At 37.8% G+C, this 1,153,433-nt stretch overlaps 4 protein-coding genes, 1 long non-coding RNA gene, 1 other non-coding gene and 1 pseudogene across 20 annotated transcripts; 2 read left to right on the top strand and 5 right to left on the bottom strand.

The window, feature by feature from the left end:
* Positions 1 to 183,968: 183,968 nt before the first annotated feature.
* On the bottom strand, positions 183,969 to 234,104 carry CRISPLD1 (cysteine rich secretory protein LCCL domain containing 1). 2 transcript variants are annotated; one of them, XM_002819187.5, is made up of 15 exons: positions 233,690 to 234,104; positions 232,366 to 232,685; positions 206,308 to 206,426; positions 205,837 to 205,969; positions 204,754 to 204,869; positions 203,941 to 204,041; positions 202,148 to 202,288; positions 201,912 to 201,972; positions 201,740 to 201,806; positions 201,403 to 201,533; positions 198,945 to 198,988; positions 198,779 to 198,851; positions 193,272 to 193,347; positions 189,358 to 189,488; positions 183,969 to 186,696 (listed from the first exon to the last, which is right to left on the bottom strand). In XM_002819187.5, the coding sequence occupies exons 2-15, from the start codon at positions 232,621 to 232,623 to the stop codon at positions 186,645 to 186,647; spliced, it is 1,503 nt and encodes a 500-aa protein (XP_002819233.1). In that variant the 5' UTR covers positions 232,624 to 232,685; positions 233,690 to 234,104; the 3' UTR covers positions 183,969 to 186,644. The 2 variants fall into 2 exon arrangements, with proteins under 2 accessions (XP_002819233.1, XP_009242162.3); XM_009243887.4 differs by lacking the exons at positions 204,754 to 204,869; positions 206,308 to 206,426; positions 232,366 to 232,685; positions 233,690 to 234,104 and having other exon boundaries at positions 185,601 to 186,696; positions 205,837 to 205,904.
* A 127,897-nt stretch (positions 234,105 to 362,001) lies between these two features.
* PI15 (peptidase inhibitor 15) lies at positions 362,002 to 429,281 on the bottom strand. Of its 3 annotated transcripts, none has more exons than XM_054561779.2 (7): positions 428,299 to 429,281; positions 394,368 to 394,568; positions 392,309 to 392,621; positions 373,719 to 373,837; positions 372,553 to 372,685; positions 372,316 to 372,431; positions 362,002 to 368,555 (listed from the first exon to the last, which is right to left on the bottom strand). In XM_054561779.2, exons 3-7 carry the CDS (start codon positions 392,579 to 392,581, stop codon positions 368,420 to 368,422), a joined length of 777 nt encoding a protein of 258 aa, XP_054417754.2. In that variant the 5' UTR covers positions 392,582 to 392,621; positions 394,368 to 394,568; positions 428,299 to 429,281; the 3' UTR covers positions 362,002 to 368,419. The 3 variants fall into 3 exon arrangements, with proteins under 3 accessions (XP_054417754.2, XP_054417753.2, XP_054417752.2); XM_054561778.2 differs by lacking the exon at positions 428,299 to 429,281 and adding an exon at positions 397,347 to 397,429 and having other exon boundaries at positions 394,368 to 397,220; XM_054561777.2 differs by lacking the exon at positions 428,299 to 429,281 and adding an exon at positions 397,347 to 397,429 and having other exon boundaries at positions 392,309 to 397,220.
* Positions 429,282 to 437,566: 8,285 nt separating this feature from the next.
* GDAP1 (ganglioside induced differentiation associated protein 1) lies at positions 437,567 to 892,346 on the bottom strand. Of its 8 annotated transcripts, XR_008527651.2 has the most exons (10): positions 862,566 to 862,700; positions 861,682 to 861,874; positions 852,849 to 853,022; positions 851,165 to 851,259; positions 850,103 to 850,217; positions 605,829 to 605,917; positions 489,196 to 489,231; positions 462,665 to 462,757; positions 440,538 to 440,718; positions 437,584 to 438,545 (listed from the first exon to the last, which is right to left on the bottom strand). XR_008527651.2 is itself a non-coding variant. In XM_054560887.2 (9 exons), the coding sequence occupies exons 1-8, from the start codon at positions 862,680 to 862,682 to the stop codon at positions 462,680 to 462,682; spliced, it is 897 nt and encodes a 298-aa protein (XP_054416862.1). In that variant the 5' UTR covers positions 862,683 to 862,700; the 3' UTR covers positions 437,567 to 440,718; positions 462,665 to 462,679.
* Positions 614,354 to 615,617, top strand: LOC100440705 (poly(rC)-binding protein 2-like; annotated as a pseudogene).
* Positions 891,689 to 977,844, top strand: JPH1 (junctophilin 1). Of its 5 annotated transcripts, none has more exons than XM_054561774.2 (6): positions 891,689 to 892,323; positions 897,620 to 898,379; positions 952,935 to 953,053; positions 967,298 to 967,944; positions 975,240 to 975,335; positions 975,783 to 977,844. In XM_054561774.2, the coding sequence occupies exons 1-5, from the start codon at positions 891,945 to 891,947 to the stop codon at positions 975,318 to 975,320; spliced, it is 1,986 nt and encodes a 661-aa protein (XP_054417749.1). In that variant the 5' UTR covers positions 891,689 to 891,944; the 3' UTR covers positions 975,321 to 975,335; positions 975,783 to 977,844. The 5 variants fall into 5 exon arrangements, with proteins under 5 accessions (XP_054417749.1, XP_054417751.1, XP_009242160.2 ...); XM_054561776.2 differs by having other exon boundaries at positions 891,692 to 892,323; positions 975,786 to 977,844; XM_009243885.4 differs by having other exon boundaries at positions 891,692 to 892,323; positions 975,506 to 977,844.
* On the bottom strand, positions 942,834 to 945,221 carry LOC129061051 (uncharacterized). The gene is made up of 4 exons (XR_008528020.2): positions 945,018 to 945,221; positions 943,372 to 943,831; positions 943,153 to 943,283; positions 942,834 to 943,033 (listed from the first exon to the last, which is right to left on the bottom strand). It is a non-coding gene; the product is annotated as an uncharacterized LOC129061051 (long non-coding RNA).
* Positions 977,845 to 1,142,740: 164,896 nt separating the features above from the next.
* LOC112134753 (U6 spliceosomal RNA) lies at positions 1,142,741 to 1,142,847 on the bottom strand. The gene has a single exon (XR_002916114.1). It is a non-coding gene; the product is annotated as a U6 spliceosomal RNA (small nuclear RNA).
* Between the last annotated feature and the right edge of the window lie 10,586 nt (positions 1,142,848 to 1,153,433).

Here is a 1,153,433-nt window from a genome sequence, read left to right as displayed (position 1 = left end):
TGCCTTGAGTTTTATCCATATTTGATTTAGATAAAATTCTAACATTGGATTTTTTTTTTTTTTTTGGACAAAGTCTCTCTCTGTCTCTGGGCTGGAGTGCAGTGGCGCAATCTCAGCTCACTGCAACCTCTGCCTCCCGGGTTCAAGCCATTCTCCTGCCTCAGCCTTTGGGGTAGCTAGGACTACAGGCATGTGCCACCACCCCTGGCTAATTTTTGTATTTTTAGTAGAGATGGGGTTTCACCATGTTGGCCAGGATGGTCTCAAACTCCTGACCTCAGGTGATCTATCTACCTCAGCCTCCCAAAGTGCTGGGATTACAGGCGTGAGCCACCACACCTGGCCTAACATTGCACTTTCTAGTTGAATCCTCTGACAGTATGATATTATATATTATTATATAATAGACCTAACTACCCTTTACCTCACCATAGTAAAACATTTATTCGAAATACAAATCCATCTTATGTAATTATAACAAAATACAATATCAAAACAAAATTTCCTTTAAGTCATCAGTCTGATTATCTAAAGGATTTCTCATTACAACTCTGAGAAGTACTTAATTAGTAGGATTTTCTCAGAACAACTTCTGGTTGCATTCTACCTTAGAAAACAATATTTTGAAATGGTGTAACCCAGGGTACTATTCCTCCCACAAATATGTTTTCCCATTTTCCAAATTGATAAAATTATTATCTAGGCACAAGATTATTTTGAATAATGTCTTTATTTTTCAGCCTCATTCACAGTTTTTTATACTCATTGGATTTAGTGGACAATGGGTTATGAGCAACAGTAATATGTAAAAAAAAAATCAGTACCTGCCTGAGGGGCAAGAATAGCAACCTATAATAGCCTGAGGATCTTGTGAAAATAGAATTTTAAGGCTTTAGATAGCTCTGGATGTTAGCATTAAATCTGATTTACAATACTAGGAAGACTGATAAAATAGGGCCACCACTACAACCCAAAACTCTTTTTTGTGGTCCTAGAACACTTCATTAACAACTGATAAATAGGTTGTTTGAAATTCTTTCCATTGTAAAGAAGCCTCTTTCCAGCCCCTGGAAGAATTTGCCTAAAAGTAGATTGAAGAAAGATGTTCCTGTTCACAGTATTGCATTTGAGACGATGACTAAATGGTCTATACAGCAAGTGAAATATGTGCGTGGATGAACAACAGGATGCAAAAAAAAGTCTTTAAGTCAACTGGCAAGTTGTAGGGTAGGGTCTGCAGAAGAAAAGACAAAGAATCAAACCTCAGAGTCCAAGAAGTTATCATCGGGGGAAAGAAGGCTAAAGCACATGAGTATGAGTTACCCTCAACAAGCTCTGTTTATCATTGATATGGTTTGGATCTGTGTCCCCACCCAAACTCATGTCTAATTGTAGTCCCCAGTGTTGGAGATAGGGCCTGGTAAGAAATGGTTGGATCATGGGGTGGCTTTCTCAAGAATGGTTTAACACCATCCCTTTGGTGCTGCTCTCATGATAGTGAGTGAGTCCTCATGAGATCTGATCATTTAAAAGTGTATGGTGTTGGGAGCATCTGGCAAAATGGCCGAATAGGAATAGCTCTGGTCTGCAGATCCCAGCGAGGCCAACACAGATGGCAGGTGATTTCTACATTTCCAACTGAGGTACCCAGTTCATCTCACTGGGACTGGTTAGACAGTGGGTGCAGCCCACGGAAGGTGAGCAGAAGCAGGATGGGGCATCAACTCACCCAGGAAGTGCAAGGGGTTGGGGAACTCCATCCTCTAGCCAAGGGAAGCTGTGAGGAAGTGTGCCATGAGCAACTGTGCTATCTAGCCCGGATACTACACTTTTCCCATGGTTTCTGCAACCCGCAGACCAGAAGATTCCCTTGTGTGCCTACACCATCAGGGCCCTGGGTTTTAAGCACAAAACTAGGCAGCTGTTTGGGCAGACATTGAGCTAGCTGCAGGAGTCTTTTTTTCCTACACCAGTAGTACCTGGAACCCTAGCGAGACAGAACCATTCACTCCCCTGGAAAGGGGGCTAAAGCCAGGGAGCCAAGTGGTCTCCCTCAGTGGGTCCCACTCCCATGGAGCCCCGCAAGCTAAGAACCACTGTCTTGAAATTCTCCCTGCCAGCACAGCAGTCTGAAGTCAACCTGGGATGATTGAGCTTGGTGGGGGAGGGGCATCCAGCATTATTGAGGCTTAAGTAGTCAGTTTTCCCTCACAGTGTTAAGGAAGCCACCAGGAAGTTTGGACTGTGCAGAACTCACTGCAGTGAAGCAAAGCGGCTGTGGCCAGACTGCCTCTCTAGATTCCTCCTCACTGGGCAGGGCATCTCTGAAAGAAAGGCAGCATCCCCATTCAGGGGCTTATAGATAAAACTCCCATCTCCCTGTGACAGAGCACTGTGGGGAAGGGGTGACTGTGGGTGCAGTTTCAGCAGACTTAAATATTCCTCCCTTCTGGCTCTGAAGAGAGCAGTGGATCTCCCAGCACAGTGCTCAAGCTCTGCTAAAGGACAGCCTGCCTCCTCAAGTGGATCCCTGACCCCCATGCCTCCTGACTGGGAGATACCTCCCAGCAGGGGTCGACAGACACGTCATACAAGAGAGCTCCGGCTGGCATCAGGTGGGTGTCCTTCTGGGATGAAACTTCTAGAGGAAGGAGCAGGTAGCAATCTTTGCTGTTCTGCAGCCTCTGCTGGTGATGCCCAGGCAAACAGGGTCTGGAGTGGACCTCCAGCAAACTCCAGCAGACCTGAAGAAGAGGGGCCTGACTATTAGAAGTAAAACTAACAAACAGAAAGCAATAACATCAACATCAACAAATAGAACCCCCACACAAAAACCCCATCCAAAGGTCATTAGCATCAAAAATCAAAGGTAGAAAAATCCACGAAGATGAGGAAAAACCAGTGCAAAAGGGATGAAAATTCTCAAAACCAAAATGCCTCTTCTCCTCCAAATGATCATAGCTCCTCTCCAGCAAGGGCACAAAACTGGATGGGGAATAAGTTTGATGAATTGACCTAAGTAGGCTTCAGAAGGTGGGTAATAACAAACTCCTCTGAGCTAAAGGAGCATGCTCTAACCCAATGCAAGGAAGCTAAGAACGTTGATAAAAGGTTACAGGTACTGCTAATTAGAATAATCAGTTTAAAGAAGAACATAAATGACCTGATGTAGCTGAAAAACAGCACGAGAACTTCGTGAAGCATACACAAGTATCAATAGCCAAATAGATCTAATGGAAGAAAAGATATCAGAGATTGAAGATCAACTTAGTGAAATAAAGTGTGAAGACAAGATTAGAGAAAAAAGCATGAAGAGGAACAAACAAAGCCTCCAATAAATATGGGACTATGGAAAAGACCAAACCTACAATTGATTGGTGTGCCCAAAAGTGATGAGAAGAATGGAACCAAGTTGGAAAACACACTTCAGGATATTATCCAGGAGAACTTCCCCAACTTAGCAAGACAGGCCAACATTCAAATTCAGGAAATACAGAGAACACCACAAGGATACTCCTCGAGAAGAGCAACCCCTACTCACACAATAGTCAGATTCACCAAAGGTTGAAATGAAGGAAAATATGTTAAGGGCAGCCAGAGAGAAAGGCCAGGTTACCTACAAAGGGAAGCCCATCAGACTAACAGTAGATGTCTCTGCAGAAACCCTACAAGCCAGAAGACAGTGGGGGCCAATATTCAACATTCTTAACAAAAAGAATTTTCAATCCAGAATTTCGTATCCAGCCAAACTAAGCTTCATAAGTGAAGGAGAAATAAAATCATTTACAAACAATTAAATGCTGAGGGATTTTGTCACCACCAGGCCTGCCTTACAAGAGCTCCTGAAGGAAGCACTAAATATGGAAAGGAAAAACTGGTACCAGCCACTGCAAGAACATACCAAAATATAATGACCCACAACACTATGAAGAAACTGCATCAACTAATGTGAAAATAAGCAGCTGGCATCATGACACAATCAAATTTACACAAAACAATATTAACTTTAAATGTAAATGGGTTAAATACCCCAATTAAAAGACACAGACTGGCAAATTGGATAAAGAGTCAAGATCCATCAGTGTGCTGTATTCAGAAGATCCATCTCACGTGCAAAGACATACATAGGCTCAAAATAAATGGATGAAGAGGAATATTTACCAAGCAAATGGAAAGCAAAAAAAAAAAAAACCAACAACAAAAAAGAGTTGCAATTCTAGTCTCTGATAAAACAGACTTTAATCCAACAAAGATCAAAAAGACAAAGAAGGACATTACATAATGTTAAAGGGATCAATGTAACAAGAAAAGCTAACTATCCTAAATATATATGCACCCAATACAGGAGCACCCAGATTCATAAAGCACATCCTTAGAGACCTACAAAAAGACTTAGACTCACACACAATAATAGTGGAATACTTTAACACCTCACTGTCAATATTACAGAGATCAATGAGACAAAAAATTAACAAGGATATTCAGGACTTGAACTCAGCTCTGGACCAAGTGGACTTAACAGACATCTACAGAACTGTCCACCCCAAATCAACAGAATACACATTCTTCTCACCACCACATAGCACTTATTATAAAATCGACCACATAATTGGAAGTAAAACACTTCTCAGCAAAGGCAAAATAACACAAATCATAACAAAGAGTCTCTCAGACTACAGTGCAATCAAATTAGAACTCAGATTAAGAAACTCACTCAAAACTGCACAACTACATGGAAACTGAACAACCAGCTCCTGAATGACTGCTGGGTAAATAACGAAATTAAGGCAGAAATAATATAAGTTCTTTGAAACCAATGAGAACAAAAACATAGCATACCAGAATCTCTGGGACACAGTTGAAGCAGTCGGAATTTATAGCACTAAATGGCCACATTCAACAGGGGGAAAATCTAAAGTCGACACCATAACATCACAATTAAAAGAACTAGAAAAGCAAGAGCAAACAAATTCAAAAGCTAGCAGAAGACAAGAAATAACTAAGATCAGAACAGAATTGAAGGAGATAGAGACATAAAAACCCTTCAAAAACTCAAAAAATCCAGGAATTGGTTTTTTGAAAAGATTAACAAAATGGATAGACTGCTAGCCAGATTAATAAAGAATAAAAGAGAGAAGAATCAAATAGACACAATAAAAGATGATAAAGGGGAGATTACCACTGATCCCACAGAAATACAAACTACCATCAGAGAATACTATAAACACCTCTAAGCAAATAAACTAGAAAATCTAGAAGAAATGGATGAATTCCTGGATGAATTCCTACACCCTCCCAAGGCTAAACCAGGAAGAAGTCAAATCCCTGAATAGACCAATAACAAGCTCTGAAATCGAGACAGTAATTATTAGCCTACTAACCAAAAAAAGTCAAGGAACAGATGGATTCATAGCCAAATTCTATCAGAGGTACAAAGCGGAGCTGGTACCTTTCCTTCTGAGACTATTCCAAACAATAGAAAAAAAGGGATTCATCCCTAACTCATTTTACAATGCCAGCATCATCCCGATATGAAAACCTGGCAGAGACACATCAAAAAAAGAAAATTTCAGGCCAATATCCCTGATGAACACCGATGTAAAAATCCCTCAATAAAATACTGGCAAACCAAATCCAGTAGCACATCAAAAAGCTTATCCACCACGATCAGTTTGGCTTCATCCATGGGTGCAAAGCTGATTCAACATACTCAAAACAATAAACATAATTGATCACATAAACAGAACCAGTGACAAAAACCACATGATTATCTCAATAGATGCAGAAAAGGCCTCCGGTAAAATTCAACACCCCTTCATGCTAAAAACACTCAATAAACTAAGCATTGATGGAACGTATCTCAAAATAATGAGGTATTTATGACAAACCCATAGCCAATATCATACCGAACGGGCAAAAAGATGGAAGCATTCCCTTTGAAAACTGGCACAAGACAAATATGCCCTCTCTCACCACTCCCATTCAACATAGTATTGAAAGTTTTGGCCAGGGAAATTAGGCAAGAGAAAGAAATAAAGTGTATTCAAACAGGAAACGAGAAAGTCAAATTGTCTCTGTTTGCAGATGACATGATTGCATATTTAGAAAACCCAATCGTATCAGCCCCAAAATTCCTTAAGCTGATAAGCAACTTTAGCAAAGTCCTAGTATACAAAATCGATGTGCAAAAATCACAAGCATTCCTATATACCAATAATAGACAAACAGAGAGCCAAATCATAAGTAAACTCCCGTTCACAATTACTACAAAGAAAATAAAATACCTAGGAATACAACTTACAAAGGATATGAAGGACCTCTTCAAAGAGAATTAGAAACCACTGTTTTAGGAAATATGAGAGGATGCAAACAAATGGAAAAAAATTCCATGCTCATGGATAGGAAGAATCAATATCGTGAAAATGGCCATACTGCCCAAAGTAATTCATATATTCAATGCTATTCCCATCAAGCTACCATTGACTTTCTTCAAAGGACTAGAAAAAAACTACTTTAAATTTCATACAGAACCAAAAAGAGCCCATATAGCCAAGACAATCCTCAGCAAAAAGAACAAAGCTGGAGGCATCACGCTACCTGACTTCAAACTATACTACATGGCTACAGTAACAAAAACAGCATGGTACTGGTACCAAAACAGGTATATAGACCAATGGAACAGAACAGAGGCCTCAGAAATAATGCCACACATCTACAACCATCTGATCTTCCACAAACCTGACAAAAACAAGCAATTGGTAATCGATTCCCTATTTAATAAATGGTGTTGAGAAAACTGGCTAGCCATATGCAGAAAACTGAAACTGGACCCCTTCCTTACACCTTATACAAAAATTAACTCAAGATGGATTAAAGACTTAAACATAAAACCTAAAACCCTAAAAACTCTAGAAGAAAACCTAGGTAATACCATTCAGGACATAGGCATGGGCAAAGACTTCATGACTAAAACACCAAAAACAATTGCAACAAAAGCCAAAATAGACAAATGGGATCTAATTAAACTGAAGAATTTCTGCTCAGCGAAGGAAATTATCATCAGAGTGAATAGGGCACCTACCAAGCAGGAGAAATTGTTTGCAATATATCCATATGGCAAAGGTCTAATATCCAGAATCTACAAGGAACTTAAACAAATTTACAAAGAAACAAACAAACAAACACATCAAAAAGTGAGTGAAGGACATGAACAGACACTTCTCAAAAAAAAGACATTTATGCGGTCAACAAACATATGAAAAAATCTCATCATTACTGGTCATTAGAGAAATGCAAATCAAAACCACAATGAGGTACCATCTCATGCCAGTTAGAATGGCAATCATTAAAAGTCAGGAAACAACATATGCTGGAGAGGATGTGGATAAATAGGAACACTTTTACACTGTTGGGAGTGCAAATTAGTTCAACCATTGTGGGAGACAATGTGGCAGTTCCTCAAGGATCTAGAACCTGGGTCAAATACCATTTGACCCAGCAATCCCATTACTGGGTATATATTCAAAGGATTATAAATCATTCTATCATAAAGACACATACACACATATGTTTATTGCAGCACTATTCACAATAGCAAAGACTTGGAACCAACCCAAATATCCATCAATGATAGACTGGATAAAGAATATGTGGCATATATACACAATGGAATACTATGCAGCCATAAAAAAGAATGAGTTCATGTCCTTTGCTGGGGGACACAGATGAAGCTTGAAACCATCATTCTCAGCAAACTAACACAGGAACAAAAAACCAAACACTACATGTTCTCACTCAGAAAGTGGGAGTTGAACAATGAGAACACATGGACACAGGGAGGGAACATCACACACCAGGGCCTGTCGTGGGGTGTGGAGCAAGGGGAGGGATAGCATTAGGAGAAATACCTAATTCATGTGGGGCTTAAAACCTAGATATTGGCTTGATGGGTGCAGTGAACCACCATGGCACATGTATACCTATGTAACAAACCTGCACGTTCTGCACATGTATCCCAGAACTTGATGTATAATAATAATTTTTAAAAAGTGTATGGCATTCCCCCACTCTCTCTCTTGCTCCTACTCCCACCATGTGAAATGTCTTCCTCCTCCTTTGCCTTCTGCCATGATTGGAAGCTTCCTGAGGCCTCCTCAGAAGCAGAAGCTGCTATATTTCCTGTACAACCTACACAACCATGAGCCAATTAAATGCTTTTCTTTATAAATTACCTAGTCTCAGGCATTTCTTTATAGCAATGCAAGAATAGACTAATCAAATAATCACTGTGCCAAAAGACTATTCATTAGAGCATCATTAACAGAGTTTAATGTATTTGATTTAGAGTCTGATATGATTAGTTAAGATCTGGAATCTGAATTCTGAGAATCAGCTGAAGCTACTATCTCTACAAATGTCAGCAATTATTTCTGTGTAGGGGAATAATTGCAGGTGGGAAATAAGTATTGGTTCAACAACTATGAGGATCCCAGAGGAAAAAAAGTAGTGGCAAACATAGTTTTGTAATTGTTTTATTCTTGGTAATTCTCATTCACTAGATCTAATAATTCAGCATAGTAAATCATTTTGATAGTTAAAAATTATCCCAAATAATGCAATTTCAAATAATTAAACTAGAATTATTAAATCTGAGAATATTATCATTTGTTTTTAAAGTCTAACTTCATAAAGTTCTATTTTAATTAGAAATCTGCATGACGCTCTGTTTGTCTGTTATTGATGTATAAGAATGCTTGTGATTTTTGTACATTGATTTTGTATCCTGAGACTTTGCTGAAGTTGCTTATCAGCTTAAGGAGATTTTGGGCTGAGACTAGATATACAATCATGTCATCTGCAAACAGGGACAATTTGACTTCCTCTTTTCCTAATTGAATACCCTTGATTTCCTTCTCCTGCCTAATTGCCCTGGCCAGAACTTCCAACACTATGTTGAATACATCAATAACAGACAAACAGAGAGCCAAATCATGAGTGAACTCCCATTCACAATTGCTTCAAAGAGAATAAAATACCTAGGAATCCAACTTACAAGGGATGTGAAGGACCTCTTCAAGGAGAACTACAAACCACTGCTCAAGGAAATAAAAGAGGATACAAACAAATGGAAGAACATTCCATGCTCATGGGTAGGAAGAATCAATATCATGAAAATGGCCATGCTACCCAAGGTAATTTACAGATTCAATGCCATCCCCATCAAGCTACCAATGACTTTCTTCACAGAATTGGAAAAAACTACTTTAAAGTTCATATGGAACCAAAAAAGAGCCCGCATCACCAAGTCAATCCTAAGCCAAAAGAACAAAGCTGGAGGCATCACACTACCTGACTTCAAACTATACTACAAGGCTACAGTAACCAAAACAGCATGGTACTGGTACCAAAACAGAGATATAGATCAATGGAACAGAACAGAGCCCTCAGAAATAATGCCACATATCTACAACTATCTGATCTTTGACAAACCTGACAAAAACAAGAAATGGGGAAAGGATTCCCTATTTAATAAATGGTGCTGGGAAAACTGGCTAGCCATATGGAGAAAGCTGAAACTGGATCCCTTCCTTACACCTTATACAAAAATCAATTCAAGATGGATTAAAGACTTAAATGTTAGACCTAAAACCATAAAAACCCTAGAAGAAAACCTAGGCATTACCATTCAGGACATAGGCATGGGCAAGCACTTCATGTCTAAAACACCAAAAGCAATGGCAACAAAAGCCAAAATTGACAAATGGGATCTAATTAAACTCAAGAGCTTCTGCACAGCAAAGGAAACTACCATCAGAGTGAACAGGCAACCTACAAAATGGGAGAAAATTTTCACAACCTACTCATCTGACAAAGGGCTAATATCCAGAATCTACAATGAACTCCAACAAATTTACAAGAAAAAAACAAACAACCCCATTAAAAAGTGGGCGAAGGACATGAACAGACACTTCTCAAAAGAAGACATTTATGCAGCCAAAAAACACATGAAAAAATGCTCACCATCACTGGCCAGCAGAGAAATGCAAATCAAAACCACAATGAGATACCATCTCACACCAGTTAGAATGGCAATCATTAAAAAGTCAGGAAACAACAGGTGCTGGAGAGGATGTGGAGAAATAGGAACACTTTTACACTGTTGGTGGGACTGTAAACTAGTTCAACCCTTGTGGAAGTCAGTGTGGCGATTCCTCAGGGATCTAGAACTAGAAATACCATTTGACCCAGCCATCCCATTACTGGGTATATACCCAAAGGACTATAAATCATGCTGCTATAAAGACACATGCACACGTATGTTTATTGCGGCATTATTCACAATAGCAAAGACTTGGAACCAACCCAAATGTCCAACAATGATAGACTGGATTAAGAAAATGTGGCACATATACACCATGGAATACTATGCAGCCATAAAAAATGATGAGTTCATGTCCTTTGTAGGGACATGGATGAAATTGGAAATCATCATTCTCAGTAAACTATCGCAAGAACAAAAAACCAAACACTGCATATTCTCACTCATAGGTGGGAATTGAACAATGAGAACACATGGACCCAGGAAGGGGAACATCACACTCTGGGGACTGTTGTGGGGTGGGGGGAGGGGGGAGGGATAGCATTGGGAGATATACCTAATGCTAGATGACGAGTTAGTGGGTGCAGCGCACCAGCATGGCACATGTATACATATGTAACTTACCTGCACATTGCGCACATGTACCATAAAACCTAAAGTATAATAATAATAATAAAAAAATAAAATAATAAAAATAAGTAAATAAATAAATAAATAAAAAGAAAAAGAAAAAGAAATCTGCATGACACATTTAAGAAAAAAATATAATGTATTAAAGCAAACTATGTAAACATGTAAGTAATGGTGAAAGTTACAACAGAATTAAAGCAAGAAAATTTTCATAAAAGCCACCTGGATATGTATTCATTTATGTATTTGTTTATTTATTTGTTTAGAGCTTGAGTTTTACTATTCAAGAGTGAGTTTTCACAGATTTTGGCTTATAAAATAGTGAACTTCTCTTAACATAAATAAGCTACTGAAACATAACAAGCCTCAACAAGTTTTTAAAAATCAAAATTATATCAAAAATCCTCTCAGACCACAATGCAATAAAAATAGAAATTAATGACAACAAGAGCTTTGGAAACTACACAAAAATATGGAAATTACAATATATGGGTCAAGAAAAAAATTAAAAAGGAAATCATAAAATTTCTTGAAACAAATGAAAATCAAAACATAACATACCAAAGTATTTGAGATATAGTAAAAGCAGTGTTAACGTTAAAGTTTATAGCAATAAATGCCTACATCAGAAGAGTGGAAAGGCCTTAAATAAACACTCTAATGATGCACCTCAAGGGACTAGAAAAGCAAGAAAAAAATCAAACACAAAATTAGTAGAGAAAAAGAAAAGATTGGAGCAGAAAAAAACAAAACAGAGACAAAAATACAAAGCATTAACAAAATAAAAAGTTTTTTGAAAAGATAAACAAAATTGATAAACCACTAGCTAGACTAACCAAGAATAAAACAGAGAAGACCCAAATAAACAAGATTAGAAACAAAAAAGGAGACATTACAAATGATATCAAAGAGAAACAATAGATCACTAGAGGATATTAAGAATAACAATATACTAATACACTAGAAAGCAAGAAAAAATGGACAAATTTCTGGACACACACAACCTACCAAATTTGAATCAGGGAGAAATTGAAATCCAGACTATACCAATAACAAGCAATGCGATTGAATTAGTAATAAAAAGTCTACCAACAAAAGTGCCCAGGACCAGATGACATAACTGCTGAATTTTACCAAATGTACAAAGAACTAATGTCATTTTCCCTCAAACTATTGCAAAAATTGAAAAGGAGGGAATTCTCCCAAATGCTTTCTATGAGGCCAGCATTGCCCTGATACCAAAACCAGACAAAGTTGCAACAAAAAAGAAAGCTACAGATTAATATCTCTGACAAACATTGACACAAAAATCTTCAGCAAAATACTAGCAAATTTGATCCAGGAGCCCATCAAAAAGATGATACACCATAATCAAGTGTGATTCATCCCAAATATGGAAGGATGGTTCAACATACACAAATTAACAAACACGGTACGTCATATCAACAGAATGAAGAACAAAAAACATGATCATCTCAATAGACATAGAAAAAGCATTTGATAAACTTCAACACCCCTTCTTGATAAAAATTATTAACAAACTAGGCATAGAAGGAATATTCTTCAACATAATAAAGGCCATCTATGAAAACCCCACCATTAACATAGTGAATGAGAAAAACCTGAAAGCCTTTTCTCAAAGAACTGGAATAAAATGAGGATGCCAACTTTCACCTCCTGTTCAATATATTACTGAGAGTCCTGGCCAGAACAGTCAGGCAAGAGAAATAAATAAAAGGCATCTAAATTGGAAAAGAAGCAGTTGAATCTTTTTGTTTCAGATGATGTGATCTTATAGCTAGAAAAACTTAAACATTTCACCAAAATCTTTTAGGTTTGACAAATAAGTTTAGTAAAGTTCCAGGATACAAAATCAACACCAAAAATCAGTAGCATTTCTACACACCAATAATAAGCTAGCTAAGAAGAAATCAAGAAGGCAATCTCATTTACAATAGCCACAAAAACAATTAAAAAGTATAGGAATACATTTAATCAAAGACGTGGAAGACCTCTATAAAGAAAACTGTAAAATACTGAAGAAGGAAATTGAAGAGGGCACAGAAAAATGGAAAGACATCCCATGTTCATGAATCAGGAGAATTAATATTGTTAAAATGACCATACCATGCAGAGCAATCTACTGATTCAATGCAATCTCTATCAAAATATCAATATCATATTTTATTGAAATTAAAAAAAACATTCTAAAATATGTATGAAACGGTAAAAGAGCCTGAATATCCAAAACAGTCCTGAGCAAAAATAGCAAACTTGAAGGCATCATACAATTGAACTCCATAATATATTACAAAACTATAGTACGCAAACAGTATGGTACTGGCACAAGAAAAAAAGACATCTAGATTAATGGAAAGAAATGGACAACACAGAAATAAATCCACATATTTACAGGCAACTGAGTTTTGACAATGTGTCAAAAACATACATTGGGTGAAATAATCAACATATATTTGGGGAAATAATCCTTCTTCAATAAATGGTGCTGGGAAAAATGAATATTCATATGCAGATGAATCAAACTGGACCCCTATCTGCCACAATATACAAATTTCAACTCAAGATGGGTTAAAGACTCAAATGTAAGTTCCAACACTATAAAACTAAAAGAAGAAAACATAGAAGACACACTTCAGCTCATTGGTCTGGGCAAAGATTTTAGAGCTAAGACTTCAAAAACACAGATAACAAAAACAAAAATATAAAAATGGGACTATATTAAACTAAAAATCACCTGCACAGTGAAGGAAACAATCCACACAATAAAGAGACACCTGTTGAATGGGAGAAAATATTTGCAAACTATTCATCCAACAATAAACTAATATCCAGAGTATACAAGGAACTCAATTGACTCAAAAATAACATACAAATAATCCCATTAAAAACAGAGTAAATAACCTGAATAGACGTTTCTCCAAAGACGTTCAAATGACCAACAGATATATGGAAAAAATGCTCAATATTACTAATCATTAGGGAAATGCAAATCAGAACCACAATGAGTTATCATCTCACTCTATTATTTTATTTTATTAGAATGAATATTATTAAAAAGATAAAACAGTAGATACTGGTGAGGATATAGATAAAAAAAGAATTCATATACTCTTGGTAGAAATTTAAGTTAGTACAGCTATTATGAAAAACAGTATAAAGATTTCTTTTAGAAAACTAAAAATAAAACTACCATACAATCCATCAGTCCCACTACTGGGTATTTATCCAAATAAAAGAAAACCAGTACATCAAAGGAATACCTGCACTCTTGTGTATATTGCAGCACTATTCACAATAGCAGCAATATTCACAATAGCCAAGATATCCATCAGTGGATAAATAGATAAAGAAAGTGTGATATATATACACCAATGAAATACTATTCAGCCATTTAAAAAGAATAAAACCATGTTATTTGTAGGAATATTTTAAGTGAAATAAGCCAGGAAAAGATAGACAAATATTGCATGCTTTCACTCATCCGTGAAAGCTAAATCTTTGAGCTTATGGAGGTAGAGAGTGGCATGAGAGATACCAGAATCTGGAGAAAGTGCATGTGTGGTGCAAGAGAAGATGAACAGAGATTGTTTAATGGGTCCAGACATAGAGTTATACAGAAGACATAAGTTCTAATGTTCTGTAGCAGAGTAGAGTGACTGTAGTTGACTATGTATTATATATTTCAAAATACTTAGAAGAGAGGATTTGATATGCTCCCAAAACACAAAAATGACAAATACTCAAGGTAATGGATACCCTAAATACCCTGACCTGATCATTATACGTTCTATGCACATAACAAAATATCAGATGTACCCTATGAAAAGGATAAATACTGTTTCAATTAAAAAATTAAAATTAAAAAAACCTTAGAATGTGATTGCTCCTAGGTTCTGTCTGTGCAGAACATATATGTATGTATGCATTTATGTATATATGAGTGAATATATGTATATATAATTGGATATATGTACATCTAGATAGATACACACACATGCATATATACATCAACATGGGCGGTATCAGTATTAATTCATGGTTTTCAGTAATATAGATAAAATAAATATAGATCCTATATAGCTGTGTATTTTCATCTATAATATTAAAAACCATGGGTTTACACTGATACCTTCAGTTCTAATCCACGTGGTTCATTTTTGTTTTCTCCCTTTATATATTTGGTATTCTTGGCTTTAACAGTAAACCTATGGGTGTCATTGAGATGCTAGGGCCCCTGGGTGGTCCTTGCTGGTACAAAGGACCACTGTGTGGGTCTCCTGCACCCTAAACTGGAACCAAAAAATCGGATTCCAATTATTTTTAATATTTTTTATTTGGTTAAACTCCTCTGCATGTAAGCAATCTCCTGTCCACTCCACTGCTACCTACTTTGGGTGCTTTCTTCATCACTCTTCAGTTCTCACATGTTTTGCAGTGTAACTGCTGCATTCACACCTCAAGCAGGTGCTCCTCTTTATCACTTGGGCTTTGACACGCCACCCTAGGCAGCCCTTAGCATGGTCATTTTTGAATGGATAGCCTTCCTAACTTGCTTGAATGTTGACATCCTGCACTGGGCCCCTCCTTCAACCTTTCAGAATATTTGTGTTGCTCAGCCCTACCAGATATATCTTGGACTGCTTTATTCAAGAAGAAAGGAAAAAAAGAGTAAAGAGTGAAAGAAGCAAAGAGGAAAGAAAAACATGGACAAAATGAAGAAAAGAGGGAATAAAGAAAGGAAGGAAGAAAGGAAAGAGTATTTAAAATTATATCTTATTGTTTGTCAAAAACTTGACGTTTTATATATATAATATACTTGACATATTTTATTTTAGAACTAATGTACTCAAGGGTCTGAAAAAAAGTTCCTTAGGGAAAAATCAACTTATAAGAACAAGAGATGCTAAAAGACAGAGGCTAATATCTAATAGAACATTTTAATAGTAAAAATAATAATACTTATACTTGTGAATATCTTTATCTATTTTCCCCCGAAGAAAATTCACCCTCAAAAAATAAAAATAATCATACTTCCCAGAAGGAAGTGTTTCGAGAAATTTCAAAAGCAAATCACTACAAATTCGTGAAACATTGTCTTCCAATTGCTGAAGCAAATTCCTTCCCTGCTTCTGATCTGTAATTCACAAACTTGGAGATGCCCCTGTAATTTAGATGATAATGATTACAAAAGAAAAATATAATTAGGAGGTCATTATGTAACTACTTAAGTTACATAAAATGGAGATTCAAAAAACCCTAAAACTCTTTCTTTTGTAACATTAGGAATTATTTTCAATTCATCGTAGTTATTATTGTCTGTATCCTCAGCTACATGGTCCTGGTTATGAAATAATGGAAAACTATTTGGGAATTGATCCAACGAGAATTAAAAGCTCTGAGGCAGTTATTGCATTTTAGGAGCAATGGACTTGTTGGAGGACCAGGAAGAAACATGGGAAACAGAGCAAGTCAAAGTTTGCTGATACAGAATTTATGTCACCCTTTCTGGTAGGAGAGCTGCCTCCCATTGTCATTAATTACACTACCATTCCCCCTATTGTCATTAATAACACTACCATTGTGTTCATTTTTATCAAAAAATTTAGTCCTTCAGTCAATTTCATAATTCACACTTACTGGTCACTAAGTTTAACTTATCTCCCAAGTATTTCTGGAAACTTTCAAAAGCAAACAAAACACTCATATAGAACAAGAGAGAAAGGCTTTGGATTATGGTTTTGAAAATTCTGCAGCATATATAATTATCTTTTTTTCTTATAATTTATCTTATTCATAAGATTCTTGTTTTTTTTTTTTTCATTGTCTTTGAAATTTAATAGTTTTACCAGTATAATTTTTAGGGTTAAATATTTCAGATAATTTCCCCAGGTTCCCAGTGGGCCCTGTCAATATAGATTCATGCCTTTTATTTCTGAAAAAATTTTTAAATATAATTATAAATATTAGGTTTGTACCAATGTGTTGTTTTAGTTTTCAGGGGCTCCAATTATGCAAATATTATTCCTTCTTTGTCTGTCTTTTATTTCTACCATGTTCTTTCTGCCCGTTTTCATTTCTTTAATTTTTGCATTCTCAGTTGTTACCTTCCCTGTCCTAAATTATTATTGTAAAGTTTTAAAAAATTGTATGTATTTAAAGTGTGCATAGTGAAATAGTTACTATAGTTAAGCAAATTAACATATCCAGCATTTCACATAGTTACTTAAACTTTTTTTCTGTGTGATAAAAGCACACAGTAGATAAAATCTACTTTCTTGGCAGATTTCCGATTTTATTTAATTGTATCTAAGGCATAATGTATTTGTTTTTTATTTTTGAGATAATTTTTTGAGTGTTATTTATTTATTTATTGAACTCAATCCATCTTCTTTTATTTCTCTCTCTCTCTCTTTTTCTGTCTTTTTCTGCTCTTAGTTTTTAAATTTATAATTCAAGGGTTTTTGGTTTTGTTTTGCTTTGTTTTCATATCTCTAAGTGTTTGCTTGTGTACATTTAATTCAGTTTGAAGTGTCATCTTACAGGTGTTTTCTCCTACATGTATTTCTTTTTTTTCTTTTTGTGAGTGATAGAGAGTTTTATCAGTTAAAGTGTGTTAAATTTTGTTTTGTTATTTTTGTAATAATTCTGTATAGATTTACTGAGTTTTCTTTGGTTCATTGTTGTATATTTTGGACGTCTTACAGAATTTCTAATGCAATGGCACCCTCTTTTGTCAATAGATCAAATCCCTTTAAAATATATAATCCTGTAGAGGGTTTTATTATTTCTTTTTTGGTTGTTGAGAAGATGTTTTTTTGTCTCTGATGTTTGGTTCTCTTTTGTCTGATAAGACCCTAAATGTTTTCCTTTCCTAGTTTTCTCTTTTATTACGTGTCCCAAGTATCCCTTTATCTTTTCTTTTCTCTAAGTTTTTCTTGGCCTGTCTTTGCTTACCAGAAAGGCTTGCAGTGTTGCAATCATGTGAGAGATTGGTCCCTGGAATTTGATGTTTTTCTTTTTTTTATTTATAGCTATTCTGGAGTTTGGTCATTCCTTGTCAAGTCATGCTTAAAGCAATTTTTTGTAGAGTTTTTTGCTGCTGTTGTTTTATGGTATTGTTTTGTTTCGTTTTGCCTTATAGCTTCTAGATCTTTGGTGGGATATATTGAAAGATGCAGTGTAGACAGTCATCACTTTCTTCAGCTACCTAAAAGTTTCTTATCTTTTAAGTTTTTATTTTTATAGTTGGCCCACGACCCTTAATCCATATTATTTGGACTGAATTATGTGCACCGAGCAAGTAAGTTATCTTATCACTTCCTACAGTAATCAAATGCACACATTATGATAACTAGAATAAAATTTGCATTGTTTAATCCTACAATTAAACAACTACAACCAATAAAGTAAAACTTGAAAAAAAATAATGCCCAGTCCTGAAGTTGGAGAGTTCTATTTCATCAAACTCAAGGTAGATGTGCTGGGCAATGAAGGAGAGCATTTTATATTACCAAATTATACCCCTGCTCTACCTGTTATGTAGTTTCAGATGAAGTTCAGTCTTAAGAATGACAACCAGGTAGTTTTTGCTAGTAATGAATTAAGTTTCAATACATTAAAACATTTAAATGAAGTAGCACTATATTACGCAAAATGAGGTAGGTGTGGGTCATTAAAGCATAAATTATTACCCCATTTTAAAAATTGCTAGTTTCTTGTGTTCTGGCAAGAAAACAGTGAGCCATTTTAGAGACTTGGCAAAGCCAAGTGTATTTTAGCACAGTTTCAAGATAAAAAGAACTTGTCGTGTCAATAGCTGAGGCAAAGAAGTTAATGAGATGAATTTAGTACCAATATATTCTATTTGCTATGCAACTGGAAAAAAAATGTAGTGAGACATCAGATTCTACATTTCACCTTACCAGTGACAAATTATAGTAATTATTGGAAATAATCTTTATTTAAATAATAAACAACCTTCTATTTTAAAATTTGTTCTCAGTTGCACCTCTCTTTTTTTTCTACTATCTTCATCAAGAAAAACAAGCATTGTTCTCTTTTCTTCCAAATATCTATAATACGCTAATGCTATTTGGAAATTACATCATTATTGTTACTGCAGAAGCACAAAGGCCTTTCACATGCGTGGCCTCCGGGATGATCTTCAACCCATACCCCAGCACCCACCATCACCCTTTTTTTTTCTTCACTTTGCCAAAGGGACTAATTTTTCTTTATTTCTGCATTAGTTTTAACAACCAACCACTCTACTTTATGTGATTTTTCCCTTCCTAAAACTTGAAGTGAAATAAGCATATTGTCTTTCTCTTCCATTCTTTCTTTTCTTTATTACCACTAAGAATACATATTGTAATGTATTTTATTGCTAACCACTATAAGGAAAAAAGACTTCACAAAATTAAATTCAAACAAGTTACCAAACTTACACATTTTCTATTTATTGACGTCTGGAAAATAATTAATATTTCTTTTTAAAGTTCAAACTTAAAGCTCCTACATAATTTTTCCTGGCTCAGTTTTTATTCTTGAGATAGGGCTCATCAAACAAATCAACACACCTTGTATTATTGCCTGTAACGATACATTGTTTGAAATTTTCCTCTAAAATATTCTACCCACCAATCAGAAGATACCCAGAAGTCTAGGTAGTAATTCTTATTTTATTCAAATGGACAATTTGCTTGTCATTAAGGTAAAGACTAGGCCAAGGACTCTTCTTCTGGATATCTTATTAAAATACATTGCTTCTCTGAACGTTGACTTTCAGTTAATTTTTTCTTGTCCTTTTTTTAAAAAATAATTTATTTTAGAGCAGTTTTAAGTTTACAGCAAAATTGAGTGGGAAGTACAGAGTTCCCCTGAACCCCTTACCCCACATATGCGCAATCCTCACCCACTATCAATATCCCACACCAGAGTGATACAGTTGTTACAACTGACGAACACACAATGATACCTCATTATCACCCAAAGTTCTTAGTTTACATTAAGGTTGACTCTTGATGTTGTACATTCTATGAGTTTTAACACATGATAGTCACATATACGTACCACTATAGTATGATATAGGATACTTCCACTGGCCTAAAACTTCTCTGTGCTCTGCCTATCCACCCCTCCCTCCCTACAAACCCTAGAAACCACTGACACTTTTAGTGTTTCCATTGTTTTGCCTTTTCCAGAACATCATCATGTATGGTATTTGGAATTATACAGTATTTAGCATTTTCAGATTAGTTTCGTTCACTTAAAAATATGTATTTAAGTTTCCCCCATCTTTTCATGTCTTGATAGCTCATTGTTTCTTTTGATTATCCCTATTTAATAACTTGAATATTTTATTCTTTAACGTGAGTGGGGTGCAAACCTTTTGAAATCAAAGGGCCTAATTTTGAAAACTGGTTTATTCTGTTTTTTATTGTCTGGTATTCTCAAAGAGAAGTAATAAAAAAGGGACACATATACATAATTTTTATTCAAAGAAATTATATTTAAGCATTTACAAAAATAAATCAATTATCCATTGCTGGCTCAAATCATTTATTAGCACAGAATTGTCAGACACCAGAAGGCTACATATCATTTCCAAAAGATATGTAACTTTCAAAATATCAGTGGTTATTAATCCATTGGCCAGAATGCTGAGAATATTTCCTGATGCTCCATGTACAAAGAATGAAATGCCTGGAGGAAAGTAACTTTAGACCTTAGTAATATTTTAATAAATAACTCCATGAAAATGCTCACATGGAAAGGAACATTCTTTCTTCTGTATTCATATCTTGGAGGTGATGCATTTTTCTATCATTTTGTCCATTTCCCCAGACCAGAGATGGAAGATAGAAATCTCACCTTATATCCCATTGGGGGACAAGGGTTTGTGTTCTGCCTTTTCCTGGCCAGTCTACTCACCAGGCCTACCACCAGAAAATGCTCTTCTCCTTTGTCTGCCTCTTCTCATAAGCTTTCTCTGTTCTTTATCTCAGGCTTTGCCTTATTCTCTTCCCTTGGATTAGAGAATTCTCTGAAGGTTTTATCTGTTCACATAATGTAGTGAAATAATATGATCTAAAATAAATATCAATACAAATACAAAGAATATTATACACTGTGCAGTGTACAATTAAAGAGAAGTTGGTCTTGTGAAGAAACTCACAGAGGGCATAAGTAATGTGTGAAATATATTCATAGGAATTTGAGTGTGTGTGTTGCATGTAATTAAGAAGAGCTTTGCAACATGGCTTTTGAACTGCACAGATATGCAATGCCAGAATAAAACCTACTTTGTCCTGAATCATTATAGCAGACAAACATTAGGACACCAACAAAGTATCCTTATGAATTTCCTAAATCACAAGTAACATTAGATCTTCTTTTACTCCATATGTAATTTTTAAATAGTTAATCTCATTTGCCTCTGAGGTAGTTAAGATTAAGCAAATAATTCTGAGATCTTGCAAGAAAGTATTAAAGCTGACAAAGACTGTATGGAATTTCACAAGCTATCCTTTCTCACAGAGAAAGCTGAGTGTGCAGTACTTGAGGAATCAGGAAATAAAGACACCTGGTTACAATTTATCACCATTTTCTTTGGCTAGGCTTACCTCCTTGTCTTGTGATCTTTCATTGCTCTTGACTTCCCTCATTAAATCCTTCAAATACATTACTGTATTATGTTTTCGAAGTTCAAGAGGGTTCAGTAAACCTGGGATTTTAAAACACTATAGTTTATAGATCAGAAGCTTTGTTTTGCCACAGATCCCTGAATTAAGTCTCAACAGTTATCCCACGTGAGTTTAGATATGCTAGCCTATTCCCTCTCCTATCATCTATTATTATTTCATAAGGATTCAAGGGAAAGCATGTCAAGAATTGTTTCTGTTTAGTGAAAACCCTGTGGCCCATTGGCCTTGCTTTAAAAAAAAATGTCATCAGTAAAGGAGACTTTCACATCTAAAATTGTCCTAGTTGGTTGACCAGAAAACCTGGCCTCAAGCTACACTTACCCACAAACTGTTTGAAGATTTCTTCCTAAGCCCAACAACCCCAGAGTTTCTGAAGAAATGAATAGAATCATTCAAATGTATCTGTATGTATAATAGTATTAAGAAATAAACTTTTCTTTCAATATTTATCTATTTGACCCCCTATGATGTTATTTTTAGTAACTATGATTACATGTACTTTCATAATTACCTGAAGAAAATCCATCCTCTTCTGTGTTAAAGATAAGTCATTAAATTTAGCCAAGAAAAGTATTCCAGGAAACAGATCCACGTATCCAACAATTTACTGAACCTCTACTTTCTGATCCCATAGTCACTTAAAACTCAATATTTCAAAAATTGAACTTACCTGCCAGGTGTGGTAGTTCTTACCTGTAATCCCAGCACTTTGAGGGACAGAGGCAGGAGTACTGCTGAAGGTTAGGAGTTCAAGACTATATGGGGCAATGTAACAAGACTGCATCTTTACAAAAAAATTTAAAAGTTAGCTGGACATGGTGGCACGTGCCTGTAGTCCTAGCTCCTCAAGAGGCTGAGATGGGAGGATTGCTTGAGCCCAGGAGTTTAAGGCATCACAGCACTTCAGGCTGGGTGACAGAATGAGACTCTATCTCTGAAAATTAAAAAATAAATAATTTTTTAAAAGAAAAACAAAATGAACTTACCATCCCTTTCTATCTCTCCCAGTTTCTGTCTCAGTTTTCTTCTATTGTTTTTGACACTGACATGATTGTTATAACTATTCCTGAAATTCACCTAAACAAAAACCCTGACCTTCAACCTGGACTACTCCATCATGCCCACAGTCATGTACTGCTAAGTTGTGTTAATTTTGCCTCCCAAATATGTGTTGAATGTCTCCACTTCTCTCACAAATATCACTTCCTTTGAACATGCTACCATAATATTTTAATGCCTTAATTGTTTCCTTCTTTAAGCTTTGTACATTTTCTAATCCATTATTCACATTACAGCCACATAATCTTAAAACAATGATAATTTCACTTCAGTAATTAAAAGCCTACAAACATTCCTGACTTCTCTCAGGACAAATCCAGGATATTTTTCAAGGTCCTAAATGACTTCACCACCAAGCAATCTATCCAAGTAATAAAACAAGACTTTTACACTGTACATTTATATAAACAGAATAATAAAATAAAAATTATTACTTTTTAGTATGGTGCTGTTTGGTTCCTTAAACACTTCTTAAATTTTTTAATATTAACATTTTATAACAAGGAATTATTAATCCTAATAATAGGCATGTCTATCAAAAAGGACAACATACTATTGCCCAATAATAAATAAATTAATATCAAATTTACTAAAAAGAAGATGAGACATATTAAATATACACTTAAATATTGTTAGGGTACAGAGAACAAGACCCCAAAATATAGTGCTTTGACAAGCTGCATGCTTTGAATCAAAGGAAGTTGAAAGACCTCAGAAATAAGCCTTAGAACCAAGATCTCTCTCTGACTTTCCTTCTTCTTCACATCTCTCTGATCCTTTTTTTTTTTTTACCCCCAAAGTATCAGGAAGGACTTTCTCTGAAGTTTTCTTATCTGATTAAGGGAAGTTCCTACAGAAGAAATGCAATTGTCTGAAAACTGCTTCATGAAGTACCCAGAAAAGGTTAACCACTAGAGAAGAGAAGAGACTAAAAGTTGTCAGAATACCCAGATATACATTTCATGTGTTCTTCTGAGGGTAGCTCCAAGAGATTACCCAGGAGACTGTCTCTCCACAATAAGACAACCCTGGTTCACAATGAAGTTCAGCCCCTCACCCTCCCACCATCTCCTCACTGCCCCAGAGGCCAGAGGAACTTTGTCCCAGACCAGTACTCTTTCAGCTTATTCAATTCCCTCTAAGAATCATTTACAACCCCTCAAATTGCCTACAACTTGTGAAAAAGATGTATAATCCCATAAAACTTAACATCTGGCTCTTCTTTGAGTCTCATACTTTATAAGGCTCGCATACTTATGCACATTAATACATTTGTATGCCTTTTTTTCCTATTAATCTCTCTGTTGTCAGTCATTTCAGTGAAATGACAGAGAAGACAGAAGGGAAGCTTTCACCCCACTCATAAAATATCTAATAGGTAACAGCTAAAATTAAAAAAAATCATGTTAGTGAAAATAAGGTTACACTGATTAAAATAAATAATGAAGATTTAACAAGTACAAAAGAAAATACAGATGAATCACTCTTTAACTAGGGTATAGGGAAAGACATTCTAACATAAAATCCAGAGGTAATAAAAAAGATTGATTGACTATATAAATTTGCCTTTAAAAATTGGCATAACATAAAACACCATAAACAAAATAAGGATACAGTCAACAAACTGAGAGATAATGTTTGCAGTTAACATCAAAGTCTAGAGTCATTCAAATACATAAAGAACTATAAAAAATTGTGAGAAAATTGCAAAAGCCTGTAAGTATAATAGATAAAAAGAGATTTCTTAAACAAAAGATGGAAATACTGTCCTTAAACATATGAAAGCGTTTAATGTTACACATAGAGTAAAGCAATTTAAAACAATTTAAAATATCACTGATATACCACTTTTCACCTACAAAATTGGCAAAATACAATTTTAAAATGTAAAACAGCATACCTATTAGTAGGACTGGGAAAATGGCACTTTCATATGGTGGGAAATAGGCTTTTCTCAGATGGTACAAAATTTATGCCATAAATTTAGATAAAGCTTTAAAGATGAGATTACTGAATTGATAAGTAAACACTTGCATTTTTGGTAAATTTTGCATAACCTTACACAGAAAAATTTGGCTAAATTTACAAAAAAATGCATATATGTTTACTTATCAGTTCAGTAATCTCATTTTCAAAGCTTAATCCAAAGATACACCTCTGGTAACACTAAAATACAAATAATATGTTCAAGAATATTCACTGCAACGTTATTTGTTTCAAAATACTGGACACAACATAAATGCCGCTATGTAGAGAAGTGATTGAATAAAACTATAGTACATCTATCTGATAGAGCACTATGCAGATGTAAAAGTGAATAAGGAAGATTTCTAAGAACAGATATAAAATGACTTCCAGCATATATATAGTATATTGTTTAGTGAAAAAGGCTAAGTACAGAAGAGTATCTTTAGTGTATTACTTATTGTGTAAAAAAGAATTGAAAATAAAATACACATGTATTTACTGTTTGGCAACAAAGAGACATAGAAAGGATACACCTGATACTAATGAGATGGGTTACCTTCAGGGAGTGGGTGGAAATGTAAAAAGTAGAGGAATTGGAAAGGGAAAGGGCAATTCTCTGAACATACCTTTTTTCACATATCTTACCTTCAGAACCATGTTAATGCTTCATATATTCAAAAAAAGTCAATCACAAAATACTAAAACTGAATGCTAACAGAAACATGTTAACTGAACGGTCTCTCAAACAAATAACATTACACATTGAAAGGGGAATGGTTAGTATCAAAACTAAGTCACTCTTAACACACTAATTAGACCATATGTTCTCAAGCTAAAGACAAAAGAAAAAGTTGAAAAAGAAAACCTCTAAAACCACTAAAATAGGACAAAATATAATGAAAACTCTCCTTTTTGTACAAAAGCACTAGTAAGTAGTTCTAAAATCACTTTGTGTACATTCCAAGACTGAAGACATAAGTAAAAACTTTGTTGAAATGGGAGACAGCTTTCTCCATCAGAGAAGGAATAAATAAATATGGAAATTAAGAAGAGAGAGTGAACCCTGTGGGTTTGGACTGGCTTTGGCAACATCAATGTGGTAATTGTTTCTGTACTCTGAAAGTATGTATGAGCAATAGCACCTCAGTAGCAATGAGCACTCATACAACCTAGATTTTTGTTCTAAGTGCCTGTCCTCTTAAATGAACCAGGAGTTCTTGGAGAAATGGCTGATTCCAGAGCTGGTGTGGGGAAATTACAAGATAATCCTGAAATAACTTTTAGTCAAAATGTAAGAAAATACTCAAAGAAGGAAAGTAAAATGTCAAAAGGACCCAGTCATTGTAAATTGAATATCAAAATAAATAAGGATAGTAACAGGTTATAACTCATTCAATAAAATAAGATTCCACAAGTTGACTAATAACAAAAATAAATAAATACTTAAAAGGTAATAATAGAAATTACTTCTTTTCAGTAACACACTACTACTAAATGTACAATAATGATGGGATTTGAAACCATCATTTACTAACTGCCATTATAATGATTGATTCAGTCAAGATTTAGTAATGGATGCTTAAAATGAGTAAGTCAAGAGTAAGAGGATATTTATAATATCTCAGCATGCCTCATCATAAGAAAATTGATCATTATAAAATGCAAACTATAACTTTGCAAGGGAGAAATCTGACAGAAACCACCTCAACAAAATGATTAAATTAACATTTCCAGTAATGAGAAGAATCCACAGCAAATGGCCCGTTATCTTGTAGTGAGAATACAGCATCAATTCTATATTTTTTCAACTTTTATTACAGATTCAGAAGGTACATATTCATGTTTATTACCTGGGTATATTGCATAATGATGAAGTTTGGGGTACAAATTATCCCATCACCAAGTTAACTGAGCATAGTACCCAATAGTTTTTAAATCTTTGTCCGTCTCTCTCCTCCCTCTAGTGGTCCCTAGTGTCTACTGTTGCCATATTTATGTCCACAAGTAACCCAGTGTTTAGCTCCCACTTATAAGTGAGAACATGCAGTGTTTGGTTTTCAGTTCCTGCATTAATTCACTTAGGATGGTAGCCTCCATAGTGCATCCATGTTGCTGCAAAGGACAAAATTTTGTTTTTTAGGTCTATGTAGTATTCCATTGGTGTATATGTATTACATTTTCTTTATCCAATCCACCATTGATGGACATGTAGGTTGATTCTCTGTCTTTGCTATTGCGAATAGTGCTGCAGTGAACATGCGAGTGCATGTGTCTTTTTGGTAGAAGGATTTGTTTTCTTTCGGGATTGCTAGGTCAAATAGTAATTCCATTCGAAGTTCTTTGAAAATTTGCCAAACTGCTTTCCACAGTGGCTGAACTAATTTACATTCCAACCAAGAGTTTATAAGTATTCCATTTCCTCCACAGCCTTACCAACATTTTTTTTTTTTTACTTTTTATAATAGCCATTCTGACTTATGTGAGATGGTATCTCCTTGTGGTTTTGATTTGCACTTATCTAATGATTAGTGATGTAAAGTATTTTTTATAGATTTTTTGGCGCTTTATATGCCTCCTTTGGAGAAATGTCCATGTCTTTGGCAGTTTTCTTAAATGGGGTTATTTCCTTTTTTGTGTTTAATTGTTTTAGTTCCTTATAGATTTTGGATACTACACCTTTGTTGGATGCATACTTGATGAATATTTTCTCCCATTCTTTAGGTTGTCTGTTTACTCTGTTGATAGTTTCTTTTGCTGTGCAGAGCTTTTAGTTTAATTAGGTCCCATTTGTCAATTTTTGTTTTTGTTGCAATTGTTTTGAGGATTTAGTCATACATTCTTTCCCAAGGACAATTTCCAGAATACAGTTTGCTAGGTTTTCTTCTCAAAGTCTTATAGTTAGAGGCCTTATATTTAAGTCTTTAATTCATTTTGAGTTAATTTTTGTATTGGTGAAAAGTAATAGTCAAGTTTTATTCTTCTGCATATTGCTAGCCAGCTATTCCAGGGATATTTTTCAAATAGGGAGTCCTTTTGACTTTGCTTGTTTTTGTTGACTGTTGAATATCAGATGACTGTAGGTGTGCAACTTTATTTCTGGATTCGCTATTTGGTTCTATTGATCCATGTGTCTGTCTTTGTACAGGTATCATGCTATTTTGGTTACTATAGCTTTACAGTATAGTTTGAAGACAGGTAATGTGATGCCTCCACCTTTGTTCTTTTGGCTTACATTGCTTTGGTTCCTTGGGCTACTTTTTGGTTCTATATAAATTTTAGAATATTTTTTTCTACTTCTCTGAAAAATGATGTTGACCCTTTGAAAGGAATAGCATTGAATCTGTAGATTACTTTGGGCAGTATTACCATTTTAATGAAATTAATTCTTCCAATCCATAAGCATGAAATATTTTTTCGTTTGTATGTGTCTCTATTATTTCACACAGCAGCGTTTTGTACTTTTCCTTGTGCAGACTTTCACCTCCTTTATTTGATGTATTCCTAGGTATTACATATATTTTTTTAGCTGTTGTAATTATAATTGTGTTCTTGAGTTGACCCTCAGCTTGAACATTGTTGGTGCATAGAAATGCTACTGACTTTGTATCCTGAAACTTTACTAAAGTTTGTTTGTCACTTCCAGGAGCTTCTGGAAAAGTCATTAGAGTTTTCCAGGTATAGAATCATATTATCTATGAACAGAGGTAGTTTGACTTCTTTTCCTATATAGATGGCTTTTATTTCTTTCTCTCACCTGATTGCCCTGGCTAGCACTTCCAGTACTATGTTGAATAGGAGTGGCAAAAGTGGACATCCTTGTCTTGCTCCAGTTCTCAAGGAGAATATTTTCAGTTTTTGCCCATTTAGTATGATGTTAGCCATGAGTCTGCCATTTATTATTTTGAGTTAAGTTTCTTCAATGCATACTTTCTTGAAGATTTTTATCATGTAGCCCTGTTGGATTTTATCGGCAGCTTTTTCTGCATCTATTGAAATAATCATATGGTTTTGTTTTTAATTCTGTGAATTAAATGTAGTGAATCACATTTGTTGATTTGGCTATTTTGGACCACCTTGCATTCCAAGAATGAACTTACGTGATCATGGTGAATTAAATTTTTGATGTGTTTTGGGATTTGGTTTACTAGTATTTTGTTGAGGATTTTTGCATTTATGTTAATAGGGGATATTGGCCTGTAGGTTTTGTTGTTGCTGTTGTTGTTGTTGTGTCTTTACCAGGTTTTGGTAAACAGTGATGCTGGCTTTGTAGACTGAATTAGGGAGGATTCCCTCTTCCTCAATTTTCCGGAATAGTTTCAGTAGGATTGGTACTAGCTCCTTTCTATACATCTTGTAGAATGTGGCTATGAGTCCATCTGGTGTGGGGTTCTTTTTGGTTGCTAGGTTTTTTTATTATTGACTCAATTTTATTACTGATTCAACTTAATCTTGGTCTGTTAAGGGTTTCAATTTTTTTCCTGACTCAATCTTGAGAGATTGTGGTTTTCCAGGAATTTATCTATTTCCTCTTGGTTTTCTAGTTTGTGTGCATGCAAATGTCCGTAACAGTCTCTGAGGGTCTTTTGTATCTCCATGGGTTTGGTTTTAATGTCACCTTTGCCATTTCTAATTGTGCTTATTTGGATCTCCCTCTTTTTTTCTTAATCTAGCTAGCCATCTAAAAAATCTTGTTTTTCCTTTCAAAAAAAGCAACTTTTCATTTCATTGATTCTTTGTATGGATTTTTGGGTCTCAATTTTGTTCAATTCCACTCTGATTTTAGTTATATTATTTTTTTCCTGCTAGCCATGGAGTTGGTTTGTTCTTGTTATTCTAGTTCCTCTAGGTGTGATGTTAGATTGTTAATTTGGGATATTTCTAACTTTTTGAGGTTGGTGTTTAGGGCTATAAGCTTTCCTCTTAACACTGCTTTTGTTGCATTCCAGAAATTTTGGTATGTTGTGTCTCTGTTTTCATTTACTTCAAGGATTTTTAAAATTTCTCCTTAATTTTATTGTTTATCCAAAAGTCATTCAGAAACAAATTGTTTAATTTCAATGTAATTGTTTCGTTTTGAGAGATCTTCTTGGTGTTGACTTCTGTATTTGTTCCACTGTAGTCCAATAGTATAGTTGGTATTATTTTGATGTTTTGAATTTATTCAGGCTTACTTTATGGCTTAGTATGTGGTTGACCTTGGAGTATATTCCATGTGCAAATGAGAAAAATGTATATTCTGTGGTTGATGCATGGAGTATTCTGTAGATGTCTGTTAGGTCCAATTGGTCAAGTGTTGAGTTTCAGTCCAGAATTTCTTTGTTAGTTTTCTGCCTATATGATCTGTCTAATGCTGTCAGTGGGGTGTTGACACTAATGCTAATGCTGTCAGTGGGGTCAGTCCCTAACTATTATTGTCCAGCTGTTTAAGTCTTTTTAAATACTTCTTATGTCTAGAAGTACTTGTTTTATGAATCTGAATATTCCAACATTGGGTGCATATATATATATATGTGTGTGTGTGTGTGTGTATATATATATACACACGCATATATATATACACATATATGTATTTAAGATAGTTAAGTCTTCTTGCTGAATTGTACCCTTTATCACTACGTAATGCCCTTCTTTTTCCTTTTTACTGATATTGGTTTAAAGTCTGTTTTATCTGATATAAGCATAGTGAGACCTGCTTATTTCTTTTTTCTTTCTATTTGCGTGGTAGATCTTTCTCCAGCCCTATACTTTGAACCTATCAGCGATGTTACATGTGATATAGGCCTCTTGAAGACAGCAGATGCATGGGTCTTGTTTTTTATCCAACTTGCCACTCTGTTCCCTTTAAGTGGGGCATCTAGACCATTTACATTCAAGGTTAATATTGATATTTGAGGTTTTGATTCTATCATAAAGTTGTTGACTGGTTGTTTTGTAGTTTCTAATGTTTGATTGCTTTATAGGGTCTGTGAGCTATGTACTTAAGTGGTGTGTGTGTCTGTGTGTGTGTATGTGTGTGTGCATGTGTGTGTGTTGGCAAGTATTATTCCTTCATTTCCATGTTTAGAACTCCCTTAAGGATCTCTCATAAGGGGGGTCTAGTGGTAACAAATTACCTTACAAGTTGCTTGTCTGGAAATGATTTTATTTCTCCTTTAATTACAAAGCTTAGTTTGAGGGGATATATAATTCTTGGTTGGTTTTTCTTTTCTTTATAAATGCTGAATATAGGCCCCCAATCTCTCCTGGCTTGTAATATTTCTGCTGAGAAGTCTGCTATTAGCCTGATTGGGTTCCCTTTGTAAGAGTTTTGCCATTTTCTGTAGCTGTCTTTAAGATTTTTTTCTTTATTTTATTTTTATTTTTACTTTTTTATGTTTTGAGACTGAGTCTCACCCTGTCACCCAGGCTGGAAGACAGTGGCGCGATCTCAGCTCACTGCAACCTCCAACTCCCAGGTTCAAGTGACTCTCCTGTCTCAGCCTCCCAAGTAGCTGGGATTACAGGCATGTACCACCATGCCTGTAATGGTTTCATAATTTTGGCCAGACTGGTCTCGAACTCCCCACCTCAAGGGATCTACCTGCCTTGGCCTCCCAAAGTGTTGGGATTACAGGTGTAAGCCACCATGCTCAACCAAGACTTTTTCTTTAGCTTTGACCTTGAGCAGTCTGGTGAATATAAACCTTGGCAATGTTCATTTTGTAAAACATCTCACAGGCATTCTCTGGATTTCTTGTATCTAGATGTCTTAAGTTTTAGTAAGATTAAGGACGTCTTCTTGAGTTATTTCCTAAAATATATTTCACAGAGTGTTTGCTTTTGTCCTTCTTTCTCAGGCATGCAAATAATTCCTAAGATCTATCACTTTACGCAATTCCATATTTCTTGAAGACTTTGCTCACTTTATTTCTTTTTTTAAAAAAATTGTCTGACTGAGTCAGTTTGATATACCAGTCTTCAAGCTCTGAGATTCTTTGTTCTGCTCAATCTAGTCTGTTTATAGTTTGTATATTGTATATATCATATACAATACATAAGTATATATCTTATATACAATTTATATACTATATATAGTATATATCTTTTATACTTATATATTGTTTATATCTTACTATATATAGTATATATATAGTATACATATATTGTGTGTATATATACGGTATATATTGTGTGTATATATATACAAGGTATATGTATTGTGTGTACATTTATATACAAGGTATATATTATGTGTATATATATACACACAAGGTATATATTATGTGTATATATATACAAGATATATATTGTATATATCTTATATAGAATATACAAGCTTTATAAACAGACTAGATTGAGCAGAAAAAAGAATTGCAGAGCTTGAAGACTGGTGTTTCAAACTAACCCAATCAGAAAACTTTTTTAACAAAAGAATTAAATAAAATAAGCAAAGTCTTCAAGACTTTGCTGCACAATATACATATATACATATGATATATAATATATAATATACACACATATATGTGTATACATATATAATATACACACATGTGTATACATATATAATATACACACATGTGTATACATATATAATATACATTCAATTCTTTTTTCTGCTCAATCTAGTCTGTTTATAAAGCTTGTATATTGTATATTATATATAAATATATAATATACATATGTACATACAATATACATATAATATATAACATACATAAATATATGTATATACACATATAATATACACACAATATACATATAATATATATACAAAAATTGTATATAGTCTGTTTGTAAAGCTTGTATATTGTATATAAAAGCAGTTGTATTTTGAACTTTCTTAAGTGAGTTTTTCTATTTCAAAGCACTGATTAATTTCTTTTTAAGATGTTTATCTTTTTCTTCATTTCCTGGATTGATTTACAAGTTTCTTTGTGTCAATTTTCAACCTTGTCTTGGATGTCGTTGAACTTCCTTCCAATCCAAGCTTTGAATTCTTTATCTGTCATTTCTGAGATTCATTTTTATTTGCAATCATTGAAAAGCTATTGCAATACTTTGGTGGTGTCACTACATTCAGATTTTTCATGGTGCCAAAATTCTTATGCCAGTTCCTTCTCATCTGGAGACACTAGCACTTCTAATTTTTTGTAATTATTTTCATGCTTGTAAAATTTTTTCTTTTTCTTTCTTTCCCATTAATATAGGTTTTTTTTTCTTTTTTTCCTTTCCCTCCTTCTGTAGGGGGTGCTACTATAGACAGTGTTGGGTAGTGTCTTTGGCTTTGCTTTTATAGACCTATACGCTTCTTTTGGAAAAACTTTTATATTTGGCAGGTTTAATATTGGGCTGTGCAGTTTGATCTACAAATAGTAGATGGCACTTATAGGCGAGAGCTGACTGCAAGCAATGTGGCTGGGTATATACTTGATCCTTGTTTACTAGGAGAAGCTCTCTGTTGCCTCAGGCAATGGGCTGATTTGTGTAATTCAAAGTATTCTGAGCTCCTTGCTCAGCCCTGGTGGTGTGGGAGACTGGGGCCAAGAAGGGCCGGGCTGGATGAGGCGGGTCTACCTAGAGATTCCCTGATGGCAAGCATAAGCACCTCAGCTGTGGTAGACTCCCATGGGCAGCCATCAGTCATCCAGAGATGTGCCTATGCATGGAGCTGGGAAACCTCTTCGGCCCCAAAATCACTGCACAGGGATAGGAAATACTAGCTTAAACTCCTAACCCAGGAGAGTGAGTGCTCCAGATGCCTGGTGAGCTGCCAAGGCATGGAGCAGAGGGGATACTTGCACCAAGATCTCTGCATGGGAAGGGTGGGGCAGGTCAGGCTGCTGATCCAGGTGACCAGGTGTTTTGAATGCTTGGAGATCTGTCTGGGCACGGATGGAGAGGGTCCTCTGCACCAAGAACTCTGCAAAGGAGGAGTGGGGCAACCTAGTCTGTTGAACCAAGAAGTGGCTACTCTGAATGCCTGGGTGTGGTGCAGAGAATGCTCCACTGTACCACAATCTATGCCCATGAAGAGTGGTGTGGCTCAGTCTACTGAACCAGGCATGGGGGCTCACAAATGGATGCTGTGAATGCCTGGCATTCTGCCTGGGCATGGAGCAGAGACAGTCTCACTGCACTATGATTGAGAGGTGACAACGTGGTAGCAGCCTTCGCTCACTCTCGGCGCCTCCTCACCCTTGGAATCTGCTCTGGCCATGCTCAAGGAGCCCTCCAGCCTGCCGCTGCGCTGTGGGGGCCTCTCTCTGGGGCTGGCTGAGGCCAGAGCCAGCTCCCTCTGCTCATGGGGAGGTGTGGAGGTAGAGGCATGAGCAGGAGCCGGGGCTGCGTGCAGCACTCACAGGCCCGCGCAGGTTCCAAGTGGGTGCGGGCTCGATGGGCCCTGCACTCAGCATGGCCAGCTGGTGCCTGCTGGTCTTGATCGAGGGACGAGCTCCCTCTGGGCTGCCAGAGTGCCAGGGCTAGGTGCCAAAAAATCCCACGGTGAGTGCCATTGAGAAGTGAAGCCAGCTGGGCTTCTGGGTCGGTTGGGGACTTGGAGAACTTTTCTGTCTAGCTAAAGGATTGTAAATGCACCAATCAGCACTCTGTGTCTAGCTAAAGGTTTGTAAATGCACCAATCAGCACTCTGTGTCTAGTTAATCTGGTGGAGACTTGGAGAACTTTTGTGTCTAAGCTAAAGGATTGTAAACACACCAATCAGCACTCTGTGTCTAGCTAAAGGATTGTAAACACACCAATCAGCCCTCGTCAAAATGGACCAATCAGCTCTCTGTAAAACAGACCAATCAGCTCTGTGTAAAATGGACCAATCAGCAGGATGTGGTGGGGCCAGATAAGGGAATAAAAGCAGGCCACCGAAGCCAGCAGCAGCAACCTGCTTGGGTCCCCTTCCACACTGTGGAAGTTTTATTCTTTCGCTCCTCGCAATAAATCTTGCTGCTGCTCACTCTTTGGGTCCATGCCAACTTTATGAGCTATAACACTCACTACGAAGATCTGCAGCTTCATTCCTGAAGTCAGTAAGACCATGAACCCACCAGAAAGAAGAAACTCCAGACACATCTGAACATCTGAAGGAACAAACTCCGGACAACCATCTTTAAGAACTGTAACACTCACCACGAGGTTCTGCAGCTTCATTCTTGAAGTCAGTGAGACCAAGAACCCACCAATTCTGGACACATGATCTATGTCCATGTAGGGTGGGTTGGCTCAGTCTGCTGGTCCAGGAAAGCAAGTGCTCCAAATGCTGGAATTTCTGCCTGCCAGTGGAGCAGAGAGGACCCTGCTGCACCATGCTCTCAGGGGAGCAGAATGGGGCACTCAGTGTGGCACACACACATTAGTTTCCAGTTACCAAGCTGGCTGGTTGCAAGACTTACCACCCAGAAGAAACTGCAGCTGCAGCAGTTTCCTCCTGCCCCAGGCTTGCAATGGGGAAGAGCACAATTCCAATGTCTACTGCAGAGGCACTATCCACAGTTCAGACTTTGGAAGCCCCTGCACCACTCCATATGCTCCAATCTCTGACCCAAGACTAAGATGAAATGTCTATGCAGCCATGTTGCCACGTCACCAAACAATGGCTGATTTTGTATGTGTCCTATTTAAAAATTGCATTCTACTCTCAGTTCCAGGTCTGGGAAAATGTCTGCAGCTTATCCTGGAGTCTTTTCCTCACAACATCCCCAGGCCTCTCCCCAAGTTAGCTCCAGGGCTTGGAAATAGCAAAACAACGTGCTATGTCTCAACCGGGGTTGCCTGGATCCCCAGGAGAAAGGTGCATCACAGAGGGAGGCTCTCTGCCTCTCACATATTGGGGCTTCACTCACTTCTGTTAGCTGGGTGCTGTCACAGAGACTGTTAGCCTCTGCGCTCCTTCCTGAGATCTAAGATGTCCTTCATGATTCTGGTGGATTCCCATTTTCCTTTGTAAATTAAGCTTGTAGAGTTGATCTTTATGCGCTATCTGGCTACTTCCAAGTGGCTGAGGCAAGCTGAAAGTCTCTAATCTACCATCTTGAGGAAACAACTTAAAAAAAAATAGAGACAAAGTTTCACTCGTTGCCTATACTGGAGGGGCAGTGGCACAATAATAGCTCACTGCAGCCTCCAACCCCTGGGCTCAAGTGATCCTCCAAATCTTAGGTAATTTAGAACCTATGCACACATGGGTCAGCTGAAAACTATATTTCTTCTCAAAGTGCCTAACTTCAATTTAATCATGTGAAAACATCAGACAAATATTCTCAAATTGAAGAACGTTATAAAAATATAACTGTCTTCTATTCTTTGAAATGGTCAATGTCATAAAATACCAAAAAAAAAAAAAATTCTTAAACATGAAATGGGACCAAAGTCTTGACAACTGAATATAAGAAAGGATTTTGGATTTTCTTTTGCTCAAAATTCATCAATGGACATTGGTGAAATCACAATAAAGTCTTGCATCAATATTAATTTTTTTGATGATTGTACTGTGGCTATGTTTGTGGGAAATAAAGATTAAAGTGTTTATGCTAAAAGGACATTATATCTGCAAATTGCTCTTGAATGGTTCAGAGAAAAGTTTTCTACTTATCTATTTATCTATCTAGAAAAATGATAAAGCAAATATAATAAGGTTTGGAGAATCTAGGTGAAAAGTACCAAGGAATTCTATATACTGTTCTTTTAAGTTTTCTGTAAACCAGAAACTATTTAAAAAATATAAATAGTGATAAGTGTTATTAGCATATAAATATTAATTTTATCAGAACTACAATAGTTCCTTTTTCATTAAAAATTATCTATATTTCTTCAAAATTTTTCTATTTTATTCTTCCATTCTTTATTTTGTTTAGTAAGAGATACCAAATAGAAGTCTGCAATACAATGGTAAATACTATTTGTAATAAATAAGATAAAAAATACATTCAAATGTTATGGGAAGTCAGGGACCCTGAACGGAGGGACCAGCTGAAGCCGCGGCAGAAGAACATAAATTGTGAAGATTTCATGGACATTTATCAGTTCCAAAAATTAATACTTTTATAATTTCTTACACCTGTCTTTACTGCAATCTCCGAACATAAATTTTGAAGATTTCATGGACATTTATTAGTTCCCCAAATTAATGCTTTTATAATTTCTTACCCTTGTCTTACTTTAATCTCTTAATCCCATCATCTTCGTAAGCTGAGGATGTATGTCACCTCAGGACCCGGTGATGATTGCATTAACTGTACAAATTGTTTGCAAAACATGTGTGTTTGAACAATATGAAATCAGTGCACCCTGAAAAAAGAACAGAATAACAGCAATTTTCAGGGAACAAGGAAGGATAACCATAAGGTCTGACTGCCTGCGGGGTCAAGCAGAACAGAGCCATATTTTTCTTCTTGCAGAAAGCCTATAGATGGATGTGTGAGTAGGAGAAATATCATTGAATTATTTTCCCAGCAAGGAATATTAATAATTGAGACCCTGGAGAAGGAATGCATTCATGGCAGTAGGTCTATAGATGGCCACTCTGGGTGTGTCTGTCTTATGCGGTTGAGATAAGGGCTGAAATGTGCCCTGGTCTCCTGCAGTGCCCTCAGGTTTACTAGGATTGAGAAACTCCAGCCTGGTAAATTCTAGTCAGATGGTTGTCTGCTCTCAAACCCTGTTTCCTGTTGAGATGTTTATCAAGACAATGCGTGCACAGTGGGACATAGGCCCTCATCAGTAATTCTAATTTTGCCTTTGCCTTGTGATATTTTATTGCCCTTTGAAACATGTGATCTTTGTGACTTACTCCCTGTTCACACACCCCCTCCCCTTTTAGAATCCTTAATAAAAGCTAGCTGGTTTTGCTGCTTATGTGGGCATCAGAGAACCTGCCAGTATGTGATGTCACCCCCGGTGGCCCAGCTGTAAAATTTATCTCTTTGTACTCTTTCTCTTTATTTCTCAGACCAGTCAACACTTAGGGAAAATAGAAAAGAACCTACGTTGAAATATTGGTGGCTGGTTCCCCTGATATTCAAAAATTTTAAAAAAGAAAGTTATTGAAATGTATAAACAATAATGCAATTATAAATAATTTAAAGAAATTTATACGTAAGTAGGTATAACATTTTTACTCACATTCATTATTTATAGGATGTTTGAACTATAGGGAACTGATTGCATTTTATACAAAAAAAAAGACTAAAACCTTGGTAAATTAAGTGTGTAAGTTCACATAACTGGGGAATGGCAGAGTTGTAAATACAGCCTAAATTTCTGGACTTTACTGTGTGGTGTGGCGATTATAATTTGGCACTTTGCCAGTTATTGGCTAGGTTTGACTCCATGATTTTGGAAATTCTCTCTTATGAAGTAGTATGGCTAAGTGGTTTAGAGAACAAGATAGATGCCAAGGAGACTTTTGGTTCTAGAACCATCTCTGTTGCTTGCTAACTGTGTGGCTTTGGGGAAATCTCTTCCAGCTCTGATTTTCAGTGTAACTATATCTTCCTGAAAAATTTTACTTATTACAACAAAAAGTAATAAGAAATCTTAATATTAAAGCAAAAATAAATTTAAAATATCTATATCTATGCCGTAAATATAACTTTATAGTTTAAATAAGTCCTTTGTTTTTCAAAATCAGTTCAAAGTTGACTATTAAATTTTCAGATATACAAATAATGCTGACAGGAATATAAATTAGTATATACTTTCTGAAAGATAATATAACAATACATCTTCAAACCTATAGTTATTTGTGTAAAGTTTTTCTAAGTTTATGACTAGAAAAGCACTGTAAGAAAATAATCAATTAATTATTAAAACTTACAGAAACAAGGATAATCCACCTTAATGCTAAGTAAATAAAAAACTTTAAAGTCCATTAATAATGGATTAATTAAATATGCTATATACAATAGAATAGAACATAGACATAAAATATAACAATATTTCCCAAGCATGTATTCAGAAACATTGATCTTTGGAAAGAATCCTATGGAAAAAAAATAAGTATCTAAGTCCAGCAAATTATATAATATAGTTATGTGTCAATAAATATTACATAAAGTAATAGTCTAACATTCCTTGTGTTTCTCCACAGAGAAGGATGCAAGAGATATTGAATGAAATCCTTCTAAAAATAGGAAAACTATTTTTATAGATAATTTAAGGTGTTGTGGTACAGGGTTACCAGGATAATGTATGATAAATGCTGTTGTAGAATATTTAATGATGTGGCAAATATTTGAGAGGCATAGTTAATTAAAATATATATTCTTAAAATATATAGAGATTGTATATAACACTGTATGTATATGTGTACATAACTCTACACATATATGTATATATGCACACACATACATATATATGTATAGTTAGAATTATATATGGCAAAAATTAATAATCTTGCATTAAGAAACCAGAAATAAAAATATTTTGCTCATGTTTAATTATTTTAAAGCCTTGCACAATGGAAATAAATTATTCACTTCATTCCAAATATTTTATTTATGTTACCAGATGTTCACATCTTTATCTTTTTGCTCTCTGGTTCTTTATTTTGCCATCTATTTTTTTTTTTTAAGATTCCACATCATAAAATCAACCACTTAGTGTTATTTTGGAACCCAACTGAAAAAACTCAGTGTCTCTTCCTTCAGACATTCTTTTCTCTGTTTTCACAGTGGCATATTGCACATCTGGTTGATTTCATCTCACCTCTCCAACCTCCACGTATGTAGTCTCACCCCTCCTACATGTGTTTGTATTTCAACAACATGTTGCCAGACACTGCTGCCAAAATAATCTTGCAAAATCATTGCTTTGGCCACATCACTTCCACCTTCAAATTCTTCAAAAATGGCACTTATTTTCATATAAAATTCAAATTATTCATATACATTTCAAATAGACTTTATCTGCACACACATATAAACCATGATATTTCTCATCTATCCTCTTTTACTTACTGCTTTTTGCTGCTTGATATGTCCAAATACTTAAAAATAATTTTGTTTATGTTAATGTTACTTTAAATATTTTTCTCTTTTAAAAAAATTGTCTTTGCTTTTCACTAAGTGATTTCTTAAAATTCTATGATTCCTGAATGTTTACATAAGGGAAGAAAGAAAGGACTCTAATATTTATTGAGTGCCAGTTACAGACAGCACAACAAATATGTTGACTTACTACATGTCTAAGTTAAAGTACAAAGATTTCATAAGCTAGGAATTAAAGACATTCTGATAAATTCTACTTTATATCATTTTCTTAATTCCTGCAAACTATTTGACTATCATTTTATTGCTGATTTTTTTGCATTTTTATTCTTGATAAATAAGCTAAGTAGTAGATGACTATGCTTTTACTTACTATCTCCCACATGAATCCACTAATATTTTATTTTACATTGTACTTTATTTTAGAAACAGAGTTTCACTCTGTCACACAGGCTGGAGTAAAGTGGTGTGATCATAGTTCACTACAGTCTTGAACTTCTGGGCTCAAGTGACCCTCCCATCTCATCCTCCTGGGACTACACACCAAACCACTGTGTATTTTCCTTTTTTTTTTTTTTTTTTTTTGGTAGAGACTGTGTCTTGCTATGTTATCCATGCTGGTCTCAAACTTCTGGGTACCAGCAATCCTCTGCCTTGGCCTCCCACAGCATTGGGATCATAGGCATGAGCCACCATGCCTGGCCCATTGTCATTTATTTTTTAAAGCTAAACTCTATAGAGAATTATTTTAGTTGTTTTTTCTCAGGTGGTTAAATTTCTCCTACCAGCTCTGACAGAAGGTTATAAACTTGTTATTTTATTAAGTCAGGGAAGCTAATATCAGTGAAAGAACAAAAATTTCTACCATTTACAATCAACATATTGCAAAAGAAAGAACAAATTAAAAAGAATGTAGAAAGAGCTTAATTCTTTAAACAGAAGTCTATCCTTTCCCTAGAAGAATTGGCCACCATACATTAAAATATCCAAGAATCAGCCAGGCATGGTGGTTCATGCCTGTAATCCCAGCACTTTGGAAGGCGGAGGCAGGCAGATCACTTGGAGGTCAACATCACTTGGAGGTCAAGATTACTTGGAGGTCAAGAGTTTGAGAACAACCTGGCTGACAGGGAAAAACCCCAACTCTACTAAAAATACAAAAATTAGCTGGGCATGGTGGAGCACCTGTGATCCCAGCTACTCAGGAGTCTGAGGCATGAGAATTGCTTGAGCCCACAAGGCAAAGTTTGCAGTGAGCTGAGATTGTGCCACTGCATTCCAGCCTGGGTGCAAAGTGAGACTCTCAAAAAAAAATCCAAGAATTAAATTTTTAAGCAATTATGATACATGTACATAAATACAAAACAATAAAACCGTAGCCCAATATTTTATTTTATCATATTATATCATATTTAATTGCTTTCTCTATATGTCTTTCAACTTGAGGCTCTCTATTCTACACCAGATTCAAAGAATAATTTGAATCTCATTTGTTAAAATATTTTATTTATTAGTGATCAAAAACCCACCTATACTACTGTACCAATTACCCCGGCAGCTATAACAAAACACCACAGATTGGGTGGCTTAAACAAAAAAAATGTATTGTATCACTATTATGGAAGCTAGAAATTCCAAATCAAGACAACAGCAGGTCTGGTTTCTCCTGAAGTTTGCTCCTTGGCTTACAGATGACCATCTTGTAGCTGTGTCCGCATATGGTCTTTTCTCTGTGCGCACACATCTCTGATGTCTCTTTGTGTGTCCAAATGTTCTCTTCTTAAAAACACTGGCCAGATTAAATCAGGACCAACCCCAGTGGCCTCATTTTAACATAATCACCTCTTTAAGGCCCTATATAAAAATACAGTCACATTCTGAAGTCCTAGAGACTAGAAGTTCAACAACTGAATTTGAGGGAGACAAAATTCTGCTCAAAATAACTGGGAACACTACTACCATTAAAATATTAACCTATCTAGGACTTTTACTTTCTCTGAGATTAGTTGTTTCAGTCAAAGTGATGTTAAGATTGAAAAGTTTACAAACTTATACATGTTACCTATGACTCTGAGGCAAGAATATTAGTTTCTACAGGAACTATTATATTCTTAGTTATGAAACAATTATTGCCAAATCCTCTGATACTAAGAAATTAATTCGAGCTTTTCTTGTTTTTATTTTTTAAGATTCTGTTATCCGCTTTGATTTGGTGAACTTCCAACTCTAGCAATGACATCAATGTGGCACTGAGATTGGTGCAATGCTTTTCCCTTCTGATATGGTTTGGATCTGTGTCCCCAGCAAATCTCATGTTGAACTGTAATCCACAGTATTGTAGATGGGGCCTAGTGAGAGGTAATTAAATCACGGGGGTGGAATTCTGATGAGCGGTTTAGCACCATCTTCTCTTGGTACTATCCTCGCATTAGTGAGTGAGTTCTTGTGAGATCTGGTTGTTTAAAAGTGTGTCTCATCTCCTCCTTCCTTGTTCTCTCTTGTTCCTGCTCCCACCAGGTAAGACAGCTCCCACTTTGTCTTCTGCTGTAAGGACAAGCTCCCTGGAGGCTCCCCAGAAGCAGATGCCAGCATGCTTCTTGTACTGCCTACAGAACCATAAGCCAATTAAACCTCTTTTCTTATAAATTACCCCTTCTCAGGTATTTCTTTATAGCAATGCAAGAACAGCCTAATACTGAAAATTGGTACCAAAAAGTGGAGGCATTGCTATAAAGACACCTGAAAATATGGAATCAGTTTTGGAATTGGGTAACAGGCAGAAGTTGGAAGAGTGTGGAAGGCTCAGAAGAAGATAGGAAGCTGAGGAAGAGTTTAGAGGTTCCTAGAGACTGGTTAAATGGTTGTGACCAAAATACTGATAGTGATATGGACAGTGAAGTCCAGGCTGAGGAGATCTCAGATAGAAATGAGAATTTATTGGGAATTGGAGCAAAGGTTACTTTTGTTATGCCTTAGAGAAGAAGTTGGCTGCATTGTGCCCGTGGCCTAGTGATCTGCAGAATTTGAACTTGAGAATGATGATTTGGGGTATCTGATGGAAGAAATTTTTAGCAGCAAAGTTTTCAAGATGTGTCCTGGTTGCTTCTAAAAACATATTCTCATATATGTAAGCAAATGAATGACCTAAAGTTTGAACTTATATTTAAAGGGGAAGCAGAGCATAACAGTTTGCAAAATTTGCAGTCTGGCCATGTGGTAGAAAAGAAAAACCCATTTTCAGGGGAGGAATTGTAGAAGCAGGTTGCAGAAATTTTCATGAGTAAAAGCAGCCAATGCTAATAGGAAGACAATGGGCAAAGGCCTCGAAGACATTTCAGAGACGCTCATGACAGCCCTTCTCATCATAGGCCCAGAGTCCTAGGAAGGAAGAATGGTTTCATAAGCAAGGCCCAGAGCCCCACTGCCCTGTGCAGCCTTCGAACACTGTTCCCTGCATTCCAGCTGCTCCAGCTCCAGCTCCAGCCATAGCTGAAAGGGTCTCAGGTACAGCTTGGGCTGCTGCTTCAGAGGGTGCAAGCCATAAGCTTTGGCAGCTTCCACATGGTGTTAAACATGCCAATACACAGAGGGCAAGAGTTGAGGCTTGGGAGCCTCCACTCAGATATCAGAGGATGTATGGAAAAGCCTGGATTTCCCAGCAGATGCCTGCTGCAGGGGCAGAGCCCTCATGGATAACCTCTACTATGGCAATGCAGAGAGGATATGTGGGATTGGAGCCCCCACACAGAGTCCCCACTAGGGCATCACCTAGTGGAGTTGTGAGAAGAGGGTCACCATCCTCCAGACCCCAGAATGGTAGATCCACCAGCAGTTTGCATCCTGTGTCTGGAAATGCCAAAGGCACTCAACATCGGCCCATAAGGAAAGCCACGGTGGTTGAACCTTATAAAGCCACAGAGGTAGAGCTTCCCAAGTCCTTGGGAGCCAACCCCTATACCAGTGTGCCCTGGATGTGGCACAGTGTGTCCTGGATTTGAACATAGAGTCAGAAAAGGTTATTTTGGAGCTTTAATGTTTAATGACTGACCTGCTGGGTTTTGAACTTGCATGGGGCCTCTGGACTCTTTTACTGGCTGATTTATCTCTTTTGGGATAGGGGTATTTACCCAATGCCTATACCTCCATTGTATCTTGGAAAATACTGACTTGGTTTTTATTTTCCAGGCTCATAGCAGAAGGGACCAGCCTTCTCTTAGATGAGACTTTGGACTTTTGAGTTAATATTGGAATGAGTTAAGACTTTGGGAGACTATTGGGAAGTCATGATTGTGTTTTATAATATGAGAACGTGAGATTTGGGGTGCATGGTTTGGATCTGTGCCCCCACCAAATCTCATGTCAAATTGTAATCTCCAGTGTTAGAGGTGGGGCCTGGTGGGAGATGATTCGATCATAAGGGTGAATTTTTTATGAATGCTTCAGCACCATTTCCCCTTGGTACTATCCTCATGATAGTGAGTGAGTTCCCTTGAGAACTGGTTGCTTGAAAGTGTGTAGCACCTCCCACCTTATTCTCTCTCCCTCTCTTGCTCCTACTCCCACCATGTAAGATGGCCTGCTTCCACTTTGCCTTCTACTGTAAGTAAAAGTTCCCTGAAGCTTCCCCAGAAGTGGATGCCACCATGCTTCCTGTACAGTCTACAGGACTGTGAGCCCATTCAGTCTCTTACAAATTACATAGTCTCAGGTATTCCTTTATAGCAATGGAGGAACAGCTTAATATACCTTCACATCCCTCTCATATTGTCAGTCTAGCGTGGTAAACCTAAAGACTGTTTAGCACAGAGAAAAATGAAATAATTTTTGAAATAAAGTTGCATTCTTAGTGATGCTTCATCTTTGCATGTAGAATTAAAAAAAAAACAAGTTTTGACAGTTAGTATAATGCCCACTTTTTAAACATAGACAAAAGATGTATGCAAGAATCTATTTCCCAAAGGCTTTTGTTTGGGGCTGTTTGGGGACATTTTTACTCATCTTGAATGTGTAGTGGGTTTTTGGTTGCAAGCAATAGATAGCAACTCTGGAAAATTTCAGCAAATAAATTACTCATTTCACAAAATTGAAGCTGAAGAACTTGGCTCAGAAACAGAAAGTACAGTTTTAGGGGTTGCTGATACTAGTATTATGCAGCCAATTTGCTGCAGCTATAGGCTTTACCAATACTCCTGTTGCTGCTAAAACTGTTCTGGCACCACAAAAGTTCCTATAATAGTCTTACTTCCACTGTCCCTTCCTGGAGACCATATGTTCAATATTTCAAGTTTCTGGCAGATATATCTTAGTGCTGCAGCTTTGGACAACTACTAACAAGATGAAGAAAGATGTAGTCCCTTTATGATCCATAGTGGAAGCCAGCACTGGAAGTCACCATTTTACCAGGAGGCCACACGGTTGATGAGTAATTCCACACAGGGAACGTACTCTAGGGAGGCAAGTTTTGTGATGAGAAGCTTGGATATGGGGAGGCTTAACGTTTGCTAAAATGCCTAATAAGTTCTCCTTATGGGTCTAGGGATATGAAAGGGAAACTCTCTAAGTTCAATGAATTTCAAACCAAAATTTTGGGAAAAATTCCAAATCTTAATTTACAGAAAATAAAAGGGTTATGTGTTGTTGGCATTTCAAAAGAGTAATTTTTGATGATTTCTGAAAATTAAGTTTTACCTCAAGTAATAAGTAGATTCTAGATGTAGCATAGTTGTGCTAGTCTATTCAGGTTGCCAGAACAAAATACCAAAAAGTGGGCAGCTTTTGAACAACAGACATTTATTTCTCACAGTTCTGAATGCTGGGAACATCAAGATCAAGGCACTGGCAAATTTGGGGTTCGGTGGCAAACGGCACCTTCCCTTCCCTCTGTGTCCTTATTTGGTGGAAGGGACAGTTCTCTGAGGCCTCTTTCATAAGGGGACTAATTTCATTTATGAGGGCTCCACCCTCATGATCTAATCACCTCCCCAACTCTACCTCTTAATACCATGACGTGATGACTAGGTTTCAAAATATAAATTTTAGGATGACACAAATATTGAAATTACAGAAGTAGTCTAATTGTAGAAAGAAAAGATTTATAATATTGTCTTGTTTTTCCCCAAATTTCAGAGAATCCTGGGACCAACTTCTGGCTTCATCAATAAACTCAGTGCCCTCATAAATGGATTCAGACCTGGAAATCTTGAATAAAGTGTTTTGGGACTCCTGTGATCCTAGATACATATAGGCTTAAGAGACAAATCCTGCTGGTTGCTACACAAAGGTTGCCGGAGTTTAAGTACACCAAATAATCAATAAAAGAAATTATCATTATCTGTACTTAGATAACTAACATTTAATTACATTTATGTAGGTTTTTGTGTGGTTATTGTTGAGAAATTCTAAAATGAAGAAATAGCCAAATAACAATATAATGGATAACCATTTACCCAACAACCAGAATGAAAAGTTATTACAATTTGGTTATATTTGTTTCATCTGTTTTTGTACAAGCAATAACACATCCTATAGATAAATTTGAAGTCCTTATCTCAAATCTAGTCACTTTCTTTTCCCTTGAATTAAACATGATTATGAACTTAATATGTATACTTATAATTTTTTAATACATTTGAATCTACATTATATGCATTCTTGGAGAGTATTTAGAATTTTTGTGTGTTTTTGTTATAAATATACATAAATGGTACCATATGTTTTTGTATTGTCTTATCATTTTATAAATTGTTTATCATTTTGTTTTGAGATTTATTTTTTGATACATTAAGTTTATTTATTTTGTTGTAACTGATATCTATATCACATCTTATAAATATAACATATTTTATCTACCCTCTATTAATGAACTTTTTTTTTGTTTCTGCTAGTAATACAGAAATGAACACTTGTACGTATCTTTTTGTGCACATGTGTGAGAATTTTCTGGAAATGCAAATTCTAGATTGCAAAGTATGCACATTTTTTCTTGTGCTAGGTAATTGCAAATTACTTTTCCTTCTGTATAGATTTTAAAAATGAGAATCCTCAAAGACAAATTTCATTTTTCTTGTTACTGTAATTTTTAGACATAAAAAGTTATTTTCACATCACAAAGACAAATCTTTCTAACACGTTTAAATATAAACTAAAATTTTTTTCAGTATTGAAGGTTTGTGTAATCATTTTATTTGCCAATCTGTTCATTTTTCTTTACAAACTAATTTGTTGTATGACTGGAGTCTCTATTCAAAGTTCTGGGAAAAATACTAAATCATAAAAATTAAAGACAGATTTTCTCTTGGAAAATCTGAACAAATTGGCAGAATCAGAAGCATTTTTACAAAAGTTTGGGAGAACAAGACCTCATTAAAATTCCTAAAATTAGACAAATAAAAATCTTAATCATCAGTTCTGAAATATATTTTGAGGATTTCAATAGGACAGAGTACAGGATTATATCAAAAACTATCATTAATTAGATTTGAAAGAGAATTTTCACAATGACTCCTACTTGGGGGTGTGTGTGTGTGTGTGTGTGTGTGTATGCATAAATATAAATATAGATTTATATATTTTATCCAATATTTTCATGCATTTTTTTCTTATTTATTCAGGTAAAGGCTTTTTATTTTATCCAACTTTTTCTATTTGACCGAGAACTGGGAGGATAGGAGGAAGTAACAATTCAGTTTCACCCATATTTATGCTGGATTCTGAAAAAAAAAGCATAAGCTACTCTACAAAATAGATGACTTATTGAGCTTAGTTATCTAATAAAAGATGTTGGGAACATTCTTTATCACTGGGAAACTATAGTCAATTAGGATTTATTTTCCATCTTTTTTCTTCTTCCTCATGAAATGATTTTCTAAATAAACATTTTTCAAAATTAATTCCCACATTCTGGAGGACTTCTGGTTCTAAAATGATGTGTAGAAGTAAACTGGCTTCACTCTCCCCTGCAGAAAACCAAAAGCAAATATACAGTGCCAAAGTTATCGCCAGTAATATGCCAGAACTCAAATATGAGGAAACAGCTCCCTGGGCCACAGAGAACTGGAAAAATTTTGAGCAGATGGTAAGAGTATTGGGTCTCCATATCCATGATCCCCTTGACCCCAATCTGCCCAGCCCAGCAAATTGCCCCCCGTCCCCCACCAACTTACAGTTTCTACACTGGAAAAGGTAAGATTGAGGTTGACAGCCAGCTTTGCTACCATCCTGATTTTCGTGGAAGTATACCTTTCCCTAGCGGGACACCTGTCTCTGCCTCAATTCATAGGAAGTATCAGCAGTGTTTGAAGGGAGAAATATTCTTGAGGTCTTCCAGAGAGAAAGGTAGAGGTGAGACTGCCATTGCTGGCCCTGGAAACTCTGCTCTTGTAACTTGGCCAGACGAGATGTCAAATCAGAGTGACTGTTCGGCAGCACCATGCTGAAGGAAGTATGTTTCACAGATTTCACTAGGCATGAATTTCCAGCCAGCCTTTCCACACTGCTGAGCTATCACCTTTGAGATGGGATGGGCAGCACTCTGATTGTTTACTAAAATCAAGGCAAACCTGGGCTTAAATTGTCATCTAGTGCTGAAAAGGAGATAGGGAGCAAGTCAGAAAAAAAAGAAAGAAAATCAACAGGCAAATTACAAAGAATCTCAAAGCAAACATATCCAATAAAAAAATAGAAACAGTCCAGATAGAAAAGACTGAAATAAATAAATGATCCTTCAATGCAAAGACACAGACATTGATTCACAAGAAACAACAGCAAAAAGAGAACTACCACTTTCCCGAATAGATAAAGGAAGGAACCAGTTACTGACTTTAACGAGACAGCAGTATATGATATCTATGACCAATAATTCAAAACAGCAGTTTTAAGGAAACTCATTAATCTGTAAGATAACACAGAAAAGCAATTCAGAAATTTATCAAAAATTTAACAGAGAGAGTAAATTTAAAATATCAAACAGAAATCTTGGAACTGAGAAATACATTTGGTGAGCTCAAAAAACTATGAGAGGATCTCAATAGCAGAATGAATCAAGCAGAGGAAAGCATTAGAGATCTCAAAGACAGGCTGTTTGACAATACACAGTCAGAGGAGAAAAAAGAATGAAAAGGAACATATTACCTACTAGATATAAAAATGTGCTCAAAATACTAAATTACGAAATATTGGTGTTCAACTTGGAATTGTGCAAGGGCAAGGGGTAGAGAGAATTTCAAAAGCAGCAAGGGGAAAGACACAAATAACATATTAAAAAGCTTTAATTTCTTTGGCAACTGACCTCTCAATGAAAACCATAGAGGCCAGGAAGGAGTGATATGACATTTTGAAAGTGCTAAAAGAAAAAACTGCCATTCAATAATATGGTATCCAGCAAAGCTCTCCTTCAAATATGAAGGAAAGATAGGGAAAACAAAAAGCTGTAAGAATTCATTACCACCAGATCGGTCTTACAAGAAATGCTAAAGGGAGTTATTTAATCTGAAACAAAAAAACACTAGTGTAAAAAAGAAAACATTCGCAGGTGTAAAATCCACTGTAAAATTAAGCACATGGACAAACTCAGAATGCTCTAATACTATAATCATGGTGTGCATTCCAGTCATAAGTCTAGTATGAAGCCCAAAAGAAAAAGTCCTAAGAAATAATTATAGGTAGAAAAATCTGTTAAGATAAAGGCTATATAAACATATCTAAATTGAGAAAACTTGAAGTTAAAATGTGGGAGATGTTATTAAAATGTAGAGTTTTTTCATTTATTAGTTGTTTCTATTATTTTATTTGTGATCTAAAATAAATTATCATCTCTTTAATTTAACTTGTTATATCTATAAGAGGTATTTTGTAAGCCTTACAGTAACAACAATGTAAAAAGTTATATCTATTCACTAAAAATAAAAAGTCACAAATTAAAACACGCTACTGGAGAAAATCACTTAACCACAAAGGAAGCCAGTAAGAAAAAAGAAGGAAAGAGAAAGAAAGGAAGAGGAGAGTTACAAAACAACTAAAAAATAAGCAACAAAATGACAGAATTAAGTCCTTACTTATCAATAGTAACACTGAATGCAAATAAACTCAATTTTTCAATTAAAAGGCATAGAATGGTTCAATGGAATTAAAAAAAAATAAGGCCCACTATATGCTGCCTACAAGAAACCCATTTGGCCTTTAAAGATATACATAGTTTGAAAGTGAAGAGGTGGGAAAAGATATTTCATGCAAATAGAAACCCAAAGAGAGTGGTATGTGCTGTATTCATATCTGATAAAATACATCACAAATCTAAGATTGTAAAAAGAGATTAAAAGATTACTATATAGAGAAAGGAGTCAATCTAGCAAAAGAATATAGCAATTATAAATATGCATCCAATACTGGAGCTCCCAGATATATAAAGCAAACATTAATAGATTTAAAGGGAGAGATACATTGAAATACAATAGCAGAGGAGTTTAACACTCCACTCTCAGTAATGAACAGATCATTCAGACAGAAAATCAGCAAAGAAAGATCAAAGCTGAACTACACACTAGACTAAATAAGCCTAATGGACATTTACAGAACATTTCATCCAACTGCTGCAGGATACACATTCTTTTCATCAGCACATGGAACATTCTTCAGAATAGACCATGTCTTAAGCCAAAACACAAGTCTCAACAAATTCAAGAAAGTATAAACTATATTAAGTATTTTTTCTAACCACGATGGAACAAAACTAGAAATCAACAATAACAGGAACTGTGGAAAATATACAAACACATAAATTAATGTGTTTCTGACTGACCAATGAGCAAATGAAGAAATTAAGAAGGAAATTTAAAAATTTTTTAGAAATAAGTGAAAATAGAAATAGAACATACCAAAACCTATGGGATACAGTAAAACTAAAACTAAGAGGGCAATTTATAGCAACAAGTACCTCTATCGAAAAAGTAGAAAGATTTTAAATAAACAACCTAACATGACACTTCCAGGAGCTAGAAAAGCAAGAACAACCCAAACCCAAAATTAGTAGAAAGAAACAATAAAAATGAGAGCAAAAATAAATGAAATTGAACTAAAAAAAATCCAACAAATCAATTAAACAAAAAGTTCGGTTTTTTGGAAAGATAAACAAAATTGACAAACCTTTTGCTAGACTAAGAAAAAAGAGAGAAGACACAAATAAATAAAATCAGAAATTAAACAGGACACATAACAAATGAGACCATAGAAATAAAAAGAATCATTAGAAACTATTACTAACAACTATACAGCAAAGAATTGAAAAACCTAGGAGAAATCTCACTCTGTTGCCCAGGCTGGAGTACAGTAGCATCATCTCAGTTAACTGCAACCTCTTCCTCCCAGGTTCAAGTAATTCTCCCACCTCAGCCTCTCAAGTACCTGGGACTATAGGTGCATACAACCACACCTGGCTATGTTTTGTATTTTGTTATTATTATTATTATTTGTAGAGGTGGGGTTTTGCCATGTTGCCCAGGCTGGTCTTGAACTCCTGGGCTCAAGAGATCTCCCTACCTCAGTCTCCCAAAGTCCTGGGATTATGAAAATGAGCCACAACACCCAACCTAAATTCTTTTACACGTACAATCTACAAAGATTGAATAATGAAGAAAGAGAAAATCTGAACAAACCAATAATGAGTAATGAGATTGAAACTGTAATAAAGAGTCTTCCATGAAAGAAAAACCTAGAACTTGATGGTTTCCTGCTGAATTACACAAAACATTCTTTAGAAAACTAATATCAATTCTACTCAAACTCTTAACAAAAATTAAAGAGGCGGGAAAGCTTCCAAATTTATTCTACCAGGCCAGCATTACCCTGATACAAAAACCAGAGAAAGACAAAACAACAACCAAAAACTACAGAACAATATTAGCAATGAACATATTGGAAAAATTCTCAACAACATACTAGCCAACTGAATTTAACAACACATTAAAAATATTCATCATGACCAAGTAGGAATCATGGCAGAGATGCAAGGATGGTTCAATATATATAAGTCAATAAATTGGATACATCACATTAACAGGACCAAGAACAATAAACCTATGATTATTTCAATAGATGTCAAAAAAGCATTTGATAAAATTCAACATTGTTTATGATAAAATCCCTTAACGAGGTAGGCATAGACACAATATATCTAAAAATAATGAAGGCCATATATGACAAACCCACAGCTAACATCATCATGAGGAGTGGGGGAAAACTGAAGGCCTTTCCTCTTAAGATTTGAAACAAGACAAGCATGTCCACTTTCACGACTTTTATTCAACTTAATACTGGAAGTCCTGGGCAGAGCAGTTAGGGAAGAGAAAGAAATAAAGGGCATCCAAATAGGAAAAGAAATCAAATTAGTCTTGTTTGCAAACAATATGATGTTATACTTAGAAAAACTTAAAGAACTGTTAAAAAACCAAAAACTGTTAGAACTGATAAACAAATTCAGTCAGATTGCAGAATAAAAAATCAGCATACAAAAATCAATAGCATTTATATAAGCCAACAGCAAATAATCTGAAAAAAAAATCAAGAAAGCAACCCCATTTACAACAGCTACAAAGAATATCAAATACCTAGGAATAAATTCAATCAATGAAGTGAAAGATCCACACTAGAAAAACTATATAACACTGATGATAGAAATGGAAGATGACACAAAAGGAAAGATATTCCATGCTCATGGATTGGAAGAACCAATATTGTTAAAATGACCATACCACCTAAAGCAAATTACGTATTCAATGCAATCTCCAAAAAATGCCAATAACATTCTTCATAAAAATAGAAAAAAATTCTAAAATTTATTTGGAATCATAAAAGTACTCTGAATAGCCAAAGCAATTCTGAGCAAATACAAGAAAACTGAAGGCATTACACTAACTTCAAAATATATACAAAGCTATAGTAACCAATTCAGCATGTTAGTGGCATGAAAACTGACATATAGACCAATGGAATAGAATAGAGAGTTCAGATATAAACCTATGCATTACAGCCAACTTGTTTTTGACACAAGTGCTAAGAATATTTAATGGAAAAAGGACAGCCTCCTCATTAAATGGTGTGGGGAAACAGAAAAATAACATATACACAAGAATGAAAAGACCCTTATCTTTCACCGCATATGAAAATCAAATCAAAATGGATTAAAGATTTTAATTGAAGACCTATAACTATGAAACTACTAGAAGAAAACATCGAGGAAAAGATCCAGGACATTGATCTGGGTAAAGATTTTGTGTGTAAGATCTCAAAAGCATAGGCAACCCAAGCAAAAAATATACAATTAGGATTACATCAAGCTAAAATTCTTCTGCACAGCAAAGGAAACAGTCAACAAAGTGAAAAGACAACCTATATAATGGGATAAAATATTTTCAAACTATCCATCTGACAAGAGATTAATAAGCAGAATATCTAAGGAGCTCAAATGACTCAATAGCAAAAAATAAATAATTCAATAAAACAATGAGGAAAAGATCTGAATAGACATTTCTCAAAAGAAGACATATAAATGATGAAAAAGTGTATTTTAAAAATGCTCAACATCACATATCATCAGAGAAATGCAAATTAAAACACAATGAAATAACATCTCACCCCAGGTATAATGCCTTTTATAAAAAATGAAATAACAGGTGCTGGCAAAGATGTGGAGAAAGGGGAATCTTAGTACACTGTTGGTGAGAATGTAATTAGTACCGTCACTATGGAAAACTGTATGGAGGTTTCTCAAAAAATTTAAAATAGAACTATCATATGATCCAACATTTACACTACTGAGTATATATTCAAATGGAAAAAATCAATATATTGAAGAGATATCTGCACTTCCATGTTTATTGCAGCATTATTCACAACAATAGCAAAAATATGAAATCAATCCATGTCTGTCAATGAATTAATGGATAAAGAAAATGTGGTGTGTGTGTGTGTGTGTGTGTGTGTGTGTGTAGTGGAATATTATTTAGCCATAAAAAGAAGGAAATCCTGTCACTTGCAGCAACATTAATGGAGCTGGAGACCATTATGTTAAGCGAAATAAGACAAAGACAGAAAGACAAATATCAAATATCACACATTCTACTCATTTGAGAGAGCTAAAAAAAAGTGTATCTTATGAAGATAGAGAGTAAATTGGTTGTTACCAAAGTCTGGGAAGGGGACTGGGGAGGGGAGGATGAAGAGGAGTTGATTAATGAGTGTAAACATGCAATTTGATAGAAGAAATAACACTTACTGTTTGATATATCAGTAGGGTGACTATAGTTTACAATATCTATTGTATATTTCAAAAATAGCTAGAAGAGAATAATTTGAATATCTAGCATAAAGAAAAGACAAATATTTAAGGTGAAAATTATTCCATTTACACTGATTTGATCTTTAGAAATTATATGAATGTATTAAATTATCAATGTAGTACCAAAATATGTACATCTATTATGTATCAATGAAAAATTAATTTAAAAAATTCTACATCCTTCTTCCTGGCTTTGCAGAGTTAAAGCAGGGAAGTTGGTTTAAGGATGTATGCACACACATGTGCGTGTGTGTGTGTGTGTGTGTGTGTGTGTATGGGGTAGATGACTGGCTTCCTTCACTGCTTCCATACCAAAGTACGGGAAATGCTTTCTTACAGGGCAAAGATCCTACTTGGTTACTAGCCAAATATATCCAACACTCTCAGACGAGGGGTGTATTTGAGGTCTAGAGGTAGACTTCTCTAGGGGAGAGAAAAGTGATTTTGTTAACGTAAAGAATAATATATTCAGCCTCAAATTTTTGCATGTTTCCACTTATGCCGTGTATTGACTTTTATTGCAACTCTGCTACAGAATTTCGTCAGTCTGAGGGTGACATTTTTAATAGTTGAGGTTTCCCAAGATTAGAATAGGATTTCTTCTGGCTGACTGACCTTCCTGTCAAGGATAGCATTCAGGTAGTATGATTATCTGTTGTGGATGTTGTTGGATTGGTGACTGTTTTAACTGGGATGTAGGCCTATGTTATTTTGTAAGACATTTCTAATATTAATTTGTTATGATTTTATCAATTTGGAAAAAAGAAAGGTTAGTTTGACTCAGTAGTAAGAGAAAGTATAAAAGGAGAAGTAGGTTTTTAAAGATAAAAGATGTGTCAACTTTTCCTGTGTGGTAACATCTGAGGGACAGTTCAGTCAGAAAGAGAACCTAAACAAAAGCATAGCAGTAATGATCACCTGGTATGTGAATTGCTTGTGAAACAAAGAACTTTGCAACAAATTGAAATTAGGAATCAAATTTCCCCTACTCCTGAGGCCTCATTCTAGTCTGTCTGCAGTGTAAAAAGGTCTTGTGATTCATGCAATTTTAGGTAACTTAACTCCCATTAAAATATAAATGTAAATTTTATTTCAAAAATATATTATATAGAGAGAGAATATATTATTAATATAAAAGGTGAGAGAATTTTCTGGGAATCAGTAATAGTATAAATAAAGTATAATGGAAAATGTAATGTTTATATTGATGTATCAAAATGGACAAAAGATTTGAATAGACATTTCCCAAAAGAAGAAATACAAATGACCAGCAGGTATATGAAAAAATGTTCAGTATCTCTGATCATCAGGCAGATGCAAATGAAAAATGATATATCACCTCACTCTGATTAGAATGACTATTATAAAAAAGACAAAAATTAACATGCTGGCATGGATGTGGAGAAAGGGGAACTGTTATACATTATTGGTGGAAATGTAAAGTAGTATAACCATTATGGAAAACAATAAAAGGTTTCTCAAAAGATTAAAACTGGAACTACCATATGATCCAACAATCCCACTACTGGGTATACATCCAAAAGAAATGAAATCAGTATGTTGAAGAGATAGCTGCTATATTAGTCAGTTCTCATGCTGATAATAAAGACATACTTGAGATGGCGTAATTTATAAAGGAGAGTTTAATAGACTCACAGTTCCACATGGCTAGGGAGGCCTCACAATCATGGCAGAAGACTATGGAAGAGCAAAGGGATGGCTTACATGGTGTCAGGCAAGAGAGCATGCACAAGAGAACTCCCCTATAGAAAACCAACAGATTTTGTAAGACTTATTCACTATCACAAGAACAACCTGAAAAAAACCCACCCCCTTGATTCAATACCTCCTACCAGGGTCCCTCCCACTACACATGGGGATTATTACAATTCAAGGTGAGAGTTGGGTGGGGACACAGAGCCAAACCATGTCATCTGCCCTCTTATGTTTATTGCAGCACTATTCACAATAGCTAAGATAGGGAATCAGCCTAAGTGCCCATTGATGGATGAATGGATAAAGAAAATGTGGTATATATACACAATGGAATAATATTTGGCCATAAAAAATAAAGTTGTGGCAACATGGATGGACCTGGAAGACATGCTAAGTGAAATAAGACAAGCATAGAAAAACATCTCTCTCATGTTTTCATTCATATGTGGAAGCTAAAAAATTGGATCTCATGAAGATAGTAAATTGGTGGCAACCAGAGCCTGGGAAAGTGGGAAGGGATAGAAAGAGACTGGTCAATGGGTATAAAGTTATAGTTAGACAGAAGGAATACGTTCTGGTGCTCTCTTGCACAGTGTGGTGACTATAGTTAACAATATCGTATATTTAGAAATAGCTAGGAGAGAAGATTTTGAATGCTCTCACCACAATGAAGTGATAAGTGTTTGAAATGATGGATAAGCTAAATATTCTGTTTTCATCATTATACAATGTATATTTGTATCAAAAATCACACATAAATATGTAAAATTAGTATGTCAATCATAAATAAAATAAAACCTAAAACATTAATTAAATAGCAAAGGATATATCTCCAAATACAAAGTTATCAAACCAGCAAATAAGGAAAAATATATGTTCATTAGTTCCATTTAGGGACAATATTCATTGTGATATACACAAAGTTCTCATTATTTCTACAAAAATTTATTTATAAGGTACTTAAGATAATTTGAAATAATAATTTGCCTGAGGAGTAAATGTAAGTATATTAACCAAATAATGATTTGAATCAATAGCAAATTAACAGTTACCTTCAATCTGACAAAAACAGATTTAGACACACACACACACACACACACACACACACACGCACATAACTCTTACTGAAAAGCTAAGGTTTCACCTCCCAGGCCAGTCTGGTGTTAACGTACTTTACATCTTCCAAACCACGAACTAGCTGGGGCCACTTGTCTAAAGTAAACCACCTCTTTTTAATCAAAACTGAGCAAAACATTCATTCCATTTCATGGTGTTTCAACGTGTACCTTTTTAGAAATGATGAAGTAAGGAAAACTAACCCTAAATCAACTACTAAAGCCCATTGAAGTGTGCTTGTTTGCATATTTTTGCTTTATATGGGTAACACGCTCCAGAGAGCTGCAGAACAAAAGCAACATGAACTTCTAGGCTGAATGAGATACAGGGTTGCAGCTGATGCTTTCTGGTGTAGCCCATTCAGAACTCACGTGGCATCTAAAGTGTTGCTGATGGGTCTGTCATTGATCAGCACTACTTGGATATTTGCGTGAACAAAGAGGTTCAAAAGTATTGAATCTGGAAACTTGTAGGAGTTCAAGGCCAATTGAGCGTGCTACTTAGAAAAATGCATCTTATGTAGGTTTGAGCTCTTGATATTTAATTATCATTGCTGAGATTACATTCTACCACTGGAGTCCATCTTTCTGATATAAAAGTAGGAAACTACATAAAATAAAATTGATAGTTTATTCAGTGTAAAATTTCAGCTTGCGAGGGCTAATGGAGAGCCAGACAACTTAGAAGTAGTGGATTTTGGCTCAAAAGAACAGGAAAAAAGAGATCTGTTGAGTGATTGACAGCTCAGATTCTGAAGGGGAAAAACACTCCAACTTGTTTAAAGAGGCACAGATAATAATGTGCTTCTGAATATTCAAGCACATCCTGTTATTTTAAAGTTTAAGTCTAAATGGAGTAAAAGAATCAAAAAACTAAATTTAAAAATACAATTCAAACCCAAGAGAATCAGATAGAATTTCTTAATACTCAAATTACACTTCTATGCTTTCAAAAGTTGTATTTCATACTTAAAAATTTTAAAGTTCTATGTTGTACAAATCAATGTCGAAACCTTTGATAAGACCAAGTTCTGAGTGCCAGAATTATGCAAATTGTACCTTAATTTATGCACGTGTCAGCACAGCACATTTAACAGTTAAGAACTGCTACAGTCTACTTAATGAAAAGTTAAAGAGACTGTGTTATTTGATGTTTAACAAAGTTAGAAAATAAATTTTATGAAGCTGTCTCTTTTAGATGGTGCAATCTTAGTATTCTACAAATAAGAATAAGTGGCATGTTTACCACTTGTAAAATGTAAAATAACTTTTTTTTACCCAAATGTAAAATAACTTTTGCCCATAGTGCTGGACTCAACTTTATAGCACTATCATTTTAAAATCCAAACATTCAAAATGATTTAATCTTCAGGAATACATTAGAAAACACTGATTTGTAAAAATAAGTAACTGCAAAGAGAAAGTGCTCAACCTTACTCTGCAATTCAGTCTCCCATTCAAGATTCTGTATTAATTTATTTTTGCTTAAATGACAAACACTTGTATAGCACTATGTGGAGACACTCTTCCATATACTTTTTATTTTATTTTATTTTTTCTTTATTACTATTTTTTGAGACGGAGTCTCACTCTGTTGCCCAGGCTTGAGTGCAACGGTACCCTCTTGGCTCACTGCAACCTCCTCCCCACTACCTCAGCCTCCCAAGTGGCTGGGACTACAGGCATGTGCCAACACACCTGGCTAATTTTTTGTATTTTTAGTAGAGATAGAGTTTCACCATGTTGGCCAGGTTGGTCTCGAACTCCTGGCCTCAAGTGATCCACCTGCCTTGGCTTCCCAAAGTGCTGGGATTACAGGCATGAGCCACCATGCCCAGCCTCCATATACTTTATTCATATTATTCATTATTCATATTATTTCATTTATTCATATTAATTCATTACTCACCATTAGATTTCTATAATATATATGTGTTTCACAGATGAGGAAACTGGGCTGAGGTTTACTCATTTCTCCAAGGTTACACAGCTACTAAAAGGCTTAGTCAGGATTTGAACCCAGAAAATCTGGCTCCAGAGTCCACGTTTTTCAACCACACTCCATAATATTTATACTCCACATGGATCCACCCAAGAGAAGACTGTTTGGTATCACAGGCTGAGCAAAGAGAAAATGACATCAAATTTGAATCACTCATAACATCTAATGTTCTCTAATGTATTAGACATGGTGAAAATCATTGAATATGTTTGTCATCCAGTTTCAATTTTCATTTCTGATGAAATTTTTCTTGATAATCAGAAGTATCATTTACAACAATTACAGCAATTTTTCAGAGAAGAGGAGGTACCTTTGTCAAATATTCAAATATTCAAAGTTTTAATACAGTTTTGTTGTAAATCCTTATCTGTTCTTGTGAGGTAGTAACACTGTTAGAGAACCTAGAGGGGCAAATTAAAACTATTCAGTTATTTTTTTTTTTGTAGAGTACTTACATTTATTTATTTATTTATTTATTGATTTTATTATTATTATACTTTAAGTTTTAGGGTACATGTGCACAATGTGCAGGTTAGTTACATATGTATACATGTGCCATGCTGGTGTGCTGCATCCATTAACTCGTCATTTAGCATTAGGTATATCTCCTAATGCTATCCCTCCCCCCTCCCCCCACCCCACAACAGTCCCCAGAGTGTGATGTTCCCCTTCCTGTGTCCATGTGTTCTCATTGTTCAATTCCCACCTATGAGTGAGAATATGCGGTGTGTGGTTTTTTGTTCTTGCGATAGTTTACTGAGAATGATGATTTCCAATTTCATCCATGTCCCTACAAAGGACATGAACTCATCATTTTTTATGGCTGCATGGTATTCCATGGTATATATGTGCCACATTTTCTTAATCCAGTCTATCATTGTTGGACATTTGGATTGGTTCCAAGTCTTTGCTATTGTGAATAGTGCCACAATAAACATACGTGTGCATGTGTTTTTATAGCAGCATGATTTATAATCCTTTGGGTATATACCCAGTAGTGGGATGGCTGGATCAAATGGTATTTCTAGTTCTGGATCCCTGAGGAATCACCACACTGACTTCCACAAGGGTTGAACTAGTTTACAGTCCCACCAACAGTGTAAAAGTGTTCCTATTTCTCCACATCCTCTCCAGCACCTGTTGTTTCCTGACTTTTTAATGATTGCCATTCTAACTGGTGTGAGATGGTATCTCATTGTGGTTTTGATTTGCATTTCTCTGATGGCCAGTGATGGTGAGCATTTTTTCATGTGTCTTTTGGCTGCATAAATGTCTTCTTTTGAGAAGTGTCTGTTCATGTCCTTCGCCCACTTTTTAATGGGGTTGTTTGCTTTTTTCTTGTAAATTTGTTGGAGTTCATTGTAGATCTGGATATTAGCCCTTTGTCAGATGAGTAGGTTGCAAAAATTTTCTCCCATTTTGTAGGTTGCGTATTCACTCTGATGGTAGTTTCTTTTGCTGTGCAGAAGCTCTTGAGTTTAATTAGATCCCATTTGTCAATTGTGGCTTTTGTTGCCATTGCTTTTGGTGTTTTAGACATGAAGTCCTTGCCCATGCGTATGTCCTGGATGGTAATGCCTAGGTTTTCTTCTAGAGTTTTTATGGTTTTAGGTCTAACGTTTAAGTCTTTAATCCATCTTGAATTAATTTTTGTATAAGGTGTAAGGAAGGGATCCAGTTTCAGCTTTCTACATATGGCTAGCCAGTTTTCCCAGCACCATTTATTAAATAGGGAATCCTTTCCCCATTTCTTGTTTTTCTCGGGTTTGTCAAAGATCAGATAGTTGTAGATATGCGGCGTTATTTCTGAGGGCTCTGTTCTGTTCCACTGATCTATATCTCTGTTTTGGTACCAGTACCATGCTGTTTTGGTTACTGTAGGCTTGTAGTACAGTTTGAAGTCAGGTAGCGTGATGCCTCCAGCTTTGTTCTTTTGACTTAGGATTGACTTGGCGATGCGGGCTCTTTTTTGGTTCCATAGGAACTTTAAAGTAGTTTTTTCCAATTCTGTGACGAAAGTCATTGGTATCTTGATGGGGATGACATTGAATCTATAAATTACCTTGGGCAGTATGGCCATTTTGATGATATTGATTCTTCCTCTCCATGAGCATGGAATGTTCTTCCATTTCTTTGTATCCTCTTTTATTTCATTGAGCAGTGGTTTGTAGTTCTCCTAGAAGAGGTCCTTCACGTCCCTTGTAAGTTGGATTCCTAGATATTTTATTCTCTTTGAAGCAGTTGTGAATGGGAGTTCACTCATGATTTGGCTCTCTGTTTGTCCGTTATTGGTGTATAAGAATGCTTGTGATTTTTGTACATTGATTTTGTATCCTGAGACTGCTGAAGTTGCTTATCAGCTTAAGGAGATTTTGGGCTGAGACAATGGGGTTTTCTAGATATACAATCATGTCATCTGCAAACAGGGACAATTTGACTTCCTCTTTTCCTAATTGAATACCCTTTATTTCCTTCTCCTGTCTAATTGCTCTAGCCAGAACTTCCAACACTATGTTGAATAGGAGTGGTGAGAGAGTGCATCCCTGTCTTGTGCCAGTTTTCAAAGGGAATGCCTCCAGTTTTTGCCCATTTAGTATGATATTGGCTGTGGGTCTGTCATAGATAGCTCTTATTATTTTGAGATACGTCCCATCAATACCCAATTTATTGAGAGTTTTTAGCATGAAGGAGTGTTGAATTTTGTCAAAGGCCTTTTCTGCATCTATTGAGATAATCATGTGGTTTTTGTCTTTGGTTCTGTTTATATGCTGGATTACAATTATTGCTTTGCATATATTGAACCAGCCTTGCATCCCAGGGATGAAGCCCACTTGATCATGGTGGATAAGCTTTTTGATGTGTTGCTGGATTTGGTTTGCCAGTATTTTATTGAGGATATTTGCATCAATGTTCATCAAGGATATTGGTCTAAAATTCTCTTTTTTGGTTGTGTCTCTGCCAGGCTTTGGTATCAGGATGATGCTGGCCTCAGAAAATGAGTTAGAGAGAATTCCCTCTTTTTCTATTGATTGGAATAGTTTCAGAAAGAATGGTACCAGTTCCTCCTTGTACCTCTGGTAGAATTTGGCTGTGAATCCGTCTGTTCCTGGACTCTTTTTGGTTGGTAAGCTATTGATTATTGCCACAATTTCGGAGCCTGTTATTGGTCCATTCAGAGATTCAACTTCTTCCTGGTTTAGTCTTAGGAGGGTGTATGTGTCGAGGAATTTATCCATTTCTTCTAGATTTTCTAGTTTATTTGTGTAGAGGTGTTTGTAGTATTCTCTGATGGTAGTTTGTATTTCTGTGGGATTGGTGGTGATATCCCCTTTATCATTTTTTATTGCATCTATTTGATGCTTCTCTCTTTTCTTCTTTATTAGTCTTGCTAGCAGTCTATCAATTTTGTTGATCCTTTCAAAAAACCAGCTCCTGGATTCATTAATTTTTTGAAGAGTTTTTTTGTGTCTCTATTTCCTTCAGTTCTGCTCTGACTTTAGTTATGTCAGGCCAACATTCAGATTCAGAAAATACAGAGAATGCCACAAAGACACTCCTCGAGAAGAGCAACTCCAAGACACATAATTGTCAGATTCATCAAAGTAGAAATGAAGGAAAAAATGTTAAGGGCAGCCAGAGAGAAAGGTCGGGTTACCCACAAAGGGAAGCCCATCAGACTAACAGCGGATCTCTTGGCAGGAACTCTACAAGCCAGAAGAGAGTGGGGGCCAATATTCAACATTCTTAAAGAAAAGAATTTTCAACCTAGAATTTCATATCCAGCCAAACTAAGCTTCATAAGTGAAGGAGAAATAAAATACTTTACAGACAAGCAAATGCTGAGAGATTTTGTCACCACCAGGACTGCCCTAAAAGAGCTCCTGAAGGAAGCACTAAACATGGAAAGGAACAACCGGTACCAGCCACTGCAAAATCATGCCAAATTGTAAAGACCATCGAGGCTAGGAAGAAACTGCATCAACTAATGAGCAAAATAACCAGCTAACATAATAATGACAGGATCAAATTCACATATAACAATATTAACTTTAAATGTAAATGGACTAAATGTTCCAATTAAAAGACACAGACTGGCAAATTGGATAAAGAGTCAAGACCCATCTGTGTGCTGTATTCAGGAAACCCATCTCACATGCAGAGACACACATAGGTTCAAAATAAAAGGATGGAGGAAGATCTACCAAGCAAATGGAAAACAAAAAAAGGTGGGGGTTGCAATCCTAGTCTCTGATCAAACAGACTTTAAACCAACAAAGATCAAAAGAGACAAAGAAGGCCATTACATAATGGTAAAGGGATCAATTCAACATGAAGAGCTAACTATCCTAAATATATATGAACCCAATACAGGAGCACCCAGATTCATAAAGAAAGTCCTGAGCGACCTACAAAGAGACTTAGACTCCCACACAATAATAATGGGAGATTTTAACACCCCACTGTCAACATTAGACAGATCAATGAGACAGAAAGTTAACAAAGATACCCAGGAATTGAACTCAGCTCTGCACCAAGCAGACCTAATAGACATCTACAGAACTCTCCGCCCCAAATCAACAGAATATACATTTTTTCAGCACCACACCACACCTGTTCCAAAATTGACCACATACTTGGAAGTAAAGCTCTCCTCAGCAAATGTAAAAGAACAGAAATTATAACAAACTGTCTCTCAGACCACAGTGCAATCAAACTAGAACTCAGGATTAAGAAAGTCACTCAAAACCGCTCAACTACATGGAAACTGAACAACCTGCTTCTGAATGACTAGTGGGTACATACCGAAATGAAGGCAGAAATAAAGATGTTCTCTGAAATCAACGAGAACAAAGACACAACGTACCAGAATCTCTGGGACACATTCAAAGCAGTGTGTAGAGGGAAATTTATAGCACTAAATGCCCACAAGAGAAAGCAAGAAAGATCCAAAATTGACACCCTAACATCACAATTAAAAGAACTAGAAAAGCAAGAGCAAACACATTCAAAAGCTAGCCGAAGACAAGAAATAACTAAAAACTGTTCAGTTGTTAAATAAATCATAAGAAAAAGCCCACAAAATCCTCAAACTGTTTCTAACCTGCTATATTTGACAGCTATTTAGCAAACGGAATCTATCAACATATATATATTGTTAATATGCAATTGCAATATTTATACTAATATCTCACTTAGGGACAATGTTATTATATTTATATTTACGTTTTATTGTACTCCTGGTCATTGCTATGTCAAATATCTGCTCAGAGTAGACACATCTGAGCCCTGCCTGGCATTTTACTAAGTGTGGTGCACATGTGCTATGGGTAGGCCTGAGTGTAAAAAGAAGACATTTAATTAGTATTAGTTTTTTTAAAATATATTTTAGAAAAAAAGAAAAGATTTGTTTAAAGACTGAATAAACAATGAGTTAGCATAATTGTGCAAGTAAACAAGTTTTGGTATAATGTCTTTGGACATTTTTATTAAATATAATTTAGTATGTGCATTTAACTATAGTTTTTCTTTACCAATTTAAAATGATATAATAGGTATAAAAAGAATACAATTTGATTTTATCATTTATTTAAGAAAACTCTGAAGTACCTTCTTAGAAATGGACCTGGGAATACATTGTCTAAAGACATCATTCTAAATGCCTATAATTTTCCAATAGGCATTCATTGCTACATTTCCCATACTTATTTTTTGGACATTCAGCCCCCATGGGATACTGATATTTTCATGGTGCCCCTGCTTGAGGTTACACTCAGACATCTTCACTCTGCAAATCGCCTGATGAACTTCCTTCTTTACACCTCTTGTTCTCATCCAAATTTACCTGTTTTGAAATGATCTTCTTCTCTCTAATTCCTAAGGTAACTTTTTAATCTAACAGACCCAGTGTAACGATTCTATGGGATGAGTTCAAGATGGAAAGTAAAGCTCTATGCCACAAACTCTTTAAAGTGGACACATTCATTTTTGTTTATGTTTTTGTTTTGTTTTTATTATACTTTAAGTTCTGGCATACATGTGCAGAAGGTGCAGGTTTATTACATAGGTATACACGTGCCATGGTGGTTTGCTGCACCCATCAACCCGTCATCTACATTAGGTATTTCTCCTAATGTTATCCCTCCCCTAGCACCCCCACCCCCTGACAGGCCCCAGTGTGTGATGTTTCCCTCCGTGTGTCCACGTGTTCTCATTGTTCAACTCCCACTTATGAGTGAGAACATGCAGTGTTAGGTTTTCTGTTCCTGTGTTAGTTTGCTGAGAATGATGGTTTCCAGCTTCATCCATGTCCCTGTAAAGGACATAAACTCATCCTTTTTTATGGCTGCATAGTATTCCATGGTGTATATGTGCCAAATTTTCTTTATTCAGTCTATCATTGGTGGGCATTTGGGTTGGTTCCAAGTCTTTGCTATTGTGAATAGTGCCGCAATAAACATATGTGTGCATGTGTTTTTATAATAGAATGATTTATAATCCTTTGGGTATATACCCAGTAATAGGATTGCTGGGTCAAATGGTATTTCTGGTTCTGGATCCTTGAGGAATCACGATACTGTTTTCTACAATGGTTGAACTAATTTACACTCCCACCAACAGTGTAAAAGTGCTCCTATTTCTCCACATCCTCTCCAGCATCTGCTGTTTCCTGACTTTTTAATGATTGCCATTCTAACTGGTGTGAGATGGTATCTCACTGTGGTTTTGATTTGCATTTCTCTAATGACCAGTGATGACAGGCTTTTTTTCATATGTTTGTTGGCCGCATAAATATCTTCTTTTGAGAAATGTCTGTTCATATCCTGGGCCCATTTTTTGGCGGGGTTGTTTTTTTCTTGTAAATTTGTTTGAGTTCTTGGTAGATTCTGGATATTAGCCCTTTGTCATATGGATAGATTGCAAAAATTTTCTTCCATTCTGTAGGTTGCCTGTTCATGCTGATGATAGTTACTTTTGCTGTGCAGAAGCTCTTTAGTTTAATTAGATCCCATTTGTCGATTTTGGCTTTTATTGCCATTGCTTTTGGTGTTTTAGTCATGAAGTTTTTCCTCATACCCATGTCCTGAATGGGATTGCCTAGGTTTTCTTCTACGGTTTTTATGGTTTTAGGTCTCACATTTAAGTCTTTAATCCATCTTGAGTTAATTTTTGTATAAGGTGTAATGAAGGGCTCCAGTTTCAGTTTTTTGCACATGGCTAGCCAGTTTTCCCAACACCATTTATTAAATAAGGAATCCTTTCCCCATTGCTTGTTTTTGTCAGGTTTGTCAAAGATCAGATGGTTATAGAAGCGTGGCATTATTCTGAGTTCTCTGTTCTGTTCCATTGGTCTATATATCTGTTTTTGTACCAGCACCACACTGTTTTGGTTACTGTAGCCTTGTAATATAGTTTGAAGTCAGGTAGCGTAATGCCTCCAGCTTTGTTCTTTTTGTTTAGGATTGTCTTGGCTATACAGGCCCTTTTTTGGTTCCATATGAAATTTAAAGTATTTTTTTCTAGTTCTGTGAATAAAGTCAATGGTAGCTTGAGGTAGCCTGATAGGGATAGCATTGAATCTATAAATTACTTTGAGCAGTATGACCATTTTCACGATATTGGTTCTTCCTATCCATGAGCATGGAATGTTTTTCCATTTGTTTGTGTCCTCTCTTATTTCGTTGACCAGTGTTTTGTAGTTCTTCTTGAAGAGGTCCTTCACATTCCTTGTAAGTTGTATTCGTAGGTATTTTATTCTCTTTGTAGCAATTGTGAATGGAAGACACATTCATTTTTTAAACAGCGATCTCATAAGACCTCAAATTTTTAACTTTTAAACTTTTATAAATATTTTCCTTCAAATTTTTACCATGAACTTTTCAAATATGCACAAAATTTGAAAGATAACACAATGTATCCATTATTTAACATTCATAATTTTCAGTATTTTACTAATTTTATCTATCATCCTATCCCATTTTTGACATATATTAAAGCATGTCCCAAACAATTCATAATTTTATGTGTTATAAATACTTTATAATGTAGCTCTAAATAATACATGTCTTTTAACACAACCATAATGCCAACAATACATCTAAAAATTAACAATAATTTAAATTAATTATTTATAAAGTAATATTGTCTCCAGTTGTCTCAAAAATGTTAATTTACAGTTGGCATGATTATACCAGTATCCAAACAAGCTCTCTGTATGCCAAAGTCAATATTTTAATAGTTGATATTTCTGACTAGACAGAAAACTTATGCCATGGTCTCTAGTATAGTGTGAGATAAAAACAATGGAAGACTGTTTTGTTTGCAGTTCAGGGATGTCCCAGCTCTAGTCAGATGTCTGCACTCAGATCACGTGCTGTGTTACTCATGAGCTGTGTAATATTGGGGAAGTTTCTTAGCATCTCTAAGCCCGTTTCTTCATCTATAAATGGGAGTTGTATGTATTAAATGAGCATATATATGTTTAAAAAGAGTTTGCACGGTCCTTAGAAATAGTCATAAATGCATCTACTTTATTACTTAATGTAGGTGTCTTTTCTTTCTTTGTGTAGGTTTTGTTTTAAGATTTAAAGTTCATATGGAACCAAAAAAGAGCCTGCATCACCAAGTCAATCCTAAGCCAAAAGAACAAAGCTGGAGGCATCATGCTACCTGACTTCAAACTATGCTACAAGGCTACCGTAACCAAAACAGCATGGTGCTGGTACCAAAACAGAGATATAGATCAGTGGAACAGAACAGAGCCCTCAGAAATAACGCCGCATATCTACAACTATCTGATCTTTGACAAACCCGAGAAAAACAAGAAATGGGGAACGGATTCCCTATTTAATAAATGGTGCTGGGAAAACTGGCTAGCCATATGTAGAAAGCTGAAACTGGATCCCTTCCTTACACCTTATACAAAAATTAATTCAAGATGGATTAAAGACTTACATGTTAGACCTAAAACCATAAAAACCCTAGAAGAAAATCTAGGCAATACTATTCAGGACATAGGCATGGGCAAGGACTTCATGTCTAAAACACCAAAAGCAATGGCAACAAAAGCCACAATTGACAAATGGGATCTAATTAAACTCAAGAGCTTCTGCACAGCAAAAGAAACTACCATCAGAGTAAAGAGGCAACCTACAAAATAGGAGAAAATTTTTGCAAGCTACTCATCTGACAAATGGCTAATATCCAGAATCTACAATGAACTCAAACAAATTTACAAGAAAAAAACAAACAACCCCATCAAAAAGTGGGCAAAGGATATGAACAGACACTTCTCAAAAGAAGACATTTATGCAGCCAAAAGACACATGAAAAAATGCTCACCATCACTGGCCATCAGAGAAATGCAAATCAAAACCACAGTGAGATACCATCTCACACCAGTTAGAATGGCAATCATTAAAAAGTCAGGAAACAACAGGTGCTGGAGAGGATGTGGAGAAATAGGAACACTTTTACACTGTTGGTGGGACTGTAAACTAGTTCATCCCTTGTGGAAGTCAGTGCGGCGATTCCTCAGGGATCTAGAACTAGAAATACCATTTGACCCAGCCATTCCATTACTGGGTATATACCCAAAGGACTATAAATCATGCTGCTATAAAGACACATGCACACGTATGTTTATTGCGGCACTATTCACAACAGCAAAGACTTGGAACCAACCCAGATGTCCAACAATGATAGACTGGATTAAGAAAATGTGGCACATATATACCATGGAATACCACGCAGCCATAAAAAATGATGAGTTCATGTCCTTTGTAGGGACATGGATGAAATTGGAAATCATCATTCTCAGTAAACTATCGCAAGGACAAAAAACCAAACACTGCATGTTCTCACTCACAGATGGGAATTGAACAATGAGAACACATGGACATAGGAAGGGGAACATCACACTCTGGGGACTGTTGTGGGGTGAGGGGAGCGGGGAGGGATAGCATTAGGAGATATACCTAATGCTAAATGACGAGTTAATGGATGCAGCACACCAGCATGGCACATGTTTATGTATGTAACTAACCTGCACATTGTGCACATGTACCCTAAAACTTTAAGTATAATAAAAAAATAAAATAAAAATAAAAATAAAAAGATATGAAAATCTTAGGCATCAGTTTCTCAGGAAAATATAATCACAAGGGAGCTAGCTCTTCCTGAACCTCACATGCAGAAAAAACGCACTTCCAGATGGGTGTATTACTTAAGGTTTTAGAGGTGTGGTCAAATTACAACTGATTTATGGCACACTCTTAATATGAAAACATATTGGAGAACTTCATTGGTAAATTTCATGCTATGTGTGCCCTGAGTACCACCTATGTAAGTATATCATGGAGACAATGCTAGAGTGTGCCAGATATTCCTATGAAATTCAGTTAATTCGAAGTTTGTATATTCACCCTAATGTTTGAAAACAAGGAAAATTGTGTTTATTTAATTAGGGATACAAGAGTGCCATCTAGTGATCAAATTCAGTAAACTGCAGACACGTGATCCTTAGAAACCCAGTATATGATGGAGGGGCATGTGCATATACTGATACAAAGTATATGAAAAACAGAAAACGGGACAATTTTCTAATTTTACAGAGTTTTCTGGTAGAGTATCACCTGATGTTTATTCCGATTTTGATCAGGTGGACTGTTATGCTCTTGTTGTATTCCTGTCGGTTTTCCCTGAGATTTTGTTTTGTGTGTCATAATAAAACACCATTAGCGTCTGATGAAACTTTCTTAAAGGCAAAATTCTAGTAACAGGAAAATGAAACTTGCATTAATGAATAATAATAGTAATAATAATGGCTAATATATTTTGAACGCTTGTTATATGTAAATTAATGTACTTTGCTTTTTACCTTTATTATCTTATTTAATACAAGAATTCTATGAATGTTATATTTATTTTTCATCTGTAATTAAACAGATTATGTTGCAACATTGCATTGCTAGTAAGTATGGAAGATATTATGATAGGTGTGATCTTCATGAGATGGCATTGGGCTCGATTACATAGTACCTAATTCCATACTATTTCAGTCTTGTCAATCATCAAACTAAAGCATAAAAGTGCCCAAGAATTAGAGATAACGAAATATGACATTTGTCTACAGGTGACCTTGTAACTGAATATATTTCAAATACTATGTCATACTATTGTAATTATAAAAGAAATTGATACAAACAACAACTTTATCAAGTTATGTAGTATTATGTTGCACTTGTGAAAGGGCATTTATTAATTTTTAAAATGTTACTTTAAGTAATAAAAAAAACACTGGTTCTCTTTCACTCTAGACCAGAGTTTCTTAGCTGTGAGCCAGATAATTCTTTTTTTGCAGAGGACTGTACTTTTAATTGTAGGGTGAATATTGTCTTCAGCTACCCAGGCCCAGGATCAGAGTGATGAAATATGTGTGGTGGTCCTTGAAAAAGGCTCTCATAAATAATCGCCTTCTTATTTTTATCTAGGCCCATTCCAAATTAATGTTGAAAATATTGAACACATATGGATAGTGGAGCAGGGTAGCTGTGAATAAAACAAAGCTCTGTTCTATTTCACTTATAGTCTAATGGAAATAACTACATTTAGTCAAAGTTTAAAAATTACTTCATGTCAGAAATTAATTTCAAAATTATATCATTTATGTTCTGGTAGAACCTTTTCTGCAAAAATCTTATTCCAAGACTCTTTTCTATTTGTAAAGACTAATCACTGTATATGGTGAGTGCAGCTTAGATTTCTCATAGTTTTGTGTTTTGTCGTTATGTTATTAAAAAATTGATACCTAACTCTAGGTGAACTGTTTTAATGAACAGACAACAAAAAATAAGCAATTAACTCCTTATTTCCTCAATATAAAGTAATACTTTTGTTTTCTTTTACTATCAGGTGGTAGAAAGAAGTTATAAGTAGAACAAAAGCATTGGAAAATAAACAAAGATAATCAAGATTAAAAAATGGAGGCAATAGGGCATATAGGTGGGGACCTCACTAAAAATTTAAAGACAATTGTAGTATAATTTTTAACTAGCAGAGTGACTGTTGGTATGGGTTCATAAATAGTTTTTGAAAAAATAAAAAGATGAATAATTGAACAAACTCTCCAAGTCTTAATTTCCTCATACATAAAGAAAAGGGTTATATGTACTCTTGATATCATTCAAGAAACTTATAAAGAATAAGTGAACAAATGAGTTTGAAGGTAGTTTATTTATAAAGATCAAATAAAATGTGTATGATATAAATCTTCTCTACTTTCCATTAAAATACACATAAATTTACAAAAAGATAGCATTTGTCAATATCACTGTAAGAAGACTTTCGGTTTTAGCTTGAGCAAAATTTCAACTCACTACTGGTCATTCCTTTTCATGGTTTTCAAATTATCTTAACAATTCTTACTAAACATGGGATTCAATTCTTATTTGCAGATTTTGTTACCAGTATACTTTTTTACCTTTGTATTTGACCTTGCATTGCTAATATCAACAATAGTCTCAGAATTCAAGAAGTATTTTTGGTAGCTACAAATTATAACGAAGTAAATCACAGTTCTTTTGCATTTATCTCTCTGGCTATTCTTCATCTTTGTGAAAAACAAATAAATAGACATAATAAATGCAGGTAGGCACTTTTGCACTGGCAAATTGAATTAATTTGGCAGATATATTTAATTTTGCCTGCAAGCAACTATTCAGTGCTAAATTATTAGAAGTATATTACTGGATGGGATATGTTATAGGTTCCTAGAAAACTATGCATAAATTCAAATTCATTAGTTTAACATAAGTTCCTCTAGTAGAACAAGAATCCCTCCATGATGAGGCAACCAAAGTAAAACATGTGTATTTGTTATTTTATATGTTACAAGTTGACTTTACAGAAGACTTATGATAATATCAATAATACAGTGACAAGCTATATGACATTTACTTTCGGTTGATTTTGGGGGAAAAAAGTATTTAAACGTACCAAAAATATATTCTAAATATATTCCAGACAAACACTAAACTAATGGAATAGGTATAGATGAATTTTATAAAAGCTTTTAAAGGCACAAGGGTGAGCTAACCATCTAAAGGAAAACTCTAGAGTATCCTTTTAGAAAATGAAGTTTCTTCTGTTAAGTAAAAACTCACCTTAATTCAACTGCTTTGTATGTTCATGTTCTGGCATGTTGGGTTTTCTTCAAGAGAAGCACTCATTGACTTTGTAGTGTGGAGAAACTTTCTATTAGTATTTACAAGCTCAATGCTGCCTTGTCTTTTGAAACATGTTATTAACTGGTAATCCACACAACACCCCTTGTTAAATAGGTCATTATTATTATCTTCACTTTCCAGCTGAGGAAACACACCAAGAGAGGTCACGGAGTGGTGAGTCAGGGCCAGGATTAGCAATGAAAAGCACCCAGTTGTCAGTGCTTTCCTCGGTCCACCCGGCTACGTTAAATAGGTGAGATGGCTTGCCTGGATAGCCACAAAGAATGGGAGCCGGCCCAGACCTTGTATAACCAAACTGCTCATAAAGGCAGCCTGTGTAGTTCTTGCTTCTGGACTTCATACAAGTTACCCTAAATTTGAATTGGTGGGGCCCTCACTAATATTCTTGACCTAGTTCCTGAACGTTGCCCTTACTATTCCTCACCTTATGGCACCATCACACTGAAACCCTATGAGTTTACCTGTGGTTTGCTCTACTCTGAACTCATTTCGGAGTAGAGAAAGATAAATAGTACTGAGGGGATTTTACAACCTGGGGTGATATTTCTGGAGGGACTAAAATCTGTGTTAATTCTCTTGAAATATATAGAGAAAATTTATAACTTTTGCATTTTTCTTACCTAAATATTTTTTGAGAAAAAAAGAATGCATATGTAATAAAAACTATCTGAAATTCTAGACAATAGTCAGGGCATAGGTAATAGATATGATACTGCATAGTATAATTTATTAAATATTGATAGCAGTGAGGCCATGAATTTTATAAATAACTCAGCTTCCAATTATTAAGAAAACTTCACTGTGTCTAGCATTTCAACTGTAAAAAATAGTATGATCAAGAGAAGGGTAATAATGCAGGAAATAGTGCAAAAATCTCTTAAGAACATCTAATAGCAAACAAAAAACCTAGGCTTTGGTGGAACTACATAGATTTCACAGTTTTTGAAATGTGGAAGGCGTGGGGGTTATCAATAATATTTATCAAAAACATTCCTATTTTAGTTACTCTAATATCATATTGGGAAATAAAGACATTTGTTCAAAGTAACATGTAGCAGTTGACCTGTTGCTAAAATATCCTATCAATATATAATATTGAATATATTTGATTTAGTTTGTGAAAATGTTTTAAAATCTTTTGTTTTATTTAAAGAAATATAATCTAAGTCACATTTTTCTTAATTTGAACGAAAAATATCCTCTGGAGAAAAAAAATAACAAAATATACCAAAGCGAACAGAAAAATAAATATAAATTCAGACTAAGCAGATACATACAAATGCAATCGAACATACTATTTAAAACCTTCACTCTAATGAAAGGAAAACTTTGGCTCAGATGGATTCACTGTTGAATTCTTTTAAAAATTTGGGAAGAAAATGTAATAATTCTACCGAACACTTTCAGAGGAGAGGAAAAAAAGGACAATTCCCAACTCACTTTATGAGTCAACATAGCCTTTCCTCTAAAATGTTACAAGGGCATTATGAGAAAAGGAAAATACAAGTAAGTTTCTTTCAGAAACACAGTTGAAAATTTCTAAACAAAATGTGAGCAAATCAAATAATAAAACAGATAATACATCAAAACTAAGTAAGGTTGATATTAGGCCTATAAGACAAGTTTAACATTCAGAAGCAATTAATCTAATTAATCACATTGATAGAATAAAGGAGAAAATGGCATAAAGTTATCTCAATAGATGCAAGAAATCCTTTGACGAAATTTGATATTCTTTCATGATAAAAGCTTTTAACAAACTAGAAACAAAGGATAATCTTCTTAAGCGGAAAACGAATATCTATAAATATCTATAGTAAGCATTATATTTTATAATGAAATATAAAAATTTCTTACCAAGATTGAGAATAAAGTAAGGACTTCTGATATTATCACTTCTGTTCAACTTTGTCCTGGATGCCCTAGCCTGTGCAATACTGTTATAAAAATAAATGTAAGTTATAAAGTTTGGAAATAAATAAATGAACATTGTATGCAAATAGCATTGACTGTGCACACAAAATACACAAAAGCATCTGCAGATATATGTATTAGAATTTGCTCAGTATTAGAATTAGAGAATAAAAAATGTAAAAGAAAGCATTAAATTGAGCATGAAGTGCGTCAGATTCTTAAATATATGTCTAATAAAATTGTGTAAAATTTTCTAACAAAAATGAGGCAAGACAATTGTGAACAAAAACAAGAAAAAAGAGTACTAACATTAGCATACCAAGATTTATCAAAATGTCACAATAACTAAGACATTATGCTGTTGACACAAGAGTAAAAAACTGACCACAGAAATAATCTAGAAATAGTCATATATACAGCCTATTTATAATAAAGGTGACATTATACTGTGATGGGGGAAAAGTTAGGTTAACAAATCTGGACCCTTATGTCCTTAACACAAAATAAATTCCAGATGAAGTAGTGATCTCAATATTAGCTACAAAGTAACATAAGTTGTAGAAGATAATATATGTGGATAGCTTTACAATCAGGATGATTATGTTGTACTTAATAAAAGAACACATAAAGTTCTAGCCAAAAGACAACAATTGATAAATTATACTTTGTAAAAATTAAGATCTCCTGTTTATTAAAATACTCCATGAAGATAGTTTAAAAGGCAGAGTAGAAGAAAACATATACATATATATATAATGTTACATATTGAATATAAACAGAACATATAAACAATGTGTACAAATCAAGACAATAAAGATAGACAACCCAACGGAAAAAAATAGGCAAACATTTGAGCTGACATTCACAAGGAGAGTAGACAAATGGCTAATAAGCACATGTAAAAGTGTTCAATATCTTTAGTCGTCAGGTACATATGAATGAGAACCACAATATGATACCACTATATATAAGCCAGAAATGCTGAGGGGTAAACACTGCCAATGAGAGTGCCAGCTAGTACAATTTGTTTGGAAAGGTGTCCACACACACAAAAAATACTACTGATCTTGCAGTATCTCCTAAAGCAAAGCATACAAATACCTATGGCATAGCAATTACATTGGATATTGAAAACGTGTACATATATACACTGAAGACATGTACAAAAATGTTGACAGCGTCACCATTTGATATAGTGAGAAACTGGACAGAATTCAAATATCCATCAACACTACAGGGAATACAATTTTAGAATATTGATACAAGGGAATATTACATGGCAATGAAAATGAGTAATTTGCTACTCTCAACAACATGGATAAATTTCACAGGCATACTATTGAGTGAAAGAAAATATACACAAAAATAAATATTGTATGATTACATTTATATAAAAATTTCCAAAAGGCAAAACCAGTCTGTGTGATGGAAGTCAAAATAGTTGTTCTCTGGAGAGGGTTAGGGGAGTGATAACAAAGAAAACACAAGGTATGCTTCTGGTAATATTCTATTTCTTCATCTAGGTAGTGTTTCCAAAGGTATTATGGACAGATAAGAGTAACTGAGCTGAATACTTGAAGTTTTACATACATATCAACTTATTTGTTATGCATTACACATCAATAGGAAAATTAAACACAAATCAGAGATTACTTCAAATGCAAAGAACATGCAACATTTGTCTCTTTCCACTATTGCATAACAACGTCTCTAAATTCAAGTAAAAAAGCCAATCTAAGCAGATCAGGGTGATGCTAAGAGGAAACATTTAATTCTTCAGTAAAAAATCAATAATCTCTATTTGAGTTATATTACTTGCCAAGAGACATTTTCTTCTTAAGTGTTGTTCATACATTCCAATTATTTTCAGATGAGATAAAAATTATTTCCCATAGGTATATATTGCTTTTCTTAAACTCAGACAACTACTTCACAAGTTTCCAAATTGTAAAGGAGATAACTCAGCCAACATATCACCACTATTATTAAAATAAATCCAAAGTACACATTTCTCTTGCCATGAACCAAATTCAAAATATTCACGTTATCTGTAGTGAAGTGTGAGTGAGTTTTATTTCCTTTTTGGTTCAAAATACCAGAGGGACCCTTTCATGCCAGCTAGTGGCTGCAGGAGCCACACAGAAATGAAACAGCAAATTATAAAGCCACCAGGGCTGCCTCATACTTAAACACCCTGCCCTGTTATCAAATATCATACTGTTCCTAATTCTAGCACCTTCCTCTTGGATTGGTGACCTAGCATTTTAATTTCAAGCACTCTATCCCAGAGTAATCATAAAATAAACCAAGTTTTCTAAATTCACTCCTTGGATGCAGGCACAGATACATTTTAGTTTTGCAGATTGTTACTCATGTCCTTAGCTAACTTTATTATGGTCACTCTGATTATTAATAGTTTTCTGGCTAATCAGTGTCTTTGAGGCCCTCCCCAGATAATACTATGCCTATGCACATTTAGACACAATTATTCTATTTTAGTACCTTGCCCACATCACTTTTTCACCAAATTTAGAATGAAAGACAAACAGATCTAGTTTTGGGGGGCATTATCTCTACCTGTACTGTCCTGAGCACCCTAGTGCTCAGAACATAGGTCCCATGATAGTTTCATTTCATGGGTTAGAAGGTTATATATTTTCCTAAAGATAAGTGAATCGATTGATTCATTCATTGATTAATTCATTCATTCATTTTGTGGATTCGAGCTAGAGGATAAGAAATCTCCCTCCTTATTCAGGTTAGTATTTCATATTGTAGAAACATAATGTATAGCAGAAACTTCTCTGATCCATATATTGGCCCAGTCTATCAAAAACAACTCAATACATATAATCCCATATTTTAGTAGCAATTAAGTGAATTAGTAATTAAAATAAAATTATTTGATCAATTTGGAGGCAATTAAGAGAAAATTTTGGGACTGAACAGAATATAGATCATATTCTAAAAGAACCATATAAATGAAGATATAGCGGCTTAAAAAATCTATGACTTAAGCTAGATCACAGAAGTATTCAATTGGTATTAAATAATTTGCCTCTTTTGTTAATGTGTAATAAAGAAAAACAGAAGCAAGTGAAATAATTTTCTTTTTTTATTTCCTATCTCTTTATTTTGACCCGTATCATCTATGAAATTGAAAAGTTAAAGAGGTTATTGCTTTGATCTTTGACTCAGAGACATTAGTTAAACCCATAGTGTTTCAAAACATTTCATTTTGAAATAACTGGAAATTCACAGGACGTTGCAAAAATAGTGCATTACTCATATCACCTTAGCTTTTACCTAATATCCAATTTCTGTTTTAACATCTCGTTATTTTAATTATACTTCAAGTACTAGGGTACATATGCACAACATGCAGGTTTGTTATATAGGTATACATGTGGCATGTTGGCTGGCTGCACCCATCAACTCATCATTTACATTAGGTATTTCTCCTAATGCTATCCCTCCCCGAGCTCCCACCCCCCGACAGGCCCCAGTGTGTGATGTTCCCCGCCCTGTGTCCATGTGTTCTCATTGTTCAACTTCCACGTATGAGTGAGAACATGAGGTATTTGGTTTTCTGCCCTTGTGATAGTTTGCTGAGAATGATGGTTTCCAGCTTCATCCACATCCCTGCAAAGGACATGAACTCATCCTTTTTTATGGCTGCATAGTATTCCATGGTGTATATTTGCCACATTTTCTTAATCCAGTCTATCATTGATGGACATTTGGGTTGGTTCCCAATAGCAACACTTTGCTGTTGTGAATAGTGCCGCAATAAACATATGTGTGCATGTGTCTTTATAGTAGCATGATTTATAATCCTTTGGGTATATACCCAGTAATGGGATCATTGGGTCAAATGGTATTTCTAAACGCTGGAAAACTTGGTTTTCCTATTTGACAAAAGCATTCCCCAAAATATTTTAGAAGTACTGTAAGAGGACAATATTTTTGTATTAATAATAAAAAATTAGAAAAAATATTTTAAAACAATTCACTCTTATTTTTATAAATTTCAAATTTTGTATACATACTTTATGTATTTTGGTCTAATACATGTATATAATTTATGAAGATAGACTATGCATGCATTTATACTTTTTACACATATTATATACATATAATCAGCAAATTCTCAAAAATATTTTATTGATGGGGTGCAACAATTTCTGAGATAACCAATTGAGGCTACAATTCTTCACCAGTATGACATTTGGTAAGATATATTTAATTTTATGTATATGTGTATATGCACATACATATATGTACAAAAATACTTATATGTGTATAAGTTTCAACTTTTTGAGAACTAAAACATCACAGTAACCTCAGAAATGTAAAAGAGCACACCACTCTAGTCTAGAATTTCTTAAGGAAGACCCAAGGTCTTCAGGAGATTTCATAAGTTCAAAGCATCTGTGAGCCTGCTGATATTTGTGAATATTTGGTATGTACATATACATGTACATATGTGTACATTTCTGCACTCAAAAATGTAATGAGTTTATATTCTTTACTAGATTCTCAAGGGAGTCTTTCACCAAGAACAGTTTAAGCAGCAATATTCTATACTCAATTTTGTGTTATTTGCTCTGGCTCAAGCTGCAAAACTAGCTACTGTTTTGTCTTTTTTTCTTTTTGTTTTTTGGTCAAAATATTAACTTCTTGTATAGAATAATCTATAGCCTGTAACTCTTCAAAGTTAAACTTTTCACATTTAAACTCTAGAGAAACATGAGTCAAGTAACCAATCAAGTTTAATTCCTATAGCATAAATTCTCCAAATTTAATTAATCAGTTTCGCCAACTCCCATAGAATTATTTCATAAGTAGTAGCACGTAACTAAACTCCCACACTGTCTTTGAATGCCCATTTTGATTTATATAGCCATTACCAAGTAGTATTTTCCAATTAACTGTCTCACCATGGCACTATTATATGAATAGCTCTAGAAACAAGTTGCATTGACTGTTGCCAACCTAAACATCTTTCAGTTGTAAAGTTTGTTGATTTTCTAATAACTTTATCCAAGAGTATTGTCAAGTTGTCTGCCATATCTGTTTATTTTTTGTCTTACATTTTGACTAAAATGTAAGTTGCTGAAGGCAAAGACTCTTTGGTTTGTAACATGTGGTAGATACAGTAGACTGGCATAGTTTATTTCTTCCAACTTTCTTGTGGGATAACTTCCTATACTGCAGAAACTAGAAAGCTAAGAAAACCTTTACCAGAACACCTCCCAGAACTGTCTCACCATGGCACTATTATATGAATAGCTCTAGAAACAAGTTGCATTGACTGTTGCCAACCTAAACATCTTTCAGTTGTAAAGTTTGTTGATTTTCTAATAACTTTATCCAAGAGTATTGTCAAGTTGTCTGCTATATCTGTTTATTTTTTGTCTTATATTTTGACTAAAATGTAAGTTGCTGAAGGCAAAGACTCCTTGGTTTGTAACATGTGGTAGATAGAGTAGACTGGCATAGTTTATTTCTTCCAACTTTCTTGTGGGATAACTTCCTATACTGCAGAAACTAGAAAGCTAAGAAACCCTTTACCAGAACACCTCCCAGATAAGTTTCCAGAAGTGATTTACGTTCTTGAATCATATGTGTGTATCTATTTGAATTTGTAACAATGTTAAATGAGGAAAACAGCAAAGATGGTAAAAGACATCCAATTCACTGGTACATATCTAGTAGGTATGATGAGACTCTGGAGCCAGTGGTTCTAGCAGTTGCTTTCTGACCCCAGAATTGCAGCTTAGGTGTTGAAATATAACCAGTCATTAATTTAAGAAAGTCTGTTTCACTCTCCATCTTCTTGCTTAGGCAAAAATGACACTCAGTCATGGGAGTACAGCCACTCCAAAGATGTGGAAGGACCCAATTCTTTGTATTAAATCCATTTTTGCTAAAAATAGAGTGGTTTGCTACTTACAATTTATTTTTGACTGATACGTGAGAACTCAATTTGTGTTGACTGAATGAATACAGTTCTAAAGAAGCATAAAATGCATTAATAAAGGAGACAACATTGCAGTGAAAATTCACACGTTGGATACCCCAGAAAGCAGACTCTGAAACAGAGATGTACACAGTTACTTCATTGGCAGGTGCTCTTGGAATCAACACCTGGATGAGGCAGTGAGTGAAGTTGAACTGTGATGCATTTGCAACCACAGCATCAGCTGATCATACCTGGGAAGCTCTACAGCTAGAGTGGTCCTTTAGAGTTGTCCAAAATTGGAGTGAGTGGACAGGATTTTATGCCCTTGCATCAGCAAATAGTTAGAGGTGTACTGACATCCTTTCAAATTGTGCGAGTGTGGACTGGCCTGGGCTCATTTCGGGCTAGGGTAAATCCCAAAGAGGACTTGCTGACTCAGCTGAGAACTGTCAGCCGCCAACACTCCCAGCAGCTGGGGAAATGAGGGTTTAGTTCTGGGAGGAGATAGGCATTGATCTGGGCAGCTCACTGAGGCATCCATCACACAAAGATAGCATAAAAAACCCAGCTATACTCTTGGACCAGAAAGCCTGAATTTGAGTATCACTTCTTTCACTTACTAGCAATGAGCATTTGACAAGTCATTTAAATTTCTGAATTTGTTTCCTCATCTGTAGAAACATAATAATAATAACAATTACTATTCATAACAATAGTAACACAACACATATGTTTGTTGCAATATATGCAACTGAGCATTGCACTCTGCAAATTTTACTATTCAAATTCCAGTTACTATAATTTTGCGGAAAGTTTGGCTCAAATAACATGATCTGTTTTTATAAGTCAGTGCTCACTTAAACCACACATCTACTATAAACTGGAATGAAGTAGAAAAAAATTACAGAGAAAGCAAATCAAACAAAAAGAATTTGGTCCTGCTACATTTCATTTATTCACTCATTCTTACATTTATTGATTTATCAAATAGCATGCTATTGTGAGTACACTCTGTGAATAGACTCAGATATCACTAAGGCATGCACACCATGGCAGAGATAGAACATGAGTAGACACTGACCTTCTTTGACTTTAAAGGAAAATATACTATCCAAACTCTCTGCCTTGTTACTATACATGGGCAGGCCTAGAAGAGCATTCCAAGTAAAAGTTATCAGGATCTGGGTTCCCAAAACGAACCCCATACCCCACTAAACCTTTTCATCACTGTTATATAGCATGTAATTTTCTTTTTAAAAAAAGACATTAAATTAAAACCATGCTGGCCTGTACTTTTCAACACACAGTCTCCCACAACTCCACTTATATTTGAGGATTCCGTGCAGTAACCAAGGTCCTATGATGTACGTGCCAAAGTCAGCACGCCAGGGGAGTGTGGGGGTAATATTTCGTACCTCCTACACAATTTCCTTTATACCTCCTGTGGCAGCTCCTGCTGTCAGGAGAATTGATGGTCACAGACTAGTCATATATTCTTTACCCTCTGTCATTAAAAGTCAAGAAGCAGTTTGGTTGCTAAAACCATGACACATTTCTGTTAAAAGGTGGCCAACCTCTGGTTTAGAAAATGCTGTTCCAAATTTTCTTGTCGTTCTGGCTACCGTCTAGGTAAACATTTTTTTTTAATATAAAGTAAAAATATACATGAAGAAAAGAATACATATTAAAAATATACAGCTCAATAAATTAATTTTAAGACCTGTATGAACTCTCTTGTAGCTATTATACTAAGTTCACGCATAGTTTCCTGAAAGAGTTAAAATGAGAGCAAAGCAAATCATGAAGTTTACAATGTGTTGAATAGACCTTTGGAGGGAATATGGGAGTGCTACAAAGAATGAGATTATAATTGTATTTATAGATGACTATATCCTGAAGTCTTGGAAAACTAGGTCAATTACAGAAATGCATTTGAAGACATACCACAATTGCCCTGGATTGCAAGCTGTATCTATTTATTGCAGTTAATTAAGCCACCGTAAAACTTGGTGATTTAAAAGACCAATCATTTATTTGCCTATGATTCCGGCTAGGCCCGGCTTGTCAGCTCACTTGTTGACTTGCCTGAGGTCACTCATGTGGCTGTAATCAACTGGTGTGTCAGCTTGGGGTCTCAGCTAGGAAGGCTTATGTCTGCTCCTCATGGTCTTGTTTTCAGATGGGCTAACCCAGGCTTCTACATGGCAGCAGTGTTATCAAGGGCAAGAATGTCCAAGCCCCAATTCAGAAGGGCTTTTCCTGTGTACGCGGGCATCTCATCTGGTAATGGCCATTGGCCAAAGCAAGTCACATATAGCTTCACTTAGATCGATGAGACAGGGACTTCACAAGTGCAGGTATCCATTGGGCTTCATCACTGCAACAATTGACCACCAAAAACAACTAAGTTAACTCGGGCGGCATGATTCGTGGGGGTCTAAACAAAATTGAATTATCCACACACGAAAGTGAAATCTATGGCCTTACTACTAATTAACTGTGTGACTTCAGAGACACTACTCTGAGTCTCAGATTCCTCTTATGTGAAATGATATAAAAACTATTATCGGCCGGGCGCGGTGGCTCACGCCTGTAATCCCAGCACTTTGGGAGCCCGAAGTGGGCGGATCACGAGGTCAGGAGATCGAGACCATCCTGGCTAACATGGTGAAACCCCGTCTCTACTGAAAATATAAAAAATCATCCGGGCGTGGTGACGGGCGCCTGTAGTCCCAGCTCCTCGGGAGGCTGAGGCAGGAGAATGGCGTGAACCTGGGAGGCGGAGCTTGCAGTGAGCCGAGATTGTGCCGCTGCACTCCAGCCTGGGGGACAGCGTGTGAGACTCTGTCTCAAAAAAAAAAAAAAAACTATTATCTTTAGAGATAATGATGACATAGTGAGGTGATTCTGTGTTAACACCCACTGAAACATGTTTTATAAATTATTAATTGTATAATTAAACATAAATTATTCAATTGCTATGTTTTACGATAAGTAATTCTACTGAATAATTACCTTGTATATTGTTTAGAATTGTACAATGTAGACCTATTTTATATCACCCAATATATGAATAAGAAATCTAATGTATCATCTTTTTAGAATATGGGTTATATTGTAAATACCCTATTTAAAGAACTTTATCTTTATTTACAATATAATCATGGGATCGATAGCCATAAGTTTAGTTCATCATATGTGCTGCTAAAATTTATCTCAGGAATGCTCCTAATACATACAAACTGTTTTATTCAGGCGGCTTTTTGTGCAACATAAATAAGTAGTGTCCTTTCTATTTCAACAGTTCTACAAATAATTGTTATGTCATTAGGCCAGCTAACCAAACAGTTTTTTTTCCCTGTATTTAAACCAAAAAGTGATTCCTGAAAATTCTTAATTTGCGGTGCATTAGGCATAGGGAAGTGTTGCAGTAACACAAAGATCCATAAGTTAATTTTCAAAGTTAGTTCATTTCTTTCTCAGTGGAAGGATGGTAGGAGGGTTCTGACCCCAAAAATTAATCCAAAAAATCCAGTGGAAGGGTTAACCCTGCCACTTTAAACACAAAGTTTCCATGGATATTTCATATGTCAAACTCTTCAGCCATTAGGAAGGAAAGAGAGAGAGCCAGTACTCTGCAAAGGTCTTTTCATTAAATGAAGTGGACTCTGTATACATTACTTTCAAATATTCTATTGGTTAGAACTGAGGCTCACAGCCACACTTAACTGTGCCTAGTTACAAAGGAAGCTGAGAAATATAGTTTGGCCAAGAAACCATTTTCCCAGGAAAATGAAGGAAACAGATTGAGGAGGGGTCAATACTCTCCACCATATACAAAATTTAGATGTCTAAATATTTCTTATAAATGGAATATAAGTATATTCATGCTTCACTTACATTTCTTTAGTCTCTAAACTCCTCAACTATATTTTTAAATTTTCGTATTCATTATAAAAAAGCACAGACTTTTAGATTTGAAAGTAAGAAATCTACTGTAAGAATCCCCTTGACAATTTTTCTGCAAGGTGGCCAGCCATTCAAATGTTAACTGAATGTTTCCATTGACATAAAACTCCTATTGCATAATGTTACCCAGTTCAAAAACCCGCATGGGTGCCCAAATTCGACTCTCTTAATTTCTATTTATTAATCTCAGTTCTGCTTGTGGAACAACACAAAACTGATTCCCTTTAGAGCTTGTGTTATATTGTAAACACCCTATTTAGAGATCTTTATCTTTATTTACAATATAATCACGGGATTGATAGCCGTAAGTTTGGTTCATCATATGTGCTGCTAAAATTTATCTCAGAAATGCTCCTAATACATACAAACTGTTTTACTCAGGCGGCTTTTTGTGCAATGTAAATAAGTAGCGTATGGTATAAAATCTATATGATATTTATATGGTATAAAATCTATATGATATCCTACACGTATCTGAAGACCTTATTTCCCTTAATTGTTTCTTTGGGTTAAATGTCCTCTTATACTGAAGAATTTTTGGTATAAATTTGAGGAAGTGTAGAAAATCTCCCATGTTTTGCCTGGATACATACTCTTCATGAGAAATAAATTATCTGTTTGAAAATGTTGAAGCAGTGTATTTCTCCAACAAATACTAAATATTTATTTTTAAATGATGATGTATTTCCTGAATTTTTTCGCTAGTTTGAGACTGTGGTCCTGCAAATGTGGTCCACAGACCAGCAGCATCAGAAGCACATGGGGAAAATTTTTAGAAGAGCAGAATGCAAATGTCTGGACCCAAACCCAGACTTACAGAATCAGAATCTTGAGGGGTAGAGACCTGAAACTTGCTTTAATACGTGATCTCTCATGATGAAATGGAAAAACATAGGACTAAGGAAATAGAAATAAGCTATGTGTACTGATTGTTTTAAAATAGGCAGAACATGTTAGTTAACTTACCAGTGACATACTAAACTGTTTACTAGAAAATAATTTATTTTTTATTTATTCAGTAAAATAAGCTCTTCTTTTTAAAAATGTATGTAAACTTCAGGTTGCCTTGCCTCTTAGGTAATGATGGTAATAATCAACATCTCCTGGATTCAATGAACAATTATAAGAGTGTCTAGGAAGTTTCCTGATGATAGTTTTCTGTGCTTTAATTGTTTTGTAAATATAATGACTGTAATGAGTAAGCAGAAAGAGAAGCCAACTGAAGGGAACAGTGCGTTTTTTATAATCCTCTTTCCTAATTTCCATTTGCTTGGCTTCATTTCCAATTGGAAATGGTAAACTGCTCAATATTTTCTGAAAGCCAGAAACAATGTTTACATGACCTACATAATTTACATGGTAAATTCCATCCCATGTGTGACTGAATTTTAACTTCAGAAACAATATTATCTTCCTGAGTTTTCAAACAAGCAAAGCCACCTTGCAGCATAAGTAAACACAGCAGGCTTTCATTCAATTTTAAAAGTATTAACAGATTCTTTTAAAATAAAGATGGATTTTATATATTGATTTAAATACTGATTCATTTTAAGTTTCAGTAAGCCTTTGAGTATCTGCTATAACCCAGGAACTGATTCATGCTGTCGGTGAAATGAGAGCACTTTCTCCTCTTTCTGTGGTCTATAGATTTGGACACTCCAGGACTCTCATTACCTTCCCCAAATATTTGGACATATGTGACTTTCCAGAGAAATTGAAGGAATGACAACAGATAATACCGGGTATTCCAATCCAGGAAACTAAGCAGGTAGGAGAAGAGTTTGACCTAAAACAAAACTAGAAGACATATATAAATTTTTCTAAATGTTTACTTCCACTAGTATGGGGTTTCTGATGCTTTTTTTTTCATATAATTGCTAGATTAGTGTGTTATTACTAAACATTATAGAGAAAAGGGATTCGAAAACTCTTGGATTCCAATAAGCCCAGTGGTAAGAATTAAATAAACTCTTAAAAAACAAAGAAAAGGCAGGGGATAATGATCATAGCCAAGTTTTCAAATTCAGGCTGATCTGAGTTGACTCAAAAGGCAACCTCAGTGTAGTAACTTGAGACAGTTCATGTAGCCTAACTGGACACCATTACAAATTTGATTTCTAGCTGTACTACCTCTATAAATTAATTGTTCTCTTGGAACTGTGTCTTTATTTGTAAAATGATTATTAAATACTCACCTCTTAGAGTGTTTCTAATTGGTAAATGTAACTATGTAACTTTAGCAGGACAGGATTCCTGTGCTAGTGCCCTTCCTTCACTTCTACCTTCATCCCAAGTTGGGTGAAATGATTCTATGAGTGGCAATTGACATTAAAAAGATCCTCCATTAGGAAGTGGATTAGTTCATTTTCACACTGCTGTAAAGAATATCTGAGACTGGGTAATTTATAAAGGAAAGAGGCTTAATTGGCACAGTTCTGCATGGCTGGGGAGGCCTCAGGAAACTTACAATCATGGCAGAAAGCTAAGGGGAAGAAAGGCACGTCTTACATGACAACAGGAAAGAGAGAGCACAGGGGAAACTGCAATTTTTAAAACCATCAGATCTCGTGAGAAATCCCTCACTGTCACAAAAACAGCAAGGGGGAAACCGCACCCATGATCCAATCACCTCCCACCAGGTACCTCCCTCAACACGTAAAGATTACAATTTGAGATGGGATTTGAGTGAGGACACAGAACCATACCATATAATTCTGCCCCAACCCTCCCAAATCTCATGTCCTTTTCACAATTCAAAACCAATCAGGCCTTCCCACAGTCTCCCAGTCTTAACTCATTCCAGCATGAACCCAAAAGTCCAAATCCAAAGTCTCATCTGAGACAAGGTAAGTCTCTTTTACCTATGAGCCTATACAATCAAAAACAAGTTAGTTGCTTCCAAGATGGGGGTACAGGCATTGGGTAAATGTTCCTGTTCCAAATGGGAGAAATTGGTCAAAACAAAGGGGCCACAAGCCCCATGCAAAACTAACACCCAGCAGGGCAGTCATTAAATCTTTAAGCTCCAAAACAGTCTCCTTTGACACCGTGTCTCACATCCCAGGCATGCTGATGCAAGAGTTTGGCTCCCAAGGTTGTAAGCAGCTCTGCCCATGTGGCTCTGCAGGATACAGCTGCTTTCATGGGCTGACATTGAGTGCCTGTGGCTCTTCCAGGTGCATGGTACAAGCTTCTGGTGGATCTACCATTCTGGGGTCTGGAGGACAGTGGCCCTCTTTCCCACAGTTCCACTAGGCAGTGCCCTAGTGGGGACTCTGTGGGGGCTCCAACCCCACATGTCCCCTCTACACTGCCCTGGTAGAGGGTTTCGATGCAGTAGACTTCTGCCTGGAGATCCAGGCATTTCCATACACCCTCTGAAATCTAGGCAGAGGCTCCCAAATATCAACTCTTGTCTTCTGAGCACTCACAGGCCCAACGCCATGTGGAAGCCAAGGCTTGGGGCTTGCATCCTCTGAAGCCATGCCTTAAGCTGTACCTTGACCCCTTTCAGCCATGGCTGGAGTTGGAGCAGCTCAGATGCAGGGCATCAAGTCCTGAGGCTGTGTGGGCCTGGTCCACAAAACTATTTTTCCTGCCTAGGCTTCCAGACCTGTGATGGGAGGGGCTGCAGTGAAGATGTCTGACATGCCTTCTTAGTCCTTTTTCATGCTGCTGATAAAGACATACCCAAGACCAGGCAATTTACAAAAGAAAGAGGTTTAATGGACTTACAGCTCCACATGGCTGGTCTTTCCACATGGGAAAAGATCTTTCCACATGATTCAATTACCTCCCACCGGGTCCCTCCCATGTGGGAATTCAAGATGAGATTTGGATGGGGACACAGCCAAACCATATCACATGCCCTGGAGACATTTTTCCCATTGTATTGGCTATTAACATTTGACTCCTCCTTACTTATGCAAATTTCTGCAGCAGGTTTGAATTTCTCCCAGAAAATGGGTTTTTCTTTTCTACCACATAATCAGGCTTCAAGTTTTCCAAACTTTTATGCTCTGCTTTCCTTTTGAACATAAGTTCCAATTTCAAATCATCTCTTTGTGAATGCATATAACTATACACTTTCAGGAAAAGCCAAGTCACCTCTTGAATGCTTTGCTGCTTAGAAATTTCTTCTGCCAGATACGCTAAATAATCTCTCTCAGTTTCAAAGTTCCACATATCTCTATGGCAGGGCACAATGCCACCAGTCTCTTTGCTAAAGCATAGCAAGAGTAACCTTTGCTCAAGTTCCCAAGAAGTTCCTTATCTCCATCTGAGACCACCTCAACCTGGACTTCATTGTCCATATTCCTATCAGCATTTTGGTCAAAAGCATTTAACAAATCTCTAGGAGGTACCAAACTTTCCCACATCTTCCTGTCTTCTTCTGAGTCTTCCAAACTGTTCCAACCTCTGCACGCTACCCAGTTCCAAAGTTGCTTTCACATTTTGAGGTATCTTTATAGCAGTGTCCTACTCTCTGCAGTACCAACTTTCTGTATCAGTTCATTTTCACAATGCTGAAAAGATATTACCTGAGACTGGGTAACTTATAATGAAAAGTTTAATTGACTCAAAGTTCTGTATGGCTGGGGAGGCCTCAGGAAACTTACAAGAATGGCAGAAGGTGAAGGGAAACAAGACATGTCTTACATGGTGGCAGGAGAGAGAGAGTGCCCACAGGCACTTTTGAAACCACCAGATCTCATGAGAACTCCCTCACTCTCACTAGAACAGCATGGGGGAAACTGCCCCCATGATCCAATCACCTCCCACCAGCTTCCTCCCTTGACATGTGGGGATTACAATTCAAAATGAGATTTGGGCGGGGACACAAACCTAACCATATCAGGAAGACATGGACAAAACAAAGATTATATCTCTCTCAGATACTAAAGTCTCTCTGTCTCTGTATCTCTCCTCTCTCTCACACACACATATACACAAACATAATGTCAGAATGTAGATAGTATACAGTAGGAAGAGACAAGAATTTTTTTCTAAGAATAGAAATGAAAGCAGTTACAGAGAAAGACAATGAACGTATAGACATAAATCTTAGCATCTGTAAAACGTTCCAAATCTTAGGGCAATGTCTCATTCAAACATTGAGCCTGCATAGTGTCTCCTACGTTGTGTGCCTTTTCATAGTAAGTTCTCAATGAATTGAACCGTAGCGGCAGCACAGCTTATACATATCACACCTCCATGCTGCACCTTAGGCAAGTTACTTATCATCTGTCATCATTTAACGCATCTGAAAACTGAGAATAATAAAAAGAATAGAGCCCACTTTATCCCAAGAAGAAAAACATGTGGTTTTCAGAATCTTACTCTTCTGATTCTGCCTTCTACCAGAATGGCATACTTTATTTGTCCCAGAGAGCCTAGAGAAGGCAACCATTTCTAAGAATTGAATTTTTTTAAGGAAAGGTTATAATTGTAATGCCTCTGGGAATACTTTATGCTGAAAACCTGTGGAGAAACAGAAGATGCTCTGTTTTGGAAAGCCCCTAAAAGAGTTTTTGGATGTACAAATTGAGTATATTTTCAAAATGTTTTGAAAACTTGAAATACTTTGGGGTAGAGAAAAAAAATCTTAAAATACTTTAATACCAGCTAGTTCAGATCCTTGCATTCCAATATAAGAACAAAGACTAACTGATTTAAAAGTAACTTTACAAAGACACATGTTCCAACAAATAAGACCACTAGCTATTCCAGCAAATCTCCTAGTTTACAAGATCTTTCTTCTTTCCCTAACTTTTGCCTGATGCTACCTGATGACTAAAATCTCAACCCTCAAAGCCCTATAAAAACCCTTCCCTAATTCTCTTTTTAGATACTTCTCCCAACTGGTACTCTTTTTGCTCAGTGAATTTTATACCCGGTTGTTTTCTCTGGAGGCTTGTAGAGCTTTAACAAATTTTAGATGAGAAACAAACAATTTTTAATGTACAGTTGGAGAGTAGGTAAAAGAGGAGGAAATCTAGGGAGAGACACAGGGTTCATTAACATGGAGTGTGGAAGCAGAGACCCATAAGAAATCTGCAAGGCTGGAAACAAGCAAAGATATTTAAAATCAGCAAGCTAATATTAAATATTTACTGTATCACTGGCTTGTAACATCAACCCACTCTGTTTACTCCAACTTTGGGGGAAAGTTCTGCTAGGTCCAGTACCTCATGTTATTACTAATTTACTTTCTGCATAAACTAAATAGATAGTGATTGGGGATAAATGGAGGTCTATGCCTCACACTTAGTTTGACATGTGCAAATAGAAAAGAACTGTAGCTGCAGAAAATGAAATTTTAGAGAGAAAGCTGATAATTTACCAAAAAACAAGTATTTAAATCAAAGGTAATAAATAAATAAAATCCCTCTATAATCCACAAGAATATTAAAAGGAATGCTTTATTTCCCAAATGACCAGGATTGTATTCTCTAGGCAGTTTATTTTAAATATTAGAAGAAAAGATAATTCCAGAAGGTCTGAGATTCTAGGGACACCCAGTCGGCTGGCATCTGTGCCACTGCCATGTAAATATTAAATATTAAATTTGCTATTAGAAATGAAAATAATTACCTTACCCTTAACACCAAGATATTTGAGTAGATTAGTATGGAGGAGCATGGTAAAGGAGGAAAAAGAAAAGAAAGGAGATGTATTAGTTTTCCTTTTCCGCTGTAAAAAATTACCACAAACTTAGTGGCTTACAGCAATACAAATGTATTATATTACAGTCCTGGAGGTTCAAAGCCTGAAATTGGTTTTATTGTGCTGAAATTCAGTGTTGGCAGGGCTGTATTCCTTCTGAAAACTCTAGGAAAGAATCTTCTTCTTTGCCCTTTATCAGCTTCTAGAGGATGTCTGCATTCCTTGGTTCATGGTCCCATCAATCCAACGTTCATTTCCTTTGTTATCTCTCCTCTCTAGATTGACACTCCTGCCTCCCTCTTATGAAGACCCTTGTAATTATATTAGGTCCCTCTGGCCCCTCTGGATAATCCAGCAAAAAACCCTAATCTCAAGATCCTTAATCTTATCATAAAGTCCTTTTTGCCATGTAAAGTAATAGGGATTAGGATGTAGACAACTTCAAGGGTCTATTATTCTGCCTACTGTAAGAGGTATCTAAACAAGTGCATGAAAAGAATAGGACTGAAAAGTATGATGGCCCAAGAAAGAGGTGGTAGGTAGTGATGTGTGCATGGGTACATCTCTGTGCACACTTTGGAAGATTAGAACAATGGAATTTTTCTATGCGTTGGTCTTTTTGTTCAGGAGACAGAGCATAGCAGAAAGAGCTTGGAGTTGGAAGAATTGCTTTGAGTCTAAATCCTACTGCATTCTGGCTTTACGGTATTGAGCAAACCATTAACCCTCACTGAAAAATCAGGGTGAACTTTTCTTGAGTGCATACTATGTGCAGCCACTGTACAAACAAATAGTTCACCTGTACCATCTCATTTACTCTTCTCCACTCCTGTAAGGATGTCTCCGTTGTAGAATTAAGAAGAAAAGACTATGTTAACATCAGTGTCCAAAATCATCGAAAATTAACCTTGTTAATAAATTGGCTCAGTTTCTTCTTCACTAAAATAATAGGAATAACGCCTCCCAGAAAGGCATTATTGTGAGAAATAATATGTTCCAGTAGCACTTTGTTAACTGTTACAAAATTAAATAGTGATGTAAAGTTGTATGTAGTATTTAACTTCTTTGAGGGTAAAGTGAAGAAACACAGGTAAAGTATGCTTGTTAAAAATAATTTATTATATATTTCAAATAGCTATAAGAGAATAATTGTAATGTTCTCAACACAAGAAAAAGAGAAATGTTTGGGGTGATGAACATACCGCTTACCCCAATTTGATTATTACACTTTGCATACATATATCAAAATGTTACATATACTCCAAAAACATATACAGCTATAATATATCAATTTTAAAAATCTAAATAAATAAGGCAAACAGTTTATCAAAAGGATTGTATCATTTCATATTCTCACCAGCAAGGTATGAAAGTTCTGGTTTCTCTACATTTCTGCTGATGTTTGTTGTCAAAGTTTTTAATTTCAATCATTCTAGTAGGTATGTAGTACTATTTCTTGGTAGTCTAATTTGCATTTCTCTGATGACTAATGATATTGAGGTTGTTATGTGTGTTTATTGGCCGTGCATATAACTGATTCAGTGAAGTGTCCACTCACACATTACACCTATGTTTCAATGGGTTGTTATTAAGCCATTCTTTATATATTCTCTATATTCTGAATACAAGTCCTTTATCAAATATATGCTTTGCAAATATGAAAAAACATATGCTAGTTAATGTCTGATACAAACAAGTACTTTAAAAAGCTTATTTCGCTTTCTTTAACACTTTATGTATTCTTAGGCAAAGAAAAAGATTATTTTTTACAGTGACAGAAGTATTGGACACTGGAGTGTCATAAACCATTTCACATTCTCTTTGCCCAAATCTGAACATCACATGCAAGTGAACTGCCAAGCTGGGCCTCCTTCCCTTCTTTTATTGCAGTTGTTTTCTTTCCAGTAAATCTTCCCTGACAGCCCTAAGACATTTGGCAAGTGTGAGTCTAGGAGGCAGTACAAGGGCATGTAGATAAAGAATGACTTGAAGGAATGAAATGACAGGCAGCAATAGACTATTTCACTTAGCACATGAAATCCTTTCCATTGCTCTTCCTCGGCCTTTCTGGCATTTGTGCTCTCAAGACAACTTGCAAATTATGGGATCATCTATTTTCACTTGAATGCAAAAAGATTTCCAGTTCAAAAGTTTATTTCTAAAAATAAATAGAGCTCTTCACCAACATCACATGCATCATGGGTTACCAATGTACGTTATCTCAGAAAAAGGACCAGTTCTTTCTAAGTCTTTCATTTTGTTGAATATTTCATTTAAAAACCACAAAAGAACTCTACGAGGTACCACTATCACCTACATTCAAATCTAACATCCGAGCTAGAGAACGAACAAGGTTTATTCCCTGACATCTCTCTAGTGAGTTGAACATTGCTAAGGAAGACTGGGCATAACCATTTTAAGTAACGTGATGTCAGCCCTAGAAATCATTAGTCTGAAATTTACTTGTGTTGTTTTTCTCATCTGGGCATATGCAACAGCATGGCTAATTGACATTAAATTTTTATTTTGTTTCAAATCTTTTAATTGGAGAGAATAATGTAGTTTTCCTTCAGTGGTGGTGGGGGGCGGAAAGCATTGCTGGAAAGGATTTCAAGATCAGTCCTTTTTGTTGTTTTCTGGGGGCATGCAAGTAATTTGATTTGAAGTTTCTGTTTGAAAAATAAAAGCATCCAGGGAGAGAGGCTAGGAAAAAGGCAGGGAAATAAGTGATAAATCTTGAAGTTTAGAAATGTGGGTCACATCCAGGAGAATGTTGTCATAAGTGTCACCCTGGTTTCAAAAGTTTCGGATCCAGGAACAAGAAGAACCATGAAGATGAGGATTATGAGAGTGGTGAAGGGAACTGACTCTAACTCTATGGTCTAGAAAATAACTCATAGGGACAGCTTGCCCACAGAGCAGGAATAAATATTGTCTTATATGAGCTTTATATTATAACCCAGGTGAGAAATTACCCTGAAATCTTGGCATAGAACCAGCCTCCTACTAGTTCTTTGTGTCCCTGCTTTCTTAATTACATGGATAGTCTATGGGAATAATTTCTTTTTGAATGACTGAAGACACTTGGGTCCAAAGGACACAACTGCACATCAGTCATGGTAAGGAAGAGGACAATTTTTCTCCTGTCCATTAGGGCTGAACTGAGATTTGCTAAGACATCCTGAGTAGGTAAGGAAGGGGAGCGGACACACATATTCGCCATCATGTAGGAGACGTTCCTTGTTTTGCTCTGAGGCTCCATAACCCCTGCTGCACTGGCAGTAAGCTGATTTTTCTTTGGGGTATTACTCATTCCCCGCCCAATTCTCAGACTGGAGAAGGTGGCAAGGGCTAAAAGTACCCAAAATGACATTTTTAAAGTCTCTAATAATGTATGCTCTGTCTATAACTAAGTCTTAATCCTGAGTTTTCAGTTACTTAAGCCAATAATTTCGCATTTAAAGTCAATTTGAGTTGGTCTTTCTGCTTGCTATTTGCCGCTAAAAGAGATTCTGAACTGATACGTATAATATTTATTTTTGGTTATTAACTGTCACTCTCTTGAACACTCTGTAATCTGAGGAACTTTTAGAACCTGAAGTTCAAATAGGTCTACCCGTTGAACATTGGAACCCCTCCAAATACAATGCCAGAGTAAACACATAAAATACAGGCAAAGGCAAGAATTTGGATCCATATATTGCCCAGTCTATTCACCACTTATTCACTCTCCTTACCTATTGCTTTGGGATTTTTTTTACCCCTGGGCTCTTTATACTTTTGCTTTCTCTATCTGCTTTCGGCCTCTGTTTTGAAATCATGCTAGCCTTTCCCTCTGTGGCCTACTGTCCTTAGCTCAACTGTACTCTGTATCCATAGAGTGTCTGGGGTGTAAACTCTTGTCTCCTGGTTTTGGTAGCTAATCCCCAGTCTCTTCACTGCATTCCACCCTCAACAAGAAACACCCTTACCTGGATAAGAGGATTTCTGCATTGAGTTTTAGAGATATGTCACTTTTCCTGTGGAAAGACTTAATTATTAACTTAGAAACATTCAACTGTACAAAGCTAAGGGAATCTTAGAGATTATTGTATACATTTCTTACTTTAGTGGAGAGAAATCTAAGGTTTAGAGCAAATGTATGGATTGTTGAGATCACAAAATTAGTTGTAGGTATCATAAACTATTACTGAAGGTGATTTTATTGCATTTAAAATGTAATTTATGTCCTTTCATAATAATATAAAAAAGCACCAAAGCACTAATTGGGAGCAGGGGACTTCTCTGTCTTGTGTGTACCTGGGAGCGAATAAATGAGTACTGAGTGAAATTGGAAGCTCTTTTTATCTGGTAATACTTTCTAACACTATCTATGTTTAGATAGAGAAAGTTAGTGATGTTCAGGCTAGTTTAAATCGTCAAAGCTTTCTGGGTAATTTTATGACTTATCTCCCACTTCCTGCTGCTCATATTATTTTCTGCTTAAAATAAGGACTTTATAACTAGAGCTGACTTGGAGCTGTTTCTCAAGAAATTATCACCTCCTTCAATTTCTGACCTTAATATCTAGTCTCTATTTAAGCAGAACTGTTAACTTGCCAAAAACACAATATTCCTCACATTTATCCTATTTATCCATACTGCATTTACTTTTTGGTTCACTTAAAAGAGCCACTTGAGAAATAATAGATGAACTAGCTCAGGAAAACACACACACACACACACACACACACACACACACACACACACAAACTGGCCATGTCTATGGAAAGAGAAGGGAAAGTGTAAAAATGAAAATGTTCATCTTGCTCTCAAAGTGTATTTGTCCTTTTTTGGATTAAAACCTAGGGCAAGTCCTGGCTTCAAACTTACTTATTTCATGTCTCTGAGAAACTGTTCCGCCTGTGCTCTGAATCACATCCCCTCCTCCCTTCTCAAGAACTACAGATAATTTCTTTCTTATATCTTTTACCTCTTGCTGCTTACCCAATCCTTCCAATCAGCATTTAAGTTTCTTAATTGTCTCCTACCTTAAAATCACACACTCATTAAACAAACAAAAATACAAAAATTCTCTCCCTTCAATTATTATCCCTTGTCTGTTTTCTCCCTCCTATAGACAAATTTCCTGAAGTAGCTACTCACCGTATCCAGTTTTATTCTCCTCCTCACTTCTCAGCACACTCCTTGCTGACTTCTGTTTCTAACACACAGTGACATCTTCTCACTGGTCAACAATGATCTCTGTGTTGCTAAATGCTATTGGTCTATTTTTATCTGATTATTCTGAGACATCTTAGACTACATATTGCACAGTAGCTCTCTTCTGGAACATCACACTCTTGTGGTTTTCCCCTGATCTTTCTGACACCTCTTCTAAGTCGTCTCTGCTGACTAACACACATCCACGTTGTCATCATCCAAGCTTTTGTTTTTATAAAATGGCAGCTACTCTACTTAATAGCAAGGATTGTTATAAGAAATAAATGAGATACTATATAGGAAAGTCCCTAGAACCTACTCACAGAATATAATTGACTTTCAAATGTTACTTACAAAAAATAAGTAAAAACAAAGATTTAAAGTCTATTAAATCTATTGTTAATAATAATGTAGCATATAGTTGAAATTTGGTGAAAGAGTAGATCATAAGTATTGTCAACACTACACACACACACATACATAAACAAGGTAACTATGTGAAGTGATGGATATCTTAATTAACTTGATTGTGGTAATCATTTTATAATGTATACATATATCAAAGCATCACAATGTACATCTTTAATATATTTAATTTTTTTTCTTTTGAGACAGAATCTCTCTCTGTTACCCAGGCTGGAGTGCAGTGGTGTGATCTCAGCTCACTGCAACCTCCACCTCCCAGGTTCAAGTGACTCTTCTCCCTCAGCCACCTGAGTAGCTAGCCACTATACCTGGCTAATTTTTGTGTTTTTAGTAGAGATGAGGTTTTAACCATATTGGCCATGCTGGTCTCGAACTCCTGACCATGTCATCTGCCCACATTGGCCTCCCAAATTGCTGGGATTACAGGCATGCGCCACCACGCCCAGCCAATATATTTAATTTTTATTTGTCAATTATATCTCAATAAAGCTGAAAAGCAAATAAAATATAAGGTCAATTATATTTTCCCTTAAATGCAGCACTGACCATTTTGCTAGAAACTCTGAGTCTAGAGACAGCCATTCTCTTTGATTAATACAAATATATATTCAAAACCAACATATTTTGATCAATTCATTTACTTCAGGGTAGATTAATGGTTTTCTTTTCCAATTATAAAATTCAAAAATTGGGAATCAGGACAAAAGTTCTCCAAATGGTAAGTTCCGAATAAATGTATAATATGATACATGAAATTGATATACATAAAATTAGTTTTGAAGAGACAGATAAGAACTTAATTTTGGACTTGAGGAGTTCCAGTGGGATAACTAATTTTTCTCCACAGAAAATTTTCTACTTCTCTTTATCTGGTAACACATGTGGCCCCCATGGACCCAGAGATAGGATAATTGACTTAGGCTTGAACAGTCATAGACCATATTCCTTTTATCCTTAAGGATAAAAGAATAAAATCCTTGAGGAGTTCTAGTGGGATGGATAACTAATTTTTCTCCAGTCCAAATGGTGGCCCCCAAGTATCCCCATTCCTGCTGTTAATGTCCCTGTATCATCTCCACCCACTGAGCATGAGCAGCAACAATGACTTGCTTCTAATCAATAGCATATAGCAGAGGTAAAAGGATGCTGCTTCTGTGATTACATTGCACAAGATTTTAACTTCCATCTTGTGAGAAAACTATTGACTTCTTCCCCAGTTGTCTTTGATAACGTAAGTAACCATATCGCAAGGCCCTTTGGCAAGGAAGTGAGAGTGGCCTCCTCATAATAGTCAGCAAGAAACTAAGGCCCTCATCTCAACATCCTGCAAGGAAGCAAGCCCAGCCCACAACTCTGTGAGCTTCAAAGTGGATTCTTCTTCAGTCAGGCTTCCAGATGACAGCCTAGCCCTTGATTGCAGTCTGTGACAGACACTGAAGCAAAGCATCCAACTAAACTGTGTCTGGATTCTTGTCCCACTGGAGTTAAAATAATAAATTTGCATTATTTAAACTGCTACGTTTGTGGTCATTTGTTACACAGCAATAAATAATACCGCATGAGGGCAAATCAAAGCTCTTCCTAGAAATGTATGAACAGCAGGATAGCAAAGCCCGTTTCCCCTTGGGTAAAGAAACCTTGCATTCTGGTGTCACAACGTAGGAACAATGTCTATTTACAGCAGGAGACATTAAATCCTACATTTAAAATGTAGAAGAGACAAATGGACAGATGAAGTAGAAAAAGAGGAGGAAAAAAGAGGGAAAAAAATGTTGGTAGCTGACCCTGACACCAGGGTTCTTCCAGTTTGTTTTTATATTATTGTTCTCTGACAAAATTCCTCAGCCTTTTTCTCAGTTTCATGAGTCAACAAATGTATTACATTGCTTAAACTAGTTTGAGTTGAGTTTCTACTACTTAAAACCTAAATTTTTCTACAAAGAGAACGGTATGTTAATGAAGAAAAGCAGAATGGTATTCCTCCAAATTGTATAACTATCCTCAAAGTTAGTGTATTTATGTGAGTTCAGAAAGTCATGCATATTACTGTTCCCTTAAGAACAATTTGCTGTCTAACTACTAAAAAAATCATCCTAATTCTGCCACTTATGGCTATGTGACTTGGTTAAGTCATATAACTTCCCTATACTTGTGTTTTCTCTTCAAAAAGTGGAAATAATATTACTGTAACTTGACAATATTATTGTGAGATATAAATTAGTACATTATTTTTATGCAATATTACTATGTCAACACCAGAGATGAAATAAAAACTAAAGAAATGTTAGCTGCTTTTTTCCAATTTCATCCATGTCCCTACAAAGGACATGAACGCATCATTTTTTATGGCTGCATAGTATTCCATGGTGTATATGTGCCACATTTTCTTAATCCAGTCTATCATTGTTGGACATTTGGGTTGGTTCCAAGTCTTTGCTATTGTGAATAGTGCCGCAATCTGAGAATCATGATTCTCAGTAAACTCGTCATTCTCAGTAAACTATCTCAGTTTACTGAGAATCATCATTCTCAGTAAACTATCGCAAGGACAAAAAACCAAACACCGCATGTTCTCACTCATAGATGGGAATTGAACAATGAGAATACATGGACACAGGAAAGGGAACATCACACTCTGGGGACTGTTGTGGGGTAGGGGGAGGGGGGAGGGATAGCATTAGGAGATATACCTAATGCTAAATGGCAAGTTAATGGGTGCAGCACACCAGCATGGCACATGTATACATATGCAACTAACCTGCACATTGTGCACATGTACCCTAAAACTTAAAGTATAATAATAGTAAAAAAAATAATAAAATTAAAAAAAAAAGAAATGTTAGCTGCTATCATTACTATCCCCTCCATGAATGCAAAAAAGGGATTCTCCCACTAGAGGTATAAAGTTTATTGAAGATTAGGGAATTACTGGTAGAAACTAGTGACTATTGTAATGTCTACTGTTCTTCCATCTTTTGTGGTATTTTGGGGGCAAATGACAAGAGGTATTTTCATTGGACCTCAGGATTCTTCACTGCACCCGAGGATTTTCATTTGTCAGAGGATAGGAAATTCATAAATAGAAATTTGCATGCTTAATAAGCACCACTTCCTACATAAAACATTTCTGAATGATTTGAGGACCTTAACATAAAGCTCCTTTAGGTTGGGGGGTGGCATCAAATACATCATGAATACATAAAGGTAAGTATTGAATACCTTCACTCCCCTTAAGTAAGGCATTCCTCAACTAATGTTTTGTTCCATATGTGTTTAAGTGAAAGAATTAGGGAACTTAAAATGGGCCACAGACATAAATACAAAAACTAACAGTAAAATGTGTTGAAGAAAACACAGGTGAGATTTTTGGGAACTGTGGGATAGACAAAGGTTTCATAGGCACAAAAACCAAGAACGTATAAAAATTATAAAGTGAACTTTGTCAAAATTAGAAACTTTTGCTTTTTGAAAGCTATTGTTAGGCAAATAAGAACACAAGCCACTAACTGGAAGAAAATATTTGCAACTCATTGGATACAGAAAGACTTGTATCTAATATATAAAGAACTCTTCAACACTAAAATTGGAACTAGAACAACTCAGAAAACATTGGCAAAAGATTTGAGCAGACGTAAGATACAAAAGGCCTATGAATGGTTGATTAACATGTGGAAAGATGCCAAAAATCGTTACTAATTAAGGAAATGCAAATTGAAATCTCAGTGAGATACCAGTCCATGTTCACTAGAAAGGCTAAAATCAAAACCAACCAACAAACAAAAATAATGAATATTGATTGTTTATGAGGATTTGGAGCCACTGGAACTTTCAGACTTGACAGGTGAAATACAAAATCATACTATAATACTTGTTTGGAAAACTGCCCTGAAGTTTCTTAAAATGTTAAATATATCTTACCATAAGATCAAGGCATTCCACTCAAAGAGAAATGAGGACAGGTGTTGCACAATGTCTTGAAGACAAATGTTCTTAAGAGCCTTCTTCACACAAGCCAAATACTGTAAATGACTAAAATGCCCACCAGCAGATGAATAGATAAACAGAACATGATCTACTATACAGTGGAATGTTATTCAGCAAAAAAAATTTTTAAAAATGAGTGGAAAAACAGTGACCAATGGGATGTTTGTAAAGATGTATTCATTTGTCGAGTTCACTGAATTCTGCATTTTAATATCATGCACGCCTTAATAAAGTTGATTTAATAGTTTAAATAAAAATAGTTTTTCTACATAGATTGTTAATTGAGTTTTAATATTTCTGCAGAAATATTGTTAAATGAATGGTCTGCTATAGCTTGCAGACTCTAGGACAGTTAAACCACTACATAACCCAGCCGGCATGCATTTGGGATATATCTGGGTCAAGTGATTTTCAAACTGTGGGAGAACAACTTTCGTCATTAAATTTTTACTCAATAAATCATGCCTGGTGTTGGTTTTGAATCCTTTTACTTCACCAATCTTAAATTCCACTTAAGTAACCATTTTTGTTCTAAAGCAGACAGCTTGGCATGTCTAACTTTTTCTTCCAATTTGACATCAGGAAACTGTAACCTTTTATTATTAGCAAAACTAATTCAAAAACTCTCTAAAGCGTGGTATAAAAATAATCTCTTTAGTGATGCAACAAAAATCCCTCAAGAATGTAAAATGCGATTCAAGCGACATTATAGCTAGACCTATAAACATTTCTATGCCTGCGAGATAGAGGATCCACTGCAGTAATAATTTCTACTACTTGCACAGGACTTCACAATTTAAAAAAGCACCTCTACCTCTTATCTGTCCTGATCATTGTAATAACATTTTATAAGAATATTATTAAATATTAAAGTATTAAATGTTTTTACCAAGAAGTAAATATTGATTATTGGTGAAGATTTGGAGCTCCTTCTTATACATGGCTGGTAGAACTGCAAAACTGTACAATTACTTCTTGGAAAATTGCTCTGCAGTTTCTTTTATTTTTCTAGATGAAATGATTTTTATTGTAGAGATAGGTGTATACATATATCTAATCAAATTGTACACTTTACATATGTGCAGTTTTTATATATTTAAGTATGCCTCATTAAACTTGTTTTCAGATTTTGTATTAAATAAACAAATTCTGCAGTTTCTTAAAATATTCAATGTACCTTACCATAAGACCAAGTCATTCTGCTTCTAGGTATCTACCCAGGAAATATGAGAACATATGCCACACAATGTCTTGAAGACAAATGTTCTTAAGAGACTTTCTCATGCTACACCAAAACTGGAAACAACCCAAAAGTCCATAAGCAGGCTTCTACAGAAGTATGAACTGCGCTCTACAAAGTCGTTGTTCTATTACTAGACCTGTAAGTGGTAAACACAGGATTGGAAATATGTGTCTACTCCACAACACTGCCTTCTTTCTTTCTTTAAGTAGGCTACCACTAGTCTAATGGCAAAGACTCAAATTCCTTGGAGTGGAATTCCAGGCCCTTGAGAATTTGGCCCATTCTTGTCTTTCCTGCCTCACCTTCTACTGTCTTCTACATTCATTCATCATTTGTTTTATGCTTATTTGCTTTTTTCTTCTCCCATATTCACTATGCATGTAATAAGATAGAAAAGTAATGAAAACTTTCTGTTTTTCACAGCAGTGGTTCACTAACTTTACAGTTTATAAAAGTCACATAAAGTGCTTGTTTTGAAAGGCAGATTCCTAAGTCTCAAAGCTATAAGGTTATACCTCAGTAGACCTGGGGTGGGTGACAATACTTGTAATTTTAAATATGTATCCCGAGGTTCTAAATCATGTGACCCATGAACTATCTTTTGTGAATTTCTATTTCAATGACTTACAGTGCAATAGACAAGTCATGTAAACTACCAATTACAATATGTCTTGAAAAATTTTCTAAATATTTCTGGTGCCTCTGAAGCCAAGAAAATGATCTTTGCCTAGAAAATACATTCAGAGAAGACTAGAGGTAGACAGCACCAAGGAGGCCATCACTGTAGATAGAGTTGCTAACTGATGTTAATGAGGAAGTTTGGACTGGAATAGTTATAAGGAGGAAAAGGACGGGATAAATTGTAGAAACAATTAAAACAAAAAATTGACAAAACTTGTGAGTTGTTGAAAAAAGAGACACAGGAAAAAGGAACCTAAAAATTACATTTAAATATTCACGTATAGATCAGTTGTCATGCTTTTCTCAGAGATTAAGAATACAACCTGAGGAGATTTTGATGACTTTGGCTTGGTGGGTTTTGAGCTGTCTGTGTAGTAACTGAGAAAACTAGATTCAGCAAATAATCAGATTCACATGGCTGAAATTAAAGAGAGAAGTAGAGGCTGCACATATAGATCTTAGCACCGCTATCATGTCAACAGTAGTTAAAACAACTGACACACAAAAAAACCCATTCAATTTTTTATTTATTTATTATTATTATTATTATTATACTTTAGGTTTTATGGTACATGTGCGCAATGTGCAGGTAAGTTACATATATATACAATAAACAAGAATAGAAAGCCAAAAAAAAAAAAAAAAAGGAAAAGAACTTTGTTTTTCATCTTTGAATTTGCTACTTTTCAGCTTGCCATCTCAAGCTGAACTTAAAACATAATGTTTCCTTCAGAAACAAAAAGGCGTTTTGAGTGTAGGATATTGACAAAAGAAAAAAAAAAAAGAAACTGTGGTGAGAAATCATGTTTTAAACAAATAAAATGTATTTCTATTTTGTTTTAGTATAGAATAATTCCAAAAAACTAAGGCTTTAATGCTCTAGAAACAATATGATTTTTCCAATGAGATCTTTACACAAGGCAAATTAAAAAATTTAAAAATGGGTAAAATGTGCTTACAAATACGCAGTTTGTGTTGTCATTTTTAAGCCATTTAAAAAGTTTTATTAATAATAAATTAATTGATTAGAATAAAAAAAGCCCATTCAAAAACCCATTCAAATAGAGTAAGTACAATAAAAGGATAAATAGACGAAGAACTGAACTTCAGGGAACACAGTCAAGCCATTCCCAAACACATCATTGTCTGGCAAACTTGGTACCTTCCTGCATACTGCCCACATATTTCATTATATAGAGTCTCTGCTCTGCACTTACTCTGGACATGGAGAAACTTATTTTTTTCCTTCCAAATTTATTTCATCAACAAGTTTTTAACATTTTACCCACCCTAATATTTACCATTGGAAGAAGGAATTACTTCCTTTTCTGCACTCCTACAGTATATAATTTTTAATATAGTCTATAATTTTTTCATAGCTATAATTATACTGTTGATAATTAGTATTATATTTATATCTCATAGAAGGCTATGGCAATCTTGAAGGCTGGAACCATACCATAATTCTTTCCATCCTTAATGCTTAAGGTTGCCAAATGGTTACTATTTGATGAATGTTTGTTGAGCAGAGTATTTATTCTGTTTAACAAGTAATTTTCATAATAATATTAAAAATGTTAAATTAGTATGAATAAAAAGTTGGTGAAATGAAGTCAATAATAAATAGGAAAATCATAGAAAAGACTCAAAATAAAAATAATAGGCTGCATGTGGTGGCTCACACCTGTAATCCTAGCGCTTTGGGAGGCCGAGGTGGGCAGATCATGAGGTGAAGAGATGGAGACCATCCTGGCCGATGTGGTGAAAACCTGTCTCTACTAAAACTACAAAACTTAGCTGGGCATGGTGGCACGTGCCTGTAGTCCCAGCTACTCAGAAGGCTGAGGCAGGAGAATCACTTGAACCTGGGAGGTGGAGGTTGCAGTGAGCCGAGATCGCGCCACTGCACTCCAGCCTGGTGACAGAGCGAGACTCCGTCTCAAAATAATAATAATAATAATAAACTATTTAGAAAAAAAGACAAAAGAAACTTCACATATTAATCACTACACACTAAAAGACACAAAAATTCTCTAACATTCCTCTATTCATTCTACAGAATTTCATTGGCAAGGCTTTGTTCTAACACTTTGCAAGTATGCAAAGCATTAAATAATAAACTCCTATCCAAACAATAATTAAACTATTTTCACACCAAACAGGACAAAGTGATGTCTTTTTCAAAACTGTATAGTAAACCATTTACAGCTATTCTATGCAATACTGCCTCGAGTTTGTTTGTATACATACAAATATTATTTACCTATCCTTATAACTCTTGAAAGTCTTCCCAGAATCTTTCTAAGAGAATCTTATTATAAGCCATCTTTTTAACTTTTGTGAATATTGTAAAATATTTTGAACATGCAGAATAAATGTACAAATAACATTAAATATCTAGCAGTAAGTCCACATAAGTTTCTTTAACAATATGAAACATGAAGTGAATTAGGAACAAGGATTAATAGAAATGAAATGGAAATAAAACACCAAGAGAAAAAAACAGTTCAATTGGACTTCATCAATATTTAAAAATGATTTGCTTCAAAAGACACCATTGACAGTGAAAAACAACTCACAAACTGGGAGAAAGTATTTGTAAATTATATATATGAAACAGTACTTGTATCCAGAGTATATAAGGAATTCTTAACAACTGTAAACAAAACAAAACAAAACAAAAATGCAATTTTTTAAATGGGCAAACTATTTGAATACCTACTTCTTCAAATAAGACGTGCAAATGGTCAACATACACCTGAAAAAAGGCTTACTCTTCAGGGAAATACAATCAAAACCACAATGAGTTACCACTTCATATCCACTAGCATGGCTATAATCAAAAAGTCAGAAAATAATAAGTTTTGGTGAGAAAGTAGAGAAACTGGAACCCTCAGATATTGCAAGGATTATGTTAAATTGTGCAACTGCTTTGGAAAACAGTTAAGCATTTTCTCAAAATGTTGAACTTAGAGTTAACACATGTCCCAGTAATTCTCTGCTTAGGTGCTGAAAAAAATTGAAAACGTATATTCACATAAAAACGTGTACATAAATGATTATAACATTATTCAAGGTATAAATGTGGAAACAACACAACACAAATTTGCATCAACTGGTTAATGGATAAATCAATGTGGTTTGTCCATGCAATGGAATATTATTTGGCTGCGAAAAGAACAAAGTTCTTGTACATGTTATAATATGAATGAACCTTGAAAACATTATGCTAAGTGAAAGAATCCAAACACAACAAGACATATATTATATCGTTCAATTTATATAAAATGTTCAGAATAAGCAAAACTGTAAGAAAGAAAATGTACTCATGGTTTTCAGGGACTGTGGTTAAGGTGAATTGGGAGTGCTAATGACCACGAGGATTTTGCGGAAAGGTGATGAAAACATTCTGGAATTGGATAATGGTCATTGTTTAACAAAACTTTGTGAATATACTGAAAATCAATCACTGTATACTCTGAAAGGGTGAACTGTATGATATGTGAATTATACCTCAATAAAACTGCCATTTTTCTAAGTGCTCATGCAGTTCTTAGAATTGCTTCAAAAACTATGGTATTGCCCAAGCCAAACTTTACCTCCATTGAAAATTCTCCAGATCATCCTATATAGAATAATTCTGTTGTGTATACCTTTTATTTTCTTCACTACATTTGCCACAACCTATATTTTTAAAATGTGTTTATTTTCTTTCTTCCAGTAGGATGCAAAATGTATGCAGGGTGGGGACTCATCTTGTTCATCACTGTAACGTTATTCACCTAGCACAGTGCTTATCAGAGGTAGTTTATTGTGAAGAAAATGATGCTTAAGTTTCAGAGCCTCTCAGTTGCATAGGTTCTTTCCAAGTCTGTGGGAAAGACCCTAATAAATGTGCCCACATAGTCACATATTTTTGCAAAATTGTGAAACTAAGATATTTAAGCTACAATTAAGAACACTGTCCCTTCCAGTCTAAACTTTTTATCAGATTTCCCATCCTGTCAAGATATAATGGAATGGCTGTAAGTATTTTTGAAATTCCCCTAAGGGTAAGATAAGATGAAAAGATATTTAGTTTAGGTTTGGTGAGACATATGTGAAAAAAACTTAATTGAGGTTTTCCCGAAGTTTAAAACAATAATAACAATTTCCAGGAGATAACTAAAAATGATTTGTGAGGCCTAAATAAATGTTTCTAAACTTTCAATAATAATAATTTTTAAACTGATCCATCATACTAGAGAAAAAACAAGAGACTTCAATATCTTACTATATCTTTAAACAATGGATAGATTATCCAGACATAAAGCCAATAATGAAACAGCAGACTTGAATAACACTATAGATCAAATAGACCTAACATACATACACAGAACATTTCATCCAATAGCAGTAGAATGCAGAGTCTTTTCAAGCACATATGGAACGTTCTCCAGGATAGATTATATCTTGGGTGACAAAACAAGCCTCAACAAATTTAAGACTAAAATAATATCAAGTAGCTTTTCTGATCACAACTGTTTGAAACTAGAAAACAATAACTAAAGAAAAATTAGAAAATTCACAAATAGAGTGGAAATTAAACAACATAATCAGGGATAGCCCATGAGTCAAAGAAAAGATCACAAGGAAAATCAAAAACATTTTGAGACAAATAAAAATGGAAACATAACCACCAAAACTTATGGGAAGCAGCAAAAGTAGTTGTAAGAAGGAAGTTTATAGCATAAATTCCTATACTAAGAAAAAAAAACTCAAACAAGCAACCTTACTTATACCCAAAAGAACTAGAAAAAGGAGAACATATTAAGCCCAAAATTAGGAGAAGGAAGCAAATAATAAAGATTAGAGCAGAAATAAATCAAACAGAGAGTAGAAAAATAAAATAAAAGATCAATGAAAACAAGAGTTGCTTTTTTGAAAAGATAAAACTGACAGACATTTAGCTATATTAACCAAGAGGAAAAGATAATACTGAAATAAAAAAATTATAAATGAAAAAGAAGATACTATTACTGATACCACAGAGATACAGAATATAGTAGAGACTACCATAAACAATTATACACCAACAAATTGGATAACTGAGAAGAGACAAATAAATACCTAGAAATTTATAACCTACCAAGACTGAATCATGAAGAAGTAAAAACTCTGAAAATGTGAATAACAGGTAAAGCGATAGATGCAGTTTAAAAAATTTGAAAAACCTCTCCCGCAAAAAAAGCCCAGGAACAGAGCTGATGGATTCAATAGTGAATTCTTCCAAGCCTTTAAAAAATTAATGCCAATCCTTCTCAAACTCTTCCAAAAACTTGAAAATGAAGGAACACTGTACAACTCATTTAATGAGGCAAGTATTGTCTTTATATAAAAGCCATAAAAGGCCACTACAGAAAAAGAAAATTATAAGCCAATATCCCTGATTTTCATAGATCCAAAAATTCTCAACAAAGTACTGGCAAGCCATACTTAATAGCACATGAAAAGGATAATACCATGATCAAGTGGCATTATCTCTGAGAGGCAAGGAAAGTTCAACATAAGCAAATCAATAAATGTAAATACATCATATTAATGGAATAAAGGATTAAAATTATATGATTATCTCAATAGAAAAGAACAAAATCATTTAACAAAATTCACCATCCTTTTATGATAAAACTCTCAACAAATTAAGTAAACAAAGAATATACTTCAACATACTAAAGATCTATATGACAAGCCCACAGCTAACATTATACTCAATGGTGAAAAGCTGCAAGTTTCTTCTATAATATTAGGAAGTTTTCTCTTCTCTGAGACAAGAAAGAAGGATGCACACATTTGCCACTTCTGTTTAGCACAGTAATGGAAGTCATATCAGAATAATTAGTCAAGAAAAATAAATAAACGGCATCCAAATAAGAAAGGTTAATTTCTTTCTATTTGCCAATGACAAGATCATATACAGAGAAAACCCTAAAAACCCCACAGAAAAACTGTTAGAACTGATAAGCAAATTCGGTAAAGTTGCAGGACACAAAAATCAATATACAAAAATACATTGCATTTCTATAAACTAAGAACAAACTGTTTAAAAAGGAAATTAAGAAAGCAATTGCATTCATATGACATCAAAAAAATAAAATACTTAGAAATAAACGTAACCAAGGGCATAAAAGATTTATACACGTAACTATAAGGCACTGATAAAAGAAATTGAAGACACAAGTAAATGAAAAGACCTCTTGTGTTCGTGGGTTGGAAGAATTAGTATTGTTAAAATGTCCATACTACACAAAGTGATCTATAGATTCAATGCAATTTTTCAAAAGTCCAGTGGCATTTTTCAGAAATAGGGAAAAAGTCTTCAATTTCATATGGAACCACAAAAGGCCCTGAATAGCCTAAGAAACCCTGAGAAAGAACAAAGCTGGAAGCACCACAATTCCTGATTTCAAACTATATTACAAAGCTATAGTAATCAAAACAGTGTGGTACAGATATAAAAGCATACATATAGACCAATGGAATGAAATAGTGAGCCCAGATAAAAACCCATGCATACATAGGCAACTAATCTTTGACAGGGATGCCAAGAATACATACTGAGGAAAGGATAGTCTCTTTAAGAAATGGTATTGGGAAAACTGGAAATTCTCCAGTGAAATTGAAGGCTTATGTTACACCATATATAATAGATTAAAGACTTAACTGTAAGACCTGAAACTATAAAACTCCTAGAATAAAACAGAGGAAAATCTCCTTAACATTGGTCTTGACAATGATTTGTTGTGTATGACACCAAAAGCACATATAAGCAAAGCAAAAATAAACAAGTGAGACTATTCTACATCAAACTAAAATCTTCTGGAAATCAAAGAAAACAATCAACAAAATGAAAAGGTAACCTACAGAATGAGAGAAAATATTTGCAATCTATATGTCTGATAAAGGGCTAATATCCAAAATATATAAGAAACTCATACAATTCAATAGGAAAAAAAAAACTGATTAAAAAATAGGCAAAGGACCTGACTAGACATTTGTTTGCTAAGAAGACATAAGAATAAATGGCCGAGAATCATATGAAAAGATAATCACTAATTATCAGGAAATGCAAATTAAGACAACAGTGAGATATCACCTCACACCTATTAGAATGGCTTTTATTAAAAAGACAAGAGATAAAAAATGTTGTCGAGAGTGTAGAGAAAAGGGGCCCTTGCACACTGTTAATGGATATGTTAACTGGTATAGCCATCATGGAAAACTGCATGGAGTTATCTTAAAAAAATAAAAATAGAATTAGCAAATAATTCAGCAATCCCATTTTTGGGTATACATCGGAAGATAATAAAATTATTATCTTAAAGAGCTATCTGCACTTCCATGTTCATTGCAGTAGCATTACTCACAATAGCCAAGATATGCAAATAACGTAAATGTCCATTGCTGAATGAATGGATAAAGATAATGTGGGGTATATACATCCAATAAAATATTATTCAGCCTTAAAAAAGAAAAAAAATCCTGTTTTTGAGACAACATGGATGGGCCTATGGAGCAGGATGCTTTGTGACATAGGAAGGTAAATACTGCATGATCTCACTGATGCAGAATCTAAAAATGTTGAACTCACAGAAGCAGAGAGTAGAAGGGTGTTTGGCAGGGGCAGAGGTTGGGGAAGGAAATTGGGAGATCTTAGTCAAAGGCTACAAAATTTCAGTTATAAGATGAATAACTTCTGGGGACTTAATGTATAGCATGATGGCCATATTTAATAGTACTGTGTCATAAACTTGAAGTTTTCCAAGAGAATAGATCTTAAGTATTCTCACCACACACACACAAAAATTATTGGTAAAATTATGTGAGGTAACGAATATGTTAGTTAACTTGCATACCTACATCAAACCATCACATTGTACACCTTAAATATATAAAATTTTTACTTTTCAATTATATCTCAATAGGCAAAAAAAGAAAGCAGCAAACATAACAAGAAATATAAAATAACCCATTTAATAGTTTATTTCATTTATATTATGAAAGTTCTAAGTGAAGGAAGAAATCATTTCATTTAGTATATAAGACTTTACTTTGTGGATGATGTTTAGACTACCAGAAGTACTAAGTTGAGACAAGTTTATGAAAAGTCATACAGACATAGATTTCTCTCTTTTTTAATTCATTTAAAGATATTTAGTTTGAACTATAGTTTTTAATTTGACATTATGGAAATAAATATGCTCCTTATATGCTTCAGGCAAAAAAATGTGGAATTATTTTTAATCCTTCAATAAACTATAGAAAACCATAATTTTCATTCAAGTTTGAGAGACATAATCATTTCCATAAATTAAGACAATAATCTCTGAACTGAGAGCTATGGGATTATGGTTGATAATTCAGAAGCTTAGAGATATCTATTAGAATTTATATGCCAAATAAAAATGCAAATGTTTTGTGCTAGCCTTCTAAACTTTTGTTTTGGTACTTTTTTATTAAACAAAAATTAAAAGTTACAGGAATTTATGCCTAAAATAATTCTTTGGACTACAGTTTGGAAACCAGATTTAGCTGCGACGAAAAAAGGAAAAAATGTTCTCTGTTGCCAATTGAAATAGAAATGGCTAATAAAAAACAAAAAGCTGATTTTTGAAAATTTCCTTTCCTAATTAAACAATCGAATATGTTCAAAATCAAACTTCCAAATCCTGAATGGATTATAAAAGTGAAATTTGCATTTATTGTCGCATATTGAGCATTGTTCATAGAGATACGTAGTTTGACTGTCTTTTAATTCCAAAGAAAATATTTTTCTTCAACAATTCTTTAATAGTGCACTTTTTTCCAGCTTCTATTTGAAATATGTCCCTTATGTCCTGAGATATCTGAACGAAACTTCTTCTTTAAAAGTATACATCATTTATCAGTATGAATATTGTTGGAGCCCATATTTCTTCATGATTTTAATATTTTCCCAACAGTACCTGATGATGTCTTATTATAAAGATCAAGTGTAATACTATATTTTTGTGTTATTCTAAATTTTCCTGAACTGCTACATTTCAATCTACTGATCTGTGCAAGTATAGCAGTAATAAAACATTCGCTTTTTTTTCTTTTCTTTTCTTTTGAGACAGAGTCTCACTCTGTTGCCCAGGCTGGAGTGCAATGGCGCAATCTCAGCTCACTGCAACCTCCACCTCTCAGGTTCAAGCTATTCTCCTGTCTCAGCGTCCTGAGTAGCTGGGACTACAGGCACCCACCACCACACCAGGCTAATTTTTGTATTTTTAGTAGAGATGGGGTTTCACCATATTGGCCAGGCTGGTCTTGAATCCTCACCTTGTGATCTGTCCACCTAGGCCTCCCAAAGTGCTGGGATTACAGGTGTGAGCCACCGTGCCCAGTCAAACATTCACTTTTAACAATAATTATTCTATGTTCTGAAATGAAAAGACCCTATTAGTAGGGTTACCTTTGTTTAAATCTAGTCTATATCAATTGTAACGGTGATATGAAAAGCTATGATTTATTGCTTTTTGAACGTTTACAAATTTTATTTTCACAAAACAATAAAAATATGGCTAACTTAGGGGGATGAAAGATGTAGGTCAGTAGCTAGAAGGTATAGGACTTAGAAAATGCTTTTTTAAAGGAGACATTAGACAACAAGGTCATGTGGTATGTTAGTCCGTTCTCACATTGCTATAAAGAACTACCTGAGACTGGGTAATTTATAAAGAAAGGAGGTTTGTTGGCTCACGGTTCTGCAGGCTGTACAGGAAGCATGACTGGGGAGACCTCAGGAAACTTACAGCCATGGAGGAAGGAGAAAGGGAAGCAAGTGCATTTTCACATTGCCAGCAGGAGAGAGAGAGGGAAAGGGGAGGTGCTACACACTTTAAACAAGCACATCTCATGAAAACTCACTCACTGTCATGAGAACAGTAAAGGAGAAATCTGCCCCACTGATCCAATCACCTCTCACCAGGTCCCTCCCCCAACACTGGGGATTACAATTCAACAAGAGATTTGGGTGGGGACACAGAGCCAAATAATATCCTGTGGCTTAAGACTTAAAAAGCCACCTGAGAATTCACTTTAACCCTATGGAAAGATTCATATAGTCACCAAAATCATAATTTTGGAGCCTATCAGAGTCCTGAGGTCATAAATTAAGCAAGTGTCTCAAATTTCAAAGTGTGACAAGCCCTCCCAAGGGAAAATGGGACGTATAAATTATTTCACCTTAACAGAATATGTGAAAAAGAGGAGGCAACCATAAAAGTCAGGAGAAAATCTAAAACTTTGAACAGTTTCTTAAAGGCACATATGATAGTTTAGAATCTTTGAATGTCCCAGATGCAGGAAGAGCCAGCACCAACTGCCAGCCATCTCCACAGCCTTCCACCAGGTGCACGGGAGGAAGGGCTAAGCAAAACACTGGACAGAGTCAGTGGTGCAGATGGGCAAGGCCTGGTTGCTGGGTGAAGCAGGCAAACTTGGAGAAGCCCATCCATGCCTGAGTGTCAGACTTGATAATGCTTTAAGAGAAATGATGGCTACCACTGGGAGAGAGACAGGAAATATTTCTGCCCCCCTGTTCTAGAAAGTAAGCTCCCTCTGGGGAGATGTCATATTGTGATATAACAAGAAACATATACTTGGTCTCTGCCTCCAGTTCCTGGCGCATAACTCCTTGAACTCTTTTAATTTCCAGAGTGATGGGGTTCTAGGTGCATTTTTTGTTCTAATATTTTTGGTCTTTGACCCTGGTTCCTGACATAGAGCTCCTAATTTCTTAGAGTTTTCTTAATGGTAGTAATTTCTCAAATACGTAGTTTGGCTATCTTTTCTAGATATTATCTTATCCAGAATAGCTCATATTCTAATGAGGTAATTCTTCATGGGCTCATGGATGGGGACTGCTCACCAGAAAGGACCAAGTCATTATTAGAAGCTTGGAAATTTCACCTTCAGCCCCCTTCTTCAGAGAGGGAAGAGAAGCTGGAAATTGCATTAGTAATTGATCATACCTATGTGATGAATACTCTGTAAAAATTAGGGATTTAGAAAGTTTGTTTGTTGCTGAACACATGGCGGTGCTAAGAGGGTGGAAAGCCCAGGGCACAGATGTTTCATGCCCCTTCCCAGATATCTTGTCCTGTGCATTCCTTCATCTGGCTATTCATCTGTATCTTGTACAATAAAGGTAAGTGAAGTGTAACCCTAAGTTTTGTGAGCTGTTCTAGCAAATTAATGGGTCCCAGAGAGGGGGTTATAGAGACCCCTGATTTATAGCCAGTTAGTTAGAAGGTTTGAAGCATAAGTCACAACCTGAAACTTGTGGTGGGATCTGAAGTGGGGGCAGTTTTACGGGACTGAGACCTTAACCTATGGGATCTGACTCTAACTCCAGGTAGATAGTATCAGAATTGAGTTAGTATGTAGACATGCAGCAGGTGCTCACTGGAAAACTGATTGATATGTGCAGAAAACAAAAATACACACAAACAAAACAAAACTGCACACACTTTGGTGAGCAGAAGTGTTCTGTATTTCCATGACTGTTTAAGAGAAGAGAAAGTGAGGCCGGGCATGGTGGCTCACGCCTGTAATCCCAGCATTTTGGGAGGCTGAGGCAGGAGAATCCCTTGAACCCGGGAGGCAGAGGTTGCTATAAGCTGTGATTGGGCCATGGCACTCAAGCCTGGGGCGACTGGAGTGAAACTGTCTCAAAAAAAAAAAAAAAAAGAAAGAAAGAAAGAAAAGAAAAGAAAAGAAAGAAAGAAAGGGCCGGACGCAGTGGCTTGGCTCATACCTGTAATCTTAGCACTTTGGGAGGTCAAGGTGGGTGGATCACGAGGTCAGGTGTTTGAGACCAGCCTGGCCAAGGTCAGGTGTTTGAGACCAGCCTGGCCAACATAGTGAAACCCCATCTCTACTAAAAATACAAAAATTAGCCGGGTGTGTTGGCACTCAGCTACTTGGGAGGCTGAGGTGGGAGAATCACTTGAACCCGGGAGGCAGAGGTTGCAGTGAGCCAAGACCATGCCATTGCACTCCAAAGAAAAAGAAAGAAAGAAGAAGAAAAAAAGAAAAAAGAAAGAAAGAAAGAGAAAAAAGGAGATGTTGAAACAAAATTCAAAGGATAGGAAGAGCAGCCTGTCTCTTGTTACAATGAGAAGGTTAGGATTAGTGCAGAATAGGCACTTACATACGTTTGTTTGGTTGCTGCTGTGAAGATCCCAGCTTCAAAATAACGTGCTCTGCATCCCCATAGTATCATAATGAAAATATTGTTACATTGAAATTACTATTGTTGCATTATAGTTTGGTGAATCCCTATGTGAAGCATGTAGAATCAGAAAATCACATAGCACTGTCTACCCAAGAAGACTCATGGGTGACTGTGTCAGATAGGTTTAGTCAATACAGCAGAAGCCACTCTGAACACCTGAGAAGTAGTGCAAAACAGGAAATTTGTGATCTACAAAACTACTGGCAGAACTAAGGAATTAAGATCAAGAAAAAGTACTTTCAAAAAGTTTAAAAGTAAAGAAATCGCATAGAAACCACCACCAATAATTGTGACTGACTGTAATACAAAACGAATGACTCTCAGGAGAACTTTGGGAGCTTCTGGTACAATCTCACTTCTGCTGTCTGCCACATTCCTGCTTACAGCTGCTACTGGAGAATAATGCTGTCTCCCTCAGCTTTCATGAGTGTCTCTTATTGGTGAAATCTAATTGAAATCCTGCTGGCAGAGCCTAGTTTCCAATCTTTCATCTTCAGTAAGACATGGAGTGTCTAATAACGAGACATGTGAAGATGGTAGTGAGATTCAAACAATATCTGGCATGGTGGCATTTTACCCAATAAAATTTCCATAGTCTGTGGCCTGGTTCTTAACTTTGTAGATCAACAAATTTCATCTTTCTAGTTTCCCAGAATTGACTGAACCTGAGAGTTTAACTCAAAATATTCAAAGTTGTGGTATCTGTTATACAGCAGGGTGGCTATCATCAATAATAATGTATTGTATATTTCAAAATAAGAGAGTACATTCCAAATGTATCATCACAAAAAATGTTAAATAAGTGAGATGGATCTTTCAATTAGTGTGATTTAATCATTTCACATTGTACAGTGTGCATGTATGAAAACATTACATTGTACCTTATAAATGTAATACAATCATGATTTGCCAATTAAAATAATGTTAATGAAAAAATTTTAAAAACACATTAAGAATAATAAGAATCTTAAAGTAGGATGTCACATATGACTGTTGTTTAAGCATATGTCACATCCTAGATGAACGGCTGGCATGGGTGAGAAATAAATGTGTGAGTAATAAAAACAAGACTTCCTGTTAGTTGGGTGGTCACCAAGAGCTAGGCTTTGGGCTAAGCAGCTTCTGTGAATTCTCTCATATAATTCTCACATTAACCCTAGGAGATGAGAATTAGTATATCCATTTACTGAAGATGACCATGCTTGAGAAATTAAATTGCCAAAGTTCTATTGAGGAGTCAACTGGGAATTAAAGCAAAATTCTTGGCAATAGTTATGTTCTACTACATTGAAACATGTTTTCATGTGCTTAATACATTATCATAATTTGTTAGTTCTACATATAAAGCAAATTTATATGACAGCCTAAAATCAGAACAGAAGGAACTGAATAATTCTAGTATGATATCCTGTATCTATCTCCATAATCCCTCGTAAAAATAATGGCTGGCATTTATTTCTCATACATGCCAGCCCTTTATCTATATACTATTCAAGTATTAACTCAGTCTTTCTGAGGTAGGTACAATTAGTATCCATTAGAGATAAGAAAACAGACACAAGAAAATTAAATCACTTGCTCAGGGTCACATAGCTAATAAATGGTGGAGCTAGATTTAGAAACCAGGCAGTCTGCGCTGGGCGTGGTGGCTCACGCCTGTAATCCCAGCACTTTGGGAGGCTGAGGCGGGCGGATCAAGAGGTCAGGAGATCAAGACCATCCTGGCTAACATGGTGAAACCCCATCTCTACTAAAAATACAAAAAAAAAAAAAATTAGCCAGGCGTAGTGGCGGGTGCCTGTAGTCTCAGCTACTCGGTAGGCTGAGGCAGGAGAATGGCATGAACCCGGGAGGCGGAGCTTGCAGTGAGCTGAGATTGTGCCACTGCACTCCAGCCTGGGCGACAGAGCAAGACTCAGTCTCAAAAAAAAAAAAAAAGAAACCAGACAGTCTGGCTTCAGAGGCCTTTCAAGTCTGACTTTGAAATCCTTTGTCTCAGATCAATTTAATATTTTTGAATGCTGTTGAAGCAACATTAAACCATAATTCTAATTTCCCCCATGAAATTGTTTTCAAAGAAAGCCCCCACCCCCCACAATGAAAGGCCTAAGGTAATTTGTTGCTGGCAAATCTACCCTTAAAGAAGTTCTCTGAACAGAAGGGAAATGCTAACAAAGGCTTGAAACTTCAGAAAGATATGGCAAACATAGGAGTAAATAAAACATACTAGCCTACCTCTTAGGAGCTTTTAAAATAATACTTGAAACAAAAATTATACCACCGCATAATGTGGTACTCAAGGAATGTAGAGGAAATACTTCAGACAATTATATTTAGAATTGGGCCTAAATGAACGCAAGACTTCTACTGTTTATTCAAAGTGGCAAGAGTCAATACCAGTAGACTGTGTATTGTAATACCTACAGCAACCAGTAAGAAAACTTTACAAGGAGATATATTCAAAATAAAATGGCAAACTTATGCCTTAAATCAACAATTTCAACCATTTTCTTAAATTGAATTCATCTACATTCATCTACACCAGTTTAAAAACAAAATTGCTGGAGTATATTAAAGAAAATAATCCAAAATATGCTGTCTACAGGAAACTCACTTCAAATATAACAATAGGTAGATAGGTAGCCTGAAAGTAAGTGGATGGAAAAACATGTACCAAACAAGTATTAATTAAAACAAAAAGAAGTGTTTACTGACGTCAGATAAAGTAGACTTCATAGCATAGAAAATTATTAGAGACAAAGAGGTACATTATATAACGATGAAAGGATCAATCTAGCAAGACAAAAAATCGTATTTATCATGAAAAATAGCTAACACTCATAATGATGTATAAAGTATAAATGCAAAAAGGTATCTAGGTAACTTTCAGTGTGAGCATAACAGTATGGCATTAGAATATGTCTAAGTGAATTAACTATCTTTTATTCTGATGTAGGTCTTTCAAGACCTCCATAGATTTACAATGATGAATAATGTAATACAGTAATTCTCAAACTTTTGTGTGCAACTGAATCACCTGGAGGACTAATTAAAACATAGGTTGCTAGGCTCATTGCTTTCATTTAGGCCTTCCCACTTCTAAATATATCCAGTTTCTGATTCAGTAGGTGGCAGACAGATCATAAGAACTTGCATCTCAAACAACTGCTCAGTTGAGAACTACTGCCTAGCCACATTTTTGGACCATCATTGGACGATAGGTTTAATTTTAGTTATAATTCATCATAAGCATTGGAAAGTTTCTTATATCTCAACTATGTTAACATTTCAACCTTTTTTTTCATAATGCTGCCTACCAATGGACTATTTCACATATTATTTCAACAAGTATAATTTAAGCAACTACTGGACATATCCAAATAAATTAATCCAAACACCAAGGCAAATACAAACCGAACAACTTTAAAAAATAAGTTATAGTCCAGTTACATATACTTGAAACCATAATGTTACCAAAAAAGTCATAATGTTACAAAAAACTGATAGAAGGAAAACTGGAAAATAATGGAAATGAGATGAACATGTCCTTAGACACAGGGCAATAAGGCAGATGGCAACACATAATAAAGCTTCAGACTAATCTAAGGTTCATAGTTCTAACAACATCTGTAAACCAAACGACCACAGATGATATATTCAGCATTTTTTGTTAAAAACTACATTAAGTTTTCAAGGAAAAAGTTAGTGTTATCATCAGATGTTTCTCAATCTACCTCTAGAACACCCTGAAAATCATTTAAAAAGCTTGTTGTAGCTGGAAAACAATGAATGAGATTGGTATATGTAAGTTTCATGTGTCAGAATGCCGAACATATGCACATGGTTCTTATGTTCAGGATGATTTCGATCATAGAACCATGGTAATGAACCTCTGTTTCTGAGATACACTAGAAGAACCAACCAGCATGTTAAAATAAGAGAATGAGGAAATAAATAGAGCTGCAAATAGCAACAGCCTATAAAAATAGTAACTATACTTAAAAGTAAAACAAAAACATGATTCTTATATGTATACATATTTTAAAAATCATCTTAATGTTGGGATTTTTAGGCAATATCATATATGCATACAAATTGTCAAAAAGAAAAATTTTGAATGGAGATAACTTTATATAAAACAAAAACTGAAAATAATGACTTTTTAATCCTTTATTTTGACTTCAGAGGTACACATGAAGGTTTGTCATATAGGTAAACTCGTATAATGGGGGTTTGTTGTACAGATTATTTCGGCATTCAGCTACTAAGCCTAGTGCCCAAGAGTTATTTTTTCTGCTCCTCTCCCTCCTACCACCCTCCACCCTCAAGTAGACCCCAGTGTCTGTTGTTCCCTTCATTACGAATGATTCTATTTTTTTTTTTTTTTTTTTTTTTTTTTTGAGACGGAGTCTCACTCTGTTGCCCAGGCTGGAGTGCAGTGGCGCGATCTCGGCTCACTACAAGCTCTGCCTCCCAGGTTCATGCCATTCTCCTTCCTCAGCCTCCCGAAAAGCTGGGACTGCAGGCGCCTGCTGCCATGCCCGGCTGATTTTTTGTATTTTTACTAGAGACAGGGTTTCACCGTGTTAGTCAGGATGATGTCGATCTCCTGACCTCGTGATCTGGCCGCCTCATTCTCCCAAAGTGCTGGGATTACAGATGTGAGCCACCGCGCCCGGCCGCAAATGATTCTATTTTTAACTGCAATCACTTTAAGCCTTTCCCCAATTTGTATTACTACATGACTTTCAGCACGTTCCTCTTAAACGTTCCTCATTTCTATTAGAATATTTTAATTTTTTATACAGTTTTCTTGTATCTTCTTGTTGTCATTTTTCATTCAGCAAAACTAATAAAACTTTTTTAATATAAGATAATTTTTTGGCCTATAGACAGAAAATATAGGATTGCAAATTTTAACTTTTCATTCTCAGTGACACCCTATCTGGTCTTAGATAAATGAATTTGAATTGAAAAGTATGTTTACTTATTGTAGACATGAAGGAAAAGGAAATGCTCAGATTCAATTTTGGGCAATGACCTCTATGCCAGAAAAATATATGTTTTGAAAATAAATCTGTTGTCCAATTTTCTTATATATGAGACTACAGCTATAACATTCTAGGATTATAAAATAGTCTTTGTATTAGCTCTGATTTGTTTCTGTAATTAATTCATATCATAATATTGTTAAGTTTTTTGGAAGACAGATCTCTAGTGCAATCTTTTCCATGTTTAATTAATATGTGTATTTTTATTCTTTTTTTCAGAAACTGTTCAAGAATTCAGCAACACCTGATAAGCATATTTATTTATTTATTTATTTATTTATTTATTGAGATGGAGTTTCACTCTTGTCACCCAGGCTGGAGTGCAATGGTGCGATCTTGGCTCACTGCGACCTCCACCTCCCAAGTTAAAGCAATTCTCCTGCCTCAGCCTCCCGAGTAGCTGGGACTACAGGCGTGTGCCACCATGCCCAGCTAATTTTTGTATTTTTACTAGAGATGAGGTTTCACCATGTTGGCCAGGCTGGTTTCGAACTCCTGACCTCAGGTGATCCACTCACTTCGGCCTCCCAAAGTGCTGGGATTACAGGTGTGAGCCACTGCACCTGGCCTCTGGTAAGCATATTTTAAAAATATAATAAATACTTTCTAGGGCTTTTCATCCCATATATTGTTGAGTTTCTAGAGTTACATGGTTTGCTGGTAAATACACAGGGGTTTATTTTCAAAGGACATATATTTTAGGCACATTTACATCATCAAATATTCAAATGCCCTTAGGGAAACTATTAATTTATTTTAAGAAATTATCCAGTGGTTTGGTGCTAGACATTGCAAATACTACAATTAAAGACAAAATCTATTCCTGAGTTGCTTACTACTGGGTAAGCAAAACAATTACAATACATAAATACCAGATAAGATTAATTATAGCATCTAAAAGTATCTCAAGCAGGATCACTAAATCTTGGTTAGTTATGAGAGGCTTCCTAAAGATTTAATTTCTAACTGACATCCAAAGACAAACACTGTGTCTTAGATTGGGCTTCCTGGAAACACACTTTATGATAGTTATATGAGAAGATATATTGGTGAGTACTACCAAAGAGAAAATTTGGTAGAAGTACCAGTGTATCTGCTACTAGAGTGTGTGTGTTGGAAGTTGTAAATGAGAAAAGAGTAAGGCAAGATAGGCAAATAGAATAGAGAGACCCTGCAGAGAGGGAGTGAACATATTTGTTCAGAGATTTCACGTGCTTCAATGTGGTGGGAACACAGGATAGGAAAGAGATGAGGTAAGAATTTAGAGGAGTTAGAGTGACCAGATTTTTAAAAATCATATATGCCATAGAAAGAGCTTTAGAATTTATCCCAAAGGAACAGGTAGAAGCATGGAAGGTTTTAAGTAACAGGGAGTAACAAACTCCACTTTGTATGGAGTGTTGGCAGCAGACGAAATAAGAGGAAAAACTGAAAGCAGAGTGGCAAATCAGGAAATAGTTATAATAGTTTATAAAAGAAAAAACGGTGCCCTAACCTAAATGGAGGGAATGGAAGAATCGAAAGACTTGAAACGTGGGAGGGAAAAGTGAAAAGTGATAGCTTTGGTGATTTATCAGATAGGGAAACTGAGAGAGAAGAAAGCCAAGGATGACTTCTTAGTTACTGACTTTAATAACTGGATTAACAATGACAGATGATAGAGATGAACACCCAGAAGGAAAAGTATATAGAATCCAGATAAAGATGATCAATATATAGTTGAATATGCAAATCATTGTAGTAAGGAGAGTAATTTAGATCAACAATTTATAGACAAAATGAAAACAAAATAGATTAACACAATTTAGAAATGATGTGGAAAACAGTAAAGAAGGTGAATGCATCACGTAAGATTGCACTAAATGAAAACAACTGGAAGGAAATTATGAAGAAAGAATCAATTTCTTAATTTGTAAGAATGACCTATCAGAAGTGTCATACTCACTTCACCTTTCCTATATTCAATTTGAGATGTACTGAAAATTTCTAATAAGAAAATGCTTCAGGAAAAAATTAGTTACTAGACAAACATAAAACATTATTTTGTTACTTAAGTGACTTTAATTTGTACACTTCTCTCACCATTCCTTCTTTGTCTCTTTCACGTTTCTTTTTCTGTCTGAACTTTAATCTCAGATATATATGTCAAGATTCATTCCTGGTTCACTTCCGTTTTTCTGCAGTCCCATATCTTGTCATACCTAGTATACTCTCAAGATTGTAACCACCTTCTGTATACTCAGCAATGTGAAATCTATGTTTCCAGCTCAGACTTATTTTCTAAGGCTCAAAGTCATATTTTGAGCTGCCTAAAGAATATTGTCACTGCATAAATAGGCGCTTTACAAAAGAAGACCTACATATGGCCAACAAGCCTATGAAAAAAAGCTCAACATCCCTGATCATTAGAGAAATGCAAATCAAAACCACAGTGAAATACCATCTTGCACCAGTCAGAATGGCTATTATTGAAAAGTCAAAAAACAACAGATGCTGGGGAGGTTGTAGAGAAAAAAAGGAATGCTTATACACTGTTGATGGGAGTATAAGTTAGTTCAACCATTGTGGAAAACAGTGTGGAAATTCCTCTAAAACTTAAAAACAGAACTACCATTTGACCCAGCAATCTCATTACTGGGCATGTACCCAAAGAAATAGAAATCATTCTATCATAAAGAAACACGCACACATATGTTCATTGCAGCACTATTTACAATAGTAAAGACATGAAGTCAACCTACATGCCCATCAATGGTAGAATGAATAAAGAAAATGTAGTACATATACACCATAGAATACCATGTAGCCATAAAAAAGAACAAAATAATGTTCTTTGCAGGAACATGGATGGAGCTGGAGGCCATTATCCTTAGCAAACTAATGCAGGAAAAGAAAACTAAATACTACATGTTCTCACTTATAAATGTGAGCTAAATGATGAGAACACATGGACACATAGAGGGGAACAACAGACATGAAGGCCTACCTACCAGAGGGTGGAGGTTGGGAGCCGGGAGAGGGATCAGGAAAAACAACCAGTGAGCACTAGACTTAATGCCTGGGTGACAAAATAATGTGTACAACAAACGTGTATGACATGAGTTTACCTATATAACAAACCTGTACATGCACCCCTGAAATTAAAACAAAAGTTAAAAAAAATAATAAAATAAGAATATCATCACTGGTGTGTCCCTAAAAATGCATGTTTAATTTTTCATCTTTCCCAACACCTTTTTCCCTATATGCTCAAGTGCTATTGGGAGCACCTTAGTCTATGCAGTTATTAACACCAGAAACCTTTACCTCACAGCCCATACCCAACCAGTCACCACATTCTTAGGATTGTATCTCTTCATAATCTATCTTCTTAGCCATGGCCTCATCAACTCTTTCTGGATTATTACATTAGTCACTTAATTTCTCCCTCTTTAAGCTCATTCTTCACCCTGCAACAAACACAATCTACCTAACAAGCAAATCGTATCATGTAACAGCTAACAGCTTAAAACCTTCTTTGGCTCCCCTTCCTAAAAGGACTTTAGCAAGATCTTTAACAGTGTCTTTAGCACTCTCTTATTCCCTCTCTGGTTTCAGTTCTCATAACTCTTCTCCTCTACATACTCAGATTACTGAATTATAGAATTGCTGAATTATAATTTCTTGCACAATATTTGCAATTCACATCACTTTGCATTCACAAATATTCCTTTTGCTTGTAATTTTCTTCTGACTCTTTCTTTGGCTAAAACTAGAACCCTTCAAAGCTCAGTCTTTTCTTAAGATGGCGTTTTGTGAAATCTTCATCTTAGTTCAAATTCTGAGCCCCTTTTTTTGAGCTTCTATAATGCTCTGCATTAATATTTCACAAACTTTGTTGACACTTATGTGTTTACGTCTGTCTATCCTGCTAGACTGTCAACTCCTCAAAGGTAGGGACCATATCTAAATCATGTTTACAGCTTTCATGCAGTTCCTGAAGCAGGATAAATGTTTCAGGAATACCTGTTAAGTAATGTTACTAATGCAGTAATTTCTATTGACATCTTTCTTGCACCATTCCAAATTTTCCTTGATCTAAATCTTCACCTATTGTTCCTATGAAGGAAGGTTAAGAATTAAATTGAAGTTTAATGGGACCTTCTGCTCTGGGCTGTATTTTCTATTTAAAGTCCATTGTTATACACTTACTGTCTTAAGCAACAATATTAACTAAATTAGGACGATTAATGAATGATGCCAGGCTGATTCATTCTGTCACCATCAGAGAGAGACTAAATCTGGCAATTGTGCCAAAGACTTGGAGTGAAAAGACCTGTTTACTATTCCTGGCTCTGACTCCAGCTTGTTGAATGTTCTTGAGAAATTTATTTAGCCTCTCCATTTGCTTGCATTTCCTGTACTATAAAGATGCCTCTGAGGATTTGGCATGAGGCTCACGAGAATCCTTATTTGAAAGGCAGTACAGGAATGTCTTTATTCCACATATTTTTGAAAGTAAGGGACTTGGATATCAACAAAAGGAAAGGCACCCTCCCAAGAGAGAAACTAAGGAGCAATGAAAACTCTAAATCAGGTTTGGTGAGGTGGTAAATTATAAAGTTTATTCAATTTTTCAGTATTACTAATTAGTTTATTGGCCCAAACCAAGGTAGAACAGTGCAAAACAAGAAGGCTTTATTTTCTAGTCATTTAAGACAGACCAACCTGTGTGGCCACCTGACAAGCTACCAAAATACGTTTTTGCACAGCAGCATGTAGCCTACTTTTATGTGTATAGTAATGTACACTAAAACTGCTTAAAATGATTTCCTCCCAAAATGACAAGTTGTTCAAATTTACTCCTTATTAATTATATATATTTAACTACCTAGACAGTTAAATACGTAAAATCTATTTAACAATATATAGAGAAAGAGCAGGATAAAATTATAAGTGTTTTGAATATAAAACTTTAATGAATTTTATTAAAAGTTATTTGCATGATATGAATGATAATATCTAAACAAGTATTTCATATGACTGCTTATATCAATTTTATAAATTACATATTTATGAGATTTCAAAAATTTTTTGTTGAACTAAAAAGAGAAAATAATTGAGTTCTCAAGTTAAGCTGTAATTTGTTAGAAAATATAATGGTTGTCCAAAACAGGCAAGCAGAGAGCCACTCCCATTCACAGTTGCTACAAAGAGAATAAAATACCTAGGAACACAGTTAACAAGAAAAGTGAAGGACCTCTTCAGAGAGAACTACAAGCCACTGCTCAAGGAAATCAGAAAGGATGCAAACAAATGGAAAAACATTCCATGCTCATGGATAGAAAGAATCAATATTGTGAAAATGGCCATACTGCCAAAAGTAGTTCATAGCTTAAGTGCTATTCCCATTAAACTACCATTGATATTCTTCACAGAATTAGAAGAAACTATTTCAAAATTCATATGGAACCAAAAAAGAGCCCAAATAGCCAAGACAATTGTAAACAAAAAGAACAAACCTGGAGGCATCCACTCCCCTATTTCAAACCGTAATACAGAGCTACAGTAACCAAAATAGATAGCATGTACTGGAACAAAAAACGACAAATAGACCAATGGAACAGAAGAGAGAACTCAGAAACAAGACTGCACACCTACAAGTATCTGACCTTCGACAAACTTGACAAAAGCAAGCAATGGGGTAAGGATTCCCATTTAAAAAATGGTGCTTGGAGAACTGATTAGTCATATGCAGAAAATTGAAACTGGACCCCTTTCTTACACTTTATACAAAAATTAACTGAAGATAGATTAAAGACTTGGATGTAAAACCCAAAAGTATAAAAACCCTAGAAGAAAATCTAGGCAGCACCATTCAGGACATAGGCAGGGGCAAAGATTTCATGGTGAAAAAATGCCAAAAGCAATAGCAATAAAAGCAAAAATTGACAAATGGGATCTAACTAAACTGAAGAGCTTCTGCACAGCAAAATAAACTATCATCAGAGCGAAGAGACACCCTAGAGAATACAAGAAAAATTTTGTAATCTATCCATCTGACAAAGGTCTAATATCCAGAATCTACAAGGAAATTAAACAAATTTACAATAAAACAACAAACAATCCCATTAAAAAGTGGGCAGAGACATGAATAGACAGTTTCAAAAGAAGACATCATGTGGCCAATAAACATATGAAAAAAGCTGATTATCACTGATCATTAGAGAAATGCAAATCAAAACCTCAATGAGATACCATCTCACACCTGTCAGAATGGTAATTACTAAGAAGTGAAAAAACAACAGATGCTGGTCAGGTTATGGAGAAAAAGGAACATTTTTACAGTTTGTGATAGTGTAAATTAGTTCAACCATTGTGGAAGACAGTGTGGTGATTCCTTAAAGACGTAGAGGCAGAAATACCATTTGACCCAGCAATCCCACTACTGGGTATATTCCCAAATGAATATAAATCATTCTATTATAAGATACATGCCCTCTTTTGTTCACTGCAGCACTATTCACAATAGTGAAGACATGGAAACACCCCAAATGCCCATCAATGATAGGCTGGATAAGGAAAATTTGGTAAATATACACCATGGAATCCTATGCAGCCATGAGAAGGAATGAAATAATGTCCTTTGTAGGGATATGGATGGAGCTGGAAGCCGTTATCCTAAGCAAACTAATGCAGGAACAGAAAACCGAATATTGTATATTCTCACTTATAAGTGGGAGCTGAACAATTAGAACACATGGACACATGGAAGGGAACAACACACACTGCAGCCTGTCAAGGGGGACAGGGGGAGGGAGAGCATCAGGAAGACTGGCTAATGGATGCTGGGCTTAATACCAGGGTGATGGGTTGATCTGTGCAGCAAACCAACTTACCACACATTTACCTATGTAACAAACCTGTACCTCCTGCACATGTACCCAGAACTTAAAATAAAAGTTGAAGAAAAAAAAGAAAATATATTATTGCCCCACAAACAGGTAATTTTAGCTATAATAAAATACAGTGGTTGTGACAGAAAGCTTAAATCGTATATTGCCTATACTTTGTTTCAGGTACAAATTCAGAATATCCTCTCACTTTATAGCAACATGATATAAGGATGAAACATTGTATATTTCTTATAAATAACCTTGCAGATTAAAGGCAGTTAGTTAACTCCAGTAACCTCTGTTTTATATTGTCACATGAATAAAACTATGGCTACAAGATGTGGCATGATTAAAAGTGAAGAAAGTGTTTTAACTAACATAGGGGTAATTGATATGATAAAATAATATGAGCAGAATAAATAATACTTTAATTTTCATTATGTTTCCCAGAATACATTGAATGGGATCAATTGTTACATTATCTTTTCATTTCTAGCGCAGTTTAGTATTCTAAATATGTATATATATGTATATCAACAGCAATAGCAATTTTTAATAATCAAATGACATTCATAAACAATAAAATTGCCAATAAATCCACAGAGTTTGTATTTATTAATGATGACTGCTTTTTTGTTCAAACTAAATATAAAGTTTTTGGTTCATTTTAGAAAAGTTTCTAAAACAACTTAAAATGCTGTCAATTGATAATTTTTCAAAGAAATGAAAGAGACAAAGTTAATTCCTTTCTGAGTGACTCAACAAAAGGTATTTTATGAATATTATATACTCATTTTAGAGATTATATTAAAATTTAGTGAAAAGATCTACCAAACTTACAACAAATATGTTTTCCATAAGTCCCACTCCCTTCTCGACATTTCTGCTTATTGATTCAGACTTGTGTCTATTTTGCCTAGACTACTGCAAATACACTTTATAGGGCCTCCCTGCTTTTAATCTATGCCCACATCTCACCCCATTTCCTTCAATCCTCTGAGCTTGTTCCCCTCTACTTAAAAACCCTCCATGGCTTTCCAAAACTAAGTCCACCAGTTCTGTGTACTTTCAAGCAGCCAGGACAAAATACTCACAGATGATGGGCAATTGGTAGCATCACATTGTAGGTCAATCAATTCATTCGTTTGTTCTCAATAGAAGAATTCTCTTTTCCATGTTGAGAAGTCCCATGTTCTTTCTACCAGCCTCCCTCCTTCCATCACCATTTCCCTTTTTCTCTAATTTCAATATGCTCAATCTTGTCTAATCCCTTAGATAGAAAAAACTGTTTTGCAAACTCTGGCACTTAGGACTTTGAATGCTTTTGAAAGTAAGGTGTTTGGCATGTCACTGAGTGAGAAAAGGGATGAGAGAAATGCATAGAAACATCCACTGCAGAACCTAACAACCATAACCCAGCTACAGCAGGATGTGGAAGTGAAATGAAATGGCCCAATATGAAAGTACGTAGAAGGTCAAATTGGCAAGGCTTAAGGATAAATCAGAGATTTTACGTAACTGCTGAGGGAGAAGGAGGTACAAAGAGAGACTTCTGGACTTCTGAGTAAACCACAGGGCCCTGGATGGCTGGTGGTGTGTGAACTGAAGGAGCCACAGGATACAAGACCAGATTTGCTGGGAAAAGAGGGAGGAAGACATAAATTCACTTTGGAACATATAAATTTGGTAGTTTTTTTGGGGGGTGGGTGGGGAGACTGATGAGAATTGGAATAAATTAAAGAATGAGAAAGAAGTGAAGAAATAAAAATAAGGCATGTAAGCAAAACTTCCAAGAAGTTTGGCTATGGAAAAGGAGAAGATAGGGCCGAGGTGCAGGTGGATATGGGGCAAGGAAGAGTTGTTTTAAGAGAGAAAAGACACTCACTTTAGTTAGCCTGCTTTAATCTGTTCCCTGTATTTCATCTGTGCAGTCAGGCTCTCTTCTTTAACAATGATTAGCCCTGCATCTTTTTATACACTATTGCCAGTACTAGATTTGGAAAGCCATAAATGATTAAGTCCACATAGCAATTAAATAACTTTTATGATATTCAATGTTTAAAAAATAAAAACTATGCATGTACTCTAACAATTAAATCTTTCATAAACTGTCCCTAATCTGATGGCTTTGTTTTATCTTTCAAGGAAGTCCTTTCTCTACTAGTGAATATCTTTACCACTGTGACCTTATTTCAAGATCCAGATCAAAGATCACATTCCCATCTTCTTAGGTCTCTCCTTTAACCTATAGTATGTTATTCACCTTCCTAGTACAGGATTTGTCATACCCTATTTTCATGAGAAATGTGTGTGTGTGTGTGTGTGTGTGTGTGTGTGTGATCTTCTGATGGGTCTCCTTGGAAAACAGCAACTGTGTCTAATTGAAGATGGTTATGCATAAAAACCCAGTGTTTTAAAGTTGTTTACATAAGACTTCAATGCTGGGGGTATACTACTCCCTTCTCCCACCCATTCGGGACCTGCTTACTGAGCACTGATTGGACAGAACCCTTCCAATTCCAAGTAGTCACAACTCATGAGTTCGCTCAGAAACTTCTTAGTAACATTGCACAGTTATTTCATGTAATCAAAGATAGCTAGGGAGAGTGAATTTGTCCTTAAAGGTAGAAAAACTCAAAAAATAAAAATATTCATTTTTGATGAGTGTGTCACTAAACAGTTATTTTCATGCAATATTTTGAGGTCACAAATTGATACAATATTTTTTGGAAATACATTTTGTTGCATGTAATAGGAGCCTTGAAATATTGATTCATGTTGTTGTTATAATTCTATATAAAATAATTTACATTTAAGTAAACGTGAAATAAAATTTAAAACTTTAAGCCACAAAATATGAACATGAACACACATATACACATTCTATAATTTTGGAAACAAAACGGCTCATAATGGGGAAAAGAAAAGTATAATGTAGCTTTAAATTAGAATACGTGAACAAATTATTTCCTTCCTTCATTTTAGCAATGAAGAAATTGAGAATTGCTCTGTTCAGCAAATACCAAGAATTTATCTGTGGAAGAATATTTGTAGCATTCTGTTGCAGCATTTAACCAGAAAGACAAGGATTTTTGTCCTTAAGTAAATCATAATATCATCGTGAAGGACAGATGGTAAACAAAATAAAATACTTACACCATGCCATGTTCTGTATTAGATAATTTCATACTCTATTTTTCTTATAGTCACAACAACATTGGGAAGTGGAAACTGAGGCTTATAGTGAATAAGTAATTTGTCCAAAATGACACCGTCAAGAAGTTCCAGGGCTAGGATTCAAACTTCCATTTATTGGATTTTTAAAGCCAACAATTTTTCCAGTCAGATTTAGGATTATTAGGCCATTTTCGGTTCTCCTTGTAAAACTCACCTTTGGGATAGCAATCCAATTCACAGTTGCTACAGAACTGATTGTTTTAATTAATGATTTTTGTAGGATGTGGGGTTTCTTTTTTATGTATTTAATTATGTTTTTAAAGGTGTAAAATTGACCTTAAGGCCTTAGCCTGGGAATAGATATGCCAACCTTTGGAAAGGTTGTGTTGGAATGAAATAAAACAGTTCTCTAGCAGAGCGGTAGAGTTGCAACAAAATGAGAACGTTTATATAAGCTTTTGGAGTGAACTCAGCGCTCACTGGAGACCTACTGTATTCTGCTTTTGCTTTCAACACACACTAATAACTCAGAGTCCCCCTAGGAGAGCTTCAGAATGTGGTGTAAAATAAATAATATGGGATTAGTTTATCTGGATTCATTCCTGATTGTCATAGCTGAGAAATTATTGATCTTGAGAATTATTTGTCAGAGGTAAAGTTGGCAGAAAAAAATAAAAATACGCCATTATTCAAAATTTAATGATGTAAACAGCTAGATTTATTTCAGTCTCACTAGGCTAACTTGCTAGTGTACAGCCTGCCCCAATCATAATAAGCAAAGCTGACCTTATGCCAAAAGCTGAGGCTATTACAAGGTTTCCATTCTGTAATTTTGTATTAGATTGCTCTACTCTTTTCCCCATGTAAACAAATGGATTTTTTTTATGCATGAGGTATATTAAGTTCAGTGATTGAACTGGATAAGCACTTGGCTTAGATTGTCTGACTGTTTATGTTCTGAATAGAGACAAGTTAAAGACATAAGTGCTCTTTTTGAAAGGTTGTGATTAAATTTTTCATCTAAAAATGTTTTTTATTGATGTAAAATACACATAAATAATTTATCATCTTTACTATTTTAAGTATATAGTTCAGTGGTAATAAATACATTTATATTTTTTTCTTCATCCTCCCTCCCACTCTTTTTATTATGACTTTGATCTCTTTACTCATTACTGGTTTAAGAATTGGGTACATTTCTCAATACATATAACCTACCAAGGTTGAGCTAAGAAGAAAGAAAAATGTTTACTCGACAACAATATAGCCTAAGATTTTGACATTAACTTTTCAACAGCTAACAAGAGAAAGCCTCATTCCAAATTCACCAGTGTAAAGTATAGAGACAAGTAGAGAAGAATGATTCATCACAAAGGACTCATCTTTTTTAACTTTCAAATTTAGGTAGAAATCATCCTATAAGAAAAACAATATAACTCAGAAATATCAAGAGAGGATATTAATGTCTACAAATTCTGTTTCTTCTAGTAATTTTGTCTTGGGGGATTAACTCTGGTCTAGGATCTGATCTTCAGCTTTATAGATTCTTTTTTCCAAAATTATACAACACATGATCAGATTCATATAAATCTGTATAATATTCTAGTAGTAAACTAATGAACAAATTTTAATTTTCTAATTTATAATGACATACTAACCATTGGGACATTTATTTCTGTAAAAAAGACAGCCCTTTCAAGCACCAACTAAGTGCCTAAGAAACAAAATGAGTAAACATAGGGTTACTTATTGAATATGGAGTTCAAACAAATGAGATTGAATGCTCTGGAGGAGTGTTTTACTCTCATTAGGGTCAAGTCTATAGAATTATCTTTGATCCACTGTCAAGTACAGCATTTTAATTTTAAGAATGTATGTGTTTTCCAGATAGTGCTTCACGTTGTTGCATTAGGGTGAGTAAATTCTGAAAATTTTTAATATCCAACATTTTAATTAGGAATTGAAAGTTTCAAAGAGAATAAAATACTGCTTTCTCTATATTTATTATATGCACATATTTCTTTTCCAAAAATGAATTCACAAGGAGTTAAAATTTTTCTTCATCTATTCCAGAAAGAAACAGGTTATATGTGGTTAGTGATCTCAACTCATATTTCAAAATTTGGTCCAAAGGCAAATGTTTAATTGTTAGTGTCAGAATAGCTCCTAAACTCAGCCAAGAAAAATTGTATATTACTTACTCATGTGACCAGAGAATATTTACAACTTGATTCATTTCAATTCAGTTCAACAAATATTTACTGAAACAGCTACTACATACCAATCATTGTGCTAGCCACTGCAGTGTGAAAGCACAAAGATGAATTTATTATTCCTGCCATTAAAAGGCACCTAGCCGTGTGAACAAATTTAGGTTAAAAAACTGCAGATTTTGCTGCACTATCTTATTATCATTAAAAAAGTATGCTTTCTAGAATGTTTTTAAGACACGTGAAAGAATAAATTTAAATATAAAAACTTCCAAATAGAAAGATTAATTATGCATTGTATAAAAATGTTTATTTTTTCCAAACAAGTCAAAATTAGAGAACAAAATAAAATATAAAGTAGACAAAACATGATATAAAGTTGTTATTGTCACTTAAACTGAAATATGAAATTTCAAAAATTTAATCTAATTAGGCTAAAAATATAAATTATATATAAACATTGAACAAGTATTATTTCTGTAATTCGAATGGCTCTTCTTAAAAATATTTCCTAACAAATAAATTCTATACATTAAGAGCAAATAGAATAAGAAATTTGTTTTCAGTGTGAGCATTTCCATGGGGGGTTATATACAGCATTAAAAATCTGGTATAAAAGTAGCTGTGCACGGTCGCTCATGCCTGTAATCCCAGCACTTTGGAAGGTTGAGGCGAGCAGATCACGAGGTCAGGAGATTGAGACTATCCTGGCTAACATAGTGAAACCCCATCTCTACTAAGAATACAAAAAGAAATTAGCCGGGCGTGGTGGCGGGCACTTGCTGGGGAGGCTGAGTCAGGAGAATGGCGTGAAACCAGGAGGCGGAGCTTACAGTCAGCCGAAATCCTGCCAGTGCACTCCAGCCTAGGTGACAGAGCGAGACTCCGTCTCAAAAAAAAAAAAAAAAAAAAAAAACTGGTAAAAGTTCTGGACAACATACACATTAAATTCTATATACCATTTTTATGGGCTTCTCCAGATCTCTCCATGAACCTCTATGGATTATGAACCCTGCTTCAGACATTAATTACATAATGTTTACTTTGCCACAAAACTATAATACCCAATACCTGCTTACAAACTTCTTCGATATAGTCATTTCAATATCCCCCATTGGTAACTTTATCTATTTCATTATTGGGGCATACAGCCCTCTGTGGGCCGCCCAATGCCGCCCACTTGCCTTAGAAAGACTTGTATCACTCCAATCATCTCAATATCGTGTTCTATCTTCAGCGATTTTACATCACTCCTCTGCCCCTCAAACTCAGTCTGTAGCTCAAACCACTTTGATATTTCTCATTATGGTTAATATTTCCATTCTGCATCCTTCGGAGGTGTTATAATGATCATAAATTTGTATTTGAGAGATGGCAATGGTAAGAGTGACAAATTGATTGGACGGAGGACAAACTGGAGGCAAGGAGACTAGAACGCTATTTCCATTAACAATTGAAAGACAATCAGGGCTTGAGCTAGGGCAACTCTGATCTCTGAGTTGTTGACTCTTTACTCCTGCAATTATAATATTGCTGTCTGCTAGACTTCATCTCCCATTTCCATCTCTTTTACTCTACCATTTGATGTACCAGATTTTGAGTCTTAATATGGTAAAAATGCAAAGCCTTAGTTTACTTTCCCTCATTTTCATTAACTTTTTTCATCATCCTGTCATTTTTGCTCAATTTTGGGCTTATCCACTTTCTTTCTAGTCCAATTTAAATTGTCTTGAAAAGTACTGATTACCAATTGTGTATAATGGCTCTGATGAAATAAACAGCAGTAAAATTGTTTATATTAGAATTTTGCATAAAGAGAACACCTGAATGTCCTTTACTTTATTCTAAATATAAATTTCCCAATTTTTAAGAGATAACCCTTGTGAAATGGACTATGGCAGCTATTGTATCTACCCAAGATTTCCCATCATTCTGTTCTCTTAGAAAAAGTAAGACTGTTCTTTTGGAGAACTGCTCCCACATTCCATGAGGTTTAGGTGGAGCTGTCAATCATGGTAATATGCCTTCCACCTCCCAGCACCCATAAGAATGGCCTAGTTACCTAATCTGGCCAGCTAGGGTAGCCCAGCTCAGAAACGGTCATTGACTACAAGTCTACCCAACTCTTGATCCCCTGAGAACTTTTCTACTAGAAATAGCAGGGAGGGTTCTCTTTATCTTGGGGCCAATATGCTAAAATAAATAAGCCCAATATTGTTTGCTGACATCTCACTCTGCTGTGAGATAACAAGAGGGAATTAGGGCAATTTACAAAGAGCAGCATAGGCAAGTAAATATAAGAGATGAATAAAAAGTGATTAAAATTATCTTTTGAGAGTAGGTTCAGTGTTGGCACAAACATAGGGTTTAGATTAAAATGTCTATATTTCTATTTAATTTTGATAAAATTCAAGACATATTTATGTGCAAAGAACAGTTATATATTTGTGTGAGGAAGGTTGCAATTAAATTGGTTCCAAGATCCCATTGCCTGAATGCTCCCGAAGTAGGCACATTTTATTTCCAAGCTTCAAGCCAAGTCACAAACTTAAGTGGAGATTCGTGAGCCACTCCTTCTGAGATGACTACTACAAACTCAAACAGTCTCTATTTGGGACACTAACCACTCCTAGATTAATTAGTCCCCCAACCACAGATCCTGATAGACGCCTGGGTTTGGAAAAACTTCATATCCTTCAAATCTATGTCCAGTTTCCACTGCTCATCATCCATGAAAAGATGTCAAAACAGAGAACTCCATCACTGTGCTAAAACAACATCTTTCCTATCAGTGGAAAAACCTTTTCACTTTTCTAGCCTTGTCTTACTTGCCTTCTTCATCAAAAAATCCCTGCTTAATAGCACTAATAGCTTCTACTCTATGCTACTTCTCCATGAGCCCTAAAACATTGGCATCTAGTCAAAAACCAAGGAAAATGTAGGTCACTCAGAATTATTTTTGGAAAATTAGCAGGGAGGAGCAAATGCCACATAATAAGCACATTTGTTGGCATAAGACCCATTGGAAGACATGTAGGTGGAAGGTACCCTCTAACTTTTCTTTACATTACGTGTATAATTCAACCAACGGGAAGAGGGGAATGACCTCCCAGGTGTTTTCATTGTGATGGAGGCCATTCTCCCACAGTTTTCTTGCTTCCAAAGCCTCTATCCAAGAAAATCCACTAGATATTTTAACTCTTCGTCTTGCTCTTAGCCTCCTGAGACCGTACTCTTTCCTCTGAATGCTAGTCACCTTTCTGGAAGGTCAAACTGAGGGAACCTCTGTAAAACATTCTCTCATTCTGTTGCTAACATATTGCCTATCCCACTGGGAAGGGCCTGGCCCAGAGCAGCAGTTGTGGTAACAGGCTTCCTGTCTTGAGAATGATGCCAAGTGTATTAGCATTCACCAATCTGAGGAAATATGATCCCACTCAATTCATGAAACAAGTTCTGTACTACTAAAGTGTTCTTAATAACATCCTCCCGATTCACAGATGCACCCCAGGCAACCCAAGAAAAAAAAAAAGCCTGTCTGTCCAGAGCGTTTCACTCAGTTTTGTCCTGAACCAGAGGCTGTCCTCTTGCTTCAGAACTTGCCTCTTTGCTTGTCCTGTTTTGGATTCCAGAGTCGTGTAGACTACACATTTTCTTATTAAGGACACGTCCGTTTATATTTTCAGCTTGTGCTCATATTCAAAAGGTCAATGTCACTCTATCCCTACACCCCAGCCAAGTAAACACCACCGGACCACCTACTTGCTCCAAAGAAGAGAAGTATGTAAGTTTAAAATAAATGCCATTTCACATTTCCAAAAAGATCTCTAATGCAACTGAACTGAATGAGGATTTAAAAGAAAGATTTCCTACCACTGACTTCTTGGAGTCAATGACTATGATCGTGTCCATATTTCTTTGCATGAAAACTAAACACATACAATAAATTTCACAGGATTAGAAGTGGAATTGGTAATAAAGCAGGCCTGGAAAATTCAAACATTGCCAGATCATTTCCAGAGATGGTGTGTCACTACTGCTCATTCCATTCTCATATCCAAAAATCCAAAGAAAAGTGAGGATTACCTCACACTCACAGAGAACATATCTGTATTCTCCCAGCCACTTGTGGTGTTGAGTTGATTGACATATTTAAATATAAAATATCCTAATATCCAATCTATTAAGAATAAATATTCTGTTTAGCCTATAGAGGCATATATTCATGACCACTCATTTCATATGTAGGTAGATAAACAGGCTCAGAGCAAAATAATTGACCCTGGGTTCACTCAAAGTCAGTATTGTTTTCTGGCTTCTAAGTCTTGCACATGAGGTAAATTGGAGATTACTGATTTTGGAGGCACATATATAACCAGCAACCAATCAGTGAATGTGAAAATGTCATTCAGGGAGGGAGAAAAAAACTTAATTATGTGTTCTAGGCAAATCAAGCCACCCACCAGTGTATTTTCTGGACATGGTGATATTTTTGCTGGCATGGCATAGCTACATGAGGTTATTTTCCTAAGTTAATATATTTTTCTGAACAAAGGTTTGACCAAATAAGTTGGCAAAAGTCAGATTTTATTTTTCATTTTAAGGGATGGTTTAGAAGGGGTATAGCTTTGGAGGTGTCATGTATGAATGGCTGTAGATTCTTAAATTGGCTAAAATGGCACTACTAGAGTAGTATTAAGAATCCCTGGGTGAAAAAAGTGAAAAGCTGGTGAAATCTAAAAAGCTCTCTGGGGAAACTGACACCGTTTCATAAGCCTTTCCATTACTGTTGATGATTAGCTCATTTTCCTAAGGGGGAAAAATGTTCCAGATGGCCAGTGATAAAAATAAATAATTGCCAACATGAAACATATTAGACAGTGAGAGTCAATAAGGTGGTTAGTATTGTGTAAGCGTTGTCAACAGTATAGAATAATTAAGATGTAATCACTATCACAAAACTTATGATCAAAATGGAATAGAGAAGACTAAAATATGTATCAAGAAACACACAAGATGGTCTGTAATTTTTGACCGTACAATAATGTTCTTTCTCGCCATCTTTGCTTGGCTGATTTGTATTTATCTTCTAAGATCCATTTTACACATAAGCTCCTATGAGAAGCATGCCCCAGTCAGCCCCACCTCCATCTCCCTAGCCCCATACTGCTCTGGTTGGTATTTTATTGCACTCTATGCCTATGTCTAGCCTCAGGGGGTCACACTGTGTCATCACTGTTTCTCCAGCTAGGCAGTGAGCTATTGAGGGCCATGTATTTTTATCTTTGTTTTCCCAGTATGTGGCACCACCAGCCAGTGAGTAGCAGCTCAATAAATGTTTGGATGACATCAGTGGGGAAAGATAATTAGGAGGGCTAAAGACATAAGGAAGAAGTATGAAGTGGATGTGGATTTTAAGCTGAGTCTTTAGGGATGCAAAAGATTATAATGAACAACTCTCTCCACTCTGCCTAGCACTCCCTCTTTCCAGAGCAGAACTGCCCCTCCCTCATCCCATGTGATCCGGGGATGCACTCTCTAAACCATAGCCATGTGTCTCAATTCGTGTATAGAAGTCATTCAAAGAATTGGACACATAACTCAATTACAGCTGATCAGAACCTTTCCTTGAAATGTGCCACATAGATGGGGGATGAGAAAGGTTGTTTCTTCCTTTTATATCTTAGACTAAGCCTGTCAGCTTAATTTTCCAAGCCACTACCTTGTCCTCCATGTGAGGAGAGCATTTGTGAAGCAGGAGAGAACACAGCCAACAGGAGAGGCAAATGCAAGCATCAGACCCAGGTGCACCACGCTCAGGCTTCCAATGCATATTCTGTTTTGTTTCAGTTAGAAGAACATGTATTCTATCCCTTGGATCCCAAAGGCCCCATCTAATGCAATAAATCTACATTAAAGTGTATAGTTCTTTCATATACATTCTCTTTTGAATCCCAGGATCACCCCTTGTTATTGGCAGTATTAATACTGCAGTTTTAAAGAGGAAGAAATTGAGGCTCAAAGAGATAAAATACCCTGCTTAAGATCTCATAGGGAAAATATGGCAAAGTTACCTGAATGCTCTGATTTCCAGTGTAACATTCTTTTTCACCATACACTTTTTCTTTGTTGCTAGGTTGGAGTTAAGACTCTATCTCAAATTTACAAAAGTACAAAACATGCTATTATAAAAATGTATAGCAGGGTGACCTAGGTTCAGCCTAGCCAGAGAATAATGAGGACGAGAGAACAATAACTGTCCTCATTTCTGTGCAGAGTACAGAATGGCTTCTGCGCAGAGGAGAGCATAGCTTCACCAAATATGCAAGCCTTTGCTCATGAGTATATTTCTGGGACACCTCAGAAATGTGAGGATGGGGATTAATGGCTTAGAATGCTTGGTAAACTGAAGGGATAATAAACAAGGAAAATTTGTTCATAGAGGCTTATTTGTACCTACAATTTTGTGAAGTTTGAGCACATTCAGGTTAAATTTGTCTTCCTTCAGTAACACGTTCAAGTTTTAGAAACTAAGCAAAGATGGAAATATACTTGTATTTACTTAAAAATGCTTTATCTATTGATGTTTTTAATGGAGGATTCTATCTGGAATAGAAAAGAAAATGTTAGCAAGACAAGTTGTATATGTAGAAAGACTGATTTTTGTTGCTATTGTTAAATTGTTATTTAGAGGCAGGAGAGTGTGAATGAAATTCAAAATGCAAGATAAACTGGCCGTATAATCTTGATAAACCTCTTTAAATATCATTTTCCTTGCTTGTGAAGCAATGATATGAATAATTACCTCACCGTATATTTGCCAAGATTTAATAAGTTAATATGCACAAATGAGTATAATAAATGTTAGGATATTACAAATGTTAACTATTTTAACCTTGCTTATGATATCACATTCAATATGATCTCACTTAAACACACCTCAGTTTGAAAAATTTTTTCCAAGTTAAAAAATACTTTTAGGATTCCAGCTTCATCCATGTCCCTACAAAGGATATGAACTCATCCTTTTTTATGGCTGCATAGTATTCCATGGTGTATATGTGCCACATTTTCTTAATCCAGTCTATCATTGTTGGACATTTGGGTTGGTTCCAAGTCTTCGCTATTGTGAATAGTGTCACAATAAACATACGTGTGCATGTGTCTTTATAGCAGCATGATTTATAATCCTTTGGGTATATACCCAGTAATGGGATGGCTGAGTCAAATGGTATTTCTAGTTCTAGATCCCTGAGGAATCGCCACACTGACTTCCACAATGGTTGAACTAGTTTACAGTCCCACCAACAATGTAAAAGTGTTCCTATTTCTCCACATCCTCTCCAGCACCTGTTGTTTCCTGACTTTTTAATGATCGCCATTCTAACTGGTGTGAGATGGTATCTCATTGTGGTTTTGATTTGCATTTCTCTGATGGCCAGTGACAATGAGCACTTTTTCATGTGTCTTTTGGCTGCATAAATGTCTCAGCAAACTATTGCAAGGACAAAAAACCAAACACCGCATGTTCTCACACATAGGTGGGAAGTGAACAATGAGAACATATGGACACAGGAAGGGGCACATCACATACTGGGGCCTGTTGTGGGGTGGGGGGAGGGGGGAGGGATAGCATTAGGAGATATACCTAATGTTAAATGACGAGTTAATGGGTGCAGCACACCAACATGGCACATGTATACATATGTAACAAACCTGCACGTTGTGCACATGTACCCTAAAACTTAAAGTATAATAATAAATAAATAAATAAATAAATAAATAAATAAAATAAATACTTTTAGGAACTGTTTCTTTTAGAACTTCAAACAGAAATAACTTTGCCTAAAGACAACTTTGTTGGGGTAAATTTATATTTTCCCACGTATACGTATATCACACTCTAAGGAGATGTACACTACATGAATTGAATAAAAGGAATAAAATGCCGCTTTTTTTTTTTTTTTTTTTGAGACGGAGTTTTGCTCTGTCACCCAAGCTGGAGTGCAGTGGTGCAATCTCGGCTCACTGCAACCTCTGCCTCCTGGGTTCAAGCAATTCTCCTGCCTCAGCCTCCTGAGTAGCTGGGATTGATCACAGGCCTATGTCACCATACCCAGCTAAATTTTTTTAAATTTATTTTTACTTTTATTTTTATTTTTAGTAGAGATGCAGTTTTAACATGTTATCCAGGCTGGTCTTGAACTTCTGACCTCAGGTGATCCACCTGCCTCAGCCTCCCAAAGTGCTGGGATTATTAAGAAAGCTCTTTCCTCTCAAATGTTCTACTTTTATATGTAGTGAAAAAAAAAATCTACTTAGTCACTGGTCAGCCTGCCTTTGCATTTAGGAAACAATCTCATATACATCTGTAAGTCTCTACCTCCTCATTTTGGTGAGACTACAAAAAATGAAATTCTTCAACCTGCAGGCAAAAGCTCTGCTCAGAACATGAACCAAAATAATTCAGCCTATAAGTGCAAAATGACCCGCATGCTCTCTAACAGGTAAAGTCTGGCACTGAGATCTACCATCTGGTGAGGTTGCTGTGGCTCCCTGGCCTTGTTTTAACTTCCAGTTTTGCAGTCCTCCATACCTGTTCTCCCATTACCTTTCCCCTACACCTCGAAATGTTTGTCTGAACCTTGAGATTGTGCCACCTTCTGGAGTTGGAGGCCTGCACTAAATCCATGGTTTGCACTGAGCAGTGCTCATCATCTCTGTATCCTCTATCATTTCACCCTTACCCTCCCCCTCCCTCTCTTAGGATGCATTATTCTATTGCCTGCCTGTTCTACAAATCACTGGTTTGGATACCACTTTCATGCAGAGAGACTTGCCTGGAGTCAGGACTGTGTCAAATGTGTAATTATTAGTATTACTGCAGCTCAGAACTCCTGCTACCTTAAACAAAATTAGGAACCAGTGTCTATCAATCTCAGCCCTGTTCAAATGAGAGTTTCCTACAGTCCCATGCATATTATGAATCGGACTTCTTACCACTTCAATGGGAGTCAATCCTACACCATATGTAGCTCCTCTTGTGCTAGGAAAACAGATTATTTCCTCTATTTTGATTGGCTTACTGTTAAGGTCCCTGCAAGACACAAAGCCGAGAATACGCAGATTTTGAAAAGATCCACACCAAATAGAATGTCTAAAAATAAATTTTTTTCATCAGCAAACTAAGATTTAATGTTTCTGTTTGCTATTTCTCCCATATTATAGAAAAATATAAACCATTTTTAATGTTCTGTCTTTTAACAAAGACAGAAAATGTCAAAAATACAGAAGAGTCTAAAGAAGAAAAAACCTCATTATATTTATCAAGTACATAAAATTATTCTTTATACCAGTTCAGAGAATATAAATATTCATATGAAATCACATATGTGTACATTACATTTTTCAATGTAATGCTTAGTAAATCTTAACATATCTACCTATGAATTTGTTAGGTCCTCATGTTGTTTTGGTTTGTAACAAACATTTAACAAAAGAAAATAATGACCAGCCGTATTAAGTATGGATGCCAACGAGCCCAGAATACAGAGACAGAAAATCTGAGTTTAGTCCTTATTCTGTTGCCAGAACTTACTGTTTGAACTTGGAAAACGTGTTTAGTCTCTTTGGACCTTAGTCACTTATAATGGAGTGGAGTTTAATGTCCTCTAAGGCCTGGCATACATGTAAAGAACTAAGGTGCCATGGGCTTGTGAATTTCTGTTAAATTGTAAAATGCTAAAAAGTATTAGCTGAAGCTATAATAAAATAGATACCAAGAGCAAAAGTGAATTATGAAACAGAGCAACTAACTATAAACAAAATGAGTAAAAAGTCAGTAGAATAGTGAGTAGAAATGTTGTGATTGGTTTTACTAGCAAACAGGATAAGATTTTTTTTCTTATTGTTTTATAATATAAGGAACCATAAATGCTGGGTCAAAAAGTTTTAATTCAATTTAATACACACTAAGCAGTCATTTATGTTTTTTGACAAAGCATGTGGATGTAACTGGAGTTGTATGTAAGGAAGATAAATCTAAATTCCATTTCCACATTTGTCTTTTTGTAGGGGGGTGCATTTTATTTCGTTATTGTTGAGCATGGAAGTATACAGGAGTGATCTCTCATTGTGGCTTTGTCACTTTTTAATGACACTGTTTGATGGATACCCATTTGTGTGTGTGTTTGTGTGTCTACGTCTCTATGTTGGGCCCTGACTAAGAACTTTTATTTGTAAAATTGGCAGCAGGCCCTGTATCTATTTTAATGCCTTCACCACAAGAATGCAAGATCAATGTTATAATTAGGAATCCAGTATGATTTTCTACTTGCATTTAAACAATTTTGTTGATTTTTATAATCTCTCTTACTAATTGTTTTCTTTCATATTTTAAAAATTCTAATTAGAATCTAATTCAACTACTTTAGAAGCCAAGGACATACTATCCATCAACTTAATCTTTCAGTAAATAGTTCTCGACAAAATATATTTTCTCCAAATTTTACATTGCCTGTCACAATGATAAAGGTACATTTGTTATGTGATTTATGTCAATCAATGAGATGATTTCTTCTTTGCATTGTTTTTTCAAATCTTGGCTAATAATTTTCCCTCTGATTTCTGGACTGGAAAATACATATTTCCCTTTAGTTCCCTGGCTTGTTTTATTTCCAATAGGCATTTGTTTTTCTTTTTTAAAAAATATTTGTTTCTCCCTTGCCTGCCGGCCTTTCAGCAGCCCTATATGAAGTCAGTCATATTAGCCAATGTTATATGCTATTTCAGCACCCAACGTACTCCACCCTGGAGAGATCATATTTCAGGAATGACGTGATTTGTATGCATAAGGTTGGGGGATGGGAAGGCAAGGAGAAGAGGGAAAGGCTGTATGTACATATATTCATATAAGGAATTGGGGCTTCCTTTGGCTTGAAATACTATATAGACACACTATTGTTAGTAAAATTGAAGACCTTGTGAAACTGGAAAACCAGAGGGAAGAAAGACTTTTTGTTTTTAAATATGGAAACAGAAGAGCCATAACTGAAAATAAAGTGGGGTTCCTGGATAGTCAGTCTCCTGTGTTTTTGGTTGGTAAAAGTCAATGGAATCCTTTCACAGCAAGCAAAAGTTGGCCACAGGGGCAGCTGACATTGGAAACACAGCACAGAGCTCATGTTTTGTGGAGCTTATTGACTGCTTCCAAAACAGAAGAAATAAACAGAGGACTGGGTTTTTAATTTTAGGATCTATTTGCACCCTATTAAATTAAAGAACCAAAATGACGTCTGCCTAGAGGAACTCCTGGCTACACCAGTGCTTTCCTCCCTAGCTTGACAAAAGGTGATTCAGTTCTAAGTGGGCACGTATCACTCCCTTGTCCAGGAGTACCAGTCACTGGGATGAAACACAAAAATAATGCTGTTGCCTTTGTGTCCAATAATGTCACAACATTGAGTTTCAGTTCAATGTTAAGAGGTTTATGCCAAAAACAAGTTGTGTATTGAAAGTCATTCACTGTTAAGTTTGCTAAATCGTGGCTTGAACTGGGGGTCTACAGCTTCTCCCTCAAAATGAGACCAGTTTAATTTTTATTTTGAAAGTTGTTTTTCAACACTTTTAGAACATATTCCAAATTCATTTTCTTCTAATCTAGTTTAGATAGTTTGTTAATTTATTTTTTATCTTCTATCATTAGAATGAGAACACAAAAACAGTAAAAAGCTTTTATGTATTTATAGGGAATAAGAGAATGCCTACACATTATAATTGCAGAATAAACACTTTCATAAAAAGGAAGAGCTGTACATATAGACACACACACCTATGCAAACTGGAGTGCTTGACTTCAGAATAATAAATTTTTAACAATAGTTTTGCTCTGAATTGACTTATGCATTCCATGAAATTAATGAATTATCAATACAAAGACATAACCTGATATCTGTAAAGCAGCAAGAGGCAATCAACTATGAATTTTTTTCTTCTTTTCAAAGAATAAAATAAGGCTAAATTGTACAAGCTTTAATATAGTTTTATATACTTAACAGCTTCCAGTTTATTCGAATGCAGCCTTAAATATATGGCTTACTCGGCCGAGTGCGGTGGCTCACGTCTGTAATCCCAGCACTTTGGGAGGCTGAGGCAGGCGGATCATGAGGTCAGGAGATCGAGACTATCCTGGCTAACACGGTGAAACCCCGTCTCTACTAAAAACACACACACAAAAAAAAATTAGCCGGGCGTGGTGGTGGGCTCCTGTAGTCCCAGCAGCTCAGGAGGCTGAGGCAGGAGAATGGCGTGAACCTGGGAGGCGGAGCTTGCAGTGAGCCAAGATCGCACCACTGCACTCCAACCTGGGTGACAGAGCGACACTCTGTCTCAAAAAAAAAAAAATATATATATATATGTGTGTGTGTATATATATGTATATATAGCTTACTCTAACCAAAAATAAATCTTAATCAGAAGACAGACAATAATTCTTAGAATTTTTTGTTGTTGCTTGTTTTTTGAGAGAGGGTCTCATTCTGCTGCCTAGGCTGGAGTACAGTGGCACTATCTTGGCTCATTGCAGACTTCCACCTCAGCCTCCAGAGTAGCTGGGACTATAGGCATGCACCACCACACCTGGCTAATTTTTTTTTCTTTTTTTCGGAGGAGATGGGGTTTCACAATGTTGCCCCGGCTGGTCTCGAACTCCTGGGCTCAAACAGTCCACCAGCCTCAGCCTCCAAAGTTCTGGGATTACAAGCCTTGGATTTTTTTTAAAGCTAAAGGTTTCTACTAATGTAATGTTGAAACAGAATAATGTTAATATTTCAAAATCATTTTCTTTTCTTTAGCAGTAACTTAAAAGTTAAAAATTAATAAGAAAGTTTAGAGACTTTTATTGCCATCTCAGCAAGATTCTGTATAATTCATCGAAGTAAGCTAATTGTTCTTCCAAATTATAATTCACAAATCTTTCTCCTTCCCAAAATTGAAACTTGCAACAAACTAGACTTAATTGAAATTAATGTTATCAAGACAGTGAAAAAAAACAGAATAGAATGGGATAAAGTATTGGCAAATCATATATCTGATAAGAGTCTAGCACCCAGAATACATAAAGAACTACTATAATTCAACAACCAAAAGACAAATAATCCAATTAAAATATGAGCAAAATACTTGAATAGACATTTTCCCAAAGAATATATACGAATGGCCAATGAGCACAGGAAAAGTTACTCAGCACCATTGGTCATTTGGGAAATGTAAATAAAAACCCCTTCGCATTCAATAAGATGATTATATTCAGAAAAACAAAAACATTGCATGATTGGCAAAAATGTGATAAATTGGAAACCCTGGGCATTGCTAGAGGAAATATAAAATGGCACAGCTGCTGGGGAAAATATTTTGTCAGCTCCTCAGAAAATTAGATACAGAATTGCCACATAATCCATAAATTTCACTGTTAGGCATATACCTTAAAGAATTGAAAACAGGTACTCCAACAAATACTTGTACAGGCATGTGCATAGCAGGACTACTAAAACAGCAAAAAGAAATAGCCTAAGTGTTCATCTATATGTGTGTGTGTATGTGTATATATAATACATATATATGTGTATATATACATACGTATACATATGTATATATGTATACGTATGTATGTATATATACAAATGTATACATGTACATCTATACATATATACATATATACGTATATATACATGTGTATATATGTATACATGTATACATACATATATGTATACATGTATACATACATATATGTATACATGTATACATACATATATGTATACATGTATACATACATATATGTATACATGTATACATACATATATGTATACATACATATATGTATACATGTATATATGTACACATGTATATATGTATACATTATATGTATACATGTGTATACACATATATGTATACACGTGTATACATATATGTATACACGTGTATACATATATGTATACATGTATATACATATATGTATACATGTGTATACACATATATGTATACATGTATATATGTATATATACATACACGTATATACATATATGTATGGATGCATATATGTACGTATATATACATACATACGTACATATAGATGCATATATGTACGTATGTACATACATACGTACATAGAGATGCATATACGTACGTATATATACATACATATGTACATATAGATGCATATACGTACATATATGTATGTGTATATAGTTTATATATACATATATGTATATATATACACACACATATATATACACATACACACACACACACACACAGAGTAGAATATTATTTAGCCACAAAAAGGAATGAAATGCTGATACATGCTACAGGCTACAGTGCGGATGAACCTTGAAAAGGCTCTAAGTGAAAGAAACAGACATAAAAGATCATATGTTGTACGATTCAATTTACATGAACTATCTAGAATAAGTGAATTCCTAGAGACAAAAGAGGGTTGATTGGTGCTTGCCTGAGGGGAGAACTGAGGGTAAAGGCTAATATGGAGAAACGGTTTAATGTATTCAGGATTTTATTTTGGAGTAATGAAAATGTTTTGGAACTGGATAGAGGCGGTGGTTTCACAACATTGTGAATGTACTAAGTGTCACTAAATTGTTCACTTTAAAATGGTTAATTTTATGTTACATGTCTTCGAACACAAATTTAAAAACTTACTTTAGAAAATTTAGTTTTAAATATTAATTGAAAAGAGTATTTATGCTTTGATGTGTGCTTTTATAAAATAGCTCTATTGATAATTTCCTCATCTATCAGATCAATTTAGAAACAGAAATCAGATATTTCTATCTAATAAAAATTGTATTTGTTTATATGCTTTGTTATTAGAAAAAATATAGGACAAAGACGTGGATTTAAGTTTTGTGCCCAAACTTACTAATCTTAGAAAAGCAGTGGTATTTTTGCATCTCAGTGTCCTTACTTGCAAACAAAAACATATTACCTATTCTATCTGCCCCAAAGGGTACATATGATGATTTAATTAAAACTAAATTACATCAGAATTCTTTTAGAACTCTGAAGTAGCATATAAATAAAAGGTGTTCTTGTATTCAGTCATACAATTAAACAGACATTATACAGCAAGTTTTTGGATAACCTTAAGAAGGAACACTTTTAAGAAGAGGCAGCAACTAGTTTAAATTAAATTTAACTTAAAAAATGTATTGAGTGCCACTACATATCAGACAATATTCAAACAGTTGAAATACGGTGAACAAAACACACAGAATGCGCTGCCTTCAAGAAGTTTACCATCTTGCTCAGAGATATTTCAGAAGGTGTGTGTTTAGAGAGTGAAGTTATGTCTAAGGGTGTGGAGAGAGGAGATTATTTTGAATCCTAAATCGACTGTTTCCCCTCCACAATTTTATGAGGCCTGGCTAATTCATAGCAAATGGAATGTATACCTCTGGACTTTCACATACAGAGATTTTTCGGAGAAAGAATAAAAATGGGTCTAAACTTTAAAACCTCCAAGTTCATTTTGTTCAACTAAGTTGACTGATGAAAAGTCGTTTTTTGATCAAGAATTATGTGGAAAGAGTGTAAAGCAAAATGGCTAGTATTGAAGTCCATGGAGAAAAAGATACATATTGAGGAGTTCAAGTGATAGAGTACCTAAAAGACTATTAAATAATAGGAACTTAAGATCACTTTTTAATGATTTCTGTCGTTTCATGTTAAATGCTTTTTTAAAATTAACCTAGACTAAAATAAGGTCTGCTACACAAATGGTTGGGTTTTGGAAAACTCAAGTAAAGTGATTTTATTCTATGTCTGTATTGGTATGGCACAAAGAGATGAGAATAGTCTTGGGAAGAGAGACTTATTACTCACTAGACCCAGATACTGGGATCAAGTGTCACCATAAAAAAAATAAGACCCAAGGAACGCACAGTAATTAAAGTGAAAACACTAAAACACTGCCCCCTCCCCTCCACATTACACATACCAAAACAGAATATAGGTCTGTGAGCTTGAGCCAAGTTTATTAATATCTCATGTAGTTTTACGTGGGTTACTTTGGGACGGAATCTCACTCTGTCACCCAGGCTGGAGTGCAGTGGCGCCATCTTGGCTCACTGCAAGCTCTGCCTCCCGGGTTCACGCCATTCTCCTGCCTCAGCCTCCCGAGTAGCTGGGACTACAGGCGCCCACCACCACGCCTGGCTAATTTTTTTTTTTTTTTTTTTTTTTTTTTTTGTATTTTTAGTAGAGACGGGGTTTCACCATGTTAGCCAGGATGGTCTTGATCTCCTGACCTCATGATCCGCCCGCCTCGGCCTCCCAAAGTGCTGGGATTACAGGCGTGAGCCACAGCGCCCGGCTTCCAGTGGAAGAAAATTTTTAAAGCAGCAAGCAGAGATACAGAGGTAAAAAGCATCATGCAAACTGTAGAGATCTGTAGGTCCTTCAGTGTTGTTGGACTGTAAATTCCAAGAACAGAGTAGCAAGTGATGAGGCTGATTAAGGAGGAGAATCAATTTCATGGAAATAAAAAGCTTTCTGTGGGTTGAGAGGGAGCTTGATCCATCCCATAGGTAATAGAGACACATAGACTTAAGCAAGAAAGTGACAGATCAGCTTTATGACTCAGTAAGACCATTTGGCATTGTGGATAACATAGCTATGAAGGGATCAGGTACATAGTTAAAAAGGTTACTCATGAGTCAGTTCGGTAACAGGATTAGTTATCTAATACCTGACCAATTTCATTCAAGATTTTCTTCAGAGGCCTAGCATTCTTGCCAGTATGAAGTACTCAGGAGCAATAAACTGTTGCCTAGAAAAATGGAAATTCGGATTCAAGTTAAAAAGACAAAACCACAGAAGGATGACTTTGGTATTTTCTTTTAACTAGTGAAAACATCAGAAATTGCTAATGCCCACAGTTTTCCAGGAAGAAAGATTTGCTTTGCATGGAGATTTCTTGCCAAAGTTCTCCCCACAACCCCCCACTTTTTAAAAGAGAGCCTTTGGGGAAGCCCACAATCTATAAATTCGTATTTGAATAATTACTTGGTTTTGCTTTCGGAATTTTGTTATAGAAATTAAATTTTCTTATAAAAATGTTTTTGGAGGCTGATAATTGAAAAAGCCAGACAATAAGAATGAAAAAATAATGTGGTTCAATGTATTCAAAAGATAGAAAGAAGCATCTTTAAACAATGATCATCTGAAAAAGAAATCACAAATAAATAAGAATATTGTGGACGAAATTGAGCACAGAAACAGAAAAATATGAGTTCTTAAAATTCCCTATGCAAAAGAGAGCTTTTAAATCACATTTAAAGAGATAAGAGAAACAAGAAGAGGAAATGCCTACTAGTTCAAGAAGTTTAAACACTACTTTCTTTCAACTTATCTATTTAAGTATATAGAAAAAATGATTAAGAGGAAATTGGAACCCAAGATCAGTGAAAAGGTGCTAAGAGGACTTAGCCATTTCAAATCATTTCAAGTGTGTGGGCCCAGAAAAATTAGATTTTACAGAACTGAAAGAAAATTCAGAGGTGATCATAAAACCATCATCAGTAATGTTTGTGTAATTGTACCAGTTGTAAATGTTTTTGATAGCAGGAAATATTATAGAAGACTTGAATAATGTTGGCATATGAAATAAAGGCTTTTAAAACTTTGGAGATAGGAAGTTGAGTTATGATTCTATAACTCAACAAAATTATTGAACTCCTGCATTCCTACTTTTTTTTTCCATTTTGCCATCCTTAACATATTAGCTTCATTAAAATAAATACTTGTCACTTGTTGGTCACATAATGAAAATCATAGCTCCAAACCATAGTATCCTCACACAACTTTGTTTAAGGTAAAAGGGTATCTATTCTTCTATCTTTTTTTTTTCATTTATGGAGCAAAATTCTTGCCAGAACCAGCCTGTCCCCAAGCAGATGCCTCCTTAAATGTCTTTGTTCATAACTGAATTACCTTCCTAACCCTATAAAATCTGTGGTGGAATGAATATGGTGGCCAAGATTAGGTCAGCTAGCTATGCTTTCTCCCCTAGGGAGCAGGGATAGTCCTGTTTCTTGAGCATTCTGGCTCCTAAAAAATGAGGTTCTATAAGATAATAAGGACTATTGGATAGGTTTAATGGTATCATTTGGCAGAGTATTCATGAAACATAGGCTATCAGAAGACAAAGATAAACAGTATGCATTTTTAAATTACTTTTTAAAGTTTTATTATGAAACACTCATATTAAAGGTGAATAAATCAATGACTCCCCCTGCCCAGTATCAACCTACCAACTTCCACAATTTTCAATATTTTGCCAATCTTTTTTCACCTATACATTCACCCTTTTTGTGGGATTATTTAAAGGAAATTGAAAAATCATAGTATTTCATCCTAAAATATTTTGTCTTTTTATAAGTGAAGATATTCAAAAGCCTAACAATACTCTTATGGCATTACAAATTATATATTAAAAACACAAATATAACCAACTTGTACCAAAATTTTTAATGGTCATGAAATGTCTTTAAATTTTTATTTTAAAATAATCTTTAGATTTACAGCACAGTTGCAAAAATAAGACAGAGAAGTTCCTGTGTACTCTGTACCCAGCTTCCTCTAATGCTAATGTCTAACATAACTGCAGTATAATAATAAAAACTAAGAAATTAACATTGACAAAGTACTATTAACTGAACTCTAGACTTCATTTGCATTTCCCAAATTTTTTCACCAATGTCCATTCTCTGTTCTAGGATGTAATCCAGGATATGACATTCTGTTATGATGTCTCATTAGTCTCCTTCAACCTGTGACAGTTGTGTAGAATTTCTCAGTACCTTCTTATAGAAAAAAAAAGAGATTTTTCTACAAAAGATAATATAATTTCAACAGCCGTACAGTAAGATTATCATTTAAACACGTTGCCATTATTCACTCAGAACTTTTTATTCATTCAACAAATATTATTGAACACATAGTACCTTCTATGTATTGGGGATACAGTAGCAAACAAATGACAAAGTTCTCTGCCCTCATGAAACTAATATTCTATGATAAATAGCAATAAAACTCTGAAGTAAAAATAAATATGTGCAGATTTGGGGACAGGAAGTAATCAAAGAACCAAGAGAAATTATTCAATAGCATAGGGATTTTTAGAGAACTCCTATACAACTGGAAAGGTAGAAATAAGTAAGGAGTGAAAAGTTGACTGAATGTCTTGTGATCTATGGGGAAAAAATAAGGAAACTCCTTGGGAATTTGTCCTCATTCGTGAAATGACCTCTGCATTTTAATTAGGAAAAGAACCTTGCTTGGCCATACTGCATTGAAAGTCAACCTAAAGGATTATTTCCTCCAAAATAAAAACATAGTTTACAGTTTACAATGCCAAAAGTCCAACCCTTAAATCCCAGAGCAATTTCCTCTTTTTATTCTAATCAATAACTTGAATAATGAGGTAGACTATTACTGTTCAACAATACCTGGTGCCCTTCCTGGGGAAAGATTATATTTCCTTCCCTGCTTGAAAATAAACTTGGCCAATGACCTTGGCTAATGAAATATGATAGAAGAAACACTAGTCACTTGTAGCTGGAAGTGCAAAAAGTCAGTTATGTCCCTACATTTTCTTTTCCCTCAAGCAAAATCAGCAACTATGTTCCATATACTGCCCTGTCAGCCTGGGCCCCAGAATGAATACCACGATGTTGTGGAGGATGGGAGCATCTCTCTATGTACTTATGTCATTCGTTTCCCTCAGCAATATTTTGTCTAGCTTTCAGTGTGCAGGAGGTTAGTATGCTAATCTTCTGCATTAGCTTTTTGCAGAGTTTTTGTTGTTGTTGTTTACATAGAAGTTGACTGCTGTGAATAAAGATGGTTTCACTTCTTTCTTTCCAAATATAATCCCTTCTATATCCTTTTCTTTCCTTATTTTATTCTGGAAGCTACAGTCTAATGCTTAATGGATGTGGTGAGAGCAGATATCATTGCCTCGCTCCTGACTATAGGAAAAAGATTGCCTTTTTTTTTTTTTTACCAAATATAATTTTGAATGTAAGTATTTTTCTTTACCATTAGATCAGTTTCTGTTTCATGTATTTTGAACTCTGTTATTAGGTGAATGTATAATTAAGATTTCTATATTATCTTCATGAATTTACCCTTTATCAGCATGAAATGTCTTTTCTATCCCATGTGAATACTGATATCCCTTGTTCAAAGGCTTACTTTGTCTGATATTAATATAACCATTTTAGCTATCTTTTAATTAGTGTTTATGTAACATATCATTTTCCATTCTTTTACTTTTAATATATTTGTGAATTTACATTTAAAGTGGGTTGCACTCACCTGCATCATGGGCATCCTTTTAATTTTTTTATTTTTCTATTAATCCTAATTTCTTCCTGTTATGTATCATCTTGCTAATTTTTCACATGACACATTCAGCTATTCTAAATATCTAAACCTTTTTTTGAACAATTGATAATTGTGAAAATGTATAATTTATCCTCTCCTATTTAACATATTTATAGAAAAATCTAGGTGAAAGTTTGTTATCGGTGAGTTTTTTATTTGTTCTCCACTCGTAAATGTCTAGCCATCTGTCAATACTGAAAGACAGTGGCTCATTGTTCTATCCTTACACAAATTCAGTTACCTATATACATTCTATCTATAGAAGGGGCCTGCTTAAAAATGACTGCAGTATAGTAAATATGATGACATTATCTTAAATATTTTGCTTGTAGTTATTTTCAATGGCGCACCTGAAAATATATGTTTCTTGAAAGGAATTAATTATTTGCTCTTGATCCTCAATGCTCTCTTTCAAAAAATAAAATTATTTAGCTTTCATCTATCTTATCATGTAAAGAATAGAATAACTTATATGCATATAGAACATAATACTCAATAAATTTTATTTATTATTAGAATATTTATGCTATGGTCATATTGTTTTTTAGAATTCAACTCTGCTTTATTTAGGTTATTATCCTACAATTAAATATTCTCAATGCAAGCTAATTTAAATCCTTATTTTTTTAAATTAATACATAGGTTTTCTTTCATTTCTTCTATTCCTATCAGGGTTTCGAAGACAGAAAAAAAAATATTCTTCAACATTTCTTGAACTATCACGTCTCCGTGTGACACTTTTTAATAAGGTTAAATAAGAAACTTAATTCTCGTATAGGTATAAAAGGAAATGATGGCCAGTATAGATTTACCTGTGGTCATCTGAGGAAGACTCAGAAGAACTTGAACATATCTGCTAAGATCTAGCTCCAAACTAACGAGAACAAAAACAGCACTTCCTGTCTTTCATGGCAACATTTTTCCCTAGAAGTAAATGTTTATCTTGCTTTTGCATTAAGAATTGTGTTTCTTTTAAATGTAAAGAAATTATAAGTCAATATTGTGGACACTTTTATCTAAACACTTTTTTAGTTATATTGCATTGTTTTCTTTTTTTTTTTCTTTAATTATTATTATTATTATTATTATACTTTAGGTTTTATGGTACATGTGCCCAATGTGCAGGTAAGTTACATATGTATACATGTGCCATGCTGGTGCACTGCACCCACCAACTCGTCATCTAGCATTAGGTATATCTCCCAATGCTATCCCTCCCCACTCCCCCCACCCCACAACAGTCCCCGAAGTGTGATGTTCCCCTTCCTGTGTCCATGTGTTCTCATTGTTCAATTCCCACCTATGAGTGAGAATATGCGGTGTTTGGTTTTTTGTTCTTGCGATAGTTTACTGAGAATGATGATTTCCAATTTCATCCATGTCCCTACAAAGGACATGAACTCATCATTTTTTATGGCTGCATAGTATTCCATGGTGTATATGTGCCACATTTTCTTAACCCAGTCTATCATTGTTGGACATTTGGGTTGGTTCCAAGTCTTTGCTATTGTGAATAATGCGGCAATAAACATACGTGTGCATGTGTCTTTATAGCAGCATGATTTATAGTCCTTTGGGTATATACCCAGTAATGGGATGGCTGGGTCGAATGGAATTTCTAGTTCTAGATCCCTGAGGAATCGCCACACTGACTTCCACAATGGTTGAACTAGTTTACAGTCCCACCAACAGTGTAAAAGTGTTCCTATTTCTCCACATCCTCTCCAGCACCTGTTGTTTCCTGACTTTTTAATGATTGCCATTCTAACTGGTGTGAGATGGTATCTCATTGTGGTTTTGATTTGCATTTCTCTGATGGCCAGTGATGGTGAGCATTTTTTCATGTGTTTTTTGGCTGCATAAATGTCTTCTTTTGAGAAGTGTCTGTTCATGTCCTTCGCCCACTTTTTGATGGGGTTGTTTGTTTTTTTCTTGTAAATTTGTTTGAGTTCATTGTAGATTCTGGATATTAGCCCTTTGTCAGATGAGTGGTTGCGAAAATTTTCTCCCATTTTGTAGGTTGCCTGTTCACTCTGATGGTAGTTTCCTTTGCTGTGCAGAAGCTCTTGAGTTTAATTAGATCCCATTTGTCAGTTTTGGCTTTTGTTGCCATTGCTTTTGGTGTTTTAGACATGAAGTCCTTGCCCATGCCTATGTCCTGAATGGTAATGCCTAGGTTTTCTTCTAGGGTTTTTATGGTTTTAGGTCTAACATTTAAGTCTTTAATCCATCTTGAATTGATTTTTGTATAAGGTGTAAGGAAGGGATCCAGTTTCAGCTTTCTACATATGGCTAGCCAGTTTTCCCAGCACCATTTATTAAATAGGGAATCCTTTCCCCATTTCTTGTTTTTGTCAGGTTTGTCAAAGATCAGATAGTTGTAGATATGTGGCATTATTTCTGAGGGCTCTGTTCTGTTCCATTGATCTATATCTCTGTTTTGGTACCAGTACCATGCTGTTTTGGTTACTGTAGCCTTGTAATATAGTTTGAAGTCAGGTAGTGTGATGCCTCCAGCTTTGTTCTTTTGGCTTAGGATTGACTTGGCGATGTGGGCTCTTTTTTGGTTCCATATGAACTTTAAAGCTAACTATCCTAAATATATATGCACCCAATACAGGAGCACCCAGATTCATAAAGCAAGTCCTCAGTGACCTACAAAGAGAGTTAGACTCCCACACATTAATAATGGGAGACTTTAACACCCCACTGTCAACATTAGACAGATCAACGAGACAGAAAGTCAACAAGGATACCCAGGAATTGAACTCAGCTCTGCACCAAGCGGACCTAATAGACATCTACAGAACTCTCCACCCCAAATCAACAGAATATACATTTTTTTCAGCACCACACCACACCTATTCCAAAATTGACCATATACTTGGAAGTAAAGCTCTCCTCAATAAATGTAAAATAACAGAAATTGTAACAAACTGTCTCTCAGATCACAGTGCAATCAAGCTAGAACTCAGGATTAAGAATCTCACTCAAAACCGCTCAACTACGTGGAAACTGAACAACCTGCTCCTGAATGACTACTGGGTACATAACGAAATGAAGGCAGAAATAAAGATGTTCTTTGAAACCAATGAGAACCAAGACACAACATACCAGAATCTCTGGGATGCATTCAAAGCAGTGTGTAGAGAGAAATTTATAGCACTAAATGCCCACAAGAGAAAGCAGGAAAGATCCAAAATTGACACCCTAACATCACAATTAAAAGAACTAGAAAAGCAAGAGCAAACACATTCAAAAGCTAGCAGAAGGCAAGAAATAACTAAAATCAGAGCAGAACTGAAGGAAATAGAGACACAAAAAACCCTTCAAAAAATAAATGAAACCAGGAGCTGGTTTTTTGAAAGGATCAACAAAATTGATAGACCGCTAGCAAGATTAATAAAGAAAAAAAGAGAGAAGAATCAAATAGATGCAATAAAAAAATGGTAAAGGGGATATCACCACCGATCCCACAGAAATACAAACTACCATCAGAGAATATTACAAACACCTCTATGCAAATAAACTAGAAAATCTAGAAGAAATGGATAAATTCCTCAACACATACACCCTCCCAAGACTAAACCAAGAAGAAGTTGAATCTCTGAATAGACCAATAACAGGAGCTGAAATTGTGGCAATAATCAATAGCTTACCAACCAAAAAAAGTCCAGGACCAGATGGGTTCACAGCCAAATTCTACCAGAGGTACAAGGAGGAGCTGGTACCATTCCTTCTGAAACTATTCCAATCAATAGAAAAAGAGGGAATCCTCCCTAACTCATTTTATGAGGCCAGCATCATCCTGATACCAAAGCCTGGCAGAGACACAACAAAAAAAGAGAATTTTAGACCAATATCCTTGATGAACATTGATGCAAAAATCCTCAATAAAATACTGGCAAACAGAATCCAGCAGCACATCAAAAAGCTTATCCACCATGATCAAGTGGGCTTCATCCCTGGGATGCAAGGCTGGTTCAATATACGCAAATCAATAAATGTAATCCAGCATATAAACAGAACCAAAGACAAAAACCACATGATTATCTCAATAGATGCAGAAAAGTCCTTTGACAAAATTCAACAACGCTTCATGCTAAAAACTCTCAATAAATTAGGAATTGATGGGACGTATCTCTAAATAATAAGAGCTATTTATGACAAACCCACAGCCAGTATCATACTGAATGGGCAAAAACTGGAAGCATTCCCTTTGAAAACTGGCACAAGACAGGGATGCCCTCTCTCACCACTTCTATTCAACATAGTGTTGGAAGTTCTGGCCAGGGCAATTAGGCAGGAGAAGGAAATCAAGGGTATTCAATTAGGAAAAGAGGAAGTCAAATTGTCCCTGTTTGCGGATGACATGATAGTATATCTAGAAAACCCCATCATCTCAGCCCAAAATCTCCTTAAGCTGATAAGCAACTTCAGCAAAGTCTCGGGATACAAAATCAATGTGCAAAAATCACAAGCATTCTTATACATCAATAACAGACAAACAGAGAGCCAAATCATGAGTGAACTCCCATTCACAATTGCTTCAAAGAGAATAAAATACCTAGGAATCCAACTTACAAGGGATGTGAAAGACCTCTTCAAGGAGAACTACAAACCACTGCTCAATGAAATAAAAGAGGATACAAACAAATGGAAGAACATTCCATGCTCATGGGTAGGAAGAATCAGTATCATGAAAATGGCCATCCTTCCCAAGGTAATTTACAGATTCAATGCCATCCCCATCAAGCTACCAATGACTTTCTTCACAGAATTGGAAAAAACTACTTTAAAGTTCATATGGAACCAAAAAAGAGCCCGCATTGTTTTCAAAATCCATAGAGGCAACAGATGAGTAGCTGTGAAATACCTATGAACATTTCTCACCTTCATTCATCATTCTAAAAATTCCTATTTTTTATTTTTAAGGAAAAAAGTTCTCAAATCCTTTCCCCATGTTTTTTTTTTTTTTCTGAACTTTTCCATTTCTCTACTTTTACCCTAGCCCAGGTTTTCACATCTATATCTGTTTCTCCTTTCCAGTTGAGTGCTCCAACCAGTGAGCAAGGCTGCCAGTAAGTAAAGATTTACTCAGCGTGTGAGGACGTGGAGGAGTATTTGGCTGGTGCATGCCTAGGCTAGCTTTCTCTGGCAGGGCTACACTGAAGACTACTGTCAAACAGAACTTCATATTGACCAAAAGACCTGGGGAAGAGCCATTAGAACCAGCGGAAATTATCTGTGGGTTTGTCTACTTTTTTTTTTTTAACTGTGAAGGAATATTCCTTCTTTCCTTTCAGGATTGCTATATTTCTTCAATTGACTTAAGAAAAATGTTTAAATGTTTAAACGAGATGGCATGTATAAAGAAGGAAAAACAATGCAACATATCCAATAAAGTTTATTATTTAGTTATGCCTGTTAGTAAAAATCACATAAAGAATTTCAAATTCAAATTCAAGTATTTAAATGTTTGCAGAGGCCTCACATTTATTGTATGACATGCCAAATGCTGCAATTTTAGCACTTTATCATTGGTGATATTGCAAGGGAATAGAGTGGGTGAATATAAAAGTAAATACTGCATATATAAGAAATTATTTGCCTAGTGATCCTATGTAAATTGTTCTTAATATGTTCAAACTATATGTGTATGTATTCTTGGACATAAATTACAAAATGCACAAGTATTTGCGGACAATGTCTTCTTTTAAAAATTATTTTAGAGACAGGGTCTCGCTTCATCGCCTATGCTGGAGCATAGTGGTGTAATCATAGCCTCAAACTCCTGGGCTCAAGCGATCCTCTTGCCTCAGCCTCCCAAGTAGTTAGGATTACTGGAGTGCACTGAATGCCTGGTTAATTTTTTTTTTTTTTTTTATCTTTTGTAGAGATGACGTATCTCTCTGTTGGCCAGGCTGTTCTTGACCTCCTGGCCTCAAGTGATCCTCCTGCCTTGGCCTCTCAAAACACTGGATTACAGGTGCGGACCACTACACCCAGCCAATAAGCTGGATTATAGGCATAAGCCACCACACCCAGCCAGACAATATCTTGTAAATAAATAAAAAATTAAATGATTAAAATATATCATTATTCAAAGACATGATTTATAATGCAACAAGTCTCTTAAAAACTGTAACAAATTCAAAGTAGATCTTGCATTGCAATGAACCAATATTCCTTTGAGATGACCTTAGGTGGATTCCACACCAGAACACATGAATTACTCCTTTTTAATTTAAAACAATTAGAAGGTCAGGCATTTCAGTTGATTATATTATTTCAACAAAAGAAAGATGTAGAAATAAACTCTCTTATAATAACATACCCAATATGCACATTAATACCATTATCTTTTTTGTATCTATCCTACACAAGCCTCCAGGGTTACTATACCTCCCAGATTTATTTGACATCACAAATACCTCTGTCTAGACTTAATTCCTTCTGCATTTTCATTGTTTTTTATTTGTTCTATTAAGTTTAGATATTCTAGACTCCAGCCTAATTTGTCAACCAAGAACTGATTCTCACCATTTTTTTTTTTTTTTTGTCTTCCAAATTTTGGTTTTGCCCAATGCCCTGACAACATGAAAGTGCTCAACTCTTAATTTGTTGCCAGAAAAACTTCATGGCTGACTCACTGATTTTATCCTAAGGGTCTAGGTGTCTAGCTAGGTATCTACAATAGTCCAGTGTTTCAGTTTGGCATGGACTAAATGAATAAAGGATTACCCTCCAAGCATAGATGATGTTTAACATAGTATCCTATTATAAATCTGAAAAATAGATATTCTAAGAATCCTTTGTCTTTCAGTTATTTATAAAAGTATTATTTTCTAATTCTCTTCCCCTTTCTTTTCTCCAAAGTTGTCTTCTGCTAATTTTTTATTCACAATTTTCATTTAACCATTTGTGGGTAAAACATTTCTAATAACTCTATATAATAGGCATAAAATAAAATTTGAACTAGGATCTCATATAAACTTTTTGCCTACATGATAATGTTTTGGAACATAAGTCAAGACCAGAAATTTTATCCAAAGTTGAACATAAATTTTTAAAACTATATGTTAGAAATTTCTCCTTAATAAGTTGTTTGATATTTCAAATAAAATATTAAATGGTAGAAAGATTTAGTTTTCCCTTGTGGAATACATGATCATAACACCTTTCCATGTCCTTGTGATGATCGGCAATTTATTCTATGGATGTGAAAAATTTCACAGGCTTTAGATTGGAAAATCAAGTGATAATTTTGAACCTCCTGTCATAAGAAAATAGTCTGATATTAGCAATAGATAAAATAATTGGTATGTCATTTTACTATCTCAATTATGCTGGAAAAATCTTCTACATTTCAGTATCACTTCCATAGCATCTCCATAAGTTTTTATTAGAATATTTTTTATTTAATAAATATTTTTCATAAAATATTTTATTAAAAATTTTTAACAATCATATTTAAAGCAATAGTGTCTTATTTTCAAATTATTTTGGAGTATAGTGAATAGAGTGAGTCTAAAACAAATCATTTAACATCTCTTACTTTTGTTTTTCCCAATTGTAAAATGGGAATATAAACACCTACTTCATGAAGTTTTTGTCAAACTCAAATTAAATACTCTATGTAAAATAAGTTTGTAAATTATAAGACATTTACTAGCACTTCAGGAATTATCATATGAAATTTTTATCAGTAAAACAGAATTAGAATAATTTTGTATATTAAAACATAAAAGAAACATGTTAATATCAAGTGAGTATTTTAATATTCATTGCTTTCAGAGAATAAAGGTTGAGATTATAATTTAAAAGATATGTGAGCCACAAAGCTCTTTAGGTTGAGGACATACATAATTGTGGAAAGAATTACTAGTTGCAGTAATTTTTACACATTGAAAATTTGACTTTAGTTAACATAAATGACAAATTCTATTTGAACTGTAAACAATAAATTAGAGCTTCATTTAAAATATTATGCAAAAAGCAGCATTTTAACCTATTACTCTTGTTTCAATTTATCACTGGAGTAATATGTCTTATGCTATATTTATTATTAAATTAAAACCTTAAAGCTTTTCTTCTAAAATCTTGGGAAAATTTCATGCAACTATGTGACAGAAAAATATAATTTTATATTAATATAATACTTACAGTATTGGTTTATTTAGATTTTCCATTTCCTAGAAGTGCATGGTTTAGCTTATTTGTATAGCCCGGTTAACAAAATCAACAAGTCAGTGTGTGATTTGATGTATTTGCTTTGAAGCCACTTATGTTAGAAGTTTCAAATAGGCTATGGATAAGTGATAGTCTTAACAACTTCAGTTATGTCAGTTCTTGTCAACTTACAAAGTGCCATACCTCTCTGTATGTCTCTTGCTTACAACGCATATAAAAGAATGTGAAAATATTTTTCTTTTCTTTTTTTAATTTAATTTAAATTTCTTTTAAGTTCCAGAATACATGTGCAGAATGTGCAGGTTTGTTACATAGGTAAACGTGTGCTATGGTGGTTTGCTGCATCTATCAACCCATCACCTAGGTATTAAGCCCCATGTGCATTAGCTTTTTATCCTGATGCTCTCACTACCTCCTCTCCCCAGCAGACTCCAGTTTGTGTTGTTACCTTTCCTATGTCCATGTGTTTTTATTGTTTAGCTCCCATTTATAAGTGAGAACATGCAGTGTTTGGTTTTCTGTTCTTGTGTTAGTTTGCTGAGAATGATGGCTTTCAGCTCCATCCATGTCCCAGCAAACAACAGGATCTCATTCCTTTTTATAGCTGCATAGTGTTCCATGGTGTATATGTACCATATTTTCCTTTCTACCACTGATGGGCATTTGGGTTGATTCTGTGTCTTTGCTATTGTGAATAGTGCTGCAATGAACATACATGTGTCTGTATCTTTATAATAGAATGATTTATATTCCTTTGGGTGTATACCCATTAATGGGATTGATAGGTTAAAAGGTATTTCTGGTCCTAGGTCTTTGAGGAATCACAACACTGTCTTCCACAATGGTTGAACTAATTTTCATTCCCACCAACAATGTAAAACGATTGCTATTCCCACACAGCCTCACCATCATCTGTTGTTTCTTGGCTTTTTAATAATTGCCATTCTTACTGGCATAAGATTACAGGTATCTCATTGTGGTTTTGATTTGCATTTCTCTAATGATCAATGATACTGAGCTTTTTTTTCATATGTTTGTTGGTCACATAAATGTCGTTTTTTGAGAAGTGTCTGTTCATGTCCTTGGCCCACTTTTAATACAGTTTTTTTTTTCTTGTAAATTTAAGATCCTTGTAATCTCTGTATATTAGGCCTTTGTCAGATGGATAGGTTGCAAAAATTGTCTCCCATTCTGTAGGTTGTCTGTTCACTCTGATGATAGTTTCTTTTGCTGTGCAGAAGCTCTTTAGTTTAATTAGATTCCATTTGTCAATTTTTGCTTTTGTTCCAATTGTTTTTGATGTTTTTGTCATGAAATCTTTGCCTGTGCCTTGTCCTGAGTGGTACTGCCTAGGTTTTCTTCTAGGGTTATTATACTTTTGGGTTTTACATTTAAGTCTTTAATCCATGGTGAGTTAATTTTTGTGTAATGTTTAAGGAAGGGGTCCAGTTTCAATTTTCTGTATATGCTAGCCAGTTCTCCCAGCCCCATTTATTAAATAGGGAATCCATTATTCATTGCTTGTTTTTGCCAGGCTTATGGAAGATCAGATGGTTGTAGATGTGCAGTCTTATTTCTGAGATCTCTGTTTTGTTTCATTGGTTTATGCATCTGTTTTTGTATCAGTTCCATGCTGTTTTGGTTACCATAGCCTTGTAGCATAGTTTGAAGTCAGATAGCATGATGCCTCCAGTTTTATTCTTTTTGCTTAGAATTGTCTTGGCTATACAGGCTCTTTTTTGGTTGCATAGAATTTTAAAGTAGGTTCTTTTCTTTTATTCTAGTGTGAAGAATCTCAATGCTAGTTTAATGGGAATAGCACTGAATCTATACATTACTTTGGGCAGTATGGTTATTTTCATTCACAGCATTGATTCTTCCTATCCATGAGAATGGAATGTTTTTCTATTTGTTTGTGTCCTCTCTTATTTCCTTGAGCAGTGATTTGTAATTCTCCTTGAAGAGGTCCTTCACGTCCCTTGTTAGCTGTACTCCTAGGCATTTTATTCTCTTTGTAGCAATTGTGAATGGGAGTTCATTAATGATTTGGTTCTCGGCTTAGCTGTTGTTGGTGTATAGGAATGCTTGTGATTTTTGCACGTCGATTTTTGTATTCTGAGACTTGGCTGAAGTCACTTATCATTTTAAGGAGCTTTTGGGCTGAGACAATGGTGTTTTCTGGATATAGGATTATGTTGTCTGGAAACAGAGACAGTTCGACTTACTCTATTCCTATTTGAATAGCCTTTATTTCTTATTCTTGCCTGATTGACCTGGCCAGAACTCCCAACACTGTGTTGAATACGAGTGGTGTGAGAGGGCATCCTTGTCATGTGCCATTTTTCAAAGGGGAATGCTTCCAGCTTTTGGCCATTCAGTATGATATTGGCTGTGGGTTTGTCATAAATGGCTTGTATTATTTTGAGGTATGTTCCAACAATACCTAGTTTATTGAGAGTTTTTAACATGAAGGGATGTTGAATTTTACTGAAGGCCTTTTCTATATCTATTGAGATAATCATGTGATTTTTGTTTTTATTTCTGTTTATGTGATGAATTACACTTATTGATTTGCATATGTTAAACCAGCCTTGCATCCTGGAGATGAAGCCGACTTGATCGTTGATTTGAGCTTTTTGATGTGCTGCTTGATTTGATTTGCCAGTGTTTTATTGAGCATTTCACACCAGTGTTCATCAGGGATATTGGCCTGAAGTTTTGTTGTTGTATCAATGCCAGGTTTTGGTATCAGGATGATGCTGGCTTCATAAAATGAGTTAGAGAGAAGCCTCTTCTTTTCAATTGTTTTGGAATAATTTCAGAAGAAATGATACCAGCTCTTTCTTGTACTGCTAGTAGAATTTAGCTGTAAATCCATCTTGTTGGTGGGCTATTTATTACTGCCTCAATTTCAGAACTTGTTATTAATCTATTCAGGGATTCAACTTCTCCCTAGTTTATTCTTGCGTAGAGGTGTTTACAGTATAGTGTTCTCTGATGGTTGTTTGTATTTCTGTGGGGTCAGTGGTGATAACCCCTTTATCATTTTTTATTGTGTTTATTTGATTCTTTTCTCTTTTCTTCTTTATTAGTCTAGCTAGCAATCTATCTATTTTATTTTATTTTATTTATTTTTTCAAAAAACCAGCTCCCGGATTCATTGATTTTCTTGAGGTCTTTTTTCACCATCTCTATTTCCTTCCATTCCTCTCTGATTTTAGTTATTTCTTGTCTTCTGCTAGCTTTTGGGTTTGCTTGCTCTTGGTTCTCTAGTTCTTTTAGTTGTGGTGTTAGGATGTTGATTTGAGATCTTTCTAGCTTTTTGATCAATTTTTCTCTTAACACTGCTTTACCTTCATCCCAGTGATTCTGGTATGTTGCCTCTGTTCTCATTGGTTTCAAAGAACTTCTTGATTTCTGCCTTAATTTTATTATTTACCCAGGAGTCATTCAGGAACAGGTTGTTCCATTTCTATGTAGTTGTGTGGTTTTGAGCAAGTTCCTTAATTTTGAGTTCTAATTTGATTGCATTGTGGTCTGAGAGATGGTTATAATTTTGGTTCTTTTGCATTTGCTGAGGAGTATTTTATTTCCAATTATATGATCGATTTTATAGTAAGTGCCATGTGGCACTGAGAAGAATGTATATTCTGTTGTTTTTAGGTGGCGATTTCTGTAGATGTCTATTATGTCCACTTGATACAGAGCTGAATTCAAGTCCTGAATATCATCATTAATTTTCTGTCTGATGATCTGTCTACTATTAAATTTTCCCACTATTATTGTGTGGGAGTCTAAGTGTCTTTGTAGGTCTCTAAGAATTTATTTTATGAATCTGGATGCTCTTGTATTGAGTGCATATATATTTAGGATAGTTAGCTCTTCCTGTTGAATTGATCCCTATACCATTATTTAATGCCTTTCTTTGTCTTTTTTGATCTTTGCTGGTTCAAACTCTGTTTTGTCAGAAACTGGGATTGCAACACCTTTTTTTCTCCTGGTTTCAATTTGCTTGGTAAATTTTCCTCCTTCCCTTTATTCTGAGTCTGTATGTGTCTTTGCATGTGCGATGAGTCTCTTGAATACAGCACACCTATGGCTCTTGACGCTATCCAGCTTGACATTCTATGTCTTTTAACTGTGGCATTTAGCACATTTACATTTAAGGTTAATATTTTTATGTGTGAATTTGATCCTGTCATCATGATGCTAGCTGATTATTTTTCAGATTTGTTAATGTAGTTGCTTCATAATGTCATTGGTATTTGTACTTAAGCAGAGGTAGTGGTTTTTCCTTTCCATATTTATTCATATTCATTATTTTCCTTCCATATATCTTTCAGGAGCTCTTGCAAGGCAGGCCTAGTGGTGACGAATTCCCTCAGCGTTTGCTTGTCTGAAAAAGATTTTACTTCTCCTTCACTTACGAACCTTAGTTTGGCTGGATATAAAATTCTGGGTTGGAAATTCTTTTCTCTAAGAATGTTGAATATTGGCCCCCACTCTCTTCTGGCTTGTAGGGTTTCTGCTGAGAGGCCCACTGTTAGTCTGATGGGCTTCCCATTGTAGGTGACCTGGTCTTTCTGGCTGCCCTTAACATTATTTTCTTCATTTTGACCTTGGAGAATTTGATGATTATGTGTCTTGGGGTTTATCTTCTCATGGAGTATCTTACTAGGGTTCTCTGGGTTTCCTGAACTTGAATGTTAGCCTGTCTTGTTAGGATGAGGAAGTTCTCCTGGATGATATATTAAAGTATCCCAGCTTGGTTTTGTTCTCCCCATCTCTTTTAGGTACCCCAGTTAGTCATAGGTTAGGTCTTTTTACTTAATCCCATAGTTCTCAGAGGTTTTGTTCATTCATTTTCCTTCTTTTTTCTTTAATCTTGTCTGCCTGTCAGTCAACTAGGAGCAAAAATTCTATTAATAACCAGTTATAACAGCCTTTAATTCTTTTCTTCCTCTGATATATGATAATTGAAGTCAGTTATTTTAAGACTTCTGGTAGGTATCTTTAAGTTTAAAACAAAGCCTGTTTGTATTTAATAGCTATAAATAAACACCTCTCAGTTAAGTGCAAATACATGATTTTACTTACTTTGATTATTGCATGTACACTTGCGATAGTTTCCATTCCCATTAACTAGTGAAAAACTACCTTTACACCAATACAATCCATTCAATTCTACATAATAACTTTTCAGGCAATCCTTCAATTTTCAAAACTGGTAAATGTATGTTATATATATATATATTTTATACGCTGTTAAAATGGGGATGTTATGGGAGCTTCCAAATAGGGTGTTTATCAGATGCTTTATATGCAGAATTTACAAAACATGTATCGTGAACAATTTCCACAACACTTATGATATAGATCAAAGATATAAAATCAAGTCAGAGCAAGGAAGAGTCAGAAGATTTAGTGAAGGGATGCCATTAGAGAGAGTGTGGTCATACTGGGATTTCCTGCCACTTTGCTGCGGTAGGTGAAGAGGTAAAGCCCCAAATTCCCAGAATTTGTCAGTGTAAGGGATGTGTGGCCTTGCAGGAAATATCTAAATTCTTTCTCCCTTAGATATAAAATTATCTCAAGGGCTGTGAGAGTACTTGTAAAAAGATTCCTGATTCTGAGGTGAAAAAGGAGTCCTCGTCTTATTCTATTTACTAGAATAAATATGTACTTACTTATACACATTTATAAAAGAGACCCCAAAGAATGAAAAACTATAGAATACACAAAAAAGAATCACCCCTAATGGAGTTGGAAAAAACTGCTCGAAAGTAGGATAAGAAGTAACTTGAAAGACCAGAAGATAACCACGGTTATAAAGTTGGGTAGTCACCAACTATTGGTGTTTGCATATGAGAGAGAAAGGAAAAGTCTTACCTTTGGATGAACATTGACTAACAGGTAATTTCTAAACACCTTCTATTTTTTTTTAATTAAGTCCTTGCTTACAACTTAAAATAAGCGTTGACTATTTATTTCTGAAGACTGAGCAGAAAAATCATGAACTCTTCCCATTTCTATCCACAGGCAGGGGAAATTACCCCAGTGAACACATTTTAAAGAAACGGTCATAAAATAATGTTTCAATTACATAGCATCATGTGCTGGTTTAACATGATTAGGTATTTTCTTGCATCAATATATCATATTCAGTTTTTATTATTGATAACAGCCTGAGTCAATATCGCCATCTCAAGCCTTCCTGTAGCTTCTTACATAAGTGGATGTACTTTACATGGAGTAAGTCACTTTTACTTGGAAAAGGGAAATGCCATGGATGATCCAGTTACTTCTGTGCTGACTACTGCTACGAAAATACTTAGCCATTCTGATATCTACAACTGGGGGCAGACACCAGTAGCATCATGTGGTCAATCTGCTTATAAACCTATTTACCAAATCTTAACTTCAGTTATTACATTGTTGCAGAGAATAGCCGCCTGATTACCTTTTACAGATTCTAGTTCTCTGGTGAAATTCTCCATCTTGTCATCTATTTTTTTTTAGCATGTTAATCACAGTTCTTCTATGTCTAATTATTCTATTAACTGTGTCACCTATGTGTCTGCTGTGTGTCTGTCTTTCTCTTTTTATTCTATTTCTTTCTTTTCTTTTTTTAAAAATTTATTTATTTTTGAGATGGAGTCTCGCTCTGTCGCCCAGGCTGGAGTGCAGTGGCGCGATCTCTGCTCACTGCAAGCTCCGCCTCCTGGGTTCACGCCATTCTTCTACCTCAGCCTCCCAAGTAACTGGGACTACAGGTGCCTGCCACCACACCCAGCTATTTTATTTTATTTTATTTTATTTTATTTTTTAAGTAGAGACCGGGTTTCACTGTGTTAGCCAGGATGGTCTCGATCTCCTGACTTCGTGATCTGCCCGCCTCAGCCTCCCAAAGTGCTGAGATTACAGGCCTGAGCCACCACACCCAGTCCTATTTCTTTTCATGGCTTGTCATTTTTGTTGTTGTTGTTGTTAAGTGCTGGGTATTGTGCATTAAAATTATAGAGGTTGTTGATGTTTTTACTTCCTTTCAGAAATGATTCACCATATCCTCCAGCAATGAGCAGAAAGGAAGATCATTTCAAACCTGTCAGGGACTGTCTCCATCAGCCTCACACCACCTCTGGTTTATCTCCACTCCTAGGATGGAGCATTTTTGGTGTCTCAAATTTTCCTAGGGCCCTCATTATTGGCAAATCTTGACTCCCATTGTCTATCACTGTGATATTGCCAAAAGCTTTTTTCTTTCTAGTTATTCCCTGTTTAGTTTTTCAGCATCTTGTCTTTCAGAGTATAATCAGCAAATTCCCTGACCTCAAGGGGAACACTATTCAGGGCTTACTACTACTTTGTGCTTTTCTTCTCTGTGACACATGACCCCTCAGATTTTGGCTGCTTTTGCATCCGTAAGCCTGAAATTTTCTCTTCAATGAGTAAAAAACGCATTGTTAGTTTGTGTCTCTCAACAACCACTCTCTGCCTAGCTGTCCAGCTTTGTATTCAACATGAAAGTTGGGACTTGTCATGTGAGAAAAAGGAATATGTGTAAAGTTTGTCTTACTTCAGTAATCTTTCTTTTCCCATGAAGTCTGGCCTTTTGTATCTTAGCTGCCTTAGCAATTCTAATCTGTCTTCAAACAGATTGATTGTTAAAAATGTTATCTGACTATTCTAATTCTTGGTAAGCATTGTTTCACCATTATAGTCAGAAGTGGAAGTTCTACATTGAGTCTTGAAGGGCAAATTGGGATTGGCAAGTTGTAAAAAGGGTATAGTATTACAGGCAAGAAACTAGTATTATAAAAACACAAAGTGGATAGAAACTATGCTGTGTCTTCTGAACATAGAATTCTAAGAACAGATGTAGGAAAAGATTGAAGAGGGATGAGTTTAGAGAGATATTCTGGGTCCAGGTAAGCAAATACTTTATCTTTCTAAGTAACTTATATTTTTATCCTACAGATACTGGGGTGCCATTAATGAATTTTGGCATAGAAATTATATAACATGCATATTGTAAAAAATAACTCCTATGATATTGTAAAGAATGAATTTGGAAGTGGTAAGACTAGCAAGAAGATCATTTAGGTTGGTGCTGCTATAATTCAAGCAAGAAAACCTGAGGATTTAAAGTAAGACAGCAGCAGTGATAATAGAGAGAAGTATAACATAGAGTCAATGAAATTTTCTGGTGGATGAAACATAATAAAGGAAAAGACCGATTCAGAAGTAACTCAAGTTTTTTGCTGAAGGAAAGTATTACCATTCCGCTGTATATGGAATACAGACAACACAAATTTGTTAGGGAAGAGAAGAATATGTTTGATTTGTTGACTTTAAGATGCCTCAACTATGTGAAGATATACAGTGATTGGTTATACTTATGTGCCTGGATATTATTGCAGAGATCTTGGCCAGAAACAGATTAGGATATCATTGTGGGCTAGGTAATAGTCATGAGAGTGGATAGGATCTCCTAGGAAAAACTTGGCCCTTGTTTTCCACTAGCAATCTAGCTTAGTTACAGCTTATCATTCCTTCCCAATGAAATCAAGATAAAACCAAGGAAGAGTGCTTCTAGAAGTTGTTATAAATTTGTTTGGACTGTAACACATTTTAAGGTTGCCAAAGTTCTTTGCCAAGACCAGCTTGGTCAGGGAGACCCTAACCCAGCGGCGCTGGAGGAAATAAAGACACACAAACAGAAATATAGTGTGTAGAGTGGGAAATCAGGGGACTCACAGCCTTCAGAGCTGAGAGCCCTGAACAGAGATTTACCCACATATTTATTGACAGCAAGTCAGTGATAAACATTGTTTCTATAGATTATAGATTAACTAAAAGTATTCCTTATGGGAAACAAAGGGTTGGGCCAAAGCAAAGGGATGAGTCTGGCTAGTTATCTGCAGCAGGAACATGTCCTTAAGGTACAGATTGCTCTTGCTATTGTTTGTGGTTTAGGAACTCCTTTAAGCGGTTTTCCGCCCTGGGTGGGCCAGGTGTTCCTTGCCCTCATTCCGGTAAACCCACAACCTTCAGCATGGGCATCATGGCCATCATGAACCTGTCACAGTGCTGCAGAGATTTTGTTTATGGCCAGTTTTGGGGCCAGTTTATGGCCAGATTTGAGGGCCTATCCCCAACATGTCCCCCTTCTTGTTTTTGCAAGGCAATAAAAGCAAAGGCGGCTTTATCACAGTGACCTACTTCTCGCAGGAGTGGGGATCTGCATCTGCAGACTGTACAAAGACAAACAACACATATTAATAACACAATCATCATTGAAATCACAGAGCCTCCAAGTGTTTTTATCTATTTTAATGGGTTACTAGCTGCTAATCCATCCACAGCTCCTTCAAGCACTCCAGTTCCTGGCATTAAGGTCAGGTGTGCCTGGGATGCTTTAAATATTTGTTCTTTTAATTTTGCAACATCCAAAGACAAGTTTGTAGAATGTCCTTCTACATGCTTTTTTATTCTTTCCCAAATTTTGATCTTATTAAGAGCCATTAATAGTTTCCACAAATTCTTATGTTTAGCTCCTACAGCAGGGCATATCATTTGAGGTTGAGGTGCCACTATACCACCATGTTTCCAGATAACAGGAACTCTAGCCATATTTCGTACTATTTCTACCATCTGACCATTTTGTTTAGACCAGCTGAACATAGTGTGGCCATGGCATGCAGACTGAGAGGTGCAATTCAAGCTAAACATCCCCTTAGAGGACCAATCAATAATGATTCCATAGGAATCATTGTGCAGCACCTCTGCTTGTTCTGCAATGTAATCTTTCCAAATGAATACATTCATTTATTCTGGCCAGGTCCAATTCTGTTTACAAATAGATTTTTCAGGGTGGTATGCCTCAATTATAGGAGCAGATTTATTATGGTAAATACTGAGATCAGAAAGCATATGTAATTGTGTCATAGAGTGATTACATCCAGGCATTACTGCCAGCCAAGATTGATAAATATGCCCAGTGAGTATAATAGTTCTCTGTGTCAGCCCTTGTTGGTGGAATACTCATGGCAATGGTGATCACCGCTATCATAGCTATCATTAAATTACTCATTAAATTACTGGTTGTCCCACTTTCCTCAGGTTTTCTTCCGCCTTCTGTGACAGCTTCTTAATCTGTCCCCACGTAGGTGGCTGTGTTTGACGGGTGTTGCTCATGATAGTTGGGGTCCTCATCAGCATCAGTCTTGACATGGCTGCAACCGGGGGTCCTCAGGATCTGTCTGGCTCATGACAAGGTTTTAGGTGTCTTGATGGTATCCAAATCAGCTGATGATTCTGGCCTGGAGAAACACAAGCATAAACTCTACCCCAAGTTATTATATTTTTACCTATTTCCCAACTATTTGTTATTGGATTTCTCCACCAAACCAATTGTTCTGCTACTGTCTTTGCAGCTGGTTTTTGTAGATGTTGTTCAGCTGCTGATAGCATCTGGCCTTTAGGCAGGCTCAAAAAATTTAAAGTCAATAATGCTAGATTCAATTGCATATGTGGTGTTCTGTAGTCCCTATTTCCCCCTTTCTGCTTTTGCAATTGTCATTTCAGAGAGAGATTCATTCATTCTACAATGGCTTGTCCTTGAGAATTATATGGGATGCCAGTAATGTGTTTAATATTCCATATAGAGAAAAGTGTAGCTACAGCTTGGCTAGTATAGCCTGGGGCATTGTCTGTTTTAATAGAAGCTGAAATGCTCGTTACCACAAAACACTGCAAAAGGTGACATTTAACACAGGCAGAAAACTCTCCTGATTGGCATGCAGCCCAGACAAAGTGAGAAAAGGTGTCCACACATACATGTACATAAGCTAGTCTCCCAAATGAGGGAACATGTGTGGCATCTATTTGCCAAAGAGAATTAGGTTCCAATCCTCGAGGATTAACTCCTCCTGTAAATGATGACGAATGTACCATTTGGCAAGTTAGGCATCACTGGATAATTGCTGTATCTGTGTTTGATACCGGAGGCATTAACATGGGTTAAATTGTGAAAGTGTCTAGCATTAGATATTGCAGTAGCAACTACGCAATCATTTGATTCCCTTCAGATAAAAGTTCTGGAAGAGGTGTATGAGCCCTATTGTAAGTGATGTAAAAAGGGTGCATTCTACTCCTGACTGCTGTTTGCAATTGGGTAAATAAAGTCATCAGTTGTTCTTCTGTGTGAAATCATAACTGAGCATTTTTAACTAACTGTGTGGAATGAACCACATATGAAGAATCAGAAATCACATTAATAGCCATATTAAAAGCAGTCAATACCTTAATTACAGCTACAAGCTCTGCTTTTTGAGCTGAAGTATAGGGCGTCTGAAAAACTTTACCTTTCAAGCCAGAATAAGAAGCTTTACCATTACTAGACCCATCTGTAAAAACATTCTCAGCGCCTTTAATTGGTTTAAATTTCGAGATTTTAGGGAGAATCCAATTAATTAATTTTAAAAATTGAAACAGCTTCATTTTAGGAAAATGATTATCAAGAATACCCACAAAGTTAGCTAAATGGGTTTGCCAAGTAAGACCATTTATAAAAGCTTGCTGTATTTATGCTTTCGTGATAGGGACAATAATTTTTCCAGGATCATATCCATGTAATTTAACAATCCGAGTTCTCCCATTTCCTATCATAGTAGCGATTTGATCCAAATAAGGAGTCAAAGTCCGTGAACCAGTATGTGGAAGAAAAAGCCCCTGTACAAATCTTGCTCTTGAACAATAACACCAGTAGGTGAATGCTGAGTTGAAAAAATTAGCAAATCTAGAGTCTTTTTTGGATTTATTCTATTTATTTGAGCTTTATGGACTTGCTTCTCAATTAGCTGTAACTCTATCTCAGCCTCCTTTGTTAATTGCCGAGGACTAATGAGACTAGGATCTCCTCTAAGGATAGAAAATAGATTACTCATGGCATAGGTAGGAATGCCTAGAGCAAGTCATATCCAATTAATGTCCCCTAGTAATTTTTCAAAGTCATTTGATGTTTTCAATTGATCCCTATGTATGGTTACTTTTTGTGGCACAATGGTAGTGTCATTTACTAAGGTCCCCAAGTAGGAGTAAGGAGCAGTAGTCTGAATTTTGTCAGGAGCTATAATTAAACCAGCATGAGAAATCAAATTTTGCAAATGATCATAACATTGGAGTGATATTTCTCGAGTGGGGGCAGCACAAAGTATATCATCCATATAATGAATAATGTAACACTGTGAAAATTTTTTACGAGTAGATTCAATTGCTTGCCCTACATAAGCCTGGCAAATTGTTGGACTGTTTAACATGCCTTGTGGCAACACTTTCCAATGAAAACACTTAGCAGGCTGCAGTTTGTTTACTGCAGGAATTGTAAATGCAAATCTTTCACAGTCTTGCTCAGCTAAGGGGATAGTAAAGAAACAGTCTTTTAAATCTATGACTATTAAAGGTCAGTTTTTTGGAATCATAGCAGGAGAGGGCAGTCCTGGCTGCAATGTCCCCATAGGTTGTATAAGTGAATTAATGGCTCTTAAGTCAGTTAACATTCTCCATTTACCTGATTTTTTCTTAATTGTGAAAACTGGAGAATTCCAAGGAGAAAATGTTGGAGCTATGTGTCCTTTTTCTAATTGTTCAGTAACTAAGTTCTCTAAAGCTTCCAGTTTCTCTTTACTCAGTGGCCATTGTTCTATCCAAATTGGCTTAACTGTTAACCATTTTAAAGGTATAGGTTCTGGAGGCTTAACAATGGCTGCCATCAAAAATGATATCCTAAACCTAGGCGGGAACTTTGTCTTTCCACTTGAAGCAGTTCCTTCAAACTTTGCAAATTTTTTCTAGTCCCATACCAGGGATTTACCCCATTTCATGCATCATATGTTGACTTTGAGGGCTATATAATTGCTCTGGAATTAGAATTTGTCCTCCCCATTGTTGTAATAAATCTCTCCCCCATAAATTTATAGGTATAGAAGATATTATTGGTTGAATAGTCCCAGGTTGTCCATTGGGCCCTTCACAATCCAAAATATAACTACTCTGATATACTTCACGGGCTTTACCAACTCCAAATATGTTAAATTGAGTGGGTTGAATTGGCCACGCAGATGGCCAGTACTGTAGAGAAATGATTGAAATGTCCACTCCTGTACCTATAAAACCTTTAAATTTCTTTCCCTGAATAGTTATTTCACAGGTAGGATGTTTATCAGTAATTTGATTCAACCAATAAGCTGCTTTGCCTTGTTTATTTGTGCTTCCAAATCCTTCTGTTTGTTTAATTTCACTTTTCCCCATTTCCACATATGGCACAATCAGGAGCTGTGCTATATGCTCTCCTGGCTCTGCTTTCCAGAGAACAAAAGTAGACATAACAATTTGAATTTCCCCATTGTAATCTGAATCAATGACTCCTGTTTATACTTGCACTCCTTTTAAATTTAAACTAGATCTACCTAGAAGTAATCCTATCATCCCTGCTGGCAACATCTGACTGGAGACAGCAACATTCTTTGACAGTTCCATTACAAAAGGAGAACCTGGTCCATAGTGATTAATAGCTTGTTTAAATTCTTTGAGTAATTTAAAAGGAAAAGGCTCAAATGTAGCTACAATGTTTCCCTGTTGATATGGGGGGTGTATTCTAACAGAGAACTGCCAAGCCTCTATATCACCCTCATGTCTAACTTGCTGGATTCCTGCCTGAATAGAACTGAGAGTGGTCGCTTGAGGCGCTGCTTAAACAGTCACTGGAGCAACTACTTTTCACCCAGTGTCCTCCAGAAAAGAAAGATCTGGAGGGTCATGCCACTCTTTTTCTTCATAATAAGGAGGGGGTGCAGAAGGGTAGAAATGAACCTCTTCCTCCTTTGCCACTTTAGCTTTGGCTGGCAAACAAACCTGCTCTGTTACCTCTTCTGTTACTTCGTTATACTTTCCTTTTTCCTTATCATCAGTGTGAAAATGTTCCAAGGTGGAACAAATCAGAGCCCACACTTGTCCCATTGTTACCCTGATGCTTCTGAGCTCCCCTTCTTACTCACCACAGGGATTGTTTAAGAGTACTCAGGTGTCCTCCAGCTTAGTTCCACATTCTCCAACCATTGCTCCAGCGACCCTTCAACCTGGGTTCAAGCCCCACGTATGGACACCACTTGCTGAGTCCAGCTTGGCTGGGGAGACCCTAACCCAGCAGCACTAGAGAAATTAAAGACACATAAACACAAATATAGTGGAGTGGGAAATCAGGGGACTCACAACCTTCAAAGCTGAGAGTCTCGAACAGAGATTTACCCACATATTTATTGACAGCAAGTCAGTGATAAACATTGTTTCCATAGATTATAGATTAAAAGTATTCATTATGGGAAACAAAGGGATGGTCCAAAACAAAGGGATGGACTCTGGCTAGTTAGCTGCAGCAGGAACATATCCTTAAGGTCATGTTCCCATAGCAGATCACTCATGCTGTTGTTTGTGGTTTAGGAACACCTTTAAGCAGTTTTCTGCCCTGGGTGGGCCAGGTGTTCCTTGCCCTCATTCCAGTAAACCCACAACCTTCAGCATGGGCATCATGGCCGTCACGAACATGTCACAGTGCTGCAGAGATTTTGTTTATGGCCAGTTTTGGGGCCAGTTTATGGCCAGATTTGGGGGCCTATCCCCAGCAGTTCTTCATAGTCTTGATTGTATAGTTGCTTTATGAGGTCTTTGGGCTATTTTTTTAAGTAGTTTTCTTCATGTGTTATCAGGTTTTATTCTTTCATTTCCATGTTTAGAACTCCCTGAAAGATCTATTGTAAAGCTGGTCTAGTGGTAGCAAATTCCCTTAGTAGTTTCTTCTCTGGAAAAGATTTTATTTCTCCTGTGTTTATGAAGCTTAGTCTGGCTGCACTGAAATACTCGGTTGGCAGTTTTTTTTTTTCCTTAAAAAAACAAAATAGGTCCCCAATTTCTTCTGACTTGTAAGGTTTCATTTGAGAAGTTCACTGTTAGCCTGATGGGGTTTCTTTTGTGAGTGATCTGACCTTTTTCCCTAGCTACCTTTAAGATTTTTTTCTTTAATGTTGACCTTGGAGAGTCTGGTGACTATATGCCTTGGTAATAATGTTCTTCACATGAACTATCCAATTTGGTCTATGTTTCCAGTGCATAGATAATTGTGAAATTTTGCAGAAGTGTTATTATTCTGTAGATATAATATTATTACTAGAGGCTTATAGAAAATAATTAGGCAGGCTTCTAGAGAATATTTGGTGTGGATTCTTTTTCCTATTCATTTGGGAAGTCATTCTTGAAAAATAAAGCTTTTCATTAAAAGTAGAGAACTCTATTATTTGAAGATATTTTCCAGATTATAAGAAAAAAAATCTTCCTGGCAAAAATAACTCATCTGGGACATATTAAATTGTCCTATTATTATCCTAGGAATTAGATCATATGTTTACCCATTCTGATACCATTTACATAGAAAAAAATAAAAAACCTAAAATTGGGTAAATTCTTACAAGATTAAAAAGGTACATTATTGGCATTACTTGGAAAGACATTAATATATCTATAGTATCAAATATTCAAGACGGTGTTATAAAGGAATAATACTGTAAATGTCAAAAACATATTAAAGAAATCAACTCAACTTCTAAGCTCTTAACCGTATCTAATATATTTTAGCTTTTTTTAGTTTTGCCCTTTTCATTTTTTCCATTTCAGGATTATAATATTTCAAAGCATTTGTGGCTCACAGCTTATGCCTTTAGCTAATTTGTAAAGCAACATTTTTGATTGTTTAGAGGTCAAATTATCATGATGAGCATACTTTTTGTGTTCTTCCAAGCTCTTAAGCCTCCAGCACACATTCCTGCTTTTCTTATCAAAATATTGGATCTAATAAGCTTGTGATTTCTGTGAGAAGCCACTAACATTTGAGCGGAATTAGGAATCCACATATTTGAAATAATACCAAAACTTCTTGCAAACCATACTATTTTTCAAAGATAATCTGGACACTATTGTTTAAATTTTTAAGCTAATCAAAGTGAAACATATGAGAGTTTCTCTTAGATTATCTTTCTTTTTATTAAAAAAACTGAAGATTTCTGTTTCTTACTATAGTGAAATAACAAGGATCAAACTTCTCTTCCCAACATACATATATATGAAGGAGGGAAAAATATATGATAAAACTGTTTTCAGATATTGGTCACCAGGCAACACTTATAGTGCCTAAGAGAAAGGAGACAAGCAAAGTGATCCCCATTATCACCTGTCTGTGGGTCTTGAGAATCATTCCTCCTGTAGTCCAGAGAGGAAGTTCCCAAGCAGAGCATCACTGTGTGAGTTGAGCAGACAAAGAATTAAGTTCAAGAACGCTGAGACTATCAGAAGTTGCAATGCAGAGTTTTGGAAAAGAGGAGGCTATTCAAAGAAAGAAGTCCAAACATTTGCATGAGGTCACCTTCAGTTTTTGCTGAATACCAGGCAACTGCAGCATAATGTAATACTCCAAACGACTGACAAAGAGTAATAAGAGAAGAATAAACAGAACCATTTTTAGAGCTCACCCCAGACTAGGAGACATCCTAGCTCTGACCAACAAGAGTGGAGATTCCTGGCTCATCACCTGAAACAGTTAATAGAGATCTTAATATGAGAGTAAACTATCTCTAGATTATGATAAAGTGACAGTCCTAAAAGCTGCTAAAGTAAAAAGAACCATTTCTAGAGACAAATACATAATAGAATGACTACAGATATCTCTTCAGAAAATACATAAGCGAGAAGACAATGAAATAACATCTTTAAAGTGCAAAAGCATACAACTATCAACCTAGAATCCTATATCCAGTGAAAATATTTCCCAAAAGTGAAAGAAAAATAAAAACCTTTGAAGAAAACCTGTAATAATAAGTTTGTGTGTAAATATATTTTATCATTTAAAATTTCAGATACACTTGACTGTTTCAACAAACATAATAATAAATTGTGAAATTTATAATAATGCAAAAGTAAAGTTATGACACAAGTAGCCCAAAGAATGAAAAGGGGTAAATGGAAGCATTTTGTTGTAAGGCTTTTATGTTACATACAAATAGAACAATATGTTTTGCAGAATAACTACTATTACTTAAACATGCATATGATAAGCCTTAGAGAAATTGTCAGAAGCATTTGAATCAGAGGGACTCCATCTTGTATGGGAGCTAGATTAAATAAGGCTGAGACCTACTGGGCTGCATTCCCAGGAGGTTAGGCATTCTTAGTCACAGGCTGGGGTAGGAGGTCAGCACAATATACAGGTCACAAAGACCCTGATGATAAAGCAGGATGCAGTAAAGAAGCCCTCCAAAACCCACCAAAACCAAGATGGCAATGAAATAAACTCTGGTTGTCTTCACTGCTCATTATACATTAATTATAATGCATTAGCATGCTAAAAGACACTCCCACCAACACCATGACAGTTTACAAATGTCATGGCAATGTTCAGAAGTTACTCTATATGGTCTTAAATGGGGAAAACCCTCAGTTTCAGAAAATCCCTGCCCCTTTCTCGGAAAACTCATGAATAATCCGCCCCTTGTTTAGCATATAACCAATAAATAACTATAAGTATACTAAATTGAGTAGCCTATGCCACTGCTCTGCCTATAGAGTAGCCATTCTTTTATTCCTTTACTTTCTTAATAACCTTGCTTTCACTTAACTCTATGGGCTTCTCCTGAATTCTTTCTTACATGAGGTCCAAGAACCCTCTCTTGGTGTCTGGATCTGGGCCCCTTTCAAGTAACAAAATCACTAAAAAATTAAAACAAATAGACTTGCAAATGAGCAAGAAGCCGAGATAAAATGGAATATTTAAAAATTTCGATTAATCCAGAAAAATACAGGAAAGAGTTAAAGCAGGTAAAAAGCAAATAGCAAGCTGAGAGATTTAATGTAAATGACATAAATATTTAATTTAACAGGATAAATTGTCAGACAGGATTTTAAAAAAGGCCCAATTCTGCTACCTACAAGAAAACTATGTTAAATATAAAGAAATGATAAGATTAAAAGTAAGTCTTTAACAATGAGATCCCACTGCGCACCTGTTAGAATGCTAATAGTACATGCTAGCAAGGATGCGGAAGAACCTTCAGACATTGCTGGGAGGAATGCAAAATATGGTTCAACCACATTGGAATATTGGTGTTTTTTTAAAGTTAGGCATGCAATGTCCCTTATAAGGGAATCCTTACAAAGCTTTATTTATGATCACCAAAATCTGAAATTAATCTAAATGCTTTTCAACTGGTAAATGAATGATGTAATATGGTACATCCGCATGATGGAATACTACTCGGAAGAAGAATGCAATGTACCACTGACAGACAACAGCATGAATGAATCTCTAATCATTTGTGCTGAGTGAAAGAAGCCAGACTCAAAATATTACACTGATTTTATTTTTTATGAAATTCTGAAAGAGGTAAAACTGTCTGACAAAACAGAACAGGGGTTACAGGGACTGGGAACAGGAGACAGCATTGAAGATAATGGGGCACCAGAGAATTTTTGAATTGATTGTGTTGCTTGCTAGATGACTGCATGCATGTGCCAATATTCTGAGAATAACACTACAAATTATGCAATGTATACACCAAAATACATAAAAATTGGGTCTCAAAAAAAAGTAAGTGGATGGATGGAAATTATTCAGTCACTATCATGTGAATCCTGGAGTGGCAAGATTAATGTCAAATAGTCTTCAGAACAAAATTATTACCAAATATTTTTATATAAATTACATGTTAAACAATAATATTTTGGATATGTTAGATCAAATAAAATGTATTATTCACATGAATTTTTTTTCTTTTACTAATGTAGTTATTTGACAATTTAAGATCACATGTGTGGCTCATATTAAATTTCTATTGGATGGTGCTGGAATAGTGTGTCCAAGGGTAGATACATATACTAGTGATCAATTAATTTCTTTAACAGACAGTAATGGTAATTCAATAGGATAGCATCATCTTTTCAACAAGTGGTACTTGAAAAATTGAATATCCATATGGAAAAAAATAAACCTCCACCTTCACCTCACACTATGCACAAAAGTTAGCTCAAGTGGATCACAGACTTTATAAAACTCTTAGAGAAAACCATATTAAAAAATTCTTGCAACTTGGTGATAGCGAAGATTTCTTAAATATGACACAAAAAGCATAAATCCCAAAAACAAAACAAAACAAAAGATAAACTGGACTTCATCAAAATTTAAAACTTTTGCTCTTCAAAAGATGTCACTAAAAAAGGGTTAAGCCACTAACTGGAAGAAAATATTCAAACTTTCTATATATAGTTCATCTATGTATATATAAACTTTCAAAACGATATACATATATATTTATTTATGTATTTATATCTAAATATAAAAAGATAACCAGTTTTTAATGGGAAAAATATTTGAACAGGTGTTTCACAAAGTAGATATACAAATGACACATAAAAAATGCTCAGTGGTATTATTCATCAGGTAAACGACAAATAAAACTCCAATAAAATAGCATTACACACCAGTTGAATCACTAAAATCAAAAATATCAAATAGAATTAATTTATTTAAATTATTTTAATAGATATAAAAGATTAATTAAAATAGAAAAACAACGAGCTTGCCAACATGTGGAGCAAATGAAAGCTCTGTTACATTTACTGTGAGAATGTAAAATGGCACAACCACTTTGAAAAACAGTTCAGCAAAATCTTTTAATTGTATATTTACCATATGACCCAGAAATTCTCCTTATTTACTCTAAAAATGAAAATATATGTATACCCAAAGACTTGTACATGAATGTTTATAACAGCTCTACTTGTATTAAATAAAGGTTGGAGCAATTTTAGTGTCTGTTAATAGGTGAAAGATAAGACAATTGATGGATATTCATATAATAAAATATCACTCAATCATAAAAAGAAGAAAATTACTGCTAAATGTAACAATATGAACAAATCTCAAAACACGCTGAGCAAGAAAGGCAAGGCAGAAGACGGTAATACTATATATTAATGTAAAACTCTAGAAAAGACATCTTTTTTATTTAAATTATACCTCAATAAATTTGATTTAAAATGATTGAACATGGTTCATGAAAATCTGAAATAAAATCCGCACAACCTCTGAGAAAATGCAATATACACATGGAATTATCATTTAGTGTTTGGCAAGTGCTAGGTAATTTCAGCTATGTTCTATCATTTCATTTAATTCTGTTATCAACCCTGTGAGGAAGTAATTGTAATTCCCATATTACATATGAGCAAACTATGCTCAAGCAAAGTTTAATGAAATTTGAATGGCATTAGCCAACTAGAAAGAAGCAAAGTTGACATGGAAACACATTTTTCACTAGAAATGCATTGTTATATCACAGTTTATGCCTAATTTTACATAATTATTAACGATATCTAATTTTATCATGTATGTGGGTATCTATATGCATTTTGTATTTTTATCTTTAACAAGAAATTTTGTTATGCTTTCCACTTCAATGCTTCTCCCAGAATTCCTACATTCTAGGCACAACCACCAAGCATGTCATCATTCTTGCTTCCTGAAGTCCAATGGTTAAGTTTTAACTAATGTCTTCCAAAATATGGTTTTCTTATTCTTTGATGGTTTCTTTTCTATATTAGTCTGTTCTTGTTTTATGGGTGTACTGTATCCCCTGAGGATATTGATGGTAAGATTTTAAGAGGTACTTTTGTTTTCTCTGAAACATCTGCTTCTTCTGGTGTCAGTTGATGTGATGCTTGCTTTTCTGTGCTTATATCTGACAGTTCATTTTGTCTGTTTTTATATCTGTTTGAATAAATGGATTGATTAAAGTAAGTATCTCTCATTGCCAACCTGTCACCTGGATAAGAGAGGTCTGACTTAAAGTTCTTTATGTGTATCATGGCATGTTAATTAGATGGACTCATCTGAGGGTATATGGGCAGGGTGGGGTTGAAGGGTAGAGTGAAATCCAGGAGCCCACCTGAATGAAAATCAGAAGGCAGATTCTTCAATCACTTTGCTTTATGGCTGTACCATAAAGAGAAGCCTTCTCCTCAACTGCACCCTTCTCTTGGGTGGGCTCTGAGCTGAGGCACCATGTGTTCTGAATTGTCAATATGATTTCAACTGCCATCCACTTTCAGGATATCCATGCTTTTATGAGCATAACATTTTTATTTGTCTTTATTTCCCTTTTTATGAATTGGTGAAAGGGAAGTAATTCAGTCTATTTTCTTGAAAAAGTAGTTTACTAATTCAAGATCTATGGAACACAAACCTCATCCTTTCCTGGTGTTTCCTGAATCAATGTTCTTTTTAAAAATTTTTATAGTCTACTTTTAAAGAAAGCTAAATCTCTACTCCTCTTCTACAGATCTTTCTACATCTAACAAATGTATGGCATATTCAAAGATTACAGAATTCTGTATAAAAATATTTCTAAACCTGATGTAAGGAGAGCTAGTGAAATTATTCCCTGTCCCCATGGAAATGTCCAGCAGGAGTGATCCAGTAGCAAGAGACAGGCTTTAGATTTAGAGAGATGGAGACATGAATCACATTTCCCAAACTCAAGGCCCTAGACAGTGTTGCTTAACCTTTTAGAATCTACATTCTAAGACATAAGAATGGGAAAATAATATTGTCTCACAAGTTTGTTGTGAGAACCAAATACATTAAATGTATAGCAGTGTTGCTAAAATATTGTTTGTTCTCAATACACGTCATCCGTCTTCCTGCTCTCAATCATCTTCAATTCATTGCTTATAGACATATTAATCATGTAAGAATCAAACTCTAGATCCCAGGAGTATTAAATAACTTTATTGTAAAGGGCTATAAAACTCTAAGTTTGTTATTAATACAGAATGTATCTCATACTTTGCTCCTGTGCTCAAACTCTGAATTCCTGAGTGGCTTTTGAGTATACTGTTATGTGTCATGTCATAGTGTTATTCATGTTGGGCATCTGTTAGAGCACCAACAGTGCATTTTAACCCTTAAGAGATCCTTTCAACCTTTCTCTGCTCCCCCGCTTACGTGTCCAGACTCACGTACAGCATGCCTTCAGCTTTTTGTTGCTGTTGTTTCTAGACTAGTCCTGCCATAAGGTATTTTGCGTAGTGTTTATTTATGTAAGAAATTATTCCCCTTCCAAGTTACTTCTACTCATCCTTAAGTTCTTCTAAACTTTATGTCAGTTCCTCAGGCAAGTCATATTTACTCTTCCTGCAAGGTCAAGTCCTACTTTTCAATACTGCCATGGTACCATAAATATTTTCTTTGTAGTAACAAAGTTCTATAATCTCCATGGTTTCCTATATTTATTCATGTGATTATCTAATCAGTATGTGTTCCTCAGGAGAATCTAATTTCCTGAGGGCATTTTTGTTTATAAACATATCTACAGTGATCAGCACAAATCTATAGCAGATTGTAGGAACTCAGTAATTTTTGCATGAATGAAAGCAGAAAGCTTCAGAAGGGGCTATTTGTTTTTTGCTATATTGTCCCTAACCATGCTGCTCTCACATCATTTTGTAAAAAATTCTTATCTTAGCATAAGGACTCAATCAGGCTAGGCTTTTAAAAAGCATTTCTAATTAATTTTTTTTTTTTTTTTTTTTTTTGAGAACAGGTCTTGCTCTGTTGCCCAGGCTGGAGTGCAGTGGTGCAATCACAGCTCACTGTAGCCTCAACTTCCTGGGCTCAGGTGGTCCTCCAATCTCAGCTTCCCAAGTAGCTGGGACTAGAGGCAGGCGCCACCACGCCTGGCTAATTTATGTAGAGATGGGATTTCATCATGCACTGACTGGTCTCAAACTCCTGGGCTCAACTGATCTGCTCACCTCAGCCCCCCAAAGTGCTGGGACCACAGGCTTGAGCCACCACATCCAGCCTCTAATGATATTTGCAATCAGTTCATGCCTTTTAAATACGTATCTCTAATTTCTGCTTCATCTTCTGTACACGTTTTTTTTTTTTTTCTTACTGAGCTTATCAGATACAGTCGTGTGTAGGCCCTCTGCTTTTCATCTTCATCAGTATAGTGGTAAACATAATTGCCAATTCACTATGGTTTTAATCAGAAAATATTTGTTAGTAATCATTGGAAAATTAGTTTTCAGAACTTAATGGTCTAGTGCAAGAATGTTTGCTTACCAGCACCGTTTCACATTCTGATAATTCTGTGCAAGGTGACATAAGGATTGGGGGATAAAAGGAACTAGAGAATATCTAATTGTTAAGTATAAGAGCAGTGTTCTAACAAGTTTGCCTGCCTTTTTTAAATCTCAAACTGATATAATTTTGACTTAATTACAACAAATTAATAAAAGAGGATCAGATTATTTCACTAAACTATTTCTTCAGCTCCTGAATATTATGGTGCCAGGGTGGAAATGTCACCTCAGATAAGTTTTTAAAATCAACTCAAACAATGTAATTCTTTGTGCAATGAATTAGCTTAAAGTCCAAATCTGAAATTTGGTATGTTTGCAAAAATGATAGCTGTTTCTTTGCTTGGCTCACCATGCTATTTAGAAGAGTTTACATTTCTTTAAAAACATTTTAGAACAGCTAGAGAACCGTCAAGATTTTAGAGGCCAGTATTGAAAAGTGGACCCTGTAATATGCAAATTATCTAAGGTTAGGAGAGTAATTTATTTTCATAATACTATGCTTGAAATACATAATTATTTTTTAATATATGAAAAGTATTAAAGTAACACATGATCTGGTAAACTTTAAATGCTAAAATAATGATATTAATACTATTCTACAAGCATTGATCTGTTTTAAGTCCACATCTATCAATAAACTATTTTCACTAGCTATAGCACTTTGTTTGTGTTGACCTCACACTATAATGTGGAAAAAATTTTCATTTTCATCAAAAATAAAATTAGGACTTGTTGGAATGCTCACTCAACAATACTGATATACCATTTGTAGAGTTCACGGAAGTAAAAATCACTGAGGCAATTGTGCTCTTGGGTAGAGAGATGAGTAAGAGTATTACCATTCTCAAAGAGCTTATCCTTTAAAGAATATAATAAAACACAAGTTAAATAATTACAATGGTCAAATTAAAAGGATATCATATTAGAAAGCATTTAATTCTTACAAGGAGAACCACAGGAAAATTCCTGGAGGATTTCACATTTATTTAAGTGCCAAAGGATCAATAGTATATGACAGATGAATAGTTTCCCCAAATTAAATAACAAAAATGATTATAATAATAGAAAATGGCGTCCACTGACCACATATTATGTGGTTATTATTCCTTTAAGTACATCACACATAATGTGTCAATTAATTTGTAGAGCAATCTTAAGGAGATATTATGTGTTCCATTTTACAGGTAAGGTAAATTGAAGTTAAATAACTTACCCGAGGACACGCCTTGTGTAGAAGATAGGTAAACAATATGAACAAGACTATGGAAATTCTTAAATGTTTTTACAAGGATGTTTGGTTTTTCTTCAGCAATGAAAACTCATGGAAGAGTTAATTTCAAGGGTTCTGGGGCTGGGAAATACGAATGTATTAAAAAGGAATGGAGAAAGACACAAAGAGGCTCCAGCTGAAGACATTACAATAGTAAGTGGAATTGATGAGGGAGATCTAAACTAAGGGCAAATAGAAGAAAACCTTATACTGACAGAACTGATGAGGCTTCCCTGTTGTGGGAGGAGCAGTAAGGACCAGAAAAAGAGTCTATGTAAAGTCATACTATTTAAGAAGGTAGTCATGTATCCTTTCGAAAAAAGTTCCCATAAAAATCTGCTTTTAAGTTTTGCAATCTTTAACGTATACATTATTGTTTTAATTAGCAGTATCTGGAACCACTTAGCTCTAAGCCAATACTTATTATATGATCAAAAATGTTGATGTCTTTATAATTTGCACTCCAGAAGCTATTTATGCGAACCTTCTTTTTCTTTTGTATCATCTGCTCTCTTGCTTTCCTTGATCATTGCATGGAATTTATCTTGTTTATCCCTCCTAAACTCCTACTCATTTACTTTCTAAAAGTACTTGAAGTATTTATTGTCCTGTCAATTCTTTTATAATCACTTTGTATCTTTCAGATTCTTTTTTTCCTACTTTATAAATTCATCTCTCTCTTTATTCAAAATTTCCCTTGCTATGTTTCTAAATATGTGTTTCTCTTTCACATACAAATACCTCAATAATTAGGTCGATTTTGTAGACATCTGGTATTAAGTATGTTATTTATACTAATGTCAATAAACCAAATTTAGCAGACTTACAATAATTTTGTTCATTTATCTTAAAGTGATTTCTAAATCAAAATAGGCATGCAAAAGGAACTGAAAATAAAACTTTGAAACATGATTAATTTTAATATGTTTATGGGAAATAGTAAATCCACCAGCAGAAAAAAAATTACCAAAACTAACATTTTACAGATTTTTAGTATCAAAGCACAATACATTTTTCATAGAAACAAATATATCAATCACCATTATAGGTACCATGATATGGCAATATTTATACACAAGGTAATTTACCATTTTAAAAAAAATCAGTGGCAATGGTGATGTAATACATTAGTTCATCTTTGTTCAACTTTTTGCTATTATACTTCCTGGCCTGCAGGAGTATTTGCCAGGATACAAAAGAAAATATGTGACCTCAATTTTAACAGTACATAGAAAGCTCTGGCTGCCCATGCTTAACCCTACATTTACTACATGATCACTAGGAATGTTTTCATACCACCACTCTGACTTTATTACATTTATTTTTAAGGCCATTCCCAAGGAATCAAACATTTTAACAGATTCATTTGGATATTAAAGGATTATTTTATATAAAATAAGAAGTGCAATATCAGAACTTAATATTCTATATGCCTAAATTAACAGAAAAAAACTTTACAGTTATTAAGTGGAAAATTATTTGAGATTATTTGGAGTTGGTAATGGCATAGCATTGAACTGGGGAAAATGTGATAAGGTTTCTTTCAGTTTTAGAGTCGATTCTTTTTAAATGTACTAGATGATTTTCTGAGGGCCATTCACATTCAATGTTTAGATTCATTTTATTAGTGGCATATACAAAGCACCATATAATATATGAAATGTAGAACAATCATGACTATGTAATTAACTGTAGAAATAACTGCTAAGAAAATATAGCAATATTTAACACAGGATTTCTAAAACCATTATATTTTCATTACTTTTCCCAAAGCTAATGTCCCATGTTTTATTTTATAGACTTTGTTTATCAAGATTTATATGCATTTGGCACCTTTTTGGGCTGAAAATAGTTGATGTACTCTGTCTGTACAGTAATGTTACAGTTTTATACAAAATTCAGAAATATTGCATTTGGAATAGTCTTTATGATCCTCTTCCAAGTATTCCATTTCACACAACAGCAAATACTCTGAATGCCTTTCCTCCTGGAGGATTCTGTAAACTGCAAAAAAAAAAAAAAAAAAAAATACAAAAAGTATATTGACGTCATCTCTATACATAATCCTGCTTATAAATCATGCCTTCTTATGACAGTCAAAAAAGCAGCTCTATGAATCCAGACGGTCAACTTTCTTAGGCTACTATAATTTATAGTTATTGCAAAGCTTGAATGAGGATGACATAACTCTTAACTCTTGGTTCTATGCTGGGCTGCAAGTTTACTAATGACATTTAAGATGTGTAATGGTAATAATAGTAGTCTCCACAGAACTTCACAGATTCTAGATCATGTTTTCCTATATTACCTCTTTTCATTCTAATAAAGCAGGGTTCAGCAGCTGTTATTCAACTTTCATGGGGAATACTGAGACTCAGATTTACAACTGATATGCATGGTTACAAGCTAAAAAGATAGCTGATACTTAGGCAATAATCTAGAGCACTAGCTTATTATCATTGCCCAAGTCTGACAAAATTTAAATTACATTGCTATCATACAGATTAATACTCTTAACATCTATAATTTCAAGGAAAAAGTAAGGATACTTAATGGTCAAATCTGAAAGACCTAAGAATATCTTCACTGAAATGAAAAAATACACACACACACACAACATTCAATCTCATTTTGAAAGTACTTTTAAATAGAAGTTAAAAGTAATGCAGACTCATAAATTTTACTCTTTATTAAATTGTTTATATTTATTTAGCAACATAAATCAAGGTATGTTTTGTTTAAATGTCTAAAAGTTAAAACAGACTGGTAGTACCATTAATCATTATTTATTCAAATCAACTGTAAGCTTTTGAAGCTTTTACATAAAGTTTTATTTTCTTAATAATTACAAAAGACTTTTGGAGATCAATAAAATAAATGCTAAGAAAGAGACAAAGTAAAATATCTTTTATATATTTATTCATACAAGAAAAAAGGGAGAGAATTTGAGTGAGCAAAAATAAGGGTATCACAAGTGCGCACACACAACATATACACACATGTGCATGCATGCATGCCAGGTTTTTCATGCAAGTAGATGACCAATCCAAAGCCATTTTACTTATGAGAAACAAACTGACTGAGTGCCTTAGGAAGTGAATGTGTTTGGTGTGTTTCCTTTTTGTACACAGTTAAATACTGGAATAACACATATCTCTCAGCCTACAGACTGAATCTGAGCTTTGAGATTTACAAGTTATATGAACTTGGGCACATCATTTAACCCCTCAGAGTCTCAGTTAACATATATATATGTATATGTGTATATATATGTATGCATATGTGTATATAGAAGTATATATATGTATCTATATATGTGTATATATACACATTCACATATATACACAGAAACACACATATATACATACACATACACATATGCACACTCACACATATATACAGTCACACACATATACATATACACACATACATACACACACTCATACATATATACACAGACACACACACACACACACATACACATATATATATCTCCGGGTATAGGCCTGACATTTCCGGGCTGTCGAAGCTGAGCTAACATACTTAAGAGTGCTCAGGAGCATCTAACATCTGGAATATTCATAGTAGGTACTCAAAAATAATTATTATACTGTTTTATTAGGATATCACCTATCATTTTATAGTTTTAAAATAAATCTAAGAATTATGAGGCATAAATAAAACCATATCACTCAGTTTAGCTTATAAAATTGCATATCCAATTTTATAACTCAAAGATCCATTTTATATATTATTCTGCTTAAGAAGGCCATGAGCAGGTTGTAGAGATGTCACTTTCTCAACACTTACCTCTTGATATAGTCTAATATGAAAACAGATAATGCAGATTTGTATTTTTGTGAGGATGACACCCAGATGGTTATGTTGAAGGTAATCTAGATACCCTGTATGACACATATCCTTTGGTGTACATGTGTGTGCTCTCCATTGGCAATTTTGAAGAACCCAGGAAACATCTAAAAGTTAGGGATTTTTCTATATACAAATAAATAGGACTTTTAATATTACTTTTATAAGTAATAATGATTTTAAAAATCACCATTGCTTCATTTATTTTAATATTTATTGATACCTGATAGAGTGAGTTACATGAATTTTCTCAAATTACCAAAATATATGACACTAGTGGGTGGGTTAAATAAGATGAAAAATGACCTGAAAGAGTTCATTTATATCACACTAGGCGTCCAACTTCAAAACAATAAGAGAATTTGGTTCTAGGGAAAATCAGACATTGTTTTTGTCAAATACTTTGTCAGATAACTGGATTAGAGAAATATTCTGTGCCTTGCTCACCTAGAAAGAATTAAATATAAAAACTAATCTAGAAAATCCAAAAGAGGATGAAAGAAAGTTCCTAATTATAAGATCAATTAACAAAAGAGTAGTTCTGACTTCTAATCCGATTTTCATGTTGATTTTTATAAGCCTGCAGGAGACAGGCACCTCTGGTACTACAGCTTGTACTACAGCTTCTCCCATCCCTGGAAGGCTGACTGGTACACAAGTGTGCAAAGGAACACACTGGCTCTGCCACTTAACTTTGAAAAAAATTAAAAATATTAAAGTGGGTCAACTGTAAAGCAATCATGAATACAGTGATAGATGATATTTAAAAGTATACATACATATGTTTGTTTTTACCTTTCTGAGAAGATTCCATTCTGAAAAGAAGCAATGTAGGTCTTTCTTTTGTCCACAGGCATTACATCAACATAACCACCGTGATTTCGAACCACTCCAGCATGTACTGCTGCTCTGCAGATACTGGACAGCTGAGAAGGTCAAGAAACAAACTGCCATTACTGGAAATTCCTCCTGGACTTGTCCAGCCTATTCTTCTATTATTAATAGACTGAAGTCGCTGACATCCTGATGTCATGGATAGCCAGTGAGCAGCTACAGGATGAGGTTTTGTGCATAAAAGAGTGTTTGAAACGTCACAAAGTCAAAGCCAATTTGGAGCAAGTCTGAAGGGCAACCTTAAAGGTGACTGCAATGGTAAGACCCCTCCCTAATCTAATCTAGCAAACACCTGTTCTGTCCAAACAGTAGGCTTTAGAGTATCAAAGCAATAAAAAGCAAATTAGCTTCTTTTATCTCTTCTAGGTCCTATTTGTCATTCTTAAATTTTAGCCTTTGTTCTATACTGGGCTCACTCTGACCAAATGTTCATAGGTTAGATTATTCATCCCTCATGTATGTTCACTTTTGCCTAATACAAACTCCACCATAGTTCTGCATATAACTATGGCCCCTCTTCCCAAATACAAGAAATGGGGTAGGTTTTTTCTTAGTAAATAATATAATCTACACAGAGAAACTTTGCCTAAAAGAATAACCCTAAAAAGAAAAAAATGAAGAATCATCATAGCTTCTACCTAGATTTGTAATGCCTGTCAACTCAGTTTGAATGGTCTGACATGAAATACCAGGAAAGTCCTATGATTACATTGTACTAGTCATATAATCTGAATTGAATGGGATTTCTATGGAGAAGAAAATTATTGTTTCAGGTCCAATACTTTTGAATTTTTAAAACTACTGAATTCTAAAAGTCAGATCACTTCTTTTGGTCCATTAAAATCTTCTCAAGATTTTAACATTTGCTTTAGTCCAAATGTTTTACCAAAATTTGTCAACAACTAAGTACAATCCAAGGAAATCCAACCAAAGACAATATTTGAACTGTTTCAGTATAAAGCAATCCATGTCAAATGCCCATGGGTCTTTTCTGATCCCATTGGTGTGTTCTTTTCTTATCTCTATGCACATGTGAGTGATTTAATATGCTTTTTAAAATAAGCATGTATATCTTACATGACCTTGCTTTATTACTGTGCTGTGAACTCTAGAGCATCAGTCAGTATTTATTAGATCAGAGTCTGAATGCCAAGCTGTTTAATCCTTTCCATGCTTTTGCTGTATCGCAAAATACCATGTATCTAAAACCTGCATCCTTACTCAAAGGCATTTTCTTCAACACTTAAAGTCCCATTGAATTATATTTGCATCCAATATGGTTCCTAATGGATGGAATTAAAAATAATTCCGTGCACATTTCAGTATTCGTTCTGTTAAAAGGATATTAATCAGCATTTTTCCCAAGGCAACAAAAGTGCTTAGATATAACACTTACTAAGTCCAAGTATTTAATATGTTTTGAGACTATTGTATTGCCTGCAATTATGCATTCAGCAGGCATCCCTATTTGAGTTCAAAGGTCAGAAGACATTTTCTTTTCATACTCAGACTTTTTAAAAACTAATATATGATGAAAAGAATTATCTGTAAAAATAGAATTTTTTTAATGAATGCAGAAATATATAATAAACTATAAATAAAAGTTCAAAGCAACAGAATGTACAAGGTCTAGCTCTATAAATGGAAGGAAAGAAAGAGAAAGGAAGGAGGGAGGGAAGGAGGGAGGGAGTCTGGCTGATTGATTCTCACATTTCCATCCTTTATTTGGAGAGATAATGTATTTTGTAGGGCCAGGAAGACTGGCTATTAACGATTGTATCTCTGATTTCGTACTTGCCATTTGACAGTAATCTTTATATTTCCAACTTACTCTTCAAAGGACCTATGTAAGACACATATTATGCACCCATTTCACTGAGGGTAGAAAGATAAAATGATCTCAAGATATGAGTTCTAACAAAACCTTAACTCTAGCAAATAGATGACTTTAAAGATATAGAAATATACAGGATATTTTGAAAGACTTTCACTAGACATGACTAAAATTAAAAGTTCTCCTGCTTAAAGGGAAAATCTGAAAAGTAGGATTTCTTTGGAAATCTCTGTTGAGTTCAGATATGCATATTCCCATATATTTATTAATCTACTTGTTTCAACAAATATTTATGTGCATGGTACTTGGTTAATATCTGACGTAACTATGTGCTCTAAGCTCTGTTCAGGCAGGACATGCCTGTCTTGTTCACAGCTTGGCAGACATCAAATTAATGATCAAAAAATGATGAATGAATAACCCAGCTGCTGCCCTTGAGAAACTTACAAACTAATAAAAGAGGTAGGGTAATAATCACAATACCCAATACAACAGGCTAAGTGCCAAAAGGAAAAAATGAAGTTACAGGGGTTGAAATAAGGGCAACTTCATACCTGGGTTGGAAGGTCCAGCAACGCAACCTCACAGAGAAAGTGGCAATAATTTAGGTTTTGAAGAATGACCACAGTTTTGACATAAAATGTTCAAAAATACTGTATTTCAACAGAGGCAAGAATATAAGCACAAATGTGAAGACTAGTACATTCAAGATACCAGCAGGACATTTCAGTGGCACGTAAGACTAGTGCAAATCTGGAGCTTGAGAGAGACTCAGAATTGGAGAATAATTGCAAAGGTAAAGCTGAACGGAAAAAAATCTTGGTAAGTAAGCTCACCAAGAGAAATAGGTGGTAATGTACATATTCAGGCCTCTTTACATGATCAAATTCCCTTAATATTCTATTGAATATGAGCATAAGACATTTCTTAAATTTGCATTTGTAACTCTCTGCCTTAGAAATCTGTAATGGTTTCTAAGTGTTTGCCTCATAAAACGTAAACTCATCAGCATGCACTTTCAGACTTTGTCTGCACACTGATGTGAGCTGGATTCCTCTCTATCTCAGACTAACTTGGTTGAAGCCCCTTTTCGTTCCAATTTTCAGCAGCTTACAGACAAAGCTATCTGCTAGACTGATGTGCAGCTCATTGACTCTTAACTCCGTTACTCTGTAAATGTCACTTATCCCACTAGAACACATTCCCTGATCCTCTTTACCAACCGACACTAAAAACCTGGCTCAACAAGCACTTAACAGGCCTGGAACCTTGGAAGGCCAAGGAAGGAGGACTGCTTGAGGCCACACCAGCCTGGGTAACACAGTGAGACCCCATCTCTACAACAACAGAAAAAGAGCCAGGCATGGTGTCATGTATTTGTTCTTCTAGTTACTTGGGAGGCTGAGGCAAGATGATCACTTGAGCCCGAGTTTGAGGTTAAACTGAGATATGATCATGCCACTGCACTCCAGCCTGAGCCATCACAGCTCATATTCCTTGTCCAACCCCACTAAAGTCATCTCTTACAACATCCCCTCAACTAGTTCTCTTTTGCACATATTTTAATGTAGCATCTCTATGATTCTATGCTACGTTTTAAATGCCGTTTGGCAGTGAAGATATTGTTTCAACTTTTGACAAATTCTTAATTATCCAGTTCAGACTTCAAATACTAAAGAATCAAAAGAAAAACAAAACACATTTTCCTTCCCAACAATAACTATAGACTATTTCATTATGTGTCTTATATAAAACATGCGGGGAGAATGTGAAGAAAAATTTTGTCAAATAATTATACCCTCATATCGTACATATGGATATTAATTTTTCAGTGATATGGATGTTTAACTCTTCTGAGAATGCATATTAACAAAGTCTGTTCATTTGCTCTGTATATAAATGTACATATATACATTTAAATGTGTCTATACATTTTTATATATACATGAATGTTGAGAGCTGTATAAATTAGGATACTTACATCAGAATAAACTCGAGTTCCAATTACACGAGCATAATGTGGATTTGCTTGCATACAGTTACGAGGACAGTATACTCTGAAAAAAATAATATATTATATATATATTAAGTAAGCTGGTTACTTAAGTCTTTCTTATTAGTAAAACCACAGATATGCATACACAAAGTAAGCTCAACATTCTAAACTCTACTCATTTTTTCTCCTGAAATAGGTCAATTGTACAAGCCCAAGCAGTAGACACAATTGCTTCTGTTTATCTATTTCTATCTTTTGGCATAAATGTGATTTAAAAAAATTAGTTAGGAAGCTTTCTAATGTGGGGATTTGAAGCCAAAAGAAACATCAGAAAGCATCTCAATGTATCTGAGAAGTTGGTACGCAATGTATCTGTAGAATTTAGTAAACCAATAACTTGGAAAATCTGAATCATTGTCTGCCTCATACATCTCATAGTTTCTCTTCTTTATATTTACATCTTTGGAATCTCATCCAATTTCATGGTTTTAATTATCATCTTTAAATGGCTGATTTCCAAATTTACATTTCCAGTTGGGACATCTCTTAATTCCAAACTTGAATATCCTACTGCTTATTCAACATCTCCACTTAGCTATAATAAACATCTCAAGCTTACCATGTATGAAACCAAATTCCTAATCTCCTTCTCTAGTTCCCAAATCTGTTCTTTCCGTAGGCTTCCCATTGCAATAAATGGCACCTCCATGATTCCAAGTGCTCAGGCCAGAAACCTTTCTATCCTCAATCCCTCCCTTAATCTCACACCTTACATTCAACCCATCAGCAATTTCTATTGGCTATACATGAAAACATATCCAAGATCAGAGAATCCCCAAGCACCTCAATCATGGTAACTCTGGGCTCTATCATCTACTGTCTAACTTACTGCAATAGGCTCTTCTATGCTTCTTCTATGGTCTCCCTGTTTCCAATTTGGCCCTCTCCAATCTGTTTTCCATACTTATATTAAAACGTACAAGTCCAGCCAGGCGCGGTGGCTCATGCCTGTAATCCCAGCACTCTGGGAGGCCAAGGTGGGTGGATCGCCTGAGGTCAGGAGTTTGTGACCAGCCTGGCCAACATGGTGAAACCCCGTCTCTACTAAAAATACAAAAATTAGCCGGGCATGGTCCTGGGTGCCTGTAATCCCACTACTCGGGAGGCTGACGCAGGAGAATTGTTGGAACCTGGGAGGCGGAGGTTGCAGTGAGCTGAGATCATGCCACTGCACTCCAGCCTGGGCAACACAGCAAGACTCCATCTCAAAACAAAACAAAACAACAACAACAAATGTACAAGTCCAAACACATAATTCCTCTGCTCCAAATATTCCAGTGGCTTCCATCACATTCAGAGTAAATGACAAGAGCCTCAGGAAGGTCAATAAGCCCTGCATCTTCTATCCTCACTGCCTTTCCAACTTTATATCTTACTCCTTTCCCACTTTCTCTCCCTGCTTCAGTCGCACGGGCCTAATGGTTATTCCTCAAACACACACAATAGGCTTCTGTCTTAGAGCCTTTGCATTTATCTTCCTCTCTGCGTGGAATGCTCTTCCTCCAGAAATCCTACTGCCTTACTGATATCCGGTTGGCTTAGCTCACTTCAAAGACATTTCCAAACACTTTTTTGGTTGTTCAGGCTCTAATACAATATGACCAAAAGCTTTTTATTTAAACATAGGATCCAATTATCAATATTTAATCAATCACATGATATTTTAAAAAATCTACTCCCAAAGTTCAAGAAACTGTCAAATGGCACTTTACTTTTAATCAAGTGGCTTGTCTGCATTCACACACACACACACCCATCACTAAAAGGAAACACAAACTAAAACTGGAAAAAACACAATTTTAAGTAGTAAATGAGACTGTCAACATAACTACATGATAATCATTAGTGGATGATAGCATCAACAATTTTCCTAAAAGTATTCTAAATATACTTCAGTTGAAACTACCCTTGCCAATTGAAGCAGATCTTCCTTAACATAGCTTCTAAGAAATAGTTACAGTTTTTATTTCTAAAATTTATATAACACTGTATACTCTAGAGTGTATATACTTCACATACCATGGAAACCAGAACCATTTAAATATAATAAATCCATCTGAGTTTCTATAACTTTGAATTAAAGGGTTGATTGTTGTAAAAGATGCTGTCTGGGGTTTCTGCAGGAAGAAGGGTGTCCCCTTTGACTGGAAACTGATCTTACTGTATTTGAGAACTGCTAGGCATTCACCGTCATCCTTATGGTTGTAAAATCACTTGCTCTGCATGCTCTGCAAACTTTATCTTGCCCATATTCAGCTGTTGGTTTGCGGAATGCCAAAGTCAGTAGTCCAAGTTGAGTTAGTTTCTACTTAGATGAGTTCAGGTAAAACAAAGATTGGGGGAAGTTTTTGCTTGTTTGTATTCCAATCTGTTTTTAACAGCTTGTTACATACTACTAAGAAGGCAGGTACTGGTCTAGTAAACTTTTTTTTTTTTTTTTACCTACAATTTGCTGGTAAACTTTGAATGAAAATGCTGACATACTTTAATATCTACTTTTACATCTTGAGCATTCAATAAATTTTAAAGATCTAATTGTTTATAGATATATGTAAAACTGGATAACATTTCTTATAATTTTTATAAGACACTAAGTAATAATTACTACATAGTAATCAAACGGCTACTAAATAATAGTTGGATAGTTTATTTTGAATTGTTCTACCAGACATGGAAATTTTCAAGGACATGACTTGCAGGAATCTTGTTTCTTCAAGGTCTTCTTGAGCTAATTTCATTAATTTATTTATTGTCATTTTTTATCCAGAATAGACTATGCCTCAGCCTACTTAAGTGATATGAAATTCTAAAAGAAATATACCAACTACATGGTTCCCTAAAAGTTATAACCTGTCATATAAATATCATTATAACCCAATTTATGAAACTATTACAATTTTTTTTCTTTTTTTTTTTTTTCTGAGACGGAGTCTCGCTCTTTCGCCCAGGCTGGAGTGCAGTGGCGCGATCTCAGCTCACTGCAAGCTTGGCCTCCCGGGTTCATGCCATTCTCCTGTCTCAGCCTCTGGAGTAGCTGGGACTACAGGCACCCGCCACCACGCCCGGCTAATTTTTTTTTTTTTGTATTTTTAGTAGAGATGGGGTTTCATCGTGTTAGCCAGGATGGTCTCGATCTCCTGACTTCGTGATCCACCCACCTCAGCCTCCCAAAGTGCTGGGATTACAGGCGTGAGCCACCACGCCTGGCCAAAACTATTACAAATTTTATACAGGAAAAACAAATGACAATTTTGTTTCACGGAAATAAAAAAAAAAAGGGAGAAGCTTTTCAGACTGCTTAAGGTCAATATTATGCATAAATTGTCATTTCTATGGATTTATTATATTGGTAACAGTAAAGGCTAAAATTAAATTTTAAAAATTTACATCATTTTCCTTATTTCGATGTTTTGCTTTCTGAAACAAGCCAAGAAATAGGGAGCTTGTTTATTAATGCTTTACTTGATTTATCCCTTTTGCAATAATATTGATATAGTTTGTTTTGTTACAAAATTGCCCTTTATTGAGCATCTACTAGTGAGAGCCTTTATGTTAGAATGCTCTACAGAGACTATCCTTATTATTTGGTCCTCATAAACCTAGTCACATGGCTGACATGAGGCTAGGCATAATATTCGTACTTAGTAGGTATTTAATACATATTTATAAATTTAAATTCTAAAGTTCCTGGGTTTTTTTCACATATTATGATGCTAAAATTTACCAGCTTCACCTAGCAATACCTCTTTACTTTTTTCTATAAAACTGCAATCTGTAAGTGTAGGGGTCTTGAGAAATCTGAAAAAAATATTTCTACAAAATTGACTAAGACTACAGAGCAAACAATGATTTAATCAAATATGTGAGCCTTATAAGAGGATAAATAGTCAAGCTCTAGTAACAGGAGATTGTATTTTTATCACAAAAATATTCAGCATATAATTAATTGGTGGTCAAATGGTAAAAAGTATATGATGCACTTCACCCAGTAAGAGCTCCTCAAATTATCCTACATACTTGGTAATCTGCTGATTTCAGCAAATGCACAAGCTAAAGAATGTTAAAATTCTCAATTAGCATGCACCAAGTTAGCTGACCAAAAATATTACAACAGCAGTCTTGCATTAGTAGAGACAAATGATTTGAAAGGAAACAGGCTATTTGTATGTGAGGACATTTATTATTTATATCACATCTGTAACTTAGAAACTGACAGAAAATGAAGTACTCTGTTATATGAAGATCACAGTCTTCTGTTATAAAGATTCCGTTATGTACCTTGTGAACAGCCAGTCCCATTCTTTAAGTGAAACATTGCTTTCATTTTAAAAGGGTAAGTAATGATGTTTTTCCAAAGTAGATAAACTTTTCCATAAAAATTAAGCTCCTTAAATTTTTAGACTAAAATGTTTTGTCAAATTACAACTATATCTTTAAATCTCATTACTAGTTTTTAGAAGTAGTGTGGATATTTGCATTAATGGAAATAGTGTGTATAGAACTAAGACTGGATATATGGAGACATACTTTTTTTTTCCTATCTACTGATTATGGATTAAACCATAATACTTCTAACAGTTTTCATCTTAGCTTGGCCAAGATAAATAAAGCTTTTTTCATTATTTTATAGTATATAAATTCCATTATAATCTTGTAAAAAGAGAATATAAAAAAACAAAAATAAAAGAAAGGCAAAGATGGGCCTTTTAACTTACCAAATGCAATCAGATTGATCTAATTTAAACTGGATAATGATGTTAAAATATGAGTTATGCCACTTTAGTTTCTGCTGTAAGAAATTGTTATGAACTGAATGATTTTGTCCCTTCAAAGTTCATATGTTGAAGTCTCAATCCCCAATTCGACTAACTTGGAGACAGGGCCTTTATGAAGGTAATTAATGGTAAATGAGGTCATAAGGGGGGGGCCTTCATCCAATAGGATTAGTGTCCTTATAAGAAGGGATGTAAGAGAGTGAGCTCTCTTTCTCCCTCCACCATGTGAGGACACAGAGAAGGTGGCCATCTGTAGACCAGGAAGAGAGCCCTCATCAGGAACTGAATCAGCCAGCACCTTGATCTTGAATTTCTCAACCTCCAGAACTGTGAGAAATAAATTTCTGTTGTTTACACCACCCAGTCTATGCTATTTTGTTACAGCAGCCACAGCAGACTAATAAAGCACTCTTTGTATCACAGATGAACATACAGATTACATGCATAAACCCTGACATTATGAAATAGCAGAGAATACTTTTGCATTTTGAGAAAGTACACTAGGCCTGCCTGGAGTGCATGTAGTTTATGATGTTTCATTGCTCCCTCCTGCTTAGCAGTTCAAGATTATACAACTTTTGAATCCCAGAGACATCAGAATTTCAGGCAAAAACAGTTATCACAGGGCCAAAGCCCCCTATGTGTACACTGGTTTACCTTGGGCAATGTGAAGCAGGCTTATGAAATGGACAGAGCTGTTCCACAGTTGTTTCACAAGTCACAGCCTGAACTGAAGAATTAAAACACAAAACAATGAGTGAATCCTTTGAAAGCAATAACATACTACACAGTACTAAGAAAATAAGATGAAGAATGTGCTAACCTGTCACTTTAGAGACTGTGAAGGAATTAGCAGACTGATATTTGCTGAAGGTAAAATACAGAAATGTTAATTATTTTCATATAGGCAGCAGCAGCAGCAGCATCATTTCTGGTATCTTTCAAGTCTATGAAAACTTAATTTTCTTTTTTAACACTTACTAAAATAGACAAGTAGCAATATAAGAATATATCATTAGCTTTATGCTAAATCCATATTACCATCAAGTATTAACCAAATCAACACCATTCTTAAGGTTATCTCTTTTCATTATTAATCTCAAAAACATCTAGATAATAGCATAGAGCTATATATATATAAATATATATATATATATTTGATTCCTATCAAAATTAAAACCCTCAAATACTAATTTCCTGCCTCCATGGGACCAAACTATTTAGTCTTTCACAACAGGAAATACAAGACAATGTTGTGAAAAGACTACAAAATAATAAGTACCTAAGGGAGCGTCCATTATTCCTTTTTGTTCCCCCTAGTATCTAGCAAAATTATACAGTAAAATGAATAAACTTCTCCTCATCACATGCATTATTAAAAAGCTGAAATATAAGATTAGGCACACAATTATACATCAAAATTTTAATAGGTTTATATAACATCTATTGCAAAAGGTAAGGCTTATTTGTGATGGTACTTTAACATGGTACACTCTCTGAATACATTAGCTCAGAACTGAAGGTATAAAATTTCAACAATTCTTTATTTCCATCAGCTTCAAATTCAGTATTTAATATTCATCATCTATAATGTGTCCAAAAGAAATAACATTCTTTGAGGCATAAAATATACAATCTATTAAATATAGCCTTCAAGTTTCAAGAGAATTTCTATAATAGAGATAACTAAAAATTAAGAGGAAAAAAAGTAAATAACAGGATAAATGTCCTTTAATGGAACACCCACCGCTTGGCTTACTAAAGCTAATAACTAATATTTATTATTTATTGAAAGTAATAAATGTTTTCCAAGTGAATAGGTTAATTAATGAATATTTCTATAGAACTTCAGGCCAAGTGTGGTGGCTCACGCCTGTAATCCTGGCACTATGGGAGGCTGAGGCTGGTGGATCACTTGAGGTCAGGAGTTTGAGACCAGCCTCGCCAACCTGGTGAAACCCCATCTCTACTAAAAATAAGAAAAATTAGTTGGACATGGTGGCACGTGCCTGTAGTCCCAGCTACTTGGGAGGCTGAGGCAGGAAAAGTTGAACTTGTGAGACTGTCTTAAAAAAAAATTTTTTTTTGGCTAAAAAGAGTTATCACTAACAGCTAAAAACCACCCTTCAAGCCTTTTAATAAGACTGTATAAGCCAGATTTGGTGGCTCACACCTGTAACCCCAGCACTTTGTGAGGCCGAGGCGGGTGGATCACCTGAGGTCAAGAGTTCAAGACCAGCCTGGCCAACATGGTGAAACCTCGTCTCTACTAAAAATACAAAAATTAGCTGGGCATGGTGGCACACACCTGTAATTCCAGCTACTTGGGAGGCTGAAGCAGGAGAATCGCTTGAGCCCGGGAGGTGGAGGTTGCAGTGACCTGAGATCACGCCACTGCACTCCAGTCTGGGTGACAAAAAACAAAAAACAAAACTAACAAATGAAAAACAACAATAAAAAAAAGACTGTATAGGAGATCATTCCACAAATTTTTGAGAGTTCCTAATAGTTTTTTATAGTTATTAATTCTAACTTAACCCCACTGTGAAGTTTCATGCAACTGTATTGTAACAAAAGAGACAATGTCAAATTTCCTAAGAAAAGGAGTTCTGTATGAACTTCAGTAATGTTTACTGTTTTACTTAGAGGGAAAAAAAAAGACACTAAAGAGGTATTCCAAAAGCCCCCATTTTTCTACTTTCTATACGGTACATGTAAAAATACACAGTGTTTTGGAATAAGGTATTTGGTACACCTAATAGGAGAAACATTAATAAAATTAAATGCTTTTATATTGGGATACTTTTAAATGGACAAAAGAAAGATGACATAGCATAATACATATTTACAGAACTTTTCAAAATGCTCTTTTCTCTAATGTAATTTATCTTATCAACAAAGTTACTGTTGCATGAAATAAGCCATTTTCCCTAAATAGGACAGGAAGAATATGCAAATTACTTACCCTTCTCAGGGTATTTTCTGTCAAGCTAAAAAATGTATTGCTTTACATTGGAAATTAACTGTAAATTTATACATTTTTAATGAAACTCAAAAATTTGGAGTTTTAGCATGCCCATTAAAAGCAAAAGAGTTCAACTTTGACCTTAAATGCTTTATCTTCTTTTTGTCTAAGAAAAGTACAAGCTAAAATGAACCTTGAAAATAATCAAATTCTTTCTTCTTAAATTATTCTATGCTTTGCTCTAAAAAAAAAAAATGTGTTAGCTCACTGTTACAATTTAAAATTATCTGGTCCAAAAGATTATTTGGGTACTTACCCAATTGTCTGAATACCATTTCTATTGGACTTGATGAAATAATGCTTTCTTCCTTGTCTAGTGATATCTACCCAGCCACCATCATTGTCTATTATACCATAATGCATTGCAGCTCTACAGATGCTGGATTGCTTGGAAAAAAGGAGGAGATAAAAAGATGTTAAAAATATTAGAGTTCTGCATAAGTCCCAACTATTTACCACTTACATGACTTTCAATTAAATAAACATTTCCGGGCAAAATATCTATACTTATGTAAGATGTTATTTTGCACAATAAAAATCAAATATTACATGGAATGACTCTATCCTCAAATAATTACATTTATAACACTTACCATTTCATAATGTACACTGCCAATAACTTTAGCTTTACTATCCAAACAGCCAGCAGGACATTCGTACCTAAATAAAAGTAATTGGGCACAAAATTTAGTTTCTCTGAATGTTAGCACAAAATAAAAATATTTATTATATTCAATTAGTTTTCAAAGTAATAAAAAATATTACCTATTGCAGGTTGTTCCTTTGCACTGATCTCTTAATCTTACTTCACAAGAAACAATTTGGGCTACAAAGAAAAAAACACCTAAATAACTTAAATAATATAAAAGCAGTTGTAGTTCATTATATATAGCCTAACGACAAAATTTTTTCCATTCTAAAAATGTTCTAATTAATAAAATCTTGATGGATATACCATTTACGTACTTTGAAAATTTTAATAAGTAATATAGAGGTCTTACACATTTGCTGTGTGCTTATGACTTCATTTCTGCTACTATCATCTGATCTTGTCTGGACATGGGTGTCATGGACTTGTGACTGCTGTCGTTCTATTTCATTTGTTTCCTCTTCTCGAGGAGGATGATACCTGTCTGACCCTTCTGTTAGAGAAAGCAGATTTAGGAAATATTAACCCTATTTGACATGTGCATGAATTATCAAATAATAATATACTTTGATACTCCTATTTAACATTTAGAACTAGAAAAATCAACTGTTTTTCTGCACAGGTTTTGGCTTAAGGTGGTGATCTTAGGTACTGCAGTGGAATAAATGAACACACATAAGCCTTTAAGTCCTTGATTCATTTATGTTAATGTTCGACTAATATTCAATGAGGCCACTTCTAAACTTTGCTTATATTTCAACATATCATTGTTTGATTTTCATAATGACACCATGAAATCTACACAGTGATCTAATAAGGTCATGGCTTAGCAAAATCAAATTTGTTTTCAATTAAAATCATATTCTTAATATTTTCAGGAGGATCACATTTAGACTTCTCCCAAATGGAAATGTGGCCTAAAGAAGGATTTACATGCCCTTATTATCTATGACAAAATCCATGTCCATAGAAAGTTTTTTTCCTTTAGAAGAAAATTCAATGTGCAGAAATTTAAACTTGAGTATGGAGAGCAATTTCAAACTTTAAATTTAATGTTTATTTCCAGACTGGCCTTTATCAAAGGTTTGACAATGGCACATTTTGGAGAGGCATATTATTTTGATGCATGCCCAAGAACTCAGAAGCCAAAAAAAAAGTATGAAGTCACAAGAAAGTCAGCTTTAAGTAAAAGATAATGGTCACCGGGGAAGAGGCAGGTAGGTTGGAGGTTTGGACACAGAGAATATGAAAAACACCCACACAAGGAAAAAATGCTGCAAACGCTTCCAGGAATTTTAAAATGGCTTATACAACAGAGGGACATATATGGGCACTTCTTGTCTACTCACTTTAGTTAATGCGTCATTAAGGGAAAAAAAGAGACGTGTCATTATGAGCACTAAAAAAGGGCTGCAATTGTTCAAATATTTCCTAATATACTTCGTCTACATTATTCCTCCTTTAGTCATCAAGAAAAAAGTACAAGGCAGTAAAAAATGTTCACTTGAATGCACAAGTGCATGACTTTTCACAAAGCTTTGTCATAACAGTTTATCTCTATGTGCTATAAACAGGACACCATATTTACTTTTTAAGACATCAAATGCATTTGACAGTACTACTTTTATAGTAGTTTTATACTACTATTATATTTTTCTTATTATTTTAGCATGACAAATTGAATAGTGTGCAGTGAGAAGTGAAAAATCAATATAATTCATTGAGCATGGTTCAATAAGATACACAAAGGGGTGTTTTGTTAAAAATGTTTAAAGTGCTAAAGATAAATTGTGTTAAATTGCTAAATCCTTTAAAAAAAGATGACAGTTATGGAAATAACTCTAGTCAACCATACATCAAAATGACTCTTTTTAAGAATATAAATATACTTGTCATTCTGGGGTAATTTCAAAGTAGAATCAGAAATAGTTACCTGAAATAACCATGGAACTTTAAAAATTTCATATAACAAACTTATTAGTAATATAAATATTTGTAAAAGATTTCTCCAAAATATTTGAAATAGAGTTCTAGATACTTTTCGTGTAATCATTAAGTGCACTTCTGGCTTTTTTAAACATAAGTAATGCAGGAGCTGGATTAAAATATAAATCAACATGAATACTACAACACAATAGCGCTTACCTTTGTAGCACAGATTTTCTCTACAGCCCCCTCCAAAACTAGGTGGGCAAGCAGAACAGGGCCGCCCATGTTTGTAAGGGGCATGGCCCCACCAGTTTCCCCTTTAAGAGATGATACGCTCTATTAAAAAGTAGTCTAACACATAATTTATAAAATATTGTGAAACATCACTATATATGAACATTCTAAGTAATTATTTTGGCGTATAGATTTAAGACATTCATATAATTTATTACAGAGCCCTTCTGGTTACTAGGTTTAAATATAAATTACTGCCTCATTTTGAAAATTTCCAAAGTAATTTATAACACATATTGTTAAAAATTACAAAATCAAACTTTTGCAGAAAGCCAAACTCTGCCATGGAATATTCACTATATTCCATTTACTTTAATAAAAACACATTATTAAACTTGAATTTGACCCTAAATATGATTGTGTCACATTGTTAACGTAATCCCTTAAATGGTCTTTACACAGATGAAAATACATTTCTCAATTAATGTATAGTTGTTAATCTCTAATAAATAACAATTATTCAATACTTATGGATAGTATAGTGAGTAAAACCGAAGACATAAAAATATGGTTCCCATATTCACAAAGATTATACTCTCATATTTCATATCCCCCTTTATGCATTTATTTTATGCATTAGGCAACTATAATTGTTGCCATAGTAAATAAACAGAATTAAAATAACACACTTCATTCAGTGATACACACTGAAAATGGGGAACAATCAGGAACATAAACGTATTTTCATTTTGTTAAGAAAAATGTACATCTGAATGTAGTGTTTTGTCTACTCACTTTGGGGAGTAATTGCACACCAGGTAGACAGCTTTGGGCCATATCTGCCCCCAGATGTTCATGTTATGACACAAATTAATGGCACAACCGATTCTGTTACTAGTTGCCCACACAACCTATATTAGAAAAATGAAAGGCTCAGAAAAAGCAGGCTGAAATGAAATAGGACAACACTTCTGAGAGAAAAATGCATAAAATTTGAATGTGAGAAGCCAACGTTTATCATTCAAAATGAACTGAGATCAAATCAAAAAGGGTCTTTTTCCTGAGACTTTGAGTAATACCTAATTCAATTTTAAAAAGAGAGCTACAGAAAAATAACTGTGTCTGGTTATAAAATGCAAGCATTTTCAAATGCAAATTTAGTAAATAATTCAAAAGTTACATCCTCACAAACCTAATGTCATATTAACATTTCTATAAAGAAACTTTTCTGACAAAGGAGCAGAAAATCACATCCTAAACAGCAAATACTGGAGCAAAAATTTACATGTTCAGATTTCTTATACAACATGATCTTTTCATCATGTCACTGGTTATCAGGTAGTTTGACGCTGGTCAATCTTATCACATGCAAAAGCATACAGAACAATTAATCTGCTTTATATTCACTGATAATAAGTCTGATCAGCAGTGAGCTTTATCAATCTGCCTTTAGTTGTTTGATTTGGAAGTTTAGAACATACCAATTGTGAACACGAAATATAAATATATATATATGCTGCACATGTAAATATTGAATGTCATTGGTAAATAAAACTATATTTTTATTCCTTGAGATAAAACTTTGACATTGAAGATGGTATATTTCTCCCCATATTACTGGGACTATATTAAAAATGTTTGATATGCAAAATCACTGAAATAATGTCTTTTTAAGAAGATGTTTGGACTTTTTTGTGTGATAATTATTTTCATTGTTTATAGAACTTTGTAAGCCAATTCAACATAATCAATATCCATATAAATTTTTTTAATAACCATATTAAATGATGTAAGACAGACAAGTTCACTAGCCTAATTTCCTTCATAGTTACATTAACTCAATTTGGGGGAATTAAGTATAATACCCCCCAAACATACCTGTGTATAATGTGTACATACAGGGCCAGAACACCTGAATGGACAATATGGGTTGCATTCATGTTCATATGGGTAGCTAAAGTCTTTCACTTCATCATACCACGATTGTACATGAAACGTCGGGGGCCTATATCTATTAGAAAGAAAATAGTCACAGAGGGTAAACAAAGTTGGAGAAAATACAAAACTAAATATTGCAAAATACATTGGTATAATTTGGTAGAAAGACACTTTGGCGTAAATTATTAAACTTAAATATTTATGCCCATTACATTACTAATAAGTTGTTGATTTACATTAAAGTCTAAAAAACTGCTGATTGTTCTCGTGTGGCATTTATTTTTTGTTACTTGTTTCATGATTACTTTTCTTTCAGGCACCAAGTCTTTGAAAAACTGTACTGATGAATTAATAAGGATTTCATTTTAAACACTTATGTTTTCAGAAAGAAAAAGTTGTGCTTTAAGATACCTTCCCCAGTGTGCTCCCAAATTCTGTCCAATTGATGGAAGCAAGCTTGCAGGTCCATGTTCCCACAAGCAACTTTCAGCCCAGGATTCTGCAGATCTTTCCAGCTCTACATCCCATGTCTACAGTTTAAAACAAAAGCAAAATGTGCACATGTAGCATTTGGACACTTCTTCAGAACATAGCATTGAGCAGTTCTTACATTTTCTTCTTTCTTTCTTTACAAAGTCAACATCATAGTCTGGATTCTCATCAGACTCAAAAGTCATCTAAATTTTTGCACTGGCCTCCAAATCAATCTCCCTGTCTCTATCTCTTAACCCTCCAAATTGCCCCATACGTGTTTAGAATTACTTAAGTGAACACGAATATGCTGAAGTGATTCCTCTGTATAAACACATAAAACAAATCCCCATATACATAAAGTCCAAGGTCCGGGGTCCCACTCTTCCCTATCATTAAGCATACAAGTCCTTGCTCTTGCTGACATTGTTTCCTCTCCCTAAGCATCCTTCTCCCAGTTATTTGTCAGACAAGTCCCTACTCTTTCTTCCTTCACAATCCAACTTTATAAAATACTTTTTCTGTGACATCGTATCAATTCTCTTAGATGTAAGCTATCCCTTTGGGACTCTTAAGGCTTTGTTATATTCCTCTGTTTAGCACTTATTACATTGTAATATTAGTATTTGCTTACATATCTATCTCTTTCATGAGACTGTAAATTGAATGGGACAGTGCTGCTGGTATCTTTGGTCTATTTTCTAGTGTCTATCATCTGGACAAGGTGATTAATAAATGCTTGTTAAATACATGAATGAGTAACAAATCTGATTCTCATAAAATATATGTAGACATAAAATTAAAATTAAATGATGACAAATTCATTCTTTTAAAATAATTTAAAAAGAAATAATTTAAATCACTGATTAAGTTATTTTAGTGAAATGATTACTGAAATAATTTTGCAAGTTCTGGGTTTAATATTCAACTTATTAATTTGAAAAATATGCAATATAGTATGTGTGCTGGTAAAAACACCGAGTTATGTGGACCTGGGCTCAATCTTAGCACTACAATTACAGACTCCGGGCATGTTATGAAGACGGGAAAACAAATCTGGGAATGAAACCTGAGGACACAACCCAAGTGACAGCGATGAAGCTGAAAAGAGTAGACAGTGAAATGATGTTCAGAAATTTAAACTCTTAGAACTTGATAAATGGCTGGAGTAGGTGGTAAGGGAAAGAAAAGGTGAAGACCGATGATACTACCAAATTGGAAGAAAGGAAATAGGGAAAAAGAAATAGATGGTTGTAATACAAGTGTGTGTCTAGGTATTTCCATGCATATTTCAATGGTGATATATGAGGGCACATATGCCAAGTAGAGAGCAGAACTACATGACTGGGGGTCCAGAGGAAAAACGTGCTCTGAAGATATGAATCTTGAAGTTATTCACCCAGAGATAAATTTATTCGGGAATATTATATAGAATAAGAAGAGGAATAAAAAAGAAAATTCTGGGGTTGTCAAAATCTAAAGGGAAAAAACCCTAACAAGATAACAAAAGAAGCCAGGCAAGACAGGATAAAAGAGGTTACAGAAAAACTAATTAATATGAAATTATAAAGCAATGAGAGAGAGAAGATATTGGGAGTAGAGAATGGGTAACAAGTGTGAATGACACAGAAAACCAAGATTTCCTAAGTACTAATTCATGACGAAAAGTAACTTCAGATCAATGATGGGTGAAGAAATCAGAACACAGAGCATTAATAAGTGAAGAGAAAGAAAAAGTACAGAAAACAAATGTGAGTTACTTTCTCAATACTTTAGAGAGAAAGAGAAATGTGGCAGGAGCTATAGATGAGATGCCAGAGTCTAGGGAGAATTTGTTCACTTGCTTTGATTTTTAAGGGATACAGGAAATCTAATCACGTCAATACGCCAAAAGGAAAACACCCTAGGGACAAGGAGGCATGGAAAAAGAAATGTATGTTTGAGGAGAAGAAGATTCCTAATTCATTCATATAATTTTTCATTGGTGAATATTCCTCCCCATTCCATTGTGGCTCTGAAATATGGATCAAATCACAAAAGAAAATTTATACAAAATTAGAATAAGTTTATTATCATCATTAGTGTATCTTAATTTTCTAGCAAAAATACAAAAATAGTGTATAAGCGACTAAAAATATAAGAGCAGCAAGAGTTGCTGCTTTTCATAAAAGTTTTAATTTTACTTTCAATTAGTGTCAAATACTCAAGATGAATGGTTTTAAGACATGGACATCAGAAACAAATGCTATAAACAAGTATTATCAGGTAAACACTCTATTTGCCAATTACAGGCATATTATTAATTAACTTTACCATTTAACTTTGACCTAATTTTATAATTACATATAATGTTTATTATACAAAAGTATAATTCAAGTTGTGGTCTCTATTTGTCCAAAGAAGAATTAAGTAAGAAACACTGAATTTGGCTGAAGTCCCAGAAAATGGGCAAAATGTTGATTTCCTTTTGTATCTAGAAAGTTGGAGAAGTAATCGTCTCTCAAAAGCAAGCAGGTTTCCAGATGGAGTCCCTAAAGACATAGGTTGTCCTTAAGGGACAAATTATTGTCTGCAATCCAGGAAATCAGATTCTTGCACAGTACTCCAGTTATACACAGGACATAACTACACTTATCTGTAGGGTTTTTTTTTTTTAATATATCAATCTCATATTCAAAGAGTAGCCAGAAAACAGAGGAAAAATAGAAACAGTTCCTGGAAGGCTAAAAATAATTGCTTTGAAACAATTGTGATGGTTTTAAAATACCCTTTCCACCAAAGGTGGAGTTGAATTCCCCCCTCTTCCCTTGAATTTGAGCTAAATAGTGACTCACTTCTAATAAACAGAAAGAGGCTGGGAGACTTCGGTAGCTAGGTTAGGAAAGAAAGCTTCTTCTTTTTTTTTTTTCCTGTTAAGACACATCATGATAGACCTAAGCCAATGGATTAGGAGTCCAGTTACCATGAATAGGTAGCTGGAAAGAAAATATGTAAAGAGCGCCAGAGATGTGAGTTTTTCCAGCCGAGGCATGTGACCTGTGAGTTTGCGAGCCCTCAGATGACAGCAACTCAAGTCAGGGCAATCATGAGACACCTCAAGTGAGGACCATCCAGCTGAGCTCTTAGAATAATCCTTATGGCTGCTACTCAAGTTCAATTTACTCTTGTTTCACACATGATTCTACAATCTTAGGTGTCAGTTTTCCCTACAAAATTGAAAATGGATCCTTTTTAGAAAAGATATACAACTAGTTCCTAACTAGTTTAATATACTACAGTGTATTTCAGTGTTTCAAGTTTGCTTTTATTTCTGTTGTATAGAAATCGGAATAAAACATAAAACATATTATTCAAATACTTCAAGCTAATTTTTTCTTATTTGTAAATTTGTTAGCTGAAATAGAAGGTAACTCCGATCACTTTGAGGACTAAAATTCAATGTTGAATATATACAATGCATAAGCTGTATTTAAGGTATGACTTACGATTTTATTTAATCCATTAAAAATAGTGGGAAAAGCATACTGAATAAACTATAATATTGCTAAAATAATGGCATACATTATTTTAATATAAGTGCTGAAGCAGAGGGGCATGCAACTAAAATTTAGTTCTTTATCAATACTAATATTAGTGACTAAAAGTAATTATCTATTCATAGAATTGAATAAAGCATACCTGTTTAGGTCAAGTTCAATAATACAAATCAAGTCTTAAAAACTTACTGAAAGAAATTCTGTCATGACTTAACAATAAGCATGGTACATATTTGTTAAAGCTACAACATATTTCACGTTTTAAAACTGCCAATAAGTTATACCCACCCCATTAAGTGTAGGTTAGTCCCTACACATTTCTATTTAAAAACAGGTTTACAAATTAAATCAAGATGGGCCAAAGAGCTTCTTTTTTTCTTCCTCTGAACTATTCACCCAGCACTAATTTAAAGACAAACCACACTACAATGGCCACTTCTCTATAAAATGAGTACTTGGGTACCCATTTCTATATACTTGAGGTGTGCAAAAATGAAAGCAACTCTATTTCCCAACTACATCTGAAAGTTGTTCCTTCTTAGAGCATAGTTAAGTCTTCAATGAAGTTTTATTACTTAAAGAAATATTTAGAATACTATTGACATTCTTTGTCTCCAATGATATTTTTAAACTAGTTCAGCATGAAGGCTTTCTCATCTCAAGTGTGTGTATGAGAAATTTTAAACTTTGACAGAGAACTTTCAAAATTAAACCAGGCCAAGTATAGTGGCTCATGCCCATATTCCCAGCACTTTGCGGGAGGTGAAGGTGGTAGGATCACTTGAGGCCAGGAGTTACAGACCAGCCTGGGCAATATATGGAGACCTGTCTTTACAAAAAATAAAAAATGAAAAATTTAGCTGGTGCGGTGTCACGTGCCTGTACTCCCAACAAGTTGGGAGGCTAAGTTGTAAGGATCAAGGGACTTTGAGGCTTCAGTGAGCTATGAGAGCTATGATCATACTACTGCACTCTAGCCTGGACCACAATGTAAGAACTTGTCTCATTAAAAAAAAAAAAAAAAAAGTCGGTGGTTCACGTCTGTAATCCCAAGATCGTGCCATTGCACTCCAGCCTGGGTGACAGAAAGGGACTCAGTCTCAAAAAACAAACAAACAAACAAAAACTGAAAACTGGTAAACCTACAAATACATAGTAATTTTAGTACTAAAATATCATAGAAATGAGAAATTATGTAGCTATCTAGATATATAAAAATTTGCTATCCTTTGTGAAACATGAATGAGCTCCCACTGGAACACCTGCTATGTTGCTCGAATAAGAGTCAATGACAGCTGGAAATCATTCAATAATGTAATTTAGGCTAGCAGTATTGCTTACCAGTAGGTTGTATCACTGTATATTATGCAAAAACAGTAATTGTGATACAACTTTTTCATTCTCTTTGACACAGAGTTTTTTTCTCTTAAAAAGATTTAAGGATTTTCAAATATATCTTCTTGACCATAGTAAATTAACAGCTCTTTCCAGATTTACATAATATGAAAATTCATTTCCTGGGGGTTGTTTACTCTTTATAACTTCAAAATTATTATGGTACTACGTTAAACAAGAGTTGAAGACCAATAATTAATAACTAAGAATTTTTCTGAAGAGTATATTTTCTGATAATTGAGGTTTCAAGAATGTTAATGAAAAACTAAAATGGAAGGTGTTATTATTTTTCAAATGAATATCAAACATTAATTTCACAAAGAAGATCTAATGTTAAATATGTTCTCCATTAATTAGCATTGTTTTGGATTACATTAAAGGATATAAAGTTTTATGAGATTATATGCTTGATGCAAATTTGTGTAATCAGACTTTCACATATAAATTACCCCCAAAGATTAGTGGTGGGGTGGAGGTGATGGGCCTTCATTTATCCACAAAGTTGTTTGGTAAGTTGTAATTAGTCTACCACAGAGACCAGGATGACATTGAATTTGTTAAGTAGTTTATTTTACAGAATTCTTTAGATTCCTCAATAAATAAAACAAATTAGTAAATAATGAAATTTTAATAAAAAGTTGACCAGCATGGATAGCTTAACACCTCTAACCACTACACAGAAATAATTATTAACTAGAAACTCTTACATCACTTCTTAATTGTTAAATGCTAGTCCCTATATAAAGAAATAGGATTGAAAGATTTTCGGCCACTGTAGAAACTTTCACCAAACTGGATGAAGCTACAATGAGACTTTTAAAGACATGCTGAGAAAAATGTCTTAAATAGATAACATAAACCTTTCTCAAAAAAACTGGAAAATAGCAACAATTGTAATTAATTACCTAAAAATTTTATATAGTATAGATAATATAGAAATGATTTAATTTGTTGTACAACTTTTTGCAAAACTGATGTAGCCTTAATGGACTTCCAAGATAAATGCCAAAAAGAATTCCTAATTGGACTATTATACCGTTAAGTAGTCTAATTAGATGACAAATAGTGGCCCATGATATAATTCAAAATATGGACTTTTAAATATGCATTAGCTCTGACACAAAAAGTCAAATACTGCATGTTCTCATTTATAAGTGGGAGTTAAACAGTGGGCACATGCATGGACATACAGAGGAAAATAATAGGCACTGGGGACTCCAAAATGGAGGAATATGGGAAGGATAAGGAATGAAAAATCACCTACTGGTAATTGGGTACAACGTTCACTATTTGGATGATGGGCACACTAGAAGCCAAGATATCTATTACACAAGATATCCATGTAACAAACCTGCACGTGTACCCCCTGAATCTACAAAGCAAAATAAAGTATGCGTTTCTCCCTGGCAAAGTAATAATCTAATGAAAATATGGTGGCATTGCAAAGGCAGTTATGCTGGAAGTCCGGATCTAGGCTGGAGGCTCTAAAGTCTTACCTTTCCACTAGTGAAAGCTGAAAATAATGATAAAATTATTTTTAAAACTGTCTTAGCATTTGCAATAAGTTTTGAACAATAAATTCCCCAAACATCCTTCTTTTGAGACACATAAATGTGCATGCTTAACTCAGAAAAGCACTCCAATATCTCTAATCCTACCTATCCCAGTTCTGAGCAGTCAAGGGCTGACAGAAGTAATGACAGAATTATGCTTTAGTTTTCAATGGTGCTGAAAATACCCCTTCATTAGTGCTGTGTGTTCTGGACCTATATAAGTCAAGCGTATTCATGATCAATTTTCTTCTTCTTTTATTATGCAGACAGAGACAAAAGTATGCATTGTTCAAATGACTCAAACCATAAAATACATGAAACACCCTGGAAGAGTTCTCTTTGCCATTTAAATTGTTTATTTCCAAATTTATATCTTTGATTATATCAAGTTTGGTTTCTATTTCCTTATCTCTAACATTACAGAGCTGAAATAAGTCTTTCCGAATTCTTTTGTACTTAAATGGAAAAGACTCAGCTTTCTAATTCCATTGTTTGTACTTCACAGTCTCTTAGATGATACCCTGTATTGCTTGTAGTATCCCATAAATATTAGCTGTAAAATAATATTTCTGGTGACAAAGGCATCTGATGACAATTAAAATGACAATGAAGAGCATCTCAATTACCTAAGAAGCAAAAGCTGTTTTCAAACTGCTGTTTGAGAAGCTGTTTTGTGATAACCAAGGAGATTTCAGATTTTCTAATTATGAGCCCATGAGAGCAGAGCTCAATTTCTTCAAAGTATTTTTGATATTGTTCATAAGAGATAAATACAACATAGAACCTTCAATAAAACTTTCCATTTAGTTGAATAAGAAGATAATCTTAATAAAAAGTTAAAACCAGGCCTCTCTTCAGTTTAGTCCTGAAAATATGATGGTAAAATATTTGAAATAAAGCACAGACTTCTAAATATAATTTTTTGCACAGCTATCAGGAACACCAGAATTTTTCAAGCTCATGAATGCAGAAGTGATTTGAGAAAATCAAAGACATACAGAATTATCTTTTTAAAAATACTGCTTTAAAATATAGTTCTTGCTATGCTACCACTTCTGAAATAAAACAGGTTTGTAAATCATCCATTTTATTTCGATCCCTCCCCAAATCTTTTGTGTTTTCCTATTTAAATCAGAAACTACAATCCAAGAATCTGATAGAGTAAGTTGTCAACGTGATCCTAACTACACCAATAACCTGACTTCCAAGATATCCCAATAGTTTGTTAGTCTATGAAAATATCACATTGGACAGTTCAGAATACATCAGATTCAAATTCCAAATACAATGACTCATTATAAAATCTGTAAAGCTACGTAATTTTCTCCCAGACATCAATGAAATAAATAAGTAAATAAATCTGTGCTGAAAGAGTGTGAGATGCTTTTGTGACTAAATCATCTGGTATTAAACGCACTATGGCAAGCAGCTGTATTGCATTCCTTACAATTCAATTATTCCAGGTATTTTAAGTGTTGTGCTTCACCCATTCTGAATAGACTTTGAAGTTATAGGGAAAATGCACGAGGCTCAGATTTCAAAGGAAACACTTGTGTTACAGAGCACAGTGACTTTGCCAACTACTGAGAAAGAAGCATTACCTTAAGGCAATGCACAAATTAGGGTCTCCTGCAAATTCAGAGATGTGAGGCATTTGTGGCAGTGTTTCACTTAAAATCTAAAACAAAGGCTTAAAACCTTAAAAAAAATAGCAACCTAACAGTTTAGGAAACTCCTCTACATTTTATTAAAATTAAAATAACTTTTGTAATGGAAATTTAATATGCAGATATACTCACAAGATTATTTCAATTAAACCCATTGTATCAATATATAAATATATCATATTTAATATTACATCAGATGCATGACATAGGGCTTATTGTCTTTGTGGGACAGCAAAGCCATTAATTTTCTATAGAATTACAATCCTTACATTTTCTATAGAATTTCTACTGATTAAGCTCATCTCATCTCAGTGTCAAGGTCCCCCCCCCCAAGTGTGGCCATACCTTGCCTAACTCACTTATCAAGAAAATCTTTAGTAATTGCAAATGTATCATATAATTGATGGTACTTTAAGTCTTGATCTATACATATTCTTTACTTCTTGATCTTTAAGTCTTGATCTATAGACATTAGGCCATTTTATAAGAATAAACATCTGTGTTTACTTTATTCATAACCCAGTAAATGTTATATAGATGCAGGATTGATCTAAAAGTCTATAAAAATGCACGATAGGAAAACTCATTTAAAAATCTCTCTACAGTATGTATTTATGAATTAGTTTATGTTTTATATTCAGATATCAAAATAACCATAACTTAGGTTTTGAAAGTAAATAAAAAATAATTGCTTTTGTGTATTTATGTGGGGACACCAAATTTTCAAAACGAAATTAAAAAAAGATCTAAAAAGTGAAAAACTTCTTGGACAAAAGAAGAAAGTTTATGGACACACTGAAACTGAAATCTACAATTTGACATCTAAACTTGAATTTAAACCAAAGATGATTAATACAAGAAACATTCAAATGTATATTTACATACTTTTAATGAAACTGCTATGTTATGTTGCTCAGTGTCTCTATATTGCCATATTAAGAATTCTGTGATAAGTTTCCACTAATAATTCCTGCCTCAAGAATGATAAATTGCTGTGCCTGCAAACAGGCAGTGAGAGCTACAAACAACATACGGTTTCCTGTTTTCCTTGAATGCCATGAAGCTCAAAGCTGGTTTACGAACCATAGCATTCTCAATCAGATTTTTAGACATTCCTCAGGAATATGACTACAGCATTATTTTCCTCAATATTAAAACAATGACTAAAAGGATGATTTTTTAAAGAATGGTTTTCAAAAGTCCTTATTTAAAACTCTGAGAAAGAAGATGGTGTTAAATATTCATTTACCCCACACAGCCATCTCAGCCCCTTACTGCCAAGTTCTATGTCTCACGAGATAGCTCCACATACTGAGTTACCTCAGGCTCTCCTGCCCCCTGGCTTCTGGTTAGATTTGGCCAACGAAACACACAAACAGGAATTCCGAGGGTGGGAGGTGAATTTCAGAATGTGTTGCCCCTCTGAGTCCTCTTGGCCTCACCGCGATGGTGACTGGGTCCTCTCACACAACCCTGCTTCCAGGCGCCTGTCTTCACCAGCCTGTGTCAGGACCACAAAAGCCTGGGCACCCTGCCACATCCCATGGCTCACCTTAATCCTGCCCACAACTCTGCATATAGGCCCTTCATCATCATTATTATTATTATTTTTTACTGTTGAACCCCAGTTATTGTAGCATTTGTTTCCTGCTGAGAAACAAATATTTGAAAATAAAAATCTTTCACAGAATTTTGATTAGCAAACTGCCTAACAACCTGTTACCTGACACATACTAGATTTTAAGGAATGCTCTCTTCTTCCCCTGTTCCTATAAGAATCTGCTTGATTTGCTGTAATTAATGTATCCTGTCTCTTCATATTGGGAACATTGCTGGTATTTATGAGTCAGAGAGAAATTAAAATTCAAAATTTTGAATGATTGAAAAATAAGATAATCACTGCTATCTAAAGTTCCAATGAGAGAGTAAATAATCTTATAATTCATATTTAAGACAACAGGAATTACAAAACAAAGGTTGAAGTATGTTACTCCTAGCTTTGCTGTAAATTCTTACACAATTAACTAATTTAAGACCTTTGTTAAAAACAAATCTTTCTGAGATTCATTTCCAACTGAAGCCTCCAAGTACCCCTGAAGTTCAGGTTTCACTAACATACATATATGTAAAACATTTTTTAGGTCAAGAAAGGTCAAGAAACTCAAAGTTTGGAAATAATTTGTAATAAATGTTTCGCTTTAAAAAGTCAGACTAATACTGTCATATTACCTCAAATAAAATGTTTCATCATAAGTAAGCAGATAAGAAAATGGAATAGTGCTATGCTGCTCAAGTCTGCCATGATTCACACTTGACAGAACAAGGTTGTTTCCACCATTTGGGAAAATCTGACCAAGGCTAAATATCTCCATAATTGAGGCTTAGATCAATTCACACAGATTGTGACTGCCATTTCCTCCCCATTGAATCAGCTGGACACATACTTTCACAACAATCCCTTACTGATAAGGGTCTCACCATATTCCCTTCCACACAATGACGGTAACTTCTACCAAATACTATTCCAAAACATACCTCTTTTAAGAAGTTTTACTGGTCACTGCTTTATTCTGAAATTCTTCATGATTTATATGCAGTTTAAAATATATAAATTTGTACTTCTTACCATACTGTGACTTACATCTTGAAAACAGTTCATCAAGAGTCTTGGCATTCCGATCACTGTATCTTCTGGAAGATCCTATCCTGAACTTCAGAGGGGTTCTGGCCACTCCCAAATCACGAGACAGAGATGTCAGTAACCCAGTGCAACTCAGAAAGTCACTGAAATCCAGTGATAATTTAGCCACCTGTCATATTTATTAAAGAATGAGTTTGCACTAACCCAAAATGAGTAAGTTTGCCCTAAGCCAAAAAGTATTCTACTTAGAAACATAAAATTTTGTTTTATATAAAATTGTGTTTTATGTAAAATTGTTTTGCATAATTTATGTTTAAAATACATAAAATTGTTTTACATAACTTTATATTTTTATTATGTTTTACATAATTTTATATTTTTCAATAGAGTACTTCAGGATATATAAAACAATATTTTACATCACATCAAACTTGCAATGATATGTAATTATGTAAAACATTTTAGTGAAAAGCTTTCACTAAAAAGAATGTTTTTGCAATTTTCTAATAAAACTATTTTGTCAAGACAGAATTAAATCCTTTTCATTCTGTCCACTTTAAACTGTTGTTGAAAATCTCGTCATCTTTTCATTTTTTTTCATTCATCGCATTTTGTTTCCCTTCCGGCTAACATAAACTGAGCTTAGGGCATGTGTCAGCCACACAACTGGGGAATGCAAAGATTACCATGGCACAGTCCCTTCCTACAAAGGAATGTGAGGCTTGAGAAAGAGGCAAGGATGTAAACACTGCAAGCAGAGGCATGTAAATGAGGCTATGGAAGCCAGGGAACTGGGTCTGGGGGCACCTAACTCTGTATGGAAGGTTTAGACAAAAGCAGGTTAGGCTCTAAGTGAGTCTTAAAGGAAGCAGAAAGTAGAAATTCACTACAAAGAAAACAGGGAGGGCAATAGGCATTCTCACATCTGCAAAGGGCAGCAGGTTTGGCAAGATTTGTTCAGCATCAAAAATCTCAAGGCATATGGAATAACACGGTAGATGTTCATGTGAAATAGCACTGCTTTGTATTTGTTCAGGTTGTACTCACTTATTCACAGTACTCTTGATTTAGCAGACCTCTTGGCCTTTTCTTTCCATACAGGAGTTTCCATGTTCTTATTCCATCTTCTTTCAAGAGCTGCCCCTCCCTCAAAACTTTTATCATTTGATTTTCCTTCTCTGGACAACATCTGATCTCATTCATTCACTATTTCAGATACAGATTTGACACGTCTTGACCAAGCCTAAGATAGAGTTTTATGTTTTATTACCAGCAGCACCTTTACTGGATTGTCCAGCATTCTGGCGGTTACTTTGTATTGTTTGAGTTGCAACAACATACAGGGGACATTCTAGAAACAGTAACTCCCATGTTCACTCCTGGTCTTGCCTAATAGCTCATTATCCTTGTATCTAGTTGCTGCCTTCCAACCCCTCATACTTACTCAACTGAAATTCTACTTCCTCCCTTCTTACTCATATGGCCTTTAAGGTTTATTCTGTCAGTGGCTGTATTTCACTTTCACTATCCAGCAGAATTTTGTCATTAACTAATTTTAAGATTCATTTCCCATTTCTCCTCCAATTAGATTGACTTAAACATTTGGCCTTAGAGGAGAGAAACTTATTGTTCAAACTTCTCCAACATTGTGTATTATAAGTACTTTGTTAAAAAAAAAAAGAAAGAAAAAGAAATTTCATTTTCCTGCCTTAATAGTTACAGTTACCACCTTATAAAAAGGGAAGAGAATGTGATAGTTGAGGAGGGAGAAAATAAAGAACCTGTATTTTACAATTATTCATGTCCCAATTCAAACCCCACTTTCTCCAGGAAGGCTAAAGCCTTCTACTTAAAATGAGGTTGCTAGAACAGCGGCCACCACATCACCTGGGGTCTTGTTAGAAATGCAGAATATTGGGGTTCCCAAAACTACTGAATCAAAATATGTATTTTAACAAGATTCCCAGGGGATTCATAGGCACATTAAAGTTTAAGTAGTATTAGACTAAAGCACATCTTATTTCTACCCCCCAAAATCATACCTACTTGCTTTGCCATGACGAAAATATGCTTTCTATCTTTAATATCCTGCTGATTTCAAAATATTTTTTGGCTTAAAACTTAAAATATAAAGCATGCATGGCTTACTAAATAGACTGTGTCCTTGTTCAAATGTTTGCCTTGAGGTTTATGAGCTGCCAATATAGAAAATCTGCTGTCTTTTATGTATGTATGTATGTGTAAGTAGTTGACTTAATCACACCTTATTGATTCTGTTAACAAGTCAAAAGAAGAAAAAAGTAAGCTTTGCCAGATCAGTGTCAGGTTCTTATTTTTAGCCAGTTTAATAACCCAGTAATCCAAGTTACATATTTGGGTCAACAGTTAAATAATTTTCATAATGTAGATTCCTATACAACCATCTGTATTTAGCATTCAATCTGCAATATGAGCCCCAAACATGCTATTTGGTATGTATCTGTACTTGATCCATATTATCTAACATCTGAATACTTAAAAAGTTAATCCGTTACTAACATGTCTTTGATTATCTCTTTCTAGTCTCCAGATGTTGCCTAGTCAAATGTTTCCAAAGGGCAAGCAGGAGACACCACGTAAAGTGGCTGGACAGAGTGGTGTGACCAATGGCAAATCAGGGAAGAAATTATTACTTTAAATCTCTGATTCTTGGCAATACCTTGAAATAATATACTAAACTTCTTCACTGCTATTAAACCTCTGAACTTTACTTTTTTTTTTTTTTTTCTGAGATGGAGTCTCTCTGTTGCCCAGGCAGGAGTGCAGTGCCACGACCTTGGCTCACTAAAACCTCCATCTCCCAGGATCAAGCAATTCTCCTGCCTCAGCCTTCCCAGTAGCTGAGACTACAGGCATGCACCACCACACTTGGCTAATTTTTCTATTTTTAATAGAGACGGCGTTTCACCATGTTGGACAGACTGGTCTCGAACTCCTGACCTCAGGTGATCCACCCGCCTCAGCAACCAAGTGCTGGTATTACAGGCATGAGCCACGGCGCTGGCCTAAACCTAAGAACTTTAAAGCATGGTAAAACAGCTTAATTTAAAGCACTTAAAAACTTCCCATACATTTGATTCCACAAATATCCTTAAGGCAATTTCTCCAAAACTACTATTTTTTCATAATGTCCTATCCTCAGATACCCTTCTTTACTGCTTCTCAACTCAGCTGATGATCTTGATAGTTCACTCTGTCTGAGCAAAGGAGAAGCTTTCACATAATTCCCTTCTGTTTTCTTCATTAAATGCTCCAAACTACCTGCTTCTATACGAACAACCTCAGCTTTTCCTGTTAGAATAAGTTATATTTTCTTCTCCTATGCCAAGTGCTTTCTCAACCTATTTATTCCCAGCAACCTGCAAACATGCTCTCTAAAAAACAAAAAAGCAAAAGCTTTACCTTATGTCCCTCTAGCTTTATCCCATTTTTCTGATCTCTTCACAGCAACATTATCTTGAGATAGTTACTTCTCTACTTCCTCGCCTCCCATTCTCTTCTTGTCTGCTTAACAAGACTTCTGAGCATTCCCCACCACTGAAATTACTCTCAGAAAGGTCATTAGTGACCTCAATATTGACAAAACCATTGACAAAAAATGAGATGAAGACTTTCCTTCTTCATCTCATTCTCAGCAATAGTGAAAAAGGTTAACTTTTTCCTGTTGAACTCTCCTCCTGGCTTCTGGGACACCTGCCTATCCTATCCTTTCCTCTTACCTTGCTGACCACTGGTTCTCAGCTAACTTCTTTCTGCTCAACCTCTATATAGCTGCATGCCCCGCGGCTCAGCCTAAGGCATTCAACCCTTGTCTATAAAAAATCTTCTTCTTGGGTGATATTATTCAGTCAGTTCAGAGAGTTCCTAATAGCTACATTACTTCCATATTTCTTACCTGTGTCCTACCACTCAACTGACCACTAAACATAACTAAGGATGACATGCATCTCAAACAAACTTAAGCCAAAAAGAAACTACTGATTTCATCTTCACTTTCTCCTGTCTTTCTCCTCCTGTGTCAGCAAATGCTTCAACTATCCACCAAAGAGCTTTGTAAAAACCTAAGAACATCCCAGATTCCTCCTTATCCTTCACGCTTCACATTATTTTCAGCAAAACTCATCGGGAATCCCATCAAAACATACCGTGGAACCACTCACCTTCTCCATCTTTACCCCTATCACCCTGATCCAAGTAACCACCATCTCTCACACAGAATATAGCAATAGCCTCTTAACTCTCTGCATTCAGTCTTTCTCCTCCTTCAGATGATTCCCTATAAGGTAGACAGAGTAATTTTTTGAAACTGGAAATAAGAGCAAGTCAGTCCCTTGTGAGAAACTGTCCAGTGCTTTTCCATTTCATTCACAATAAAACAAATTTTTATTCACCTAAAAGGCCAAAAAGGATTCTGGGGCCAGGCACAGTGGCTCTCGCCTATAATCCCTGCACTTCAGGAGGCCGAGGCAGGAGGATCACTTGAGCCCATGAGTTCAAGGCCAGCCTCGGAAACACAGCAAGACCAATCTCTACAAAAAATTTAAAAATTAGCTGGGTGTGGTGGTATGTGCCTATAGTCTCAGCTACTCGGGAGGCCCAGAAGTTTGATGCTGCAGTGAGCTATCATTGCGCCACTGCACTACAGCCTGGGTGACAGAGCAAGATCCTGTCTCAAAAAAAAAAAAAAAAAAAAGATTCTGGCTCATGCTGATATGTCTACCTTATTTTCTAATACTTACCCTGTTATGGAATAAAATTCAGTCCCACAGTCCTTCTTTGTTAAATTCCAACCTTATTCCTGACTTAAAGACTTTGTGCCTAGTATTTCTCCTGCCTAGAATGATGGGTCTCTGTATCTTTCCTTGTAATTCACCAATTCAGAAAAGCCTTCTCCAACTACCCAATATGATTAGCTCTACCTCCCTCATTCTCTATCACCTCACTCTGCTTATTTTCATTAACTTTTCAAACTTTTTATACACTAATGCATTCCTCAGCATTAAGAACAGTGTGTCTGTCACATAAGTGCTCAATCAATATTTGTTGATTTAAATGCCTTTTTAAACATAAATTTATCAATAATAACAAATCACTTTAATCAATTATAAAAGCCTTACAAGTAGCTTTTAAAAATTATGAAGGCAATAAATATTTAGGAAAGTAAGAACATGGTTAGACATAAATACTGTAATATCTTCACCAGATAATTCATTACCACTTGAATTTTCACATTTTTCTTTCTGTAAACTAAATATCATACATATACATGTATTATATATGCACATATGTATAAACATCCATGATGTATGTGCATGTATATATATAAAACACATATGTATTTATATACATATATAAAGCAATGACCCATTGCCATTTTTATAAACACTTGGCTTCGAGTTAGTAAAAATCATTAAAAATATGAGAATTTAAGTTTTAAAGCATGTGCAATAATTTGGTGTATAAATTCCCGTAAGGAATTATGTGAGAGAGCACAGCCTGAACAATAGCAAAGAGAGAATTTTTCTGAACTAAATGTAATTCTTAATTGAGATTATATGATTAATTAATATTTCCATTTTTAAATAAAGGCATTCATTTTAAATAAAGGCGTAATTTGCAAAAATTATGCAAAGAAATTACATTTTCCTATTTATCATCATAAAAATTGAGATATGTTCCCTAATTGAATTATCTCTTCTAAAACTAAGTTGAAAACTTCACGCTGGAAGAGAGTTAAGACTGTGTATTAGCTGGGCCTAGTGGCACATTGCTGTAGTCACAGCTACTCAGGAGGCTGAAGTAGAAGGATGGTTTCAGCCCTGGAAGTCAAGGCTGCAGTGTGCTGTGATCGTGCCACTGCACTCCATCCTAGGGGACAGAGACCCTGACTCAAAACAAAGGACTGTGGGTACTACCTGACCCATAGGAGATGTTGCATATTTGATAAATAAGTAATGAATTAATTTTTCTGATCCCATTCTTGAACCAGTCTTGGACCACTATGACTTCATCCAAACTGTATTATCAGATTTCAGTAGCCTCTATATTGTCAAATATGTTATAAAATTGTCTATCTGCATTTTACTTGAGCTTTATAAGCAGCATTTGACAGAGCTGATCACCCTTTCTGCTTTTCATTTGAATTCCAGGTCATCATGTTCTTCTAGTTTTCTTCCTAATTCTCAATTTTCTTTGTGTTTTTCCTTCTCACTTTCCCTGCCTTTACACTTTAAAGTGTGTCAATAACTCATGTCTTGAACATCTCTATCTATACTCATTCCCTCGATGATCTCATCTCTCCCCATGAGTTTAAATACCATCTAAATGGTGGTGGGTCCTAATTTCATGTTCAAGATTGGCCTCCATATATTAACTGCCTTGTATCTAATGGCATACTTGACACAATCATTTGGATATCTAAGTTAAATCTCAATTTTAATATGTCTCACACTGCGCCCCAGCTTTCTCTACCTAAAGCTGGTCTATCCATATTCTTCCCCATCTTAGAAAAAATAACAACTACAATGCCTCCAAGTTCTAATGGCGCAAACTGTACAGCTATACCCCATATGCAAAATCTATCTGCACTGCCTCCAAAATGAAATAAAATCCCAAAGACATTCCCCATGATAGTGCAATTAATAATGATTGCTGGGCAGAAACTGGACAGTTTCCTGTTCTACTTCTCATGTAAAAGTTCTCATTTTCTGTTTTTAAGGAGGGAGGAAGGAGATTGCGTTTTGAGAGGGAAGGCAGACTAGGTGAAGAAACAGCAGGCATATCTATCCCAGGAAGGGAGGAGACAGAGGTTGGGTTCCATCTCCTCTAATCTCTTGAAATTGTGTGGGTAAAATGGGTAACCAGAGATTTCTGGAATCTCTGCAACCATTCCAGAAGTCCTTGCAAGTTGAAGGATTCAGAATATTCTCCACTGATATTCAAACCAGAGTGGAAACTGCCATCAGTTTTCAAAACACGGCAGCCAAGGCTTGGATGGATTTACATCTTGCATCAAATGCAGGAAATCCCACCCTACTGGCCGGCTGGCCAACCAAGTCAATTTCACTCATCTTGCAACAAGGCCTCCTTGAATTTTTCAAGATTAATTTTATGATCACATAGGGATTTATATTCATACTCTTTCCATTTCTTACCACCTTCATGGCTGTCACCCCACTCCTAGCCACCATCAACTGTTGTACGATTACTGCAATTGCCTTGTCTTCCTGTTCACAGCTGTGCTCCTCCCACCACCTAAAGTCCTCTTCGCACTGCCTAAAGTATGTTCTCAACAAAGCCAGAATGATCCTGAGTAAATGTAAGTAAGATCATGCTATTCATATGTCGAAATGCCTCAAATGGCTTCTTATCACTCAGCTAGAAGAAAGTCTTTATGATGATCTGCATCCTTCCTCAGTTAAATCTGTAACCTCATCTCCTACCACACTTCTCATGCTCCCTCTGTCTGCCACATGGGCACCCTGGCTGTCTGGAGACTCACATCTACTCCATGCAAGGAAGAATGTTTGTTCTGTTTACTACTAGGACCCTAGACAGTGCCTGGCATTTAGTAAACTCCCAATATATGCTGAATAAAGGAATGAATAAAAGTACAATTCCAAAATTCTGTGGCATATCTCAGGCTCTGGATGTTCCATTCTCCTATTGAAACTACTTTTCTTCTCTTGTCTTTCTAAACCCCTAGATACGTTGCTAACATTTAAGGGAGAATAGAACTGGGTTGTAATGTCACTTTTCTTTCTATAGGTATTGCCATCTATGGTGCAATTTTCAAAAAGAAAAATACATTCATTTTAAAGGTCGAAGTCTTAAAAATATTCAAATTAAGGTTTTGTAAACTTTAAAATTCTGTAGAAAATGATACTTAAAACAAACTTATTGTATCTCAGTAATACTATTAAAGCAAAAACACCTTAGGAAAATTAAATAAGCTATTTTAAATTCAGAATAAGGGAACTTTAGTAATTTTAAGTAATAATGATATTCTTTAAACAGAAATTTCATATACCTTTAGGTATGTGTAGATACTATATGTCAAAGAGATAAAAATATTTAATTTTTAAAGATGACCAGTCAAGCAACAGTATACAGAGAGAAAACTATTATTTTAGGAATCAAGAATTGCAATAACCTTAATTGCCATTAAACCTTAATTGCAATAAAATACTCATTGCAATGAATTCCTGGCACTTGTACCAAGATTAGGAAACAAGCTATGGGTAAATAAGTTATAAGGCCATCATTTCTTTATCTACATTTATTCTGGACATATACTGCTGACAGCAAATAATGTTAGAAAATATGAATTTATAAGAGTAAATGAAGCAATTCACAAGCTAAAGATCACTTTTGCATATTCCAGATTAGCATCACCCTGTTCAACAAACTAGGTTGTCCCATGTCCAGTTTCTGGAGTTATCTTCTGTACTGAAGCACAGAAGGAAAAAAAAAAATAAATAAATAAAATAATTTCTAATTTTAAGCATGGCCTTAGAAAGAACATAAGTAACCAATTGAAACCAAGACATTGTTTGCATCAACACACACCCGGGACTGAAAGTACCACCAGTTATTTGGCCCCTGGGTTCTCGTTGCCTAGCAAAAGGAGAGGTATTCAGATGTGTTTCATCTTACAGTTAGAAAAGTGTCATGAGAAGGTTCTGCCCATAGCCTCTCCAATACATGAGGGGAGAGGAGGCATGCATAGCAATCAACCCCACAGTAGAGTGTCTGCCAACACTTCTCATAAAAACAGGGAAACAGTAATAACAGCAAGAAACAGTTTACATAGTTGACCCATGTGTCCTTTTTAGGTCAGGTGCCCTCCCTGGTTGCTGAAGTACATTCTACACTTAGGTACACTTTGTATAGTAGCAAACTATTTTGAACATTATCTAAAACATAGAGTTTTAGAGACTCTATGTTAAAAATATTTAACAAGGGGTAAATACTCATTAATCTGTTTTATTATTTAAATTCCACAACATTTCAATACCTTTACTAATAGTTTAGTAGCTCTATGTTATAGGACAATTTTTAGCAACTCATGAAAATTTGAAAAACTAGGGAAAAAATCCTGAATTATTTGAAGCATTTGTACCTTGTTCTCAAGTGTTTCCAATTTCCCACATCGATATCTCTGGTTTTGATGATATCCTACCTTCCAGAACTTTTATTATTTTAATTTCTCTGTCTTACCTGTCCTCCATATTTGTCTCATATAATCTTACCTATTCACCCATCCATCACCTCATTCAACAAGTATTTATTGAGCATTCAACAATATTCAATCAATGAATGTTTACTGAGTAGCCCTTCTATTCACCAAGCTTAGTTATAAAGATAAATAAGGTATGATACTTACCCTTCTAGCAATTCAGTCTTAGAAAGGAAAACAAATATGATATTTCACTGCAAAAAAAATAGGCTTTAATACTATAAATAGGCTTAAATAAGTAGGAATGCAGCAGTGGAATGGCAAGAGCAGAGGGAGCTTTATAGGAAAGACAAGGTTTAAGCTGAGTTTTGAGGGAAAAGGAAGAGTTTGTAGCCGGGCGCGGTGGCTCACACCTGTCCAGCACTTTGGGAGGCTGAGGCGGGTGGATCACCTGAGGTGAGGAGTTCGAGAACAGCCTAGCCAACACAGTGAAACCCCATCTTTACTAAAAATACAAAAATTAGCTGGGCGAAGTGACACACGCCCGCCATTCCAGCTACTCGGGAAGCTGAGGCAGGAGAATCTCTTGAGCCTGGGAGGCGGACATTGCAGTGAGCCGAGACAGTACCATTGCACTCCAGCCCAGCACGAGGACATGAGGAGTTATGCCCATCTTCAAGAACACTGAGTAATTCAATGTGAACACAGGTTCAAATAAACACAAGGGAGTTGACCACTCTGGGGCAGATTGGACAACATGCTTCCCTTTATAAGCTAATCATGGTGGGCTTTAAATTGTGAGCAGCCATAAGTCAACAGAACTAAGCAACCAGCACAGATTGGTTTGAGGGAAAAGTCACCTTTACTAATGGTGAGGATAGTGAGCTAAATTAGAAAGAAAGTAGATACAAAGGCTGTCATGGTGGCTCACGTCTGTAATGCCAGCACTGTGGGAGGCCAAGGAGGGCAGATCACTTCAGACCAGGAGTTTGAGACCAGCCTGCCCAACATGGTGAAACTCCATCTCTATTAAAAATATAAAAATTAGCTGGGAACGGTGGTGCGCGCCTGTAATCTTAGGTACTTGGGAGGCTAAGGCAGGAGAATCGCTTAAACTTTGGAGATGGAGGTTGCACTGAGCTGAGATGGTGCCACTGCCCTTCAGCCTGGCTGACAGAGTGAGATTCCATCTCAAAAAAAAAAAAAAAATAGGAACAGATTGGTATAGTCTGCTAGGTGGGAAGCTGTGGTACCAATGTAGGTATAAAAAGAGCAAAGATTAGAATGAAATAGAAGAGAGGGATTCGAAAGACATTTGAGACAGAATCTATACAATTTGGCAAGGAATGGTGTATTGATGTTTGTGTGTGTATGATATACGGAAATGTGTGGTAAAAAGTTAAGGATGTGCCCAATTTTCCGGGTTTTTTTTTTTTTGTATGTTTCTTAGAAAGTACTGAGAAGATGTTAGTGATATTCATCAACAACAAAGAGGCTGGCAGGTGAGAGGGGAGGAAAAGGATAAAGCAGTTTTTTTGTTTTTTGTTTTTTTTTGACACTTGCAGCATGCAGTATTATATCTGCGGAATAATATTACATGGAGATGGTCCAATGGGCAGAAGGAAATATAAAAATGAAGCTCAAATGAAGCTCAAAGACAGGGCTGTCAGCTGGAGATACAGAATATAGAGCCACAAATAAAGGATATTTAAAGTCAAAGGAGTAGAGAAGTCCCTGTAGAAAGGGAAAAGGACAGAAGTGAAAACTTGGGAAACAAATTTTTCAGAGACATGTGGGAAACAAGAGCATGGGGATATGGAAGAACCAAGCAATGGGATCTTAAAACTCATAAGGCAAACGCTTGAAGAAAGCAAAGCTATTCCACAGAAGCAAATGTCTTATCTCACTACAACCTATCACGTTTGTTTTCTTTTTTTTTTTTTAAATAGACTTAAGGAGTATAAGTGTGGTTTTGTTAATTGATATATTGTGTAGTGATGAAGTCTGGACTTTTAGTGCAACTACCACCCAAATAGTGTACAATATACACATTACATAATTAGATATATTACATAATGTAATATACACATTACATAATTTCTCATCTCTTGCCACCCTTCCCACCTTTCCAAGTCTCCAGTGTTTATCAGTCCACTTCCTATGTCCATGTGCACATAGTATTTAAGCTCCCACATTTAAGTGAGAACATAGGAGATTTGACTTTCTGTTTCTGAGTTATTTCACTTAAGATAACGATCTCCAGTCCCATTCACATTGCTGCAAAAGACATGATTTCATTCTTTTTTATCGCTGAGCGATATTGCATGATTTATGAATTAAACACTTACATGTAAGACCTGAAACTACAAAAACTGTACAAGAAAACCCAGGGAAAACTCTTCTAGATATTGGCCCAGGCAAAGAATTTATGACAAAGACCTCAAAAGCAAATGCAACTAACACAAAAATCGACCAATGGTGCTTAAACTAAAAAGTTCTGCACAGCAAGAAATAACCACAGAGTAAACAGACAACCTATAGAATGGAAGAGAATATTTGTAAACTACGCATCTGACAAAGGACTAGTATCTGGAATCTACAAGGAATTCAACTCAATGAGAAAAAAAACAAATAACCCCACTAACAAGTGTGCAAAGGACATGCACAGACATTTTTCAAATAAAAAAAAAAATAAAAATGGCCAATAAACATATAAGGTTTATATTCTTTCATTTGTTTTGCCAATGAGAAGAACAACGCCTAGAATGGTTGCTATCAGGGTTCATGTGCCAATAAGCAGCAGAAGCAAAACGTGAACCTGCTGAAATCTAGATCCAAAGTCAATATTTTTTCCTCCAAAATCTACTACCACTTCAACAACAGTATCACTGAATGACCTAAAAGTTCCAGTTTCTCCATTTACCCCAAATTAAATGTAGGTAATCTCCTTCCTTAGGATTACTGGTTTCTATCACCAATAACTTTTTTCTCCCCTTCCTGACTCTGCCACAAGGTCTGTGCTTTCATCAACTAATCTGCTTCCATGAACTTAATCTGCTTCCAGTTCCCCACAACCAGCCTGCCAATTCCTGCCACCCTGCATTTTTCTCTTCCTCTTCCTCTAATTGATGTATACCCCCAACTCTTTCCTACGATTCATGTTTCTGACCACCTTCAGAAACAGTATGTACCTCATCTCACCCACTGATTAGCTCTCAAAATTAGAAATGTTCCATTTGTTCTGTGCTCCTCTGGCGTTACTCACAGACATGAACAAAGAATTCTTGTGTCCTTGCTTATGAGCAAATTTTCAAATGAGTCTATTTCTTTATTCTCAACGCCAATGAGCTCTTTAAAAGAAAATAAGGCTTTCCAGACTTAAGTTTTTTTGTTTGTTTTAAGGCAGTGTCTCGCTCTGTCACCCAGGCTGGAGTGCAGTGGTGTGATCTCAGCTCACTACAACCTTCCCCTCCCGGGTTCAAGCAATTCTGGTGCCCCAACCTCCCCCGTAGCTGGAATTACCGGCACATGTCACCATGCTTGGCTAATTTTTTGTATTTTTAGTAGAGACAGGGTTTCACCATGTTGGCCAGGCTGGTCTGGAACTCCTGATCTCAAGTGATCCTCCCACCTCTGCCTTCCAGTGTTGGAATTACAGATGTGAACCACTGCGCCCAGCCCAGACTCAATTTTTAACCCTAAAAGTTAAATGAGTAAAAGAATAGGGGTAGAAATGTAATATTAATAATGTCTGGATATAGCCTGGCTCCCATTGGTTTAAGGACAAAGAGTTAACTAAAATATGCACCAATAGGTAACTGGTTATTCAAACATTTAACATGAAAGGACAGACACATAGGGCATAAGGGGCCAAAATCAGCAGTACTTATCATAGGACACTGCAGATTTTACAGGAAATAGCTCTTTAGCCAGTTTAAAGGTTTGTTTTCTCAGAATAAATACATTTTAAATAATGATTTGAATAAATTGGATTTTTATAAGAATGATCTACATCTCACTTACATTGTTTTAAAATGCCTAAATCAACAGTATTTCAAACAAAATAGTATTTTAGACTTCACCTTAAATGTGTACTCTAGAAAATGTGTATTACAGTTGGGCAATGCACTTCTCTGCAGCCCAGTTAATGGCCAAGACACAGTTCCAGTGCTAATAGTATCTAAGGGCAACACAACATAAACCCTGGCTGGTTTCTGAATCTACATTTCAAGGATAGACTGAAACCAGTGAAACTAAAAAGAAACTCATGTAAACATCCCAGACCAGACATCATACAATAGGCAGTTATTATTATTATTATTTTTGGAAGCCAGACATGAAAACGAATCACAGAACTGTTCTTTCATGATTTCCATATTACTTAAAACATACACAAATATTCTCAGATTTCATTCTGTGGGTTTGAACTCCCAAGTCTTCCTTATTTTAAGTAAAAAGTAACTGAATACCTATTCACATGGAATAAGCATACAGTAGCCTAGTTGGAAGGGCTCCAGAACTGGCTACTCTGTTTGAAGTCCCACAGATGAAGAAGTCATAGAATTTTTCACTTTAGACAAACACTATACAAGAAGCAGAAATATGAGACATTACAGATGCCATATCCTGCACAGTATTTTGAGAAGAGCTAACAATTTCCTTAGATATTATATTTAAACCATATAAGGAAACATAAAATTAGTTATATATGTCTTGGTAACATTTACTGAGATCTTGAAGTATGTTTGATAATGAGCTAAACTTTGTCCAGGTTATCTCCTTTTATCTTCACAATAATCCTTTGAGGTGAGTATATAATACTAGATACCAGGAAACTGAAGTAGAGAGAAATTAGCAAGTGCCCAATGTCACATAGCTAGTGGGTGTCAGTGCCAGAAGTTTAACCCAGACAGTCTCATTCCTGAGTCTCAATTCTTAATCCCTGATTAGTCTCTTGAGTGCCACCTACTTTCTTTAAGGTAAAATAATTTTTCTGGTAAAAGTTAAAATAGTGTAATGCCATACTTTATAATGGACAATAGGAACTTAGAACTTTCATGCCTCATGAAAATTATCTAAATAAAGAATATCCACTAAAACTAAGGTAAATGCAGAAAAAAACTAGAATGTATGAAAATTAACTGCAATGAAAATGCCATTTCCAATGTTTGTTAAATAAGTTTTGCCATCACCAATAACTATTTATTATCGGGCTTTACTAGTGCATTCCTCATTCATGGAAGGAATATAATAGATTTTTGAAAAGTTTTGTAAATATTTAGGGTATGAAATGGCAGTATACTCATGAGTTACATGCCAGTAGTCTTAAAGAAGTAATTATGTCCCTTAAAGTTGCAAATTTACTCAGAGTAAATATAAGGTTGTTAAGGATAAGCTGAATATTTTAAATTAATCCTTTGCCAAGGCTTATTTTAAAGCTTCAAGTTCACAAATAATAAATCCAAGGGGAGAAAAAAGCCATTGCCAAAGCACTCTTTAACATAAAGCAACCATAAAAATGTATCCTTTACAATGTCATTTACATGTTTATAAAAAACAAAGACCCATTAGGAACAATATATTTCAGCAATCCAGAAAGTTTCTTCCAATTATTAGTCTTAGTTTTTCAGATCCACCATTCATAAAAAGGTTCTATGAGGAATTAGGAAGTAAATTTTCAGCTAAGTCAATTAACAGCAAATATACCAGCTGTTTTGCATTTTCACTATATTAACCTTCCTGGTAAGAGTAGAATTTACAGCACTTAGTAGGAACATTGCATCTAAAGGCATTTAGTCCTACTCTGAAGTCAAGAGCTCTTAGAAACAAAAGGAACATTAATAAACGAATATGCAGAGGAAAATACCCTCAAAGAAAATCTTTTTCCAACTTCATATAAAACAAATGATTAAAGAACAGCATGAGGACTGCTGACTGAAAGCATGAATAAACATTTCTTTTGTACATACCACTTGAAAAATGTCCTTACCATATACTCCATATTAGAGGCTGTTGGATACACCTGACTTCGTAATTTATTATGAAGGTCCAAAATACTCTGCATGTCATTGTCTGTGATGGCCCTTTTCCCTCGTTGTTTGGCTGTCCACCACTCACCATCCTCATCCATGTATTTTTCCAAAAGTTTCTCCAATAAAGTGGCATTGGGAACCACCATGGCTGGAATTGCTCTAGCCATGAACAGCACTGTGGTTACTCTGAGCCACTCCCGCGCGGTACACTTCATAATGAATGACCTCAGGATTTCCCCAGGAAAATCTCCAAGACAGGCTCTTCCACTCCTTTTGGCTATAACGACATGTCATGTGATTAAGATGAAAATTCCAGCAGATATGAATTTTCTAATAACACGAGCAAAACAATAGTTACAAAGGAAGTGTACCAGTTTGATTTGTCTATTTAACAGCAGAAAACGGACACCCACATTTTGAAATAACTTATCTCCAACCCATTTTTTTTCTTCCAGAGGACTTTTCACAATGCAATTTCCACAAAATAGACAACTGTATTATCCAAGATAATACCCCTGAGGCCAAAAGTAAATGGCAAAAGTAGCCTAGAAGAGTCAAAGCTTGAAAATACTATGTGAATTGCAAGACTTTAAGTTGCTATACATTACATATATCCTGCAAAGGATGTTGTATCTACCTAGAACGTTTGATTTCAATCTAGAGGTTCATGTTTCTCTATGAAGAGTTTTAAGGTGTTAATATTTTATTTGGTATTATTTTATTCCAGTGGCCCATCTCTGTTTCACACTCAGAATGTCCACAGCATTCTAAAATTGAGAGTGAATGTTTCAAAGAAATACAAAAGGCTATTCATATATGCATCCACGGCTACATCTAGGGGGCCCCGTGAACTACTCCAAATGAATGGTTTGGGTCCCTGGGGTAAGGCTCTTCTTATTCAGGCTCGGGTCAAGAACTCAATCTTTATTTCCTGGAAAGTCTGTGACTAATCTGTGGCCTGCACCCGAAGAAGCCAGCAGCTCCCCTGCAACTTGAGAGCTTTTCATCTCAAGTGTGAAGGCAAACACTGTTCTTTCTCTGAACTCAAACGGAAAGCGAGCGACAGAGAAAGTAGGTGAAACCAACAAAGTCACTTACAAGAACTAGAGCTCCCGCTAATCTCTATCGTCGCTGCTTTCCGAGTAGCCCACCCACCCATCGTACCCAACCACTCTGTACAGCTGGCTTTTTTTTTTTTTAAGTACAGTTTAAGAAGGCAAAGGGAGATAAGAAAGGGTGGCAGCTTGACGACCCAGCGATGCATTTTAGAATCGCCCTTACCTCTCCAGTGTAGTTTCCTGGGAGAGGTGAGCCAAACCGGACGGCCGGCCTCTGCAGCCGCCCAGAGCCTTCACAAGGGACCGCAGACGGAGAGCCCCGCTCGCGAAGGGCCTGAGCACCGAGCGTCCGGGGGCGACGTGGGCGCTGACTGCAAGAATACGCAAGCCTCCGCTTCTGCGGCTCCCTCAACCTGGAAGAAGTGGCAGGCAAAGCGTCCAAAATTAGACCTGCAGTTGGGGTGGGAAGGGAGCTGCTTCGTTAGTTTGCCAGGGTGGGCGCCCCAGCGTCTCTGAGCATTATCTGCAGGAGCGAGGGGCGGGGACACGAGCGAGGCTCGGCGGCGGAGGCTGGCGGCGACCTCTTGCTCCTGCTCTGTAGAGCCGGTGCCCGCAGAACCAGGCGCCGAGCGCTTCCGTCGCTCCCTCGCGCTCGCGAGCATTTATTGCGGCCCCAGCGCGGGCACGTGACTTGAGCGCCCCTCCTCGCCCACCCCCACCTCCAACCAGCCCTGGCCAGAGGCCCGCCAGATCCCGGAGAAGCAGCCCGCCCTGCTTCTCCGGAACGCAGCGAAGCCAGGGCGCTCGGCCTTTGTGGGCGTGCTTTGGGCTCCCGAGACCCAAGCCCGGAAGGTCTGGCCCCTGGTGGGAGATGTGTGCAAGGAGGGCCCCAACCCCCCTCAATCCTCCCAGTTCCCCTGCATTCAAAGATCCTCCTCCCAGTCAGTTCCTTTCTGCTGAGATGCTGAAATGCCTTTAAGGGTCCTTACAGACGAGGGGGCTGCCCCAGAGAGCATGGAGTGGGTGGGGGATGGGGTTAACACCTTCAATCTTGGAGGCACAAAAGGAGAAATAGGGGACGAAATGGAAAAATACTTTTCCTTTTATTTTTCTTGGGGATCCGCATCCTTGATGAGGACCAGGTGGGGAAGATGTTCAATAGAATTTGGGGTCAATATGTGACTCAGAATGGCCTGACAGTTGAGACCCCCTCTTTATTCATAAAATATGAGGCATTGTCTTCTCAAGGTGGCCTTAGCACTTTTTTTTTCTGGTGATATATACATTTAAGGAGTTGATATAAAGGGTACCATTAATTAATTTATCAGGGATTGTTGACAGGAATTGAAACCCCAGCGCTAGAATAGGTAGTGAAAGGAGAGGCCGTTCCTTTGTTCATGTTGTAATCTGGGGTAAGAAAATTACTAATTTTAAATTCACAACAGCTTACCCTACCGAATGTGGGGCTGTTTTTTATTTTTATTTTTAATTATTTAATCCATCTATGTTTGCTTCCCTAATGTGGTGAATCATAGTCTCAATTTTCCTTCTTTCTGACTGCTAGAGTATCTAGCATATGATCAAATAAAATACAACATTATGGTAGTAACTCAAATCATCCCAAGCTGTTGCCTGTCTCTTTCCACCATTCAACTACACCGTATCTATCAAACCTAAAAACTCAACTCTAAGCCTCAGCTGAACGTGAGACCTTGCTTCCTGTCACAAAGAAAAGGGAAGTATCACTTATTAGAAAGGTGCAGAAGGTGAAAAGTTTTGATGCACATAAGACTTTTATAGAAGTGTAATTTTGCAATTTTATAGCAGTTTTAAGTGCAAAAAAGTTCTTAACTTTGTATTTTTCAAATAACTATTCATAATTTCCATGCACAGGGTTGAGAAAACTGGCTTTCCCTCCAAGAAACTGATAGAAAACCTCCAAAGTTTATAGTAAAAGAACTATCATTTGTTAAAGCAGATGAAGACTATGTTTTTATACTGCAATGTTCATGTGGCATTGAAAAGTGTCCTGAATATTGAATAAAGAGCCGTTGAAAGTAATATTACTTGAAACATTTGCAAAGAGAATTCAAATTAGGAAGAAGGGAATTAAAATGATAGGGAAGTGAAGTTAAATGCATTTGTAACTCTTGAATATTTCAGTTATAAACATTCTTACACAATGTATGAATCCAACACCTAAAGGCTTACATTAAAGAAAATAAAAATTGTTTTAAGTCTTTAATTCCAAATCTTTCTCTAAACAAGGGAAAAAAAATCCTTTGACTCAGCATTTCTTTTGACTTCCAATTTGGGTACTGCAGGTGATTTAAACATTCATCATGTTAGCATTTCAATAATACATCTTGTCATTCCTGATTGAGTATATATGTCGGAAATGCCATTTTGAACAGTAAAATCAAACACAATATTCTTGAATACTCAAAGATGATACTGTTCACATTTTTTATTTGTTGTTGAGAAATCTGTGTGTAGACATAAGAAAATGTCTTCTTCACACAGAATTCACGTAAAAGTGGCACTTCGGTTTGTGGCTAAGGCTGTTACTTGTAAAGCCCTGGTTGTTTTTAGCATTGCTACTTTCTTGTGGCAAACACTGGTGGTTGCCTAACCAACAACCAGCCTTCCACCCCTTTCTTCCTTCTAAGCCCATAGTCTCCAATTTACGGGGGATATCCACCCTCTCACATGCTGTCATACTGGCATCTTCAGGAGGCGAATGTTGATTAGTCAAAGCCAGTCATCACAATCTATCCCTGCCACCAGTGACTGATTTAGCATGGGCATGTCATGCAACCCTAGCTGTTGAAAGGAAGACTTGGGGGTAAGGAGGAGGGTTGGCAAGGGTTTTCTTCTGTAATAAAAAGAGATGCAAAAAGAGAAAATGTCTCCTTAGGTACCAGTGTGTAAGTCTGTGAAACTGAAAGATGCAGCTCTTACTTTGCAAAGAAGACAGACAAGCCTGAGGGCAGAAACCCATTACCCTGGCCAAACAAAAAGACCAACTGGGCCTGACTCTCCCTGCCATTGACCAATCACTGCAACACCTATCTTCCACTTTTCTTGCTAAAATAAATAATAGATGTTTAAATCACAGTGACTAGGGTATTCAGTTACCGGCACCACAAAGCATTCTAACAGATACATTTCTACAAAGAAGATACATTTTTCTGTCAGTATCATATTTTTTCCATGTGGCTATTATTGTCTGCTTATGTGCATAGTTATCTTTATTCTTATGTGTTTTCCTATCCCTGAATTTGCAGAAGTGGGTATATATAGATGTTTTGTTCACTGTGTAGTTTCATGACTCCATGTCTGTTCTATCACCACTTTTTTGGTAAGTACATCCTCTATTGGGGAGGTGTAAGAATAGAATTCCTGTTGTGTTAGGAGGTAGAATCAGTGTAGGGCAATATTTTAAAACATGGAATTTAAATTAAGCTGCCTAAATTAGATTCATGAAGTGCCACTAGTCAGTGGACTTTGTGCAGCCCTGAATCCTTTCTCTTTAAAAGGAAATAATAGTAGCTATCTCATCTGTTACTTTTGTATTAAGATGAGTTAATGCATGAAAGGGCTTAAAACATAACAGTAAGTAGAAAGTACTCAAATAGGGTAAATGTTATTTAAGTCCAGAAACGGGCCTTAGAAGACCCAAATATGGAATCAAGGTTGTGGAGTGTCCCATCTCAGGAAGGAATGCTGAAAAATTGATTTGCATCCTCGTTGCCTCTGGCCAGACCTCCAGATGACCCCATTACTCAAGATAACCATCGCAACCACAGATGCTGACCTGCATCCGGTACCCCTCACAAGGTTTGCCCAACCTAGCCTGCATAACTTCTTACACATGATGTCAATTCTCTTGCTCTGCCTAATTAAAAAAATCCACACCAGCTTTTTCAGGGAGTCAGCTGGAGGATTCTTTTGCTTCTGCTGTCTCCCTTACACTCAAGCACAAGCCCCAAATAAAAGCCTTGTCTGGGAAATCCGTTTGGCCCATGTTAACTTTCATTACATTGGAAGCCAACGAGTCTGTGGTCGATAAAAATTCCATTGTCTGGCTTCTTTTGTGTCTATTTTCTTTTATTTCAATATGTTTGTGAGATTTATTCCTGTTGTTGTATGTAGCTATATATAAAATAGCTATATGACCAATTTTAAAAAAAAACTTTGGCCAGGTGCGGTGGTTCATGACTGTAATCTCAGCACTTTGGGAGGCCGAGGCAGGTGGATCATTTGAGGTCAGGAGTTCGTGACTCACCTGGGAATGGTGAAACCTCATCTCTACTAAAAATAAAAATTAAAAATTAAAAATAAAAAAAGAGCCAGGCGTGGTGGCACATGCCTGTAATCCCAGCTACTTGGGAGGCCGAAGCAGGAGAATCGCTTGAACCTGAGAGGCAAAGGTTGCAGTGAGCTGAGATCGCACCATTGCACTCCAAGCTCAGTGACAGAGGAAGACTCTGTCTCAAAAAATAAATAAATAAATAAAAACAATTTTAAAACTTCATTTTTATGTTTTTTTCACCACCCTTGCTTCCCTCTATGCAGCTGGAAAAAAAAAGTCAGTAATTTCTGTATGTACTTCTGTGCTTTTTCTTTGATGAACATACCACAATTTATTTGTCCAATCTGTTGTTGAATATTAGGATTGCTTCCAGTTTAGAACTATTAAAAATAGTACTGCCAAGAGCAATCTCATACATGTCTTTTTGTGCACATATTTACACTTTTTGAAAAATTGGCTATGTAGTTTAGAGTAGAGCTACTGGGACCTAAGATATGCTTCTGTACAACTCAAGTAGATAAGCTAGGTTGTATACCTTCTTATTATTAATTTGTAAGGTTTTTTTTTTTGTTTTTGTTATATGTCCTTTTTAGACATAAAGTATATCATACATTTATTATTCCTCTCCTCACTTTGTCTTTTCAGTTTCTTAATCCTATCTGCTGATGAACAGAATGTCCTAATTTTAATGAAGTCCAGTTTATCAGTCTTTTCCCTTATGATTAGTGCTCTGTGGGACCTTTAGAGAAATATTTGCTTATCCTAGAATCGTGGAAAAAAGTCTCCTGTATTATCTTCTAGCATTATTATTTTACATTTTACAGTTAGATCTTTGATCTATCTGAAATAGGTTTTTGTGTTATAATGTGAAGAAGGAATAATTTAAGATTACAATGATTATATATAAAGCTTACATTTCTTGACATCACTATTAAAACAATTCATGAATTTGTTCTGGAGAACATTCAAGTTTCAGAAATAAGAGAGAGAAAAAAATGCCATTGTTCTTTAAATCTAGAATTATTATGATGTTTCAATTGGATTATTTAAAAATATAACTGCTGAAACATGGATGAGACTGGAGGCCATTATCCTAAGTGAAATAACTCAGAAACGGAAAGTCAAATACTACATGACCTCATTTATAAGTGGGGGATAAGCAGTAGGAACACATGGACATACGGAGTGTAATGATAGACACTGGAGACTCCAAAAGGTGGGAGAGTGGAAGGAGGTTCAGGGATGGAAAATTACCTATTGGGTACGTGTTCACTATCCGATGACTTCACCACTACACAATATATCCATGTAACAAAACTACACTAAATCCATAAAATTTTTAAAAAGAAAAAAGTATATTACTGCTAAGGCCTATATTAATGCCATAATCCAAAAACTCCTTATTTCTTGATGGTGGAAAAGTAATCATTTTAAGCTTATTTTTAGATTTGCAGACCCACTTTGTCATCTGTTCTTTGAAGTTTGACTGATCTTCAATCACTAAATGTAATAATTCATTTTTAATTTTCTTCTGCAGCTTTGCTGTCCTTTGTGCATCTGAAAGAAACGTCAATAATTTCTCTATGTGTTTCTGTGCTTTTCTTGATACTGTTTTCACAGCTTGAAGTCTCTTCCATGTTTTTTTTCTGAGTATGAACACCCTTACTATCCCCATTGCAAAGATGTTAATTGTCTAACCAGCCATTTTTTTCTGGTACTTCTCATTTCTCTAAATCTAATCACTTTCTATTCTGTAAATTATAGCTATTCATATACTTGTTGTATTTCTCCCACAATGCTAAAATCTCCTTGCAAAGAGAGATTATGATGATATGATCTTTGTATTTCTTGCCATGTGTGTTTAATGAACAAATAAATTTGGATTTTTGGAATATTTAGTATTTCTTAGAAAAGTACACACAAGTCCCTGGATGTACCAGACATAGCATAATTGCTCCCTACAATATCTGCAGACCTACTACCATGAACAGCTTTTCAGTAAGCAGTTTAGAAGTACTGCCTCAGTCATTCACTGAGATTAAAATGTATATATGTAAATATTTCTTTTAAAGAAGGAGAGAGGGAAATGCAATCCATTTCTAGACCATTCACCCTTTTCAATATACTCTTCCTAACATCCACAGGAAAATGTTTTCTAGAGAGAGGACTCAATATTTATTAAGAATTGTATTTCAGAATGATGCTCTGTTTAAATGATATTCTACTATGTATGTTTTATCAATTGATGGTTTATATTTCCATAAATCTCTTTATCACTTATATGAAAATCTGGCGTATTCAGAGTGTTAGCATCTGAGCGTCCTAAGAGTGTCGTAAGTCACAGCAGGAGTCGTAGATGTAAAACTAAAAAGAGCAATTCACTAATGTAAGACTGTTTGTCTAGATTGAAGCACTGCATTTTAATTTCTTTATATCACACAATATCCAGAATAGTGGATAATACTAAAAAGTTTTAAAATTAAAGAAGTATTTCTGAAGTACATTCAGGGTGGCATGAGAAATCTAGCTGCAGCTTCATCTTTTGCTGATTTCTTATTTCTCTAGATCTGTAGAAGTGCTTCACAATGTGCCTGGCTTAGAGGTTGCCTTTCAGGTTTACCAGGAGGGGCAGTTGAAAGGCAAGCATTGTAAAAGGAAAAGTATTCACCCATCTATCTACAGAATTAACGTCAGAGACAGGCTTTTCATCCTACTATAAGGAGGATGAAAGTTTTCTCAATTGTTGTTAGTTAGCCCATGAGGAAATAGTTGGCAAAAATCTGGCAGTCTACTTTTAATTGTAATTTAAAGAGTCATATTTTACAGAAGTAAAACAATTAAAATCCCTGGATTCATCAAATACATACAAATAAATGCATTAAAAATAGTATATGTGTACCTATGTATGTAGTGTTTGAATGTTAAATACATTATTTCACTAGATAGTGAAGGAGAGATTTAAAAAATTAATTAGATAATTTGCAGGGAAAACACGGGAAATATGGAAGAAAATATGCAACGTTTTATTTGTAATGTAACATCTAACTAGTATCCTGAGAATAAGCCCAAGAATTAACACAGATTTAGAAATGCTTTTCTGTTAAAAAAAAGAATAGAATAACGATAAAATAAAAAATAACGTTTTCGTTAAATAATGACTTTATAAACAATAAACCAAGCACAAAGATAGAAAATATGCTTAAATAACCAGCTTTCACATACAGATCTAAAACATTCATAACCTCTATTATATGTAATTGCATTGTTCACAGAAGGTGCCTTTTGCTTTTGCTTCTATCTTGCTTCATGCTGTGCTCTTAATTCGGGTACCCATTCTGCACTTCCCTGCCTCTAAATATTTTTGTCCTTGTGTCATTTGACCAAATTATTCCCCAAATTATAACATCTCTCAATTGCTGCCTGTCTCTCTCTTCTCCTTCCTTTCAAGTTTTACCCCAAATCCTAAATCTTCCAATAACTTCTAATCATCCTCATACGGAAGTATTCTACCCACAATATTAAATCTACACATATCCTCAAATACCCAAAGAAAGCAAAGTTCAACTGGAAAAACATGTCTTTTAGACTTAAGAAAATCCTCTTTTCTAAGTGGAAGTTTTAATGACCCTGGTGATCCAGATATTAGGACCATTAAAATATATACAATTTTATTTAAAATATCATTTAGCTATCTAAACTCCTAATAAGAAAAATTAAATTTAATATGTACTTGCTAGAATTTAGGTGCAAAAATGCAACTAGTCAAGAAAGTGGCTTTTTTTTTCCTTTTAAAAAAAAGCACCATTTATTGATAACTAAGTATATTCCATGTAGTGATAGATTGAATTATTTGCCTACAAATCTTTCTCTTGTCACTGACTTTGGGCTGGGCCATGTAACTTGCCTTGCTAAATAGAATGTGAGTGTGGGTGACAGTGTGCCTATATCAAGCTAAGACTTTTGGGGGCATGGCAGTTTCTGCCTGCCCTCTTTGAACTTCTACCTTCTGCCATCAGAACAGCATACCCAGGTAGCTGTTGCTCTTTAGTTTATGTCTGCATTGACCTAAACCCTGGAGTCTAACCTAGTCCTGCTGAGGCCAGCCAAGACCTCAGCCAATCTGCCAGGTATACAAATACCCAGTAAACGTTTCTATAAGCCCCTCAAATTTTTTTTAATGTATTACTGGGTTTCTTTCATTATTGATTCCTCTATTTTTTCTCACCTCTCACTGACTAGATCAGAGAAACAGTAAGTAAATTGCAGTGATAAAGTGGTAATTGTTACTTAAGATTTGCATCTGTCTAAAATATAAATTACTCCTTTTTATTGATACACACAGAATAATTGTACATATTATGGTGTACATGAGATATTTTGTTTGATACATGCATATAATGTGTAATAATCAGAGTAGCTAGAACTGTCAGTTGCACAAACAGACATGAATGCCCAATAGATGTTTCTGTAAGTCCTTATAGAAACATTAAAATTTTTTTGTTTATTTTTTTGAGACGGAGTCTCACTTTGTCATCCAGGCTGGAGTACAGTGATGTGATCTCGGCTCACTGCAACCTCCGCTTCCCAGGTTCCAGTGATTCTCCTGCCTCAGCCTCCTGAGTAGCTGGGATCACAAGTGCTCGCCACCACACCCAGCCAGTTTTTGTATTTTTAGTAGAGATGGGGTTTCACCATGTTGACCAGGCTGGTCCTGAACTCCTGACCTCAGGTGATCCGCCCGCCTTAGCCTCCCAAAGTGCTGGGATTACAGCTGTGAGCCACCACGCCAGGCAGAAATATTAATATTTTAATGTCTGTTGAACAAAACTATCACATCAAAAGACTGATAGTTTTATATTTAATGTACCAATCTTATAAAAACTGTGTGAAATAAATATTATTGAGGTTCACAGAGATTGTGACCTGAACAGAATTTATTTTTGTTTGCTCATTTAATTTTTAAGTTCGAGGATATATGCGCAAGTTTATTATATAGGTAAACTTGTGTCATGAGAGTTTGTTGTACGGGTTATTTCATCACCCAGGAATTAAGCCTAGTACACATTAGTTATTTTTCCTGATCCTCTCGCTCCTCCCATCGTCCATGCTCCTACTGGATCCAGTGTCTGTTGTTTTCCTCTATGTGTCCATGTTTTCTCATCAATTAGCTCCCACTTATAAATGAGAACATGAGGTATTTGGTTTTCTGTTCCTGTGTTAGTTTGGAAGGATAATGGCCTCCAGCTCCAACAAAGTTCCTGCAAAGGACGTGACCTTTCTCTTTTTTGTGGTTGCATAGTATTCCATAGTGTTTATGTACCACATTTTCTTTATCCAGTCTACCACTGATGGGCATTTAGGTTGATTCCATGTCTTTGCTACTATGAATAGTCTGAACAGAGTTTGATAATAAACTTTTTTCTCAAAGCTCCTGTGCTTGCCACACCCTCCCTCTTCTTCCTACCAAGCCTGTCTCACCTTCGATCCTTTATTTTTCAGGTACAAACATATTTTAAAAATATAAAAATGGTCTTGGAAGTAGGGAACAGTAGATAAGAAATAGCAAACTAATAGAGAAGATGCAGGCCGAGCATTCTGTTTTGAAGTTTCTAGATCTTACTAATAGCTATTACCCTCATTAGTGACTTAACTTTTGACAAATTTTATTGTGAGTCTTCACAATATGCTGATTTAGTCAATCGTAATCTAATGTTATATTTTGAGAAATAAGCCACATGATTTAAAAAAAAAAAAAACAGCCTTGAAAGAGTGGTTCAAACTAAATGGGATTCTTGAGTTTGGAAGGGTCTGGTAGTACAAAAAGGCACGTCCACTTGACTGAAGATGAACAATAGAAAGCATATAGTGTCAAATCCAGCGTAAGACATATTTCTTGATAATAGAAAAGGAAAAATGAAGGTCAAAGGCTTTCTGCCCGGAACAATATTGTATAAAGGAATTCATGTTCTAAAATGTAGGGTCACGCTTGTACCAGGAAGGAAGAAGTAGGTGTGTGTGTTTTGAGAAGTGAAGAGTGGCTTATAGCCAGATGGCAGACAGAATGCGTGAAGAAAGAATCAGAAGAATTCAAGACACATTTCTTGGTTTGCCAAAGCAGCAGTCTGTCCAAGTTTATTCAAGATTTAATACTTTAAATTGAGGGGAAACAGTAACTTTAATTATACATTTGGAACATTTAAAAATTAAGATTGCCTGTAGTTATAAAAAGAACATCTGGAAAGGAGCATGTAAGAAAAACCATTACTTCTGCAAATCCCATAAGATAGATTCAATTTCTATTTTAAATTAATAGCTTATCTGTTAGTAACGATTCAGCTCACAGACCATCTATTAACAAGTTGAAGCGCTGGTCCCACATGTTGAAAAAATTGCCTTTATCAAACCAGGTTTCCTGTTCCACTTCTGGTTTCTCACCATTTGTTTAAGGTCTGCCTTTAGGTCACTTTGTTAAACCAAGGGATAGGAATAGAATTAAAGAAATGCAAACAGGGACATGGATGAAATTGGAAATCATCGTTCTCAGTAAACTATTGCAAGAACAAAAAACCAAACACCGCATACTCTCACTCATAGGTGGGAAATGAACAATGAGAACACATGGACACAGGAAGGGGAACATCACACTTCGGGGACTGTTGTGGGGTGGGGGGAGGGGGGACGGATAGCATTGGGAGATATACCTAATGCTAGATGACGAGTTAGTGGGTGCAGCGCACCAGCATGGCACATGTATACATATGTAACTTACCTGCACATTGCGCACATGTACCATAAAACCTAAAGTATAATAATAATAATAACAATAATAATAATAATAATATTAAAAAGAAATGCAAACATGAAGGAAAAGAATATAAAGTTATATAATATACTCTTTCTTTTACTGTTACCCCTTTTACTATTCTATCCACAATCCCCCTCTCTTACTGTCTTAAAGACAAAGTTCTGTTTGTGATGCTCCACTTTACTTTTAGTACTAACATGTTTATATCTTAAAAATCTATTTAACTAAAAATTATTTTCTGAAAAAAAGTTTTTAGCTATTTAATTTGGTAAAATATACCTTGCTACTGATCTTCAGTTTGTGGCATAACCCTGGCGTCACTGTACTACTGTGGCCGTCTAAGGGAGAATATAATATCCTTAGACAGAGGAAGCTCTGTCTTGGTATTTCATGAATACTCAGTAATTATGTCTTACTGATTCATAAGTCTACATGACTTTGGTTGCTTTTCATTGCTAATCAACACCATGAAAATACCTGCAGAGAGTTTCAGCAAACCTCTAGAAATGTATTTTATTCATCAATTTAGTTTTCACTTACTCATCCATTTCATAAAAACAGGGTAAAAACCTTTGGATGATTATAAAAAGGAGCAACTTCAAGTTATTATTAGTACAATTATAGATAAAAGGTATATTAAAGAAAATTTTCTTTACTCATGTTTGTGGAAAAGTAAGCAAGCACAAGTAAAAAAATTCACGACTACATTCATGTATAAAATTTACTAAGCCAATTATTGGCAAAACATTGTCAATTTTTAAAATTAAAACTGCCCTAATTTTAAGAGGTTTCTGCCAAGATAGTGTCATAATTTGGTTTGACTCGCTCTGTTCTCAAATGTAAGGATCATGTCTTTCATAACTATAAGAGAATAGTGAAAGCCAAAGATTGGTCTAGTCTTGAAGTTTAACCACAGGAGATAATATCTCAAAAAATAAAATGTGCTCAAGATATCAATTTCATTATTATATGCATTTAATTATGGCAAACTTGAAGGCCATCATGCCTGCTAAGGACAACTAACTACATCAGTTCCATATTCTGAGAAATTATTTCCACCTATTTTGCCAGCTTCACCAACACTATTTTCTTTTTATTTCATTGCTATTTCAAGATTTCCAGTACAAGAAATAACCTTTGTTTCTGGACTTAAGTCTGATAGAATCATAGTTTAACCAATATAACTTAATAAATTCAAAAGAATGGAGGACTCAAAACTCATGGATATTTTCTATGTTCTTTCCTATGTTTTTATAGCCAAATTATTCCTTTTCCAAATAGTATAATAAGTTTACAAATAAAATTCAGCCAATTAACTTTGTATTTATTGCATCTAAAAGTTGAGTATTTAGAACTGTAATGAAAGAACCTTCTACTTCATTGGGCTCCCAGTGGAATTGTTACACTACTGCGGTAGAAATTTGTGGATTTGTTCCTGAAGCTGCATGAGATGGGGTTCTCAGGAGTCTTGACAGAGTGATGGTCTTTTGACCACTATCAAGACCAACTGCTTCACCTGCCACAGGTGCTAATAGAATAAAGGGAAAGAAGGAAAAAATCACCAGGGAAATGCAACTTCTGATGAGATGAATGATTTAACTGTCTGATTATAAAACTGGACCCTGTGGCTTCCACCCCATTGCCCTATCTAGGTGGAAGATTTCCACATACATTTTTATTGTTTTTTATTGATTCTAGTTTATGGGGGTAAAAATTTTATAATGTATGATATGATTTCAATTCTTTCCATATATCAAAGTCATATTCTTTTCAACCTCCGAGGCCAAAACAGGACAAAGTCCTTCTAGATAGACACCAACTCTCATTCTTTCTATGACTGACCTGGTCAAACTTTGAAGAAATGAAAGGATTCTAGTTCCACATTCAGAAGAGTTTTGAATTTTTGATTTTGGAAAAAGTAGAAAACAAAGTCATTAACAAAAGTAGGTCACTTGAATGAGGTCTTCTCCTTTGGTCAAGACACAGAATGATAAGCTATTAGGAAAAGAGTGCTTATACCACAGATTGTACCATGGTTGGCAAAGGTTGGTGGAATTTGTTTTATTAAGGGACACTTCCAGCAGATTTTCTAAGACTCTATTTCTCCAAGATCAGCTTTTTAAAGGAATCAGATCTATAACTGAGCACCATGACCAGCCAGATCATTTTCATGTGTCTTTTTAGAGAAGTTTATTGCCCTTTGAAGTGTTCAACAAGTTAAGAATGCAGCAGTAAGTTGGCAGGAAGTCCCTCTGTAGATAGCATCCCATGATGATTTCTGCACAATTAAAGATGGTAGCTAAAGGCCCTTAGAGTGTGACCTGAAGAAAAAATAGCCAATACTGTCCCATGTGCTTGGCTGCATTTTATTAGCAATGTTCTCTCTACTTGCTTGGTATATAATAGATGTGGCATTTTTTTAAAGTAGTAGACTAGCCTATTCTTAAATGGTGCTGTGAGTAATTGCCTTCATTGTGGAAAAACAGAATTATATATTTATTTCATACCACAAACAAAAATAATACCAGTTCCATTAAAGATCCTCACGAAAGAGTGCTGAGAACTTGTAGGACTGATGTAGGAAGAACATCTTTTTACTATCAGGAAACAAAAGAATTTCTTAAACAAGATGAAAAAAACACAATACTCCAAATAAAATGATATATTTAGCAATGATAAAAATAAATAGCTTTGGTATAATAAAAGAAATCAAAAACAAAATTAAAAGACAAACCACAGATTAAAATAATAAAAGATTAAAAGATAACGTATCAATGACTGGTTTGTATTCACAATCAGCAAGGTACCTCAAAAATCATTAAGCAAAACACAAATGACCCAACAGGTGAAACTGGGCAAAGAATAGAAGGAGAAAATTGAATAGCAACAAACTTATGAAATGTACTACCTCATTAGTAATGAGAGAAATTCAAATTAAAATAATAAATACCCAGTATCAATTTCTGGCCAGGATGTAGAGAAATATGGACTCCCGTTCTGACATTACTGGGACTTGCCATATGCTGGGAATCTGCAAAGCACATCCCATTACTCATAGACAGTTGTATATGAGTAAATAAACTATAACACATACAAGAGACAAATACACATCAGCATAAACTGGAGGTTGCCTTTAGGAAGGATAATAGAGTGATATAGGGATATAAACAGTGGAGACAGTGACAAGGAAGCTTTGTCTGCATCTGATACCTTTTAAATTGAGAGACAGACACAGAGAGACAGAGAGATCTGAACCATGAGTATAGCTGTTAGATTGTGCATCTTCTTCAGCCTTCTTACCACTACCCTTTAGTAGTCTCCTCACAGAACTCATGTCCTACTATATGTATAAATGTTCAAACCAAGTTGGGGTAATGATTGTTATTCCCTTTAACATACAATGAAACAAAGTGGGAGCCATTAATTGACTTGCTCAAAGCTAGCAATTGAGGCAGTTGGAATTAGAACCCAGGCTTGATATGTCACAAGAACATTTTCTGTCAAGGCATCTTACCAGCTACATCTAATGATGTACCTAGGGAGGGACTGGCAAGCAGCATCTGTGGCACAGAGGGAAGGCAGTGGTGTGCATCCAGACAGGAGGTCCAGTCCAAGCTCTGCCATATATACTCTCATAGACTCAAAAGTTACATGAGCTCTCTGAGTCTTAGTTTACCCATCTCTAAAAGAGATCCAGTAACATCTGCAGAGTGGTATTGTAAGGGTCAAATATGATGCTAAATATAATGTACTTTATCAATGCATGACTACCAACAAATTATTTTAGAAGAATGTCTTACGGTTCTCCAGAGGGACAGAACTAATAGGATGTTTGTATATATGAAAGAGTGTTTACTAGGGGCCCAGTGAAGTGGCTCACACCTGTAATCCCAGCACTTTTGGGGGGCTGAGGTAGAGGGATGGGTTGAGGTCAGGAGTTTGAGACCAGCCTGCCCAACATGGTGAAACACCATCTTCTCTACCAAAAATACAAAACTTAACCAGGAATGGTGGTGCGTGTCTGTAATCCCAGCTACTGGGGAGGCTGAGGCACGAGAATCACTTGAACTCAAGAGATGTAGGTTGCAGTGAGCAGAGATTGCACCATTTCGCTCCAGCCTGAGTGACAGAGGGAAACTGTGTCTCAGAAAATAAAAAATAAAAAATAAAATGGGAGTTTATTAGGGAGAATTAGCTCATACGATCACAAGACGAAGTCCCACGATAGGCTGTCTGCAAGCTCAGCCCCAGTCCAAAAGCCTCAAATGCAGGGAAACCAACAGTGCAGCCTTTTGTCTATGACTGAAGACCAGAGAGCCCCTGGCAAACTACTGGTATAAGTCCAATAGTCCAAAGGCTGAGGAATCTGGAGTCTGATGTCCAAGGGCAGGAGAAACAGAAGGAAACATCCAGCATGGGAGACAGATGAAAGCCAGAAGACTCAGTAAGACTTAGCCCTCTTTCTTCCAACTATTTTGTTATAGCCACGCTGGCAGCCAATTTGATGGTGCCCACCCACATTGAGGGTGAGTCTTCCTCTCCCAGTCCACTGACTAAAACAACCTCACAGACACACCCAGAAACAATACTTTACCAGCTATCTAGGCATCCTTCAATCTAATCAAGTTGGCACATAAAATTAACCATCGCAAAGATGAAGTAATCTCTTCTGATTAGGAATTAGCAATCCTAAAATCCCCATTACCTAGCACAGTGCCTTGCAGCTAATAAGCATTCAATAAATATTTGTTGATGGTGATGTTGACCTTGCCCACACAGAACACTAGAAGTCAACCAGATCTGGCGGTTCTCTATCAAAGTCCCACACAAATATGTTACCCTACAAAGGAGTAAAATATCCCAGGCTAGTACAGAAAAATAATATAATGCATTAATCTGTCACTGCATGAAACTCTTCTATGATACCTGATCTTTTAGTCTTTGGATGAGTATGCCTCCTTATATGACAACAACATTGTAATATTTTCTGAAGGGATGAAAGATACTGTTTGTCCTTCAGCATCAAAGAAGCCATTCCTAAGGCAGACAGCTACCAATAACTTAACTATATTTAGAAGAGATTGCGAACTAAACACACTCCTCTAATTCTAAACTTAACAGTTAGCTGCCCAGCTCCATTCCTCTTTACCCAGTAATCTCTAGGGCTACTTCAGTATCACTGGATGAGGGGGAAAGTGTGAGGAATGGGGGAGCAGCATACAAAGAGTCAGAGTTCTTAATTGGCTGTTATCAAAATATGGTATTTTGCAAAGTTTGTGAAAACATAAGACCAGGTGAACATATTGTTAATTCCTTTCCTGGGGTCCTAGAAAGGGCTTGGGCAGGTGATGGGCCCTGAAGCTTCATTTCATCAGCCTCAGGGTTAATCTGCCTCTGTCTCTCTTCCAAGCAGCACTCTCCATTGTGTGTCCCCCAAGTGCCGAGATACTCCAAGGAAGAGGCAAAATAGCTGGTAATAAAGGGTTAAGGAGAGGAGGCGCATCCCTCCCTGTCCCACAGGTGAGTTCCTATTGGCCTAGTAATAATCTTGGTTGACAAGCCTGCCTGAAAACTGGCGAGAATTTCAAGTCTCCTCTCCAGTGGAAACTGTAGAAGAGAACACTCCCTTCCTGCCAAAGCTCATGCTCTTCCACTGTTAAAGAAATTAAAATCCAAATGCCATCTCATTGATGTTTAAAGTAAATGAGCCTGACAGAAATGGCTTCTATAATTTTTTAAGAGAATTTCATGACTCCATGACAATGCATTAGATATTTCAGAAAATGCTTCAACACTCTGAGGCTAGAGAGGTCCTGCTGGCACTGGTAAAGCTGTGTGTTACTACCCTGGGCACTAAAGGGAAGGTATGGATGCAACGCAGGTGAATTAGCTTTCCTGTAGAGTCTCCATGAACAGATCCTTCCATGTGCTACATGGAACCTGGCAGCTTAAAGAATCACTGCATGCCTAGAGCAAAATAACATATATGTTATTATAACCAGCGAGTATATTTGGCACAGAGAGAAATAGAGCTCAATGTGAAATCCAGCACTCCTCTGCCTTTCCATCTATGCCACAAGGAAGAGGGAACTGGAGGTTCACATAGGGACAGCTTCACAGAGAAAGCAACTTAAAAAAAAAAAAAAAAAGCCCTGAAAACCAAACCACAACCATCCTCACACTAACCTGGCCCTGTAGAGCCCTGATTCCAGTAACACCCTTGGATTGCATCCACTCTTCCCAAGGCTCTCTCCCAAGACGGAACAAGCTGAGGAGTGCCTTTTTGCTCAAAAGAGACACTGAAGAACAGCATTCAGCAACGTGGTTCTTTCAGGCAGATGAGCCAAGTAAACAGCTCCGATGAGCAGACTAGTTCTTTCTAATTCACTAATTAACTGGCCTCAGATTTATAGGATATCATGCCACAGAGGCACCAAAATTTGCCTTCTCCCAATATAGCCTCTGAAAAAAAAAGAATAGTTCTATATTTAAATATAACAGGTGCATTATAAGTTACACCTGTATATTTATGATTCCATATTTCATATATTTTCCATAATTCTAATATTTAATGTAGTCAGGCAATTCATTATTTAAAGGACATACACAGAGAAATGCAACAACCTCAGTAAGCATCATATCTACCATGGAAATGAGCCCAGGCATGAGGCAGACCATGCTGAAATCAACATTTTCCTCATGGTTTAAATTGAAGAATAATCACTGATACATTTTTGGATGAGGTCATTTAAGATAACATCCTATATAATTGGTAATAAAAGTGAAAAAATCAGAAAAATGTATATGCCACTTTATCTCTTTCCTCCATTCAGGTGATAACTCCAAAATATTTGCATATTGGCCATAAGTGGATTTACACGTGTTATATTTATTAAGATATTGTAAAAGCCAGAGGGAAACGTTCATAAACGTCACTCAATAACACTTAATCTTTTTAATGGTTAAATGGTCAAAATGGCATCAGTGCAATGGAAAAAAAAGAAATTAGTAACAATAACTAAGTTGAAGCCATTAAACTACCTTCTAACTAACATTCTCTTTCTCCTATGGTTTTATCTCAACTACATCAACAGTTCACTTAATTTCTTCGGGAAAGGAGGGTAATTTAAAAAGCTATTTGGTCCTGAAATATTTACTGCCCTTACTTAATGCAATTTAGAAATCTTAATATCTCTTACCTTTATTTATATAAATACAAAGTAAAACTTTGAAATGCCAAAAAACACATTCACATAAAACTGTAGGTAGTTTTCAAACATTTTATGTTTATACAATTTTTTAAAAGACAGATCAAGTAAACAGAGACTAGATGGATTGCTCCCTCTTCTGGTAAATCTATGTATTTTAAAACAAAAAGCATTTAAAAATGAAGCATTTAGTTCACAGTAGATTTAATCATCCAAGGATATAAATGTCACCATAAACTATTTAAAATAGGCTATAGTTATTAATAGAGCCCCCAAAGTGGGACCTTAGAGAATAGCTTTAATATCAGGTCTTTGAGGGCTAAAGTTCAATTTTCTTGCCTTTGGTAAGTAGTGAAAATGTTTTACCCAAAGAACACAAGAAGCTTTCCCTTGACCACTATACTTGCATATAATTATGATTCAGATTAAAATTCAAGATATTTGGGAAGCAGTAGATGCGGGCTGTGGGGGGAGCAGAAGGAAAGGGAGTAAACTACTGAAGTAAAAATTTGCTTTTCTACTTATTTATAAAGAAGTTGAAAGAAATATATTACCACGACTCACTTTCCCTTGAGGTTTTGTTTATTTAACTTTGCCTCTTGCTCAGCAAGGCAAATTAGGAATGACGATAACCTGATGTAATATGTTATAACCAAAGGAAAGAAACCAGGCACTTTGGAAGAAATGATGAAAATTGGTATTTTGTTATTTTTTTCTCTTCTATCTTGTATTGACTGTTGGTTATTACTGAGGGCCATTCATTTATGAAGGAATGATAGTCTAAAGTAAATTTGTAAATCATTGATTTAGAATTTGTGTGTGTGTGTTTTCTAGAGAATTAAGATTTTACATAGTGGTGTGTGTCTTTGCTAGTTCTTAAACAGTCAAATAAACATGTGCCAGAATAGAAAAAATGATCACTTTGCTGCTTTGTATAGTCATTTAGGGAAATGCTTTGACAGACTACTTTGGAGGAGGTATTGCAGTAGCCGTGAGGATTTAGTCCACAAAGAAACCTGAACTGCCAGATTAGAAGTGTGCCATGTGTTGCGTAATAGATAAGGAACTGGGAGAGTGATAAGAGAAAGCCCGTGCATTATATATTATAGCAGAAGACCAGAAGCTGGAGGAAAGATGGGCAAAGTGACTGCCCCAAGTCAAATAAATAAAGAACTTCTAAGAACAGTGATGTCTTGTTTTGTAAAATCCCTTTATTTTCCCCAGCCTTGATCTAAAATAGCAGGAGAGCTGGCGCCCCCTAGAGGACCATTTTTGAAATTTGTTATGGTTTGTGGTGTGGGGTATTATTTACCTTCATCGTTTGGTTGTGAGGTGGAGAAGAAGCTCTTGGCATAGTGTGGCTAGTGGCCAAGGATGCCAGACAACAGTGAACGTCCTTATTCCAAGTGAGCTCTGGAGGTATTTTCCTAAACAATACATGTTCTTCCTTCCAGATGTAAAAACATTTTCTTCAAACAGCTACATTTAATATATCTGCATGTTAATTCATCTTTTAAATCTGATTTCAGAAACTTAACTATTTGTGACTTTGTCTCTAAAAACCAAAACCAAACAAAAAAGAGAGACAAAGAAACAAGAAGAAAGAAATACAGATTCTCTCCGTGTGTGTATGTGTGTATATATGCCTAAAATATGTCTTTGGCCATAATTTTCAATTGTTAAATATAAAAATGTGATAAGAATATTTAATTGAATGTTTGAGAGTAGACTTTAAAACTTAGCTCACAAATGAAGGTTCACAGTTCATTGTGAGCTAAGTTTTAAAATCGTTACTTTTTTTGTTACTTTTTAATCTTGAAAAGAAACCTGTCAAGATTAAACATTCTACAAAAAACAGTTTTAAAGTTGGCAAAAAATATATATGGCACTTTTAAGATTTTTAATGAAAAATTTGAAAATTGTAAACACACTGAGTATTTTGAAAAATCTCATTAAAAGAAGAAAGTTCTAGTTGACAATGATAGAACAGCACAAACAACAAATTGTAGTGAGCCCCATACTGCTGGAGAAAATTTAATATTATAATAATCCAAGACATTATTAGGACGTCTTAGGATGGAGGGAAATACAAATTATACAATTTCTGTGCCTCTGTTATGATATTTTGTTCAATATTTGATATTATAGATTTTTGATTTAATTAAAAAACAGAATGAATATGTGAAATTGTTTGACAAAGGTTTTTATGTATTAAAATATATCAATAGTTTCTTTTAAATGTGTAATTATATGCAGATTTTCTTAAAGTGAAGAAAATTACCACTGGTTTATCAATAAAGTTGTTACTTTAAAAATGTCTGTCTGACCTAGAATTTGTATAGGATTTTTTAGAAAATTAGATGTGATAAATTTATAAATGTTGGTTAGTAAATAATATGTTCTCATGTGGAGGCTATTAAAAAATATGATCTTTGTACTTAAAGATCCATATGAATTTAAATAGGAGATTAGGATATTAATTAATTTGAAATAGAGTTGGAACATACTAGCCAACTTTTACAGAAAGTGTTAATTGAGCTAAAAGATACCCTTGAGAGCAAAGTTGAATTATCAAACATTTGAATCTAGTGAAGGCTTTCATATACACATTTTTGGAAAAAAAGTAGCATTTTTATTTTTATAGTAGCTGACAAGTTTTTCACAGATGTACCGCAGCTACGGCAAAACAGACAAAACCAACTATATATGGATAACAGAGGTGACTGGAGACTCTTTGCATCATGTGAATGAAATATTAAATCCAGGGATCTCATGAAATTTCATTAATGAGGCTAATAAATGTTTTAAAATGTTTCATATCATTATCATACTAAATATCTGAAATGTATTATAGCACAATGGTAAGTAATATATTTTGCTACAACTATACATTTAAGACACATTTTTGTGTTGTGCATTATTTTTTAATCTTTCTCTAATATGGTCCCTAGAGGTTTAGAACATAGACTCTTTTATCATTTTATCTTTGTTCCAACCTAATGTCTGTTTCATATCAAATACTGAATATACAGTGTTTAGGTTATTTTTAAGAACTAAAGACTGAATGATTGCCTTGACACATGGTATGATTTTAAACAGAAAAATATTTGCTTTCAAAAACTCGTCTCATAACATAAAGTCAAGAATTTGATGCTTAAATTTGAAAATAAAGTCCAGTATATTTGCAAGAATATTATACTTCCTTGTTTCTCCCCTTCAGCAGCTATTAATTTTCTTGGAACAATAGTCTTACCCCAATTATTTTCATTTTTCTCTTATTACATACAAATTACTTTGCTTTGTTAATACTTTTTCTGACACTTTTACTTTTCTTCTGATTGTTGTTATTCTCTTCATCCCAAATGTTTTATTATAAATATGTTCAACAATCTCAAAACACTTCATTTTTTCTCCTAGTGTAGTCAATTCAGAGTATTAACGGACAGAAATGCAGTTTTTTTTGTTTGTTTGTTTGTTTGTGTGTTTTAAGACGGAGTCTCGCTCTGTCGCCCAGGCTGGAGTGCAGTGGCGCGATCTCGCTTCACTGCAAACTCCGCCTCCCGGGTTCAGGCCATTCTCCTGCCTCAGCCTCCCGAGTAGCTGGGACTACAGCCGCCCGCCACCACGCCCGGATGATTTTTTGTATTTTTAGTAGAGTCGGGGTTTCACCGTGGTCTCGATTTCCTGACCTCGTAATCCGCCCGCCTCGGCCTTCCAAAGTGCTGGGATTACAGGCGTGAGCCACCGGGCCTGGCCTCAGAAATGCAGTTTTATTATAAATTACTTTCCTTTCCTTTTTCCTTGCTATTATAGTGAGGATGCCATATTGATTAATTATTAAATACTCAAGTGAAAATTCAGTGGTTTGGGATACTAATCAGCAGCAAAAAGAAACAAACTATCAATTCACACAAAAACATCATTAAAAACGTAAACAATGTTAAGTTTTAAACAAAACCTTTCCTCATTTTATGTAGTAGTTGCATCCCTGGAAAAATTCAGTGTATATTAAAACTGTATAAAAATATTCTGTTTTCATCAAAGAGACAGACTCTAGTTCACGTAATTATAAGCATAGTTTTCACTTGTGTGAAAGTCTAACAAGACATTTGAAACATACGCATGATCTGAAAAAATTATTCACTATGAAGGATGGCGAACCTTTGAGACTTTATATCAAATTTCTTTTCCACTTTTTAAGCTAATTTTCATACCCATGATATTTAAGTTTAATGCCTATATCTGCTATAGACAATTATGACACAGTAATTTGCATAAAATGTTAGTTACTACTTCAAATTTAAAAATTGACAACATTAACAAGACAATTGATATGAAATTTCCCAACTATTAGTTTAGTTTTAGACACAGGAATCTATGACACCTAATTAAATTATTTTACTTTTCAAATCTAGTTTTGGAACATGTCTCAAACAACTGGATGCAACTAGACATGTCTACAAAATGTTAGAGATAAGAAAGCTGGGCCCCTGTTTACACATCTTTGAGATTTCTTGCAGTGTTTCAGGGATTAAAAATATGTTTGAAGTATTTACTGCTGTGCCTGACTTACAAAAAGGCACAATCAAGCAGCAAATTATTACTGAAGATAATTTGTTTCAGCAGGCATAAATTCCGAGTGTATATGAAGTTATTCCTGAAATATAGTAAAAATCATTTTTTTGTTATCCAAAGCCAGAATAATTTGAGAAAGAAAATAAATAAAGTAGATGTGGATAGACTCAATTTATAAAATAAATATCCCCAAGTCCATACTCATATAAATGTTTGAATAAATAAATAAATGAGGGAGACATTTATTATATTAGACAAATATCGCATGCAGAAAAATTACAAATAATTCATGTAGATACTCTGCCCCCAAGGAGGTAGAATGCAACTTTTCACTTCTTAAGTGTGGGCTGCAGACAGTATCTATCTTCCAAAGACGACAGTATGGAAAGAAGTATAGGAAGAGTAGCTTTAACCTGGAGAAACCTGACAAATACTGCCTCAACCACGTGATCTAGGCCAACATCAACAATGACAAATCACGTTGAGCCCATGTACCCTTGATAAGATGTGATGAAAATGGCACCCCACCTCTGTGGTCTTCTTTTCTGAATCATATCACCCCAGGATAATCAATAGGAAAATATCAGACAAATCTTTAAAAGGGACATTCCACAAAACATCTGACCCAGTACTCCTAAAATCTGTCAAGGTCATTGAAAATAACAAAAGCCTGAAAAACTGTTGCAGCCTACATAGGAGCCTACGAAGACATGATGCTAAATGTAAAGTAATTATCTCAGATGTGACCTTGGAACAGAAAAAGAACACTAGATAACTCAGGAAATCTGATTAAGAACAGACTTTAGTTAATCCTAATGTAGCAATATTTGTTCATTAACTATAATAAATATAATTTGTTAATAATACAGGAAACTATGTACACGGTATATGGGAACTCTTTGTACTACCATCACATTTTCTTTTTGTAAATCTAACACTGTTCTGAAGTAAAATGTTTATTTTAAAATGTCTTAAATTACAGCTTTTTTTTCCAAATGACATAATCCGATGAAACGAACCAGGGCATCTTGGAGAACTGACATATTAAAGACCAGAAAGTATTAAATGTATGATGAACTTGAAGCGTTTGTTTTGACAGAAAGTTACAAAACAACCACCACCACACAAAATATGGTTGGGAGCATGTCAGAACACAGGAGCCAACCTGAAAGCGCTTCTAATGGCCAAAGCTGGAATGATTTTAGCAATAAATGAATAATAATAGTATTGGAGCCAAAGAATTAGACCAAAAAATTAAAATCAATATGAACAATTACACAATTGTTATAAGTAAACTATTGAACAAATAAATAAATGGGGTGGGGAGGGGAAATCATTCTTATAGAAGAATTTCAAATAATACATTTCAATAATTTTCATTTCTGGGTGGTAAAGCTTAATTCCCCTCTTCCTGAGTATGAGCTGGAATTAACGACTTACTTCCAAATAATGGAACGTGGAAAGGGAAAAATACTAACTTAACAGTGGAGAAACTTGGCAGACATCACCTTAACACCTAAGTGATCAGGGTTAACACCACCAGCAATAAGTCATGTTGATATTAGGTACCCAAGTACCCTTTCCTATGATGTAAAGAGATGGGCACTTTACTCCTGTGGTGTTTTTCCCCTAAACTGTAATACTATGTAATCATAAGAAAACATCAGACAAACTCAAATACAGAGACATCCTACAAAATACCTGACTAGTGCTCTTCAAAATACTCAAAAATCACACAAAAAAGGAAAAGGCTGAAAACGTTACAATTCAAAAGAGAAAAAGGAGATATGGTGAGTAAATGCAATGTGGTACCTGGATAAGATCCTGGAACAGAAAAGGGACATTACAGGAAAACTGATGAAATCCAAATGCAGTCTGTAGTTTAACCAATAGTATTGTGTCAATGATATTTTCATAATTTTGAGAAATGTACTGCAGATATGTAAGATGTCTACATTGGGGAAAATCAGTGATATATGAGATACCGGAGAAGTTATACAAGAATTCCACATATCATCTTTGAAAACTATCTGTAAATCTAAAACTGTTCCATAATGGCCGTCTTTTCAAAATACTCACACTTATCAATGAAACTATTGACATTTTGAATTCAGACATGAAGAAATCAATAAAGAGGTGCAGTGGCTTTGCTTTTTGCCTCAAAACTATCTTGACAAAAAAGAAAATCCCCAAAATGAAACTTGCTTTCTGAAATGTCAGCAAAATCTTAGAAAAGCAGATAAAGAAATATTCGAAACAACTGTCCACACACATGTGGTTTTGTTATTAATGGGTGAAATTAAGAGCTCAAATGTTTACTTAGAACAAGTCAAAAATTTAGCTACTATGGTAGACTCCAGATTTATATAGTTAGTCGATTCTCATGAGATTTTTTAAAGTGTAACTTTATCTAAGAATTACTCATATAAAAGCTTCTGCAGAAATTTACTCCAATTCTTCAGAAGGGAAAAAAAGAGTAAATGATTTTTAGAACTCTCTACACCTCAAGAAAATTGTCACATAAGAATTATTTTAATTTGCAATTAAACTAATGAATCCTGCATGTAGATGTACTTATCCAGCAATGAACACTAACAAAGAATCTGTAAACTATCCTTTTCACTCATGACCAATATAAATACAGATTGCAGTATCTTTTACCTGCTGCACAAACATCCACAGATTCAAGCCAAAATCACATACTGTCTAACATACTTTTCTCGTCATTGCTTTTCATGTTCACTTATTTCCAAAGCCTATTTGTTGTTCTTTCCTAAATTACTCATCAAATTTAGGGAATTGTTTTGACAACATGTGCATTTAGGAAAAATTTTAGAGTTTTGAAAAAAATAACTAGACCCATAAATTTACTAGGTAGGCACTGGAGTAATGCTTTACGTTTTCAACAGAGAGAAGCAAGAAATTTACAATAGAAAATGTGTTGCACATTTTTTTCAAAAAGACAGGGACCAGGTGCGATCTCACTATTGCAGCACCATATATTAAAATTTGCCATTAACTTGTATATATATATATCTGGCAAATTCTCTTTCTCTTTTTCTCTTTGTGAAGAAAGAAGTTAGAACACTTTGACCCTGTTAGATTGAGAATTGCTTCCCTTTCATAAAAGCAATAAGGTTGCCTTGGTTTGCTTCAATCCATGGAAGAAAAGTCGTATCAGTCCACTCTCTTTGGTCAGTAAAAGGCACCTCTTACTTTTAGGTTGAGAGATGATAATGAGAGCAATTGGAATGGGGCCACATGGTAAATCAACAGGCAGCCGTAGAACCACTGTTTTTTCACTGCTGTGATCCCAATCAGAGTAAGTACACATTTGAAGTATTACAAAGGCATGCCCTTGGCAGAAAATATGGAAACAATAATCTTCTTTGTGCTACAAATATGACATTTTCTTACATAAAATTGTCACCATCTGCTTACCTCACAGGTGTTAAATGATGGGATGGTGTGATTGAAAAGCTTCTATTCCTAAAAAGCTTTGAAGACTTGTGCTTCATTCTTCATGTTGATATCTTTAATCATTTAATTTTCCAAGCTATGTTTAAATAAGGTATTGTTTTCCCAAATTATATAAAAAGATCACTAGCTTCAGATTTTAGAGAATTTTTTTTTAATTTTTTTAATTTTTTTTTTAATGAGACGAAGTCTTGCTCTGTCACCCAGGCTGGAGTTCAGTGGCCCATCTCAGCTCACTGCAAGCTCTGCCTCCCGGGTTTACGCCATTCTCCTGCCTCAGCCTCCCAAGTAGCTGGCACTCCAGGTGCCCGCCACTGCGCCCAGCTAATTTTTTGTATTTTTAGTAGAGACGGGGTTTCACCGTGTTAGCCAGGATAGTCTCGATCTCCCGACCTAGTGATCCGCCTGCCTTGGCCTCCCAAAGTGCTGGCATTATAGGCGTGAGCCACCGCGCCCGGCCCGAGAATTTTTAAGCAAATAAATTTTTGTTTAACAAATCTTAGGTTTGGGATAGAGTTAGAGTGGACTTCACCATGTGAACTGATCTATCATAGAACTTGCATATTATATAAAGAACCATGCATTGTCACTTTTTAATATATTTTGAAATGTATCAAACTAAAACTACTCTTTTTTTTTTTTTGCTAATTTTCAAACAGCCTGTAGAAATATATTCAAGAGACTACAGGAATAGTGATTTTGGCCCTGATTTATTTACTTCTTCAACAAATATTTACTGAGCATCTCCTCAGCTGATGAGTATTTGGCTTTCAGATTTGGTACTGCTATGTTGACACCAATTCTCTCACACTCATATGAAATGTAATGAGTTGTTTTCTGCTTCCACAGTTATTAGGAAGATTTTCATGTTCTGTTTATTATTGCCTTACCTTAAGGAATGAGAAAGGGAGAGTAGGAGTCAAGTTGTTATGAGGAATGCCCAAATAAATACTATTTATAATTGTCTCATTTAGGAAGAAGTCTAAACATGATTTAGTTCAGAATGTGTTGTTTTTAATAATTTTGTGTACATCATAGAGAACTGGCAATGGAATTGCTTTTCTTTCTGGTCATAAATTCAGAAATTGAAGGAAAAGAAAAAAAGTAGAATTTGTAAATAAGCAAATCAATTACAAAGTAGACAATTTTTGTGGAATCACAAATGTCTAAAATTAGCTGAAAAGGTAGAGTATTTGAATAGCAAAGTGACTATAGGAGAAACTAAGGCTGTTGCCAAATACCTACCACTCCATGCCCACATAAAACATGGAGTCAAGATGACTTTAATGTAAAATTCTTTCAAACCTTCGAGGAATTCATGTTTATATCCTATTTTTAATGATCTGCAGAAAATAGAAAAAATGTTTTTCTGAAGAAGTGTACACAGCATATATAATGCTGAGAAAACCTAATAGAAATGCCTTAAAAATATATAAAGGAAGGAAAAGAAACATGGAAAAATTAAGAACAATAGGTCAATATCATTGAAAATTTGAAAATCAAAATCAAAAATGATATTTAGAAAACTGAATTCAGCAATATATTAAAGTACTTGTTCAGAATGGCCAGGAAAGTTTTATTCTAAAAGCCCAGTATGATTGGACATTGGATAATCTAAGGATATAATTTATTACAGAATAAGTTTAAAAATTATATGATAATCTTGATATATTTCAAAAAGTTATCTCATAGATCTTCAGGTTGATTTTAGACTTATAAAGTTATTGATGCAATAAGAATTAAAGAGTGGTTTAGAAAATCCTACCTATTTCAAATGAATAATCGAGATTTTGTTTAGGAGTTTAGATTAGTGTCATTTTGATTAAAATGGTGAAATGATTGGGATATGGTCATTGCTGTTACAGCCCCCAAATCTTAGTGGTTTATTGATAAAAGTTGCTCACACTACTTTTCTATATGAGAGTTCTTGTTCTGGCAGTTCTGCTGGGCAGCTCTCCTCTAAGTGTTGACTCAAGATTCACTCTCTTTTTTATTTTGGCCTCAAAATTCACCAAGGAATCAGAACTTTTGGCCTCTAGCTTCAAATGGTAACAGAGAAAGTAAGGATGATTACCTGGAAAGTTCCTAGGGAACAGGCTTGGGAGTGATGTACATTACTTCTGCCCATATCCCATCCATTTCTATGGTCCCACCTTTGTGCAAAAGGGAATGGAAAACGTAGTCTAGCTGGGTACCGAGAAGGAAAAGAAACTAGGGTTTGGGAGGTAACTAGAAGTCTCTTCTCTAAACAGAAATAAACAAAGGCTGCCTCCTTTCACAACTGTGTATCATCATTCCAGAAACGATAGCTAATACAACATCTGATATAGTCACAGGTGGTAAAAATATTGGTAAAAGGTAGGAAAAATTGTAATTATTTACTGATGACTCCATATTACAAAGACGAAAGAATCAACTGAAATGCTGTTAGAAATTATGGCAGTTCAGTAAGTTTACTAGTCAAAAAATAATTGTAGAAAATCCAATCATTTTCTGATATAACAATAATAATTTAATAGTGTAATGGCAAACATTTAGGAATACACATGAAAAGAAATCCTTAGGCCAGACACAGTGGTTCACATCCGTAATCCCAGCACTTTGGGAGGCCACGGAAAGCAGATTGCTTGGGTCCAGGAGTTCAAGAATGGCCTGGACAACATGGTGAAACCCTGTCTCTTTAAAATAAAAAAAAAATAAGATAGATATTTGAGGCTTACAGCAGTAAGCCTTCAAAATTATCCAAAAGCATGAGAGAAACCTTGAATCAGTGAAGAGATATGTTTCTCTAAATAAATATTTTATATACTAAACAGAACTATATCCCTTAAACTATAAATTTAAATGCAACATTCAGAAAATTCTCATAATTTTAAATTTTATGATATAGTTTTAGAATTTTATGTGAAAGCATAAATATGTGAAAATTTTGAAAAAAGTTGACAAATGAATATAAGTTCGCTATATCAGACATTAGAATATATTCCAAAGCTGTAATATTCCAAGTGATGCATTATGGGCACCAGAGAACAGAACAAAAATGTTTTTAAAATATGAACACTAAAATAACTGTAAAACGTGAGATTGATGCTGGCAGGGGAAATTAGAGAGAAAAAATTCAGTTTTTGAACAAATACTTTTTATTTGAAAACAAATCAGTAAGGTCAAGTCACAATTTTAAATAACATATCAAAATACATTTCCTGTTAAAGAATTAAAGATATCATAAAGGCAGTAAAAGTAGAATTCAATATTGTATACTGGGAAAGTTATTTTTAAAGGACAATGCCAAAGGTAGAATCCATCTACAGATTTATTTATTTCTTTTTTATTCTACAAATATTCACTCAGTGCCAAATATACACTGGACATTAATGACCACTGGTGAACTATTTTTTGTGTCTTTACAATGTAAATTATTACACAAATATTTAATGAAACTGTGAATGTCAATATGAAGGATAATGATAGGAAAATAGAAGAATGTGTAACATGAGGAAACAATCTACTTTGGAGTGTTAGGGAATAGTTCCTTGCAGCAGTGACATCAAAGATTAACTCAAAAGATAAATAGAATTTAGGCAGGCTATTGTGTGAACATAAATTCAAGATAGGCATGGGGGAAGTGGGTAGAATTGCAGGTGAAATATGAAGATTTTAACTATGGTAATGATTGGTAGTGGCTGGAGAGATGGAGAGAGTAATTAGATTCACTATCTATTTTAGAGGAAGAATCCACCTACTAATGGTCACAGTAATGAATTAGATAATGGAAAAGAGAGGAAAATGTAAAAGATGACTCCTACGCTTCAGATGACAACCATGTGTTGGCTTAAGGTCCCTTTTCCTGACATAAAATATTCTGGAGGAGGAATTATTTCCATTAATGGGAGGTCAGGAGTTGAACTCTGAACATTTGAATTGAAGATCCCTATCTTAAATGAGGCATCTAATTAGATATACTAAGTAGGATGCTAGATGAAAAGGTCTGCAGCTCAAGGTATTCTCATCTAGATTGGTTTCCAGTCATGGGGATATTCAAATAGGACTGAAGTTTCAGGAATAAATGGCATGGCTTAAGAATAGAAATTTTACAGTGTATGGGAAGTATCAACAGTGTGTAAGGAAAATGAGAAGGAATAATGTCTATGACTCAATGCAGAGGAACTCCACCATTTAAAGGTCATGTAATGTGATCACAAGATTAAGACTTTTGTGCTGCTGAGACTTCAGCATGAGAGCTTTATACATTTTAAGATAGAGAAATAAAAGCCTTTCCTTAAGAAAGGAAAGAACAATATTCCATTTGGTTTTACTATTACTATTTCTCTTTTTTGTATTCCATTCTAAGTATGAAGAGACAGTATTTTTTAAAGAGATGGCATCTCCCACTGTTGCCCAGGCTGGAGGGAAGGGGTCATAGCTCACTGCAGCCTTGAACTCCTAGGCTCAAGTGATGCCCCTGCCTCCACCTCCCAAGTAGCTAGGACTATAGGTATGCACCACCATGCCTGGCTATTATTTTTTTGGTGGAGGTGAGGGTCTTCCTATGCTGCCCAGGCTAGTCTCAAAACTCTTGGCCTCAAGTGATCTCCCATTTCAGCCTCCCAAAGTGCTGGTATTACAAGTGTGAGTCATGGCACCCAGCCAAGAGATAGTGTTTTTGACAAATTGAATGAATAACCCATTTATTCTCTGTAAATTTTGTTGTACAATAGCTTTCTACTCATTGAATTAATGACACCCATGACTGCAGGGTTAGACGAATAAAGTCTAAAGCAATAGTTGAGCTAATGTTTTAAATTATATTGCTTTTAAGTTCACAGTCAGATAATCTTAAGTCATGATATGTAAGGTAAGCTTTTTGAATTTAGACAGCTTCATTCTCAATAAAAAGGCCTTGTCAAAAAAGGAGCAATGCAAACGAAGTATCACATATTTGATTGTTAATTAGTACTGTATATAAATATGTTTACCACAATGCCACATCTTCCTGGAAGAAAATAATGGCTAAAATAATAGCAAATTTTATAACCATCTACTAGATAGAATTTCTGTTTTGCACATTCAAACATAATTTATATCTACATCATCAAAGCAGCTTTATACACAAAGTATCCTTTTAAAATAACAATCATATATTCAGTCATTCATTTGTTCAGCAAATAATTTGCTAAGTATCTCCTATGTTGTAATAACCATGTCAGGTATTTGAAGTCTTGAGGTATTGATGTAAGAGGAAGTAACATCCAAGCAGAGACCTGCAATTTTAGCAAAATAAGAACAGATGATGAAGGAAATGGGAATGAGATGAGTATATCTAGCAAAGAGAATGACTCTTAAGAAGGCTAAGTGGTTAAAGAGGACCATACACTAAAAAAATAAAAACACTAGTGGAAAAGGCATAGAATAAGGCCAGAAAGCCAAGGGCCTTCTCAATTACTTGAAGGAATATGAACTATGATGTAAGAATAATTTGGAGCCATTGACTAGATTTTTTTGAAACTTCTTTGAGGTATATTCCACATGTCATAAAATTCACCCACTTCAAGTGTACAATTTAATGATTTTTTTGTAATCTTATCAAATGTAGTGGTGCAACCAACACCACAACTTAATTTTGGAATCTTTTATCCACCCCCCCACCCTAGTAAGATCCCTCATGAATAATTACTCCTCATTCCCGTCACAAGCCCCACTAATCTACATTCTTTCTATGTACTTGTCTTTTCAGGATGATTCATGGAAATGGATTTATATAATGTGGTTTCTTGTGCATAGCTTCTTTCATTGAATATAATGTTTTTGAAGTTCATTCATGATGTAATGTGTCAATAATTTAAAGGCAATAATCAAAGGTAATCTAATAAATGTATTTGTTGAATCCCTACTATATGCTAGGTACTATTCTAGTCACTTAGGGATGTATCAATGAATGAAATGGATAACATTAACTTCTCTTGAGAATATTACATCCTAGAAGAAATGACAGACAATAAATATTTAATGTAACAAATAATTGGATTATGCAGTATTTGAGGCAAAGATGAAAGCTATGGGGAAAAAAGCATAATTCTGGGAAAGGAAGACTAGCTGTACTGCTCAGGGTGCAAGTTGCAAAGTTAAATAGGGTGAATAAAGTAGACCTCATCAAGAAGATGAAATTTGAGCAAAGAATTTAAAGAGTGAGGGATTAATCTAATGAACACCTGTGGAAAAGAGCCAGTTATTGAAAACAATCGGAGAAAATATCCCAGAGTACGCTGACAGGAGCATCAGAAGGAAGAAGTAGGACATGAATAAGAGAAGTAAAGAGAGGCCTGATAAAGAGGACCCTGTGAATCTTTGTAAGACTTTGGCTTTGCCCAAGGTGAAATGGGAAAACATCGCAGCATTTTGAAAGAACTAACGTCATGTGGCTTAGATACTAAAAAGGTCCACTCTGACTGCTGTACAAAAAAAGACTGTTAGTGGAAAAGGATAGACACTAGAGGATACTGTAGGAAGCAACTGCAGAAATCCAACCCAGAGGTAAATGGTGGCTTGAACAAATTTAGCAACAGCAGAGGTGATGAGAAGCAGCCAGATTTGGGATATATTTTAGTGGTAGTGTCAATAGATTTTCCTGGCATTTTAGAGGTAAGATGTGTGAGAAAGAGGAGTCCAAAAGAACTCCAAGGTTTCTGTTCTGAACAATTTCAGTGATGAAGTCAACCTGAGACTGGGAAAGTGAAAGGTAGAGCAGCCCAAGGAAAACATTAGGAGCTCAGTTATAGAAATGCTAAATTTCAGATATCCCATCCAAATGAAGGCAGTTGGATAACTAAATCAGTTCAGAAGAGAATTCTAGGATGGAGACACAAATTTTGAGTTTACTAGGTTAGAGATGATATGTAATACCATTTGTATGTGAAGAGATCATCAAGACAGAGAACGCAGATGGAAAAGAGAAGATTACCAAAAAATGAGCTCTGTGGGCATATTACAGGAAGATAATTCCACAGTAGTAAATGTAATCTAGATGGTATGCTCAGTTAATATATTAAAGACTATAGATGGCTCTAGGAAGTTTTTACTCTTAAAGAAGTGAATAACCTAATTTTGAATCATTATAACCAAGATTGATCCCAAAAAGGAAGTCTTTACCAGGCTGAGGTGATATGAGTTCATTAGGTCTTGGCCAAGGCCCTTTGGAGGGGAGACAAAAGTGATAATAAGAGATTGGCCTGATTTATAGGCTGAATCCAGTTGAATAAAGATTATTCCCAAACAATTCTCAAGATGTTGTTACAGATGTGAAAGACCAATTTGTTTTGCATTTCTGCAGACATTTATGAATTAACTAAGTTATTTAGTTCTTGTAAATATTTTATAATGCGGCAATTACAGAAGGACATTCATACAGTGGCATAGGTGTGAAAACATCATTTATGCCAATGCTGTTTCTCATAAATTTTATGAGTTCCATTTTAACTTTAAAGAGTAAGAGTGTATATATGATTAATAATATCTCATAACATTTAATTTTCACCTCCATTTAGTAACCATTGTCATAAATGGGAGCTTTTAACTTTTCTTGGTAATGATTGAAGTCTGAGGGAATCAGCTTTTTATTTTTTAGAATTTCACAGGAATTGTGATGATGTAACAACAGAGAAAGACAGAGACAGAGAGAGACACACACAGAGAGAGAGAGAGAGAGAGAGAGAGATGAGTGAGAAATTGGAATAGTTTTTTCATCTCCCTACTGCCAGCAAATCCTTTGGCCTTGGTCGGTCCCAACTTGCCTTCACAGAAATGTGTTATTGCAATCACGTGATAACTCATTCTGTAAGGAGGTCTTGGGGGCACAGGGAGCTAGTAAAGAAGAACAATATATTTTTAGGCTTATTAGATATCTCTTGTGATGCCTTCAGTAAGAGAAACAAGAAAGTCCAGCAGACAGAAAAAATTAGAACCAGACAGTTAAAAGGCCTATTCTGACAAATAGATCTGGAGTTATGAGATTGACAAATGGATTTATTTTCTGAACAATGTGACTTTCTTTTTAAAACCAAAGGGCACATATTGTAACAATATTTACCTAGATTTGCAAATTCTTGCCTAGGAGTTATCTTGTTCATTCAGCAACGTATTATATATTCACACTGGTGTTTTTCAGAGTCCTTCCAGTTTCTCACATCTCTCCACCAGCTGCTTTTCCCTAACCCCAGGCACAGCTGGTCTATTCATCTGCTTATGTTGATCAAGTTATTGAAAGACATGACCTTAGTTTGCCTTGTGAGACTTATTAGCAGTGGAAATGTGCTTTTGCCTCTGATTTCAGTTTACTCCATTAAAGTGAAAAATGAAAGAACACTGCTTCACTGTGCAATGAAAACTGATTTTATTAAAATAGGAAAATTTTCTTTTTATCTTTTTTCCTTCTTTTGAAAAAAGCCTCACCAATTCTATTATTCCCCTCCTTCATTCCTCAAGGGTAACCACAGTTCTAACATATAGCCTTGAATCCACGAGTTTTGTCCTTTATATACTTACATATGCATCTAATATGATACTGTTTCATCTGTCAAATTTTTTGGAAGTGGCATTGTACTGCAGCCAGCTTTTGTTCACATATTATGTTCCTGATATCTCTCCATGCCAACACCTCCATATGTATGTGTATATAGGTGATTAGTAAATGCTGATAAAGAATTTTTATAGGACTTGAACAAATTTACCCTCCCACCAGCAATGTATGGGAGTTCCCAGAAATCTGTATTATTGAGGTATTTGTTATTACCAGTCCTTTTATTTAACTCTTCTGGGGAAAGTGCAGTGGTATGCATTGTGGTTATAACTTGAATTTCACTGATTTTTTGCACTTTAAAAAACTGAGGCTGGCAGCCAAGATGGCTGAATAGGAACAGCTCCCAGCATGAGCGACGCAGAAAACGGGGGATTTCTGCATTTCCATCTGAGGTACCGGGTTCATCTCACTAGGGAATGCCAGACAGTGGGCACAGGACAGTGGGTGCAGCGCACCATGCGCGAGCTGAAGCAGGGCAAAGCATTGCCTCACTCGGGAAGCACAAGGGGTCAGGGAGCTCCCTTTCCTAGTCAAAGAAAGGGGTGACAGAAGGCACCTGGAAAATCGGGTCACTCCCACCCTAATACTGCGCTTTTCCGACGGGTTTAAAAAAACGGCACACCAGGAGATAATATCCCGCACCTGGCTCAGAGGGTCCTACACCCACGGAGTCTCGCTGATTGCTAGCACAGCAGTCTGAGATCAAAAGGCAGCAGCGAGGCTGGGGGAGAGGCGCCCACCATTGCCCAGGCTTGCTTAGGTAAACAAAGCAGCCAGGAAGCTCGAACTGGGTGGAGCCCACCACAGCTCAAGGAGGCCTGCCTGCCTCTTAGGCTCCACCTCTGGCGGCAGGGCACAGACAAACAAAAAGACAGCAGTAACCTCTGCAGACTTAAATGTCCCTGTCTCACAGCTTTGAAGACAGCAGTGGTTCTCCCAGCACGCAGCTGGAGATCTGAGAACGGGCAGACTGCCTCCTCAAGTGGATCCCTGATCCCTGATCCACGAGCAGCCTAACTGGCAGGCACCCCCCAGTAGCGGCAGACTGACACCTCACACAACTGGGTACTCCTCTGAGACAAAACTTCCAGAGGAATGATCAGACAGCAGCATTCGCGGTTCACAAAAATCCGCTGTTCTGCAGCCACCGCTGTTGACACCCAGGCAAACAGGGTCTGGAGTGGACCTTAGCAAACTCCAACAGACCTGCAGCGGAGGGTCCTGTCTGTTAGAAGGAAAACTTACAAACAGAAAGGACATCCACACCAGAAACCCATCTGTACATCACCATCATCAAAGACCAAAAGTAGATAAAACCACAAAGATGGGGAAAAAAACAGAGCAGAAAAACTGGAAACTCTAAAAAGCAGAGCACCTCTCCTCCTCCAAAGGAACGCAGTTCCTCACCAGCAACAGAACAAAGCTGGACGGAGAATGACTTTGACGAGTTGAGAGAAGAAGGCTTCAGATGATCAAATTACTCCAAGCTACCAGAGGAAATTCAAACCAAAGGCAATGAAGTTACAAACTTTGAAAAAAATTAGGCGAATGTATAACTAGAATAACCAATACACAGAAGTGCTTAAAGGAGCGATGGAGCTGAAAGCCAAGGCTCAAGAACTACGTGAAGAATGCAGAAGCCTCAGGAGCCAATGCGATCAACTGGAAGAAAGGGTATCAGTGATGGAAGATGAAATGAATGAAATGAAGCAAGAAGGGAAGTTTAGAGAAAAAAGAATAAAAAGAAATGAACAAAGCCTCCAAGAAATATGGGACTATGTGAAAAGACCAAAACTACATCTGATTGGTGTACCTGAAAGTGACAGGGAGAATGGAACCTAGTTGGGAAACACTCTGCAGGATATTATCCAGGAGAACTTCCCCAATCTAGCAAGGCAGGCCAACATTCAGATTCAAGAAATACAGAGAATGCCACAAAGATACTCCTTGAGAAGAGCAACTCCAAGACACATAATTGTCAGGTTCACCAAAGTTGAAATGAAGGAAAATATGGTAAGGGCAGCCAGAGAGAAAGGTCGGGTTACCCACAAAGGGAAGCCCATCAGACTAACAGTGGATCTCTGGGCAGAAACTCTACAAGCCAGAAGACAGTGGGGGTCAATATTCAACATTCTTAAAGAAAAGAATTTTCAACCCAGAATTTCATATCCAGCCAAACTAAGCTTCATAAGTGAAGGAGAAATAAAATACTTTACAGACAAGCAAATGCTGAGAGATTTTGTCACCACCAGGCCTGCCCTAAAAGAGCTCCTGAAGGAAGCACTAAACATGGAAAGGAACAACCGGTACCAGCCACTGCAAAATCATGCCAAATTGTAAAGACCATCGAGGCTAGGAAGAAACTGCATCAACTAACGAGCAAAATAACCAGTTAACATCATAATGACAGGAGCAAATTCACACATAACAATATTAACTTTAAATGTAAATGGACTAAATGCTCCAATTAAAAGACACAGACTGGCAAATTGGATAAAGAGTCAAGACCCAATAGTGTGCTGTATTCAGGAAACCCATTTCACGTTCAGAGACACATGTAGGCTCAAAATACAAGGAAGGAGGGAGATCTGCCAAGCAAATGGAAAACAAAAAAAGGCAGGGAGGGGTTGCAATCCTAGTCTCTGATAAAACAGACTTTAAACCAACAAAGATCAAAAGAGACAAAGAAGGCCATTACATAATGGTAAAGGGATCAATTCAACAAGAAGAGCTAACTATCCTAAATATATATGCACCCAATACAGGAGCAGCCAGATTCATAAAGCAAGTCCTGAGTGACCTACAAAGAGACTTAGACTCCCACACAATGATAATGGGAGATTTTAACACCCCACTGTCAACATTAGACAAATCAACGAGACAGAAAGTTAACAAGGATACCCAGGAATTGAACTCAGCTCTGCACCAAGCGGACCTAATAGACATCTACAGAACTCTCCACCCTAAATCAACAGAATATACATTTTTTTCAGCACCACACCACATCTGTTCCAAAATTGACCACATAGTTGGAAGTAAAGCTCTCCTCAGCAAATGTAAAAGAACAGAAATTATAACAAACTGTCTCTCAGACTACAGTGCAATCAAACTAGGACTCAGGATTAAGAAACTCACTCAAAACCACTCAACTACATGGAAACTGAAGAACTTGCTCCCGAATGACTAGTGGGTACATAACAAAATGAAGGCAGAAATAAAGATGTTCTTTGAAATCAATGAGAACAAAGACACAATGTACCAGAATCTCTGGGACACACTCACAGTAGTGTGTAGGGGGAAATTTATAGCACTAAATGCCCACAAGAGAAAGCAGGAAAGATCCAAAATTGACACCCTAACGTCACAATTAAAAGAACTAGAAAAGCAAGAGCAAACACATTCCAAAGCTAGCAGAAGGCAAGAAATAACTAAAATCAGAGCAGAACTGAAGGAAATGGAGACAAAAAAACCCTTCAAAAAATTAATGAATCCAGGAGCTGGTTTTTTGAAAGGATCAACAAAATTGATAGACCGCTAGCAAGACTAATAAAGAAGAAAAGAGAGAAGAATCAAATAGACGCAATAAAAAATGATAAAGGGGATATCACCACCAATCCCCCAGAAATACAAACTACCATCAGAGAATACTACAAATACCTCTATGCAAATAAACTAGAAAATCTACAAGAAATGGATAAATTCCTCGACACATACACCCTCCTAAGACTAAACCAGGAAGAAGTTGAATCTCTGAATAGACCAATCACAGGATCTGAAATTGTGGCAATAATCAATAGCTTACCAACCAAAAAGAGTCCAGGAACAGATGAATTCACAGCCGAATTCTACCAGAGGTACAAGAAGGAGCTGGTACCATTCCTTCTGAAACTATTCCAATCAATAGAAAAAGAGGGAATCCTCCCTAACTCGTTTTATGAGGCCAGCATCATCCTGATACCAAAGCCGGGCAGAGACACAACCAAAAAGGAGAATTTTAGACCAATATCCTTGATGAACATTGATGCAAAAATCCTCAATAAACTACTGGCAAACCGAATCCAGCAGCACATCAAAAAGCTTATCCACCATGATCAAGTGGGCTTCATCCCTGGGATGCAAGGCTGGTTCAATATACGCAAATCAATAAATGTAATCCAGCATATAAACAGAACCAAAGACAAAAACCACATGATTATCTCAATAGATGCAGAAAAGTCCTTTGACAAAATTCAACAACCCTTCATGCTAAAAACTCTCAATAAATTAGGAATTGATGGGACGTATCTCTAAATAATAAGAGCTATTTATGACAAACCCACAGCCAATATCATACTGAATGGGCAAAAACTGGAAGCATTCCCTTTGAAAACTGGCACAAGACAGGGATGCCCTCTCTCACCACTTCTATTCAACATAGTGTTGGAAGTTCTGGCCAGGGCAATTAGGCAGGAGAAGGAAATCAAGGGTATTCAATTAGGAAAAGAGGAAGTCAAATTGTCCCTGTTTGCGGATGACATGATAGTATATCTAGAAAACCCCATCATCTCAGCCCAAAATCTCCTTAAGCTGATAAGCAACTTCAGCAAAGTCTCAGGATACAAAATCAATGTGCAAAAATCACAAGCATTCTTATACATCAATAACAGACAAACAGAGAGCCAAATCATGAGTGAACTCCCATTCACAATTGCTTCAAAGAGAATAAAATACCTAGGAATCCAACTTACAAGGGACGTGAAAGACCTCTTCAAGGAGAACTACAAACCACTGCTCAATGAAATAAAAGAGGATACAAACAAATGGAAGAACATTCCATGCTCATGGGTAGGAAGAATCAATATCGTGAAAATGGCCATACTGCCCAAGGTAATTTATAGATTCAAGGCCATCCCCATCAAGCTACCAATAACTTTCTTCACAGAATTGGAAAAAACGACTTTAAAGTTCATATGGAACCAAAAAAGAGCCCACATTTCCAAGATAATCCTGAGCAAAAAGAACAAAGCTGGAGGCATCACGCTACCTGACTTCAAACTATACTACAAGGCTACAGTAACCAAAACAGCATGGTACTGGTACCAAAACAGAGATATAGATCAATGGAACAGAACAGAGCCCTCAGAAGTAACACCGCATATCTACAACTATCTGATCTTTGACAAACATGACAAAAACAAGCAATGGGGAAAGCATTCCCTATTTAATAAATGGTGCTGGGAAAACTGGCTAGCCATATGTAGAAAGCTGAAACTGGATCCCTTCCTTACACCTTATGCAAAAATTAATTCAACATGGATTAAAGACTTAAACATTAGACCTAAAGCCATAAAAACCCTAGAAGAAAATCTAGGCATTACCATCCAGGACATAGGCATGGGCAAGGTCTTCATGTCTAAAACACCAAAAGCAATGGCAACAAAAGCCAAAATTGACAAATGGGATCTAATTAAACTCAAGAGCTTCTGCACAGCAAAAGAAACTACCATCAGAGTGGACAGGTAACCTACAAAATGGGAGAAAATTTTTGCAACCTACTCGTCTGACAAAGGGCTAATATCCAGAATCTACAATGAACTCCAACAAATTTACAAGAAAAAAACAAACAACCCCATCAAAAAGTGGGCGAAGGACATGAACAGACACTTCTCAAAAGAAGACATTTATGCAGCCAAAAAACACATGAATAAATGCTCACCATCACTGGCCATCAGAGAAATGCAAATCAAAACCACAATGAGATACCATCTCACACCAGTTAGAATGGCAATCATTAAAAAGTCAGGAAACAACAGGTGCTGGAGAGGATGTGGAGAAATAGGAACACTTTTACACTGCTGGTGGGACTGTAAACTAGTTCAACCATTGTGGAAGTCAGTGTGGCGATTCCTCAGGGATCTAGAACTAGAAATACCATTTGACTCAGCCATCCCGTTACTGGCTATATATCCAAAGGATTATAAATCATGCTGCTATAAAGACACATGCACACATATGTTTATTGCGACACTATTCACAATAGCAAAGACTTGGAACCAACCCAAATGTCCAACAATGATAGAATGGATTAAGAAAATGTGGCACATATACACCATGGAATACTATGCAGCCATAAAAAATGATGAGTTCATGTCCTTTGTAGGGACATGGATGAAATTGGAAATCATCTTTCTCGGTAAACTATCACAAGGGCAAAAAACCAAACACTGCATATTCTCACTCATAGGTGGGAATTGAACAATGAGAACACATGGACACAGGAAGGGGAACAGCACACTCTGGGGACTGTTGTGGGGTGGGGGGAGGGGGAGGGATAGCATTAGGAGATATACCTAATGTTAAATGACCAGTTAATGGGTGCAGCGCACCAGCATGGCACATGTATACATTTGTAACTAACCTGCACATTGTGCACTTGTACCCTAAAACTTAAAATATAATAATAATAAAATTTAAAAATGAGATAAAATTCACATAACATAAAATTAACCATTTAAAAATATGTCAGTCAGTAGTTCTTAGTATATTTATAAGGTTGTACAATTATCATCTGGATTTAATTCCAGGAAATTTTCATCACCCCAAAAAGAAACACAACACTGTTAGCAGGCACTTCCAATTCCCCCCTCCGGCATACCCTGACAACCACTAATATACTTTCTGTCTCTATGAATTTGCCTATTTTAGACATTTTATGTGAATGTCATTGAGCAACGTGTGACCTTTTGTGTCTGGCTCTTTCATTTAGCATGCTTTTACGGTTTTTTTATACCTGAATAATATTCCATTATATAAATACATCACATTTTATTTATGCATTCATCAGTTGAAGAACATTTGGTCTATTTCCACTTTTTGGAATATCATGAATAATGCTGCCATGAATATTTTTGTACAAGTTTTTGTGTGGATATGCTTTGAACCCAATAAGAAATGAAACACAAGAGAATATAAGAGAATTGAATGTAAGGCAATTAAATATATTAAGTATATTGAATATGAAATAAATATATTGAAATATATATGTTTTCAATACCAAAGAGTTGAATTGCTGGGTCATATGCTAAATCTATGTTTAACTTTTGAGAAACTGCCAAACTTTTCCACAGCAGCTGTCCCATTTTACTTTACCACCAGCAGTGTTGAGGGTACCAGTTTCTCCACATCTTCACCAACATTTGTTATTTCTCATTTTTTCCATTAAAGTCATTCTAGTGAGTGTGAAGTGGCATCTCAGTGTAGATTTTATTTGCATTTCCTTGATGACTAATGATGTTGAGCATCTCCTGATGTGGTTAATGACCATCTGTAGATCTTTCTTGGGGAGCTTTGTTTATTTTTAAATTGGGTTATCTGTTTTTTCTTCTTGAATTGTAAATGTTCTTTATATATTCTGGATACTAGACCCTATAATATATAATTCACAAATATAACTTTGTTCTTATCTGTGGGTAGTTTTTTATTTTCCTGATAGTATCTTTTTGATGCACAAACATTTTTAATTTTAATAAAGTCAAATTTATCTATTTTTCCACGGTCACTTGTGCTTTTAAAGCCACAGCTAAGAAATTACTGATTAATTCAAGGTCATGAAAACTTAGACATGTATTTGATTATTAAAGTAGTTGTACCAGTCAGGGTCCTCCAGAAAAATAAAACCAATAGGATGGATAGAGAAGGAAAGAAGGAAGGAAAGAAGGAAGGAAGGAAGGAAGGAAGGAAGGAAGGAAGGAAGGAAGGAAGGGAGGAAGGAATTTATTTGTCTTAAGGATTGGCTTAAGCAAAAGTGGTGCTGATGAGTTTAGAATCTATAGAGCAGATAGGATGAAAATTGAGGTAAGAGCTAATGCAATTTGAGTTCAAATCCATAAGACAGGAGAGCAGATTGGAAACTCAGGCAGGATTTCTACATTACAGACTTGAGGTATCTCTACAAGCCTGCAAGAGCCACAGTGTTACTGGGCTTGGGTTCCCCCCAGTGCAGATCGGCTGCATCATCCGATGCCCACGGAGGAAGCATTTAGACCAGTGCTAGCCAGAGGAGAATTGTTGATCCCAGTGGTTGGAACTGAGTTCTGGCAAGCCTCGCCACTGTGAGCTAAGTACTCTGGGGCCCTATATAAACTTGAAAAGCAGTCTAGGCTACAGGGACTGCAATTCCTGGGCAAGTCCTGGCTCCTGGCTGGGTTTGAAGCCAGTGGCCTTGTGGATAACATGGCCCAGTGAGAAACCAGCTGGAGTGACCAAAGGAGTGCTTTCTCCACCCATCAGACAGCCCAGCCCAAGGAAGTGCATCTCACAGCTCCAAGAGACTCCATCCTTCCAGTTGAGGAGAGAAGAGGACTATGTCTTTCAACATGAACACCAGCTCAGCCATAGTAGAACAGGGAACTAGGCAAGTCCTGAGGCACTTATTCCAGGTCAAAGCTCCCAGACGACAGTTCTCGATATATGCTGGGCCAGAAGAGAACCTGCTGGATTGCAGGGAAGGATTCAGTTTTGGCAGCAGTCAACACCTGCTGACTAAAGAGCCCTTGGGCCCTGAATAAGCAGCAGAAGTAGCAGGTAGCACATGCCATGAGTCTTTGGTGAGACTCTGAGACATACTGTCTTCAGATGTGATCTAGCACATTCCCAGCTGTGGTGCTTATGGGGAGAGACTCCTTCTGCTTGAGAAAAGCGGAGGGAAGTGTAAAAGGGAATTTGTCTTGCAGCTTAAATACCAGCTTGGCCACAGTGGGGTAGAGCACCAGGTAGGCCCTTGGGATGCCTGATTCCAGGCCTTGGTTCTTGGACATCATTTCTGTATTTTCCCTGGGTCAGAGGGGAGCCCACTTCCCTGAAAGGGGAGTCCCAGGCCTGGCAGCATCCACCACAAGCTGACTGAAAAACTCTTGAGCCTTCAATGAGCATAGGTAGTAGTACTCTCTTCAGGCCTCCGCTGGTGGTGGCCATGGAGAGAGAATCCTTGGCTAGTGGAAGAGGGAGGAAAGAGTGGGGAGGACTTTGTCTTGTGATTGTAGCCAGCACAACCACAACAGAATAGAACACCACATATATTCTTAAAGTATTTGGCTCCAGGCCCTAGCCCCCAGACAGCATTTCTGGACCCACCCGGAGCTAAAGGATCTCAGCACCCTGAAGCAAAAAATAAAGCTTGGTTGGCTTTGTCACTTGCTAATTGCATAGCTCTAGGGCCTTAAATGAACATAGGCAGTAGCGACATAGTGGTTACAGTGGGCCTTGGGCGAGTCCCAGTGCTTTCCTGCCCTCAAGTCTGACCCAGTACAGTTCTAATGTTGGTGGCCACAGGGGTGTTTATGGCGCCCCATGTCCAGATCCAGGCAGCTCAGCACAGAGAGAGAGAGACCCCATTTGTTTGTGAGAAAGTAAGTGATGAGAATAAGAGTCTCTGCCTGGTAATCCAGATAATTCTTCTGGATCTTATTCAAGACCACCAATGTAGTATCTTTACAAGTCTGCAAGAGCCAAAGTGTTACTGAGCTTGGGGTGTCCCCTAATGCAGATATGGCTGCAGTAATGAAAAACTTAGATCACAAGACCCAAGTCCCCTCAAATACGTGGAAAGTCTTCCTAAGAAGGACAGGTAAAAATAAGCCCAGACTGTAAAAACTATAATAAATACCTAACTCTTCAATGCTCAGACACTGATGATTATCCACAAGCATCAAGACCATCCAGGAAAACAAGACCTCAGCAAACAAACTACATAAGACTCCAGGGACCAATCCATGAGAGACAGAGAAATGTGGCATTTCAGACACAGAATTCAAAATAGGTGTTTTGAGGAAACTCAATGAAATTCAAGATAAGACAGAGAAGGAATCCAGAATCCTATCAGATAAACTTAACAAAGAAATTAAATAATTAAAAGAATCAAGCAGAAATTCCAGAGTTGAAAAGCACAAATGACATAATGAAGAATGCATCAGAGTCTCTCAATACCAGAATTGATAAAGCAGAAGAAAAAAATTAATGAGCTTGAAGAAAGGCTATTTGAAAATACAAAGAGGAGATGAAAGCAAAAAGAATAAGAAAGAATGAAGTATACCTATAAGATCTAGAAAATAGCCTCAAAAGGGCAAAACTAAGAGTTATTGCCCTTAAAGAGGAGGTAGAGAGAGAGATAGGGGTAGAAAGCTTATTCAAAGGAGTAATAACTGAGAACATCCCAAAACCTGGAGAAAGAACCAATATTCAAGTACAAGAAGGTTATAGAACACCAACTAGATTTAGCCCAAATAAGACAACCTCAAAGCACGTAATAATCAAACTCCCAAAGGTCAAAATAAAGAAAGGATCCTAAAAGCAGCAAGAAAAAAGAAACAAATAACATACAACAGAGCTCAAATATATCTGGCAGTAGACTTTTCAGAGGAAATCTTACAGACCAGGAGAGTGTGGCATCATGTATTTAAAGTGCTGAAGGGGCCAGGTGAGATGGCTCATGCCTAATCCTAGCACTTTTGGAGGCTGAGGAGGGTGGATCACTTGAGGTCAGGAGTTCAAAACCAGCCTGGCCAACATGGTGAAACCCGTTTCTATTAAAAATAGAAAAAAATAAGCCACGCCTCGTGGCAGGCACCTGTATTGTCAGCTGCTTGGGAGGCTGAGGCAGGAGAATTGCTTGAACCTGGGAAGTGGAGGCTGCATTGAGCTGAGATCACACCACTGCACTCCAGCCTGGGTGACGGGGCGAGACTCCATCTCAAAAAAATAAAATAAAAATAAATAAATAAAATGTTCTGGGAAAATTTGTTTTATCATAACTTAGTATATCTGGTGAAAATATCCTTCAAACAGGAAGGCAAAATAAAGACTTTCCCCAACCAACAAAAGCTGAGAGAGTTCATCAACACCAGACCTGTCCTACAAGAAATGATAGGAGTTCTTCAATGTGAAACAGAAAGACATTAATGAGCAATAAGAAATCATCTGAAGGTACAAAACTCTCTGGTAATAGTAAGTACACAGAAAACCACAGAACATTATAACACTGTAATTGTGGTGCATAAACTACAAATATCTTAAGTAGAAAGACTAAAAATGACCCAATCAAAAATAATCCTGCAACTTTTTAAGACATAAACAGTAAAATAAAATGTAAATAGAAACAATAAAAAGTTTAAAAGTGAGGGGACTAAGTGAAAGTGTATTTTTTACTAATTTTCTCTGCTTATTTGTTGGTTTGTTTTTGCATTCGGTGTTACATTGTCATTAGCTTAAAATATTGGGTCATAAGATAGTATCTGCAAGCCTCATGGTAACCTCAAATAAAAAAGCATACAACAAATACACAAATGAGCAGCATGAGCAAGAAATTAAAACATACCAACATAGAAAATCACCTTCACTAAAAGGATGATAGGAAGAAAGGAAAAAGGGAAGAAACGACCTCCAAACAACCAGAAAACAAATAACAGGATGGTATGATTAAGTTCTTACTCATCAGATTAAGATCTTACTTGTCAATAGTAACACTGAATGTAAATGGACTAAACCCTCCAATCAAAACCCATAAACTAGCTGAATGAATAAAAATAATGACCCAATGATCTGTTGCCTTCACGAAACATACTTGACCTATAAAGACACACATGATGAAAATAAAAGGATGGAAAAAGACGTTCCATGTAAACAAAAACCAGAAAAGAACAGGAGTAGCTATACTTATATCAAACAAAATAGATTTCAAGACAAAAACTATGAAATGAGACAAATGAGATCATTATATAATGATAAATAGTCAGTTCAGCAAGAGAAAAATAACAATTGCAAATATATATACACCCAAAACTGGGAGCACCCAGATATATAAAGCAAATATCATTAGAGCTAAATAGAGAAATAGACCCTAATACAATAATAGCTGGAGATTTCAACACCCCACTTCAGCATTGGACAGATCATCCAGACAAAAAACCAACAAAAAAATTGGACTTAACCTTCAGTATAGACCAAATGGACCTGATAGATAATTGCAGAACATTTCATCCAATAGCTACAGAATACACATTTTTCTCCTCAGCACATAAATCATTCTCAAGGATAGACCATATGTTAGGCTACAAAACAAGCCTTAACACAGTCAAAAATCTTGGAATAATATCAATTATTCTCTGACCACAATGGAATAAAATTAGAAATTGATAACAAGAAGAATATTGGAAAGGTAAAAAGACATGGAAATGTAAACAATATGCTACTGAATGAGCCAGTGGGTCAATGAAGAAATTAAGAAAGAAATTTTAAAATTTCTTGAAATAAATGATAATGGAAATACAACATACCAAAACCTATGAGATGCAGTGAAAGCAGTAATAACAGGGAATACCTACATCAACAAAAAGAAAAACTTTTTAAAAATGATCTGATGATGTTAAAGAACTAGAAAAGCAAGAGCAAGCCAAACCCAAAATTAGCAGAAGAAAAGAAATAATAAAGATCTGAGCAGAAATAAATTAAATTGAAATGAGGAAAATAATACAAGAGATCAATGGACTGAAAACTTTTTTGATAAGATGAATAAAATTAACACACCTTTAGCCAGACTAAGAAAAAAAGAGAGAAGACCCAAATAAATAAAATCAAAGATACAAAAGGAGACATTATACACAATACCGTAGAAATTCAAAGGATCACTGGAGTCTACTGTAAGGTGCAAGTACCTGCAAATAAATTGGAAAGCCTAGAACAAATGTACAAATTCCTAGACACATACAAGCTACCACCACGCAACCATGAGAAAATCCAAAAGCTGAAGAGACCAACAACAAACAACAATTAATAAGATCAATGCCATAAAAAAGTCTCCCAGCAAAGAAAAGCCCAGGACCCAATGACACCACTGCTGTATTTTACCAAACATTTAAAGAAAAAGTAATATTAATCCTACTGCAACTATTCCCAAAAATAGAGAAGGAGGGAATACTTTTTTGTTGTTGTTGTTGTTGTTGTTGTTTTTTCTTTTTTGAGACGAAGTCTTGCTCTTGTCCCCCACGCTGGAGTGTGATGGCATGATCTCGGCTCACTGCAACCTCCACATCCCGGGTTCAAGCGATGAAGAAGGGGATACTTTCAAACTGATTTCAACATTACCCTGATATCAAAATATGACAAAGACACATCAAAAAGAGAAAACTACAAGCCAACATCCCTGATAAACATGGATGCAAAAATCCTCAATAAAATACTAGAAATTGATTTCAACAGCACATTAAATGATCTCTTATCGTTACCAAGTGGAATTTATCCCAGGGAAGCAAAGATTGTTAAACATACATAAATCAATCAATGTGGTACAGCACATCAACAGAATAAAGGACAAAACCCATGTGATCATTTCAATTGATGCTGTAAAGACATTTTATTAAATTCAACATTCCTTCATGATAAGAACCTTCAAAAAACTGGGTGTAGAATGCATATACCTCAACATAACAAAAGCCATATATGACAAATTCATGGCTAGTATCATACTGAATGGGGAAAACCTGAAAGCCTTTCTTCTAAAATCTGGAACATGACAAGGATGACCATTGTCACCACAGTTATTAGACATAGTACTGGAAGTTCTAGCTACAGCAATCAGACAAGAGAAAGAAATAAAGGGCATCCAAATTGGAAAGGAAGAACTCAAATTAACTGTGTTTGCAGATGATATAACCTTACATTTGGGAAAACCTAAAGACTCCACCAAAAAACTGTTAGAATTGACATACAAATTCAGTAAATTTGCAGGATACAAAATCAACGTACAAAAATCAGCAGCATTTCTATATGCCAACAACAAACAATCTGAACAAGAAATCATAAAGTAATTCTATTTACAATAGCTACAAATAAAATTAAATACCTAGGAATTAACAAAATAGTGAAACATTTCTATAATGAAAACTATAAAACACTGATGCAGTCAATTGCAGAGGACACAAAAATATGGAAGGATATTCCATGTTCATGAATTGGAAGAATCAATATTGTTAAAATGTCCATACTACCCAAAGCCATATAAAAAATCTTGCCATATAAAGAAATCAAATCAAAGTGGCTGAAAGACTTAAATCTAAGGTCTCAAACTATGAAACAACTAAAAGAAAACATTGTAGAAACTCTCCAGGACATTGGACTGAGCAAAGATATCTGAGGAATACCCACAATTACAGTCAACAAAAGCAAAAATAGACAAATGGGTTCATATTAAGTTAAAGTTTCTGCACAGCAAAGGAAACAATTAACAAAGTGAAGAGACAACCCACAGAATGAGATAAAATCTTTGCAAACTATCTACTTGACAAGGGATTAATAATGAGAATATATAAGCAGCTCAGACAACTGTATAGGAAAAAATCAAATAATCTGATTAAAATGAGCAAACGATCTGAATAGACATTTCTCAGAAGAAAACATACAAATGACAAACAGGCATATGAAAACATGCTCAACATCACTGATCATCAGAGAAATTCAAATAAAAAAGACAATGAGATATCTTCTCACCCCAGTTAAAATGCTTTTTTTTATCAAAAAGACAGGCAATAACAAATGCTGGTGAGGATGTGGGGAAAAGGAAACCTTCGTACACTGTTGGTGGGAAGGTAAATTAGTACAACCACTATGGAGAACAGTTTGGAAGTTCCTCAAAAAACTAAAAATCAAGGTATTATAAAAGTCAGCAATCCCACTGCTGGGTATATACCCCAAAGAAAGGAAACCAGTATATCAAAGAGATATCTGCACTCCCATGTTTAGTGCAGCACTGTACATAATAACCAAGATTTGGAAGCAACCTAAGTGTCCATCAACAGACAAATATATAAAGAAAATGTAGTACATATACACAATGGAGTACTATTCAGCCATAAAAAAGATTGAGATCCTGTCATTTGCAACACCAATGGAACTGGAGGTCATGATGCTAAATGAAATATGCCAGGCAAAGAGAGACAAACTTTGCATGTTCTCACTTATTAGTGGGAGCTAAAAATTAAAGCAATTGCACTCATGAAGATAGAGAGTAGAAGGATAGTTACCAGAGGCTGGGAAGCATACTGGAGGGGTGGGCATGGAGGGATGGGAGCAAGTGGGGATGGCTAATGGGTACGAAAAATAGAAAGAATGAATAAGATATTCTATTTGATAAAACCACAGGGTGACTATAGTCAATAAGTTAATTGTACATTTTAAGATAACTAAAAGAGTTTAAATTGGATTATTTGTAACACAAATAATAACTGCTTGAAACTAAAACAGGACGAGAAAACCAAACAACACATCTTCTCACTTATAAGTGGGAGCTGAACAATGAGAACACATGGACACTGGGAGGGGGATAACACATGTGGGGGCCTGTGGCGGTGGTGGTGGGGGAGAGAGAGAGCATCAGGTTAAACAGCTAATGCATGCAGGGCTTAATACCTAGGTGATGGGTTGATAGGTGCGGCAAACCACCACAACACACATTTACCTATGTAACAAACTTGCACATCCTGCACATGTATCCCAGAACTTTAAATTAAATTAAATTAAATTTTTAAAAAAAGAATAACTGCTTGAGATGATGGATATCCCATTTACCCTGATGTGAATATTATGCATTCTATGCCTGTATCAAAATATCTCATGCACCTCATTAATATATACACCTATTATATGCCCAAAAAAACTAAAAACTGAAAAAAAAAATTAAAAAGAAAAGCCCTATCAGATTTTGACATAAAGATTATTAGGCTTCCTAAATAATTTAGAAAACATTAGTACTTTAAAAAATCTTAAGAAAATTGTGTTATATAGGTGTTACAGCTTAAAATCCACTGGTAAGTTTTCTTTTAGGAAAGCTTTTAATTCTGGGTTCCAATGTGTAGTACATATTGGACTATTTAAATTTCCCTTTTTATTTTGTTAATATAAGTAAGCAGTGATTCTTTTCTAGAAATTTGTCTATTTCATTTAATTTTCAGGTTTATTGAAAAAGTTTTCTAAAATAGCTCCTCAGAACATTTTTAATATCTGGAGGAATTGTTTTAATCTTAACTTTGATCACTTTTGCCTTTTTTCTTTTTTCTACTTTTTCCAAGAGACTAACAAATAATTACTTTATTTGCACAACATCTATCCGTTACACTAGTTATATATACTTAAAATCAGCTCCCAATATATATTGTTGCTTCTATTGTAGCCAGGTCTCATGGGACTGTGAATCATGGGTGGAAATGGGAATGACTCTTCACTATTGCTTCAGCAGGCAACATGCTTTGCTTAGCTCAGATCATCCAGAAGGACAATATGCTGTGCTACAAAATAAGTCTAAATAAATTAAAAGCATCCGGAGTATGTCCTCTGAACACATTATAATTAAATATAAATAAATAAGTAATATAAAAAATACTAATTTGTACTAATTTGTTTATGAAACAATACACTTCTAAATAATCATAGTTAAAAGGAGAAATTGCAAGACAAAGCTGAATAATAATAAAAATACTGCACATCAGAATCATCAACAACAACAAAACCCAAAAGCTTACCTGGAACTAAAGGATAGGAAATCTCAGTTTGCAAGATTAAAATAAAGAAGTCAATTGTTCTTCTATACATTATCAATTAACACTTGAAATTTGAAATATAAAAATACCATTCGCAATAGCACTGAAAAATACTTTAGTATACATATATAACAAAATATATATAGGATATATATGTGGAAAACTATAAAACTCTGATGAAAGAAATCAAAGACCTAAATAAATAGAAATGTGTTCCATGTTCATGCCTTGGAAGACTCAGTATTGTTAAGATATAAATACTTTCCAACTTGATCTATAAATTCAACACAATCCCAGTCGAAATCACAAAAAGCTATTTTGCAGATACCGACAATTTGATTTTTAGTATATATGAAAAGGCAAAAAATCTAGAATAGCCAACATAATACTGAAGAAAAACACAGAGTACTGATACCATCCAACTTTAATAGTTCCTGTAAAACTACAGTAGGCTAGGTGCGGTGGCTCAGGCCTGTAATCCTAGCACTTTGGGAGGCTGAGGTGAGCAAGTCACTTAAGGTCAGTAGTTCGAGACCAGTCTGACCAACATGCTGAAACCCCATCTCTACTAAAAATACAAAAGAAATAGTTGAGTGTCATAACAGGCCCCTGTAATTCCAGCTGCTCGGGAGGCTGAAGCATAAGAATCACTTGAACCCAGGAGGCGGAGGTTGCAGTGAGCTGAGATTGCGCCACTGCACTCCAGCCTGGGTGACAGAGCCAGACCCTGTCTCAAGAAAAACAAAAAACAAAACAAAACGAAACAAAAAAAAAAACTACAGTAAACAAGAAAGTATAGCATCGGTGAAAAAAATGGGCACATGGATCAACAGAACAGAATACACAGTCTAGAATTGACGCATATATAGTCAATGGACCTTTGACAAAAGAGCAAAAGCAATTCATGGAGAAAGGCTATCTTTCTAAATGTGATGTGGAACAGTTAGATGTTTATATGCAGAAAGAAAAAAAGGGACTGTAGCCACAGACCTCGCCTTTCATAAAATTAATTCAAAATAGATCAAAATTAAAATGTAAAATACAAAACTTTAAAATTTCTAAAAGAAAACATAAAAAGATGTGTGTGACCTTGAGTTTGAGAAGAGATTTTAGATACAATACCAAAATCATGATTCATGAAAAATACTAAGTTAAACTATATTAAAATTAAATTTTATGTTTTGCAAAAGAAACTGTAATGCAAGGGAAAGGACAAGCCACAGGCTGAAAGTATTTGCAAAACACATACCTGATAAAGGGCCTGATCAAAGTAACACCAAGAACACTTCAAGCAATAAGAAAACAAAAGTCTAAACGAGCAAAGGATTTGCATAGACACCTCACCAAAGAATATATACAGATGGTAAATAAGCATATGGAAAGATGCTCAAGTTTATTTGCCACTAGAAAATTGCAAATTAGAACTACCAGATACCACTAGACACCTATTAGAATGGTTAAAATCCAAAACACTGACAATACCAAAGTCTGTCAAGGATGTGGAGGAACAAGAACTCTCATTCATTACTGGTAGGGAAGTAAAATAGTACAACTCCTTCTGAAGACAGTTAATCAGTTTCTTACAAGTGTGAGCCAGAAATTGTGTTCCTGCATATTCATTCAGCTGATCTGAAAACTTTTGCCCACCAAAAAACCTGCATGTGATTATTTATAGCAGCATTATTCATAATCACCAAACACTGGAAGCAACTAAGATCTCTTTCAATAGATAAATGGATAAACATACTGTAGCAGTCCATATAATGGAACAGTATTCAGTGATATAAAAAATGAACTTTCAAGTATGAAAAGGCATTTGAGGAACCTTAAATGCATATTGCTAAGTTAAAAAAAAACAGTCTGAAAGGCTACACGTTGTATGAGTCCACTTATATGATGTTCTGTAAAAGGCAAGCCAAAGAGATAGTAAAAAGATTAATGGTTGCTAGGGTTTGGGGGAAAGAGGCAAGGGTTAAACAGGTGAAACAAAAAGGATATTTTTAGGGTGGTAAGACTATTCTGCATAAAACTCTAATGGTGGGTATAAGGCATTATGCCTTGTCAAACCCCACAGAACTTTTCAAGCACAAAGAATGAACTTTAATGTATTCAAATTTAAGAAAATAATTTATGAGATCAGTGGATCCCAGAAAGGAATGCAGATTATGACAAGAGACTTCAACTGTATTACAGATGTATGAAACAATCTTACTGAAGGGATGAGGGGAAAAATGATAATTCAAGTTACTTTGAAAATGAGTGGCATCTGTAAGACTAAAGGCAGAAAGAACTGCACATAAGCACTCTGTGTAGAGCACATAAATACTCTAGTTTCTAAAGCTGCTGTCCATGGGGGTATAGGTCAACAATTCTGATACTGCTATGCATGTACACTGAAAATGAACGATTAAGTCAATAGCTGGCAGAGTGTGGGAGCCAGATTTCTCACTCTTGAAGTGGGAAGTTACAGATAGGAAAGGGGAGAAGGCTAGATGATCTATGTGGTAATGGATTAGAGTTGGAGCCTCAGTATGAACTATGTTATGTTAATATAGACATAGTTGTGTATGAGTATTTATAGATATGCATATATAAACAAGTTAATATTTAAACCCAGATATTTTCTTCTTCTGTTAGTTGTAAAGGCCTAAAATCAGTAGCAATGAACATCCTCGGTAACCCTAATACCTATATCTTAGTTTTTATTACTCCAGTTCAAAAAACAGGGCACCTTAGAAAAAATGGATGATTGTACAACTGGAGTGAAAAATACATAAGCAGCTTCATGACTTTGTGACTTCTTGTAAAGTCACAAAGAAAGGACATGTTTAAAAAAATCCCACATTGATGGAAATATAATAAAGGGCACAGGAGTCAAGTGAAAAAGCTCCAATGGCAAGACCGAACAATTTGAATAGAATAAATGAAATAGTATTGAATTATAACCCAAATCATAAAGTAAATATCCCTGAGTTCATTCTCATATAAATAAATGATTTAATAAATTAATAAATGGGGGAGAAGTGACAAATATCCTATATAGAAGAAACCCAAATATACTTACCACTTTTATTCAGCATGGTCATAACTATAGCAATAAAACAAGAAAAATAAATAATAACCATAGATATCAGAAAAAAGAGGAGTAAAACTACGCAAAGCAAAATAATTATTTACATACAAAAATCCTATAAGATCTACTACAACTACTAGAATGAATAAGTAAATGCAGAAAAATTGTAGGATACAAGGTTAATTGTAGGATGCAAGGATACTTCTGTATATAAGGATACAGAAGTCAAATTTTATCATAATGACAGCACAAAATGAGGGAGATAAATTTTAGAAAATAATTCAATTTAAAATAGCATGATAAGGCACAAAATTCCTAGGAAAAAATATTTTAACAAAATAAATGGAAGATTTATATGCTCAAAATTATAAAACATTACTGACAGGAATTAAAGAGGACAAATACATGAAGACATATTAAAAGGTTGAAAATATTAGTATTATTAAAATGTCAATCCACAGTCACAATATATATACAGATTTGGACATAATCCCAGTAATATACCTAGAGGCTGTTTTGTAAAAATAGAGAAACTGATTCTGAAATTCATATAAAAATGGAAAAGATCTAGAATATCCAAAGCAACCTTATAACAGAAGAACAAATTTGTAAGACGTATTACTTGACTTCAACACATATAAAACCACAAACAGAAAGACAGTTATTCAATAAAATAGAGAAGAGGAATCAGAAGTTGACTCACACAAAGTCATTTGATTGTAGACAAAGATGCCAAAACATTCAATGGGGAAGTCTGTTAACAAATAGTACTATACCAACAGGACGTATATTTGAAAAAAAAAAACAAAACTGAACATCAACCTCTACCTGATTTTATACACAAAATTTAATTCAAATTAGATCATCAAACTAAATGTAAAGACTAAAATCATAAAGCTTTAGAGGTCATCATCAAACAATATCTTCATGACTTGGCAGTGGACAAGCGTCCTAGAGTGGTCCTAGATAGCAGTGAAAATAAGGAAAGATATTTAAAATTGATTTTATCAAAATTTTACTTCTCAGAGACTATTGTTTAACTGGGCATGGTTGTGTGTGCCCATAGTCCCAGCTACTTGACAGACTGAGGCAAAAGAATTGCCTGAGCAGGGAGGTCAAGGCTACAGTGAGCTGTGATTATGCCACTGCACTCCAGCCTGGGCAACAAGAGCAAGATCCGTCTGAAACAAACAAACAAAAACAAACAAAAGAAAGAGAGAGAGAGAGAAAGAAAGAAAGAGAAAGATAAAGAAAGAAGGAGAGAGAGAAAGAAAGAAAGAGAAAATTTTAAACCATGTTTAGGGAGAAAATATCTGTAAAACAGATACATGACAAAGAACAGTATATTTTTTAAAATAGTATATTTTATAAGCATATTTTATATAGTCTACATTTATATAGTATGTGTCATATAAAATAAAATGCATTTTTAAAATATCTACTGCTTAACAACAGACAAATATCTCAATTAAAAATGTGTAAAGGATTAGACCACACTTCACAAAGGAGATATATGAATAGTCAACCAATACATAAGTGATCAACATTATTAGTCATACAGGAAATGACAAAATTAAACAAATATTAAACTCTAGCTAATGATAAGAATGCAGAAGCGTTTAGGGAAGAATGTACTGACATCTACATTAATAAAATGATAAAAATGAGATAGATTCATGATGGAAAGAATGATGGATTTGTGACACAGCAGATATAGTAAAATATTAATGGTTTAAACCAAGTTACAAGTAAATATTCACCATAAAAGTCTTACAATCAATATTTGAATTTTTCATAAGATGTTGGAAGAAGTTGATGCTGAATGTTGGCAACAATATATCTTCAATTAAGAATAAATTATTCTCGGAATGTATCAAAATTTTGAGAAATGTGCAGCAAGAAAATATAAAATAATTATGGTTTGTCTTCTGGCAGAGACTCCAAGTTACTGCTGCATACACTCTCAAACTGCGTGAAGATAGTCATTGGAGAATACTAGCACATGTAGAAAAATACATTTAGTGTTTTTTAAAAATGGTTTTTCTCAAAATCTTGATCCTCTCCAGTGTTGAAATTTCAGTCCTTACGTATATCTTCCCACAAAAATAAAAATCTATGCATCAGTATTGGCAAGTCTGCCTACATTAGTATTAACTTCAATATATGAATACCTAATGAACACATTTCAGCTCAATCTTGACTTAGAAGATCCTTGGCTGATATTTTTAATTTTCATAATCCTATCATTTGGCCTTAGTCCTTCCTGACAAATGAAACTTAACTATTGTAGATAGTAGAAATAGATGTTCCCAGATATATTTCCTAAATGGGATATGTAGTTATTTTAGTAGAATTAGTTAGTCTTAAATGATAATAGGGAAAAATCTTATTTTGTTCAAAAGAGCACCTGCCTTCATTTCCAAAGTGCACAGGACTGTTTAATGTGGATTGATCTCTATGGGAATAACCGAAAACATTTCGGATACAGCTGAAATCCAATAGATGGCAGTGAAATACAGAAAATTCGCTGATTCCTGAATCCTTATGTGATTGCTTTCAGTGGTAAGCTGCTAGTCTGTTGCCAATTAGAACCTCCCATAAAACTGTAGAATCTCTTTAGGATCATATTATATTTTTTAAACACTGTGAGGTCTTGGATAAAAAATATCTCCAAACCTACTGTGTCCATGAGGATGCTGTGGCTTTGTGGGATTAAAGAACCTACTTGAGGTTATGTAAGTAAGTTTTTGGTACATTCAAGTGTAGAATCAACAGGATTCAGTGGTGCCTGTGTAAATTCTAAATACATCTCACAGCTGGATGATGTTTTTTGGAATATCAAAGCTGTATTTTAATAACAGTAACAATCCATGGAGTGGAAATGAGGTCCAAGATGAGTCTGGAGATGGGCAGAATTTAAGCTATGAAGGATCATCGAGGATTAGCAATTGAAGGATTAGCAATATGAAAGATTAGCAATTTCCTTGTAAGTGCAACACGTAATGAAATGAAGTTTAACTCTGGCTTTTTACAGCTATTATCTTTGAGGAGTTTTAAAAAACAAAAACACACCAATAGCCCATCTCTCTGCAAACTCCCAGAGATACCGATTTAATTTTTTTCAGAATGTGTCTGTAAAATGACATTTAAAAATGCTTCCCAAAATGATTCTAATATGGAGCCAGGGCTGAGAACTCCTGTCACAGTAGTAAGGATCATGGGCTCTGGTATCAGAGACACTTGAGATTTGATTTGTAATCCGTCCACTTCCTATCTCAGTAAACTATTATACATTATTTAATTTCTTTAAGCCTCAGTTTTCTCATATGTAAAATAGGTGATAATAGTATTATCCATTTCATAGGATTAGTTTCAGAATTACTTATAAATCACTAGATTTTAAAAATAATTCTATAAATTCAATATGTATATGACTGCTTTTGAACATGTGCTTTGATTCTTCATCTGTGGAATTCTATTTTACTTTTATTGTTGTGGTGGTATTTTATTTTAATATTGATTCATGAATTTCCTAGCTGACAATTGTATATTCATTCAAAGACAGTCATGATTGCGTGAATACTGATTAGTATAATCAAATTGGAAAAAAATACTATTGAATTACATGGTATTTTTCTAATAAAGTCATCATAAAATTATTGTTTACATCATAGGTATAAGGATTGCCATGCAGAAAGAGAATTTATCTTTATATCAGTTAGCTATGGCTGTCTAATAAACTACCTCAAAATTCAGTGGCTCAAAACAACAATTTATTTAGCTCTCAATTCTGTGGATCAATTTAGGTTGGTCTCAGATGGGACATTTCTGGTTTCGGGTGATTGCCACTGCAATTCCTCACGTGTTAACATCAGCAACTGGGCCAACTATGAGTTGATGATCTAGGATGGGCAGAACTGGGATGACTTATCTCTGGTCCAGGTAGTCTCTCATCTTCCAGCATGCTAGTTTGTGTTTCTTCTCATGGCATGGCATGGGTTCCAAGAGAGCCAACCAAAGCATGAAAAGCCTTTTGAAGCCAAAGCTCATAGTTGGTACCCAATCACATCTGGTCCTTTCTGTATGTCAAACTCAGTCACAAAACCAGCTCAGATTTAAGGGGGAGGGAAATGGTCCCCACTCCTCAATAGGCAGAGATGCAAGAGATATAGACACAGGAAAGTGTAACAATCAGAGGTATTTTTGCAGTCATACCATAGTCTTCTTTGGGATTTCTCAAGAAATAAAAACTCTAGAAATTGTTGGGATTTACACAAAGACAGAAATCAACAAATCTATAAGAAGAACTTAATAATTGTTGAAATAATGAGCTCCCTGTCACTGCAAGCAACCAAGCCAAGGCCAGGTGCCATTTTGCACATGTAATGTAGAAATGACTGATGCATTGTTTAGAAGCTTGATAAAGACTATTGATATGATGTTTGAATTCTAAAGTTTCACTCTGAGCTATTTTAATGTGGAATTTGAAGGGTGAGTAAAAAAATAAATTACAAGTAGATAAGCAATCAAGGGCTTAAATATAAAAAGTCGATCTTAGAAACTTTCAGGCAAAACATAGGAGAATGTGTTTATGACAAAAATACTAACAGATGCTCAGCCTTATGATAATAAAAGATGTAGAATAATCAAGAGACCACAAATTAAATGATAATGAAATACTATTATACACAGCAGACTGAAAAATTAATTAAGAATCTGTCAACATTAAGTGTGGATGAGAAGAGAATTTATTAAATGTGGATCAATGGTAACTCATGCACCACTTTGGGGAATACAAATTGAACTACCACTTAGGAAGCAATTTGGCATTATCAGGTAAAACAAAGGAATATACATCCTGTGACCAGCAATTTGACTCTTAGCTTACGAGGAAATATTTCACATGAACACAAGGAAGCATGTAAGAAAATACTCAGAGCAGCATTATTCTTCATAACAATAATAAAAAAGAAATAAGCCAAATGTCCATCATGGGAATGAATAAACAAGTGACAATATATTCCCAGCATGGTATGTGAAGCAACCATGACATGGAAGGGATCATAGCTAGAGGCATCAACATGGATGAATCTTAAAAGCATAATGGTGACTAATAAAAATGCTCATAATGTTCAACAAAAGAATTCATACTAAAGCATTTTCTTTACGTAAAGTAAAAAATTGGCAATGCAAAGCAGTTTGTTGCTAAGAGATATATACATATGGTACATATAAGAAAATGAATTGTGAACAGTTCAGGATAGAGGTGACCTCTGAATAATATTCTGTTTCTTAAGTTATTTCTTAAGGGTGGGGATAATAGGTGTTAGCATTTTTACTATTTAGACTATGCATGCATAAACATATGCATGTATATGTACAAAATGCACATAATATATACATTCACTTGTATGTGTATTTCATATTGCTTCCTGGCCTCTTGGCTAAGATCAAGTGTGATATTTCACAATAAAGAAGGCTGAAAGTCATCCTTATGTTAAGTTTAAGGAAGAATTTGTTTTCCCCACCCCCCAACCCCCCACTGCAAGGAAGAAATTAGCTGCCTGCTTGGCCTCACTGGTGTACCTTTTCATCAGATTATATAAAGAGTTTTAATAATCTTTAGTTTTGAGAGACATAACTAAAGGTTATAACAATTCTTTAATGTCATTATTTTTTTCCAAGAGATGTTCAGAAACTATTCCAGATCCTAGTCCCCTCATAGACTGGGATATTAAGGCAGAAATTCAGTTTGAGGATACAAAGGAAGTTCATTCTGGGACAAACGCCTGGGATGATACGAAGGAGATTTCTCAGTCCTCTGCACCCTGGGGATGTGTGTTCCCTCTTGTATAAGGTGTAATTACCCTCACAGTGTCTTTTTGGGAGGGGAATTTTAAGTCACAGCTTCACCCAATCACTGTGGGAAGAGGACAGTTTATTTCTTCAAATCTGTTCATTCCCCACATCATGCTTTTCTCATTCAGTCATGGCCCCACTCTTGGACCTCCTAGCTCTAGCCCCAGTCCCAAACTTCTCCCCACCACAACCATTCCACTTAGTCAAAGAACAACAGTCTCCCTCTGTGCACTTGCTCATGGTTGATTCTACAACAATCCTTTCATGAGAGAAATATCAAGCCTCTGTGTTTGGCAGCCCTGGCCACCTGCAAATGATAATGACCATGTGGTTGAAGGCAGAGCACCACTCTGATGTAAATCAGAGCTGATTAAATATGTGGGTCTCCTTTTTACTGCTGAAAGGAGTCTGGAAATAGCATGCTATTTCTAGACCAAATATGTTTAGAGGGTAGTTGTGGCAACAAAGATTCAATCCCAGATTACCTGTGAGAGCATCAATTATAGCTTCTCTGCATGATCCATATTAATTTGGATCATTATGTCCTACTCAATTTCCACCTTCATTCCTACTGTTGTTTATTTGAGATTTGGTTTTGAGTAGTGTCCAGGCCTAAGCCCCATCTCATAAGCAGATACACAGACCTCTCCCTCTGCTCCTCTTCCCTCTTTCCCTTGGGACTATTTCTAGTATTCTTCTCAGGAAGAGGTGCCAGAGCATCTAAACATGGCTAATCAATGAATCCTCCTGATACCACACCCTCTTCTCTCAAATCAATAGCCCCAAGTAGCAACATCAGCTTGGGTTGAACTGAAATCCAAATGTGTTTCTTGGCCATACTGATTTAGACAGCTGCCTCCTTCCTGGAATGGATAACTTTCTTCCTTGCTGGTCACCTGTGATCCATGTATTCTGTCCTCTCAGATTTTGTCCACTTGCTCCCGGATAAGCACTCCCACCAAGCCTCATAGTAGTAGCCATGTGGCTTATAAAATTGATAATCTACCAGTTCTCTTTGACAGTAGCTTCATGATCCACTTCTTAATTTACTGACACCTGATAAGTTTTACCCTGAAAGATTAAATAATTCCTTCTTCAACCTCCACTAATTATTATAGAAATCAGATTCAAAAAATATTTCCCTAAAGAAACGATTCTGGCATTTCAAATGTTTTTATTCTCTCTTTTTCTGTCCCTTTGATATTATTAACTCTCAATTTTTCCTTTTTTTAAGGCCATCTCTCTGAGTGTACACACATGAGTGTGTGTTACATTTACCCATATGAATTGTGCCTTTAAAATAGATATAATGTCTCCTATTTGTAGGTGATGACAAGCAAAAGAATTAAATTTAAAAATGATAGTTATGAAGAAGTGAACAATAAAATTAAACTCATAAGCATACACAATTATTTTGAATATAATACCCTGCACACAGTAGGTACACTACAGATGTTGCTATTTTAAGATAAAACTGTTTTGGGGTGAATTGCTTTGAATATAGAGCTTCCTTGAATCATTTAATTCCCTTATCATCATTATAGCTACATCCCTTTACCTGCTGACATCTTCTATGTAATTGATTTTGCTAGTTGCCCAAGCTTAAAGTTAGATTTATTAGTATTAAACAAGAAACTTTTCTAGCAAAGCTCCAAACAGAATGAAGCATATTAACAATGTGCAGCCTTGGTTTTCTCTGTAATCACTACTTCTAAAAAGGGCTTCCTAATGAAAATATGGAACTAATCAAGTCTCTTTGAAGCTGCTGGCCTTGACTGGAGAGGAAGAGAGGAAAGAGTGGAAGAGGAAGTGGGAGAGAAGGAGGAGGAGGAAGAGGAGGAAGGAAATTAAAAACAAGGAAGAGAAGAATCTCAGAAAATGCCTAGGAGAGAGATTTATGGAAAGGATGTTAAAAACAATAGAAGAAAAAAGAAAATAGTAGTCATTGAAATAAAAACAATAAAATATGAAAAATAAACACATTTATTCATTACCTAAGCTAACAGAAACCTTAATACACAAATGCAAAGGATGCTGTGAGACTTGATCTAGCCATTGTGGGGAGCATATCACTATTATGGGCTGGGAGGCAGGGTTATTGTTCCAATAACTTTCCTACCCTTGTACCCATTTTAGCTCCATTTGGTAAGTTAAAGGAGTTGTCAGAAGCCAATGGAAAGAAGGTTCAGAAAATAAGAGAGCAAAAATATATGCTTTCATTAATTCAACTAACAAATGTTAGTTGCATTGAAAATAAGTTGAGCCCACCCACTAAGTGCCATAAACTTTCCCGGGCACTTGGGATATGTCAGTAAACAAAACCAACAAAAGTCCGCGTCCTTATGGAGTGTTTTGTAGTGGGAAACACATGCAATAACACACACTGCATCTCATTTTCACTATTTGTTTGTCTGGAAGAGCCCGTTGTGCCTCAAGAAGGCAAACATTGGTGTGCTGTTTTTAAACAGCATTACGTGATCAAATTGCTCTCGCTTTTAACTGTTTACTGCATCAAGCACTGATATGTGTCAGGAACTGGTAGAGCCACAAAGAAGGCACTTTAATAGCTTCCTGCCGGGTTTGCTTCGGACACCTCTTACCGTTCATTCTCCACAGAGCAGTCAGAATGTTTACAAAATACACAAACAGGCAAAATGAAATGAAGGGAGGGAGAGAGAGAGGAAGGGAGGGAGGGAGGGAAGGAAGGAAGGAAGGAAGGAAGGAAGGAAGGAAGGAAGGAAGGAAATTAAGAAAACAAATCTTATTACATCTTTACTGAGCTTAGACCACTCAGAGGACTTCCCTTTACTCTTTTAATTTATTTTTTATTTATATTATTTAAATAAATAAAAAATAAAATGATGGATATCACTTATGGCATTAGGCTTGCTTGCTTACTTGCTTGCTTGCTTGCTTATTTGCTTGCTTGCGTGCTTGCTTGCTTTCCTTTCCTTTCCTTTCTTTCCTTTCTTTTTCTTTCTTTTTTTTTTTTTTTTTTTTTTGGCAGGGTCTTGCTCTGTCACTCAGGCATCCAGGTAGAAGTGCTGCAGTGACACGATCCCAGCTCACTACAGCCTTGATCTCCTGGGCTCAAGCAATCCTCCTGCCTTGGCCTCCCAAAATGCTGGGATTACAGGCATGTGTCACCACACCTGGTCCCATTCACTCTTAGAATAAAATGTAAACTCCTTATCTTGCCTTACAGCACCCTGCATAATCTGATCCCTATTAACCTCACACTTCATACTAGCTTAGCCTCCTTCTCATGGAGGTGCTCCAGCCTGAAGCTCTTTTTTTTGTTTGTTTCCATTTCTTTACCACCCAGTGTGTTCCTGTAGAAGGCCTGGCAGGACAGGACTTGTTTCCCACCTAGAACCCTCTGCTTCAGGGTCTGTCTGGAGCTGTTTGACTTCTCCCATTCAGACTTCAGCTCCAGTATTACCATTTATAACATGTGACCCTTTGTCATGCCACCTTGTTTTCATTCTCTGTGAAGCACTTGCCAATAACTGACATATTTTTTCTTATTACTTTATCTGCTTAATTATAAATCCTCACTAGTATCTAAACTCCATGAGAACACAGATATTGCTCATGTACCAAAAGATAAGCAGATGTTTTCCTCCCTTCAAGGATCTTGGTACAATATGAGGAATACACATAAACAATGTTGCTGAAAGGAGAACATAACCATTTGAGAGGTACAAGTAAAGTGCTGTGGGGTATAGAAAAATCATAAAAACAGGCTGGGCACTGTGGCTCACACCTGTAATCCCAGCACTTTGGGAGACTAAGGCAGGTGGATCACCTGAGGTCAGGAGTTTGAGACCAGCCTAGCCAACATGGCGAAACCCTGACTCTACTAACAAATACAAAAATTAGCCGGGTGTGGTGGTGGGTGCCTGTAATCCCAGCTACCTGAGAGGATGAATTAGGAGAATCGCTTGAACAGAGGTGAGAGGTTGTGGTGAGGAGAATCGGGAGGCGGAGGTTGCACTGAGCCGAGATCGCGCCACTGCACTCCAGCCTGGGTGGCAGAGCAAGGCTGTTTCTCAAAAAAAAAAAAAAAAAAAAAAATTACAAAACAAAAATGATCTACATGGAGACTATCAGAAAAGACCCCCTGAAATCAGTTTTCAGTTAGATTTAAAGGAACAGTAGACTCTGAACAGAGGGAACTGGAAGAAATAGATTTTTCTGCGGCAGGGGCGTGGATAGGAAAACGGAAAATCCCAAAGCCTGGCAAGGCTCACGGTACTGCTCCACGTCACAGAGCACAAGGCTCGTGGGAGATTGCAGTGAGAGACCCTGTCATGCAGACTCCACAACTGCCCTGAGAGTGCCCCTCACAAGGAGAGACGTGGACTCTCCTTCACACTCTTCCAAACAAGTGGCATAGGCCAGGCACCCATTGGAAGCTTCTCTGGGGCAGCAGTGAGTATTTCTTATGATCTAGAAAACAAAATATGCTAAAATGAAGGATGTAAATAGTGAATCCACTAAGTGAGGTGGCTACTTATTGCCCCCAGTTTGTATTTACAATGTAGATTGTAAGGAGTATGCCAAAGAAAATTTAAAAATAATAAATAAACCTAAGCAATAGAAGGGGGGTGAAGAAGCAAAGAGCTTGAGCTACTAAGTGGCAAATCAGTTTACTTATTGTTTTAAGAAATAATCATGAAGCACCTACTATGTGCCAGAAGGTATTTTCTAGCAGTGAACAAGGCAGATAAAGTCTTTGCCATAGTGGTTCTATTTTGGAGAGTGGAAACAGGAAATACACATATAAACAAGTAAATACACAGTACGTGCTAGAGCAGTGAGTGTGATCGCAACTTTTCTGTCCCAGGACCAGGACTTGTTCCTCACAGAGCCAGCACCTGTGTATGCACCTCAAATTGAAATAATCAGAAACTCTGTGGATCTCTTCCTTAGACAAAGCTGAGAGACATGTTTTCTAAATTATAACTTTTCAAAATTTATCTCAAAATCTGATAAGAATCATTGTAATGTTTGAGGTAATCTTACTATTATACCTATTTATAGCTCAGGACTAGATATCCAAGTTTATCTCTTAATTTCTCTTTAATATCCCCCTCTGCTACCATCATAGGCATAAGACATACCCTCAGGGAGTTTAAGAGTGTTTGTGTAACAGTAGTTCGAGTTCCAGGCTAAGAACAGGAAAAGTGCCTGGTATGCTATCTTATAATATTTCTTTGCTTCTACTGTGTGTGTTTGGACTACAGAGACTTTTGTTCTCTGTATAATGCATATAAATGCATTTCCAGCATTTATATGTCTTCTATGTTGAGTCTGGAGGTAATATTCATGGGAAATAAGATTTTATTAGGAAGCTTATAAAGAACTTCCCTTATGTAGGACAAAAGAAGTTGGACCATGAACAATTAGACTTGAAGTAAAATTTGATTTCATATTCAAACAAAAAATATCCTATCTGAAAAAGATTCTGGAAAAGTATCAAGAGCTCTTGAAATGAAAGGAGAATGGTGGAAATGGATAAATGCATTTCCCCCCATGAAAAAATTATTTCTGTATTTTCAGCCTTGATTTTTCCAGTGATCTATAGGGTTTTTGTTGGGCAATGTGCTTTGCAGTGTAATAAGAAAATGAAATTTTCCAGTTTTCTCATTTTCTTGCTGTTTCTACCTCATTTTCAACTCCATTTGCTTTTTGATGATAAAGATGTATTTTCCATAATTACCCATACTGAGAAATATGACAATGTGTGAGTCCTCAGTTCATGCACATGCTCATTCTGAGAAATCCTGGAAAGAGTAGAATATATTAAGAAAAAATGAAAATGTAAACATATTTCTCTTTCTCTGCAATCCTTAGATTTTTATGAGCTTTTAAAAATATTTTCTTGCTTGCTTGTTTCTTCCTTCCTTCCTTCCCTTCCCTTCCTCCCTCCCTCTCTTCTTTCTTTTCTTCTTTCTTTCTTTCTTTCCTTCTTTCTTTCTTTCTCCCTTCTTTCTTCTCCAGAAATATACTATTTAAACAATGTTTACTAATGTTACTAACTATAAACTTTAATAAAGTTGGACATAAAGACATTATAGTTTTTGCAAATATTTTTACTATAGGTCAGAACTACGGAACAGAACAAACACACAATATCTCATGGCTTCCCCCTCACTTTTAATAATTCAATGGAAAAATAATTAAATGAAAATAATGACTGGATAATTAAGACTTCAGAAGAAGATATTCCTTCAAAAAGGGCAATGTAGTGACAAGCGCTTAGTATTCTGTGGACATAATTTAATGTCTTTTGTTTTCTTCATAAAGTTCAAGTCAACTCAATAGCTTCCACATCACTGTAAAGAACTACCCTAACCAAGAAACCACAAACTAATATTTGAAGGTGACTTTCCAGCTCTAAGAGCTGCCAGACCTCATAATTATTACTCCTACAAAATTTTGCTAAACAAGGCCACACTTGTTCATGTTTTCTTCTGCAAAGGATTGTTCTCAAAGAATACACATAAGCTTTGGATAGTGATAAAAATCCAAAGATGTTTTCAAAAGATTTTACATGCAAAACTAATGGGCTTCACTCATGACCATCACTGAATACTGCTACATAAGCAGTGATAATGACAAGTAAATAAAAAGAAAGAGAGAGAGACACACAGAGAGAGAGAGAGAGAGAGAAGAGAAAGGGAATGAATGAGAACTACGTCAAACTAACCGGCCCATGTAGGTAGCATCCATGAGTAAGTGAACACGTTGTGGAGGGTTCTAAAATAGTGAGTTAAGTTTCACAAGGCTTTGAGAAAGAGTTGTTAGATGTGCATCACTTTTGTGTCCATGCCAACAATAAATGTGTTTTCTCAAGGACAGTGAGTCCTTGATGAGTTCTGGTAGCAGAAGAAAAGAGAGACCTGGAGCCAGAAGAGCCAGTTCAAGTTCCACCTTGGCCACTACTTACTTGGTTTCATTCCCTTGTTTTCTCATCTGTAACATGAAGACAATAAAACTGCATACACCTTGTTCCTACATCCCATTTATCTTGCTCCTCTGCAATCATTTTTTCATTTTCACCGAGTTTCATTTCACCTTTATTCATTTTCACCGAGTTTACATAATAGGTTTGTAATCGGCCTCTCTGCGTATTTGCTATGTTCTCCACTAACTTTCTAAAGCAGAAATATGCGGTTGCTACACCCTCCATCATTCACTCCTATCCAAAATGAAAATGTTATGCATTAGTGTGGATAAAACCTTATTATCTTAGGAGTTGACATCATATTAACTCTTAGAGACAGAAATTTCTTGCTTTGAGAAAGTACCTTGTCACACTAGTGGTTCTCAAACTTTCTGTCTCAAGAGCCCTTACACACTTAAAAGAATTGAGGACCCCGATGGGCTTTTGTTCCTGTGGGTTGTATTTATTAATCTTTATTGTATTGCAAATTAAACTTGAAAAAATTAAAAGCCAAGTCTATGCAAGGAAACATTCCATTACCTGGCGTCTCGTGTCATGTAACATCTGGACAACTTCCCTATACACCATTGCCTGGACAACAATGAGAATGAAAAGGCACGTGATTTGGTAGTAATACCATGAAAATACTTTGGACCTTGCAGACTCACTGAAAGACTACATTGCAAAATTGCTGTTCTGAGAGAAAAAGAGCCCCAGGAATTCTTAGGAATCATGGAGAGAGTTTTAGTCTCCCATGAGCCATGGAAGGAGCAGTCATCTGGGTATACTTACCAAGATCTTAAAGGCAAGGAAGACCTCAGATGACATCTGGGCCTTGCTTATTGTATAATGATAATAAATTGGAAATGATACAACCACCAACAATTATGATGAAATAATTTTATGGTAACAACACATCAAAATGCTAAAGGTTATGGTTTCAACAAATATTTAATGGAAAGTAAAATGCCAACATATTAAGATAATAGGGAAAATCTTAAAATGATTTAAATTATATTATAAATTTAATATAACTATATGAAAGTTAAACAGAATAATACACTCAAAGGAAAGATATTTAAACATTGATTTTTTTGTGGATATAGGATAATTTTAATCTCTTTATAGCTTTCTGTATTTCCTAACATTTTCACAGTAAATATTTTATAAATCAGAAAATTCAAATAATCAGGAAATGATGTTTAATACTCTTTCAATTGTTTCCATTTGCTTTCAGGATGTAATTCAAACTCCTTAGCATTGTCCACCAGGCTATCCTGGTGGTGCCCATCTCTCCATCCCTAACTCTCCCTACTCCCCCTTAATACACTCGTCTTTAGCAAGGCTGACTGCTCAGAATTCATATGCCATGTCTTTTCATAGCTCTGTACCTTTGCACATACTGCTGTACATTTATGGAATACTTTTTCCCCTTTTTCATGTGGTTAAACCCTACTGTTTAACATGTCCTTTTCCTTAAGAAGGTCCACCTCCACACTCTGTAGCAACCTTTGCATTCATATGTGTCTTTGTAGTATAATTGTGTTTCAGATTTTCTGCCTCTCCTTCTAAATGAAGAATTCCTTATAGTCAAGAATTTTCTTTTTCTTTGTTTGTTTTGGTTGTTTGTTCGGTTTTCAGCTGTTTATTTTGCTATACACAGATATTGAGAAAATCTAGAGAAACATGTATTTCTCCAGAATACATTCTCCCAAGTGCTGCCTTTTCAACAATATTTGCAGTAATATGTTGACATGACTGCTGTTCAAACTGATTCAAAAAATAGATGAGGCAGTATGATATCTGGAAGTTGAGATATGTAGAGAAGGAGTCAGAGGTTGAGGCTTTTTTATGTATTTATGTATTTCCTACAAGACAATCTATGGTCTTCTCGCCCACCCCAATTCATGACTCACTTGTGATTTTTAAATCTGTTTGTACTTTGACCAAAAATGTATAAATCTTCATTAATGTTTCATTTGTTTTTGTTCTTAATGGCTAGATGATGAATGAATGAATGTGTGGTGAGAGGAATTTAAACTGTAATTGGGTAAACATTGTTGAAGCAAAGCCCACTGCAACAAAACTCATTCCGCATAGACATTTATGAATAATGCAGGGCAGGAGAGCTTCAGATAGCTGCTGTATCATAAAATAAAGTGGACCTTCAAATGTAAGGAAGATTGGGCAGGCAGAGAAGAAATATTGCTTTAAAAAAATGAAGCACAGCTTCACATCTTGGGGCATACTTGAAGTTGGCTAGGAAACTGCAGCTGGATACCAACTAGCCCAGGATAGAGCAGACCAAGAATTAGTAGTCCAGAAAATAAGTCAGAGCCACAAAACAATAGTCCAGAAGGTAAGTCAGAGGCTCCTATATTTTTAGTCAGAGCCATAAAAAAAAAAAAAGATAAGTCAGAGCCACAAAAAAATAGTCCAGAAGATAAGTCAGAGCCACTTACCTATTTGTGCTAAGTTATGCAAATGGATAACTCCCACAAGAAACCACAGGACTCTCTTAACATTTTTTAGCATAGTGAAGAAAACATGTCTGAACAATGGAGAAATCATGGACAAAATCAACACATGAATCTCAGATGGAAAGAGCTATATAACACAAATACATGTGTATGTCTACAGATGATTAGAACTTTTATGCACCATCTCTTGTTTTAAAAATAATGATAGTTTATTTCTGCAGTGTAACTTTAGAAAACACAGAGCTAAAATACCAATTATCAGCTTACATTCATTCTGGAAAGGAAATTCTTACCAATTGATTAAACAGTCCATGATGACAAATACTTAATATATATGTAGATAATTTATTGAGCATAATAGTAGAATTGTGGTCCTTCATTTCAACTTGTATCTGGGTCACTTGGCCACTTTGGATCTCAGTTTTCTCATCTGTAAGTTGAAGGGGTTGGAATAGATGAGCTCTAAGGTAACTTCCAACTATAAACTTACTCCATGAGTCAATGATGGGTTCAGTTATTCTGAATTTTGTTTTGCCCTGACATGATAAAATATGACCTCTTGGGGAAAAAATATAACTTTTAAATAACATCAGATTTGATGTAAAACCACAGACTCCAGGGAATTTATAATATATAAAAATAACTGAATCTCTGTGTTTCTTCAATTGTTCTTTTATATTGATTGAGTGGTTGCTTCAAACTGTAAGCCTAATGGGGTTAATTAAGGACCTCAAATATAATTTCAAAATGTTTACAGACAGCACATTTTACGTTGCCAATTCCATCTGTAGACACTGCTATATTAATGACACAATATTTGTTTTAGAGGTCATAGTGCTGTTTGCCAGGTTAAACATTTGTAATCTGGATCCAGCTTTAATATACCCTTTCAAAGAAAGCCACAGGCTGCTATACACTACATCAACAGTACTCTTCAATCGACTAGTTTGTCAGGATTACAGAGACAACTAAGCCAACAATAACAGGCACCTTCCATCTGGATGCTAATTAGAATGCTGACATAGTAAAATCCCTTACTAGGGACAAGTTGGTGTTCAGTACTCACAAGCCAAGATCATACTGAAGGCATAGCTGTTAATAGAATTTGTCCCCAGAGTGACCAAAGGAGAGCACAAAGAGCTACAGCCTTGTGTATATCCTGTGGAGGTGGTGAGTGTGTGGGTGTAAGCTCCTGACTGCACGCTGGCTTCTGATGACCACACAGTGGTTAATTTGTATTTTTCCTCTCAAATATCATTTTTAAAGGTCACTCTTCTGTTTACTAAACCTATACATAGGTAAGCAACATCAAGTTAGAGACCTAAGTGTGCATCTGGGGTTTACTATCATCACACTTTTTAAATGATTTCAAGAATCTATCACCCGTATTGTAATTTTTATAAGATTCTAGGAGATCTTTGTGTTGTATAGTGTCTCATTTTTTGGAGCTTAAAGTAATTTTACATATCTTGCATTCATTTTTATTATTCCTGTGAGATTGAAAAGGGATTTTTAAAAAATGGACAATGACATAGAAAAGAAGAATAGACAGATATAACTACCAGGTTAGTTTCAATAGGATGTAGTAACAATAGAACAGAAACAAAAAGATAATGAAACAATATCAAAGGAGGTAAATAAATGACTTTTAGAGTAGTGTATTCGTCTGTTCTCACACGCTGTAAAGAACTACCTGAGACTGGGTAATTTATAAAGAAAAGAGGTTTAATTGACTCACAGTTCCACAGGCTGTACAGGTCACATGGCTGGGGAGGCCTCAGGAAACTTACAGTCACGGTGGAAAGCGAAGGGGAAGCCAGCATGTCTTATATGGTGGAGCCAGGAGGAAGAGAGAGACAGAAGGGGAAGTGCTACACACATTCAAACAACCAGATCTCATGAGAACAGCAAGGGGGAAATCTGCTGCCATGATTCAATCACCTTCCACCAGGCCCTTCCTGCAACATTGGGAATTACGATTCAACATGAGATTTGGGTGGGGACTCAAAGCCAAACGATATCAAGTAGGTCTACCAGATAACCTCTAGAAACTCAGAATTAGAGCGTATGAAGGCAACCAAACAACCGATCATTACTGGGCATCGATAGTGTCTCCAGCCTTACTTTCTCAGTATATCAGTGTCTTACTTACAATGAGAAATTCACCTTAATTGGGTATTCCCAAAGAGTATGGAGTGTAAAATGCCTTTCTTGTGATTGTCATGGAGCATGTTCTGTCTTTCACTGTCCCTATGGTGACTAGACTCTAAGATAGTCCTAGATGACCCTGGTCTTCTAACATAATTCTTGTCTAATCTCCTCCCCTTGACTGTGCACTGGCCCAGCCACTTGCTTCCAACAAGCAGACTACAGCAAAAGTAGCAGAATGTCACTTCTGGGATTAGATTACACAAAACAGTTACTTCCATGTTGCCAGCAGAGTCTCTCCCTTGCTGTGTTTGCTGAAGCAAGTCACCATCTGGAGAGGCTATATAAAACTGAGGGGGACCTCCAGCCAACAGCCAGCAAGGAAATAAGGCCCTCAATTCAACAACCCTTGAGAAACTGAATCCTTCTAGCAGCCGCGTAAGCTTGAAAGTAGATCTTTTCCCACTTGAGTCTTGATATGAGACCCCAGCCTGGCTGAAAAGTTTGATACAGCCTGTGAGAAACCCTACAACAGAGAACCCAGCAAAGCCATGCCAGGACTCATGATCCACAGAAACTGCAGGATAAGAAATTTGTGTTGTTTTAAGCCACAAAGTTTGTTGTGATTTGTTTTGCATCAGTAGATAACGAATACTATTCTCTGACTTAGGGAAAATGCATTTCAGGTTTGAGATTTATTATTTAATTCAAAGGGTACCTTGGTTTAATTATTGGCATAGGTTAACACACACAAATTTCACACACTAATTATCTTTTGTAAATTACCAGATACTAGAATTTACTGCTCATCTTCATGTCTAAATTAAGTTCAGAATAATAAAATGTTACTTATTGTCAACACCACCAGGTGGTACATAAAATACGTTAAAACCTCCTTTATTCATTAGCCATTCACAGAAGCTTTTTCTGTATTGAAATAGCCATTAAAGTAGAAAACTTAACTTGTGAAAAAATGATATTTTCCATTTTTGTATCATGTAATAGTAGTAGAAATTACTGGTCATATCAGTCAATCATTCTGGGAATTGTTTCAGAAGAGTCAGGCTACACTTTATGATGTGAGATCTTAATCAAAATTAAATGGTTAAAAACCTCTGGGAAAGCCCATGGCACTGTTTGGGATACGAGGATATCAATCTTATTAATTGCCATATAACGTAATATCCCTTAAATTTCTATCTAAACATAACCTCTGGAGCTTTACCCCAACTTTTCTTTTGCGGCCTTGGGGAAAATGTTGAACTTTAAGTTTTAAATTCCTTCTCTATAAAACAAAAATAGTAATTTTTGAAGAGTTATAGTAGGTGCAGCACAGAGGAAGACGATTGTTAACATTCAAAACTGAGAGTAAAAGAAGGAAGTGTTTCATTTCTTTCTAGATCAGTGGCCCCAAGCCTTTTTGGCACAGGGACTGGTTTCGTGGAAGAAAATTTTTCCATGGACCAGGGTGGGGTTATGGTTTCAATATGACTCAAGTGCATTACATTTATTGTGCCCTCTGTTTCTATTACTATTACATTGTGATATATAATGAAATAATTATAAAACTCACCATAATGTAGAATCAGTGGGAGCCCTGAGCTTGTTTTCCTCCAACTAGATAGTCCCATCTGGGGGTGATAGGAAACAGTGACAAATCAATACAAGTCACCAAACATTAGAGTCTCATAAGGAGCATGCCACCTAGATCCTTTGTATGCACAGTTCACAATAGGGTTCAAGGGTTCAGGCTCCTATGAGAATCTAATGCCTTTGCTGATCTAACAGGAGGTGGAGCTCAGGTAGTAATACGAATGATGGGGAGTGGCTGTAAATGCAGATGAAGCTTCACTCACTGGCCTACTGTTCACCTGCTGCTGTGTGGCCTGGTTTCTAACAGGCCATGAACCAGTGGTTGAGAACCCCTGTTCTAGATGATGACTTTATCTTCTCCCATGGATACAAGAAAACAAAATGCTCAAGGGATAATTTGCCAGGAGGAAAACAAAGAGAAAGTTAAACTCCTCTTCACAAGAAAATAAATAGACATTTTGGAGTAAAGAAGAGCAGAGAAGAAAGGAGGTGAGTGTGTGGGAAGACAGGAGGGTCCAAGCACACAGGTGTAGGTGAAGGGATGGGTGGCCGTGAGCTGTGCTGAAATGCCAGTGCCGAGAAATTGCCAGTGTCGAGTATTTCTAAAGAACAGTGAAGCAATGCAGAATAACTTCATTACCTCAAAACTTAATAGATTCTCTTGCAGACAAAAGTGCCACTGAGAATATTGTCTGAGGAAATAAAACCTAAGGGACAATTGGGACCACATCTGGTCTCGGGAGAAAAGAAAGTCCAGCTAATGGAATGCAATGAGACTTAATTGAGAATGAGACCTTGAGGGGGGAGACAGAAAGTCAGGGAGATGATGGACCTTGAAAAAGATCACAAGCTCCTGAGAATTTGGAGAGATCATCAAAAGGTCATCAAACACCCAGGCGAATATGGAAGAGAGAATTTAAACTAATTGTCAGTCCCAAAGGACAGAGTGACTCCAACTAACAATGTACTAATTAAAGACTTAAAATATGTAGAACAGGGCCTATTATTAAAATACTCAGCACTGAATAAAACAGAATGTATTTTAGGCTCAGGGACTGTACAAGATTACTTTCCCAAGTAGCTGAAAATAACGCACACGAAATTAAAGAACCTGAATTATTAAAGAAATTCACATGTTTGGATTTGAATGATTTCCAATCATACAGAAAATGTGAATCAATTATAACAGCTTATTCATCAGTTATATTCAGTATTATAATATGTCTACATCTATGCATGCATAAATATTAAGCCACAAACTAAATACATTGAAATACTGTTGTTAGTATGTTTTTATCATGGGATTCCTAAAACACTCCAGCATGTGGGCACTAGCTGGAATGGCTTCTCCTCTTGCACACCTCTGTTAGAATCTCACCCTATGGGTGAGGCTTCCCCAAAAGCACTATTTAACATAGCAACACTCACCTTCCCAGCACATGCTCACCGTCATTCCTGCTTTATTTTTTTCCAAAGCATTCATTTTTCTCCAAAACATACTATATTTTTTACTCATTTATTTGTTATTTTTGACAGTTTTCTCTACATAAAACAAGCTACATGAAATCAGGTTTATTCCTTACCAATGTAACGAACCTGTACATCTACCGCCTGAACCTAAAATAAAAGTTAGAAAGGAAAAAAATAGAAAAACATTTTAGATGCATGCTTTGAGGATGATTTTTAAAATTTATTGTACAGCTTCAACTGTGATATGGTAAAAAGTGCATCACCCAGTTCGTTCAAGAAGCCTGGTTTGCATCCTAGCTGTGCTTTCCTGAGCTATTTCACTTTCTTGGGCAAACTCCTTAACCTCCTGGAGTCTGTTTCCCTGTCTATAAAACCAGGGACATGAACATCAACTGCTCAGGGTTGTCCTGAGTGCTAAATATGAAGATGGATGGATACATTAACTCATTGTATGTGTATGTTATGTCTGGGATTGTCTACAACTCTGTTCTGCTAATTTGTTAAATTTATTATATAGATAATATATCAAATCCCTTCCTGAAAAATGAAGTAAAATAAAAGTTAAAAATTAATTAATTAGTCATTAACTAGGAGTAGCATTAGGAAATTCCATACTATCTTTCTATCAGTCTTTTTTTTTTTTAAATTGATGTCATAAGTCTGGAGTTGCTTCCTCACTTGACAACACCCTTTACTGCATTTTTACCTATTTGTGCTGTTAAACAAGGCCTTGTTACACACAACCAAACATTCTCATCATTTTCATCCACACTTATTTTAAATTCACATTTTAAAAACAAAGACTATTTGAGGATATCACTTTTTCTAAAATATGTTTTGTAATATGGTAATGTCTTCATCTCTTCAGGCTGCTGTGACAAAATACCTTAGACTGGGTAATATATAAACCATAGAAATTTATTGCTCACAGTTCTGGAAGCTGGGAAGTTCAAGATCAAGTTGCCAACAAACGCAATGTCTGGTAAGGGTTTGTACCTCACAGATGATACCTTCTGTGTGTCCTCACATGGTAAAAGGGACAAATCAGCTTTCTGGGGTCTCTCTTATAAGGGTGCACATTCCATTAATGAGGGCTCCACCCCCATGATCTAATCACATCCCAAAGGCCCCACCTCTTTATGGTTAGCACAGAGGATTAGGTATCAGCATATGAATTTGGAGAGGAACATAAACATTCACACCATAGCAGGGGACAAAGATTTTTTTAAAAAACTAAGAAATGGCTGTAGTTACTCAAGTTGAACCACTTTATTGTTAAGCATTAGAGAATAACTTCTATGGCAGAGGAACACATCAGGGACTTACAGTGTCATTGATGCCCTTTCTATAAGGATCTAATTCATTTTCCTTCTCCTCCTTGGGATTCTCGGCTGCTGTCTTTCATGTCACTAAGCTGCTTTGATCACTAGGTCTTTCCTCTTGACAAGCTCCTCCACTCTGTGATGACTGCTCAGATGTCTCCTCCAGGCTCTTCTCTCTTCTATTATCAAGATTACTGTGAAGCTAAAAGGTTAAACATCAGGGACCTGCTTTGCACAGGCCCCCTGGAACCCTGTTCCTAATTTTATATTTATAGTTTCTGCAATGTTTTCCTAAAATCTCCCCCCAAAACCTCTGCCACTCCTATACACTCATCAAATTGTGTAAGCTTCCGGACCCACAAACCAGATCTGCCCTCCTGGGCTACATAGTACTTTGTAGAGCCAAAAGAACTTATCACACATTATCATTCATATTATTTATACGTAGATTGCATTTACACAGAGTACGACCTCCTAGAGCCCAGGGATCATGTCATGTTATCTTTCTATCCTGAACATGTAACACAGAGTGCATAGTAGTCACTCAATAGGCTTCTGTGGAAACGATTTGTTGAGAAAAGCATGGTTCCATAGTTCCGTGACTCCACTGCACTGTTTTCTCACCCTACAACAAAGGGCTACTCATTTCCTTTCTGCAACCTATTCAAAAGGTTTATTTTGGTTGGTAACCAGCTTAGGAAAGAGCAATTACATTTTTCATTCCACTTTTTCCAAGTCTAAGTTAAACTGATTACATACTAAAAGAGAGCCTAGAATTACGGAAAGAGGGCTGAATTGTTTTTATCTTTATATCTGGGTAAATCACCTATTTGTATTACCGTAGAGAGATCATTTTCCATTTGTAAGCTTCAGTTTTCTTATTTATAAAAACAAACAAGCAAACAAACAAACCAAAGGTAAGGACAGTCCTGGGGGAAGAGCAACTTTTGACCTGGTAATGTCAAAGCTATTTGGTAATTGGATGAAACGCTATATATGAAAGTCCTGACACGACATGAATGTAAATTGTTAAAATTACTTTGAAAAGTTGGGGGATAAATTTATTTATATAACTTTGTTTATATATAAACATAGGTTAGAATTACTCTTTAGTTAAATGATTATTATCCCCCAGGTTCACAAATTTAAACTTCAGGATCATGAAGTGATTCAAAGGTCAAAAGAAAAAAATACATAAATGCACTCATAATTAAAATGTCATAATAATAAAGTTCACTTGCTACTTTTGATTTCTCAGGGTTTAGAAACAAACAACTTGCTCAGTATGTTTTGGCAGAACTTCTTTTTAAAAAACAAGAAGGTTAACTACCAAATTATGAGGACAGCAAATGGAAAAAAAACAACCATAATGCTGCTAAATAAAGACATGAACACAAATTCTATATTGGAAATCAAACTAGCACATTTTAAATGGGAGGTTGTGTGGGGTTGTTGTTGTTGGTTTTTTTTTTTTTTTTTTACTTTCTTCTTATATTGAATAATTTTTCCAAAAGTCTTATTATACTTAAAAAGGACTTCCATTTTTTTTTTGGTTCTTTCCCCCTAAGGCATGAGAATTAAAAAAAGAGAGAGAAAACTCTATGACGTCTATTGACAGAGAAATAAATATGTTCTTCTATTTTAGTCTTATTTAAATACACGTGGTACATAAAGGTGTGCTTAGCACTAAAAATACATCTTCCATGTTAAGAAATTGTATCCTTAGGATATAACATGTAGGAGAGTAGTAAGAAACTTTGAGCTACACAGTGTATATGAATTAATACTCCAGGGCTATGTGCTTTTTAACAGAGGACGTAACTGTGAGTTGCCCACTGACTAGGGAGAAACATAAAGCCAACCCCTGTCTGTGTAAGGGAGACAGATAACTATTTGAAATCATTCAGGTCTGAAGGATTTACTTCAAGACTATCCCAGAGTTTTACCAGTTTTAGTGGAATCTAATTGGTAAGTCCACTGCTAACACCACCACACACAGTAGTATTTCTGGGATCAGTTTATTAAAAAAAAAAAAAATCCCTTTTCTCACCAGGCAGATTGGCAGGTTTCAAAAGATTTTACTAAAAGAAACAAAATGAAATAAAACAAAATAAAAAAAAAAACCATTGGCTTACAGAACACTGAATTACTATCCCAAGATAATTTAAAAGTTTCCTCAGGCTTCCTAGCTGACACCAGACAAGCGGATTGAGTTCTGTCACTCATTGACTTGGCTTGGTTGAAATGCAGTAATATTGAGACTACCAAAGGAAACTGCTTCAGGAGCTGGTGTGAATCACACATTGTCAGAAGCTACCTCTGGGATGGCTTTAAATATATGAGCACATTGCTTTTACACTCTGATTCCAGGATTGAGTGTATTTTTCCATGCAGCTTCCTCGGCTTGCTCCCTTTGAAATGACAGATATTTCCATTCCTGGTCTATAGATTCCTCCCTCGAGCTTCAGATCATTCTGCACTGAACTTCTAACACCTCTATTTTCATGACTCCGTGCAGCTTTTCTTATTCCCCAGGCCCCTCACTTCTGCTACATTTCTTGCTGTTTGTTGGCTTGTTCAAAACATGTTCCTTAACCAGTGTTTCCCAAATTATTAGAATGTTAAAAAAAATAGTTTAATGAAAAAAGGATTTCAGGGTAAAATAAATTTAGAGAAACTGAGTTAGTCAAAGTCAAACAAGTCTCCACTACTGAGTTTCTTAGGTATGAAGCATACAATGTTGGCCAGGAGCAGTGGCTTACGCGGGCCATCCCAGTACTTTGGGAGGCCGAGGCGGGCAGATCTCTTGAGGTCAGGAGTTCTTGACCAGACCTTCCAACATGGTGAAATCCCATCTCTACTAAAAATATATAAATTAGCTGGGAATGGTGGTGCACACCTGTAATTCCAGCTACTCAGGAGGCTGAGGCATGAGAATCACTTGAACCTGGGAGTTGGAAGTTGCAGTGAGCCAAGGTAGTGCCACTGCACCCCAGCCTGGGCCATCTCAAAACATACAAACAAACAAACAAACAAAACTAATGTTTATATTCAAGGTGGAGATAAACTGTGGAGCATTTCCCAGAGTTATTTTGTTGTGGCACATTTTATTTATCAATTGAGAACACTTTGAGAAATGATGCTCTAGACAGATGTTATGTAATATTAATTCTGCATGTATGCAAAGCACAACTTTTTCTCTCTATGTTCACCATTAACATCCAGGTTTCATTTGGCAGCTACTGTTTGAAGCCATTGCATTGGTGTGGGCGGATAGGGAGTGTGAGTGGTGGACTAAGGGACTAGACACAATTTTTCAAGAACCCTGACTTGGCCTCTTATGTCCTCATTTTGTAGGATTATTAGAAGACTGGCTGTTTCTCTTTTAAGACCCCATGCCCTCTAAGAATTTCTGCTAAGTTCCCCAACCCTCAAATGCTTGAATTCTATACTCTTGTGCTGATAATAGAAGACCTGTGGACCTTGAGTGCCATAAATATTTAAGCTCTTGCTGACTCTGCTTGTATGATATTCCATGAGGTCCTGTACAGAAAAATGGTGCCATACAATTTTAATTAAATAGTTGGTCAAATTAATAATGAAAACATGCAATAATAATAATACCATAGAGACCTTATAAGTAAAGTTTCTCTATTTTATAATTTTGCCTTCCCAGATTCTAAAAATTAAATAAAATGAAGTGTGTTAAGGGTGAAACATTATGCCTGCTACATAGTGACTGAATAAATTGTAAGAACCCTTCATCTCTGACCAAATCTTGATGCTGTAACTTGTTTTAATCGACCAAAGCCATGTTCTCTGGCCATGGCTACTTGAAATACTTTGCTCAAGCTAAACAAAAGATTTTATTTTTTGTGCCCAACAGTGAGTGAGAGATAGTCATTTCTTTTAAGGAAAGGGAAATAAAAACCCCAATCCGTGTCAGCATAGGTTTAAAGAGACACAAAGGGCCTTTCCTGTAGAATATGTCTGAACCTAGGAAATCCAAATACCTGTTTTATAACCTTGTTAACTTTGTTTTAATCATGAAACTAAGGAACTACTTCATTATTTTAGCTTAGCAATCCCTTTTGAGCCAATTTAGGAACCTCCTGTGTTTTCCTATTTTGAGTAGATTTGGTTCAATTCAACGTATATAGAGTGCCAAGTTGGTAGGTTATCATTCCAACTCTGTGGAGCTTATAATCTCATTGGAAGCAAAAGAGTGAGTATAAAATAATTACCATATAAACTGGAGTATGCTTATGTAGTATGGAAAAAAGCTATGGTAACTTTGAGAAAAGAATGTTATATAGCGTGATGGAAAAGAATAAAGATATCTGAATTGAGGTAGCAAGTACGATGGTCTCAAAGAATAAATAGGATTTTAACAAATAGAAGTAAGAAATGAAGATTCCCCAGATGTGGAAAACCATAAAAAAGGAGCTTATAAAAATATGGAGAAGAGTCAAACATACTTAGATAACAACCTTAAGAATAATTAAGAACCCAGAGTACAGTAATATCAAGAACAAAATAACACACTAGGAACAAAATCCTGGGGTATGTCTTTAGAGAACAGCATCAGTTCTAAAGTGTGGAAATTACAGCATCAATGAAAACCAAGGGGAGAGTTTAAAGAAAGGACAGATTGCAATTTCAGATGCTTCTGAGATGTTGAGAGGGACTAGGGTTGATTTGGTGATTGGGAGGCTTCTAGAGATGTAAGAAAATATAGTTTCTGCAGAAAGGTAAAGAGATGTGGAAACCATGTTGCAAGGGATTAATTAGTGATTAGAAAGTGAAAACATACTAGAAATAATTTGGTGTTAAAAGGAAAGACAGCCCTTAGTACCTTGAGGAGTCAGGAGATTGAAGGGCTTGGAGATTTCCAAACATGAATGAAGGGAAGGATGGCATTATATAGGATAAAATGCAAACCAGAGAAGTTACACTCTATGAATCAGACCCTATCAGGAGGAGACAGAATAAAGAGCTCAAAAGAGAGGATCACCTAGCAAGGAGAGCAATGACTTAAGAGACAAAGGATTAGAGAGAGAGAGAAACAAAGGTAGAGATGAAAACAGGAGATGAAGTCACCTTCTTTAAGTGGAGGTAATACTGGTATCTTGAAGATAGTGGAACTGACTATAAGAGTAGCTACCTGTGAAAAATATACCTAGAACTGTTATTGGAGGCACATTCATATGGGTCTGCAGCAAACTCAATTCTTGCCTCCTCAGAAGAAAGAATTTGACTGAGGGGCATAAGGCAGAAGGAGAGACTGAGGCCAGTTTTGGAGCAGGAGTAAAAGTTTACTAAAAAGCTCTAGAGCAGAAACAAAAGGAAGGAAAGTACAATTGGATGAGGGCCAAGTGGACAACTTGAAAGACAAGTGCATGGTTTGACCTTTTGATGCATGGTTTTATACACTGGCATACTTCCAAGGTCTTGCACCCCTTCTCCCCTGTTCTTTCCTTGGGGTGTGCTGTCCATATGCGTATTGGCCTGCTAGCACTTGGGAGGTGAGGATGAACAATGTGTTTACTGGATCTGTATGCACGCTCACTTGAGGCATCCTTCCCTTACCAGCTGAATGCTCCTAGAAGGTCATTTACCAGTAAAAACTCTGCCATTTTGCCTCTCACTGCCCAACTCCTGAGATCTTATCACCAGTTTCAGCTTTTTTCTATCAATAGGAAGACTGCCTTTCTCTAGTGTTGGCTGTAACAAATTATTATTTTAGAGAGACAATCAAAAATCACCTGACTATCACCTGATGGTCACCTGACATTCCAGGTTGTTGGGGGAGCTCTCTCCTGCCCTGTTTATGTCTTACTAGTGACCTACTGTAATATTTCCCTGCTCAAAAGTCCATGACCCCAATTCTTTGAAGAAAATGGACAAAGTTCAGTCTGCTGCAACTGCTTCCTGCTGACAGAGGGGCAGTGGTGGTTGCTCTATGGGCCTTGGCCTCTTGCAAGCTGTCAGGGTAGGAGGGTGGCTCCATGGGTTGGGGTAAGTGGTATCCAGCCAGGTCCAAGGGAGACAGGGGCAGGATTTTACCTCTGTCATGTTCCGCTGATGGGCAGTCTAGAGGTCCTCTGTAGAAGGGTGACTCTTGAATACTGAGAGCACAGTATCCCTCACTGAGAAACATCTGGAGCTTGATGGCCTGAAGTCAAGAGGAGACAAATTGGCTTATCAGGTTTAGAAGAATGTCAAAATGAAATAAATGAGTGAAGACAGCTCCAAAGATTCCCAAGGCTGCCAACACACCTAGGTAGCTGGTGGCTGTAGTCGTGCCTGCTAAGACTTGGGTTTATGGGATTGCTAGCCAATCCCAATGTGTGTCCAGAATTAGAATATTGATCCAGATTTTTACATTACACATCCCTTTTGTTTCTTCTGAGCTGCAGCCAGAGATCTTTGGTTGGTTTACAAGAATAAGCAGGGTTAGTCTAAATTGCAGACAAAAACTCAAAAACAACTGATGAGACTAGAAGCTAATGATAGGTGTACATGGTTCTTGAAACTTGATTTTTCTCTCTCCAGTCCCTATTTTTATTAAAAACAAATCATGATAAGACTGAATTGTTTGCAAAATAAGCTTTAGTCCTATTATACTTGGCTTAATTATTTGCATAAAGCACAGTAAGGCTAGTTATTTGCCATAGAGGCTCCTTTTTAAATTGGCTTTGATGGAACTTTCTTAAGACATCTCAGATAAAATTTTTAAAAAATCTTAAGCCCAGCTATGGGTTGGCACCATCAAACACCTGTATGAATTGGGTAAATTCCTCTCCTCTTGAGGTCCCAAGATAACTTGAGGCTCCTGGGCCTGTCAGAAAGTGACATTCTTTACTTACCACAGGTCAGAAACCCTGTACAGAGACTGCGTAATAAGGTATAAGGCCAGTTTTCCCAAGGGGCTTTTATTGGCTGTATAAGTCAGTTGTGATTCCTTAAAGGAAAGCATGCCATTCCAGTCAAAGCCTTGGTAAAAATAACCAGTTTCTCTAACTGTGTCCTGTTGCAAAAGAAAACAGATTCTTATTGGACTTATGCAAACAACTATATTGCCGTAAGTTAAGAATACTCACAAATAGTTCCCAAATTTTGGAGAAATCAGGTAAAGAGAAACAAATATGCTCCAAATTTTGTTTATACACAAAGGTGTTTAGGTGTATAGTTTACTCAATTGCTAAAAGCTGTAAATAGCTCAAAAGAAGTGTTCTTGGCTCTGAAAATCAAAGGATTAGCAATGTTTTCAACAAAAAGCATAAAAGGGTTACTTTAGTCGATTAGTTTAGTCCATGCAGTTAACCCTTGTTCTGCTCGATATTCATGAATATTTTAGCTCTCCATGAGAGTCTTGAAAGTTTTTCCTTTATTCTAAAGTCACAATTTCCAAAGCTATCAGAAACTTGCATTTAAGAGCACCTGTTAGAGTCCTATAGCTGATTACAAAGCCACCTTTTAAAAAAGTTTATTTACTTTTTTCACTTTAAGTTCTGGATACAAGTGCAGAATGTGCAGGTTTGTTACATAGGTATACATGTGCCACGGTGGTTTGCTGCACCTATCAACCCATCATCTAGGTTTTAAACCCCCCATGCATTAAGTATTTGTCCTAATGCTCTCCCTCCCTTTGCCCCTTACCCCCCAACAGGCCTCCATGTGTGATGTTCCTCTCCCTGTGTCCATGTGTTTTTATTGTTCAACTCCCACTTACGAATGAAAACATGTGTTGTTTGGTTTTCTGTTCCTCTATTACTTTGCTGAGAATGATGGCTTCCAGCTTCATCCATGTCCCTGCAAAGGACATGAACTCATTCTTTTTTATGGGTGCATAGTATTCCATGGTGTATATGTGTATTTTCTTTATCCAGTCTATCACTGATGGGCATTTGGGTTGGTTCCAAGTCTTTGCTGTTGTAAATACTGCTGCAATAAACACGTGTGCATGTGTCTTTACAGTAGAATGATTTATAATCCTTTGAGTATATACCCAGGAATGGGATTGTAAGGTCAAATGGTATTTCTGGTTCTAGATCCTTGAGGAATCACCACACTCTTTTCCACAATGGTTGAACTAATTTACACTTTCACCAACAGTGTAAAAACATTTCTATTTCTCCACAGCCTTGCCAGTATCTGTTGTTTCCTGATGTTTTAATAATTGCCATTCTAACTGGCGTGAGATGGTATCTCATTGTGGTTTTGATTTGCATTTATCTAATGACCAGTGATGATGAGCTTTTTTTCATATGTTTGTTGGCCACATACATGCCTTCTTTTGAGAAGTGTCTGTTCATATCCTTTGCCCACTTTCTGATGGGGTTACTTTTTTTTCTTGTAAATTTGTTTAAGTTGCTTGTAGATTCTAGATATCAGACCTTTGTCACATGGGTAGATTGCAAAAATTTTCTCCCATTCTGTAGGTTCCCTGTTCACTCTGATGATAGTCTCTTTTGCTGTGCAGAAGCTATTTAGTTTAATTAGACCCCTTTTGTCAATTTTGGCTTTGGTTACAATTGCTTTTGGTGTTTTAGTCCTGAAGTCTTTGCCCATGCTTATATTGCTGAATGGTATTGCCTAGGTTTTCTTCTAGGGCTTTTATAGTTTTCAGTTTTACATTTGTCTTTAATCCATCTTGAGTTAATTTTTGTATAAGATGCAAGGAAGGAGTCCAGTTTCTGTTTTCTGCATATGGCTCACCAGTTTTCCCAGCACCATTTATTAAATATGGAATCCTTTCCCCATTGCTTGTTTTTGTCAGGTTTGTCAAAGATCAGATGGTGGCAGATGTGTGGTATTATTTCTGAGGTCTCTGTTCTTTTCCATTGGCCTATATAACTCTTTTGGTTAATGTAGCCTTGTAGTATAGTTTGAAGTCAGGTAGCATGATGCCTCCAGCACAAAGCTACCTTTTAAAGAGAATCAAAAAAAGACAACAATTGTCTGTGGGTGGCAAACATCTTAGGGCAGCCACACTTAAAGATGCAATGGACAAGGGAACTTCTTACCTCTGTGGCTTTCAATAATTTAACATAGCAATTATAATTATTACTTGTAACATATACTAAGTTGTATCCGAATCATAGGAGTTTGGCATAACTGTGGGACACATATTAACACATTTATACAAATACAGCCGAAAGAAAGCCAGATATTACCTTTATATTAGTGTACTATTGATGTCAAACCCAATTCTTAACAAAACCATATAGACCAATTTATTCCATTTTAATCAGTCTGACCATAAGGTAAGATCTCATAAACCATTCATAACCCTTTACAATTTTCTGTTAAAGAGAAAACAAAACAATGTTCTAATAAAACTGTGTTTCATATTTATTCCAATATTACATTTATATATAAACAGAATAATACTCCTTTAATTTTAGCTAATATAGTCACACAAAGAATATCTTTTACAAGACTAATCTTTCACAAACCTCCCATAACTTGCTCAAATCTTTAGCTTTATTCTAATTTAAAATAATCATTTAACCCTCTAAACTTGGGCAAAAATCTACATTTCTATGCCTTTTTATAATTTTTTTTTTTACCAAAAGCACATTTTGCTTTTCTTACACATGTTGCATGTAAAACTGTTTCTTTGATAGTTCCAACTGCATGTTACAATGTTAACTCTTAGTAACTTTTAATTTTGGTGAAAAACCTGGTAAGTAAGTGATTTTGCAAGTGAATTATGTACTTGGTGTGGAGCCCAGGACACCAGACAGAAGTGCACATAAAGTTTGGTTCTTTCCAGCATAGCCGGGGGGCATGGCTAACTCCACATGTGCCCAGGCCTTACCTAGAATTTAATTGTTCCAAAGCAGGTAAGTTGAACAATTTTCAAAAGTTAAAGAGGCAGTTTATGACCTTAAAGCATTTAGCAAACCTAATATCTGACCTCCATAATTTAGATCAAACATCTAAACTTTTGAAGATATTTTTATTTTACCAATAATCTTTAAAACTATCTTTATTTCTCAAAGCTTACTTAAGTCACATGAACTAAAAGGCATTACAGTTTTCATTTTTCTGATGAAACATTTTATTTAAGTGCTTATGATTTTAAGCCAATTAATCAGAACTCTTTCATATATTAACATCGCACACACAACACATATAAATACACAGACAGTAGTTGTAGGATTTTTCATTTGCCATTTTTTCTTAATTGGATTACTGGCTTCAGGGTGGAGTCCTTTGAGGAACAGGGCTAGGAAAGCATGCAGTTTCAAGAGCCTAATAAGCAGGCACAGCTGGAAGGCAAAACAGGTCCCCCAAAATTAAGAGTCCCATTTTCATACCAGATCCTAGATTCCAAAAGAAAGAGGGAACAAGTGCATCTCCCATGGGAGTCTTATCTCTCAATGAGTAGTGGGGACAGTTCTATACCTTCTAGGTGGCCAAGAGCATGCTTCTCTGATCTAAACCTGAAAAGAGCTGAGTATTCCCCCTCCCTGTAACTGCCATTAGCCATCCCTAAAAGTGTGTTTTCTACAAAGTTATTACATACCAAAGCTCTCTCATAATGTGAAATAATTTTTGATACCCTCAAAAGTTAAAAAAAAAAAAAAACTCAGATAACACAACGCAACATGGAACTGAGACTTAGAATTTGAGAGGGATGTGTTCACATTCAATTCCTAGGGCTTCATGAAGAAAACTGTTTTTCCCAGAACAGTTTTTTCCAAAACATAGGGAGCCTCCTATGTTTTTCCCAAGGAGTCCTAGACTGTTAGAAATTATCTTAGGTCCTCTCATGTGTGCATCAAGAGTGGCAAGAAGACAAAATGGAGAAAAACAATTCAGTCAACTGAGAAGAATAAAACTTTTTTTTTTCCAGAAAAACATGATCCAAGAAGAGAAAAAAACCCATAAAGGCCATTTAAATATATGCAGAGCTTGGATATATTCTTAATTAAGCTGACTTTTAACCATACCACTCAAAAAAATCCTATTAAATCTCTTATTACCCTACTTTAGCTAGGCAAAACAGCCAATATTTCTGGCTGTTAAACTTTACCAAAAGTAACCTCACAGGTGAAATCAATAAGACTTAACTAAGGTTATGACTTAACCACGAGTGTGTGAGGTATTTTCAAACAGGTTGTTTCTCCTTTGGAGAAAGGAGATTTTACAGAATCTCCAAAGATAGCTCAGAGAAAAGAAAATTCAAAAATGGAAGTCAGAAGTTATTCATGGAAGGGCAAAGAATTAACAAATGGAAAACGTCACACAGATATCAGCCAGAAGGTACTCGTTCCCTAAGCCAGGAATTGAACCCTGACCCTATGCTTCCATTGGGAAAACATGAAGCCTTAGCTACTAAGCTACAGCATTGGGCAGTTTCTGTTGCTCTTCCCAGAAGGAGCCTAGAGCAGTCAATTTTGAGCATGCAATGGCTTTTAACTTGCTCAAGATAAGTTTTTAGAGCCAACAATGACATGAATTCCAAAATTCATGTTCTCTGGATGGTAGAGAGCAAAAGAAAATACTGCCACTGGTCACAAAGACATAAAACAAGATGAGAGGGAAGCTTCATTCAGGTTTTTTTGTTTTGTTTTGTTTGTTGGTTGGTTTTTCAGATAGCTGCAGCAAAGTTTGTTACTGATGAGTTTGCTGTGCCCGCTAGAACAGTGGGCTTACAGGAGTCCTAGGCCCATATTCTAGCCTAAAGTACTCCTCTTTATGACCGAATGACACAGACAGACAAATTCATAGCACAAAATACACCAGATTTGCCACAGCTTGACTAGCCTCATGAATCGTTTTTCTCATTAATCATAACTTTGCAGAGGAGATAATGATTTTTACCATTCCCACAACTGGTTTGCGCACAGAAAGAGGGGCCAGAATTCTGACTGGTAAGAAATTCTTATGCTTTTGTTGGCATGCCGGATTTCTGGATTACCGTTCCCTGAGTGACCCTAGCAACCCTACTAACTGTGCCATAGCCTTGGGGGCCAAGCCGTAACACAAAGGAAAACCATCTTTTGTTTCACAGAACCTTTGAATTAGATATAAGTCATTTTCCTTATGTTAGGAAGTTATGGTTTGTGTTGCATGTTGCTGTGTGAGTCTTGTGAAAGAGCAGACAAGGAGGTTATCTGCATACTGTAGAAATTATTCCCCCTCAAGAGATTGCTCAGTTAGATTTTTGCTAGGGCTTCTTTTAATAAATATGGGCTATCTCTAAACCCCTGAGGTAGAAGTGTCCAGGTTGAAGTTATTGGTTAACAATTTAGGTAGATTTTTAGGAGAAACAGCGGTATTAGAAAGAAAGATGAATTCAGAGGTTGGGTAAATATTAAGTGAGCACCCATCTTATCTTGGAAAGTATATTTTTGTCCCAAAGAGGTGTAGGGTATTTAGACCTTACCAGAGACTGGTGAGAGAATGGTAATTGGTCCCTTAAGTAATATAAAGGGGGGTGGATCTTTTCTTCTGGAGGGAGGGAGTGCCACCTGCCCAAATTACCCAACAGGATCTGCAGGAGAGTTGCAAAGAGAAGATTAGCACAGAGTAGGCAGCTTTTCAACCCAAAATGGAAATTTACAACTTTACTTGCTGCCTCCAGAGTTGCCCTTGGCTTCATCCTTTGGATGACAGTGTCTGATCTGGAAGTCAGTTAGAGCAGAGAGTCCTTTACCTGAAAGCCATCAGGAGTTGGGATTCTGTCCCAGGGTCCCTTTGGCCCTCAGGGCAGTCTCCTTCCCAGTGGCTGAGCTTCTGGCAGAGAGGACAAGCCATGTGGGGTTTTTTCCCATTTATCCCATTAGGCAGTTTTCCTTCGAGTGGCCTGGCTTTCCACATCAATGGCAGTTACCTAAAGGAGTGTCCTTAGGGCAACTTGGAGGGGGCTGTTGGGCTTGCAGGGCAGCCAGTAGTTGAGCCTGTCTCCTTTTCCTGTGTTTCTCATTTTTCTTAGCCCTGTCTTCCTTAGTCTGCTCTTGGTTATAAAAGTTAGAGGAGGTTAATCTGAAGACCTCCTGCACAGGGGCACTGGGTTCCAAGGCTGACTTTTGTGATTTCCTCCCAGTTCATTTTTAAGCCAAACAGTATTACAAAGATAAACTAGTTTTTTGTTTTAAGGTTTGGGGGAATCAAACTTCTCCCAGTTTTGGGGGATGCACCTGAGGGCCATGTCCTATGGTATAGGACACGATTACCCATCTGCAAAGAGAGAACAGAGGAGATAAAAAGGAGAAGGCAGTCTTTTGACTTGCTTATTATCCTGAATGGGGGTATCCTCCAATGTTATTTGGGTTCCAGAACGAACCAGTCTTGGTCCCATGTTGTCACAGTTGCCCACTTGAGAACAGAGGAGATGCTGGAGTCAACAGTGGGCCCCCTGTTCATCCTTGAGGTTCTGAAATGAACCGGTCTTATCGCATACCCCTAACCTTTCATTCCTGTTCTAATAGTGTAATCTGTTAGCCTGGGACCACCCATCTTCTCTGTCCTGTGGGTCTTTTGTACCTGCAGCCTTAGTCCGACCTATATCCTTGTTTCCATGACCTTATAGTGACTCTCACTCAGAGCATTATAGCAACAAAATGATTATCTCTTTTCTCAGATTCCCATTTTCCCATGTTCTTTAAGTAGATGAGAAGCCTGTTTTTCAGCGAACTGCTGCAAGGAGGCTAGACTTCCCTCCCTGCTCCCTTTCAATATGACCCTGAAGGTCTTGATGCATATTGAGAAGGACATAGAAGTAAACAGAGAAATGGAGGCTATAGGAGGAGTGGGAGGAAGTCAGAGGAATACTCATGAAAGTATGTATATGCTTGCAAAAACAGCAACCCTTGGATTCAAAAGGGCAATGTTTATTTGCTCTTTTGATGTAAAGTAGTAACCTCCTGAGGACTCGGGGCTTATGGTAAGAACTCACAAATGGCAAAAGAAGAATTTTGTCTCCTCTCAAGGGGGTGGTCCCAAAGGACTATGAATATTTTCTTTTTGGAGGAAGGGGATGCCATTTGTCCTCCTTATTCATAGGTCAAAAAACATAGCACTTTGTGAAAGAACTTCCAACTCTCTTTCCAGAGGCAAGCAATCTTATAAGGTAAGTTGATGAACTACAAAAATGATTAAGTCACCATATTCAGGTTAGTTGTTTTACTTTATGCAAATATTGTAAATTTGTCTATAAAGATGGCATCTTTGACTAGACTTTAAATTAATTCTTATGATCAAAGTCTTTATTCAGGAGAACAATTTTTAAATTTATATTTGTTTAGCGTGCATTTCTCTATGCACATTTTCATTTTTAACAGATTAAAAGGGTAGTCTGATGGAAATAGGAAATAGATTATGTTGTCTACATTGAACTATAAAATAAAAGTCAAGACAGTAAAAGTGACATTGAATTTTTCTGAATTGGCTAGATTGGTCATTTTGATATTCTAGGTCAAATGTATTTGAGGTCAAATGGCATCACTAAAAAACACAGGAATAAAAGTTTCTCTTTTTTCTTAATTTATCAAATACATGTTAAACTTTCAGTAAATCTGCAAACCTACCCTAAGCAGATTTTTTAAAACTCAAATTTTAAAATTTCCACAAAAGCCTATCCAGAGGGGTCAACACCACAAGCATTTGCTTTTTCTTTTTGAGTGGTCCTAGTCATGAGAATGATGAACTCATCAGAATGGCGGGAAATACAGATGAAACCAATTCTTTTGTAATCACATTAAACTGAGTTTGAATCTGGGGCTCAGCACAAGTTATTAAACTTCTAAGCTTCATTTTCTTTACTTGTAAAATTATCTACTTTATGGGTTCTGTGAAAGATAACAAAGTAAGGCAGAAAATGTTAGCATTATGTTTACCACACAATAACTCTTAAAAATATTAGCGATCACCACCACCATCATCATTATCGTTGTTAACTTTGTCAATATTTTTACTATTTTCAGTGTGAGAGGAGAATGCCTGGTACCTAAAAATACTACAAAAACAAAAGCTCTATGCCTTTCATAAAGTAATCTTTTTGAGGTGTAAATTTTTCACCAATAACTTTTTGGAGATTTCTTTTTGAATGCTAGTTTCTGTTTTACTAACATCTAAACTTCCATGTTGAGTGTGAATGTGAATCTAGTCACTAGTGAATGTATGCTGGGTAATACCATAATTCATAAGACATGGCTGATTAGCTGAATTTATAAGAGAAAAAAGGGGTTAAACTGAGATCACAGATATGTAAAACAAAAGATCACATTGAAGAAGAGATATAAACAGAGGTACATGTACAGTTGAGCGCACTGTACCTTGCAAAATCCTGGTTGCGCATCTTATTTCACATAGTCTTCTGTGTGAATAGTAAGACTTGCAGCTGTGTACGGTACAGACTGAGTGGCTGTGTATGATATTCTCAGAAAAGTTGACCAAAAGTGACACAGGAGTGTTGAGGATGAGGAAGATCCCAAAATTTGGGTTCTTTACTAATTAATTACCAGATTAATACAGAAGGCCAACAACCACAAATGGGTGTTCAAGAATGAGAGATCAACAACCAATAAAAATAGATGGATAAAAAATACTAAAGAAATACTCTTGGGAAATATCCTAGGACTGAATAACATGAGTCTTCATATTAAAAGGACATTGGACCTAATTACCACCCCCATCACCAAAAAGTTGAGATTATGATTGATTAGGGAAATGTTCATTTAAATATTTATAAGATGTAACAAGGTAAAGTGAAAAGAGAACACTAGTTTGGGAGTCTAACATATATCATGAGTTTGAGTCATGTAGTAGCTGTGTAACATCGGGTCTCCATGAAAAACTCAGCTTACTAACTCACCACCCCAACACAGAGTTCCCCACCATCATTTTAGTGTCTTCTCTTTAAATTTGAACAAGTACCAACAATTAGTCAACATTTGAAGAAAGCCTCTAACATGAAAGAGGGAGAGACAGATTTAAAAAACAGCAAAACAAAGGAAAACAAAAACAGAGAAATGGGAACCAAGATTAAAAAATAGAGAGTAGAATAAAACTATAAAGAATATAATTAATATTCTCAGAAATACAAGAGAGGATATCTCCATATAACAAGAACAGGATGCAATAAAAAGAAAAAATATATTAGGAAAAAAGTATTTGTGTCTGCATAAATATATTTCTGTATAGTGCAGTGGTGTGGCCCATAGCCCCAGCTACTCGGGAGGCTGGGGCAGGAGAACCGTTTGAGTCCAGGAGTTCAGTGCCAGCCTAGGCAACATAGTGAGACCACCCATTAAAAAAATATATATATATATGTCTAAGAGCAAAAAAGTATACATTTATGAAATATATAATACAATATATAATAAATATAAATACAAATCCACAAAACTCAGGAGATAAAGTATAAAATATCTCATAAATAAGAAAAAATAAAAGTAATAGGAAAATAATAGAGAAATATACATTTGGGAAGATTGGAAGATTAATACAGAAGGCCAACAACAACAAATGGGAGTTCAAGAATAAGAGATCAACAACAACATAAAAATAGATGGATAAAAAATACTAAAGAAATACTGTTGGGAAGTATCCTAGGACTGAATAATGTGAGTCTTCGTATTAAAAGGACCAAAAAAAATCCAACAAAAAAAGATCAGTATTGAAGTATGTTATAAGGAAATTCCAAAACATTGAGGATAAATGTCAGGTCCTAATCCCTCCAGAAAAAACTTCTCAACAGCTATGACAAATACTAAAAAAAGAATACAAATGATACCATCAAAAATCTGAGGAAGATGTTTTCCAACCCAAAATTCTATACTCAGACAACTATTGACCAAACATAACAGTAGAATGAAGATGTTTTTTAAAATACACAGGAACTCAAAAAAGTGTTCTTTCTCTTTCATACTGGTAGGAAACCTTTGGGTAAGCATTTCAACAAAATGTGTGGTAATACGAGAAGGAGGAAGCCATGGAATGGAACAGAGGATAGAGGGATTTGCTAGAGAATGGTTAAGGGAATTTCTAGGACTGAGCTATGAGCCACTTAATGTGGAATCAGCAACCGAAAGTGGTGCAGACGTATAGAGATATGAGTGAGGAGGGAATCAAAAAGAAGAAGAAGGAGAAGGAGAAGAGGAGGAGAAAAAATGAAACAATAGATTGTCAAATGGATGCAATTATTTGAAAAAAGTGTTGCTGGACATTGACAAATATCCTGGAATACTTCTAAAAATTAAAGTACATCAAAAACAAAGCAAAAGAAAACAGAAGTAATTTCACAAAAAGTAAAATGTGATCATGTATTTTTCAGCATTCATTTGAACATTCATATTATAATAATAAAGTATTGGATCGTCATTGAATACAAAATATTGTGATTATTATTTTGCAATGATGCAGGTAAAGGCAGTGGTTTCATCACAGTCACTGTCTAGCATTATTATAAGAATGAAGGTAAATAACAATAAACAGAGAGGAGAGTTAAAAGTGGTTCCCTCTGTGGAGCAGGACTGAAAGGATGCTGTTTGTGTTATTCTTGGTCTGTTTTAATAGAAGCCTTTTAATAATGCTTATCTTTTTAATGAAATGTCTATATTACTCTGATAAAAATTTGTTTTAGTGAATCTACAAAACTTCAGATCACAGTGGCTAACTATTAAATAAATGGAACAGACAGTGCAGATGATCAGCCTTGTAGAACTCAGCAGCCATACAGCCCTGTCGTCAGAAAATATTAATATGTTTTGCAGATGAGAAATGATGAGAAGTTTTCTGTGTGGGATCCTTGGGTGTTGATGGAGGAGACCAGCCATCAGGCAGGTGGTGACAGGCCTTAAACATCATGGTGAGTTGTTGGAACTTTACACTGTGGTAAGGAAAAAGCAATCTTGGGTTGCAAACAGAGAAGAAAGAAAATTAAATTTATTTTTTTGGAAAGATACCTAGTACCAAATGGGAGAAGACGAAAAGTTTTGGAAGGCAGAATAGTGAGTAGCAGTTGCATAGTTTTGAGACAGGATGAGGGTCACAGAGACCTTAGATAATGGTTAAATTTGGAAAATATTTGTGAGATAAAACTTCATGAAAGATTGGATGTGAAGAATGAGGGCATATTCTGGGGTAATTCCAAGCTTTCTAGCAAGAGAGACTGAGAGATTGGTGACCCATAAAACTGAGACTAGAAAAAAGTAGAGAAGATACAGTTGTCATCCCTTTATCCATGGATTCACTTTCCACAGTTGCAGGTACTCACAGTCACCCTCAGTCTGAAAATGGGTGAGTACAGTACAATAGGATTTTTTTTTAGATGGAAGTGGGTGAGTACAGTACAAAAGGATTTTTTTTTTTTTTCTTGCTCTGTCACCCAGGCTGGAGTGCAGTGGCGCAATCTCAGCTCACTGCAACCTCCACCTCCTGGATTCAAGCAGTTCTCCCACCTCAGCCTCCTGAGTAGCTGGGATTACAGATGCACACCACCACACTTGGATAATTTTTGTATTTTTTTAGTAGAGACTGGTTTTCACCATGTTGGCCAGGCTGGTCTCGAACTCCTGACCTTGTGATCTACCTGCCTTGGCCTCCCAAAGTGCTGGGATTACAGGAGTGAGCCACCGTGCCTGGCCAATAAGATATTTTAAGTGATGGAAAGAGAGTGAGAGAGAGAGAGAGAGACCAATTCACAAAATGTTTATGACAGTGTATTGTTATAATTCTTCTGTTTTATTATCGGTTATTGTTTTTAATCTCTTATGTGCCTAACTTATAAATTAAACCTTAGCAAAGTAGATGTGTATAAAGCAACATAATATATATATAGAATTCAGTACCGTCCATGGTGTCAGGCATCCACTGGGGGTCTTGGAACATACTCCTTGTGGATAAGGAGGGAGGGATTACCGTAATTCCACTGCTGCAGATTTTTGAAATAATCAACAGAACATGCATTTTTCCAAAGTGGGTCACACATCCAGAGGGGTGACATGGCATGTACTTTAAACAGTCAGAAAGTCAGATGTGTGAAAAGCAGTTCTCTTTATATCTCAATACCTGAAAAGTCACTTTGTTCATAAGATGTCAATTCCAGTTGTAAAAGAAAATGTAACCTTGCTACTTTAATGTAATTCAGTCAGATCCCATTAGAGCTCAGTGTCCTTTGCATAACTGCAAATATATAACAATGGATATATATCCAATGTCCTTTGGATAACTGCATATAACATATAACTCCTCATGGATTTCTTTCCAGCTCCCTGTTCTGTTTCCCCTATTTCCAGGACAAGGGAGTGAGGTAGGATCCTGGTTAAAAGGGTAGTTAGTGAGGAAGCAGAGGTAGGCAGGGTGGCTTGTGAATTGTGCTGGCATTGAGAGAGCTGTGTTCATTCTCTGGTACTCATCCGTCCCTGCTGGCCTTAGCTTGTACCTTCCTATCTTGCGCAGTGGCCTCAATCCCAATCTGCTGCCAACGTCCATAGTCCTGCAACAATCTTTACATCTTAGACCCAAATGTTATTCATCCTCCTTTACTCAAGGAAAGTTTACTCTCGACTGGTCCTTAAAACTCTTTCCACACCTTGCCGAAAGTGTTTTAGAATTATCCAGTGTTTTTCCTGCAATTTGCTGGTCTAAGCTGAAGTCTGTAGGCTCATACTCTAGACTCCTCCCACAGACTTAGCTACTCTGGGACTCCAGGGCCACGCTGAATATCAGTGCATTGACATTAACTGCTAACATGGATCCATACTTATTTTCATTTACTTATCCATCCATCCTACGCATTTATATTTCTATTTGTTGTATATATCTCTCAGTATATATGTTGAGTAAACTAATTTCAATAAACCAACCACTTTCTTTTTGTTTTGCTTTTATTTTAAGTTTGGGGGTAAATGTGCAGGTTTGTTATTTAGGTAAACTTGTTTCATGGGGGTTTGTTGTACAGATTATTTCATCACCCAGGTATTAAGCCTAGTACCCATTAGTTATTTTTTTCCTGATCCTCTCCCTCCTCCCATCCTCCACCCTCCAGTTGGCCCCACTGTCTGTTGTTCCCCTTTATGTGTCCATGTGTTCACATCATTTAGCTCCCACTTATAAGTGAAAACATGTGGTATTTAAACAAGTCACTTTCAATTAGATCCTTTAGTGGTTATGAGAAAGATGAAAGTATATGTGAGTGAAGCAAGTAGAGGCCATGAGAACACTATAAATTCCAGCAAAATGCACTAAAGCTAATAGACCAAAGCTAATGGTGAATACTTAGAGGACAATTTTTTACCTTGTTGAAGGTCAGAAAGAACAAATGGTGACACACCTATCAGATACCCTACTGTCGTTATTTCAAGACACATGATAATTCTCCCACACATCCCACGGTGTAGGAAAGGAAAAGGGGTTGGGGGCAAAATTGAGAGTTGACTGAATAGTTACAAAAAGAGACTGTTAAAAATAGGTCATAAAGAACATGGTCTTTTATTCATTTATTTATTTATTTTGGAGATGGAGTCTTGTTCTGTCACCCAGGCTGGAGTTCAGTGACACAATCTCGGCTCACTGCAACCTCTGCCTCCCAGGTTCAAGTGATTGTCCTTCCTCAGCCTGGTGAGTAGTTGGGATTACAGGCATGAGCCACCACACCCGGCTAATTTTTTTGTATTTTTTTGTAGAGACAGAATTTCACCATGTTGGTCAGGCTGGTCTCAAACTCCTGACCTCAGGTGATCGATCCTCCTTGGCCTCCCAAAGTGCTGAGATTACAGGCTTGAGCCACCACACCCAGCCTAGAACACGGTCATTTTTTTTAAAGAGTAGAAATGGTGTAAATATTCTTCTGACCATAAGAAAATATAAGTAGGAATCAATACCAAAATGAGTTAAAATAGACAATACATAACTCGTCACCTGGAAATTTTTAATAAAATACTTTCTTAAATACCATGTCAATGTGGGAATAAAGTGAGAAATATATGGAATTTGACAATGGAAACCCTATGTGTTAAAATCTAATAGATACAGCAAAATCAGAGGAAATAAATAGCTTTACTCATTTACATTAATAAAAGAAGTATAAAAGACAATAAAATTTCAAATAAAGATTGATAAAAGTAACAAAATCATCCAAAAGTATAGAGGAGTTCAAGACCAGCCAGGGCAACATGGTAAAATCCCATCTCTACAAAAAAAAAATTGATATATATATATAGAAAAATTGGCCTGCTGTGGTAGCATGTTCCTGTAATTTCAGCTACTCAAGAGGCTGAGGTGGGAAGAATGCTTGAGCCCAGGAGGTCAAGGCTGCACTGATACATGATCCCACACCTCACTCCAGCCTGGGTGACAGGATGAGACCCATCGCAAAAAAAAAAAAAAAAAAAAAGAATTAATGAATTTTAATAGCATTAAATATATAGTATTCCAAGAGCAGATCTTTTGAAAATGTCAAAAAATTAAAAATATATTTAATCTAAACAAATACAGACATCACAAAGTCACAGAATACAAATGATAATCAGTGAGGAATCACAAATGCTTGGCAATGAAAAGAAATATAAGATCTTGTTTGGTTCAAAAAAGTATGCAATTATATTTGGAAGTCTGAATTAAAGTGAAAGTTTTTTTGCCAAAACTATGTAGAAAGTGCTAGAAAATGTAAAGATAACAACAAAAATACACAAAGTATTTAAATACCCACTTCCTCTAAAAATAACAGACCCTAAGAGCAAGATATATAATTCCTACCAAAGTCTTAAAAATAGGTAATCCTCATTTTGTTTACACTATGTTAGAATATTGAAAACTAGGAAAACTGATACCAAAGCTATTAAAATACAGACAAATAAATTTTATTGCATAAAAATTTAACAAACACTATATGAACAAAAGCCAAAAATAATTGCAAAATATAAATTAAATACTGTGAAAAAGATATTCTTAAATAAAAGTTTCTAAGAGTTAATATATTTAATGATCAAAAAGATTATGAAAATGTGAAAGCAACAACTAACAACCAAATAGGAAAAAGCGTAAACATTTAAAGTCATTTTAAATAAATGTTAAAAACTACCCACAAGATGAGAAATATAAGCTAAATCTATAATTGGATATTATTTTTCTCTAATCGAATGTACCATAAAATGGAAACTATAAAAATAATATTTTGTCCAGGGTATGGAGGTAGGTTGGAGATAAATTAAGTAATACTTACTCATTTTATTCTTTTTTTTGTTTAGTTGGAGTGGGGTGGCATGTTACCTCCTCACCACCCTGGAGGATCCCACATGGACTTTTTTATGCTTTTTCTCATTAAAATTTTAAATGTACATACCTTTGACTTAATAATGTTACTTCTATAAATCGAACCTGTAAATAAATGCGCATTGTACTTTTCAACATTTATTTCAGAAATTTTTTAGTAACAAAAATGGGAAACAACTGAAATGCCCATCAATAAGTTAAAGTATATACATCCATATTAGTGAATATTTTATAGTCATTAAAAGCAATAAGTCAAGTCTGTGTTTATTGATTAGGAACTAATTTCCAGAATATATTACATGAGAAAAAGCAAGATGCAGAACAGTGTACACAGTATGTTATCGTTTGTGCCCAAAATGGACAACACATATACATACATGTTTTTTATTTGCATCAAATGTCTATGGAATAATACATAAGTAACTGGCAAGAGCAGTTGCCTCTGAGGAATTACTTTGTACTGACTGCATTTTTTTTTAACATGTGCATGGAAAAAGAAATAAGGGAAGGGAAGGCAAGGGAAGGGGACAGGAGGGGAGGAGCTGGGGGAGGGGAGGAGAGGGGAGGGGAGGGGAGGGGAGGGGAGGGGAGGGGAGGTGGAGAGGGGAGACCTTTAGAGGAAGGTAATGAGTTAAGCTTTAGACCAATTAAATATGTGCTATTTGCAGGAACTCCAGAGATAAATTTTCAGAAGCAGTTGTAATTGCAGTATAAAGGATGAGAAAGAGGGAGAAACTACAGGTTAAAAACAAAACTTAGTGATTCTTTAATGTGTAGCAACATTTGGAGGAATGGGTAAGATCATCTTGAGAGAGAATAGAAGTACTAAGACAGGAAATATGGGCAACACAATATTTAAAAAAGCAGGCAGAGGAAGAGAGGCCAACACAAGCCACAGAGGAGTGACCAGAGGAAGAAAAACAACAGAGCAAGAGTGGAGGAAGTTTCCCAAAGAAAATTCTTAGTTTTCCACAGCACATGATTTAATGCCACTGAAAAAGGCTACATGGTATTCCGTATGAAAAGTGAATGTAACCCACAACAGAAATGTTCCTATGCTAATTAAAGACTAGAATGTTATCTATGCTTATAGGCACATATAAAAAACTACATTTTGAGCTAGTAAAACAGCCTGTATCCCTGTTTATGATAATCAGTAGTTTTGCTTTGCAGGGGGCATAACAAAGAGTCCTACAAAAATCTAACATTTAATCTCATTAAAGGACGAACAAATATATAATGTGTGACACGTTGTAGGAAATCAATAAGGAGCTATTGAATGAATGTTGAATTAGCACAATCGCTTTGTCAGGCTCAATGAAATGTTAATAGTTTAATAATTATAATATGTTCTGCAACCATAAATTAAACCAAACAGCTATTAAATAGACAAGTGATCAACTATGAAACAGTTCCATTTATACTTTTCTAGTGCTTCTCCCTAATTGTTAGCAATAAATTTAAAATGCTTGTTAATTTTCCAGCTGAGGTGCAGGGAAAGAGGAAATAGGACAGGGAAGATGGGGGGGCCTGGGGGCTGTGAGTGCATCACTCCTGTTGTGAGACACACTAGGACACACACACATAATTATGCAATTCACAAAGAAAAAAAGAGTAAGACGTGAAAATTAACATGTTCTAATTACTATCCTAAAAGTGAATTAAAAGGCATTTAAATAATAAGTATCTATTATACAGTAAAGGAGGCCTTTGGGAAGGCATTTTGGCAGTTACTCACAAAATGAAATATACTCTTGCCATATGACCTAATCACTGCACTGCTAGGTATTTGAGTCGAAAATGTATGTTCACATAAAAACCTATGCATGAATGTTTATAGCAGCTTTATTCATAATTGCTAAAACTTGGAAGCAAACATACTGTATGATTTCAACTACACGACACTCTGGAAAAAGCAAATCTGTGAAGACACTAAAAAGATGAGTGGTTGTCAGGGGTTGGGGTGAGGGAGGGATAATGAGGTGGAGCACAAAGGATTTTTCAGGCAGTGAAACTACTCTGTTTGATTTTGTAATAGTAGATACATGTCATTTTACGTTTGTCAAAACCCATAGAATATACATCACAATGAGGGAACTCCAATGTAAATGATAGACTTTAAATAATAATAATTTATATTGACTCATTGACTGTAATAAATGTACCACAGTAATACAAGGTGTTAATAACAGGGGAAACTAGTCAGGCACGTTGGCTCACCCCTGTAATCCCAGCAATTTGGGAGGCTGAGGAGGGTGGGTGGCTTGAGCTCAGGAGCTAGAGATCAGCCTGGGCAACATGATGAAATGCCACCTCTACAAAAATACAAAATATTAGCAGACATGATGACACACACCTGTAGTCCTGGCTGCTTGAGAGGCTGAAGTGGGAGAATCACCTGAGCTTGGGAAATGGAGGCTGCAGTGAGCCAAGATTGCGCCACTGTACTCTAACATAAGCGAAACTGTGTGGAATGAGGAGGTATATGGTAACTCTTTGTACTTTTTACTAATCTAAACCTAAAATTGATCTAAAAAATAAAGTATATTCATGTAGAGGGGGAAGTAAAGGAGGCAACCCCCAAAGATGTAAAAAGTAATATACAACTTGCGATAGTTTGAATGTTTGTGTTCCCGCAAAATTCATATGTTGAAATCTGAAATCCCAAAGTGATGGTATTAGAAGGTAGGGCCTTTGGATAATTACATCATGGGAGTAGAGTCTTTGTGAATGGGGTCAATGCCCTTATAAAAGAGGCCTGAGAGATACTCCTTGCCCCTCCCACCATGTAAGGACACAGTGAGAAGGTGCCATCTATGAACCTGGAAGTAGGTGCTCACCAGACACTGAATCTGCTGGTACCTCAATCTTTGCCTTGCTAGCCTCCAGAACTGTGAGAAATAGATTTATTTATTTAAATCACCTAGTTTATGGTATTTTGTTATAGCAGCCTGGATAAGCTAAGGCATGAATTATTTAATTAGTAGCTTATTTTTGACCTAAGGAAAATAGAAAGCTGAAAAATCAGTGTGCATGATTAGGTCTTGACCAACTCTGTATTTATTTATTTACTTACTTATTAATCTTTTTTTCAAATATATTGAGTCATTTTTATGTCAGGCAGTTTCAGACACAATGGAAGCAAGTAAAGCCCCTGTTTTCATAGACCTTACATTTGATGGGAGACAAAATAATAGCAACAATAATCAAAGCGATGGGATAAAGTTTAGAAGTCATGCTTCTCCTTTAGCATTCAAGCTACACATCAGGTTCTCCTCATTGCAGCAGCTACACTTTCACAGCCTCAGTGAAGGGATGACAGCAGAGCACAGATAACAGAACTGAATTCTTGTTTCTGAAATCTCTGACTGAGCCAAAGACAAAATTTTTTTTTTTTTTTTTTTTTTTTTTTGAGACAGAGTCTCACTCTGTCGCCCAGGCTGGAGTGCAGTGGCCCGATCTCGGCTCACTGCAAGCTCCACCTCCCGGGTTCACGCCATTCTTCTGCCTCAGCCTCCCGAGTAGCTGGGACTACAGGCACCCGCCACCATGCCCGGCTAATTTTTTTTGTATTTTTAGTAGAGACGGGGTTTCACTGTGTTAGCCAGGATGGTCTTGATCTCCTGACCTCGTGATCCGCCGGTCTCAGCCTCCCAAAGTGCTGGGATGGCGTGAGCCATCGCACCCGGCCACAAATAATTTTTTAAAAAATCCGTGATAGTTAAAGTTAGCTGTCCTCACCACCTGGACTTACAGTAACCCTGCACTGGAGGACAGGAAAAATGAGAAGAGCGGCTGAGGATTGGTAGGCGTTGGGCTCCTTGGAAAGGGAATGCTAGATTCTGCCCTAATTCAGGCCAACCCCAGGGGTGGTCATGTTGGATGATGAAGCCACTCCAGGAAAGTTTGCAGAATTGAGAGGAGATGTGGACATTTACTTTCCACTGAAACCCCCGAGGAGCCGTGAGACAGCAGAGCGAGGGGCTGAAATCTTCTTCTGAGACCATCTCTAACTCTCAGAAACTTAGGTTAGGAAACTGCATGTCATTAATCTCAGACATATATTTTTTTACCTTTACTGACAGATACATGTAATAAATGACATGTGTTCCTTTTATGCAATTACATTCTAAAAAATAAATGCTTCCCCATGTCTGAATTTTCAGATAAAAATGAAAATGTCTTGTCATTTAATGCTTCTTTAAGTTTTCTTTACTTCAATTATAATGATGTCTTGTAAACAGGAGTGAGCTCACCTCAATTGATTTTTTTAAGATTAATATCCTAATAGGATTAAAATAGATACATGTGTATTCATTTGAGACAAAATAGGACAAATATTTCCATTGTCATTCTTAGACAACTGTTTGGATAAACGAAAGTACTTTGAATTTTAGAATCTGACATTGTTTTTCAGTCTCTAAGTGTGTAAACAATACATTTTTTCTCCGTACATTTTAAGGCAATTTTTCAAAACATTTACTTAAGTATTAATTAATTTGATTGTTTTGGGGAAGAGTTTGATTTTGGACCGTTAAATTACCTTACAACTGACTACATTTCAGGTAGATAGGAACACAAATCTTTTGTATGAAAATGCTTCTTTTCATATACTTCTTTTTTTTTTTTTTTTTTTGACAGAGTTTTGCTGTTATTGCCCAGGCTGGAGCGCAGTGGCATGATCCCTGCTCACTGCAACCTCTGCCTCCCAGGTTCAAGCAATTCTCCTGCCTCAGCTTCCCAAGTAGCTGGGACTACAGGCGTCCATCACCACGCCTGGGTAATTTTTGTATTTTTAGTAGAGATGGGGTTCCACCATGTTGGCCAGGATGGTCTCCAATTCCTGACCTCAGGTGATCCACCTGCCTAGGCCTCCCAAAGTTCTGGGATTACAGGCGTGAGCCACTGCGCCCAGACTATACTTCCTTTTAACACTGTTTCTTTTCTTACTTAACCATCAATAGAATACACCATAAGTGACAGGTTCAAACAAGGCCATGGTCCATTTGCGGTTTTCCCAGTAATGTGGCCACTGCAAATTAACCCAGTAGTTGATTTGCTTTCCAGTTTTAGAATTCACTTTAGCTTTCTTTACTAAATGTTAGAAGAGATCTTGAGCCTGGTCCATTGGTTGCTTGTTGGATGTCAGGGAAACATGTCTTCCTCAGAAGAGAAAAGGGCTTTGGCCATAAGGTAACTCTTAACCAAATGAAGTTTTGATGACTTAAGTGTAAATGAATCAGAGCATACATATTATATTTCCATTGAAATACACTTGGATTTAAAAATTAAGGAGAAAATGGCTTGGCAAAATGTATTAGGAGGGTTTGCCAAACCCAAAACATTAAAAAAAAATAGTCTGGCTATTTGCAGAATTCTAACTGCCACCAGTTTTGCCTATCCCTAAAGTTTATAGTTTGACATTAATTGTGAAATCTGGTAGAGCAGGACTGAAAAACTGAGAGGGGAAACAGATTGCCATCTAATTGCCATTTATTTGTCACTGTGTTTTCCATAGTTAGCTTTCTAGCACATTTTAAATCTACATTCAGAGTAATAGATTCTCTATTCTGACTTGAGTTCACATGCTGCCTCTACTAGTTACCAGCTATTTAACCTTAAGCAAGTAACTTAATATCTCTGTACCTCAGTTTCCTTAACTTGAAAATGAGCAAAATTATACAATGTTACCTACATATATAATATATTTATGAGCCTTGAGCTGAACCAAGTACACAGTAAGTGCTCAATAAATATTAACTATTAATTATGAGATAGTAAACCACTTTGGTTACTAAAGATCAGCCACTTGTAAATAACTTTACTTTCCCCAATACCTACTGGAATTGGAGGAATTAAACATCCAGACTCTAGTGGCTCAAGTTCCCACACACTTGTTCCTAAATTCTCCAGTTTCTTCTCCCCTCTATCTATTTCTCTTTTGAGGTTGCTCTTGCATTCCCTCTGCGGAGGAGGTGTTGTTGTGGCTACTTTTGTCAAGACAGTTAGAACCATATTCTATTCCTCTGCTGCTGCTGCACCATGCCTTACAAGACTACAGTAACTCCATTCCTCGTTCCTTCTGGTGCTTTCGCCAGGGAAGAGGGTGCTATCACAACACCTCCCCCAACTCCACCATACACACCCTGCTTTGGTTCATTTGTGCTGCTATAACAAATATCTGAGACTGGGTAATTTATAAATAATAGAAACTTATTTTCTTACAGTTCTGAAGGCTGGGAAGTCCAAGATCAAGGCACTCGATTTTGGGTTTTGTGCCTGGTGAGGGACATCTTGCCACATCTTCACATGGCCAAAGAATGAAAGAACAAAGAAAAGGGGACTAATGCTATGTCCTCATATGGTGAAGAGGAGAAGGGCAAAAAGAACCGAAGCTGGATCCCTTCAGCCCTTTTGTAAGGCATTAATCTATTCATGAAAGTGGAACCGTCACAACTTAATCAATTCCCCTAAAAGCCCCACCTCTTATTACCACCACAATGGGTATTAGGTTTCAACATAAACTTTGGAGGGAACACTTTTAAACCATAGTGCACCCCAACCTTTGACGTCACCATTTGAAACGTTAATACCAGAAAGCAAAGCATAATCTTATCTTGAAATGGTAGATTTTATCTCAGATGGTGCTCACAACTGATCTTTCCTTACTCATTCATTTATTCATCAAATATATGTTGAGGATACAACAAATTATTTGATCTGTTATAGGAATCATTTTTATAAAAGATAGGGAATTTCATTTATTCCTGCCATTCAGAAACTTGCAATCTAGCTGAGGAGACCCATAATTCCTGATCTGCAAATCAGGATATCGTAGAGCATACTACTGGTAAATGATGAACTGAGAGGAACACACTGTGGTGCTACAGGAGATGAAGAGGAAGGCTGAGGGCGCTGCAAGCTGGAGGGCAAAAACAAGGCCTTGTGCAAGAGGTAGAAATAGAAAGCTAAATCATGGGAAGTCAGGCAGTTATTAAATTGAACAAAGAAGAAGGGAAGCTTGGGAATTCCCCCAGGAAAAAAAAAAATACAGCATGGTACAGCATGGTGAGAAAATACAGACATGTTTTTGAGGAAGGTCGGCATATAGGGAATACATACAAAGAAATCATTCTTGAAGTATACATAGCCTAATGAAGCTATTGGCTGGTGTTGCATGAGTAAGGACACCCAAGGTAAACTGGGGCATGGAGAAGTACCTGCACCTCTATCTCCAGTTTTCTTGGTAAGATCCAACAGCTGTTTGATCCTGAACTTAAAACCATCTTGTTTCTTATCAATGTCATCAAGTAATCTAAGTATTTGGACAAATTACGATAACCTACCAACCTGACTGTCTGCCCATCAGCTGCCTCTCTAGTCTGTGTGAGAGTTCTTGCTGCTCCCCTCCCCTCTCCTCTCTTCTCCTCTTCTTTTTCTTCTCCTCCTCCTCTTCCTTCCTCCTCTTATTCCTTTTAGGCTCTGATAGTCTTCTTTCATTCTTAGCCCATCAACTTTAACAAGAAGCAAATGGAACTGTAATGTATATCATAAACTACGTGTCTGAGTTTGTCTATCATCATGTTGTAGGTTCTCTTATATTTCAGATCATTAAAAGTAATTTGTTTCACCCTCAACCCGTCCCTAAGGGCTCAGTGCTGTGAAAGGGAGGGGTGGAACCTGGACACAAGGACATACCTAACCTTGGTGATTTTTGTAATGAGCTTCCATCAACCTTTTAACACATATACATGCACACGCACTCTCCCTCTCTCTCTCTCTCACACACACACACAAACACACACACACAATTGATTGATTGCTTGATTGATTGACAGAGTCTCACTCTGTCACCGGGCTTGAGTGCAGTGGCTCAATCTTGGCTCACTGCAACTTCCACCTCCCAGGTTCAAGAGATTCTCCTGCCTCAGCATCCCAAGTAGCTGGGACTACAGGCACACGCCACCATACCCAGCTAATTTTTGTATTTTTAATAGTGACAGGGTTTCACCATGTTGGCCAGGATGGTCTTGATCTCTTGACCTCGTGATCTGCCCTCCTCGGCCTCCCAAAGTGCTGGGATTACAGGCATGAGCCACTGTGCCCAGCCACACATGCCATTAATATATATTCTTTATTAATTCCATAAAAACTTATCAGGGATTTAACATATGCCAGGCACAATTCTAGGAAGTGGGAATGCAGCAGCGAATAAAAAAAATAAAGAAAATAAAATAAATTCATGGAACTTTATTCTAGAAGGGGAGGGAAACTAGAATCAAACAGGATATCATTTGTCATGTGGCAGAACAATAAAGCAGGAGAAGGGGTCAGGATGGTCGCCATCACACACACGATCACTACTCTGCTGTAATCTCTGTTCAGATAATAATTTTGTGTCTCTAATAATATGGAGATTTTCAAAGATAAGACTGGAATGGAGAAAACATAAGTGACTTATACTCAAATTTTTTCCTTTCCATGAATGGTAAAACTGTAGACCATAATCATAAATAAGTATTTCAGTATTTCAGTTGTATTTAAAGTTGTATTTAAGTTGTATTTAGTAATACATATATATATATAAAATATATAATGCAATATGTGTTTATATTTTTATATATTACATGTAGTATATGTGTTTATATATTATAGGTAATATATGTAGAAAGTAAATATATATTATATAATACATCATTTAATTATTATATATCATATATTATCTATAAACTTATATAAAATTCATATATATATTTACTCTCTAGTGGAATTTAAAGTGTTCAAAAGTCTTATTTTTGGTGCTCTGAGAGTCTGACAGTGAACCCCAACTCACCTGACATTTTTCCCCCAGGGAACATGAATGCTGGGTGCAAATGAAACACCAACTGACCTCTGACACCCCAGAGTTCCCGAGTCCAGTATACACTCTGGTCCTGACTCCCAATCGCTCCCCCATCCTAGACCTCAAATACCAAGAAGTTCCAAAATTGCTTCTTGGCCTTTTCACTCCTTCTCATTTCCAATGTGATTCACAAAGCCTGTGAAAATGGACCTGTACCTAATTATCTCCCACAGTTTTGTAAAGTTAGTTTATTTGAGTAAATTTTCTATGGATTTCCTCTCATTAGGGCAAAATCACAGTTGGGCATTTCACAGCCATGTGTAATTGAACACAGGGAGAAAGTGGGAGACAGGTGGCTAAACTCAGCAAGATACTGGTAACATTTCTAGGAGAAAATATCTACTCTTATTATTGAAGAAGTGACAGATTAATTAATTAATAAAAGTACTTTTTTAATGCTAGTGAATGAAATATAACTTTAAGAAATTTTAACAAAGCATTCTACAAAAGTTTACAAAGTCTAAGAAGAATTGTATCACTGGTTAGGAGAATAATTCTGTAAATTTTACAAATTCATTGTTTATACTTGCTATTTCTTTCGCCTGGAATGTGCTTCCCTTTGACTGGCGAAACTCTTATCATCTACATTTCATTTCATGACCTACCTCTGCTTCTCCGATAGCATGCCTATACAAAATTCAATGCACTTCTGTGCTCCCATAAAACACTAAGCATTCCTCTGTTACTGATTTTTCAATCAGAAGCATCACAACTCAAATCTGACTTTCTCTTTATTTCCATTCATTGTGGTTGGTGGATGATTTGTTCTGAAACCTGTGCAGTTTCTTACTTATATAATTTAAAAAACAGGCTCATTAGGAGTCACCAATGCTTCCAGGCAGATTTGGAAGTTTTAGGGACAGAAATTATGATCAACATCTTTAGACTGAGATAGGTTGAGATATAATTTGATGATCATTAGATTGAGATTAGACATTGACTATAGAATCAGTGAATCCAGAGTGGATTAACCAGTTAATTAATTTATGCTTATATTTAATCCGTCAATCAGTAGTCATTGAATACCTACCTGTCAGGCATTGTACAAAGCAGAATAAAAAGTTATAATAATAGTTACCATTATTATTATAGAAATACATAATAATTTTAAAAATATCTGAATACATGATATAGGAGTGTAGAATTGCCTGACATTGAAGAATTTGATAATTTTGTTCAGAATACAGAAAATCTGAGATCAGTAAACAGAAATGAAATATTTACAATGAAAAGATTGAAAATGCATTTTAGTGTGTTGTTCAATATGAAAGAGGAGACTGTTCTTCCAGGCTTCCAACAGTTTTGTTTATCAGCAGGATTTTTACTAAGAACCTTTTTACACAGAATGAGAATGAATAATTTTCAAAGTCTCAGAGTCAGAGTCAATCAAGACCTTTGGTTCCAGAGTGAATATCATTATGCTATTCTGCCTATTCTATGTTCTGGAGGTTTTAGAAAGCTAGTATGAAGATACCATAATCAAGCTTGCTTGGACAGTACTGGGATGGAGCAGAAGGGTTTAGGAGGGGGTAAGCTAAAAGTTCACAGAAGCCTCTCTCCTACCTACTCTTCTCCCTTCCTCACCCCTCTCCAGGACTGAGGATAAAGAAAATGAGAGCATCAGGATTATTTGTCCAGTAGATGTAAATCTGAAGTTGGTCTAAAGCCACGATATCAATTAAAAGAGAAAAACACATGTGTACACAGAAGCTGTTAGGCATTTCACATTCTGGTACCTAAAATTTCATTTATCCAGCAGTGGTGGCTTGAGCCAAAAAAATGTAGTCAATCAACCTTAGAGTTTCAAGTTAAACTCTGTATGTGTAGTTTCACATGAGATTTTCCATGATAACATAGACATAGTCACAAGATAGCTGGAGTTCAGAGGTGGAACTTCATCCAGTGGAAGGACTAAAGGAACCAATTAGGAGCCTTGTGAATGGATACCTAAGGGCAAAAAGGAAAAGCCAGCAGAAGAGGCAAACTCAAGTACTGGAGGGCTAGAATACCAAGGTCCTAGACTGACCGGTTGGAATGAATTATTGTAATTTTATGTTGCCTCAGTATCCTTTTTGAATAAGAGTTGTACTGTCTCATAACAGAAGTAGGGCTTAGTCACGTTTGAACACAGTTTCCAGTTCTTCATCTCCTCCCAATTTTCAATAGTATCAATCCGGATATCTGCCTTAGACAACCACCTCCTGGTGAAACCACCTCCCTAAGGACAGCTGGATACAATTCTCTTGACTCACCCCACTGCTCCCCACACCTTGTATGGACTGTTCAGACAGGCCACAGTGATCCACAAAACTTGTGCCTGCTTGCTGTAAGCCAACTAATTAGAACTCCCTGCCCGTAATCTGCTTGGGTAATGCCCTGGATCCCAGTCAAGGCTTTGCCCCACAGGTCCTTCTCTCTCTGTCACTTGCCTCTCACCTGCTGGTTGAGCCGTCGTCAGAGTTCTCCCCTTCAAATTGGCCCTGCAAAGTGTGCTGCCATCTTCTCTCTGGATCTGTTAAGTAATACACCGCTTGTGTTATTTCATGTGTTTTGTTGTGTGGCCTTCTTTGCATCTCAGCTGATGGGCACACCCGAGCACAACTCTCCTCCTGCTCAGGGCACTCCTAGAGGGTGGCTATCTTGGTTGGAATAAACTGAACACAGGCCAGCCAAAAGCTTTAAGGGCACCTGCTAGTATAAACAAGTTTCCTGTGAGAGAAACACCTGATTAGGGGTTAGACACTTACGTATTAGGCCATCCACCAGGATAAAGAAGCATCCCATGAAAGGCATTCCGTAAACATCCACGACCGCCTCCCCTGGAGCCATCAGATCAGGGCTAGAATTATAGTCACTCTCCAGAGAGAGAGACCTCAAGACCAAATTAGAGGAAAATTTGACACCTGCTGTGCATCAGTACATTATCACGTTGCTATAAAGAAATACCGGAAACTGGCATCTTTATAAATTAATGAAGAAAAGAGGTTTAATTGGCTCACAGGTCTGCAGGCTGTACAGGAAGCATGGTGCTGGCATCTGCTCAGCTTCCAGGGAGATCTCAGGAAACTTACAATCATGGCAGAAGGTGAAGGGGGGTTAGGCTTCTTAGCTGACAGGAACAGAAGCAGGAGAGAAGGGGAAGGTGTCACACACTTAAATGAACAGATCTCATGAGAACTCACTATCACAGGGACAGTACCAAGAGGGAGGGTGCTAAATTATTCATGAGAAATCCGCCCCCAAGAGCTAATCACCTCTTGCCAGGCCCCACCTCCAACACTGGGGATTACAATTTGATGGAGATTTAGTGGGGACACAGATCCAAACTATACCATATAGTGCTATGGAAGTTCACCTAGCACTGATCTAAGTTCTCTTATTGTCTCCTCGCTTAAGTAGAAGGCCCCAGACCTTTAGTGTTAGCCTAAGTCTTAAGTGACACTATCTGAGAATTATGGGACTTAAAGACTGAAAGAGTAGTTGATATTATAGGGCAACAAAGAAGAGGCTATTCAATCCACAGGCCTATTTTGCAGCCCACCATGTGACAGAAACTGCTCTAGGATATGGGATCCTCCGTGGCCAACTCCTCATACAAGCCTCATTGACTGTCTTTCTTCAAGCTGAATTCTTACAAATAGGAGAAGAAGTAAGTATCATAAATACCGTAGCCAAAAATAAACCAAAACAATCCGTGTATACAACATGTACTGCCAATTAGACATTCCTGAATGAATCCATGCCAAAATATTGGGAACATAGAACAGCAAAAGACCCAAGCATGAGAGATTGCCAGGACATCACAATGGCTCATATTCCTTTGTCTTCACTCACACCAACTCACTTTCCAGAAACCTTCAGTTCATTCTTTCATCACCTTGTCCTGCCAGTGGTGTTGAACCTCTGTGGAAGAAGGGCAAAGTATAAAAGAAAACTTTTCCCACCTGTTACGAAGAAGGTTAGAGTGGCACATTCCACTGGAAAAACATCGCTGACTCTCTTAGTCTTCCACACACCCAAAGAAGTTTTTTTTTTTTTGTATTGGTATGAGCTGAGACTGCAGAAGCCTCCATAAAAATGTCCCCAATATACTCATGTGTGCAAAAAGACAGAATACGAAGACAAGGGTATTATCTGTAATATGTGAAAAACTCATGTACTCCTTAGAAAGACTGTGCCAACACTGAGGCCAACCCCAAATAAGAATGAGAGAATGGGTTTATTACAGTCATAGTCCCCTCAGTGCCTTAGCAAAGCCTCCCACCTCTTGTTTAAACTCTGAAACAGAGCAAATCTTTTAGGCACTGAAACACTTTTCCAACCACTGTTTCAATAAAGTAAACGGCTCTTTAAAGGACACAAAGAGCTTGTGGAACTTTAGAGCAAAGAAGCTGTCCAGTTTTCCATTTGATGCGGTGGAGAGAGTACAGAAGGGGGGCTAGTTATATTAAAATCAGGTGAGCCCATAGGCATATCTGCAGTGAAGCTGGGTGGGCTTCCCTTGTTTATTAAGGGCTCAAAGTATTAATTGACTCATATGCTGAATGCACAGATATGTTATAAATAAGCCAAACAGAATGTAAGCTTTGTTTTTTTGTTTGTTTATTTTCTTTTCCCTAAGTTCTCTCTAAGCCAGAAATTGGTTTCCTACCTTTTGAAAAATTATTGCGTACAAGCAGGCACTGAGACCTCTGCCCAAGAACCAGCCCAACTGCCGGCCGTGGTTAGTGGAAATGCTTATTTCTTCTGGGAAACGAAACCATCCAGGTGGTGTGGGGGGTCAACTTTTGAACAAAATACTAAAAAGAAACAGATCTGAGAATCTGGTGAAATTGAAACTTTTAATCCAAAGAAGATAATAATGACTGAATGGAAAATAATTTCATCCTCTCATATTTTGATTTCAAGCATTGGAAGTTCTTTTATGGTCTAAAATTGCTGCCATAGCAGTGGATAATTGTGCTTGATTGGCAGTAGTTTATTGGAGATATTTCTTCTTTTAACCTCGGTTTAACTGATGGCAGCAAAACAAATTAACTGAGGAAATTGCATTAAAGACAACCATTTTAAGTACAAGCCTGTCAACTAATTCTGGGTTCCTTTGGCTTCAGATGGAAGAATAATCACATTAAAAAATAAGCACTGGAACTAATTGTAGGCATGGCCGGTTTCTAAACTGAGCTGAGCTTGGCTCAAGAGGATCCCTTCCAGGGGCTGACATGGTCTTACTAATGAACATACTTACATTTTAGGGGAAATATTAGTGTGAATATTTGTCCATTCATAGTCCATGCCCAAAAGTGCCCTATTGTTTCCTATTTAGCAAATACAGGTGAAAAAGACAAAACACTATGAATTAGAACTGAAAAGACAGCCTTTCCTACTTATTGCTCATATTGAATGAAGTGTGTATTACGTTTCTAGTTTCATAGGCTCTTCTTCCCATAGCAATAACAATGTCATGGTAACATTTTTTTTTTTTTACCAGAAATATTTATTTTTTTCTAAAGTTCTCTCAGGATTCCATGAAAATTTCTTGGAAATTACTTTTTTCTTTTTTGTTCATGTGAAAGTCTTAAGTGGAAGTGTACTGAACATTTAATCCAGTTTTAAAAAATGAGTCAATGTTTTATAACATGAAATTATAGCAGTAAAGGTATCTTGTGTTCTCTCCTCACGTTGTTTCTCAAATCACTTCTTCTATCCAAGTTTCTGCTGAATGATTCGTCAATACAAAATCCGGTGCTTGTAAGGCAAATCTCAAATTAAGCTACTTTCTTTAAGTACTTGTGAACCTTAGATAACCAGTAGACAAATTCCATCTTGTGACAAAACAACAACAAAAGTATTCTAAAGAAAAAGTTAATCTAGTTGACAAAGCAAGAGTTAACATTGGCTTATGTTTCTTGTTATAAAAATGTTACCTTGCATATTCTTTGACTTCTATTTAATGTTTCCCAACTGTCAGTCTGCCCTTTGCTCAACTCTGAACATCCAATTAGTCTTTTGGAGTAACAAAATAGCATTTATTCAAAAATCTATACCCATCTACATTTTACTGCGTTGTACTTAAATTACATATTACTTCTATTTTTAAATTCATATTGGAATTTAGTTAACTTCAGCATCTAAAATTGTGGATTAGAAAACTATTCCTACTTGCACAAAATTCTAGAATGAAAAAAGTTATCTAAGACAACTAAAACCAAGTTTTTTGTGTGTGTGTGTGTTATATGGTAGGTGCCAGAGGTATTTTAGCTGTACGTAAAAGCAAATGCTCTTTCATCGTTATATTTAATATATATATTGGAATTCCTTTTCAACATCTATCAGTGAAAACTGGAGTTACTGAAACAAAGACTCTTAAACTTGAGGAAGGGAATCTCTGACGAGACTGTTATAAATTTGATAAAATCTCTAAAAGAGAAAAATTTAAGTAGGAAAATAACCTACCAATATTTCAATGGAGAAGGTGGGAAAACTCTAATGATTTAATACATTTTTTTACAAAATTAAAATGGCAAAAATGAAAACTTTATTCTGATTTGGAAGAATAAAAAAACTGCAAAAAAAGTCTTATTTAAAAAATTTTAAGAGTACATCAAAAATTAAATTATCTATAGCAAAATTCCTGCCTTCAAGGGAGAATCAAAAACATTAATGCAAAAGTGTTTGATGATTTAGTGTCAAATGGTAGATCCAAAACCAGATCATTTCTCCTCATGTAATTATGAGTAAACATAGCAACATATGGAGAATTCACCTAAGACACGATTCCTTAATTTTCTTTACTCCAACTACATTCACTTGAGTTTTACTACATCTTTATGCAGTATTTTCAAGTAATTATTCAATATTTAACTAAGGGCAATGTCATTATTCAACATTTATCAAATTTCATTAATTCACTAGTCATCATGTGAAGAAATTTAGTATTGGTTAAGAACATATTCTAGAGTTTATTTACATGGGTTCAAATTCTGGCTTGCTTACTAGCTGAAGATCTAGCTGAAGATCCCCTTCCTCATATTACACAACTATTCATCCAAACCCTATTCATATTTAAAGTTAGTGCAAAGATGCAACCTTGCTTCTAGCCGTGTAATAAAATAAATACCTACAAAAACCCTCATACTTAAAATCATTAAAATTCTGTATAAAATACTTACTTGCTTTAGTGCATCACTGGACTGACATAAAATGAAGGAATCTGAAGAACAATTTAATAAAAGGGGAAGCAACTGGATATTCTTATAGGAGACTTCAGGTAAATCTGGTAAGAGCAGATGAGAAATAAACCCACCGCACAGAAGTGAACAGCAGGAAATTTTAGCTGACTTGATCTTGGCAGTAAGTGGTAAGATAATAAAATTGTCCTTGAGACTTTGTAACCACAAGCTAGCCCTTACATGACCAATGTTTCAGTCTGAATCCACTCTGTTTGCAGTCTGAAAAATTTGAATTCAGGAACTTAATTTAAAGTGGTTCCAGATTGACAGTGTCCCTATGGGACTAACTGAAGCAAAGCCCTCTTAGAGGAACTCAGCTTCAGCCCAGGCCTCAAATAATCTACAGGTAAAATTCCTGGTGTGTGTGTGTGCGTGTGTGTGTGTGTGTGTAGGGAAGGGAGGGCTTTATGTAAAAAATCACAACAAAAACAAACTTGCAACTAATGCAGATATTAGAATTAGCAAATGCAGACTATAAAATAACTACCTTTCATTTATTCAAAAAATTAAAAGAAACCTATAAAAATATAAATAGAATAAGATCCTATAAATAATAACCAAGCAAATTTGAGTAAAAACCAATTAAATCTTTGAAGATAAAAATTTAAATGTTTTGTCAGAATTTTTAGAATTCTAGTATCTTCTTCTTTTTGATTTATTTAACAATTCTGGATATAAGTACTTTTTGGAAGTGCACTATAAATTATTTCTCCTGGTTTATACTTTACCTTTTTATTCTCTTGATGCCATCTTTTAATAAGCAAAGGCCTTAATTTTAATAAAATTCATTTATATTAATAAATAATTCTATTTTTTGAGTTAATGTTTATTGTGTGCTGCTTAAGGAGTGTTTGTTTATCCCAAAGTTACGAAGATATTTTCTAAGGTTTTCTTCCAGAAACTTGGTTTTAATTTTTGCTTACAGTTCTGTAAATCAAATTAATTTATGGTGTGAGGTAAGGCTCAATATTATTGGTTTGTTTGTTTTCAAATGGACAGTCAAATTATAAGGAAGAATTTATAGAAAATATCAACCTTTCCCGAATGAGTTGCAGTAGTACTTATGTCTTGAATCAGGAAACACAGACATACACACACACAAACACACATATAAGTATGAGTTTGTTTCTGGTCACTCTGTTTGAATTTGAGTATTCTTATGCCAATACTACACGGACTTTACCTACTCTAGTTGTTAAAATCAGTCCTGAGATCTGGTAAAGTACTTTCAATTTTGTTCGTTCAGTTCAAGACTTTTGGCTATTCTAGGTCTTTGCATTTTCCTGTAAGTTTTATATTCAGGTGGTCAATTTACACACACACACACACACACAGAGGAACTTTAATAGGGACTACATTGAATTTATAGATCAACTAGGAGGGTACTGTAGTCTTAAGAATACTGGGCTTTTCAATGCATGCAAATGATTTATACATTTCAATTGATTAGCTTTTAAAATTTCAGAGTAAAAGTCTTACACATATTTTATTAAATTTATAACTATTTGGTACTTTGGTACTATTATAAATTTTTTTAAATTTAATGTTTAGCTTTTGTTGCTGATAAGCAGAAAGTCAAACTTACATTTGCATATTCAATGACCTTGTCAAACATACTTATTAATTCTAATTATTTGTATATTCTTCTAGATTTTATATGTGCACAATCATGTCTTGCATTAATAGTGGCAACTCAAATATTCCCTTTCCTTTCTTTCTTTCCATATATATGTATGTGTATATATATATATATATATATCTTTTTTCTTTGCCATGTTACACTGGATAAGACTTCAATACAATGTTGAATAAAAGTGATGATAGTATATATAGTTGTTTTATTCTTGGCTTCCACAGAAAATTGTTCAATATTTAACCAGATTAAATATGACGGTAGCAGTAAGACATTTGTTAATATTTTTTATCAGATTAAGGAAGGTTACTTAGTTTTCCAAACAACGAGAGGTTTTCGTTATTGTTTTATGATAGTTCATTAATTTTATCAAATGATCTTTCTGCTTCTATTTAAATGATATATGAATGTTCGTCTTTATTGTGATAATTATTAGAATTATATTAATTGATTTCTGGATGGCAAACCAACTTCAAATTGGTTTTGGATTTATTGGTTTCAAATTTATTCAAATTACTGGAATAAATATATTTTGGTAATAAAACACATAATAAGCTGTTCATATATATATTATATATGATATATGATATATTATATATGATATATATTATATATGATATATATTATATATGATATATGATATATAATATATCATATATAGTATATATGATATATTATATATATTATATATGATATATAGTATATATGATATATTATATATATTATATATGATATATAGTATATATGATATATTATATATTATATATGATATATAGTATATATGATATATTATATATTATATATATAATATATATAAAGAATACAGAATCTGTGTGATTTCAATCTTTTGAAATTTGCTTAGTCTTGCTTTCTGGCCTATTATAGGGTCCAATTTGATAAGTGATCCATTGGCACACATACAGAACATTATTATGCAGTTGTTGGATAAAGTCTTCTATACGTACAAATAAGTCATATTGGTGGGTCCAGTCTTCTAGGTCTCTCTTGAATTTTTTTAACTGCTGATTTTGTCAATTATTAAGACAAGTGCTCCAACTTCCCCCAATGATTGTTGAAATGTCCATTTTTTTCTTTTAGTTCTGCCCTATCTTTACATTGAAAATATATGGCTTGGTGTCTAAAACTTTATAATTTTAATATTTTTCCATAAAATCAAGATAAAATAACTTTTCAATGTAATTACTGATATACAAGTTGAATTGTATAATCTAGCCATTGGTTCTCTATGTCTTATCTTTCTTTCTTAATTCTTTCTTTTTGACTTCTTTTGAGTAATCCATTTTTCTCATTTTCCTGCTCTATTAGATTTTTATTTTTACATTATTCTATTATTCCTTCAATAATTGTTCTAGAGATTATATGGTTTCTTAAATTATTACTTAAATTAATACAGCTACTGTTCCCTAATCAATGCAAGACACTCTATTTTCCTCCCCACTTTATATTATTGTTCCCGTATATATTATTGTATATACTTTATAAACCTATAAGACATCATTATTGCTGTCCTTTCAAACAGTTAATACTCATTTATATTCCCTTTATATTCACCTTTCTGGCGTTATTTATTTATTCTTATAGTTTACTTTTTTCATCTAGTATCACCTTCCTTGTGTCCGAAGAACACCCGTTAGTTTATTCAGGCAATAATTCTCTCAACTTTTTTCTTTCAATCTGCAAATATGTTATTTCATCTTTATTTTCAAATAATAAATTCTACAGGTTTGGAATTTCAGTTTGGAGATTTTCTGCTTTTACTACTTTAAGGATATTATTCTTTTGCCTTCCATCATTCAAAGTTTCTATTGAAAATCACCCTTTGGTCTACTTCTTGCACCATTAATGACAATTGCCGTTTGTTTCAGCTGCTTTAAAAGCTTTCATTGTCTTTGATTTTTAGTAATTTGACTATGATGTGCTCAGGTGCAGTTTTCTCTTAATATGTTGCGATTAGAGTTTTAAAACTTCAAATATATTGCCAAATGTCTTACATCACTTTGGGAAAAAAATCTCATGATTATGGAGAACAGGAAAAGGAAGAGAGGATTTGTTTCAGAGATCATCTCGGTCAGAAAGCCTAAGAGTCCATACCTACCCACAAACCCCAGGTCTTCCTAAGATATACTTGATATTCTCATTTAATATTGCATTATAGGCCAGACATAGTGACTCACGCCTGTAATCCCAGCACTTTTGGGAGGCTGAGGCTGGCGGATCAACAGAGGTCAGGAGTTCGAGACCAGACCGGCCAACACGGTGAAACCCCGTCTCTACTAAAAATGCAAAAAATAGCTGGGTGTGGTGGTGTTGCAAGTCTGTAATTGCAGCTACTTGGGAGGCTGAGGCATGAGAATTTCTTGAACTCATGAGACAGAAGTTGCAGTGAGCTGAGATCACGCCACTGCACTCCAGCCTGGGTGACAGAGGGAGACTCCATCTCAAAAAAAAAAAAAATTGCATTACAGTACATTTCATGCTAGAATGTAACTAGCTAGCTTTTCCACTAGAGAAATGAGTAGAATGCAAATAATGTGGACTGTTTTTTAATATGTAAAAATATGTATGTATATGAAACATATAGAAAGTGATACCATTGTACTTTTTATTTAATGTTTTGTTTGTGCATTGTGCTTGTTAAAAAAAATTAGGAAATAGAATAGGTGCTTTGAAATGCCCTAAATAATTTTTGTTTCCTGGAGGGTATTATGAATTATTTAAATTATAAAGTTATATTTTGCCATAAATATTTACTTAACAAGGGGATCAGCTATTCTATTGTAATTGACATTTAAATTTATACTAAGTAGAAATGATCTTTGAAAATACTTTTTGTTTGTTTGTTTATTTGTTTGTTTGTTTTGAGACGGAGTCTTGCTCTGTCACCCAAGCTGGAGTGCAATGGCGCCATCTCAGCTCACAGCAACCTCCACCTTCCAGGTTTAAGCGCGTCTCCTGCCTCAGCCTCCTGAGTAGCTGGGATTGCAGGCATGTGCCACCACACCTGGCTAATCTTTTCTATTTGTAGTAGAGATTGGGTTTCTCCACGTTGGCCTGGCTGGTCTCGAACTCCTGACCTCAGGTGATCCATCCATCTTGGCCTCCCAAAGTGCTAAAATTACAGGCGTTAGCCACCGCGCCCAGCCTGAAAATACTTTTAATTAAAGCAGAGCCTTGAACCATTTTTGAAAAAATTTACAACCCTTATATCAGTTTCTCACTCTTAGTCAGTGTTTCTCTTCAACTTTATTCTCAAATATCTTTGAAAACATCACCACACACTCACTTGTCCACTTGAAGTATGAATTACGTTACTTTGTCAAAGATTGGAAAACTAAAAATCATTCTCGTGTTCTCTGCATACGTTTCTTTGACAAACATTGTCTATTTCTTCTATATTTGAGTATGAGTAATGGAAAAAATATATTTAGTATACCTATGATGTAACTGCTCTAAGTTCCCATAAGTTTGCAACAGAAGGATGCCACTGCAGATAGCTACAAGAGTGGCATCTGTTAGTCACTCATGTACTTGCAGGCATATGACTATGGCAGAAATAATATGACAGCTTGACCACAGTCCTGAACAAAAGCATCAGTTCTTTCAATGGTGAATGGCTATTCTGTGCTAATAGTTTGTAATACAAAGATGACCCTAGCACAGACCTTGTTGTGTACTGAAGATATTTTTAGGATGTTTATGATTATGCAATAAGGGAAACTAGAAGGTAAATGCAAGAATAGAGATATCATTCAAGTGCGGTTGGGGCTCAAAGGAAAGAAAGTATGCTCGTAAATGGGGAAACCAAAGACCCCCAGAAGAGGTAAAATTAAAGCCATGACAGATTTGTGCTGTCCCACGCATGCCCAGGCGATGTAAATTGTGGGAGACTCAGCAGAGTTGTTGGGAAGTATGGAAGAAGATATAAGTAATACCAGGTATCAGTTTATCTTTAGAAAAAAGTGTGAAGCATAGCAGAAATAAGCTGTAAATATAAACTCTGGCCTCTGCCTGAGGATAGTTAAATGGAAATAAAGGCTGTTTGCATTTATTCTATAAGGGGCAAGAAGCAAAGAAAAGAATTTGAACAGCAGAGTGACATGTCAGGCTTGGCCTTGGGGATATGGGTTCCTCATTAAACCACTCAAAGTCCCAGAGATAATAGAGGTCAAGTAGGAAAATGCAGAACTGAAGGAGAAGAATTTCAAGAAAAATCAAATGAAAACTGCCTTAAATTCAACAGAGACAATGAAGAAAGACAATAAAAGTGCTAGTTATTTTCAGAGAAATCACACAATTCTTTCAAGGCACAGTTGCATTTCAGGAAGAATGGACATTCCTCAGGTGTTGGCTCAAATTTTACCTCTTCAGTGGGGCCCTTCTTGACCAGCCTAGGTACCCATGGTCCCATCATCCTCTCTGTCCTCCCCCGTTTCATTTTTCCTCGTAGCAATGATCTCCACTGGGCATTTTATTATACACTTAGTGACGTCTATATTTCTGCCACCTGCCACCACAACATAAGTTTCCGGCAGGTATGCACTTGCTTGATTTTTATTTTGAATAGTACCTAACATGTGAAACATGCTAAAAAATGTTTGTAGAATGAATGAATTGCAAGAGGCCAGGGATTAAGCAGGCAATTGGGATAACCTGCAGAAAGGGAGAAAATATATTTGAACTACCCATTTGACAAGGTTATATAACCAGAATATATGAGGAGCTCAAACAACTCTATAGGAAAAATCTAATAATCTGATCAGAAAATAAAGTCAATGGCTGTATGAGGCACATTCATGAGTCCGAGTAGTCAGGGACTAAACAGTGGATAAGACAGTGGCTATTTTCTGTGTGCTCTTCTGGGCTTGGAAGAAGAGTAAAACTACCAGAGAAAGACAAGATGATTGACAGAGCAAGATCCTAATGAAGGTGACCTCCCTGCCTCTTTACAGTCTATTTTGAGCACAGTGAAAATAGTGATCCTTCTGAAGTGTGTCAAATCATGGCACTTTTCTGCTTAAAACTCTCAATGACTTTCTGTTTCACTCAGAATAAAAGTCAAAGTCCTTACAATAATCTGGTCCACACAGTATTTTGTGACTTCCCTGTCCTCGTTTCTTTTTTTTCTTTTTAATTGACTCGTAAGTGTACATTTTATCGGGTATACAGTGAGGTTTTTTGATGTATGTAATATATTGTTATCAGATCAGGGTAATGATCTCAAACATCAGTTTTTGTGTTGGCAATATTCAATATCTTCCTTGTAGTTATTTGAAACTCTGTATTATTGTTAACCATGATAATCCTATGGTGGTATAGAACACTAAAACTTATTCCTACTATCTAGCCATAATTCTGCATTCTTTAAGAAATCTCTGGCCCCTTTTCTTTTTTCTTCTTCTTTTAATTTTGTTTGTTTGTTTGTTTGTTTTTGGTTTTGTTTTTGAGATAGAGTTTCACTCTGTCGCCCAGGCTGTCATGCAATGGCACGATCTCAGCTCACTGCAACCTCTGCCTCCAGGGTTCAAGTGATTCTCCTGCCTTAGCCTCCTGAGTAGCCAAGATTACAGGCACTCGCCACCACACCTGGCTAATTTTTTGTATTTTTCATGGAGACAGGGGTTTCACCATGTTGGCCAGGGTGGTCTCGAACTCTGGACCTCAGGTGATCCACACGACTTGGCCTCCCAAAGTGCTGGAATTACAGGCGTGAGCCACTGCACCAGGCTGCCTTTTCTAATACTATTTTATTCTCTCACTCTCCTGCACATCTGTGGACCAGACAGGCATGGTCCTGCCACAAGGCTTTTGCCCTCCATCTTCTGCTGCCTGGAAACTTCTTCCCCAGAGATCCACATGGTAGATGCCTAGGTGTAGTTGCCACATGGCTATCTCCAGCAAATCTTTCATATCTTTGCTGAAATGTTACTTTCATTAGGACTTTCCTGACTCCTTAGGTAAAATTAAGCATCCTCCCTCCCTGTTCTTCCTCTGCCTCATCCTGCCTTATTTTTTCTCCGTAGTGTTGATTACCCTCTGACATATTCCATGTCTTACTTTGTGTCTCTTGTCAGCCTCTCCCCATCTAGAATAGATGTTCCATGAAGTCATGGATTTTTACCTGGTTTGCTCACTGCGTAGCTCCAAAACCTAGAATAGAGTCTGGCACATAGTTGGAACTCAAGAAAATCATGAAAAAAAAATGAATAACCATGTGCATAATTATAATAAAATACAGAAGTAAGCAGCACACAGAGAACTTTAATAAATTAATCAGACTAGTTTCATTCTGTTTACTCATGAGTGTCTCTATCAGTGATTCTCAGAGATTCACAGTATCCCTCCTCTTCCAGAGGGATACTGCATACAGGTAATTCATTCATACTGCATTCAAAACTGCATACAGGTAATTGTGTTTGTCACCACAATATTTTTTAAATATACGGATATTGTGTTCAACCTCAGGGAAGATTGTAATTTATCTGAAAATTTGTTAATATAATTATAGTTTGGTAGAGTTGTTTCATTATACAGTATGGTTTAACATTTTATTTTTTAGCTCCTAAAATATATTTCACATACTTAGACGTTTTTTTCTATGTGAAGTAGTTTCCTCTTCATATTCATTTAATGGCTCAAGCTGATGAATCAGTTAAATAAAATTCTCACTTTCTTAGTCTTCTGGGTAGAACTCATTAAGTGCTGTAGAAAAAAACACCCAAGTTTCAAAGATGCCAGTTGATTCGGTCATTTTCAGATTGCCCTATTTGATTCACACTGGAATTACTGAGCAAACTAACTTATTTTTCTGAGACAGTGTCTCACTCTGTTGCCCAGGCTGGACTGTAATGGCATGATCACAGCCCACTGAAGCCTTGACCTCCCAGGCTCAGACAATCCTCCCACCTCAGCCTCACAAGCATACTTCTCTTCATGTATTTCTTCATTGTCTTTCTCTGTGGCCTATTTTCACTTTTAAATACAGACAGTATATTAAAATGCTAAAGGACTCAGTGCTGTTTTCCCAGAACTTGCATTATTTGCCACATTTTTATCAATGTAAAGGTGAAATCAGGGGCCAGCATAAAAATGTCTAACTAGGCAATCTGTATCATGAGTTGACTGTTCAAACTATATGAACCAGTTACCAAAAGACATTAATGTAATTATTTCCAGCTACAGATTTTTTTTTTAAAAAAAGTAACATAGCAGATGATAAATACTAGTTTTCTGAAAAAATAAGCTTGGTTTACTGCTTCTATGGCAAATTAACTCTGTTAGCACAAACTTTCTAAGAATATAGATCTCATAGATCTCTAATTATTTTTCAGAACATTGTAAAAAATGATAGAGATAAATAATGATTTGTGTTAATTCCTCACAAGGAACCATGTTAAATGTTCTGTGTACATTACCTCATTTAATCCCTACGACTCCATTCATCCATTGGTCCCCCTAAAAATATTTACTGGGCACCTGCAAAGTATTAAGCACATTTCTGGGATCTAGGAAAACAGCAAATAAATAAGGAAAAATCTCTCTTTCATGAAGCTTGCATTCTAGTGGGAGACACAGCCTTAAGTCAACAAATGTAATGCAACTGAATGGTGCACATACGCTCACAGAGGGATCTTAGCAGAGTAATCACAGTGTCACTGCTATGGAGTTAATAACACTAGGGCAAACACAGAGAGTGCTGGAGGGGCAAGAGGGCTGTTTTAAATCTGGAGGTCAGAAAAGTGTCTATTAGGAGGGGCCAGAATAAAGTGAGAGATAAAAAGCCATGTAATATCTGGGAGGCAGTAGAAGTAGAGGAAAGAACAATTGAAAAAGCCCCACCAAGGAGATAAACCTGGAGGAAAGAGAGCAAGTAAGGTCAGGGCAGAGTGAGCAGCAGCAATGAAGCAGAGAAGGAGCTTGAAGAAGGAGGCAGGAGTCACCCAGCAGAGCTCCCGTGAATAGCGATGAAGCTCAGATTTCCTTATGAGTGCATTGGAGGCCAGTCGCGGTGGCCCACGCCTGTAATCCCAGCACTTTGGGAGGGCAAGGGAGGCGGATTGCCTGAGCTCAGGAGTTCAAGACCAGCCTGGGCAACATGGCAAAACCCCATCTCTACTAAAAGCACAAAAAAAAAAAAAAAAAAATTAGCAACGAGTGGTAGTGGGTGCCTTTAGTCCCAGCTACTCAGGAGACTGAGGCGGGAAAATCGTTTGAACCTGAGAAGTGGAGGTTGCAGTGAGCCGAGATCACACCACTGCACTCCAGTCTAGGTGACAGAGCAAGACTTTGTCTCAAAAACAAACAAACAAAAAAACAAACAAAAAACAAAAAACAAAAAAATAAAAAAAGAGTGCATTGGAATGTGGCTGGAAGGTCTTGGGCAGGAAAGTCATGGGATGTGTTTTACTTTAAAAATGATCAGTCCTGGTGCTGTGGGGCTGGACAGTGAGAGAGCGAAAGTGGAAGCAGACAGACCTGTTAGGAAGCTGTCCCGGTTCGCACCTATTGCTTCTAAAATTTTTGGCTGTGCAATCCGATAGTAAAAAGTTTTGAATCTTCCCTGCCCCATTGTGTATGATATAAATTATAACCTATGCTGATATATATTAGACATTAGACATTAGATCCCCTAGGTTCCATGAATTATAATGCATTGTATACATTATAAAATATTCAAGTAACAAAATATTTAGAGTAAAATTTCTAATAACCGTTAAAAATATTTTGTCATCAATGTTATAAAGTCATTTTGCTTTCCCCAAAACAGTACTGTGATATTTCTATTATAATTTCAAATTTAAATTTTGCTAGTATTTACATTTTTAGCAGAGCAACATGATCAAATATGCTCAAATATGCTCAATAATTTTGAAAAGTTTTGTTTAGCGTATCACTTCAATCATCATTTTATATTTATTTTCATTTGAAAACAGTGCTAATCATGATGGCTTAACTCACCAACTAATCTATCAAAGCAAATATGAATCATTAACAGCACATTTATTATTCCTAGTAGTCTAGAAAATTTTGAATTCCTTGGCCAGTCTATCATAGTAGATCATCATTATTTTTACCTTATAATGTGGTTGACAGCTTGTTATTGTAAGCAAGGTAAGTACCAGCTCTTACATTTCCTAGTGTTACTTGTGCATTCATTATCAAATTATTTTTAATACTTGTTCTGTGGGAATTTTCTGAAACTTTTTGTCAATGTTCTTTAAAAGCTGGATTTCAAAATTAGTTCATTCTCTTATCTGGTTCACTAAAATACAGTATGTGGAAAAGCCCTAAAAGCAAACATCCGCGTGAGGAGCACAGGCGACACTGCTGTCGTGGGCCACTCGCCATTCTTCAGACACCACACCCTTCTGGGGAAACATGTCCCTTACTGATGGACCAAGGGAGAGCCATCACTGTCAATCCACTATCCTTCAGGGAATCTTCATTTTTTTCTTTCTTTTTCTTAGATAAAATTAAATATCAAAACAAGTTCTTGTGTTTCCTAAGCACGACTTTCAATTCTGCTTCTTGAGCACTGGGGACGACATACCCCACTTTGGATTCCATTAATGTATGTGAGAGACAATGGTGTGAAGGATTAGGTGGTAGCGGCTGAAGTAAGGCCAAGCCTTACCTTAAGCGATGAATGGTGTTAGGGACAACAATCTGTACACTAACTCAACTTAGCACTATTGGATTCCAAGTTTCTAGGTCTTTACACTGTTCAGAGGTTTTAAGACTATATTAACTCAAATACCTTGAGTTAATATTGATGTTTCAAATTCATACTTCAGTGTTATTTTTTGAGATGGTACCTCTTTTCTCTTACATTGAAAACTTTGATTTCTAAAAAGAGCAGTCTAGTTACTTATGTGCATTAGTCTCCCACCCCTCACTAATAATACTACAAACAGGCTACTGAATAAAATGAAATCTTTCTTTGCAACTCTATCTTTAAAATATGTTCCACTGAGGATATACACCCAAAATACTAAGTGTTAGAGTCATTTGAAACATTTTTGTCCGTTTATTAGGTTCCCTTCTTACCCCCTAGAGGTAATAATTTTTGTTCTTTTCTGATTCACCATTCCATTTTTCTTTTTGCAAATAAAAACTGATAGTATCATAAATGCATGTTTGTGTACGTGTAGTATTCCCCCAGAATCTTCTCACCAGGGTAGCATACCAATTACACTCTTCTGTACCATACTTTTTTCACTTAGGGATGTATCCTGGGAAACCACTTTGTATGAGTTTATAAAGATTTTTTTTCAACTACATAATTTTTATGGACAGAGTGTATCCCCACAAATTCATATATTGATATCCTGACCCCTCAGTGTGATGATATTAGGGGGCTCACCTTTGAGAGGTAATTAGGTCATGAGGGTGGAGCTCTTATAAATGGAATTAGCATACTTATAAAAGAAACCTCAGAGAGCTGGTACACTCTCTTTCTGCCACATGAGGATATGAGGAGAAGCCAGCAGTCTGCAACCCGGAAAAGAACTCTCTGTAGCCTGATCAGGCTGGCATCTGATATCAGACTTCTGAGCTCCAGAACTGTGAGAAATAAATGTCTGTAGTTTATAAGCCAATCAGTCTGTGATACTTTATTATAGCAGCTCAAACAGAGGAAGGCAATGTATTATCTCATGTGGGCATACTACTCAGCCAACCCCTTTCTGATTGACCTTTGTTTCTGGCCTTTTGCTATTGAAACCGACCCAGTAGTCCCAAAAACAGTTTTTTGTTGTTATTGTTGCTGTTGTTGTTGCTTTTGTTTTTGATAAACGTAGAGATTGACCCTTCTGGTCTTAAAGCTTGAAACTCACCAGATTCAGGCAATGAGAAGCCAGACCCCTCATTCATTATGATTTCTTCCTTACCTCTCCAGAGTTCCTGTTCTCCCATACATGGTGACATTTCCTCCATGCTATATAAACCCCTAATTTTAGTGAGAGAGGGAGATGAATCTGAGACTGATCTCTCATCTCCTCCACTGCAAAGCCTTCTTCCTTGGCAATAATCATTGTCTCAGTGATTGGCTTTCTATGCTGAGAGCAGCAGCAGCTAGACTGAACCCCTGATGTTTCGCTAACACTATTACAAATAGTTACAAATCATACTATAATGATTCACACTGTACACATGTCATTTCATATTTTGCCAGTGTATTTCTGCAATGGATGTGTAGAAGAGGAATTGCTGAGATAAAGGGTAAATGCATACACAATTTTGCAGGATACTGACAGATTCTAGAGCTTGTAGAATTTTCACATACCTTTTAGTTTTTAGAATAAAGTAGTTATACCATTTTCATGTGCATGTTTTCAGAAAAAATCATTTTTGAGATAATTAACTACACTGTTCAATGTATTATGTAGAAAGTCACAGAATGAATTTCTGTCTGCACCTAAGTTTGGTAAAATCCATGTGTTCCTTAATAAGCTAGCATGTTCCCTTCAATTATTAGGCTGTCAATGAAGGAAACATGCCAGGATTTCATTTGTCCTTCATCAAAGGAGAGAATTGAGGTCACAGATATTCAACTGAGGATGTGTGCCACCTCTCCACTTTGCTAAGACAGGACCAGACAGGACCAATCCCTCCTGCAAAGTTTAAGCACAACACAGGAGAGAGTCAGTGCTTCCTGGGACCACAGTGCCAAGGTTACTGTCTCAGAAGGACCTAGGGCAGAGTCAAGTGACAGCAGGAATAGGCTTTGCTCACAAGAGTACAGTATGCTGTGTCTGGGAAAGCCAGTGTCTACCTTGTCAGGGGGCATTGCCTCTCATAATTAGCATAGGTTAATTAGTGCTCACCGGTGGGTAAGACTGAATGGGGTCATCCCTCCCCGCCCCATTTCTTCACCCTCAGAGATGTCCAAGAATAGAAGGGTGAGATGTTGCTAGCATCAGTCAGGCCTCTGTGGGGCTAGAAATTGCAACACACACACCTTCACACGCATGCATGCACATACACACGCACAGATCAGGGAATGGAACCCCACCTCCTCTGGAGATGACAGAACTTCCCAAAATTGTGAGTGGAAAACCAGAGGCTTCAAATAGGAGGAAGTGAAGTGAACGAGGACAACTAGCAAGAGAAAGAGAAGCTGAGAGACAGCTACAGGGTTTTGGGGCAGATGCTCTTTGAAAAGCCTTCAGTTAGTGAGGCTGTCTCTATGGTAAGGAAAAATTTAAATGAAGTCCTAGATTCTGGTCTTTCTCAACTGGCCTGTGAGATCAACCATCTCATTAGAGATGCAGGAGTTACCCCTCTACAAGGAAGAGCCACCCTGGGAGTCTCCAGCCTTGGGCAGACTAGTGGCCTGAGATGGTGCCTCTCCCTTAGAAAGGCTTAGAAGCCCTCTAGGAAGAAATAAAAAATATTCATGGTCAACTGCGGCAGTTTTCCTTAGTCAGAACTTCTTGATGTTGTTCTTTTGCTCTCCCTCCATGGAAATATCTTTTATAATGATATCTCAAAATAGTTTGGGGGGATTTAGTGGCAAAAGAAGGAAAGAAGGAGGGAAGAAAATAGAAAAGGGAAGGAAGAAAGAAAAATAGAGAAGTTGGTGTTCAGTGATGCATTAAAGATACAATCATTGTTGCTTTAGAAAAGTGATTTATCTCTCGTCAAAACTGGTAGATGGTCCAACAGGCCAGTTTATCTAGTGTCTAATCTACCTTAAAACTATGAAAAAAAGGAAACAATTAGATATACTTCAAAAACAACACAATTAATTATACTCCTTTATTGAAAGAAAAAACAATACAATGGACTTTAAAAAGCTACACTTGTTATGGTTCATAAGGACAGAGGTTTACACAGGTTTTATATATGTACACACTCACAACACTATATCACAACATCAGAGGCACCTTTTTTGCCACAGCATTAGGTAATGAATAAAACTTCTCCAAATTAATCTGTTTAAAAAATATCTAAAATGATACTGTATATTTGAGGATTATATAAATATGTGAGACATATTTAGATGTTTTTAAAAAATAGTGTTTATATATATGCATCACAATCATCTCTAATTCTCAAAATATTATGGTACCAAAATTCTGTTTGTCAAATAAAACATAAGATGCTGTGACATGTATCCAAGCACCAGCTTAGCACAGTATTTAATTCTCCCCCAAACTAAAAGACTGCTAACAGGTACAAACTGAACTGAATATTTCAAACAACCATTGAAATAATTTAGGCCCTCAAATTTTTTTTTTCATTAGCTGATTGTTTTTAGAGAAAAAAGAAGCTAAACCATTTAGATTAATGTTGCTCTGTGTGATAGAATCAATCCTAGGGCTCAGAGAAGAATATTCCTAGGCACTGGAGAAGGTGCGGGGAATAAGAAAGTCCATTTTATGTATACTACAGGTTGGAGTTTTGCATGTGATTTAGTTCATAGAAAAGGTTCTACTGCTTTAAAATAAGTTTGAAAATATCAATTTGGAAAGTGCTTCAAGGTAAATCTTCCTTGATTATGCTAACATAATTTAAGAAATCTGTCAAAACAGATTACAAAAGAGATTACACCCAGTCAATTATATATCTAAACTGAAGGTTTAGAGTATTATCTGTAATAGTTACACATGATATAATCCTAAGCTTTTACATACATTTTTAAATCTAGAAGAACTTTGAATGGAATAATACATTAGTTCAGTAATATGACCAAATAACACTAACAAATGATAGGCCAATAATTAAATGTGGAAAAATAATCCTTTTATATATGAAATTGATTATTTTTCTATATATTTTTATCTTATGAACTGTGCTAAATAAAAATAAGTGATCACTTCTGAAAGTGAGACAATTATAACTTTGTTAATTAATTGTAATTCTAATTGTATTTATAAAGCTAACTAAATTTAAAAATATATTTTACCAATACCTAATTCAGAAAAAAAAAAAAGCACTTTAATAAGTGCCTCAGAACTGGAAAATCATAGAAAACATTATTAGGAAAGTGGGTGCCAGAATATATTAACTTTCTTTTCCTCTTAGATACATGTTAATATTATCAAACATTTTAGGTGCTGTCATTTAGGAAATATATGGAAATTCTAATATTGCACAACAAATTTTTATGGAACAGAAATGGCTTTTGCTGTAGGTCAAGTAGCCATTCGGAATTTGTCTTCATAGCCACCAGAGGGCGCCAGTGCCTGCAACATTATTAGCTGTAGAAGTAATCTAACCACTTTAGGTGATATTTGACTTTGGACATTGCCAAGCTATAAAAAGATTTTAAAAAGAAAATCAATAACTCCCAAAGAAATACATTTACACTCTGTAACACCTAAATAATGTTGGACTGTTGAATTAAAGCAACAGAGTTAACGCCTGTTTTTGGTAAAGATTAATTTAACATAGGATTTTATTGATATTTCTGAATCAGGAATCGAATGGATAACACTAAATTTAACAATGAATAAAAGGAGCATTACTAAAGCCATCAACACTAACAATTCATTTAGCACCATATATTTAGCACCAGATAGATACTGACAGTTCACACTGAATAAAAAAACTTTAATTGCTAAGAAACTTCAAAACTTATAGCAAGGATATGTGGTAATTGTAACGTGTTTTCAGCACCATTAATCAGTGAAGTGTTAAACCTTCTAAGTTTTTGACTGATCTCCCATAAGTCAAATTTAAACAATAACATAATTTAAAAAATTATTTTGCATGTGTTCAAATGATTGGATGTGATTATATGTTTCACCAGCATAAATAAAGACAAATTTTTATGAAACATAAAAGCAAAGATAATGTTAGACATTAAGACAAATGTAACTTTATTCTCTCTAAACACTTTGGTAGGTAAGAGCTTCCACCTACGTCAACATTTGCATCCTTCGATACTGCAGAGCCTGGGTATATGGCTACACAGGAAGAACCTACACTAAAGTCTAAGCATTATTTTTCCTTCATAGACCCATTCAAATTATATGTTTAGCTTGTGCATGTATTTCATAAGCATGGCATCAACACAAAACACTTAAACTGGCTTAAATATGTATTAGATTTAATTATGCAGATAAGTTGGTTTCACACAGGTACATATTATGAGAAAAATTTCTGTTGTTTCAATTCAAATATTCTGTGTAAATTGAACTTACCCTAGTGTTTGGTCAACTCTGTGCTAAAGCTGCATGGAACTTTCAAATGAATGGTTTCATAAATTTTTCAAATGAATGTTATGGCGCTGCCAAATGAAATTTGTAGGGCAACTCTGCTGGGTGATGGGCCACAGAAGGGATGATGCTTAGACAACTGACCAGAAGCAATAACAATAATAACAATAATGGCTTCATCCACATTTTTTGAGCAAACTTATCTATCATAACCAGAAACATTAAGACTGTGCTTACACAACTCACAGATAATTCTATAATGAAATCCATCAGTTTAATTCTAAAATTATAATTTTTCAGTCTTTTGATGATATGGAAGCCCCAAAACCTATATTGTGAGAATATTAAAATTTTTCTACTGGTGATATAAAAAAAATCAACACCATAGAGAGGATCGATGCTGTGGAATATGTATGCCAATTACTTTTTTTTTTGAATGACACCTTTCCACATGAAAACCTTAATACTGACAATTTAAAGCTGCTTTTATGAAATAGCTTATATCCAGACCCTTCCTGCCTCTGGCAATTACAGTAAGAAATAGCTATCCTAGCACCATTGTTGCATGCTGTGAAAAATATGGCAGGCTGTGTTGATACTAGCAAACTTTCATTTGCTTTAGCCTGGAAAATAAAATATTTTACATGGCCACTTTATATTATTAACTTTAAAAAATAGAGTTAGAATAACAAATATACCCGTTATATTTTCAGCTGAGTTGTTAAATTATAAATAAACTTGTAGTTTTTGTCATGGTTTGGAAGGGACTGTTGCCTAAGTGTGTAGACCCTAGTCTTAATCTGATATATTTGATGATTTATCTGGATTTTTTACATAATCAAAACTTTATATTTAAGACATTTTTGTCTAAAGCATGGAAAGATGGGATTTCTGTAAATTGTTGCCATTTTTGGCTTTTTAGTTAGTTCTAAAAATCCATTCATATAAGCATTTATTAAACATTTATTATGTTACAGCCACCATTTAAGAAGCTGGGATAAATACAAAGAACTAAACAAAGTTCCTGCCAAAGAGGGGCTCATGAAAAATTTAATTTAATCTCAAATAACTTTTATATTATTAATGATAATTTTAATATTCATGAATTTTTATTAATCTGGTAAATTTACCTTCATAAGAACCCCTGTGAAATATGTAGCAAATATTATTCTTCCTTAGAACTGAAAAGTGAACTCACAGAAGCAATTCAGCAACAAAATTGGAACTTAGTGTAGCTATCTTCTGTTTAATAGTACTTATTGCTGTTCCAGTAGAATGAATATAGTAAAATGGAAGCAGGGAAAAGTTTCTAGATAAATCAAGCCAATATTCCATGAATAAGCTACCCTTTCAATTGTTTAGATATATTAGAAAAAAGTTGGATTAAGACCTAAATAATGTAATTACTTCTATTCTCCATTTTAATCTCCAAAAATATTTATTTTTAGTAGTGTCTACATATGTGCCCACAAAGTCAGAGCAGTATGATATCAAAGCATTTGGTCACCATATTCAATTTAAAAGGATAATTGGGCTAGTCATTCATTAACAAGTAGACTCAATCTCCAGATGGTGAGTTTCTTTACCATTGAATGGATTTAACGATCTGTCATCTTTCAAAGTATCCAAATGTGTATAAGAAACTGCAAATGTGTATGGAATTTTAAACAAGTAGTTTCCTTCTGTTATTTGCACTCTGGAACTAACCATATTTAATTGTTCTGTAATTCTATGGGAGCCTTACGCAACCTGAATAAAACACACACATACGTACTTGAAATGCAATATGTTAAATGTCTGGACCAAGATGTTGTATTCTCCTCTCTGAAAGAGATTTCATGATAGGAAAATGTTGCATTTCCAAACTACATGAGTAAAATTTTCATAGTGACTTTGAATGGATTTCCATAATCAAACTCAATGAAGAACTGAAAATGTTTCTTCTACAGAAACACAGAAATAAAGTTGGTAACTAGCCCTTAGAAAAGCATCTGAAGAAGGCTACTTTAACAAAATCATGACTGTGTGTGGTGTGCACGAAGGATCTTTCGTACAATACTCAAAGACCCAAGATGGTAAGTAGATTGAATCAATGACAGGCTAAACAACAAAGAGATAGAGGTGTCCTCAGCACCTCCACATCTCTTTTTGGAATCCTTTGTCTTCTGCTGAGAGGCCTCAAGATGTACTAGACCCTAAGGATAGCCCATTCGGAAGCTCTCCATCTGGTAGTTAGGTGCAATTACACTTTTCATACCTGTCCACTAAATTTTATTTCTCTTAGACTTCATTAGTTTTCTGAGGGTCTTACTTTCTGTTTTCCAAAGTCACAGCTGTATGATCTGCTCCAGGAATCTTGGCATTTGTTAATTCTTCCCTTCCCCTTCTCATTCCAAGCACTGTAACTAAATTTCCATGAGAAGCAGAAGCCTTATGTATATATTGCACAGCATGGCTTATTACTTGCCCCATCTACAGGTAAATACTGCTGTGTCTGCTTCCTTCAAAAATAATTTTATAGCAAAATCACTAGTCTGCATTATTTCCTGAATACTTTTGTGAGCTTCTTGAGGGCAGGAACCATGTCTAATTATCTCTGCATTATTAGAACATAACTAGCAGAGTGCCTTGCATGTAGTAAGCACTCAACTCATGACGACTGATTGAATAAAATGAGACTAAGCGAAAGGCATGATTTGAGAACTTATATAAGATATAAGTTGGCATTAGCCTTTGGCGGACTCAAATAAGAAAAAATATCTCCAGGGTGAAATTCATGGTTGCTTAATTGAATTATTATTTCCAGATATCACTAAGTGTTATTTTACAAATTATCATTTTGTGGGTATTATAGAAATGGGTGTTAAGAAGTCCCATCACCTCATATATAATTGAGAATAGTTTTTTAAAAATTTCCCTCAAGTTGACTACTGAATCATATTATCATCTACGTGTTACATCACATATTATATGTTTGTGTGCATATATAAATCCATACACATACATATGTATATGTATACATACACACACTTACAGGTCAAATATATATTTATTCCTTAGGAACATAATGATATAATTCCTCTGGAATGCAAGTTTTAGGATTGGATGCATCAATTATGTCATCATTACATACACAATATCTTAATTTAGGCTTAGAGGTCAGAAAATAGAAATTGATGTTTCAAATATCTCAAAGGATTAAACAAACACGCTAGACAAACACTAATTTATACAAAGGAATACTAAGAGGAAAACAAGATTAGCACAAAATATGTATAATATGTGCAAAATTCAATATATATATATATATATACATGCCCATGTTCCCAGAAATCATTATATTTCCTGGAGGAAAAGGTAAACTTATTTAAACCAGTACAGGTAGTTTGACGTAACTCCTGGAAAACAGAGATTGTCAGTACAAGATCCCCCATAACTTGGAGGACAAGATGAACATGGTACCCCTACTTTATATGGTGCTTCTCCAATCCAATTGCCCCTAGAAGGGAAAACAAAAAAGACAGCATTAGTGCAACCCACTCATTTTTTAAAAGTAGATTGTCCTTAAGCCATATGTTCACATGTATTGACATGTGATGATCTGTTTGAGAAGTTGCTTTAGAAAGTCACTGAAAGTTATAATCATTTCTTATTTCAATAGTAACTTATTCTGTATATCTTGCTTTTAAAATCTATTCTGAGTATTGTACAAAAAATTAGCCGGGTGTGGTGGTGGGCACCTGTAGTCCCAGCTGCTGGGGAGGCTGAGGCAGAAGAATGGCATGAACCCAGGAGGTGGAGCTTGCAGTGAGCCGAGATGGCACCACTGCACTCCAGCCTGGGTGACAGAGCGAGACTCCGTCTCTCTCTCTCTCTCTATCTATATATATATTTTATATGTATATTTATATATATTTTTATATATATATTATATATATTTATATATTTTTTATATATATTTATATATATTATATTATATATATTTATATATTTTTATATATATTTATATATATTATGTATTTTTTATATATATTTATATATATTATATATTTTTTATATATATTTATATATTCTGAGTATTGTTGATGCTATGTTAATTTACAGATAAGAAGTGAATGCCTACAACGCCTGATGACACAGAGCCCTGGGACACCAGGGTCATTCCACTCAAATCTCTCTCCTACAGCAGATTTCTGGAGCACATACTCAGGCCATATTCCCTTAAACTTACTCCTTTTAAACTCATACTAATGCTCATATGAGGATGATTAAAAAACAAACTAGTATTTTCTGGGAGGCTTAAAAATAATGAAATAAGTAACAAATTATCATACACACAAAATATAAGTTATCATAAATAAAAGGAGATTTGCTTCTGTAAAGTATTTTAGTTTCCCAATCTTCATAAAATGAGATGTGAAAATCTTCATATATGGTATAATGGTATAAACCAATATACCATTATTCTCATAAGAGAATAATGTCTCTCAGGAACAATTAAAGGTGATTTCAAAAGTTTTATTTCATATGCGAATTCATAGCTACTAATTATTTTAAATTAGTGCTATTAGATTTTTGATAATACTGAACCCATTTAATTGAATTACTTTGTGTTGTCAATATTTTTCCTTCACTGTGTTGATGGCCATTATCATAATAATAAACCAAAATCTCCACTTAACAGAGTTAAAAACTGCCATGATGCCATACTGTTATTTTGCTCTTTTAATTATAAAGGAGAAGTTAATAAATGTGTTTTCAGTGGCGTGGTGATAAGTAAGTAGAATACTAAGAAATAGCAATGTAGACAGCAATGTGAAGACAGTTGAATGGTCGGGAGAAAATTTGGTTATCAGTGGTAAAAAGTCAGGGTTGAAGATAAGACAACAATAGGTAAGAGGCTAAAATGTGAAACAGGTGGTCCTCATCTTCCTGAAGACCCAACTAAGACCAAGCAGTGACTCATAAAGTGTATCTATAAGATATGAAAATATCTTGATCAATCATTCAGTTAAAAATTCAGACTTTTAATTACAAAATATCTATACAGGAAAATCTATCTTTAAAATGAAACACTTTTATTCATATTACAAAATGAGACGGGATTTTAAGACTGCCCACCTTTATAAAATTTATTCTACACTATACTCTAAGGATAAGCTTCCTCTTGCATAATTTTGATACCATCACAGGCTTGCTCAGAAAGGTTCAAGGGGGACCCATTATCTTATGAGTGTGGCTCGCTCTCTTATCCTAATCCTGTACCATTCATAATCTTATTTCCCTCTATGTATTTTTTTTTTTTTTTTGAGACAGAGTTTCGCTCTTGTTGCCCAGGCTGGAGTGCAATGGCACGATCTCAGCTCACTGCAACCTCCACCACCTAGGCTCAAGCGATTCTCTTGCCTCAGCCTCCTGAGTAGCTGAGATTACAGATATGCACCACCACACCAAGCTAATTTTGTATTTTTAGTAGAGACAGGGTTTCACCATGTTGGTCAGGCTGATCTTGAACTCCTGACCTCAGGTGATCCACCCGCCTCAGCCTCCCAAAGTGCTGGGATTACAGGAGTGAGCCATCGCACCCGTCCCTCCATCTATGCATTTACCCAAAGTTGTAAAAGCATATGGGCCAAGCTAATGCTATCTTAATTTCATCTTTTTGCCGATTTGTTTTACACACCTTTTTGGAGCACATAGTTTTAGAAACAGAAACTTGGAAATAAAATTGTATTATAAGTAAAATTATTACATATTTTATGTTATAAACTTTTACATAAATCTCAGATTTTATTGAATAGAGGATAATTATATTCAAAACAGTGAATCAGCCAATTTATACACTTATACTGTTCATTCTTTTATTTTATGCTATTCTAACTAAATTATTTTTCCTTCTCTCTCTTTCACTTATCTCTTTCCCTCCTTCCATTCCTCCTCCTCCTCCTCTCTCTCTTTCTCTCGCTCCCTCTCTCTTTTTCCCACTGAATAACAGTTAGACTTGACATAATTTCATATTAGGTTTGAAAGAATTATATTCAGTTACCAATCAGGATTTTAAAACCTTCATTACTTAGTTTTCAGAAAAATTGTTCTTTATTACAACTGAAATGTGTAGCATGTTAATGTAATATCTTAATCTCTTGGACCTATAACACAATAATATATCTCACTGATAATATTAGAAAATTATAACTATGGGCCAAAAATGAATAGTTACATAGATGAAACAAAAATCTCTTAGACTATTTGGGTACTAATTGGCCTATTTATGTCAGTGAGAAAGGGTAAAGGCTTCATAGGAAAACACAATGTGTAAAACTAAAATTTTCATACAAATGTACAATTTTAATGCTTTTTTAATAATGCAGACACAGTCTACTTTCCAAATCTTCCCATTCTAATAATTATGAAGAGGGGAACATAGGGAGAATCACTATTTTTCTGACTTTGTAAAAACACTGCCACTGGCATACTACCACATAAATGAGTAATGCAGTTATTTGTGAAACATTTTCTCATTCCCTCCGCATGCTGGAATAGCTGGAGAAAATCTTGTTTGAGACTTACTTTGGAAGACACCAAGAGTGTCATAAATCCTTTGCACATTTTGGTATTTATTCCAAATGGGAACAGAATTGTGTATAAATATTGGAACATTTTATCATCCAAGGAGTTATTGTAATCAAGAGGCATTTTACCAAATGCTGATAAATGTTTATCCTCATAAATAATGTTCACAAATATGGCTATATCTTATAATGTTTGATAAATTTCCATAATCCATTTTATGTATGCCCTAGGATGAAATTATGAATTTTTAAAATCTAAAAAATAGGAGAAGGAAGAAGGAATTGACTTCCAATGCTTTGCTAAAAAGGTAAGCCAACATTTTTGTACTGATAGATGAGAATATCATGTAAGATTCTTTCTTGATTTATTTTATATAGCTATTGAAAGCTTGTGTGGTACAGTGTTTATTTTACAATTACCATAATTAAAACATATGGTAAGGAGAATTTAGTGAGCCCTACCATTTCAAATTGTTTTGCCTACAATTTTGGACTAGAATCCCTGTCTTTGTGAAAAGCAACCTTTCAGCTAATCCTTTTTCAGAAATATTGGAAGGATGGTGGATTTGAGGATTAGAGGCCATTATAGCTAAGCCTTACTCACTTACCTGTCACAGATAACTATCAGTCTATGGATATTTAACGTCTTTAAAGGATCCAGGAAATAGAATCCAACCTGGTACTTACTTTGGGGCATAGTTGCATACCAAGTAAACTGCACGTCGCCAGACAGATCCCCAAACATTCATGTTTTGGCAAGTATGAATGGCGCATCCTATCCGATTGGAAGTGGCCCAAACCATCTGTGAAAATAAACCAATACACTATTACAGAAGACAAAGCTAAGACAATGCATGTCCACCAAAATAGTATTAGCATATTTTAAAAGTATGAATCAAAAATTAACAAGGTGATTGAAATAACCTGCGTATAATGTGTGCACATGGGACCAAAGCATCTCATAGGACATCTGGGGTTGCAATCCTGGGGATATGGAAAAGCATAATCTTTCACTTCATCATACCATGGCTTGACCAACTGGAGAATAGAGCGATATCTGCATATAAAGAAAAGAAAGAAATCAGAGTGCAGCAGTGGTAATATATAAGGGACTCATGTTACACTGTAAATTGATTGTTCTTTTAGCAGATTATTCGTGATGATCCAAGAGCACGTCCACCCCTCACAATCACCATCACCACCTAGTCGGGTCCTCTATTCCTCCAAGTAGGGCCAAGCATGGAAATGGCCAGGGCTGGAGTAAGTGATTCTGTATTTGTCTAAACATGTGTTTGGTCATTCCAGGAAGAAAATGCAAATAATTTCAGGAATCATCAATGTCTTATTTAATCCATGTCAAAAACTTCCTCCATCAAAATTTTATAAACGATCCAGAATTAGATGTATAAAAGTAGTCACAATATTAGAACCCAGAGCATTTTTTTCACTTCAGTCTGAACTCCCTTAGTTTTAATAATAGCACAGTTGATTTTCCTTCCCTATTTGGGGGAGATGGGTATTTGGAGTGTTGGATAACGACATTGCACAGTGGCAGAAAAATTATCCTAGCAAATGGGAATAGCTTTTCCCATAGCTGCATATACCTGCATGTATATGTGTGTGTATAAACATATGTAAATGCCTACATTTTTATTGTATATATTTATGTAAATGAGGGTATATGCAACTATGGGAAAGTTGCATGCATATGCATACACACACACACACACACACACACACACACACACACGCACACACAGCCTCTGCACAGTCATGGGGCTTTTTCCTGAGATGGAGGGGGCAAGATATAGCACAGGTTTGACCCTTTCTAAGATTCTGCAAGCTCAAAGAAAAATCCAGGCTAAGGGAAGGTGTTCCAAGGGTGAAAAGGGGAACTGGCCGTTTAGCCTAATTAAGTAATAATTCTGGAAGACATCTAAAATATTCATAGGCCAAGCGTTAGTACCTGACACATAGTGAGCATTCAATAAGAATTTGTTGATATTACTTGAAATTGATGTAATTCCCTCCTAGAGTCCATAATTAATAAAGCCATATGGATGAACTGCATCAGTGAAACTACTTCCTACCTTCCAGTGCGTACAGATAGATTTTGGCCCAAAAATCTCAGTAAGTAAGAAGGTCCATGGTCCCAAATGCAAGTAGCCGCCCAAGCCTCTGCCGATTTTGCAAGATTTTCATCCCAAACCTGTAGGGGCAAAAAATCTTCAGCATTACGGAATCTGCTAATAACAAACAAAAAGTAAGACAAAATAAATGGTGCTACTATTTCCTAGAGTTTTTGTTTGTCTGTTTGTTTTTGTTTTTGTTTTTTCTGCCCAGGGCTGGAGTGGAGTGCAATGGTGCAATCATGGCTCACTGAAATCTCCGCCTCCTGGGCTCAAGCAATTCTCCTGTCTCAGCCTCCTGAATAGCTAGGATTACAGGTGCACACCACCACGCCCAGCTAATTTTTGTATTTTTCATAGTGATGGGGTTTCACTATGTTGGCCAGGCCAGTATCGAACTCCTAGCCTCAAGCAATTCGCCCGCCTCCGCCTCCCAAATTGCTAGGATTACAGGTGCGCACTACCACACCCGGCTAAATTTGTGATTTTTAGTAGAGACGCGGTTTCACCAAATTGGTCAGGCTGGTCTGGAACTCCTGACCTCAAGTGATCCGCCCACCTCGGCCTCCCAAAGCGTGGGGATTACAGGCATGAGCCACCACTTCAGGCCTCCTAGAGTTCTTTTAATTCTGGTTCCTGAGACTGCTATAACTAAAACAAAGCAAATTCAGGCCACTGTTATTCAAAGTTCTGTAATGCAATATGGTTATACTACAAAAAATTACTGCCTTTTCAGTGTCATCGAGATCCAACATTCATACATCAGTTTTAGTAAAGAAAAGGTTAACAAAATACCATAACTAGTTGTAACTTGGGGACAGCTCATCCTGACTACTGAAATTTGAATCCAACAAAGTGCATTGGTTTTCCTAGAGATAATTTTCACAGCCATCAGAAGCCATGATATTAATATATTTTAAGAAACAAAGATTATCTAATTTATTCAAACTGATTTTACCAAAATTAATAATGTCTAATTTTATATTGCAACGTATAAGGTCATACTCTATTATGGTATAATAAAACCCACAGAGTCTACATATATAATATAATTTGAATCATTAGTGGTAATAACAATAATACTATGAGAATTTACATTCTTGTTGGTATAAACTAGAAACAAACTAATAAAAGTAACTGCTACATAGTGTTATAAAAACATAGTACTTCATGGTTCAATTAAATGAATTAAGAAAAATAGCAACTGTTGCTTTCCTTTATAGAGGAAGATAAGTTAATAAGGATGTTAGTGATGTATGGTAAATTTTCTTTCACTGAAAAATATCGTAGGACAAAATTTGAATGAGCCGTGGATTTCATATACATTCTTATTAGTTACCATATGGATTGACATACTCATTTCCATAGCTGCAAGAGGAAATCAAGTCTAGCATTTGCAGACCTGCCAGTAATAAATCAGTTCTGAAATGGTAATCTATTTTCTAGCAAGTCATAAGGTACAAAGATACACAATAGAGAATATTTATAATTCTTATACACATTACAGAAAAAGAAGTTTAAAAAAATTTCTCTAGTGGTAATATAATTTAGTGAAGTATTTACCTGTTGAAAATAATTATTTTAAAATTGGTTTCATAGTTCAATGTCATGGCATTATTTCCTAAACTATTTATAATATTTATATATTATTCTACCTGGAAAAATAGCGTTCACATTGTGACTAGAGAGTGGTTAGCAGCATATTTTAGAAATTGAGACCTTGTATGAAGAAGGAAGCAACAGTTTTATAATCACTTATACTTACATGGAGCTTATATGAGGAGGTATGTAAATGTCCTATTGATCTTTTTTGTCCTACTTTTCCTCCATCAGATTGTGTTCAGCTAAGTAAGGATTAGTAGCTATGCATAGGCAAGTTACAAGCTTTCAAGCAAACTCATGGGAATGCTTGACCATATCACTGAAAAGGCTTCATTTCCCTCAAGGATAATGGATGGCATAGATTTATTTAACGTAACAACATATTTCATTGAAAGAAACTAATTTAGTGACTTTAAAATAAAATCAGAAAAAAAAAGATAAACTCTTCAAGAGACCCTCTTACCTCAGGAGGCCTACTTTCAAAAGACATTTGTTAGTTACTCAGAAATAGTTTTAAATTAGGAAAAACAAAGTCATCTTACATAAATTGACCTAGGACTGCATAAAATAAACTCACTCACAGAGTTCATACAAAAATCATAGTATTCTGGGGCTGAAATGAACTTTAAAAAACATTTCGTTTGGTTGAAAATTGATTTATCAAATATTTTTTCTTCTGACCAAATATTGACAGAATATGGATTCATAAAATATTGATTGCAGTTCACCACAATACAAAACATTACAATTAATTTATACAGGAATTTCAGATGGAGTAGCTTCAACAAATTATGTCCCCTAAAAGGTTATTAACAAATTATAGTTACTTTGGAAAAAGTACATGTATGCATTCTGTACATATTGGACTAGAGTGTGCACTCAGATCTGTAACTGCTAAAACACTTTCTTATAATCTTATGCTAAAATATTAGCACAACATGCACACATAGCGCTGACCTGGATCAGTGACTAATCTAACCCTAATTCCACTGCTAAGGTCATCTGCGACTGAGGCCATGTCAATTATGATCTCCCAGTTAGCTCATCTGTAAAATGAGATTGAATGTGGTCATCTCCATGGTCCCTTTCACCTTTAACTTCTTGTGATTTAGGTACACTTGAGTAGCCCTAGCATCAGAGCAAGAAAGATCTGTGTTCTATTGGCCTGGGACTTCCTTAGTTCTGGCATTTTCCATATCATGGAGAAAGCAAATCTAGATTACTTTCGAAATAATTAAAAATATTCAAGACATTTCTTTTTCCTTATCTCACTCTCTGTATGTATACCGAAACATCACATTGTGTATGTTAAATATGTACAATAAAAAATAAGTAATAAAAACTAAGGCATTTAACAATTTTAAAAGTAATTTACCATATGTAATCCTATCTTTATACTCATTCATATATTTAAAAGCTAGATATTGGGTATGTCAAAAAGATAAACTAAAAAGCTCATGCCTGAAAAATATCTCACAAGACCATCCTTTGTTAACTATTATAAGGAATTTAGATATGAAGAAAATGTGTTCACCAATGTCCATGCTTTTTGGTATTTCTATGCACAAATATTATATATTGGAGAAGTAGTTACAGGAAAAGAGGGATAATTGCTTTCTCTCACTGTGTTTGCTTTTAGGAAACTAGGAGGGTTTCCACCTGTCTCCATGTACCTAAAGGAAGGTTCTGGAAAGTCTGACAGGTACTGTCAGACTCCCACATGGAAACAGGACTGACCTACCCTCTGATGCCCACAGCAGTGGAAGTCAGAGGGCCCCATGCTCTTTCTTGCCTCTCTGTCTCCAGGCAGAACTTTCATCTACTCAAGAGGGGGAAAGTCTGGCTTGAGTAGTGAGCTCTGAAATTTGGGAATTACATCATATCCTCTGGTAAAGCTGAGACCTACATTTACTTTCTCTGTCTTTCCTCATTGGTTACAATTCCCAGAGAAAGATGGTTAAGTTATTTATCCCCTTAGTCTCCAGTTATTTAAATTTATTACTATGGTGAGGTCTTTTAAGTTTGAAACTGACAAGCAATGATGACTTTATTTAATAACTATCAGAACTATATGAAGAGAAGTTGATTAATGGATACAAATATAGAGTTTGATAGAAAAAATAAGACCCAGTGCTTGATAGATAAGTAGACTACAGTTTACGATAATCTAATGTATATTTCAAAGTAACTAGAAGAGAGTTATTCAAATGTTTCTAGCATAAAGAAAAGACACAAATTTAAAATGATGGCTATCCCAATTACACTGATTTGATCTTTACAAATTATATGAATGTATTAAATTATCACATGTATCCTAAAACATTTCTATTATGTATCAATAAAAAATTTAAAAAATTAAAAAACAAAAAATATAGAAATTTTCAACAAAAAAAGTGGGGTCTGTAAGTACTTATGATTAATTCTTTCCTATCTGGAAGCTCTAAGTTGTAATGAATGTTGTCATTGTAATTTTGGGAAACATTTAACAACTTACGAAAGTTCAGAAAATGAGGATGTAAATTGTCTAAACATTTGACTTAATTTATTAATTTCCAGATGCTTAATAGGCAATCTATCTGATAAATTTCTATGAGTGTCTGTAGCATTTATTTAAAATGACTTTAATATACTCTACAGATGTATCAGTGGAAGAAAGAAGGGCACAGGTGTGTACTTATTTCTATGAAATGCCTAGTAAATATGCAACAAATTGTTATCTATTTGGAAAAACTAAACACCCAATATATATGGAGCTCTTATTAAACTATATTCAACATTCTGACTTCCTAGTTCTTCTCTCTCTAAATAGATAAGTATTTTCACAGACAATTTCCTTGTAAGGTATTTTCACAGATAATTTGCTTGTAAACACTTAAAATATTTCAACTTAAAAATGAGGAAAAATTAAGAATATTACACGTAAATATGCACAAATATTTACAGGACCCACTAGAAGTTATACATTATGATTAAATTAGATAAATCAGATACATTTTAATTCATAAAATTAAAATGGTTCATAATGGTGTCAGAATATGCATATGCTTGTAGAATGCCTTATTGCTTCCAAGCAGTTTTCTTCCATTCTTTTTTATTAAGAGCCATTCAATTGGTCAGCTCATAAATTGGTTGATTTAGCTTTGGACTAAAATATTCACCATGAGCTATTGTGCTTATAAATAAAATCAGAGAGTTTGAGATAGACACAGTACCTTGTCTGCGAAGCACAAGAAGTTGAAACCACCAAACTAAGACGTGACACATATCCAGAATTCACACTGAAGTCATTTAAATATCTAAAAGAGTAGTGATGCCAAGAAATAGAAGGAATATGAAAAGAATGCAGGATTCTCATCAAGTTCAGAGATCTTCAGAACTTGAGCTGAATACAAAATTGAGTAAAAAATGTTGCTGCATGGGCAAAGGTTGCTGACTTTCATAAGTAGACAGAAAAAATTTGATGATACTGATCCAAACCAGATATGAGGCTGTCTTATCAACTGTTTTTCTAAGTTTTGGGATCCTCAACATAGTGGCAGCCAGCACCATAAAGCACACTGACATCTGAAGATGTTGTCTTAAATCCCAGCCACTATCTCTGGCTAATAAGAAATGCCATAAGAAATGGAAGGCAACCCCCAAAATTACCTGGGACTCTACTCCTAAACTTGATTGAGATGACTTTTTTCCTCTTTAATTGGGTAAGATCCTTTAACTCCAAATATAAAAATTAAATGTAGAAATGTTTAAAAAGATAAAATTTAAGGTAAAAATCCAAGTAGTGCCCGTTCTCACTTATAAGTGGAAGCTAAACATTGAGTGTACACACAGACACAAAGATGCAAAAAAATAGACACTGGGGACTACTTGAGAGGGATGGGAGGGAGGTAGGAAGAGTAGAAAAACTATTGGGCATTATGCTCACTACCTGGGTGATGGGATCAATTGTACCCCAAACCTCAGCATCATGAAATATACCCAGGTAACAAACCTGCACATACACCCCATAAAATATGAAAGTTGACATTACTTTTTAAAAAGGTTAAAAAGAATGGGCTTTTAGGGTAAGGAATCTGATCTTATTTGATACTACTGATATATGTAATGGTTACAAAAATGCCCTATTACAGTAACATGTTAGTCTTACATTTTCAATTTAAAATATATATGCATATAAATACTTGAATTTATGATTTCTTGTCATTGAAAATGATAAGAAAATCTGTTAATTTTTTTCAAATAGTTTTGAAAAATTTAGGTGAAATGAATCGCTACATTTCTTAGAATTATATAACTTATTTAACTATATGGAAAGTATTATTATCAATAAATCAATTGAAATACTAAACGAGAAAATCAAATCTATTAAACCTATACACGCAGTTTAAGAAATTTAATTTGCAAGTGGTAACAAACATTAAATAAATGTGATTGTCAAAACTTGCTATACTTATGAAAAGAACAAAAATTTATAAAGTTAAAATTTTAAGGAAAAAAAGAATATTAATTATGAAAATTAAAGTGAACTTTGAGAAATCTATTCTACACATGGAAACCATTTTCAAACACACAAAATGCTAAAAATAATAATATCAGACTTTGAATTTTGGGGGACAGATATAAAGTTATTTTCATAGATGCCGTATCAATGGCATTGGAGACTGTACGGCATGTCCTTTAGGACAATTATTTTTTCTTGGATGTTTATGTGTCATTTCACATACATAATATAAAAAACAAAAGCATCTTACATAGACAAGTTTTTATTTTTAAAATAATTTAGCTAGGGCTATTTGATCTTTTTCTTAGATTGGGAAAAAAGTGCTAACATATAGAAGTGAAAAAAAAGCCATTAAAAAATTAAGTGATGCCAAAATTATTTTCCTTTAGGGCAGTCAAAGGCTTAAAAACACTTCATAGGCATGATTGTGGTTCTGTTTTAAAATTAGTGGATTTATCCTTATTAGATAGAAATGCTTGTGAAATGGCCAATAAGGGAAACTGACAGCTGAATATACAAGAACTTGTGTTAAACCAGACAGGAGGGCAGCACTGAGCCTTCTTAGGACAGGGAAGGGGAGGGTGGGACAGAAGAAGAGAAAGGGCTTTCATAGGAGAATTTGAGAGTGGTGATTAGATTAATTAGATGATATTAAAATAGTTCTCTGTAAGAGTAGAAGGAGAGGATTAAAGAAACTTGATTTAAAAAGCATTCCCTTCAACCTCAAAAATAACTACAAAATATGACACTATATTATGTATACCAAAAAATATAAAGGTGAGATCCAAAGGATTTTTGTAATGTTTGAAAAAAGATAATGCTTTCCTTAAATAAGATGAGTATTCTTTCATGTAAATTTATTTATCTATAAAGAGATGGTGTAAGGTGCACTATTTTTAGGGGCTCTGAACTGAATCATTGCCAGCAACATAAATATCTTAAAAGCACACAGATATTCATAAAAATCCTCTCTTGAACCCTTTTCCTATTCCAACTGCTATGCCATTCTTCTCCTTTCTTTTACAACAAAATTCCTTGAGCGAGTCGTCTTCACTGGGAATTTCCAGTTTTGCTTTCCCCATTCTCTCTTGAGCCCACCCCAGGCAGATTTTCCACTCCATCCCCACTCCACCCAAGCAGCTGTCTTCAAGGTCATCAAAGGTCATCTCCTGGTCATCACCTTCCTTGGTCTATCAGCAGCTTTTGGCATGCCTGACAACTTACTCTTTCTGAGTACACTTTCATCCCTCGGTTTCATGACCCTGCACTTGCCTATTTTTCTCTGACTGCTTCTTCTCTATCCCTTTGCTGATTCCTCCTTATCTCCACAACTTCTGTGTGCTGGAAAGTTCCCAGGGCTCAGCCCAAGTCCCTTCTCTTTTTTTTTCCATCCTTGTTTCATTTATATTCACTGCCCAGGTAAATTCATCCAGTCTCACGGACCGAAGCACCAATTATATGCTGTTGGTATTATTCCAAATTGTATTTCTAGACCTCTCAGTTGAAAATCAGACTAATTTATTCAACTACCTACTTTTCCAAAATTGAGCTCCAAATATTCACAACCTTACCCCCATTCCTCCAAATCAACTACTCCTGCAGTCTTCCTGGTATCCGTGAATGACAATGCCCTTTCTCTAGTCCAGGAATCAGCTAACTATGGTGGACAGGTCACGTCACCTCCACTGCCTGTGACATGTTGTCTATGGTGTTTTCCTGCTACAGAGGCAGAGTTGAGTAGTTGCAACATAAACCATAAGACCTGCAAAGCTGAACATATTTACTATCAGGCCCTTTACAGAAAAAGTTTACTGGTTGCTGTTCTTTATTGCTCAGGCCAAAAATCTAGTCATCTACTCTATTTTTTATAGTCTATATCTGCTCAGTGAGCAAATTTCATTGACCCTACCTTCAAAATACTATATATCTAGACTATAACCACTGATCACCACCACCACAGTTACCACCTTGGTCAAAGCCATTATCATTTGTTATCTGGATTATTGAAAGAAACTCTAAGAGTGTGCTCAATACAGCCTTAGTAGATAAATTAATGAAGGAATAGATGAAAGAAAAATAGAATTTTGAGAAAGAGTATTTAAATAGCTTGTTGATTAAAAAAGTCAAGGAATAAAATTTCCAGTGCTCTAAGTCTATGCATCATTAAATGTGCACTGTGAAACCATATTTTGGTTAGGTGCTTTGAAAACAACAAATTTGCTTCTTTTGAAGTTTTCTTAGTCAATAAAGCACATTCCCAAGTAAGGTTCATTCCCTGTTGTAGATATCTATGGCTCACCCATAGTGCTCACATGTTTTCTAGAAGTAGGTGCTGAATGAATAGTCAAGTGAAATTATGTGATAATACGGAAATTATCCCCAGAATAATTTTTGCTTTAACCTGTTAATTCTTTCAGTATATAGACAGATAAGTAGATATTTCAACCATATAATATTTTTCTCAACTTGGTTTGGAATCCTGAACCATGATCTTAAAGCACATTTTAGAGTTCTCACTAGGGAAATAACACTAGAATCTCCCAGGGAACTTTTGAGAAGGCAGATGTCTAGCTCAATCCTGAATCTATCAAATCAAAAATTCAAGGTTGGAGACCTTGAATGTGTACTTGCAAAGTGGTTCTATGTTCATGGAAACTCTAAATGGCTTTATTGGTTGAAATACCTAATGTAACACGTGAGAATTGTATGAAACTTTCTGAAAATCCAAAATTTTTAAAAAGATAAAAAAAATTCTAAAGTAAGATTTGAAGGGATGGGGGTAAGGTTGTGAATATCTGGAGCTCGATTTTGGAAAAGTAGGTAGGAGAATAAATTAGTCTAAAATTCAACTGAGAGGCCTATAAATATAATTTGAAATCTCATCAGCATATAAGTGGTATTTCAATCCATAAGACTGCATGAGTTTACTGCAGCAGTGAATATAAATGAAACAAAGATGAAAAAAATGAATCCCTTTCCATTGTAACAACATCGTCTGCATTTACAACACACATTTATGTGACCTACAAGCAGCTTAGTTCATGAGAATGTGAATCATCAGGAGAATGTGCCCACTGACTCTGCCAAGTTAACTCCACAGAAGTAGAGCAATTGGAGAGTAATTTGTCACATAAATTCTAGGCATCTCATGGTCAGAAGAACACATACATGTTGTAACCCAACCAGAAAGTGCAACCAGTGATGGGAATTCCTTGCTCAGGGCCGCACAGCTTCCAGGTCCCAAGATGATCTCACTGTCACTGTTCATGCGTGCATATGTGGAGTAAAAGGCAGGTGGGGAGTGCCTTGACTTTCCATTTCCTTAATGATAAACTTCTTACCTTTTCCAGGATCTTCAGAAATCAAATGTATTTGTGTAGCCTCCCCTGACAGCTTATGTTGGCATCTTCTGGATGGGACGGATTGTGTGTGTAGATGTTTAACACAAAGGGTCTTGAGGCTAAGAAGGGGTTTGGTGACTGGATCCACTGAGTCGAGGATCTATGACATAGAGGTTTTCTTCCCTCTTTATATCCATTCTGAGACTGGATGCTCTAGCCTGTGAGTTTTTCTGTATGATTTCCAAGGGTATAAATAATACAAAGAGAAAGATTTGATTCCACATGAAGAAATTCTTTCTAACATTCAGCAATATCCTCAGATGAAATGCATGTAGGGAAATTCTCTATCCAAAGGGCTCAGAAACAGGAGAGATGAACACAGAAAGAGGAACAGGTACTTTACATTGCCACTTAAAGCAGTGCTCCCCAGTGTTTTTGGCACCAGGAATATTTTGTGGAAGAAAATTCTTCCAGGGAGGAATGTGGGGAGGGATGATTTTGAGAGGAAACTGTTCCATCTCAGATCATCAGGCTTTAGAGTATTAGATTCTCATAAGGAGTGCACAACCTAGATCCTTCTCATGCACAGTTCACAGTAGGGTTCACACTCCTGTGAAAATCTAATCCTGCTACTGATCTGACAGGAGGTGGAGCTCAGGCAGTAATGCTCGCTCACCTGCTGCACAGCCCAGTTCCTAACAGGCCACAGATGGGCACTGGTCTGCAGCCTGTGAATTGGGGAGACCCCTGATTTAAAGCATGGGCTTGTTGTCAGATAGAATTGTGTTCTTAACATTTTTACTTACTTGCTCTATGACCTTGGGGAAGTTACTTACGCTCTCCAAACTTAAGATTCTCTATCTCCAAATGAGGAAAATTATCTTGTCTCTCAAGACTTGAGAGGGTTAGATGAGATAGTGACTGAAGTGTATTTAGCACAGCTCCAGCAGGGCAAAGGTGTATTTAATGGTGGATATTATTATTGTTGGAGATTTGGGAATGGTGGTAGAGTCAGTCACCTAAAATGAAAAGCAGTGAGGTGCACTTTTGATCACATTATCTGGCAGTCTGAAGTTTAAGAGACATCAAGAATTAATCTCAACTAACCAGGCAATCAGGTAAAGTGAAAATGGACAAACCCTGAAGCAACTAGATAATCAGAAACAGAATTATAAGGAGATTCTAAGGAGCTTGCTTACAGGCAAAAGAAGCTGAAAATTAGAGAACATTTTAGGCGTTTTAAAACATATTAATTCATCTCTGTAGATCCCTCTTTAATACGTGTTTTATCTTTAAATTTTAAGACCACTTGTTGATAGAGTCTAACAATCATCCCACTTTCTAGGGAACTATAGTACCCACCAGCTATCATTTAATATTAAAATTATAAGCCAGGAAGAGATTTCTACATGTGTTTAATTGTTTTCACCAACTCAATGGTATATTTTAATAACTAATTTTTAGATTGTTGAACTCTCCTGTGATACTCCTGCAAACCTCATATCTTGCTAATGCCTACTTGGTCAGAAGGATTCAAATGCCTTCCCGCCTACCTACGGCCTGCTGAAAACATGATCTCTCTGGAATGCAGAGAGATAGATTTGGTAGAATGTTCATATTTAACTAAATTATGAAAAGTGAATTTGATGCACTTTTTACTAGAAAACATTATTGTGTCCTTGAGTAACATTTTTGGACTGCTTCAGTTTGGAGTACGTGGTGTGAAATTTTAAGAGATTTTATGAAAAGTTTAGTCTTGTTGGGTAATGTGTTGGGCATTCTTCCACATTTGTGTTAAGAAAAATGCTTGGTACCTGATTTTAGATGCTATGGATAACATAGACTGGAAGAATTCAAATCCCATCCCTCCAAGCCTCAGTCTAGGTTGCATTTCATGCCAAACATCTTTCTTGACCATTTTAAACTGTTAGTTTATATCTTCTGTGCCCACTTCATGCTATTCTTCAGAAATTCTTACAGACAAGCAAATACCTCAAGTTCACAGCTATTTAATGGTAAATGGTTTTCATAAATACTAAATTCTTGACACCATTAAAAAAACAGAGGGGAGTATTTTCTTGCATATTTGTTGAGTAGATTCCCAGGTATAAAATAATGCATCTATGCTGTCTCCATGACACTACCCAACCTCTATGATGCAAAGTGGTTCATTTTGACTACCGAAGGATATACCCATCCAAAATTCTTTGTAGTAGAAGAATGTTCCTTCCCCCATACTAGCTACTTTTTTCAACCTCCAGAGTTGTGTGTCCTGGGTGATAAACCTGCAGCCACTAATGGCTTCCAGAATTCTGCTCTTTATTTTGTGTTCTCTAACTCAGAGAAAGTTAATTGTCCTTGTCAAAAACGGAGGCATCCTCCTTGGCTGCCTCATCATATAAATCCTCATTCTACTTCATCATGTAAACCACTTACTCCTATGGATTTGTACCTTACATATTTCACGGCTCTAATTTATGCTTTTTTTATATCCTTATTGCCTTAAACATAGCTGAGGATACCTAGACTATCCTAATAGCCTCTTGACTGCATCTTTTATTCACTTCTTTGATTATATAACTTCCCTGCTTAAAACCTTCAATGATTACCCTGGATCTTAAAATGAAATTCGAACAAATTTCTGGGTGCCTTCCTCAACTTCATCAAACATCACTCTTTCTTCTCTACACTAATCCAAGCCTCAATGAATTTTTATCCATGTCTCGAGTGTACTACATACCCTCTTAGAACATCCTCCTATACCCACTACAGATCCCTCTTTCCTTAACTCACACCTGTATAACTTTATTTATTTTGTATATTTTCTATTTAAAATCATTCCTTCTGGAAGCTTTCCCTACCTTCTTACCCCCACTCCACATCTGAGCTAGGTCTTCCCACGGGATTCCAAAGAACCCTGTATCTATCCTAGTTCAGCATTTAGCACACTGCCTTGCACCTGACTTGTCTGTTCACAGTACTTCCTACCAAAGAGAGTCCCTTTGCTCCCCACTGACTCCCTCAGCACACAGTGCCAGGCACATGAGTAAAAATTATGGAGTGAGTGCTTGAACATTGTACAACTCTTGCCCCCCAGAGCACCACAGTCACACACTAACCAGAAAAAATTAAAGGACCTCATTTAATTATTCCACAAATAGTTACTGAGTAGTTACTGCATATTCTCTGTGGAGCAGACATGATGCTAGGCTCTATAAATATTCAACAGAAACACAATAAAATTACTTTTCTACAATGTTGCATTTGGTCAAATATCATTTTCCACCAAAAAAACTGTGTCCAATACTCGGAAATACAGTCACCACCTGTGTGGCCTACCTGTGATTCACAGCTTTTCTGCCTGCCACCTGATGCTGAGGTTTCAAATCACATCCTGTTACTGCTTTTACATTTGCATTTTTAAGAGCCTATATTGAAAATGGTGACAAACAAAATGTTCTTACCTTTGGCTGGCTCCCTATGGGGAGAGCAGAACAAAAGGCAAGAACCTTTAAGGTTACTACCTTCTTCAGGCGTATCAAAGTGATACCAAGCAACGTGCACCTTGGAAGAAAATTCCTACAAAATGTGCCCAGTTTCTTTCTGAAGCCAAGACATTGAAAAGATTTTACATCCAGTAGAGCAGGAATGCAGAGTTCTGAATGTGCTGGAGAAAACGCCTCCTGCCAGCAATTGTTCTCAGTACACTGCCTTCTGGCAGAGGCCCTCAGGAGGCCTTCTAGTGGTCACGAAAGCATGCATTGGAGAGGTTTACATTATACACATTAAAATTCTCATGTTTATAGCAAAAATATTGAGTTATCCTTCCCAAATGAGAGGAAATGCGCCATGTGGGACGGTAGATGGCTTTGTTAAAAAAAAAGATATATACATGTATATATAAAGATAGACACTACAAGTGTTTAATCAACTACTGAAGAAAGAAAAACAAAAAGTAGTTTACCTTTTCCACATTCTCTTCCACATGAAGCCCAAATAAACAAAATCAGCATTTTTATTTATTCCCAAGTCATAAATTATCATCCTAGGCAACTAGTTCATGGGCTCTTTTCAAGCATGGATTAATCTGTTCTCCATTCATTCATTTAAGTCATGCTTTCTGTAACTTTACTACCTTCTGTGATTTGGTATCCAGTATTTTTATTTTTTCCAAAAAACTATAGGAAACCTTATATCTGTAGCTCTGCAAATAATATTTGCAGGCATCAAACAAATAAAATAGATACTGTATTATCAATATAGTTATTTTGGCTTCTTAAAATTACATTACACATTTTTTTTTTCAGTTTTAAGGTGATCAGTTCATTTCCTTCATTATATTCACATTGTCCCTCATCTGCCTTTCCACCACTCCATACCATCTGTGAAGGCTGCCATCTCACCCATGACACTTCAGGGAGTTGTCCTGCCTGCCACTTTATGTTGGAGCAGCTGTGCGGTTCTTCCTTATCTTTGGCTGAAGGATTGGCATTGCTTACTCGGGAGTCACCACCTGTCTGGTCACTTTCACTGCCAATATCAGCTCCATCAACTGCCAGGATCATCTTTCTAAAATGCATCCCTAATCCTTCTCTAAAATTTTCACAGTCTTCCTAATTGCCTTTGGAGTAAGGAATCCTCAACCTTTTCTCAAACTCTTCAAAAATACAGCTCAAGTGTCATGGTTTTTCTCTGCTGGAGATTTTGTTCATGCATTGCTTTGCCTGCTGTAACAGCCAACCTTGACCCTTCCTGAGCATCTATTTCACATGCTCCTCCTCCAAGGAGCCTTTCATGATCTGCCAACTAGAGATTATCACTCCCTTCTTCAACTCCTCCATGGTATTTGTCTGTACCTCTTTTATTACATCAATCTTATACAGCAGTATATTGTACTGAATTATATCCTTAGTGGAGTTTTTTTCCATTTGTTTTGTTTTTACTGCATTGTTTAGACTTTAAAGACAAAAATGTTTGTTTTCTTTGGATCTCTTTCTCTCATGGAGGGACCTCAAAGTTTTTCAAATTAATTTATTCAATTGACTTAAATTCAGAGAACACCCTACAAATTTTACTCTATGTGTGGGTCTTGCAATTTTATTCTTTTGGAGATAATTCTTATTCTAAGAAACTAGTGTGGTTTGTGGTTTAGAGTCGTGGTTTATGCTACCCTCAGGAAGAATAAAAAACAGCTGGTGTCCAAGCAGCTCTGGAAATTAGTCAATAAACTAATTGTAGAACAGAAGCCAAGAGTAAAAAAGTTTTACTTGCAAATTTTAAGTTCTATCTATATGGTTTTTTTTTAGAATTTAAGAAAAATTCTTTAATTCAGGTGTGGAATCAAATATTATTATAAATGATGAGAAAAACTCTATTAAGGCATTTATATTATCAAAATTAATGCTAATTATAAACACATAACAATTTACAAGGATTTCATCTAAATTCAACAAATGATTGTGATCACTTTCTATACACAAGAAATTGCCCAAGAAAACAGAGATACAAAAATGAATAAATATAGACACAGCACCCAGAAAGCTCAAAATTAAAAAGTTTTCAAGAAATGCACAAAGTAACTGTAAATCACTTCATGAGAGCAAGATATGATGAGAGTAGACAAGAAGGGCTACCCCAGCTCAAAAGTGGGATAAATAATCTGTGGTCATGGATATTAGAAGCATTCTGGCATCAAAAGCTTGAAGGATAGTATTATAAATAAATGAATAAACTAAGGAAGAGACTTTAGAGGGAGAGAAAATGGAGTGGTAAAAGGCTCAGAGAGTTGTAGGTGAAAGGAATTACAAACCAGATTGATGCAATTAGAAGCCCTGAGCCAAAGACCATCTTCTGTTAAGTTCCCTTGGGTGATATCACTCACTGAGGAGAAGTTGAACACACAGCTGGTGATCAGAGCACATATATTTGTGAGGTATCAAGTGAGGGGTGTCCTAAGTTTCTGAGGTACATAGAACAGGTTAGGAATTCTACTGTCTTTCACATGCTCACAATCCAAATCAATGTTGAACAAGTTTAACTAAAGATAATAGTATCAAACTAAGATCTGCATTTTCCATCTAGCCTAGAGAATTCAAGTCACTTACAGTCCCTGCTTCAATCTCCAAGTCACCTACTATGCTGTACTTCTCTCCAAGTTCCTCTGGGTCTTCATGAGGGATTTAGATGAACTCTTTCCAGTGGCCAGTTTACTCAAAGAGTCCTTCTAACTTATGATTTCACTCAAGTGAGCACATTTTTCTGACTTAACTGATGGATGTTCTCCCACCTCCAGGCCTTTGTCTAGACTCCTCACTCTTCCTTCATCTTTGAGAGTGGCTCACTCCCTCGCCTGCCTCCAGGCTCCTTCAGTGACTCGTCCTTGACCACTTATTAAAAATCAAACCCTCACCACAAGCCACTTTATTTTTCTCCATAACCTTATCATCTTACATCCTATGTAACTTATTTATTTACCTGGCTTATTGTCTGATTCCCCACCCAGGGAGCCAAAGATGTCTATTTTACTCATGAATGTATCCCCAATTATGTAGCCTAACATATAGTCAATGCTCAACAAATATTAAATATTTAATAAATATTAAATTAGCAAATACAGGTGTGAATGAAGTGTATGCACAGTATTTACATGAGTATTTGAAAGAAGCCCTATTTTGCTTGCTAGCACTTACTGTTCTCATTACTTTTACTGAATTAAGGAGCATTTACAAAGCATCTACTATGTAATCAGCATTGGAGCTAGTTCTTACAAAGTAAATCATATATAGTGGTTCTGATATTAAAAAAAATAAGAATGGAATAATACATAGAGCATGAATATTATAGGACTTCAGCTGGCATTTTAAAGAAGGAAAGAAAGATACCTTGACATCTTCAGGGGTCCTGCCTGGGGCATTTCCTCAATGCAGCAAATGAGAAGATGCTCCCCAATAGAAGCATGGGCTTTGAAATTACACAGACCTAAATTCTAATTCCAGCAGTGCCATTCATTATCCTTACCACTTTGGCCTAGTCGTTAACATCTCTGGGTCTCAGTGATTTCATTTGTAAAATGAAGACCACAATGTTAACCTCACACGGAGAATGTGAGCTATCAAATGAGATCATCTATGGAAACAATTAGTCAAGTCCTTGGCATACAGAAGCAATTAAATAAATGCATGTGGAATGAATTAATTTTTGATAAGTAAGGGAAAATAGAGCTAGAAAAAATGTGACTTTTTTCAACCTACTTATACTGTGTTTACCTAACTATGCCTTTCCTCGTGGTGAACGCTCTGACCTCAATAGGATAAAAATAGTGAATTGCATTCTTTGATAGGTTATTATATGTATTGTTATTCTCATTTTACAGATAAATAAATTGGGTCTTAGACACATTAAATAACTTGTGCAAGGCCACAAAGTAAGCAGCAGAGTTAGGATTTGAACCCAGATGAGCTCACCTTCAAAGCTGGCTGGGCAGTCTTGGTTCTCACTTTAGAGTCATGTGATTGCTACAAATTCTCTAAACTCATAGTTGGGACATTATGCCTTTCTGAGCTTGCATGGTATCTTAGGCATATTTATTTCATCATTTTAGTAATTTTAAAAACATATTTGTTCATCTAATTTTTATATATTTACATCGCCTTCTAAAAACATCTTCTCTGTATGGGTAACTTTTTGTCCTTAGATCTTGAATGAGTTTTCACTGGGCACCTTTCACAAGAAGTTCAAAGAAACCCATCAAAACTAATGTTTGTTGAACATCTAGTTAGCGACGGGCTCTGGTCTGATTACTCCTCAACTCATACATTTCTCACAACAAAGCTATGTGGCAGATACCACCTTTATCTTCATATTAGAGATGATGAAAATGAAACAGTGTGGTAATGAGTTCATTCAGCATATACTTCAGGACTAGGATTCAAACCCAAGCATTTAGATTACATTGCCCATATTCTTAATCATGAGACTATACTGCTCCTCACACACCAGGACTGATTACATCTTCTCTTTCTTTATAAATTCTAGGAAAATGCATTTTCATAGAGTCTAAATTGTACTTCTATGAACTGTGACTCTGTTACATCGTTTAACAAGTCTTTAGTTTTCCTGTGACATTGGCATCTGCAACTAGCCAAACTTTTTAATATAAAACTTATTTATATAAAACAAGTGAATCTAGAATATGATAAAAATCCCAAATTTTAATTCAGCACATATAAAACTGTTAGTGGTACCCCCTCCCCTCACCCCAATTTGGAAATACCATATTGATGGTCTTCATTGCCTTAAACAGGCTCCAAGCTGTGCTCTTGTAAGACGCTGGACTTTAAATCATAACCTTACATAAATTCAAAACCAAATAACAATTTTAACAAGACTTTTTCCTTTCAATACTAACTTTTTTTTTTTTTTACTTTCTAAGTAAAATGATTTAAACATTGTCTATTTTTAAGAAAGAGCAAAAAATGTGTTCACGTTAAGTTGGAACAGTGTGCAAATGCACTGGCTTCACTGTTATCTGGACGGCAAAGCATTAAATCACAAGGAGAAAAAAGTCAGCATGTTCTCTTAGAATACAAATAGATTAGCGTCAGTAAGAACTTTGTCCAAAAAAGGGAAAAGACACCTACCCAGAGAATAAATCATGCATATGAAACCTATAATTTTAAGAAGTATTTTCAAGAAATGTTATAGCTGATAAATATGACTATGAGATAAAGAAAGCACAGAAAAAGTTCATGTGACTTTTTTTTAAGTGGACCTTCCAAATGTGATCAGTCAACATACCCCACTTTTTATCTATGATTCTTACATAAGATACAATTCACCAGTAGCTATGGAACTCACAGAAGAAAGTCTACATAGATTCTCTCTCTCTGTCTGTCTCTGTCTCTCTGGACCTCTCTGTCTCTCTGATTCTATGATGTAAGAGTACTCAACATTATTAGGCACATAAGAACCTTAGGTTAAAATATGTAAAAAGTCCAATACCCGGACATATAAACACTCGTGATCGTTTGAGATTCTGCTAATGTACAATATAAAGCTTTCTCACTCAGAACTTAAAAAAAGAAAAAAAAAAAAAGAATTCTTCTTACCATATATTCCATATTTGCTGCCGGTGGGAACACTTTGCCCCGAACTTGATTATGATAATCAAGAATGGCGATCATGTCATTCTGCGAAATGTAGCGCTTCCGCCTGGCTTTGGGGATATCCGCTGAATCTAATTGTGCTTTCAGAGCTGCTTCAATATCAGTGAAATTATTGGTTGGCGGGGGTGAGTCAGTGGAATTGAGTAGGACGACGGCACTTGCTTCACAGAGAAGGGAGAACAGGAGTGCACTGCTGACGGCAGAGATTGCTATCATTTTGAGGGGTGGAGAAGAAGAGGCCACCGAGTTTACTTTGCTTTAAAGCAGAAAGGTAGAGTTAGGGTCTATGAAAAAAAATAGGTCCAGAGGGTATGAATTTACAAAGTCATCATTTGGGAGCATTGCTTGATTTGACTTTCTCCAAAAATCCAAACAAATGTTGAACTCAAGCCTAGGAGATAACCTACAGTAGAATCTCTATTCATTTTTTTAGTGTCATGAGGCAGACCCCTAAGAGGAACTTTGTACAGCAGAGAAAAATAAACAGCATGACCACTAACCCTAAAATGAATGTGAACCATTTGCCCCAAATGTCTGAACCACAAAATACATTACTGCATATTTATTTTCAGCGGGAAATTTTCAGAAATTGAAATTCACCTTGAAAGTGAAGAAAAAATGAATCACAGGTAACAACAGAGAACGTGCTGATAATGTCTGCCAGACATATAGACACACCAAGTGATAGAACACATACAAAAAAGTCATAGTAATCCAATCTCATTTCTTTAAAAAAATGTGAGATACTTTAAAATCAATGCATGCAATATAAACTTGTTGAGCTAAATAGCTTACCTCTGCACAATGCCAAAATGAATATATTGTTCTTCCAAAAATTTAAGGTTCTTTGCTATGTGGTAGCATGAACTCTTGTAAGAGGAGTGTGTCTTATTACAAACTCTCTGAGAGCAAAGCTCTGCAAGGTTTGAAGGCTGCTGGCTACAGGAGCAGCTAACAGCTTTTATATGTCACTGTTTGCAACGTCCAGAAAGGGCAGTCTTTCTAAGGGTCTCTCTTAGCCAAAATCAAAGGGGAGGGGTTTGGGGTAGAAAAAAAACAGTGATTGGGTGGCAACCTTTTTATGTGGGTGGTGAGGAAATTGAGTCACACCCACAGCTTACAAAGTACAAGCCATAAAAGACAAACCCCTTTTTCTCTGGGCTTCCACCTTTTCTGTGAGTAATTTCTCTCATTTTATGCTTTCTAGTTCCTGGTTCCCATACAAAAAAGAAGAAACAAAGAAAAAAAAAAAAGACTGTGGGTTCATGAAAAAACAGACGGTTGAGTAACAAGCAGTACATTTTTTTAAGACAGTAAATGACATGGGAGCTAAAAAGAACAAGCTGATATTAAATCAAGAGATCAGCTAACATAGTTAATCTGGGTGGCCACAAATATGATTCGAGAGGGATGCCAGGCAAATCGGTAGTAACCAAACTATAGCATATGATATTAGGATAATAGATGCTCAAGTGGCTGTGTTCTCTGCTTCCATGTGGCTGCATTCCTGTACTTTATATATTTCTTCTTCTCTCTCTTATTTTACCTTCTCTCCCTTTTTTCTTTCTCTACAGAGTGAGGTCAGAAATTACTTGCTTTTTACCTGCCTTGTATAAAATGTGAATAGAGAAGCTCATGGCAAATGACAGCAGCCAAGATAACATCTGTTTCAGGTTTAGAGCATATAGTTGAAATTTTAAGCAAAGAATAGCTCAGCCTCTCAGGAAATGTATTAGAGGGCACAACACAGAGGCCATGAAGAATTTTAACAGCAGCAGCAGCTGCCAACAATTAGAAGTGCCTTGTTAGGAGGATGTCATAGGGGCAAAATCTATGTCAGGCAAAGCAAGAAGAAGAATGTGAACATTGGTGCTCTGTAATGAAAGGACCCTCCTCAAAATGCGTCATGATCCCATTAACAAAATGTGGACCATTTACAGTCAGTGGCAATAGGAATCCTGGAAAATACACACTCTTCAGTTTAGAAACTTACTTAACTTACACTGATTTTTTTCCAGCTTGCTAATGTGATTGTCTCCCACATGTTTCAGCAGAAGAAATACTATGTGAATTTACAGTCATCAGAAATGATGGTCATGTGGCACACTGGACAGGGAGCCAAGTTTCCTAGGATATATTCCCAGTTGGATCACGAGTAGTATGTGTGGTCAAATGCATACTGTTTAACTCTTCATTGGTGCACCTAAAAATGGAAGAGAAAAGATTCATATTCTATGGTGAGACAGACGTCATCAAGTTCTTTAAGGGAGTAGTGAGGTGTACCAGAAGTGTCACTAAAATTCAGACTACAGTGATGAGATACAGACTTTATAGTAATATGTACCAAAGTTCAGGTTTTGACACATTTTGATGACTATTCAACTCCTAACTAAAGTGAAATCATTTTAGGAGAGCCATAGCTGAAATATTGAGAGCTTTAAACAAGGAATTAATAGTAAAATTGAAAAGGCATAAACAGATAATATAAACTCAGGAGGTGAGCAAGGATATTATGAAACATTGGAACAACTAGAGGAAATTCACATGGTTGTTCACAGCTGCAGATCTTAACAAGTGGAGCTGTCCAACTAGGGTTGCACCACTTTGGAAAGTATTCATGGCACCTTCAATGAATCTCAAATATGCTATATTAAGGATTCCTGAATTAAATCAGAAGTTAGATGAGAAACTCTCTGTAGGCCTTCCAGCTCTAAGATCTGTGGACTTTTTGAGAAATTAGTGGCAGCACACATTAGCCTTTACTCTCTACATATCTCATACAGCTTCCCAGCTATCTGAGGAACTAAAGGACTTTTAATACCTGAACAGCAGTCATGAGCCTTTCATTCTCCAGGGTGACTGAGTTCTTGCTTAGAACCTCATAAGAATCGAAAGTTATATTTAAGACTACACCCTTTGTCATATACACAAAGAGGTATTGTCCACCTCTTGGGGTTTGACTTGAAATATTTCCATAAGGATAAAAATGTGATGCTTGAGAAACTTGTCTAAACCAAAAATGGATTTCCTCTAAGTGCAGGAAGTGGCGGGATGGAGGAGGAGGAGAAGGAATTTCTGAGATGCATCTAAACAGGAGATCACCTCTGAGCCCAATTACGTAAGGGCAGAGCTGATAGTTGCTTAATCCGGAGACCCTGAGGCATGTCAATGATTTCAGATGTCTTTCAGCACACATGGATTATATTGTGGAATTTCGGACTATTAAGGAAACCCACAAGGCTATGGAATCATAAAAGAAAAGACCTGTGGGAGGAGAGTTAAGAATTCTGCTTCCAAGCAGACATTATTGCCAGAAGAAGTATTTGAAATGCTTTGGAAGTAATTTTAATTTTAAAATACTTGGAAAATTAAGAGGCATACATCCAAGTTGTCAGTAAGAGGACTACTAATGAACAACTAACAATGAGGTGTTTTTTTTTATGGGGACTCTTCTTGAAAAAGACCATTGACATGTTTTGAAACCTTCAGGTCCTGCTTGCCAACAGAGACAGAAATGGAATGTAGTTATATTACTGAGAAGAAATGCATATACATTTGGCAGCATCTTGAAACCTGTGAGAAAATGGTTGTTATTTTAAAATGGAAATCAGATGTAAGCATTCCAGAATGGTACACCTGCTTAAGCAAAGCTAATTTGATGTGTGTGTGTGTGTGTTTGTGTGTGTGTGTGTGTGTATGTATGTGTGTATGTGCCATATATGCATTTGACTTTAGTCTAATTCTTTTCTAATTGAAATATATTCTGTGGACTAGTACCCTTGAGATCACCTAGAAGCTTGCTAGAAACGCAGAATTTCAGGTCCAGCCAAGACCCACTAAATCAGAATCTTCATTTTATCAGGAACCTCAGATGATTCATATGCACATTAAGGTTTGAAAAGTACTATCTAAGTCACTTTGCTTTCAGAGACACGGAGACACAATCTACTACACACATGCCTGAATCAGCTATTGGAAAAGTCGATCTATCTAATAACATGGAGAGAACTAAAGACAATAGAGGTATGCCCAAGTGTCTTTGAAGTGGAGAACACAAGTCAACCTCCATTTTATATGAAAAAAAATGGGCTGGGCACGGTGGCTCACTCCTGTAATCCAAATACTTTGGGAGGCCGAGGCAGGCAGATCACCTGAGGTCAGGAGTTCAAGACCAGCCTGACCAACATGGTGAAACCCCATCTCTACTAAAAATACAAAAATTTGCCAGGTATGGTGGCAGTGCCTGTAGTCCCAGCTACTCAGGAGGCCGAGGAAGGAGAATTGCTGGAACCTGGAAGGCGGAGGTTGCAATAAGCCAAGATCACACCACTGCACTCCAGCCTGGGTGACAGACGGAGACTCAGTCTCAAAAAAAAAAAAAAAAAAAACACCGGGAAAAGAACACACAGCATCTTACAAAGAAGTTATTTAGCAGTGGTGAGAACCTTTGCAAGATTACTATGTAAAGCATATTTTTAATTTAATACATATTAATTCATCACAAGATTGCTGAAACAACAAAATGCAGTATATGTGAAAGGGCTCATAAACTGTGATGTGGCATATAAATAAAAAGCTATTATTTTATTCTGTCTCCCTAAGACAGAGGTCCAAATCATCCTTTGTTCCTCACTCTCTCACCTTGTTTCATACAATCAATAACTCTGGAAAACATGTGTATTTTTATCTCTGACCTGTTTTGCCAATCTACCCTTTTTATCATTATCATTATTATTGTGACTGCTTAAAGTTAATGCCATTATCTTTTTCTAGAATTAGAATAATCACCTTCTAGCTGATATTTCTTACTCCAGTGACTCTCCTCCTATCCATTATTCACACTGCTTTCAGCTACCTTTCTATAAAAGAAACTGAATCATTTAACTTATCTACATATAACCCTCTATTAGCTCTCCATTGTCCACAGGGCCAAGTTCAACTGCCTTGACCTGCCTTACAAGAGCCTTGACTATTAACACACAAAGCATATTTTTAAATTTGAGTGCTCTGTGTAATTCACATTATATATTTTAGGATATAAATATATATCATTACATATTTACATATATTATACATTTATATAATAAATAATTATAAAATGGCAAAATACTGTATTACCAAAATATTTGAGAAATTTTATAAAATATGTATGTATTACAATCTATTCCTATGCATGCAGCTTAAATGGGGCTGGAGGATTAACTTCCAGGATGACTCATCCACACGACTGGCAACTGAGTGCTTCTGGCAGGAGGCCAGCATACATGGACCCCACCACATAGGCCTCTCCATTGAGCTGTCTGATCGTCGTCACCACATTGAAGCTGGCTTCCTCCAGGGTGAATGATCCAAGCGGGAGCAAGATAGAAGATACAATGTGTTGTATGGCCTACCTGTAGAAGTCACACACCAGCATTTTCACAACATCTTATTGTTAACATGGGTCACTCGAACCTATTCAGTGTGAGAGAGGACTACACAAAGCCATGAACCAGTAATTGAGAATTATTGAGGGTCATCTTGAAGGCTGGCTACAACAGGGAAATTTTGGAAAATAGCTGAAACAGAACTACAATTAAACCCAGCAATCCCATTACTGGCTATATACCCAAAGGAAAAAAAAAAACATTCTACAGAAAAGACACATGCACTCATATATTCATTGCAGCACTATTACAATAGCAAAGATATGGAATCAACCTAGACGCCCAACAATGGTGGACTGGATAAAGAAAATGTAGTCCATATACTCCATGAAATACTACCCAGGCATAAGAAGAATGAAATCATGTCTTTTACAGCAACATGGATGCAGCTGCAGGTCATTATCCTAAGCCAATTAACACAGGAACAGAAGACCAAATACCACATGTTCTCACTTATAAGTGGGAGCTAAACACTGAGTTCACATGAACATGAAGACGGGAATAATAGACACTGGAGTCTACGGAGGAAGAAAGAGAGCCATGCATTGAAAAATTACCTATTGGGTACATGCTCACTACCTGAGTGATGGGATCATCCATACCCCAAACCTCAACATCACTTAATAGACCCATGTAAAAAACCCTCACATGTACCCCCAAATCGAAATAAAATTTGAAAGTATTTTTAATGAAAATAGCTATCTAAAAAAATAAAGAAATATCTATATTACTTGGAAATATGGAGTTAACTACCAATAAAAAATTTTTTAAAGAGGTAGAAGTGGTTGCTTCCTGAAAGCAGAAATATAGATGGGAGTGAGCAACATGGGATTATTGCATTTTTTATTTTAACTTTATAGAATGATTTGACTTTGAAAATTATATGCATTTGCAACTTTAATATAAAAGGTAATTACTAATTAATAGAAATTAATTTGGTAAACAGTGCAGATTAAAGTATGTTCAATGAACTACCAAACACATAACAGAACTGGAGATGTAGATAAAACTGAAACCATATTTGAGTTTGCCTGGTATCTCTCTCATTGGGTTTGGTTACGTTACAGAAGTTTCTAACTGGCTGGAGCTTTAATATTAATTCAGTTGCCTTACTCTGAAAATAACCCTTCAATGTTTTAAATGATCCTTGTCTAACTTTCTTGTTCTACTGAGTTTGAGACTATCCTTTTATCTTCCAGTTCAATGAAGGAAATGAGGCCCTGAATTAGCATGTATATGGCTGTTCCTCAGTACAGTAGCATGGCCCCAGATAAAGAGGGAGTAACCTTCACTCTTCAGTTTTCTAATCAATACTTAAAATGCACACATCTTTTTCTCTCTGTTTGCTAGGTATCCTTCAGAAAGCCTGGGCAATAAACCGAAGGCTCCGAAAAAGAGCAAAGTGTCTGGTGAGTCAAGTAGAATCTCAAAGCTGAACTAAATTTGATGAATCTGGACTTTGCCAGCCCTGAAGAAGAATAAGCTTGGAGGAACTCTTCAAGTAGCTAGTGCATTTGTGTTGCTGTCAGCAAAATAGCCAGTTGGAGAGCTATGCTGTTCTCCACTAAAAGAATTGTAGAACCATTGGGCTTTAATAGGTTTGAAAGACTGTATAATTGAATTTATAATCATCTGGCTTAGAAAATATGCAAAATCACATTCATAGTGAGTAGATGAGTTACGGTATCCATGGACAATTCTGATAGGAAATATTGGTTATATCTGGTGAAACCCATGATAAACCAAAGGCACGTTAAGGGCAGATGGTTGGAGTTGGGGTATGAGTGTTGGTCATATGGTGGAGGGGAAAAGACCAGGATGTTAGGATCATGCAGAAATTATGTGGTTGCCCTACAGAAATGATAAGCCATAAAGTTCCACTCTGGCCAGTGTTTTAAGTCGATGCTAGAAAAGAAAAACAATAGTGACACAGGGGTTGGTTATTTGTTTTCCACAGGCCAAGAATATGTCAAAATAAAGCCCAATAGGATGTATATTCAGTGGTCAAGTAGACTGAGAGATGTTAACGCACTTATTCATGGCATCATTTCAGATTTTGCCTATAGTAGGCATTCAAAAGATGTTTGTTAAATTTTATAAATAAACAAAAGCTATATCAGCATGGCCTTTTTCTAATCCAAAACCTGGGCACACAGCCAAGATAAACTCAGGCTGTCCAAAAGCCATGCGCGCTCTCGCCAGAATCATCAATTCTCTCCAGTCATTTCACTATGAAGAAGGCCTGGATGAACTTGGTGGGAAAGTCCCATTAGCTGCCACTCTTGGATTGCATATCTACATATCCTTCAGATTTTATGTCCCTGATCTATTTGTGTTCTTGCTGGTCCTGATTTTAAATTATTGCTTTTCCTTTTAATATTGTTCTGATTTATTTTTATATGTTACTCAATATTCTTTAATGACAGCAAATAATGATAAAAATAATAGCTGCCATGGCCTATGGAGGCTTCCTATGACAGAAACTCTTCTAAGATAAAATTTCATCCTCATGACAACTCATAACCTTTGAGAAAGTTTCTATAGATTTCTATTTTACTACTAAAAATACTGTGGTTTAGTGAGATTATACAATTTACTCAAATTCACAAAGATAGGAAATGCTTCAGCTGGGATGCAAACCTCTATCTAAGAGAAAAACCCGATTTCCTCGTTGCTATATATACCATTAATTTGGAGCAAAGCAGAATCACTTAAAAATCCTTTTAAGTGATGATTAAATAAATCATCAATTGTTAAACAATGATTAGATTCTTAATTATTTTCAGTCATTTGTTTAGCACTAAATATAACAACAATAATAGTAATAATAATAATGGTAACCCATCTGCCTGTGTTCTTAAGTGTCTTATATATTAGCTGTGGAAATAAGACATATATGATGAACTGTTAAAAACCATAGAAGAGAATTTATACCTAAATATGCTCATGTATTAAGTAGTACAACAAAGTCATCTGGAAATTTTAAAATGAAAGGAAATCTGCAAATATTAAGTCAACTGGGCATTTCTTTTCAGGAAATGAAAATTAAGCTGAATCTGAAGGGTGCTAAGAATAAAATTGATGGAGGTGAAGACAGAGACTTCTACATAAAGGAAATAGTTAGAAATTAAGCACAGAGACAAAAATAAAAGAGTGTTTTGTGGGGGCAGAGTGATTGGGCATATCCAAGAAACAGGATATATTAAGTAGGTTCATAATAAGGTTTAAATGCTACAAAAGTTCTAAGCCTAGATGCTTGGAAACAAAATTTGACCAAGAATTTGGGTAATAAATTTGAAGAATAAAATGAGAAGCTTAATTTGCATGTGTTCAGTTTAAAATGATATCTGGTTGGAAATACCAAATTGTAGAGCTGGAGACATTGTACTGGGAATTGAGTAACGGTCAGGATTTATTACACTGGGACAGAAGAGACCAACACATAGAATACACTGAAGGTCAGGTTCTGTCCAGAAACCACTCAACACCAGAGCATTAATGAATATGTGAGTAAGTAAGTACATCTTAGCTCAGGCAAGGAAACTGATTTAAAATGTAAGAAGTCTGTATGGATGGGAGAAAGAAGTGGAAATCAATTTAAGGGAAAAAAAGCAAAATCAAAATAGACAATCTCTCTTCTGAGGCCCTAGTCATATGTTGCTAACTATAGAGGAGTCATTAGATAAAAGTGTGTACATTTGGAAGCAAACAAAGACTGCATCCCATGAGATTTTGGAAGCTATGATTACTATAAAGAGCATTAGACTCTCAAAAATATTCTTAAAATACTATACATAAAAATAGCTAATATTTAAAGGCTCATAAAATTCTTGAACAGGTACTAGCCATTTAAGTAGTGATGGTAGAAAGAGAAATGTATAGGTCAGAGAACAGTCCTTGGAAAATGAAAGGAGTTAGGAAGTAAAAGAGAAAATCAGGGGAAATAAATGAAAGAATGACAGGGAAGAAGAAGGAACTATGTTGGCATTTTTGTAACTATGATCATACTCATTATTTTTCACTCTACCTTATCTGCATTTAAAGATATATAAAAATAAATAAATATAGTACAATAAGCTATATAATATAATATCCTAGAAATAATGGCCTTGAATATTGTGAAGATGTCATTGCGTTAGGCTGGTGATCCATGGATATATAGTGACTATTTGTAATGTGTTTTGAGGAAATTTCAAGATTCTACTTACTACCTAATCTCCCCACTATTCACCCCCTCCCTCCCTGCCCTTTCACCAATGAAAATGCCCAAATTTAGAGTCCCTCATGACACAGTCAAGAAATGCAAAGCAAATGTGTACAAAAGGCAATATTAAAATGCATTTATGATACTTTCCACCTTCTTTTCGCATCCATACACAGATACCATAAGTTAATTCTTCCAACATACACCTTGAAAGTCATAGATGATTTGCCCCCCGAGGACCTCTCAATCCCCACTCCACCCACACCTTGTAATTGGCCTTACCTTTTCGATTCTCTTAGAGCAGAGGCTCTCAAACTTGAGCATTTATCAGCATTACCTGGAGGGCTTGTTAACACACCATTAACTGGTTTAGAGTTTCTGATTTAGTAGGACTGGAGTGGGCTCAAAAATTTGTTCTTCTAACTTATTCTCAGTTGTTGGTGACACTGCTGGTCTGGGGACCACAAGAACAACTGGCTTAGAAGAATATTGTTGTTATATACAGTTATAGTCGCCAGTTAATTTCACACTTACCTCCTTCACCAGGTAATATGATAAGGAGAAGACTGTCTCATTTATCCCTGGACTCCCCCTGGGCTGACACATACCTAGCACAATAGTAAGCATGGGCTGAATTAATGAATAAACGAATAAATTTACTCTCATTTCTATCTCACAACACTGTTTGTGTGTGTGTGTGCCTACGTCTAATTTAGTATCCCTCACCCCCATTCTTAGAGAAATACATCTTTTTTTCTCTTAAAATTAAATCTTCAAACTTGCAACCTTGTTTAACTGCATTTCTGAAAGAAATAAATGTGGAAGGGAGGCATCTCACTCACAATGAAGCATATCACATCTACAAGTATTCCTTCCCTTTCCAGCCTTTTCGGTATACTTTCTCTACAATTTTTACTTTTCCATGACTCAAATTTTTCACAAGTTCTACTTATTTCAGGACAGTTTTTGAATAAGTTTAATTCGCCCCTCCTCACTTTTACCTTGTAACTTTTGGTATCCCTTAAATCAGGGTTCCCCCACTGGTTCCAGTCCATGGCCCATTAGGAACCGGGTGGCACAGCAGGAGGTGAGCGGCAGGCGAGCCGGCAAAGCTTCATGTGTATTTACATTGGCTCCCCATCTCTTATATTACTGCCTGAGCCCTGCCTCCTGTCAGATCAACAGCAGCATTAGATCCTCATAGGAGCGTGAACCCTATTGTTAACTGTGCATGCGAGGGATCTAGGTTGTGCACTCCTTATGCGAATCCAATGCCTGATGATGTGTCACTGTTTCCCATCAACCCCAGATGGGACCATCTAGCTGTAAGAAAACAAGCTCAGGGCTCCCACTGATCTTACATTACAGTAAATTGTATAATTATTTCATTATATATTAAAATGCAATAATAATAGAAATAAAGTGTACAATATGTACTTGAATCAACCCCCTCCCTGGTCTGTGGAAAAATTGTCTTCCATGAAACCAGTCTCTGGTGCCAAAAAGGTTGGGGACCACTAACTTAAATCTCATGCCTTGGGTCCCTTATCTCTCAATAGTCCTTCTCTAAGAAAGTTGTCTAAAGGTCTTCATCTTCAGACTAAACTTTTCACTCAAATTCCAACCTCATACTCCACACTGCCTTCTAAGAGACAACTTCAAACTCAATAATAGCAGAATAGACTACAGGTATACCTCTGAGATATTGTAGATTCGGTTTCAGATCACCACAATAAAGTGGATATCAATCAGTCACATGAGTCACATGAATTTTTTGTTTTCCCAGTGAATATAAAAAGTTATGTTTACACTATACTATATTATATTAAATGTTCAATAGCATTATGCCTAAAAATGTGCATACCTCAATTTAAAAATACTTTATTGCTAAAAAATGCTCCCTATCATGTGAGCCTTTAGCGACATGGTAATCTTTTTTGCTGATGGAGGGTCTTATCTCAATGTTGACAGTTGCTGATTGATCAGGGTGGTGGTTGCTGAAGTTTGGGGTTGCTGTGGAAATTCCTTAAAATAAGACAACAATAAAGCTTGTCCCCTCAGTTGACTCTTCCTTTCACAAAAGATTTCTCTGTAGCGTGCAATACTGTTTGATAGCATTTTACTCATGGTAGAAATTCTTTTATAATTGATGTCAACTATCTCAAATCCTGATGCTGCTTTATAAACTAAGTTTATGAAATATTATAAATTATTTGTTTTCATTTCAACAATATTCACAACATCTTTACCATGAGTAGATTTCATCTTAAGAAATCAGTTTCTTTGCTTATCCATAAGAAGCAACTCATCTGTTCAAATTTGATCATGAGATTGGAGAAATTCAGTTACATCTTCTGGCTTCACTTCCTAATTCTAGTTCTCTTGCTTTTTTTTACCACATCTGCAGCTACTTCCTCTACTGAAATCTTGATTCCCTCAAAGTCACCCATAAGGGTTAGAATCAACTCATTCCAATTCCTGTTAATGTGACTGTTTTGACCTCATCCCATGAATCATAAGTGTTCTTAATGGCATCTGGAATGATAAATCCTTTCCAGACGGTTTTTAATTTACTTTGCCCAGATCCATCAGAGGATTCACTATCTACAGCAGCTATAGCCTTACAAAATGTATTTCTTGAATAATAAGATGTGAAAGTAAAAATTACTTCTTGACCTATGGGCTGCAGAATGGATGTTGTGTTAGCAGGCATGAAAGCAACATGAATCCCCTTGTGCATCTCCATCAGAGCTCTTGGGTAACTAGGTGCATTGTCAATAAGCAGTAATATTTTGAAGTAAATCTTTTTCTCTGAGCAGTAGGTCCCAATCGTGGGCTTAAAATATTCAGTCAGCCATGTTGTACACTGATGTGCTGTCATCCAGCCTTCACAGTATGTCTCCCCAGTGGTGTAAACTCATTCTCTCTTCACCTCTGCAGATCTTTTCTACAAGCTATCTAAACACTTCCACAAGTTGTCTCACGTCTTTTGTTTCAAAACTTTTTGGGGACAACATGAAGTAGTGCAAACCAATGTTTATCTCACTTCCCTGAATTATCCTATAGATGACACCACTCTATTTTGTATTTGACTAAATACTTTATTATTCCTTCTCTGTTTTATGTGGATCAATCTGCTAACTACTACACAACCGCAATGTTTTTTTTTTTTTCTTAGTGGACAAAGACTATAATCGTCTCTGCCCCCATAGTATCTAGAAAAGTAATCTGTACATAATATAGACTCAATAAATACTTTTTGGTTTTTCAGTTATTTACACATCTAAAAGTTAAAGACAATAATGACCTTAGTATGAGTGAAAGAAAATGATACAAAAATCTTTGCATTCTGATTAAACTAAACTCTTAAAAACTCAAATGACAGGTACCTTTTGTGTGTGCCCCTTTAACATCTCAAGTCAAATTGTCCTTCACAAACCACAATGTGCAATATCTATCTCTGATTAACAGTAACTAAAGCAAAGAGTACAATTTCCCAACACTGTGGTGGAAAAGTCATCCCATATTACCCACTTTTCTTGTAATTTTCAGTCATTTATTAAACAGAGGGTTTTTTAAGTGTACATACTCCCACTACAATGTAACGTCAGCAGTGTAATCCTTTAACTCCCCCGAATTTGTATACTTGGCCAAAGACCACATCCTCAAGCCAACTTTTCAAGGATCTGAAAAGTAACAAGTGGTACCCAAAAGCTGAAAAAACCTGTAACATAGAAAAATATTTTTTTTTTCCAGGAGATGGTGGCAATTAAGCCATAAGAATTCTTTCTTCTGTTTTACTAGCTCTAGGATATCTCCAGCTTATTCAAGTGTCAGCCTCACATTTACCACAATCTTTTCCTATATTGGGGGAGGGAAGTGAAAGGCAGCCCAGCAGGGCAGTTGAGAGCACATCCTCTGGAAACACACAGCCACCTCCAGCATATGTCCAGCCCCACTGTTTCCCAGCTGTAGGCTTGTCAGCAAGTCACCTAACCTTCTTAAACCTGATTTTTTTTCCTCCTTAAAAAAGGGACAATAATCTACCTCCCTGGGTTGCTGTGAGAATTAAAAAGAAGTAACCTACAAAAAGCACTTGGCACACAATTATACACACATATACATATGATATAGCACATCTAGGGCATTTCTGCTAGTGTCCAAGAACCCTGAGGGGAGGGGGGAAATTGTGAGAGTGAGGAGGTGGGAGGGCAAGGGATGAAAGGAAGGAGAATGTCCAGATTTTTGAAGGAAGAGGAGAAGAAACATGTTCTGACAATTTTCTAACTTTAAAAATTGTACATGGTTGGGAAGGTCATCACAAAGGAAGTAATAGAATTACATTTTTGAGAAAAGTGAACTTAGTGTAGTGAAAGAGAGAATAAAAATGGGTTGAAAGGAAACGACTCTATACCTAGGGGTCACAGTCTCCCACACTGTTCATATGCCATTGTCAGCCTCAGTGTGAGGTGGTCAGACCAGCTGCCAGAGGAGCCTATGCCAATTCCTGAAGAAGGTGGACACTTGGAAAAGTGGAGGAAGAAACTGATAAGGAGAAGGGAAGAAGGCATGCGTAGGATAAATAGGCAGTCAAGAGATGCGGTGGGAACATCTGTGAAATCCCAGATGTCTAGACACCTCAGTGAGGTATCAGTGTCACACTGTCCCAGCACATTGAGTAACATTTAGAAATGGACAACACAAGTGTCCTTTGGTTTTTCTCCTTGCTTCATTTTCCCACCAATAGTGATTGCCTCTGTGCTCACAGAATATCTGTGCATCATCTGAGCTACATTAGTCCATCGAATGATGCACTTGTTCAGAAAGAGGTCCATGTGATTGTCCAAATGCTCGGGCCAACTTCAGAGAACGCCAAGCAAGATCCACTTCAACAGATCATAATTTATACTGGCAGCTGGACAAACAAAAGCAGAGTGACGCATGAACCAGCTTAAGAAAATTGCCAATCCTCCACCAACTGCTTGTTATATTACTCTTAAGTGTTTCTAAATAGGTCAGTTAGAATAACATCATGTGGGCCATAGTAAGTAAGAAGAAAATAAATGTCACTTTTAGCAAGTTGAATTCTTCTAAATACCTTTGGTCCTTTTATTTAACTATCATCCGGCTGAGGGTAAAAAAACAAAATTGTCATGGTTTTATAGTGCTCAGCAGTTTCAATGATTCACATTTCAATGTGGCCCTGTGACAGCTATGGGTCTTTTCCAGGTGGTTTTTGGCACTACCTACATTGCTGGTCACACAATGTATTTTGCCTTGGAGACTGGAATAATAATAACAATGACCCCATCTCTCAGAGAAACATAACTTCACTCTGGCAGAGGTTCTGAGCCAAAAGCTCTGAGATCCTGAGCTCTAGGATGGAAAGGAGGTCCAGAGTCTTGGGTCACCCAGCCTCTCCTTCCTCGATATTCAAATGACAAGATAATCCCTGGAAGTGTCCCAAATCAGTTCTCTGGCTGAAGTTGGACCTCATGTCAGAAGTGATCTCTAATGAGATTTTAGCCAAATGGAGTCGTGTTAATGGCTTTGAACATTTGGAAATGCAACCAAGATAAATTTGTCAGCACTGAAAACTGTAAAGGGCAGCTGCCTTTTTTTTTTTCTTGGCTTGTATATACTGTTCTATCTGTGATGCTACCAAAGGGAAGAAATTAGTAGGATCCATTTTTGAGGTAAGAAAATAGCAAAATTATAAACGGGGAAAGAGGAGCTGAAGTAGCATATTTTTCTCTTGATATTATGATAGTGTATGATAATCATGCCCTCTTTCAATATAGAAAACAGTGGTCTCTAACCACTCCTAAACACCACTAATATTTGCGCAAAGACTAAATATGAACCCACAGAACTGGTTCAAAACGCACATCATGGGCCTGCCCTTGTCTTATCTACAGTAAAGAGGGCACTATATGTTGGTCGGTTTGTTAGTGGTGGCAGGCATCTGAGTTACCGGCCATTAATCTGTATGGGTCTGCAGCAACCTCAATTCTTGCCTCTTCAGAAAAAAGAATACAACTGAGGGGCATAAGGTAGGAGAAGAGACCAAGGCAAGTTTTAGAGCAAGAGTAAAAGTTTATTAAAAAGCTTTAGAGCAGGAATGAAAAGAAAGTAAAGTATATTTCGAAGAGGGCCAAGTGGGCATCTTGGAGAACAAGTTCAGGATTTGACCTTTTGACTTGGGTTTTATATGGTGGCATACTTCTGGGGTCTTGCATCTCTTCTCCCTGATTCTTCCCTTGGCGGGGGTTGTCTGCATGTGCAATGGCCTTCTAGCACTTGGGAAGGGAGCATGTACAGTGTGTTTATTGGAGTTGTATGCATGCTCACTTGAGGTGTTCTTCCATTTACCAGTGGAATGTCCCCAGAAGGTCACATACCAGTTAAACCTCACCATTTTGCCTCTTAGTGAACAAGCTTCAGCCTACCTGCCCAGCTCCTGAGACCTTATTGGGAAATTGCTGATCACCAGTTACAGGTGTTTCTATCTAGTAAGGGACAATTGTACTTAGAAATAGCAAATTCTTTTATAATATTTTGGAAATAGCAACAATAAGTTATTGGGCCAAAAACTAGATTTCAGTGAGTTTACTCAAGGAATGAAGAGATCACAAAGGTGGTAGATGTAGGCTTCTTTTGAGATATGTACAGCTAACTGGGTTGGTAATATGTTATTAGACATGCCTGTCAAATATATATTTTTTATATTAAAGAGCATTTTGAATATGACTGTTAATGTCCAAAAAGTATTAGAAGGAGTTATGGGGTTACACAAGAAAGAAGGTAACACACAAAATTAGTCTGGACGATGAGTTTAGGCAGACAGTGATAGCAGAACAATAACTGATTAGCTAAAGCTATTGAGTTTGTTTGCATTCTATTAAAGATGGAAAATTATTGTACTTTTAGAGAAAGACAGGAGACCTCTTTTGCATTCATCTTAAACAATTATATGTGGCAGGTGGAAATTATCTTAAGAATTACTTCATCTCATTTTACTTGAGAAAATGAAGGCAAGCAAACATCTCTACACAATTCAATTTAAATTTCTCTTCATATTATAAAAACTACATATAATGCATGCTTAATAATGTTAGTAAATGGAAAAAGTAAACAACATAGAAGCTTCTGAAGGTTTCTTCCATTTTTATCTGTAGATAGGCTATGAATGATAAGGCAGTCAGATACATGGAATATGATAAGAGACTAGGAGAAAATCTAAGATACAATCTCAAGCCAAGCACTCCAAAGAAACAACAACCTCAAAGAAAACAATGTGATACAGAGAAAATGGCAAATCAAGGTGCTGAGAGACTAATTTGGGCAACCAGAATTTGTTTGATATCGTATGACATTGAAGTTTAATCTAGAAATGTTTCACAAAGGGTGTTAACTTACATAGAGTTGGGATTAATGAATTAGGGAAGATTTAGTGATAGGTTAAAGGGACACTCCGCATAGAAAAGATAACATGTTTATAACACAGCTGGGTGGAAAACAAATGATAAATAGTGAGCAATAAGTTACTAATCTTTGTTCTAGTTTAGAGTGTGGAATGGGATAAGATCAGATGAGAAAAGATTATTGCTATATAGTGTCAATAAACAGAAAGTTACAAAGCAGATTTTTGGGTTAAAATTAGATTTGAAAGTTACCCCTAAATTTTCGGCAGAACCATACTACTCAGTATAAAACCCAATTGATGGGGCAACTCTGCTAAGTTAGAAGATGTCAAGGGAAATCATCACAGTTAAAAAGGAAATGGTCTAGAGAAAGAGCCCAAAGCAGAAAAGCAGACTGCTCTCAAAGGATTCCCAATAAATACTTTGGATAAAAAAAAAGTTATTTAGAACTATTAATAAAAGAGTAATTGGATTTAAAAACCAAGGAACATTTTGCTTCTCCCTTCTTCATTATTGTCATGTTCTGACCTTTTCACAACTCACCGTTAGTCACTGAGAAAGTAGTACTTGATTTATTGTCTTTCTTTCCATTCAGATTTCTGGCACCATAATAGCAGAGTCTTTCATCTTCATAGAAAACTCATCCTAATAATTTGGTATATTTATTCCTTGATCTTAGCAGCTTTCACTTTTATTTCGCGTTCTACAACTTCCTATTTGCGGTGTCACATTTTGGGTGTTGCCAATGAAAGGACATCCTTAAAGTGCTTTAAGGAAACCTTATCAATCCAAAATTCTGTATCTATTAAAATCACTCTTCAAAAATAAGGTGGAAATAAGGACATTTTCAGGAAAAAAAAAAAAACTTGAGAAAAATCTACTCCTGGCAGACCTGCGCTGTAAGTAATAATTAAGGAAGTTCTTCAAGATAAAAGCAAATGATACCTGATGGAAACTCAAATTCACAGGAAGGGATAAAAAGTACTGGAAATGTTTAATTTGGTTCTTGTCACTTTGTGACAAGCAACAGTTTTTTTAAAAAAAATTTAAAGTAATTTTTCTAAGAGTTAGTGGAGTTGTGAAGAGTACTTTTATGAATAAATATGTAATTAACACACTTGATATATGCAGGTGTTTCACCCAATAAGTACAAATTTTTAAAATAAAAATTGAAAAGTAGATGAGCATCTTTTTCCCAGGCACACTGGGACAAAGCTGAGCAAATTAATTCAGAAGTCCAAGAACCTGTGTTACAGAGGATCTGACTGCAACCTTCTTAATTTTACTGTGGATGATACCCAAAGCTTCCAGAATTCAAGCAACCACAGGAAATAATTCATATATTATGCAGATCTCAAAAACCTGAGACATTTTCTTTTGTGATTTTGGGTAGCAAGATTAACTTGAGTGACTGTCAAGAGTCTATGGAAAAAGCCCAGACCTGGTGCAAGGACAACAGAAACTACCCCTACTTTGAAATAAGTGCAAAAAATGTCAAGAATGTTATAATGGCCTTTGAGGAAGCAACTTGGAGAGTTCTTGATACAGAGGCTAGACTAGCCACTTATTCCTGGCAGACTGTTAATTCCACTAAAGCCTAAATCTAGCTCCTCCTGTTGTTGACTGTTAGGGAATGCCAATCTGTTCTAACTCACACACACAGCATAAATACAAAGATGGATTATATAATATATTTGTGGAAATGTGCCATCTACTAATGCAATTAAACTAATCAAGATTGCTGCTTCATTAGCGTATAGGAAAAGAAAAATCTTCTCACCCAATTATCTATTTCCTGAATCATAGAAGCTTATTCTTACATATTTTAAAGGGTGTCTAATAACAATATTTCTTCTGTTTAATTATTTAACTACATAATAATAGTAGAGGTAACTAAAACTTTAATTATAATTAAAACACGAACATCCTAAAAAACAAAAAACATAAAACCATGGCACATACACATTTAACACAGAAATGAAGGTTATGTTTGAATTTTGCTAAATGGTGTAGTAGGTTATTGCTGGGGTGTAAAGGCTCAGTTTGATTTTCAGCAAGCCTATCTGGAAAGGTGGTTTTCATGTTGTGATCATTATGTGAGCAACTCATAGCACACTTGTTAATGATCTCCTTCAATTTAAGTGGGAATTCCTCTCCCTCGGCCCACAAGTCTAATCAGTAGTGGTGTTTCATGATCTTTTTTTTCTAGGTTGCTTACATTTTTAATTCATCTCATTAACTGTTCATTTGGAAAATTTTTAGCATATAAAGCATACTATAAATACTTTAGATGTGTCCTGCTGGTTAGTAATATGTAGATCACATACCATTCAATTTCATCCAGAGAATCTGGAGAAAAAACACAGTATATAAAGGTATTTTTCCCACCTTCATTCTCTCTTTCATTTACTAACTAAATCCCAGATGTTGGTATTTAGTCTCGTTCTCCCTCCATTGGGAAATTACTTCATATCTTCCTGACTCATGAGCTATATACACAGATACTGTAGGTCATTTCCCACTCAAGTATTATATTTTGGGAGCAGAATACTAAGCGGTTTAAAATAACACAAGTACCACAGTCCAAATATATGAAATTATCTTTGGAAAAGTTCTGCGATATTTTGCTTTGAGAAAGTAAAATCACGTTTACCAGTTAATCAACACTTTTATTAAATATTTACATCTACTATTAAGTATAATACATAGACATTGTATTCAGGAAGAGCAAAGCAAACAAATATGAAATATTAATGTAGTAATACATAGAAATATATGATGAAGTGCCAAGGGAGACAGGTTATAAATGCTATAAAAATTCAGAGATGACCAAGAATCTAAATAGTCAAAGAAAGTTTTCATTGAGGCAGAGAGGTTGGCTTAATTAATGTTTGGCCTTAAAAAGTGAATTCAATTTGGTCCATGATTAAAGAGGAAGGGCATTGCCAAAGAGCATCATGAGCAATGATAAGGAAGGAAAGTCTATATTGGAGGGGTAGAAAGAGGAATTAAGAACAATTGTGAAGACCATGTCAAAGGCTTAAGTTAGTAAGGCTGGAGAGAAGAATAGATCAATAACTGTATTAGTTTGTTCTCAAACTGCTAATAAAGACATACTCAAGACTGGGTAATTTATAAAGGAAAGAGGTTTAATTGACTCATAATTCCACATGGCTTAGGAGGCCTGAAAATCATGGCAAAAGATCACATCTTACGTGGTGACAGGCGAGAGTACAGGGGAGCTCCCCTTTATAAAACCATCAGATTTCATGAGACTTATTCACTATCACAAGAACAACACAGGAAAGACCTGCCCCCATGATTCAATTATCTCCCACTGGTTCCCTTTCATGGCATGTGGGAATTATGGGAGCTACAATTCAAGATGAGATTTGGGTGGGGACAGAGCAAAACCATATCAATAACGAAGGTCAGATTTTTGAGAAACTAAAAAATTTCATGAAAAGAGCAGGCATGACAGGTTTGGCCATAGTAAGCCCTGAGCATTTCCTGGGGCTAAAGGATCACAAGAAAATTGTGCTGTAGGAAGTCTGGTCTGATATTTAAATGGATTACCAATAAAAGAAATTAATGACACAAGGTTGGATCTGGATGCTGTTGTAATAATCTAGATGTGGAATTATAAAATTGTGACCTCACATGATGGGAGTGGGAATAAGTGAGTAAATCTGAGATACTTAAAAGTAAAACTTAATACAATCTGGTAGTAGTTATGATCATGGGAACATGAATGCAAAAAGTGCCAGAGGAGTTTATAAAGCCAGGAAAAGAAAAAGATTAATATTGCCACTAATCAAGATATTGACAGAGATAAGAAAGTAATTGCAACATTATTTTTATTTAAATATAAGGAATTTTGAGTGAACAAAGAATATCTACATAGAGGTGTTTTACGGGAAGTAAAGAATATAAGACTGGAATAGAGATGAGAACTCAGGACTGCTGAAGTTGATTTGAGCATCATTTATTCAGAGCTATTAAATGGATTATACTCCATAGCTCACTGGTGGCTCATGGTTAACTTGTGTATCAGCTCAACTGGGCCACAGGACGCCTAGACATTTAGTTAAACATTCTGTGTGTATCTGTGATAGTGTTTCTTAATTAGATTAATATTTAGATCAGTAGACTGATTAAAGTAGATTGTCCTCCCTACTATAGATGGGCCTCTTCCATCCAGCTGAAGACCTAAATAGAATAAAATGACTAAGTAAGAGGGTCTTCCTCCCGCCTCACTGCTTGAGCTGGGACTTTGGTCTTTATTCTGCCTTCGGACTCAAACTGAAACATCTACCCTTCCTTGGTCTTGAGCCTACCAGCTTGCAAACTGGAACTACACAACAAGCTCTCCTGGGTCTCCAGCTTGCCAGTTACAGATCTTGGGACTTGTCAGCTTCTATAATTGCATGAGCCAATTACTGAAAATCAATCAATCAATCAATCAATCTATCTATCTCTCTATCTATATCTATGTCCTATTGATTCTGTTTCTCTGTGGAATCCCGATTTATACACATGGTTCCTTGGGTGATGTACTTTATTTTTTCTATCAGACTGTAAACACATAGATAACATAAATAATGAATTCTTAATCTTGTCTGTGACATTGCCTAGCAGCAATAGAAAATGAACATTCAGTTTTGGAAAATGAGTCAAAAAAATGTAGATCCGAAGTTGAATAAGTCCTAAAGAATAGATAAAAATGGAAATAAAGAGAATATGAAAAAAAAAAGTGGATGCTGTGAAGGTCAGTACATTATAGAAAGTCCTATGTATTTATTACTGAAAAATTGAAGAAAATAGGAAATTAGTAAAAAGACTAGGGCAGAGAAGAATGGAGTTGGGTGATGTTTGGGGGTTGATTGTTAGTTTCTCTGCACTTATTTTTTATTTATTATGGAGGGGAGATAGTGAAATTTTTGAGAAAAAGAATGAAGAGGAGAGAAAATGCGAAAAGAAAAATTCCAATATTTATATAGACATTAAGTCAGTAACATTCTCTAATTTACTTTATATCCAGGCTCGGCTCTAAGATCTTCTTTTAAAATGAGAGAAGTTTCTTCCCATCATAGTAAACAGAATTGCCCTAATGCTATCCAGTGTTAGCAATATGACAAATCATGATTCTTATTTTATAATATCACATCATTATCTTAATGATACTGGTCCATTTTTTCTACTGACAACATAGATGCAAGAAACAAAAATTACTTAAAAGCTTCTAAAATTCTGGAAATGGTAATGGAAAGGTTGAAAACAATAGTAATAATTATCTATCTAAAACCCATGGATTTAGATATAGATAAAACAAATGTTCACTATTCTTAATTCTTTAAACCAAATATAAATAATTTTAACTTTGGAAACAAATACATTTATGTCAATGAAATTTAATATTTCAGATGACTCAAAGTAAGTAATATAATACACAAAAAATAAGATTGACAATTTTCAATTGCATTTGATATTTTCATTACGTCAACTTGGCATTAGACTAAGATTGAACTGTCATATACTGAACATCTAATATGTGCTTAGACCATCCTGAAAATCACCCTTTAAGGTAATTTGCTATTCTAAATTTACACTCCAGTGTACTAAGGTTTCAAAAGGTAAATTAACTTGTCAAATATTAAATAAGCTAATAAATTTGAAGCTGGGATTCCAGCCATGTTCTTTTGACCCCAAGTCCAGTCGTTTTTCAGATTATATTTTGCTGAATTGGGTATAACTGAAAACTTTTTAGATGGCTAGGTCTCTTTTGAGACCAAAATGAGAGACTGTTTGATATGTTTTGGATAACTATGAGAACCTTGCCTGCTAAATAATTCCAAACCATCTATCGAGCTCTGCACATTGCTAATCCTAAATCTCCACTATTGGGAAGCTATATTTTCCAATTGGGTTTTTTGCTTGTGGTCACAGACATAGGCATTAGCCGAGCAGTAGTATATTGGCTGCCCCCAGAAAAACTAAAGGTTGAAGGACAACTGTTCATTTGATAAGTAATTGTTGCTCGCTTTCAAAAAATATAAATAAAAATATAAATAAAGTACTGGGAAAATTTACAATTATCCTAGACCTAAAATTTCTCACAGGATTATTTGGGCTAGGGATAACAAATAAAATATTAAGGAAAAACACTTAAAATTTGCAGGGAAAAATGCACTAACTTTATAATACAGTCTATATAAAACATAAATTTTCTCCTCAGGTCTTTTCAAGAATTGGTCATTCTGTTTGACAGAAGTGAAAAGAGTAATAAGATGAGTATCTAAAAAGCAAACACAATGGCCAGGCCACCAAATGTACCTCAGTAAAGTTCACTAGCAAGAGATTAACATAATCAAGCTTACTGCAGCCACTTAGATATGTCAAATTAATTTGTGAGTTGTTTTTATGTAGATTCTATTAAGAAAATAACACTGACTTTTAAACAAATGCAATCAGTGACTATAGGAATAAATGACTTAGGAAAATAAATGATTGACCAATAAATGTTTTCATTCTTTTGGCCAGGCACAATGGCTCATGCCTGTAATCCCAGAACTTTGGGAGACCAAGGCAGGTGGATCACCTGAGTTCGAGAGTTCGAGACAAGTCTGACCAACATGGTGAAACTCTATCTCTACTAAAAATACAAAATTAGCCAGGCATGGGGGCATATGCCTGTAATCCCAGCTACTCGGGAGGCTGAGGCAGGCGAATCGAATCGCTTGAACCTAGGAGGCACAGGTTGCGGTGAACTGAGATGGCGCCATTGCTCTCCAGCTTGGGCAACAGGAGTGAAACTCCGTCTCAAACAACAACAACAACAAAAACACTTTCACACCTGAATGACTAAATAATTAGAAATAATAAGGGTTGGGGGGGAGAATAAAGCTACTGAAATATGGAAAGAAGACTAACACTACTTTTAAACTGATGTTCTACTAATGTAGACCCATACATCATATCACCATTACATTATTTAAGCAATAAAGTTTGCACTGTAAGTGGCTCTTTAAACCCTTCCCTCCATTTCTTTTCCCTCTCTTTTTTTCTTCAATTGATGTGATTTTTTTTTTAGACTGACTCCCAACACTGCATTCTGAAAGTGCTTGGAAGAATGGCATAATTCTTCCTATTCCAAAGTCAGTTAAGCAACATGAGGAATTTATATCCATCTAAGAAATATTTTCCTCAATATTTCCTCAGAATTTAAGATGAATATCATTTTTTCCAATAGGAAGAAACTTACATTTCATTAATTTGATGATAAAACAGAGATATAATATATTTAATTCTGAAATATTTGCATAATAGAAGTAGGATGTAGTAGTATGGATGTAGTAGTATAACTAATCCAAATCGTGATGAAAACAAAAATAATTTACATTCAGCTTGACATTTGTTTTTGTATTTTTTAATGTAAAAGGCTTATTTTCTTATTTCTTGTTTATGCAAGTAATTAAAATTAATGTTTTCCTCCTGAATTGGATCAGTCCAAAGAAAGAATTCAGATTTTCCCACACACACACACAGAAAGTCCATCCAGCAAGTAACTTCTTGTATATAAGTTGAATGTGAAAATTTAATGGAATGGTGGTTGCAGAAGCTCTCAAAGAGCAAGTCCTGACATTAGGAAAAACATTCTGAGAAAACCAAAGAGAAGCTATAACATGTAAAGTATAGGTAACAAGAGTTCAGAATTTCAGGAGACCACATGAAATCTCAAGAAGCAAGAAAAATAGGAAACTCATGAGAAAAGCTATTAATTGCTTAATATTTTTAAAACCTAGCTTTCTCAACTTCTTTTGAGCATTACTGAAAATGCACAAAAGATTAATGAAGAAAGATATATGATTCATTCTTTTAACTCATTTACTTATCACCAGTGGATTCGCAATATACATGGGAAAATACAGATCTCAAGAGTTAGAACTAGAATTTATCAACCCACAGATATCTGATGACATGATGGGAAAGCTCTCTTGGATTTTGGATTGGTCTCTGTGTGAGCTTTTCAATGCTGTTCAGAACCAGGAAATTACACTAGATTTCTTTTTGTTACTAAAATTTGGCTTTTAGTCAGAGTTAAGGCTGATGTTAGGTGTAAATCATAAGAGTATCTGGTCCAACTAAAATATTATTTTTGAACTGGGTTTTAGACTAGACCCTCATATATATCAGCTGTTCCCAGGCAGAGTAGCAAAAAAAATCTGTTCAAAAAAACACTGTTTACTTAATCCTATCTCCTAATATTGTGCTTAAAAATGATTATGACAATACTGGGAAAAAGATTGGGCTTTCTGTTTTGCATTCATAGAATTGAACTTTAATTTAAATAATAAAGCAAAGGAATATAGGATCAAAAACAGTTTTTTCATTGTTTAGTTTCTACAAGTTATGATCTTTTAGTTTTAGGTAAGGGGAAATCTCTGTTAACACTTTCTGTTATCTAAAAGCTTCCTAGGACTCTTTCCCCTTTTCTCTCCTTTTCCTCACTGCCAGCCCCTACCTTGTTTCCTTTACTTTTGCCCAGCCGTGCTCCCTCAGTAGGATCTTTTCAGTTCTCCCTATGGGCCCAGATGCATTCCAGACTACGACATTGAGTACATCAGAAGTCCCATATTCTGTATCTAATGAGTATTGAAGTTAGATCTTGTGGCCCATATCAACTCTATTCTTCAGCCTCAGGATTCTGGATGATTTCTCTCCAATCCACTTATGACCAAGGGCACAGTTCCTACCTCATGCTCCTGCTTGACAAGCTCATTCTCCTTAAGGGATTGTCATAGGTGTTTGAACTAGAGGGACTCCATCTTGAATAGGGGCTGGGTTAAATAAGGCTGAGACCTACTGGGCTGCATTACATGGAGGTTAGGCACTCTTAGTCACAGGATGAGATAGGAAGTTGGCACAAGATGCAGGTCACAAAGACCTTGATGATAAAACAGATTGCGGTAAAGAAGCTGGCCAAAACCAAGATGGTGACAAAAGTGGCCTCTGGTTGCCCTCACTGGTCATTATACACTAATTATTATGCATTTAGTATGCTAAAAGACACACCCACCAGGACCATGATAGTTTACAAATGCCAGGGAAATGTCCAGAAGTTACTCTATATGGTCTAAAAAGGGGAGGAGCCCCCATTTCTGGGAATTGCCAGCCCTTTCCAAGAAAACTCATGAATAATTCACGCTTTGTTTAGCATATAATCAAGAAATAACTACAAGCATACTCAGTTGAGCAGGCCATGCCACTGTTCTGCCTATGGGGTAGCCGCTCTTTTATTCCTTTACTTTTTTCATAATACATTTGCTTCCACTTTACTCTATGGACTCGCCCCAAATTCTTTGTTGTGCGAGGTCCAAGAACCGTCTCTTGGGATCTGGATTGAGACCCCTTTCTGGTAACAGAATGAATATTTTTCTTGAGCCCAGACTGTTTCTTGTTCTGCCAGCTTCCTTCCCCAGCAGGCTGGATTCTGTATCCTGTTTCTCTTTCTGTGAATCACAGGTATTACCCTGAGTATGGCATGCTGCCTCCATGAGTCTGCCTTGTAAAAATATATCTCCCACCACTGCTGATTGTTTCCTATATTCATGGAAGCTTGAACTAGGTCTGATATTTCATACTCAGTGTGTTTTGTGGAATTGCTCATTCTGCCATTCTTATTAGGGCCAGCCTCTTAGGTAGGTTTTCCCACTTCCCATGGGCCTGGCTTCTTCATTCCTTCCTGCTTACTCCTCTCTACATAATCTACACACCTAGATCCTTGGTGACACTCTATCAATTTTCATAACTATATTTAGGAAATATGTAGAGCCCTCTGCTTTCCATTGCAACTCTGCCCCTCTTGCCTCAAACTCAAACAGCACAGCATATCTTGTGTCCAAAGCCCATCAAAGGTAATGAAGAAAAATAATTCTCTCCTGCTCATTTATTGTGCTCAGTTTCCCCATCACCCTCTCCAACAATGCACAATATAACCACCCTCCCACCAAAAATCACAGCTTGATGAACAGAGTCTAATAAGTGAAAAGGTGTCAAAGAAGGCTGGAGTGGCTGTAGCCGAAGAGAAACGTGGAGTTACCACTGAGCTTAGGGACGCATACTGAAGCCAAAGAGCCTAATATTTGTAGTTCATAGAAATGGAGTGATGTATAACTTGTTATCCAAATGGACCCTATTCGGGAGTAAAAAGGAACACTATCAATAATTTCACCAAGACAGTGATGTAAAATGATACTATATAGGACTAATTGGAAAGTATGGTCAACTTATGAATAAAGGAATTTTGTTTCTGGTCTAAGAGCAATAAGGAATCCATTAGTGAGTTTTAGACTTGTTGTGCATGATTTGATCTGCGTTTCATGAATGCATCTGTGGAAGAAGGATCAGTTCACAACATGGCCACAAACCCTCTCTCCAAACTCTCTCCTTTCCACGGAGGGTCTCTTGGTAATTACCACTGCCACCAACATGCCTGCTCCATGGCTATGCTTCCACCTGGTAATATTCTAAGACCACAAGACAATATGATTTCACACTTTATAGAAAAACTGAGTTAAACAGGAAGCATTTAAAGATGGTGTGGCTAACAATGTTAGGGTGCAGGCCCTAACAATGCAGACAGCCCTTTTTATATCTGTAGGTTCCATATCCGTGGATTCAACCAACTTCACATCAAAAACATTTTTTAAACCCCAATAAAAATAGCAATACCACAATAGAAAATAACACAAATAAAATACAGAATGACAACTATTTACATAGCATTTCCATTGTACTAGATATAAATAATCTAGAGATGATTTAAAGCATATGGGAGGATTGTATAGGTTATATGCAAATACTATGTCATTTTATATCAGGAACTTGAACTTCTGCAGATTTTGGTATCCACAGGAAGCTCCTGGAGCCAATGACCTATGATTATTGAAGGACAGGGATGAAAGTATTCAATTTCAAGTGACAGCTTATGCATTGTAAAGAAATAATTATTATGTTACTTTTTCATAGTTTTAAATACAGACATCTTGAAAAAAAGTGAAAATACAGATAATTACAAAAAAAGAAATGTCACTATGATTATAGCAATCAAAAGTGTAATGATGAATATTTTAGGTGCACTTTCTTTAGCTACTCTCTTTCTCTCTTTTCTCTTTCTCTGTCTCTCCGATAATACTAAGTATAATTTTATTTCTAGTTTTTTCACACTTTATTACATTATTTTTATTTTCCTATGTCATTAATACATCTTGGTAAATACTATTTTACTTTCTGTATAATATGCCATCATATGGAGATATTATACCTTAATAATTTCTCTATTGCTGAAAATGTTAATAAAAACTTTGGCAAAAGTGTGTATCTATACTTCAAAACATTTCTTTATGATGGTTTCTTAGAAATGGAATTACTCTTAAATAGATAAAACCATAATTAAACTTCTTGATAGATATTGGCAAACTGCTTTCCAGAAAGTTTCATGTGATTTACAATCATATCAGCATTGTGGGAGAAAACCCAATTCACTCTCTCAAGTTCCCAGTGTTGTCACTTGCTAATCTCTGCAAGTGGCCTGTACCATTACTGCTTTGTAGAGTTTATTGTGATTTTCTTTGTAATCTTTTTGTAAATGTCTCATGAACAACAGAAGCATTTTTTTTAATTTTGCAGTTTGGTGAGAAAAGTGTTATATTCATTAATTAATCAACTTTACCAAATAAAATTTTCATCTTCTACGTTATCATGCATCTACTTTTTCTGCAATATACTGAAGAAGGATCTATTTTGGGTTTCTTGATCAGTAGTAGATTAAAAATACATTCTAAAATCTTTCATTAGAATTAGTTTCTCCTCATATTTCAGATGACTTTTGATTTGTCCATGTTTACGCTCTTCTAGATACATGAATGTTGAGTCTCATGATTGTCGAGTCTTCCTTAAGAGTTTTACCCTTTAGAAATAAAAAGTATTTTACGTCTATTTCACTAACATTAGTTTTTCCTTATTATTTTGTATATCCTTGCTCATTTATTCTTTTTTAACTTAAAGTTTTAATTTTGTTTATTTCAAGTTTATTTAACTAGTTCAAGTAGCAAGCATAACATTGAAATGAACTTAATACAATCTAACACTTTTCCTCTTTTTTTTTTTTTTTTTTTTTTTTTTGAGACAGAGTCGCGCTCTGTCACCCAGGCTTGAGTGCAGTGGTGTGGTCTTGGCTCACTGCCAGCTCTGCCTCCCGGGTTCACACCATTCCCCTGCATCAGCCTCCCAAGTAGCTGGGACTACAGGTGCCCACCACCACGCCTGGCCAATTTTTTGTATTTTTAGTAGAGACAGGGTTTCACTGTGTTAGCCAGGATGGTCTTGAGCTCCTGACATCATGACCCACCCACCTCAGCCTCCCAAAGTGCTGGGATTAACACTTTTACTTTTAAAATTTTGATCCTTTCATCTATTATATTTTTATATTCATTCTTGCATCTGTCATTTTGTATTATGGTCTTCTTTTCAACGTTTTCTTTCTCTTTTGTCATTTTTTTGAGTTCAGCATATGTGTGCGTGCTATTAGACATCCAATTCTAGCAGCATAATTTTCTCAAAGACATTCTTAAAAATCTGTGTTTAACTAAATGCCAAGGCCAATAACATATAAATAATTTTAAATTGAAGGTATAGTTTCAATATTCTGTTTTACCCCTCTCCTTTACCAGATTTTCCAAATTCAATTAAAGTTGTAAATACGACCAAATTTCTTTTTTAAAAATATTTAACTTCTTTTTTTAAAATGGGTCATTTTGTTACTTACCTCTATGTGCTTATTTCAATGCTCAAATTATTCTAACCATGATTATCTCATTCCTGAGTTCCTTACTTTGATTTGTCTTTCATCTGCTACCACCAGAAACATACCAACATCTCTAGGCCTTAGGGGTTAGGTTTGGGAAATAGAAGAGATATACCTCTCATCCCATCTAAAATCAACATCTCTCCCATCATCTCCTGCCCCAGGTTGACACTGGGAATATGCACACATTTTAGAAGACATCTCAAATGTCACCCTGTCCCTTCCATGGGTGTGACAGAGCCTCAAGGCAGGTTTCAGTGGCATTTTCTCTCCCTTAGGGCTGAAAACATGGTGTAATTTGCATTTAGGATCTAAGTTGGTGCACCTTATTATTAGAGAAATGTTCTACTATTCCTGAGCTCGTTGTTTTTGTTTCATCGTTTCTATTCTTTCGTCCGTGTGTTGGATCTTTGAATTCTCTATACTTATCACTTTAACACTATTATCCTATTTTGTTTGTGTGCTTCTTTCCAGAAAAAGAAATTTATCAGTATTATTTTCCATGACATCTAGCCTGACTCATTGTTGTTTCATATCCTTTGGTAACTGTGTATTTCATATTTCTTGTCCAGGCTCCTAACTTTTCCTTTTATCTAACTCTATTGATATTCTTGTTGAAAGTCCTATTATTTTGTTATTGTTTTGTTTGTTTTCTAAAACTATTTCTAACAGGTGATCCACTTTCCATGTTCTAAAATGAGAAGCCAAATCCTTCGGACACTCCACTAGCATCGCAGTGCCAAAGCTCTGTGCTACAGTTCTCACCCGTACTTTCTCTCCTTCCCCAGTGCTGTATCGCCAAGGAGGAGCTCGTCATGGATTATTTATTCTTTGGGCCTGAACCTGGAAGTACCTTCTTGAACATTTTTGGCTAGAATCTTCAGCAGTCCTTAACATGACTCAGCATATTTCCTGTGAAACTTTACATGCTGAAGAATTACAGATGAGCTTCCTTTTCCAAGTATGACTAAATAAAACATAATCATCAATATATGCTTCTCATACAATAGGATTGCTTCAAACTGGCCTCTTGCAGTGATCAGTCTCTGCTCAGTGTTGGCACAATTGCCAATTGCCCACTGTACGCCATTTATACATTGCTGAGTGGCACGAGGTCTGTGAGTCAATGCTGGGCAGATGGAGAATGTGGAGTGAATCTCCTGCCTAACTCTCAGGACACTCTTATCTCTAACATTTAGCCCGCTAACCTAGAGTGAATCCCCAGCGCATTGCTCATTTCAACTCCCATTCTTTTGCAGATGTGCCAGGGTCATGTATCAGTCTTCCAGGCAGATGGTTTCCATTAATCTAATACTATTTGTGATTGTTAATTGTATGGGTCAAGATGGCAAGGCTCTGGTGCTTGAACAAACACCAGTCTAGATGCTGCTGTGGTTGTACTTTTTTAGATATGATTAATATCTACAATCAGTTGACTTTAAGTAAAGCAAATCACCTTCCATAAAGTAGGAGGATCTCATTCAATCAGTTGCAGACATAATGAGCAAAGACTGAGGTTCCCCAAAGATGAAGGCATTCTCCCTCACAACTGTAACATAGAAATTGTGCCTGAGTTTCCAGCCTGCTGGCATGCCCTGAATATTTTGGACTCAAGAGTGAAACATCAACTTTTAGCTGAATTTCCAAACTGCCAAAATGCCCTACAAATTTTGGACTTGACAGCCCATACAATTGCATAAGCCAATTCTTTAAAATAAATCAATCTTTTTCTCTCTCATTCTCTGATGGTTAATTTTATGTGTCAACTTGAATGGGCTAAGGAATTACTAGACAGCTGGCAAAATATTATTTTTGAGTGTGTCTGTGACTGTGTTTCTGGAAAAGATTAGCATTTAAATCAGTAAATCGAGTAAAGAAGATCTTCCCTCACCAAATGTGAGTGGGCAATATGCAGAATAGAACAAAAAGGCAGAGGAAGGGTGAATTCTACCTCTTCTTGAGCTGAGACATCCATCTTCTGCTTTTGGACATCGAAACTGCTGGTTCTTGGCCCTTCAGACTCTGACTTATACAGGTTGAATTTCCCTCGTCTGAAATTTCAAATCCAATTGCTCCAAAATGTGAAATATTTTGAGTGCTAACGTGACCCTCAAGGGAAATGCTTAGTGGAGCATTTCATTTTGGGATTTTCAGATTTGGGATGATGAATTGGTAAGTATAATGCAAATATCCCAAATTCTGAAAAAATTTGAAATCTAAAATATTTCCGGTCCCAAGCATTTTGGATAAAGGATACTCAGTCTGTACCACAGCATCCCACCCCTTACTTGATTCTCAGGCCTTCAGACTCAGTCTATATTACAGCACTGGCATTTCTGTTTCTCTCACTTGCAGATGACAGATAGTGGGACTTTTTGGCCTCTACAATTGATCATGCAAATCAATTGCCATAATCTCATTCTCTCTCTCTTTCTCTCTCTCTCTCTCTCTCTGTGTGTGTGTATATATATATATACACACACACACACATATATACAATATATATACCATATATACACACACACATATATATGTATATGCGTATATATACACACACACAAACATACACATACACATATACATGCACATATGCATGTGTATATATGTACTTGTACAGATGTACATACATATATGCATATATGCATATATGTGTATATATGTGTAAATATCCTATTGGTTCTGTTCATCTGGAGGCCCCTAAAGAACACAAAATGGTTGAAGAATAATGGGAATATTCTAGTACAACAGCAATATTTTCAATTTCTTACAGGTAGCAGCATGCTGCCCTACTTTCTAGTGCTGGCGCTGATTTAGAGTTCCCTCTAATTCTATATCATATTGCATATCTCAGTAGGAATATGGGAGAGAAGAAATAATGACTGCACCATGCTGGTTTATTACGTCAAAGTATCAATTCAGCCATATTTTTCTTTAGTTTTTTAAAATACTCCCCATTGGATAATTCAGCCATTCTCTTATAATACAGTTATTTATCTATTTGAAAAAGATTCTCAAATGTATATCTCATGTGTCAAAAAAATTTCCAACTACTTAACTAAACTTCCATCAGAACTTGAAACTTTTTCCTCAAATAACACTCAGTTTCTGCTCTCTGCAGAATACTAGCTTTGACCAAATGGGACATGTAAAATGATTATGAACTGAACACTGTTCTTAGAAAGTATATGTTTGAGATGATGGATATGCTAACTACCATAATCTGATAACTTTGCACTGTATGAATCAAAAAATCACTATGTACCCAATAAATATACACAAGTATTATTTGTTGATTAAAATATAAACAAAAATTTAAATAAATAAATAAATAAAAGCAATATTGATTTCAAAGAAAGAAAAGAGCTATTGGAAGTTTGTACTTCAGTATAGGAAAAATAAAAAGCTATGGTAGGATTCTTTTTTTCCACTAAGTATATTTCAAAATACACTGAGACTGAAGGACAGGCTATCTATCTTAACACATCATAGGAGATTTTAGAGACAACACAATGGGGACCAGACAAGGCTCTGGGTCCATCATGACTCAAAGAGACAATTTCTCACTGAGATTTCACACACTTCAATGACCTGTCAGTTCTTACCTCTTCAAACCTCTCTCAATACCACATTATACAACTACAAGAGAGTCAGAAAAGTTGTCAGAGCTTATCTTGCTCATGTTTTCTGAATTTTAAATCAGTTGGAACAGATTTCTATTAGAAGACAGGGGCTAGGCACAGTGACTCACACCTGTAATCCCAGCATTTTGGGAGGCCAAGGGGGGCGGATCATGAGGTCAAGAGATCGAGGCCATCCTGGCCAACATGGTGAAACCCAGTCTCTACTAAAAATACAAAAATTAGCTGGACATGGTGGCACACACTTGTAATCCCAGCTACTTGGGAGGCTAAGGCAGCAGAATCGCTTGGAACCAGTAGGTGGAGATTGCAGTGAGCTGAGATTGCGCCACTGCACTCCAGCCTGGCGACAGAGTGAGACTCCATCTCAAAAAAAAAAAAAGACATGGAAATACCAGATGTGTTATACAAAATGTAATTGAATCAAGGAAAGGAAAACAGCATAATTGGAAAATGTTTGTTTAAGGAAGTATCTCGCCATTCATAAATGTTATGCCATAATGTTAGATCTGAGGCAGATAATTAGGGAAAGAGCATTTTGCTTGTGCTGTAGGATTATGAAATACTCTATGTTGTAGTAGTTGAAGAATCATTATTGAAGATATGGAAAGTAGCTGTGTATCAACAAGACATGTCTAATTCAAGGATATGCATTCTTCTCAGATGGTAGATCTATAATATTACTTAAAAACCTAATTACCAGTCCTTCCTGGGATCTCAATTAAAATGACATATCATCTTGAAGCCATTTTTGACATCTCTTTATCCTGTATAGTGAAATAGTTGATATTATTAAGTAGACTTAATATTTTCAAATGTAATTATTGACTTGCATATCCAGTGTAATATACTGAGCACTCCCTTAGAATAATGACCGTGTCTTATTTGCTTTTCCATATACACAATTTAATGTAGTGATTTGAATATAATAAATGCTCAATAAAAGTTATAAAATAAAAAAAGCATAAAGTTTACTGGAGGAAAAGACAAATAGTTGAATGAATAAACATAACACAAAATTGTAAATGTTACATACCACAAAGTAAAATGTATAGATATAGCAAAGAAATTTTAGAGAAAGGAAAGAAGAGAATACATGAAATTCTTTATAAAGCTGGTATCTGAGCTGGACCTTGCAGAATGGGCTGGTTTTTAAATATATGAAAATGAAAGTAAAGAATAATATGGAAAAAGGCAATTGTTTAAGTTAAAACAGATTATGGATAATATACAAGTATCAGTGAGTAACATACTTGGTAGGAGTGTAAGTTGTTTAGAGAAAAATAATGGGAAATTTATTTGGAAATGTAAATGGGAGCTAGATCATGCAATGCAAAGGCAATAAAGTTTTCTAAACAGGAAGAAAAAGAGAGGACGCTACAGAACCAATATGCATTGAGTGTATACTATGTACTTGGCACTTCCGTGTTATTTCATTTAATTGTGCTTCTTTGATGGCCATTCATTCACCAAATATTTATTTTAACCTCTTTCTCTATGAAAAAGCAATATTCAAGGCAGCAGGGATAAGATAAATTAACAGAATACAGTAGTCTCATTTTATAGCCAGAGACATCAGTCTCACTGACTTTAAGCAGCGGACCTAAGGTAGCAGCAGCCTGCTGGTAAGAGTCAATGCAGAGATAGAAGCTGTATCCATCTGACAATAAAACTAAATGATCATTTGTTTATTGTTTTCCCTATAACATGCTACTTTAAATCATGCTCAGATTTGAACTTCAGGAAAGGTCATCTCACAGTACAAGATTAATTTTCCATTCCTAGACCCGCACCTTATCTCAGGCTTTTATTATTATTTTCTCTACCTACTCACATCTTACTTGTCTCTGAGTGCCCAGCGCATCACTCCCTTTTGAACAGTTCCTGATCCTCCCCAACACCCCATTTCCAACTCAGCAGCTATCTCTGAACTGTAATAACACAGACTGGCCACACTATTGACAAGGCTCAATAGTTCATAACTAGTTGCATGCTTATGAGCACAAACGTTTAACTCTCCAACATGATGGTAAGTCCCTGGAATCTGAGGCTTCTAAACCACTGAACATGCCTGGAGTTACAGAAAAGTGAAATGTGCCCTCCCTTGACTGGAGAGAGGCCTTATCTGACGGAAGAGTCGCATGTATGCACAGATAGTGACAATATGATGTGATAATTCTACATAATTCTCCTCAGAAAGGAGTGAGTATACCTTCAAAATTGCTTCACACATTAGTATGCAATTAGTAACTATTTTTTGAACAAAGAAGTTAAAACATTCATGTGCTTACTCATAATGTGCTTACAATATAATTTCTGATAAGTTCCTCTGGAGGTATTCACTTGAAAAATACAAAATGTGACAAGAAACATTACTTTTGATTTTCCCTGTTGGAAAGCAGGAACGTTCTTCCTACTGTACTCGACTGTACTTATACCTTCCTTCTTCAGAGGTCTGGGTTTAAGATTCCCACGACGTTGGCTTTCATTCTGTTTGCTTTTTCTATGCCATTAGAAACAGCATTTTCCTGGTATTTCTATTGAAAATACTCTTGACTCATAGTATTCGGCTCTCTGGCCACAGGGTGCAAGCATGGGAAGGGGATGCAGGAGGGGGGGAAAAGGGGCTGTTCTACAAGCTGGCAACAGAATTCTAGAAGAGAATGCATTGAAACAAACCACATGCTGGATTTTCCCAAGCCCCCAAGTGTCTGAATTTCATCTCAACCGAGAATAGGGAAATAAAGACAAGCATTAGGACTGCTTGCTTTCAGAAAACAGAGTTCCTCCGTGGTCCCGGTGTAAAGAATTTATTTCTCATGTTTTAGAAAGCATCATTGTAAATAAACACATTCACGGACTCTCCTTGCATGCAATTCATGACTGTAGCCATTTATTTTCAAGTAGGCCCTTTGAGTTTCATTGACTGGTTTCCAAGATACTGGTGCCTTCAAAAAATTGGAAGAGAAAGGGAAGAAAGATGGAGCAAAAAAGATCTTTTGTCATGAAACTCTGTTTTGTTATTACTAAACAATGCAGAGCAAAGCAGAAGAACGTACTTACTTATCTTTTCTCTCGCTACTCAAAAGGTTCTGCTGAGACTGGAAAAGTATGCACAACCTCCTCAACCTCTTTTCTCAGCTTTTGGAACTTGTTCTCTCTCCTGGGGTGTATTTCCCCTTGACCTTGCCATGTCCTAGGATTTGACAGCTACTCTAAGCCAATAATCTCAAATAGTTTTAAACATTATTTGGTGACAAGTGGTTCCAATTTTGAAACCTGAAGAAATCAAAGCCAAAGACACAAAAAGATCATATGAACAGTTAGCATTAGAGCTACATGTTCACCTGCTTTAGTTAATTGTGCCAAAAAGATGTAGATAATAAATATATACATAAACATACAAATATTTACATATATTCATATATCTCTATATATGTAAATGTGTGCATATATATTCATATAGATATATTAAAACAGCTGTGTCAAGGCAGTATCGTTTGTACAATGAAATATATCTCGTATTGAGTCTCAGCTCTGTTACTGGTTGTTGAACTTGGGCAAACTAACCTTCTGAGCCTCATGTTCTTTATCTGTAAAGTCAGAATAATAATGTTCACCTAACTGTTGTTGATAGAATAACATTTAATAATATGCATAAATATTTCACATAGCAGATAACTTGGTTTATAGTAGGAGCTCAAAATTATTATTGTTATTGCTTTGTAAAATGTCCAAGATTCACCCTAGAAGATAACTGGAGAAGTTAAACAGCCCAAAACATATAAAATCTTCCCTGGTAGATTTCCATTTAATTTTTGTTTGTTTCTTTCCCTTCTCCTGCCATGACTTAAGTGAGCTCACCACCAGTATGATTCCAAAGCAAAAGATGTTTGGTCAGCTGGATACCAGGAGAATAAGCATTATTTCATTGCTTAAATGACCCCTTTGTAAAATGTTGTTTCTCATGGCTCCCTATATTATAGTCTTTGATTTTAAAAACCATTCACACAATGGGAAAAAAAAAAGTCCATTTAGTCAATCCAGTTAATGAGCAAGTCAATTCCATTTTTTAAACTGTCAATTCTGTTGCTTTATAGAATTGGCTTTTTCTCTCTCCCACTGGACCAATTGATTAAGTTACAATAGTACAGTCTGTGTGGCTCAATTACATTGAATTTTTCTGCCATTGGCTGTCAAAACAAAAACAGTATTCTTTCTTTAGCAAGTATAAAGAACTATTTTCTTCACTAGTTTGGTTTCCTAGTAACACAGAATCATGACTTAAATGTCCACAATAGTGATTTGATTTTAAGCAATAATTCCATAATTATTATGGTAACATCACCCCAGCATGTGTCTCGGGTAAAGGTTAGGAACTAATCCCCACCTTCCAGTAGCAGTACAAACGGCATTTAGGGATTATCCTTTCTGCCAGGAACCTGGTCTGATCTATTTCAGCTATAGAGTACACTGTATCATTCAGGAAGTGTGAAAGCTCTTGCCAGTTTATTTTAGTAATAAGAGGTTAAGTGTTTTATGCAACTTTTCAAATTGGAGAGGAAGACATTAGTACAAGATTTTTCTAGCCTTGTGGAACAGTTTGATAAGAATTGGCCCATTAACAAAGCAAAATATTTGCCACAACAACTGATATCTCCATACTTGACTGGTATTACAGGTCTTTTTATACACTTTTCTAACACTTCATATTTCTTCTATGCTTTGGAGACCTAAAAGTCTCATTACTTTTGAGCCAATTGCTTTTGTTCTTTTTGTAATCTCTCCATTTTAAATTCAACGTACGAGTGCAAAGTTAGTATCTAGAAATTACATATACCTTTCTGGTTTATTCTAATGGCCTTTGGCCAATCAACACAAAGATTAAGTCTTGAAATGTAACATTTTTTTCCTCGTCAGTATAATTGGACATGCTCTGATGGTAGCACTAAAGTTTCTACCTTCCTGACTTTTTCTTGGAAGAATAAATTTACTGAATGTATTAGACACAATTAAGCAAGAAGCCAGCATTGTTACTCTTGTTATTTCAGGGAGAAAATGTTGCCCCTGAGGAGAAATACTTCCAGGAATGGCCAAAAATAATAAAAAAAATTAAAATGCTCCTGGTTTTTAGTTCTCTCAATTGGGCAACCAGTAACTCTTTTGTCCTTCTTCTGTAGTATATGAATCATTTCCTTTCTGTAACAATTTAATATGTCATCATAGATGGCACAAAATAGGCTAAACTTTCAGACCTATACATTCTTAATTCTCAATATATAATAAACTTTGTCCCTGATAATATTAAGGGATGGCAATCTCTTTATTAAAATCTGATATCTCCCAATCACAACAAATATCCAGAGAGGTGCATGTCATAATCAGATTGCATTAGTGGTGAGGATAAGGGAGAGGATATTTTAACAACTGTAGCATCCTCCTTAGGATGATGATATTTCTATGTCCTGTGTCACTCATTTACCATCTCATTCCCTACAAGCAAAAAAAAAAAAAAGAGAGAGAGAGAGAGATGTCCAAAGAACATTAAGAGTTTCCTCATCTTCATGGAAGTCTGATTAGTTTCCCAAGTCAACATGGGATCTTGGAAGACATCTTGAAGACTGCCTGCCACACCTTACAATCACAACTCTGTGTTCAACAAATTGTCAGTCCTCTAACCCTCTAGCAGAGCTTTAGGATTCGTATAACATCCTAGGAAATACTGCCTATTTGGTGAGATACATATAGGAAATTTGAGTAAAACACTTCTTTATTACTGTCAAATTAAGTGATTTCCTATGAGGTTGAAATGAGAGATAATTTTGGACTTGAGTAGTTATTAGATTTTCATGGTTGTAGTAAGATATGAATGAACACTTCCGACCACATCCTCTTCTATTGAATAATGACTTGCATCACTTAATTTTTACAACTTGTGCATCTTTTTTTTTTTTTTGAGACAGGGCCTAATTCTGTGCCCCAGGCTGGAGTGCAGTGGTTTGATCATGGCTCACTGCAGCCTCTATCTCCTGGGCTCAGGTGATCCTCCCACCTCAGCCTCCCAGATAGCTGGGACTACAGGCATGCAACACCACACCCAGCTAATTATTTGCATTTTTAGTAGAGACGGGTTTTGCCATGTTGCCCAGGCTGGTCTTGAACTCCTGGACTCAAGCAATCTGCCCTCCTCAGCTTCCCAAACTGCTGGGATTACAGGCATGAGTCACCATGCCCAGCCCAAGTCTTTTGCATACACTTTTTCTGTAATTACAATTAAGCAAATCATATATCCCTCTTCATGTGGTAAAGTTCTTATAGTTAAAGCAGAGATTTTCAACTGAGTGTAGTATTGCCCCCACCTTCACATCAAGATATTTGGCAATTTCTGAAGACAATTTTGGTTGTTCACAACTGGGAGAAATGATGTTTCTGGCATTTACTGCGTAGAGGTTAGAGATGTTGCTAACTATCCTACAATGCATAGGACATGACTCTCCCATCCCCCAGGATAAAAATAAATCTCCCACCACCCACTCTGTTTTATTATTTCTCTGAGCTTCTCAACCTCAACACTATTCACATATCTAGTCCAAATGTCAATAATACTGAGACTGAAAAACTCGGAGGAATCACAAAACAGGTGACTGGTGGGAGAGGACTTATTTACTAAAGCAGTTTCACTCATTTGCAGTTTACATTCTCAGTAGGATCAATGGGCACATTATTTGTTGAGTTTCTATCATTCATTCTACAAGATCTTTGTGTGAACCTACGATGTTCCAGGCATTGATCATATAATGATTAGCAAACATGGACTTTGTTCGTTCTTTATAAAGCTTAAGTCTAGTGGAGTCAGATGAAATTATGACACGGAGGTATATTCAATTGCAAACAGAGATCATTAAAGGAATGCAGTTTGATTCTATGAGAAGATTAACAAACGAAACTGACAAAATCTGTGGTGTTAGAGAAGGCTCCCATGGGTGAGTCCTAAGAGGCAAATTGGTGAAGAGTACGGGAGGTATATTATATTTGCAAAGCCCTGTTGATAAAACACAGAGAACAGGGGGAGTTGCCCTATACGGAGCTGAAGAAAGCACGGGCCAGACAATGTCATGCCTGTGAACCATATTAAGAATTGTGATCTTTATAGTAAGACCAAGAGGAAGCTATCAACAATTTTTGGCAAGGTAATGAGAAGATTAGGTTTATTTTAAGGATGCTTGAGCAGTGGGATTAAAAACCGATTGCTCAAGACCTAGTGTCAACCTTGAAGAAAGATTGGTGCAATGGCACAATGTTCTGTTGTTGTCATTTCCTGTTTACTAATTCATCAATGACTTGGATGAAAATATAAAAGATGTGTCAAGCAAATTAACAGATGGCACAATCCTCAAAGGAAATCTTACTATCACATATTATGATAGACAGCAAAATCTTAAAATCCAAAATTATTTCAACAAACCAGATCACTGAGCTAAAACTAAATAGGTGAAAGCTGCAGGAATAAATGTAAAAACCTCAATTTCATCTTCTAAATAATTAAGTTTAGAAGCTCAGTTGTAGGACTGGCTTTGGCAGTCGTTCTTGTAAAAATATTTAAATGTTTTAGCTTAATATGAGTCATTATGTTATGGTTGCATAAAAGAGCCAACACAATCTCAGGTTCAATTAATGAAAAAAAAAAGCCTTTAAATTTGCCAGTCCATGTGGATGATATTGTATTCAGTCTGAGTACCATATCAAAAGCAAGATATTTGGAAACTACAATACATCTAGATAAAGGCAAACTCTATGGTGAAGGAAACCATGAGAAATGAGTCTATGAACTAGAAATCATAATAAAAATCTTCAGACAAGAGTTGCTGAGGATTAAAACATACTGTCTCACAATGTGAAAAGCTCTCCATCATTTATGAATTCAAGCATAGGGTAAGAGTGTTTTCTAGGACACTCTGAAGGTGACGCTCTCAATTGGAAGAGAGATAGAGCTAAATAGATGAGTTTGGCATTTTCTTCCAATTCTGGAAGTCATTAAAGTCTACAAGCATGAATCTTCATTTTCATTTGCTTTTCTGGCTGTCAAATATCTGAACTCTCTTTCTACACATGGTTAAGTTTTTCACTTTATAAGTCTAGGTGGGAGACAGAGCCTTTCTTCCCCTACAAAAACTGAAATTGCCACCCCCTCATTTTATAGCCTTCTTAGCATGGAGGACACAGAATCCATAATCTCAGTTCAGTAGTCTGAGGTACCTGCTTGGAACTTTGTATCATGGGCTAACAAGGCAAAAGCAGAAAGAAGCAGATGGCTCCATCAGATCCAGAAGCAATATCCATGGGCAGTGGCCCCAGCTCAGCCATGGGCTGCGTCAGCAATGCTGGTCTTGTTTGTGCGAATGAAAAGATTCAAATTCTGTAAAATATTTGAAGAGATTTACTTTGAGGCAAATATGAGTGACCATGGCCCACGACACAGCCCTAGGATATCCTGAGAACATGTGCCCAAGGTGGTCTCAGGCTACAGCTTCATGTTATATATTTCAGGAAGATGCAGAAAATCAATCAATACATGTAAAGTGTACATTGATTTGGTCTGGAAAGACTGGGACAATTCAAAGCTGAGGATGAGGGTGCTTTCAGGTCATAGGTGGCTTCAAAGATTTTCTGATCGGCAATTGGTTGAAACAGTTTATCTGAAGACCTGGAATCAATCGAAGGGAATGGCTAAGATAAAGGGTGTGGAGACTATATTTCTTATTATGCAGAGGAAGCCTCCAGGTAGCCCATTTCAGAGAGAACAGATTGTAAGTGTTTCTTGTCTGACTTAAAAAAGTGCCAGACTCAGTTAATTCTCTCCTGGATCAAAAAAAAGACCTAGAAAGGGAAGGAGATTCTCTATGGAATTCAGATTTTTTCCCACAAGAGACAGCTTTGCAGGGCCATTTCAAAATATGTCAAAGAAATATATTTTAAGGTAAAACACTTCAATTTCTTTAAGGGCCTGCTGCCATCTGTCATGTGAAGCTATAGAATCAGGTTGGAATTTGGTGCCTTATTGCTACAGAGTCTGTTTCATCAGTCTTAAGATCTCTTTTAATGTTAGTGCTGGTCAGTTGTGCCTGAATTTCAAAGGGAGAAGGGTACCATGAGGCATGTCTGACACCCTTCTTCCCATCATGGCCTGAATTAGATGTTCACATTTACTTTGGAATCCCCTTGGCAGACAAGGAGGCCATCCATCAGTTGGTTGGGGGAGCTTAGAATTTTATTTTTGGTTTGCATTCATCACCCCTTTTTGACCGTGGTCCTGGCAGCAGCCCAACCTCCATTATTCCTGCCTGTTTTCCAATCCAGGTCCTTCAGCTTTTCCCAAGATTCTGTTTTCCCCAATATCGTTTTAATAAATGTATTTTTAAATTAAATCATTTAGATTTGGTTTCTGCTCCTTAAAATAACAAATCCTGACTGGTACAGTCTCAAATGTGTATTTCACCTAATGTTAAACTCTATGTTTCTAAGAGGTGCTGAAAGACAACATGTCAAATTCCAAAGTGAGACTCCTAATCACCATGCTCAGTTTTACAAAGGGAATGATTCCAAGGCTTCCTTCCTGAATCTGTGGACTTTAAACCAGATAAAAAATATAGACATAAAAAGAGGAGAGGCCAGGCATGGTGGCTTTCGCCTGTAATCCCAGCACTTCGGGAAGCTAAGGCTCCTTGAGCCCAGGAGAACGAGACCAGCCTGGCCAACATGGTGAAACCCCATCTCTACTAAAAATACAAAAATTAGCTGCACGTGGTGGTGCGCACCTGTAATCCCAGCTGTAATAGTACTCAGGAGGCTAAGGCCCAAGAATCATCTGAACCCAGGAGGCGGAGGTTGCAGTGAGCTAAGATCACGCACTGTACTCTAGCCTGGGCAACAAAGCAAGACTCTGTCTCAAAAACAAAACAAAACAAAACAAAACAAACAAAAAAACCAGGAGAAAGTCTGATAAGGATATTGTGAAAATATTTACAGCCAATCCTCATTATTCATTCATATTTGCAAAGTTGCCTGTTTACTAAGATTTATTTGTAACCCCCAAATCAATACTTGCCACACTTTTGTGTATAGGACATGTGCAGAGCAGTGAAAATTTCGAGTCATCCTATGTTCATGTTGTCAGCTGAGGTTGAACAAGATAACACTCTGCCTTCTCATTTCAGCTCTCGTGCTATAAACAGGGCTCATTTTCTGAGTACATTTTGTGCTAGGTTTTCTCACTTTTTGTGATTTCTCTGATGTTCTAAGTATAAGAAGGCAGTGTTGTGCTTTACAAAAAAGACGTGTTAGATAAGCTTCCTTCAGCCTGAGTTATAGCACTGTTGGCTGTGAGTTCAATGGCAACGAATTATCAATGTTTATTAAATAAAGTGTCTTCAAACAGACACGCAGAGAAAACAAGACTAAGTATTGATGGGTTGGTAAAAATGTTGTGACCAGAGATGCAAGAACCTAACCCTGTGATTCTGCTAGGAGCAATGGCTCAGTATTTGCTAATTCAGTGTTTCCAGTGACTTTGCAGAAAAAAACCAATGCAAATAATGAGACTCTGTATTTGAAGAGTCACTGTACTATGCGTACTCATCACATCTCAAGGGTGAAGGGGAAGTGAGGGTTTACTTTTCTCCTCCCAAGACTAGAGAGTAGCTCTCATAGGACCAGCTGAGAGTTTGTGATGTTTCCCAAAGTCAGGGCCATGATGAAATGTTATCTGACCCTAGGATCCAGCCCAGTGCAAGACCTAGCTATGGAGGATAGGTTTAACTCAAGTTTGTAATTTGGTTTATTACATGCATGGAATTGACATTTTAACTTCTGAATCAAGATTATGTTTGTGATTTAATGTGTCTGTAGAGTTACATGTTACTTAAGAGTCATCAGAAAAAGTCATAGGCCTGCCAAAGTTTTCATACAGCAATGAGAAAGAATTCTCCCTACTAAACGAGGGTGGAAGGAAACAATGATTGAGTGTGGTTTAATAATGAGTTCATGCTTGTACGATGAGTTATCTGTGCTCATACAGAATTTTCCTGTGCTGTGTGTGAGATACCTGAGTGCTGGTTCACTACTCACCATATCACAACTGTGGCCAAGGTATTTACCCTCAGGAAACCTGAATTGAGTTACACATAAAGTGCAGATGGCAACAATATGGCAATAGTATTTTAGGAATATAATTTTGTAAACATCGCCCTTGGACCAAACCCAGATAAAAGGACAAAGGTACAGATAAATTTGGCTGCCTCAGATCCATTAAGTTATGGTCCTCCTGAATGGTAGCACCAGAAGCTCCGCGCTCATTAGGGAGATGAGGGCAAAGTGAAGCCAAGGTAGGCATTCCTTCCTTATGTGGTAACCTCACTCCCAGTAAGTTTCTATGTTCTTGGCAAAATAAACAGGGAGATTCTAATCCTACCATGGAAATGCATGGGGCCTTTTCCCAAGAATCCATGTTTTACCTGAAATGTTTGCAAGAAACCATTGTGTGTTTTTGTATAAAAATATAATAGAATGGAAATAATGCATATAAACCATTTTATAGTATTTGGAATATAATAATCAGTTTTATTTTGAATTACCAATATCATTAATATTATTTTGATATGCAATATATCCAGTATTTAAATACACCACTCTTTTTTTTACAGTATAATTGGTTATCAGAAAATACAGCTGAACAAGACATCTGGAGATTATTTATGATAGATTCATGCCCCATGGCCAAGTTAACTCTCCAACCATCCAAGATTTTCATCACATTTTATAATTAGTGGGAAATCTACAGTGTTGTTCCTTAATAATGCACTTGGATTACAAAGAATATATTTCTTATATCTATCTGAATTTTCCATGGGTAAAATTTTAACTTTTTTTTTTTGCTTAAAAATCTACACAGATGAAATCGTAAATAGCAATCAGTACATCAGAGTGCTCCTCCCCACACCCCTTCCTCACACTGTCACTAAGTTGCCATATCTCTTCCTCTTTTCCAGGCTCAGCAACTCCTCTTTCATTTATTACTTTTCCTGATTTTACATCATTTTATTCTTTTTTATTATAGCCTATTCTCATTTAATTTTACATGTTGACAAACTTGGATATAATAATTTAAAGGTTCTAACCATTATTAAGTATAATGAAAAAAATTGTTTCTTAGCATTTAAATAATGTAGCATTCAATATACTACTGTGGTATACTTATTTTTGAAAATATCTTCCATGTTATAATAGGATTTTTAAAAGAAGGCATCCCTATCACAATTGCGTGGGCTCCATTAGCTCCTTCCTATCTAGGCAAGTCAGGGTTTATCAACACAAAGTGTTTCACTGGATTCAATATTTATCTTGAATGTGTACCTTGAATGTTCCACTGTAAGAGGTCCTAAAAATAAAGTCTGAGGCAGAAAGTGCAAGCAAAGGAGAAATTTAAAGTGCAGTTAAATGGTTGAAATGAAATCAAAATTGTAAATGATAAAGTACCCAAATCCCACTGTAAGAGCATAGATCCAAGAAGGAAGGGAAGTTAAATGGGAAAGTATTCATCCTCATTTCTCTGACATGCGGCAATTTTCCTGGAGAGACAAAAGATTTAAAGAAATTCAAAAACCAAATACTAATTCATCCAGTAACGTTTAATAGAAAAATAAGCTTCATTAAAGAAAGCTTTTTAACCTTCTTTTTGCTAATCTGAGGCAGCATAATTTTATAAACATATTTAGTTTTTAAACTTCAAAATGTTTCTTCAAATAATCTGTTCTCTCTTAAAATGGGGTGAACAAATTAAATGATAGTTTGTAAGAATATGAATCTTATTTCTAATAAGACCTGATCCTGAGACTTTAACTTTCATCTGAACCCAGGGATTCCCCTATAGTTGGCAAAATCTGATCAGCTCCTCGAAAAGAAACACATTTGGGGTTATTACTTTCTTCTTTAGTCATAATTTGAAGCGGCCTAAAAAAAAGCCAGAATACTCACAATAATTGTAGAAATAAATTTCAAGATACTTTAGATATAATTTTTTAAAACTTACAATGTATTCCCAAGTCGCTAAGGAAACAAAATAGCACCACTGCATTTAACTACTTAATTGGTCAAAGACATTGGAAAAAAATATTTTATATATTCAGCAGGCTTACCTCAGTCCTATTTGCATTGGCAGATCAAATGCACTTGACAATGACTACGTCAAACACAATCAGAAACTGCGTTAAGATTTTAGCAGATGACACAAAAAGGAATGGTGGAACAAATTCATTACCTGATTAAAACTGTAAGAAATATCTGAAATGTTTTTTATTAGGGCAAATGAGTGACTATTTGATAAACCATCAAGGAAGAAAGATCTTTACAAATTTTAATATTGCAGGAGAGTACAGAATAGCAGAGGAATAAAAAACATTATTATGTGTATTGAAGAGTGATGGTTCTCAATGCTGTATTATAAACCAACATCTCTTCATTTCACTTTATTGTATTTGGTATATGAATTCTCCATTAGATAATACAATTCTCGAAAGTTTCCCAAAGAAAGGTTTTGTTTAATTCATCTTTAAGCTTGTAGTTGTAACATGTTATCTGCCTCAAAGATAATGCAAAATGCATACTTATTAAATTAACTGTCAATATTTTTATATTGATATCTGTATTCTAGAGGGCTTAATTAAAATTTTATTTGATGTTTTGATATAAAGAAAATAGGGAAAGACTTGAAGCCAGAAGGCTTGAGTTCTAACTTTTCAGCAAACTAATTGCATGTCTGTTCTTGTTCTCAATTGAATGAGAATAAGTAAAAAATACAATCATAATTTAATGGCTCAATTAAAAACGAGTTCCATCCTAAATTTTAAAATGATGCATCTAGAGTAGTAATGTGCAACTTCAGGTAGAGCACATCATAAACAAGCAAATATAGTCATTTGTCTGCGTTACAAATAGACTATGCTATAAAGGCATTTATTCTTTCTGGGCTGAAATTTTGGGAGACACTCTCAGTTTTAAAATCTTAAAGTAGCCTCTTATCATGAGGACAAGCCAGGATTTCCAGATCAGCTGCTGAAAGCATGGGAAAAGAGAATCAAATACAAGCTAGGCAATAGCATTTTTCCTCAGTGTTCGCTAAGGAAAGCTGCTGCTGAAGAACAATAGGGTGGTAGGTTTGTAGGGTTTTTTTTTTATTACTTTGTTTTTGATTATCTACAATTTCTACTTTCTCACTACTAACTGGATAACTTATTTAAAAAACAAAATCAAAGACATTTCATCCTTTAAATAGGGCTGTCATTAGGAGGGGACCCACTTGTGAAATAGAAGGTACTCACTCTATTGTTAAAAACAGGACTATAGAGACTATCTGTTAACTATAGAACATTAACACAAGTTAGACATAGATAGACAGAGAAGGTAGCCGGTATGGCAGACATAGCAACTATTTGCCAACATCTACGCTCGTCTCTTTTTCCAGACATGTGGAAGAATTACAACTTCTCCACCTTTTTGAATTTGAGTTTGGTGGTATGATTTATTCTAATGAATGAAATATGAACAAAGGTAATGAATGTCACCTTGGGGTAGAAGTATATAAGAGGTGATGTGCGGTTCTCTTGCCCTGCTCCTCTGAATGGAGAGACGATGGGTTTCACATGCCACAGCCCAGCTGGCAGAGCATCTCTTAGCCTAGGTCTCCAGTGTGCTGTGCAGAAGACCGCTGACCTGGAGAGTTGTCTGGTCCTGGACAAGACCTACCTGAACAAGAAATAAATTTTTGTTTCGGTACACCACAAAAATTATGGTGCTGTCTGTCACTACGACATCCTCTAGATTTTTAACATAGTTGGTATATGTCATAGCCCAAAACACAAAAGACTTGAGTTTGAGCCCAAAATACAAAAGACTTGGTAAGCAGGCTACAGCAGGAAACCAAAAGGTAATCTATGGTAGTATTGAGTACTTGCTAAAGTGAATTTATGGATCAGGTGGTACAAGTCAGCACATTTTGAGCTCAGGCTTTGCAATTTGCCCATTGCATTGTTTTGAGCAAAGTTAGTTTACATCTCTCAATTTCCCCACTTGTAAAATGAAAATTATAATCCAAAAATAGATTGGAGTTGTGTCTATAGTAAGATTATGTCTACAAAGAGTTTAGTATAGTTGATCCTTAACACATTTTGTTCTCTTCTCATATTTTTCCTTTATTCATATAAGCACCTACTATATTCCAGGAAAGAAAAGCTGATGTAGTAGGCATTGAGCCTACAGCAATGGACAAAGCAAAAAAATCTATTTCCATGTATGGCAATGGGCTGCAAATAACTGGGCATCCAACCAGGGGAATTGCACGGTTAGTGACTTTCCGCAGGAGGTATCTAATAAGACCTTTAAATGCTTTTAAAAATTCAGCATAGTGTAGGGGCTAGACAATACATTTACCCTTCTTTAGTGGGAAATAGGAACAGGCTGCAAACTGCAGGAGGTAAGGAATGCTACTCATCTTATTCACAGTTACATGTTCAGTGCTTTGCATAAAGCCTAACCACAAGTAGAAACTTTGCAAATATTTGTTAAATTGATAAATAAGTGAACAAACTAAAAGAGCACCAACTCAGCGAACAGAATAAAATGTATTGATCACAGCCTATTTTCTTCCCTTATTTTTTTTAAAGCTCTTCTCTGAGTGTTAAAGATAGGTAAGTGAGCAAAACAAAGTTCCTGTCACCATGGAGCTTCTCAAGAGACTGAAAATTATTTTTGATGACAGATGGATGGGTGGGCCCAATTATGTTCTGAAAAATCAGATTACTTGGTGATCCTACTTCAGTAGACTTTGGTGAATGGTAGCGTCATCAGAGATTAGTTTAAGTGCTTATAAAATAGTTGGCAGAAAAGTACAAGATTTAAAATATCTAAAGGTTTAGTTTTCAGAAAGAAAATGGCTGCTGAGGTTTACATTGCAATTTGCACGGCTACATCTGTTATTTGTTTCTACTTATTACCCCATGGGTTAGTAATTAAGGCAATTTTGGCTGGATAGGGAAAACTAATAAATTGGGTTTGTTCTAATAACAGTGACTTATCTTCTGCTTTTGATGGGAACAAATAATTACAAAAGCAAAGGGTCAACCCTTAAGTAAACTCCCTGGTGCCGTTAAGGTAAACAATCAACTGTTTCTACGTAAGTTGTGTGGGGCGGTGGGCATAGTGGGATACTTTATGTCCTGCAAGTAAGCAAACTAGTTTTCTATCCTGGATCTTAGGCAAGACATTTCCTGACCAGCGTCCTGTTTTTCTCTTGCTTTCTCATCTGCCTCATGAAAGATGAGAAACTACTCAATATTATGTTTAACAGACCAGGGAGACAGCTTCTATTTGTTTTTATGTAAAGAGCTAATATAACGTATAAAATATCTTGGTCACTATTTCTACGATCTATTATTATCATAAGAAAACTCACATGTATATTGAATTGAAGGAGATTAAATTCAGACTTTAAAAGATCTTCATAATCATAAGGGGTGTTAGGGCCTTGTGGCTAGGAGACCTTGGACAAGATGCCAAAACTCTGCACAATAATATTACATACACCAAGATGTTGTTGAGAGTATTAAGTAAAATGATCCATGTTTAGAGCTTAACACAATGCATTGTACCCAGTAAATTTTCAATAAAGGTCAGCTGTTGCTATATTAGCTATTTTATGGTTATTATTATTAAAGGTTCTCCTAATAATGAAAGAAAGAATATAAAAATGGAGTCATGCTTTCTTACTCATAATCAGGAAAATGGACTGAATTATCTTCTGGTAGCTCTAAAATTAACATTTTTTTATTATAGCAAACCTAGCAGTAAAACTTATTTTCTCACAATTATTAAATACAAGTTTCTAATATCTAACATAATAAAGAAGTGTTCAATTATTTAAGCACTTAAATCTTTATCTTCTCACTCTTTGCAAGTAAAAATCACATCCAAATTGTCACCCTTTTTTCTAGTGGTCCTGAGAGGTGACAACGTACTAGCAGCTCTCACTCGCTCTCGGCGCCTCCTCGGCCTCGGCATCCGCTCTGGCCACGCTCGAGGAGCCCTTCAGCCCGCCGCTGCGCTGTGGGGGCCCCCTCTCTGGGGCTGGCCGAGGCCGGAGCCGGCTCCCTCGCCTCCCGGGGAGGTGTGGAGGGAGAGACGCGGGCGGGAGCCAGGGCTGCGTGCGGCGCTCACGGGCCAGCGCGGGCTCCAGATGGGTGCGGGCTCTGCGTGCCGCGCACTCGGTGCTTCCCGACGGTGCCTGCTGGGCTTGATCCGGGGACGAGCTCCCTCTGGGCTGCCAGAGTGCCTGGGCTAAGTGCCGCAAAGTGTGGCGAACACAGTGAGAGGTGAAGCTGTCTGGGCTTCTGGGTGAGGTGCCAACTTCGAGAACTTTTCTGTCTAGCTAAACGTTTGTAAACGGACCAATCAGCACTCTGTCAAAACGGACCAATCAGCTCTCTGTAAAACGAACCAATCAGCTCTCTGTAAAATGGACCAATCAGTAGGATGTGGGTGGGACCAAATAAGGGAATAAAAGCAGGCCACCCAAGCCAGCAGCCACAACTTGCTCAGGTCTCCTTCTACAGTGAGGTGGTATTGTCATTTTGCTCTTCACAATAAATCTTGCTGCTGCTTAGTCTTTGAGTCTGTGCCACCTTTAAGGGCTGTAACACTCACCACAAAGGTCTGCAGCTTCACTCCTGAAGCCAATGAGACCATGAACCCACCAGAAGGAATGAACAACTCCAGACATGCCACGTTTAAGAGCTGTAACAATCACCATGAAGGTCTGCAGCTTCACTCCTGAAGTCAGTGAGACCATGAACCCACCAGAAGGAAGGAACTCTGGACACATCTGAACATCTGAAGGAACAAACTCCAGACACACCATCTTTAAGAACTGTAACACTCACTGTGAGGGTCCGCAGCTTCATTCTTGAAGTCAGCGAGACCAAGAACCCAGCAATTCCAGATACAGTACTAACTTTGTTACCTTAACATTTTTTCTAATTATTTACAAGTGTAAACAGTATGGGGCCAAGTAGGAAGGTTGCCAGTCAATATTCTTCATATCAAAATTACATGCTAGAGTCGTCTCCTACATGACAAAAATTAACAGGAGCCAGAGGTAGCTCTATATGCCCTGCCATCAACAAAGCAATGTTCTATGCCAGAGTCTGTGGGAAAACAGTCCAAACTGCAAACCAAACCAAAAATCCTTGGCAAGACTCCAGTGATGGCACAGCCCAAATGCTTAAACTCTCTAGATGTAGGAGTATACCACTGGCAGCTCTAGGTCACTTGGCCTGCTTTGGTGAGCCAATGTCTTGACTTCTAATGTTCACTGCAAAAGAAAAGTGAAAACCTGAGCCTGGAATTTTTCTTGACAGATACATGCTGTCGTAACTTGTAAGCTGTTTTTTCCAAATTAGGAAATACAAATCTGCTAAGTTTCTCTGGGGGCTGAAAACTGATATTTGTCAGCGCATCAAGTGCAAGAAGAGTCATTTATAATGACTGTGCTGCTGCACAGAAAACACAAACCCTGAGAGTTCACAGAAATCAGAATTTGAAAAAAGTGTGTGATGTAGTACCTACCAATTAAAAATGTCTTTTCACACAAAACATTTACAGTTAAGAATATAGGGATGACAGAAAATTCTTAAAGACTGTACTTCTATAAACTCAAGTTTGAGACATAATTATTTAATGGAGCTCATTCATTACTGAAAAGCTTCAGCAACCTCAGTAAATACATCCCAAGTCTATACTGGGTAAGTGCTATAAAGCCATAAATACAGTATGTGTTAGAAAAGGAATTGCAGCATTATTATCTAAATTCAATGGAGACAGACGTCTATTAAAATGTTAACTTTAGCTTTGAAGATTGTGTGCAAATATCATTAGGTCTAAAAAACATAATTTGTCCATGAACCTGTAGTAGTCTTGCCCACGCTATGAGTTTTCTAGGCTCCTCCTTCCCTCCCATCTACCAGCTGGATTTTCCTTACTCATTCCCCACATCAATAGGTTAACCTAACTAGACAACAGATCCTGCATTGCTGAGAGGGTTCTAATTTCACCACTCTTTCCCCCTACATGGTTTTCAAAATGTCCTTATTTGACTCACTCTGTACTTACTCTAACATCTCATCCTTTTGTTTTCTCATTCATTCTTCCTCTTCAAATCACTCATTTTAGTATAACACGTTGCATTTTCAGCTCTGGTATTTCTCTTTTTATACCTTAAAATTTCATTTTCGACCTCAATTTCATAGTTCTTTCTGTGACCCATTTTCTCTGGATTGGTGCCTTGATTTTTGCATCTAACTACTTTATCTTACCTAGATTGTGTTTCTCATCCTATCTGAACACTCTAGTGAATATCCATGGAAATTTCACACCCTCCGGTCTTTGGCATGGAACTCTTGATTTGGGGTAAAAAGGACACAAGATTCTGTCCACAAAGCTCCACCACTAACACCAGCCAAACAAACAACAATGGAAAAGAGTAGATAGGTTTATGACATTTATTTTAGGCTCCTTGCCTGATTTCTATTAAGACAGCTCTGCTTTCTTTTATGCTTTCTGCACTTGGACCTGCAACTATTTTCATGAGGATGCTAGCTGGAGCTTATGAAAATTCAATGCAGAACACCCAACACCCAAATCTTGATTTCTAATACCTTCTCTGATAAAAAGGAACCAGGAATTTGTAATGCCAGAGGTAAGAAAAAAACAGTGATTAAAAAAAGCCAAAACCTATACTAATAGGGGTATGTCGAAAAGACAGAGAAGCCAACTGAAAGTTTCTAATGGCCAAGATGTATAATTTGAAAAAAGAAATAAAGAGATTTTTACTGGATTGTGACCCAAAGTGTAAAATAAATATCCAAGAATTCATACTGATATAAATAAACTCTCTATTAATAAATGCAGAAGAATTCCAAATAATTTACGTAGATACTCTGACCTCCAGAAGGGGGCACGTAACTCTCCACTACCTTGGTTTGTGCTGCACACAGTGACTTCCTTCCAAAGAATACACTATGGAAAGGGCAAAATCTAGTAACTTTACAATGGAGAAAACTGGCAAATACTATCACAGCCAGGATCAAAGTCATTATCAACAGTGATGTGATGTTGATGCTATCAGCATACCCTCTGATATGATGTGGTGAAAATGGCACTTTACCTCCGTGATGGTTAATATTAGGTGTCAACTTGATTGGATTGAAGGATACCTAGACAGCTGGTAGCTGGCAAAGCATTGTTTCTGGGTGTGTCTGTGAGGGTGTTGCCAGAGAAGATTAACATTTGAGTCAGTGGACTGGGAGAGGAAAACCCACCCTCAATGTGGGTAGACACCATCCAATCAGCTGCCCGTAGGGCTAGAACAAAGCGGGAGGAAGAAGGTGGGATAAGTTGGCTTGCTGAGTCTTCTGGCTTTCATCTTTCTCAGGTGCTGGATGCTTCCAGCCCTTGGACATCAAACTCCAGGTTTTTCGGCCTTTGGATTCTTGAACTTACACCAGTGGCTTTCCAGGGCTCTGGGGCCTTTGGCCACAGACTGAAGGCTGCACTGTTGGCTTCCCTACTTTTGAGGCTTTTGGACTCAGACTGATCCACCACTGGCTTCTTTCTTCCCCAGCTTGCAGGCGGCCTATTGTGTACTTCACCTTGTGAGCACGTGAATCAATTCTCTTTAATAAGCTCCCTTTCATATATATATATATATATATATATATATATATATATATATATATATCTCCTATTAGTTTCCTCTGGAGAACCCTCACTAATGCTACTTCTGCGGTGTTTCTCCCCAAAACACATTAACTCCAGTTCAATCTTGAGGAAAAAACACAGATAAATCCCAAAGAAAGGCATTCCACAAAGCACCTGACCAGTTCTCTTCAAAACCGTTAAGGTCATTGAAAGCAAAAAAGGTTGCAGAAACTGTCCCAGTCAAGAGGAGCTTAAGACTACTAAAATGTACTATGGAATCCTGGATGGCATCCTGGAACAGAAAAAGGACACTGAGTAAGAACTAAGGAAATCTGAATATAGTATGAATTTTAATTAATGATCATCTATCAATATCAATGCATTAATTGTAACAAGGGTACCATACTACTAATAATGTAAGCTGTTAGTAATAGGAGAAACTTGGTGTAGGACATATGGACATATGGAAACTATGATATCTTCTCAATTTTTCTACAAATCTAAAACTAATCTAAATGTAAACCTAAAAAATAAAGTCTATTTAAAAATGCAATGCAATTCAAGTGGAGAAAGAAGAGGACAAGTAAAAATGGTGTTTCGGGAGTTGTCTCTAGGAGGATTTGGAGAATAAAGGAAGCATCTGCAACAAAATATGAATCCCAGAGATGTTTCCCCCAGGAGTGTGAGACAGGTCTGGAGAATGTCTGTACTTTGATAAAAATGAAGTTGACACCAGGTCCTTTCCCTGCATCAGCACTCTCCCTTCTGTCTGCAGGACTTTGAACCATCTCATGAGTCAGGTTTCAAATTTAACTTCAAGTTTTCAGAGAAGCTTTCACAGACTCTTCAGATGAGGTTAGGTCTCCCAGGGTTGGTCCCCAGCACCTTCTACTTCTTTTTTATAGCATGTTTTTGTTGGAGGAGGATAAGGAAATTATTTAATACCCTTTCTCATGAGGCTACAAGCTCCAGGAAAGCAGAATGTGTGGTGTTCGGTCGACAGCAGGTACTTAATACACAAGGTTCATTGATCATCTGTTAAGGTGAATTCCAGGAGTAAGGGAAGTCACAGGCACAATGGCTCATGCCTGTAATCCCAGCACTTTGGGAGGCCAAGGCAGACAGATTGCTTAAGCCCAGGAGTTCAAGACCAGCTTGGGCAACATGATGAGACTCCATCTCTACTAAAAATACAAAAATTAGCCTGGCATGGTGGTGTGCACCTGCAGTCCCAGCTACTCAGGAGGTTGAGGTGGAAGGATTGCTTGAGCAGGGGAGGCTGAGGCTTCAGTGAGCTGTGATCATGCCACTGCACTGAAGCATGAGTGACAGAGCAAGACACTGTCTCGAAGAAACAAAAAAAAAACTAAAAAAAAAAAAAAAGGAAAAGGAAGCCATGCTCACGTGAAAGATGAATGATGTAGATATAATTCCAGATTAGATGTGTAAAGTGCAGGGGCAAGATATTAGAAATGCTATACTTAGTTTGATCACCCAACCATATATTATGTTTTGGACATGACATTGGTAATGAAAAATACTTTCAAAAAATTTACTAAAATTTAATGCAAAACACCCAACACCCAAATCTTGATTTCTAATACCTTCTCTGGTAAAAAGAACCAGGGATTTGTAACGTCAGAGGTAAGAGAAAAACAGTGATTTAAAAAAACCCTATATTAATAGGGGTATGTCAAAGAGACAGAGAAGCCAATCAGTGATAGTTGTTCAGGAAAGTATTCTAACTTTAATAAAAGCACTACTTGAGTTTATTTATGGAATTTTAAAATAACAATAATAACTATTATGTATTTAGTAGTTACTCTATACCAAGCAATGTGTTAAGCACTTTGCTGAGAATTATTTTGTTTAAACTTCACAGCAACCCTGTGATGATAATAGCTAAGTGATATCCAGCACTTGCTCTAAGCACATTGTACACATTAGCTGATTAAATAATCCCCCCAAATTCTTTTTTTTAATATTTTAACTTTTATTTTAGGTTCAGGGGTACATGTGCAGGTTTGATTATATAGGTAAACTCATGACTCGGGTGTTTGACGTACAGATTATTTTGTTGCGCGGATACTAAGTATAGTATTCAATGGTTTTGTGGAGTTTGTTCTGAACCTCTCTCTCCTCCCATATTCCTTCCTCAAGTAGGCCACAGTGTCTGTTGTTTCCCTCTTTCTGCCCATGTGTTCTCATTATTTAGCTTCCACTTATAAGTGACAGCATGAGGTATTTAGTTTTCTGTTCTTGCATTAGTTCGCAAGGATAATGGTCTCCAGCTCCATCCATGTTCCTGCAAAGGACATGATCTCATTCTTTTTTATGGCCTCATAGACTTCTATGGTGTATATGTACCACATTTTCTCCATCCAGTCTTCCACTGATGGGCATTCAGGTTGATTCCATGTCTTTGCTACTGTGAATAGTGCTGTAATGAACATACATGTTCATGTGTCTTTATGGTAGAATGATTTACATTCCTTTGGGTATATATCCAGTAATGGGATTGTGGATCGAATGGTAGTTCTGTTTTTAGCTTTTTAAGGAATTGTCAGACTACTTTCCATGATATTTGAACTAATTTACAGTCTCAACAGCAGTGTATAAGTGTTCCCTTTTCTCCAGCACCTGTTATGTTTTTACTTTTTAATAATAGCCATTCTGACTGGTGTGAGATGTTATCACGTTGTTTTGATTTGCATTTCTCTGATTATCAGTGATATTGAGCTTTTTTTCATACTTATTGGCTGCATGTATGTCTTCTTTTGAAAAGTGTCTGTTCATGTCCTCTGCCCACTTTTTAGTGGGGTTATTTTTTGTTTGTATGTTTGTTTAAGGTCCTTGTACATTCTGGAAATGAGATGTTTGTCAGATGTATAGTTTGCAAATATTTTCTTCCTTTCTGTAGGTTGCTTGTTTACTTGTTGGTGGTTTCTTTTGCTGTGCAGAAGCTCTTGAATTAGGTCTCATTTGTCAATTTTTGCTTTTGTTGCAATTGCTTTTAGCATTTTTTCATGAAGTCTTTGCCAGTTCCTATGTCCAAAATGGTACTTCCTAGGTCTTTAATCCATCTTGAGTTGATTTTTGTATATGATGTAAGGAAGGAGTCCAGTTTCAATCTTCTGTATATGGCTAGCCAGTTACCCCAGCACCATTTATTGAATAGAGAGTTTTTCCCCATTGCTTGTTTTTGTTAGCTTTGTCAAAAATCGGATGATTGTAGACGTGTGGCTTTAATTCTGGTCTATGTGTCTTTTTTCATACTAGTACCATGCTATTTTGGTTACTGTAGCCTTATAGTACACTTCAAAGTCAGGCAATGTGATTCCTCTGTCTTTCTTCTTTTGCTTAGGATTGCCCAGCCTACTCAGGCTCTTTTTGGGTTCCATATGAGTTTTAGAACAGTTTTTTTCTGGTTCTGTAAATAATGTCACTGGCAGCTTGATATAAATAACATTGAATCTATACGTTACTTTGGGCAGCACGGCCTTTTTTTTTTTTTTTTTTCTTTTTTGAAACAGTTTCCCTCTGTCACCTAGGCTGGAGTGGAGTGGCATGGTCTCAGCTCACTAACCTCCATCTCCTTGGGCTCAAGTGATTCTCATGCCTCAGCCTCCCGAGTAGCTGAGATTACATGTGCATGCCACCACGCCTGGCTAATTTTTGTATTTTTAGTAAAGACAGGGTTTCACCATGTTGGCCAGGCTGGTCTCAAACTCCTGGCTTCAAGTGATCCGCCTGCCTTGGCCTCCCAAAGTGCTAGGATTACAGGTGTGAGACACTGCACCCAGACAGTATGGCCAGTTTAATGATATTGATTCTTCCTATTCATGAACATAAAATGTTCTTCCATTTGTTTATATCATCTCTGATTTCTTTGAGCAGTGCTTTGTAATTCTCATTGCAGAGGTCTTTCACATCCCTGCTTAGCTGTATTCCTAGGTATTTTATTATTTTTGTGGCAATTGTGAATAGGATTGTGTTCCTGATTTGGTTCTTGGCTTGGATGATGTTAGGGTATAGGAATGCTACTGTTTTTGCACATTGATTTTGTACCCTGCCTGAATCTTTGCTGAAGTTGCTGAAGGAGTTTTGGGGCAGAGACTATGGGGTTTTCTAGGTGTAGAATCATGTCATCTGCAAACAAGGATAGTTTGACTTCCTTTCTTCTTATTTGGATGCCTTTTATTCCTTTCTCTTGCCCAATTGCTCTGGCCAGAACTTCCAATACTATGTTAAATAGGAGTGGTGAGAGAGGGCATCCTTGCCTTGTTCCTGTTTTCAAGGGAAATGCTTGCAGCTTTCACCCACTCAGTACAATGTTGGCTGTGGGTTTGTCATAGATGGCTCTTATTATTTTGAAGTATGTTCCTTCAATGTCTAGTTTATTGAGGGTTTTTAACATGAAAGGATGTTGAATTTTATTGAAAGCCTTTTTGGTATCTATTGAGATAATCATGTGGTTTGGGTCTTTAGTTTTGTTTATGTGATGAATCACATTTATTGATTTGCGTATGTTGAACCAACCTTGCATCCCAGGGATAAAGCCTACTTGATCTTGGTGGATTAACTTTTTGATGTGCTGCTGGGTTCAGTTTGCTAGTATTTTGTTGAGGATTTATGCATCTATGGTCATCAAGGATATTGCCCTTTAGTTTTCTTTTTTTTTTTTATATAGTGTCTCTGCCTGATTTTGGTATCAAGATGATGTGGCTTCATCATCCTTCCAAATTGTGTGAGGTCAACTCTACTATTTAATAGTGGATGATACCAAAGACCATAAAAGTATCATTGTTTACCCAAAGTAACAAAACCCACTGAGCTGGGATTTAAAGAAGGGCAAGAAAAGGAGAAGGAAAGGGGAAGCTCTGCTCTTAACCATTTTCCTCCATTGCCTCATCATGAGCCCATAGGCTAAGTGTTATTTTCTAAATTTTTCACATTAAATGACAACAACAACTGAGTCTCAGAAGACATAGTTGTTTGTCCCAAATCACATAGTAAGTTACACAAACCATCCTAGGCTCCAGGCTTTATCTGACTCAGGTTCTTAACCATTGTTCTACACAGTTTCTTGACATTACAGATTTCTGGGACAACAAGATCTATACCATATACTATATAAGTCATTATTATTCCATTTATTCCAAGTTTATCTTCTTCAAGTTTAAAGCATTGCCTTCTATTTTAAAAGTCCCAAATAGGATTAGCATACAATATACCCTACTAAACAATAAGCTTCACCTTATTCATACCACTTGGACCTTTCAAAGGATGCACTGCTGGGTTTCTTGGTATTCTCCTTTAAGGCCTTATGTTCCACTAATAGTAGCTGTCATTGTACCAAAAACAACTATATCCCTTTGATTATTTGTGTTTCTCAGATCCTGGACGACTCTGGTAGTTTTAGTTCATCCTTTAAGGAGAGTGACTTATATTGCTTGTACTATATTAAAATCACTCATAATTTATGGCTTTGGTAAATTGAAAAAATTACTGTCAGCCTTATTTCCTGTACTTTTTTGGTGATTCACTGTAGAGGCACAGCTACACACTGGCTGAACTCTTCAAGAAACAAGTTTTCTTTCCCTGTGTGTTTAATTCATAGGACCATGTACTTCGTCTAGGTACTTATACTAGGCAGCCTTGAGAATTCAGTTCTCATCTTACTGCAAGCTTCTAAGAGAAAGACTGTTTCTTATGTATTTTTGTATTTCTCACAATGTCCAGCACAGTATCTTGTATTTTGTGGATATTCAGTAAAAGTTGGCTGATTTGAAGGAAGTTTAACATATCATTGAGGAGAGTTTCTCCATCTTGTTGATAGAGAGAGCTTCAAAGTACATATTTTCTTAATCTTTGTGTTTTCCTCCTTGTAGCTTAGTGCTTGGTAGCAGACAGAAACCTTTAGTAAATGTTTGTTAATGCATCTAGATGTTAATGCATCTAGAATGTATCTGTTCATACTTATTTTTACAATCCATTATCACACAATTTATACTTTTTTTCAGTTTCATAAACATTTAAGAACATAGAATCAAATAAGCAATTCTGGTTTGGTTCTCTGTTCTGCCAATTACTTGGCATATGATCTTGGAAAACATAATTTGCCTCTTTAAGTCTCAGTCTCTTTACCTATAAAATGAGGAAAATAAGATTAACCACCTAATTAAATAATTCTAAGGATTGTATGAGATAATAAATACAAAATATTATGTTTCTGGCACATAATAAATGCTCAAGAAATGTTTCTTAAACAATACTAATGTTAGTTATAAGGTAATTTAAATATATGACATTTAGAGATTGTAAATAGCTAAATAAATAGTGGATATAGTTATACATATTATTGTAATGATAGTGATGTTTCTATTGATGGCATAGAAAAGTCATAGACTTAGGGAAACAAAGGAAAGAGAAAGGAGGGGCCTATTTAAGATGCTCAGTTAGAAAAGACAGTTATGTCTGTGTCCTGAAAGGGCTTCTGAAGTCAGGACATGCCCATAGGAGACCCCAGGAATCCTCTCCTCTCTCCCTCTCTAACCTTTCCCTTGGCCTCCTCCGCTTTTGCTTCTTGACCTGCTACACACCATCAGAACTTTTTTGTAGAATGGTGTGGGCTTGTTTGTTCATGCTTAATTCTTAGGAAAGCAATTCCAAATATGCTGCACTTTTCAAGTGATCTGTAGGGACTGGAATAATAGAGAGGATTGTGTTATTTAGCCAAAGAATAGCTTTTTCTTTTGTTTTTGTCCATCAAGGAATGAATATCATCTCAGCTGAACTAAAATGCCTGAGTCACTGTTAAGTCACACATTCTGAGCATTTTTCCAGGACCACGAAGGAAGCCATTCTGCTGACATAGGAAAAGCAGGGAAAATTAGAGGGTATTAAAAGTACATAAACATTTTAATGAATCTTCTGCAATTTCATGCTATTGTTAAATATGACCATGTTAAACTACTAATAGAAATATGTTTTTCTGATAAACCAATCATATTTTGAAAACATTTATCTAAATATGTGATTATAGTTGATTTATCAACTAAACGTTTAAGTATACACACACTTATTTAAAATCTGAATAAAATATTTTAACAACTACTAAAAAGATGTATTAAAAAGCAAGTAAATTGAGGATACAAGGAAACAAAAATCTCACCTACTTCCACCGCGAATCTGATTAGGTAGATTCTTCCTAGAGCTAATTCACCATGATTTTAAAATATCCTTTTTCTACAACATACAGTACAATATAATACATTAAAAAAAAAAACACTGAAAAGGCCATACTCAATAATGTAAACAGTGAAATTCTTTTAGTAAAATGGTTAAATGCAGTTTTAATTTTTACTTTCTGGTTTTTCAAATTGCCAACAGTAAGCATGCATTAAGTTTGAGTGCTATTGCTGCATTGGCTATGGCTATCAATGGATTTCAAAATTTCTTCGAAAGAAAAAGCACATGAGAAATTGTAAAAGAAATGATGTAAATTAATGTAATGTTAATAAATGATATAAATTAATCATACTCAGTGAAAAAGAAAACTCAGGCTTTACTGAGGGTGGCCAGTACAGTAGTGTCATCTTATAAATGTACATAATAGTAAGTTAAATTTTTGACATTTGGTAATTTAGCTGACATAAATGCAGGTTAGCTCAAGAAAAATTAAAAAGGATTACTCTGGAAAAAAAATTTCAAGGAAGAAAAATTATCTGTGTATTTTTGGGATCTTTTTCCCACTTATTTTCTAGACACAGGGGAGATGTGTCATGACTAATGAAATGAAAAATGTTTTATTCAGCTGAAATTTTCTTCGCAAGGAAACTAGGTTTACTTGGGAGAAATAATTTGACGGATGCAAGAGTGAAATGGGATAAGCCTGCCCTGCACTAGTCAAAGGAAAGATGCTCGGTTGAGCCCAAGAATGAAGGGGACCACGGAAAAGGGCGCACAGAAGCAGACATGGTGGAAGTCTAGTAGCCTGAGATTTGATTGCTAGATATTAATTACCAATAATAATAGCTAATACCTGTTAAGCATTTACCATGTGCCAGGCAGGTACTATACTAAGTCCACTACATATTCTAAATCATTTAATTCCTCTAACTACTCTTAATGTTTGGGTCACAAATTCATGATTTGTGGGAGATTGGTATATTGGGTTTCCTGTATAGACACTGACACCTGGAGGCAGAAGGAAATATGAGGAAGCAAGTCTGGGAACTGTACAAACCAGGAAAGATCTGGCAAATCCTATACAGTTTAGGATCAGGACAATTATAACCAGATCTTGATGAGAAAATAAATTCCAGCTAATATAAGCAATATACTTATCTTAAAAGCTTTTAGGCTCTAGAATAACAAAAGAAGAAAGTTTGTCCATTTTTTTTTCCTACTAGAAGGGGGCAGAGAGGTCCAGTAGAAAGAATATTGGCTTTGGAGTCAGAAAAGCACAGACTCCGAGATTTACTCTGCCCTTCACTGAATGTGTGACCTTAGGCAAGTCACTTAACTTATTTAAACAACACTTTACCTGTATCTGGGGCCAGCTTCATGATCCTGACATCTTCACAATCACACAGGATGCTGAGCTTTGAAGGGCATTTGCCTTGGTTTAATGCTTTGCCATTGCCACCTTGAAATTCTTAATAATTTTGAACAAGAGTCCCCACATTTTGTCGTATACTGGCCCTGCTAGTTATCTAGGCCATCCTGCCTATCTAGAAATTGAGAATAACAATACCTACATCACAGATCAGGAAATTTCCACAACCTGGAAATTTCCCAGGTTGAGTACCCATGAAGAAACCTGCCGTACAGAACTCAGGATTCCTCCTTCTTGGCTTAAGCCACAAAACAGCTAAGACCAATGTACTTTTAGCTCCAGGCTACGACTCTTTGTCCGAAAAAAAATGCTGAGAGGAGAAAGAAGTGGAGAAAGAAAATGTCTACACCTGGAAAGCACCCAATAAACTACAAGAATGCACATAAAAATTTTATCATAGGTACTGTCAGGATCTACTGCCTAATTAAATGTGTTTCTAGCCTGGGAGTGCGATAGTGCCATTCACCTAGCCCAGGTTTCTCAACCTGAATGTCATAGGATGTTCAGCATATTGGCCTCTACCCACTAGATGCCAGTAGCAGACCCCTCAGTTATAGGAATCAAAATGTATCCAGACATTTCCAAATGTCCCCTGGGGAGGAAAGCCACTCCCAAGTGAGACCCAGTGACCTCGATGGCGAGGGAAAAAGAAGGAGCAATTTTGGCGCAGGACACCAGCCACAGAATCTTCCACTGAGATCAACATATAGAATGTTGGGCTACAGAAGCCATACTACCTAGAAGTTTCCTTGCATCTCAGCCACCCCAGTGGGCCTTTTCTAGGCAATGGGATTGGTGAATCACAATCTTCCACCAGGAAACTGCAGTGGAAAATAACTGGACAAAAAGGGTGCTGTTGCTGAATTACTATAGAATTAATGTGTTTTAAATGATATTTTAAAATATGGAAAGAGAAAAAGGCAGGTTCAGAGTAGTGTTTTATGGATGAGTGCAGTGGCTCATGCCTGTAATCCCAGCACATTGGGAGACTGAGGCGGGAAGATCACTTGAGCTCAGCAGCTTGAGACCAGCCTGGGCAACATGGTGAAACCTCATCTGTACAGAAAATACAAAAATTAGCAGTATGTGGTGGCATGTACATGTAGTCCCAGCTACTTGGAGGGGCTGAGGCAGGAGGATAGCTTGAACCCAGGAGGTCAAGGCTGCATTGAGTTGAGATCGCGCCACTGCACTCCAGCCTGGGTGACAAAGTAAGACCGTGTTTCAAAAAAAAAGTAATGTTTTATAATATATTAATAGATGTTACATATGCATATTTATGCATATAAACCTATACATATCTATGCTATACACACACACACACACACACACACACACACACACACACTTAGGAATAGGAGAAAGAATGGAAGAATATGCAGGACAATTTTAATTGTGGTTCTTTCTGGACAATTTTTATTTTCTTCTTTATGCTTATCTACATTTACACAATAAAATGAGGAAAATCTATAATAGATGTCATTTTTAGGCTGGAAATACATGAAATTTTAAGATATTAGAGTATTTTTCATGCAGTGAAAGATTAAAGAAATTTTCTTGTACTCAAAAGCAATAGAGACAGAATTCCATTAAAAAAAAATTTTACCCAAAACATTGATTCTATGGGCCGTGACTATTTCAACATTCTGAAAGATAAAACTAGAATAAGGTTTTGCTGCATTGTTTGCAATAGATTTAATTAAATAAAAAGTTTTATATGAAAGTCAGCAGGCCCTGAACATAGAAGAATCAATATTTATGCCACAGTCCTGATCTTCTTGTTTATTCTTTGTGGTGTCATTATGCAGATGCTATATCAGATTAAACATCTGATTAAACTCAGGCAGTTGGGCTGACATTTTTTGGCATTTTGGAAAAGAGCAATAATCATTTTTCCCCACAAAGGAACTAGCAGGCTAGAGGTTAAAATCTGATTTTCAAAGGGACAGAATCAACAAGCAGAAACAACCTTGCACCCAAGCAAGGAGTAGGCATCACGAAAATGAAAGACTCTTTAATATGTATATCAGCTCTTTCTCAGGATGTTCTAATAATATTCTTACTGTAACAATCTTACAGTATGTTGATTAGATTTGGGTTAAAATTTTGAGACTACTCATCATTGAACAAATGACTTTGGCAAATGATTTAACTTCCCCAAATCTCAGTTCCCCATTTGTAAAAAAGACACAAAATTGTTTCTGCCTCATTCGGTTATTGTGAGGATTAAATGAAATAATTCATGCAAAACATTCATAATCTTAGTAGTTATCATTATTACCATCATTAACACATCCATAAAAGCCAACTTGTTGGGCAAAAGTTATTATGATAATTGTCACAGAGAAGGAATGCTTCTCAGATGCAGATGCCCATGGCAGTGACAGTAGTTCCCAAGGGAAGCAGCAGCAACTCCCATGATGCCCAAAGGCTCTGTCTGAAGCCAGTACAAGAGCTCATAATAAAGCTAACTATTTTTGGCAGCAGTGAACAAGCTCCTAGATAATAACTTCCATCCCTCACTTTTCCAAGCCTCATGATTGTGAGGGAGGCAGACAGAAGAGGAGGGTGTTACTAACCTAATGACACTCGCACAGGTGCAACATGCTTTTCATGGCATCAAATCTCTGCATGACCTCCAGCGCCTTGAACCACTCACTCTTTCCCTCCCATGGAGTCCTCCACATCCATGCCTATAACTGACTTAACCTAGCCTGGATGCCATAGCTACCCATCTCATTCACACATTCAGTACCAACTAAAAGTGCTACATATTTGGGAGTCTCTGCTCCTTCTAGCTGGCCAGTCCCTTGTCTATTTCATCCACTCCAGGACCAATGCGTACTGCTTTGTTCAGGTTCACTTGTTCATATCGTAAGTATTTATTTACCAGCTAAAAGAAAATAATATATACTAGGTGCTGGGGTCGGGGGAGTGGCTGTCAGAAAAGGCAACACATATTCTTTCTTTCACATCTTACAAACTACCAGGGAATAACAGATATCAAACAAGCAATTATAAGCATGCTTATCTGTCAGTGTAGAATCACTGTCCATTTGGTTTTCTTTAAGGTATCAGGAAAAGCATGACCATTGAAGGAGACCAAGCTGGGATCTAATCTTTGTTCTGCTGTGTTCTTGCAGTGTGACCTGGGGCATATAAATGTTACATTTCTGATCTTTAGTATTTTCATGTTAAAAAGTAGGGATGAAAAATACCTATTTCATAGAATTTCTGTAAACCTTAAATAAGAGAGTGCAGGAGAGGGCTGTGGTATCATAAAGAATCTGTAAGGTCTTTGTTCCAGGTTCATGGGACAGAGTTCCAAAAACTCTCAGAATGTTCACGGTGATTATCCTAATGAGTTATCATCCACATTATCCTAATGAGGGGACTCATGGTAGGCCTCTAGATACCTTTAGGATGGGGACAGCCACCTTGAAAGACTAACCACACAATTAGAAGTTTGGGGCTTTCAGCCACCTGACTCCAGGGGAGTGGAGTGGGGCTGGAGACAGAAAATTTGCATTCCATTTCAGACCTCATTCTGTGTGTCTCTTATTTAGCTAGTACTCCTGCCTTGTATTCCTTGTAATGAAACTATAATTCTAATTATAGTACTTTCCTGAGTTTTGTGAGCCATTCTAGCAAATTATTGAACTGAAGCGCTCATGAAAACCCCAAAATGTATAGTCAGTCTTTCAGGGGTACAGGTGGTCTGGGGACCCCCCACCTCAGTGCTGCTGGTGTCTGAAGTAAGAGCAGCCTTGTTGGGGACCATATCTTTAACCTATGGAGCCTGTACCACCAACTCCAGATGGTTAGTTCCAGGACTGAATTGCAACACATCCAGTTGGGATTGAAATGGACTAGGGGCTTAGATCAGTACCCAGCCACGTGATTGGCCATTTGTACCTGCCAATTACCTCATGACACCACTCCAGTTCCATTACACCCTCTTCTATCCCTAGTTCCATTATCTTTTATCTCAAGTGGCCGCTTGAAGAGTTCTCAAACAAACATAATCATGTCCATAAGGACCATGTTTTATGAGCACCACACTTTAGTGCATGAACCAAGACAGGGAAACAGATGGATAGAACGCTGGAAGACCGTGCATCTGACAGTTGAAACTCTTAGAAGCGCCAGAAAGAAGCTTAAAGGAAAAGAGCCAGCAGAACATTTTGTAACTTCATTAACTGTTTGATGTTGAGAAAATCTGCAATGTCACTGCATCCATCCTATAAATTCAACTGTAGTTCTACAAATACAGTCTACTGGCTCATTACCAAAGTATGACTTTCCCAGAACCAATGTTAACTACAATGGCTAATATGGTCAGCAACAAATAAATCTCCTCAACTGAAACCACGTATTTGTGGTTAACAGTTTAATCTTTTTAGAAGTCTTTTGGCATTGTTTATCTTCAACTCTGCCAATATACACATACCCATCACTTCAAAGACTCTATTCTACTGCTGTTTCAGCAGCAGATGAACTGTAAATATATAAACATCACTGTAAAGACCAAAATAAAATTGTGTTGAATTTTTTTAAAAAACCCAAATATCGGTTCCATTTTGGAAGACAATCTCAATCTCTAGAACCTGTTCACAATTATTTTCCCTTAGGAGCTATTATGATTTAGAAGATGTAAAGTTTCGGGTGGGACTTAGGAACTGTTAGTTCTCATGCTGATTCAGCTGTGGGTCCCCTGGACGACCTAATTCAGACTTCTTCATTTCTCTAGTTGTCTCCAAAAGTGGAATAAGTAATCACAACATGTCATCCTGGGACATTATGAGAATAAAGAACAGCCAACCCTAAGATATCAATGGTTGTTAAAATTGACAGATCACCCAAATGTGTTGCTTTAATGATACTTTCATATATATATATATATATCCCTTTATTTTCCCATATGATTCTTTAATAATAATTGGCTCATTAAAAAATAGAAATGAAGGCTAATTTAATATTTATTTCTTTTGCCAAGTTTGCAGTGAGAGTTGTAAATAATAAAAATTTCAGTGGCCAAAAGGCAGGTACAATGGGACAAAATAAAGAACTTCAAATCATCCAGGAAGCAATGGCTCTGAAATGACTGAAAGTGTACCTAACTCAGTAGCTGCTCTTCCTTTCCCATTGTGTCTAACTTTCAGGGGTGCCCTAAGGGCACCTGGCCCACAGTTCTCTTTCTCGCCTTCATCACTAGCTGTAGTCTGGGGCTGAAAACCGCTCTAAAGCAAGAGCTTCACAGCCATAGATTTCTTCTACCACAGTTCATTTCTTCTCCACCTAAACTACTGTTTTTCTCATTTCCATAGAACCTATTCTCATAATGATCCCTAAATTCTCAAAATTCCATGTTCTACACCCATAGCTCCAAGTCTCATTTTACATGTCACTCTACTTAGGCTGAGCCCCCAAATCAGACATTTCAATTAAACACTAGCTGGCCATCAAATGTGTCTAACACTCTGGATCTTCTGTGCTGTCCACCAGTGCACTTGCCAGGCTGCAAAATTTCACCAAGCATGAAAGTTTTCTGAAGTGATAATCAATACTATTAAATGCTGCTAAGAGGTCAATGGAGAGGAAAATAGAGGAAATAAGTATTAAATTTATTTTATTTAACATATACTTATCATGCTTCCTATATGCTGAGTGCTCTGTTAGTGTTTTACAAGTACTGTTTTATTTAAGCCTCAGAACCACCCTATGAGGTAGGTGCTATTATGTTCTTCATTTTACAGACGAGGAAATGCAGCGCATAGAAACTTGCTCGAGATACTGCAAAAAGCGAGACAGGTAAAGCAAAGGCTGATTCAGAGCTCATGTCCTAACTACTAATCTATGATGCTTCTCCCTTTGATATCAGCCCATTATTGGTAACATTATTTTTCCAGAAAAAAAAATTCAACAGCACAGAAGTGAGTCAGATTGTCAGAGCACAATAGGTAGGATACTAACAATTCTCATGTTAATAAATGTATTGGTGAATGGAAGGCAACACATTAAGAGAAGAGCATAGTTTTTAGGCAGGATGATATGTCAATAGACAAGAGGTGAAAATTGCAAGGAGATTATGAATAATTATTGGAGAAGGATTAGAAAAAAGTGAAGGGGCATGGGAGATGATTGAACGAAGGTCCTGGAGAAAGACCATGGGACATTTCCTAATCAGCACCTGCAATAATGGCTTTCAGGTAGTCCTGGGGGTAAGAAGAATGCAAAAAATAGCTTGGGTACAGTGGGAAATATGGAGAGATGTAAATTCAATGAGAGGCAAATAAAAGTATCTCAAAGACAGAAGAAAAGTCTGGCCACGATGAGAAGGAATGTAACAGAACACAGTCAGTTTAGTGTCATCTCGCAGCTCTTTCCAGAAACATTTCTCAATCTTAGTATGGAATTGGAGAATCACTATGATTTTCCACTTCTAAAATACTGATGCAATTTATTTTGTAATAAATGTAAATCAAATGAAGGTCACTGTTATACACTATAGTAAAAATAAAAATCTAACAACATATTAGCAATATACACTATATAATGTATACATTTGCCTGTGTGGCAGCCCACATCTACACTAAAAGGCAAAGTTGTTTGGATTGGTGTAACGAAGACTTAATGTAGCTTTGACTTTTACTTACAAATCCATTTATCTGGGACCCATGCACCAAATACTCATTAGAATTACTTTGACTTTAGGTCGCTTTGAGTTTAGATTAGCTAGTAAAGCTAACCTAGTAAACTCGTATTTCTAAACGTCTTTCAGCAACTTACATGTTTTAAAAAATACCTACCTTCTGATTAGATTCATAGCTAGAAACACATTTCCCCCATTTAACTTGCTTTGCAGTGCAACATGGCAACTCTTTCAGTCTGTAGAGCTAAATAGTCACTTGCATAAAGTTGCCGTTTTAAGGAATCATTCAGGTGAATCTGAGATGCTCTCAGGGACAGTCTTTAAATCCAGATAAAATTGAACCAGTTTTAACTGAAAGTTTTTTCAGCTGCTACATGTTATGAAATTTGTGTTCTATTAAACTTCAGTCTTGGTCCATAGCCAAAAGAAAAATTAATCATTGATTCATTTTTTACACTGTTTGTAGTAAATGCCAAGGAGAGACTGTTACTACCAGGCTTATTTACTAGCAATCTAGCATTTTTCTAGGCATCTGCAATCAAGACTCACATCTTTAAAAATTCAACAAAGATACAATCAAATGCTTCTTGAATGGCTCAGGCAGTTTAACCACAGTACATAAATATTGAAAAGAGCTGAAAAGTCAGAGAGAAAATATCTTTCCTACTTACTTTCAGATGAACTCTTCAGGAACTCTGGGTAGCCTCTCCAAAGTTAATGAGTTTGGAGAATGTGTTGATCTGGTGGCTGGACTGAACGCAGGCCTAGTGCATGAAATTCACAGACACAAAATGAAAAATGCTCCCAAATGTGATCAAATACTAAGGATTACCAAATTCTTTTAATTGAGACCTATGCCTTTGAAATTAGTAATTGAAAATTAATCTCTTAAAATCCTATACTTCTTTTTTTTTTTTTTTTTTTTTTTTTGAGACAGGATCTCACTCTGTCACCCATGCTGGAATAAAGTGGGGGGATGATGGCTCACTGTAGCCTTGACCTCCCAGGCTGAGGAAATCCTCCCATCTCAGCCCCTCATCTAGCTGGGTCTACAGGCAGAGGCCACCACGCCCAGCTAATTTTTAAATTTTTTGCAGAAATGGGGGTTTCACTATGTTGCCCAGGCTAGTCTCAAACTCCTGGCCTCAAGTGATCCTCTTGTCTCAGCCTCCCAAAGTGGTGGGATTACAGATGTATGACTATCCCTAGACTGTTTTTAATAGCAGTTTTTGAAAAGTCTGCTGACAATGTATTTGGATTGCATGAGCCTTAAAAAGATTAAACAAAGGTATTAATTACAGTACATTTAATCATTAAATCTCTCCATATACCAACCATCTTCTTGATATCCCTACAGTCATTTGTTTATACAGTATTTCTATGTTAACCTAGTAGTGATTACACATTTCTCAATTATGGGCCTGTGTATTTCACTAAATTTAATTTATCATCATAATTAGGAATGTTTACACACAAGCAAGTTCTTACAGTTCATTTTACCATGACATAAGATGTCTTTTTGCTTGTGTTTGTGAATAATATGGGGTAAAAACTGTGGTAACATCAATTCTTGTTATTCACAGTAGTTATGTTCTATAAAGATGCTGCCAACACCAAAGTATCAAATACTGAACCACTGTTTCTGCAGGAAAGACAGAATTAGATCCCTACAAGCCTCTGGTCACAACATTTTCATCAACCAATTAATACATAAACTTGTCTTATGTGTGTTTCTTTTAAAGACACTTTATTTAACATGTTGTTGAATCTAACTTTGAAAGGCAAACAACACTGTAAGTCATGCCTGAAAACAACTTATCTAACACACATATTTTCTTTTAAGGCATACCATAGCCTTCTTGTGTTAAGAAACACTAGGCAGCATAGCAACACTATACTTGGAGGCCATTGAAAACAGTAAAATCAATAAGAAATAGCACAAAAATGAGAAAACGTTGCATTAAATTCACCATGAAAAGGACGTTTGTTTAGAGTATGAGCTGAAAGAAGACTGTTACCTCATTCAAGCCCACCTAGGATATAGGCATCAGGCAAATGAAACTTTTTTGCCACTCTGCACATGAACGCAAATGACCGTGAGTGCCACTAGCATTGATTTTGTGTTTACAAATACATTTTAATGAGTGGGCAAATTTGCAAATACAGAATCCGTGAATAATGAGAATGTGCTGTATTTTTAAAAGCGTGTTTAGGTTATCTAGCATTCTTAACAAAAATTTAATAATGTTGTGAACAGTGTATAATTTGGAACAGAAAAATTATCTGTCCTTCATCTCCTCTCTGGAGATAGTAAATATAGTGCTAGATAAATTTTTGCTCTTTCATGAAATCTTTGACACTAAGACTAGTATATCTATATTCACATGATGGCATGTAGAAGCCTCATTAATAACAAATGTATTATCGACTCTCCTAGTTACCCTTATCTACTTAACCTACTAAAACTACACTTATTAAATGTTTCTAAAGAAATATGAAGTTATAAGGCAAGAGTTATGATGGTCCTGTTTTCATTGAAACTGTGGAAAGTAACTTTTCTTACAGTAAATTTGACATTAGTTGTCCTTTCAAGAGAAAGACTAGGATCAATTAGTTCAGAGCCTTCAAAACACAACACAACTCCTTGTCAAAATGACCTCTTATTTGTTTAATATTTGACATTATAAGCTGACACATTTGTCTTTAATATTATATTTGCAAGCCTTGTTCTTATGATATTTTAGCAGAGTATCATATACACAGGTAAGATTAGTTTATGACTGTAAAATCTATGATTACTACACATCTCAGATGTTGAATTTTTCAGCAACAAAAAAATTAGATTTTTCACTTTGACTTTCACTTTCCTCTTTCAATTGCACCTACATAACTGAACCACTCTCTTCTTTAGTGAATATAATTTGCTAGTAAAACATTCTAACCATGGTCTTGATTTTTCACTTAGATGTTTAATATCTTACAAAGGCATGTGTGACTAAACCACTCAGTTTAAAATATTACTGCTAGATATCGCTTCAAAATGATCAGACAGTAATTTCTGATATTGCTTTAAAATGATATTATTTCACCCAAAATGAAACAATTACTTTTCATTGCAATATAGTCACCGTTGACAAGCTTGTTTCAGCAAAGTAAAATGTCTGGCTGACCCTCCACTGGACTTTGAGACTCTCAGAGAAAAGAAATGTAACTGGCTTCCATTTTAATTAGAAGGTCTACGCAAGAGAGCAAGGATATGCACTAGAAAGAGTTTTGAATGGACTCTTAGTTCAAAAATGTCTCAAAATGCATGTCAAACTGCTACTCCAAAGGTAGCCTACGATACTATTTTTTTCTTTTTGAGATGGAGTCTCGCTCTGTCTTCCAGGCTGGAGTGCAGTGGCGCGATCTCGGCTCACTGCAACCTCTGCCTCCCAGGTTCAAGTGATTCCCCTGCCTCAGCCTCCTGTGTAGCTGGGATTACAGGCGCCCGACACCACGCCCAGCTAATGTTTGTATTTTTAGTAGAGGCAGGGTTTCACCATGTTGGTCAGGCTGGTCTCGTGCTCCTGACCTCATGATCTGCCCACCTCAGCCTCCCAAAGTGCTGGGATTACAGACATGAGCCACCGTGCCTGGCCTACAAAGCTTATTTAATGTCACATTCACTTTATGATGTCGAACTTGAAATTATGTTGAGACGTTTTCACTAGTTTAGCGGTCATTTATTTTGAAAATTACTTAACAGCTGGCTTTCATCAGAATTTTGCTTCAACTAAAAAGGCACTACAAGTTTGTTTTTTTTTTTAACTTGGTGATAGGAAGTGGCATCATCCATTCCCCTCTGAGATATTCCAGAGTAGTGATAGATTTCTTATGTCCATATTGTAGCTTACAGAGCTTTCAGCCATAAAAGAGAATTTAAATGAATTACAGCATCAACAATCATGGTTTTGTCATTTGGGATGTTTTATAATTAGAAAGATATGTTTGCTGATAGGATGCTGACAGTATGTTGCAATTTTACATCATTTTGTTCAATGTTTATTCTGTTACCACCTTTCAATATATTATGTAGATTGACAAATCTCACCTTTCCTTTCTCTTTTGCAGATACATTAATTATTATAAAAATTCTATAATCATTGTAGCTATCAAAAAAGCAAATCCATTGAAATGGCATCCAAAAGGCATACAAAGTTTTAAAAATTATCTTCCCTTGTTTCACAATTAACAGGAAAAGCAGACCCACCAGCTTTGTAACTTTGTAAAACTCAACAAGCATGGTTCTCTCTCCCCATGTCAATATGATGAGAGCATAATTACACTCCCCACAGAGAAACATCAATATCTGGCCTTTGGAAAGTCGTCGAAGTGGTAGAAAGGAAACATCTGTTCACACATATCTCATTGCAGAATCTCCACAGCAGTTCTTCACAGCAAGAATTTTTTTCCTTTATCCCTGAAATTGGGAGTAGCCAAAGAATAGAGACAGGAAAAAGCCTGGGAAACCCTCTCTGGGCAGTCTGCAGGTTACTGATTTTCTGTGCAAGAAGATATGTTGTCACTTGTCCGTAAGCTCCATGAGACAAAATTCAAACTGGACTGGAATGCAGCACCTTGTTATGTGGTTCTTAGAATCCAAAAAGCCACACTTAACATAAAAATAACAGTAGAAAAATATCTTATACAAAACCATGAATTATAACATTTGTCTGTAAGGCAACCTGAGAGATCCTTGGACATGTATATTGCATTTTTCTTCTTTCATTTTCTCCACTAGTGGTGTTCAACAAGAGAGATTGAAAATGCTTATAGGACTAGTGAATGTTCCTGTCTTTCATTGTTTTCAACCTATTTAAGGACAGAGCCGGTACTCCTGGACTTTTACCAGACCAAGAACACTATTTTCTGAACTTACTCCTTCACTGTGTTTGATGTAGTTGGAATCTGTTTTACCTCAAAGATTATTTAACAGGTCCATCAAGTCACAGGCAAAGTGCCAGCTTCTTACTGAGTTTCTGCCTTTGAATTTTGGCTTCTATTCCAATCTTTCAGCGTTAGAGACATGGGAGAAAGTACCTCTGAACAGTTACTTTCCTTAAAAAAAAAAAGGCCATAAAATTCATAACAGAAACCATTGCCTCCTATTTACTTATTTGGTTAAGAATCACAGAAGTGGGCTTTGACAATGAGAACAAAATTAAGGAATCAAACAGCAAAAAATGACCATAAGAATGAAAAATTTGAAATGTATGCATATACTTTGGATCGTCTCAAGTGGTAACTATATAAGAACACATTTCATGAGGAAAATTTTCTAGGGGGAATGAATTTGTAGGACTTGACTACTTCCCAAGGCACTGTGATGATACATTATAGATTGAAAAGGACATAGAACTAAATGGAATTCATTTGTCTCAGTTTAGATAAGTTTTTCTTTCTCCTAATATATTGTCTTCCAAATTAGAAGTAAAATGTAATCAAAGTCTACCTTCTTGGTGAAACATACTTTATGTAGATGTTACACAAGTTCTTAGCCAAGAATGTCACTCTTTTGTGACTGTTCTTTTCTTCTGATACTACCTGATCATTGGTCAGGTAAGTAAAGAGAAATGATAGGCCAAAATATGTTACTCAGAGAATAACACGATTCACAAATATGCTTGCAGCTTTTTAGATTTTTTGGTATGTAAGGAGTTATTACATATTTTTAGCAAATGTATTCTAATATGTAAGAGTTACTGTTCTGAGTCTCTCATTCTGTTTTGCCTTGATTTATTTAAGCACATATAGTTCTAATTTCTCAAAGTTGTTGATAAGAAAGAAATTTAGAGGATCTTACAGAATTATGCTTAGGGATAATTTTAGTAAATGCTTATAAAATGGGTACCATGTGCCAACATTGTCCTAAGCAGTTTAATCTTCATAACAGCTTATGAAATAGTTACTGTTGCTTTCCCAGGTCAACAAATGAGAAGCCTAAGACATAGTTCAAGTAACTTCCCAAATGTCACATACTCATTAGTGATGGAGCCAGGATTTGTACACAAACACACTGAGAAGACCAGAATCTTAATTATCTAGATGTTCACATCCAGATTATATGTATAGAAATATCCAAAACTAGATTGACTCTTAATGGAGTTAGCAATGGATCAATGTCCTCAAATCAATTTATTCTTTGGTAGCTTTTTTCCTATGATTACAGAAAATTCATATAAGAGGGCTTGGGTGGTAAAACAGAAATTTTAAAGAGCAAGGTAACTCTTTACTTAATGATTCTCTTTTTGCTAGTCTCTTTTTTTCTTCAGTTTAGCTTTCAACTAATATCAGAGTTGGCTACCTCAGATATTTCTTGATCATGCTGTTACCTTTTTAAATCCTGCCAGTGCTCTCCATTTCAAACATAATACAATTTAACTATTTAGCTTGGGTGATGGTGTCTTCACAGCCTTGATCCTAAATTAAGCTCCTCCATCTTCTCTCTCTTCTCTCCACTCTATCCTCTACACCTTTTTCTGCTTAGCAAATTCTACCTCATGCAAGGCCAAATTTAAATATTCTCTCTTCCTCCCTCCTTCTCGCTCTCTGACACACACACACACACACACACACACACACACACACACACACACACACACTTCTTCTCCTCTTACAATTACTTGTACAACTTTCAGCCTGCATTCCCATGGCACCTTAATTCTCCCTTTCTTATAACACATTGCTTTTGCTTGGAGTTATTTATTTATTTGTGTCTGTCCCCTTCACTGAGGGTGAGCTCAATGACGTCTAGGGCTGGACTATTTATCATTCTATACCTACTGCCAAGTACTTCATATATGAGATGTTTAATCAATGTAGTTGCATTAAATCGAACTGAACTGAATTTAATTGAACTGAACATATATTATTCCAGGCACATGAGAGAATTAGAGACTATGCACAACTCTGATGCTTGAACAATTTCTACCAGAAGCTAATTTCAACTGTTTCATTTTTTTGCATCTTGCACAGTACCTAGCAATGTTCGACATAAAGGTGGTGTCTAATACATTGCGAGTGATTGGGAGAATCTATCTCATTGACCTCAAGTCTGTGGAAGAGTCAAGAATCAAACCACTTTTTAAATTACAACATCCTCAAGACATCATCACATGGTGTTCACATGGATTTGGAGCCAGTCTCTTCCCCCTCTAACTACCTGTGTGACCTTGAGCAAGTAAAGCCAGTGCCTCATTTTTCTCATCTGTAGGATGAGAATAATATTAGTGTTGACTTCATAGAATTGCTGGGAGAACTAACTGAGTTAATATGTGTGGTGCTTAAAAGCCTGCTTGGCACATGGTCATCCTGGCAAAAGGCTGAACTAAGATTATTACTCAGTGTGAATTCTATTTTTATCTATACTTACTCTGTACCCACGGATGTTTGCTGCAAGGCTCTTTTCAAGAAATTGATAACGGTTTCCCATATGAGGAAATGCCAGAATAGCTGTAGCCATCCACATAGTGCTTTTCCTTCATAAGATTCAACAAAGTGTCAGGTATATATTCCCTAATCCCCTCAATGTCCCTGGACCATGTGTTTTATTTTCTTTGTTTTATGTAGTTTTGCATGCCTATTTACAGTGAAAAAAAAACCCACAGTGATGTTTACAGAAAGACTATCATCTCCAATAATATGCCTGCCATGGAGAAATATGCTACTATCAATTCATCAGGCCTCATACACAAAGATATTCTGTTTCTCCAAATCAAAAGCTATGTGATAATGATTTAAATATATGAGAAACAATGACAAATGGTAGAAGTTTAATGGAGCCATATTTAATAGATCAATGCTTATTTACCATTTATTATGAAAATATGTTCTAGAGTGGTAATATTTCATTTTTATCATTATTACTGTTTCCTTGTAATCTGATCTTTTTTGCATTGTTTTGTTTTTGAGATGAGGTCTAGCTCTGCCACCCAGACTGGAGTGCAGTGGAACAATCATGGCTCACTGCACCCTCGACCTTCTGGGCTCAAGGGATCCTCCCACCTCAGCCTATAGCTGGTACTATAGGCTGCTGACCACACCTGGCTATTTTTCATTTTTTCACTTTTTTTTTTGTAGAGACAGGACTCTTCCTATGTTACCCAGACTGTCCTTGAACTCCTGGCCTTAAGCAGTTCTCCCACCTCAGACTCTCACAGTGCTGAGATTACAGGAATGAGCCACCACACCCGGGCCTTGTCATGAGGTCTTAAACTATTGAACTTTTCCTGAAGAAAAGTACTTTCCACATCTTGTATTTTCAAAACATTTCTATTAGACACAGATAGTAGTTACCCACAGTTCTCTTTCTCACTTCACTTTTGCTTGTTAGAACTTTTTTGAATTTTCTTTCATTTCCTGGCCCCATTGTTTTATTTTCCTGATGAAGTAAGATTTTCATTATAGTTTTTGGATAGACACTGGTGACATAAAATCAAACCCAAAGATTCATCACATACCCAAACAAATCTGACTTCCTCAACTTTCTCTCTTAGCTTCCGCATAAAAATCAGCTTTGGATTTATTTCTTATTTGCAAGCACTCAATGCAAACAGTCATTGTAGATTAACACAACAATGTACTTGAGCTGTTTGTATTAATTACAGCTTTTTCTTTTACAATTTATTTGAAACATAATTATCTTATAATAGTTTTCAGATTGTTCTAGTATTTTAAGTTTCATGGCATTAATTCATCTGGTATTGTGTCTGCTGACTCTTGCTCATGGTGATTTTCTTGTGAGGTTTGCAATCTATTAGTGTGGGCTCATGATCATCTTGGTTTATAAAATCCTGTTGGAGTCCAAAATGCTCTGGGTTATGAAATGATGGTTTGGGGCTTGGTTTTGCTGGGGAATTTCAGTGATGTGGGACTGGGTTGTAAGGTTGATTTTTCAGATCATGTTACCTATCCCACCCAGGTGGTATAAATGTAGAGCCTACATCAGCAAGTGATTCAGATCTACAGCTTTAATTTCTCAGAATGTTTGGTTATTCCAACATAGTCCCAGATAAACGGTAAGTTTGTTTACATTTTCTCGGCTTAATTGTTTGGGATTGTCTTCCAAGCTATGAGGTCTGGAAATCCTTAGAGATTTTGTGTTTTATGAAAGGCTCTCAGATTACACTTCTCTTCTTTATCGGTGTTTGTAACCATTTCTCCAGTAACTAGGTCATATGTCCTTTCTGAAACCCACGTGAAATGCCTTGGTATTAGTTTTCCATGACCTCTCATTTTGATTCCCTTCTTACTATTTCTTATAACACCTGGGGATTCAGTAGTCTAATAATTTTATTCTCATATAAACAAACATGCTATAACCTCACTAACATTAAACAGGTTATCTACTTCTTTATGTTTATTTTCTTATAACACCTGGGGATTTTCCTGTCTTTTAATTTAATCTATGCTTTAAAATCAATCATTATATTTAATCTAATATTTTAAGGTGGTTTTTAGTCTGTTCACATTTGTTTATTCTACCGTGTGTCCAAAAGCCTCCTTGCTGTTTTTTTGTTTTTTGGTTTTTGGTTTTTGGTTTTTGGTTTTTGTTTTTGACATTCTATAGGCTTTCCTACTAACTGCTAGTTATAGTTAGTGAGAAACTTCCTCCCTCTCCAGCTGAGCCTTGTCCAGCCTTTGTATCATGTCTCATTTTTTTTCCACAACCAAATTTTATACCATGACATCTGAGGGATTCCCAGAATAAGACATAGGCTTTATTGTAGCTCAAACTCTGAGTCAAATCCTTTTACAGATCTCTTCTCCCTTGGTTAAATGTCATGAGTTCAACCATCATCAGTCAATAATAACCCCATATCCCAACAAGATGTCTATAAAATTGAAAGAACCACAGCAAAGACACCTAGAGAACTAATAACTTGGTAGAGTTTGGGGAGGAAGGAGAATGGATGGCAATTCCAGGGAAGCATGCAATGATGTCAACATTTCCACAGTAGATTAAGGGACATGGAACAAATTTCCCATCAGAAAAGGAGTTCCCAGCAATGACTATGAATGAGTGAGATGCAAAAATGCTTACTCTTTTTTTTAATGTGGTCAGTGCCTCACTCAGAGATAGATTTGTCACCTCATTATAGGCATCATTTATCCAAAGATCAACAAAGATCAAGCAACAACTAACCAGATATAATTCTTCATAGATTCTACTTTTAAATCTGAACAAAAAAAGTAGATAACCTGTTTAATTTTAACCAAATTATAACATGTTTGTTTATATAAGAATGGCATTATTTGACTACTCATAGGTAAGCTATTGTGAAGAGCATCACATCTGTATTCTTATCGTCAATCTACATGGAACATTAAAGCCTCTGGTAGAAAAAGTATAAGTGTATTCTTGACAAAGGAATAGTTACCACATAAGATGACCTTGTAGAACTCCCCCTTAAACCAATCTTTTGTGATCCTGTATTTAGTTCATAGTTCAGAGCCCTGGGAATTAGTACTGCAACTGGGGGGACAGGAGGTGGCTAAAAGAGGCAGGGTTTCTGAATTATGTACAGTGATCCTCATCCCTTGGAGCTTCTGTATTTGTGAATTCACTTACTTAAAAAATCTATTTGTGATCCCAAAATGGATACTCACAGCACTCTCATAGTCATTCACAGGTATACACAGAGTAGCGAAAAGTTTGAGTTGCCTGTTAAGCACATTCCTGGCTGAGGCTGAACAAGGCAATGCTCTGCCTTATTGTTTCAGCCCATACTGTGAACAAATGTCCTTTTTGTGGTGCATTTCATGCCACATTGTTTACATTTTTGTGCTTTATCTTGGTGATTTTACTGTTTAAAATGGCGCCCACGCTTAGTGCTGCAGTGCTTAGTGTTCCTAAGTGCAAGAGGCTGTGACATGCCTTACACAGAGATTATGTATGTTACCTAAAATTCATTTAGGCTTGAGTCCTACTGCTGTTGGCCGTGAGTTCAGTATTAATGAACCAACAATATGGTAGATCCAGAAAAAGGAAGCAGAAATTTGCCAATTTTTATGTAAGGCTGCCTTGGAAAATGCTAAGTTAGCATCTATAGTGTCTTATAAAGGTATAAAAACAGTGTGAAGGGGCTAAATTTGTGGATTCATGAGATGACAACAAACAACAACAACAAAGTGAAGTAGACAGTGTTATTTTGAAGCTGAAAGCCAAAGAAATTTATAGTCACATTTCCCAGGGTTAGAAAAGGTCAAACCTTTTTTAGCTAGTGCTAACTGCTCTGCATTTTCAACAGGTGATAAGGCATGAAAAATGCTAAATATGCAGGCAAGGCAAGTTCTGTACAGGAAAATTTTTAAAGTACCTGCTAAGTGTTATACAGGAAAGGAGTTATGTTGAAGAGCACATTTTCAACATTGATGAAACAGTTGGCTTGCTTTACAAGTATGTTGGCAAACATACCTGTATAATACAAATAGCCTCCGAAGCTCTTGGCTTTAAATCATTCAAAGACCATGAAATTAATTATTTGTAAGATGTATATACCAACAAAGTTGCCTTTAAACAGAAACACACATGAAACAAGATTATGTGTTGATAGACTGATAAAATATAACCAAAGGTTTGCAGGAACCTAACTCAGTATTTCCACTAGGAGCAATGATTTAGTATTTGCTAATTCCGCATTTACAGCAATTTTATAGAATACAACTACTGGGAATATTGAGAATGTTCTGTAATGCAGATATTTAATCTGAACTATCATAACCCAGGGGTAGAGAGAAAAGTTTTTGTAATAACAAATGGAAATAACGTATTTGAGTGTTACAATCAAATCTCAACACTTAACTACCAGGTAGCTGGAGACCATGCTATCTACTTGTTCAAAGCAATAAGACAATTTTCTAAGAGGAATTGGTCAGGTATTCAACTTGGCATCTGGTATCTGGCACTCCACTGTGTCTCATTCCAATAATATCATGTACTTAATAAGCTATTTAGACTATTTAATGACTGTATTTTATTTAGCTTTCTATCCTACTGGCTGTGGAATTTTATTTTACTTATATTCTTTATGTCTGTTTTTCATAATGAACTATAAGTTACTCCAGGGCAGGATCCATGTATTACCTATTTTAGTACCCATGATGCCTAACATACCATATTGTACATAGCAAATGTTAAACAATTTTTTTTTTAGATGAAGTCTCACTCTGTTGCCCAGGCTGGAGTGAAGTGGTGCCATCTCAGCTCACTGCAACCTCCACCTCCTGGGTTCAAGTGATTCTCCTGCCTCAGCCTCCCAAGTAGCTGGGATTATAGGAGCATGCCACCACACCTGGCTAATTTTTGTATTTTTAGTAGAGACAGGGTTTTGCCATGTTGGCCAGGCTGGTCTCGAACTCCTGACCTCAGATGATCCACCCGCCTCAGCCTCTCAAAGTGCTGGGATTACAGGTGTGACCCACTGCGCCCAGCCCAAACAAATTTTTGTTGAATGAAATTAATGAAGAAGAATAAAAATATAACCCATAATCTCAGGAAATAATAATAATTTTTTAAGTCATGGTCAAAGCTCACATTAAATTTCCTTGTAATTTCCCAGAAATGTAATTCAGAATGATGCTACTATATGCATTTTTAAAATTATTTTAGTTACATAAATAATACATGGATGCATAATTGTGGTGGAAAATCTGGACGTTAGAATAGTGTATAAACGTTAGAAATAGTGTATAGCCATCTGCCAACCTGCCGATCTCATACTATTCCCCTCCCTGAACATTTTTAGATAAATAGATGGCAAATATAACCAGAGCTAAGAGAATAGTATACAAATGAAACACGCACACACAGAGTGTTTTTGGATTTTTAAAAAAATATTTATGATGTGATCCAAATACTGATTTAGGAAGTATCAACTATCTGAAAATATAGTTTTATATTGAACCACATCCCACAAGATAACCCACATATGTATTCCTTCTATGCTGTCCACTCTGATGGCAATCTTTCCAAACTAAAATGTGTTTGATATTAATTTTTTTTCAATCAGTGAAGACATTACTACAACTATATTTACATGACCTTTGCATTCTCCATTTCCTATGAAAGTTCTGGGGAATTCATGAACCTGCCATCTCAGTGCACTCTAAAGTATTTGCTCCAAAGCAAATGTAATTTTATAGTTCAAGAAATCTCCAAGTTGAAATAAAAGGTAGATACTTATCACAACTCGGAAGCTGTCAATGGAGTGCATCCAGAGGTTAAAGAGGCTTACAAAAACCCTGGGGAACGTTCATATGGTAAGAATTCCAAATCACTGGCAAGCTGAAAGGAGCAGCTTATAGTTGATTTCACAACTTGGATGGATACAAAGCAGTAAAAAGATCATCTGAATTACAGAACTGATGCCAACAAAAGGAAGTCACCATTTTATTAAACACAAGAACCACACAGAAATAAGGAAACATCTCTTGATGACTTTACATCTGCTCAAGAAGTCAAGCACAACATCGATTGCTTATTAGTAACAGCAAAATAAATACACACTGCTCTAATTTCCATAAAGACATGTTTAAGAGCAACTGTTTGCCATTTTAATTTATTGATCCCCTCCCTTTAATGAATTTTAAAAACTTTATAACCTCAACACTTTTCTATTGCATTCATTATTATAAAGAAAAACAAAGAAACTTTAAACTAGGTCACTTGGCCTTTTATATTGTTTCCTCCTAGCTCAAAACATTTTCATCTCTTAATGGCCAACATCCTCTTAGATCAGAGTCAGGCTGAATGCGTGTAAGCCTCAAGATAATTTTCTGTGTGGTTTTAGCTTTCTTCCAGAAATTTAATGATTATATGCCCACTGTAGGAAGCTACTTTCAATCAATAATCCCTCTTTCTCATGAGTCTAAAGTGGAGTTATCTTGAAAATTGGTAGGTTTGAGAAATATTCACCATTTTTTGGCAATAATCTCTGTATACAAAGAAAAAAACCGTTAATGTGATTTTTTAACAAAGCCTATTGAGCACCAACTCTGTTATGAGAACATAGTAGATAAATAATATAAGCCCAAAGTAGGGAAGACAGTTCCTTCTACCAAAATGGCTTCTGATAGAGAGCTATAACTATACTGGGTGGCACTTAGTAAAATAAGTAATTTAGAGAATAAGAGCCACCAGGTATTTGGAAGACAGATCATGAAGAAATTACACTTTCAGGAATCCTTTTATAAAAAGGAAGAATTACATTTTGCCTTGAAAGAATATTAGAAATAAAATTTATGGAGATAAGTTGGGGTAAAGGCATTGGAAGCCTTGTGAGCCAGCATTTGGGGAAACAAGGATATCATGCACACAGGGAATGATGAACAGTATTCTTGCCAGAGAGGAGTTGGTGGAAAGAAGAGAAATGGAAATACGGTAGATGTAGGAAGAAGGAGGTTGTTTGAGGGCCTTGAATGTCAAGTGCCAGAAAACTACAAAAGATAGATGAGATAGATAGATAGATAGATAGATAGATACATACATACATACATACATACACACATACATAACAGATACATACATACATAACAGATACATACATACATAAATGACAGATAGATAGATAGATAGATAGATAGATAGATAGATAGATAATAGATAAAAGATTCACTTGGTCATTTATTCACTATACCCAACAAAATATTTTCAAATGTTTAGCAGGTTGGCTTTGTGTAGGTAAAGCTGTCTCGCTAGAATTGAATAAAATAGGAGAAAACTAAACAGGAAGGGCCAAAACAACAAGCAGAAAAACTATGTATGTAAGAAAAAACAAACAAAGACAAAAGTCTGAAGATTTCATTGTTTATGGCAGTGAACAAACAAATATTGATTCAGACTTAAGAATATGAGCACAAAATCTGAGCAGTCAGGTTGTGGGCTCATGAATCCAGGCCAAAGGAACGAAGGATTAGACTCTCTACAAGAATTTGAGCCCTGAATGATCAGGACATTAGGCCAAAAAGTGTGACAAGAGATCAGAATTGACGTATGAAGCATGAGTGGTGAGTAGTAAATAGCAGAAGGTGTTGTCACTGGTAGAGGGTCGTGACTGCAAGCTGTCCAGGTTCTTGGCATTTTGAACTAAGAATTGGACAAAACGCCCAACAAAGCAAGCAAAGAATGAAGCAACAAAAGATCGAAAGCAGGGATTTATTGAAAATGGAAGTATACTCCACAGTGTGGGAGCAGGCCCAAGCAACAGCTCAAGGGCAGGACACAGAATCTTCTTGGGTCGAAATACCTCCCATAAGTTTCCTATTGGCCACTTCACGCTCACTTTATGTAAATGAAGTTGTAGCCCACAATCAGTCTGATTAGTTGCAGAAAGCAGCCAACCAGAGGCTGAAGTGAGGTTACAGAGGTCACACTCCTGAGCAAACATCTGATTGGTTGCAAAAAGCAACCAATCAGAGGCTAGGGTGAAGTTACAAAGTTATACTTCTATACAAATAAAGATTCCACCCGCAATTAGTCCGATTTATTGCGGACAGCCAATTTCCCATCTGCGCGCAGAAAAGGTGGGGGATTTGCAAAGGGAGTAGCCTCTGGTCCTTTTGTTACTTAGGCGTGGAAAGTCAGGGTTTTCCTTTCAATTTAGTTCTAGGAAGTCAGCGTGAAACAGCCTTAGGTTCCCTGTCTGCAGACCCTATTCTCCTGCCTCAGTGTAAGTGCCTTTATGAGCAAAACTCCTACAGTAGCTCAGAAATAGTCCCGGAGGGCCCTATGCAGCCTCTGACAGTGGTCAGGCCTGAGCCTCCTCATATAGAAAATGAGGAACCCCTGGATGGGAGAAGAGGTTTAGCAAACAGAGAGCAAAGTGGTTTCCAACCCCAAACGTCCAGAAATCTGATGGAATTCTTTGCTATGAATCCAGATACTCTGATGTCATGCAGACACACTTACACTCAGAACAAATGTCAGCCATGGGACTCTTGGGCAATTGTCCTCTTGACAAAAATATTTCCCAGCCCCATTCTGAGACTCAAGTACACATTTCACAATCCCACTGCCTTCCCTGAGAAATGTACTCCCTTTACTCAGAGCTAAAGTTTCCCCATGTAATAGATCTACAAAGACTTCTAATTTGCTTAGCAAATTGCTACAAGGCTTTGCACAAATTTTTTCCCTACCCCATATTTACTGCCAAGAAAATATTTTTAATAATGTTGTAGATAAATTTTTTATGGCTCTTTCAAAATGACCAGGTAAAATATCACATTACAATAGTATTTTCAAAAATTATTTACCCACCACATAAAGATTCATAGATATTTTCAGAAAGAAAGAAAATGTCTTCAGTTAGTAGAGGAGTGTGTACTACTAAGTCTATTTTAAGTAAATGTGAGAATGCAATGGAAAAAGAAAGAGACCAAAGGAGTATTTTGGGAGTCAAGGGACTCAGGGACTGTGTTTCTAAAACTGGAAATGTTTCACAGATCAAGAAACTTTAATCTGCTTGTGGGTTTATGAACCTAGATATACATTTTAAGTTCCCTCTAACACACATTTTTCATAACTTCTGTCTCAGGGCACAGAAGTAGAGGATACTTTCAATTACTTAAAATTATAGCAAAGATATAATTAAATTTTTATGCTAGCATTTGCTTATTACTTATTTTAAACAGAAAATTAACTTTGTATCTAAAGAGCAAGACTATTGCCTATTGTGTTAAGTTTCTGTGTTGCACTAAGAGAGATGTTATAAACTTCATTCTGAACACAAGCGATGTGCTAAACTATCAATGTCCTTTTTCGATTTCACAAGCGCAATTTAGAGACAACATCAGTCCTTTGAGTCCTGGCCAAATAATTTTAAGTTCCCAGAATTTGAAAGGATCACCCGGAACTTTTAGTAAAATAAGTCAACAAAGTTATGTGTAAGGCCAGCACAACAAATAGGCTCACTTTATTGTGAATCTCATGAAGCAAAGAAAATATATTCTTTCTGTGAAACTTCACCATTGGGCTCAGGCAGCCTCACATTGTTGTTGCACAAGCACAACTGAGAAGCAGGGTATGAGAGAATATGGTGCCAACAGAAAGAGTGTGTGATACACGGAGCCCGGGGAGCACATGTCCTTCTAGTATCTGCAGAACTTTGGCCAAATCGCCTGCACTCACTGCACTACTGTCTCCTCATTTGGAAATGAGATATGAGGACTGTATACTTTCTAAGATCCTCTTCAGTTTTAAAACCCTATTAGACCATAAATCCTGCAAGTAAGCGACCAAACTTCAAGGGGCAGGCTCCATCTTGTCAACAAGACTTACTCAGAACTGAGAACAGCCTCTTACAATGGCCAGCTGAAAGGAGGACAGGAGAGAAGGAAGAACAGAAACATGTATCAAGTACCTTCTAAGTCTGTGGCCAAGAACTGGCTACACGTTCATTATAAACATTACATTGTGTTTCATCCTCACAACAACCTGTGTTTGTTGTATTTTGATTGTGATCTTATACCTACTTCAAGTTGGGTAAACTGGGCAGAGAGAGGCCAATAAATGACCTGAGACTACAGAGTAAAAAGCAAAATGTGATTTGAATGATGATACAAATGGCTTTATGGTCCTCTTTACTGTCCAGGCCACTGACAGATATGTTCAGCATTGTACATATGTAGCTCCAGGGTATTTCATTTGAGGGCTGAACTTACATAAACGCATACAATGGAAAGAATAAACTACAATGAGCTGAGAAAATAGATGTGATTTTCAGCTGTATGCTAAACTTTTGCTCTCTGTTGGATTCCCTCTGAAACCACAGTAAATCAATCATCTGGCATCCTTTGAAGGTCTTGCATGGGTCAGCAGGGGCTCCTGTTTCTGGCACACAATGAAGGGCTGCTCTGCAGTGGCCTCAGAGCTGCTGCTGTAGCTCTGGGTGTCACCGTGCCAGCACGGGTTCCCTTTATCTCTTTTGCAACTTTAGATATTCCAAAATCATACTCTGTTTCATAAGCTTTGACCTACAGTTGGGAGGAAAGAGGAGGAGGTGGAGATAACGACCTACAGGGCTTTGTTTTGAAATGCTCCCTGCAATTTGTCCTGAGCCAGATCTGATCTTGGATATCAGAAGATTCCAAATCTGATCTTGGAAATCTCAGAAATCATTACCATTTAGTGGATATTACAGCCTCCTCACAGTGTGTTTTATACATTTTTGGTGGGATTACAAACTCATTTGAGAATTATAGAAATACTACAAAATGCCCATATGTGTATAGTCTCAAAACTGTGCATATGTTAGATCAGTTTTAGCAGACTGATACCTTAACAGACCTAAGATATCACTAAAACAATCCTAGAAGTTGCTTTTGTTGCTGTTTACAAAGGTCACATTTAAGCCTAGAATTTTCTCCTTAACGTAAACATCTAACCCCAAGGGGCAAGCCACTGACCATTATCTCTCAGCCAGGACTCAAGCAAATAAATGTCTCCTAATTGGTCTCTGACTATGGTCTATTCTCCACAACAGCAACCAGAGTAGAATTTGTAAAACCTAAACCAGATAACATCCATCTTATGTGCACGGCTCTCTAAGGGCTTCCCAACATATTTAGAATAAAATCCAGACTCCCTACCCAAGCCTACAAGTCAGCCTTCACCCACCTCCTCAACCCCATTTCTGCCTCTTCTGCCCGTTCATCAGTGGCTTTCTTATGCATCCTTGAATGGGCTAAGTTTATTCGCTTCTTTAGATCTTTGTGACTGATGTCCCCTCTACCTATTCCGTCCTCCCCTGATAGTCACATGGCACAGTCCTTTACCTTATTCAGGTCTCTATATAAACTTCATCTACTCAGAGAGAGTTCTATATTGAAAATAACAGCATTCTTCCAAGCTGCCTTTCACTGGCTATCATCTTTTCCCAGCTTTATTTTTACCGAGCATTATATTACTTATTGTGTATATGTTAATAATATATACCCCTACAATAAAAGGTAAACTCTGTAAGGATAGGAATGTGTCTGTCTTGTTAATAAGTAATCCCCAGCACCCTAGTTTTTTACCCCACTTATTAAGTAAATGAATGGATATAAAAGGCATTTTTAACGTATGTTCAGCATAATATCTACCATGACCAACCCTAAATAAATATAGTCGTACCTTGGTATCCATGGGGATTGGTTCCAGGACCCCCCATAAAGAGCAAAATCCATAGATGTTCAAATTCTTTATATAAAATGGTGTAGTATTTGCTTATAACCTACACACATCCTCTTGTATACTTTGAATCATCTCTAGATTACTTATAATACATAATACTCTGTAGATGTCATGCAAATAGCTGTTATACTGTATTTTTTAATTTTTGCTATTTTTTGCTGTAGTGTTTTTCTTTATTAGGTTTTAATTTTCAATGTTTTCCATTCATGGTTGGTTGAAGCTACAGATGCAGAACTCATGGGCCTACTGTATTAACCTCCTTGGCATTCCTTTCCCTCTTTAAACCATGTAATTCAACTTTAAAAAAATTGTAACTACTTATTGCCAGCTAAACTGAACTCAGAATCAGTTACACTGAAAACATAAGTTTCCAAGTAATAGGAGTGATTGCAAAAAGAAAACTAATTTATGGGGTTCTACTTCTGTAATTATTCTTCTTCTGTATTGGCCCATATGCTTCTGAAAGGCAATAGAATGTGGAGTATGCCCAGAGTTAAAGTGACAAAAAAGACAGGACCCCCAGTAAGTCATTGGTTGTGATTATAAGTGAAGTCACTCTTGCTCAGCCCTTGAATTTCCAGGCCTTTCTTTTGAGGGTACAGCATCATATAGGGGTCTCCAACTTAATAAATACACTATGTCTTGTAGAATGATAGACACACCATCCTTTCAGAGAGTTTCCTGCATGCTGGCATTTAAATAGTCTAGAAGACTATTTAAGCATTCTTCAAGGCTGGTTGTCTCTAGGTAATGCAGTACCTCATATGATAAGTGGATCAATGGTCATAGGTCCACTCTGCACCCTCTTCACTATTAAAAATGGCTTCTTGTCGAATGCTATCCTGTGTGGAATTCCATGTCTGTGTATCCGACATTCCACAAGTTCCTAGGTAATAATGCTGGTTGAGGCTCCATAGGTAGGAAAGGCAAATCCATACCCAGAATAAGTTTCTATCCTTGCAATGACAAACTGCTGGCCCTTGCAAGAGGGAAGAGGCCCAATGTATTTGACTTCCACTGAGTATCTGGTTGGCCTTAAGTAATAGTGCCATATCTTGGGCTCAGTGTTGGTCCCTGTTGCTAACTTTCAGAGGCAGCCAGAGCAGACTTGGGAAGTGGAAGTCATATTGTTTGGTTCACATGTGGCATTTATCACTACCATCATAACAGCTCCATTCATATGTCTCTCATTCCAGTTCTGCAGTAGTCAATGACAGAGGCTGGATAATGTCAATTGGCTGAGTCATCTTGTCTGCTTGGTTCATCAGTGTCTCTTCTTTGGGGGAAACTTTCCAGTGGGAACTAATGGGTAGTCATAAGTTCCCACATTGTGTGCCATTTCTATTTCCCCATTCACGTATTTGTACACCAGACCTCCTTTTCCTTTTCAGGCACCTGAGCAGAGGGCCTGGCCACTGGCCACCACCCAAGATCCTGTATATATTCTCACCTGTATTTCAATAAAAATTATTTAAGTAAACAAATATATAGATTACAGACCCCTCATTTTTAGTTTTCATAAAAATTGCTTCAACAGTTAATCCATACATATATTCATGTAAACTCATGTGAGTTTATCTACAGGCAGAATCCTAAAAGTGAATTTACTGATCAATATGAAGTTTGAAATTCCAAAATTAAATATTAAGTTGCCTTCCAAAACAGTTATGCCAATATCTACTCCTACCCACACACTAACATTGAATATTATCAATCATCTTAACTTTTTGCTTATCTTACAGGCAAAAACTGAAGTCCTGCTGCTTATAGGTATACAATATACTTTGATGATCACTAGGATATTTTCATATGTCTATTCGAAATTCATATTGCTTCATCTGTCAACTCCATGTTCAATGTCTGTGTGCATTTACGTACTACGTTCTTTTTCTCGTGAACAGTAGAAACTCTTTCCATATTAGGAATATTTACCTTTTGTCTCATGAGAAAACCTGGTTTGTAATACTTAAGTTGTTATAGCAAAGAGAAAATTTAGCTTTTTGTCGCAGTGGCAGAAGGGTATGTGGCTGGATCCTGTAAAAGTAGTATCAAATTATTAAGGAAATGTAAAAGGTAACATTGGAAGGTAAGGAAAAGTGGTTTAGGAATAAATTGTAGCCTTATTTTATTTTGTTTGGGACTACAACCTTATCTTCTAGGAGTTGGTTGCCACTTGATTCCTGCAGTAATATTGAAAGGACATCTAGCAAAAGCTTTAAAAGGCAGGGGGTGTATATTAGGCTTCAACAATTACTCAGCTCATCTTCATCTATTGCTCGATAGCCAGTAACAGATAAGTAAAAGTTATTCACATTTTCTATCTTTTGGTTATTCTTCCACCATTTTCCCAAAGTTTCTCACTAATTATTTCTTTTCCTATAGTCACTCTACCATAACTATTAGTTTTACATGTATACATTTACAACCATAGAGCACAAAAATATTTCAAAAAGTGCTGAAGATCAAAAGAATTTAATTTAATGACACTATGATTCTATTTGATGGAGGTAAGAGGAAGCTGACAATATCTTTATGTTTTCCTACCCCTTCTGCTTTTCAGATTCAGTGCGTAGCAAATCTCCCTTAAGTAACAGGGTTTTTTAATGTGTTCAAGAGACTGGAATGACTATTTTAAGGTCTAATTTTTTATTTTCTATCATGTTCCTTCCAACACTTACAATCTCAAACACAAAGCCTTCAAATGTCTGACTTGATTTTCTATTTTTCATCTTGATTTTTTTATCATATAGAAGAAATACCCATTAGACTCATCATAGAAATATTTATTGTTGTTAGCCATGATTCACAGATTCTATGATAGACATCATTTCACATGTTAATCTCTCTGAAATTAAACAGGAGAAGGTCTTACAGCTGATAGCATGTCATAGTTTAAATGGCAGTGTTATTTATTTATTGTTAATGTTACATAAAATAGCAGTGCACATTACAACTAATACGTCTTAAATTTGATGAGATTCAATAATAGCACACTTTATAAAACCATTGAACTTTTGTTCAAGTTCAGCCTTTCCTGTCTAACTTTTGCTCTAGTGATTCGATTTTTGGCACTAAAACAGAAACTTTGAGTCTCTCTAGCAATCAAATCAGAGGAGCTTAGCTGTTGAAGTTTCTTTGTGGGGCTGTAAAATGCCTGCCTGAAATGTGTGAACAATTACAGTGATGTGATTGTTGGAGCCAGTTATTCATTTGCGACTTGGGAAAGTATTATTAAAGTAATGATAATATTTTTCCCCTTAATACTTAGAGGTCTTTAATCCAAATAATCCCTTGAATGTTTTACAGACTCTACAGATTAGAATTACATCTGCTCCTAATGAAACCCATTTACTTTCAGGGAAAAGCCTGGTGACTATTTGTGATAACCAAAGGCAATGCTGTATAGTAAGAATGAGTATGAAATAAGAGTTCATTCTGAGCCATGCAATAAGGAAAACTGGGAAGGAAGTATATGTTTGTTATTAGAACTTCACCAGGACAGCATGGCAGACTTTGAATCTTAACTACTAACTCTGACTTTTTGCAAAAGTGAGCCCTCTGCTTTGAATACTCCGTATTTTCTTCTTTTTATTTTACCTCTTTTGCCTGTTAATTACTAGCATTTGTCTCAGTTTTACTATTATTTCTGCTGCGCAACCTCTCTCAATATACCCAAATAGGTCGGGTGCACCCAATTTAACACTACCTGGCCCCTATACTTAATCCTTAGCATGTTGAATTACAATTGTGTGTATAGTCGTCTATGTTCCCCACTAGACTACGTGCTTTTTGAAGACAAGGAAGATCATGCACCATTGTATATCAATTGTTCAGCACAGAACTGACCCACATCGATGCTAAATGACTAGTTTTTGAATGAGTGAATAAATTTATGATTAGCCATCTGGTCTAAAATTACTTTCAGAAAACAAAGAAGCAAACAAACCCACAACTAATTATTCCGACAATCTCAGATTCCTGAAGCTATAGCCACGTAAGTGAAGCCAAGGAAAGAAGACCAAATCAGCTTGTGACGTATCTCAATCTAAGCTCAGTGATCTTACCTCAGGGACAGAAAGTAACTGACTGCCTCAATTCACTCTCAAGTGTTTTTCAAACCTTGAGCAAATGTTTGGTTTTTTAATGACCTTCACAAATAAACAGTAATTACCTTGCCCAAGTATGATGTGCACTGTTTTATCTGCTATTTATTCTGCTACAAAGCTCATCCCAAGGAAAATCCTATAAAGACAACTTTCCATTGCCTATGCCCTTGCCTAGTACTGTAAGTGAGAGTATGTAGGTATAGCAGATATAGAAGAAGCAGCCAAGCCATTTGGTTGGCACTTTACGTAGGCATGACTGTGAAAAAGTTCATCCTACGTGCACAATGAACTCCAGGTACAACAAAGGCAAGATGCCATAAGCTGAACAACATGGAAATGTACACAAAGTCCTTAATAAAACCACAGAGAAAAGCCAACAAGTGTCACCACACCCAAGAATCATGACAAGAAAATAATCCAAACACACCCCAGAGCTCTTTCACTTATTGTTTTGATTTTAGTATTTTCTCCTTTTCTCTTGGTTTAAAGGATTCTTGATTTCAGTAGCTAACCAAGTCAGTAGGTGCATAATAACTGCTAAACTAGAAAAAAATATGCAAGTAGGTCTGTTTTATATTAAAAGAAAAAACCTAACACATTAACATCCTTTGTTGTGATGGTGGTTCTCAAACCAACATTTAAAAATTGTTCACATTGTGGGAAAGCAAAACAATGGTAACTTATGTCACAGGAGATCTGAACATGGTCTTCTTGGTTATCTTACACTGCTAAGAATGTAACCTTATTCAGTACTTTTTAAATCTCTGAGCCAATTAAATAATAATTTATTTATATTTTACTGAAACAAATATGTAATACACAATTAGTTAATGTGCAATCATGGGAATAGGTGTAATAAGGGATCCATGTAAATCCACCTTCCAGACCCTGCTTTAGTGCTTTCCTTGTGAGATTTCCTCAATCACTATAATCATGACTAGTTAGCTGATTATCACAGAATAATTAAATCTTGCAAACAGTACAAGAATATGCTTACAGAAATCTTTATTCTTGTGTATGTAGAGCAGATTTTAACTTAAAATTTAAGTGAGTGTGTGTGTGCGTGTGTGTGTGTGTGTGTGTGTGTCCAAGATTTGGATACGGACAATACTGTATTCTAAACAAAATGTGTAAAACTTGGTATCACAGTTTTCAACAGACATCATGTGTCTCTTCTTCCCTTGGTACTCAGGTTGAATTTGTCTGTACAGACGGGATTTTTTCCCAACGACCAAGAAACAAGCTGATGTAATGTTCATTTTCAATTCATACTTGGCATTGGAAAGATAACAAAGTGAAAGCCAGTTTCTTCCAAAAACTAATAAAAATATGAGTTGTGCCAAATACCCCTAAAATATATTGGGCAGCCCATGGACAGTCACTTAGTGCAATAAACATAGGGCAGATGTCTGTGCCTGCTCCTCAACAAGACTCTGTATCTACACGAAGTATATTTTGCATGAAATCCAGAAGTTCTCAACACATGCCATATAATCCACCAAAGCCATGCCATATAACGCCCACATATCCTGTCCCTCGTCCATAATTGAAGGCAGGAGATGCTCCGCAGTTCATTCTAAACCATCTTAGTACAAGGATGCTTTTGAGAATCAACCCTGTTCTATATAACAACACAAGTTACTCCAAGTTAATCTGATTTACTTTGTGTGACACTTTCCCACTCCAGACATGTTTAAATTAAAACTATTAGATGGAAATCTTAAAACTGTATGTTTTTTAGACCTCTCTTGGAAAGGAGAGATTTCAAGAATCTGAGGAAAGGGAACTTTTTGAGAACTCTTACCAATCGCTTGGTACTTACACAAGTAGATATTTAGAAACAATGTTTTAGATCTCAAAATAATGAAAATAAAATAAGTGGCAATCACACCAAGTCTACTTTTGGTTTTAACAATAGTGAGCAAGCTTTTGATGCACACAAGGAAAGCATGTACTCTCTTTTAGAGTCTGTTTTTCAAAACAAATTGTGGTCATGGTTTTATACATTGCTTATGACTATCAAGATTAATTCTTTTTTTCTTTTGAGATGGAGTCTCACCCTGTCGCCCAGGCTGGAGTGCAATGGCGTGATTTTGGCTCACTGCAACCTCCGCCTCCCGGGTTCAAGCATTTCTCCTGCCTCAGCCTCCCGAGTAGCTGGGATTACAGGTGCCCACCACCACACCTGGCTAATTTTTTGTATCTTTAGTAGAGACAGGGTTTCACCATGTTGGCCAGACTGGTCTCAAACTCCTGACCTCATGATCCGCCCGCCTCAGCCTCCCAAAGTGTATCAAGATTAATTCTATATGTGAAGTTAGACAGTAGCTGCCTGTTTTTTTCCCACTCCTCATAAGAGCCCCAAAAGTCTCCCATGATAACAGCGAGTACTACTTACCTCGACTCTGAGTTAAACTAGCATTCCTGATAAATTAGACTACAAAGGCCGGTATATTATCTAGAGAAAAGCAATTAAAATGCACTTTGTTCAGTGTAGGGCTATCAGAGACAGCAGCAGGAGAACCTTCAATGACCTTCCGGGCTTTAGCATAAAAAATGTTTACCAGATTAGTAAATTCAAATGTGGGAACCCTGGGATGATCAAGTAAATTTAAGAGGCATACGGACTTAAGGGGAGCAGGAGATAGCCCAGCATCCATTAGGTCAGGAAAATATTACAACATCAGAATTCCAGTGCCTGGCATCTATGAGAAGCACCTGAGTTGAGGAGGTTCTAACTCTGTCAAGTAGCCACCCTGTTGCCATTATTCATTCCAAGTCAACATGGCAAGGAAAGAGTGTGGGACCAATCTCCCATTTTATACGTGGTGAACCCAATACTAGTTCTCTGAGAATCATACAAGGTTGCAGGTTACAGAAAGGAAGAGCAGGAACGAGCCCACATGACTCCTAGACGCTAAGCTAGTGAGTCTGTCCTCCATCCTTCTTTATACTGCTATCAGCTAACTGTGAACACAGGACAAAATTCCCATGGGCATGTAATGAATGTGATAGGACAGTGCAGCTCTGCAGCCACAGGTAGGAAAATTACTGTTTGCAAATTCATATGCCAATGTGCTTGTTTTATTGTGTTACTTTTTAATACCTTTTTTTCTCTACTCTCTGGAGTTTGAGCAAGCTTCTCCATTCTATATTCTTCTATTCTTCTTTTGTTCTTGCACCAGGGGATTTAATACGGACTTACCATAAAAGTTATCTACACAAGAACTCAGAACATGATCTGGGTAGTATTCTCACGGGCAGACAGGCATACCTCAGTGAGGCATGCATTTTCTCATCTGGAGCTATGGTTTTAGTGCTTACCAGCAGAATTAGGAAGGCCAGGACAATACAAATGCCAGGTAAAGTTGGAGGAAAAAAAAGTCCATAATACAGTGTTGAGATGGTGGGCATGATGCTAGAATTCTGAATCCATTTTTGTTTTAATTTGGGGTCTTGACAGCTTGACTAATCAAAATAAAGAATAATGAAGACACTTTGAAGGCAAGAACTCACAAAGGCAGAAATTGAGAAACTGACCTATTAGAACCAGAAATGTCAGCGTGGGGGTTGGGAGTATCTGAAATCCACATCTTTTTACAAATTAAATTCTACAGCATAGTTAGAAAAGTTGTCAAAATAACAAATGCAACATGTTCAAAGGAGTTAATCTATATCATCATATCAATAGAGAATAGGCTATGTCATTTTTTTCTGTGACAGCACTTTTTATGGTGCTATTCTCTCTGAAAAGCAAATTTAATGGGTGCCTAATTTCTCCCATTTAATTCAGATTTCTGTGTATGAATCCCTCTGGCAAAGCAGAATCAGAAACACCATAGCAGGAGGCACTTAGAGGTCCACAGGTATCATTTTAAATTACCTTAAGTTCCTTCTGGATGGTCTGTGCTGTTATCTCCTGAAAAACATTGCCAGTAGAAGGAAAGCATTAAGCAGATGTCATATTCTGCACTTTTTTTTTTTTTTAGTTTCTGCCTTTAATACTATTGCTAAATCATGTCTTTTCCATAAATATGAAAAACAACAAATTTGTTTTACTTCACAGTTTACTAGACAATTTTGAGGATGATAATAACTTTTGAAATGAAACAAGGCCATCGTTTTGATTAAACATGAACAGATTTAAACACAAACAGGCATAATTAAAACAATGAATGAGAACAGACTGTAAAGAACACAAATTCATCAAAATTTAATTGCTGGATGATAAAATATTCCTGAAAGTTTAAATGCTGGGGAGCCTTAGAATCAACAGGATGCTAAATGCAAAATGCTAGTCTGTTGAACTTCCAAAAAAAAGAAAAATCTTGCTTTAAATTTTTGTCTAGAAATAAGATTTCTCATGAGCCAAATTCAGGATGATAGTCTTCCTGAACATTATGCAGAAATTAGGCTGATCTGACCCCAGTTTTGACTTACATGAAGAACTGTAAGTGTACTTTACCTTCACAACAAACAAACTCTCCTAGCAACAGTATCCTGAAATGGCTGAGCACATTCTTGACTTGTCCGCATATGACTTTTACTTAGAGAAATGTGCAAGATGGCCAACTAAAAATTACAATAATAAAAAAGCATATTTTCCTGGAGCCTGAGCATAGAGCCAGATGCCCACCTTACATCTTTAATACACCTTCTAAGGTGGATATTGCCCGTCCCTACCTTCCTCATGGAAAAAAAAAAAAAAATAGGGATGAAGCCTATTCCCTAAGGCACAGGGCTAGGAAAGAGTAGAAATAGTGAAACACCAGCCAAATTCAGGTCTGTCTGACTCCAAAGCCTCGGCTCTTTCCATCATGCACTATCACCTATTAGGCAGCCTATACAAGGAGGAAGGTGTTTATGTGTTGTAATCTTTACCAGCCGTCCCATTCCTGGTGGATTTCATCAATTTGGTTTGCCAAAAATCATCACTGATAAATGCTGTGTATTCGAAGAAGAATGATGGTTAAGAGTGAAATGACTATCATATAAGAATCTGCTGATAGAATTAGAGAGGAGATGACTTGAGTGCGGGATGAAAGAATGTGAGATTCCAGAGTGATAATTATCATCAAATATTTGGAGGTCTGTCATGTAAAACACAGGCAAAACATTTTCTTCATGAGCCCAAATAGTTTGGCTAAAACCAATGCATGACTGCAGAGAGACAGGGTCATTTATTTCTATCATGAAATTCAAGAGCTGAAATTCATTACCCTGATGAAGAAGAGAGTTCCCCATCAGGTGTTAACACACAAGCTGGACAACCTCTCAGCAAATGAGTTAGACTAGAGAAAGATCTCCAGAGCATGAAGTTAAGAGCATGGTCAGTTGGCCAGTGTTGAATTTCTACCTTTGCTACATACTAGCCGTGTAATCTTGGGCAAGATGCTTAACCCTCAGAAATCTCCCTTCCTTCCACTATAATATGATGGTAACAATGGTAATTAATCCACAAAAGTTCTGGTGAAAATTAAATGAGATAACCATTGACCAGCATGAATTCTTAACAAATGCTAATTATCACTGTTGTTATGGTCGTAATTAAGATATTGAAATAAATGTAAATTCCATCCCAATCTCAAGAGCCTGTAAGTCTATAAACATTAAAAGTAGAGACTTGTATATCAAAGAAATCCTGTAGATATAAAAATAACCCAAAAATATTTCTATAAAAAAGAGAAAGCGAGGTTATATCAGAAGAGACATTTTATTATGGATAATGTAGAAATAGGTTTAAAAAACAATAGTCAGTGATATTTTCTGCCAAGAATGATTTCTACAAAAATACATAGTCATAAATATATTTCAGGTAAGCTGGAAATCAATATGATGTTAATTTTCATTAATTCTCAAATCTGTATTTGTAAAGTTTTTTTAAATATAGAACCTATTATAATATATGATTTCTGAAAATGTAGAAATATTTTAGGAACAATTACTTAAATAAAATGCAAGAGCCTTCTGCAGAGGCTGCTCCATTTCTCCTACTATCTATTCTTCCTCTTTCTTTCATAAACATACAGCCTTAATTTTTTTGAGGGGGTGGAAGGGACAGGGCCTTACTCTGTCTGTCGCCCAGGCTGGAGTGCAGTGGCACGATCATGGCTCACTGCAGCCACAACCTCCCAAGATCAAGCGATCCTCCCAAGTAGCTGGGACTACAGGTGCATGACCACATGTCCAGCTAATTTTTTAATTTTGTAGAAACGGGGTCTTGCTATGTTGCCCAGGGTTTTCTTGAACTCCTGGGCTCAAGCAGTCCTCCTGCCTCATCCTCTTAAAATGCTGGGATTAGAGGCATGAGCCACTATGCCTGTCCGATGCTCTGATTTTTACCACTGCATAACCATCTGGAATATGGTAGGTAGTCTCCAAAGATAGTCCCCTACAATTCCTCCCCTTCATGTTTGTCTGTGTCACTATTCCCATTAAGAAGTGAAGTCTAATTCCCTCCCCTAAAATCTGGGCTGCAGTAGTGATTTGTGACTTGCTCTGATCAAAATACATGGCAGAGATGACACTATGCCAGTTCTAGGCCTCACCCTTCAAAGGCCTGGCAGCTTTCCTTTCACCCTCTTGGAATGCAGCTTTCAGGCTGTAAGAAGGCTATTCTTCTGGAGAAAGAGGCCTCATAGAGAGTCCCTGACAGATGAAAGCCATGTGGAGAGAGAAACTTCGTGGATGAGAACCAAGCTAAAAGCACCAAAACCTCCAACAGATAAGAGGCCTTTTGTCCCTTCTAGTCTAGCCCAACTGGCAGGTAAAAGCAGCTGCACCATTGACCAAGTCAGTACCATATGGGACTGAAAAACTGCCCGGTTGACTCATAAAAACATGAGCAAATAAATCATTCTTATTTGAGCACATTAAGTCTTGCAGTCATTTGTCATGCAGCAATAGATAAGTGAAACACAGAATAAAAACTACTTTATATAGCTTTCCTTGCAGCTAGGAGTGGTCATATGACAAAGAGTGGCCAAAGAAATGAAGTGCTCATCTTCTGGGGCTACCTTTCCCTTCCTGCATCCCCCAGCCCATCCACTGGAACACAGGTGTCAGGGTAAGTCATCTCACTCCATCCAGGCAAGAGCTACTAACATCGGGATAGCAGAGCACAAAGGCACAGCCCTAGACTGTTCAACAGAGTCCTCTCTTAACTAAGCCACCTTGTATTTGGTCTCTACTTGATATGGTTTGGCACTGTGTCCTCACCCAAATCTCTTATTGAATTGTAATCCCACATGTCAAAGCAGAGACCTTGTGGGAGATGACTGGATCATGGGATCAGTTTCCTCCAGGTTGTTCTCATGATAGCGAGTAAGTTCTCATAAGACCTGATGGTTTAAAAGTGTTTGGCAGTTCTCTCCTCACTCTCTCTCTCTCCTACCACCATGTAAGGTGTGCCTTGCTTTCCGCCATGATTGTAAAAGGCTTGTGGAACTGTGAGTCAATTAAACATATATATGTGTACATGTATATACATACACAAACACACACCCAAATTACCCAGGCTCAGGTAGCTCTTTATAGCAGTATGAAAATGGACTAATATACTACTATTCAAGCCAAGGCTCTAGCATAACATGTACATTTTGTTCCAAAAGTGGAATATTTCTACAAAAGTGAATACTCAAGCATTGGATTAGCAATCAGGTAGAAAACAACCACGGCACAAGTAATGCAAGCTGAAAAGCTAGAGATAATTGTGTATTTATGGCAGATCATTTGACAAATATGTCACTTGTGATTCCATGGTACATTTACCATATATTAACAAAACTTACAGTTGAAAAAAACAATTAAGAAAATTTAGAATCTTGCTATGCATTGACTACATATTACCACTTCAACAAAGTGTCACAAGAGAGATAGACCTGGGCTAGATGTAATCAGTCTACAAGCAGATATTGCAGGGAACACAGATCTGCTGAGAGAGACTCACTTTGTTGGGGCCTGAATCAGAAATCTAAGTTGACTGAGAGTTCAGTAATTTGAAACATCATGGGGTTAAAAGAAATAATAATAAAAACGATTTCTACACTCACAAATGTCAGAAAATGTAAGAAGGGGCACTGAAGGCTGGGCACGGTGGCTCACGCCTGTAATCCCAACACTTTGGGAGGCCGAGGTGGGGGATCATGAGGCCAGGAGATCAAGACCTTCCTGGCCAACATGGTGAAAACCCGTCTCTATTAAAAATACAAAACAAATTAGCCGGGCGTGGCGACACGCACGTGTAGTCCCAGCTACTCGGGAGGCTGAGGCAAGGGGAATTGCTTGAACCTGTGAGGTGGAGTCTGCAGTGAGCCGAGATCATGCCACTGCACTCCAGCCTGGCGACAGAGCAAGACTCCATCTCAAAAAAAAAAAAAGAAAAAAAAAGAAGCAGCACTGAAGAAGCAGTCTTCGAAGAAATTCTGACTGCATTGTGAAGTTTTTCTCAAGCACCTCCTGCTAAGGCTGTCTGACAGATGAGGAGAACCAGCCCAGAGACCAAAAGGAGGTGAAGAATATGACTTTAACACATAAGTCTATTTTATTTTATTTTTCTTGATGACCTCCAAGTAGTTACTATTACATGGAGGGCGCCTAGAGCCAAATAAATAAAAGATCAGTGATTTCAGACTTAAAACTGATATCTAGAAGCCATAATTGGCTGTGCTTGCTAACACCTGATACCGGTCAGAAGGAAAAGTCTGGAAGTCGGTTTGGCTTTTATGGGATTGTAATGCCTAAAGCAACACCCAGACCTCCAACCTGTCCGGGCGACCAGCAAACCAGGGAGGGAAGGCCACTGCTAGGGCAGGAAGTCTGCTTCACTCCTGCCAGCAAGATTGGATAATCGCTGCAGACCAGTGCTTGCTATGCAATCTCCATTATTCCCTTTTGTTGCAGTTATTCAGTTCATCATTACCATTTAATATTGAGTATTTGGTGGATGTTGGAGGGGATGCAGATGACTTGTATTTTAATTTGTGGGTCATTGTCCCATAAATTGCTGGAGTCACCCTGAACATAGCAGATGGGATGGAGCAGCACTCAAAATTCCAGGATTTTGAACCTGAAGCAATTGGATGGGTTTCTCCTCTCTTGAGGAATAGGTGAGTATTTTCTATGTGCACAGAAAAAAAAAGGATGTACAAGGATATTTGTCTGACTCATAGGAAGACCGTGACAAATTCTAGTTGTCAATTTTCTCATCATAATAAACCTCCTAATTTTTAGCCAAACTCCTGACACTCAGCAAGAAAGACTACATTTCTGCAATGGGCTGGTTGTGTCCCTCCAAAATTAATACGTTAAAATTCAGACCCCCAAAGTGATGGTATTAGGAGATGGGGCCTTTGAGAAGTAATTAGATCATAAGGGTGGATCCCTCATGAATAGGATTAGTGCCCTAATTAAAGTGACCCCAGAGAGCTCCATCACTTCTTCCACCATGTAAAGATACAACAAGAAGTTGACAGTTGCAACCCAGAAGAGAGTCCTCACCATTACCCATCCTTGCTGACACCCTGATCTTGGACTTGCAGCCTCCAGAACTATGTCTGTGGTACTTTGTTATAGCAGCCCAAACTGACTAACACAATTTCCCAGCTTCCTTTGTTCCTAGGTGTGCCCTCGGGGACTAAGTTCTGCACATCAGTTTGTGAGTACAGCTGATACGTGCAACTTCTGGTTTATTCCTTTAAAAGGAAGAAGTATGCCCTCTCCTTTTCTTTCCTCCTACTCACTGGCTGGACAAAAACAAAGTGGTGAGCCATCTCAAACCATACAGATGAGGAAAATTGCCTAGAGATTGGAGGAGCAACAAGACATAAGAGCCTGACCCCCGACACACACAACTGCCATATGAGCCCTGGGCTGCTTACGTTGAGATGAGAATATAACAGAAAAGGTCCCTGTCATCTGGTCTAAACTGCTGTTTTGAGCCATTCTTACCAAAATCTGTGTCCTTACTAATACGTTTCCTTAAATTTGTGTCATCATAGATTATTAATTGAGTTCATGCTGACACATTATAAAAATGATCATATTAAAAGATAGTTTTAAAGTTAAATGTCTCCATTGCCCCAACAATTCCAATAAATACAAAACCTGTTGTAGTAATATGCAATATAGTTTAAAATACAGTAATCAACATAACATCGTACCAATAACATATATTGCTACCCTTAACAAAAATGTTTACCTTAAACATGTTTATAATAGAAAACCATACTAAGAAGCAGTAAACATTTTAAGATGATATATTTATAAGACACTTTTAAATATTATCAAACTGTAAAAATAATCATGAATGTCATTGGCATGCAGTGCATTTTTATTTTTGTAATTTAAGAATAATCACTTTAAATAAAATAAAATAGTTTAGCATTACTTTTTTTTTTTTTTTTTTTTTTGAGACAGGGTCTCACTCTGCCATCCAGACTAGAGTGCAGTGGTGTGATTGTAGCTCATTCCCACCTTGAACTCTTGGGCTCAGGCAATCCTCCTGCCCCAGCCTCCTGAATAGCAGACATTACCATGCCTTACTATATTTTTTTAATTTTTTTGTAGAGATAGGGTTTTGCCATCTTGCCTAGGCTGGTCTTGAATTCCTGGCATTATGGGATCCTCCCACCTCAACCTCCCAAAATGCTGGGATTACAGGCAAGAACCGCAACACCGGGCTACCATTACTTTTAATTATCTCTCAAATATTAGGTTGATGGAAACTTAATTGTGATTTTTGCCATTTAAAGTAACAGCAAAAGCACTGTTTACAATAGCAAAGACATGGAACCAACCCAAATGCCCATCAGTGAGGGACTGGATAAAGAAAATGTGGTACATATATACCATGGAATACTATGCAGCCTTAAAAAATAATGAGTTCATGTCCTTTGCAGGGACATGGATGAAGCTGGAAACCATCATCCTCAGCAAGCTAACACAGGAACAGAAAACCAAACACCACATGTTCTCACTCATAAGTGGGAGGTGAACAATAAGAACATATGGACGCAGGGAGGGAAACAACAAGGAGGGGTCTTTCAGGGGGTGGGGGGTGAGGGGAGGGAAAGCATTAGGACAAATACCTAACGCATGCGGGACATAAAGCCTAGATGACGGGTTGATAGGTGCAGCAGACCACCATGGCACATGTATACCTAGTGTAACAAACCTGAACATGTATCCTGGAACTTAAAGTACAATTTAAAAACTTAAATTAAATTAAAAAAATAAAGAATGCATATGCTTGAGAAAGTTATTTTCTTTCACCTGTATATAAATAGTAATAGAATAAATAATATTCATAGCCAGTATATATATAAAAAAAGAAAGCAGTGGCAAAAACTGCAATTACGTTTGCACCAACCTAATAAAATAATCCAAAATAAGTTCTTACAAGATAAAGCATGCACGCACGTATCCACATATCCACGTATAGAGGCACAACACAATGATTTACCCATCATAAAATAATCATCTAAATTCACCCCAAATATGGATTCATTCTTTTTTTTTTTTTTTTTTTTTGAGATGGAGTCTTGTTCTGTTGCCTGGGCTGGAGTACAGTGGCATGATCTTGGCTCACTGCAACCTCCACCTCCCAGGTTCAAGCAATTCTCCTGCTCCTGCCTCAGCCTCCTGAGTAACTGGGATTACAGGTGTGCACCACCACGCCCAGCTAATTTTTGTATTTTCAGTAGAGATGGGTTTCACCATGTTGGTCAGGCTGATCTCACACTCCTGACCTCGTGATTCACCCACCTCAGCCTCCCAAAGTGCTGGAATTACAGGCATGAGCCACTGTGCCCGGCCCTGGATTCATTCTTTACACTGGAATAATATTCTATTAAAGGCCCAGCTGTAGACATACAGCTATATGACTATATGACTATATGTCTATACAGACATAGAGCTATATATTTAAAGCTTGCTTTCAAGCCAACTTCTGTTTCATGATGTTAACCAGTTGTAGCAGATGCAGGGGATACTCTTCACCATTCTGGGAACCCTCAGAACTGCCTACTACAAGCACCCATTTCTCCCTACCTTAGAGATTTCTCTGGGCTGCATGGCCCAGAGATAAGTGCGAGAGGAGACTACACCAGCTTCCTCACTGTTCGGGTGGCACTCATCCAAGGTGTGTTGTACACTAGTGGGAGTGGTCTCCCGGTTGTCCATAGCAGTAATCAACTTAATAACCTAGTCTCTGTTGGTCTCGCTTCCCCATCCTCCTACCAGAGCTTTCTGGGATCTTCTTTGCAAATGACCATTTGCATTTGATTCTTTCATTCAGGGTCTATTTCTGGAGGGACGTAGGCTAAGACAGCAGCATTTAGAAATTCCTTAGAGGTGAAAAATTAATTTTGCATGCATTTTCTAATTTGAACCCCACAGGAACTTAGTGGAAGAAGTAGAGGACATGATTTCACAGATGAGGCCCAGAGGCTTTAAGTGTTACTTACAATCCTTCCCATAATTTTCTTGGCAAGTATAAAGATTGCCTCCCTGGATCAACACATTACTTTTTTGCAAATTGCTTTTATGGGGCTCTATTTGTTCCTGGCAAGCAACAGCTTTGCTTGGGACAAGTTACACCCTCCATTTATAAAGTAAGAGATTGAGCAAACACAAATAAGTACAGGTCTTTCTTTCTCTGAATTATTTTTTTTAAATCTATTTGTCTGTGCATGGGAGAGAAACCCAATGACCAAGATGTCCATTTAAATGTCCAAAATGTATACAGTTCACAAGTCACAAACAGAATGGGATTTTTCTAGTCAAACACCTTTGAGTTCATGGTAAGATCACAATGGCAACATAAAGGTTTATATCTTTATTGTGTAAAGTTAATTCTGAATTGTGAATCGCCATGGACAATTAGGCAGAAGGTACTTTTGTCCCTGTTCTATGCCTGTATAACCAGGCAGCATGAACTCAACCAAATTTCCCAGGATTCTGTTGCCAATCTAATCAGTGTCTTCCTTTAGTTAGTTTATGAATCCTACAAGTCAAAAGTACTCATAACTTGTGCTAGGATTGTCTTTTAAGTAGCTGCAGGCCTTTAACTTTTAGTTATCAGTTTTAGTCATCAGTTTTTTTCATACACACACAGTTCATCCATGTTTCATTGTGAAGGTCATATTCTTTCCTTACTAATAGTAATAGAAATATTGTAAGAATATATTTTCTTTGAATATATGTTTTCAAAAATGTTCATCCCTTTTTAAAATCCATATTTATTGTTTTATCCCTGGCAAAGATGTGTTTGGTAGCAATAAAAAAAACCATAGAAAAGGAAAAATTAGGACCGGGCACTGTGGCTTATGCCTGTAATCCCAGCACTTTGGGAGGCCAAGGCGGGTGGATCACTTGAGGTCAGGAGTTTGACCCCATCTCTACCAAAAAATATGAAAATTAGCTGGGTGTGGCAGCAGCACCTGTAATCCCAGCTACTCAGGAGGCTGAGGCAGGAGAATCGCTTGAACCCAGGAGGCAGAGGTTGCAGCTAGCTGAGATCGCACCACTGCACTCCAGCCTGGGTGGAGTAAGACTCTGTCTCAAAAAAAAAAAAAAAAGGAAAAAGGAGGTCTCCCAAAGAAGGCTTTCATTACTGAGAAATTATTTTAGGATAACCAACCTACTCCTCACACCCTGAAATTCTAGCACACACAATTGCAGAAAGTTTAACAAAGAATAGTAAAACACAAAAACAGAAAAAAACCACACTAGCATTAAACCATTGTAGCCCTCTGGATGTGTTCTCTCAGTCTTTTAAAATCATTTAATATAGAGTTGGATACACTGACTAAATCTATATAACTTTCATTTACTTTATGAACTTATGCTATATGGTTTTATAATTTCCTTTCCCTGTCTTTTGTAAACAGATAAAACCCATGAAATGATACTCATCACACACATATGTTGTTATTAATTTTACAACAGATTAACATTTGGCAAATATAATTTCTGATTCATGGGAATGTGTTAAGGACCACCCAAGCTCATATCAATACAGTGCCACCCTATCTGATTGGAAAACAGGAAAGGAACAATTCTCTCATCCTCGTGGTGCTCTCTGCCAAGGAAGCTTTCCAGTCAAAGACTCATCCTAGTAGATCCTTAATAAATCCTGATTGGAAATAATTAACTCAAAAGAATGACTCAATTTCAATCCTTGGAACCTAATTTGAGAACATGATAGAAACCCTAGTTGTTGAATACACAAGGTATTCCACTTGTGGACTCTCCTAAGGGAGAGTCCACTGTCTTTCTTAGGATTTCATGAACTTTTCTTAACTCTGTTCCCCCCATCTTTTCTCCCAAATATAAGATTTTTGGGGTAATACATTTGCTGACCTTCTGAATCCAACTTAAGATTGATCTCTTTAATATGGTTTTTCTTTAAGATGGGACATTTCCCAAAGTATCTTCTGAAAGTGTGTTCATATAAGAATCATATTAAATTTTGTTTTTTTGTTAATGAGTAAGTTAGAGAATAATGCAAAATTTACAATGCATATTTAGATAGGTAATGTTATGCAAAGTAAACCAAAAAAATCTGTCCTCATTTGACTGTATATTTTCCAAACCTATCTAACCATGAATCCATTTTATTTTTTTAAATAATATATTAGCATCCTATGGTATCAGTGTTCTATGCACTGCCTACAGTGACTTGTGAAATGGCATTGGTAGGAGATGAGAGAAGAGATGGGAGAAGTAAGAAATTAAGAAATCACAAATGAAAAGGAAAGAAATGAAAAATACTGAAGATAAGCAAACAGGTCAGAGACTATATAATCTATGTGCTTATAGGTCATGAAAAAAAGGTGCGGATTTTGAATAAAATAAGAAGTCAGTGAATGCTTCAAGTAGGGGAGTTATATCCATTTTATCATTTAAGAAATGAATTCTGGCTGCTGTGTAGGAAGTGGCTTAGACTGGGATAAGCGTGGAAGGGGCCACATAAATTGTTCAGAAGAGGTGATGGTTGCACTGAAGATTGACAGAGTGAACAAATTGAAGATATATTTTTGAAGCTTTGCATTTCAAATTATAACACCATTTTAATAGTGCTGTATTTCTTTGTTACTTATTAACACATGCACAAGACTTAGAACAGTGCCTCGCATATAAAAAAGTGTCCATTCATATGAGCTCTTTAGTATTAACATTGACTAACATCTAACCTCAACATGGACTCAGCTCAGATGTCTTTCTTTAACCACGGCCTCCTCTGCCTTCCTAGCTGGGTTCTTGCCTGTACACTACACTCTATGCTCTTGGCGTATGTGCTTTCCTTTATTATCAACACACATCATGCTGTATTTTAGTTCATTTCCTATCTGCATTCCCCACTGTAACACAAGTTCTTTGAGGTCAAGAACAAGGTCTTTTTTATTTCTACATCCCTACTGCCCCAAACTTAGTAACTATTTATTAAATATGGACAGAAAAAAATCAATGGCATATAGAACATCATCTCAACTCAATAGTGCTATCCACACAATGGGTAGTCTTAAGTACATTTGAATGATCAAGGTGAATAGATTTATTAAAAAAAAAAAAGGCAGAAAAAGCTGAAGAGTCTTGAATCTGAGGCCAACTTTTGAGCAGTAGCCAAGTTGTAATACAAAAGTCCTGGACTACAATTTCAAGTGAACTGAATTCTAATCCCTGATCCACTGCTTATAGGCTATTTGATCTTGGACAAAACATTTAACTTCCCTATCTTTAATTCCCTGGTCTGCTGAGGACACATATCAATACTTCCCCTGCCTACTCAAGAGAGATATTAAAACTAAATCTAAGATATTCCAAATGTTATGATTTCATGTAAGTAGTTGAGAGGTACATATTAACCTGAGTTTCCTCCCATTTTTAAGTTTCTTTAGCCAGAATGATGGGCATTTGAAAACCAGGCTTATTTCATTTGCCTAGTGTCAGCCTTCACCATTGCTCAAGTTCCATGCTCTATCTAGTCATAATAAAAATAATACCTCCTAAGCATTTACTCTAGCAAACTCATCTACATACTTTACATGTAAATTTAATTTAATCTTCACAATAACTCTACACAGTGGGTATTACCACTATTCTGGTTTTGAAGGTAAAGAGAATGAGGCACAGAGAGTTTAAGTAACTTGCCCAGAAAAACCCAAATAACAAAAGATAGATGTGAGCTCTGAATTCATGTGATCTGGTTGCAGAGTATAACCTTAAATGCCACCATCTTCTTTTTCTCAGGGTGGAGGACTCACCAATATGGCAAACGGTGAGGCATGGAAGGAACTCTTCAGAAGCCTCCCATCTGCTTCTTCCACCCGCAGCCATGTTGCAGTGCATTCAGCACCATCCCAAGAAGCATCCACAGGAGTTCAGTCTATTTCCATCACATGGTTGCTCCACACCCAAACTGGCTTATATCTGCAGTTATAATTTTCCCTTTAATTTAACCAAAAGCATTCTGAATTTGAAGCAAGGAGATTTATTTAATCCTTTTAATTTCCTATAACATCCAGCCATTACTACATCAGGTTAGCAAATGTACAAATGTAAAGGGAAATTAACATGGTTTGGAATAAAGCAAATCCCATGAGCTCTCATTGACTGGATACCACATTTGGGAGGAAGGCATTGTATTGTTATTGGAAACTAGGAACAGCTCTAATCAAATGCCGAGCAGACATTATATCTCCCACGGAACTGTCACTGTGATTGAAATTCCCACCATTATTCCACAAAATCCCATTTGAGAAAAGGTGTTGTATATGGAATTGAGGCAGTATTCAGCTCAGCATTTACGGAGTGCCTACCATTATATAAAATCTAGCTGAAATTCTATTTATTCATTCAGTACAATGATTAAGGTCCTCCTACATATACAAGGCATTGAGTTTGGGAATTGGCATAGAACAGTAAACAATATAGTGCCCCTTCATTCTTAGAGCATGCAGTACAGTGAGAAAATGTACATTAAAGAAGTACTTACATGAATATCTAATTATACCTGGGAAAAGGGCAATGCAGATGCACAGTAAGTCAGGAGAATGTGTGACAGCTAGAATATGACCTAGCTAGTGGGCCAGGGAAAGCTTCCAGAGGAGGCAAAGCTTGTGTTCATATTTCAGTTTTCCAATGGACTTGGATAATGAACAATGCATAGTTCACAAAAGTGATAGACTTGTATTGAAGAAGAGAAAAGAGAAAAATGTCAAAAGTAGGGACCACTACTGAGCCCTGGCAAGGCATAGTGTTGTCCATGATGGCAGTCCATGATGGCACAGAGGTATGGAGCAGGTTGAGTCAAAACGTGGGGCATAGTTTGCTCACATCAGAGAAAGTCACCCAGCACTAACAATAACCTGACCCAGCTATGCTCAATCTAACTGTCTGATATTATTGGTAATTTGAATTGTGACTCATACACTTCCCTCATAATCAGATAAAGTAAACAAATCTCATAAGTAAATGAAATCTGTTTAAAAGCACTGATTACAGATATGCTGGATCATCTCCCAGGACTTTGTATGAACCCCAAAAGTAGATAGATTCCAAAGTATCCTTTAAAACCCAGGAAAGTCTCCACTATGTAAAACTTCATTTCATAATGATTTCTAGGCCTGGAATTGTGAATACTAATATAGTTCAGGGACTCTCGGTGCAAAAAGTTTCCACCACATTACTCTGCTGTAAATGCCATACTAAATTTTATAATGGCTTTTAAGTACCTTAAAATGTTAAAAATCTCTAAATTAAGACAAGTGTCAGCCTTCTCTTATGGTCTACTTAAAAACGTGGTACCCAGACCATCCCTAAGCACAATCACATCACAATGCAAAATCCCCAAGTTTCCTCACATTTTATACAAGGGAAATTGGTTGAAAATGAAATTTGCAAGAGAAACGAGATCACAAAAGGACTAATAAAGCATTTTTAACTTTCCTGAGGGTAAATTATGAGTCTTGAAAATATAATCGAAATTGGTGGATCCATTTTCACTTTCTCCATTAAACATCCCTGACCCACTGATTATTTTATTTCCTCTGTTATGCCTGTCTACTCCTTCTTTCCCCCAAAAGAACCAGAGGATTTTCTAAAGTTCAAATCTGCTTATTCCAGGAAGAATAATGCAAATCAAATGGTTTAAGTTTAAAAATCGCTACTTAGGTGGGCATACTTGGAATTTATCATTATGAACATAGAGAATTTGGTAACACAAATGATATGGAATGGGGTGGCTGCAAACTATTCCTCAGAGGAAACAAGAATTTCTGATAACTGTTAAACTAGATGTATATTGCAGAAATTTTAAAAATTATCATTATTTACCACTGCCAATAAAATATGCAAAATCCATACAAAAATACAAGTTCTGAAATATTACTCACTCAAAAAAGTAAGTGGACAGACTAGAAGCTTCAGAAAGTGAAGAATGTGTCTGTCTTATTCCCAGAACTCAGCCCAACCCCATAAGCACAGCACACATGAAATACTTGAGGAATAAATTAATAACTGCTAAGTAATGTGTGACACACACAAAAAATTCCCTAATGAACTTCTAATTAATCAGATAAATTGGGTTAAGCAATAAAATAAGAAAATTTGAGCTAATATAGAAATCTAAGAGATTCCAAGATATTGCCCCAATGAAGAAATCAACTCTTAGCTGTCCATGCTTTTGAAAAAAAAATCAGAAACAGATAGATAATGAAAAGGAATAACATTTTCCTCTTTTTCAAAAACTTACGCCCATGTAATTCCCCCATTTACCTAACTCCTCCTCCAATAAAAAAAAAGGTCTGATGTTGTCTATTTTTTAGCATAAATTCTGAATATCCAGGCACTGAATACTCTCCATAATTTGGTCTCTAACTTCATGCTAGCCTGTCTTAATTCTCCATGATGCCAGTTAATCTACTTCCTGATGCTCAACACATCTGGAGTTTACTTCCTCCATACATTAACTTATGCCACATCCTAATGCCTTGAGTGCTCTGCAGTTCACTTATTACATTCCTGTTCACACTTCTCAAGTCACAGTAGTTCCCTGAAACTATCTTGCCGTGCTGTCTGGAACTGACCTCTTTTCCCTTGTCTAATATGCTCACTCAGCACTTAGCAAACACCATCTGATATTGATCATTACTTCTGATACAAGGCAGAGGAACATGTTATATTCAGAATCAAAGAATTTTAGGTCTACAAATAAGTTACAGATTAATTAGGTCCATTCTATCATTATACGGATGACTAAATACAAAGATGAAGCTACTAATCTAAATTAGTTACTAGAAAAGCCATAAGCGGGACTCATTTTCCATCTTACAGTTCAGTGAAGTTCCCAATATGCCATGCATTTTTAAAATTTAAATTTAGATTTTAAAATTTTATTTAAAATTTTAATTTTAATTTTAAAATATTTAATTTTTTTTAATTTAAATTCTAATTTAAAATTTTTATTTTGAAGTTTAATTTTAAAATTTTATTTTACATTTTCAGAATTTACTAACACATTGCACACACATAACTGTGTAATTTATACGTTATATTTTACTTTGTCACAATTATATAATAAATTTAAATGTTCAACTAAGTTTTGTTTAGCTTCATGATGAAATATGCTTTCACTTAACGAGTGAGAAGAGTCACAAAGGAGGGGGTCCAAGAGCGATGAGGAAGAGACCTCCTGGGATTGAAATTTTGCTGTCAACATTCTACAATCCAGATAACCCACACAGAGTTGTGGGAATTATCTCTTCTTTTAGAAGCCCCATCTTCTTCCAATCTTCTTGAAAGCAGGGAATTTGGCTTCATTGACAAGTTGCCCAAGCATGCTGGTTTGGTTCTCGTGAGGAAGGTTTGCATCTGTTGGACTGGAATGCCCCGCTATTTCTAGGAACTGTGTTTGGAACAAAATGCTTCCTTGTGATACAACTAAAATTAGTCATTCTTGTAAGATGAAGGGAAAATTTTGCAAAAGTTTTCCCATTCAGATGATGACTCCTTTGGCAGAGAATATTAAGATCCTGTGAGTGGGTTCAATTATATGCCAACTCAAGATGCCAGATCACGGGGTCTCTTCATAAAATTTATGAGGAAACATCCCTGGAGCAAAATGGCTCATAGATTGAGAAAGCCAAAGCCTCTCTATTGAAGAACTTCCCCTAGGTCTTCCTCTTTACTTTTTTTAACTTTTAGTGGGGGGGTTCCATTTCCATTTGGAACTTAGACAAAGTTCTTTCATCTTGTCTTCTTCGAAGGGAAGTTCTTTTCACTGTTTGCATCATAAAGACATCCATCCTCAAGGATATTATAAGCACCTCCTGGGTGCCTTTGTAAAGACTATGTGGATCCCTTCATTAGTTAATCCATCATCATCTCCACTTAATTTATTTAATATTATCTCAAACATCAGAGAATTGCTTGTTTCTTACAAAAATTGTCCATTCTTTCTCTGGTATCTTCTAACTTCTGTAAGCAACAATGTCCACTCCACAGTTTAATTGAAATTACAGACAAGCCTTAATAAGCAGACAATGTCTCATACATAAAAACACTCCAGCAGCATCTGGACTGGAATTTTGCTCAGTTAAGTGACAGCTTATGAAAATAGCCCAATAGCCCCAGCTGCAGTTAAAAAAAAAAGTCCAAAGACTACAAAGAGTTACATACTATTAGGGCACAAAGCTATAAAACTGGTTGCAACATTGTGGCTAGAAAAAGAATATTTTGAGTGACTAAAGAAGAAAATCAATTCTGGTTGCTTAACCTGTCTGACTTTGTAGCTTTCTTGATACCTTTCAGACTCTACCATATCAATACTATCCTAATTGCTTGTATGTATTTTATTTTTATTTCACAGACTTTTTATTTATAACAGTGGCTATCACTCTGTCAGCATGGGTGTATCCTGAAGAAGACTTTCAGCCTCTCCTGGGCAGATGTGGCCATTAGACTCAATCGGTTTTAAAATTATTTCCAACCTCAAACACTATGGCTCAATGTAACAATATAGCACCTAGCAGTGTCTCACATATTTAGATCAGATGGTAAGAGCTTTCAGGCGATGACAGATATCTACATGGGAGGGAATTTTAACTCACGAATTCTCGGATTCAAACACTGACTGTGCATCACAGGCTTAGAATGTAGTTATTTTATAAACAGTGAATTTTCACTAGTCACATTGACAAATGCCATAATTAGAAAATGCAGTAGTGGGATGTGATGAAATTCTGTGGTACTGTTTTTATTTCTTAACCAATACATTTTAGAAAAGTGCACTTGATCTAAAATGGGCACGCCTCACCCGTGTGCATCCACTTCACGCACTTGCAAATCCTCCCCCACGACTTCATTTCTGCCTAGAAGCAGAATATGCCCCTCCTCGCCAAGAAGCTTGTGAAAAAAAATTTTCTGAGAGCTGTCCAGTCCATATACTAAGAATTCATTTTCTAGTTTTTACATGTATAAAAAATAGATTACTAATTGTTTTCAGGTTTTCTTGTTTTTACAATTGGTTAAGCATGGATTTTGCTGTCTGCACATCTTTAAGAAGTCATCTTTTATACTACACAAACAATATGGTTTACTTTACCTGCTCTCGCTGCCAGCAAATGAAACAATGATACAAGAGAACTGGAGACCAAGGAGGCCCCTCGTGCTCTGGTTCGTGCAAGAACCAACATTGCACATAATCTTGGGAGTTGGACTAACACTGGCAGCTCCTGAATTTCGCTATAGAAAGGACTTAGGAATGAGAAGGTTTTTGGAAGTGAAGGCTAATTAATTTGCCTTGAAGCTACATTACAGAGCAAGCACACTTGATTTTACTTAGATTACTTAGATTGTAAATTTATGAGGGATGACTTAGAGGGGGTTGCTCATGGAGATTTATGAAGGGATCAAACTCCCTCTCCCCCAACTGCTATACCTTGGCAATGCCACTGCTAATGCTCTCGGAAGTACAACTACTCAAGTCTGTGTTTATTTAATAAATGAAAGTCAGGTCATGTCCATTGCCCACCCACATTGTTCTGCAATTTCATATTTCCTTGTGAAATGACTTGGAGGTTCAAGCTGGATCCTGCCCTGGCTCTGATGCCAGACAATAATACTTCCTGCTCAAACCTCATACCAACTGCAGAGCAGAACTGCTTTGCTGAACAGTTAACACGTGATGGAGTGATTCTGTATTTTACTTTAATAGATACTTAATTTCTATTACCCTGTCTCCTTGATGTGTTGTCTTTTAGAATTTTATTTCCTTCGAACACAATTTTTCTAATGATATCTTAGTTCTAGGGATATAAACAGCATATGGTATTTTTTTTTTTTTTTTGCCTAAACATTTCAGGAATTTAGTTTTTTTCTGATTTCTGCTTGCTATCCATGGGCCTAGTTTTCTCGTAAATATATTTTTATTTGGACTCAATTACACTAGAATCTGCTTCTCTGTAAGGGAAAGGAGTTAGTCTGCTATGGACTGCAACTTGTTTTGATAGCTGGTAACTTTGAACTAAAGGGACATTACTGTTATCAAAACAGCAACCAGCTTTTCTTGGAAGCAGAAACTGACATGGTCTTTTTTTCTCCCTTCTTTCTGCCTGAGGTCGTATCCCTTGACTACAAGTACCATCTCTATGTTTTACTGAAGGCTTTTCCCTTTCAAATCTCACAGGCCAACTATAGAAAGATCAGACTCTTGGGCAGAGTCCTCAAAAGGAAACAGTCTGGGGCATCAAAAGGCCATAAATTCAGCCAGAGTAGTGGTATTTGGAAACGACCTTAAGTATCAATCTTAGAATGAAAATATATGATTTTTAAATCCAGTTCAATTTTTGAGGTTATTTACTTTTTAGAGAGGCTGAAGAGAAAGGGTTAGTACATCAACTTTCAACCTGAAACATATGGAAGAACGTTAAATGCTTTAAATTTTACTAGAAAAAAATGTCTGCAAAGTATTTTAACTGAGTGGGTTTTGGCAAACATAAAAACTCAATTAAATAATTTTTTCCTATGAAACTTTTGGCATGTCCCTAGACTGGATTTTCTTGTAATATGGTCTAAATTAGAAATCAAAATTGAGACAGACATTAACAGTAGTCAATCAAACTCTGATGCAAAAGTTGCCCCATTTAGTGGAAGATCCTGACATCCTGACATCTTCCACTGGAAAAAAAAAAAGAAAGAATAAAAGTAAAGGAAGTTCAGCTGAGCTGCTATACCATCATGACCAGTGCAACTTTCAATAATGATGTGGCCCTGTGCCTTAGAGCACAGTGATATTATTCACAGTTAACTTCTGGACATGTTTTAACAATACAATTATCCTGCCATACTTATCCTAACCATCGAAAGAGGTTAGTTTGTGAAGATTGCAATGTTAAACTTGATATGTTGCCAATATGTATTTTTCTCCTCTGCCTCCTGAAGTTCTTCCAAAATTTCCTTAAAGGAAACGTTTATCAACTCAAAAAAGATAAACCATTTGGGAGGTCTCAGTAGATGAAACATTTCAACCAAGTTTTGGAAGATGAGAAGTGTAGGAGAGAGATTACTGAGGTAGCTGAGTGACAGCACTGTAATTCTGAGTGCAGTTATCCCCACTTTGGGATCCTGAGGAGAATAAAGTTGATTCACCCTGGAGAAATCTCAGAGAGGCCTGTAGGCATCAGACTTAGTAAAAAGAAAAAGGAGAAAGTCTGAGGGCTGAGGATAGGAGGAATGGAAGTCTATATGAAAAAGAAATTGCTGGATCTCCTATGGCCAGATGACTACTATGCTCCTGACACCTCCCAGGAGATCACAGTTTTATTCTCTGTAGTTAGTGCCTGGAAAGACTCCATCTATCTTTGGCACACATGGATGTTAGTGAGGCAAGAAGCATAAAACTATTGTATGTGTCCCTTGGCCACTTCCTCAAGATCCACTGTCCTGAGGGAACAACCAAGCATTGATCACATGCCAATGCTCTCATTGCCAAGAAGTATAGAAAGAGAATATTTGTCTCTTCAGGCCTTCTTTAGTGGGAAAAGGACCTCTGCTTTCCAGTAAGTTCCACGCATTGCAGATACCCACAAAAAGAAATACATTTTAGAAAATTAATAGAAAAAAAATCACATATCTATTCCCATATAGATATATGTTTCCCATTAGCCAGATGTTCCCTTCCTCCTATTCTTACCTTTCCCTCAAGAGTTACCACCCTACTCAAATATCCCTTTTACAACCCAAAATATAACTACTCCTCTCCAAAAGTAGGCAATCCATAGTCTGATAAATTACTAAATTGCTCCAAGTACAGGATCTCCACTTATTGTAATATGGTAGCACTGGTGCTTATCAGTGCTACCTGATGGGTATCATTGGAAATACACATTTGTATTCCTAAGGATGCTTAATCCTCAGCTATCCACAATTTATAAGGCTGTATTAGCCACTATCAGCTTTGACGAGAGTCACGGTGGTATGGAACGGGACCAAAAGCGATCACTTGACTTTCATGCACATGACTTCCAGATCCCACAGCACAGCAGAAATTCTATTCACCCCTGATGAAAAAGATAAATCACTCCAGAACATTCCTCCTAATTTTCCTGTTTTCCCAGTAATATTCAATAAGCAACCTGAAAAACAATAGCAGAATATAGCTGAGATAACAGTAATCCCATCATGAAGGGGGATGGGTCACAATTCCATTTATCTCCTGATTGCCCTAAATCCTACTGTTATCCATGGAGTACAGTCATCGTTTGGGTGCCCAGGAATTATTGTTAGCTTGGAGCCAGCATGCAATAGGCTCTGAAAACTTTAGGTATTTCCCATTCCCTAGTGCATAATCATTTGGTAAAAGACCATAGGTTTCTTTGAGGAAGATTAAAATAAAGATTCACAGTATGTACTCATTATGGTACTGATGCATCCTTCCTTAAGTCTATATTTATTATAAGAGCTCTGATCCTGTGAACTGATTTAGATTTTGGAATTCCATTCGCAGGACCTATCTGAGTCTTAGGCATCACAAGATTTGGTCACCCTCAGTCTCTTACGCTACCACCAACAATCCTCAAGGGCAAGGCCCTTCTGATTACCTATCATAGTAGCCATGTCCACTTTTTTTCTGATTGTTGAATACTCTTATGTGACTTCTGCTACTCTAGGATCTTTCCACCCCATTGACATCAGGGAACTCATTTTCAATTGCAGGACCCCCTTCAACATCCAAAACATTGCAGGACTTTTCAGAGAACGTAACACCCCTCTCACCAATATATTTATCAAGGCCTTGGTGAAGAGGATATCTTCTGAACCCTCTTAACAAACATGGTTAGGATAGGTGAGTCGATCACAATCAATTCTATTGCTCATTACCTTTGGGTTATTTCTTTATACATCATGCCAAGGAGTTTTTGGGCATCTAAACTTTAGCATGGGCCATGTTTTGATCCAGATTTTAGCCATTTGGCCAAGAAAACACTTTGATTGAATTGATTATTAAATTCAGTCTAATGTATTTGATTGAATTGATTATTAAATTCAGTCTAATGTAGTGTTCTTCCTTTCTTGGTACTTCAGAATATCTTCTCACACATATCTCCCAAAGTTTCGTTAAAATAATTGTCCAGTTCTTTTTATTTCTTTGGGGTGAAATCTTCTCCTCTTAGGTTTTAACTTTGAATGTGGTGAAATCTTCTCCTCTTAGGCTTAAAGCTTTGAATCTGGCTTTCATTTATATTCCATTCACCAATTCTAGCAGGATGTGTGCAGACATTGAGGTACAGGCAAGTCTTCAGAAGAATTGACTTCCCTTGCAAAGAAATTTTCTTCATCATCTTCAAATCAGATGAAACTGCCTCATCAGACATAAAAGATGGCATAGCTTCAGCTGGCAAAGGAAGCTAGTGAGAGTTAGGGTGCAAAGTACATCAAGGTCATTGTATCTTTTGATATCATCCAATATAACTATGCATATTCTTTTATCCCTTCTTAATCAAAATCACTTTCACATGGAAGACCTGGCATTTCCGTGAACTCCTATAAACGCATTTGACAATCTGCATTTTTAATCTTTTGCATTTGATTTTCAACGCTGTAGCTGCAACAGAAAATAAATTATTTTAGTATAATGATGGAAAGTTCCTAAGTTTTATACCTTGAGTCAAAAATTTTGAACTTTAACCTATGCCCTCTCTATTTTTACTTATTTCCATTAGAAGCAAACACCCATCCTGGCATCCTGGAAATTGTATGACCTTAATTTTTCTCTAGTATTACATCAATGCAATGCCTCAAAGATTTACCTTTCATTGAAACCTCATTATTGGTAATCGCAGGTGGTAATTAGTTGTTTTGTCATTGCATGCCATAAGCTACCAGATACTAACCGGACATTAACTGGATTTTTCACTGCCTGCAATTCCAGGTTAACCAGAGATAAGGTTCTTCTCTCCCTGGGGTTTTGAGACCATTGAATTTCTGGTGCCAAGCACCATAGAAGTTAGATCCTTGATCGTAAATGCATAAAACTGACTTTGGCTAATTGATTTCAAAATCAAATTATTTAGTAGACTATTAGTAGTTCACAGAATCAGCAGGAATGCTGGAAAATAGCTCAGAAAATGAAAAGAATGCCTCAGAAAATGACAAGAAGCAAGAGAGACATGGCAGTCAAGAAAAGAGCCAATGTCATAACCTAGGAACAGTCTAGTTATGATGCCACCATTGGTGCCACCCCAACTAAACACCCTCTATGGAGCCCCTGGACTCTACCTTGGCTGAGCGTAGGTCATACGTCCAAGTCCTGACTGCCCCAGAGTATGGAGAAGGAATATACTATTGACTTCCAACCCCCACACAATGAAGAATTCTCTCCAAGTAGAAACAGTGCTTGAACTGTGGCTAGCAAAACTAACCAAATGCTTACTACATTTTAAAAAATGTTCTAATATCCATCTATTCAATAATAAGTTTAAAAGTTGATAATAAAACAAAATTTGCTAATTTCACACTGCATGCATTACCTGAGTTTTAAATGTTTTTAAAACTAAGAACATCCTCAGATAAGAAGTGTACAGAAGATTCTAAATATTTATTAAATTCTCATTCACCAAAGCATCAAACTTCATTCCTTTCAGGCAATGGCCACAGTTTTCTTTATTCTCTAAGCAACTGTGTCTTACTATCTTATGTAGTAGGTTTGAAACAAGTAAAGGTACAGGGGAAAAGTGCTCTTATACTGTATTTGTGTGTGATATCATAGAAACAAATCACTTACTGCATTTTATTATATATTTATTTATATTTCCTTTAGTATAGACTATTAGCTCCACCAGTGAAAAAGCTATTTCAGAATTATATCTGTACTTAGCATAGAAGAGAACATCAATAGATATTTGTGGAATTTAAATAATTAATAACCACTTTGCTTTGGAATTTAGTAGGATAGAACATATACCTGGAGAGGATACAGTCATGGATTGGTTACAAATATAGTTCAGAAAAAAACTGAAAAAACATCCATTATTTTTTCATCAAGGATTGCACAAAAAATACAATCAACTGTCTCAGAAATGAGAGTCCTCCATCACAAGGCTAGTGATCTATAAGTGTAGACTGCCCACAGCAGCCCATCAATATCAAAAGCAGAAACTTTTAAAACTGAAAAATTAACCTTGATTTTGTAATATAAAATAGTGATTTAATTTTTCTATCAATTATTTTTTCTTGTGTTTGTAAGGGAAATAGGGATTGAAATTATTTGATATAGCTAGTATTGTTATTAAATTAACTTCACCTGTTTTATTACTCTTTTAATGTGGCTATCAGAAAAGTTTACATTACATATATGGCTCATGTTATACTTCTATGAGGCAACACTTGTTTAGAGCATTGAACATGGTGTTTCACACATAGTAGATGATTTCCAAAATTAACTACTCCAAATTTATATTTAGTTATGTATACCTTATATGTCTGTAGCAGCATACTTTTCTGATAAACAAGTTTCCCTGTTGTAGATATTTATGTATTTCTGTATGTATAATACATATGCACACACATACATATACACAGCACAGCACGTGCTCATACATTAACCGCTCCACCATTGTCTATCTATATACATGTAATAATGTAGTATACTGGCAGTTTAAAAACCATCTCATAGCCCTATATATACTTCGGTTCTCTCACTGGTGAAATGATTTAACCTTCATCATAGCACTGTTAGAAGAATTAAATGAGATCATTCTTAGCAAAATGGTTGATAAGGGGGTTAGCACTTAATGAATTTTAGTTACCATAGCTAACCAAAGACCAAACACAATATATTCCAATACTAAAGTTAGTTCAATCAAGTATTATTCTAACTATGGGTTGTTTAAAAACAAAAACACTTGGAAAAGAAATGTTATACAAACAAAGACTTACACGGCATTTTACAATATAGAAACCATTTCCACTTAATTGTATTTTTTAAATTTCAACAGGTTTTTGGGGAACAGTTGATGTTAGGTTACAGCGATGGTGATTTCTGAGACTGTTGTGAGATTATCATGTACCCGTGACCCGAACAGTGTGCACTGTACCCAATATGTCGTCTTTTATCCCTCGCCCCACCTCCCAGCCTTTCCCCAAGTCCCCAAAGTCCATTGTATCATTCTTATACCTTTGCATCCTCATAGCTTAGCTCCCACTTGTGAGTGAGGACATGCAATGCTTGTTTTTATTCCTGAGTTACTTCACTTAGAATATTGATCTCCAATTCCATCCAGGTTGCTGCAAATGCCATTATTTTGTTCCTTTTTATGACTATTATTCCACGGTGTATATATATATATACTATACATATATATATATACACACACATATATATATATACACACACACACATATTACATTTTCTTTATCCACTCATTGATGGGCATTTGGGCTGGTTCCATGTTTTTGCAGTTGCAAATTGTGCTTCTATAAACATGGGTGTGCAAGTATCTTTTTCATATGATGACTTCTTTTCCTCTGAGTAGATACCCAGTATTGAGATTGCGGGATCAAATGGTAGATCTACTTTTAGTTCTTTAGGGAATCTCCATGCTGTTTTCCATAGAGGCTATACTAGTTTACATTCCCACCAACAGTGTAAAAGTGTTCCCTTTTCACTACATCCACGCCAACATCTATTATTGTTTGCTTTTTTGATTATGGCCATTCTTGCAGGAGTAAGGTGGTATCACATTGTGGTTTTGATTTGCATTTCCCTGCTCATTAGTGAAGTTGACCATTTTTTCATATGTTTGTTGGCCATTTGTATATCTTCTTTTTATAATTGTCTATTCATGTTCTTAACCCATTTCTTTCTTTTCTTTTTTTATGTTTCATTTTGTTTCACTTTAAGTTCCAGGATACTTGTGCAGAACATGCAGGTTTGTTGCATAGGTGTACGTGTGCCGTGGTGCTTTGCCGCACCTATTGACCTGTCCTCTAAGTTTCCTCCCCTTGCCTCCCACCCCCTGAGAGGCACTGGTGTGTGTTGTTCCCCTCCCTGTGTCCATGTGTTCTCATTGTTCAGCTCTCACTTATGAGTGAAAACATATGTTAACCCACTTTTTCATGGGATTGTTTGGATTGTTCTTGCTGATTTGTTTGAGTTCCTTGTATATTCTGTATATTAGTCCTTTCTCAGATGCATAGTTTGTGAAGATTATGTCCCAGTCTGTGGGTTATCTGTTTACTTTGCTGATTATTTCTTTTGTTGTGCAGAAATTTTTTAGTTTAATTAAGTCCCATCTATTTATCTTTGTTTTTGTTGCATTTGCTTTTGGGTCCTTGTTCACGAAGTCTTTGCCTAAGCCAATGTCTAGAAGGGTTTTTCCAATGTTATCTTCTAGAATTTTTATGGTTTTAGGTTTCAGATTTCAGTCTTTGATCCATGTTGAGTTGATTGTTGTATAAGGTGAAAGATGAGGATCCAGTTTCATTCTCCTACATGTGGCTAGCCAATTATCCCAGCACCATTTGTTAAATAAGCTGTCCTTTCCCCCACTTTGTTTTTGTTTGTATTGTCAAAGATCAGTTGGCTGTTAAGTATCTGGCTTTATTTCTGGTTCGCTATTCTGTTCCATTGGTCTGTGTGCCTATTTTTAGTACCAGTACAATGCTGTTTTGGTGACTATGGCCTTACAGTATGGTTTGGAGTCAGGTAATGTGATGCCTCCAGATTTGTTCTTTTTGCTTGGTTTTGCATTGGCTATATGAGCTCTTTTTTGGTTCCATATAAATTTTAGGATTGTTTCTTCTAGTTCTGTGAAGAGTGATGGTGGTATTTTGATTGGAATTGCATTGAATTTGTAGATTGCTTTTGGCAGCATGGTCATTTTCACAATATTGATTCTACCCAACCATGAGTATGGGATGCATTTTAATTTGTTTGTGTCGTCTATGATTTCTTTCAGCAATGTGTTTTGTAGCTTTCCTTGTAGAGGTCTTTCACCTCCTTGATTAGGTATAGTCTTAAGGTTTTTTGTTTTGTTTTGTTTTCTGTTTTTGTTTTTGTTTTTATTTTCTGCAGCTGTTGTTAAAGAGGTTGTGTTCTTGATTTGATTCTCAGCTTGGTCACTGTTGGTGTATAGCAGGACTACTGATTTGTGTACATTAATTTTGTATTTTGAAATTTTACTGAATTCATTTATCAGTTCTAGGAGCTTTTTAGATGAGTCTTTAGGGTTTTATAAGAATAGGATGATATCATCAGTGAACAGCCACAGTTTGACTTCCTCTTTGCTGATTTGGATGCTTTTTCTTTCTTTCTCTTTTCTGATTGCTCTGCCTAGGACTTCCGGTACTATGTGGAATATAAGTGGTGAAAGTGGGCATCCTTGTCTTGTTCCAGTTCTCAGGGGAATGCTTTCAACTTTCCCTGTTCAATATAATGTTGGCGGTGGATTTGTCATAGACGGCTTTTATTACCTTAAGATATGTCCCTTCTAGGTCAGCTTTACTGAGGGTTTTAATCATAAAGCAATGTAGGATTTTGTCAAATGCTTTTTCTGAGTCTATTAAGATGATCATGTGATTTTTGTTTTTAATTCTGTTTATGTGGTGTATCATATTTATTGACTTGCATATGTTAAACCATCTGTCCATCTCTGGTATGAAACCCAGTTGATCATGGTGGATTATCTTTTTTGTATGTTATTGGATTCGGTTAACCAGTATTTCATTGAGGATTCTTGTATGCATGTTCATCAGGGATATTGGTCTGTAGTTTTCTTTTTTGTTATGTCCTTTCCTGGTTTTGGTATTAGGGTGATAATGATTTATCATTATCATAGAATGATTTAGGGAGGATTCCCTCTTTCTCTATCTTGTGGAATAGTGTCAAAAGGACTGGTGCAAATTCTTCTTTGAATGTCTGATAGAATTCAGCTGTGAAACCATCTGGTCCTGGGCTTCTTTTTTTTTTTTTTTTGGCATTTTTTAAATTACCATTTTAATCTTGCTGCTTGCTAATGGTCTGTTCAGAGTTTTTATTTCTTCCTGGTTTAATCTAGGAGGGCTGTATATTTCCAGGAATTTATGCATCTCCCCTCGGTTTCCTAGTTTGTGCAAATAAAGGTGTCCATAGTAGCCTTGAATGATGTTTTGTATTTTTGTGGTATTGTTTGTAATATCTTCCATTTCTTTTCTAATGCAGCTTATTTGGATTTTCTCTCTTCTATTCTTGATTAATCTCACTAATGGTCTACCCATTTTATTTATCTTTTCAAAAAACATCTTTTGTTTAATTTTTGTGTTTTTTTGTTTCAATTTCATTTAGGTCTGCTTTGATCTTGGTTATTTCTTTTTTTCTGCTGGGTTTGGGTTTTAGTTTGTTCTTGTTCCTCTAGCTCCTCGAAGTGTGACCTTAGATTGTTTATTTGTGCTGTTTCAGACTTTTTCATGTAGCCATTTAATGCCATGAACTATTATCGTTCAGTTCAAATAATTTTTTAATTTTGATCTTGAACTTATTATTGATCCAACGATTATTCAGGAGCAGGTTATTTAATTTTCATGTATTTGCATGGTTTTGAGGGTTCCTTTTGGAGTTGATTTCAAATTTTTTCCACTGTGGTCTGAGAAAGTATTTGATATAATTTCGATTTTCTTTAATTTGTTGAGACCTGTTTTGTGGCCTATCATATGGTCTATCTTGGAGAATGTTCCATATGCTGATGAATAGACTGTATATTCTGCAGTTGTTAAGTAGAACATTCTGTAAATTCTGTTAAGTTAATTTGTTCTAGGGTATAGTTTAAGTCCATTTTTTGTTGACTTTCTGTTTTGATGGCCTGTCTAGTGCTGTCAGTGGAGTACTGAAGTCCCCCACTATTATTGTGTTGCTGTCTATCTCATTTCTTAGGTCTAGTAGTAATTGTTTCATAAATTTGGGAGCTCCAGTGTTAACTGCATATATATTTAGGATTGTGATATTTTCCTGTTAGACTAGTCATTATATAATGACTTTTATCAGTATATAATATCTTTCTTTGTCTTTTTTAACTGTTATTGCCTTAAAGCTTTTTTTTTCTGATATAAGAATAGCTACTCCTGCTCACTTTTGGTGTCCATTTGCATGGAATAACATTTTCCACCCCTTTACCTTAAATTTATGTGAGTCCTTATGTGTTAGGTGAGTCTCTTGAAGAAAGAAGATACTTGGTTAGTGAATTTGTATCTATTCTGCCATTCTGCATCCTTTAAGTGGAGCATTTAGGCCATTTATATTCAACATTAGTATTGAGATGTGAAGTACTATTTTATTCATTGTGCTATTTGTTGCCTGAATACCTTGGTTTTCATTGTGTTTTTGTTTTATAGGTCCTGTGAGATTCACGCTTTAAGGAGATTCTATTTTGGTGTATTTCGAGGATTTATTTCAAGATTTAGAGCTCCTTTTAACAGTTCTTATAGTGCTGGCATGGTAGTGTCAAATTCTCTCAGCATTTGCTTGTCTGAAAAACATTGTATCTTTCCTTAATTTATGAAGCTTAGTTTCACTGGATACAAAATTCATGGCTATTAACTGTTTTGTTGCTTAAGGAAGCTAAAGATAGGGCACAAATCCTTTCCAGCTTGTAAGGTTTCTGCTGAGAAGTCTGCTGTTAATCTGATAGGTTTTCCTTTATATGTTACCTGATGCAGATTTTTTCCTTCATCTTGACTTTAGATAACCTGATGACTATGTGCATAGGTTATTAACTTTTTGCAATGAATTTCCCATGTGTTCCTTGAGCTTCTTGCCTCTAGCAAGGCTGGAGAAGTTTTATTATTCCCTCAAATACGTTTTCCAAACATTTACATTTCTCTTCTTCCTCAGGAACACCAATCTTTCTTAGGTTTGGTCATTTAACATAATCCCAAACTTCTTGGAGGCTTTGTTCCTTTTTTTTCTTTGTCTTTGTCAGATTGGGTTAATTCAAAAGACTTGTCTTCAAGCTCTGAAATTCTTTCTTCTACTTGTTTGATTCTATTGTTGAGAATTTCCAGTGTATATTGCATTTCTCTAAGTGTGTCCTTCATTTGCAGAAGTTGTGATTGATTTTTATTTATGCTGTTTCTCTGGAGATTTTTCCATCCATATCCTGTAACATTTTTTAATTTAAGTTGATATTCACCTTTCAGCAGCTTAATAATCAAACTTCTGAATTCTTTTTCTGGCAATTCAGAGATTTCTTCTTGGTTTGGATCCATTGCTGGTGAGCTATGTGGTCTTTCAGGGATGGTAAAGAACCTTGTTTTGTCATATTACCAGAATTGTTTTTTCTGGTTCCTTCTCATTTGGGTAGACCTATGTGAGAGGGAAGATTTGGGGCTTAAAGGCTACTGTTCAGATTATTTTGTTTCATGGGTTGCCCCCATCATGTGGTGCTCTCCCCTTCCCCTAGGAATGGGGCTTCCTGAGAGCCGAACTGCAGTGATTGTTATTTCTCTGCTGAGTTTCACCAGCTAGCAGAGCTACCAGGCTCTGGGCTGGTACTGGGGAGTGTCTGCAAAGAGTCCCGTGATGTGATCTGTCATCATGTCTCTCAGCCATGGATACCAGCACCTGCTCCAGTGGAGGGAGCAGAGGAGTGAATTGGACTTTGTGAGGGTCCTTGGTTATAGTTTTGTTTAGTGTGTTGGTTTTGTGTTGTTTGGCCTCCAGCTAGGAGGTGGCACTTTCAGGAGAGCATCAGCTGCAATAGTATAGGGAGGACACAAGCTTGCCCTAGAGTTGCCTGGAAAAATATTTGGGTTTCTCAGTTGGTGGGCAGGGAAATAGAGCCCCCAAGAGATTACTTCCTTTGTCTTTGGCTACCAAGGTAGATAGGGAAAGACCCTAAGGTGGGGGCAGGTTTAGAGGTGTCTGAGCTCAGAGTCTCCTTGGGTGAGGCTTGCTGTGGCTGCTGTAGGAGATGGAGGTATGGCTCTCAGACCTATGGAGTTATGTTCTCAGTGGGATTATGACACCCTCGCTGTGTCATACAGGTTGCCAGGGAAGTGGGGAAAAGCTGGCAGTGATAGGCCTCACCCAGCTCCCACACAGCCAAAAGGCTGGTCTTATTCCCACCATTCCCACCCCCCCACAATAGCACTGATTTTATTTCCAGGCAGCAGAAGAGCAGGGCTGAGAACTTGCCCTAGGCTCTAAGCCTCCCCACTGAGAAAGCAAGCAGGGCTTTCAGGAATCCTGCCCACCACCTGCTGTGGTTTCTGTGCTCATATCTGCACTCCCCTTTCGCCCCCTCCCCTAGATTCTATCCAGGAAACTTCACATTAGATCGAAATTATTACAAAGTTCAGATGGAAGTTTCCTTCTCCCTGTGGTCTTTCCCCAATTCCACTGGCAGCCCTCTCCAAGCACCCCTGTGAGACAAAGTCAAAAATGGCTTCCCTTTGGACCCAGAGTGCCCACAGGGCTCTTCCCACTGCTTCTTCTAGCCATGTACTTCACTCGGCTAACTGTATCCTTATATCATTCCGACAAGTTGGTTACAACAAGAAATAATGTTATCTCATTCTTAAGAAGAGAAGAATAAAACATGGAAACATTGAATTGCCCATGATCATATAACTTGTCAGTTTGTGTTTTCTGACGCCACATACCATGCGTCTGCCACCAGATTATAATGTCTTTGTTCACAGATTAAATGTGCTCCCTCTCAGCTTTGGAAAACTTTACACACTTGAATCAAAGCCATTTTCATGCTTCCAAGATATATTTTAATTTTCATAGGTCATGTCTTTTCTTGACCAAATCATACCCTGAGAAAGAAAAATACTTTTATTCTTGACTTTCTGGAAGTTTTGATGGCCTTCTGGAGTCATATAACCTTGACAGATTTGGCAAAGGAACTCAAAGCATTCAATTGAAATATGGGCAGAAAAGCATCTTACAAAATCAGTTTTACTAAGACAGAACTGTTAACCTGAACTTTAATGCCTTAGGCAAACATGTTATAAAACAACATTAAAGGGTAGAAACAACTTTAAAATTATGTTTTCTCTTTGAAGTATAAATTGGAAAAACAAACTTTAAGAAACTTATGTAAAGAGGGGAAGTGTTTTAAGAAATGGCCTGGGAAAATGTACCAAATAAATATATAAACACAAATGAATTCTAGTAGTGTGTTTCAGTGTATTTGATATACAAATAATTTGTATATTACAGAAGTTATGTCATCACGCCCAAAAGTCCTTGTTCACATTCTACCTCCTCAGTGTTCCTCATCAGTGACATTCTCTTTGTTCTTACTACTATTAACCCAATTTTAGAAGCTTATTATTTCTTCCCTGAATGCAATTGAAATGTTCAATTCAGGCTGGGCACTTTGGGAGGCCAAGGTAGGCAGATCACTTGAAGCCAGGAACTTGAGAACAGCCCAGGCAACATAGCGAAACCCTCATCTCTACTAAAAATACAAAAATTAGTCAGGTGCAGTGATGCACTCCTGTAATTCCAGCTACTTGGGGAGCTGAGGCACGAGAATCATTTGAACCCAGAAGGCGGAGGTTGCATTGAGCTGAGATTGCACCAGTGTACTCCAGCCTGGGAGCCTGGATGACAGAGTGAGACTCTGTATCAAAAGAAAAGAAAAGAAAGAAACATTTAATTCAAAATATTTTAATCAAATGCCCATTTTATTCATGGCTCAATGCTGGTCCTTGAGAGATACAGACAAGAATATGTATGGCTATTGCTTTAAAGAAATTCACAGACTACAACAAGACATACACAGAGACAACTACTGATGACATAAATCGGGTTTGGTTGGGGCTAAAATAAAAATATAACTAATGGGAGAATGGTAGAGAGAAGAGTATTCTGGCTGAGATATGGGAAAACTTCGCACAAGTTTGAACTGGGTCTTACCTATTACAGTAGTCTACAAATGGGTTTCACTTGTTAGCATATATCACTTCACCAAATTATACATTATAGTACTACCAGAAATAACTTTCTAAAACTAAAATCCATATATGCCACCTCATCTTCTCAAATCCTTGTATATCTTTCTATAGCCTTCAATGCAAAAATTAAAAGGAAAGTGCACAGCATGGAATTGGGTTTCCACCTACCATATTGGGCTCATCTAAGTTTAAACATTGTTCGCAGCTCCCAGCTGTATCTATCGCAGGGAATTGGCCCTAGTTGCAGAAAACTGTCTTCCCCAAGGTTATAACCTTTCCAAGGAATTTCCCATTGCCAATGACTAACAGATGCACAGATATAAAGACATGGCCAAATTACCTCAATTCAGTGCACCTCTGAAAGGTCTTCCTAGCTCAAGAGCTTCTGAGGATTGACCAACTCCTCAGGGCATCTGTGCCACAGGTCAGTTTATCTTTCTTTCTCTTTCTTTCTAAAGTCTTATCCTATAAATCTTCTGTATCAACTTTTCATACTAGAATCTGGTTCCAAGGAACTCCATCCAAGATGCAAAGAGCCAATGATTACACCCAACACACATCATGGCCATCAGGCTCTAGAGTCAGACTGCCTGTCCACAAATCCTTTCTCAATCACTTTGTTCAGAATTAATTGCTTCTTTTGTACACATTGTGGTCCTTTTATTTTAGCATGTATTTATCTTACTTACATTACTGTGAGTGGGTAATGTATCTTCCTGCCTTGTGGTTATACCCTATGTTGAATTTCTCATGTTGTCGACCCAATAATACTTAGTAAAGTATATGATATTTGATCTCTCAACAAAAATTATGGGACTCAATGAATAAACGTCATACATAGCTTTAAGAAAATTTTTAAAACTGCTAGAAGTAAATATTACCCCAGATTCCCCGTGCTTTGTCCTTTTTGCCTCTTTCTGGGTGTCTCTGACACCTCCTTGTGGGTACCGGATGTCTTGCTGGTTCCATTTATTGCCTTCAATGTTGAAGTTTACTCTCAAGATACAGCCTAAACTTCTTACAAGGTATAGAAGGCTCCTCAAGACCTGGAAAAGCCTTAGAAAATGCTTTTCCTGGCTTAACACTCTTTTTTTTATTTTTTTATTTTTATTTTTATTTATTTTTTATTTTTTGAGATGGAGTCTTCCTCTGTCGCCCAGGCTGGAGTGCAGTGGCGCGATCTTGGCTCGGATCTGCAAGCTCCGCCTCCTGGGTTCACGCCATTCTCCTGCCTCAGCCTCCAGAATAGCTGGGACTACAGGCGCCCGCCACCACCACGCCCGGCTAATTTTTTGTGTTTTTAGTAGAGACAGGGTTTCACCTCTGGCTTAGCACTCTTTAATCCTGCAATCAATCTATCCACGTAGGACAATTCTATATGTGCTAAATTCCTGCCTCTGTACATTAGCTCACACTGTTTCCTCAATCTGGAATCCTCCTCTCCTGAATACTACCAGTCTTTCATGAAGAACTGACCTCAGATGAGAGGTCTTTCAGAAGGCTATCCCTGAAAATACCAAAGAGAGTAATTTTTCCTCTACATTCTCATATCACTCTGTGACATTCAACATATAAGAAGTCACTCACCAAGCATGTGTAAAATGTTGCCCATATTTATACAACATGTAATAAAAAAAGTTTGGAAATACATGATTAGAAAATAGGATGATGGCTTCATTTTTTATGTCCTTTAGTAACGTCCTACCTACACCTTTTTTGTGAGTTTATCATAATACTTAGTCATTGCTTATTTTCTGGTGCTCTTCTTCATTAAGTTATCAGCACCTTTACTCAGGGTTTTCTATCTCTGGTTCTCACATGTTTTGGCCCATAGTGAAGGCTCTTTAATTCTTGGTAAATGTCTGTCATTCCCACCAAGCTGTGAGGTCACAAAATGTCTCTGCCTTCTTCATGTCTCTATCCCGAGAATCTCACATAGTGTTCAGAATATGAGAGATGCATAAAACATTTTTGTTCAATGAATGAATAAATCATAGCGTTTGTCAAATATTATCTGTATTATAGATATCATTGCATTCAGTTTCTTCTACTAGGTGGAAAGCTACTGATATTCAGGGATTGTGACTTATCCTTCTTTACATTTTCTGCCCCAAATACCATGTTATAGACTTTTAATGTAGAAGTGATCAAATGAAGAGAGGTGGTTGACCATATGAAGTAAATAAATGTCCAAATGGTTACAGAATAAAGTCTCCAATAGAAAGAATTAAACTCAGGTAACATATTTTCTGACTTCAGCAAACTAACTGTTTTGAGAAGAGAAAAAAATCTTAAACTATACCACTTAGTCCTACACAAAACATTTATTGGGTAACCAAAATGACCTTCTGAAATGAAAGGACTTACAATGCTTATTAATAGAGTTTCACAATCATACCAAATGGAATTGGCAGGAAAAGAAAAATAGAGAAGAATCACACAATTCATGCTATAATGAAAATCACATTTTTCATTCTTTAGTTACTTGATGGTTGTTTATTACTTAAGAGCTCCAGTTTCTGATAAAACTGCAAAGAAGAGATGAGTCTTCCCATTTTAGTGGTCTTTTTCTCTCTATTGTCCCAAATGTTTTTCTAATGAGACATCCCAAGCACATATCACCTCATACTTTTTCAGACTACAAAATACAACCACCTATGGTTGTATCTGCACAGCACAGAAAGAACAAAACAACCAGCCAAAAAATAAGTAATTCAAGGAAAAACAAAGCTCTCACTACGAAATAGAGATAACAATCAATTGATAATGTATTGTTTTTCTCATGACTTTCTTTTACAATGTGAGAAACCAATTTTATTAGCTCCTTCATTTTAAAAAGGAAGTTCCTCAGAATGGAAGACCAAACATCTTATGATCTCACTCATAAGTGGGAGATAAGCTATGAAAATGCAAAGGCATAAAAATGATATAATGAACTTTGGGGACTTGTGGGGAAAGGGTGGGAAGGGGGCAAGGGATAAAAGGCAACAAATTGGGTTCAGTGTATACTGCCCAGGTAATGGGTGCACCAAAATCTCACCAGTCACCACTAAAGAACTTACCATGTAACCAAATACCACCTATTCCCCAAAAACCTATGGTAACAAAAAATTAAAAACAAATAAAAATAAAATTTCATGTTAGGAAAAAGCAAGCTCCAAATGTGTACTTAGCTGTGCTACAGAATGTTGTCCATATTTGTGAAGCATCTAATAAGTTAAAGAAGAAAAACCAACGACCATAAATCACTACAATAAGTACACATTCTCTTGGTCCCTCTTCAGTTCTTTAATATCCGTGTATAGCTCATGTATACTAGTGTTATCATTGTGCTTACAAACACTTATTTTCAGATATATCTTTTCCATTAAATGATTAGTTCTTTAAGACAGAAACTGTCTCCTATATCTGTATCCTAAGTGCCTAGTCTGTGGTAATAACTGTCAGCTTAATAAGTTAAGTAATGAAATAATGGTTTGCTGTACAATATATACAAATGTAATATATTTGGATCATGAATATTGTTCTTGTTTAGCAATTTAAACCATTTTAATTCTACTAAATCTAAACACTCCCAGGCCACATATTAATTTACCAGTGTTAAAATGCTATCTCATTCTGTGATAAGATTGCATAAACGTAAGGCAAAGAAGTGTAAACATATGAGGACTACTCACATAAAGACAGTACACAGCCCAAAGTATGTTCTGTCTTGTAAGCAGTGATCAGCCTTTTTGAAGAGCCCTCATTATCAAATGAAGCCAAAATTTTTAACAGCTTTAATGAGGCACAATTGATATACAAAGACCTGCACACATTTGATGTGTATAATTTGATGAGTTTAGACATATGCAAACACCAGTGATAACACCACCACAATCAAGGTAATAAACATACCCAACACTCCCAAAGTCTCTTTGTGTCCCATTTTTGTGATAAGAATACTTAACATAAAATCTACCCAGTTAAAAAATTTTGAACTGTACAATGCATTATTATTAACTATAAGTATTATGTTATACAGCAGATCTCAAGAACTTCTTTATCTGGCACAAGTAAAGTTTACATCCATTGAACAAGTCCCTATTTCCCTCACCCCCAACCCCTGGCAACTGCATTGTATTCTCTGCCTCTGCAAGTTTTACTATTATAGATATCTCATGTAAGCAGAATCAGGCAATATATTCACCCCTCTGTGCCTGGCTTATTCTACTTAGCATAATGTTCTCCAGTGGTCACAGATGGCAGGATTCCCTTCTTTTCTAAGGCTAAATAATTCCATTGTATGTATATACCACATTTTCTTTATCTATTCATCTGTCACTGGACACTTGGGTTGTTTACATATCTTGGCTATTGTGAATAATGCTGCAATGAGCATGAGTGTGCAAATGTCTCTCTGAGAGCCTCATTTTAATTATTTTGGATATATGCCCAGATTTGGAATTGCTGGATCATATGGTAGTTCTTTTTAAATTTTTTTGAGTAAACTCCATACCGTTTTCCATAACTGTTAGACCATTTTACGTTCCCACCAACAGTGTACAAGTGTTCTAATCATTCGAAGTCCCCACCAACACTTATATTTTGGGCTTTTGATATTAGCTATTCTAACAGATGTGAAGTGATAAATTCTCATAGTTTTTATTTTCATTTCTCCGACAATTAATGATGTTGAACATCTTTTCATACACTTGCTGGCCATTTGTATGTCTTCTTTGGATTAATATCTGCTCAAATTCTTCTTTTTAAAAGCCAGATGAGCCTATATCATTTTTAGCTGTGATACAGGATATGTATGGCCCCTTACAAGTCAGAACTATAGTATCTGTCTCTGAACTTCAAAGTCTTTTAAAAGGGATTCTGCAAATGAGAACAAACAGATTATCACAAACCTATCTTTTAATGGGTTTTGCAATGTGTGCACCTACTTTTCAATATCAACTGCCTCTCCTGTTTAATTGACATAAATGGTGAGTCCAGTGAAGGCAAAAGACCAGGACAGGAGTGGTGATTAAACAGGTCTGAGGCCACAGGACTTGCCTTGTTTACAGAATAATCTATGGACTCTTGAAGCAATATACATATATGCATTACTTAACCTTCAAAACGACTTGATGACACAGGGCACTAATATCATTTTACAGATAACAAACTGAAGAATAGATTCGAGAAACTTACCCAAGGTGACACAACTAGTAAGCAGCAGATCTCATTCAAGCGCTGACAGGCTGCAATTGCTGGTTTTCTAATCTCTTTTTCTGTATTTTGGGGCATGGTAAAATGTCTGGCATATAGCTGGCACTCAGTAAATGCAGAATAGATGGATGACCAATACTGATGCTAGAAGGTTCTATAAATCAAGCTGTCTATCAATCAAGTTGAACAAAATAAGACTTTTGACTCACAATAATATTATTTTGACTCAAAAAAATTTTAAGTCAGTCAGAGGCAGGTCCCGTTTCTCTAGGCAGGGAAAGAGTCGATGTCAAGAATAAGGTAGTGAGGATCAGAATTAGACTAGGGAGACTATGAAATAAAAAGTTAAAGGGATCTACAAGGAGATAGAAATATAAAATTCAGCTTTGAGAAAGCTGTAGTCAAAATATGGGCAACAGAACCAGGAAAAAGTTCCAGTAAGGAGAGTAGAAGTTGAATTTTTTTTTTGAAGAAAAAAAAAAATCTCCAGAGATTTAGTTTCCTTATAAACTTCTGTCTAGAATCATTTTTCTCCTCAAAGTATAAGCAGGGCAGTTATCATGTATATAATAAAGAACTGAGACAGCAAGGAAATAGGTGTCTGACATCAACTCTCATCACCTATATGATCTTAAAAAGCTGCCTTTGAAAGTCCCTAAAACATAAATTTTTAAACGATTTAAAATTTGGCAGCACTCATCTGTCCACTTGGAAACTAGTATATTTTATGTATGTGAGCTGGATAATGTATTTTTATTATTCTTCTAAAGTCAATGGTTACAAAGTTTGTTTGACTTTAATTACATCCTATACACTCAGTCTTGGTCATTCACATAAAATAATCTGTGATACATTTTTTGTTTCCTTATTATTCATGACTAATTTTTCTGTGCTAGCTCTTCTGATCCATGGGCAATTATTATGCCTAAAGTCTTTCTGTGTAAACACCTTACGGTATATGTTTTTCACACTGGACGGAAATTATACAAGTGGAAGACTATGACAAAGAATTGAAAAGTTATGTGACCCAAACCAAACGCTACAGAAGTGTATAAATTTCCAGAATGGAAGCAAAAGATAAATGCCAGATTCCAACCACACATGGTTGTGAAAATTTTCAAAGGAAAATTACAAGAAGCCAAAATTCTACTGTTTCCTTTGTAGTTGTTTGAAAATAAAGCAACCAGCTGGGATCCCTTTATTTTCACATCTGAAAGTATGTAGCAGTGCGGCAAATGGTTTTCTCAAATGAACAAATAATATTCTTTTTGGAATCACTGAATCAAGATTTTGAAGAGTTTCTAGGAGGATATCATCCTTTTTTCAAGTGAAATTATATCTTAGGCATATTAGAAGAATGAAATTATTTTAAAAGACATCCAGAAATGTCTAAACTGCTTTTTAGTGTATCTTATAAATGCTTCCAGAATGATAGTTGCAACTTCCTGCATGTCAAATATCAGACATTATATTAAAACTTTCACATAACTGTTTAAAGATCATCACAACAGTATCTCAGAGATGACATAATCCTCATTTTACAGGCAAAGATTATGAGTCTCAGATATCTAAGCAAGTTGCTGAAAGCTGACAATCACTGGGGCCAGAATTCAGAATCAGATTTGTCTCGCTGTAAAGTCTGAGCTCTTCCCACCACACCTCCATTGTCATTCATTAGACCACAAATTCATCATGCACATTTTAGATTATTCCCTCCGATCCATTGTCAGTATAGCTGGAGAAAATGTTTTGTTTTATATTGTCACTGTCTAGATTATCTGCTGACTTACTCTCACTTGAACACACCTTTACTCTAAAGTATACGTAAATCAAGGAAATCTATTGATTTCTACCGCCTTAGTGATGGTTCTTAACCCCAACTAATAATGTGAAATCAGGTTGAAGGTTGCAAGTCAACAAAAAACAATGAAAGTCTTTTCTATTTACTCTAAGTGCTTCTTTTTGACTTTCTATTTTGACTTTATATCATATAATATTCGGGGGGACTTTTTGGTGGATTGGATTATTGTTCTCATTTATTCACTTACTCATGTGACCTTGCAATGTGTTAGAATGGAAAAAGAATATACTTTAACATATATATTGTCTTCTTCCCCTTCCCTTTCCTCTTCTCCTCCCCCTCTAAATGTTGAGATTTGCTATATGACTTGATTTAGCGAACGGAATGTTAGTAGATATGACTAAAGTGAAGGCCATACACATGTTTGCATAGTTTGGTTTGGCTTTTTGCATGCCTGTGATATTCCATAAAAACGATATGCCCAAGGTAGCCTCTGATCCCAGAAGAATATGGAGGCTTGTAGAGCCCAGACCAGCAGATCTACATACAAATCAGTGACAAAACCAAATGCTTGCCATTGTAAGCCACTGAGTTTGAATGCTTTTACACAGCATTATTGAGGCAGTGATTAACTAATGTATTCATAGTGTGGTCTAACTGCTTACATAGCTCAAGGACACTGGGACCTCTGGACAAGCTACCAGTAGTCCCATTTCCATAAGGACTTGTGGAATAAAAATTTTAAGGGATTTGGGAATAACTGATTTTCTGGTACCAGACAAAGCAAGAGAAATGAAGGCCTGTACATTTCCATAAAGGAATAGGAGGTGCTAGTTTAGAAGGTACCACCAGGACATCTTGAGGTAGGAGTGAATTGTCACATACTGAAGTTCCGTGGTCATAGCAGGGTCATCAAAATAAAACAAGGGCCACCTAAGATCTGTCTAAGAGGAGAGCTAGAACCAGCCACAAGTTATGCTAGAAATAGCTTATACCAGCCACAATCGGAGTCCTATAATTATCTAGGTAAAGATAAAATTGATTATCACTGTGATTGTAACATATCCCTTAGGTGTTTTCTCTGGGGAGAGAAGGAGTAAAAACAGAACATAAAAATAAACGTTAAGATACAAAGAATGGCACCAGTATTATCTTTAAATCAAAAGGAACATTACAGATTCATATTCTACTTCCATGGATGGTTAAAATGAGTCAAGGAAAGCAGGCAAGTTGTCCAAATATGCCCAAGATGCCAACAGCAAAGGTAGATTAAGAACCTAGTTGTCTGAATATGCAGTGTAATTCGCCTGTTGCTACTTACAAGTAAGCAGATGGTGTTTTATTTCAAGAACCTCACATCTGTATTATATAGTTTACAGCTTGTGTTCAGGTTACGTTAGTGACTTCCATTTCCAACTAATATTTCTGAAATTCAGGGATACTGAGTGACTTAATGAAAATGTCAGTCATCCTCAAAATCATTATTTTACTAAATTCTTCATTCCTAATTCTTTCTTAAAGAACTATTATCCTGAATAACAAATACAATTTTTCAGTTTTATTTTGCAATATTATATATCTACATAAAATATGTATATAACATACATACATATTGTGATGCATAATAGCAAAACACCTGGCAACTCACTCCCAAGCCTTCTATGTAACCACTGTTCTGGTTTTGTTGTTTATCATGCCTTACTATTTACGCTTTTATTACATGTGCATATGTATATCTGAACACAGTATTGCATGGCTTTGAACTTTATAAAAGTGATATCATACTGTATACAGACTTCTAAAACTCCCTTTTATTTCTCAGATTCAATCATATTCTGTGTTTGTGGTTCATTCATTTTCATTGTTATTTTACTGTGTGAATAAACCATAATTTAAAAATGTATTCTTCTGTGTATAAATAATTGGGTTGTTTCCAGTTTTTTTCTGTAACAATCCTTCTACTAAAAAAATCTTGTATACATCTCTTGGTGAACATGAACAAGAGTTTCTCCGGTGTATATATCAAGAAGTGGATTTGCAGGGTTGTAGCTCGTGCAGAAAAGCATGTTCCTAGTGGTTGCACCATATACTTTCCCACAGCAGCACTGGAGCACTCAAAACACTTGGCATTCTCCAGTTTCTTCGTTTTGGGCAACTTGTGGGTGTTAAGCTATATCTCATGCAGCTTTTATTTGCATTTTCCTGATTTATAACAAGATTGAGCATCTTTTCACAGGTAAGTTTTTCTGTTTTATATGTTTTTCTGTTTATGTTTTCCCTTTGTTGAAATGTCTGTTCATATCTTTTGACCATTTTATTATTAGTATTTTGTTAATTTTTAGTAATCTGTAATATTTCTCTATATGTTATTGATACAAATTCTTTTTCAGTTATATATCTCAGAAATATACTTTTCAGGTTTTAACGTTTTAGTCTTTGTGATGCCTTCTGATAAAAAGAGTTAATAATTTCAAAGCAGTAAATCAATCTTTCTTCTTGTATTTAGTGATTTTATGCCTCATTAAAAACTTTTCTATATCCTGAACTCATTAAGGTAGTCACCCTTATACTATCCTCTAAATACTTTAAAATTTGCCTTTCCTATTTAAATTTTTCAACTGCATTTTTTATATATTGTATGTATTTCAGGTGTACAACATGATGTTTTGATATGCACAGTAAATTATTACCACAGTCAAGCAAATTAACATATCCATCATTTCACAAACACCCACCTGCTCATTTTAATATCTCTGGAAATGATGTTATCTGTATAGTATAGTCAATCCCCCTATATAGGTAACCAAATATCTCAGCACCATTTATTGAATAGTTGTACATTTCCCCAGTGATCTGTAATGACATCTCTATCATATATCAAATTACCATGTACTTATGAGTCTGTTTCTGGTCTCTCTATACTGTTCCTATATTAGCCTGTTTTCTTCTGCTATAACAGAATACCACCAACTAAGTAATTTATAAATAGAACAGAAGTTTATTTGGCTCATGGTTCTGGAGCCTGGGAAATCCAAGAACATGATGAGTTATCCCATGGCAGAATATTATGTGAGAACATAAGACAGAGAGCAAATGGGGGCCAAACTTGTCCTTTTATCAGGAGCCCAATCCCAGGATAACTAACCCATTTCCAAGAGATAATGGCATTAATTCACGAATTAGGGCAGAGCCCTAATCACCTCTCAAAAGCCCCACCTCCCAATACCGTTACGTTGGCAATTAAATTTCAACATGAGTTTTGCAGGAGAAATTGAAACCATGGTAGTTGCATTTGTTGGTATTACTATCCCTGCTTTAATACCAGGCTCTCTTGGTTATTTATTGCTTTAAAAATGCCTTACTTTCTGACAGAGTAAATCTACCTTTTGTTATACTTTATTAGAAAGGTTTTGGCTCACCTGTAGACCCTCTTCATCTATATATATATTTTCCAATAAATACATCAAGTTTCTTAAAAATCTTAATTTTTTGCTGGAATTGCATTGTATTTAAAGATCAATTTGCAGAAAATTTATGCCTTGGTGAGACTGTGTCTTTCTATCAATGAACATGATTTTATTTCTTCTTTGGTTTAGATGTCTTTAATATCTGTCTTAAAAGTTTATAACTGTCTCCACAAAAGCCTTAGGCATTCATTTTTAGGTTTATTCCTAGATGCATTTGTTAGCTTTATGAGCTTTATGATAAATAACATGTTTTTATAAATAGACTCTGGTAAAATGTAATTTACTTTTCTATATAGATTTTACCATATCTAAACAGCATTTTTAACTCCGTTACTAATTCTTATAGGTTGTCTGCAGATTCATTTGGGTTTTCCAAGTTGACAATAATATGATCCGTGAATAATGAATTATCCTTCTTTCTTCCAGTATCCATATATTTTATGTTTACCTCTTGTCTTGCTAGTAGAACCTACATTAAAATACTAAATAGAAGAGGTGATGGTGAATACTATTGTCTTGTTCCTAATTCCACAGGGAACACTTCTACTATTTAGCTGTTAAGAATTGTAACCAAGCAGCCGGGCACGGTGGCTCATGCCTATAATCCTAGCACTTTGGGAGGCCAAGACGGGTGGATCACTTGAGGTCAGGAGTTCGAAACCAGCCTGGCGAACATGGTGAAACCCCATCTCTACTAAAACAAAACAAAACAAAACAAGACAAAAAATTTAGCCAGGTGTGGTGGCAGATGAGTGTAATCCCAGCTACTTGGGAGGCTGAGGTAGAATTGCTTGATCCCAGGAGGTAGAGGTTGCAGTAAGCCGAGATCATGACACTGCACTCAAGCCTGGGCAATAATAATAATAATAATAATTGTAACCAAGCCAAATGCCTATCAACCAATGAATGAGTGGATAAAGAAAATGAGGTACATATACACCATGGAATACTACTTAGTCATAAAAAGGAATGAAATAATGGCACTCGTAGCAACCTGGATGGAGTTGGAGACCATTACTGTAAATGAAATTACTCAGGAATGGAAAACCAAATATCATGTGTTGTCACTTATAAGTGGGAGCTAAGCTACGAGGACTCAAAGGCATAAAAGTGATATAATGGACTTCAGGGACTCAAGGGGAAAGGTGGGACAGAGGTGAGCAATAAAAGACTACTCATTGGGTACAGTATACACTGCTCAGGTGACAGATGCACAAAAATCTCAGAAACCATCACTAAATAACTTATCCACGTAACAAAAAATCACCTGTTCCCCAAAAACTATTGAAATAAAATAAAATTTTGAAAAAGTTTTGTATTTGACATCCATCATTGGTAGGTTTTGATAAAGATATTCTCTTCTATTCCAATTTTGATGAAAATTTTTATCACGGATGGAATGTTGAACTTTATGAAATATCTTCATGCATTGATTGAGGGAATCATATTTTTTCTCTTTCATGGTGAATGAAATTTATATAATTATTATTGTTTTAAAGCACATGTTTTTTCCTGGGATAAACCTAACTTGTTCACTATGAATTATATGTTTTTAATACATAAATGATCAGATTTTCAACTATGAGATTGGAATGTATTCTTCACTCCCATACAGTTCTTTTTTATTATATTACTGTCATTTTTATTATATTAGTTTGTCATATTATTGTCCTTGTGTTATATTTCTGTCTTCTATAACCATTCTATAATCACTTTTTTCCCTTTCTCATGCTCTCCTTTTCTTTACCTTTAGAATCAAGGTTATATAGACCTTATTAAATGACTTGGGAATTGTTATCATTCTTTCCCCTTTTTTTTTTTTTTTAAGACAAACTCTAGATCTTATCACCCAGGCTGGAGTGCAATGGCACAATCTCGGCTCACTGCAACCTCCACCTCCTAAGTTCAAGCGATTCTCCTGCCTCCGCCTCCCAAGTAGCTGGGATTACAGGCGCCTGCCACCATACCTGGCTAATTTTTGTATTTATTTTTAGTAGAGACAGGGTTTCACCATGTTGGCTAGGCTGTCTCGAACTTCTGACCTCAGGCGATCTGCCAGCCTTGGCCTCCCAAAGTGCTAGGATTACAGGCTTGAGCCACCATGCCCAACCTGTTATCATTCTTTCTATTCTCTGGAAAAGTCTGTGAGAACTATTGTATCTTAATTGAATACTTAATATAACTGGTATATAAAGTCATCTGAGACAGTTGTTTTCTCTGTGAGAATATTTTTTACTAGGTATTCAATTAGTTACTGATTTTAGGGCAATTCAAATTATTATCTCTTCAGCCAACTTTTTATTTCCCCTTCCGTCAGTTTTGATATCGTATATTTTCTAGGAATTCATCTATTTTGTTAATACTCTCAAACATTTTCTATAAATTTGCCTGGAAAAAATCTATCTTTTCAATTTCCACTCTTTGTAGTTATGAGCTTTTTCAAGCTGTAATAATATTTGTAACTTCTTTCCTTTTCTCCTCAATCAATCTCATCAGAGTTTTGTTCAAATTGTTTTTTAGAGAAATCACTTTTGCCCTTGCTAGTTTATAAATTTTTTTTACTATAGCCATTATTCTCTTGGGGTTTATTCTATTATTCTTTTTTATTTGCTAATTTAGATATCTGACTCATTCCATTTTTGCCTTCTTTTCAAATATTGGCAAATTCACACTATGTTGCTCCTAAAATACCGCTTTCACTGCATACTATACTACAAGTCTTGATATATGGTAACTTCATATTCATCCAGTTCTTCATAGTACCTTATATTTATTACTTCTGGTTTTTGACGTATGAATTATTTAGACATATGATTTTTAATTTCAGTTTTTGATATGTTAATTCATTTTGTTGCAATTTACTTCTAATCTAATTTCCCTGAGGTAGCCTATGTGATACCAGTGTGATGTTGTTTGCATGACATCAGCTTCTGGAAGTTTGAGAGTTGCTTTATGGATTAATAATACATACATAATTAATTTTTTTAAATATTCTTTATGTGCTTGAGAACAAGATATGTTCTATAATAATGGATGATTTCATGCATATCTATTTATTTAAGCATATTAATATGATGTTCAAATTTTTTATAATTCACTGTCTTTTGTCTGACCTTTGAAAGGAAAGAGGTGTATTAACACACTTCATGATGGTGATGTGTTTATGCACTTACTCCTGTATAATTTTGTGCATATATATTGAGCTGATTTTATTAGTGCATGTAGGTTTAGAATTATAATATCTTCCTGGTGAACTGAGCTCTTCAACATTATTTAATCACCTTTTCTATTTCTACTGTTGCTTTTAAATTTAAGCGTATTTTGTGTTGATATTAAAATAGTTACACAAGCCCTTTTTACATTTCTTCCTTTTCTACCTTCTCAAGTTATGTTTTAGGTGTTTCTCTTATCAGACTATTCCTGGATTTTTCCAGCTTTATTGAGGCATGATACATAGAAATTATGTAGATTTAGGCTATACAACATGATATTTTGATATACCTATACATTGTGAAATGATTACCACAATCCAGCTAATTAACATATTCATCACCTCTCATAGTTGCCTTTTGTATGTGTGTGTGGTAAGTACACTTGGAATCTACTCTTTTAGCAAATTTCAAGTATACAATGCATTATTATTAACAGTAGTCACCATGGTATATATTAGGTCTCTAGTACTTACTCATCTTTATTCTCAGATTTTTGATTTTTAAACCTATCTAATAAACTATGTTTTTATTTATTGTGACTATTGACATATCTGAATTTTTTCACCCTCTTACTTTGTACACCTTGCCACATTTTTTTTCTATACTTCTTTTTCTTCTCTCTTGCATTTTTTGGATTGGTTACTTTGGTTTTCTCATTTTATTTTTTTTTTCTTTTACTGTTTGGAAGTTGTATCCTCTACTTCTATTTTTTTAACATCATCTTTGCAATATTATCACACAGAAGTTTTATTAATATTGCAATTTTCCTCCTGAGCAAGATAAGAACCATAAATCATTTTAACTGCGATGAAACTACTCTCAACCTACAGGCTAATTCTGTCCAGTATTTCAGTTCTTTTTATTTTCAATCTGAGACATTAGACATTATACAACATTTTATTATTAATTCATCTGCCATTTATTTATGCATCTACGTATGTTTAAAATAATTTTCCTTCATTCTGAAATGTTTGCTTTAGATGTTCCTTCAGTAAAATCTGTTGGCAGTTAACCCTCTGCTTTAGTTCTTTTGAAAAAACATTGTTGGAACACATTTTTCCAGGTTTGCAATTCTAATTTGTAATTGATTTTTCTCTTAGCACATTGAAGATATTATTCCATAGTCTTCTGACTTTATTATTGCTCTTGAGAATAATAGTGTGTTTGCAGGTGAATTTTTCCTCTCTCTGGCTATTAAACATAGCTTCTTTAGTCAAGGATATGATGATCTCTTTTAATTAACAAATTAATACATGGTAAATTTAAGAGATTTATCGGACAGATACTAATAACATTTAGGAAGCAGGTACTAATAAGGACTGATTGCGCATGTAGGAGGAGCATTAGATAGTGTGATTGTTTTCATCCTCTCTAAATGTCTACCTATCTATTTTACTGTGCCTAAAATTCTACTCTTAGATTTAAATTGTGTTTTCTATGGTATTTTATATGCCCGGATCCTTATTTTTATTCAGATACCTTAACTGTCATTCTTCAGAAAGGTCTTTTCTAATGACCCCACTTGGAGTCATTATGCACTGATCAATCATCCTAGTTTAACTGATTTTTCACCATCACATCATCCTAATGTAATCATCCTCTGCACAGTGCTGCAGTATCTTCAGGGATTGGTTCCAGGCCCCCCCACTCCCTATAGATACTAAAATTCTCAAGTATCTTACACAAGATGGCAGAGTATTGGCATATAACCTATTCATATCTTCTGGAATACTTTAAATCAGCTCTAGATTACTTACAATACCTAATATAATGTAAATGCTATGTAAATAATGGTTACAACTGCATTGGGAAATAATGACAAGGAAAAGAAAGTATGTACATGTTCAGCACAGATGCAACCATCACAAGCCTAACTACATTTTTGATTGGTGATTGGTTGAATCTGCTGATGTGGAACATGGGTATGAAGGGCCAATAATACTTACCACCATCCGTTATCTTCTGTTTGTTTATGGTCTGTCTTTCCAAACTAAAACATAAGTTCTATGACGGCAATGATTTTCTTATTCACCACTGCATCCCCACAATTTAGATAAGTATCTGGTACATAAGTATCTGGTACATAAGAGGTTTTCAGTAAATTTGCTCAATTATTGAATAAAAATATTAAATGTATATACTCTTGAAAGATATAATACGTGGAAAAATTTCTACTGCAATTAGAACCTGTTAATCATTTGTTTACCAATATGATTAACAGGTTCAATAAAAACCTGTAATTGGTAAACAAATGATTAACAGGTTCTAATTGTAATAGAAAAGTTTCCAAGTAGTATAGTAACGTATAGTATACATAACGTATAGTACGTAAGTAGTATAGTAACGTATAGTATCATAGTAATGTATAGTAATTAACAGGTTCTTATTGAATCTGTTAATCATTTGTTTACCAATATGATTAATGGGTTCTAAAATGAACCCTTAAGTTATGGTCTAAGATATGTTTTAGCAACCAGAAGGTGAAAAAGATGGAGAGAGATTCAGAATATCAGAGAGATCTAAGTTATACCACTGATGAACTAGAAGACCACAGAAAGTAGGGAACAGTAAAGACAAACTTAGTCAAATTCTCTCATGATTCTTTATTTTTTGGTAGGAAAAATGAAGTCATCTGATTAGAATCCAACTTGTTAGTAGAAATGTATGTCTTTCAATATTATGTTTAATTTTATGTAAAATTCCTCTCCCTATTTTTTTGCATTATAGTTATGGTGCTCTAGCTCTTTAAATAGTTGATCATCAAACTAGTTCATTACTTCCCAGGATTAGGGAGGGGCTGTGTGAGGAGTGAGAGGTAGACTAGTGTAAGAAGCCGCCACTGTAGCTTGGGGGTGGCAATTATATAGTTCTACCGCTGACACCGTGAGAGGTGTAATTAATCAATCACACATTCATTCTGAGCAATCTTTCTCAATGTGATGATCCAGGCACAGAAACCAAATCCTACTTGCTCTGCTCTAGATAAATGATACACACATACAAAAAAAAAAACCTCTGGTATAACCGGTCTACACCATGTATCATTGTAACTTCCATTATGTTAGCAATGTCTGTTAGGATAACATATTATACTGATATTAATTATATTTGCATGGAAACTAATTGCTTGTTTAAAAAACAACACATAAAAAAAGGCTTCTCTGGGCACAGTGCTTAGAGGATAGCCCTGCTCCGCAAGGGGCAGTAATATATATATAGATATTTTGTGTGTGTATATATATATATATATACAAAAAAAAATACTGTGTTGATTGTGACAGTTAACTTCAAGCCCAAAATTGGCATCAAAAAGTTAGGCTAATGGTTATCCATTTTCCCTATCAGACACTGTACAAGATAAAGAACAAGACACTCTGAGACTAAAGTGGATCAAGTTTTTTAAACTTGTTCTAAGAACACAGATGAAAGTTGTAAAGGGAGAATAAATATGAATGAACTACAATATATATCTTCTTAACTTCTTTTCTAGCCCAAGACCAGGGATTGATGGATGTGGTCCTGGCCACATATATATAAAATTTGTCCTGCTTTTAGCCTAGATATAAAGTGTAACACAAGCAAAGAAGGATATTTACCTCCATTTCAGTTCATCTACCCTGTAGCATAATAAGATGTTGTGGAAATGACCAGCAAGCTAGTAAGACAATTTTGATAGCCAACCAAGGCAGCCAACATTGGGAGTAGGAGAGAATATCAGTAGAGCAAATCGTGATCTATCTGATGGGTGTCAGAATCAGCTGAGAAGATGGGCACTAAATGTAGAAAGAAAAGGACAATTGTAGCCCTCTAGGTGCTCACGAGAGACTCCCTAAGGACTCATTAAACTAGCAGGGAGGGACATAGAAGAGAACTGGGGTTCCATAGATTCCGCTGTTCCTTATAATTATTGTGACCCTATTTTCAGTTTCAGCTGGAAAGCCTGGGTAAACATCTGTCACATTCAGGTTTTAAAAGAATCTACCCTATTAAACAATACATAACTGTCCAAACAGCTGGAATTCCTTCCTGTCAATAAAAGCTACATATTTTTTCTTTTTGCCTCTTCTTTCTTTACTAATTGCTTTATTATTAAGCAGTGTCACCAGTAGATTGAAGGTCTCATTCATCTTGCAGCTGCATACATGATCTCTGTCCTTTATGATGGTAGTTGACCAAAAGTATGTGCTCAAAAAAGCAGGTCAACAGAGCATGGAACTTACTCCACTGCAATCTGAAATATTCAATTTAAATAGTTCTGGAAAAGGAAATCCTTTGTTAATGCACTTAGCCTAAAATTATACTTTGAAGAAATACTTATCAGGATATAAGCAGAATTCAGCAGATATTAAAATAATAAAACATTTTGTCTAAAAGGACCTTCTGTGATAGGAAAGTGACATTTTTATGAACTTGCAAATTTGGGAACAGTATTTAAATAGGTATACATTGCTGCCTGTCAGTGTTCTTCCCGTTCTCCCTGAACCTTCATTGGACATACAATGAATATCCATTTGCCCTGACTACAAGCCAGTTACAGATCTCAGAAACTGTTCACAGGAAAGGACCCTTGGACAAATTTAACTATCATGACTGGTAGTCCATTTCACTACATTTACCCTTCGTCTCCAGAACAGCCCAAGATTCCTACAGATCACCATTACTATGATATCCTTTTACCCTTACCCACCTCTTTCATCCTAATATTATGCTATGATTCACCAGGGCAACAAACTACCAACACAGCAATGTACTGAATTCCTATGCTTCACATAATCAAATGTGAATGTGCTGTGTATTATTTAGATTCAACGGATGCTAGGCCTGCGAAACCCAGATATGGACACTCTCAAGTTAGGTAACATCTGTGAGATTTTGTGAAAATGTGATGCACACAAGGCCAAGAAATATAAGAAAAATAGAAGTATAATATATTATTTGATAACTGTTTTATACTAATATGTGGATAAAGCACTAATCTTTACTAGGTAGCCATACTCTGCCAATGCAATTTGATACTTACAATTAGCAGGGACTATAGAGAAAAACTGATAATGCTAATGACTTAAAATTTATCTATAAAAAGGTATCCTGCTTTGTGATATTTTTCTGCTTGTGCAGTAACAGTCATCTTGAAAGAGATCATTTTTCTTCTCCTGAGCTGACCTGCAAATGTTTGGTTTGGTAGGCCACTGAAGCCACAAAATGCACTCCTCTTAGTGGGTTTCTGTTAATAGGGATTGAATCTTTGAGCAAGAAAATGATAAAATTCAACCTTAGTGAGCAGATCTGAAAATACAAAGGGTTGATATTGTGCAGAGCAGTACCAAAGCTTTGTTATCTTTGATGGTGAAGGACCATGATTAACTAAACCTCAACCACCACAAAGCACACTACTTGAATAGCTCTCTCATTTTCAGTCCACACATTGTTACCAGTAAATTCCTCTTCAAACAACCCCGGGTTCCAACTTTGGGTTTTGAGACCAGTTGAATGTTAATAACATTTTTATATCTCCAGATGAGAAAGAACATAAAATCTACTTTTGGATCCTCAGCTTTTAAAATGAGAGTAAAAGTACCTTAAGCAGTTGTTTTACTAAACTCAACTCTACCATTTCATTAAACAGAAACCTATCTATTAAGACCAGAATTAGACTTGCAAGAACTAAAAAACAAGCGAAGCTATCCTTAGAATATGTATAAAAATACCTCAAGTAACAGAATCAGCTCTGGTTAACCAAAAATGACAGGATGACTTTAAGTGATAGCAAAAATTCAATCTACCTAAATCACAATACACAAAATGCACAAGAGTTTCTTCTAGCTATCCTATAGATAGCTGTTGGCAAAAGGAAATGATAAAATTTAAAATTAATACCAGAGTTACAAATATTCTTTTTTCTTCGTTTTCCCACTTCCTTTCCCTGCATTACCCACCACCAACACACACACACACACACACACACACACACAGACAGACACACGTACAATTTCATTGATGTAAGTATTACACACACCTGATTTGACCACAAGCTCTTTATAGGTTAGAGATCATTTGTCTACATTTATCTTCCCTAGAAAGTAATTCATAAAATCTGGGGTCCACGAAATATCTCCTAATTGAGTAAATGAATGAAATAGTGACAAAATAAATGAGAGAGAAAAATGAGAGCGAAACAGAAGAGGAGGTGAGGAGTTGGAGTAAGAAAAAGGAGAAGAAGAAAAAAAAAGAGAAAGAAAACATTTCTTTAAAAATTATGTTAAAACCCCTTCCTCTTGCACTAAAGCCATGTAAGGATTTCTCCTTTCTTCACCTTTCCAATCTTGACTCTGGACTTAGAAATTTTTCAACATTTCTCCCAGTTGTCTTGTTTTATCAATGTCTGATAACCATATACCAACTTCCTGAAATATTTTTCTTTAGCTTATATGAATACTAGAAGTCCTTCCGTGTTTTGTTCAAGTATCTAACTTTTCTTTTTCACTAGAATATACACAAATGCATCTCTCTCCTGAACTCTAGTGATTAGCATATCTCTCAGAGCAGCTGCCAAAATTTAGTGCTTGATTATCTTTCATCGTTTATAGTCCTTCCGTTATTTTAGGTCTCAAGTATTTCTCTCACTATTTTATAAATTTAAAGAGATATTTCATACTTCAACCTGATTCTTGAATAATCTAGCCCAGGAGAGTTTCTTTAGATATATAGCCTGCCATATTACCAGAAAGAATAGCACTTAAATTTTTTGTACTCTGTCTTTTACCTCTAACTTAAATCATTTTTGAGGCAACAGTCACCAAGCCAGTTAATATATTTTTGTTAAGTGCACTGTTCCTTGCACTGGAGATATAGCAGTGAGCAAGACAGATGGTACCCCAATCTTCCCAATCTTCCATAAAAAGTAGCATAGACCTAGGTGGCTTAAAGAACCAAAATTTATTTTCTCACAGTTTTGAAGACCAGAAGTCTGAAATAAAGGTGCCAACAGGGTCAGTGTCTGATGAGGACTCTCTTTCTGGCTTGCAGACAGCAGCCTTCTTGCTGTGTGCTCGCGTGGTAGAGAAAGACTTCTCTCTCTCTTACAAGGTCACAGTCCTATTAGATTAGATCCTCACATTTAAGATCTGATTTGACCTTAATTACCTCCTAAAGGCCCTGTCTCCAGATATAGACACACGGGAGTCAGAGTTTCAACATGAATTTTGTGGGGACATAATTTAGCCAGTAATAACAAATTTAAGACTAATGAGTGATGTAAAGAAGGTGCTTAGAAGTTGCTCTAACTAGGTGGTCAGAATGACCTCTCTGAAGAGATGACATTTGAGATCCAAAGGAGGAGAAGATAGAAAAAGTACCCAGCAAATACTTGGGAGAGAAGCCTCCCAAGAAGCAGGAATTGCAGATGCCCTGGGACAAAAAAGAACTGGTGTGTACAACCGACAGAGAGAAAGGCAACATGCCTGAGAAGTAGTGAGCCTATCAATGGATAATGAGATACATAAGTAGAGGTCCATCATATGGGGTTCTGGTGAAAAGTTTGGACTTGATTCTTGGAAATGAAAATCATTAGCAAGAGTTAGGAAAATGATAAGATCTCATTTAAGTCTTAGATAAGATCTCTCTGTCTGCCAGTGGAAGACATATCTAAGCATACTAGAAAGGAGACAGCGATACAATTAGGAGACTTATGGGCATATGCCAGGTGAGAACGGATTGAAGCTTGGATAGGATTACAGCAGCAGAAATGGTGAGAGGCAATTGGGTTCGGGATGCATTAAAGAGGCAGGGCTGACAGAATATTGATCAATAGGATGTGGATTTTTGGGGAACAGATCAAAGTCAAGGTTGCTTAGGTTTGGGGTCTAAGTATCTAGATGACTGGCAGTGATATTCATTGAGCAGCATTGTTCTGATACAAGTAGGTTTTGGGGTAAAAATCAAGGATTCATTTCTGAGCATATTAAAGTTGAGATGACTTAGAAATGCAAGCAGAAATGTTGATTTAAAAGTTTGAACTTTGAATCTCAAGTTCAAGGAAATAAAGTTGGAGACATGGATTTAAGATCGTAGCTAGGTGGGTTCATCAGGAGTCACATTCTGAAATTCATCATGAGAAGGTTATCCCAGAGTGCTCTCAGATCAAGAGCTGTGACAAGAAAGAGAAAGAAAGATTGGGCAGGAGGAGAAATTAAACTTTAATTCAAGACCAACAGAGAAGCTCTGAAAATGAAATGAGCTTCCACAACTCTTCTGAGTTCAAGGAGAGGATGTCCTCCAAAGCCCCTCACTTGAGCTCATCATTAACTGCCAGTGGTGCCACAAAAAGGTTCTTACCTTGGTGAGGTGGCTCTCTTCTGGTGGGGCAGTCCCAAGAGGTGGCTGATAACTCATGGCTATTTTGAGGACAGCTCTGCCAGCAGTGGGCGTGATAATTCCTTTGTTCCTGAAGAAGGATCTGAGTGGCACATCACAACATTCCACCACCATGCCCCAAAGAGAGTGATATTTAGAGATGGAAGTGGAACAAAATTATCTTTAGAAAGTAGGGATAGAAAAGCAAAGAAAGCTGAGGACAAAAGTCACAGATGATATCTTACAACTATGTGACACAGCAAAACAACTGCTCTAGTTCCTCCCTTCTGTAACTACTTTCTGTAGAAAGTAGGGATAGAAAAGCAAAGAAAGCTGAGGACAAAAGTCACAGATGATATCTTACAACTATGTGACACAGCAAAACAACTGCTCTAGTTCCTCCCTTCTGTAACTTACCAGCTCCTGGTAAGTTTCAAATTTTTTAAATTCATGGCAAACAAACAAGTCTTTGTAACATCTGCTTGCTTCCCTGAGCAGACAGTATAAAGTGTGTGTGTGTGTGTGTATGTGTGTGTGTGTACATATATAATCTGCTTGTCCTTCTTGGCATGTGTAATTTGAAAAAATTAAAATATCAAAAGTAGGCTTACTTTTTTTTTTTTTTTTGTAATAGAAATAAGTATCACGTCTAAAGAAACTGTAGGGAAAAAAATGCACTCTGGCAAAAGCAATGTGTCAGTAGCGTACATCAGCAAAGCCACTTCTTTTACATTTCTTTCCACCTAGTAGGAAAGAAGCTATAGCCCCCACCACAGGTCGTGCAGTGACTCCTGCAGAGGGAGAGTCACTGGGTTTTTTTTTTTTTCCATTCCAGTCATCTCTCTTTGCATGCCTACAATCTCATTTTTATCATTCTCCAGATTTATGGGCCTACATGCCTGACAACATCTGGACTTCTTGCTCAGATAATACGTCATACCAATCACAAAATAAACCAAACCCAGCATTATGTGGAACCCTTAATACAGTCACTCCCGTTTTGGAGGTCAGATAGTCAATTATAGGCCTCCTGGAGGGTTTCAAGCCACAATCACAGGGGGTGGTTCTCCTGAGCATCCCATGCCCACAATTAATGGAGTGCTGCGGTGGTTAAAGCTGTGCCTTTGGCACTCAGTAATAAACACAGGAGAGCAGATTGTCTGTTGGGGGTTTCAGAATTATTCCACAAGTTTTAAAAGGAGTACTTGAGAAAAACCAATGTCAGAAACAGACCACAAGGAGGATTCCATCCATGCTTGTGGATTTCTGCAGCAGCATGTGTGAGGCAAAAGATACTTTAAAAATGAAATTTAATAGGCATAGTCAAAATAAAACTCTAAAACAGTGATAGAATTTAGATTATTAAAATAAATGTAAAAATAATGCCATATTCATTTACATTCCCTTTAAATAATAAAGAGAGCTTCTAGATTTTAGGACCAGCTAAATTTCAAGAGATGTGTTTTATGCTAATTTGTTTCATTATCTTCTGTCATATGAGTTCCTTTCTTGACCTTCTAATTCATGAGGATGCTCTACCACAGAATTGGGAATTCCTGCCCTTACTGCCACAGCCCTGTTCCCTCACTTGTACCTACAGTGAGAGCCAGGCTCCAAAGATGGCCTCAGACAAGCCCACCCTTTGTTCCAGGTTCATACCCCTCCTCTCTGGTCTCTGGACTGAGCTCCTGTCCCCTTTGACCAGGAGACAACAAACCTAGCAGCACTTCAGGAATTCTAAGAGCAGGTATTAAGAACACCTGGTGATTTATCCCTCTTGCATGAGTTTTGGGGCTCCTCAGCAGTCACGTGAGCAGTCCAGCTACCCTGCTAGAGAGATCACATGAAGAGGAAAGGCCCTAGAATGAACTGGAGCCCAAAAAGAGATGCCCAGCTGTCTCAGCGTGCAGGTGGGGGGCCCCCAGAGGTTGCCAAACTCCAACTCATTACAGCCTCATGAGAAATCCCAAGTAGGACTAGCAGAACTGGTCTGCAGAGCCCAGCAGACACACAGGACCATGAGAGGCAATACAAAGGTTTTATAGTTTCATTATACCTACTGTGACCAAGAATATGGATTAAGAGGCACTTTCTTACACTGTTGGTGGGAGACTAAATCTTTAACAGTTTTCATGGATGGTAATTTGACACAATCTTTTGGAATTTTTAAATAAATATAACTTTGAGCCATACAGAATGCTGGGCATTTACTTAAACATGCATTCTCCAAAGGTCTACAAGACATTCATTCAGCCAATATACATTGAGGTCATCATGTGCTAGGCACTTTTTCCAGGTCCTGTGACACAGCAATTAATTTAAGAAGGGGATGAGGGGCTGATCTCAGACACAATATGTCCTAGCAAGAAGACACAGACTACAAATAAACAAAGGCAATAGTGAAAAATATAAATCAGAAAACAATCAATCAAATTAGGATAAATGCGCTCCTGAAAACAGAGATGTGATACCAATTGATGGTGGTTACTTTAGATGGGTGGTCTTTGAAGTTAAGAGAGGATTTTTATTTTTAAGTGCTGTAAAAAGACACTGGCAGGTTTTAAGTAAAAGAATTACGTGATTTTATCTCTTTTAAAATATGTCTCTGGATGCTGTGTGGGGAACGGATTATAGGAGAAAAAAAAAGAGGTAACCATGGATACTGGTCAGGAGGCTAAATCAGGAGTCCCATGAGAAATGCTGGTGGCTTGGACTGGGATGATGGTGGAGGAGGCAGGGACAGCTGTATGAATTTAGAAGTTACTGTGAAAGTAACCAAGCTGTTATATTGGTCTGTTCTTACACTGCCGATAAAAGCATACCCAAGATTGGGTAATTGATAAAGGAAAGAGGCTTAATGGACTCACAGTTCCACATGGCTGGGGAGGCCTCACACTCATGGTGGGAGGCAAAGGAGAAACAAAGGCACGTCTTACATGGCAGCAGGCAAGAGAGCATGTGCAGGGGAACTCCCATTTTAAAACCATCAGATTTTGTGAGACTTATTCACTATCACAAGAACAGCAAGGGAAAGACCCTCCCCCATGATTCAATTACCTCCCATGGTGTCCCTCCAAGGACACATGAGAATTATGGGAGCTACAATTCAAAATGAGATTTGAGTGGGGACACAGCCAAACCATATCAGCTGTATATACACGCAATATGGCCTGAAGTATTATAATAGAAGTGAGAAGAAAAAATTATAAATGTGGTCAAAATAAAATGGAGAGGTAAATATAAAATGATCCTAAAGAGATGTGGAGAAAATGATGATGAGAGAGTGATTAGTGACAGCAAAGCCTTCAAGCAAATAAATAGCAAGAAGGCAAGCAATGGCTAGAAGTTCTGTATATTGCAGGAGATAGAAGCAGCATTTTGGGGAGGTCATTGGTGACCTTCAGAAAAAGAGCTTCAATAGAGATGTGAGAAAAGAGTTATGATTTGCAAAGGGCTAAAGAGTACCTGGAAGTGAATACATGGAGCCAGCAAGGTTATTCTCCCCGTAGGTTTATCTGTTGATCAGAAAGAAAATTGTGTGTCATTGACTTGAGGGCCAAGCTTATCGATGCGAGTTCATATCACATCATATCACATTGTTGCTGTTTGCTGTTGTTACTTTTGCAAGAATGCCATTTTATGTGTAAAGATGTGGGAGAACAGCATATTGGCAAATTCAAAATCAAAAAAGGCAGAGATTAAAAATATGGCAGTGTTCTGGAGAAGATGGGAAGTGTAGAGATTGAAAGCAAGCACAGTAGGAAGAATAAACAAGGAAAGCAGAGAAGAATCCTGAGTGTCAGAAAAAGAAAGTTGTAACAGAAGAGAAGCAATCAAAGAAGGCCACGAAATACACTGAGAATAAAAAGGGTAAAAGTGAATTTGATTTCTTGAGAAAACAAGGAGATACTTAGAAGGTTCACTAGGATGCTGGTAACAGGATATCTACCAGAGATCTTCAGCAAAGCCTTGTGGTGGATTGAAATCAATTACAGATGCAAAGTCCAGGAAGTTGCTGGAGTGGAAGCAAAGAACAAAAGAAAAGTTGAGGTCTGGTGCGGTGGTTCATGCCTGTAATCCCAGCACTTTGAGAGGCTGAGGTGGGTGAATCAACTGAGGTCAGGAGTTGGAGGCCAGCTGGCCAACATGGTGAAATCCCATCTCTACTAAAAATATGCAAAATTAGCTGCGCATGGTGGCAGGCACCTGTAATCCCAGCTACTTGGGAGGCTGAGGCAGGAGAATCGCTTGAATCCTGGAAGTGGAGGTTGCAGTGAACCGAGATTGCGCCATTGCACTCCAGCCTGGGCAATAAGAGCAAAATTCTGTCTCAAAAAATAAAAAGAAAAAATGAAAAGAAAAAGAAAAGTTGATAAGGTGTAGGATGGAAAAGACAAACTGAAAGAACAAGAAAGATTCAAGTAAGATAAATAAGGTTCCTGAATATCATTTTATTTTATATATTTGAGTCAGTTTTTGGAATCAGAGCCGTTCCATGCTGAGAAAATCTATTACTAAATCCTCAAGTGATTTGCCTTAGGCTGTCACTAAAGCCCTTTTTCTGGAGAATCTTTTTTTTTCTTTTTTTAAAATTTCAGTCCCTTTTGGGGTACAAGTGGTTTTTGGTTACATGGACAATAGTGGTGAATTCTGAGATTTTAGTGCACTTGTCATCTGAGTAGTTTGCATTATACCCAATACATAGTTTTTTTTATCACACACCGCCTTCCCACTCTCTCCCTTCTGAGTATCCAAAGTCCATTATTCCACTCTGCACGCCTTTGCCTACTCATAGCTTAACTCCCACTTACAAGTGAGAACATACAGTATTTGGTTTTCCATTCCTGAATTACTTCACTCAGAATAATGGCCTCCAGCTCCACTGGAGGATTGTTTCTTTCTCATCACCAACATAGTTAGCCAATTTTTAATGGTGGAATATGGAAAAGGAAATAATTTTTTCTTCAGTGTTAAAGAGATCCCTGAGGTTTAATCACTATTACTTGAGCCCTGGCTCTAAGAGAAGTTAAGTGCAGTGAGTGCATCCAAACTAGTGAACACTCAATTTCCAAGATGAACACTCAGAGGTAAATGCTACTTACATTTTCTATATGCTTCCCCAAATTTTCAAAGAACACTGAATACATTAGATAAGATCAAGTTCACTAGATTATTCCTAGCCTCCTGAGATTCTGCAATTTTGTAAAGCTGAAATTATTTACTTCATGAGAGTTAGGAAGCCCCACTGGCAGTGTTTATAAAGGAGCAGTGTGGGATTTACTTTTGAACAAATAGTTTTGAAAGACAGGGAAAACAGACTGCAAGTGACTTATCTTTTCTCTCCTTTGCAAAGCTAACTATCTCAAGCTGATCCATACTTGCAACCTGGCTCAGCCAATATTCTCTAAGAGCAACTATGAATTCCATTTCAGTTTTAATATCCATAGACTTACAAATTTGGGATAGGTACTACAGCAAACAATTCAAAACACGGTGTTCTTAAACAAGTCACAGACCTCCTTTTAATCTCCCTGGCATGTATGTCAAAGAATCAAAGTCAGAGAATTATTATCCAGTGTAACCCAATAAACTTTGTCATTACTCCAGCTGTGGCATGATGCTCTTTTTTCCCCTGGGCAAAAAAAGTTAGTGTAATTTACATCTTCTGTTCACTTTCACTTTTTCTAAGAAAGTATTCATCATATTGGTATTTCATATTACCAATACTCTTTATGAATAAGTAATGCTAATGGACTTTGGGATTTTATGGTCAACAAACATAGATTATCTTATTTTATAGTTTATTTATTAATTCAAGATTAAAATAAGATGCAATTTTGTGTTACTATATCATCTTGGTTATCACATTGGGGATTGGCATAATAAAAGTATGATACCATCATGCATCCTTAAAAAGTATCTGTTTTTTAAAATCATAAAATCATAAAATTATACCTGACACACACACACACACACACACACACACACACACACAAATGAGTCATTTCTAGGAGAAAAATGTATTTTCAGTGCCTTCCCATTTTTACACCAACTGCTTAGGAACCAAAAGTGCCCACATAAGCCCCTCCTATCATTAAAGAAAACTGCTATAATAAACTCATTCTTACAAGATGTTAAGGTGTTTTCCACCCTATAAGTGGAAACAGAAAAATTCTTAACTTAAATAGCAATTATCCTTGGACATGGGAAATAGTCTGGCTTCTTAGGCCCTCAAATTATACCTTACAGAATGCAACTTATTTTTTTTCTTTTACTTTAAGTTCTGGGATACATATGCAGAATGTGCAGGTTTGTTACATATGTATACATGTGCCATGTCAACCTGTCATCTGGGTTTTAAGCCCTGCATGCACTAGGTATTTGTCCTAATGCTCTCCCTCCCCTTGCCCCCACCCCACAACAGGCCCCAGTGTGTGATGTTCCCCTCACTGTGTCCATGTGTTCTCATTAGAAAGCCACTTCTTATGAGGAAGGCTGGATCCACTCTTCTTCTAGAGGCTGAAATTTTACTGTGTCCTTGGAATATATAAATAGGCAAATATTCAATGAATACATTTACAAAAGTGAACTGACGCCTGTGGTTGACATTATTGTGGGAGAGAAAATGACTATTCAAGTCAACTTCTGACCGTTGAAAAAGCCTTTGATATTATAATCTAGATTCTAAGAGCCCTGCTTTCAGGGAACTCTTGTTTCAAAACCGTGATACTCTCATAATGCTTGATTTGCTGTGAGAAAGTGGCCTGTTTTTATTTGAATGAATTGGAATAACTATGCCTAAAGGTAGGGTAAAATTTTTAACCTGTGTATTTTAGAGTTAAATCCATTTAGTGCTATGATAGATAAACCTATATTTTTGTCACTGGTAATGTTTGCCGATTTTTTTTCTTACAATTAGTCTCAAGTCTAGGTATATCGTTTTTCAATAATTAGCAAAGAATCAGACATAGTGATTTGTATCTCTTTTTGAATGATAATAGTTCCCATACAACACAGGGATGCTTTGAGTCTATTTTTCTTTCAAGGGGACATAAAAATATACCTAGCTCTGTTTCTCAGTCACAAGCTCAAACCTTGTCACCTGCATCTGATTTCCCCTTGCTTTTTCTTGGTTCAGATGAATGCCATTGCATGGGTGATTGAGCTTCAAATTCTGAGCCAAACATAATACAATATGTGGAATAAATCATTACTCTTTATAAAATTCCACATAAAAATAAGAATCCTCAGAATGTCACACCTTAGAAATGTGCAATGAACCACTTGTACAGCCATGCCCAGTAGCCCTGGAAGTCTCTTTTTTAGGTTTATCTTTAATGTTAAAAAGGACCAGTCCAGGCACAGTGACTCACGCCTGTAATCCCAGCACTGTGGGAGGCTGAAGTGGGCGGATCACGAAGTCAGGAGTCCAAGACCAGCCTGGCCAACGTAGTGAAACCCCGTCTCTACTAAGAATACAAAAATTAGCTGAGTCTGGTAGCATGTGCCTGTAATCCCAGCTACTCGGGAGGCTGAGGCAGGAGAATCGCTTGAACCTGGGAGGTGGAGGTTGCAGTGAGCCAAGACAGCACCATAAGCACACCAGCCTGGGCAACAGAATGAGACTCCATCTCGAATAAAAAAAAAAAAGGACCTAAGCTGGCATCCAGTCCAAGTTTTTTCATGTCACCAGGTAACCAAGGTAGCCCAGCTGGTAACTGGCAAAGCCAAGGCTGGAAGTTAGCTCCTGTTTCACTTGCTGTTCTTTCAGTTGTAGTTATTATCTCCCTTTTGAGGGTTTTCTAAACTCCAGTTGCTGACAGAGAAGATTTTTGTCTAAATCCTACATGAGAATTATATATTATTTAAAATTATTATTTATTATCTCCTCTGCCTTCTCCAGGCAAAATAAAGCTTATTCCAACTGTTATCAGGTTTTCATCGGATCTCCTCCAATTTCCACAAGTCTGTTATTTTTTTTTTTAAACATAAAGCCTTTTATAAGATCAGCGTGTATGAAAGCAAAGATTACTTTTTTATGGAATATTTCAGGGCTCTTAGGAAGATAAAGAGAGTGACTATATTTGAAATAATACAATAAACTATCTCCAAAGGCACATCCCTTGAATGCTCATGTAATTGATGATGTTGTTGTTTTCTCAAAATCCAGACAGATTAGACAAAATTTTGAACTTTGAAAGTCCTCTACACCCTTTCCAATCTTGGCATCCTAAATTTAAAATCTAAAACATTTCAGTTCTTGAAAAGAGAAACAAGTAATATTTTATTTTCCAAGGAATATACTGGCAAAAATATTTTACTGGAAATTTTCTTTCAACTGGTGAATCCTGGAGTATGTGTTTAGCACACTGAAGCCTGAACCACCCAAATTTCCACCTGTTTACACACCTCTCTCTTGTGCAGAAACCTGGCTGCCTCAACCACAGATGATTGCACCAGATAGTCTAGTCATAGGTTTAAGTGTTCAGTGACCTAGTTCAAAAAATGAGCTGGGCCAAACAGAGTCTTCTTTCAGGAATTTGAAACTAAAGAGTCTAAGTCAGACTGCTAGGGCAGCTGAGTTGACAAATAATAAAGTAAGCTCAGTCCAGGGCCACTGTGGGTCATTTGAAGCTGAATTTATAAGTAATCAGTATTACTGATAAGTAAATCAGTAATTTATAAGTAATCATTAATCAGCAAAGTGAGGAATAAGTGTAAGTAATCAGTAATCAGCAAAGTGAGGAAAAATGGTTCAGGTGAGCCAAAAAGAGGCATGAGCAAAACTTTTTGAAAAAGATCAGCCATTAGCTATTTCTAGTGGCTTCCCAATTCCATTTGCCATGATGCTCTGTTGTGCAGATGCTCACATATAGAACCATACTCAGGTGCATGGGTTTCTTCATGTCCTTGTATATTTGCAGAATAATCATTTCTTAAACTAATCTATGCATATCTCTGTTTCTTATGACCAAAAGAACACTAACTGAAACAAAACAAAAAACAAAAATTGTACCATTCCTCATATAAAAATAGAAGAAAATATGAATAACTTTAGACTGTCCTAAGTACATTAATAATATATTTAGCTTGGTTCAAAATTGAGAAATCAGAACAATTCAATTACCTGTACGTGCTGTAAAGAGGAAATTCATAAACAGAAAACACTTCCTATCAGAAAAGCACATGGTTGGCCGGCATGGACACTCACACCTGTAGTCCCACCACTTTAGGAGGCCAAAGTGGCAGCATCACTTGAAGCCAGGAGTTTGAGACCAGCCTGGGCAACATAGTGAGATACCATATCTACAAGATATTCTTTCTAAAAGTTAGCCAGGTGCAGTGGTATGTGCCTGTATTCCTAGCTGCTTGGCAGGCTGAGGTGAGAGAATCACTTGAGCCCAGGAGTTCAAGGCTACAGTGAGCTGCGATTATATTATTGCCCTCCAGCTTCAGCAAAAAAATGAGACTCCATCTCTAAAATAAAAAATAAGCATGTAGGAAACATGATCTTAAAGTCAAAACATGGTAGAAATTAGAAAAGTTTTGTTTCAACTATACACTTTATTTTTATATTTGAGGACACAAAACATAAGAAATTTTCACTTGTTTTTCAAACTTGTGAGTCTCAATAACTATGTATTCCATCTGTTTCTGATTTACTTACACTTAACTCATCGAAGTGCTGTTTTGTAAAAATTATTTGTTGTCCAAGAAGACCACTGAGTCTTCTTTATGAGCATATTTAGCCTTTCTTAGAAACAGGTTCATTGTCCAAGAACAAGTGAGCTTGTACAACAAAACATTCAAATTTGGATAGAAACATAAAAAAGTTCAGGTTAGTTTCTTTGGGGAAAAAGAAAACAGTGCGCATAACTTTCAGACACTAGTCCTGATAAAATTGTGTTAGATAAATCTCTTTGTGTTTTCTCAGTCTTTCAGGGGAGAAGCTCATTTGGGTAAGTATGAAAGAATTTATTAAATTGTTTTAAATAAAGCTTCCTTCATCAAAATTGTGAAGATGAGTAAAAGCCCATATTCTCCAGTTAAAACAACTTGCCTACTTTGTCCAGTGGCCTTCTTGGTGCAAACATGTATGCCAATAAAATAAGATGCTTTACAGAGATTCTGTTTGCCTTTAATCATATTAAGTGCTTAGAGAAATTGATAATTTGAAAAAAAAATCAAGATATATTTATTGAGTACCTACTGTGTGTCAGGCATTATTCTGCAAACTCAAGGAACATCAACAGGGCCAGGCACAGTGGCTCACACTTGTAATCCCAGCACTTTGGGAAGCTGACGTGGGCAGATCACTTGAGGTCAGGAGTTCGAGACCAGCCTAGCCAAAATGGTGAAACCTCATTTCTACTAAAAATACAAAAATTTGCCAGGTGTGATGGCGGGCACATCCCAGCTACTCTGGAGGCTGAGGCAGGAGAATTGCTTGAACCTGGGAGGTGGAAGTTGCAGTGAGCCAAGATCACACCATTGCACTCCAGCCTGGGCGACAGAGAGAGACTGCATCTCAAAAAGAAAAAAAAAAAAGAGAGAGACAGAGAAAGAAACATCAGCAGGCAAAGCAGACAGACAACAATCCCCGCCTTTGTGGAGCATACCTTCTCAGGAAAGACAGACAATAAACACAATAAAAAGCAAGTTCTACAGTACATTAAAAGGTGCTATATGTGAATGAAAAAGTCAGGGCAGAGGAAGGGAGTGCTGGCAGATGGAGATGAAATTCTAAATGCAAGCCTCGTTGTGTATTGGTCTCATTGAGAAGATTAAAGACAAAGATGAAAGAGAGTGAGTATATAGGTATTTGAAAAATGGTATTCAAAAGAGAAGGAATAGTCAGAGCTAAGGCCCTCAGGCAAGAATCCACCTAGTATGTTCAGGAAATAACATGACTGGAGTAGGAAAACTGAGAAAATTACTATGTGAGCCAAAAAGAGAACCAGGGGTAGAGGTTCATAGGTCATGGAGTTTCTCAAATTTTAATGAACATGTGAATCACCTAGGGATCTTGTGAAAATGCAGATTCTGATTCAGTGGGTGATATGGTTTGGCTGTATTCCCACCCAAATCTCACTTTGAATTGTAACTCCCACAATTCCTACATGTTGTGGGAGGGTCCCGGTGGGAAGTAATTGAATCATGGGGGCGGGTCTTTCTCTTGCTGTTCTCATGATAGTGAAAAGTCTCACAAGATCTGATGGTTTTATAAAGGGAAGTTTCGCTGGGCAAGATCTCCTCTCTTGTCTGCCACCATGTGAGACATGCCTTTCACCTTCTGCCATGATTGTGAGGCCTCCCCAGCCATGTGGAGTTGTGAGTTCATTAAACCTCTTTGGTTTGTAAATTGCCCAGTCTCAGGTTTGTCTTTGTCAGCAGTGTGAAAACGGATTAAAACAGTGGGTCTAGGATGGATCTGGAGATTTGGCATTTCTAATAGATTCCTGGGCAGTGCTGATGCTGCCAGTCCATGGACCATTCTTTGAGTAGCAGCCTTGCAGGTCGTAAAAAAGAATGCTGGCTTTTACTGTGTGAGGAATGAGGAGTCACTGAAAAGTTATAGAGGAATGATGAAGTGGTTTATTGTAATAAACAAAACTCTAAACTTCATTTACAGTTGACTTTCTTCTCCTCCCCACCCCCACCCCCCAGACTGGCGCAGCTGCAGTGGGAAGCTGGCAACTGTGAAAAGAGGGTGCTTGGATAATGTTATCTTTATTCTGATAGCTCCTTCCTGCCCACCACTTCCAGCTGTGGCTAGGGGAAAAGAAGATGAGAAGAAGGCAGCAGCATAGAAAGGGTAACCAGTGCCTGGGTAATGAGCACTCCCCCTGTATGCTGCAGTGTTTGTACGGAATTTGCAGACTTGCATCTTTGCAGTACCCTATAGATGAGCACCAAGGCACTCATGTCCTCCTCCCCTACTTATTCTGTTCTATGCCTCTAGGTATGAAGAAAGGAAAATGTTACTTTATTGTTTCTGTCTTCAGCTGGCACTACTTTTCTCTAGGATTATCAGGTGTTTAGTACTGACTCCCTTCTTGACTGTCCCTAAAGATTCCTTCTTTTGCCCCTGAAAAGCTACAAATAGTTTCCTTGACTTGGGTAAATGTATCTTTCCACCATTTGCTTATATCTTCTCCCTCAGCTCAGAAGTGGGCAGTCCTCTCTGGTACAGTCACCTTGCCTCTCCAGGATACCCTTTGGAGCAGGCTCAAAGACAATCTCCTGGTCCAACTCTATCACATGGCCCTGTGCTAGTCCATTTTCACACTGCTGATAAAGACATATCCAAGACTGGGAAGAAAAATGGTTTAATTGGACTTACAGTTCCACATGTCTGGGGATGCCTCAGAATCATGGCAGGAGGTGAAAGGTATTTCTTACATGGCAGCAGCAAGAGAAAATGAGCAAGAAGCTAGAAGAAACCCGTGATAAACCCATCAGATCTCGTGAGACTTATTCACTATCACAAGAATAGTACAGGAAAGACTGGCCCCCATGATTCAATTACCTCATGCTGGGTCCCTCCCACAACACAGGGGAATTCTGGGAGATACAATTCAAGTAGAGATTTGGGTGGGGACACAGCCAAACTATGTAATTACACCCCTGGCTCCTCCAAATCTCATGCCGTCATATTTCAAAACCAACCATGCCTTCCCAACAGTCCCCCAAAGTCTTAACTTATTTCAGCATTAACCCAAAAGTCCACAGTCCAAAGTCTCATCTGAGACAAGGCAAGTCACTTCTGCCTATGAGCCTGTAAAATCAAAAGCAAGCTAGTTACTTCCTAGATACAATGAAGATACAGGTATTGGGTAAATACAGCCATTCCAAATGGGAGAGATTGGCTGAAACAAAGGGGTTACAGGGCCCATGCAAGTTCAAAATCCAGTGGGGTAGTCAAATTTTAAGCTCCAAAATGATCTCCTTTGACTCCATGTCTTACATCCACGTCATGCTGATGCAAGAGGAAGATTCCTATAATCTTGGGCAGCTCTGCCCCTGTGGTTTTGCAGGGTATAGCCCCCCTCCTGGCTGCTTTCATAGTCCAATGTTGAGTGTCTGTGGATTTCCAGGTGCATGGTGCAAGCTGCCGGTGGATCTACCATTCTGGGGTTTGAAGGACGGTGGCCCTCTTCTCACAACTTCACTAGATGATGCCCTAGTATGGATTCTGTGTGTGTTTGGGGGGGATCCAACCCCACGTTTTCCTGCTGCACTGCTCTAGCAGAGGTTCTCCATAAGGGCCCCACCCCTGCAGCAAACTTTTGCCTGAGCATCCAAGCGTTTCCATACATCTGAAATCTAGGTGGAGATTATGAAATCTCAATTCTTGACTTCAGCACATGCACAGTCTCAACACCATGTGGAAGCTGCCAAGGTTTAGGGCTTGGATCCTCTGAAACCATGGCCGAGCTGTACCTTGGCCCTTTTAGCAATAGCTGGAGCAGGTGGGACACAGGGCACTAAGTCCCTAGGCTGCACACAGCATGGGGACCCTGGGCCAGGTCCCCAAAACCATTTTTACCTCCTAGGCATCTGGATCCATGATGGGAGGGACTGCCATGAAGACCTATGACATGCCCTGGAGACATTTTTCCCATTGTCTTGTGGATTAACATTCGGCTCCTTGTTAGTTATGCAAATTGCTGCAACCAGCTTGAATTTCTCCTCAAAAAATGGGTTTTTCTTTTCTATTGCATCATCAGGCTGCAAATTTTCCAAACTTCTATGCTGTTTTTCTTTTAAAATGGAATGCTTTTAACAGCACCAAAGTCACCTCTTGAATGCTCTACTGCTTAGAAATTTCTTTCACCAGATACCCTAAATCATCTCTCTCAAGCTCAAAGTTCCACAAATCTCTAGGGTGGGGGCAAAATGCCACCAGTCTCTTTGCTAAAACATAACAAGAGCCACCTTTGCTCCAGTTGCCAACAAGTTCCTCATCTCCATCTGAGACCTTCTCAGCCTAGGCCTTATTTTCCATATTACTATCAGGCTTTTGGTCAAAGCCATTCAACAAGTCTCTACAAAGTTCCAAACTTTCCCACATTTTCCTGTCTTCTTCTGAGCCCTCCAAACTGTTCAACCTCTGCCCGTTACCCAGTTCCAAAGTCGCTTCCACATTTTCAGGTATCCTCTCATTAACACCCCACTCCTGATACCAATTTACTATATTAGCCCATTTTCACACTGCTAATAAAGACATACTCAAGACTGGGAAGAAAAATGGTTTAATTAGACTTACAGTTCCACATGGCTGGCAAGGTCTCAGAATCATGGCAGGAGGCAAAACGTACTCCTTACATAATAGCGGCAAGAGAAAAAGAGCAAGAAGCAAAAGCAGAAACCCTTGATAAGCCCATCAAATCTCTTGAGACTTATTCACTATCATGAGAATAGCATGGGAAAGATGCACCCCCATGATTCAATTACCTACCCTAGGTCCCTCCCACAACATGGGAGAATTCTGGGAGATATAATTCAAGCTGAGATCTGGGTGGGGATACAGCCAAACCATATCAGCCCTCATCTGATCAGTGGAAACACCCATGTATCCTTTGTCTGAGTGCAAACAGTACACCCTGCCTCCTTCCCTCCATAATCTAAGCAGCCAGTCAGTCACAGTCTCCTTTGTAGATTTCTCACGAGAAGAGGATCAGAATGCCAGCCCACTGAGACCTCAAAACTGAGGGGCACATGTCAAGTTCTCTGAACCTTTTCCTTAAAACTCCTCTCACTGAAGATGAAGAAAAAAGCATATCTCTACTGCTCTTTTGTAGATCCCAAATACGATTCTCTCAGTAGAAATGCTCTCTCCACCCATAGCCTTTCCTAGTGGAGGTAGGGGTGTCTACAATTTACAAAAACTGGTGCTGAGGTGCCTCTATTTGCATATGTAAGACTATATTATTAAATGTTTGGCTTTTTTTAGTAGTTAATGATAAGCAGAGCTCAAATATAACTCCTAACCGCCAAGAAAACCATCCTGAAAAATCTATTTAAATCAACAATTTCTTGATAATTCTATATCTGTCATGCTTATTTGAAGCATTCAAAGTATATATTCATACTGTAGCATTATGGGAATGTACATTATAGGTATGTGTAATTTAATTACTGCTTGAATGGGGAATCAAAAAATGCTTTATTTTATACTTGCCATTGTATTTACTTCTATTGAAATGTTGCAATTTATTTCAGACTGAGACCAATTTCATATGTATTTCATGTAATGATCTGTCCTTCAGGTGTCGTCCCATTGGTTTGAACACAGCTACTCTGAGTTCAACCTGGCTGTACCACTATGTGCTATAAGACACTCAATTCTTACAACAGTTTAACTTTCAACAGAAGCACAGTTAGAACTTTTATTTACATTGCAGGGCATGTCATTTAATCTTTGATTAGCATGACACTAATAAATGGATAAACTCAAATACCCCCACTGAAATCTCATGGCCAGGGATTAGATTATTATGAAAATGAAAACATAAAGCTTAAAAAAAATTATGTATGTTTGATAAAAACTAGCAACTCCTCAACGAGTACATCTACAGATTCATTTTGAAACTATTAAACTAGTTGGTGAAGTAATAAATCCTGTAACACCAAATAATGAGGCAAATCTCTTGGCAAAATAAACATCAGAAAGCTCAATTTCTGCCCACTTTGCGTTATGGTTTGACATGGTGATGATAAGAGGATAGAATTAAAAGAAAACTGGAAAACTTTGCCACTTATAAAATATTGGTGAAACTTTCTGTCTTTGGACAAATGTCTTGATCATTCTAATGTGGCCAGCATTTGTGTTTGTGAAAAGAAGCAGAAGAAAATAGGGAAAAGGGGGAAAAAAATTTAGGTATAGCTAAAGAGACAGAATAAGGTAAGGATAAATATCATCATGAATTGTGAATTCTACTAACCAAGTGGAATTTGTTATGGTATGCTAACTAAATTATATGCAGTTCCCTTATTGTTTTGAAGCAGCCAATCACTCAGGAGCCCAATTTAAATTCTGCTAACAGTTCTGCTGCACTCAGCTACCCACTCCCTCCCAGCTTTAGTTTCTTCTGCTCACTCCATCATCAAAGCATACTTGTTGGTGGCCAATTCACATAAAATTCTGATCTCTACTGGGTAATTTGATAGGAATCTGATATGCACAAGTATGAATAGCCGATTTGACTTTTCAGAAATAGATATGTGTCATATGATGAGCACATTTAATGCAGAATACCTTCCCGTCTCCACCCACCCCAGAGAAACCTATTTTTAAAATTGTGAGATATCACATTTATATCAAAGGTCATGATATATTTAACTATTAAATCCTTTTTCAAGGAATAAGAAACTCTGTCTGAGTCAGAATAAGATATATACTATGCTAAAAAAAAACCCCAAAATCTCAATAATTTGAAGTCACAAATTAGTTCTCATATGTGCCACATGTTCAATGTCAATTTGCAAAGGGATTTGGTCCACATGGTCTTCACTCCAGAGCCTAGACTGATACAGGCTCCCTTTTAAAATATGTTTTCATCATTGCAGAAGTGAGAAAAAGAGTAGCACTGGCAGGGGAGGAGCCAAGATGGCCGAATAGGAACAGCTCCGGTCTACAGCTCCCAGCGCGAGCGACGCAGAAGACGGGTGATTTCTGCATTTCCATCTGAGGTACCGTGTTCATCTCACTAGGGAGTGCCAGACAGTGGGCGCAGGTCAGTGGGTGAGCGCACTGTGTGCCAGCCGAAGCAGGGGCGAGGCATTGCCTCACTCGGGAAGCGCAAGGGGTCAGGGAGTTCCCCTTCCAGGGGTGACAGACGGCACCTGGAAAATCGGGCCACTCCCACCCGAATACTGTGCTTTTCCGACAGGCTTAGGAAACGGTGCCCCAGGAGAGTATAGCCCGCATCTGGCTCAGAGGGTCCTACGCCCACGGAGTCTCGCTGATTGCTAGCACAGCAGTCTGAGATCAAACAGCAAGTCGGCAGCGAGGCTGGTGGAGGGGCGCCCGCCATTGCCCAGGCTCGCTTAGGTAAACAAAGCAGCCTGGAAGCTTGAACTGGGTGGAGCCCACCACAGCTCAAGGAGGCCTGCCTGCCTCTGTAGGCTCCACCTCTGGGGGCAGGACACAGACAAACAAAAAGACAGCAGTAACCTCTGCAGACTTAAATGTCCCTGTCTGACAGCTGTGAGGAGAGCAGTGGTTCTCCCAGCACGCAGCTGGAGATCTGAGAACGGGCTGACTGCCTCCTCAAGTGGGTCCCTGACCCCTGACCCCCGAGCAGCCTAACTGGGAGGCACCCCCCAGCAGGGGCAGACTGACACCTCACACGGCCGGCCAGGTACTCCAACAGACCTGCAGCTGAGGGTCCTGTCTGTTAGAAGGAAAACTAACAGAAAGGACATCCACACCAAAAACCCATCTGTACATCACCATCATCAAAGACCAAAAGTAGTTAAAACCACAAAGATGGGGAAAAAACAGAGCAGAAAAACTGGAAACTCTAAAAAGCAGAGTACCTCTCCTCCTCCAAAGGAATGCAGTTCCTCACCAGCAACGGAACAAAGCTGGACAGAGAATGACTTTGACGAGCTGAGAGAAGAAGGCTTCAGACGATCAAATTACTCCGAGCTACGGGAGGATATTCAAACCAAAGGCAAAGAAGTTGAAAACTTTGAAAAAAATTTAGAAGAATGTATAACTAGAATAACCAATACAGAGAAGTGCTTAAAGGAGCTGATGGAGCTGAAAACCAAGGCTCGAGAACTACGTGAAGAATGCAGAAGCCTCAGGAGCCGATGCGATCAAATGGAAGAAAGGGTATCAGCCCTGGAAGATGAAATGAATGAAATGAAGCGAGAAGGGAAGTTTAGAGAAAAAAGAATAAAAAGAAACGAGCAAAGCCTCCAAGAAATGTGGGACTATGTGAAAAGACCAAATCTAAGTCTGATTGGTGTACCTGAAAGTGACGGGGAGAATGGAAACAAGTTGGAAAACACTCTGCAGGATATTATCCAGGAGAACTTCCCCAATCTAGCAAGGCAGGCCAATATTCAGATTCAGGAAATACAGAGAACGCCACAAAGATACTCCTCGAGAAGAGCAACTCCAAGACACATAATTGTCAGATTCACCAAAGTTGAAATGAAGGAAAAAATGTTAAGGGCAGCCAGAGAGAAAGGTCGGGTTACCATCAAAGGGAAGCCCATCAGACTAACAGCGGATCTCTCGGCAGAAACCCTACAAGCCAGAAGAGAGTGGGGGCCAATATTCAACATTCTTAAAGAAAAGAATTTTCAACCCAGAATTTCATATCCTGCCAAACTAAGCTTCATAAGTGAAGGAGAAATAAAATACTTTACAGACAAGCAAATGCTGAGAGATTTTGTCACCACCAGGCCTGCCCTAAAAGAGCTCCTGAAGGAAGCGCTAAACATGGAAAGGCACAACCGGTACCAGCCACTGCAAAATCATACCGAAATGTAAAGAACATCGAGACTAGGAAGAGACTGCATCAACTAACGAGCAAAATATCCAGCTAACATCATAATGACGGATCAAATTCACACATAACAATATTAACTTTAAATGTAAATGGACTAAATGCTCCAATTAAAAGACACAGACTGGCAAACTGGATAAAGACTCAAGACCCATCAGTGTGCTGTATTCAGGAAACCCATCTCACGTGCAGAGACACACATAGGCTCAAAATAAAAGGATGGAGGAAGATCTACCAAGCAAATGGAAAACAAAAAAAGGCAGGGGTTGCAATCCTAGTCTCTGATAAAACAGACTTTCAACCAACAAAGATCAAAAGAGACAAAGAAGGCCATTACATAATGGTAAAGGGATTAATTCAACAAGAAGAGCTAACTATCCTAAATATATATGCACCCAATACAGGAGCACCCAGATTCATAAAGCAAGTCCTGAGTGACCTACAAAGAGACTTAGACTCCCACACATTAATAATGGGAGACTTTAACACCCCACTATCAACATTAGACAGATCAACGAGACAGAAAGTCAACAAGGATACCCAGGAATTGAACTCAGCTCTGCACCAAGCGGACCTAATAGACATCTACAGAACTCTCCACCCCAAATCAACAGAATATACATTTTTTTCAGCACCACACCACACCTATTCCAAAATTGACCATATACTTGGAAGTAAAGCTCTCCTCAATAAATGTAAAAGAACAGAAATTGTAACAAACTGTCTCTCAGATCACAGTGCAATCAAGCTAGAACTCAGGATTAAGAATCTCACTCAAAACCGCTCAACTACGTGGAAACTGAACAACCTGCTCCTGAATGACTACTGGGTACATAACGAAATGAAGGCAGAAATAAAGATGTTCTTTGAAACCAACGAGAACCAAGACACAACATACCAGAATCTCTGGGATGCATTCAAAGCAGTGTGTAGAGGGAAATTTATAGCACTAAATGCCCACAAGAGAAAGCAGGAAAGATCCAAAATTGACACCCTAACATCACAATTAAAAGAACTAGAAAAGCAAGAGCAAACACATTCAAAAGCTAGCAGAAGGCAAGAAATAACTAAAATCAGAGCAGAACTGAAGGAAATAGAGACACAAAAAACCCTTCAAAAAATAAATGAATCCAGGAGCTGGTTTTTTGAAAGGATCAACAAAATTGATAGACTGCTAGCAAGATTAATAAAGAAAAAAAGAGAGAAGAATCAAATAGATGCAATAAAAAATGATAAAGGGGATATCACCACTGATCCCACAGAAATACAAACTACCATCAGAGAATATTACAAACACCTCTATGCAAATAAACTAGAAAATCTAGAAGAAATGGATAAATTCCTCAACACATACACCCTCCCAAGACTAAACCAGGAAGAAGTTGAATCTCTGAATAGACCAATAACAGGAGCTGAAATTGTGGCAATAATCAATAGCTTACCAACCAAAAAAAGTCCAGGTCCAGATGGATTCACAGCCGAATTCTACCAGAGGTACAAGGAGGAGCTGGTACCATTCCTTCTGAAACTATTCCAATCAATAGAAAAAGAGGGAATCCTCCCTAACTCATTTTATGAGGCCAGCATCATCCTGATACCAAAGCCTGGCAGAGACACAACAAAAAAAGAGAATTTTAGACCAATATCCTTGATGAACATTGATGCAAAAATCCTCAATAAAATACTGGCAAACAGAATCCAGCAGCACATCAAAAAGCTTATCCACCATGATCAAGTGGGCTTCATCCCTGGGATGCAAGGCTGGTTCAATATACGCAAATCAATAAATGTAATCCAGCATATAAACAGAACCAAAGACAAAAACCACATGATTATCTCAATAGATGCAGAAAAGGCCTTTGACAAAATTCAACAACCCTTCATGCTAAAAACTCTCAATAAATTAGGAATTGATGGGACGTATCTCAAAATAATAAGAGCTATTTATGACAAACCCACAGCCAATATCATACTGAATGGGCAAAAACTGGAAGCATTCCCTTTGAAAACTGGCACAAGACAGGGATGCCCTCTCTCACCACTTCTATTCAACATAGTGTTGGAAGTTCTGGCCAGGGCAATTAGGCAGGAGAAGGAAATCAAGGGTATTCAATTAGGAAAAGAGGAAGTCAAATTGTCCCTGTTTGCAGATGACATGATAGTATATCTAGAAAACCCCATTGTCTCAGCCCAAAATCTCCTTAAGCTGATAAGCAACTTCAGCAAAGTCTCAGGATACAAAATCAATGTGCAAAAATCACAAGCATTCTTATACACCAATAACAGACAAACAGAGAGCCAAATCATGAGTGAACTCCCATTCACAATTGCTTCAAAGAGAATAAAATACCTAGGAATCCAACTTACAAGGGATGTGAAAGACCTCTTCAAGGAGAAGTACAAACCACTGCTCAAGGAAATAAAAGAGGATACAAACAAATGGAAGAACATTCCATGCTCATGGGTAGGAAGAATCAATATCATGAAAATGGCCATCCTTCCCAAGGTAATTTACAGATTCAATGCCATCCCCATCAAGCTACCAATGACTTTCTTCACAGAATTGGAAAAAACTACTTTAAAGTTCATATGGAACCAAAAAAGAGCCCGCATCACCAAGTCAATCCTAAGCCAAAAGAACAAAGCTGGAGGCATCACACTACCTGACTTCCAACTATACTACAAGGCTACAGTAACCAAAACAGCATGGTACTGGTACCAAAACAGAGATATAGATCAATGGAACAGAACAGAGCCGTCAGAAATAATGCCACATATCTACAAGTATTTGATCTTTGACAAACCTGACAAAAACAAGAAATGGGGAAAGGATTCCCTATTTAATAAATGGTGCTGGGAAAACTGGCTAGCCATATGTAGAAAGCTGAAACTGGATCCCTTCCTTACACCTTATACAAAAATCAATTCAAGATGGATTAAAGACTTAAATGTTAGACCTAAAACCATAAAAACCCTAGAAGAAAACCTAGGCATTACCATTCAGGACATAGGCATGGGCAAGGACTTCATGTCTAAAACACCAAAAGCAATGGCAACAAAAGCCAAAATTGACAAATGGGATCTAATTAAACTCAAGAGCTTCTGCACAGCAAAAGAAACTACCATCAGAGTGAACAGGCAGCCTACAAAATGGGAGAAAATTTTCGCAACCTACTCATCTGACAAAGGGCTAATATCCAGAATCTACAATGAACTCCAACAAATTTACAAGAAAAAAACAAACAACCCCATCAAAAAGTGGGCGAAGGACATGAACAGACACTTCTCAAAAGAAGACATTTATGCAGCCAAAAAACACATGAAAAAATGCTCACCATCACTGGCCATCAGAGAAATGCAAATCAAAACCACAATGAGATACCATCTCACACCAGTTAGAATGGCAATCATTAAAAAGTCAGGAAACAACAGGTGCTGGAGAGGATGTGGAGAAATAGGAACACTTTTACACTGTTGGTGGGACTGTAAACTAATTCAACCCTTGTGGAAGTCAGTGTGGCGATTCCTCAGGGATCTAGAACTAGAAATTCCATTCGACCCAGCCATCCCATTACTGGGTATATACCCAAAGGACTATAAATCATGCTGCTATAAAGACACATGCACACGTATGTTTATTGCGGCATTATTCACAATAGCAAAGACTTGGAACCAACCCAAATGTCCAACAATGATAGACTGGATTAAGAAAATGTGGCACATATACACCATGGAATACTATGCAGCCATAAAAAATGATGAGTTCACGTCCTTTGTAGGGACATGGATGAAATTGGAAATCATCATTCTCAGTAAACTATCGCAAGAACAAAAAACCAAACACCGCATATTCTCACTCATAGGTGGGAATTGAACAATGAGAACACATGGACACAGGAAGGGGAACATCACACTCTGGGGACTGTTGTGGGGTGGGGGGAGGGGGGAGGGATAGCACTGGGAGAGATACCTAATGCTAGATGACGAGTTAGTGGGTGCAGCGCACCAGCATGGCACATGTATACATATGTAACTTACCTGCACATTGCGCACATGTACCATAAAACCTTAAGTTTAATAATAATAAATAATAATAAAAGAAGAAAAAAAAAAAAAAAAGAAATTGTAGAAATGTAAAAAAAAAAAAGAGTAGCACTGGCTCCAACCAGAAATATTATGTGTCACATCCACTTATATTTCACTGGCCAGAGTAAGTCATAGGGCCACATTCAAACGTAACAGTGCAAAAGGCAACGTGCTCCCACAGGCAGGACTATCAAATACTTTGAGTAAGACAGCCTTAAATACTGACAACCCAGTGCAGGAGACAGTCTGTAATGTGAAATATTTTAGCAACTAATCAGAGATGACACTGAGGCTATAGCCTATGTTGATATAACTCTTGCAGGAGCCTTTCAGGGGTTCCAATAAATACCTGCCTGTTCCTCAAATGGGTTCTAAGTCGACTGAGAAATAAGGCGAGACAGTCAGCAATTGAAACCAAAATATCACCATCATTGCCAATGAATGTCAGGGAGAAGACACAGTTCAGTACAAAAGCCCAGATAGGCTTGCTACCTTTCTTTCCTCTTATTAAACCCTGAAATAGCCACCTAAAAGAAAGTTTGAGTCCACACTTTGATTTCACATACCAAGGTCTGTGCTTCTCACTGGTTCAGAAAGAGCAGAGTGACCAGACTCAGACCCTGTGTATTTTCACTTCATCTAATTAAGAAATGTGGGCCACTAACAAATGCCTACCAGCAAAGTAGTTTACTCTGTGTTCTTGCAGAGGATAAAAAGAAAGTTCTCTGGCCAAGAATACTAAGCTCCTTTCACATGGAAGAAAAAAATCAGGAGTGGGGAGAAATGATTCCTCCATACCATACACCAACTTGAATTACTAAATTTTTGTTTTCTGGTTTTTGTCTTCTCCACTAAATTGTAGACTCCTTATAGAACTGCATTTTCCATAGTTTAAAGATTCTTTAATAAAAAGCAAGAAAATATATTGTAAATGTTATACTATTTTATTACAAACAAAAACACTCCAAAATCATATATTCATACTCAGTGATAATAGCTACTTTTACTCACAGAAGAATTTCATGCAGACTTCTAACCATTACCTGTCAAACACATTCATTCACCTTGCAATTTAGTCAGACTCCAAAGAGAAATACATATTCTTAAAGAGAATAGACATTTTTGACAATATTCAAAAATTGTCAATAATTTGACAACTTACAATATAACAGACATCATTGAAAACAATCATCATTAAAAACAATCAGTTCCCAACGGCTATGGTGGCCTTATGTAACACAGAATTGAAAGCATGCTAAGGAAAAAAAATGAGAAAAAAAAGAATTTATTACTAACTCACTCCAATCACAAAAAGGAAAGAAACACACATATACACAGATGATTTCCAAGTCTATTAACCAGAAAGGAAACAAAAGCATTTTTATCCAAGATATGAGGGATGACACAGAGTGCAATAAAATAGATTTATGATGAAAGCCATTAAAATGGCAGTATTTGAATTATCAAACTGAAACCAACACACTTTAATATTTCACTTTAAAGGAAAATATTTCAGTTCAATAAAACCAGGGCTTATGCATTCCGAGTCTGTGCTGGTGGCTGACCAGACTGAGAGCCTGAAATAAAATGTACCTTCATTTTGTCTTTTAGTAGAGAAACATTTTCAGTCACATGTTAACCTGTGACTTAAAACTTCACTAAAAACCCACTAGAATGACCAAAATTCACCAACAAATACTATTGATGAGGGCATGGAACTACTGGAACTTTCATGCATTCCTGGTGGAGTGTAAAATCATCCAGCCACTTGGAAGACAGGTTGGTGGTGTGCCTACCACACCATACTCATCTATTGCACCACGCAGAAATTCCATTCCTAAGTTTTCACCCCAGAGACATGAAAAAATATGTCCACAAAAACATTCGTATGAGAATGGCCATAGCAGCATTATTCAAGATAGCTAAACACTGAAAATAAAAACATTAAATTTACATCAACTAATGAATGGATAAAATGATTGTGGTATATCTATACCATTGGAATACTATCTCCCAATAAAAATGAAATGAACAAACTACTGATACACACAACATGAGTGAACCTCAAAAAACCTTATGTTAAGTGAAAAAGTCAAACAAAAAAGACTACATACTATATAATTTTATTTATATGAAATTCCAGAAAAGGCAAACAACATTGAGGAGGAGATAGACTGAAAGGGGTGATGAAATTGTCTGCCTTTACCATATCCTGATTGTGGCGGTAGTTACACAGTTGCATACAATTGCAAAAGTTCATCAGACTGCATGCTTATATTATTGTGTATAAGTTATATCTTAACAAATCTGGGAGGAAACTTCACTAATATAATAAATATAAAACCACAGATTTAACTGAAGAAACGCTTTAAAATCATAAATGAAATTAATTGCAAAGGGTTTAGCATTAAATCATACTAAAAATTTCAAATCATATTTCAAATATGCACACTCAATAGAATGACACTTTATAGGAATAATAAAAGCAAGTATAATGAAGGTTAGAGCCAAATGTTGGTGAATATCTGGACATTTATATAGATGTAGAGTGCTTTGAAAAAAAATATAAAATATTACATAAACATTGCCAGAACCCAACAACCACCTGAATGTAAATATTACTTTTCTGTGATGTTCAAACATGCACTTCTCTAAGATCTTCAAACTACCCATGAGAAACATATAGTGAGTAATTCACAGTGACACTAAATAGGTAAAAGTGTAGATTTTTTACACATAGGCATTTTGTAAACACAAGATATTTAAAAATGAATTGTAAAAGATATTTTGAAAACCAAATGCATAAAATTAAAATATTTGTGGTATAATCAGAGTGCCTAAGAACAATAAACTTTTATGTGTGCATATATATATATGTAGGTATATATGTAAATATATTCATATTCACATTCACGTTTGAAAGAACATGATCAACACGTTTTTATCTCATACCCCTCAGATTTCCTTTTTAGAACTGTCTTCCTCTCTATTCTATTTAATTTTTAAATTGCATGATCAACTCTGAGCATTATTTTTTAAACTATTTTAATAGCACTAAATCACACACAGAAAAATGCAAAACCAAAGGAAGTGACAAGAAAAAAATGTATCCAAAGTCATTTTCATAAAATATTTCAGACCACATACTCACAACTCTATAAAGTGGTTCAAGACACCTGCATCAGTGTCTGTCATGAGATTTATTTATTTATTTCTTCTCTTTCTTAAAAGTCAGTATCAATCATATTATCAACATTATCTTTTAAATTACCAAAAATCGAGCTAAGCCACAAACATCAGTTTACTTCCCTGTGTCTCCTATTCTAATTTTTTTTTTTTTTTTGCCTCTGTCTCTGGCTTCTGTCTCCTATTTATATGGATACTCAGTGACCTCTCTTTGCCAGACAATTTCAGGGATCCAGATGTCCCCACTATAGTGTGCCAGTGTGTGTCCTTTCTTTCCTAAGAGGCCAAGGAAAATTGAATGTTCATGAAAACAGGCCATAGAAAGAAAGACATAATCAAAACTTAATGTTGACACAGTGATTGTTTTCCTTGTATTATCTTTTTTAAACACTTAGATATGATCTATCAGGTACATAGAGATGATTCAAAAATATTGTCTTCCTTGCAGTATTCCTCAGTTCACTTACCCAGTGAAATATAATAAAATAATAAGTATCGGGGGAACCAGCCCCCAATATTTCAACGTAGGTTCTTTCTATTTTCCCTAAGTATCGGCTGGTCTGAGAAATAAAGAGAAAGAGTACAAAGAGAGAAATTTTACAGCTGGGCCTCCGGGGGTGTCATCACATATTGGTAGGACTGTGATGGCGACCTTGAGCTGCAAAACCAGCAAGTTTTTGCTGGGAAGCGGGTGTATGAACAGGGAGTAAGTCACAAAGATCACATGCTTCAAAGGGCAATAACAGATCGTAAGGCAAGGGCAAAATTTGAATTACTGATGAGGGTCCTTGTCCTGCTGTGCATGCATTGTCATGATAAACATCTTAACAGGAAACAGAGTTCGAGAGCAGACAACCGGTCTGACTAGAATTCACCAGGCTGGAATTTCCCAATCCTAGTAAGCTGAGGGTACTGCAGGAGACCAGGGCATATTTCAGTCCTTATCTCAACCGCATAAGACAGACACTCCCAGAGCAGCCGTTCACAGACCTCCCTCCAGGAATGCATTCCTTCCCCAGGGTATCAATTATTAATATTCCTTGCTGGGAAAAGAATTCAGCGATATTTCTCCTACTCACATATCCTTCTATAGGCTTTCTGCGAGAAGAAAAATATGGCTTTATTCTGCCCGACCCCACAGGCAGTCAGACCTTGTGGTTATCTTTCCTTATTCCCTGAAAATCGTTGTTATTCTGTTCTTTTTTAGGGTGCACAGATTTCATATTGTTCAAACACACATATTTTACCATCAATTTGTACAATAGTGGTCTTGAGGTGACATACATTCTCAGCTTGCAAAGATAACAGGATTAAGAGATTAAAGTAAAGACAGGCATAAGAAATTATAAGAGTATTGATTGGGGAAGTGATAAATGTCCATGAAATCTTCACAATTTATGTTCAGAGATTGCAGTAAAGGCAGGCATAAGAAATTATAAAAGTATTAATTTTGGGAACTGATAAATGTCCATGAAATCTTCACAATTTATGTTTTTCTGCCACGGCTTCAGCCGGTCCCTCCATTCGGGGTCCCTGACTTCCTGCAACAAATAAGAAACAAATAATAGTCCAAATGCTTCAGGTTGCTAACTTAGAATTCTAAAAGGCTATATGATTTCCAATCTCAGTTTTTCAGTTCTAAACAATGTGGTCTTAGGACTAAGTGCTTAAAACATTTTTTCAATAAATCTGAATGAAAAAACTTATAAGAGAGAAATGTTTTCCAGAAACTTACAGCTTGGTTTTTCCATTTTTTATTTGTTCATTGCCAAGAAGGAGCTAATTGCAATGCTTTGAATTTGTGTAACATATTACAGTTTGTAATACATCACTTATTTGAGCCTCAAAACACCTTGTAAGAAGAGCCATTTTGTCATCTCCATTTCACAGTTAAAGCAACTGGAGACTGAACCAGAGTCAAATATTGGAAAGCAACATAGCTTTTGCCTAAAACCTGGGTCTTTCTGTCCTCTTGTTCTGCAACCTCTCTGTAATGCCATATCACCTCTTTGCTGAAATACCATGTGTGTATGTGTAAGAGACAGAAAGGCCATATATTGTATATATATGCATATATGCAGAAAAGCCTAAGACTAACAGGTTCCTTCAAACTCCATTTAAGGTGAAGATTTGTGAATAAGGTTAGGTGAACTTTTGTGCCTCCTGAACACAGACTAATAAGACATCTGGGTATTGGCCCAATAGCTGGTAGAATTCTGAGGTCCACCACTATTGATTTATATTATTTGATTATGATCTATTTATTGATAATATTTATTTATTTATGTATTTATGTATTTATGTATGCATTTATTTATTTATTTATTTGAGAGAGGGTCTCACTCTGTTACCCAGACTGAAGTGCAGTGGCTTGACCAAAGCTCACTGCAGCCTCTACCTCCCAGGCTCAAGCGATTCTCCCACCTCAGCCTCCTGGGGAGCTGGGGATTCAGGAATGTACCATCACACCCAGATAATTTTTTTATTTTTCATATAGAAAGGGTCTTGCAGGGTTGCCAGGTCTGGTATTGAACTCCTAGGCTCAAGTGATCGATCCATCTGCTTTGGCTCCCCTAAGTATTGGGATTACAGGCATTAGCCACTTTGCCTGGGGCTGATAGTAATTTTTAAATATCCAGTGTTATACATGAATGCCCACCAGTCTACAGAGCATATCTTTTTGTTTCTCCCACAGGTAACTTGAATTACCATGTCCTAAATTGAACTCATCATCTCCTCGCTATCACACCCTGCATTTGCTCTCTCTGTCAATGTCACTACTATCCAGTCAGTTTCTCAAACCATAAAGCTGAGCATCATTCCCAAGAACACCTTCTCCTTCACTGCTTACATCAAATCAAACACCAGTATGGATTATAACTCCTATGTCTTAAAACTCTCCTGTTTTCTCTACTTCCATATTTAGGTGGCCATCATTTCTTCACCAAGCTACTCTTCACATTGCAGCCAGAGAACTCTTATAAAGACTTGAATGAAAGTCTCTTACTTTCTCTAGGAAGTCTTCCCTGGATCCCTATTCCTGGGTGAGGTGCCCTCTTCTGAGAATGGAGAAGAAGCATTCTGTACTTCCCTTATCATGGTATTAATCACACTGTATTTTAGGCACTACTTACCTATTTGTATTCCCACTAGACTCAGTTGCAGAGGGGCAAAGACCCTGCCACTCTTAATAGCTTTTGTATCCCCAGTGATTAACACAAAGCTTTGCAAATAAGTAGGTGCTCATTAAATATTTGTTGACTATAAACAAATAAATACTTAGTTTCCTAATAGGGATTATTGATGAAAAAAAGATCAGGAGGTAGTAAAAACCAGGACCTACTCCACAAAAAGCATAGGTTTAGGTTGTAAAAATCATTCAGGATTAAAAGGATGATTTTCTCAGGCAAATCAGATTGAGGAAGCTGACCATTAAATGGCACAGTTTGGCAACATAGATAAATCTGAGAGATACATGTTACCCTGACATCAAGCAGTAGACATGGGTCTGATTAATGGAATAGCTCCATGGTTCTGCTCTTTCTAGATAACTCTGCTACCAGTAAATCCATCTGGGCTTTAAGTTTCAAGTCAATTCATAAGCATTAGCAGTCACTATGTTCCAGGTGAGATCAGATCCCATTAGTAAAGATTTAATCTTCTAGGCCGGGCGCGGTGGCTCATGCCTGTAATCTCAGCATTTTGGGAGGCCAAGGCAGGCGGATCACCTGAGGTTGGGAGTTAGCGACAAGCCTGACCAACATAGAGAAACCCCATCCCCACTAAAAATACAAAATTAGCTGGGTGTGGTGGCGCATACCTGTAGTCCCAGCTACTCAGGAGGCTGAGGCAGGAGAATCGCTTGAACTTGGGAGGCGGAGGTTGTGGTGAGCCGAGATCGTGCCATTGCACTCCAGCCTAGGCAACAAGAGCAAAACTCCGTCTCAAAAAAAAAAAAAAAAAAAAGAAAAGAAAAGAAAAGATTTAATCTTCTATGAACTCGATGGTGCTTCCTGGACTGGAATTCACTTTTTTATTTACCAAGGTCACTTTTTCCCCAACTTTGAAACTAAGTTTATGACTATACTTTGATATCTTGAGTGGTAATCCATCTAAATTTTCCACCCCATAGTATGTTTCTTCTTAGCTAAACAATGTAAAAATGTGCTGAAAATGCAAGCCTAGACGCTACTGGAAAAAAAACTTCTCATAAATAACTCTTCAGGCTAATCAATTCCAACTTGTTACTTCTGTAAATAAAGCATCTAAAATGAAGGGACAGGGCTCCAGGACAAGTGGTTGGTTTCTTTTGGTTTGCTTGTTTGCTTTTGTTTTTTATTTTTTATTTTATTTTATTTTATTTTTGAGCCAGGGCCTTGCTCTCTTGCCCAGGCTAGAGTGGAGTGGCATGATTATCGCTCACTGCTGCCTCAACCTCCTGGGCTCAAAAGATACTCCAACCTCAGCCTCCCAAGTAGCTGGGACCACAGGTGTGCACCACCATGCCCAGCTAATTTATTTATTTATTTTTTGTAGAGACAGGGTTTTGCCATGTTGCCCAGGCTGGTCTTGAACTCCTGAGCTCAAGTGATTCACCTGCCTCAGTCCCACAAAGTGCTGGGATTGTAGGCGTGAGCCACTGTGCCCAGTGACAAGTGGTTTTTCTACAGTGCACCTATGTTTCACAAAAGGAAAAAAAACTCACTACAATCATGCACCACTTAACGAAAGGGATATTTTCTGAGAAATGCATTGATAGGTGATTTTGTCATTGTGCGAACATCATAGAGTGTACTTCCACAAACCTAGATGGTGTAACCTACTACACACCGAGGCTAGATGGTGTAGCCTATTGCTCTCAGGCTACAAACCCGTACAGCATGTTACTATACTAATACTGTAGGCAACTGTAACACAATGGTAAGTATCTGTGTATCCAAACATGTCTAAATATTGAAAAGGTACAGTAAAAATACAGTATTATAATCTTACAGGACCACTGTTGCGTATGTTATTGACATTATTGACTGAAACGTCATTACGTGGCTCATGACTATATTTCGTTCTTCCTAAAAATGCACAATGTGACATATGGAGGGGAAAGTAGAGAGAAAAGACACTGAGGAGGAATAAAGTGCCAGCTCATGGGGGCCTTTTACATCTCACACTAGTGAGTTCAGACTTCATTGACTGGGCAATACGTAATCATAAGAAATATTTATGCAGGAAAACAACACAAGGAGAATTACATCTTAGGGGATGTTAAGCACTGAGGATACAAAAGTAAGAAAGAAGCTTACCACCAAGCAATCCCCAGAATGATCTAGTTCTGTGATAAAAGTCTGTTCTAATGAAAGTGTTTTCCTTATAGAAAGAATTTAAAAAGGCTTTTCTGTTATTTTTTCTTGTTGTTAACTAAAAGAGGCCATTTAATTGATAAAAAGAGTGGTGAATGTCGGTTTGCTCAACTGTATTATATATTGCTTAGTAGCATTAGGGAAGGGTAGGAATTTAATAGAGCTGTCCATACAAGGGAAACTTTGCTACTTAGCTCTAAAGTTAAAAAAAAAAATTGCTTCTAATATTTTTTAATTTTTCTTCTAGATGGCATTATCTCATTATCTCAGCTTATATTAGATTTACTGAGATTATAGTAAATAAACAGTGATGCTTAGAATAATTTGATATTTCTTTCTTTACTAGAGAATAAAACTTTTTGGGACTGCAGGCATTTTGTTAGCTGACAGACTTAGAGAAAGGGCTGAAAGGTAAAACCACGAGAACAAAAATATACCTCCGGACTTCCCTTACCAATCCTTTTTTTACTCTGTCTCCTGGAATTGTTAATTCTTTCAAATTTCTAGGTCTTGAAAGAATTTTTTTTTAATTCTACTGAGGTTCAAATTGCTAAGTACATGTGAAGAAGTCCAAGAAACCACATTTATTACCATGCTTAAGAAAGAAATTGTGGAATTCTGAATCAGTTGTTCAGGGCAGAGCTGGTAGTAAAAACCATTACTGAATGCACAAGAATAATTCGCCTTTTGAAGGCAACCAGGTTGGGAGTGAGCAGATTATAGGGTATTCCTACCTGTGGATTCTTTTGCCCAAACACTGCTCTGACAAAATTTAGAATGCTCCCAGAGAGAGAGCAGACATATGTGTCTATCTGAAAATGTGTAAGGTAACTCATACGAATGTAATTTTGCCAATTGTTGGAGGGAATGGAAGTGCAGAAGGAAGGTGAATGTGACCTGCTATCCATGGGAATCTGGCTAGGTGTATTCAAAACTATTTCTACCTGTCTGATAAAACTATCCAGTGCTGGTAGCTGGAAATGAAAGGCACAATTAGAATTTGAGGAACAAATGCTACCCATGCTGGACACGCAATGAAACCCAAGTAGATGATGGGAACTATGCTATTTGATGTGAGCATCAGGTTGTTTAACCTGTACAATTTCAGAGACACACTATGGAACACACACAGGGTATGCATTTTTAATAAGTCAATAGTCATCTAGTTAAATGAACTGGATTCACAAATAAGCTTGAAAGACACGATAACTAATTCTTGGTGGTGCTGCCTTCTAAAGACTCTGCTGCTTGTATTCAATTGCAATTTCCCAACAGTTAGCAAATATATAAAATGTCACTGATATGTTTTTAAATTTTGTTGCAACCTTAAAATCATTAACAGTAATCTCAGATATACCAACTTCTTAAGTCAGTACTGCTGAGAATATCCTTATCAGAGTTGTTGGGAAGCAGCTGTTTGGTTCACTGTTTCTTCTTTAGCATCTACAACAATGCCTGGCACTCAGTACTTAATAAATAATTTGTTCCATGAAATGCCCAAGAGTTAGTATATGTCCCAATAGGTTAACTACACATATAAAGCAAGCTTCCTATAATCTTCCTAAGGTTCTTCAGAACTTAAAAATGACATCTTCTTGAAGCATCCCAATCCTTGGAAACCGCGCACATTAACCACTGTGATCTAAAACTAGCATGACAAATTTGAACTGTGGAATTAGAAAAAAATAGCATTCAAATTCCAACAGCAACTTACCAATTTGCAATCCTGAGCAAGTTTAATGACCTTCAGAGCCTTCATATTTAAAATGGAGGTAATAAAACCTCCCATATAAATGGGAGGATTAAATAATATAATACGAATAGAACATCTGAAAGGTTCTAAGTACATAGTACACCACTAGTCACCCACACCACCACCACTGCTACCTTTTCTGCCCCTGTACTGTCTCACCAGCAGCACTCAATGCCTTCTCGGCCCAGGCATCTCCACAAGGCCCCCATCTTCCTCCCCTGGGCTGAGGCAATATATCCCACCATTGAGCATACCCAAAACATGCCTGTGTTCACCCTCTAAATATTATTAATGTATATTTGACTTAAAAACATACTTTAAATAGTTGGATATAACCTACAAGTATCTTATTTTTCTATTACAATCTGTTTGGAAGGGATGAGGATAAATAGGTTCATGTATATTGATGCAAAATTATTCAAACACAAATATATTACATCAGCTTGTCTTTTGCTTACCAAAAAAAAACCCCATGAAATGTTTTCTCAACTTTTGTAATTAAGCATAATACTAAAAAAAATGGACCACAATCTATTCTATTTTTCTCTAATCAGTCACATTAATAATACAGGTAATGTTCAAAAAGCAAATATATGAATGCAATTTTTATAGTTCATTGTAGAGAAAATAACTCATATAAGAAGATAAAAATTAGCTTCTTTTTTTCTTAACCAAAGCAAACGGAAGATCTACTGGACAGTTCAGTTCAAAATAACCAAGCAATGATGACTTGAAAGTAGTTTTGCTTTTATCGCTTTAACAGGTTGTCCTGACAGGCTTGGATTCACCAGATAATTATACAACTCATCACATCTTTTTGGCTATATGTACATGGCCACAAATGCACCCAGGATAAATATGAAGAGCTTTTAGGAACCAATAAAGAAAATAAAATCTCTAAGAAATTGGCATTTGGAATATAAAGTTCTTTATCTGACAGAATAATAGGAAGGCTGTTTCATTTTCAATAATTCATGAATGTCCTAGCAATTTCTTATACAGACTATCTTCATGATAAACACAATTTTACAATTATCGTACTCACCCTTTGCATTTCACTTATACTTTACACCATTAAAAAGTACCCATCTTAATATTGTTGGCCACTAAAACGTCTGTGACCTAAGCAAAATTACAGTTCACTCCAAGAACAGGATGGCTGTGCTCTAAGTCTTTTGGCAAAGGCCAGGATTTTAATGACCTTAAACAAGCAGGGCAGGCAGTCACATTCCCTGAGAACTCCAGAGCTTTCGTACAGTTTATTCTTGTTGAAGTAAGCTAAGGCAAAAGCTTTGGCAGCAATCTGAAGATAGGGGCAAAGGGTTTCAAGTGGTTGTTTTTCTGGATGTAACTCTGGCTGAATTAAAAAGGACGGTGTTTATGGAAAGCTTTCCTGGGATACTGTCAGATCTGTTTCCCTGGATGGGGTACAAAGGAAGGAAACCTCAGCTGGCATTTATTTTCCCTAATTTGTACCTGAGTCCTTACAAGAACATAAAGAGCAAGTGGATGCATGTTTGAGATAGAGTATAACCTCTTCCAGAAGGCTGATGACCTACCTGCCTCTTTCTCTTTGAATTGCTTTCAGAACTTAAAAGGGAGGACAGGGAGAGCACCAGTGTCCACTCTTTTTTTTTTGAGACGGAGTCTTGCCCTGTCCAGGCTGGAGTGCAGTGGTGCAATCTCAACTCACTACAACCTCTGCTTCCTGGGTTCAAGCAATTCTTCTGCCTCAGCCTCCCGAGTAGCTGGGACTACAGGCATGCACCACCACGCCCAGCTAATTTTTGTATTTTTTTTTAGTAGAGAGGGGATTTCACCGTATTGGCCAGGATAGTTTTAATCTCCTGACCTCATGATCCACCTGATCCACCCACCTTGGCCTCCCAAAGTGCTAGGATTACAAGTGTGAGCTACTGTGTCCAGTCTCAGTGTCTACCCTTATCCCCGCATTGAGAGAAGCTCCACGTTGAGAAGGGAATAATTAATTTAAATGCTCTTGCTTTCAAACTATGGATTAAAGAAGTGAAAGTAAGATAGAACCTAAGTGATCAAACATTAATAAAGGCACTAAAGGAGCTGTTGGTGACATCTGAAACCATGATGGGACTGTGACAAGCAAAACCCACATAAGTACCATGGCTCAAGTGGCTCTCATTCAAAGTGTTACTGGAGAAAGGGAATACCAGTGTGTAACAATGTCATTCCACTTGCAGACTAGTTCAATGGATACAAATGTCCACATCAGCTCTATTATTGCTTACTGGGGACCTTGATTTAAAAAAATGTATGTTTAATGAAAGTTGTGAAGATAATGAAATAATAATGCCATGACACAACCTAGAATTTGTCAAAAATACTAAAATGTCCAATAGGAACATAATTGAAATCACCTTTTCAACAGAGAAAAAATAAAATGTGAAAGAAAATATGCAAGAACATTTTTAACAGGAGTTCCACATATATCATGGGCTAAGCAATGAGGATAAAACAATTTACAGAAATGAAACACAATTCCTGCCTTCCCAGAGCCCTGGACTACATTATTAGGTTGGGTGTCTTAAAATTCTGCAAAGATAAATAATAACTCTATGTGACCAATTGTGCAATCCCCATAATTTGAGCTATTATCCTTCCATTCAAGGCAGAGTTTCTGTACCCAAAAAACTTTCTGGATTATTAGGATATGTATGCCCAAATGATGAAAGGAAAGGTAGCCTGTTACAAAGATCACATAAGGTGTATAAAATGACAGATGAACATAAAAGTGAGAATGTGTCTCTGAATGGAGGATCAAAAAGATTTTTATCAAGCAGATTCGACTTTAACTAAATCTTAAAATGTGGATGGAATTCTGCAGAAGAATTGAAAATATAATATAAACATGGGCTGAAAGGCAGGAGAAAGAAAGAATTTTAACATTGACCAAGGTCACCCATGACAAATCAAGCCCTCAAAAGAACAGACACTTTTCAAATGTGGATCTCAAGGCTACTCAAACCTATTTACCCATAGAAATACTTTTCCTTCTTGAAATACTCTCTTCCTTTGTTTTCTAAGGACTCAATCTCTCCTAATTTTCCTCTTGCGATTGGTAGCTCTTTCCCAAGCCACTTTATAGGCTCTGTTTGTTTGTTTTTGTTTGTTTGTTTGTTTTTGCTCATGACCTAATGTTCATGTTCTCCAGGACTCAGTCCTCAGCCTTTCAACCCTCTCACTCTACATACTGCCCCAAAGCAATCACATCTATTTCCATGGCTTTTGATTTCATCCATATCCTGATGATGCCCAGATTAATAAATTCCCCACTTAGTTCGCCACTTAGTTCTGAACATATATCCCTCACTCCCACTCTACATCTTTACTTAGGTATTCCAAGAGACCATCAAGCACGTGTCCAAATGTGAAGTTATCTTCTTCCCCTCAGAGACAGTGCTTCTCATTGCTTCCCCAGCTTAATAAATAATACCTGCCCAAACCTGAAATATTGGTGTCATCACTGACTTCTTTGTCTTCTGTATCCACACTACTCCCCAAAATCCTTGTATGTGAAATTATCTACTTCTCTCCATTTCTATTGCCACCACTGTCATACAAAACATCAGCATATTTCACCTGAGCAATTGCAAAAGCTGATCTCTCACCTCTAGTTTCATCCCCTTCAAGTCATCCTCCATCCTGCAGCCTGTATGATAATGTCAACATGTAAAGTTGTTTATGTAAGTTCCCTGCTTAAAACCCTTCATTGGTTTTCACTACCCTCAGCATGTTTATGTTGATTATACAGTGTAGAAAGCCTTCTGAAACCGGCCCCTTCTAGCTCTCATTTCTCTCTCATACTTTTATGTCAAATAATATTGAATTTGTCACAATCATTTGAAGATTTGAAGGCTCCACACTTTCTCATTAGCCTAGGATACTTCATTTTGTATGTGCTGTTCTCTCTCTATCTCTCCTCACCTTCCATCAACCATCCCTCTGATAACTCCCTTTATTTTTCAGGAGCTCAAACATCACTTCTTCAGGAATGTGTACCCTGATTCCCGTTGTAAGTAATATCCCTATAATTTTTTGTTCTTTTATAATACTCATCACAATTTATTGCATTTACTTGTAAATATCTATCAATGTCATGAGAATATGAGCTCCTTTAAAGCAGGTTCCACATCTGCTGGGTTCAAAACTATATCCCTAGAGTCAAACACATATTCTGGCACATAGAAGGCATTCCATGAATTTATTTTTCAATTAATAAAAGGTAAATATTCCACTTAGATGGTAAAGTAGAGCATTGAAGGGAAATACAGTAAGCAATAGGCTAGAAAGATAAGTTGGAACCAAATCATAAAGGACTATTCATGCCATACCCAAAAATGTAGACCTTATCTGTAAACATGAGGTCCCACTTACAAAGCAACTACATTCTAAGGAAGGAGGAGAGTAGGGGAGATTTGAAGCAGCTTGCTAGAAGAATCTCAGAAAGCTTATGTATGTTTTTCAGAGTGATACTCATGAAAGTTCTCCAAAGTGTGCTATTTATATTTCCTTTAAAAACTCCACGTTATAAAGTTAAAACATGGCTTAAGGACAAAAATTCTCTGTTAAAATTGGCTGTGTTTTTCTGAAGATAAAATTGATTTGTGAGCAAGCAATATGGCAACTTTGATGAGGATCGTGTGTGTGTGTGTGTGTGCATGCGCATGTGTGTGTTTGAGTGTTTGTTTTATTTAATTTTCACCCCCCATCTCTCACAAAATTCCTGAATGTGTTTGCATGTGTATCCTGGAAGAAATAAGCTAATTAAGCTGACTCCATTTTCAGTCCTATCTCCAACCTCTTTTCCATGTACACCCTAAGTCCCAGCCACCTGGGTCTATGGAGCCCATGGATTCTGACATGTAGTCCTTCCATCTGGAAAATCTTCCATGCCTGCTCAGATCCTTCACATCTTCCTAGACCCAGTTTAATAAGTTTCGTCTTCTATGAAACCTTTCTGAATTGCTCCTACTCTCCACAAAATGAATCCTTTCTTCCTTTGTATTCTCAATGAAATATGTGTATCACTGTATTCAGATTGCCTTATATTTGCTTTTGATGTGCCTAATGACCCCATTATATTATGAGTTCTTTATTAAAGATAATCCCAAAGAGCCTTGCCACCCAAAGCGTGGTCCCTCTACAAACATAGCTGAGCATATTAGAAATGCAGACCTTCAGGTCCCAACCCAGACCTCAGAATCTGCATCATAATATACCTCCAGTTCATTTTTATCATAATGAAGTCTGAAAAGTGGTGCCATAGAGTATCTAGTATGCTTAACACATAGAAGGTATTTTGTATAGGCTTGCTTGATGGATGGAAAGGGCATGAAAAATCAGGGAGAGGCATTTAATGTGCTGCCAATGTGGTCTGGGAATTTATCTCAGGGTACACGATAGGTAGCATGGACAATATATTAAATTTATGGACCACAAAACACCACTAAGAGCCATAAAATGGTGAAAGACATTGATACAAACCTGGAATTTTTGGCAGAGAATATCATAAAGTATTCTGAAATTTGAAGATCTTTTTAAAAATCACTCTAACTTGACATATCTTGGATTCGCGCTTTGAGCTATTCCACTGCATTCAAATATTTGTTTTCATTCCTGCATATTTTCTTCTCCCTCTCCTTCCTGCATAAATTTATATATGGAACTTAGTTAACTCAGACTGTCAGCTGGTAAAACTGTTTTCCGAGAAAAAATGTAAAAGCATCCTAAATTCAAGAACAAACATTTGCAGAATTGGTGGATTATTGGAGCACCACACAGTGAGAAATACATTAAAGGCTATCATCCCAGCAGGACTTGGAACAAGGTAAGGTCTACAGAAAGGTAAGTAAAGAACAGGTCAACTTCTGAACCTTCTGGATCCCCCCTCTAGAAGAAACAAAATCAAATTACTCCAATTATTTTCAGACACTGAGGCCAAGCGTGGCTTACTGCGTTCCAAAATGGTGTCTCACCCCTCATGGAAAGAAAAAAGAACTGAAAGAGAGGCAACTGAGGACATCTCGGAGGACAAGACATGAGCCAGGAAGGGGGCCTGACACAGAAACAGAGATAAGGAAAGAAATGATGAGTTTGTTTGCTCTTTCTGTGAAAGTTTTAATTCCCACATTTCCATTACTTAATATGTCATTATTTTACTTTTCAGAAATTGGCAAACCAAAAGCATTCCACCATTTATTTTAAAACTTGTAGTCAACACACAATACATCAGGCTTTTATATTGCCTCAAATAAAAATTCTCTAAAGAATCAAATCTAAAGCTGTGCTATAAATTTCCCTGGGGAAGTTAATCCTAAAGTTCTTAGACATCAGTATATGCTCCTGACCAAAGGTTGGACTTCAGAGGTCATGATGACATAGATTGATAAAATCCTGCTGCGTAATCCAGCCATGAATTACGTGTTGACATTGATAAGCAACACTTTTCATTGCCTATTAAATGAAGGTCAAACTCTTCAGCCTGGCATTAAAGATGACCCCAGTTTGAATTTCGAACTTTATTTCCCTCCACTCTAGCCAAGTGGAACAAATTGCGTTCTGTGTGTGTCCTTTAATTTATTGTCTTTATGGTTTTGCTTACAGCTCCTTTCACTTGTAACTCTCTTTCTTTCTATATCTATGGATCCCAAACCTATCCAGTAATTAAGGACCAGTGCAAATGACATCTCCATTGGGCCTCCAAATACCCAAACAGCTGAAAAGGTACTCTTTCAAATATCTCCTAGACACCTGATAAACTTCATCTCATGTTATATTTATTTATGTATGTTTAATGCAATTCATTAGAGGTAAACCTTCCTGATAGTAAAAAAATAAAAAATAAAAAATCTGTTTTTGTGCTTTCTGTACCTAATATAGTGATTTGCACATAGTAGGTACCCGTAAATATTTCATAATTCTACAATTGTAGAATTGTTATAAGTATTCAGTCAAATGAGACCATAATACCCTTTTGGTGTGCTGTTCTCCCTTTTTCTCACATTTCCATTCACCCCAACCCCCCAAATTTCTCTAAAATCCTAATAAGTCATTTTCACTGTAACTTATCTGGTTCTTCATGGAATTATTAGATAAAAATTAGGCTAATGAATATACATTTTCCTTCTTTTGAATAAAAATAAGCCATATTCCTGACATAATGTCCATATCTGACATTCAATAAATACTTGAGGAAAGAGTGGATCAATTAATCAATCAATCAATTGCCCTGCCAAAATCTCAGTGAGTCTAGCATGGCTAGAATAAAGCTATGGACCCCTCAGATTTCATTGTCCGTTTCTGTCTTGTGATACCTGTGAAGTAGTGGTAGATGTCTCCTGATTGTATACAGTGGTCTTATAAATTGAATAAGGGCAGTGGGCAGTGTATTAACAGATTACATGATGTTGCTTCCTTAAAGATAATGTCTGTACTCACTCATGGTAACAAAAGTGTAATTTTGACTATATTAAGCCATATAAGTCCCCAAGGGGACTCATCTCAAGATTAAGCACTGAGTAAATATTACAATAATTGCTGCTGCTACTTGAAAATGATAGTAAAACTCAAAAAAAATTTAAGGTGAAAATGTATTAAGAATGTATTAAGAAATTATTTTGCAAGAGTTCTAAATTATGACAGCTTATAAGTAAAGATACAGGTGACAGGTTATAATCTGTCGAATACTACATGATGTCAGCAACAAGTTTCTCCTGCCTTTGGCCCGACTATTTGTGCATAGGTTGTCTATGTAAACCTCTGCCTTGTTGTCTCTGCCTCAATTAATAGCTTACTAATACACTGGTAATCTGGTCTTTCTAATTCTGGGAATTGGCAAGTCTTTTCAATCCCTTTCTCCAACCTAAACTGAAATCTCTTTCCTGAATGCCTGTTCTAAGTATTGCTAGTTCCTGAATTCTCCAATAGCATGCCCTCCCTACTTTCAGAAAGCCTAAATCTGAAGAGCAAGCATGTTTTCTATAAGTGTTAGAATAGATAGTAAAATGAGAATCAAGCCTCTCCACCTTACTGAAATAACTTAATGTCCTCCTCCTCCTCCATTAGGCTTCCAGATATTTGGGGAAAGAAACTGTCTATTAATTTAACTTTCATTCTCCCTCTTAAAAGAGGCTCGTTACATCTAATGTGCCCAGTGATTGTTGAATAAGCTAATGAAAGACTGCATTAACCAACTTAGAAATGTACAAACCATTCTTAAGTTTACAGAGCATTGTATCTCCATTATGTTCTTCATCTTTGTAGTAGTCAAAGGCTCATAGTTACATCTCTGAATGTCTTTATAACCAGTCAATTGCATACCAATACATCTATCAGGACAGTCAACAATATAAGCCTAGAATTGTTACTATCTTTAGTGTACTCAGCATCAATGCTGAGTGCAGCCCCAATGAACAGTACACATGCAAACAAATACCTAAATAGATGCAACAGAACTAGTAGTACATTGAGCCTAGGAAACCCATAACAAGTACAACTCATGCAAGTGACATGACAATGCTAGCAATCAATCTCTGCTGTCATTTAGCAAGGTAAGATGGCATTTTGAGGAGGAGCCTTGTGATTAGGGAATGGGAATAAGCCAGAACAACAGCAACAACAAAAGTAGCTTGTGAGTACCTGGTACCAGAGTGCTGACTTTTTCTTACTTGTGCCTGACAAGTCATAATGCCTAAGAACTACCACCAGGGGTGTCACAATGGACAGTAGCGTACACTAGAAGCACCTAATGAGGTAAGAGTGGGATGTGTGCTGGAAAGTGTTCACACCTATAATCCCAGCACTTTGGGAGGCCGAGGTGGGAAGATCGCTGGAACCCAGGAGTTCAAGACCATCCTGGGTAATATGATGAGATTCTGTCTCTACAAAAAAACAAAAAATAAAACCATTAGCCAGAGGTGGTGGCACATGCCTGTGGTCCCAGCTACTCAGAAAGCTGAGGTGGGAGGACTGCTTGAGCTTGGGAGGTCGAGGCTGCAGTGAGCCGTGATCACGCCACTGTACTACAGTCTGGGCAACAAAGCAAGACCCTGTCTCAAAACAAACAAACAAACAAACAAACAAAAGAGTAGGATATATCATATAGTCATGGGAGAGGAATGATCAAAGTTGAGTCCTGAAGGTTGAACCGGACAGGTGAGGAGTGGTGAGATGACAGCCAGAAAACAGAGACAGCCTGGGAGTCATTGGCTATATCATAAAACAGAGACTATTATAAAAACAGTGAGGTAGGGGTCCAATCATCACGAGTTGATTATGCCAAGATAAGAAGTTTGTCTTCAGAGAAAAGAGCCATGTATAATATTTCTTCCAGTTCCCAGGATAATTGTCTCACCCAGGGAAATGGGGAAAGGCTAGCACTGACAACCTAAATATTCAGAATTACATACAGAATATTGGTGAAGGATAACACTAAAGTCATACCAAATATATTTACATTTAGATGTTGTATGTGTTTTACTTTCAAATGTGCAGCAAATTATAATTTTTAAGCCTGAAGTTTAAAATGCTTTTATTTCCAGAATTAATATAACTTTTTCTCCCTAAGTAAGTTTTTTTTTAATCCCTGGGTAAGATAACAGCACCTCAGAGAAGATTTGGAAAATAAATGAACTGATAAGAGGTAAGTATAGCACTCAGGGAGAGACACGGGCCAAGCAGGGTCTCCCCTGAAAGACAGAAACTGCGGGGATACTATAGGATAATAAGCCCCAATCACAAACGCAGGCTCTGGTGGCCACACATCCTGCTGGTGGCACCCTGAGACCAAACTTGCTCCTCTGGATCTCCCTGGCGAGAGTCTTGGAGAAACCTGTGCAGTCATGCTGTGGTCCAGGAGAAGCCACTATCAATACATCCTCCGACAGCCACAGTCGGCTCAAGGGGAGGGATGCCCAGATCATAAGGATCGCCTGCAATGGAGTAATGAGTGGAAAAATGGCCTCGTAGAGGTGTTATGATGTCTAAGCTAGTGGGCTCTCATCCTCTTCAGCTTCTCTTGCTGAGTATGTTTGATATACTCCTAAGTGAAATAAGGAGGCTGCTATGGTCTAAATGTTTGTGCCCTCCAAATTTATATGTTGAAACTGAACCCCTAATGCAACAGTATTAAGAGGTGGGATCTTTGGGGAAATTATTAAATCATGAGGGCCTCATGAATGAGATTTGTGCCCATATAAAAGAAGGCAGAGGGAGCATGTTTGTTCCTTTCACCATGAGAAGACACAGCATTTGCCCCTTCTGCCATGTGAGGATGCAACAAGTAGGCACCATCTCTGAAGCACAGCAAGTCCTCACCAGACACTGAATCTGCTGGTGCCTTGACCTTGGACTTCCCATCCTCCAAAAATACAGAGAATAAATTTCTGTCATTAATAAACTACCCAGTCTAAGGCATTTTGTTATAGTAGCCCAAACTAAGGCAGAGGGTTTTTGAGAAGTTATTACTACTGGTCCAAAATCTTTCTACCAATTCACAGAAACCATCACATCAACAGCTGTTGAAGTACCTTAAACAGGTAAATATATGATTAGGTAATTATATTAAATCTCTATGTCACAAAAGGGAGAAGAATCTTAAATGTTTAAGAGTCAAAAGAAGTAGAAATATGCCTCTCAATTTCAAGTCAAAAGAATAAAAAACAAATCAAGTAACTCTCAAAGCTTTCAGAAAAAAGGATAGAACTAATTATTCAAATACATCAAACATTGTTTTCTATTTATTCTTCTATACCGGAAACCATTTCTGCTATAACTAGCAATAATCTCTTAAGATTTGTTGTTGGAAGAAAAGAGGCAGATGTATATTTAATTTCCCTCCTACTCCACAGATAACCAAATGAGGAGTCTGGCTGTCACAGGGACTATCTAGCCCACCAGGCCAAAAGGCCTGTGTTTATTGTTAGAGTGTCCTGAATGAGGCGGGCATAGACTCTGAGCAGTGTATCTTACATGATAATTGCTCTATCCTCAAACTACTCTAATATGAAAAAGTTTCTTTTTTATTACCAACCATAACTCAGAGAAACCCTATCATCCCTAAAATCTTGGATATGTGGAAAATGGAGAACGATATTTGCCTTTAAGTACACATAATTACATTTAAGCATAGATGAAAGCACATGCCACTCAATGAATATATGAAGTTGGGCAAATTATCGAATCTCTGAGCTCTGGTTTCCTCATTTTTACAAAGAAGATAGCAAGTCAGTCTGAGGATCAAATGAAGTAGGCTACAGGAAACAACTTGCATAGTAGCTGAGGTGTCAGAGGCACAAAATGGTAGTTCTTTAACACTTTCCACTCTTCTTGTTGTGAATTGTTAATGTAGAGCAAAATAGAACGAATGGCTAAGGAGATGTAGGTGCTATGTTATGCCATCCGTAGCTCACTGCCAGGAATGTCCAGCCAGAGTTTTGTCCTTCAGTTTCCAGAGAGCTTGTTTCTGAAGCTCAGTCGAATGTTTTTTGCTAGCTATCTCTCCCTAGAGAATTCCTTATCATCAAAGTTTTTTAAGCTGGATTGCCCTTTTTCTTTTTTTTTTTTTTTTCAGAGAAATCTTTTTGCACTTTTGTCCTTTTTCTGAAGATTCTTTCCTCTTTCTGGAGTAAAAGGCTTGCCAAGATAGCCCTCTTAACCATTTCCTCTTGGCTCTTTACCTTCTCTGTGCTTGGACAGAAAAATGGACATTTGCAAATGTTAGGACACCCTTCCAAGCCTGACTTGTCTTTTGCCCCAGCATCCAGAAAGAGCAGCAGCGCACTGCCTGGGGGAGAAGAGGGAAACTTCATTTTCAGTCCATTGATTAAATATGTCAGATTTTCTCTCTTGGAAACAATGGGTAAGGAGGGGAGTATTCTTGGGAGTCTATTTTGAGCTGAACAAAAATAACTGTTTTGATTTAGGAAAAAAAATGTGTTTAGCATTATTATCAGATACAACTAGCACATTTTCACTTGTTTTTCATTCTGAACAGACCTGAACTTCCACTATGACATAAATTCATTGTCCTAGCTTTTGAACATGCCTTCGAACAACTCTTTTCTCTGCCTGTAATTATGTTTTCTCCTCTTCAGTCAGAGAATTCCTAGTATATTTATCCATTCAACAAACATTTATTTGGAGAAAGCCTGGCTGGATGCATGGGTGAGGGAGTCATGTGGACATCAGAAGGTGGTGCTGAGTTGCAGCAGAGGAGAGTGGACTTTGCTTAGAGAGAAATAACAGTTGTGAGCACAGGGCTAAGGATGTTGCCGGGGAAACATCCCTATTCAAGCTTTGTCAAAGAGGAGTGACCATTGATATATTTATTATTCATCTCCCAGTCACTCTTGTGGTTGGCCGACGCTGTTTTGGTGCACCACTCAGATACCCTGTACTGGGCCAATGCACCACCCCCAGCTTCTATGAGTGTTGGCTGCAAAAGGCTTCCAGTAGCTCCCCTTCTCCAAAGAATTGCCCTCAGCTGACAGGAGTAAGCTCTCTGAAAGTTAAGTACCTATGCCCTCAAGGAGAGCCCTGAAGCCTATGACTAACACTATACCGGAATGCAAAAGGCTGGCCCCTTGCTGTTTCCTCTTTTCATACCTTCCTTTTACTCTTCCATCCTCCTAGACCACTTCCAACACTCCCCCACCCTAGGCATCATCTACTGTAGAAAACCATCCTGAAAGTAATTATCTGCAACCTGGCTAAGTGCCCCTCTCTGCTTGTTTCAATCACTTTGAAATTTCTAATGTCAAAAATACTTCCTGGCTCTTAACGTTTGGCTTCAATAAGTATTTGCTGAGTCAGGGAATAAAGGAATGAGTAAACTGCTATGAAAGTGCTCATTTAATATATTTAACAGTTTACCATGGCCTAACAGCATAGAGCCTCTGTCATCAAATAAGTTGCTTGCCAAAAACTTAAACTTGTTAAAAATGTTTATGTGATGTTTTAATGAAAGAGTATGCTAGGCAGTAAATTAGTTTCATGAGCAAATCTTTGTGAAAGCAACCAACACACTGGCTGACATAAGAGGAACTCAAAAAGTCCTCATTCAATAAAACAGTGAACTGGAGGGGATTTTCCTTTAAAAAGCCTTCACAATTTTTTTCAAGTAAAATGCTCTCTCCCATCAGACTACTGAAAAACCATGGAGCTCCTGTCTATGCCATCAAACAAGATACCACTTTTTTTTCTTTTCCAGCAATTTTCTGCTTCCTGGGCCACCACAGTCTTCTCTGCTGTTTTTGATTGAAACCATTTTCAGAGAAGAATCAACACCAAAGATCAGACTTACACAATTTCATTGTCTCTTGAATTATACCTTCTAATATTTCTCTAACTGCAACTCTATTAAGCACCTTCTTTATCCTACTACTGAACTCCTAGAAAGTAAACTTCAATTCTCATACAGTTGGTAACATTTGATCATCACTCAGAACTAAAAAACGCCTTCTAAGTACTTTGGAGCCTGAACTGTGGAGATCCAGACCAATTAGAAGTCGCCCTCAAAATGTCCAATTTTCTGGTTTGCCAATTAGGCTTTGCCCCAAGCACTGTTTTTACTGAATTAGCTGAACAAGGAGCTAGGCTGAAAAAGGAAGCTCACTACCACCACAACCTTCCACATCTATAAGCTTCTGACAAAATATTTTTCATCTCCAGCGTTCATCTGAGCCACACGAACATAGTTTGATATTTTAACCTGGACTTGGAGATTATCACATTTTTTTCTTTCTCTCATTTCTTGAGGTAGTTATGTTTTATTACTTTGGACCATCCAAACCCTTGAATGAATGTTTAGTTTCTGCTTTCATACAAAGACTTTTGTCCAAAGAGTTCCTGGGTTCTCCAGATGCTTTGTTTCCTCGGTTTTATGCTTCCCTCATCTCTGCATCTGTCTCCAATCCCCGAGGCCAAATCTTTTGTAAGAGATATCTGTTCTAATTTTGAACTGGCCTTTAATTCAAATATGAGTTACTCTCTTCCTCGTGCCCATGTTAACAATGACAGGAAGCAGAACAAGGCAATCAGAAGGCATCAGTGCACCAAAGTCCTCCAAAACCCCAGCACTATGGAAAAGGAGAGCACAATCCTTATGCCTTGTTCAACTTAAGCCAATAATCAACTCAGCCCATCAGCCAGGCTACATGGCTACTAAACTTGATAGATTTCAACTTAAAGGCCCTTTAGATCCTCCACATCCCTAATTGTAATCTTGTTAACATGGAAGAGGTCATTAAGAAAGTAGAGATTTAGTCATTTCATTTTTTAAAAAATGCTTACGTCATACTTTAATTACATTCAGACACCCTGGAGGATTCCTTAAATATTCAGGCACGTGTAAAACAACCAACACATCAACACACCATTACATGGACAACCACATGTTAAAGGGATAACTGACACAATTATTCGGGTCATATAGAACAAATTCACTTTACTCCTACCTGTCATTATCAATCTCACATCAAAGTGGAATTTGGCACTTTTTAAAAAAATCCGTGATCTGAATTACTTAAGTAATAGCTTTAATCTTCCCTTAAAAAATCTAAACCAAAAATAGGAAAGTGTTGCCTGAAGATTTTTCAAATAGGCATTAAGTATATTTCATGCTACTGGCATTATTTCTTCTCAGAATGCTTCTACAGTATCCAAATTATTCATATAATGATTTGGGTTTGGTAGAATTTTTATGAGCCCATATTTTCAGATATTCAGCAACACTCATCAGCCATTGGTCACGTGCTTACTGTCAGTTCTCAATCTAGAATAAATAACAAAAAAAGACAAATGTCTTGCTCTCATGCAGATTTGTTTAATCTCTCCCAAGTAGGGAGTGGGAGAGATTAAACAAATGATGGTACTTATGAATGTATGATTATAAACTGTAATGTGTCCTGAAGGAAAGGTATATGATGTCTTGAAAATACAAAACAGCAGAATCTGACTCAACTGAGGATTTTTCTAGATGGCATATGTTCTGAGCTCTGAAAGGTGAATGTGTGTTGGAGACCGTGGGCAGGGTGAGAGCCAAGAAGGGTACAGGCCATGTTAAAGGACATGACAGAGTCCACCATGGCTGCCCAGCCAGAGGAGAGTAGAATATTTTAAGGCTGGAGAATTAAGCAGAAAATAAAACATAAAAACTTTAAAGCCATATTAAGGATTTCTGTTCTTTTTCCTAAGAAAAATAGTAAGATATGAAAGGTTTTCAGCCGCCTGTGTTATAATCTGGTCTGCATTTGTAAAAGGTCAGTCTGGCTGCAGTGTAGACAATGTGCTGGGGAATGGAGGAGCATGCAGAGTTACAATGTAGGGATGTCCAGGTATGAAATGATGGGGACTTTCACCTTGGCCTGTCAGCAAAATATGGAAATGCCAGATAACTCAAAAAATACAGAAAGAGATGGGTGCAGATGCTGACAATGTCTTTTCTATTACTGGTAGAGAATGGTAGTATTCATGGTATATAGAAGATGAAGCATCTTGTTGCTTAGAGCCCTGAAATTCAGTCTTAGGTCCTGGAATTTTTGTCCTAGATCTGACTTCAATTTTCCATTCTATATCCTGAGAATATTCTCTATATTCTCAAAGGAACTGGCATAACTTTGCAGGCACCTTGCCTAGGAGCCCTCTTACTTCCATCCACAGAGAAGGTACTACTAGTTATAAGAAAGAAATGGCCCAATCCCTGTACTTTAGCACACTAACGGAAATAAACTACAAATTTCTGAAAGAAGTTATCCACTCAGCCCTTAGTGGCCAAGCCAGGACCTAGGGGTATAGGAAATGAGACAAAATCTTTTTTATGACCAGCAGCCTGATTTGAAGATCCTAGGAGGTCACCCCAGGAGAAGTGGTTCTAAAGAGGTAACCAGTGATAATTGCTGGCAGCAAAAACGGAGCAGAATCCAGCACTTGCTGCTCTGCTCTGAGTGAGCCAAGGAGGTGCTGTTCTCCCGGGGCACCCACTTCAACAGCTGCTGTCCAGTGCTGCATTGTAGATAGGGCGTCAGGGAGCTGCTGGAGAAGGTCCTGTTTCAGGTGTCCAGGGAGTGCTAGTGTGGAGGGTGGGGGAAGAAAGGAGCCTCTTTGGGGCCCCTGTAATTAATGTTATAAGTGATGTTCCCAAATATTCATCTTTGCATTTTGGCTAATTTACCATTTAAAGGCATCCAAGATTGCTGTAGGGTGACTGCTCTTATAATGTATGCATAATAATTACAGATTATTGTTCAAAAATTTTATCAACTTGAAATGCTTGATGTTTGAGAAAGGCAAATTGGAATCCAAAATCAACTTATATTATTGCAAGAATCTTTAATATTACATTTGTCAATGAAAGGGGAAAAATTATAACAAAATACAAAATATAATTTCAATTGTCAAAGTCTTTAAATGGTTGTAAGAACATTCTTTAACTTTATTAACTATTTGGGTAAACAATTTCTTGATAATGGCATTTATTGGAATTTTGGACAGATAATCACTGAAATAGAAATTATGTGTAACTCTCTAAAATAGAAACAGAAGCAAGCTCTTCAAAATTTGTTCTTCAAAATTTGTGCTGTTTTATCAAAATCTACATTTTGGTAAAATCTACATTTAAAATTTTACATTTTAGTTTTTATAATTATACGTCACCAAACACTATATAAATGCTTTCAAATCTTTTCCATAGCTTGCCTCAGTGTGCTCTACAAATACTATCATTTTTGTGCACTTCATAAAAGGTATTCACGGCTGGGTGCTGTGGCTCATGCCTGTAATGCCAGCACTTTGAGAGGCTGAGGTGGGAGGATTGCTTGAAGGCAGGAGTTCAAGACAAGCCTGGGCAACATAGTGAGACTCTGTCTCTACAAAATAAAAGTTAAAAAAATTAACCTGGCATGGTGATGTATGCCTGTAGTCCCTGCTATTTAGGAGGCTGAGTCAGGAGGACCACTTGAGCCCAGGAATCTGAAACTGCAGTGAGTTGTGATCACACCACTAAACTCCAACCTGGGCAACAGAGCAAGACCCTGTCTCAAAAAAAAGGTATTCAGGTTCCATAACAGCAGGTTACAAGAGCCAAAATAATAATCATCATCACAACTTTTACTCCTGGATCCATATGGTTTGTGAATACGGGTTTTCATCCTTTACTGTACTCATATGTGCTCTGTCCAACTTTCCATGATCTTCTTCCTTAACTCCTTCGCAGCTAAAGCTCAAAAAAGAGAATCACATTTCCTCCTTCCTTTGCATTTCTGGTTGAATTATTTTAGAGACAGAGTGAGAAAACTATACAGAATTCCACAGGCAGGTATGATCAGAAATAACACACCTCAAAGTATTTAAGTGTTAGGAATACATAAACAAATACAAATAAATGCACAAGTGCCATGAGGCCTGGAAATTTTAAGGGAAAATGCCATATTAAAATGACTCTAAAAATCGAAATTTCAGCAGGTCGATCAAATGCATTTACAAGCATTTTTGTCAATGGATAAATACTGCTTTTCAATACATGGCAAGTATGCAAACTCCGGAAAATTACTGTCTCATAGAATGTCAGGTAGGAGATAGTTGGGAACCTGGATTTAAAAACAACAGCAACTAAGGGAAGAGCCAGTTGTGTACTGAATGATATGAGAACATGATTATAAGCAAATGCTTCATTTCAATAACAGACTTAGGTTCCACAAAAATTCTCCAGTGTATTTACAGAAAGTCAATCTAATCAAACCACACTGGTTGCCCAGAAGAAAGATCAAGAATATGCTTGAAGTGAAATCAACCCCCTTGGAACTTTAGACAAAGTGACATAAGCCCAGAAACTTGGCTGTGGTACCAGTGATGTGGAAAAGAACGATATGCTTTCAATTTGAAGAGAATCACTTGGCCCTTGGGTGGTGCCCTGAAAGCTATACAACAGTTTGTGGCTAATTGTTCCCGGAAAAAAAATGGAAAATCAGTTGGACCAAAATCTCCATGATTTCTATCTTTGCCAAAACTAAAACATATATTAGTTCTCTTGGTAAAACTAAAATATTACCAATTAGTCACAAGCTGGCTCTTTTTGGTCATGCCGTAAATAGCTTTTGGAAAGGTACTACATCCAGAATGCCAAATGTAAAAGGGGATATAACTGCTTGGCTCCACTGCTTCCAAGATGGGTAAGAAAAAGTACCTTTCTAATTTCATGATTAAAAATTTTAGCTTTTTAACTTTGTTCACCCTGGCAACCTTTAACAAGACTTCTCTTTCACTGGCCTAATCAATGTTCAATATCCCTTATATACAGATCATCAAGCCATGTAGCAATTGAGATAAAGACCTAACATGAAGAATTCTATTCTGAGATCCAGAAGAAATGAATCACAGACCCAGTTTGTTTCTTTTCGCATCTTTGTCATACTGAATACACCGCTAGCCTTCCCAAGTCTTTGTTTACTTGGCGTGTTCAGAGTATGCTGACGACAGTCATAGAGAGAAAAAACAAGTTTTATGTTAGTACCTGACTCCATTGAAAGATGTGCCATTTAAAAAGTCCTAAAAGACCTTTTTAATAATGACGTTGTATTTATTTTAGAATAAAATTTAAAATTAAAAAAACACATTTTATCATGCTCTTTAAGTCCTGAACAGTTAACGTTCCTGCCTATCTGTTCAGTCTCCTTTTGTACTTTTCCCCCCGACACTGTGTACACTTCAGTGACATGAGTACATCTTCTGTTACACTGACTGCATGTTCTCCTTCTTGCCCCAGGGCCTTAGCACATGTTCCCTCTGTGTAAAATGTCCCCAATTGTCACCCCCACCTAAGGAAATTTCTCTGAGCTTTCAATTTTATTAAACTGACAAATAAAAATTTTATATATTTATGTGGTACAGCATAATGTTTTAATGTATGTATATATTGTGGAATGGCTAAATCAAGCTAATTAACCTAACAATTACCTACCATTCTTATCTTTTTTATGATGAGAACACTGAAATCTACTCTTTTACAAATTTTCAGATATACACTACGTTGCTGTTAAATATACTCACCATGGTGAACAATAGATCTCTTGAACTTATTCTTCCTGTCTTACTGAAATTTGTGTTCTTTGACCAACATCTACCCAATACCCTGCCCTCAGTCCCTTGTAACAGCTACTTTCTGCTACTGTGACCCTTATAAGTGAGATCATGCGGTTTTTATCTTTCTGTGCCTGGCTTATTTCACTTAAGGTAATGCTCTCCAGGTTCATCCATATTGTTGCAAATGACAGAATTCTATTTTTAAGTTTTTGAGGAATCTCCCTGCGGTTTTTCATAATGACTGTACTGTACTAACTTATATTTCCACCAGCAGTGTGCCTGTTTTTTTCCCCACATGCTTGCCAATATTTGTTATTGTTTCTCTTTTTAATAATAGCCATTTCTGATAGGTAAGGTGATACCTCATTATGGCTGATGATTAGTGATGTTGAGCATTTTCTTTTTTCATCTTTTCTTTTTAAAATTTTTTCTCTAATTTTTTGAGATAGGGTCTCACTCTGTGGCCTAGGCTGGAGTGCAGTGATGAGATCTTGTCTCACTGCAACCTTCACCTCCCAGGTACAAGCAATTCCCATGCCTCAGCCTCCCAAGTAGCAGGGACTGCAGGTACATGCCACCACACTCAGCTAATTTTTGTGTTTTTAGTAAAAACAGGGTTTTGCCATGTTGGCCAGGCTGGTCTGGAACTCCTGAGCTCAAGCTATCCACCTGCCTCAGCCTCTCAAAATGCTGAGATTACAGGCATGAGCCACCACAACCAGCCAGCATTTTTTTTCATATATATGTTGACTATTTATATACCTGTTGTTTCATTTAACTTTTCGAAAATGTCTATTCAGAATCTTTGCCCATTCTTTAAATGGATTATTTATTTTCTTGCCTTTAAGTTATCTGAGTTCTTCATATATTTTGGATATCAGTCCTTTATTATATACATAGCTTGCAAATATTTCTTCCCATTCCATAGGTCATCTCTTCACTCTGTTGATTGCTTTCTTTGCTGTGCAGGTGCTTTTCGGATTGACATAATCCCATTTGTCTCTTTCTGCTTTTGCTGCCTGTACTCTTGGGATCACACCCAAAAAAAGTCATTACCCAGACCAGTGTCAAAGAACTTTTAACCTATGTTTTCTTTTAGTAATTATATAGTTACAGGCCTTACATTTGAGTCTGTAATCCATTCTGAGTTGGTTTTTGTACATGGTGTAAGATAAGGGTCTAGTTTCATTCTTCTGCATATGGGTATACAGTTTTTCCAAAACTATTCACTGAAAAGATTGTCCTTTCCCCATTGCATGGTCTTGGCAGCCTTGTTAAAAATCTGAGCTCTCCATTCTGTTCTGGTGGTGATATGGTTTGGCTCTGTGTACCCACACAAATCTCACCTTGAACTGTAATCCCCACATGTCAAGTGTGGGACCAAGTGGACACAATGGAATCATTGGGACTGTTTCCCCCGTGCTGTTAATGAGTGAGTCTCACAAGATCTGATGGTCCCATAAGCATCTGGCATTTCCCCTGCTTGCACTCACTCTGTCCTGCTGCCCTGTGAAGAGGGTGCCTGCTTCTCCTTTGCCTTCTGCCATTATTGAAAGTTTCCTGAGGCCTCCCAAGCAATGCAGAAATGTGAGTCTATTAAACCTTTTTCCTTTATAAATTACCCAGTCTCAGGTATTTTTTCATAGCAGTGTGAGAACGGACTAATATAGTAAATTGGTACCACAGAAAGTGGAGTGCTGCTACAAAGATATGTGAAAATGTGGAAGCAACTTTAGAACTGGGTAACAGGCACAGATTGGAACGGTTTGGAGGACTCAGAAGAAGACAGGAAAATGTGGGAAAGTTTGGAATTTCCTAGAGACTTGGAGGGCTCAGACGACAGGCAGATGTGGGAAGATTTGGAGCTTCCTAGAGACTCGTTGAATGGCTTTGACCAAAATGCTGATAGTAACATGGACAATGAAGTCCAGGCTGAGGTGGTCACAGATGGAGATGAGGAACTTTTTGGCAACTGGAGTAAAGGTCACCCTTGCTATGCAAAGAGACTGGTGGCATTTTGCCTCTGCCCTAGAGATCTGTGGAACTTTGAACTTGAAAGAGATGATCTAGGGTATTTGGTGGAAGAAATTTCTAAGTGGCAAAGCGTTCAAGAGAAAGGAGAGCATAAAAGTTTGAAAAATATCCAACCTGACCATGCAACAGAAAATAAAAACTCATTTTCTGGGGAGAAATTCCAGCCTGCTGCAGAAATTTGCATAAGTAATGAGGAATGGAATGTTAATCACCAAGACAATGGGGAAAAGGTCAGAGACCTTCATGGCAGCCCTTCCCATCACAGACCTGGAGGCCTAGGAGGGAAAAATGGTTTCAGGGGCCCAGCCCAAGGCCACTCTGCTCTGTGCAGCCTCAGGACATGGTGCCCTGTGTCCCAGCTGCTTCAGCTCCAGCCCTGGCTAAAAAGGGTCAGCATACAGCTCAGGCCATTGCTTCAGAGAGTGCAAACTCCAAGCCTTGGCAGCTTACACGTGGTGTTGGGCCTGTGTGTGCACAGAAGTCAAGAACTGAGGTTTGGGAACTTCCACCTAGATTTCAGAGGATCTAGGGAAATGCCTGGATGTCCAGACAGAAGTTTCCTGCAGGGGCAGAGCCCTCATGGAGAACCTCTGTGAGGGCAGTGCAGAAGGGAAATGTGAGGTTGCGGACCCCACACAGAGTCCCCATGGGGGCACTGCCTAGAGGAGCTGTGAGAAAAAGGCCACTGTTCTCCAGACCCCAGAATGGTAGATCAACCAACAGCTTGCACCATGCACCTGCAAAAGCCACAGACATTTAATGCCAGCAGTGAAAGCAGCCAGGATGGGTTGTACCCTGTGAAGCCAGAGGGGCAGAGCTGCCTAAGACCATGGGAACCCACCTCTTGCATCAGCATGACCTAGATGTGAGACATGAAGTGAAAGGAGATAATTTTGGAACTTAAGGTTTAATGACTGCTCTATTGGATTTCAGACTTGCATGGGGCCTGTAGCCCCTTTGTTTTAGTTAATTTCTCCCTTGGAATGGGTATACCTAATACCTGTATCCCCATTGTATCTAGGAAGTAACTAACTTGCTTTTGATTTTACAGGCTCATAGGCAGAAGGGACTTGCCCTGTCTCAGATGAGACTTTGGATTTGGACTTTTTGGGTTAAAGTTGGAATGAGTTAAGACTCTGGGCAACTGTTGGAAGGGCAAGATTATGTTATGAAATGTGAGGACATGAGATTTGGGAGGGGCCAGAGCAGAATGATATGGTTAGGTTTTGTGTCCCCACCAAAATCTCATCTTGAATTGTAATCCCCATAATTCCCACATGTCAGGGTGGGACCAGGTGGAGGTAATTGAATCATAGGGGCTGTTTCCCTTATTCTGTTCTTGTGATAATGAGTGAGTCTCATGAGATCTTATGGTTTTATAAGTGTCTGGCATTTCCCCTGCTTGCACTGACTCCATCCTGCCACCCTGTGAAGAATGTGCCTGCTTCTCCTTTGCCTTCCACCATGATTGTAAGTTTCCTGAGGCCTCCCAAGCAATGCAAAACTATGAGTCTATAAAACCTCTTTCCTTTATAAATTACTCAGCTATTTCTTCATAGCAGTGTGTGAATAGATGAATATAATTGGTCTATGAGTCTGTTTTTGCCAGTACCATGCTGTTTTGACTACTATAGCTTTGTAGTAAATTTTAAAATCTGACAATGTGATGCCTCCAACTCTGTTCTTTTTGCTGTAGATTGCTTTGGCTATTGAGGTCTTTTGTGGTTCCATACAAATTTTAGAATTTTTTTTTATTTCTTTAAAAAATGTCATCAGAATTTTGATAGGGATTGAATTTTATTTGTATATTGCTTTGGGTAGTATGGATATTTTAACAATATTAATTCTTCCAATCCAGGTACATAGGATATATTTTTATTTATTTGTGTCTTCTTCAATTTCTTGCATCAATGTTTTATAATTTGCAGTGTACAGATCTTTCAGCTTTTTAAAAACATTTATTCCTAAGTACTTTTTGTAGCTGTTCTAAATGGGATTGTTTTCTCAAATAGTTCATTGTTAGTGTATAAAAATGTTATTGATTTTTGTATGTTGACTTTGTATAATGAAACTTTACTGAATTTCCTTGTTAGCTCCAACAGTTTTTGTATAAAGTCTTTAGGGATTTTTATATATAAGAGCATGTCATCTTCAAACACAGACAATTAAACTTTTTCATCTCCAGTTAGAGTGTATGTTATTTCTTTCTTTTGTCTAATTGCTCTGGTTAGAATCTCCAGTACTATGTTGAACAGAAGTGGTGAGAGTGCGCATCTTTGTCTTGTTCCTTATCTCACAGGAAAATCTTTCAACTTTTCACCATTGAGTTGATATTATCTGTGGGCTTGTCATATACAACTTTTATTTTGTTTTGGTACATTTCTTCTATACCTAATTTGTTGCAAGTTTTTATGATGAAATCATGTGAAATTTTGTCAAATGCTTATTCTGCATCTATTGAGATGATCATATGGTTTTTGTCCTTCATTCTGTTAATGTGATGCATCACATCAAATATACTCTTAATGTACTATAAGCCCCCTCCCTTCCAGCTCTCATTATCATTATTTATGCATTTAATGAATGTTTACAGAGTGCTGACTATGTGCCAGTTACTTGGGGCACTTGGAATAGAACAGTGAACAAAACAATGTCCCTTTCCTCATGGAGCTTTTATTCTGATAGGAGGAGAAAATTAATAAATGGGCAAATTGATATGTAAAAACTGATAGTGATAAATTCTATTAAAAAATAAAATTGGGTAAGAGGACGGAAAATGGTGAGCAGGTTCAATCTTGATCAAGTGGTCAAAGAGTGCCTGCTGATCAGAAGCATTTAAGAAAAGAGAGCCCTGAGGCAAGTTTCTAAATAGTGCTTAAAGCTATGGAATTGGGGGCCATCACTTGGTGAATAGATGCATCTGGAGAAGCAGAGAAAAGGTTCTAGGACTGAATAGTACAGCACTTCCCCATTTAGAAGTTGAGAAGATGAGTCTTGTGCAGCCAATGAGACTGAGAAGAAACAGCCAGAAAGGTAGAAGAATCAAGAATTGTGTCCATCACTAATCATCAGAGAAATACAAATCAAAACCACAATTAGATACCATCTTACTCCAGTCAGAATGGCTATTACTAAAAAGTCCAAAACAATAGATGTTGGCAAGGATGTGGAGAAAATGGAATGCTTAATCACTGGTGGTGGGAATGTAAACTAGTACAACCTCTATGGAACACTATGGAGATTTTCAAAGAACTAAAAATAGAACTACCATTTGATCCAGCAATCTCACTACTGGGTATCTATTCAAAGGAAAAGAAATCATTATATCAAAAAGATGCCTGCACTTGTATGCTTATCACAGCACTATTCACAATAACAAAGTAATGAAATCAACCTAAGTGTCCATCAACAAAGAACTGGATTTTTAAAATGTGAGACAGATATATACACATATGTGTACATATATATGTGTATATACACCACATTTTTATATATAATGTGTGTATATATGTATGTATGTATACACACACACATACCCAATGGAATACTACTTAGCCATAAAAAATAATGAAATAATGTCTTTTGTAGCAGCATGGATGGAACTTGAGGCCATTATCCTAAGTAAAATAACTCAGGAACAGAAAAATAAATACTGCATGTTCTCACTTATAAATGAGAGCTAAATGATGGGCACACATGGACATACAGAGTAGAATAATAAATATTGGAGACTCCAAAAGTTGGAAGGGTGGAAGGGAGTGAGGATTAAAAAGTTACCTCTTGAGTACAATGCTCACTATTTGAGTGATGGGTACACTAAAATCTCAGATTTCACCACTATGTGATATATGTATGTAAGAAATCCATATTTGTACTCCTATATATTAAAAAATTAAAACTGTTTAAAGAGTTGTATCTAAAGGAATAGTGAAGAAAGTAAGTACTTAATAAGAGAGTAGAGTATGATCAACTTTTTCAAAGGATGTTCATGGAATGTAAACTTTGTAAGGGCCAGGATTTTTTTTTAATCTTTTTTTCTTTTACCTTCATAGCCCCAATACCTGAAACAGAGCTGGCATGTGGCGTATCCTCAGAAACATTTGCTAAATGATACCTAGTCTATAGGAGGAGGACTCACTCTTGACCATTAGATTTAGCCATGCAGAAGTCAGATCAAGAGTAAATAGAGCAAGAACAGTTTTGGTGCTATGATGGGTCAAAAGCCTGAGTCAGGTAGGTTTAAGACAGAGTACGAGGGAAAGAAGCAGAGAAAACAAGTCTATCTACAGCCTTTAATGTATGTTTACTTCCTTCATTTACAATGAAAGCTCACCACATATTCACAGTGCCTTGTATACAATTGTTGTCAGATTATATTTTTATATGAATGAAATGAAAACCAAAAACAGGGATGCAAAATAGAATACTGCAATTATATAAACATAAAGTCCTCAGAGTATAGGGACAGTAATACTTAAAAAGAAAGGAAGGTGAGACATGGTATTAAGTATAAAATTTAACAGACATGATAAATAATTGTATATATAAAATATAGAAGAATCAAAGCATTTGCATTTCTCTGACGGCCAGTGATGATGAGCATTTACATGAAAAAAATGCTCATCATCACTGGCCGTCACAGAAATGCAAATCAAAACCACAATGAGATACCATCTGACACCAATTAGAATAGCAATCATTAAAAAGTCAGGAAACAACAGGTGCTGAAGAGGATGTGGAGAAATAGGAACACTTTTACACTGTTGGTGGAACTGTAAACTAGTTCAACCATTGTGGAAGACAGTGTGGCGATTCCTCAAGGATCTACAACTAGAAATACCATTTGACCCAGCCATCCCATTACTGGATATATACCCAAAGGATTACAAATCATGCTTCTATAAAGACACATGCACACGTATGTTTATTGTGGCATTATTCACAATAGCAAAGACTTGGAACCAACCCAAATGTCCAACAATGATAGACTGGATTAAGAAAATGTGGCACATATACACCATGGAATACTACGCAACCATAAAAAGGATGATTTCATGTCCTTTGTAGGGACATGGATGAAGCTGGAAACCATCATTCTGAGCAAACTATTGCAAGGACAAAAAACCAAACACCACATGTTCTCACTCATAGGTGGGAATTGAACAATGATAACACTTGGACACAGGGTGGGGAACATCACACACCGGGGCCTGTTGTGGGGTGGGGGGAGTGGGGAGGGATAGTATTAGGAGATATACCTAATGTGAAATGACGAGTTAATGGATGCAGCACACCAACATGGCACATGTATACATCTGTAACAAACCAAAAAAAAAAGAAGAAGAGAACACAAGACAATGGAGTTGTCAGTCACACTGAGAAACTGAAATGCAGAGCTAGTTATCAGGGAAAATGTAAATTATATTTTGAAGTACTGAGTTTGAAGAGTGGATACTGTAAAGTGAGATGAAACAACACTGGACTAAAAGGAACATGACTGGATTCTGTACCCACCTCTGCCAGTCCTCTGTTTTCCTCATCTTCAAGATGGGGATGAGGCACAGTGGACTCAGCTTCTGGCTGCAATAATCTTTGATTCTATGAAAGGATTTCACACGTGAGGATGAGCTACTCTCAGGATGACATTAGAGCTAGAGTTGTGAAAGTAGGTGTAATTACCAGGATGGTGATAGCTGAAGTTCAGAGAATATTTGAGTTTGGAGGGAAAAGCAGAAGATGGTGGATTGAGCCCCGTGTGTCATTAACTGGCTCCACAGGGAGGTACAACCCACACAGCTGGCTTCCTTACCTCTCTTCTCTAACCTATTCACTTGGCTGGTGCTGTCAGTGAAGTAGGCTAGAGAGCAGCTGTTCTAAGGAGGAAGCATGGGAGAGACAGCAAATCGTTAAAGAAAATAAGAGACTAGGAAGATGGTTAATTCACCTAAAGCAAAGTCAAATTAAAATTGGTTCTTCCTTTGATGCTTTGAGCTATAGAGGAATTCTGAAACCTTCTTAAGAGGAACTTAAAAAGAAAATTCAGGGATATTTTGTCTCATGGGAAAAAATTGCATTCAATCTAGTGAAAAAAAAAGATGAAATTGTCTTTTCTGTGTCATCGCTAGTGGTAACAGTGTCAAAAATATTCATCCACCCTATATCAGAGCAAAAAGTTGGTCTGAAAAATTCCTATTGTTAAAATATGCTAGATTAAAAGAAGTAGCATATATTTTTTTAAATTGAGAAGTAAGGAAAGGAAAGAGAAGAAAAGAAAAGAAAAGAAATAGGAATCAGAATAGAAATAAAGAAAAGAAATACAAGTAAAGGAAAATATTATAAGAGGAAAGCAATGGAAAGAAAAACTACCCAAGGATTAGAAGACAATTTGCCTTTGAGAAGTTCAAGTTATAAAATAATTTAATAAGCATATGAATTCAAGAAAAACTAGAACCCAAATATATGATTTTTTAAAGAATGAGACAATAAATTGAGAAATTAAAAACACCATTATAGATCAAATAGATCAATTATAAAAGCAAGGACCAAGAGAGCCACTGTCAAAAATCAAATCACTGTCTTAGAGAACAGGTAGAAGATAATGATTCTGAATGCAGAGAAAAAAGACAAAAAGATCAAAATAAATAGAGGGAATATTTTTAACAGATATTTTAATAGGCATAAAAGGCCAACAAACATTATCTGACTATATAATTTGTGTTTTTAAAATACTGAATCTAGTAGGTGGATCAGAGAAGGGGTTCAATAATATTCAACTCTTAGAAGTTACTGTTGCCACTGTTTCCAAACCAAAGGAGAAGAAACAGAAATAATTTAAAGTGTTAGGTAACTGGGTAAAATCACAACATTTAAATCATCTGAACAACTATTTGAATCCTCTATGTTACTTTGAGGAAGATGTGAAATTGTTTATTAGGATTTCTCAAATTACAGGAAAAAGTCCCTGATAAAGATTCAGAAAACTAAATATATAAAACTACTATCTCCATCAATTAAATTCATGTAAATATCTAAAATTCAATGCATAACCAAAATACACCTAATTCATGGCCAGTAGCTTCTGACTAGATCTGACCATCATATTTAAAAAAAACCTCAAAACCAGATCAACAAATCCTGAATCCCTGCAGGCCAGGCATGGCGGCTTATACCGGTAATCTCAGCACTTTGGGAGGCGGAGGTGGGTGGATCACGTGAGGTTTGGAGTTCAAGACCAGCTTGGCTAACATGGCGAAACCCCATCTCTACTAAAAAATACAAAAATCAGCCGGGCGTGGTGGTGGGTGCCTGTAATCCCAGCTACTTGGGAGGCTGAGGCAGGGAGAATTGCTTGAACCCAGGAGGCAGAAGTTGCAGTGAGCCAAGATCATGCCACTGCACCCCAGCCTTTGTGACACAGCGAGACTCTGTCTCGGGGGAAAAGAAAAATGAATCCCTGCCATCAAGCCTCTCAGGCTATTTATCTCCATCCCATTCAGTTTAGTGCCTCATGCAGATGAGAGAAACACAGTCATTGTCACTGGCCTAAAACACATGGACTCTCTCTTTGCAAATGGTATAGCTATTCTGATTTCAAAATCATGAATATCAATAATATTATAATTGATCATCATTGTATGCCTTACCCTTCTTGAATACTAAGCTCAGATTGTCTACAATATTGTGTGATGTTCATATAGTACCAGTCACTTCAAAGTGCTAAAAGTATATTTTGAGAGCAAGAAGAAACACACTTGCTATATTTGTAGTTGCCGGCCTCCAATTCTTTCAACCTCAACCCAGAGATTTCTGTCTAAGCATTTTAGCCCTCATAACTGAACCTCTACCCACAAAACTGTAGCCGTGGCCTTTCTCATCAGCAACGCTCTCCCTTTTCTCCCTTTAGTGAGGTTTCACTGTCTGATTCAAACAGCTGTTTGTCCATTATCATATTTGTCTTCCCACACAGTGCAGCTGCACTCAAAGATCTTTCCCACCTTCCACTCCAGTTCTGGATCCTTTTCTTGGCTCTCCACTTGCTCCAAGGCTGCCACCTTTGTCTCTGGATCATGGGATCTCTCAGGAACTGCAGAAAAACATTTTTGTTTAATAGATACGTATTAGATTATTTTTCCTGTTTCTTTTACTACACTCACATGAAGAAAAAAAAACTAAAATGTATTAAAAGCAATATGTTTTTACAGCATAAAATGACTTTAAAGACTTAAGTAAAACTAGTATTTCAGTTATTCAGACAAATGGTCATTTTCCAAACTTTCTAAAGGTAAAGATGATTAGAAGGATATTCCTCTTTTCTTCTATGGCTAGCCAAATCATAAATCATGCTTCAACTGCATTTTGGTTTTCCAGATTACATGTATATAAATTACCTAGTAATGAGCATGACCTCTGTCCAAGCAGAAGGCAAGCAGGGGAGAAGATTTAGCTGCCCAACTACAGTTATTCTCTCAACCCAAGCTAAGATATGTCAATTCTCTATTAAAATCCTGGCTCTTTTACCTCAGAGTGAGCTTAAATAGAAATGGTGGAGCTACAGACACTAATAAGTGAAGATATGAGAAATGCTGAAATAGATACCTCTAAACATGTCTGCAGGACAGTTCTCTGAATGAAAGTGGACCAACTCTGAATGGAAGTGGACCAACCCAATTCTCTCCACTTTCTCACGTGCTGGGAATGGAACATTGTGAGATAAAGAGGAGGTAGCTGGAACAATCCAGGCTCTGTTCCAGTTGGCCCTAGAAACAGGGTGTCCTTAGCACTTTTGCCCAAGGTGTCATGTGGCCACTGGGGTACAAAGCCCAAGGCAGGCTGTTTTACACCTGTGGTGCAAATGGAGCACTTGAAGATAAGACTCTGTTCACCTTAAGTAGCTTTCCTGAGCTTTGGGGGATGAGCTTGCCCTGAATCCCAGGCTTTGGTTGTCGCTTGCTGTCTATCTGTAAGTAACAAATTTGGTTCATGTAACTTTGTGTGAGTGTTCTATCGCACCCAAGTCAGGCAAGCAACTGGTGCAGAGTAAACCTGCTTCACAATTTCCTCTACTGGCTTTCCAAATAGTTGAACGTCCTATCAGTCATGATAGGTGGCGTATGGATGGATGAATGGATGGATTTCTGCAAATTCACGTGAGGAGCCATAAAGCTGAGGGAACAGATAAATGAAAACCACAGCTTAAGAGATTTATAATCATGAACATTACATTTTGTTCCTAGTGTCCTTACAAAGTAAAAAGTATTATGTATTATATAATTATCCTTATCTAAATAAATAAAATGTACTATTTATGAGAGACTTTCTGAAGCAAGATTATTAAAGAAATGTGTTTTTTACATTACAGCAGGGGATGTTAACAGACGTCTTGCAAAAGGCTCACAAATACTATTCACACGGCCATTTAGGAAGGGTCATTTTAAAATCAACTATTAATCAAATTAAATGGCATGTAATTTATGTAACTTTTTAAAAAAATCTCTAAATTCTTTCAAAAAATAGTTTTACTGCTTTATATTTCCACCAACAGTATATGAGAGTTCCAGTTTCTCTTCATCCTCTCCAACATTTGATGTTGTCAGTGTTTTTAATATAAGATGTTTGTAATAGGTGTGCAATGGTATCTCACGGGGTTTTACTTCCCATTTCCCTAATGAAAACTTGATGTTTAACGTTTTAATGTGCTTATTTGCAACTATATATATTTTCTGATGTAGCATCTATTCAAATATTTTGCCAATATTACATTATTTTTATTATCGAGTTTTGAAAGATTTTTATGTTCAAAGTATAAACCCTTTATCAGATATATGATTTGCAAATATTTTCTACCAGTCTGTCACTTATCTTTCACTCTCTTAATAGTGTCTTTCTAAGAGCGGTTCTTCATTTTGATGATGTTCAATTTATCAATGTTTTATTTTGTGAATTATGTCTTTGGTATTATATCTAAGCAGTCTTTACTTAATCCGATTTCCTATGTTTTCTTCTAGAGATTGTATATTTTTAGCTTGATACTTTTTGGTCTATAATTTCTTTTGAATTCATTTTTGTATATGATGTAAGGTAGGCAGTGGGGTGTTGTTATTCAATTGTTATTCAATTGAATTATTGATATTCAATTGTTACAGCAACATTATTGAAAAAACTATCTGTTCTCCACTGAATTGCCTTTGGTTCCTTGTCAAAAATCAATCAACTGTACATGTGTGAGTATATTTCTGAACTCATCATTTTTTATCCTCTTGCCAATATCATACTGCTTTGATTACTGTAGCTTTATAAAGGTTTTTGAAGGCAGGAAATGTAAGTCTTCCAAGTTGCTTGGAGTTTTTTGGCTATTCTCGGTGGTTGGCATTTCTACATAAATTTTAGAATGAGCATGTCAATTTCTATTAAAAAGAAAAGGACTGCTGAGAAATTTATAGATTAATTTAGATACTTGACATATTAACAATGTTGAATCTTCCAAACTATGAACGTAACTCTCCTTTTCATAAATTTTAAAAATTTTTTCTCAGCAATATTGTATAGTTTGTATTTTACAGGTCTTGCATACCTTTTGAAGATTATTCTCTATTTCATAAGTAAGAATACCATTGTATATGATATTGAATTTTAACTCAATTTAAAATTATTGATTCCAAGAATATACAAACACAATTAAATTTTGTATATTAATCTTGCATCCTGCAACCTTGTTAAATTCACCCATTATTCTAGTATCTTTTGAAGATTCCATAGAATTTTTTTTTTTGGATGATTATGTTGTCTGCAAATAAAGAACAGATGTAAGCTGAGATGATTGATTTCAGACATTTTTTCTTTTCTATTACAGGTAGTTGGTGCCATACATTTCCCACAGGACTACTATTTTCCAATATCAATATCTTTTATTTATTTATTTATTTTTGTTTTAGTGCACTAGCTGGAACTTTCAATGTAATGTTAAATACAAAGGATGAGAGTAAATATTCTTACATTTTTCCTGGTCTTATGAAGAAAGAATTTTCTTTCACCATTAAGTATTATGTTGTCTGTAGGTTTTTCACAAATGTTCATAGTGGGTTAAAGCACTCTCTTTTTAGTCCTAGCTGAGAGTTTTAGGTTAGGAATAAGTATTATTTATTATTATTATTATTTATTATTATAAATAAAATACATTTATTACATTAAATGAGATTATCTTTTTTTAGTCTAATAATCTGGCATATTAAATTGATTGATCTTTATACGTTAAACTCATTTTGCATTCTTGGAATAAATCATACAAGGTTTTGATTTATTATCACTGTTATATATTGTTAACTTTGATCAATCAAAATTTTGTTAGAAAGGTTTGTATCATGTTTATGAGGAATATTGGCATGCAATTTTCTTCCTTTGCAATATCTTTGTCTGGTTTTAGTGTTTGAGTAATGCTAGCATTGTATAATTGGCTGAGAAATATTTTCTCTTTTATAATTTTCTGGAAGAACTTGTATAGCATTGGCTTTATTTCTTGTTTAAATGTTTGATAGAATTCCCTAGTGAAGCATCCGGGTCTAAAGTTTCCTGTGTAAAAAGGTTTTAACTACAATTCAATTATTTTACTAAATATGGGACTATTCAGGTTATCTATTTCTTCCTCAGTGAACTCTGTTAATTTTTATCTTTCACGGTATTTGTTCTTTTCTTGTAAGTAGTCAAATTTATTGACATATTTTAAAAGACAATATTTGTTATTATCCTCTTAATATCAATAAACTCTTTAGTGATGTCACATATCTTATTCCTGACACTGGTAATTTGCGTATTTACTCTTATTTTTCTCATTGGTTGCCAAAAAGCCTATTAACTTTATTAATCTTAACAATTCTTTTCTTTTTATTAATTTTCTCCATTACTTTTCTGTTTTCTCATTCATTAATTTCTGCTCTGGGTTTTATTATTATGTTCTGTAACATTAAAAAGCATTTACTTTGGATTTTATTTTGTTTTTTCTTATTTCTTAAAACTTAAGCTGAGATTACTGATTTGAGACCTTTCTTCTTTTCTAATACAGGTAGTTGGTGTCATAAATTTTCCACTAAGTTTTGTTTTAACTTCATCTCACAAAATTTGATGTACTGTATTTTCATTTTCATTCAGTTCGTAATATTTTCTACATTCCTTTCTTGACACACAGTTTACTTAGAAATGTCTTTATAATTTTCAAATATTTGGAGATTTTTCTATTCATGATTTCTAATTGTGGTCTGACACTATACTTTGTATGAGTTTAATTGATTGAATCTTAACTTATGACTCAGAATATGGTCTATCTTGGTAAATATTTAGTGTGAACTATACATTAAATACACATAAAATATACATTGAAAAGAATGTGTATTCTGATTTTTTAGGATGGAGTGCTCTTTGTAGGTCAATAAGGTCAACCTGATTGATAGTGTTAAGACTTCAATATTCTTATAGATGTTTTTTTCTCTTCATCTTATTGTAACTGAGTACCCCCAGTTGTTAAAGAAAAAAAGTTACAATTTTCAAATTATTTTCTCTTCTTTTCTCCTTTCTCCATTTCCCCCATTCCCCATTTCCTATTTAGCCCCTTAGAAATGCAATTATAACCTTTTACGTCTTCTTCCCCAGACACTCCCTATAGGGCAAGTTCATCTAATTATGTGCTTAGAAGCTCTAGAGCAGAACTCTCACCCACCAAAAAGATGATCCAAGAGTTAACAGTTGACTTACAACCAAAAATATGCCTGCTATGAAATTTTCACCTACCAGGAAACTGTCTGCAGAGATAACCGCCAATTTACAACCCAAAGTCCCTTACAAAACTCTCTCCCACCTGGAGAGTTTTTGGACACCTTTACAATCTATTAATATTTCTGTCAATGAAGATGCCAATTCAACCGCCCAATAGATAAGGCACCAAGCTAACATGTAGACACCTCCCACACCTGCTTGCTTTCTCCCTTGTGTGCCATTCATAATAGGCGTCCTTTAAAAGCAACCACTTTCTGATCCAAAGGTGAAGCGGTACCCTTAAGGCAGGAAGGCTGTACTTCCGCTAAGCTAGTTTTGTAATAAAGAGTCACTTTCTTTATACCAGACTTTGCTCTTATTAATTGAACTCCATGAGCAGTGAGTGACTAAACCTGTATTTCACTTATAGTATTAATTATTGAAAAAGGGTTAAATTCCTGAATAAAATGGTAGATTTCCCTATTTCTCCTTTTTGTTCTATCAGTTCTGGCTTTGTGTATTTTTATTTTTTTAGATGGAGTTTCACTCTTGTCACCCAGGCTGGAGAGCAATGGCATGATCTTGGCTCACTGCAACCTCTGCCTCCTGGGTTCAAGTGATTCCTCTGCCTCAGCCTCTCGAGTAGCTGGGATTACAGGCACCCACCACCTTGCCTGGCTAATTTTTGCATTTTTAGTAGAGACAGGGTTTTGCCATGTTGGCCAGGCTAGTCTCAAACTCCTGACCTCAGGTGATCCACCCACCTCGGCCTCTCAAAGTGCTGGGATTACAGGCGTGAGCCACCGCGCCTGGCCCGTTACGTGTATTTTTTAAGCTCTATTATTAAGTGCTTAAATGTTTAATATTATTTTCCCCTAAAAATCTCACTCCCTTTATTATTGTGAATTAATTATCTTATAGCTACTATAATTTTTATGTTCTGAAATCTACTTTCTTTGATATTAATACAGCCACTCCAGCTTTCTTTTGATTGATGTCAGCAAGCAAATCTTTTTTTTTTTTAAGTTTTACTCTGTGTGGGTCATTATATTTAAGGTGGGTTTCTTATAGGCTGTATATAGTTGAATCTTGCTTTTTTCTCCAATCTTTCAATTTTTTTGCCTTTAGTTGGGATTTTTAGGCCATTTACATTTAATATGGCTATTGGTAATGTTAAATTTGTCCTTTTTTGCCTTCTTTAGGATTGAGGGTTTTTTATTATTTCATTTTATCTGTCTTTTTTTTTCTTTTTTACATACTAGCCATGTTTTTGTTGTGTTCTTTCAATGCTTGCTTTAGGATTTAAAGTACAATTTTTTTAAACTTTTATTTTAAGTTCAGGGGTACATGAGCAGATTTATTATATAGGTCACAGGAATTTGTTGCACAGATTGTCACCCAGGTATCAAACCTAGTACCTACTGGTTATTTTTCCTGATCCTTTCCCTTCTTCCACCCTCTACCCTCGGGTAGGCCCCAGTGTCTATCATTCCCCTCTATGTGTCTATGTGTTCTCATCATTTAGCTCCCACTTATAAGTGAGGACTATTGTATAAATTTTTAACTTATTGCAATCTACCTTTAAGTGAAATTATACCACTTTTCACATTACATCAGAACTTTAAAACAGTATTCTTTTATTTCTTCCCTGCTGGCCTCTGTGCTTTTATTGTCACATATTTTACTTCTACATATGTTATAAATATCATAATGTAATGCCCAACCTTGTTTTCACTAACCCTGTTTTTAGACCCTCCCTTTCCTTTAATCACCTAGCCTTCTTTCCACCTGAATTGACTCTCCCTTAGCTAAGAGAGCCAGACAGACTCCATCTTGGCTCTTTCACTGGCAGCCCCTTCCTCAAGGACTTAACTTGTGCAAGCTGACCCCCAGCACATCCAAGAATGCAATTAACCGATAAGATACTGTGACAAGCTATATCCACGGTTCCCAGGAATTCGTCCGATTGATAACGCCCAAAGCCCCACGTCTATCACCTTGTAATAGTCTTAAAGCCCTTGCACTTGGAACTGTTTACTTTCCTGTAACCATTTATCCTTTTAACTTTTTTGCCTACTTTACTTCTGTAAAATTGTTTTAACTAGACCCACCCCCCCCCCCACCTTTCTAAACCAAAGTGTAAAAGAAAATCTAGCCCCTTCTTCGGGGCCAGAGAACTTTGAGCGTTAGCCGTCTCTTGGCCGCCGGCTAAATCAACGGACTCTTAATTTGTCTCAAAGTGTGGCATTTTCTCTAACTTGCTCAGGTACAACAATAATACATTGATACTATAATTTATTTAAACAGTTGATTGTCTTTTAAAGAGAAATAAACAATTAGAAGGTCATGTTTATATTTTGCCTTTGTTATCATTTCCAGTTCTTTAGTTTTTTATTTCTAGTTTGTGATTCATTCAAATTTGAATTATTTGACTATCAAAAATGTTCTTTTCTTTGTTGGAACTCTTTCAGTACAAATAACTTGATTATTTACAAAGTGCTAAAATTTCCTTTCAAGGTCATATTGCAGCTAATTTCCTCATCGTGGTTCCCCAAAACACAGGCATTATTTTCAAGTGTCTTCTTTCCAAGTATTTCCTTCTCAACTAACACTACTCTAGATTTCCTTATAAAATCTGTGAGGGAACTCATAACTTACAAAATTAGAGAGGAACTCTTAAATAGGATACTCACAAGCTTATTTCCATTTCCCTTCTAAATGTCACAAGACCAAAATAAATGGGAAAATTTTCAGTGCTTCATTGTGAAATGCCCTAAGGAATCAAATCAGTGAGCAGTGAATGTTAAACGCTCTCCTGCTTAGCCCATGAAGCTTTTGAGTCAGATTACAAAGTTCCTCCCTGGGCAGAATTTGCTGTGTCTGTATTATATCACAGCTAATTAGTATTAAAATTCGGTCAGTTACCCCTCATGTAAAAATAGCATGCAAGTAATGGCAACCTAAACCACAGACTCTGCATCTTTGATGAGGGGAGGAAGGCGGGGTTCTAAGGAACCCAAAAAGAAGAGCTGTCTTCTAGAGAAATGAAGTTAAGGTGCAACAAGGGCCCATGTGACTGATAATCATGAAGGAAAGAATATGGGTCTTAAGACACAGTGACAAAAAACAATCATTTTGTTACCAAAAAGCCATTCCGATCCAGACCCTAAGGGACAGTTATTGAATCTCATGCAAGAAATTTAGGATGAGCTCACAGGGTAAAGTGAAAGCAAGTTAATTAAAGAAGTAAAGAAACGGCCGGGTGCGGTGGCTAACGCCTGTAATCCCAGCACTTTTGGAGGCTGAGATGGGAGGATCACTTGAGGTCAGGAGTTCAAGACTAGCCTGACTAATGTGGTGAAACCTCGTCTCTACTAAAAATACAAAAATTAGCCAGGCATGGTGGCACATGCCTGTAATCCCATCTACTCGGGAGGCTGAGGCGGGAGAGTCGCTTGAATCTGGGAGGCGGAGGTTGCAGTGAGCCAAGATCGCGCCACTGCCCTCCAGCCTGGGCAACAACAGCGAGACTCCGTCTCAAAAAAAAAAAAAAAAAGTAAAGAAACAAGGCCGGCCCAGAGCAGCTTGAGCAGCCACAGCCTGCGCCCTCTCCCGCCCGCCCTCCACCCGCCCCGGGGTCTCTTTCCCCCTTCCTCCTCCTCCTCCTTCACCCCACCTTCCTCCTCCCCCCGCCTGCGGGGCCCCCCTCGCCTTCCCGCCTGCCCCTATTGTTCTGCCCCCGGCCTCCCGCCCTTCCCCTTCCAGCCCTTTTCCATTTTCCCCTCAGTCGCCTCGCGCCAGCAGTTTTTGGCTTTCACCCCCCATAAGTGACCAAAGACTTGACCACTCAAAGTCCAGCTCCCCAGAACACTGCTCCACATGGAAACCAGTGTGATTGAAGGTGGATTAAATATCACTCTCACCATTCGGCTACTTATGCATGGAAAGGAAGTTGGCAGTATCATCGGAAAGAAAGGAGAATCAGTCAAGAAGATGCGCGAGGAGAGTGGTGCACGTATCAACATCTCAGAAGGGAATTGTCCTGAGAGAATTATCACTTTGGCTGGACCCGCTAATGCCATCTTCAAAGCCTTTGCTATGATCATTAACAAACTGGAAGAGGACATAAGCAGCTCTATGACCAGTAGCACAGCTGCCAGTAGACCCCCGGTCACCCTGAGGCTGGTGGTCCCTGCTAGTCAGTGTGGCTTTCTCATTGGAAAAGGTGGTTGCAAGATCAAGGAAATACGAGAGAGTACAGGGGCTCAGGTTTAGGCGGCAGGGGATATGCTACCCAACTCAACTGAGCAGGCCATCACTATTGCTGCCATTCCGCAACCCATCACGGAGTGTGTCAAACAGATCTGCGTGGTCATGTTGGAGTCCCCCCGAAGGGCGTGACCATCCCGTACCAGCCCAAGCCTTCCCGCTCTCCGGTCATCTTTGCAGGTGGTCAGGCCTATACCATTCAAGGACAGTATGCCATTCCACAGCCAGATTTGACCAAGCTGCACCAGTTGGCAATGCAACAGTCTCATTTTCCCATGACGCATGGCAAAACGGATTCAGTGCAGGTTTGGATGCATCTGCTCAGACTACTTCTCATGAACTCACGATTCCAAACGATTTGATTGGCCGCATAATCGGGCGTCAAGGCGCCAAAATCAGTGAGATCCATCAGATGTCTGGGGCGCTGATCAAAATTGCGAACGCAGTGGAAGGATCTACTGATAGGCAGGTTACCATCACTGGATCTGCTGCCAGCATTAGCCTGGCTCAATATCTAATCAATGTCAGGCTTTCCTCGGAGACGGGTGGCATGGGGAGCAGCTAGAACAATGCAGATTCATCCATAATCCCTTTCTGCTGTTCACCACCACCCATGATCCATCTGTGTAGTTTCTGAACAGTCAGCGATTCCAGGTTTTAAATAGTTTGTAAATTTTCAGTTTCTACACACTTTATTATCCACTTGTGATTTTTTACTTAAAGCGTTTTAATTCCTTTCTCTGTTCAGCTGTTGATGCTGAGATACATATTTAGTTTTATAAGCTTCTCCCTGGTTTTTTTTTTTTCTTGGTGTTTTGTTTTGTTTTGTTTTGTTTTTTTGGCTCATGAATTTTTCTGTCTGTCATGGAAATGTTAAGAGTGGAATATTAATACATTTCCGTTTAGTTCTGTAAAGTCAGGAATTTTTCAAAAAAATTAAAAGATGGACTGGAGCTTTTTCTTTGTGAATAGAAAAAAAAAAAAAGAAAGAAAGAAAGAAACAAAGCCGGGCATGGTGGCTCACATCTGTAATCCCAGCACTTTGGGAGGCCGAGGCAGGTGGATTACAAGGTCAGGAGTTCGAGACCAGCCTGGCCAACATGGTGAAACTCCACCTCTGCTTAAAAAAAAAAACAAAAATTAGCCAGGCATGGTGGCATGTGCCTGTAATCCTAGCTACTTGGGAGGCTGAGGCAGGAGAATTGCTTGAACTCAGGAGGCAGAGGTTGCAGAGAGCCGAGATCGCGCCACTGCACTCCAGCCTGGGCAACAGAGCAAGACTCTGTCTCAAAAAAAAAAAAAAGAAAGAAAGAAAAGAAATACAAGAATGGCCACTCCATAGGCAGAGTAGCTGCTGGTTGGCTATTTTTATGGTTATTTCTTGATCATATGCTAAACAAGGAATGGATTATTCATGAGTTTTCTGGGAAAGGGGCAGGCAGTTTCTGGAACTGAGGGTTCCTTCCCTTTTTAGACCATATAGGGTAACTTCCATACCTTATCATGGCATTTGCAAATTGTCATGATGCTGGCAGGAGTATCTTTTAGCATGCTAATCATTATAATTAGCGTCTAATAAGCAGTGAGGATGATCAAAGGTCACTCTCATCACCATCTTGGTTTTGGCAGGTTTTGGCCAGCTTCTTTACCACATCCTGTTTTATCAGCGGGAGCTTTGTAACCTGTATCTTGTGCTAACCTCCTACCTCATTCTGTGACTAAGAGTGTCTAACCTCCTGGGAATGCAGCCCAGTAGGTGTCAGTCTCATTTTACCCAGACCCTATTCAAGATGGAGTCTCTCTGGATTGAACGCTTTTGACAATTTCAAGTGTGAAAACTAATTAAAATTTACTAGAGCAGAAGTTCTAAAATACAGGCATTGACTTGTGAATAATCTGCTTTTCACTTGGACAGTGAAGTATGCTCCTAGGGGAGAAGATAATGAGATTTATTCACTTAAATATGATTAATAATGCTCCTGAGTAATGTATGACAAGCCAGTCAGAATCTGGTATTAGTAAGTACAGTCAGCTAATGCCAGCTCACCATCAAATGAAGTATCAATTAAATGTTTACTGTGTTGATATTTTGCTGTAGCCTAAGGGATACAAAAAATAGTAATACTGAGCTCTTATCCTAAAATATGCTATGATTTAGTGGAGAAAACAAGAAAGGTTTTGTACACATATTAGGAATTAACTATTTGTCAAAAGCATTAATCAATATAATTCAATATAAAGTTTGGTCAATATTATACCAGAAGATCTACGGGGAAATGGAACTGAGAGAGATTTATTCCTATTGAAGACACTGAAGAAAACTTCCTAAAGAACTGGGCCTTGGAATGTGGGGTGATTTTTAACATGTACAGATGAGGGAGTCAAGCAGTCTCTGTAGGAGACAGGAAAATGTATGCCACTCACAGCCTACCCCTTATGTTTTGGGCACACTCTCTTATACAGAATAGCATGAACAAAGACACCAAAATGAGAACACGAACAGGTTCCAGGAATGGCAATTCCAGTTGGAGTGCTTTAAGACATAATAAATTTGATAAAGCTTGAATGATTACAGACAAATGGTAGTGGACTATGAACTTAAGAATAAGAGGTTTGGCCTCTGCAGTAAAGATGCTTATATAAATACAAATAAGTAAGAAGAAATTGAGGAAAGAAAACAAATTGGCTGAGTTCCTAGCCAACCTCACTGCATTAAAATTCTCAAGACTTTATGAATCCCCTTATTCCTATAAATCCTGTACTATAATCAAATGACAAGTTCTTAAAAATAGATTTCTAAATGCCATTCTGGCTTTTTGTAAAGCAGCAAAGAATACTGTGGAAAGAACACAGGTTTAGGGCCAGTAAGACTTATGTCCCAGGTCTCTCACTCTACCATACACCTATACTTCACAGCATTATTAAGAATTAAATAGGCCAGGCGCGGTGGCTCACGCCTGTAATCCCAGCACTTTGGGAGGCCGAGGCTGGTGGAAAATGAGGTCAGGAGATCGAGACCATCCTGGCCAACATGGTGAAACCTCATCTCTACTAAAAATACAAAAATTAGCTGGGTGCAGTGGCATGCACTTGTAATCCCAGCTACTTGGGAGGCTGAGGCAGGATAATCACTTGAACCCGGGAGGCAGAAGTTGCAGTGAGCCAAGATTGTGCCACCGCACTCCAACCTGCTGACAGAGCTCTGTCTCTTTTTTTTTCTTTTTCTTTTTTTTTTTTTGAGAGGGAGTTTTGCTCTTGTTGCCCAGGCTGGAATGCAGCTCACCACAACCTCCACCTCCCCGGTTCATGCCATTCTCCTGCCTCAGCCTCCGAGTAGCTGGGATTACAGGCATGTGCCACCATGCCCAGCTAATTTTGCATTTTTAGTAGAAACGGGGTTTCTCCATGTTGGTCAGCTAGTCTCGAACTCCTGACCTCAAGTGATCCGCCCACCTTGTCCTCTCAAAGTGCTGGGATTACAGGCGTAAGCCACCACACCCGCCTGAGACTCCATCTCAAAAAAAAAAAAGAAAGAAAAGAAATAAAACAATATAAATAAGGAGCTTATCATACAATAGTCACTTGGTAAACTTTTCTTCTCTAACCCCCTACCTAATTTTTTTCTGTTAATTCTTCATTCTTTCTATATTATATCCTTAAAGTACATCATACATAACTTAAAATGTTATAACTTAAGTGATTAAATATGTGTTGATTAATCATTTTTATTTTCAGTTTTCTAGACTCCCATTTCAATCCAAGAGGAAGTAACAGGAACCAGATTTACCTTCCAATCTGAATCAATCAAAAACACCAAACAAAATATATGAAATAATGGTTTTCAAGACACTAGATACCAGGCAATGAAGGCTAGTGACCCCTGATCCCTGAAAGACAGGAAACAAACAAAAGGAGCACTCTAACTGCCGGGCTTACTCCCTTCAGGACGTTTCCAGGCTAAGATGTAGCATAGGGGAAGCCAGGCGAAGCCAGCAGACTCTCTGAGTTGAAGACACAGAGCTGAGTCTTTGGGGAAATCCAACTGGCTATATAGTTCACAGAACTGATCACTGGAGAGGCAAGAGTTGCATAGAGAAGGAACCCTGGACATCTGAGAGTCCTCCTTGAGTATTTAGCAGAGCACTGAAGAACATGTGCATATGAAGGAGGTCTTCAAGGCTAGGGAATTATCTAAAAGCATTAGAGGGAACCCTAGAGATGTTGATACAGGGCTGGGAATAGTACCTGTTCCCTCTAGCCAGATGGGAAAAAAAAATTCATATAGCATGGAACATTGCCTAGAGTATTCAGAAGATTCTTGCCTCCCTAGTAGATAACAATTAGCCCAAGTCTAAATGTTGCTCTGGCCCTTGTTAACAAATCTTAAAAGCAAGAGTCAAAAGGACCAAAATTTTTTTAAGTAGCTTAACTATATCTCAGAACAAAGCTCAAGATAGTTGTAAGAATACAACAAATATCCAACACTCAAAAGTATAACATTCCCAGTGTCTGGAGTAAAGCCAAAGATTATCAGGCATGCAAAAGAGAAAGAAAATATGACCCATAATGAAAAAAATCAAACAATCTAAACCAATCCAGAACCAACACAAATGTTAGAATTAGTAGACAAAGACCATAGAACAATTATTTCCAGTTTTCTAGGTTTCTTCACTTCTTTATTTTAACAAGGCAGTACCTCATGTCATACAGATTTAACAGTAAGACATTTACCACAGTGTGAATGCAACAAAGTAACAGATTTTCAAATCACAGAAAAACCACATATTTTTAAAGTTTTGAATAAAGTTGCTCTTCTGACAATTACTATCCATATTAAACTTTGTTTCATACTGACTAAAAAATTGGTCTAAAGTCTTAATTTTTTCTGGAATTGGTGACAGTTCTTATCTAGTAATTGTCATCCCTTCTTTTCTCTATGATGTTATCCATTGCTCTAGTACTTTTGTTCAGAAATCCTTGTTTGGAGTATCCCTTTAGTTCTCAAGTTAAACGAAGCTTTCAAAAAAATTGCTTCTGTTTATTATATGGCCTGTCTTACTAACCTCATAGGACAATTTGTTATTACTTAGTTGTCTAACTGGCAGAGCGATATAAAGATGTAACAATCTCATGCCTGGGGACAGGGGTTCAAATTCCAGCTCTGTTAAACACAAGTTCCATTCTCAGAGCACTTAACCCAACTAGAGTTTCCAGAGAATCACTTTTGGAACTTTATACAACATGTGGATAACGAGGTTCCATTCCAAATGCATTGAATCAGAATCTTTGGAGATAGGGCCTGACCATCACAGGTTTTGTAAAATTCCAAAGTGATGTGTAGTCCAGGTTAAGAACCACTGAGCGCTAACTTCTCTAGTTCTCAATGCAGGCTGGTAAGAATGATAACACATTATTTATTTATCTCATAGGGTTGGTCTAACCACCAAAAGAGAAAATATATGATAATATATATACCTCAAAACATTTAAAAGATTTTCTTATGTCTAGTCCAAAAAAAAAAAAAAAAACCACTATGTTAAGTGAAATAAGCCACGCACAGAAAGACAAATATCACATGTTCTCACTCATATGAGGGAGCTGAAAAAAAATTTTAAATCATGGAGAAGTAACAGCATGATGGTTACCAGAGGCTGGAAGGGGTAGTGAAGATGGTTATTGGGTACAAAAATACAGTTAGATAGAATGAATAAGAACTCGTATTTGGTAGCACAATAGGGTAACTATAGTTAACAATAATTTATGATATATTTTAAAGTAGCTAAAAGAATGGAATTCAAATGTTCTTAGCACAAAGAAATGATAAATGCTTAAAGTGCTGGATATTCCAGTTACCCTGATTTGATCATTACACATTGTATGCTTGTATCAAAATATCACATGTACCCCATAAATATATGCAACTATTGTGTGCCCATAACAAATATAAATTTTTTTAAAAGCTTAAAGACTTCTGGAAATAAATAAATCCTCTTTTTGGTAAAGGAATATAAATATTATTTATATATAGTATATGTAATATTTATATATATAATATATAAATATTCCTCCTATTTCCTAGAAACATTGAAGTATGACCAAACCAATGATTCTTTTTATTTCCCTTCAACTTTTATTTTAAGTTCAGGGGTACTTGTGCAGAATGTGCATGTTTGTGACATAGGTAAACGTGTTCCATGGTGGTTTGCTGCACTGATTGACTCATCACCCAGGTATTAAGCTCAGCATCCATTAGCTGTTCTTCCTGATGCTCTCCCTCCCCTCCACCCCGACAGGCCCTAGCTTGTGTTGTTTTTTGCCATGCGTCCATGTGTTCTCATCATTCAGTTCCCACTTATAAGTGAGAACATGTGGTGTTTGGTTTTCTGTTTCTGCATTAGTCTGCTGAGGATAATGGCTTCCAGCTCTATCCATGTCCCTGCAAAGGACCTGATCTCATTCCTTTTCATGGCTGCATAGTGTTCCATGGTGTATATGCACCACATTTTCTTCATCCAGTCTATCATTGATGGGTATTAAGGTTGACTCCATGTCTTTGCTATTGTGAATAGTGCTGCAGTGAACATATGCATGCATGTATCTTTATAATAGAATGACTTATATTCCTTTGGATATATACCTAGTAATGGGATTGCTGGGTCAAATGGTATTTCTGCCTCTAGGTCTTTGAGTAATCGCCACACAGTCTTCCACAGTGGCTGAACTAATTTACATTTCCACCAACAGTGTAAAAGCATTCCTATTTCTCCAAAGCCTCTCCAGCATCCGTCGTTTTTTGACTTTTTAATAATAGCCAGTCTGACTGGCGTGAGATGGTATCTCATTGTGGTCTTGATTGGCATTTCTCTAATAATCAGTGATGTTGAGCTTTTTTTTCATGTTTTTTGGCTGCATGTTTGTCTTCTTTTGAGAAGTGTCAGTTATGTCCTTTGCCCACTTGTTAATGGGCTTCAAGTCAGTAATTCTTATCTTTCAGGTGGTAGAAGGAAGAATGGCAGATTGGCAGATTGGCAGATTGGGTGGCCAGGAGGCTTCACAGAGACCCCATTGAGAATCCAATAAAACCTATGGTTCCTCTTTTAAGAAAAATACATGGGCACGCACAAAAAAACCTTGGTCTTTGTTTCCACACATGCCCTGAAGCCCAGCTGTGATGCAGGTTAAGAATCTCTACCGTGATGTTCCCCTTCCTGTGTCCATGTGTTCTCATTGTCCAATTCCCACCTATGAGTGAGAATATGCAGTGTTTGGTTTTTTGTTCTTGCGATAGTTTACTGAGAATGATGATTTCCAATTTCATCCATGTCCCTACAAAGGACATGAACTCATCATTTTTTATGGCTGCATAGTATTCCATGGTGTATATGTGCCACATTTTCTTAATCCAGTCTATCATTGATGGACATTTGGGTTGGTTCCAAGTCTTTGCTATTGTGAATAATGCCACAATAAACAGACGTGTGCATGTGTCTTTATAGCAGCATGATTTATAGTCCTTTGGGTATATACCCAGTAACAGGATGGCTGGGTCGAATGGAATTTCTAGTTCTAGATCCCTGAGGAATCGCCACACTGACTTCCACAAGGGTTGAACTAGTTTACAGTCCCACCAACAGTGTAAAAGTGTTCCTATTTCTCCACATCCTCTCCAGCACCTGTTGTTTCCTGACTTTTTAATGATTGCCATTCTAACTGGTGTGAGATGGTATCTCATTGTGGTTTTGATTTGTGGGGTGGGGGGAGGGGGGACGGATAGCATTGGGAGATATACCTAATGCTAGATGACGAGTTAGTGGGTACAGCGCACCAGCATGGCACATGTATACATATGTAACTTACCTGCACATTGCGCACATGTACCATAAAACCTAAAGTATAATAATAATAAAAATAATAAAATTAAAATAAAATTAAAAAAATAAAAAATAAAAAATAAAAAAATAAAAAAAATAAAAAAAAAAAAGAATCTCTACCCTGGATTCCAAAGTGGTTAGTAGCATTTCTTGTTCTGTTCTTTTTGTTTTCTAAAGGCCTGAAAGCCTGAAGACATTTGTTAAGGTTTTAAAAAAAGAATTATTTCATGCTTATTTTATGATTATTAGAATGTCACTTAAACTGAGCTATTCATAGAATTCCTCCCTGTCTGGTAAACAAGGTCATTCCTGATGAATTAATAAAGCATTTCTTCTCATCAGATAGGAAGAACAGGAAATGATCTATGGAACTCAGCACTTTGCTTTCAGGGATTCCTTCAAGGCTCCGTGATGTAATCGGAGCTCTGCTGTGAGTAAAGCACTCATCAGTAAGGAGAGAGAGCAGTTCATCTTCCAGAAGTTTGCCCTCCATACCCTTCTCCAGTCATCAGGGAACAATATCACCATGCAGGTAGTTTCTCCAGTCATTACTAGAAAGAAACAACGAACAGTAGCTCATTTCGTCTCTTCCCAGACTAGAAGCGATGGGAACCATATGTTGGCAACCTATAGGGTTTTGTGGCAGTTGTTCACTCACCACGGTAACTATGGCTCTTTGCTGATGGTTGGAATTTATTGTATGCATAGATGTTGTTTAGCTATTTAATAGATTCCTCTATTGTGTTAACTAATCTTATCCTCTTTTCCATCTTGGAACTGTTTAATTCAATAGAAGATACTTTTATGGCTTTTATCTCACCTAATAAAATGCTTCTGTTTTCAGGCAATTTTGGCATCTTTAACCCTTGTTTACATCTAACTAGTTAACATTTTCTTTTCTAAAAGCATCTCCTTCAAAATTGTAGACCAGGCCAGGTGTGGTGGCTCATGCCTGTAATCCCAGCACTTTGGGAGGCTGAGGCAGTGGATCACCTGAGATCAGGAGTTCAAGACCAGCCTGGGCAACATGGTGAAACCCAGTCTCTGCTAAAAATATAAAAATGAGCTGCGCATGGTGGCACGTGCCTGTAGTCCCAGCTACTCGGGAGGCTGAGTCAGGAGAATTGCTTGAACCCAGGAGGCGGAGGTTGCAGTAAGCCAAGATTGCACCACTGCACTCCAGCCTGGTAACAGAGAGAGACTCCGTCTCAAAAAAAAAAACAAACAAAAAAAACAAACAACAAAACAAAACAAAACAGCAGACCATAAATCAAAACTCAAATCTAGCATTTAAGACTCTATATCAGATGGACATAACAGTGTGAGGCTAAATGTTTAACAACCAGCTTTCTAGACAGCTCCTCCACCCCACCCAAAAAGGCCCTGAATTTGCTCATTTTCATGGTATACATATTCCCACTACCATAGCTAATTTCAAGCCATCAAAATGATATCAACTATCTAACAAGATTCCTGAAAATTTAACAGCTCTCACAAGGCAATACCAATCAACTCTAGCACACCGTTATATTGGTTGAATCAAACTTCTCACTCTGTTGTTCCATGTTTTCTTTAATGCATTTTGTGTGTAAAGAACTACTGATTCATTTTTCAACATGGAATCCTACCCCTTTGTTCATTTACTTACTCTCTGGAAAGCACTTGTCTCATCGCCACATGTCAAACTCCTAAATAGCCTTTGAACATGAGCTTATAGGAGATATCTTTCATGGGCATTTTTTTAATGCTTCCAAGTGAACTGAAATCCTCTCTGCTTTGATATCACCTAACATTTTTATGTCACATTTCAATATCTGCTTTGCAGTAATTTATTTATGCAGTCTTATTTTCCCTAAGATCTTGTGTACACTTTGAGGGCAGGATCTGCATCTTCATAAGTCTTAAAATACTTACAAAGGTGTCTTGTTCATAATAGATGCAACATAGATATTTTCCAATTTGTTAATTAATCTTCATTAAGTAAGCAAAACTTTAGCTGCTTGAAGTATTTAAAAAAAGAAATTTGATTTTAACCTTCAAATATAAGCTAGAAGTTTGAAAATGACTACATGATTTAATAGAACTATAATCTAAGCCAAATGAATTCTGAGTACTATAGTAGGCATTTTGCTAATTTATAAAACTAAAACTGTGGTGTTACACTATCTGACTAACTAGAGAAGTATACAGCCTAGACAAATGATTTTAAAAATATAAACTTTGGGATAAAGAATATTATCAAAAATATACTTTATTTATTTATTTATTTATTTATTTTTTGAGACGCAGTCTTGCTCTTTTGCCCAGGCCAGAGTGCAGTGGCGCTATCTCGGCTCACTGCAAGCTCCGCCTCCCGGGTTCACGCCATTCTCCTGTCTCAGCCTCCCAAGTAGCTGGGACTATAGGCGCCCGCCACAGCGCCCGGCTAATTTTTTGTATTTTTAGTAGAGACGGGGTTTCACCGTGTTAGCCAGGATGGGATATATTTTAAAAGTTAATTTTGAAGTGTTAATAAAAGAGAGTAGAAATGGGACTTGATAAAAATATTAGACGAAATGTCATTACCACTTAACAAAGTCCTCATTTTTGAGGCTGTGCCTCTCCCCATTTTTGTCCCCAAAAAGTTAACAAAATATGAAAATAGAATTTGAAGGACATTAAATCCTAAGGGAGAGCTTGACCTTACTAGTTTAGAAAATAACGCACTTCTTTCAATTAATCTTTCCAGCGATGGTTCTTTTCAGTATGATATTTAAGGAAAGGAAATAACTCAGTGACTCAGTTGCAAGTGACCAAGTTTCAAGTTAGATAAAAACTGGGCACATGGCAAAGTGACCCAAACAAGTACAGAGCCATGGGAAAGAGTAAGAAAAGTTGAACTTAGAGGACTAGCAGCAATAGAATGAAAGAATATGACGGCGGATATGCAGTCATAAGGAGAGGATAGAGATTTCTTGGAGAATTTTTAAAACTCAGGGGACAAATTAAATGAATATTTTTCTGGAAAAAAGTTCAGAAACACAGATGGTAGGCAATATGGTCCTACATCTTTGAGAAGTAAACTGTGGCTTAATATATAGAATCCCTTGAGACTTTAAAAAAAGATATTAGAATGGGAAATGCAATAGTCAACACAGGAAGAGATTTTAAGTAAAAGTGTCTGCCACCTGTTCAATATGTGATGCAATCAAACAAGACTCCCTAGGCCATTTCTCACAGACCAAGTAAAGACATTCTATTTGGAGTATTTCATGGGAGTCACCATGAGCAACTGCACAAGATGGACAAAATCTTCACCACTGAAGTTCAAATTTATTTTTGGTGATTTGAGTATTCTTTCAGAAAAACTCAAAATTCTTATTTTTTCTCACATATCTACTTGTAACAAATGCATGCCCAAAAAATCACTTTAACTTCTTTCTAAACACATTTTCTGTCCCATACAAACATAGTAAATGATGTTTTTTATACACCAAGCATTCTTAAAAGACTCTTCCCATCCACTCATAACTTCTTATCACACCATGAAACCTATTTCAAATTTTACTCTTTGCATTATTGGTTTCCATTTAGAATACATTTAGAACATGTATTCCATTTAGAATACATATATTCTCTGGGCTCTCATAAAGAATTCATCGCCCCTTGGTTTTATTGGTATTTGCCTTAATATCATCACTATATCTATTAATGCATCTGATACAAATTGGTTGAAAACGGAAAACCTACATGTTTATTTTCTCAGTTCTCCTAAAGAGCCATGCTATTTCATGCACATGCATCTTTGATATCAACGGCCTCTGCCTGAAAAGAATCCCTATTTACCTTACCTTATTTCCCCCGTCTAGAAACACCTACTCAGATCACCTTCGGTAGAAATTTAGTTAGATTCTTCTACTGTGTTAACCTAATCGTATCCTCCTTTCCATCTTAGAACTGTTTAATTCAAAAGAGATAGTTTTTATGGCTTTTATCTCACCTAATAAAATGCTTCTGTTTCCAGGCAACTTTGGTGCTTTACCCCTTGCTTATACTTAATTAATTATCACTTTCTTTTCTAAAAGTGTTTCCTTTAAAAGAGTAAAACATGTATCAAAACTCAATATCATGAACTTAGTTGCACTGAGTATCTAGCGTTCAACGGTCTGTATCAGATGGGTCCAATGGCATGCTGGTAAAGGTTTAACAATCAGCTTTCCAGACAGCTCCTCACCCCCGCTAAAAAAGGCCTTGAATTTGCTTTCCTGACTCCTTCAACTGAATTGACCACTTAAAATCTCTACTGTATTCTTTTCCCACACATTTGTAATGGATTGTATTTGTTTGTTTACATGTCTACCTTACCTACACACTGACTATATAAGATCATAAATTCTTAGAGGATAAATAGTATATCATTTATCTTTATTTATATTCAGCCTACTAATATAGCATAGTGTTTAATAGATTCTCTGTAAATGTTAAAGGGTGAATGACTATATAAACCTTATAGTTTATCAAATGCTTCATCATATTTTGACCTTTCTACATCACAGGTACTTAGGGAAGAGATTATTTATCCCACTGACACTTAAATGAAGGCTCAAGTGTCTCCTGTCCAAGATCCCAGAGCTAATATGAAGCAGATTTCACAATAAACTGCTCCTCATTGTTCTCAATCACCTCTCATTAGAGAGCTAAATACATTTTTGAAATTGTATTTTTTAAAATTTGAGTTGAGAATGGTTTTGGCTCAGCCAGCCATAAATTATTGACTACACATATTCGAATCTGGAAATATATATTTTTAATTCCATATTTAAAGCCAGCTTTGCCAGATCCAACTAGTTGCATAAGTGTGAATTAACCACAACATAGCACACATTACATTATTTCACATGTGGAATGAATGTGCACTCCAGCCCAAAATGCCTTATCTAGTTTGTTTTTACTTCTGGATTGTTTAAGATTTTCAACAGATGGTTTAATGCTCCTTGTTTCCACCCTAAGTTGAATTCCACGTTCCATGTAAGGGGAAGGTGATCCCAAGAGGTGGAGGCCGAGTCTACTGACAGACACAACACAGACCGACAAAGGGAATCATGTTTGTAAATCAGAGCTTAAACTTTGACCAAAGACCTCTTCTTAAGTAAGTGATACTCTGAAGAGAAAGAGTTCCATAAAAGAAAGCTGTTTCATTATAGAGGTAGAAGTAAAACTGGGTTTCAAACAAACTTGTGTGTTCGTGACCGAAGGAATTCAGAGCATGCCACCCCCAAAGGATGCCACTTGGCATATTGATTATTTTGAGTTAAAAGCACTTGAAAAACAGCAGATGCAAAAAGGACATTCTGACTTTCCTTTTTTTCCTGAAAGCACTAAACTCCCATGTGAAAAATGCCCTCCCTGTACCAGAAGGAAAGTATCATTTTTGTCACCAAAGACAGGAAAAACAAGAGTTAAGGCTGAGGAAAATCTGTTCAAGTCTTGCTAAACTAACCCCTATCTTCTTAGTCACTTCTTCATGACTAACTACCCTAGCCCAAGCTCCTTTGCCTTGTCACATTTCCACAATTTATTACTTTGTCCAACTTGATATATGAGCACTCTATTAGACTCCAACTACTTTTTTGGGTCTTTATTTTCCTATGAAGATTACTCCCATGTTCATGTAGAAATCTGTATGCGTTTTTCTTTTTAGAGACAGGGTCTTGCCCTGTTTCCCAGACTGGAATGCAGTGCCACAATCATAGCTCACTGCAGCCTTGAACTCCTGGGCTCAAGCAATTTTCTCACCCCAGCCTCCCGAGTAGCTAGGACTACAGGTGCAGGCCACCACACCCAGTTAATTTTTTTATTTTTTTTAAAGATGGGGGGTCTAACTGTGTTGCCCAGGCTGGTCTTGAAACCCTGGCCTCAAGTCATCCTTCTACCTCGGCCTCCTAAGGCACTGGGATTATAGGCTTAAATCTGTACACTTTTTTCCTGCTAATCTGTTTTATGTCAATTTAATTTCCTGCCCCAGTCAGAGACCCTAAGTGGGCAGTGTGCTGCGCATGGAAGCGAGGGAACCATTAGCAACGGTTCTCTGGGACTCTTCCTTCCTTGGAAGCTAGGATATTTGTCCCATGAGAATGATCTGGAGTTAAAAAACAAATCTTGGATTTGATGATCCAACTAGTGCACTTGGTAATGATCTTAGTGATCTTTGATGAATAAAACTTCCAAACTAATATCCCAAGATCATCAAAAGTATTTAGTTCTCTGAAATATAGGGTGAAAAACTATTCTTCAGCAAAAACTAAAAGGTTTACTATGTGCGGGCTCATTCCTTATTTTATCCTTTCAGTCTTCCTCTCTGCTTATACTCCACCCCAAGCTAGACAACTGATAGTGGGAGAGAAAGGTAGAACAAACAAAAAGTATAGACAGGCTTGCTTCCATTTAAGGAAAGTCTATAGATGGAAAAACTTTCAAAACAGGTGAAGTAAAGGGCTGAATTCACTTCACAAATGGGTTCTCCAAAGAATTTATCTTCAAACAACTATTCCTCCTAGGAGATTTAAACACAAAGTTCCATTGACTTAGGTTCTTTTTATATAGGACTATATTCATTGGTTGAATAATATAAATCCATGGAGAATAATGGGCAAAGAAGCAAGATAAACAGCAACAATATCCAGGAGATATTATGAATTGCAGGGACACAGACGGCTGGTGCTTCCTTGTGTTTCTATAGTTTTTTTTGCCTCCAAGTGTCGTCACACACACAAAAAAACTTGGTCAAAAAAACTTTCAGTTGAAAAGAAATGAAATGATAAAGGAGCCTAAGAACAAAATAAGAAAAAAAGATTGCACTTAAGAATTTTCTTAAGTAGCACACCAGATCTATGGTCTTCATGAGACAATCCAAAACCCATGCTAGGATGCTTAGCCCTGAAAATAAAATAAAAACAAAGAAAAAATAACAAGCAAACACCCTTCTAATCCTGAAAAAATTAGTTTATTTTAAAACAAGTTTACAAAAGGAGGGCTGAAATAAATGTTAAGCTGAAGAAATAATAGTCTGTGCCTGTTTTTTTCCTCACTTCTCTCCAGTCTCAAAAATTGTAAAACCAAGCCTAGACCATGCATTTCACGCCCTCAGTTCCTGTCCTTCCTCCTCTGTGTGACTTGCTGGGTTAATTATTCCCCATCTCCTCAACCTCATCTTCCCATCAGCTTCTTCCCTGCACTTCAACTTGGTTACTGTCTCTCATATACAAAATAATAATAATAAAACCCTTCCCTAAACCCTGACTTGTCTTCACAACTTCAGCACTTCCTTTTACATGTACTGAACTGTCTTCCTACTTCCACTCAGCAAACTACGGCCAGCAGTCTAAATCCCACCTCCACCTGTTTTTGTAAATAAAGTTTTCGCAGAACACAGCCAGGGCCATCTGTTTACATATCGTCTCTGGTTTCATACAACAGTGACAGAGTTGTAGCATCACAACAGAGACCTAATGGCCTGCAATGCCTAAATTTTTTACACAAAAGGCTTAGGGGTCATATGGAATCAAATGTCCTGAAAGAAGAGTCTACATTTCCTGTTACTTCCTTCCCTCTCCTCACCCCTCAAGCCACCATGCTCAGACTTCCACCACAACTCTTGTAAAGTGACACCATGTTTAAAAATTATTAATACCCGCCTTATTAAAAATTTCTCAAACTCTAAACTCTTGTCTCTGAATCTAAATTTTGATCACTCTTTTATTTCTGTCTTCTCTTGGTCTTCTTATTCCTCCATGTCATTATTTTTCTGGTTTTTTTGTTTGTTTGTTTGTTTGTTTCTGTTACTCTCTTCCCTCTGCATTCTAGTTCTAAGCAATCTTATCTACTTCAGTGACTTCAATTGTTGAGCCTATGTGGACGATGTTCAAATTACTCCCAGCCCTGATCTCTCTTCCAAGCTCAACATTTCATATCATATACAAGACACTGAACATTACATGGAAAATTCCAAATGTCAAAACTAGAACATCTTATTCTTTTGTAATCACTAGTTCTTCTAGGGATTAGTAATGGCATTACTAATTTCCTAGTTCCCAAGCCTGGAAATTCTGGAAATATCATGCTCTTTCATTCCAACCATCTAAATGCTTACCAAATGTCACAGTATGAATCCATTCTGCACCCACAATAGCTATTGCACCCATTCCTCCTTTCCATTTCCACAACCCCATCTACAATTTAGGTCCTCACACTCTTCCTCCTGGACAGTTGTGAGACTCCTACATGGTTTCCTGTCTACTCTAATACACTGTATATGTGGCTTCTGTGTTAATCTTCCCACAGCACAGTCCAGTTCTAGCCTTCTCCTAACCCATTTTTTTCCTCATTGGAAGTCCCAAGTCCTTAATGAGTCAGTCTCAGCAGGAAACAGATGACTCAAGCTGGATGACTGAGGAGAGTTTAGTGAAAGCATACTAAGTATAGGCAGAATGGAAGGAAATCAAGTGTAATGTAGGATCTGGAGGCTAATGATAATGGAGAACCTCTCTACTCCTAATCCTGAAGAAGCAAGAGAAAGCAGAACTTGCCAGAACCTAGAGTGGATAACAGGTGGAGAGGGCTGCTTGACAGGAGCTGTGGCCCATTGTAGAGGGACTCAGCCAACCTGCAGAGAAGAAGGTCAGAGAAGAAACCCAGACCTCACTCCCTAGCTACATGCCATCACCTCTGGTACTCCTTGATGGCTGAACCCAACTGGAACCCAGTGACCAAGGAAGAACAGTCCACACAGGGCAGCATCCTGGGGCATAACATAGAAAAGAGTAGAACATGAATCTGGAAGAAAGATATCCAGCACATCACCTTAACATTTAATCGCTCCCTGATCTATCCTCAAATGACATTTCTACTTTACTGCAAATCCCCTTTACACTTTCTTTAATCAAGCCGAACTAGAATTCTCTCTAAATATTCAGAGATTTTTTCTTTTTGCCTTTTTTTCCACATGTTCAAATTAAAATTTTAAATTCCATAGGCTTCTAGCAAAAACTTAAGATGCCACTAGGTGTGAATTTCATCCCTTCTAACATCTCTGTTTCCAAACTTGTCTGTCATTCTGGTAGGTTGCATTAATAACTTTTGTCCTTCACTGCTCACCATATCTTTGTGGTGCCCTTGCACTCTGATATTGAGCTAGACATATGACTAATTTGGGGCAATGGAATGAGGCAGAGGTGGCGATGAAATCCTGTGCCACAAGAAATCCTGTGCCTCTGTCATCACCATGAGAAGAATTTGCCTGAGCTTTGCCTGATGATACCAGGAGGTGAATGGGAGAACCAAGGAGCAGATCCAACATGCAGACATGTGATAGGGCTGGCTGAACCACAGGTGCATGCAGGAGTCCAGCCCAAATCAGCTGAGCCCGGCAGATGCATGAGAAATAATCGGTCATTTTTATATGCCACAGGTTTTGAGATTACTTGCTCAACATCAAGTACTACAATATTATATATTTTAACCTCATTTCCTGCTGTCTGAGAGATGCCCCTACTCCTCCTCAATGTTACAGTTCTGTCTTTAGCCCTATGTATAACCACTTCAAGGTATTACTTCAGGGAAAAAAATTCTCTAATATCTTTAATCTCCCCTTCTCTACTTGTTATTTTTCCCTCTACCTGCAAATATATGAATCTAACCCACACAAAACCTAACCTCCCGCACTGTGATAGGAAGAATTTTGAGATAATCCTGATGACTTATGCTTTGTATAATCTTCTCCCATCTGAGTATGGTAGGAACCTGTGAATATAATGAATACCACTACTGTGGTTAGTTTATGTTATATGCCACAGTTGACCATAAGAAAGGAAGATTGTCCTCAGTGGGCCTGACCTAGACAGCTGATCCATTAAAAGGGATGGGGCTTTTCCTTGACAGAAAAAAAAAAAAAAAAGATTTGAAGTGAGAGAAAGCTAATGCATGGGACAGTCTCTATTGCTGGCTCTGAAGATGGAGGGGGCCACATGGCAAGGAATGTGGGCAACCTCCAGGAGCTGAGAGTGGCCCCTGCCTGACCCCAGCAAGCAAAGAGGGACTTCAGTCCTCCAGCCACAAAGAACCAAATTCTGACAACAACCTGAGTGTGTTCAGAAGCAGATTCTTCCCAGAATCTCCAGAAAGGAAGACAGCCTATCTAACATCTGGATTCAAACTTGTGAGAAACGAGCTCTACCCAGAACAGTGAGATAATAGATGACTGTTGGTTTAAGCCTCAAAGTGGTTGGTAATGTATTATGTACCAACAGAAAACTCATACACATGCCTCTCAACTGTACTTCTCAGAGGAGCTTCTCTAAAGCATAATAACACTTTTGTAGATAGCACTTACCATAGGACATCTACAATTCTAAGTGTTTTACATACAATTTAATCCTCACGGTCATTACTACTGCCATTTTCCAGTTGTAAAGCCTGAAGTACAAAGTGGTTACTAATGTGCCCAAGGTCATAGCTACTAAACTGGCAAAGCAGGAATTCCAGCCTAGGCATCCTGGGTTTTGAATCTAGACTCTAAACCATCCCAATCTACTCCACTTCTCCAGTTACCACTTACTCCTCCACCATCAGATTGTGACTCTGCCCCCAAAACTCTACTGAAACTTCTCTTCTAAAAACACCAGGCCCTCACTAATTTTCAAACTCAAATATCTAATACTCCTCAGCCATTAAGGAGGTTTTGTGTGGGTTAGATTCATATATTTGCAGGTAGAGGGAAAAATATCAAACTCAAATATCTAATACTCCTCAGCCATTAAGTTCTCCACAGCAGTTATCATTGTGTACTGCTTTCTCCTTCTTAAACCTCTGTACCTTTCTGATGGGCTTCCTACCCATGGAAGTGCTTTGACACATCTTCCTTTGCTCAGCCCATAAGTGTTGCTGTGACTCACGATTGTCCTTGGCCTTTCCATGGCACATCAATTCCCTGAATGGCCTAGGCTTCTTTCCTGATGACAGCTGTTGTTTACGTGCCTGTGACTCCCAATGAGCATAACCCTCTCTCCAAAATTCAGGACCCATGTTTCTAGCCGCCAGTGAAACAAACACAATCTGATGTCCTTTTGTAGATTATTGGGAGTTAAGTAAAAGAACAAATAAAAAGAAAAAATAAAAAGCAACTTGGTGGCCCACCTCAATCAGAGCACATCCAAGATACCCAAGACAAAAGCCCCTGTCATCTATCTCAACTTTCACTCTCAGCTGCAACATTCCTTCTTCCATTTGCCAGCCTCCCTCATCTCAAACCCAATAATTTTCTGGTGTTATGATTTTTCCTTTTTTCTCAGAACCCATTCTGCTCTTACTCCCAAACAGTGACCCGCTTCAAAACTTGCACAAAATAAGTTTCCCAAGACATATCTTAATCTTTTTGGTCCTTGGTTTCCACTAGGTGCCTGTGAAACAATCAGGTAAACTGATTTCTTCAAAAATGTCAACTGGCTACCATTCTCCAGATAAGCCCCACCTTAAGCAAATAAAACACCCAGACCTTTCTATCAAAATCCTGAAGAAAAAAAATAATGCCAAGATTTAAGAAAGCAGAGATTTGTTTTTCAGAGGCAAGGAATCTTCAGAGTTTATTCCTCAAATCTAACTTCAGTGATTTCATCTCACTTTGCCTTACAGGGCAGTCCAGCAAGCCTGAGCACTTAATAGTTTGGGATTATGCTTCAGACAGGCCCAGCTCCCCATAACCATGTCTCCATCTGCAAAATGTCCTCACTACAAATACGGATCAAAATTGAACTTCTGAATCTTGTTGCCTCCAGCATGAAGAATGCTTAATGAGATGAGTTAAATCCAAGGCAATTCTCTATTGCCACCAAGTAATAAAAGTTCAAAATAACTTTTTCCATTTGGAGTTCCAGGAACATCTCTGTTCTCTCCTCTCTGGTATCAAGCCTAAGAGAAATGTCTAATTTTTAAAAATGATATTACTTGAGATATGGTTCAAATTATTCTCTCAGCACTCAGATATGCCACTGTGATAAGTGCAGTGAGGTCATTGTCTTTTCTGCTGGCCTACAACCACTGCACTTCACACGCTTACCTGTATTGCCAAGAATACAGAATACACATCCCAGCTGAGACCAAAGCCTCATTGACAGCTCAGGGCCCAGAGAGTTGGCTACACACCTTAATTGAGTGCCACTCCAAGAAACATAATCAAGTGAAACCATCATGAGTAAAAAATAATATTAAATGCACAGAAACAAAGATCAGCAAACTATGGAAGTAAACCAGTGTGAAGATTCTTTCAAAGCCTCAGATGATCTCTCGGTACATGACAATACCTTGCCCAGTGAATTAAGTATTAACCAAATGCTTTCAAAAGGAATGAACTCTAAATGGCCACTTGACCTGAAGAAGATTTCAATTCCATAGGAAACAGGCCTGGGTAAGTGCAGGCTGAGGGTGTTGATAGTGTGTCCTCAGTATAAATTATATATCATTTGGGTTCCTTTCACATGTACTCACATAAACATTTTTTATTGAAGTACAGTAAGAAAAGGGAAAAAGGATAATTAAACTAAAATAAATATATAGAAGCAGCTGAAATCTAGTAATGGAGATTGTTTCAACCTAAAATTCAGAAACAATACATTTTCTTTGTTGTACTAGAAATGAAGTAATAATAGATTCTAGTCCTGGATCTATTCCTTATTAGCCCTGTGACCCCATCCATAAAATAAGCCTAATCTATTAAATTGCAGTGATAATAACAGCTCACAGACTTATTAGGAGGAAATGAGGTCATGGAAGTGAGAACACTTTATCCTTTGTAAAGCACTCTACAAATGAATGGCGTTATTACTATTGGTTTATCCAAAGGTAATGTAATCTGTGCACCTGTCTAAAGCCAAGAGGTACAAAACCAAGAACAAGACAAGATTAGAGCGATTATGGCTGTGCAAGTTTGTTTTTTTGTATCAGTGAAAAAGCTTCCTTTCCCACTTCTTCAAAGAATAGCCAAATTAAACGATAACGGAATAATTACGTTTAAAGTCCATGCATTATTTTTTTAAGTTGCTGCCTAAGTGAAGTCGTTTGTAACAATATTCTGAGTGTGATGGGTAAGAAAGTTTGGTTTCTGCGTAGATATTGCCTGCACACCTTCTTTAAGCCTCTGTTCCTGTCCTCTATCCCCACTTTGCCACACAAACATCCCCAGCATTAGAAGGGACCAGCAGCAGGAGCACCTTCTATCTTTACAGCATTGATCTGAAACCATCAGCACCTCTGGGACCTCCCTGATTCCAAGCTCAATGCTTATATTCCATTTACAGTGTCATCTCCAACTTGACCTTCAACCCTCCTGGGAACCTGTCCTTCATTGTACTTCAGATTCTTTTCCCATTTTTACCCTAGACCACCCATCAAGCTCAATGCTGGCCTCAGGATCCCTCTGTGGTGTTAGCTCATGGGCAAGCCACCTTCCTTCCAGATTCACCATTGTCCTTACAGTGGACCTGGGCAGGTAGGCCAGGCCATATGAGTTGTGTTGCTAAGTTGTGTTCATGGGTTCTATGAGAAGAGCCAGACTATTCTGCCTCCCCTACCTGACTTCTGTTTCCCTGTGTTTTTCCCAGTGCTCCGTATGCACTTGTTTTGTACACACTCTTCCAGCCAAAGTACACAGGTGGTCACAGTGTTTCTCTCTGTTGACATGAGCTTTCTTCAAGCTAAGCCCCAAGGCCAGTGTCTATCTGCCAAGGCACTGCAAAGCCTCCAAGCTAAGGATGAGATCGTTAACTGTCTTCTGTTTCCCTTATGAGATAAATCACATCGAGCCTTTCTTGACCCACCCTTTTGGCCCACACTTAGGAGTTATGGCCACACTTCTCACTGCCAAAGGTGTTGGTATCAAACACTGGCTTGGGGAGAGTGGATCCTGTAAACTTGCCTCATCAGTAGGCTTTGAGGAATGACCCCAGGGAGCTAGATATGAACTTGCTGCTAGCTTATTTTTCACAAATATTGTCCTCCTGAGAACACCCAGGTTCAGCCACAGCAGTAAAACAACTATGTGTCTTGTTGACATACACTCTGTGCTGATAATTCTAGGGGAAGCAGAGGGCAGTGCAAGTCCCTCAATCCCTAGACTTCCAAGTGATAGCAAATGCCTAAAAATTCAAAGGCCTCCTGTTTAGGGAGGTGAATTCCCCTATTTTAATGATATAAATAATATCTTTTATTGCAATTTATATGGCAACTTACAGTTTCAAACAATATTATCTCTCATCATAAACTTTCATTATTTTATCTTTCCTTTCTTACAGCCCAGTCTTAGATTCACTGTTCTAAGTGTTGCTGGTGGCAGAATAGTAACTTCTCTATGCTTTCAATGATTGAATGTGATCGCTCCCAAATTCACTCATGGTTTGATGTACCAAGTTTATAAAGATAGGGCCTGAAAAAACTAAGGTGCTGGAACACAAAACATACACCTCAAGGGTTTATATAGTTCCAAACTGACAGTGTATAATCCTCCCACAGATTAAAGGCTGCTCAAATGTTACTGCATAATCAAAGTCTTTTTCTGGAAAAAAAAAAATCTTAAAGACACTCTGGATATATTTTCTGCTTAGTATATTATACGGTTTGCATCTGTATCTCCACCCAAATCTCGTGTTTCATTGTAATCCCCAATGTTGAAGGTGAGGCCTAGTGGGAGGTGACTGGGTCACGGGGGCGATTTCTTGCTTGGTGCTGATCTCGTGATAGGGAGTGAGTGAGTTCTTGTGAGACCTAGTTGTTTAAATGTGTATGGTACTTCCCCCACCCTCCTCTCTTACTCCTGCTCTGGCCTTGTAAGATGTGCCTGCTTCCCCTTCACCTTCCACTGTGATTGTAAATTTCCTGATGCCTCCCCAGAAGCAGAAGCCACTATGCTTCCTTTACAGCCTGCAGAACTGTGAGCCAAATAAACCTCTTTTCTTTATAAATTACCTAGTCTCAGGTATTTTCTTATAGTGGTGCAAGAATGGGTTAATACAGTATACTGGCTTAGGACAGAGCCTGTTAATTTAGATGGAGCCTCAGATTAATATTCTAGGTTGCTTAATGTACTGTGAAAAAGGCTTTAATGTTCCACAGTTAATAAATGAAGGTGACAAGGGCTCCTCAATAAAGCAGACTTAGCTGAATTCCCTGGTAAAGTTTCATAGAGACTCTAGAACTTCTCACATAATAGCTAATGTTTATTAAATGTTCATTATGTGCTATACACTGTACTATATGTTTTACGTACATTACTTTATTTAGTCCTCCCAAAAACCTCTTAAGGTGAGAAACAATTTTGATCCTGGGAAGGTACTATCATTGCTCCATTTTGTGAATGAGCAAACTGAGGCACAGAGGAGTTAAGTAAAGGTCCAATTTACACAGCTAGCAAATGTGGAATCAGGATCTGAATGACAGGCAGGCTGGGTCCAGAGCCAGCCCACTCCCCAAAACCACACCTCTGCTCATTATATCAACTTTCACATCAGTCCTTTTGCTAACAGTTGGGACACCAGACAGCAGAGGTTTTTCTGCCTCTAGGTCAAAGATAACCCACAGTTTTCAGAAACAGACATAATGTTGAAGAATCTGGATTGCATCCAGAGTCAATCAATGAATTCCATGGATCCTGAAATGAAGAGGAAGAACCAATAACTACAGTTTTAGTTTTGCAAAAATTTGCAAGCTCTATCAGTGTTTATTGCAGCATACATTCACAATTGCTGGTTTCTTAACATGACAAACATATATAACTTCCTTCACTTTACTCCAGCAATAGCCAAACATCATAATCCCTATAGCGAATATTTTCAATCCTTCAAGTTAAAAATATTTCTACATTACTCATCAGGAGTAAGATTACTAGGTTGGGGATGGGGGTAGGGAGCTATGTATCTTCTCACTCGAGCCAACAAAATCAACCCTAGGCAGGATCAGCCCTCAAGAACCTCCCCAAGACAGTCAAGGAATGTTGCTTTCCCTCAGGGCCTATTCTCAGAGTACCTCTTGGCTTTTCCCTTCATAAACAAAAGGATGCCTTTCAGCAAGCATAGGTGAAGAAGACTCCAAGCATCTACACTCTGTCACTCTCATTCTTTGTGAGATCAGTGACAAGATTTTCTGAGAGAGGCAGGGGAGACTGGATGTTCCATTTAGATGGAATGCAAAATTTGACCCCATTTGGAATCCTGGAACCGTCCTAGAAAAAGTACTATCATATTATAATCCAAAGATTATTAGAAACCCTGAAGGAAAAGGCAGACAGAGAGAGAGAGAAGGCAGTTATGTTGTTTGGGAAAATGCTGCATTATATTTCCATGTAGAAAGGAAGTCATACATGGCTATGCCTTGGGGATCTTAAAACCCAAAGTTTACAATTATTTATAGCACAAAGTATGGCTATAATGTGGCAGTTTTTGAATAGGAAGGATGGGATTAGGAAATAAATTTAAAAGGCTAAAGACACGGATGGAGGAAAATATTTAGACACTGTCATTATTTACTTTGACAACTAAAATAGGATTGAAATGACAGACACCTCATGAAGTAGGTTAGGTATTACCCCATTCCTGCATGTTTTCATAACTCCCCACACTTCACCTGTCCTATGCCTTTGGCTATTTCTTGTCTTTTTCACTAAACTATTTGGGAGACTTGGTCATCCCTAAGCACTCTCAGTCCTAGCACAGCACCCTGCTAGGGCACTAGCAAGTGCTTAGTAGGTATATTATTATGGCCTGAATGTTTACATCCTTCCAAAATTCTTATGTTGAAGCCCTAACCCCCTAGTGTGATGGTGTTAGGAGGTGGGGACTTTGGGAGGTAATTAGGTTTAGATGAGGTCATGAGGGTGGGGTCTTCATGATGGAATTAATGTCCTTATAAGACAAAACCAGGGCTATCACATTCTCTCCACTATCCCCACCCCCACCATATGAGGATACAACAAAGGCAGCTATCTACAAGCCAGGAAGCAGTCCCTCACCCAGAACCCAACTGGCTAGCATCTTGATCTTGGAATTCCCAGCCTCTAGAACTACGACAAATAAATGTTTGTTATTTAAGCTACCCAGTTTATAATATTTTGTTATAGCAGCCTGAGCAGGCTAATACATACATATTCACTGACTGATGATGAGTGGATAAACAGTGCTTCTGAAGAGCTAGATGTAAAATTCAAGTAAAGATCAAATACAATTATTTCCCAACAGTGGCAAAGAATGCTTCAGTTTCCTGCTTCTGCTTTACTCTACCCTGAAATCCTTTGAAAAACTGAATTGTATCAAAGGAAGCATCCAATCTGATTTTTTTTTAAAGAAGGTATTGATCTTCTTCACATCCAATCCGATTTTTTTTAAAGAAGGTATTGATCTTCTTCAAAGGAGTCATTTATATGAACCATTAATGGTGGTGGATATGCAGAATCAGATGCCTTGAAATGACGATGACATTTATTTTCAAGTTTATCAGTCCATTGGTTAGTCTAAGCCAAAACACCTCTCTTTTGTAACTTTTCTACCAGATTATTTTGTTGACTAAACATTTTAACACTTGAAAAATTACTTTGAGTCTGCTTATACACTTGATTTGTTTCTCATGACATAGTCTAATTGTTGCATCCAGAGAATTATTAAGAATAATGACACAGCAAATGGACAGAGGAGAGTAGACAAATTGTTCTGCTGTTTATTAAAGATTAAAAGCATCTGTTTTGTTTACTTTGATTAATCAATATGTTAGAGCTCTCTGTGGGGTTTTGCAAAGCTGACATGTCCAGTATACAGACATTAAGGAGAAAATATCTCAGCAACTTAAGGTCTTATACTACGAAGCCCAGTGGGCATAAGTTTATTGCTTTAGATGTTGGCTTTTTTTCCTCCTTAAATTAACTGAAAACAGCTTGGAAAGAACTTCACAGTAACTTTCTGGCTCATCAGCACAAGGACAGCCTAGGACCTACTGGCAGAAATGTCATAGGAAACTTATATTCATTGTTCTCCAATTTGGATCAATTAAATAGAACAATACAAGGGACTTTTTTCAATTACAGTAGAAGGCCCTAAGCAATCTGTTGGATAGGAATTTTTAGGATTCATGTTTACTGTGTTTAAAAGAGAATAATCTTCACTTGGAGTTTAAAAAGATGAAAAGAGTGAGACCTCCAGAGAGCAGAGGACAAGTCCTCTTTTCAGGGCAGTGTCCTTTCCTCTCCTGAAAGCAGAACTACAGTTTTCTTGGAAAATAAATAAATGAATGAAGAGCTAACCTGAAGCCAGCAACTTCTAGCGGCCATTGGTAATAAAGCATCTCTATCCCTTTCTCAAATCAACCCAAGAACACAGCCCACAGGAAGTATGTGGAATGAGGGCAGACAGAGAGGTCACATGAAGTGGTGGCACAAAAGGGAGAAACCAGGTAAGACATGCTCTCCCTTTCTCAGAGTTTCTGCTTTTCTGGACTTTGGCTATGCATATTCTACTTGTTCTCTGAACCCTAAGAAGGAATGTTCACTCATTAGAAATTTTTACTCCACCCACTATGTCAGGAAATGTTAAAGATAAAATAATTTTTTGGTGATACGTTGGTTATCTCTATGATCATATCACAGTGAAAAATCAAATCAAAAAGCAGTAAATAGAATGTCTATGAACAGGCTTAAATATATATGATGCAGCTATTAAATACATTTGTGTGATTTAATTTTTAAATGTCTGAAGACATCGAGTTAACAAACCAGTGCTGTAAACAATACGGAGACCCCCAGACCATTATCTCACACCATAAAAAATGATGCAAACACATTTCTTATGCACCCAAAGTAAAGCACAAATGTATCTTTTCATGATAGCTGAATCTTACATGTGGTGAAATGATGTCTCCAACATTTTGCAAAACCAGAAAATATCTATTTATGGCCACTTTGCCAATTATTCTGGTACCCACGTCCTCAGTCAAGCACATTAAGTTAAAATAGTACACACAAGTGAGAGGAAAAAGACTTCTCTGTTCCCTTTTCTTTTGATCTCCACTCAGTTTCAGTTAATCAGTAAACTGCTTTTTAAATATTTACTGTACCAAGAACTATGGAGAGTTAAAATTAAAAATGAATGTTCAGTTTTCCCTGAGGAATTTATGAAATTAAGGACAAATATAAGAATGATCTTTTTGCTTTGATCAACTAAGCAACTACAAAGACAACTCTCCAGATAAAGAAGCAGCAATGGTGTGCTCCATCTACAAGAGGAAGGATGAGAACTAAATTGCTGTGGAAAATTCTCTCAATATGGGGAGAAAGAGGCAGACAGAAAAGACTAAATTGACTTTTTTAGTGTCTGAATTAATGAGAAACTGTGTAACTATATAAAATGAATGTCAGAGTCTCACACATAATAGGCACTGAAAAAATAATATAGAATATAAATGCTATATTATTAGCTTCTCAATTACTCCTCATTATACCACTCCATTGCCCCCAGACTGCTACGATTGTTGGGTCAAACTATCTCCCACTGGAACCCTAGCTCCCCTTAACTCCCATACTTGTTTCAAGTTCTATTTCTACCTGTCATACAAAATCTTCTACGACATGATAATAATTCCATTATGTGAAAGAATCCACGCTTGCTAGGCCAGTGCTGCAAAACATCCTCTCTTCTCAATTTTACAGAAGCAGCAGCTAAAGCACAGAAAGGTGAAGTAACTTAGTGAGAATGGTGAAGTAACTCAGTAATATGGTTTAGCTGTGTCCCCACCCAAATCTCGTCTTGAATTGTATAATCCCCATGAGTCAAGGGTGGGGCCAGGTGGAGAAAATTGAATCATGGAGGTGGTTCCCCAATACTGTTCTTGTGTTGGTCAACAAGTCTCACAAGATCCGATGGTTTTATAAATGGGAGTTCCCCTGCACAAGCTCTCTTGCCTGCCGCAATGTAAGACGTGACTTTGCTCCTCATTCACTTTCTGCCATGATTGTGAGGCCTCCCCATCCATGTACAACTGAGAGTCAATTAAACTTTTTTCCTTTATAAATTATCCAGTCTTGGGTATGTCTTTATTAGCATCATGAGAACAGACTAATACACTTAGCTAAACAAGACTCAAAGTTAGTAACAGGTGCAGTAAGGCTTTGAATTCAGGTCATGTAAATCTAAAGCCTCTGATCTTCGTGCTACAAAATGATTATCATCCCTGACATTCATGTTTTTTGTTGTGAACATTCTAGGCTCTCTCCTGCCTTGGGGACTTTGCACTGGCTAATTTCTTTGCCTAGACCACTCTTCCTGAAGTGAGCTGGGAGTTTGCTGTTAAGCTGAAATAATCAAAAAGACCAGAATCCAGTTTTAAAGAGTTTTATTCAAGCTCTAAGTTGAGAATGGCCATTAAGGTAACACAGACTCCAAAGGAATGGAGACAGTGCTCTACAACTGAAAAGTTAGGTCTTGTTTATACAGGCAGAAAACAAATAAATTTAACAGGATTACAATATATTTTTTACAAGGCTAGTTTATGAGTTACCACAATTTGATTAGTTACAGTTGTTTTTCTTTTCCTTTCACAATCTAAATGTATATTTAACATTCCACCTTAGACAATGTTGTCAGAGACATTGGAACCAGAACCACTCCATCTTAAATAGGTGCTGGGTAAAATGAGACTGAGACCTACTGGGCTGCACTCCCAGATGGTTAATGCATTCTAAGTCACAGGATGAGACAGGAGGTCAACACAAGATACAGGTCATAAAGACCTTGCTGATAAAACAGGTTTCAGTAAAGAAGCTGGCCAAAACCCACCAAAACCAAGATGGCGATGAGAGTGACCTCCAGTTGTCCTCACTGATACATTCCCATCAGCATCATGACAGTTTACAAATGCCATGCAATGTCAGGAAGATATCCTATAGGGTCTAAAAAGGAGAGGCATGAATGATGCACCCATTGTTTAACATATCATCAAGAAATAACCACAAAAATGGGCAATAGCCATTCTTTTATTCCTTTACTTTCCTAATAAACTCGCTTTCACTTTACTCTATGGACTTGCCCTGAATTATTTCTTGTGGGAGATCCAAGAACCCTCTCTTGGGGTCTGGATCCAGACCGCTTTTCTGTAACAGTTTAATAATGATAAGGTCTTTGTGTAAGAGAGGTAAGAGTGAAGCTAATCTATAATAAATATATTAACAGTGAAGAGCGAAGAGTCTTCTTCTCTTGCACCCTGTATTCTTTTACAACATTTTAAAGAACACTGTAGGTAAAGAAAAGGCTAATCTATCATTAGAAGAACAAGGGTCACTGCTTCCTAGGTTACAGCTGCAGAGAGTGTAGCTGTCTGTCAAGTGACTCAGGTCCCATAATCACACTCCTTTAAGGCTCATTCACATGCTGCCTTAAAATTTCTCATGAAAAGTCACTTTCTCAATGAGGCCAACCCTCACAATCCTATTTAAAATGGTAATGTCCCACACTGTACTCATGCTTTAATTTATTTCATAGCACTGATCAACTTCTAACAAACTACATAATTTACCAGTTGTGTCTGGGGTTCATCTTCTTATACTACAGCAAGGGTTTTTCACTCTTTTGTTCATTGATGTATTCTAAGCACCCAAAACAGTAACTGGCAACTGTGGTTCTCAGCCAAGATACCCGGCTTGGCCAATAGAGCAACCCCTCTTGGTCAAGCTCCCTTGTAAAGAATACAACCTACACAATTGAAATACAACAATCATATCTGTTGAATAACTTAATGATTAAACCAAACTTCTCCAGCTCACCTTATTTTGTTGTTGTTGTTTTCTGTTTTGTTTTGTTTTGTTTTAGGTTTTTAGTTTCTGTCTCTAGTGATAAGTGGAAAAGAGGGATGAGGAAGGGTCTTTACTGGCCCAACTGGAAACAGAAACTGAGAACTCTGACTGTATTCTCTCCCTTGGAAACTCCTGGTTTAAACAAAAAGGAAACTCGTAAGTCACATCCTCCTTAGGCTGCTATGATTGTCACATGCTCTATAAAAAACCACCGCCCCTTCAATTTCAACAAATTGTTACCAGTCCTATTTCTTACAGAATATAAAGTTAATCTGCTTTCTTCATCGACATGATCATGTGATGTCAGTCATGTGACAACAACCCTAAAACTACTCCCAAAGCCTCAAAAAAAAGTCCTTCATTGTCTAAGCTAAGTATTTCACAATATTGTTTTGAGCAAAGCTCTCATCTTTTTTCCCCTTTAAAGGCAAGGTAGTTGGCAATTATCTTCCTTTAAGAGTGTTGTTCAAAATTAAAACCATAAAATATCTATTATCTTCAAAAGATAATAGATTCTTCCAGTGGGCAAAACAAACTAAAAGAAACTTTTTTTACAACATCATCCATCACTGTAAGTAATTCCTACACATGTTGGGCACATGAAGGCTGCAACTTCATTCTGTTTACTACTCAACAAAGGGAGATTCTTATGCAAATTAGTGAGTTAAAAAGACATTAATTAATTAGAATGGAGAAACATTGTGAGAACCAATTTCTTACAATGTGCTGATCCTAAAGGATCTCTGATTAAAGCAGCTCCACACTGATCATTTTTTGCCAGCCTTGTTAGATTATTCATTTATATAGCTTTGTTTTTTTAATGTGCCACAATTTCTCATTTCATGCTCAATAGTACACACGATTATTGACAACAAACTAATTACAATAAAAGTTCTGACATCTGTGCTGAGTCCTGAATTGAACAACCTAACATAGTTATATAAAAAGTCTTTCAACAGTCCAGTTTATTTTGACTAGTTGTACTTAGGCTTGAAGCACATATGCCTCCAGAAGTGCCTGTAAATAATCAAGAGGCAACAAGTGTGGCTCCTAAGATCAATATTTCCACGTACACCTATGAAATCTCTGCGATTAAAAATATTATTTTCTGTGAGTGCTTGCAGATTCTGCTTCCATGAATCCTAGCATACTGCAGCTACCTCCAAATTTTCTCACAGCTTCTAGTCCCCTACCCATTCTCTATATGGCATTCAAAGAAACATTTCTAAGGTGAAAACCTTACCCTTTTGCTCCTGATATGGTTTGGATCTGTGGCCCCACTCAACTCTCATGTCAAATTGTAAACCCCAATGTTGGAGCTTGGGATTGGTTGGAGATGGCTGGATCATGGTGAAACGGGAGAGTTCCCTGATCCCCCTCACAGGATGTGTGACAGGGGTGTGGCTCACATGTTTAGTTACCAATGCTCAAACCCCTGACGGGAGAGGGAGCATGCAGATGGGCAGATGCAGGAGTTGGGGCGAGTGCTTTGGGCTCTGACTCTGCGATAGTGTCTAGGGGTGGGTGCCTGCAACCCCAGTGTTACAATGCTCCTTTAGCCTTGCCATCCACTGACAGCTTAAGTGTTAACCAGTTCAATGGACCCTCTGCCTTTTCACAAGGGAGGAGGGCCAGTGTGACAGCTTTCTTTATCCTGAGCTTTTGCCCAGCATCCCAGAAGAATTGGGTCACACGTGAGCTTGAAGGATGAATGCAGGGTTTTACTGAGTAGTGGAGGTGGTTCTCAGTGATATGGATGGGGAGCTGGAAGAGGGATGGAGTGGGAAGATGATCTTCCCCTGGAGTTTTGGTCATCCATGGCCGAACTCTACAACCACCCCCAAGCTGAGCTCCTCTTGGTGTTCAGACGTTCCTTCTCTTCTCCCTTTCTCTGCCACGGCATTCCACTGTTCGTCTTTGTCTCCTCATCTGCTTCAGGAGCCTGGGCTCGGACTTCATGTGGGTAAAGGATGGGGGGCACCGCAGGCCAAAATGCAATTTTTTGGGCACAAAAACAGAAACAGCTGTTCCCACTTAAGGCTGTGGGTCTCCAGGCTCGAGGGTGGGGCCTGGAGATTTTCATCTACTCAGTATTTCTCTGCCTCCTGTCCATATTAGTGGGGGTCATTTCTCATGGTTTAACACAACCCCCCTTGGGGCTGTCATCATGATAGTGAGTTCTCGTGAGATCTAGTTGTTTAAAAGTGTATAGCACTGGCCGGGTACAGTGGCTCATGCCTGTAATCCCAGCACTTTGGGAGACCAAGGCGGGTGGATCACCTGAGGTCAGGAGTTCGAGAGCAGCCTGGGCAACCTGGTGAAACCCTATCTCTAATAAAAATACAAAAATTAGCCAGGCACCTGTAATCCCAGATACTCAGGGGGCTGAGGCTGGAGAATCGCTTGAACCTGGGAGGCGGAGGTTGCAGTGAGTGGAGATCGTGCCATCGCACACTAGCCTGGGTGACAAGAGCAGAACTCCATCTCAAAAAAAAGGAAAAAGTGTAGCACCTCTCTCACTTTCCTCATGCTCCATTCATGTGAAGCACCAGCTCCTGTTTTGCCTTCTCCCAAGATTGTAAGTTTCCTGAGGTGTCCCCAGAAGCTGAGCAGATACCTGCATCATGCTTCCTATACAGCTGTGGAACCATGGGCCAATTAAACTTCTTTTCTTTATAAATTACCCAGTCCCAGGATTTCTTTATAGCAGTGCTAGAACAGACTAATATGGCTTCCTTACTTAAATTCCTTCAAATGCTTCCTAGTTTTTTTTGCTTTGTTTTTCTGTAAGATAAATCCTAAACCCCTCAAACCACTGACCAGGCCCTGGGTGATACAGCTTATTAGTCCCACTCCCTTTATACACAGGCTCCACAAGCCATCAGTTCTAGAAAAATGCCATGTTCCTTTTGTCTCTAGACCTTTTCCTAAGCTACTCCATCTGCCTAGACTGTCTTGTCCCCACCCTACTCCTGTCATCCCCCTTGATAGCTAATCTCCTCTCTACCGTTAGGTCTCAGCTGGGGCTTCACTCTCTCAAGACAACCCCAAATCTGGGTTCAGTGGCTCACTTCTTTCTGCCAGGATACCCCATACTGCTACTATCACAGCCCTCTTTATACAGCCCTCTTTATATTTTTAAGTTCACTCCTCTGTATCCTGCAGCAGATCATGAGCTCAATAGGAGAAAGTTTATTTCTATTTCAACGGTGAGCCTATAGAACTTAGCAATGTACTTAATAATATATATTGACGGCCGGGCATGGTGGCTCACACCTGTAATCCCAGCACTTTGGGAAGCCAGGGTGGGTGGATCACCTGAGGTCAGGAGTTTGAGACCATGCTGGCCAACATGGGGAAACCCCTTCTCTACTAAAAATACAAAAATTAGCCAGGCGTGATGGTGGGCACCTGTAATCCCAGCTACTCAGGAGGCTGAGGAAGGAGAATCACTTGAACCCAGGAGGCAGAGGTTGCAGAGAGCCGAGATCTCGCCACTGTACTCCAGCCTGGGTGACAGAGAGAGACTCTGTCTCAAAAATAATAATAATAATAATAATATATATTGACATAATCAATGACAGATGACAAAATAGAGGGAAAAAATTCCAAGTTCACATAATTCATAAAGTATCCTGCCTTTCAAACTCAGATCTGTTTCAAAGTCCACGTTTTCACTATAATATATGACTGAAATAAATTAATTAATACCCCAGGATGGCACTGGCTATTAGTGGACCAATCCTCAGGGATTGGAAACAGGAAATCCACAGAGCAAGGAAGGGGAGAGGCAGCCCACAGAGCAGGTGGTGGTGTCTGAGTTTTCAGCATGTGAAAAAACAAAGTCTTAACAAATGGCCCAGGCCAGAACATAGAGTTTAAGAGAACTAACAGGCGGAGGTCCCAGTGGAGGTTATAGTTGGGAATATCTTGATGCAGATAGTTGCACCTCAGCTACTAGGTTTGAGTTCAGAGCCAGGATACAAATACTTTTTGGAGAGCAACACATATCTCTAGTCTTAGAGGAACTGGGGTCTTAGGCATACTTTCAAAGAAGGAATCTGGGAACAGAGAAACATGGAAGAACTATTCACATAGCAAAGACATGAAATCAACCTAGAGGTCCATCAACAGTGGACTTCATAAAAAAATGTGGTACATATACACCATGGAATACTATGTGGATATAAAAAAAAATCATATCCCTTTGCAGGAACATGGATGCAGCTAGAGGACATTATCCTAAGCAAATTAACAAAGGAACAGAAAACCAAATACTACATGCTCTCACTTAAAGTAGAAGCCAAACATTGAGTACGTGTGGGCACTGAAAATGGAACAACAGACACCAGGGCCTGCCTGAAGGTGGGAGGAGACTGAGAATCAAAAAACTACCTATCAGGTACTATGCTTATTACCTGGGTGATGAAATAATCTGTATACCAAAGCCCCGGGACACACAATTTACCCATGTAACATACCTACACATATACCCCTTGAACCTAAAATAAAAGTTGAAAGGAAAAATAAATAAATAAATAAATAAAATTTAATTAAAAGAAACGGGGCAGAGACCAAGGGATGAAAACCTATAAAGAAAGTAAGGATTTGGTGACTAGAGCACACCCTTCCTCTCTTCTAGTTATGGTATCTATTTTCCTAACTTGTACCCCTATTGAATGTCTGGTGTATGTTTGCACTTGAGTACCTTATTTTATTTTGTTTACATAATTGTCATTATTTCTGTTTATAAACTTCGTACGTGCTCAGTCTTTAAAAACACATGTGTATATAAATGTAGACATACTTAGCACATTAAAAGTCCAAATAATCTTACCACTGCCATCACTATCCGCTTCTGAGATGAGCATTACTCAAAGTTGAACAGGAATTTTTCCATATTTATTATATGCAAATAGTAATATGTAAAATGTTCACAGTGGATTTGTGCAATGCATACTATTTGCAACTGGCTTTTTTCACTAAAAAAATGTGACTCGAATATCTTTTTCCATGCCTATACTTAAAAAAAGCTACCTCACTTTTAAAGCCTCCAAAATTACATTATATTTAACATAGTTATGTTGCCTTGAATTTTTCAGAAACAAATACTTTTTCTTATTCATCTCCTTAGCTCTTTGCAGAATGCCTGTCACACAGAAAAAGCTCAATGATATAAATAATTTCTACTATTTGTTGACCTGTAAACACAACCCAAGTGCTGAAACATGTGCATCATCTAAAGCTCTCAAACCCTGTGAGGGGTGTATTACCATCTCCACTTTCAGGTGAAGAAAATTTCATGTTAAAGGGTTTAATCAAATTGCCCGATATTGCAGTGCTAGCTGGTGGTGAGGCGGCCTTAGAACTCAGGTCTAACTCACAAACCACAACAAGTATAAATTGAATAAATGCATAGATGAGTCTCCATCTGTACAAATCCATGCCAAAAACCAAGTGTCACACTCTACATAAATCCTTCAAGAATGAGAAAAATCATTCAAGGAGCAGAAGAGAAGCAAAAGATAAATACAGAGCTGAGAAAGTATCTGAGAGGGCAGATGGTGACCACAGCAAAGGGCACGCGGAAGAAACGATGAAGGGGAATAAAGAGACAGGTTCTACTCGTGGGGGTGTGTCAGACTGAGGAATACATCAGTGGATAGGCACTGTGGACTGTGATTATGATGTGACATAATCCATCAGAACAGTGCTCAGGAAGAGACAGTGGGGAGTAAGGCAGAAGTGATGTCAAGTGCAGATAATAGTTTTGCCATAATCCAGGAAAAAGGAAATGAAGAACTGAGCAAGATAGAGACATCAAGAATAAAGAATAAGGGTTCAGCATGGGAGATGTGTAGAAACAAAATTGAGCAATGCAGCTGCTGGTTGGATGTGAGAAATAGAAAGACCAAAATGTTGGTAAGAATCTGCCGTCAGAGATAAGGCGGGGCCATGAACCAGTATGACCAAGAGGAGGAGAGGGGTCAAAAGGAAGATGACAAGTTCAATGTTGAACATTTTTATTTAACGTATGAAGAGCATGTAGGTGAATTTCAGAGGGAAAGAGAAGACCAAATTGTTCACCAATAGGCCATATCTTATTAAACAAAGCTGCAAATATTTACTGGATTCCTACTCTAGGTCAGTCCTCTGCTATGTGTCTAAAGTCTGGGAGAAAAACTGAGTTAAACAGGTATTTAGGATCACTGCAAAAGGTAATTGCTAAATGCAATGAGAGCTGAGAGGAATGAGCACTAAACAATTTCCATCATTCTTGATTTCTCGAGAAAGAAATCTGGAGAACAAAAGTACCAGAGAATGGGAAAGGGCTCAGTGTTACTGAACTCTCCAATCTTGTGATGTCAGAAGACCCTGACCTTGTTTCACTCCTATTCAGCTTTGTTATCAATGCTTAGAATGAAGGCACTGAAGATAGCTTATCACATATGGAGCTGTTCCTTAGTTTGGCAGGGTGGAAGACGGCTGGAAAAACAATATTCAAAATTATCTCAAGCAACTAAAATAAAAGAAGCCCAAGAGATAAATGTTTAGAAACTTTGTTTGGTAATATTTTATATGAAAAATCAACCTGAGATTTTTATTGAACCCCAAGTTCAATAAAAGCCAAAATATAAATCAAAATAAAAATTAAATTTTGGAATCTTGGCCAAAAAAAATCATTATATTCTTTACTAGTCAAGAAACATCTGAGTAGTTTAATGAATTTTGGATATTCAATTTTACATGGAAACTGGCAAACTTGAGACAGATAAGCGATGTGAAGAATTACATCACATTTAGAAAAAAAAAGACTTGGAGAACTTAGAGGATTTAGCCCAGAAAAGACTCAAAGGAATAAGGAATAGAATGTTGTGTTAGGTATTTAAAAGGTAATAATTTGGGAAGTAAGTAGTTTTGTCCAAAGTGGTCCAGAAACCAAAACTAGAAGCAATTAGTAGATATTACTAAGAGGTACATTTCACTCTACTTAAGAAATAGCTTTCTAAAAAGAACAGCTGTTTAATGGAATGGACTGTTAGATAAACAAGTAAACTACACTTGCCTGAACCTGTCAAGCATCTATAGCCACTGTGGAAGAGAACTGTGTATTAGTGGGGAGGTCGATTTTGATAACGACATCTTTAAGATTTGATGACCCCGCATTTTGCAGAAGATCAGTAATGACTTTACACATGAAAAAAGATGCATTGAATCAATACAATAGAGTGAAAGAGCTAGAATTTAGAATCTGGGATCTTGGATTTGAATCTTGATTCTGCCCATTGTGAGTCGTATAATTTTACCAAAACTCAGTTTCCTTATGTAAAAATGCTAATGATGTCTGCCCTACTTCATTCTTATGAGAAAATCAAGTGAGACAATGTATGTGAAGCACTCTGTATAAGTTGCTAGTTTTTATTACTAAATAATCATCAAAAGTTAGCCTCAAATCTCCTGATCAGGAAATTGAAGCCACTCTGCCCTCATTAAACTTATATTCCAGAGAAAATTTGTTTCTTCTGTTTTGTTCAGACCAAGCATATTAAGACATCAAGTAACATGATTTCAGGTATTAATTAAAACCTTGTGTCAATTTTTTTCCTATAAATAATTCAGAATCTATTTCTTAATTTTGCCTATTGCTAAAAATCCTTAATTTTTTATAACTTATTAATTGCTACAAAAAAGAATTAAATGTAGAATCCATTATGTGTATGTGAAGAGTTTATATTGTAGAATTTATTTTTTCTATACCAATAAGTATCACATTTTTCCATTTATTCAGTTTTAGCTTTGATGTTTTATAATGTGCTTATAAAGATCAGGTCTCAGACACAGTGCTGACTTGAAATTATTCTGCTTTTTCCTCTTTCCTTTAGAATTATCTTGCTTCTATAATGTTTTCCAGACTGGTGTAGCTTTTCAGAAAAAAAGAGAGAGGGCCCTGATACTGATTTGCTCATAGCAGAATCCAGCAGCCACTACCAGGACTGAGATGCAAGATTTTTGCATATGCTTTCTCCGGCAAATGCCAACTTTTTTTTCGCTATTTCCAGTGTCCAATCTGCTTGCCAATTATTTCTAATATACTGCTGTCTGGTTTAGCTGTGAATTACAAACAGTAACATATTTTAACATGTGAGACAAAGGACAACTTCCACCCCCAAGATGATCAAGCATTTAGTTTTCTATTTGAAATATCCAGAATAAAATGCAGTTTGAGAGCATATTGTGTGTCGGTATCAACAAAATACCCAATTGCTTTAGTGCTTATCCACTGAAAGTGGCCAGACCAAATCTGACAATTGGAAATTGCAGAAAGAGTAAAATTATTTTCACAATTCAAACTGAAATCAAGGTGTTAGTTTGTAGTTTATTTCCAGGAAACCAAGTGTGTGTGTGGTTTCCATACTTTGGGAAATTTAGGAGTTCATATACCTAGATTCTATTCCAAGCTCTACCGAGTAACCATATGAACTTGTGTACATAAATTGACCCCTCTGCATCTGTCTGATGTATACAGTATGAACTCACTATAGTGAGTTAGATTACTTACAAACTACCCAGCAGCTCAGATTGTCTAAAGTTTGCTTTCATTAGGATTCTTTGACACCACACTAAAGATTAAAATGTAAGTAATCATCTCAAGTTAATAATCTTTTATCTAAATAAGCCAGATTTGGAAGTAGAAAAAAAAGAGAGAGACAATTGTTTTGGGGTTGGCACAAGTCAAAATGAAGTGAATACAGGGAATTTAAACTGTAGGAAGTAAACCAAATAACTGGTTCAAAATGTGCAGCAGAAGCTTGTTTGTCCACTTAAATTTGACAAGATGATTGTGGATACTAGCACCAGTGAAAAGATAACAGTCTGATCCATCTGTTTACCAGCTAATTCACAACTGTAGACTGACAAATACTTGTCAGGGACCTGACACTGATATACAGGGGAAATAAAGATGTTTATTTAATTTAGTTACTTAAGCTTAGGCCCAAGATGTTTCCCTTGCCTTTGAAAATAAGTTATTTATTCATTGTCCATTATTAATCAAATAATCAGTTATTTTTTAAACCGTAATTTGTACTATTTTAATTAAAAAGTGGCAGTGTTCACAAAGTATTTATTATAAAAAATACAAAACATTTTTTAAAGTTAGGATTAAACAGCAATGTCAAAGATTTTATAAGAACTCTGGCCTCTCATCTTTTGGTATATTTAAAAGATAGTGTTACAGATAGAATTACGCTTCATTTTTACAGGCTATATACTCTTTGGGGAAAAATTAGGTCCTTGAATAAAAAAACTAAAAAAAAATGTTATTCTCAATATGTGCAAATGGGCCAAAAATGACCTAATTTCTCCATAAAAGAGTTCAGTACTAATATCTTCTAAATGATTTGCTTGTAAGAAAAGACAGCCTTTTTTTTATGTTTCTTACTATTGTCTTTTCTGGATATTTAAAATATAAACTGTCTTACAACTACAAATGTGGAATATGTCTATAATGTCTAATTCCAGAAGCTGGGAAAGAGTTTTAAATAAGAGGTAATATTTTTTGATAAATATATCTAATATTTTCCCCTCACCAGCATTGCAAATTTGTGTACTCAAATAATCACATCTATAAATTGCTAATCTAAGAACTGAGTTACCCAAGCCAATAACAACAAAAATCAATTTTATTCCAAATAAAACAGTTCTCTCCATAAAAGAAACTGTGCACGTGAGTGACAAACCATGTCTCACTCAGTGCTTCCTGCTTTCAGATATTGGACAATAAAAGGTACTGATATACTGATTATTTCTGAAATAAGACATCATAAAACTGTTTAATTATAAGATTATTTTGTAATATCTTTAGAATATGTAATGGTGTAACCACCCAAGGAGTTTACCTTGCCTGCTGCCTAGACAGAACCGATTTACCAGCACAGGGAAATTGCAATGGAGAAAGAGTAATTCACACAGATCAGCTGTGCAGGAGGCCAGAGGTTTATTATTACTCAAATCAGTCTCCCCACGCATTTGGGGATCAGAGTTTTTAAAGGTAATTTGGCGGGTAGGGACTTGGGAAGTGGGGAGTGCTGACTGATCAGGTTGGAGATAGAATCATAGGGGGACGAAGTGAGGTTTCCTTGCTGTCTTCTGTTCCTGGATGGGATGGCAGAACTAGTTGAGCCAGATTACCAGTCTGGGTGGTGTCTGCTGATCCATTGAGAACAGGATCTGCAAAATATCTCAAGCACTGATCTTAGGTTTTCTAATAGTGATGTTATCCCCAGGAGCAATTTGGGGAGGTTCGGACTTTTGGAGCCAGAGTCTGCATGACCCCTATATTGTAATTTCAAATCTTGTAGCTAATTTGTTAGTCCTGCAAGGCAGACAGGTCCCCAGGCAAGAAGGGGGCCTCTTCAGGAAAGAGCTGTTATCAGTTTTGTTTCAGAGTCAAACCATGAACTGAATTCCTTCCCAGAGTTAATTTGGCCTACACCCAGGGATGAGCAAGGACGCCTTAAAGTTTAGAAGCAAGATGGAGTCGGTTAGGTCTGATTTCTTTCACTGTCAAAATTTCCTCAGTTATAATTTTGCAAAGGCGGTTTCAATGGTAGACTCCACTTACCCCATAAATGGTTTTTTAAATTTTTTAAATTAATTGTACATATTTTGGGGGTACATGTGGTATGTTGATATCTGTATACAATGTGTAATGATCAAATCAGGGTAATTGGCAAATCCATGACCTTAAACATTTATGTTTTCTTTAGGTCAGGAATATTGCAATTCTTCTAGCTATTTTGAATTATAGAATAAATTATTGTTAACTATAACTTCCCTACTGTACTATTAAATACTAGAACTTATTTCTTGTATCTAACTATATTTGTACACATTAACCAACTTCTCTTTATCCCTCTCTCCCTTCTTTCCTTCCCAGCCTCTGGTAGCCACTATTCTACTCTCTAACCCTATGAGATCTACTTTTTTTATTCTGATAAACAAATTATATTTGGAAAATACTTATGTCATCTGCTATATGCTTTTGACTGTGCACTTCATTTAGACTTCTAGAAGTAAGCTAAGTATTTTCAATAGAAATAAAAGGTAGAGTAGTAAAGAAAACAGGATGACTTATATTTTCACTTCTCTTAAAGAATAATATATTTGAATATATTTGACTATAAAGTAAATAATAAACCCACTACCCAATGTGTTGGCATTTTATTATCAGTCTAAAGCCAGTTCTGCCAAACATAAAACCATTTGATCAGAGTAGGGCCACTTAGCCTAGTTCATGTAAAGCCATTTTAATAGTCCTTGAGCAGAAGGGTCAACTTCTGATTACTGACATATAAACCAGCAACAAGTAGGAAAATGAATATATTTCAGTGTGGAGGTTCTGTTGCTATGAAGCAAACAGAATTTCAATCAATTTTGAAACAGACCGACTTCCTCACCAATCATTACGTTAGTCAAGGTCAATCAATGGCCTTTTCCAGCTCTAGCTGTGACAGTGGGCACAGGTGGCTCTAATTGGTACTACTTTTTTAGGGGGCAGCTTCTAAAACAATTCCAGAACAAAGACGCAGAGAATGAATTCACTTTTAAACTATTCAGAGATGGTATTTCAATTCACCAATATTAATGGTTTTTAGCACTCTCTAGAGTCTTCCTGTATTTCAGGTATGTAATCATTACAAAGTAAAACTATTCCATGTCATGATTCAGGCAAGAAAAGTGAGAAAAATCTCTTAAATCGTAAATTGAAACTTAAGAGCTGAAATGTTCTTAAGACAATAATGTGGAAGACATTCCTCCTTTGGTTTACAATGGATATGCCCCTAGCTATTTGGCGATTCTGTTTAGAATTCAGAAAAATATTAGAACATTGTTATCTTCGTTCCCTCCAATCTTCCAAGTGCCAAGCAAAGCGGGAAAAGCCCCTTATAAAACCATAAGATCTTGTGAGAACTCACTCACTGTCACAAGAACAGCATTGCGGTAACTGCCACCATGATTCAATTACCTCTCAACGGGTCCCTTCCATAACCTGTGGGGATTATGTGAACTACAATTCAAAATGAGATTTGGGGCCAAGATGGCTGAATAGGAACAGCTCCGGTCTACAGCTCCCAGCGTGAGCGACGCAGAAGACGGGTGATTTCTGCATTTCCATCTGAGGTACCGTGTTCATCTCACGAGGGAGTGCCAGACAGTGGGCGCAGGTCAGTGGGTGAGCGCACCGTGCGCCAGCCGAAGCAGGGGCGAGGCATTGCCTCACTCGGGAAGCGCAAGGGGTCAGGGAGTTCCCCTTCCAGGGGTGACAGACGGCACCTGGAAAATCGGGCCACTCCCACCCGAATACTGTGCTTTTCCGACGGGCTTAGGAAACGGTGCCCCAGGAGAGTATAGCCCGCACCTGGCTCAGAGGGTCCTATGCCCACGGAGTCTCGCTGATTGCTAGCACAGCAGTCTGAGATCAAACAGCAAGTCGGCAGCGAGGCTGGGGGAGGGGCGCCCGCCATTGCCCAGGCTCGCTTAGGTAAACAAAGCAGCCTGGAAGCTTGAACTGGGTGGAGCCCACCACAGCTCAAGGAGGCCTGCCTGTCTCTGTAGGCTCCACCGCTGGGGCCAGGACACAGACAAACAAAAAGACAGCAGTAACCTCTGCAGACTTAAATGTCCCTGTCTGACAGCTGTGAGGAGAGCAGTGGTTCTCCCAGCACGCAGCTGGAGATCTGAGAACCGGCTGACTGCCTCCTCAAGTGGGTCCCTGACCCCTGACCCCCGAGTAGCCTAACTGGGAGGCACCCCCCAGCAGGGGCAGACTGACACCTCACACGGCAGGCCAGGTACTCCAACAGACCTGCAGCTGAGGGTTTTGTCTGTTAGAAGGAAAACTAACAGAAAGGACATCCACACCAAAAACCCATCTGTACATCACCATCATCAAAGACCAAAAGTAGATAAAACCACAAAGATGGGGAAAAAACAGAGCAGAAAAACTGGAAACTCTAAAAACCAGAGTACCTCTCCTCCTCCAAAGGAACGCAGTTCCTCACCAGCAACGGAACAAAGCTGGACGGAGAATGACTTTGACGAGCTGAGAGAAGAAGGCTTCAGACGATCAAATTACTCCGAGCTATGGGAGGATATTCAAACCAAAGGCAAAGAAGTCGAAAACTTTGAAAAAAATTTAGAAGAATGTATAACTAGAATAACCAATACAGAGAAGTGCTTAAAGGAGCTGATGGAGCTGAAAACCAAGGCTCGAGAACTACGTGAAGAATGCAGAAGCCTCAGGAGCCGATGCGATCAAATGGAAGAAAGGGTATCAGCCCTGGAAGATGAAATGAATGAAATGAAGCGAGAAGGGAAGTTTAGAGAAAAAAGAATAAAAAGAAACGAGCAAAGCCTCCAAGAAATGTGGGACTATGTGAAAAGACCAAATCTACGTCTGATTGGTGTACCTGAAAGTGATGGGGAGAATGGAAACAAGTTGGAAAACACTCTGCAGGATATTATCCAGGAGAACTTCCCCAATCTAGCAAGGCAGGCCAACATTCAGATTCAGGAAATACAGAGAACGCCACAAAGATACTCCTCAAGAAGAGCAACTCCAAGACACATAATTGTCAGATTCACCAAAGTTGAAATGAAGGAAAAAATGTTAAGGGCAGCCAGAGAGAAAGGTCGGGTTACCATCAAAGGGAAGCCCATCAGACTAACAGCGGATCTCTCGGCAGAAACCCTACAAGCCAGAAGAGAGTGGGGGCCAATATTCAACATTCTTAAAGAAAAGAATTTTCAACCCAGAATTTCATATCCTGCCAAACTAAGCTTCATAAGTGAAGGAGAAATAAAATACTTTACAGACAAGCAAATGCTGAGAGATTTTGTCACCACCAGGCCTGCCCTGAAAGAGCTCCTGAAGGAAGCGCTAAACATGGAAAGGCACAACCGGTACCAGCCACTGCAAAATCATACCGAAATGTAAAGACCATCGAGACTAGGAAGAGACTGCATCAACTAACGAGCAAAATATCCAGCTAACATCATAATGACAGGATCAAATTCACACATAACAATATTAACTTTAAATGTAAATGGACTAAATGCTCCAATTAAAAGACACAGACTGGCAAACTGGATAAAGACTCAAGACCCATCAGTGTGCTGTATTCAGGAAACCCATCTCACGTGCAGAGACACACATAGGCTCAAAATAAAAGGATGGAGGAAGATCTACCAAGCAAATGGAAAACAAAAAAAGGCAGGGGTTGCAATCCTAGTCTCTGATAAAACAGACTTTAAACCAACAAAGATCAAAAGAGACAAAGAAGGCCATTACATAATGGTAAAGGGATTAATTCAACAAGAAGAGCTAACTATCCTAAATATATATGCACCCAATACAGGAGCACCCAGATTCATAAAGCAAGTCCTGAGTGACCTACAAAGAGACTTAGACTCCCACACATTAATAATGGGAGACTTTAACACCCCACTATCAACATTAGACAGATCAACGAGACAGAAAGTCAACAAGGATACCCAGGAATTGAACTCAGCTCTGCACCAAGCGGACCTAATAGACATCTACAGAACTCTCCACCCCAAATCAACAGAATATACATTTTTTTCAGCACCACACCACACCTATTCCAAAATTGACCATATACTTGGAAGTAAAGCTCTCCTCAATAAATGTAAAAGAACAGAAATTGTAACAAACTGTCTCTCAGATCACAGTGCAATCAAGCTAGAACTCAGGATTAAGAATCTCACTCAAAACCGCTCAACTACGTGGAAACTGAACAACCTGCTCCTGAATGACTACTGGGTACATAACGAAATGAAGGCAGAAATAAAGATGTTCTTTGAAACCAAAGAGAACCAAGACACAACATACCAGAATCTCTGGGATGCATCCAAAGCAGTGTGTAGAGGGAAATTTATAGCATTAAATGCCCACATGAGAAAGCAGGAAAGATCCAAAATTGACACCCTAACATCACAATTAAAAGAACTAGAAAAGCAAGAGCAAACACATTCAAAAGCTAGCAGAAGGCAAGAAATAACTAAAATCAGAGCAGAACTGAAGGAAATAGAGACACAAAAAACCCTTCAAAAAATAAATGAATCCAGGAGCTGGTTTTTTGAAAGGATCAACAAAATTGATAGACCGCTAGCAAGATTAATAAAGAAAAAAAGAGAGAAGAATCAAATAGATGCAATAAAAAATGATAAAGGGGATATCACCACCAATCCCACAGAAATACAAACTACCATCAGAGAATATTACAAACACCTCTATGCAAATAAACTAGAAAATCTAGAAGAAATGGATAAATTCCTCAACACATACACCCTCCCAAGACTAAACCAGGAAGAAGTTGAATCTCTGAATAGACCAATAACAGGAGCTGAAATTGTGGCAATAATCAATAGCTTACCAACCAAAAAAAGTCCAGGTCCAGATGGATTCACAGCCGAATTCTACCAGAGGTACAAGGAGGAGCTGGTACCATTCCTTCTGAAACTATTCCAATCAATAGAAAAAGAGGGAATCCTCCCTAACTCATTTTATGAGGCCAGCATCATCCTGATACCAAAGCCTGGCAGAGACACAACAAAAAAAGAGAATTTTAGACCAATATCCTTGATGAACATTGATGCAAAAATCCTCAATAAAATACTGGCAAACAGAATCCAGCAGCACATCAAAAAGCTTATCCACCATGATCAAGTGGGCTTCATCCCTGGGATGCAAGGCTGGTTCAATATACGCAAATCAATAAATGTAATCCAGCATATAAACAGAACGAAAGACAAAAACCACATGATTATCTCAATAGATGCAGAAAAGGCCTTTGACAAAATTCAACAACCCTTCATGCTAAAAACTCTCAATAAATTAGGAATTGATGGGACGTATCTCAAAATAGTAAGAGCTATTTATGACAAACCCACAGCCAATATCATACTGAATGGGCAAAAACTGGAAGCATTCCCTTTGAAAACTGGCACAAGACAGGGATGCCCTCTCTCACCACTTCTATTCAACATAGTGTTGGAAGTTCTGGCCAGGGCAATTAGGCAGGAGAAGGAAATCAAGGGTATTCAAGTAGGAAAAGAGGAAGTCAAATTGTCCCTGTTTGCAGATGACATGATAGTATATCTAGAAAACCCCATTGTCTCAGCCCAAAATCTCCTTAAGCTGATAAGCAACTTCAGCAAAGTCTCAGGATACAAAATCAATGTGCAAAAATCACAAGCATTCTTATACATCAATAACAGACAAACAGAGAGCCAAATCATGAGTGAACTCCCATTCACAATTGCTTCAAAGAGAATCAAATACCTAGGAATCCAACTTACGAGGGATGTGAAAGACCTCTTCAAGGAGAACTACAAACCACTGCTCAAGGAAATAAAAGAGGATACAAACAAATGGAAGAACATTCCATGCTCATGGGTAGGAAGAATCAATATCGTGAAAATGGCCATCCTTCCCAAGGTAATTTACAGATTCAATGCCATCCCCATCAAGCTACCAATGACTTTCTTCACAGAATTGGAAAAAACTACTTTAAAGTTCATATGGAACCAAAAAAGAGCCCGCATCGCCAAGTCAATCCTAAGCCAAAAGAACAAAGCTGGAGGCATCACACTACCTGACTTCAAACTATACTACAAGGCTACAGTAACCAAAACAGCACGGTACTGGTACCAAAACAGAGATATAGATCAATGGAACAGAACAGAGCCGTCAGAAATAATGCCACATATCTACAAGTATCTGATCTTTGACAAACCTGACAAAAACAGGAAATGGGGAAAGGATTCCCTATTTAATAAATGGTGCTGGGAAAACTGGCTAGCCATATGTAGAAAGCTGAAACTGGATCCCTTCCTTACACCTTATACAAAAATCAATTCAAGATGGATTAAAGACTTAAATGTTAGACCTAAAACCATAAAAACCCTAGAAGAAAACCTAGGCATTACCATTCAGGACATAGGCATGGGCAAGGACTTCATGTCTAAAACACCAAAAGCAATGGCAACAAAAGCCAAAATTGACAAATGGGATCTAATTAAACTAAAGAGCTTCTGCACAGCAAAAGAAACTACCATCAGAGTGAACAGGCAACCTACAAAATGGGAGAACATTTTCGCAACCTACTCATCTGACAAAGGGCTAATATCCAGAATCTACAATGAACTCCAACAAATTTACAAGAAAAAAACAAACAACCCCATCAAAAAGTGGGCGAAGGACATGAACAGACACTTCTCAAAAGAAGACATTTATGCAGCCAAAAAACACATGAAAAAATGCTCACCATCACTGGCCATCAGAGAAATGCAAATCAAAACCACAATGAGATACCATCTCACACCAGTTAGAATGGCAATCATTAAAAAGTCAGGAAACAACAGATGCTGGAGAGGATGTGGAGAAATAGGAACACTTTTACACTGTTGGTGGGACTGTAAACTAGTTCAACCCTTGTGGAAGTCAGTGTGGCGATTCCTCAGGGATCTAGAACTAGAAATTCCATTCGACCCAGCCATCCCATTACTGGGTATATACCCAAAGGACTATAAATCATGCTGCTATAAAGTCACATGCACACGTATGTTTATTGCGGCATTATTCACAATAGCAAAGACTTGGAACCAACCCAAATGTCCAACAATGATAGACTGGATTAAGAAAATGTGGCACATATACACCATGGAATACTATGCAGCCATAAAAAATGATGAGTTCACGTCCTTTGTAGGGACATGGATGAAATTGGAAATCATCATTCTCAGTAAACTATCGCAAGAACAAAAAACCAAACACCGCGTATTCTCACTCATAGGTGGGAATTGAACAATGAGAACACATGGACACAGGAAGGGGAACATCACACTCTGGGGACTGTTGTGGGGTGGGGGCAGAGGGGAGGGATAGCATTGGGAGATATACCTAATGCTAGATGACGAGTTGGTGGGTGCAGCGCACCAGCATGGCACATGTATACATATGTAACTTACCTGCACATTGCGCACATGTACCATAAAACCTAAAGTATAATAATAATAATAATAATAATAATAAAAGAAAAAAAAAAAAAGATTCCAAAAAAAAAACAAAATGAGATTTGGGTAGGGACACAGCCAAACCATATCAAAGTCAGAAAACTGAGGTTTTTGCAGTGGTTTGTGATTTTTCCATCTTTGTGATCTTATGCCAATTATTTAAGCTCTCAGCCTTATTCATCACCTCTAAAATGGGCCCTGAGCAATAACACCCTGACACATCAGGGTATATTCTGAGTGTCAAGTGAGAAGCTCTGCATTTGTGGACAGTGACAACATTGTCATGACACATACCACAGAGTAATTAATGTGCATGCTCACCTTGTTCTTCAGAAAGACAGCTGTGGGGTCCTGCAGATTTTTAAATCATCAGAGCAAATATCCTTACTATGATAATGCCAGGAATGTAAAAATATTGCTTCTATAAATGTTTTTAGCACAAAATTTAGGGCAAAAAATGGTTTCCTGGAATTATAAAGATTGCTTCTCAGGAAATACCATTCTAACAGTATTTGCAAGGAAAAAGTTAATATGATTCTTATTGTTTATGTAGGAATCTAGCAAAACACTCTGAGACACTAATGTGATACAGCTTAAATAAAAGAATATTTGACTATTCTAGTATTTTAGCTAAAGGGCATTTTACCCCCAGAATCCCCTTTGGAAGTGATGAGCTTTATATCCTTATTAGGAATGCTGCTGGCAGATGGTCAATTGTCAATCTCCATTAGGGATTATGTGGCTGAAGATGAAGACAACTACCTTGTTCAAGGGCATGCCCTCTTTCCAGGAAGGCCCATGTCCAATGACTGATTGACACAGAGCCTCTCACCCACCCTGGACAACTCTGAAGAGTCAACCTAGCTTCAGAGCTCCCCAAAGTGTTCACTGAGGCCTCCAGTGGGACTGCCTCCCTGCTCAGCTCCTCCCTCAGCCCAATCCTACCCTTCCCTTCCACAGCTGTTGATCCCAAGAACATCCTGAATAAGCCCCCTGCATGTTAATCTCCATCTCAGAATCTGCCTCTTGTGGAGCCCAACCTGCAATAAATCTCAAAATGTTTTTTTGATTTTGTTGAAGATTAGATGGAACCCCCCATAAGATGCAGTTTACCTATATAACAAACTGCATATGTACCCCGAACCTAAAATAAAAGTAAAAAATAAAAATAAAAATAAAAAGTAGTAACTTCTACAAATAGAAACTACTGCATATTCCCTAGATTGCACGGTGATAACAAACACTGTCTCTTACCTCGTTTTTGTAAAGCACTTTGACATCCACAAAGCATTTTCACATTTCTGTTTTATTATGGTCTCTAAAACACCCTTTGAAAGAAGGCAGGGCAAGTAGTGTCACTCCCATATTAAAGATGAGGCATTGAAGCTCAGAGAAACTGAACAACTTAACCAAGGTTACCTAAGTATGTAGGTAGGTGGGTAGGTGGTTAGTCAGTTAGTTTGTTAGAGGCAAATCTGAAACCTAATCTTCATTTTCTGACTTCTGATCTGGCCTTACTTGACTGTACATTACTTTTTCTCACAAAAACTTATGTTTGGGGTTCTGATCCTATGTAACTAGTATTTAGTGACTCACCCATGAATAATTTTAGGAATTTATTTTAAAATATCTTAAAACCCCTTGCAAAATCTGCCAACATCCTGAAATATCAAGATACTGGAGTTGAGAATAAGTGTTCTATGCTTACAGATTATTTCTTTCCAGTTTTTGTTGTTGAAAATCCTGGACTTGTTTTATTTCCTGACTAAGCCTTATCCATAATAAAGTGCCTAGTACATACAGGATACATTCTGAAATTAAAAAATGAAAAATAATATTTATTTTCTCTATTTTGTGAAAAGGTAATCCAGGCCCTAAACTTGTATTTATGATTGCTCGTCCTCCAAGTAGTCCCATATCTGCTATTTTAATTATACAATCTCCTCCTTAATATCTTTCTCTGCCACATACAAAACACATGCGCACACACACACACACACAGGGAGTTTTCTTTGCAGGAAATAATCAGTCTTTTGTTTTTCAAAATTCCTTTAAAAACCTACTTCTCAGTGACTTGGAAAACTTTTTGTTTCATTTTGGGTTTTTGTTTTTGTGGTTTGCTTTGGTTTTGTTGTCTTTTCAGAGTACCCATTAACAGGAGGTAGCTTAAATAATAGGTAAACAAGTAGACATTAATCTCAACAGTAGCACAAAATAGTCTGGTCATGAATTCTTCACTCTATTAGAATCAACAGTGAACTCTCTTCTCCAGCAGATATCCTGTGGCAAGAAACTTTTTAAAGATAGAATTATCTTGTGCTTGTGAGTTTCAGTGGAGAATCTTTTTTCCAGAAATATTTTTCAAATTCAAAACTCTAATTTGTGCTTGAATTTCCAAAATTCCCATTTTTTCTGAGTAATTCAAACTATAGTGGAATATTGTGTGCTCCCTTTTAAAAGAGCAAAAAGTGGGAGAACAAAGTGTAATGGTAGTATAAATATGTACAGCCAGCCATTGTCCTGTAACTAATTTAGAGAACATAAATTGGAAGTGTCCAGGGAATGTGAGGACACCAGCTGGCTAGGGATACAAGAGAGAATCTGGGGTGTTTATGGAGACTGAAGTGATGTGATGGGATTGAGACATTCCACACCTTTTCCCAGTAATGACATGATTAACACTGTAGTTTTCCAGGCAAAATCTAAATCTCTTAGACAGAAAGGGTCCATTTTCTAACCTTTTATCAGATGCAGCTTTCAGTCTACACAAGACATAGCTTAAAAAATAAAGTTCTTTCATTGTTTCAGTGCCTTAAAGTTTACTTCCAAGAAAAACATCTTATTTTAAATGATGTCACTTGTCTTACATTTACTCTAGTACTTTATAATCATTTGCTGGAAGATCTTGGTAGAGTTAATTGTCATGATCATTGAGGTTAAGTAAGCTTTTTGTATTAATGTCAGTCTTCTTAAAATGATAATTGCCTGACAGCCAAGATATCCAGCAAAGTTAAATAATTTGCCCTATGTACAAAACGCAAAAGAGCACTAGGTCTAGAACACAAGACTCACAAAAACCTGGGTTTTTATTCAGTGCAGAAGGTCCCGGCTACTCAAAGCACAGTCCATGGACCAGTAGCTTAACTTGGGACCAGACTTACTGAATCAGAATCTGCATTTAACAAGCTCCATAGGTGATTTCCATGCATATTCAAGTCAATAAGCCCTGCATTAGGTCATTTGTCTAATCATATTTATTTATTTATTTATTATTATTATTATTATTTTTTTTTTTGAGACCGAGTCTTCTTGCTCTGTCACCCAGGCTGGAGTGCCGTGGCACGATCTCGGCTCACTGCAAGCTCCACTTCCCGGGTTCACGCCATTCTTCTGCCTCAGCCTCCCAAGTAGCTGGGACTACAGGCGCCCGCCACCTGTAGTGCTAATTTTTTGTATTTTTTACAAAATACAATACCCGGCTAATTTTTTGTATTTTTTAGTAGAGACGGGGTTTCACCGTGTTAGCCAGGATGGTCTCCATCTCCTGACCTCATGAACCGCCCGCCTCAGGCTCCCAAAGTGCTGGGATTACAGGCGTGAGCCACCGCGCCCTGCCTGTCTAATCATATTTATTATAGATAAACGGGTAAGGGTCTCTATGGTCCTTGTATCATAGATTGGTCTCCTGCTAAAGTTACATTATTAACATGATATGGCTGCCTCTGAATCACACACGGTCCACAGCCCTGAACTTCAGCTCATAATTATTGAGATGCTTAAGTCCTACCACCTACATCTGTCCACCAGATTTCCCAGAATATTTGAACCATAAGCACAAATAGGATCTGATATGCAAGGACTCCAAACTTTAGTTCAATATGCTTGTCCATGTTCATTTCCCATCATTTCCTCCTAAAAATTGCATAACCTAACTACAATAGCTTCTATCATTTGTCTAAAAGCCTTGCATCATTATGCCTCTATGCCTTTGCTTATACCATTTCCTTCACCTGGAATGATGGTCACTCCATCCAATTCATCTTTAAAGCCCAGAAAATGTGTTACCTGTAAAATGACCCCTGATCTGACCAAGTATAGCAGCTTGGTTATCCTGATTATTTAGCATGTACTACACTGTACGTTTAACTGTTCAGGTTAGTCTCTTCCATGAAACTGCATATTTCCTAAAGACAGGGAATGTGTCTTATGTTTGTAAACACAAGATCTACCTTAATCACAGACAGTACTCAACATTATTTGTTGAATTGATTTGAAATTTTATTGTCATAAATTCAGAAGAACTGTCCAAATTCTATTGTCAGCATTTGGTTACAATAAATTTTTTACAAGACCAATGTATAGCTTGTTGCTATCTGGAGATTTTTAGGAGTATGAAATTTTGCATAAGCAGATTTGATACTGAGGCATATAACAGAGGCCACCAAATTTTGTATTAAAGGAGGAGACCTCACAGCAAAGGGGGAAGGTTCCATGAAGCTACCAGCAACTTGACCTTCTCTATTGAGTAACCTCTACAGTCCTCCAGTGGAACAGGGGCAGGACCGTGATCTTTCATACATTTAAAAAGCAGCAAGTTATAATGAGTAATTTACCAAGGCCATAGTTTCTACCTGGAAAGAAAGCATGGAGTTTGGGGAAGTATATGGGATTTAGAGTTAGAAGGTCTGTGTCCTTAGCCCCAGTGACAGGATTTTTTTCAATCTTCTTTGGCGGGAAATGGTCTAAGTCAGTCACTGAGCCTCCCATTACATAAACTAAAGGGGATGATAATACCCATCTCACCTATTTCATAGGAATTTTATTAAAATCAAATGAAGTTGCAAGCAAAATCCACCTTGTAAAACAAGATCAATGAGTCTTCACTGAATAATTGCAAAAACACAACTCTGTCCTACATGAAACCATGCCTACAAGTGAATATTTTTCTCATTACTAGAAAAGTCACTCTCAAATTTTAAACACAAATGTAGAAATAAAAATGCTTTTACTGGCTAGCCATTCTAGAGAGATTTTTAAATGTATATTTACCCTAGACCTGAGAAACATTTCATATAGTCAGATATTTTCAATGCATGCCCAAGTATTTACTGGTAATTTCATGTCAGGTAGTTAAAAATCTGCAAAAGATATCAGTATTTATTGAGCCCTTAATATGTGAGAAGTGCCAGGAATATGACAGTGAACAAGATAGTTCACTTCCTGACTTCATGAAGTTTACAGAATAATGGGGATACACGTAGGTAAATAGAATTCTTAAATCCTTATATTTTGTTTTATTTTTACTGGAAAAAAAATGAGTGATTTAATATTGGTACTTCATAAACTGCTAAATCGACGACTTAAGTTGCACAAAAAAATCAAAGAGGTGGCAGCCAGGATTATAAAAGTTGCCTAAAGGTCAGTCAGAGGCAGCCATTGCTGACTTTGAGTGGCTGTAGCATTCTGAAAGAATCCTGTACTTCAAACACCCTTTCTTACCTGCTTGCTGAGTGGTTTCCGCACAACGTATTTGAAAAGATTCAAGAAATTTCTGCACAAAAAAGGAAAAAGAGGAAAGTGTTCTGGAGGGAGGAGCCAAGATGGCTGAATAGGAACAGCTCCGGTCTACAGCTCCCAGCGTGAGCGACGCAGAAGACGGGTGATTTCTGCATTTCCATCTGAGGTACCCTGTTCATCTCACTAGGGAGTGCCAGACAGTGGGCGCAGGTCATTGGGTGAGTGCACGGTGCGCCAGCCGAAGCAGGGGCGAGGCATTGCCTCACTCGGTAAGCGCAAGGGGTCAGGGAGTTCCCTTTCCAGGGGTGACAGACGGCACCTGGAAAATCGGGCCATTCCCACCCAAATACTGTGCTTTTCCCACGGGCTTAGGAAACGGTGCCCCAGGAGATTATATCCCGCACCTGGCTCAGAGGGTCCTATGCCCACGGAGTCTCGCTGATTGCTAGCACAGCAGTCTGAGATCAAACAGCAAGTTGGCAGCGAGGCTGGCGGAGGGACGCCCGCCATTGCCCAGGCTCGCTTAGGTAAACAAAGCAGCCTGGAAGCTTCAACTGGGTGGAGCCCACCACAGCTCAAGGAGGCCTGCCTGCCTCTGTAGGCTCCACCTCTGGGGGCAGGGCACAGACAAACAAAAAGACAGCAGTAACCTCTGCAGACTTAAATGTCCCTGTCTGACAGCTTTGAGGAGAGCAATGGTTCTCCCAGCACGCAGCTGGAGATCTGAGAACCGGCTGACTGCCTCCTCAAGTGGGTCCCTGACCCCTGACCCCCGAGCAGCCTAATTGGGAGGCATCCCACAGCAGGGGCAGACTGACACCTCACACGGACGGCCAGGTACTCCAACAGACCTGCAGCTGAAGGTCCTGTCTGTTCGAAGGAAAACTAACAGAAAGGACATCCACACCAAAAACCCATCTGTACATCACCATCATCAAAGACCAAAAGTAGAAAAAACCACAAAGATGGGGAAAAAACACAGCAGAAAAACAGGAAACTCTAAAAAAGCAGAGTACCTCTCCTCCTCCAAAGGAACGCAGTTCCTCACCAGCAACGGAACAAAGCTGGACGGAGAATGACTTTGACGAGCTGAGAGAAGAAGGCTTCAGACGATCAAATTACTCCGAGCTATGGGAGGATATTCAAACCAAAGGCAAAGAAGTTGAAAACTTTGAAAAAAATTTGGAAGAATCTATAACTAGAATAACCAATACAGAGAAGTGCTTAAAGGAGCTGATGGAGCTGAAAACCAAGGCTCGAGAACTACGTGAAGAATGCAGAAGCCTCAGGAGCCGATGCGATCAAATGGAAGAAAGGGTGTCAGCCCTGGAAGATGAAATGAATGAAATGAAGCGAGAAGGGAAGTTTAGAGAAAAAAGAATAAAAAGAAACGAGCAAAGCCTCCAAGAAATGTGGGACTATGTGAAAAGACCAAATCTAAGTCTGATTGGTGTACCTGAAAGTGACGGGGAGAATGGAAACAAGTTGGAAAACACTCTGCAGGATATTATCCAGGAGAACTTCCCCAATCTAGCAAGGCAGGCCAACATTCAGATTCAGGAAATACAGAGAATGCCACAAAGATACACCTCGAGAAGAGCAACTCCAAGACACATAATTGTCAGATTCACCAAAGTTGAAATGAAGGAAAAAATGTTAAGGGCAGCCAGAGAGAAAGGTCGGGTTACCATCAAAGGGAAGTCCATCAGACTAACGGCGGATCTCTCGGCAGAAACCCTACAAGCCAGAAGAGAGTGGGGGCCAATATTCAACATTCTTAAAGAAAAGAATTTTCAATCCAGAATTTCATATCCAGCCAAACTAAGCTTCACAAGTGAAGGAGAAATAAAATACTTCACAGACAAGCAAATGCTGAGAGATTTTGTCACCACCAGGCCAGCCCTAAAAGAGCTCCTGAAGGAAACACTAAGCATGGAAAGGCACAACCGGTACCAGCCACTGCAAAATCATGCCAAAATGTAAAGACCATCGAGACTAGGAAGAGACTGCATCAACTAACGAGCAAAAGAACCAGCTAACATCATAATGACAGGATCAAATTCACACATAACAATATTAACTTTAAATGTAAATGGACTAAATGCTCCAATTAAAAGACACAGACTGGCAAATTGGATAAAGACTCAAGACCCATCAGTGTGCTGTATTCAGGAAACCCATCTCACATGCAGAGACACACATAGGCTCAAAATAAAAGGATGGAGGAAGATCTACCAAGCAAATGGAAAACAAAAAAAGGCAGGGGTTGCAATCCTAGTCTCTGATAAAACAGACTTTAAACCAGCAAAGAGCAAAAGAGATAAAGAAGGCCATTATATAATGGTAAAGGGATCAATTCAACAAGAAGAGCTAACTGTCCTAAATATATGTGCACCCAATACAGGAGCACCCAGATTCATAAAGCAAGTCCTGAGTGACCTACAAAGAGACTTAGACTCCCACACATTAATAATGGGAGACTTTAACACCCCACTGTCAACATTAGACAGATCAATGAGACAGAAAGTCGACAAGGATACCCAGGAATTGAACTCAGCTCCACAGCAAGCAGACCTAATAGACATCTACAGAACTCTCCACCCCAAATCAACAGAATATACATTTTTTTCAGCACCACACCACACCTGTTCCAAAACTGACCACATACTTGGAAGTAAAGCTCTCCTCAGCAAATGTAAAAGAACAGAAATTATAACAAACTATCTCTCAGATCACAGTGCAATCAAACTAAAACTCAGGATTAAGAATCTCACTCAAAACCACTCAACTACTTGGAAACTGAAAAACCTGCTCCTGAATGACTACTGGGTACATAACATAATGAAGGCAGAAATAAAGATGTTCTTTGAAACCAACGAGAACCAAGACACAACATACCAGAATCTCTGGGATGCATTCAAAGCAGTGTGTAGAGGGAAATTTATAGCACTAAATGCCCACAAGAGAAAGCAGGAAAGACCCAAAATTGACACCCTAACATCTCAATTAAAAGAACTAGAAAAGCAAGAGCAAACACATTCAAAAGCTAGCAGAAGGCAAGAAATAACTAAAATCAGAGCAGAACTGAAGGAAATAGAGACACAAAAAACCCTTCAAAAAATTAATGAATCCAGGAGCTGGTTTTTTGAAAGGATCAACAAAATTGATAGACTGCTAGCAAGATTAATAAAGAAAAAAAGAGAGAAGAATCAAATAGATGCAATAAAAAATGATAAAGGGGATATCACCACCGATCCCACAGAAATACAAACTACCATCAGAGAATGCTACAAACACCTCTAAGCAAATAAACTAGAAAATCTAGAAGAAATGGATAAATTCCTCAACACATACACCCTCCCAAGACTAAACCAGGAAGAAGTTGAATCTCTGAATAGACCAATAACAGGAGCTGAAATTGTGGCAATAATCAATAGCTTACCAACCAAAAAAAGTCCAGGAACAGATGGGTTCACAGCCGAATTCTACCAGAGGTACAAGGAGGAGCTGGTACCATTCCTTCTGAAACTATTCCAATTAATAGAAAAAGAGGGAATCCTTCCTAACTCATTTTATGAGGCCAGCATCATCCTCATACCAAAGCCGGGCACAGACACAACAAAAAAAGAGAATTTCAGACCAATATCCTTGATGAACATTGATGCAAAAATCCTCAATAAAATACTGGCAAACCAAATCCAGCAGCACATCAAAAAGCTTATCCACCATGACCAAGTGGGCTTCATCCCTGGGATGCAAGGCTGGTTCAATATACGCAAATCAATAAATGTAATCCAGCATATAAACAGAACCAAAGACAAAAACCACATGATTATCTCAATAGATGCAGAAAAGGCCTTTGACAAAATTCAACAACCCTTCATGCTAAAAGCTCTCAATAAATTAGGTATTGATGGGACGCACCTCAAAATAATAAGAGCTATCTATGACAAACCCACAGCCAATATCATACTGAATGGACAAAAACTGGAAGCATTCCCTTTGAAAACCGGCACAAGACAGGGATGCCCTCTCTCACCACTTCTATTCAACATAGTGTTGGAAGTTCTGGCCAGGGCAATTAGGCAGGAGAAGGAAATCAAGGGTATTCAATTAGGAAAAGAGGAAGTCAAATTGTCCCTGTTTGCAGATGACATGATTGTATATCTAGAAAACCCCATTGTCTCAGCCCAAAATCTCCTTAAGCTGATAAGCAACTTCAGCAAAGTCTCAGGATACAAAGTCAATGTACAAAAATCCAAGCATTCTTATACATCAATAACAAACAGAGAGCCAAATCATGAGTGAACTCCCATTCACAATTGCTTCAAAGAGAATCAAATACCTAGGAATCCAACTTACAAGGGATGTGAAGGACCTCTTCAAGGAGAACTACAAACCACTGCTCAAGGAAATAAAAGAGGATACAAACAAATGGAAGAACATTCCATGCTCATGGGTAGGAAGAATCAATATCGTGAAAATGGCCATCCTTCCCAAGGTAATTTACAGATTCAATGCCATCCCCATCAAGCTACCAATGACTTTCTTCACAGAATTGGAAAAAACTACTTTAAAGTTCATATGGAACCAAAAAAGAGCCCGCATAGCCAAGTCAATCCTAAGCCAAAAGAACAACGCTGGAGGCATCACACTACCTGACTTCAAGCTATACTACAAGGCTACAGTAACCAAAACAGCATGGTACTGGTACCAAAACAGAGATATAGATCAATGGAACTGAACAGAGCCGTCAGAAATAATGCCACATATCTACAACTATCTGACCTTTGACAAACCTGAGAAAAACAAGAAATAGGGAAAGCATTCCCTATTTAATAAATGGTGCTGGGAAAACTGGCTAGCCATGTGTAGAAAGCTGAAACTGGATCCCTTCCTTACACCTTATACAAAAATCAATTCAAGATGGATTAAAGACTTAAATGTTAGACCTAAAACCATAAAAACCCTAGAAGAAAACCTAGGCATTACCATTCAGGACACAGGCATGGGCAAGGACTTCATGTCTAAAACACCAAAAGCAATGGCAACAAAAGCCAAAATTGACAAATGGGATCTAATTAAACTAAAGAGCTTCTGCACAGCAAAGGAAACTACCATCAGAGTGAACAGGCAACCTACAAAATTGGAGAAAATTTTCGCAACCTACTCATCTGACAAAGGGCTAATATCCAGAATCTACAATGAACTCCAACAAATTTACAAGAAACAAACAAACAACCCCATCGAAAAGTGGGCAAAGGACATGAACAGACACTTCTCAAAAGAAGACATTTATGCAGCCAAAAAACACATGAAAAAATGCTCATCATCACTGGCCATCAGAGAAATGCAAATCAAAACCACAATGAGATACCACCTCACACCAGTTAGAATGGCAATCATTAAAAAGTCAGGAAACAACAGATGCTGGAGAGGATGTGGAGAAATAGGAACACTTTTACACTGTTGGTGGGACTGTAAACTAGTTCAACCCTTGTGGAAGTCAGTGTGGCGATTCCTCAGGGATCTAGAACTAGAAATTCCATTTGACCCAGCCATCCCATTACTGGGTATATACACAAAGGGCTATAAATCATGCTGCTATAAAGACACATGCACACGTATGTTTATTGCCGCATTATTCACAATAGCAAAGACTTGGAACCAACCCAAATGTCCAACAATGATAGACTGGATTAAGAAAATGTGGCATATATACACCATGGAATACTATGCAGCCATAAAAAATGATGAGTTCATGTCCTTTGTAGGGACATGGATGAAACTGGAAATCATCATTCTCAGTAAACTATCGTAAGAACAAAAAACCAAACACTGCATATTCTCACTCATAGGTGGGAATTGAACAATGAGAACACATGGACACAGGAAGGGGAACATCACACTTCGGGGACTGTTGTGGGGTGGGGGGAGGGGGGAGGGATAGTATTGGGAGATATACCTAATGCTAGATGACGAGTTAGTGGGTGCAGCGCACAAGCATGGCACATGTATACATATGTAACTTACCTGCACATTGTGCACATGTACCATAAAACCTAAAGTATAATAATAATAATAATAATAAATAATAAAAAAAAAGAAAAAATAAAAAAAAGAAAGTGTTCTGAGAATGTTTAGAGTAGGCAAGGCTACGCTATAATATTCAGTAGGTCAGGTGTATTAAATGTATTTCAACCTAAAATCTTTTCAATTTACATGATGGGTTTGCCAGATGTAACCGCATCATAAGTCAAGGGGCATTTGTAAATATACTGTATGAATACATGTTTAAAAAATAATTCTGGATGAAATGTATACAACATTTTAAATAAATTTCCCTATTTGTTTAAAAAAAAAAAAAAAAAGGAAAAAGAATCCACTGCATCTTTTCCTCAGTTTTAGTTCCAGGTCTTCGTCTAACAAAATGTGTGATGTTGGGCAAATCATGTAACTTCCCTGACCCTCAGTTCTCATAAAAATTGTAGTTTTGACTAAATGATTGTAACTCTCCTAGTTCTAGTGTCTAATCGTCTCTCTCTTATTTAAAGTGGAAGTTGGTATAGAGAATTAGAAGAAAACTTCAAAGTACTATAATAAATAAAAGATATAGGAATCCCCAGAACTCACAATAAATTCTAATACCATTATCATAAAGATGATACCAAAAGTATTGTTTCTCATAATGTGTATCATTCTCTCCTTTTATCATAATTACTAAAAATGTTGTATTATAGATCCCTAGCCCATTACTTCCAGCAATACACTGTATATAATTTCCCAGATAATGTGCAAAAGTGTTTTTTCACCCTTTTTCCAGAAGCATGGGGATAAATGTAATTAATACAAAATGTTTTAAAACAAATAACTTTTTTAAAAAATTAGGCCAGGCGCAATGGCTCACGCCTGTAATCCCAGCACTTTGGGAGGCCGAGGTGGGCAGATCACAAGGTCGGGAGATGGAGACCATCCTGGCTAACATGGTGAACCCTGTCTCTATTAAAAACACAAAATATTAGCCAGGCGTGGTGGTGCACACCTGTAGTCCCAGCTACTCGGGAGTCTGAGGCAGGAGAATCGCTTAAACCCGGGAGGCAGCGGTTGCAGTGAGCCAAGATTGCACCACTGCACTCCAGCCTGGGTGACAGAGCAAAACTCCACGTCAAAAAAAAAAAAAAAAAAAAAATTACTTTTACTACAAGCAGACCCTGAAGCATCCTAGACAGTCTTGATCTGTGAGATACCTTCTTACTTCCACAGTCATGGAAACCATGCCTTTTCCAGATGGCATACAAGACCCGATACCTATGTTTTTCTAGAATCCCTTTGCAGTGGACTTTCTTCTTCCTAAGGCCCATGGTGCGTGCATGGTCTCTAATGAACAGATGGCACTTGGTCCCTGGATGAGCTCTTGTACCTGCAAATCTTGAGAGCTTGGAGACAAGCAAGAAAATCCTTTCAGACCCTCTCTGCCACTGTCAGCACCACTTCCCCACCCCTTTCACCTTGATATGCTTGATTTTGTGTTTTTGGGAAAACCCACTAGTTATTGGTCACTACCTGCTCACAAGTCACTGTAATGCTCCCTGTCTTGTTTCCATCTTGGTTTTCCTTTGTTTAAGAGGATGAAGCCTCTTAGGACCCCTATATGAATGAGATTTGTTTCGTTGAAAGTTGACCCAAAGTAATAAGTGGTTTATTGTAAAGAGGAAAGAGGTCTATAAATAGAAAACCCTGGGGGACTGATGCTGGCCTCAGGACCAGGGAATAGCAGAACACAAATGTGCAAGTCAGAGAACTAGTCAAGGGTTTATAATCAAGCTTCTAAACAGGAAGTCTCAATTCAACTTCAAAAATTACTTTATAAAGAATTCAAGTCCCATGAAAGCATGTTTTAACTTGGCTTCTTTGGCTCAGAATAGTGTATATTGGTATCTCTAGTGGCTATCCCCTTCCCATTGTTAAAAACAACATGTAAAAAATCCTACAAAATAGGTAAAACACATTTTAAAGTGCCATTGACTGCTGAGGCAACTCAATATCAACAAGTCTCAGTTTTTGGAAGAGGTATCGCCACCCTTTCTAATAGGGACTAGAAAGGGTGGCAATACCTCTTCCAAAAACTTCGCAAGGAAGTTGCAAGCAATATATGAGATCATCTATATAAAGCCCTTTGTGAACAATAAATCACGATAAACATAGACTTGTTACATCTATCATATCACTTAGGGTTTTTTTTTTCCTCACAGATTAAGGTAGTTCAAAAAGGAAGCCAGAATTTTCACTTTCTCTTTATTTCTGCTCCCAAAGAACGGTCAATTGCTTAAGGGATTGCTCCCAAAGAGCCTGGAGGTAGAGGACGGGAGGAGGCAGTTGTTTATTTAGTTTTTTGAAATGTTTCCAAGGAGAATGAAAACTAAAATTTGTGTGTGTCCTTTTTCATTTGCCTTCTGTCTAAATTGGAGTGTGGACAAAGGGCAGCTGCTTTGCTAGATGTGGACATTTGCTAAGCAGTATACTGTGCTCCAGTTGCAGGTGGATAGTGCCCAGCACTCCTCATTAGCTCATGGTTCTGCATCACGTTCTTCAAAGAGCTGCTAAAGCACCCACACACCACCTGCCTGAGGGTGCAGCCAGGGCTGAGTGACATAGTGTGTGCCTCTCCTGCAGGTGCATTAATAAGGAGCCACAGGGGTTATAAGAGGCAGAGGGCTGAGAAGATGTTTCCTACAAATGGATCTGAAACACAGCCTGTTTGTATATGTGCAATTCATTGGCTTCTTAGAAACAATCCTTTGCCCAAAGTAACAGTTTATAATCGTGAAAATGTGACTAAAACATGAAACTTTAAAAGTACATGAGGAAAAGGACTATTTCTATTTTGCTGAGTCCCAGTTGGATTTGACTTTGGCCTTTCCATATCCCAAATGGTGTCCACTGTTTTCAGCATTTTGGCCCTGAGAACAGCTGATGAAGAAGAAATTGATTGAGTTCAGAACAATCCTTCAGATGTCTAGAATAATCAACGACCTTCCATAATTTCAGTCTTACTAACTACATGATATGGAGTGCATAGAAATCTGATTGACAGCTCAATTAGTCCAAATTCCAGTTTGCTGCCATCCACACATCCACAATGTGCACCCAAAGGTCAGCTAGTTTATAGAAGAGAAGAAGAAATGGGAGATTTATAATCGAAGGATTAAAGTTGATCACCAATGATCACTATTTAAACAAGGACCTGCTGTTACTTGTTAAACAAGGAAAGATTTGGAGGCTTCCATTTGTTAATGTCATTCAAACATCTGCTATACACATTCTACCAATGGGCTATGAGCCACAGAACCCAATTGTGACTGCTGGGAACAGTCAATGGGGCTCAGTAAACTGCCTTGAGGAAATGTTCCGCCACAAACATCTGTAGTTATTCTTCAGCTGAAAGGCCAATATTTCTAGGGCAGCTGGGTCCCTCTAAGTCAGTGGTTCATAGCCTCAGCTACACCCTGCAATCACCTAGGAGCTTTAAAAAGTACTGATGTTCATCTCATCCCCAAGACCCCAGGAACTTCCATTTAATTGTTCTGGGGTGTGACCAGGCACACAGGTGATTCTGATTTTCAGTCTGGTTTGAGAATTCTTGGTCCAAACAGACAGGACTTGGTAGCTGGAAGATGTAACCACCAAGCCTCCCATATAATTTAATTAGCACAGCAAATTTGGGCTCATTTGTTCTGCTGGATTCAGGCACTTCACTGGGCAGTGGAAAATTTCTCACCAATTCACTGCCCTTTTGCCTCCAGCTCACCGTTACTTTTTAAACATCTTATTCCCTTTTGTTATTTTCAGTAACCTCCTGTAACTGCAAAGCCTTTTTAAAAAATGTCTTTTTTGGGCATTTCAGCATATTCAATTTGGTTTCCTTCATATTTTAGTTTGGCTTCATTGATATTTATTTTTTGTATTCTAGCTGTTTCTTGGATGGTTCTTATTTTTCTGCTAGCTTCATGTTATTTGCAAACACTATGCACAGAATCACTTCTGGTGAGAAAAGGGACAAGAAGAATAAAGTACTCTTATTTTCCCCATGACCCCACACCCCACAGAGTCACTGAGGCTCCCTTTGTAGACACTAAATGGGAGAGGCATTAACCAGCTTCACTCATCTGCTAACCACCTTGTGCAAGGTGAGCCTTCTGGTCTCCCTGGAGCATGTACAGTGTGTAAAACCTGAGGTATTATTTAGACCTTGATGTGTTACTTGGCAACAAAAGAGGAAACAGGTATAATTTGTTAGATAATAATCTGGCACAAAAGTGCATACAAAGACAATTAGGAAATGTAAAACACAGATTCGTTTATCAGTTATAAGTATACCCAATGCCCTAAATGAGTAGACACTTAGTATCCACTTTAGCCAATGCAGCCATGATCTCCCTCTCCTCATGTTTCATTGTTTTTTATAAGGAGCTGGTGTGCAAGGTTGATTTCAAACCAGTAAATTGCATATGAGACTCAGCAAGCTCAGGATCAAAACCCAGGCAAAAAAAATCACAGAGAGATTAGGCATTAAATGCAGGAAGGGGCCTTTTTCTTTTGCTTTTTTGTTTTTTACATCCACTTGACTTTGAACAAAAGTTGTTTATTGTTTTAATAAAACTAGACTCGCAAACGTTGCCATGGCATGGACTCTGTCAGCATTTCCATTGTAACCTTTGCTTTTAGGGGGGTTTTAACTCAGCCATAAAACTTCCTCTGGGTTAAAATCCGGCAACCAAAAATAACTTGGAATCTCTAAGGCTCAGCCATGAAGGAAATAGTTGTATGTGAGTGTGTGTTTATGCACCTTTTTAAAAAGAAAAACAAAGTTCATTTGATAATTCTTAAAGAAACATTGTAAAATTTTTCCCTCTGACTTTTAAAGTTTTTAATTTTTAAAGCAAAATTTCATCTACACTCCATGAAAGGTATATTCACTTAAAATATTTTACCCTATTCAATATAACATAGAAATATATTTCTCCTTACCTATTTTTATCTTTTCCAGCCTCCTACTAAATGCACTTATATAGTAAAGAGATTGCAAGTTTCTGTGTTAAATAAATCCAGTTTTATTACTGCATTGTCACAGTTTATCAGTCTTTTTCTTTATTATTATTATTATTATTATTATACTTTAGGTTTTATGGTACATGTGCACCATGTGCAGGTAAGTTACATATGTATGCATGTGCCATGCTGGTGTGCTGCACCCACTAATTCATCATCTAGCATTAGGTATATCTCCCAATGCTATCCCTCCCCCCTCACCCCACCCCACAACAGTCCCCAGACTGTGATGTTCCCCTTCCTGTGTCCATGTGTTCTCATTGTTCAATTCCCACCTATGAGTGAGAATATGCGGTGTTTGGTTTTTTGTTCTTGCAATAGTTTACTTAGAATGATGATTTCCAATTTCATCCATGTCCCTACAAAGGACATGAACTCATCATTTTTTATGGCTGCATAGTATTCCATGGTGTATATGTGCCACATTTTCTTAATCCAGTCTATCATTGTTGGACATTTGGGTTGGTTCCAAGTCTTTGCAATTGTGAATAGTGCCGCAATAAACATACGTGTGCATGTGTCTTTATAGCAGCATGATTTACAGTCCTTTGGGTATATACCCAGTAATGGGATGGCTGGGTCAAATGGTATTTCTAGTTCCAGATCCCTGAGGAATCGCCACACTGACCTCCACATGGTTGAACTAGTTTACAGTCCCACCAACAGTGTAAAAGTGTTCCTATTTCTCCACATCCTCTCCAGCACCTGTTGTTTCCTGACTTTTCAATGATTGCCATTCTAACTGGTGTGAGATGGTATCTCATTGTGGTTTTGATTTGCATTTCTCTGATGGCCAGTGATGATGAGAATTTTTTCATGTGTCTTTTGGCTGCATAAATGTCTTCTTTTGAGACGTGTCTGTTCATATCCTTTGCCCACTTTTTTATGGGGTTGTTTGTTTTTTTCTTGTAAATTTGTTTGAGTTCATTGTAGATTCTGGATATTAGCCCTTTGTCAGATGAGTAGGTTGCAAAAATTTTCTCCCATTCTGTAGGTTGCCTGTTCACTCTGATGGTAGTTTCTTTTGCTGTGCAGAAGCTCTTTAGTTTAATTAGATCCCATTTGTCAATTTTGGCTTTTGTTGCCATTGCTTTTGGTGTTTTAGACATGAAGTCCTTGCCCATGCCTATGTCCTGAATGGTAATGCCTAGCATTCTTATACATCAATAACAGACAAACAGAGAGCCAAATCATGAGTGAACTCCCATTCACAATTGCTTCAAAGAGAATCAAATACCTAGGAATCCAACTTACAAGGGATGTGAAGGACCTCTTCAAGGAGAACTACAAACCACTGCTCAAGGAAATAAAAGAGGATACAAACAAATGGAAGAACATTCCATGCTCATGGGTAGGAAGAATCAATATTGTGAAAATGGCCATCCTTCCCAAGGTAATTTACAGATTCAATGCCGTCCCCATCAAGCTACCAATGACTTTCTTCACAGAATTGGAAAAAACTACTTTAAAGTTCATGTGGAACCAAAAAAGAACCCGCATAGCAAGTCAATCCTAAGCCAAAAGAACAAAGCTGGAGGCATCACACTACCTGACTTCAAACTATACTACAAGGCTACAGTAACCAAAACAGCATGATACTGGTACCAAAACAGAGATATAGATCAATGGAACAGAACAGAGCCATCAGAAATAATGCCACATATCTGCAACTATCTGATCTTTGACAAACCTGAGAAAAACAAGAAATGGGGAAAGGATTCCCTATTTAATAAATGGTGCTGGGAAAACTGGCTAGCCATATGTAGAAAGCTGAAACTGGATCCCTTCCTTACACCTTATACAAAAATCAATTCAAGATGGATTAAAGACTTAAATGTTAGACCTAAAATCATAAAAGCCCTAGAAGAAAACCTAGGCATTATCAGTCTTTTTCATAACAGTAACTTCCTTCACCAGAATCCACAGAGCAGACCATGAAATGGCATGGGCTTTTGAAATCTCCCATCTGCTCAATTTTTCTCATAAACATATGTAAAATGATTAATTAACACAACAAATGAAAAGTCCTCAAAGGATTCAGGAAATGGGCAGGGTGAAAATTGGAAATAATTTGAAAATTCTAGTCTTACTTCTTCTCACTAACTTCATATGAAAACTTTAGCAAGTTTCGTAACATCCCAAGAAATTACATTCTTCAAAAGGATGCATTGGGACTGTGTGAGTTCTTGTTGGTCCTACCTTTCTAAGATTTGAGTGTTGTGACATTTGCCATTTTGAGCTTCAATACCAATGTTCAAATATACTTTCTATTTATTGGAAATACCAAAATGGGTAAGAAGCAGAACCTTGCTTGAAGGAAAGGCAGGCAGTTCTAGCAGCTGGGAGAAGGACTGTGATTTCAGCATAGTAAATCAGTGTCTCAAGCCTGGGACTTTGAATCTCTTTAGAGAGTGATGCACAGGTTCAAAGCCATTCAAAGATCACTTGTCACATATATGGCAGCCAAGACTCCAGCATTGTTGTGGGGAGGGTCTAGCACAGCTGTTCCTAGTGGTGGAGTCTTAAACAGACTTCCTAAGATGATCTTGGCCATGCCTTACCTCTCTTTTATCCTACTACTTTCTTGAACATGATTCCCCAACATCTCCATCAATGCTGTGAGCTATCTGGTATCCTTCTAATACATTCCCTTTTCATTTAACATTACCGGAAATAAGCTGGCATTATTTATAATGAAGCATCTTAACCAGAAAAAAATAGAACACTTACCGGGACAAATTATTTTCTTTAAAAGTCATATAGGATCTTACTTTTTAGTGTGCTCCTTGGATCAACAGCATTGGTATCACCTGGGAGCTGGTTAGAAATTCAGAATTGCCTTCCCTTCCCAGACCCATTGAATCAGAATCTGCATTTTCACAAGATCCCAAGATAATCTGTACACATGTTCATATTTAAGAAGCATTAGCCTAGGGTAACCCTCTATTTAAAGCATAAAAATAAGTTTAGCACACACACTAAATTATAGATCATTACTCCTTTAGATATTACTGCCTCAAAATTTTGTCTTAGTTTAATGTCATACCTAGAGCCTATGAAAATGGAACAATAATATTCTTATAGGGAGGACTCAGATATTACTTATGCCTGTATTCTTCTGATAATTTTTCAAAAAGACTAAGCAACAAAGAGTCTGAGACATTGCTAGTGGCTTCCAGAATTGAAAGCACTTCACAGAGCAAGTCATGGTAAAGCCAGAGAACTGTTGATTTGTGATTTTTACCATCTCTTTGGGTAACCTAGGAAATATATATTTTATCCCTCTAAGACTATTAATAACTCTATGTGAAGTGGGCAATATCACCCTTACTTTAACAATGAGGAAGCTGAGAATCAGGGCGATTTATGTTTCTTGACCAATACCAGCAGGTAGTTCTTAGACTCTGGTCTTCAGACTCCATGTTCATTTTATTTCATTACCCAGCAGCCCTTCAAGAGAGGCAAGGGGCTGGTGCTCAACAAAGAGCAACAGATAGTTATTGAATATCGAGGGTTCCAAGTTACATTAGATGTTTTAAACAATCCATCTCTTCTACAACATCTTAGTAGAAAGAACAGAAGATTTGGAGTCAAAAGACTTGGATCTTAGCATTATCACACACATTTATCATTCGTGAAACTGACAGTAATTTAGTGTCTAAGCTGACAATTTCCTAACCTACAAAAGAAAGATAACCATTGCAGATATGAGAGTTCTGTGAAAAGTACTTTGAAAGAAAAGCAAAGAATTACAAAAATTAAGCTGCAATGCCATTATCAGCTATCAGGGCTGATGAGCATGGCTTAACAGCAATCTGTGTCTCACAGTTAGAAATGAGAAATACCCCCTTAAAAATATCATGTGGGAACCTGGAGAAAAGATTTCTAAGCTGGTCCCATCACCAGAAGTGGTTAAATGATCTGCATTTGCTATTTAAATTTTCCAATCTTGCTGCTTTTCTGTTTTGTCACTTAATGAAAGAGAGGTGTTAAATCAGCTTCTATGCTTGAGAATTTATCTATTTCTCTTTTTAGTTCTGTCAGCTTTTGTGTATATTTTGAGTCTATCTTATTACGTGCATTCAAATTTAGAACTGCTATATCTTTCTAGTGGAGTAAGCATTTTATCATTATAAAATGCTTTTCTTTTCTCAAATAATATTTTAGCTTAACATCTTGTCTAGCATCAATTTAGCTCTGCTAGCTTTTTAGTTAGTCTTTATATGGTGAATGTTTTTCTACCCTTTTATACTTTTAAACTTTGCTATGTTCTTATGTTTAATGGTTTCCCTCTTAAAAGCAACATAGAGTTTTTAAATCTAGGCTGACAATCTTTATTTCTAATTTGTTCACTTAATGTAATTACTGGTATATTTTATTTTACATATGCCATCCTATTATTTGTTTTTATTTGTCCCTCTTATTCTAGGTTCCTTTGTATCTTACCTTATGTGTTATTATTTTTATATACAATATTTGATTATATTGTTTTTGTTTTATATTTTATTATTTTGAGATAACTTTTTCCATTAGCTTAGTAGTTATTTTACTATTATTTTATGTGTATGTGGTTACTCTAGAGCTGTCCAGTCAAATACAATAGTCATTAGCCATGTGTGGCAATTTAAATTTAAATTAATAAAACTTAAAATTAAAAATTCAATTATTCAGTTGCATTAGTCAAATTTAAATTGTTCAATAGCCACATGTGACTTGTGTCAGCATGTTGGATACCACATACACAGAATATTTTTATCATGAAAGTTCGTTCTATTGGTAGCACTGCAGAGATGCCTGAAACAAATTAGTAGTTTCATCACTTTACATTATTCTTCACTCCCTTCCTAAATTGTTTGCTACTATTGTTCCTTTCAATTCAATATGTATTTTAAGACCACAAGACATTATTACGTCTTTTTTTTTTTTTTTTTTTTTTTTTGAGACAGAGTCTTACTCTGTCACCCAGGCTGGAGTGCAGATCTCGGCTCACTGCAACCTCCGCCTCCTGGGTTCAAGTGATTCTCCTGTCTCAGCCTCCCTAGTAGCTGGGACTACAGGCACGTACCACCACACCTGACTAATTTTTTGGGTTTTCAGTAGAGATGGGCTTTCACTGTGTTAGCCAGGATGGTCTCAATCTCCTGACCTTGTGATCCGCCTGCCTCGGCCTCCCAAAGTGCTGGGATTACAGATGTGAGCCACTGCACCCAGCCTATTATATCTTTATATAGCCAATATTCACTCAGACTTACCCACATGTCTACCTTTTCCATTGCTCTTCTTTCTTTTCAGTATCTCTGAGCTTTCATCTGAGACTATTTCCCTTCTGTCTGAAAAATACACCTAAGTGTTTTATTTAGCCTAGGTATATTGTTAAGAAATTCTCTTAGCTTCGTTTGGAAATACCTTTATTTCACCTGTTTGAAGAATATTTTTGCTGGATGTAGAATTCTATTTTCACAGTTATTTTCTTTCAGTGCTTTGAAGGTATGCCATTGTCCTCTGGTTTCCTTTTTGTTTGTTGAGAGTTGTTGAAGCCAACTCTCAGTCTATTATTGCTCCTTTGAAGTCCTTCTGTCTTTTTCTATGAATACTTTAAAGATTTTCTTTATTTTATACTTTTAAACATTTGAGTATGCAGTGCCTAAGTGTAGTTTGTTTGTTTAACTATTCTGATATAGCTTTCTAGCACTTCTTAAGTCTGTAGCTGGGTGTCTTTGATTAGTCTTGGAAAATCCTCACTCACTACCTCTTCAAATATTGTATCTGTTCCATTTTTTCTCACACTTTAATTTCTACAACTCCCATTCTATATATATAAAAACTTTTCTCAATAGCCCTTTTACCTCTAATGCTGTTTTTTAAATTTTCCACTCTTTTTTCTATCTCTACTTCAGCCTAAATATTTTTTTCCGATCTATCTTCTGATAGTCTAATTCCCTCTTCAACTCTCTCTCATGTGTTGTTATGCCCATCCCATGAAGTCTTAATTTTATTCACTGAATATTTTTCATTTTGGAATTTTCATTAGCTCTTTTAGTGCTTTTCAGTCTTTTGCTAAATTTCCCAATTATTTTGTATTTTTTTAATTTTTGGAACATATTAAACATAGTTAAAGTACAGGTCTGTTAACCATGATTTAAAAAATGGTTTCTTGGGCCAGGCCCAGGGCCCCTGCTGCTCTATGCAGCCTTGGGACATGGCACCCTATGTCCTAGCCATGGCTAACAGCAGCCAAAGTATACAGCTCAGGCCATTGCTTCAGAGGGTGCAAGCCCCAAGCCTTGGCAGCTTACAGGTGGTGCTCGGCCTGCAGGTGCACAGAAGTCAAAAATTGAGGTTTGGGAACCTCCACCTAGATTTCAGAAGATGTACAGAAATGCCTGGATGTCCAGGCAGAAGTCTGCTGCAGGGGCAGAACCTTCATGGAGAACCTCTGCTGGAGCAACATGGAAGGGAAATGTGAGGTTGGAGCCCCCACACAGAGTCCCCACTGGGGCACTGCCTAGTGGAACTGTGAGAAGAGGGCCACCATCCTCCAGACCCCAGAACAGTAGTTCCATCAACAGTTTGCACTGTGTACCAAAAAAGCTACACGCACTCAATGAAAGCCCACAAAGGAGCTGCCCAAGGCTGTGAAAGCCCACCCCTTGCATCAGTGTGCCCCATATATGACATATGGAATCAAAGGAGATCATTTTGGAGATTCAAGATATAATAACTGCCCTGCTAGATTTTGGACTTACATGGGGTCTGCAGCCCCTTTGTTTTGGACAATTTCTCCCATTTGGAATGGGAACATTTATCCAATGTCTGTACACCCATTGTATCTTGTAAGGAACTAACTTGCTTTTTGATTTTACAGACTTATCAGCAGAAAGGGCTTGCTGTCTCTCAGTGAGACTCTGGACTTGGACTTTTGGGTTAATTCCAGAATGAGTTAAGACTTTGGGGTAATGTTACTGTTGGGAAGGCATGATTATGTTTTGAAATGTAAGAAAGACATGAGATTTGGAGGGGCCATGGGCAAAATGATATGGTTTGGCTCTGTGTTCCCACCCAAATCTCATCTCAAATTGTAATCCCCATGTTTTCTGGGAGAAACCTAGTGGAAGGTGATTGGATCATGAGGGCAGTTCCCCTTATGCTGTTCTCATGATAATGAGTGAGTTCTCATGAGATCTGATGGTTTTATAAAGGACTGTTCCCCCTTCTCTTGCTCTCTCACACTTTCCTGCCACCTTGTAAAGAAGGTGCTTGCTTCCCCTTGTGTTCTGATTGTAAGTTTCCTGAGGCCTCTCCAGCCATGTGGAACTGTGAGTCAATTAAACCTCTTTCCTTTATAAACTACACAGTCTCAGATATTTCTTTATAGCACTGTGAAAACAGACTAATACAAGAATGAACAAAACCTCCAAGAAAGATGGGATTATGTAAAGAGACTGAAGCTATGACTGATTGGGGTACCTGGAAGAGATGGAAAGAATGGAACCAAGTTGGAAAACTTACTTCAGGATATTATCCAGTAGAACTTCCTCAACCTAGCAAAACAGGCCAACATTCAAATTCAGGAAATATAGAGAATCCTAGTAAGATACTCCACAAGAAGATCAACCCCAAGACACATAATCATCAGATTTGCCAAGGTCAAAATGAAAGAAAAAATGTTAAGGGCAGCCAGAGACAAAGGCCAGGTCACCCACCAAGAAAATTCATCAAACTAACAGTGGACCTGTCAGCAGAAACTCTACAAGCCAAAAGAGATTGGGGGCCAATATTTAACATTCTTAAAGAAAATAATTTCCAACCCAGAATTTCATATCCAGCCAAACTAAGCTTCCTGAATGAAAGAGAAATAAGATCCTGTTCCAGACAAGCAAATGCTGAGGGAATTTATCACCACAAGGCCTGCACTGCAAGAGTTCCTGAAGGAAGCACTAAATATGAAAGGGAAAATCCATTTCCAGTCACTACAAAAACACACTGAAATACACAGACCAGTGACACTATGAAGCAATCCCATGAACAAGTCTGCAAAATAACCAGCTAGCATCATGATAACAGGATCAAATTCACATATAATAATACTAACCTTAAATGTAAATGAGCTAAATGCTCCATTTAAAAAACACAGAATGGCAAGCTGGATGAACAACCAAGACCCATCAGTATGCTATATTTAAGAGACCCATCTCTCATGCAAAGACAAACATAGGCTCAAAATAAAGGAAAGGAGAAAAATCTACCAAGCAAATGGAAAACAGAAAAAAAGCAGGGTTGTGATCCTAGTTTCTGAAAAAAACAGAATTTAAACAAACAAATATCAATAAAAACAAAGAAGGGCAGAATTCTCAACTCCAAAACAACAGAATATATATTCTTCTCATTGCCATACGGCACTTACTCTAAAATTGATCACATAATCAGAAGTAAAACATTTCTCAGCAAATGTAAAAGAACTGAAATCATAACAGTTTCTCAGACCGCAGTGCAATCAAATTAGAACTCAAGATTAAGAAATTCACTCAGAACCACACAACTACATGGAAACTGAACAACATGCTCCTGAATGACTCCTAAGTAAATAATGAAATTAAGGCAGAAATCAAGAAGTTCTTTGAAACTAATGAGAACAAAGACATAGTGTACCAGAATGTGTGGGATGCAGCCAAAGCAGTGTTAAGATGGAAATTTATACCACTAAATGTCCATATCAAAAAGCTAGAAAGATCTCAAGTTAACAACCTAACATCTCAACTAAAAGAACTAGAGAGCCAAGAGCAAATAAATCCCCAAAACTAGAAGAAGACAAATAACCAGTATCAGAGCTGAACCGAAGGAGATACAGACACAAAAAAAAAAAACCCTTCAAAAAATCAATGAATCCAGGAATTGATGTTTTGAAAAAAATAATAAAATAGATAGACCACTAGCTAAACTAATAAAAGAGAGAAGAATCAAATAAACACACTCAGAAATGATAAGGGGGATACCACCACTGACTCCACAGAAATATAAGCAACCATCAGAGAATACTATAAACACTTCTATGCACATAAACCAGAAAATCTAGAAGAAATGGATACATTCCTGGTCACATACACTCTCCCAAGACTGAAACACAAAGAAATTGAATCCCTGAATAGACGAATAATGATTTCTCAAATTGAGGCAGTAATAGCCTACCAACCAGAAAAAGCCTAGGACCAGACAGATTCACAGCTGAATTCTACCAGAGGTAAAAGAAGATCTGGTACCATTTCTACTGAAACTATTCCCAAAAATTGAAAAGGAGGGACTCCCCCCTAACTCACTCTATGAGGCCAACATCATCCTAATACCAAAACCTGGCAGAGATACAACAAAAAAAGAAAACTTCAGGCCAATATCCTTGATGAACTCAATGCAAAAGTCCTCGAAAAAATGCTGGCAAACCAAATTTAGCAGCACATCAAAAAGTTTACCCACCACGATCAAGTAGCCTTCATCCCTGGAATGCAAGGTTGGTTCAACATATGCAAATCAATAAATGTAATTCATAACATAAACATAATTAAAAACAAAAAAAACACATGATTGCCTCAATAAATGCAGAAAAGGCCTTTGATAAAATTCAGCATCCCTTCATGTTAAAAAACTCTCAATAAACCAGGTTTTGAAGGAATATACCTCAAAATAATAAGAGCCACATATGAAAACCCCACAGCCAATATCATACTGAATGGGCAAAAGCTGGAAGCATCCCCCTTGAAAACTGGCACAAGACAAGGATGCCCTCTCTCACCATGCCTATTCAACATAGCATTGGAAGTTCTGGCCAGGGCAATCAGGCAGAGAAATAAAGGGTATTCAAATAGGAAAAGAGGAAGTCAAATTATCTTTGTTTGCAGGTGGCATAACCCTATATCTAGAAAACCCCATCATCTCAGCCCAAAAGCTTCTTAAGCTGATAAGCAACTTCGGCAAAGTCTCAGGATATAAAATCAATGTGCAAAATTTACTAACAGAATAGAGAACTCAGAAGTAAGACCACACACCTACTGCTATGTGATCTTTGACAAACCTGACAAAAACAATGGGGAAAGGATTCCCTATTTAATAAATGGTGCTGGAAAAACTGGCTAGCCATATACAGAAAACTGAAACTGGACCCCTTCCTTACACCATATATAAAAATTAACTCAAGATAGATTAAAAACTTAAATATAAAACCCAAAACTATAAAAACCCTAGAACAAAATCTAGGGAATACCATTCAGGACATAAGCAAGGGCAAAGATTTCATGACAAAAATTTCAAAAGCAATTGCAACAAAAGCAAAAATTGACAAATGGGATCTAATTAAACTAAAGATCTTCTGCACAGCAAAAGAAGCTATCATCAGAGTGAACAGACAGCCCACAGAGTGGGAGAAAATTTTTGCAATCTATCCACCTGACATAGGACTAATATCCAGAGTCTACAAGGAACTTAAATTTACAAGATAAAAACAAACAACCCCATTAAAAAGTGGACAAAGGACATGAACAGACACTTCTCAAAAGAAGACATACATGCAGCCAACAAACATGAAAAAAAAGCTCAACATCACAGATCATTAGAGAAATGAAAATCAAAACCACAGTGAGATACTATCTCACACCAATCAGAATGGCTATTACTAAAAAGTCAAAGAACAACAGATGCTGGTGAGTTTGTGGAGAAATGGGAATGCTTTTACACCATTGGTGGGAGTGTAAATTAGTTCAACTATTGTGGAACAGTGTGGCAATTTGTCAAAGACCTAGAGGCAGAAATACCATTTGACCCAGCAATCCCATTACTAGGTATATATCCGAAGGAATATAAATCATTCTATTATAAAAATACATGCACATGCATGTTAATTGCATCACTATTCACAATAGCAAAGACATGGAATCAACTTAAATGCCCATAAATGGTAGACTAGATAAAGAAAATGTGATACATGTACACCTTGGAATATTATGCACCATAGAAAGGAATGGGATCATGTCTTTGCAGGGACATGGATGGAGCTAAAAGCCATTATCCTCAGCAAACTAACACAAACAGAAAACCAAACACCACATGTTTTCACTTATAAGTGGGAGCTGAATGATGAGAACACATGGACACATGATAGGGAACAACACACACTGAGCACTGAGGCCTGTTGGGGGTGGAGGTGGCAGGGGAGAGAGAGCATCAGAAAGAATAGCTAATGGATACTGGGCTTCATACCTAGGTGATGGGATGATCTATGCAGCAAACCACTATGGCACACGTTCACCTATGTAACAAACCTGCACATCTGGCATGTGTACTCTGAACTTAAAATAAAAGTTGAAGACAAAAATAATAAAGTATAAAAAATAGGAAGATGGATATTTCCTTAACATAATAAAAATACTTAAGTAAAAAAAAAGAAAATCCCTAGGAAAATCAAAGAATGCAGATATATAGCAACCATCACTGAACATCAAATTCAGTAACCATGACACACTAATCCACATTCAGTTGCAAAGGTTCTTATAAACTAGTTCTATTCTGGCCCATTTGTTTTCTTTTAATTGAATTTCTGTCACCAAACTTCCCCTTATTTTCTTCCAATTTGATTCTACATCTGCAAATTTCATAAGGATAAAGATCATGTTTTCTAGGTTTAGGCTTTCACATACACAGTCTTTTTTTATACACAGTCCTCATTTTGAAGGGAGAGTGCAATTAGGTACTTGTCTGGATTTTTTGTTTGTTTGTTTGGTTGGTTGGTTAGTTTCCTTTTGTCTTTAGACAAACAGCCAGGACCAGGTAACTTTCACCTGGAGATCTTTCCAGCCCTTTTATAGAGTAGGGGTCAGCCTGACATGTTCTCATACATACTTTCTCCTCCACACAAATCTTTTCCGTTTCTCCACTTCTCCTGCTACCATTTGGAGTTACTTTCACATTGTTTCTTTCTGATTTCATACTGCCACCCTTCAGGCCAATATCTTTCGTTTGTAGACAGATAAACTGGGACAATACAGTACCCTAAAACTTTAAGTTTTAGGGTACATGTGCATAATGTGCAGGTTAGTTACATATGTATACATGTGCCATGCTGGCGCGCTGCACCCACTAACTCGTCATCTAGCATTAGGTATATCTCCCAGTGATTTCCCTCCCCCCTCCCCCCACCAAACAACAGTCCCCAGAGTGTGATGTTCCCATTCCTGTGTCCATGTGTTCTCATTGTTCAATTCCCACCTATGAGTGAGAATACGCGGTGTTTGGTTTTTTGTTCTTGCGATAGTTTACTGAGAATGATGATTTCCAATTTCATCCATGTCCCTACAAAGGACATGAACTCATCATTTTTTATGGCTGCATAGTATTCCATGGTGTATATGTGCCACATTTTCTTAATCCAGTCTATCATTGTTGGACATTTGGGTTGGTTCCAAGTCTTTGCTATTGTGAATAATGCCACAATAAACATACGTGTGCATGTGTCTTTATAGCAGCATGATTTATAGTCCTTTGGGTATATACCCAGTAATTGGATGGCTGGGTCAAATGGAATTTCTAGTTCTAGATCCCTGAGGAATCGCCACACTGACTTCCACAATGGTTGAACTAGTTTACAGTCCCACCAACAGTGTAAAAGTGTTCCTATTTCTCCACATCCTCTCCAGCACCTGTTGTTTCCTGACTTTTTAATGATTGCCATTCTAACTGGTGTGAGATGGTATCTCATTGTGGTTTTGGTTTGCATTTCTCTGATGGCCAGTGATGGTGAGCATTTTTTCATGTATCTGTTGGCTGCATAAATGTCTTCTTTTGAGAAGTGTCTGTTCATGTCCTTTGCCCACTTTTTTATGGGGTTGTTTGTTTTTTTCTTGTAAATTTGTTTGAGTTCATTGTAGATTCTGGATATTAGCCCTTTGTCAGATGAGTATAGGTTGCGAAAATTTTCTCCGATTTTGTAGGTTGCCTGTTCACTCTGATGGTAGTTTCTTTTGCTGTGCAGAAGCTCTTTAGTTTAGTTAGATCCCATTTGTCAATTCTGGCTTTTGTTGCCATTGCTTTTGGTGTTTTAGACATGAAGTCTTGGCCCATGCCTATGTCCTGAATGGTATTGCCTAGGTTTTCTTCTAGGGTTTGTATGGTTTTAGGTCTAACATTTAAGTCTTTAATCCACCTTTAATTTTTGTATAAGGTATAAGGAAGGGATCCAGTTTCAGCTTTCTACATATGGCTAGCCAGTTTTCCCAGCACGATTTATTAAATAGGGAATCCTTTCCCCATTTCTTGTTTTTGTCAGGTTTGCCAAAGATCAGATGGTTGTAGATGTGTGGTATTATTCCTGAGGGCTCTGTTCTGTTCCATTGGTCTATATCTCTGTTTTGGTACCAGTACCATGCTGTTTTCGTTACTGTAGCCTTGTAGTATAGTTTGAAGTCAGGTAGTGTGATGCTTCCAGCTTTGTTCTTTTGGCTTAGGATTGTCTTGGCAATGCGGGCTCTTTTTTGGTTCCATATGAACTTTAAAGTAGTTTTTTACGATTCTGTGATTTTTTGTTGTTTCTATTTCTATTTTATTGTACTGTCTGTCTTGAAAAGTTGTTGTAGTTATTATTTTTTATCAGTTTATCTTTTATTCTTTCTACTTAAGATATGAGAAGTCTACACACCACAATTAGTGTTAATGATATTTTGTTTTTCTGTGTGCTTACTATTACCAAGAAATTTTGTAGCTTCAGATGATTTCTCATTGCACATCAATGTCATTTTCTTTCAGATTGAAGAACTCCATTTACCATTTCTTGTAGGAAATGCCTGGTATTGATGAACTCCCTTAGCTTTTGTTTGTCTGGAAAGGTCTTTATCTCTCTTTCATGTTTCAAAGATATTCTTGCAAGATACAACATTCTTGGATAAAAGTGATTTTTTTTCCATCAGCATTTTAAATATTTCATGTCACTCTCTGGTCTATAAAGTTTCCACTGAAAAGTCTGCTACAAGACATATTGGAGCTCCATCACATGTTATTTGTTTCCTTTCTCTTGCTGCTTTTATCCTTGACCTTTGGGAGATTATTAAATGCCTTGAATTAGTCTTCTTTGGGTTAAATCTGCTTTGTGTTCTATAACCTTCTTGTATTTGAATACTAATATCTTTCTCTAGTTGGTGAAGTTCTCTGTTATTACTCCTTTGACTAAATTTTTTATCTCTATCTCTCTCACGCACATGCACTTCATTTTAAGGCCATTAACTCTTAGATTTGCTCTTTTGAGGTGTTTTTCTACAGATTTTAGACAAGTTTCATACTTTGTATTTTTTTCTTTTATCTTCTCTAACTGTGTATTTTCAAATAGCTTTCAAGCTCACTAATTCTTCTGCTTGATCAATTCTGCTATTAAGAGACTTTCATGCATTCTTCAGTATGTGAATTATATTTCTCAACTCCAGAATTTCTGCTTGATTCTTTTTAGTTATATCAATCACCTTATTAAATTTGTCTAACAGAATTCTTAATTCCTTTTCTGTGTTATCTTGAATTTCTTTGAGTTTTCTTAAAAGAACTATTTTGAATTATCTCCTGAGATGTCACATATCTCTGTGTCTCCCTGGTGCCTTCTTTAGTTCATTTGGTGAGGTCCTGTTTTCCTGGATGGTCTAGATGCTTGTAGATGTTCGTTGGTGTCTGGGCACTAAATAGTTAAGTATTTATATTTATTGTAGTCTTTGCAGTCTGAGTTTACTTACATCCATCCATCTTGTGAAGGCTTTCTAGGTGTTCCAAAGGACTTGGGTGCTGTGGTCTAAGTTTTTGATCTCAATTAGAGGCCACTCCAAGCCCAGTAATGCTGTGGTTCTTGCAGACTCATAGAGGTACTGCCTTGGGGGTCTTAGGTAAGATTTGAAAGAAGTCTTTGGATTACTAGGCAGAGACTCTTGTTCTCTTCCATTACTTTTTCCCAAATCTCTCTCTCTCTCTCTCTCTCTCTGTGTGTGTGTGTGTGTGTGTGTGTGTGTGTGTGTGCCTGTGTGTGTTGAGCTGCCTGGAGCTTGGAGAGGGATGACAGAAGTCTCAATGAGACTGTGCTGGGTCAAACCTGACATCAGAAGTCAGCACAGCATTGGGCCTCACCTAAGGCCTGTAGTAACCACTGCCTGGCTACTGCCTATGTTTGCTCAAGGTTCTAGGGATCTACCATCAGCAGGTGGTGAAGCCAGCCAGGCTTGTATCCTTTCCTTCAGGGCAGCGAGTTCCCCTAGCCCTTGGCAGGTCCAGAGATACTCTCCAGGAGCCAGGACCTGGAGTTGGAATTTTAGAAGTCTACCTGGTGTCCTATTCTACGGCAGCTGAGTTGGCACAAAACCACAATATCAAGTCCTTCCCACTCTTCACTCCCATTCCCACAGGCAGAGGAGTCTGTCCCCATGGCCAACACCACAGGCCCAAGGGGAGTACTGCCAGGCTACCACCAATGTTCTCTTAAGGCCCAAGGGCTCTTCGGTCAGCTTATAGTGAATGTTGCCAGGACTGGCACTCCCTCTTCAGGGCAGTGGGCTCCCCTCTAGCCCAAGGAAGGTCAAGAAATGCTTTTCAACAGCCAAGGCTTAAAATCAAGCACTCTGGGAGCCCATTTGGTGCTCTACCCCATTGTAGTTGAGCTGATACCTAACCTGCAAGACAAATTACCTTTACTCTTCCCTTGGCTCTTCTCAAGTAGAAGGAATAACTCCTCCTAGCCACCACAGCTGGGAATGTGCTGGGTCAGACCTGAAGCCAGTATGTCTCAGAATCTCACCCATGGCCCATGGCATGTACTACCTGCTACTGCTGCTGATTACTGAGAGCCAAAGGCTTTCTAGTGAGCAGGTGATGAATCCTGCCACGACAGGTTCTTCCCTTCAAGGCAATAGGTTCCCTTGTGGCCGGTGGTGTGTTTAGAAATGTTGTCTAGGAGCTAGAGCCTAGAGTGAGGGCCTTACAACTCTGCCTGTTGCCACATCTTAGTGTGGCTGAGCTGATATCCAAGTTGTAAGACAAAGTCCCCTTTACTCTTCCCTCTCCTTTCCTCATGCAGAAGGAAGAAGTCTCTTTTGGAGCTGTGAGCTGCACTTCCTGGGGTTGGGAGAAGGATGACACAAGCACTACCTTAGGCACCCTGGCTGATGTCTCACTAGGTGGTGTGATCACAAGTCCATTAGCTCTGAATCCAGCACAGCCTTAGAATTTGCCTTCTAGGCAAGAGCCAATGGACTTGTGATCACACCACCTAGTGAGACATCAGCCAGGGTGCCTAAGGTAGTGCTTGTGCCATCCTTCTCCCAACCCCAGGAAGTGCAGCTCACAGCTACAAAGAGACTTCTTCCTTCTGCATGAGAAAAGGAGAGGGAAGAGTAAAGGGGACTTTGTCTTACAACTTGGATATCAGCTCAGCCACACTAGGATGTGGCAACAGGCAGAGTTGTAAGGCCCTCATTCCTAGGCAATACCATTCAGGACATAGGCATGGGCAAGGACTTCATGTCTAAAACACCAAAAGCAATGGCAACAAAAGCCAAAATTCACAAATGGGATCTAATTAAACTCAACAGCTTCTGCACAGCAAAAGAAACTACCATCAGAGTGAAAAGGCAACCTACAGAATGGGAGAAAATTTTTGCAATCTACTCATCTGACAAAGGGCTAATATCCAGAATCTACAAAGAACTCAAACAAATTTACAAGAAAAAAACAAACAACCCCATCAACAAGTGGGCGAAGGATATGAACAGACACGTCTCAAAAGAAGACATTTATGCAGCCAAAAGACACATGAAAAAATGCTCATCATCACTGGCCATCAGAGAAATGCAAATCAAAACCACAATGAGATACCATCTCACACCAGTTAGAATGGTGATCATTAAAAAGTCAGGAAACAACAGGTGCTGGAGAGGATGTGGAGAAATAGGAACACTTTTACACTGTTGGTGGGACTGTAAACTAGTTCAACCATTGTAGAAATACCATTTGACCCAACCATCCCATTACTGGGTATATACCCAAAGGATTATAAAACATGCTGCCATAAAGACACATGCACACGTATGTTTATTGCGGCACTATTCACAATAGCAAAGACTTGGAACCAACCCAAATGTCCAACAATGATAGACTGGATTAAGAAAATGTGGCACATATACACCATGGAATACTATGCAGCCATAAAAAATGATGAGTTCATGTCCTTTGTAGGGACATGGATGAAGCTGGAAACCATCATTCTCAGCAAACTATCACAAGGACAAAAAACCAAACACCACATGTTCTCACTCATAGGTGGGATTTGAACAATGAGAACACATGGACACAGGAAGGGGAACATCACACACCAGGGCCTGTTGTGGGGTGGTGGGAGGGGGATGGGATAGCATTAGGAGATATACCTAACATTAAATGAAGAGTTAATGGGTGCAGCATACCAACATGGCACATGTATACATATGTAACAAACCTGCACGTTGTGCACATGTACCCTAAAACTTAAAGTACAATAAAAAATAAAAATAAAAATAAAAAAGAAGAATTTGCCTAGGAGTTGAAGTCCTTGTGGCCTAGGACTGCCTTCTAAGTTTATTTAGAACCTCAAAGCACTGTAGCCTGTGGTGGCAAGACTTGGGGAAAATGGCCCATTTCAGATTTGTGTTTGATTACATGGTGCCTAGAATGAATGACTCCATTTGAGTTTGATATGGTCTGCTGAGGCCTAGAGTATGAGCTCAGTTCAAACAGTGGCCTCCCATAAACTCTATATAACACATGGAATATCTTTTTCCATCCTTTTAGTTTCAATCAATGTGTGTCCTTAAAGGTGAAGTGAGTCTCCTGTAGGCAGCATATAGTTGGGTCTTGTTTTTTTTCAATCCATTCAGCTACTTAAGTCTTTTAATTAGAGGATTTCATCTATTTACAGTCAAGGTAATTATTGATAGGTAAGAACTTAATACTGCAACTTTGTTAACTGTTTTATGGTTTATCTTTAAATCCTTTGTTCCTTTCTTCCTCTCTCACTGTCATCCATTGTGATTAGATAATTACCACTAGTGGTATGGTTTGATTCCTTACTTTTTATCTTTTATATATCTACAGGTTTTTGCTTTGTGGTGACTATGAGTCTTACATGAAACACTTTATAGTTATAACAACCTATTTTAAGCTGATGATGACCTAACTTTCATTGTATAAAATAACTCTACACTTTTATTTGACCCCTTTACCCACATTTTATGTTTTGATGTCACAATTTGAATCTTTTTATATACACCTTAGCAAATTATTATAGCTATTATTTTTAGTACTTTTGTCTTTAACCTCCATACTAAAGATATAAGTTATTTGCACACCATCATTTCACTATTACAGTATTCTGAATTTGACTGTGTACTTAGTTTTACCAGTGAATTTTATACTTTCATGGCTTTGTATTACTAATTAGTATTCTTTTCTTTCAACTTGAATAATTTATCATTTTTTGTAAGACAGAGTTGATAGTGATTAACTCTCTCAGCCTGTTTATCTGAAAAGTCTTTATCTCTTCTTTATTTCTGTGGAACAGCTTTGCTAGGTCCAATATTCCTGGTTGGCAGGTTTTTTCCTTCAATGACATGTTTTCCTTTGAACATATGATCCCATTCTCTCCTAGACCGTAAGGCTTCTATTGAGAAATCCACTGTTAGCCTTATTGTAATTCTATTATATGTGATTTGCTTCTTTTCTCTTGGTGCTTTCAGGATCCTCTCTTTGATTGTGATTTTTAATGGTCTTATTATATGTTTCAATGTAGTCTTGTTTGGATTGAATCTGCCTAAAGACACTTGACCTTCCTGTCCCTAGATATTTATATATGTCTCCAGATTTAGAAAGTTTTCTTCTATTATTTATTTAAGTAAGTTTTCTGTCTCTTTGTCTTTCTCTTCTTTTTTAATTCCTATAACTCAAATATTTACTCTTTTGATGCTGTCCCACAGATACTATAAGCTCTCTTCATTCCTTTTCATTATTTTTTCATTTTTCTCTTCTGAGTGTATATTTTCAAATAACATGTCTTCAAGTTTGCAGATTTTTTCTTCTGCATGCTCAATTCTGCTGTTGATGCTATTTAATTTCTCATTTTATTCATTGTATTTTTCAGCTTTGTAATTTGATTTTTAAATATTATTTATATCTCTCTGTTAAATTTCTCATTTTGGTCATTTGTTGTTTTATTGATTTTATCAAATTGTTTGTTGTGTACTTTTATTAACGTTTACTGAACTTCCTTAAAACAATTATTTTAAATTCTTTGTCAGACAGTTTATAGCTCTTTGTTTCTTTGGGTCAGGCACTGGGAGATTATGATATTCTTTTCATAGTGCTATGTTTCTTTGGTTTTATTATGTTTCTCCTAGCTTTATGTTGATATCTATGTGTTTGACGGAGCAGTCACCTTGTGCAGACTTTATGAGCTAGTTTCACTATGAAAGACCTTCCTCTCTGGGGGACACCGTGGATAGGATGCAGCAGTTCTGGCATCAGTGAGGGTGCCAGCTGTGTTGTGTCTGCAGCTCTGTCATCTTAGGTCAGTGTTGGTGAATATTGCAGGGATCCTCAGTATCCAATACTGTGGATATCTGCAGTGACACTGAGGGTTGTTGGGGCCTTTGGTGGTGATGGCTGCAAAGATCCTCTCAATCTATTTTTCTCCCACTGGGGAAGTTGTGGCTGAGGGAATCCCTGTTGGCACTGGGTCTGTTTTGTGGACTTGTTTGCAATGTCTGTGGTACCAGTGACTGATGAGTGGCATCAATACAGTAAACTTGGAAGTCAAGGTTTTAAGCACAGGTACATGCGGATGGACTATGGCTGTGGATTCTTGGACAGTCATGGCACTGGTGTCTGGGGTACAGGCACCCCCACTGTTGCATTGGTAACAGTGTCTGAGGTCCAGGTGATTGTGAAGCAGACAGAGGATCCTCTTCACCCTGTGTTCAGTTCAAGAAGTGAACCACCACTAACTTGCATATCTGGATAAATAAAAGTATCTGCCCTAGGCCTAGGCACAGTTGATATTATTTTGGTCATTTCAGCACAGATTTACACACCTGAATTATGCTATCATCTATCCCTAGGTCCTTTCTTTTTCTTGCCTCTTTATTCCCCAAAGACAAGTCATAAGCCAGTTCTGTCACCTCTACCACTAAAGCAAGGAATCAATAAACTTGAAGATACAAAAAATTGTATCTTTATGTTTGGTAGTTTTTCACCGACATTTTAATATTTCCTTCCAATATAAAAGTTGGCAACATAGATGCAGTGCCTTTGACTTCATCATCAACAGAATTCACAGATATTTTTAATAAAATTACTATTTCAGCACTGTTATAATGATTCTTGTTTTTATCATGGCTTTGAAATAACAGTGGTTATCATACAGACTACTAATTACTGTTATTTAATGTGTGACTAAAGGAGTGCATATACTAATATTTCCAAATTTGTTTTTTAATATTTTGATAACTACATTTCAATACAATTGGATTATTTGACATTTTATTTATTTTATGTTATGCATTTTAAAATCGTACTCTGAAAGAGTTTTACAGGCTTCACCAGACTGCCAAAAGAAAAAAAAAAGGTATCTTTAATTACAGCTTTTCTTTTTTTAACACATCACCTTCAGCCTGAATCACAGTGATAGCTGGGTTTTCTGCTTCCTGCTCCCACCCTTGCTCCTCTAAAATCCATTTCCATAGAACAGCCAGGGTCACATTTTTTTTTAATATAAATTAAGTGGCATTGCTCTCCTGCTTAAACCTTCAAATGGCTTCCCAATGCACTTGAAAAGAAAAAACACTTCACAGTGATCTCCAGGTCTTATAGAGCATCAGACTCCTGTCTATCACTTCTGCTTGATATCAGCCTTCTCCCACATTCAAAATGGTCTGGCTTCTTTTTTTTTTCTTCATTAACCACCTCAAGATCTATTCCACTGCAGGATGCTTTCCTTGCTGTCTCATGTGCCTGGATTTTAGCTTGCCTAACTGTTTCTCAACACTCAAGTCTCAGTGCCAATATCAATCCTTTAGAGAGGTCCTCCTTGAAACTATTGTTAAGACCTATGCCACTCACACACAAAGGTGCTGCCCCAATACAGTGTTCTTTTCTGCAGATTGCTTGTATATATTTGAAATTACACTCACTTGTTTACTGTTTGGCACTCTAGGCAGAACATATTCTCCATGAAGTCAGAGATATTGTGTCTTTCTTCCTTTTCTCAAGCTATGCCTAAACATGGTGTAATTTCCATGCATGCAGTGTGAAATGTATGAATGAAATGAATAAATTCTAGCTGTAAACCTTAAGAAGTTGTACACAATTCTAAAACAACAAATTCAAAGAAATAAATCCTCTGTCTATGATAAGTGACTAGAAGGCAGGCATCTGAAATATAATCTGTGTGTGCTTGTCTGTATGCTTGCCTTCTAAGGTTACCTGCTTTTACTCTAAAAGTGAATGGTCCTCCTTTGTTAGGTAATTTGTTAGGACCTAAGTGTTGTTGCACCAAAGACATAAACCAGTAGAGGGTGTGCTTGGACAGGCTGCAGTTCCAAAAATAAAACTTATTTGTATGGCAAACAAGAGAAAAAGCAATGTACGTTTGGAACAAAGATCTGCGTGCAAAGGCTTGAGTAAAATTTATAGTAAACAGAATTGCTTAAATAAATCAATTATATGTTGATATTATATATTATATGCTTAATCTTCTTTTAATTAGTTTAGACTGTGTCTCTGTACTTTTATCTCTCAAAATGTTACAATGCATGAATGAGCATGTAAAATATCTTTGCACATCAATTATACCAAGTCACGGAAGAGTTGCATTCAGGTAAAATAGACGTTTCTCAGTTTTATACATTTATGCAAGTGAGGAATCGAGCTCATATTTAAGCCTCATGTATATTATTCTTTAGAATGTACAAATATGGTGTAACAGATTTATCTGTCTACTTAAAATCAGTATCAAAATATCATTATGTTCCCAAATACATACCAGCACTGGCTGGGAAAGAAGGCAAGTAAGTAAATAACTTCAGATACAGTGCTGGGGTTTTACTAATAATTTTCCATTCAATTCTCACAAATCCATAGAATACAGGTATTATTATGCCTATTTTATAGATGTTAAACTGAGACTCATGAAAATTGCTCAAGCTAATGCTAGTCTTTAGGAGAACTGAGATTCAAATCCAATCCACCTGTCCTTCCCACCACAGCATAGAACTAATACTGAACTCCATTAGATTTCAGGCACACAGAAACACTGGTTGCTTGCAGTAACATAAAAATTAAAGTGATAATAAAAGGAAATAGTCCATGATAGATCTAAGTCAGGGATTGAAAAAAAATGGCACAAGTGCCATTTCCCTTTTCTTTGCCTATTTCAAACATGGCTAATCATTCAAAACACTTTTTTCTCCACCAAATTCAGATACAACCTCAAAATCTTCCTGAATGTAACATGCAAAATAGCTCATTAACAATCCCTTGAAAAAGACACAGAAAACTGAAATATTAATATTTGCCATCCATCTTCTAGGACTGCAGATGATTTTTAAAGTATATTTTTATACTTTTTTAAGTATATATACATATATTCTATATATTATATACAAAAATTGGACATACATCACAAACAATTGAACTCACTGCCATTTCACCCCTATTGACTATTTCTTACCAATATCTTCCAATGCTTCGTTCACCTCACTCAACTTGCAGAAAAACACTAGATTTGTAATTAAACCATCTGTTGCATATAAAGTAACTTTTTAAAATGTGTAGTGCTGTCATTACTTATCTAAACAACCAAACAATCTAGCATTCCTGAGGACTGAAGTACTCAATATAAACATATTCTCCAAAAAGTTAAGGTTTATAATTTTCAAGACTAATATTCAATTTTGAAAGACACCATTATAAAATGTATTATACATTCCCAACTTACTAAACAGAATGTATACTGTGCAAGCTCTTTTTTCTTTGACATGAATTAAATTCAATATTATAAATGGCATAGTTCATACATGTTTACATACAACATTATTTAATATTCTTTACCATTTGGCCATCAGCTATCAGGTCTTTACTATTATTATTGCTTTGAGAAAGAAAAGAAACTTTTTATCTGAGGAATGCAAGCCCTTTTTAAATTATCAGGCCAAGAGAAGCACTGGAATAACACAGCAGTCACATCTCAACCCCTCTAACCCCACACACCCCAAGTAATTTCCTGAAGCCACTTGCTATTAGGACTCTAGACTGACTGATGCCAGTAGGTAGCTATATATCGAACTAGTATCGTTGCATGCTGGACATTGATCATCTCTTCTAGATGATCCCTTCTAACTAGCTTTTTAAGAATTGTATATAAAAAGAAAAATAGATAATCTGAATGAGAATCTGAGGGTCTCTCCATAGAGAAAAAGAAATGCATGACTTCCATATGGGGATTTTATAATAAATATTTGAGATACTCAGAGTCTAGTTTTGTTTCCTTTCGGGTCTTAGTTTATATTTTGAGGAATTGAAGGCAAATACTATTTCATGCTCTGGATTACTGATCTAAAGAAGGTTAACTTATAATTTTTTAATTCAAAAGAAAAGAAAGCCATGTATTTGAAAGTCATTAATGGTTTGAATTACCCCACAAGGAAGCCCAGTAATGGAAAGAGATTGTGAGAGGGCGTCAGGGAATCTGGAGTTGGCTCTGGGCTTCACTACCAACCAATGGAGTGACCTTGAACAAGCCATTATACCTCTCTGGACTTCTGTTCTTTTCTTATCTAAATAGTCTATGTGTTCTCCAAAGTCTCTTCTAAATTCTAAATTGCTCAAAGCCTATAGGAAATAAACTACATATTTCTTATTATTGTCATCCAGAGACTCTTACCAAGTCTAAATTTGATAAAGTTCGGTTTCACATATCCCCATGCACCTAAAACTCGGAAATTCCTTCCTCTCAATCCATCAGAACATATCTTAAATAATGTCTTCATCCAGACATAAAGATATTTATTATGCTCAAAGATTCCAATAATGAAGCATGCATTCTGGAATGTGAGTTTCTTCATTGCTTCTATTCTGCTCCCCCTCAAGCAGGCTTGTTTTGAATAGGACAAAGGCAGAGAAAATTACAGACTACAAGACACGTAGATTAAATCTCCCTGGGTCTTTAATTCAGGCAAAGTGAAGTTACCAGCAAATGATTCCATTGATTCCATATACATACTTTTTAATTCTTAAAGAAAGAAAAAGTAATTAAAAATTCACTCGTGCACAGAGATTTGTATACACAGATATAGTATCAACTAATTCCGATTTTTTAAAAGTTTGACCTGAAGCTAATTGGAGTTTATTTTATATTAAAAAAAATAAAGACTGAAACCACCTGATATGGTTTTGCTCTGTGTCCCCACACAAATCTCATGTCAAATTGTAATCCTCATGTATCAGGGGAGGGGACTGGAGGGAGGTGATTGAATCATGGAGGTGGACTCCCCACTTGCTGTTCTTGTGATGGAGTTCTCATGAGATCTGGTTGTTTGAAAGTGTGTAGCACTTTCCCCTTTGCTCTCTCTCTCTTCTCCTGCTCCACCATGGTAAGATATGCTTGCTTCCCCTTCACCTCCTGCCATGATTGTAAGTTTCCTGAGGCCTTCCAGCCATGCTTCCTGTATAGCCTGTGGAACTGTGAGTCAATTAAACCTCTTTATAAATTACCCAGTTTCAGGTAGTTCTTTACAGCAGTGTGAGAACGAACTAATACACTGCCTTTGTAAAAATTATAACAGTGAGAAAATGATGACTGTGAAAGAGATCTGATCTAACCAACCCCCATCTTGCCTTTACCCTCTAAACTTCCCCCTCCTAGGCTTAGGCCAAGTTAACCTGGGGAAAAATTTAGTTGATAGTTTAAATGATAATAGGCCTTCCCAAAACTAACTCACTTTTGTAAAGCTAATGAAAGACCACCAGGTTAGGAGGCTGAGAGGAGCCTGAATTCAGCTAAGGTGTAGATGTAAACAATTACCAGTCATTGTTTCAGAGGTCACAAGATTTGCAACTTCCCCAATTACTCCTGCAAATAACATCACTATTGTAGAACCTAAGATTGGTCTTTTGAGATGTCTTTTCAGGTTTTTGCATTTCTAATGCCCAATGGCTCCACCCAGACCTGCCAGCTGGTCCTGTGGTCCGACCCAAAACTGAACTCTGCCTACATGAGGACCATTTTCTGCACCTGTATGATTGCATCCCCATACAATCAGCAGCACCAATTCCCCAGCCATTCCCCTCCCCACAAAACTATCATTGAAGAACCCTAACCTCTAAATTTTGGGGGAGGTTGATATGAGTAATAATAAAACTCCAGTCTCCTGTTCAGCCAGCTTTGGGTGAATTAAGCTCTTTCTCTATTGCAATTCGCTTGTCTTGATAAATTGGCTCTATTGGGCAGCAGGCAAAATGAACTCATTAAATGGTTACAAGGCTTGCTAAAAACATTAATGATTCAGTCAAACATACTTGCAAGGAAATGTTTAACCTAATTTAAAAAATAAGTCTCAAATCTTCTAGCATATTAATTTTAATTACAAATAAAATGTGAGTAATTAAACAATAATACTTTTTTTTAATGCCTTTTACATGAAATTACTTAATTATTCATTATTTTGAATTAAGGGAGGAGACCACCCCTCAGATTGTCTTATGCCCAATTTCTGCCTCCAAAGAAAGAAGAAGTAAAAACTAAAAGGCAGAAATGGAATCCACAGGCAGATAGCCCAGCACTGCGCTCTGGGTCTGGTAGTTAAAAATCAACCCCTGACCTAATTGCTTGTGTTATCTATAGATTTCAGACATTGTATGGAAAAGTATCGTGAAAATCCCTGTCCTGTTCTGTTCCGTTCTGATCACTGGTGCATGCAGCCCCCAGTCACGTACCCCCTGCTTGCTCAATCGATCATGACCCTTTCACGCAGACCCCCTTAGAGTTGTAAGCCCTTTTTTAAAACGGACAGGAATTGCTCACTTGGGGAGCTCGGTTTTTGGAGATGTGAATCTGCCGATGCTCCCAGCTGAATAAAGCCCTTTCCTTCTACAACTTGGTATCTGAGGGGTTCTTGTCTTTGGCTCGTCCTGCTACAGAATGACTATTTTTTTGTATTGGATAATTCTATATATTTGTAATAATTTAAATTTTTCATTTCCAACTAATTTAATGTAATAAAATATAGAAAATTTGGAAATCATGTATGCAGATTCAATTGAGCAAATGGTTTTCATCAGAGTATTCTCTCCTGGAGAAATTAAAAGCCAGCAAGTTTTATATTTTATTTCTCAAATTTTCAGATACAAAACAGTGTCTAGTAAATAATAGGACCTTAATAAATATTCATTGAATTATTGATTCAATGAATGAATTTCTGTGCATTCATGTAGATGTCTTTAGTAATAAATTAAAATTACAGATCCAGAGACTTGGTATGATTGCATCAGTTATACCATACTCTAGCAAAGTGTATGAGGGCCAAGGTTCTTAGCTCCCTAAAGATTCACTGAAAAACCACTGACTTGGGGCAGATTGACTAACAGAAGAAAACGCAGACAAATTTATTTAACATGTATTCATGGGAGCCTTCAGAATGAAGACTCAATTTCCCAAATAGGTATAGAAGCTTATATGTCATATGAGATTACAGGGAGAATAGGGACTTGGATCCTGTTGAAACAGGTTATGGGAGGAAGAAGAAGAGGAATTATATTGAGAGGCCATAATGATTACTAGAGAGAATGACTGGATAGGAAACAAAAATTAACTTGTAAATAGTTTTTGGATATAAATGATACTTGGACATCCAGGTGCAAGTGGCTCACACCTGTAATCCCAGCACTTTGGGAGGCCGAGGTGGGCAGATCACCTGAGGTCAGCAGTTCAAGACCAGTTGGCCAACATGGTGAAACCCCGTCTCTACTAAAAATACAAAAATTAGCTGGGCATGGTGGTGCATACCAGTAGTCCCAGCTACTCAGGAAGCCAAGGCAGGAGAATCGCTTGAGCCTGGGAGGTGGAGGTTGCAGTAAGCCAAGATCACGCCACTGCACTCCAGCCTGGGCAACAGAGTGAGAGTTGGTCTCAAGAAAAAAAAAAAATGAAAATTAAAAAATTCAATGATCCTTGGAGACAGTCACTATCTTGAAAAAAGATCTGTTCCAGTGTGGTCACATCTTGGTCTTCATTTCTGCAATAGATTATGAGACAGCAGGGAGGGAAAGAAAAAACAGTTGTTCTCCTTGGTAAGTCTGGATCTTAGGCAGATAAAAGAATTCACCTTCTATGGAAGATATGGTTGGGGGCGGGGATCATGGTTGAGGGCAGGGAACAGACAGACCTTGTGGCTTCCTCAGTTCAGCATGTTGAAAAACCACATTTGGTGGCATTGGTTTCTAAGCCCAAACAAGCAGGACTATTTTTAGTGAAATAGAAGAAAAAGGAAACAATAGAATTTGCAAATGGCACTAAGTTATTGTACAATAAATGAAATTATGTGAAATTTAAAAGAGCAAATACTCTGGAATTAGAAAAAATGGAGTTTAAATAGTAATCTCACCAGTTTTTAGCTGGGTTACCTTAAACTAGAAAATGAACCAATGACATATTTTCTGTAATAAATTGATAATGAGTAAGTATTTCCTACCTCATAACATTACTATAAAAAATATTAAGATTAAGAAACTGTAAACCAAAAAGTATCTTAGACAAATCTCAATCAATTTAAAAGTTTCATTTGCCAAGGTTAAGAACATGCCTGTGGCCAGGCACGGTGGCTCATGCCTGTAATCCTAGCACTTTGGGAAGCCGAGGTGGGTGGATCACCTGAGGTCAGGAGTTTGAGACCAGTCTGGCCAACATGGTGAAACTCCGTATCTACTAAAAATAGAAAAAGTAACTGGGTGTGGTGGCATGCGTCTGTGGTCCCAAGCTACTCATGAGGCTGAAGCAGGAGAATCACTTGAACTCAGGAGGCAGGGGTGCAGTGAGCTGAGATTATGCCACTGCACTCCAGCATGGGCAACAGAGCAAGACTCCGGAAAAAAAAAAAAAAACGCGGGTGACACAGCCTCAGGAGGTCCTGAGAATGTATGGCCCAGGTGGTTGGGCTACAGCCTGGATTTGAGGGACTAGGGGCTAAGTTGGCTGGACTTCCTGGGTCAATAGGGATTTCCCTGAGGAGACTTTTCCCCTAAGCCAAAATGAGTCATAGCTGCAAGCTAAGGGATTGAAACTTCAACCAATCATATAGGGAGTTTAACCTCTAGCTGCAGCCTGATGGTTTTAACCAATTAGGCCCGCCAACCCACAAGTGGATAGAAAATAAGCTAAGTCTATCGGACAGAAAAAGGAAATGGGAAGAGGTCATAAGGGGATATAAGCATAAGTCACCCAAGCCAGAAACGGCAACCCTTACGGGTCCCCTTCCACGGTGTGGAAGCTTTACTTTTGGTTTTGCTTTACTTTCAGTTTTGCTTTAATAAATCTTGCTGCCGCACACTTTGGGTCCGTTCGTTTCTCTAATTGAGCTGTAACACTCGCCTCTGCGGTCCACAGCTTCCTTCCTTGAAGCCCGTGAGACCACAAGCCCTTTGATCGAGAAAAACCTTTGATCGGAAGGCTTCTCATCTCAGATTTATACATTTTAGAGAAACATAAGACATCAACCAATACACTTAAGTTATACATTGGTTCCAGGTCATAGGTGGGTTCAAAGATTTCCTGATTGGCAGCTGGTTGAAAGAGTTTATCTAAAGACCTGGAATCAATAGAAGGGAAGTATGGGTTAACATAAGGGATTGTGGAGACCAAGGTTCTTATCATACAGATGAAGCCTCCAGGTAGCTGACTTAGGAGAGAATAGATTGTAATGTTTCCTAACTTAAAAAGGTACCAGACTCTTCGTTAATTCTCTCCTGTGTCAGGAAAAGACCTGGAAAGGAAAAGGGATTCTCTACAGAATGTAGATTTTTCCCACAAGAGACAGATTTGTAGGGCCATTTGAAAATATGTCAAATACATAGATTTTTGGGTAAAATATTTCTGTTTCTTTGGGCCTGCTATTCATCATATTGGTATCTTATTGCTACAAAGAACCTGCTTTGACAGTCTTAATGTCTCCGTTTTAATGTTAATGCTGGTCAGTTGTGCCTGAATTCCAAAGGGAGGAGAGTATAATGAGGTATGTCCAACCCCACTTCCCATCCTGGCCTGAACTAGTCTTCCAGATTAACTTTGGAATGCCCTTGGCTGAGAAGAGGGGTCCATTCAGCTGGCTGGCGGGCTTAGAATTTTATGTTTGGTTTATAAAACCTATGTGGATACCTCCAGTGAAAGCAAAGAAAAAAGTGTTCTGTGGCATGCAAAAAGTATTTGCTCATATAATTCAAAATTAGTATAGATTAGCATTATAATAGCATGTGCTCTTAGCAATATAAGCAAGCTAAAATTAGTGGAGAAGAAATTGCCGGGGCAGGAGCCAAGATGGCCGAATAGGAACAGCTCCGGTCTACAGCTCCCAGCTTGAGCGACGCAGAAGACAGGTGATTTCTGCATTTCCATCTGAGGTACCGTTTTCATCTCACTATGGAGTGCCAGACAGTGGGCACAGGTCAGTGGGTGAGTGCACCGTGGGCCAGCCGAAGCAGGGGTGAGGCATTGCCTCACTCGGGAAGCGCAAGGGGTCAGGGAGTTCCCTTTCCAGGGGTGACAGACGGCACCTGGAAAATCGGGCCACTCCCACCCAAATACTGTGCTTTTCCGATGGGCTTAGGAAACGGTGCCCCAGGAGAGTATAGCCCGCACCTGGCTCAAAGGGTCCTATGCCCACGGAGTCTCGCTGATTGCTAGCACAGCAGTCTGAGATCAAACAGCAGGTCGGCAGCAAGGCTGGGGGAGGGGCGCCCGCCATTGCCCAGGCTCGCTTAGGTAGACAAAGCAGCCGGGAAGCTCAAACTGGGTGGAGCCCACCACAGCTCAAGGAGGCCTGCCTGCCTCTGTAGGCTCCACCTCTGGGGGCAGGGCACAGACAAACAAAAAGACAGCAGTAACCTCTGCAGACTTAAATGTCCCTGTCTGACAGCTTTGAGGAGAGCAGTGGTTCTCCCAGCACGCAGCTGGAGATCTGAGAGCGGGCAGACAGCCTCCTCAAATGGGTCCCTGACCCCCGACCCCAGAGCAGCCTAACTGGGAGGCACCCCCCCAGCAGGGGCAGACTGACACCTCACACGGCCGGCCGGGTACTCCAACAGACCTGCAGCTGAGGGTCCTGTCTGTTAGAAGGAAAACTAACAGAAAGGACATCCACACCCATCTGTACATCACCATCATCAAAGACCAAAAGTAGATAAAACCACAAAGATGGGGAAAAAACAGAGCAGAAAAACTGGAAACTCTAAAAAGCAGAGTACCTCTCCTCCTCCAAAGGAACGCAGTTCCTCATCAGCAACGGAACAAAGCTGGATGGAGAATGACTTTGACGAGCTGAGAGAAGAAGGCTTCAGACGATCAAATTACTCCGAGCTACGGGAGGATATTCAAACCAAAGGAAAAGAAGTTGAAAACTTTGAAAAAAAGTTAGAATAATGTATAACTAGAATAACCAATACAGAGAAGTGCTTAAAGGAGCTGATGGAGCTGAAAACCAAGGCTCGAGAACTACGTGAAGAATGCAGAAGCCTCAGGAGCCGATGCGATCAAATGGAAGAAAGGGTATCAGCCCTGGAAGATGAAATGAATGAAATGAAGCGAGAAGGGAAGTTTAGAGAAAAAAGAATAAAAAGAAATGAGCAAAGCCTCCAAGAAATGTGGGACTATGTGAAAAGACCAAATCTAAGTCTGATTGGTGTACCTGAAAGTGACGGGGAGAATGGAAACAAGTTGGAAAACACTCTGCAGGATATTATCCAGGAGAACTTCCCCAATCTAGCAAGGCAGGCCAACATTCAGATTCAGGAAATACAGAGAACGCCACAAAGATACTCCTCGGGAAGAGCAACTCCAAGACACATAATTGTCAGATTCACCAAAGTTGAAATGAAGGAAAAAATGCTAAGGGCAGCCAGAGAGAAAGGTCGGGTTACCCTCAAAGGGAAGCCCATCAGACTAACAGCGGATCTCTCGGCAGAAACCCTACAAGCCAGAAGAGAGTGGGGCCAATATTCAACATTCTTAAAGAAAAGAATTTTCAACCCAGAATTTCATATCCAGCCAAACTAAGCTTCATAAGTGAAGGAGAAATAAAATACTTTTCAGACAAGCAAATGCTGAGAGATTTTGTCACCACCAGGCCTGCCCTAAAAGAGCTCCTGAAGGAAGCGCTAAACATGGAAAAGCACAACCGGTACCAGCCACTGCAAAATCATGCCAAAATGTAAAGACCATCGAGACTAGGAAGAGACTGCATGAACTAACAAGCAAAATAACCAGCTAACATCATAATGACAGGATCAAATTCACACATAACAATATTAACTTTAAATGTAAATGGACTAAATGCTCCAATTAAAAGACACAGACTGGCAAATTGGATAAAGACTCAAGACCCATCAGTGTGTGTCTCACGTGCAGAGACACACACAGGCTCAAAATAAAAGGATGGAGGAAGATCTACCAAGCAAATGGAAAACAAAAAAAGGCAGCGGTTGTAATCCTAGTCTCTGATAAAACAGACTTTAAACCAACAAAGATCAAAAGAGACAAAGAAGGTCATTACATAATGGTAAAGGGATTAATTCAACAAGAAGAGCTAACTATCCTAAATATATATGCACCCAATACAGGAGCACCCAGATTCATAAAGCAAGTCGTGAGTGACCTACAAAGAGACTTAGACTCCCACACATTAATAATGGGAGACTTTAACACCCCACTGTCAACATTAGACAGATCAATGAGACAGAAAGTCAACAAGGATACCCAGGAATTGAACTCAGCTCTACACCAAGCGGACCTAATAGACATCTACAGAACTCTCCACCCCAAATCAACAGAATATACATTTTTTTCAGCACCACACCACACCTATTCCAAAATTGACCACATACTTGGAAGTAAAGCTCTCCTCAATAAATGTAAAAGAACAGAAATTATAACAAACTATCTCTCAGATCACACTGCAATCAAGCTAGAACTCAGGATTAAGAATCTCACTCAAAACCGCTCAACTACATGGAAACTGAACAACCTGCTCCTGAATGACTACTGGGTACATAACGAAATGAAGGCAGAAATAAAGATGTTCTTTGAAACCAAAGAGAACCAAGACACAACATACCAGAATCTCTGGGATGCATTCAAAGCAGTGTGTAGAGGGAAATTTATAGCACTAAATGCCCACAAGAGAAAGCAGGAAAGATCCAAAATTGACACCCTAACATCACAATTAAAAGAACTAGAAAAGCAAGAGCAAACACATTCAAAAGCTAGCAGAAGGCAAGAAATAACTAAAATCAGAGCAGAACTGAAGGAAATAGAGACACAAAAAACCCTTCAAAAAATTAATGAATCTAGGAGCTGGTTTTTTGAAAGGATCAACAAAATTGATAGACCGCTAGCAAGATTAATAAAGAAAAAAAGAGAGAAGAATCAAATAGATGCAATAAAAAATGATAAAGGGGATATCACCACCGATCCCACAGAAATACAAACTGCCATCAGAGAATACTACAAACGCCTCTACGCAAATAAACTAGAAAATCTAGAAGAAATGGATAAATTCCTCAACACATACACCCTCCCAAGACTAAACCAGGGAGAAGTTGAATCTCTGAATAGACCAAAAACAGGATCTGAAATTGTGGCAATAATCAATAGCTTACCAACCAAAAAAAGTCCAGGACCAGACGGGTTCACAGCCGAATTCTACCAGAGGTACAAGGAGGAACTGGTACCATTCCTTCTGAAACTATTCCAATCAATAGAAAAAGAGGGAATCCTCCCTAACTCATTTTATGAGGCCAGCATCATCCTGATACCAAAGCTGGGCAGAGACACGACAAAAAAAGAGAATTTTAGACCAATATCCTTGATGAACATCAATGCAAAAATCCTCAATAAAATACTGGCAAACCGAATCCAGCAGCACATCCAAAAGCTTATCCACCATGATCAAGTGGGCTTCATCCCTGGGATGCAAGGCAGGTTCAATATACGCAAATCAATAAATGTAATCCAGCATATAAACAGAACCAAGGACAAAAACCACATGATTATCTCAATAGATGCAGAAAAGGCCTTTGACAAAATTCAACAACCCTTCATGCTAAAAACTCTCAATAAATTAGGTATTGATGGGACGTATCTCAAAATGATAAGAGCTATCTATGACAAACTCACAGCCAATATCATACTGAATGGGCAAAAACTGGAAGCATTCCCTTTGAAAACTGGCACAAGACAGGGATGCCCTCTCTCACCACTTCTATTCAACATAGTGTTGGAAGTTCTGGCCAGGGCAATTAGGCAGGAGAAGGAAATAAAGGGTATTCAATTAAGAAAAGAGGAAGTCAAATTGTCCCTGTTTGCAGATGACATGATTGTATATCTAGAAAACCCCATCGTCTCAACCCAAAATCTCCTTAAGCCGATAAGCAACTTCAGCAAAGTCTCAGGATACAAAATCAATGTACAAAAATCACAAGCATTCTTATACATCAATAACAGACAAACAGAGAGCCAAATCATGAGTGAACTCCCATTCACAATTGCTTCAAAGAGAATAAAATACCTAGGAATCCAACTTACAAGGGATGTGAAGGACCTCTTCAAGGAGAACTACAAACCACTGCTCAAGGAAATAAAAGAGGATACAAACAAATGGAAGAACAGTCCATGCTCATGGGTAGGAAGAATCAATATCGTGAAAATGGCCATACTGCCCAAGGTAATTTACAGATTCAATGCCATCCCCATCAAGCTACCAATGACTTTCTTCACAGAATTGGAAAAAACTACTTTAAAGTTCATATGGAACCAAAAAAGAGCCCACAGTGCCAGGTCAATCCTAAGCCAAAAAACAAAGCTGTAGGCATCACGCTACCTGACTTCAAACTACACTACAAGGCTACAGTAACCAAAACAGTACGGTACTGGTACCAAAACAGAGATATAGATCAATGGAACAGAACAGAGCCCTCAGAAATAATGCCACATATCTACAACTATCTGATCTTTGACAAACCTGACAAAAACAAGCAATGGCGAAAGGATTCCCTATTTAATTAATGGTGCTGGGAAAACTGGCTAGCCATATGTAGAGAGCTGAAACTGGATCCCTTCCTTACACCTTATACAAAAATTAATTCAAGATGGATTAAAGATTTAAACATTAGACCTAAAACCATAAAGACCCTAGAAGAAAACCTAGGCAATACCATTCAGGACATATGCATGGGCAAGGACTTCATGTCTAAAACACCAAAAGCAATGGCCACAAAAGCCAAAATTGACAAATGGGATCTAATTAAACTAAAGAGCTTCTGCACAGCAAAAGAAACTACCATCAGAGTGAACAGGCAACCTACAAAATCGGAGAAAATTTTCACAACCTACTCATCTGACTAAGGGCTAATATCCAGAATCTACAATGAACTCCAACAAATTTACAAGAAAAAAACAAACAACCCCATTAAAAAGTGGGCTAAGGACATGAACAGACACTTCTCAAAAGAAGACATTTATGCAGCCGAAAAACACATGAAAAAATGCTCACCATCACTGGCCATTAGAGAAATGCAAATCAAAACCACAATGAGATACCATCTCAAACCAGTTAGAATGGCAATCATTAAAAAGTCAGGAAACAACTGGTGCTGGAGAGGATGTGGAGAAATAGGAACACTTTTACACTGTTGGTGGGACTGTAAACTAGTTCAACCCTTGTGGAAGTCAGTGTGGCTATTCCTCAGGGTTCTAGAACTAGAAATTCCGTTCGACCCAGCCATCCCATTACTGGGTATATACCCAAAGGACTATAAATCATGCTGCTATAAAGACACATGCACACATATGTTTATTGCGGCATTATTCACAATAGCAAAGACTTGGAACCAACCCAAATGTCCAACAATGATAGACTGGATTAAGAAAATGTGGCATATATACACCATGGAATACTATGCAGCCATAAAAAATGATGAGTTCATGTCCTTTGTAGGGACATGGATGATATTGGAAATCATCATTCTCAGTAAACTATCGCAAGAACAAAAAACCAAACACTGCATATTCTCACTCATAGGTGGGAATTGAACAATGAGAACACATGGACACAGGAAGGGGAACATCACACTTCGGGGACTGTTGTGGGGTGGGGTGAGGGGGGAGGGATAGCATTGGGAGATATACCTAATGCTAGATGACGAGTTAGTGGGTGCAGCGCACCAGCATGGCACATGTATACATATGTAACTTACCTGCACATTGCGCACATGTACCATAAAACCTAAAGTATAATAATAATAATAATAATAATAATAATAAATAAATTAAGTAAATAAATTGCCACGTATACTTGAAACATTAAAACATATACACTTGCTACAAATACTACTAAATAAATAAAATGAATTTTCTTCTATCTGCTACTAAAATTTTAGAAAAAATAATTAACAATGTAGATAATACCACTTTGATGACTTCAGATGCAAGGAAATTATGATGAAACCAATTATATTCATAGTTTTTTCTTTTTATTTTTTATTTCTCTTAATTTAAAAAAAATTACAGATCTTGTATGATTTTTCATATTACTAAGGTATAATAAACACCTCTTCTATTATAAGCTCCATGACAATTTTTGCTGGTATAGTTCCTATACCAAGAAGTATACCTGGTACATCCCAGGTACACAAGAAATATCTGTTAAGGAATGGCACGGAATAAGGTAATCCTATATATTCACCAGTTTGTAAAATCCAATAGTGTTTCCACATATGCATATGCATTATACAGCACTAAATGTTAGTGTTTTTCTAGTGGATTTTGATGTTAATTAGAAAAATACAGATTCAGGCAGTGTCTACTCTATAATTAACTTGAGCTAATTTGAGAAAAGAAAGTAGTTAGCCCTGGTAGAAACATTTTAATGGTCCTTTTCATTCAAAATTGTTAGTTCATTTCTGAATCCACACAAGGTACCCACTTGGGACCTAGGCTCTTCTAAAGAATTCTTCCAGGCTGTGGTTTCTTCATTGCGTTTTGTTGCCTAAGTCTTCCCAGCCATTAGAATGCAATCTGGCTTCTGATTGCTTTCCCTGGCTTTGATCTACAATACTTGGAGACATTTGCAGAATTTACCCTTTAGTTTTCAGTACCACAACCCAGGGAGGAGGTGTCTCCACTAAACACCTCAACACAGAGAATGTGTTGCTACCTCCCTCCCATTTCTACTGTGCTGTTGAAGGCGTTATGAATCTAGACACTTGCTTCTCTTTATCTCCCTGAGATTTAATTTCCTTATCTGAAAGTAAGAATAATATATGATTATCTTACCTAACTCAAATTAGTGTGGCAGCAGCAAATAAGGTGAGACATATGAAAACATTTTTTAAACCATCAGTTCTCATACCAACACAAAATGATATTATTTAACAACTTAAAAAATAATTCTGCATCTTTCAAATTGTACATATAGAAACAAAATGAGAGGGAAAAGTTGAGGACAACTACTTACTAAATGCCTCTTAAAAGTGATATGCAGTTCATCTCATTTCATTTCCAGAACAATGCTATGAAGTAGTCATCATTCTCTTCATTTAACTGACTATGAAGAAACCGAACTACAGAAAGGTCAAGTATCTCAGGTAAGGCCACACAGCTAATTATCAGTGTTACACTAAAGATTGGAAGATTCATATGAGTCTCTTCAGCAGAATTAAGAAAAGAAGGAAGCTAGAGAAACTATCAGTAAAGATTTGAAGAGAAATAACTTCAAGATAGGGTTGAATAAGACAGGGTGTGGCAAATGCCAAGAGAAGAAAGCAGGGTGATTCCCCAGGACCTGCAAAAAAGGAACAAAGAACTCAGGAGGGCTAGTTCAGGATCTGAAGGTGGCTGCACCTAGCTCTGGGTACATTCTACTTTTTGACCAATTAAAACCTCAGTTATGCCTCTCTTTTAACATCTTAATCTTTATATTAGATTTTTTTGCCTCTAAGATATGAAAAATTGAGCAACCTTCCACTGGATTTGATCAGTTTAGAAAATCACTGTGGCTATTCAGGCCAAAATGTCTGGCTTTTATCACAACATTAAATGTAAATGTTCTGGATAACTACACTAATTTATTATTCAATTCTACTATGCTCAGACAACCACTAGAGTATGGGAACAATTTGTATATGAATATCAAAAAATGAATAGAGCATATAGTCCTGTTGGGAGAGAGGAATTTTGGAAAACTCGCTTCCCATGGCAAAACTGAGATTTCAATTTCAAATGACAAAGAAACATTTTAAATAGGAGTTACATGTAGGAAAAATTATTTTCCCAATGTGAAAGTTGGGTAAGGAAATGTATTTTACAGAGAGGAAATTTTTGACAGAACTTTGAGTTCAATCAAAAGTAATAAAATTAGTGAATGAAGAGCTTACATCTTTAGAGGGAATTTGGCGAAAGAAGTTATTCTCAACTCAGACTTAACAGTGTTAGGAGAAAAGTTGATGTATTATTTCCAAACAAAACTTTAACTTAAATTCTTGACAAAAAAAAAAAAACCTTTATTATTTTTAATCCAGCTAGTAAATTGCACAGTAGACAAATTTAGACCTTTAACATGAGTCAAGAGTATGTCATCTGGAAACTCTCCAAAGGCCAGGGGGGCAATGGAAGCCTAGGAAACCAGGAACCCAGAGACACACTTCCAATTCTACAAGGACGTACCACTGAGTCAACAAGAGCAATGGATTGATAAAATAACTATGTTGTCCACAGCTATACTGCACAGGGCTGGATCCTTGTCCAATCTTTCTTTTTATAAAGCAAAACAAAACACAAAATGGATTTCCAATGAATGGACTGATTTATAGGCTGTAACTGTTACACTTGCAGTTGTTTTTGGCAAAACTCTGTACTTTTCTGTAAGGTATGCTATTAAGTTAATCCCTAACCTTACCCAAAACCAGAAAAGGAAAAGAACATTGACCAGAGTTATGCACTCAAATAAAAGTCCTTTCTACACATATAAATATGTATCCAGCGTCCTGAGTCATCCTCACGTAGTTGACTCCAAGCTGGTGTTCTGGCTGTGCTCCCAACAAGTCATTCCAAATCTCTGTTATGCTGACAACTTCTGGGTGGTGTGTATAGGATGTGACCATTGAGTCTCATGGTCATGAGTCCACTCCTGCACTTACTTTTCTCTAAAGTAGACCCCTGGTCCAATGCAGTGTTATGTGGGATCCTGTACTGGTGAATCAAGCTCTCTGTAAGCCTTTGGTTAATAATGCTGGCTGAGACCTGGCCGGCAGGAAACAACTCCACACCTGAATGTGCATCCATTCCTGTGTGAACAAACTGCTGACCCTTCCAGGATGAAAGGCTCCATCCATTCAGGTGTGAACTTGTCAACTGTGGCCAGTAGGTCTCCTGAAGAAATGCCTCCATAAGGGGGACTTGGTGACAGTCTCTGTTGCTGGCAGTGATGGTGCTACATCAGCCATGGTGAAAGCGAGTGCAGGCTGCTGTGTGTTGCCGCTGTCTCAGTCACTTCCTTTGCCCATCATGCCAGCACTAGGGTGGCAAATGACAGAGGCTGGCAAACATTAATTGGCCAGATGATTTTGTCTACTTGGTTGCTTACTGTCTCTTTGAAGAAGGATGTTCTCTCTAGCGGGTGTAACATGTACAAACATTGCCACACTTTGTGTTCACTCCCAGATGTTAATCCCTGTGCTTTGACTCCAGACCTCCTTGACCCTAATCTTCCCCCTTTTTTTCTTCCAGACCCCTAATTAGAGGTCTAACTATATTCTAATCTCCTGCCATTTCTCTTTACCCACAAAGTTGTCTACCAGGTACACCACCCATCAGGAGAATTTTTCCTTGCTACTGTTTTTCAAGACTACCCCTGATTGAGGCTTCAGTGCAATTGCCATCTATTTTAGCTTATCTCCATATACCAAGCCAGCCCAGCTGAAAATTAAGCTCAGGCTTTTAACTCCTGCTTTACCTGGTCACACGGGTCTTCCCAAACAGTCATAGTTGCAAGCTGAAGAAGGAGCACTGGTGCAACCGTGGTGAGTGATGTCTGTGCTGCCTACTCATGCAGTTTGCTTTGTCCTCTGGCCCACCAGAGTTTGTGCCTCCTTTGTGACAGGAGGTGCAAAGTGCACTAATTTGTCTTTATCTTTGAAGAGATATCTTGGCATGCTCATTGTCATAAATCTGTAAACATTTTACAGATATGGATGGTCTCTGAAACTTTACAATATTTAGCTCCCACCTTCTGGAGCTCATGTGTCTTCTCAAGGTTTCCAATGTGTCTGCCTTTGGCTTATCTCACTAATCAACATAAAATCATTGATATAATGAATGGATATGATGATCTTCAGGATGCCAAGATGCAAATATGTTTGGACATTATTATGGCAGAGCACAGAAGCAGCCCTGAGGCAAAAGTATAAGTGTATATTATTGTACCTTCTATGTGACTATAAACTGTTTTCAGATTGTTATTTAAAAAATAAAATAGCATTCATTTCTGATGTTATATTAACCCACTTTTATCAAAAATACCTTACATATCTGGTTTGAAGATTGGGATAGGGGCTTTAATGTGGTTGAGCTTATTGTAGTCTGCAGTCACCGGTGGGATTCATTCAGTTTCTGCAGAGGCCAAACAGGTGAATTAAATCAATGTACTTGGACCACCATCCCACATCCTTTAGATAAAGGGACAACAGACTTTTTCTATAAAGAGCCAGATGGTAAAAATTTTAGGCTTTGCAGACCACATACAGTCTTTGTGGCATATTTTAATTTTTTTTAACAAGCTTTAAAAATGTAAAAACCATTCTTAGCTTGCAGGCTGTGTAAAAACTGGCCATGCACCAACTTTGTCCATGGTCCATAATTTTCCAGCTCCTGCTTCAGATCCTTAAAATGTCCCTAATCTTTTCTATCCCTCACCCTGGGATGTGATAGTTATTGATTTACTATCTTGGCTGTCATGGAGGGTAGCTTCTGAGACTTCCTCTTTATTTTTCAAGCTATGATAGACCTTATCTTTCAGACCAACACCCAATATGGGGATTGTGCCAACTGCAAGCATATCAATCCTAATTATACACTTGGGAACTGGGGAAACAATCACTGGGTGGGTCATCAGGCCCAAGGGAGTTTGTCCAGGAGTCCATTTATTTTCTAGCCCCCATAATTTATTATTAGCCTTGTCTATTATTCTGAGTTTTTTTGTAAAACTATGAGTATGTATAACTTTCATTAAAATAAAAAATTAAGGAAAAATTCAGTTGGGACTTTCAGTCAAACTAGCAGTTTATGAGCAAAAATACCTTCTTACTCCAATGATGTAAAATTACTGGGTAGGATACATCAGATTTTGTTGTAAAATCAGAGCAATTCTCAAAAATAAAAAAATAGAGAAAGAGAAATCTACAGCAACCAGAAATGAAGACACATTTCATTGTTAGAATAGTAAGAAAGGGCTTAAAACAACTGGGGTATAAACAAGTATAGGACATAGATGTTAACAGTACAGTCTCATTTTGGGGATTTTAATGATTCTGTGGGCATAGGATGTAAGGCATCAGCGCTGTATATTTTGAAATAAATTCTTTGTCAAGCTGGAATCCTCATAAATATGTCCCATCACCAAGGAGAAATAATCACTGAGCCCTCCAAACACTCCTTTCTAAGCAGGAAGCAGTAAAGCAGCTTTTCATCTGCCAATGCTCTCCGTAGAAAAAGAGTTATTGGCAAGAAGCTAGAAACCCACGGTGGTGCTGTGCTTGGATGATGAGTCCAAATTTATATCAATCAAATGGGGCTAGAAATGCTAAATTTGAATTTTTAAGAAGTCTTGTTTAGAGCTGGTTAAGAACCCAGGCGAACGCAAAAACCACCCTGTAAAGATTCTTCCAAAGCCCAGGACATTCAAGATTCTCAGAGAAGAAAATCCCCACACATGTTAAGCTCACAATGAAAACAAAGATCAAACCACAAGAACAAATGAACCACCAAGAGGGAAAACTATCAAACATAAATGAGAGAAATTTCATCATACTGAAATCTAGAAAGAATAACGTATTCTAAAATTTTGTAAAATAATGACATTTATGATATTTTATAAGACAAAAAGCAGGAAATGAATACATAAAGCAAAAAAACAAAAATATATAAAAACTGATGATGGTATTAGAGTTAAATCTTCATATATCATTGCAGCAAATCAATAGATAATGTCTAAAGTTAATATACATATATATGATACATATTCTTCAGAAAACCTAAAAACAGAGACAAAAGTGATTCCCAGTGGGGAGCAGGACAGAGAAAGGACCCAAAGTAATGTTTTTTAACTAGGAGCTCTTCTGTACTATATACTATTTATTACTTTCAAAAATAATAATAATTGGCAACTGTGTAAACTAGGGAGAGAAAATGTCAGGGTCAGAAGTTTGTGTGGGGGGTTGGGGTCGTGTGTGTGTGTGTGTGTGTGTGTGTGTCTGTGTGTGTGAATTCAAACTAATACTGTGATTAATGTAATACATGGAATTCATGGTTTTAAAAAAACACTAAGAGCTTACAATGAAAAGCAAAAGTCCCTTTTGCCTCATCACTTAAAGCAACTACGTAGCATACCCTAAGAATGCATCCCTATTTTTTCTCCCCTATCTCTCCTGTTGCAGAGCTCAGAAACAACTTGAAGAGAGTACAGACATCCCTCCCAAATTCTGTCTCGGAAGATGTTGTCTTTAAAAAAGGAACTAAAGTTTTCATCATGTTAGACAATATATACTTATTTTATTGTTTTGTTTTTTATTTTAAAATATAGCCGGGAAAGAGTATATAATGTTTTCAGTGCTTTGATTCTCCAAAAGTCTTATTATGAGCCTAGATCTGTTGGAAGTTACAGCAAAAATTTGTGAAGTAGTATGTTGGCAATAACAAAGAAAAGAAAGAAATTCATCCATGAAACATTGTGGAAGAAGGATCAAAATGACTTAGGGAGCAAAAATGAAAAATATCTGAGGTGACAAAATTCATGAAGAGGATGAAGTTGGACTTTGGAAAAAGTAAAGAAAGGAAAGAGAAGTCTTCATATCAGACAATCTTAATACAGGGAAATGAAAAAGAAGCTGAGAGAAAGATATGTAGGAACAAAACGTAGAGGGCGAATGTTAGGGATTTGGAACAGCCATGAGGAATATAAAACACCAGGGGTACTTTACCACAGGGATTCAATAGGATAGCTTTGTGGACTGGAGTGCTTAACTCACCATTTCTAAACCTGCATTTCTGGGACAATGTGATTTGAGTTTCAAAAACCATATTTTCTGATGTGTATGTATACACAATGGAATACTAACTGTTCAGCGAAAGGAAGGAAATCCTTTACGCATTGTCATTTATGACAACATGTGATCCTGGAGGACATTATGTTCAGGTGAAATAAACCAGGCACAGAAAGACAAATACTGCATTGTCTCACCTATCTGTGGACTCTGAAAAAGTTCAACTCAGAAGTAGGGAGCAGAATGATGGTTACTAGGGACCGGGGACATGTTGGTCAAAGTTTCAGTTAGACAGGAGGAATAAGTTCAAACGATCTATTGTAAATCATGGTAACTATAGTTCATATATTGTATCCTAGAAAATTGTGAAGAGAGTAGATTTTAAATCTCCTCACCAAAAAAAAGTGTGTAATGTAATGCATATATGTTAATTAGCTCAATTTATCCATTCCACAACATATACATATTTCAAAACAACATGTTAGGCATGATAAATATAGATAATTTTTGCTGTTTGTCTAAATAAATAAATGAATAAAAGAAAGAAGGATGTTTTATAAAAGCATATTTTCTGGTTCTGGCTCTGATATTGACTTCTATGATATCTGAAGAAATATTTCCGTGGTAACAATTCATCTCTAGCTGAACTATAGAGAAAGGTGAAAGTGAGATACCCATTCAAACCAAATAATTCCACCGTCCCCTTTTCCAACTCAGTCCCAGAACACCACGTTGGCAGCCAGGCTTACACCACCCAGATAGAAGATGGGAAGATTCTTCTACAGAGAAACTGGCTAGCCCAATATGAAAGACTAAGAGATAATATTTGAATGTTTCCCCTGCCCTCTTCCAAAAAGAGCTTGCCTAGCTACTTTCAGCCAAGAGTAGTCAGTCATATAACAATGAACTAACAGTGGAAGTCTTCTTTGGGGTTCTTGCAAAAGCTTTTGCTCTTTGGATTCAGATGTGAGTCTTCTCCTTTGTTCTTTTGTTGTTGGAATGCAGGTATGATGACTGGAGCTGCTGCACTCATCTTGTGACCATGAAGAAAGGGTGCAAGAAAGTACAGAGACTGTATCATGGATCTCCTTAAAGAGTGCCAGAATTGACATTTGTCTACACTGCTCACTATGTGCGAAATATAAGACTTCATACATTTGAAATGTTATCACTGGTTTATTTTTGTTGTTACTTACAGCAGGAAACTTTCCTAACTTATACAACTACTGCCATCGCTCTATCAAACACTAAGTTAATGAATCATATCTGAAACCTGAAATGTGTCAACAAAAGATACAGCATCTTGGATTTCTGAATTTCTATTCCATTCCTTTATTTTATTTTTGCATTTATTTCTTCTTTCTGAAGAAATAAGGAATTATTTCTTCTTTCTGAAGAAATAAGGAATTATTTCTTTCAGGTATGGAACAACATTTATGTCTGGTTTTTAAACATCCCTAAAATATGTAATCAACCTGTCTCTTCTGAGTAACAATAATTGTCAGGTGTTGGGAAACTTCAAACTCATGGTAATTAAACCATCTTCTAGTTCTTTTAATATTGAGAAATATTTGAAATTGAAGTGATAGGCTCAATATCTTCTAAATATCATTAAGATGTGCCACTTGTAGAAAGCATTTGAAATCATGGAAATAGTCTTTACTGGAATTAGCCATAAAGAAAAATTTTCCTCCACTTTAAAAAAATAATAATGTGAGCACCTTTATCCTCAAAAGCCAGCACACTTCAGTGTAAAAAAAAAAAAGCAGAGATGTATATTCATGTTGCATTTTTGGCACCAAACACTAAAAACCTATACACTCAGACATGATTTGATCATAATCTTGATTTTCACTATTTCTTTCAAAAGTGAATTAAAAGAGGTATATTGTTGATCACCAACAATTCTCTGAAAATAAAGAGGATAAATATTGAGGTAGAACATACTCGTCTTATCAACCCCTCCCCTGATGTACTGGATGCCCCATTACTGCTGATCTCTCTCCACATCTGTCCAAGCTATAACATGGGTCACAAAATGTTCATTAACTTAGAAAACCTGGAGAACGACAGAAGCATTTAGCGATAAACAGACGTAAAGTGGTCAGGCACTTCTCCCTCATATATTCAGGAATGATTCATATTCTACACACCAGCACAACCATGCAACTGCCTCTGCTGCCCACACATGATTTTTCCAGATTGTATGCCATTGATATTATGCAATCTATAACTGTGTCATTTGATAAAGGGATTTTACCAATCACTCACCTGCTTTCTCTCCAAGCATAAAAGTTGACATTAACTTTGTGCCAAGTTTTAAAGTTTTCTCAGAAATGGTATTTTTTCTTTCTGATTTTGCCATGATAAATGTAACTATGGCGAGCTGAAAGTTTTGTACTCACCACCATCTTTAGCAACAAAATTCATACATTTCATACTGTAAATCATTAATTTGTATTTGTTCTGGACCAGAGAACTCATTCTACTTTTGTTCATAATTACACAAAAGTTTCCAGAGCTTTATTTCTCTATTTGGCAAAAGTATACAACGTCACCCAGGGCATGAGGGATGAATACACTACTGGTACAACAATATCCCATTTTTAGATATTTATAATGCATTCTATTTTGATTTTTTTCTTGCGCAAAACAATAACGCTTGTAGATTTGCTTGCTCCGGCCCATAAATATGTGTATTCATAATTGATATCAAAATCTGAGTACTAGAACCAAATAATTTCTGTAATTAAAAAATTTTCATTCTTCTAAGAAATGCAAATGCAGATTCCATTATGTGCCAAACACTGAGATTGAAGGTGAGTAAACAGCTTTATATCATAATATGACAGCAAGTACAGAAATGAATGGTTTGATTGAGTATATTTCAGTGAAAATTATGATTTAGAAGTTGGATCTTATTTTGAAATTAAACCAAGTGAAGGTCATTTAGTGCTTATGCTCATGGGACTCTAAATCTTCAGAATGTTAAAGGATGCTTGGAGATCATTTAGTGAAACCTGTGACTTGTATAGCTACATATCTATGCACTTCTTTAATATCTCACAAGCAATAATGAAAATCCCTCCTGAGGCAGCCAATGCAGTTTTGGACAATTGTAATTTTTAGGATATAAAATTAAATATTCATGTCACCCAGTATAAATAGAAAGTATTTCTTTATATAATCATAAATCCATGTCACCCAGTCTAACTATAAAATCTGTCTTTATATAAACATGAATATCATCTCCTTTTCTAATATTTTATCATTGATCACACTTCAACCCTCCAAGGGTAATGTGCAATACATCTCTTCTGCCTTCTACATGGCAACCCTCCAAAAGTTTCAAAACAATAACTATGTCTGGCTTTAGTTTTTCCATCTACAGACTAGTCAGAGTTTCTAAGCTTCCCTCACCTAGTTCCTGTCTTCTAAACACTCCAGTCCATCAATATCTTACTTAACCCATGGTATCAGAAGTGAACATCAGATTGTGTCTGGTCTTAACTAGGTTAGTAAAAATAGACTATCATTTGTCTTTGTCTGGACAAAAAAAAAAATCTTTCCATTAATTTGTTTAATATTTCATTGCTCTGGGAAATCACATCATACTGTTGACTCATGTTGTGTCTTCAAGTAACTATAACCTTTTTCATGTGTGTGGCTAAGAAGCCACATCTTCTCCCACTAGAATTGTGCAATGGTGATTTTTGAACATGCATGTTTTTCCTTCTGTGTGAATATAGAAGAGTACAGACATTCCACTTAAGTGCAATTCAAATAGTTTCACCCCATCATTCCATCCTCTCAAGATCTGTCAGGATCACTGGGCGCAGTGGCTCACGCCTGTAATCCCAGCACTTTGGGAGGCCGAGGTGGGCAAATCATGAGGTCAGGAGTTCGAGACCAGCCTGATCAACATGGTGAAACCGCGTCTCTACTAAAAATCAAAAAAGTAGCCAGGTGTGGTGGCGCACCTGTAATCCCAGCTACTCAGGAGGCTGAAGCAGGGGAATTGCTTGAACCCGGGAGGTGGAGGTTGCAGTGAGCCGAGATGGTGCCACTGTACTCCAACCTGGGTGACAGAGTGAGACTCCATCTCAAAAAAAAGAAAAGAAAAGAAAAGAAAAAATCTGTCAAGATCCTGATTCTGGCATTGCCTATATATAATACATTGCCAATTTCATCTCATCTGCAAATTTTGTAAACAATCCATTCTTATGCTATACAATGTACTAATTAAAAAATAATAAACATGATATATGAAACATGCCACAGTAATATTGTAAAAACAGATAATGAATATGACAGTGCTAAGGAATTAGCTATTAAAACATCTCTCCTAGTTAACATGAATTTATCAGCTCATTTTCAGAGCAGGTATTCCATTAATACTAATGGGTTTCACCATCCCATCATCCAGTTGTTTTTGCACTTTTTCTCAAAAAAGGTCAAGAGAAATGCTGCTAGAGTCTCGCAAAATTCAGCTATTCAGGGTCTACTCCATTCCTTGAACCAATGGGCCAGTAACACTGGTGAAAACTTGGGTTTCTAGATTGTAGAAGGGCACGGTTTTGCACTAAGTTGAAGAGGGAGCTAAAATAATATTTCAGAGTATGAGAAAATCATAATATAGAAGGTAAACTTGATTCATTAAAATAAAGAGAGAACGAGGTATTTAGAAGGCAGCTCAAAAGAATTCATTTACCCCGTGGTTTGGCTAAGAAGTCGTGCCCCGGGGGGACTTAGAGACAGCTGGCTTTGCCTTCAAAAGATGTAATTGGCCTGGCCCTAGTGTTTTTAAGAAGCAAGATAGAGAGCAGAGGGCTTCTCAGTTCTGAAACACTGTTTTGTGTTCCACACAGGCCAGCATGGGAGTGGCATTCAAACTGCAGTGTCATTCTATAAAGAGTGTGTCCTGTCTTCTGAACGTCTCATATCCATGTCACCCAGTCTAACTTTTAGCTGACTCCCACAGTTTCTTCCTTTTTACAAAGAAGCTCTGTCTAAGTATGGGCATGGGCCTCTGTGAGTCTAGATAAGGTATAACAACAGAGAGTGATCTTCATTAGAGAGAGGGAAGGCAGTAGGAAGGAGCTGCCAGACTTTCCTCCAGTTGCCTCCAGCACAAAGGATGCACAACAGAACAAGATAGCTCTAAGGAGTTACCAGGGATCTCAAACTCAAATGACAAGCAGCTGACAGAAATAAGAGAAGCAGGCAGGTTTCGCAAATGGAAATTAAGCGCCCCATCTCAGCAGGACAGTAGTGATGCAGTTCCAGACAACTATTGCCACACAGGGTTGTAGGATCAGAGTTACTAAATCTTCTGATTATTTTTAAAAGAAGCCAGAAAACTGTATTTTAGTGAATCTGGTATCACTGAGAACCTAAAACAGCTATATGTAGCAGGAGAGCAAGAAACCAGGCAGCTGGTTGCTGAGGTTTGCTCTAAGCTCTAAGATACAGGGAGAGGTGATGGGAAACTAAAATTTTTCACACTGTCGATCTGTCGATCTATTTACCACAGCTCTTCAGGGGAGGAGGAAGCAAAAACCCTGATTAGGACTGCAGAGTGCGTGATTGATGGAAGCATTCCATATTATGTGTCTTTCCAAAAAATGAATACGGTAATTAGAATGCTGAAAAGAAACCCAAACTTCTGGGTGAAAAATGGTTTTCATTCCTCTCTCTTTAACCCAATGATGGAGAAGGGCTACAAGATGCTAGTCCTTCTTGACTCCTTGATCACTGTGAAGCCAGCAAGTGGAATGAACGTGGAGCACTTTCTGCTTCAGAGTCTGGAGTGTGGCTACTTCCTCACTTGAGCCTCCAGACTGACCATCATGTTAGTTCTCTTCTCCCCGAGAAGTTAAAATTTGAAATTTACCTTTGGATTCAATACACTAATTCTTTGCATTATAAAATATTTTTAATGATAAGAATGAAAGCATGTCTTTTGCAGCAACATGGATGGAGCTGGAGGCCATTATCGTTAGTAAAATGACTGAGAAACAGAAAGTCAAAAACCACATATTCTCACTTGTAAGTGGGAGCTAAACAATGGATACACATAGACATATGGAATGGAATAATAGACATTGGAGACTCCAAAATGTAGGAGGGTGGGAGGCAGGTAAGGAATGGCATACTGCCTATTGGGTACAATATACACTATTGAAGTGATGGGTACAATATACACTATTGAAGTGATGGGTACACTAAAAGCCCAGATTTCATCACTGTGCAATATAGCCATGTAACACAACTGCACCTTGACCCCTAAATACATAACAAGTAAAAAAATTACAAACATAAAAAATTGTAGGGGATAGCAACAGATATAAATTTATAATTGAAAGCATATACTTGTCTTCAATTATATCATTCAATTAATCAATTTGTGTTAGATCCTGAAGTAGGCTCTGGGGATATAATTATTATCTTAATTTGAGTTCCCCCAAAAGCAGATCCTAAAACAAAGGTCCATGTTCTAGTGGTTTATTTGGTTGAGAAGTGGGAAAATGAAAAGAGAAGGCAGACAATAAAAGTAAGCCAGCTACCATGGTGGATGATTGAGATTTAGTTCCACAGGGAGGCTCTGGGAAACATGCATCATAGAGTTATATTGCCCGGGGAGTGAGGGAGTTGAGATATTTATACACCAACTAATTCTTTTTGGTTAAGGGATTCTGGAGGATATGAATGGTGTTAATTTTCCTGCATGAGCAAAGTGGCTTTCCATAGCTTAAAGAAAGTTCTTAGGCAAAGAGACTGAGATCTGCTGGTGTACCCTGAAGTAGTAAGTCCCCTGAGATATGGATAGAACATCAGCACTATCTGCTGCACTCCTAAGTCAGTCAAAGTCCTACCCAACCACAGCTTACAGTTAGTAAGGAGAAGTTAGAAAATAAACACAATACGATATGTATAATGATGAAAGTGCATATGTATTTTGACGTTAAACTTTCTGAGAGAACTTTTCAGTATCAATATTCTGTATTCATCTAAAAATAATCACGATGAAATCATAGCTAGTATTGTTTGTATATTTACTGTTTATCAAGCAAGTTACTTGATCCTAGCCTTCTTCTATGAAGTATTAAATTCAGAGTATTTTTCTTTCTATGATTAATATTCTTTTATTCCTCACTCATTTCTAATTATGTCACTTTGCTATATTTTGTGAACCATTTTAAGCCACCATGGATCTTCTTCTGGATCAGAGAAAGAGATTGCACAAGTGAGCAAATGAAAGAAAAGAGGACTGGGAGAAAGGAGAAAGAGAAAATAGAATAAAACATATATTTTTTTAATTTGATGCAGTAGCCTTTTGAGAAGCAAAATGGATTGGATACAATGTAACTTTTCTTTCCACTTACAATATAATATATGGCTCCCTGCATTGGTAAGGAGATTGAGAAATCTTCTTGCAGCAAAATATTTGTTCTCCCTAAGAGGGCCTCTTGAATAAGTGAAGTAAATGATAGATTGGCCCTGTTAGAGGAGCTGATGAGAAAATTCATACTAAGTAGAAGGAATTTTAGAAAACATTACAGAGCTGATCAAATGGACAAGTATACTAGGTCATTTATCTAAAATGCTCTGGTTAGGAGTAGTATGTATAAAGAAAAATGCTTTGGGGAGTGTTGAAAATGGTCTCAAGAATCCAGAAAGCATGGTGATTGAAATAATAACAGAGAAGCTTAGATGCTGAGCTATATTCCCTTTCCAGAACCATCTTGATATACTAGGATACCTGGGGAGCTCTAAATGAATATGAGGTTTCTACACGGAGAACATTAGCAAGACCAATTCAAGGCATGTGCCTATTTGTTAACAATGGTGTAATTTTTTTTACAAACTTTTATGGGGCTGTCAGACAATAGTAATTACGAAGAGAGGTAGAGCCGTATAGTGAAAACAGCATACCAGCTCAGTGAAAAGATATAGGTTCAAATTCAGCACCACCACCTAGCAGTAGCTTGGTGATTTGCCCCAAGTCATCTAATCTTTCTAAGCCTCATGTCTCAATCTACAAAATGGAGCTAATATTAATACCTAGAATTGGCAGGTATTAATAATACATGATGACAACAATAATTGAATGAGATAAAGGATGCATATAAATAATGGTTATCTACATATTTCCCACTGTCAAATAAAGCAATCAAAAGATACTTCATTTAGTGTCCTAACATGATTGTTAACATATGTATTTCCCACTGTCAAATTAATCAATCGAAAGGTGCTTCGTTTGGTGTCCTAACATGATTGTTATCAGAGAATGTAAGAAGATTCTGGATTATAATCTTCTTTTTTATAGCATCCCTATCTCAATTCTATCCCTACCAAAACTATACAGTTTTAATGAATGAAGACTGATTTAGAAATAGTGGTCTCTCTCACCACTGTAACATTGTGGTTTCTAATATCATGAGTTTAGTAATAGAGTATTGGCATCTGAAATGCCTCTTACATGGGAAGAGATATTTCTTTCCTGTCAGCTGCACATAAAAAACAATGTGTGCTTGTTTTTGGTTTTTGGTTTTTGGTTTTTTACAATAAACAAGGTGTGTGACCTCTAACTCTGCCTCAACCTGGGGCATTATTTTGTTATCAAACAAGATGCCTGTCCTCATGTGGCCTTATAAAGACCCTAAGCCTCTGTGGCTGTATGCACTCTACTTGATTGCTTGTATGTACCAGGACAATACATATATTCAGGACACTGAATATATGTACAACTCCATTCAAAAACAATTCATCTCCTTGAGTTACACATATGCCACCATTTTTCCATGGCCAAGTTGCTTCAGTTTGAACGAATCATATATTAAGTAAGTCCTCATAAGCAAGATTTTTATGCTTAAGTTTGTTGGCTTCCTACTTAACTTTTCAAAATACGTCCATAACACTCTAAGTTTGGCCTGTAATCCTAGTTCAGCTTGAGTCCATTGTGAGGATTTATTGATTGATTACTTTGAAAACACTAATGCAAGATCAGAAGGGCAGGAAAATTTCCCACACAATCCTGATTATATAAAATAAGATAGCAAGAGGGGGAGAAAGGCTCCAAACCTATTTATTCATTATTTGCTAATAAAATTTTTAAAGTGGGTTTGCTGAAATAAACCCAACTGGCAAGTGCCAGATCAGCTCTGCTATTGATACACTGTCAAGGCAGCAAGCTCTGCCAAGTCCACTGTTGTCTTTGGCACCAGGTGAGCTGTTCTTCCATCAGTATGCTGCATGTGAGAAGCTAAAAACAGACAGCAAATACATTAATTGGGTAATTGCATTCAATGAATCATGGTCTTCAGCATTTAATTATATAGTTTGTAAGAACATATTAACCAAAATAAGTCTCAATGTGTATGTAAAGAGTATACTTAGGTCAGTAGCAACTAACTCTATCCATAACAACCACCATTAGACACCACAGCCATATTTGTTTCTTTAGAGTCCAAGAAATGTCATTCTTATGTCCAGGTATGATTAGAAAGTTACACTAAAAATTGATGAGGGTACAGGACACTTCCCAAACTCCAGTTGTGGGGGAAAGGAAGAAGTACTCCTAGGAATGTTATCCCTCAAGAGCTTGACAAAATCCAACAGTGATATTTTGGAAATGCCTTACAAGTTAAAAGCAAATATTCTTTACCAATAACTTCTGTAGAAAAAGATAAAATATATTCTGATTGTTAACTACTCAAAATGCCTGTGGATCAAAGTAGAGGAATGAATGAATGTGATAGTTTAACAATTTTTAACTTTAATAATTAGACTTTAATGTTTGTTCTTCTAATATTTTATTAGTAGAATCACTAGAATGTACAAGAAATAGAGGTACATATTGAAAAAGTTGTAGCAAAAGCAGTACATTGCAGAAGAGTATTGTCTCTGTAAAGGGCTGAGAAGAGAATGGCATGAGTGTGGAATGGCATATGAACAAGTTTGTTGAATTTAGATCTGGCACACAAATCTCCATTTTTATCCAAGACCCCAGTGTTTGGATCAAGATGTAACTTCTTAGAAATGTCCTAGGCAAGCATGTCTTTCAACAACACTTCCCAATTTATGGTCCGTATCCTTCAGCTGATGGCAGGATGGATGCCTTTCCTCTCAGCAGACCTCAAAGCTCAATCCAGAGCTGATTCTTAGATCCTAAGATTAAGTTAAAGAGGCAAATATAAAATAGATCCCTTGGCCTAAATGACCTACTGTACCTCTCTACCTTTTGAATTTCCTAGAAAATTGTTCATATCTACATTACTTTCCAGTCCTGCCAGAGAAGTAAAAAGGACCAATGGAACACATGAACTTCACATTTGGCTTCAGCCATTTAGGTCTACCCCTGCCAAGCCCATCATTTTCAGTGAGTATTGAATATTCATATTTCCCACTTTTCTCAATTATATTAAGCCAGACACCTGCTATGTTGGTCTAGCCATCATCAGATACAAGAGGATTTGCCCACATTTGCCAGCTTGGACAAAGAAGTTTTAATTCCCTTTTAAGAGGCAGTATATCCCTCCTCTATGCAATACTGGAAGCCAGGATGGAAAGAAGAATGGCTATGAATTAATGTTTTAGAAAAATAATAATATATCTTAGTTTTCCTATTTCCCTCACTTTGGGGCTTGCATTCATCTTCCTTAAGGTATGTTTTTGTTGAAATGGTTTCCTTCATTTCCACTGCAATGTATCAAACTGCTAATTCTAAGACAACTGACCTATTTCATTTTCTGGGAACAGCCTATTTTCACATGTAATATTAATAAAGCTAACATTAATCAAGGGTTTACCATGTGCCAGGCACTGTGCCATGGTCTTTTAAATGCAAATCTCATTTAACAATCACGACTCTATGAGGTATGTTCTATTATTATTCCCAACTTACAGATGGAAATGGAGGCTTGGAGAGGAGAAATAACTTGTGAATGGTTACATAGGTTGTTAGTAAGTGAGATAGAATAATTTAAACCAGGTCTACCTGACTCCAAAGCATATTCATGTTTCTAGTATGGCTGTCTGAAGCCTTACTGACATAATTCGCAATGAAAAGCATCAAGAAAGTGCAATGAAGGACAGATTCTGTACCTATACTTTAGTATTTATTGACTGTTGATTTAAGTCATAGGAGAAACTGCCGAGGGCAGAAAAATAAAATACATTAATATCCAAACAGGGAACATCATGTGGCCTTCTTAGTTGAGAAAGGAGACTTCAGGTGATAATTTTGTGTATTGTCAGATCGTAAATGAAACCACAACAACCTTCACTACTCAGTGAAGCCACTGTGCTTCATAATTCCCAACAGTGCTTCAGCCTCAAGAAGAACACTGTGTTCCCTTTTCTGGATTTTTGAGAATCTTTCAACCTCTTTGTGTGAAAACAAAATCATCAAAAGCAGAAATTCCAGCATTAGCTGGTTATTCACTAATTTATTCGTGAAGTGCATTATGCAAAGCACTGAAGATAAAATAAGATTCTGACCACACAGAATTTGCTGTCCAGAAGGAGAGCTAGACATGTGAAAGAAACCTTGCCTCAGCATGTGATAAGTGTGCAAAGCGCAGCAAAGGCAACAAAATAGAGTGACCGCCTGTGGCTGCATCATGAAACATGGCATTAGAACATAAGAAAAACATCACTGTATTTTCATTTCTCTTTTTCCTATCATAAAAAATAAAAAACGAATAATAGTAACTCTACAGGTTTCTTGGCCCAGAGAAGAGACATGTCATCTGATACCAAACATTTTCCTGTAGGTAATGATTTTCTGTTCATTCCGTCCTATGACAAGAATCCTATCAGCCTATGTGTGTAACTATGCCCCCATGGAATGGTGGGAGCCAAGCCTAAGTCTTGCTAACATGATTTCTCCTTCAGTGGAATTCTCTCAAGGAGGCTATGTAAATAAAGAGAGAATTGCTGCCCATGAGTTCAGTACCACAGATTTTCTTTCCCACACAGGACTACTGACCATCTCCCACTCACCACTTTTGGGTCAGTTTTCCAAAATCATCACTGTTGCCATGTTTCCTCATTCTTGGGCTCTGGACACCACAACAGTTCCTATGGTCCAGCAGAGTCCACACTCCCCCTAATCCCCCATCAAATGGCCAAACCTCACCCAACAAACCATTTTCCCCACTTCATTCAAGTTGGTTTCCTCAGAGGGGCACAAAATTGCCACGTATATTCCTGCTTCTGTGATTTTTTTTTTTTCAGCTTTCTCCCTCACTTGGAAGGCCAAGCCTCTCTCTCTCTCTCCAGCCTTCAGGTTCTTCCCATTTAAAGCCTTTCTTAATGACTTCAACTCTCTCCTGAATGATAACATAACACTTTGGGCTCTGTCAAAAAATTAAGTGCTTGATTATATTGGATCTTGTATTGCTCTCTAACCATTTTTTGTATATATGTTTAAATGCTATATGACAGCAAGAATTGTGCCTCATATGCCGAGGGATCACCTAATCTATCACCCAAACTGAGAGTAAAAAGAAGGTACTAAAGTGACTTTTAGATATCAGACATAATCAAGGGGTGTCCCTGGAAAGCCAGGACTAATGGTCACTCTATTTCATTTGTATCTGTCACAGTTCTTGGTATAGAACCTAGGTCAACAATTACTTGACTTAGACTGCTGCACTGCTTTCCAAAGGACGAACAGAATTTTACCTATAAATCTTTGGATTTGGAATAACTTTTTTATTTCATAATCGTATCATGGGAATTGCTGTCAGTTTTGAATAACTGAAACACAGAAAGTAAGAGGGATATGGGTAATATTTTAAGCTGTGGAACCCAAAGGAAAGGAATTATAAAAAAAATTGCATATTAACTAGTCTAACTTTATTCTGCAGGTGACAGAGCACCATTTGTGATTTTTAAGTAGTAGGGTAGTTTTGCATGTGAATGTGTGGGTATGAAATGGTAAAGGATAAACTTGGAAAATCTGAGAATGGCTGAAAAGAGACTTTGGGCAATGGTTACCATAGTCTAACTAAGAAATGATGAGGGCTTGAACTTGGCCGGTGGTAATGAGAGAACATAGACCAGAGATTTTTTGACTTACTGTATAGGGGATAAAACAGAAGGAATCAAGATGACTAGGTTTATGGACTTTTAGGAAACTCAGTGGACATATCCAGAAAAATAAGATTTGCCTCACAGAAATAACAAGCAGAATGCAGCAGAACCAGACATCTACTGATGTTCCTCTGTGTGTTGTCTTTTTAGCAAGCCCATTTTTGCCAGTTCCCAGGAGCAGTAATGTGGATCTAGGATCAGGTATCTCATAACACCATGGTTTTTCTGAAATGGGAAAAGCATATTCATCCATTTGATGATTCAGGCTAATTTTATGATTAACTTTGCTTATCCAAGTTAGGCAGAAATCTTCTCCTTTTTTCATAGCTATATATCATAAAACTATTGCAGAATCAGCAATGTGTTCTGTGATGTTTAGTTGTCATTATTTTCCGATATCCATAGAACAAAGAACGAATACATAATGGAATGCTGTTACAAATGCAATGTCTACTATAATATCTTGTCCTGAATGAATGAATAAAAGCTCAGTCATTTAAAGAGCAACTTTATATGTCTAAGCTCACTGATGCAAATATAACCTGCTAATATATTCTGGAATCAGAAATTCAATCTGAATGTATGACGTAAAGAAGAAAATTGTTAATTGGAATGTTCAATTAATGTTCAGCTTATGGTATAATTTTATGATATAACTTCACTTTTTAGAATCTTCTAGTTTTTGTAAGCAACTTCTATACAAAATTTCCAGATCAAATTATAATTTTAATTAGTATTTTAAATGAACATTTATCCATTAAACCAGTATTATTGTGTACAATTATCGATTGAACTCAATTTTCTCTTGCCTCCAGTAAAGAAGGAACAACACAGATATGTATGCACTTTTCTGAGCAAAGTCATGTACTCCTCATTATATTAGTTCCTAAGTCACTTCATCCTGTCAAAATTCGTGACCACTTGGAAGGAAAGAAGTCTTTGGCCAACTATCCCGTAAGGTGGCCCTGGGACACAGAGCCTTTAGCAGAAGGAGAAATCACTGCATTTCAAGAAAATTCTGGTTCAACAAAAGGCAAGAGTTAGCCCTCCAACTTCTCCTGAATAGAAGCTATTCCAATATAACTGGAATTAAGCATGACTCCTGTAGGTAGACAAAATATATAACCAATATATAATATCATTTCAAGAGTTCTAGAAAGATCCTTCTGGCCAAAAATAATCTCCACCCGCGGCTTAGTAGTGCCTCTGAGAGTATGGAGTTTCTTAACACATAACTAAAGACAGTGCTTTAAATGTATAGAACCCTGTAAAAGATGACTTCTTTGAAATGCGTGCCAATGCACAGATGGCTTATCCAATACTTTATCTTGAGAGTACCCTTTAATAAGGAGGAAAAATGAATGCCTTCCTATCCAAAAGCTACCCATGCTTTAATACACAGCTCTAATTCTATTTGGTTGGTGCAAAAGTAATAGTGGTTCTTGCCACAAGAAACACAATTACTTTTGCACCAATCTAATAGTCTGTGTAAAGCCTTATTCTGAAAAACTATGGTTCAAATGTCTACCCTCATTATATGCTGCCTACTGTTATTGTGTGTTTATCTTATTCCTCCATAAGAATATAAACTCTGAGCATTTGATGGAATGTTATAACTCTTTCTATTCCTCAAGGCCCTAGCTCAGTGTCTTATTGATCTAATTAATGCCCAATAATAATTACTGACACATAGAACTTTAACTGTGTGTCCAGCAGAGCACTAGCTCTATGGTCTCATTTATTTATTGTGATCAGAAACAACCTCATAAAGTAGAACAGAGTTTACTTTCATTTTAAGATTAAACTGCCAGGGCTTGCAGCAGTTAAGTAACTTATTCAAGTTACACAGCCAGCAAATGGCACAAGCAGAATTCAAGTCCAGGAAGTCTGACTCCAGAGCCCATGTCTGTAACTCCTACACTGTACTGCCTCTATGAGCATTTGTTAAAACAGAGGAAAGAGCACAAGAGCATCAGGTACTTAGTGTCACAGACAGTGTAGAAAGGAGAAACTAATTGTAATGAAAATCATATCATTTCACACCAAAGTTCTGTTAAAAGTTGTTTCTACCCAGAATCACAGGCTCAAAGATTTCTATTTATCCAGTAAGTGTGCCTTTCTCACTTACAATAAGGAAAGAGAGGCTGTCATATGCATGTGTCGTGGAGAAAGAAACCTGGAAATGTTGCTTCCAAATGAGCAACTTCTAAAGGAGGAAAGAAACAAGCAGTCCAGGTGATACTTTTGGATGTGTCCATATTAAAGGAATGGCCAATCATCTAAATATTTTTTGTTCCATTTTTTTTTTCATTTTTTAACCATTTTTGTTTTGTTTTTTAACCATGCCACATAACACATCTTCTCACACAAGTAGTTGATGCCCTGCCCATCTATAGACAGAAAATCTGGAATACAATGTGAAAACTAAGTAAATGAAAAAAATTCCTAGTAATTCCTCAAGATCAGAAGAGGAAGTAGAGGTGATATGCCCCTGGAAAGCCATATTGGATCCTTGCATAGGGATAATTTGCTGACATATTCATGGAGGCCAAATACTGAGGAACTATATTCGTTATCACATGGGACCTGCCACTTTTGCCTGAAGGAATCGTGAACTCCATAGGTTTGATGCTGCTGCTGAGAATAACATAAGAATGTAAATGAGGCAAATAGTATCAAATTAAGCTACTTGATTCTGGAAGAAAGATGACCCCCCCCTCCAAAAAAAAACCCTTCAGTTTGGTTTGAGAAGCATGTGGGAAGTCTAACAGAAAGTCCTTCCCCCTTCACCACCGTACTGCCCCTTTATCCCCATTCCACCTCATACCACAAAAAGTCTATCTCCATTACACCAGATTTCTCTTTTAGACTCCTCCCCTGCTAAAGACCAACTCCCATGTCTATATCCTCATTGTTTTATTCCTTTGTCTAGCCTGTTTAAAATAAATGATGGTAAGTTATGTAATCCATTTCCATAATCAACCATAACAAACAAAAAATTGGGTATTTTCCCAGCAGTTTTCAAGCTTTTTACCCCCCCTTCTCCTTATTGTGCACTGGTGTTTTTTATTATTAACAGGAAAATTATTCAAGAGAAGAGAAGCTTATTTTAGTTAATAATACACTGAGGAGCCAATTTTTGGTTTTAGCCTCCAGAGTAATGAGCAAATCTGAACTGGCCTAGCTCCAGTCAGACCAAAACAAAGCCACAGGGGTGAACAACTTATTAGAAAGGGAGTTGTTATTGCCCAAAATGAAGGTTTGTCTGGAGAGCAGCAATTCAAAGAAGTGAGATATAAGAAGGTAGAACTTTATTACATTGATGTAGGCAAATAATCCCAGTCTTATTTTCAGTTATAGGAAGAAAAATCTCTACAATAAGGCACGGACTTCACAAGATAAGGCCAACATAGTCAAAGAACAGACTTTAGGACTACAATGTCAGAAACAATATATTGTCTATATACTAGTAACCAAATTTTGTAGATGCCAATACTGCAGCTATTCCAAGTGCCATCCTAGAAGGTAAGTAGAACTGACCTGGCTTAGCCCTGCCCTGGCTGAAGGCACTGTTCTGAGAACCATTACTTCTGCTTATTTTTACTAGCATCCAAATGCACTGGGTGCCCCAAAGGCAGCTAGTCTGTGACAGAGCTAAAACCCAATCCCAGGCATTCTGATTTCAATGTCCACTAGCTTGGTAACCTCTCAGTGTCATGGTTTCTTCAACTGTTAAATGAAAATGGTAATATTAGCTCCCTAAATGGATTATTATAAAATTATAAGGATTAAATCATTTAAAATACATAAAGTACTCAGGATACATTGTAAGTACTCTATAAATATCAACTACTAGTTTTTTCCCAAAACAAACTAAGACCCCCAAAAATGCTTTATTGCAATCAGGATACAGTCTTAGATTCCCAGGAAGTTCTACTGGATCCAAGATGAATTCCATTACCTGAATGGCTTAAAACAAATATAGGAGAAAAGGTCTGTTCTGCCAACTTCCACCCTATTGCCCAAATCTTCTATTCCAAAGTGAAGAATTGGAATAGGTTTAATAAGTAACAGAAGAAAGCTCAAAAGACACAGTGTAATTATCTAGGACAAGATTATTTTTCATACTTGACATTAAAAGTTGGCCTCTAGAAATGTGACTCAATTTTGTGATTTCAAATTTGACCAACACATAGATAGAGGAAGACACTAAGGAAGCTAGGAGTTTCTGTAGGGCAACAACTTCCTTTTATGACTGACAATGACAATACCATTCACACATCATCCAAACAAGAAATCATAGACTAAGGAGTCTTCAGTTCCTCATTTCCTCTCCCTTGCCAAAAGCAAATGATGCTTAACGTTTCTCTGCCTGTGCAACCAATATTCTAGTTCAGACCTTTAGCATCCATTTCCTGAACTTCTGAATAGTCATCCTGGAAGTAATCTCTTTATTCCACAATCCAACTCCTAGAGTGACAGTACAGTTAATGTGTCTGACTGCAAAAATAGCCCAGTACTTTGCAGTGCAGTTCCATCCATCAAGAGACAGAGCCGGCTGGGCACAGTGGCTCACACTTGTAATCCCAGCACTTTGGGAGGCCGAGGCGGGTGATCATGAGGTCAGGAGATCGAGACCATCCTGGCTCACATGGTGAAACTCCATCTCTACCAAAAATACAAAAAATTAGCTGGGTGTGGTGGCATGTGCCTATAATCCCAGCTACTCGGGAGGCTAAGGCAGGAGAATCGCTTGAACCTGGGAGGCAGAGGTTGCAGTGAGCTCAGATTGCGCCAGTGCACTCCAGCCTGGGCAACAGAGCGAGACTCCATCTCAAAAAAAAAAAAAAAAAGAGTCCATTTCTTCACTCACTCAGGGATCACCCTGGGAACTGGGAATACCCTAGCTAAGTCCTCTGGCCAATAGAGAGCAATAGAAGTGACATTGTGAGTTCCAAGCCTAGGCCTCAAAAAACCCTACAGCCTCTGCTCTTGCTGTTCTTAGAACCTAGTGCCCGCCATATAAAAACCCCAGGCTAGCCTGCTGCATAATGAAGGATTTGTGGCCTAGCAACCCTGACACCCTGACAGGGTCCAGTTATCCTAGAAGCTTCAGCTGCCAACTCAGCCTACCAGCTGGCTACACACATAGGAGAGAACCTAGCAGGATTAGCTGAGCTGGTCCAGACAAAAAGGATTGGCCAACTGACCCACAGAAGAACTAAATAAATAGTGATTGCTTTAAGCCACTAACATTTCAGGTAGTTTGCTATTCAGCAAAAAAGATTCCATTTAATACAGATATCATTTAATCTTTTAAAAATTCCAGGTAAAAATATCATTTAACATAGAAGCAACATTCATAAAAAAGAAATTATAGGAAATAAAGATAAATAGAAACACTTTTATAATTAGGAGATTTTAATTTCCACTTCTCAGTCCATGAAAGCTAAGTGGGAAAAAATATGTAAGGATATAAAATATCTAAATAATATAATTATAAAGTAGACTTGATTAATATTTATTGAACTATCTGCCTTAAAAATACAGAATACTCTTTCGAAGGCAATAAAAGTAGAAATTAAATACAAAACCAAATAACATAAAGGTCTTCTACCTGGAAATTTTAAACCAGTAAGCAAAATTTCCAGAAAGTAATAATAATAACACTATTATAAGGTCTGTAAAGTGCAGCTAAAACACTGTTTAGAAAAAAATTTCGGCATTTAATTTATGTCACCAAGATGGCTGACTATACTCAATCAGGAGGAATATCTTCCACCGAGGGACCAGGACATCAGAAAGACTGGTGCACTCCCAGCAGAACTTCAGAGGGAAAGTATTGAGGGTGAATGCAGGGAAGACACAGATGCTGAGTTGAAATGGGAGGAAGCTGGGAACCCTGTACAAGGCTACCATGCACTGGAATTTGTTCCTGGTCCACAGTGACTCCTGGGGAAGAGGTGAGTTGAACTGGCAAGAGCAACTGCTCTCACCATAGTCCTCTGGCATCCTGGCAGAAGGAGACCCCTTGGCCACCACAGACACTTGAGTTGTCAGGGAGAACTGCTTAGACAAGTGGTAGGGACAGAACTCCAGCTGGTGCGGAGCCCAGAGGGTCTGGTGTGGGAGTGGCGGCTACAGTGGAGCACAGCCAGGGACACCCATTCCCCTAGGCTGGACTTGTGCCCACAGGAGACTTTTAGTCTTAGGGGAAAAGTTAGATCTGAACTCTGCAGGATGGTACTACCTGCAAGATGGGGCCAGTCTGACCTGAGCACCCCTCAGTCTGCTGGCATCTCCTGGGGCCCCAGCTTGGCCATGTCTGCTTATGGTACAGCCTCCAGGTCCCTCCTGGGGGCCCACATCATAGCTCCTGTGCTGGCTGACCACACCTGACTGGTAGAGTATACCAGCAGAGAAGCCCCCATAGACACACACCAGCCTACCCATGCCCTCCCTGTACTGCAGCCTCCCACCTGCCACTTTGCCTGCATATACTCAACCATGGCCACCCCCAACATCACTTGGCCAGCACAGCTGTGCACCAGTGGACCTTACTTTTCCTTCCCCACCAACACATGTGTGCACGTGCACCCGACCATGTCACTGCTGCCAGTGTGAGGGCACTCTGCCCCTCTTCCCTTGCCACACTGCCATTCTTGTCAGTGTTGGCAGGCAGGGAACCTACCAGCCCCACCCCTACTAGCTGCTCCCCACCCCTGCCACCCCACCAGCACCGTGTGCCTGTGCTAACACTGCTGCGAGCACAAAACTAGGCAAAAAAAACAGTAAAGCCATCCTGGCTCTGAGCAGTCACTGCCACTGACACGAATGTGCACATAGGACACACACTGTCCTGCTCCCACTAGCGCCCTGCCTCCATCCTACCACCACCATCAGCAAGAACGCATACCCAGTTGCTGGCGAAGGAGACGGCACCACCCTAACCATGCTGCTAATGCGACTGCTGTGAACATCCACATGAAAGCCAGTACCCCAGCACACACTAGCACCTTGCCCCAGCTGATGAGTGTGCAGTGCACTGCACTGCCCTTGCCACTGCTGCTGGTATATGTGAATGAAGACAGATTCCACTGCCACTGCCCTTTGAAGTGCTTTGGCTGGCACCACCCATTAGAGTGTTGTGACCAGCAGTCTGGGAGTACCTGGTCCCCTCCAACACAGCAGGTTTCTAACCTTAAGGAGCCAGAGAACAAAGCCAGTCTTGATATCAGTACCCCAGGGTTAGAGAATGCAGCCTAGGAGTCCTGAGCTGAGTCTTGGCCCCCTAAAATCTTCCAATAACAAAGCCAGTTGACTGAGTTCACCTTATACCACAAACCCCCAAGGTCATCAAATAGAATTTAAAAAAAAAAAACCATCCAAAGGACAGCAACTTCAAAGATTGAAGGAATATTAGCCCACAAAGATGAGAAAGAACCAGCACAAGAACTCTGACAACTCAAAAAACCAGAGTGCCTTCTTTCCTCCAAGCAACTGCACTAGTATTCCAGCAAAGGTACTTAACCAGGCTGAGATGGCTGAAACGATAACAATGGAATCAAGAATATGGAATCTGGTTGGGGATGAAGATCATTGAGGTTCAAGAAAATGTTGAAACCCAATCTAAGGAAGCTAAGCATCCTACTAAAGTGGTACAGGAGCTGACAGACAAAATAGCCAGTAGAGAAAAGAATGTAACTGACCTGATAGAGCTGAAAAACACACTACAAGAACTTCATAATGCAATCACAAGTATTAACAGAATGATAGACCAAGATGAGGAAACAATCTCAGAGACTGAACACTGGCTTTCTGAAATAAGGCAGTCAGACAAAAATAAAGAGAACAGAATGCAAAGGGACAAACGGAACCTCTGAGAAACACAGGATTATGTAAAGAGACCAAATTTATGACTCATTGGTATCCCTGAAAGAGATGAGGAGAATGGATGCAATTTGAAAGACATATTTCAGGATATTATCCATGAGAACTTCCCCAACATAGCTAGAATGGCAAACATTCAAGTTCAGAAAATTCAGAGAACCCTCACAAAATACTTCACAAGAAGACCATCATGAAGACATATAATCATCAGACTCTCCAAGCTCAAAATGAAAGAAAAAATGTTAAAGGCAGCAAGAGAGAAAGGACAGGTCATATACAAAGGGAAGCCTATCAGGCTAACAGTAGACCTCTCAGCAGAAACCCTACAAGCCAGAAAAGATTGGGGGCCTATATTCAACATTCTTAAAGCAAAGAAATTCCAACCACAACTTTCACATCCTGCCGGACTAACCTTCATAAGCAAAGAAGAAATAAAATATTTTTCAGATGAGCAAATTCTGAAGGAATTTGTTACCACCAGACCTGCCTTACAAGAGCTCCTGAAAGAAGTGCTAAATATGAAGAGGAAAGACCATTACCAGCCACTGCAAAAACACATGAATACACAGACCATTGACACTATAAAGCAACCACACAAACAAGATGACATAATAATCAGCTAATGACACAATAACAGGATCAAATCCACACATATCAATACTAACCTTGAATGTAAACGGCATAAATATCCTGATTAAAAGGCACAGAGTGGCAAGCTGGATAAAGAAGCAATACCCAATCATATGTTGTCTTCAAGAGACCCATTTCACATGCAATGACACACATAGGCTCAAAATAAAGGGATGGAGAAAAATCTACCAACCAAGAGGAAAACAGAAAAATAATAAAGGGGTTGCAATCCTAATTTCAGACAAAACAGACTTTAAATCAACAAATATCAAAAAAGACAACGAAGGGTATTACAAGTGGTGAAGTGTTCAATTCAGCAAGAAGACCTAACCATCTTAAATATATATGCACCCAACACAGAAGCGCCCAAATTCATGAAGCAAGTTCTTAGAGATCTTCAAAGAGACTTAGACTCCCACACAATAATAATGAGAGACTTCAACACCCCATTGACAGTATTAGACAGATCATTGAATCAGAAAATTAACAAAGATATTCAGGACCTGAACTTAACACTGGACCAAATGGATCTAATAGACATCTACAGAACTCTTCACCCAAAAACAACAGAATATACATTCTTCTCATTGCCACATGGTACATACCAAAATCAACCACACAATCAGACAAAAAACAATCCTCAGCAAATGCAAAAGAAGCAAGATCATACCAACAACTCTTTCAGACCACAGGGCAATAAAAATAACATTCAAGACTAAAAAAGTAGCTCAAAACCATACAATTGCATGGAAATTTAAAAACCTGTTCCTGAAAGACTTTTAGATAAATAATGAGATTAAGGCAGGAATCAAGAAGTTATTTGAAACTAATGAGAACAAAGATACAATACACCAAAATCTCTGTGACACAGCTAAGGAAGTGTTAAAAGGAAAATTTACGGCACTAAATGCCTGTATCAAAAAGTTAGAAAGATCTCAAGTTAACAACCTAATATCACAACTAAAAGAACCAGAGAAGCAAGAGCAAACCAACCCCAAAGCTAGCAGAGACAAGGAATAAGCAAAATCAGAGCTTAACCAAAGGACACTGAGACACAAAAAATCCATTCAAAAGATCAACAAAGCCAGGAGTTGGTTTTTGAAAAAAAAAATAATAAGATAGATAGACTGCTAGCTATATTAATAAAAAAGAAAAGTGAGAAGATCAAAATAAACACAATTAGAAATGACAAAGGAGATAATACCACTGACCCCACAGATATACAAATAACCATTAGAGAATATTGTGAACACCTCTATGCACAGAAACTACAAAATCTAGAGGAAATGGATAAACTCCTGGACACATAAACTGTCCCAAGACTGAACCAGGAAGACTGAACAGACCAATTATGAGCTCCAAAATTGAATCAGTAATAAATAGCCTACCAACCAAAAAAAGCCCAGGACCAGATGGATTCACAGCTAAATTTTACCAGATGTACAAAAGAGCTGGTACCATTTCTACTGAAACCATTCCAAAAAATTGAGAAGTGACCCCTCCCCAACTCATTCTATAAGGCCATCATCATTCTGCTACAAAAGCCTGGCAGAAACACAACCAAAAAAGAAAACTGAAGGCCAAAATCCTTGATGAACATTGAGGCAAAAATCCTCAACATAATACTAGCAGACTGAATTCAGCAACACATCAAAAAGCTAATCCACCATGATCAAGTAGGCTTTATTCCTGGAATGCAAGGTTGGTGCAACATACACAAATCAATTAATGTGATTCATCATATAAACAGAACTAACAACAAAAACCACATGATTATCTCAAAAGATGCAGAAAAGGCTTTCAATAAAATTCAATATCCCATCATGTTAAAAACTCTCAATAAACTAGGTATTGAAAGTACATACCTCAAAATAATAAGAACCATATATGACAAACCCACAGCCAACATCATACTGAATGGGCAAAACCTGGAAGCATTCCCCTGAAAAATCAGCACAAGACAAAGATGCCCTCTCTCACCACTCCTATTCAACATGGTGTTGGAAGTCCTGGCCAGAACAATCAGACAAGAGAAAGAAATAAAGGGCATCCAAATATGAAGGAAGGAAGTCAAGCTATCCTTGTTTCCAGATGACATGATTCTATATCTAGAAAACCCCACAGTCTCAGACCAAAAGCTCCTAAAGCTGATAAAAAACTTCAGCAAAGTCTCAGAATACAAAATCAATGTACAAAAATCACTAGCATTCCTAGCTAACAACAAACCGAGAGCCAAATCGGGAATGCAATCTCATTCACAATTGCCATAAAGAGAATAAAATATCTAGGAATACAGCTAACCAGGGAGGTGGAAGATCTCTACAATGAGAACTACAAACTCAAGGAAACAGAGGTGAAACAGATAAATGGAAAAATATTCCATGTGCATGGATAGGAACAATCAATATTATTAAAATGGCCATGCTGCCCTAAGCAATTTACATATTCAATGCTATTCCTATCAAACTATCAATGACACTGTTCACAGAACCAGGAAAAAAACTATTCTAAAATTTATATAGAACCAAAAAAGGGCCTGAATAGCCAAGGCTATCCTAAATAAAAAGAACAAAGCAGGAGGCATCATGTTACCTGACTTCAAACTGTACTACAGGACTACAGTAACCAAGACAGCTTGGCAGTGGTACAAAAACAGACACAGAGGTCAATGGAACACAATAGAGAGCCCAGAAATAAGGCTGTACACCTATAACCATCTGATCTGTAACAAAGCTGAAAAAATCAAGCAATGAGGAAAGGACTCCCTATTCAATAAATAATGCTGGGATAACTGGCTAACCACATGCAGAAGATTGAAACTGAACCCTTTCCATACACCATATACAAAAATCAATTCAAGATGGGTTAAAGGCTTAAATGTAAATCCCAAAACTGTAAAAACCCTTGAAGACAACCTAGGCAATACCATTCTGGACATAGGAATGGACAGAGATTTCATAATGAAGACATCAAAAACATTTGCAACAAAAGCAAAAATTGACAAATGGTATCTAATTAAACTAAAGAGCTTCTGCACAGCAAAAGGAACTATCAACAGAGTAAACAGACCACCTACAGAATTGGAGAAAGTATTTGCAAACTGTGCATCGGACAAAGGTCTAATATTCAGCATCTATCAAGAACTTACACAAATTTAGATTAAAAAAACAAGTAACTTCATTAAAAAGTGGGCAAAGAACATAAACAGGCACTTTTCAAAAAAAAAAAAAAAAATACATGCAGCCAACAAGCATAGGAAAAAAAGCTTGGCTGGGCACAGTGGCTCATGCCTGTAATCCCAACACTTTGGGAGCCCAAGGCTAGCAGATTTCTTGAGGCCATGAGTTCAGTGTCAGCCTGGGCAACATGGTGAAACCCCATCTCTACAAAAAAATACAAAAATTAGCTAGGTGCGGTGGCACACACCTATAGTCCCAGCCACTTGGGAGGCTGAGGAGGGAAGACTGCTTGAGTTTGGGAGGCAGAAGTTACAATCAAGAGATCACACCACTGCCCTGCAGCCTCTTTTTTGAGAGCGGCACCATGTATCTCAAAAAAGAAAAGAAAAGAAAAGAAAAGAAAGCTCAATATCAATATCACTGATCATTAGAGAAATGCAAATCGAAGCCACAATGAGATACCATCTCACACCAGTCAGAATGGCTATTATTAAAAAGTCAAAAAATAACAGATGCTGGTGAGGTTGAAGAGAAAAGGGAACACTTATACACTGTTGGTGGGAGTGTAAATTAGTTTAACCATTGTGGAAAGCAGTGTGGCAATTGCTCAAAAAGCTAAAAACAGAACTATCATTTAACCCAGCAATCCCATTACTGGGAATATACCCAAAGAAATATAAATTATTCTATCATAAAGACACATGCATCCCTATGTTCATTGCAGCACTATTCACAATAGCAAAGACATGGAATCAACCTAAATGTCCATCAAAGGTAGACTGGATAAAGAAAATATGGTACATGTACACCATGGAATACTATGCAGTCATAAAAAGGAACAAGATCATGTCCTTTGCAGGGACATAGAGGTAGTTGGAAGCCATTATCCTCAGCAAACTAATGCAGAAACAGAAAACCAAATACAACATAGTCTTACTTATAAGTGGGAGCTAAATGATGAGAACACATGGACACAAAAGGGAACAACAGACACTGAGGACTATCAGAGAGTGGAGTGTGAGAGGAGGGAGAGGATCAGAAAAAATAACTATTGGGTACTAGGCTTAGTACCTGGTGACAAAATAATCTGTACAACAAACCCTCATGACATGAATTTACCTATATAACAAACCTGCACATGTACTCCTGAACCTAAAATAAAAGTTTAAAACAATTAATTAATTAATTTAATTAAGTGAATGGATAACCTCTATAACCTCTGGTATAGCTATATAATTGTGTACTATTCAGCAATATTAATGAACAAACAACTGATATGAACAACAAGAATGTATCTCAAAATCAATATGCCAAGTAAAAGAAGCCAGATGAAAAAGAGTACAGACTGTATGATTACAATGACATAGAATTCTAGAAAGTGCAAACCGATCGACAGTGACAAGAAGTATATCAGTGGTTATCTGGGGATGGGGATGGAGAAAGGATGGATTACAACAGGGTAATGAAAATTAAATGTCATCTTGATTTTGGTAATGGTCTCACAAGTATATGTAGATACATGTTAAAACTCATAAGACTGTATACTTTTTAAAAAGTCAATGAAAAATAATTTAAATATTTAAAATATGACTCAAAAATTGAGAAAAAGAGTATCAAAATAAACCAATAGAAAACAAAAGGAAAGAATTATTTTTTTTAAAAAAAGGAAAATTTACTCTGATTTAGAAAATGGAAAAATTGTAAAAATTAAATAAATAATCTTTTAAGTAAAATAAACCACTAGCAAAACTAATCAGCGAAAAAAGATGAAGTGAAAATACTTTAAATAAAATTATTTTAAAAGCAGGCAAACACCAAAAGCAATGTCAACAAAAGCCAAAACTGACAAATGGGATCTAATTAAACTAAAGAGCTTCTGCACAGCAAAAGAAACTATCATCAGAGTGAAAAGGCAACCTACAGAATGGGAGAAAATTTTTGCAATCTACTCATCTGACAAAGGGCTAATATCCAGAATCTACAATGAACTCCAACAAATTTACAAGAAAAAAACAAACAACCCCATCAACAAGTGGGCGAAGGATATGAACAGACACTTCTCAAAAGAAGACATTTATGCAGGCAAAAGACACATGAAAAAATGCTCATCATCACTGGCCATCAGAGAAATGCAAATCAAAACCACAATGAGATACCATCTCACACCAGTTAGAATGGTGATCATTAAAAAGTCAGGAAACAACTGGTGCTGGAGAGGATGTGGAGAAATAGGAACACTTTTACACTGTTGGTGGGACTGTAAACTAGTTCAACCCTTGTGGAAGTCAGTGTGGCGATTCCTCAGGGATCTAGAACTAGAAATACCATTTGACCCAGCCATCCCATTACTGGGTATATACCCAAAGGATTATAAATCATGCTGATATAAAGACACATGCATACATTATGTTTATGGCGGCACTATTCACAATAGCAAAGACTTGGAACCAACCCAAATGTCCAACAATGATAAACTGGATTAAGAAAATGTGGCACATATACACCATGGAATACTATGCAGCCATAAAAAAAGGATGAGTTCATGTCCTTTGTAGGGACATGGATGAAGCTGGAAACCATCATTCTCAGCAAACTATCGCAAGGACAAAAAACCAGACACTGCATGTTCTCACTCATAGGTGGGAATTGAACAATGAGAACACATGGACACAGGAAGGGGAACATCACACACTGCGGCCTGTTGTGGAGTGGGGGGAGGGGGGAGGGATAGCATTAGGAGATATACCTAATGTTAAATGACAAGTTAATGGGTGCAGCACACCAACATGGCACATGTATACATATGTAACAAACCTGCACGTTGTGCACACGTACCCTAAAACTTAAAGTATAATAAATAAAATAAAAGCAGGCAAAGGAGAGAGGAAACAGAAGAAATTTTAAAAGACTCATAATAAATTACTTTGCTTAACACCAAGCAAATAAATTTGAAAACTTGGACGAAACGAATAATTTTCTAAGAAAGCATTAGCTACCAAAACTGAAAGAAAAAAAAAACCTAAACAGAGTAATATCAACATAAGAAATGAAGATAAAAGCTAAGTCCCCCAACTCCCAAATAAACCTCCAGGCTCAAATGGTTTCAGAATACTATTTTTCTATTTTTATTTTTAATTTTTTGAAATGGAGTTTCGCTCTTGTTGCCCAGGCTGGAGTGCAATGGTGCGATCTCGGCTCACTGCAACCTCCGCCTCCCAGGTTCAAGCAATTCTCCTGCCTCAGCCTCCCGAGTAGCTGGGATTACAGGCATGCACCAGCACGCCCAGCTAATTCTGTATTTTTAGTAGAGACGGGGTTTCTCCATGTTGGTCAGGCTGGTCTCAAACTCCCGACCTCAGGAGATCCGCCCACCTCAGCCTCCCAAAGTGCTGGGATTACAGGCATGAGCCACTGCACCTGGGCTTCAGAATACTTTTTTTTTTTTTGAGACGGAGTCTCGCTCTGTAGCCCAGGCTGGAGTGCAGTGGCGCGATCTCGGCTCACTGCAAGCTCCGCCTCCCGGGTTCACGCCATTCTCCTGCCTCAGCCTCCGGAGTAGCTGGGACTACAGGCGCCCGCCACGGCGCCCGGCTAATTTTTTGTATTTTTAGTAGAGACGGGGTTTCACCGTGTTAGCCAAGATGGTCTCGATCTCCTGACCTCGTGATCCGCCCTCCTCGGCCTCCCAAAGTGCTGGGATTACAGGCGTGAGCCACCGCGCCTGTCTCAGAATACTTTTAAGAAATTTTTACATTTAAAATTTGTAAAGATAAGTATCTCTAATTGCATATATACTGTTTCAGAGCATTAAAAAGGAAAAAAATCCTAATTTTTATTAAACAAATATGTTAACACTGATGTCAAAATTCAGAAGACATTAGAGAAAAAAAACTACAGACCAATCTTCCTTGTATGTATAATAAAAATACCTATGTGTTATTTTAGCAGTACATTTAAAACAGAACATTAGAAAAAATGATCCACTAAGACCAAATGGGGTTTACTCCAATAATGCAAGAATAGTTCAGGATTATTAATGTAATTCAACTATTATAATTCATCATATGCATATATCTGAGGAGAAAAAATCATATAATCATCTCCCTGGATGCTAAAAAGACAAAATTCAAAATCATTCCTGATTTTTAATAATTAATAATGTAAGTATAGATAAGAAAATATTCTTTGCCCAAAGTCAGCATTATGCATAACTGAGGAATTCCCACTAAAGACAACAGGAGAAGAAAAATGATCACTATGCCTACTATGATTTAACATCGTACTGGAGTTAGCAGCCAAGGCAATTGAACATAAGAACAAAATTTGAAGATAAAAATTAGGAAAGAAGACAGTAAATTTTCACTCTTTGCAGATGGTATTGTTGTATATCTTGGAATATAAGAGCATCAACTAGAAAACTATTACAAACAATAAGAGAATTGAGTAAATTAGCAGGGTAAAAAGTTATTATATAGGAATCAGTGGTTTTCACATACACAAAAGTCAACAAGTTAAAAGATATAATGGGATAAAAGACCCCATTAGCAATTAGCAACATATATATGTGTGTGTATATATACACATTCATGTGTGTGTGTGTGTATATATACACATTCATGTGTGTGTGTGTGTATATATACACATTCATGTGTGTGTGTGTGTATATATACACATTCATGTGTGTGTGTGTATATATACACATTCATGTGTGTGTGTGTGTATGTGTGTGTGTGTGGGGGGAGTCTTTTACACATATATGTAAATAATTAATAAATGTAGCAAGAAATTTATTAAATCAATGGAATAATGCACCTTCAAGGGGCACAGATGGACAGGTCTTGAAGAGAAAGTCTCCAAATCACAAAGATGTTTATTATTTTTAATTAATGTATATATGAAATACAACAATTAAAAATACTAATAGTTTTTTATAGATAAGCAGATTCCAAAGTATATGGAAAAATATACATATAGAATAGGTGAGAAACCACTGAAAAAGAAGAGTAGTGAAGATGAATTAGCCCAACAAATACTGAAACATATTAAAACAACACCGTAATTTAAAGAGTATGGTGCTTGTATGTAAATAACAGACCAAAAAAAATAGAATAGTAAGTCCACAGGTAGGCCCAAATAATTATGTAATTTTAATTTATGACAAAACGTTATCACAAACCAGTGGTAAAAAGATAAATTATTCAACAGATGATTTTAAGACAACTAGGTATGCATCTGAAAAAAAAAATCAGGTTATATCAATATCTCAAATCATGTTCCAAGAAAAATGTCCAAGATATGAAATAATTAAATATTAAAAAATGAAACTCTCAAAGTAACAGAAGAAAACATAGAAAAATTATTTTACGGTGTGTGTGTATAGGGCCTAAGAACAACTCAAAATGCCAGAGATCATAAAAGCAAATACTGGTGAATGTAAATGATCAGTCCAGCCCCCAGGTTCCACAGTCCCTTGACCTCCCCTCCTCCCACTATCTTGTCTAACACCCTGCTTTGGCTATTCGCTCCATAGGTACCTCCACCTTGTAATTTCCAATAATTACAACCTCTGTATAATCTCAATTCCAAGAACCTACTCTCTGCGCAGTAGTGAACCTAGCAGCTTTATTGTAACCATCCTTGGAACCCTCCAGGCCCTACTGATTGCACTGCCTGTTCATTGACTCTTGCCTCTCATATCTTCACTGAACTTACCCACTTAAAATCTAGGATCAATCATTCTACTCTCTCTCTCAAATAAGCCCTCAAACCCCTTGCCTTCTCTTTCTTCATCACACTTTGAACATATGTCACAGTGGTTAAATCTAGCTGCTTACCTGTTCCACACTTGAACCAGGGAAGCTGAACCTGGCTCAGAAAACCATATAATCATGCTAAATGTTCTCACTTTAATTCATGACTCATGATCACTAAGCTCCAGTAAGCAATGATGCTCGCCAACGATATGATTAACCTATTCCATTTGATCTTCCACTCTCTAAGACAGCTATTCTATTCCTTCTCCTTTCTCCTCAAACTTCCAACTCCCTCTCTACTACTGTCCCTCTCAGCTGATGGCTTTGCTTCTATTTCACTGAGAATACAGAAACAATAAAAAGAGAACTTTGATAATCTTCATATATAAATACCTACCTTCATTAATCCCCATATCCTCTACTTTTTTCCCTATTCCTATGTATAAGCTGTCTATGTTCCTAATGCCAGCCCTTAACTAGGGCTATGGATTAGAGTCCATGATTCCTTATTCAGTAATTCTTCCCTTTCAGCAGCAGCATCTATTCCCCCTCTATATGAGTCTTTCCCAGCAGTGTGTAAATCTGCTGTCATTTGTCCTGAAAATCTCCTCTCTATAGCCAACTCCCTTGGAGATGTCACTCAGTCTCCTGCCTGCAAATACATAGTGATGATTCACAAATGTACGTATCTCTAGATCAGAACTCTCACCTGCACACCAGACCCTGGCTTCCTATTTAACATTTTTACTTGGATATCTAATCAGCATCTTCAAATTTAACATGTAAAAACTGTTCCTATTTTTCCCCTACCCCTGTTAAGATTGATAGTCTATCCTTCCAGTTATCAAACCAATAAATTCAGAGTTATCCTTGGTCTGTCCTCCACAACTGTTATCCAGTCTATCATCGAATCTTGCAAGCTGTCTTCAACATATCTATGCAGCACTCCTTCTCATTGCCCAACTATTACCACTCCAGTCTAGGCCACCATTAGCTCTCACCATTGGCTCTCAATTACTGTGGTAGCCTGTTAATTGATCTTCACACATCTACCTTTGTCCCCTTCGGTTTTTTTCTCCACAAAGCCAAAGTAAATCTGTTAAAATCTAAGTCAAATCAGATCACGTTTCCCTAAAACCCTCCAAAGCTATGGTTCCCAAACTGTCTCCCAAGGAACCCTGGGGCCCTGCAGTGAACTCCCTGGGGTGCTTTGAGATGTCTTAAATTTTTCAGAGAGAAATCCAGAGATACTCAATATCCTTTGGATACAAGGTGAGCTAGATCACACTACATTTTTTTAATGATGTCATATCTTTGCAAAGCATATTTTAAGCATGATTTAAGCATATTTTGCTCTGATAAAAAGCACGTCCCTCTGAAAAAAAACAATGTGGAACAGAAAATGAGTATGGCAGTATCCAATCTGATTCCAAAGTTTGAGAGTCTGTGCTATAAGCAAGGGATGCAGACATCATATTAATAAATGTGATTAGTTAAGAATGAAATTAAAATGTTCTTCTTCAATTTATGTGTTTTTTAAAAATAGCTACTAAGTTGTTAGGACAAATAAATACCAAGTTCTCTGCTCATAACTATTTAATAAATAACACTGCTAGGTCTCTCTTTTGGCCTAGAAGTATGATGAAAAATTCCAGATTAAGTGGCCCTAAATTGATTTAAAAAAAAAAAAACTTGATGTGATTAAAGAACTGAAAATTATCAGTGTGCCTGAAGCAGGGAAGAGTGACTGACAAGCAGTTTGGAGGGGCAGCCAGGGCCAGATCTTGCAGAACAGCAGAGCATCAGAAGCCATAGTGGGGAATTTTAATGCTATGCTAAGAGCAATTGGAGGCTTGAGGTTATTTTAAGCAGATGAGGAATTTGACCAGACTTAGAATTTTAAATGATCAAGCTGCTCGATGGAGACTGTGTTGGGGAAAGATGAGAGGAGAAGTGGAGAACCTATCAGGCTATCATCTAGTCCAGAGAACTTGGTGGCTTGAACTTCATGGGGCAGCGGAGGTGGAAGTGAAGGGAGACCAGCAGTACTTTGTAGGTAAAATTTACAAGGCTTGGCGAGGGATTGCATGAAAGGGGTAAGGGAAGCAGGTGTATCAAGAATGACTCCTAAACTTCTGGCTTGAGCAAGTGGGTGCCCCTACCTGAAATAAAGATAGGGAGGAACTAGTTTTCAGGCAGAATAGCACAGCTTAGGTTTATTTTTTTTATTTTTATTTATTTATTTTTGGAGAGGAGTCTCGCTCTGTCGCCCAGGCTGGAGTGCAAGTGGTGTTATCTCAGCTCACTGCAACCTCTGTCTCCTAGGTTTAAGCAATTCTCCTGCCTCAGCCTCCCAAGTAACTGGGACTAGAGGAGCACGCTACCATGCCCAGCTAACTTTTTGTATTTTAGTAGAAGTGGGCTTTCACCGTGTTGCCCAGGCTGGTCTCGAACTCCTGAGCTCAGGCAATCTACCCGCCTCGGCCTCCCAAAGTGCTAGGATTACAGGCATGAGCCACCACGCCCGGCCGACAGCTTAAGTTTAGATGTTTTAAATTTAAGATACTTACCTACAATTAAATTTAAAAGGTGATATCTTAAATTGTAAGTATCTTGTAAGATACTTACAATTTAAGATGACAGTAGGCAGGTATCTAGGTTTGAATATGAAATTAATATCCCTTTCCCTAAATATGGCATGACTGTCCATTCCCCCTCAGTCTTTTTGTCTGACGGACTTATTCTTATCTCTAGCAATACTCTTAGCATATACAATCGCATCCAGGCCCAACTCAAATGCATCCTGCCAAGACAGACAGCACATTAGGGGCTCCATCTGGAAGTGTGCACAAAATGTAGTATGCTGTTATAAAACCAGCATTCAGGGTGTCTAGATGGACGTAGGGACAACCATATGTTTTTCAGTTTCCACACTATTCCTTGAAAACAAACTTGCTTCATTGGGCTGCTGCCAACCAGCCTTCCTAGCCCCTTCCAATTGCTCCTCCCTTAGGGTTGCACATTGTTCTTATTTCAATTGCTGTTGCTTAGGGTCTTACAGAAAACCAAGCAAACCACTAAAATATGACCCTGCTCCCCACTGACTGAATTTTACTGCAGCCTGGATCCCTCTGCTATAATGCTACAACTTATCAAGTCACCATGAATTGAAGTAGCTTAAATTAACCCGGAATTTGACACTCCCCTATTGGCACTGTATTTTGGACTGTCTGCCACCTACAAGTGCCAGTTTTTTCTACTTTGACTAATCATTCCACACTTTGGGGTCCTAGCATGCCTCACCCAAGCCTGTTTTGTTGATAAAAGTATCCATGTCTTTTCTCTTTCCTTCTGGAAACCCAGATTTGTCCTTTAAAATCCCACTCAGGCACCAGCAGCACCTTCATTTATTCTCTCTTGGGATGGTATTGTTAAACATATTAGAACTAAATATTTCCTCCACATTGCCTTTAGTTGTTTCATAGCATTTCTCTTGATATAGCAAGGTACATACATATTTATGGATTTTTTTCCCTTTACGCTAGATATTTCAGTAATTTGGCCTCTACTAAATAAATCCCACCATCATGTAGTCATTTGTATTGATTTGTGCTTATACACAGCCAATTCTATTTGCATAAATGACTAAAATACACAGAAGTTTTGATTACTATTACAATTACTGAATTGCTTTCTTGTGATTGTAGTAGTAACCATTTTAAAGTTGATATTCCAATTTCCACATATGTTTAGTTTCTCTACCTATGTCTTACTCTTATTTCTATTAAATTAGACAGTTTATATTAAATTAGACAGTTTCTTTCCAAAGCTACATGTCTTACACTTATTTCTATTAAATTAGATGTATGCTTATTAGACAGTTTAATAAAGCAGAGGAACAACCTCTGCTTTATTAAAACTTTCCATAGCAGAATGCACTTTCCTGCAGCAAGAATCCTTTGATCCATTTTGGACACATTCCAGCATATTGTGTAGCACCTCTGTTAAAATACTATATTTTTTTTTTGAGACAGGCTCTCGCTCTGTCACCCAAGCTGGAGTGCAGTGATGTAATCATAGCTCACTGCAGCCTAGAACTCCCGGGCTCAAGCAGCAATCCTCATATATCAGCCTTCTGAGTAGCTGGGACCACAAGTGTACAACACCACATGCTGCTAATTTTTTTTTTTAATAAATATGGGGTCTCCCTATGTTCCCAAGGCTGGTCTCAAATTCCTAGGCTCAAGCAATCCTTCTACCTTGGCCTCCCAAAGTGCTGGGATTATAGGCATGAGCCACCACACCCATCCTAAAATATTCTTGAAGTCATGCTTACTGGGCTACATCAATTTGTTTCAGCCCACAACTGAGGATCAATCTTAGAAATGTTATTTACTCATTTACCATAACTTATTGCCTTAATTACATATCACTTGTAATGTCATCCACCCTAAAGCTAAGCTTTCATGTATTGTCTGGTTCTTTAGTTTATCAGAACACATTAATATCTATAAACTTTTCCCTTTGCACTTGATCTTTTAATAATTTGATCTCTTCTGAATGAAACAATTCATCAGGTTTTGTATTTGTATCGATTTCAACTTATGTCACTGTCACTTCATCACTCAAATGCTTTCTAATCTACTAGATTCTTAAAGGCTTGTTTAAATGCTGGCATATCTTTTGAAATCATTCAAGTATAAAAGAAATTCTAGGATTCTCATTCCCAATTTTTGTTTTACCCTCTTTTCTTCTTAGTGGTTTCTGTGTCAAACAGAAGCAAGAAGGATTAAGTTCCTTAAATTATTCCTCATTTCTACTCATTTTTCTAAAGAATATGTTAGTAACTCCTATAGGTCTCAATGTCTTGAAGTATTGACAGTTGATCATTAATGTCTATTTGGTAGGTACCATTTCTTCCCTACAGTGTATTTTCATAAAATTGCTTGCTTCTGCCCAATAGTCTCTAACTTACCATCAGCTGGAATGCACGATTTTTACCCTGTTCAACTCTATGTGTCCCAAGGCACTAAGGCAAACAGGCTCTTCAAATGAAAACAGCTCAGACAATATTTGTTGAATTAAGTCATTAGATGTATTGAAGGAAATGCTCACAGGCCCAAGTCTCTTAAATTAATGGGAATAGCTCTTCTGTGGTAGCTCTCTGGTCCCTAAATTGATCTATTTTCTTAGTTTTCTATTATAGCTCCACTTAGAACACACAATCAATAAAAAATAAGTAGCCCAGCCCAGCCAGGAAGTACTTGACAAAAAATTAACTCTAGGCAAACAGAACTCAAGGAGTCACTATATATAGTTAAAATCACCTAGCCATGTTCCTAACTCTTTTAAATCTTTATGTGTTAAAATAATAAAGTTTGTTTAGATACCATCTAACTGAAAGTTTCTTTTTATAAAATTCCATCTCTTAGTTCCACCTTTTTAAAAAAATTATTCAAGTTTTGATGTTTATTCTAAGACTTAGTGATACTATGATTTCATATACTTTTTATTGTTCATTTGCTGGAATAAAGAGAGGAAAATTTTATTCCTTGGGATGAAATGCTTTCTGCTGGAACAGAATTGTTTTTCTTATTCAAATCTTTTAGTGCTTTATGAGATTTAATGGCAATAAAATAGCTGCACCTGCATTTTTGTGGGAATGCAAAATACAAGTGAAACTGAACTGAGTCCATGGGGGTCAAACAGGAAAAATCCATTTGACACCATTAGCTTTGGGGTCCCATGTGAGCATGTAAAACACATTGTACTTCCCTGTCTGAGAGCATAATCAGAATCTATCCATACAATGCCAAACATGTGGAACATGAGCAACCCAATCAATGAGTCACCTAACATTTAGTCTGGATGATGCCAAACATCTGGATACTTGGAAATATCCAAATGAATGGGTGAATTTTTCACTTTTCTTCTGAATTTTTTTGGCAGCATATGAACACAGCCAAATGTGGGCACTTTGGATTGTGTTGTTATTTTTAGGCAACAGGTTCCAAAATCTCTTAAAAGACATAGCTCCTCAATAGCCAAAGAAAATCTATGTAGAATGCAGTCTTTCATGATTAATTTTGATAAAGAATTTATGTGTTAAAACTTACAATGGCAAAAACCAGGGTCATTAAATAATATGTATGTTTATTTAATAGGCTTTAGAGAGCAGAGCGTTAATGTTCTGCTTTCCCGGGAAAGTATCTATATTAGGATAATCTGCTTAAGCTTATTATGTACCCCATTTTTAACTCAGCATGCTCCTGTGCCTATCCTCTAACCCTTTCCTTGCTGTCTCAGAGGTTTTTCCAAGAGAAATGTGGGACAGATTTATGGCTAAGAGCAGAAAAATGAAGAGGGTAAGGGTGCAACGCCCAAAGGCCAAAGTGGGACAAAGCATTGGCAGTGGCCTCAGATGCAGACTGACATCCAAGTGCTGGCAGAAGATGTTCTGTAGAGAAAGCCCAAGAGGATAGAGAATACCCTCTCCCAATACAAGGACAAAGCCTTCAGGAATGTAGACCAACTCCAAGAAAGTGGGAAGAGAAAGCAAAAAGCCCAGGGTCTGTGACTGAACATTTTAAAACTGCTACTCTAATTCTCTTCCTTTTTGTCTTCTCTTCTCCTCTTTCTCCTCCACCTGTTTATCTTCCTTCTCTTCCTCTCTCTCATTCTCTCTCTCTTTCTCTGTATATTCATGTCCCCAAACATAAAAGGTCAACTCCACAAATAGAACCTTTTCTTAGGACCCTACCACTCTTCATAACCACCATTCCATAGCTCATTTCTTCCTGGATTAACTCCTCAGGCCCCTGCAGGAACTTCATTGCTTATCCACCGGGCCCTCCTTTACTCCCTGCAGGCCAGTTTCTGTTCCTGCTGTTCAGTATTAGATTTTCCATTAAGCTAAGGAAACTTAAGCTTCAGGGGCCCTCCCATAAAGGAGTCTACTGGCTGAGGCCCTGGGAGTGGCCCTGGCAATGTGTTCACATAGACACAGGTTTTAGTAAAATTTGCAGCATGACGTGAAGTTGCAGGGTCAGAGGTTGTATTGTAGTAGAGCAACTGACACCAGAATTGTGTTGAAATGGAGGAGAATCAAGATTTGGAAGGTTCAGAGCCAGAAACTAATCAGTAGGAAGTTACAAAGGGAACATTCCCTTCTCATTGATGCTTAGTCAAAATAAATTTCTCCCTTATCAACAAGTGCTTGATCAACATGACACATAAAATTTAAGGAACATTATGTATTTCTTCCTTTTAATGGAGATCATAATGAATGAAATTAATCAGAATCCCCATTCGTGGGGCACACATCTACAGTAGTGCAATGAATACTAATATGTCTGCTTGAATTAACATGTTTTATGCATCCCAAATTATTGGATAGTATCTCAGGATATCTGATGCACTTTATCCTCATTAAAGACTAGATGTTGTACTCAATGCTGCCCACAAATTTCCACCAACACAGATAAATTGACTGAAGAAACAAGTATTCCAGTGACAAAGCTCCTGCACATATTGCATTAGGAAGTAATCCAGTGGTGGCATAAGAGTAATTTATTCAGAATTATGTAGCTGAATATAACGTGGTTGTAATTTTAAGTACATTTGAATAGCTCCTGTGCATGCCTTAATTTCAAATTAATTTTGTACATTTTCAGAATTATTCATATAAAACATCAAATATATTCTAAAGAAGTATCCCAGTGGAAGCCAAACCTGTTAACCAAAAGAAATAAAATTGGTAGAAACTTCAAAATGTCTTTAAAGTGGAAGACAATTGTACTTTTCAATGTATAATTTGTTATTCCTTTTCTCACTCAATAAATATTCATTTTATTCCTATTCTTTTGCTTAAAGTCCCTAAATAGTATTAGTTTCTGGTTCCACAAACCCTGATTCACCCTGACTTCACCACTGCATTAGTGTTTCACAAATTGAAGTGCAAGAAGCTTCTGCCTCAGAATCACCTGGAGTGCCTGTCAAAATGCAGAGTCCCAGACAAAACACTAGATCTATAGAATTACTATCCACAGAGGTTGCTCTGGGACTTGCATTTTTAAAAAGGTCTGTGTGTCATTCTTATGCACACTCAAGATTGAGAGATGCTGCTCTTTTAAAATGTTTTCTCAAAAGTGTCTGATAATCTATATCCTGCCAGCTCCCTTTCTCTAGGTCTCATCCTCCTCATTATTTCCATTATATATGACACTGATGAAGCTCTCTTTTTTTTGAAAAGTAGAGCTTGTTTGAGTTATTTCTGGTACTTCTCTGCTTTTGTTCTCTTACCTCTTTTGGGCTTCCACCCACCAAGTGTTGGCACAGCACAACAGGGTCTGATTGTACCCCTCCATTTTTATGAATATTTTCTTGCCCCATTAGTGAACCAATTCACTATCAGACCCAGTTATCACCTGTATAGTTTCCAAGGGCTGCGCAAACTAATTACCAGAAACAGCATGAGTTAAAACCACCAAAATTTTTTCTCCCACAGTCTGGAAGCCAAAAATCTAAAATTGAAATATCAGCAGTGTCTGGAGGCTCAGTGAAGAGCGTGCTGCTGGCCTCTTTTCTATCTTCTGTGGCTGCCCCTCAAATCCCCACCTCTACCATAGCTGGTGTGTGTGCCTCAATTTCTCTCTTCTTATAAGGACACAAGTCATATTGGACTCGGGGCCACTCTAATCCAATATGACCTCACTACAATTGATTCATCTGCAAAGACTCTATCTCCAAATAAGGTTAAATTCACAGGGTCCAGGTAGATAAGAATTTTGAGGTGACACTATTTAACCCGGTACATCATCCCTGTGGAAATGGATCCTTACAACTTGAGAACTAGTCTTGAAATGCTCCAATATCCCACTAAACTCAAGAAGAAACAAACACAATTCATCAAAGTATCTTCTTCTTTCCATTTGCTCTACAAAACCATTCTTGAGTTGTGGATGGACCTTGCACTGCTTCCTCATTTGGACCCCGTTTAACCCAGCATGGGCAGATCAAACCAGGACATTCATTCTACACTACTGAAGAAGTGTATCCATGTAAGTGGGTCATGGGCCAACAACTGTAAACATTGTCTTCACTTCACATGTGTCGTTTATAATGACCTCACAAACTTAGAATGAGTGGTGTGGTCTTGGGACAATCTGGTCATGGTCATTTACTCATAGCTTAAAGAAAATTAATATTTCCATGTTATAAAATAATCTGCATTGGAGATTAAACTGCTAAAGTATAGGTATTCATTTGAATTCACCATCTCAATGAAGTTTGCAATGAGTTAATAAAATTCTCTTAAGAATAGGAGCACACCATGTCAATATTGTATTTATTATTTCCCTCAAAACTGTAGGGATGACTTCAACTCTATGTTTTAGGGGTAATTATAGCAACTCATTTAGGGACGGTGAACAGTTATTCTTAAAAACTACAAATGGATGTTATCATTTGAAGAAATAATTATCATAAGTCATATAAGTAGTATACTACTTCCAAGGACTATGATGGACTTTACTGATAATATCATGGTAATCATAATTACATGTTTGGAAAAATAAATATGAAGAGACTGACAGTTTAAGAGATTTGCCTCAGATCACTGAGTCATAGTGTCTTGTAGCTTAAACACTACTCAAAGTGAATCTGGATGATTGTGGTCATTCTCTAAACATTTTTGTCAATTGCCAAGTAGCTGAAATTTTCTCTAAGTCTTCTTTGGAAAAAGGGACAAAATAAAAATCTCTATGAAATTCTTTAAATGTTCTTCGTTTAAAAAAATAGATGTTTAACACGTTGAACAAGCAGAATATTATAACTACTTCCTTTACATCTGTTGAAATCAATGTTTATTCCGCCTGAACACATTGTTTAATGTGATAAATTGTTTGAAACAATCTGATAACATTCTGAAATCATTTTTTCCTTCTCTCCACAGAAACAGGAGGAAATAATTTTAAAGGGAAACTGGAAGTATCCAAGGTTGCATGGCTGAATTTTAGTTCAAAATTCAAAATACTCTGGCCCTTAATTTTGTTGTTGAATAAGTGTCCCTCATAAAGGATTCTATATCTAAGTAGCAATATTCCAAGCAATTACACAGAGTTACAAGGGCATTCATTGCTCACAAGATTAGAAATGGGATATTTGCACAGGTAATTAAAATGGATTGTGGACTCATCAAAGGTTATTTTGAAATGATCTGCGGAAAAGGTACAGTTTTCTGTCACTCACTTAGAAATTATTCCCTCAATCTCCTCAAACACTTGCCAGTTAATTTTTTTAAAGGCAATTCAAGAGCCAAAAAGGGGTCTTGAATATAATTTTAAGACATAAAAAGAATTACAGAATGAATTTACAATGAATAAATTTTGCTGGGCTTCCAAACTGTGCTTTTTGTAGTTTGAACACAGAAGTAAGGGGTAGCCATATGGCATGGGCCACCCTTCTCCAATACAAAAAGTTATTAAATCTCCTGGAGTTGGCTAAAGGAAACCATAATTATTTTCAAATGGAAAAAAGCCACAAATTTCCTTCTCCTCTCCTTACAGATCATTTTCTTATCCCAAGTTACATATTTTCAACTTCATCACACATCAGAATGTTAGGTCAAACCCCCATCTTAAGCATATTAAAATTCTTTCCTACCATGAACCTGTGGCACAAAAAAGACTCTGCTATTTCAGTATCATGATTATTTTATAATTGCATAGTGGGTTTCCTACCAGTTGTCTTTCAGTGTCAACATGCACCACGGAGAGCACATATACTACCTATTATAACTGTCTTCAAGAAACAGCTAAAACTCTGTCTCCTGTCCATATCTACTAGCATTTCCACAGAACATTTTTGGCATTTCCCTACTATCTCTGATGAAGTATCAGCACCATTAAATGGAGATATTTAGACATGAATGAGGCCAAAATGAGTTTTTCTATTAAGGGGTCATGATCTGATTTTCTCAATCCTGATCTTCATTTTATTTACTCTGAACCACACTGTTTTCCTATAGGTGCACCACGGATACTAAGCAGTAGGGAAACATAAAAATTGATAAGTAGTTGTTCTATGTTTCTGGTAAAGAAATTGGGCTAACTTAATAAAACCTCTATATAATAGACTTTTCTAGAGTAAAGCTTGTCAGATACGAGACACACTGTTTTTTACAAAAAATTCCAACATTGCCTCTTTATAAGTCCAGCCCCACCTAATCTCCCCCAGTGACAGAACTATGATGAACTTCAGGTTAGTTAGTTTGCCTGTATTTTGCAATACTAAAAATTGCAATTGTACTAACCAGGGAATTTGAGCATCAACAAAAAATTGTCACTGAGGTATAGTTAAATACTAATGAGAGGAGTTTAATAATTGATCGTAGAGATGAAATTGCATTATTTTCTACATAAATACGACAGAGTAAGTTCAGCAATTCTCTTTGAGAAAGACTTGGAGAGATATTTAGGATGAGCAGAAACTTAAATTCATCTTTCTCATTTATAATCCCTAAATATATTCTCTGTTACTCTTTAGCTTATCAAAAAGAACAGCATCCTTGGGAATGTGTCTAGCAGCTCACAGTGCCCCTCCCTGCCTTATAGAAGCACATCCTATATATTATGGTGATTATTTAGTCTGCTATGCATCCACTGAGCTATGACTGTTTGAGGATATGGAATGGTTTGCATAGTCAAGCACTTGGCACACCCAAACATATAGTTATCAAGCAAGAAATATCTAAAAACTGTAACTTGCAAGACTTCAAAATTTTGAGAAATGTTACACTGAGGAGAAAAAAAAATGAAAAATGGAGGACATGATCTAATGTTATCACTCAGAAACTCTTCAAAGCCTGAACTCAAATGCATTGTGTTAATGAACAAATACTCAGTAAGAATATTTCTAATAATTATGTGTTAAATGAATGAAAATTCTTTATGCTAATTATATAGTACATTTCGTAGATTCTTTGGGTCACACCCTTTCACATATTAACAATTCTGATATCAGGATACATCTTACCATTAATGGCACAAATAATTCATCTGTGTTTTCTTTCTTGGTTACACCTAAAATAATGGATTATCTCAAAACTGATAAAGGTTTAGTTTTTATGTACATTCCCTTTTGTTTTTAAAATGCCCTCAGACTGTTCTGAAGAAATTGTACCTTGAATTTGAATGCTAAAGACTCGTTGTTTAAATGCAGGGATTTCTATAGGGTTATTTATCAACTTTCATTTTGCGAAGAAAAGTGATTACAAATATGTGTACCAATACTATTTTTGTAAAGAAGGATATTCTAAAAGCAAATGAAGATCTTCATCTCAGAATTATGATGAATCTTTTAATTTTAATAAAATTTTCACTATGAAACACTCATATTGTCTTTATTCTTCTCCTATGTGGATTTGTATTAGTCGACGGACTGGCATTGTGGAACCACTCTCTTGAAGACTGGGGCACAAACTCTCTAATATTCATGAACAGCCCCAATCCTATAGACAAGGAATCTTAAGAACAAAACACTGCAACCACACTATCTAAAGAAGATGAATGTGTTTTCAAAACATTTTTCTCTTGGCTTCAAATATGTCTATCCCAGCTTCTTTTAAAGAGGCAAAAGAATTTAATTTGATCTAAGTAGTACCCCTTGAACTAATTTTTATTTGTATCATTATATTTGGCATTATAATTATTTGGCATTATGTTATTACATTGTATTTGGCATTTGTAGTATTATTTGGCATTATATTATTTTAGGACCCAAAGCAATGACTGAGCAGAAATGTAAATCCATTTTTCTTATTTATGATCCCTAAAAAATCCCGTTACCCTTAAGTTTATTCGGAAGAACACCAGCCTTATGAATGTATCTAGCAGCACACAGTAGCCTGTCCCCCATCTTTCAACCATTGGTTGAGGTCAGTTTCATATGCGATCTGCTTTCTGTACAAATGTATTCTGAACTGGCAGGAGAATGGGTTTGGTAATATAATCCTGTGGATCTTTTCCATCTCTAATGTCTGTAATCTAAAATTAGCTTGTCTCTGGCTTTAAATCCACACATTGGGCTTCTTCCCCTTAACCTGGCCCTTGTCTCCCATATCCAATGGAAGCCAAACCCAAGTTATGCATATTTCTGATCCACAAAGTATACTTCCATTTCTGAGCCACTCACCCCAATCTTACTTCTTCTTTCACTTATCTGAACTCCTCCCACATAAGCACATTTAGAAAGTGTTCAGACTCATTTCTGCAGTTTATAGTTTGGTGAACATTTTTCCTCATCCGACCCTTATAAAAAAGTTTAACCACAGACCCAAAACTCACTAGACATTTGTTAAATAACAAAACAAAAACAGAATTAGATGATGAGCTGCAATATTTCTATTTACATACAATACTTAATAGTATCTTGATTCCCAGGTTTGGCTCTAAAATGAATTTTTCCTTGGGTCTTTAGAATACGTGTGTGTGTTTTCTCCAGAATAGTAGATAATAAAGTAGCGAGACTATTCACAGAGGGATGACTACTACCTTTTTAAATATAACTTCTCAGTTAACATCTTAGTTGAGCTGTAGGGGTAAAGTTATTACCAGGCACAGGGCTTCTTCAAGTTTTAAAAACAAATCAGGCTCCATTAACCTAGTGGAATACTTTCATTCTACAGATGGGTAACTGAGAGCTAAAGAGAAGAATTGGCTTGCCCTAATTCATATGAGGAAATAGCAGCAAACCTGGAACTAAAACATCTCCTGATTTCAATTTGGCTTGCTAAGAGAGAATAAATACCAGATCTCGCTTACATATAAAAAAGTTAATACAAATGTATAAAAGTTTCAATGCAAAGGCTTTTACAAATATATCTTTAACTACCACCTTTAACAAACCAAATATTTGCATCTCTAGTGAGTAGCACAGCACCTGGCGCATAATCAGCAATTTAAAAATCTTTGGCAATTGAATGAATGAGTGGATAGATGATAGCAAATATACATCAGACTCTTCCAATATGCTAGATTCTATAAGTGCTTATGTATGTATTGTCTTTTAATTTCTCATATCCTGAGTGAATATAATTAATGTCCCCATTTTATTGATAATGATCAATTTCTATTTAAAAATATTCTTTTTTAAGATTTCCCAATAAAATATCCAATAGAACTGTTTCCATTTACATGTGTAAACAATTAAGTTTTTCAAGTCTCTCATGTTTGTCCCTGAAATTAACACTATGTTATAGCTGCTGCTCAGCAAAGGTAAAACAAAGTTTGAATGATAAGTTGCACCAAGTTAGAGAGGATAGAAACACCTTAGACTTTCCACTGAAATTCCAGAACTCCAGAACCCACTGTTTATGCATAGTCTGTTCCAGAACTAAGTGATTTAGCATGACTAACAACAAAACCAAAGCAAATATGCCCTAACAAAGTGTAAACCCAAGCCTCCACTAACCTAACATGATCAATCCACAATTCAAATGCTTACTAGAACAAAAAAAAAAGCACTCTTTCAAGGAAAATAACAGAATCCAAAGCCTCTATAACATATCATAAATAATGCCAAGAACACAATAAAAAATTACAAGATATGTAAAGAAGAATAAAACGGTGACTTAAGGTCAAAAGAAAAGACCATCAGTAGAAACAAATCCCAAGATGATTCAAATGGTAGAATTAACAGACACAACTATTATAAATATGTGCAAAAACATAATAAAAAGATAATTATAATGAATATAATAAATGGACAGATGAGGACTATCAGAACATATGAAAACTAAAATGAAGAGTCAAATTGAAATTCTAGAGCTGAAAAGCATATGTGAAAAAAATATGTATATTCATTTCTTGGGCTTAACAGAAGATTGAAGGTAACAGAAAAGTAGATCAGTGAACTTGAAGACAGTCAAAAGGAATAACTCAATCTGAGCAACAAAGAGTAATGGTAATAAAATAAAATGAAGAGTCTCAGTAGTCTATGGGAAAATATCAAATGGCCCAATTTATGTGTAATTAGAAATCCATGCATTGAAGAAAGAGAAACATGGACCAAAAAAACAATACTTGAGGAAATAATGGCCAAAATAGTCACAAATGTAGTGCAAAATATTGGCTTAAAGAACAAAGTTCATAGACTTTCAAGCAGTATAAAAATAAAGAACAGCAGCTGGGCGCAGTGGCTCACGCCTGTAATCCCAGCACTTTGGGAGGCCGAGGTGGGCAGATCACAAAGTCAGGAGATCGAGACCACCCTGGCTAACACGGTGAAACCCCATCTGTACTAAAAAATACAAAAAATTAGCCGGGTGTGGTGGCAGGCACCTGTAGTCCCAGCTACTGGGGAGGCTGTGGCAGGAGAATGGCGTGAACTCAGGAGGCAGAGCTTGCAGTGAGCCGAGATCACGCCACTGCACTCCAGCCTGGGCGACAGAGCAAGACTCCGTCTCAAAAATTAAATTAAATTAAATTAAATTAAAAAAAAAAGAGCAGCATACCAAGGCACATTTATGTCAACTGCTATAAAACAAAAGCAAAAAGGTAATCTTTTAAAAAGTCAGAAGAAAAAAGACACATGCATATATTGTTACATCAGTAGGAATGACTGCTGTATTATCCAGAAAAATGGAGGCCAGAAGAAAAAAAAAAATCTATCTTTTTCCATTACTGAAAGAAAAGGCTGTCAACATAGAATTCTATACCAGTGAAAGCATCCATCAAAAAAGAATGTGAACTAAGGATATGTTAAGATAAACAAAAAACAGAAGACTTCATGCCAATACGTCTAAATTTTTTACAAACACAAAAGGAAGTTATTTAAGTTAAAAGGATATGAAACCAAATGGAAACTCAGGCCTATAAAAAAATTTTTTTTAATGGTAAAAGTGTACTTAAATAAAATAACCTTTGATCTTCTCTTAATTCCTTTTTTTTCCTTTTTTTTTTTTTTTTTTTTTTTTTCCCGAGACAGGGTCTCACTCTGTCGCCTAGGCTGGAGTGCAAGGGCACGATCTTGGCTCACTGCCACCTCTACCTCCTGGGTTCAAGCAATTCTCCTGCCTCGGCCTCCCGAGTAGGTGGGATTACAGGCATGCATCACCATGCTTAGCTAATTTTTGTATGTTTAGTAGAGACAGGGTTTCACCATGTTGGCTAGGTTGGTCTCAAACTCCTGGCCTCAAGTGATCCACCCACCTCAGCCCCCTAAAGTGCTAGGATTACAGGCATGAGCTACCATGCCCGGCCTCTTAATTTCCTTAAAGGAAAATTTGTTGATTTGCATAAACTTACAACATTTAAGATTTGTGTGTAACAGATGTAGATATAAAATGTATGACAAAAAGGATGGATGTAGATAGAGCTATATCATTAAAAATGTCTTACATTTTAAGTGAAGTCAGTAAAATATTAACTATAAGCAATCAGCAAAGAGGCATTGGTAATCTCTAAAGAAAACAGTAAAAAAGTAATGCAAATTTGATAGATAGATATTTTTAAATAGATATAACTAAAATAAATTTAACAATTAAATAGAATGCTAAAATAATTTGATTATCCCAAAAGAAAAAGAGAACATAAAAAGGAAAAAAAAAATACATTATTCAAATAAACAATAGGAAACGGTGGACATAAATCCAAACATATCAGTAATTATATTAATGTAAATAAACTAAAAGCTGCAATTAAAAGAGATTGCCAAACCAAATATCTAAAAAGTACAACTACAAGATATATACTTTATAGATAAAAATCACATATGTAAAACATAAAAAGATGGAAAGAATATTCCAGGCAAATGCTAAGCCAAGGAAACTGAAGTGGTTACATCAATATAAAAAAGTAGACTTCAAAATACTACCAGAGAAATGTGTATGTGCCTAATATGCATTTAATACATCTAATATACAGTCATTCAAATCCATAAAACAAAAATTAACAGACCTCAAGGGACAAAAAATGATCACATTCAGAATTGAATATTTTAATACATCTCCCTCAGTAATTGATAGATCACCTAGTAAAAAAATCAGTAGAAATATAAACCACTTCAACAATACTATAAATGATCTTTATCTAACATTTATAGAACATTAAAACTACATCTCCAAAATATACACATTATTTTTGAGTGCTTATCAGATGCTCACAAAGATGGACTATATCTTAGGTAATAAATGTAATACATCTTAATAAATGTCCAAAGATTAAAATCTTACAGAACACATTCTCTAACAACAGTGGAATTAAATGGGAAGTCAATAATAAAATATATATTTAAACCAAATATGTGGAAATTGAACAAGACACATATAAATAAACCATGAAAAAAAAAACCAAAGGAAATATTTCAAACTGAATAATGATAAAACACAACATATCCATTTTCTGGATCCAGCTAAAGTAGTATTTTAATGGGAATGTAGCATTTTTTTATTTCTACATCTGAAAAGTAGAAATTTCTAAAATTGTTTTAATTAATTTATTCACAGAATAAAGCAGAAAACTATATGATCGCCTAACAGGTGCAGACAAAACCATTTAACACTCATTTATTATTTAAAATTAAACTCTGGGCAAACTAGAAACTTAAAGAAATTTTACAACATTCTACTTGAAATTTTAACAAAGCAATAAGGAAAGAAAACAAAAAAGGTCAAACTAATTAAAATAGGCCAAAAACTGCCCTTATTCACAGATGACATGATTCTGCAAATAAAAATACAAAACAGTGACTACAATTAATATATGAGTTTAGTAAAGTTGCAGGATACATTTACCAATACTGTGCCATATTGAAAAATAAAATTTGTGAGCAATTACATTTATAACATAAAATTTAATAACATAAAAAACATAAAATACTTGGGAATAAATTTAACAAAGATATGCAAATTCTCTGAACTAAAAACTACAAAACACTGTTTAGAAAAATCTAAGACCTAAATAAATGAAGATATATACCATGTTCATGAATTTGAAGAGTCAGTATTGTTAAGAAGATAGTTCTTCCCAAATTGATGTATAAATTCAATGTAACTCCAATCAAAATCTAAAGAGGTTTTCAAATATAAACTGACTATGAGAATTATATTTAAACACAGAAGAGCTTGTATATCAAAACAATCACGAAAAAGAATAACAAAGTTGATTCAACTTTGATTTTTAGAGTTACTTTTCAGCTATAGTAATCAACACAGTGAATTAGGATCATAAATATAGGCAAATAGATCAATAGAACAGAATACAACCCAGAAATAGATGCAAATATATATAGTCAATAGATTTTGGACAAAAATGTTAAGATTATTCACTGGGGAGGAAAGGTTTTTTAATAAAAGATACTGGAAGACCCAGATAAATACATAGAAAAAATTAAACCTTGGAGCCTCCTTCACACCATACACAAAATTAACTTGAAGTTGCCTAAATGTAAAAATAAAAACTATAAAACTTCTAGAGGAAAACAATACAGTAACACAGTAAGCAAATTAGCACTGAACACTTTTTAACTGCTAATTTGGACTTCATAAAATTAAAATGTCTAATAATCAAAAGCCATAATTAAATATATGAAAAGTCCCACACACTGAGATAAAATATTTGTAATGCATATATCTGAACAAAAAGCTCCTACAATCAACTAACAGACTACGTAATTCTTAAAATAAGTCAGGACATGAAAGACCACATTGTATATGACATTCAAAAGGCCAATAAGCACATGAAAATGTTCTCAAACTCAAGGAAAGTCATCAGGGAAAGGCCAAGTAAAACCACAATTATAACATTTTACATCCACTAGATTGGCTAACAACAGTAAAACGAACAACAATAAAATGTTAGTGAGGACATGGAGCAACTAGAACACTCATTCTCTACTAGGGAGAGTGTACACTGGTAAAACACTTTACAAAATTATTGTTAGTTTCATTGTAAATATCAAAGAGAAATGAAAATACATGTCCAATAAAAGAACATGCATCACAGCTTTCTTTCAAAACTACCAAAACTAATGTCCAAATGTCTGTCAACAGGAGACCAGATAGCAAATTGTGGCATATTCATATAACAAAACTCTTCAGCAATAAAAAGGAATGAACTACTAAAACACACAACAATATGAGCAAACCTTAAAAATATTATGTGGAGCAAATGAAAGACATAAAAAGGACATACTATATATCTGTTTAGTGAAATTCATAAACATGAAAAACAAATCCATATGACAGAAATCAGAATAGTACTTGCCTGTGGAAGGTAATGATTGGGAAATTTCTAAGGTGAAGGAATGGTTCTATCTGCACATTGCACTAAGGTTAATTTCACCTCCCTTATAAAAATTCAAAAAAGAAAATAAATCAACTAATTTTAAAAATTAATGTTTTCCTCCACCAGGTAATTTCTTTAATTTGCTGCAGGTTGAATATCCCTTATCCAAAACACAGTACCAGAACTGTTTCAGATTTCAGAATTGTTTTTATTTAGGAATATTTGCATATACATGATGAAATACCCTGGGGATGGGACCCAAGTCTAAGCATGAAATTCATTTCTGCTTCATATACACTTTATAAACATAGCCTAAAGGTAATTTTATACAATATTGTTAAGAATTTCCAGCATGAAACAGAGTTTGCATTCATTGAACCACCAGAAAGCTAAGGAGTCACTAACTCAGCTACCAGTGATGTAGGTCTTGGCCCTATGTGGGGCATCATAGGGAACTTGCCACTTGTGCTTCTGTCCTGAAAGTGCCCATCTTATTACCCTTTGTGGGTGTGCTTGGGGGAATCTGAGTGTGTGTGGAAAAGATATATCGCAAATAAAGGGGGCTGAGAGGGTCTTTTTTCCCTTGGGGACACTAAAGAAACTGTGTGTTGTGTGCCAATTTTTGACTGCAAGCCATCACATGAGGTAAGGTATGATATTTTCCACTTGTGGCATCACATCAGCACTCAAAAAGTTTCCAATTCTGAAGCACTTCAGATTTCAGTTTTCCAGATTAAGGACGCTCAAACTGTACTACAGAAATTTTCACCCAGATATACAGTAGGAACAATAGAAAAATGGACCCCATTTTCTATTTCCCAGCTTTAATAATTACCAACTTCACACCAATTTCATGAAATAATTTTGTTAATGAGAAAGACATAGCGGCATCTGGAAAAAAATTATTGATTGAATTAACGACATTAATTGGAAGACACAGGGTAAAAAGAGCATTATAGAATTTTGGTGTGTTTCATTCTCATGGTAATTACCTCTTTCCAACTTATATTTCAGCTATTAATTTATACCTGAATTCACCTATAAAATAGAGTGTTTTTTCATTCTAATTAATCTTTTATTTAGGAAGGTGAAAGAAGGCCCTTGTAGAAAGATTATATTTGATTAAATGTACAATTCAGTGGTTTTTAGTATGTTCACAAGTTTGCACTACCATCACCACTAACTCCAGAACATTTCTATAATTTCCCCAAAAAAATCAGTACCCATTAATAGTCACTCCCCACTCTCTCCTCCTCCTAGCCCCTTGCAATCAATAATCTACTTTCTGTCTCTATGAATTTGCCTATTCTGCACGTCATATAAATGAAATCATGTGTTATATGGTCTTTTATGTCTGACTTCTTTCACTTAGCATAATGCCCTCAAATTTCATCTTGTTGTAACATGTATCAGTACTTAATTCATTTTTGTGACTGAACAATATTTCATTGTATGAATTTACATTTTATTTATGTAAACGTGGCACCTAGTAATTGATCAATAAACACTAGCTTTCATCTTCATTTTTCAACTAAAATTAATTTTTAAAAACTATTCCAAAATTATTACTTGAAAAATACTAAATTTCCCTTTGATCTGTGAAACAGATACTCAATTTCAGAGGCTTTGTATTACAAGATAAACTGTTTTTTAGAGAAAATTCCTCTTTGTAGTTTCCCTCAAGGGGTGCTTTATGGTCTGAGCAAGGGATGCTTCATGCTCCCTGGCCTGGTCTCCAGCACCCATCACAGACAGGTCAGCATTCCTACATTACAAATTCCAGAGCTCTAGACTTTCTGAGCAGGCAAAAAAGTGCATCATAATAGAGAAAGAAAAGGATTTTTTCTGTTGCTTTATTATGTCTCCACTAGTCACACTGCCCTCAGAAATTCTGATGAGGGCTTTTTCCATGCTATTTACATGGTGAAGTATGAAGGAAAAAGGAATTACTTTCTTAAAAGACTCCAGAATATTGGTGGTGCAATAATCTCCCTTAATCCACAACTGGGATCACAGTCTTCTGATAGCAACCCAGCTCCCCGAAGTAGAAAAGGCAAGAGGTTTTTATTTTAATTAGCTGAGACAAGGGTATGTTTGCTATTTTGTTGGGCAGATTTATTTGAAATGTGAAGTTTTATTGAATCTAAAGACTAGCATATTTCTTGTAAAGGGTAACTGGTTGAAAATCCCTTTAAAAATCTTTCCTAACACCTCTGCTTCACTTCATCCCTCTGCTCCAAATGTTGAGATGCCATGTTGACAATAACCTGATAGCTCAATACCATCTTTGATTCATGATTGTGTCTGATTTGATGTCCCCTCAAACTATAATCTGTAGTGACTATAAAGTATTTTAATTTATTTGTATAACAGATACAACAGGAGTTATATCAAATTATATCTTTCGCTAGGACAACTTTTTTCAATCAATCTAGAACAAGTAAACATACAAAGGCAACTTTCTATTGTCTAGAATGATAAAGTTTTTCTAGTCTTTTTTTAAGTGGTATACAAATTAGCATGTGTGTACTAAAAGAAACTAGAAATGATCTAAAGGAAAACTGATTGCATATACATAAAGATGTGTACTATTCAATCACAGCAGTGATAATATATTTTTTAGGATGTCTTTGGGTATCACAATACTAGAATGTTGCAGAATGAACTGCTAAAAAATACCACGCTAAATATGTTAAGTCTTAAATAGAATTACACAATTTGCAAAAGAAGCAAAATAAACAACTTCTCCTCTTTTTACTGATAGATCCCTATCCAGTAGAAAAGACAATCTGCGAAAGAAGCAAAGCAAACAACCTTATCTAAATTTATTTATGGATCTCAATCCAGTTTAGAAGGTTATAAAAGATGCAATAGTTTCTACAGTTAACCTCATGGTAAGAATTCAGTCCATACGTTCTAAATTATTCTATTTCCTTCTTCAGATTTTAGAAACAGAATGAAGCATGATACTGATATCTTTCCTGGAAGCAAGGGGTAGCATTAGATTACTTTTAGATGCCCTTCCAACTCCATGATTCTATGATTCATTGCTGCTTAATGAAAAGACTTGCCTGTCGACTAGGACATTGAACTTGACACCCTCAAAATATACAAAGGAAAACAAAGAACTATTTGTTATGACACCAAAGACAAATTTGCCAAAGTATCTCAGTTCTCTGGAAATTCTGAACCCCAGAATCAAACTAATAGATTGATTTTTCTTTGACTAAAAATAGCAAATTATGCTTTCTGATAAATCTGTGAGCATAATAGATGCTGTTTTAAAATAGAGGTAATGGAATATATATTTAGCCTTTAAGGATGTTCCCAAAGTCATCCAGTCCTTAGCACTAATCTAATTTGTAGTCTGATTTAAGTATTTGCCTACTTTGAGTCTTAAAGGAGAAATCCAATTCATTTAGAATAAACTGTTTACCACTTTTAATTTCAAAAATATCTGGTGCAAAACCATAACCCAACATATGTTTTGTTTCATGTTCTTTTTTCCCTTCAATTTTGGCTGACTTTTCTCACATTATGTAGAACTGGAAATTTTACAGATCTTCAATTGAAACAAATGTGACCAAAATTCAAGTCTGAAGTTACTTAGTTGCATAATCATAATTTTCTAATTCTGTTTAATTCTTACCCCATTAACTGACCACAGCTGTTGGTATTGGTTCACTAATAACCACTTCTGAACTTTTACTACCTAGAATTCAAAGCAGGAGTTCAATGAGTACTGACAACCCAGAGTTCTCATGTAGACTTCATCCCTAATCTCAAGAAATTTTCTGGCAATTTTATGCAAAGACTGAACTATGCCGAATGCCACATAGTCTCTCTATGTTTAATGTATCTTCTCTTCTGGGTAAAAATAGCCATGTGTCAGCAGCAGGGAAGAGGGAAGTGTGTGTGTGTGTGTGTGTGTGTGTGTGTGTGTGTGTGTGTGTGTGTGCATTTGCCTGCCACCATTCTTACCACACTCACCAGTCACCATGGATAGTTGGCTGTTTTCATCTTATTCAACTTTAGGGACCACTTGCAATAGTTAATTTTTTTCTATCTAAACTGCTTTACCCTATTATATTATATAAAATATGATACTATAATAGATGATAGATAGATAGATAGATAGATAGATAGATAGATAGATAGATAGATAGAATAAAGGAAACTTGTGACTGAACCCAAGGAAGGAAACAGTTGTGAATGCAAGGAGGCCAAGAAAGAAAAACAGCTGGAGAGAAACTGTGCAGAGGGCTGAAATTGGGACATATTTAAATGTAGATAGACAGATTGGGGAGATTTCATGAGCAAACATGAGTGACAGAATGGTGAGGAATGAGGATCCAGAATGTGGAAAAAAGAATGACTAAGGAAGCCTCCCAGCCTGCAGGTGTGGTCACTCACGGTCTTGAACCAGTCCCGTAGCCGGGGTGCTGGGTCAGCGGGTCATGGATCATGACCATCAATCTTAGATGTCTGGATTTTGTGTTTTTTAGAGAGGAAGTCTCGCTAAGTTGTCCATGCTGCCCTCCAACTCCAGAGCTCAAGCAGTCCTCCAACCTCAGCTTCTGAGGGACTGCAGGAAGTAGTCCTCAGTAGCTGCGATTACAGCTGTGCTCCACCACGCCTGGGCTCATGTTTGGATTTTATAGACCAACTAATTTTAAAATAAATAAATGATCCAGATAGAATGGTCAACTTTTAAATTTGCCAAAGATTTTTTTTAACTGCCTATCACCATCATCTTTTAAAGAAACTGGAAAGGAACTAATTTCAAGAAATGACAGTTCCTTAAATTTGCAAATTTTACCTTATGAAGCTTTTTTGTACTGGACTAACAGAAAGGCTCTTTACAGTCCGCCATTGGCCTAAACCAGCATTTGGGATCCAGATCAGGCTCCCTGCCTTCCCAACAAAATGCACTTATGGTTCTGGACTTGTTCTTCACTGGTATACCAGTACTCCAGGCTCACTGGGCACTTCCTTCTTACCACACTACCATGTTTCTTCCTCATCCTTCAGTCCACATAGGGAATAACCCAGTTTTTCTATAAATGCATCAACTACTTCTTCCAAATTTTTAAACTCCCATTGCCCAACTAGTTTCTAATCCCTTTAAGAGCAAGGCTGCCATTCATTTTAGAGTCTAGCAGAATGTCCAGCTAAAAGGAGGTGCTCCATTTGCTGTAATAATGAATGCATTACGAATGAATGAATGAATGAAATCCTAGAATTTTTATGACTGCCTGTTATTTGGAACTCCCTACAACACTTGTTCCATTTGTGCTTAGACATTCTGCAAATGTCCAAGCATTTTGAACCTTTGACTCTATGTTTTTGCATGCAACCTTCGTTTGCTACTGCCTCTCCAGTAGCATTGGGCCCTTTCTTTACATATTCAGTCTTTACACTTGCTCTCCTGTGCTGACAGCTGTTCTTTTCCCAAACTTGAAGATTTCAGTCATAATCAGTAGAGAACACACTGTTTCAAGGAAGTCTTTTTCAATTTTTTCTCTAAATGAATAATAATCTCCAAGAGTTTGTTTTTAAACTGAATTTCCACATCTTGAAATTGTGTAGACATATTGGAGGCTTATAAATCAAATTATGTTTAATTTCAGAAATCAGTTAGTAAAAGATTTGGGACCTTAATAAAATTGTGGCCTCAGGAATGGAGTGGCAACCCAAACTTAAAACACAATGAACAAAAAAAGTGTCGAAGTTCAATATCAGGCTACTGAGTTGAGGAAGTGACAGAATAGCTAAACACTAAGCTTTGCATGACAATAAGCTTTTCAGGAGAGTCCTTATAGAAGTAGGGCAGAAGGTACTGGATCCTCAGGGAAGCCTGGAAGTAAACATGGGTTGCTATAAGGAAGAACTTAGGCCTGAAAAAGCCAAAGTATCTCCCCATATTGTCTCCAACGTATCCGAAATACCACATTCACAGATTCAGTTATTTGAATTAGTATGGTCATCATCAGGTGTTCTCTTGAAATGTGACTACACAGTATTATGAAAACACGCATTTAACTTAGCTTAACAGTTTTTACAATCTGTGAAGAAAGTTTTAAATGGTAGCAAGAAAGCCCTCGCCGTGAGCATGAAGAAAATTGAACAGAAATAATAGACTAAGAAAATTTAATAGAAAAGTATACTTTTACCACTTCATATTTCAGTCTGATAAATCAAGATGTGTGGCATGGGGAGAGGCGGATATGCGTGTGTATCTAAATAGCAGTGAAGTCTATGAACGGAAGTGGCACAAATGAAAGATTGTTACTTTCCATGGTAAGGAATAAAATGTTCAGAGCCAGTCTTAAATACTTTAGGAAGAAGACTGATAATTTCCTACCGATAGACATACTATATTAGATTATAATTTAATGCCAATTCTTAGATTAAATTTTAAGTTATAAATACTAAAAACTGTAATATTAAGGATCATTTCAACCTGGAGTTAGAATAACAAAATGTGGAAGTTTTCAGGACTTTGCTAATTCAATGGGAAACATTTAGAATAAGAACTCTTACAAAGTTTACGCCAATTTTGTTTTACATAGTAAGCCCTATCTCATTAATCCTTTCAAATTACTTCAACACATGAACACATGGCCACAAAAATTCAAATAGCCTTTTTATTCACTAAGTCTTCACTCGGTCTTTTTTATTTTATGTTCCCCTCGGTCAAAGGTTAGGACAAAAGGAACCCAAAACTGAGTCAGCTTGTTTATTAGCTGCTAAATCCATATGTTCTTCATCCATTTGATGTCCATGGTACACCCTTTTTAAATGAAACTCATGGGGGACCCATGAATCATAAAACTGTGTTATCATAAATCTGCTACTTACATAGTAAAGTAGTCATAAACAAAAGGCACAATGTCCTGAAGGAAAGTGGCCCAAGTCTTTCATTGTTTTTAAATCACTACAAATCTAAGGGCTCCTTAAATCAAGCACCCTACCTACTGAGCGCAAATCTTGGACTTTTCAGAAAATACAAACTGGTTGAGTTGAAACTCTCATAAAATGTAAATTTGAAGTTAGAAAAGTACTATTAGAATACTTGCAGGTTACTGATACTTTAAAGACTAGCTAATTATAGTTTCTAAAGGGCAGATGTTAGCAACACAAATATGCAAGTGTTTTGAAGCATCTTCTTAAAGAGCATATTAAAACCTACTATTTCATTAGAAGGGAAATATTTATGCTATTGAAAGATTTAATTCAACAACAATTGTTAGTTACGTGAGTTTGCAATATATATTTATAAATAGAGCAACTGTCTCTGCTGGTTATGAAAAATAAGTCTTAGTAGGCACTCTAAATATTTTAGGAAATAGTTAATTTCCTAGAGACAAAGATGCTGTTTTAGGTCAAAATTTTATTGAACTCTAATTCATATACTAAAGTTTAGTGTTGAATTTTGCTCCAGCAATGTAGCAGACATGATTAACTCCCACTACAAAATATCTGCAAATGTAACATAGTTTTACATGCAAACCCTAACCCATTACGAAAAAAAAAAAAAGACAATTCTAAAGTAACAATAATTCAGCAGAAATAGCTCTGGGTATATGCTGACTCAATAATATGAGAGATAGGTTGGATTACTTAAACAAGCACAAGAAACATACACTTAGAAAATGAGGAATTAGGACTGATATCCTTAGTGCAAATCAGGAACTGACGGTGGAAGAGATATACCTTCAGAGAAAATGTGAGCAGGTGAAAGTATGTACACTGGCAAGGAATACAACAGGATGACTTGTCTCTTTTGGTGTATGTTTGGGCTGGAGGTTAAAAGAGCTTTTATTAAAATTTATGACCATATCCCTGTCTCAATGAAGACTGAGGTTTAAATTTACACTATTCATGTGCGGCTAAGGAATCCTCCAGACTTAGTCACCAATGTAAAAATGGCTCCAAACTCATGCTAACTCTGCGGTGCCTACAAGAAGCAAATGCAAAATTTCTCTAGTGGAAAATGTTCTCAGTCTGGCTCTGAAGAATTCCCATGGGAAAGGTTCAGTGAAAAGGAGTTTACAATCAAAATTTTAAATTAATGAAGAAGAGTCACTAGCTATAATTAATAGCAACATTAAATTTTCCAATAATGCTAAATGCTATAACTATTGACTAGATACTCCAAAGTAGATATATAAAAATAAATAATATCACTTACAAAAATAAATAATGTCACTTACAAGATATAGAAAAATACTGTCACTTACAAAAAAATTGAAAATATAAAAGAATACAAAATTTACTAAAAAGCATTACAGAGCTCGTTAAATAACCAAATAAGATTTACTAAATTTTTTAAAGTCTTTATTACAACAGTTTTAATGCAAAATTTAATTTATGGTTTAAAGAGAGTGATAATGGAAAGAATGGGGGAAAGGCACAATTTGAAACATAATGGGTAGAATTTTTCATAATTAATAAAAGAAATTCTCAGCAAAATATAAGATAGCAAAAAATGATATGGCATTAATGAAAACAATATTAGAAATTAAAAAAAAAAAAAAAACACCTATTGGCCCAGAAACCCAAGTTTAAAGAAATACAATGTTGCAATGATTTTCCCTACCAGATATGAAGACCTATTATAAAATATAGTAATTATGTTATTGTAGTATTGGCTCAAGATAGAAAATGAACTAATGGAACAGAGTAGAGAGCCCACAAATAGACCTACACACATACGAAAATTTGGCAGATGACAGAGATACCATTGAAAATCAGTAGGGAAAAGATGAATTATAAAATACTGCTAAATTAATTGGTCTTCCACAGGTAAAAAGAAATGAATTTATATCCTTCTTTACCTCTACAGATAGGCAAGAAAGCAATGCGTATATATGTAATATGTGTATATACATACACACATATATATATATAACGTGTATATATATGTAGATTAAAGACTTACTAGTAAAAAATAAAATGTTAAACATTTTGGTGCAGAAAGATATTTTAAATCACAAAAAGTGAGAACCACAAATAAAAAGATGAATACATTTGACTACATTAAAATGTAAGACTTCCAAACAAAAAAGTTATACACACACACACACACACACACACACATATATACACATACACATACACACACGTATGTCATAATCAAAAGGCAAAAACAAGCCACATGTTTAAAGAACGTATATACTATCCAGATTATATATGAATACTTATGAACCAATAAGAATAAAAAACTAATTCAGACTGGACCCAGTGGCTCATGCCTGTAATCTTAGCACTTTGGGAAGCTGAGGCAGGAGCATCACTTGAGGCCAGGAATTCAAGACTAGCCTGGGCAACATAGCAAGATCCCCATCCCTACAAAAATAACAATAATTAGCCAGGTGTGATGGCATGCACCTGTAGTCTCAGCCACTTGGGAGGCTGAGGTGGAAGGACTGCTGGAGCCCAGGAGGTCAAGACTGCAGTGAACTATGACCATGCCACTGCACTCCAACCAAGGTGACAGAGATCCTGTCTCTAAACAGTAATAATAAAATAATTTGATAGATAAATGGGCAATGAATTTAAGCAGACAATTTACATACAGATCAGGAAAGCCTTATGTCCCATATACATATAAAAAGACCCTCAACCTCATTAGTATTCAGAGAACTATTAAATAAAACCACAGTGAAATATCATTTTATACATGCTAGATTAGATTGGCAAACATTTTAAAGTCTGACAGGTCTAACTTGGACAAGGCAAATTCTCATACACAGCTGATGGAAGCATAATTTGGTACAACTACTTTGACAAAGTCTAGTTAGGTTGGAAGTGCACGTACTCATTACTCAGCCCTTCTTTTTTTGTTGTTGTTTTTTGTTTTTTGTTTTTTGAGATGGAGTTTCACTATGTTGTCAGGCTGGAGTGCAGCAGCGTGATCTTGGCTCACTGTAACCTCCACCTCCCAGGTTCAAGCGATTCTCCTGCCTCAGCCTCCCAAGTAGCTGGGACTATAGGCGCGCGCCACCATGTCCAGCTAATTTTTGTATTTTTAGTAGAGACGGGGTTTCACCATGTTGGCCAGGATGGTCTCGATCTCTTGACCTTGTGATCCTCCCACTTCAGCCTCCCAAAGTGCTGGGATTACAGGCATGAGCCACCGCGCCCGGCTTACTCAGTCCTTCTATTCCTACAAACCACAGTGAAATTCTCATACATGTGGACAAGTGCGCATGTGCAAGAATGTTTATTGCAGCACTGTGTTAAAAGTGAAAGCCTGGAGACAGTCTATATGTCCATTAGCAAGTGATTAGATATAGTCGAGTATATTCATACAATGAAAATGAATGAACAAGAGTTAAACGTACCATGTGCTTAAATCTCTAAAATATAATGTTGACTTATAATATGATTTAATCTCTAAAATATAATGTTGACTTATAATATGATTTACATACATTTTAAACATAAAAAAGATACTATATATTTTGCCATTTTATAGATATATGAATGAAAACATACCAGAACTAATAAACAGGAAACTTCAGCATGGGAAAGAGAGAGCTGAATAAAATTGAGAAGGAGCATGTAGGGGTCTCAAGTATATCTGTAAGGATTCATTTCACTTTAAATGTTCTTAAAAGTATAAAAATAAATAATAAATTAAAATGAATTTAAAACAAAGCACAATGTGAGTCCTAATTAAAACTAATCTAATTTGATAGTGTGAAAAGCATATAATTCAAGATTAAGTAATTAAAACTACTAGATTCCTAGCTTTACTGCGACTGGTAACTGTAGATCTTCAACAAGCAAGTCACTTAAATTTTAGGGGCCTTACTTGCCTCATCTGTATAATGAGAGAGTTAAACCAGGTAATCTCTAAGATCTCATACAGCTATAAAATTCAACTCAAAGCACTTCACAGGATTTGTAGCAATAAAAGTATGAATAATAACTTGAATTTTAAAATGTAATTTGAAACTCGAGGCATGAACGTATAACTTAGATGTTATTCCATGACTTCTTACACTGTTCAGTTGTTCACCTCTGTGTTTGTAGCCATTATTGTGTTAAGTGTCCTGTAAATCTGTCTTTCCAGCCATATCTACCTTGTATTCTGAACTGGTCAATAGCAGAAAATGACTTCTCCTTCTGCTGTAGTACCAGTTACTCCAAGCCTAGGCATATTCATCTTCTGCTGCATTGTGAGGGATATCCGGGTAATCTTTTACTTTTTGTAAAATTTTTGAGTCCTAATTTAGTCACTATTTAACCTTTAGGGTTTTTTAGTGCAAAAAACAGAAACTGATTATCTCTGGCTTATGGGGGGTAAAGGGCCGGGAAAAAGACAATTATTGAAAGGATTGTGAGTATCTCTTGGAATTAAAGGAAGAGATGGTGGCTGGGCGCAGTGGCTCACGCCTGTAATCCCAGCACTTTGGGAAGCCAAGGCAGGGAGATTGCCTGAGGTCAGGAGTTCAAGACCAGTCTGGCCAACATGGTGAAACCCCGTCTCCACTAAAAATACAAAAATTAGCCAGCTGTGGTGGCGCACACCTGTAATCCTAGCTACTCAGGAGGCTGAGGCAGAAGAATCACTTGAACCAGGGAGGTGGAGGTTGCAGTGAGCTGAGATCACACCACTGCACTCCAGCCTGGGCGACAGAGTGAGACTCCGTCTCAGAAAAAAAAAAAAAAAAAAAAAAGGAAGGGATGGTTCAGGAAGGAAAAGTTTCAAGGATTTCTGCATCAAAAGTTTATATTGGCCTTCCTCCAAGAGCTCTACCATTTGCAAAACTCAGCCCCAGATATCCTCAGTTTTCTGATCACTCTTTTCCAATTCTACAATTCCTAGGATACAGCGTTGGTCCAGCTTGGGTCGAATATATTCTTTTAACTCAATTGGCTGTGTGGACAGAGCCATGTATTAAAGACAAAGCCATTGAGAATCTACCTCTGTGTCTTAAGTCCAATTTTCAGAAAGCAATAATTGGGATCAAACAGGCAACCCCAAAAGTAGTCTCCCATGAGCAATCTATGCCATGACATGAGTCAGATGACGAGAGTATGTTGCCTGCTTTTTATTAACAGCTTAAAGTGTTTCACCCTGGAATCAGCACAACAGGATGCATTTCGCAAATATTTGCAAATATTTCTCTTATTCTTGACATGCTTGGAATGATTTGTACTCATTAATATTTATGTGCTAATACTGAGCTACAAGTTGGAGTACTTTCTCCCATTGGTCTCATAACCCACTGGCACCTCTCAAGGTCTAAAAATATTTGCTGACTACAATAAACTTTTTTATATTCTAGACTAACCAACTGAAGAAAAAGTAAAGAGAAATCAAAGAGTTGATTTATGATATTTGGAGGAAGCAAAGTAGAACTGCTTCTAAACATCTCTTTGTGAGACTCAACATGGAAATCATTGACAACCAAATTCAATGTTTACATGCCATTAAAGATTCTTACTCTTTGATTTGAAAGCTGATGAATTTGCTGGTGTTTCTAAAAACTCAGAATCCTTCTGCTTTAATACAACCTGCTTTAGCTGTATGATTTAAAATTCAGGTGTGTTTCAGGGATTTTTACAACCATGCAAATTATCCTCTTTATTATTCAAGCTTCTTCTTATTTGAATGGGATGAAGTAAGAAGCAAAGACAGGCACAGAGGCTCCTTGAAATAATTTCAACTGCTTCATTATTCTGCATGTTAACACTGAATTGCCACTAAATGCGCATACTAGTGTGTTTTCCAATAGGATGTTTCTCTAGCTCTCTGAAAATAGCAGGTATGGCTCTTGAGGGTTAGTCTACCTTTATCAGGATTCATATTTACAATATTTATATCACTCCTATCTCCTGCTTTAAGATGTAAGCTCCTCAGGACTAAAGATTGTCTTTTCATTACTTACTATCTCTCAGTATCTTAGATTCCATGTTATAACCTAATGCTTTGAAAGAGAAGATTTCTAAGAAGTAATTTCCAATAAGTGGTTTGCCGATTTATTTTATTTACAAGTAATATCTATTCAAATTACTTTCATGTTAGTAGAATAGAAATAATATCATGCAAAACATGTGGCTGCCATTCAATATATTTTTAAAGCATCTAATTTTAGGATCAGTTACAAATGGTTGAGCTAAAATATAAAAATAGACAAAAAAGTCATTCTCTACCAAAGAAAAAACAATCATAATGGAAATTTGGAGGCATTATAGAGAAGATAAGAATTTGGAATATCTATGTTTAAACCCAACTCTGTTGGAAGATGAGCACTTTTTTTGTATAAAGTCTCCTTAAACTTCTATGTAAAGTTACTTAAATATCACTTGCTAACTCAACTACTACCTGAAGGACTATCATGAGATGATGGTAATTCCTTACAGAACTAGGGATAAAAAGAGCAATTTGTGAAATTATGATTACTCTTGGGAAGGCTGAAGGAAGGGGCACGGTATAAGGCCTGACTCTACCCATGAGCAGAGTTGGTCCAAAAAGTTCATGTCTGATAAAGACTAAGTAGAATGAGAACTCATGCCATATTTTGTCTGTTCCTAGAGCCATTCCAATTCCTATCTTCTTTGATACTGGTCTCACTCTGGGAATAACAGGTCCTAGCACAGATTTTTCTGTATAGTAGATCTGGCAGTTGATTATGTTCAATTCAGTACCTTCATTTTAAATCTTCAATATATACTGATGGTCTAATTACTTCATGAGAACAGTTCAGTGGCCTACTCCAATCAGCATTTGTATTGACAAATGCAGGAAGAAAGTGTCTAGAGTTTAACTGGCTGACACTGTCACAGACACTGAGGAATAATGAAATGATCACGATCTTTATTCTTGAGTAAATAACTATTTAAACGTGCAAGAACTTACATGAACTGCACAGTCTGAGGGAACAGTCCCCAGAAGACTGCTGTCACTTCAGAGTGGGAACCCCAGCGGGTTCCCAGGGCCACCATCACTTCAGACCAACTGGCTACAAATTCAGACCACCCTCAGGTTTAATAATTTGCTAGAATGACTCAGTGAAAGCTATGAGACTCACTGCCATGTTTACTGTAAGCAAAGGTACAAATTAGAACCAGCCTAAGGAAGAAATGCATAGGAGGAAGAATCTGGGAAGTTTCCAAATGCAGAACTACTAGTCATCCCTTGCTTCCCCATGGAACCACAGACTGCACAGTTCTCCCAGTGTCAACGTCTGACAGTACACACAGAGCATTGCCAACCCAGGAAGCTCACCAGGCTTTCAATATCCAGAGTTTTTATTGGGGTTGATCACATACATCCTGTGTGGCTGACCTTTACCATACCCTCCTGAAGGTCTGGGCTAGTGCCTCTACTCTCTTTGGGATGTGGCACATCCCTTCCAGGCACCTAGAGATCACCTCCCAATAGCCAAAGGCAAATGCCAGAACTCTCTCTAGGTAAGTTTAATTCTTTGAAAAAACAGTTGAAGATACCAGGTTGAACCATAGGCAATTCCCAATATTTAATCAGTTTGACACAAAAAAAATGACAATTCCCTATGGTTCAACATAATAGGATGAAATTGTTCATTCATCAAATATTTACTGTGTGCATAGACTATGTAAAAAGTAAGATACTTGATAATGCGCTCCTGTGCCTTTGTAGTACAGATAATCTAGTAAACAGGTTAGAAAATGTTCATCTAACAAATATTTATGAAACACTGACCATCTGCTAATCCTTATTCTAGGTCATGGAAACATAGTATTAAACAAGACCAAATGATCCCTGCCCTCATGGGACTTTTAATGGTGTGGAGTTAGGAAGGGAAGGGGGCAGAAACAGACATTCAAGGAGTAAACCAGTAAATATGGCAATTTAATACAGTTGTAAGTTTTATAAAGAAAATAGTATAAGATAATGGGATAGAGATTCTAGAGGAGAGGTAAGGGCTAATTTAGATAGGATGATCAGGAAAGGCTCCTCTGAGAAAAGACCTTAGCACTAGAGCCTAAATAATGAGCAGGCACCAACCACGGAAGGATCTGGAAGCAGAGCCTTGCAGATAAATGGGACAGCTGATTAGTGGCAAGGAAAGCTGAGTTTATTGAAGAATATAATTGCCTATGTGGCTGGAGCCTATTGGACTAGGGGACAATCATAAGATATGATGTCAGAAAAGCTGGAAGGAGCCAGATCATGTGAGGCTTTATACATAATAGTAATAAGATTTTATTCCAAGTACAAAAGAACCAATGATCTCGTAAAAAATTTAATATCACAGTTTTTAAATTAACAATAATATTGGTACCAACGTATCAGTGACAAGTGCTATAGGAGGAGCAAAACAAAGGGCTAGAGAAAGTAGGATAGTCCCTTCCAGCTCCAATAAAGCAAATTTTTAGAAAGTTGACATTTGCACAAGGCCTTGAAGGATGGCGAGTCCATCTATTAAATGGCCAGGGAAGGTGCTGATGGAATCCCAGTCCAGATGAGAGGCAGCCATTCATGGAGGCACAGGAGCAGCTCAATCAAGAACCTGGTCAAGGAACACACCCTCCAGCCCATCCAGAAGATGGAACGATAGGGATACAGGCAGAGTGGAATGTTACTCTAGAGAAGTAGATTTAGACTATGCCAAAACCAAATACCAAACTGAGGAAGTTGGGTTTTATTTATTAAATACTGGGAAGCTTATACAGAGTTTAAGTGACAAATATTATAAGCATAAATGTGCTTTAGGTAAAGGGTAACAGCACTATTGTATGTTAGAATGAGTGAATGACCAGAAAAAAAATTTTACTTGCTAGTGCTAGAAATACATCTCAAACTAGCTTAAAGATTATTGACTCAGCAAGTGAGAAATCCAAGGGTAAAATACCTTGAGGAATGGCTGAATCCAAGGGCCTAAGGGATATTGCAACAGAAATGCCCACCAGGGTCCCTGCTTTCCTGTGAGTTATGCACCCTCCAAAGGAAAAATGGCCACCAGTAGTTCCAGCTTATTCTCGTAGCTCATGATCTCAGAGGGAGAGAGAGACCCTCTATCTTCCAGTATTCATACATTAAAGTTTAGAGAAAATAATAATAGGCATGACAATGACTAAAATTTATTGTCGCTTACCGTGTGACAAAATGTGCTCCAAATACTTCACATAAAACATTTCATTTAACTGCCTCAAAAATCCTATGAGGTAATAATACTATGAGCCCCACTTTTTTTATTATAAAACAGAAAGGTGAAATTATTTTCCCACAATCACGTATTTACTAAGTGGTGGTACAAAATTCAAATCCAGGTGGATAAACTCTAGAACTAGCATGCTTATTTTACCATTTTTATTATAAAGAATTTTGAGGCCAGGTGCGGTGGCTCACGCCTGTAATTCCAGCACTTTGGGAGGCCGACGCAGGCAGATCATGAGGTCAGGAGATCGAGACCATCATGGCTAACATGGTGAAACCCTGTTTCTACTAAAAATACAAAAAATTAGCCGGGTGCGGTGGTGGGCGCCTGTAGTCCCAGCTACTTGGGAGGCTGAGGCAGGAGACTGGCGTGAACTCGGGAGGCAGAGCTTACAGTGAGCAGAGATCCAGCCACTGTGCTCCAGCCTGGGTGACAGAGCAAGACTTCGTCTCAAAAAATAAATAAATAAATAAATAAAAAAGAAAGAATTTTGAACATGTTCACATTAGTCAAACTAGTACAATGAATGCCCATAATATTCATTACTTAAGTCCACATAAGGCAATCCACAGACTAAACCCTCCTCTATGTTATTTTAAAGCAAACCAGACATAGCATCATTTACATTTAATCCATAAATTCTTCAGTATATATCTCATTTTAATAAGACCACAGTATAGTCTCACCCGACAAAATAAACAATAATTTCTTAACATCATTAAATAACCAGTCTATGTTCACATTTCCAATTAGCTCATAAATATCATACATCATTTTTATTTCTATATTATGGTGATGCAACAGCAAAATTCAGACTGTAGGAAAAACTACATAACTAGTTTTCTTCAATAAGCAGAAAAATGTATAAATTAAAAAAAGAAAGAAATAGATGTGGAAACATGGATTATAAGAGACTTAAAAGTTATTTCAAACAATCACTGTATGAACTTCATTTGGATCCTGAATACTGGAAATTGTTTAATTCTTTTTTGGGTACTAGGGATGGAGAGTCAAATTATTGTGTCTTCTAAAAGCCCCAGATTTCACTATCACACAATTTATTCATGTAACAATCCTGCACCTGTACCCCCTAAATCTATAAAAATAAAATTTTTTTAAAGATATTTTTAAAAAGAACAACAATAATTGTGCCTTAAAGCCATTTGGAAGAGTTCCTCTCTGTGAAGGTGTGCTCCTAACTGAACACACAAGATTTGTAAAAATTGCTTTTTTATTTTTTGTTTTGTAATTACGTAAAATATTTATGCAGCTCAGAAGTCAAGTTTACAAGGCAAATTCGCTTCTGTGCCTATTCTCTTTACCCTACTTTCTCTCTCCCTTTTTACATAGTAGCTGATTTTTATTTTACAGTTTATTCTTCCCTTGTATATATGTGCACCCTACCTTTCTCCAGTAAATAATAAATACTGTATACACTTTACATTATTTTATTCCAGTGGGCAATATATCGTAAAGATATTCCTCATTCCTTTAACAGCTGCATAGAACCATATTGTGTGGAGTATCATAGTTTATTCAACTAGCTTCTTACTCTGGGAATTTGGAGTTGGCTCCAGTCTTACGCTACTCCAATAGATATCCAATGAAAGCCATGTCCACACATTTTTCTGTAATTTTGCCAGTGGAATAAATTTCTAGAAGTGGAGTTGTTTTGTCAAAGAATAAATGCATATGGTGTTTTGTAAAACCATTTTGCAATCACATCAACAATGTATAAAAATGCCCTTCAGCTTCTTCAACTAAGTACATTGTCACACTTGAACCAATTACCCATCTAATAGTTGAGAAATGGTATTCGTTGTATTTAATTTGCATTTCTCTTACAATCAATGAAGTTGTGCATCTTTTTATATGGCTATAGGCCATATGCTTTTCTTTTTCTCTGAACTATGTTCATTTCTCTCAACCACATCTTTCTATGTGGTTGCTCTTCCCTGTTTTGGGACACTGTATATTAGAACAGGTAACACTGTCTGTGATGTGCAATGGAAATATGTTTTCCTAGATTGTTATTTTTGTTTTTACTTTGCTTATCATGTTCCTTGATATATAAAGTTATATTTTTTCTAAATATAATTAAAAATATTGTATTCTTTCCTTTATTGATTGTACATACATTCTACAGTACCACATGCTATGGGCTGAATTGCATCCCCTTGAAACTCACGTGTTGGAATCCACACCCCCAGTACTTCAAAGTATGACTGTATTTGTAAATAGGGCCATTAAAGGGTAATTAAGTTAAACGAGACCTTATAGGTGGGTCCTAACCCAATATGACTGGTGTCCTTCTAAGAAGAGAAGATTAGGACACAGACACTTGCAGAAGGAAGACCATATGAAGACATCTGAAGATGGCCATCACAAACCAAGGAGAGAGACTCTTTGAAGAAATCAACCCTGTTGACACATTGATTTCAGACTTCTCACCTCCAGACCTGTGAGCAAACAAATATCTGCTGTTTAACCTTCCCTGTCTGTAGTATTTTGTTATGGCAGCCTTAACAAATTAATACTATTACATATACTATTTTGAAGGGTGAATTTTTCATTCTTCTTTGTAGAAGAATAAATCGCTATAATTAGCCATTTATCTCTTAGACTTTTTTTTATACATATATATTTTTATTATACTTTAAGTTCTATTCCTCAGGGATCTAGAACTAGAAATACCATTTGACCCAGCCATCCCATTGCTGGGTATATACCCAAAGGATTATAAATCATGCTGCCATAAAGACACATGCACGCGTATGTTTATGGCGGCACTATTCACAATAGCAAAGACTTGGAACCAACCCAAATGTCCAACAATGATAGACTGGATTAAGAAAATGTGGCACATATACACCATGGAATACTATGCAGCCATAAAAAATGATGAGTTCATGTCTTTTATAGGGACATGGATGAAGCTGGAAACCATCATTCTCAGCAAACTATCACAAGAACAAAAAACCAAACACCACATGTTCTCACTCATAGGTGGGAATTGAACAATGAGAACACTTGGACACAGGAAGGGGAACATCACACATCGGGGCCTGTTGTGGGGTGGGGGGAGGGGGGAGGGATAGCATTAGGAGATATACCTAATGTTAGACTTTTATTTATTTGTAGCTTTCTTAACAAAACAAACTTCTGGGCCAGGCATGGGTGGCTCACGTCTGTAATCCCAGCACTTTGGGAGGCCAAGGTGGGAGGATTACTTGAGGTCAGGAGTTCAAACCCAGCCTGGCCAACATGGTGAAACCCTGTCTCTACTAAAAAAAAATACAAAAAAATTAGCCGGGTGTGGTGGCACACGCCTGTAGTCCCAGCTACTCAGGAGGCTGAGGCAGGAGAATCACTTGAACCTGGGAGGCAGAGGTTGCAGGGGGCCGAGATCACGACCCTGCACTCCAGCCTGGGCAACAGAGCAAGACTCCATCTCAAAAGAAAAAAAAAACAAAACAATCAAGAAAACTTCTGAGATGACATTTCATGTAAAATGTGGACATCTTTTCCACCTACACATTTAAGGGTTACTCTGGTTCTCCTGTGATGGTCGGGGACACCACCATTGTATTTCACTGTTGTTTTAGGGCAACATCTCTTCAAAAATCATGATGATTTTTTCATTTTTCTTCCTAGGTGACTGTACTTTTGTTGTTGTTGTTGTTGTTGTTAGCAATGGGGTCTCACTATGTGGCCCAGGCTGGTCTTGAGCTCCTGGCCTCAAGCAATCCTCCTATGTCGGCCTCCTGAAGTACTGGGATTACAAGTGTGAGCCACTGCTCCCAACTGCTGGGTGACCATTCTTTAGGAAAACTGAAAGACCATACAACTGAAACAACGACAAATATTGATCTGATCTTTAGGTACTGTTGCCTCTGGGGATTTAGAAGGCAGCTAAAATTTCAGGAAAACATTCTTAAAAACATTTCTTAAAAATATTCTTGGATATTGTCAAGGATAGAGCTTTTAAAATTATTTTATAATGTGAACTAAATTTTAAAATTATTTTTAAAAATTAATAGGTAATATATGCAAAAGGTAATATATGCACAAGGCACAAAATTCAAGTTACCTTACAAAAGGATTGTGGAGAGAAAAGTAAATATCTGTTTACCCATGTTCCACCCAGCTTCTTACTATTTTCTTCTTGATGAGCTCTGAACAGAAAAACTGAGTACAGACTGCCTGAGTAACAGTCTACATTTTTATCTCATTTCTTAGCAAATGTGTTTGTTTATTTAATTTTTCAGTAATAACCTACACTTCAAAAAAGGCCTCTCAGGGTACAAAGACAATAAATCATTGATAAATTGGGCTGGAAAGAGTATAAAAGATTGTCTGTTTTAGGATAGAACTGGAATGAATAAAGCATTTTTATAACAAAAGAAATGATTGCCCAAGGAAAACTAATACTTCTGAGACTCATGTATCCACCATTGAGCTATGTGTCATAAGCTTTTATAGGTTCTACCACTTATCAGTTGTTGTATAACAAACTATCCCAAGAATTGGCAGCTTAATAAAAAGCAGATTTTATTTTATCACAATTCTATGGGTCAGGAACTTGGGTCAGGTTGAGCTCAGCTGAGCAGTTTCTATGCTGGTTTCACCTGGGATCACATATATGACTACCATGAGATGTAACTCACATAGGACGCACTGGCATCACATGGCCTCGTTCACCCATCTGGAAGTTGATTCTGGCTGTCAGCTGGATCACATACCTTGATCAGGCCAATACAGGCTTCTTCACAAGGCAACAGCATTCCAGGAGGAAAAAGCCTTTTGTACAAGCATTTTTCTGGCCTCTGTTTGCATCACATTTGCTGAGTCCCATTGGCCAAAACCACATCATATGACCAAGTCCACAGTCCATGTAAGAGGTCACATACAGGTACGGATGCAAAGAAGGGTGATTTATAAGAGGCCATGGTTATAACAATCTACCACATAGGTCTAAGCTCAAAGTAAGCCAAGTGCCATCAGGATAGAGTTCTATAATTTCTGGGTGGAGTGAGTAAGGGCAACACAGAAAAGACTTAAAATAATGGGGCAGTTATTTTGTATGTATTTCCTATGTAATCAACATGAAAAAGTTAACAATAAAAACAAAGCCCTGAGAACATGACAGCATTTTATGGCAAGCAAAAGAGAAAAACAATGTCATAGAAGTATTAGAAAAAGGCTCTTCTAGCCAGCATTCAATCTAAAAGACGTTATCATTTTACAACTACACTCCCATTCCTGAATCTAAAACTTCTTCCAGAAATAAAGCAATCAGTATTCAAGAAAAGTAACTTGGAACAGTTATACAAGAATGTTACATTTCCAGCTATAACTATAACACACAGAATTGCAAATATTGATAGCAAGAGCATTGAAAACATAGTTGTTCTAAATGCAATGTTGTATCCTGGACTGGATCCTAAAACAGAAACTCTTTACTCAAAAATTCAAATGAATCTCCACTGGATCCTAAAACAGAAACTCTTTACTCAAAAATTCAAATGAATCTCCACTTTTAATCAAATAAAATCCAAAATATTCAACCTTCTTGTTTGATTAGTAGAAAAACTGGTAACAGATTAGTCTGCACTTTAGTTACCAGTACTATATTGTATGAATGACAATTTCTCCATTTTGATAAATGTATCATAGTTATATAAGATGTTAACATTAGGAGAAGCCAGTTAAAAGGTATATGGAAACCATTTGCACTGTCTTTGCACTTTTATGTAAATCTAATATTATTTCAAAATCTGAAAGTTTAAAAAATACGTACAGTCAGTAAACTAAGTTATGTGTGTGTGCACGCGCACGCATGCCTATATGCAATATTCATGTATATCTAAGCTAGCAGAACTAGGAACAATTGCAGAGCCTAGGATTTCAATAATTAACATATCAAATTTTAGAGTAAAAAGTCGCCAATGAGGAGGAACAGTGCAGGATGCAAATCACACTGTGGCACTGGAAATGGAGGAAATGGGTTAAGGTCTGGAGTCACTTCTCAGAAAGACATATAATTGAGATAATTAAAGAAGAGGAAATAAAAGGAGGATATATATACCAAGGTAGAAGCAATCCTTTAAACATAGAAACATTCTACCTACAGCCTTCACCATCATCCTAGAGATAGGAATTATTAGCTCACACTTGACCAATGATAAGCTTGTATCTTCCACATAGTAGAGGTTCTCTTACGTCACTCTTCACTCAAAGGCTCAAATGGATCTCCACTTTTAATCAAAATCCAAAATACTCAACTTTCTTTTCTGATTCAAAGAAACTGCACTTTAGTTTCTGATATTGCAGTTTCTGATATTCCAACTGCTACAGTTTGCCCCGCTGCTTCCCAGTCTTTTCATCAGATAAGGGTAATTGCTTTATTCCTGCCATCCATCAAGTCCCACTTTCTGTTTCCTTCCACTTTGTCCCATACAACCACAGTTAACCTTTTAATGTCTGGTTTTAAAAAATGTATTTGGTGAGTTATGACATGTGGCCACAGAATATTTCTGGTTGAATCCCACCCCAGCTAAATGAACCATCATTTGTCTTCATATTCCAGTTTAGACAAGGCTAAGGTTAATCATAAGTACTTTCTGGACCAAGTAACAAAGGAATAATATTATGTGAGACATTGCAAATGGTACTCATCAACAGCACCATTCAGAGGCTAGAGCCCAAGGGCAAACAAGGGTATAAAGCAAGCAATGTGTTGTTCAATTTGTTTTTGGGAGGTTCATCTGCAGCATTGCCAAGGTCATCCACAAAGCATAGAATTCCTCTTAAGGACCCAAACCAAATGTGTGTGCCTGTAGTGCCTGTTTGACCTGCTGATGAAGATACTGCAGCTGCTGTGAGTAGAATGCAGTTGACCCCTCAAAAGGAGAAGGATCCAAGAAGTCAGTAGATGCTGACTCTCATCTTATGGAATGAAGAATTCTTAGGAGTATAAAACAATATAAGAGGGAAGTTTAAAGATTTTAAGTGCTAATTCAGAAATCTATAATAACCTGCAAACACTGTATGTGTTAGTGGGAGGTAGGGTCTTGGATGTGTGAAATAGATGTTGATCAATATAATCCACAGACATAATTTCTAATACTTAGACCAGAGGTTGTGATCTATTTTTGCGTCATGGATACCACTGACAGTCTGGCAAAGCCTATGAACACCCTCTCAGAATATTCTTTTAAATTCACAAAATGAAACACATTTGGTTACAAAGGAAACTAGTTATATTGCAATACAGTTGTCAAAATATTTTTAAAATAAACATATGCTATAGCAATGTATGTACCCCTTTACAAAATATTACATAACAAGATCTGAAGGCAGTGTGAATAATTACCACAGTGAAGAGTAGAAACAGTACTAGATGTCTGCAACTACTTGTCTAGAAGTCAATATTGTCATGTTTCTGCATGGTTTGGGCTTTCTGAATAAATTTTACTGGAATTTACATTAAAGGACAAATCTTGGAGGCTAAATGATGACAGAATGGATCATGAGCAAACTCAGGAAAGTGATTTGTGTCCACGGAGGTATATACAATCAGCCCTTCATATCCATGGGTTCTACATCTATGGATTCAATCAGTGTGGACTGACAACATTTGGGGAAAAACTGTGTGCACTGAACATGTATGAACTCTTTTTCTTGTCATTATTCCCTAAACAATACAGTATAACAATTATTTATATATCATTTATATTGTATTAGGTATTATAAATAAACTAGAAATGACTTAAAGTATACAGGAGCATATACATAAGTTAGATGCTAATATTACACTATAATATATAAAGGACTTGAGCATCTGCAGATTTTGGTATCCACCAGAGGTCCTGGAACCAATCCCTCGCAAATACTTAGGAACAGTTGTATTTACATTTCAAAAGGAGATAAAACCTGGAACCAAGAAAACATTCCAGGGTTGCAGCCCAGAGGGGTTTATCTTCTCTTTGGAGATTAGGTTAATATTTCAAAGGATGAGAACCCAGGGAACTTCCCCTTCTCTTCCCAAGAAGGTTTTTTCTACAGCAGAGTAATTAAGTTTCTATTCCTCTCTCAGGAGGGGAGGGGGCAGTGTGTGCATAAGCTCCCAAACTCATAATTTGGGGGTTCCTCTCTTGTGACGCAAGAAATCCCATTTGTGGTCCATCTGGCTCTCATCACTTTACCCCAGAAGGAAGAAGAATTGAACCACGGATAAGCATATGCTTTAAACAATAATAGTAAATCTGTTTTACTGAGGATACCCCACGTTTGCATCCACGATAATATCAATAAGCATAGAGAGTAAAAATTATTTAGCTTGTATTAGGTTTATGAAAATGGGAAGGATTGGAAAAATTGAGAATTAGATATGTCATCACTAATGATAACATCATCAATTCATCTATCACAAAATTTTTGAACACCCAATCTGTGTAAAATAGTATATATCTTATATACACTTTTATATATACAATAAATAGTATATATACTATTATATATAGTATACATATAATATATAGTACACATATATACTATTTATCTTATTTAATTTAATTTATAATTTATTATACTATAATAAATAGTATATATACTATTATATATAGTAGACATATCACATATAGTATACATATATACTATTTATTATATATATAATAGTATATATAAGACATACTATTTTACACAGATTGGGAGTTCAAAAAATATTTGATAGATGAACTGATGATGCTATCATTAGCAATGACAAATCTAATTCTCTATTTTATAGTACATATAGTATATATAATGTTTATTACATATAATAGCATATATATTATAGTATCTATAAAATAGATACTATTTTACATAGATTGGGTGTTCAAAATATATTTGTTAGATGAATTGATGATGTTATCATTAGTGATGACAAATCTCATTATATATATACATGTCTATATTTCTAGACAGATATGCCTGAATAAAACAACTCTAGTCCCTGTCTTTTGTGACACTTGCAAGTCTGGTGATCCCAGGAAGTGAGAAGTGAGAAGAAAATGGGAAATAAAAAGTAAACTTTTAAAAACATAGTAGGTACCTGGAAGAGAAACAGTGCCAATTTCTTTTAAAATGAAATAAAGAATAAAGGGGTTTTGCAAAATCATGCCCAGATAGTCAGGAAGGCCTCTTTTCTTCAATGTCACGAAGGTGAATGAGTCAATCACATAAAGACCTTGGGGGAAAGTGCTTCAGCAAAATGGTTCAAAGACCCTGACACAGAAAGGATTTTGCATCTATTTGAATTAAGCTCAGAGTTGTCTGAGAGAGAAAGAAGGAAGGAAGGAAGGAAGGAAGGAAGGAAGGAAGGAGAAAGGAGGGAGGGAGGGAGGAAGGAAGGAAAGAGAGAGGAAGGAAGGAAGGGAGAGAGGGAAAGAAAAGGAAGAAAAAGAAGAGAAAAGAAAGAAAGAAGGAAAGAAAGAAAGAAAGAAAGGAAGGAAGGAAAGAAAGAAGGGAGGCACGGAGGGAGGGAGGAAGGAAGGAAGGGAAAGAAAGAAGAGAGAGAAAGAAAGAAAGAGAGAAAAAAGAAAGAGAAAGACAAAGACAAAAGAAAGAAAGAAAGAAAAAAGAAAGAAGAAAATGAAGAAGGAAAGAAAGAAAATGAAAAAACAAGAAAGAAAAGGGTAATTATGTTTTGGTAATCATGTGCTACCATTGCATATATGCTTAAATATATCATTTTTTAACCTGTCTCCTTAAATGGATTCTACTCTTTCCCTCTCAAAGCTAACTAAGCTGTGGCAAGATGTTAGAACTTCATAGATATAAAGACCAGGTTTAGCAATGTAGTTCTAAGGCAATATATTAATAATAAAAACAAAAATTCTGTGTTCTAATGTCACATGAGTCATATGTATCCAAAAAAGCTATGTTTAATGAAAATAAAATAACAGTGTCTTGTCTGGTAAAAAGCAAACAGCTTTTACCAGTTGCCAAACTGCATATCAGTTGTCGTATCTCACAGCCAGACCTACTGGCAAAGGTAGGACCAACCGCCCTGCTGTAATGTACCAGCAGAGAGCTAAGAGACAACATAATTTCCCCTTGAGGAATGACACCACTCACTGGATTTCACACAGTGCCCTCTTACAAATTACAGTCCTGAAGGCTAAGGTTGAACTGTGCAGCTTGCTCTAAGTGAAATTTGTTCAGTATGGTTACCATCACTTTCACCTACTCACTCCCAGGCAAGAATCTTAGCTCTTCAGGTTGTAGGCTTTTGTTTTTAGAAATGGGGAAATATGATATTCTTGTTATTCATGACAATAGTGACAAGTACTCTTCATCCCAAATACTTGTGTGGGAGCCAATACTAAGTTCTCTGATTGCTTCCTTTTTATTTTCCTTCCAGTTTGCTTAATTTCAGTTCAGAAAAAAAGCACATGTAATAAACCCTATAGGGAAAAAAAAAAAAGAACCTACAAAAAGAAGAAATGTTTTGTTACATTGAGTGTTGACAACCTGGAGCTTTAAGTTATTTCCAATGTTTTTAACTATTTAACCTGGGGAGTAAAACTACATTTTAGGCCAAGGTTTATTACTGCCTCCTTGCCTCTGCACAGATCAGAAGCTTGGTCAATGTTTCTGTCCCCATGAGAAGAGCAATTGGAGTTGCTTCACCCAATAAAAAAGCAATCCTTTTAAGTCCACAATAGCAATATCTGTCTATCTGTCTGTCTATCAATCTATCTATCTATCTATCTATCTATCTATCTATGTATCATCTATCTCTTCTGATTATCCCAGAGCTATGATATAAGTGAAAGCAATAAAGATGAGGAAAGAGAAGAGTTTCAGGATGGAAAAGAAAAATACTTATAATAAAAAAGACTCAGGCTCCCATCCAAGTACTAACCAGGCCCCACCATGGCACATGTACCCCAGAACTTAAAATAAAATAAAAAGCATTAATCACTAGATTGCTGAAACATTAAAAAAAAAATACAGGAATCAGTATACCACAGTGTAATTTACAATGAACACACTTTGGTCCCATTTCTACTACCTACTACCCGCATAACCTTGAACACAAAAGACAGACTGATGTTCGTTGTCTTTATCTATATAATGGTGATAATAATAACTACTTCAGAGAGTCATGTTAAGGAAGAAATGAAGTAGGTAATGCAAAGCACTCCACACAGCATCTGACACATTCAAGAGATGGTAGCTGCAGGTGTTGTTATTGCTGCTGTTGTTACTGTTTGTGTTGTTATAGGACAGTGAACCATTAGAATCCTTTATCCTCTGAAATTTCTCACCAACATTTTACTTGGCTTTATTCTATGCTAACCCACAATTATAATATATAAGAGTTAAAGGAAGCTTAGAGTTCTCTTTGATACCTTCATTTCCTAAGTGTAGAAAGTAAGGACCTGAAAATTAAGCAACTGATCCAGAAACATGAACCTGGGTCTATAAATTACAAATTCTAGGCTTTTCCTACTTTATTATGTTGATACTCAACCAGGGCCTGAGCATAAAAGACTGACCACTTCCATTTTTTATGGCACTCCACTATAATTTAAAAAATGAAGTTCCCACCAAAATTCCAATAGCCTTTTCTTGCAGAAATAAAAAAGTCTGTCTTCAAATTTATATGGAATTGCATGGGATCCCAAAAAGCCAAAACAATCTGGAAAAAGAGCAAAGTTGGAGGCCTCATATTTCCGAATCTCAAAACCTACTGCAAAACTACAGTAATTAAAACAGTGTGGTATTGTCATAAGGACAAACATATAGACCAATGGAATAGAATTGAGAGTTCAGAAATAAATCCATATATGTACGGCCAATTGTTTGTCATCAAGAGTCCCAAAAACATTTCAATGGGGAAAATGATCTCTTCAACAAATGGTGCTGAGAAAACTGGATATCCACATGCAAAAGAATGAAGGTGGACTGGTTACATCACACCATATATAAAAATTAGCTGAAAATAGAGCAATGCCCTAAATATAAAAGCTAAAACCAGAGAACCCCTAGAAGAAAACAGAGATAATTCTTAATAACCTTGGATTTGGCAATAGATTCTTGGATATGACACCAAAAGCATGAGCAAGAAAAGAAAAAATAAATATAATGTCATCAAATTTAAAAATGTTTTCTATTAAAAGACATTATCAAGAAAAGGCAACCTACAGGGTGTAGGAAAGTATTTTCAAATAATAGCTTTGATGGGTCTAGTGTCCAGAATACATAAACTCTTACAACTCAATGACAAGAAGAGCAAGCATCCCAATTTTAAAATAGGCAAATCCCCAACCCCGAATATGTTCTCCATCACTACAGTTTTTTCTTTCCAAGAATGTAATATAAATGGAATGTAACCTGTTTAGACTGGCCTCTCTTACTCTGAATGCCTTTGAGGTTCCTCCAAGTTGTTGCATGTATCAATAGGACATTCTTTTTCATTGTTGAGAACTATTCCATTATATGAATACCCCACAGTTTATCATTCACTTGTTGGAGGACATTTGGATGGTTTCTACTTGGAGGCAATTATGAAGAAAACCACCATAAACATTTATATAAGCATTTTGTGGGAACACAAGTTTTTGTTTCTCTACAGTAGACACCTAGAAGTAGAATTTTTGAGTTATATGGTAAGTGCAGGTTTAACTATAAGAAACTGCCAAAGAATGTTTCAGAGTGACTACACCATCTTGCTTTCCCAGGAGCAATGTATAAGACTTTCACTTGATCTGCGTTCTCCCGCACTTGGTATTGCCAGTATGTTTAATTGAACCATTCCAATACATGTTTTGCAGTTATTTCACCATGCTTTTAATTTGAATTTCTTTAACAATTAATGAGGCTAAATAATTATGATGTGGTTATTTGTTATCTGTATATCGTCTTTGATGAAATGTCTGTTAAAGTCTTTTGTCCATTTTTAAATTGAATAGTTTGTTAAAATTGTTGCATTTCATAGCTGTTTATATGTTTTAAATACACGACCTTTGCTGAATATGAGATTTGCCAATATTTTCTACCAGTCTGTATTTTGTCTTTTCGTTGTCTTAACACTTAACGCAGAGCTCTTAAAACACAGAGCAAAAGTTTTATTTTAGATGAAGTCCATTCTATCAAGATTTCCTTTTATGCACAATGCTTTTAGTGTCATGCCTAAGATTTCTTTGCCTAATCCAGGGCACAACAGTCCCTTGTCCTCTTGTAAAATTTTTATAGTTACTTGTTCATCTACATATGTGAAGTAATTTGAGTTAATTTTTCACAGAGCATTAGATTTAGGTTGAGGTTTTTAATATTGATATCCAATTGTTCCTATGCTACTTGCCAAAAACATTATAATATCTCTGCTAAATTGCCTTTGTTTCCTTGTTAAAAATCAATTGGCCATATTTCTGTGAGTTTATTTCCTAGACTCTCTGTTTTGTTCAGTCAACCCATATGCTTATCCCTTCACCAGTGCCACATCAACTTGAATACTGTAGCTTTGTAGTAAGTCTTAAAACTGGGTAGCATAATTTCCCCAACTTGGTCTTCTCTTTAGCCAATTGTTTTGGCTATTCTAGTTCCTTTGCTTTTCCATGCAAATTTTAGAACAAGCTTATCTATATCTACAAAAACATCTGCCGGGATTTTCATTGGAATGGCATTAAACGTACAAATCAATTTGGAAGAACTGAAATCTTTGAAATGTTGAGATTCCCAATCCATGAAAACAGTTTGTCTCTCCACTTATTTAGGCCTTCTTAGATTTCTTTCATCAGCAATTTGTCATTTTCAATATATAGATCCCAGTACTTGTTTTGCTAGATTTATACCTAAGTATTTCAAAGCTATTGAATTGGTGGTTTTCAAATTTTTTCTTTGCAATTGTTTATTCCTAGTATATAAAAGTAGGATAGATATTCATGTGTTTATCTTACATTCTTTGACCTTGATAAACTCACTTTTTAATTTACAATATTTGTTTATATTTATCTTGGGATTTTCTTTTTTTTTCTTTTCCTTTTTTTTTTTGAGATGGAGTTTCACTCTTGTTGCTCAGGCTGGAGTGCAATGGCACAATCTCGGCTCACTGCAACCTCCACCTCCTGGGTTCAAGTGATTCTCCTGCCTCGGCCTCCCGAGTAGTTGGGATTACAGGCGTGTGCCACCACACCCAGCTAATTTTTGTATTTTTAGTAGAGACGGGGTTTCACCACGTTGGCTGGGCGCGGTGGCGCACGCCTGTAATCCCAGTACTTTGGGAGGCCTAGGCGGGTGGATCACCTGAGGTCAGGAGTTTGGGATTTTCTACACTAACAATCATAGCATCTGTGAATTGGGACACTTTTATTTTTTCTCTATCCAATCTATATATCTTTTAATTCTTTTCTTGCCATATTACACTAGTTGGGAAGTATAGTACAATGTTGAATAGCATTTGTTGACTTATTCCTAATCTGAGGGGTAAATCATTCAGTCTTTCACTGTCAATTGTGATATTGGCTCTAAAGTTTTTATAGATTCCATTTATCAAGTCGAGGAAATTTTCTTCTATGTAAGCTGAGAGTTTTTATCATGAATAAATCAACATTTTGTCAATTTCTTTTCTGCATCAATTCTTTTGGTTATGTGGATTTTCTTCTTTACACTGTTTATATATCGGTTTACAAGTGCACCCACTCCAAGCTCCCCTGGGAGAAGCCCCAGCAGTGTCTGCAGTGGTGAATAGGGGGGAGAAGAAGTACCCTTCTCCAAGAACCTTCATGAGCACCAGGGCTGCCTGACTATTGGGGTAGAGCTGCTGACTTTCCTTCCCAAGCCCAGCACTGCACTGTGCCTCTGTTAAAAAAACAACAACAACAACAACAAAAAAAACACTTTTCGTAAGTGGAAAGTGCTGGGATTCAAGTTCTGCTGTCTGAATTCTTTTGTCCCACAGGGTGCTATGCAGTGCACTCCCCTTCCCCCTAGGAGCAGGAGTCCCTGAAGGTGAGAATACTATGAATGCTTCTACTGCTGTGGGTCTAGCTTCCCAGTGGGACTGCCACACTCCAGGCTGGTTGCTAAGGAATGTCTTCAAGTGACCCAATGATGTGACCTGTCCTCAAGTCTCCCAGCAGTGGGTACCAGCACCAGCTCTGATGGGGGTGGCAGGAGACTGATGTAGACTCTGTGAGGTTCCTTGGTTATAAATAGCGTTAGTGCATTGGCTTTCTGAAATGCTAGTTGTAGTAGTAATGAACTAGTCGTGTGGACAGAACAGACTCAGGACCTCCTGGTTAGCCAGGGTGCTGCAGGCAATGATGATAGCTGAGGTCCAGCAAAAGTTTTCTCTTTCCTGGGCACTGTGTTATTCTGCTTGCAGATGTTGTAATGGACTGTGTTTATTAGCCTCCAGCCAAGAGGTGGCAGAGATTTGTGCATGCTTCATGTTACCCAGGGGAGGCTCAATGGCGTCTCAGGCAATGAGCAGAGCCACAGAGCTCCCAAAAGTTTCTGTCCTTTGTGTTAAGCTACCAGGGCAGGTGGAGGGGCAAAGCCAGGTTGGGACTGGGTCAGGCAAGTCCACACTCTGGCTTCCCACATATGGCACAATAAGTAGTCCCGGTGGGGATCAGAGGGCAGTTCTCTGGCCACTGGGGTAATGATCCAGGGAAGAGCATAGCTGCCTCTGCTCACAGTGCTCCGCTAGCAGCAGCTAGTTAGGTTCTAGGTAGTCTGAGCTCAGATCTGAAAACTGCACCAGTGCCATAAGCCTCCCTGCAGAGACAGAAACCACAGCTTTCCAGCCATGACCCTCCTAGTCCATGACCCCTTGGTTCTGGCAAAGGGGGATCATCCCCACTAGAGATTATATTGAGAATCTCAAGTAGGGTTGAAATCCCTACTTGGCCAGAACCTCTCTCACAGTCCCCCTTGGCTAGAACCTCTCTCACAGTTAGGGGTTTCTCTCAACCAGTGACTGCCACCTGAGTTAGCTGGCAGACTTCTGTGAGGTCTGCTGTGAAGTAAGGTCAGGAATGGCTTCCCTCTATCCCTACTGGAGACTGGGAGTGCACACAGAGCACACCCCAATGCCTCTCCCTCTCATATGCTTCCCATCACTCACTAAATCAGCCCCAGCTCTGGGCAGGGATAAGGCTTTTTCCTGAGGCCTGGACTGCCAGGTTGCCCAGTAGGTGTGTGTATCCCAGAGGCAGTTTATCCCCCACTCACACTCTGGGGGCGTATAGTTTTCTGCCTGGCTCACAGTGTAGGTGGCAGCCCACCACATATTTCAAAGGGTCTGTGGTTTCTTTCAGTTGTCCTATTAAGCTACTGTGTTGCTTCTTGGAAAAAGTTCAGGGTGAATCTCTATACACTATCAATATTTTCTTTCCAAGTGGGGGAGGCATGCTAACAATGCCTCCAATCCGCCAGCTTCATGCTTTTCTTCTATTATTTTGAAATAAATTGTTTTAAAATGATGTTAAAATTTCTGCTTTCAATTTTCAAAGTTAATTAGAAGAACTCATCGTCTATTATGTTTACCCAGGTATATACATTATTGCTGTTCTATAATTCCTAATATATCAAGTTTTCTTCTGGTATCGTTTCTCTTCTAACTCTCTTTAAGCAATTCTTTTAAAGCAGCTTTGCTTCATCTGAGACTCTTTTTATTACTCTTTCACTCTGGAAGGATATCTTTGCTAGACATAAATTTTGGATTGAGAGTTCTTTTCATTGAGCAATCTAGAAGTGTACCACTCCTTTCTGCCCTCTCTGGTTTTGAATTAGAATCAACCATCTCTGGAGTTATTTTCCCTACAAGTAACACCTTTTTTTCTGTTTGCTTTGAATATTTTTTTTTGTCTTTAGTTTGCAAGCAGTTTGATTATTATGTGTCTGGACATGTATTCTTTTGTGTTTATCATGCTTGGGGTTCATTGAGTTTCTTGAAGCTATAGGCTTTGTGTTTCACTAAATTTGGGAGGTTTTCAATCATTAAGTTTTTGAAATCTTCACTCAGTTTTGCATTCTTTATCCTCATTCTGAGACTCTGATGACATGAGTGTTAGACCTTTTGGTACTGTCCTACAAGTACCTGAGGCTCTGTTCTTTTTTTTTTTCTTTTTAATTTTCCTTCTTCTTTTAACGTTTTTCTCTCTTGTTCAAATTGGATAATTTCTATTGATTTATCTTCAAGTTCAGTGACTCTTTCCTCTGTCATTTCCATTCTGCTATGGAGCTCAGCCAATGACTTTGGGGTGGGTTTTTTTATTCCAGTTATTCAGATGAAATTACTTATTAAATTTCCATTTGGTTGTTCTTCATCTCTTGTATTAGTTCACCAATACTTTCTATCTTTCCATACATTTCAAGAATGCTTGCTCTTATTCGAGTAGTGTTATAATAGTTGCTTGAAAGCCCTTGTCACATAACTCCAACATCTTTATTATCTCAACATAAGCATCTGTCGATTGTATTTTCCCATGTGATCTCTTGATGCTTCATATGCCAAGTAATTTGGTTTACAATCAAGACATTTTGAATATTATGTTAAGGGACTCTGGATTTTGATCAAGTCCAACAGATAATATTGATTGTTTTTATTTGGGCATTCAATTGACCAGATTAAAGTCAATCCACTTTCTGGGGGTTGTGGTTCTAATGTCATTTCCATTTCTACAGCATTTACAAACCAGTACTATTCTGATCTGCCTGGCGTACACATTTGCCATTGACTAGTATTGGATTTTGGTAGTAATCTAGCCGATAGTTTGAATCTCAAAGTCTACATATGCTTTTTTAAAGATCCAGGCTTGCACAACTCAAGGGCGAGCCCAGGAATTCATAAACAACTTGAAGAGTCACTTTCTCAAAGTTCTCCCTCTCTGAAATTGCTCCAGTACTTTCCTGTTCTCTAGTGCTTCCCTTTTCCGGACCTCTGTGCTTTCCAGCCTCTGGGGACATTATTGACCCTGCTCTGTTATGTACTTCCTATGGTTGCACCCACTTTGGGGCCAAATGGTGAGAGGACACAATGAGAAAAAAAAAAAAGCTTAGGAGTTTATTCCACCCACTTAGGACCACTCCTTCTCTAATCAAAAAGGAAGATCCCCTCCCTCAGAGATTTAGGCTCCTACAGGCCCTTGTTTCTGCTGCTGCCAAAGTCTCTACAGGAATGCTGGAGAGATGGGGCATGAGAAAACAGAGCGGGGGAAATGGGTGATTATCACAGTCTCTGAATGTTTAAAATATTCCTTTCTAATTCTCAGTAGAAAAATACATATACATAACTAGGACTAATCCATAACTAGGACTTCTCCTGGTGCTCATTCTCCCTCTCCCCACATCCCTACTGATATCCACTTTGGGGCTGGGCTGTGTTGGATCCAGCCTGAGGGAAATACTGGACCAGGAAGGGGGAATGGTAAATTCACCACCACTTCAGTGGTATTTCCAGTTCTTGCCTTCTTCCTGAATCGGCCTGCTACTCTACTTTTCAAAGTCCTCAAATAGCTGCTCTGTGCATTCTGTCCAGATTTTATAGCTGCATTAAGTGGAAGAAACAGGGGAAGCATGCTTGCTTCATCTTATCCTGAAACAGAATCCCTCTCCATTAATTCAAGCATACACACTTGAATTTTAAACATCTGTGGTTAATGTATACAGAGGCTTCAGAAATCTTTTTTTTTTCTTTTTTTTTTTTTTTTTGAGACAGAGTCTCGCTCTGTCGCCAGGCTGGAGTGCAGTGGCGCGATCTCGGCTCACGGCAACCTCCGCCTCCCGGGTTCAAGGGATTCTCCTGCCTCAGCCTCCTGAGTAGCTGGAACTACAGGCATGTGCCACCACGCCCAGCTAAATTTTTTTTTTTTTTTTGTATTTTTAGTAGAGAGGGGGTTTCACCATGTTAGCCAGTATGGTCTCTATCTCCTCACCTTGTGATCCACCCACTTCAGCCTCCCAAAGTGCTGGGATTACAGGCGTGAGCCACCACGCCCAGCCAAGGCTTCAGAAATCTTTAAATCACCCTCTGGCATGTTACATAAAATGTTTAAGTGTTTATTTCATCTTGTTATTCACCTTGTTTATTTGCCCTCAGTTTTTGTTAGTATTTGTGTTAGTAAAATTTTGCTTTGCCTTTATTATTAAATTCTAGATTGACAGTAATGTTCTCTTAATATTTTGCATCTATTATTCTACTAACTTCTATTTCTTTTTGTCGACAAATCTGCTGTCAGTTTAATTGTAATTTTCCTTATAAGTAACATGATTTTTTCTTTTGATGCTTCTAAAATCATATTCTCTCTTTGACTGACACTTGCTGTGCTTCCTAAATCTGAGAATTTGTGTCTTTAGCCATTTCTGGAAGTTCCAAGGCATTATCTTTTCAAATGTTGTCTATCTCTCATCCTCTCTTTGCTCTTTCTGGAACTTCAGCTTGACTTTTATATGTTAGACTTCCTTATCACATCTTTCATATCTCTTTAATATTTCTCATCTCTATGTATCTTTGTGTTACATATACAAAATTCTTCAAATATATTTTCCATTAATCATTTTCTCTTTGACTAACTATAATCTGATTTTTAATTCATCCAATGAGTCTGACTCTCATACAGTTTATTGTTTTATTATATAATTAGGATTGTGAACTTGTTTTATAGGGCTTTATCTGTAGGAATCTTGAACGACGTGGCTAAGAAAATGTCCCAACTTTTATCTCAAATTTTTAAAGACACTTTCAAAGTAAAATACTACCCTTAATGTTTCCAAATTTCTGACAGATATTTATGTTTGGGACTCAGGAATGAAAAAGTGGTATTCCCAGGAATTCTCAAGAATTTGCAAAGTTAATTCTCATAAGTTATAATCTCATAAGTTATTTCTTTTTTTTGAGACAAGGTCTTGCTCCATTGCCCATACTGGAGGGCAGTGGTGTAATCACAGCTCACCACAGCCTCGACCTCCCAGGCTCAAGCGATCCTCCTACCTCAGTGTCCCAAGTAGCTAGGACTACAGGCATAAGCCACCATGCTTAGCAATTTTTTTTTTTTGGTAGAGACATGATCTCACTATGTTACCCAGGCTGGTTTCAAACTCCTGGGTTCAAGCGATCTTCCCACCTTGGCCTCTCAAAGTACTGGGATTGCAAGCATGAGCCACTGCATTCAGCCATATTTTCTTAAAATATTTACAACATCCTCATACTCTTTATTTATTGTTGTATATATATATATATATATATATATATATACAGTTGTATTTATATATATATAAATTTGCTTAATAAATGGTAAATACTAGTTTAGTAGTATTTACATATAACCGTAGACTGTAGCAAACATTCAAACACTGAAAATTTCAGCAAACACTATTAGATAGTATTCTCATAACGTAACATTCAGATTGCCTAGCAAAGTTAATAGCATTACACAGAATCAAGAGTCAAAATTGTCAATTTGAGGACTTATTTTGCTTCCAAAACAAAACGAGTGGTATTTCTAAGGATACCACTCATAGGAGTTGTAATAAAGTATGCTGTATTAGTCTGTTTTCACACTGCTATAAAGGTACTACCCGAGACTGGGCAATTTATAAAGGAAAGAGGTTTAATTGACTCACAGTTCGGCATGGCTGGGGAGGCCTCAGGAAACTTACAAACATAGCAGAAGGAAAAGAAGCAGCAAGTACTTTCTTCACAAGGCAGCAGGAAAGAGAGAGTGAAGGAGGAACTTCCAAATATTTCTAAAACCATCAGATCTCATAAGAACTCACTATCATGAGAACAGCATGAGGGAAACCTCCCCCATGATCCAATCACCTCCCTCCCTCAACACCTGGGGATTACAGGTCCCTCCCTTGACACGTGGGGATTACAATTTGAGACGAGATTTGGGTGGGACACAGCCAAACCATATCATATGCTATGTGTAAAAACATATTAACATTTATTTAATTGCAAACACAAGCCCTCATTACCAATACAGGGCCATAAGAACACACTTCAACATGGCAACAGCCATAATAAGCCAGAACAACTGAGCAGATCCTGACCACTAAGCGGCTTCTTTTCACATGCTAACGTCCAGGTTCCCAGACTTGTCCACCTTAAGATTTGTCCCCACATCTCCTGCTCTTACTTTTGACTTGATGTCAGTGGACTCCTTGGAACCAGTAACTATGATGTTGTTAAGCTTTAACTCATACAAAGAACTACTATACTTTTCTCCCATTTTCCTCATTTCTCCATTGAGTTTTCTCAATATTCAAAGAAAAAAGCCCATTTTAAATATCAGTAATGCTGGGAAGAAATTTCTACATGAAAACTAATACTGAACTGTAAATGACTATTTTTAATTATGTCTTGTCTAATATTTCATGTTGATAGACTCTTATGTTTTCTCAGTAACTGACTCTAATTTAGTTCTGAAGCCTCCATTACTGTTAATGGTAAAAAATGTAACATCGCCAATTCCCAATAGTTTCTGGTTGGAAATGCAGATAAATTCAATCAATTTAAGATTTCCTCTTGCTATTTTTCTTCTCCCCACGAATGCTCTAATTTTCAGCAGACTTCAGGTCTTGGTGGATAAGTTGGCACCAGAATTGGCATCAGAATGTCCCATGGTGACTTCATTTAACTGATTCAAGAGACAAGTGGAACTTAGGTCATATGTCATATTCTCTTGACAATTCTCTCTTACATCTCTTTCCGTTATCTTTAGTGGTAAGCAGGTACTTATACAGAGCTGGGGATACTGTTACTGAAATGCCAGGGGTTCAGTCTAGGTCCTCCTGCTCACTGTGCAGAAAGCCAATCACTGAGACAATGAGTATTACCAGGGAAGGCGGCTTTAATTGGGTGCCACAGCCAAGGAGATGGGAGATCAGTCTCAAGTCCATCTTTCTGACCAATTAAAATTTGGGGTCTATATAGCAGGGAGGAAATGTAACTACATGCAGGAAAACAGGAATTAGGGAAGGGTAAGGAAGAGGAGGTGATCAACAGGAAGCAAGTGGTTGCTTAGGCAATCATGATAGATGGGGATCTGGCATCTCATTGTCCAGATGCAATAACCTGGTAAGTTTCAATTCCTTGATACTCTCTGGGAGGCCTCATGACTGGTTTCCTGAGAAAGGAACTGAGGGTCAGCTGCGGTGGTTCACGCCTATAATCCCAGAACATTGGGAGGCTGAAGCAGGTGGGTCATTTGAAGTCAAGAGTTCAACACCAGGCTGGCCAACATGGTGAAACCCCATCTCTACTAAAAATACAAAAATTAGCAGGGCAGTAATGGTGCATGCCTGTAATCCCAGCTACTCGGGAGGCTGAGGCAGGAGACTTGCTTGAGCCTGGGAGGCAGAGGTTGCAGTGAGCCAAGATCACACCACTGCACTCCAGTCTGGGCGACAGAGTAAGACTCTGTCTCAAAAACAAAGGAAGGAACTCAGATAAGAAAAAATGTAACTTTCTCAAGTTTCAATATCAGAAAAACTGATTTCCATGTTTATTCAAAGGAAACCATAAACATCAGCTTTATGGGACAATTGGGTCAGTTTCAGTACTGTCAATATGTTAGGTACATCTAATCATAGGCCAAAGGGAAAGAGAACATTAAACGAAACTAGCTAATCATATCTGCTTCCAGTTTGGGGCTTCTATAAAAGTTTTGACATTCTGATTGCACATCAGAATCACCTATAGAGCACTTTAATAAACTTACATTTTTGAAGAATGGGGGCCATAAATCTTTATTTTTACATGTACCCCAAATGACTCTGGTGCAGGTAGTCTGGGACTACATTGCAAGAAACAGCCTTTGAAGCTCTACAAAGACCCATCCCAGTTCACCCTGGAAAGGGAATGGTGACCGAATTTCCAGCCAATAATAAAGGATACCTTTGTTTAGAGCCTGGGCTATGTCTTCTTCAGGATTCCAGTGGGGAACACTCACTGCCATATTAGAAGGATTCAAGGATTGGAGGTCCAGGATGGCCCTCATCTTAGAAACATCATTAACCAATAAGTCGAGAATTCAATACAGGGGCTCGGGCAGATAATTCAGAGTATGGTGCCACATTCTACTCTTTCACCCATGTCTTAGGTCCATTTGGGCTGCTACAAAAATACCATAGACTGAGTTGCTTATAAACAACAGAAATTTATTTCTCACAGTTCCAGAGGCTGACAAGTCCAAGATCAAGGTACTGACAAATCCAGTATCTGATGAGGACGTGTTTCCTGGCTCATGGATGGTGCCTTTTCACTAAGTCCTGAAAGACTAGTTGGAAAGGGAAAGGCAGCTCTCTGAAGCCTCTTTTATAAGGACGCTAATCCCATTCATGAAGGCTTCGTCCTTTTGACCTAATCACCTTCCAAAGGCCCCACTTCCTAATGCCATCACACTGGGGATTAGTTTTCAATAGATGAATTTTAGAGGAACACAAACATTCAGGCCATTTCAAGCCACCTCCACTGGGAGATACCCTGGGAGAACTTGACAATCTCCAGTGGAGAATGCATTCAAACCACCATAGAAATACAAAATAGATGCAGGGAAGAATTTTTTTTTAAGCCCGTCCTCAGAGAAGACAATAAAACAGATATACTTTCACTCTTCCTCTTTTCTTATTTTGGAACATACAGGCCTCAAGTGTGAAATTTTTGCCTGACAGATTTTGGTTGCTCAGGAATGTAAAAGAATTTTAAAACTTAAAGGATACCTATTAGGATGTGTCTTGAGTGATAATGTAATTTGGGCTATAGGTATTTTCATTTAGGGAAGTTCATTTGATTCTGAAAAGTTGAGGAAAGAAATAGAAAATTTTAGACTTGCAATTTGGTGTTTTAAGGGAGTTTTTTTCCTTGAAAAAAAAATTAAAAGAAGAAGTAAAGATCTAGATTCTTTTCCTGTTGTCTATGTCAATTTTCCAGCAGAAAAAAAGGAAGAGAGAATAGGGGCAGAAGTTCTCACCAGGAATGCGGCCTGCAATTGTCAAGGTATTGCCAGAGGACTTGCCCTCAAAACTAATACTGCTCCCTAAGAACCACAATTTCTTTCATTCATTAATTCATTTATAAAGACAGGTATATTAGTCAGGGTTTTCTAGAGGGACAGAACTAATAGAATATATAGATATATGAATGGAAGTTTAGTAAGGAGAACTGACTCACACGATCACAAGGTGAAGTCTCACGATAGGCTGTCAGCAAGCTGAGGATCAAGGATGCCAGTAGTGACTCAGTCCAAGTCCCAAAACTTGGAGTCTGATGTTCAAGTGCAGGAAGCGTCTAGCACGGGAGAAAGGTGGAGGCCAGAAGACTCAGCAAGTCAGTTCATTCCATCTTCTTCCACCTGCTTTTTCTAGCCACACTGGTAGCCAGTTAGATGGTACCCACCCAGATTGAGGGTGGGTCTGTCTCTCCCAGTAAACTGACTCAAATGTTAATTTCCTCTGGCAACACTCTCACAGATATAGCCAGAAACAATACTTCGATTCAATCAAGTTGACACTTAATATTAACCATCACAATAGGGTTCTCATTAAATTGTCCAGGCTGGTCTCGAACTCCTGGTCTCAAGAAATCCTCCTGTCTGAGCCTCCCAAGTCTCTGGGATCACAGAGGTGAGCCACCGCACCCAGATCACAATTTTTCTGATTAATGGAATACATGTAATTTTCTTTTGTACTTCCTGTTAATTGAAGCCTAAAAATTACATAAGGGTGATTGATTATAGAATTTTTTTCAAGTATGCCAACTCCAATGAAGAATTATGTCAGCAGACAAAATTATATTCTGGTTATTCTAAGAATAAGCAGCTAAGAAACACTTGGTGGGCCTGATTAACAGCCATTCTAAGTAAACCTTCCCTTGTGAGTTAACTGCACTCAGCTACCAACAGGTATTCTATGGAAGCTGTCCTCTAGCTTTGGAAGATGAATTGTCTCATGTTAAGTTAATTTCTGGGACTTCCCTAATACCAACCTGAATAATTATTTGTCAAAAGCAGCAGTCCACTATGGAAATCCATGGTAGATGTAAAGAATGAAGTGGTGCTGAATTATTAATACTATGCAAACTTTACCATTTATAAATGTCACCAAGTAGAAAAACAAGTGGGAGAGAGACAACATGATATCCCCCATCAGTTGGTCTCAAATTAAGCAATAATAATTGCAGGATTTCTTAAGTGACCTTAAAATTGTACCCAGTATAGAAGCTTATTAAATAAGACTGCTGCTGTAAATGCAATTTTCCATGGTTTCTTATAATAAGTAAATGGAGCTGTTCATCCAGGCAGAGCTGATGTTTCAGACCAGATTTTCTTGGTATCACAGAGTATTATGTTAATGCCGGTCCTGTTAGAAGTGCATGTGTGTTTATAGGGCTCAGTCCAAAGTAAAGTCTCAAGTACAGAAAACAAACAGTGTTGCTGAGTCAATGTTTATTTATCATTGCTAGCCTAGAATTCATTAAATGGCACTGAGTGTCTTAAACTTTAATTTGAACCACAAATATTCTCAACATACTGCCATGCTGTTGAAAAGACATGTGTACCACACATTTTTACCTCATCTGCCTTTCAGCATCTAAGAATTACAGCTCAGCAGTGATTAAAAGCAGGATTTAAACTAAGACAAGGTCAGGTGAGTATCTTAGATGATCCAAGGCATGTGGATCTGGCTGAGCAGTTAGCTTTTGTTTATGCCAAGGCCTTTATATTCCTACATTAAAATGGTTTAAAAGCCTATGCAAGCTACTGACATTTATTGATTCTAATATATTTTTGGCTCCTTGGAAAATCTCCCATGTGGAAACTTTCACAATTCAGAATGTCTCATCGGATATCTATTCTCTGCCAGAACACACCATTCCGTACCCCAACATCTCCCCTTCATGGTCTCAATGTCATATTAATGACTGGCCTCCAATGCTGAAATACTGAAATTCTACTCCTTTGGACAGATTTTTGCCCTCTAAATGTTCACTCATGTTTTAGTTCCTCAATATCTCCCCTTGCTCAATGTCAGGAGTTACTGTGATGCTTCAACTCTGCTATTCAAGATGGGTTTAACAATTTTGAAAATAATAGGACTATCTATTCACTCAAAATATTATTTTTAAATTCAAAAAAAATTAAGTCCATATACATTAAATAGCAAATTTTCAGTAAGTACAATAATGAAGATATGAAGATGACACTAGCAAAGCATGAAAGAGGGTCCTTAGCCCAGCACAGGCAATGGTAAACTTTAGTTTGCTTCAGTTTAACAAACATAGTTGGCCTTCCCTATCTGGGGGTCCTTCACCTATTGATGCAACCACCTTCAGATAAAAAATGTTTGAAAAATGAATTTTGTCTACACTGAACATGTAAAGACTTTTTTCTTGTCATTATTCCCTAAACAATACAGTATAATAACTATTTACATAATTATATGGTTTGACTGTGTCCCCATCCAAATCTCACCTTGAATTGTAATAATCCCCACATGTCAAGGGCCAGGCCAGGTGGAAATAACTGAATCATGGGGGTGGTTCCCCCATATTGTGGTAGTGATAACTCTCATGATATCTGATGGTTTTATAAATGGGAGTTCCCCCTGCACAAGCTCTCTTACCTGCCACCATGTATGACGTCCTTTTGCTCTTCCTTTATCTTCTGCCATGATTGTGAGGACTCCTCAGCGATTTGGAACTGTGAGTCCATTAAACCTCTTTTTCTTTATAAATTATCCAGTCTTAGGTATATCTTTATTAGCAGCATGAGAACAGACTAATAAATATACATAATATAATTTACATTATATTAGGTATTCTAAGTAATCTAGAAGGAATTTAAAGTATACAGGAGGATATGCATGGATTTTAAGCAAATACTACACTGTTTTATATAAAGAACTTGAGCATCTTTAAATTATGGTATCAATGGTTGAGGGAAGGTCTTGGAAACAATCCCCCTTGGACACTAAGAGATTACTTAAGCTGCATCCTCAGTGTCTCAAGAATATTCTCAAACGGTGAGAGAAGAGGATGGGAAGGAGAGATAGCATTGACATAGGTTCAAAAGTCATGGAGGAAAGACAACAGTCTCCCTAAAGATCAGTTGACAATATCAATAAGCATTGACTTGTAAGGAACAGAGCTTTGAGAGGTATTACAGAGTAGTGGTTAAGAATGCAATCTCTGAGGCCAGACAGACTCGCTTGTGGAGTCTTCACTCCACACTGAGTAGCCATGTGACCTCAGGTGAGTGACTCAGCTTTTCTACATCTCAGTATGTTCACTTCTCAAAATGAGAATAACTAAATAACTTATATGAAATATATTTATATAATATACACCTTGAAGAGTTTTGCCATGATTGATTCTGTTAATTCATATAAATGGCCCGGCACATAGTAATCATCTAGAAAATGATATTACTATTACTAGTAATGATATCACTAAATACTAGCTACTATAGGTTGGTGAAATACTAGCTACTATAGGTTGGTGAAAAAGTAATTGTGGTTTTGCCATTTAAAAGTAATAGTCAAAACTGCAATTACTTTTGCACCAACCTAATACTATTATTACAGTGATGTGATTAATAAGCCTAAGACAGGATTTTTTTAAGTTAATGCACAAAGTAAATAATTCTCACTTAGCAATCAAATGAGAGTATGCAGGTATCACTTAACATATTCCCAGTACATTGTAAATACTCAAGAAATAGCCATTATCATTATTTTTATTAATCACAAATTAATTTGTCTCATGATCTTTTTATTATCATAGAGATTTCTAACATTCTCAATTATTTGTACTGGATAAACTCAAAATACTCACTATCCTATGATCTTTCTTTTTTACAGGTTCATATTTAAAGACTGGTTATTCACACATTTTGCTCAAAAAAGAGAATAAAAAACAAAACTTTGCAGATATAGACTGTCAAAGCCTTATACATAACACCAACTTAGTTTGAGTATTGAGTTTTTAAATCTCAGTTGAGTCTTAACAAAAAAGCAGCTCCATCAAGGTTCACATTTAAACACAGGCAGATAGGCAGTACCCTTCGAATGATTACAGTTCATCCTCACTGTTCTATCAAGTGATCTGTAAAAGTTACTAATGCATACACTACAGAGACCCCGCAAGGTCAGAAATCTGCCCAAATGTCTTACCCAAATGCTGCTGACCATGCTTCATATACTTTTACTGGAACTTCTGGTGAAATTTAGTAGATATGCTTCACCAGCAAAAGCTAAAACGTTAAGTGTGTAAAACTTATAAATATTTGGCCAGCTTGTTTAGAAAAGGAAATTCCACCATCTGGGTTCATTTGCAATTCTAGTCATCTCCTATGTAGAATGGGTAAACTGAGATATTCACCCAAATAAAACATGTAAACATGCCCTGTGCTTTTCTCTGGCAGGATAGAAAAAAAATTAATAATTAAACTTTTAAATCTGTTTGCAATCCCCTCTTCTTCTATTTCCTCCTTTTAGATTTTATTCCAATAAAACAATAAAATGCAGTCAATACTGTAATGAAATTGGTGGGATGGAGACTCCAATACTAATAAACCTTAAACAATTAAGATAAAGCATCTATATCATTTTTAAAAACTCAGTGTAATCAAACTAAATGAAATATTTAAATGTTTTTAATAGGCCAAATACACCCAGTGAATGACTCTCCTATCACTGCGAGATATAAAATTAGCTTATTTTAACATCAGATAGTTTGGGCACTATTATCATGTATGTGTTTGTAATGAAAATGTCCATTTTTATATTATAGAAGTATTTCTATCCAGGTGCTATAAATTCCTACATATTCATTAACTTTTTTCTCATTAACTTTTGAAAAACATCATACATTGAAACTTGAATTGTCTTTACTTAGAACAACTCAACAACAACAACAACAACAAAAGAATAAGAATAATCAATTATATATCTGTTCAGATATATCTTGACAAATAATTTTATGGAGGAGTAACTTCTATTAAATTGGAAATTTTACAGGTTAACTTTAAGATTTTTTGTATATGCAAAAAAGTCATTTGTTTATATTTAAAGTAAAAGTATTTTTTGCTTTTAGTGCAAAAAATTAAAAGCTTTTTATTTTTATAAAATAATATGACATTGGAATTGTGGAAACCAATAAATTTCATGGGTTTTTTAAAACATTTTTCTGATGTTAAAAAATATCTTTTTTAGACATTTTAAAACCAACTGTATAAGGGAGGAGGTGTTTCTAGTTCTCAAAAAATTATAATGTAAATTCCAGTGTTTCTATTGTAGAACTCCTTAAAGCAGTGGTTCTCAAACTCTTTTGATTGTGATACACAGTAAGGAATTTGTGTACATATATATGGGAAAAAATGTTTCTGTCCAGTAATACTTCTCCTTACTACACATGTGAGACACAGACACTCTGACATTTACTCTTATTCTATTGTTTTCCTTTTTAACTTCACCATACATTAATATGTTGTTACCACTAGCTTGTAAACCCTGCCTTACATCTTGACTGTATCTTTCAGTTCTTTTAACCCATTTTTCCATCTTACTGTAAAGTCTAAAACAACATGGTACATCTATTAGAGGTTAAAATAAATGTGAGTAGGGGTGGGATTCTAATAAACTTCCATTAAGCCTAAAACCAAATGACTAGAGATACAGATACAGGTGTTTTAATAGTTGGCTTTATTTAGATTTGACTGAAGATGCAATTAAACCCACTCCCATGTTAGAGTTTTCCACAGCATTGCAGACACGCCCACATACATTAGGGCATCAGGAAATTACTAAATGACAATGCACTAGTGTCATTCATATGAAAGCAGGATTGTGTGACCCTATGTTTAACCTCAACATACTGTATTGCACCCATACTCATGGCAACTTAGCTTAGGACAGCTACACAGTGAAGTTGTCTTTTATACAAAAGGGATTGATTATTTCTCTTCATCCAATTTACTATTGTTCTTCAAGAAGAGAAAGGACATGAAATTAAGATTCCTGTATTCTGGGTGTTTAATACCCAGACTGTTTAATATCCAGGTGCTTAATATCCACCTCTGACACATACTGGAACCTTTACATGTAAGTCAGATACAGTACTTGGACAGGACCAGGTCCCTGAACTTAAAAGTAAGATTGGTAGACACTAAATTGCACCACATTTGAAATATTGAAGTGGTGTCCATACTCACTAACATGCTTAAAAATTCTGATCAAACCCCAGGTTTATCTTCTATAAAATAAGGTGAACAATATCTTCCACAATTTGTCCACAATTTGTTCATTCATTTAACGTTCATTGTTTGGGCATCAGAAACTGAAATAAGCAGTGTGGATTCAAGTGAATAAAATATAGAAAATGCCCATGAGAAGTTTACAGGCTAGCAAAGAAGATCAAAAGACACTCCAAAGGGATGAAACAAGATAAAATGTCCAGTTAAAGCAGCAATTTCTGGGCCTCTGGCATGCATTTAATTTGCAATTGATGCAACTTCAGGTATTTGCTCCACTTTGGGTTTCACAATTTTACTTCCTGACATGACCTGGTTCCCGTGATGGCCCTCTCCAGGTATGAGTCTTCTTTGGGCTGCCATTTCCAGGTCCCTGTTTCTTGGCTCCTGACTCCTTCTGTCACCAGCAGTATCATTTCTAATCCCCACCTTAGCTTAACTCCACATACTTAACGCAGCACCCTCTCTGAGTCACCACCTCATCATGCCTTTGTGTTCAGTCCTCTGGTCAATATTGACATATATAGTGTGAATGGGTGTGTAGAGCCAAGGTACAAATCAGATGCTTTAAAAAAATGACTAACTCTGCTTGGGGAAGCTAAAGAGTGACCATTAAAGCTAGGAAGAAGAGGAAGGTATTCTAGACAGAGGATAGCAAGTGACAAGCACAGAGATGTGAATATGTGTCTCCTTCAGGGACCCATCAGATGACTGGAGTGACAACCACTAGAAGGTTCTACCCAAAGTGATTGATTACCTCTCCTATCTTGAGGCAAACACTCACCTGAGAATTTTACCAGAGTTTGTGATATGGTTTGGCTGTGTCCCCACCCAAATCTCATCTTGAATTTAACTCCCACAATTTCCACATGTCATGGGAGGGACCCAGTGGGAGGTAACTGAATCATGGGGGTGGGTCTTTCTCCTACTGTTCTCATGATACTGAATAAGTCTCATAAGATCTGATGGTTTTAAAAAGGGGAGTTTCCCTGCACAAGCTCTCTCTCTTTGCCTGCAACCATCCATGTAGGATGTGACTTGCTCCTCCTTGCCTTCCACTATGATTGTGAAGCCTCCCCAGCCATGTGGAACTTTAAGTCTATTAAATCTCTTTCTTTTGTAAATTGTCCAGTCTCAGGTATGTCTTTATCAACAGTGTCAAAGTGGACTAACAAATTTTTCCATAGAAAGTCATATAAGAATGGAGTTATATAAGCAGAGTTATATAAGAATGAGGGGAAAAAGGGGTATAAAATAGGGGAAAATAGAAGTCTCAAAAATTATCCAAACAGTGTCTACCACCTTCAGGGTTCTAGTTATCTCTCAGAAGCTAGAGTTATTTAGCTCTTAAAAGTATTCACAGATACATGTGTCCTACTGACAGGTATTTGCCCTCATTTAATTACACTTGAGTATTCCAAAACTTAAAGGTTTACAATAGTTTTTTTCATAATTAGTTACAGCAGTATTCAATGATCTACTTTTTGCTGGCAGGAGTTTAGTTTTTTAATTAAACATACAATATATTTTGTTATTCTCCCAGGTCAACAAGAAACACCTGGATAGTCCTAGTCCACAGAAGTTTCTTTTTAAATTTCTGCCCCTATGTTTTCTTTCCTTGGTCACAATAAAAAGACCCAAAATAGTCATTATCATTTTTCTAGGCTGTTCAGAACATTTTGATCCAGGATACCTCACACAGTTTATGCACATTAAACAAAAATTTGGGGCCAAGTTTTTCCATCTAAACTTCTCTGAGGGCTTTTATTCATATCTTATACCATCATTCCTTATCCTAAACTTACTGAGCTCACCCAGTAAAAGAAGAGGAAAACAGTGAGAAAATTTTAAAGCCAGTAATCTAGGAGGTGAAAAGAGGAAACTGAAAAATAGTTTTTTCTCATTTTTTTGTCCATACCAGAAATTATCAGGTTCTTTTTCTGTTTTTGTCAATCTCTTCACCAGAAAAAAATAATTATTTAAATTAGATAAACTTAACCAGGAAAATGAAAAGTATGTGCTATAATAAATTCTCACTGTTATTAAGAATATTACCCCATATGATGCAATTTCCAGACACTGATGAATATATGAAACCTGTTCCTTGTAAATGTAAAGTTCACTTAATATTTTGGGTATTGATAAGATAACTCACACAAAATATTAGCATAAAATGCAATCTATATTAGTAAAGTGTATATTTTACTAGGATTCTGTATAGTGCTAGCTTCTCTAACAAACTGCCAAAATTCCATGTCTTGACCCTGTAGATTTTTCTTGCTAATGTAAACTAAGTATGGGTGTTCCTCATCTGCAGCAGGTTTCTTCCATACACGGCTCCTTCTGTCTTTTGGCTCTGCCATTCCCTAAGCCTTGACATCTGTATCTATTCTAGTGAAAGTAAAAAGTGTTTGGGGAAAATTGAGATTTGTGTTACCCTCTTTATGGCATAAATCACTCTGCTCTCATTGGGTTGGCAAGAACTCATCATAAGACCATGCCTACTTCCAAAGGATGCTGGGAAATGTAGTTCGTGGCTCCACATCCATTTCCAGGAACTGCTCTGTTCTATCAAATGGGGAACATGAATGTTAGTGGGTTACTACTTCTCACTACTATATAATATGTGGTAAAAGTAAATACTACAAGCTAAAATGTAAATGATATTACACCACAGATAAAAGCATGCAACAACAGTAATCAGGAAAACATTTTCCACTGAGATCAGCATAGGCCTTAACCACTGCTATATGGGCCATACAAATTGTCAATTTAGATTTTATATTCTTCTCTCATTTTCTTTGTTTTTTGAAATTATTGACATCAAAAATTGTTATAATTCTTGCTAAAATCCCAAAGTAACATGTGTTTGATGATATGGAATATTTTAAATATCACATTGACAAAACTGGAATCATTTAATCTAAATCCTCACTTTATGGGTAGAGTAAGGTTACACAGTGGTAGGAGATAAATCAAATAAACTAAATAACTGGATCTGATTTTATTATGCCCTGTATCTGAAATCAATATGTATTATTAAATAAAAATAAATGGCTGGGCATGATGGCTCCCGCCTGTAATCCCAGCACTTTGGGAGGCCGAGGCAGGCAGATCACCTGAGGTCGGGAGTTCAAGACCAGCCTGACCAACATGGAGGAACCCCATCTCTACTAAAAATACAAAAATTTGCTGGGCATGGTGGTGCATGCCTGTAATCCCAGCTACTTGGGAAGCTGAGGCAGGAGAATAGCTTGAACCCGGGAGGCAGAGGTTGTGGTGAGCCAAGATCGGGCCATTGCACTCCAGCCTGGGCAACAAGAGCAAAACTCTGTCTCAAAAAAAAATTGTATATTCTTATATCTGAAGTCAATAATAAATATGTGAATGTAACAGATGTATCTTTATATATTTTGCTATATCCTAATATCTTAAGTCCATATCACAAGTGATGCCAAAATTAACCAGTAATGTTAACTTTGACCATAATTGATTGATATTCTATTCTGTCAGTAAGAAAAGATGTGGGGGTGGCTGGCAAGATGGCCAAATAGTAACATCTCCGGTCTGCAGCTCCCAGTGAGATCAACGCAGAAGGTGGGTGATTTCTGCATTTCCAACTGAGGTACCCAGGTCATCTCATTGGGAAAGGTTAGACAGTGGGTGCAGCCCACAGAGGGCAAGCAGAAGCAGGGTGGGGCATGCCTCACCCAGAAGCAGAAGGGGTCAAGGAACTCCCTCCCCTAGCCAAGGGAAGCTGTGAGGGACTGTGCCATGAGGAACGATGCATTATGACCCAGATACTATGCTTTTCCCATGGTCTTTGCAACCCGCAGATGAAGAGATTCCCTCAGATGCCTACACTACCAGGGTCCCGGGTTTCAAGCACAGAACTGGGTGGCCGTTTGGGCAGACACCGAGCTAGCTCCAGGAGTTTTTTTTCATACCCCACTGGTGCCTGGAATGCCAGAGAGACTGACCGTTCACTCCCCTGGAAAGGGGGCTGAAGTCGGGAAGCCAAGTGGTCTGGCTCAGCAGATCCCACCCCCATGGAGCCCAGCAAGCTAAGATTCACTGGCTTTAAATTTTTCCTGCCAGCACAGCAGTCTAAAGTCAACCTGAAACGATCGAGCTTGATGGGGTGAGGGGTGTCCGCCATTACTGAGGCTTGAGTAGGCAGTTTTCCCCTCATAGTGTAAACAAAGCCACTGGGAAGTTCAAACTGGGCAGAGCCCACCGCAGTTTGGCAAAGCTGCTGTAGCCACACTGCCTCTCTAGATTCCTCCTCTCTGGGCAGAGCATCTCTGAAAGAAAGGCAGCAGCCCCAGTAAGGGGCTTATAGATAAAACTCCCATCTCCCTGGGACAGAGCACCTGGGGGTAGGGACAGCTGTGGGCACAGTCTCACAGACTTAAACATTCCTGCCTGCTGGCTCTGAAGAGAGCAGCAGATCTCCCAGCACAGCACTCAAGCTCTACTAAGAGACAGACTGCCTCCTTAAGTGGGTCCCTGATCCCCATGCCTTCTAATCAGGAGACACTTCCCAGCAAGGGTCGACAGACATCTCATACTGGAGAGCTCTGGCTGGCATCTGGCGGGTGACCCTCTGGGACGAAACTTCCAGAAAAAGGAACAGGGAGCAATCTTTGCTGTTCTGCAGCCTCTGCTGGTGATACCCAGGGAAACAGGGTGTGGAGTGGACTTCCAGCAAACTCCAGCAGACCTGCAGCAGACGGTCCTGACTGTTAGAAGAAAAACTAACAGAAAGGAAAAGCATCAACATCAACAAAAAGGACATCCACACAAAAACCCCATACGAAGGTCACCAGCATCAAAGACCAAAGGTAAATAAATCCATGAAGATGAGGAAAAACCAGTGCAAAAAGGCTGAAAATTCCAAAAACCAGAATGCCTCTACTCCTCCAAAGGATCACAACTCCTCACCAGCAAGGGAACAAAACTGGATGGAGGATGAGTTTGATGAATTGACAGAAGTAGGCTTCAGAAGGTAGGTAATAACAAACTCCTCTGAGCTAAAGGAGCATGTTCTAACCCAATGCAAGGAAGCTAAGAAGCTTGAAAAAAGGTTAGAGGAATTGCTAACTAGAATAACCAGTTTAGAGAAGAACATAAATGACATGATGGAGCTGAAAAACACAGCAGGAGAACTTCGTGAAGCATACACAAGTATTGATCAAGCAGAAGAAAAGACATCGGAGATTGAACATATCAGAGATTGAAGATCAACTTAATGAAATAAAGCTTGAAGACAAGATTAGAGAAAAAAGAATAAAAAGGAACGAACAAAGACTACAAGAAATATGGGACTATGTGAAAAGATGCAACCTACAATTGATTGGCGTACCTGAAAGTGACGGGGAGAATTGAACCAAGTTGGAAAACACACTTCAGGATATTACCCTGGAGAACTTCCCCAGCCTAGCAAGGCAGTCCAACATTCAAATTCAGGAAATACAGAGACCACCACAAAGATACTCCTTGAGAAGGGCAACTCCAAGACACATAATCATCAGATTCACCAAGGTTGAAACGAAGGAGAAACATTAAGGGCAGCCAGAGAGAAAGGACAGGTTACCTACAAAGGGAAGCCCATCAGACTAACGGCAGATGTCTCTGCAGAAACACTACAAGCCAGGAGAGAGTGGGGGCCAATATTCAACACTCCTAAAGAATTTTCACCCCAGAATTTCATATCCAGCCTAATTAAGCTTCATAAGCAAAGGAGAAATAAAATCCTTTACAAAAAAGCAAATGCTTAGGGATTTTGACACTACTAGGCCTGCCTTACAGGAGCTCCTGAAGAAAGTACTAAATATGGAAAGTAAAAACCAGTACCAGCCACTGCAAAAACATACCAAAATGTAAAGACCAACAATACTATGAAGAAACTGTATCAATTAATGTGCAAAATAACAAGCTGGCATCATGACAGGATCAAATTCACACATAACAATATTATCCTTAAATGTAAATGGGCTAAATGCCTCAATTAAAAGACACAGACTGGCACATTAGATAGAGTCAAGACCCATCAGTGTGCTGTATTCAGGAGACCCATCTCAAGAGAAAACACACAAATAGGCTCAAAATAGAGGGATGGAGGAATATTTACCAAGCAAATGGAAAGCAAAACACAGCAGGGGTTGCAATCCTAATCTCTGATAGAACAGACTTTAAACCAGCAAAGATCAAAAAAGACAAAGAAGGGCATTACATAATGGTAAAGGGATCAATGCAACAAGAAGAGCTAAATATGCTAAATATATATGCACCCAATACAGGAGCACCCAGATTCATAAAGCAATTTCTTAGAGACCACAAAGAGACTTAGACTCCCACACAATAATAATGAGAGACTTTAACACCTCACTGTCAATATTAGACAGATCAACATGACAGAAAAATAACAAGGATAGTCAGGACTTGAACTCAACTTGGACCAAGTGGACCTAAGAGACATCAACAGAACTCTCCACCTCAGATCAACAGAATATACATTCTTCTCAGCCACATAGCCCTTATTATAAAATTGACCACATAATTGGAAGTAAAACACTCTTCAGCAAAGGCAAAAGAACAGAAGTCATAACAAACAGTCTCTCAGACCATAGTGCAATCAAATTGGAACTCAGGATTAAGAAACTCACTGAAAACCACACAACTACATGGAAACTGAACAACCTTCTCCTGAATGGACTACTGGGTAAATAATGAAATTAAGACAGAAATAAATAAGTTCTTTGAAACCACTGAGAACAAAAACACAGCATACCAGAATTTCTGGGACACAGCTAAAGCAGTGTTTAGAGGGAAATGTATAGCACTAAATGCCCACATCAGATAGTGGTAAAGATCTAAAATCAATACCCTAACATCACAATTAAAAGAACTAGAGAAGCAAGAGCAAACAAATTCAAAAGCTAGCAGAAGACAAGAAATAACTAAGATCAGAGCAGAACTGAAGGAGAGAGAGAGACACGAAAAACCCTTCAAAGAATCAATGAATCCAGGAGCTGGTTTTTTGAAAAGATTAACAAAACAGATAGACTGCTAGCCAGACTAATAAACAAGAAAAGAGAGAAGAATCAAATACACACAATAAAAAATGATAAAGGGGATATCACCACTGATCCCACAGAAATACAAACTACCATCAGAGAATACTATACTATGCAAATAAACTAAAAAACGTAGAAGAAATGGATAAACTCCTGGACACATACATCCTCCCAAGACTAAACAAGGAAGAAGTCAAATCCCTGAAAAGACCAATAACAAGCTCTGAAACTGAGGCAGTAATTAATAGCCTACCAACCAAAAAAAGCCCAGAACCAGACAGATTCAAAGCTGAATTCTACCAGGGGTAAAAAGAGGAGCTGGTACCATTCCTTCTGAAACTACTCCAAACAATCAAAAAAGAGGGACTCCTCCCTAACTAATTTTATGAGGCCAGCATCATCCTGATACCAAAACCCGGCAGAGACACAACGAAAAAAGAAAATTTCAGGCTAATATCCCTGATGAACATTGATGCAAAAATCCTCAATAAAATACCGGCAAACCAAATACAGCAGTACATCAAAAAGCTTATCCACCATGATCAAGTCGGTTTCATCCCTGGGATGCAAGGCTAATTCAACAAATGCAAATCAATAAACATAATTCATCACATAAACAGAACCAATGACAAAAACCACATAATTATCTCAATAGATGCAGAAAAGGCCTTCGATAAAATTCAACTCCCCTTCATGCTAAAAACACTCAATAAACTAGGTATTGATGGGACATATCTCAAAATAATAAGAGCTATTTATGACAAACCCATGGCCAATATCACACTGAATGGGCAAAAGCTGGAAGCATTCCCTTTGAAAACCGGCACAAGACAAGGATGTCTTCTCTCACCACTCCTATTCAACTTAGTGTTGGAAGTTATGGCCAGGGCAATTAGGCAAGAGAAAGAAATAAACAGTATTAAAATAGGAAGAGAGAAAGTAGAATTGCCTCTGTTTGCAGATGACATGACTGTATATTTAGAAAATCCCATCGTCTCAGCCCAAAATCTCCTTTAGCTGATAAGCAACTTCACCAAAGTCTCAGGATATAAAATCAATGAGCAAAAATCACAAGCATTCCTATACACTAATAATAGACAAACAGCCAAATCATGAGTGAACTCCCATTCACAATTGCTACAAAAAGAATAAAATACCTAGGAATACAACTTACAAGGGATGTGAAGGACCTCTTCAAGGAGAACTACAAACCACTGCTCAAGCAAATAAGAGAGGACACAAACAATGGAAAAATATTCCATGCTCATGGATATGAAGAATCAATACTGTGAAAATGGCCATACTGCCCAAAGGAGTTTATAGATTCAATGCTATCCCCATCAAGCTACCATCGACTTTCTTCACAGAATTAGAGAAAACTACTTTAAATTTCATATGGAACCAAAAAAGAGCCTGTATAGCCAAGACAATCACAAGCAAAAGGAACAAACCTGGAGGCATCACGCTACCTGACGTCCAGCTATATTACAAGGCTACAGTAACTAAAATAGCATGGTACTGGTACCAAAACAGAGATATAGAGCAATGGAACAGAACAAAGGCCTCAGGAATAATGCCACACATCTACAACCATCTGATTTTTGACAAACCTGACAAAAGCAATGAGGAAAGGATTCCCTATTTAATAAATGGTGTTGGGAAAACTGGCTAGCCATATGCAGAAAGCTGAAACTGGACCCCATCCTTATACCTTATACAAAAATTAATACAAGATAGATTAAGGACTTAAATGTAAAGACCTAAAACCACAAAAACCCTAGAGGAAAACCTAGGCAATACCATTCAGGACATAGGCATGGGCAAAAACTTTATGACGAAAACACCAAAAGCAATGGCAACAAAAGCCAAAATTGACAAATGGGATCTAATTAAACTAAAGAGCTTCTACACAGCAAAAGAAACTATCATCAGACTGAACAGGAAACCTACAGAATGGGAGAAAATGTTTGCAGTCTATCCGTTTGACAACAAGCTAATATCCAGAATCTATAAGAAATTTAAACAAATTTACAAGAAAAACACAAACAACCCCATCAAAAAGTGGGTGAAGGATATGAAACAGACAGTTCTCAAAAGAAGGCATTTATGCAGCCAACAAACACATGAAAAAAGCTCATCATCACTGTTCATTAGAGAAATGCAAATCAAAACCACAATGAGATACCATCTCACGCCAGTTAGAATGGTGATCATTAAAAAGTCAGGAAACAACAGATGCTGGAGAGGATGTGGAGAAATAGGAATGCTTTTACACTGTTGGTGGGAGTGTAAATTAGTTCAACCATTGTGGAAGACAGTGTGGCGATTCCTCAAGGATCTAGAATTAGAAATACCATTTGACCCAGCCATCCCATTACTGGGTATATACCCAAAGGATTATAAATCATGCTGCTATAAAGACACATGCACACGTATGTTTACTGCAGCACTGTTCACAATAGCAAAGACTTTGAACCAGTCCAGATGTCCATCAATGATAGACTGGATTAAGAAAATGTGGCACATATACACCATGGAATACTATGTAACCACAAAAAAGGATGAGTTCATGTCCTTCGCAGGGACATGGATGAAGCTGGAAACCATCATTCTCAGCAAACTAACACAGGAACAGAAAACCAAACACTGTATGTTCTCACTCATGAGTGGGGGTTGAACAATGAGAACACATGGACACAGGGAGGGGAACATCACACACCGAGGCCTGTTGGTGGTGGGGGCGGTTAGGGGAGGGATAGCATTAGGAGAAATACCTAATGTACATGACGGGTTGATGGGTGCAGCAAATCACCATGGCACTTGTATACCTATGTAACGAACCTGCACATTCTGCACATGTATCCCAGAACTTAAACTATAATAATAATAATAAAAAGATCTATATACCACCTAACTCTTTATCCATAAAATAAGCGACTTGGGTTTGGTAATATCTAATTCCTACCACAGAAGATGTACCATGATCTTTAAAAAATTTCTTAAAGTCCCTTTCCAGTTCTGTGATTCTAGGTCTTTTAGTAGAAGTTAATAGATTAGTGTTTAGCTATTTAGCATCCATATTATTTGCTTTGCTAGCAAAGCATTCAACTGTGGTTTGGAATAGATCCATATCCATATGGATATTGTTCCATAGCATACTTTTTAGTGTAATTTCAACACGTAAAGTCAGTATTGCGACTTCAGCTATAAATAAAATGGGCATAGTTGTAGTAACTGCAAAATATACAGTGGATTTTACTCAAGACATAAAGATGTAAGTCGGTGCAGCTACACAATGATACATAAGCATGGCATTTCATTGGCGACAGAGATCAACTTCTTCCAGTGTTGCTTAGTGCTTTTTTAATGAAGTTATATTGAATTTTTGTAGTGAAACTTGAAACCAAATGAAACCTTCTTGATGTGAGGTTTATTTCTAGAGGTTTGGGGTTTCTCTGTAAACTCGAAATCCATGTGTGGTTCACAGAAAATGCTGGTAAGACTCAATCAACTTTTGGAAAACCTGGATAGAATTTCGAGCAATTAGAAACAAGAGACTGAATGTGTTTTGTTTACTTTAGGCCAAATTTTGTGGGTTTTAAATTTAGAGGTGAACAATTGGGGTTTAAGTTCCATTCACAGGGAAAACATGACTTCCTAGTGGAAAGAAAAGACCTGAAGAAAACAATTTTTACTTTGGAAAAATATAAAAATTGTTCATGCAGGGGCTCTGGAACCAAAACAGTGGTTGAAAAAGAGGTTGCCTGAGAAGAATTTTTAAAAATTGTATAATACAGTTTGTTACTGCAAGTTGTTATTTCCCCCATTGAAGTGAATTACCAGGAGCTACAAGAGGCATGAACACACACAATCTTCTCAGGGAAGAAAGTGTTAACTTACATTATATATTAATGGACTAAATTCAACAAATTGTTTTTAAAATAAACATCAGAATGTTTTAAAAAGCAAGCAGTTATCAGTGCATTGTCTGAATTCAGCTGATTGTATTCCAAATAAGAAGTTCCTGTGAAGTAAATAATAAAATCATTATTCTCATCATTTCAGAGGCAGGAAATCTGCACCTTGGAGTTAAGGGTTGAATTCATGCGTGTTATGTGACAACATGAGACTTAAACAATCTTACTTCTTAGATACCTACCACCACCAAGATGCAGAGTTGATTCACAGGTTGGAAAAATATCTGTTATATTTGTGAGTGTATGTGTTTCCTCTCTGGCATTTCATAGATTTTGATTGGAAGGCTTCATGGAAGAAGTGAATCGGCAATAGGTGCAGCTAAAAACCAAACCTGATAAACTGGCAAACTAAGAGAAAAATAACTTCTTCCAACCGTATGGAGAGAGTGTGGAAAAGAGGTAAGGCTCATTAATGTCAGAGGATGTAGATAAAGAAGTGATTAAGCCTCTGACTGGAGAAAGATGAAAAGAAAGATTTGGAAATAAGATTTCTGTCAAGGCTTATATATAGTGTTGGATTCTCTTTTGCTAGAGAAACACATTTTTAAATTAAGGATGGAAATATTTGTAGAAACTGAAAAACAGACTATCAAATCTAAAACTTTTGAAATCAGTTCTACCCCTCAAAATGCAGCCAGATCCTTCTCTCTCAAGAGAAGAAATGGGATTTCTAGAGATGAGCTTTTAACTAACCTGGGATACAATTTCAGTGGAATGCATTTGGAACAAGTCCAGGTCAATTTAAAGCCAATACCATCTGGTTTTTAAATAAACCTGAACTGAGTTAAATGTTGGGCTGAAAGCCATCAGAAACCTGCAAACAGGTGAAATTTTGCAAAGCAAGCTAATTTGAATTGAGTTTAAGATTTCCCCCAACCCAATTTTGGAAGGGCTAACTAAGGTACTGAAAGGTCGACCTGAATTTGGATGTGTTTAAATAAGTTTGTATGCAAACACCCAGGGAAACAAAATGTCATGTTTCATGGAACTTTGGTTAACTTGAGTGTTATATCTTGAAAAGACCCAGACTTAACCCAGGTCTATAAAATGTGTTAGAAAGTTTTACAAACATTTTATAAGCTGATGGATTTGTAAGCAAATTGAGGAAGAAGTTTGTTGTGTTTGGTTTTTAGCTTAAATTGTATTCAAATGCCATGAATTCTAAAATTTTAATTTAACAAATAAGAGTAAAAAGCTTAGAACTCCTGACAGGAAAGGATTCCAGAGAGTAACTAAAATAAAAGATAGATAGACAAAATTAGTAATCCAAAAATTATCCACCTGAATAGTTCAAAATTCTAAGCTGATACATACTCAGGGAAAAAAAAGTGAAATTCTATACAGAAAAAAAATTGTTACAGTCTCATCCAGATTATAGATGAGAACAAAAACTCCAGCCTTCCATTTGTTTTTCATTAATTATTTTTCTAGATACTATTTTAAGATCTAAGTCATGTATTCAGTATAATCATTTAACACAGATAAAGAGAATTTAGAAGTAGTATTTGCCAATGAAAAAAAGGATGATAAATTCAGGGTTTAATTCCAAGCATGTTACTCAATATTTTTTATTAGGCAAAATCAGTAAACTATAATTAAACTAGCATATGATGATCAGTAACAACACTCAGTGATAGCATTTTCTATATTCTTTTTTAATACCCATGTTATCTAATATGTTAGCTAGAGAATAGAATCCTTTTATGACTTCATGCTTGTAAATATTTAGAACATACCAAGTTCTAGCCACTGAAAAGATCTAGAAAAAAAAACCAATAGCAATGAGGAAACTTCCTATAATTTCCCACTAACAGGAATTACGGCTCTTTAGAAAAATAGCTGATTCCAAGTCTGGGGCAAAAAATGTAAAACACGAGCTTGAAGTACCTTAACATACCAGAAATCAAGGAAGCTATTAAATTATATCATGAGCACAAGAAAAGAACTCAGGAGCCAATTTGAATAGCTTAAAGTGGCCAAAGATAGGACAATTTGCGCATCCATAAAATAATAAAGGCAACAGATTGAAGTATGTGAAGTAAGTGTAAATCATAATAGTACCAAGAAAACCCTCATTAGTCATCTTTAAAGGATACTAGGGAACCAACTCACTATTTTGAAAACTAGAAAATAGTAGGAAAAAAAAACAAAGTTTTAGTTGGTAATGTACCCCAGCATAGTGGCCAATATTAAAGGAAATGAAGGAGAAAGCAGAGGATTGACCTCCCAAAGATAAGCCAACTACTGATATAAAATATGGAAAAAGTTTATAATATAAACTTTTATAATATAAAGTTTACCATATAAAATATGGTAAAAAGTTTAAGACCTCTCTCACACATATCCCTGCACAATTCCAATCGCCTCTCCAGAATCAGCCACTATCAGGAGTTTCAGTGTTAAATTTTTTCACATGTACTTACTTTTTTTTTTTTTTTTTTAATTTGAGATGGAGTCTCGCTCTATCACCCAGGCTGGAGTGCAGTGGCATGATCTCAGCTCACTGCAACCTCTGCCTCCTGGGTTCAAGCGATTCTCCTGCCTCAGCCTCCCGAGTAGCTGGGATTACAGGCACCTGCTACCACGTCCAACTAATTTTTGTATTTTTAGTAGAGACAGGGTTTTGACATGTTGGCCAGGCTGGTCTCGAACTCCTGGCCCCAAGTGATGTGCCCACCTCGGCCTCCCAAAGTGCTAGGATTAGAGGCATGAGACACCACGCCCGGCCCTACTTACTTTTTTTTACATAAATAAAATCACACATAATAATATACATATCTATGAATCTTCAGTTTGCTTTTGGTGATCTTTCCACTCACTCTTAATAGCTTCACAACATTATGGTTGTACCATAACTAGTTTAATAATTTTCTTACTGATAAACAAGATTGTTTCCAGTTTTTTTGTTACAAACTTTGCTACCATGAACATCTTTATTCATACATCTCTGTACATGTATGTAATTACTTTAATAAAATAGTCTTAAAACTCAAATTATTGGGTCAGATAATATAAACAGCTTTGTTGAGATATTATTGATATAAATAAACAATTTGATAAATTTTGACTGTGAATACACTCATTTATCATCACCACACACACACACACACACACTCAAATAACATCCCTCATCCCCACATTTCTTCATCCCCCTTGGTAATCCCTTTCTCCCTCACCTACTCCAGTTCCCAGGCAATCACTGATGTGCTGTCACTTGTCAAAGAAAATTACACTGGACAGAGTTAAACAGGATTAGGAATACTTTATTTAAGACTATCAATAGGGAAGAGATTGAATTAACTCCACTGAAATAAAAGGCAGGAGCATTTTTAAGCACTGGGGTGAGCTGGTGGAAGAGTCCCAGAGAAAAATCATGGTGTGTATTATTTTATGTTGATTAGACAAAATTATACACCTGGGCCTTAACTGCAATATTGTCCATTCCATAGACTTAAACTTGAAGATGGTTAAAGAAAAATTTTTATCTTTTCAATGGTGTCCAAAGTCTTTAAATTTATATGCCTGAACTACCAAAAAACACTCATAGAATGACTATTTTATTTTTCAAAGAATTCTAAATATTTTATCCTTAGAATTGCTTTTAAATCTCTCTCTAAATATAAATTTATTTTGTATATATAAAGGAATTTTAAAGTGGAGAAATACACTGAACATGCCCCTTTGGTGAAAAAAAAAAAAAAAGACTCTGTAGGGTGACCTATGTCTTTAAATGTGCAAGCATAAATTTTTAAAAATCATTCTAGGCAAATTTTGCCTCATAATGTTATCAAGGATTTAGGAGACTTGAGTTCTAGAATCATCCATCAATTAGAAAAGCCTATTTGGGGACAAGTTACTTTTCCTATATCTCAGATTACTCATCTGTAAACTAAGAATATTAGATGAAAGACTAGTCACTAATCATTTCAATGCAATATTTTTATACCGTGAATCTCACACAATATTCATCCTAATTGCTAGTGTATTTGTGGGCTTTTGTTTCTGATGACTAAAACTTCTTTGTAAAAGAAGAAAAATATTTTCACCTCACAAGCATCATCAGCTGGCTTCACACAGCCCACGAAGCAAGGCCATTTATACCACAGCCTGATCCTGCTACAGATCCACCTCTTGCTCTGACCCCACTCAAAACTGCAGTCAATCCACAACTGAATCAGAGCAGTACCCCAAGCGCAGTATATTCTGCTATCAAAATCCAAAACTGTCCAGCCAAGTGCTGTGCCTCTTTCTTAGGAATAGAGGGTTTAAGGCACAACTGGCCTTTTATGTTGGGGGTGAAGTCCCTGCATGCATATAGATTACTTGACCCCTAAAATCTTTACCATTGAGGCAGGTCTCTTCTCCTATTTAGGATGTTTTGCTCCTCTGACACGTGTCATTCTTGGGCAAGTAGAGTACTTCCTACTAACCTCTATCCAAGTCCAATTAACCTGTCACCACAAAAGAGGACCAGCTTGACATTCAACAGAATGTTGAACAGATCCAGATCCCTGCTGTTAAGATGCAGAGCAAGAACATTAACATAGCCCTGGAGCAAGACAGGAAAGGCATGCTTTTGTCTTTCCCACATAAGAGACACTGCTTTCTATCATTTTTACATATGGGAATTACAAGTTAATAGCTGCATTTCAAATGCCAGAAGTTTTCATATGTCACAATAAAGATACCACAGCTGGCATAGCAGCTACAAGTAGGGGTCCTACTTGGTAAAATTTGTATTGTAATAATACAATCATCCACCATGAACCATTGGGTTTTGGAAGGTCTAAACAGGTGATGTGAACAGGGAACCACTACCCCTGTATCCTTTAAGTCTTTGATGCCAACACTCATCTCTGAAATTCCTCTGAGGATGTAAGATGGTTTCTAGTTTGCCATTTTGATTTGCAGTGTTGCGGGACACTTTTACAATACCATTGGCCTCTACTTGGCCCTTCCTACACAGTGGCTCTTACTCCACATGCCAGGAAATTCATGAGGGTTCCATATGAATTTGGAACCCTCATATTCGAGAGTTGGAACTGCCCTCAAAAAGCCTGAGTAGTACCCTTTCCTCATGTACACTATCACCCTGAAAGTCGGACAGACATGACTCTTGCCTTGGATCTCTCTGTGACCCACATTTAATGGAAGACTGCTCCAGCCTCCAACAAAAACCCTCCCTGTAAAAGTCCATAGGGCCAAAAGGACATGCCCTCCCAGGGCTCACACCACCACTTCAAAACAATACTCCAAGGACCAGGGACTATGAAATTCCCTGCTCAATTAGCCCTGAGCCCACTTCTCGAACCTACAAGCAACTCTTCCCTAAGTCTTTCCTGTCAAGGGTAGATCATGCTGCTAGTATGCACTCCTGTAAACCCACAGAGGAAGTGGGTAGTGTGGTTGTTCAGTATGAAATGTGCATATTGGAATATATACATATGTGTGAGTGAGGCCCCCCAGGTGGAAAGAGAAATGGTATAGCTATGTATGTGCCAAGGGCTCCCATTTGTATACTTGCCTGAATCCTCCTCATTTTGGTAATTATGTACACCTTTCCTCTGTTAGTTATGTGCTGCCACCTGGCCTCTGCTAGCTCAGAATCCTTTGGCAGTGATACTAAGTTGAGGACATCGATGCTAATTTGATGGCAGTATCTTCTACTGTCAACCCTCATCAATCAAGGGTAGCCCACTGAACCAATCAAACATTCCCCTCCCAGTACTGCCCTTAGACTCAAGCAAGAAGTGTGGGTTCCACACCCCAGGGAGGCCACCACTTTAGAGTGTTTCCCAATATCTTCTCAATCCACCTCTTCTGTGTGGGACTGGCTGGGGCCAGCAATGTCACCTAGGTAAAGAACGCTGAGCTCAGACCAGGAGTTGCATGGACTCTGGTCCCCTTTCTCCCATTTTGGATGCTCTCCATCCAACCTACATGTGGGGTCACCAGATGCCCTGAGGAACACTAAAATGTGCTCCTAGGAGAGTGTCTTGGAGTCCCACGTCAGATCCAATTCCAGGAGAGTGGCCTGGTAGAAAAATCACTCCCACTGACCAGCACAGCTGTTCTTTCACATAATCACATGAGATTAGTTTGCCAAAATGGCACTGATACACTGATTTTGGGGGACTCTCACTCATATCAGACATAGGACAAGTTCAGGGCTCTGGGCCACTGATGGCCATCCTTGGGTTTAAGTAAGATGTGTGAGCCCATTACCTCCTCACATAGCATGTTTTTGGAAATTCATCTGTATTAGTGTACATATTAATAGTTTGTTCTCTTTTTATCTATGAATTGTATTCCACTGTATGAATAGAGCAGTTTGTTCATTCATCCACAATGTACCTTTGGATAGTTTCCAATTATTGGCCATTAGTAATAAAGTAGCTATAAACAGTGAAGTGAAAGCCTGCATAAACATGTGGATATTGGTTGTGATTTCTTTGGGATAAATACCTAAGAGTGGGATTGTTAGGTCATATAGTAACTGAATTTTTAATTTATAAGAAATTGCCACACTGTTTTCCAAAGCATATGTGAATTTTATCTTCTTTAAGTAAATTATAAAAGTTCCAGTTACTCTATATCCTTGTCAACAAATAGTATTGTCAGCCTTTTTAATTTTACCCAGTCTAGTAGATATAAAGTAATATCTTATTGTGGTTTTAATTTGGATTTGGCTTAGACTGTATATTAATAGTTTCTATGTTAGTATAATGATTGGCATATTTGATTTCCAACTGAATCTAATTGTTACATGAGATTTGATGAATAACAATGTTGAGCATCTTTGTGTATGCTTACTGACCATTCACATATCCTCTTTGTGAAGCATCTATTCAAGCTTTTGCCCATTTTTATTGAGTTGTTTGTTGTGTTATTATTGAATTGGAGGTACACTTTATATATTTTGACTATACATCCTTTGTTAGATATGTATATTGTGAATATTCTCATTGATTCTGTGGTTTGGCTTTTCATTTTCTTAATGGTGTCTTTTAGAAAACAGGCAGTTATAACTTTGATAACATCTAATTTATCATTTTTTATGGTGAATACTTTTCTGTGTCCTTTCTAGTAATCTTTTCCAGTCCCAAAAAATAGAAAAGTTTTCTTTACTTTCTTCTAGAACTTTTATAGTTTTAGCTTTTCTGTTTAGGTCCATGACAGATTTCAAAGTAATTTTGTGTACAGTTTAAGATTAATATTGAGGTATATGTTTTTAATGTAGATATCTACTTATTCCAGTGTCATTTTTTGAAAAGATTCTCTTTTCCCAATAAAACAGAACTGACCCCCATGCTTTAAAAAGAAAAAAAGTTGACCATGTATGAAAGGTCTATTCTGGATTCTCTATTCTGTGCCAGTGATCTGTTTGTCACCCTTTCTGCCAATACCATACTAAGTTGAATGCTATATATTTCTTGTCTTCCTTTTTTTTAAAGCTAGTCAAGTGAAGCAGTGGAAGTGGAGAAGAAACAAACAAATAAAAAAATCTGTAACTGGTTGTGATCAATTAGTTGTAAACACCACCGCACTCAGAGCCAGCCTATTGTAAGTCTTAAAGTAAGATAATGAAAGTCCCTCTGGCTGGGTGCGGTGGCTCACACCTGTAATCCCAGCACTTTGGGAGGCCGAGGTGGGCAGATCACAAGGTCAGGAAATCAAGGCCACCCTAGCTAACACAGTGAAACCCTGTCTCTACTAAAAAATACAAAAAATTAGCCGGGCTTGGTGGCGGGTGCCCATAGTCCCAGCTACTCGGGAGGCTGAGGCAGGAGAATGGCGTGAACCCGGGAGGCAGAGCTTGCAGAGAGCCAAGATCGTGCCACTGCACTCCAGCCTGGGCAACACAGCGAGACTCTGTCTCAACAAAAAAAAAAAAAAAAAAATCCCTGTAACTCCAGTGTGTCTCAAAATAGTTTTACCTATCTATTAATATGTCCTTTGCATTTTCATATAAATTTTAGATTAAAGTTGTCAATTTATTTTTAAAAGAAGATGGGACTGCTGTAATGGTGATTGGCACTTCATTCAATCTACAGATACATTTGCGGAGAATGGCCTTCTTAACAATATAAAATTTTCCAAACCATGCATATGGTTTATCTATTTATTTCAGTCTTCTTTAATTTCTCTTATCAATTATTTGAAGATTTCAATGTGGCTGTATTATACTTCTGTTAAATTCTAAGTGTTCAGTGTTTTACCTTTTTTGGTGTACTATAAAAGGAATTTTTTACTTCATTCTTCAATTGTATTTTGTTAGTACAAATAAAACAATTGAGTTTTATATGGTGATCCTGCATTCTGAGAACTTGCTAACTGCATTTAATATTTCTAAGTGTTTTTTAGAAGATTCCTTAGGAATAATCATATCAATTACAAATAGAAACAATTTTTCTTATTCCTTTAAAATTTTATACCTTTTATTTCTTTTAGTTGCCTTATTGCACTGGCTATTACTCCATGGGATAACAAGTAGAAGTGATGACAGTAAATACCTTTGCCTTATTCCTGATCTATAAAAAGGAAAAACTTCAGTCTTTCACCATTAAGCATGATATTAACTTTGGATTTTTCATGGATGTCTTTATCAGGGTGAGGAAGTTTCCTTCTATTTCTAGTATCCTGAATGTCTTTACCTTGAATATGTGCTGAATTTTATCAAATCTTTTTCTGCATTTACTGAGATGGTTATATGATGTTTCATCTTTATTTGGTTAATGTGGTTAATAACACTGTGTAATTTTCCAACATTAAGCCAAGTTTGCAACCATTATATGAACTCTACTGGCTATAATGTATGACGTATACTTTTTAAATATATTAATGAATTTCCTTTGCCAATACTTTCTTGAGGAGTTTTGAATCTACAGTCATGAGGAATAGTTGATCTCTTCTTTTTTTTTTTTTTTTTTTTTTTTTTTTAAGACAGAGTCTCGCTCTGTGGCCCAGGCTGGAATGCAGTGGCACGATCTCGGCTCACTGCAACCTCCGCCTCCCGGGTTCAAGAGATTCTCTTGCCTCAGCTTCCCAAGTAGCTCGGATTATAGGTGCACACCACCATGCCTGGCTAATTTTTGTATTTTTAGTAGAGACAGAGTTTCACCATGTTGGCCAGGCTGGTCTCCAACTCCTAACCCCAAGTGATCCACCTACCTTGACCTCCCAAAGTTCTGGGATTACAGGCATGAGCCACCACACCTGGCCCAATTTTTTTCTTATTTAAGTCAGATATTGGTATCAGGGTTATACTGGTCTCATAAGATAATTTTGTTAAGCACTCCCTTATCTATGTTCTAAAAAAGCTTATGTACAGTTGGCATTATTTCTCACTTCATACATAATAGAATTTACTAATAAAACCATTTGGGCCTTGAGTCTTCTTTGTAGAATGGTTATTTTTTATTACAAATTCAATTTGTTTAGTGGATATATGGCTATTCCAAATTCCCATTTCTTATTAGGTCACTTTTGAGAAGTTGTATTTTTCAAGAAATTTGTCAATTTTATCTAGTTGCTAAGTTAGCAACATTTGTTCCTAATATTTTTAATTTTCTTATTAAACTCTGCGGGATATGTAGTGACATCCCTACTATTTGTATTATGTGATATTGGTAATTTATATTTCTCTATGCATTTCTTGATTTATCCTTTTGGTGTTTATCAATTTTATTAATATTTCCAAGAATGAATTTTGAGCTTTGTTAATTTTTGTTTCTGTATCATAGGTTTCTGCATTGATTTTTTTTCCTTCTACTTATTTTGGATTTAAACTTGTTTTGGGTTTAATTTGCTCCTCTTTTTGTAGCTCTTTAAGTGGAAACTTACATGAAAAATTTTAAACTTTCCTTCTCTTCCACAACAGGCATTTAAAGCTATAAATTTCCCATTCTACCAGAGGTACAAGGAAGAGCTGGTACCATTCCTTCTGAAACTATTTCAATCAATAGAAAAAGAGGGAATCCTCCCTAACTCATTTTATGAGGCCAGCATCATCCTGATACCAAAGCCGGGCAGAGACACAACAAAAAAAGAGAATGTTAGATCAATATCCCTGATAAACATCAATGTAAAATCCTGGTAATACAATACTGGCAAACCGAATTCAGCAGCACATCAAAAAGCTTATCCACCATGATCAAGTGGGCTTCATCCCTGGGATGCAAGGCTGGTTCAACATACGCCAATCAATAAACATAATCCAGTACATAAACAGAAACAAAGACAAAAACCACATGGTTATCTCAGTAGATGCAGAAAAGGCCATGGACAAAATTCAACAACGCTTCATGCTAAAAACTCTCAATAAATTAGGTATTGATGGGACGTATCTCAAAATAATAAGAGCCATTTATGACAAACCCACAGCCGATATCATACTGAATGGACAAAAACTAGAAGCATTCCCTTTGAAAACTGGCACAAGACAGGGATGCCCTCTCTCACCACTCCTATTTGACATAGTGTTGGAAGTTCTGGCCAGGGCAATCAGGCAGGAGGAAGAAACAAAGATATTCAATTAGGAAAAGAGGAAGTCAAATTGTCCCTGTTTGCAGATGACATGATTGTATATTTAGAAAACCCCATCATCTCAGCCCAAAATCTCCTTAAGCTGATAAGCAACTTCAGCAAAGTCTCAGGATCTAAAATCAATGTGCAAAAATCACAAGCATTCTTATACACTAATAACAGACAGACAGCCAAATCATGAGTGAACTCCCATTCACAACTGCTTCAAAGAGAATCAAATACCTAGGAATCCAACTTACAAGGGATGTGAAGGACCTCTTCAAGGAGAACTACAAACCACTGCTCAACGAAATAAAAGAGGACACAAACAAATGGAAGAACATTCCATGCTCATGGATAGGAAGAATCAATATTGTGAAAATGGCCATACTGCCCAAGGTAATTTATAGATTTAATGCCATCCCCATCAAGCTACCAATGACTTTCTTCACAGAATTAGAAAAAACTACTTTAAAGTTCATATGGACCCTGCATTGCCAAGTCAATCCTAAGCCAAAAGAACAAAGCTGGAGGCATCACGCTACCTGACTTCAAACTATACTACAAGGCTACAGTAACCAAAACAGCATGGTACTGGTACCAAAACAGACATATAGACCAATGGAACAGAACAGAGCCCTCAGAAATAATGCCGCATATCTACAACTATCTGATCTTTGACAAACCTGAGAAAAACAAGCAATGGGGAAAGGATTCCCTATTTAATAAATGGTGCTGGGAAAACTGGCTAGCCATATGTAGAAAGCTGAAACTGGATCCCTTCCTTACACCTTATACAACAATTAATTCAAGATGGATTAAAGACTTAAATGTTAGACCTAAAACCATAAAAACCCTAGAAGAAAACCTAGGCAATACCACTCAGGACATAGGCATGGGCAAGGACTTCATGACTAAAACACCGAAAGCCATGGCAACAAAAGCCAAAATTGACAAATGGGATCTAATTAAACTCAAGAGCTTCTGCACAGCCAAAGAAACTACCATCAGAGTGAACAGGCAACCTACAGAATGGGAGAAAATTTTTACAATCTACTCATCTGACAAGGGGCTAATATCCGGAATCTACAAATAACTCAAACAAATTTACAAGAAAAAATCAAACCCCATCAAAAAGTGGGCGAAGGATATGAACAGACACTTCTCAAAAGAAGACATTTATGCAGCCAACAGATACATGAAAAAATGCTCACCATCACTGGCCATCAGAGAAATGCAAATCAAAACCACAATGAGACACCATCTCACACCAGTTAGAATGGCGATCATTAAAAGGTCAGGAAACAACAGGTGCTGGAGAGGATGTGGAGAAATAGGAACACTTTTACACTGTTGGTGGGACTGGAAACTAGTTCAACCATTGTGGAAGACAGTGTGGCGATTCCTCAAGGATCTAGAATTAGAAATACCATTTGACCCAGCCATCCCATTACTGGGTATATACCCAAAGGACTATAAATCATGCTGCTATAAAGACACATGCACACGTATGTTTATGGCGGCACTATTCACAATAGCAAAGACTTGGAGCCAACCCAAATGTCCATCAATGATAGACTGGATTAAGAAAATGTGGCACATATACATCATGGAATACTATGCAGCCATAAAAAATGATGAGTTCATGTCCTTTGTAGGGACATGGATGAGGCTGGAAACCATCATTCTCAGCAAACTATCGCAAGGACAAAAAACCAAACACTGCATGTTCTCACTCATAGGTGGGAATTGAACAATGAGAACACCTGGACACAGGAAGGGGAACATCACACACCAGGGCCTGTCATGGGGTGGGGGGAGGGGGGAGGGATAGCATTAGGAGATATACCTAACGTAAATGATGAGTTAATGGGCGCAGCACACCAACATGGCACATGTATACATATGTCACAAACCTGCACATTGTGCACATGTACCCTAGAACTTAAAGTATAATAATACAAAAAAAAAATTTTAACAAAGCTATAAATTTCTCTCTAAGCACTGCCTTTGCTGTATCTCACAAATTCTAAAGTGTATTTTTATTATTCAGCTCAAAATATTTTCTTATTCCCTTATGATTTCTTCTTTTAGCCATGGGTTACAAATGTGCTATTTAATTTCCAAATATTTGAAAATATTTAAAATATTTTAGTTGTTGATTTTTCACTTAATTCCACAATGGCCACAGAATATACTCTGCAACATAAAAATCTGAATCTTTAGTGAGATTTGTTTTATGGCCTAGAATATGTCTACTTTGATGAGCATTCCATATGCACATGAAAAGAACGTTTATTCCACAGTTTTTGAGTATGTCTAGTAAATGTCAATGAGCTCAAGTTGGCTGACAGCGTGCTCAGATCTTCTATATCCCAACTGAATTTCTGTCTACTTTATCTATTCATCACTAAGAGAATAGTGATAAAATCTCCAACTAACTTTTTCCATTGGTTCTGTCAGATTTTGCCACATACATTTTGAAGCTCTTAGATGAATATGTATTTATGATTATGTCTTCCTAATAAATTCTTTGTGATTCACAAATGGCCCTCTTTGTCTCTTGTAGAACTCTTTGTCTTAAACTCCACTTTTTCTGAAATTAATATAGCCATACCACCTTTCTTGATATACACCTGGTATATCGCTTTCCATACTTTTATGTTCAGTTTATACATGTTTAAAGTACATCTTATAAATAGTGCATACTTGTGTCTTGCATTCTTATCTGATCTCTGACCTTCAATTGGAACATTTCACATTTAATGCTATTTACATTTACATATCATGCAATTGTTGCTTTAGTGTGTTTAAGTCTATCACCTTGCTATGTTTTCCATTTGTCCCTTCTGTTTATTTGTTTTGTTGCTTCTTTCATTGGTATTTTATTTCTACTTGTTTCTTAGGGATTTTTTAAATTTTAGTATTCCTCCAGAGCTAACAATGTGTTCTTATCAGAGCTTATTTAGTGTCAAAATTGCACTACTTCACCCTTGACACTACACACTACTTCCTTCTTCACACTTCCCACTTGATACTTTTCATTTGGCACATCTGTCCTCACACTTCATTCCTTACATATGACTAACCTAATAGCTTTACAATAGTGTAATTCCATTCATCCACTTCCTCCAACCTTTGTGTTTTTCATATATTTACTTCCACATATATTATAGAGCCCAGAAATTTACATTTTATATAATAATGCTATTATTCTTGTTCTAAACAGTTACCTTTTAAGGAAATTATGAGGCAATAAAAGTCTTTATATGTACCCATTACTTGCCATTCCTGGCACTACTTTTCTTTCCCCTCTCTGTGGATTTGGTTTCCATTTTGTATCATTTTCCATCAGCCTGAAAATGGCCTTTAGCAGTTTTTGGTTTTGTGGGGGCCTGCTGGATCCAACTTCTCTTGGCTTCAATTTATATGAAATAAAGTGTCTTAAAACCCCAAGTTTTTAAGGGGCATTTTCTCTGGATATAAAATTTTGAATTGGCAGGATTCCCTCACCACCCCTTCCCACCCCATCAGCACTTTAAAGACATTTTCCTTGTTGTCTGCATTCCACTATTTCTGGTAAGTCAGCACACATTCTTATCATCATTCTCTTGTGTATATCTTTTTTTCCCCCCTCTAACTGCTTTCAAGATTTTTTTGTTTTCAGTGGTCCGACAATGATACGCCTATGTGAGGCTTTCTTGGTATTTATCTTTCACTGAGTTCGGTGATTTTCTTGGATGAGTAAGTAAATGTTTTTTCATCAAATTTGGGAAAATATGGCATTATTTAAATATATATATATATATGCACACACATACACACATATTTCCTGCCCCATTCTTTGTTCTCTTTTTAGAACTCCCGTAACACATATATTAGACCAGTTGATATTTTCCACGTTCCTGAGGCTGTGTTTCTTTATCTTCCTTTTGCCATCTTCCATCTGCTGTGAAGCCCATCCAATGAATTTTTCACTTACATAATTTTCTAAAATTTCCATTTGGTTTCTTTTAATGGTTTTAATTTCTCTCCCATGATTTTCTGTCAATTCAATCAGACATTTTCTTTTAATTCTATAAACATATATTGTCTGTTAGCTGCTTTAAAGTATTTGCTAAATCCAACATTTAGGTCCTATCTATTTATTACTTTTTTTCAATGATAGTCCTGTAACTTTGCTTGTCTAGTAATTTTCTACTGTGTCCTGGACATTGTTAGTGATACCTTATAGAGACTCTGGATTCTGTTATCTTCTCTCTGAAGCATGTTGATTCTTGTTCTAGTAGGCAGTGCAGTTACTGGCTAGTCACCTTTAAATTGTGTACGTTTTGTCCTGTGCTTTGCTATGGAGAAGCTCAAGCTTCGTAGAAGCCCAAGATGTTTCCCAAGCACCTCTGACTTGGCAGAAATCAACCTCCAGAATACATCTCCCTTGCAGATCTTGTCATGACTTGGTTTCAGGCTTTTTTAGGATGGGTGCAGAGCAGTGGTCTTCAACTGGAGATGATTTTTCTCCCCTGGTGACATCTGGCAATATCTGAAGACATTTTGATTTGTCACAATTGGGGTGGGGAGCACTACAGGCATTTAGGAGGTAGAGGCCAAGGAAGCTGGTAAACATCCTACAACACACAGGATAGCTCCACACAACAAAGAATTATCTGGTTTACAATATCAATAGGGCCAAGATTGAAAAATGCTGGTAAGCCTTACTCCAGGCCATGGTCCTTACTCCTGACTAGGGGATTAACAAGGTGTTAACGAGGCCCTCCTCTACCTGAAAGGAACCTCCAGTGATTTTCAGCACTGCTTGATGTCCAATATCTCTAGCAAATTGCTCTCGATAGGCCTCGTGTAGTCTTGCCCTGCAGATGCTATTTCTTGATGGGAAAGTTTGTAACATCATGTTGCAAGGGAATGAGCAGAGCAATAAGAATTTTTACAATGTAATTACTTCTGCTTTTAGTTTTAATCATTTTTAGTTCATATCATTTTCGTAACGCAAACCTTCATTTTCTTTTGAGCACTGAACTTAATAAATGTAGGCTCTCTGAAAACCTGTCTTCATTATATTTTTATGACATGTATTTAGCAATGTTTACAAGTAATTTTGTTGAGTATCAGATTCTTAAATTCAAAAGGTAGTTTAATCTGAAGATACCAAAAGCCATACTTATACATGCTGGCCATACGCCTGAAATTTTACTTTGTTAAAAATTAATTTACATATATGGATATGAATATTGTTTTTGGCATGGAAACTTGACTCTTTCATTATGTTTCACTAAGCTATACTATTGGCTCTCCTACTAAGGGATTTCAATGACAGCACTTTGTAATTAAGGAATCAATGCATAAGTAATAAAGTAAAAGACTGAAGACAAAAACTTGTTAACTTTCCCAAAGGAGTTTTATGACAAGGTAATGTGAATGAAATAGATACACCACGCTACTTGAATCAAAGAGTATATCAAGGCCCACCGCAGGCATGTTTTGTCTCAAGTGCTACAGAGCTGCTCTACCCCACTGCCTTCTCACCAACGCCAATCTCTCCTCCCTCCTCACACAGTCAGGCCCCAACTTAGGTGCAATCAATAAAGGATACTGCTGTCATCCATCCACTGTCTAATCCATAAACTGAGTTCTTTCACTCCTTCTCTTCATTTTCATAATGTAATATATAATTAAAACTACTATCCTCACACTAGAAGTTACACTTCTCACTTTGTTTGGAATCTACTACCCTACCTAGTAAAACAACTGTTCTGGAGTATTATAAAATCAAGACATTCTGATATGGGTAAGCAGAGATCAAGTAAACGGGCCAATAGTTGGCATAAACAATATGATGGTTATATCTGAATACTGACTTATTTATTGCATTAATTTGACCCTCATGTCTTTACCATACTGTTTTTTTTTTTCTGAGCAGACTACGAAGTTAGATATTCAGGTGACTTTCCATAAGTATTCAGTATTGTTGCCCTTTGTTCTTGTTTGTAAATTCAAGGAAAACAATGCCAATTAGACTTGCATTTAATTTGCTTTGTTCAGTGCAAAATGAAAGTACTCAATTTCTACTTGATTAGAATGGCTAAGCTTACCAAGCTAGAAATGCAGAAGGTAATTTGAATATTCATAATCCATACTCAATAAAAGAGAATTAGCTATGTCAAAAATATACATAAATATGAGTAATACTTGAAACCCAGTAAACATGTAAGAAAACTACTTTGCAAAGATAAGTACTCAGTGTTCATCATTTTCATGCTCTCCCATGGTAGGTGGCTGGCTGCAACAGAGCTATATTAATGAGCAGCATCAATGTTATTCTTTTTTTTGAGAGATCAGTGTTATTCTTTAGGCCGTTATTCATTTTAAGTGTGCATATTTAAATGAAGCAAGAGTCAGCAATTTTGTTATAACGAAAATATGGCATCCTGTAGCTAAGTATCTTGAATACCTAACCTCTGCTTATTTTACCCTTTTAACTACCACATGATGCTTTGATTTTAAATGAAAAAAATACATCTGTTTTCCAAAAAAGATTACAAAATGAGTACTTTGTTTTAGGGTTCACATTTATTTTCCAATTACTTTTATTGATCTTACAGAATAGTGTCTTGGTCTCTCTATTGCATTCAACAACACCAAAAATCTACAACGCTGGTGTCAACAGCAATAATTACTAAAAATTGAGCAAGCAATTTACGACTATCCGCAATTATGGAAAATGGATTCAAAAGGCATCTGCTGCAATAACAATAGTATTTATGTGTGTTAAGACACAAAAAGCCAACATAACTTTAGTACCTCAGGCATTTTTCTAATTGTGATATTTATACAAATTTTGGAAATTGATGAGTACATTGACCAGTCACCAATAATCATGAAAAAGAAAATACATATAAGTGCCTATTTAGCTAATAGTGTGTTTAACTCTAGCTTGACATTGTGTGATACTGTAATCCCTTTCAAAGCATTGGAAGTCAGTCACATTTGCCTCAAGCTTTTTTTCAAACAGAATAATAATCTGATGAAGATGCCCTTATTTCAGAAACTGAGGTCATTACTATCTTTGCTTGAAACATTTTAGAAGAGTTGCCGAACAAAAAGAACACTCAATCTTACTCTACTGGATGAACAGCGACATCTAGTGGTCGTTGTATCTCTAAACAAACACCTTAAAAGCATAAACTCAAGTATCCATGAAATACATGAAATTGCCACTATCTTTAACGTATTTCCAAAGAAACTGTACAAGGAAATTATAAACACATTCTAGAAAGATTCCCTATGATTCAGGAATAATATAAATTGAAGGAAAAGTTAACCATGGACTTCTAATTTTTATTCTTAACAACCTTTTCATAGGTAAATATCCTTCAGAGGTTTTTATAAAAATCCAATTCTTATTTCTTCACGACTCAATTCTTGTTTCTAGCAGAGTGACATAAAGAACTCAAACACTATGAACTAATGAATAATAACTTCTATGGCTCTAATGAATACATGGATTGGTATATCCCAGCAACAGATTCAGACACTCCGTATGACAACACACTAATGTGCAAATTTTAAATGTTATAAAAGCTGCTACTCAATTATTGTTTGACTGAGTTTACTCTGGAGGTTTTATTAATTTTTTGTAAATCGGGAACATATAGTTCATCAAGGTTTTCTAATACAACTAGGTCATGAAATGGAATTACAGCATCAAAATAGAATGAAAAAATTTTGCCATCAAAAAGTCATTGTTTCCTAGGTATGACTTTCCTATTAATGATAAAGTTAGTACATTCTTTGGCTATTGTTGTTCACTGGGACCTCGGCACATCATCTCTATGCCTGCTACCCACCAGACACCAGAAATGGCTTCTAAGGCCTTCATGGCCAGCTCCAGGGAAACTGCCTTCCTGTCACCATGAAAGACTTTTTCTGAGCACAAACCATTTGTTGCAGTTCCAAGGTTATTCACGGGACACACCGAGACTGTCCCTTCCACATGAACTGAGGTATCCCCCCCAAATCCCTTAAACATACATGAGTGAATACAGGTATGCATCACTATCTACCCATTTAATTCATCTTTCCTAGATTAACTGCCAAGTGCTAAGACTAGACCTTTCTAACAAGTCTTTGTTGACGATCATAAACAGATGAAAGATCTGGACAACAATTTTTGTGTTTACAGACCAGCCTCCCCAAATGAAGAATGAACATATTTGGTGCTCCCAGATCATCAAAATACCCACTACCCAGCCAATACCCAGACATCCTAGTGATTAGCTGGGACGTTCACCTAAATGCCACTTATGTGTATGAAGAGGGCTACAGATGCCACCCTTTCTACCTCCCACTGACTGGACATGACCATCCAGAGGAATGGTATCTCACAGGCACCATCTAAAACAGTAAGGAACCATTACCACTTGGTAATTCAAATTGCGGACCATCTGAAATGGTAAGGAATCATCTTAATATCACTTAACACTTTTACAGAAATGTTAGGCAGATGTGTTCCAATGAGCATCAAATTTCTAGTATATAAGCACTTAATCTTACTAAAGCAATGTGTGTGATTCATAAGCATTTAAAATTAACACTAAGGTCAAATGAGAAGCTATACATACAAAGCCTGGGGTTCTCTCCAGCCCACTATCCCCAGTGATTCCCTAGTCCTCTCCTAAGAGTTCTCAATTACAGGAGTGTATGTGTGGGCAGTAGCCACAAGTAACTAAATGTGAGGTTTACCAATGAGACAGGCAGCCATGAATGTTGGAGGCGCCCGAAGCTTACTTTCTATTGCTCTACCCTATACAGACTTCATTCTCTCATTTTTCCTTCTCTTATCTCTTTGCCTTCCTATTTCTGCCTGGAGCTGGCAGTTGTAGAATAAAGCAATTTTGTGTCCTATTGCTACCTGAACCCCTGTGTTGTGTAACAAAGATGACTTCTGAATTTTAGGAAAAAATACTGCTAACTACTCAATAAGACAGACTCAGAGAGCCATGGGCAATCACAAGGTCTAGCTAAATGCTTGGATGAGCTGCCACGACAAGATCCCAACAAACCTAGAAATAATTTGGTCTGGGTCTAAATGCTAATATCATGCTGCCAAGCCTCTTTCTGAAAAGCATAAAAGCAAAATATCCCACTCCTGCAAGCAAACCAACCACAAGGGTCGTGCCAAGAACTTTTGGGGCCCTTTTCTTGGCCACCCGGAATGCTGTTGGCAGCACTGCAGAGATTAATATATTGTTGACATGTCCTAAAACCTTGTTAAATGTTTTTCTCTTCAAGACACGCTCGTAATAGGTTTCCAAGTTTGGTCGCTTTCCGTTTCCCCAGTTTCTCCTTGCAAACCCCAGGAACTTCAGTCGATGCAATGTGACAGCGAGTGAGACGTCTGCCAGGGTGAAGGATTCACCGCAGAGCCAAGGTTGCTGGCCCTCTTCTAATTAGAGAAAGGGACATAGAGAATTAGAGGCAAGTACTCTACAGACAGACTCCAGCTGGTATCAGTGGTCTCAGCCTTAAGGGTGACTGTGAGAATAGCAAAAGATGAAGGCCATTATATATTTATTTTCTTGACAGCCACACTCAGAGAACAATTTCATGCTTTAAAAAAAAAGTCCATGCAAATGTATCCTAGGCCAAAAGAGACTTGCTTGACGTCTGTCAGCCATCCAGGTCCCTATGTAAGATTGCAGCCACTTGAGCTTATCACTTTGTAAAGGACACTAAGGGGTTGGGAGCCTCCAAGCTAGTTAAAAGATACTTCCTTCTGGTTCATAAAAACAGTTCTGCTTTAGAAAAATCCATGAAGCTGAGTCTGAAACATCACTCAGTGGCTACTGCTCTTAGTCATTTAAAGCAGAAGAGCTTTTGTGACAGGTAACATAGTCTTCAACTCTAGTCGGAGTAGCATACATGGCCCATGTGTATACACCTATGGCTTAACCCTGAAGCCAGTTCACTGGCATGCTTACCAGGCAGTCTACAGATGCCCACGTGCTGGTCCTTATTACACTTTAGATTGGAGGCTGTCTCCCTGACTAAGGAAAAAACTAGAGGGAACATTCAAGCAATTATTCAAGTTATTCAACAAAACTAACTACTATAATCACAAATTTGTAAAACAGGTAAAGATCTCCCAAGCATAATTTAAATTATGCAGAAAAATCCTTCACGTAGATGCAGCTTGCGTTACAATTAGACACCTGGGTTTTTCTGGGTGCAATATCATTATTGCTATCATAATTAAAACTGCCCATGAATAACAACAATGAAAAGCAGATTACAGAACGTTTTTGGTGAGACCTAAGAATGTTCCCATGAATAATACTGATGTTGAAAAGAGAAAAACAATATAAATGAGAACCTACCTGGGGTTTCTTCATTTCTTCTTTGCAATTCAGTTTCAACCTGATCCAAGACTTTCTCCAACTCATCAAGAATTTTCTTCAAATACTTGACATTGTCATGATCAAGCAGCTTTGACTAATTAACCACCAAAAAAAGAAACCAAACAGATTATTTGCACCTTTAAAAAAAAATAAATCTAGGGAAAGCAGATACAAACTCTTACAGAGTTCAGCCTATTTTAGACAATGAGAAGAAATAGAAAAACTCAGCAAAAAAAAAGAGAGAGAGAGCTAAGTTGAAGGGAAATATCCCAGCTGTGAAAATGACCTAGGAGCAGACCCACCACTCACTGGCAGCTCCTATGAGGCCAGATGACCAGAGAAGGCAAAAAATGGGAGGGACACGAAGAGCCGTCTGCCAAGCCCAACTCAGGAAAAGAATTCCAGCAGCCATAATTGAAAGAGTAGCTGAAGGGTCAGGGATGAGAAAGAAGTCCGAGTGAAGGAGTTAAATGTGAGTGGAGAGTCAGTCAAGTGACTGTGAGTGCAGGTGTTTCTTCTGAGGAGCTCGTTTAGCTAAGATAGGATAAAGGAAGCTGGGAAGTTGGGGAGGGTTGGGAGTGCTGCTGTTTTCTACACTTTTAATGTGAGAGAAGCTTGCAATAGTTGCTGGGCCCAGGGAAAGAATCAACAGAAGGAGAAAGGCTGACCATAAAGCACACTCCTCAGGCGGCAAAGCAAGTCAGTGTGACACATGGAGGGATGTAGGTTTAGTGAGGACTTCCAGTGGTGGAATACCTGAAATGACAGATTCTAGAATATGTTATGAACTTCCTTTGCATTTCATAACTTTTTTGGCAACCAGCATGCTCAATATCTGCTTGTTAAGCACTTGTCATCAAGTTGCAATATCAAGTCTAATAAAAAATTCTTTCTAAAAGGAGAACATAAGCCAAAGGTAACATGTGTACTGGTGAATGGCAATATTTAAAAGAAGATATTCTAGAAAGAGTGGTACTTTATAAAAAGTAGAACATTTACTCCGTGCAGTGTATGTCAACTGAGGACAGCTGATTGGCTTACTTTAAGTCGTTTCTGTTTTGCAATGTATGCTTCTTGTAAATCTGGGTTTTCTTCAGCAAGTTTCTTCAGCTCAGACTCTGTGTTTCCAATTTGGCCTGATAATAAAAACATTTTGGAAAGAGAAGATTATTTTCTCCCTTCTACACCAGTAACAAGGAGAAGCAGAGAAACTCAATGACAAGAGCATGACCTCTGGGGTTCATGCCCTGCTTCTCTGCCTTGGGCTTACCCTGTCTATGCCTCAGCTTCCTCACCCTTCAAATGGAACCATAAGAGTATCTGCTGGCTGGGCGCGGTGGCTCACATCTGTAATCCCAGCACTTTGGGAGGCCGAGGTGGGAGGATCAGGAGGTCAAGGGATCGAGACCATCTTGGCCAACATGGTGAAACCCCGTCTCTACTAAAAATACAAAAATTGGCTGGGTGTGGTGGTGCGTGCCTGTCCTCCCAGCTACTCGGGAGGCTGAGGCAGGAGAATCACTTGAACTCAGGAAGCAGAGGTTGCAGTGAGCCGAGATGATGCCACTGCACTCCAGCATGGAAACAGAGCAAGACTCCATCCAAAAAAAAAAAGAAAAGAAAAAAAAAAAAGAGTATCTGCCACGCAGGGTGAAGACTAAATGAGAAGCTTCATGGGAAGCACTTAGAGCAAGGCCCAGCACTTTACCGTGCTCAGTGCAGGCTTGCTGCTCCGCCTTCCTCTACCTTTCAAGCTTTCTATAATGAACTCCTATATGAAGGGAGGAAAAAGCCTTATTTTTAAAAAATATTAACTATAGGTCATAGAATTATAGTCAAAACTCTTGTTTCAAATCCTATAAAGGGTATTTATGAAGAGGAGGAGGAATAAGAGGAAAGACAAGCAGGAAGAGAGGGCAGTGGAGAAGAAAAAGGAAGAGAAGGGAGAAAAAGGAAGAGATGAAAAGGGAGGGGAGAGAAGAGGAGAGGAAAAGGAGGGGTATCAAAAAGGAAAAAAAGGAATAATAAGAATAATAAAGGTGAGTATCATATAATGGGGAAAAAATGGTTTCTGGATTTAGAAGATCTGAGTTTAAGTGTTTCTGATCAACATTCCCAAAGTGTGACCACTGCCACCACCCTTTCCCTTCTTATCCCCAATTATCTCTGCTATAAAGCACACCTCCTGCTCCACAGATCATGCACTGACTATTCTCATGACAGGAGGAAGGCAGAAAGCTGGATGTCACAACTCAATCCCAATAAATCTCCTATGACTGAACATAGAGACAGAGTAATAATTAGACACCCTCTAGTCCAGTTTCTTCAAATAACGAAACAACAATTAAGGACCAGTAACATGAACTCAACTGCCCATAATCCTAGGCAGATCCCAGCTTTTCAGATTCCTAGTCCATCTGTTCATGAGAACATGTTATATTCTTTACTCTTCCATAATCCACTCTTCTGAGTTTTACCCAAGCTTGGCCCTCAAAGCCAAGAGCTGATAAATCAGGTCCTATAGACAATAAATGTCCAATTGAGCAAGTGAAGCACAGATTAATCCGACTGGTTCATGGATCGATCCATAACATGCACATCCATGAAGCAAACTCAACAACCCTATTCCCAATCTTCTTTTAGTGACCATGAGACATGCTAGGTCTCAAAATGAATTAAAAGAAAGTGTCAGACAGAATTCCAGGTCTTTAAAATGTTTACATACTACGAATCCTTGTAGTTGCATAAGCCGGGATCATGGAGTCCACAGTTAACTCAGGATGTAAAATGCAGCCATGTGTATAGGCATCCATTGGCAAGGAGTCAAGCAGCTCTCGGTAATGTTGTACCCGTGGGTAATACATGCTTTCTTTATCAGGCATTAACCTGGGTGTTCTTTCTAAAATACACACACACAAATATTGAAGAAAAAGTTACAAATGAGTTGTTACACTCAAAAGCAAAACAAAAACACTATCCACTCATCATTAACATTTTCAACATATCTGTATATTCAAAAAATACCGTCTCCTCACCTCAGACATTCAAAGTTTGAAATGGCCTGATGCACCAGCAAGATCCCAAACCATAATCACATTGGTATTCTCTCATTTCTTCACCTTGCAAACTGCACTCAGCCCTCAAGGCCCGGTTATTTATGCCATTTATTCCATGAAGCATTCCCTAACCTCCTACAACTGCCAACATCTGACTGGCTCACATGTGCCTTCTTCTATACACCCATAACACATTACACACACTCTGTTACAGCCCTTATCACACTGTAATTCATTGCATCTTTTTTCCCCATGACTGTCTTCAGGGAAAGGAACCTGCAATCCAGAGTCTAGCACAGTTCTCCACACACTTTAGGCCCTCAATAAAGTGTGGTTAATTGAATGAGGACTCATTATGGAAAGATAATCAGGGGCTACTCTTTTCTAGGTGCCAACCAACATCAAGAGTGACCCTACTGACACATGTGAATGTGAATGACAATCTATATGGAACAGGAAAGGCCTTTGCTCAAATATCGCAGGTGCACTTTCCCCAGGAATTTCTAACAATTATCTCTGGAAAGTGGGTTCTACATACATCCTTATTTGCTAGTTAAAATCCAAACTGTAGAGTCCTTGAGGGCAGGGACCATGTACTGCTCTCTGTTAAATCCCCAGTGCCTAGTATAATGTTTGACATGTAGTAGGTGTTTAATAAATTATAATGAATACATTCCAAAATTTCCAATTATTATATAGATTACTTGAGCTGGAGAAGTGCTGCAGTAGTTAACATGTACACTCAGATACAAGGGCTGAAAATTTCTCCCAAGATCCCACAGCTAATTAGAGGCAGAGCTAGAATTAAAGTCATCTGATTCCTAATGTAATGTTCTCTTTGATTATACCATCATAACATTTTCAAAGGATTTTCATTTCATAGACTATCGAAAAAGAATAAAAGTGAAGGATGCAACCCAAAGGTCAGGGCTATGTGCCTTCAGAATCTCTTCCTATCTCTGGCTGTCAAACTGTCCCTAAAAAATGTCAAGTCTAACAACTATCACAATTTCAAAATATTAAGATATCTGCAATAACTTAACCATGAACACATTTGTCAGTTCTATTGGTTATCAAAGCCAGAAGCACTCCTGATATTGCCATGGATTGTGCCTACATTGCTAATGAAAGGAAATAATTCCTTTAAATAGAGATACAATTATTCCCTATCCAAGATCTCAAATCTCCAAGATCTCAAATCTCATGAATTCTATTCATAAACCCCTAAGGGCAACAGTTCTCACACTATGGTCTGAGGATCCCTGGGTTTTCCTAAAACATGTTTGGGGGATCTACAAAGATATTTTTATAGAAATACTAAGACATTAATTACTTTTTCACTCTTATTCTCTCTCAAGTGTACCGTAGAAGTTTCCAGAGGCCACAGGAAACATGACTCTATCACTCTGACAGCTAGTGGGATTGTGCTTAACTAGGCTAATATTTTAAGTTTTCTCAGTTTTGCTTTCTAAATGGTAAATATTGATAGCTATGATCCACATAAACAAATGCTCTCTGGTATCCTCAAAGACAAAGGGGTGTAGAGACCAAAAAGTTTAAGAACTAATGTTTTAAGGGTCCAAGAACCTCAGGCTAATAACCATAAATGGTACCATTTTCAAATGCTTCCCAAAAGGTCAAAGTAATGGCTAGTGGCTCTGGCTGCTTTCTGGTGCTGGGCCCTGGGGCTTCTCTCCAGAACAGCATACCATTTCCTTCCTAGGAAAGTGAATGAGAGCAGGAAAAACAATGTCTAATTGCTTTCTGGGGAAGATCCATCAGGCCAAGACCAAATTCTTCAAGGACGACAAATGTTTAAATCCATGAAAATAATTTTCTTCTACTCATTGTGCCGTTACTATCTAACCATTTCCTGAAGCACTCTGTCAGAGCATGAGATACCCACTGAACCCAAGTTATCTCCTCATCTCTCTTTCTTTATGCGCATCAAGCATGCCCTCTCCAGTATCACAGGGGCACTGCGCTGCCATCCTCCTCACACCGAAGCACAACAGTATCTGCTGCTTCTGATAAAAGAGTTTTTCAAAGGACAACTGGGAATTTCCTTTGAATTATAGAGGAGATCTTCCCTCTCAATCCCATCCTATTTTATTTTCCAGTTCTTCCATAGAGCACCTTTATCAAAATACCTAAAGCAAGAATTTTCTTCTCAGTAATGTACCTCAATCAGGAGTGGGAAAGCAACATAAGGCATACCAGGGCAGGACAGAGAATTAGGGAGTTTTAAGAAGCAGGCAATGAGAGGAGGTCCCAGCATTGGGGAGTGGGATTGCAGTAGTGGAAATGAGGCTTGGTATTAAGCTGGAAGAACAAATAAGTTGGCACAAGATCCGACTTGCTGGAAGAACTGAGTAGGGGACAAGTTTTATATTACACATAAATTTAGGCAGCAAATTATAAACCAGCAGATAGACATAAAGCAGAAAGATATGATAAACAGCAGAGGAAACCAAAAGAAGCAAAAAATAAAATCAGAAAGAAACAATAAAAGCATTCTGCAACCATGTAATGGAGACAAATGGGCCTCTACATTCTCGAGTCCCTGTAATGCTGAGTAAAATAACAATGGCTCTGAGCCATTTTTTAAAATTACATTTGGTGTTCCCAAGAGTAAAAAATAAAAAGAAATTAGGGGCTTAAAGGCATAAGTTTTCATTATTTTACAAAATTCACTACTCTGGTTACCCATCTTTCCTAGTAAAGGCAGATAAAGGAGGCATTATTATGCCTTGTTTTCAAGAAAGACTCCCCTAGGTCTACTTGTACAACTTTCAAGTCTCCTTTACTAGCTCAATGGAAACAGATTAGATTTCATTCCTCACTCTAGCCCTTTGCTGTTTATTTTACTTAGACTGTATAGTGATTGCATCAGTATATAATATGCATAACACAGCTGAACAATATTGTACCCTTCAACTAGTCACACGCTAGGCTATTAAAAAATATATAACAATGGGCTGGGCACGGTGGCTCATGCTTGTAATCCCAGCACTTTGGGAGGCCAAGGCAGGCAGATCACAAGGTCAGGAGATCGGAGAGACCATCCTGGCCAACATGGTGAAACCCCATCTCTACTAAAATACAAAAAATTAGCTGGGTGTGGTGGTGTGCACCTATAGTCCCAGCTACTCGGGAGGCTGAGGCAGGGGAATCACTTGAACCCAGGAGGTGGAGGTTGCAGGGAGCCGAGATCGCACCACTGCACTCCAGCCTGGTGACAGAGCAAGACTCCGTCTCAAAAAAAAAAAAAAAAATATATATATATATATATACACACACACACACACACACAAAATAATGTTAAACAATTAAGTTATGACCTGAGGCAAAAGATATGGTTGCAAATTGATTGATTACAATCCAATGCTGCAATAACTCTTGAACTAGAAAGAGCAAATCTAAATACAGATAAGAAAAAAAACAAAAAGACCTGGTGTCAAATTATATCAGTTCACTGTATGCATCCAGGATTTTGAGACAAATTTATAGCATTATCGTCAATAAATTTTATGTACTATATATTAAATGTTTAACTACTTTTAACTGGTATTATAGTTAAGACTTTTAACAGAAACATTTTTAATGATGGAAGCAAAAACTCCTTTATCAGACAGTTTGTTCCAATTGTTAGATATACATTATATAGAAAGAGGGCCTCTGAGTTTTAATACCCCCAACGTGTCTGCTAAAATTGGACAAATCACAAAGATAAAAAAAGTTACTTTTTAAAGCAACTTTTACTGGCACAATAATTAAAGACTGATATTCTTTTCCATGCCATATGGTATATTTTCTCCACACTTTGTGCTAATCTGCAATTTCAGTATAAGTGCTAAAAGGCCTATATTCAACTATATACAAGAGTCTTTTCTTGATGAACATAAATATAAATATTAATTGGTAATTCCTTAACTATTTTAATATAACAGTGACATCAGAATTAACGTTCTTTTTTAAATGTTACATTTGATGAAATTCAAATGTAACATTTAAATGTATTTTATAAATAATATTTTATCTATAAATTTAGATATCCTAATAAGATTTATGTGATTTTAATATCATACTAGAATAGTTTATTTCCAAACTAAATTCTATTTCCTAAGAATACATTATCTATCTAGACATAAGACATGAATGTGATGTTCACAGAACTGTTACATTAAATCACAAAAATTCATTATTCTTGATTTCAGGTTACCAGAGTTATTTGGTAGTAATACATATGTTCTAGTATTTTATAGTTATTTCATATAATTTTGATTAGTAGCCAAGTTAAATTTTATTTAAAGAGGTTATGAGTACAATGGCTAGATTGAAAAATCCATATTTGTGTGTACATTCACCTTGTCACATCTATTCTTCCTCAGTTTACCTAGTTTGCTTACTCTCACACCTTATCTAGCTTAATCAATTGCTTGCTGTAAAATAACTATTCCTCACCACATGCCCAGAGTTAAAGAGGTATCATGTACCTGAAAGAGTCTATAAAACTGTACAGTAATAGCAAGTGTATATGTTAAGGACAGATTTGGAATTATCAGCAAACTTATAGAAAGCAATTATCTTTGAAGACTAGCAAGCTTCTAATGATTTTGGATCTTCAAAGTATCTCTGAAGTATCCCAGGACCCTATACCCAATTAATACCCAATAAATGGTTACTTAAAGAATAAATGAAGAGATAGCTCTTGGCCAGCTCTTAGTTTGGCAGTCAGGAGCATCATTCATGTCTATACCATTCTTCCATATGACTGCTGTCCAAAAAAAAAAAAAAAAAAATCAAATATAGCCATTATCCAACAGATATTCACTATTTCAGGCTATGACTTGAAAAGGGTGACCTCAGCTATCAAACTATCAATTATTTAATGAACTATCCCAAAAATACAAGGATAGAAATATGTAAATGTAAACAAAAAAGTTGAAAAATGTTTCCAGATCAGCAAGTCATCATTTCTGGCATAATCCCCACTGGATCGATAACAAGGGACAGCAAATAACAGTGAAGGACATACTAGTTCACTACATTCTGTTCTTTAGAGGAATGGCTACACTTACAGTCTCCTGTCACGACCATGGGCGACCGCACACCTCATGAAATCCATCCACTTATTCTATCCCATCAACATTCCTCAAAGTTACATCCATAATTGGACAAAATGTCAACTATTCCAAACAGCTCAGAATGCAGAGGGTTACAACTCACCCTGTTCTCAAAAAAATCTACAATTTTCAAAGAACCTGAAATCACACTAGCCATTTGTTTTAACATTGGTAACTTACTATCTATTAACCAGGTTCCCCATTCTTTTGGAATGCAGCTGGTTTTTTAAAACAAAAGTCTCATACCTATTTTCCTCATAGCCATTTTATATTTAGCCTTGTTAAACTTTATCTTACTTTTCCATTTTGTTGTATTTCCATAAGAAATATTTTATAAGCTAGTCATCATTTTGACTATTTACCTTTTCTGTCATTCACAAATGTAATCGTATTTCTTCCATGTCTTTATTCAAATCATTGATTTGTTAGGCTCAATTCAAAACAGAAGCCTACAAGAACATTACAAGGGATCCCTGTACAGGCTAACATCTGTTTCAATAATTCATTCATTTTAATCATTCAAAATATTTATTAAGCACCTATTAAGAAACATTCACTGTATAAGGCATTGGGGATAGTTTTTAATAAGATACACTATTCCCAACCTCATGGTACTTACAGTGGTGTACAATCAAACATTTAAAATAAAGTATAAAAACAATTATAAGTAAAATGAGAGTCTATAGTTCAAGAGGTAATCTGGTATGAGAAATCTATAAATTAATATTCTTTAATATGGTAGTTTATTCATCTGCAAATGTGCGTTACAATCCTCTAGCTATATTTGCTCCTTTATTCCACAAGGCTATATGTAACGTAATCGCAAATGTTCTACTTAAATCAAGATATACTATATCTAGAACCGTGCCCGGCACATAATAGACAGTTTTTTAAAAGTGTTAGGGACATTCTCCAGCAGTGTAAAACTTAAACTGGTTCCTTTCACTGAGATACACAAAAATTTTAAACATATTTAAATAACTTTTCACAATCTATTCTGGATTTCCGCCAGATTTAAAGACAGTAATTTACACCAGTGCTTACTTAACTAAACACTAATTTATAGCAGTATTCTCAAACTTTAATGTACATACGAATCACACGGGGCTCTTGTTAAAACAAAGATTCTAATTTGATAGATCTGCAGAGAGCTCTAAGGTTCTGCAGTTCTAACAAGCTCCCAGGTGACGCCAATGCTGCTGGTGAATGGATCATACGGTAAGTAGCAAGGGTTGGTAGAATTCACTTTTCCCTGTCTTTGACAATAGGATGTTTGTCTATCTTGTCTGATTTTCATTCTCCATGAGTTCTTAAAGTATCTTAATTATAATTGTGATAACGCTGTTTTTAAAATTTCAATACTCTGAGATAAACTTCTTCTTGACCTTGATTTATATAACTTAGCCTTGATTTATATAAACTGTTGTTCTCTTGCTGTCTTCCTATCTACCATAAGTTTTGGGTCCCTTAATCGTTTTTTCGTCCTTCCCAATTGATTGAAAGATATTCAACAAGTTAGTGGCAGCATCAGACTAAAAGCTAGGACTTTTGATTGCTGAGTTACAATAATAGTACAACCAGAATTAAAGTCTGCAGTTTCCATATTTCCATCTTGTCAGCCTACAGTGCCTTCTCTTCTAATTCTTAAGTAATCAAAATAGCTTAGCATTTCCTTTGTTTGGTTATTTAAATACAACTTAGCAGGACACAGAACGTATTTCTGTTTTGTTACTGTTGTGTACTAAAAGCAAAAGAGAAAGACTAAGGAAAATTGTAAGAAAACCTAATAATTGGTAACATTACTATGTTGTAAATATAATTTATATCACTGAATTTCTTAGAGGAAAAACAGTGTAAGGAGGGGATGGAGGAGGGGAATGACGATAGTAGAAGCAGTTCAAGCAATGCTACCAAAAAACTTAAATGGGATTTTCCATTTAGAATACCTTTTTAAAGCTTTTGATCATTTAAAATAGATTTATTAACACAATTATTTTGTTTTGTTCCATTATAATTACATCCCCCAAGAAATACAAATTAACAGACTTTTCCATTTCCAAAAAGCTCAAGATTGAGAAAAATTGTCTTAAATGAACTAGTTGTCATTTTCAGTACAGTCCCTAGCATATAAATTTACAAGGAATAGCAAATAAAGATGAAAAGAAAGTACATCATTAAATGCTTTGGTTTAGGCCAAAGCTACCTTTAATTAAAACTGCCAATCACAATCCTAGGGGACTAGCACTTAGATTGAGAACAGGGGTAGCCCATTGCTAATCTAATTCCCTGGGCTTCCCCTGCCCCACTGCCCACTATCTAGGCCTAACACTCATTTTCCTTCTAAGTACCTGAGACTTTTTTTTTGTCCTAGTAATTTCCTTTGTCAGCTTCCTGTAGTTTGGGGCTAGGTTCTGCTTTCACCCTACCCTATTAATATCAATATAACTGGTGGCAGATGAAAAGTAACAATCTCATACAGCTTTTTTAGAAGAGCATTCAGCTGGAAGCTCTGAGCCCCATGTTCTGCTCTCAGCAATGTCTATTGTGATCAGCTGTGTAGTCCTGGGTAAATCTTTGAAGCTACAGTTCACTTCGAAGGATTATTATTAGGAACAAGCAAGACAATGTGTAAGTGGCAAGGACTACAGGAGACAGTCAGTGCAGTATGAAGGCTTTGGAGACCAAAGACTCTGCCATACAATAGCTATATTACTTTGGGCAACCTGTTGCTTTCTTCTCATTTACATAATGGGAATAACTCGTCTACCATGCCTGTCTCAGATAGATTCTTTTGAAGACATTATTGAAGAAATTATAAAATGTCTGACACATAACTAGCTGTCAACAAATGATTTACCTAAATGCACTATACAAATTTAAGCCCTATAATTCCTTAGTAAAGATATAAAATTCAAACAATCCAGAAGTGACTGGGGCAAAGAACTCAGGTATACTAACATTCTGTTCTCCTTTAAGATTTATTGCTCTTTTTTCCCTCTTGTTTTTAAGGTGAAACCATTTGGTAAATTAGATGAAATCGTCACGGTGCACATTTAGAATATTATGAATTTAAGACTAAGAAATCACCAACACAAACCACACATTTGCAGTTTTTTGCAAGTGAATTTTTTTAAGGTTCAACATTAACATTTGTACTTTGCATGAAATTCTTTTAAGTAGCGTTACACTAGCCTATACAAAATTTGTTATTGACCTATTTGATATTTGTGTGCTTATGGAAATGGAAAAGGTTTTTAATCCCAAACCACCATCGTGACACAAGAGAAAGAGAGAGAGGAGAGAGAGAAAAAGAGAAAGGGAACACATAGTTGTGTTGAAAGTAAATCCAAGAAATCACAAGTAGCCTTAACATTACCATCCAGGAAAGTCTGTTCAAGATAATCAATGATCTGAGTGGCCTCACAAATTATGTTTTCCCCGTGGATAAGGACAGGCACTTCTCCAGTTGAGTTCAAACGCATAAACCAAGGCTCATTGTGCTCACTCAAGGGCAGACTTACATCATGTTCCTCGCACTTCAATGCCTTTTCAGCAATTACCAAGCGCACCTGGAAGAGTTCACACTGGTTACTACAACACATGTAAGCTTTCCATTAAATGACTTCCCTGGACACCGCTAAGCAGCCTTTCTGGGCTTCCCTGTGTTACTGACATTTTCAACAGTCTTTTTAACAATTCCTATTCCTGGAATTAACAAGTAAGTACAGAACAATATTCAACAAATTAAGAGAAGAACACAAAATAAGTAATGAAATGATTCTGACTGTATTCATTAAACAGTCACCCTCCTCATCACTACCACTTTCTCGGTGTCCTAAACCTGATTATGGGTCCTCCCCAGACAAGAACCTGACATGTAGGTACATCAGCTCTTGCTGAAAACAGTGAATGCGAGAGAGCAAAAGAAGAGATCGCAGATTATGAGGGTGCACGAAGGCACCTCCCTCTGCCTCTCTCCGAAGCCCAGCAGGCAAGGCCTCCAGGCCAAATACTGAAAATGATGCTTTTTTGTCGCATTTCGCGAGAGGCAGAGCCTGGGTCATAGCCACATAGGATCATCTCCGATCGATTCTCCCCGCTCCCCACCCGGGGGCGTCCCAGCCTGGAGGGAGGGCCTGCCCAGGGTCAGGACACTGGAGGCGGATTTCTACGTAGACCGGCTTCCCTGGGCGGGACCCAGCAGGAGCTGTCCCAGTGCTGAAGCCCGATCCGCGCCACCTCAGCCGCCAAGCCCTGTACCTTTTGAGAGCTGAAGGAATGCGTCCAGTGGTACAGAATGAGCTTAACCTCCGCGTCGGCCTTGCCTTCCGCCCTCAAGGGCGGGCTCCCTCTCTGCTCTTCCTGTCTCCCAGCCATCTTGGGGTGCGCGAGCACGGGTGGGCCCGGCCTGTCCGCCCTGGGCTTCTCCCTCCCACACTGCCCCACAAGGCGTTTCCGGGTTTTAAGCAGTGCCTGCCGGAAGGAGGGCGCGCGGCCCGCTGGGAAATGTAGTTTCGCCGTCGGCAGAGCAAAACACTGGGTCTGCGACAGGACAGCCCCTGGCAAGCCTGGGAGTGCACCTGGGAGGTGCAATTGAACGGTTGTTTTTTGGGGGGTTTTTTTTTTAGAAGAAAAAATCAAAAATATGAGACCCTGGTTATGAAGGGCAGTAAGGAAGAATGATGATAGCAAATTACTCTTCGGTTTGGTGGTTGCTCAGGTATAAAAGCAATTTTCCAAGATACTGAGGGTTGCTCTTGGAGCCTGTTCCTTTCTTGGAAGTTCCGGTCGACAAACAAAGCAACAGGAAAAGGATCTATGAGTTTTCATTAGAAGCTGCTACTATGACATTAGTGGACTAATTCCACAAATTTGACTAACTGCTGTACATTAGAGAATAGTCTTGTATAAACAGTAAGTACTTGATTTTGATAACTAAGCTGTGCTTTGTAAAAGAAAAAAAAATGCCACTATGGAGTCATGCAAAAAAACTGTTTTTGTCATAAACAGCTAATAAACAATGGCGATATAAAATAGCCTAGTTGTTAAACACAAAAATTCTAGAACAGTACTGCCTAAGTTCATGTCCTGGTTTTTCCATTTTCTAAGTAAGAATAATAATTTTATTGTTTCCCTCATAAGATTTTTGTGAAAAATTAATAATAAAATGTTAAAGACTCGGAACACCCTGTCACGCTGTAGGCACTCAGTCTTAGTCACAGGTTCAGTTGCCTTATAAACGTTCTGTTTATAACCATAGTCAGAATCATAATTTTATATTAGTCTAGTTATTATTGTATGTCTTTGAAAATTTGGCATCATATAGTAAGTTGATTTAAAAAATCTCTTTCAGTAATATGTATAAATGTGACCATAGAATAAATGCCTGTACAATTTATTTGGCAAATATTTATTGAGCACCTACAGTGTTCCAGACATTGTGCTGGCTCCTGGTAATATAAAGATGTGTGAGATCTAATATCTAACACTCAAGATATAATCTGGCAGTAGAGACGACCAAGGAAATAGACAATCACAATAAAGATGAGAACTGTCTTAGGGTGAACACAGAGTACTATGAGAAAGGAGGGGCAGGCAGCCAACCCAGGTCAGAGAAGGGCCCCTGGAAAAGACAAAATCTCATGAGGTTCTTCCTTGCCTTTACAGTACTTCATTTGTTACTCTCTGTAATTCTTTCATAATTTTTTAAGATTTCATAATGTCTTTTATATCCTTCAGTTAATTCAAGTGCTATAGAAAAAGTGAATTCCTTGCCAAAATTGTTTTTATCAGTTCACACTTAAGAGTAAGAGGGGAAAGAGGAAAACTTTGAAATCAGACAGAGTAGGGTTTAAATTCTAGCTCTACCTTAACTTGAGCTTTCTTGAGCTTTGACTTCATTGTGTGTAAAAAATGAATACATAAAAACTATATGCCTACCCAGATGGCTGTGGGAATTCAAGAAAGGATGTATATAAAGCACCTAGGGTATTGCCTGGAATGTAGCCATTGATAAAAACATATGTGTAAAAGCCCCTTCACTGACATTAGGAGGGCATCATATTACATTTCATCCTCTCTCTTTAGGTCTCAAAATTTTTACAACTACCCATATAATCCTCCTCTCCCATTCCTCTTCAGAACTTCATTTTTTAATTATCCACCTTCAGATTCCTAGTTTTCTATTCCATTACTTTCAATAGCAAACACCACACTTACTTTTGCACCAACCTTAATACTAAATCATTCTAAATATTTGAATAAATTCCAATACTCGTGATAAGCCATGTGTCACCTGCAGCTGAAAAAGTCCTGACAATAAAGCCCTGGTCCCTCAAACACTTAACACTTTTCTCCATCACATCCTGCCCACAGCAAAGCCATAGAAGAAACACTGAATGGCTTGATTACTTGATGTTTAGTACAAAGCATTCATAGATTTCATTGGGAGTGTAAACATGCACAGAACTTCTGAAGGCAAATGTATCAATATGCTTCAAGAATCTTGAAAATGGGCATAACTTCTAACCTAGAAATTCCTCTATTTGCAATTTAAGGAAATAATTCTGACAAATTCTGACAGTTGATCCTACCTATTTTCCCCTTCTTCCATGGTAATAGAAATTTTAGTTGAGCCCATGACTGCTGAGAATAAAGACTGTATTTCCCAGGCTCTATTGCAGCAAAACATGGTCTCCTGACTATCTTCTAACAAGGGGAAAGTCATGGATGTGCCACAGGGCAAGTTCTGGGAATCTTTCTTAAAGAGACAATTAGCCCTGTGCCTCTTCTTCATCCCATCCTCCATCCTGCTTCAGAGAGGATGGATTCTGACCTGGACCATGAAGAATGGGGCCACGCCTTAGGAACAGCTGGGCCATGAACTTGGGGAAAATTGAGCTTCTAAAGACACTGAGGAGCAGAACCCACACCAATTTGAGTCTTCAAACCTCCAAACTTTTACTTGAAAAGGAAAAAAAGATCTTGTGTAAGGCACTGTTATTTGGTGCTTTCTGGATGCTATTGTCTTAACCTATCTTCATTAATACATCAATCTGGTAAAATATAGGTGGCTTTTATTTCTTTATGCTTCTGTATACTCTAATTGTTCTATAATGAATGTGTGTTGCTTTTACCTGTTAAAGGTGTGAACACTAAAAGAATATCATTAAATAGATGACATAAGGAAAAATGTGTGTGTTTCATCACAATAGAACTGCTATATCTACTTCCAGTGATCTATAATCACTTTTTTTCCATCCCAGTAAAAGCCACTGTTGGTAAAATAAAAACCTTATTATCCTTTCACATGTTTATTCAGAGCTCCTACTGCACTGTGTATTCTGTGTCTATGGTTTTTGTAGATCATAGATATGATTATTATGGGCTCCTTGAGGACAGGAGCCAGGTCCAGGTAAATTTGTTTTCAATATACATTTTTTGAGCCCTAAGTGCTAGATAGAAAATATACAGAGTTCAAAGTCAGTTACAGTCACTGGCCTTAGGGAAATCAAGTGTGAAGGCAGAGAAATGAGATCCCAACACAGTGTGGTACTTGCTGTGACATCTAGAAAGTTATAGTAGGAATATAGAGAAAGGCACCTAACACAGATAGGCTTCCCAGAAGAGGTGATAATCTTTACCATAACTAGTACCATACTAACACAATTACCATTATATCCAGGGTGGTGCCCCCACTGGCTCATGATAGCTGATTGTTAAATTTTCAGGAATTTGCAAAGTGGATGTTCAACTCAGCTATTCGTCAAAATTAAATCAAACTGAGTTGCATTTAAATGAATTATTTTCGCTGGGCACAGTGGCTCACGCCTGTAATCCCAGCACTTCAGGAGGCTGAGGCGGGCGGATCACGAGGTCAGAGATCAAGACCATCCTGGCTAACACGTCTCTACTAAAAATACAAAAAATTAGCCAGGCTTGGTGGTGGGGGTGCCTGTAGTCCCAGCTACTCGGGAGGCTGAGGCAGGAGAATGGTGTGAACCCGGGAGGCGGAGCTTGCAGTGAGCGAAGATCGCGCTACTGCACTCCAGCCTGGGCAACAGACTCCATCTCAAAAATAAATAAATAAATAAATAACTTTAAAAATAAAACTAGCAAATACTTAAAACTCATCACTTCCTAATTATGTGTATTATTATCTATACTCCTGAGTTTATTTGTGTCTATCATATCCACACAAGGCAAATAGTATATAAGGATGTGCTACTTGCATATCTCTTCCTCTCTGTTCAGTGATGTCATGTTAGTGACTTGAAATTGGCCATGGTAGAACTATTTACAGAAATCAGTAAATGCTATCATGTTTAACTTTTTCCCAGAAAGTTGGCTGTTAAATGTTTACTACTATACCATTGAATGTATCTATCTTATTTAGTATTTAATAAATTGTTTTGATGAGGAGAAAGAGAACCCTGGGTAAATTTGTGAATGAGTAAATTTGCATACTAATTTGCTTTTGGTACCTTTTCCTTTCCTAATCAGCTTTTGCTTCCTTCTCCATTTCCAAGACACCCACTATGCTTATTACTTTTTCATTCTCTTCACTATCCTTAGGAAGAACATGGATATGCACAGGTCAATCTGCCCACTATCAAACACTGAGCACTTTCTCTAGCACATCTTCCCAGCAGCAAAACCATGAACTAGTAAACACTGAATGAACTGATGACTGCACTGATGTTCAATATTAATACTTTATAAACAAAAGGTATAAAGTAGAACGTCTGCATCTAAAGATCACAAACGGCTTTCTTACAATCTCATTTGATCTTCATGATAGCCTCTGAGGTAGCTACCATCCGTAAATTAGAAAAGCTTCCACTACAGTTATAGCTGAAGAAATGAGGTTTAATAAGTGAAAGACTAGTCCAAAATCCTGGAGCCGGTGACAGAACTACATCTCAGACACACATTTTCTGATTACTAGTCAAGTATTAGCTTCTACTACACTATGCTAGCCTTAAACCAAAGAGAGAAAGTTGTGGACCTGCAAGCTTTAACCAGCCTGAGGCGGACTTTGGAGAAACATACAGCCACCTTATTGAAAATAAGTCCATGCAGATGGATACTGTTCCATTAGAGTCCTTGTCAAACTGCTGTATTATTAAACTACTGTCTATATGTCTTTCTGGTGCATCAGATTCTGAGCCTCTGAAGGGCAAAGATCCAATATTGTTCATTTTAGTGTCACCAGGAACCCAGAACAGTGCTTGGTACATAAAAGATGAACCCAAACTGATTATTAATTAATGGAGGAAAATAGCAGGTAACCACTACCAACAACAAATAACAAATAAAATAATAATAAATTGTGACCTAATAGTCTGCTGCTCTAGAAATTCTATATGTAAAAGTAATTTCATTTGATAAATTTTCCTATTTATAAATCTAGACTGTAGATCATGGCTCTGTAAACTGACTTTTATGTTAATATTTATTTCAAGCTCTTTCTTCATTTTGCCTATTTTTGAGTGAATGAAGTTCACATGAATTTGATTGATGTTATAAAACAATGAATCATATAACTTCTGAGCCTGAGTCATCTTACCTATAAAATTATGATTAAAAAATCTACCAGATATGCTAGCCACACAGATATATCCAATTTAGGAAAATTCCTCAAGCTGGACACTTATGTTTTGTGCAATTTCTTGTATGTTTTTGCTTTATGCTTCAATAAAGTTTTACTTTATCCTATAGTACTGTTACGGCTGAGGTGCATATACGTTTATATAAGTTACTGTTATGTAAAAATCCTATTACTGACATATCATATAAATTTTGACAGGTATTAGGTAATTCCTATATTAAAAAAAAAAAAGAATGACAACTAAGCTAGAGAAACCTGACAAACTAGAATACTCTGGATTTCTGTTTTTTTCTGGTACTTTTATGAATGGCCACAAGAGGTCTCTATGTTTTAAGAATAACCAATCCCCTGCTATTTTTCTTTCTTGACAAGTTAGAAAATAGAAATGGTGATATTCTCCAGAGAATACATTTACCTAATTAAGCTAGTTCAAAACCAAATTTTCCAAAATTAAAAAAGATCTGTTTTTTTTTTGTTGTTGTTGTTGTTTTTCTGAGACAGAGTCTTGCTCTGTTGCCCAGAGCTAGAGTGCAATAGCATGATCTTGGCTCACAGCAACCTCCGCCTCCTGGGTTCAAGCAATTCTCCTGCCTCAGCCTCCCAAATAGCTGAGATTACAGGCACGTCCCACTTGGTCCGGCTAATGTTTGTATTTTTAGTACATACGGGGTTTACCATGTTGGCCAGGCTAGTCTCGAACTCCTGACCTCGTGATCCACCCGCCTCCGCCTCCCAAAGTGCTAGGATTATAGGCGTGAGCCGCCACGCTCAGCCATTTAAAAAAGATCTTTTATACCTGTAGAAAAAAGATAGAATTGTCTCCACTTTCTCCTGACAGTAGCAATGTTAATACTATTAATAAACACCCAGAAACTACTTTGTCTGCTCAGCCTTGACGCATGCCAGTAATCTGATCCATGTGAATTACATAAGATTTTTAATTGGGATACACATAAGAATAAAGGGCGGGGGAGGGGGTGTTCACCCACACAGACACAGGCTTAAGAAAGCAAGCACACTGCGTGTGGCCGAGGCATACTAGAACCACAGCACACTGTGGACAGGTGCTCAGTGATCAAGGTTCAGTGCCATGACAAAGGTATACTGTGTCAAAGGGGCTCTGTGATCAATATGCTGGGAACAATGCATTGGGGACCAAGAGGCACTGTGCGCTTCCCCCCTGAAAAAAGGGGAGTCCTTATTTTAAAAATTTTTTCTTGAGAATTTTTATCTTGAATGTGAACAATTCTTGTTAGCTGATATTCTCAAGTGTCCATAAAATTCTAAATATTATCTCATCAAATGAGATAAAAAGATGGTTCAGCAAGTACATTGATTTGATAAAGAACTGTGATGGTTCTGGCTAGTTTACTAGAGTTCCAATCAACTTGACTCCTGTACTGTATTTGATTTATTGCAGTGGTTCAAAAAGTATGGGCCCCTGACAAGCAGTGCAAAATTACCTAACTTCTTAGAAATGCATATTCTACTGAATCAGAAACTCTGGGGGTGGAGCCTCGAAATCTGTTTTAACAAGCCCTCCAGGTTTTTCTCATGCAGGTAAAATTTACAAACTATCAATTTAGTGTATAATTGATGAACCGTCTCAAATCTCAATCTCTGGTTTTCCCTCATCTGTAAAATTTTCAGAGCAGAATAGTGAGAGTCTAAAAGAAAAGGATAAATAACTTGAAACAACCTCCACAAAACGATCTGGTAAAACCTCATGGTGTCAAGCCACCAGTTAGAGGCCCCAGGTTCATGGTGCTAAGATTCCACCACCTTCCCCTCAAAAACCATAGATTAGCCTCTGACGGCTTCTAAGCAAAAGCCTCAACAACTTTAGAACAGCCCAGACTTGATTTTGAAACTCTAAAATGTTTTCTGTCTTTCAATGCATCCCAGAACAAATAATCATATTTAATAACAAGTACAACTCATTAAGTCAGGACACTTTTGCTTTGAGGTTACTGTAGACTTATAATAGTTTAATATTCTAGTTTCTCAAAGAATGGCTAATAATGTTAATGACGCACTAAGTTCTTTTAATAGGAAATTCACTTTAAGTGAAATTCACTTTGCTTGTGAAAAATATTTGACATATCTATCTATGCTCTTTCATCCATCTCTTCTGTGATGAACGGTGTACATATTCAGAATAAGTACATGAATACAGACCAATCAAAGATGCCTTTGCACCACGTGGTTGCTAATATTTCTTAAGAGTGTTTTCTGTGTACCAGGAAATGTTTTAAGGGCTTTATATGTATATTGTACTTAACACTTGCAAAATCCCTTAAAGCAGGGAGAAATATCATCCCTGTTTTACTGATGAGGATACTGAGGAACAAAAATTTTCCCAAACTCACACTGTTCATGTCAAAATTGGGACTTAAACCCAACAGTCTAGTCCAGAGATTGTGTTCCTACCACTACACGATCTGGCCTTACTATATGAGGCACAATCAGTCATCAGTTTGACTTCACTAGTCCTACATATAAATATCACCTATTCCTTAAGTCACTAATTATTTTACCTTGGGAAATTTTTGCCCAGGATTGTTTTGAGTTCACAGAAAAAAACTGGGAGAAACAGGGTAGAGAGAATATCCTGCTAAAAGTAAACCAACACTTACTAAAAATTTCTCCCAACATTGCTCTAATAATATCTAATTTCCTTCTAAAAGCTTACAAAGTGACTTTGTAAACAGTACTCATTTGATTTTTCCAACAATCCTTCCAGTAGAAATAAGAAATTAGCACTGAGGTGTGAAGTTCACTACCTCACTAATAATCAGTAGAGTTGGAACTAAAACCCAACGCTTCTAGCTGCAAACTTACTGTATGCTCTAATCATTTCCCACAGCCTCGGTGTGGCCTACCACTTGCCTCAGCTTGTATGCAGAACCAACTCTAGAGCCCTCTCTTTACCTATTGGCAACACACCCTGACTTCAGTTCAGTTTCTTGGCTTTTGGACACATTGATTGGGTCATGGAATCTTCCCAGTGTATGAGGGCAATGGCTTCACCATGTAATTTCTCCACTGTAACATAGCATTACCCTTCACTCCAGAATATGGAGTTGTAGTTAAGAGATCAAAATCTAAAGCCAGAACTGGATTCAAATCCTGGCTTCACTGCTCACCAGCTATGTGATCATGGGCACGGCTTCCTCATCTATAATCCAGGTAAAGTAGTTACACCACCTTTCTTGGGATATTTTGAGGATTCATTGTGATTTTTAACATGTTAACTATTTAACACAATTTTAGCACATGACACATAAGAAGTATAATAGATAATAATGATAGAATGGTAAAAATAACTGATTTTTTTAATACTCTGGGTAAACGTCAGCTAATATTATGTTCTCCAGTGTATCCTGCTAGATTGGCTGTACTTTGTAACTTCATTTTTGGCAATTCTCTCTAATGGTTTACAATGAATTTTAGGTATTTATACTTCAAAAATACATGTGAAATAATCACTACTAGCTGGAAATTACAGTTGATAAAAGAAAGAAATAACAAATAATAAAAATTCTTAAATACTACTCATATTTCCACAGATTCTTTTCTTGACTTCATGCTATACCTGTTGAAAATCATTAAAAGAACATCTCAATGGTTATATTAATATTCTGCAAAAATCACTTATAGTATGAAGGTAAGAAAAATCTAGGAGAAAAAAGGAGGCACTTCCCATTGTCATCTAATATTTGAATAAAACTAACAATATCACAAACATTTGTCTTATTAAGAATAATTAAGAGTTATATTTATAAATGCAACTCTAAAAGCCTGTAGGATATTTTAGACACAATCTTAGAAACGCACACTGCACAGAGGATACTTAATGCTTAGATTTGAAATTGCAGCTTTTAATTAGTTGTATTTCCTAAAGTTAAGTGCTTTCTTACTAATTTAAAATGTGTTTGTGTACATTTTAACTATCCTCTCAGTGGAGAGTGCCTTTTTCTTGCTATTTCCCAATAAATGATTCAAGTAGTCTTCCTGGACATCTTATTTTATCATTCTCTTTTCATATTTAAAGGAATCTTTCCAGAGACTTAAGATCATTTGGAATATAGCTTTGTCATTCAAATTAGAGTATTTAAGAATACACTGGAATTTATTTTTCAAACGTCCTTGCTGTTGTGTTCTTTTAGTCACTAAATAATACATAGAAAAGTTAATTTATGTCTGCATTGTCTCTGGCTACGTGAGAAACACAGCATAAAAACTCAGAGACATAAGCTTTAAAGAAAGAAAATGCTAATGTTGCAAAGGTTTCTCTAAGTAAGATTTTGTTTTGTAACTGTATAAATAGGGCAAGTTAAAGTTCTCGGCAGCAGCAGACAATGAGCAGCAATAATAATTTATGTTCCTTTGGCACTAGCTTCAACACACTGGCATGATTTTTTTTTTCTTAACCACCCGTTACCAAGGACAGTGACAGCACAAATATGAGAATGATTACAGTACTATAAAAACACACTTCACTTACCTTGTTTGTCTTAATAAGGTCCTAAAGAAGCATAAGATAACAGTGACAATAGAATATAATGCTGAATTTTACAGAGACACCACAGTGTAAAACAACATTGGCTTTCGCTTCTTAAGTACTATATTTTTCAAATAAAATTAATATTGCAATCCATAGAGAAAAGATCAATTTAAATCCTCAGTATGTAATTGAAACAAATGAAAGCACGGAGTTGCGTCTGTGGTTACTAAAGTTCCATGAGAGAAAGGGGTGATGTGGCCAAAGTGAACCTGCTTCCAGGGACTCCCTGCAGGGACAGGTTGGAAAAGTCAGTGAACCGCAAAGATGGCAGAAAGGAAAAGCTTCACTTTATGAAACTGCATCATTTTAGAGCAGGGAAGTTAAAGAAAAACAGAAACTGGTCAAATTCAGGTGATGCCTTGGTTTCCAAAGCACATATGAAGAATCAGCTACATATGTTAGCTTGAAAACTATTCAGCCTAAGAGACTCCTGCTGTATGCAAGCTAGGAAAATGCATAAGCCCCATCCTGCCAGTTTCAAGTAGCAAAAGAAGATGGTAAAACCACAACTCCCCAGAGATATAGACATTTAGTATATGAAATTGGAATATATATGAAAATAGAGAGACGAAGTTGAGGCATCTAGAGCCTTAATGGCTAAAACCCAGTGGCTTGGTCTGGAAGGGAAGCCTTGATGAGTTTTGAAGTAAGGGAGATGTTCCTTCCTGTTAGACTTCCCAGAGCAAAGGTGCTGATTCTGTGCAAAGAAGTCACTGAAATCTGATGGGCCCTCTTTAAATAACTGATGACCAATGAGAGCCCTCTTTTTTACCTTCCTGATTATGCTTGGGCCTTGATGGCTGTGGCAGCTGCAGACAACAGCAAGTTCTCAGGCAGACATGCAGGGAAGTTCTCAGCTCCGCTCTCAAGAGCCCTGAGACAGCTGTCTTGAAAGCTGATTTAGAATGTCCTCCCCTGTGGCCAAGAGGGTGCCAAGCTCCTTCTAGCTCTGAGTTGGGGTCTAGACCCTATGCCCTGTTTCTTTCTGTGCTAAGTCACAGCTCTGAAATCAGCACCAACTTTTGTACACGTTGCTTCCGAAGCCCTGAGCCACCCCTTGTAGCAGTGGGCCTGCTGGGTGCCGTAAATGTGATCCTGTCTGTCGTTTTAGCCTCAGCAGAAGAGCGACATGACCATATTTATTGCTGTTGCTATTCTGGGGGGTGGATGACGTTTTTCTCCCCTTGTGGCTGAGCCCTGCCTGTTCATCTTTCACCACTCCCTCCAAGTCTACAAGACTAAAACCAGTGATACAAATAGATTCTATCAGGAGGAAAGTTAAAATGAGAAGTTCTTAGGCATTTCCAAATCTATCTGCTGTATGTCATCAAAAGCTTCAAAATCTGTTGGCCTACATTTTAAACGTGTACTGTTAGCATCCCACTAGTACCATAAACAGCTATTGGTGGTAACCTTGTTAAGGAAAGAAAAGATGGATAAAGGGTGGGGGGGAGTGGGGGGTGAAAAAAACAGCTTGACTGATAAGCACAGCTTAGAAATTTGGCAAATATTGGCTTTTTCACTGCTGAGTGTTGGGAGTGTCCAAGTGTTGCCAGAACACTTGAAGATTTTCTACTTGCCTATTTGTGAGCTCAGTCTCTCCACTCTTCCTAAGACACTACTCTTTTGTGACGTGAAAGAAACTAAATGACAAGCCACCAAAACTCCAATTAAGGATAAAATGATACAAGGCACAGGTGACGGCTCCTGGGAAGTAACCACACACAGGTTTTCTAAATGAAAGACTTAGATACATAAATAACTAATTACAACATGCATTACATGATGCACCAAAAGAGAGGGATTCTTCCTGCTTTTCGGGGTTGTAAAAAGGAAAGAAAGAAAGAAAAACAACAAATGAGACTGATTTTGACTCCCTTCGTGTTTGTATGCACCTAGTTCATCATATGCATGTGACATTTTAGCTTTGCTAAAATGACTGTTCAGATTCTTTGTGCTCTTCTGCAAATTTGGTTTGAAATGTACACAGAGGCAGAACAGTATAGCGGAGGCTGCAGGTTGCAGAGGTGATGAGCATGGGCTGTGGGTGTAGAGCCCTGCTTGGCCACAGCCCAGGTGTGGAAGTGCTTGAAGACTCCATTTCCTCTGTAAAATTAAGGTCATAAGAGCAGCCACCTTCTAGGCTTGTTGTGAGAATTAAATGAGAGAAATCTCTGAAAAAGCAGTTAGAAAAATCAAAAGGCTGAGAACAAGAGCCTTGTTTGCATTTTAGTGCAGGGACATTTAACCTCCCTCTAGCAAGTTTCCTTTGGATCCATTGTAGTTCATGTTCAACCTGTCCGTTCAGTCTTGAAATGACAATACACAGGAGTTGTGCTCCAGATTCCGATGTTTCTGGCTGTCTGCCGGAGAAATACCTTTTCAACATTCAGGTTGAAAAGTGCACTATCAGCTGAAGACTCGGCTAATTTTCTGAGACTGAGAAGTCCATAAACTATAGAATTATTTAAATAATAGCCTTAGAACAGGACCTGGTTCTTAGTGCCAAGAAAGTGATATATATATGTAAATATATATATAATCTTACAATAAATGAATATATATATCACATATATGGCTTTTCTGCACTGATGTGTTTTTTCTTCCCACTTTTCAGTTGCATATTTCTGCACAATTACATCACAGATGTGCACAAATGACGCCATCTTATTTCTCTAGGACCAAAATTAGTAATTCTAAAGACCCATTTCTACTGATGGTGGAAAAACTCTTCATTTTGTCCCTTTCAGGGAAACTTGGCTACCTCTAGTATAATATAATCCTTTTTCAGGTAAATGTTCAGTCACCTTTCTCTGTCCCTCTGGTGGTGGGAGGAAGGGTGGAGAACGGATCTAGTTTTCGGGTGGCTTGGTATCCTCTTGCCTCAAGGGAGGGGCATCTAGTTTAAGAAACATCCTCTTGTCCTCACTGGCCTCCCTTGAAGTGCCTTTTCCACCATCTTTGGCACTTGACCTCTGGCCTTGCTGCATCTGCTGAAAGATTCATATCTGAGGTCACTCATGGTCAAGCCTCCCAGCACAGTCAGCGTGTGGGTGGCCACTCCTCCTCCCTAAGGCTGACTCAATCTTGGCTCTAACTGATTCTGTGAAATACAGCCATGTCTTCCATCCAGCCTGTCCCTTTGTGATGCACACCCAAAGCCTCACCTCTCACTACACCACAGCAACCCGCCAGCAGCCCACCAGCTTGCAACTCTTACCTAGGTTGGGCCAGGAGAACTCATCTCCAGTTTCTTCCAAACTTCAATTCATGACCCAGAGGACCTACAGAGGCTTGTTGTAGCTACAGCTTCATAGGAAACAGACTTTGACATTTGCTTACAGAAGGTTTATTCGCAAGAGTTCTCCATACAACATCCACAGAAGTGAGGGGAGCCGGGTTGAGTAGAGAGAAGTTAGAGCCGCCACACAGTTGCAAAGAAGCTGACTGTACAGGGAACTAGAGCTGGGACAGCTTTTGTGAGTTGTTCCAATTGAGGCAAGGGAGCCAGACCTTTATCTCCCCAACAGTCTATCAGTTATTCGATGTGGGCTGCCCCCAGCGAGTTCGCATGGCCTCTCACTAGGAGGCCCTCTTTGGCTAAGGGCAATTCTGGGAGAAGGACTCAGTCACAGGCATCAGCTGCCAACACTCACATCAACTGAGCAACTGAATGCTGGATCCCAGAAGTGTGTCTGTGCAGCACTACAGGGTCCTCTACAGGGCTATCTCAGGCTCTGCTTAAATACCCAAAACCAACCCCTCTATCCTACAGTGGCTGTCCTGAGTTGGTTCTGAATATTTGATGAGGCTGCTGCCATACCTTCTCCTAAGACATCTGGGAGGAAGTCTCATTTGAGACACTTGTGCCCTCAGATATTCAAATCTGGAAACTTCTATCCCCACTCCCTCTTTCAGACCTCTCCAAAATGCTCTGATATCATGTCCTACATCCTCTCTCATCTATGTTTCACAGTCAAAATCCTGTATTCAATTCTCCAATTGATAATTTCTGAGAACCCCATAAATCATTTTTTCCTCCTTTCAACAAAACCTGAATCTTACAAATATTAGCCTTGATCTCTTGCATATCATTTCTTCTAAAGTTAAAATCCGTTTTCAAGTTGGAAGTTTCAAGTTTACACCCTTTGTAATTTGACCTCCTCTGCTCCCAAAGTAATGAACATTGTTGAATGATGAGAAGACTTGTGAAAACAGTGAAACTAGCTTAAGCTGATAATTCATATATATTAACCTAATCAACTTACAAATGGAGACTACACCACTTTCTGCCATGTCATGAAATGTACATTTCTTTTATTGGCTGCTCTTTGGATTTGGCAAGTTATACAAAGTGTTTGGAGCTCTCAGTTTTACAGGGCCTCTACTCAAACTTCCTTGTGAACTGTTCTTTATGTGCCTGAGAATCTCAGGGCTCAGGTTTTCCAGGGCTCTTATATTTTCTTCCCACACCCCAATGGATCAGTTTGTGGACTTGACTTTGGAGCCTAGTTCTCTAAGCCTTTTTCAGCCACATGGCCAAGTAGGCAAAGACCTCTCAGTCGCCTTTTTCTAATTCTGTCTGTCCTGGATACCATAAGCAGGAATAGCAGGGATGTGTGATCTCACTCAAGTTGGCCTCTCCTTAGTCTCAGATCTTAATGATCACTTGATCTTGACCATACCAAACCTTGGGGTCTAATGATCCCTTTTTAGGATGTTAAAAGGTATATAATTTATCCTGTCCCTATGGATCTATGTGAGAAGAAATCATTTCCTTTATTTTTTTTCCTTTAGGAATAATCCACTCTTAGGATTCCAAACAGAAGTCCACATACCCATGGGAGTTCACCCATGTATCCTAAGGGGTCTGCTGATTCTCTCCAGATTTTCCATCTCCATGGGTTGTTACTTGATTTCAGAGGCTGATTTTATGTTTATGTTTAGGCTGACTTTGGCACTAAGTCCTTCTACTTTAATTGTTTCTGACTAATGAGAAGAAAAGCAGACCTAATACATAATTGATGCATCTCCACCGAGCAATAGCCAAATGGTATGCCAGCACACTGTACAAAGAAAGGCTTCCTACTAGTTCACAAAGCAGAGTCCTGAACAGCATCTAGCAGGACGCATGGGCTGAAATTAGGAGTGTGGCTCCATGGGTAGTACCGTAACATTTTAAAATGAAAAACATCATCTGTCACACTAAATTCAGGTTGTTAACTTGAATATTATTTGTTTTCAATTATGTTAGCTTTATGTTGTAAATAAACTATAAGCATACGGAGGTGTATCTTATATTTTATGCATCGAAGTACACATATACAATGATTGTAAATTTAAATAAAAATAATAAAATTTAATCCACCATGGGAGAAAGGTCTAAACACATTTTTGTTTTCTTTCAAAACTTATTCCTGGATTTCTCAAGTTTAAAAATAAACACTGTTCTATAGCAGAGGGGTCACATCCTGCTTGAGGATACATATCAGAACCAATAGGGAGGGGCTAGAATTTAACAACCTTTTTGTATTTTCTAATACTACACTTCTGCCTATTTTGCTTTCTCTGTCCAACCTCAGCTATGGGAGGGGTGACTAAACAGTCATTGCTTCTTACTGAACTCTTAGAGTAAGAACACAAACAGGCCCTGGTCCCTGCCTTCCTCCCCACCATTAAGTCTCACCAAGATCCTCTCCTTTGCTCAATGAGCCTTCTCAGTCCCTTCAATGTGCCACACTCATTGTGCCACACTCTTTTCATAATTATTTCCTCTTCTCCAGTTGATCTACTTACTTTTCTGGCTGTCTCCTACTCATCCTCCAGAGCTCGGCTTAAATGTAACTTTCTTAGAGAAGCATCTGAGCAATATCTATTGGAAAAATGGATGGGTGGATGGGTGGACGGATGGGTGGATGGTGACCAGATAGAGGGATGGGTGCGTAGATGGGTGGATGGTGGATGGATAGATGATGGGTGGATGATGGATGAAGGATGAATAGGTAGGTAGATAAATGGGTGAATGAATAGATGGTAGATGCATGGATGGATGGATGAATGAGTGGATAGATGGTGGGTGGATGAATGGGTGAGTGGGTGGGTGGATGATGAATGGATGAATGGGTGGGTGGATGGATGGATGAGTGATGGATGGATGGGTGAGTGGGTAGGTGGATGGATGGATGGATGGATGGATGGATGATGTATGGATGAACGGGTGGGTGGATAGTGGATAAATGGATAGACGGATGGGTGGGTGAATGGACAAATAGATTGTAGATGGATGGTTGGATGGATGGATGCATGGGTAGGCAGGTAGATAGATGAATAAATCGTGGATGAATGGACAAATGAATGGATGGATGGGTAGGTGGGTGCAGGGATGGATGGGGAGGCCTTCCCTGATCTTGCAATCTAACTGAAAGTATCCCTTGCTATTCTTTTTTATAGTACTACTTTTTCTTCTGTAGCACAACAATTGGCAACGATATATTGATTTAATATCTATTCTCTCAGTGGACTGTAAATTCCCTGAGGGCAGGGAGTTAACGACCTTATACCCATTACAAAGCACTCTATTTAGAAGGTACTTGCTACATATATATTGAGTAAATGAAAAAAGGAAATCTTGAAGATTATATTCACGTCACTGAAATAGCTGTAAAGTGTGGAAAAGACCTGTTCTAACATTTTTAAATATTTTAATTAATGAATTATGTTAACATGGAACAACCTAAAAGAACAATACATTTTGAGAATAAGTAACCTGTGGCCTTTGACAGGAAGAATCATAAACTGAAACAGCACTTGAAAATGATCCTCCTCAGACATTAATCAGAGACAAAATATACACCATAGTCAGTATGAAAATGACCTCAAAAGCTGTATTTTTTAAGCAAAATTCCACTACTGCTTGGACAGAATAGTTCTTGGGATATATATGATTCAGCAGTCACCACATGCTTATAGTAGTAGAAAAGAAAAATTTGGTTTTTTTCATCCAACAATAAAAAGCATCTTGAAAAAAAATCTGAAATAGGTGGTCCCAGGATCACTTGAACATACTCTCTTCCTGTGTGTTCAACCCTACACCCCTCCTGTCTCAACATTGCTGTTAACCCCCAGGAGTGGTAGACAGGAAATCCAGCTAATCCAGATGCTGATACCCAGAAGCAGGGACAGGCCAATGTGCCCAGTTGCCACAATGTCCAGCTAGTCCAGGGCCATATGAAACTCGCCAGCTCAATCAAGGGTTCCAGCCATTCTAAAGTGGCTGGAAACCACAAAGGGCTGGGGCAGGGGGTACTTTGCTGTGTCATCACCTAAGAGCAGAGCTCTTTGGGGCTTACTTAGCCCAGACACTGAGCCCCACTGCTTCTCCTAGGTGGATGAAAGAGACACACTTCCCAAGACCAGTGGTCCCTAGACAGCACCTCCTGAGTTCAGTCTCCAGATGCTGGGCAAGAGAAGACAACTTACAAGTCCACCCACTGGTTTGGCCTAGTTATCAGGGTTTTGTTAAGGTCTTGGTTTCAAGGCCACCTCATAATGGCTGGTTTTGTTTTGTAAATATCAACTATCCATTGTACACTTATCCTTAGAAGACATGCTATTATATAGTACCTTTGAATTTTGCTTTTAAAATGACAAGGAGTAGGATATTCTTTATAACTATGAAAGCACTTTGAGAGATAATTCATGTGAAAAAAAATAAAGTCATGTTGGGATCACTAGTGTTAGACAACTTTGAACTTATTTGACTAGCTTAAAGAATCTAAGGTGGTCCACAGGAGAGGATTACCCTATAGCAATGTTTCCCTGAAGAGCACTCAGTGTATTTCTTGAAAACACAGATTCCTGAACCTCAATGCCAAGCCCATGGAATCAGAATTCATCTGATTCCATGGGCATGGCATTGGAGACCTGGGCATGTGTATACAGACAGTCCCCTACTCAGGATTTTTTTGACTTTATGATGGTGTGAAAGCAATATGCATTCAATAGAAACCATAGTTCAAGTACCAATATAGTCATTCTGGTTTTCACTTTCAATACAGTATTCAATAAATTATATGAGATATTCAATACTTTATTATAAAATAGGCTTTGTGTTAGATGATTTTGTCCAACTGTAAGCTAATGTAAGTGTTCTGAGCTCTTTTAAGCAGGCAAGGCTCAGCTATGATATTCAGTAGGTTAGGTGTATTAAGTACAATTTTGCCTTACAATATTTTCAACTTATGATGGGTTTATCAGGACACAATCCCATAGTATGTCAAAGAGCATCTGTATTTAATAAGTTCCCCTCGGTGACTGTTAGCAGGGCAGTTTTGGAAATTGCCCTATGATAATGATTCTCCATCAGATAAGTACATTAGGATTGCTAGGAAAGCTCTCAGAATATATGAGATGGGGCCACTCTGACATTTTGCTAGAGGAGAGCAGAACCTACACAAGCATCTTTTGTAAATGCTCACCAAAGAATTCTCACCTTTGCTTTGATGAAGTTATCAGCCCTAAAGGAACATTTAGTATGGATCTGAGGTGTGGAAACAAGGCATGATTTAGCATAGGCTGTTACATCGAAGGAAATGATGGTGCATACTTCTTTCTAGAAATAGCAAAACTTTCAGAACAACCAATATGGCAGGACTGACACAGCTGGAGGTTTCTAAATGTCCACTTCTGTCACAGACAGGCAGACAGTCTATGAATTACTCAATCAGTTGGTGAGTCGGAAATCACTCATACCATCTGTATTACTGGGGCAGTCTTTTCCCATTTCAGATGATAAGTTTTGGAGGGTCCTAAAATTTATCAAGTCTATTTATTGCTTTACACAGGCTATTGCATCATCTGCCAAACAGCGGTTCTATTCAGTTACATATACAGAATGGAATTTTCAAATAACTAAAATAATAAAATGCTAAGATGCTGAAGACTGACATTTCAATTTAATTATTAATAAGTACTATAATTTCAAGTTTCAAATTGCTCTTCAGTGAACCTTTCCTACTCTCACCCCCTTGATTTTTATTTGTATCTTTACAGGTTTTTACATATGTACAAATACAGCAAACTATAGCATACTACGCACATTGTTCAATATCTTGCTTTCTTTTCTATCTGATAGATCTTGGGGATTTTCCATATCAGTACATAGAAAGCTTCCCCATTCTTTTTTAAGAACCAGGAAATCTGATTTTAAACTCAGTTTAGTAAGTTGTGATTTAGACTTTCCATCTCTCTCTGACCAAGAACCACCTGTAAATGTAAGTGTGTATGTGTGCATGTGTGTGTTAGCTGTGTGTTCTTTAAAGACCACTGGGTGTAACAGTTCAAGGTCTCCAAGAAGCAGATTCCAGGATAGAATCAGACATGTAAGAGATCTACCAGGGGAACACACATGCAGGATAAAGACCACAGGAAGCAGGAGTAGGCGGGAAACCCATGAAAGGAAAGCAGGGAAGGAAGAATTGTGTAGAAAAGGCTCAGACTGCAGTGTAGCCCTTAAAAGGTTTTAGCCAGGTCAGTGGGGAGCACAGGAAATCTCACCCATCAGAGGAGGTCTGTGTTGAGAAGGAATGACCCAGTTCTTGGAATCCCACTGTGCTTGGTTATTGGCTGGAAACAGCTTAGACAGAGTGTGGCCTCAGCATGAATGCTATTGGAATTCAAAGGTGCAGCAGCTACAGGCTGTTCACCAACCTCTTCTCTCACAGCAAGTTCTCCTGAAGGAAGATCTGAGTGGTGCACATCTATGCCCACCACAATCTCACCTTGCACTGCAGAGATTGTCTTCACATGTATCTGGGGGCAGTTCCTGGGGGCCTTTCTTCCTGAAGGGAAGCTCTGATAAGGGAAGTTAATGGAACAAATGGCAGTCCCTGTTTCGGAAGTTAGCCTTGTGGCTAAAAATGGTTCTCATCTTCTCCCTTTTCTTTACTTCATTCTCCTCACCATCAGCTATCACATAAGCAAGTTCTATTGGCTTACCTGGTGGTATAACCTAATCCTTCATTTCTGGAAGGTCTGAACCCTTTGTAAGTCATACCTTTCTCAGACTAGGGTTGCTACATGACTGCATCCATGGTTACAAGGGATCCGTAGAGTCCCAGGAAGCACCCAAATGGATCACCTGGGTCTGCACATATTCTTTTCTGTCTGCACATATTCTGGGTCTGCACATATTCTTTTCTGTCCCTGTTGTATAAAAGCCTCCTTCTGCTCATCAAAGTCAATCATTCCTGCCAATATGGTGATTCCTCTTCTTACCTGCTGATCCCTGGGCATGATCACTGGATCTGCCAGGCAGGGGCCATAGTTTGCAGCTCTGCTTTGTCCCCTGGCAAGAGTGCTTCCCCTCTGGGACCCTGCAGAGTCCAGAGATGCAGCGATAGGAAAGACATTGGATGTGATAGTAAATGAGGTACTATTGCTTCTACCTCTTAGTTCCTAGGCTTCTATGTCCTCCCTATTAGAGATAGTGCCATAGAGAAATCTGAGTCCTTGCATATACCACACCCCAAAAAATGCCACTCCATCTTTGCAGATTATTACCAGCAAACTAGAATTATAGCTGTGCCTTTAGGAGACCATTCCATTATTCTATGAGGTTAGCCCCTGAAATATTACAGAGGTAAGCAGTAACACAGTGTCTAAGACGAAGTGGACCCCACAATCAGGGCTCGTTCTGGCACCTCCTTCACTGTGAAGTGGGTCCCCTGGTTGGAGTTTATGTGTGAAATTCCATGCTTGTGAATCAGGTATTCTATAAGCCCCTGGACAGTGCTGGTACAGGCTGAGGCTCTGTGGGGAGGAAAGGTATATCCATACCCAGAACGTCTATCCTTAGTAAGGATGAACCACTGGCTCTTCTAGGCCGAAATGAGTCTAATATACTCAACTTACCACCAAGTAGGTGATTGATATTTGCAAGGAATACTCTGTTACTAACAGATCTGACTTGCAAAGTTAGGAGTAGTTAAACCGACCTCAATAAGCAGCAGTCCTTGCTCTTGGGCCCAGGTACAACCTCCATCTCTGCCACTGAGGCAATTAAGCTCATGTGCCCCTTGCTCCAGATCTGGGATGTCTGTTGAGGAAGGCTGACATTAACTGACTGAGTCCCGTCATCTACTTGGGTTTTCAGTGCCTCTTCCACTTTGTGTCCATTCCCGTATGTTCATCCACATGTCTCTAGCCTAGACCTCCATGTTTTCAGTCTTCCAGTCCTTCTCCGTCCAGCCTCTGACCAGACAAGGCTGTTAGCCACTGCTCAGAAATCTATATAAATATTCCCACCTGGGGCCACTTCCCCTTCCACACAAAATACATGACTGGTTCAACATTCACAGTTCTGCCCACTGGAAAGATTTTCCCTGTCTACAGATGTTCAAGACCACTCCTGAGTGTAGATGTAATGCAGCCTCCATCCATTTTCAGCTACATCCACATACTGAGCTCATCCAACCATAAACCAGATACAGGCTTTTCCTCCCCATTCAGCTAGTTATTTGAAACCCCAATCTGCTCAGAGAAGCGAACCAGTGGAACCCAGGTGGGGGACATGAGGGTCTGTCCCACTCAGCCCTCAAGAAAGGGCAACCTGTTCTTGCAGCTTTTCATGCCCTCTGGTCCCACTCAGCTTGCTCCTGGAGATCCCGGTCCCAACTCACAATAGATTGCTTCCGGGTCTGTCAAGACTTGAGTCAAGAGGACTCAAGCTCATAATGGGAAATTCTGAATGAACAGGCACTTCGTCCCATGGTCAAGCACTCCTTTACTACCAAGGCCAAGTAACTTTCAAATAAACTGTTTCGCAAAAGATGTAAGATTGCCTGTTGCAGATGATATAGATCCTTGCCTTAGATCCCCATAGACTTGCAACTGTGATTCTTCCACAGGGGCTTGCCATAATCTTCATATATCTTTTCTCACCACGGATACCTCCAACACCATAGGATCTGCCTGATCATATGGCCCAAAAGGCAGGGCTGCTTGCATCACAACCTGGGCCTCTGGCAAAACCCCTTCCTGCTCTGAGCCCTCTCAAAGCTGGTGGCCTCCCTTCTGTGTCACCTAGCACATAAGCTGAAGTAGTGTCTAAGTGTGTATGTGTTGCTTCCAGAACCAAAGAGTAGGCCTACCGGGTGTTCTGCTTCCTTTTTGCAGTAGAGGATGCAAGATGCATCAATTTACCCTTAAGTTGGAGGGGTTGTCAGGGGCAGTGACCTTGATGCAAAACCCATAGGAGATGTGAAGTTGTGGCAGCTGGAGTCTCTTTGCCAAGTACCCTCCAAACTGCAGGTTCTCTTGAAGGGAGATCTGAGCAGTGAGCCTCCACAGCCACTCTTTGTGTGTTCTGATGTCTCTGTAAGCTTTAAAAAGTGCTTGCCACGTGAAAATGATGTAAAATGCAAGAGATGACAAAAATGCTAGAGTGTGATGAAGGAAAGGAAGAGGAATTTAAGCTTTATTTGGAATGCAATCAGTATCTGAAGAATGGCCTACAAGGGCTTTGAGGTATGCATGCTGAGCTGATATGCAGATTGGTACTGCAACGCTTGGCAAAGATACCACATCCCTCCTTGTCATTCAGTTAGAGGAAAGCCTCTTCTATTATTGGCTATTGTTTCAAATCCCATTCCTGAGCTCTTGGAACCATTCACTCCTCAATTATAATTTACATTTCTTTTACTGCCTAATAATTGATTTCCTTTTTCTTTCCTTCAGCTATGAGTCATTTAGTAGCTACTTACTCCTTTGCTTTCAACAACATTGTGTACCTCCCTTCTTTATGCAACTGCTTTATGAAAAGGTTATCTCATCAATTTTTACAACTTTTAACAACATCTCAATACTGACACTCTTCAAAATGCTTTTATATTCCCTTGCTATCTCCAAGTCATGCAATTTCAAATACTGAGTTGCCTTTCAGCCATAGTTTCAGAACAAAGCATTGTGATTTTAAATGTAGGATGAGAGATGAACTCATCGCCATGTCTCCTCGGATGCCTGGGACTTCTTTTTCAGGAAGTCTCTTCTGTTCTTACAATCACAGATTGAAAGAGAGACTTGAAAGAGTGGCAAACCTTCATTCCCTTCATTCCTTCCCTTGGTAGGGTGCCTCTTAATTCAAGAAGATCATTGCATTATAAATATCTGGAAGGGTATGCCTTTACTATATCCATAAAGTTAAACAACATGCCAATGATTACCAAAAATTGTTTCAACCATAGCCATCCATTAAATCACTCTGTCCTCTGAACTCTTATAATACTTGGCACTTATTGGCTACTTGTAGTTATCTCCCTTGTATTTTTATTATTTTTCTTTTTCATCTCCTGTCTCTTTAGAGATATTTTATATCCTTAAGTGCAAAGGCTGAGCCTTACTTCTCTATGCCTCCATACCTAAGACAGTAATCATGTACACATATGTAAGATGAATAAACATATGCCCACATCTACATACATATACGTACACATTTTGTGGTTTGGTTCAGGCACTACATCTCAATACAGACCTGCAATCCACTCTGTCTTCAAGTTACCACTCTTTCAAGTCTCCCTTTCATTTGAGGTTACGTTTTTTATTGTTAGAACTTTCCCGAAACCCTCTGTGAGCCTCATCATTGGACATGGATGGTGTCCAGGCCTATGTGGAGCTTTCCCCATTAGGAAGAGGAGGCAGAGAGAGGGCCACAAGGGACACATCATGAGAAGAAACCAAAGCATTGCCCTTGAGAGTCAAATAGGCTCAGCTGGTGTTTTCAGATCAGAATTAGACTATTTCTAAATCAGACTCTTGGCTTCTAGGGCAGGATTGCCTAGTTATACAAGATAAGCCAACAAGTATCTAGCAATTATACAAAATTCTGGTACCATGAGGCTAATAGTTGGAAAACAACAGATAGCATAAAGTTAAGGAGACTAGAAAGGGATAAGAAGAAGAAAAATACACAGAGAATGACACAGCTGAAGTGGTGGGAGATGAAGAGGGAGAGAAGCACGAAATATGGGCATCATAGAAGCCAAGGAGAGGAGTGCTCACAAGTATAAAATTCACTGCTGCCACTAGCAGGATAGGAACTGAAGACATGCCATCATATCTGTCAAACAGAAGGTCCCTGATGGCTAGAAAAGCTTCACTAGACCGGTGAGAACAGAATCCAAATCAACTAGTACGTAAATTGGAGGCAGGGACGTAAAGACCAGAATACACTCTTTCAAGATCTGCAGTTTCAAGAAAAGACATAGAAGACTTAAGGAGATGGTAGACCAGCAAATTAGGACTGTTTTAATACAGAAAACACAAGAGCTTGTTTGTTGGCTGAAAGAGAAGAAATTAAAACATATTTAAAAGAGAGAAGGCTGGGAGGCCAAGACGCGTGGATTGCTTGTGGTCAGGAGTTCGAGACCAGCCTGGCCAACATGGTGAAATCCTGTCTCTACTAAAAATACAAAAATTAGCCAGTTGTGGTGGCACACACCTATCGTTCCAGCTACTCAGGAGACTGAGGCAGAAGAATTGCTTGATCCCAGGAGACAGAGGTTGCGGTGAGCCAAGACTGCACCATTTCACTCCAGCCTGGGCAACAGAGCGAGACTCCATCTCAGAAAAGAGAGAAACAGAAAGACAGAAAGAGAGAGAGAGAGAAGGAACTGACCCAGAACTTGGGGAAGAAAAAGGCTATCTTTTCCTCTTGGAGGCAGGTGAATGGGAAGCGGAAGAAAATGGGAACCTATGTAAAGTTTTTGAAGAGAGGAAAGGTGCAAGTGTTCCTAGCTCCTTCTTCCTTTGTGAGACAGAAGACAGTGTTCTCTGCTCAGCAGGAGAAAGCTGCAGTGGAGATGGGCTCCAGGACGGTGATAAATATCAGGAAGCTGCCTGGGAAAAGTTGTGCTATGTAGCATGGAGGACTTTGATGAGAACCAATGGAGTGTTCAGTGAGAGTGGCAATGAGGGAATGCTGTCAGAGTGGAATTGTAAAATCCCAGTTTGCAATTTTCAGCTGGACCTATACTCTTAAATTCCAGAGAGTTGGCCTTACTGGAACTTACTTGCTGGATCAAAGTAAGGTGCAGGCTATGTCCAAGGCCTGAGTGAATAGTGCAAGTCTCAAAAGGGCATGTTACTGAACAACAGCTGCCAGAGGAAGAAGAAAAATGGGCATTATTTACTTATCAACTTACTTATTTTTAATTTTTGACCTCTCCTACTGAATTGCCTACTGATCATCTCTGGGGTATACTTCTGGATCACTGTCTCCTAAATAAATATATCTTCCCCAGCCCCCGTAATTTACTCTCCTTCCTCCTTTAAAAAAAAAAAAAAAAATCTAGACAGCAACATTATCATTCACCCAGGCAGCTAATCTAAAAAAATAAGAAATAAAAGTCATCTTTACTGCACCTTGTTGTTCTCCACTGAGCATTTGAAAGCTCCCAATGTGTTCTCATCCTCTCTCCAATCAAGGACAGGAATAAAGAACCTCCTCTAAAGTCACACAGACCTGGGTTTGAATCCCACCTCAACCATTTCTACCTTGAATAATTCTGTACATATGAATGTGCTAAACCTTATTTTCTCCTTCTGTAAAATGGTTGTATGACTAGTACAAATCATCTACAATTATGAGATTTAAATGAATTCATACCTGTAAAAAAAGCTTAGTATGGTATCTGTCATACAGTAGTTGCCATAAAAGATTTGAAGACCATTAATTTTGGAATTCTCTTCCTCTTCTGATTTCACACTGCCTGCAAAGTTTCTGACCATATTTCTTAATTTTTATATTTAATCACAGACAAATTTCTTGAATGTTTGTAAATTCTTTATTGCAAATATTCAAATTTTGATTATTTGATTGTATAAATCAAGATGGTAATACTTTTTGACTTATATATCAAGTGATTTTAATTGTATGTGTTTTTCTACACACTTTGAATCATGGTTTTTAGACAATAAACACCTACAGATTAGCTTTTTGTCATTTGTAAATTTTTTATTAAAAACTCTCAATAATCAGACAGGTTTTTTTTGGTTTTTTGTTTTTTCTTTTAGAGATGGGGTCTTCCTATTTTGCCCAAGCTAGTCTCAAACTCTTGGGCTTAAATGATCCTCCCGCCTCAGCCTCCCAAAGTGCTGGGATTAGAGGCATGAGCCACCTCATCCAGCCAATAATTAATCTAATATGTAAATAAAATGAAGTCACCAATAAATTTTTAAATGCACCTTCATTTTTTAAAAGACATCATTAAATTCCAGCAAAACATCCTTACTAATATGTTGTTAACTGGTCATAGTCACACTCGAAATAGCTTACAATATGTTATAAAATTTTTTAGAATGTAAATATATAATAACTAGGTTTTTAACATGGAGGAAAACAAACCATAGGGTAGTTTCTGGCCCCTGGATTTTCATGGCCTCCCCCATTCCACCTGTCAAACCAACATTCACATTCTCTTCTTACTAATCCCTTCTTAAAGCTAAATTCAACTCCCCCTTATCCAGGGCAAAGGTTCAGAGGCAGAGGGAAAATAAGGACATTACTAACCCTGACTATTAAACCGCAACATTATTCCACTGTCTACTATCTGCTACGCCATCACTCTCAGCACCTCTTCCTCTTCCTAGTTTTCTCTCCCCGTCTTCTCCAACCATTACCATTGACCCTGAACACTTACACTAACACATACGTCTTCGTGACTGGGGAAACATTCCATTGCGATGGCAGCTGGTAAATGGAAGCATGGCCTATATGGTTATTTGCCAAAAATTGTTTAATAATTTACCAAAAATACTAACTTTCTTTCATAAAGAAAGTCAACATCAGAGCTAGGCTAGGATTAAGATTAGTTAAAATTTAATCATACATATCTGGTGGTAAAGTCTCACTTTTAATTAAGGTTCTTTGCAAGGCATCTATCAGGGATAGCCATAGGAAAAGGGTAAGCAATAAATGGCCATGTCTTTTTTCCTCCCCAAATCTTCATATTCAATCCAGATGTGTATGCACCTCCCACCACAAATGGACTAGATAGCCACTACAGAAACTTGGTTTGTGCTATATGTTCCAGAAAATCCCTCATTTGCATGACAACTAATTAGGAAGAGTAATAAATAAAGAGATAAAGGTTTCCAAAATAAAGAGGATCCAGATAAAGGGGATACCAAAAGGTATCCCGTTAAAGAACATATGTGGGTCCTAACACACTGGGTGGGTTCAAAAAAAAAAAAAAAAGGCAAAGCGACAAAGACTACTCTGTGAAGAAATCTAGTTTAGAAAGAGACTCCCCCATTCAAAATATTGGCTTGAGCAACCACACTTTTTCTCATATCATACAGAACCTCAAAATATATAGGAATGCATCTTTCTACATTAGCTCCTGATTCTGGTGTATCCCATAACAGTGAAATGGAATTATGGCTCAGCCGCAAAGCCCTGGCCCTCACCTTCCCAGCGGCCTAAATCAATCCCCAGTCCAGGACAAGATGCTTTGAGAGATGCATAATTATTTCAGGCCACTAGGGTAAGCACTATTCCTGGCAACTCTGCGGGCAGTGCCATGGATGAGGGCTTCTAATTCTCTTTGGTGATTTGGTTCTGCATAAACTGAGATTTTTCTTTCAGTGTTTCAGCCAGATAAGCAGGAAAGGTCGGCTCTCGTCCTGAGAGAGAGGCAATCAAGGTCAATTTCAGTTCCTTTTCTGTGCAGTTTAGTCTACTTTTTCCCAGGTTGTCTTCCTGACACCTGTCCTTATATCTATATCTGATTATCAAATACTTAGTGAGAGAAACTTTGGCAGCTTCTGATGCTCACATAGTCACGCAAAGGCCTCTCAGCCTAAGAAATAGCAGGAATACACTTCAAATCAGTTTCCTTGAGAGGCCAACCTAAGACCCTAGGCTGTGAACGTGGGAGAAGTTTCTCCCATGGGTATTTTGAGGGTGAGGTGAAGAATAATGCTTTCTCTCACCAGAGGCAATACTGATCCAACTTGCCTATTACCAAATCTCTAATTTTTGGTTTGGCACTGCAGCCACAGTATACTCAGTTACTACCGAATATAGAAAGAGAAAGGCAAATCTTGTCAGTCCCATTCGGAAGATGGTGAAATCGAGGCTTAAAAGTTTAGAAGAGTTGCCTAAAGTGAATTCGACAAAGCAGTGTTGTAACTAGAAAGTAGATCAGCTGACATCTGTCCCTGGTTTTGTAGGTCACAGCTTCTTTGCAAGTTTAGAGCAGTGTTTTACTTACCATATTCCTCCTTGCAAACTTCTATTTACTTTCTTAAACAGTGGATACCAGTGGAGAGGTGTGCATTCCAGACACTTATACAATGTACACAGACTGAGCCGTCTACCTGTTGGGCACACAGCTCCAGGCTCAAGAATCTCTAAGGCTGTTAAGAAGCACAAACGAGGCACGAGAGGGAGCAGGCTCTAATGTGAAAGGAATATCCTGTACCACTGCAAAGGCCGATTAAAAACATCCTCTTCATCACTATTAATAAAAAACTAACCAATACATTCTGTGCTTTTTCAAACAGTACTGCTCACCCTCAGTGTCTTCATTAAATAAATGCAAACACGTGTGCTTTGAAACGGGTAGGTGTAAAAGAACACTCTGCACAATTATATCTAGGCTGCCGCAGATTTACATCACATGCATACATATATCTAGGAGATATTAATTCACGATGACAGCTGAGCATGACAAATGCAACAGTACACAAGTTGGAACGCTGAAAACAATGCAACTACAAACCCCATGCAGACAAACACGCATACAATGAGTTTTCCCTCAACACACACGTGGCCGCACTCACAGGAGCTTAACCACATTGAAAAACCCCAAACACAAACACCGGAGGCTCGGGCGCGCGCGAGCGGCCCCCACACAGGCAGCCGCGCCTTCATCTCCAGGCAGGGATTCTCGTGCGTCCCCGGGTACACTCGCCCTCCCACCGGCATCCCACTGCGCGAACACATGCGCGCCAGCCGGTCCCAGAGCGCGCCCGCCCGCCCGCCGAGGAAGCGGCGGCTCCCGGGGCTGGGGGCAGGGCCCGGTGGGGCGGGAGCGCCGCGGGGCCGGGCCTTGGCGCCCGGGGAGGGGACGAGGGGCGGGCGCGGGGCGGTGCCCGGCTCACGTGGGCGGGCGGGAGCAGCTGAAGGTCCGCTCGGGAGCCTGGGCTGTCCTCTCGCGCGCGGCGCTGGCCGGGGCGGCGGCAGCGGCGGCGGCGAAGGAGGAGGAGGAAGGCGGCGGTGGCGGCGGCAAAAGAGGAGGGAGGACGGGGGCGGCGTCGGACTGGAGCCTAGCGGCGGCGCGAGCTGCCCAGGGCGCTGTCGTGAGCTCGCCCGCCGGGCCCCCACCCCCGTACTACACCCTGCCGTGCCCAGCACTGCCCGCGTCCGTGCCCCTGCGGGGAGCGCGCCGGGGCTGCCCCCCGAATGACGGGCGGAAGGTTCGACTTCGACGATGGCGGCACCTACTGCGGCGGCTGGGAGGAGGGCAAGGCGCACGGGCATGGCATCTGCACGGGGCCCAAGGGCCAGGGCGAGTACTCGGGCTCCTGGTCGCACGGCTTCGAGGTGGTCGGAGGCTACACCTGGCCCAGCGGCAACACCTACCAGGGCTACTGGGCGCAGGGCAAGCGGCACGGGCTGGGGGTGGAGACGAAGGGCAAGTGGATGTACCGGGGGGAGTGGTCACATGGTTTCAAGGGGCGCTACGGGGTCCGGCAGAGCCTGTGCACCCCCGCTCGCTACGAGGGTACCTGGAGTAACGGGCTGCAAGACGGGTACGGCGTGGAGACCTACGGGGACGGAGGTGAGCGGCGTAACGGGCGGCTTGGCTGCTCCGCGAGCTGGTGCGGTGGGCTCTGCCCGGGCTGCGGGGAAGCGGGGAGGACGCCGGGCGCACGTGTCCGGAAACCCGCCAAAACACCTGGGGGCGCCTCCCACCTCCCCGCCCGCGCCCGCCTTTCCCAGAGAGGGCGCTGGGGCCGGACTGGGGCGCGAGGACTGGATCTGACCCCGTTCTTGGAGCGGGCCGTGTGTCCACACTCAGGGGAGCTAGGCGTGAATGTACCTGGCCGGCGCCAGCACTGCGCTGCCACCGGGAGGGAGCGCCGCCCGGGAGGGTTGGGCTGGAGAGAGGACGCTGTCACTTGAGCCCGTCACATTACGTTCCTGATCCCTCCCTCTCCCGGCCGGGTTTGAAATCGCCACTCCCGTGGAGTTAGAGCGAACACCCTGAGCGGGTGAGGCTGGCGGTCCGTGCTGACCGCTCCCCGGATTGGTTTCACGTGGAGTCGTATTTCGCTTCTGGTCCTCTAGTAGCCTAAAGATAGAAGCCAGAACCCCGTAACTAGGATGTTGGGGAATTGTACCTTATTTGGGGGTGCATTTGGAAACGTCCTAGTAATGGGAGCAGAAAGGCCACCTGATGCAGGTGGAGTTCAGAGTGTGTGAGTTCCTAGTTTTCATTCCGTTTCTTAAAGTATTGGTCTTAAAAGAGTAGCAGTCTTTGCTGACCTGGAGATCTTGGACAAATTACTAAGAAGATATTTTGGAAATGCGTAATGAAGTCTACATTTTAAAAAATACAATTGGCAGGTGTGTTCCTATAGCTGCTAAGTTAGCAGCTACTACTCCTGAGAATGGCAATACTGAAACAATAATTTGCATTATATGTGACCTAAGCAGTATTCCTGGCTGTGAACAAAGATCACTTTATTTTAATATTTAACAATATTTGCCAAAGAGATTGTGTATATACCAGGACAGAAGTTCCTCTTTTATTAGGAAAAGTATACATTATTGAAACAGGTGTCAAAACCTGATGAATTTCCTTGTGTAATACGCTGAGAAAGATATTCATGAATAGCTTATGCTTTAGCAAAGTGCATTTCCTGATAAACATAATCATATTTAGTTGAAAAGGGTTGTAGGAGGCGACATCACTTTTTGGAATTAAGCAGCTCAGAGTTGGAGGATATTAAAGGGATGCAATTAAAAGTTTCTCCAGCCCACTGCAACCCCATTTATACCATTGCTTATATAAAAGCTTACACAATTTGTACACTTCACTTAGTCAGAACACTTGGGCCGTGTTTCAAATGCAAAATGGCAGAATGATAGAACTTGCTAAAAAGGACATCTTTTCATCCTACAGTATAAATTAAGCATATGGTTCTCATGGATTAAAAGAAAAAAACATTCTCTAATAGTTTTATCTGGGGCTGAGTCCCGAGTTTCACAGTAGTTAATTGGGATCCTTAAATGTTCTGAATGGGCATAAAGTACCTGGTTAACAGCGCTATAAATATGTCAGTTTGTGACTGGATTTTGTTGGAGGCCCCAGCTCTACTATATAACTAAATTCCATGCTCAAAAGTAGAAGGCAAAATTTACTTTTTTAAATGTGTGCATTATTTTATAATCTTTTAAGAAGGCCAGGGATGGTTCTCTTCAGTTTTGGAAGGTTAAAAATAGTCTCCTTTTAAAGATACTATTCATTAAACACACTCTCTTGGTTTAGAGTATTCATTATACCTAGTAATCAAAATATATATAGCACAGTAGAGGCTGTCTGTGTACACGTCGTAGAAGCCCAAATAAGTCTCCAGAATGATTTTATGAATAATCTGCCTTCAGTTTTAAAATAAACTTTAAAAAAACTTAAAACTTGGCATCATCCTGGGTGGTACTGTGGTTTTCTTCTTCTACCAAAAAAAATCTAATATGCTACAGTTAGGAAGAAAAACCTTAAAAATCACTACTGAATGTCTACTCTATGCTAATGGATTTTCTACTGTCTCATATGTAACTTTATTTCATTAGAAAGTTCTTAATCATAAAAAGGGAGTCTAAAGCAAGTTTATTGCCATAACTTATTTCATACAAAGGTTTTGGCCAAAATAGGAATATCACTAAAAAATTAGCTTGTTTTCTGCTGTTCTCACTAAGGAGTTAGCTTGTTTTTGTTTGCACTCTCCCCATCGCCACATGTCCATCCCTGTACACCCTGTATCAGATTCAGGGAAAATCTGATTCCGAGTTTTTTTGTGGTGACATTAAACTGGAGGAGGAAGAAAGCAGTAATTCCATGTGAGAAGTATCACTTATTTTATTAGTGATTTGTGTATGATGTGTTGCTGAAATAGAAACCCCCTGAATATTAACAGTAAGTTAGTATCATACTCATGAAATCCAAGTCTAGGTGCCCAGAATTTTTGTGCTAATTCTGATCTGTACTTTGTTTTTTCACTTGTCATAAAACTATTGAAAATATCTGGGAAAACACAACGTTTTGTTAACTAGATGCATACTTGCATATACCCATTTGGAGCATATAAACTGAAGTTTGGCATAGTGCAGTGCAAATTTTGACTGAGACTCCTAAACTGGATGCCTTCCACTACAAGATTGTGTAGTTAAAATGACTAAATCTAAAAAATTAACTCCCAAATGAACACAGTTTAAAACTGGTAAAAGTAATTTTTATACTTGTGAAATATGCATCTACATTTTAGGAATCAAGAGGAACTAATTAGAACTTTATTTGAGCAGCAGGAAGAAGTTGGAACCCACCTGCTTCATAAAGAAATAGGCCCTTTTTTATTCTAGGTTCATTGACTAAACTAAACCTATTTTAAATTTCAGATGAACTGCTAACAGTTTGACTGTAAATTGGTTTCTAGCAATTCTGTGGAGGAATTCTTTCATCTACTGTGATTTAACAAAATAAGAGAGGAATGTGGCCAATGCTCTTGTCCCCCCCTTCCCTATTTGACAGTTAAGCAGAGACTTAAACTTTCTAATTATTGCTGTTGCCTTAAACAGCTTGGATTTTCAAGCCATACTTTTTTGGAAATTCTAAATACTGTACTAGTCTTATTTTTGGAGATAACAGTTTAAAGAAACTAGCTGTTAATTTTCCATCAGTGTTAAACATTTACCAAGATGGTATGGTTGTGTTTTAAAAGTGCAGATACTTATTGATATCAAACAGCATCTCTGCAAATTGTTCTAGCAAAATTAGCTTGTCACTATAGACAAAAGTTAGGAGGATATGATTATAGCATTCTTTTAACCAACAAAATGTTACAAATAAGGTAGTTTATTTTAGTATCTTCAAGCCAGATTGTGAAACTTTCATCCTAGAATTTAAATTTTACCTGTATAAGCAAAGGAAAAGTCAAAGTCAAAATTTCCTAATAATTCCATTCCCATTCCTGTTAAGATGGCAGTATTTGGAGATGGCCAGTATTCAATAGGAAGCTTCTTAGCCTGAAATGTTTTACATGAATATCTTATCCTCTTGGGTTAATCTTTCAGAGAGAACTGTGGGCCACCCACCTCCTCAGAAGTTCATAGATGTCAGGTTAAGACTTCACATCTACCCAGAATATGACATTTAGAGTACCAGACCCACTTAGTATTTCATTGTGTATCTACTATTGCCTGTGTCACATATGCCAGAATGAACAAAAAGAGAAGGTAGTCTTGAAATTGGTCAAAACTGTTGAGTTGGGAGTCATTATGGTTTTAACTTCTAAGTGCAATGAAATAACCAGCCATTGTTAACACAGTTATATAAAACCACTAGCATTTTTGCTCAATGTTTTAAAAATGAATATGTGCCATGCAATGGAAATCTGTGCATGGCAATATAAAATGCAAAGTGACTGCAGGGTAGATCTATATAATCAGAAATGGAAAGAGGTCAAGACAGACTAATCATTATTTGTTTTCTATGACATTGTGAATTGTTATGAATAACACAGAAGTAATTCCATTTTAAATTTTCCAGATAGCTTCTTTTGAAGGATACTGTAAATTAAAATTTACCCTTAATTAAAGGAAATTGATTTTGAAAAGAAACTTCTAAATTCCCTAATTTAACATTCATTTCCTCCTAAGATTATTTTAAAACCTGTGCCAGGTTATTTTTTAATGTCCTTGCTTATTTATTTAGTAGCAAAAAATTCACTACAAATGCTTTAGATGACAGACTATCATGAAAAAGCATAATATTTGTTGACAGAGTCATGTGGTATCAACAACATTTTAATAGATAGTGTTAAATATACCTTTCCTCTGAGATGAAGTCCAAAATGGTAACAGTAGAGGATTTCATCTGGCCTTACATCAGTTTCTCCAAGAGTAAAGGGTATACTTTTTAGCCACCATAGCTTTTTACCGTCAACCTAGTCACCAAACACCCTCCGTCCACAAACACAGACCAGAGGACACATGAGAATTTTGTGTTCTCATATGAAATAATTCCTGCCCTCAGGGTGCTTCTAGTCTGTGGTGTGATTCACAGTGCAGTGGCAGCTAGGGAGCTAGGGAAATCCATAGAGGATACAGAGATTTGGCAAATGATATGGCACAAAGCTTTGGCCTTTTCACTTAGAAGCACAAAAATGTTAAATTGCTCATTTTTTTCATAATTCACTGTATTCATAATATATATTGTGGTTGTCAATTCTCTCTTAGCCAAAAAGGTTCACCCAAATTCAAATGATAATCCTGAATATTCAACAGTTTTCTCTACACTAAAAAAAGAGATGCTGAATGTAGCAGAAAATTTAAGACGTTCATTTGATGACTGTGTCCCAAGTATTCCGATTTAAGCCTGTATGCTGTTTGGAATGTTATGCTGACATAGACCTAAAAGTCATATTTTAGAGTTTTCCAGCTAAATTAGTAATATTAGAATAAAATTTACAAATAGAATTCATTTCATCTTCTACTGTTTCCTTGTCTTCTTCCCAAGAGGAATTTTTGATGCATTAATTTCAGAGGAGAATGTTGTTTCCCAGGGTTCACTTTTTGTATTAGAAAGTAGTGGTTTTCCTCTGAAATACTTGCATAAATTTTTTAATGAAAAGCAAAAATTATCTGACTACTGGAAAATTCTGTGCAATGACATTAAAGCCTTACACGCAAAATTACAGGGCGGGGATTCACAAGTGGATGCAAAGTATCCCCCAGGGTTGACTTGGAAATGGGTCAGATTTGACCTTGGGCAGGCCTGCGCCAGTGTGCGCTGGGTGGTGCAGGTGACCGTGCAGCTCTGCCCCCGACTCACGGTGCTTTCTTGCGGTCTCTCCAAGGTACCTACCAGGGCCAGTGGGCCGGAGGCATGCGGCATGGCTACGGCGTGCGCCAGAGCGTGCCCTACGGCATGGCCACGGTGATCCGCTCACCGCTGCGTACCTCGCTGGCCTCGCTGCGCAGCGAGCAGAGCAATGGCAGCGTGCTCCACGATGCCGCAGCCGCCGCCGACAGCCCGGCCGGCACCCGCGGCGGTTTCGTGCTCAACTTCCACGCAGACGCTGAGCTAGCGGGCAAGAAGAAGGGCGGCCTCTTCCGGAGAGGCTCCCTTCTTGGAAGCATGAAACTTCGCAAGTCCGAATCCAAGTCTTCCATCTCGAGCAAGCGCAGCTCTGTCCGCAGCGACGCGGCCATGAGCAGAATTAGTTCCAGCGATGCCAACTCCACGATCAGCTTCGGCGATGTAGATTGTGATTTTTGCCCGGTGGAAGACCACGTGGACGCCACCACCACGGAAACCTACATGGGCGAGTGGAAGAACGACAAGCGCAACGGCTTCGGCGTTAGCGAGCGCTCCAATGGCATGAAGTATGAAGGGGAGTGGGCAAATAACAAGAGGCATGGATATGGCTGTACCGTGTTTCCTGACGGCTCCAAAGAAGAGGGAAAATACAAAAATAATATTCTGGTTCGTGGGATAAGGAAGCAGCTTATACCAATAAGACATACAAAAACTAGGGAGAAGGTGGACAGAGCAATTGAAGGCGCCCAAAGGGCAGCTGCCATGGCCAGAACCAAAGTGGAGATAGCAAATTCAAGGTAAGTAAATGCAGGGTGGTTGGTTTTGCCGGGTTGGTCAGAACAATGGAGTATCAAATATTATGTTTGTCTATCTGCCAGTGACATCGCTAAATGCTTTCTACAACTGCTAAAAAATCAAAGATGAAAAATGATTACACTCAGTAGAATCAAAGTCAGAAATTTACCTGCACTGTTCTGAAACTTCCCATCATCAAAAAATGTCGAAGGCACTTTGAGCTCCCCTTCCTGTTCTAAATTACTTCCCTCATATTTAACAGCGTGAGGAAGTTCACTGAGACCCTTTGCTCATCTTCCTGAGCCCGGGAAGTTGCTGTTTTCTTTTCTTTTTTTGTAAGAAGGACCTCTGAAATGCTGCCATAGAAAGCATTGTGTTTTGTGTACCAAAAGAAAATAGCAATCCACGTAGAAACATACTTAGTATAGATGTGTACCTTTATTCTGATATCTACATCGGAGGTATGTACACTTAGCCTAGCTTATACAATTCAGATTCTGTTTATGAAGTCTTATAGGTAAAACTGGCTTTGAGACAGCCACCAAAACCTACATATAGCAAAAGTGGAAAATAACATGACAAAATCTGGCATGCATTGTTAAAAACAACAGCTACATGGGAAAGGCAAAGAGACCTACAAGAATCGCCACATTCTGTGCAGAAGAGATTAGGTCACTGGTGTATTAAAAGGAAAGGGGTGGAGGGAACCTGACAACCTGACATGGACAGATGGGACTCTCAATGTGCCAAGGTTGGAAGAAAGAAGAGCAGTAGAGAAGGGCTGGAGTGAGTAGGAGAAAACCGGTGAATAATAGATTGACAAGTGGGGTGTATGTGTGGGCACAGAAGGACTACGTGCTTGAAGTTTTACCATTAATAGCTGGTTTCAGGGATCTAGCAAGAGGGATAGAGAAATCTATTGCGAATAAAGTTCTATTAGGGAAGGATATCATAGGTGAGACCAAAAAAAAAGGTGTGGTAATAAATGGAAAATTTTATTTTTAGTGTTATTTGAGTACTGACTAGCCACAGCTTTGTAAGACTTGAAGCATAAATGTAGCATAGAATATTAAAAATCCTGTTTCTGCTTCAATAACACTCTTCCACAGAAGTAAACGCCCTTTTGAAACCACAAAATGTTAGCATGTTTTCAGGTTTTTGTTATTGGCATTGAATTAATGAACCTTCCTTTTTTTTGATGGAGCCATATGAAATTTCCACTGTTCAAATTTTTTAATGTACAAAAAAAAATGGTGACATCATATGGTTCAACTTAGTACTTCTAGAGTTCTTTTTTTTTTTTTTAATGCCCCTACTTAAAAAATAAGTAGGGCTACCACTAAATAAGGTTGCATATTTTGCATTACTTTTAGATATATATTACATTATATATTATGTTAAAAGTCTTCAATGTTTTCATCTTTATCCCAAACTAATTTCATTTCAGAGCTATTATTTTTTGTTGATCAGCACAAACTTTCATGACTCTCTCTCCTGTCTTCTCTACCAGGCATCTTTTACTTCAGATCACAGTTTTGGATCTACTTTGCTTTTCAGTTTGCTTATAGATCAGATACTCAGCACATCTAATCTTGCTGGCTTACTTTTAGACCTAGTAATAAACATTTGTTAGGCCTTAACCTCTAATTTTAAATGCACACTTGAATTCTTCCATGTTTTCTCGTTACAACTTAGTGATATGCTAAAGACAGATCAGTCTTGGCAGGTGAAAAATGAACCTGTGCAGAACACTTTAACAAACGACTTATGATTAGTTTCCATTGGAGGAGTTTGTATAACAGAAAGCGACTGGCAATGCAGAGATGATCTCTGATTATGCTAGTATCATAAAACTCTCACCCAAGTCCTAGCCATGTTCTCTCTGTTGCAAGTCTTTTGGGGGTAGTATTATTTCATTTGGGAATACTGTATTATATAGTTATAATCAAGAGATCTTTAGTTTAAGACCTTATACTTTTAGCCAGTTAGTTACTTCGTAGTTACTTAGCTATGTTTAAAATGCTTAATTCATTATGCAAATGAAAGAAGCCAGTCACAGAAAAACAAATACTGCATGATCTCACTTAATCAAATATTGCAATGACCTGACTTGATCTAAAATGGTCAAACTCATAGAAACAGAGTAAAATGGTGGTTGCCAGGGACTGTAGGGTGGGGAAAATGGAGGGTTGCTGTTCAACAGATACAAAGTTTCAGTTACTCAAGATGAGTAAGTTCTATAGATCTGCACTACAACATTGTGCCTATGGTTAACAATACTGTATTTTGCATTTAAGAATTTGTCAAGGCCGGGTGCTATGGTACATGCCTTTAATACTAGCACTTTGGGATGCTGAGGCAGAAGGATTTCTTGAGCCCAGGAGTTCAAGACCAATCTCTGCAACATAGTGAGACCCCCGTCTCTACAAAAAATAAGAAAATTAGCCGGACATTGTAGCACACACCTGTCCTAGTTACTTGGGAGACTGAGGTGAGAGGATGGCTTGAGCCCCAGAGGTCGAGACTGCAGTGAGCTGTGCACTGCACTCCAGCTTGAGTGTCACAGCAAGACCCTGTCTCAAAAAAAACAAAAAAAGAATTTGTTAAGAAGGTAGGTCTCATGTTAAGTGTTCTTACAACAATAAATAAAATACTGTTCAGATGATACAATCAACAAATTAAAAATAAAAATATTCAATTAACCTTCTATATTTTACTTACCTTCACTGTTTTAGTCCTTTTCCCAGATTCCTTGCTATTATATAATTAATACTTCCGATTAGAGCTTTGTAACTTGTTTTTGGAGAAAGCAGTTAAAGGAATGACATTCCCCTTATAATAGCTCTGATTTTAGAGTTCTACAGTCTTTTAAAACCCTTAAAAATAAAAGATTCTTTTAAGATTTGCTGCCTGGGGGATAGGACTTTTAGCTACGTTATTGTCGTTAACCATGGCTCTTTCTAATGCCAGAATATCTACACAATATCTGTACAGAACATCTATCTGACCCCTCTATGGTTGCTGTTATCAATGTTTTTGTTTGTAAAACTACTGAAAATTTAAGAACATAAGATGACACTCTTCCCACCTAGCCCAGTGCAGACAGAAGAAAAACTAGAAACTAAATCTCTTGGCAGCTGCTGCTGTTGAAGTCACTAGTTCATCATTAGCAACAAAAGGAGATGATCAGTGAATAGTTATCAGCTATTCAGTTTGTCCACCCAGGTAGTGTAAATCACTATTCTCAGCAACATAGTGAGACCCTGTGTCTACAAAAAATGAGAAAATTAGCCGGGTGTGGTGGCATACGCCGGTAGTCCCAGCTACTCAGGAGACTGAGGTGGAAGGATGGCTTGGTAGAGAAGACCGAAGGCCCCCAATTTCAGATCTGGAAAGGCCAAGAGAGAGCATCTCATCCAAGCCCCTCACATTCAGAGGTAGGAACTGAGGCTCTACCCAAGATCACAACACTGTCCCTGTAATGTTTTCATTCCATTTATGTTATTTCTTATGCTTTAGAGACTTTTATTTGTTATTTAAGTCCCAGGGAAATGGACGCACCCTTGTACCATAATCCTATTTTATCTTGAAGCAAAGGTTCAAGTTGGCTCTAAGGGAAAGCAATTATATTCTCCAGTAATGTCTCCAGGAGACACAGAACAAACCGTTTTTGGCGCAAAGATTCATGAAAGCATGGTGGATCTGTGGACCTTTGCTTTGCTTCTCTGAAGAGGGAGTTGTGTTGCTCCCCAGTAAACACATACAGGAGGCTTGTTATAGAAGGCTATTATGGGCCCTTGTATAATTCCGACAGATCAAGGACTATGGGGATGACATAACAGTAGATAGTAGATATCACATAGTAGATATAGAGTTAATAGATTCTAGCAGGTTAACACTTAAGAGTCAAGACCATAAGGGATACTTATAATTTGCTGACTCCTGGAACTTATTTTTAGGCCTCTGCTCTGCTCCGAAAGGTACTGTGTTTGTAAGATTTACAAAATTTTATTTCCCTTTTGTCTTGGTCCTGAGGGTACAAATCACCATCTGGGATTGAGAAAGGGTCTCAACCTTTTTTTTTTTTTTTTTTTTTTAAAGAAATGTTCAAAAGGTGGAAGAGCAACTCTAAATATCTCAAGAAATGAGTGTACCTAGACGCTACTGAGACTGCTCCATGCTAGTAGCTGACATACCACCTCTAGTTCTGGATCCCAACTGCTCTGCTCTTAGATGAAGATGCTACTCTGAGAGACAGCTACTAGAACTGGGGAGAGTGGAGCCAGTACCTAAGCCCAGGCTCCATGGTCTTTCCTTTGTCAGTGTGTACCCTTGATGGTAACTTGGCCAACCAGACCCTTTTGAGTCACTGGAGTGCTGTTTTAGAGCCCTAAACTATAACTAGAGCCTTATAACTTAGAATTGGATCCCCCAATATGCTGAATTTACTTTCTAGAAAATATAATAAGCAGAATCTGTTTTAGTAGAGGAGACGGAAAGCCCCCAATTTCAGATCTGGAAAGGGCAAGAGAGAATATCTGGTCCAAGCCCCCCACATTCAGAGGCAGGGACTGAGGCTCTGCCCAAGATCATCCCACTGTCCCTGTTGTTTGCATTCTATTTCTTAGGCATTCAGTTTTCATTCCCTTAGCTTTTGCCTCCTTAATTCCTTCAGCTGTTCCTGTCATTTTAACTCTATTTCTCGTTTCGTCAATTTTTACTCCATCGACTCTTGTCTCCAATAATTCCTTAAATGAGGTGTTCAAAGATGTCACTACTCCTTGAGAAAAATATTTTAAGAAAGAATCTTAAGGCATTTGGTTGAGAAAGCAAATAAGAAGTGACCCTTAGAGAGCCCCACTTCTGTGGAAATGAACAGATCACTTAGGAAGAGGTGTGGACAGAAGCAGAGCTTGGTGTGATCTGAATATTAGAAGAAATAATTATCTTGCAAGAAGATAGAAGATGTAGGAGGGGTGGGAGAGAGCTGGCCTCACGCAATTGAGAACCACAAGCCTTTGCTTGTATTGGCTTTGTTATATCAGACAGATAAGAAGAAATACTATAAAGTGAGGAGGTTAGCAAGTTAGTAGGTAACTGCTCCATTTTGTAGACTCTGGCTAACTCTGACCAGCCTCACTTAAGCTAGTGAAGCTCATTGGTACACAGCTGGGCAGGCTCCCCATACTACCAGGAAGTGTCAGTAATGGGGATAGGTGGCCAGTCACATGGGACTATGCTGCTCCTTTTGCCAACCTCTCCCTGACCATTACTGGCACTTCGGGTGATGATCAGGGCACCTAGACATGTAATCTTAGGAGGGTGTCTCTTCTGCTCCCTGTTCAGCTCAGAACTAAGGTTGGATGCCATGTTTGCCAGTTTTGGACTTAAATATAAAAACGATACATACTTTTCCTGTAGGATTTTAAAAAACCATTCCTCATACTTTTGTATAAAAAAGGATATATTGCATTTTCATGCAGATCTCCCCCCCCCCCCCCCATACTCAGAATGGTTCAACCATGCCAGCTTGCTTTCTGTTGGAAAGAAGCTCTCAGCCCCTGTCCCTGCTCCCTCTGGCTGGCTCCTCAGGCTGCTGGGTCCCCACTGCTTTAAGCCTAGGTCCCTTCATAGTGGAAGTTTTCCTCAACCCACTTCTAGTGGTTCTTAGCCCACTGCTTCTCTTAGCCCACTTCTAGTCTAAAATCCCCCCATTAGTCTAATTGATATTTAATTTCACAATATTTGTTGAATATCCCTCGCCCCAACTAGATTGGGAAGGATGAGCTGACTCTGAAGTCAGCTTTGCTCACTTTTGTACACCCAGCAGTGAGCTTAGATCAAGGCACGTTAGTAAGTGCTCTAGTAAATATTTGGTGAATGAATTAATTAAATTCTCACAACTTAGGGTATGACCACTGCCAGTGCTCCTAATTTTGTTTTGCTGGGCAAAACCACATTTTAAGGATGGAAACTTAGCTCTCATAATTCATGCTATAATCTAACAATAGTCAAGGAGTGCAGAAAATGTCAAAGTGTGTGCTACGGGTAACTTTTTCCTTAATTAGGTCAACATTGTTACAGGACATAACCAGGGAACAAGAGCATCAGGTTGAGCCAAACTGTTATCTCCATTCTTCATAAGTATTGAGCTGGTCAGTGATACATATGAGAGATTCCCTTCCACATGTGGAAACTCCAGGAAGTCAGCTTATCCTAACTGTGATAACATTGGCTTAGCTTCTGTATTTGACAGCACCAAAACATGTAATATACCAGAATGTAAGAGCTTATTATTATTAATTTTTTTTTGGAAAGTTTTTCTTGTTTGGAGGTCATTTTACTTAGGTTCAAAGAATATCATTTAATTTAACACATAAAGTTGGCTGGGATAGAACAGTTATTCACAAGATCACTTGACTTGATTCACATTTTACTCATAAGTAATTAAAACCCAAAGTCAACTATGAGTCAATGCACATTATGGATCCAAATTAAACTGACTATTACCAATATCAGAAAAAAAGCCCATTCTCTGCTAAGTTATTATAAAGGGCCAGGACTTTGAAATTCTTAAATTATTCTCAACAAAGGGATCTTTTGGAAGTCAAAGCTGTTTATAAGCTATCTTTATGTCTGTACTGTAATGATAGTGGTTGTATGATATTTTTAAACAGAAAGTTTAGATCACCTTTTCTACGGATTTTTTTTTTCTTCTGGTGCTCTGGTTAATTTTCAGTAATTAGCACAAGTGATTTTAACGGGAAGGGGAAATCCTTCTGATGCCTTCTAAGTCATTTTAATGAATAGATTGTTAAATAGTTAAAGAAATTTTAGGACAAAATCACCTAAAAATGTGGGCATTTATTGCTAAGTAAAGCATTCGTTATTTTCTTTAGTTCTACTACCTGTGTTCTTCCATATCTGCACCTTGGCTGCCTGTCACTCTTTGCAACTGTTGTAACCAGTGCTTCTAGGAGCAAATTCCAGAAGCTTGGTTGAAATACCCAGACTCTGAGGTTCAGAAAAGTTATGGTGAACAGGGAGCAGTTATTACCTTACCCTTCACTGCAGGGTTGTTTTGAGAATTGAATGGGGGAGTGGGTATCATGGGTCTTTGTAAACTGTAAACCACACATAGCAGTTGTTATTTAGGAAAATGTTGCAATCCTAGAAGTACCATTTTACCAAGTGAAACTTGATAGAAGACCAAGAAGCCAACCTGGGATGGAGGTAAAGATGAAGTGAGGAAGGAAACAGGAAGGGAAGGAAGGATTGGGAAGCAGGAATGGGTGTAACCAAAGGAAGAGAGTTAAATCTACCGAGCTTGACCACCTGTGTGCAGATGTGAGCATGTATCAAAACTTAGCCCATTTCCAGCACCAGATCTGTGTGAAGGCAGCAGGCAATTTTATTTTTTTGAGACTGAAAAGTGAGCAAGGAAATGGCATATGCATTTGTATCAAGTTATGCCCCAGGTACTATTCTGAAGATAATGTAGGATAATAAAGGTCTTACCTTTATATTAAGTATGTTAGTGTAAGCCAGGCATGGTGGCTAACATCCCTAATCCCAGCACTTTGGGAGGCCAAGTCGGGCGGATCCCTTGAGGTCAGGAGTTCGAGACTAGCCTGGCCAACATGGTGAAACCCCATCTCTACTAAAATTACAAAAATTAGCCAGGCATCATGGCGGGCACCTGTAATCCCAGCTATACTCGGGAGGCTGAGGCAGGAGAATCGCTTGAACCTGGGAGGCAGAGGTTGCAGTGAGCAGAGATCATGCCATTGCACTCCAGCCTAAGTGACAGAGCGAGGTCTCCAAAAAAAAAAAAAAAAAAAAAAGTTAGTGTAGATCACCATCATCCTTTTATATTTTATATTGGTATCCTTTTGTTATACTTTATATTGTTATCCTCTGAACTTCAGAGTCTGGGTGTTTCAACCAAACTTCTGGAATTTGCTCCTAGAAGAACAGATGGTTTTCAAATACATTTCTCTTCTTTGTCAAAGAATGTCCATTTCCCATGGGAGAAAGGGGGGTTGCCTAGTCTAACTTCCTCACATTTTTTCTGGGCTCTTTAAAGAAAGACTTGATTGTCCATATCAAGGGGCCCAGGAGCAATCATTGAGAATTCTGTCTGTGTGCATGCACTGAGGGAACAGCTGAAACCGGAAAGATGACCTAGGTGCCAGCTCTGTCCTGCCCCCACCTCCAAGCAAGGGGTTAGGCTTGGATGTAATAGCACTGATAGGTGTGACTTGGGAGCGCAGAGAAACTCCTCTGGCCAGCTCCTGTCCTTCAGCTCTGATGTCATATCACTCACCATGCAACGGGTCATTACGCATAACATGGGAACACTTTGTGTTATGACAGCCTTGTAAGACCTCCTTAGGATATCTCGTTTCTAAAGATCTTTCTTTAAAAAAAAAAGAAAACTCTTTCTCCAGCCCTCCCAAGTTCAGGCCCATTCAGACACTCGGAGGCATTGAGATGGACATGTGTTTTCGTGACTAACAAGTAGGTTCAAGAGAATACAAATATAATGAAAATTAGTCTTAGGCCATAATAAATGGGAAGGTCACACAGTTCTCCAGACTTTCAAGCCATTAAAAACATGGTTTTAAAAACTTGAATTGTGTAGGCATGGAATTCCATTTTGATTAAACAGGGAGGGCAAGGAGAAGAGACTGTATAGGGTATGAATGGGATATGAGACAATATTCAGTTCTGCAGAGATCTACTTAGTTAAAGCTGGCATTGAAGACTGGAAGGGAAAACTAAAATTCCAGGATGATGATAAGCCAGGTTTTGGGGACACATGTTGACCCTGTTTTAACTGTAGAAGCCTGAGCTTGCTTAAATAGTACAAACTTCAACAGATTCCAGCTCATTTAGCCCTGAAATATGACCCTTTCTCAATAGTATACATATGAAGAATTAAAGTAGCAATTTCTAATGCATCATTTGTGATGAAAACTACCCTACTCCTTTGTTTTCTGGAAAGCCCCAAAAATGGGATTGCATTCATATTTTATCCTGTATGCTTTGTTTGAGTTTCAGCTTTGACCTGGAAAAACTCTGTTTTTAAGCAAGTGGCAGAGTTCTGCCTGCATGCTGCCATAGCTGGTAGACTTCTCCAAGCAGCAGCTGCCAGGCAGCCGAAGCACCCTGCTCACAACTTTCCATTATGGATTAAGCTGACTCTGCCAATCTCACTTTACTCAAGACACCAAACTGGACGCTTGCAAGACTAGTGCCTTGCAAATCTTTGAGATGCTTTTCTTATTATAGATGAAATATGAACATTGTGTTTAGGAACAGGATCCAACAAATGCCAAAGGTATTTATGTAAGTCATTCAGCTTTAGTACAACAGTCTCTTGAGAATAAAGTCAAATCAGCTTTTAATAATTTCACCTTTCTGTTTTAGTTGCTGTTTCATATTTGTTTGTATAATATGCTAAATTCAAAATAAGCTGCTTTCTCAAAAATTTAATTAATATATAAGGAATCAAGATTGGCTCCCAAATAGTACAACTCTTTGAAGTCAATCTTCTTAGGACTTCCATGTGGGCCAAAAGAAAGTGATTTAAGCCAAGTAAAATACATTAATTCACTTTCTAGCACTTTTAATACAATAGATTGTCAAAAATTAACAAACAATTTTATTATTTTATGTTAATTTTTAAACTTAAATATGGTAAAAATTTTGGTGACTTTTACTAATTGAATCAATAGAATTTTGATCTCAGTGTCTTGGTCTAAAAATCCCTATCAATGCCATTTTTTAAATTGGTGTGGGAGCTTTTTTGAATTATTATTTCAAGATTTCAAACCTTCCATCCATTAGGGAAGCATTTGAGATACATGTAGGGAACATGTTTTGACATATTGAGATAACCCATGGAAGCCAGCAATTTAGGGTTCAAGGGTAAGAGTGGAAGAGCCTCAGATGATGGGGCTTACTGCCCCCTCATTTCCCCCACCAGCTCCAGACACTTGTTCCCCATCCCGCTTCCTGCTCAGCCAAATGATTTGAAAATCAGTTGAACTGTGGACTAATAGATTACTTTGTAAAGACTCAAATGCCCTGGAAGGGGTGATGGTAGCCCAGCCCATTTTATAAGGTTCAGTTTTTAATGAAATACCAACTTTAATCATTCTTAGTTACATTAATCCATTACATACAATGGAAATGTAAAATTATGATTAAGACCTAATCCTTTTCATCATGGAGTCTGGTTAGGACAGATGAAAAAGCAGTTATTACCCACTGGATTATCAGCACCTTGCTTAGGTAACGCATAGGAAGGGGTTGATCATAGCCTGGGGCTGGGGCTGGAGGCAGGCATCTGCAGGCTGCATCCAGAGTGAGAACCAAAGGATGTGTGGGTGTTTTCCAGAAGATAGAGGTGGGTGCAAAGGACAGTGGACCATGTGTATTTGGGGTCTGGTAAAATGTGCATTGTGGTTGGAAAAGAGTGCTAGGTGTAGAGTGTTGAGAGATGAGCAGGGTCTCTTGAACCTATAAGAGGGAGTTTGGACATTATCCCAAGGATAGGGGAAGGCTATTGATAGGTGTTAGGCAGAATTACATCATCATCTTTAGAAAGATCACTCTGGCTGCAGGTGGTATAGGGAATGGGGACAGTAAGGGGCAGTGAAACTGGAGACAGATTAAATAGTCACAGGCTGGGCACAGTGGCTCACGTCTTTAATCCCAGCACTTTGGGAGGCTGAGGCAGGAGGATCACTTGAGCCCAGGAGTTTGAGGCTTCAGTGAGCTATGATCATGCCACTGTATTCCATCCTGGGTGACAGAGCAAGACCCTGTATCTAAAAATAAAAAAAAAGTTATCTGCTAACTAGTAATCTAAGTGATAGCCTATGTGTTGGGCTAAGCCGTGGCAGTGGGATGGAAAGAAGCAAATGATTGAATGAGAGCCTCCCAAGCAGATTCACTAGGACCTGTGGTTGGTTGCGTTAAGCATGGTAAGCCTAGAAGAGGAGTCATCAGAGTGGCTCCAAGTTCCTGGCTTAGCCAACTAATGGATGGTGGTACTGTTTACTCAGAAGGATACCGGACAGGAAGGGACAGATTTAGGGAGGAAGATAAGTTTGAATTTTTGGCTTCTTGAATTTCAAGATGCTAGCCCAAAAGATAATGGGGGAAGATGTATCTGGAACTCAGAGATTTGAGCTGTGCTTGTAGAGCTTGGAGCCAAACCCTGGGAAACACTTACGGGACATGCAGAGAAAGAGGAAATCCTTGTATGTAATACTAGACACAGCTCTTTTTAAGAAGTACAAGTAAAGCAGTTCTCACACTAAGTGACTAAGAATTTGTTGCCTTATGACAATGCAATTCAGGTATCTGAATTTCTATTCTTGAATTTGTGAAGTTATGCTTTCTAAGGTTTATGCTCAAGGGACCTACCCAGTGAGCAAGCTCTGTTGGACTGTTTTTTTTTTTTTTTTTTCTTTTCTTGGCAACCTACTGGAACAAAATATCACTCTCACAAATTATTATGCTAAAGAAACATCATTTGGCAAACATTTATTTAGTGCCAGCTCTGTCCAAATATGGCACTAGGCCCTGGGAATACAAAGATGAATAAGAAACAAAACCTGTCATTAAAAGCAAATACCCTGCCAGGTTCACAGTACCTTTGTGCAACTGGCAGGTGCTATGGGGCTACAGGTTGGAGGGACCCACCGAGAGGCACCTGTGACCATCCTGGGTGAGCTCGTCACAGACACTCTCCTGGAGCTCTTTGCACCAGCAACGCTCCTTGCCTGAATACCTTCTCCCATGTCCCCCTCCTTGCCTAAGCCCTGTCAGTCCTTAGTGATTACACTTAAGGTCCATAGCAGGCATGGACTGCATTAAGAAACAAAATGTCTCTTCTAATAAGTAGTTTTACACCTGATAACAGGAATGCTATCAATAGAGCATACAAAATATATGTACAAATTTTATAGTGCAAAAGGGAAAATTACTAGTGGTTTCTTTAAAAAGTTTAAAAAATTATTTCTACATAGAGTCCATAAGATACAATTTTGGGTGGTAGCAGGATCTTATTAGCAGTATTTGTGTACAGAAACATTAAAGTTAGCAATTTGCAGTAAATGAATGTTTTGGCAGTGTTTCCAGATAAGGAAACAATGTAGATGCTGCTGGGTTTCCCTAAGGAAACAATGTAGATGCTGCTGGGTTTCCCCTGAGTGTGTTATGCACTGGTGCACATTGTTCTCTTCTTGTAGTCTGAGGATAGTAATTTGGGTGATACCTTTTGGCTACACACAAACAGACCCAACAGGTCTTCAGTGGTTACCTGCTGTGTGAATTTGACATCTGTCATCTCATCTCATCCCCATGGCAACCCTGTGAGACGGTAGGAAACTGAGGCATAGGAAATCCATATGGCAAGCACACAACAGTGTCAGAGCCCCAAGCCCTTCCCCTCCACTGGGTTTTGAGAATTGGGATAGGAATTTTTTTTGAACCCATGTACCCTCCTCAGGCTCATAAAAGAAGATCTGTCTGGGAACAGTATTATTTAGTCATAGACTTCATCTGGCCACTGTTTCATTTAACAGACATTGTTCATTCAACAGCCACAAATCTTGTGAACCAAACAATCATAAAAAGATAAGGTCAGTATAACATGGTAAATTCTAAGAAAAAAAAACTATGACAATGCAAAAGAGGGAAGAACACTGAGGGTATATGGGGCTTACAAGGATGAGGCTGAGCCTGTGCAGGTGAAGAATGAGTGGAAGTTAGGGAGCAAACAGTGGCCAGTGTTGCATACAGGAGGAAGATCCTGAGCAAAGGTGGAGTGGAATGAAAGTGTACAGTGTGAGTTCCTGCAAGCAGTTGGATAGTGGAAGAACGCTTTATCCAGGAGCGATCTATCCACCCACTGCAGCAGATCACAAGGGGTGCTTAAAATTCTCTAGTCCTCCACCCAGTACTGAATTAATTTTTCTTTGCATAAGGTCCAGAAACTTGCATTTATTACAAACTTCCCAGGTTATTCTTGGGCACACTAAAATTTGGAAAGTGCATCGGGGGTATATGATAAGAAACAAAATTCCCAAGGTTTGGGAGCTGCATTTTCTACTCTTGGCTTTGGGGAGTCTTCAAAGGCATTTGAGAAGGGAGCCATCTGCGTTTGAATGGATGGTCTGCCTGCTTCATGGAGAAAGAATTTAAGTGGGGCCAGGACTGGAGGCCTGGTCTGTGGAGGAGGTGATAAAAGACCCTGGTTGAGGACAGGGGTGGCAGAGACACAAGGGATAAAATTAGCAGGACTTGATGGACTGCAAGTAGTGGATTAGAAACAGAGGCAAGTCTGAGATGTTGTGTGGCTGATACTCTAATACCCCTATTAAGGCTAATGAAAAAGGTTCATTCATTCCCAGTATATGGGTGATAAATTATTCAATTAGTAAATGTAGTGATTCATTCCCAGTATATGGCTGGTTGGGGAAATGGGGGGGCAGTAAGGCTCTGTCATTCATATGAAACAAGTAATCTTTCTGGGTCTCTCTTTCTTATCAATAAAACAGGGATGAGGAAGTGGAAAACTTGACCAGATTGTCACAGAAAACCTGAGTTTGGATCTCCACTCTTTTGTGAATTCCTCTCCTTTCGCCTGTTTTTGAACCTGACTTCACATAACAATACCAATGCTTATAGAAACTATTCAGTTAGTAAATGTAGTGAAACATCATTAATATTTTACTTTTCCAACTCCAGATTTTTCCTCAATCATAAGATGGTATAAAAGGGAAAATGTCCTCCTGTGTACTCTCAGGAACAATGTTATAGTTAGGACCCTCTAACCAAAATTAAAACCATTTTGAAGTACCAGTAAACATTCCATGCACACAACTCACTTACCAGTTATTCTTGTTTATATCAGAAGTATTATCAATACTTACACACTTAGTACTGTGCTAGATGTGAAGGGAGGAAAAAGCGTGGGCCTGACCCCCTCCGCCCCCCCACAACGCGCACACAAGCTTAGAGTCAATTAGAGAAAATGCATGTACATGGGAGGTAGTTAAAAAAATAACACGAAGCAATTCAGTGAGTCCCATATTTGTTTATTAGTGCTCTGCCACATTCCATGAAGGTTTCATGGTTTATATAAATGTCAAAATGGCTAGTCTTCTAGGAATTACAAAGGAGTGGATTGACTTGTTTATAAAGCAGTTCCAAAGACTTTTTACTTGGCCTACAGCCTAGTGATATTTTGTTTTTGTTTTTGTTTTTTTTTCATGGTACTGTGTGAATTTGACAGTAAAAGCATTTTGAAAAATTATTCTAACTCTTCGCTAGATCAGAATAACTTTCAGCCCATTGTTGGAACTACGAAAATGTGATTCTAGAGTAAGTAGTCACTAATGTTTAATTCCGTAAATGAAAATGAGGGCGAGAAGAACATATTGAAGGTTTTCTTTTCTTTTTTTCTTTAAACTTTTTAGTAATGAATCACTTTTGTGGTGTTAAAGTTCAGCTACAAAACTTTATTGTTTAAAAGTTTTCTTTAAATTACAGTTGCTATATTTGTAACAGTTACAGATGTGCCACTGTATTCAGCACCCAATGATAACATGTTAAAGATATTTCAAGGGAAATAGAAGGCATACACCAACAAAGCGAAAAAACAAAACAAGCCTCAGACAGACACCCCGCTCCCCATAAGCAGTGTCTATGTAAATATGCATATGTGGCTGTGGTTAAAAGAAAAACTTTAGCCAAATTTAACAGAGTTTAATTGAGCAAAGAACAATTCGCACATCAGGCAGCCACCCAAGCCAGAGTGGGTTCAGAGATTCTAGTGCAGCTGCGTAGTTGAAGAAGGTTTATAGACAGAAGAAGGAAAGTGAGGTACAGAAACAGCCGATTGGCTACAGCTTGTCATTTGCCTTATTTGAACACAGCTCGAATCGTTGACCCCCTTTGATTGGCCCAAAACTCAGTGATTGACACAAGAGTAAGCTACAGTCTGTATACAACTCCATTTAGGTTATAGTTGGTGATGTGCAGAGAAACCTTTAGGCTGAATTTAAAATATGTAAGGAGGCAGCTTTAGGCTAAACTTAACACCCTAAAGAAATGCTGAATAATGAGAAAAAGGGAGAAATATTAGAAAGACGAGGTGAATAAAGAAGGTCCCGGTACGATTAGTGTGTCTGGTGCCAGGAAGAGTTGGTCTGGAATGACTTGTAAAGAATTTGGTCCTTCGGCAACATTTTAAAGGGAAGCTAAGGCAAGATTTGTTCACAGCAGATGGAAATTTTACCAGGTGGGATAAGACCCCATCTAATGATGTACAGCCCGAGGAGAAAGAAACCCCCTCAAAGGCAGTAAAGATCACCAGTGTTCATTATTTGTGGGCAGTGTCGTCTTCGTGGCTTTTTGTAATAGGTTTTAATTTTAGCTTCATAGCCTGTTTAATCTCCTGATATTCTGGGTTGATGTTCCATAATGACTCCCATTGCCAGTAGTAGAACCTGAAAACGAGGATCTTTTATATGCACACAGCTCTCTCATGCCCTCATTCTACCACCAGGAAAAACATCCAGAAAGGTAATAAATTTGTGGAGAACAGCAGTGGTATGACTACTCATATTTCTGAAAATGAATGCTGTTGTAGGAAAGTTAGGAAAGTGGTGGAGATATTAGCTACAGCCCTACTGTCAGATTTGTACCCTGTAGCTTCATCATCTTTTGAAAAGTCTTATAACAAACCCACCTGGATTTTGCGTTGCAGTGCCATCGAGTACAGCTGAGTCATGGCAAGAGAAGAGGACAATTAGATAAGGGGTGCCTGACTATTAAAGGATCTGAAAAGTACTAACCAGGGTATTATGCAACACACAAGTGGAAACCATTTCAGAGTGCTGAGGAAGTTATTAACAGGAGCAAAACAACATGTGAGGAGAGTGATTTTAGCTGCAGTGCTCAAGGTAGATTGCAAGCAGCAGAAGTTGGGGATGAGATCATAAAGGACATGAATAAATGCATCTAGGCAATAAAGAACTGCACCCTTGAAATTTGTAAAGGAAAACCCATCTTGTGTACAACAACCAGCTGCATACAAGGGAGTTAACATTCTAAGGATGTGAGTACAATTAGCTAAGAGCATAAGTGGCACCATAAAGGCTGATGGAGACATTATGGGGAGAAAGATAGTGAATCTGATGTGTGGACATTCAAGGTGATAGATAAAAAGCTATCGTGAGTTTTGTGTAAGAACAGTACTTAGAAGCCTTGAGCACTTAGCAGCTTCCCGAGGATATGAATAAATCAAAATCAGAGATTGGCACTGTCATTTATAATTATTAGGAAAGTGAGTAGAGGGGGCTGGAATAGGAAGAGGCAGAGATGGTGACCTGTGTGTGGAAAGAAGCAGAGAATTATTTTTGTGCTACTATTAAGACAAAATGCTAGACAAGGTTCAATTGTTGTTATAAATGTAATTTCTCTATTTACATAATTTCATCATCTAAAATCAAATTAGCAAATCCTTTTTATTTAAGGTGTAATAAGAGTAGTCATCACACTATCTAGATAGCCACACACTATCAAAGCTTTAACTCTTCATGCTGACTCTTTGACTACGTTTATATAAAAGAATGAAATTCACATCTATGACTTTCTTTGCCTTATAAAAGGCATTTTCCAGTTTTTATTAGTTGTGTGCAAAATGGTGCAAAAGAGTGAGCACATGGCTGACATGAAGATATTTGTCTTACCAGTTAAGCAGTGTGAAAACTTTGCAATGACTAATTTCGGGCCCCAAACACTGTGGTCTGGGGGCTGTACCTCTGGGAGGACATTACTAGGCATTTTAACTGCATGGAGTCGGTAGGGGGAAGAACAGTGAGTGAGTTAAGAGTCTTGCGAAGCACACTTAGATGCAGCTTGAGAACAAGAGCAAGGGGAGCTGAGGGTCTGTTTTGTGTTATGTTCTGTGGTACCATCTGTATCTTTATGTTCCTTGGTCCCTGCTGGAACTTGTCACATGTTTACTCTGTTTGACGTCCCTCTCTGGTTTGTAATAGAGAATCTACCTAGTCTCCAAAGCTGGTCTGGAGCGCAGTCCGGCTGCAAATCTTTGGTGATGGCAAGTCCCTGCTTGAGAGGACTCCTTGCCCATCGGAGTCTGATCAACCCTGCTCCTGCAAAGAAACAGCCAGGTGTTGGGTGTGTTTGATGAAGTACAAGAGTCTCTGTTGGGCAGTCTGATTTTTCTGTTAAGAGAATACTAGTTATATGAATGTTCTGCTCTAGTCCACCAGCAGTTTTTGTTACTGTTCATCAAACATGAAAATATGTAAAGAAAAAATATGTTTACTAAATGATGAACAAATGAGTCAAAATATAAAATTGTTTATGTCCTGAACTCTTCAGGTATCAATTTCTGCAAATCATAGCTTGCATTGGCTTATGCCTTATACTTTCTGTCTATACGTGGACTTCGAGTTAGCCAGAGATGTAAAAGTTTTAAGTTTTCAAGCCATGGAGGTTAAGAAGGGATTTCTTGGATATATTTATTAGCTTGATTTAATAATTCTGCAGTGTATCCATATATCAAAGCATCACATTATACACTATAAATATATACGATATTTATTTGCCAATTATATCTTAAGTTGAGAAAGGGGGAAGAGAGGGATTTCTTGGTAGGAAAAAATGAAATTTTTAGGCAAGTTGATATATTTGCAGGCCCTAAATCAAGCAGCTATAAAGACCTTTAAGAACTTAAAATAGGCTTTGCATAACTGGATTTTCTCATGACATTTTGAAGAACTTTTTTCCTTTGAGTTTTCTGTTCCTCCTTTCCCCATTCATTGCATCACTATGATTAGTATGATATTCTGCTCACTTAAATTCTAAATAACTTTTAGAAGCCTGAATAAATACTGAACTAGTGAACTTTAAAGCCAGATAGAGTTGCTATAAAATATTTTTCCCAATAGTTAAGCATAAATCTAAAGCAACTTAGTATCATTTTTAATGAGAACTAACTTTGGGTTTGTACCCAGAATAAAATGTTTGCTTATACCGCTCTGAGAAAGAAAGCGATAATTATGAATAGGTCATTTTTAGATGTCAGTGGCTTACTTTATGCTTATTAGTATATACTATGTAGCTAATAAAAATAACTCTGTTTTCTATACCTTGCACGGGACCCAGCACAGATACCAAGACATTGTAGGCACTCCAAATACTTGGTTTTGATTTATCTCCTTTGAGTTAATATTCTTCCTTGGAGATTTAGAATAGGCAGTATTAGGCTAAGATTTAATCCGGTTTCTGATAGTTCATCTATTAGCCCAATACTCCGTGTGTGTGTGTGTGTGTGTCCTTACTGAGACTGCCGCATACAAGTTGTTCCATTTAGTGGAAATGGTGATTATTCGTAACTGAAAGTCCTTTGTGGTTAGTGATAGTAATTTCACAGGACTCGGGTAAAACACACTTGCAACGCCTGAGTGGTTTGAGCTAAAACCAATGAGTTGCAATTTTGGAGGTTTTCTTGACTCATGACCTGGGGACTATACCCACTCCTTGAACAGGTTTCAGATCAAGGCCTAGGAGCAAGAAACCAAGAGACCCATCTGCAGGCAAGCTGCAAGAGAATATCCTGCTTTTCCTCAGGATACTAGCCCTGCCCTCTGTTTAGGGCCAAGAATGCCAGAAAGACTCTGGGACCTTATTAAACTGAGCTGAGGGGTGAGATGTTATTCAAGTGTTGTCTATAAGATCTGTTAAGCCTTAGATTTCATACCCAGAAAATGGGATGATTTGGTACTCAGCTCACAGGAGTTTAGGAGAATTAAATGAGATCAAGTATATGTGAGCGCCCTTGACACAGTGAGTAGCACTTAGTAGGTGCTAAATAAACTGTTACAGCCAACAATTGTTAAATATTTTCATGCCAAGTATTGTGAAAAGACAGTCTTTGTCCTCAGAGTGTTCTGGCCGAGAAATTGAGAAAGCCAGCATATAATATATGATGTGATGAGAGCTGTGATATAGCAAAGAACTATATGTACACACATGTAGAACTATATACACACACACACATATAGTCACATGGGTGACTATATCATCGATGTATACATGAGCCCAGCAGAGGGTCCCTAATCACTTAGAGGAACCAAGAGACCTAGAGACTTGAGTCTTGAGCAGGGCCTGAAGGAAACCAGTAGGATTTTCTAGAAATAGAAAAGGGAAGAAAAGCTTTCCAAGCAGAGGGACCTGCAAGGGCAAAAGCGTGGAGGATTAGGAGCTCTCATTTGTTTCTTCCCTGCTAAAGTGCTATTGTCATTCAAACTTATGTAGGTCCAGGGCACAGAGAAGCAGCACGTGTGGTTAGTGATAAAGCACACACTCTGTGCCACCAGACAGTCATTTAGACCCTGGCCCTGCCAATGCTGTGAGTTGGGCAGATGGCCTAACCGTTCCACGTCTCAGGCTCCCTCATCAGCAAAATGGGAAAAGAATAGCAATAGCTACTCAGAGGACCATTGGGAAAATTTAAAGAGTCAATAAATTTAAAGTAGAAAGTGGACACTAAATATTTCACGTTAGAGTAAATGTTGTGATCATTTGAACCAGCATTTTCCAAATGCCTGCTCTGTGTAAAGCAAGTACACATTTTGGTGCCTTGGGAGAGACCAAAATGAAAAAGATACGGACTCTATCCTACAGGAAATTTATAACCAAGAGACAGATGAATATGTAAACAACTGGCAATGCAGCTTGAAGTTAAATAATAGCTACGTGGAGGTTCAGACAATGTGTAGGAGCATCACCAAAAAAGAAATTTGTTCTGAGGAAGAGGAAGAATTCTTGTGAGAAGAGAGATTGTTGTAGAATTTGTGCCTAGAGCTCATTTTGACTTGCTTTGTCTTGGTAGTACGTGAATCAGGACAGGGACATCCGGGCCTGCTGTTGGCCCTGTTTCCTCACCGTGGCCGACTTTGTCTTGGCTTCTCTCTGGTCTGCCTGGACAGTGTTCAAATGCTTCACTTAGAATTGAAGCTGCAGAGGTGAATAAGGTAGGTTTGATTTATCAGTTTTATTACTCAGCTGCTTGAGAGAGGTGCAGAAAGAGCAGGAGCTGAGGGCAGGTGGCACCTGGGGAACTTTATCTTCAATGAGAAGAAATCAGGCTACAGAGAAGTCCCCAGGCCCTAGCTGTGGAGCACATTCTCATAATTCCCCTTGTGGCCATTCGTGCTCCTGCCTCCCACATTCAGAGGAGCTCCCTCAGGTGTGCAGGATTTTCCCCCACCACCAGCCCCCCAGGACAGACCAGAGTGACATCTGCATTGTGTTTTGGAAGTCGGGGCTGAGATGAAGGCAGCCCTTTCCTGCAGTGAAGGGGGACCCTGGTCTGTGCTCTACAAAAGAGACACCCCATGCCCAACCTAGGGGCTGCTGGCTGCTGAGTGGGAGGTTGGTGTCAATTGGCCCCCGGTGTCTTTGTCTTCCAACAATTGGGTCCAGACTATCCTATTTTTGCCAGAAATATCTCACAGGCAGTGGTCCAAGCCTGGCACAGTCTCATAGTTTCAGCTCTGATAAAGTGCCCTCCCCTCTTTATGGTCAGTCTGGTCCTGGAAGGAGAGGTGGTAAGTCAACTCTAATTCAATTATGGTTGCCAGAAATCAAAGAAGTGAATGTGAGCTGCATCACCAAGTATTACAGAAGGCAGGAAAGGCAAAGCATGCCTGTAAAATCTTTAACATGACAGCCTGGTTTTTACTCAGAGAAATTTAGGGAATTATTTTGAAATCTTTCTGCAAGATGGGGTAGTGGTTCGTTCAGCTGTGCAACTTGAGATCTTGGTTCTGTCACTTTAAGTGGCCTTGAGCACCCGGTTTCGCCTCTCCAAGCCTTAGTTTCCCCATCTGTAAAGTGGGCATGATAGTTAGTGGCACCTCCTCACAGGGTTAGAATGAGTGCTCGATGAACTGGTGTGTTAAGTGTTTGGAACGGTGCCCAACGCTAGTAAACTCTGTGCAGGTTTGAGCCCTTACTCTTATGGGGTCACATCAAGAGATTTTTGGTGAATTTGTTTTCCTACTGCCACACTGGGCCTATCCAAGGATGTAATAGTGTCTTTGAGGCACTATCCAAGGCTTTTGTGAAATACAGGTCATAATATATATTTTTTCAGTTACTGGATTAGTAGTAGAAGTTCATTGGCACTCAGGTCTCTGAGAAAGATAGCTGTACAGGTTCCTACCCAAATTCTGGAAAAGGTAAATTATTTTCTCCTAATACTTTGCATACAAATATGAGGAAGAATCCCAGCCTGTGGTTTGTATGACCACACCTCTGTTTGACGTTCCCAAAGGCTGCTCTAGGGTGTGTGCAAACTGTGGCTATAAAGACAGATTTCTTTGATGGAGGCTTCCTTTTTAAAACTCAGACCAGCCTGATTCACCCCTGCCTGCCATCTGCTGTGAAGTTTAAACAGCTTTGAGCTGAACACCTGTCTTTGTCTTGCTTTTTGCCTTGCTAAACAGGACTTGATTGGACTTCCCTTTTCAACACAATTGCCCACCTATACATCTACATTTCTGTGTTGCTGCCTTATATGGCTTTGATCAACCTGTTCAGAAGAAATAGCCAGAATTTGAAGTACGAGAAAATAACATTAAAGTTAGGTAGGAAATTCTCCTTACACTACTTTTCTGTTTTTTTTTTTAAACAGCAATGTGAAACGTCTGTGTTAAGATTATTAAAATATCTTCATTTTACCCTTTTGTAAGTGTGTCTGTTTAGGCTTTAAGGAAATAACTGAAGCCATTCTTTTCACCCATATGCAGCTGGGTTAATTGTAATCTGCAAAATGGCATCAGGAAACACAGGGAGCTAGAAGTCAGTGCCCACAGACCCCTCTGCAGTGTGTATTAGTGGCAGTTCATGGAAGACCTAGACCAAGCCCCTTGCTTATTGGCCGTTTGATGTCGCTTCCTTGAGTAGACACTGCTGGGTATTCAGGGGGTTCCAACTGAGCATGGAATAATGCCAGTGCTCAAGTGGCATATTAGTTAGTAGTGGAACATTCCACATCACTGTGATACAAGGTGGAGAGGAAGTGCCGTGAGGAAATCAGTTGTGTTTTTCAGAACCTTTTTTTTCTGTTTAATTTTTTTTATTATTATACTTTAAGTTCTAGGGTACATGTACACAACGTGCAGGTTTGTTACATATGTATACATGTGCCATGTTGGTGTGCTGCACCCATTAACTCGTCATTTACATTAGGTATATCTCCTAATGCTATCCCTGCCCCCTCCCCCACCCCACGACAGGCCCCGGGATGTGATGTTCCCCTTCCTGTGTCCAAGTGTTCTCATTGTTCAGTTCCCACCTATGAATGAAAACATGTGGTGTTTGGTTTTCTGTCCTTGCAATAGTTTGCTGAGAATGATGGTTTCCAGCTTCATCCATGTCCCTACAAAGGACATGAACTCATCCTTTCTTATGGCTGCACAGTATTCCATGATGTATATGTGCCACATTTTCTTAATCCAGTCTATCATTGATGGACATTTGGGTTGGTTCCAAGTCTTTGCTATGGTAAATAGTGCCACAGTGACATTTAGGTTGGTTCTAAGTCTTTGCTATTGTCAATACCACAATAAACATACGTGTGCATGTGTCTTTATAGCAGCATGATTTATAATCCTTTGGGTATATACCCAGTAATGGGATGGCTGGGTCAAATGGTATTTCTAGTTCTAGATCCTTGAGGAATCGCCACACTGTCTTCCACAATGGTTGAACTAGCTTCCAGTCCCACCAACAGTGTAAAAGTGTTCCTATTTCTCCACATCCTCTCCAGCACCTGTTGTTTCCTGACTTTTTAATGATCGCCATTCTAACTGGTGTGAGATGGTATCTCATTGTGGTTTTGATTTGCATTTCTCTGATGGCCAGTGATGATGAGCATTTTTTCATGTGTCTTTTGGCTGCATAAATGTCTTCTTTTGAGAAGTGTCTGTTCATATCCCCACTTTTTGATGGGGTTGTTTTTTTCTTGTAAATTTGTTTAAGTTCTTTGTAGATTCTGGATATTAGCCCTTTGTCAGATGGGTAGATTGTAAAAATTTTCTCCCATTCTGTAGGTTGCCTAGTCACTCTGATGGTAGTTTCTTTTGCTGTGCAGAAGCTCTTGAGTTTAATTAGATCCCATTTGTCAATTTTGGCTTTTGTTGCCGTTGCTTTTGGTGTTTTAGTCATGAAGTCCTTGCCCATGCCTATGTCCTGAATGGGATTGCCTAGGTTTTCTTGTAGGGTTTTTATGGTTTTAGGTCTAACATTTAAGTCTTTCATCCATCTTGAATTAATTTTTGTATAAGGTGTAAGGAAAGGATCCAGTTTCAGCTTTCTACATATGGCTAGCCAGTTTTTCCAGCACCATTTATTAAATAGGGAATCTTTTCCCCATTTCTTGTTTTTCTCAGGTTTGTCAAAGATCAGATGATTGTAGATGTATGGTATTATTTCTGAGGGCTCTGTTCTGTTCCATTGGTCTATATCTCTGTTTTGGTACTAGTACCATGCTGTTTTGGTTACTGTAGCCTTGTAGTATAGTTTGAAGTCAGGTAGCGTGATGCCTCCAGCTTTGTTCTTTTGGTTTAGGATTGTCTTGGCAATGTGGGGTCTTTTTTGGTTCCATATGAACTTTAAAGTAGTTTTTTCCAATTCTGTGAAGAAAGTCGTTGGTAGCTTGATGGGGATGGCATTGAATCTATAAATTACCTTGGTCAGTATGGCCATTTTCACAATACTGATTCTTCCTATCAATGAGCATGGAATGTTCCTCCATTTGTTTGTGTCCTCTTTTATTTTGTTGAGCAGTGATTTGTAGTTCTCCTTGAAGAGGTCCTTCATCCCTTGTAAGTTGGATTCCTAGGTATTTTATTCTCTTTGTAGCAATTGTGAATGGGAGTTCACTCATGATTTGGCTCTCTGTTTGTCTGTTATTGTGTATAGGAATGCTTGTGATTTTTGCCATTGATTTTGTATCCTGAGACTTTGCTGAAGTTGCTTATCAGCTTAAGGAGATTTTGGGCTGAGATGATGGGGTTTTCTAAATATACAATCATGTCATCTGCAAACAGGGATAATTTGACTTCCTCTTTTCCTTTATTTCTTTGTCTTGCCTGATTATCCCGGCCAGAACTTCCAACACTATGTTGAATAGGAGTGGTGAGAGAGGACATCCCTGTCTTGTGCCAGTTTTCAGAGGGAATGCTTCCAGTTTTTGCCCATTCAGTATGATATTGGCTGTGAATTTTAGACCAATATCCGTGATGAACATCGATGCAAAAATCCTCAATAAAATACTGGCAAACCGAATCCAGCAGCACATCAAAAAGCTTATCCACCACGATCAAGTTGGCTTTATCCCTGGGATGCAAGGCTGGTTCAACATACACAAATCAATAAATGTAATCCATCACATAAACAGAACCAAAGACAAAAACCACATGATTATCTCAATAGATGCAGAAAAGGCCTTCAACAAGAATCAGCAGCCCTTCATGCTAAAAACTCTCAATAAACTAGGTATTGATGGGACGCATCTCAAAATAATAAGAGCTATTTCAGAACATTTTAAGTGCTAAGTAATGTTCGTAAGGGCAAAGGGCTTATCCATGCATCAGCATCAGGAAAGGTCATGGGGAAAGGGGATTGGATCTTGAACCATGACAAGGATTTGGGCAGGTAGAAATGGGGAGAGAGTGTGCTAAGTAGAGCAAAGAGGATGAGAAAAGGGCACCAATACAGGTGCTGGGGGCGCCAGCAGCACTGTGGGAACACCAGTTTTTAATGTGCTACTGCAGGGTTATGTTTATTGCACATTTTTCATTTAAATACCTTTAGAATTGTCTCCTCCTTATTTTTCAATCAAAGCATTAATCACCGTTATTAATATGTTAGCCCGTCTGTTCTCGCTAAGATGGTGTTACCTTTCTCTGAAGAAGGCCGTGCTGTAGCTAGTGGTGTCAGTGGGATGGACGCAGGCATTGCCAGACTGCAATGGTGTTAAGCCACAGTAGCCATTTCCTATTAATCGTGTAAAGAAATGAAAAATCTGACTGGACTGTTGCTCCATTTTCTCAAAACAGGAAGGTTTCTATAGAAAACATCCTTTCCTGTTACTGAAGTTTGCCTGGTTTACAGGGTCCTGTGGTTTTAGTACAGATGTGTTTCCTTGGACTAGTTTGCTTGTATCTTTCAGAGTTTATGCTGCGGCTTCCCCACTCCCTTCACAGATGGGTGAGCCCATATTGGCCCAGCACTAAACTCTTAGGTAAAGTCTTCACTCCATGCACAAAAGAAGGGCATAGTTTGAGTGTCATTTTTAAGACCAAGTCAGCTCTCTACATACTTATCTACAAGCTTTTACCTGAAATGTGCAAACAAAAGGTTATTCAAATAACTGAAGACTGTTACAGTTACATAAGTCTGTGGTTTCACACCTTCTGTTTATTTAGTATTAGGTTGGTGCAAAAGTAATTGCTATTTTTGCGCCAACCTAATTAATTGCAAAAACCGCAATTACGTTTGCACCAACCTTGATATTTACCAAAGATGACATGCATTCATCTCTCTCGAGAAATTGTCCGTGGGCTTAACTCTGTGTTTCACCTTCCTAGTAAAGCATTTCCTTGACTATTCCTGTGCTCCTTAACTATCCTTTCCTTCTCCCTCTTGCGTTTTCTTGCCTTCTGCCTACATTTGCCATTCCTGCCCAACCCCATTTTCTTACTCTTCCCACCTCCCCACTTATAGACTATGATCCTCTGTCCTTCGAGATTTCTGGCTCTACTTTCCCCATTTTCACCCCAGAGTCGTTCATCGATCTAGTTCATTTACTGGATGTTGATTGAGAGCTTACTCCTTGCTGATGACATGCATGCTGTTGAAGAAATGGGTTTTCAGAGGCAGCCCTTGGATGAGACAAATAAGTACACAGCCAATTGCAAGGCATAAGTGCTGGTGCAGCTGAAATTCTGCTGCAGAGGGCGGCGGAGGCTTAGCAACCTACGGAGGATGGGAAGATGAAACCTGTCCTCGCCAAAGCCCCTCCTGGGGCTGCTTTTCCACCCGCCTCCATCTGCCCTCTTCTCCATGGCATTCAGTACAGACCTCTGTTTTGGTGTAATACTTATTAGACAATATTGTACTGAGTCCAGCCCGTTCTCTTTAATAATTGTATACCTTGCAGATAGAACACATCCAATAAATTGTGACTTCCCTGGAGTTAATTTTCTTTGCAGTAAAGCAAGACTGGTGACTTAGAATTGTTGTCAAGGGTTTTCTAGCTGAAAAAAAAAATATTGTCAGCTAAAACAAGTACATATTTGTATTGAAAACGACAGATGTTTTCTCTTTAGTTTGTGATTAAGGGACATAGTTTAAAAGTGAATTTCTTCAATAAGATTAATTTCCAAAAAAAAAGTTATTTTGTTTCATTTTTGCTGGTTTTGAATGCAACTGTTTGTTACCAGTGCCAAAACAGTGGATGTGAATGAAATGTATAGTCAGAGGGAAATTTCACATCACTGGGTGGAATTTCACCCTTCTTTAAAAGTCTCCGCTTTCTGCCTTAAAAAAAAAAAAAAAAAAGAAACTAGACTAATTGTTAAATTGTATGTGCAAACTAATGCAATTTAGTGACCTTCTCAAAAATCATTTTGAAGTGATTTCAAGAATTCTAAGAAAAAGATCTAGGCTGTTTCTAAATTTAGTAGCCCATGATTTTTAAAGATTTCAACCCTAGGTCTTTGGGACTCATAACAATCAGTAGATAACCTTTCTTCCTTAACATTACAAGAAAAAATGTAATTTTTAACTCACAGTAATTCTTTTTTTTTTTTTTTTTTTTTTTTTTTTTTGAGACAGAGTCTCGCTCTGTTGCCCAGTCTGGAGTGCACTCTTGGCTCACTGCAACCTCTGCCTCCCAGGTTCAGGCGATTCTCGTGCCTCAGCCTCCCAAGTAGCTGTGCTTACAGGCACGCACCACTATGGCTAATTTTTGTATTTTTGGTGGAGACAGGGTTTCACCATGTTGGCCAGGCTGGTCTCAAACTCCTGACCTCAGGTGATCCACCCGCCTCAGCCTCCCAAAGTGCTGGGATTACAGGTGTGAGCAACCGTGCCCAGCCAACTCATAGTAGTTCTTATTAAACCATATCTAATGCATGCAAGAGCTCCAAAAGCATTACTGGGTTTTCTCCACCACAAGTGCCTGTTTCAGCACTTGAGAGTTGTAAATTCAAAGTAGCTCCCTGTTAGCCCAGGGTTCTATCTCCTACATAGACTCTTGTCATTACAGGTGGTGTGTGAGTCTTCAAAAGCCTGCCTTGATTATTTTTTCCATTTTATTTTCCATTTTCCTGGGAAATGATTGTGTTTTATAAGCTTAATTCAGTTTGGCAAATATTTATCACTTACTGTTTGGGCAAACCCTGGAAGGCACTTTAGGAAGATCAAACATACACACCATTTAACTAACTATCAATGTAAGAAAAACTGTACCAAGTAAAAATTTTAAAGCCAGGTTATTTTATTTCTGCTTTCATGAATTTCCAGTGTAATGGAGAAGACAAGAGAAATAAGTAAGCATGTATCTGGCCAATTACTTACATGTTTTATAGAGTTACAGACATAATTATAACATTAGGTAGGTTAGGGAGATACAAGTTTCATTTAAGAAATGAACTGTAGGGGAAGGTAGTGGGGAAGAAGGATCAGGAGAGGTTGGCCAATGGGTACAAAGTTACAGTTAGGAAGAATAAGTTCTGGTGTTTTGTTGCACAGTAGGGTGCCTCTGGAAAACAACAATGTAGTGTATACTTTTAAGAAAGCTAGAAGAGAAGATTTTGAATGTTAACACCACTAAAAAATGATCAATGTTTAAAGTAATAAATACAGTAATGACCATGATTTGATCATTATGCAATGTATACACTCATTGAAACATCACACTGTACCCCATAAATATATACAATCATTATGTCAATTATAAATATTAAAAATTAATTTTAAGAAAAGCAGAAAAAAGCCGTTAACAGTGTTTTAAAGGAAGGGACAGTTGCATTGGAAAGACTTAGAAATGTGTAAGGTGACAGTCAAGAGAAATGGGAGTTTATGGTGACCGAGTAGGATACGGATCAAGGTAACCACCAGCAATGGGTGTGAAGCATTGCATATGAAAGGCTTGTTAACAGGATGTATTTTAAATAGACCAGGTTCTTGCCCTGTATTTACAAGTGATGATTTTTAAAACATTTAACTTTCCATATTTTTTGAATAAATGATACATGTACATGGTTCAAACTTTTAAAGTACAAAACGGTATAGACTGAGTGATAAATCTCCTCCTCACTCCAGCTGACCACATCCTTTCCCTGAAGGCAGTGAAGTATCTTCATAAAACTTTTTCTGATATTTACATATATAGAAGTATGTTTTATCCTGTTTGATGCAGATGGTTACATGCTCCAAGTCCATAATTGCTATCCAAAACTTTTTGGGTCCATATATGTTTTAGAATTCAGAACTGGATTTTAGAAAAGCAACATGTTGCATATAATGCAGATTACATAATATCCCCAGGGGGTCTGAGCAGCACCAAGTAATCAGACACATTAATTCTCCAGGGAAGCTGAATAGTCACACTAAGTGGGATAAAGAAGAATCATAAATAGCCTCATGTCAGTTGCATTCAGGTGTTACTGTCAAGTTTTGACACTAAATTTATAAAAAGGAAATATTGGTTTTTAAAGCTTTCAAGATCTTGGAGTTGCAGATAAAGGATTCTAGCTCGGAAAACACTGCATCCTAGTTTTTTTTTTAATTTAATAATATGCTATATATTGGATTTCATTCCATATCATTACATAAAGAGCTTCCTCATTCTAGAAGTAGTACTGGCTCACATGCTAGACCTATAGAAAATATTTTAAATACATATAGTATTTATATGTAGTATTTATATGGAAAAATTCATATAGTATATATAGTATTTATATGGAAAAATTCATGTATATGTGTGTATTTATGTGTGTATGTGCAGTTAATAGCAAAATCAGGTCTAGATCAAGTCACTAACTTTGAGTGTAAGGCTCTTTACAACACCGTAATGCCTATGGTTTAAAAAAAAAATCTCCAGTTAGAAATAGTAACCATAGGCTAGGCTCAGTGGCTCACGCCTGTAATCCCAGCACTTTGGGAGGCTGAGGTGGGTGGATTACGAGGTCAGGAGTTCAAGACCAGCCTGACCAGCATGATGAAACCCCATCTCTACTAAAAATACAAAAAATCAGCCAGGTATGGTGGCACCTGCCTGTAATCCCAGCTACTCAGGAGGCTGAGGCAGGAGAATCGTTTGAACCAATGAGGCAGAGGTTGCAGTGAGCCGAGATTGCGCCACTGCATTCCAGCCTGGATGACAGAGCGAGACTTTGTCTAAAAAAAAAAAAAAAAAAGATAGAAAAAGAAATAGTAACCATACCAGCGCGTACCGGTCTATGAAAAAAAAATGCAGCTTAGCCAAGCTAGTAGAGTAGTAATATACAATATTATAATTTGTTTAGTGTTGGGGGAAAAAAGCCTTAAGAACTAGAACTCAATTTGTATTATTCCTTATGAGAATTCTTTTGCCAGGTAAACATATTCAGATTTATTTATAATATCATTATCTTTATTCTTTGTAGGAAAGTTGCTAGTAGGAAAGGCTGTTTCAATAATGGAGACACTTTTTTTAATTGGTGTGTCAGCAGATGACTGAAAGGAGAAAGCCTTGTAATAGCATGCACAGTTGTCACCATGCACCGGTGTTTCAGCAGAGAAGTCTGACTAAATAAGGCAATGCCCAAGTGAGCCTTATCAGCGTTTGACCGGAATACAGGCTAGCTAGCTGACATACACCACCCAGCCACTCTCTCCACAATTCCTTAACTTCTCAGCAGATGTGCATTCATCACATCAAAAGTTACTACCTACAGTGCTGGAAGACGTTGCACCTGCATTTTATTTTATAAAAAGTCAAATAAGAATGAAACATAAGTCTCTAGAGAGGATAAAGGAGAGAGTTCAGTTTACTGTTCCAAAAATGTGTTATGCATGTAAGCATACTTATTTTTAGTGATGTGTCAATAGGGAGTTTGTTTAGGAGTTCATTCACCAGCCCTGGCTCCTGAGGGCTTTTTCCCCAACCACCACAGCCCTCCCTAGCTGGCCTGAGGTTAAGAGACAGGAGGACTCCGGGGTCCAAGGGAAGGAAATTTGCAATCACTGCCACCCCTTGAATCTCCTGGGTGGAGGGGAGGAATGTAAGGAAAAGGAGAAAGACTCAGACTTTAAATCCCATCCAAGCACTAGCTTGCCACTGTTCTTTTCATTTCCTCCATCTCTTTGCTCTGTGGTGTTTATATTCTGCCAGTCTATATATTTATAAAAAGAAAAAGGAGCATTTTTTTTTTATGGGACTAAATCCAAGAGTTCAATTCTAATGCCAACAAGTACCACTTTCAGTGTATGTTAGTATTCAAGCTGCAATCTGGGCTTCTAATCAGGGCTTGGGGAGGGGGAGCTGTGTGTGCACTCGGCACGCTGTTAAAAGAAGTTTCTGAAACTGATGATTGTATATTATACCACTATAAAATAAAAATAGAACTAAAAGATTAAAATGAGTGTGTGGAGCCAAAGCTCTGAGTTAGATTCGTAACTTGTATTCATCCTCTGCCTACCTATATTTCTGCCCATCTTTCCTCCTTCCCACCTTCCTTTCCCTTTTCTTAACCTTTCAGTGTACAGGGTTGATATCATCACAGCCCTCAGTTTCTGGCTTTCTGTATGCAACCATCAGTGCAAGCCCGTCTCTTCTGCTCCCTTTTTCCCATTCCCCTCTATAAGCACTCAGTAATATGTTTATTATATGTCATTGATTATGTAGACATTGAAAAATGTAGTTTTGTTTTCTGTATTTTTTAATTTATGTAAATGACACTATGCCACTCAGGCCATTTTCTTTTATTTATAATTTAAAAATATATATTTAAGATATTAATAACATTTTATATTTTACATGCATTTTAAGTTGTATTTATATGTACTTTTCGCCACTCAGCACAGTTTTAAGATTTATCCATGCAGCCATATATACATGGTGCATTCTGACTGCTGCATAGTAAAGTCTAATACACGTTTTACTCACTGCTCCCCTAATAACCCCTAACACCCCACTGTCACAAGCATTGCTACAATAAACATTGTTTAACTGTCTTTTAAAAGTCAAGATGCCCTTCATTAAAATACCTCTAGTAAAATATTATACCCATTTAAATTCATTTATTATGTGTAAATGACACATATAATTGTACATATTTATAGAGAACAGTGTGATATTTTGATACATGTATACAATGTGTAATGATCAAATCAGGGCAATTAGGAAATCCATCACATCAAATGTTTATCATTTCTTTATTTTGGAAACATTCCCGGTCCTCTCTTGTAGCTATTCGAAAATGCGTAATGAATTGTTAACTATAGTCACCCTGTAGTGCTATAGAACACTAGAATGTATTTCTCCTACCTAGCTGTAATTTTGCCTCAGTTAACCTCCTCTGGCTATCCTCATCTCCCTCCTAACCTTCCTCACCTCTGTTAACCACTATTCTACTCTCTACTTCTATGAGATTAACTTTTTTAGCTTCCACAAAAGAATGAAACCATGTGGTATTTACCTTTCTGTGCCTGGCTTATTCTCAAATATATACATTCTAAAACTCTTAATTTAAAATGTTTTCCTACAGTTGAAAAGACTGTTGGTACCCACCTCAGCATGCATATTCATAACATCTCTATCCTAATGGCACAGAAAAAAACTTAAACTTTCCAATAGGATATGGAATACATCCTGTGGTTGGGCAGATCGCCCTGAGTGTAATATTTTGGAATAAAATATTCACACATTGAATAATAGCTTTGGGTCTTTGATAGGGAAAACTTGGTGGAAGGTCTAGACTAGTAGGCATGCAAGGGGGACTGATCTTATTCACACTCAGTGAATATCTCAGTGATTTAAGGTAGTGGAGTGTGGGAAGAACACATGCTTTGGGGTCAGGCAAAGTCTTGACTCCACCTTGGGCAAGTAAATTAACTTCCCTGATCCTTGGTGTCTTCATCAATAACTTTAGGATACTGATCAGGAAATCAAAAGGATTAGGTAGGTTCATGTATGAGCTGGATCTTATGTAATGCCTGATGCACAGTGATCCTTCCAACACAGGGAAATATGGAACATTTGGAAAGTCTCCTAACCTCAGGTTGGATTAGACAGCTTCTTCAGCGTGTTTCCGAGAGCCAGTTTGGTCATTTCTGTGTAGCCTTTCCCCATCTTCCAGTCTGTTATAATGTCAAAGGTGGCTGCCATTCAGCTCTCCTGGGAAGGAAGAGGCTGGCAGTGGGTGGTACCAGTGGTTGTAAGAAAAGGGCAGGGTGTGGGAGGGGGAAATCCAAGAAGATTTATCCCATGACCTAAGATCACAGAAGTATGAATGTGAGGGGATAGTTGTGGAATGAGTCAGGTCAGGGTTGGGGTAGCTCCCACTAACCACACAGGACAGAGGAGAAAGAATTTGGAACACATCACAGTGATCCCCAGGCTTGGAGTTTGGATTCCCTGCAATCAGAACTCTTAGCATCTTTTACAGACTCTCATGAAAATGAAATGTTCATATCAAACATTAGTTAGAAAGTTGTCCATAGTAACTTGTTTCTAAAGAAGTACGAGGCTATTTCAGTGTGTTGGGTACTAAGGCTAGGTCTGTCCAACTGAAATAATTGGGTAGACACATCTGTCCACTTAGTATTTTCGTCACTCTTAACCAAACTGGCTCACTGAGGAATCAGTAGGATTTTTGCTCCTACTGTATTAAGGCAAGACTTACATGTCCAAGTAACCACTGGTAACATTCTGATCCAGGGAGGATAACAGTAAGCAGAGCTGGTTTAGCAATGCTAGTTAATTTCCAGTTGATTATTAGTTTTATCTGTAGGTTGCAGAATTGATAAAAATCTTCTTTATCTGAAAGATCAATTTAGTGAAAGTTCATTTTAAGACTTTAAATACAAAAGTTTAAAATGTTTAAGACTTAAACACAAGAACCAGTAAAATAAGCAAACAAGTACCACAAGCAAGTTGGCAGATATTTCCCCACAACATTTTAATTATTTCCAGGTGAAAGACAGAACCATGTGGAGGAGAGAACATGAGCTGAATCATGGAACACACTCGGGTTTAGTCCTGATTCTGCTGTTTATTGGTGTGTACTTTGGACAAAACATTACCTACTGGAGCATATTTCCTTATACATAAAATAGAGGGAATAATAACCTTGCAGGACTGTTGTGAGAGTCCAGCGTAATGATTTGTTCATAAAGTGTTTAGCAAAGTTCCTAAAATATAGATGCTCCATAATTGCAAGGCAGGCAGTGTGATATATGTGTATTATTTCAGTGTATATTTTCATGCATGCTATAGTCTTACATAAATATTAAATTTTTAATTTCCACATTTTTGAGAACTTAAGATAGGTTTTTGATGTTAAATTTAACTCTAAAATGTCTTCTGGTTAGTTACCCTCTGGCATGCTGAATCCACAGTAGACAATGTATCGCCGTCCTTCCTTTCCTCCTCAGTTTCCCTGTTACCCACTTTTCTCCGTGCTGTTCCTTCCCTTCCTGCCTCCTTTCTTCCTTCCCACCTCTATTCATTTCATCACTAATAAGAAAGGTGAGTGCGTCAGTAGAATAATCAAAAATTAAAAACCAATATTATGTGAACCATCTGTCTGCTTTGCTGAAGAGTAGGCCAGTTCTTGGAAGTCAAATTTAAAATGGCCATTTCTGCACATAATGAGTTCTTATCCCATGAGGATGGCAAAGTCCCCCAAGTTTTCACCACCTCACAGCTGAGGAAGTGATACCTCTTGCCCAATCCATTAGGGATATTTGTGCTTTGCACCCTGTATGGTTCTATTATGATGCCTCCTACCATGCGCTTATAAAAATAATCAACTATTAATCCTCGAGTGTTATGTTAATATACATAAACATCTATTGCTAGACTTTGCAATCTACAGTTACAAATACATATAACTTCATCTTTACTACAGATTTCATTGCTGTGCATAGGCCATTATTTAAGATTCTTTATCATTCAAATGATACGAAAGTTTAGTTAGAAGGTATATTTGCCTCTCCTTTGTTGAATCTGATACCTCTATGCTTATTTACCAAAGCAAAAAAATTCATATTTAATATGAAGACTGTCATCACTAAATAACAATAAAGAGGTCTAGTTTTTATTTATACAAATAAATGAATTTATTTAAAAATAAAATGCAGCTACCACAACTATTGAATATTCAAGTTGAAGGGAACTTTAGAACTCTTTAGTTTTCCAGTGGTTTTCTAACTATGTTCCTCAGAATTCTTAGGTTTTATTGAAGGGCTGTTGTTGGAGGCAGAGGAAAGCCAAGGGGTGGAGATGGGTAACTATAAGCCAGAACATACACACTTTTATCTGCTTTTATAGCAAGGGGAGAGAATGTGTTAGATTTTTGTAAAAGAAATGAATTGGAATTGCTGTATTTCTCACCCCTTAATTTTACAAATGAGGAAACGAATATATCACAGGTAGATAGAAGGCCCTAGGCCTAAGTAGTGAGGAGTCTGCAGTAGAAGGAATCCAGTCTCTTAAGCCCCTGTGCAGAGCTGCTACTCCACCCATGCTCAGCCCCCTAGGAACCTAAGATCCCAGCTGCTGCCAGTGTCAGGAACACGGAGGGAATAAAGTCTGGTAGCCCTGGTTTTAGGACTAAGCAGGTTGTGTTGCCTCCGAGGAAGTGAAAACTGCTGGGAAGTCTTTGGTGTCATCTTCTGCTCCACTTCCCAATTTACCTCTTGTTTATTTTCAAACCTTAAGCCTAGCATTAGGTAAAAATTACTGTTGACGACATTTTAGCTCAGCTCCCAAAGAAATTGGATCCATATTGGAAATGTTGAACAAAGTTGAGCTAAGTCAGAGTCCACCTCACACCAGGTCTTTGTTTCTCAAGGAATGGTAGAGCCTTGGGACCCTAGACAAGAAATGTCCTCTGGCCAGCCAGATACTGAATCAGAAATAGGGACTTGGTGTTTCCACAGCCACATACCGGTGTTTCCAGAGTGGAAAGAGTGGCCTTGTGGGTTGTGGCAGCTTCTAACTTAAAATGATGCTGTGTGTGTGTCTATGCGTGTGTGTGTGTGTGCACGCGCACGTGCGTGTGTGTTTCTGTGTGTGTGTGTCTGTCTTGCTTCATAATTTACAAAACTCTTACACATATCCCTAATTATATTCCCACACAAACATGTTGGCAATACCACTTCCACACCTCCAAGACTTTTAAGTGGTCTGCCAGAGTCACACAGCTTACAAATGGCGGAACAGGACCCAAATCCAAGTCTTTGACCAGCACCCCATTAAGTCTCTGCTGTCCTATTTCTCTGTCATCCCTCATGAAGGGAAAAGGAGTTTGGCACAACATATTACCTTAAGCTTGGTTACTGTTTCTGGTAGCATTTTACAAAGATACATAAGTGTATTAGTCCGGGTCAATCACCCCAGCCAACACTGTAACTCCCTCCTTAGCCTGTTGACTAAAAGGTAGGAAGAACCCAGAGTGTGCAGGTGGCAATCTTAACTTCCAGTTTAATGGAATTGTTGTGTCTTCTGGTGGCAGCATTCCTCCTTCTGGAACTAAGACCTCTAGGCCAGCAGAATGTAATGTCACAGGAATAGGAAGCAAAAATTTTGCTAGTGGATCACTAGGGATGATGGTGAGTGGGGCCACTTCCACTTCCCCCACTTGATTTCTGGACCAGTGAATCCTGGCTGTGGGAAAAACAGTATCATATATTAGACTTAGAGTTCCACATGGCTGGGGAAGCCTCACAATCATGGTGGAAGGCAAGGAAGATCAAATCATGTCTTACATGGATGGCAGCAGACAAAGAGAGAGAGCTTGTGCAGGGGAACTCCTCTTTTTAAAACCATCAGATCTCATGAGACTTACTATCACGAGAACAGCATGGGAAAAACCTGCCCCCATGATTCAATTACCTCCCACTGGGTCCCTCCCACAACACATGGGAATTCAAGATGAGGTTTGTCTGGGGACACAGCCAAACCGTATCAATAAATATCATATATATTGCCTCTTTTTGTTTAGAAACAGGAAATAGGATTTTATATTCATATTTTCTTGTATATACTTAAAACTCTGGGAAAATCCTTTTGCTTAACAACAACAAAAAAAGCAACACTGGTTCGCGATGGCTGGGTTAGTATCAGGGTGAATGGGAGACTCTTCCTGTTTTTTTTTAATATATCTTTGAGCCATGTGAATATATTACTTATTTATAAACTTATTTTTAGGTTATTAATCAAATGGATAAATATTCTCTGCATGCCATTGAATGCTCATTCTTTGCCCAGCATTGTGTGTATTTTCTGTTGTTAGGATTTATGTATACATCTGTGAGCCTCGTCTAGCCCTAAGAGGTGGGTTCTACCACTATTCACGTTTCACAGATAAGAAACTGAGGCACAATGAGGCTAAGTAACTTACCCTGGGTTACAGGCTAGTGAGTGGTGAGAGCTGATTCACATCCAGGCAGTCTGATTCCAGAACCCATGCTCTTAACCACCATAGGAATGGATTAGACAAATAGCAAGAAACTCAACTTTGGCTGTGTTCCAATATGATGTAAGAGGTACTTTGAGTTTGCCACTTCTGAAGTCTGTGAATCCTAAATAATGTGTCTACATCTGTAGTCCAGGGAGACTAAAATTCCATTATGCTTATCTAATCCAAGCATTGCATGTATGCTGTGGTTGTAACAATATGCTGTAGATTGAGGTAGCCGGCTTTTCAATGCCAAATATTACAGGTGCCAGGACAGCTAAGGACATGCCGAGGGCAGTGGGTGGGAAGGGAACAGTGAGGGCCTCCAGATGGCGGGAGCACAGCGGGGACCAGGATGGGATGGCAAGTGTGGCCTCAGGGTGGCCTTGCAGGCAGAGGGCTTCATATGCCACCCCAAGATCACAAAGTGCTTGCTAGAGCGGGTTTGGCCTGCATCACCTGCTGAAACCTCAGTGAAAGAGAACAAACAACACTGGCAACACCTCAACATCTTACAAGGGGTTAAGGGAGATGTTGAAACTTGGTAAGTTTTTTATCTTTAAGTAAAATAATTTGAAGAGCTAGTGTAGCTAACAATCACTTGTTACATGATATGGTCGGTTATACTCTTATTTAAACTAAAAACTTCATCTCTTAAAAGGTCATTATATGCAAGAATCAACTCATACAATAAGGAGAACTGTATATGTTGATTTGAGAAAAATTTTAAAAATCATTTGGAAGAAAATGTTCATCTTTTATTAATTCAGATGATGAGGAAAACCAAGGATTTACAGACAGAATGGACAGAAAGACCACCATAGGAAAAATCTACAGCTCGTCTAGGACAGTGGGGTGGGATGCAGGTGTGCATGTGCAGTTCTTACCTTCAGGTCACCCTAGCTTCCGCCACTTAACAACTGGTGGCCCAAGGTAGATGACAGATGTTATGCAGAAACTTCTCAGATAATGCTAGTTAAACCTGGCATATAATAAGCACTCGGTGTTAACAGTAATTATCATTATTATCAATACTTACTTTTTTGGCTTAATATCGTCAGTATATCCCAGGTATTTATATTTTTGCAATGGTAGTACTTTATAGGTTGCAAGTCATTGACTAAGAAGAGTCTGCCACTCTCCGTTATATATTGTCCTGTTACTGCCACATAGAGGCGAGAGCCTGGGGATTGACCTCCATGTTACAAAGGGCAGAGTTCACAGGTCATCTCCCTGCTCCCACCTTCACAGCCTCAGATCAACCTGTTGTTCAGGATGAGTGGAGCACGGGCCTATGGCTAGTGTAGACATCTGGGACCTGTCCCATCTGTCACAACTCTTTTACCTAAAAACCTTGACCTGTGCCCCTTTTTTCCAGCTCCCAACACCTATGGTTTTATGTGTCCGTTTAATGTTAGTTTCTCTCCTGGCCTCCTTAAAAGAATATACACTTTCTCTTAACTTCTCCTTTACCCCCTTATTCCTAGAAATAATGACCCATAACCCTTTCGTTCATTTAAATCTTAGAGCATGTATGAGCTATATGTGTGTTTCTAGTTGATAATATTACAGGGAAACATACAATATAATCAAATTTGAACCATAATTAGGAATATTTTTAAAAATATTTTTAAAAGCTCAATAATAACCGCTTAGATTGTTTTTTTAAGGCCAGAATTGGTCTCTTTCCTGATTTGATTCTGACGTAAGAAAGAAGACTCAGAAACCTTTCTCCCCATTCTCAGAGCAGGGGGTGGGGAAATGTGTCTGCCTCATATCCTTGTTCTGTGAAGAAAAACTGATGACTGTTACATTAAAGGATTGGAAGTTCCTTTAAGGATGTTATGCTCCCATTGTCTGTTGTGATGTAGCCACAGTGGGCTTCCAAGGCAGGTTCTTGATCCAGATTAGTGAATACACAACCTCTTGCTAAGTACTGTTCTGCATAGTTACAGTGGAAGAGTCACTCACATTTTTTGTTGTCATGCTGGCTTTAAGAATGAGCTTGGAGAAACATCTTAGAAAAAGAAAAGAAAAACTAAGAAGACCTTAGGTAATTTTCTTACTTAAAAGAATACCAGAGAGCTTGGGAAGGCATTCAGGAAAGAAGATGACATCTTGTTTATTGAAATCTGGAATTCGCTCTCTGAAAGCTCAGAGCACTAAGGGTAACATGGGATTTATTTGGGGTTGTGTTTTCATGATATTCAAAGCATAATTATATTCAGTAACACGTGCCCTCCAGTAAAAACAGACATCTCTGTTTTGATCCATTTTCTTCATCTCTGTTTTGCTACTATGTAGATAAGTTTGAAAGTCTGTATCCCTGACTACATGTAACCAAATAGTCTGTGAATGGTCCCTCCTGTGTTAGGGACATTTAAAAGTGGCTTTGAATTAATTCAAGTCTAGGTGAATGAAAACTTTTTTTAACTTAACATTTCTAAGATGGTTTTCCTGCTTATTCCAGAAAACAAAAGCCCAGTCTGTTATTCACTACTTGCTTAGGTAGTAATGTTTATTCAGCAAAAAATCAAATAGAAATTTGGCTGACAGTAGGAAAATTCTCATAGCCCAGGCAGGCAAAATAAATATCTTAAAAGTAAATAGGCCAAAACCTTGGTTTCTATACTAAAATTCCTCTAGATCTGCTAGGTGAATATGATCATATAATTTAAGCTGGATTTTAATTCCACTGCCAGCAAAATGAAGATGTTAATATCAGCATCATGTGTGTTAGGTCTTTAGGCAAAAGTTCTAGACATGTAAAATATTTCCTCAAAAGTTAACTGTCTTCTGATTTTTCCTGATAAAGGGATAATTCTGGCTTTAGGTCAACTTTGAACCGTGAAAGTTTACAAGCCCTCAACAGCTGTTCTCTAGAAAGGTGTTTTGTACATTTTATGTAATTTTTAATGATTCAGGGCATTTCTGACCTATTTTTCTTCTCGAAGCAACAGCGTAACTCCAGGTAAGAACTTATACCCTCTGCCTAGCACAGAAGTGTCTAAACTAATGGCAGTGGAGGAGGCAAAAGGGAGGTGCAGCTTAGAACCAAATGTTCTTAGAATGTCCACGTCTAAAAGCTCAGAAACATGAGAAAGCTGGCTTTTTTATGTGCATGCAGTTTCTTGTAAGCTTCTCTCAATAAATGTATTATACCTTACAAAATTTATATCTGGAAATTGGTCTTTGAAAAAATTATTCTATAAATATTCCAACAGTGCTCAGCTAGAGCCAGAAAGCATCTTTTCCTTTCATTATTGTTCACGTTTCTCAATTCAGTCTCTTAAGTTTTTGGTGACTGCTCCACAGGTCCCTGCCATGGCTCATTTCTCCCAGAAAACGCCTACTGCCCCACCTATTGGGTGGTAAACACCTGGGAAGCGGGGAGTGGGAGTCAAGCCAGGGTGTGTGGTACAGAATCTCACAGCTTGATTCAGAGCCAGAGCACAATTGGATTATGTCAAAAAGGGAAAAGGTGCCACGTGCATTTGCCGTGTTTCTTTGCAGAGCAGGCCAATTTAAATATAGCCTACTACCACAACTTGTCCAGAATTAAAATAGCCCAGAACAAGTGGCAAATGGCAGGGAGTGGGGCTTCTTGCCAGGAGATGGCTAAGGGATGGGAAAAATGGGCTTTTGAGAGAGGTTGTAGAGGCTCAAATAACAACAGAAGATAGGACACCTCCTTCATAACTTAAACTTCAGGTCAACATAAGGTCCCAGGGCATAAGAAAGAAGACTGGTTAAATCACTCAAAAGCTTAGAAGGGTATTTCAAAAACTGTATTAAAATGTGCTATATTATTTTTAAAATAAAATCTGGTTACTGAATTCCAGTTTAATGATTTCTTACCAAGAGGCAAGGACAGTACCATTCCAATTAGGTTTTCCAGACATAGGAGACATTTTTAAGCCATGAATTGAATTACATAATAGCCCTGTAATAAAGCCTTATTTGACAGAGGAGCCTGGTACTGTAGGTAATGAAATTATAACTTAAAAATATGAGCGATCCTGACTTCTTGTCAAGGCAGTGCTAGTATAAGAGTTGTATCTAATATTTTGGTTAAATTGTTCGTTCCTGAAGTTTTTTGTGTGTTTGAGTTTGTCATTGTTGTTGATTAGTTTTTCTTGTTATTTTTCCTGGGACTCAACCAAAAAACATTAGAGGATAAGGAGAATTCAGTTAAGTATGTGCCCCAAATGAAAATAAAAAACTTTCAGATACTCCTAAGTTGGTGCAGATATATATGTATTTCAATCTAATATAATCTATACATATTTAAAATGTGTGTACATATTTATATATTCTTCTCCCAAAATTCACCATCATATTAAACCCACTGAGCAAACATTCAGTAGTTGAGAGATTTTTTTCATTATACAAGGGATTCATCACCTTATAACATTTAAGTTGGTAGCTACAAATGGTGTGGTTAAACTGATAGTTTCTTCTAAGATTACAAAGAAGATTTTAAAAATAATCTAGGTCTTTCCATTATATTTAGAGTAGACAAGGTTTTAGTTTAAACATTAATTTCAGACTTTGAGAGCCAAGATAGACAAACTGTTTTCTGGAATTATGCCAGCAACCTGGAAAATATATTTTAATAAGTAACTTACAAGAAGGTATATTTGTAGTATCTCAGAGCTAAGGGTCCAACAGAGGCATCTCTGATCAAATCAGAACCTTTTCATTTCACTCTGCCATACAAGATCATGCTTTGAGCCGTTGTTACTATGACATCTCAGAAAAACATTACAGAGAAACTTCATATTTATAATTTACTGTTGCCAGCAGTGATCTTTTGCCAGTGAGAGATTTAAGGGAGAAAAAGTCTTCTTTTCTCCCCTAGCATTACAGAGGGGTTGGAGCAGAATGATGTATGCAATGTATGTAATAAGTAGGGAAAGAAGAGTGAACATGATATTTAGAACTAGGCAGAATTACCTGTGTGTCCAGAGTAGCAAATAATGTAAAAGCATTTCTAGACGTGTAGATCATTAAGTATGTTGAGGTTTTGTTGGAGGTAGAAAATCTAGTTCATCAGGAAATGAGGATTTGGACAGCAATTAAAAAATTTCAGGGGAGACAGGCCAGGGTTGATTATTTTAGGGAACACAAATTCAAAAGTTATCTGAAACCTGGAGAAGTGTTACTAGGAAGACAAGGACAGCGGGACATGCGTAATGTTAGTAAAAGCTCCTGACGGCATAGCTGCAAGCAGTGGGCAACCGCCCCTCGAGTTTCTGTGCAGTTGCCTGCCCCTTTGTCTTGGATGGGAAGAGGCTTCTTAACTCTCCTTCTTATTCTGTGGAACAAATGCCATTTTCCAGGGTGTTCCAGCTCTTGGAAGAAGCCCTGTCTGCCAGGGCAGTGGGAGCCCCTGCAGGATGTGATTCTTCCAAACAACATGATGGACCCCACAGGCCCCTCCTTGCCCTGACAGCCCTCATGTTTTCAGGGTTACTGGTCAGCCCACAAGACTCCATATGAAACTATAAAAGGGCTTTCTGTGCGCCTGTTTTCTTCATGCCATAACAAAGCATTGCCTGTGAAGTCTCATCTCCCATTGTGTCTGTTGCAGCAACATTTAGGTCCAAAATTTTAAATACATTTTACAAGTTTCCACCAGAATCCTAGAGAGCCTCATAGCTACAGGGTTCTCTGCCTTAAATGGAAGGGGATTTTTCACATTTGTGCTTCAGGTAGACAGAGTCAGCCAGTAAGGCGAGGGCACATCCTTTTGTCACCAAGTCTGTTGTCATGTCAGAAGACAAGTATGATTTTATTGAAAAGGCAGGAAGAACTATTTCCAGTACTCCTATCGCTGGCCAAGACTTAGCACATTGAACAAGTCTAACTTGGCAAGTACAGCCTGATGTCTAGGGCAATCCTGGAGACCCCACTAAAGTAGCTATCAGATAGCGGCGAAGCAACAGGCAAGGCCCTGGACCCCAAAACTAATACTAGACAACTTGCAACAAGGGGGATGGTGGGCCTGGGGTGTTGGTGGGTAACTTTCCCTACACCTGCCGATTCAGTCGACTTACCCACAGTTAGAAGATGGCAGTCCATAGATTCTGAATTCTTGGGCCTCTAGAAATTCTTGCCTCAGTGGAAATGACGTCCTAAATTTCCCCCTTGTTTGGGGGATGTGCAACATTCCCATTGTGCCTAGAGTAATTCTTGAGATTCTTTGAACTCAGTCTGAACCTCGGATTGGTGAGGAGTAGTTCCATTCAAGTTATTGCGTCTGTCACTAAGGAATGGAGTCCAGGAGGGCAGACCCTGCATTCCTCAGTGGCTGCAGCGGGAGTCCATCCATCCCACCAACAGCCATGGCATCCCAGGGCCCAGAATCAATCCCACCACGAAGATAATAAAGGTTAAAAGCTCATCGAAGTGTGTCTAGAGGAGATACCCAGGCAGACAGCAGGCTGCTGGTCAGGAATATCCCAAGTCCTATAAGCATGGTAAGTATGTAAGCTTTGAAGCAGTTCACTAACAATCTATGAGGACCAGAGAAAAAGATTCCTGTTATTTGAGCCAGGGTTTAACATGATTTTTGTACTTAGTTGGCTTGAATCCTGACTTGCTTTTCTACCACCATTTTTAATGAAGGAAAATTAAATATTTTTATCTTGATGTACATGCATTCATCTTCAAAACTGACTTTGCTCCCCAAATTGTACCAAAGTGTTACTTTTCTTTAAGGGTACTAAACAGAAACGAGTCACCCTGGTTTACATATTTGTTTCTGCTTCCATTTTCTCAGTGTCCTCAGATAAGCTATCATTTTATCTGTTGAGTATCGGGATGAAAAATTTGTTTTTGGTGTAACACAGCAAATGCTAAAAATAGGTAAACTCAACAAATTTGAGACTCCCATGAGGAAAAATAAGAAAACTTCTTAAGAATTCAGGAAGAACTAGATGATCTTCTGATATTTCCTTTTAAACTTGGAGGCGTTAATTACTAATTTGGTGATTTGGGGAAGGCAACTATGAGTTGGATGAATCTGTAGTATTTTTAACACCACCTAAAAATGTTCCTGCTAAAGCATAACCTTGATGAAAACCAAATCTGTCCTACAGTCTTTAGTAAGATGTTTCCTAAACTGTGTTCTTTCATTTGAAGGTCAGCCGAAACTCGTTAAAAAAAAAATACATTGGAAGAAGAAAGCACAAAATGTGCATTTTTCAATAGGAAGCATAAATGTATTAAAATAAAAGATTGAATAGAGAAGTAAGGAGAGCAGTGACAGATTCACAGAGAAAGCATGAATGCAAGAAGATGAACTCTAGATATAAATGAATTCCTATAGTAGAAAGAAAAATGTATAGCTAGATGATAATAAAATGTTTGCTAAAACAAACCTAGAAGATGGTAATAAAGAAACCTCTTTTCACAACGTAGTCACCAGTCTTCATCCTAAAGGTTAGGAGACCTGGGCTCTGCCCGTTCATTTCTCTGGATAGCCATATGACTTTGCTGTGTGACTTTGAATATGTTCCTTAATCTCTCTGAGTCTCAGGTCTCTATAGAAGGAAAAGTAATTACCTGGTCACCAGGAGGGATCATGTGGACTCTCAGAGCCCCTTTCAGTTCAAACAGTGTTTCTTAATAGGTCTGTTAAAGCAGAAGTTTCAAGAGCAAAACCAGAAGTTTAATATAAATCAAAGCAAATACCCTTATGCTTGTTATATTTTTGTCCTCAATATCTGTTGCAGCAAGAAACTGAAGATTTAAAGTAAAAATATGTATGGGCTTCTTAGTTGAACTGTAGAATGTATGATTCCTTGTCACCAAACAAATGTGAAATAAACAGAGTGACAGAGCAGCAGTTCCTACAAGGAAACATGAAGTGAATAAAACAAGTTCACTGAGAGAATAACTATACCCCTAATGTTTTAACATTCCTTACAAAACAGTTCTCTCATAAATTCTGTAACTTCAAAATGTGTACCTTGGAAAGGATAGAGCTTAAGATGCACAATCGTTTTGGGCACAGTCCCAAGCAAGTTCATGTTCCTACTGTTCAGCATCAAAAGCCTGATAGAGGAATACATCTTTTTGTTCTTCGCTAGTTGGGCATATCTAGACAGAACAAAGTGAGGTAGCAGACTGGTGGATCTGAGATTTCTAGAGAACCATTTTAGATAATATAAAACAAATATCTTATTACCTTAGAGAATGTTTTTCAACTGTGAGTTCAAGGAGGAGTTCTAGAGGGTGCATGTCACTTTTAAGGAGTGAATGGTGTTTGCTTAATTTTTAAAAATGTATCTATAAGTATTTATAAAATGGAATCATTTGAGCACCACAGTGTGCATTTAATGGGCATTTGCAGCTGCTAAGTGGAGATGAGATGAGTTTATGATCCGATCACTTGGTCAGTGTGTCATTCAGCTGAATAGCCCTAGCTCCCGTCATGTATTTTGCCCATTATACAGTCTTGAATTACTCTAATTCCTAGTCGTGCTTAAATTTGTACCCATAGTGGACCATTGGTAAAGGACAAGAAGCATAACAACACTGATATGTGAACAAAAACAGCATTGACGTTGGTAATTCTCATCATTACCCAGAAGGTCTTCTCAGGTTCTGAAGTTCTTATCAAGCACTTTCAGATGTTTGCTCCAGTGCTAAAAAGAACATGGAGTCAGGATTATATCTAGTATCATTTTATAGAATATGCATCCATTTTTAAATAATTTGGCCTGCCTGATTTTTCGCTTGATCCTAACTTCACGCTTTCTATTTCCTCTGGTCCAAAGGCCCCTGTTGGCTCTATACACTTCCTTCCTACCCAGAACTCTGTCATGGGTTACACCATGCTCCCCATCCTCCATGCACCATGTCTCCAAACCTGCGTCACAGCCACCTTTTCCCTTCTCTTCTTCTCGCAGAAGAGACAGCCGTGCTAGAGAACAATGCAGAATCATATAGATTCTAATGTGCCTTTCTTCCATTCGTTAGAACTTCTGTACAGTGCTGACTCCAAATCTTTACCTCTTTACTTTAAGCCCCAGATTTCCCCTGCCAGCTATTTATTTCAACAGAAGACTAATAGTGGGCATTTATCTACTAAGTACCTCTCTATGTTAGTACTAAGTACTTCATATAAATCTGTCCTCATCCCAGGACAACTCTACGAAGTAATATTCTCCCTATTTTACAGGTGAGGAAATTGAGACTAAGGTGATATAGCCAACATGTGATAAAGTGGGGTGTGCACCTGGGTCTGCCTGGTTCCAAAGCCCACAACACTTTAGGTCTTTTTTGAGCTTAGGCTCCTTCAAGTTTTAGGATCCTTAAAACCACTGGATCGCCCCTTTCACTGTTCTTACATTCTTTCCTGTTTCCTTTCTTTTACTCATCCAGCACTTAACTCCAGCAATTGTCACCTTTTCAGAGCTGCTTCATTTTCTCCTGTTTTCTGGGCATCCTTCCCACTTTCCGACAGGATCAGCTCTCATTTTCTTAAAATACGAGTAAAACGTCTTTTTCCTTGACCCAGCTAATCCTTCTGGTTACTATCCAAATTTCCTCCTTCCTTTCTGGGTCAAAAGTCTCCAGCATGTGGCCCACACCTGCTTCCTCGGCCTCTTCTGCCCACTTTCTCACCAACTCCCTTCAGTCTGGCTTCTGGGGTGGCCTCCTTGTGAGAACTGCTCTCTGAAAGGTTCTTATCAAATTCAGCAAGCTTTCCCTAGCCCTCACCTTCTCCAGGACTGACTCATTTCAGTGACTGCACATGAATCTGCCAGTCAGGCTGAGAAACATGCAGCTGCCCCAGAGATAAGGCAAATTCAGATCTGGCCCACCTACCTCCTGAAAGAAGCCCAGGGTTTATGCAAGAACAAGAACTGTGAACAGCTCTATTAGAAGTTCCCCTTCTACCTGTATGTTACTGCTGTTCCGTTTACCTTCCTGTTTCCTTCACCCAAGGACACTTTTGTCTCAGTCCTCAGTTCTTTGTTTTTTTGACTCACTTATTTGGTGAGTTCAACCACCTTTTGTTGAACTCATCTTCTGTGACATGACGCTCACAGTTCCGTTTAGAACCTTGACCTTTAATTTGCATAGCAGCCCTGTATCTCCAACTACAGATGCCTATGTCATGTAAAATCCTACTTGTCTAAAACAGAACTTGTCATCACTCTCAGACCATAGTGAGGTCATTTATTCATACACCAAGTTAGAAATCTTGGGGTTATCTTTTATGTTTCTCTCTTTTTTACCTATTTATTCATCCACTAATATTTGTTGAAGACAGCCTCCATGCCAGGCTTTATGTTAAAAGCTAGAGAAACAGGCATAAGTCTGCCTGCATTTTACAAAGTTCTGACACCTCTTTCCTTAAAATGCCCATCAGTTATTGCTATACATTACGGCTGTTTCCTCTATTAGATTCTTAGCATGCCAGGGCTGGGTTGCATGCAGCAACTTCTCAACGGAGAGCCCAGCCTTTGTTTTTTCTTTCCTCACTTCCTCTGGACATATAAGATGCTCTGTAAATAGTAGTACATTAGGTGACTTTCTTTTATTTTTAGGTATGTAAAATATGTATAACATAAAATTTACCATCTTGACCATTTAAGTATATACATTTCAGTAGTAGTAGACCTACATTGCTGTGCAATCAATCTTCAGAACATTTTCATCTTGCAAAACTAACAATCTGTACCCATTAAACAGTAATGCTTTATTCTCCCCTCCTCCAACCCCCTGGAAATTACTGTTGTACTTTCTGTCTCTGAATTTGACTACTCTAGGTACTGCATGTAATATTTGTCTTTTTGTGACTGGCTTATTTCACTTAGCATAATGTCTTCAAGATTCATCCATGTTGGGGCATGTATCAGAATTTCCTTTTTAAGTCTGAATAATATTCTAGTATGTATATAATCACTGCATCACACTGAATGGGAGAAAATATTTGCAGATCATCTCTCTGATAAAGAGTATCTAGAATACATACAACACATTTTGTTTATTCATTCATTGACATTAGGATTGCTTCCGCCTTTGGACTATTATAAATAATGCTGCTATGAACATGGGTGTATAAATATCACTTTGAGACCCTGCTTTCAGTTTTTTTTTTTTTTTTAGTATATACTGAAAAGTAGAATTGGTGGATTATGTGGTAATTCTATTTTTAATGTTTTTAGGAACCACCATACTGTTTTAACAGTAGCTGCAACATTTTCCATTCCCTCTGGCAGTGCACAGGGCCTTCGGTTTCTCCACATCCTTGCTAACACTTGTTATTCTCTGTTGTTGGTTTTTTTTTTTAATAGTAGCCATCCTTATGGGTGTGAAATAGTATCTCATTGTGGTTTTGATATGCATTCCTTTATGCTTAATGATGCTGAGTGTCTTTTTAAGTGCTTATTGGACATTTGTGTCTCTTTGCAGAAATGTTTATTCAAGTCCTTTGCCCATTTTTCAATCAGGTTGTTTTGTTGTTGTTGAAGTGTGGGAGTTCTTTATGTATTCTGGATACTAACCCCTTATCAGATACATGATTTGCAAACATTTTCTCCCATTCGGTGGGTTGCAGTGATTATGTTTTAAAGAGAAGTTTTCATTTTATTTAATGGTATGTTTTTGAACTTTTGAATGACCCTCATTATAAAGGACCTTTCTCCAAAAATTATTCCAAGAAGAAAACATCCCTTAAATATTTCTACATCAGATTTTTCTCAACATGTAAATAACATGGGAAGGTAAGTCTTAGATAAGTTTTATAAAGCACAATGAAGTAGAATAACCAATTATTTGGCATATTCCAATCAAGGATTAGAAATGTGCCTTTGATCTGTCCTATCCAGAGAATATAGCCTTTAAGCTTATTAAGTTTTTGATCAAATGTTAAGGAATAAAGTCTATAAAGTACTTAATTAAAAATAAGTACTTCTTTTCCAAGCTTAAAAAATGTTCCGGTGATGGACAAAAAGAAATCTTATAAAAAGAGGCTGAATAGTAGACACTGCTATTCCCAAATTATTACATATGTCCCCTGAGCATGAACACACTGCAGGGGGCTAGAGTTCAGAAAACTTAGTATTACAAGAGCTTATTAATCCAGGAATGTTTTGTTTCATTTATTTATCCTGCTTTCCAAAAAGTATTTGCAGGACACTATAATGAGTTACATACATGATAGAATTCCTGTTATTGGGGGTATAAAAGTAAAGTCATGTGATTAGAAAGGATTACCGTGTGCATACGTTGAAGATAGTTTTACTCCAAGTTTCCAGGTAGGCTTAACGAAAAGAGAAACAATCGATCCCGTAGTTCATGTTTTATGATACAAGAAAGCACAGGAGTTAAGATCAGAGACCACATTTTTCCTGGCACCAGACTCTAAGGAGGAGTGTATCACCTAGATCTTTATAAACATGACAATGATTCCCCATAATGGATAGCCTTTTACAAAAGGCATGTGAACATTCTTCATGTGAATCTTGGCTCCTCTCCTCTCCCTACGAATCTGTGAATGCATTTGTATGATGAAGTAATGTGGTTTAACTTTTTATCTCATTGACAAAAATCACTTGTGGCTCAGAGTGGCGTCACCTACTCTCTGGCTATTAATACTTTCAAAGCCTATATCATAACACTTCTGCAAAAGTTTAGGCCCTTGAAATATCAAATACCAGACTTCATTAGGGATATTATGTCCCTTAGTGTAACACGGGCATAATAGTTTACATTTTATATTATTTAGAAATAATTAAATAACATAATAGTTTACATTTTATATCTAAATAACTTGATATTGCTTTTAGAGAAAAGGAAGACAGGAACTCCTGCCTTGGCAAAGAGGACAACTATTCACTGGTGATATAACTTGTTTTAAACCAGGACATAAGAATTCTGTCTTAAAGTTATTATTCCACGTCCTATCTCTTAAAAAAAGGAATTTATGGAGAAAATTAACATTCAGTAATGAATAGATGGTGAAGATGGGTTCACATAAGTCATCTTCCCAAATCAAGTTTACTGAGAATGGAGCTTCAGCAGAATTATTGTCTATTCTAGACCAAAGTCTTTATCAGCTTCGTCAGTTAGTAGATGTATAAAAGATTGCAAGTTAGAAGTTGGGACAGACATCTCAGGGCCCTATGTGTACCTGTGCTGAGCCTTGCGGAGGAGTCTGTCTTATCAGAGAACCAAATCAAGATTGAAAGACTCATTTCTTACTAGGTGCAGGTAACTCAGAAATCACACCTCTGATTTTAAACTGACACCTGTGGAGCCAGTTGGTTCTTATCCCTATCAAGAGTATTCCTTGCTTAACAGACTGATTTCTTCTTGAGGGCTGCAACTGTCTGCACAGGATAATTGGTTTTTTCAAATCTAGGTCTCTCATAAATGAATAATGTCACAGTCCAAAAGAAAGGCTAACAGCTCCTATTTTTTGCATTTTCTTACCCATGGTGCCATAACCCAGGAATGTGTTTTGGTTATTAAGCACTTTGAAGACAACCTGGAAGGAAATAAAATGGCAGAGAGGAGGATCGAAGTAGGGAGGTCAGTTACTTTTGTACTAACCCTGGTGAGGTGACAGTGAACCAGAGCATGTGAAATGGCTGGGGCGGTGGGCGGGGGGGGGTGGAATATACTCTGAAGGTGGTGCCAGCTGGATTTGCGGACAGTGAATACGGTGTGTGAGAGAATGGGAGTTGTCAAGGATGACTCAAAGGTTTTGGCTTGAGCAACTGCAAGAATGGTGTTGCTGTCAACCAAGACTTGGGTTTTTATGTGCCAATTGCTTTTATTTTTTTATTTTTCTAATAATTTTCTTGAAATACTTGTACATCAAAGCAAATCACAAGGACGGTCTCTGAATCAATTAGGCTATCGCCTTTGCTGTCAAGTTTTAAGAGTCAGATCAGTAAACTAACTTAGACTTAATATGTCACAGATTTTTTAAAACATCAAAATCAGCACAATTTTGAAGCAGTTTGTTGTTGAGAAAAAACTATATAAAAAGTAGAAATAGCGCTTCACCTTTAGCAGACTTGTTCTCCATTCTAGATGAAAATCTTTATCAGCTATGTGAGTTCACAGATGTGTAAGAGATTGAAAGGAGCTTGGAGATGTCTCAGGGACCCACGTGTACCTTAGCAGGAGAAGAGTATGCTCAGCATGTTCCATGTATGATTGAGTATGCTTTTTGTTAGAGCCTTATATGTTTAAGAAAAAGAAACTAGATTATTTTCTCCTAAGCCAGCTAGAGAGCTCAAAAACACTATTTCAGTTATTAAAGAAAAGAAAACCTCAGATACTCATCAAATTGCTGGTTAGGAAAATAATTTGTCATTAAGTTTTTAAGTACAGGTGATGCCTAGCATTCAGAAATTCCCCATTTATTGTTGCGGCTGGTCACAGTTGACCTCTGCAGAGCTTACGTCCAGGAGGGAGTTCCATAGCTGCTCAGTGAGCATAACCAGCTCCCCAGGTCTCCCCAGCCAGCATGGCTGTGGTGTCTTCACCCATAAGGTGCAAGTCTTCACAAGTTAAAAATTCGGTTTATTTGTTAAAAATATATAGCCCTAAAAGAAAGTCAACAGCTGATGCTTAATTTAAAGAAGTGGCTTTTCAGTTACTTTTTACTACATTTGATGGGAGAAAGTATTTGTGATAATGGTATTTGGAGATTCTTGAGGGTCTGAAGATTTGTAAATGTCAGCAGTCTTTTGATAAATGAAATACTTTTGGGGCACGTATTCCCCTTTGGTGTATGCATTTTTTGCCTGTGACCAGCAATAGCATCAGGGCATCCAGTTTCAGTGGTTTCAGCTTATCTCTCCACACTGCCTAACCTGAACCCCACCCCCCAACACAAGAACAATTGCAATTGACTGATTACAGGGGTCGTGTGTCACTCTGGAACTGAGCCTGGGATGTGATCACATGAATTCACTAACATGAGCCAGAGGCAAGTCCAGATTATTCCTGGGCAAAATCTAGACATGCCAGTGTCCTTAGCTGTACAGGCTGGTGTTAACAGCAAACTCAGAGTGGGTTTCTGTTCTTCCTTCTTGTCATCGGTTCCAAAAGCTCTTGAGCAGACTTCAGGATTCAGGTTTGAATGTGGTCTTGACTCATCTGGCCAGCTATACGGTAGCACTGAGCCACAGAGCTGGGCTGGATAGAAAGGTCCTCCTTTGCTGTGTGGTCTTATAGGAAACAGCAAGTAAAAAAGTAAAGGGTTAAGTACTAGCAGGCTTCACTGATGTTGTGCTTCCAAAATATATTTGCAGAAAGGTTAAGCTGTATTTGTTCTCCAGTTTAGCATATTATAAAAAGTGGTAGATATACTACTACTGTTTTATTTGACTGTAAGGTGGTGTGTTGTGATTGAATCAGAATAAGTTATTTGTACTTGAGTTTTGTAAATTTGTCATTAAAGGGCTAACAGATTGTATTATAAAGCAGCATAGCTATACTCTTATGGCTTTGTTAATTATGATATCTAGACATAATTAGGCTCTGGCTAAGAATAGCAGACAAAATGGAAAATCATTTGGGGGAAAAAAAAGTTTAGATTCTGAGAAACTGAAAGAACATTAGCAGAGGGCATCCGTTGATTCTCAGGCACAACACACAGGACTAAGGCATTACCCATCACAGATCAGCAATGGCACCCATGCGGGGTTATCCCAACAGCCAGTTGTTTAAGAATATGTCGCTCCCCTCTTGATGTTATTTCCATTTCATATTTCTTGATACCCCATATACAAATAATCTAAAGCATCCTCCATGGTTTAGAAATAGCAGTTTTGATGATTTGAAGTTGATCCACTCATTTTTAATGACTTTATTTTTTAGAGCAGTTTTAAGTTATCGGAAAAATTGAACAGGAACCACAAAGTTCCCATATACCTCTTCTCCTCATGCACACACACAGTGTCCCCTATTATTAACATCTTGCATTTTGAGGTGCATTTGGTGTAATTGATGAACCGATATTAATACATTAGTATTAAAGTCCATAGTTTACATCAGGCTTCATTCACTGTTTGTGTTGTACAGTCTATAGATTTTGACAAATAGGTAATGTCCCCCACTATAGTATCATGCAGAATAATTAAACTCCCCCAGATATGCCCTCTGTTCCACCAATTCATTCTTCCCTACTACACCCCGAACTCTTAGCAACTCTGGATCTTTTTACTGTCTCCATGGTTTTGTCGTTCCATTCAGTTTTAAGAACTACCCAGCTTTTCCTAAGGAAGCATCATTCATTCCTTTATTCATAAAGTGGTCCCTCAATAAATAGTATGTGCCATGTAGCGTTCTGCACTTTGGGATTATGACAGAGGACCAAAAATTAAAAATTCCAGTCTTCACAAAGCTTACATTCTAATACATCAAGCCTTCAGGCTTACTTAGATCCTAAACAGAAGTGAAAGGAGTCCCGTGAGAGCACAGGACAAGAGGAGGTTATTGAAGAGAGTAATGTGAAAACGGGGCCTCCTACCAGTTGACCCCCTTGTCTCAGGCCAGTCCCGGTCCCTCCATGTTTTGGTCCCAGGAGCTCCACTTGCCAGCCTCCTCCCGCTGCTGCCCGTGTGTTCTCCCTGAAGAGCATCCAAAGCCCATGCCTTTTCCCAACTCCTCCTCTCTCCTGCTGTCTCCAACATAAGTGTAAACACCTTTTTCAGACTTCCGTTAAGTTTTCACTGCTAGTTATCTATAGCCCTGCCTAGTGCTAATAAAATATAATAGAAAGTTTACAAAGTCATAAGAAATAGGTACCCATAAACATCTAAAGACTAATGGAACAAGGCCTTCCCCTTTGCAGAGCAGATAAACCAGAGTTTTTTTCTTCCCTCCAACCCTCTCTGGGGCCGGAAGACATCATTCCCTGGTCCAGCCATAAGAAGCCCTATTCTTTTTCCTGCCACCTTCCCCATAACCCTAGTCCTTCAGAAAGATGAGAGGTTTCCATGAGTGAGGACAGGCCAGGGAGGCGATGGAAGACTGAAAGATCCATTTCATCCTTGCCAGTTCTGCCTCGCTGTCTCCTTTTTGGTTCATACAAGAAACATGCCTAAAAGTCAGCTAAATGGGCTCCTCAGGAACCCTTCTGAGCATGTTCTTAGAGCGGGCCCTGTGGTTTGTTCCTGCTGGCGAGCGCCAGTAGTGCACATCTCCCCACTACACATCCAACGGCATCAAGCTGGTAGCCTGAAATTGGCCAAGGTGAGAACATTTACACATGGATATGAGTAAACACTACCAATCCCCATTTCACTAATTTTTTTCTTCAAAGAACTACTTCACCAGCATGCCAGTGGGCAGATCTTTCTTAGTCAAATTCTTACATTGATTGTACCGTAGAAATGAATTCAATAAACACTATGAATTTATATGTTCTAATTCTACTTTCCATAATTTTAGGGGTGGGGAGGAATGCCAACCAAAGTCAACAGGAGATTTGATCCAGTAAGTTTTGAAAACCACACTTAGCGTCAAGCTACACAGACCTTGCTCTTACTTTTCATTTCCCTTGAGAGAAGGGCTGAGGCAATTCATGGGTAGTTTAGTTTCATCTATGTCATCTTCATTGAAATTTCACGGCAATAGGACTCTAAAATTTTTGCTCTTGTGGGTGTCGGGCCATAATCATAATTAACATTTCTTTTCCCAGATTACAATTTGCTTGTCCCTGTGTAAGTAACAAGGGGCCACCTATGCTGACTCGTCCTTTTGTGCCCCGTGTAGGACTGCACACGCCAGAGCGAAGGCCGATGCCGCCGACCAGGCTGCGCTGGCCGCTCGCCAGGAGTGCGACATTGCGAGAGCTGTGGCCAGGGAGCTGTCACCTGATTTCTACCAACCAGGTAAAACAGTGCTCCTTTGATGGGTGAGGCAGGAGCACTGGCTTTGGCTTGCTTTTATTTCCTTTTCCTTTCAACATAAAGATCTGTGCTTCCTGAATCCCAGCAATACTATTATACAAAACAAGCAGGGGTGCATGTGGTTGAGGATCCTTCATCTGAAATGCTTGGGACCAGAAGAGTTTCAGATTTCAGATTTGTTGATATTTTTCTATATTTGCATATACATAGTGAGATCTCTTGAGCTGGGGACCCAAGTTGAAACACGAAATTCATTTATGTTTCATAGATACCTTATACACATAGCCTGGAGGTAATTTTCTACAATATTTTTAATAATTTTGCACATGGAACAAAGTTTTGACTGCATTTTGACTGTGACCATTGGTCATGTGGAATTTTCCACTTGTGGCATCATGTCGGTGCCCACAATGTTTTGGATTCTGGAGCATTTCAGATTTTTGGATTAGGAATGTTCAACTTGTAGTAATAAATATCATCTGAAGCCTGAGTGTTAGCCCCGGAGATGGGTTATTCCCCAGAGTCTCGCCCTTCCTCCCCTCTACATATGACCAACAAAGTTTGAGCTGACAGCAGTAAACTAGACAAGAATCTAAAATATCTGATTCTAAGAAATTATTTTAGTGACAGCCACAGATTCTATAACAAATACCCCCAAATTCAGAGGCACTTTTAGTAGTAAGAGAAGAACCAGTCAGTACTGTGACTTTTTTTTTAATGTATCTGAACTAAAGTTCAAAGGACTGTGGTTAGGAAGTATAACAGCATACCACTTAAAGTGATTAATCTGCACAGAGTAAGAGGAAAATGCATGTCATGATGGAAGAAATAAAAGTGACAACCTCAAGAAAATCGATCTTGGTCATCTGCCTCTCAGATGTTACAAAATAGCAATCAACAAATATTTGCAATAGTTTAAATTCTTAATTCACTTTCTAGTAGTTTCCTAGTAGACTCTTTCCACCCCCTCTATGATATACTAGTGTTTTTGTTTTGAGTTTCAAAAAGGCAATATTCACCTATTTGTATATATTCTCCATTGCTTTCTAAAGAACATCTTTCTAGTGATTGCTTGAGGCATCAACAGATTTCTAGGTGAAGAAACCAAAATAAATGTTTTCAATTTCTGTTAAAAGTTACATTTCTTAGTAAAGGATTTTTCCGCACTGGTTTTTATTAAATCAAGCTGTATAACCAGCATCCTGTCCCTAGCCGAGCACCCTGCATGAGGTAGGTGTTCGATACATATTTGGCTCTGGTGAGGGGTATACGCTGTCGGAACCCACAGGGTATCACCGAGTCCTAACAAACGACGTAAGTCAAAGTGAACAAAATAGCAAGATTTGTAGAAAAGCTAGAAACTTGGCTATAATCAAGGATGGAGCAATGAGAAATGACCTGGAGAATGGGGGCAGGAGGTTCCTGAAAAGAAAGAAGACAGTAAAAGGCCAGGCAAAGAAGATTCGGTTTTTATAAGAGAAAGTCTGGGGAGGGACCCAAGGTAGTTGTTGAATGATAGATATCATCATCACAGAGTGACTTCTCTAAGAGTTCAAGTCCAAGGCAGCCACTGAGAAGGGTATTTTCTTTCACATGCGTCTCTTTTAAACCTCTGGTTGAGATTTAAATCATTTTTTATATATACACAATTTTTAGGAAAAGGAACCTTTCCATTTTTTGCAGCGACCTCTGGTAGGAATAAACTCTCCTCTGGCATGAAATGAACTCATACTTCCCTGGTACCTATGTATATTGGCAAATTAGCTGTTCCAGGGCGTGAGAGCTGGGAAAAGAGTTCAGCCACCCAGGAGAAATTGTTGTCTCCTCCCTAGCAGTGCTGCCATTGGAAAGAACCTGACTGATCAGGAGGCACTGGGCTTGAGCGGCTTTGAAAGCAAACAAACTTACTGTTGTCTGCAGATGGTAATTTCTCGGTTCTGTTAATTCTGTTGGGGAATGGGGTCCCTTTAGATTTCTATTAGGTGTTAACAAGAGGTAAATAATACGAAAGATCATCTTGGTTTCCCAGACTGAATGGTTTTAAAAGCCTTTTCTGGTGTAAAAGCATTTGAGGGGGAAAAAAATATTGTGGGAAAATGTAATGCCACCCTTTCTTAGCTAAAACAGCTTCATATAAGCAAGTTGTCCATCAGGAATGAATACATCACAGTAGCATGGACGACAGCGGGTCTATTTGAGACCAGAGCTTGTCGGGGAGGCTGCAGTCCCCTTTGACCCAAAGCCAGCACTTCCTTCAGCAACTGTATAGAAAGCCTTTTCTGTCGCGGGTATTATTGATCTTCTCAAGGGAGCATAACTCATGCTCTCCACTTTGCATTTACAGGGTGAGCAAATCAGATAGACATTTTCAAAAAGGGCTTTCAAGTACTTCTAAATTAGGCTGGCCGTTTAATTTACATATCTCAGATATAAAAGTCTCCATTGTTTGGAATGCATGTGTTCGTGCATAGAAGTTGTTAACCCTGGAATAAAAGATGCCTGTCATAGCTTACATGTTGAACACTTCCATGGCAAATTACCTATTTTCAGGAGCTGGCAGTATTTTCACATATTTTCCATCTTAATTAAATCTTATGTTCTTTAGTTTAAAACTCTATTATTCTGTTGTTTACTGACTTTTTAATGATCACCATTCTAACTGGTGTGAGATGGTATCTCATTGTGGTTTTGATTTGCATTTCTCTAATGAACAGTGATGATGAGCTTTTTTTCATGTGTCTTTTGGCTACATAAATGTCTTCTTTTGAGAAGTATCTGTTCATATCCTTCGCCCACTTGTTGATGGGGTTGTTTTTTCTTGTAAATTTGTTTGAGTTCTTTTTTTTTTTTATACTTTAAGTTTTAGGGTACATGTGCACAACGTGCAGGTTTGTTACATATGTATACATGAGCCATGTTGGTATGCTGCACCCATTAACTCATCATTTAGCATTAGGTATATCTCCTAATGCTATCCCTCCCCACTCCCCCCATCTCACAGCAGTCCCTGGTGCGTGATGTTCCCCTTCCTGTGTCCATGTGTTCTCATTGTTCAATTCCCACCTATGAGTGAGAACATGCGGTGTTTAGTTTTTTGTCCTTGCGATAGTTTGCTGAGAATGATGGTTTCCAGCCTCATGCATGTCCCTACAAAGGACATGAACTCATCCTTTTTTATGGCTGCATAGTATTCCATGGTGTATATGTGCCACATTTTCGTAATCCAGTCCATCATTGTTGGACATTTGGGTTGGTTCCAAGTCTTTGCTATTGTGAATAGTGCCGCCATAAACATACATGTGCATGTGTCTTTATAGCAGCATGATTTATAATCTTTTGGGTATATACCCAGTAATGGGATGGCTGGGTCAAATGGTATTTCTAATTCTAGATCCTTGAGGAATCACCACACTGTCTTCCACAATGGTTGAACTAGTTTACAGTCCCACCAACAGTGTAAAAGTGTTCCTATTTCTCCACATCCTCTCCAGTACCTGTTGTTTCCTGACTTTTTAATGATCACCATTCTAACTGGTGTGAGATGGTATCTCATTGTGGTTTTGATTTGCATTTCTCTAATGGCCAGTGATGGTGAGCATTTTTTCATGTATCTGTTGGCTGCATAAATGTCTTCTTTTGAGAAGTGTCTGTTCATATCCTTTGCCCACTTTTTGATGGGGTTTGATTTTTTCTTGTAAATTTGTTTGAGTTCTTTGTAGATTCTGGATATTAGCCCCTTGTCAGATGAGTAGATTGCAAAAATTTTCTCCCATTCTGTAGGTTGCCTGTTCACTCTGATGGTAGTTTCTTTTGCTGTGCAGAAGCTCTTGAGTTTAATTAGATCCCATTTGTCAATTTTGGCTTTCGTTGCCATGGCTTTTGGTGTTTTAGACATGAACTCCTTGCCCATGCCTATGTCCTGAGTGGTATTGCCTAGGTTTTCTTCTAGGGTTTTTATGGTTTTAGGTATCATATGAAAGTCTTTCATCCATCTTGAATTAATTTTTATATAAGGCGTAAGGAAGGGATCCAGTTTCAGCTTTGTACATATGGCTAGCCAGTTTTCCCAGCACCATTTATTAAATAGGGAATCCTTTCCCCATTTCTTGTTTTTGTCAGGTTTGTCAAAGATCAAATAGTTGTAGATATGCGGCATTATTTCTGAGGGCTGTGTTCTGTTCCATTGGTCTATTTCTCTGTTTTGGTACCAGTACCATGCTGTTTTGGTTACTGTAGCCTTGTAGTATAGTTTGAAGTCAGGTAGCGTGATGCCTCCAGCTTTGTTCTTTTGGTTTAGGATTGACTTCACAATGCGGGCTCTTTTTTTATTCCATATGAACTTTAAAGTAGTTTTTTCCAATTCTGTGAAGAAAGTCATTGGTAGCTTGATGGGGATGGCATTGAATCTATAAATTACCTTGGGCAGTATGGCCGTTTTCACGATATTGATTCATCCTACCCATGAGCATGGAATGTTCTTCCATTTCTTTGTATCCTCTTTTATTTCATTGAGCAGTGGTTTGTAGTTCTCCTTGAAGAGGTCCTTCACGTCCTTTGTAAGTTGGATTCCTAAGTATTTTATTCTCTTTGAAGCAATTGTGAATGGGAGTTCACTCATGATTTGGCTCTCTGTTTGTCTGTTATTGGTGTATAAGATGCTTGTGATTTTTGCACATTGATTTTGTATCCTGAGACTTTGCTGAAGTTGCTTATCAGCTTAAGGAGATTTTGGGCTGAGACAATAGGGTTTTCTAGATATACAATCATGTCATCTGCAAACAGGGACAATTTGACTTCCTCTTTTCCTAATTGAATGCCCTTTATTTCCTTCTCCTGCCTAATTGCTCTGGCCAGAACTTCCAACACTATGTTGAATAGGAGTGGTGAGAGAGGGCATCCCTGTCTTGTGCCAGTTTTCAAAGGGAATGCTTCCAGTTTTTGCCCATTCAGTATGATATTGGCTGTGGGCTTGTCATAGATAACTTATTATTTTGAGATACATCCCATCAATACCTAATTTATTGAGAGTTTTTAGCATGAAAGGTTGTTGAATTTTGTCAATGGCCTTTTCTGCATCTATTGAGATAATCATGTGGTTTTTGTCTTTGGTTCTGTTTATATGCTGGATTACGTTTATTGATTTGCATATGTTGAACCAGCCTTGCATCCTAGGGATGAAGCCCACTTGATCATGGTGGATAAGCTTTTTGATGTGTTGCTGGATTCTGTTTGCCAGTATTTTATTGAGGATTTTTGCATCAGTGTTCATCAAGGATATTGGTCTAAAATTATCTTTTTTTGTTGTGTCTCTGCCCGGCTTTGGTATCAGGATGATGCTGGCCTCATAAAATGAGTTAGGGAGGAGTCCCTCTTTTTCTATTGATTGGAATAGTTTCAGAAGGAATGGTACCAGCTCCTCCTTGTACCTCTGGTAGAATTCGGCTGTGAATCCATCTGGTCCTGGACTTTTTTTGGTTGGTAAGCTATTAAGTATTGCCTCAATTTCAGAGCCTGTTATTGGTCTATTCAGAGATTCAACTTCTTCCTGGTTGAGTCTTGGGAGAGTGTATGTGTCGAGGAATTTATCCATTTCTTCTAGATTTATAGTTTATTTGTGTAGAAGTATTTATAGTATTCTCTGACGGTAGTTTGTATTTCTATGGGATTGGTGGTGATATCCCCTTTGTCATTTTTTATTGCATCTATTTGATTCCTCTCTCTTTTCTTCTTTATTAGTCTTGCTAGCGGCCTATCAATTTTGTTGATCTTTTCAAAAAACCGGCTCCTGGATTCATTGATTTTTTGAAGGGTTTTTTGCATCTCGATTTCCTTCAGTTCTGCTCTGATCTTAGTTATTTCTTTCCTTCTGCTAGCTTTTGAATGTGTTTGCTCTTGCTTCTCTAGTTCTTTTAATTGTGATGTTAGGGTGTCAATTTTAGATCTTTCCTGCTTTCTCTTGTGGGCATTTAGTGCTATAAATTTCCCTCTACACACTGCTTTGAATGTGTCCCAGAGATTCTGGTATGTTGTGTCTTTGTTCACGTTGGTTTCAAAGAACATCTTTATTTCTGCCTTCATTTCATTATGTACCCAGTAGTCATTCAGGAGCAGGTTGTTCAGTTTCCATGTAGTTGAGCGGTTTTGAGTGAGTTTCTTAATCCTGAGTTCTAGTTTGATTGCACTGTGGTCTGAGAGACAGTTTGTTATAATTTCTGTTCTTTTACATTTGCTGAGGAGTGCTTTACTTCCAAGTATGTGGTCAATTTTGGAATAGGTGTGTTGTGGTGCTGAAAAGAATGTATATTCTGTTGATTTGGGGTAGAAAGTTCTGTGGATGTCTGTTAGGTCTGCTTGGTGTAGAGCTGAGTTCAATTCCTGGGTATCCTTGTTAACTTTTTGTCTCGTTGATCTGTCTAATGTTGACAGTGGGGTGTTAAAGTCTCCCATTATTATTATGTAGGAGTCTAAGTCTCTTTGTAGGTCTCTAAGGACTTGCTTTATTAATCTGGGTGCTCCTATATTGGGTGCATATATATTTAGGATAGTTAGTTCTTCTCGTTGAATTGATCCCTTTACCATTATGTAATGGCCTTCTTTGTCTCTTTTGATCTTTGTTGGTTTAAAGTGTGTTTTATCAGAGACTAGGATTGCAACCCCCACCTTTTTTTGTTTTCCATTTGCTTGGTAGATCTTCCTCCATCCCTTTATTTTGAGCCTATGTGTGTCTCTGCACATGAGATGGGTTTCCTGAATACAGCACACTGATGGTTCTTGACTCTTTATCCAATTTGCCAGTCTGTGCCTTTTAATTGGAGCATTTAGCCCATTTACATTTAAGGTTAGTATTGTTATGTGTGAATTTGATCCCGTTAGCTGGTTATTTTGCTCGTTAGTTGATGCAGTTTCTTCCTAGCCTTGAGTTCTTTGTAGATTCCGAATGTTAGCCCTTTGTCGGATGAGTAGATTGCAAAAATTTTCTCCCATTCTGTAGGTCGCCTGTTCACTCTGATGGTAGTTTCTTTTGCTGTGCAGAAGCTCTTGAGTTTAATTAGATCCCATTTGTCAATTTTGGCTTTTGTTGGCATTGCTTTTGGTGTTTTAGACATGAAGTCCTTGCCCATGCCTATGTCCTGAATGGTATTGCCTAGGTTTTCTTCTAGGGTTTTTATGGTTTTAGGTCTAACATGTAAGTCTTTCATCCATCTTGAATTAATTTTTGTATAAAGTGTAAGGAAGGGGTCCAGTTTCAGCTTTGTACATATGGCTAGCCAGTTTTCCCAGCACCATTTATTAAATAGGGAATCTTTCCCCATTGCTTGTTTTTGTCAGGTTTGTCAAAGATCAGATAGTTGTAGATGTGTGGCATTATTTCTGAGGGCTCTGTTCTGTTCCATTGTTCTATATCTCTGTTTAGGTACCAGTACCATGCTGTTTTGGTTACTGTAGCCTTGTAGTATAGTTTGAAGTCAGGTAGCGTGATGCCTCCAGCTTTGTTCTTTTGGCTTAGGATTGACTTGGCGATGCAGGCTCTTCTTTGGTTCCATATGAACTTTAAAGTAGTTTTTTCCAATTCTGTGAAGAAAGTCATTGGTAGCTTGATGGGGATGGCATTGAATCTATATTAAAAAAAAAAAAACTGTATTATTCTACAATTCAGTTAGAAACTAAGGAAAAAACATAGCCTCTTGATTATAAAAGCGAGAAGTAGAAAAAAAGGTTGCTAGTAGATTATATGTAGATTAATCAAAAAATTTTTAAATAAAATCATAACTTTTGTCATTAAAGAGAAAAACATAGCCATGTGGGATGGCTTTCTCCCCCAAAGGGTTAAGCTCTAATAAACCAAAAGCATACAAATGGATGTTTGTGAATGTATATATAGATAATTGTGTACATACACAGAAACCTAAATTGCCATTAGTGGGAGTGACTGAGTGAGTCATCCCCCAAGAATTTAGAAGATTGCCCTCTGAGAGTTCAGCTTGAAAATGAGTCCCTGAAACTATACAAAGGTAGATCAGGTCATCCTAAGTAATAGGGTGGCTTTAAGAACCACAGGATTTCCTTGTAACCTGATTGGGTTATAAAAACATCTAAAGAAAAATTGGTCACCCAAGGAAGTGTAGAAAAAAGAGAGTCACAGAGGCAAAAATTGGCAGTGTTCATCCCAACACTGTCCAGAGGAGGAGAAGCCTGAGCCAGAACCTTGGAAGACTGCTGTCACATTGGCAAGGACGTTTCTATTATGGGGAAGGATGCAGGGAACTATGGCCATGGTGTATGGCTTTACTGGCAAGATCACCCTGACTCAGGAAATGGATGTATCAGGCTAGCCCAGCTTGATGCCATTACATATTTGATTCAGCTCATGCTTCTTGTTCTGATTCCATGTTCACCAGTAACTTTCTAATTTTGGTTGAGCTTTCCATGGAGTTCTGCCAACAAGGAGAGCATGTACTGGTAGTATCAGCATGAGTCCCCTGACCTGTGTGACATTTACATTGCTCATTGTAAACTAGTAAATTGGCCTTCTAGGATTGTACGTCAGTCTGGTGAGCTTTGGTAATGTGAGTCTGCCCCAAGGGATGGTGCTGCTTCAAAGTGCTGGTAAAATCAGGTTTCTATGCCAGCAAGGGTGATGTAGGCTTTAGAGCAAGGGTGTCCAATCTTTTGGCTTCCCTGGGCCACATAGGAAGAAGAAGAATTGTCTTGGGCCACACATAAAATGCACTAACACTAATGATAGCTGAGGAGCTAAAACAAAATCACCAAAAAAATCTCATAATGTTTTAAGAAAAGTTTATGAATTTGTGTTGGGCCACAGGTTGTACAAGCTTGCTTTAGAGGGTAACCACTGAGGAAGCAGAGGAGACCGGGCTGCGCCCCTTCCTGGGAAGGAAGATTGGGAGACTAGATCTGTGGCTCTTTCTCCCACTGTTTCAGTTTCTTTTTAGGCTAGGCACAGTGGCTCATGCCTGTAATCCCAGCACTCTGGGAGGCCAAAGCAGACAGATCATGTGAGGCCAGGAGTTCACGACCAGCCTGACCAACATGGTAAAACCCCGTCTCCACTAAAAATACAAAAATTAGCTGGGCCTGGTAGTACATGCCTGTAATCCCAGCTACTTGAGAGGCTGAGGCATGAGAATCATTTGAACCCGAGAGGCAGAGGTTGCAGTGAGCCAGGATGGTGCCACTTACTCCAGCCTGGGCGACAGAGCAAGACTCCGTCTCAAAAAAAAAAAAAAAAAAAAAAAAATTCCTTTTAGTCGAGATATTCATTTTGTTTTTAATTTCAAGTGATATTAAGTAGCATGTAAAATTTTTGTATTTATTGATGGAGGCAGGGGCTGAGCATGAGTTAAAGAAATTAAAACACTGCCCTGGAATGTGGTAAATTTAGTACTTGGAGCCCTCTTGGGAGACAGCCAGCCTGCTTCTCTGGGTATCGTCCCCAACAAGCTTTGTCTTCGCATGTTTAAGCATAAATGTGCTCATACACACAGTGCATCGATTATTTAGAGTGAAGTCTTTAGCACAGGTTATTATGAACCAGTGTCAACTAAGCTTGCATTTCTGGTATGAATTAGAAGACTTCAGAAATCAAAGCATAGCTCCATTACATAATTGTCTAGGCCTATCATTAATATGTCATGGATTTGGTTAAGAAAAGGGAAGCATCCTGGAATAGATGACTTCTAAGCTCATCTTCCAACCCAAAATTCTGAATAAATTTTTTCATTAAAAAGGGAAACTGAATAATCCACTAGTTGACATGAAATTAATAATTCATGAGTTTGCTGGTTACTCATACCATGTATTCATTCCAGTACATTCAGTTTCACAAGTGGATATTGAGTGCCAGCCAAGTGCTGGGTACTAGAAAGGATGTCCCACAGTTTGCAGACCAGAGCACTATGGCTGTGGTCACAGAAATTGCAGGATTGTTATAGACGGGACTGTGAAGTCCTATAGGAAAGGAGTGTTCTTTCTATATCAAACACAAAAAGTGATCCTGCTACCAGTTACACAATTTTTTTAGACTCTTTCAATCTGGTCCTCTTTTCACTGATTGTCAGTCTCCACAGAAAATGTCTAATTTCTACTAATGACTACTGCTGTTGCTACAAAACATTTGATATTGGCACTGCCCTCATAGACATTTGTGTTGGGGAATCTTTATGGTGCTTCTGCCCATAGCCAGCCCACCGAGGCTCACCTCCGAAGAACTAGCTGGATACCCTGCTGCCACCATCTGCCATATCTGTTCAGAGCCTTCGTGCCAACTGTAACGAGTAACCTTTGAGTGTTGGTGGATGACATGCTGAATGTTGTTTCTTTTTTCACATTGTGTGGCAGCCATATCCGTGAGTGGGTGACCTGTATCTGACTTCTTCCCAATATGAGTCTCCAGGGGGAGAAAATCCTTTGGGATTCATAGATACTGTCTATAAAAACAGATGAAAATGCTGACTGCAACAACTATCAACATTTGTCATAATTTCCCTCCCTGGCAATATTCTGACTAGTCTTTTTAATGAACCGCTGCATCTCATCAACTTTATGTTGCTGGCTCTGCAATGCTGACACACATTTACTACACAGAACAAGTAGCAGGCACAACATGTGCCTTCCAAGAGAAAATAGTCCAGGAAAAACTTCTGTCTTCTGCGTTATATTAAACGTCTTGTTTTAAAAGCATTTAATCTTCCTCTGGAAAATCTAACTGTATATCCTCATTTAGTTGGCTAGGCCTTATATGACTGTGCCACGTTGGAACCATTTCCAACGGGATGTAGTCATGTAGGGCTGGTGCTATGGACATATCAACCAAGCAATATCACCAATCAATGCAAGCAATATCAACATATTGCTTGCATACTGTCAAATGCCTATAACCCAGTGCGTTAGAATCACTCAGATCATTTGTTAAACATTAATATTTCTAGGCTTCAATTCATACTTATTAAAATCTCTGGCTATAATACCTCAGATGCTCTGATAGGCAGCAAGCATAGGCGCCCCTGCTTAGGAGTGCATTTTTTCTCTTACCCAGATATTTTTTGAATGCGTAATAAAGCTAGGAATTTTTGAAATGTGAAAGTTGATGCTAAAATGTACTTCCACCATTCTAGTAAATTCTTTGAGCTCAACAGATTTTGAGTATCATCAGAAGCCCTGTAGATCAATTTGGGTGAGTATACCCTAAACTCATCTTAGCAGAGTGGGCATGAGTAATCATGTAAGACATGCCTTTCTTACTACATTTAGGACAAGAAAACTGTGTCCAAAGAGGTGACACATTAGATTTCTAAAGGTTAAAGAAGTGATTAGACCAGTATATGAGAGTTGATAAATATCATAAGAAATACTTTCAATGGAATCCAAAATTTAGCTTCATAAGCTCATTAATACAAATTATTCCAATGGCCAAATCAGTCTCACCTTGGCCAATCCACCTATACTGGTGGTACTGAAGGTCACTAGGATACATCCTAATGTTTTTAATGTATATATTGATAAGTTATAGTTGTATATATTTGTGAAGTACAAAGTGATATTACAATTTCTTAATACAATATGGAATGATTAAATCAGGCTAATTAACCTATTTATCACCTCAAAAAAATGACTTTTTTTGTGATGAGGGCATCACAAAGATTTAAATCGTAGATTTGTAAGCTACAATCTCACGGTCTTACATCTTCTAAGTGAAATGCGTGGGCTTTGTGACAGCTTCATTTCTCAGGGCACAATGACTCTTTACCTTTTCCCTCCAACTTTGAGAATGTATAACGAAAAATGTTTGCCAGAGTCTATTTTTTCACTCTTTTCTGTATATTTAAGTTAAACATTAGCTTTTAATGTGCCTTAATCTTAGTAGATATTGGCAATTTTTCTGTGCAAAAATAACTTGCATTTATCTTTAGATCAAAGATGTTAAAAGCACTTTGTATTTTATGTAATTGTTTCAGCATTAAGTGGCTTAAATTAAAAGTCCATTGGCTCCAAGGCACTTGACTATTTTAATTATCTTTGCACAGTACATCCACTGCCATACCTAGATGGGTATTTTAGTAATGCTATGAAGTTGAATATCAGTACAGCACAAATAAAACCAACTGTAGTGAAATTTTGGGTAGAGAAGTGAGGGAAAAGTATGTAAACATCACACTGCATCAAGATGTATTAGAGAATATACTTTATCACAGAAGAAGGGGGATTTTGTTAAAATATGCCTGCAGTTGAATCACGAGGGGCTTCTCCATGACAGACTAGTATGAATGACCTGATGAGTTTTAAAGAGCAGGGACAGTTCAGCTGATGAAAGACATAACTTTTTTGTGTTCATGCTGCCCTTTTCCCCCTTAATGCTATGTCCAGACACACAGCACCAAGAAAGAATTCAGAAACAGAAGGACATCACCTTTTGAATGCTTGCAGTTGCCCCTTTTCATCATTCAAAATAACTTTCACTGGCCTAAGAATTAACACTGCCATTTTTGATGGAGGAATTAAAAGAAAATTGTGAGTTATGTAAAGGGGGAGCTTACCCAGTTTAGAAAGGAAGTCTCAACTGTCGATGTGCGATCTTGACAGATTTGGGAAACTTGAATCCCCAGGAGTGGATGTATCTTCTAGAAGGTGGAAACTGTGATAATACTATTATGTTTTGTGCCCTGAGTATAACTTGCGATGGTGGGTGCTCGGGAATTCTTGTTTCTGGCTTTAAAATATTATGTGTTGCATTATGTTTTTTTCTTAAAAGATAATAGGAGCTATGTGATTTTTTTTTTCAGCTGCTATAGCTGTTTCCATTTCAGTAAAATGGGGATAATAACACCTACTCCCTAAGATTTTGGTGAGGCTTTAAATTTTGGAAAATTCCTTGTATAATTAAATAGCAGCCTCATTACAATAACTTATTACTCAGACCACCATGGGAAGAGCAATTAAAAGTATAAGTGTGCAGTATGTAGTTTCACAATTAAGGATAATTGCTATTCAGCCCCTCTGTAAATCTTTTAGTGAGTTAGTGAGTTTGTCTGGGGTGAAGGGTTGGGGGTAGAAGGCAGGAAAGAAAATGAACAGATGCAGTGTTGTGGAATTGACAAGAACCTGTCAACTCTCTATAAGCATGTCGGTGGGGGCAGTGTCTTCCGTATGTACTCAAGAGACATTGTCAGCTTCTGCCCATTTGTGAGGAAGAGGGTCAATTACACTGCATGTAACCTTGACCTCACCTTATGAGGTGAAAAGTGGCAGATGGGTGGAGTGGTAGCCAAAGTACGCACATGACTTGCTGAGAGCTGAAGGCCCTAGAAGTCTAAGGTCTCTGTCTCAGCCCAGAGATGCCCCTTTCCAGACCACAGCCTCCTCGAGTTCCCAGGGCCTGGACATCTTGTGGCACACACTCTGTTTCTTTGTAGCTCACTCCCCATGAAATAACAATGCAGCAGAGCCACTTTTTTTTTTCATTTTTTCCTCCTCTGTCAGAAGAATAGCCTCTCTTTTAATGAAAATTTGATCCCATTTATAAAAAAAAATAACAAAATTTTTATAAACAATCCTGAGGTATATAAAAAAGGAAAAAAAAATCTTGAAGCTACAGAACCAGAGACGACTGCCTTGTCTTGACTTTGATACCTGCAAAACACTGCTTGTGCAAATCCTTGTTTTCCATAGCTGTGAATGGACTACATGGAAGTGACTTTGTGTTGTGCAACCTAAGCCTCAGAAATTGTTTCAAACTAGGAAGTTTTAATGCATGTTTGATGATAGATCGTTAAAAATATGTTATCTACAGATTCTCCTCTTGCAGTATACTTTATTAAATTTTCAGATGCTTACAGTAGTCAGCTTACTTCCTTGTACAAGTATATACTTTCTGTGTCTTAGTTACACCACATAATTTGAATAAGCAGATTAATTATGATATTGCAACCAATGTTCCATCAACATGAATTTTGCCTCTGTATTCTGCAAGTAGGCAGAACGAATGCAATTATCAGGGAAGCCAGAACTGTTTAGATTCTGTATTATCTTAAAAGCAGCCTTTCCATAATAAATAAACTTTTCCCCTAGAGAATGAAATATGTGCTTAGTCAAAGCCTTATGAATATATTATTTTTAAAAGAGAAAAGGTTAATCTGATTTAGCAAAATATATGTATATATACCTCCTTTCTTTTTTTCTTTTTTTTTTTTTTTTTTTTTTTTTGGCCAGGCCCTGATTACATCAAGCAGAGATTTCAGGAAGGTGTAGATGCTAAAGAAAATCCAGAAGAAAAGGTACCAGAAAAGCCACCTACACCAAAGGAGTCTCCTCATTTTTATCGCAAAGGCACGACACCCCCAAGATCTCCTGAGGCAAGTCCCAAACACAGCCACTCTCCTACTTCCTCCCCAAAGCCCCTGAAGAAGCAAAACCCCAGCTCAGGGGCGAGACTCAACCAAGACAAAAGGAGTGTGGCTGATGAGCAGGTGACAGCCATTGTCAATAAGCCCTTGATGTCAAAGGCTCCCACGAAGGAGGCAGGAGCGATTGTGCCCCAGTCCAAGTACTCTGGCCGCCACCACATCCCCAACCCCAGTAACGGGGAGCTGCATTCTCAGTATCACGGCTACTACGTGAAGCTGAACGCCCCCCAGCACCCTCCAGTAGACGTGGAGGACGGCGATGGATCCAGCCAGTCTTCCTCAGCACTGGTGCACAAGCCATCCACTAACAAGTGGAGTCCCTCCAAATCTGTGACAAAACCAGTTGCCAAAGAAAGCAAAGCTGAGCCAAAAGCTAAGAAGTCTGAACTTGCTATACCAAAGAATCCAGCAAGCAACGATTCATGCCCTGCTTTGGAAAAAGAAGCCAATTCAGTAAGTACTGCAAGTAGCGTTTTTCTCTTTCTTTCTTCCCTTTGTTTCTTTCAGCGAGCTGTGTGGGGTGACTGTGCATCTTGACCACATTAGGCTCACCAAGATTCTAGAAGCACAGGGTTGTTTAGAGCAGCACATAACACATTTGTAGCTTGAGACAGCAAAGAGCTCTCTGGGCAGAAATTCCCCCCCACCACCCCTATGTTCACCCAGCCCCACTTTAGATGTAATTCAGGTAGGTAAGACCTGACCAGCTTAGCACAGCATCTTAGCACATTTTAGCAAGGCTTTAACAGCGTGTCTTGGTGAGCTTCCTGGTAGCTTGCTCTCTGATTGCTGGAAAGGAATCATGACCCCTGCCAAGGGCCAGCCGCTCCCAGAGCTCTAGGAAAAGGGCACCACCAAGTTCTTAGCCCTCCTGTTTTCACCACAGCGGTCAGCATCTTTACACAAAAGAACGTCTCCTCTAGCCGTTGTGAATTCTTCTCATACATACCTAGTTTGGACTTTAATTAGCCAGGCTTTGCAGCTAGAACATTTTTCTTTCCCAAAAGAGAACTGAAAATTTCCAACAGTTCAAGAGAATTTCTTTGGTCTTCTGTCTTTTCAAAGTGTGAGAACTCTTACAATTTCAGTTTTCTGGTAGATGCAGGTTATCAGTATCAATTAGTCTTAAGCATTTAAGATATTTATTTATTATTCAGCCAGAAAAGCTCTGTGTTATTGAAAAATCTTTATGCCTTCTTCCAAAGGAGATTTTTTGAATAATATATGGAATTAGTATTTTATCAAATGCTATGGAATTTATAAAATCTGAAGCTAATTATTGATTAAAAAATAACCTGTTGACCTGGTCACATCTCTTTAGAACAGAGGTGTTGAATGTTACACACGTAGTATTCACTAGTAATTATAGAGACATATTTGCATAATGGTGTGGATTAATATCTTGGCCAACAAGAATATAGTAGAGCCATCAGTTTCTTATTTTTGTCTGTTTCATTTACTCACAGGATTAAACAATTAAAATTCCTCTGCTAACTTATGCTTAAAATTTCTTAAGTGTGTTTATTTTGCTAATATCTATAAAACACTGGTTCTCTTCTTCTTTCAAATTTTCAACTTTTTAATTAGCTAAACATAAATTATTCAGATAAACTGGACCAACTTCCTAAGAGTCCACCTGCATGGAGAAAAATTGTTTTCAAAACAGACTAGCTTTAAGATTCTGACTCTTCAGTAAGCATTCATTTTAAAGATTTTAAACCTTAATATGTCAGTATCCTGACATTACAACTATAATAATCACTATTGAATTTGTTAAATGTAATAATTTACTTCTCATTTGACTTTCAGCATGTTTATCCCCAGGTTAATAAGGCCTTGCATATATCAGTATTAGTTTGCCCTATTTACACGGGGAAAAATTCAAACAATGCAAGGCCATATCTTCCATACCTTTGGGTACCCATTTGTGGGCTTTAGTTGACTTCTAGATCTCTACAAGGGGAAGCGTATGCCCCAGCGTCCTATACATTAGGCTGTGATAGGGGAAAAAAAAAGTTGAATTACCCAGCTCTTAGCTGAAAGAGTCTCTCTGTAAAACAATAGTATACATATGTTTGGTAAATTCACAGCCTCCTCATTTAGAAAAAACATCTGTTTTACTTATTTGCAGAATTCTCAGATTGTTGGAGTTAGACAAACATCCTCCATCTCAGTAGTTGGTCCTTAGGGTGCCCCTCTACATCCCAAGGGGGAAGGGAGGCCCCAGCAGCTCCGCAGCCACCCTGAGCTTTAGACTGCCTCTGCAAAATTCAAGATCGACTTGACACCTTCATGCAGAGATTCTAACAATTAACATTGTCTTCCTAATAGTAACAGAAAGCTGCCTTCCCCACTTCTCAGAGTTAGCAAGTGGCACAGTCATCATAAATGTTGTCAGTGGATGACCTTTAAGACAATGGAGTACTACATAGTTTTGAGAGAAAGACAATGGAGTACTACATAGTTTTGAGAGAAAGACAATGGAGTACTACATAGTTTTGAGAGAAAGACACTGTGTAAGTTAGACATTCGTGAATAATTTTAAAATTCACAGAATTGAACTCTGTTGCCAAACTTCCTCGGTTCACATCCCAGCTCTGTTGCTTACCAGCTGTGTGACCCTGGACAGTTTCCTAACTGCTCTGTGCCTCGGTTTCCTCATCTGTACCTATCACAGGGTTGTTGTGAAGATTAAATGAGTCAATACTTTAAAAGTTCTTAGCATAGTGCCTAGCGCAGAATAAATGCTCAAAAAACCTTGGCTATTATGATGTTTGTTTCAACACAATGCTAACTGAAGCATAAGCAGTTCAGAAATATTCAAGTAGATCTGATCCATCCTCAGGATCACCCTGGCTATTGATCTCCTAGAAATACAGAAAATCTCTTGGGACACAGACTAACACAGGAAATTAGTTAACTCGAGTATGAGAGGTAGGAGAAGGGAGGCTGTGACATTGATTACTTTCTTGAGGAAGATTTTCCTCAAGAAACTTCTGTGACCGCTGTGGGCAATGGTTGCATATGGACTCATGTCCTAGGGGCATGCATTCAATGTGATTCTGAAATTGTTATGGGGTTTTGCAACATGACAACTCTGGTAGGGTCAGAAGAGGCATCTTTAGCATCTTACCATCAAGTAGACAAGAGGGGAATTTTCCAATTAGGTATCTCAGCCCATTTTGAAAAATGACTACACTTTTTTCTCAGCCATTCCTGCGATTTGCATCCAAGTTTGTTTTGAGGTTTGTCTAATGTTTCTTTTGAATTTGTGTAAAATTTAAAGCGTCCCCATCAAATCGGGTTTGAACCTCACCCCCAAAAGAGGTAAATATATATAATTAAATTTTGCTATTAATACTTAATTAAACTTTGCTCTTCTCATGTGTTTCTAACTAGAGAAGCTTTAGATTTCACATAAACCATAATAACTCTTTGGGCAGAAAATTCCTTACCGTTTTAAATATGAGTGACAATCTCTTAAAGGAAAAAAAAAGATTAATTTTTTGAGTTAAGATTTCTTTCTGTATTTTGATTTCCTTTTTTTTATTTTCTTACCACCTGAAAATTTCTTCCAATCAAGACTTACCCTGTGCCCTGCTACAGCTTCTTGTATTACACCTGTCCCAGTCAGTCTTGAAAAGCAAGACAGATTTTTTTTTCATTTTGCTATTTTAAGCTACAACAGGCCACCACAGTCGTATTTATGGGACTTTACCTTAAAGCTTTTCACCCTGTATCCTGTGCCTAGGTATATAAAGAACCACAGAGGCCAGGGCTTGGTATCTGCCACTGAACAGAGCATCCCGGATTTTTATTTTTCCCCTGGTTGCTGTTTGAACCTTTCATGTCTAGTTTTCCCTCGTCTTCACTGAGTCACCTTTAAAAATAGCTTTCTAAGTGGAGCCACACTGGTAGGATAAATATATGTGTGTGTGTATATTAGAACATATACAGGAGAAATATGTGTGTGTGTGTGTGCGTGCAAAAGAAAAAATATATATGTATGTATGTTTCATTTTGGATAAAGCACTCATTCACTATTCATTGAATCTGGATTGCCAGTACAGTGATATGTGGGCTAAAAACTGGAGAAAAGATAGTAATCTAAATTCAAACCAAGAGAATATACAAATTCAAAATACTCACTAATTCAAAGGGGTTAGATAAATTCACAGAAACTTATAAGGATTTATGAAATGGGAGTTAAGGTTCAGGCACACCTTGGACTTTAGAAGTTGGCATCATGGAAGGCACGTTCTCTGCTATTTCACTTTCCTGGGTCCACTGTAAGACACCGAAGTCTATGTTGTATTGTTCTGACCAGGTGTATTTTTCCTCACCTTTCATATCACTAAATTACCTTTGAAAATCATAAAATAAACCCAGTAGCCCAGAATAGTTGAAATGATCCAAAATTCTTAAAACACTTATGAACAAAATCTAATCCAAGTGTGTAGTAGTACAGGTGGAGCATCCAGAATGCTCCAACATCTGGTCATGATGTGAAGTGAAAGAAGCCAGGCACAGAAAGACAAACTTTGCATGTTCTACTTATTTGTGAGAGCTAAAAATTAAAGGGATCACACTCATGGAGATGGAGAGTAGAAGGATGGTTACCAGAGGCTGGATGGAAAGTGAAGACATAGGGGAGAAGGGGGGATGGTTAATGGATACAAAAAAAAAAAAATAGAAAAAATAAGATCTAGTATTTGATGGCACAACAGGGTGACTGTAGTTAATAATAATTTAATTGTACCTTTTAAAATAACTAAAAGAGAACTGGGCACGGTAGCCCACACCTGTAATCCCAACACTTTGGGAGGCTGAGGTGGATGGATCACTTGAGGTCAGGAGTTCAGGACCAGCCTGGCCAACATGGTGAAACCCCGACTCTACTAAAAATACAAAAATTAGCTGGGCATCGTAGTGAACACCTGTGGTCCCAGCTACTCGGGAGGCTGAGGCAGGAGAATCACTTGAAGCCAGGAGGCAGAGGTTACGGTGAGCCAAGATTGCACCACTGCACTCCAGCCTGGGCGACAGAGCAAGACTCCACCTCAAAAAATAAAATAAAATAACTAAAAGAGTATAATTGGATTGTTTGGAACACAAAGAATAAATGCTTTAGGTGATAGATACCTCATTATCCTGATGTGATTATTACACATTGTTTGCCGGTATCAAAATATCATATATATACCCACTGTGTACCCACAAAAATTAAAAATTTTTTAAATCTCCAAAATCTGAAACTTTTCGAGCACCAACATGATGCTCAAAGGAAATTCTCATTGCAGCGTTTTAGAATTTTGTATTCGGGATGCTCAACACCTACATCAGAAAAAAATCTGAAACCCCAAACACTTAGGGTCCCAAGTGTTTCAGGTAAGGGTTGTTTAGCCTGTAATAGTATTTCCTTAATCTCTGTGCTCAGTTGTGACATTGAAAGATCATCTCCACTATTTTCTGAGTTATAAGAGTTTCCTGCATTATTTCTATGCTCTAAATTAACCATAATTGAGGAGTTGCACAGGTTAGGACTCTCCTATTAATTTAGAATACAACTATTCTAAAAGAGCAGTTGGTCGTTATCACAATTTGATGTTTTTCTGATACTGTGGAAATTATAGGATATAGAGGAAAATGTCGTTTTAAAGAACTGAATGGGAAATTGCCTTTAAACTAAGGCCTGTATCTTTAATAGACATACAGAGAAAAGAGCATGGAGCTCTGAAGTGACCAGACTAAAGCTTAATTCGAGTTCTAATTTGTTCAAACTGGCTGAGGAAACTTGAGCAAGACAGCTGTCCTCTTAAGCTCTGTAGAATGGAACTAATAATCACTTGTGAAGAATAAAAAAAAAAATCTCAGAGATGCTTAACCCACTGCCTAGCATTATAAAAACCTGCATAAAATGTTTATTTTCCTCCCATTTACTTGGGGTTTAGGAACTGATGCTTTTCTTCTGCCTAATAGTCCCCACTTAAAGGGGACTCATGTTTACTTCCTCTCCCTCCCCCATTTTACTCATCACCCTGTTCGTTCTTCATTTAATTCAGTGATTTAATCTGTTTTGTTTAACAACCCACATTTGGGTCAGGCACTGTGGTTCATGCCTGGAATCCCAGCACTTTGGGAGGCCAAGGTGGCAGGATCGCTTGAGGCCAGGAAGTTGAGACCAGCCTGGGCAACATAGTGAGACCTCATCTCTACAAAAAATACAAAAATTAGCGAGGTTTGGTGGCACGAGCTGTTGGTCTCAGCTACTCAGGAAGCTGAAGTGGTAGGATAGCTTGAACCTGGGAGGTCAAGGCTGCAATGCGCTGAGATCACACCACTGCATTCCAGTCTGGGTGACACAGCAAGAGCCTGTTTTAAAAACAAAACAACCCACATCCACGGCACTTGGAAATGTGCTGGAAGATAGTAGAGTCTCATTAAATATTGGTTGCCTGAATGAATTGGGCAATGTCATGTGTCTGTGCACTGGGTACATAGCAGTGGATAAGACAAGGCCCCTGCCACTGTGGAGCTCAGAGTCTTGTGGGGGAAAATAGCAGTTAAACAACAAAGGACAATCAAGTGTGAAACACCTTGTGATAGAGAAAGAGCAGAGCACTCTGACCTCTACCATGGAGATATGGGCTCAGTCAGGGAAAGAGACCTTCTTGAGTAAATGATGTGTGACCCAAACCCTAGACCCGAATTGATAAGTGCTTGACCAATGGCAGCTCCAATCTCCCTTATTCACGTACCCCACACCCAAAAAACATCAATACTTTTGAGGCCTCTGTAACATTGTTTCAGTGTAGTCTTACCCAATATCCAAATGGAGTACCAGTTTCCCCATCTGTAAAAGAAGGACAATAAAACTACCTACCTCATAAAGCCAGTTTAGAATACTTTTAATGCTATATAAGAATTAGACATTATTTTAACAGTAAATACCACAATCATGTCTTTGTAATAAAGGTGGCTTCTTCATGGAGCAGATCTGAAAAGATGGGTTATATGAGGTTGGTTTGTTTAAACAAGTAAAAATTTGGGGCCCTTGGACAACTATCTGGTATTTATTATAATGATATTTATCAAAATAGGATCTCGTAGTTTGTAAAATATAACTTGATTTCTGAAATGTTGTGGTTGTGATTAGAGAAATTTGAAAAGCTAGGCCTGTAAGATAACTTTTGAAAGTATCCAACTTCTCACTTACAGCTCTTACTTAACGGAAAGGGTGGTGTCGAAACAGAGGACCAGGGAAAAAGCAAGAGGTAGAGAACCTCGTTTTGAGTTTTCCCTGAATTGTTCCTTGGAGGTGGCTTTGTCCTACAGATTTTGCTGTCATGTTCTAACTGCCCTGAGGAGGAAGCAGCTCTTCCTCATCTGAACTGCATTCTAACAACAAAGGCACCTCTTAACTCCCAGCCGATCGTAGGCCCTGTTAGGGTGAGCTGTGTCTCATCACACGCTGTTGTCCATTGTTTTGAGGTGAATGAAGTGGATCAGTTGTTTAAAACGTTTTTAAACTGATTCAAGCCTGGATTCATTTTTAAGTGAAGGTTCTGAAATGTCTCCATCTAAACATAGCATTGCCGTTTTTAGTCTACACCTTTCAGAACTGCTGTCATCTTTTATGTCTTATTTACTGCAATCATGTTAACTTTCTCATTTCTTCAGTAATTGGCTTTGGTAATATCTTGATATTAACATGGAGAAGTTACAGTTTTGTTCTCTTTCATTTTCAGGGCCCTAATTCAATCATGATTGTCCTTGTCATGCTGTTGAATATCGGGTTGGCCATTCTTTTTGTTCACTTTCTAACTTGATTGGAATTAGGAAAGGTAAGAATCGCCTTAATTTACATCTAAAATCATAGTAAATAACATTCTTTTCTCATATTCAAATTTGCTATTTTTTTAACAATGACGTATTGTCCTTCACTTTAATTTTGGCTATGCCTGAATGTGATTCAACATGGTTACTTAATGCTATAACTGTTTTGACCCTTCAGTGAAGTCCTGACAACTAGTGGTGTGTTAGCCCACAGTTCTCTGCAGTGGTTCCGTCAGCCCTTTAAATGGCCCACCCCAGGCAGACTCAGACACAGGGAAGGAGGCTTGGAATTAGGATGGGATCGCGAGAGAGATGAAACTTGGAAAATTCAGCCAGAGGACCTGTTCGGTTCCCCTGGGAGTGCTTTGTGGCTTTGGGGTCCTCTGGGAGCTGAAGCGCACAGCCATGTTGGAGAGCAAAACTTAATAATAATTCTTTTTTAAAATCTGCTGAAGCAGCCCCATCCGGCGAAGTTCTTGGCATTGGCTACTCCATCTGTCCTAGCAGAGTGTGACTAAACTGGAAATGTATGGAGCTGCATTTTTTTTTTTTTTTTTTGATGGAAGTCAACAGCTGCCTTACTATTTTACCATCTGACGTTTTTAGTAGGGAGCTGGGGAAACGACTGCCCGAGGAATGCGGTCGGAGGATTGTGTTGCTGTGGACGTGGTTCCAACATTCACTCCTATCTCATTAGAAGAAATAGGTAGCAGCATCACTCACCAGTCTTATGCCATGACCTGCTGCTTTAACATCTCCTGGAATGTTCTGGGAGAGAACGTTTCGTTTGCTTGTGCACGACTCTGTTCATTTTTGCTGTTTATTTAAATATGATGTATAGTCATCTACCACCTGCCGTCCTGGCCGGACGAAACACACGTGTTGCATCACAAGGAAAAGAAACAACAAAATGCTAGTGAAAATGTGCTTATTTTGATAGCAATATACCATCTTTTATGTCATTTATTCTTCCTATACTTGTAAAAGGTTATTTATCTTTAAAATTTAGCAATTTGAAGACACTATGCCTTCCTAAGAACTAATTTAATTTTAAATATTTTTAACATTACTGAGGTGAATTATTTATGTACTTAGGAAGTGCTAAATTTTAAAAGCTGAAACACAACAGAATTCTAAGAAGTATAGTCCAAACGTTGCATGGATTGCAGTAATCAGTGTTTAAAGGATTCAGTTTCTTTGCTGACGTACTTTACAACCAAATAAAATCTTGTCGGTGGCTGTGTTAATTCCCATGAAAGTTAAGCAAGATGCTATTAATAAACTGCTCTGCTCTTTCTTGTTTTCTTTTTCCAACTTAAATTTCTGTTGAATACATTCAGGTAGAACATAAAGCCTTGTTCAATCACTGCCTGTCAGTTTTCTGCCTTTCCTGTTTTTCAAAGTCCTTTTGTAATTTCATTTCACATTTTAAAGGCTTAGACATTTTTATTTTAAATATGTGTCTTTTACAGTCTTTTGTCCTTCTGACATTTCTGGATTTTTGCTGTTTTATAATTTACCCTTTATTATTCAGAAGCATGCTTACTTAGAGAAACTAAATGGTCTTTATAAAAGTAGTTACTTAAAAAGAAATCAGGGGAAGAAAGGTATCTATCTAATCTATTAAATCTTTATAAAACATTACATTGCAGAGGAGGAGCTACTCCTAAATATTTTCATGATTTGCATGGTTTAATCAGATTTTTTTTTTTTTTTTTTGTTACCATATTAGCTACCTTTTCAATGCAGAAGAGACAGTTCCCACAATTCCCTGGTTAGCGCAGGTGTGGACTGAGTGCTTTGTCACCTGCAGGGTAGTCACCCAGTGATGTTTCTTACAGAAGCACAATATGTTGAAAATCCTGGGTGTGACCAATATGGAATAAAGAAGAAGGCAGAAAGAGAGCAAATGAAAAATTTCAACTCGTATAGTCATTTTTTACATTTTGCTTTGAATTTTAAATTTAGGAAGTCCGTTTTTACCTGAGAACAAACGTTTAAAGCTCCTGCGTCACTCTCAGTACTCTCACTGCCCCTCCCAAACCCTATGGCTCCTTACGCTGGGAAAGCTGTTTTTTTAAAAAAAATAATAAAATATTTAATCTTATTAAGTGTTTATTTAAAATGTGTAATGCTTTGGAAATAATGGGTAACAGATAGCGAGAGGATATGTTTATAAAGTGAGCATGTTGGTCCCATTTATAAATATATGTATGATTTATAAGCTTTTTTAAAACAAAGCTCAAATTGTTGGTATTTTTCTAAAATGTGCACAGCTGTATTTTACATGAAGGCTCTTTCTAATGGGTTGTTATACTGTACTCAACATTTTGGACAGCACATGAAGTCTGCCAATGTACTTAATAAAACATGACTTTGTTTATTTAAAGTTTCTTGCTGTGAAAAAGAACTCCCTACCTGTGAGTTCCTTTATTTATAATTCTTGAAACCAAAATGTATAATGTACAGTTTTCACAACTGTATCTGCTCTAATAAAAAAAGTTGGTTATTAATAAAGTTGGAGGTGTGTTTTCTTTGTGAGTAAATTACTGTCTTGAGTTATGTGGAATGCTTTGGTGGTGGTGTTGAAAGAGATCTGCTGAAAAATTAACAGCAGAAATAGAAGGAAAAAATGCTCAAAGAAGCCATGTGCCAGAAGGTAGTTATACTGCTCCACCAACTGGTTTCTTTCATCCTGGGCCTTTCAAATAATTTTGCAAAATAAGGTTCATTGCTCTGCTTAATGCCTTCATTAATTGGATTAATGCCTTATCCAGAGTTTAAAGACTGCTCTTATTTTTAAAGAAAACTTGAAGTAAATCTTCCTACATGGGCACTTTTCAATTAATTAGAATTTTTTTACCATTGTGCCCCAAATTAATATGTTGCTATGACCCCTGCTGCTCAGGTGCACTCCTGGAAGGTTAAGCACAACATGGGTTGAATAAACCTGCCGCCACTGGGACTTCCAGCCACTGTGTTCCCTTTGAAGCCATCCAAGGTGTCGGCCTAAGTTGCTGGCTCGACACGTAGGCAAGCCACCTGTGCACTATGATAAAAGGACCATCTCCAAAACAGCTTCCCAGGGAGCTGCCATGGTGCTTTTAAATTCCCAAATTCATCACAGCTGTTGAGGGCTAAGATATTGGAGCCCCTCATATAAATAATGCACAGAGTTATCGCCTGTGGGGCTAAACAGATTACTCAACTTCAGTAATTAGTCTTCTAGCAAATCCTAAAGGAAGAGAACACAGAACAGACTTTTGAAGCAGGGAAGGGAAGCACAAGGTGCTAGAGAGATTATTGATTCCAGATTTGTGTCCAAGCCACACATTTTGAGCGCTGATGCCAAAGCTAGGGTGAAGCTTGTGTGGTTGGGAAGTCTGGAAAATATTCTACATGCCCTTTTAATGCAATAACTGTTTCTCAAGAGCTGTGGCTAGCAAGCTCCCCAGGCATACCCTCCCTGCCATTTGCAGCTCTCCTGCCATGCTTTGGAAAGTTACATAGCCTCATCTTCCCACCTTAATAGGTGGCTGTTGACGTGGCGTATTCTGCCAGTACAGTGTAACAGTTCATCAGACTGCGTTTGATTATTCCAGGTTTAAGAATAATCTGTTCTGACGATTTGCTGTCACCCCAAAGGTACTGAAATGCAATGGCCTCTATAGGGGTCTGGTTTATAGGAATAGGAGAAAATAGCAAAGATAGAGAAGACAGTGAATACTGATGAATGTAGTCAATATAGATGAAATTCTGGCTTTGGTCATGATTGACTGTGTATCCTTCTCTAATCCATGCCCCTGGTTTCCTCATCAGTAAAATGGGTGTAGTCATAGTCTAGCCTCACAGGGTGGTGGTGAGAATGAAATGACCTTATTGATGTTAAATGCTTACTATAGTGCCTGGCACATAGTAACTGCTTTGTATATGTTAGTTTTTTACTTACTGAAAGAAATAGGGATAAAATAAGTAAATTCCTATTAGTGTCTCAGACACATTGAAAAATACAGTGAGACTCCATTCTAAGGGTCTTTTTATAATGGTTAATTAGGTCATGGGTCATGGGATGTCCTTGCTTCAGTGATGACGAGTGAGTCTTTCTCACTGGGAAAATTAAAGGCCCCACCTGCAGAGTTCCTGTCTGTGCTAACAAGTGTTTCCCAGTATAGGACAATATGAGACCTTTGCTTTACAAAGAGCTTTCACATCAGTGTCTCATTGGATTCTTACAATCTCCCTGTGAAAGTTTGCCTGCAGTTAAATGACTTGCACAAGATCACGTAGTCATAAAGTCATAAAAATATGTATCAGAGTCCCAGATCTGACACTAAATCTTGTGCTTTTTCATTTCACATATTGGCTAGCACTATTGCACATTGCCACTCATCAGCCATGAAGATGTGATGGCAAATACCATGAAATCCAAGGTAGCAGTGCAGGTTGAATGAGCCCATTTCTATCTGTCATAAGCTCCTTAATGCCACTGAGTTAATAATAACTACAGCAGAGTCTTTTAAAAGTTCTGACTAGCATGTATTTATGATCCTGTTTCATCACTTTTAGCAAGATATTTATATAGCAATATATTTAAACCTTATACTAAATATTACTAAAATTTAACATTTAATGGTGTTTTTGAAGAGGCATGTTATACATGAACTTGGTGTCTGTGTTTGAACTTGAGCTCAATAATTAACACAGAAGTTGCACATAATACCTAGAAGACGTGAAAAGGTTTGGGCCAATGCTATGGTATTCTTTTGATACCTTATGTCAATATTCCATAAAAGTTCCTTGGTATTCTCTTGAATCTGAAGTCTGATTTAGATGAGCCATAATGGAATTAACATGAAAGCGAGGCCCTGAAATTTGTTCAGCTGGTGGTTGATAAAGCTGTTTGCATACTGTGGTAAAGAGCATATCAATCCTTGAATGGAGGCAGAGATGAACGGAAGATTATCACACTGATATACACATTCTTCCTTGTCCGCTGCCTCAACCCAAGCAAACTCGTTCATAAAATGTGAAGAATGATATTGAACATGTGCAGTGGAATTCATGATGATATTTGCTTATGGGAAAACAGTGGAGGTCTTCAGTTTCAGGAATGTATATGCCACATCCTTGCCACTTACAACATATACTTGGACAAAAAGAGTCATAAATATCACGTCATCTTCACAATAAAAGCAGAAGCAAAGGTGAGGATAAGCCAAAGATTATCTAATTATTCTCTGGACATGATTATCTAATTATTTTCTGGACATATTTTAACAACTGCTTCTGACCAGTAGAGTGAGTACCTATCTAGAGTGCACATAGCTGCTTTGGAAGTTTGATAAAGCCCAAGGAGGTGCGTAGACATAGAATTGCTGTAAAGCCAGCAGGTGGTGGAATCCATGACCTAAGAATTTCTACAGATGCATCATAAAAGCAGTTTTACATCAGATAATTGGGCCAAATAAAAAGTCAAGATTGGAAACATTCTAATTCATACATTATCCAAAAGAATAAATATTATGTAAGTGTGCTATTATTCACTGAAACAAAGCAAGAATTTACAAAATCACACAATAGAGCACCAAAGAATGAGATATTTATGTGCTCAAAATAAGGTTTGATGTTATCTACATTCAATTTGTCATGATACAGCAAGTAATGTGAGGAATTCAGCATAATTTTCATGTCTCAGTGTCAGCTTTATTCCATTCAAATTTTGTGTATAGAAATAGTTTTCCATTTTTACTAATAATAATCGTGTTCATTTTTTTCTTCAAAAAATAGTATTACTAATCTAAAATGCCATGGCAGGTTATATTTGGGGGTTTTCGTTGGTTCACTCAAACTATCAACAATTCCCCTGGATTTGTTTTGACATTCTAAAGACTACCTGAGTAGTTTATAAAGGAAGCACTCCAAACCTTTCTGCTCCCCTGCTGCTAGCTTTCAAGAATGTTAACACTGCCTATGTGTTCAGTACACTTTAGTCCCTTAGTCCCCTGCAAAACCTGAGCTCTCCTTCACCTGACCATAGCTCCTTGTCAGCATCGCCACACTAGTAGCATGCTCAGAGTTCACCAGTGAAGTTTGACAAGCAGATCAGATTAGTTGGGGATATTAATTTGAATAGAGAAGTGTAAGAAGAACTGAATTTGGGCATCCTGGTCTTCCTTTCTCAGATGCCATTTTTTGAAACCAAGCATACCCTTCCTTTTGAGTCTTCCCCATATTCATTGGGTATGCCAGCACCAAACATCACATGTCCAATTCTGGTAAACTGTAAGGATTGTTTTGGTGTCTATAAAATGGGAACAGTAACATCTGCCTCCTAGTGTTTTTTTTATAAGAATCAAATTAGGTAACTTTAGTAAACTCCCTGGCACATAGTAGACTCTCAACATAGAGTAGATACTATTACATTAATGGTCTCAGTTTTATTAGGAAATTTTTTTTTTTTTTTTTTTTTTTTTTTTTGAGACAGAGTTTCACTTTTGTCGCCCAGGCTGGAGTGCAGTGGCAGGATCTCAGCTCACTGCAACCTCCACCTCCCGGGTTCAAGCAATCCTCCTGCCTCAGCCTCCCAGGTAGCTGGGATTACAGGCGCCCGTCACCACACCCAGCTAATTTTTTGTATTTTCAGTAGAGGTGGGATTTCACCTTGTTGGCCAGGCTGGTCTCCAACTCCTGACCTCAGGTGATTCACCCATCTTGGCCTCCCAAAGTGCTGAGATTACAGGTGTGAGTCCCCACGCCCACCCTTATTAGCAATGTTTATTTATTCCTCCATCAAACATTTATTATATGCCTAATTGATACATCTTTAAATTCATTGAAATAAAAAATTCTACCAGCCTTAGGTCATTAAGCATCAAGTCCTGCCCTGAGAAATGAAATGTACTCTTCATACAGAATCAATTGTAGTTTATACAATTAAATGGGTTTCTTCTCTAAAGCAAAGGGCAGATAAAATTCAAAGCTTTTTGGCCAGGCACTGTGGGAGGCCTAGGCGGGCAGATCACGAGGTCAGGAGATCGAGACCATCCTGGCTAACACGGTGAAACCCCGTCTCTACTAAAAATAGTAAAAAATTAGCCGGGCATGGTGGCAGGCGACTGTAGTCCCAGCTACGCGGGAGGCTGAGGCAGGAGAATGGCGTGAGCTTGGGAGGCGGAGTTTGCAGTGAGCTGCGATCGCGCCACTGCACTCTCGCCTGGGCGACAGAGCAAGACTCCGTCTCAAAAAAAAAAAAAAAAATTCAAAGCTTTTTAACAGTCATCAGAAGGTACAGTGGTGATTACATCTCTCATAAGAGGCTTAGGAATATTCAGTAACACAGAGCACTCATATGCACTAGGTACAACTATGCATTAATGTCTATTACAAAGACTGCATGATAAAAAGATACAATTAAAGTGTATAAGAAATGATCCAGACAAAGGCTTGCCATGATGATTGTACTCTTGGTTGTAGGAACGAACTTCCTGGTGCGTGTAGAGCCTCAGGATTTTCACTGATAATGCAGAAATGTGTTAATGGGCCTAGCTATTACGTTTAATCACTATGGTTATGAACACAGGCAAATGGTTTTGGCTTTAAATAACATTAATATATTTAATCAGAAATAATAGCATGGCAAATTATCATGTCAGATCTTCCATAACTGAGTAGTCAGGGTAGCAACCATTAGTTTATAAGTTCAGTGATTCTTTTGTATAAAGAACAGAAAAGATAAAAACATATCTATTCCAGTTCAGTGTAGACATCCAGATAGCTTATCTCAAATCCGGTGTTAAGCTAAACTCTCGTGCTTTTCTTCAATAAGTAACAAGAAACAGTTCTACTTTAAACATGTCATTTGTATCTTAAGGAAAATATGACATTAGATGAAAGTCACCTCCTGGGACTCTAAATAGTAGCCTTTATGTCATTAAAACATTCTTTTTTTTTTTTTTTTTTTTTTTGAGACGGAGTTTCGCTCTGTCTACCCAGGGTGAAGTGCAATAGCACACTCTTGGCTCACTGCACCTCCGCCTCCTGAGTTCAAGCAATTCTTCTGCCTCAGCCTCCCGAGTAGCTGGGTTTACAGGTGCCTGCCACCACGCCCAGCTAATTTTTGTATTTTTAGTAGAGACAGGGTTTCACCATGTCGGACAGGCTGGTCTCCAACTCCTGACCTCAGGTGATCTGCCTGCCTCGGCCTCCCAAAGTGCTGGGACCACGCCTGGCCCATTAAAACATTCTTTTTTTTTTTTTTTTTTTTTTTTTATTATTATTATTATTATACTTTAGGTTTTATGGTACATGTGCACAATGTGCAGGTAAGTTACATATGTATACATGTGCCATGCTGGTGCGCTGCACCCACCAACTCGTCATCTAGCATTAGGTATATCTCCCAATGCTATCCCTCCCCCCTCCCCCCACCCCGGCCAGGTGTGGTGGCTCACGCCTGTAATCCCAGCACTTTGGGAGGCCAAGGCAGGCAGATCACGAGGTCAGGAGATCGAGACCGTCCTGGCTAACACGGTGAAATCCCATCTCTACTAAAAATGCAAAAAATTAGCCGGGCGTGGTTGCAAGCGGCTGTATTCCCAGCTGCTCGGGAGCCTGAGGCAGGAGAATGGCGTGAACCTGGGAGGCAGAGCTTGCAGTGAGCCGAGATTGCACCACTGCACTCCAGCCTGGGCAACAGAGCAAGACTCCGTCTCAAAAAAGAAAAAAAAATTATTTTACCAAATCTCATTCTATATTGACCACAATAGAAAGGAGACTATTTCAGTGATTCTCGAACTTTAGCAAGCATTAGAATTGCCTAAAAGTGAAAACAGCTTGTTGAGTTTCTGATCAAGTAGGCGCAAGAATTTATATTTCTAATAAGTTCCCAGGTGATGCCAATGCTGCAAATCAGGTGGCCATATCAAAGTGGTCCCCAAAGGAAGTGCTGTAGTATTTAGTCAAGCAATGAACAAGTATTAGGCATCAACTACACACTCAAGGCCTTCTGCTTGGCTGTGTGTGTGATATAGTAAAGAAAAGAAAGAGTGGAAAAGAATATGTACACACATTTAACATCTGTATAACAATTTATTATCATGTTATTTAATCCTTATAATAACCCAGGAAGCTAAGAGATATTTCCTTTACTTTGCATATGAGAAAACCAAGGCACAGAGAGGTAGAGAGAATTGCTTAACAGAACACAGTTGATAAGTAACAGAGCCAAGAGTCCTACCCAGGTACTTCTGGCTCTAAGTCCTGAGTGTTGCTTCCCCTACATTTCAGGCAGCTTTAATTCTGTCCTCTGGCCACCAGGTATTTAAAACACAAAGCCCAGTTGGAGAGTCCTTCTGCCTGCCATCAGGCAAGAGAGCAGGAATGTTGAGTCCTTGTGTTAATTGGGACATTGGTAACTGTGGTTGAAGGCATTGCATATTCTGTTACATGAATGAGAGTCATTCTCAAATCCATGTAGTAGTTTATAGACATTTCTCTCATACCAGATATGAAATTGGACCTCATTCTTTAAGATTTGCACACTCAAATACTTCGATTTATCAGACAGTTCTCACATTTGCAAACCTACACATAACTCCCTCTGTCCATCTGGGTAGACTTTCTCGCTTACTTTTGAAAGAAAAAAACTGTTAAAGTTGACGATGGTGTCTGCACGTACAGATTCCATCATGTCCTGCTGACCTCCCTTAGGAAGCCAGATTACTGGCAAGAAGGCAGAGACTGGCAGGAAGCAAGGGGGCTTTTAGAAAAACATCTTGATTCTTATTTTGTCCGTAGATGTGTGTAGGACTTAGGAAATCAATCCTTCAAAGAGCAAAAGACAAGCTCCCTATCTGCCTCAGAGAGTTTATTCTCAACACTAAGATTTTCCACAAATGATAAAACTAGATGATACACAGAAGAGAAAATGTGGAGAGTCAATAAACATGAGAAGATGCTCAGCCTGACTGGTAGGCAGGAAGTACAAAGTGAAATAATTCTGAGACTATTAAAGTCCAGGGCTTTGTCACATTGATTACATTCTTAGGTGAAATGGGAAAAGGGCCAGATGTGAGATCAGGACTGGATCTTAAATTCAGATCTTTTTTACTTTCCAGCTCTGGAAAGCTTTCCCCCATCATCCCTGGCTGTGAGAAATGCCCTTCCCCATGACTCCAGACCACCTTGCTCTATTCTTAGCACTCCACCCTGCAAAGCAATCACCTGCTTTTCCATCCGTCTCCACCCCTAGGCTGTGTGCTTTCTGCAGGTAGAGACTGTCCCATCTCTCTATTCCTAGCAGTGCCCCATATACACAGATATTGAATAAACGTTAATTAACTGATGAGTAAATTGATGAAACCAAAATAACCTTGTCCTTGGACAACTCACACATTAATGTAAGATAGCCATTTTCCATAACACTCTCTGAGCACCTGATTCCCCAATTCTTTTGTCTCACACTGTCAGTGTGAGACACTTTTGTCTCACACTTACTATGCTAAGTGGGGAGTGGGGGTTGAATATTTTGTGGAAGGGTAATAAGTTTTAAGCATATGCAAAAGTCCTGCTGAAAGATCCGTAATTTCCGTTTTTCAAAAATTATGGCTGAGTCCCTTTGTAAAATTGGTTTGCTAAGCAACTTGATAGTATCTCCAAGAAGGCCAGCAGATCATCTACCTTGGCTAAGAAAATGATTTCTTACTTCCTTGGAAAGACTCATATTAAGATCAGTGCATGGCAGAATGGATGCTAGGAGCTTATTTTAGACATAAGAGTTCCTGATTCCTTATTTACCTTAGCATGGCAACTGTGAAGAGAAGAGAAGTGGACAGATTAGAGCAATGTTGAGGAGATAGAATTAACCTTACATGGTGACCAGTTGGTGTGGAGGATAAAGGAAAAGTTGGATTCAAGAATGGCATCCAGATTTCTGGCTTGGGCAGTTGGCTGCATGGATAGAGAATGAAAGAGGAGGAGCAGGTGTCTGAAGGTGAACCGAAGACACTGAATTCACTTTTAGACATGGTGGACCTGAGGAGTCTATGAGACGTGCCAAGTAGATAGAATGTACAGGTCCAAGGTTCAAGAGAATACTGTGACCAAGATTTGTACTGAGTGTAGAGAGACAAGAAAACACTTAAATGCAATTGTTTGTTCTTCTCTTTACAAATTATTTACCCATTCATTGAAGAAGGCCTCTCAGCTTAACAAGGCTACATTCAGTAAATTTTTTTTAGTATGGTAAAATACACATGACATAAAATTTACCAGTTGATGTGGTTTGGCTATGTCCCCACCAAAATCTCAACTTGAATTGTATCTCCCAGAATTCCCACATGTTGTGGGAGGGACCCAGGGGGAGGTAATTGAATCATAGGGGCCCATCTTTCCCATGCTTATTCTCATGATAGTGAATACGTTTCACAAGATCTGATGGGTTTATTAGGGGTTTCCACTTTTGCTTCTTTCTCATTTTCTCTTGCTGCCACCATGTAAGAACTACCTTTCGCCTCCTGCCATGATTCTGCGGCCTTCCCAGACATGTGGAAATGTAAGTCCAATTAAACCTCTTTTTCTTCCCTGTCTTGGGTATGTCTTTATCAGCAGCATGAAAACAAACTAATACAGTAAATTGATACCAGCAGAGTGGGGCATTGCTGAAAACGTACCCGAAAATGTGCAAGCAACTTTGGAACTGGGAAACAGGGAGAGATTGGAACAGTTTGAAGGGCTCAGAAGAAGACAGGAAATTGTGGGAAACTTTGGAACTTCCTAGAGACTTGTTAAATGGCTTTGCCCAAAATGCTGATAGCAGTATGGACAATGAAATCCAGGCTGAGGTGGTCTCAGATGGAGATGAGAAACTTTTTGGTAACTGGAGCAAAGGTGACTCTTGTTATATTTTAGCAAAGAAACTGGTGGCATTTTGCCCCTGCTCTAGAGATTTGTGGAACTTTGAACTTGAGAGAGATGATTTATGATATCTGGCAGAAGAAATTTCTAAGCAAATAGCAAAGCATTCAAGGGGTGACTTGGGTACTGTTAAAGGCATTCAGTTTTATAAAGGAAGCAGAACATAAAAGTTCAGAAAAATTGCAGCCTGACAATGTGATAGAAAAGAAAAACCCATTTTCTGGGATGAAATTCAAGCTGGCTGCAGAAATTTGCATAATTACCAAGGAGCCTAATGTTAATCCCCAAGACCACGGGGAAAATGTCTCCAGGCCATGTCAAAGACCCTCACAGCAGCGCCTCCCAACACAGGCCCGAAGGCCCAGGAGCAAAAAGTGGTTTGGCGGGCCAGGCCCAGGGTCCCCGTGTTGTGTGCACCCTAGGGACTTGGTGCCCTGTGCCCCAGCCACTCCAGCTGTGGTGGAAAGGGGCCAACATACAGCTCAGGATGTGGCTTCAAAGAGTGGAAGCCCCAAGACTTGGCAGCTTCCACCTGGTGTTGAGCCTGCAGGTGCACAGAAGTCAAGAATTGAGGGTTGGGAATCTCCACCTAGATTTCAGAAGATGTTGGAAACGCCTGCATGCCCAGGCAAAAGTTTGCTGCAGGGGTAGAGCACTCATGGAAAACCTATGCTAGGGCAGTGCGGAAGGGAAATGTGGGGTCAGAGCCACCACAAAGAGTCCCTACTGGGGCACTGCCTGGTGGAGCTGTGAGAGGAGTGCCAACATCCTCCAGACTCCAGAATGGTAGATCCACCGACAGCTTGCACCGCACACCTGGAAAAGCCACAAACAACGCCAGCCCATGAAAGCAGCCAGGAAGGAGGCTGTACCCTGCAAAGCCACAGGGGCAGAGCTGTCCAAGACCATGGGAACCTACCTCTTGCACCTGGATATGAGACCTGGAGTCGAAAGAGATCATTCTGGAGCTTTAAGATTTGACTGCCCCACTGGATTTCAGACTGGCATGGGTCCTATAACCCCTTTGTTTTGGCCGATTTCTCCCATTTGGAATGGCTGTATTTACCCAATACCTGTACCCCCATTGTATCTAGGAAGTAACTAGCTTGCTTTTGATTTTACAGGCTCATAGGCAGAAGGGACTTGCCTTGTCTCAGATGAGACTTTGGACTGTGGACTTTTAGGTTAGTGCTGAAATGAGTTAAGACTTTGGGTAACTGTTGGGAAGGCATGATTGGTTTTGAAATGTGAGGACATGAGATTTGGAGAGGCCAGGGGCGGAATGATATGGTTTGGCTGTGTCCCCACCCAAATCTCAACTTGAATTTTTTTCTCCCAGAATTCCCATGTGTTGTGGGAGGAATCCAGGAGGAGGTAATTGAATCATGGGGGCAGGTCTTTCCTGTGCTATTCTTATGATAGTGAATAACTCTCACAAGATCTGACGGGTTTATCTGGAGTTTCCACTTTTGCTTCTTTCTCATTGTGTCTTGCCACCACCATGTAAGAAGTGCCTTTCACCTCCCACTATGATTTTGAGGCCTCCCCAGCCTTGTGGAACTATAAGTCCAATTACACTTCTTTTTCTTCCCAGTGTCAGGTGTGTCTTTATCAGCAGCATGAAAACGGTCTAATACACCATTCTAATGATTTTTAAGTGTACAGTTTAGTGGTATTAAGTACTTTCACATTTTTGTGCAACCATCACCACTACCCATCTTCAGCAGATTTTTTAAATTAAGATTTATTAAAATTGCCTTTAAAAAAAGACTTTGTAATTAATTTCACTATTAGAAGCTCTTTTTTACTACAGCGGTGTTTGAAGTTATTACATAACTTGTTGAAGTTATTGAATATCAAATCAAATGTACAATTTTTCTAATTCATTTTAGAACAAGGAATTTGATAATTAAACTACTGTTAAGTATCTGTGGATGCTTAAGCTGTCTTCAGCTTAATCATGAAGGGCAAGGAGGGTTTTTCTTTACCAGAAGGAACCTGGGCCTTGCCATCAGGCCTGAGGGCACAAGAGGAGCAGCTGCTGATCACTACTGCACAGGCCCCTTCCTGCATGAGGGGACACAGGCATCTTTTTCCTCCTTCCTGTTGTTTCAGCTTCCAGTGCAACTGAGTCTACTGCTGAACTCAGAAATAAATTTAAAAACCAACCACAGAGTTTAATCTTGAAGTCCACCAATATTTTTTAGTTATCTAATTGGAGAGGTCTTCTATTTACTTATTGAAATATGAAAAGAAAAGAAAAGAAAAAAAAAGAATGAAAAAAAAAAAAGGAAGCAGAATTAAAGCATCTGTAGGCCCTGGAAAACCAAAAAGGCAAAAACATCTCTTCTTCTCAAATGCCCTTTCAGTTCTCTTATCCTCTGGAAAACAGTAGTCATCTATTAAAATGTTCATTGATCTACAGTTAAATGGTAAATCACTGGATAAACCAAAATTCTAAGTTGCCAAAATCTCAGCTGCTTAAAAATCTTTCACTAACATACAGAATCATTATCAGGCAATCTTATTCCTCTTTGCCAGATATTTGCTTTCCCAGACATTTTTAATCCTTGGTCATGACGATGTGACCTAATTCTGGCCAATGAAACTCTTCTAGAAAATGTTTGCTTTGCTAAGAGGGCTAGGTATCAGAGAGCTCAATGGTGTTGCACCTTCCTTTTTTTTTTTTTTTTTTTTTGGTCTGTCTTGAACATAAATGTGATCCCTTCTGCTATGGCAGCCATCTTGCAACCATGAAGCAACAAGTATAAGATGAAAAACCCAACAAGAATTGGGAAAGAGCCTGGATCCTTAATAACATTGTTGAATGTTTCATGTTAAGGAAACAATAAATGTCATTATGGTTTAACTCCCTTTTTGAAAAATCTCAGCTGCTATTACAATTGCAAAAAGAGGAAGAACATTATTTCTACCTTATGTATGAAAGAGATTATCAACAGTATTCATGCTTGTCATTTGCATCTAACTCTGAAAAATAAGAGACCATTTTATAAATTGATTCATTTCTGTGCTTAGAAGAGTTGGCCTTCCAAGACCTCAAAGACCCTGAATAGACACTAGCACAATCTCTGGCTCCTCCATGAGCATTCCCTGCACCGCTCAGCTGGAACCTTTCACTCTCCTCTGAGGGTCTGACTTCCTCTACAACCTCATAAATTGCACTAATCAGGCTCTACTTCAGTCACTTCCATTTATTGAGTGCCAATTGTGTGCTGTCCTCTTGAAAATGTTTTGTGATGTTTTCTTTTATTCTTTGCAATAAATAACTATGAAATCATCGTCATCATCATCCCCAATTTTACAAATTAAAAAAACAACAAGAGCCGGGAGCGGTGGCTCACGCCTGTAATCCCGGCACTTTGGGAGGCCGAGGTAGGCAGATCACAAGGTCAGGAGTTCGAGACCAGCCTGGCCAATATGGTGAAACCTCGTGTTTAATAAAAATACAAAAATTAGCCAGGCGTAGTGGCATGAACCTGTAATCTCAGCTACTCGGGAGGCTGAAGCAGGAGAATTGCTTGAACCCAGGAGGCAGAGGTTGCAGTGAGCCGAGATCACACCATTGCACTCCAGTCTGGGTGACAAAGCGAGACTTCGTCTCAAAAAAAAAAAAACCACACACACATGTACACACAACTGGACTCCCTAAGGTGACTTGTATATCCAGTGGCACCCGCACAGCTAGTAGTAATAGGGCTAGAATTTGAAACCAGATCTATTTTTGAAGCCTGTCTCACAGGGTTTGTGAGAATTGACTTCCCAGTTTCTTTTAATGGCGTTATCAGCCACCATTCCCTCGGGCCTGAAACGGGACTTCTCTGTGTCTGAGCCATTGTTGCTGCCCACACATTCTGCCTCCAGTGTGCCTCAGATGATCCCCTTTTCCATTCCCACAGCCACCATTCCAGTGCAGATCCTCCTTACCGCCAGCTGGAGGGTCACAGGCACATCCAAACTGGTCTCCCTGCCCCCGATCTGCCCTCTCTACTGCTGCAGCTAGGACTTTCCAGAGATACAAAGCCAAATCTTTCCAAAACTCCACTCTGAGCCTCATGCTTCCTTATTAAAAAATGTGTACCAACTTCTTTGCTGTCACACACATTGGAAGAAACATGGAAACGGGCCTCCGTGTATTCCCAGGATCAGGTCTAACTCTTTCTGATTAAGAGTCTCAGTGTCTGAAGAATGTCAGAGGCTACTCCCACCATGGGGTCCAGGCCCCCTGCTGGGTCTCGGCTTTTCAATGGCCAGCCCTTGGCCATGAGAAATCAGCCGGGGGAGGGGCAAAGAGCAGGCTCTGGTCGCTCGGAAAACTCACTGGAAACTTGAGGGCTGCATCTGTGCACCCACAAGCAAGCCAGCAGGCCTGAGATACTTTGTCAGGCCTATGCCCTCCTGTCACTGGAGTGCAAGAGGGCTTCTGAAGGACCCCCAAGTTCCCCAAGGAACTACTCAACCCTAAGGGGACCCCCACAGACTGGGCCAGCCAGATTTTCCAGCTTCACATACACACAGCCTCAAGCTGCTGTGCTTCCAATGGGGAGTCTCTGCTTTACAAATGGTAATTTTACATTTACTAAGTAGAATGAAGAATAACTTGCTTCTTGATCCAAACTACAGAAAATAAATCCCAATGGAACCATCTCTCCTGAGGGGATTTGCAGAAGTTGGGCTCTCCACTCTGCACATCTGTGATCTTTTCAAGCATGACTGTTTTTTCCTTATGATGTGCTATTTAATTTACACCTGTTTAATTATTTTAGCCCAATGAATATGTTCTCTTATTTTACTATAGTAACCATTTTATTATACTATATATACATTTCATAACATCATGTTATATGTATATAGACAATATAACATAATATATATAGTGTGTGTGTATTTAGAGTATGTAACCCAATGTTATGAAATATATATATATATATATATTAAAGTGTGTGTGTGTGTCTCACTATGTTGCCCAAACTACCGGCCTCAAATAATCCTCCTGCCTCAGATGTGATTACAGGCACGAGCCACCAAAGTGCTGGGATTACAGGCACGAGTCACCATGTTCAGACCAAAATATATTTAAAATATATATACCTTGGGGGAAAAACCACTTAAGTGAAAGTACTCTTATATTAATATTTATAACTGAGCATGATATTTTCATATCCATCGAAAGTGAGCCCAGGTTTTTATAAGACTGGGACCACCTAGGGGTCCTTCTTGGACTCTGATTCTCCTTCCTGCTCAATGCTGGGCCTCATTCTCAGCCAGTCCCTCCCAGGATTCCTTTCCCACATTCTGCTCCTCTCTCCACTGAGTGTGGGCTACAGACTCCTGTGGAAGACAGCACCTCCACTTTGGAGTCCTCCCTCACACTGACCACCACCTTACCCCACCACACACATACCCTCAGCTCTGACCCATCAGGCGTAAAAGAATGTGTCCCTCCCAGAAAAGAATGTTAAGGGGGTGGGTGGGAGGTGGGGGATGGTAGGCCGTAGGTCCTGTGTGAAAACACAGTAGCAGGCTCTGGGGTATCCATCAGCCATCTATGTTGATCCCCCTCTCTCACCACCCAGCACCCAGGAGTGGGCTGCATCCTACAGACTCAGCTGCAGTCCAAAGCTACAAGCTATGATCCAGATCTGGATGTCACAGGTTGGGTTCCCTGGGAAGATAAAACAGAGATTGACAGACATGCAGATGCCTATTAGTGCTCTTGGCCAGCACCTGTGGTGGGGACAGAGCAGGAGAGGGAGAGGTTGCCCCAGGCGCAGCCCCAAGAGGACCTCAGCTGACCCCATGGGGACCTTGAGCTCTGAGAGAGCCTTCAGAGTTGGCACAAGTTGGGCAAAAGACCCAAGCCTCAGTTCCTGGATGTGGAAGGAGGTGGGACTGTGGGCGAGGTAGTCTCTTCAGTAGAGGCAGTCCCCAAAGGACTGGCAGTGGAGGGCCATCTTCCTGCAGCACGTCTGACAGCCAGGGGAGTAAGTCCCTCATTCCTTAGACACTGGAGCCTTAGAGCAGCCACCACTCAGGGGTTCCCTTTTTGCTTGCTGTCTTCAGCAACTCCAGGGGTCCACCTCCAGGAAGTCCCCACCACCACTTCCCCTCACTGGGACTATGCCTCCTCTAAGCCCCTCTAGCACTGCCACTCTGTGGCCCCTTCTGTTTTGCAGTCCAACCTTCATGTTTAACAAGCCAGACTGCACACTCTGAAGGCAGTGACACACGTTGTTTATACTGCCTCTCCGCACATCGTGACTTCCCCCCATGGAGCAGTGTATTTCAAGGGGCAGAAGGTGTGCTCACATCCGGACAGGAATTCTTACTTGTTGAAACAGCTTAAACAAGCTATTTCCACTCTTTCCATCTCGAATAGCCCAACTATAAAAATGGAGATAACGCATGCCTCTCTCTGGGTTGTTTATTCAGACAGCAAATCTACCCCAAGAGACCACGATGTACCTTACACCCTGTGCATATATTATTCCTAGTTCTTACAGCATTTGTCTCTTCATGGTAACAATGCCATTGCAGAAGGTCACACAACTGTGAGTGATAGAATGAGCCTTGAAAACTACGTGTGCCTGATGCCAGTCTTAGGTCCCTGATGTTGATTCTATACCTGTGGAATGAATCCTCTTTCCAGCTGCATCTCCTGCGACCTCTCTCCAGCCTCACAGGACTGCACACACTGTTCCCCAAGCCTAGCACTCCTCACAGCCCTGCCTGTCCTTCCCCTCATCCTCCCACTGCTGAGACCTTTCTCATCCCTCAGAACTGAGCTGCAACAACACTTCCTCTGCAAACGTTCCGTTATCTGCCATTTAGAACTAATAGCTCCTGCTTCTATATGCAAAACACTTTCTTCCTACTTTACATAAGCTCTGATGTCATCCTCCTTTGTACCATGTCTAGTTATCCATAAGTCTGTCTTCTTCAATAGATTGTAAACTCCTCGAGAGAAGGGACAATCCCAGTCATCACTGTATTCGTTGCACTTAGCATAAGGTTTTTTTTAATACTAAGTGTTCAAAATGCATCTGCTGAATTTCTTTAAAAATTATAGTTCTTTTGTTTCAGAAAGCCTTTTTAATGCTGTGATTTCAATGCCTTAGGACTTTTTGTGATATATTTTGTTCAAGTTCCTTTTTACCTTTTTTATGGAAAGAGCTTAGCTTTGGAGAGAGTCACCTGGGCCAGATGTCCCACTTGGCTTTCATATCCAGGGACTGTGGTTTTTGTTCATGATTTTGTGTCCACCCCAGCCCTGCAAGCAACCAAGTTAGGCTGTTGGGGGCTTTGGCACATTGGCAAACCAGTGATGGGTGGAAGTGGACCATCATGAGCAGATGGACCCACAAGCCAGCCAGCACACTAGGACAACATGACTGAGGCTCAGGGTGGGGGCCATCAGGATCACCAGATGAAAGTAATATAGGCAGTAGTTCTTCAGCTTCAGCCTCCATGGGGAACCAGGAAAGTCAGTGTTGCCTAGACCTCAAGGTGAGTCAAGTTCTCCTCTTCTGCTGTTCCCTCAGCCCTCTCCAGATACCAGGGAGAAGGAAATCCTGTGCCTGCTCTCTCTAGACATCTGGCATCATAGCTCAAATGCCCACTTCAAGCCCCATTAGCTCACCTGAGAATGAGCCAAGAAAGAGACGGAATCAAAGATGAAGCCAATCTGCCACCTTCTCAGAGCAAGGCTACTTAGGTGAATCAAAGTAAATTAACTTTTCTCCTGGAAGAACACCATGCTAGGTGCTATGGGAAATACAAAAATAAATTCTACTACCCTGTCCTCAAGCAGCTTACACTGTAGTGAAGGAGACATGTACACACTGCCTCTCTGGCTCCCTTTGGGTCTCCTGGCCCTGTCATAAGGATGCTCATTACCTTGCCATTGAAATGCTGGGTCAAGGCAAAGGAGAAACAGAAGCAAAGAGCTGGTTCAATCACCACCCAGACAGCACCACTGACCGAAGAGTGCATTCATTAGTTAGAGCCTCTTAGATGACTTATGCAATTGAACTGTCTTTAGCCATCAGCTTTTACAGCTCAGATCAATGTGTTTCTAATCCCCAAAGAACAGACACTGAGTGCTGGGAGCCACAGCTGCACTGAGGAAAAGCTGCACTCAATGATGGCTTGTTTTCAGGCCAGTGTTGGCAGACAGGAAAGGAAGCATGCCAATTATCTGCATTTCCTATTCTAACAAGCAGTATTTTCTCCTTGTGAGGCATCTGCTAGTTCCATGCAATGCTCTTACGAAGGGAACAAATAGAAAAGCAAATTCTTTTGCATCCATTGGAATCTGGCAAGTTCTTCAACATGGAGACAAAACTCCACAAAGAGAAGCAGTGGGGAAAAGCAATGCTGGGAGTCAGAACTTCTCTGTTCTTTCTTTCCGCAGCCTGCAATAGGCTAGTTCAACACAAATTTTTAAAAGAGTATTGAAAAGGGAAAAAAAAAATTTAAAGGCAGAACAGAGGTAGGGAAAGGACTATGAGCCTGATTCAGACATGTGTTAGCAATAAGAAACTCTTCTATTTTAATAATTCAAAAGTAAAAGAACTGAATTTGACTTTGAAGAGTAAAGCACTTAAATGACATTATTTGGAACTCTTGAAAGCTTTGGATCTGGTTCAGGGTTACTTAAAATGTGGTAGATAAGTTTAGAAACCATAGGTAGGTCCCAAATTGAATTCATCATCTCAGTGAACTGCGCTCCAATCCCCCCATACTCCAAAGCTGTGTCCTAGGCATCTCTTTTTCACTGTCCAAATCTAATCAATTACCAGCTCCCATCAATTCAACTTTTCTAAGTATTCCTTGAATCTACATTCCCCCCTTCATTTTCACTAACTCTGATTCAGTTAAGCCTTTAATAACTTCTAAACTACATTGTAGCAAAGAACTTCCTGAACAAGGTCGGTTCACTTATGTTTTTCTTGTTTGCTTGTTTTTGTTTTGTTTTGTTTTGCTTTTGTTACAAGAACTGTACTACAACTTCCCAGTATGATGCCCTGAAAAATAACAACCCCATGTTCATGTCTGCAAATGCACCATGCTTCCTCATGGGCTCTGTGACTTTCTTACATGTGCTTTCACTTTCCTGGAATATCATCTTTCTCCCACCACACTCATGCATCTGATAAATTTTACTCCATTCTCCAATACTTAAGTCAGTCATTATCTCTCCAGAGAAACACTCTCCTTTGACCTCCTCAAGCAGAATTAAGCACCCCTCCTATTGCTGTAGCATGCAGTAATTGTTGATTTCCTTCTCTTTTTTTCTCTTCCAATGTTAGCTTACCGGAAATAAACACTATACCTTATTCTCCTTCACACAGTATGCTTGAGCCAGGCACTAAACAGTTGCTCAACAAATCATTGCTGAATAAATGAATGAACAAATCTTTACTGAAGGAAAATGAGCTGAACCTAAGGGAGGAAGTATACTGCTTAGGTATAATAAAAACCTTCTTGTTTTATAAAAATGGTTTTATAAATATTTCACCTTAAGCTCATACCATATACAAAAACTAACTCAAAATGAACCACAGGCCTAAATGTAAGAGCTAAGACTACAAAACTCTTAGCAAAAAAATATAGGAATAAATTTTCATGATCTTGGATTAGGCAATGGTTTCTTAGATATGACACCAAAAGAACAAATAGAAACAAAACCAAAAACCAAACCCTAAATAACTTGGACTTTATCGAAATTTAAAACTATTGTGCTCAAAGAACACCATCAAGGAATCAAAAAGAGCCCAAATAAACAAAGCAATCCTAAGCAAAAAGAACAAAGCCAGAAGCATCACTTTACCTGACTTCAAGCAAAGCTATAGTAACCAAAAGAGCATGGCACTGGTACAAAAACACTTAGATCAATGGAACAAATAGAGAACCCAGAAATAAAGCCACATACCTAAAACCAACTGACCTTTGACAAAGTTGACAAAAATAACAATGGGGAAAGGATATCCTATCAAATAACTGGTTTTGGGATAACCAGCTAGACATATGCAGAAAAATGAAACTGGACCTCTACCTCTCAATATATACAAAAATCAATTCAAGATGGATTAAAGACTTAAATGCAAGACCTCAAATTTAAAAATGCTAGAAGGAAACCTAGGAGAAACTCTTCTGGACATAGGCAAATAATTTGTGACTAAGACCTCAAAGGCAAATGCAACAAAAACAAACATTGACAAATGGGACTTAATTAAAGAGCTTCTGTATGGCAAAAGAAACAATTAACAGAGTAAACAGACAACCTACAGAATGGGAGAAAATGTGCAAACTATGCATCCGACAAAGGACTAGTATCTAGAATCTATAAGAAACTTAAACCAACAACAACAAAAAACAAATAATCCCCTTAAAAAGTGGGTAAAAGACATGAACAGACACTTCTCAAAGGAAGACATACATGTGGCCAACAAACATATGAAAAAATGCTCATCATCGCTAATCATCAGAGAAATGCAAATTAAAACCACAATGAAATACCATCTCACACCAGTCAGAACGACTATGATTAAAACATAAAGAGTAACAGATGTTGGTGAAGATGCAGAAAAAAGGGAATGCTTATACACTGTTGATAGAGATGAAAATTAGTTCAACTCCTATGCAAAACAGGATAGAGATTTCTTAAAGAACTAAAAATAGAACTACCATTTAATCCAGCAATCCCACTACTGGGTATACACCCACAGGAAAAGAAATCATTCTATTAAAAAGACACCTGCACTCCTATGTTTATCATAGCACTATTCACAATAACAAATTCATGGGATCAACATAAGTGACCATCAATGGTGGATTAGATAAAGAAAATGTGGAACATATACACCATGAAATACTACTTAGCCATAAATAAGAATGAAATCATATACTTTGCAACAACATGGATGAACCTGGAGGTCATTATCCTTAGTGAATTAATGCAGAAACAGAAAATCAAATGCCACATGTTCTCACTTGTAAGTGGGAGCTAAACAATAAGTACACATGGACATAAAAATGGGAACGATAGGCAACGGGGGGAGGGGAGGAAGGGGTGAAAAAACACCTATTGGGTACTATGTTCACTATCTGAGTGATGAGTTCAGTAGAAGCCCAAACCCCAGCGTTATGCAATATACCCATGTAACAAACCTGAATATGAACTCCCTGAATCTACAATTTTAAAAAAGAAAAAAGAATGCCATCAAGAAAGTGAATAGATGGCCTATAGAATGACAGAAAATATTTGCAAATCATATATCTTATAAAGGACTTGTATTTAGAACATATAAAGAACATTTATACTCAAAAATATAGGGACAAATAACCTAATTTAAAAATAGGCAACAGATTTGAATAGGCATTTCTCCAAAGAAGATATACAAATAAGCATGCAAAAAGATGTTCAGCATCATCTGTTACTAGGAGAATGCAAATCAAAACCATATTGAAATACCAATTCACATCTACCAAGATAACTAACTGAAAATGACAGACAAAAAAAATGAAAATCAGTTTTCCAGTGGCCATTCATTTGAGCTCTATGCCCCTTTAACCAGCACACAACTGGTTAAGAGGGAACAGGACAAAGACAATGTGAAAAAAATGATCATATACATTAATTTTAGATGCATCAAGTTGACTACAAATTTAACATCAGGGTACATATTAATTCAGGATTACCTTACATAAAAAGTAAGTCCTGAGGTCATAAAAGTTTGAAAATTAAATGATAAGAGTAACCTGGAATGATTAGGGTATACAGAGAATAAAAATAAGATAGTGGAGAGCTATGCATGACTCTGATCAAGGGATCTTCTATAAAGAGCAGACATATCTAAGAGGTGGATGATCACAGAGCATCAAAGCAAGGTGCTAGAATCTAAACATGTTGAGGAAACTCATATGTTGAAACTTGATCACCAACATGATGGTATTAAGAAGTGGGGGGCCTTGGCCAGGTGCGGTTGGCTCACACCTATAATCCCAGCACTTTGGGAGGCCGAGGCAGGCGGATCACCTGAGGTCAGGAGTTCGAGACCAGCCTAACCAACATGGAGAAACCCCATCTCTACTAAACATACAAAATTAGCCTGGCGTGGTGGTGCATGCCTGTAATCCCATTTACTTGGGAGACTGAGGCAGGAGAACGGCTTGAACCCAGGAGCTGGAGGTTCTGGTGAGCCGAGATCGCGCCATTGCACTCTAGCCTGGGCAACAAGAGCAAAACTCCATCACAAAAAAATAAAGAAAGAAAGAAGTGCAGCCTTTAGGAGGTGATTAAGCTATGCAGGCAGAGCCCTCATGAATGGGTTTAGTGACCTTACAAAAGAAGTACAAGGGAAATGTTCACCTCTTCCGTCATGAGAGGACTCAGCAACAAGGCACCATTTTAAACCCGAGAGAAAGCCTTCACCAGACACCAAATCTTGGACTTCCCAGATTCCAGAACTGTAAGTAATAAATTTTCATTGCTTATAAAATTCCCAGTCTATGGTATTTTATGGTACCACAGCTGCACGAACTAAGACACAGGAGGATAATAGGAGAAAAAGGAAACTGACAAATAAGTAGTCAGGAGAAGACACTGAACAATATGGAAATACAGATTGTTTAAAGTATTGTTTTAACTCAACAACAGAAAACAAGTTGATTTTAAAAATGGGCAAAGGACTTGAGCAGACATTTCTATGAAGAAAAAAATATGCAAATAGTCAATAATTACATGAAAAGATGCTTAACATCATTTGTCGTTAGGGAAATGCAAATCAAAACCACAATGAGATACTGCTTCATGCCCATTAAGTTATATGAAAAAGAATTGAAAGCAATGACTCAAACAGATATCTGTACACCACTGTTCATAGCAATATTATTCACAATAGCCAAAAGGTTGAAGCAACCAAAGTATCCGTCAACATATTAATGGATAAACAAAATGTGGTATACACTACTGAGCCACTAAAAGGAAGAAAATTTGGATACATGATGCAATATGAATGGTCTGGAAAACATTATGCCATTATGTTAAGTGAAATAAGCCAGACACATAAGGACAAATATTGTATGATTCCATTTATATGAGGTACAGAGAGTAGTCAAATTCATAGACACAGAGAGGAGAACGGGGAGTTAGTGTTTAATGGGTACAAAACTTCAGTTTGGAAAGATGAAAAAGATTGGAGTTGGATGGTGGTAATAGGTACACAACACTGTCAATGTATTTAATGCTACTAAACTGTATATTTATTGCTTGAAATAATAAATATTACATTACATTCATTTTACCACAATGAAAAATGAAATAAAATAAAAGAATGAAGTATTAGTACATCCTACAACATGGATGAACCTTGACAAACATTATCCTAAGTGAAAGAAGTTAGACACTAAAGGTCACATATTGTATAATTCCATTTATATTCAAATGTTCAGAATAGGCAGATCCACAGAAAGAGGAAGTAGATTAGTGATTTCCAAGGAACATAAGGAGGGGAGAAGAATGGGAGTGACTGTTAATGGATACAAGATTTATTTTACAATGATGAAAATGTCCTGAAATTATATAATGGCAGTGGTTGCACAACTCTATGAATATACCAAAAACCTCTGAATTGTACACTAAATTGTACACTTTATGATATGTAAATTACACTTCAATAAAGCTGTTCTTTTTAAAAAATGTTTCATGACTAGAATGGATTACACATCGAAAATCTAAATCTCCCTTTCTATAAAATTGTGGAGTAATATAAACACCCATTGATCCAAACTGGTTTGGGCTAGGAAATAGGTGGAATTGACCACTTCCATGATCACTTAGAAGGTTAACGAGACAATTAATGAAAACCAAATTGATAAGACGTAATTTTTGCTTATCATATTGGAAAATGCCGTTAACATCCAATAACTCACATTGCTATCTGCAGTGGAAGATAGTAGGTACTTTTATATACTGTTGGTGAGAATGCAAATTCATGCAAGCACTTTGGAGGGCTGTTTGATAATATATAGTAAAATTCAAAATGCAGTTACCCCTTCAATCTAGTGATTCCTCATCTGTAAATTTATCCTAGAAATACATATTCAAATAATGAATAAATATATATGTCTAACGATGTTAATTGTAGTGCTGTTTATAATAGCCAAAATATCAGAAATAATTTAAATATCTACCCATAGAGAACATGTTAATTTTAGTATTTTCACACAATAGAATACAATGAATGTATTCAAATTAATGAGGTACATCTACATGCATTACTCTTGATTGAACAATATCCAAGTACACTACATTATAAAAAAGCAAGGTGTTGAATTTGTGTAAAACGAACCTGCTAGTTGTCCACCCAATATTCACTCTTTCCTTCATTTTTACTAAATAAACTCTGATTTTATTTGGCTGCAAAATACCAGTCTAAAGGGTTCTATTTCTCAGCCTCCCAGCCTCCCTTGCTGCTAGGGCTGGCCAAGGAAAGTAAAGTGAAAATTATTGGGTAGGGCCTTTGAGAAAACTGCTTAAATGAGACTAACACAGCTGGAAGACACAATCTTTTGCCCTCTTTTTTTTTTTTCTCTGATAAAGTAGCTTTGAGGATAGAAACCATGCTAAACAAGATGAAGTACAATGATCACCAGGGAGCTGCCATTAGTCTGTCTTCCTGGCTTCCTCGGACTTTTACATGACAAAGAACAACAAATTTCTCTTGTTTTAGCCATGTATGTGGGGTTTCTGTTACAAGCAGCAAAATGTTGTAACATATGATCTTATAAACATAGATGAATGTTTGGTATACACAGAATGTTAGGGCAAACTACTGACAGTGACTTGGTGGTCTGAGCTGGAAGGAAAATGTATTTATTGTATACTCTTTGGTATTGCTGAAAGTTTTACTATGTCTATAGGGAACCGATCTTAGGGGCTACCTCACATTCTCTAGCTTCAGCCCTCTCCTTGACTTCTTTCATGTGCCCCACCCACCTGGTCCACCCTAGTGAGATCAATGGTCAAAGTCTCTGGTTCTTCCCACTGCTTCAGATGAAGTGACATCCTGTGGAGTCTGATTTCTACAACAGCTGCCAAGTGGTCAGGGGATGCAACCTGAGGGCACAGGGCCAATAACACCCCATAGGGTGAACTTTAACTTATGGAAGGACAGAAAATGAGAAAGAACCAACAAATAAATGTCTTTGTCATTCATCCCTCCATGGACCGCTGCAGGATATGGTGTTTCTGCGTATCTTGTCCAGAGCAATTCCAAGCAGCTGACACACTTGTGAACAGCAGTCACCTTGTATGTATATGTGCAGTAACACACCACCTGGTGTTTGCTTCCCATCCTTCCCTGCCACAACACCCCTTCCCTTGTTCCCGCTGCCTTGGCATTGTACCTCCCAATTAAGCAGTAGCACTTCAGCTTTTCCTCAGGTGGCTTCCCAGACTAAGGCATGTATCTCTTTTTCAATTAAAAACACTAGTTAATTTTTTTTTTAGAAACCTAGTGAGCAGAGCACAAATGAGGGCATTGGACCCCAGCCAGTGGATCAGGAGCTATTCCATTCCATAAACTCTTTTATTTCTGCAGTTAACCAAAACATGAAACATAAGTCCTTTGTTTTTCTAGCACAGCCCAACATCCTTACTTTTCTTAGTATATCTCATTAGGCGTTTTACATAGCCTAACAAGCAGTAAACAATCAAAAATATTTTAAACCACAATACATAAAAGGATATGAATTTGTACCGAATGACTGAAACTCAAAGGGACAGAGCTAAAACCAGGGATGTATGAGAACACCTGCCTGTGGTGTCCTCATCTGACTTTGCCTGAAATTTAGAGACAGTCAAAATCCCATCATCCCGGAATCTGATCTGTCAGACTGCAGGATCAACATCAGAGACTCCAAGGCCACACAGTGCTTTCTATGTTGACACCAATTCTAAAATTGACTGGCAGCCAGTATAAAAACTGCAGGCCTAGGGAGCCATGTCTTTGGAGCTAAACGACCTAAGTGAGAATCCTCATGATTGCATTTTGCAGAAGCTAGAGTAATGGTCACATTCTTCAGGCAATCTTCTGCTATAATGCAGCTTCAAAGTCATCAGCTTCTGCCTGTACAACAGGGAGCCAACACTGAGAGATGGAAGGATTATCGGCCAAACACATACACAGCATTTACAGTACCAGGTCTGACCTCCAGCTCCCATTTCCAACTCTGACTCTGTTCAGTAAACTGAAGCACCGCTGCATCCAGTCTGCAAGTATCAGGTGTGACACATTATACCCAGGAACAGAGAGAAATTCATTTGCACAACTCATGTTGTGCCTGTATACCTTGGTGTCACCCTCTCCATGTTCTCTTTGTGACTTAGAATCCTTCTGTGCAAAGTGAGATGACCTCACACTGTGAATATTCTCACAGCTCTGCCAGGGATAGTTTTTGTGTCTAGGCACCAACGAAATACTCAATATTCTAAGCACTGTGCTAACCATAGGGGTGCCCGATCTTTTGGTGTCCCTGGGCCACAACGGAAGAAGAAGAATTGTCTTGGGCCACACATAAAATACACTAACGACTACTGATGAGAAAAAAAAACCCTCAGAAAAAGCTCCAGTGTTTAAGAAAGTTTACAAATTTGTGTTGGGCCACATTCAAACCCATCCTGGGTCACATGTAGCCCAGGACCATGTGTTGGACAAGCTTGCACTAACAGAAACAGAAACAGAGCAAGCAGGTTCCAGTGTGCTGCACCACCCCAGAGAAACATCAGTGTCAACTCCTGATATGAAGTCAAAATTGCTGCTTTAACAACAAATCAAGAACATGTACACCCTTGTTCATAGCTGCATTGTTCAATGGCCAAAAGATAGAAACAATCCGAGTCCATTGATGGATAAATAGATAAACAAGATATGGCATACACCTATAATAAAATATTATTGAACTTTAAAAATGAAAGAAATTCTAATGACGGGTTGATAGGTGCAGCAAATCACCATGGCACATGTATACCTATGTAACAAACCTGCACATTCTGCACAGGTATCCCAGAACATGAAGTAAAATAAATTTTAAAACAAATGAAATTCTAACATGTGCTGTGCTATAACATGATGAACCTTGAAAACATTATTTCAAGTGAAATAAGTCAAACACAAAAAGGCCAATAGTGAATGAATCCACTTATATGGGGTACCTAGAATAGGCAAATTCATAGAGAAAGAAAGTAGAAAAGAGTTTACCAAGGGCCAACGGAAGGAAGAATGGAGAGTTATTATTTAATGAACATGGAGTTTCTATTTGGAATGATGAAAAATTCTGGAAATGGATAAGTGGTGATGGTTCACAGCAATGTAAATGTATTTAATGCCACTGAATTGTACACTTAAAATGGTTAAAATAGTGAATTTTATGTTATGTATATAATGCAATTAATTTTTTTAATCAAGAGAAAAACATTCTGTGAATAGAGGTATCTACTTAAAAATAAGCTGGAGGGAGGAGCCAAGATGGCCGAATAGGAAGAGCTCCGGTCTACAGCTCCCAGCATGAGCGACGCAGAAGACAGGTGATTTCTGCATTTCCATCTGAGGTACTGGGTTCATCTCACCAGGGAGTGCCAGACAGTGGACGCAGGACAGTGGGTGCAGCGCACCGTGCGCCAGCTGAAGCAGGGCGAGGCATTGCCTCACTCGGGAAGTGCAAGGGGTCAGGGAGTTCCCTTTCCTGATCAAGGAAAGGGGTGACAGACAGCACCTGGAAAATCGGGCCACTCCCACCCGAATACTGCGCTTTTCCGACAGGCTTAGGAAACGGGGCACTAGGAGATTATATCCCACACCTGGCTCGGAGGGTCCTACACCCACGGAGTCTCACTGATTGCTAGCACAGCAGTCTGAGATCAAACTGCAAGGCGGCAGCCAGGCTGGGGGAGGGGTGCCCGCCATTGCCCAGGCTCGCTTAGGTAAACAAAGCAGCCAGGAAGCTCAAACTGGGTGGAGCCCACCACAGCTCAAGGAGGCCTGCCTGCCTCTGTAGGCTCCACCTCTGGGGGCAGGGCACAGACAAACAAAAAGACAGCAGTAACCTCTGCAGACTTAAATGTCCCTCTCTGACAGCTTTGAAGAGAGCAGTGGTTCTCCCAGCACGCAGCTGGAGATCTGAGAACGGGGAGACTGCCTCCTCAAGTGGGTCCCTGACCCCTGACCCCTGAGCAGCCTAACTGGGAGGCACCCCCCAGTAGGGGCAGACTGACACCTCACGCGGCCTGGTACTCCTCTGAGACAAAACTTCCAGAGGAACGATCAAACAGCAGCATTCGCGGATCACGAAAATCCGCGGTTCTGCAGACACCACTGCTGATACCCAGGAAAACAGGGTCTGGAGTGGACCTCTAGCAAACTCCAACAGATCTGCTGCTGAGGGTCCTGTCTGTTAGAAGGAAAACTAACAAACAGAAAGGACATCCACACCAAAAACCCATCTGTACATCACCATCATTAAAGACCAAAAGTAGATAAAACCACAAAGATGGGGAAAAAAACAGAGCAGAAAAACTGGAAACTCTAAAAAGCAGAGCACCTCTCCTCCTCCAAAGGAACACAGTTCCTCACCAGCAACGGAACAAAGCTGGACAGAGAATGACTTTGACGAGTTGAGAGAAGAAGGCTTCAGACAATCAAACTACTCTGAGCTACAGGAGGAAATTCAAACCAAAGGCAAAGAAGTTGAAAACTATGAAAAAAATTTAGACGAATGTGTAACTAGAATAACCAATACAAAGAAGTTCTTAAAGGAGCTGATGGAGCTGAAGGCCAAGGCTCGAGAACTACGTGAAGAATGCAGAAGCCTCAGGAGCCGATGTGATCAACTGGAAGAAAGGGTATCAGTGATGGAAGATGAAATGAATGAAATGAAGCAAGAAGGGAAGTTTAGAGAAAAAAGAATAAAAAGAAACAAGCAAAGCCTCCAAGAAATATGGGACTATGTGAAAAGACCAAATCTGCATCTGATGGGTGTACCTGAAAGTGACGGGGAGAATGGAACCAAGTTGGAAAACACTCTGCAGGATATTATCCAGGAGAACTTCCCCATTCTAGCAAGGCAGGCCAACATTCAGATTCAGGAAATACAGAGAACGCCACAAAGATACTCCTCGAGAAGAGCAACTCCAAGACACATAATTGTCAGATTCACCAAAGTTGAAATGAAGGAAAAAATGTTAAGAGCAGCCAGAGAGAAAGGTCGGGTTACCCACAAAGGGAAGCCCATCAGACTAACAGCGGATCTCTCGGCAGAAACTCTACAAGCCAGAAGAGATTGGGGGCCAATATTCAACATTCTTAAAGAAAAGAATTCTCAACCCAGAATTTCATATCCAGCCAAACTAAGCTTCATAAGTGAAGGAGAAATAAAATCTTTTACAGACAAGCAAATGCTGAGAGATTTTGTCACCACCAGGCCTGCCCTAAAAGAGCTCCTGAAGGAAGCACTAAACATGGAAAGTAACAACCGGTACCAGCCGCTCCAAAATCATGCCAAAATGTAAAGACCATCGAGACTAGGAAGAAACTGCATCAACTAATGAGCAAAATAACCAGCTAACATCATAATGACGGGATCAAATTCACACATAACAATATTAACTTCAAATGTAAATGGACTAAATGCTCCAATTAAAAGACACAGACTGGCAAATTGGATAAAGACTCAAGACCCATCAGTGTGCTGTATTCAGGAAACCCATCTCACGTGCAGAGACATACATAGGCTCAAAATAAAGGGATGGAGGAAGATCTACCAAGCAAATGGAAAGCAAAAAAAGGCAGGGGTTGCAATCCTAGTCTCTGATAAAACAGATTTTAAACCAATGAAGATCAAAAGAGACAAAGAAGGCCATTATATATGGTAAAGGGATCAATTCAACAAGAAGAGCTAACTATCCTAAATATATATGCACCCAATACAGGAGCACCCAGATTCATAAAGCAAGTCCTGAGTGACCTACAAAGAGACTTAGACTCCCACACAATAATAATGGGAGATTTTAACACCCCACTGTCAACATTAGACAGATCAACAAGACAGAAAGTTAACAAGGATACCCAGGAATTGAACTCAGCTCTGCACCAAGCAGACCTAATAGACATCTACAGAACTCTCTACCCCAAATCAACAGAATATACATTCTTTTCAGCACCGCACCACACCTATTCCAAAATTGACCACATACTTGGAAGTAAAGCTCTCCTCAGCAAATGTAAAAGAACAGAAATTATAACAAACTGTCTCTCAGACCATAGTGCAATCAAACTAGAACTCAGGATTAAGAAACTCACTCAAAACCGCTCAACTACACGGAAACTGAACAACCTGCTCCTGAATGACTACTGGGTACATAACGAAATGAAGGCAGAAATAAAGATGTTCTTTGAAACCAACAAGAACAAAGACACAACATACCAGAATCTCTGGGACACATTCAAACTAGTGTGTAGAGGGAAATTTATAGCAGTAAATGCCCACAAGAGAAAGCAGGAAAAATCCAAAATTGACACCCTAACATCACAATTAAAAGAACTAGAAAAGCAAGAGCAAACACATTCAAAAGCTAGCAGAAGGCAAGAAATAACTAAAATCAGAGCAGAACTGAAGGAAATAGAGACCAAAAAAAAACCCTTCAAAAAATTAATGAATCCAGGAGCTGGTTTTTTGAAAGGATCAACAAAATTGATAGACTGCTAACAAGACTAATAAAGAAAAAAAGAGAGAAGAATCAAATAGATGCAATAAAAAATGATAAAGGGGATATCACCACCAATCCCACAGAAATACAACCTACCATCAGAGAATACTACAAACACCTCTACACAAATAAACTAGAAAATCTAGAAGAAATGGATAAATTCCTCGACACATACACTCTCCCAATACTAAACCAGGAAGAAGTTGAATCTCTGAATAGACCAATAACAGGAGCTGAAATTGTGGCAATAATCAATAGCTTACCAACCAAAAAGAGTCCAGGACCAGATGGATTCACAGCCGAATTCTACCAGAGGTACAAGGAGGAGCTGGTACCATTCCTTCTGAAACTATTCCAATCAATAGAAAAAGAGGGACTCCTCCCTAACTCATTTTATGAAGCCAGCATCATCCTGATACCAAAGCTGGGCAGAGACACAACCAAAAAAGATAATTTTAGACCAATATCCTTGATGAACACTGATGCAAAAATCCTCAATAAAATACTGGCAAACAGAATCCAGCAGCACATCAAAAAGCTTATCCACCATGATCAAGTGGGCTTCATCCCTGGGATGCAAGGCTGGTTCAATATAAGCAAATCAATAAATGTAATCCAGCATATAAACAGAACCAAAGACAAAAACCACATGATTATCTCAATAGATGCAGAAAAGGCCTTTGACAAAATTCAACAACCCTTCATTCTAAAAACTCTCAATAAATTAGGTATTGATGGGACATATCTCAAAATAATAAGAGCTATCTATGACAAACCCACAGCCAATATCATCCTGAATGGGCAAAAACTGGAAGCATTCCCTTTGAAAACTGGCACAAGACAGGGATGCCCTCTCTCACCACTCCTATTCAACATAGTGTTGGAAGTTCTGGCCAGGGCAATTAGGCAGGAGAAGGAAATCAAGGGTATTCAATTAGGAAAAGAGGAAGTCAAATTATCCCTGTTTGCAGATGACATGATTGCATATCTAGAAAACACCATTGTCTCAGCCCAAAATCTCCTTAAGCTGATAAGCAACTTCAGCAAAGTCTCAGGATACAAAATCAATGTGCAAAAATCACCAGCAGTCTTATACACCAATAACAGACAAACAGAGAGCCAAATCATGAGTGAACTCCCATTCACAATTGCTTCAAAGAGAATAAAATACTTGGGTAGGAAGAATCAATATCGTGAAAATGGCCATACTGCCCAAGGTAATTTATAGATTCAATGCCATCCCCATCAAGCTACCAATGACTTTCTTCACAGAATTGGAAAAAACTACTTTAAAGTTCATATGGAACCAAAAAAGAGCCCACATTGCCAGGTCAATCCTAAGCCAAAAGAACAAAGCTGGAGGCATCACACTACCTGACTTCAAGCCTATACTACAAGGCTACAGTAACCAAAACAGTATGGTACTGGTACCAAAACAGAGATATAGATCAATGGAACTGAACAGAGCCCTCGGAAATAATGCCATATATCTACAACTATCTGATCTTTGACAAACCTGACAAAGCAAGCAATGGCGAAAGGATTCCCTATTTAATAAATGGTGCTGGGAAAACTGGCTAGCCATATGTAGAGAGCTGAAACTGGATCCCTTCTTTACACCTTATACAAAAATTAATTCAAGATGGATTAAAGATTTAAACATTAGACCTAAAACCATAAAGACCCTAGAAGAAAACCTAGGCAATACCATTCAGGACATAGGCATGGGCAAGGACTTCATGTCTAAAACACCAAAAGCAATGGCAACAAAAGCCAAAATTGACAAATGGGATCTAATTAAACTCAAGAGCTTCTGCACAGCAAAAGAAACTACCATCAGAGTGAACAGGCAACCTACACAATGGGAGAAAATTTTCGCAACCTACTCATCTGACAAAGGGCTAATATCCAGAATCTACAATGAACTCAAACAAATTTACAAGAAAAAAACAAACAACCCCATCAAAAAATGGGCAAAGGATTTGAACAGACACTTCTCAAAAGAAGACATTTATGCAGCCAAAAGACACATGAAAAAATGCTCATCATCACTGGCCATCAGAGAAATGCAAATCAAAACCACAATGAGATACCATCTCACACCAGTTAGAATGGCAATCATTGAAAAGTCGGGAAACAACAGGTGCTGGAGAGGATGTGGAGAAATAGGAACACTTTTACACTGTTGGTGGGACTGTAAACTAGTTCAACCATTGTGGAAGTCAGTGTGGTGATTCCTCAAGGATCTAGAACTAGAAATACCATTTGACCCAGCCATCCCATTACTGGGTATATACCCAAAGGATTATAAATCATGCTGCTATAAAGACACATGCACACGTATGTTTATTGCGGCATTATTCACAATAGCAAAGACTTGGAACCAACCCAAATGTCCAACAATGATAGACTGGATTAAGAAAATGTGGCATATATACACCATGGAATACTAAGCAGCCATAAAAAATGATGAGTTCATGTCCTTTGTAGGGACATGGATGAAATTGGAAATCATCATTCTCAGCAAACTATCACAAGGACAAAAAACTAAACACTGCATGTTCTCACTCATAGATGGGAATTGAACGATAAGTACACATGGACACAGGAAGGGGAACATCACACCCTGGGGACTGTTGTGGGGTGGGGGGAGTGGGGAGGGATAGCATTAGGAGATATACCTAATGCTAAATGATGAGTTAATGGGTGCAGCACACCAGCATGGCACATGTATACATATGTAACTAACCTGCACTTTGTGCACATGTACCCTAAAACTTAAAGTATAATAATTAAAAAAATAATAATAAGCTATGCCCTCATTAAATATTTATTATTTGCTAAATTTTGGACCAGATCTTTTAGGGGGTATGGATGTAAAATCTCAGGAGTGGTCAATGCCTAGAATCAGTTAAGTAAATAAGAAGTCAGTATGAGAAGCTCAAATAATAATATTCACATATGTAATAAAGTTTAAAAATAATTTACATTTGGGTTATATTTACTCAGGACTCTCTTATTCTACTTAATTCAAATAATGTGTGGCACTGAACCAAGCTACATGTTCAGTAAAACGTTAGACACTAGTACCATTGTCTGTTATTGTTATTCTACCAGTGAGGAAACTGAGACACAGGTTAATAACTTGCCCAACAATTACTATGTGACAATGCCAAACTAGTCATTGACATTAATATTTGATATTATTCGACTAAATTACAATTACCTCATCAAATGGTTCTCATAACATATAGAGGTATCCATCTTTACCAGGGCACAAAATATTCTTTCTCATTAGTTACTTAGTATACAACTGCTACAACACATGCTAAAATAACAGAGGCTTAAACATAGTAGGGTGTATTTCTTTCTTATGTAACAGTCATGTCTATTTCCATAGGGACAGTTCTGTGGTGCTGGGAACACAGGTTCTTTTGATCTTGTCTTCTGTCATTTGTAGCATGCAGCTTCCATTTTGTAGTTGAAGATGGCTGTTACAGCTCCAACCATCATGCCAACATTCCAGTCTGCAGAAAGAAAAGAAGATTGAGTAAAAACGCCTTCCCCTGAGGACACAACCCACGGGTTGCACGTATCACTCGTGTTTACATTACAGAACTTAGCCTCTCAAGCACACATAGGTGTCACGGAGTGTGGCAGTCACATACATACCCAGATTAAACTGGGGGATATCTGACTAAAGGAAGAAAGGAGGTTGTTATGAGTGGACAGTGGCGGCCTCTGCAATACTCACCCTTTACATCTGGACAAAGTTGGTCAAGGTCCCTGGTTCCCAATCGCTGGGCCAGGTCACTCTGGCTGGCTTCACCTCCTTACCCCATGCCAGCAATCCACTCTGCATGGAGCTTCTCTGCTGTGCTATCAGTCACTGTCAAATGAATGCAGGTGTTAGGAAAGCAATCCGACAGGAAAATCTAAGGTAGAAGATTGGAGGTTTACATGGGAGGAAATGAGATATTCCCTTAAATCAACTCAGTTTTTTCCATGGGTAACATAAATCAAAGGAGTGAGAGGACTAGGAAACTATATGACCTGCAGCAACTAGAACACACAAGTCAAAGGCAGTCCTGCCCACAAGGGCCTCAAGAAAACAGCATTTAAAGGTCATCAAAAAGCCAAGTACTTGAGGAATGTCTCTAGCTACTCTGGCTTGTTAAGAGGGCTGTGTCCTCTTCATTTTTATATCCCCAGCAACTAGGATAGCACAAGACCTAGCACATAATAAAAATGAACATTTGTTTGGCACTTTACAAATTGTTTTCATGACATTATCTAGTCTTTACCAAAGCCCTCCAAAATAGTTACTATTGTTGTCCCCATTTTCTAGATGATGAAACTACACATCAGTGGGTGCAGTGAACCACTGCCCAAGAATACACGATCGGGTAAGGCCAGAGCTGGGACTCAAATCATTTAAGGGAGAAGCTGAATGTGAAGAATTTTCTATCTTAGCCAAGACATTTATTCTAAAACTAACAGCACTCAGCTTAACTTTTAAAATCTAATACTTATCATACTTACATAAACTACTATTTATTCTTGAAAACTATAGAATATAATAGCTATTGTGCACATCATTGGACATGCATTGGGTTAGCCTCTAACACTAAATTCTGTGCATTTTTGCCCAGAGCCTTACCTGGGGCTCTCCTTCCCAGCGATGCTACTGCCTCACTGCCCCAGCATGGATGAACATGTGGAGACAGGGATTCAAAGCAGGTTGGCAGTAGGAGTGCCATAGCCAATCCAGATGGGATTCCCCCATTCCTTTTCTGACTCCCCACCAAATCCACCTCGCACTCCCTGACAGTCGCAGGCACTGGAGTGAAGTGAGAAGCAGATGTGATGATGGAGCAAATAGCACTAGACGTGAGTTCAGGTCTAATGGGTCTAATCCTGACTCTGACACTGACTTGCTAAGTGGCCGTGGGAAGGTAACTCAGTGTCTCTAGTGTCAGTTTCCTCATCTATAAATCAAGGAGGACAGCAGCTCCACTGATAATTCAATGAGAAAATGGAATCTCATGAGATACCACAAAGGTGCCCAGCACATAGTAGACCCACAGTAAATGTTTCCCTAGAATTCGGCAAATGGAGAATATTTATTCCAACACTTTCGTTTTATAAATGAAGACACTTGGGCTCAGAGACATGTGGTATAGTTTTTAATGTGACCCAGCTGGTTAATATAGAGCCAAGCATGGAGCCTTTTAATCCTGGCCTAGTGCTCTGTTCCATATACCAAGCTGCCCTGATGTGTGGAAGGAGAGGCTATGGAAATCCAGAGGAGTATGCATGTTGCAGGAGCAGATTTAGATAGCTGCAAATCTCAGGATTGGATCTGTACATGAATACACACATGCACGCACACACACATGCACACACACTCTGGAATTCTCCTTGAAGGACGAGACCTTGTCGTCTCATTGTCTCCTATATTCCCAGTACCTAGAACACAGCTTGGCAAACAGTAGACCCCAGACAATATTTTTGACTGACTAATTAAAACACACACAAAGCTGGGTGCAGTGGCTCATGCCTGTAATCCCAGCACTTTGGGAGGCCGAGGTGGGCAGATCACCTGAGGTCGGGAGTTCGAAGAGTAGCCTGACCAACATGGAGAAACCCCCTCTCTACTAAAAATACAAAAAATTAGCCAGGTGTGATGGTGCATGCCTATAATCCCAGCTACTCAGGAAGGCTGAGGCAGGAGAATCGCTTGAACACGGGAGGTGGAGGTTGTGGTGAGCTGAGATGGCGCCACTGCACTCCAGCCTGGGCAACAAGAGTGAAACTCCATCTCAAAAAAACAAAAGAAAACAAAAAACAAAAACAAAACAACAACAACAAAAAAAACACACATGCACATATTTTGTCAAGGCAGAGCACAATTGGAACTCCACTGCTTAATCCAATAGAGTCATTCCTAGAATGTAAGCCAGACTAGTTGTGCCTCAGAACCTTCTATCACCCATTAGAACACTCTCTCTACCCAATGCCTGGTATCCTAAACATTCTAAAAGCATTTAGGTTCCAAATAGCTTCTCAACCATCAACACTTAGCCTTCTCTCGTCTCATTGCTTCTGGGCCCTGATTCTTCAACAATCTATATGACAACAGGTGGGATTTGGCTGATTTAATGAGCCAATAGATAGATTAGTAAGAATGAATACAAAATCCTCAGCACTCTAAATAGTATAAAGCAGGGTAGTGGGATACAGCAAAAGGTCAACGGAAAGTTAGCCACAAAAATCTCCAGGAAAAGAAAAATGAGTGTAATTCACCACTGTTTCCCCTGACACCCAGAAAGGGACATTGAAAGAACACTAAAGAATCTTATCTAAAGGATATCTACTGTTTGTCTTTTTCCTTGAGGCCCTTAGGAATTATGAGTTGTTACAAAGGCAGGCTGAGCCCCATTCTTGAGAACAAGCACTTGATAAATGTCTCTAGACACTCTGGCTTGTTAACAACCAGGATGTAGGATTCCTAGACAGGATGGAAAATGTAATTCAAGGAAGCCAGAAAGGAAAAGATTCTGTAAGACAGAAGAGAATTGAAAATGTCCAAAAGCTGATAAGTAGAAAAGGGGATATGGACATAAAAGAGACTGTTACCGTCTATAAGAGAAAGTAGGCTTCAATCATTTATCTGTTGATCTATTTATTCACTCAACTAGTCCTTTCTCAACACCAACTACCTACAAGCCCTGTGCTTGGCACTGTGGAAACCGTACAAGCAAAGACATTGACTGGCTCAATGACTGTGGGAAAGTAACTCGACAAGACTCAGGTTCTGGCCACAAGGAGATTATGCTCCAATGGAAAGGTCAGGTTTCAATCAAATAACCATGCGCATAAATGTAAAAGTCTTACTTGGGCAAGTTCCATGAAGGAGAGGCTGTGATTGTAGCACACACTGCTGGTGCCCCACTCAGACTTCTGGGATGCCCTTCGCTTGTTTAGTGAGCAAGCTTATGCCTGGCTGCTGCAGCTGCTGCCAGTCTTTACCTAATGGCTGATGCCTGCAGTCTTTCCAGAGCATTGCCCATGACATTTCCTGCAGGAAGTGCTTGGAAATTCACCCGCCCATGGCAGCACACGGCCAACCACTGACTGGGGTGGGAACGCAAAAGCCCCCCACATTTGCCTCAAGGCAGGACAGATTCAGTTTACCCTCCTGCGCTCCTTTCCAAATCAGGCTGAACCAGACTCACCTGAAACCTCATTCTTGTGTGGCTCTTTCTCCTTCCCTAATTTGGTTCCTTCACTCCCTTTCAGTTTTTTGGTGGGGGAGCACTCCCTCAATAAATCATGAGAACACACATCCCCCAGGTTCTGCTTTTAGAGAACATGATCTAAGACAATGATATTCCAAAAAGTATATGATTAAGAGATTTGACCAAGTCAGGGAGGCCAGGGAAAGCTTTCTGAGGAAATGACTACGTTGAAGTGAAAGGCCAAGTCAAAATTAACAAAATGGGTTGGAAGGGAGGAGCTAGCCTTCCAGGTAGAGGAACTAGCATGAGCAGAGGTCTTGTGGCAGCAGAGAACACAGCTTTCTTGATTGCCTGAGAGAGACCTGATTCATTTAGCCTCTGGAGGGTAGAAATGGAAGTTCCAGGAGGAGAGATTACAGTTCAATAATTTGACCACCATAGCGAGCTGTAACAAAGGAATGGTTGCCTTGAGAAAGACAAGTTCTTGTAAATGAGAATGCTGGTACCTGTCAGGGAGATTACATGTGGCATTGGGTGGGATGTTGAAATAGAAGCTCCTTAACCTTTTTTGTTTTAAAGTTCAGTGATAGAATGTTAGGTCTTGTGGGTAAGGCTTTAGTAAATAAAGCTGTATTTTCAAATTCTGAGCTGGACAGTGGGCAGAGTCAGCCCCAGATGGAATTGAGGGGCAAAAAGGGTTATTTCCATGTGTCCCAAGTCCTCTTTTCCCCAGGAGTGCCACAGAGCCCTTGGACTGACCTTCCCCACAAGGCCTGCTTTCCCACTGACAAACTGGGCATGACAGCTCACAAGTGTCTGGTCTCACCCAATTGTACATCACAATCGAAGGTAGCCATTGGATGTGTGGATTTTGGAGTTAAACTTCCTGATTTCAAATCCTGTTTCCATATTTCCCGCTTATATGACCTCAAGTTAATTTTTTTTCTGCCGTAAGTTTTATTTTTCTCATCTGTAAAATGCTAATAATAGTACCTACTCTATAGGTTTTATTAACAATAAATTAAATAATAAACACCACTTGGTGCAGTGCCAGGCACACCATAAATGCTCATTAAATATTAGCTTCTGTAGTTTAAACTAAGGAACTGCTAATAAGGCTCAATGCTGCTCTTTCTAGGAAAGCATAGTGTTTAATAGCATGAATTTGGAGCCAGTCTGCCTGGATTCAAATCTTGCCTCTACTACTTCCTTGTGTGACCTGCTTTGGAAAAGTTCCTTCATAGCATTTCCATTTCCTCATGTGTAAAATGGGGCTAATGATAATACCTGCCTCAGGTTGTTGTGAGAATTAAATGACTTAATAGCTGTAAAGCACTTAGAGACTATCATAAAGGAAATATCGGTAGGTACTAAGTATCATTAGTATTTGCAGAATTATTCCTATTTTTAATGGTCATTCATTGATAGTTTGAAGCAATGAATCTGTATTAGTGAAAGGTCAGGCAGTACAGGCTTCTGGGGAAGTTTTTTCTAAGTGGGAGGGCTTTTTGTGCCTACCAAATAGAACCATGTGTGTGAGCGATAGCTCTGCCCGGCTGCTCACAACCCAAACCACACCCGCAGTTCTGCATCTGAACCTTTGGGAGGTCCCCTGACCACCATGGTATAGAGATGGGAGAACAGGGACCTGTCACTCATGCAGTTATTGGGAGGGGGCTGCACAAGTGGGGACCAGGCTGGGCTTCCCCCCACACCCTTGGTCCCTGTGTGCCTGAGGCACTCTGGTAGTCAGTCATTGTGGGAAGGGCCACATCTCCTTGTGGCAATCCTTTCCTCCAGACCCTGATGATACCAAACCCGTTCTCTAACTTCTACTGTAGCCGCAAACCATTTCTTATTCATCTTTGCCTTCCCAGAGCTTGACAGTGGACCTGACTCATACCAGTTGCTCACTAAGTCTTACCAAATGAACTGGTCTATCCACAGATGGCCTCCATCCCTGGCTGTGGTCTTTTTGTAGTCGTGATGCCAGATAGCTTCTGGGGCTCTGTGTTTGAAACATCCTTCAAGGATTTCCTGGATTTCTAAATCACAGCAGTGACATCTTTATCCATGATTGTCAGTGGTCTCAGAGGAAGACATCAGCAGAACATTCCAGGGCACCACCCCGGATAGAGCTGAGGGATCCAGCAAGATGGACATCACCCCAGTCTTCATAGCTTCACCCCAGGGGATTCCATTTCGGCTCATCTAGGTTTCAGAAGAGAGGTTCTTAGACCACTTCTCTAAGACAGTCTTCTGGTATGTTCTGAATGCTCTGAGTTATTTGAAGACTGCATTATTTCCTCACAACTTCACCCAAAGTTCTTGATATGGCCTCTCCTGATCCAAAATAGCATGACCAGGCAGCTATTTGACATTTGTCCCTCTTTATTTCAAGATGCATAAAGTGTAGAAATATGAGGTATAATACCCTGAAAATATTGCCTTGCATTTGGTGCTTTCACATACTTTAAGTTAATCCCCACAAACATTTAGAAGAATATTCCTTCCATTTTATAAAGAGGAAGTCGAAGCTCAAGAAGGCTAAGTGACTTGTGCAAGGTCCTACAGCTGTTTGATGACAGGGCTGGGACATGCCTTTGGGGCTGTTAGTTTCTATTCTCACTAGAAGTCATCATGGTATATCAGAGTGGGAAGGGAGCCTACAGATGAACTAGTCCAATGTACTCCTTCAGATTTGATGGAGGAAGAAAACTGAACTCTTTCTAAAAAGAAAAAAAAAGAAGCTGAAGGCAAGTCTCCAATGAATTCACATGCAATATATGATGGGGAGCAATGGTGGAAGGAGGCAAAGCTGAATTTATCAACAGCTTCGATGCCCTACAGGGTGAGCTAGGCCATTATCAGTTTGTCCTACTAAAACAAACACTAACCCCACTCTTCATTCAGCCAACCATTATCTATTGAGGGCCAGATGTGCTAAATGCTGGGGAATCAGAGGTGAGTGGCTCCGTGACATTCCAGCCTGTGGGACTGCACATGAAACAGGAAAATCAGTAGGTTACAGTGGAGTGAGGTAAGTCATATAATGGGAATACAAGGGATGGGGAAGGACTTCCAAGGCAGGCACTTGCCCCAGCTTAGAAAGTGCAGCAAAGATTCAAAGAGGAGGTGATGCAACTGAGTACTACAAGGCTTAAGCAGAGATTGCCAAATAGACAAGAGGAAAAGGAGGGTGTTCCACGCAACAGGAACAGCTTGGGCAAAGTCGGGGGGCTTGTAATAGCTCAGCATGTTGGCAGAACTGCAAGTGTAGCTGGCAATGGGGTCAGTTCATGAAAAGTCTTGTTGTTAGGCTAAAGAGTTTTAACTCAATCCCGAAGATAACAGGCAACCACTGAATTATCTTGTTTTTTAAGTGGAAGTGATATAATCATATTTCCAGTTTACTCTGGAAGATTGTTTAAGAGAGAACACATTGAATGGGGAGGATAGTTAAAAACAACAGCAGTCACATAGGTGAGAAAAGATTAGAGATTGAATTAAGGAAGCAGCAGATAAGGTGAAAATGTTTAAAGTATATTTTGCAATTAGAAATTATTGGGCTTTGTGATATGAGACACAGGAGAGAGAACAGTAAAAACTGACTCAAATTTCCAGTGAGCAACTGGGAAGATGGGACCATGCTCTAGGATAGAGGAGAGATTGGAGGGAAGTGAATGAGTTGAGTCGGGACACACTGAGGTGGGGAAGCCCATGGGACATGTGCATGGAGATGTCAGCACTAGGAAGTATGAGCTGGAAGCCCAGAAGAGAGGCCTGGGATGGGCCTGCGGACTTTGGAATCATTGATAGATGCTAATTGGAGTCACAGGTGTGGATGAGATAACCCAGGGAGCACACATTAGCAGAAAAAGAGCAAGGCTGAGGACAGATTTGGGGAAATATAATAGTTCAGAAGGTGGGGAGAAGGAAAAAAGAAAAGTGTGCAAGGGACACAAAGAAGTGATGAAAGAAGTAACATAATAGAGAAGAAAGTGGAGTCACAATAAAGTGAAATAGAAAAGGGAAGAAAGCAACGGAGCTAACATTTATTGAACTCTGATTATGTACTCAGTCTTGTACCCGGAGTTTTACACGTGTCCCTCACTTCATGTTCCTGGGAAAAATCTCATGAATGAGACATTAGTATCCTGATGTAACTAACATGGAAATGGTAGCCGAGAAAGGAGAAATAACATGCCCAGAATCACATAGCTACTAAGGGGTGAAACAGAATTCAAGGCCAGACCTTTCTGGCTCCAAAGCCCACAATACTGTTTCCATAGCGTAAATTGCTTCAGAAAGGTGAAGTCGAATAGGAACTAAAAAGAACTGTAAGAGTGTAGGAGGACATGGTCCTACCAAGGGTGAAGCTTCATTGCCATGAATTATAAAATGAATAAAAAGTAAACAAGCAGAGAGAGTGAAGGTTAGAGGAAGAGGACTTTTTTAGGAAAATTGCCCTTACCCACTCAGCAAACATTCCAAAACACCTTTGACTGTACTCATCAGGTGCCACGTACTGTTCCAGGCATTGGGAATACCACATCGCTGCTCTCAAGGAGCTTGCATTTGGGTGATGGGAGACATACACTCAGCATGTCACATCAAACACACAACATAAGTCAGTTGGTGGGAAATGCTAAGAAAAGAAACAAAGCCAGGAAAGGGGTAGAGACTCAGCTGGGGAGGAAGGGGAGGCAGGAAGGTAGTATTTTAAATAGAGTGGTCTCTGATAAGGCAACAGTTGAGCAGATACTTGCAAGAAGCCCTTGAATGGGCAACCCCAGGCAGAGGGAAAAGCAGTCACAAACGCCTACAGGCAGGATTCCACCTGTGTGTTCTAGGATCAGCCCAGGGACGAGCAGGGCTGGCATGAATTAAGCAAAGAGAAGACGGATCAGCAGGGAATACAGTGTGTTGGACCTCAGAGAAGTCAGCAGGAGATACAGTGTGTAGACAAGAAATCTGGGTTTTGTTCTCAAGAATCCTCTGGAAGCAAGAGGTGCTGTCCTCCATTATTCATCCCAAAGAGAGAGATGACTGGGTCAGGGATCCCCAGCAAACGCACCCATCCTCACCTCCCTTCTGGCTGGAGCAGTCCAGAGGGGGCCTGGAATGGCAGCATAGCAGTGGTTAACAGAACATCTGGTGAGCCAGGGTCAAGCTCACAACAGGACACTAAGTGGCCTCCCCAGCCACTATCTCAGCCATCATGCCCCTCCCTGGCCTTGGTTGGGTGTGACATTCATCATAACCACCAGGTGGAGAATAACCTTGAATATTTCTACTTGCAAGTCTGTATCTGCCCAACCGACCACAAAGACCACCCTCCTCCAAGCACATCTACTTAATTAGACAACAGGAACCACAAAACGAATGGAACTCCTCAATAGCCAGAACCTTGAACAACCTCAGAGAGATGCTATGTGCCAATGTGGCTTCAGGGAATTAAAGGCTGGTCCTCTGCTCAGAGAAGGTTTACTGGGTGTATGAGTATCAGCCCTGCCCAGTCCCATCTGCTCCTAATGTGAAGAGTTAATTATAGACATGGACTCCATGGTACAGGGATTCCCAAGGGCATCCTGCCCTGGGCCTCTGCAGCTGACCACATTCAGCCTTCTCCACATCCCAGGAAGATTCCATGTGAGAGCAACAACAGACGCAGGTAGCCTCAGCCTGAAGGGCATATTAGCCCTATAAAAAAGTTTTGGGTTTTGTTTAGTTTTTGTTTTTGTTTTTGTGACAGGGTCTTTCTCTGTTGCCTAGGCTGGAGTACAGTGGCTCAATCACAGCTTACTGCAGCCTTGACTTCCTGGGCTCAAGTGATCCTCCCACCTCAGCCTCCTGAGTAGCTGGGACTACAGGTGCACACCACCATGCCAGGCTAACCTAGAAGAAAGTTTCGGAGCCAGTCATCCAGCAAAGGACCATTTACCATGACTTTGCTGTCACCTTGATATTCTTTCTTCTAAGCCTATTTGTAGTATGGGAATATCAATTGATGTCATTAATAGTGGATGCAGCCTCCCTTGCATTTCCTTAAGGGTAGTAGAGGCACAGCTGAACAGGAAGCTCCTCCCTCTGGGGGATTTTCATAGCAACTGGCTCATGGGGAAGGGCTTTGGCACACAATGAAAAACTACCATCCACAAGGAGCAGCGGAGGCCCTTGTAACTGTGTGAGTGTGATTAGCAGACGTTGCCGTGCACCTCTTCCCTGCCTAATTGTGTCTTAAGTTGAGCATCTGATTTTTTTCACCCCAGTCTAAGGGTTTCGCCCAAATCAGAAGGAACGATTTCGGAGACTATGTTTCTTTGCTTGGTTTTCTACCACCTAGGGTACTATTTTGCCTTATCTAATGTGCAATTCTGGAGCACGTCCTCAAAGCACAGGTCCATGTAGGTAACACGATCTGCAGCAGGGCTATTTAATAATTTAGGCCATCAGCTATCTTGTCTTGTCAAAAATCTTCAAATGATTTTAGTTTTAAATAGAAATTTTAAAATATAACCATTATGTATGATAAATATTTTAAATTTTCATTTTCTTCATTCTGCTAAGTTTGAATTAATTCCATCTTAGCCAAATAGCTATTATAGTATGCTCCCAGAGCACTATGACATTGGTGACTCTGGCCTGCTTACTTGTTGGTATCTCTTATTAAACTATTTAGACACGATAAAGCACATAATATAAATGAATGAGTGGATGGATGGATGGACAGATGCATACTTCACATTGAAGATATCATATTAGCAAAATATAGTATCTAACATTATGGGTCTAATATTATCCTAAGACCTACAGATGTCCTGTGTTTGATGGGGGAATGTTTTAAAAAAGAATGCAGTTAGCCCAGCAATAGTGTCTGTCAATCATTCTAGGAATGGAAAAGTGTTAAAGGAGCAGAAAGCCCTAAAATGTTCTCAGCCTTAAAACTCAGGGGAAATGGACTCTGATCCAACAATTAGAAAAGTCAGGGAGCAGATGAAAAACTCACATTTTCCCAGGAAACAGAAACAGGACTGTCTATAATATCTTTGATAAAATCAATGCAGTATCATTTATTACACAAGCAGATACTCACTTTTTTCTTTTTGCATCTTTATTCTTTTTATAATTACTAAGGCAACAAAGTGTGCAAAATTAAAGCATACAGAAATGGGTTATTAAAATATAAACATCTCCAGGTATCCAGAAGTAAACATGATTATCTTTTAATTACTGTACATCCAATTCACATTTCCTATGCAGTTTTAGTAAGGGAGCTCTAAAAGAAATTGAGCTCTTTCTGGATGTCCATTTCCATTCACTCGTTTAAATTTTATTTTCTAATTGAATATTGACCATCTATAATTCTATATATTTATGGGGTACAAGTTGATGTTATGATTTATGAATACAACTAAATCAAGCTAGTTAACATATTCATCACCTCAAATACTTAAAATATTTTTTGATAAGGACATTCAAAATGTACTCTTTTAGCAATTTTGAAATGTGCAACACTCTATTATTAACTGTATTCACCATGCTGTACCCTATCCATTCCTTTTAAATTTTTTTTATAGGTTTAGGGGGTATAAGTGCATTTTTGTTACCTGGATATATGGTGTAGTTGAAGTCTGGGCGTTTATTGTAACCATTACCTGAATTAATTGTACCTCATAGGTACCCATTCATTCTTTAAACAAGAGTGTTAGCTCGGCCAGTTGTGATGGCTCACGCCTGTAATCTCAACACTTTGGGAGGCCAAGGTGGGAGTATTGCCTGAGCCCAGCAGTTCAAGACCAGCAAGGGCAACATAGGGAGACCACACCTCTACAAAAAATTTAAAAAAAAATTTAAATAGTTGGGCATGGTGACACATGCCTGTAGTCCCATCTACTCAGGAGGCTGAGGTGGGAGGATCATTTGAGCCTGGGAGGTGGAGGCTGCAGTAAGCCATGACCATGCCACTGCACTCCAGCCTAAACAATAGATCAAGACTCTGTCTCAAAAAAAAAAAAAAAAGCGGGGCATCAGCTCCATGAGGGGAGGAATCAGGGCATGTCATGTTCACTGCAGTATCCCTAGCATATAACAGGTGATCTATGAGTACTTATCACCTATATGCACAAATGTTGCTATCTAGGGTGTACCACACTCTATCCTCAGTAAGATCCAACAGTGGAAACTCTGGGTAAGGTCTGCTTTCATGGAAATAGAGGATAGACATGATTACCCCACCGTCCCCTGTTTGTGAGAAGCCCTGAGACCCATGCTCTGGACTCTGTTCCTCTCTTCCCCCACTTACCTGTCCTCCATCCCTCCAGGAAGATTACCTGGATCTACTCCAACCTGGGTTGGGTCCCCATCTCTTGTACTCTTGCACTTATTGGAACTTATCCCCATCAAAGCACCTGTCACACTAAAATGTCATTTATTTTCCTCTCTCTATTCTACCAGACTATAAACTCACTGAGACAGGAACTATAGCTTTTTCTTATGTTTCTGTTTTATCTTTGTATTTGTAGCCCAATCCATTATTCATATCAATGAGTGAAAGACTAAGTCGATGAATACATAGTCACACACAGGAATGGGATCATTCCACCGAAAGGGATTTAACCAGAATGTGTGGCTGTCATGGTGGGAATTTCAGGAATGGGGCAAGTGAGAATCTCTGGGCTCCTCATATCCCAGGAAGGCAGCTGCTCCTTTGGCTTTGCTGGGGTGAGCCCTAAAAATACTGGTTCTCCTTTCTACTCCTCTCTTCACTCCCTCTTAACTAGGCCTTAAACTGAGCACCTGGTTTATGCTTCACCCAAATCTGTGGGCTCACGAAATTTTCTCCATGTAGACATGTCATTTCCTTGTTTACTTTTCTACTCTGGGCTTTATTCTTTCTATACCTGATACGCAGTTTTGAAAAAAGCCACCAAATACTCAGATCTTGCAGGCAAAGATCACTTGTTATAAAATGATTTGGGGCAACATAGGGTTTCCTTATTTAAACTTTCTTCAAAATGTCTAAGCTTTTGCAGGTAGCAACTCCAAATTCTATGACATAGAAAACCCTGTTTTCTCCATTCACTTAAAGCTAGGCGAAATCTACGTCTCCAAGTCAGTTAGAAATTTTGTTTTCTTTTGTTCTCTACATTTTGTTTTCACAAGAGAAACTTCACTCACTTTGTTAGCCACCTTGTAGAGTCATACCGGAAACTGAGATGAATCATCGAGTTTCCACGGCAGCTATAGGAAACCTGAGCTGGGCAGCTGGACACCAGTATATAGAGGACATAGAACACTCATTTTACCCAGACGGTGCTCATTTATTTTCCATAGCATTTTAAAACTGGGCCTGGTACCACTATTCATCCTATTTATAGTTTTACATGCAACATAATATTTACTCCAGACTCTAATAGGAATGCTTCTTATAAATGTCAGTGGATTATTTACTATGGAACACTAATTAGTTACATAAATGCTTTCCTTTTCAGGGTGGATAAGGAGGAGACTGTTAATGCTTCTTGGATTAACCTCACATTATTGTCATTTGAAGTTCTTTTACATTTAAGACAGTTATCACAAGACTGCACAACTTTGCATGTATTGTACATCTGTTACTTAAGTAATGTGAAGCTTTTTCATTTTAACTCACATGGTGCAATAAAACAGAACGTGAGGGCCATATACCCTGAGTTAAGAGAAAATCACTGCGACTTGACCATGAAAAAAAAAATCAGCTTGGTGGTTTTAATTCATACTATTTTTATAGCAATTAGATCAACTATGCAAAATGGTTATAAATGAAAGAAGCATTGAAAAGTCAGTGGTCTCAAAGGAATTATTACAGTGGTTGAAGTCTTGGACTTTCAGGAATTCAGATCAACAGCAACAGTAAATAGCAAATGAGATCTGTGTTTGGAGAGCTGTCATACATGGGCATGTTTCAACTTGGGGAGTGGAAGAACATGTTTTCCCCAGTTCTGATCACAAAGAGATTATCAATATTAAAAAAAGTAATGACTTTTTAAAAGATTATAAATTTTAAAAAGATTATATTGCATTCCTGACCAAAGAAGTAGCATAAAATTAAATCCTGTATGTGAATAATACTCTATCACGGATCAGAAATTGTCATAATCAACTTCTGTGCTTGTTTAAACATTATACTGATGACTGTGGAGTTTTCTCTGTACTAGGTTCAGCTCTAAATGCCTCACACGAATTGTCCTTTGATCCTCACATGAACCCTAGGAGGTAAGCACTATTTTTCTCCCCATTTTAAAGAGGAAGAAGTTAAGACACAGAAGATTAAATAACGCCCCCAAGGTGGCACAATGAAGCTGGAATCCACAGGGCCAGGTTCTCAAACTGTGTTTCAGGGACGCCTGGAGCTACCCAAGACCCTTGAGGGTGTCCTGGAGGTCAAAACTATTTTTGTAATAACACTAAACTCTTATTTGCCCTTTTTACTGTCATGCTTTCACAAGTATATCATAGAGTTTTCCAGATGCTGCATGACAATGCAAGAGATTGAGTGCAGAAGCAGATATGGGAGTCCAGCTGGCTTCTATTAAGGCAGGCATCCAAGAGATGTGCCAAAATGCAACAATGCCATTCTTTTCACTAAATTTTGTTTTTGTTTTGAAAAGTAGACTTATTTCCATAAAAACTGTGCTGTTCATGTTAATATATAATAACTTTCTTTTTTAATGAATTAATAAATAAATGCTTAAATTTTCTTAGTTTTAATTTCTATGTACTAAATATCTATAGATGTAACCCCCATAAACAAAAGTTCTTTGGGGCCCTCAATAATTTTTAAGGGTGTAAAAGGGTCTTGAGATAAAATCTTGAGAATGACTATAGTACAGTCTTTTCTATCCTATAAAGTGAGCACCACTACATAACATACGTTGATGACAAAAGTGGTTGCAATAACATATCAGGATCTATATCTTGTCAAAAATCTAGATGGGGGAAAAACAAAATATCAGTCCAGGATCCAAAAGGCTTTGACACCTGGATATTTCGACACCTGGCTTTGGAGCTGAGATTTAAAATTTTAATCAAAATGTGTTTCTTTGGCTTTGAAGAGAACCATTGGTATAGTGTCCCCTCTGCCTGGAATGTTTCCAGATAAGGACAGGCTTCATGTGTTCGCTTTATTTAGATCCATTCTTAGATGACCTAATCAAACAGGCCCTCGCTTGCCATCCTACCTAAATCATCAACCTACCCCCAACCCCTCCATTACTCTCTACCCCTTGACCTGCCTTATTTTTTTTACAACAGTCATCACATCTAACATATACATATTTTTTCTGTGCCCACACCCATATGAATTGTAAACTCTATGAAGGTAGGAATGTTTATTGTTGTGTTCACCTGCTGCATCCCCATTACTCAGAACAGTGCTAGAAACACAGCAGTGACTTGATAAATGATATGGTTTGGTTCTGTGTCCCCAACCAAATCTCATCTTGAATTGTAATTCCCACATGTCAAGGGAGGGACCTGTAATCCCCACAAGGAAGGAAGATGATTGGATCATGGGGGCAGTTTACCCCATGTTATTCTCATGATAATGAGTGAGTTCTCACAAGATCTGGTTGTTTGATAAGTGTGGGGCTCTTCCCCCTTCATGCACTCTTTCTCTCTCTCCGGCCATTTTGTGAAGAAGGTGCCTGCTTCCCCTTCTGCCATGATTGTAAGTTTCCTGAGGCCTCCCCATTCATGTGGAACTGTGAGTCAATTAAACCTCTTTCCTTTATAAATTACCCAGTCTCAGACAAGTTCTTTATAGCAGTGTGAAAACAGACTAATACAATGGATAATTATTTGAATAAATGAATGAATATTTTATGTAAAAAATAATATAATGAAAGAGCAGGAACAAAAATAAAACAGTTGTTTTAAGCATAAGTTATCTAAACAAATCAGCAATTGTCAGCAAATACTTGAGGGCATAGTTGTGGCAAAGACAATACCGTATGCCCTCCACATTATTTCCTCTTTCTGAGCACACATTTCTAGCTTCCCTAGTAGTTGGGGGACTAAGTTCCAGTCAGTGCTTCTCAAATTTGAATGTCCATGCAAATCATCTGGAAATTTTGTTAAAATGTAGATCTTAATCCAGTAGGTCTGGGGCCAAAAAGTATATATTTCTAACAATCTCTCAAATGAGGATGATGCTTTTGAGGGTTTGGTGTAGAAATAGCTTCAAAGTGTGGTAAACTCTGAAGACCCAAAAATGTCCCAGATAGAACCAATAATACCCCAGTAGCAATGAGCACACCTAACACCCAAATCTGGATTTCTAATACCATTCTCCAACAGAAGGAACCAGGGCTCTTTGGAGAAATGGCTGATTCTAAAGCTGGAGCAGAAAATATGAACTTGAAGGGTCCTCTTGTGCCAAAAAGTAAGGAAGTGCTTACTTATGTTGAAGAAGCACAGGAGACAGCTAAAAGTCCCAGTGGCCAAAGCTAAACAACTCAAGCCACAAAATAAGGTACTGAATTATAATCCAAAGTATAAAATAAATATCCAAGAGCCCATACTAATATAAATAAATTAATAAATGGGATATTTTCAAACCATACATCAGATAAAGGGGCTAATATCCAAAATATATAAGGAATTCATACTGCCTTCATAATAGGAAAATAAATAACTCTATTTAAAAATGGACAAAGGACTTAAAGAGACATTTCTCAAAAGAAGACATATATAATATAAAAAATGCTCAAGATTTCTAATAATCAGATAAATGCAAATTAAAACTACAGTGAGACTTGTGAGAATGGCTATTATCAAAAAGTTGAAAGAAAAGTGTGGCAGAGGCTATGGAGAAAAGGGATCCCCTAAACACTTTTGGTGGGAATATAAATTAGTATAGCAATTTTGGAAAACACTATGGATGTTCCTCAAAAAACTAAAAGTAGAACCACTATATGATTCAGCAATTCCACTGTGGGGTACATACCCAAAGGAATTGAAGTCAGTGTGCCAAAGAGACACCTGCATGCCCATGTTCACTGCAGCATTATTCACAATGGCCAAGAAGTGGAAACAAACTCAGTGCCCATCAACAGATGAATTTTTTAATGTGATATCTATACACAATGAAATACTATCCAGCCTTAAAATACACAGAAAAGTTTGTCATTTGTGACAACATGAAGGCACCTAGAAGATATTACGTTGAGTAAAATAAGCCCAGTATAGAGGGACAAATATCATATGGTCTCACTTACACATGGAATCTACAAAAGTCATACTCACAGAAGTAGAGAGTAGAATGGTGGTTACCAGAGTCTGGTGAGTGCAGAGGTGTACAAGGAAAGGGGAGACATTGATCAACGGGTACAAAGTTACAGTTAGATAGGAGGAATCAGTTCTGCTGTTCTGTTGCACAGGGAGATGATTATAGTTAATAAGAATGTATTGTATATTTCTAAATAGCTAAAAGAGGATTTTAATTGTTCTCACAACAAAGAAATGATAGTTGAGATAATGGATATGCAAATTACCCAGATTTAATCATTTCACAATGTATCCATGTATTGAAACATCACATTGTACTTCATAAATATATATCACTATTATTTGTCAATTTAAAATAAAATAAGAAAATAAATGGGAAAGAAGAATCAGGCCTCCCGTTCAAAAGAATTCCAAATTACTCATGTAGCTATTCCCTACTACCTAGGTGCAAGTTACTCTTAATTACTCTTTCCAAAGAGTCCAGTATGGGAAGATGGGAAGAGGGTAATGAATACTACTTCAGCTCAGGGATCAAGGTCAACATCAACAGCAATAAATCACATTGATGATGTGCACCCTTGATATGATGTGAGGAAAATGGCACCTCACCTCTGTGGTCTTCCTCCCCAAAACACACAAAAATGGTTGAACTGTGAGAAAAACACCAGACAAGTTCCAAGAGAAGGGTATCCTGCAAAATGCCTGACCAGTACTCCTCAAAACAGTCAAGGTCATCTAACATGAGGAAACTCTGAGAAACTGTCACAGCCAAGAGGAGCTTAAGGAAACACGGCGGCTAAATGTTATGTGGTGTCCCAGATGCAACCCTGGAATTTTTTTTTTAAAAAAGGACACTTTGTAAAAACTAAGGAACTCTGAATAAGTATAGGCTTTGGCTAATGTTAATGTAGCGATATTCATTCATTAATGGTAATAAATGTACCAAACCAATATAAGATGTTAATAATAGGGGAACCTAGGTGCAGATTTATGGGGATTCTCTGTACTGTCTCCTCAACTTTTCTGTAATTCTAAGACTGTTCTAAAAAATATTTTTTAAAGAATGTCTGTGATCCCCCAGCTCTCTCTTCCCCTTCAGAGGCAGACCCTGGTGAACCTAAGAGTCGGGACCTCCTTGGATTCCGTGCCCTAAAGAACTCACTTGCCTCACCCTGGTGCCAGCCCTGTTCTGCAGGAAGTTCGAGGATGGCTGATGAGGATCTGATAGGTCTGTAAGATGAAGGAGGGCCACCTGACCTGCATACGTGTAAAATAAATAATAAACATATTAAGCCACAGAGACTTCAGAGTTTTAGAGTTATTATTGTTGTCACCCTACTCTGACTAATACAATAATCTACCTCAGGGGTCAGCAAACTATGCCCTGTAGACCAGATTCAGTCTGCAGATTGTTTTTCTATACAAAGAATTGGTTTGTTCCTTTTTAATGGACTGAAGGAGGAAAAAGAGGAAGAAAGAAGTGGGGGTGCAGGGAGGGAGAGGGAAGTGGGAGAAGAAGGAAAGGGAAAGAAAGGAGGAGGAGGATGGGGAGGAGGAGGACAGGGAGGAGAAGGAAGAGGAACAGAGACCATAGGTGTCTGCAAAGCCTAAAATATTTATTATCTAGCCCTTTGTAGAAAAAAATTGCCAACTCCTCATCTACATCAAATAGATCATCTACTTAAACAAAGGTTATATCTACACGAATGAACTCTTCAAAGAAGTTTCAGTTATAACACAGACCCTACCATGAGAGCTCCCAACTCCACTATGAAATGGCTTCTTTCATTTCAGAAATTTATTCAGAAAGTAGACCTTAAGAGGTTTCCAGTGAAAACAAATTAGTATCAGTTATACCTCTGTAGAAGACATGCCTTAAAAAATGAAACACATGCACTTTGGGAGGCCAAGGTGGGCAGATCACGAGGTCAGGAGATCGAGACCATCCTGGCTAACATGGTGAAACCCCATCTCTACTAAAAAAAAAAAATACAAAAAATTAGCTGGGCATGGTGGCGGGTGCCTGTAGACCCAGCTCCTTGGGAGGCTGAGGCAGGAGAATGGCGTGAACCAGGGAGGCGGAGCTTGCAATGAGCCAAGATGGCGCCACTGCTCTCCAGCCTGGGCGACAGAGCAAGACTCCATCCCAAAAAAAAAAAAAGAAACACATTATTAAGCATCCAAAAACACATTTGTTCATCAAACCACATATACCTAATTCTATTTTTGTAGCAGTAAAAGGTATTTCATTTCCCTTGTTGTGTAGAAATGGGCCCTCTAAAAAATGATACACCATACTAATTTCAAAAGATAAAATTTCAGGCTGGCTGTGGTGGCTCACGCCTGTAATCCTAGCATTTTAGGAGGCCAAGGTGGGAGGATCTTGTGAGACCAGAAGTTTGAGACTGGTCTGGGCAACCCCATCTCTGCAAAAAAAAGAAGAAGAAGAAGAAAATTAGCCAGGCATGGTGGCATCTGCAGTCCCAGCTACCTGGGAGGCTGAGGTGGTAGGATGGTTTAGCCTAGGAGTTCAAGGCTGCAATGAGCTATGACAGTGCCACTGCACTCCAGTTTGGGAGACAGAGCAATGCCTCATCTTTAAAAATAAAAAATAAAAAGTTTAAAAAGATAAAATTTTAGCTCTATAAGCCCAAGAAAGAAGGCATTTCATAGGTGAGTGTGGCCAGTTATCTGCCTTTAGTTAAGCATTCCTTCAAAAGAGTATAACGTTTAAGAGAGATGCAACAATTTAAACATGTTTTCATTTTTCTTCACCATGGGATACTTTTTTCTGTGATATAAACTCTTGACAAGTTTGGAGTCAGATCAAGTTAGGAAGAAATTCAATCCATGAGGAAAATAAAATATGTTGCATTATGAATCTGAGGAATCGGAGATTATTAGTGCCTGTGTCTTGATTCAGCAAATTATTGATAACAAAATTACTGGTTAAAGGCTTACAATGCATCTTACACTATGCTAAGTAGAAATGTGCACCTGAGTTAAAAGATATTTATACAAAGTAAAAAGCAAAGCTCAATGAGTTTACACATGCAACTATTTGTGTGCATGTTTGTGTGTGTACGCATGCACCCACACACAGTCAGGAACAAACAGCCTATGTTTCAAAGCTGTGTTTGTAAATGATTTGGGGGAGGTTTAGGGCGCATTTACTCATGAAAAAAATAATATTGACGTTGCTTGGCAGATGCTCAGCTGGTTCACAAAAGACAAATGTTGTGGTGTTGGTAGAATCTCAGGTGTTGTGATAGAAATTCTTAACTAATCAATGGCATGATTTCCTCTAAGATACAGCGCTGGCTGTGCTGAGACATGAGCTCTGCTCACCATTCTAGTTGTCTGTGCTTCTGATTATACCGGCCAGAGAGCATCTTCTTGTCCTGAGCCCCACTCAAAGCTGGCAGCTATTTTACTGATAAGTTAGGTTGAGGGGGCGAGGGTGGCAGATGGCTAAGACCTGAGAAGAACTGGCTTCATATAGCAAGGGAGTTGCAGGGACAAAAGTAAGTCCTCTTCCCCCAAGACTTAGGAAACAGCCAAAGGCTGAATTGATATATTTGGGCCTATCATTTTCTTTCTTCAGATTTTCTAGTGCCATTAAAAGAATCCACCTTACCCACTACTCTTTAATTTCTCCCACTATTATTAACTTAAAAATTTCTCCTACTACTCTTTTATTTCTTCATACTATTCTGTGTCAGCAGTAAGTGGTCCCTGACATCTTGCCTTCAATGAGTGCTTCATTACAAGTGACCATGGGCGGTCATTGAATTAGTGTTCACCACTTCATGTCATGGTTGCCAGAATCCCATAACCAATACTAATGCAAGTTTCACGGACCCCCTCCCAATTTTAGTTTTTCCCGTCCCTAAGGATCTGTTGTCTGCATTGCACTCCCCATTATTAATTTCTGTATCAAAGTTCATGATTTCAAGCAAGAAAAACAACACACACACATACCTCTGAATAATTTAAGAAGAAAATAAACATATTAGAAGATACGGAGTGCCTGGAAGTCCAGAGTACATTGGTAAACGCACAGAAACCAAATGTAGTTTCTGGACTCAGTGCTGGGGCCACAATCTTTAAAACATTTCTCTGCCAGGCACGGTGGCTTATGCCTGTAAGTCCAGCACTTTGGGAGGCTGAGGCCATGCAGATCGTGAGGTCAAGAGATCGAGACCATCCTGGCCATCATGGTGAAACCCCATCTCTAAAAATACAAAATTTAGCTGGGTGTGGCGGCACACACTTGTAGTCCCAACTACTTGGGAGGCTGAGGCAGGAGAATCACTTGAACCTGACAGGCAGAGGCTGCAGTGAGCCGAGATCGTGCCACTGCACTCCAGCCTGGTGACAGAGACTCCATCTCAAAAAATGAAAAATTAAAAAATAAATAAAACATTTCTCAATAGTAGTCCCTGTATCTTTATTTCTCCCCATCTGGATTCAAAATCCTTGGCAGAGCCAGGTGCGGTGGTTCATGCCTGTAATCTCAACACTTCGGGAGGCCGAGGTGGGCAGATTGCCTGAGCTCAGGAGTTTGAGACCAGCCTGGGCAACAGGGCGAAACCCCATCTCTACTAAAAATATAAAAAATTAGCCGGGCATGGTGGTACACGCCTGTAATCTTAGCTACTCAGGAGGCTAAGGCATGAGAATTGCTTAAACCCAGGAGGCAGAGGTTGCAGTGAGCTGAGACAGCACCACTGCACTCCAGCCTGGGTGACAGAGTGAGACTCTGTCTCAAAAAAAAACAAAAAAAGTCCTTGGAAGGAGCATTAAATTAGCTGAGCATGGTCACATCCTGGTATCTTTATTGCTGGAGATACGAAAGAACAAATTCCTACAGTTTGTACGAAGTGAAAGAAAGCCCGGCCTAGCACAAATCAGCAATCTCTGCCAGCTCCTCAAGAATAGAAAGGAGGCCTAGGTATTGGGTGCTCAAAAAAATTCAAATGTCTACCAAAGTTTTGGCCCCATTCTACTGCAATTATATGGGTATTGTCCCTCTTTCTCACTAAGTTCTGAACTACTCCACCCAGACACTTGCTTTTCTTTGTATTCTCCATATCATATGGCACATTGCCTGGCTCAAAATAGGTGATCAAGAAATGTGTTGGGTTGTTGTTGTTTGTTTTGTTTTCAATACAAGAGCTCGTAGAGCTCTTGAGAGCCATAGACCAGTGGGTTAAACTAAGTAACTAAACATATAAAAAAAAAATACATATATATATAAACAAGATCAAGAATAGTTAAAACACCCTGGACCCAGCAGCAGGGTCATCCTGAATTCACAGGGGATGAAAGGCCAGGTAGCTAAGACTAGCAGTCATTCTGACCTGGGTTGCACAAAGAAAAGGGATCCAGGAAGAGATACCCAGAAACTGCTGACCAAGAAAACCTGTGAATAAGTTGGGATCAAAATCTAGACTCTATAAATTAAAGCATTTTTTTAAACCTCATCCTATTTTTTTAAATAAAAATGCCCACTAAAATACTGCATTTTTTCAAATGCGCCCAAAGAAGTCTAGGCTTAGTGTAGTTGGGACGCAAGGCGAAGCTGAGTTGAAAGGTTGGCTATTTGAAGGGCTCATGGTAAGGGTAATAGTAGGTGGAGATCCCAGGATGGGACAGATCAAGAGTGCAGATGGGGTTTGGAGAAGCCCAGGGCAAGAAACTAGGGAATTCCTTTCTCCTTGATCACTCACCTAAAGGAGGAAGAGAAAAAAGAGCCAGGGAGGGAGGCAAAGAAAGTGAAGTTTGTGTGTGTGTGTGCGTGTGTGTGTGTGTGTATTAGGGGTGGGGTGCAGGGGGTCAAGGATAACTGGAAGGACAGATGCCAGGACAGCCATCTCCAGGAGAAAGACAGCAGCACTCAGTGAAGGCTCTCTGTTCCAAATTGCACTGAGGGGAACAGACCAAATACATACAGCAGAGTGAAAGACCACCCATAACTGGGATTCCACAACTGAAAGGCAAACATCTGCAAATTCCCTTCATATAGTTAAACATTTATGGTCCCTTTTAAATATGTAGGAATTGGACTTACTAATAATTAGAACATTTCCTCTGTCCCACCACCCCTCACTTCTCAATGCTCCCATGAAGTAGATAATATTAGTATAATTATTGCAGAGAGAGTGATTTAGGATATGAGAAGGTGTCACTTGCAGTCACTTACATTCACACCTTGGGCCTCCAAGTTCAGAACTCAGGCTGCTGTGGCTGCTTCCTGGTTTGATTAAGATACATAAATTATAGTTTTGTTTTTTTTTTTAGATTTTCTGATTCCTTTGTTAAGTACCAGTCATTTTGTTGATTAAGATGCATAAATAAGGCTAGTTGCGGTGGCTGCTGCCTGTAATCCCAACACTTTGGGAGGCCGAGGCGGATGGATCAAGAGGTCAGGAATTCGAGACCAGCCTGACCAACATGGTGAAACCACATCTCTACTAAAAATACAAAAATTAGCCGAGTATGGTGTTGCACGCTTGTAATCCCAGCTACTCAGGAGGCTGAGGCAGGAGAATCGATTGAACCCAGGAGGCGGAGGTTGCAGTGAGCCAAGGTCGCACCATTGCACTCCAGCCTGGGCAACAGAGCTAGACTCTGTCTAAAATAAATAAATAAATAAATAAATGATACCTTTTTTTTTTGGATTTTATGATTCCTTTGTTAAGTACCAGTCATTTTAAATACAAAGGACCTTTCTAATCTCAGTGTTCAACTGGGTGCCTTGGACATTCTTGCCAGGTAAGTAGTATCTTTTGGTTCAGGCATCTATTTATATTCATTCATGGACCTTTTTCTGGCCGGAAGCAAGTAAAGAGCGATATGGAGAAATGGGTGTTCGGTGTCTGCTCATCTTGACACTAAAATATTTTTGGTATTTTATGTCTTACACTTTTGCCCAAATAAGACAATTTAGAAGTTTTCCAGTGATCCACTATTTCTTATGCTTTAGATTTCATTATATACAGTTTCATTTATTCCTAGAAAAGGGCCCCTAAATAAGCTAGATGATTAAAGATATCAGAGTATGAGTTAGCATCAAAGAAATTTTGACTTGCAGTATGATTTGTTATTCATTGAGTTCTTCAGAGAAGCTTAGAAACTTCTGAGAATTGTGGCATATTTTGAAGAGAAGTGGCTTAAATCAGTGTACATGGTGTCTCTTGGTGTGTGTTAATCTTCTGAACTACCAATATTTTGTAGCTAGGCTCTTCTTCATGATTATATTATATTCTCAATGTTGTTTTATATAATTGGCATTTCCCATGCCTATTTCAACCTAAAACATCTCTCCCAAAGAGATTACAAATATCTAAAGGGCAGAGCCTGGACTAAAACTTCCTTTTGTTTCTCTACAATATCTAGTTTTATGCCTTGCCTCAAGTACATGCTCAATAAATATCTGATCATTGACTGAACCAGCATAACCTGGAAATGATGAAGATGGTGACCAATATGAAAGAATCGCAAGAGGAGCTTTGAGCCCAGCACCCACCCAGAGGCTTCCTGCACATCAGTCACAGCAGAAGGTGACCCCACATGCCCACTTGAAGAGAGTGACTTGGGCCTCACTGTGTGGGGCTTGTCTCTCATCCCTTTTACTTTCATCTAAGAGATCTGATCGGCCATAATACTGAAATAAAAGTTAAAAAGAAATTATTTAGGCAGATAGTGAGGGTAAGGAAGTCCTCAGTAAGGTTTTCCTTTTAACGAAAACCAGCCCCCAAATCATTTCTTTTCTAACAAAAGCAGCCTGTAAAATTGAGCTGCAAACATAGATAAGCAAGCTTTCCAAAGCTTGCATGGGGGAATGCTGGTAGCTGTGCCAATAGGAAGAGGCTACCTGGGGGCTAGGCATGTTCAAAATGGAGCATCCATCTTCCTTTTTCTTTGTCAACCATGTGTACAGTAAGGAGCAGACAACATGGAGCTGGCCAAGTAGAAAACCATTTGCATAATAAAAGATTAGGGTGAAGTGGCCAGCTTCTTCCTGCACTACGTTAATGTCACACCTGGTCCAAACAATGTTTGGTCCCTATGTAAATCAGACACTGCCTACTCAAGCTCCTCAATAAAACCCTGTGCATTTCACCACAGAAACAGAAGACCCACTGGGGTGCCCCTCTCTCTCTGCAGGAGGGAGAGCTATTCTATTTTCTCTTTCTTCTGCCTATTAAACCTCCACTCTTAACCTCACCCTACATGTGCCTGTGTCCTTAATTTCCTTGACACGAGACAACGAACCTTGGGTATTACCCAGATGAATGAGGCCACTTCAATACTATGTGTGCTACTGTACCCACTCCTGCCTCTTTGGTCCCATTCCTGGACTAACAGGGTGGCAAAGTCACATAAAAGAAATACTCCAAACACAGTGGTCATGTATGTAAAAGGCATTACTATCAGGAAGGATTTGCTGAATCAAAAGGGACGCTCACCTGAGAGCCCAGACTGACTCGAGTCATTGAGGCTACTTTCTGAATTTGAGCTTAGACAAGTAAAACCTGAGGGAGTCCCGTCCTTTCAAGGATGTCCTAAGAGCTATCAAGTCTGGTCCCACATTTGGCCTGATTTGTAAAAGATCTGAACAATAAATTAGTTGAAGACCAAGCCTAAGTTCAATTCCATCAAAGAGTTGACCCAGTGAACTCAACTTGATCAAATATGCCCGATTGAACCCAGCAGAATTAACTGATTTAAATAAAATATGTATTCAGAAGCGACACTGGACAAGACATTAATGAGATGGATACAAAGATGATAGCCACAGGTATGGACACCCTCGGCATACTGTCTATTAGAAGAGATAAAACCCATTCTTTGTAATTTTAAAAACAACATAAAATGTGGTAAGTGCCATAACAGAGGGGCATGAGGAAAGTGCTATAAGAATTCAGAAGTGGGCCAGGCACAGTTGCTCACGCCTGTAATCCCAGCATTTTGGGAGGCCAAGGCGGGTGGATCATCTGAGGTCAGGAGTTTGAGACCAGCCTGGCCAACATGGTGAAACCCCATCTCTACTAAAAATACAAAAATTGGTTGTAATCCCAGCTACTTGGGAGGCCGAGGCAGGAGAATTGCCTGAACCCAGGAGGCTGAGGTTGCAATGAGCTGAGATCATGCCATTGCCCTCCCGCCTGGGCAACAAGAGCAAAACTTCAGCGCAAAAAAAAAAAAAAGAATTCAGAAGTGGGATTTTCTTCTACCTGGCAACAATCAGGTAATGTTTCAAGCCAACATAGCATTGATAATAGTTGGGCTGGGCCAGAGCTAGCGTATGTGAAGGGGAATAGTGGGAGATGAGTTGAAAGGGGAACTTACGGGACTTTAAATTCTTAAAGGGACCTTAGGGGACCTTGTTTTTGATCAAGGAGTTTGGATCGCCTTCAGTGGACAGAAGGAGCTACTTTAGATTTAGAAGCAGAAGAGAGTTAAACAAATTTACAGAAGTCCCTTGATTTGGACTGAGCTCTAGCAGTAGGCCCCAACAGACCAAACCAAAATGGAGTCACTCATGCTAAAGTTCCAAGTTTGAAGTTATTTATCTGACCTTTTGAGAAATCAAGAGGGCAAGATATAGCCAAATCCCCACACAGGCCAGTTTTAGCTGGCAGGGTAAGGAAGTCCCCTCGGCTGTAACCCTTACAGGGTGAGTAACCTAAGTAGCCTAATGCTAACTGATCCACTTTTTGTTCCTTTTTCCTGCTTTCTTCAGCCTTTTCCTGCCTAAAAAGCCAACCTCCTCTGCTCAGCTCCTCGAGGCACCTTTCCTAAATGTTTAAAGGAGATGCCACCCTCATTCATGAATCAGAAGTAAAAGCCAATTTGATCATTTAACAAAATTTGTTGTAATTTTGACTCTTGACAGGAGTGTCATGAATTGTTCCTGAGGATGGAGATTCATGTCTCAACGTGGAACACAATGAATTGCAGCCGGGAGAAAGTAGAGCTGAGATAGAGCAAAAGCCAAGGTGCTGCTGGTGTGGCAAGAGGAAGCAAACCACAGGAGAGAGGAGCAGACACTGCACTTAGACAACCAGAGAAATAAACGACTTCAAAGCAACATCATGAACAGCATCAGCGTGGGCTTGTCTAAGATATTTCTAAGACCCTCATTAACCAGGGAAAGGTATAGAAAAATGTCCTTTTTAAATAAAATATCTTTCTTAATTCAAATTTGATCTCCCAAATAAACTTCTAATTTGCTTTTTTGCAATTACTTTTTTGTAATGCCAAATTAGGCACTTCAGATTTGAAGTTAATCTTTAAATCTGGGTTTTTCCCCCCTCTACCATCCATCTTCTTAAGCACATACCAATGGACAAATCCAAATTTTTTCTCAGAATCATTCAAAACCAGTACTTTGTATTTCATTTACTTCTATTTAAACTTTATTTTAAAAAGTCTACTGTGTTTTTCTCAGTATAGCCGAAGAAATTGTAAACGTGAAGAAAGTTTTTGGTGTATGTCTAAGTGTCACCATCCTGCCTCTCAGAATTCTAAGCTACTTTATTTTTTATATTTATTTATTTATTTATTTAGAGACAGTGTCTCACTCCTTCACCCAGGCTGGAACACAGTGGCATTGAGAGGTGACAGCATGCTGGCAGTCCTCACAGCCCTCGCTCGTTCTTGGCGCCTCCTCGGCCTCGTCGCCCACTCTGGCTGCACTTGAGGAACCCTTCAGCCCGCCGCTGCACTGTGGGAGCCCCTCTCTGGGCTGGCTGAGGCTGGAGCCGACTCCCTCTGCTTGCAGGGAGGTGTGGAGAGAGAGGCGCAGGCAGGAACCAGGGCTGCACACAGCGCTCGCAGGCCAGTGCGAGTTCTGGGTGGGCGTGGGCTCCGTGGGCCCCACATTCAGAGCCGCTGGCCCCGGGCACTGAGGGGCTTGGCACCCTGGCCAGCAGCTGTGGAAGGTGCGCCAGGTCCCCCAGCAGTGCCGGCTTGCCAGCACTGCGCTCGAATTCTCGCCGGGCCTCAGCTGCCTCCCCGCAGGACAGGGCTCGGGACCTGCAGCCCGCATGCCCGAGCCTCCCCTCCACCATGGGCTCCTGCGCAGCCTGAGCCTCCCCAATGAGCGCCACCCCCTGCTCCGCGGCGCCCAGTCCCGTCAGCCGCCCAAGGGCTGAAGAGTGTGGGCACATGGCGTGGGACTGGCAGGCAGCTCCGCCTGTGGCCCCTGTGCGGTATCCACCAGGTGAAGCCAGCTGGGCTCCTGAGTCTAGTGGCGACTTGGAGAACCTTTATGTCTAGCTAAGGGATTGTAAATACACCAATCAGCACTCTGTGTCTAGCTCACGGTTTGTAAACACACCAATCAGCACCCTGTGTCTAGCTCAAGGTTTGTAAACGCACCAATCAGTGCTCTGTATCTAGTTAATCTGGTGAGGACTTGGAGAACTTTTATGTCTAGCTAAAGAATTGTAAATGCACCAATCAGCACTCTGTGTCTAGCTCAGGGATTGTAAACGCACCAATAAGCACCCTGTCAAAACGGACCAATCAGCAATCTGTAAAATGGACCAATCAGCAGGATGTGGGTGGGGCCAGATAAGGGAATAAAAGCAGGCTACCCAAGCCAGCAGTGGCAACCTGTTTGGGTTTCCTTCCACGCTGTGGGGGCTTTGTTCTTTAGCTCTTTGCAGTAAATTTTGCTGCTGCTCACTTCTTGGGTTTGCTCTGCCTTTATGAGCTGTAACACTCACCGCGAAGGTTGGCGGCTTAACTTCTGAGGCTAGCAAGACCATGAACCCACTGGGAGGAATGAACAACTCTGGATGGGAGGAAGGAACAACTCCAGATGCGCTGCCTTAAGAGCTGTAACACTCACTACGAAGGTCTGCAGCTTCACTCCTGAAGCCAGAGAGACCACAAGCCCACCAGAAGGAGGGAACTCCAAACACATCCAAACATCAGAAGGAACAAACTCCGGACACGCTGCCTTTAAGAACTGTAACACTCACCATGAGGGTCCGCGGCTTCATTCTTGAAGTCAGTGCGACCAAGAACCCACCAATTCTGGACACAGCATGATCTCAGCTCACTGCAATCTCCACCTCCCAGGTTGAAGCGATTCTCTTGCTTCAGCTTCCCAAGCAGCTAGGACTACAGGCTTGCACCACCAGGCCAGCTAATCTTTGTATTTTTTTTTTAGTAGAGATGGGGTTTTGCCATGTTGGCCTGGCTAGTCTCCAACTTCTGACCTCAGGTGATCCACCCACCTCAGCCTCCCAAAGTGCTGGGATTACAGGCGTCAGCCACCGTGCCCAGCCTTAAGCTACTTTAAATTTGCATTTTCAGCCCAGCATGGTGGCTCACACCTGTAATCCCAACATTTTGGGAAGCTGAGGCAGGAGGATCATTCGAAGCCAGGAGTTTAGGACTACCCCAGGCAATATAGTGAGACCCCATCTCTAAAGTTTTTTTAATTAGCCAAGCATGGCAGTCCTAGCTACTCGGGAGACTGAGGTGGGAGGATCACTTGAGTCCAGGAATTTCAGGCTGCTGTGAGTTATAATTACACCACTGCATTCCAGCCTGGGCAACAGAGACTCCATCTCTTAATAAATAAATCAGCATTTTTGTCACTGCTGTCACGAAGCAGATTCCTCCTCCTTTCTTGTTACTGACTCCATATCATTTCTCCCAAATTCCTCAGATACTACGTAATGGCATTTACAAAATTCTCCAGTATTTTTTTAATGCAAATCTCTTGTATTTACTATTGATTGGATCGCTGTGGGCCAAAATAAACTCCAAGCTGAGAACATGAAGTTCTTGCAGGTATTCCCCATAGCAATTAAGAGGATATTATTACAAAGCTACGAATCCTGGTTTTATTGCACTGCTTTCATTGTTAAAGTTTACCAAGTCAAATGCACAAAGCTGGGTGAAAAACGGGTTTGTCTGTTGACTTGAGGCCTTAAGAAAGTATGTGTTACAGAAAAGTTGCCAATGATTTCATCCAGGAGTAGTTGTTATAACCATAGAAAATGTTGAGATTTTGAAGTTTAATTTCTACCAAGAGTTGTCACCATATGACTCCATTGCCTATTGGACTATTTATGTGTATAAATCTCTAGGGCGTCTCCTTTCAGAAATTCTCTCCATCCATCTCATCCTCTCTCCTCTTCTGTAAATTTTAAGCATAGATGTTACCAGAAAGGGGTCCTGATCCAGACCCCAAGAGAGGGTTCTTGGATCTCGTGCAAGAAAGAACTCAAGACAAGTCCATAGAGTAAAGTGAAAGCAAGTTTATTAAGAAAGTAAAGGAATGAGGCTGGGTGCAGTGGCTGACACCTGTAATCCCAGCACTTTGGGAGGCCGAGGCGGGTGGATCACGAGGTCAGGAGATCCAGACCAGCCTGGCCAACATGATGAAACCCCATCTCTACTAAAAATACTAAAATTAGCCGGGCGTGGTTGTACGTGCCCATAGTCACAGCTACTCAGGAGGCTAAGGTAGTAGAATCGCTTGAACCCAGGAGGCAGAGGTTGCAGTGAGCCAAGATCACACCACTGCACAGCAGCCTGGGCAACAGAGCAAGACTCCATCCCAAAGAAAAGAAAGAAAGTAAAGGATTGAAAAATGGCTACTCCATAGAGCAGCCCCCAGGGTTGCTGATTGCCCATTTTTGTGGTTATTTCTTGATTTTTATGCTAAACAAGGGGTGGACTATTTATGTCTCCCTTTTTTAGACCATATAGGTTAGCTTCCTGACATTGCCGCAGCATTTGTAAACTGTCATGGCCCTGGTGGGAGTGTAGCAGTGAGGATGACCAGAGGTCCCTCTGATCGCCATTTTGGTTTTGATGGGTTTTGGCCAGCTTCCTTACTGCAACCTGTTTTATCAGCAAGGGCTTTATGGCCTGTACCTTGTGCCAACCTCCTGTCTCATCCTGTGACTTAGAATGCCTTAACCATCTGTGAATGCAGCCCAGGAGGTCTCAGCCTGATTTTGCCCAGCTCCTATTCAAGATGGAGTTGCTCTGGTTCAAATGCCTCTGACATAGATATATGGACACATAGATAAGATAAATACCCATTCTCATCATGTGCTGAGGGGAGTACCATTACCTGTAAATGGGACCCCTTAACCCAACTACACTCTGATTCCTGAAAAGTTTCTCCTCCCTACAATTATTTATGGGTCTTCGAGTTGTCAAGCACAACTCATGGTCATTTCCCACATCTCTGCCCTGGCAGCACTGGTGCCATCTGCCTGTGAGGTGTGAGCGTGAGCCTCCATTCAGCCATGAGATGGTCCCTCAGTGGGTGACCCGCTGGCCAGGCACCCATGCTGGCAGGGTAAACCTAAGCCATTGTATTGTGCCAGAACATCAATATAGCTGACACTGGATGCTACTTCGGCTCCAACCTGAGAGAAAGGGTGCTGGTATCCAGGCCAAGGGTACCATTTCCTACTGCTTCCAAATTTTTCAGCCCCACTCCTTGCCACTGGCAAGGCCTTATTGTCCTCTTCCCTCACCTCACCTCCTCAACCCTCCCTTCTTCTCTTGCCACTACAGAATAAATCAGCTGTGTTGGCAGCCACCACTGGAACTGGTGCGCCACTGATGTGCAGGAGACACCAAAGTGCCAAAGCCCCTGACATTCAAATCACTGCACTCTGTGCCCAGGTGCAGAGGACCTCTCTCTCCCCATTTTGTGTTTTTCTGTTGTATGCCTCTCAAAACAATGCTGCTTTGTACTCCCAATGTTTCAAAGAGAGTTTGTTTGTGTAAAAACAGCTCTTCTTTCTTTTTTTATTCAAATAGCTCTCCCCACCCCCACCCACAGATGGAGACACAAATCCTTTGGGGGCTGGGGGAAGGACAAGAGAGAAACCCTCTATACTCAAAATCTTCGTTTCTTTTTGGTGCCCAGGGCACCATTTGACCAATGGCCTGGGGCCTCCTTGAATCTCTCCTCCTTCAGATGATTTATTTCTGATGAGTTTCTTCAGTTCCTCAATGAGACAGACACCTTCAAACATGCCCTGACATTTCTGAATCCTGAGGAAAGATCCTTCTCCCCACTTCCAACCCTCTCCATCCCAAGGCAAGGGAAGAGGACCCAGGGAAATTATCTGTAAAGATGGGGTGCCTTCCAGAAGGGGAAAGTGATTTTTCATTCTCTAGGTGGACATCAGCTGAGCTGAAAAGTCAGTAGAACCACCTCATGCTTCCATCAGAGCAAAGCAAAGCATGATAAATTTGGGGAAATGCTTCGTATAAGATCTCTAGCATTTGCAGGCACACCCAACATAGAGCACAAAGCCTGCTTTTTATCTAGAGATTTCTGAAGCTGGGAGGGTTGGAGACGTTGTAACAGTGAAGTTCATAAGACCGGAAAGAATACGAGGCAGCCCTTCACCTCATCCCAAATCCTTGTAGCCTTCAAAGGTGTGGGAAGGAACTTCAGCAGTTCCTGTGGCTCCACAGGAAGGAGCACAGGGTAGAGAAGGAGCAGAAGCCAAGAAGATGCACAAAAGGACACAAATGGAGATGACCCATCCAGAAAGATGCTTAGGAACGTGAACCACTGTCAACAAACCAAAGAGAGGCAGAGCTGGACCCTCGCCATTAGAAGGGGCTGAGATGAAACTGAACTTTACAGAGACCACACTCATGAAAGAAGCCATTGAAACTGCTTTTGCAAGGATGGTGATAGCAAAAGAAGTCTAGCATGGCTGACTCCATCCTGCTTCTAGCCTCACAGGCTGGCTATCCTCACTCACTCCTGAGCCTAGGCCAAGCTAACCATGGGAGGTATTTCATTTATAGTTTAACTGTGAAACAAGGCTGATAATAGTCCCTCCCTAAAACTGACCCCCTCCTTGCTCAGGGACTGAAATGACCTTTGTAAGGCTAATGAAAGGCCACAGGTCGGGCGTGATGGGTCACGCCTGTAATCCCAGCACTTTGGGAGGCCAAGGCGGGCAGATCACAAGGTCAAGAGATCGAGACCATCCTGGCCAACATGGTGAAACCCCATCTCTACTAAAAATACAAAAATTAGCTGGATGTGGTGGCACGCACCTGTACCCCCAGCTGCTTGGGAGGCTGGGATGGGAGAATCGCTTGAACTCGGGAGGTGGAGGTTGCAGTGAGCCGAGATCACACCACTGCACTCCAGCCTGGCAACAAAGCGAGACTCCACCTCAGACAAAAAAAAGGATAAGATTAGCATTGTGGGAGGGTCCTGAATTTTGCTAAGATGTAGGTATATTTCAATGAAAACCAGCCATTGTTCCCTAGCTTGCTTTTCTATCATCACTTACTGCTCAGGAGCCACATAGCCAAAAGTCACAAGATTTATGACTTCCCCAGAGCTTCTACAAATGACATCACTATTGTATAAACTAAGATTGGTCTTTTGCGATGTTTTTTAGACTTTTGCATTCTGGCAACTCACTGACTCTACTTGGACCTGTGACTCGTGACTCAGCAGGTCCTATGGCCCCACCCAGAGACTAACTCAGCACATGACGACCGTTTCCCACACCCTTATGACTTCATCCCCAACCAATCAGAGGCACCCATTCCTCTAGCCCCCACCCACCAAGTTATCCATGAAAACCCTAACCTGAGCTTTATGGGAGACAGATTTGAGAATTAACTTCCATCCTCCCACTTGGCCAGCCCTGCAATTATTAAACTTTCTTTGCTTCAAAACCCTGCCATTCTTGGTACACTGGCTTACTTACTCAGTGAGCCAGAGTAACACTGGGACTGCCTCCCTCCTAAGAAGAGCTTCTGCTGGTGAAAGCAAATCGAGTCATCACTCTTTTCCTCCTCCCCAATGAATGGATATAGCTAGAGCCTAGAAGACAGCAGGGAAGAAAGAGGTCCTAGAACCAGAACAGTGCCCCTCCCTGACCACCCAACCCCAAACTACAGTATTCAGAAGAAGAATTAAAAGATAGTGGAGGGGAGGAAAAATATTTTTTCCTCACCCATCCTAGACTTATGGTGGAGGCCCCTATAACAAAAGACAGACTAACGAGATAAAAGCATACACATTTATTTATGTTTTATGTGACATGGGAGCCTCCATAAAGTAATGGAGATCTGAAAAAACCTGAATGTTTTATACAGTAGGTTTGATAAAAAGTGGATATTTGTGAAGAAATAGGATAGAGCAAAAATGGTATGATCTAATGGTAATAAAATACAATAAATAATGGTAATAAATAAATGCTAAATAAATAAATTAGCAAGGTCTGTTTGTTCAGATTTGTCTCTGTGTGTCCCTGAGTCCTTAGAGATAAAGATGTTCCTTTCCTCTGTGTATAGGGAGGGCATCTCTCACCTGAGGGTCTTATGACCTGCTTCAGGGGAAGATCAGAACATCTTTCCTAGGTTTTATGGCCTGCTTCAGGACAGAAGGGTAGGAGAAGATCGGAGAGACTTTGTTGCTTCTTAAGTTTTCTCAAATTCCTCCAGCTTAAAATATGTGGGGAAATAAGCCCCAACAGTATACCAAGACCTCCTCCCTAAACTCAAACCTGGCTGGGGTGAGCAAAGTTTCAAATTGACTATAAGTCGGAGCTTTAAACTGGATTAGGCTGTCCTGGGTTTAAATAACTAGAAATGACTGGGAAGTTATCAAATCTGCCCAAGATGCTTTTAGGATTCTGCTATTAGGGAGAAGCAGAGATCCAACATAGCAACTGGAAAAAAGGAAAACTGTTACCCATCAAGTTCATACTGATCAATAAACAAGTTACATTTGTGATACTTTTCTCTTAAACACAGCTCTAAATACCCTTCTTCAAATCTCCCTTCCAGGTTTAAAGTTGATGTTCCAGACTGAGATTAGAAGGAAGTCTAGTAAAATGTCATGGAATTCCATTTCACTTTGTGAATTAAAATTATTCAAACTTAAACCTGTTGGAACATAAAACGTTCTTGGCCATGACAGGAGTCTGGCTATGCAGCCTGAGTCACATGGCATGCAGTTACAAATTCTACTTTTTTTCTCTGTAAATACTTAGGAAGACCCAGCAGCACCAAAGATAAGACTCCTTCAGATCACTGCCCCGTCTCAGGGAGGAATAAAGTAATCTTCCTTGGAATGTAGCAATTGGTAACCAATCAAATCGCTATGGCATACACACTGATCTTGTACAGAAAATGGGTTTTGGGTTTTTTTTTTATTTTATTTCAGTAGGTTTTTGGAGAACAGGTTGTGTTTGGTTATATGAATAAGTTCTTTAGTGGTGATTTTGGAGATTTTGGTGCAGCCATCATCCAAGCAGCTTACACTGTTGTATGGAAAATGTTGTAATCTTGCTGGAACTTGTTTGTCTCTGCTGATATAAGCAAAACCTTAACTCCTCCACTTTGGAATGCTGACCTCATTTGTCTAGAGTTGGTGTGTCCTGGGTGGCTATCCTCAAGTTTTGCATTTGAATAAACTTTATACTTAATCATATTTTCTGAATTGCATCATATAAGGTTGGCAACTTTTTCTTTACAGGTCCGAAATTGGTTTGGTAAACTTTGATAGCCCCAAGTTACCCCAGGAGGGCATTTACCTATGCCCTCATCTCTTCTCTGTATCTCTAAGTTGAAGCTGAGGTGGTGTTGGGATGAAAGCTGTGAATACGGAGGACGTGTAAGCAGTGCAATTCTAAGACAAATTATTTTTATTCCTTCTGCCTCCCACTGCAACCACTGCTTCTGCCTCTGCCTTAAAAAGGCACTTGGAACATCTAGTCAGCAATGAACAAACCTCTGTTCATGTTTTGCAGCAAATATGATCTACTTCACCAATTTAATGCACATGTCAAATAACATCTCATTTATTACTTTGATCAATTCCTCAAAGCTGCATCTGTCTTTATCATCAAGTACTCTATGATCGCCCTCTTGAGGACACTTTCTTCTTTGAGTATCCAAGAACCCCAGAAATTTACTTAATCCAAAGGAAATGAGTCCAGATGAAAAGTGAGAAATGTAGTTGCTGCTAGCACCAAGCTTCATCCCCACCACATGGTGTCACTGTTGAACACTGGTCCTGCACAGTCTAGCAACCACGGTGTTTTACTCTCTGCCAGATCCCTATATAACCCTGGAGGCCAGCTCTCTTGCTTCAGACTCACAGCTAAAGTACCTTTCTCCAGAGCCAGAATCAAGCCAGTAGGCTTCTAACCTTGGCCACGTGTTATGCCCCAGCCTTCTCCCAAAACCCTTTGGACTTTGTGACAAGTCCAGGGTACCTAATCCCCCATACTCCAAGAGCAGAGTTGCCTTGTTATGCCAAACAGAAGATTCTGTTATGCCCTTTAAAAATACATTTAAAAATACCTTACATTGGCCGGGCACGGTGGCTCAAGCCTGTGATCCCAGCACTTTGGGAGGCTGAAGCGGGCAGATCACAAGGTCAGGAGATTGAGACCATTCTGGCTAATACGGTGAAACCCTGTCTCTACTAAAAAAATGCAAAAAATTAGCTGGGCGTGGTGGCGGGCACCTGTAGTCCCAGCTACTCGGGAGGCTGAGGCAAGAGAATGGTGTGAACCCGGGTGGCAGAGCTTGCAATGAGCTGAGATCGTGCCACTGCAGTCCAGCCTGGGTGACAGAGCAAGCCTCCATCTCAAATAAAAAAAACAACAACAAAAAAAAAAAACCTTACATTATGCACACGAGGGAGTGTCATGCAAATGACTTTTCTGAACAAAGATCTATTCCAAAATTGTTTATTGTATCCACCTATGCAGTGAGTTACTGACAATTCCTCTTCTAAAAAGAATTTTCTTGGGAACCCTGTTACACATTTCAATCCTTAATTGATAAATTTGGAAGGATGCTGATTTTTTAAGTCTGAAATGACAACCATATTCTTCCTTGAGGAAACACAATGGTAATTTGGTGCCATGTTATTTAATCATAACCTGATATAGTGAATGCCCTCAAGATCTACTTTCTCGTGACAGGAAATCATTTTCCTTAGTTTATAGCTGGGTCTTGGCCAATGAAAGGCACCTGTGGACCCCTCCTCCAGTCCAATGGCCCTGTCAGTAGAGCCACCCCCCGCCCAGGTTCCAGAGGCAATGGCTTCCTGCTTTTGCTACCTCCAGAGACTGCACTATCCCTTGTTGGTTTTCCAAATCCTACCTGGGCCTTGAAAAAAGCCCCTTCTCTAGACAATCTTCACATTTCCAAGTTCTCACGTGCCATCTATTTCCTGCTGGAACCACAACTGACACATCAGGAATAAGATTAGCCAGGTGTGGTGGTGGGTGCCTATAATTCCAGCTACTCGAGAGGTTGAGGCAGGAGAATCACTTGAACCTGGGAGGCGGAGGTTGCAGTGAGCCGAGATCATGCCATTGCACTCCAGCCTGGGTGATGAGTGAAATCATCTCAGAAAAAAACTTTTTTTAATAAAAAATATAATAATCTCTATTATTTAAGCAAACCATGCTTCTGCTTACAGTGACTGTGTATACAAAATGCTCCTCCATGGCCAAATCGAAGAGGACCCTCAACCATAGATATATCCCTGGGCCGGAACTTAAAAGTGGTCCCTCTTTTAATACTGAGGTTGTCCCTGTTGAAACTTGAGGTGAATTCTTTCTATAGCAACACCTGGCAGCTCTGGGCCAATTGCAAATTGATTTTCAGTCAATTGGTCTTTCAGTATATTGGTCATTTGGTGAAATGATTTGGGGAAATTGACTTTTAGGCAACTGGCCTGCTTCCACACACAAATACTACTCCTCCTCCCACTCCCAGCCCACACACTCATTCCCTTGTTGTTTTGATGTTGAACTTATGTTTCTTCCACTACTTTGTAGGATTCTTTAAGAGTAAACACCATGTGCTATTCATCTTTGTATTTTCCCCACTCCTCTCCAAGGGCCAGATACAGTGTTTTGTACTAATAGCTACTCAGTTAATGTTTGTGAAAGAGGGTGAACAAAGTACACAGTGAAAGGCCAGAGCAGACAGGCTCCAGCAGAGACAGACAAACTTCCACACACCAGGAGGCCCTCTGTCTCAGTATGAAACAGTCACTGAGAGAGAAAGGAAAGAGGAAGTGAAAAAAAATGGACAGAAGGAAGTTTTCAGAAGAGAAAGATGGAAAAAAAGAGGGAAAGAAAGTTAAGGAATGGGAAAGAAAGAGGAAAATATCTTTATATAAATCTACCTTAAGTAAATATTTATGTGTGTGTGTGTGTATATATATATATATATATATATATATAATCAATGACATGGGCAAATAAACAGCTGGAAGGATTTTTTCACTACGACATTTTGATTGTCTTTAATAAAGCCTTTTCAAAAATTGCGGCCAGGCCTGGTGGCTCACACCTGTAATCCCAGCACTTTGGGAAACTGAGGAAGGAAGATCTCTTGAGCCCAGGAGCTTGAGACCAGCCTAGGCAACATAGTGAGACACCATCACTCCAAAAATTAAAAAAGTTAACTGGGCAAGGTGGTATGTACCTGTAGTCCCAGCTACTGGGGAGGCTGAGGTGGGAGGATCACTTGAGCCTGGGAGGTCGAGGCTACAGTGAGTTGTGTGATGGCATCATTGCACTCCAGCCTGGACAACAGAGCAAGACTCTATCTCAAAATAATAATAATAATAATAATAATTGCTAGTAATTACATAATGCCCAAAACATATCTTCCTTAACAGTATTTTCAAATTTTGCTTCTCAAACTCTGCAGACTGTTTTAATTGCCCTACCCCCCACCAAAAAAAAAAAAAAAAAACTCTTGAAATTTAAAACTCAAACCAGAAGGCTGACCAGGATCCAAACATGAATATGGTGGATCTGTCTCTGATTTCTAAAATAGGACCAGAGAAATTACTTTCCCAGCAGTATTTTTAGCAGCGTGAGGGAAGGAGCTCCCTGTGCTGTTTCTTGGCAGGCTTGCAGTCTGTCACTCCTGAGCCTGTCCCCTGAATCCTCCCAGCTTCGGCACCAGTCAGCATCTTCACTCCTGCCTGGGCGCCACTCAAGTGGTCTGCAGAGCTTACCAGTGTTCTTTTGTCTGAAGTGAGGACATTTAAGACAGCAAGAGATCAATCCCTGACAACCATGTTGAGAAAAGCAAACAAAATTCCAAATAACAGAACAGTTACAAAATTCCAGGAAAAGCCCAATTTAAAAAGAAGCTAATTCATATTTGTGTAGGGCAGGTGCTCTATGTATTTAATCAGCCCCTTGGAGAGGCAGATATATGCTCCTCTTTCTATGGATAAGGAAAAGGAAGGCTTAGAAAGGTGACATAACTTGCCCAGTGTTCCTCTGCTAGTTAACAGTGAAAGCAGTGCTTCATTAAAAGCCAACATTTGGATAGTGCTTTACTGTTTATCACACGCTTCTGCTCCCTGACCCTTACAATGAACCACAAAGACAGACTGGATAGGTATTAATTATCAACCCCATTCCACAGAATGGAGAACTGAGATTCAAAGAAAAGAAAGTAAATTCTCTAAGTTTGCACAGAGGGAAAGAAGCAGCACCAAGGGTCAAACCCATGATTTCTGACTTAGTGGAGCCAGTGCAGCCTGCTATCCATCACATCTTGCTTCTTAGGAGAGAGGGGCAAAGTGATTGGTATTTCTCTGCGTTATGTGGCAAGGAAGTAAACTGCCCAAGGCAGGATGGTCTGGAGAGGATATCAGAGTAGTAAAACAGTGCATGACATTTCTATATCAAGATAATCCCTAGATACCTCTATGGCTCATCCTGGAAGAAAGGAAGGTGGTGGGTGTACATAATCGACAGCACCTGGCATTGGGTTTAGAGCAACCCCTTCCTTGCAAACTAAGACTCAGGAAAGCAGGGTGAGCATATGTCCCATTTCTCTGGGACAGTTGTGATCTAGGGTATTGTCTGGTATAATGAGGCAAAGTGCCCTCTTTCACTTCCAAAAGCATCCCGACTTGCACAATAATCATGTACTCACCTTCCATACAGGAATTTGTATTTCACAATTTGCTAAAGCAAAATGCTTCTCCTACCTTCTTTTACCCTCCAAAACATAACTGCAACACCAATTTTGATCAAACAGGTGTGTTACAACATACCAATGTCAGGAATCCACAAAGGCAGAGGCCAGACTGAGCCAACTCATGGGGAATTCACACTTTCACAAGATTTTCAAGTTAGTGAACAAAACAGTAAATCATGTTTTCTTCCCCAGGTGCACTGTAATTATGGCTCCCTAGAAACTTTCCCAAAGCAAGTGTCATTACTAAGAGACTGCAAGAAAATATCTTACTGCTGGAGTTCTTTGTTGCTATAATAATGAGACTAGATCTGGAGCAAAAGATGCAACTTCACTTTTTCAAAATCACACATACTCAAGATATAATCCAAGACGGCACCTTAAATTTTTACATGCTAAAATAAACAAAAAAACCGTTAAGTGTCATTGTCCCTAGCATTACCACTACAAGAAGAATTCGCTAACCAAAGGTGTTGAATTACTTTCAGACATGGTAGCTTGTCCTTGGATGTTTTATAATCAGCTCATGAGTTTATAGTTTCCTAAGCAGCCTTTCTGTCTTCTAATTGCCTTTAAAAGGACAAACGGTAAAAGCTGGAAGTCTTTCCAAGCCCCTGGGCTTCACCCCAGGACAACACACCACATACTTTCCTGCATCAGCATATCAGGTTGCATGTGAGCAAGAGAGCCCTGCCTGCCATGAGTTCTTTAAGGATCCATTACTGTGTTTCCCAGGCACCTATGGGACTTCTCCCTCCAATTTCTCACTTACTGGCTTCAAAGACGACTCTCAATGTCATCAAGATTAAACCAGCTCTTAGGGAGGCAACATAATGCCATAATTAAGAGCAGAGCATCACAGTCCAAGACTGGCATCCAAATCCCAGTTCTGCCACTTACAAGCCATGTGACTTTGGTTAAGATACTTACCTCCTCATCTGTAAAATGGGGATGATGATGCATAACTCATAGAGTTTGTGTGAGGACTCGAGGATATAAAGTAGGAAAACCACACAATGCAGTGCCTGGCACATAGTATGTGCTCAAAAAATATTTTTTATCTCTTCTTAGAAATTGAACATGGCTTAAAATTTTAGTTTACTTGAAATCATCAGGGTAAGGGAGAGGGTGGTTTTCATAGAAAAAACGAAGGATTTGGAACCAGAAAACCTAAATTCAAGTTCTGTTTTCCCCACCTACTGGCTTTCATGGCTTTGGATTAATTTATTTGAAGCTCAATTCTCTTCCCCTATCCAGTAAAAGATGATAAATATATTCCAGGTTGTTGAGAAGGCCCAATAAAATAACACAAGGAAAAGTGTTTTGTAAACTAAACAAATGTTAATTATTAATCAAAATGGGACTAAGAACACATCACCTGCACAAACGAAAGGGCTAACAGGTAACTAAAATGCCCAGTTTCTTGTCTGGAGCACCACGTACTCAGGTCTCAGGACTAGGCTGGATGGCTATGGCGGGCCCCTCGCGTGTCCTGGGCCACCCTCGCTCCACTGCTCCATCTTCCCATTCTGTTTCCCATTCTGGCAGCTTCCGTGCTGTGAACAAGGAGACTGCACCATGGGAGGTCTCTTCTGGCAACACGCGATATTCTGCTAACTCCCTTAAAAAGAAAACAGCGAGGAGAAGGGAAGGCTGGTGTATCATGCGTTTCTGTGCCCATAAACCCAAATAAGAGGCAATATATTAAACTATAGGTAATCATCCTCCAAGAAAGCTTTGGCCATGTAAAGGAATAAGGCTAGAATGGGGCTCCTGTAGCTCACTGAGGAGTTGCTAGCCACATGTTGTCATGTATATTTTGGGAGAGTGAAGACATTATTCAAGAGAAAAATGTGGAGGAGGAGGACAATTGTGACTATCCTTACATGGAGACTAAAAGCAGGGCCTAGGTAAGATATCACATCTACAGCAATAAGCAAGCTATGACACATAAAAAGAAAAGTCATGCCAATGAAATGTTTAAAGCCAAATGATTTTACATTTGTATTTAGAATTTACAAAGTCTTCTCGTGTTACTTATAGAAGCCTCATGTAAAAGTATTTTCCTTCTTCTAAGCAACATCAGGTGCTTGTAGAGACTCACTCTTACATTTTTATATAAATAAATACCAGGACATTTCTCAAACAGGAATCCAAAGCACAGAGAGGTTAAGACTGTGACAGGACCACTAATGTGGCATTCACCAGAAGCATTCTAAGCTCTTCTCTGTGTCAATGACCAAAATAATACATAAATCTCTGTTTATTTCATAAAGAACTGTGTCAATTTCAGTTTACCTGCATTCTCCAGATAACTGGTATCATGGGATATGTTGATTCTCACCACTACCTCCTCTGAATCACCTTAAGAATAGCTAAAATATCCACCAATAACCTTACCAAGGGTTTTGGAAAATAAACACTATAAAAGTTTAGTAATAACAATTAGAAAAGCCACAGAAATTCCCAAATTTTCGCAGGAAGTCCCAAATTCCCCAGGTTTCCCATTCATGTCTGTCCTCTACCTCATGCACAAGGCAGAAGAATTAATGCATCTTCTTGGGGCATCTTCTTTAGGATCTTGCTCTGTCACCCAGACTGGAATGCAGTAGTGTGGATCACGGCTCACTGCAGCCTCAACCTCCCAGGCTCAAGTGATCCTCCCATCTCAGTCTCCTACTAGCCAGGACTATAGGCACACACCACCATGCTTGGATAATATATTTTACGTAAAGACAGGGTCCCCCTTTATTGGCCAGGCTGATCTCAAACTCCTGGGTTCAAGTGATCCTCCTGCCTTCACCTTCCAAAGTGCTAGGATTACAGGCATGAGCCACTGCATCCAGCTTATTTTTTAATGTCTCGTCTTCCACTGTATAATTGGTTGTCTTATTTTAAAATCTTCTACTTGTACCTCTACAGTTTTCAATAATTGGAAAAGAAGAACAAATGTAATATTGTCTTCTAGCAAAGCAATAGTTTTGGACCATTGCACCTTCTTCCTGTCAATTGCCGTAACTTTCCATGGAATGTGCAGAGGGTCCCTGCAGGATCTCCTTAGGGCCTCTACTCCTCCCCTACTTACCAGCCCACACTGGACATCAAAAAGCCTCTCTGCCCTGTTAGCCTCCCAATGTGTGTTTCTGTCTTGTGTATTTCTGTGTTGGTCAAAGGAAAACTTTAGACAAAGTTTAATTGAGCAAAAAACAATTTGTAAATAGAGCAACACCCAGAACCAGAATAGGGCCAGAGCGACCTGGGGGCTGTCTCGTGGTTGGGTCACATTTATGGACAGAAAAAGAAAATGACATACAGAAAACAGAAGTAAGGTGCAGAAACAGCCAGACTGGCTACAACTTGGAGTTTACCTTATTCAAACACGGCTTGAACAGTCGACTGCCTGTGATTGGCCTAAACTTGTCTGCTGTGATTGGCTCTTGTTACAAGAGTAGGTTGCTTGTACTTCTGTTTGCACATTCGGTTACAGTTCACTATGTATGGAGAAACCCCTTCAAACTTAAAATATGTAAGGAAGTGGCTTTAGGATAAACTTAATTTAGCAGTGTTATAGTCTTATTATGCTGGTAATCAGGTTCCTACTGTTCGACTGCAGTTACCATATACAATACAAAACAACCTGGAGTTAGCGAAGGTTGCCATTTGTTCCCACTCCTCATCTCCTTATGTTTCCAGAGAGAAGAATATCAACTAGACTAACACAGCTGTTCACTTGCCCCACTCCTCAGTCCCCTTCCCATACCCTGAAGAAGTGAATTGTCTGACGGACGAGCTCGGAAAAATGATCTGGGCATGCTCTGCTCAGCCCCTGGTTGGTTTCTCTGACAGCCAGCCTAGCTGCAGAGAGCTATGTTCCGGGCACTTTCCTAGGAGATGATGGATGTGTCCATGCAAGGAAGCCAGCTATCGCCCTCCTGTTCCAGAGTCTGGTGAAAATGCCTGTCTAAAGCAAGGGTGGCTCTTGGCATCAATCTTTCTCTTGCTTCCATCTTTCAGTTTTGAACTTAGGCAGGAAAAACAAAGGAGTAATAAATTACAATCCCTTAAAACTCTAATACCAGAAATTTTATTTGCCCCTTCATACCATTATTTTCTCCATCTAAGCCAATGGGGCAGAACTTCTCTCAAACAGAAATTGCCATTTGTGTCACATGGCTGTCTTGTCTCACATTGCACCCTTTATGATTCCTGCCTCTTCCCATTAAATGGAAGGAAATGAGCTGAAGAGTCCTCATTTGAATGTTCAATTTGGGAATTAGTAAATCTGTACAAAGATAAAGTTAATCCTACTGACTCTCATTGAGCACACAATTTGTGTTGTTTTTCCAGTAATGGGATTGGAGTCATACTGAACCATCCTACCTTCTCAATTTGGCTCCTAATGGTAAGCAGAGAGCTAGCCTTAACAGTGCAATGTAAGCAGTGGGAAAGAATGACACTAACACACGTGGAGTAGGGTGGGTGCACCCAGCATCTTGCTGTCTCGAGCTCAGTGCCATAACAGTATGAGCAAATCATTTCAGGCAAAATAGTGAATAAAAGGGATTGCTATCAGCCAGGAGGTAGAAATGATGAAGTACATGAGCTCCGGAGCTGGCTGCTTTTGTTCAAATCCCGGCTCTCCACTTTGTGATTGCTAGGCTTCAGGCTTATTATTTTACCACTCTAACTCAATTTCTTCTGTGAAATGAAGATAATAACACTATCTAATTCACAGGTTTGATATAGAGCACAGAATTAAATCAATTAATACTTGTAAAGCATTAGAAAGTGCCAAGTGTCTACTAAACATGCAGTAGATGTTGGCTGTCATTATTTGTGTTTGAATGTAATGGTACATACAAACATAGCAACAGGTAAGGTTTCATGTAGTCATCAATGATAACAAAGAGCAAAACATTTGGTGTCTCCTAACAGCCTAATGTGGCTCTGTCCATAACAGAGCACTTTTTGGGATTAGATATGTGTTCAGCCTGCTTCTTTTTTTTTTTTTTTTTTCATATACTTTAAGTTCTGGGATACATGTGCAGAACGTGCAGGTTTGTTGCATAGGTAGACATGTGCCATGGTGGTTTGCTGCACCCATCAATCCGTCATCTACATTAGGTATTTCTCCTAACGCTATCCCTCCCCCAGCCCCTCACCACCTGACAGAACCCAGTGTGTGACGTTCCCCTCCCAGTGTCCATGTGTTCTCATTGTTCAACTCCCACTTATGAATAAGAACATGCAGTGTTTGGTTTTTTGTTCCTGTGTTAGTTTGCTGAGAATGATGGTTTCCAGCTTCATCCATGTCCCTGCAAAGGACATGAACTCATCCTTTTTTATGGCTGCATTGTATTCTATGGTGTATATGTGCCACATTTTCTTTATCCAGTCTATCATTGATGGGCATTTGGGCTGGTTCCAAGCCATTGCTATTGTGAGTAGTGCTGCAATAAACATATGTGTGCATGTGTCTTTATAGTAGAATGATTTATAATCCTTTGGATATATACTCAGTAATGGGATTGCTGGGTCAAATGGTATTTCTGGTTCTAGATCCTTGAAGAATCACCACACTGTCTTCCACAATGGTTGAACTAATTTACACTCCCACCAACAGTGTAAAAGCATTCCTATTTCTCCACATCCTCTCCAGCATCTGTTGTTTCCTGACTTTTTAATGATCGCCATTTTAACTGGCATGAGATGGTATCTCATTGTGGTTTTGATTTGCATTTCTCTAATGCCCAGTGATGTTGAGCTATTTTTCTTATGTTTGTTGGCCACATAAATGTCTTCTTTTGAGAAGTGTCTGTTCATATCCTTTGCCCACTTTTTGATGGGTTTGTTTGTGTTTTTCCTGTAAATTTGTTTAAGTTCCTTGTAGATTCTGGATATTAACCCTTTGTCAGATGAATAGACTGCAAAACTTTTCTCCCATTCTGTAGGTTGCCTGTTCCCTCTGATGATAGTTTCTTTTGCTGTGCAGAAGCTCTTTAGTTTAATTAATTCCATTTGTCAATTTTGGCTTTTGTTGCAATTCCTTTTGCTGTTTTAGTCATGAAGTCTTTGCCCATGCCTATTTCCTGAATGGTATTGCCTAGGTTTTCCTTTAGGGTTTTTATGGTTTTAGGTCTAACATTTAAGTCTTTAATCCATCTTGAATTAATTTTTGTATAAGGTATAAGGAAGTTTCAGCTTTATACATATGGCTAGCCAGTTTTCCCAGCACCATTTATTAAATAGGGAGTCCTTTCTCTATTGCTTGTTTTTGTCAGGTTTGTCAAAGATCAGATGGTTGTAGATGTGTGGTGTTATTTCTGAGGCCTCTGTTCTGTTCCATTGGTCTATGTATCTGTTTTGGTACCAGTACCATGCTGTTTTGGTTACTGTAGCCTTGTAATATAGTTTGAAGTCAGTTAGCATGATGCCTCCAGCTTTGTTCTTTTTGCTTAGGATTGTCTTGGCTATCCAGGCTCTTTTTTGGTTCCATATGAAATGTAAAGTAATTTTTTCTAATTCTGTGAAGAAAGTCAGTGGTAGCTTGATGGAGGTTGCACTGACTCTATCTGGGCAGTATGGCCATTTCACGATATTGATTCTTCCTACCCATGAGCACGGAATGTTTTTCCATTTGTTTGTGTCCTCTCTTATTTTCTTGAGCAGTGGTTTGTAGTTCTCCTTGAAGAGGTCCTTGTAAGTTGGATTCCTAGGTATTTTATTCTCTTTGTAGCAATTGTGAATGAGAGTTCACTCATGATTTGGCTCTCTGTCTATTATTGGTGTATAGGAATGCTTGTAATTTTTGCTCATTGATTTTGTATCCTGAGACTTTGCTGAAGTTGCTTATCAGCTTAAGGAGATTTTGGGCTGAGATGTTGGGGTTTTCTAAATATACAATCATGTAATCTGCAAACAGAGACAATTTGAGTTTCTCTCTTCCCATTTGAATATGCTTTATTTCTTTCTCCTGCCTAATTGCCCTGGCCAGAACTTCCAATACTATGTTGAATAGGAGTGGTGAGAGAGGGCATTCTTGTCTTGTGCCAGTTTTCAAATGGAATGCTTCCAGCTTTTGCCCATTCAGTATGATATTGGCTAAGGGTTTGTCATAAATAGCTCTTATTATTTTGAGATATGTTCCATCAATACCTAGTTTACTGAGTGTTTTTAGCATGAAGGGGTGTTGAATTTTATCAAAGGCCTCTTCTGCATCTGTTGAGATAATCATGTGGTTTTTATCATTGGTTCTGTTTATGTGATGCGTTATGTTTATTGATTTGCGTATGTTGAATCAGCCTTGCATCCGAGTGTTGAAACTGACTTGATTGTGGTGGATAAGCTTTTTGATGTACTGCTGGATTTGGTTTGCCAGTATTTTATTGAGGATTTTTGCATAGATGTTCATCAGGGATATTGGTGTGAAATTCTCTTTTTTTGTTGTGTATCTGCCAGGTTTTGATATCAGGATGATGCACCTCCTAAAATGAGTCAGGGAGGAATCCCTCTTTTTTTATTGTTTGGAATAGTTACAGAAGGAATGGCACTGGCTCCTCTTTACACCTCCGGTAGAATTTGGCTGTGAATCCGTCTGGTCCTGGGTTTTTTTTCGGTTGGTAGGCTATTAATTACTGCCTCAATTTCAGAACTTGTTATTGGTCTATTCAGGGATTCAACTTCTTCCTGGTTTAGTCTTGGGAGGGTGTATGTGTCCAGGAATTTATCCATTTCTTCTAGGTTTTTTAGTTTATTTGCGTAGAGGTGTTTATAATATTCTCTGATAGTAGTTTGTATTTCTGTGGGATCAGTGGTGATATTCCATTTATCGTATTTTATTGTGTCTATTTAATTCTTCTCTCTTTTCTTATTAGTCTGGCTAGCAGTCTATCTATTTTGTCACTTTTCAAAAAATCAGCTCTTGGGTTCACTGATTTTTAGAAGGGTTTTTTGTGTCTCTATCTCCTTCAGTTCTGCTTTGATCTTAGTTACTTCTTGTCTTCTGCTAGCTTTTGAATTTGTTTGCTCTTGCTTCTCTAATTCTTTTAATTGTGATGTTACGTGTCAATTTTAGATCTTTCCCACTATCTGATGTGGGCATTTAGTGCTATAAATTTGCCTCTTAACACTGCTTTAGCTGTGTCCCAGAAATTCTGGTATGCTGTGTTTTTGTTCTCATTAGTTTCAAAGAACTTATTTATTTCTGCCTTAATTTCGTTATTCACCCAGTAATCATTCAGGAGCTGACTAGTCATTCAGGAGTTTCCATGTAGTTGTGCAGTTTTGAGTTAGTTTCTTAACCCTGAGTTCTAATTAGATTGCACTGTAGTCTGAGAGACTGTTATGATTTCTGTTCTTTTGCCTTTGCTGAGGAGTGTTTTACTTCCAATTATGTGGTCGATTTTATAATAAGTGCTATGTGGTGCTGAGAATAATGTATATTCTGTTGATTTGGGGTGGAGAGTTCTGTAGATGTCTATTAGGTCTGCTGGGTCCAGAGCTGAGTTCAACTCCTGAATATCCTTATTAATTTTCTGTCTCATTGATCTGTCTAATATTGACAGTGAGGTATTAAAGTCTCCCACTGTTATTGTGTGGGAGTTTAAGTCTCTTTGTAGGTCTCTAAGAAATTGCTTGATGAATCTGGGTGCTCCTGTATTGGGTGCATATATATTTAGGATAGTTAGCTCTTCTTGTTGCATTCATCCCTTTACCATTATGTAATGCTCTTGTTTGCCTTTTTTGATCTTTGTTGGTTTCAAGTCTGTTTTATCAGAGACTAGGATTACAACCCCTGCTCTTGTTTTCCATTTGCTTGGTAAATATTCCTCCATCCCTCTATTTTGAGCCTATCTGTCTTTGCTTGTGAGATGGGTCTCCTGAATACAGCACACCTATGGGTCTTGACTCTATCCAGTTTGCCAGTCTGTGTCTTTTAATTGGGGCATTTAGCTCATTTACATTTAAGGTTAATATTGTTATGTGTAAATTTGATCCTGGCATGATGCCAGCTGGTTATTGTGCAGATTAGTTGATGCAGATTATTAATAGTTTCATTGGTCTTTATATTTTGGTATGTTTTTGCAGTGGCTGTTACCAGTTTTTCCTTTCCATATTTAGTGCTTCCTTCAGGAGCTCTTGTAAGGCAGGCCTAGTGGTGACAAAATCTCTCAGCATTTGCTTGTGTGTAAAGGATTTTATTTCTCCTTCACTTATGTAGCTTAGTTTGGCTGGATACGAAATTCTGGGTTGAAAATTCGTTTCTTTAAGAGTGTTGAATATTGGCCCCCACCCTCTTCTGGCTTGGAGGGTTTCTGCAGAGAGATCTGCTGTTAGTCTGATGGGCTTCCCTTTTGGATAAGCTGGCCTTTCTCTCTGGCTGCCCTGAACATTTTTTCCTTCATTTCAACCTTGGTGAATCAGACGATTATGTGTCTTGGAGTTGTTCTTCTCGAGGAGTATCTTTGTGGTGTTCTCTGTATTTCTTGAATTTGAATGTTGGTCTGCCTTGCTAGGTTGGGGAAGTTCTCCTGGATAATATCCTGAAGACTGTTTTCCAACTTGGTTCCATTCTCCCCATCACTTTCATGTACACTAGTCAAATGTAGGTTTGGTCTTTTCACATAGCCCCATATTTCTTGGAGGCTTTGTTTGTTCCTTTTCATTCTTTTTTCTCTAATCTTGTCTTCACGCTTTATTTCATTAAGTTGATCTTCAATCTTGGATATCCTTTTTTCTGCTTGATCGATTCAGCTATTGATACTTGTGTATGCTTCACCTAGTTCTCATGCTGTGTTTTTCAGCTCCCCCAGGTCATTTATGTTCTTCTCTAAACTGGTTATTCTAGTTAGCAATTCCTCTAACCTTTTTTCAAGGTTCTTAGCTTCCTTGCTTTGGGTTAGAACATGCTCCTTCAGCTCAGAAGAGTTTGTTATTACCCACATTCTGAAGGCTACTTCTGTCAATTCATCAAACTCATTCTCCATCCAGTTTTGTTCCCCTGCTGGCAAAGAGTTGTGATCCTTTGGAGGAGAAGAGGCATTCTAGTTTTTGGAATATTCAGCCTTTTTGTGCTAGTTTTTCCTCATCTTGGTGGATTTATCTACCTTTGGTCTTTGATGTTGGTGACCTTCGGATGGGGTTTTTGTGTGGATGTCCTTTTTGTTGATGTTGATGCTATTTGTTTCTTTTCGTTAGTTTTCCTTCTAACAGTCATGCCCCTGTGCTGCAGGTCTGCTGGAGTTTGCTGGAGGTCCACTCCAGAACCTGTTTGCCTGGGTATCACCAGTGGAGGCTGCAGAACAGCAAAGATTGATGCCTGTTCCTTCCTCTGGAAGCTTTGTCCCAGACAGCCACTTGCCAGATGACAGCCAGAGCTCTCTTGTGTGAGGTGTCTGTCGATCCCTGCTTGGAAGTGTCTCCCTGTTAGGAGGAATGGGGGTCAGGGACCCACCTGAGGGGGCAGTCTGTCCTTTAGCAGAGCTCAAGCCCTGTGCTGGGAGATCCGCTGCTCTCTTCAGAGCCAGCAGGCGGGAATATTTAAGTCTGCTGAAGCTGTGACCACAGCTGCCCTTTCCCCCAGGTGCTCTGTCCCAAGGAAATGGGAGTTTTATCTATAAGCCCCTGACTAGGGCTGCTGCCTTTTTTCGGACATGCCCTGCACAGACAGGAGGAATCTAGAGGGACAGTTTGTTTACAGCAGCTTTGCCAAGCTGTGTCCAAACTTCTCCACAGCTTTGTTTACACTGTGAGGGGAAAACAGTCCACTCAAGCCTCAGTTATGGTGGACGCCCCTCCCACTACCAAGCTCGATAGTCCTAGATCAAGTTCAGGCTGCTGTGCTGGCAGCGAGAATTTCAAGCCAGTGGATCTTAGCTTGCTGGGCTCTGTGGGGATGGGATCTGCTGAGCTAGACCACTTGGCTCCCTGGCTTCAGCCCCCTTTCCAGGGGAGTGAATGGTTCTGTCTTGCTGGCATTCCAAGAGCCACTAGGGTATGAAAAAAAAACTCCTACAGGTAGCTCAGTGTCTATCCAAACAGCCACGAGTTTTGTGCTTGAAACTCAGGGCCCTGGTGGTGTAGGCACCTGAAGGAATCTCCTGGTCTACGGGTTGTGAAGACCGTGAGAAAACGTAGTATCTGGGATGGAGTGCACTGTTCCTCATGGCACAGTCCCTCACAGCTTCCCTTGGCTAGGGGAGGGAGTTCCTTGACCCCTTGCACTTCCTGGATGAGGTGATGCCCCACCCTGCTTCAGCTTGCCCTCCATGGGGTGCACCCACTGTCTAACCAGTCCCAATGAGATCAGCCAGGTACCTCAGTAGGAAATGCAGAAATCACCTGCTTTCTGCATTGATTTCGCTAAGAGCTGCAGACTGGAGCTGTTCCTATTCAGCCATCTCACTCAGCCTGCTTCTTTTTAATCTAAGCTATGTGCATCTAATATAAATTGTAAGTGATTGGTGAATTATGTGCTACATGCTAGTTGAGCCCAGATGATGACTTAGAAACGCTTGGAATCTGCTGTTGTTGTCAGTCTCTCCAAGCATTGCCTGCTGCATAATCTGCTCATCCACCTCCACATCATGCCAGATCTGTAGGCAACATCTTGCCTGTAGCTTTGGTTAGCAGCCTCCAGGTGGGATATCTCAGAGTCTAGCCAAAAATAGGTGTGGCAAATAGAACAAGGAAGAACTTGGCAAGAGGATGTCAGGGCCAAAGTCATCACCTCAAATTCCCTAAGTGGCACAGAAAAGCGGCAAGGTAAGCTGTGATCAGTTTCCACAAGGAGGATCCTGGTAAGAAAATGAACTGAATTTCCACAGACTCAGTCAGAATTTGGGTTTCATCTTTTTTTGGGGGGGTTCTACACACAATAGATTCCATCCCTTAATTGTTATGTATTGCTTCAACGGCAAGAAACATGCTATGTTCTGTTTTTATGGTAATTGATGGTCTTGTTCAGAAAATGTAAAACTCCACCAGTTGCAGAACCAATTGTTCAATTAAGTTGTCACTGTATTTCCCAGGCCAGGTGGCTCAGTTGTAATACAGGCAGCATCTTTCTTGCTCTCACAGTAGGAACTTGTTTTTGCTTCCACAACTACCACCTCACACACTGTAACTGAAGATTCCATGTCACCGTTGAAAGGAAGAATGTAATTTCAGTTCATTTATTCCTGCAGAATTCTGCAGTGAGTTACAAATCCAATATTTAATAGAGATCAGAATATAACTAAGTTTTTAATAAATGCATCTGCATATGTAGTGAAAGCTAAGCAGCTGCTTTCAACTCAAGGTTTAGGAGGAAGCTAAAAGGCATTAGAAAATGCAGGGAAACTTGTGTACATGGAAAATGAAATTCATGGCTGTGAGCCCAAGGAGCTGGCCACTTGATTTACCAGGCAGCTTCTACCAAAGAATCTCACCTGAGAATCCATGGTACACAAGTGGATATATCTCTCTGGATCCCAAGGTGGTAGCTAAGAGAGAACTTCTTAAACTTCAGGTGATAAGACAGCTAAAGAACTTTGCAAAACTCCTGACTCCAAGCCTTCTAGAAAGAGTTAGAGAATCTCAGTGTCATGACATAGACTCCACCAATAAGAGCAAACAGGGCAGAAGGTAGTTGCCCTACTTCTATAAGTAGAGTTTTAAATACGTACAGCTTTAATTATAATTTGTATTGGACATTAATTCTAATTCTTCACAATAATGAATTGAAGGAAGTTTTAGTGAAATAAAGAGAAATATCTGTGATCAATTCTAATCAGATTGTTTTATTCTTTAATTATCAAGGTCTATGTCCACATCACAGTACTGATTCTAACAGAACCAGCTTTCTAAGCCTTTGACCCCTTTCTTTAAAACTTGCCAAGGCAATTATAGCATGTCTACCTCATTCACTGGATGCCACTGTTGTTTCCAAGTTTCAAGGGGCCATCCCATCAGCATATGAGGAATGGCTCTGAGTGTCCTTGCCAATATATAAAATTCTGCCGCATATCAAACACTATCCTATTATTTTTATATTCTACCTTCCTTGGTCCAAATTCTCAAGATCAATTTCCAGTATTACTCTTCCTGTTCTTGCTGGTTATATGAGCCCTAACCTGTAGCTCTTTTGATGAATAATCCTTTTCTTTTCATGATAGGGAAAGTGTCCCTTCTTGGGCCATGCTGAAACATGATCCTAGTCATTGGTTTAGAAGCAATGACAGGGGGCAGATCTTGAGAAAGACGAATACCATATTGTGGAGCCTCCATTTACATGGTCTCCAGATGGTGTAGGTTGAATCGTATCCCCTCGAAAGTATAAAGCCCTAACTACCAATATCTGTGAATATGACCTTATTTGGAAATAGGGTTTTTGTAGAGGTGATCAAGTTAAATGAGGTCATACTGGACTAGGGTGAGCCTTAATCCAATAGGACTGGTGTCCTTAGAAGAAGTGTAGAAGACACATGGACACAGGGAAGAATGCCATGTGAAGACAGAAGCAAAGAATGGAGTGAAGCACCTACAAGCCAAGGGATGCCAAGGGGTACTGGCACCACCAGAAGCTGGGAGAGAGAGAGGCAAGGAACATATTCTCCCTCAGAGCCTCCAAGAAGGAACCAACACTGCCAACACCTTAATTTCAGACTTCTGGCTTCCAGAACTATGAAAGAATACATTTCTGTTGTTTTAAGCCATGCACTTTGTGATAATTTGTGACAGCAGCTCTAGGAAATGAATACATTGATCAATAGGAGGCTGCTCTTTTCCATTTCTGCCAGCCCAGAGCAGTTAGGGTGACATTGGGGCTTATACCCAAATACCCTCATCCTATATCTTAGTGTTTGACCCTTTCCTTACCAGGGCCTTTATTTTAGCACAGGAGACTTTCTAGGATTGTTGGTTCAGCCTCCTTTGTTACTTTATCACACTTACAACCAAATCTTTTGCCTGATTTTCAGCACAGCCTGCCCTCTTGCTTCAGGACATCAGGACCCACCAAAACTGCTGCCTTAAAGGCCTTCTAGTTTTTACACTGTGCCCTGAGTTGATAGTTGGCTAGTCTCGGTATGTCATTTTCTTCCTTTAGGGTTTCTATGGCCATTAACACCAGCCAACTGTTCTACAGCCCATTAATCACCATGGACCACATCTTTCAAGCACTAGAACTATTAGATAAGCCCATGCCTCCCCTTCTGTCTGCACTCTACCCAATCCACCCCAGGTAACAGTTTTAATACGTTTGAGCTATAAGACACCAAGGGCTATCAGTACTGTTGCAGGTGTGACTGGCTAGGGCTGGTGACACAAGCGGTAAAAGAATTTACGAAGACAGTTGTAGGTAAAGAAAGGCAGATTTATTAGAGAAAGTACAAAGATACATTGCAAGAGTGCAATGAGCAGCACAGCAGAGAAGACGCTGTCTGCAAAGAGACAGGGGCTGGAGGGAAGTTTTATATGGCTATGCTGGAGGGGCTACATGTGGAAAGAGGTATTTGGGAACAGAATGTTGTGCAGGCAGGTTGTTTATAGTTAGCCATTTTTCACAATAATTTTTCTCCTCCACCTTGGGCTTCTCCCTCGTTGTTGCTTACTTATCTTATCAGGACTCCACAAGTGCCACATGAACCCCAGCAATGAAGCCCTTGTTGCCAACTGGCCAGCCAGAGGATGACCCAACATTAGGATCTCATCCTAAGGATCTGCCCACTAGGACCTCTCCTGATACCACCTGCCTTACATTACGGTCTGCTGGAAGGATAGCCTGATACATGGATTGGGTAGAAGAACCTTATTTGGGAAGTGATCCCAGAAAGCCTCATAAGGGAGGAAGAAACTAGACTGAGCTTGTCCAACCTGCAGCCCAGAACAGCTTTGAATGTGGCCCAATGCAAATTTGTAAACTGTCTTAAAACATTATTAGATTTTTTTGTGATTTTTTTCTTTTTTTAGTTCATCAGCTATCATTAATGTTAGTGTATTTTATGTGTGGCCCAAGACAATTCTTCTTCTTGCAATGTGGCCCAGGGAAGCCAAGAGATTGGGATACCCCTCATACTAGACAGAGAAAGAAAGGAAACTAAAATAAGTGTGTCAGTGAGCTGACTATCACTGTGGACAAGTGGGGCTCAATCCCACTGGGGAACTCTGGGAAACTTCATAGAACTGGGTGTTCCCAGCTGTGTCTCAGGAAAGCTGGGCTATTTATCCAGCAGTTCCCATCTATCCCAGATCCAGGACTGCTCCTAGGAGTGTTAACTCTCCAGCACTACTTGCCTGCCCCGTGCATGGGCCAAGTATGCTCCTGTAGCCACCCACAGAGAGCTGCAGGTACTTGCAGTAAGAAGCAGTTGCCTTTTCAGGAACAGTGATGCCAGTGGAACATGGATCACAGTTGCTACACTCCCAATATAACAAACACAGGGACAATGAAACAACACACACTGGCTCTTAGAATGAGAACCAGAATGATAGAATGCTAGCCAAAAAAATCAAACAATCACATAGAAGTCATTTACTATATTATTATTTCTTGGATAACACCATGAAAAGTCCACCTGTCACTCCCAGACTCAAATGCAGTATTCTAGGGTTTGTTATTTAACTATTTCTAGTAAGGATTACATTCTAATGTAGGGAACGCTGCCGTTTGGAAGCAAATAATTTACATGCCCTCTATACAATATGTTATGGTTGGTCTTGAAATAAAGAAAATACAAACTATGGTATCAATTTAGTTGCTTAGCATTAAAAAAAAAAAAATAGAATTTTTACCCTACTCTGTGCTTCATGCTAAAGAGAGCCAGGTGTAGACTTTCAAATATGAGGCCATAATGCCAGTCAGAATGTCATGCATCAGTGTGCCTGGGCCCTTCATGGTATAGTACCAAGGCGAGACAGAGAGAGCTGTGGTCAACAGCAACTGTCAGAAGAAGTTCCCATGCCTCTGTATTTAGCAGAAAAAGCACTAAGTGTTTTCCTCGATGAACAGACTCAGTATATTCAGTTGGGCCACATGAAATTGCTGATCTTCTAGGATTTTTTACTGCAAAAATTGCAAATTTCATATTATATAGACTAGCAACTCTCGAATTGAGTTAGATTAGCTTTCCTGGACTTAGCATAGGTTTAAAAGTAATGAGTGACAACTGAGAATTTTTTTAAGTTAGAGGAAATTTCTGATTTTAAAATGACATAATAAAGCTGGCACTACCCCCTTCTTCTCTTAGAAAACACCCCAAAACAAAGATAAAAGAAAACACAAATCAAACCACGTCTTTGATGAAACTAGAAGACATATGTGAGCCCCAAAATACAAAATATTAGAAGGAGCAGCCAAAGGCAGTGAGTGTCAAAGAGGGTGCAGGAAGATGCTGCAAGAGAATGCCTGTGTGGCAAATCTCAGCAAAAGTGGCAAAGCACAGACTGCAAAGTAGGCGATATATACTAGTGGGAAAAACCAATAATTCCTGATTTAGAACAAGCTCTGATGATCAGAATAGCACCAAGGAGAAGCAAGGAAGGCAAAGCTAAATGATAAACTAATAATCATGCCATATTTGTAGGAAGCAGTGTGTCCATGAGGCAGGGTAGATACAGTTGCTCATTCTTACTGGCTGAAAGGAAGTAAGGATTATGTTACTTCCATCTCATGGAAGTAATACTACGTACTATTCCATCTCATGAGAAATGTTACTGTGAAAGAAAGAATTCTTGGCAGCCTAAACATGACCTGACCACGAACTCTTTCCAAATACATACACATACACACACACACACACACACACACACTCACATACACACATACACTCCAGCAAATAGTGGATCCAAGAAGATCTCATGTCATTCAAAGAAGAAGGATCAAAAAGGGTCCAGCTCTAACAATATAATTTACAAAGGTATTTACTGCAGCATTGTTTGTAATGGCAAAATATTAGAAAAAAACTAAATATCCATCAATAGGCAGCTAGCCAAATAAACCATATTACAACCAACAATAGATTTCTATTTATATTTTTAAAAGAATGAGGTAGCTGTATACATACTAATATAGAACAATCTCTATATTACCCAGAATAGCTTAGGTTATACTGCAATAACAAACAATCTGAATACTTTAGTAGCTTAAGCCAACAAAACTATTTTTCTATCATGGAAAAGGAGGATGCCCTGCACCATATTATCCTCACTCAGGAACCTGGATTCATCCTCCAGAAATTCATAACCATAGTGCAGGGGCATCTATGAGGGAAAAAGAAAATTATGCACCCACTCTTAAATTCTTCTACCTAGAAGTGCCACGTGTCACTTCTGGGTACAATTCATTCATTCAAAGAACTCATATGGCCACCTAACTGCAATGGGTTAGAAGGACTTTCCTACTGAATTAAGCAAGAGGAGAAGTGGAAATATGGGTGAGCAGCAATGATGTTTACCACCATCATCTCCAAGAGATATTATTAAGTGAAGGGGAAAAGCAGGCCTTATTTTTCATGTTAAAAACATATTATATATATTTTCTATTCCTGATATGCATTGAATAATTCTGGAGGAATAAACTGATAACAAGGAAATAACTCCAAGTAAGCATATAAAGACTGAGTAGTTTAATTTTCTGGAAGGCTTAATAATTGTATGTGATTTTGCATGTTATATATTTCATACTATAATGCATGTATCATTCAAACATATATTTTAAAACAAAAATGAAAGGCATATGCCCTTTGATCTTAAACATAAAGGGTAACATAAGGAATATATGTAAATTTGCCTCCCCTTGAATAAAAAGATATAACAGTTTTGTAGAAGAAATGTTTGCACCCAGAAGAGATTTTATTTAACTATTTAAATTTATAAAAACTTGGTATGGCTTATAATTGAAATTTTCAAATTTTAAACTCAGAGACAAAGACAATAGATCTTAGTCTGAAATGACTTGATAGTGATCACTGTCTGTGAACAAGACCAGATCACTACACAATACAGCTATCCATTTTCAGCCAGAACAAGGAGAGCCTTGGATTCTTGATTACAGCATTCTGGATAGGACATAAATCCATCATCTATCCATCAAAGAAAGCTTAACTATTTTCTAAAAGCAGCAGGGACTATATCAGGGAGAGAGGGATGTTCTTTCCTTATATAAACTGCATGTCTAGTACATTTCCCCAGCTGGGGATCATTTTTAATGTAAACGTCATCTTGTTATGGAACTCCTTGTTCTTTCAAAGTTCCTTAAATCACTAATTAGTTATGCTACATTAATAGCAACTTTTAGGCTCTGTATCTTTCCACACTGATAGTCCTTTTAGAGGGGGAAAAAGACCAGCTGGAAGTCAAGGAAGACAGATACGTTTCCAGGCACTTGCATACCACCCACTACCCAACGTGATGGCCTCCTGCCACACTTCCAATTCCAGAAGGACAAGAGCTCACAGTTCAAATAAAGCACTCCCAAGTGCCTCAGTCTGGAACTATGACCACTGAGAAGTTGAAATAAACCACTCCCAAGTGCCTCAGTCTGGAACTATGACCACTGAGAAGTTGAAATAAACCACTCCCAAGTACCTCAGTCTGGAACTATGACCACTGAGAAGTTGAAATAAAGCACTCCCAAGTGACTGCAAGCAGGACCCACGATGATCTCTCTGTGTACTGAGGCTGGGCTGGAGAGCTACTAAATGTTAACAAAGCTCCTCTCCAGCCATTATGTGCCTCCTTCAAAAGGCTACCAGTTTATGTGTGCCACAGCAAGCCTAGGATGAAGGTAGATCTTATAATTGCCCGCACATAAAAAAGAAAAGTTCAAAGACAGAAGGAATGAAAGGTGAAATGAGAAGAAGGAAAATGTTTTCTTCTTGTAGAATTGGCCTACAATAAAACAGTGCAAAATAATTGTGGATTCCTGGGAAGCTATATGTGAGATCAGCATCTCTACTACCAGGTCTCCTCCTTCCAGACCAGGATGGATTTTAGTCCTTTAAAGGAATAGGACACTAATGAGGAAAGGGCCTAACTCTCATAACCTCCCAGAAAACCAAGGTTCAAGGGGACCTCCAACTAAGCCCAAAGAAAGTAACCCCCTAATCAGAGTAACCAGTTTTGGAAACTTGTTCAATTCTGTGTCCTTTTATTGTTTTTCACATAGCCAGCAGAATAATTAATAATAAATTAATTTTATAAGATTCTACATAAATGCATTCATTAATATTAAAAAAGTGTTTGGTCAGATCATCTGTCCAGATTACTATTTAGGCAACAGGCACTTTATCTTCATTTATACAGACAATATTTTTGACTACCTACTACATGCCAGGCACTATGCTAGATACTAGGAATACAAAATTAAGAAAGCCACTGTCCTCGTGGCTCACAGATTTGCAGTTAGACATATGACAAATAACTCAATAGCTGCATTGATCAGATTGCTTGACATATCATGAGAACTCAGTACGTGTTTGTTGAAAAAATAAGTTTTAAATAAATGAATGATGGAGATTTGTAAACAAGAGAAAGAGAATGCCAAAGTCTGAACTAGGTCAGGGAGACATCCCAGAGGAGATGATGTATGAACTAAGAGTTCATGGATAAATAAGAATTCTCCAGGAAGTCGGGCAAGTGGGGAGGTAAGCCAGCCATACAGAAGTAACTGTGCATGGGAAAGCACAGAATTATAGAACACGGCACATTCATGGAACTGCAGGCAGATCAGCACGGTAGCAAGGGCTCCTGTGGGGAGTGATAAAAGATGAACCTTGAAGGGTAGGTACAGCCCAGATCACAGAACAGTCTGAGGAGCTTAGCACTTCTGCTGGAAGCAATGAGGTAGGAAGGATGTAAGCTGAGGAATAACATGATCATGGTTGTGGTTTGGAAAAAAAATCTCCTTAGCAGCCATCTGGAGAATGAAATGCAGTTCATCAAAAGTAGACATAGGGATAAGAGGTGAAGTAAGGCAAGGGAAAGAGGAAGAGGTAAGAAACTCTTTAGAAGATGGAATCAACAGGGCAGCCTTGGTGAGTAATGGAATCTGGAAAGAAAGGCAGAGGAAGGAGGTAGAAGACACACCTCTAAAGATTCCAGTTTGGGTGACTCTGAAATACATGGAGAGTGTCTGATTTGGGAGGCAGTAAGTGTGGAGAAACAGGATCAGGAAGGAGATATAGCTCATAAGGGGTTGGGTGGCAGGGTGGTAATTGACCTTGAGTTAGTCAGAACCAGATAGAAAAATCCAGTAGGCAATGGGAACAGGTTATGAGGCCAGGAGAGAGAGCCCAGAAGATCAAGTTTGAGAATCATGAATACCAGGAACTTCTGGTAATCTGAAGGTAAAAGCCAATGTCGGCCGGGCGCAGCGGCTCACGCCTGTAATCTCAGCACTTTGGGAGGCCAAGGCAAGCACATCACTTGAGGGCAAGAGTTTGAGACCAACCTGGCCAACATGGTGAAACCTTGTCTCTACTAAAAATAATATAAAAATTAGCCAGGCATGGTGGCGCATGCCTGTAGTACCAGCTACTTATGAGGCTGAGGCAGGAGAATTGCTTGAACCTGGTAAGTGGAGGTTGCAGCAACTCAAGATTGCACCACTGCACTCCAGGCTGGGTGACAAAGCAAGACTCTTTCTCAAAAAAAAAACAAAACAAAACACAAAGCCAATGTCATAATTACTATAAGAGCATATCACATTGACTGAGTGCTAACAATGTGTTTGGTGCTGTGCTTAGTGCTTTCCATGGATTACTTTATTTAATTTGCATAACAGCTCTTCACAGAAGACATAACTATGATTCCCTTCCTTTTTCTGTATGAGCCACTGAGACATGCAGAGATTACATCATCTGGCCCAGGTCTCACAGCGAGTAAGCCACAGCTGGAGCTGAGACACCGCCTTCTCCCTAGAGCAGAGAGGATCTAAATAGGAGGCCACATCCAGAGGCTAATCCAAAATGTGTTTTGCTTGGCCAGCATGGTATTTTTATAAATTAGATGTCAATGATTTAGACCACAGCCTGCATCCCACCCCCCAAGTTCACCACTCTCCTCAGAGTGCCAGACTGCCTCATGCCCACCTACTGTGGTGCAGGGATGAACGCGTGTCATGGATGTGTCCTGTTTCTCCTTCGTGACTCTTCCCAAACAGCTGTGAGCTCCTTCAGGGTTTGCCTCAGCTGCAGAGAGCTGCCTCCCCAAGTCACACCCTTCCGGGCAGCCCACATCCAATGACCAATGAAGCAGGAAAAGAGAATAAAGGCCAGGCCATCTGGGCCCAACAAAGGGTGACTCTGATGGGCCATTCCAATGTCAAAGCCCTGGTGAGATCAGCGGAAGCTGGCAGGCACGCATTGCAACTCATTTTCTCCTTCTGCCCAAGCCTGCTTTCTTCCACAGGTGCTATTCTCCAGGGCACTTCCCAATAAACTCTCTGCTCATGAAACTTCATCCCAGAGGCTGCTTCCTGGAAAACCAGCCCGTGACACATAACTTGGCTGTTCCTGGAACGCAGTGAATTTTGACGTCTACAAAAGGATCAAGTATTGCCCTACAAGTTTCCAAATCTTTAAGACTTGGTGCACCTTAATATATAACCAAAAAAGCTGAGTGGATCCCAGCTGCCAGTGAACAAAATTGACTCAGATTCCTGTCCAGGCAACAAAACCCACTGGGAACTCCATCTGGGATTTCTCCAAACGTGATTCCCACCTGCTTTTCCTAAGTCTTTATATTTGAATGCCTGCTGTCCGAGTCTGCATGCCTGCCTCCTCACCAGCCCCAGGCCAGTTGAACAAAGGGTAGATATCTCGGGCTGTTCCCTGGACTCACTCCTGCCCCTGCTCACTACAGAGCCCATGTAAGCAGAGGGGACAACGCAAATCTCACTGGGACATATCCATTTCTTTGGCTGAGAACTTTGGCCATCTCCTCAAGAATTCTCTGCTAAAATGCAAATAAACTTAGCATATACATGTACATGTTTTCCATATATATGCATTGACTGAAAGGTAAGAAGGACTCACACCACAATGTAAACAATGGCTTCCTCTGGGCTGTGTTATAGAATTATTGCTATCTTTTTCCTTTCTTTTTCTACATAAATATTTTCTGAAATGAGGTGTTTTCATAACAAGAAAGAAAATGATAAAATTATTTTTCAAAGATGAAAGGATTGTACCCTTCTCCCTTGCAAATAACCTTGGAAAAGGAAGAACATTAAACTGTGAGCATGAGAGGAAGGTATTAATGCCTTGATGTTAATTACTTAGAAAGCCGGCCAGCTGATATCAGAGGCTGAGGAAATGAGATGTTTGATAGGCTTGGACAGGATGAAACAGTTCTACGTTAGGTGAAGCCAGCCTGGGCAAGGGGCCACAGCGTTATGATGAAGGAGTCCAAGGTCACTAAAGGAGGAAGGCTTTGCAAAAATGGGCCTGGGAGACATTGAGACTCACCTGCGTTCTCACCTTACCCACAGTCTTGCCTGTCTCGTCCCTCACCCTCCTGTGCCCATCTCTCCCTGCCAGCTCCCCAAGGCAGGCAGAAGAAGGGGGCCTACAGCTAGATGTGCTTTCGCTCGGGGCCCAGGTGAAGTTTCTGTCAGGACCCCCGGGGCTGCCTCCCTTCCTCCTCCAGTGATTTCCGAGGTCCCTTTATCTCTCACCCTTGAATTTAAAGTCTAGAACTAGGCCAAAGCTCTCAATTCTTGACTCCCCTCCTCCAAGCTCTACCCTGGCCCTTCTCATTCTCCAGAAGAGAAAGGAACCTTCTAAATGGAAACCCAAACACAGAGACAAGAGCACAGGGAGGAAAACGGGACTGACAGCTCCAGCTCGTCTTTTTATGCTCCACTGACAGCTTCCACCAAAGACCCACTTCACCTGCGTTGCCATGCCCCCAACCTTATGACCTTGCAGCCCTCCCTGGCTCATTGACTTGTGTTTGTTTCACCTTGGTGCTCACTGGTGCAAAGATGTACACCTGGGATCCACTGACTCCTAGTCAGCACCTGACCCAGTGCAGTCCACCCGCGTGAGGGAATCCCTGCACATCTTTCCTGCTGCAAGGAGACAAAGGAGACTGAACCCCAGCTCCGACTCTACCTGATAACTCTCCCCACCCTAACAGTGCCAGACTACCCTCAATAAAAGCTTGGCGTACGCCCATGCTGTATGGTTCCCTCACATCCAGATACTCCTAGAGGCACCCTCTCCCTCTCCTTCCATTAAAGCTCGGCCCCAGGCAGTGGGGAGGCAGGGGGGAATTAAAGGAGCCCTGGCCTCTGCCTTCCTGCTCCTGGTCTCTCTCTTCCTCTCTGTAGTGGACAAGGTCAGTGCTCTGCCCATGTCCCCTTGGGTCCTTTTTCACCATTTTGTGCACATCCACGGCTTTCATCTTTCCATATGTATGCATTGACTAAAAGGTGAGAAGGACTCACACCACAGTGTAAACAATGGTTTCCTCTGGGTTGTGTTATAGCACTATCGCTATTTATTTTCTTTCTTTTTCTACATAAATATTTTCTGAAATGTCCACGGCGTTCATCTTCAACAGCCAACACCTGAGAATCAACACTGGAGCCTGCTTGCCTTCATCTGTGTAAACTGGGAGTGTCTGAGAATTTGTCCCCAAAGCCATCCCCCCTCCCCCCATGATTTTTAACCATTGGCTAATGGGGGCAGGAATAGAAAAGCCTCTGCTCCCTTGCACAGTCCGTACCCCTGAGTTCTTTGGTGGGGTCAGGATGAAGCTAACCACTGGGCTCTGGCTCTCCTTCCCTGTGCCGCTTGCCCCACTCCCTCACTGGTCTCCCTGGCTACCATCTTTAATAGGTCACTTACACGTGAATCTTCTCTCAGGGTCTGCTGCTGGGGAATGCATGTGACATAAATCACTCTCGTTTTTCTTCTTCCTAGAAGGTGTGAGCTTGAAACCTTTCTATATTCTACATTCCTTCTACCATAGTTCAACAAACCTCGCCTGTTACGGTAGAGAGACCACTGGCTTTCTTTTTATGTCTTTCTAAAGAAATACCAAGAGTGATTCAGCACAATCTTCTTTTTACAAGGCAGAAACAAAAACGCAGGCAGGTACTCTCTTGGACTTAGTGATAATGGACAGCAGACAGGAGCCTTTCTTGTCTGAACAAATTTGTCTCAGAATTTTAAACCTAGAATAGCCCTGACCCCTTTATTGAATTTCATGTTAAACTTGTTCAATTATTTTCGACCAAATTACAAGTTACCCTCCAGATGCCGAATTTGACCTGCTTTTTAAAAATGGGTTAAAGACATTCAGTGTGCTCCCTGTGACATCGTTCCGTAATTAACATTCACTTAAAAACCTGAGCCATCCCTTTTTGCAACAAACTACCAATCAAATGTGTTCTGGGGAGACCTAACTGGGTTTGCTTCAGGTTGGTTCTGAGAGTTTAATATGACACAGGAATTCCCCAACATTTAGCTAATTCCTTCTTCAAATTAATGCTGCTGATTATGCGGTGAATAAGGAAGCCACATTAAGCCTGGGCTTGGTGTAACAAGGCAAAAGCCCTGAAGTTAAACCATTTAAAAATAAAAGATAACCCACAATATTGATCAGGGACGTAGAGTCCAAATCTCAAGGAGGGAAAGGCATGGTGCTTGTCTTCCCACTAACATTCCAGGTTGACTCTAGGTAGATCATTTTAATAATCTCTAAGTGGAACATTAGAGATTATTCTCTAATGTTCCAAAGAATGCTAAGTAATATGAAACTGACTCCATCAAATTAATTTGCTTCCCTCTGTGAATTCCATCACATTCTGCCAAATAGGACATAGTAAAGCAGAGAACTATTACCGAAGTTATGGGTAATTTTGGAATTCAGGAACACAATTACACCTGAAACAAGCATGACTACTAGATTACTAGCACACTTCCACCACTATTCTTCCTCTTTGTAGCCAAATGAAGAGTAACAACTGGACAGCAAATACCAAGCAACTCTCGGAAAGTAGGAAATTACATATGGTATAGAAAGCGCCAAGCAAATAATATTAGCTAAGGGTTTGGAATGTTTATTATATGCCAAATACTATTTCAGAAGCTTTTCCACTTTAAACCATTAAATCCTCACAACGCAGTGAAAGAGGTACTATTATCCCCATTTTGCAGAACGGTAAACAGGCACAGCAGCAGGCCATTTGTTCCTTTTACACAGCTTGTAAGTGGCAAGAGTCAGAATTTAAAGTCACAGCTTTGCTCCAAAGCCCATACTCTTGCCAACACCCAGCCCCAGTGGCCTCCGTGCTGCAGAGCTGTGTAGGATGGGCACTATTCAGATACTACAGTGTGGATGGTGCCCCCTGGAGGTGTGCCACTCTGAAGCGGAAGTAAAGCGATAAGTCAGTGTGGCACTAGAGATATTTTGGGTGAGAGTGAGGTCAAAAAGAGAAAAGGTAGAAGCCTGGTGGGATTCCTGGGCCAGCAAGCAGTAGAATTAAGGCCATGGCACCTGGTATAAAAATAAAACCCCAACAAAATGAAAGCTAGGAGATGGTTAAAGAAATCCTTGGGCTGTGCAGAACTTCGATAGAGTGGAGATCAGCATTTAAATTTGCTCTGATTCCCTTGCTCCTCATTGATCTCCTCTCAAATTAGTCCCAATAGGGACTGGGTTAAATTATAAAACACCATCTTCCCAGACTCCTCTGCCCCCACCCCGCTTGCCTCTCGCTCCAGTGACAGCCACCACTTGCTCTTCCCCAGGTAGTCTAGGCTGTCATACTTCTCTGCTTTTGTACATGCTGTTCTCTTAGACTTTTTCTTCTCACCTGGAAAATTCCTACATGTCTTTCAGGACAGTTACTAGATCATCTCAATTTTGATGGCTTCTCTAAGGCCCTAAATAATTCCATCTGGTTTCGCAGATGAGGACTGCTTATCTACAATGGACCAGGTGCTGTGCTGAGGATTTAGAGGTAGATACAAAATTGGTCCCTTGTTAATTTCTCCCTCATCAAAGTCCCCCTAATATAGAGCCTTCTAACTTGCAGTGTGCATCAGACTCACTTCAGACACTTTAAACCATACTTTTGCCCTGGGCTACACCCTCTAGAGATTCTGATTTACTGTACTTCATCAAATCTAAGATGTCATTGGTCCTCTGAAGTGCATTTTCTGTGCAACTAAAAATGAAAAATGTTTTCAATCAAATTATGAGACAATACCTTTCTTAACATATTGAGTGTAAGAAGCATCACTTGAACCCCAGAGGCAGAGGTTGCAGTGAGCCAAGATCATGCTACTGCACTCCAGCCTGGGTGACAGAGTGAGATCCCGTCTCTAAAATAAAAAATAAAATGTAGGGGGAAATTGCATCTTAGAATCAACTAATGGTACTTGTCCTGGTTTGGGCACCTAGGCATCAATGTCTTCTAAATGAGCGTTTTGTTATTCTACTAAAAACCACTGCCCTAACACCTTTGCCACTCTGATTATTTGAGTCATTCTTTCATTCATTCAAGAAGCATGCTTTGAACACTTAATCAGTTCCAGGTGCTATGTAATGAATACTGTGTATATATCTTGTGTATATAATGTAAAATGTATATGTATAATGACAGCAGACACTAATATGGCATGGTTCCCACTCTGAAAAAGCTTATACTTTAGTATAGAAGAAATAGGGAGATTGGCGATTACAATCTTTTTTTTTTTTGTCTCCCACACTAGGCCATTAATGCAATGACTTTTCTTTGAATAAAATGTTCTATTTCTTTTCATTCTGTTTTGTTTTTAAATTGAGATGAGGCGTCACTCTGTCACCCAAGTTGGAATGCAGAGGTGTGATCATAGCTTACTTCAGCCTCGAACTCCTGAGCTCAAGCAATCCTCCCATCTCAGGCTCTGAAGTAGCTGAGATTACAGGTATGCACCACTGCACCTGGCTCATTTTGTTGTGTGTGTGTTTTTTTGTTTGTTTGGGTTTTTTTAGTTTTTGTGGAGATGGGGTATTGGTATGTTGGCCAGACTGGTCTCAAACTCCTGGCCTCAGGCAATCCTCCCTCCTTGGCCTCCCAAAGTCCTGGGATTAAAGACATGAGCCACTGTGCCTGGCCAAAAATGCTCTATTTCTAACAGAATGGGAAGAGAATATGCAAACCCTCTGTCTATGAGTGAGGAGCCTCATCTTTTTATGCTCTAGCACCTTGCTGCTCCCTACATCACATCTCCTTACATCAGAAGAGCATGGGCAATATTGCCGTTCCAGCTAATAGGCAGCCAGACCATTCGCCCTTATAGAAACAGGAAAAAGAGGTGGCATTGGCTAATGACAGCTGAAAAGGCTAAGCTCTATGATCAACAGAATTGGAAAAAAGAAAGACCACAAAATTAAAATAAAACGTGGGACACAGAAGGAAAGGAATGGCACACTGCAGAAGTGGCAGGTAGAAAATATGGCATTAGATATTAGAAGTAGTAAAGATGACAAAAATTACCAGCAGCAAGAGGGGACAGTGGACAAGAGAGCTGTTAACAAAGAGACAGGGAAGAAAGATTAGAACAGTCTGGCAGCTTAACAGCAAATAGAATCTCAGCTGCTCTTGCTGGCACCATGTGAGGAATTTAGAGAGAGACTGAGCCTACTTCTACCCCAAAAGCCATTTTATTACAAAGTAGAAGAGCAATTGATGTCTGAACCGTTAAGATAAATGATTGTTTTCTATTGTTAAAATTGCCAACCAACCCCATTTAAAAGCTTTAGGACTTACAGGGCTAAGATTGACTTATACACAGTATTTTCTTTTGAGGCATACCGATAATACCAGGTCACTGGTGCTCTTCTATACCAGCGTTTGATGTAACAGCTTTGTTCATGGATAGATGTGATCTGTCTGATGATGTGCCTTGCTGTATGTTAATCATCACTAGAAAAATAGAACTCACCACTTAGACTTTCCCTGGAAACCTTTTACTGAGTCTGCCTCACATATTTACACTTAATATACTTACATCCTACCTCCACCCAAAGTGTGGACTTTAAAATATATTAGTGGATAATCCAAAAGAGAGTTCATGGTGAGGTTTCATCTCTTAATTATGTTCTAAGTTATGTGTATCTTTCTTATTCCTTTGAATAATCTATTATTTGGGTGATCTATTATAGGATAAATTTAAGGGGACTTCACAATATACCACCAGAAGGTATCAGCAAACGTCTGCCTCAGCATACTCAGAATTCTACCCATTAAGGAACCAACGGATATGCAAACCCATGTATCAGTGCCAAAAACCTAGTCAACAACGCATTCGATAAAGCTAAAGACACGGATGGATCCTAAGGTTATTTTTTGCTAAAAACTGGTAGACACAACAGAATCCTCAACTTGAGCACTGACATACAATCCATCAAATGGCAAGTATGTTTTGAATGGCTGTGTGGGCCTAATACTACACGTCATCTGTGAGAGATTTGAAGTTATGATAGGTAGTCCTGTGTCACACCAAGTTTACATATCATCGTGACCTCATTCATCTATCATTTATTGAGTCCCTAGTTTGTACTAGGCATTGAGAGAAAAATCACTTGAACTCTGGAGGTTGCAGTGAGCTAAGATCGTGCCACTCCACTCCAACCTGGAGACAGAGCGAGACTCTGTCTCAAAAAACAAAACAAAACAAAACAAACAAACAAAAACTCACAGTCCAATGGAGGAAAGAAACACATAAAGGTATAATTAAGGTTCTATTGGGCACTTAGCATAGCACCTGGGAATTCCAGATGCAGAATCCATGTCTGCTGAATGGAATGAACATAGATGTTCACATGACCACCAGGAGCTCAATTTGCCTGGAGTCAAGGACTTGTTGTCAGGAATATAAAACACCAGGCTGGAAAGAGCTGGAGCTAGCTGTAACTGGATCATTGATGACTTTCTAAGCTATGTTAAGAGGTCTGAATTGTTTTTTTCTGGCAAACAAGTAGAAATGACTGAAGGTTCTCAAGTAAAGGAGTGTCATAATCTATGATCTCTGGGCAACAGTAAAGACAATGGATTGAAAGAAGTGAGCCTGGAGCAAGGGTGATCTGTTGAAAGGCCATTGCAATAGTCCTAGTGAAGTATAACAAAGGCTTTCATGAGGCCAGTGGTGCTGGGAATGGAGAAGAGGATCCCCAGGTATGTTTAGGAACAGAATTGACAGAACTTGGTGACTAGATGAGTGCATTTCTGAAAGAAAGGGAAGGCATAATCAAGAGTGCCTCTGAGGAGTCTAGCTTGGGCAACTGCATAGGAGTTTATTTGTAGAAATTGATTACAGGAACAGGAGTGGGTTGGAGTAGGAAGGAGAGGTAGGTAACAGGTACCGCCTCAGACACGCTGGAGTTGAGATGCCTCTAAGACATCCAAGTTCAGGTCTCCAGTGGCCATTTGGTGCTAAGAGAAATATCTGAGCAGGAGATACCTGTTATATCTCCAAGAGATGTTACTAAGGAGACAAGACAGGATGTACACATGGAAACAACTAATGAACAAAGCAACATGGACTGTTTTTATATGCTAAATTGCTTTAAATGGAGAAATCATGAATTAAGAGTTCAGACAGCAGGGCAAACTACATCAGCTGATAGAATACAGGAAAAAGAGCCTGGCCTTTAGGGATGCACAGAATTCAGACAATCAGATGAAGGACATTTGGGGGGTCAGAGCACACACAACCCAAGTCAGGAGGTTAGGAGGTGCCCAGGCCAGAGAAGGGACCTGCCTGATGGAGTGGGAAGCTTAGGTGGGAGAGTGCAGCATTATGACTGAAAGCAAAGGGGAAGCCAATTATGAACAGTCCTGAACATAAGGTCTTAAATCAGTAGAGAACAAGAGCTCTTATGCATTTTGATGAGAATGTCATGATGGAAATGTTGTTTAACCACTCAATCAAAATGGAGTTTATAAGACTCATCCCACAGGTATTTATGTCTCTGACCAATTCCAAGGATTCATCACTTCACTAAAGCCTTAAGGTCCCCTACATTTATATAGAGGATTCTTTTGTTGTTGCTGTTTGGTTTGGTTTTGAGACACGGTCTCACTCTGTCACCCATGCTGGAGTGCAGTGGCAAAATCATGACTCACTGAAGTGGCAACCTCCTAGGTTCAGGCAATCCTCCCACCTCAGCCTCCCGAGCAGCTGGGACCACAGGCATGCACCACCATGCCTGACTAATTTATTTCCTTTCTTTTCTTTCTTTTCTTTTCTTTCTTTCTTTCTTTCTTTCTTTCTTTCTTTCTTTCTTTCTTTCTTTCTTTCTTTCTTTCTTTCTTTCTTTCTTTCTTTCCTTCTTCCTTCCTTCCTTTCTTTCTTTCTTTCTTTCTTTCCTTCTTCCTTCCTTCCTTTCTTTCTTTTCTTTCTTTCTTTCTTCCTTTCTTTCTTTCTCTCTTTCCTTCCTTCCTGCCTTACTCCTCCCCACTTCTTTCTTTCTTTTTTCTTTTTTTTTTTTTGAGATGGAGTCTCACTCCCGTCACATAGGCTGGAGTGCAGTAGCACAAACTTGGCTCACTGCAACCTCCACCTCCCAGGTTAAAGCAATTCTCCTTCCTCAGCCTCCCGAGTAGCTGGGATTACAGTCATGTGCCACCATGCCCCGCTAATTTTTGTATTTTTAGTAGAGACGGGGTTTCATCATGTTGGCCAGGCTGGCCTCAAACTCCTGACCTCAAGTGTTCCACCCACCTCAGCCTCCTAAAATGCTGGGATTATAGGCATAAGCCACCACACTTGGCCTCTTTCTTTATTTTTGTAGAGATGAAATGTCACTATGTTGCCCAGGCTGGTCTCGACCTCCCGGCCTCAAGCAATGCTACCACCTCAGCCTCCCAAACTGCTGGGATTGTAGGTTGATATGGTTTGGATCTGTGTCCCCACTCGCATGTCATGTTCAACTGTGATCCCCAATATTGGAGGTGGGGTGTGGTGGGAGGTGATTTGATCAGGGGGTGGATACTTCGTGGATGGTTTAGCATCACCCTTTTGGTGCTGTTCTCCTGTCAGAGTTCTTATAAGATCTGGTTGTATAAAAGTGTATAGCACCTCCCCACAACTCTGCAGCACCCCACTTGCTCCTGCTCCAGCCATTTACGACAGTCAGGATGTTCCTGCTTCCCCTTCGCCTTCTGCCATGATTCACAGTTTCTTGAGGCCTCCCCAGAAGGTGAACAGAAGCCTCTTTGCTTCCTGTACAGCCTGCGGAACCATGAGCCAATTAAACCTCTTTTCTTTATAAATTACCCAGCCTCAGGTATTTCTTTATAGCTATTTGAGAACGGACTAATACACAGGTATGAGTCAACACACCCAGCCTATAGAGGATTATTAAAAGGAAACTTTGCGAAAGATATATCAAAGCAAAGAAGCAGAATAACAGTGAAATTTCACAACACCAAGTATCATTAAAATAAGTGACTCTAACAGATATTTCCATTCTCATGCAGATGGTCCATAATAACAGCATTTTGTTGAGCAGCTTATAACATGTCTTCTGTAATGAGGGATCGTATTTAACATACGCTTTCCTTTATTCTTGACCACCTAACGCACTTTCTACGGGGATGCTAAAATGTTTATGAGCTACCCAAAATCTTGGAGTAAGATTAAATGACAGGAACAGGACCCCCCTTTTTTAAAACTAAAAATTGGGTCAAGGATCTAACAAAACAAAACTATGTTTCTTCTGGAAGTGAGAGTTAGCCTAGGAGACATAGAATAACAAGAGATCCAATCTCTTCTACTCTCAGTTTATGTGACTTGGGCAGAATTGACATAATACCTCTACCTAACACGATGACCACCATTTCCACAGCTCCACAGGGAGGCATGTGAGTACGAGTGGTCATTGTAATAGGTTCAGAAATGAATACATAACCAAGTTAATCCAGTGAGACATTGGGATATGGCTGGGTACTTACATACAAACCATGTTCCAGTTCACCCCTTCTTCTTTGCTAACTGAACTCTGATTTTGTTTAGTTCTTAAGCAACATCCATGGACACAAGAGATAAATGTTAATAAGCTTAAAATTATTGAGGTACGGGAATACCGCAGAGATATCATAAGTTCAATTTCAGACCACTACAATAAAGCTAATGCCACAATTAAGCAAGTCACACAATTTTTAAATTTTTCCAGTGCATATAACCGTTATATTTACACTAAACTGTAGTCTATTGTGTGCAATAGCATTATGTCTAAAAAATGTACAAACCTTGATTTAAAATTACTTTATTGCTAAAAAATGGTAATGATTATTTGAGCTATCAGTGAGTGGTAATCTTTTTTTACTGGTGAAAGGTCTTGCCTCAGTGTTGATGGCTGCTAAGTAATCAAGGTGGTGGTTGATCAAGGTTGGGATGGCTGTAGCAATTTTGTAAAATAAGACAACATTGAAAATTACTGCACGATTGATTCTTTCTTTCATAAAAGATTTCTCTGTAGCATGTGTTGCTGCTTGATAGTATTTTACCTACCTTAGAATCTCTTTAAAAATTGTAGTCAGTCTTCCCCCGAGTTCTACTGCTACTTTATCAATTAAGCTTACGGAATATTCCAAACACTTTGTTGTCATTTCAACAGTGTTCACACCCTCTTCACCAGGAATAAATTTCATCTCAAGAAATCACTTTCTTTGTTTGTTCTTAAGAAGTAATTCTTCATGCATTAAAATTTTATCAAGAAATTGCAGCAATTCAGTGACATCTTCAGGCTCTACTTCTTTTTTAAAAAAATTAACTTAGTGGGTAGAAGGGCAGTTTTGTTACATGGATACATTACATAGTGCTGAAGTCTGGGCTTTCAGTGTATCCATCACCTGAATAGTGTACATTGTACCCATTAAGTAATTTCTCATCCCTCACTCCCTTCCTCACTCCCACCCTTCCATGTCTCTAGGGTCTATTATTCCACACTCTGTTCATGTGTACACATGATTTAGCACCCACTTATGTGAGACTATACAGTATATGACTTTCTTCTCTTGAGTTCTTTCACTTAAGATAATGGCTTCCAGTTCCATCCGTGTTGCTGCAAAAGACATGATTTCACTCTTTTTTATGGCTAAGTACTATTCCATGATAGATATATGATATAGATAGATAGATAGATGATAGATAGATAGATAGATATAGATAGATAGATAGATAGATAGACAGATAGATAGATAGATAGATGCCATATATGATCATCCATTAATGGATACTTAGGTCAATTCCATATCTCTGCTATTGTGAATAATGCTATGATAAACATATGAGTGCAGGTATCTTTTTGATATAATTATTTCTTTTCCCAGTAGTGGGATTGCTAGATAGAATATAGTAGTTCTATTTTTAGTTCTTTGATAAATCTCCATACTGTTACCCATAAAGGTTGTACCAATTTAACATTCCCATCAACAGTGTATAAGTGTTCCCTTTTCTCTGCCTCCCAGCCAACATGTGTTGTTTGTTGTTGTTGTTTTGGCTTTGTTTTGTTTTGTTTTGTTTTTTACTTTTTAATAGTTGCTATTCTAACTGTTGTAAGATGCTATTCATTGTAGTTATAATTTGCATTCTCTGGTGATTAGTGATATTGAGCATTTTTCATGTTTTTTGGCCATTTGTATGTCTTCTTTCGAAAAATGTCTGTTCATCTCCTTTGACCACTTTTTAATGGGGTTATATGAGGGTTTTTTTTTTTTTTCAGATGGAGTCTTGCTCTGTCACCAGGCAGGAGTGCAGTGGTGTGATCTCAGCTCACTGCAACCTCCGCCTCCCAGGTTCAAGCAATTCTCCTGCCTCAACCTCCCAAGTAGCTGGGACTACAGGCTTGCACCACCACACCTGGCTAATTTTTGTATTTTTAGTAGAGACAGGGTTTCACCATATTGGCCAGGCTGGTCTCAAACTCCTGACCTCATGATCCGCCCACCTTGGCCTCCCAAAGTGCTGGGATTACAGGCGTGAGCCACTGCACCCGGCCTTGAGAATTTTTTTTATTGTGTTGTTTGAGTTTCTTATAGATTCTGGATATCAGTCCTTTGTCAGATGCTCAGTTTGCAAATATTTTCTCCCATTCTGTTGGTTGTCTGTTCACTCTGTTGATTATTTCTTTTGCTATGCAAAAGCTTTTTAGTTTAATTAAGTCCCATTTGTCTATTTTTGTTTTTTGTTGCATTTGCCTTTGAAACCTTAGTCATAAAATCTGTCAGACTTCACTTCTAATTCTAGTTCTCTTGCTATTTTCAGCACATCTGCAGTTACTTTCTCCAATGAAGTCTTGAACCCCTCAAAGTCATCCATGAGGGTTGGCATCAACTTCTTTCAAACTCCTGTTAATGTTGATATTTTGACCTCCTCTCATGAATCACAAATCTTCTTAAATAGTGCCTAGAATGGTGAATCCTTTCCAGAAGTTTTTCAATTTACTTTGCCCAGATCCATCCAAGGAATCACTATTTATGGCAGCTGTAGCTTTATGAAATGTAGTTCTTAAATAATAAGACTTCAAAGAGAAAATTACTCCTTGATCCATGGGCTGTAGAATGGATGTTGTGTTAACAAGCATGAAAATAGCATTAATCTCCTTCTACATCTCCATAAGATCTTGGGTGACCAGGTGCATTGTCAATGAGCAGTACTATTTTGAAAGAAATCTTTTCTTTAGATCTTAACAGTGGGCTTAAAATATTCAGTAAACCATGCGGTAAACAGATGTGCTGTCATCCAGGCTTTGCTCTTCCATTTCTAGGGCACAGGCAGAGTAGATTTAGCATAATTCTTAAGTGCAATATGATTTTCTGAATGGGAAATGAGCACTGGCTTCAACTTAAAGTAAACGCTGCATTTGCCCCTAACAAGAGAGTCAGCCTGTCCTTTGAAGCTTTGAAGCCAGGCATTGACTTTTCTTCTCTAGCTATGAAGTCCTATATGGCACCTTCTTCCAATATAAGGGTGTTTTGTCTACATTAGAAATTTATTTAGTGTAGCCACCTCCATCAATGATCTTTGCCAGATGTTCTAGATAACTTGCTAACTTGCTGCAGCTTCTACATCAGCACTTCATCTTGCACTTTTATGTTATAGACATGGCTTCTTTTCTCAAACCTCATGAACCAACCTCTTCTAGCTTCCAAGTTTTCTTCTGCATTTTCCTCATCTCTCTCAGCCTTCACAGAATTGAAGACACAGTTTGTAAAAAGTTCATCATCTTTTGGCTGGGCGCAGTGGCTCACGCCTATATTCCCAGCACTTTGGAAGGTCGAGGCAGGTGGATCACCTAAGGTCAGGAGTTCAAAACCAGTCTGGCCAACATGGTGAAACCCCATCTCTACTAAAAACACAAAATTAGCTGGGCATGATGGTGGGAGCCTGTGATTCCAGCTACTCGGGAGGCTGAGGCAGGAGAATCACTTGAACAGGCAGAGGTTGCAATGAGCCAAGATCGTGCCATTGCACTCCAGCCTGGGCAAAAAAAAAAAAAGAAGAATGAAACTCCATCTCAAAAAAAAATTATTTTAGGCAGATAGAGAGGAAAAGGGGTCCATGGGAAGTTTTCATTTTTTAAAGCATCTCCAGTAAAGTTTCTTGGAAAGCCCCACTTAGAGCCAGGCCATTAGAAACTGGGTCCACCCAACATGGCAATTCCTGCAGCCTTCTTGCCCTTGCCCCATGTTTCTGGTGACATGGCGGCCCCCACATATCCCCATGTGTGTAGAACATCATGGCACCCTGCATTTGCATATCTTTAAAAGGCTAGGGTGGGAGGGCCATTTTTTTCAAAGGTTACATGAATGACATGCCTGGTCAAACCAATTCCCTGAGCTCTATGCAAATCAAACACTGCCTCCTCCAGCCTCTTCATATACCTGGCTGGTATTCATGGCAGGTGGGGTTAGTTACCTCTCTCGGCTTTGGAGCCCCTCTCCCTCTGTCTCTGTACAAGAGAGCTTCTTCCTTCTTTCTTCCCCCTTCTATCTTGCCTGTTAAACTCTCTGCTCCTTAAAATAAAAAATTTTAAAAAGTTCACCATAGGCAAAGTGCAATAAAATGAAATATACTTGTAATTGTATTCCCCTTGGAAAGGATTGGCAAAGAGTGAGCATGTGATGTAACTCTGACCCAGGAGACATAGGAGAGGTCTGTTCAGTGACTTCCAGAGAGTTTTTCCACACTCTCAAGAGAAAACACAAAACAGAGACTTATTCCTTCCTGCCTTTGGGCATTGTCATGTGAAGATGTGATGCTGAGTGCTATAGTCTGATTGTATGAAACTATAAGGGGAAGATCAAGAAATTCATAGAGAACCTGACCAAATGCTCTAACATCCTTGGTCTCCTGAGTTAACTAACTCTGGAACTGCCCCTACCTCTGAGTTTCTTGCTATGTAAGAAAAGTAAGGCCCTTTAATCCAACATCTGAATTACTTGTGGCCAAAACCATCCAAACAGATTCAGGCCCAAACCTGAGGCTTTTGTTGCCGCTCTTGGAAAGAACTTCCTCTGCTATTAGGGTGACTACTCTGGTAGAACATGACCCCAGAGATCTCACCAGCCTCCATAAGGGAGGCAGCAATGAGAAAATAAAACCAACAGAGAGGAAAACAGTGCCAAGAGATGGAAAAAATACAAATTGCCAATGACATCATTTGAGAACCTAGATCTGGTCATGCAAGAAGCTACTCCCGACTTCTTTAGTTACATAAACCAAAACATTCCCTGTTTTGCTCTTGCTAGTTTGAGCTGCATCTCTTCCATTTGTGATTTAAAGAGAACTACACGTGCACTGGGAGGGAGGAAAGGAAAAAGAAAAACTGATTGAGATAGCATTTGGAAAACTCCTAGCACATAGGCCTGACACTCAGTATGATGGTGAAACCTACATTTAAGTTTTCTGCACCTCTTTTATCCTTCAGTCAAATCATCATCAAGAATAATACTAAATGAGTGTCAATATTCTCCCAACTCTCTCCATTTCCCCAATCTGAAATGGTCCACAAACTTGAAATGGAACTTATCCAAGCATCCATATTAGTCTCCAAAGCAAGTTAGAACAAAAAATGTAAGTAAGGCAGTCAATGAATATGACCTTCTTATTTCCCTTCCTACTTTAAAGAAAGTTCTTTTAACATATTAGGTTATTATAATATAACTTATCTCCTGGGAGTGACTCCCAGCATTTTGTCAATTATAATCACATTCAGAGGTCACATCTGATTGAGTCCTCAGACATAGCACATTTGGTTTATATGCTAATATTTATCTAACCTACAAGATTTGGAGTCCCTGGAGACTAAGAATTGTTTTCATTGAATGCTCAGTACCTAACGCAGTATTTTACACACTGAAGACACCCAATAATGTTTGCTGATTGAACAGGTAAATGAATTCAACCTTAAAGTCTCCCTTAATTTATTTGAAGAAATAGGACGTTATTTAAAGATGAGCCATACCAGAGAGCCCAACACACCAGATTATTTATCTATCAAGAGTAGATCTCAGTTGTAAGCAGCAGAAGCTAACTCTGACTGATGAACTGGAAAATTAGTTGATTTAAAACATACTGGGCCAGGCACGGTTGCTCATTCCTGTAATCTCAGCACTTTGGAAGATCAAGGCAGGAGCATCACTTGAACTCAGGAGTTCAAGACCAGCCTGGGCAACATGGCGAAACCCTGACTCTACAAAAAATACAAAAATTAGCCAGGTGTGGCGGTGCATGTTAGTAATCCCAGCTACTGAGGAGGCTGAGATGGGAGGACTGCTTGAGCCGAGAAGGTGGAGGTGGCAGTGAGCTGAGATCATACCACTGCACTTCAGCCTGGGCAACAGAGAAAGAACCTGTCTCAAAAAAATAAAATTATATATATATATATATATGGTAGCACATAAGTTGCCCAGAAGACCAGAGAGCCAGAAACACGTCTTACCTTCTAAATATAAAACTCAATTTCAAACCACAGAACTGGCCAAATGAGGAAATCCCCACCCCACTGAGCAGTGGAGGCATGGCCAAAAACGGAAGCTCACTTCCCAGCATGATTTCTCATGTTCTTGACATCTGAATTGCAGCCCTACATGCATGCATCTGATTGGCAGAGTCTGGGTCCCATACTTGCATCCTAGCTGCATAAGATCCTGGAATTTGAGTCTACCTCTATACTGGGGAGGAAAAATTCATCATATGAAGACTTTTCCTAAATATATAACGGTAATCCAAAAGATGATGAACAGTCATGAATATGACACATGTTCACAACTTTGGAACTTAGAATGTTAGGGACAAAATCATCTGCAAGAATGATTCTCTTATCATCTGGACCAAGGCCCCCAAAGGAGGCAACTACTGACTCCAGGTCCCTCAGCTGGCTCTGCAGGCTCTTCTCTAATCTGCTGTCTGGCATTGGACACCTAGGCTGAACCCTGGTGGGGTGGAGCAGAAACTAGAAGAAAATGTGAGAAAGTGTCTAGATTTGGTGTAAAGAACTTGCCTCAAGTAATGATCAGTAAAAATGAATCCTAAGCAATTTGCATCCATTATGTCACAACCTTGTGAGGCAGGTAGTGTATTACTTCACTTTACATCAAAGAAACTGAAGAGTAGAGAAGGTTTTTCAACCTGTAAAGGACAGTACTAGTATCCGACACCACAACTGCAGAAAACCCATGCTGCCTGCCTTCTCTGACGAACCCCATTGCACTCTGACATTTTTATTTTCAAGTCCTCTGGCACTGATGTATTTAAAACTTCTCAATTTCAATACAAAGGATTTTTATTTCTGTATCCGTCTTTCAATTTCCCAAGTGTTTATATTAGATTTTCCAAATATGCTTCTTGATCAAAACAACACAGATTTTACAAAAGCTGAAATCATCTACACTCTCTGCCTTTATTGACCTTGAGTCCCATATATCACAATTGCTGGGAAAAATTTCTGTGAAATAACTCAAACAAATAATTATAGCATGCCATATAATACATATAAATGCTCTTTAACTAGCATGGCAACATTTACCCTTAGAGGCTCTCGTTTTCTGTAATTACCGCTTATATGAAAATAAACCTCAGCTGAAAGCTATGAGAAAAATCAATTCAAAATAGAACCTCCAACTTGCCAACACTACGGAGATGTTTACCAATATGTACATGCCATTTATGTGTGCTGCCCACTGAAAAAGCACCAACAGTTCACAAATTGCTCCAAGAATAAATCTTATTGACAAGGCAACAAAATGGAATTGAAAAACACAGTCAGCTCAGTGATTTGTTGACAAATTATTCATGATAATCAGTAATTACTGATTTCATGACTTCTAACAGCATCCACTTTAGGGAGTGCTAAGTGTATTTTGTTGATCTCTTTTTTTTTCACTCTTTTTTTTATTATTATTATACTTCAAGTTTTAGGGTACATGTGCACAATGTGCAGGTTAGTTACATAGGTATACATGTGCCATGCCGGTGTGCTGCACCCACCAACTTGTCATTTAGCATTAAGTATATCTCCTAATGCTATCCCTCCCCCCTCCCCTCACCCCACAACAGTCCCCAGAGTGTGATGTTCCCCTTCCTGTGTCCATGTGTTCTCATTATTCAATTCCCGTCTATGAGTGAGAACATGCAGTGTTTGGTTTTTTGTCCTTGCGATAGTTTACTGAGAATGATGATTTCCAATTTCAACCATGTCCCTACAAAGGACATGAACTCATCATTTTTTATGGCTGCATAGTGTTCCGTGGTGTATATGTGCCACATTTTCTTAATCCAGTCTATCATTGTGGGACATTTGGGTTGGTTTCAAGTCTTTGCAATTGTGAATAGTGCCGCAATAAACATACGCGTGCATGTGTCTTTATAGCAGCATGATTTACAGTCCTTTGGGTATATACCCAGTAATGGGATGGCTGGGTCAAATGGTATTTCTAGTTCCAGATCCCTGAGGAATCGCCACACTGACCTCCACATGGTTGAACTAGTTTACAGTCCCACCAACAGTGTAAAAGTGTTCCTATTTCTCCACCTCCTCTCCAGCACCTGTTGTTTCCTGACTTTTCAATGACTGCCATTCTAACTGGTGTGAGATGGTATCTCATTGTGGTTTTGATTTGCATTTCTCTGATGGCCAGTGATGATGAGCATTTTTTCATGTGTCTTTTGGCTGCATAAATGTCTTCTTTTGAGAAGTGTCTGTTCATATCCTTTGCGCACTTTTTGATGGGGTTGTTTGTTTTTTTCTTGTAAATTTGTTGGAGTTCATTGTAGATTCTGGATATTAGCCCTTTGTCAGATGAGTAGGTTGCAAAAATTTTCTCCCATTCTGTAGGTTGCCTGTTCACTCTGATGGTAGTTTCTTTTGCTGTGCAGAAGCTCTTGAGTTTAATTAGATCCCATTTGTCAATTTTGGCTTTTGTTGGCATTGCTTTTGGTGTTTTAGACATGAAGTCCTTGCCCATGCCTATGTCCTGAATGGTAATGCCTAGGTTTTCTTCTAGGGTTTTTATGGTTTTAGGTCTAACGTTTAAGTCTTTAATCCATCTTTAATTAATTTTTGTATAAGGTGTAAGGAAGAGATCCAGTTTCAGCTTTCTACATATGGCTAGCCAGTTTTCCCAGCACCATTTATTAAATAGGGAATCCTTTCCCCATTTCTTGTTTTTGTCAGGTTTGCCAAAGATCAGATAGTTGTAGATATGCGGCGTTATTTCTGAGGGCTCTGTTCTGTTCCATTGATCTATATCTGTGTTTTGGTACCAGTACCATGCTGTTTTGGTTGCTGTAGCCTTGTAGTATAGTTTGAAGTCAGGTAGTGTGATGCCTCCAGCTTTGTTCTTTTGGCTTAGGATTGACTTGGCGATGCGGGCTCTTTTTTGGTTCCATATGAACTTTAAAGTAGTTTTTTCCAATTCTGTGAAGAAAGTCATTGGTAGCTTGATGGGGATGGCATTGAATCTATAAATTACCTTGGGCAGTATGGCCGTTTTCACGATATTGATTCTTCCTACCCATGAGCATGGAATGTTCTTCCATTTGTTTGTATCCTCTTTTATTTCATTGAGCAGTGGTTTGTAGTTCTCCTTGAAGAGGTCCTCCACATCCCTTGTAAGTTGGATTCCTAAGTATTTTATTCTCTTTGAAGCAATTGTGAATGGGAGTTCACTCATGATTTGGCTCTCTGTTTGTCTGTTATTGGTGTATAAGAATGCTTGTGATTTTTGTACATTGATTTTGTATCCTGAGACTTTGCTGAAGTTGCTTATCAGCTTAAGGAGATTTTGGGCTGAGATGATGGGGTTTTCTAGATATACAATCATGTCATCTGCAAACAGGGGCAATTTGACTTCCTCTTTTCCTAATTGAATACCCTTGATTTCCTTCTCCTGCCTAATTGCCCACAAACTACCATCAGAGAATACTATAAACACCTCTATGCAAATAAACTAGAAAATCTAGAAGAAATGGATAAATTCCTCGGCACATACACTCTCCCAAGACTAAACCAGGAAGAAGTTGAATCTCTGAATAGACCAATAACAGGATCTGAAATTGTGGCAATAATCAATAGCTTACCAACCAAAAAGAGTCCAGGACCAGATGGATTCACAGCTGAATTCTACCAGAGGTACAAGGAGGAACTGGTACCATTCCTTCTGAAACTATTCCAATCAATAGAAAAAGAGGGACTCCTCCCTAACTCATTTTATGAGGCCAGCATCATCCTGATACCAAAGCTAGGCAGAGACACAACCAAAAAAGAGAATTTTAGACCAATATCCTTGATGAACATTGATGCAAAAATCCTCAGTAAAATACTGGCAAACAGAATCCAGCAGCACATCAAAAAGCTTATCCACCATGATCAAGTGGGCTTCATCCCTGGGATGCAAGGCTGGTTCAACATACGCAAATCAATAAATGTAATCCAGCATATAAACAGAACCAAAGGCAAAAACCACATGATTATCTCAATAGAAGCAGAAAAGGCCTTTGACAAAATTCAACAATACTTCATGCTAGAAACTCTCAATAAATTAGGTATTGATGGGACGTATCTCAAAATAATGAGAGCTATTTATGACAAACCCATAGCCAATATCATACTGAATGGGCAAAAACTGGAAGCATTCCCTTTGAAAACGGGCACAAGACAGGGATGCCCTCTCTCACCACTCCTATTCAACATAGTGTTGTTGATCTCTTACAGTGAAGACATTGTTCATCATCGTTACCTTATGTCTTTTAATGGAAGGCAGCTGTTGTCATGGCAAGACACAGGTACGAATCCTGGCTCTGTTTCGTGCTATCTGTCGGACTTTGGGTAAATTATTTTACCTTTCTAAGCCTCTGTTTTCCCATCTTAGAACTGGTATATCTCAGGATTTTGAAAGGGCCAAACTAAAGGTGTCAATAAGCAAGAATTTAATGAATATTAATATATTAACATATTCACAGCATACATTTCTACTAGAATTCTATGATAGGAATAATATTACTTGCCAGATAAACTGATATGCTTCCTTTAATTTGGGCTAACATGTTTTATAACAGATCACAAGGAGATTGGATCAAGATTGCAAACTAAGAACATGCTAAAACCTCTCTGCCATCTCAAATTCCCGTAAATAACAAGAAAAGAAATGTAATTGAAAACAGCAGTTGGCTGGGCGCGGTGGCTCATGCCTGTAATCTCAGCACTTTGGGAGGCCAAGGTGGGCAGATCACTTGATGTCAGGAGTTCAAGACCAGCCTGGCCAACATGGCAAAACCCTGTCTCTACTAAAAATACAAAAATTAGTGGGGTGTGGTGGTAGGTGCCTGCAATCCCAGCTACTCAGGAGGCTGAGGCAGGAGAATCGCTTGAACCTAGGAGGCAGAGGTTGCAGTGAGCCAAGATAGTGCTACTGCACTCCAGCCTGGCCGACAGAGTGAGACTCCATCCAAACAAGGGAGGAAGGAAGGAAGGAAGGGAGGGAGGGGGAGGGGAGTGGAGGGGAGAGGAGAGAGAGAAAGAATGAGAGAGAAGAAAGAAAGAGAGAGAGGAAGGAAGGAATGAAGGAAGGAAGGAAACGAAACAGCACTTAAAAAAGACTTGATGCTCTCAGTGGATCAGAAATCATAGAAATTCCTAAAAAAATTAAAGACACTATGTACCCCATGAATATATACAATTATTTTGTGTCAATTTTAAAAACAAGATTATTTTTAAGTATTAAAAAAAATGAAAGGTAGATGAATTTATAGTGAAGGAAGAAATAATAGCCAAAACAGACATAAAAGAGAACTGATAAAGAGGATAAAAGTGTCTTTAGGCTCCAAGCTGAGAGGCAATAAATGAAAGGAACAAAAGAGGATCCAGGGTCAATCAGAAGGGTGGTTGGTGGAAGTAGAGGAATCCAGGTGGAAGTAGAGGAATCCAGGAATTTTGAACCCTTTGTTCCTCTCCTTCTGGTGCCACATACGTTCAGCAGAGGCTTCTGCTCCAAGACAGGAGTAGTGCATATCCACGAACATGTCAGTCCTGGTCATCAGGACGGGGCTTGTTGCCATCCGGAAGGAAGCAGAAGCCTCCATTGCCCAGGAAGCCACAGGCACGCCCCTGTGTGGAATCCTGGAGCGAGGCCAGGTAATCAGATAGAGCAGAGGCTGGCTAACTTAGGAGCTCAGATTCCAGAGGGGCATGCAACCAAACCCAGCAAATATTTAAGGAAAAGTAATCCTCTGGAAGAAGGCACTATGCTCATTATATAGATAAACTCACATCCACAGAACCAAAGTTCATGGAACAAACTGAGGATTTTGATTTTTTTTTTTTTTTTTTTTTGGATGGCGAAACCATGTCTCCACTAAAAATACAAAAATTATCAGGGTGTGGTGGCAGGCACCTGTAATCCCAGCTACTCAGGAGGCTAAGGCAGGAGAATTGTTTGAAGCCAAAAGGCGGAGGTTGCAGTGAGCCGAGATTGCACCACTGCACTCCAGCCTAAGTGACAGAGTGAGACTCCATCTCAAAAAAAAATAAAAAAATTTAAAAAGACATTCAGACATGCGAAAATTTAGGAAGTTTCCACCCATGCTTTACTCTCTGGAAAAAATATAATAAAATCAGCCCTGACCTAAAACAAATAGATTTGAAAACCTAGTACAAGGGAAAAAAGTAACATATTCAAAATGGTGGTAAGGAGCTAAAAATTATTACTAAGTCTAAATAAGTGCTGATTATAAACAAACAAAAGTAGTGACAATTCCAAATGATCTTGACATGGAAGATGGTGGCAGGGAACACACAGGAGGGTGGAGTTGTGGCAGGAAGGCTTAAAACAGCAGGAAGAAGTAAAAATGGGCTCTAGTTCTAGTTCTTCCCCTAGTATGGGCTAGAGGAAGAATGAAAACATTAATTCTACATGTTGACACAAAAATATGCTTATCTATAAGCAATGAAAATTTAAAGCAAATTACTAGAAAATTTGCTTTAAATTTTCTAGATTTCTAAATTTACTAGAAAATAGTTCACTTCTAAACCAATGGGGGTAGGAGAATAGAACCTTCAAAAAGCAATCTTCACCGAAAAGTCAGGAATGGGGTTCAAGGGTGGAGGTCAGGGGAGAGGAGAGAAATAAAACAGAAATAAAAACTGGCCAAGCGCGGTGGCTCACGCCTGTAATCCCAGCACTTTGGGAGGCCAAGGCGGAGGGATCACGAGGTCAGGAGATCGAGACCATCCTGGCTAACAACGGTGAAACCCCGTCTCTACTAAAAAATACAAAAAATTAGCCAGGTGCGGTGGCGGGCGCCTGTAGTCCCAGCTACTAGGGGGGCTGAGGCAGGAGAATGGCATGAATCCAGGAGGCAGATCTGGCAGTGAGCCAAGATCACAGCCACTGCACTCCAGCCTGGGTGAAAAAGCGAGACTCCATCTAAAAAAAAAAAAAAAAAATTAAGAGTGCCAGAATAAGTCCAATGTATAAGTAATCACGGTAAATGGGAAAGGGTAAAATGGTCTATTAAAAGACAGAGACTTTTTGTTTTAATCTAGTCAAATGCTGTTCATAATAAAGGCGCCTAAAATAACATGTCTCAGGACTGAAAATAAAGAGATAGAAAAAGACAGACATGGCAAATGTTAACATAAATAAAGCAAAAGTAACAATATTAATCTCCAACAAAAGAAAGTTAAAGAAATAAAACTATTTTCAAGAGAGAAGAAACATGGAAGGAAGTTTCATTTTTCATTCAACAAATATCTATTGCACACCTGAAATGTGCAGGCACCCTTCCAGGCTTGGGGGAGGTAGCAGTGAGCCAGACAGACAAGACCCAGCTGTCGTGGAATCCAGTGAGATATAGACATTCACTTCTATCCCTTACATTTACAGAACTCAGGGCAAAAATATAAATTCAAGCCAGCATTCTTTATGTCTAAATGACTAAAAGTCATAATTCAAACCAACGATAACAATTGACAAATTGTTAGATGAAATATTTTCTAGCCTCCTACTTTGATAGACACTCCTTCATAACAACTAAGCAGGCTTGGTTCAAATTCAGAATTCTTCGATTCCTCAATTGTAGAAATCCAGCCCTTAGTTAATACCCCCCTTTTTCTTTCACCCCAGTTCTGGCCACATCACAAGTGGCCTCGAGCACACATGTGTGGATTCCCCAGATTGTGTGTCTAAGTCCTACTGACATTTCCTGCAAACACCTCTTGGCTGGCCGTCCCTCAGGCCTTGGAATATACACGCTGACAGCACAGTCTACTCTTGGGAAGATGGATCTAGAAATGAGTTCCATACAGGTCCTAGAAGCTAGCTTGGGGCAATATGCACAGGGAATTCTGGAGTATCAGTTTCCCTTACCATGGTCTATAACTTGGGAGAAGGTAGTGCTGGCTCCAGGAAGGCATGTCCTTTTGCTCTGGTGGATCCCTGCATGTGTGGAATGGGTCACAGTGTAACCCTCAAAACAAAGGGCCCGGGGTTAGGGCACCTCCTGCCAGGTTTAAGGCAGCATGGCTGACAATACACAGAAAAACCAATAAATAAATAAACATGAAAAGTACTATGTGAAGATTGAATACAGGATGACAGAAAAACAAGAGACTAGGTGGCATTTTTAATAAAATAGCCAAAAACAGTCTGAGGCAGGGGCAGATCACTTCAGCCTATATTAGAATTTTTAAAAAGAAAGCTGGACATTTGAACCAGAGGGAAGAATATTCTAAACAGAAGGCTAGTCGTTCACACAAAGTCCCTGGGCAGAAATGAGCTTGATGTGTTTCAGGAACTGAAAAGAGGTCTGAGTACAGCAGGGAGGGAGAAGAGTGGCAAATGAGTTCAACAAGGTAGGCACGCACCAGATCATGTGGAGTTTTGTACATGAAAGTAAGGAGTTTGGGTTTTGTTCTCAGTGAGTTAGGACATTATAAGAGGATTTTAAGCAGATGGCTGGGCACGGTGGCTTTCGCCTGTAATCTCAGTTCTTTGGGAGGCTGAGGCAGGTGGATCACCTGAGGTCAGGAGTTCAAGACCAGCCTGGCCAACATGTTGAAACCCCATCTCTACTAAAAATACAAAAATTAGCCTGGTGTGGTGGCACATGCCTGTAGTCTTAGCTACTCAGGAGGCTGAGTTTGGAGAATCGCTTGAACCCAGGAGGCAGAAGTTGCAGTGAGCCGAGATCACACTACTGGACTCCAGCTTGGATGACAGAGTAAGACTCTGTCTCAAAAAAAAGAAGAAGATTTTAAGCTAGAGAGAGCTAACATAATTGAACTTACATATCTTAGAGCTGACTCTGGCTGCTGGGCAATATGGGGTAAAGCAAGAACGAAGGGAGAAACCAGTTAGGAGGCCACGGCAGTAGCCCAGGTATAACATGATAATGGATAGGGAGGTAGTAGCAATGAGAGCAAGAAAATAGACACATTTTGGATATGTTTTGAAAGTAGAGTTAATATGACTTGAGAATGAATGGGGTAGGGGTTGGGGGAGAGGCTTAGATAAAAGAAAGAAAGCAAGGAAACTCTTGGCCATCTGGCTTAAGAGACTGGGTGGATAGTGGTGCTATTTACTGAGATAAAAAAAACTGAGGGCAGAAATCCAGAGTACTGATTAGAAATATGGTCATGCATCACTTAACGATGGGGATACATTCTGAGAAATGCATTGTTAAGCTCTATTTTTCCTTGTGCCAACATCATAGAGTGTACTTACACAAACCTAGATGGTACAGCCTACCTCAAACCTAGGCTACAAACCTGTACAGCATGTTACTGTACTGAATACTGTAGGCAATTGTAACACAATGGTATTTGTGTATCTAAACATGTCTAAACATAGAAAAAGTTCAGTAAAAATATGGCACCTTTTCTATGTTTAGATAATCTTATGGGACCACCATCGTATATGTGATCCATTGTTGATAGAAATGTTATGCAGCGCATGACTGTATAAGCAGATTTCCGCCCTGCTTAAGATACAGAAAGGGGCAGAGAGCATCACTCCTATCCTAACACTAGGAGAAATGCATTAAATCTACAAAATAATAACTTTCATAAGTGTGTCAGCAAGCTGAGAACACAAAACAACCAAGTTAACCAAATGCTAAAGAGGGACAGGTCCCTCCAAGGAAAGGCAGTATCCATTAACTGCCTCACGTCTGGCCAAGCAGAGGAGATAGAGGGGACCACCATGCAAACAGATGAGAAAACAAACCAGCTAAACCTTTAATGAATTTTTAAAGGCCATATGTGGGCTAGTGTAGCATTTTGGAATAGCTCAGCCCCAAAACACAAGGGAATTTTGCACTCACTCCCAAGCGCTTTTCCATGGGCCTCAACTAAGAGCTCATAAGAAAGATTAGAGGCTGGGTGGGAGACCACAGAGAGCCCCCTACAGGTGAGGAGAGCCCCTACAGATAGGCAGCTTCAGGGGGGGACCCACACCTATGTGCACACGTCGACAAACACACATGCATCCACACCTCAACAAGTCACCGTCAACTGCTGACACCAAAGGAGTAAGAGAAAAACCTTGAATGTAGCCAGAGAAAAAAGAAATTATAATTAGAGGAACAAAGGTAAAAATTGTAGCAGACTTCTCATCAGAAATGATGCAAGCTAGAAGACAGTGCAGCACCATCCTTAAAGAACTAAAAGAAAAAACTGTGAACGCAGAATTTCATATCCAGTGATAATGTTATTTTTTTAAAAAAGGAAATATAAGCAAGGAGGTTGTTTTTGTATGAAAAGACATATTGTCAGGAATTTATTTTAAAATACTCCAAAAAAATTAGAAAACAGTTTTTTAAAAGTTGGTAAAATATTGGTAATTGTTGAAGCCAGATGATTAATACATGATGGGGATTCATTATAGTGTTTCCTCTACTTTTGTGTACAAAATCCTTCTATAATTAAAAAAAAAAAATCTGGCTAGGTGCAGTGGCTCACACCTGTAATCCCAGCACCTTGAGAGGCCAAAGCAGGCAGATCACTTGAGCTCAGGAGTTAGAAACCAGCCTGGGCAAGATAGCAAGACCCCATCTCTACAAAGAAGAAAAAAGGAATAAAAAAATTTCCAAGAGAAAAGGTGGGGAAAACTGATGCATTATACAAAATTTAGGCCAGGCACGGTGCATTACACCTGTAATCCCAGCACTTTGGGAGGCCAAGGCAGGATGATCACTTGAGGCCAGAAGTTTGAGACCAGAATGATTAACATGGTGAGTCCTCATCTTCACAAAAAAGTAAAAAAATAGGCAGACATGGTGGCAAATGTCTGTAGTCTCATTTAGGAAGCTGAGGCGGGAAGACTGCTTGAGCCAAGAGTTCAAGGTTGTACTAGGCTATGATCATGCCACTACACCAGGCTGGAGCCTGGGTGACAGAGAGAGACCCTGTCTCAAAAAAAAAAAAGGAAGGAAGGAAGGAAGGAAAGAAGGAAGGAAGGAAGGAAGGAAGGGGAAGGGAAGGGAAGGAAGGAAAGAAAGAAAAAAGAAAATGTGAAAGCCAGAGAAAATATTTTTGACAAGCTGGGACAATTCTTTATATTATCTTATTCTTTCTAAGATACATATGCATCCATTTGTTTTTACAAAATTAAGAATATAAAGTGCCATACAGTCATCTAAAATTTTCACTTACTAATAAAGCATGTTTCTTTTCCCCATATCCTTAAGAATCCTCTAGAACATCATTTTCCATGGCTAAATTGTGGCCCATCTTAGGCTGAACTACAGTTTATTTAAATTATACAATTCCAGAAGTTTTCAACTAATCATTAATTAGTATTAATGGGTTAATCATCAATTTATTGGTTTTAAGAATTTCTAGCCAGTGGGTCACGCCTATAATCCCAGCACTTTGGGAGGCCAAGGCAGGAGGATTGCTTCAGCCTAGAAGTTCCAGACAAGCCTGGGCAAAAATGTGCGACCCCATCTCAAACACAACAAAAAAATGTTTTTTGTTAATTAGCCAAGTATAGTGGCACATGTCTGTAGTCTCAGCTACTCAGGAGGATGAAGTGGGAAGATGGCTTGAGCTTGAGAGTGGAGCTATACTAAGCCATGATTGTGCCACTGCACCACTGCACTCCAGCCTGGGTGACGGAGCGAGACCGTCTCAAAAAAAAAAAAAAAAAAGAAAAAAGAAAGAATTTCTGGAATTGTATCAGTTAATCAATCAATATGTACAAGACATTGCTGATTGCTGCAATGAAAATAAAGAAATATCAGTTTATTATTTACTTGCTGTATTTGCTATGTTTAAGAGCGCAAATCTTTCATGTTATAAGAAATTGATTTCTTTACAGCATGGAGATAAATTTTCAGGGAAAATAAAATAAAATAGGAGATAATAACATACCCAGAAAAGTTTCTAATTCCTCTGGACACAGTATCCCACAGAATAATTTCATTATTTTTTTGAAGTTAATTCTGAGGATATGGGTCATACACTATACGTACATGATTAATGTAAAGATAAAAGGTAAATAAAGTCTCATAAAAAGTTTTAAATTGTTTTACATTTTTTTACTTCTCTAGGTCTCTGGTAAAGTCCAATAGTAAGTAATTGACAGCAATCTACTCTCAATATGCACACAGAGCATTCAACTATAAACTCTTTAAAAGTTGCATTTATTGCTCTGTAAAAATGGGACCAAAGGAACAGAAAAATTTCACCAGTATTAGCACCTACATGCACATCCAGAGTCAGTTTAAACATTCATGGGTCTGAAGGATCTTTTCCCAGTTCAGGAACACATCCATTATTTCATAAACTCCAGGAGGCAAATGATCTAAAATAAATCTTTTTGCTATCTATAAATATAATTTTAAGTATTGACAAGCTCCAGAGACTTTGGTTGAATTTGCCTCAAAGATAAATGTATTATTCTTTTCCTGTGAAAAATCAATCAGAAATCTTGGGAGATTTAAATTTTGGTTTCTTAATTACCCACTGACTCAGATATTAAATATTTGGCATCTAAATTGCTGGAATGCAGGCCGGGCAGGATGGCTCATGCCTGTAATCCCAGCACTATGGGAGGCCAAGGCAGGTGGATCACCTGAGGTCAGGAGTTTGAGACCAGCCTGGCCAACATGGTGAAACCCCCTCTCTACTAAAAATGCAAGAAATTAGCCAGGCATGGTGGCAGGCACTTGTAATCCCAGCTACTTGGGAGGCTGAGGCACAAGAATCGTTTGAACCCAGGAAGCGGAGGTTGCAGTGAGCCGAGATGGTGCCACTACACTCCAGCCCAGGTGACAGAGTAAGACACTGTCTCAAAAATAAAAGAAAAAGAAATTCAGAAATTGCTGGAAAGCTGAAGTGAGCTCAAAAACATTTCCTTTAATTCAAGCAACAAAGAAAGATTTACTTTTCTGGAGATTTGGGCTGTAACAGTGTGTATTCCAGTTTACATTGTCATTGTTGGATAGAAGTGCAATGAAGCAATCTTTAACAAAACCTGCCACAAACAACACATCAGGAACATTCTAACTGTTTATCCCATAAACCCTTAGAGACACTGGAGTTGTTCAAGAAGTTTAAAAAAAAAAAAAACTTCAAAAAATGTTTATTTTCAGTATATGGAAGGTACAAAGAACAATCACATTCCTTTTGCTCATTCTTGCTCAAAGTTCCCCCAATTTTCTCTCTGTAATTTAACCTTGCTTTCCATCCTGAAAGCTTGTAAGTTGACTTTTAAACACCTTAATGTAAAATTAAGTTGTTTATTTAGTTATAGCTATATGCAGTTCTATAGAGCTCCAAGCATATCCTTGGAAAACAATTTAAAAGTTAAAAGTAGAGAGATCATTGATACAGTAACAAAAATTGCCATTCTATTTAGTAAAATAAAAATAAAAGCAGTGCAATGGCATAAATGACAGTGATGAATTCTGTTGTTGTCTTTGACAAGGGTATTAAGGATAGCCACCTTTGATCAGAGATTATTCTTCTTTTCTTTCCCTTCCTATCCTGTAACTAAGTATCTATGTCAAGGCTGGTGGTTTTATAAGACACTAGATAGATGGACTGACTCTGTGGCCATGTCTTTGCACAGCACCTATTAAGGCTATTTGTAATTTTAGGCTTACTAAATATTTATAGATGATGACTGAAGAAGATGATACATGTTTGACCACTGTCCCCCATAATGCACATTTGATCACTATCTGTTTTAGTTTTGAAAACAGAAATTCTGATTTAGGTCTGGCGCAGTGGCTCACACCTGTAATCCCAACACTTTCGGAGGCCGTGACAGGTGGTTCTCTTGAGTCCAGGAGTTTGAGACCAGCCTGGGCATAATGGTGAAACCCCGTCTCTACAAAAAATATAGGTGCCCACGGCTCCACCTACTGGGGATTGTGGTGGGGGCGGGGGTGCTGAGGTGGTGGGGGGGGGTCACTTGAGTCTGGAAGGTGGGGGTTGCAGTGAGCCAAGACTGCACCACTGCACTCCAGCCTGGGTGACAGAGGGAGACCCTGTCTCAAAAAAAAAAAAAAAAAAAAAAGAAAAGAAAAGATAAAAGAAAGGGAGATGAAAGAAAGGAAAAAAGAAGAAGAAGAAGGAGAAGGAGAAGGAGGAGGGAAAGGAGAGGAGAGGAGGAAATTCTGATTTATGTTCATGGTGAAATTTTTTTACTTCTAAACTAACATCTTGTTTGGAACGTAAAAGAGTGGTTATGGCCAGGCGCGGTGGCTCACGCCTGTACTCCCAGCACTTTGGGGGGCTGAAGCGGGCAGATCACCTGAGGTCAGGAGTTCGAGACCAGCCTGGCCAACATAGTGAAACCCCGTCTCTACTAAAAATACAAAATTAGCCGGGCATGGTGGCACGTGCCTGTAGTCCCAGCTACTCAGGAGGCTGAGGCAGGAGAATCACTTGAACCCAGGAGGTGGAGGTTGCAGTGAGCCGAGATTGCGCCACTGGAGGGAGGGAGGGGGGAAGGGAGGGAGCGAAGAAGGAAGGAGGGAAGGAAGGAAGGGAGGAAGGAAGGAAAGAAGGAAGGAAGGAAGGAAGGAAGGAAGGGCAGCAGAGTGAATCTTTATCACACACACACACACAAATGGTCATTATACTGATTTTTTTCAGGAATAGAACTAAAGTTTGGACAATCTTAGCAGAGCTGAACATCTTTGCATTTTAGAACCATGTGATTCTCTAGAGGGTAAAGGGATACAATACGGTTGATTGGCCAAATAATTCAATCTCCGCTTCTTTCTTATTGACAGACAATATAACCAATTTTAACATTCAAGGAACTCAATCCCAATCCCACAGAATTTGAAGCCCTGCTCAATGGTTAAACAGCATCTGCATTTTCTCAGAATGCTTGCTGAAAGAAGCTCAAATCCTGTTATACTGGTCAATGTCTCCTTCACACTTCCTTTGCAAACTTAATCATCTTTACCTTCTCTGCTGGTAACCCAGTGTTCCTCTGTGTGCCCCTAGGGCCAGTTACTATTGTGTTCTCCAGTCCACAAAACTTATCCAGGCATGGAGTAGTCTTTGAAATCAAAGGCACGCCATGCTCAGACCTGCTGTAAACACTGCATGAGTTTCTGATCCAAACTTTTGATCTGCCATTTGTTCTCCAGTCCCTTCTCTCCTGGGATCCTGGCCCAGATGGCACATTTTGTTGGTGGTATGCCCTGCTCCTGTCACAGAACAACAAACGTTTTAATTTCTAAATATGGGAGCAATGTTTCAGAACTGATGGTATTTCTCTAAGTAAGGTAATACATTTCTCAACATATTTCAAAGATATGGATATCTGGTACTATCTCTTTGACCATTCTTCAAGATTATGTATATTGATTAAACTATAAAAATTTTAGCAATTGACCGGGCGTGGTGGCTCACACCTGTAATCCCAGCACTTTGGGAGGCCGAGACGGGTGGATCACGAGGTCAGGAGTTCAAGACCAACCTGGCCAACATGGTGAAACCCAGTCTCTACTAAAAATACAAAACTTAGCTGGGCATGGTGGCGCATGCCTGTAATCCCAGCTACTCAGGAGGCTGAGGCAGGAGAATTGCTTGAACCGGGACCCAGGAGGCGGAGGTAGCAGTGAGTGAGATCATGCCACTGCACTCCAGCCTGGGCTACAGAGTGAGACTCTGTCTCAAAAAAAAAAAAAAAAAATTAGCAATGATACATTCATGTTTTAAAGACTCCATGTGACAGGGCGTGGTGGTTCATGCCTGTAATCCCAGCACTTTGGGAGGCTGAGGTGGGCGAATCACGAGGTCAGGAGTTCGAGACTAGCCTGGACAACATGGTGAAGCCCTGTCTCTACTAAAAATACAAAAATTAGCCAGGCGTGGAGGCGCACGCCTGTAGTCCCAGCTACTCAGGAGGCTGAGGCAGAAGAATCACTTGAACCTGGGAGGCAGAGGTTGCAGTGAGCCAAGATCGTGCCACTGCACTCCAGCCTGGGTGACAGAGCAAGACTCCGTCTCAAAGAAAAAAAAAAAAAAAGATGCCATTCACTTACAGAAACACAACGCTCATTATCTGTAGAATATTTTATATAGTTTAGGCAAGATACTTTTACATGTACCACAAAGGGAATACAAAAAAGTTAACAAATGGGATATATTTGCATTAGTATCTTAACTCATAGAAGTGAGGAGGTGAAACCTTTTTTCTTAGGAAGTTACTTGGCGAAGAACCCAAATAGATTAGAAATTTGAATAATGAGAATAAAATAGCAGACTAGAAGCCAATTTTCATTTAGGTGCCCCCATGCCATCTCCTTACATGGACTCTATGCTGTACCAGAGAGATGGAGAAAGAGATAGGAGGATCCAAACAAGTCACACGTGAAATTTATTGAGGAGGAGGCCTGATTTAAAAAAAAAAAAAAAGTAATTTAGAAGCCTAGTAGAAAAATGCTGTGAACCTACCTCATAAACAACACAATATATAACATTTCCAATTAAAATTCTAAAACAAAAAATGCATATAATCTGCTATTGTAAGAGGCTGTGAAGGCACCAGAAGGAATACAAACGTGAGTCTCTTTATTTAAAGTGATAAGACAATTCCTCTGTCTTATCTTATTCCTCTGCCTAGGAATTCAGTAACTTCCTCTACAAGGTTTTAGGCCCCCCTGATTAGGACCCCAGGGGTCCTTTTTTTTTTGAGATAGAGTCTCTCTCTTGTCGCCTAGGCTGGAGTGCAGTGGTGCAATCTCAGCTCACTGTGACCTCTGCCTCCCGGATTAAAGCCATTCTTCTGCCTCAGCCTCCAGAGTAGCTGGGACTACAGGCGTGAGCCATCACGCCCAGCTAGTTTTTGGATTTTTATTAGTGGCGGGGTTTCACCATGTTGGCCAGGCTGATCTCAAACTCCTGATCTCAGGTGATCTGCCCACCTTGGCCTCCCAAAGTGCTAGGATTACAGGCGTGAGCCACCGTGCCCAGCCGCTATTTTACTTTTTTTTTTTTTAGACGGAATCTCACTCTGTCACCAGGCTGGAGTGCAGTGACGAGATCTCAGCTCACTGCAACCTGCAACTCCCTGGTTCAAACGATTCTCCTGCCTCAGCCTCCTGAGTAGCTGGGATTACAGGCATACACGACCATACCCAGCTAATTTTTGTATTTTTAGTAAAGACAGCATTTCACCATGTTGGCCAGGATGGTCTCTATCTTCTGACCTCGTGATCCACCCACCTCGGCCTCCCAAAGCACTGGGATCACAGGAGTGAGCCACTGCGCCCGGCTGATTTTACTTTTTTTAAATTTTTGCACATGCTGTTCCATGGCTTGTCCACCCAGTTATGTATTCCTCATCCTTCAAAACCTGACTCAATGATCTCTTCTTCTGTAAGAGAATTTTCAGGAGTTATCTTCCACTGGCACTGCAAATGAGACTTCAGCAAGCCATGCACTCTTATGCCAACAATGATTCTCCATTTGAAATGCAGTTTCTGTCTTGTTTCCAAGTCCTGGTAGGTAGGGACTGAATGACAGACATGAGGCATCAAGTAACCTGAGCTGCTTATCATGAACTGGGTTTTGATCATAAAAGGTGGTCATTACCTTGATATTTTCAGGAATAATACTAAAGTATTAAAAGATGCTAGCCTACAGGATGCAGTATAATGTATTAAAAGTATAAAGTATCTGATCCACCAAGTCACAATATTGTGCACTGTAAGTTATGAACAGCGTAATAGAGAGGCGCCAGAGCATGCTGGGAAGGCACAAGCAGGAAGCTCGAATTTTCACAGTGCCTGCTCCAGTGTTTCGCTCTCTCTCCCTCAAGCTACCCGTGCTGTCCTAGGGAGCTCCCTGTGGCCAGCTAAGGGAGGAGGAAAATGCCTGGGTCTGGTAACAGATGGATCTGCATGGTAGGTCTTCCAGGCCATCCCTGAAAGATAGTGGTTAATGTAAATCCTCCCCCGGGCAGAACTTTGGGAGGTACATCTGGTTGTCCACCTCATGAGAAAGGCAAAATGTTTGATCTACACTAACTCATGGGCAGAGACTAACAGTGTTGGCTGGATGGTCATGGACTTGACAACAACAAAATTGGAAAATTGATGACAAGAGTGAGTGGGGAAGAGATTTGTGGATGAATTCCTCGAATGGACCAAGTATAAAAATATTCATTAGAAAGATTGGGGAGGCTCTCCACAATCAGGTGGGTAAAATGACCAATTCTGTCTCCTTAGCCTCTTTCCTCAGCCTCCTCAGTGTTTACTCCATGAGCCATGTAAAAGGGGGCCATGGTAGCGGGGATGAAGGGTGCACCTAGCTACCACACCTGCTGAGTGCCCAACCTGCCAACAGTAGAGGCCAACACAGAACCCCTGACACGACACAATTTCTCAGGGGCCCAGGCACCTGGAGGCAGATAAGTTACAGTGGACTTCCTCCATGATAGAAAGTGTGTCAATTTGTCCTCACATATTAGACTTATTTTCTGGGGGACAGACTTGTCTTCTCTGCCTGAAGTGCTTTCCTTACTTGGAGTTGCAGAAAGCTTTACTTTTGCCATTGGTGTCCTACATAAGTTCTCCATCCAGGGGAAATTTTTTTTTTTTTTTTTGGAGACAGAGTCACATTCTTTCACCAGGCTGGAGTGCAATGGTGCGATCTCGGCTCACTGCAACCTCCTCCTCCCGGATTCAACCAATTCTCCTGCCTCAGCCTCCCAAGTAGCTGGGACTACAGGCATGCGCCACCACGCCCAGCTAATTTTTGTATTTTTAGTAGAGACAGGTTTTCACCATGTTGGCCAGGATTGTCTCAATCTCTTGACCTTGTGATCTGCCTATCTCGGCCTCCCAAAGTGCTGGGATTACAGGCGTGAGCCACCATGCCTGGCCTCAGGGGAAATATTTTAAGGCAAAAGAAGAATGGCAGTGAGCTCATATCCATGTCATTCATTGATCTCCTGGCTTGATGTAAAGCTAGAATGGCCTCCTGAAATATCAGCTTCTGCACCAGTTGGGGGACTGCACACTGGAGACTGGGGTGCTATCCTACTGGATGCAGTACATGTCTTAAGCCACTATGTGGTCCTGCCTCCTCCAGAGCTAGAATGCATGGGTCCAGAAACCAGAGCAAGAAGGTAGAAGTACTCCCTCTCACTATTATATCTAGTGAATTTTCTCATCTTGTTCCCACAACTCAAAGAAATGTTGTTTACTCTCAACGTGACTTTAAGCTCAGTGGGTTTAGATGTCTTCATGCCCAAAGGAAGCATGCTTCTACCAGGAAACACAGTCACTATTCTGATGAATCCTGAGGCTGCCCTCTTGCCTTTTTGAAGTTCTCATGGCTATGAATTAACAGACACAGGAAAAAGGTCATTCTACTGGCCAGGGTGATTGATCTGAATTACCAGGAGGAAACTAGATTGCTGCTGCATAATGGAAGCATGAAGGACTATGTTTGAAACACAGGGATTCACTAGGGCACCTCTTAGTAGATGTGCACAGTAACTCATGGTCAATGGAAAACTACAGCAACTCAAAATGGAATCCAAGGACTCAGATCCCATAGGAATGAAGGTTTGGGTCACCTCACCAGGTAAAGCACTCTTAACTCAGCTGCTATAACAGAATACTATAAACTGGGTGTCTTATAAACAATGAATGTTTATTTCTCATAGTTTTGGAGGCTGGAAGTCTGAGATCAGGTGAGGACCCTCTTTCAGATGGACTTCCAATTTCTCATTGTATCGTCAGGTGGCAGAAAGCAGGGAGCTGAAGTAAGCTCTCTCATTGCTCGTAAAGGCACTAATCCCACTGAGGAAGGTCCACCCTCATGACTCATCTAATTTTAATAATTTCCCAAAGATCCCACTGAATACCATAGCATTTGGGGTAGAGTTTCAACATGTGAATTTGACGGGGGACACAAACATTCAGTCCATAGCACCAGACAGGATGTGAGCACAGAACGAGGGAAACAGCTGCGGGACAAAGACAACTATCATTACCAGTTAAGCCCTGTGACGAGCTATCGAGGTAGACAAGGTAGCAGCTATATTTTATATTAATAAGTTGTCCCTCACACCCGCATTAGTTTATATGAAGAACACTGGTGATTGTTGACATTTTAGTTTTCAGCTGGGAGTATGACCAGATTGATGATATCAGTGTCAGTGATGTGGAAACTGATGGGATTTTGTATGTTTCCTGTATTGGAACACAACCTTTTAGCTATGTAAAGGACAGAAGTGGATAGAGAGAGGCAAGAGGAATGGATCATGCTGGATATCTTCTGTTTTCTCCTCCAGACCCACTCTCCACCCTCCTCCACCCTCCTTAACGTCTGTTCTCTGCACCCCAAAGGCTGAACTCTAAAGAATATATCAATCAGCATCCTAGTCTCCTGACTTCTGCTCAGGTTCAGCCAATGAAGAACACCTTTAAACAATGAGGAGATGAGAGGACAGTAGAGTGAGAACGGGGTGTTTATTCCCTCCACCCACCTGTCTCATTGCAGAGTCCCCCCAGTCCCTGCCTGTAACCCTCCTCCTAAGTTTAGCTCTGGCCAGGGACCCTCTCCAGCCAGCACTCTCTCTCTCTGGGTTCCAGTAACTGCTTCCCCCAATCCACCATTTTAGCCATGCCTTGCTAGCCCCTAGATCCTACACTATCCCTTGTTACACTATCCCTTGTAAGTTCCCTACACCCTGTCTTGTGAATAATCCCTTTATTACATTCTCTTTAACTTATCCTATGGCTGTGCCATCCGTTTGCTGCTGGGATACTGATTGACAGTATCCTTCACCCTGACTAAAACATGAGTTCCTTGAGGGCAGGGTCCAGGTCTTATTTATAAATCACTGGATTCTCCAGAGCTTAATGAATGCCTGGTATGTAATGAGTGCTCATTAAACATTCAAGTGAATAAACTAGTACATGATAAAATGTAAATATCTGTGAGACAGGACAAACTATAAGTAGCATAAGAACAGGTCACCACACACAAGGAAAGACAAGCGGGGCTGAAATCCAGTCTGCACAGAGCTGGCACAGAGCTACCTTAACCCAGACCCAGAGCAAGGGGTACTTTTTTGTAATTGGTCCAATCAGCAGGGTTCCTTTTCATAATATGCACAAAGAAATGGTATGTTCTAGCAGATGGCCTTGCATAACAAAAAGATATGACCTAAGTACTTTAGGCAGCAAGATTTAAAAGAGAAAGCCCATATTAGCTTGGAGATGTTAAAGAAAGACTTCAGCTAGTAGAGGTCTTCTGATTATATTTATCATGAGATAAATGCATTGCTATTCAGTTGTTTACTTACATCATCTTTACCATTTTTTAATTTTCTGTAAGGATGTAGCAGGGTATTTTTAGCCAAGCCTACATAACCTCAGACAGATCACAATAGGATTATTTTCAAACCTGGTCCAATTCATTGAGGATTAACTTAGTCTACACAAGCAGTAATGGGAGATGCTTTCAAATTCTTAATACATGACTCAGCTGTGTAAATAAGTGGTGGCAAATGAAGCCGACCAAATTTTTCAGGTTTTCTGATTTGGTCACCTGAAGTGTACAAGGACTCATACAAAGCTTGAGCCCCTTATATCAAAAAAAAAAAAAAAAAAAAAAAAAAAGGCCAAGACCAGTAAATAATTGGTTTAGGTTGCTAAACCAAGATCTAAATACTCTGAGATAAACAATTAAATACATAAATAGCAATGCCATGTATGCCTTAATCCCATCTTATAACCTTAAAAAACAGTACAGAAAAATAATGCCAAAAGCTTGAGTAAAAATTGCTGTCAATAAGACAAATCAAGGATTAACTCCACTAAAATACTTTTCTTTATTTGGGAAATCCAGTTTCATTTCAATTACTTATAGGAAATGCTGAATCTGATTTTTTTCAATGGTAATTTAAAACAAAATCTTTGTGATAGACTAAAATGCTCTGGTATTAGCATTTGTGAGATTCTCGGATACTTAGTAAAACTTACAGGATTTGAGGTTTAGTGAAAGGAGAATTAGTGAGACTTCACATTCATAAAGACGAGTTTATTTTAAGATTTCCATAGCAAAAGTGGATTACTCAATAGAGAACTCACACACTTTAATGATTATATCTGACCAGGCCTTTCAGCAACAAATAAAGCAGCTTTTCTTACTGTGCTTGGCTGGGTTAATTTAAACTACACCTGTTAAGAAGAGTGCCTAGAGAATTTCTGCAAGTTTTGACCCGCATCTCCTCATTTAGAGCTAATTAGAGTGTTTCTATATCATATTTATGTCTGGGGTTTCAGAACCCTCTAATGGGGAGCAAAGCACATTTGCCATCTTATGGGTCACTTCCTGGAGAAAATGTCTCCTATTACCTTCTCTCCGATACTCAACCTTTTTTTTTCCTTTGCATAATGGAAAGAACATTGTTTTGAGTCAGGCTGTTTTGGATTCAGATTCCAATATTTCCATTTTTTTAAGCTGTGCAAACTCTAAAATCCTGTTTCCCCATTTATAAAATGGGCTAATAATAACATTTACAGGACTGTTATCAGGTATATAAAAAATGCATATAAAGTGTCTATTTTAGTACCAGGAATTTAGTAAGTAGTAGTAACAGTAACAATAGTAGTCATCAATATCCTTGCCATTATTATTATAATTACTCCTATCCGGACTTCTAAGATACCAATTTGATTTCAAGAACCTGCAGTGGTTAGGAAGTTAAATTATTCAAAGTTATTCAGGAAGGCAGGGTGAATCACTAGTGAGTCAGTAGTATTTTATTCAATGATATGTAGACTAGTGATGGTAAGAGAGGCTTTTTGAAGCCATTTTACTATATAAAACATATGTATAATTAAACAGGATTCTTTCCCAACTGCAGTCAGAGAACTGCTACAGATCAGAATTTAAATGAGGTCTGTGAAAACTAAATCACTCTCAGAGCACTGCAGAAATGAGGTTTTCATTTGTTAATGTTGATCCAAGTCTTAACATACTCTATGAACAATGGACAGCTTTCAATATTGCCTAAAAGATAAAATCTCCAGAAAATGATTTTTGTCACTTTGGTTGCTGTCATTGTTGCCATTATTCATTTAAATATCAATTATGTCTTTTCTGTCACATAAACAAAATGTCCAAATCACTTGAAACTGCTATATCCACGCACATCTTGGGTAAACATTGCGATAACAGAGATGGTTTAAGGGGCCTATCCTATAAAACCATAAATCCAAACATTCCAGCCATATTATAATATCCGTGTTGGAATGAAGTCACATGAAGAATTAGAAAAGCTTTCACACAGTGATTAATACATTGCATTTTCTAACATTTCCTACCTTTCTTCTTCCCATGACTTTCTGAAACTGTTATCTAACAGCAAATAATTTGCCCCATTCTTTCAAGATGTCAGATGCCATGTTTCTTTATTCGAATGATTTGATCTAAGAAAAGTGGCTTGGAAAAGCATTAGTAATGTCAGGTTTTATAACAAACCGTGTGGGTAGAAGGTTTTGTTGGGTTGGATTTTTTTTTTTTTTTTTTTTTTTTGGCTGACAGCAAACAAGTCTATCTGAAAACATACTAAGCTCCAGCAGGTGCCCAGAGCTAATTTGGTTTGGAACTATTTTTAAAAACCACCAGCTAAGTTTTATAACAAGTCATACCAAATGGCTATATTGTTTTTCTGTTTTCCTGCAATCCAGGGGCCAGTTTTTCAAACGTGACTCTAAACCTGAGGCCACAAATTACCCCCGTACTAAGCAGATCTAAAATGCCCAGATTTTAGATTCTTAAGCCTTCTCATCGATCCCTAGAAACAAAACACTTAGAGCTTTGCACCGAATACATTCCTTCACGAGTTCTCTGCATTTCCTATCAGTAGTTTTCATTTACATCTAGTGAGTTTGAGCTCTTGCCGGCAAAGATGATGTGAAAAGCTTCCCAGCAGCCAGATGTAGCTGGATTTGTGGATTCTGCCTGCTGATGGCATGTGTTTTGGCTTCAGGCTATCACGATGGATGTTTACTGTCCCTATGGAATCTCATGGCAGTCCTGTCAATTGGCATTCTTCTCCTAACACTCCCGGATTAAACACCCACTTAGGTGTGGTGTCTGCAAAACCCTCAGCTTTGAATCTCTCTGAGACATCCATTTAGCCTGGACTTTCCTTTCTCAAATACAGAAGTGTTGTTTGGATAAAGATATAAATATTGAATTTTGGGGTTTGCTTTTTTGTTTTATCTCTCTACATACAAGTAGAGAAATCACTAATATACTGCCTAGAGTCAAAGTATATATTTGTTTTAGGCCGGGTGCGGTGGCTCACATCTGTAATTCCAGCACTTTGGCAGGCCACAGTAGATGGATCGTTTGAGCTCAGGAGTTCGAGATCAGCCTGGTCTACATAGCGAAACCCCATCACTACAAAAATACAAAAAAAAAAAAAAAAAAAGAATTAGCCATGTGTTGGTGGCCTGTAGTCCTAGCTACTTGGGAGGCAGAGGCTGCAGTGAGCTGAGATCACATGACTGCACTCTAGCCTGGGTGACAGAGTAAGACCCCCATCTCAAAAAAAGAATATATATTTGTATATAAATTATATACACAAATATATATGATTTGTTCTACTATTGAGGCAGCAGATGTCATAGCAAGAACAAGAGTTTTGAAATCAGCCTGTCCTGGATTTGAATTCCAGCCAGGTCAGTTGGCAGCGTGTAATCTTGGGTAAGTTACTTAACCTCTCTGAGAAAAAGGAGGATGATAATACCCACTTCACAGGATTCTTGTGAAGAGTGAAAGTGATTATATATGAAACATGAAGTCAGGTTCATAACAAACCTCAATAAATTCTAGTTTCTTTCTGATTGCCTTTAACAACGAATCACCCCAAATCTACTTTGTGTCCTTTGTACCATAGGGAGCTCGTCAGTTGATGACACACCAAATATATCCTTCCATCCGACTCTCATAGCAGCCCTGTAACTTCATAGCGGCAGTGATTCTTAACCCCCTTTTTCAAATGAGGAAACTGAGGTGCAAACAGGTGAAGTAACTTTTCCAAAGCCAAACAAAATATAGGTAGCGAGCCCAGAGTAGAGCCTGGATGATTGAATCCTAAATCAAGTTCTTTCTCTCCAATTTTATCATTTGCCATTTGACTTTGTTCAATGCCATGCTGAATTATTTAAGTGAAAACCTTCTCTAGGTATTCTCCGTTCTTGGCAGCCTTAGTAAACAAGATTCTGAGCATACAATGGGGGGAATCATAAGACATCAGAGCCACGTCCACTCTGGCCCAGTGTCTGGTCCTCACAGTGCAGCCAAGAATCACACTGTGGGTGGACACGGTTGCCTTCCGTGCTATTAACTTCAAAAGGCCAGGGTATTAGGGCCAGAGAACGCCATGAAGGGGAAGTGGTGGCCTAAAGCCAAGGTCAAGAAGTGATGAGTTCAATTTTGACATTTTGAGGTTGAAGAAACAATAGGATGGCTCACTTGTTCTCTTGCCCACTCCGCCCTCATTCAAAGGGTTTGCTCCAGAACATGCAGCCCTCTCAGCTGCCCTGGGAGGCACAGAGTGGATGTACTTTCAGGCTTGTACCCCAGGCTCCTGAAACTTAATTCCCATCTATGTGGTCTCAAAAAAGCTGCTTTGTGCTGTTGTAAATTCTTGTGGGGTTTTTTTCTTTAACTCATCCTTGGAGTTTTCTTGTTTCACTTGATTCTCACAATCATACTGAGCTGTAGACAAAACTGGGGTTTTTATAAGGAGTTTGAGGTTCAGACATGCTAACTGCTAGGCGGTAACAACAGAAATGGGGACCCAGGCCATCTACTTCCTCACCCTGAATTCTTTGTCCCACCTGGCGGCCTCCTGTGGTAGCCATGGGAACTCAGTCACTCTCCTTGTGGCCTCCTGCTATGAGGCATAAAGGGAATTTGGTAAACATTCACTGCATGGATGGTACAACAAAGGGATAATGAGGAGCCGCATGTTCCAGTTTTCTACTTGTTCTGCCTTTCCTTTATTATGAATGAAACTCCCAGGAAGTTCAGCTGAAATAATCAACTCATTTTTGTCCTGTTGTGCCAGTTTTCACGTTGCCACAAACCAAAGCAGTAACTGATCCAGGTCAAAGCACCCAGAATACTCCTGAGAAAGATTCTAGATGGGAGAAGCCCTCATGAAACAGTCTGAAAGAACAAAGAGAAAGCCACAAAATTAATGTAGCCCATCTGTGCTTGGTAGGCACTCCCAGTTTCCAGTATCTCTGCTGCTGACCTATGAGAATTTGTAAATGTGATTTTAAAGCATGACTGTAATGAAATCATTTGCTCAGTTCAGTTAGAAGTCAGATTCATCATGCCTAAAAAGTTGGAACATGAAAGCATTAAAGAAAACAAAATTATGGGAGGCCTGAGGAAGCAAAAGAGAGAGAAAAATGGAGAAACAGAGGCGAAATTGGCTCCAGGAAAACTCCAATGATGACAAACAAAAATATCACGTTTTAGTTATTAATAATATGTCTGTCCAAACTCAGTCAACAGAAATCCCTCAGCTCAAATACAATTCTCCTTCCTTAAGATTCCTTTGACTTTTTCACATTATTATTGTTTAAAACAGATTTAAATCAAGTAGGCCAGGCTCTTCTTGGTCAAAACATTCTTAATGTCTTAGAAGATCAAGTAATAGGCTGATTCTCCACAATTGCATTGCTGGTCACTCAAGCACTTGTTTATAATGCTTCTTATTTCAATGTGGCGAGATAGCCTTTCAAAACCAGACTTTCCTGTTATCTGATCACATTTCTGCTCCAGATTTTGATCTAAATTCAGGAACACCAAGGAGCAAAACCTTTGATGGAACATTAAAGACATCTCCAAATGTTGGGGGAGAAGTATATGGAAGAATTAGAGCCTTGGTTTGAGTCCTTGAAAATGTCCCTTGTCTTCCTAGTCTTAACTGAAGGAGATATTAATATTCGTATTCATCCCCACGAAGAGGTAAATATGGTGGATCAGGCCATTTGACATTGTTCTCTTAAACCTCAAATCAACATATTATGCATCCGTGGAAATTAAAAAGTCTCTCATGCCCAAGACCTACAAGATGCAATAGAGAAGGCTAAAGCAAACAGGTGAAGGACTAGAACGTTACTCAGGAACACCAAGAAAAAACCAATATATGTGCTTTTTGTGTTTTTGTTGTTGCTGGCAAAAGGGAGGGGCACCAGTGGTCAGGAATCTGAGCTTATGAGAGAACTCAGAATATTGCTTCTCAACCAGTATTACCACCTTCAGAGGATATTTTGGACATTTGTGGGAGTTATTTTACTGTCTGGATGATTAGAGTATGCTAAAGACATCTAGTGGGTTCAAACCAGAGGTATCAGATGTCCTGAAATGAGCAGATTGGTTCCACACTCCAAAGAATTATCCACACCCCGTACAATTTGTCAAATGTCCTGCCCAGCATCTGTGTAGATAAAAAAATTATAGTTATCTAAATTGTATACACATCTTAGATTTAAACTCAAATAATTTTTGCATTATTTTAATGTATACCAAATTCAGTGGGATTGTGAATATGGGGTAATTGAAGGAACATTTTGCACACTTTGTTTTAAATTTTACCAAAAGTTGTTCATTGGTTTTAAAAATCACTTTACCAACACAATACCACTGGCTGACTCTGAGACATCAGTAGGCCACCTCTGCACATGTAGCTGTCCCCGCACCATGATTTCTCACATGCAGGCACACACCTGACTCCCAATGTATCCTCTTGTACAGAAGTGCCAAAGCATTTACATACTGAAATACACATTATTTTTATTATACATTATCAACCTTTTGTTTCTCCTTCATATTACAGTTGAAATTATTTATAGATAGATTATACCACCTATAAAATACATTCCAGAATAGTAAAGGAATGTTGCAGATTCTTTTTATAAAAATAGATTTTTGATTTTCTAACTTAATCATTCCTTCCACATTTATTTCTTGGCATGATGGAGTTGGGAAATTATCAGTGGATGCTAATAAGCGCAGGAAAATTTGATGACAAATAGGATGTTTACATAATTGTAAAGCGTCTCCTCACAAACTTTTTACTATTTGCAAAGAGAAAAATAGTAACTTTACAGTGGAGAAGCCTGGCAAACACCACCTCGATCAAATGATCAAGATTTAGAATAATATTGTATATATTACATATAAGTATATTCGTGTATGTGGAGAGAGTGAGAGAAGCAAAATAAAAATGGAATTAAAGATTGAAAGACCTGACAGCGATTTTTAAATCATCATCTGACTATTATATGTGTAAGTCTTTTGGGAGTCCATGCTGTATAAATAACTTTTTTTTCTTATTGTTATTCTCTAAACCATGCAGTGTGACAACTACTTACATAGCATTTACATTGTATTAGATATTATAAGCAATCTAGGGACAATTTAAAGTATACAGGAGAATGTGAATAGATTATATGTGAATACTACACCATTTTTAGATCAGGGACTTGAGCATTCGCAGGTTTTGGTATCCTCGGGGGCCCTGGAACCAATCTCCCTTAGACATTCAGGGACGACTATACAGTAATATATGTTCACATCCACATTTGCTTTAAAAAACTATGATTCTGATTCAATTTGTGCTGTTCTCTTTCTTCTTTCAATATATCACCACTTCTCATTGTTACTATCTTAGATATTTCCAAGGGTCTGTCTATATATATAAAACGGAAACTTCACAGTAATTACTTATACAGCATGAACTCCCAAAGACTTACACATATCGCAATTTTTTCTGAATATTTTCAATCTGCAATTGGTTCTATCCACAGATGCAGAATCCAAAGATATGGAGGGCCAACTGTGTATATCTTTTTTCTGGTTTGCAAAAATGTTCTTTTATAAATACAGGGAGAAATATGAACATAAGAGAATCTGATAGAATTTTTATACAAAACAAACAAAACCAAAATCAAATACCTCACTCTAGTTCTATTCCAACTCAACATTACGGATCCTCCCAACATTCACTGACAACAGCTTCTGCCTGCATTTCTACAGGGCAGCCCATAGTGTTTTCTTCCTAAGAAGCCATGCAATACAGCATGCTCTGTCCCCATCATCATATTCTCCCAAGTACAAAATGTTAAGTAAATTATTCACCTACTGAAGAATTTTTTAGAAAAACAGGCAAAGAATAGACTTCAAAAATTTCAAAATCTTTCATGAGGACCCCCAAACCTGCCCAGATTCTACAAAGATGAGCACAAGGTGGGGCATCCCCTTTCCAAGACCATAGGACCCACTGCGCAGCCCACAGCTTCCCATCTCCCAGCTAGGATCGTTGGATCCGAAGACAGCCGAGCATGCAGGAAAGGGTTTTCTCCTTCACCCGCAGTTGTCTTTTTCCTGGCAAACAAGTCAGGTGCCAGAAATTTGACCCAGACTGGCAGAGACAGAGATTAGAGGAAGCAGAAGAGGGAGAGGCACTAATGAAGAAAATAGAAGCAGTACAAAAAGTGAAAAAGAGTGTCAAAAGGGTCCCGATTTGAAGCAATTTCAGAAAAGTTACCTATTTTCAAAGCATTTAAAGCCTCTCAAAGTTCAGAAAAGGCATAAGCCTGTCTGGAGGTGTATTGCCTCTGCAGGGTCGGTTCCTCGCCCAAGTGTAGAAAAACAGAAAAATCTCTCACTCAAGAGTTGCAGAAGTATGCACGCTTGTGTGAGCACCATTGACTGTTGGGTTTAATTCCTTTGTGCTGAACAGAAACCATTACCATCGGACCCCAGGGATGACTGGCCAGCATGCTTCCCAGCACGTATGTCACTGTGTGCTTTCCTGACACTGGTTCTTTCTATTCATCTGTCACACAATCCTCTTCCCTTCAACTGAGCAATGAATGTACCTTCCCCCAGACAGTTAATTAACCCTTATTTTATCTTGCAGCTATCAGGAAAACACAAAGTCATTTGGGGTCATCTCTTCAAGGTTGAGAAGCCTGAGCCACCCACCTGCTCCTGCTTGTCAAAATGAAATCTGCCAAGTGCTGAGTTGCTCGAAAATGTCCCGTTAAGTCATTTAAAGACATAGTTCTTCATATATCTAGCACAGCATAACCTTAATTTGAGACATATTCCTTGTCACAATCACAGAACCTCTCCACAAAATGTTTTTCTTTACTAGAAAATAAAATGAGCTCCCATCTGAGAATGTTAGCTTCCAGGTTTCTCATTTGTATTTCTTATTTCCTTAACAAATAGAGCACTCTTTCATGCATCCAACTATGTGATCTTGCTCACAGTAAGGGACATTTTAAAGTTAACCAATCACTCACATCTACAGTGCCTTGTAACAGGTTTTTAACCTCTTCTTCTTCAGCAAGTGACTGGGAATACCAGAATCAGCATTTTAACAGTTTCAGGTCTAGGAACTAGGCTGTCAATCTCTGCATCACATCATGGACACTTACATCACATCATGGACGTTTACTCTTCCATTGAGAGGTGCTGATTTGCCAGTATCTTCCCTGGGTATCTCCACCTCATCTATTTGACTTAAAAATTCACACTCCTGTCTGTCAAATATCTAGGGCATAATGTTATTCTACAACCTAAGCCTTGAATAAATGCCATCATAAGTTATACCCTTATCATACTAGGATTGCTAAAATGTTTATGAAATTCTTCAAAATGAACTTCAAAGAATCATCTGATGAAATGAGTTTGACATTATGTATTACATTCTTATTGTGTTTCTGGGAATTGTCCTGCACTTGTTCTGTCTGTTCCATCAGGTGAGCTCACTGTGATTAGTTTCTGCAAAGAAAGAAACATTGCTAGTTGCCTGCTTGCTATGGCATCTCAGCTTGGTGAAGAGCGAGCCATGCTCCCACTGTGGGGCCACTGGATTCACAGTAGATAAGTGAGTCACAATTTCTTTTGGCCTCAGTTTCCTCATGTAGTATTGGGGTCTTCATTATATGATCCCTAAACTCCCTTACAGGTCTAACTCCCACGGCTCTGTGACTATGACTGTGACCCCACAAGGCACTCTAGATAACTCTCAAACCAGCTTAGAAGCTTGGAGACTTCATAGCTTCCAGAGCCCTCTCTTATAACCTACCTCATGCAAGTTTCCTAACATGCCCATGGGGTAGGCAGCACTCACCATTTTATCCTCGTTTTGCTCATATTGATACTGAGCCCGAGAGTGGCTTACCTAAGGTAACACAGCCAATAATCAGAAAGACCTGGACTCCAACCCAATTGAAGAGGTTTAAGTGCCCAGTGTTGTGCGCTTTCTACTACACAATAATGTTTCTCTCACAAAGTTTCAATAAACAATCACTAACACAAATGTATAGGAAATTCTCATTCCCCACTACATGCTCCTATGTAAATTAATCCAGAAGTAGATGTGCACATGTCACAGTTGCAGAATTTTTGTCCTGGGAGAAAGCTGTTATTTCCCTTAGGAAATCTGACAGCCCACCACTTCTGTTCATTTATTTAGGACAATTTTGAGGACTACAAATGTTGCAATATCCAAGGTTCTATGATGAGTACTTTGTTGACTCAACTATTCTCCCCTCCAGGGGTCACAGTCTTGGTGAACCAACGGGATGCAATTAAATAAGATATAATAGAAGGTGGAAAGTCTCAGGAAGAGGCAAAATGTCTCCTGGGAACTTTCCTCTGGGAGGATCGGAGAAGGCCTATTAGCTTTCTATGGCTGCCTTAACAAGTTACCACAAACTTTGTGGCATAAAACAACAGGAATTTAGTCTCTCACAGTTTTGGAGGCCAAAAGTCCAAAATTAGTGTCAACAGGGCCACACCCCTTCTGAAGGCTCTAGAAGATAACTCTTGCCTGTTCCAGCTTCCAGCATTCCTTGGTTTGTGGCAGCATCACTCCAATCTCTGCCTCTGTCTTCACGTGGCCATCTTTTCTGCATCTCTGGGTCATCTCCTCTTCTTATAAATATTTGTTATTGGTCCTTAAGCCCTATTTCCAAATAAGGTCACATTCTAAGTTTCCGGGTCACCATGAATTTGGGAGAGACCTTTTGCAACCCACTTCAGAAGGCTTCCCAGAAGAGATGTCATTTGAACAGAGCCATGAAAACCAACTGATTCTTACAGCAGCTGTGGAGAGGAAAGCCATCCTAAGAGGACTCAGAAGAAAGATAAGGAAGTGGGCACATCCTGGGCATATAGAAGGAGACAAGCACCTTGTGGGAACATGAGAAAAAAAATTGGAAAGAGAATGCATTCAACTGCTTGGGCACCCATAATAAAATACCACAGGCCAGGTGGCTTAAAATGCAGACAGTTATTTTCTCACAGTTCTAAAGCCTGGAGTCCAAGATCAAAGTGGCATTAAGGTTGGTTTCTGGTGAGGCCTCTCTTGCTAACTTACAGACAATGCCTTTTCTCTGTATCCTCATGTAGCCTCATCTCTGTTTATGCAGAGAGAGAGTGAGTTCTAGCATCTCTTCTTCTTATAAGGATACCAGTTGTTATGGTTAGGCTGCGTCCCCGCCCAAATCTCATCTTGAATCGTAACTCCCACATGTCCCATGTGTCATGGGATGGGCCTGGTGGGAGGTGGTTGAATCATGGGGGTGGGTCTTTCCTATGCTGTTCTCGTGATAGTGAATAAGTCTTGTGAGATCTGATGGTTTTTAAGGGGGAGTTTCCCTGCCCAAGTTCTGTTATTCTCTCTTGTCTGCCACCATGTAAGATGTTCCATTTGCCTTCTGCCATGATTGTGAGGCCTCCCCAGTCACATGAAATTGTGAGTCCGTTTTCTTTTTCTATAAACAGCCTTAGGTATGTCTTTATCAGCAGCATGAAAACAGACTAATACACCAGTCCTATCAGATTAGGGCCCCACTCTCATGACCTCATTTCACCTTAATTCCCTTCTTAAAGGCTCTATCTCCAAATATCATATCAATTTAAGAATGACAAGTTTCATAAATTTAGAAAGAAGAGCTTTATTTCTCATGAAGAGTTTCAGCCTGCAGGGTGGCCATTCCCAGAGGCTGGGAAGTGTAGCCTCTGGTCAGAAGCCAAAAACAGATACTTCAAGGGAGGGGAAAAAGGGAACAGAAACGTATGGTATGTTGGGTGGTTAAGTGTACATATTCAACAAATTATAGGAGGAGTCATTAATATTTACAAAAGGAAAAACATACACATGTGCAATTGAGCTTCATGCCTCTTCATGGGTCCTGTGTACAAAAAATGGCAGTGTTAGCATAATCCCAGGGTGGAGTTTTAGGCCCTCTGACATCAAAAGATGAAGCAGATGACAGGAAAACCTTCACAGCACATTCTCCACAGACTGGCCAGAACCACTCCATGGTCAATTGTCTCTCATCAGGAAGAAATGCTGGTCCGTTGTTGCACCAAAACTGCAAAAGGGAGGGGCAGCATCAGGTGCTTGGTTGATATCAGCAGCAGAGTCTTTTGAGAGGGCTACTTTCTGTTTAACCTGTAGGGAAGAAGGCCTAATGGCTGTTAGTAAGGGAGCGGATATAACAAGATGTGTCCAACCTCCCATACCATCATGGCTGAGAACCATTTTCAAGGTTATTCTGGAGTTGCCATGGCCAAGAGAAGGTCTGTTCACTCAGTTGAGGGGCTTAGAATTTTACTTTTATTTCCCAATAGTTATATCAGGAGGTAGGGCTTCAACACATAAATTTGTGGAAAGAACACAGACAAAATTCAGTCCATAAAAGATTATTTAGAGCCAAATAAAAATGGGTCAAGAATACCAACCAGGCCAAGGAATTGGACCTGTATTCTGCCAGTCATAGAAACATGTTGAAAATCTTGATAGTGGTTATAAAAATGTTTTCAAGAGAGGCATCCTCCTTTTCATTTTCCTGTTCTATAAAGTAAGGACTATTTTCTAGGAGCCCTTTCAGACTGTTAGGGTGTGATTACTGGCTACGTTTTAGAAAATTAATCTCTTAGAATTGCTAACTCTGTCTGAATCATGGGCTATGAAGCAATTATGTCACCAAAAGTTAGATAATTTGTAAGGGTCATTGTTTTTTATTCTAAAAGGGCTAATAATTAATAGACCAGCTGCTGTCAAGAGCAACAGAGTTCTGCAAGTTCTTAGTATCATCAAATAAATACGAAGACAGAATAAGGTGGTCTGGGTGTGGTGGCTCACACTTGTAACCCCAGCACTTTGGGAGGCCAAGGTGGGTGAATCACTTGAGGTCAGGAGTTTGAGATCAGCCTGGCCAACATGGCAGTCTCTACTAAAAATACAAAATATTAGCCGGGCGTGGTGGTGGGTGCCTGTAATCCCAACTTCTTCGGAGGCTGAGGCGTGAGACTTTCTTGACCCTAGGAGGCGGAGGTTGCAGTGAGCCAAGATCACTCCACTGTACCCCAGCTTGGGTGACAGAGTAAGACTCTGTCTCCAAAAAGAATATAAAAAGACAGAATAAGATGAACCTGTGAGATTTTTTTTAATTCGGATAATTCTGGCGTGATTAGCTTGCACCATAAGGGACATTTGTAAACATTTTTCCAAGGCCTTACTTTTTTATACAGTCTCCAAAAGAAATCCTGGGTCTTCTTTAACTCCCTGCTCAGTAAAGTGTGAATTGAGAGGCAGTATTGAATACCGAAGGGCCAGAGCTGGCAGGATACTTCTGAAATTACTCATTTCCGACTCTCACATCACAGACAAGTAAGCTGCAGCCCAGAGGTACACAGTGATTGGCCTGAGACATTCCCCCAGCTATTTATTGGAAAAGCTTGCCTGACACAAACAAGAAATAAGCCTTAGAGGTCTGACTGGTGAAAAAATAACTGCTCTAAAATTTAACCAACATTATGTAGTACTTGCTGTGTTCCAGGCACTGCTTAAGTCAGTTTCCCTGCTGGCCATAGAAAGTACCTAGGGATATTGTCAAAAGGCAGCTTCTGATTCAGCAGGGCTGGGGCCAGGTCTGAGAGTCTGCATTTCTATTATAACAAGCCCCTAGGTATTGTTGATGATGCTGGTCTGAAGACCACACTTTGAGTAACAGGGGTCCAAGTACTTTGTTTATTTATCTATTTACTTATTTATTTACTTATTTATTTATTTATTTGAGACAGAGTCTTTCTCTGTGGCCCAGGCTGGAGTGCAGTGGCACGATAGCTCACTGCAACCTCCGCCTGCCGGGTTCAAGCGATTCTCCTGCCTCACCCTCCCGAGTAGCTGGGACTACAGGCACACATCACCACACCCAGCTAATTTTTGCATTTTTTAGTAGAGACGGGGTTTCACCATGTTGGCCAGGCTGGTAACTCCTGTCCTCAAGTGATCCGCCCACCTCGACCTCCCAAAGTTCTGGGATCACAGGCATGAGCCAACATGCCTGTCCCCAAGTACTTTATAAATATTAACTCTTCTATTCTCCAAAATAACCCTGCTGCTGTTACAGATACAGGTACTGTTGCTATTCCAATTTTACAGAGGAGGAAAGTAAGGCACAGGAAAGTGAGTTGTCTAAGGGCACACAGGCGGAAAGGGCCAGAGTCAGGATTTGTACCCAGACAGCCTAACTGTAACCTGTGCTCTTAACTACATTACCCTCAGATTCTCAAAAGCAACCCATGATCATCTCCATGCATCCACATATCTACTTTCAAGGCTGAGTCATTAACACTGTATTTTAAGTATGCTGTCATTAAAATAATCACCATGAAAATTATTTTTAAAATTAGGAAATGCTCATGATATAATGTTAAGCAAAAATATCAGAATACAAAATACATCAAGCCAGTCCAGGCTCCCTGACCACCCACCTCCGTCACTCAAGTAGGAACCACCCAAGTTATCCCTGCAACAGCAGGAAAGGTCTGCTCTCTTTTTCTCTCCTCCAGAAACTACCCCCAGGGAAACTTCATTCTTGCTCCTGCTCCCCAACAAACACTTGAGGAAGTGAGGTCTCTTCCGATCAAAGGCTTGAGAGAAAAGTGTTCACATCACCCTGGGAGCAAGCCAGCCACCCAAGCATCTATAGCTTTCTTTCATTCATTCAACAAACATCCACCAAGGACCTACTATGTGCCATATACCATCATAGGTGCTGAGGTACAAAACAGAGTCCCCGCCCCCATGAAGATTACATTCTAGTGAGAAGTGGCTGACAATTATTAAAGCATAAAAATAAGCATATTATATAGTATCTTACTAGATGATAATTGTTATAGAAAAATAATAGAGCAGGGGAGTCAGCAGGGCTGGAGGGAGGGGGTTGTAATGGTACTTAGAGTTGTCAAGGTGACCTCAGCAAGAAAATGACATCAGAGAGAAGATTTGAAGTGAAGGAGTTCATGATGCACATGTCTGGGAAAGAACATTCCAGGCAGAGAGAACCACAGGTGCAAAGGCCCTAAAATAGAAACACATCTAGAAAGTTAAATGTACAGCAAAGAGGCCATGGTGTCTGAAATGGATGAGTGAAAGGAAGAGGAGTCAGAGAGGGAATGGTTGGGGGAAGGGACAGATCATGCAGTGCCTCATTGGCCTTGATGAGGGCCTTGGGCTACTTTGAGGGTAATGGAGAGAATCAACCTCGGAGGACAAGGATAGAAGCTTGAAGACCAGCTAAAAGGCAACTGCAAGAATCCATGCAAGGGATGTTTGTGGATCAGACCAAAGCGGTTGCAGTGGAGATAGTAAGAAGTGGTAACGAGATTCCAGATATTAGGGTTTTTTGAAAGGTTAAATGTGGAATGTGAGCAGAAGAGAGGAGTCAAGGATGCTTCCAAGGCAATTGGCTCGGGCACTTAAACACATGAAGCTGTCCTTAACTGGGATGTGAAAGAAGGCAAGGAAAGCCAACTTGGAAGAAAGATCTAGAGTTCAGTTTCAGACACATGAAGGTGGAAATGCAGAGACATGGAATAGATGGTTGGCTCTGTGAGTCTGGAATTCAGGGATAGGTGTGGGCTGGAGGTGCTTGTGTGGGAGTTTGCGGCACAGACAGCCATGAGACCAAATGAGATTTCCAAGAGTGTATGGAAGGCAGAGAAAAAGGGGTGATCTAAGGTCTGAGCCCCGGGTGTGTCAATGAAAAGAGAAGGAAGCAGCAAGCATCTGGGAAGATGTATCCAGCAGCAGAAGAGGTAGGAGGGAAAGTGCAGAGTCTTGGAAGTCAAGAGAAGAAAATGTTTGCTGGAAGAGAGAGTGAGCGACTGTGTCGGCTGCTGCTGCAACGTGAGGTGGGATGAAGACTGAGAACCAAGCTTTGGATGTAGCAAGGCGGAGGCCATGGTGACCTTCACGAGCAGTTTCATGGAAGTAAGAAGAGAAATGTTTTTCCCCACAGGAAGGATAGAAAACTTCAACAATAAAAATGGGAAAGGGGCACCGTGGCTGGCATTAAACCTATAGGGAGGGATGGAGGAAGAAGCAATAATGCCTATGGCCCTTAAAGGACAGATCTGTGTCATCCAAGCTGAAATGCTTCTGTGCGTGTAGGACAAGGCTTTATGTTCTCATGACTCAACAGATTATGCTGCTAATTTACTGACTCTTTGTTCTCTCTTCAGCTGTGCCCTGAATAAAGCTTAATCTCTTAAGCAGAAGAAAAAAATAAAAGGTCATTGACCAGCAATTAAGCTATCACTCAAATGAAACCTGGATCCAGTTCATTACAGGAAAGGGATGCTTGCAACATTCTTCTTTAATTTGAGATTCGTGGCTCCAACAATGGATTTTTGGCTTTGATATTGCTGCCACACCTTTGGAACAACAATATTGGGAAATTCACACTGTCCTTTCTCTGTATTTAGCCCACAGAGGCCAAATTTCTGTATTCAAGGCCAAACCTGCTCTTTCTATCAACTCTGTAAAATCATCTCCTATCACCAGCATTCCTGCCAAGTTACCCATTTAGAACTGTCTCTTTCTTTTTCACACAAAGCCATATGTGAATGCATAAGAGATGATATACTTAAACCCATCAGAATCGTTCCTTTTTTACCCCAAAAATGGAAGATCTGCCTTAAAATTCCTGAACAGTACCTTCTAACTCATTAGCAATTACCAATTGCTTGTTTCCCTAGTTAAACCAGACTATAAAATATATTTCTAGGAAAGCACCTAAGACATTATACTCACACAGATGATCATATGCTTTGTTTCAACCTGATGGAAAGAACTATCATTATTACTCCTATGGCTAGGAAAAAAGACATTTGCAATCAAACCTCATCATTTCAGATGCTGCTACTCTGAAAATAACACTAATTCAATCTTGATTGAAGGTTACCTTTGTAGCACATTTGAAAAGAAGGCATTGCAAAGAAAATTAATAACATGAATAATGTCCAGGAGAGATATTTAAACTACTTACAACATGAGGGGTTTCAAATATCATCAATTTGTTAAAGGAGAGCTATCTTCAACAATACTAGCACAGAAAGACAGGATGCATGTGTAATTATGATAGATATCTACTCATGAGTTCATTATGTCCCACCTTTTTTCAAAACTTATGAGGTTTTATTGTAATTGCTGAGCTACACACACACACACACACACACACACACACACCCACTACCTCACCCACAGTCATGCAAGTATATTCAAACAACTTGCCAACCCACACATTTTATTTGCCAACACCCACACCCCACCCACAATTAGGTTTCCCAGATTCAAAAAGTAAATTGCTGGTCCTTTCTTTTGGTGCACAATAAGAAAGGACCAGCGATATACTTGAGTCATAAATGGACTACTCCCCAAACTGCTTTTTCATAATTATATAATTATAATTTTAGCAGTATAAAATTAAAAGAAAAAATATTATTTCTTGCTTGACTAAGAAATAACCTATGAAAGAGATTTGCCTCTTCTCCATGCCTATAGATTTCAACATAGAGCAGAAATAATTAGAATCTGTGCTTAACAACAACAAAAAATACACCAAGATTCATTTACGAAATTCAAAATAAATAATATGCTATCTTAAATTATTATTTTTAGATGTTGAGTTGTATAAGCAACCTGCAGAGGATGAAATTTGAAGGCAGCTCCTCACAAGATGTAAGCATGAGAGAGGCATATATAAAGAATCTTACCAGCCCAGGACCAGCAGATGATGAAATCTGACAGATTGGCTGGCATTATCTCCCCCATTCTGGGTGCTTGTCTCATGCAATCTGCTCCCACGGGGCTGAGCCATTGCCTCACTCTAAAAACATCAACCACACACACACCACCTCCGATCCTGGAAACTGAAGAACTCTACACTGTGGTAAACATTTGTTCTCTGAAGTTTTCTTCACTAAACTTTTAGGATTCATATTTACCACATGTTAAGAATGTACCAAATGCACAACATTCAGAAAATTTCCCGCATCGCAATCCACAATAGTTCAAAATTATTTGTTCAACAAACCTCTGTTGAACACCTGCTATGTGCCAGGCACTGCAGTAGCTATTAAAGATGTAAATCTGAATCAGAGACTGGTCCCCTCCTAAAGGAGATCATCATGCATGTAGAAAACAATGTCACAAATATGACATGAACAGTGCAACAGTAGAAAGGAAGGCAGTGTGATTCATTCTGCCTAAGAGATTGAGGAAAGCGACATTGCAGAGGTTGTATTTGAGCTCGGCTTGCAGAAGGAGTTCACTGAATGAGAAGGAAAGAAAGAGCATCCAGACACAGCAAAGCCCTGAGACCTGTTTGGAAAACTGAAAATCCAGAATGACAAGGTAAAGAGCACGGAGGAGAGTAGGCTACAGTGATGGGCTGGGCAGGAAAGATTTTGAATGCCATGCTTTTATTTTATACTAAAACAATAAGAAACCATGAATGACTTTTAACCAAGGAAGAACAATCAAATCAAATTACATGGTATAATTACATAATTGTGGCAGTTCAGAGGATGGATTGAAACAGGGAGAGAAAATCAGGACTTAAAGTGGAGCTGTGGCAATACAGAGAGAGGAGGAGGCAAGAGCTATTCCAGAGATAAGATGAACAGGATTCAGGGACCTTCAGATACCAGATGTGAAGACGACGGAGTGGCACGGGATGAATTCAATGATCTCAGTGACAATGACAAGTGAGATGAACTTTCATGAGCCAGTCATGGGAAAGCAGGAGGAGGTGAAAGTTTGGGTGAAGCAGTGAGTTCAGTGTTAGCTATTTAATGGGTTGCCTAGGAGGAGGGGAAGAGAGGGATGGAGGAGGTCAAGAAACTCTGCGTCCAAGTGTTGTCAGTGCTGAAGTTAAAGTCAGCCAGATGACAACAGGAGATGAAGTCAGGAGAGAAATGGCAGCCCAGGAGTCAATGGATGTGACGGAGTGACCCAGATGTTGATAGATTATGGCAATTTGTATAGAAGAGCATAATCTGGCTGGATTGAGTCCCTCGGGGGCCAATGTTCTTGGATGACTGACTTAAGGAGCCATTCCCAAACCCTTTCTCCCTAAAGCCATGTACTCATTTTCCCTGTTTTCCTTTTAGCTAAAGGGGGCAATGTGGTGATACCGGAACTCTGCTGGGAGCCTCCAGAAAAACTTATGCTTCTCTGATAAAATGAACAGACTTAGTTGGTGCTTCCCCCACCATCTTCCTTGAATGCAAAAATAATGCCCAAAAGTTCTTTGAGCCAGCTTGTCACCCATGAAGTGACAGAAAGCCGATATATGAATGATAGCCAGGTAAGAAGACAGAAAGCCCCACTTTCTAGCCCTAGACTGTAGGGAGCTTTTAGGCAAGGCCCAAAGCAAAGCAATATCATAGAAGGAAAATCAGGCTTTAAATGAGTCAAAAGGAAGGGGGCTTATTCTAAGGAAAGGTTGAGGACAGAAAGTGTGTCCTGCTGTTTCCCCAGCACCCAGCATGATGCCTGAGATCCAGGAGCTACACACCATGCATTTGCCGAATCAACAAATAGTAAGTGGATGGAAGGACTTCAAGGAAGGCTTGAGGGAGGAAGGGCAAGTCGAAGGGTTTGAAGGAAGGACCATGTCAAAGAAATGGGGACATACTGGCTGGTCAGTTAAGAGCGTTTGCCCCTTGGACAGAGGTCTCAGATCACAGCAAGGAGCGAAGCCAGTGCTGGTTGAAGGACAGTTTCAAGCATCAAGTCCCAGAAAAGAAAAGGCAGAAATATCGCTTAGAGAGAAACCATCTGAAACAACAATTGGCCTGTGTCCATTTTACAGGTCCGCCAGCAGAAGCAGTTCTCAAGGCCTTCCATTTCAGCAGAGCCATATCATTAACACCATGAAAGAATACGATTTCATCCTCAGACGCCTACAGCTCTCAAGTCCACCCAGGGACACCTGAGGGGGGACACAAGTCATCTTGTAGGGTGAGGTTTACTCTGCCTGACTCATAGGAAAGCCAGCCCAGAATCTTTGATCTTCCACTTCTTCAGGCCTGACAATGGCAGGATTTAATCCGTAAGAACGAATTTTAACAGCAGAAAGTTGGGCACTGGACAAGAAAGGACCAGCCAGCTGCAGGGTTCCAAGAGATGCAATCTTGCAATCGGTGGTACCACTTCAAGAGCTTTCTGGATGGAGAAAGATGGCCCAGCTGGTGGAGACAGCCCACAGCTGGAGGAAATTTGCTATCCAAAAAGTGTTCATAGAATGTCCCACACAACCTCACAGTCTCCTAAATATTACTGTAGACTCACTTTCTCCTTGTATACCCCTCTCCCCATGCCACTCCTTTCTGTTCATCCACCCTCCTACACATTCAATAAAGGAAATAAATCTAATGATGCCTTATGTGGTCTTTTTACAAATAGCAGCCAAAATAGACATATATTGACGATACACATATATACCAGAATCACATGGAGAATGAAATAAAGTAAAATGTCATCAGGCATTGAGGGCATCTGCAGCATGCAGGCACAGCTCTGTTTCTAATATTGAGATGCATTTTCTATCATTTAAATAATATCTAAATGTTCCATGTAAGGGAGAATTGACATTTTCAAATGTTAGTTTCATACATATAATTCCAAGAGAGTCCTACCAAATTGCTGGAGAAACTAATCTTATTTTCAGTAGACCCAGAATACACTCCAGCTAAGACTGCATTTAACATTTTGATCTACATCGGTAAGCCTCCCCTCACATTGCCTAGTTGGGGACCGAGCCCTAACAAGATACAGCACCACCTATTGACCACATACTAAAAATACAGGCTGTCCATTTAAGCTTATTCAGGCTCACACACAGGCTATGCAGGGTTGAGACACGTAATTTATTTCATATCAACTGATCTTTAACATTTCAACAGATTTAATAGAAGCAAAGTGAGAATAAAAACTATAAAACATTGTCAAGGTATTCTGCTTCCATTCTTTTAATGTTATTTCTTATAGCTCTATTATAAGAACTTAATCTTACCTATTTGTCTTAATTATCTTATTATGCCAATCTTATCTATTTGTATTTGCTCCCTGGTTCATTAAATATATATTCACTAAGCACCTATATATGCCAGATCTTGTGTGTGGCAATAGAATCACAGTGGTAAACAAGACCAACATGACCCCTTACCACCTGGGAGCTTACGGTTTTCCTAGAATCTGACCACTTTTCATCACCTCAACTATGAATGCCTTAGTCCAAAGCCACCTAGATGATTGCAGGAGTCTCCTCACTGGTCGACCTGCTTTCACTCTATGCCTCCACAATCTTTTCTTGATGGAGCATAGAGGGAGTTCTTTAAAACCTAAGTCAGATCACAAACCTCCCCTGCTCTAAAACCTCCAAAGCTTCCATCTCATCCAAAATGCAAAATCATTACTTTATAAGACCTGGCCTCCCCTTTCCACCTCTCTCCATCCTCCCAGGCCCCAACCTTCCACACCAACCATCCTGTCCTCCTCGCTCTTTCTCAAACTCAGGAAGTCACAGGGCCTTTGCACTTGCTAACCCCTCTGCTTGGATGCTTATCCTCAGATGCCTGCATGACACAATCCCTCAAGGTCTTCACTCAAATAGCACATGATTAGTGAGGCCCTTCTTGACCACCTTTCCTGAAATCATAACAGCACTCCTTACGATGGCATTCCTATCCCCCCCACCCCCCCATTTATCCATCATGCTTATCACTATCCGACCTACTATCTGCAGGCACTAGCCTGTTTGTCTGTCGTTGTCTTCTACAACTAGAGTGCAAGCTCCATGAGGGCAGGGACTTTGTTTTGTTAACTATGGAATCTCCAGAGCCTCAAACAGTATCCATTACACATCTGTCAAATAAAATCTCATCCACTTTCCCTGTGTATATTTCTCATTCTCTAGACCCTGGTTCCCTAGGGCAGTGAAGGAGTCAGATATGGGAAAGTTTCATACCAAGTCTAGGACACAGAAGAGCTCGTCTTATGCATGTTTGGGGGCAGGGCCAGATTCATGGATGTGTTCCATGCTCAGAGGGGCCCTGTGCCAGGTTTAATGCTGTCAGTGACCAAATTGAAATCCTTCATAATTTTTGGATAAAAGCGCCTGCATTTTCCTCTTGCCCTGGCCTCCCACAAATTATGTAGCCAGTCTTGTTTTGAGGATTTGGAATAAAACATGTGTGAGTAAATAGCCCACTGAAAAAATCCATCGAAAGATAAACAGTTCTCACAGGGCATGGCCCTTTTGATAAGTCACAACCACCAGCTATTTCATCACTGATCATTCCAGGAAGGGAGCGTGGCCCCTGAGGTATATGGGAGGTTTGCTCTCTTCAGCCTAGGACTAACCCTATCCTGCTAGGAAGTCAGGGGATTGTTCCCAGCAGATCTTTCCTCTGCACCCTTCTCACCCCATCTCCTCCTCTCACCAGGCCACAGGCTGGAATTCCCCACCAGCAAGATCAATCCATGCCAAGAGAGAAGGAGCAACTTACATGGATGCAATTGTTAAATTAACTCCTGCAAAGCTTACATTTAAAATAGGCAGGAGAGGTCAGGCACAGTGGTTCACACCTGTAATCCCAGCACTTAGGGAGACCAAGGCAGGCTGATCACTTGAGGCCAGGAGTTGGAGACTAGCCTGGCCAACACTGTGAAACCCCATGTCTACTAAAAATACAAAAATTAGCCGGGTGTAGTGGTAGGTGCCTGTAATCCCAGCTACTTGGGAGGCTGAGGCACAAGAATCACTTGAACCCGGGAGGCAGAAGTTGCAGTGAGCCGAGATCGTGCCACTGCACTCCAGCCTGAACAACAGAGCGAGACTCTCTCAATAAATAAATAAATAAATACTCAGGAGGGTTCCCAGTAGGAAAGGGTCACAGTCTGCAGTTTTTAGCTTAGAGGTTGAGGGGAGGGAAGAGATGGGACTGAGCCCCAGAAGGGTAGATGCTTGGGGGTATGTGGTGCAAAGGAGGGAGCAGAGCAGAAAGGTAAGAAAGGGACATAAAACATCTCAGAAGACTTAGCAACTGCTTTGTCTTGGCTCAGGGCACCAGCAAATGGCTCCTTGTGTTTTCCTGGACATAGACAAAGAGGTGGAAAAAGGAGTAAGAACCATGGGTGCTCCACTGCCCTCTGCTGGCCCCTGCAAGAAGTGTCCTGTGTGCTGGCAAAGTGTCATGGGGTTTTCTCTTGAATGATGGCTGCACACAAAACATTCATGAGTCCTGAGAGCAGGGGAATAGTAAGATGTGGTTAATCAACACTTTTCTATTCTATTCTATTCTATTCTATTCTATTCTATTCTATTCTATTCTATTCTATTCTATTCTATTCTATTCTATTCCATTCCATTCCATTCTCTCAGTGAAGTACTAAACAGTACAGTACAACTGCTTTGGGAATTCAAGCCAGGAAAAAAGCCTCAGGTAGATGGGTGGTTAGTGGATAAAGACAAACTTGAATTTGTCCTTGAAGGATAGGAAGGATTCAGACAAGAAAAAGAAGAAAAAAGAGAAATTAAAAGTGAAAGGAAAAGCTTTCAGAGAAAGACCCATAAAGACAAGAACAGACACAGAAGAGAGATGGTTAAGCCCAACTAACACTTTGAATATTAAACAATGTTTACAGCAAGGTGAGGACAAACTATACCTTTCCTCAGACAAAAAATAAGGACAACATCTAAAAGAACAAAGGAAGTTCTTGCCACTAGAAAGCTTGGCGATTCTGATGTCTTTCATTAGACTTGTTAGGAAGTCTCACTTTTCACACCCCTGTGAAATAGAAAATAGGCAGGCCAGAAACAAAAACTCCCCAAGCAAAGTGGTGACATGTTTGAGGCCCTTTAAGGCAAAATAGTGAACCTTGGCCACCCAGAGGTTTGTAACACTCTCCAAGTGTAGACCACACCAAGACCGATACCATCTCTCAGGTGGGACCCCGGGATCCCAAAGCTGATTGGAGCCTGAGTGCTGACGGCTTTATTTTGGTGGCTTTTCTAAGGCTCCTCAGGATAAGCAAGTTGTAATAAAATACAATTTCCTTTCTTAATGACACTGGTTCTTAAACTTTGGGGAACATACAATAAAATACAACTGGGCACTTGTCAAAATATAGAACGGCAGGCTTCATCTCCCAAGATGTCGACACAGGAGGTCTGACTGCAGTTTATTAATCTGCATTTTAAATAAGTCTCATGCACTCCCCAGATGATTCCAATACAGGTAATTTTAGGACCATGTTTTGTACTGCCCTATAAACTGTTTCTCAAGTCACTGGTTAACTCTAATGCAAACCCCTAAGCTTCAGATCCAGTTTTGTAGGATTTCAGGAGCTATTGCCACCCAACTTCAGAAGAGTATCCGCAAGGCTTTCCATTCTGTCATCATCTTCTTTCACCCAGAGGTATTCAATATTCACACAGAAGGGAGAATTTGAAAGATGCCCTGACTTAGTCCACATGGGCTGCTGCAACAAAAAGCCACAATGTGGGTGGCTTGTAAACAGCAGAAATTTATTTCTCACAGGCCTAAACACTGGAAAGTCCAAGTTCAAGGTGCCTGCAGATTCAACGTCTAGCGAGGGCTGCACTTCTTTGTTATAGATGGCCCCTTCTTGCTGTGTTCTCACATGGGGAAGGAGCAAGGAAGCTCACCGGCACCTCTTTTATAAGGGCACTAATCCCATTCAGCAGGGCTGTGCCTCCCAATGGCCCCACGTCTTAAAAGCATCACATCAGTGATTAGGTTTCAACATAAATTTGGGAACGTAGGGTAGGGGAGGATTAACATTCAGACCAAGCTCAAGCAAACAGTATCAGTTAGAACATGAATTATCTTGGACCTCATCCTAATACCTAACGAGAATTATATCTGACCATTTTTGTCAAGCTTTGGTTTATAAATGCAAAAGGCAGGAACCCCTGACTTTCACGGAAGGAAAAGCCTGTTATAACAGCCATGGAATTTCCCGTGATTAACTGGAACCAGTAGTGATGGATTTGGGTTAGTGAGACAGGCCTCCATGTAGTCTTCAATGAGCAAAGGATTCCTGAGCTAATTCATTCATTCAGCAAAAGCTTCCTGAGTGCCCATCTCGTGCCAGGCACCAGAATCCTCTCAGTGAGCAAAACTGGTACATGTTCTTCCTATAGTCTGCAGAGAAAGACAGAAGATACTTTCAGATGGTAATAAGAGCTGGAAAAGAAATCGAGGATTGGGTAAGGAGTGCTACTTTAGGTAGAAAGATCAGGGGAATGACTCCGATTGAGTGATATTTATGCTAAGACCTGAATGTCAAGAAGCTGGTCATGGAAAGATCCAGGAAAAATCTCACTTATATGTGGGATCTAAAAAAGTTGAACCCATAGAAAACAGAGGATAGAATATTGGTTGCCAGGGGCTGGGAGGGGGGTGGTTGGGGAGTTGTTGGTCAAAGGGTACGAACTTTCAGTTATAAGATGAATATGTCCTAGGGATCTAATATACTGCAGGGTGACTCTAGTTAACAATACTGTATTACGTATTTGAAATTTGCTGAGAGTAGACCCTAAATGTTCTTGCTACACACACACACATAAATGGTAACTAGGGCGAGGTGACAGATATGCTAACTAACTTGATTGTGGTAATGATTTCACAATATATATGTATATCAAATCAACACATTGTACCCTCAAACTTACACAATTTTATTTGTCAATTATACCGCAATGAAGTTGGAAAAAATTAAATTTAAAAAAAGATCCAGGAGAAGAACAGTAGATGCAAATCTCTGAAATAGAAAGGAGCTTGGCATGCTTGAGGAACAGGAAAAAGGCCAGTGTGACTGGAACAAGTGAACAAGAGGAAGGTGGAGTTGGAAAAGCAGAAAGGAGCTGGCTGCGGCAAAGGCATCCCTATTGCTGCAGTGGCAGAGAACTATTTTCAACAATGACACTCCGGTGACAAATCTTTGGTTTTGTGGGTGATTGGCAGGCTCTTCCATACACACTGACACAATGAGTAACTTGGGTCTGTCTAGTGGAAGATTTCAACCTTGGGAAGCCATCCTCTCCCCCAAAGCATTTTCTCCTTGTTCAAGATGTCTGAAATCATACCAAGAAGGCAGAACAGGATGTGATTCCTCTGTGATTCCAGAATAAGATGTCTGGCTTTGAAACCAGACAATCATAGGTTTTAGTTTCACCTCTGTCACCTGTTAGTTGGCAAGTTATTGAAACAACCCCTTTTAGTTGGCAAGTTAATGAAACTGCTTTGTTTCCACATCTGTAAAATGGGAATAACATAGAGTATCTTACTCACAGGGTTGTCGTAGGCATTGTGTGAGACAACACACATAAATCATTTACTGCCGCAGCTGGCCTATAATAGTAGGTGCATACAAATGTTATTCTTATCCAAGAAGCTTCATTTCTCTCATTTAAGACGTTGATGGAAGTTAAACAGAAAGTCTATCTGGAGTAATCACACTGTAACCTGTTATTTGTCATTTGTACTTTAGTGTGAATGAGTCTGCAATTCTTTCTCCAAAGCTCTACAAAGTTGAATTTAAGAGAAAGAGGGCTGGGCGCAGTGGCTCATGCCTGTAATCCCAGCACTTTGGGAGGTCAAGGCAGACGGATCACTTGAGGTCAGGAGTTTGAGACCAGCCTGGCCAACATTGTGAAACCCCATCTCTACTAAAAATACAAAAAATTAGCCAGGCGTGGTGGCAGGTGCCTGTAATCCCAGCTACTCGGTTGGCTGAGGCAGGAGAATCGATTGCACCCGGGAGGCGGAAGTTGGAGTGAGCCGAGATTGTGCCACTGTACTCCAGCCTGGGCAACAGAGCGAGACTCCATCTCAAAAAAAGAAAAAAGAGAGAGAGAGATTGAAAGAGAGATCGAGATTCTAGATTACAGATGGGGCCAGAGGAAAGAGGAGAAAACTAATTGGGGAAGAAGGGGTACAATCTCTGAAGTCTTCAGTGTTCAAATTCCTTAAAAACTATTAATAAAGGGAAAGAAGCCAGCATTAATTCTGACTTTCCTGTACAAACTGCACTTCAGAGTAACAAATGCTTATGAGAGAAGTTTCTCTTCCAGACCAGTATTCTGGCTAAGGCGTAGGAAGCAAAGATAGAACTGGAGTATTACCACTGAGCAACCTCTAATGAGCTAAGGGGCTGAGTTAATCCGTGCATCAGGACTGCTCACATCACAGAAGGAGAGAGAACTCAGCATTTTGCGTCTCCAGATAGAAGTACCCACACTACCACCTATGAGATATTTCTGCCCTAAACTCAAGCCTAAATGTTTAGATCTAACTATCATTTTGATGGCAATACAGAGAACAGAGGAACAGGTTAAACATCATAAAGAAGCAATCAGCAAAATCCAGACTATGGGAAACTCTACTGGAGAAAACACCCAGTTTCTTCAATAAATAAATTGCAATGAAAAAAGAAAGAGCATGAGGGGAAACCTGTAGATTAGAAAAGTTTTGGCTGGGCACAGTGGCTCACGCCTGTAACCTCAGCACTTAGGGAGGCCAAGGTGGAAGCATCATTTGAGCCCAGGAATTCTAGACCAGCCTCGACAACATAGTGAGACCCCATCTCTAAAAAAAAAAAATTAGCCAGGCATGGGGGCACATGCCTGTGGTCCCAGCTACTCAGGAGGCTGAGGCAGGAGGATCACTCCAGCCCGAGAGGTCAAGGCTGCAGTGAGCAGTGATTTTGCCACTGCACTTCACCCAGGGTGACAGAGCAAGACCTTGTCTCAAAAAAAAGAAAAAAAGAAAAGATTTAAGAGGTATCCCAACCAATCACAACATAGGCACCTATCAAAAATCCTGATTGAGACAAACCAACTATAAAAGTAAAAGTTTATAATAAAATCAGTGAAATGTGACTGGATATCTGATAATATTAAGGAATTGCCAATAATTTTTTAGGTGTGGTCATGATATTATGGTTACTTTTTAAAGAGTCGTGGCTTATGCTTGTAATCTCAGCACTTTGGGAGGCCAAGGCGGATCACGAGGTCAGGAGTTCAAGACCAGCCTGGCCAACATGGTGAAACCCCATCTCTACTAAAAATACAAAAAATTAGCCAAGTGTGGTGGCAGGCGCCTGTAATCTCAGCTACTCAGGAGGCCGAGGCATGAGAATTGCTTGAACCGGGGAGGTGGAGGTTGCAGTGAGCTGAGACCATGCCACTGCACTCCAGCCTGGACAACAGAACAAGACTACATCTCAAAAAAATAAAAATTAAAAAATAAAGAGTCCTTAACTTTCAGAGATATATGCTGGAATATTTACACACATTTGCATTTATGATATGTATAGCTATTTACAGATATATATTTACATATATAGATACATATAAATATCTGTATAATACCTGGAACTTACTTCAAATTAATCCAGTAGAGGGACGGGGAAGATGGGGTTCAGGACACACTACCCCAAAATATGACACCTTGGCATTTGAGAAAACAACAGAAGCAGGAAGGCCTCTCTCACCTTTCCCTCAGCCTTCTCCCTTGAAGCAGGTCATAAATCCCTCATTTGAAAGGTACCCTTCCTATACCTGGGGTGAAAGGAACATCCTTACCTCTGAAGACACAGGGACACAGAGAGGAACCTGAACAAACAGGCCTTGCTAAGTTTCCCCCTAGCTTATTACCATTCAGTCATATCCTTCTGCCCTCCAGTCATATTTCTCCATGACGGTCCACGCTTCATCAAACCTAAGCATAGCAATACACAAGTGCACCTGTTTACTTGAATCTTCATTTCCTTAAGAAGTCTCCCCTTCATATAAAACTTACATCAAATAAATGTGTATGCCTTTTGCTTGTTAATCTTCTTTTGTTATAGGAGCCTCGGCTATGAACCTAGGATGGGTGAGAAAAAGAAATCTTTCCTCCCCTGCAGGGGTTTGGGGTTTTTTAAAATAACAATACAATAATAAAAACTAAAATAAAATCAGAAAAATGTTTAAATAACTTCAAAATTTTTCTTAAGTTTCTGTTACCTGCACATATTGCACTGGTAGGCAAGGGCTCCATGAGCTGGAGGCATTTGAAAGCGTTTACATGGACATGACCACAGTCATGAGGATGGCCAGTATTTATTGATAACCTATACAATCTAAGTCCAATCTAGGAACATGCTCAACCAGAAGAAAAATGGTGCAATTGCATGAAAACCAAAATCCAGAAAGAAGATGAAGACAGAGTCACTCGCTGTGAGTTCCTTGCAACTCTGTTTTTCCCAGTTCTTTATGAGCCGCTGAAGACTGAGGGACCATGTTTTATTCATCTCTGTTCCCAGATCCTAGCACAAGCCTGGCATATAGCAGCATTGTGGACAACTGGATAAGGAGGAGCACAAAAAATAGGACTGTAGATTAAGGGAAATATTCTATAATTGAAAGCAGGGAGCAGGAAGCTGAAGCCAATCTGCTGGAATGGCCAGGGAAGAGTAAAGCTCTAAGATTGTGCTCAATCTCCCTGAAGCCAAAACGATAAACAATACAAGAAACACCAGCTGAGGGCTGGGCGCGGTGGCTCATGCCTGTAATCCCAGCACTTTAGGATCATGAGGTCAGGAGTTTGAAACCAGCCTGACCAGCATGGTGAAACCCCATCTCTATAAAAATACAAAAATTAGCTGGGGATGGTGGTGCACACCTGTAGCCCCAGCTACTCAGGAGGCTGAGGCAAGAGAATCTCTTGAACCCAGGAGGCGGATGTTGTAGTGAGCCGAGATCATGCCACTGCACTCCAGCCTGGGTGACAGAGCGAGACTCCATCTAAAAAAAAAAAAAAGAAATGCCAGCCGAGGTGGGAAAATTGTTTGAGCCCAGGAGCTCGAGACCAGACTGGACAACATAGCAAGACCTCATCCCTACTAAAAATTTTAAACTTAGCTAGGCATGATGGCTCACACCTGTAGTCTCAGCATTTTGGGAGGCCAAGGCAGATGGATAGCTTGAGCCCAGGAGCTCAAGACCAGTTGGGCAACATAGGAGTACCTTCTTTCCAAAAAAAAAAATTTTTTTAATTAGCCAGGAACGTTGGCATGCACCTGTAGTCCTAGCAACTTGAGAAGCTGAGGTAGGAGGATCACTTGAGCAAAGGAGATCAAGGCTGCAGCAAGCTATGATCACACCACTGCACTTAAGCCTGGGCAACAAATGAAGACCCTGACTCAAAAAAAAAAGCGGGGGGAAAGAAAGGGAGAGAGGGAAAGAAAGAGAGAAAGAGAGAAAGAGAGGAAGGAAAGAAGGAAGGGAAAAGAAAGAAAGAAAAGAAAAGAAAGAAAGAAAGAAAGAAAGAAAGAAAGAAAGAAAGAAAGAAAGAAAGAAAGAAAGAAAGAAAGAAAGAAAGAAAGAAAGAAAGAAAGAAAGAAAGAAAAAGAAAGAAAGAAAAGAAAGGAAAAGAAAGAGAGAGAGAAAGGACAAGACAGACCAAAAGACAAGAAAGGGCCTAGGAAATCATCAGTACTCAGGGATTGTGGTTTGTGGCTTTAAACTGATTCAGTCTCTCTTCTGCACAAGAGTCAGCCATCGCCAGGCAGGTCTGGGAACTAAAGAGCCTTAAAGGAAATCGAGCTTTTATTCCCAGGAGTCAACAAAGAGCTGATGGTCCCTGGAGAAGGTGAAACCACATCAGCAAGGTGGGGCCTCTGTACCGCCTGCTGGAAAATTCCATCCTTCGCAATTCTACCCTGTTTACTTCTCTCACCAGGACAGAAAAAGCACACAGGGAGATTTTTGGAGAAAGGTTGGGAAGCAGGGAATCAGTAACAGTGTGGGAGGAATAAACATTCCTGTGACAAAGTGACAGTGGAGAAGGTAGAGTGTGTCATATGGACAGTGTTTCATATACACAGCTTGAAAACCTACACTTAACTTCAATTCCAAATTCTTCTACAATTTTTTGCCTCTCAGGGCATGCACTTGGCCATGTAATTGCCATGCAGCTCAAAGCCTGATTCCTGGCACCTCCACACTCAGCCATAAAGCAAAACCATCTGAAAGCACTTTCAGTGTCAATTAACTACTGAGGCTCTTTTCCCAGGATTCCTCAACCACGGCCATGTGCAGCAGAAAGAACTTCCGATGAGGTACTCCGGGCTTGGGAATATACCAAAGTCAATCAGTCTCAACCCAAAGGCCATTACGCTAGGATTTTCTTGCATTTTGATTCCAAGCCCCATTTACCACCCCAGACAGACCCACAGTGGGCACTGCTGCTTGGGAAGCCTCAGCTGCCTTCCAGGGGTCTTGTTTTCACATAAAGGGGTCCTGAACAACACTTCCAACATTGTCTGCAATGGTACGCTTTCCCTTCAGCTCAGGTTCAATGCCACCACTCCGTCACTCTTTTCATTGCAAATGATATTAGATGTGAACTTGAGGAAGAAACTGGCCCTCCCTCATTTTTTCCTTTTCTCTGTCCTCATTGGAGGATCCCACAGCCTGGATGTAGAAAAGGATCAGTTCTTCCCCCTTCCCTGCACACATGTGCATGCACATACACACACACACACATTTTTTAAGTCTCTGTCTTTAAGAATCCACAGCTAAGGCTGAGTGCAGTGGTTCACGCCTGTAATCCCAGCACTTTTAGAAGCCGAGGCGGGTGGGTCTCTTGAGCCCAGGAGGTCAAGGCTGCAGTGAGCCAAGATTCCAGTCTCGGTGACATAGCAACACCCTGTTTCAAAAAAAAAAAAAAAAATCCACTGTCTTTCATAAAATCCACTATCTACCATAAAAACTATCTCTTTTTTGTTTTTATTTTTTAAATTAAACACTTCACAAATTTGTGTGTCATCGTTGCACTGGGGCCATCCTAATCTTCTCTGTATTGGTCCCATTTTAATACACATGCTGCCAAAGCGAACACCACAGCTATCTATTGATAAAACTCCCTTGTAATCCTCTTCCAAAGTTGTTAGACAGCTTTTAATGGAGACCAGTATACTCCCAACATACTGGCAGACAATAAATTACAAAGGGCATTACCTGAAGATAGTGTGTTAGTCAGGTTCTCCAGAGAAATAGACCCAGTAAGATACTTAGAGAGATATATAAAAAGATTTATTATGAAAGTTTGGTCCACGAGATTATGGAGGCTGAGAAGTCTCACAATCTGCGTCTGCAAACTGAAGGCCCGGGAAAGCTGATGGAGTAATTCCAGCCTGAGTGTGAGGGCATCAGAACCAGGAGTGCTGTTGCCCAAAGGCAGAAGATAGATGTCCCAACTCAAGCAGAGAGCAAATTCACCTTTCCTCCGCCTTTCTGTTCTAGCTGTGCCTTCATCAGATTGGATGATGCCCAGCCACTTTGGTGAGGGCTGATCTTTACTCAGTCTACTGATTCAAATGCTAATGTTTTTGAGAAACATCTTCACAGACACACCCAGAAATAATGCTTTACCAGCTATCTGAGCATCCCTTAGCACAGTCAAGTTGACACATCAAATTAGCCACTACAAATGGGCAGATAAGTGAACAAAAAAAGAGAGAGAGAGAGAAAGCCCTTAGAAAGAGGAAACGCTCAGAGCTTCTAATTAAAATTCAGAATAGTATTGTTTTCCAATTTTTTTAATTTTTTCTTTTCTAATTTTTCTAGTTCCAGGAAGTTAGGCAAGAGTGTCATGAGCAGAAAGGGCCATCCCAGACCTGTGAAGCTCTGTGGGTCTGCCCAGCAGCCATGGGAGGACCAGTGCAACTTCATTTTCCAGGAGAGACGGAATATGCTGCCCCAGGGGTGCTGCCAGATTCCCTGGCAGCCTGAGAAGTGGCCAGCTTCGAACTCCAGTGACCCAGTGCAAAAGCCTCAGAACCCAACACAACCTAACTTGGAATCCCAACCAACACCTGGATGAGTTCCCAAATATGAGTCTTAATATCCCAATCTGCATACTGTGAATCCTAGAAAATCTAAATAATAGCATGGGGTGGTGACTCTGAGAATTTAGACAATGTATGTAAAGCACCTGACACTGTGTCTGGATGCTCTCAGAAATGCTCTCAGTAGTTTGCTTTCTGTCCTGCCTTACAATCTTCCTGATCTTCCTGTATCTTCTTTCCCAGATATTCATTTGGCCACACTCCACAGGAAAATCCTCACACTCCGCTGAAAGCTATCAGCTGACACTGAAGGATGCTTTATCTCCAGGGCAGATCTTCATAATACTCAAAACTGAGTTTACTCTGGATTTACTTGTTGAATTCTAGCATATGAAAGACACCCAATAATAGATACCCACTATTTATTATGATAATTCTTCCTTTTTTTTTTATTGAGACAGGGTCTTGCTCTGTCACTCGGGTTGGAGTGCAGTCGCACAATCCCTGCTCACTGCAGCCTCAAATTCCTCGGCTCAAGCAATCCCTCCATCTCAGCCTCCTAAGTAGCTGAGACTACAGGCATGTGCCACCACACTCAGCTAATTGTTTAAATTTTTGTAGAGACAAGGTCTCACTTTGTTTCCCAGGCTGGTCTTGGACTCCCGGCTTCAAGCAGTCCTCCCACCTCAGCTTCCCAAAGTGCTGGGATTACAGGCATAAGCCACCACACCTGGCCCATGTTACCTCTTTTACCAATGAAGTATTATCTTAAATGACCTTTGGTATTTTTTTAATGTCTTATTATGTTTTAATATTTTTTATATATTTAATTTTTACATATTTATATATCATAATATTCATTATAATTTATATTTATTTCATGTATTTTCTATATTCATCTTTTCATTATGTTTTGAATTTCCAAATACACACATAAATAGAATACTAAAGAGAATCTCTTTGAGCCCATCTCTAGTTTTCACAGCTATCAACAATTTAGCATTCTTGCTTTATCTATCAGTCCTCCATTTTCATTGCTGTCGCGTTATTGGAGCAAATCCCTAGGCACCTTATTCTACCACCATATTCTTCAGGATATATCACGCACAAAGACGGTATCTTACATAACCATGATTCCATCATCACACCTGTAGTATAAATAAGGCTATCTGGTCTTCATTCCTGGTTCCTGGCACAAATCTCCTAAAACCCTTGGAATTTCCTGAGTGACAGGAGTGTCTTTTGTTATTCATAAAGCGCCTCTTTAGATCACACCTGAGTTTATGCTAATGAAGTATCTGGAAAGGGGCGGACTCAGAGTAGGTGCCATAAAAACTCTTGAACAATGAGATTTGATGAGCTTCCAGGTTGGTGAATACATCAAGGTGCTGGGAGGGTGGCGTGCCCAGAGAGAGAAGAGAAGAGCCACCAACCACTCTCCGGCCCCATACATTGCCCTATGCATCTCTTCTCTCTAGATTTTCTAGAGGTGTGTCCTTTATAATAAACCACTAAACGTTAAGTAAAGTGTTTCCCTCAATTCTATGAGTCATTGTAGCAAATTGTCAAACTCATTATGGGAACCCCCAATTTAAAGCTGGTCATTCAGAACTGCAAGAGCCCCAGACATGCGATTATCATCTGAAGTAGGGGCAGTCTTGAGGAACCGAGCCCTTTAACTTACGGGATCTGATGCCAACTTCAGGTAGATAGTCTCAGAATTAGATTAAGTTGTAGTACACCCAGCTGGGGTCCAGAGATTTGGAGAATTGCTTGGTGTGGGGGGAAAAACCCACACGTCTAGTGTCAGAAGTGTTATGTGAATAAAAACAGCATGTTTTCTCAGCCCCCAAGAAAAAATTAACACTAATCCCCCACTATCATTAGATACCCAGTCTATATCTATATTCCCACAATTATCTCAAAAGTATCTTGGGGTGGGTGCATTGACTCACGCCTGTAACCCTAGCACTTTGAGAGGCCAAGGCAGGTGGATCACCTGAGATCAAGGGTTCGAGACCAGCCTGGCCAACGTGGTGAAACCCTGTCTCTACTAAAAATACAAAATATTAGCCGGGTGTGATGGTGCAAGCCTGTAATCCCAGCTACTAGGGAGGCTGAGGCAGGAGAATCACTTGAACCCGGGAGGAAGAGGTTGCAGTGAGCCAAGATTGCACCATTGCACTCCAGCCTGGGTAACAAGAGTGAAACTTCATCTCAAGAAAAAAAAAGTATCTTGTTTGTTTGTTGGAATCAGGAATCCTTGGCATTTGATGGATGTCCCTTAAGTCTTTCTTAATCTATAATGGTTCCTGGGGTAGACATGGAAGGTCATCACCGAGATACCCTTCAAAAAGAACCTGCATCCCAACTGCGAGGTGTGGGGTCAGCAGACAGCCTCCAGCTCTCAGCTCCTTCAAGGTCAGCATCAGCTGCTGAGAGCTGAGGTCACACCCTTCTCCAAGCGACCCACATTCAGCGACTGAGAAAGGAGGGGTAAAAAGGTCCAGCTATTGGCCTGACACAGAACAACTCTGATAAACAATATTTGCTCACAGAGCCACTCTGGGTTTGCCAAGGTTTTGCCGGGCCTGCGTCGCAACAGGTCTTTTCTGTCTAGCACCTTCCCTTTATAGGCACTGCTCCTTACCGTCATCCTGCACCCAAACCATGTGTCAGCATCTGCTTCCAGAGAATCCAATTTGCAACAGTTCTCATCTCTTTTCATACTCTTTACTCGTTGAAGAAACTAGGACTGACTTTATATTTAAAATATGATTTTCAGCATTCCCACAGTCATTTCTCAAGAAGGAAAATTATAAGCCAAACATTCTCATTTTCACTAATAGGAATTTCTAATTATTTAATCAAAAGAAATTAAAGATAAATACAATATATTTTAAAAGTCTCACTTTATCTTCTAAAATAGGTAAACTATACTGATACATTTCCATTAAGTTGCTGGTGTCACCAAAATAAACCACAATAAGCCAGGCACAGTGGTTCATGCCTATAATCCCAACACTTTGGGAGGCCAAGGCGGGAGGATCACTTGAAGCCAGGAGTTTGAGAATAGCCTGGACAATATAGCAAGACCTTGTCTCTACAAAAAAAAAAATTAAAAACTAGCTGTAGTAGGGCATGCCTGTAGTCCTAACTACTCAGGAAGCTGAGGCAGGAAGATCGCTTCAGCCCAGAAGGTCAAGGCTGCAGTGAGCTGTGATTGTGCCACTGCACTCCAGCCTGGGCATTAGAGCAAGACTCTGTCTCAGAAAATAAAAAATACAAATAATTTTTTAAAGCCACAATAGAAGTCTAGATTCTCTATATAATAATAAAGGAGTCAATTCAGCCAGAGGATATAATAATTGTTAAGTATATATGCACTCAACACTGAAGCATCTAGATGTATAAAGCAAATATTAGAGCTAAAGGGAGAGATAGACCCCAATATAATAATAGCTGTAGACTTCAACACCCCTCTTTCAGCATCGGACAGATCTTCCAGACAGAAAATCAACACAGAAACATTAGACTTAATCTATGCTATAGAATAAATGGAACTAGTAGGTATTTACAGAACATTTCATCCAACAGCTCCAGAATACACTTTTTTTTCCCCCAGCATATGGATCATTCTCAAGGATAGATCATGTGTCAGGTCACAAAACAAGTCTTAAAACATTTTAAAAAATTGAAATAATATCAAGTGTCTTCTCTGGCTACAATGGAATAAAACTGGAAATCAATAACAAGAGGAATTTGGGAAACTATACAAACACATGGAAATCAGAAAATATGCTCCTGAATGACTAGTGGGTCAATGAAGAAATTAAGGAAACTGAAAATTTTCTTGAAACAAATGATAATAGAAAAACAACATACCAAAACCTATGGGATACAGAGAAGGCGGTACTAAGAGGGAAGTTTACAGCTATAAGCATCTACATCAAAAAAGAAGAAAAATGTCATGTAATTAACTTAACAATGCATCTTTAGCAAGTAGAAAAGCAAGAGCAAACCAGACCCAAAATTAGTAGAAGAAAAGAAATAATAAACATCAGAGCATAAATAAATAAAATTGAAATGAAAACAATATAAAACATCAACAAAATTAAAAGCTGGTTTTTTGAAAAGATAAACAAAATTTTAAAAAAGAAAGAAAGAAAAAGAATCAAAAGAAAAATAATATTCATGACACAAAATAATTAAAAATTCAAATTTCAGTGTTAAAAAACTCTAGATTTCTCTTTTTAAAACTATGGTCATGCTGGGCACAGTGGCTCACGCCTGTAATCCCAACAATTTGGGAGGCTGAGGCAGGTGGATTACTTGAGGTCAGGAGTTCGAGACCAGCCTGGCCAACATGATGAAACCCTGTTTCTACTAAAACTACAAAAACATTAGCTGAATGTGGTGGCCGGAGACTGTAATCCCAGCTATTCAGGAGGCTGAGGCAGGAGAATTGCTTGAACCTGGGAAGCAGAGGTTGCAGTGAGCTGAGATCACGCCACTGCACTGCAGCCTGGGCAACAGAGCAAGACTCTGTCTCAAAAACAAAAACAAAAACAAACAAAACCAAAAATAAAACTATGGTCATATTTAAATTACAATAAATTCATCAGGTTGGGCGCAGTGACTCACCTGTAATCCCAGCACTTTGAGAGGCTGAGGCGGGCGGATCGCTTGAGCTCAGAGGTTCAAGACCAGCCTGGCCAACATGGCAAAACCCCATCTCTACTAAGAATACAAATATTAGCCACGCGTGGTGGCATCCTGCCAGGCAGGAGGCTGAGGCAGGAGAATTGCTTGAACCCAGGAGGCAGAGGTTGCAGTGAGCTAAGATTGCGCCGCTGCACTCCAGCCTGGGCGACAGAGCAAGACTCCATCTCAAAATAAATAAATTAATTCATTCATTCATTCATCAATCTCTTTTTTTACCCCTAATCAATCAAGGGCCAACTTGAGCAGCCACAGGTTGTGAGAAACTGCGTGGATTAGAACTGTAAACCTACCCTTGAGTGTCTGATTATAGAAATGAAAAAATTTGCAGTCCCATCTCCATCCCTCCCTGCTACATGACTGAGCTCTGGAATTTCAGTTTACTCACCTGTGCATTAGAAATGCTTACACTTCTAACTTCACAGGCTATTGTGTGGACTGAATCCATCTGTGAGAAAGCACCTTTCACGCTGTTAGATGCCTATGGCTGTAAATTCTTTCTTTCCCTCACATACATCTGTTGATCTACTGACTCACCTGATGGCAGGAAGCCACAGCAGAACCTGCAACTGCTCTGCCTTCCCCTTCCCTCCTTCAGCTTCTTCTCCTGAGCCAGGTGTATGTGTTTAGATTCTCGATACAGGACCCAGCCTTCCACAGACAGAATGGCCACACTATCAGGGTCAGAGGCAACAAGACATGACACGGATTTCAGTCTGTTCGTGTGGGCTTAGCTCATGCTTGCAGAGTCCTACCTGCCCTCGGTCTCCTCTAATTTCCATCTGTCTTTTATGCCTGACATCATGGACTTCAAGCTCCTGCACCATGGACTTCAAGCTCCAGGCTCACACAGACACAGGGATAACAGCCTTACAGAGACCCCTTAACCCACTTCTTGAGTTGCAAAAACCCAAATCCTTATATGTGTGTATATATCTGCTAGCAGTTCTGCTCCCCTGGTTGGACCCTGACTGAGGCACACGCATGCTCACCTCTGAACTCATGCAGGCTCCCGGCCTTTCTCAGAAGAGCTGTGCCGAGCGTGGCTCCTCCCCTCCCAGCTTTTTCCAGGACCTCCCTATGCTTTCAGACTTTTCCTCTCTTACCCCAACTTTGTCAAAGGCCATAAAACTGCTTATATGTTTCATAGGTTAAGAGAAAAACCTCATCAGGTAGATTGGCACTATTTCAGGAGGTAATTTTTCAGTGTATTATCAAAATATTTTCCAAAATGAGCGTATCTGCCTCCTTAGCCTACTCCACTTCTAAGATTTATTTGAAAGAAAGAAATCCTGAAGGTACACAAAACATTATCAGGTCAGCTTTACTTGTAATAGCAAAATATTGGGAAAAAACTAAATGTCCAACAACAGAGGACTAATAATTATATTTTAACCATATGTCAGATTATAATGCATCAGTTAGAAGTGGAAAAAGAACAAATAAATTGCAAAGAGCAAGCCTTTCACAGAACAGAAAACAGATATGGCCCATAGAATATGGAAAATTTTTAATTTCATTAAGACTTACAGAAATGCAAACAGGCTTGCAAGATAAACAATTTTATACCCATTAGTTTGGTAAAATTTAAAATTTGTGGACATTTAGCCACAAAATGTCCGCTTCACAGCTTTAATTCAAAATAAATTTTAATAAATTTAAAATTTATATTCATTTCTATATCTATTAAAAATGATATAGATCAATGGATGGTAGAGTAAAAACTGGTACAACCACTTTGGAAAATTATTTAGTGTTATCTTGCAAAGTTGAACATCCACATATACTCCAGCTCAGTAATCCCATTCCTATTTATCTCCAAAAATGTTTGTGCTTGGCATTGTACTTGGCATACAGGAGACATATACAAGACCATCAGCAATGTTTGCAATAGCAAAAAACTAGAAACAACTCAAATGGACATCAGCAGGTAAATGCATAAATAAATAAATTGTGGTATATCCACACAATGCAACATGATATTGCAGAGAAAATGAACCACCACTACACACAATGTGAATTAATATTAGTAACATAATGTTGAGGAAGGAAAGGCAAGAAACAGATAACTACATATTGTTTATATAATTCTCAAAACAAGCAAAGGTGAGCAATATAGTTCTTAGACAAATATTAGTGCTAAAACCATATTTTTGCTTAAAAAGCAATAGGATGGCAAGCCTCTAGGTAGGCCTGGAGGTGAGAGGCAGCGGACTGGGATAGGGAAAATATACACTGGTAGACAGAAAATTTTGGAAATATTCTAGCCTTGGGTGGAGAAGTGGTTCACAGTATTTGTGATATTACTATATTTAATAACTAATATTGATGTTACATGTAATCTCATTTATATTATCAATTTTTTTTATTACAAAAGGCATTCTGGAGTCAGATGGGTTCAACTTTGAGAGTGGCCAGAGGAGAACTGGTTGCAGTACCCTACATTAAATAGTTAACTCTGCTGGCAATATAAAAGACTGAAAGAAGAACTATTTGGTACTACTTTCTGATTCTACAAAAAAACATTTTTCTGTTTCTTCTAACCCTGTTTCTTCATATTTCAAAAGTTTTGCTTCTAAAAAAAAAATAGTCCTTGTAAGACAATTGATCCTGCTTAAGGTACTTCCTGCCACGTCTCCTATGAGGAATGCTTCTGAGCAACTGAATAGCATCATAGTATGGTGCTAATAAGCCCATGTTCTGGAGTCCAACTGCCTGGCTCTGACACCTGCCCTATGCTTGCTAGCCATGTGACCGAGGAAAGTTACTAGTCTCTCAGTTTCATTTTTCTCATCTTTAAAATGGGGATGAGAATAAGAGCCCTAGCAAATTTCATTAGTGTGAGAATTAAACGCTTTAATTTTGTAGTAAAATGCTTGACACTGGATACTCAGTAAGGAAATTTTCATTTCTAGCAATATGGTACACAAGGGACCCAGAACATTTCTGCTTAAAAACACAAAATCATGCCATATAAAATGTTTTTAATTTTTTAAAAAATGCATCCATAAAATGTCAAGGAAATAAAAACCCCTTGTGTCCTGATTTTGGTCTCTAGTGCCATTCCCTATGGAAATAAAAATAATAATTAATTTTTTTTTTTAAAAAAAAGCAAGGCTCCTTGGAGAACTGATTACAGAGGCAGGATGGTAAGGACACGAGGTGAACCTGGGGAATTTCTGTAATGCTCAACAACAAGCAAATTTCCAAAGATGAATGGACTCATAACAAAGGGACACAGGAGTCAGTTGAAGGGGAACTTACTGACATAATTGTGATAACAAAAGCATCAAAAAGAAGAATGGTCATAGTTAAATGGCATACACTGGATATATAAAAACCCAAAAGTCTACAATACTGAGAAAAGATAAAGCTGGAGTGGGGGAGACTCATTTGTCACCATCTAAAGAAGCTATTAAACCAAATTCTTGTTTTGAAAATTGGCAAAGGGAGGCCGGGCTTGGTGGCTCACGCCTGTAATCCCAGCACTTTGGGAGGCCAAGGCAGGTGGATCACGAGGTCAGGAGATCGAGACCGTCCTGGCTAATGTGGTAAAAACCCATCTCTCCTAAAATTACAAAAAACTAGCCGGGCGTGGTTTCAGGTGCCTGTAGTCCCAGCTACTCGGGAGGCTGAGGCAGGAGAATGGCCTGAACCCGGGAGGCGGAGCTTGCAGTGAGCCGAGATCGCGCCACTGCACTCCAGCCTGGGCGACAGAGTGAGACTGCGTCTCAAAAAAAAAAAAAAAGAACAGAAAAAGAAAATTGGCAAAGGGAAAGATTTAAGCATTCATCTTATCTTTCTAATATGAAATATATTCAGGAGAGCCAGCCAGCCCTACTTTACAGAAGAATGCCAACTAAGAAGTGTAGAAGAATAACTGAATTAATTAAAACTCATTATTTCACAGCTCCTAATTGAAATTACTGATTCATTTTCTAACAAATAAATGGGCCGGGCACAGTGGCTTATGCCTATAATCCCAGCACTTTGGGAGGCTGAGGCAGGAGGATCACCTGAGGTCAGGAGTTCAAGACCAGCCTGGCCAACATGGTGAAACCCAGTCTCTACAAAAATACAAAAATTACCTGAGCATGATGGTGGGTTCCTGTAATCCCAACTACTCAGGAGGCTGAGAGGGGAGAATCGCTTGAACCCAGGAGGCGGAGTTTGCAGTGAGCCAAGATGGCACCATTGCACTCCAGCCTGGACAACTGAGCAAGACTCTGTCTCAAAAAACAAATAAAAATAAATAAATAAATTGATTGGCTGTTGATTAATGAAGTTTAAAAGTGTTAGGTGGATGGTAGATAGGGAACTGAACATGCAAATGGTGCTATGGAAACACCACAGATTTCTTCCTGGTCACGTGTGTGAATATCACTGCCCATCACAGGAATGAGGCTTCCTTTCCCCGGTCTCCTGAGGATATGTGCATGAAGGGCACACTTCTGACCTATGCTAGCCACAAAATGTCCACTTCACACCTTTTATTCAAAACAAATCCCAGACCCAAACCTAAATGGATAAAACTGCTAGAAGAAAACACTGGAGAACATCTTCATGACCTTGGGAAAGGCAAAAGACACAAACTATGTTTTAAAAATAGATTAAACTTCAGGAAAATCTAAAACTTATGGTTTTCAGGGGACTTTGTTTAAAAAAGAGATAAATCACAGAGAGAAAATATTCATAATATACTTATCTGACAAAGGACTTGTATCCATAATATCTAAAGAATTATTAAAACTCTGACCAGGCGCAGTGGCTGACACCTGTAATCCCGGCACTTTGGGAGGCCAAGGCAGGCAGATCACTTGAGGTCAGGAGTTCGAGACCAACATGTTGAAACCCTGTCTCTACTAAAAATGCAAAAATTAGCCAGGCATGGTGGTGTGTGCCTGTAATCCCAGCT

Source organism: Pongo abelii, chromosome 7, assembly GCF_028885655.2.
Source record: "Pongo abelii isolate AG06213 chromosome 7, NHGRI_mPonAbe1-v2.0_pri, whole genome shotgun sequence".
Classification (NCBI taxonomy): domain Eukaryota; kingdom Metazoa; phylum Chordata; class Mammalia; order Primates; family Hominidae; genus Pongo; species Pongo abelii.
The sequence above is the reverse complement of the archived record's forward strand: the minus strand, read 5'-3'. Positions and strand labels throughout refer to the sequence as shown.

Excerpts from the sequence above, each read along its gene's own strand:
- GDAP1 (XM_054560887.2), bottom strand. The coding sequence starts at position 862,682 with ATGGCTGGGAGACAGGAAGAGCAGAGAGGGAGCCCGCCCTTGAGGGCG. Across the intron at positions 489,232-605,828 it reads ATCCAGAACTGGAGTGGAAG|GAGATAACAGCACAGACCAT; the intron begins GTGGGAAAGATC and ends AATGTTTTTCAG. Across the intron at positions 462,758-489,195 it reads CCATCCAGAAGGAACTTAAG|GCCTGCGTTCAGTCCAGCCA; the intron begins GTAATTTAAAAT and ends TTCATGCACTAG.
- PI15 (XM_054561779.2), bottom strand. The coding sequence starts at position 392,581 with ATGATAGCAATCTCTGCCGTCAGCAGTGCACTCCTGTTCTCCCTTCTC. Across the intron at positions 373,838-392,308 it reads CAGCAAATATGGAATATATG|GTTTGGGATGAAAATCTTGC; the intron begins GTAAGAAGAATT and ends TTGCCCCTACAG. Across the intron at positions 368,556-372,315 it reads GTATGCAACTATGCCCCAAA|GGGCAATTGGATTGGAGAAG; the intron begins GTAAGTACCAGG and ends TTTCCCTTCTAG.
- JPH1 (XM_054561773.2), top strand. The coding sequence starts at position 891,945 with ATGACGGGCGGAAGGTTCGACTTCGACGATGGCGGCACCTACTGCGGC. Across the intron at positions 898,380-952,934 it reads GTGGAGATAGCAAATTCAAG|GACTGCACACGCCAGAGCGA; the intron begins GTAAGTAAATGC and ends TGCCCCGTGTAG. Across the intron at positions 953,054-967,297 it reads ACCTGATTTCTACCAACCAG|GCCCTGATTACATCAAGCAG; the intron begins GTAAAACAGTGC and ends TTTTTTGGCCAG.
- CRISPLD1 (XM_002819187.5), bottom strand. The coding sequence starts at position 232,623 with ATGAAGTGTACCGCGCGGGAGTGGCTCAGAGTAACCACAGTGCTGTTC. Across the intron at positions 201,534-201,739 it reads GCAGTGTACATTATGAAATG|CAATCCAGCATCTGTAGAGC; the intron begins GTAAGTGTTATA and ends CTTTTTTCCAAG. Across the intron at positions 193,348-198,778 it reads CCTGCTTCACATTGCCCAAG|AGTATACTGTCCTCGTAACT; the intron begins GTAAACCAGTGT and ends TATTTTTTTCAG.